This window comes from Lepidochelys kempii, chromosome 20 (genome assembly GCF_965140285.1).
Source record: "Lepidochelys kempii isolate rLepKem1 chromosome 20, rLepKem1.hap1, whole genome shotgun sequence".
In the NCBI taxonomy this organism is placed as follows: domain Eukaryota; kingdom Metazoa; phylum Chordata; order Testudines; family Cheloniidae; genus Lepidochelys; species Lepidochelys kempii.
In genome coordinates, this window is record NC_136399.1 from 13,066,189 (window position 1) to 14,166,148 (window position 1,099,960).

The 1,099,960-nt window shown below is 49.5% G+C and overlaps 9 protein-coding genes and 1 long non-coding RNA gene across 15 annotated transcripts; 6 read left to right on the forward strand and 4 right to left on the reverse strand.

Moving 5' to 3' along the window:
- Positions 1-47,765: 47,765 nt before the first annotated feature.
- Positions 47,766-64,540, reverse strand: ENDOU (endonuclease, poly(U) specific). The gene is made up of 8 exons (XM_073318730.1): positions 64,483-64,540; positions 56,354-56,488; positions 51,988-52,159; positions 51,279-51,478; positions 49,929-50,042; positions 49,603-49,709; positions 48,748-48,890; positions 47,766-48,001 (listed from the first exon to the last, which is right to left on the reverse strand). The coding sequence occupies exons 1-8, from the start codon at positions 64,538-64,540 to the stop codon at positions 47,887-47,889; spliced, it is 1,044 nt and encodes a 347-aa protein (XP_073174831.1). The 3' UTR covers positions 47,766-47,886.
- Positions 64,541-256,990: 192,450 nt separating this feature from the next.
- On the reverse strand, positions 256,991-753,262 carry LOC140900690 (E3 ubiquitin-protein ligase TRIM58). The gene is made up of 6 exons (XM_078849696.1): positions 752,763-753,262; positions 751,163-751,264; positions 748,641-748,868; positions 746,147-746,169; positions 745,942-746,042; positions 256,991-257,490 (listed from the first exon to the last, which is right to left on the reverse strand). The coding sequence occupies exons 1-6, from the start codon at positions 753,189-753,191 to the stop codon at positions 256,991-256,993; spliced, it is 1,383 nt and encodes a 460-aa protein (XP_078705822.1). The 5' UTR covers positions 753,192-753,262.
- LOC140900691 (cAMP-dependent protein kinase catalytic subunit alpha) lies at positions 351,769-379,511 on the forward strand. Its single transcript, XM_078849641.1, is given in 12 exon segments — positions 351,769-351,895; positions 351,898-351,951; positions 369,165-369,226; positions 370,605-370,733; positions 370,913-371,011; positions 375,626-375,708; positions 376,607-376,728; positions 376,976-377,076; positions 377,193-377,315; position 377,381; positions 378,458-378,619; positions 379,384-379,511. Coding segments are annotated over 12 exon segments (1,191 nt in total).
- On the forward strand, positions 394,298-415,853 carry LOC140901052 (ultra-long-chain fatty acid omega-hydroxylase-like). The gene is given in 13 exon segments (XM_073319218.2): positions 394,298-394,370; positions 398,433-398,655; positions 400,079-400,223; positions 406,461-406,514; positions 408,555-408,587; positions 408,590-408,681; positions 409,308-409,429; positions 410,792-411,064; positions 411,554-411,757; positions 412,211-412,344; positions 412,476-412,540; positions 413,041-413,123; positions 413,417-415,853. Coding segments are annotated over 12 exon segments (1,515 nt in total). The 5' UTR covers positions 394,298-394,370; position 398,433; the 3' UTR covers positions 413,505-415,853.
- Positions 419,792-423,652, forward strand: LOC140900827 (uncharacterized). The gene is made up of 4 exons (XR_012155724.2): positions 419,792-419,866; positions 420,352-420,482; positions 420,989-421,128; positions 422,684-423,652. It is a non-coding gene; the product is annotated as an uncharacterized LOC140900827 (long non-coding RNA).
- Positions 440,161-460,830, reverse strand: LOC144929600 (ultra-long-chain fatty acid omega-hydroxylase-like). The gene is given in 17 exon segments (XM_078849643.1): positions 440,161-442,808; positions 442,811-442,872; positions 443,166-443,248; positions 443,749-443,813; positions 443,945-444,078; positions 444,532-444,661; positions 445,094-445,160; positions 446,183-446,450; positions 447,814-447,935; positions 448,660-448,751; positions 448,754-448,786; positions 450,840-450,893; positions 456,982-457,126; positions 457,960-458,182; positions 458,799-458,900; positions 459,877-460,000; positions 460,340-460,830. Coding segments are annotated over 14 exon segments (1,617 nt in total). The 5' UTR covers position 458,182; positions 458,799-458,900; positions 459,877-460,000; positions 460,340-460,830; the 3' UTR covers positions 440,161-442,668.
- On the forward strand, positions 591,073-608,477 carry LOC140900693 (gametocyte-specific factor 1). Of its 2 annotated transcripts, none has more exons than XR_013634850.1 (6): positions 591,073-591,241; positions 594,409-594,535; positions 596,136-596,222; positions 596,683-596,743; positions 601,475-601,641; positions 602,086-602,171. XR_013634850.1 is itself a non-coding variant. In XM_078849642.1 (6 exons), the coding sequence occupies exons 1-6, from the start codon at positions 591,077-591,079 to the stop codon at positions 608,319-608,321; spliced, it is 549 nt and encodes a 182-aa protein (XP_078705768.1). In that variant the 5' UTR covers positions 591,073-591,076; the 3' UTR covers positions 608,322-608,477. The 2 variants fall into 2 exon arrangements, 1 of the variants encoding a protein (XP_078705768.1); XM_078849642.1 differs by lacking the exon at positions 601,475-601,641 and adding an exon at positions 608,308-608,477 and having other exon boundaries at positions 602,086-602,180.
- Positions 753,263-770,525: 17,263 nt separating the features above from the next.
- RAPGEF3 (Rap guanine nucleotide exchange factor 3) lies at positions 770,526-868,639 on the reverse strand. 5 transcript variants are annotated; one of them, XM_073318543.2, is made up of 28 exons: positions 868,329-868,639; positions 867,968-868,174; positions 808,739-808,792; positions 808,274-808,380; positions 807,346-807,467; positions 806,162-806,330; positions 805,284-805,368; positions 804,488-804,548; positions 803,741-803,817; positions 803,208-803,354; positions 799,775-799,890; positions 799,206-799,294; positions 798,163-798,241; positions 797,186-797,336; positions 796,603-796,685; positions 787,623-787,662; positions 787,274-787,355; positions 784,672-784,782; positions 783,531-783,628; positions 782,901-783,026; positions 782,590-782,771; positions 782,334-782,424; positions 781,462-781,512; positions 779,796-779,883; positions 778,987-779,051; positions 777,142-777,196; positions 775,351-775,422; positions 770,526-773,816 (listed from the first exon to the last, which is right to left on the reverse strand). In XM_073318543.2, the coding sequence occupies exons 1-28, from the start codon at positions 868,332-868,334 to the stop codon at positions 773,698-773,700; spliced, it is 2,733 nt and encodes a 910-aa protein (XP_073174644.2). In that variant the 5' UTR covers positions 868,335-868,639; the 3' UTR covers positions 770,526-773,697. The 5 variants fall into 5 exon arrangements, with proteins under 5 accessions (XP_073174644.2, XP_073174643.2, XP_073174642.2 ...); XM_073318542.2 differs by having other exon boundaries at positions 782,361-782,424; positions 784,636-784,782; XM_073318541.2 differs by having other exon boundaries at positions 784,636-784,782.
- Positions 868,640-913,604: 44,965 nt separating this feature from the next.
- SLC48A1 (solute carrier family 48 member 1) lies at positions 913,605-938,106 on the forward strand. The gene is made up of 3 exons (XM_073319117.2): positions 913,605-913,802; positions 932,383-932,550; positions 934,636-938,106. Exons 1-3 carry the CDS (start codon positions 913,664-913,666, stop codon positions 934,770-934,772), a joined length of 444 nt encoding a protein of 147 aa, XP_073175218.2. The 5' UTR covers positions 913,605-913,663; the 3' UTR covers positions 934,773-938,106.
- A 112,915-nt stretch (positions 938,107-1,051,021) lies between these two features.
- On the forward strand, positions 1,051,022-1,051,510 carry LOC140900921 (twist-related protein 2). The gene has a single exon (XM_073318915.1). The coding sequence runs from the start codon at positions 1,051,025-1,051,027 to the stop codon at positions 1,051,508-1,051,510; it is 486 nt and encodes a 161-aa protein (XP_073175016.1). The 5' UTR covers positions 1,051,022-1,051,024.
- Positions 1,051,511-1,099,960: the final 48,450 nt, after the last annotated feature.

Here is a 1,099,960-nt window from a genome sequence, read left to right on the forward strand (position 1 = left end):
TGGCACAGCAGGGGTTAAGGTCAGTGTAGGTATCGCGGGTGCAGGGGGTAGCGGCTGGCGCAGCAGGGGTTAAGGTCAGTGTAGGTATCATGGGTGCAGCAGGAAGGGGCTGGCAAAGCAGGGGTTAAGGTCAGTGTAGGTTTCATGGGTGCAGGGGGAAGGGGCTGGCGCAGCAGGGGTTAAGGTCAGGGTAGGTCTGGTGGGTGCAGGGGGAAGGGGCTGGCACAGCAGGGGTTAAGGTCAGGGTAGGTATCGTGGGTGCAGGGGGAAGGGCCTGGCACAGCAGGGGTTAAGGTCAGGGTAGGTATCGTGGGTGCAGGGGGAAGAGGCTGGCACAGCAGGGGTTAAGGTCAGTGTAGGTATCGTGGGTGCAGGTGGAAGGGGCTGGCACAGCAGGGGTTAAGGTCAGGGTAGGTATCGTGGGTGCAGGGGGAAGGGGCTGGCGCAGCAGGGGTTAAGGTCAGTGTAGGTATCGTGGGTGCAGGGGGAAGGGGCTGGCTCAGCAGGGGTTAAGGTCAGGGTAGGTATCGTGGGTGCAGGGGGAAGGGGCTGGCGCAGCAGGGGTTAAGGTCAGGGTAGGTATCATGGGTGCAGGGGGAAGGGGCTGGCGCAGCAGGGGTTAAGGTCAGGGTAGGTATCGTGGGTGCAGGGGGAAGGGGCTGGCACAGCAGGGGTTAAGGTCAGGGTAGGTATCGTGGGTGCAGGGGGAAGGGGCTGGCGCAGCAGGGGTTAAGGTCAGGGTAGGTATCGTGGGTGCAGGGGGAAGGGGCTGGCGCAGCAGGGGTTAAGGTCAGGGTAGGTATCGTGGGTACAGCGGGAAGGGGCTGGCGCAGCAGGGGTTAAGGTCAGGGTAGGTATCGTGGGTGCAGGGGGAAGGGGCTGGCGCAGCAGGGTTTAAGGTCAGTGTAGGTATCGTGGGTGCAGGGGGAAGGTGCTGGTGCAGCAGGGGTTAAGGTCATTGTAGGTATGGTGGTTGCAGGAGGAAGGGGCTGGCGCAGCAGGGGTTAAGGTCAGGGTAGGTATCGTGGCTGAAGGGGGAAGGGGCTGGCAAAGCAGGGGTTAAGGTCAGTGTAGGTATCGTGGGTGCAGGGGGAAGGGGATGGCACAGCAGGGGCTAAGGTCATTGTAGGTATGGTGGTTGCAGGAGGAAGGGGCTGGCGCAGCAGGGGTTAAGGTCAGGGTAGGTATAGTGGCTGAAGGGGGAAGGGGCTGGCAAAGCAGGGGTTAAGGTCAGTGTAGGTATCGTGGGTGCAGGGGGAAGGGGATGGCACAGCAGGGGTTAAGGTCAGGGTAGGTATCCTGGCTACAGGGGGAAGGGGCTGGCAAACCAGGGGTTAAGGTCAGTGTAGGTATTGTGGGTGCAGGGGGAAGCGGTTGGCGCAGCAGGGGTTAAGGTCAGTGTAGGTCTCGTGTGTACAGCGGGAAGGGGCTGTCACAGAAGGGGTTAAGGTCAGTGTAGGTCTGGTGGGTGCAGGGGGAAGGGGCTGGCACAGCAGGGGTTAAGGTCAGTGTAGGTATCGTGGGTGCAGCGGGAAGGGGCTGGCGCAGCAGGGGTTAAGTTCAGTGTAGGTATCGTGGGTGCAGGGGGAAGGGCCTGGCACAGCAGGGGTTAAGGTCATTGTAGGTATCGTGGGTGCAGGGGGAAGGGGCTGGCGCAGCAGGGGTTAAGGTCAGGGTAGGTATCGTGGCTGCAGGGGGAAGGGGCTGGCGCAGCAGGGGTTAAGGTCAGGGTAGGTATCATGGGTGCAGGGGGAAGGGGCTGGCGCAGCAGGGGTTAAGGTCAGGGTAGGTATCGTGGGTGCAGGGGGAAGGGGCTGGCACAGCAGGGGTTAAGGTCAGGGTAGGTATCGTGGGTGCAGGGGGAAGGGGCTGGCGCAGCAGGGGTTAAGGTCAGGGTAGGTATCGTGGGTGCAGGGGGAAGGGGCTGGCGCAGCAGGGGTTAAGGTCAGGGTAGGTATCGTGGGTACAGCGGGAAGGGGCTGGCGCAGCAGGGGTTAAGGTCAGGGTAGGTATCGTGGGTGCAGCGGAAAGGGGCTGGTGCAGAAGGGGTTAAGGTCAGGGTAGGTATCGTCGGTGCAGGGGGAAGGGGCTGGCACAGCAGGGGTTAAGGTCAGTATAGGTATCATGGGTGCAGCGGGAAGGGGCTGGCGCAGCAGGGGTTAAGGTCAGTGTAGGTATCGCGGGTGCAGGGGGTAGCGGCTGGCGCAGCAGGGGTTAAGGTCAGTGTAGGTATCATGGGTGCAGCAGGAAGGGGCTGGCAAAGCAGGGGTTAAGGTCAGTGTAGGTTTCATGGGTGCAGGGGGAAGGGGCTGGCGCAGCAGGGGTTAAGGTCAGGGTAGGTCTGGTGGGTGCAGGGGGAAGGGGCTGGCACAGCAGGGGTTAAGGTCAGGGTAGGTATCGTGGGTGCAGGGGGAAGGGCCTGGCACAGCAGGGGTTAAGGTCAGGGTAGGTATCGTGGGTGCAGGGGGAAGAGGTTGGCACAGCAGGGGTTAAGGTCAGTGTAGGTATCGTGGGTGCAGGTGGAAGGGGCTGGCACAGCAGGGGTTAAGGTCAGGGTAGGTATCGTGGGTGCAGGGGGAAGGGGCTGGCGCAGCAGGGGTTAAGGTCAGTGTAGGTATCGTGGGTGCAGGGGGAAGGGGCTGGCGCAGCAGGGGTTAAGGTCAGGGTAGGTATCGTGGGTGCAGGGGGAAGGGGCTGGCGCAGCAGGGGTTAAGGTCAGGGTAGGTATCATGGGTGCAGGGGGAAGGGGCTGGCGCAGCAGGGGTTAAGGTCAGGGTAGGTATCGTGGGTGCAGGGGGAAGGGGCTGGCACAGCAGGGGTTCAGGTCAGGGTAGGTATCGTGGGTGCAGGGGGAAGGGGCTGGCGCAGCAGGGGTTAAGGTCAGGGTAGGTATCGTGGGTGCAGGGGGAAGGGGCTGGCGCAGCAGGGGTTAAGGTCAGGGTAGGTATCGTGGGTACAGCGGGAAGGGGCTGGCGCAGCAGGGGTTAAGGTCAGGGTAGGTATCGTGGGTGCAGCGGGAAGGGGCTGGTGCAGAAGGGGTTAAGGTCAGGGTAGGTATCGTGGGTGCAGGGGGAAGGGGCTGGCACAGCAGGGGTTAAGGTCAGTATAGGTATCATGGGTGCAGCGGGAAGGGGCTGGTGCAGAAGGGGTTAAGGTCAGGGTAGGGAACATGGGTGCAGGGGGAAGGGACTCGCGCAGCAGGGGTTACGGTCACTGTAGGTATTGTGGGTGCAGCGGGAAGGGGCTGGTGCAGCAGGGGTTAAGGTCAGTGTAGGTATCGTGGGTGCAGGGGGAAGGGCCTGGCACAGCAGGGGTTAAGGTCAGGGTAGGTATCGTGGGTGCAGGGGGAAGAGGCTGGCACAGCAGGGGTTAAGGTCAGTGTAGGTATCGTGGGTGCAGGTGGAAGGGGCTGGCACAGCAGGGGTTAAGGTCAGGGTAGGTATCGTGGGTGCAGGGGGAAGGTGCTGGTGCAGCAGGGGTTAAGGTCATTGTAGGTATGGTGGTTGCAGGAGGAAGGGGCTGGCGCAGCAGGGGTTAAGGTCAGGGTAGGTATCGTGGCTGAAGGGGGAAGGGGCTGGCAAAGCAGGGGTTAAGGTCAGTGTAGGTATCGTGGGTGCAGGGGGAAGGGGATGGCACAGCAGGGGCTAAGGTCAGGGTAGGTATCCTGGCTACAGGGGGAAGGGGCTGGCGAACCAGGGGTTAAGGTCAGTGTAGGTATTGTGGGTGCAGGGGGAAGCGGTTGGCGCAGCAGGGGTTAAGGTCAGTGTAGGTCTCGTGTGTACAGCGGGAAGGGGCTGTCACAGAAGGGGTTAAGGTCAGTGTAGGTCTGGTGGGTGCAGGGGGAAGGGGCTGGCACAGCAGGGGTTAAGGTCAGTGTAGGTATCGTGGGTGCAGCGGGAAGGGGCTGGCGCAGCAGGGGTTAAGTTCAGTGTAGGTATCGTGGGTGCAGGGGGAAGGGCCTGGCACAGCAGGGGTTAAGGTCATTGTAGGTATCGTGGTTGCAGGAGGAAGGGGATGGCACTGCAGGGATTAAGGTCAGTGTAGGTATTGTGGGTGCAACGGGAAGGGGCTGGCGCAGCAGGGGTTAAGGTCAGTGTAGGTATCGTGGGTGCAGGGGGAAGGGGCTGGCGCAGCAGGGGTTAAGGTCAGGGTAGGTATCGTGGGTGCAGGGGGAAGGGGCTGGCGCAGCAGGGGTTAAGGTCAGGGTAGGTATCATGGGTGCAGGGGGAAGGGGCTGGCGCAGCAGGGGTTAAGGTCAGGGTAGGTATCGTGGGTGCAGGGGGAAGGGGCTGGCACAGCAGGGGTTAAGGTCAGGGTAGGTATCGTGGGTGCAGGGGGAAGGGGCTGGCGCAGCAGGGGTTAAGGTCAGGGTAGGTATCGTGGGTGCAGGGGGAAGGGGCTGGCGCAGCAGGGGTTAAGGTCAGGGTAGGTATCGTGGGTACAGCGGGAAGGGGCTGGCGCAGCAGGGGTTAAGGTCAGGGTAGGTATCGTGGGTGCAGCGGGAAGGGGCTGGTGCAGAAGGGGTTAAGGTCAGGGCAGGTATCGTGGGTGCAGGGGGAAGGGGCTGGCACAGCAGGGGTTAAGGTCAGTATAGGTATCATGGGTGCAGCGGGAAGGGGCTGGCGCAGCAGGGGTTAAGGTCAGTGTAGGTATCGCGGGTGCAGGGGGTAGCGGCTGGCGCAGCAGGGGTTAAGGTCAGTGTAGGTATCATGGGTGCAGCAGGAAGGGGCTGGCAAAGCAGGGGTTAAGCTCAGTGTAGGTTTCATGGGTGCAGGGGGAAGGGGCTGGCGCAGCAGGGGTTAAGGTCAGGGTAGGTCTGGTGGGTGCAGGGGGAAGGGGCTGGCACAGCAGGGGTTAAGGTCAGGGTAGGTATCGTGGGTGCAGGGGGAAGGGCCTGGCACAGCAGGGGTTAAGGTCAGGGTAGGTATCGTGGGTGCAGGGGGAAGAGGCTGGCACAGCAGGGGTTAAGGTCAGTGTAGGTATCGTGGGTGCAGGTGGAAGGGGCTGGCACAGCAGGGGTTAAGGTCAGGGTAGGTATCGTGGGTGCAGGGGGAAGGGGCTGGCGCAGCAGGGGTTAAGGTCAGTGTAGGTATCGTGGGTGCAGGGGGAAGGGGCTGGCTCAGCAGGGGTTAAGGTCAGGGTAGGTATCGTGGGTGCAGGGGGAAGGGGCTGGCGCAGCAGGGGTTAAGGTCAGGGTAGGTATCATGGGTGCAGGGGGAAGGGGCTGGCGCAGCAGGGGTTAAGGTCAGGGTAGGTATCGTGGGTGCAGGGGGAAGGGGCTGGCACAGCAGGGGTTAAGGTCAGGGTAGGTATCGTGGGTGCAGGGGGAAGGGGCTGGCGCAGCAGGGGTTAAGGTCAGGGTAGGTATCGTGGGTACAGCGGGAAGGGGCTGGCGCAGCAGGGGTTAAGGTCAGGGTAGGTATCGTGGGTGCAGGGGGAAGGGGCTGGCGCAGCAGGGTTTAAGGTCAGTGTAGGTATCGTGGGTGCAGGGGGAAGGTGCTGGTGCAGCAGGGGTTAAGGTCATTGTAGGTATGGTGGTTGCAGGAGGAAGGGGCTGGCGCAGCAGGGGTTAAGGTCAGGGTAGGTATCGTGGCTGAAGGGGGAAGGGGCTGGCAAAGCAGGGGTTAAGGTCAGTGTAGGTATCGTGGGTGCAGGGGGAAGGGGATGGCACAGCAGGGGTTAAGGTCATTGTAGGTATGGTGGTTGCAGGAGGAAGGGGCTGGCGCAGCAGGGGTTAAGGTCAGGGTAGGTATAGTGGCTGAAGGGGGAAGGGGCTGGCAAAGCAGGGGTTAAGGTCAGTGTAGGTATCGTGGGTGCAGGGGGAAGGGGATGGCACAGCAGGGGTTAAGGTCAGGGTAGGTATCCTGGCTACAGGGGGAAGGGGCTGGCAAACCAGGGGTTAAGGTCAGTGTAGGTATTGTGGGTGCAGGGGGAAGCGGTTGGCGCAGCAGGGGTTAAGGTCAGTGTAGGTCTCGTGTGTACAGCGGGAAGGGGCTGTCACAGAAGGGGTTAAGGTCAGTGTAGGTCTGGTGGGTGCAGGGGGAAGGGGCTGGCACAGCAGGGGTTAAGGTCAGTGTAGGTATCGTGGGTGCAGCGGGAAGGGGCTGGCGCAGCAGGGGTTAAGTTCAGTGTAGGTATCGTCGGTGCAGGGGGAAGGGCCTGGCACAGCAGGGGTTAAGGTCATTGTAGGTATCGTGGGTGCAGGGGGAAGGGGCTGGCGCAGCAGGGGTTAAGGTCAGGGTAGGTATCGTGGGTGCAGGGGGAAGGGGCTGGCGCAGCAGGGGTTAAGGTCAGGGTAGGTATCATGGGTGCAGGGGGAAGGGGCTGGCGCAGCAGGGGTTAAGGTCAGGGTAGGTATCGTGGGTGCAGGGGGAAGGGGCTGGCACAGCAGGGGTTAAGGTCAGGGTAGCTATCGTGGGTGCAGGGGGAAGGGGCTGGCGCAGCAGGGGTTAAGGTCAGGGTAGGTATCGTGGGTGCAGGGGGAAGGGGCTGGCGCAGCAGGGGTTAAGGTCAGGGTAGGTATCGTGGGTACAGCGGGAAGGGGCTGGCGCAGCAGGGGTTAAGGTCAGGGTAGGTATCGTGGGTGCAGCGGGAAGGGGCTGGTGCAGAAGGGGTTAAGGTCAGGGTAGGTATCGTGGGTGCAGGGGGAAGGGGCTGGCACAGCAGGGGTTAAGGTCAGTATAGGTATCATGGGTGCAGCGGGAAGGGGCTGGCGCAGCAGGGGTTAAGGTCAGTGTAGGTATCGCGGGTGCAGGGGGTAGCGGCTGGCGCAGCAGGGGTTAAGGTCAGTGTAGGTATCATGGGTGCAGCAGGAAGGGGCTGGCAAAGCAGGGGTTAAGGTCAGTGTAGGTTTCATGGGTGCAGGGGGAAGGGGCTGGCGCAGCAGGGGTTAAGGTCAGGGTAGGTCTGGTGGGTGCAGGGGGAAGGGGCTGGCACAGCAGGGGTTAAGGTCAGGGTAGGTATCGTGGGTGCAGGGGGAAGGGCCTGGCACAGCAGGGGTTAAGGTCAGGGTAGGTATCGTGGGTGCAGGGGGAAGAGGCTGGCACAGCAGGGGTTAAGGTCAGTGTAGGTATCGTGGGTGCAGGTGGAAGGGGCTGGCACAGCAGGGGTTAAGGTCAGTGTAGGTACCGTGGGTGCAGGGGGAAGGGGCTGGCGCAGCAGGGGTTAAGGTCAGGGTAGGTATCGTGGGTGCAGGGGGAAGGGGCTGGCGCAGCAGGGGTTAAGGTCAGGGTAGGTATCATGGGTGCAGGGGGAAGGGGCTGGCGCAGCAGGGGTTAAGGTCAGGGTAGGTATCGTGGGTGCAGGGGGAAGGGGCTGGCACAGCAGGGGTTAAGGTCAGGGTAGGTATCGTGGGTGCAGGGGGAAGGGGCTGGCGCAGCAGGGGTTAAGGTCAGGGTAGGTATCGTGGGTGCAGGGGGAAGGGGCTGGCGCAGCAGGGGTTAAGGTCAGGGTAGGTATCGTGGGTACAGCGGGAAGGGGCTGGCGCAGCAGGGGTTAAGGTCAGGGTAGGTATCGTGGGTGCAGCGGGAAGGGGCTGGCGCAGCAGGGGTTAAGGTCAGGGTAGGTATCGTGGGTGCAGGGGGAAGGGGCTGGCGCAGCAGGGGTTAAGGTCAGGGTAGGTATCATGGGTGCAGGGGGAAGGGGCTGGCGCAGCAGGGGTTAAGGTCAGGGTAGGTATCGTGGGTGCAGGGGGAAGGGGCTGGCACAGCAGGGGTTAAGGTCAGGGTAGGTATCGTGGGTGCAGGGGGAAGGGGCTGGCGCAGCAGGGGTTAAGGTCAGGGTAGGTATCGTGGGTACAGCGGGAAGGGGCTGGCGCAGCAGGGGTTAAGGTCAGGGTAGGTATCGTGGGTGCAGGGGGAAGGGGCTGGCGCAGCAGGGTTTAAGGTCAGTGTAGGTATCGTGGGTGCAGGGGGAAGGTGCTGGTGCAGCAGGGGTTAAGGTCATTGTAGGTATGGTGGTTGCAGGAGGAAGGGGCTGGCGCAGCAGGGGTTAAGGTCAGGGTAGGTATCGTGGCTGAAGGGGGAAGGGGCTGGCAAAGCAGGGGTTAAGGTCAGTGTAGGTATCGTGGGTGCAGGGGGAAGGGGATGGCACAGCAGGGGTTAAGGTCATTGTAGGTATGGTGGTTGCAGGAGGAAGGGGCTGGCGCAGCAGGGGTTAAGGTCAGGGTAGGTATAGTGGCTGAAGGGGGAAGGGGCTGGCAAATCAGGGGTTAAGGTCAGTGTAGGTATCGTGGGTGCAGGGGGAAGGGGATGGCACAGCAGGGGTTAAGGTCAGGGTAGGTATCCTGGCTACAGGGGGAAGGGGCTGCCAAACCAGGGGTTAAGGTCAGTGTAGGTATTGTGGGTGCAGGGGGAAGCGGTTGGCGCAGCAGGGGTTAAGGTCAGTGTAGGTCTCGTGTGTACAGCGGGAAGGGGCTGTCACAGAAGGGGTTAAGGTCAGTGTAGGTCTGGTGGGTGCAGGGGGAAGGGGCTGGCACAGCAGGGGTTAAGGTCAGTGTAGGTATCGTGGGTGCAGCGGGAAGGGGCTGGCGCAGCAGGGGTTAAGTTCAGTGTAGGTATCGTCGGTGCAGGGGGAAGGGCCTGGCACAGCAGGGGTTAAGGTCATTGTAGGTATCGTGGGTGCAGGGGGAAGGGGCTGGCGCAGCAGGGGTTAAGGTCAGGGTAGGTATCGTGGGTGCAGGGGGAAGGGGCTGGCGCAGCAGGGGTTAAGGTCAGGGTAGGTATCATGGGTGCAGGGGGAAGGGGCTGGCGCAGCAGGGGTTAAGGTCAGGGTAGGTATCGTGGGTGCAGGGGGAAGGGGCTGGCACAGCAGGGGTTAAGGTCAGGGTAGCTATCGTGGGTGCAGGGGGAAGGGGCTGGCGCAGCAGGGGTTAAGGTCAGGGTAGGTATCGTGGGTGCAGGGGGAAGGGGCTGGCGCAGCAGGGGTTAAGGTCAGGGTAGGTATCGTGGGTACAGCGGGAAGGGGCTGGCGCAGCAGGGGTTAAGGTCAGGGTAGGTATCGTGGGTGCAGCGGGAAGGGGCTGGTGCAGAAGGGGTTAAGGTCAGGGTAGGTATCGTGGGTGCAGGGGGAAGGGGCTGGCACAGCAGGGGTTAAGGTCAGTATAGGTATCATGGGTGCAGCGGGAAGGGGCTGGCGCAGCAGGGGTTAAGGTCAGTGTAGGTATCGCGGGTGCAGGGGGTAGCGGCTGGCGCAGCAGGGGTTAAGGTCAGTGTAGGTATCATGGGTGCAGCAGGAAGGGGCTGGCAAAGCAGGGGTTAAGGTCAGTGTAGGTTTCATGGGTGCAGGGGGAAGGGGCTGGCGCAGCAGGGGTTAAGGTCAGGGTAGGTCTGGTGGGTGCAGGGGGAAGGGGCTGGCACAGCAGGGGTTAAGGTCAGGGTAGGTATCGTGGGTGCAGGGGGAAGGGCCTGGCACAGCAGGGGTTAAGGTCAGGGTAGGTATCGTGGGTGCAGGGGGAAGAGGCTGGCACAGCAGGGGTTAAGGTCAGTGTAGGTATCGTGGGTGCAGGTGGAAGGGGCTGGCACAGCAGGGGTTAAGGTCAGTGTAGGTATCGTGGGTGCAGGGGGAAGGGGCTGGCGCAGCAGGGGTTAAGGTCAGGGTAGGTATCGTGGGTGCAGGGGGAAGGGGCTGGCGCAGCAGGGGTTAAGGTCAGGGTAGGTATCATGGGTGCAGGGGGAAGGGGCTGGCGCAGCAGGGGTTAAGGTCAGGGTAGGTATCGTGGGTGCAGGGGGAAGGGGCTGGCACAGCAGGGGTTAAGGTCAGGGTAGGTATCGTGGGTGCAGGGGGAAGGGGCTGGCGCAGCAGGGGTTAAGGTCAGGGTAGGTATCGTGGGTGCAGGGGGAAGGGGCTGGCGCAGCAGGGGTTAAGGTCAGGGTAGGTATCGTGGGTACAGCGGGAAGGGGCTGGCGCAGCAGGGGTTAAGGTCAGGGTAGGTATCGTGGGTGCAGCGGGAAGGGGCTGGTGCAGAAGGGGTTAAGGTCAGGGTAGGTATCGTGGGTGCAGGGGGAAGGGGCTGGCACAGCAGGGGTTAAGGTCAGTATAGGTATCATGGGTGCAGCGGGAAGGGGCTGGTGCAGAAGGGGTTAAGGTCAGGGTAGGGAACATGGGTGCAGGGGGAAGGGACTCGCGCAGCAGGGGTTACGGTCACTGTAGGTATTGTGGGTGCAGCGGGAAGGGGCTGGTGCAGCAGGGGTTAAGGTCAGTGTAGGTATCGTGGGTGCAGGGGGAAGGGCCTGGCACAGCAGGGGTTAAGGTCAGGGTAGGTATCGTGGGTGCAGGGGGAAGAGGCTGGCACAGCAGGGGTTAAGGTCAGTGTAGGTATCGTGGGTGCAGGTGGAAGGGGCTGGCACAGCAGGGGTTAAGGTCAGTGTAGGTTTCATGGGTGCAGGGGGAAGGGGCTGGCGCAGCAGGGGTTAAGGTCAGGGTAGGTCTGGTGGGTGCAGGGGGAAGGGGCTGGCACAGCAGGGGTTAAGGTCAGGGTAGGTATCGTGGGTGCAGGGGGAAGGGCCTGGCACAGCAGGGGTTAAGGTCAGGGTAGGTATCGTGGGTGCAGGGGGAAGAGGCTGGCACAGCAGGGGTTAAGGTCAGTGTAGGTATCGTGGGTGCAGGTGGAAGGGGCTGGCACAGCAGGGGTTAAGGTCAGTGTAGGTATCGTGGGTGCAGGGGGAAGGGGCTGGCGCAGCAGGGGTTAAGGTCAGGGTAGGTATCGTGGGTGCAGGGGGAAGGGGCTGGCGCAGCAGGGGTTAAGGTCAGGGTAGGTATCATGGGTGCAGGGGGAAGGGGCTGGCGCAGCAGGGGTTAAGGTCAGGGTAGGTATCGTGGGTGCAGGGGGAAGGGGCTGGCACAGCAGGGGTTAAGGTCAGGGTAGGTATCGTGGGTGCAGGGGGAAGGGGCTGGCGCAGCAGGGGTTAAGGTCAGGGTAGGTATCGTGGGTGCAGGGGGAAGGGGCTGGCGCAGCAGGGGTTAAGGTCAGGGTAGGTATCGTGGGTACAGCGGGAAGGGGCTGGCGCAGCAGGGGTTAAGGTCAGGGTAGGTATCGTGGGTGCAGCGGGAAGGGGCTGGTGCAGAAGGGGTTAAGGTCAGGGTAGGTATCGTGGGTGCAGGGGGAAGGGGCTGGCACAGCAGGGGTTAAGGTCAGTATAGGTATCATGGGTGCAGCGGGAAGGGGCTGGTGCAGAAGGGGTTAAGGTCAGGGTAGGGAACATGGGTGCAGGGGGAAGGGACTCGCGCAGCAGGGGTTACGGTCACTGTAGGTATTGTGGGTGCAGCGGGAAGGGGCTGGTGCAGCAGGGGTTAAGGTCAGTGTAGGTATCGTGGGTGCAGGGGGAAGGGCCTGGCACAGCAGGGGTTAAGGTCAGGGTAGGTATCGTGGGTGCAGGGGGAAGAGGCTGGCACAGCAGGGGTTAAGGTCAGTGTAGGTATCGTGGGTGCAGGTGGAAGGGGCTGGCACAGCAGGGGTTAAGGTCAGGGTAGGTATCGTGGGTGCAGGGGGAAGGGGCTGGCGCAGCAGGGTTTAAGGTCAGTGTAGGTATCGTGGGTGCAGGGGGAAGGGGCTGGCGCAGCAGGGGTTAAGGTCAGGGTAGGTATCGTGGGTGCAGGGGGAAGGGGCTGGCGCAGCAGGGGTTAAGGTCAGGGTAGGTATCGTGGGTGCAGGGGGAAGGGGATGGCACAGCAGGGGTTAAGGTCATTGTAGGTATGGTGGTTGCAGGAGGAAGGGGCTGGCGCAGCAGGGGTTAAGGTCAGGGTAGGTATAGTGGCTGAAGGGGGAAGGGGCTGGCAAAGCAGGGGTTAAGGTCAGTGTAGGTATCGTGGGTGCAGGGGGAAGGGGATGGCACAGCAGGGGTTAAGGTCAGGGTAGGTATCCTGGCTACAGGGGGAAGGGGCTGGCAAACCAGGGGTTAAGGTCAGTGTAGGTATTGTGGGTGCAGGGGGAAGCGGTTGGCGCAGCAGGGGTTAAGGTCAGTGTAGGTCTCGTGTGTACAGCGGGAAGGGGCTGTCACAGAAGGGGTTAAGGTCAGTGTAGGTCTGGTGGGTGCAGGGGGAAGGGGCTGGCACAGCAGGGGTTAAGGTCAGTGTAGGTATCGTGGGTGCAGCGGGAAGGGGCTGGCGCAGCAGGGGTTAAGTTCAGTGTAGGTATCGTGGGTGCAGGGGGAAGGGCCTGGCACAGCAGGGGTTAAGGTCATTGTAGGTATCGTGGTTGCAGGAGGAAGGGGATGGCACTGCAGGGATTAAGGTCAGTGTAGGTATTGTGGGTGCAACGGGAAGGGGCTGGCGCAGCAGGGGTTAAGGTCAGTGTAGGTATCGTGGGTGCAGGGGGAAGGGGCTGGCGCAGCAGGGGTTAAGGTCAGGGTAGGTATCGTGGGTGCAGGGGGGAGGGGCTGGCGCAGCAGGGGTTAAGGTCAGGGTAGGTATCATGGGTGCAGGGGGAAGGGGCTGGCGCAGCAGGGGTTAAGGTCAGGGTAGGTATCGTGGGTGCAGGGGGAAGGGGCTGGCACAGCAGGGGTTAAGGTCAGGGTAGGTATCGTGGGTGCAGGGGGAAGGGGCTGGCGCAGCAGGGGTTAAGGTCAGGGTAGGTATCGTGGGTGCAGGGGGAAGGGGCTGGCGCAGCAGGGGTTAAGGTCAGGGTAGGTATCGTGGGTACAGCGGGAAGGGGCTGGCGCAGCAGGGGTTAAGGTCAGGGTAGGTATCGTGGGTGCAGCGGGAAGGGGCTGGTGCAGAAGGGGTTAAGGTCAGGGCAGGTATCGTGGGTGCAGGGGGAAGGGGCTGGCACAGCAGGGGTTAAGGTCAGTATAGGTATCATGGGTGCAGCGGGAAGGGGCTGGCGCAGCAGGGGTTAAGGTCAGTGTAGGTATCGCGGGTGCAGGGGGTAGCGGCTGGCGCAGCAGGGGTTAAGGTCAGTGTAGGTATCATGGGTGCAGCAGGAAGGGGCTGGCAAAGCAGGGGTTAAGGTCAGTGTAGGTTTCATGGGTGCAGGGGGAAGGGGCTGGCGCAGCAGGGGTTAAGGTCAGGGTAGGTCTGGTGGGTGCAGGGGGAAGGGGCTGGCACAGCAGGGGTTAAGGTCAGGGTAGGTATCGTGGGTGCAGGGGGAAGGGCCTGGCACAGCAGGGGTTAAGGTCAGGGTAGGTATCGTGGGTGCAGGGGGAAGAGGCTGGCACAGCAGGGGTTAAGGTCAGTGTAGGTATCGTGGGTGCAGGTGGAAGGGGCTGGCACAGCAGGGGTTAAGGTCAGGGTAGGTATCGTGGGTGCAGGGGGAAGGGGCTGGCGCAGCAGGGGTTAAGGTCAGTGTAGGTATCGTGGGTGCAGGGGGAAGGGGCTGGCGCAGCAGGGGTTAAGGTCAGGGTAGGTATCGTGGGTGCAGGGGGAAGGGGCTGGCGCAGCAGGGGTTAAGGTCAGGGTAGGTATCATGGGTGCAGGGGGAAGGGGCTGGCGCAGCAGGGGTTAAGGTCAGGGTAGGTATCGTGGGTGCAGGGGGAAGGGGCTGGCACAGCAGGGGTTAAGGTCAGGGTAGGTATCGTGGGTGCAGGGGGAAGGGGCTGGCGCAGCAGGGGTTAAGGTCAGGGTAGGTATCGTGGGTGCAGGGGGAAGGGGCTGGCGCAGCAGAGGTTAAGGTCAGGGTAGGTATCGTGGGTACAGCGGGAAGGGGCTGGCGCAGCAGGGGTTAAGGTCAGGGTAGGTATCGTGGGTGCAGGGGGAAGGGGCTGGCGCAGCAGGGGTTAAGGTCATTGTAGGTATCGTGGGTGCAGGGGGAAGGTGCTGGTGCAGCAGGGGTTAAGGTCATTGTAGGTATGGTGGTTGCAGGAGGAAGGGGCTGGCGCAGCAGGGGTTAAGGTCAGGGTAGGTATCGTGGCTGAAGGGGGAAGGGGCTGGCAAAGCAGGGGTTAAGGTCAGTGTAGGTATCGTGGATGCAGGGGGAAGGGGATGGCACAGCAGGGGTTAAGGTCATTGTCGGTATGGTGGTTGCAGGAGGAAGGGGCTGGCGCAGCAGGGGTTAAGGTCAGGGTAGGTATCGTGGCTGAAGGGGGAAGGGGCTGGCAAAGCAGGGGTTAAGGTCAGTGTAGGTATCGTGGGTGCAGGGGGAAGGGGATGGCACAGCAGGGGTTAAGGTCATTGTAGGTATGGTGGTTGCAGGAGGAAGGGGCTGGCGCAGCAGGGGTTAAGGTCAGGGTAGGTATAGTGGCTGAAGGGGGAAGGGGCTGGCAAAGCAGGGGTTAAGGTCAGTGTAGGTATCGTGGGTGCAGGGGGAAGGGGATGGCACAGCAGGGGTTAAGGTCAGGGTCGGTATCCTGGCTACAGGGGGAAGGGGCTGGCAAACCAGGGGTTAAGGTCAGTGTAGGTATTGTGGGTGCAGGGGGAAGCGGTTGGCGCAGCAGGGGTTAAGGTCAGTGTAGGTTTCGTGTGTACAGCGGGAAGGGGCTGTCACAGAAGGGGTTAAGGTCAGTGTAGGTCTGGTGGGTGCAGGGGGAAGGGGCTGGCACAGCAGGGGTTAAGGTCAGTGTAGGTATCGTGGGTGCAGCGGGAAGGGGCTGGCGCAGCAGGGGTTAAGTTCAGTGTAGGTATCGTGGGTGCAGGGGGAAGGGCCTGGCACAGCAGGGGTTAAGGTCATTGTAGGTATCGTGGGTGCAGGGGGAAGGGGCTGGCGCAGCAGGGGTTAAGGTCAGGGTAGGTATCGTGGGTGCAGGGGGAAGGGGCTGGCGCAGCAGGGGTTAAGGTCAGGGTAGGTATCATGGGTGCAGGGGGAAGGGGCTGGCGCAGCAGGGGTTAAGGTCAGGGTAGGTATCGTGGGTGCAGGGGGAAGGGGCTGGCACAGCAGGGGTTAAGGTCAGGGTAGGTATCGTGGGTGCAGGGGGAAGGGGCTGGCGCAGCAGGGGTTAAGGTTAGGGTAGGTATCGTGGGTGCAGGGGGAAGGGGCTGGCGCAGCAGGGGTTAAGGTCAGGGTAGGTATCGTGGGTACAGCGGGAAGGGGCTGGCGCAGCAGGGGTTAAGGTCAGGGTAGGTATCGTGGGTGCAGCGGGAAGGGGCTGGTGCAGAAGGGGTTAAGGTCAGAGTAGGTATCGTGGGTGCAGGGGGAAGGGGCTGGCACAGCAGGGGTTAAGGTCAGTATAGGTATCATGGGTGCAGCGGGAAGGGGCTGGCGCAGCAGGGGTTAAGGTCAGTGTAGGTATCGCGGGTGCAGGGGGTAGCGGCTGGCGCAGCAGGGGTTAAGGTCAGTGTAGGTATCATGGGTGCAGCAGGAAGGGGCTGGCAAAGCAGGGATTAAGGTCAGTGTAGGTTTCATGGGTGCAGGGGGAAGGGGCTGGCGCAGCAGGGGTTAAGGTCAGGGTAGGTCTGGTGGGTGCAGGGGGAAGGGGCTGGCACAGCAGGGGTTAAGGTCAGGGTAGGTCTGGTGGGTGCAGGGGGAAGGGGCTGGCACAGCAGGGGTTAAGGTCAGGGTAGGTATCGTGGGTGCAGGGGGAAGGGCCTGGCACAGCAGGGGTTAAGGTCAGGGTAGGTATCGTGGGTGCAGGGGGAAGAGGCTGGCACAGCAGGGGTTAAGGTCAGTGTAGGTATCGTGGGTGCAGGTGGAAGGGGCTGGCACAGCAGGGGTTAAGGTCAGTGTAGGTATCGTGGGTGCAGGGGGAAGGGGCTGGCGCAGCAGGGGTTAAGGTCAGGGTAGGTATCGTGGGTGCAGGGGGAAGGGGCTGGCGCAGCAGGGGTTAAGGTCAGGGTAGGTATCATGGGTGCAGGGGGAAGGGGCTGGCGCAGCAGGGGTTAAGGTCAGGGTAGGTATCGTGGGTGCAGGGGGAAGGGGCTGGCACAGCAGGGGTTAAGGTCAGGGTAGGTATCGTGGGTGCAGGGGGAAGGGGCTGGCGCAGCAGGGGTTAAGGTCAGGGTAGGTATCGTGGGTGCAGGGGGAAGGGGCTGGCGCAGCAGGGGTTAAGGTCAGGGTAGGTATCGTGGGTACAGCGGGAAGGGGCTGGCGCAGCAGGGGTTAAGGTCAGGGTAGGTATCGTGGGTGCAGCGGGAAGGGGCTGGTGCAGAAGGGGTTAAGGTCAGGGTAGGTATCGTGGGTGCAGGGGGAAGGGGCTGGCACAGCAGGGGTTAAGGTCAGTATAGGTATCATGGGTGCAGCGGGAAGGGGCTGGTGCAGAAGGGGTTAAGGTCAGGGTAGGGAACATGGGTGCAGGGGGAAGGGACTCGCGCAGCAGGGGTTACGGTCACTGTAGGTATTGTGGGTGCAGCGGGAAGGGGCTGGTGCAGCAGGGGTTAAGGTCAGTGTAGGTATCGTGGGTGCAGGGGGAAGGGCCTGGCACAGCAGGGGTTAAGGTCAGGGTAGGTATCGTGGGTGCAGGGGGAAGAGGCTGGCACAGCAGGGGTTAAGGTCAGTGTAGGTATCGTGGGTGCAGGTGGAAGGGGCTGGCACAGCAGGGGTTAAGGTCAGGGTAGGTATCGTGGGTGCAGGGGGAAGGGGCTGGCGCAGCAGGGTTTAAGGTCAGTGTAGGTATCGTGGGTGCAGGGGGAAGGGGCTGGCGCAGCAGGGGTTAAGGTCAGGGTAGGTATCGTGGGTGCAGGGGGAAGGGGCTGGCGCAGCAGGGGTTAAGGTCAGGGTAGGTATCGTGGGTGCAGGGGGAAGGGGATGGCACAGCAGGGGTTAAGGTCATTGTAGGTATGGTGGTTGCAGGAGGAAGGGGCTGGCGCAGCAGGGGTTAAGGTCAGGGTAGGTATAGTGGCTGAAGGGGGAAGGGGCTGGCAAAGCAGGGGTTAAGGTCAGTGTAGGTATCGTGGGTGCAGGGGGAAGGGGATGGCACAGCAGGGGTTAAGGTCAGGGTAGGTATCCTGGCTACAGGGGGAAGGGGCTGGCAAACCAGGGGTTAAGGTCAGTGTAGGTATTGTGGGTGCAGGGGGAAGCGGTTGGCGCAGCAGGGGTTAAGGTCAGTGTAGGTCTCGTGTGTACAGCGGGAAGGGGCTGTCACAGAAGGGGTTAAGGTCAGTGTAGGTCTGGTGGGTGCAGGGGGAAGGGGCTGGCACAGCAGGGGTTAAGGTCAGTGTAGGTATCGTGGGTGCAGCGGGAAGGGGCTGGCGCAGCAGGGGTTAAGTTCAGTGTAGGTATCGTGGGTGCAGGGGGAAGGGCCTGGCACAGCAGGGGTTAAGGTCATTGTAGGTATCGTGGTTGCAGGAGGAAGGGGATGGCACTGCAGGGATTAAGGTCAGTGTAGGTATTGTGGGTGCAACGGGAAGGGGCTGGCGCAGCAGGGGTTAAGGTCAGTGTAGGTATCGTGGGTGCAGGGGGAAGGGGCTGGCGCAGCAGGGGTTAAGGTCAGGGTAGGTATCGTGGGTGCAGGGGGAAGGGGCTGGCGCAGCAGGGGTTAAGGTCAGGGTAGGTATCATGGGTGCAGGGGGAAGGGGCTGGCGCAGCAGGGGTTAAGGTCAGGGTAGGTATCGTGGGTGCAGGGGGAAGGGGCTGGCACAGCAGGGGTTAAGGTCAGGGTAGGTATCGTGGGTGCAGGGGGAAGGGGCTGGCGCAGCAGGGGTTAAGGTCAGGGTAGGTATCGTGGGTGCAGGGGGAAGGGGCTGGCGCAGCAGGGGTTAAGGTCAGGGTAGGTATCGTGGGTACAGCGGGAAGGGGCTGGCGCAGCAGGGGTTAAGGTCAGGGTAGGTATCGTGGGTGCAGCGGGAAGGGGCTGGTGCAGAAGGGGTTAAGGTCAGGGCAGGTATCGTGGGTGCAGGGGGAAGGGGCTGGCACAGCAGGGGTTAAGGTCAGTATAGGTATCATGGGTGCAGCGGGAAGGGGCTGGCGCAGCAGGGGTTAAGGTCAGTGTAGGTATCGCGGGTGCAGGGGGTAGCGGCTGGCGCAGCAGGGGTTAAGGTCAGTGTAGGTATCGTGGGTGCAGGGGGAAGGGGCTGGCGCAGCAGGGGTTAAGGTTAGGGTAGGTATCGTGGGTGCAGGGGGAAGGGGCTGGCGCAGCAGGGGTTAAGGTCAGGGTAGGTATCGTGGGTACAGCGGGAAGGGGCTGGCGCAGCAGGGGTTAAGGTCAGGGTAGGTATCGTGGGTGCAGCGGGAAGGGGCTGGTGCAGAAGGGGTTAAGGTCAGGGTAGGTATCGTGGGTGCAGGGGGAAGGGGCTGGCACAGCAGGGGTTAAGGTCAGTATAGGTATCATGGGTGCAGCGGGAAGGGGCTGGCGCAGCAGGGGTTAAGGTCAGTGTAGGTATCGCGGGTGCAGGGGGTAGCGGCTGGCGCAGCAGGGGTTAAGGTCAGTGTAGGTATCATGGGTGCAGCAGGAAGGGGCTGGCAAAGCAGGGGTTAAGGTCAGTGTAGGTTTCATGGGTGCAGGGGGAAGGGGCTGGCGCAGCAGGGGTTAAGGTCAGGGTAGGTCTGGTGGGTGCAGGGGGAAGGGGCTGGCACAGCAGGGGTTAAGGTCAGGGTAGGTCTGGTGGGTGCAGGGGGAAGGGGCTGGCACAGCAGGGGTTAAGGTCAGGGTAGGTATCGTGGGTGCAGGGGGAAGGGCCTGGCACAGCAGGGGTTAAGGTCAGGGTAGGTATCGTGGGTGCAGGGGGAAGAGGCTGGCACAGCAGGGGTTAAGGTCAGTGTAGGTATCGTGGGTGCAGGTGGAAGGGGCTGGCACAGCAGGGGTTAAGGTCAGGGTAGGTATCGTGGGTGCAGGGGGAAGGGGCTGGCGCAGCAGGGGTTAAGGTCAGGGTAGGTATCATGGGTGCAGGGGGAAGGGGCTGGCGCAGCAGGGGTTAAGGTCAGGGTAGGTATCGTGGGTGCAGGGGGAAGGGGCTGGCACAGCAGGGGTTAAGGTCAGGGTAGGTATCGTGGGTGCAGGGGGAAGGGGCTGGCGCAGCAGGGGTTAAGGTCAGGGTAGGTATCGTGGGTGCAGGGGGAAGGGGCTGGCGCAGCAGGGGTTAAGGTCAGGGTAGGTATCGTGGGTACAGCGGGAAGGGGCTGGCGCAGCAGGGGTTAAGGTCAGGGTAGGTATCGTGGGTGCAGCGGGAAGGGGCTGGTGCAGAAGGGGTTAAGGTCAGGGTAGGTATCGTGGGTGCAGGGGGAAGGGGCTGGCACAGCAGGGGTTAAGGTCAGTATAGGTATCATGGGTGCAGCGGGAAGGGGCTGGTGCAGAAGGGGTTAAGGTCAGGGTAGGGAACATGGGTGCAGGGGGAAGGGACTCGCGCAGCAGGGGTTACGGTCACTGTAGGTATTGTGGGTGCAGCGGGAAGGGGCTGGTGCAGCAGGGGTTAAGGTCAGTGTAGGTATCGTGGGTGCAGGGGGAAGGGCCTGGCACAGCAGGGGTTAAGGTCAGGGTAGGTATCGTGGGTGCAGGGGGAAGAGGCTGGCACAGCAGGGGTTAAGGTCAGTGTAGGTATCGTGGGTGCAGGTGGAAGGGGCTGGCACAGCAGGGGTTAAGGTCAGGGTAGGTATCGTGGGTGCAGGGGGAAGGGGCTGGCGCAGCAGGGTTTAAGGTCAGTGTAGGTATCGTGGGTGCAGGGGGAAGGGGCTGGCGCAGCAGGGGTTAAGGTCAGGGTAGGTATCGTGGGTGCAGGGGGAAGGGGCTGGCGCAGCAGGGGTTAAGGTCAGGGTAGGTATCGTGGGTGCAGGGGGAAGGGGATGGCACAGCAGGGGTTAAGGTCATTGTAGGTATGGTGGTTGCAGGAGGAAGGGGCTGGCGCAGCAGGGGTTAAGGTCAGGGTAGGTATAGTGGCTGAAGGGGGAAGGGGCTGGCAAAGCAGGGGTTAAGGTCAGTGTAGGTATTGTGGGTGCAGGGGGAAGCGGTTGGCGCAGCAGGGGTTAAGGTCAGTGTAGGTCTCGTGTGTACAGCGGGAAGGGGCTGTCACAGAAGGGGTTAAGGTCAGTGTAGGTCTGGTGGGTGCAGGGGGAAGGGGCTGGCACAGCAGGGGTTAAGGTCAGTGTAGGTATCGTGGGTGCAGCGGGAAGGGGCTGGCGCAGCAGGGGTTAAGTTCAGTGTAGGTATCGTGGGTGCAGGGGGAAGGGCCTGGCACAGCAGGGGTTAAGGTCATTGTAGGTATCGTGGTTGCAGGAGGAAGGGGATGGCACTGCAGGGATTAAGGTCAGTGTAGGTATTGTGGGTGCAACGGGAAGGGGCTGGCGCAGCAGGGGTTAAGGTCAGTGTAGGTATCGTGGGTGCAGGGGGAAGGGGCTGGCGCAGCAGGGGTTAAGGTCAGGGTAGGTATCGTGGGTGCAGGGGGAAGGGGCTGGCGCAGCAGGGGTTAAGGTCAGGGTAGGTATCCTGGCTACAGGGGGAAGGGGCTGGCAAACCAGGGGTTAAGGTCAGTGTAGGTATTGTGGGTGCAGGGGGAAGCGGTTGGCGCAGCAGGGGTTAAGGTCAGTGTAGGTCTCGTGTGTACAGCGGGAAGGGGCTGTCACAGAAGGGGTTAAGGTCAGTGTAGGTCTGGTGGGTGCAGGGGGAAGGGGATGGCACAGCAGGGGTTAAGGTCAGGGTAGGTATCCTGGCTACAGGGGGAAGGGGCTGGCAAACCAGGGGTTAAGGTCAGTGTAGGTATTGTGGGTGCAGGGGGAAGCGGTTGGCGCAGCAGGGGTTAAGGTCAGTGTAGGTCTCGTGTGTACAGCGGGAAGGGGCTGTCACAGAAGGGGTTAAGGTCAGTGTAGGTCTGGTGGGTGCAGGGGGAAGGGGCTGGCACAGCAGGGGTTAAGGTCAGTGTAGGTATCGTGGGTGCAGCGGGAAGGGGCTGGCGCAGCAGGGGTTAAGTTCAGTGTAGGTATCGTGGGTGCAGGGGGAAGGGCCTGGCACAGCAGGGGTTAAGGTCATTGTAGGTATCGTGGTTGCAGGAGGAAGGGGATGGCACTGCAGGGATTAAGGTCAGTGTAGGTATTGTGGGTGCAACGGGAAGGGGCTGGCGCAGCAGGGGTTAAGGTCAGTGTAGGTATCGTGGGTGCAGGGGGAAGGGGCTGGCGCAGCAGGGGTTAAGGTCAGGGTAGGTATCGTGGGTGCAGGGGGAAGGGGCTGGCGCAGCAGGGGTTAAGGTCAGGGTAGGTATCATGGGTGCAGGGGGAAGGGGCTGGCGCAGCAGGGGTTAAGGTCAGGGTAGGTATCGTGGGTGCAGGGGGAAGGGGCTGGCACAGCAGGGGTTAAGGTCAGGGTAGATATCGTGGGTGCAGGGGGAAGGGGCTGGCGCAGCAGGGGTTAAGGTCAGGGTAGGTATCGTGGGTGCAGGGGGAAGGGGCTGGCGCAGCAGGGGTTAAGGTCAGGGTAGGTATCGTGGGTACAGCGGGAAGGGGCTGGCGCAGCAGGGGTTAAGGTCAGGGTAGGTATCGTGGGTGCAGCGGGAAGGGGCTGGTGCAGAAGGGGTTAAGGTCAGGGTAGGTATCGTGGGTGCAGGGGGAAGGGGCTGGCACAGCAGGGGTTAAGGTCAGTATAGGTATCATGGGTGCAGCGGGAAGGGGCTGGCGCAGCAGGGGTTAAGGTCAGTGTAGGTATCGCGGGTGCAGGGGGTAGCGGCTGGCGCAGCAGGGGTTAAGGTCAGTGTAGGTATCATGGGTGCAGCAGGAAGGGGCTGGCAAAGCAGGGGTTAAGGTCAGTGTAGGTTTCATGGGTGCAGGGGGAAGGGGCTGGCGCAGCAGGGGTTAAGGTCAGGGTAGGTCTGGTGGGTGCAGGGGGAAGGGGCTGGCACAGCAGGGGTTAAGGTCAGGGTAGGTATCGTGGGTGCAGGGGGAAGGGCCTGGCACAGCAGGGGTTAAGGTCAGGGTAGGTATCGTGGGTGCAGGGGGAAGAGGCTGGCACAGCAGGGGTTAAGGTCAGTGTAGGTATCGTGGGTGCAGGTGGAAGGGGCTGGCACAGCAGGGGTTAAGGTCAGGGTAGGTATCGTGGGTGCAGGGGGAAGGGGCTGGCGCAGCAGGGGTTAAGGTCAGTGTATGTATCGTGGGTGCAGGGGGAAGGGGCTGGCGCAGCAGGGGTTAAGGTCAGGGTAGGTATCGTGGGTGCAGGGGGAAGGGGCTGGCGCAGCAGGGGTTAAGGTCAGGGTAGGTATCATGGGTGCAGGGGGAAGGGGCTGGCGCAGCAGGGGTTAAGGTCAGGGTAGGTATCGTGGGTGCAGGGGGAAGGGGCTGGCACAGCAGGGGTTAAGGTCAGGGTAGGTATCGTGGGTGCAGGGGGAAGGGGCTGGCGCAGCAGGTGTTAAGGTCAGGGTAGGTATCGTGGGTGCAGGGGGAAGGGGCTGGCGCAGCAGGGGTTAAGGTCAGGGTAGGTATCGTGGGTACAGCGGGAAGGGGCTGGCGCAGCAGGGGTTAAGGTCAGGGTAGGTATCGTGGGTGCAGCGGGAAGGGGCTGGTGCAGAAGGGGTTAAGGTCAGGGTAGGTATCGTGGGTGCAGGGGGAAGGGGCTGGCACAGCAGGGGTTAAGGTCAGTATAGGTATCATGGGTGCAGCGGGAAGGGGCTGGTGCAGAAGGGGTTAAGGTCAGGGTAGGGAACCTGGGTGCAGGGGGAAGGGACTCGCGCAGCAGGGGTTACGGTCACTGTAGGTATTGTGGGTGCAGCGGGAAGGGGCTGGTGCAGCAGGGGTTAAGGTCAGGGTAGGTATCGTGGGTGCAGGGGGAAGGGGCTGGCACAGCAGGGGTTAAGGTCAGGGTAGGTATCGTGGGTGCAGGGGGAAGGGGCTGGCACAGCAGGGGTTAAGGTCAGGGTAGGTATCGTGGGTGCAGGGGGAAGGGGCTGGCGCAGCAGGGGTTAAGGTCAGGGTAGGTATCGTGGGTGCAGGGGGAAGGGGCTGGCGCAGCAGGGGTTAAGGTCAGGGTAGGTATCGTGGGTACAGCGGGAAGGGGCTGGCGCAGCAGGGGTTAAGGTCAGGGTAGGTATCGTGGGTGCAGCGGGAAGGGGCTGGTGCAGAAGGGGTTAAGGTCAGGGTAGGTATCGTGGGTGCAGGGGGAAGGGGCTGGCACAGCAGGGGTTAAGGTCAGTATAGGTATCATGGGTGCAGCGGGAAGGGGCTGGTGCAGAAGGGGTTAAGGTCAGGGTAGGGAACATGGGTGCAGGGGGAAGGGACTCGCGCAGCAGGGGTTACGGTCACTGTAGGTATTGTGGGTGCAGCGGGAAGGGGCTGGTGCAGCAGGGGTTAAGGTCAGTGTAGGTATCGTGGGTGCAGGGGGAAGGGCCTGGCACAGCAGGGGTTAAGGTCAGGGTAGGTATCGTGGGTGCAGGGGGAAGAGGCTGGCACAGCAGGGGTTAAGGTCAGTGTAGGTATCGTGGGTGCAGGTGGAAGGGGCTGGCACAGCAGGGGTTAAGGTCAGGGTAGGTATCGTGGGTGCAGGGGGAAGGGGCTGGCGCAGCAGGGTTTAAGGTCAGTGTAGGTATCGTGGGTGCAGGGGGAAGGGGCTGGCGCAGCAGGGGTTAAGGTCAGGGTAGGTATCGTGGGTGCAGGGGGAAGGGGCTGGCGCAGCAGGGGTTAAGGTCAGGGTAGGTATCGTGGGTGCAGGGGGAAGGGGATGGCACAGCAGGGGTTAAGGTCATTGTAGGTATGGTGGTTGCAGGAGGAAGGGGCTGGCGCAGCAGGGGTTAAGGTCAGGGTAGGTATAGTGGCTGAAGGGGGAAGGGGCTGGCAAAGCAGGGGTTAAGGTCAGTGTAGGTATTGTGGGTGCAGGGGGAAGCGGTTGGCGCAGCAGGGGTTAAGGTCAGTGTAGGTCTCGTGTGTACAGCGGGAAGGGGCTGTCACAGAAGGGGTTAAGGTCAGTGTAGGTCTGGTGGGTGCAGGGGGAAGGGGCTGGCACAGCAGGGGTTAAGGTCAGTGTAGGTATCGTGGGTGCAGCGGGAAGGGGCTGGCGCAGCAGGGGTTAAGTTCAGTGTAGGTATCGTGGGTGCAGGGGGAAGGGCCTGGCACAGCAGGGGTTAAGGTCATTGTAGGTATCGTGGTTGCAGGAGGAAGGGGATGGCACTGCAGGGATTAAGGTCAGTGTAGGTATTGTGGGTGCAACGGGAAGGGGCTGGCGCAGCAGGGGTTAAGGTCAGTGTAGGTATCGTGGGTGCAGGGGGAAGGGGCTGGCGCAGCAGGGGTTAAGGTCAGGGTAGGTATCGTGGGTGCAGGGGGAAGGGGCTGGCGCAGCAGGGGTTAAGGTCAGGGTAGGTATCCTGGCTACAGGGGGAAGGGGCTGGCAAACCAGGGGTTAAGGTCAGTGTAGGTATTGTGGGTGCAGGGGGAAGCGGTTGGCGCAGCAGGGGTTAAGGTCAGTGTAGGTCTCGTGTGTACAGCGGGAAGGGGCTGTCACAGAAGGGGTTAAGGTCAGTGTAGGTCTGGTGGGTGCAGGGGGAAGGGGATGGCACAGCAGGGGTTAAGGTCAGGGTAGGTATCCTGGCTACAGGGGGAAGGGGCTGGCAAACCAGGGGTTAAGGTCAGTGTAGGTATTGTGGGTGCAGGGGGAAGCGGTTGGCGCAGCAGGGGTTAAGGTCAGTGTAGGTCTCGTGTGTACAGCGGGAAGGGGCTGTCACAGAAGGGGTTAAGGTCAGTGTAGGTCTGGTGGGTGCAGGGGGAAGGGGCTGGCACAGCAGGGGTTAAGGTCAGTGTAGGTATCGTGGGTGCAGCGGGAAGGGGCTGGCGCAGCAGGGGTTAAGTTCAGTGTAGGTATCGTGGGTGCAGGGGGAAGGGCCTGGCACAGCAGGGGTTAAGGTCATTGTAGGTATCGTGGTTGCAGGAGGAAGGGGATGGCACTGCAGGGATTAAGGTCAGTGTAGGTATTGTGGGTGCAACGGGAAGGGGCTGGCGCAGCAGGGGTTAAGGTCAGTGTAGGTATCGTGGGTGCAGGGGGAAGGGGCTGGCGCAGCAGGGGTTAAGGTCAGGGTAGGTATCGTGGGTGCAGGGGGAAGGGGCTGGCGCAGCAGGGGTTAAGGTCAGGGTAGGTATCATGGGTGCAGGGGGAAGGGGCTGGCGCAGCAGGGGTTAAGGTCAGGGTAGGTATCGTGGGTGCAGGGGGAAGGGGCTGGCACAGCAGGGGTTAAGGTCAGGGTAGATATCGTGGGTGCAGGGGGAAGGGGCTGGCGCAGCAGGGGTTAAGGTCAGGGTAGGTATCGTGGGTGCAGGGGGAAGGGGCTGGCGCAGCAGGGGTTAAGGTCAGGGTAGGTATCGTGGGTACAGCGGGAAGGGGCTGGCGCAGCAGGGGTTAAGGTCAGGGTAGGTATCGTGGGTGCAGCGGGAAGGGGCTGGTGCAGAAGGGGTTAAGGTCAGGGTAGGTATCGTGGGTGCAGGGGGAAGGGGCTGGCACAGCAGGGGTTAAGGTCAGTATAGGTATCATGGGTGCAGCGGGAAGGGGCTGGCGCAGCAGGGGTTAAGGTCAGTGTAGGTATCGCGGGTGCAGGGGGTAGCGGCTGGCGCAGCAGGGGTTAAGGTCAGTGTAGGTATCATGGGTGCAGCAGGAAGGGGCTGGCAAAGCAGGGGTTAAGGTCAGTGTAGGTTTCATGGGTGCAGGGGGAAGGGGCTGGCGCAGCAGGGGTTAAGGTCAGGGTAGGTCTGGTGGGTGCAGGGGGAAGGGGCTGGCACAGCAGGGGTTAAGGTCAGGGTAGGTATCGTGGGTGCAGGGGGAAGGGCCTGGCACAGCAGGGGTTAAGGTCAGTGTAGGTATCGTGGGTGCAGGTGGAAGGGGCTGGCACAGCAGGGGTTAAGGTCAGGGTAGGTATCGTGGGTGCAGGGGGAAGGGGCTGGCGCAGCAGGGGTTAAGGTCAGTGTATGTATCGTGGGTGCAGGGGGAAGGGGCTGGCGCAGCAGGGGTTAAGGTCAGGGTAGGTATCGTGGGTGCAGGGGGAAGGGGCTGGCGCAGCAGGGGTTAAGGTCAGGGTAGGTATCATGGGTGCAGGGGGAAGGGGCTGGCGCAGCAGGGGTTAAGGTCAGGGTAGGTATCGTGGGTGCAGGGGGAAGGGGCTGGCACAGCAGGGGTTAAGGTCAGGGTAGGTATCGTGGGTGCAGGGGGAAGGGGCTGGCGCAGCAGGTGTTAAGGTCAGGGTAGGTATCGTGGGTGCAGGGGGAAGGGGCTGGCGCAGCAGGGGTTAAGGTCAGGGTAGGTATCGTGGGTACAGCGGGAAGGGGCTGGCGCAGCAGGGGTTAAGGTCAGGGTAGGTATCGTGGGTGCAGCGGGAAGGGGCTGGTGCAGAAGGGGTTAAGGTCAGGGTAGGTATCGTGGGTGCAGGGGGAAGGGGCTGGCACAGCAGGGGTTAAGGTCAGTATAGGTATCATGGGTGCAGCGGGAAGGGGCTGGTGCAGAAGGGGTTAAGGTCAGGGTAGGGAACCTGGGTGCAGGGGGAAGGGACTCGCGCAGCAGGGGTTACGGTCACTGTAGGTATTGTGGGTGCAGCGGGAAGGGGCTGGTGCAGCAGGGGTTAAGGTCAGTGTAGGTATCGTGGGTGCAGGGGGAAGGGCCTGGCACAGCAGGGGTTAAGGTCAGGGTAGGTATCGTGGGTGCAGGGGGAAGAGGCTGGCACAGCAGGGGTTAAGGTCAGTGTAGGTATCGTGGGTGCAGGTGGAAGGGGCTGGCACAGCAGGGGTTAAGGTCAGGGTAGGTATCGTGGGTGCAGGGGGAAGGGGCTGGCGCAGCAGGGTTTAAGGTCAGTGTAGGTATCGTGGGTGCAGGGGGAAGGTGCTGGTGCAGCAGGGGTTAAGGTCATTGTAGGTATGGTGGTTGCAGGAGGAAGGGGCTGGCGCAGCAGGGGTTAAGGTCAGGGTAGGTATCGTGGCTGAAGGGGGAAGGGGCTGGCAAAGCAGGGGTTAAGGTCAGTGTAGGTATCGTGGGTGCAGGGGGAAGGGGATGGCACAGCAGGGGTTAAGGTCATTGTAGGTATGGTGGTTGCAGGAGGAAGGGGCTGGCGCAGCAGGGGTTAAGGTCAGGGTAGGTATAGTGGCTGAAGGGGGAAGGGGCTGGCAAAGCAGGGGTTAAGGTCAGTGTAGGTATCGTGGGTGCAGGGGGAAGGGGATGGCACAGCAGGGGTTAAGGTCAGGGTAGGTATCCTGGCTACAGGGGGAAGGGGCTGGCAAACCAGGGGTTAAGGTCAGTGTAGGTATTGTGGGTGCAGGGGGAAGCGGTTGGCGCAGCAGGGGTTAAGGTCAGTGTAGGTCTCGTGTGTACAGCGGGAAGGGGCTGTCACAGAAGGGGTTAAGGTCAGTGTAGGTCTGGTGGGTGCAGGGGGAAGGGGCTGGCACAGCAGGGGTTAAGGTCAGTGTAGGTATCGTGGGTGCAGCGGGAAGGGGCTGGCGCAGCAGGGGTTAAGTTCAGTGTAGGTATCGTGGGTGCAGGGGGAAGGGCCTGGCACAGCAGGGGTTAAGGTCATTGTAGGTATCGTGGTTGCAGGAGGAAGGGGATGGCACTGCAGGGATTAAGGTCAGTGTAGGTATTGTGGGTGCAACGGGAAGGGGCTGGCGCAGCAGGGGTTAAGGTCAGTGTAGGTATCGTGGGTGCAGGGGGAAGGGGCGGGCGCAGCAGGGGTTAAGGTCAGGGTAGGTATCGTGGGTGCAGGGGGAAGGGGCTGGCGCAGCAGGGGTTAAGGTCAGGGTAGGTATCATGGGTGCAGGGGGAAGGGGCTGGCGCAGCAGGGGTTAAGGTCAGGGTAGGTATCGTGGGTGCAGGGGGAAGGGGCTGGCACAGCAGGGGTTAAGGTCAGGGTAGGTATCGTGGGTGCAGGGGGAAGGGGCTGGCGCAGCAGGGGTTAAGGTCAGGGTAGGTATCGTGGGTGCAGGGGGAAGGGGCTGGCGCAGCAGGGGTTAAGGTCAGGGTAGGTATCGTGGGTACAGCGGGAAGGGGCTGGCGCAGCAGGGGTTAAGGTCAGGGTAGGTATCGTGGGTGCAGCGGGAAGGGGCTGGTGCAGAAGGGGTTAAGGTCAGGGTAGGTATCGTGGGTGCAGGGGGAAGGGGCTGGCACAGCAGGGGTTAAGGTCAGTATAGGTATCATGGGTGCAGCGGGAAGGGGCTGGTGCAGAAGGGGTTAAGGTCAGGGTAGGGAACATGGGTGCAGGGGGAAGGGACTCGCGCAGCAGGGGTTACGGTCACTGTAGGTATTGTGGGTGCAGCGGGAAGGGGCTGGTGCAGCAGGGGTTAAGGTCAGTGTAGGTATCGTGGGTGCAGGGGAAGGGCCTGGCACAGCAGGGGTTAAGGTCAGGGTAGGTATCGTGGGTGCAGGGGGAAGAGGCTGGCACAGCAGGGGTTAAGGTCAGTGTAGGTATCGTGGGTGCAGGTGGAAGGGGCTGGCACAGCAGGGGTTAAGGTCAGGGTAGGTATCGTGGGTGCAGGGGGAAGGGGCTGGCGCAGCAGGGGTTAAGGTCAGGGTAGGTATCATGGGTGCAGGGGGAAGGGGCTGGCGCAGCAGGTGTTAAGGTCAGGGTAGGTATCGTGGGTGCAGGGGGAAGGGGCTGGCACAGCAGGTGTTAAGGTCAGGGTAGGTATCGTGGGTGCAGGGGGAAGGGGCTGGCGCAGCAGGGGTTAAGGTCAGGGTAGGTATCGTGGGTGCAGGGGGAAGGGGCTGGCGCAGCAGGGGTTAAGGTCAGGGTAGGTATCGTGGGTACAGCGGGAAGGGGCTGGCGCAGCAGGGGTTAAGGTCAGGGTAGGTATCGTGGGTGCAGCGGGAAGGGGCTGGTGCAGAAGGGGTTAAGGTCAGGGTAGGTATCGTGGGTGCAGGGGGAAGGGGCTGGCACAGCAGGGGTTAAGGTCAGTATAGGTATCATGGGTGCAGCGGGAAGGGGCTGGTGCAGAAGGGGTTAAGGTCAGGGTAGGGAACATGGGTGCAGGGGGAAGGGACTCGCGCAGCAGGGGTTACGGTCACTGTAGGTATTGTGGGTGCAGCGGGAAGGGGCTGGTGCAGCAGGGGTTAAGGTCAGTGTAGGTATCGTGGGTGCAGGGGGAAGGGCCTGGCACAGCAGGGGTTAAGGTCAGGGTAGGTATCGTGGGTGCAGGGGGAAGAGGCTGGCACAGCAGGGGTTAAGGTCAGTGTAGGTATCGTGGGTGCAGGTGGAAGGGGCTGGCACAGCAGGGGTTAAGGTCAGGGTAGGTATCATGGGTGCAGGGGGAAGGGGCTGGCGCAGCAGGGTTTAAGGTCAGTGTAGGTATCGTGGGTGCAGGGGGAAGGTGCTGGTGCAGCAGGGGTTAAGGTCATTGTAGGTCTCGTGTGTACAGCGGGAAGGGGCTGTCACAGAAGGGGTTAAGGTCAGTGTAGGTCTGGTGGGTGCAGGGGGAAGGGGCTGGCACAGCAGGGGTTAAGGTCAGTGTAGGTATCGTGGGTGCAGCGGGAAGGGGCTGGCGCAGCAGGGGTTAAGTTCAGTGTAGGTATCCTGGGTGCAGGGGGAAGGGCCTGGCACAGCAGGGGTTAAGGTCATTGTAGGTATCGTGGTTGCAGGAGGAAGGGGATGGCACTGCAGGGATTAAGGTCAGTGTAGGTATTGTGGGTGCAACGGGAAGGGGCTGGCGCAGCAGGGGTTAAGGTCAGTGTAGGTATCGTGGGTGCAGGGGGAAGGGGCTGGCGCAGCAGGGGTTAAGGTCAGGGTAGGTATCGTGGGTGCAGGGGGAAGGGGCTGGCGCAGCAGGGGTTAAGGTCAGGGTAGGTATCGTGGGTGCAGGGGGAAGGGGCTGGCACAGCAGGGGTTAAGGTCAGGGTAGATATCGTGGGTGCAGGGGGAAGGGGCTGGCGCAGCAGGGGTTAAGGTCAGGGTAGGTATCGTGGGTGCAGGGGGAAGGGGCTGGCGCAGCAGGGGTTAAGGTCAGGGTAGGTATCGTGGGTACAGCGGGAAGGGGCTGGCGCAGCAGGGGTTAAGGTCAGGGTAGGTATCGTGGGTGCAGCGGGAAGGGGCTGGTGCAGAAGGGGTTAAGGTCAGGGTAGGTATCGTGGGTGCAGGGGGAAGGGGCTGGCACAGCAGGGGTTAAGGTCAGTATAGGTATCATGGGTGCAGCGGGAAGGGGCTGGCGCAGCAGGGGTTAAGGTCAGTGTAGGTATCGCGGGTGCAGGGGGTAGCGGCTGGCGCAGCAGGGGTTAAGGTCAGTGTAGGTATCATGGGTGCAGCAGGAAGGGGCTGGCAAAGCAGGGGTTAAGGTCAGTGTAGGTTTCATGGGTGCAGGGGGAAGGGGCTGGCGCAGCAGGGGTTAAGGTCAGGGTAGGTCTGGTGGGTGCAGGGGGAAGGGGCTGGCACAGCAGGGGTTAAGGTCAGGGTAGGTATCGTGGGTGCAGGGGGAAGAGGCTGGCACAGCAGGGGTTAAGGTCAGTGTAGGTATCGTGGGTGCAGGTGGAAGGGGCTGGCACAGCAGGGGTTAAGGTCAGGGTAGGTATCGTGGGTGCAGGGGGAAGGGGCTGGCGCAGCAGGGTTTAAGGTCAGTGTAGGTATCGTGGGTGCAGGGGGAAGGTGCTGGTGCAGCAGGGGTTAAGGTCATTGTAGGTATGGTGGTTGCAGGAGGAAGGGGCTGGCGCAGCAGGGGTTAAGGTCAGGGTAGGTATCGTGGCTGAAGGGGGAAGGGGCTGGCAAAGCAGGGGTTAAGGTCAGTGTAGGTATCGTGGGTGCAGGGGGAAGGGGATGGCACAGCAGGGGTTAAGGTCATTGTAGGTATGGTGGTTGCAGGAGGAAGGGGCTGGCGCAGCAGGGGTTAAGGTCAGGGTAGGTATAGTGGCTGAAGGGGGAAGGGGCTGGCAAAGCAGGGGTTAAGGTCAGTGTAGGTATCGTGGGTGCAGGGGGAAGGGGATGGCACAGCAGGGGTTAAGGTCAGGGTAGGTATCCTGGCTACAGGGGGAAGGGGCTGGCAAACCAGGGGTTAAGGTCAGTGTAGGTATTGTGGGTGCAGGGGGAAGCGGTTGGCGCAGCAGGGGTTAAGGTCAGTGTAGGTCTCGTGTGTACAGCGGGAAGGGGCTGTCACAGAAGGGGTTAAGGTCAGTGTAGGTCTGGTGGGTGCAGGGGGAAGGGGCTGGCACAGCAGGGGTTAAGGTCAGTGTAGGTATCGTGGGTGCAGCGGGAAGGGGCTGGCGCAGCAGGGGTTAAGTTCAGTGTAGGTATCGTGGGTGCAGGGGGAAGGGCCTGGCACAGCAGGGGTTAAGGTCATTGTAGGTATCGTGGTTGCAGGAGGAAGGGGATGGCACTGCAGGGATTAAGGTCAGTGTAGGTATTGTGGGTGCAACGGGAAGGGGCTGGCGCAGCAGGGGTTAAGGTCAGTGTAGGTATCGTGGGTGCAGGGGGAAGGGGCTGGCGCAGCAGGGGTTAAGGTCAGGGTAGGTATCGTGGGTGCAGGGGGAAGGGGCTGGCGCAGCAGGGGTTAAGGTCAGGGTAGGTATCATGGGTGCAGGGGGAAGGGGCTGGCGCAGCAGGGGTTAAGGTCAGGGTAGGTATCGTGGGTGCAGGGGGAAGGGGCTGGCACAGGAGGGGTTAAGGTCAGGGTAGGTATCGTGGGTGCAGGGGGAAGGGGCTGGCGCAGCAGGGGTTAAGGTCAGGGTAGGTATCGTGGGTGCAGGGGGAAGGGGCTGGCGCAGCAGGGGTTAAGGTCAGGGTAGGTATCGTGGGTACAGCGGGAAGGGGCTGGCGCAGCAGGGGTTAAGGTCAGGGTAGGTATCGTGGGTGCAGCGGGAAGGGGCTGGTGCAGAAGGGGTTAAGGTCAGGGCAGGTATCGTGGGTGCAGGGGGAAGGGGCTGGCACAGCAGGGGTTAAGGTCAGTATAGGTATCATGGGTGCAGCGGGAAGGGGCTGGCGCAGCAGGGGTTAAGGTCAGTGTAGGTATCGCGGGTGCAGGGGGTAGCGGCTGGCGCAGCAGGGGTTAAGGTCAGTGTAGGTATCATGGGTGCAGCAGGAAGGGGCTGGCAAAGCAGGGGTTAAGGTCAGTGTAGGTTTCATGGGTGCAGGGGGAAGGGGCTGGCGCAGCAGGGGTTAAGGTCAGGGTAGGTCTGGTGGGTGCAGGGGGAAGGGGCTGGCACAGCAGGGGTTAAGGTCAGGGTAGGTATCGTGGGTGCAGGGGGAAGGGCCTGGCACAGCAGGGGTTAAGGTCAGGGTAGGTATCGTGGGTGCAGGGGGAAGAGGCTGGCACAGCAGGGGTTAAGGTCAGTGTAGGTATCGTGGGTGCAGGTGGAAGGGGCTGGCACAGCAGGGGTTAAGGTCAGGGTAGGTATCGTGGGTGCAGGGGGAAGGGGCTGGCGCAGCAGGGGTTAAGGTCAGGGTAGGTATCGTGGGTGCAGGGGGAAGGGGCTGGCGCAGCAGGGGTTAAGGTCAAGGTAGGTATCATGGGTGCAGGGGGAAGGGGCTGGCGCAGCAGGGGTTAAGGTCAGGGTAGGTATCGTGGGTGCAGGGGGAAGGGGCTGGCACAGCAGGGGTTAAGGTCAGGGTAGGTATCGTGGGTGCAGGGGGAAGGGGCTGGCGCAGCAGGGGTTAAGGTCAGGGTAGGTATCGTGGGTGCAGGGGGAAGGGGCTGGCGCAGCAGGGGTTAAGGTCAGGGTAGGTATCGTGGGTACAGCGGGAAGGGGCTGGCGCAGCAGGGGTTAAGGTCAGGGTAGGTATCGTGGGTGCAGCGGGAAGGGGCTGGTGCAGAAGGGGTTAAGGTCAGGGTAGGTATCGTGGGTGCAGGGGGAAGGGGCTGGCACAGCAGGGGTTAAGGTCAGTATAGGTATCATGGGTGCAGCGGGAAGGGGCTGGCGCAGCAGGGGTTAAGGTCAGTGTAGGTATCGCGGGTGCAGGGGGTAGCGGCTGGCGCAGCAGGGGTTAAGGTCAGTGTAGGTATCATGGGTGCAGCAGGAAGGGGCTGGCAAAGCAGGGGTTAAGGTCAGTGTAGGTTTCATGGGTGCAGGGGGAAGGGGCTGGCGCAGCAGGGGTTAAGGTCAGGGTAGGTCTGGTGGGTGCAGGGGGAAGGGGCTGGCACAGCAGGGGTTAAGGTCAGTGTAGATATCGTGGGTGCAGGGGGAAGGGCCTGGCACAGCAGGGGTTAAGGTCAGGGTAGGTATCGTGGGTGCAGGGGGAAGAGGCTGGCACAGCAGGGGTTAAGGTCAGTGTAGGTATCGTGGGTGCAGGTGGAAGGGGCTGGCACAGCAGGGGTTAAGGTCAGTGTAGGTATCGTGGGTGCAGGGGGAAGGTGCTGGTGCAGCAGGGGTTAAGGTCATTGTAGGTATGGTGGTTGCAGGAGGAAGGGGCTGGCGCAGCAGGGGTTAAGGTCAGGGTAGGTATCGTGGCTGAAGGGGGAAGGGGCTGGCAAAGCAGGGGTTAAGGTCAGTGTAGGTATCGTGGGTGCAGGGGGAAGGGGATGGCACAGCAGGGGTTAAGGTCAGGGTAGGTATCCTGGCTACAGGGGGAAGGGGCTGGCAAACCAGGGGTTAAGGTCAGTGTAGGTATTGTGGGTGCAGGGGGAAGCGGTTGGCGCAGCAGGGGTTAAGGTCAGTGTAGGTCTCGTGTGTACAGCAGGAAGGGGCTGTCACAGAAGGGGTTAAGGTCAGTGTAGGTCTGGTGGGTGCAGGGGGAAGGGGCTGGCACAGCAGGGGTTAAGGTCAGTGTAGGTATCGTGGGTGCAGCGGGAAGGGGCTGGCGCAGCAGGGGTTAAGTTCAGTGTAGGTATCGTGGGTGCAGGGGGAAGGGCCTGGCACAGCAGGGGTTAAGGTCATTGTAGGTATCGTGGTTGCAGGAGGAAGGGGCTGGCACTGCAGGGATTAAGGTCAGTGTAGGTATTGTGGGTGCAACGGGAAGGGGCTGGCGCAGCAGGGGTTAAGGTCAGTGTAGGTATCGTGGGTGCAGGGGAAAGGGGCTGGCGCAGCAGGGGTTAAGGTCAGGGTAGGTATCGTGGGTGCAGGGGGAAGGGGCTGGCACAGCAGGGGTTAAAAGCAGGGTAGGTATCGTGGCTGCAGGGGGAAGGGGCTGGCAAAGCAGGGGTTAAGGTCAGTGTAGGTATCGTGGGTACAGCGGGAAGGGGCTGGCGCAGCAGGGGTTAAGGTCAGTGTAGGTATCGTGGGTGCAGGGGGAAGGGGCTGGCGCAGCAGGGGTTAAGGTCAGGGTAGGTATCGTGGGTGCAGGGGGAAGGGGCACGCGCAGCAGGGGTTAAGGTCAGGGTAGGTATCGTGGGGGCAGGGGGAAGGGGCTGGCACAGCAGGGGTTAAGGTCAGGGTAGTTATCGTGGGTGCAGGGGGAAGGGGCTGGCGCAGCAGGGGTTAAGGTCAGGGTAGGTATCGTGGGTGCAGGGGGAAGGGGCTGGCGCAGCAGGGGTTAAGGTCAGGGTAGGTATCGTGGGTGCAGGGGGAAGGGGCTGGCGCAGCAGGGGTTAAGGTCAGGGTAGGTATCGTGGCTGCAGCGGGAAGGGGCTGGCGCAGCAGGGGTTAAGGTCAGGGTAGGTATCGTGGGTGCAGGGGGAAGGGGCTGGCGCAGCAGGGGTTAAAAGCAGGGTAGGTATCGTGGCTGCAGGGGGAAGGGGCTGGCGCAGCAGGGGTTAAGGTCAGGGTAGGTATCGTGGGTACAGCGGGAAGGGGCTGGCGCAGCAGGGGTTAAGGTCAGGGTCGGTATCCCGGGTACAGTGGGGTGGTCCAGGAGCAGTTGGGGAATGTGCGAGTGCCGTGGGCATAGCAGGGAGGGGCTGGCACCGGAGGGGATAGGGGACAGTGCAGGTGCTGTTGGCACAGAGCGGGAAGGGCTGGCTCGGGTGACCAGACAGCAAATATGAATAATGAGGATGGGGGTGGGAGTAATAGTCGCCTATATAAAAAAAAGATCCAAATATCGGGACTGTACCTATAAAATCAGGAGATCTGGTAACCTTAGGGCTGGCACAGGAGGGGATTGGGGTCTGTGTGGGTAGGGAGGCGCTGGCACAGGAGGGGACTGGGGTGTTTGTGGGTAGGGAGGGGCTGGCACAGGAGGGGATTGGGGTCCGTGCGGGTAGGGAGGGGCTGGCACAGGAGGGGATTGGGGTCCGTGCGGGTAGGGAGGGGCTGGCGCAGGAGGGGATTGCGGTCTGTGCGGGTAGGGAGGGGCTGGCACAGGAGGGAATTGGGGTCCGTGCGGGTAGGGAGGGGCTGGCACAGGAGGGGATTGGGGTCTGTGTGGGTACGGAGGGGCTGGCACAGGAGGGGATAGGGGTGTTTGTGGGTAGGGAGGGGCTGGCACAGGAGGGGATTGGGGTGTTTGTGGGTAGGGAGGGGCTGGCAGAGTAGGGGATTGGGGTCCGTGCGGGTAGGGAGGGGCTGGCACAGGAGGGGATTGGGGTCTGTGCGGGTAGGGAGTGGCTGGCGCAGGAGGGGATTGGGGTCTGTGCGGGTAGGGAGGGGCTGGCACAGGAGGGGATTGGGGTCTGTGTGGGTACGGAGGGGCTGGCACAGGAGGGGATAGGGGTCCGTGCGGGTAGGGAGGGCTGGCACAGGAGGGGATTGGGGTCTGTGCGGGTAGGGAGGGTCTGGCACAGGAGGGGATTGGGGTGTTTGTGGGTAGGGAGGGGCTGGCACAGGAGGGGATTGGGGTCCGTACGGGTAGGGAGGGGCTGGCACAGGAGGGGATTGGGGTCCGTGCGGGTAGGGAGGGGCTGGCACAGGAGCGAATTAGGGTCCGTGAGGGTAGGGAGGGGCTGACACAGGAGGAGATTGGGGTCCGTGCGGGTAGGGAGGGGCTGGCACAGGAGGGGATTGGGGTCCGTGCGGGTAGGGAGGGGCTGGCACAGGAGGGGATTGGGGTCTGTGCGGGTAGGGAGGGGCTGGCACAGGAGGGGATTGGGGTGTTTGTGGGTAGGGAGGGGCTGACACAGGAGGGGATTGGGGTCCGTGCGGGTAGGGAGGGGCTGGCACAGGAGGGGATTGGGGTCCGTGCGGGCAGGGAGGGGCTGGCACAGGAGGGGATTGGGGTCCGTGCGGGCAGGGAGGGGCTGGCACAGGAGGGGATTGGGGTCCGTGCGGGCAGGGAGGGGCTGGCACAGGAGGGGATTGGGGTCCGTGCGGGTAGGGAGGGGCTGGCACAGGAGGGGATAGGGGTCCGTGCGGGTTGGGAGCGGCTGGCACAGGAGGGGATTGGGGTCGGTGCGGATAGGGAGCGGCTGGCACAGGAGCGGATTGGGGTCCGTGCGGGTAGGGAGGGGCTGGCACAGGAGGGGATTGGGGTCCATGCGGATAGGGAGGGGCTGGCACAGGAGGGGATTGGGATCCGTGGGAGTACGGAGGGGCTGGCACAGGAGGGGATTGGGGTCCGTGCGGGTAGGGAGGGGCTGGCACAGGAGGGGATTGGGGTGTTTGTGGGTAGGGAGGGGCTGGCACAGGAGGGGATTGGGGTCCGTGCGGGTAGGGAGGGGCTGGCACAGGAGGGGATTGGGGTCTGTGCGGGTAGGGAGGGGCTGGCACAGGAGGGGATTGGGGTCTGTGCGGGTTGGGAGGGGCTGGAACAGGAGGGGATTGGGGTCTGTGTGGGTACGGAGGGGCTGGCACAGGAGGAGATTGGGGTGTTTGTGGGTATGGAGGGGCTGGCACAGGAGGGGATTGGGGTCTGTGTGGGTACTGAGGGGCTGGCACAGGAGGGGATTGGGGTCCGTGCGGGTAGGGAGGGGCTGGCACAGGAGGGGATTGGGGTCTGTGTGGGTACTGAGGGGCTGGCACAGGAGGGGATTGGGGTCCGTGCGGGTAGGGAGGGGCTGGCACAGGAGAGGATTGGGGTCCGTGCGGTTAGGGAGGGGCTGGCACAGGAGGGGATTGGGGTCCGTGCGGGTAGGGAGGGGCTGGCACAGGAGGGGATTGGGGTCCGTGCAGGTAGGGAGGGGCTGGCACAGGAGGGGATTGGGGTCCGTGCGGGTAGGGAGGGGCTGCCACAGGAGGGGATTGGGGTCTGTGCGGGTAGGGAGGGGCTGGCACAGGAGGGAATTGGGGTCTGTGCGGGTAGGGAGGGGCTGGAACAGGAGGGGATTGGGGTCTGTGTGGGTACGGAGGGGCTGGCACAGGAGGAGATTGGGGTGTTTGTGGGTAGGGAGGGGCTGGCACAGGAGGGGATTGGGGTCTGTGTGGGTACGGAGGGGCTGGCACAGGAGGGGATTGGGGTCCGTGCGGGTAGGTAGGGGCTGGCACAGGAGGGGATTGGGGTCCGTGCGGTTAGGGAGGGGCAGCACAGGAGGGGATTGGGGTTCGTGCGGGTAGGGAGGGGCTGGCACAGGAGGGGATTGGGGTCCGTGCGGGTAGGGAGGGGCTGGCACAGGAGGGGATTGGGGTCTGTGTGGGTACAGAGGGGCCGGCACAGGAGGAGATTGGGGTGTTTGTGGGTAGGGAGGGGCTGGCACAGGAGGGGATTGGGGTCCGTGCGGTTAGGGAGGGGCTGGCACAGGAGGGGATTGGGGTCCGTGCGGGTAGGGAGGGGCTGGCACAGGAGGGGATTGTGGTCCTTGCGGGTAGGGAGGGGCTGGCACAGGAGGGGATTGGGGTCTGTGCGGGTAGGGAGGGGCTGGCACAGGAGGGGATTGGGGTCTGTGAGGATACGGAGGGGCTGGCACAGGAGGGGATTGCGGTCTGTGTGGGTACGGAGGGGCTGGCACAGGAGGGGATTGGGGTCTGTGAGTGTACGGAGGGGCTGGCACAGGAGGGGATTGGGGTCTGTGCGGGTAGGGAGGGGCTGGCACAGGAGGGGATTGGGGTGTTTGTGGGTAGGGAGGGGCTGGCACAGGAGGGGATTGGGGTCCGTGGGGGTAGGGAGGGGCTGGCACAGGACGGGATTGGGGTCCGTGCGGGTACGGAGGTGCTGGCACAGGAGGGGATTGGGGTCCGTGCGGGTAGGGAGGGGCTGGCACAGGAGGGGATTGGGGTGTTTGTGGGTAGGGAGGGGCTGGCACAGGAGGGGATTGGGGTCCGTGCGGGTAGGGAGGGGCTGGCACAGGAGGGGATTGGGGTCTGTGCGGGTAGGGAGGGGCTGGCACAGGAGGGGATTGGGGTCTGTGCGGGTTGGGAGGGGCTGGAACAGGAGGGGATTGGGGTCTGTGTGGGTACGGAGGGGCTGGCACAGGAGGAGATTGGGGTGTTTGTGGGTATGGAGGGGCTGGCACAGGAGGGGATTGGGGTCTGTGTGGGTACTGAGGGGCTGGCACAGGAGGGGATTGGGGTCCGTGCGGGTAGGGAGGGGCTGGCACAGGAGGGGATTGGGGTCTGTGTGGGTACTGAGGGGCTGGCACAGGAGGGGATTGGGGTCCGTGCGGGTAGGGAGGGGCTGGCACAGGAGGGGATTGGGGTCCGTGCGGGTAGGGAAGGACTGGCACAGGAGGGGATTGGGGTCTGTGCGGGTAGGGAGGGGCTGGCACAGGAGGGGATTGGGGTGTTTGTGGGTAGGGAGGGGCTGGCACAGGAGCGGATTGGGGTCCGTGCGGGTAGGGAGGGGCTGGCACAGGAGGGGATTGGGGTCCGTGCGGGTAGGGAGGGGCTGGCACAGGAGGGGATTGTGGTCCGTGCGGGTAGGGAGGGGCTGGCACAGGAGGGGATTGGGGTCCGTGGGGGTAGGGAGGGGCTGGCACAGGAGGGGATTGGGGTCCGTGCGGGTAGGGAGGGGCTGGCACAGGAGGGGATTGGGGTCCGTGGGGGTAGGGAAGGGCTGGCACAGGAGGGGATTGGGGTCTGTGCGCGTAGGGAGGGGCTGGCACAGGAGGGGATTGGGGTGTTTGTGGGTAGGGAGGGGCTGGCACAGGAGGGGATTGGGGTGTTTGTGGGTAGGGAGGGGCTGGCACAGGAGGGGTTGGGGTCTGTGTGGTGCCAGGGGCAGAGCAGGGAGGTGTTGGCACAGGAGGGGTTAATGGTCTGTGACGGGGCCATGGCATGGCAAGGCGCAGTTGGCGTAGCTGGGGAAGGCTCCATCATGCCTATGTGCTTGCGGACTCCTCAGTTCATCATCCACCCCATGAAGATGTAGGTGAGCCCTGCTCTGGGCTGAGCCCAGCAGTCAGTCCGTTCTGGTGGAAGCCACCTCTTGGGTTGAAGTCCAGAAAATGGGCACGAGTGGATCCCTGTTGGACAAGCCAAACAACTAATCAAATGGCCAGGAACCAGCTGACCAATCGGCCTAGCGGAGGTGGAATTTCAGCTGAAGGGCAAGAAGTAGAGACTCCATGACATCCACTCGGGTGTGGCTATTGTTTGTGATTTAGTGTAGCAAGCCGTTCACTCTGGTGATGGATGCCTGCACCCTCTGGAGTTAAGATGTGACAAAGCATCTCCATGTTACCACGTGAGGGTAGGGATACTTGCCTGCACAAAGACAGTGGGAGGGGACACTCAGCTGGTTTGTGCTGCTCCATTGACACACCTGGGGCTTACCCGCCCCGGACCTGCACTGCTGGGAAAGTGAGAGGAGAGCAGTCAGATCTCGGTGTGGACACATGCGGGACCCAGAAAGAGGGGGCGAGTTCTGTTGACTTCCCAGAACAGGTGAACACATTTAGAAAATAACTGCATGCCACCAGCCTAGAGCACTGTGAATAGTTTCTGTGAATAGTTTCACCTAATTTGGGGGGGGGGGGGGAGGGACTGATGTACCATTCACAAAGGAGCTGAAGGAAGCTCTGCGTCTTTTGTGAGCTTTAGCCCTGTAGTTAAGTGACTTACATAGGAGACCAAGGTTCAATTCCCCCCTTGCCCGACAGGGATAAAGGGATTTGAATGTGTGTCCTGCAATGCAGATGAGGGCCCTAACCACGTGGCTAAAGGATGCGGGAGGGGAAGGGAGTCTCTCTAGGGGTGAAGTGGTTCTGTGTTTTGTAAATAAGTAGCTAGTCACTGAAGCAGTGATTTAAACTTGGGTCCCCCACATCCTAGGTCAGAACCCCAAACCCTAGGTTATTTATACACAGTGGACTAGCTTCAACTGCAGAGCTGAGAAAGATCTGCCTGAAAATGCCCCCATGCCTAGGGCACTCTCCGAGCATGGCAGAGCAAAGGCTGTATTTCTTACCATGTCAGACAGAGGAGGGAATGGACCCTGGGTCACCCACATCCCCAGCGAGCGCACTAACCACTGGGGGGACGTTTACAAGGGAAGCAGCAGCTCCTCCCCCCGCACCTGTTTCCTGCATCTAGCGCATGAAAAATATGCAGAAACAAAATGTTTGGGGTTGAACGAAAGGACTTTTTTGACTTTCCAGAATTTTCAAATTTGGTTCAAACCAAACCAATCCCCCACCCTGTCTACTTTTTGCTACAAGGAGGGGGCACTGCCCTGGCACCTGAGTGGGTAGCAGGCTTCTGCCTCCCTCCAAGAAAACAGCATGAGCTAGGAGCAGCCCTGGGAGAGCTCAGGGGGCTCACTGGGGATTTCACAGGGTCCCTCCAGGGAGCAGCTGGTAGGGATGAACAGCTGAGCTGTGATGCACAACTGCTCCTGTCCCCTCTCCAGCCTGGCCCCTGGGAAGTGCTGCCTCTGGGCCAGACCCCAGGGACAGGCCGCAGGCAGCTCAGCCAGCTCAGGCCCCGGGGCTGTGTGGAGGGCTTGGTACAGGGCCCACACACAGGCTTGCAGGGTCTCACAGCACCCAGAGAGGAGACGTGGTGGGAGATGCTCCCAGTGGCCTCCAGAACAGGAGGGAGGAACCTCCAGGCCAGGGATGCAGAGATAATGGAGGCATGAGGAGGGGACCACCCTTGCCCCAGAGTGAGCAAAGTTCAGCAGAAACCCCCTCTGCTCTGGCACCGGCCAGTGTTTGCTGGTGGACAAGTCAGGAGCTGGCTTCACTACAGCTGCTGTGCTGCCCTGTGCAGGGCGCGGCCCCTTGCAGGGAGACTGGAGTCCCAGAGCATCAGCCAGGCCCCAGCTACCCCTGACTGAGGGGAGTGGCGACCCCTTGGGGGCAAGAGGGAATTGCATCTGGGCTCAGCCCCTGACTCGGGTGGGGCCCAGTTTCTAACACCCCAAAGGCCTGGGTGCTCTCAAATATAAAAAATCTGGGCTTTTAGGATCTCTCTCCCATAGATGGAACTGGCCTTTTAAGAAGCTAGTGTAGGGAAATGGGGGGAGATGGGGGTTGGGCGTGGGAAGGGGATGACATACGGATGGGGCTATATGCGGCTCAACTCCCACCCACCTACCTCCAGGGATGCAGCCCAGCCCCCTCACATCCTCCTCCCCCAAGCCCCAGTGTGGTACCTGGTACCAGTGTCCCCGACATGTATGGTCCCCTCTCAGCACGAGGCACCTCCTCTTCTGGGCAGAGGAGCCTTCCCTGGCTCCTCCAGCTGGTACCGGACTCAGCCCCATGGCACAGTGCCCAGCCTCTATCTCCTGAGTCTCTCAGACCTTCAGCTGGAACCAGACCCACGGGGAGCATTTCCTGTGTCCCTCTAGGTCAGACTCAATCTCTTCTCCATCACGGCAGGTTTACACCTGGCATTGCACCCAGACAGTGATGGGTCAAGACGTTCAAAATTAACCATTGATTTGGGGGTCTGGCTCCACACACCTTGCCGGGGGCATGTGTTCTGTGATGGTGTTCAGCACTATCTGAAATCAAGCACCTTTAGGGCCCCCAAAATCCAGGCTCAATCATCTCTAGGGCTTGAGGGGCCTCTAGGATCATCTGTGTGCCCTGCCGTATAACCCACGCACAGAGCCCTGCCGGTGAGGGAGCACCTCTATAAATGGGCCCAAAGGTCACTGGTTACATGGATTTCCATGGCTGCCACCTTCTCTGCTGGAGATTTCAGTAGTTTCTCAGGGCAATAGGTGGCACAGGAGTAGTGGCGGCTGGAGCTGACAGTGATCAGCACGTCACATCTGGGGCAGTCATAAAATCATAGACTGGTAGGGCTGGAAGGGACTCACAGAATCATAGACTTTAAGGCCAGAAGGGACCATCAGGATCATCTAGTCTGACCCGCTGCATATTGCAAGCCTCAGAACCTCACCCATCTACACCTGTAATAGACCCCAAATCTCTGGCTGAGTTACTGACATCATCAAATATTGATTTAAAGACTTCAAGTTACAGAGAATCCACCATTTACTCTAGTTCAAACCAGCAAATGACCCAGGCCCCATGCTGCAGAAGAAGGTGAAAACCCCCAGGGTCTCTGCCAGTCTGACCTGGGGAAAAATTCCTTCCCAACCGCAAATCTGGTGATCGGTTAGACAATGAGCATGTGGGCAAGACCCACCAGACAGATACCTGGAAAATAATTCTCTGTAGTAACTCAGAGCGCTTCCCATCTAATGTCCCATCTCCAGCTGTAGGAGATATTTGCTAATCACAGTTGCAGATGGGCCAATATGTCATTGTAAGTAACTTCATCATACCATCCCCTTTGTAAACTTATCAAGCTCAGTCTTGAAACAGGTTAGGGGTTTTTGCCCCCAGTGCCCCTGGAAGGCTGTTCCAGAATTTCATTCCTCTGATGGTTAGAAAGCTTCATCTAATTTCAAACCTAAACTTACTGATGGCCAGTTTATATCCATTTATTCTTGTGCCAACATTAGCACTTAACTTAAATAACTCCTCTCCCTCCCTGGTGTTTAGCCCTCTGCTGTATTTATAGAGCACAATGGTATCTCCCCTCAGCCTTTGTTTTGTTAGGCTAAATGAGCCAGGCTCCTTAAGTCTCCTCTCATAAGGTAGGTTCACCATTCTTCTGATCATCCTAGTAGCCCTTCTCTGCACCTGTTCCAGTCTGAATTCATCTTTGTTAAACATGGGACACCAGAATTGCTCACAGTATTCCAGATGAGGTCTTACCAGTGCCTTGTACAATGGTAATGCCACTTCCCTATCTCAACTGGATATACTTCGTCTAAATGCATATGAGGATTACATTATTCTTTTTCATGTTCACATCACCTTGACAGCTTATAGTCATCCCCGTGATCAACCCATACACCCAGGCCTTTCTTCTCTTCTGTCACTTCCAACTGATAAATCCCCAACTTATAGCAAAAATTCTTGTTAGTCCTTAAATGTATGACCTTGCACTTTGCACTGTTAAATTTCATCCCATTTCTATTACTCCAGTTTACAAGGTCATCCAGATCTTCTTGTATGATATTCCAGTCCTCCTCCGTATTGGCAATACCTCCCAGCTTTGTGTCACCCATTTATTTTATTAGCATATTCATATTTTTTGTGCCAAGGTCATTAATGAAATGTCAAATAAGATTGGTCTCAAGACAGATCCCTGAAGGAACTCCACTGGTAACCTCTCTCTAGCTTGACAATTCATCTTTCAGGATGACTTGTAGTCTCCCCTTGAATCAGTTCTTTACCCACCTTCCAACTCTCATATTAATCCTGATCTTCTCCAATTAAACCAATAATATTCCAGGTAGATTGGATCTATTGCATTTCCTTTGTCTAGAAAATTAGTTATCTTCTCAGAGAAGGAGATCAGGTTGGTCTGGCACAATCTGCCTTTTGTAAAACCATGTGGTATTTTATCCCAATTACCATTTACCTCTATGTTCTTAACTACTTCCTCTTTCAAAATTTGTTCTAAGACCTTACATACAACAGAGGCCAAACTAATGGGCCTGTAGTTTCTCAGATCACTTTTTTTCTTTCTTAAATATAGGATACTACATTTCAGAGTAGCAGCTGTGTCAGTCTGTATTCGCAAAAAGAAAAGGAGGACTTGTGGCACCTTAGAGACTAACAAATTTATTTGAGCATATTTGAGCTGAATGCATCGGATGAAGTGAGCTGTAGCTCACGAAAACTTATGCTCAAATAAATTTGTTAGTCTCTAAGGTGCCACAAGTCCTCCTTTTCTTTTTGCAGATACTATATTTGCAATTCTCCAGTCATAGGGTACAACCCCAGGGTTTACAGATTCATTAAAAATCCTTGCTATTGAGTTTGCAATTTCATATGCCAATTCCTTTAATATTCTTGGATGGAGACTATCCAGGGTCCCTGATTTGGTCCCATTAAGTAGCTTGAGTTTGGCTTCCACCTTGCCTATAGTATTTTCTACTTCCATATCTTGCTCCCATTAGCCACCCTGAAACTGCCCCCAAGATCCTCATTACCCTTATTCAAAATTGAGGTAAAGTATTTTTTCAGGCATTGGGCCATAATTTTTAATCTCCACCCCATCTGCAGTGCTTAGAGGTCTCACTTCTGCTTTCCTGGTTTTCTTTTTATTTATATGGCTAAAGAACCTTTAACTGTTGGTTTTAATTTCCTTTGCAAGGTCCAGCTCTGCTTGGCTTTCAGCAGGTCTCACTTTCCCCCTATGCTTTCTGACACCCAAGAGGTCACTGTCCTCACTGATCCCTCCCATCTTCCATTGCTTGTAGGCTTTCTGCTTTCTCTTAATCACCTTTTTGAGTTGCTTGCTCATCCTACTTAGTCTGCAGCTGCCCTTCCCTACACATTTTTCCCCCTTGCTTGAGATGCAGACTTCAGATGATTTCTGCAACTTTGACTAAAAGTTATTCCAGGCCTCCTCCACATTCAGATTCTCGAGTTCATCAGTCCACTTCCCTGACTACTTCCCTTAATTTGTTTCAAGTTCGTCCTTTTGAAATCAAGGACCCTAGTTACCCCATTTTTGTTTATCTGTGTCAAGTTGTCCTGCAGTTATCCAGAACATTAAGAACAAGGGCACAAACCCCAAATTGGTTGTGAGTTCTGTACTTAGGTTTCATCAACCAATCGTTAAGTGTAAACTCCTCCGGCACTATAACGGCCTTAACATGGAGTCAAAGAAAATTCCCTGATTACTCCCATCTATCTCACCACTCAGGAGAGCATCCCTTTGTGATACCTGGTCCCTTACACCAAGAATCACAGCAATATTCAGGTTACTCCCAGTCCCAAAGGACCAGTCACTTACACCTTAGATCTCACACCAAAGACAATGCTTGTATAATAAAATATCTAAAGATCTATTATTAGCAAAAAGGAAATTAGAGTTATTTACAAGGTAAAGCATGTAAACATACACACACGAGTTGCAATCCTAAATTTCAAAAGATAATAGAAGCTTCTATAATAAGCAAGCTCTGTGAGTCCTTTAGGTCTAACCCAGGCTGGGGTTCTCTTGCTTATGATGAGAAAAACCTTGCCTCCCAGAGTCAAAGCAGCATAGAAATTCAGTTCCTTCTTGTTAGTTTTTATTACCTCCCACCATGTCTTTGGTTCTTTTCAATGTCCCACAATAGTCCACGTGGTGTTGATGCCCTTTTCCTGTTGGGAAGGACTTAACACTTTATGTTGGAGACCAGCATTTGCACTAGTTAACATCTCTCTCCTCTCTCTCCTGATTTACATAGGTACGGAGGCTTACAACATAAAGGTTTAAACATTATCTTACAATATGGGATACAGATGTCATAAGTGAGATTAATGCACAGCGCATTCAATAAAGTCTAAACACATTCTCATAATCTTACTACCTATTTTAATAATACTAACACACAGGTGAGTCAGACTGGTTCCAGCTGTGTATTTGTCAATGTTCAGTTGAGACGTGGGGGCCTTGGCATGAGCTGGCTCTTGGTCTGCCAGTGTCACAATCTGTCCATTTAGTTTAAACTGAACTAACTCATGATCACACGAACCAAGGTTCCTCTACAGCCAGTTCTATGAGGTCCTTGCTAATTAACATATACTAAATCTAAAATGGCATTACCTCTTGTTGGTTTGGTGACTATTTGGTGAAGAAATCTGTCAGCTATCACAGCCAGGAATATCTGGGCCCTACCATTATAAATAGCACTTGTCTTCCAATCTATATCTGGGAAATTAAAGTCTCCCATAATCACACAATTCCCAATAGTATCTATTTTATCAAAAATATTAAAGAGGTCTCTATCCATATCCAAATTGAATCCTGGGGATCTGTAACAGAGATGGAAAAGGCAACACACATAGGGAGACTCAAGGACAGATGTGAACTCAGCTGAAGGCCAGGCTTGTGGGGAAGACATCTGGCAGAGGTACAGGGTTCTGGTCCTATCTCTGCCTCAGACTCCCTGTCAGACCTGGGGGCGGGGGCCAAGTCACTCAATGGTCCAGATTCTTTCTTGTATCAGAGCACTGGTTGGAGGGTGGGGGCAGGGAGCTAGTTACAGCTCCCTCAGCCTAAGCCTGTCCCAGTTTGCAGAGCTCCACATCCCCTGTGGGAGGCAGAGGGGCAGGGAGCAAAGCCAGTACTGATGCCTGTCCGAGCAGGGAGCTCCAGAGGAATTCTCTGTTGCCCATTGGCTGCCCTTGGTGCTGCCTGACTGGCAGGAAGGGAATGTTGGCCTCCGTTCCCATCTGTAAAATGGGGTGATCCCTGCCGCTCTGGTGCATTCTGTGGCAGAGACTGTCCCTCACTGTGTGTACATGCAGCAGTACAGGAGAACTCCCTCAATGAGAGGTGTGTTTGCCACTAGTTCGTGAGTGGATATGGAGGCCAGAAGTTAGTGGATATGGGGCCAGTAGATGGCGCTCAAACACAGCGTTTGGGTTCTACAGGCTGGCTGTGGTGTGCCCAGCAAGTGGCTCCGGGCATGCAGCTCTTACCACAAAGCACCTGGTCTCTGGTGGTCTGGCCGCTGCTGGGGTATGCTAATACAACACTTTCCCTTTGTTATCAGATCGAGCTCCCCTCCAAGGCCCCTTTGTGGGGAAACGCGTCTCCTGCCATGCCCCTTGTCTTTTATACAGGAAGGTGCCAGTGTGTTTGGGAGGAATCTCTGTCCTGCTCCCAGCTGGACTTCACTATATCTGCCATTGCACTGGGGTCCAGCAGGCCCCTGGATGGCCACCCTGACAGGGAGGCCAGGAGTGAATGTCCATAGGAGCTGAACTCCCCTCGCATTCTCGGGGGCATGAGGCACATGGCCAGGGAGCAGTGGCTCAGCCAGCTTCCACCCTAGTTCAGAGCAGGCTTTTGGCAGAACCTTATGTGCAGTGATCTCCACCTTATGGCCACAGAGCAGTCTGCACTCAGGCAATGCCCGCTCCCAGACAGCAACTACAGCAAGACTGCGGCTACTCCTCCCGCCCCTCGGTTCCCTGTGAGTGACCTGGTGTACCCACTGCCTGGTGGGTCCTAATGGCAGAATCTCCATTCGGGCTGGCAGGAAGGAAAGGGCATGATCCCTCTCCCTGGGGTGGATCCACATCACCCTCTATCCAGACCAAGGGCTAAAGGCTACTGTCTGGCCCTTAGATCTTGTCGGGGACCCCAGTGGCTTTAGAGACCATGGAAGGATTCTGCTCCCATGTACACCAGTGTAAATCCAGGGTCTCCAGGGAGCTTCCAGCTTTACAGCAGAACTTGGCGGGGCAATGGTCCAAAGGCACACAGCATTGCCCTAGCTATGCCATTGCAGTTAAGGGGAGTTCTACCAGTGACTTCAGTGCAAGCAGTTAGGCCAACACCAAGCACCATTGATGAGCTGTGGCCATGGGCCAGAAGTCCGTGGAACTCCATAGGCCTTGTACTGACCGTTCCTGGCAATCCCTGTGGGCCAAACCCAGCCACAATGCCAGTTGAGAAGGAGAAGCTTTCTCCACCCAAAGCAACCCTCTGCTTGTGTAGCCAATGGAAAATAGCTGAAGAAATTAGCACTCCCACATCCCAGGGGCAGGGAGAGGAGTCTGTGCAGCCCGACAGTCAACATGCCACAAAGGGGGCAAGGCCAACTCCTTCAAAGCTTCTTTTATTTAACTTGTCTGCATTAATTCCCATCTGTCACATTAGACACTCAACACTTCTTATCACCCTTCTGCTGGGACGAGGGACACATGCTTGGGAAGGGAACTGGGTGCTTATTTAGGGCTACAGACAGTTTACATTGTCTTCCTTCCTTCCTTCATTGTGCAGGCGTCTTGGAGGGCCCCAGCTTCCTTCAGCATCATGCAAACACAATGCCTATGCAGCAAAATCATTTAACCCTGCCAAGGCAGGGCCCAGGCCTGGCAAGTGCAGAAGGGCGCGATCAGCACCTTGCAGCCTGTGCCCCTTCTATAAGCCCAAGTTTCCTGGTGCAGCTGTATGCTCCCAGGATGTCACCACCACCCTTCCACCTCCCCGTGCCTCCCCGCAGCTGGGATCGCTGGCAGCATCAGGATGATGTCACGTAGGCAGTCGCTATATACTTCTTGTCGTTGCCATAGGTGGATTTGGTCCAGGTGTAGGTCTGAATGCCTAGCTGGTGGCCCCCTAGGCTCAGCCGGCACCTGAAGGAGGAAAGCCCACATTTCAGCATGGCCTCGCTCCTGACTCCACCCCTCTCGCAGACGAGCAGCTCAGTGCTCAGGGACTGAGCCCATGCCAGGCAGTGCTGAGGGCAGCCACTCTGACCCCAGAGCTCAGTCCAGAATGCAATTGGATTCATGTCTCCCCCACATCACCTAGGCAAGCCTCCTCTTAATTCCCCTCACCCCATATTCTGTCCAGAACTAGGCTCCCCTGCCCACCAAGCCCTCATAGGCCTCCCAAACTCCTCCCAACACAACCCTGTACCCATACCACCCCTGAGGCCTGGCATGGGACTGAGGAGATGTGTAGACCTCACAGTGGCCCTTGGCATGGGGTAAATTCTACTTGACACTTCCATGCTGTGAGAGGGGCTGTGTTTGGTCAGAGGATGGCTCAGGGCTGGGATTCCCTCTGACTAGGAGCCCAGCAGGGAGGTCAGACTGAGGAGGTCACCTGGAACAGGCATGATGGGACAGGTCTGTGTGCCCACCTTGGCCCTGAAATTCCAGGGCTGAGCGGAGCCTGGGTGAATATCCTTCCACCACAGGGTAGTGGGAGTGGGTGCTGCTGGCTTCATGGCCTTCCCCTCCATGGGGCAGGCTGAGTGACATGCAAGGTACACAGTACTGTTGGAGCGGAGTTGGTCCAACACAAGACATGATCTCACCCACCAGGTCTCTCTGACTTGGAAGGGACAAACACTAGGGACAGGCACAGTACTTACATCTTCCCTGGCCGAGCAATGAAGCACAAAGTGTAAAGGCCAAACTCAAACTCAGGGCTGCAGCCAATGAAGGCAAAGCCCACCTCTTTGAAATAGCCATCCCAGCTGAACTGCATCCCCAGCACGTCAGGGTATGAGGCCCACTAAAGAGAAAGAGAGAGAGTGGGGGGTGAGCGCTGTGACCCAGCCAGAGATCCAGGGACACTTTCGTTTGCAGAAATATCAGAGCAAGAGGATGTTACCACACAAGGAAATTAATGCTTCCCCTTGGCAGTCCTTCCATGCTGGAGCTCGTCTATCCCATGTCCAGCCCTTCCCATCCTGCCCTCCGGGGTTCTGGCAGGAAAAAAGCACTGAAGGAAGTGTCCCTGATGTGACACTCGGACTGGGGTCAAATAAGCCATTGCTGATACTGGCTGGGATCCTCAACGGAACTGAAGAGAGCAAGCACTCAACTGTCCTTGGATTCCAATGGGATTGCACTGGCTGGGTCCCTGAGACTGCTTTGAAAACCCTCCGCGTTGCACATACGGGGCCAAACGCCCAGCTAGCATGAATTGGCAAAATGTCACGGATGCCAGAGGAGTGATGCCGATTTACACCAGCCAGGGATCTGGCCCATTGACTCCAGTGGGGCTGGGCTGGATTTCACTAGCCCGTCTGCCCAGGGCTGGCTCCAGGCACCAGCTTTCCAAGCAGGTGCTTGGGGCGGCAGTCAGATTGGGGCGGCTGTCCGTGTCCCACGGCAGCAAGTCGGCGGCGGCTCCACCCCTCTGCCGGGGGTGGCAGCAATTCGGCGGCGACTGCTTGGGGCGGCAAAATTGGTCGAGCCGCCCCTGCATCAGCCGTACTTACCGGCCCGTCATAGTTATGGCTGTAGTAGTCAACCAGCCCCTGCTTCTCCAGAAGGTAGAAACGAATCCAGCTGTGGAATCCGGACACTTTTCCTTTTTTGACTTCCCCTAAATAGCAAGGGAGAGAGTCACTGGTTAGCTGCACCCCGAGGAAGAGGCCTAGCGACACTGCGCCCGCAGAGCTTGGCTGGGCACGCGCATTCCCCTAGAGGGAAGAGGGTTTCCTCTACCTTCGTCTGGGAGCAAGTCTGCTCAGTACTCACTAGCCCGGCCCATCACTCCAGCCAGCCTCTGCCTGGGGTGTGTGTACCCAGCACCGTACTGCACCTGAAAAGACGTGCTCGAAGCCGCTGGAATCTTCCTCACCCTTGCCCCTAGAATACAGGCCAAACCACATCTCCTTCAGGTCGCTGACAAACTCCTCCTGGGTGCTGTAGCGCTCTGGAGAGAAGGCAACACAGACGGGGCCCCGAGTGAGTGAAAGGAGGGAAACCAAACTTCCGAGAGAGGCATCTTCCGGGCCTTGTGTAACGCTGACAGACCCGGTTGGGTCGGTGGCTTTGGAGCTAAATGCATGAGCCTCTACTGATGAACTAAAAGCTACATGGCTCTTAGCCAAGGCTGTAGCAGACTTATCAATCTCTAGATGGGCTAGGTGCCACTGGAGAGGGACAGAGCGCCACACCCATCAGGCCTGGGTTACACGTGCTCTGGGCAGATCCCCTCCAGACTCCTGACCAGGCTTTGGACGAACCAGAGAGGAGTCTGCCTCTGCTCCAGAGCGGGCATCCCAGGTGTTACAGTGAGCTCTGGGCCTGCCAGGCATGACTTTGGGTGCTCAGCCAGTGCTTAGGCAGTGCTGGGCAGCTGCCCATGCACCGTGCCCCTCTTTAGATGTATTAATCTTCCCACCTGCAGGGACCCATCCCGTTGCACAGCTGCTCCACCTTCTTGGTTCATAATTCTCAGTGTTGGAGAGAGCTGCTGCATTGGCAGCCCCGGGAGCCGTGTGCCCCCAGCACAGCGGAAGCAGAGAGTGGGCACCCCAATGCCACCAGCGGGCAGAGCCCACCAGGAGGGAGGGGGTGCTCAGGTTCTGTGGCCCATTCAGACCCTGGCTTCTCTGCTGAGAGCAGCCATGGGAGCTGGTAGTGATGGAGAAGTGTCCTATAATGGTCCCCGAAACTTTGAGCAGGGATGTGCGCAGGAATTTAAATTTGACCCTTTTTTGGGGGACACAGAAGCTCGCTCTCCCCCCTCCTTCCCCGGCCCTGGCAGGAGCTTGATATTCCCTATCTCCATGGCCCTGGGACCAGAGAAGTTCTGTGCCCACTACGATTATTAGGGGGCCCATGCCCCTGCTTGCCCACCCCTTGCACACACCCCTGATTTTGAGGAACGCCTCCTGCTGTCAGCCACAGGAAAGTGCTTGGATGAACGAAACACCTGTTCTCAGGGTAACTCGCATGTTCAGATAGTCTGAGCAATACACTCGGCAGGAAGGTTGGTGACCCCAGCAGGCCCTTCCCAGTACAACCCCAGCAGGCCCTGGCTGCCCATTGCTACCCCAGCAGGCCCTGGCTTTCCAGTGCTACCCCAGCAGGTGCTGGCTCCCCAGTGCTACCCCAGCGGGCCCTGCCCAGTGCTAACTCCAGGCACAGCACAGAATCCACTTACTTTTCTTGTGCAGGAAATTGTAAAGCTTTTTCATGAGCTCCGTTTTCATGACCTCCTGCAGGAAGTTCTCCTGCTCCTTCAGCTGCTCAGCACTGAAGGCTTCCCCTCTGCCCGTCATCCTTTGGTAATTATCCAGCAGCTTAATGAAGCTGGCATAGGTGGGTTTGGAGAAGAGCTTCTCGTTGACATACGTGTAGAGTCTGAAATGGAGAGATTGTTGGAGCTGGGGGGCAGGAACGGCCAGTACAACAGCTTCGTGGAACCAGGGCCAGTGACCAGGGACTCCAGGTGCCCAACGTTTGGTTGCTTAAAGGGCCTGGACTGCCAGAGCCAGTGTGCTCGGCACATCCTGAGAATCAGGCCCCTTTAAACTGTCTCAGGTCCAGTGACCAAAATCACTGGGCACTTTTGAAAATTTAGGCCTAAGATCTTTGAAACTGCCCCCCACCCTGCTTGCCCCTTCCGCTCCCCCGACTCCCCCCAGCTGGGGCCCTAGCAATCAGAAGGGCTCTCCCTGCTCTCTCCCACCCCCCCAGGAACTTGCATTTTCTAACATCGTAACATGGCCCTTTGGCCCATCCCCTCCCGTGCAGGCTCCCTGCTCGAAGCCCTGCATGGCATCGGCCACGCTCCACCCTCATGCTGGAGCTGTGGGGGGTGGAAGCAGGTCACCCAGCCCAAGGCAATGGCAAGCGCACACAGCACTCACGGCTCAGGAGAATGATCCTCTTTGTCTCTGGTCTCGGCGGACGAGATGAGATGCTGCGGGTTAATGTTGATGTCTGACTTCTGGGCTTTGTTGTGGTCCACCTTGTAAAGCTGTTCAGAGATGCTCAGGAGCTCTTCGTTGGTGATGGAGTCGTGACTGCTGGAGAATCCCTCTGCAGGGGTCAGTGCCATTGCACAAGCAGATGAGTGGATGTGAAGAGCCAGGTCTGGGACCTTACACTTGGGGGAGGACCCAGCGCCCAACTTTCAGCAATTCCAGTGACTCAGTTGCCCCACGCCAGGGAGCTTGTCCTGATTTTGGCTTCCCCTTAACACAGAGCTGCAGGGGGTGGGGCAGGGCTATTGAAAGCCTCAGCAATGCTGGGGAGAGGGAGAACTGAGGCTTCTAAGAAGGAGAGCCCCAAAACCCCAGTACGACCTCACTGCTAAGGCAAAAGTCACCCTAGGGCATGGGGAGCACAAGGCTGTGGGGAAGGGATAGCTCAGTGGTTTGAGCATTGGCCTGCTAAACCCAGGGTTGTGAGTTCAATCCTTGAGGGGGCCATTTAGGGATCTAGGGCAAAAATTGGGGATTGGTCCTGCTTTGAGGAGGGGGTTGGACTAGCTGACCTCCTGAGGTCCCTTCCAACCCTGATATTCTATGATTCTATGACCACTTCAGCCCACAGGGTGCCCAGGCTTCATGGTGGTCTCAGCCCAGGGCTGGATTATCCACAGACTGCAAGTGCATTGGGGCAAGGGCATCACGGCTAGGAGCAGTGCTGCTAGCTCTAACGATTTCACCAGGAGGCTCACACTATTCATTTTTTTGCATCAAGCCCTGGCTTCTGGAGTCAGGTAATTATGGGGGAGTGACAGTTTAGAGTCCAAGGCTGCCTGATTGCCTGGGTCTAAGCTCAGGTGGCCAGCTCAAGCTGCTAACCATGCCTCAACGTCCATACTGCTATTTTTAGAACATTAGCTCAAGCAGTGCTAATGTGTCTGTCTACCGGGCTGCAAGGCACGCTACCAGCTGCAGTGGAGACAGACCATATAAGTCTAAAAGGGACCACTGTGATCATCTAGTGTGACCTGTGTAACACAAGCCAGAGACCTTCCCTGATTCAATTCCTTTTTGAACTAGAGCAGATCTTGTAGCACAGGGCTTTTCAACCTTTTTTCATTTGTGGACCCCTAAACGATTTTGAATGGAGGTGCGGACCTCTTTGGAAATCTTAGACATAGTCTGTGGACCCCAGTGGTCCACGGACCCTGGATCGAAAACCACTGTTTTAGGAAAGTGTCCAGTCTTGATTTTAAAATGGCCAGTGTTGGAGAATCTACCACAACCCTTGGTAAATTATTATAAAGTTTAAGTACTCTCACAGTTAAAGTTTGCACCTTATTTATCTGAATTTGTCTAGCTTTAACTTCTAACCATTGGATCATATTAGATCTTTGTCTGTTAGATTGAAGAGCCCATTATTAAATATTTGCTCCCATGTAGGTACTTGTAGACTGTCATCAAGTTACCCTTTACCCTTCTCTTTGTTAAGCTAAAAAGATTGAGATCCTTGAGTCTGTCAGTATAAGGCATGTTTTCCAATCCTTTAATCATTCTCATGGCTCTTCTCTGAACCCTCTTCAATTGATCAACTCCCCTGTTGAATTGTGGGCACCAGAACTGGACACATTAGTCCAGCAGCAGCCACTCCAGTGCCAAACAGAGAGGTATAACAACCTCTCTACTCCTACTCAAGATTCCCCTGTTTATGCATCCTAGGATCGCATTAGCCGTTTTGACCACAGCATCACACTGGGAGCTCATGTTCAGCTGATTATCCACCATGACTCCCAAATTTTTCTCAGAGTCACTGCTTCCAAGGATAGAGTAGGCCTGCATTCTTTGTTCCTGGATATAGATATACATAAAAATGCTTCCCCCAGCACCACACAGCACCATCTACCTGCACTGTGCAAGAAGGGGCTTGATGCTACAGATCCCATGGGTCTATGTCATGCCCCACATCTGTACAGACAAGAAGAGAGCCTGATCTCCTCACTCAGATAACCAGGGAGGGATCCCGGAGAGATCGGCTCCTCTCTGGTATAGGAACAAAGAATGTCTGTCATATTGGCAGGATGGGCTCTGTGTGCTGGAGAGCAGGACTCTGAAAGGGACTTGGGGTTGATGATGGAAACCAAACGAACATGAGGTCCCAGTGTGGCTGTGTCTGGGAGTGTGAACACGGTGCTTGGCCATATCAACAGGAATCTCAAGTCAGAGCAGGGAAGTGCTATTACCCTTGTGACTAAGTTCCTGCTCTACCTTGGTGGGTCTTGCGCTTATTGGCGGATTTGCTCGCCTTCGAGCTTCACGGCAGCCCTCAGCTTGGCCGTTTTTCTGAATTCACAGTTCAGGTTGACTCCTCCTGTGTCTGACCAGGAGTTGGGAGGATTTGGGGGGAACTTGGGCCCGCCCTCTACTCTGGGTTCCAGCCCAGGGCCCTGTGGAATGCAGCTGTCTAGAGTGCCTCCTGGAACAGCTGTGTGACAGCTACAACTCCCTGGGCTACTTCCCCATGGCCTCCTCCCAACACCTTCCTTATCCTCACCATAGGACCTTCCTCCTGGTGTCTGATAATGCTTGTACACCTCAGTCCTCCAACAGTCCGCATTCTCACTCTCAGCTCCTAGTGCCTCTTGCTCCTAGCCCCTCACACGCACACCACAAACTGAAGTGAGCTCCTTTTTAAAACCCAGGTGCCCTGATTAGCCTGCCTTAATTGAATCTAGCAGCTTCTTGATTGGCTGCAGGTGTTCTAATCAGCCTGTCTTAATTGTCTCCAGAAGGTTCCTGATTGTCCTGTTACCTTACCCAGGGAAAAGGGACCTACTTAGCCTGGGGCTAATATATCTGCCTTCTATTACTCTCCAATAGCCATCTGGCCTGACCCTGTCACACCCTCTATACAGCATCGGCAAGCCTGATACTGGATATTGTGCCCACACTGCAGAAACAAGGTTGAATAATTGGAAAGGGTTCTGAGAAAAGCCACAGGAATGATTCAAAGTCAGGAAAACCAGACTGAAGGAGCTCTATCTGTTATCTTATCCAAGAGCAGGTTAAGAAGTGATTTGAGCCGGGTCGGTAAGAACCACATGGGGAGGAGGTTTCTGGTAGCAGAGGACTTTTTGAATGGCAGAGAAAGGCAGAACAAGATCCAGTGGTGGCAGCTGAAGTCTGAAAAATTGAAACCGAAAATGAAATGCAAATTTGTAGTAATGGGGGAATTCCCCATTGGAGCAGCTCACCAAGGGGTGTGGGGGATTCTCTATCACTCGGAGTTCTTCAATCAAGCCCGGGTGTCTCCTTCAAAAAGATCTGCTCTAGCCCAGTCACAGACTATCACTACAATCACTGACTGCTGGGCCCACACAAGGACCCTGCTGGATCCTCTGGCTCGTACTATCCAGGAGCTCCGACTGGATGATCACAATGGCCTTAAAGTCCATGACTCTTTAAGGCCATAGAGGCACATGGGGACCGCGAGGCCTTATGACACTGCCTGACACCTCCTAGCACCTTTCATCTGCACTTTATTACAAATCATGCCCCCCCAGGTTTACACCTGGATTTACTTCTGTGGCACACAGCCCTACAACTTTTCTACCATGGGCTGTTACCTGCCCCTCATTGCCATCATTACAGTAAAAATGCTGAATCATGAGACTCCCAGCTTTGGAAACCCATGGCCTTTGTACTGATAGGAAATGAAGAGCAATAACACATGTGCAGAGCCTGGGGTTTGGGGAAACAGGCAGGGGCTGGCTGGAAAATGGCCGCAGGTCACACACTTTGCTAGCGATAAGTACAGCTACTCACCCATGGAGTCTGCCAGCCCGGCCATGGGGTCCTTCTGTCTCCCATCTACATTAAGTGAAAAGAAAAAAGAAAGCAAATGATCGCTCGGTAGATGGTCCCAGACTCAGGTACCTGGGTTGTGTGGACTTCCCAGGGACTTACACGGAATGTGTTATCTAGAGAAACCGAGGGTAGCGGTTGGTGCCTGATTGTCACTGTTTTCTACTCATTCGAGGACATCACACACGTGGGAACGCACACACACGTTTGCACATGCAAGGGCACATTCAAGCACCCACAGACACACGCGCACACAGCCAGTGCATTGCTTTGCTGTGTTGTTCTCCTTGTTCCATTTGGAACCAATAAGTGTGAGAACTGGACAGACCGTTGGAACCATAATCCCAACCGATAATGACGGATGGAATGGGAGAGCGACAGCAGTGCTGGGAAGCAACCCAGAGCCCAGCCCAGCCCCGTGTCCCCCCCAGAGGTCGCTCACCCTTGCTGCAGTGCATATGATAGTCTTCACAGCAGTCGCGATGTTTTTCACACTTGGTATTACAGTGACACTCATCCTGCTTGTTGTATGGCTCGTGGCAGCGCCCCCTGCAGGAGTCGGGATCTGTGTACAAGCCTGGGGGAAAGGAAAAACAAGCGTTTAGTTTAAAAGGTGGCAACACCGTCCCTTGGGCTAGTCCTGCAGCAATCACGCTGCTGACTCCAACCAATGACGCGGGCCGGGATCCACATTGTGACAGCTGCCCATTCCACCTGCTCCAGAGGAAGGTGCAGACACTCCCTCATGGGTAAGTGGGGATCACCTGCAGGGATGCACTCAGTGACCAGTGACCTGGAGCCACATGGTTGTGTGCACAGATGCTCCAGCGCGATCCCCTCGGAGAAGCTGTTCTGGCCCAGGCCGGGAGAAGGGGCGTCAATCGTACTCAGCTTTTTGCTGCTGGCCGAGTCAACTACGTGGCATAGGTGAGTAGCAATGGTCTCAACCCGCAACGTTTGGCTCCCAGCCTAACATTCTCTAACATTCAGGGATGTTTGGATCGGACCTAGTGGTTCTGTTTGTGGCAGAGGCTGCGAGTCATCCTGCGCAGAGGAGTCTCCATGATCTGGAGTCTGCTCATCGAGTGTGGGACTGGCTCAGCCAGGGACTTCTGGGTGGTTCCATGCCCTGAGCGGTGCTGGAGCTTGAGCTGGATGGTCACAATGGTCCATTCTGGCCTTGAATTTGACGACTCTGTGAATGAGGGAGGCGGCACGAGTCCTAGGCAGCTGGTAAGCCCCATTTAACCCTGCTTTCATAGCTTCTGTGATTCTAAAACCAGGAGGGATCGTTCTGATCATCTAGTCTGAGCCGCATGCAGGCCAGAAGAAAAGGAGGACTAGTGGCACTAGTCTCTAAGGTGCCACTAGTCCTCCTTTTCTTTTTGCGAATACAGACTAACACGGCTGCTACTCTGAAACCTGTCACGCAGGCCAGAGAATCCCCTGGCCACAGCCCGCTGGCTTGTGGCAGAGCCCTGAGGTAACTGCAGGCCTGTGCTGAGGTGAATTTCACCCTGGGAAGGGCAAGGGAGTTAATAGAAAGTTGTGTTAATTCCCAGCATTGTGAATCCTGGACTGCAGCCCCTAGGCAGATAGGCATTGATAGACATGGCAGAGCTGGCATGTGCTGACTCTGTTTCCTCTTTATCCTCAGCAGCTGCAATAAAGGGAAAGGAAAAGCCATGACTGTCTGTAGCTGGCAGTGGAGAGGCTGAGAGACGGGAAGGTATGAGCAGGGCTACCCTGTCTTATTTGGACATGGCCCACTCATGGCTGCACCACCCAATGAGCAGTCCAGTGAAAATAATTAACCCCTGGAACAATGTAAGGGTCATGGTGGATTTGCCATCACTGAAAATTTGTAAGTCAAGTTTGGATGTTTTTCTAAAATATGTCCTCTAGGAATTATTTTGGGGAAAGTCCTGTGGCCTGTGTTACACAGGAGGTCAGATTAGAGGATCACAGTGGTCCCTACTGGCCTTGGAATCTAGGAATCGTGAATCGTGGTGGGACTGGATTGGCTGCAGAGCTGCTTGGGAACTGGCATTTCTTCCCTGCCAAAAGTTTCACTGAAAATGGAAAAGGTTTTGTTTTTGCCAAAAACAATTGTCTGACTTTGGGGGGCGGGGGGTTTGCTGACCAATAGAAAGCATTAAAAATGAAAATGTTCCCTCTTTTGGTAACTGAAAACTGAAACATTTTATCTGGGTGAGTGAAATATTTTGGTAAGACCAAAAATTTCCACCCAACTAGTTCACATTTTTCAGTCACTAAAAATATGAAAAAAATTAAAATATTTTATTTTCTGATTCCTGAAAACTGAACCATGTTTTGGCCTTTGGCTTTTCACCAAAAACCCAAAGAATTTCTTCTGACGCAACCATTGTGGAATACTCCAATGAAAGAGCCAGAAAAGCATTTTGAGGTAAAATTCTCAGCCGCCTCTCGTCTGGGTCTGAAGTGAGAGGGAGCTGAGGTGGGCAACACAGCCAGCCAGCCAGGCTGCAGGCAAGGAGCATGAATGTGATGGAGAAGCAATGGAGAGATTCCTGGGAGGGGAGTGACCCGGTCGCAGTGCAGGCAGCGACACTTTGAACTGACCAGCCAGGATCCAGCATTGGCCCCAGGATCAGGAATAGCAGAGTGACTTAAAGGCATCTTTGCCCATGCATGCAGGCCCCTCCCTTACTGGGCTGCATTGACTTCTCCTGGACCCCAGCTGAGGTCAGTCTCATGCTCTCTTCCTACTACATAAATCTCCAGCCAGCAGCCAGCTGGGTTTTCAGTTCCTGAAGGTGCTCCATAATGCCCTCTGCACACCCTGGACCTGAGTCTCCCCTGTTCTGTCACCTCATGCCATCGTCATTTTAGCTGCACCTGGTGACTGCACCTTTGAAACGTCACCAACAATAGTGACTAAGAGAGGCTTTAAGTTTCCCTGCCATAAATCAGCCGTAACTACAGGCTCGCCTGCTGTGTCAGGGTTTATGAGACGCACTTGAAAGTGGAGGCAATTAGCATTTGCCCTGGAGTGCTCCCACAATCCTGGGCTCACCTGCCCCACGCCAGGACTGTGGGAAACCTCTGCACATTGTCATACTGTGATATTGCGCCTGGGATCCAGCAATCCCCGTGGAAGGAGCCAGGCTCCTGCTGGCTTTGCTTCATGTGGGAATCAGTGGGGGCTGTTAGTGAGCCCATAGCATGGCCATGCCTCGCAGTATCAGTGCTTCAGTGCCTTACAGCTCCAGGAGCATGTGCCCTGGACCTGTGAGCTTCCCTGTGTACTATCTTAGTTGTATGCAGATTCCTCACGGACTGGGTTCCTTTATGCAACTTCTTTTGGACTGATGCAGCACTAGATGATAAGCCCCGGTGTGTGATTCACCCTGACCCACCCTCATATGCTGGCACAGACACAAATGGGTCAGACGTTTCATCTCCAAACCCATGAAATCCCCTTTACAGCCCCTCTGTACAAATTCTCAACTTCTGGGATAGAGGCAGGCACGTGCTTGTTACGGAGAATATTAATTAGCGGTGTAGCCCGTTGTCTTGTTTGCAAATCATGTGGCCCTGGCTCAATGCCTTAAAAATCAATGAATTAACTGTCCAAATGTTACACAAATGCCCACAATTGCTAAAAGCAGTGGGAATTAACACTGTACAGAAGCTAATGCCAGTGCAAACTTTTCTAGGATCATTAAGTAGTTACACTACTGGCTTCGATAATAATGGTACTCAAATGGTTAAACACATGGCTCAAAAGCATTTTAAGCTATCTTGTGGTTTAGCTGCATTGAAAGCTGACACAGCAGACCTTGAATGAACCACCCAATGGCCACAAGATCCATTAAGGCAGTGTTTCCCAAACTGGGGACGCCGTTTGTTCAGGGAAAGCGGCAGTGGAAGCCGCAATTGGCCAAACCGGCAGACGCGGCAGGTAGACAAACCGGCCCACCAGGGGCTTTCCCTGGCCCAAGTTTGGGAAACACTGCATTAAGGTATGAAGGCATGGTACTAGTATCCCGCAGACTCTACCGGACCACTAATACATGTGTGCCTGTAACAAAGGACCAGTTCAGTGAATGGCAGGACTTTCCGTTCCTCTCTAGGCTAGACAAAGACACTCCCTCTGAGATACATCTTTGTACCCCGATACAAACAAGTTACATACTGCCCCTCTGACAGCGTTACTTACTGCCCCCTGACGTGGCTAGTTATTACTCATCACCTTGTACATGTTGGTTTGATCAAAACATCTCTATTACATACTGTCATCCTGACCTTATCTTTTAGGAGGGGTCAGTGTGTTCCTGTTATCCTTGGGGAATGTTTTTGTACCACCCTTGATACTGGGATGTTCTGGTACCACTTGATATCGGGATGTGTTTGTGTGAGTCCTCTGTACTTAGCAGTTCTTAGGAATGTGCATTTCTGCAATATCAGCCCTCTTCTTGCCAGATTCTGTGAGCCTCTCGCTGCCTCCTGCCTCTTGCTCACAGCTTGTCTTTGCTTTATCTCAGTAAAGCTTTGACCACTATTTTATCCCAGGCCTCAGGCCTCTAATACAAGGGCCTATGTCTCATGCTCTCTTTCTACTACATAAATCTCCAGCCAGCAGCCAGCTGGGTTTTCAGTTCCTGAAGGTGCTCCACAATGCCCTCTGCATACCCTGGACCTGAGTCTCCCCTGTTCTGTCACCTCATGCCATCGTCATTCCCAGTAAGGCAGTGGAAACATTCACATTGACTTTATTGACAGTTGGCCAGAGGATCCTGACTCAGTGGCAGCATTACTCTGACTCAGCGCTCACCCAGCACAGGGTTAATGACTGCCCACAGTGCAGGATAAGGGAGAATTAGGCTCCCTACAGTTCTGCGCAGCCAGTTCTGCAGCTTCACAGAGTCTTTCCAGCAGGGATTGCTGCTTGGATTTTCCATTGTTTGTATTCATTCAGATCAAGAAAAATCCACTAACGTTTACTAGATTCCAGGTTCTTTAGAAGTATGCCACGTTATTTTAGACTAGTCACTTTCCAACAAGAATAACTTCTGCCCTTGCACTAGTCAGGAAACAAATTACAAGGGCAACCAGTAAATCCTCATGCTTCAAGGGTAATCTAATTGCTAGATAGTATCAGGAAGCAAAAATGTTCCTTCTGTGTGGCAGCATTGCACAAATGCCCTCATTCATGAGAGTTCAGGAGGGAAGAAGAACCTGGTTATGATGAAACATCCCCGTCATGTGCCACCTAATGCTGCGAACTCCTGACAAATCTTGAGTCAAACCGAGCATCTCCTGTGAGTCCAGTGTGTCCTCAGGAAGTACCGTGAGCTCAGTGTACAATGAAATCATCGGTTTCAGAGTAACAGCCGTGTTAGTCATGCATCCGATGAAGTGAGCTGTAGCTCACGAAAGCTCATGCTCAAATAAATTGGTTAGTCTCTAAGGTGCCACAAGTACTCCTTTTCTTTTAATGAAATCATCCAGGCCACTTGCTGCAAACCATCACCAAGGCACCAAAGAAATTCCAGACTTGGGACACCCCGGATGCTGGCAGGAGACAAGGGTGCGGGGTTCAAGCATCACACAGTGCTTAAGGCATTTTATTCTGTGTCCCATTCCAGTTGGCTGTGCTTCCCAGCATCACACCCAGCCTCTCTGTCTGGGAAGCTCAGCCCATAAAGCAATGGTCCCCAAACTTTACAGGGTTGCAACCTCCCCTACCCCTGTGCACGCTCCCTTCCCTACCCTCCGAGCCAGGGCCAGGAGCAGGGCCAAAGCTCCAAGGGTGGGTGGGGTGGAAATGCAGACGGGGGTAAAGGGGCTTAGTCTGGGGCTGCAGCTGCGGGTGGGCTGGGAGCAGGGTCGGAACCAGGAATGGAGCGATGGCTAGGGGCCGAAGTTGGGGGCAGAGACGGAGCTGGGAGCAAAGTCATAGCTTGGCCCCAGTGGGGGCCGGCAGCCAGGGCCACAGACAGGAATGGAGCTGTCCCAAGGTTGGGGATGCAGCCAGGCACAGGGCTGGGAGCCGGGACCACAGCTGGGGACGTGGAAGTGAAGCTGGAAGTGGGGCTGGGTGGTGCTCCCTCCCAACCCCTTGTGGGGGCTGGCCCAGGCCCAACCGCTCACACACCCCCACCCCAAACATTCCTGCGTGCCCCCTTAGGGGTGCACTCCACAGTTTGGGGGCCTCTGCTTTAAAGGCATTGTTCCCAGCATCACAGGGTGTTCTCCATTGTCTCCCCAGGTCAGTTATTCACACACTGGGCCCAGCTCTCCCCTCACACAGCTACTCCAGAGTCACACCCATATTAATGAGAAGAGAGACAGCCCCACGTTCTACACCTGTTTATACCCTGCTCCGCCACCTCTGAAGACCCCTGTTCTGCACCCCCTTCACCTGCTGCACCAAGCTGTCCTGGGGAAGCTAGTGCCGGGGGGTCAGCGTGGGTGAGCTGGCTGTAGCAGGGCTGCTCAGTGCACAGGCCCTGGCCCCAAACACCTGTCTCACAATGACCAAATTTCACCACCCACCAGAAGCATTTCACCTTCAATTTAGGGCCTGATTCTCCCCAGATCTGCACCATATGCCATCATCTCCTCCTGAGCCAAGTGAGAGCCAAACGCGTCCCACTCTCAGCAGTAGCTTCTCACCCCCACTTTGCTCTGTGGCTTGAGCACCCATGGAAAAAAATGGTGGGTGCTCAGCACCCACCAGTCACAGTTGTTCAGGGATGCCACCAAACAGCTGATAGGCAGCGCCACCAAACCTGTTTAGCAGCTCGAGGAGGGGCTTGGGAGAGGGCAGAGACCAGCAAGCAGTGAGGGGGGAGCCCTCAAAGAAAGCACAGAAGGGGGGCGGAAAGAGGCGGAGCAGGGTTGGGGCCTTGGGGGAAGGAGCGGAGCAGGGGCAGGAAGATGTGGAGCAAAGGTGGGGTCTTGGAGGAAGGGGCCGAGTGGTGGCGGGGCCTCAGGGCGGAGCTGGGGTGGAGCACCCCTGGAGAAAAGTCAAAGTCGGTGCCTCTGAGTGGAGATGGCTCACAAGGTGGAAGACAGGAGCAAATCAGGCCTTTGGCTAGTGGCTTGGGCTGAGACTTTCGAAGCTGGCTAAAGGATTCAGATGCACAGTTCCTGGGAGTTTCTGGGACTGGAGTGTCCAGCTCCCCTAGCAGAGCAACAAGTTCGTCCTTGCTGACTAAAGAGTCAAACCTGGTCCTAGGTCATTCCCAGAGACTGAAGTTTGCCCCATGCCTAGGGAGCTTGCACAAATCCCCTGCACTTCAGCCCCCGCCAGAGGTCCAGGCCAGTGGAGCATGGGACTGGGGCTGGGCCTCTGCAAAGGGATTGATTTCAACTGGACATAAAAAGGGAATCCTCTTGTTTAGAAAGGTTAGGTCATTCAATCAGAGACAATATCACATGACTTGACTAACCATTCAAACAGAGCAAACACCCAATCACAGAGAGTTAATACTCACAGCAAATATGAACTGTTGAATTCATTATTCAGAGATGTAAGAGATCAGAAAAGGGTAATATCCCTTTAAATAGTGTGTGAGCCTTCTAGTGGTGCTCACCATGTTTCCATAGCTGCAAGAACCATGCAGAGCAGCAGCCTGCGTGTAATGAGGGGGGGCATGCTGTGTGTGTTTAGTAAACCTGGTTATTTGGGACCTGACTGTGCCCTGGTGATTTCTTCATGTTGTCTTTGTTGCATAAAGAGCAAAAGACACCTGCAAACTTTAAATTAGCCTCTATCATCTGATTAGCACCAGAGCTAGTCACAAACTGCTCACTCAGTGTGGCACTGGTCCATAATGGTGACATTTGTGAAAGAAGGTATCTGAGAAAGAAATAGTCATGGCTTTCACCCAGCACTGCTGAGGAGCCCATGGAAAGTGTCTCACAAACTATCCATGAATGAAAAACAAATCAGATCAAATCACAGCCTGTGCCTGGACAGAAAGTAAAGGGGACACTTTCAGGGATGGGGTGTAAATTATTCACAATAAATAATTGGAGGAGCCCAGACAGTATTTCTGAGACGGGTATAACCCCAGCAGTGGCTGTGCCCGGGGTGCTGGAACAATTTGTATAGTGGGGGTGCTGAGAGCCAAACTGTAAACCCTATATATAATGGAAACCACTTCAAGCCAGGAGGTGCGGCAGCCCCCCCAACTCCAGCACCTATGGCTGTGCCCTCACAACACTCCAAATACTAGAACAGCCTCCAGTTTCTCCGTTCTTATCAAACCTTCTCCTGCTAAGCCCCAGGGGCCTCAACTTCACAAGGAGCTGAGCAATTCCTAGAGGTGCTTAGGGCGACCAGACATCCTGATATTAGGGTTTTTGTTTTATAGAGGCCCTATTACCCACCCCACCTCCTCCCCTTAGGACCCTATTACCCTCCCCGTCCTAATTTTCCACACTTGTTATCTGGTCACCCCAGAGACACTAAGTGCCCCAATGGGAAGATGCCTCAGACCCTTCCATGGTCAAGCCCCTGTTGGGAAGATCTTCTGGCTGTCATAGCATCGTGTGAAACAAAGCATCTCTACTTACTGCCAGAGGCCAAGCTGCAGGCGATTCCTGCTGTGATGAGAAGGATCCAGGTCTTCATTGTTCCAGAGACGCAGCAGATGAAGCTTCCAAGATGTCAGTGAGAAGGAGACTCCTGAATTCCCAAACACCTGTCTACCCGTCCCTGTAATCTATGGGAGGCTCACGGCAATGCCAGAGGAGAAGGCGCTGGGGAAGTTTGCTTGGATCCCTTGTAGGAGGCGAGTGCGGTGGTTATGGTAACACCTGAGTGATGCACGGAGAGGTGTGCACACCAACCTTGCCAAAAAAATCCACTTTTAAAAAATTTTGGTTGCTTAAGCTAGGCGGAAGGCTGGAAATTCCGGCTGAGTCTATGGCTGTGCTCCGCCCACCGCAACATGCATATGGCCCCAGGACTCTGGGTGCTCTGGTAGTAGAAATTAATAATCCAAGTACTAATGTGTGAGACATCTCTGAGTGTCCTCTCATTGGGGAGTTTATTGCTGACACTCACTGGGCTGAGCTGTTATCCTGCCAGACTCCTCAGACCTGGGCTGGAGTGTGCTGCTCCCTCCAATGGCCAAGGGGTTAAGGGAAACATGCAAATGAAAAGATTGAGGCACTCATTGGGCTAGTTACCAGCTCCTCACCCCGCTCCACTGCCTGGCTGCTGGCACGTCCTACACGACAGCTAATCCCCCTCCCCCATTGTCTCCTAGACCCTCTGTAGGAAAGTCCCACCCCATCCCCTCCCTTTGAGGTGGTACTGGGAGCTCCCAGAGTTACCCAACAGCAGTCTCTGCAGTTTCTTGCTCCCTGCCCTGTTCCTCCAGCCCTTTGGGGCCTTCAATTATGTTACCACAGAGTCTCCGGGAAATGCCTGACTGCTCCTGCTGGTTTCCAGTCCCAGAACGTGTTGTGTAAGCTGGGCAGGACACACACAAGGACCCAGCTCATGGGAGCTGCCAGATGGGATCAAACCAGGGGTCATCTAGCCCAGTCTTCTGGCTCCGAGACTGTCAGCATAGTTGCTTCAGAGGAAGATGCTAGGAGCCCTGCAGTGGCAGAAATGGGATAACCTGCCCTAGGGAAAGTTTCCAACTCCTGACCCCTGATAGTGACAAGTTGGCTCGTGCCCCAGAGACAGAGAGTTCCGAGCTCTTCCCAGTTTACTTAAGTCATGTCTACACTACAAACTGATGCAAGTGTCACTGATCCACATGATCAGTGCTAGACTCCCAGCTTTGGGACAGTCCCTTGGAGGAACTTCCATGTGCCAGACCCCCAAGGGGTCTCCCTCTTCCTTCAGGTTGGACCACTCAGCCTCACTGCCTCCTGAGACTGAACCTCTGGGGCTCCAGCCCCCCTGCCACATCCCATGAGTTCTGCTCGTGAGTCCAACTGAGACAAACTCCTGGTGGAGACCTGTCCGCTCCTCAAGGATTAGTGCATCTCAGCAAGCATTTGCAGTGACACTCAAACAGTGATGTCAAAACAGTCGGGTTCATTAGTTACCTGGAACACAGCATAGGAAGTCCTTAGGTTAGCGGAGAAATGGAGGTTAAAGCATAGTCCAAGTCCACTCTGGTTAGGCAGAGCCCAGCCAAGCTGTAGTGAACTCCATCATTCAAGCTTTGTCTCTCTGTCTGACCTCCTTGGTCAGATCTCAGGTGACAGCACTGACCCCTCCCAGCAGCCACTCTTATCCTCCTCACCCCCACCCCACATACACATACCTTCCCTGTCCTTTGTTCTCGAGCTGGGGAATGTTTCTCAGCTTCCCTGCTGAGAGGTGGGGGAATCCATCTCCCTCTGGGTCGTTGGTTGCTCGTGTTAATGTCCTGGTGATTGGCTTTGCTGTTGCCTTCATGTATTCTCCATGGATATGGGGTTGGCCTCAGTGTGACAATAAGCGCAGGACCCACCAAGGCAGAGGAGGATCTTTGTCACAGTATGCTATTATTTATAATCACTTAAAATTTATCTTTCTGTAGTTAATAAATCTGTTTTATATTTTTTATCTAAAACAATGTGTTGTTTGAAGTGCAAGGGGAAATCTGCTCAGGAGCGGCTGGTGCATTGTCCTCTCCACATTGAGGGAGGGGCGGACTGGGTAATAACTTACACTGGTCAGGCTTCTGACCAGGGCAGGATGGTACAACTCTGGGGTCCTATGCTAGGGAGATGGAGGAAGTTGGCTAGAACCTCTCTATTGTTATTTCATGAGTGGCCAGGAGAAGCATTCATGTAACTGCAGCTGAGTGTGTCCCTGCATGTGTATGGCTGTGTGGGTGTAAGACCTGGAGGGGTCTGCAGCTTGTCATGGCCTCACAGTATGAGAGGGAGCCCAGGCTTGTGAGATAGAGGGCTCAGCAGTAGACAGTTCCAAGTTGCACCCCAGCGCAGTATGTCACACTCAACCAGTCTTTTTTAATGACTCATCACAGCTCAGAAACCTGGGCAACATTCATATCTAGGGCTCTTAGCCTGCCCTGTGAGCAAACAGTCCTTTTTCACCCACTGAGTAACCATACTCTGTATAGGGAAAACTGAGGCACACATAGGATTCATAAAAATATTACAGAAAATTCTCACTTTGTCACATCACATTACATTGGTTTACAGCTGCTGAAGTTTGCCTATAGCTCGTGTGCATGCATACTTGCCTGCTTGCATCTGCATTATGTGTACTCATCAGGAGAGCTTGTGTTGATGCAAAGTCTGCTGCATCACAGGTAGGTATCCCAGTGTGACATGTGCTGCTGTCCTACACAATGTTTTTTGACAATTTTTTGCAACGTGTTGTGGGACAGAAATGACTGGCCTAGGGATCTCTGGGAGCTAGGGGTAAATTTCCCAACGTGCAACATTATCCATCCCATAATGCCATCTGTGATACCCTGGCACCCCAATATTCACCACTGTCATGTAATTAGGATATGTTTTGTACAAAGTATGCCTTGTGAGGTATCATTCTAAAAGTCTTGATCTGCTGGACATTAATATCTCGTTGTATTGTATGTGCTATCATCATATGTGAAGTTATGAAGTCTGGCTATGTATGTGTTACTGAAACATGTCATGAGGCTGAAAACACCCTCAAGCACTCTGTCTGGCACAACAGTAAAAAGGACAAACAATGTTAATGGCTTATTGAGGAAATGCACACAACACAAAGATTACCCCAGGAATTGTGTACAATAGAAACCTCTCTGAGATAGCACTACACAATGGAAACTGTTTGACCCAGGTCAGAGCAAAAGAGCTTTCCAGCAAGTGGGAAGAAGATATAAAAGGGGGACCTCACTCTCCCTGCAACAACAGACCTCGAGACACCTGAGGAATAAAGACTGAACAGGGGGAAGTGATGGTCCCAGGCTAAGGGATTTCTAGCCTGTGTATGAAAACCTGGAAAATCCAAGCTGCAGAGCCAAGGCAGCTTGTGCCTTAGGAATCTGCCAGCCTGTTTATCACTCAGGGTGAGAATTTGCTAATTCATCTCCTACCTATCTAGTGTGTTAAACTCAATTTGTGGTTTTGTTTATTTCCTAGGTAATCTGCTCTGATGTGTTTGCTATTACTTATAATCACTTAAAATCTATTCTTTTGTAGTTAATAAACTTATTTTTATGTTTTAATCCAAATCAGTGGATTGGCTTTTGTTTGACTAAGGTGTCTGGGAAAAATCTCAGCTTGGTTACCACAAGTGTGCATGGTCCTCTTCACATTGAGGGAGAGGCGGACTGGGTGTTAAACCGATATACAGGCCAGATTTGATCATGGCAGGATGGTAATGCTCTGGGGTCCTAGGCTGGGAAGCTGGGTGTGTTCCTACCTGTGTGAATGCTGGTGAAAGTGCAAACTTGGAGGGCTTTGCAACTTGTCACAGCAGCACAGTGTGAGAGGGAGCCCATGCTGGTGAGTCAGAGGGCTCAGTGGCATTCCAGTTCCAGGTGGCACCCTGGGGGGAACCCGTCACACCATCCATATCCCCCATAATTTTCACACCTTTTAAAAAAAAATCCCACAAACCCCCACAACACTTTTTGGTGTCTGCTATCCATCCTTGAGAGAAGCACAGAGCCCCCAGAGTGCTGAACTATTTTCATGACCTATGCAAACACAGGACGTATGATCCTTCTGTATTTGTAGACCTGCAGGAAGTACCACAACCACGGGGGACCTCACAATTTCTTCAAGGACAGTTTGCTAAAGGACATGGTAAAAATAATTCAAAGATTTTGGTGGCATTCACAGAGGAGCCGCAGATGACAGAGCACCACTTCTGGGCCCAAGAAATGAGCACTGACCGGGGTGATCACATAGTAATGCAGGTTGAGGGTGACAAGCAGTGGCAGAAGACCTTTTGGATGCAAAAGCTCACATTTCAGGACCTGTTTGCCATGCTCGCCCAAGCCCTGCACTGGAGAGCGGAATTGACAGTGGAGAAGTGAATAGCAATCACACTATGGAAGTTTTGAACGCCAGATTGCTACTGGTCAGGGGGAAATCATTTTGGAATGGGCAAATCCACAGTGGGGGCCATGCAAGTGTGCAGGGCTGTTAATCATTTCCACCATGCAGGACTGTGAGTCTCGGCAATGTGCAGGCACATACCAGGTGGATTTGCAGCAATGGGGTTCCCGAACGGCAGTGGGGTGCTAGAAGGCATTCATATCCCTATTTGGGCACCAATCCACCTTGCCGTGAAATACCTCAACAGAAAGGACTGTTTTTCTTTGGTTCTGCAAGCGTTAGTGGCTTCACTGATATTAGTGTGAGCTGGGCAGGGAAGGTACCTGACGCTCACCTCTTTCAGAACATAGGACTGTTCTGAAAGCTGCAAGAAGGGAAATTCTTTCCTGACAGGCTATGACCATTGGCACAGTGATCATGGGACTATTCCTTGCGCCCCTGGCTCATGAAACTGAACACTAGCCACCTCAACAGCACCAAGGAAAGGTTCAGCTAGAAGCTCAGCAGGTGCAGGCTGACAGTTGAATGTACTTCTTGTTGAATGATGAGATTCTGGTGGTGTACACTCACTAGATTGGATCTCAGTGAGAAAAATATCCCAATGGTGATAGCTGCCTGCTGTGTCCTTCAAAATATCTGTGAGGCAAAAGGGGGGAAGCTGCCACCAGGGTGGAGGTGGAGCAGCTGTCTGCCGACTTTGAACAGCCAAACACAAAGGCCATTACAAGGGTTCACCATGGAGCTGCAGTTGAAGAAGGCTTTGAAAGAGCATTTTAATTGTCAGCCACAGTAGTGTTCTGTGCTGGACTGTTCTCTGGGCCAGGACCTTTGGGTGCTGTTGGGAATTGTGCAGTGCTTGCGGTGCACTTATAAATATGACTGGGTGTTTTCCTGAACCTGAGTTCTGTGCTGCTTGCTGTACATCTACAAGTACTGGGTGCTCTGAGCACCATCAGGCGTTCCACAATGTGTTACTCCTTAGGGAATTCTGCATCAAAAACTAAAAATTCTGAGCACAATTAGAGGATGGGACCAAAAGAAATCTGATGAGGTTCAACAAGAACAAGTGCAGAGTCCTGCACTGAGGATGGAAGAATCCCATGCACTGCTACAGACTAGGGACCGAGTGGCTAGGCAGCAGTTCTGCAGAAAAGGACCTGGGGGTGACAGTGGATGAGAAGCTGGATATGAGTCAACAGTGTGCCCTTGTTGCCAAGAAGGCTAATGGCATTTAGGGCTGTATGAGTAGGAGCATTGCCAGCAGATCGAGGGATGTGATTATTCCCCTCTATTCGACATTGGTGAGGCCTCATCTGGAGTACTATGTCCAGTTTTGGGCCCCACACTACAAGAAGGATGTGGAAAAATTGGAAAGAGTCCAGCAGAGGGCAACAAAAATGATTAGGGGGCTGGAGCACATGACTTATGAGGAGAGGCTGAGGGAACTGGGATTGTTTAATCTGCGGAAGAGAAGAATGAGGGGTGATTTGATAGCATCCCTCAGCTACCTGAAAGGGGGTTCCAAAGAGAATGGGCCTAGACTGTTCTCAGTGGTAGCAGATGGCAGAACGAGGAGCAATGGTCTCAAGTTGCAGTGGGGGAGGTTTAGGTTGGATATTAGGAAAAACTTTTTCACTCGGAGGGTTGTGAAGCACTGGAATGGGTTCCCTAGGGAGGTGGTGCAATCTCCTTCCTTAGAGGTTTTCAAGGTCAGGCTTGACAAAGCCCTGGCTGGGATGATTTAGTTGGGGATTGGTCCTGCTTTGAGCAGGGGGTTGGACTAGGTGACTTTCTGAGGTCCCTTCCAACCCTGATATTCTATGATTCAATATTTTAAAATTTTGCAAAATTCTGCATATTTTATTTGTGAAAATAACACAATACAGTCACACCATTTTCAATTATTTTGGTAATATTTTTCAAAATGCCTCTCAGCAAGTATGTCTGTAACAATACAAACAACAAAAATGAAATGTTTTTTGACATATAGATTCTTTACTAGGGATATTAGCACATCTGTATGGCTTCACAGAGCAGAGGGCAATACTAATATTTCCACGTATGTCAAGCATAGGAGACTTTAGGAGTATGTCTACACAGCAAAGAAAAACCCACGGCTGGCCCATATCAGCTGACTTGGGCATGCGGGCCTGAGGCTGTGGGACTATTTCATTGCTGGGGAGATTTCTGGACTCAGACTAGAGCCAGAGCACTGGGACCCTCCCACCCTGCAGGATCCTAGAGCCCGGGCCTGGCTGCCAGAGACAGGGGCCAAGCAAGCTGGAAACATGCCAGGGCGAAGAGCACAGAGCAGCGACCCAGAGTGGCCAATGTGAGAAGTGGCTGGTTCCACCCCCGCCGCTCCCCACTTGGGCCCAAGAAGGTATTTGTAGGTACTTGTTTCAGAGTAACAGCCCTGTTAGTCTGTATTCACAAAAAGAAAAGGAGTACTAGTGGCACCTTAGAGACTAACCAATTTATTTGACCATAAGCTTTCGTGAGCTGTAGCTCACGGAAGCTTATGCTCAAATAAATTGGTTAGTCTCTAAGATGCCACTAGTACTCCTTTTCTTGTAGGTATTTGTATTTGTATTGTTATTTATAGAGGCTGGTAGGGGCAGTGTGCTGGGAGAGAAGCTGAGCCCTGATTAGGGGGCAGGGCTTCTCTGACTAGGGGTCCTATCAATCCTGAAGCACTTACACGAGAGAAAAGTGATCAGGAACAGTCAGCATGGATTCACCAAGGGAAGGTCATGCCTGACTAATCTAATCACCTTCTATGACGAGATTACTGGTTCTGTGGATGAAGGGAAAGCAGTGGATGTATTGTTTCTTGACTTTAGCAAAGCTTTTGACACGGTCTCCCACAGTATTCTTGTCAGTAAGTTAAAGAAGTATGGGCTGGATGAATGCACTATAAGGTGAGTAGAAAGTTGGCTAGATTGTCGGGCTCAACGGGTAGTGATCAATGACTCCGTGTCTAGTTGGCAGCCGGTATCAAGTGGAGTGCCCCAAAGGTCGGTCCTGGGGCAGGTTTTGTTCAATATCTTCATAAATGATCTGGAGGATGGTGTGGATTGCACTCTCATCAAATTTGCGGATGACACTAAACTAGGAGGAGTGGTAGATACGGTGGCAGGTAGGGTTAGAATACAGAGGGACCTAGACAAATTGGAGGATTGGGCCAAAAGAAATCTGATGAGGTTCAACAAGGAGAAGTGCAGGGTCCTGCACTTAGGACGGAAGAATCCAATGCACCGCTACAGACTAGGGACCGAATGGCTAGGCAGCAGTTCTGCGGAAAAGGACCTAGGGGTGACAGTGGACGAGAAGCTGGATATGAGTCAGCAGTGTGCCCTTGTTGCCAAGAAGGCCATTGCATTTTGGGATGTATAAGTAGGGGCATTGCCAGCAGATCGAGGGATGTGATCGTTCCCCTCTATTCAACATTGGTGAGGCCTCATCTGGAGTACTATGTCCAGTTTTGGGCCCCACACTACAAGAAGGATGTGGATAAATTGGAGAGAGTCCAGCGAAGGGCAACAAAAATGATTACGGGTCTGGAACACATGAGTTATGAGGAGAGGCTGAGGGAACTGGGATTGTTTAGTCTGCAGAAGAGAAGAATGAGGGGGGATTTGATAGCTGCTTTCAACTACCTGAGAGGTGGTTCCAAAGAGGATGGCTCTAGACTGTTCTCAGTGGTAGAAGAGGACAGGACAAGGAGTAATGGTCTCAAGTTGCAGTGGGGGAGGTTTAGGTTGGATATTAGGAAAAACTTTTTCACTAAGAGGGTGGTGAAACACTGGAATGCGTTACCTAGGGAGGTGGTAGAATCTCCTTCCTTAAAAGTTTTTAAGGTCAGGCTTGACAAAGCCCTGGCTGGGATGATTTAGTTGGGGATTGGTCCTGCTTTGAGCAGGGGGTTGGACTAGATGACCTCCTGAGGTCCCTTCCAACCCTGATATTCTATGATTCTATAAAGGTAGCCAGTCAGTCAGGCAGCGGCACAGACAGCTGCAGGGGCACAGGAGCCACCAAACAGAGCTGTAAACAGGGGAGTTTGGGGGGAAGACTAAGAGAGCCAGGCAAAGGAACAGACAGGCTCGTGAAGGGAGTGTGTGGTGGTCTGGCAGTGTTGTGGTGCTCGTTGGGGGGTTTGTGTTGCTTTGGGAGGGGGGATGTTCTGGTGTGGTTTGTGTTTCCCAGACTAACAGGACTTAGGTGAGACGGCGATGACAGACACAGAGACAGCAGTGGGAGTGACCCAGGCAGTGGAAGACACAATGAAAATGGCTGGATGTGGAAGCTGTGGCATGTACATGATCCTGGAGGGGTCACCTGAAAAGAATTTCGTCTGCGTGAAATGCCACCTGATAGAGCTGATGGAAGAGAAGATCCGAGGATTGGACATGCAGGTGGAAACTCTGGTCGAGTTTAGAAGGGAGTTCGAGCAGATGATGGAGCAAAGACATGAGGAGGCTGAAGAGAAAAGCTCAGACTTGCAGATGGAAGCAGGACCAAAGAACTCTAAGGGGATACTGCTGGGTGAGGAAGGTGGACAGTGGAAGCATGTGACTAAGAACCAGGCAGAGGAAAAGACGGGCCAGTGAAGGAGAAACAGAGCTCAAGAACAGGTTTGCGGAGATGGAAAATGAAGAAGGGGCACAGCAGGCAGTCACTGAAGGTGAGAGGGCAAGGAAGAAGAGAAGAGCAGCTAGTCCTATGGAAAGAGGGCAAGAGTCAATGGAGATAACAACACCAAATATGAGCACTGTCACTATGAAAAGACAGGTCTACGTGATTCGGGACTCCTTACTGAGAAGACTAGACAGGCCTGTAACAAGAGCTGATCCAGAGAACAGAAGGGTGAGCTGTCTGCCGGATGCTAAGATACAAGATGTGGACCTGAGGCTGAAAAGGATCCTAACGGGAGCGGGAAAGAATCCACTGATGGTCCTTCATGTGGGAACAAATGATACGGCTAGATTCTCGCTGGAATGTATCAAGGAAGACTATGCCAGGCTGGGGAAGACGCTTAAGGAAATCAAGGCTCGGGTGATCTTCAGTGGGATTCTGCCTGTTCCTAGAGAAGGGCAACAAAGGTGTGACAAGAGTATGATGCTCAACAGATGGCTCAGGCAGTGGTGCTATAAGGAGAACTTTGGGATGTATGGCCACTGGGAAGCATTCATGGACAGAGGACTATTCTCTCGGGGTGGACTTCACCTGAGTAAACAGGTTTTGGGGCCGGTTTTGTTCAATATCTTCATAAATGATCTGGAGGATGGTGTGGATTGCACTCTCAGCAAATTTGCGGATGATACTAAACTGGGAGGAGTGGTAGATACGCTGGAGGGGAGGGATAGGATACAGAAGGACCTAGACAAATTGGAGGATTGGGCCAAAAGAAATCTGATGAGGTTCAATAAGGATAAGTGCAGGGTCCTGCACTTAGGACGGAAGAACCCAATGCACAGCTACAGAAACGGGACCGAATGGCTAGGCAGCAGTTCTGCGGAAAAGGACCTAGGGGTGACAGTGGACGAGAAGCTGGATATGAGTCAGCAGTGTGCCCTTGTTGCCAAGAAGGCCAATGGCATTTTGGGATGTATAAGTAGGGGCATAGCGAGCAGATCGAGGGACGTGATCGTTCCCCTCTATTCGACATTGGTGAGGCCTCATCTGGAGTACTGTGTCCAGTTTTGGGCCCCACACTTCAAGAAGGATGTGGATAAATTGGAGAGAGTCCAGCGAAGGGCAACAAAAATGATTAGGGGACTGGAACACATGAGTTATGAGGAGAGGCTGAGGGAGCTGGGATTGTTTAGCCTGCAGAAGAGAAGAATGAGGGGGGATTTGATAGCTGCTTTCAACTACCTGAAAGGGGGTTCCAAAGAGGATGGCTCTAGACTGTTCTCAATGGTAGCAGATGACAGAACGAGGAGTAATGGTCTCAAGTTGCAGTGGGGGAGGTTTAGATTGGATATTAGGAAAAACTTTTTCACTAAGAGGGTGGTGAAACACTGGAATGCGTTACCTAGGGAGGTGGTAGAATCTCCTTCCTTAGAGGTTTTTAAGGTCAGGCTTGACAGAGCCCTGGCTGGGATGATTTAACTGGGAATTGGTCCTGCTTCGAGCAGGGGGTTGGACTAGATGACCTTCTGGGGTCCCTTCCAACCCTGATATTCTATGATTCTATGATTCTATGAAACAGGGAAATAGACTTCTAGGATGGAGGATGGCACAACTGATCAAGAGAGCTTTAAACTAGGAATCTGGGGGAGATGGTTGGGAGATGTCCAGGTAATCTCCACACCGGATTTTGAGAGGGAAGAAAATGTTGAGAGGGAAGAAAACGAAGTAAGAAAGGATACAGCCGTGGGTAGGAGAATGGGCATAAGGAGGAAGGGCAGTGTACATACCAGTCTAATAGGTGATACTGGCGGTAGAATGTCTGTGCCTAATCAGGTACAGAATGTGAGCGAGGCCAAACAGCAAAAATGAAGATGTTTGTACACTAATGCGAGGAGCCTGGGTAACAAAATGCTAGAGCTACTGGTGCAGGAAATGAAACCAGATATTCTAGGGAGAACAGAACCAGGGTGGAATAGTCGGCACAGCTGGAGTACAGGGATTGAGGGGTCTGTGCTGTTTAGGAAAGAGAGAAATAAAAGCAAAGGTGATGGAGTAACATTGTCTATCAATGATGAGGTAGATGGTAAAGAAATAAGAAGTGATGGAATGGATAAGACAGAGTTTGTCTGGGCAAAAATCACATGGGGGAAGAAAGCTACTACAGCCTCTCCTGGGATAGTGCTTGGGGTGCTATAAACCTCCAGCATCCTATTTGGATATGGCTAGAGACCTCTTTAATGTTTTTAATGAAGTAAATACTAATGGGAATTGTGTGATCATGGGAGACTTTAACTTCCCTGATATAGACTGGAGGATGAGTGCTAGTAATAATAATAAGGCTCAGATTTTCCTGGATGCGATAGCTGATGGATTCCTTCACCAAGTAGTTGCTGAACCAACAAGAGGGGATGCCATTTTAGATTTGGTTTTGGTGAGTAGTGAGGACCTCATAGAAGAAATGGTTGTAGGGGGCAACCTTAGTTCGAGCGATCATGAGCTAATTCAGATCAAACTAAATAGAAGGATAAACAAAAATAGATCTGTGACTAGGGTTTTTGGATTTCAAAAGAGCTAACTTTAATAAATTAAAGAAATTAGTTCAGGAAGTGGATTAGACTGAAGAACTTGTGGATCTAAAGGTGGAGGAGTCCTGGAATTACTTCAAGTCAAGGTTGCAGAAACTCTCAGAAGCCTGCATCCCCAGAAAGGGGAAAAAATTCATAGGCAGGAGTTCTAGACCAAGCTGGATGAGCAAGCACCTTACAGAGTTGATTAAGAAAAAGCATAAAGCGTACAAGGAGAGGAAGATGGGAAGGATTAGCAAGGAAAGCTACCTTATTGAGGTCAGAACACGTAGGGATAAAGTGAGAGGCCAAAAGCCATGTAGAGGTTAGACCTTACAAAGGGAATTAAAACCAATAGTAAAAGGTTTTATAGCCAAATAAATAAGAAGAAAACAAAGAAAGATGAAGTGGGGCCGCTAAACACTGAGGATGGAGTGGAGGTTAAGGATAATCCAGGCATGGCCCAATATCTAAACAAATACTTTGCCTCAGTCTTTAATGAGGAGCTTAGGGATAATGGTAGGACAACAAATGGGAAGGAGGATATGGAGGTAGATATTACCACAATAGAGGTAGAAGCCAAACTTGAACAGTTTAATGGGACTAAATCGGGGGGCCCAGATAATTTTCATCCAAGAATATTAAAGGAACTGGCACATGAAATTGCAAGCCCATTAGCAAAAATTTTTAATGAATCTGTAAAGTCAGGGGTTGTACCATATGACTGGAGAATTGCTAACATAGTTCCTATTTTTAAGAAAGGGGAAAAAAGTGATCTGGGTAACTACAGTCCTGTTAGTTTGACATCTGTAGTATGCAAGGTCTTAGAAAAATGTTTGAAGGAGAAAGTAGTTAAGGACATTGAGGTCAATGGTAATTGGGACAAAATACAACATGGTTTTACAAAAGGTAGATTGTGTCAAACCAACCTGATATCCTTCTTTCAGAAAGTAACTGCAGGGTTAAAATCTATTGCTGATGTAATAACTTTGTATATGGATTTGTGTACAGGCCCAAAGTCCAGAGTTTGGTCAAGAGGTTAAAGGCCTAGCAAATAGTGATTAGCTTAGAGAAAGCAGAATAACCAAAGATAACCTTGTTTTTGTTAAGATATGTCTGGTTAGCAAAACGCCAGATGTTGGGGGAAATAATTGTGTCTTATTCAAAATTGCAAATAGAACAAAGAAGCCCTGTTTCTGTTGTGTTAGTTTCTCCTGTAGGGAGATGTTCTTCCCACACATCCAACCTTGAGTTTATGAAAGGTTGGAACATGTCAGTATAAGATATGGCCTCCTCCCAACTCCCTTTTCCAGAAACTGATGCCTGCCTTAAAACACAAATAAGCAACTTAAAAGACAATCTTTATTGCCATATACTTTCACTGTTTCTTTGCTTTTCATAGAATCATAGAATATCAGGGTTGGAAGGGACCCCTGAAGGTCATCTAGTCCAACCCCCTGCTCGAAGCAGGACCAATTCCCAGTTAAATCATCCCAGCCAGGGCTTTGTCAAGCCTGACCTTAAAAACCTCTAAGGAAGGAGATTCTACCACCTCCCTAGGTAACACATTCCAGTGTTTCACCACCCTCTTAGTGAAAAAGTTTTTCCTAATATCCAATCTAAACCTCCCCCACTGCAACTTGAGACCATTACTCCTCGTTCTGTCATCTGCTACCATTGAGAACAGTCTAGAGCCATCCTCTTTGGAACCCCCTTTCAGGTAGTTGAAAGCAGCTATCAAATCCCCCCTCATTCTTCTCTTCTGCAGGCTAAACAATCCCAGCTCCCTCAGCCTCTCCTCATAACTCATGTGTTCCAGTCCCCTAATCATTTTTGTTGCCCTTTTTACCCCTAGATATGTTGTACGTGTTGGACAATCAAAGGAGCTACTTCATTTCTATGGACCCCAAATTGAATTCAACATATATTTTATACTAATACATCTATTAAAGTACTAATTAAATACTAAATGTTAATTTGTTAACATTAAGACCATGGGCGGAGACATTATGTAACCTTTTGACCATTAGCTACTGTGCTATCATGTCTTGCAGCTAAACCTATCCGGGGGTGTGGACTGCCTACCCGCCACTTTTCCTGCTCATGGAAAATCCATATATTTTATTGTAATTAATTAATTGACAGTGTCTCTGAGCCTAATAAGTGAGGTGACACTCTGTCAGCGCTGTACGTAATAAACTCCTATGCTTGACCTCTACACGATGTAGATTTATGTCCTTCAGTTTGGGGGCTTGTCCGGGATACAGGCTTGTGAGCTAATTGAGGATCTAAGACTAAAATCCAAAAAAGAGGTGAGTATGTTTACTTTACCACCTCATTAGGCCAGGGATAGAAGTCTCTCATCCCCTTTCAGACACATCTTGTTTTCACTTTTAAATTTAAGTAAAGGAACCTAGACATGTGTACTCCATGCAGAGGGGTTAAATAAGGGTACCCATTAGAAGGGAAGACGAGTGCAAGAGGGTCATGTACTATTTAAATTAAGGGGGTGTTACGGTGGACTTGGATAAACCACCAGCAAGCGATTGGCCATGAGTTAAGCCCAAGACTGGCTGGGTATGCAAGTGGTAGGCAGTGCAAACTGGTGGTCCCATTTCCTCATTGCACGTAACATTGCAAGTCCTAGGGGAGTGCACCCCTCCCCCGCCCGCAGGCATGTGACGTACATGCTTTCGAATAGCACAAAGTCTCCAACCAATAAGGCAGTCAGCTGTGTGTAACGTAAGACCGTGCGGCAGTTAACAAGAAAGGGGAGATGTCCCCATCAGGGCTGTGGAACTTGAGACCATAGCATTAAAAGGGGAAAGATAAATCCTGATCAAGGCCATAGAGATTGAGACTACTGGCAGATCTGGTTACTTGGTAAAATAGTCAGAAAGGTAACAAAACAGACAAGGCAGTAATAGTGTTATTGAATATACTCAACCTAAAAGAAAGAGAAATTGCAACTTTAAAATCTGAGAATCAGGCTCTAAAGAATAAGAGCTTGTGCTTTAAACCATGTAATTGTCAGGAAATTGGAAAAGATCCCAGAACAAAAGAACTATATTCACTATACCTGGGACACACACCCAGAGCAGGAGGGGGAGAGCCCATTCCCGGCATTTGTCAGCCAACTGCACCACCGGTTAACTGTCTGAGGGAAAACTCAGAAGCACAAGGCAAAGGGGAGGATCAGAACCCCCTCCATACATTTCTTCATGTGAAAGGCCAAATTTGGGCACCCCTAGAGACAATAAAGGGGCATCACAACAATTAATTGCCTCAGGGGAGCAAGTACAGTATATGGCTCCAAACAAAACGCAGTTAAGGAGCTTCAGAAATGTTAATGCAGAGGGTGAACCAGTAAGGGGACTCAGGATAGAAACAACTGAAATCTACTGTCCCTTCACCCCTCAGGAAAAATGGGCATTACTGTCTGATTTACCCGAACTCAAACAAGATAACAAGAACACTGAGTTCTGGGACAAGCTGGATGGCCTGGCTGAAATACACGGCCTCCATAAGAAGGATGTTCACATCCTGGTCAAGTGTAAGTGCCCCAGGGATGTGTGGGACAACCTGGAAGATAAATGGGAGACGGGGCACTGGGCTGAAGATCATAACGCCAACCCTGCGGGCGGGGATCAAGCTGGAGAACCCGCAGGAACTCCAAACCCAGAGGCAGGCATGGTAACTGAATTCAGAACTGCACTATCTGCTGCTCTAGGAGCCCAGACCTCTAACTGGGGGGCTCTGCAATCAGTGGTTCAGCAGAAGGGGGAGTCTGCCACGTCTTATGCTGAAAAGAAATGGAATGCATTCTGAGCTTATTCAGGTCTGGAGAATATAACATCCTGAGACCATGATGTATTCCTCCAAATCCGAAAGGAAGGGCTGTCTGCAGACCACCAAGCAGTTCTGGCATTAGGCATCTCAGTGGGAGAGACATACTCAGCAGTAATGAAATGGGCCACAGAAGTAAAAAACAGGAAAAAGAGGAAGGTAGCAGCAATCACCCCCTGAGAAAATTACAGTTCATGGAATCTAAACCACTACCTGCTTCATATGCAATAAGCTTAGACATCTGGCACGTGACTGTAAAAATAAAAATAAAATCAAAATATGCAGTAATTGTAAAAGGAGCGGCCACTTAAAGGAAGACTGCTTCCGCCCCCGGGGTGGTGAGAAGAGCCAGTGGCCAAACAAACAGAATAAACCTGATACAACTCAAGAACAAAAAAAAAAAAAGAAAAGAAAAGAAACAAATCCAGGAGTTGCTCAAATTCCTGGCTAGCAAATAGGTAATAGCGGCCTCAGTGGCTGCATACGAAGGCGACCCCAGGATGTTTCTTAACACACAAGTGGGGGGCCGACCGTGCAACATGTTAATAGACACAGGAGCCTCGGTATCGATAACCAGCCAATATCTTCCCCTCACCCGTCAAACCATATGGATTGAAGGGGTGGGAGGGGAAAGATTAAAAGCAACCCTAAGCCAGCCAGTAGAAATAAAATTTAAAGATATGGTCACAGTCAGTCAAATCTGGGTTTGCCCCGAGCAGGGAAACACAATTTGCAGCATAGATCTCCTTAAGGAGCTCGGGGGAGTAATCAACCCCAGAGCTAGCTGCATTGAATGGGCCAAAGGGTCCAAACAGGAAAGATTATCTCAAAATATAGCCATGATTGCCAGTAGTAAAGCAATAATACCAGAGTGGGGAGGGGGGGAGTCCAGTAGAAACACTGTGTTCCCTTCACCCTGAAGTGTGGGCAACAGATAAACAAGATTGTAGGCTAGTAAATATAAAGCCCATATCTGTAGAGGGGTCAACTCATAAAGCCCATAGGCAGTACCCAATTAAACCAGAAGCCTTAGAGGAAGTTAAAATTATAGTCACTAATTTGGAATCTAGAGGGGTGATTAAAAAAAAACACCTCCCTAACTAACTCCCCAATTTGGCCCGTCCGGAAGCCAGACGGAACCTGGAGGTTAACTATAGACTACACCCACCTTAACCGGGTGACTCAAAGGCACATCCTATTGTGGCAAGCCCCGCCACTATCCTTAATTTGCTAAAACCAGGACACTCAATATTCTCAGTCCTGGATATAGCTAATAGATTTTGAAGTATTTTCCTTGCAAAAGAAAGTCAGGAGAAATTTGCATTTACAGTGGAAGACCAGAGTACACTTAGACCCGAGTACCCGAGGGGTTCCATAATTCTCCCTTTATCTTCCACAGGGTGATGGTAGGAGTAGTAGCACAAGTGCCTTTGGAAGGGGATACTGTAATACTGCAGTATGTAGATGACTTGGCTAGGCAGCAGTTCTGCAGAAAAGGACCTAGGGGTGACAGTGGACGAGAAGCTGGATATGAGTCAGCAGTGTGCCCTTGTTGCCAAGAAGGCCAATGGCATTTTGGGATGTATAAGTAGGGGCATAGCGAGCAGATCGAGGGACGTGATCGTTCCCCTCTATTCGACATTGGTGAGGCCTCATCTGGAGTACTGTGTCCAGTTTTGGGCCCCACATTACAAGAAGGATGTGGATAAATTGGAGAGAGTCCAGCGAAGGGCAACAAAAATGATTAGGGGTCTAGAACACATGACTTATGAGGAGAGGCCAAGGGAAATGGGATTGTTTAGCCTGCAGAAGAGAAGAATGAGGGGGGATTTGATAGCTGCTTTCAACTACCTGAAAGGTGGTTCCAAAGAGGATGGCTCTAGACTGTTCTCAATGGTAGCAGATGACAGAACGAGGAGTAATGGTCTCAAGTTGCAGTGGGGGAGGTTTAGGTTGGATATTAGGAAAAACTTTTTCACTATGAGGGTGGTGAAACACTGGAATGCGTTACCTAGGGAGGTGGTAGAATCTCCTTCCTTAGAGGTTTTTAAGGTCAGGCTTGACAAAGCCCTGGCTGGGATGATTTAACTGGGAATTGGTCCTGCTTCGAGCAGGGGGTTGGACTAGATGACCTTCAGGGGTCCCTTCCAACCCTGATATTCTATGATTCTATGACTTGCTAATTGCCAGTTCAAATAAAAAGGACCATTTAAAAACCCTAAACAGACTGTTTATATATCTTCGCGAGGCAGGATTTAAATTAAGAGTGAAGAAAGCTCAATTGCAACAGTAGCAGGTTTTATATCTAGGGCAGGCCTGCACAACTCATAAAGCAGCGAGGGCCATATGACTTCAAAGAAAACAACTGAGGGCGGAACCCCCCCTGGGCCCACCAAAACCCTCCCCCAGCGCTGCCCGAACCTGCGGAACCCAGCCTGCCCGCCCCGCGGAAACAAACCCTCCTTCCTCAGCACTGCCCCGCCAAAACAGCTGTGGGCTGAAAAGGAAGATGGGGGAGGGGGGTGATACTTTATTGAGAATTTTTCAATTAAAGCAAACAATTTTTTTAATTTTATTTTTTTTTATGAATCATGGAAAAATGAAAAACACCTGTTCCATTGAAAGAAAACATTTGTACTTTTCATAATTACCTTGCAAATTTAATGAGAGATATTACATCTCTTTTCGGCAACAAGCTTGTCATATTCGGGGGTCATATTTGAAGTAGATATTTTCATAATGTCTTCCAAATGGTCCTCAGTCAAAGAAGAACATTGCTTGTTTTTATTCATGTTCATGATGGAAAATGTTTGTTCACATATGTAAGTGTTTCCAAAAATGCTGAACGTTTTCAGTGCAACTTCGATAAGATTTTTGTATTTTTCATTGTCCAGACTTTTGTAGACGTCCCACAGGCTGCTTTCTCTGTGCTTATTTCGGTAAACTGCCGAACATTGAAGTTCAATAACCTTCAACTGCAAATCTAGTGGCACTTCCTCTGGATCCACAGAAAAGGGATATTCAATCAGCTTCAACTGGACATCTTCTTCTTTAGACAAAGTAAGTCTTCTCTCAAATTCTTCAATCAAAAGATTAATGTGCTTTGCATATTTTTCTTCTAACTCGGCGTGTTTGTGCTGAGGGATACGCTTTGCACAAGTGGGAAAATGTCTGCTGCAGTTTCCACGGTATGCATCCGATGAAGTGAGCTGTAGCTCACGAAAGCTCATGCTCAAATAAATTGGTTAGTCTCTAAGGTGCCACAAGTACTCCTTTTCTTTTTGCGAATACAGACTAACACGGCTGTTACTCTGAAACCTGTCATTTCGCCTTTTGACAGCTGACTTCTGAAAAGTTTCAATTCCATTTTGAAAGCTTTCACCGCTGCACACATTTGAAATATACATTGATTTTTCCCCTGAAGTTGAATGTTGAGATCATTCAGGTGTGCAGTAATATCACAAAACAAAAAGATCTTGATTCCAGGACTCATTTTCAAGCTCTGGGAATTTTATTGGCCCATTTTCTAGGAATTTTGCTACCTCCTCTTTCAAAGCAATGAAACACTGGCGCACTCTTCCTTGACTCAACCACCTCACTTTGTGTTGTAGATTAAGTCGCTGCACTTGGCATCTATGCCTTCAAGAAAGGCTCGAAATGTCCTATCATAGATCATAGAATCATAGAATATCAGGGTTGGAAGGGACCTCAGGAGGTCATCTAGTCCAACCCCCTGCTCAAAAGCAGGACCAATCCCCAATTAAATCATCCCAGCCAGGGCTTTGTCAAGCCTGACCTTAAAAACTTCTAAGGAAGGAGATTCCACCACCTCCCTAGGCAACGCATTCCAGTGTTTCACCACCCTCCTAGTGAAAAAGTTTTTCCTAATATCCAACCTAAACCTCCCCCACTGCAACTTGAGACCATTACTCCTTGTCCTGTCCTCTTCTACCACTGAGAATAGTCTAGAACCATCCTCTCTGGAACCACCTCCAGGTAGTTGAAAGCAGCTATCAAATCCCCTCTCATTCTTCTCTTCTGCAGGCTAAACAATCCCAGTTCCCTCAGCCTCTCCTCATAAGTCATGTGTTCCAGATGTTTTAGTCCTCTAGAACGTATGTAGTTTACAATGGAAACGACCACTGACATTACATGCTCAAATTTTAAAACTTTGCTACGCAAAACCTGCTGATGTAGAATGCAGTGAAGTTTGGTTATTTGTCTCCCAATAAATTCTTCAAGAAGAGTAAGTGCTCCTTCAAGAAGAGTAACATAGCTGCAGCACCATCAGTACAAATGGCCATCCAGTTTGTGAAATCTAATCCCGACTTATCATTCATGCACTTTATCACTTCACTGGAGATTTCTTTTCCGGTTGTGTCACCTGTCATGGAGCACATGTTCTTCAGTAATTACAAAGTTTTTATCAATACCACTAATAAAAATAAGAAGTTGGGCTGTGTCTTTTAAATCGGTGCTTTCATCCACAGCTAGGGAGTAAAAGCAGAATTCACTGACTCTCTGCTTTAACTGATCGCTTAGATTGGTAGAAAAGTCAGCTATTCTTCTCTGTACAGTCATGCGTGATAGACTGACATTCTCAAATATTCCCCTCTTTTCTGGGCATAACTCAGATACAGCAATCAACATACACTTTTTTAAAAACTCGCCTCCTGTGAAGTATTTCCCAGCACCAGCAATTTCCTTAGAAATGTGAAAGCTTACTTTCCTAACCGAATCGCTCTCTGTGCTCACTTTCTTGAAAATTTGCTGTTCTCCACTAAGGTTTTTCGCTAAACTGGCTGCTTTAATTATTTTTTCATTTGGGTTCAATTTGGTGAGATTGGGATGTTTAGTTTCAAAGTGCCACCGAAGGTTGTATTCTTTCGGAACAGCTAGTGTTTCGCGACACACAAGGCACAGTATTTGTCTTTGGAAACTGTACATAAGTATTCATTCGTCCATTCATTGTTGAAAACTCTGTGCTCTGATTCTATTTTTCTCTTTTTCTTTTCACTCATGGTATCCATTATGAAGCTCAAGATTGTATTGAATAAATTCACACACAAGGGAAACACTCACAGTCACACACAAAGAGAAGAGATATCTCACGGTGCATGGCACGCTAACAAGGAACTGATGGTGTGTGGAAGCCTGTAGAGGGGGAAAGAAACAGCGTGCATAAGGTGACCAGATCACAGCAGTAAAATAGGACCCGTCCTCTCCCCACTCGGCCCCACCATCACACCCCTCTTCACCCCCTAACCCCCCGCTGGCTTGCTGCATCCCTCCTAGTCAGTCCCCCACCCACCACTCGCCTCTTTCACCTCCTCCCTCCCCTGCCAGAAACCCACATGCCCTCCCCTAGAACCCCTGCTGGCTCACTGCTCGCCTCTTTGCCCACCCGCTCGCCCCTAACTCGCCGCTCCCCCAAGTATAAAGCCTCATTCAAAGACCCAGGGGTCACTATATTACTTCACACAGCAGTCAATCTCTGCATTATGCATTTTTGTATAACTTTTATATGACTTTGTATTGACCCTTGGTAATATGTTATAGCAGGCCCCTATGGTAGTATAATTAAGGTAAAAGAAAAATGTTTTTTTGCTAGAAGTAGAATAAGATCTTCCCTCCACTTTGTAATCAATTGCCCTGTTGAATGAATGAGGTGTGAATGAGGAAGGCGTGGAAGGCAGGCACCTCCAGACAGCTGCAACCCTTGGAGAGGTGATGGGAGCCAGATCAAGGACAATCAAACTTGCCAAGTGGGCTGACTAGAGAAGAGCAGACGTACTGACCTTCTCGGGGGTTAGAAGCAAGCACCTGGGGATATGTGAGGGGGTGCAGGGGTCAGGGCAGGGGGCTGGAGGTGCAGGAGTCGGGGCAGGGGGCTGGAGTCGTGGGGGTGCTCACGGCAGGGGCTGGAGGAGGTAGCCCCGATTCCAGCCCCTTCTCCAAGGTCCCACCCCCGCCTCTTCTCCTCCGCCCCAGAGCAGCAAGCTCGCTGAGGCTCCGCTCTTCCCCCTCCCTCCTGCCGGCAAGCAGCGGCAGGGAGAGGGGAGGGAATGTAGCAGGCTGGGGGAAGAGGCAGGGGAGGAGCCCCAGTTGCTGGCAGCATCAAGCTTCTGCCCCCACAGGAGAGAGCAGGGGGACGGAGAAGAGCGGGCCTGGCCGGGGCCCCTTTGGACCCGTGGGCCCGGCGCCATGGCAAATCCAGTATTGCTGCCCCTTCCCGCCCGCACGCCCGCCTGCTCGGCTCGCCATCCGCCCACCCCCCGCAGCTCACCTACTCGCCTCCCGCCACTGGCTCGCCTCCTCAGCCCCCCTCCCCTGCCCGCCAGCTCACCTGCCCCCCCAGCCACTGGCGTCTTCACCACCCCACCCGCCCGCCAGCCGGCCAGCCAGCCTGCCAGCCCTTGGCTTGCCCACCCCGCCACTTGCCTACACCCCCTGCGGGCCGCACTGTGAGACCCCGGGGGCCGCATGCAGCCCTGGGGCTGGACGTTGTGCAGGCCTGATCTAGGGCGTAACATCTCACAGGGAGAGAAAGCACACACAGTAGACAGAAAGCAGGCCATTCCAGAGTTAAAAAAAACACAGACAATTAAGGAAGTCGGGAAGGTGCTGGGACTCCTCAATTTCTGTAAAACATATATTTCGAAGTACTCAGGATGGTAAAACCAATTCAAAGCCTCACTAGAGGAGGAAAGCCTGCAAATTAGTTAGTAATATGGGGCACAGACCAAGAGAAGACATTTATAAAAATAAAACAGGCTTTAGCCTCTGCCCCTAGCCTGGGTTTACCCAATATGGAAAAGCCGTTCCACCTTTACAGCAGCCATAGTGAAACTCAATACTCAGGTGTATTGACAAAACTTCACGGAGATAAGCAATGTCTAATAGAATACCTATCTACCTTGAGACCCCCTGTATCCCAGGGACTACTGGAGTGCGTAGCCGCTCTGGATTGCGCTATGTGGGCAGTAAAAGCTTGTGAATCATACACCCTCACAGGGAAATTAGTTTCAGAGTAGCAGCTGTGTTAGTCTGTATCCGCAAAAAGAAAAGGAGGACTTTTGGCACCTTAGAGACTAACCAATTTATTTGAGCATAAGCTTTTGTGAGCTACAGCTCACTTGTATCTGAGCCTAAAAAGCGAGGTGGCACTCCATCAGCGCTGTATGTAATAAACTCCTATACTTGACCTCTACACAGTATAGATTTATGTCCTTCAGTAACAGATTTTTTTAGACAAAGGAAACACAGTGGATCTAACTTACCTCGATTTCAGTAAGGCATTTGATATGGTTCCACGTGGGGAATTATTAGCTAAACTGGAAAAGATGGGGATCAACATGAAAATTGAAGGGTGGACAAAGAACTGATTTAAGGGGAGACTAATGGGTCACACTTAAAGGTGAACTGTCAGGCTGAAAGGAGCTTACTAGTGGAGTTCCTCAGGGATCGGTTTTGGGACCAATCTTATTTAATCTTTTTATTACTGACCTTGGCACAAAAAGCGGGAATATACTAATAATGTTTGCAGATGACACAAAGCTGGGAGGTATTGCCAATACAGAGAAGGACTGGGATATCAAACAGGAAGATCAGGATGACCTTGTAAACTGGAGTAATAGTAATAGGATGAAATTTAATAGTGAAAAGTGCAAGGTCATGCATTTAGGGATTAATAACAAGAATTTTTGTTATAAACTGGGGAAGCATCACTTGGAAGTAACAGAGGAGGAGAAGGACCTCAGAGTACTGGTTGATCACAGGATGACCATGAGCCACCAATGTGATATGGCCATGAAAAAAGCTAATGCCGTCTTGGGATGCATCAGGCGAGGTATTTCCAGTAGAGATAAGGAGGTGTTACTACCACCTCATGTCAGGGTTCCTTCCCCACTCTGAACTCTAGGGTACAGATGTGGGGACCCACATGAAAGACCCCCTAAGCTTATTCTTACCAGCTTAGGTTAAAAACTTCCCCAAGGTACAAACTTTGCCTTGTCCTTGAACAGTATGCTGCCACCACCAAGCGTTTTAAACAAAGAACAGGGAAAGAGACCACTTGGAGTCGTCTTCCCCAAAAATATCCCCCCAAGCCCTACACACCCCCTTTCCTGGGGAGGCCTAAGAACAATATCCTAACCAATTGGTTACAAAATCATCAAAGACCCAACCCCCTGGATCTTGGAACAATGAAAAAATCAGTCAGGTTCTTAAAAGAAGGATTTTATTTAAAAAAAAAAGAAAGGTAAAAATCAGCTCTGTAAAATCAGGATGGAAAATACTTTACAGGGTATTCAGATTCAAAACACAGAGGATCCCCCTCTGGCAAAACCTTAAAGTTACAGAAAACAGGAATAAACCTCCCTCGTTAACACCGGGAAAATTTACATAAAAAAAAAGATAAACTAATCCGCCTTGCCTGGTTTACCTATACTGGTTGCAATATTGGAGACTTGGATTAGGATGGTGTCAAGGTTCCTTCCCCACTCTGAACTCTAGGGTACAGAGGTGGGGACCTGCATGAAAACCTCCTAGACTTTCTTTTACCAGCTTAGGTTAAAACTTCTCCAAGGTACAAACTATTTTACCTTTTGTCCTGGGACCTTATTGCTGCCACCACCAAGTGTCTAACAGGGATATAATTTGGAAAGAGCCCGTTTGTAAACGTCTTTCCCCCCAAAATCCTCCCAAATCTTACACCCCCCTTCCTGGGGAAGGTTTGATAAAAATCCTCACCAATTTGCATGGGTGAACACTGACCCAGACCCTTGGATCTTAAGAACAATGAGAAAAGCATTCAGATTCTTAAAAGAAGAATTTTAATAGAAGTAAAAAGAATCACCTCTGTAAAATCAGGATGGTAAATACCTTACAGGGTAATCAGATTCAAAACATAGAGAATCCCTCTAGGCAAAACCTTAAGTTACAAAAAGACACAAAAACAGGAATCTATATTCCATTCAGCACAGCTTATTTTCTCAGGCATTTAAAGGAATAAGAATCTAACGCATATCTAGCTAGATTACTTACTGAATTCTAAGACTCCATTCCTGTTCTGTCCCCAGCAAAAGCATCACACAGACAGAGAGAGAGGCTTTGTTTCTCCCTCCCCCCAGCTTTTGAAAGTATCTTGTCTCCTCATTGGTCATTTTGGTCAGGTGCCAGCCAAGTTATCCTAGCTTCTTATCCCTTTACAGCTGAAATGGTTTTTCCTCTGGCCAGGATGGATTTTAAAGGTGTTTACCCTTCCCTTTATATTTATGACAGATGGGTTGGAGAAGATGGATTTCTGTCTGGCCTCTCTCAATCCCAAGAGAGAACAACCACATAAACAAAGAGCATAGACAAAAGCCTTCCCCCCCCCCAAAAAAATTTGAAAGTATCTTGTCCCCCATTGGACCTTTGGGTCAGGTGCCAGCCAGGTTAGCTGAGCTTCTTAACCCTTTACAAGTAACAGGATGTTGCCTCTGGCCAGGAGGGATTTTATAGCACTGTATACAGAAAGGTGGTTACCCTTCCCTTTATATTTATGACACCTCATCTGGAATATTGTGTGCAGTTCTGGTCTCCCATGTTTAAGAAGGATGAATTCAAACTGGAACAGGTACAGAGAAGGGCTACTAGGATGATCCGAGGAATGGAAAACCTGTCTTATGAAAGAAGACTCAAAGAGCTTGGCTTGTTTAGCCTAACCAAAAGTAGGCTGAGGGGAGATATGATTGCTCTCTATAAATATATCAGAGGGATAAATACCCCGGAAGGAGAAGAATTATTTAAGCTCAGTACCAATGTGGACACAAGAACAAATGGATATAAACTGGCCATCAGGAAGTTTAGACTTGAAATTAGACAAAGACTTCTATCCATCAGAGGAGTGAAGTTCTGGAACAGCTTTCCAAGGGAAGCAGTGGGGGCAAAAGACATATCTGGCTTCAAGACTAAGCTTGACAAGTTTATGGAAGGGATGATATGATGGGATAGCCTAATTTTGGCAATTAATTGATCTTCAACTATTAGTGGTAGATATGCCCAATGGCCTGTGATGGGATGTTAGATGGGGTAGGATCTGAGTTACTACAGAGAATTCTTTCCTGGGTGTCTGGCTGGTGAGTCTTGCCCACATGCTCAGGGTTTAGCTGATCGCCATATTTGGGGTCGGGAAGGAATTTTCCTCCAGGGCAGATTGTAAGAGGCCCTGGAGGTTTTTCGCCTTCCTCTGTAGCATGGGGCACAGGTCACTTTCTGGAGGATTCTCTGCTCCTTGAAGTCTTTAAACCACGATTTGAGGACTTCAATAGCTCAGACATAGGTGAGGTTTTTCAGGAGTGGGTGGGTGAGATTCTGTGGCCTGCATTGTGCAGGAGGTCAGACTAGACGATCATAATGGTCCCTTCTGACCTTAAAGTCTATGATTCTATGACAGGGGCTGAGCGTGCCAGAGGGCAGGCGCAGAAGGAGGACAGAGCCCCTCTTCCTCCCTCCCCAGCAGGCCAAATTGGGGGGGCGGGGCACTTGACCCTACATGACTTCCCTGTGCATCACTTCAGATTTTGATGTTGGGGCAACTTTAACTATGATTCCATGGGCTACTTAGGCACCTGAAAACTCTAGGTTTTTGTTTGTTTTTACAGATAACAATTTAGCAATTAGCTGACAGGAGCACTGTATCTAATTCCTATATAAAGAAAGAAAATTAAATAAATATTAGACGCCCCTCAGCTCTAATACTAACATGTTCTGACCGCTTGTGTCAAGTCACTTAAGGGACACCGGTTAGGTTTAAAATTTTAATGTATATTCTTGCCCTTGAACACAACAATTGAAACAGTTGTAGAAAAATCTAGATTACATTCTATCATTCAGCCTACTTACTTTTTGCAGTTCACCAGGCTTGGAATGGATCATTTAACTTTTGGAAACATCCCACTAGAGCGAGGCCCTGTGAGTTTATATTGCACCAGCCTGGGGCTCTAGGGGTGCTACCCCACTGCAAATAATAGACTAGACACTGACTTTAAACAGGAGTGAAACTGACCCTTTCAAGTCACTTTCACAGTGTTGCCAACCCCAAATGCTCAAAAATCAGGAGTCAGGCTCACCAAAAATCATGAAAGTGTCTTAAAAATCATGAGATCACGAACAAATAATAGATTTGGTGTTTTTTGTATTTGCCTTCTGCTTCTTGAGCCTTTAGGGTGCACTGGGGTCACATTTTGAAGCTGTTTCCACAGCCTTCAGGGCTAGAATCTTCATTTTTCTTTAACAATGAAGGCTGAAATCATCACATATCACTTGACTCCAGGAGCTGGGGCTTTAAGGAGAACAGTAATTATCATGAGACTCATGACAAAGTCACGAGAGTTGTCAGCACTGCTTTTGCTTCTGTTTAAAGGCGAGTGACTTTCCAGAAGGCTCTGAAACACAACACTCCAGAGACTGAGTTGCAGTTCTCATAGGAGAATATTTAAAACCAAACAGCAAGAAAATTTCACATTTTAAAACTGAGAAAAAAATTGAGTCTTCTGAGGTATCTCAGGGCCACTGCAGGCAGGAAAGGAAAATAAACAGGCACAGGCAGCTCTTCCTCTTGAAAAAAAGTTGGACGGTCAAATCTTCTAGTCCATAATAAATTTCTATTGTCATCAGCACCTCCACTTATAGATATTAACATGTGTGCAATAACTATACACTTCATACTTCTATATGGGAGCCATCTTATCCAGGGCTACACATTTTATACACATTGGCTCAGGGACTATATTTTCTGGCATAGTCTGAACAGTGCTTGTGTGTCAGAGAATAATACAAATCATGACAATAATCATCGACTTTATGGACTCTGTGGATCAGTTTCTGTTTTTTGTTCTGGAATTGGCCTGAATACAGCTGAAACCTTAAGAATTTGATAGATAATCACATCTGATATTCATATGACACTTTCTCATTCCTTCCTGTTCTCAAACTCAGAACAAAAAATGACAAAACAAAATGGTTTTCAGTTAAAATATAAAATTGCACAGCAGCTATTGCTCTACAACCCAGCACAGGGCAGAACCTGCCACCCCTCGGGAGTTAAGTGATCTCCTCTCACCTGACTCTCATTCTCTCTCTTTTTTCATCGTTCCTGACCTTCATGCTGCTTTTCATGCTGTCAACCATGACACCCTTCCCAGTTGCCTGGACTATTTGCTGGAGTCTCAGAGAACTGGCTGCCTTGGTTTTGCTCCCATCTATCAGAATCCTCTTTTTTGCAACATGCAGCAGAGAGATAGGCTGGTCCAGTAGATAGAAAGCGAGCCCTGGGTTCTACTGCCCCCATGGACTGCCTGTATGACCTCAAGTCAGTGCCTTTGGGACAGAGTTTCAAAGATTTTTAGGCACCCAAAGATGCAACTAGGTATCTAGTGGGGTTAACAAAACACATAACCTTCTAGGCACTTTTGAAAATCCCACTAGGTGCCTAAATATCTTTGAAAATCCAGCCTTACCTCACAGAGGGGCTGTGAGGAAGTACCACAGATAGAGTGGGAACTTCTCTATACCGCTGCTATCCCTTACCTGGGTTTTGGCCCCTTCTTTTCTCCTATCCCCCTCACATCTCCTTCTTTTCTGAATGTAACCCTTGGCTCAGCGGGCTTGGCTGTATGTCTTCTGAGTCCCCTGAGTTCTGTCTTCAATTCTCCTCTCCTCCCCCGCGCCCTCCCCCCCAACAGAGAGATTCCTGTTTTACAGGTTCAGCTAAGGACTTCCAGATCCTTAATTTAATTACCAGCCCTTTTATATCTTAATCACCCTGCCTCTATTTATAACCAAAATACAGACTCCCTACCTCAGGGGCACAAGCTGGGAGCAGCACCTCTCCTCTGAGAGCACACATTCCACACTCAGTTAAGAGCTCTGCCTGGGGGCGAGGACCTATGCCAAAACTCAGGAGGTGGGGGGCAGAAGCCTCTCTCCCTGTCCCCCCCCCACCACATGGTGCCCCTGCAGCTGAGGCCTAAAGCTGAGGCCAGCGTCATAGATATGTTAACTATGGATCTAATAACGACGGTTGTTAAGTTACTAACAGTGAATTCGCAAAAAGAAAAGGAGGACTTGTGGCACCTTAGAGACTAACCAATTTATTTGAGCATAAGCTTTCGTGAGCTACAGCCCACTTCACTGTTACTAAGACTAGTGGATTACTTGACCATAAAACACCACATGGTACCACGAGTGAAGGATAAACAGAACTGGAAGAAGTTAAATGGTCCCTTCTGGCCTTGGAATCTATGAATCTATAACACTGGGGGAAATCTCTGCCAAGAAATGGCAGTTTGTTAGGGGGCTTATTCCTTCACCCCCTTACTTCCCTGGTCCTTCTCGCATGAACAGAGAGCAACAATACCCAAAGTCCAAAGGTGCAAACAATTCGATGTTTATTGGGGTGAATGTCCAGCAAGCATGATTCCAGTTTCCTTCCTTAGTATCCTCCTTCCCAGCTCTGACACCACAGAGCCTTACACCTGTGTCCCTGTTCCCATTCCTGCCCTTAGTCAAACATGATTCCAATTTCCTTACCCCCATTCCCTGTTCCCATCTCCCCCACCCACACACTCACTCACTCACTTCCTGATTGACTGCAGGCTATATAGTAAAACTTGAGTTCTGCTTAGCTATACCTTAACCAATCATTTTACTGAAATTTAACTAACCAATCCTAACATATTGTAACATGATTATGTAACCAATTATATCCCACCACCTTAATTAGTTTACACCCAGCAAAATTAATTATACAGCAGACAGGAACAATCACAGAACCAGACAGAGATTATACAGACAAACAATAGCAAAGTGGGAACTATAATGACAAGACAATACAGAAGTGAGGATTTCACATCCCAGCTATTGATAAGTGAGTTCTTGCCAGACAGGATGCTATCAAACTAAGTTTCCTTTTACATTTTCTAGGCACTTCCCTTTCTCTGGAGGTGATAGGCACTATCAGGACAGGATTGTATTCCTAACAGCCCAATAGCACCTTATTTCAATGTGACTAGTTTGGAATGTGAGGAGGTGACCGGTCGCTTCCCAGCTTATGGCTGCTTCTGCTGCTTAGCCAAACACCTTAGCCTAAGAACAGGGCCTCAGACTGTCACAGTAAGAGAAGGACCTTACACCGGCAGACAGTGATTTTGATTCTTTCTTTTATACCTCTATAACTAGCCAAGTGATAAGAATACACCTAAATTCTTAGAGTACAGGCCTTTACCGACAGGCCGGAATATCTATATCCTAACACAGTTGATCATTTCTTAGGTTAGTAGGTCGAGGTGGACACTAGAGGGCACCCTAGTCTTTAATTAACTTGCTAACACACGTTAATACTTCGACTGCCCTATCTTCACTAGGATGCTCCCTGGTGCTAGCTAAGGGCTGGCTAACAGGAGGTTAAAATCTCACGGTTTTGCCTAGTGGAGACAAGGCTTTAGCTTCTGTACAATGTCCTTGTACTCCTCATCACTCCCTTTGCCCCAGGTGACCCAGCCATCCCTCAATTCTCCCACAGGCTTCCTGCCCCAGCCAGCCTCCAGAATCCCTGCTTGTCTCTACAGTTTTTGCTCTGCACATTCCATGTTAGGGGGGAGGGATAGCTCAGTGGTTTGTGCATTGGCCTGCTAAGCCCAGGGTTGTGAGCTCAATCCTTGAAGGGGCCATTTAGGGATCTGGGGCAAAAATTGGGAATTGGTCCTGCTTTGAGCAGGGGGTTGGACTAGATGACCTCCTGAGGTCTCTTCCAACCCTGAGATTCTATGATTCTATGAGTTCCGTGCTCCTAGCCCTGTGGCAGTTTTCACTCCTGTGCATTGGCCTCACTGGGGCAGCATTTCCATTTCCAGAAGGATTCCTGTTTGGCTCAAATCACCCCTGGCCGTGCCATTAGCCAGACTGGTTTACCCCTTGCCCTCCTGCTTCCCTCTTTACTCAGGGGGTTCTGCGCCTCCAAGATGCCGTTATTAGTCCCTGCAGGAGCATCCTGGCCAAAACCCCAGAGTCCAGTTACTTTACTTTTATTCATCCGATGAAGTGGGCTGTAGCCCATGAAAGCTTATGCTCTAATAAATTTGTTAGTCTCTAAGGTGCCACAAGTACTCCTGTTCTTTTTGTGGATACAAACTAACATGGCTGCTACTCTGAAACCTTACTTTACTTTTGATTTCCAGCCTTTCTGGTGAATCTGCTCCTGCATCTGAAGTCCTCTTAGTGTCCCCTGGCAGTTGGGAGCTGAGGGGAAGGGGAAGAATGGAGGGGGGAGCAAGAGGGTTGGTCAAGGGGAGGAGTAGGGTTAGGGAGGGTGGGGAAAGGGGTTGGGCAAGGGGGAAGTGTGGGGAGGAGGGGGAGAAAAGGAGTAAGGAGGGGCAGGGGAGCAACGCTGCTTATTCTTGCATTTAACCCCTCATGCTCTTGGGCCCCTTTCCCCACCCAGCATGGTACCAGCTAGTGGGATGCCTTTGCGTGCTGTGCTGCCCTCTCATGGTGACAACTGAGAATAGTGTGTCCCCGACACCGGTGGGGATGTTTGGGAGCAGCTGAATGGTGAAATAAAGGGTGGGAGCAGAGGAGTCTCTGGCAATCCGCATCCCCTCCTGTCTGCCTGGGCTTTGCTCAGCCAGGCCCAGGGGCTGAGAGGAGCAAAGCAGGAGTTGGGATCTAGCTCTGGGACATGACCTGAGTCTGCTCTGAGGGTGGATGGGGTCAGACAATCAGGGCATGGGCTGGGCCTCTTCATTTGCTTATTTCTATAGTGCTTCTATCAGTCACTGGTTGGGCACCCCCGAGCTGCGCTGCGGGGTGTGTATCTGAACCCCTGCAGCGCCAGGTGCTGCTGCTCTGTGTGGCTGCACTGCCCATGGCTGAGCCTGTATCTAGAGCTAGATGTTCGGGAACCACCCCTGGGGAAAGTGGCCAGTAATGGGCAACCAGCCAAGCTCAGAGGGCACTGATGGGAGTGGCGGCCTGGCCCCTACCTCTCCCCTTGGCAATAACGCACCCAGCTTTAGTCAGAGCACAGCTGTGACAAGCAGCAGGGGGTGCTAGTGGCCATCGAACAGTTGGTGCTTCCATGGGAGGTGGTGCTGCAGCCATGGCCACAGTGTGCTGGACACCCTGTGCTATCTCCAAGCCAGGCCCTGGTTACTCGCAGTCAGTAAAGTTCCAAGGGTGTTTTTGGTAGGTATAAGGGTGTTAGCCCATTTATCCTGGCCCATTCTCGCAGCACAAGCTACAGCCTCTGAACCAGGGCATGACATGGAAACGCCAGGTCTGGGTCACTACAGAGCAATTAGACACCCCCGGCCAGCCTGGGTCAGCTGATTTGGGCTCGCAGGGCTAGGGCTCGGGGGCTGTACAATTGCTGTGTAGATGCTTGGGCTTGGGCTGGAGCCTGAGATCCCGTGAGCAGGGAGGGTCCCAGACCCTGGGCTCCAGCCTGAGCCTGAATGTCTACACAGCAATTGTACAGCCCCACAACCTGAGTCAACTGACCAGGGCCAGCCACAGCCATGCCGTGGATTTTTTATTCCAGTGTAGATGTACTATGGGGGTCCACAGCACTGTCTGCAAGGGTGGAGGGGGGAGATGGGGATGCTTTGCACAGCACCAGAGAGACAGCGACAGTCTGTGCCTACCGCTGGAGCCTGGCTAATAATACAACCTAAAATAGAGATCTACTTTTTTAATTTGTTTTGATTTGCAGAATAAAGCAACAAAGCTCTTAGGTGCCTTTGAAAAATTGTTAAAACCACAAGAGAGCTCCTTTCATGCCTTGCCAATTATAGATACAGAAACGTTATCTCCCACTGAACGGTGGGATATGACAGTGATTAACAATAGTTTAGGACAGGAAATGTCTCCAGCTGAATGGCCTGGGTTGGAGTTTGGCCATGCTCCTAGGGTTAACGCAGCTCACTCCCGTGAAAAGTGCACAAGAGTTCAGGACCACGGCTTTTGACATCTCATTTGAGAAATGGCATCCCCAAAAGCACAGTGCCCCCTAGTGCCATTGCTTGGTCACTGACTCAGTGGTAGCAGTATTCACTGTATTGTCCATTAGGAATCACTATTACCTCTTCAAGCTGCACAACACCCCTGAAGGCCAGGCTGGGAGAAAGCCACAGGGCACCCCTGACCAGCAGCCTGGGATATCATTCCAGAGAGGAGAAAACCCGAATTGTGGGAAGGAGGTTGGACCAGCGGTACTGCTCCCAGGGGCCCTTCCTGGATCATTAGTGCAGGAAAGAATTCATCACCTAAATTTGCAAATGCAAAGAGATGGGTCAGACAATTCATGCTGGATAGACCCAGGAGAGATTCTGCAACCATCCGCCTGCTGAAGAAAAACATCAAGGTGAACTTGTCCTAGCTTGGAACTCCCTGTAGCCAATGGGATACATTTGGGTTAGGAAAAAAAAAAGGAGGACTTGTGGCACCTTAGAGACTAACCAATTGACTTGAGCATAAGCTAAAGCTCACTTCATCGGATGCTTATGCTCAAATCAATTGGTTAGTCTCTAAGGTGCCACAAGTCCTCCTTTTCTTTTTGCAAATACAGACTAACACGGCTGCTACTCTGAAACCTATTATTTGGGTTCGGGTGAATATATGTCACGAAGGCAAAACCACTCCTTGAGAGGGGCATGGCAGTGAGCTAGGCCCAGCGTGAGGGCCTCAGAGACCCCCTTGTCCCACCCTCTCTGCCTCGCTTCGGAACAGTCTAGCGGGTTCTCTGTGTGTGAAATTCCTCTCACTCTGCCTTCATTACCGGGGCTGGAGGGGGGCTGGACTATTTAGCTGCATGCAGCACATTGGCTTCTTGGGGTGAAGTCCCATCACAGAGAGGTGCACACAGGGCTAGGGAATGGGCAGCTCCCTCAGACAGTCATAGTAGTCCCTGAATCACACATGCAACAGGAAGGGCCCATGAGAGTGCTGAGTCCTGAGAGCACCACGGCTCCAGCTGGACTGGATCTCCTAGCTCTCCCCCTTCCCCCAGAAGGTGGGAGTGAGCAGCTCTCAGATCACAAGGGATGCTTTGCCAGCTTATACAAGGCTATTGTAGTGCATTGTTTATTGGTGGGAGAAAATGACCTAGAGAGCTGAGGTTTATGGGCCAACAGGCTTTGCAGTCTGCACTGGGTTTGCGTGCTGACGCACACCGTCAGTGAGACCAGGGACAGCACACGCACAGGGCTGTGGACAGCTCTGGCCCATGGGCTGGGTTGGGCTCAGAAGCATCCAGCGGAAGGAAGGTTTCGGTATTTCACTAGAAGGGGGAATAGGTCAGAGGCGAATTGCCGATTGGAGCTGGCTCGCTCGAGTTGGCAGGCCCCACCCTTTACAGACACACGACTCCATCCTCGTGTCCATGCTCCCCGAGCCCTTTAAAACAAGGGTTGCCAAAGGCAATGTTTCCTTGGCTGCCCCAAGGAGCTTGGCTGCTGGAGGTTACAGGACACAGGCAGCAATGCTCTACCTTGAACCAAGCGGCTAGGCCAGGAGCATGACATGCCAGAGACCCAAGGTCTCCACCAGCCACACCACCTAGGAAAGATGATGCAGCTGGATTCTTTGCAAACTGAGCAAGGCCCTCAGGTCCTCTCACCCATCCCCTCCTGCTCCCTGGGCCTCCCTGCAGATGCTGCTGACTCTGCATTCCAGTGCTGGGGAATGGCAATGCTGGATGGAGACTCCCCTACTGGGGCTGTGCAGGAAGGTCTAGCAGTATGGGGGCATTTATCATGGGTCAGTGCTCCTGCTCTGTGCCTGATTATCAGCTTCAGTGACCAATTTCTTGCTCTAACAGCACCCAGAGAGCACAGGATTTGCTGTGCTAGCTCACTGCAGCGCCCAAAAGCCAGGTATCCTGTCTCCATAGTCAGAGGCTTCGAGGAAGGTACCAGAGACCCTGCAGTGTGTAATTATAGAATAACCTTCTCTTTGGGGAATGTGCCCCCCTGTAGTCAGTGGCTGGCTCCTGCCCTTGGAGATGGTTTTATAGTCCTGGTGTCTCCTGCCCTCTCTAGCTGGTGATATTTGGATTATCCATATATATGTCTCATCCTTTTTTGAATCCCACTAGACATTTGGCCCCCTCAATATCCTGTGGCAGTAAGTTCCGCTGGTGAATTATGTGTTGTTTAGAAAGCCTTTCATTGGTAAGTCCTGAAAGCCCAAGGTGCCAAGGCGGCTGTGACTGGCTCATGGCTGCTGTGTTCCCTGTTGGAGGGTCAGAGGGGCATCATTCAGGCTGCCTGCCTGCACCCCCGGGTAGAAGTATGGCCGCAGGGGCTCCAAGAAGATGTCACTGAAGGTGTAGATGTGACAGCTGCCAGTCACATTGTAGAAGGACACCTCTCCAGCCTCAAAGTCCAGGAGGATGCCAATCTGCCGAGGCTTCACTCTCAGCATAAGCTCGGGCAGGGGGGAAGTGAGCGCTGCATACTCATCCCCATTGTGCAGCCACACCGTCCCGAAACCAGTCGCTGGTGAGGGCGTGAATATTCCCTGCCTGCTCACACACTCCTCACAGACCCCCAGTGTCCAACATGACTTGTCCCTCACTTCCACCTCTCAGTAGTGCTTCCCGGCTGTGAATCGCTGCCGGCCCAGGATGAAGGTGCACGTGTCAAACCACTTGGGGTTACTGGGGACGTCCTGCCTCTTGTTGCCCACCCTCACGCTCTGCTGATCCTGGGACAGGAGCAGGTAGGCATTGGCTGTGTTGGGGTCCACAGTCACATGCGCTAGGGACAGAAAGAGAATCACATGGTGCATCCCATTAGTGTGTGTTGGTTACTTATGTCCTGCCCCTTCCTAGCACCTCCCTCAGAGGTGCTGTATAGACTGGAATGAATCCAGCCCCAACCCCGAGGAGCTGAGTCGGTGTCATTATCCCCGTATGACTGAGGCACAGGGGAGGTGGGAGGAATTAACCTCAGTCACACAGGGAGTCAGCTGCAAAGCCAGGAGGAGTCCTGACTCTCCATCTCCTGATCTAAACAGTAGACAACCCTCCCTCAAAGATCCAGGAATAGAACCCAGGAGTGCTGACTCCCACCCCCAGCCCCCCACTCATACCCACTAGACCTCTAAGTGTAACTTACAAATGCAGATATTTTTTTGGTTATGTAAGCAGAGTCAGGATGGGCTCCACCCTGACATCTGGTGGTGAGGTGTGGCAAGTTGTGGAAAAGAACTTCAGGGGCTGATCTCATTTGCATAGGCACACCCACCCCGCCTAGAATGAGGCCATAACTGCCCAAATGGTCACTTTGGCTGTTGTGGGATTCCCAGTGTCTCTGTTATTGGGGTGGGAAGAATAAATTGTTATTACCCTGATTACGGGAACTGTGCTTGGACTGTACTTGGCCTTTTGTTATGATGGAGGGACTCACCATCAACTGAGCAGCACTCGCTAGGCAAGGGACATGGGTTCCAAAACTTTGATTTGAGACAAGTATTAGTGTCTGGTGGTGTGGGCCCCTTTGTGAGGGCCTGAGGCACCAATTGCACCTCTGTCTCTCTCCACTGTGGAATGTCAGAGCTAATTTTGGGTCTATTAAGAGTCTTGTTACAGGTACTGTGCTGAATTCACTTTAGCCTTATAGTGCACCAGCACTAAGGCTCCCACTACTATGAGCTGAAATCACTGAGCACTGTGTCAAGTAGTGGGGAGCCGGAAGATCTAGTGTGCAGCGGTGCTGTTCGTGAGACGGTGGGGTGAGTAGAGCTGTTCGTGAGACGGCGAGCTGTGCAGAGCGGAGCAGGTCGTGGTGGAGCGGAGCTGTTTGTGAGACAGCGGTTTGTTCGTGAGACGGTGAGCTGAGCGGAGCCGGTCGTGGTAGAGCGGAGCTGTTCGTGAGGCAGCGGTGCGTTCATGAGACAGCGAGCTGAGCAGAGCTGAGCCGTTTATGAGACAGCAGAGCAGAGCAGAGCCCTGTGGGGCAGTCAGCTTCAGGACACATAAGGTGCGTCTTACCTCTTTCCCCCACACACAGGCACATTTTAGCCAGACTGGGGACTAACACTCTGCAGATGAACTTTTGAACTCTGGGGCTGGACTTTTTGGACTTTGGGTGATTTGTGGATTGCTGCACTCAAGAGACGTTTGGGTTCTGGGACTCAAGAACCCGAGGGAAAGGATGTGGCCCAATTTTTCTGGGGTGGGTCTTTGCTCATGGTTTGGTTAATGAACACTAGTTGTGGTGTTTCCCCAATTTAATGCTGATGTCGTTTACCTCATGTTATTAAAGATTCTCTACTACACCGAGACCCTGTGCTTGCGAGAGGGGAAGTATTGCCTCTTTGAGGCGCCCAGGGGGTGTGTAAGATTTTCCCAGGTCACTGAGTGGGGCTCGAGCCAGTTTTGCATTTGCTTTCATGAGAGGGAACCCCTGTGTACTGAACCCGGCCCTTGCTGCTATCAACTTGGCCTGGCAGAAGGGTTACAGTTACATAACCTATTCCTTATTTTGCCAATCGCTCAGACAAACAAGTTTGTTTACATTGACGGGAGATACTGCTGCCTGCTTCTTATTTACAATGCCACCTGAAACTGAGAACGCATGGAACTTTTGTAGCCAGCGTTGCAAGGTATTTACATGCTAAATATGCTAAACATTCATATTCCCCTTCATACTTCAGCCACCATTCCAGAGGAAATGCTTCCATGCTGATGATGCTCATTAAAAAAATAATGCATCAATTACATTTGTGACTGGACTCCTTGGGGGGAGAATTATATGTTTCTGACTCTGTTTTACCCACATTCTGCACATATTTCATGTTATAGCAGTCTCGGATGATGACCCAGCACATGTTCGTTTTAAGATTTCACTGCAGATTTGACAAAACGCAAAGAAGGTACCGATGTGAGATTTCTAAAAATAGCTACAGCACTCGACCCAAGGTTTAAAAATCTGAAGTGCCTTCCAAAATCTGAGAGGGACAAGGTATGGAGCATGCTTTTAGAAGCCTTAAAAGAGCAACACTCTGATATGGAAACTACAGAACCCTGTAGAACCCTGTAGAACCCTGTAGAAAAAGAAAATCAACCTCCTGGTGGCATCTGACTCAGATGATGAAAATGAACATGCATCAGTCCACGCTGCTTTGGATTGTTATCAAAAGCAGAGCCCATCATCAGCATGGAAGCACGTCCTCTGGAATGGTGATTGCAGCATGAAGGGACATATGAATATTTAGTGTATCTGGCACGAAATTATCTTTCAACGCCAGCGACAACAGTGCCATGCGAACATCTGTTCTCACTTTCGGGTGTCATTGTAAACAAGAAGCAGACAGCATTATTTTCTGCAAATTGTAACCAACCTTGTTTGTCTGAGCGATTGGCTGACCAAGAAGTAGGACTGAGTGGACTTGTAAGCTCTAAAGTTTTACATTGTTTTATTTTTGAATGCAGTTTTTATATATATATATATAATTCTACATTTGTAAGCTCAACTTTCATGGTAAAGAGACTGCACTACAGTACTTGTATAAGGTGAATTGAAAAATAGGGGTTTTTTTGTTTTTTACAGTGCAATTATTTGTAATCAAAAATAAATATACAGTGAGCACTGTACACTCTTTATTCTGTGTTGTAATTGAAATTAATAGATTTGAAAATGTAGTAAACATCCAAAAATATTTAAAAGAAATGGTATTCTATTGTTGTTTAACAGCACAATTAATCGCGTAATTCCTTTTTGAATCGTGCGGTTAATTTTTTGAATCGCGCAGTTAATCGCAATTAATTTTTTTAACTGCTTGACAGCCCTAATTTTAATATGGCTAATGTAAACATATACATCCAGGAACAAAACCTGTAGGCCTTAGTTAGAGGATGGGGGACTCTATCCTGGGAAGCAGTGACTCTGAAAAAGATTTGGGGGTGGAAGTGAATAAGTTGCTGAACATGAGCTCCCAGTGTGATACAGTGACCAAAATAGCTAGAGTGATCCTGGGATGCATAAATAGAGGAATCTCGAGTAGGAGTAAAGAGGTTACTGTACCTCAATAGTGGCACCGGTGTGTGATCCCTACTGTGTCCAGTTGTGGTATCCACAATTCAAAAAAGATGTTAATAAATTGGAGGAGTCAGAAAAGAGCCACAAGCATGATTAAAGGACTTGAAAACGTGACTTATAGTGATACAGGCAAGGAGCTCAATCTATTGGGCTAGGGGTGACAGTGGACGAGAAGCTGGATATGAGTCAGCAGTGTGCCCTTGTTGCCAAGAAGGCCAATGGCATTTTGGGATGTATAAGTAGGGGCATAGCGAGCAGATCGAGGGACGTGATCGTCCCCCTCTATTCGACATTGGTGAGGCCTCATCTGGAGTACTGTGTCCAGTTTTGGGCCCCACACTACAAGAAGGATGTGGATAAATTGGAAAGAGTCCAGCGAAGGGCAACAAAAATGATTAGGGGTCTGGAACACATGACTTATGAGGAGAGGCTGAGGGAACTGGGATTGTTTAGTCTGCAGAAGAGAAGAATGAGGGGGGATTTGATAGCTGCTTTCAACTACCTGAGAGGTGGTTCCAGAGAGGATGGTTCTAGACTATTCTCAGTGGTAGAAGAGGACAGGACAAGGAGTAATGGTCTCAAGTTGCAGTTGGGGAGTTTTAGGTTGGATATTAGGAAAAACTTTTTCACTAGGAGGGTGGTGAAACACTGGAATGCGTTGCCTGGGGAGGTGGTGGAATCTCCTTCCTTAGAAGTTTTTAAGGTCAGGCTTGACAAAGCCCTGGCTGGGATGATTTAATTGGGTATGGGTCCTGCTTTTGAGCAGGGGGTTGGACTAGATGACCTCCTGAGGTCCCTTCCAACCCTGATATTCTATGATTCTATGATTCTATTTATCTTAACAAAGAGAAGGTGAAGGGGTGATTTGATTGCAGTCTCCAAGTACCTACATGGGGAACAAATATTTAATAACGGGTTCTTCAATCTACCGGCGATTGGTATAACATGGAAGTTGAAGCTAAACAAATTCAGACTGGAAAAAAGGTGTAAATGATTGACAGTGAGGAAAATTAACCATTGGAATAATTTACCAAGGATTGTGATGGATTCTCCATCACTGACCATTTTAAAATCCAGATTGGATGTTTTCCTACAAGATCTGCTCTAGGGATTATTTTTGGGAAGCTCTCTGGCCTGTGCTATACAGAAGACCAGACTAGATGATCCCTTCTGTCACTGGAATCTAGGAATCTATGAATCTATGATTTGCCTGATTTTGAGACAACACCGGAGCCAGTAGCCCTGGGGATGATGGAGAAAGGAAGGGAGAATTCAGGCTGTGCAGCTCAAGCCAACAACCCTAATCCAATGACTGCTTCATCTTGAGCAGATACTTCTGAATAACAAATTCCCTTCCAAACTGAGGTGGCACCCCCTCTTCTCTCCCTCAGCTGATACACTGGAAAGGGCCCAGGATGTCTGGCCGCGACAGGCCCGAGGATCACAGCCCTTCAACAGCTGCGCCAGGACCGGGGCTCGCAGCCCTTCAGCCTCTAGGCTGGGCCCGGGACATGAAGCCCTTCACCCTCTGGCTGGGCCCAGGGCTTGCAACCCTTCAGCCTCTAGGCTGGGCCCAGGGCTCGCAGCCCTTCAGCGTCTGCACCGGGTCTGGGGCTCGCAGCCCTTCAGCATCTCCACCTGCCTGAAACTCACAGCCCTTCTGCACAGCTCTTTGGGACTCAGCCCCAGCCACTGAAAAGTTGGAATTCTTTTTTAAGCAGAAAGTGGATTTGTGCCCATGACTCAAAAGCTGCAGGACAGATTCTGTCCCAGCCTGGCCCCGAGCACAGATTCCCCCGGGATTTGGCTGAGATGGGAGAGGAGGAACATCAATGTCTGAGGGGATCTGGAGAGCAGCGCAGGACAGGGGTTGAGAGAGATGCTCTCTCTCAGCTTTGCTGCCAGGACTCTGAGTTGTCTGTAGCTCATATCTGGAGGCTGGGCACTGCCTGACTGCAGGACAGGCTGATGGCACTGCTCTACTCACTCGAGACAGGCTGTGTTCTTGGAGCAGGGCTCTTCCCTGCACAGGTTCAGACCCTGCCTCACAGTGTCCTTACCTTTCCTGAGTTGTGCAGCCAGGGCCTAAATCAGTTTCCTGGGATCATCCCAGTGAAGTGACTGTTCTTATTAAGGCCCTGTCCTTGCCATAATTCATAATTGACTTTATTACCAGTGGCTGGCTCCAAAATGCGTTTTGCTACAGACGCAACATGATTAATATCCTGTTAGTACTAGGGCTGTCAAGCAATTAAAAAATGTAATCGCGCACTTAAAAATAATAAAATACCATTTAAACATTTGTGGATGTTTTCTACATTTTCAAATATATTTATTTCAATTACAACACAGAATACAAAGTGTACAGTGCTCACTTATATTTCTTTTTTATGACAAATATTTATACTGTACAAAAAAGAAAAAAAATAGTGTTTTTCACTTGACCTAACACAAGTAATATAGTGCAATCTCTTTATCACGAAAGTAGAACTCACAAATGTAGAATTATGTACAAAAAATTGCATTCTCAAACAAAACAATGTAAAACTTTAGAGCCTAGAAGTACACTCAGTCTTACTTCTTGCTCAGCCAATTGCTAAGACAAACAAGTTTGTTTACATTTGCAGGAGATAATGTGTCCATGCTGATGAGTTCTGCTCAATAACGATCCAAAGCAGTGTGGCCCAACACATGTTCACTTTCATCATCTGAGTTAGATGCCACCAGCAGAAGGTTGATTTTCTCTTTTGGTGGCTTGGATCTGTAGTTTCCACATTGGAGTATTGCTCTTTTAAGACTTCTGAAAGCTTGCTCTTTTAAGACTTCTGAAAGCATGCTCCACACCTTGACCCTCTCAGATTTTGGAAGGCACTTCAGATTCTTAAACCTTGAGTCGAGTACTGGAGCTATCTTTAGAAATCTCAGATTGGTACCTTCTTTGTGTTTGGTCAGATCTGCAGGGCAAGTGTTCTTAAAATGAACAACCTGTGCTGGGTCATCATCCGCGACTGCTATACCAGGAAATCTGTGGCGGCGTGCGGTGAAACAGCGCAGGGGGCGCACCGCTCTGCCCCAAGGAGTTCAGTCACACACATTATATTTGAAGGGGCATACGAATGTTCAGCATCTCTGGCATGTAAATACCTTGCAATGCCGGCTACAAAAGTGCCATACAAATGCCTGTTCTCACTTTCAGAAGACATTGTGAATAAGAAGTGGGCAGCATATCTCCGGTAAATGTCAACAGACTTGTTTCTCTCAGTGATTGACTGAACAAGAAGTAGGAGTGAGTAGACTTGTAAGGTCTAAAGTTTTACATTGGTTTGTTTTTAGGTGCAGTTATGTAACAAAAAAATCTACATTTGTAAGTTGCACTTTCACGATAAAGAGATTGCACCTCAGTACTTGTATGAGGTGAATTGAAAAATACGATTTCTTTTGTTTATCATTTTTACAGTGCAAATATTTGCAATAAATAGAATAGAGTGAGCACTGTACCTTTTGTATTCTGTGTTGTAACTGAAATCAATATATTTGAAAATGTAGAAAACATCCCAAAATGTGTAATACACAATAGAATACCAATTGAAATGTAACTGTGCGATTCATTTTTTTAATAATTTTTTTGAGTTAATGGCGTGAGTTAACTGTGATTAATCGACAGCCCTAATTAGTACCATGGTCAGGTAAGGGTGCTGCCCTCTCCAGAGGCATAGCCAGATATACGGTGTTGGTTTGAGGCATTGGGGACTTTTTCCCCCCATAGTAGTTCATGGATGCACGGGCTTGGTGCTCTGGAACCAGTGAATGAAGTTCAGGGCTTGTCTACGCTTCCGCTTAAGTTGATGTAACTTATGTCGGTCACAGACATGAAAAAGCCACCCCCTGAGCTGTCCGCACCGGCGCTAAGTCATTGGGACACACTCTCATTCTGTCATACCTTCCACCTTTTGCTGAGGTGGAGTAATTATGCTGACAGGAAAGCGCTCTCTGGTCTTCATAGTGCGTTTACACTACTGCCCTACATTAGTGCAGCTGCAGTGAGTCTGGTGAAGACTAGCCCCCGGACCAGGACCCTCTTGCAGTGTGACTACCGCTCGGGGCACACTCTCACTAGGACAAGCCTCCTGGGCTTCAGCTCCTCCTTGGTCTGACCTCGGAGCATTCAGCATCCCTGTCTCACGCCATAAGCTCCCTGCAGTGAGCCACCTGAATAGGACACCTGGGGAAACCTTACACGCCCTCCAAAGGGGCCAGGAACCCCCGACTTCAGCAGTCAGGAGTGACTCTCAGCCAGCGGTGTAAAACAGAAGGGTTTATTAGTTGTCTGGAACACAGCATAGAGCAGAATCTTGTTAGCACAGAAAGCAGGAAGTTACAGCAAAGTTCATCTTGAGGAGACCCAGAGCCACGGGTTCTCCTCCTGAGTCCCAAACCAGGAGTCTGACCAGCCTCCAGCAGCCCACCTTCAGTCACACCCAGTTGCCCCTCCTCCATCCTGTATGCTGTTCCCCAAGCAAACCGGTCACCTGGCCTCCACCTCTCTTTGTTCTCCAATTCCTCCCACTGGCTCTTGCAGAGGATGGGCCCCGGCAATCAGTTGCCAAGATACATCTATTGTCTGGGCCCAGGGAGCTAGAAGGCACTTGCACCTTCCCTCTCGGGGTATCTGCAAAGGTCACACACCCTTATCCCACCACCTAGATACTTGTGCAACACAATGGGAAAACTGAGGCGTGCACAGTATTCATCAAACACTAAGACACTTCCCACTTCGTCACAAGTAGCCATTTGTCCGAAGTACCTATGTCAGTCTTTCTCAATGGCCTGTCCCTCAGATCTCCCTGACACTGTTTAGAAAAGCTGCAAGCTTTGGATTCACCAAGGGCAAGTCATGCCTGACCAGCCTGATTGCCTTCCAGGATGAGATAACTGGCTCTGTGGATATGGGGAAAGCAGTGCATGTGATATATCTTGACTTTAGCAAAGCTTTTGGTAGCAAAGCTTTTCTCCCACAGTATTCTTGCCAGCAAGTTAAAGCAGTACGGATTGGATGAATGGACTATAAGGTGGATAGAAAGCTGGCTAGATTGCTGGGCTCAACGGGTAGTGACCAATGGCTCCAAGTCTAGTTGGCAGCTGGTATGAAGAAGAGTGCCCCAGGGGTCAATCCTGGGGCTGGTTTTGTTCAACATCTTTATTAGTGATCTGGATGATGGGATTAATTGCACCCTCAGCAAGTTTGCAGGTGACACTAAACTGGGGGGAGAAGTAGATACACTGGAGGGTAGGGAAGGGTCCAGAGTGACCTAGACAAATTGGAGGATTGGGCCAAGAGAAATCTGATAAGGTTCAACAAGGACAAGTGCAGAGTTCTGCACTAAGGAAGGAAGGAAATCCCATGCACTGCTACAGACAGGGGACCGACTGGCTAAGCAGCAGTTCTGCAGAAAAGGACCTGGGGATGACAGTGGATGAGAAGCTGGATATGAGTCAGCAGTGTGCCCTTGTTGCCAAGAAGGCCAATGGTATATTGGGCTGTATTAGTAGGAGCATTGCCAGCAGATGGAGGGAAGTGGTTATTCCCCTCCATTTGGCACTGGTGATGCCACACCTGGAGTGTTGCGTCCAGTTTTGGTCTCCCCACTACAGAACAGATGTGGACAAATTGGAGGGAGTCCAGCGGAGGGCAACGAAAATTATTAAGGAGCTGGGGCACATGACTTATGAGGAGAGGCTGAGGGAACTGGGGTTATTTAGTCTGCAGAAGGGAAGAGTGAGGGGGAATTTGATAGCAGCCTTTAACTACCTGAAAGGGGATTACAAAGAGGATGGAGCTAGGCTGTTCAAAGTGGTGGCAGATGACAGAACAAGAAGCAATGGTCTCAAGTTGCAGCGGGGGAGGTCTAGGTTGGATATTAGGAAACACTATTTCACTAGGAGGCTGGTGAAACACTGGAATGGGTTCCCTAGGGAGATGGTGGAAACTCCATCCTTAGAGGTTTTTAAGGCCCGGCTTGACAGAGCCTTGGCTTGGATGATTTAGTTGGTCTTGCTCTGAGCAGGGGGTTGGACTAGATGACCTCCTGAGGTCCCTTCCAACCCTGATATTCAATGATTCTAAGCTGGTCCCTGGTATCAAAAAGGTTGAAAAATACTGATTTATGTAATCAATCTGGCCCGTCCTCCTTACTTCCAGCTATCTAGAAAACCTCCCACAGTCCATTGGCCCATGTTACTTCTGTGCATGCCCTCTGTACATTGATACAAATGCGGATAAATAGCATGGAAGGTGTGAGGGGAGACACATTTGTGATGGCAAGAAAACTGCTGCATGGACACAAACTGAATCCTGAAGAAGAGGTCTATGTATGCTTGAAAGCTTGTGTGTCTCACTTTCAGAAGTTGGTTCTCCCCTACCTTGTCCCTTCTGTGTAACTGTTAAGTGATTAAGGTGACTCGTGCCTGTCTCTGGGTCATAGTATGGACTAGGAGGGAACATTTTCAAAAAGTGCCTGTGACTTAGGCCCTCACTATGTTCAGAGAGTCTTGGGTTCTTAAGCACCTGCCAACCTCTGCACTTTACAGGGCCAAGTGCACTGTAGTGCAAATTGCATCCTTAACTCCAGACATGTTTGTTTTAGTTTGATGTTTTTCTAAATCCAGCAGAGATGGCCTTGGAGTATGAAGGTAAATGCAAAAGGATTTACTTCAGAATGCCGTGCTTCTGCCAATCCTTAGCATGTCACTGCTGTACAACTAGTTAATTTGGTAGCTTCAAGGGTTTTTATAGTAATGTTTATTTCCAGCTCACTGTTCTGCATAAGTATAGTCATTCATATGTACCGGCCACTCTGCACTACTGATTGCGCTTTCCTTATTTTTAATGGAATATTCCACTCACCCAAAATCCGAAGTGAATTTGGTTGGGTACACACAATGAGTGCCAACTTAGCAGTTTAGCATTTTTATCTCGGCTATTAAAAATTGATGGCTTAACCCCGTTAGAGGGCAGCTCCAGCACCTAGTATGCTTCCACTCTTGTTAATTGTGTTGATGATGAACTTAGATCTTGTTTTACAGAATGTTTTCTTTTGTCTTTTTATTCCTTCTCTTCCAGTTGATGCTTTGGATCCAGAGAGGTTAATACAATGTCCCTATGATAACTATCATCGAATCAGGGCCTGTTGGTTTCCCTATCATCTAATAAAGTGCAGGAAGGTAGGATGCATCCGATGAAGTGAGCTGTAGCTCACGGAAGCTTATGCTCAAATAAATTGGTTAGTCTCTAAGGTGCCACAAGTCCTCCTTTTCTTTTTGCGAATACAGACTAACATGGCTGTTACTCTGAAGGTAGGATGGGATGTTAAGGTCTCTAATGCACTTGGGAAATCATATTTTTGTAAATGCTTATGCATGGTAAGCTCGGTATGCTGTGCTGCCTTTTGCTAGAAGGATGCCTTCACTTGCTATGAGGCTGGAAGAAGCCGTCTTTATTTCATATTTATATCGCTCATCCATTTACCACTTAGTAAAAGCATCCAGTTCATATTTAGTAATGCCCTTCAGATCAGTGCATTTACCCTGAAGAAAGGTGAAACAGGTTCTTCAGAATACCTAGCTCAGTGATGGGATCCTATTCTCTTCCAACAGTTCACTCATGGGACCAGGCTATTTACTTCCCACTTCAGGCCCTGGAGCAAATGCAGCCAGTGTTATATGGATGCCTTCTGGCTGGCCAAAGCAGAAGTGATCTGATGTTGCAGTTAATTCTTTACTTTGCAATCAGAGCAGGAGAGCTGCTAAGCCATCTTTTTTCATCTTGCTAATAACTCTATTCAGTGTACATCTGTCTGCAAGTCCCTCTTCGCAGTCTTCTATCCTGGGCGAGAATGCTGTATATTTAAGAGGAGAATCTGCTCCTTTCTTTTGTCCTCTCAGTCTAGTATCTTATTTTAAGCTCTCCAGTGCTAGTGTATATTAGTTGTACAGGTATAAGCACACTTATACTGGTATAACTGCCTCCACGAGTTAAGATGATGTACTGGTATGATGGTATTGGTTAGGAATCACACCCCTAGCCAACATCGCTATAGTGATAGAAAAGCCATGCAGAGCAAGCCTGAGCAGTGGGTTCGTCCTCTTTGTATTCTTGCTCTTTTCTAAGGGTAAAGGTTCTTCATTCAGTGGGGGACAGTAGTGCTCTTCTATGTCCACACTAATTTACCTATACTGGCAAAATGCTCCCAATATAGACGTGGCCTCAGCTGGAACATTGAGTAACTTCCCTCCTGTTTCAGAAGGGTTAAATTAACTGCAGAGACTGAAGCTCTAGCGCAGGCAGAGACTTATCATAGAATATCAGGGTTGGAAGGGACCTCAGGAGGTCATTTAGTCCAACCCCCTGCTCAAAGCAGGACCAATCCCCAATTAAATCATCCCAGCCAGGGCTTTGTCAAGCCTGACCTTAAAAACCTCTAAGGAAGGAGATTCCACCACCTCCCTAGGTAACCCATTCCAGTGCTTCACCACCCTCCTAGTGAAAAAGTTTTTCTTAATATCCAACCGAAACCTCCCCCACTGCAACTGGAGACCATTTCTCCTTGTTCTGTCATCAGCTAACACTGAGAACAGTCTAGAGCCATCCTCTTTGGAACCCCCTTTCAGGTAGTTGAAAGCAGCTATCAAATCCCCCCCTCCTTCTTCTCTTCCGCAGACTAAACAATCCCAGTTCCCTCAGCCTCTCCTCATAAGTCACGTGTTCCAGTCCCCTAATCATTCTTGTTGCCCTCCGCTGGACGTTTTCCAATTTTTCCACATCCTTCTTGTAGTGTGGGGCCCAAAAGTGGACACAGTAGTCCAGATGAGGCCTCACCAATGTCGAGTAGAGGGGAACGATCACATCCCTCGATCTGCTGGCAATGCCCCTACTTATACATCCCAAAATGCCATTGGCCTTCTTGGCAGCAAGGGCACACTGTTGACTCATATCCAGCTTCTCGTCCACTGTAACCCCTAGGTCCTTTTCTGCAGAACTGCGGCAGAGCCTTTTGGTCCCTAGTCTGCAGCGGTGCATGGGATTCTTCCCTCCGAAGTGCAGGACTCTGCACTTGTCCTTGTTGAACCTCATCAGATTTCTTTTGGCACAATCCTCCAACTTGTCTAGGTCCCTCTGTATCCTATCCCTACCCTCCAACCTATCTACTTCTCCTCCCAGTTTAGTGTCATCTGCAAACTTGCTGAGGGTACAATCCACGCCATCCTCCAGATCATTAATGAACATACTGAACAAAACCGGACCCAAGACCGACCCTTGGGGCACTCCACTTGATACTGGCTGCCAACTAGACATGGAGCCATTGATCACCACCCATTGAGCCCGACAGTCTAGCCAGCTTTCTATCCACCTTATAGTCCGTTCATCCAGCCCATACTTCTTTAACTTGCTGGCAAGAATATTGTGGGAGACCATGTCAAAAGCTTTGCTAAAGTCAAGGAATAACACATCCACTGCTTTCCCCTCATCCACAGAGCCAGTTATCTCATCATAGAAGGCAATTAGATTAGTCAGGCATGACTTGCGCTTGGTGAATCCATGCTGACTGTTCCTGATCACTTTCCTCTTGTAAGCAGAATCGGGATGAGCTCCACCCTGACATCTGGTGGTGAGGTGTGGCAAGTTGTGGAAAAGAACTTCAGGGGCCGATCTCATTTGCATAGGCACACCCACTCCGCCTAGAATGAGGCCATAGCTGCCCAAATGGTCACTTTGGCTGCTGTGGGATCCCCATTGTCTCTGTTATTGGGGCAGGAAGAATAAATTGTTATTACCCTGATTATGGGAATCAAGGACAGGGGAACTGTACTTGGCCTTTTGTTATGATGGAGGGACTCACCATCAACTAAGTAGCACTCACTAGGCAAGGGACATGGGTTCCAAAACGCTGTGAAGGGAGAGAGGCTGGGGATGGGTATTAATATTTGGTGGCATGCCCCCCCCCTTGTGAGGGCTTTACATGCTAATTGCACTTCCTCCTCTTTCCACTATAATTTTGATTCTATTAGGAGTCTAGTTACAGGCTGCTGAGCTGGCTCAACCATTAGAAGAAAACCACTCGCCCCCTTCAGGCGAACGCCAGGTGGCGAAGCTCCAGGCCCAAGGTGACAGCATGAAGCAGAGTTCAAATCAGAGTCCTGGTGTTACCGTAACACCGGCATGGCAGTCGGTGGCAGGTTGCCAAAGCTCAGGCTCCAGGCCCCGCCCTGCCCTCACCCTGTAGCCCCCTTATCGGCCAGGGAGAGCCTACAGATAACGAGGGATCAATGAAGAGCAGCCGCCCTCTATCCCACACAGGCTCACAGACGAGCCCGGGATGCTGTTAACAGCCACCCAAGGGACAAAGGGTGTTGGATCAATGGGCCCCAGATTCCTGCCAGGGCAGCCATCTCCTCTCACCCCAAAGCTCTAGCACAGAAGGAAAGGCTGCCTGGGAGAACCCCTTGGCAGGGAGCTTTGCTCAGGACGCAAGGGTCCCTCTGCCGGCTCTCGTGCAGGGTGCCCACTGAGGCATGGGGCAGAAGCAGTCAGATTAATCCAGCTCTGGATTGCCTTTGCACTGCAGGAGCAGCCTCTGAAGACTGATCAGCAAGCGAGGCCACGCCCTGATAAGAGGGCTGGACAGACAGATGCTGTGTGGAAAGGCCAAGCAAAGTGCCCTTGGCCTTCCCCACCCCACCAGCCCAGCCTTCCCTGCCCAGCATCTGCCAATCCCAGCCTAGCCTTTGCCCCTTCTAGCCCACCGCCCATGCCCCCCATGTCCCAGGCCCCCAATTTTTCCCACCCAGCACCTGCTTCCCCCAACCCAGCCTCCCACAACCAACACCCCCTCAACTTCCCACCCAGTGCCTGCCACCCTCCTTCCAGCACCTGCTGCTGCCACCGCCCCACCCCCTTCCCCACAAGCCTTCCCTGCCACCCTCAGCCAGCCTTCCCTCCCCCCGCCCAGTCAGTCTTCCCCACTTGCCACCTCACTCTCTCCAGCCTGCCCTGCCCCACCCAGCATCCCACCCCACAACCCACCCTTTCCCACCCAGTGGCTCAGCTAAGCCTTGCAACTCCCCTCATTAACAGTGGCAGCTAATTCAGAGGACATCTCTGTGCTGGTTGTTGCTGGCGTACTTTGGAGCTAATAGGCACACAGAGCCCACCATCTATGCAGCGTCACCAGCTTCAGAGCTCAGAAGTGAGGCCCCCAAAACCATGGGATTACAAAACTGATCAGTTTGGGTTCTTTATTTATCCCTCCATGGAGCTGCTGGACTGCTCCCCAGCCATGAGCGCTAGACACTGACTTCATTGGCTAAGCAAAAACTGGAACTCTCACAAATTCACATGACTCCAGGAGCTGGGACTTTAAGAAAGCCACCAGTTCTCCTGAGAGTCAGTGACCTTGGCTGTGCTCAGGGGAGGCTCAGCTCTGTTCCCAGGTGCCCAGCTGTGCCCTGCTTGGGAGCACTCTGTCACAAGTGTGATACTGGGGAGAAAGGAGCACACAAGGGGCATGGCCCATGCCTGAGAGACAGCTGGACACATTTCCATGTGCAGCATCAGGTTTAAAATGTACCAGACCTTAATAAAGTGGGAATTTTCTGTAATATTTTTAAATAATTCTATGCATGCCTCAGTTTCCCTCTGTACTTCACACTGTTACCCAATGGGTCTGGAGGGTTAAAATGCCCATGGGGCAAAGCAGGAGACATGAGGTTCCTGGACTTTCAGAAAGCCTTTGACAAAGAGCCTTTGGTGGGGGTCCTAAGCAAAGTAAGCAGTCACGGGATAAGAGGGAAAGTCCTCTCACGGATCAGTAACTTAAAAGACAGGAAGCAAAGGATAGGAATAAATGGTCAATATTCAGCATGGAGAGAGGTAAACAGTGGTGTCCCCCAGGGATCTGTATGGAGAGAGGTAAACAGTGGTGTCCCCCAGGGATCTGTACGGGGACTAGTGATGTTCAACATATTCATAAATGATCTGGAAAAGGGGGTAAATGGTGATGTGGCAAAAAGTGCAAATGATAGAAACTTACTCAAGACAGATAAGTCCAAAGCAGACCGTGAAGAATTACAAAGGAACCTCAGACAACTGGGTGACTGGGCAACAAAATGGCAGATGAAATTCCATGTTGGTAAGTGCAAAGTAATGCTCATTGGAAAACATAATCCCAACGATACATATAAAATGAGGGGGGTTTATCATATCAATGATGAGCTGTTACTACTCAAGAAAGATCCTGGGGTCACTGTGGATAGTTCTCTGAAAGCATCTGCTCAGTGTGCAGCAGCAGTCAAAAAAGCGAACAGAATATTAGCAGGGATCAGCACTGTCGACTCTGGGCCTGCAGTGGGATCCGTCAAGTCTGGTGCCACTGGACCCTCCTGCTAGAGAGTGCCAGGTGGAGGAGCAGGAGCTCCCTTCCATCCTGGACACGTTTGAGGTGGCCAGGGACTTGATTGCCATGATGGCACCGCAGTTTCCCACCAGGCAAGATAGACCTCCGGCACCACAAGGCACGGCGCCATCCAGAAGCAAGCCCATGATGATGAAGCTCTGCTCGCCTTCCCCACGGCACCATCTTCCGACACTGTCCTGCTTGGACCACCCTGCCAGATTGGCTGAAGAAGTTAGCTGTCTGGTTCTTAAACTCAGCAGCAGCAGTCGCTCGCTGGGTGCTCAGTGACTCTCTGCCTCCCTGGGCTCAGCTCTTGCCAAGCCCTGCTTCTGCTCTGTTCCTCCACAGCTTCAGCCCAGATCCTGTCCTACACCCAGCCTTGCTCCTGCCTCAGAACCAGCCCTGCTCCCTTCTTCCCTGCCCCCGGTGATCTGGTTCTGACCCTTGGCTCTGATTCCTGACTCCGACTCTCTCTTGATTCTAGAGTGACCAGATATCCCGATTTGATAGGAACAGGCCTGATCTGGGAGTCTTTTTCTTATGTAGGTTCCTATTACCCCACCCCCATCCCAATTGTTCACATTTGCTGTCTGGTCACCCTACTTGATTCTTGGCTCTGCCATTTGGATTCTGACTCTAGTTCGAATCTTTGGATCTGCTTCTTGGTTTTGGCCCCGTCTCAATCCCTGCTTTTGGCTTTTGGACACTCATCACTAGGCATGACTCCCAGTCTGACCACTATGCCTGACCACCTACAACCCGGTCTCCTGACATGTGCTCAGTCTGGTTTGTGGTTTAACCATCTGATGAGTTCCATGTAACCTTGTGCATGTCTTTGTGAGGAAACCAAGTATCACCAATAATCAGTGCATGTTACTGCACAGCGATTCTCAAACTGTGGGTCGGGATCCCTTTTTAATAGGGTCACCAGGGCTGGAGTTAGACTTGCCTGGGCCCAGGGCTGAAGCCCAAGCCTGAGCCCTGGGAAGCAGGGCTGAGACTTGGGCTTCAGCCCTGGGATCAGGTTACAGCTCCCCCCACCCCCTGCCTGGGCCTGAAGCCCTTGAGTTTTGACTTTGGCCCCTTCTGGCCCGGGGGAGCTAGGGCTTGGGTGGGCTCAGGGTTTGGTTCTCCCTCCTGGGGTCGCGTAGTAATTTTTGTTGTCAGAAGGGGGTCGTGGTGCAATGAAGTTTGAGAACCCCTGTTATAGCAAGTTCTCATCTTTCTCTATTAGCGTTTGCCATCCTAATGCCATGTGGGAAGTGGTTTTGTTTTGCTGTATGGGGGTGGCTTGCTGCATCAGGGCCTCTAGTGGTGGAGCACGTATGGGCTCTGGCTGGGAGTTCAGATGTGGGAGTTCAGTGGGGACACTGGGGCATGGCCACTAGGTATCTCGAGGGGATGGAAGACCACAAGTGTCGATGAAGCCCCCTCGCACTACGCCCAGGTGTCCTTGCCCCCCCCCTCCGGCCTGGAGGCACTCGCAGCAGCTCTGTGTACTAGGCCCAAGTGTCCTTGGCCCCCCGCCTGGAGGCACTCGCAGCAGTTATGCTGAGGATCTGCAACAATATGTTGCAGAGTCAGACTGCCTGAAACGAAACAAGGCCAAACAGGGCAGATATGGAAGACCAATGCTGAATAAAGCAGCTTTATGTATGGTTTAACAAATGATACAGAGAACAAGGGAACTAGCTGGGAACTGGATTGGCTGGCTATGTGGATACTTAGGGCAGCTTGCTATTGGATAGGTATGCTGGGAAAAAGGATGTATAAAAGCCTGTGTAACTTCCTGCTCTGGGTGCAGGATTGGAGATTTTATTCTCCCTGTACCTTTTTGCAGCTGCAAATAAACTTTTCTGCTTCTTCACCCCTTTGTGATTATTGGGTGTAGCACACCGGGTAACGAACCAACCTCAGCTGTTGTTTAGCCTCTCGGCACTCGGTGCCGGCAACAATGCAACAATGCCGGCAAAAAGTGTCATGTTTTCTCTAGTGACGTGCTAACATATTTTGTCACCAGGATAAATAACTCTAATGAATTACCACAGATTTACATTGGTGTAACTGAAATTATGCATTCAATATCCTGTTTCAGGTTAGTAAAAATAAAAGAATGCTGTGGGTTTTGCGGACATGTACAAGATACAGATTTATAAAAACAACATGAAAACAGGTAGTTACGCTGGGGAAAGGGGAAGCCTTATTGAAGCTGTTGGGCATACCAGTTGTCCTTTATTCAGGATCAATGTAAAAACAATCAAGCTCTTTTGTGGAATAGATGGCTGACTGAATAGAAGTCACCATCAAGTAAAGCTGGAATAGGAGTTGAGCCATACAGTGGAAGGGGCTTTCACTGGGGTCTGAATGCAAATGCAGAGGGATGGGGTTCGGGGCGGGAGGGGGGAGGAAGAGAGGGAGTGTGACACCGCAGAAGCACAAAGGAGCCCCAGGGAAGTATCTGTAGTGTGATCTCAGAAAAAGTTGAGAGAGAGAGAGAGAGAGAGAGTGCGTGCGCGCTTTATGGTAGACTGCTGGATAGAAAGAGGCTTGGAATTGTGAGCCAAGAAACTATTCCTGCTGTCGTTAGGGAAATAGAACTTCGTGTACATTCTTTGTAAATAAGCAGGATTGTGTCAAAAAAATGCCTGACTCCATCATCCATTTCTCGCCCTAATGGAAACAACTCACAAGACCCAAAATATTCACTAATTGCTCAGGTCAAAAGGGATAACAATATTGTGAATTCTTTTGTTTTCCTGTTCTTAGATAAAGAATAGACCTGCTTCAGTAAAGAACCATAAACACTGAAAATACTGTTTTGTTCTCTCAGAGCTAGCTCTCAGTAGATCTAGAAAATAAGAGTGTTTGTTGTTACCAATCCTTAGAATTCAATTATTTGCACAAATCATTTTAATTTTTCTCTGATTAGGATTCAAAAATAAGCAATTAAATATTCTGTATAGTGTTTAGGACATTTGTAGGATTAAAATCAGCATGTATTCTGTATACATGGCTTTACCATATATGCAACCTCACATCTACACTTCTAAGAGGACCACATTTCCTGAAGCAGTTTCAAACCACTTCAAGCTAGGACAGTTTGAAGCTACTTTATGTTTCAAATGTGAATGGTGTCCGCTGTGTCCATTAATTTTTTTAAATTATGACCATGATCTAAGATCCACATTTTCAGAATTTTCTTACATCATTCATATGCTTGGATGAATAAGGCTGCTTTCCTGAACTGCGGTCCATATTTGGAACTGTCTTTATAGTGTAGACTCAACCACCCTCCTTATACAGTTTGGAAGTTGTTCGATACTCCCTCGGGACCAGATTTACTCTTCTTTACACAGATTTGGCCCCTAGTCGGGGAGCGACGTACTCATGTAACCGAGGAGCAGAATTTGGCCCTCCTATGGGTTCAGTCTCTCAGTTAGGCCTGTCTTTTTATCTTATCTATTGATATAGCATCCATCCCGAGAGTAGAAGAGCAGCTGTCCCATTTCAGACAAGATACATCAATACCTATATTGATTATTCACAATGGAATTTTTATCTTTGTTGTACTGTTCCTTTTGAGAAATAAGAAAATAGAGTAAAAGTAAAATGTACTTTTTCTCCCAAATCTATGTGCCATTCCTGATCTTGATTGAACAGGGGAGAGCGTCTTTCCTCTGGATTAAGAATCCAGCTGAGACAACTACCCCAGCCCCACACATTCTACAAGGGAATCCAAAGTCAGAGCAGTGGCATTCAGTGAAGGTTTCAGAGGAACAGCCGTGTTAGTCTGTATTCGCAAAAAGAAAAGGAGGACTTGTGGCACCTTAGAGACTAACCAATTTATTTGAGCATGAGCTTTCGTGAGCTACAGCTCACTTCATCAGATGTTTACCGTGGAAACTGCAGCAGACTTTATATACACACAGAAATCATGAAACAATACCTCCTCCCACCCCACTGTCCTGCTGGTAATAGCTTATCTAAAGTGATCATCAGGTGGGCCATTTCCAGCACAAATCCAGGTTTTCTCACCCTCCACCCCCCCACACAAATTCACTCTCCTGCTGGTGCTAGCCCATCCAAAGTGACAACTCTTTACATAATCAAGTCGGGCTATTTCCTGCATAGATCAAGGTTTTCTCACATCCCCCCCACCCCCATACACACACAAACTCACTCTCCTGCTGGTAATAGCTCATCTAAACTGACCATTCTCCAGGTTTAAATCCAAGTTAAACCAGAACATCTGGGGGGGGGGGGGTAGGAAAAAACAAGAGGAAAAAACATTCAGTGAAGGGTAGCTGCTCTCTTTGAACATCCTGATAGATGAAATAAAGGACTGGGGGTCATCATTAAAAGTACCTTAAATGGGAGCTCAATCCCCAGAGCTAGGATTGCCGAATCAGGAAAAAACAAGAAAGTACGTCCTCTCAGGGATTGGCATATTCAAGTTTACAAGAGAGACGATAAAGACTGGCCATGACGTAGAAAAATCAAAATTCAAGTTCGCCAGAAAGAAAAGAGCCTGAGTAATAGTCAGCTAAAGAATAGAAGGGACCAGTTTACCCAGGAAGTTACAAGAGCCTTTATTAAAATGGAGAGCTACTTTTGTCCTTCTGTCTGCTTGCTTCTGGCCAAGGTTGGCTCAGGAATAGAGGGGGAATCTCTTGGGGTCCAGCAACTCTGCTGGCTTGGGAAAGTGTGCACTGCATCACCCACTCCTCCCTGTGTGAGGCAATCTCTGTGCCTCTGTTTCGACAGTTCAAAACCCTTAAAAATACCTTTCTTTACAGCTCAATACAGAAATTGCCAGAACCTAGTCCTGTACTTTTTTCTTTAAAAACAAACAATGAAATGGGGATGTTTGCACGACAATGATATGAATCGATGTCTGTATTTTTATATCTTTAGACGCCCAACAAATATACAAAAATCTGCATTAAAATAACAATTAGTAAGTTTGCAAAACTGAGCAATGGAAAGTTTGGAAATGCCAGGATTCAGGGAGTCTGAGTACTGTGCACGTGCATTTTGACACAGTCTTTAATTGCACAATTGTACTATTTTTTTCCACAGGCCCCTCATTCAGTGACCATTGAAGTGTTGTTTGTTGCTTGCCTTCAGACGCTGTGTACATACTTCTGCAACATGAACACATCAAGTCAGGTTCCAGGTCGCAGTCCTTCTCTTCCAGGGGCTCAGTGGCCAGGGCCCAGTATATCTAAAATATCAGGTAAATCCCTGGGATTAGGGTTGTGGCTGACAGGGCCTATTTCTCAGGCACCATGAAGTTTTCTACTCGAAGGATGAGGCTTGTCTGTGCAGTAGATAGAGCTTTCTCACGGGACAGTCTGTGACAGGAGAACAAACTCCCATGTCATTCCGAGGCTATTAGAGAGACAAGGTGGGTGAGGGAGAGGGTGACCAGATAGTGAGTATGAAAAATCGTGATGGGGGTGGGGTGGGATTGATAGGCGCCTAAACCCCGAATATCTGGACTGTCCCTATAAACTTAGGACATCTGGTCACCCTAGCTGAGGTAATATCTTCTGTTGGACCAACGTCTGTTGGTTTAAAGAAATAACCTTTCAAGGACCTGAAGGAATCATAGAATATCAGGGTTGGAAGGGACCCCAGAAGGTCATCTAGTCCAACCCCCTGCTCGAAGCAGGACCAATTCCCAGTTAAATCATCCCAGCCAGGGCTTTGTCAAGCCTGACCTTAAAAACCTCTAAGGAAGGAGATTCTACCACCTCCCTAGGTAACGCATTCCAGTGTTTCACCACCCTCTTAGTGAAAAAGTTTTTCCTAATATCCAATCTAAACCTCCCCCACTGCAACTTGAGACCATTACTCCTCATTCTGTCATCTGCTACCATTGAGAACAATCTAGAGCCATCCTCTTTGGAACCCCCTTTCAGGTAGTTGAAAGCAGCTATCAAATCCCCCCTCATTCTTCTCTTCTGCAGGCTAAACAATCCCAGCTCCCTCAATGCTCCCTCAACATGATACTGCTTTCCCTTCATCCACAGAACCAGTAATCTCATCATAAAAGGCGATTAGATTAGTCAGGCATGACCTTCCCTTGGTGAATCCATGCTGGCTGTTCCTGATTACTTTCCTCTCATGCAAGTGCTTCAGGATTGATTCTTTGAGGACCTGCTCCATGATTTTTCCAGGGACTGAGGTGAGGCTGACTGGCCTGTAGTTCCCAGGATCCTCCTTCTTCCCTTTTTTAAAGATTGGCACTACATTAGCCTTTTTCCAGTCATCCGGGACTTCATTCTGGAAGAACTCTGTGCAGTCCTTTCACCAACAGAAGTTAGTCCAATAAAATATATTACCATGACAGATGTGAGTCATATTATTAATGTACTAGAGGAAGCTGCTCAGATACTTCATTGATGAGAACCATAGAAAAACCTAGATAGAATAAAGTGAAGGAGAAAGAGAGAGCCTCTTTCTGAGATTATCCTTTTCCTTCTCCCTAATTTGCTAACAATTTTCCTTCTCCCTATTTGCTAACAAAGATATACATTCTTAGTGCTGTTGTGGCTTTGTGCAGAAGTGTGAATTGTCTCAGTAGATTCGGATGTCTTTTATCTTTTAGGCAAAGATATCGAAAACAGGGAATACAAACAACACATGTTATGCAAACTCTCACCACTAGGTGGAAGCAGATATTTTGAGTTGTCATTAATTGAGAAACCATTTCAAAAAGCGAAGTAATGTTCTTGGAATTCTGCTTTAAGCCACAAGGCACACAGCTAAGCAGAGTCATCTTCTGAGTGCTGGATCTTTAATTTTTTTTCCATATGAGAACCTGCTTAAAATCCCATTAATGACTGGGTTTACTGGGAAACGTAGTTTGGATACGTCTTTCCCCCCAAAATCCTCCCAACTCTTGCACCCCACTTCCTGGGGAAGGTTTGGTAAAAATCCTCACCAATTTGCATAGGTGACCACAGACCCACACCCTTGAATCTTAGAACAATGAAAAAGCTTTCAGTTTTCTTACAAGAAGACTTTTAATAGAAGTAAAGGAATACCTCTGTAAAATCAGGATGGTAGATACCTTACAGGGTAATTAGATTCAAAACATAGAGAATCCCTCTAGGCAAAACCTTAAGTTACAAAAAAGACACACAGACAAGAATAGTCATTCTATTCAGCACAACTCTTCTCAGCCATTTAAAGAAATCATAATCTAACACATACCTAGCTAGAATACTTACTAAAAGTTCTCAGACTCCAGTCCTGTTCTGTTCCCAGCAGCAGCAGCACGCAGGCAGGCAGGCAGAGAGACCTTTTGTTTTTTCTCCCTCCTCCCAGCTTTTGAAAGGATCTTGTCTCCTCATTGGTCATTTTGGTCAGGTGCCAACGAGGTTACCTTTAGCTTCTTAACCCTTTACGGGTGAGAGGATTTTTCCTCTGGCCAGGAGGGATTTTAAAGGGGTTTACCCTTCCCTTTATATTTATGACAAATGCATTTTCTGTATTTACCAGCTTTGTTTTCTTGTACCCTCAGTCATTTTGGGCCTTGTACATAATGTGTATAAATGGAATATTTATCATCCTCTCTGACTGTAATGTGTTTTAAGTGATGGTATATTGTCAAGCTGCATTCAGTATGGGTTGATCTGTTGATCCTCATTAATGAGAGAAGTGTATGAATTACGAGCCCAAGCAGGATCCCGCTGCTCATTGCTGCAGCTCAACTTGCACTGCTGCAGAACACTATTTGCGTGTGTGCACAAGGCTTGTGTTGTGAAAACCTTGCCCCCTGTAAATACACTCAAAGTCAACCTCTGATCCAGCTCTTGTCAAATGCAGCCTGTTAACATCACAGTGACCACGGGTGTAAAGCTGTGGCCTCCTCCTTTTGAGGGTCTACTGTTGCCCAAGCTCTAAGTCAAGCTGAGGCAGTGTTGGGGTGATGAGGTGCTAATTTATGAGCTCCTTGATGCCTGCACAGTGTTTGTCATGGCTTTGCCACACATACTCTTGTTCTGTTCTTGATCTTAATTTCTTCTGTGGCATTACATAGTTCATGGTGTTACTTGTCACATGCATGAACACTCTTCCCATCACTGGTCCATCCGTAGTGGACTTATATGTGGATGCCTTGCCAGGATGGTAACAGCTGCAATGAGCAAGCATTCTTACAATTACCTGTGCTCCTACCTGATGCTGCATTTTTGAAAGGCCCGACTTTATGGAGCCAGGTGTAGACAGTGAGGGGTGCAGAACACCAGCACAGAGACAGGCAAACTCTCTGTGCTGACCATGCCCTTAGCTTCTTGCAGAGTGGCCTGCTGTTTATGTACTAAAAATGGAGTAGGCCTCAACGGTGTGCCACTGGATACTTTCCATCTTGTGCAAATGTACGAGTCCCCAGTTTACACAATGGCATGGAACAGGGGCTGAGTCACATCAGACCCTGAATCAGGAAGAAAGTTCCCGAAATAGGTAGCTCTATATTAGTTTTCTGCTGGTACCTGGTCAAAGGGGGCTTTTTTGCTTGCTTTATTATCCTCTTGTCTGTTTGTTGTGCTGTTAAGATGTGTTAATTAATTAATGACAGTTAAGGACCATCTTGTTCTCTGTTTCTACAGGTCCGAGCGCAATGGGATCCTACTCTGTGACTGGGACTGTGAGGCAGTACTGCAATACAAATAATCACATGCTGATCTCCAGAAATATTTTTATACCGTGGCCATCCCCACTAGCTTAAGAGATTAGTCACGGAAAATGGAAGTTTGTGAACCTGACATCTGCAGTTTAACTCAGTCCCCTTGTCTCCTGCACTGAGTGTTCTTTCTGCTCAATACACACTCAATGGTAGGCATGCCCACAGAATAGGGTTATGAAGATGGGTCTCTGGGAGGCTTTGACTTCCTCTACCATGGGATGCTATTGCAGGAAGGAGGTTTGCTGGGAAGAGATGGGGTCCGTCTGACCAAGAAGGAGAAGAACATCTTCATGCACTGACTCACCAACCTTAGGAGAAGAGCTTAAAACTAAGTTCAGAGGGGGCAGGTGAAAAAAGCCACCAGGTAAAAAAAGGTGGCCTTAATAGAGGACTAGCTGTGTGGGGAGAAGTAGATGTGGAAAATTGCAGTAGAATTATAGGAGAAACAAGAGGGAAATCCATGGGGGCATCTGCTTAACATCTTAGATGTCTGTACACACAAGCAAGGAGGAATAATAATGGGGAATAAACAGTAAGAACTGGGAGTTTTAGAATATAAATCTTAACTGAGCTTAACTGCATCACAGATACTTCATGGGATAAATCTCATGACTGGACTATTGGTATAGAGGGCTACAGCTTGTTGAGGAAGGACAGGCAGGAAAAAAAAGAGAGGACATATTGCATTGTAAACCTGTTCTGAGGTTGTTAGCCGACGGCCAAGGATGTTTGGTGAGGTGCCAGCTATGCCCGTTTATACCATCCGTGACTTTAACCGCTAGGACGCACTGTCCCTTCGCAGCGGGCAGCCCGGGCTAGGCTGACGGATGCCCCAAGGTCCTAACCACCCGTGACTTTAACTGCTAGAGCTCAGAGCTCCTTCGCAGCGGGCAGTCAATACTGACTGACAGGTGCCCCAATGGCAGCACTAAGAGCCTCTCCACACCCGTGACTTTAACTGCTAGAGGTCAGAGCTCCTTCGCAGCGGGCAGCCAGGATTGACTGACAGGTGCCCCAAGAGTTTGCCCCGTGGAGGCGGCACAACTCAACGCTAGGCTCTTAGTACTCTCACCTAATGGCCAGGCTTTAGAGCCAAAACGGCTGAGGTTCTTTAATTGTGTTGGCTGCTTTACAGTAAACCAGAGAAAACAAGTCAGGCTTATGCATAAATGGTTACCAAAATTTATTAAGCTAGATTCTAATCATGTGGTTACAAAATTGCTAGTGCCTACTTATTTAAATGTAGAGATGTTACACACACAAACAAGTTACAAAACTGAAGCCACAATCCCAAAGAAAGAAAACAAAGTATAGAGCTCTATTTCAAAATATGTGTACACTAAAGATAGGAGATCAGGTGTGGGTGCTTCTTACCCTCCTTGCATCTCTCGATTCCAGCGGTGCCAAGCCAGGATCGGTCACTCAATTCCGCGGAAAGACGAATAAGGGACAAGGCGTAGGGACCCTCTTAGCTGCAGAAGCCTTGGGAGGCTGTCACTTATCTGACCAGCAGATAGATAGTGAAAAGCACTCAAAAATCATGGTGCTGTAGGTCCCCTACTTATACCTCTGTACTCCTTTATTCTCTTTCTCCTTTCTTATGCCAAATTGAGGCTGGTCTGTCGGGGTGACGCCAGCTTTTGCAAGTGTAGTTTACACTTGCAAGGGAGAGAAACAATAAGTTTCGACTACTCGACATTTCTTTTATCAGGGTAAATATTTTCCCACCTAGGATGTTGGTGTGTGTGCATCACGCTATTTAGTAGGGGCTAAGAGCCATGTCTGTCACAGGGCCTCTGCCTGCTGTGAGCTTAATCCTTGTATCTGCTCCCAGAGGCACATTGTAGCAGCACACCTGTGCTTTCACAGCTTCAAAGGCTGTGCTGGAATATATGTTAAGTGCCCTGTTCCTGCTTCCTCCTGTGTTTCCAGCAATGCTGGTCTGAGGGGGTGGGGGGGAGTGGGGGCTGGCTGTCTGGCTACAGAGGTCCAGAAGGAGGTGAGAAGCAGACCAGTTGAAAGTCTCTGAGTAAAGATAAAAGAGGGAATAAACAGGGGTGAGGTCCTGGTAGGGGTCTATTACAGACCACCAAATCAGGAAGAGGAGGGAGAGGAGGCATTTCTAGAACAAACAACAGAAATATGCAAAACACAAATCCTGATTGTAATGGGGGACTTTACCTACCCAGACATCTGCTGAAAAAGGAAATGGTAAAACCCCAAATTACCCAATAAGTTTCTGGAATGTACTGGGGACAATGCTTTGTTTCAGAAAATGGAGGAAGAAACCGGGGGGACAGCCACTGTAGACTTGATTCTGACCAGCAGGGAGGAGCTGGTTGTGAATGTGAAGGTGGAAGGTGATTTGGGTGAAAGGGATCAGGAAGGATAGATTTCATGATTCTAAGGAAAGGAAGGAATGAGAATGACAGGAGAAGGACTGCCAAAAGCAGACTTTAACATCCTCAGAGAATTGGTAGGTAGCGACCCATGGGGAAAACGTCTAAGGCATAAAGGAGTTCAGGAAAGCTGGCAGTTTCTCCAGGAGACAATATTAAAGGCACAACTGCCAATGCAAAGGAAAGAGAGGAAGAATAGTAAGAGGCCAATGGCTCCATCAGAAGTTTTGTAATGACCTGAAAATCAAAAAGAAATCCTACAAAATGGGGAAACATGGACGAATTACTAAGGAGGAGTACAAAAGAATAGTGTGTCCGTGTAAGGGCAAAATCAGAAAGGGTAAGGCACCAAATCAGTTATACATAGCAAAGGACACATGTCATTGGAATTCTTTTTCCATATGGTTTACTGCAAAGAGCGTCATCACTCTGAATGCTTTAAAGGCAACATCATCTCCAAAATCAAGTGTGGGCTCTACATATGGCCATACAGATGACACCACACTGTATTAAACACAACAAAAAATAATTTAGTTGATTTGTTTGGCAGGACATGGAAATGAAGAATAAATTTCAATTCATTTTAAAACAATATAAAAATCAAGATTTGTAATACAGTCCAATAAGATTTCATCAAGCTTTTTAATCAACCAAATTAAAAAGCAAAAGAAACCAACCACCCACACTCAAGTGTCACTGTGCATTCCAACCAACCACCCTCACTCAAGTGTCACTGTGCATTCTCCAAGGCAGTTTCTTCTCTTTCTTTGTTCGGTGCTTTTATTTTCTATCCATTCAACCAGGAGCAGATTTTCCAATAAAACCAATATTGGAAAGTGTGGCAAACTGAGAGAGGGACGGAACCAAAATTCAAAACGATTTAGAGCGAATGAGAAAGTCTACACTGGAGCAAATTTAGCCACCTATTGGACTGCGTACATGGATGGGCCCAGATATTGAAATGTATTTAGGTTCCTCACATCTATTGATTTCAGTGCGAGTTAGGAACCTAAATACCTTTGAGGCTCTTGTCCATGTCATCACAGCACCTACCTGGTCAGCAGCAGTTTATGTGCTATGTCACAGTCACAGCGATGTCATAATAGTGCTTGCATAATCTTAACTGGCTATTCCGGACAGGACAGCCTGAGAGGCCAGCTGCCTATCAGTACTGGAGCTCTTTGGAGAAAGGACTGGAGGAAGTGTTGAGGAAAGATTAAAACATGAATAAATTTGTGAGTGATCAGGAGGTAACCGACAGAGGTAAGGGTCAGCATTGTATTCTCTATATCCATTCTATATTCACACACACATTTAGAAAGCATAGGCATACAGATGAGCTGTAATGTTCTCCATTTGTGTGAGCAGAACCACAGCTGCTGTAAACCAGTGTCCCTCCTTTGACTTCCTTGTAGCTGTGTTGATTTACACCAGTTGAGGAGTTGGCCTACAGCCTCTGGACCTGGAAACTTTCCTGAGAATCTGAGTTTCTAGGGAATGTTATGGGGGAGGTCTTCCTTCTTTTCTCCCAGTTGTTTTATGTTTGTTATGGGTCCTCATTTTGTGTCTTCGGCATCCATGGAGCCAACTCCATCAGCGATAGGGGAAATTAGAACAAAAAAGGCAGAAGGACTTCTCCTCTAGCTGTCTAAATGAAGCTCTGCTACTATCTTAAATGCAAGAGAACAAAGCATGGGGTCACATTTCTTAGCAACACTAGTGCTCCTCATCCCACACAGATGGGCAGAGTAGGTTACAGTCATGATTCCGTTTGCATCTGGGTGTTACAACTGAAGGATGCAATTTGCATAACGGATGGGCAATCACCTAACCTCAAGTAGTCTTTCCTGGGAAGGGGAAATCTTGTTAGTTCCTCCTTCATGCTTGGAATGCTGTTACAATGGAGACAGATAAATACGGCATTTCAGATTTCTTGTGAAATATTAAGTCTCCTGGAGAATTTCTGCCCAGAGGGAAGAGATACATGGGAGATCAAATCCTGGTTTTTTTCATACACCAGCTATTTCATTGTTTCCTAGAGTTTAAGGCCAGAAGGGACCATTAGATTATCTAGTCTGACTTCCTGTATTTCACAGGCCACTAAATTTCACCTAGCAACCCTACACTGAACCCCAAAACTTGTCTTGGACAAAAACATTTCAGTCTGTAGGAGACAAAACTGTTGTGTGCCATCGGCAGAGGACAGGAGAGACTGAGGTTCCACCAATGCCTGAGGCCCTTGCAATGGCCGAGAATTGATTGGGTCAGATATACTCAGATTATCCTAGCAGGTGATCAGTGCCCCATCCTGCCACTCAAAGGTCCCTGCCAATCCAACCAGGGGGAAATTCCTTCCCACCCACAACTCTGGAGATCAGTTGGACCCTGAGCATGTGAGCAGGACAGCTAAGGAAACAGATTCTTTGAACCATTTTAGAGCACTGGTCCACCCTACCAGGTGTCCCATCTCCTGCTATGGTCAATCCCTGATGCTTCAGATGAAGGTTGGAGGGACCCACCCCACCCCACCCCACCCCACTCACAGCGTACACCTCGCCAATTGTGCATGGGGGTGGGGGGCGGGGGAATTCCTTTATGACCTCTACAGGCAACTGTACAGGGGGGAGGGATAGCTCAGTGGTTTGAGCTGTGAGTTCAATCCTTGAGGGGGCCATTTAGGGATCTGAGGCAAAAGTTGGGGATTGGTCCTGCTTTGAGCAGGGGGTCGGACTAGATGACCTCCTGAGGTCCCTTCCAACCCTGATATTCTATGAACTGGATGAACTCCGTTCCATGAGTCTTCTCTGCAATTATTTAAATGACCATAAAAGAAGATTAAAGGCTTTCTTCAAAACAAGGGGCCTAAAGTTAAGCTTCTAAATTCATACTGAGGTCTCCAACAGTGGCCTGATTTTCAAGAGATACCGAGCCCCAAAAGTTGCGAGCATAGCTAATAGGTACATCTGGGTGCTCAAGATTTTTGAAAATGAGGCCCTGACTAAACAAAACTCTTCAGCATGTGCTTAACTTTTGTTCTATTTCACAGATTCACAGATATTTAGGTCAGAAGGGACCATTATGATCATCTAGTCTGACCTTCTTGGCTTAGAGTTAAATTATTATTCTGTATGCTATTAAAACTCATCAATTGACAGTAAAGAGGGAAAGGAAGATTATTTTACGTGGGGACCTACTTGAAAGGAGCAAATTTGCTTCATTATGATTTCCCCCCAAGCACACTGGGGAGTTCAGCAAACAAACCTGGTCATGAGGAGGAAGGAAGAGGATTTCCAGGATTCCCAGGTCTACTTCTCACAGTGTTTGGGCTCCTGCAGAATCTTGATTGGATAGTGAATTAAAGAGGCCAGCACCAATTTCTGCTGTCAGTGGTAACCAGTCGAATCCTTTTATTTAATTTCAGGTGTTTATAATGAGGTTGTTTCCCTCCTGGCACATATGGATGACCAAGATAAGGGCAAAATTGCCCTCAGGATTGCCTTTATAGCCGAGACCAAACTGGCTATCGTTCTGACAGTTCTGCTCGAGAAACTGCAAAAGGTTGAGGTAGGGCAGTTTCATGAAATTGCATCCGCTTTCCAGGTGTCCACACCAAATTCTGCCTGACTTCATGGGGGTACAAGGGACTGCACGGGGGTAATTCAGTGTAGAACTTGGCCTGGCACACCATCAGGAGAATCAGTATTCGCCCTTCTGTCCTCAGGCGTAAACTCATCATGCAAAATGCTGTTCTTACAGATCAGGATGATACAATGCTCTATAAAGAGAGCATTGCCCTTTTACACACAGTGGAGTACATGGGCTGTAGACAGTAAAAGTACACCATCGGACTAGCAGTAATCTCTTCTAATAATACTTTGCCCTTCTTTAGCATCTTCGTCCAAAAATCTCAAAGCACTTCCCTAATACTAATGAATTAAGACTCACAGCACCCTTGTGAGAATGGGAAGCATTATCCCCATTTACGGATGACTTGTGTCACAGGGAATTAAGTAACTTGCTCAACACCACTCAGCAAGTTAGTCAAAGAATGTGAATAAAACCCAAGTGAACTGACTCCCTGCTCTAAAGCCTAGCCAACACTCCTTTGTTATGATGACATATTATTGAGATTATAGCATTGAAGGGACCCTTATCTATATATTTTCTACTGGGGGAATTCTGCAAGAAAAAAATAAAAATGATGCGTACAATATTTTAGAGGTTCTGCAAAATTCTGCATATTTTGTTTGTCAAAATAATACAATATAATTACACCCATTAAAATGATGTTTGGTTATTTATTTCAAAATACCTGTCAGCAAGTATGTCTGTATGAATACAGACAACAAAAAGGATTCAGGAAATGTTTTTTGACAAACCAATTCCTTACTCTGCATGTTAATACAGAACTCTGAGTAATAATTCATTTAAACTCAATACAGAACCATATTTCTTGCACCCCTTAGGCGCAGTGCAAAGGCTTGGTAGAGTCAAGGGTAATGGAGGGAAGTAAATTGCTGGGAAGGAGCCTGGGTGTGAACTTGGAGCGTTGCTGGGTATGGGTGGGAAAAGTATGGAACAGTTTTTTTGGGAGGGGCAGGGAGGAATTGTTAGGCAGCTCCCCCCATGCAGACCCTGTCTGACCCCTAACCTCTCCCATTCAGTAAGGCACATCTGCCCCTGTCTCCATGTGTTCCTGCACACCCATGGGTCCTTGCACCCCCGTCCACATGTGTCCCTGCACCCCCACTCAGAAACCCACTCCCCCCATCCCCATGTGTGTTAGGGGGCTTATTCCTTCACCCACTCACTTCCCTGGTCCTTCTCAGATGAACAGAGAGCAACAATACCCGAAGTCCAAAGGTGCAAACAATTCCATGTTTATTGGGTGGACTTCCAGCAAGCATGATTTCAGTTTCCTTCCTTAGTGTCCCCCTTCCCAGCTCTGACACCACAGAGCCTTACAGCTGTGTCCCTGTTCCCATTCCTGCCCTTAGCCAAACATGATTCCAATTTCCCCAGCCCCATTCCCTGTTTCCATTTCCCCCTTTAGCAAAACATGATTCCAATTTCCCCACCCCCATTCCCTGTTCCCATTTCCCCCACCCACACACCCACCCCCTCACTTCCTGATTGACTGCAGACTATATAGTAAAACTTGACTTCTGCTTAGCTGTACCTTAACCAATCCTTTTCCTGAAATTTAACTAACCAATCCTAACATATTGTAACATGATTATGTAACCAATTATATCCCACCACCTTAATTAGTTTACAGCCAGCAAAATTAATTATACAGCAGAGAGAAACAATCACAGAACCAGACAGAGATTATACAGACAAACAATGGGGAAATGGGGACTACAGTGATAGAACAAACCCAGAAATGAGGATTTCACATCCCTGCTAGTGATAAGTGAGTTCTTGCCAGACAGGATGCTTTCAAACTAAGTTTCCTTTTACATCTTCTAGGCCCTTCCCTTTCTCTGGAGGCAATAGGCATTATCAGGACAGGATTGTGTTCCTAACAGCCCAATAGCACCTTATTTCAATGTGACTAGTTGGGAATGTGAAGAGGTGACTGGTCGCTTCCCAGCTTATGGCTGCCTCTGCTGCTTAGCCAAAGGCCTTAGCCTAAGAACAGGGCCTCAGACTGTCCCAGTGAGAGAAGGACCTTACACTGGCAGACAGTGATTTTCATTCTTTCTTTTATACCTCTAGAACTAGCCAAGTGATAAGAATACACCTAAATTCTTAGATGATAGGCCTTTACAGACAGGCCTGAACATCTATATCCTAACAATGTGTCCCTGTACCCCCTCCCCCTGTCCCCATGTGTCTCTGTGCCCCCAGCCAACCAGCCCCTGTCCTTATGTAGCTCTGCACCTCCTCCCCCATCACTATGGGGCCCTGAACCTCCCTCCTCCTCTAACTCTGTGCCTCCACTCCCATTCAGCCCCTGCCCCAGTCTGTCCTCCCCCACTAGCCCTTATGAGCCCCTGACTGACCCCACCCCAGCATCCCACACTGTCTGTCTCCCCATAGCCCCTGTCTCCTGACCTGGCCTGCTGTGAAGAACACAGGCTCTCTCTCTTCCTTCGCTGATAGGGAGTTGCTGCTTTGTTCTATTGCCACAGCACCCTTTGGTGGGCAAGAGATGGAACGGCAGCAGCATTTCAGCAGAAGCTTTTTACTGTGCAAAAAAATAAAAATATGCGGGGCTCATTAATTATGCACATGTGCAGTAGTGCAGAATTGCCCCAGGAGGAATATTCAGACCCCTTTTTTCCATTGATTAATACTTGCATCCAACAAAGTCCATTTCCCTATTAAGGGCCAACACAGAAGGCATCTTAGTTTCCATTAAAGTACTAGGAGGCCAACTGAACCGCTTGTCTTGGCCTCCCACTCCTTTAATTATTTGAATTACTTGATTAATTATAAAAAGAAAAGGAGTACTTGTGGCACCTTAGAGACTAACCAATTTATTTGAGCGTAAGCTTTCATGAGCTACAGCTCACTTCATCGGATTCATTCAGTGGAAAATACAGTGAGGAGATTTATATACACACAGAACATGAAAAAATGGGTGTTATCATACTCACTGTAAGGAGAGTGATTAATTATGTTAATTCATGTGATTAATTACTTGAATTACTTGAATTATGTAGTGCTTATGTATTGATAAGTTGTCAGTGACAATTTTCCATTAAAAAAATCCTCCTTACATTTAAAAATGAATGGAAGGGGCTTCTCCCCAGTGGAGCTGTCTGTTATGATTGCAGTTTGCAGAAGCATGCCTTTTAAAGCAGAACCACTGGAACGTATAGCCAATCAAGAGATCTGATGCAGACCCTGTCTGACCCCTAAGCTCTCCCATTCAGAGATCTGATTGGCTTTGAACCTTCCAAAGTGGGTTATGACCTTGGCATGCAGGTCACACAGATGTCTAGACTCACAGGAGACCGAGACGGAAAAGACCTATTGGATCATCCAGTCCATTTCCCTGCTAATGCAGGAGCATTCCCAGCAGCCATTTTCCACTGTTTTGGCCAAACTAATTTGAAAAGCCCCTAAGGACCGAACTTCCGCCACTTTCCTAGGAAGACTATGTCATAACCTAAAAGCCCTGTCTTACAGTTGGGGCATTTTTCCTGTTATCAAAGTCTAAATTGAATGTCCTTTTTAAGCTTAATCCCATTACTCCTACTTTTACCAAAATGTATTATCCTAAAAAATTCCTCTCCCTCCTTGGTGTTCACACCCTCCAGGTAGTTGTATGGTATTATCCTCTCTCCTTCAGAGTCATCCCTTGGCCGCATCAGACACAGACAGCTCTTTCCGTCTGTCTGCAGAAGTAGGGGTCTGCTCGGGCCCAATTTTTAAGCCCAAGCTGAACTGGCCCCCGGCCCACTCACCTCACCCTGAGAGGGCTGAATCATTTTCCATCCTGGTCCCAACCTTTCCCCCCAAACCGGATCCTGCCACTGCATCCTGCTCATGGGGCTGGTGCAGCGGCCACTGTGTGCAGCAATGGCTCCATCCTCTGACACGGCCCCTGCTGCGCTGGGTCTGTGCTGCAGAGAGAGGGAGACGCTGTGACTCCTCGGCATCCTTGCTCCACAGCGCGTGCAGCGCAGGAAGGAGGTGGTGGCTGGCAGGAACACGCAGTCCCGGTTGTGCCGATCCCAGGGGCTAAAGGAGGAGAGCCGACCTGACCCCACCCCAAGAGGGTCCAGTTGTGTTCTCACCCAACCTGACCCGGACGCCTGTGGTCAGGTCCCCTAGGATTTGGGTCAGGTTGCAGGGCTCTATCCAGAAGTCACTTCTGCCAGCCCCCTGCATTCTTTTTTGCTCTCCCAGGAATGACTTCCCATTTGTTGATCTCTCTGGGAATGTGGTGCTAGAAAAGGCACTCCTCCAGATGCAGTCACAGCTCAGCTGAACAGAGAGGAACTGTTGTCTTCCTGCTTTGTGCCATGATCCCTGTGTGTAAAAGACCCGACCCACATGGCTCTTTGTGGTAGCCATCACACCTTGCATATACCTCTTGACTTTGTTTTCCACTTGTTGCTTCCCACTTTTCTCCCTCCCATTCTGTCAGTTACTTCTACCTCCTTTCCAGGGGTGCTAGTTTGCAGTTTTCTGAAATGAATCTTGGTCTCTCCTCAGGCTTTTAATTTCTCAGTGTCCCGCTTTATTTTTTCTCGGTCCCAACTGATCCTACAACTCCTCCATAGTTAGTCTCATCTGTGAAGTTCTACACTGATGGGCCACATAAAAGACACCTTCGCGCGTGCTACTGTCCGTGTAGATCTAAGGGCTGAGCTCATTGCCCCGGGAGCGGTTGAGGACTCACTGCAGGAGTTGGGTATTTTATATTCCACATTTACAAATTCTGCCTGGAGTGGCTAGAGCAAGGGCAAGGTGCTCATTTTTATTGTTTGTTCTGAATAAATGAAACTAGAGAAGGGGGCAGTGAAGGGCGCTTCCTCTGGCTCTTTTCTCTCCAGGAAGATTAAACAATGTCAGTTGCTCGGCTGCTTCTGAAGCGCTGCTGAATGCGGTGCTTGTGGAGGGCAGGGCATGTTTTACGCCAATTAAGCCACCAATTAGGGCAGGGGCTTATTAGCTACATTACTGTCTGGTCGGCAAGACAAACTTTTCCCAATTCTTCTCCTTTATGTTTTGTCCCCAGCAAAACAGAATAGACATTTACTGTGTCCTGGAGAAAGTCTTACAGCAGGACACCCAGGGCCTAGAGAGACGGCTTCTGAAGAAAATAATAACACTAGCCTCAAACCACATGACAGAGAAGACTCAGGTAAGTTAGTTCTCCCGAGATACCAATCAAAGGATCCAAAGCTTTAACTCATTCAAACTCTCTTTTGGGGGGATAAACTATATACTGAAATGAAAATGTATTCTTCTGTTAGAGGTCCACACCTTCCTCCAGACCAAAGCCCAGGTCCTAGACAGCACTTGTGCACATGCATAAGATGGGACAACTCACATGCTGAAAGTTACACATGTGCTGACGAAGCAGCTTGCAAGCAACTCAAAGGCTGAAAACTGTTTAGCCAAGTGACTCAAGTGACTCAAGGAATATTTATGACGAATGACTCTACCCTCAGAAAGTTGGGTTGGTTCATTCACAACTCGTGCACAGAAATAAGGACTTGACTCATGTAAACAACTCTGGCTAGTGCAACCGGCTTCAGTCACCTCAGTCTCTCTCTTTTGGTTTTTGGTTTTAGGAAGCAAGAAATGTACTAAAAGTGGCAGCTAGCAACACCTTAGTGACTCTGGCACGCTGCTATTTCAGTGATGTCATGTTAGAGCTGGTGTATCATCTGGAGCTGCCTGAAGAGTTTATTTTCATTACATTGGGCAACCTGTCATCCGCCTATGGTATGGTCACTTCCCTCTTTTCTTTCAAAGTGATTGTTTTTCATTTAAGGACAGGGGATTATCTCTCTACCTAAAAATGTTACCGCTAAACAGAGCTCTGTTTGAGTGTGTGTGTGTAGAAACACAAGATTAACTGCTGTTGCTAGTTCTGGCCTCCAGATCATGAGCGATCCAGCCGGAGGTGCAAGCTCTAACCTATGCCCCTGAGTGAAGTACCTTAAGGATGGGAATGAGTGGAAGATCAGGTCTAGTGGAGCTCTTCTCCACCCCACTTGCCATCCCGCCCCAGTGCTCTCTCCCCTTACTCTGGGAGTGAGTTGGGCATTGGGCACAGCTGTACACCTGTGGAGGATTCCCCTCTTCAGGGTGAATCCCCCACTGGCTTTCAATGGCTGCTTTAAAGACATTCTGCTCTGCTTATGCAGCGCCAATGGCCACGGAACCCATAGCATCCTGCCCCACAGTGTTTCTACGTGTGTTGTAAGAAGGCAGAGAGCAGCTGATTGTCTGTCTTCCTTCTCTTCTGGCCTTTCTCTGCAGCACTTAAGTGTATCCCTTTTGTGGGAATGATTCTGAAGGTCATGATCTCCACGTTGGCGTTAGTCAAGGACAGCAGGATGAGACAAGCATTTTGCGGTGGTAAGTGCCAGCACTTCCTGTAGGTGCCCCAAATGGATATTTAGGGGGTCTTGGTACAGATTTAAGTGACTGACCAAGTTTGCAAACAGGCCCTGAACTGTGCTCCCTTCCCTGGATTGCACCAGGTGCTGCGTTCCTTGGCTCCTGTAGCACTCAGTGAAGTTGAGAGTGCTCCTTCCTTTGCAGGAGGTGCTGAGCATTTGTAAGTTCAGGCCCTTTATGACTCACGCATATCGTTTAAAATAAACAGACACAAAGGCTGAAGCTGCCCCTCTGCCAGGAGGCTCCTGGGGGAGGAGGTGAAGGGAGCAGATTTCATTACTGTACATTTAAAAATCCCCTGTTTCCCACTCCTCCACCCATTCTCTCTCCTCAGTTTCTTCATCATCATCATCATCATCTCCTTTCACCCTCTTTCTCTGTCTACTCCACTTCTCTCTTCCTTTGCTTTTCAGGTGATGCTCAGTAAGGGGTTAATCCTGCGCCCTTGAGGGAAATGGGAATTTTGCCATCCACTTCATAGAGAACAGGATTGGGCCCTAATTCGTCTTAGCAAGGACACTAGATGCACCTACTTTTAGGGCCAAGTGCTCCCCACTACCTTCAAATCCCACTAAAGCCAATGGCAGTGAGGAGCACTGAACATCTTTCAGACAAACTGTAACTCAGGATGAAATCATACAGTGTTCGGGTTGAATAAACAATAACTGCAGGGGACGAGAGTCTTCAAATGATGGTAATTGAAAAAAGATGGAGAGATGTACAAAGAAAAAAGCCTTTTAAGAAACAAGAAATGGAATGGGGAAAACAGAAATAGCTTCCAACTGATATGGGATTTCAGCATCTAGTCCTGATAGTAGCTGCCATGGTATTGGAGTAAACGATAGGCCTGGGTGTCTTCTCTGAGAAAGCAACTTCTCCTCATTATTACTATGTCCTTTTCACATGGCCTGTCTTCTCTCCTTCTGTGCAGTTCTGGAAAAATGCTCAAGGGCAGTGAATGTATATTTTATGAACTGGGAAAAGTGCCCATTCCCCAGAATGGGTGAATCACAATTCTGCAAGAACATTCTTCCCTTATATAGTCATGTGACCAGCAACTGGCTGAGCTGTGAGGAGCTGGAGGTGAGAATTGCTGGCTTTCTAAACCTTTAGCGGAAATTGTGATGTTACATTCTGTGTGTCTGGCACTCTTTGTGATGATGGCATTTAATGGTAGGTCCTTTTGGATGGAACAGATTGTCATGTAAAACATCGAAAACCCATACGTTTATAATGTCACCACATCATGGAAATTCGGTCTGTACCCAGTGTACATGGAGTCTAGTTTTGTGCACCTAATGTGCAGATGAACCCGGGATAGTGGGCTAAATTAATTCCTGGTCTAAATCCATTCAGCCCCAGTGGAGTTACAGCAGGGATGAGTTGGCCTAGAATGCATACTAATCTGGGGAAATATTTTACCTGGTCTAGTTGTGAGGTGCATTAGAATATAATCCTGACACCAACCCTACGAGTCCTGGTTCTTTACCAGGAAATATTGGGATAGGACCGTTCCGACAGTGGAACAAGGGAAACTGCACTCATTAGAAGGAGGAAAGGTGTGCCTATTGGAAGATATTGAATGAATTCGTAGGAACATAAATTCTGTGTCTCATCTATGCAGCTCAAGCAGGCCGTCATCAAAGCCCTTGGTCCCATGATGGGCATCCTGCTACACAAAAAGGAGCCGCAAAATCCAATATTTAAAGAGATCGCATGGCTCCTTGAGCAATATAAGGAGGAAATTGATGTTTTTCACGTCACCAAGGTGAGGTACCACTCATTAAGGTAACTGTCTCTGTGTGTGCCTGTATGACCTGCAGGAGGAATTTGCTGCCAGTGGGGTTTCCTGGTCTAGATAGTGACTTGTTAGATAATAAATATGCACACAAGTTCTTGGTTTATACACATGGCGACCCAGGCAACAAGATTTGTAGGTAACTGCCTCTTCTGAAAAGCATCCTCTGTTTCCTGGGGAAGAGGAGAAGGAGATAAAAAACAAAACACCTGCACAACAAGATACTCCCGCCTTGTGATTTCCCAAAACATCCTGTCAACTCTGTGTCTCTCTTTTAGATCATAAGCTCCTCAGAGCAGGGGCTACCATATGTTGTCTCTGGTCGATACCAAGCCAACCGTCAACGGTTGAAAATTAATAATAAGGAGGCTTGAGGGTCATTGCTTTGCATTGCATAACTCAATAGATATAAAATCATTGCCTGTCTGTTTCATCTACCATTCTATGCAGTGCTGTTGTAGCCATGTTGGTCCAAGATATTGGAGCGACAAGGTGGGTGTGATAATCTAATTGAAGATATTGTCTCACTCACCTTGTCTCTCTATTTCATCCCCCCTCAGTACCACATGAGCGAGAAGTAAGGGGCCATATTCTGTCTTCAGTGGGGCTACACAGTTGTAAATGAAGTCATGAGACAGCTCTAACTTCTTGGTAGTGATATTTACTCACCGTCTATGTTGGTTGAAGCTTTCTAGTACGGAGTATGTGGTCACTTTGGGGGTTGAAATACCCATGATTTGGAGGGAACCAATGCATCATGGACTTCTTTGATAGCATCAGGGCACTACACAACTGTGTAAACATAGTAAAATATGTAGATGGCATCCGAGACATTCTGGAAGCTTCAAGCAGCAAAGGAGAAAAGTGTGTTAGATGCAGGAAGGAATTCGATTTTCATCTTTTTTTTAATCAATAACCTGGCAGAGAACATAAAATCATCACTGATAAAGTTGGCAGATGAGATAAAAATGGGGGAGTGGTAAATAATGGAGAGGAGAGCTCATGGATTCAGAGTGATCTAGATCACTTAGCAAACTGGGCGCAAAGAAACAATATGCCTTTAAATACGGCTGAATGTAAATGTATGCGTCTAGGCACAAGGGATTTAGGCCACACATACATGATGGGGGGATGCTGTCCTGGGAAGCAGTGACTCTGAAAAAGATTTTGGGGGTCATGGGGCATAATCAGCTGAACATGAACTCATGCTGTGGCCAAAAAAGCTAAAGCTGGGGTGCATCAAAAGGGGAATCTCAAGGAGGAGCACAGTGGTTATTTTACCTCTAAATCTGGCACTTGTCTGACGACTGTTGGAATCCTGTGTCCAGTTCTAGTGGTCACAATTCAAAAAGGGTGTTGATAAATTGACAGAAGAGCCACAGTGACGAAAGGATTAGAAAATGTGCCTTACAGAGGGAGAATCAAGGAAGTAAATCTCTTTAGTTTAATACACAGAAAGTAAAAGGCTGTGTGATGGGGTTTACCTACCCCGCATTGGTTCAGCAGGGGTTAATCCTGCTTTGTGGGCCGAGGAGGCCATGCCCCCTCATCTCTGCTCGGCATGCTTCAGCTGGACCCAGGATACAAAAGAGAGCCGCTCAGCTCAGGCTGGGATGGCTGCCGAAGGGAGCCGAGGCGCATTAAAGGCTCCTGCAGAGAGAATGCCAGTGCTCCAGGATTCAGAGGCCAGCCGGACTGTGGCTGCAGCTGACCCCCAACCACCCAATGCCAGAGATGGAGGAGAGACCCCAGAATCCCTGAGCGTCCCAGCTGCGGAAGAACGGGTGGGAAGCAGCCTAGGTGGACGAAGCATTGATCCAGTTGAGGTAGCGGGCTTGACTCAGCATGCTTTGGAAGGATCCCCGCTGAGTTGGTGGCAGATACCCCTGCGCCCTGGGCTGGGACCCTGTGGAATAGGTAGGACCCAGTGGAGAAGGGCTCACCACTAGGCAACACTACCCTGCCGCAAAAGGTGGTTCTATCGACTCTGGCCACTAGGCCGCATTGCCCTGCAGCCAAGGGTGGGTCTATTGACTTTGGCCACTAGGCGGCACTGCCATCCCGAGAAGGGCAGCCCAAGGGACTCAGGCTGTTGGGCTGCGGACCCTCACCCAAGGGCTGCTGCACTGATCCTGACCATTAGGTGATGCTGCCCTAGGAGCCCGGACTGCTGTGGTGGCTAGGGAGACTCGGCCAGTTGGGCCACTCCAGATCTACTTCAATTCCTCCTCAACCTGATACCACCCTGACGGGGTGGACCTATCCTGTGACAGGGTGACTTAATTACAGTCTCTAATATCTTACATGAGGGACTCCTATTATCTAATGGGCTCTTCCGTCTAGCAGAGAAAGGTGTCACTTGATCCAATGGCTAGAAACTGAAGCTAGACACTTTCAGCCTTGAAATACGGTGTACATTTTTAATGGTGAGATAATTAACCATTAGAGCCATTTATCAAGGGCCGAGGTGGATTCTGACGATTTTTCAGTCAGGATTGGTATGTTTTTCTAAAAGCTCTGCTCTGGGAATGATTCTGGGCAAGGTCTATGGCCTGTGTCATACCGACCGGAGGTCAGACTAGATGATGGCAAGAATCCGGTCCGGCCTTGGAATCTAGGAATCCCCTGAATCTGCTTCAGTCACTACATATGGCTCCTTTGTGTGCCCACCATCTGACTTTCGCCCTCTGTTGCAGAGTCTGAGCCAGCTCTTGGAGGTCTCTGGTGAATATAAGATCCCTCTACCTAAAGCGAAGTTTCAAGCCATCTGCAGTGCTCTGCACAACCAGGTGAGGGGTGGTTTTGCTTGGATCCCTTGAGCTTAGGCACAGCAGATCTGAAGCATATTAACACTGAAAAATCGATGGAATGATCATGGAGAGCCTGGGGACCTCCTCATGCCTTTCTGATTCCTGCAGGCTCAAGAGTAAGCAGGGAGCGCTCTCATTTTCTTAGCTACTATCCAGCTCAGTTTGTAAAGCGATTTCACCATAAGCCGATTACCAGGGGGAGTCAGAGTTGTAAAGTAAAAACTGTGGCTGTGTCTTGATTAGGTCAGCTCTGCTGCTCAAAACACTTTAGCTTCTCTTATCTAATGTATTGGTCATTGTCTTTGAGTCTTGCTGTGCATGCAGGACCATCTCCCTGGGGTTCAGACCTCTAGTTGGACAAGCAGGAAGCAGAAGCTTAGAAATTAATTGAACATTTTTCTTTTCCATTGCTTCTGATTAGTTTTTCTTTGACCATTTCCCTTCTTCCCACAGATCTGTTCTCCAGCTAAGCAGCTCAGCATAGAAAACCACAAAGAGCTGTTCCATTGTGTACTTCTGCTAGGTAAGGGGAAGACACTCTGAGTGACACTGTGGTTTCTTTGTAACTTCTTTACCTTTGTGAGGTACGGTAAGAAGAAGAGTTCTGCAGGCAGTGAGGATGTGATTTCTTCCCTTGCAGCCCGTTCTTCTCCTGATGACATGCTAGCATTTCTACACAAGCAGCAGAAGATTGAGCATGAGGCCGTTCGTGTGGTGTCTTTAGAGCTCCTGAGGGCTATTGTTGGGGCTGACTGTAAGTAACACAGGAGCAACTGTGCCAGCTGCCCTCTTGGCCGACATGCTGAGGGTTGAGTTGAGGACATCCAGAGCTAAAAGCTTGAGCTACTAGAGATTGAGCTAAAGAACCAAGGCTGTGTAGGCCCGGCAGGGCTGCAACAGACTCATCACCTCTGCAACTGGGGCACAGAGGCTCTAGAACACACAGTCACCAGTGGTTTGAGATCCACTAAGGGACCAAATGCTGCCCTAAGTTACCCCCATATGGCCCCATATGGAAATCAACAGGTTCAACTAAGTTCTGAATGTAGCCCAAGATATTTGTCAAGGTCTTTTTCAACTTCAAATACAGAAGTTAACTTGGGGCTAATGCATATTAACAATAATCAGATAAAAATAGAATAATACTCCTGACTCGAGAATCCTAAGTATTATACACTCTAGACTAGATTCTGAGTCCTGTTATGCTGGTGTAAACACAGATTAACTTCAGGTTTCAGAGTAACAGCCGTGTTAGTCTGTATTCGCAAAAAGAAAAGGAGTACTTGTGGCATCTTAGAGACTAACCAATTTATTTGAGCATGAGCTTTCGTGAGCTACAGCTCACTTCATTGGATGAAGTGAGCTGTAGCTCACGAAAGCTCATGCTCAAATAAATTGGTTAGTCTCTAAGGTGCCACAAGTACTCCTTTTCTTTTTGCAGATTAACTTCAGTCACCTCAGTCTATCAAACTCCTTTATAATATTTCCATCATGGTAGTAGGATGTCACTATTTAGAGAAATGGAATTACTTTAGATTTACACTGGTGCAACTGAGACCAGAATCTGGTCCTATGTTTTCCCCACTGATTCTGTAGAGGAGAGAAGCTTGGTACTATTCTTAACTAGGGCTCTTTGAAATCCAGGATTAATTCCAGTGTGGAAAGTGAGTGTGTGTGGAACAAAGAAGTACTGTACACCTCTCCTTATCTTTCAGTGCCTGAGACAAGAGTTAAAAAGCTTCTGATTGTGAAATCCACTCTCAGTGATCAGAATGCTACGGTAAGATTGTGTGTGGAACAGTGAAGTATTTCAATTTTTTCAGTGTTATGGGATGAATGGATATCTGGGTGGAGCTTTCATTCAGATCCAGATGAGAGACTGCGGAATAGAGAAGGCATGTCATTCTCCTGCCGGTGTTAAATGTATCCATGTTTGTAATCCAAGGAGACAAAATCAAAAGCATAATGGCCCAACTTGACTATCATACACATTGTAAGGAGAGTGATCACTTTAGATAAGCTATTACCAGCAGGAGAGTGGGATGGGAGGAGGTATTGTTTCATGGTCTCTGTGTATATAATGTCTTCTGCAGTTTCCACAGTATGCATCTGATGAAGTGAGCTGTAGCTCACGAAAGCTTATGCTCAAATAAATTGGTTAGTCGCTAAGGTGCCACAAGTACTCCTTTTCTTTTTGTCTTGATACAGTGGAAGTGCCTCTCGTTAAGTTATTATGGGTCATACACAGGTTGCCTGGTCTGCCAGTGTCACAAATGCATTCTTGGTTCTTATGCTCCCAGGGTGGTAAAGGAAAATTTCTATTTAACCAGCTAAGAACATAAAACATAAGAATGGCTAACCTGCCTCCTGCAAAAGAATGGTTCATCTGGTCCAGTATCCTGTCTTCTGACTGCATTGTGTGAAGAAATGCTTCCTTTGGTTTGTTTTAAACCTGCTGCCTATTAATTTCATTGGGGGACCCCTTGGTCTTGTGTTACGTGAAGGGCTAAATAACACTTCCTTATTGACTTTCTCTACACCAGTCATGATTTTATAGACCTCTAGCATATTCCCTCTTCGTCGTCTCTTTTCCAAGCTGAAACGTCGCTCTTTTTTTAATCTCCCTGGGGTGAGAAGTTATCCCATAGGCCTAATTTGTGTTGCACTTCTCCGTATTTCTTCCCATTCTAACACATCTTTTTTGAGATGAGATGACCAAAACTGCACGCAGTATTCAAGGTTTGGGGGTCCTGTAGATTCCTATCGTGGCACAAAGAAAGTTGCTGTCTTCTTATCGATCCTTTTCCTAAGGGTTCCTAAAATGTTGTTAACTTTTTTGACTGCATGTTGAGCGGATGCTTTCAGAGAACTGTACACAATGACTCTGAGGTCTCTTTCTTGAGTGATAACAGCTAATTTAGACCCCATCCATTTGTATGTACAATTGGGATTATGTTTTCCAAAGTGCATTACCCAGTACAGTACAGGAATCAGGGGCACAATGTTACCAGATGTGCCTGTTACTTTGGGGTAGGCTCATTGATTAGGGTTACTCTTCTTGGAGGGGGGGAGGGTCTGTAATTCTATTAATGTGCTGCTTATGTCACTTGTGTGGAGCTCTCCTCCTTCCTTCTGCAAGTCCCCTCCCAGTGGAGCTACCCTGCAGGACCTCGGTTCCCCAGGGCTGGGTCCCTCCAGCCGAGAACTAGATGAAGACGCACGCACGCACGCACGCACTAGCAGAGCGAGTCTGAGCGGACCAGGTCCATCAGCCCTCTCCAGCTGATCCTCTCATATGGCCCTGTACTCAATGGGCTGGGTTAAGCAGCACTTTCAGCTGCTCCCCTCTTACGTGCCCCAAGTTTAACACATCCCTATCCCACTTTCATGTTACAATTGTACTGGTAGTAATCCACTTCATGAGCAAACCCCACAGTATTTTTGGGCACTACCGGGATCTTTAGCTTAGGTAAAAGAAGGGTTGCTGCAGAGTAAATGGGGGAAGCGGAAAATACAGAGTAAAATTGGGAAGGAGAGAGAGAGAGAGAGAGAGAAGCAACCAGCTGAACCATAAAAGTTATTTGTTGAATAATAGTGATAACTACACAAGGAGGGCTAAACAAACATAATGGTTACATTTGAAAGGTTAATACCTGAGGAAGAAAAGAAAATGGAGGGGCGGGGGGGGGGAATCTCACCCACTCCATGAGGCTTGAACTGGGTGGGGTTCCCAGGTGGTGGTGGTAGCTCAGGGTCCTGAGTGCTGGAGACAGGCAGAGCCCCCCGCACGATCAGTCAGGAGATGGAATCCCAGTGGAACTGAAGCAGAGTTTGGGTCTATACATCAGAACCCTTACTTGGGCATAGATAAGGGGTTTGTAGAGAAAATACAATGGTTCAAGGGAGAACACTAGATTTGTTTATGGGTAAACTGATGGGTTTTGAAGGGTTTTCTTTAGGCTAGACAATAGGAGCTGATCACTCTTGGCTATGGGTGGTGGTTTTTTCCAGGGAGCTCACAAGGCAACTAGGCTGCTTCAGTATTTTAGGATAATAAAGATTTATTACTAGAATTGGTCTGATAATTGCTGAGCTAGGTGTGTGCAGGCGTAGGTTCATTAGCATCTGGAGCAGAGATTCCCATGATGCAGTGCGTCCCTGCTTTTCTGGTCCCAGAGTTCAGTGCGGTTCTCTGTTCCTCATTCTTCATGCTAATTCCTATCCCATCTTTCATGCAGATGAGGCTAGGGGAGTTGTCTCTGTTCTTCATTCTGTATGCAAATGGAGATGTCTTAATCTTGTCACCCTTCTCAGGAGGGGTCTAGGTGTGACTCCCAACACCCTTCATTGTTCTCTGCAAGCCTTTTCTCTGATGGGTTTGGGTTCAAACAGAGACTGGTGGGGGCGGGGGGTGTCTTTCATGAGTCAGACAGGCTAGATACTGCGCCCTGGTTCCCCAAAAACACAGAGCTGACTGGTCTCAACAATAAGGATGGCAAGTGAAGTCTAGTCCAACTGGAGACCATTCATTCTTCCTTCTTCCTTCTTTTTTCATTAGACTCAGGGAACTTTTGATCGGTTTGGATCTCTGATTGGACGAATAGCACCATACACCTGTGATTCGCTGGCCACGTCCCGTCAGTGGGTGGTTGACTGTATCCGCTGCCTTCTCTGTATACAAGGTGAGGAGACCATTAGCAGGTATAAGGAATTCTTCACCTTCTTTCACTGTTGTAATGTCCATTTGTCTGCCTATCTAGTTCTTTCTGTCCTGTCTGTTGTCGCTTAGATAACAGAATGGTGGGCATCTTGTAAATACCTCATTAGAAGAGAAGATTCTGATGTGTAAAGAGCCTAGCACACTTTTGGGAACTGTACAACTAATAAATGGTCTGCATACAGGTAGATAAGCACTAAATTCCTTAGGGCTTGTCTACACAGGGACACTAAGGAAAGTTAATCCAAATGAACTAAAGGTGTACATTAAAAGTGCATGAGGTAAATGGCATTAAACACATGTGTGGATGCTCGGATTCTGAATTAAAATGGGCCTTATTAATTGTAGTGAATTCCATGGATTAAATTAACCTGAATGAAGGCCACTTTAATTCTAAATAAGTGTGTCCCCATAGGTGTTCAATGAAGTTTAACTCATGCATTTTGAAAATGAATGGGGATTAGCTTTCTTGAATATCTCCATGGAGACAAGCCCTTGGTACTAAACATTTTCATTCTCTTTACCCTGCCACTGGCTGTACTGGAGGGGTTTCCTGGAATAATTCTGTAAACAAAAAGTTCTTCCAGCAGCCCTCTGGCATGAGCCTTCAGAGCTATTGGAGTAAGTAGAGGCCATTTTTCCCCTTTGTGAAAGAGTAGGATATTCTTTTCACCTAAGGGTTAGATGATAAGGGATAGAGCTTGGTTATCGTTTAAGGCCATTTCCAATGAGGGTGACCAGACAGCAAATGTGAAACCTCGGGACAGGGGGTGGGGGGGGCATAGGAGTCTATATAAGAAAAAGACCCCAAAATGGGGACTGTCCCTATAAAATCGGGACCCCTGGTCACCCTAGTTCCAATTATTATTAATCAGTCCTAAAAACAGTGTTGGTGATTCAGAAACAGAATAAGGGACTCCAGCCTTTGAATGTACGACATAGTAATCCCAGCATTGTTTAGAAGTGACTGATGAGCCTGGGTTTCTTGCCGATGTTTTTTGTCTATCCCCGTCTCTTTTACAAGGAGAGTTTGGTGGAAGGATTCACCTCTAAACTGGAACCTCTGATCTACCTGCATGAGTTGTACTTGAATAGGAGCTTAGATGTAAATAGTGAGAGCAGAGAGACTACTGAAACCGGACACACACAGAAAGACTAGGGACCGAATGGCTAGGCAGCAGTTCTGCGGAAAAGGACCTAGGGGTGACAGTGGACGAGAAGCTGGATATGACCCAGCAGTGTGCCCTTGTTGCCAAGAAGGCCAATGGCATTTTGGGATGTACAAGTAGGGGCATAGCGAGCAGATCGAGGGACGTGATCGTCCCCCTCTATTCGACATTGGTGAGGCCTCATCTGGAGTACTGTGTCCAGTTTTGGGCCCCACACTACAAGAAGGATGTGGAAAAATTGGAGAGAGTCCAGCGAAGGGCAACAAAAATGATTAGGGGTCTGGAACACATGACTTATGAGGAGAGGCTGAGGGAACTGGGATTGTTTAGTCTGCAGAAGAGAAGAATGAGGAGGGATTTGATAGCTGCTTTCAACTACCTGAGATGTGGTTCCAGAGAGGATGGTTCTAGACTATTCTCAGTGGTGGAAGAGGACAGGACAAGGAGTAATGGTCTCAAGTTGCAGTGGGGGAGGTTTAGGTTGGACATTAGGAAAAACTTTTTCACTAGGAGGGTGGTGAAACACTGGAATGGGTTACCTAGGGAGGTGGTAGAATCTCCTTCCGTAGAAGTTTTCAAGGTCAGGCTTGACAAAGCCCTGGCTGGGATGATTTAGTTGGGGATTGGTCCTGCTTTGAGCAGAGGGTTGGACTAGATGACCTCCTGAGGTTCCTTCCAACCCTGAGATTCTATGATTCTATGATTCTACGATAGCACATGGATCCTCCCATATGAAGATCCATGCAGTAGGGGTTCAGTTTCCTTAATCCTTACAGTACTTTTTCTCCTTTTCTCCACTCCAGGCCAGTCCATAAACCTGGGCTCAGCAGAGGAGGAGCTGAGATGTCTCCGTGAAGCACTAACAGCTCCAGACCCCGAGGCTCTGTTTCAGGCATCTTCCAAAATGGCCAGGGTAACGGACTCAAAAAGCTTGTGCAGATGTGCGAGTCACCGGGCACCGTTCATTTGACTTTTGCTCTTTCATGATGCCTTTCCGTACTCGGAGGGAGCTGTGGGAGCGGGGCGTTGGTTGCTAGTAACCAGCAAGATGCTTTTCCTAGATGTGTGCTCTGAATGCCACGTAAAAACCAGATTCCACAGAACGTTGCACGCCCATGAAAATGCGCGAACAGATGCACACACATGTACCTATCCAGCAGGGCCGGCTCTTGCTTTTTCACTGATATGGAGCGGTTAAGCACAAAAAATAATGAAATAAAAGACCACCATGCCGCCCCAAGCTTGGCTGGAACACCGCCCCTTGCAATCTGCCGCCCCAAGCACGAGCTTCCTCGGCGGGTGCCTGGAGCCGGCCCTGCCATCCAGCCATCCAGGAGAAAAACTGTGTTAGTGGAACATCAAGCTGAGAAACCACCCAGGATTCATTCTGTCACCTTGTGGGTTTGCCTTCGCCGATATTTGTGTGCACGCCTCTCTTGACTGACTTCTGTGTGCTGTAAAAAGATGCAGTGTATGTCAGAGACTACAAACGGGAAACTTACCTCCTGCATATCCAGTACAATGTTGTGCTAACTGTGCAACAGAGTCTTTGCCTCTAACCTGATATCATTAGTCTAGAAGACAAAAATGTAGTCTATAGACTAGAGAGAGAATTGTAATCCCAAATGGCGAGCTAGACAGGAGGCTAATTCACCATTTGCTGATGCATGTATCTTTTTTTCCATTTTTAAAAGTGCTGGAGCCAAACATCATGGCGGTCTCTCCTGTTTTTGATTTGTTCCCAGGTTGTTAGTGAGTACTTTCCCTCCGAACAGGCCACAGACTTTATTGAGGCCACATTGGGTGGTCTGCTGTCTGCTAGCCCCACCTGTGCCACGGCAGCTGGACTGTGGATGAAGATCATCCTAAAGGAGTGTGGAGGTGCCATGCTGGACGAGGTAAAACTGGGAACTGGAGAGCTTTTCTACCTGAACTCTAGGCTTTTTGATCTTTGCCCTCATGTGTAAGAAAGAAAAATCTTGCTGTTTCTCCCCCTCGGACATAGAGTCGATTCCATCTCTGTTTCTACCCTAAGATAGGCAATGGCAGAATCAATAGCAGTAGACCGAGATAATCCAAGGGAAAAGGAAGATGGTTGGTTGTTTATTGGTCTAGCTTGTTGCCAAAGTATTCAGCCAAGGAAGGCTTGAGAAAACAGACTCTGGGGAAAATACAAGAAGACAGAATGACTGGCACTTGGAGGCCTCCAGGTATTAGGAGGCCTATGGTTAAGGGCTACATGGATTAAAAAGAGCACTGGGCTATTGCCAGCCTCTTGCCAGGTTTCTGAGCCTGGGCTCCAGCCCGAGCAGGAACAGCTCCACTTTTAGCCCCATGGTGCAAGCCCCACAGGCCCAGGTTGACCTGAGCTCTGAAACTCAGTGCTGTGGGATTTTTTTGCTGTGTAGACCTACCCTTTAAGAAGAGAAGGAGGGAGGGAGAAAACTCTAGTGTCTTTGGGATCCACTATTTATATGCCTTATTCTGGAGCCCAGTGCATTAGGGCTAGATGAAAGGAGCACTCCACAAATCTTCTAACAAGGCTGGTGAAAGGCCTCAGGACAGGGAACCCTCGCAGCAGATCTGCCATGTTTGCACAGTGTTTTGAAGATGTGAAGGGCTAGGAATGAATATGAGAGGTAGTCCCCTGTTCATAGTCCTGGGCATTTGCACACTGTCTTTAAAGCACTTGCATATTTTGTGCTTGTGGTTGTTGATGAGCTCTGCATTCTTCGAGGCAAATGGTCAGATTTGGCTGCTTAAATCACACCTGCAAAATCTGGGCAAGCAAAGCCGCCTTTTGTGCATGTGAACTGGTTTATGTGATGCATAGCTGGGCACCACCACATTAAATTACCTGGTATGTCTATGTGTGTGTCAGTGTTAATTTTTACAGCCGTGTGTGGGCAATTTGTGTGGGTTCAAGTTACGCAGACGTATTTGAACATTTGCTTCTTGAAGTGAGGCATTTCTAAAAAAGCAGCAAATGGCTAAATAAAGGTTTTGATTCTGTAGAGTGAATGGAGAGAAAGAAAAAGGGACATTTCTTTCTGGTTTTGTTCCTTCCAGGTGCCAGATATCCTGGCTATACTATATCGCCACATGCCTACTATCCAGGAGGGCAGCTTGAGGCAGTTCCTGGTGGAGGCAGTGTCCATTCTAGCTCACCATCACCAAGAGGCAGTGATCTCCAGCCTCCTCAGCAAACGTCTGCCGATGGACAGGTATATACCGCTACCTATTGCATTCATCTTGGTAAAACATGGATCCCACAGCTTTACTAGGAGATGTAGGGCTTCATTTAAGCAGCAGACAGTTTGGGATCATTCCTAAGGGTTAAGAGCCTGGCTCTTTCTGCAGGAAGGTCCAAGAACACGTTAAGGTGGGGTGCGGAGAGAAATTAAGTGTCATTCTGTTTCCATTCATGAATAGCTGCTCTGACATCCTAAAGACCTATCTTTACTGGTATAACTGGAGTGTATTGTTGGAAACATCTACCTCTCTAGACGCCTGAATTGAGCTCACTCTGGAAATGAGCAGTGGCTGTTGGTTTCCTGGTAGCATGACAGCTTCAAGTGCAAATCCCTGGCTGATTGCAAAGACTAGGGCCAATATTATCATCAGACCTGTGCTTGGTATCAGTGGGGGTGTGGCTGCTAGAGCAGTGTTGCCATCCTTGGTACTTAAAAGTGGACTGGAAGCAGATCCACCATTTTGTTTAAAGATCCCTAACTGAGTTATCAGTGATCAGTGCTGGAATCTAAGACCATAAGAACAGCCATACTGGGTCTGACCAAAAGGCCATCTAGCCCAGTACTCTGTCTTGCGACCGTGACCAGTGCCACATGCCCCAGAGGAAATGAACACAACAGGTTGTTGTCAAGTGATCCATCCCCTGTTGCCCAGTCCCAGCTTTTGGCAAACAGAGGGTTGGGACACCATTTGTGAAGGGGACATAGGATGGCCATGAATATTCGTTCTCATAGTTGTATGTCCATCGAGTAGGAATCTGGCTTTTCTTTCATCCACTTGCCTTCCAAACCCTAGCTCTTTGGGAGCCACATGCTCATGATTCCATATTGACTGGGAAGTGGAGAAAACAGGAAGTGAGGTTGGCGCTCTGTGTCCTGTCCTTCTGAAGTCTAGTATAAATGGTTAGGCTGCAGGAAGACTAGGTCACTTAACTTAGTTCTGTAACTGGAAACTCCATATTTAAACACGAGGAGAGTTAAAGGAGGACAGGACTCCTAACTCTCTCATCATAGGCAAGGAGAACATTTGGTCTTTACTAAAATATGACGCATTCAGGGTGAGCCACAAAAGTGTCCAGGGCTCACCTGTAACTTCTGTTAAACTGCAGTGACACCGCTGAGCTGTGGAGATCTCTGGGGGGAGACCCCTTGCTTGCCGCTCAAGTCCTACAAGCCCTAATAGAGAAGATAAAGACTCCAGCAAGAACAGAAGGCAACATCACCTCAGAGACAGAAATTGACAGGCATTTGGCAGCTGCTGAACCTCTCTCAGTAAGTTAGATGACAGACACGTCTTTCAGGCTTTCCTGTGCCCTGTGACAATCCTGCTGATGGAAAGCGGGAAGTGTGGTATAATATTGCTGTGTGGGCACTTCTCCTCTGATGGACTGTTTCCCTGAGTCCGGCTCTGCTGTCTGTGGAACAAATACGGCAGTTTTAGCTACGTTACTGATTTCCTTAATACTATTTGACCATTAGAAAGTCTTTGGAGCAGGTTTCTCACAGTGCTTTGCAAATCTTCCTTTGGACTCACAGCATGCCTTGGGAGGTCATACACATTTATACAGATGTGGGAAAGTGAGCCACGAGTTAAGCAAGTTGCTCGCTGTCATTCAAGTTACTAGTCGAAGGGAGAATTTAGTACAGCAGATATCAGAAGGGGAGAGAGGGAGTGATGGTGTTGGGAAGAGATCTCCTTTTTTACCATGCTCTCCTTTCAGGCAACATGTGCCATCTTTGAGGTGGTGTCAGCCCTGCAGTCGAGCAAAGCTGTGCGGGAACTGCTCCCAGAGTTGTTTCCTGTTCTCCTGCAGCAGGTCAGCCAAACCCTCGGACAAGAGCTGCCTTTGCCAACGAGAAGCAGCCCGAGCGAAATCCGAAAAGGGCTACAACTTCCTGAGGGCAACCCTTGCCGGTAATTAGAAGGAAGGGAGAGAAACAAAGAGAATTCCAGGAGAGTTGTGTGATGCTCCCCAGGAGTTCCCAGGGTTACGAGGCACCTTACCACCACGTGCCCTTCGAGTGAGGAAGTCTTGTCTGTGCCTGCTGTGGGTCAGTTCCCTGAAACGACCAGGCTCTGGCAAAACAAACCCTGCCACCCAGGCCTCCTCAGACCTCAGTCTCTTTGTACAGGTTAATGACAGGCACACACCCAACCCCGAGTCTTCTGACCATTCCGTATAGTGTCCAGCCCTTTATCCACTGAACTCCCACAGAATTATCAGGCCTGCTGTTCCCAATGGAACAGTACACACCAGTTTATTACTTCTTCTTTAGACTCTGTACTCAATACTTATACTCTGTACTGCAAAACACACAGCACTTAGATGTATTTCTAGTGAAAAGAAGAACCGAGATTCTCAAAGAACAGAGATTCCAATGATCGTGAGTAAGAATGCAAGCAAAAAATGGTTACATTTCAAATGAAATCATAACCTGCTCCTAGAAACTAAACTTAACCAACAGGTTAACCTCCTGTCTCAAGATGTTTCTCACCCAAAGTTCTCAACCAAGCCTGATCGCGACCCCTCTTTCATGAAGCAAACTCGCGGTCCATCTACTTCCTAAGTGAAAGATGTCCCCCAAATAGACTAGAGCAAACCTTTGATGTGTACCCCAAAATTGGGTCCCCACCCCCTGTCTACTTCCTGCTACTTTTCTTTCTTTGAAGTTCTCACAGTCCTTCTCAACTGAATGTGAACTCTACATGCTTAATGTACATGTAAACAAACAGATGGATAAACATTTCTTGCCTGAAAGAAAACCATTTTGTCACCTTTCCTGGTGACTCGCCCCGAGACACAGATCCTAAGAATGTAATTTTCTATGCATATCCATGACTCTTGACACAGCATCTGTACATGTGTTTCACAATGATATTGGTGACATGGGCTTTTATTTGAGACTCATGGGGCAATCTTTTAGTGAGCTAGAATGTATGTACCAGGCCCCTCGGCACCCACTCTGTGCCCCTCGCCAGTTAACACTAAGATTCCTGAGTCCTCAGTTGACTTCAGCTCTGGTAGCACATTAATGTACATTTCCCACCAATCTCGCAACATTATTAGTTTCTCTTCTTGATGTGCTTCTTTATTCTATGCCAACAAGGTGCTCAAATTACAGACTTCATGGTTTTATAATGTCTCTGAATTTTCCTTGGAAACCAGGATCTCAGCTCTGTTCACAGATGGGCAGCAGGTATCAAATAAACATAAGGAAGTACTACTTCACACAACACACGGTCAACCTGTGGAACTCATTGCCAAAGGGTGTTGTGAAGGCCAAAAGTATAACTGGGTTTAAAAAAAAAAGAATTAGATAAGTTCATGGAGAACAGGTCCATCAATGGCTATTAGGCAAGATGGTCAGGGATGCAACCCCAAGCTCTGGGTGTCCCTAGGCCTCTGACCGCCAGAAACTGAGACTGGACAACAGGGATTGGATCATTTCATGATTGCCCTGTTCTGTTCATTCCTGCTGAAGAAGCTGGCATTGACCACTGTTGGAAGACAGTGTACTGGACTAGATGGACCACTGGACTGAGCCAGTAAGGCTGATCTTATGTAGTGGCCACAGTGGGTCAGGTTTTCAAGATGGGTGCCTCAGTTTTGTCCGCAAAACTTGCATTTGTTCAGATGGATGGGTACCTAGCTATGTGATTGCTGGCGCTGCAGACACGAGTATATATTCTGCTCATGCTGTTGGCCCATGTGCAGGCCCATTTTAGGTACCTATATGTGACGGGGTGGTAGGCTGTGCCCCGGCCTCTTCCATGGACACAGACTGCTCCGAGTCCCTCCAAAGTGTTCTAGGGATGCCTGCTCCTGAGATCCTGGTGGTAAGGGCTCTGATGACTGTTTGACCCCACTGGATGATCTTAAGTCACCTTTACGCTTGACCTTTGTTTTCTTTCTCCTCCCTCTTGTCTATACTTCGTGTCTAGGTTCCTCCAGCCCCTTTACATATATTTCCTCTTTACCTGGCCCTTCAGGTTTTATTTCCACCCTCCTGGGCCTCCATACCTGCCTTGGTGTCCCTGTTAGAAAGGGATTCCAGTCCATGCCCAGTAGAAGGCAGTGGGGCAATCCATCCACTACCCTTACATGTTTCTGCCTAAACTTCCCCTTAATTTTCAGAGTCACCTCTGCCATTGGGCAGAATTTATTGTCCCCATGGACCTGGTATTCAGTTTTGATCCTACCTCTGGGAAGTATCCAGTGGGGTTTCACTAACTCCTGCCTGATTAGCAAACAGGATGAAGCTGTGTCCATTAGTTCCTTTGGTGGCTCCTCCCTACCCAGACCGATACGGTAGGTACTTTCTTTTTTCTTCCCAGCCTGGGAGTCTTGTCCCAGCCAGAAAACTGGGCAAACCCACAGTCCATTTTTGGACAGTCTCTTTTTAGATGTCCTTCAGGTCCATGTCGGAAGCACGCCGTAGGCCAAGCTCCCACTACAGTTCCTTGAGGCTCCTCCCTCTTCTTCTTGCTGCCCTTCCCAGCTGTAGGCACTCTGGTCCTTCTCAGATCTAGTCCCTTAAACCACTGACTCACTCTGGGAATGTCCGCCTCTGCAAATTCCTCTCACTTTAACTGTGGGGTCCAGATGAACTGGCCACAGAACCCATACTCGGGTATGCTCAGGGAGACTCTGAAGAAACTTCCAGAACCATGCAGTCCATGATCTCCCCCACGGTCTGAGTATCTGGCCTTACCAATGAGTGGCCCAATCTTTTAATTTCTGTCCAAATGCACAGAGGCATAATCCCTCAATCCATCTTTCAACTCTACATTTCTGGCAGTACTTTTCTGTGGACAGGCCCCACCTCGTCCAGCATGGCTGCCTTAATCATGTCCTAATCTCTTGCCTGCTCATCACTAAAAGCCCTAGATGTGCTTCCCCGGTTAAATAGGGTGTCAGTTGAAGGGCCCACATTGTTCTGTCCCTAGGAGGTCTCACTGCTGCTCCTTGAAGAGTAACCAAAAACACATCGGGGTTGTTCGCGGGTCCCATTTTACAGTCTGATCTCCTGTGCCTGGCTTCCATTTCCTGTCACGGGACTCACCAAACTTTGGAGGAGTTGTTGCCAGACCTGGGCTTGCTCCCGTATAAATTCCTGCCGACTCTTTTGCTGTTAAACCTACCAGGCGAGGAAAGGCTGTTTTTCTGCCTGGTGGGATTGTTGGAAGGTCTGTCGGGTCTTCTACACCAGCGGTCTCCAAACTGGGGTGCGTGGGATGATCCCGGGGGGGCGTGGCAGCAGTAGCGCCGCCGGACGGCACTCCGCCGTTTTTTTCCTTCGGCGGCAGCTCTGCACGTCCACGGCTGGTGCTCCCCTCTGGCGGCCCGCCTGCGGCAGGTCTCCCATCGGTGGCGCGTCTGCGGCAGGTCACCCTGGGGGCGCTTGAGCCAAAACGTTTGGAGACCACTGTTCTACACCAGCAGTTCTCAACCGAGCCAGTTTTAGGAGGTCTGCCAAGCAGGGTTGGCTTTAGACTAGCTGGGGCTCAGGGCAGAAAGCTGAAGCCTTGAGCCCAGCACCTGCACTAAAGCCCCAAGCCCCTGCACCCTGTGGGGTTAAAATCTGGAGCCAGGAGTCCCAAACTCTGATGCCTGGCAGGGCAGAGGCCTGGAACTGGGCCATGGAGTATTTCTAGCATGTTGAGGGTGGGGGGAGGCTCAGAAACAGAAAGGTTGAGAACCCCTGTTCTACACTTCTCTTTGCTGCTTCATCACCCATTTCAGTGTTCCCTCCATAACCGGCTTGTCCAACAGGCTCTCCATTTGCATAGATAACAGGGAAATCCCTGATGAGCCCCCAGCTGTGACAGAGAGGGGTGTTGCACCCCCACATCTTCCACAAACACAGACCGCGTTGAAACTTTTTTGCTTGTAAACACCAACGTATAGTCTATTTAATCCCCCTACCAATACATAGCACCTTTATATTGTATCTCAACTTTCTAAACTCTTCTCCAAAAGTCAGGTGGGGGGTAAGGTGTTTCCACTCAGAGACCTCACTTTGTCAGGCTCTCCTAGCTTTTTGTCTTTCTGTTTCTCTTAGGGTGACCAGACAGCAAGTGTGAAAAATCAGGACGGGGGTGGGAGGGGGAGGGGATAGGCACCTGTATAAGATAAAGCCCCAAATATTGGGACATCTGGTCACCCAAGTTTCTTTCTCTGTCTGTTCCCCTCAAAGGGCTCCTGCCCATGTCCTTTTATACAGTTTCCCTGTTAATAGAATGATTGGTTCCTTGACTCACTAGCCCCAATCTGACCTCCTAATCAGGTACACCTCTATCCAATTAGGCCTTCTGTGAGGAACCGAATTAGTACGACTAGTGACCAGAGTTCTGACTCAAGTGCAAACCCTCAGCACTCTGTCACCTCATATCTGGAGATATGACCCCAAAATGTCCATTAGTGATCACCACACTCTATGCCCCCTGTTTCTGGGTCCTGATCATGTATCTTTTCCATATCACTGTACTCTGCTAGTGCCCATACTCCTTGCAGAAAGAGAAAAAGCCCTGGCTGGGATGGTTTAATTGGGGATAGGTCCTGCTTTTGAGCAGGGGGTTGGACTAGATGACCTCCTGAGGTCCCTTCCAACCCTGATATTCTATGATTCTATGATTCTATGAAAAAGGACTACAAAATTTTGTCCCTAGCAAAACTAGTCCTATGAGATGTATGAGACTGAAACTTACCTCCCAGCATCAAGTCCTTCCAGGGACACTGGTGTCCAGGACATTGCCAATGGGTGAACTGCCGATTGAACAGCAGACCTGAGAAGTAGCCGGGGCTTCCTGACTCTCTGTTCAAGCTGCACCTTCCTCCTGATTGCTGCAGTTCTGTGCCTCTCTTTCCCCAGGCTTTCTATCAAAGCATTAGAATCTGTGCTTTTCAAGGGTGGGAATGAGAGACTGGTGAGAGCGCTCAGGAAGCAGAGGACTTGGACTCTTGTGGAAAACCCCAAGACACACCATGAGGGAGTGTGTCTGCTGGTGAGGTAAGAGATCTAGGAGGCATCATTTTATCCTTGGGAATGAGTAGCCAATAGAGTGGCTGAGAGGGAACCTCCCGTTTATAGCTTTGTGGGCGGGGGGTGCGGGGGTGTCCTGGGTGGAAACACACAGCTCCCACTCCTAGATATCAGAGCTGTATGCTCAGAGCAGCTGAGTTTTTGAAGTGTGCAATCTAGCCCATGAGCGGTTTCTTTTGTCTTCCAGGCTTCTGCTAAGATCTGGGCTCATAACACCTGAGATCATACAGAGCCTCCTCCCCTGGGTGAATTCCCCCTCAGAAAACCACCGAGTCACAAGCACAGCTTTCCTTGCCCAGGTAAGACACAGGGCTCTGAAGAGCAGTTTCACCATTAGACTCTTGTCTGCCTTTCTTTCGGGAGTTGTACAGTTCAGTTCATAGGAGTAATTGTCATTTTAGACAGTAGAATAGGTCCTCCTTTATATGGAAACCTCACCAGGAACTTCACGATACCTTTCTGAGTCCTTCTCTCTCTCTCTGTGGTTTTTATTGCCGTCATTGCCTATACTAGCTACACAACCACAGGTGCTGGCTGAGAGAGATACGGACAGAGTTTGGATGACTGGACCTCTTCTGCCAAGTCCTAGTGCTGATCCTAACCAACAGCTCCTGATTTTGGTTTAGCTCAGCACATCTTCTGAATGAACCGAGTGTCCTAATACTACCAACCAAGCAACCTACAACTACATTAATGTCTATCTTAGGTTCTCATTACTCTAGTATCGGAGTACCTCTAAACTCTTTAATGTCTGTATCGCCACCACACTCCTGCGAGGTAGGGAAGCACTATGTTTCCTATTTTACAGGCAGGGAACTGATGCACAGAAGGGCTAAGTGACTTGCCCAAGGTCACACAGGAAGTCTTTGAGGGAGCAGGAAATGAAACCTGGGTCTCCTAAGTCCTAGGCTAGTGTGGGGATACCTGCTGGAGCATCCTCCCTTTCCACAGTCTTCCTCCAAAATCTACATCATATTTCCCACTTCTGCGAAGCAACTATCTTCGGGGCTTATCTGGTTCTAAGAAAAACAACCTCTCTGTGCCTGTGATGGGCTGTACCTGGGCTTTAAGGCTCCTTACAAGAGGCCCCATGGTCCTACTACACCCTGCCCCAGGAAAAGAGCCCCCAGTCTGGGTCTGTCTAGAGAGGCCTCATGAAAGCAGCCAATCCGAGCCCATCAGGCTCAGCTAAAAGGAGCTGAAGGGCTTTAGCAGGTCAGTTCCTGGCAGGAACTGGAGGGGCAAGAAAGGGCGCTGCTCTCTGGCCACAGAAATTCAGGGGACAGCCAGAGTTTGATTCTGGCAGCCTTTACTTAAGCTGGGTTTTCAGGAAGAGAGTCCCAAAGAACTTTAACCCTGAGGTGAGGGTGAAGCTAAAAGTGGCCGGTAGGAAGAAGCGACAATGACCCGAAATCAAGCAGTGCCTAGCTCCTGTTTATAGGATCCATGGTTTGGAACCCAGAGTTAGGGGCAGGCCCAGGTTCCCCTACCACCAACAGTGGCATAAGCCCCATGGAGGGGACAATGCTAATGGAGAGCTTGAACAAAGGGCAGAATGTAAAGGACCCAGAGTTGGGGCTGGAGACCCTAGTGAGGGCAATGGGACTGTTCTTGACTACCCCAGAAGGGGTTCCTTTGGACTTTGGGACTCAGCCAGAGGTCTGAGCCACAGAAGACGCACTGAGGACGGCTGGCAGGGTGCACCAGGGGTGAGAAAAGGACTGTGATACCATACCCAGCCACTAAGAGGCTCTCAAGAGGTGAGTGGATCCCTATTCTAGTGCCCAAAAGGAAAGCTCCATGTTTTGTAGACCTTTCTCATTTGTGTGGAATTTCTCATTTGTGTTACAGTGTATTATGTGCCAAGTATCAGAGGGGTAGCCATATTTGTCTGTATCCTCAAGACTGGGGCTGTAGGAGGACTCCTTGTTGTTTTTAGTGTATGACATGTCTGCTCAGATTCTATTCCCAATCTTAATGATCATATTGGGGCTAATGGACAGGTTGATTTTCTTTCAGCTAATGAGTGATCCCATGCTCAGGGAGAAGAAGTTCCTGAAGCCAGTCTTACACATCTTGGAAGAAAAGTCACATGATAGGAACAGCATTGTCCGGCAGATGGCTGTAAGAGGCCTGGGAAATTTAGTCTATGGGGCACCTGAGAAGGTAAGAGAGAATACTGACTAGAATGCAGCATAACGAGAGAAACCAAGGAAAATAGTTGTTCGGAGTTTACAGAGGCTGCACACAATGCACTAGGCCAAATTCTGCTCTCTCACATACCCGAGTAACCTCTTTGCAGTCAATACAGAGCAAGCTAGATCCTTTGCTAAGTTGGGCATAAGCAAACAATCTGTGCACTTTAATATGACCATGTGTAAATGTCTCCATCTAGGAACAAAAAAAAATGCAGGCCATACTTACAGGATGAGAGACTGTATCCCAAGAAGCAATGATGCTGAAAACCACTTGAGTCATGGCAGAGAATCAGTTGAACATAAGGTGTCCCTATGCGAAGTTGTGGCCAAAAGGGCTGAAATGATCCTTAGAGGCATAAAGAGAGGAATCTTAACTAAGAGTAAAGAAGTTCTTTTCCCTCTGAATATGACGCTCATGTGAGCACTGCTGGAATGCTGTGTCCAGATCAGGTCTCCACAATTCAAGAAGGATGCTGATAAATTAGAGAGGATTCAGAGAAGAGTCCCAAGAATTCTCAAAGGATTGGCAAAGATACCTCTAGTGATAGACTCAAGGAGCTCAATCTATTTAGCTGTACAAAAAGAAGGTTAAGGAGTGACTTGAGGACAGTCTAGAACTACTCACATGGGGAACACATTTTGAGAATGGGTTCTTCCCATTAGCAAACAAAGGTATAAGAAGATTCAATGGGGGAAAAGGAAGCTAGACTAATTCAGACTGGTAATAAGGCATTGATTTTTAATGGTAATTTTAATTAACCATTGGAACAATTTACCAAGGGTTGTAGTGGATTCTCTGTCACTAGCAATTTTAAAATCAAGATTGAATGTTTTTCTAAAAGATACACTCTAGTTCCAACAGAGACTATTTTGGGGAAGTTCAATGTTATGCAGGAGGTCAGACTGGATAATCACAAGGGTTCCTTTTGGCCTTGGAATCTAAGTAACTAGGAATCTAATAATAGGATGACACAGGTGTATGATGGCACCAAGTTTGGCTCATTGTAGCTCGAACCTGGTCTGAAATATAGCTGTAGGTCTCCGGGTGGTGGAGGGGGGAGATGAAATTCCCACAGCTTCATAACTGCTAAAGAAAACGTATTAGAAGTGTGATCAGTGATCAGTGTTCTTTAATGTCGTATGTTTGTCCAGGTGAAAAAGCACAAGAAGTTTCTTATGGTCATCCTGATCAGGGCCTTAAGTGACCCTTTCAGTTCTGAAGTCATTGGCGAGAGCATGAAAGCAGTGGCCAAAGTCCTGAAGGAGCTGAAAGAGAAGGACATAGGTTCTTCCTTCAGAGACCTCACCCAAGAGATCCGGACCTACTTTGACAACGTATGTGACCAGAACTCTCCAGCCCCAGTTCAAGCGATCTTGATTAGACTCCATTTACTCCCTGGGCATTGCTCATGTCAGAGTGAAGAGATGTTTCGGCCCCAGGGAAGAGAGGTGTTTTATGGAGGAGGAGAACATTAGGAGGATGGGGATGACATCCCTGCTCCCACAGTCTCCCCCTTCTGTTCTTCTTTCTTGCCACTGAGAACCTCAAAGAAAGTCTGAATACTAGATTAGGCAGCTAGATAACCATGAAAAGGGGGTTCCAAGGTACAATAGAGAGCGTTGGGCCTGCTCTCTACCATTTTTACGTGAGAGGGTTGGAATGATTCCGTTTTGCAGAGAATTTTGAGATGTCAAATTTTGGTTTTGTTCCTATTTGTGGCAAACTCTTTGTGAAACAGAATTCCTATTCTCAGCTGAACTCTATTGAAAGCCTTGGGTCCGGGCAGTCTGCTCTCAGACTATCCCGGTGCTGGGAACCCAGGAAACTGTGGGAGCTAGAAGTGCCAGGGAGTTGCAAATTTGAGAGCCAGGGTCCCAGACGCTGGGGGTTTGGAAGCCCACGATCCCAGTCAGCCTGCTAGATCGGCTTCCAGGGAGCTGAATGGGTGCACTGGCAAGACAGCAGGCAGGTTTCTAAGGACCCCTGCCTGGCTTCTGGAGGAATTTCATCAAAATGGAACTGTCGCTAAAATAGTTTGATGAATCAGCAAATTCGAATCAAAAATTAGTTCATGAAAGTGTTCCCGACTAGCTGTAGTTGGAATCCCTCGACTTTAGCGTAGAAGAGATGGCTGTGCGAGGTACGTGATGTGATTGTCCCTTAGTTACTAACTTGTGGGGCTTTCTTGGCTGTAGGAGGACGATGCTCTTCGTTTATGGTCCTTTGTCCTATTTGGCATCCTGGCCCGCCTGACCAAAAGAAAATGGAAGGGCTATTTCGCCGAGCAGGTTCGACAGAGCTGGGTCACACTTCTGCTGCACCTGCAAGACCCGAACCCCAGGGTTTCAGTGGTAAGACCGAGAGCGACTTATTTACTAAGCCAAAGGAATCTTCCTCCCAATGACAGGGGAGCTCTGCTATTCCTGCCTGCTCTGGAGGCCCAAATTCCTCCCTCAGTTCATTGCCCTCCTGCTGAGTCAGTTCCCGCCAGGTTGGTCCATGGCTGCCTCACCAGAATCCAGGATAGGTCATGGGTCTGAGCCCGACAGCTCTCTATTCCTGTCTGTCTCTGCACCCCAGGCCCCTGCCTCCCCAGAACAGAAGAGAGACCTGGTGAAGCAGCTTTCGTAGGTAGATCTGTTCCAAAAAGACATTGATGCTACCTCCAGGTTGCAGTGGAAGCTCTCCCCTCTATTAGTCATTCCTGCATGTTTTCTGCCAATTACATCCAGATGAATCCCTTTTTATCCTGGAATAGATGAGCAGTCAAGCAGATGAGTTCCCTTTGAATGACCAAAGCACTCAGTAGGGAACAATTAAATGGTGTGACACGCTTCCTTTTTTCAGGAATGCAGAGCTACGTTTCACCTCTGTGTCCCGTTTTTGGGACTGAAGAGGCTCCAAACTGCCGTGAATGAACACCTTGATGGCACAGCCGAGCTGAAGCCTGAAGAGCTCCAGGTGGACATTTGCAGACACCTTGTGAGTGAGCTGTTGAAGTGTCTGAGTTTCTTGACTGGAGTGGTATGTGGTGGTGTAGAGGTGTGGGGGGGATGTGTGATGGGTAATGGAAATAACGGTCAGAGTGGGATATATGACTGAGGGTGATGGGAAATGTAAATCTGCCACAGATCCCCATTTTTCCCACGTCCACCCAGTCACCTGTTCTTTCTCTGATTTACCTGTGGCTCATAAAAGCATGTGCTGGCAGTCAAAGGGCACTTCTAGCCAGAGAGAGCTCATGTGTCCCTGATTTCCTCTAGGCCAAAGAGAATGCCGAGCTGCTGGAGAACTTGTACAAAAGCACCATCATGTACTTCTTTAGCAGATGGGAAGAGATCCGGGCAGTTGCAGTCAAGTTAGCTGGTGAGAGATGATGCCCAGTGTCCCTTTTGGTATTCCCATTGAGGGAGAGAGAAAAAAATCCCACTGTGCAGCACTGAGCTGCCATTAATCTCTCTGTGCCTCAGCTTCCCATACATAAATGGGGATGTTAATATCCCTACCTCTCCAGTGTGGTGGTCGGAGGAAATCATGACTTGCTATAAAGTGCTTTGGGATTGTTGCAGGGAAAGCACGGTGCAGTCATTTAATAGTAGAGGCTGGGACACTGTCTCATAGGGCATGTTTACACTTGGAGCTGGGGGTCTAATTCCCAGCTTGATGAAACATACCCGCACTAGCCCTGAGTGCTAAAAATAGAGAGTAGCTGCGATGGCAGGAGCAGGAGGAAGTTTAACCACCCCGAGTATGATCCCATCCAAACCCCAAAGTCGATTCTCAAGGTGGCTAGCTCCTCCCACTGCTCGTGCTGCTTTAGCTACATTCTAATTTTAGCATGCGAGCGCTGTCCGAGCTAGAGTGGGCCTGTCCCATTGAACTGGGAGTGATCCCCCTTGCTCAAAGTGCAGACCCACCCACAGTGTTGCTCAGTGCTCTTCACTACTACTTCATCATTGGGAGGCATGCAGCCCACCTGCCCTCAGCACCTGCTCTTTCAGGTTCCTGGCCACACCACCTTGTCAAGGAGGCAAAAGGTTCCTCCGCTTTGGCCGTGTGCCCTCTTCTCCCAAGCATACCCAGGTGAGACAGGCAGGCATTGTGGCCTAAGTCCCACCTGTAGTCACCTTGTGGGATCCCTGCTTAGAACTCACTTATTCCTGGCCCCAGTCCTTTGCTCAGACCACTAGACCAAGACACTAGCGTAGTATGTCTCCAATAACTGACAGCAGTGGCAAGAGGAACACAGACTCTTTAAAGCAAATGGGTTTTGTGTAAACATTCTTAAAAAAAAAAGTCTTTCTCATTCTCTTCAGTGTGGACTCTAAACTGCACTAGCATCCTCTTGCCCACAGCTCACCCTTAGGTCCACAGTAGGAGAGGCCAAAGACCTGTCTAGGGGCTGCTAATATCACTTTGCACTCAACAAGGGAAGGTTTTATTGTTGTTGTTTGTTTTCCATTGTGTATTTAGGCATCATCCTGGAACACACAGACAGGCAGCGTATGAAATGGCTGAACCTGGACCATCTGCTGATGTGTAAGTAATAAATACAGCTGAAGTTCTGCTCGTCCGTGAGTTCTAAAGGAATTTAGCTGACAAGCAGCAGTAACCGATACCACTGGTGCAAAGTGCATCAGCCACACATCAAAGGACAAATTCAGTCTTGCCCAGTAGAAAGTCAGCTTTAATTTCCCCTGAAGGAGGCAGCTGCAGGGGGTGTGATGTGAGTCCGTGCATCTCCTGGTTGTCCTGGCAAGGCCCCCTCCGCAGCCAGTGCTATCCACTCTTTGGGCTTTATTGGCTCTCTGTGGACTCCCCAGGTGAGGAGAAATTGTAGCCACTTTCTGCTCCCCCAAATTTCCCACCAGCATTTTTTCTTCCAGTAGGTGCCCTGCATCCTGCACAAACCAGCTTGGACCTGGTCTCTGTTCAATTCCAGGGTTATTGGAGCTCAGACCGTGGCTCCTGAATAGAGATGGAAAATAAACTTAAAAGTGGAAGCTATTGAAACAATGGACCTTCTTCCATTTACAGCAGAGTGGATGACTTTCTGGTCGAGTCAGGGCCTCCCCACTTGTTGGGAGCATGGAAGGGAGCCAATGGAGGAACCTAAAGGTTTCTTTGTATTGGAGAGCTTCTGTAGCGTGGTATTCAGAGATAGTAAGTCTTCAGCTATTTCAGGCACAGGTGACAATATGAAAAGTGAGGCAGATTCATCTCTCATGTATTTTCCATCCCAATAGAAGGACTGAGCCCAGTTTCACATTTTACAATGTGATCATTCAGCTCTGGTAGTTCAAGATTCTGTGATCACGCTTAGCTGTAATTTGACAGTCTGTACACTAGCATGTTGTCCTCTGTCATTTCAGCTCTCCAGTTCCTCAAGAAAGACACAAGTCCCTCTGTCCAGCTGGTGGCAACTGAGGTCCTAAATGACATCTGTCCTGGCCGAGTGCTTGGGGAATGAAGCGGGAGAGAAACAGAAGAAGGCGCTCCAGTAGTATAAGGGCCCTACCGTCAATCAAATGTTAACCCCACCCTTGGCCCTCGTAAGCCTTGCCCACCGGTCACTGGAAGTCCCAAGCCATGAGGTATTATTTCCAGGGTCAAGGCAGACAAATGACCGGAAGCAACATGTGTCATGTGACCCCTCTAAGAACTCCTCCCATTGTCCTCTACCAATTGGGATGGGTTTCGCCCTGATAGGAACGCCCCAAGAGAAGATTTGACCAATCAGGGGGAGTTCCGGGGCAGGATGACCTGTCTGGAAGTGGTTCGTGTGACCCCTCTAAGAATACCCCCCACCACCGTCTACCAATCAGTAGGGGTTTGAGCCACTGGGGACCACCCCGAGAGGAGGTTTGACCAATCCTGGGGAGTTCCGGGGTGGGGTGATCTGTCTGGAAGTGGTTTGTGTGACCCCTCTAAGAATTCCTCCCACCGCCCTCTACCAATCAGGAGGGGTTTCAGCCACTGGGGACCACCCCGAGAGGAGGTTTGACCAATCATGGGGAGTTCCGGGGTGGGGTGATCTGTCTGGAAGTGGTTTGTGTGACCCCTCTAAGAATTCCTCCCACCGCCCTCTACCAATCAGGAGGGGTTTCAGCCACTGGGGACCACCCCGAGAGGAGATTTGACCAACTGGGGGGAGTTCCAGGGTGGGGTGACCCGTCCGGAAGTGCTTCGTGTGACCCCTCTAAGAACTCCTCCCACCACCTTCTACCAATCGCGATGGGTTTCGGCTGCAGAGGACCGCCCCGAGAAGAGATTTGACCAAAATGGGGCAGGTTCTCGGATTGGGTGAACCGTCCAGAAGAGGGTCATGTGAGCCCTCTAAGAACTCCTCCCAACGCCCTCTGCCAATCAGAGTGCAGCACCATCACCCCATAAGTCCCAGCGCTGGGCAGAGGAAGCCATCTCTCACCAAGAAGACATGTTTTAGAAATTGTGGAAAGGCTGAGAGGAAACATGGACTCCTTTACCACCCCCGTGAGACCTTCAGATTTTGTTTTAGCTCCGAGGACCTTTGGAGTTGTGTGGAGAAAGCGCTACGGCAGTGACAGTTCCGAGGAGGGCCCTTTGACTCAACCGTTGATGGATACGTCGGAACCCGACCCCAAAATCCAAACCTTTGTGAGGCACCCCGATGAGTGTGACAGCCTCTCATTGTCCAGGCCCTAAAGTTGGAAGGCGATTGTGGCTTGGGGGAGTCACAAGGTGAACAAGGGCGCTCAGGTAAATGAATGATTAAGAAGCGACGGTCGATCATGGGGGTGTAATGGGGTTAGGAATCGACCTGGCATTGCATAAATGTAAAAACAGGCAGTGGGGTGCTTACACTGTTTTTTGTCTGAAAATCTCTCAACAGCTCGACGATGCCTTTCTAGAGGCCTTTGAGAAGTTACACATCGGTAGCCCTGTGGGAGTAAATCCATCGCGCATCAGCTGTTTTTGCTCCTGTCTGAGACCCAGATCTCAAGAGGAAAATCCAGAAAAGGACAAAAATGGAAGAATGAACCAGCTCAGACTCCCCTCATGGTAGGGATCATGGCCTCCTTTGTTTCAGGCGGCTGTAAAAGATGGTATTAAACCAGGCGATTAATAAAACTTATTTAAATGTGCCAGAATGAACGTGTCCGCCTCCATACTTGTGTTCGTAAAAGACGGTCCCAGGAACAGCCATGTCTCCACAGACGGCTTTGTTAAAGAAAATCTGTTAAACCCCCAGGAAAGTTGGGGGCTTTGACGGGGTCAGTCTTCTTTTTCAAGTGGCCAAAAAGCATCCTAAAACTTTAAATAGAAGACAGGTCAGAGCTTGGCTTTCACACCAGGATGCTTACACTTTACACAAACCAGCTCAAATATGTTTTAAAAGAACCAGGACCGTTGTTTCAGATGTGGACGCGCAATGGCAGGCAGATTTGGTCCATATGCACCGCTTCTCCAAACACAACAGCGGTTTTAAATACATCTTAACAGTGATAGACATTCTATCCAAATATGCCTGGGCCTTAGGCCTAAAAGACAAGATGAGCGGTGAGGAATCCAAGGCCTTGAAAGCTATTTTTAGCCAAGGTCGCGTGCCTCAAAAATGACAAACTAATCAGTGGAAAGAATTTTGAAACAAACCTTTTAGCAGATTGTTGAAACGGCACAGCGTTAACGCTTTTTGTCACTGATAATGAAGTCAAAGCAGGGGTTGTGGAGCCATTTTAACAGAACTTGAAAAAGATGTGGAGGATGTGGCGATATTTTACAGCCCATAACGCCTTTCGCCACATTGACCTGTTACCTGACTTTACGAAGAGTTACAACGAGAGCTTTTACAGAACTCTACGTACCAGACCCGCCGATGTTAACCCTTCCAATTCTCTGAAGATATGGAAACCGGTTGATAGAGACGGTTTTAAAATAAAACCGGTTGTTGCCCCTTTTAGAAAAGGCGACCACGTGAGACTATCTAAAACCAAAGGAGCTTTTGAAAAAGGTTGTGAACAGACGTTTACCAATGAGATATTTATAGTGGATGAAGCCTGAACCAGGAGCCCGAGACCTGTATACCAATTAAAAGATTACGAGGGTGAGACAGTTACTGGATCTTTTTACCCTGAAGATTTACAAAAAGTAAACCCCAAACAAGACAAGATTTGCAGGATCGAAAAAGTTCTAGCGGAGAAAGGAAAAGGGAGAAAAAAGCAGCTACTGGTGAAATGGTTTGCGGGGGGCGGGGGATAAGTTTATCAGCTGGGTGGAAGCTTCTCAATTCTGACGTTTAGACACAAACAAACAAAAAGATTCCTCCTGCAAAGACTGAGGGAGCGAAAAATGAGCGACAGCGGGTTTTACATGACTTTGCCCAGCAATGCCAGCTCTGCAGTTTTTCCTCAAAACACCAGCTCGAACTTTACAATACAGCTAATTAAGCCCTTGGATCTCCCGGGTGCCTGGGAGGTGGGGTTAGTGGAAATACAACACCCGCACAGCTGGAACGCTATCAACGAGGACACCCCTTTTGAAATCACCTTTGAAGATATGGCATAGAGTTTTATCCTACGACGAGGTTATTACTCGTCCATACCCGAATGATTGGATCATATGAACAGCACCGTGGCTCGTCCTCCCCCACCGCCTGAGGTGGTCATGAACGATGACCCTGTGGGTAGAAAAGTTAGCCTTAAATCCGCTGATTTTACTTTTATGTTTTCTACCAGCAGGGAGCTAGCTAACATTCTAGGTTTGCGCCCCAAGCGCAGCGTCCAAAAATTCCCCTTCTGGGCAGACATCACAGGGGGAGTTAATTCCCTGTATCTGCACACAGATATTGTAGAACACCAGTTTGTGAGGGACTTTTCTGTTCCCCTGTTACACTGTGTCCCTGTCTGAGGAAGGAACAATGAGTTTGTCACCATCACCTACGATAAACCTCATCACGTTCCTCTCAGAAAACACCACATCGATACCATTACCATTGAAATAAAGACAGATCAGAACAGATACGTCTCATTTGTTGAACGGAACGGATGTGAAAATTTAAACTGACGCGCAGATAAGACGCTTTCTGTTTAATGGGCAATGCAGCCGAAGGCTTTAAATTGCGCGTTGTATCAGCATCGCTTTTTGTGAAGAAAGTACAGGTGGCCCTGAGCGTTCGTCTGGGGCACGCGGAGTCCCTGCTTACCACAAATGCTAAATATCCCGTGGACCGTGTGGGAATGAAAGTGTTTAGCATCCCCGTGGGCAGCAGGGTCAATAACCAGGAGAACCTGTTTTTTGGGACAGTTACCCAAAATGCTTGTCCTAGGGTTTGTCTTATGCCTTGAGTGGAAGTTACACTAAAAATCCCTTTCATTTTAAACATTATGATATTAATTTTGTGGCCTTGTATGTGGATGGTGAACAGATACCAACCAAGCCTCTGCAACCAGACTTGGAGGCAGGATGCTGCGTGAGAGAAATACATGAATCTGGTACAGACACTGGTAAACACATGACAGATCGTTCTCTGTTAATCGACCGTGAGGAGTTTCCACAGGGTTACACCTTGTTTGCCTTTGACCTGTCTCCCGACCAGGAATGCGCTGATGACTATTCCCTGATTAAAACCGGGAACCTGAGAGCAGAAATATGTTTTGGGAAGGCTTTAACCATCACCATCAATCTGATCGTGCATGGGGTTTTTGACAACATCATAGAGAGAAATCAGAGGACAGACGTTCTGCTTGACCATATGTGAACATGGACACCGCGCAGCTCTCGTGTGTCTTATCAAGGTGCCTTACACAAAAAAGAATTTCTTAGATGTGTTCCCTTGTGATTTGGCTCCCTGGCGACAAGCTGTCTCAGAGACCCCTAGGTTTGTATCGCACATCCACACAACCAACCTGGTGAACACTGGCTTGCCTTGTGTCTGGCGGAGCGTAACCGTGGAGAGTTTTTAGACTCATACGGGCACCCCCCAAAGAGCATGTTGTTTCCTAAAAGCATTATGAAATGTTTAAACAAAAATGCCACAGGCATTGTGTTTCACAATAGACAATTACAAGACCCCCGCTCTGTCGCCTACGGCTATCACTGAGTGTTTTTCTTACATCATCAGAGCAAGGGTTTATCTTTTGACCGGATTTTAAAATTGTATTCTAAAGACTTAGTGCAAAATGACCGGATGGTGATGAATTTTCTAAAAAATACATTTAAATTCTTGGGCATACCTAGCCTTGCTCAAAATGTGTTTCAACAAGCCCAGACATGTGTATCTTGCAATGCTTTTTATAGCCATGTTATCCAATATTCTCAGGCATAACAGACAATGTTTTCTTTGGCATTATCCAACACATTTTTTTATAAAGTAACTTAAAATCAACTTTTAAAATCCTGTTTAAAACACATTTTGCACATTAAAAAAGCACCCTGTTAATTTGAAACACACCATTACCATCAGTTTGCAGCCATATACTTAAAAAAAAAAACACCTATGTTTTTTTACACACACAGAGAGAGAGAGAGAGTGAGAGTTTAAAACACAGTTTGCAACAAAATACTTTTCAATAAACCCACATGCATTTAAAAGCCAATTGCAGAAAGTTACCCCCCCCACCCCACCCCCATATGTGTTTGGGCCTTTGGATTAAAGAACAAGCAAAAATGTTAGTTAGTATTACCCCCAAATCCCTATCCAACCTGTGTAATACCTGAAGTTATTAAGCAAAACTACAGTTAAACTGGTTTTTACCTTGGCCCGGTGATGAAATGCAGTTTAAAGTGATTGGTTCCATGCTAAACAGATCACACTGCAAGAAACATAGGCACCATTATTTACTAAGACAGCATGGCCAACGAGTGATATAATAGAATATATATTTTCAGAGTTAAAAACAGGGAGCATGGCTCCTTTTGCAGTCCAGCAGCCATTCAAGAGAGTTTCTGTTGAAAGAGTCTCCAAAATACATGAGGTTTTTACACCATCCTAAGCCTTTGTTTCAAACAGACTTCAAAATAGGAGCTAGCAGGTTGATTTGATCGCTACAACTCTCAAATAATAGCTACTTAAGGACATTAGGCACCCCTCCCTAACATTCCCTTTTGTGATCTGGGGTGGGGGAATTTGTTATACCAATAAAATAAAAACCAGCAGGATCTTATTAAAAGGGAAAAGGCAAAATGCCACATTTATTGTGCATACAGAAAGAATCATAGTAAGCAGTTAGTTATAGCTATAACATTCCATTCAATTTCATATTTACTCACACATTCATTCATACACACACACACACACACACACAGAGGTTCTGCAAGGTTGTTATCATAGTTACCAGCCTTAGAGTTGCTCATGCCAAGCCACTGGCCAGGTGGCCTGGACACGAGGAGGGAGCAGGGCCTTGTCAGATGCACATCTGACGCGCCTGGAAGTTGGTTTGCAGAATCAGACCCCAAAGTTTTCCATTTCTAGAGTCCATTTTTATAGGAATTTATTGCTATGCCAGCCTATGGGAATTGCTTCATCATGCTGTTGCTGAATCAATCAGCAGATGGCACATTCCTGACGGCTCCGTCTTGTTCTTCGGTTCTCCCATCCTTGAGGCTGTTGGGTGGATTCCAGTCTGCCCTCCGGGGGTCCTCTGGTTGACGCCTTCTTTGGCCGACAGACACTGGATTCTTAGGCTGGCACCTCCCTGATCATTCAGTTATTATCCACACCAAGCATCCATCCACATACATCCTCTATCTCTATTTTAAAGCACAATTGTTAACAAAGCCAGATAAATACAACAAAAGGGCGGGGAGTCTCTGTGTGCTCTTTCTGTTGTTACAAAGTGTTGCTTTGAGAACAGACTCTGTCTAGGATGTACTAACACAATTAGCAGCTTGCAACTTTCACACGGAGAGGGAGAGAAACAGTACCAAAACCCAAGAGACCTCTTAATTAGTAATACCCTGCAATTTAAACTATGGGGAATCACACTCATTTGTGATTTTAATACAGAACTTCTTTAGTATGATCCAACAAATTAAGCTGTCTGCACAACCGAGCTGCTTTTGGCCACATTTTTTTCCTTTTAGTTAAAATACATTTTTCTGTAGGGCCTTCTTACAGTATTAAACAGTAAATCGCCAATCTGTAATGTAACTATATCCATTTCCAAGTGGGGACCCTTTGCAGATCTCAGTAAATGTCTTTGGGGCTTGTTTTTTAAACATGTTTCTTTCATGCTTAAAGTTTGGGGTGGGGGTTGAAATAAAATGGTTGTATCACAACCATAATAAGCACCCACAGCTTTTAAAAATTTGTCTTTCGAGCAAATGATTGTTCTAAAGCATGGTGAAGATTTGTGAACCCTTCAAACATTTCAGTTTTGGGTTAGACCCGTGTGTGTGTGTGTGTGTGTGGTGGGATTTTTTGGTTGGTTGTTTTGGGTTTTTTGGGTAAATAGAGTATTTTAAACTTTTAATGGCTTTGAATTGCTAGAAAGAGTGACCCATAGCATTCAAACAACTCCTGGGTCATATTTAAACTGTCCAGTAGAGTTCTGCCAGTTCCTGGGTCATTTTCACTGTCCAATAGTGCTCTACCAACTCCAGGGATTATATTTAAACTGCCCAATAGCATCTGTGAATTCCTGAGGTTTTATTTCATTTCATATTAATCCGAACTCACCCACCCGCCTCCCTTACTATGGGTGCACACCCATCAAATTTATCCCTCTAGCAACAAGGGTAAGTAATCACAGTTACCTTCACTATTCAGTGGGGGTGTGAACAGGATGAGTCAACTCTATTGTACTCAAACACATGTCTGAACCATCCCTGTTTTGTTTTCCTGTTGTAAGCAGAGGCAGGATGAGCTCTACCCTGACATCTGGTGGTGAGTTGTGGGAAAGGACTTCAGGAGCTGATCTCGTTTGCACAGGACACTCACCCCACCTAGCCTGAGCCCACAGGAGCCCAAATGGTCACTTTGGCGGCTGTGGGATCCCCAGTTTCTCTGTTATTGGGGCAGGAAGAATAAAGTGCTGTTATCCTGATTATGTGAATCAAGGACAGTAGAACTGTCCTTGGCCTTTTATGACGGAGGGACTCGCCATCAACTAAGTAGCACTCGCTAGGCAAGGGACAAGGATTCCAAAACCCAGTGAATTGAGAGAGTTTGGAGGTTTGTGCCTGGTGATGTGAGCCCCCTTCTGAGGGCCCCAAACACCAATTGCACTTTCTCTCCATGGTGTAATGTCAGAGGTAATTTTGATTCTATTAGGAGTTTGGTTACAGACTGCAGAGCTGACGTCACTTTGGGTTCATGGTGCCCCAGCTCTGAGGCCCCCCTACTACTTAACACAGTATTCAGTGATTTCAACTTGTCATAGGGGAGCTTCAGTGCCCCGCTGGTGGGGGCTTGACCCGGTTTTGCATTGTGTTACTGGGAGGGAACTCCTAGATACTGAATCCAGCCCCTGTTGTGGCCAACTCTGATGGGCAGAAGGGTTACACTGTAAACACATTTTTAGGATTTGTTCCCCTCCCACTTCACAGCTTTTTGCTGTAAATGGGTCTCTTTTACACAAAGACACAAGACCTAGGTTCTCACAAACCATTTTTTTTTCATTTAAAAGTCATACAGCTTCTTGAAAACAAACCCAGAGGCTCCATTAAAACTTTTAGCTCACTTAAGGGCCAGAGACCTTCTAACAGAAACACAGATAATCACAAAGCCCTTTTCATTCGATTTTTTAAAATCTACAGCAACCAAGTTTTATATTGCATGTTTGTCCCTTCATCATTCTCTCAATTAATCCTTTTAGATTTCTTACAAATAGACTGTTTCTTAAGCAGGGTTCTGTCACTTTTTGTGTGGACCAGACGGTCAATGTAACGCTGTAAGCAGGCATCTTCCAGTTTGGACATTGTCTTTAAAACAAGGTCAGGGTCTCCACTGAATTGCACAGCATTTCTCAAGGTCACCCCTTGTGCTAAATGTTCTTGGGTTAGGCACAGACGTTGCATAACATAACCTATGGCAATAATAGTGTTCAATAAGCTTTCCAAACATAGCTCAGCACACAGGTCCCAGAGCTTGCAGTTTCTATCCATTGAAGTCCAAGTCACACAGTCATGGTGCCATTGGGCTGGGGCATCTATGACACAGCCCTCACCATTTTCAAAAAGCTTTTCCCTAAGACAGTGATGAAGAACAGCATAAACAGCAACGTGTACAATAGTCCGCATAACATTTTTATGCTCGTGATGTGGCACTGGCTCAGCGAGTTCCATGCCAAGCCTCCTCCTAAACTCCTCATAGCCGTCCTCCTCGGAGTCATCTTCAACAATTTCTAGCGGCGTTGAGCAAAAACAAGGCGGGCCTGGTTCACCTTCGCTGCTTGATGCAACGCCGTCCAGGGCCTCCGGGTCCTCTGGAAAAGCATCGTCAAGCTGTGGAGAGATTTTCAGAGAAGAAACAAGCGTAAGTTCCCACTCCTTGTTTTTAGATTTACACAACCCCTGGTTCCTAACCTCATTACACCCAATCATCGACCGTCGCGTCTTAATCATTCATGTACCTGAGCTATGTCTTTTCCATTCACCTTGTCTGCCAGTGCCTCCCCCAAGCCATGATCGCCTTCCTCCTCCAGGGTGGCGGATGACGAGAGGCCACCATGCTCATCGGGGTGTCTCATGAGCAGTTGGGCTTCAGGTTCGGATTCTGGCGTATCCATCAATGGCTGGGCCAAAGGAATCCCCTTGGCTTCTCTCTCATCCTCTTCAGAACTGTCGCTGCTGTAGCGCTTTCTCCACACAACTCCAAAGGTCCTCGGGGCTAAAACAAAGTCTGAAGTTCTCACAGGGGTGGTAAAGGAGTCCACGTTTCCTCTCAGCCTTTCCACAATTTCTAAAACACGTCTTCTTGGTAAGAGATGGCCACCTCTTCCCAGCGCTGGGACTTATGAGGTGATGGTTCTGCACTCTGATTGGCAGAGGACATTGGAAGGAGTCCTTCGAGGGGTCACATGACCCTCTTCTGGGTGGTTGAGCCCGTCCCAGAACCCACCCTATTTTGGTCGAATCTCCTTTTGGGGCTGTCCTCTGTGGCCAAAACCCATCGCGATTGGTAGAGGGTGGTGGGAGGAGTTCTTAGAGGGGTCACACGAGCCACCTCCTGACGGGTCACCCTGCCCCAGAATTCCCCCCAATTGGGCAAATCTCCTCTCGGGGTGGTCCCCAGCGGCTGAAACCCCTGCTGATTGGTAGAGGGCAGTGGGAGGAGTTCTTAGAGGGGTCACACAAACCCCGGAACTCCCCCTGATTGGTCAAATCTTCTCTCGAAGCGTTCCTGTGGGGGCAGAATCCATCCTGATCAGCAGAGGACAGTGGGAGGAGTTCTTACAGGGGTCACATGACACACCTTGCTTCCGGACATGTGTCCACCTTGACCCTGGAAGTAATACTCCCAAGAGGTGGGACTTCCAGTGACCTGTGTGCAGGGCTTACGGGGTCAAGGGGTGGGGTTAACGTTTGATTGATGGTAGGGCTCTTATACTACTCGCTCCCGCTACCCAAAATTGGAACAAAAGAGACGAAAATACTGGAGAGAAAGAAAGGAATGTTTTAAATGTTTTAAATTCTTGTACTGTGCTGTAAATTCTTTTCCCCAAATTAATTCAAAACAGTAATGTGTATTTTTTATTTTTCTATGTTTTGTTGTTGTTTTATAACAGAATACAGCAACTATAATACTGGCCAGTATTATGCTTTTATAAATAGAATACAACAACCATAACAGTGGCCCGTATTAGCCATTCTCCTACTGCTCAGATGCTGTAAGCGAGAGAAGGCTCAGGCCCTGTAAAGTAGGCTGGGTTGATTTTTTATGACTCCAAGTGTTTTTATTACACATCAGGACATCTAGTCATTCTGATGGACGTGCAGCCTCTGGACAAGCTCAGTGATAAGCATGTACATTACACTGCTTGCTCAGGGGTCATTACTATAGAAACAGCCAAGTACTGGCCCAGATCCTCAAATACACCTGAGCTTTAGACTCTGGGTTGTTCTAAATTACGCTGTCTTGTAACAGCCATTGCTGTACGGGAGATTGCTGTAGCACCAGGGTCGGCAACGTTTGGCATGCAGCCCCCCAGGGTAAGCCCCCTGGCGGGCCAGGCCAGTTTGTTTACCTGTCGCGTCCACAGCTTTGGTCGATCGTGGATCCCACTGGCCGCAGTTCCCCACTGCAGGCCAACGGGGGCTGCAGGAAGCCGTGGCCAGCACATCCTTCACCCCGCGCTGCTTCCCGCAGTAAAACAGAAGGTTTATTAGACGACAGGAACATGGTCTAATACAGAGCTTTTAGGTGTCAAGAACCGGACCCTTCAGCTGGGTCCATTTTGGGGGGCAGTGAGCCAGACAACCACGTCTGCCCTTCACTGCATGTCCCAGCCAGCCCCAAACTGAAACTCCCTCCAGCCCGTCCTCCTCTGGCCTTTGTCCCTTTCCCCGGCCAGGAGGGCACCTGATTCCTTTGTTCTCCAACCCTTAGGTCTCACCTTGCAGGGGGGAAGGGCCCAGGCCATCAGTTGCCAGGAAACAGGGTGTGGGCCATTCTCTGTGTCCAGACCCCTGCACGCACCTTGCCCTCTAGGGATCTAGATCTAGGGATCAGTCCAGCCAGCCTTGACGTCCCTCTCCGCGGAGCTGGGAATGCACCTGGAGCTGCCAGCCCAGTCCTGTCTACTCAGCGAACGGCTTGCTGCTGCTCTTTCCCGGGTCTCCTCCTCCCTCCCCAGCCCTGGAGCCAGACGAACACCCACTCTGCAACCATCCGCCTGCTGGAGAAAGACATCAACGTGAACTTGTCCTAGTTTGGAACTCCCTGTAGCCAATGGGATACATTTGGGTTAGGAAAAAGAAAAGGAGGACTTGTGGCACCTTAGAGACTAACCAATTTATTTGAGCATAAGCTAAAGCTCACTTCGTCGGATGCTTATGCTCAAATAAATTGGTTAGACTCTAAGGTGCCAGAAGTACGCCTTTTCTTTTTACGAATACAGACTAACACGGCTGCTACTCTGAAACCTGTCATTATTTGGGTTAGGGTGAATATATGTCAAGAAGACAAAACCACTCCTTGAGAGGGGCATGGCAGTGAGCTAGGCCCAGCCTGAGGGCCTCAGAGACCTCCTTGTCCCACCCTCTCTGCCTAGCTTCGGAACAGTCTAGGGGGTTCTCTGTGTGTGAAATTCCTCTCACTCTGCCTTCATTACCAGGGCTGGAGGGGGGCTGGACTATTTAGCTGCATGCAGCACATTGGCTTCTTGGGGTGAAGTCCCATCACAGAGAGGTGCACACAGGGCTAGGGAATGGGCAGCTCCCTCAGACAGTCATAGTAGTCCCTTAATCACACATGCAACAGGAAGGGCCCATGAGAGTGCTGAGTCCTGAGAGCACCACGGCTCCAGCTGGACTGGATCTCCTAGCTCTTCCCCTTCCCCCAGAAGGTGGGGGTGAGCAGCTCTCAGATCACAAGGGATGCTTTGCCAGCTTATACAAGGCTATTGGAATGCATGGTTTATTGGTGGGAGAAAATGACCTAGAGAGCTGAGGTTGATGGGCCAACAGGCTTTGCAGTCTGCACTGGGTTTGCGTGCTGACGCACACCGTCGATGAGACCAGGGACAGCACACACACAGGGCTGTGGACAGCTCTGGCCCATGGGCTGGGCTGGGCTCAGAAGCATCCAGCGGAAGGAAGGCTTCGGTATTTCACTAGAAGGGGGAATAGGTCAGAGGCGAATTGCCGATTGGAGCTGGCTCGCTCGTGTTGGCAGGCCCCGCCCTTTACAGACACGCGACTCCATCCTCGTGTCCATGCTCCCCGAGCCCTTTAAAACAAGGGTAGCCAAAGGCAATGTTTCCATGGCTGCCCCAAGGAGCTTGGCTGCTGGAGGTTACAGGACACAGGCAGCAATGCTCTACCTTGAACCAAGCGGCTAGGCCAGGAGCATGACATGCCAGAGACCCAAGGTCTCCACCAGCCACACCACCTACGAAAGATGATGCAGCTGGATTCTTTGCAGACTGAGCAAGGCCCTCAGGTCTTCTCACCCATCCCCTCCTACTCCCTGGGCCTCCCTGCAGATGCTGCTGACTCTGCATTCCAGTGCTGGGGAATGGCAATGCTGGATGGAGACTCCCCTACTGGGCTGTGCAGGAAGGTCTAGCAGTGTGGGGGCATTTATCGTGGGTCAGTGCTCCTGCTCTGTGCCTGATTATCAGCTTCAGGGACCAATTTCTTGCTCTAACAGCACCCAGAGAGCACAGGATTTGCTGTGATAGCTCACTGCAGCGCCCGAAAGCCAGGTATCCTGTCTCCATAGTCAGAGGCTTCGAGGAAGGTATCAGAGACCCTGCAGTGTGTAATTATGGAATAACCTTCTCTTTGGGGAATGTGCCTCCCTGTAGTCAGTGGCTGGCTCCTGCCCTGTGGAGATGGTTTTATAGTCCTGGTGTCTCCTGCCCTCTCTAGCTGGTGATATTTGGATCATCCATATATATGTCTCATCCTTTTTTGAATCCCACTAGACATTTGGCCCCCTCAATATCCTGTGGCAGTAAGTTCCGCTGGTGAATTATGTGTTGTTAAGAAAGCCTTTCATTGGTAAGTCCTGAAAGCCCAAGGTGCCAAGGCGGCTGTGACTGGCTCATGGCTGCGGTGTTCCCTGTTGGAGGGTCAGAGGGGCATCATTCAGGCTGCCTGCCCGCACCCCCGGGTAGAAGTATGGCTGCAGGGGCTCCAAGAAGATGCCACTGAAGGTGTAGATGTGACAGCTGCCAGTCACGTTGTAGAAGGACAGCTTTCCGGCCTCAAAGTCCAGGAGGATGCCAATCTGCCGAGGCTTCACTCTCAGCATAAGCTCGGGCAGGGGGGAAGTGAGCGCTGCATACTCATCCCCATTGTGCAGCCACACCATCCCGAAACCAGTCGCTGGTGAGGGCGTGAATATTCCCTGCCTGCTCACACACTCCTCACAGACCCCCAGTGTCCAACATGGCTTGTCCCCCCACTCCCACCTCCCAGTAGTGCATCCCGGCTGTGAACCGCTGCTGGCCCAGGATGCAGGTGCACGTGTCAAACCGCTTGGGGTTACTGGGGACGTCCCGCCTCTTGTTGCCCACCCTCACGCTCCGCTGATCCCGGGACAGGAGCAGGTAGGCATTGGCTGTGTTGGGGTCCACAGTCACACGCGCTAGGGACAGAAAGAGAATCACATGGTGCATCCCATTAGTGTCTGTTGGTTACTTTTGTCCTGCCCTTTCCTAGCACCTCCCTCAGAGGTGCTGTATAGACTGGAATGAATCCAGCCCTAACCCCCAGGAGCTGAGTTGGTGTCATTATCCCCGTATGACTCAGGCACGGGGGGGTGGGGGGAATTGCCCTCAGTCACACAGGGAGTCAGCTGCAAAGCCAGGAGGAGTCCTGACTCTCCATCTCCTGATCTAAACAGTAGACAACCCTCCCTCACAGATCCAGGAATAGAACCCAGGAGTCCTGACTCCCACCCCCAGTGCCCCCACTCATACCCACTAGACCTCGAAGTGTAACTTACAAATGCAGATTTTTTTTTTGGTTACCTAACCTACTTCTTATTCTGCCAATCGCTCAGACAAACAAGTTTGTTTACATTGAGGGGAGATACTGCTGCCTGCTTCTTAGTTACAATGTCACCTGAAAGTGAGAACGCCACTTTCTGTAAATACCTTGTAGCCAGCGTTGCAAGGTATTTATATGCTAAATATGCTAAACATTCATATTCCCCTTCATGCTTCAGCCACCATTCCAGAGGACATGCTTCCATGCCGATGATGCTTATTAAAAAAATAATGCATCAATTACATTTGTGACTGGACTCCTTGGGGGGAGAATTGTATGTTTCCTACTCTGTTTTACCCACATTCTGCACATATTTCATGTTATAGCAGTCTCGGATGATGACCCAGCACATGTTCGTTTTAAGATTTCACTGCAGATTTGACAAAACGCAAAGAAGGTACCGATGTGAGATTTCTAAAAATAGCTACAGCACTCGACCCAAGGTTTAAAATTCTGAAGTGCCTTCCAAAATCTGAGAGGGACAAGGTATGGAGCATGCTTTTAGAAGCCTTAAAAGAGCAACACTCTGATACAGAAACTACAGAACCCAAACCACCAAAAAAGAAAATCAACCTCCTGGTGGCATCTGACTCAGATGATGAAAATGAACATGTATCAGTCCACGCTGCTTTGGATTGTTATCAAAAGCAGAGCCCATCATCAGCATGGAAGCATGTCCTCTGGAATGGTGATTGCAACATGAAGGGACATATGAATCTTTAGCGTATCTGGCACGAAAATATCTTTCAACGCCAGCGACAACAGTGCCATGCGAACACCTGTTCTCACTTTCGGGTGTCATTGTAAACAAGAAGCAGACAGCATTATTTTCTGCAAATTGTAACCAACCTTGTTTGTCTGAGCGATTGGCTGACCAAGAAGTAGGACTGAGTGGACTTGTAAGCTCTAAAGTTTTACATTGTTTTATTTTTGAACGCAGTTTATATATATATATATATATATAATTCTACATTTGTAAGCTCAACTTTCATGGTAAAGAGACTGCACTACAGTACTTGTATGAGGTGAATTGAAAAATAGTTTTTTTTGTTTTTTACAGTGCAATTATTTGTAATCAAAAATAAATATACAGTGAGCACTGTACACTCTTTATTCTGTGTTGTAATTGAAATTAATAGATTTGAAAATGTAGTAAACATCCAAAAATATTTAAAAGAAATGGTATTCTATTGTTGTTTAACAGCACAATTAATCGCATAATTCTTTTTTGAATTGCGCGGTTAATTTTTTGAATCGCGCAGTTAATCACAATTATTTTTTTTAATTGCTTGACAGCCCTAATTTTAATATGGCTAATGTAAACATATACATGCAGGAACAAAACCTGTAGGCCTTAGTTAGAGGATGGGGGACTCTATCCTGGGAAGCAGTGACTCTGAAAAAGATTTGGGGGTAGAAGTGAATAAGTAGCTGAACATGAGCTCCCAGTTGGATACAGTGACCAAAATAGCTAGAGTGATCCTGGGATGCCTAAATAGGGGAATCTCGAGTAGGAGTAAAGAGGTTACTGTACCTCAGTAGTGGCACCAGTGTGATCCCTACTGTGTCCAGTTGTGGTATCCACAATTCAAAAAGGATGTTTATAAATTGGAGGGTTCAGAAAAGAGCCACAAGCATGATTAAAGGACTGGAAAACATGACTTATAGCGATACAGGCAAGGAGCTCAATCTATTTATCTTAACAAAGAGAAGGTTAAGGGGTGATTTGATTACAGTCTCCAAGTACCTACATGGGGAACAAATATTTAATAATGGGCTCTTCAATCTACCGGCGATTGGTATAACATGGAAGTTGAAGCTAAACAAATTCAGACTGGAAAAAAGGTGTAAATGATGGACAGTGAGGGTAATTAACCGTTGGAATAATTTACCAAGGATTGTAAATTTACCAAGGATTCTCCATCACTGACCATTTTAAAATCCAGATTGGGTGTTTTCCGACAAGATCTGCTCTAGGGATTATTTTTGGGAAGCTCTCTGGCCTGTGCTATCCAGAAGACCAGACTAGATGATCCCTTCTGTCACTGGAATCTATGAATCTATGATTTGCCTAATTTTGAGACAAAGCCGGAGCCAGTAGCCCTGGGGATGATGGAGAAAGGAAGGGAGAATTGAGGCTGTGCAGCTCAAGCCAACAACCCTAATCCGATGACTGCTTCATCTTGAGCAGATACTTTTGAATAACAAATTCCCTTCCAAACTGAGGTGGCACCCCCTCTTCTCTCCCTCAGCTGATACACTGGAAAGGGCCCAGGATGTCTGGCTGCAACAGGCCCGAGGATCACAGCCCTTCAACAGCTGCACCAGGTCCGGGGTCGCAGCCCTTCAGCCTCTAGGCTGGGCCCGGGACACGCAGCCCTTCACCCTCTAGGCTGGGCCTAGGGCTCGCAACCCTTCAGCCTCTAGGCTGGGCCCAGGGCTCGCAGCCCTTCAGCGTCTGCGCCGGGTCTGGGGCTCGCAGCCCTTCAGCATCTCCACCTGCCTGCAACTCACAGCCCTTCTGCTCAGCTCTTTGGGACTCAGCCCCAGCCCCTGAAAAGTTGGAATTCTTTTTTAAGCAGAAAGTGGATTTGTGCCCATGACTCAAAAGCTGCAGGACAGATTCTGTCCCAGCCTGGCCCCGAGCACAGATTCCCCTGGGATTTGGCTGAGATGGGAGAGGAGGAACGTCAGTGTCTGAGGGGATCTGGAGAGCAGCGCAGGACAGGGGTTGAGAGAGATGCTCTCTCTCAGCTTTGCTGCCAGGACTCTGAGTTGTCTGTAGCTCATATCTGGAGGCTGGGCACTGCCTGACTGCGGGACAGGCTGATGGCACTGCTCTACTCACCAGAGACAGGCTGTGTTCTTGGAGCAGGGCTCTTCCCTGCACAGGATCAGACCCCGCCTCACGGTGTCCTTACCTTTCCTGAGCTGGCGTTTATATTCCCTAGCCCTGGGCATGTTTCACTGGCCCTCATTTTCCCTAATAAGGGAGGGGTTTGCTCCTTCCTCTCTTCTCAGCCCTGCTGAGCTCTCGATGGTTCCCTTGGCCTTGGCCTCACAGCCTATCACGTTTCCCACTTCTGGTTTGGAAGAAACGTGCCTGCGAACATACAGCCAGTCTGGGCTTGGCGAGATGCCGGGTGAGGCCAGTGTAGGGTCTCAGGAAAGGCCATTTTCCAGTTACATAATTTCGCAGAGTTTAATGGGACATTGGACCATCAAGTCTGACTTTGGGAGAGTCATTTGGCCTCTCTGTGCCTCAGTTTCACAGTCTGCAAAACACGCCTAATACAAATCCAGGGAAGTGTGCTTTATGGGTCAGGTCCCAGGCAGGAGAGGGGAGAGCCGCACTGAGAAGGCCAGAGGTTGCCGTTCTCTGCAGCAGAATCACGGGGCACAGCAGGGGCTTAGCGCTCTCCTCGGCCTACAGGGCTCAGACCGGGGGTCATGCTGGCGTGTCTGAGAGCTGACGATGATCAGGAGCCACATGGCTCAGAGAAGCACAGAGATCTCATGGACCAGTTTCCAACTGGCCAGGCTGCGCCTTCACTCTCAGAGCCATGAGCCAGGTCCACTGTGTCACTAAGGCAGGGTGGGCAAACTTTTTGGCCCGAGGGCCACATGGGGTTGTAAAACGGTATGGAGGGCCGGGTAGGGAAGGCTGGGCCTCCCCAAATAGCATGGCTCCCACCCCATCCACCCCCTCCCACTTCCCGCCCCCCAACTGCCCCCCTCAGAATCCCCGACCCATCCAACCCCCTGCTCCCTGTCCCCTGACCGCCCCCTCCGGAGACCTCCGCACCCTAACTGCCCCCGGGACCCCAACCCCCCCACTCCCTGTCCCCTATCCACACCCCGGGGGAGGGGAGGCAGCGGGGGAGGGGCCGGGGATTGGACAGGACGGTCCTGCGGGTCAGACGTCGTTTGCCCACGTCCTGTCCGGCCGCCTGAGCTCCCGGCCGGGGAGCGAACCCCGGCCCCTCCCCCGCAGCCGCTCGCCCTCTGCCCGCTGCTCCTGCCATGGAGCGTTGCAGCGGCGGGACCGGCTCCGGCGAGCGGGGGGCGGGATTGGATGAGGGGCAGGGGTTTGCGGAGAGAGTCAAGGAGCCGGGAGCGTTGGATGGGGCGGAGACGGGGGAGAGGGCGGTCGGGGGAGGGGCCGGGGCTTGCCTCCTTGGCTGGGAGCTCAGGCGGGCCGGACAGGCCGGTCCCGCGGGCCCAAGTTTGCGCGTGTTGGTTGCAGGCCGGGACTCAGAAGTGAGGGTTCCGGGTGCAGAGGGAATGGGACTGTGCAGGGGGTCCAGATGAAGGTGGTTGGGGGTCAGCAGGGGAGGCTGGGTGCTTAGGACTCAGCATGGGGGTCCAGGTGCTGGGGGGTTCAGTGGGATGGGGGGCTCATTTGGGATAGTCCAGGTGCAGGGGGCTAGTCAGGGCATGGGTCTGGATGCAGGGAGGAGGAGCTCAGCACAGATCCAGATGCAGGGGGGGCTCTGTGGGGGTAGGTCTGGATGCAGGGAGTCTCCATCCCTGCTGAAGGCAGCACAGAAGTGAGGGTGTCAATCCTGCAATGCCCCTAGAGCAGCCTTGGAACACTCCCCCATCCCCTTTTGGGTTGGGGCCCCCACTATTACAACAGCCTGAAATTTCAGGGGTAAACTTCTGAAAATGTGAAATTGTCTTATTTTCAAATCCTAGGGCTGTGAAATTGACCAGAATGGACTGTGAATTTGGTAGGGCCCTAGTAATAACAGAAAGTTTATCACTGCTGTACTCAGTCTCATAGCGTGCTCCATCGCAAACGTGACAAAACCCAATACAAGAATACACCACCAATTATGGGTTTTGCTCACAAGAGTGAAACAAGCCTAATCGAGGAAAGCATACACTCATGCCCACACAGCAGTCTCAAATAGATAGATTACTCTGCGCTTCATCCCACATGTAGTGAAGGTTGACGGACATGTTCCATCCAAGGGCTGGCTGCAATTCAGCAAAGGATAAAATAATACCATGTGTAAAGCACTGAAATCCTTCTGGATAAAAGGCACCAGATGATCATAAAGTGTTATCAATAGTCACAACCACACATCTAATAACCAGAGGACTAAACCTACTAACCAGAGTTTGCTTCAAATAATTCCTTTCCTACTCAGTGGAGTCCAAGGGCTGTGTTATGGTGGGAACGCCAAATCCCACCCCCTTTACTTCACTACTGATGGAGGAGAAGGGCTTCCTGCTCAGGTATTGTCCCTGAATGTTATTTGAGACTCATGCATTTTTCTGTTAGACTTGGCTACAAAGTGCCTCTTTAATTTGATGGTTTCCCAGTCTGCTGAGAAGAATGGAAACCGTCTTCTCTCCAAGACACAAACCCATCCCTGCTGTCTAGTTAGAGGGAACCAATACCATTCTCTCCATCCGTCCATCCCCATTCTCTCCCATCCCTATCAGCTGCTTCTTCCCTTCTCTCTGAGTTTTCTTTTTCAGGCTATAGATACATTACAGCTTAGTGCAGATGGGCAGAGTCCCTGCGTGTTTCTGGAGAGGCTCAGCTCTGGCACTGTGTCAGGGTCGGGTGCAGCCTCACCTCTGAGTCCATGTCTCAGGGGAGGCGGGGGGCTTCAGGGTGATCTCCCACCTCCATACAGCCAGTGCGCGACTCTTGCCCCTGTTGCTGCACCCGCACTGCAAAAATGTGGGAATGACACAAGCAGCTGTGGGGAAGCCGTGGGAGCTTTGGCCAGGACTGCCATTTAGGGAGGGTGGAGGGGCACCCCCATCTCGAGTTCCATACCAGAGGTCTGTTCGAGGCACATAGTCAGAGCTCTTACCTGCTGCGCCATGCAGGTGCCCTCCTCCAGCTCCTGCGGTCTATTTCCTCCACTGCACTAGGGTGTCTGGGGGTGGGCAGGCAAGGAAGAGGTCAGATGCTGAAGGAGTGGGGATCAGTGAGTTAGATACAATTGTTGTTATTGGGTCTCTGCATGAGAATAAAATATATGCATAGACTGTAACCCAGTTCTTCCTCTCCTTGAACTTGAGCCTGCTATGGTGTCATTATCCTGCGTTTGTGGCATCACGCTATGGTCATGGAAAAGCAAATGGAGTAAATTCAGCATTATTGTATAACGGCAGCTTCTAGCAGGACTCCTGAGAGTTTTCTCAGTATTAAGTGACTTGCCTGAAATGTGTCAGGCTGTGTGTGCCGCCTTTTCCCCCACGAGTATGATGGGATGACTTGTCTCACACCGGTGCTCTTGGGAATGCTTATAAAGCACTCTGGAGACTGAAGCAGCTGTACTAGTGTTCCTAAAAAGGGTAAAGGAAATGGGATTTAATTCTAATCCTGCTGAGATCACTTTCCAGTGCACAAAGGGGGCCTTGTCAGAGAGCCGCTTTTCACCCATGGTCAGAGCACTGAGTCTGACAGCATAAGCGGTATGCGTCCTGCGCAGGGATCAGCACTGTCGACTTTGGGCCTGCAGAGGGATCCGTCAAGTCTGGTGCCACTGGACCCTCCTGCTAGAGAGTGCCAGGTGGAGGAGCAGGAGCTCCCTTCCATCCTGGACACGTTTGAGGTGGCCAGGGACTTGATTGCCATGATGGCACCGCAGTTTCCCACCAGGCAAGATAGACCTCCGGCACCACAAGGCACGGCGCCGTCCAGAAGCAAGCCCATGATGATGAAGCTCTGCTCGCCTTCCCCACGGCACCATCCTCCGACACTGTCCTGCTTGGACCACCCTGCCAGATTGGCTGAAGAAGTTAGCTGTCTGGTTCTTAAACTCAGCAGCAGCAGTTGCTCGCTGGGTGCTCAGTGATTCTCTGCCTCCCTGGGCTCAGCTCTTGCCAAGCCCTGCTTCTGCTCTGTTCCTCCACAGCTTCAGCCCAGATCCTGTCCTACACCCAGCCTTGCTCCTGCCTCAGAACCAGCCCTGCTCCCTTCTTCCCTGCCCCCGGTGATCTGGTTCTGACCCTTGGCTCTGATTCCTGACTCCGACTCTCTCTTGATTCTAGAATGACCAGGTATCCCGATTTGATAGGAACAGTCCTGATCTGGGAGTCTTTTTCTTATATAGGTTCCTATTACCCCACCCCCATCCCAATTGTTCACATTTGCTGTCTGGTCACCCTACTTGATTCTTGGCTCTGGCATTTGGATTCTGACTCTAGTTCTAATCTTTGGACCTGCTTCTTGGTTTTGGCCTTTGGCATTTGGACACTCACCACTAGGCATGACTCCCAGTCTGACCACTATGCCTGACCACCTACAATTCGGTCTCCTGACATGTGCTCAGTCTGGTTTGTGGTTTAACCATCTGATGAGTTCCATGTAACCTTGTGCATGTCTTTGTGAGGAAACCAAGTATCATCAATAATCAGTGCATGTTACTGCACAGCGATTCTCAAACTGTGGGTCGGGATCCCTTTTTAATAGGGTCACCAGGGCTGGAGTTAGACTTGCCTGGGCCCAGGGCTGAAGCCCAAGCCTGAACCCTGGGCAGCAGGGCTGAGACTTGGGCTTCAGCCCTGGGATCAGGTTACAGCTCCCCCCACCCCCTGCCTGGGCCTGAAGCCCTTGGGTTTTGACTTTGGCCCCTTCTGGCCCGGGGGAGCTAGGGCTTGGGCGGGCTCAGGGTTTGGTTCTCCCTCCTGGGGTCGCGAAGTAATTTTTGTTGTCAGAAGGGGGTCGTGGTGCAATGAAGTTTGAGAACCCCTGTTATAGCAAGTTCTCATCTTTCTCTATTAGCGTTTGCCATCCTAATGCCATGTGGGAAGTGGTTTTGTTTTGCTGTATGGGGGTGGCTTGCTGCATCAGGGCCTCTAGTGGTGGAGCACGTACGGGCTCTGGCTGGGAGTTCAGATGTGGGAGTTCAGTGGGGACACTGGGGCATGGCCACTAGGTATCTCGAGGGGATGGAAGATCACGAGTGTCGATGAAGCCCCCTCGCACTAGGCCCAGGTGTCCTTGCCCCCCCCCTCCGGCCTGGAGGCACTCGCAGCAGCTCTGTGTACTAGGCCCAAGTGTCCTTGGCCCCCCCGCCTGGAGGCACTCGCAGCAGTTATGCTGAGGATCTGCAACAATATGTTGCAAAGTCAGACTGCCTGAAACGAAACAAGGCCAAACAGGGCAGATATGGAAGGACCAATGCTGAATAAAGCAGCTTTATGTATGGTTTAACAAATGATACAGAGAACAAGGGAACTAGCTGGGAACTGGATTGGCTGGCTATATGGATACTTAGGGCAGCTTGCTATTGGATAGGTATGCTGGGAAAAAGGATGTATAAAAGCCTGTGTAACTTCCTGCTCTGGGTGCAGGATTGGAGATTTTATTCTCCCTGTACCTTTTTGCAGCTGCAAATAAACTTTTCTGCTTCTTCACCCCGTTGTGATTATTGGGTGTAGCACACCGGGTAGCGAACCAACCTCAGCTGTTGTTTAGCCTCTCGGCACTGGGTGCCGGCAACAATAACAATTATCAAAAAGTGTCATGTTTTCTCTAGTGACGTGCTAACGTATTTTGTCACCAGGATAAATATGGACTAATTCTAATGAATTACCACAGATTTACATTGGTGTAACTGAAATTATGCATTCAATATCCTGTTTCAGGTTAGTAAAAATAAAAGAATGCTGTGGGTTTTGTGGACATGTACAAGATACAGATTTATAAAAACAAGATGAAAACAGGTAGTTACGCTGGGGAAAGGGGAAGCCTTATTGAAGCTGTTGGGCATACCAGTTGTCCTTTATTCAGGATCAATGTAAAAACAAACAAGCTCTTTTGTGGAATAGATGGCTGACTTAATAGAAGTCACCATCAAGTAAAGCTGGAATAGGAGTTGAGCCATACAGTGGAAGGGGCTTTCACTGGGGTCTGAATGCAAATGCAGGGGGATGGGGTTCGGGGCGGGGGGGGGAGGAAGAGAGGGAGTGTGACACCGCAGAAGCACAAAGGAGCCCCAGGGAAGTATCTGTAGTGTGATCTCAGAAAAAGTTGAGAGAGAGAGAGAGAGAGAGAGAGCACGCGCGCTTTAGGGTAGACTGCTGGATAGAAAGAGGCTTGGAATTGTGAGCCAAGAAACTATTCCTGCTGTCGTTAGGGAAATAGAACTTTGTGTACATTCTTAGTAAATAAGCAGGATTGTGTCAAAAAAATACCTGACTCCATCATCCATTTCTCCCCCTAATGGAAACAACTCACAAGACCCAAAATATTCACTAATTGCTCAGGTCAAAAGGGATAACAATATTGTGAATTCTTTTGTTTTCCTGTTCTTAGATAAAGAATAGACCTGCTTCAGTAAAGAACCATAAACACTGAAAATACTGTTTTGTTCTCTCAGAGCTAGCTCTCAGTAGATCTAGAAAATAAGAGTGTTTGTTGTTACCCAATCCTTAGAATTCAATTATTTGCACAAATCATTTTAATTTTTCTCTGATTAGGATTCAAAAATAAGCAATTAGATATTCTGTATAGTGTTTAGGAAATTTGTAGGATTAAAATCAGCATGTATTCTGTATACATGGCTTTACCATATATGCAACCTCACATCTACACTTCTAAGAGGACCACATTTCCTGAAGCAGTTTCAAACCACTTCAAGCTAGGACAGTTTGAAGCTACTTTATGTTTCAAATGTGAATGGTGTCCGCTGTGTCAATTAATTTTTTTAAATTATGACCATGATCTAAGATCCACATTTTCAGAATTTTCTTACATCATTCATATGCTTAGATGAATAAGGCTGCTTTCCTGAACTGCGGTCCATATTTGGAACTGTCTTTATAGTGTAGACTCAACCACCTTCCTTATACAGTTTGGAAGTTGTTCGATACTCCCTCGGGACCAGATTTACTCTTCTTTACACAGATTTGGGCCCTAGTCGGGGAGCGACGTACTCATGTAACCGAGGAGCAGAATTTGGCCCTCCTATGGGTTCAGTCTCTCAGTTAGGCCTGTCTTTTTATCTTATCTATTGATATAGCATCCATCCCGAGAGTAGAAGAGCAGCTGTCCCATTTCAGACAAGATACATCAATACCTATATTGATTATTCACAATGGAGTTTTTATCTTTGTTGTACTGTTCCTTTTGAGAAATAAGAAAACGGAGTAAAAGTAAAATGTACTTTTTCTCCCAAATCTATGTGCCATTCCTGATCTTGATTGAACAGGGGAGAGCATCTTTCCTCTGGATTAAGAATCCAGCTGAGACAACTACCCCAGCCCCACACATTCTACAAGGGAATCCAAAGTCAGAGCAGTGGCATTCAGTGAAGGGTAGCTGCTCTCTTTGAACATCCTGATAGATGAAATAAAGGACTGGGGGTCATCATTAAAAGTACCTTAAATGGGAGCTCAATCCCCAGGGCTAGGATTGCCGAATCAGGAAAAAACAAGAAAGTACGTCCTCTCAGGGATTGGCATATTCAAGTTTACAAGAGAGACGATAAAGACTGGCCATGACGTAGAAAAATCAAAATTCAAGTTCGCCAGTAAGAAAAGAGCCTGAGTAATAGTCAGCTAAAGAATGGAAGGGACCAGTTGACCCAGGAAGTTACAAGAGCCTTTATTAAAATGGAGAGCTACTTTTGTCCTTCTGTCTGCTTGCTTCTGGCCAAGGTTGGCTCAGGAATAGAGGGGGAATCTCTTGGGGTCCAGCAACTCTGCTGGCTTGGGAAAGTGTGCACTGCATCACCCACTCCTCCCTGTGTGAGACAATCTCTGTGCCTCTGTTTCGACAGTTCAAAACCCTTAAAAATACCTTTCTTTACAGCTCAATACAGAAATTGCCAGAACCTAGTCCTGTAATTTTTTCTTTAAAAGCAAACAATGAAATGGGGATATTTGCACGACAATGATATGAATCGATGTCTGTATTTTTATATCTTTAGACGCTCAACAAATATATAAAAATCTGCATTAAAATAACAATTAGTAAGTTTGCAAAACTGAGCAATGGAAAGTTTGGAAATGCCAGGATTCAGGGAGTCTGAGTACTGTGCACGTGCATTTTGACACAGTCTTTAATTGCACAATTGTACTATTTTTTTCCACAGGCCCCTCATTCAGTGACCATTGAAGTGTTGTTTGTTGCTTGTCTTCAGACGCTGTGTACATACTTCTGCAACGTGAACACATCAAGTCAGGTTCCAGGTCGCAGTCCTTCTCTTCCAGGGGCTCAGTGGCCAGGGCCCAGTATATCTTAAATATCAGGTAAATCCCTGGGATTAGGGTTGTGGCTGACAGGGCCTATTTCTCAGGCACCATGAAGTTTTCTACTCTAAGGATGAGGCTTGTCTGTGCAGTAGATAGAGCTTTCTCAGGGGCCAGTCTGTGACAGGAGAACAAACTCCCATGTCATTCCGAGGCTATCAGAGAGACAAGGTGGGTGAGGGAGAGGGTGACCAGATAGTAAGTATGAAAAATCGTGATGGGGGTGGGGTGGGATTGATAGGCGCCTAAACCCCGAATATCTGGACTGTCCCTATAAACTTAGGACATCTGGTCACCCTAGCTGAGGTAATATCTTCTGTTGGACCAACTTCTGTTGGTGAAAGAAATAACCTTTCAAGGACCTGAAGGAGAACTCTGTGCAGTCCTTTCACCAACAGAAGTTAGTCTAATAAAAGATATTACCATGACAGATGTGAGTCATATTATTAATGTACTAGAGGAAGCTGCTCAGATACTTCATTGATGAGAACAGTAGAAAAACCTAGATAGAATAAAGTGAAGGAGAAAGAGAGAGCCTCTTTCTGAGATTATCCTTTTCCTTCTCCCTAATGATCCTATTTGCTAACAAAGATATACATTCTTAGTGCTGTTGTGGCTTTGTGCAGAAGTGTGAATTGTCTCAGTAGATTCGGATGTCTTTTATCTTTTAGGCAAAGATATCGAAAACAGGGAATACAAACAACACATGTTATGCAAACCCGCACCACTAGGTGGAAGCAGATATTTTGAGTTGTCATTAGCTGAGAAACCATTTCAAAAAGCGAAGTAATGTTCTTGGAATTCTGCTTTAAGCCACAAGGCACACAGCTAAGCAGAGTCATCTTCTGAGTGCTGGATCTTTAATTTTTTTTCCATACGAGAACCTGCTTAAAATCCCATTAATGAACTGTGTTCTCTTCACTCTCCTATTTGTCTGTGCTGTGACGGAAAAATATAATTGTTTGTCAATAATGGCTTTTATTTGAAGCAGAGAGTGAGAAAACATGTGTGTAAAATGCTTTGAAGAAGAAAATCTCTCTAGAAATGCAAATTATTATTATTATTATTATTATTGTTGTTATTGGGTCAAATTCTACAGTAGGTATTTAGGCTCCTAGCTTCCACTGATTTCAGTGGAAGTTAGGAGTCTAAAGACCTTTGAGGAGCTGGGCCTCATACCCTACTCAGACAAAACTTTGACTGACTTTAATTCAGCCTAGCCCTGCGTTGGGTTAAGCCCAATATCTTACTGTACATTGTGCAGAAGCTTCTTGCTAGCAGGAGTCAATCTGCAGCTGTTTTTTCAGTAATGCTGTCAAGGTTCCTTCCCCACTCTGAACTCTAGGGTACAGATGTGGGGACCTGCATGAAAACCTCCTAAGCTTACTTTTACCAGCTTAGGTTAAAACTTCCCCAAGGTACAAATTAATTTGACCCTTTGCCCTTGGAATTTCCACTGCCACCACCAAACTTTAACTGGGTTTACTGGGAAACATAGTTTGGACACGTCTTTCCCCCCAAAATCCTCCCAACTCTTGCACCCCACTTCCTGGGGAAGGTTTGGTAAAAATCCTCACCAATTTGCATAGGTGACCACAGACCCACACCCTTGGATCTTAGAACAATGAAAAAGCATTCAGTTTTCTTACAAGAAGACTTTTAATAGAAGGAAAGGAATAGCTCTGTAAAATCAGGATGGTAGATACCTTACAGGGTAATTAGATTCAAAACATAGAGAATCCCTCTAGGCAAAACCTTAAGTTACAAAAAAGACACACAGACAAGAATAGTCATTCTATTCAGCACAACTCTTCTCAGCCATTTAAAGAAATCATAATCTAACACATACCTAGCTAGATTACTTACTAAAAGTTCTCAGACTCCAGTCCTGTTCTGTCCCCAGCACAAGCAGCAGACAGAGACAGAGACACAGACCCTTTGTTTTTTCTCCCTCCTCCCAGCTTTTGAAAGGATCTTGTCTCCTAATTGGTCATTTTGGTCAGGTGCCAACGAGGTTACCTTTAGCTTCTTAACCCTTTACGGGTGAGAGGATTTTTCCTCTGGCCAGGAGGGATTTTAAAGGGGTTTACCCTTCCCTTTATATTTATGACAAATGCATTTTCTGTATTTACCAGCTTTGTTTTCTTGCACCCTCAGTCATTTTGGGCCTTGTACATAATGTGTATAAATGGAATATTTATCATCCTCTCTGACTGTAATGTGTTTTAAGTGATGGTATATTGTCAAGCTGCATTCAGTATGGGTTGATCTGTTGATCCTCATTAGTGAGAGAAGCGTATGAATTACGAGCCCAAGCAGGATCCCGCTGCTCATTGCTGCAGCTCAACTTGCACTGCTGCAGAACACTATTTGTGTGTGTGCACAAGGCTTGTGTTGTGAAAACCTTGCCCCCTGTAAATACACTCAAAGTCAACCTCTGATCCAGCTCTTCTCAAATGCAGCCAGTTAACATCACAGTGACCACGGGTGTAAAGCTGTGGCCTCCTCCTTTTGAGGGTCTACTGTTGCCCAAGCTCTAAGTCAAGCTGAGGCAGTGTTGGGGTGATGAGGTGCTAATTTATGAGCTCCTTGATGCCTCCACAGTGTTTGTCATGGCTTTGCCACACATACTCTTGTTCTGTTCTTGATCTTAATTTATTCTGTGGCATTACATAGTTCATGGTGTTACTTGTCACATGCATGAACACTCTTCCCATCACTGGTCCATCCGCAGTGGACTTATATGTGGATGCCTTGCCCAGATGGTAACAGCTGCAATGAGCAAGCATTCTTACAATTACCTGTGCTCCTACCTGATGCTGCATTTTTGAAAGGCCCGACTTTATGGAGCCAGGTGTAGACAGTGAGGGGTGCAGAACACCAGCACAGAGACAGGCAAACTCTCTGTGCTGACCATGCCCTTAGCTTCTTGCAGAGTGGCCTGCTGTTTATGTACTAAAAATGGAGTAGGCCTCAACGGTGTGCCACTGGATACTTTCCATCTTGTGCAAATGTACGAGTCCCCAGTTTACACAATGGCATGGAACAGGGGCTGAGTCACATCAGACCCTGAATCAGGAAGAAAGTTCCCGAAATAGGTAGCACTATATTAGTTATCTGCTGGTACCTGGTCAAAGGGGGCTTTTTTGCTTGCTTTATTATCCTCTTGTCTGTTTGTTGTGCTGTTAAGATGTGTTAATTAATTAATGACAGTTACGGACCATCTTGTTCTCTGTTTGTACAGGTCCGAGCGCAATGGGATCCTGGTTTGTGACTGGGACTGTGAGGCAGTACTGCAATACAAATAATTACATGCTGATCTCCAGAAATATTTTTATAGCGTGGCCATCCCCACTACCTTAAGAGATTAGTCACGGAAAATGGAAGTTTGTGAACCTGACATCTGCAGTTTAACTCAGTCCCCTTGTCTCCTGCACTGAGTGTTCTTTCTGCTCAATACATACTCAATGGTAGGCATGCCCACAGAATAGGGTTATGAAGATGGGTCTCTGGGAGGCTTTGACTTCCTCTACCATGGGATGCTATTGCAGGAAGGAGGTTTGCTGGGAAGAGATGGGGTCCATCTGACCAAGAAGGAGAAGAACATCTTCATGCACTGACTCACCAACCTTAGGAGAAGAGCTTAAAACTAAGTTCAGAGGGGGCAGGTGAAAAAAGCCACCACGTAAAAAAAGGTGGCCTTAATAGAGGACTAGCTATGTGGGGAGAAGTAGATGTGGAAAATTGCAGTAGAATTATAGGAGAAACAAGAGGGAAATCCATGGGGGCATCTGCTTAACATCTTAGATGTCTGTACACACAAGCAAGGAGGAATAATAATGGGGAATAAACAGTAAGAACTGGGAGTTTTAGTACATAAATCTTAACTGAGCTTAACTGCATCACAGATACTTGATGGGATAAATCTCATGACTGGACTATTGGTATAGAGGGCTATAGCTTGTTGAGGTGAGAAGCAGACCAGTTGAAAGTCTCTGAGTAAAGATAAAAGAGGGAATAAACAGGGGTGAGGTCCTGGTAGGGGTCTATTACAGACCACCAAATCAGGAAGAGGAGGGAGAGGAGGCATTTCTAGAACAAACAACAGAAATATGCAAAACAGAAATCCTGATTGTAATGGGGGACTTTACCTACCCAGACATCTGCTGAAAAAGGAATATGGTAAAACCCCAAATTACCCAATAAGTTCCTGGAATGTACTGGGAACAATGCTTTGTTTCAGAAAATGGAGGAAGTAAGCGGGGGGACAGCCACTGTAGACTTGATTCTGACCAGCAGGGAGGAGCTGGTTGTGAATGTGAAGGTGGAAGGTGATTTGGGTGAAAGGGATCAGGAAGGATAGATTTCATGATTCTAAGGAAAGGAAGGAGTGAGAATGACAGGAGAAGGACTGCCAAAAGCAGACTTTAACATCCTCAGAGAATTGGTAGGTAGTGACCCATGGAGAAAACGTCTAAGGCATAAAGGAGTTCAGGAAAGCTGGCAGTTTAACCTCCAGGAGACAATATTAAAGGCACAACTGCCAATGCAAAGGAAAGAGAGGAAGAATAGTAAGAGGCCAATGGCTCCATCAGAAGTTTTGTAATGACCTGAAAATCAAAAAGAAATCCTACAAAATGGGGAAACATGGATGAATTACTAAGGAGGAGTACAAAAGAATAGTGTGTCCGTGTAAGGGCAAAATCAGAAAGGGTAAGGCACCAAATCAGTTATACATAGCAAAGGACACATGTCATTGGAATTCTTTTTCCACATGGTTTACTGCAAAGAGTGTCATCACTCTGAATGCTTTAAAGGCAACATCATCTCCAAAATCAAGTGTGGGCTCTACATATGGCCATACAGATGACACCACACTGTATTAAACACAACAAAAAATAATTTAGTTGATTTGTTTGGCAGGACATGGAAATGAAGAATAAATTTCAATTCATTGTAAAACAATATAAAAATCAATATTTGTAATACAGTCCAATCAGATTTCATCAAGCTTTTTAATCAACCGAATTAAAAAGCAAAAGAAACCAACCACCCACACTCAAGTGTCACTGTGCATTCTCCAAGGCAGTTTCTTCTCTTTCTTTGTTCGGTGCTTTTATTTTCTATCCATTCAACCAGGAGCAGATTTTCCAATAAAACCAATATTGGAAAGTGTGGCAAACTGAGAGAGGGACGGAACCAAAATTCAAAACGATTTAGAGCGAATGAGAAAGTCTACACTGGAGCAAATTTAGCCACCTATTGGACTGCGTACATGGATGGGCCCAGATATTGAAATGTATTTAGGTTCCTCACATCTATTGATTTCAGTGCGAGTTAGGAGCCTAAATACCTTTGAGACTCTTGTCCATGTCATCACAGCACCTACCTGGTCAGCAGCAGTTTATGTGCTATGTCACAGTCACAGCGATGTCATAATAGTGCTTGCATAATCTTAACTGGCTATTCCGGACAGGACAGCCTGAGAGGCCAGCTGCCTATCAGTACTGGAGCTCTTTGGAGAAAGGACTGGAGGAAGTGTTGAGGAAAGATTAAAATATGAATAAATTTGTGAGTGATCAGGAGGTAACCGACAAAGGTAAGGGTCAGCATTGTATTCTCTGGTTTCAGAGGAACAGCCGTGTTAGTCTGTATTCGCAAAAAGAAAAGGAGTACTTGTGGCACCTTAGAGACTAACCAATTTATTTGAGCATGAGCTTTCGTGAGCTACAGCTCACTTTCGTGAGCTGTAGCTCATGAAAGCTCATGCTCAAATAAATTGGTTAGTCTCTAAGGTGCCACAAGTACTCCTTTTCTTATTGTATTCTCTATATCCATTCTATATTCACACACACATTTAGAAAGCATAGGCATACAGATGAGCTGTAATGTTCTCCATTTGTATGAGCAGAACCTCAGCTGCTGTAAACCAGTGTCCCTCTGTTGACTTCCTTGTAGCTGTGTTGATTTACACCAGTTGAGGAGTTGGCCTACAGCCTCTGGACCTGGAAACTTTCCTGAGAATCTGAGTTTCTAGGGAATGTTATGGGGGAGGTCTTCCTTCTTTTCTCCCAGTTGTTTTATGTTTGTTATGGGTCCTCATTTTGTGTCTTCGGCATCCATGGAGCCAACTCCATCAGCAATAGGGGAAATTAGAACAAAAAAGGCAGAAGGACTTCTCCTCTAGCTGTCTAAATGAAGCTCTGCTAATATCTTAAATGCAAGAGAACAAAGCATGGGGTCACATTTCTTAGCAACACTAGTGCTCCTCATCCCACACAGATGGGCAGAGTAGGTTACAGTTATGATGCCGTTTGCATCTGGGTGTTACAACTGAAGGATGCAATTTGCATAACGGATGGGCAATCACCTAACCTCAAGTAGTCTTTCCTGGGAAGGGGAAATCTTGTTAGTTCCTCCTTCATGCTTGGAATGCTGTTACAATGGAGACAGATAAATACGGCATTTCAGATTTCTTGTGAAATATTAAGTCTCCTGGAGAATTTCTGCCCAGAGCGAAGAGATACATGGGAGATCAAATCCTGATTTTTTTCATACACCAGCTATTTCATTGTTTCCTAGAGTTTAAGGCCAGAAGGGACCATTAGATCATCTAGTCTGACTTCCTGTATTTCACAGGCCACTAAATTTCACCTAGCAACCCTACACTGAACCCCAAAACTTGTCTTGGACAAAAACATTTCAGTCTGTAGGAGACAAAACTGTTGTGTGCCATCGGCAGAGGACAGGAGAGACTGAGGTTCCACCAATGCCTGAGGCCCTTGCAATGGTCGAGAATTGATTAGGTCAGATATACTCAGATTATCCTAGCAGGTGATCAGTGCCCCATCCTGCCACTCAAAGGTCCCTGCCAATCCGACCAGGGGGAAATTCCTTCCCACCCACAACTCTGGAGATCAGTTGGACCCTGAGCATGTGAGCTGGACAGCTAAGGAAAGAGATTCTCTGAACCATTTTAGAGCACTGGTCCACCCTACCAGGTGTCCCATCTCCTGCTATGGTCAATCCCTGATGCTTCAGATGAAGGTTGGAGGGACCCACCCCACCCCACCCCACTCACAGCGTACACCCCGCCAATTCTGCATGGGGGTGGCGGTGGGGCTTGGGGGGCGGGGGAATTCCTTTATGACCTCTACAGGCAACTGTACAGGGGGGAGGGATAGCTCAGTGGTTTGAGCATTGGCCTGCTAAACCCAGGGTTGTGAGTTCAATCCTTGAGGGGGCCATTTAGGGATCTGGGGCAAAAGTTGGCGATTGGTCCTGCTTTGAGCAGGGGGGCGGACTAGATGACCTCCTGAGGTCCCTTCCAACCCTGATATTCTATGAACTGGATGAACTCCGTTCCATGAGTCTTCTCTGCAAGTATTTAAACGACCATCAAAGAAGATTAAAGGCTTTCTTCAAAACAAGGGGCCTAAAGTTAAGCTTCTAAATTCATACTGAGGTCTCCAACAGTGGCCTGATTTTCAAGAGATACCGAGCCCCAAAAGTTCCCAGCATAGCTAATAGGTACATCTGGGTGCTCAGGATTTTTGAAAATGAGGCCCTGACTAAGCAAAACTCTTCAGCATGTGCTTAACTTTAGCTCTATTTCTTGGCTTAGAGTTAAATTATTATTCTGTATGCTATCAAAACTCATCAATTGACAGTAAAGAGGGAAAGGAAGATTATTTTACGTGGGGACCTACTTGAAAGGAGCAAATTTGCTTCATTATGATTTCCCCCCAAGCACACTGGGGAGTTCAGCAAACAAACCTGGTCATGAGGAGGAAGGAAGAGGATTTCCAGGATTCCCAGGTCTACTTCTCACAGTGTTTGGGCTCCTGCAGAATCTTGGACTGGATAGTGAATTAAAGAGGCCAGCACCAATTTCTGCTATCAGTGGTAACCAGCTGAATCCTTTTATTTAATTTCAGGTGTTTATAATGAGGTTGTTTCCCTCCTGGCACATATGGATGACCAAGATAAGGGCAAAATTGCCCTCAGGATTGCCTTTATAGCCGAGACCAAGTTGGCTATCGTTCTGACAGTTCTGCTCGAGAAACTGCAAAAGGATGAGGTAGGGCAGTTTCATGAAATTACATCCGCTTTCCAGGTGTCCACACCAAATTCTGCCTGACTTCATGGGGGTACAAGGGACTGCACGGGGGTAATTCAGTGTAGAACTTGGCCTGGCGCACCATCAGGAGAATCAGTATTCGCCCTTCTTTCCTCAGGCGTAAACTCATCATGCAAAATGCTGTTCTTACAGATCAGGATGATACAATGCTCTATAAAGAGAGCATTGTCCTTTTACACACAGTGGAGTACATGGGCTGTAGACAGTAAAAGTACACCATCGGACTAGCAGTAATCTCTTCTAATATACTTTGCCCTTCTTTAGCATCTTCGTCCAAAAATCTCAAAGCACTTCCCTAATACTAATGAATTAAGACTCACAGCACCCTTGTGAGAATGGGAAGCATTATCCCCATTTACGGATGACTTGTGTCACAGGGAATTAAGTAACTTGCTCAACACCACTTAGCAAGTTAGTCAAAGAATGTGAATAAAACCCAAGTGAACTGACTACCTGCTCTAAATCCTAGCCAACACTCCTTTGTTATGATGACATATTATTGAGATTATAGCATTGAAGGGACCCTTATCTATATATATTTTCTACTGGGGGAATTCTGCAAGAAAAAAATAAAAATGATGCGTACAATATTTTAGAAGTTCTGCAAAATTCTGCATATTTTGTTTGTCAAAATAATACAATATAATTACACCCGTTAAAATGATTTTTGGTTATTTATTTCAAAATACCTGTCAGCAAGTATGTCTGTATGAATACAGTCAACAAAAAGGATTCAGGAAATGTTTTTTGACAAACCAGTTCCTTACTCTGCATGTTAATACAGAACTCAGAGTAATAATTCATTTAAACTCAATACAGAACCATATTTCTTGCACCCCTTAGGCGCAGTGCAAAGGCTTGGTAGAGTCAGGGCTAATGGAGGGAAGTAAATTGCTGGGAAGGAGCCTGGGTGTGAACTTGGAGCATTGCTGGGTATGGGTGGGAAAAGTATGGAACAGTTTTTTTGGGAGGGGCAGGGAGGAATTGTTAGGCAGCTCCCCCCATGCAGACCCTGTCTGACCCCTAACCTCTCCCATTCAGTAAGGCACATCTGCCCCTGTCTCCATGTGTTCCTGCACACCCATGGGTCCTTGCACCCCCGTCCACATGTGTCCCTGCACCCCCACTCAGAAACCCACTCCCCCCATCCCCATGTGTGTTAGGGGGCTTATTCCTTCACCCACTCACTTCCCTGGTCCTTCTCGCATGAACAGAGAGCAACAATACCCGAAGTCCAAAGGTGCAAACAATTCCATGTTTATTGGGCGAACTTCCAGCAAGCATGATTTCAGTTTCCTTCCTTAGTGTCCCCCTTCCCAGCTCTGACACCACAGAGCCTTACAGCTGTGTCCCTGTTCCCATTCCTGCCCTTAGCCAAACATGATTCCAATTTCCCCAGCCCCATTCCCTGTTCCCATTTCCCCCACCCGCACACCCACCCCCTCACTTCCTGATTGACTGCAGACTATATAGTAAAACTTGACTTCTGCTTAGCTGTACCTTAACCAATCCTTTTCCTGAAATTTAACTAACCAATCCTAACATATTGTAACATGATTATGTAACCAATTATATCCCACCACCTTAATTAGTTTACAGCCAGCAAAATTAATTATACAGCAGAGAGAAACAATCACAGAACCAGACAGAGATTATACAGACAAACAATGGGGAAATGGGGACTACAGTGATAGAACAAACCCAGAAATGAGGATTTCACATCCCTGCTAGTGATAAGTGAGTTCTTGCCAGACAGGATGCTTTCAAACTAAGTTTCCTTTTACATCTTCTAGGCCCTTCCCTTTCTCTGGAGGCAATAGGCATTATCAGGACAGGATTGTGTTCCGAACAGCCCAATAGCACCTTATTTCAATGTGACTAGTTGGGAATGTGAAGAGGTGACTGGTCGCTTCCCAGCTTATGGCTGCCTCTGCTGCTTAGCCAGAGGCCTTAGCCTAAGAACAGGGCCTCAGACTGTCACAGTAAGAGAAGGACCTTACACTGGCAGACAGTGATTTTCATTCTTTCTTTTATACCTCGAGAACTAGCCAAGTGATAAGAATACACCTAAATTCTTAGCTGATAGGCCTTTACAGACAGGCCTGAACATCAAAATCCTAACAATGTGTCCCTGTACCCCCTCCCCCTGTCCCCTGTCCCCATGTGTCTCTGTGCCCCCAGCCAACCAGCCCCTGTCCTTATGTAGCTCTGCACCTCCTCCCCCATCACTATGGGGCCCTGAACCTCCCTCCTCCTCTAACTCTGTGCCTCCACTCCCATTCAGCCCCTGCCCCAGTCTGTCCTCCCCCACTAGCCCTTATGAGCCCCTGACTGACCCCACCCCAGCATCCCACACTGTCTGTCTCCCCATAGCCCCTGTCTCCTGACCTGGCCTGCTGTGAAGAAGACAGGCTCTCTCTCTTCCTTCGCTGATAGGGAGTTGCTGCTTTGTTCTATTGCCACAGCACCCTTTGGTGGGCAAGAGATGGAACGGCAGCAGCATTTCAGCAGAAGCTTTTTACTGTGCAAAAAAATAAAAATATGCGGGGCTCATTAATTATGCACGTGTGCAGTAGTGCAGAATTGCCCCAGGAGGAATATTCAGACCCCTTTTTTTCCATTGATTAATACTTGCATCCAACAAAGTCCATTTCCCTATTAAGGGCCAACACAGAAGGCATTTTAGTTTCCATTAAAGTACTAGGAGGCCAACTGAACCGCTTGTCTTGGCCTCCGACTCCTTTAATTATTTGAATTACTTGATTAATTATAAAAAGAAAAGGAGTACTTGTGGCACCTTAGAGACTAACCAATTTATTTGAGCGTAAACTTTCATGAGCTACAGCTCACTTCATCGGATTCATTCAGTGGAAAATACAGTGAGGAGATTTATATACACACAGAACATGAAAAAATGGGTGTTATCATACTCACTGTAAGGAGAGTGATTAATTATGTTAACTCATGTGATTAATTACTTGAATTACTTGAATTATGTAGTGCTTATGTATTGATAAGTTGTCAGTGACAATTTTCAATTAAAAAAATCCTCCTTACATTTAAAAATGAATGGAAGGGGCTTCTCCCCAGTGGAGCTGTCTGTTATGAGTGCAGTTTGCAGAAGCATGCCTTTTAAAGCAGAACCGCTGGAACGTATAGCCAATCAAGAGATCTGATGCAGACCCTGTCTGACCCCTAAGCTCTCCCATTCAGAGATCTGATTGGCTTTGAACCTTCCAAAGTGGGTTATGACCTTGGCATGCAGGTCACACAGATGTCTAGACTCACAGGAGACCGAGACGGAAAAGACCTATTGGATCATCCAGTCCATTTCCCTGCTAATGCAGGAGCATTCCCAGCAGCCATTTTCCACTGTTTTGGCCAAACTAATTTGAAAAGCCCCTAAGGACTGAACTTCCACCTCTTTCCTAGGAAGACTATGTCATAACCTAATAGCTCTGTCTTACAGTTGAGGCATTTTTCCTGTTATCAAAGTCTAAATTGAATGTCCTTTTTTAGCTTAATCCCATTACTCCTACTTTTACCAAAATGTATTATCCTAAAAAATTCCTCTCCCTCCTTGCTGTTCACACCCTCCAGGTAGTTGTATGGTATTATCCTCTCTCCTTCAGAGTCATCCCTTGGCCGCATCAGACACAGACAGCTCTTTCCGTCTGTCTGCAGAAGTAGGGGTCTGCTCGGACCCAATTTTTAAGCCCAACCTGAACTGGCCCCCGGCCCACTCACCTCACCCTGAGAGGGCTGAATCATTTTCCATCCTGGTCCCAACCTTTCCCCCCAAACCGGATCCTGCCGCTGCATCCTGCTCATGGGGCTGGTGCAGCGGCCACTGTGTGCAGCAATGGCTCCATCCTCTGACACGGCCCCTGCTGTGCTGGGTCTGTGCTGCAGAGAGAGGGAGATGCTGTGACTCCTCGGCATCCTTGCTCCACAGCGCATGCAGCGCAGGAAGGAGGTGGTGGCTGGCAGGAACACGCAGTTCCGGTTGTGCCGATCCCAGGGGCTAAAGGAGGAGAGCCGACCTGACCCCACCCCAAGAGGGTCCAGTTGTTTTCTCACCCAACCTGACCCGGACGCCTGTGGTCAGGTCCCCTAGGATTTGGGTCAGGTTGCAGGGCTCTATCCAGAAGTCACTTCTGCCAGCCCCCTGCATTCTTTTTTGCTCTCCCAGGAATGACTTCCCATTTGTTGATCTCTCTGGGAATGTGGTGCTAGAAAAGGCACTCCTCCAGATGCAGTCACAGCTCAGCTGAACAGAGAGGAACTGTTGTCTTCCTGCTTTGTGCCATGATCCCTGTGTGTAAAAGACCCGACCCACATGGCTCTTTGTGGTAGCCATCACACCTTGCATATACCTCTTGACTTTGTTTTCCACTGTCACCCCCAGGGCACTTGTTGCTTCCCACTTTTCTCCCTCCCATTCTGTCAGTTACTTCTACCTCCTTTCCAGGGGTGCTAGTTTGCAGTTTTCTGAAATGAATCTTGGTCTCTCCTCAGGCTTTTAATTTCTCAGTGTCCCGCTTTATTTTTTCTCGGTCCCAACTGATCCTACAACTCCTCCATAGTTAGTCTCATCTGTGAAGTTCTACACTGATGGGCCACATAAAAGACACCTTCGCGCGTGCTACTGTCCGTGTAGATCTAAGGGCTGAGCTCATTGCCCCCGGGAGCGGTTGAGGACTCACTGCAGGAGTTGGGTATTTTATATTCCACATTTACAAATTCTGCCTGGAGTGGCTAGAGCAAGGGCAAGGTGCTCATTTTTATTGTTTGTTCTGAATAAATGAAACTAGAGAAGGGGGCAGTGAAGGGCGCTTCCTCTGGCTCTTTTCTCTCCAGGAAGATTAAACAATGTCAGTTGCTCGGCTGCTTCTGAAGCGCTGCTGAATGCGGTGCTTGTGGAGGGCAGGGCATGTTTTACGCCAATTAAGCCACCAATTAGGGCAGGGGCTTATTAGCTACAGTACTGTCTGGTCGGCAAGACAAACTTTTCCCAATTCTTCTCCTTTATGTTTTGTCCCCAGCAAAACAGAATAGACATTTACTGTGTCCTGGAGAAAGTCTTACAGCAGGACACCCAGGGCCTAGAGAGACAGCTTCTGAAGAAAATAATAACACTAGCCTCAAACCACATGACAGATAAGACTCAGGTAAATTAGTTCTCCCGAGATACCAATCAAAGGATCCAAAGCTTTAACTCATTCAAACTCTCTTTTGGGGGGATAAACTATATACTGAAATGAAAATGTATTCTTCTGTTAGAGGTCCACACCTTCCTCCAGACCAAAGCCCAGGTCCTAGACAGCACTTGTGCACATGCATAAGATGGGACAACTCACATGCTGAAAGTTACACATGTGCTGAGGAAGCAGCTTGCAAGCAACTCAAAGGCTGAAAACTGTTTAGCCAAGTGACTCAAGTGACTCAAGGAATATTTATGACGAATGACTCTACCCTCAGAAAGTTGGGTTGGTTCATTCACAACTCGTGCACAGAAATAAGGACTTGACTCATGTAAACAACTCTGGCTAGTGCAACCGGCTTCAGTCACCTCAGTCTCTCTCTTTTGGTTTTTGGTTTTAGGAAGCAAGAAATGAACTAAAAGTGGCAGCTAGCAACACCTTAGTGACTCTGGCACGCTGCTATTTCAGTGATGTCATGTTAGAGCTGGTGTATCATCTGGAGCTGCCTGAAGAGTTTATTTTCATTACATTGGGCAACCTGTCATCCGCCTATGGTATGGTCACTTCCCTCTTTTCTTTCAAAGTGATTGTTTTTCATTTAAGGACAGGGGATTATCTCTCTACCTAAAAATGTTACCGCTAAACAGAGCTCTGTTTGAGTGTGTGTGTAGAAACACAAGATTAACTGCTGTTGCTAGTTCTGGCCTCCAGATCATGAGCGATGCAGCTGGAGGTGCAAGCTCTAACCTATGCCCCTGAGTGAAGTACCTTAAGGATGGGAATGAGTGGAAGATCAGGTCTAGTGGAGCTCTTCTCCACCCCACTTGCCATCCCGCCCCAGTGCTCTCTCCCCTTACTCTGGGAGTGAGTTGAGCATTGGGCACAGCTGTACACCTGTGGAGGATTCCTCTCTTCAGGGTGAATCCCCCACTGGCTTTCAATGGCTGCTTTAAAGCCATTCTGCTCTGCTTACGCAGCGCCAATGGCCTCGGAACCCATAGCATCCTGCCCCACAGTGTTTCTACGTGTGTTGTAAGAAGGCAGAGAGCAGCTGATTGTCTGTCTTCCTTCTCTTCTGGCCTTTCTCTGCAGCACTTAAGTGTATCCCTTTTGTGGGAATGATCCTGAAGGTCATGATCTCCATGTTGGCGTTAGTCAAGGACAGCAGGATGAGACAAGCATTTTGCGGTGGTAAGTGCCAGCACTTCCTGTAGGTGCCCCAAATGGATATTTAGGGGGTCTTGGTACAGATTTAAGTGACTGACCAAGTTTGCAAACAGGCCCTGAACTGTGCTCCCTTCCCTGGATTGCACCAGGTGCTGCGTTCCTTGGCTCCCGTAGCACTCAGTGAAGTTGAGAGTGCTCCTTCCTTTGCAGGAGGTGCTGAGCATTTGTAAGTTCAGGCCCTTTATGACTCACGCATATCATTTAAAATAAACAGACACAAAGGCTGAAGCTGCCCCTCTGCCAGGAGGCTCCTGGGGGAGGAGGTGAAGGGAGCAGATTTCATTACTGTACATTTAAAAATCCCGTTTCCCACTCCTCCACCCATTCTCTCTCCTCAGTTTCTTCATCATCATCATCATCTCCTTTCACCCTCTTTCTCTGTCTACTCCACTTCTCTCTTCCTTTGCTTTTCAGGTGATGCTCAGTAAGGGGTTAATCCTGTGCCCTTGAGGGAAATGGGAATTTTGCCATCCACTTCATAGAGAACAGGATTGGGCCCTAATTCCTCTTAGCAAGGACACTAGATACACCTACTTTTAGGGCCAAGTGCTCCCCACTACCTTCAAATCCCACTAAAGCTAATGGCAGTGAGGGGCACTGAACATCTTTCAGACAAACTGTAACTCAGGATGAAATCATACAGTGTTCGGGTTGAATAAACAATAACTGCAGGGGAAGAGAGTCTTCAAATGATGGTAATTGAAAAAAGATGGAGAGATGTACAAAGAAAAAAGCCTTTTAAGAAACAAGAAATGGAATGGGGGAAAGAGAAATAGCTCCCAATTGATATGGGATTTCAGCATCTAGTCCTGATAGTAGCTGCCATGGTATTGGAGTAAACGATAGGCCTGGGTGTCTTCTCTGAGAAAGCAACTTCTCCTCATTATTACTATGTCCTTTTCACATGGCCTGTCTTCTCTCCTTCTGTGCAGTTCTGGAAAAATGCTCAAGGGCAGTGAATGTATATTTTATGAACTGGGAAAAGTGCCCATTCCCCAGAATGGGTGAATCACAATTCTGCAAGAACATTCTTCCCTTATATTGTCATGTGACCAGCAACTGGCTGACCTGTGAGGAGCTGGAGGTGAGAATTGCTGGCTTTCTAAACCTTTAGCGGAAATTGTGATGTTACATTCTGTGTGTCTGGCACTCTTTGTGATGATGGCATTTAATGGTAGGTCCTTTTGGATGGAACAGATTGTCATGTAAAACATCGAAAACCCATACGTTTATAATGTCACCACATCATGGAAATTCGGTCTGTACCCAGTGTACATGGAGTCTAGTTTTGTGCACCTAATGTGCAGATGAACCCGGGATAGTGGGCTAAATTAATTCCTGGTCTAAATCCATTCAGCCCCAGTGGAGTTACAGCAGGGATGAGTTGGCCTAGAATGCATACTAATCTGGGGGAATATTTTACCTGGTCTAGTTGTGAGGTGCATTAGAATATAATCCTGACACCAACCCTACGAGTCCTGGTTCTTTACCAGGAAATATTGGGATAGGACCGTTCCGACAGTGGAACAAGGGAAACTGCACTCATTAGAAGTAGGAAAGGTGTGCCTATTGGAAGATATTGAATGAATTCGTAGGAACATAAATTCTGTGTCTCATCTATGCAGCTCAAGCAGGCCGTCATCAAAGCCCTTGGTCCCATGATGGGCATCCTGCTACACAAAAAGGAGCCACAAAATCCAATATTTAAAGAGATCTCATGGCTCCTTGACCAATATAAGGAAGAAATTGATGTTTTTCACGTCACCAAGGTGAGGTACCACTCATTAAGGTAGCTGTCTCTGTGTGTGCCTGTATGACCAGCAGGAGGAATTTGCTGCCAGTGGGGTTTCCTGGTCTAGATAGTGACTTGTTAGATAATAAATATGCATACAAGTTCTGGGTTTATACACATGGTGACCCAGGCAACAAGATTTGTAGGTAACTGCCTCTTCTGAAAAGCATCCTGTTTCCTGGGGAGGAGGAGAAGGAGATAAAAAACAAAACACCTGCACAACAAGATACTCCCTCCTTGTGATTTCCCAAAACATCCTGTCAACTCTGTGTCTCTCTTTTAGATCATAAGCTCCTCAGAGCAGGGGCTACCATATGTTGTCTCTGGTCGATACCAAGCCAACTGTCAACGGTTGAAAATTAATAATAAGGAGGCTTGAGGGTCATTGCTTTGCATTGCATAACTCAATAGATATAAAATCATTGCCTGTCTGTTTCATCTACCATTCTATGCAGTGCTGTTGTAGCCATGTTGGTCCAAGATATTGGAGCGACAAGGTGGGTGTGATAATCTAATTGAAGATATTGTCTCACTCGCCTTGTCTCTCTATTTCATCCCCCCTCAGTACCACATGAGCGAGAAGTAAGGGGCCATATTCTGTCTTCAGTGGGGCTACACAGTTGTAAATGAAGTCATGAGACAGCTCTAACTTCTTGGTAGTGATATTTACTCACCGTCTATGTTGGTTGAAGCTTTCTAGTACGGAGTATGTGGTCACTTTGGGGATTGAAATACCCATGATTTGGAGGGAACCAATGCATCATGGACTTCTTTGATAGCATCAGGGCACTACACAACTGTGTAAACATAGTAAAATATGTAGATGGCATCCGGGACATCCGGGGAATGTCAAGGAGGAGCACAGTGGTTATTTTACCTCTAAATCTGGCACTTGTCTGACGACTGTTGGAATCCTGTGTCCAGTTCTAGTGGCCACAATTCAAAAAGGGTGTTGAAAAATTGACAGAAGAGCCACAGTGACGAAAGGATTAGAAAATATGCCTTACAGAGGGAGAATCAAGGAAGTAAATCTCTTTAGTTTAATACACAGAAAGTAAAAGGGTGTGTGATGGGGTTTACCTACCCCGCATTGGTTCAGCAGGGGTTAATCATGCTTTGTGGGCTGAGGAGGCCATGCCCCCTCATCTCTGCTCGGCATGCTTCAGCTGGACCCAGGATACAAAAGAGAGCCGCTCAGCTCAGGCTGGGATGGCTGCTGAAGGGAGCCGAGGCGCATTGCAGGCTTCTGCAGAGAGACTGCCAGTGCTCCAGGATTCAGAGGCCAGCCGGACTGTGGCTGCAGCTGACCCCCAGCCACCCAATGCCAGAGATGGAGGAGAGACCCCAGAATCCCTGAGAGTCCCAGCTGCGGAAGAACGGGTGGGAAGCAGCCTAGGTGGACGAAGCATTGATCCAGTTGAGATAGCGGGCTTGACTCAGCATGCTTTGGAAGGATCCCCGCGGAGTTGGTGGCAGATACCCCTGCGCCCTGGGCTGGGACTCTGTGCAATAGGTAGGACCCAGTGGAGAAGGGCTCACCACTAGGTAACACTTCCCTGCCACAAAAGCGGGTTCTATCGACTCTGGCCACTAGGCCTCATTGCCCTGCAGCCAAGGGTGGGTCTATTGACTTTGGCCACTAGGCCGCACTTCCATCCCGAGAAGGGCAGCCCAAGTGACTCAGGCTGTTGGGCCACGGTCCCTCACCCCAGGGCTGCTGCACTGATCCCGACCATTAGGCGATGCTGCCCTAGGAGCCCGGACTGCTGTGGTGGCTAGGGAGACTAGGCCAGTTGGGCCGCTCCAGATCTACTTCAATTCCTCCTCAACCTGATACCACCCTGACGGGGTGGACCTATCCTGTGACAGGGTGACTTAATTACAGTCTCTAATATCTTACATGAGGGACTCCTATTATCTAATGGGCTCTTCCGTCTAGCAGAGAAAGGTGTCACTTGATCCAATGGCTAGAAACTGAAGCTAGACACTTTCAGCCTTGAAATACGGTGTACATTTTTAATGGTGAGATAATTAACCATTAGAGCCATTTATCAAGGGCCGAGGCGGATTCTGACGACTTTTCAATCAGGATTGGTATGTTTTTCTAAAAGCTCTGCTCTGGGAATGATTCTGGGCAAGGTCTATGGCCTGTGTCATACCGACCGGAGGTCAGACTAGATGATGGCAAGAATCCGGTCCGGCCTTGGAATCTAGGAATCCCCTGAATCTGCTTCAGTCACTACATATGGCTCCTTTGTGTGCCCACCATCTGACTTTCGCCCTCTGTTGCAGAGTCTGAGCCAGCTCTTGGAGGTCTCTGGTGAATATAAGATCCCTCTACCTAAAGCGAAGTTTCAAGCCATCTGCAGAGCTCTGCACAACCAGGTGAGGGGTGGTTTTGCTTGGATCCCTTGAGCTTAGGCACAGCAGATCTGAAGCATATTAACACTGAAAAATCGATGGAATGATCGTGGAGAGCCTGGGGACCTCCTCATGCCTTACTGATTTCTGCAGGCTCAAGAGTAAGCAGGGAGCGCTCTCATTTTCTTAGCTACAGTTTGTAAAGCAGCTCAGTTTGTAAAGCAATTTCACCATAAGCCGATTACCAGGGGGAGTCAGAGTAGTAAAGTAAAAACTGTGGCTGTGTCTTGGTTAGGTCAGCTCTGCTGCTCAAAACACTTTAGCTTCTCTTATCTAATGTATTGGTCATTGTCTTTGAGTCTTGCTGTGCATGCAGGACCATCTCCCTGGGGTTCAGACCTCTAGTTGGACAAGCAGGAAGCGGAAGCTTAGAAATTAATTGAACATTTTTCTTTTCCATTGCTTCTGATTAGTTTTTCTTTGACCATTTCCCTTCTTCCCACAGATCTGTTCTCCAGCTAAGCAGCTCAGCATAGAAAACCACAAAGAGCTGTTCCATTGTGTACTTCTGCTAGGTAAGGGGAAGACACTCTGAGTGACACTGTGGTTTCTTTGTAACTTCCTTACCTTTGTGAGGTACGGTAAGAAGAAGAGTTCTGCAGGCAGTGAGGATGTGATTTCTTCCCTTGCAGCCCGTTCTTCTCCTGATGACATGCTAGCATTTCTACACAAGCAGCAGGAGATTGAGCATGAGGCCGTTCGTGTGGTGTCTTTAGAGCTCCTGAGGGCTATTGTTGGGGCTGACTGTAAGTAACACAGGAGCAACTGTGCCAGCTGCCCTCTTGGCCGACATGCTGAGGGTTGAGTTGAGGACATCCAGAGCTAAAAGCTTGAGCTACTAGAGATTGAGCTAAAGAACCAAGGCTCTGTAGGCACGGCAGGGCTGCAACAGACTCATCACCTCTGCAACTGGGGCACAGAGGCTCTAGAACACACAGTCACCAGTGGTTTGAGATCCACTAGGGGACCAAATGCTGCCCTAAGTTACCCCCATATGGCCCCAAATGGAAATCAACAGGTTCAACTAAGTGCTGAATGTAGCCCAAGATATTTGTCAAGGTCTTTTTCAACTTCAAATACAGAAGTTAACTTGGGGCTAATGCACGTTAACAATAATCAGATAAAAATAGAATAATACTCCTGACTCGAGAATCCTAAGTATTATACACTCTAGACTAGATTCTGAGTCCTGTTATGCCGGTGTAAACACAGATTAACTTCAGGTTTCAGAGTAACAGCCGTGTTAGTCTGTATTCGCAAAAAGAAAAGGAGCACGAAAGCTCATGCTCAAATAAATTGGTTAGTCTCTAAGGTGCCACAAGTACTCCTTTTCTTTTTGCAGATTAACTTCAGTCACCTCAGTCTATCAAACTCCTTTATAATATTTCCATCATGGTAGTAGGATGGCACTATTTAGAGAAATGGAATTACTTTAGATTTACACTGGTGCAACTGAGACCAGAATCTGGTCCTATGTTTTCCCCACTGATTCTGTAGAGGAGAGAAGCTTGGTACTATTCTTAACTAGGGCCCTTTGAAATCCAGGATTAATTCCAGTGTGGAAAGTGAGTGTGTGTGGAACAAAGAAGTACTGTACACCTCTCCTTATCTTTCAGTGCCTGAGACAAGAGTTAAAAAGCTTCTGATTGTGAAATCCACTCTCAGTGATCAGAATGCTACGGTAAGATTGTGTGTGGAACAGTGAAGTATTTCAATTTTTTCAGTGTTATGGGATGAATGGATATCTGGGTGGAGCTTTCATTCAGATCCAGATGGGAGACTGCAGAATAGAGAAGGCATGTCATTCTCCTGCCGGTGTTAAATGTATCCATGTTTCTAATCCAAGGAGACAAAATCAAAAGCATAATGGCCCAACTTGACTATCATACACATTGTAAGGAGAGTGATCACTTTAGATAAGCTATTACCAGCAGGAGAGTGGGATGGGAGGAGGTATTGTTTCATGGTCTCTGTGTATATAAGGTCTTCTGCAGTTTCCACAGTATGCATCTGATGAAGTGAGCTGTAGCTCACGAAAGCTTATGCTCAAATAAATTGGTTAGTCTCTAAGGTGCCACAAGTACTCCTTTTCTTTTTGTCTTGATACAGTGGAAGTGCCTCTCGTTAAGTTATTATGGGTCATACACAGGTTGCCTGGTCTGCCAGTGTCACAAATGCATTCTTGGTTCTTATGCTCCCAGGGTGGTAAAGGAAAATTTCTATTTAACCAGCTAAGAACATAAAACATAAGAATGGCTAACCTGCCTCCCGCAAAAGAATGGTTCATCTGGTCCAGTATCCTGTCTTCTGACTGCATTGTGTGAAGAAATGCTTCCTTTGGTTTGTTTTAAACCTGCTGCCTATTAATTTCATTGGGGGACCCCTTGGTCTTGTGTTAGGTGAAGGGCTAAATAACACTTCCTTATTGACTTTCTCTACACCAGTCATGATTTTATAGACCTCTAGCATATTCCCTCTTCGTCGTCTCTTTTCCAAGCTGAAACGTCGCTCTTTTTTTAATCTCCCTTGGGTGAGAAGTTATCCCATAGGCCTAATTTGTGTTGCACTTCTCCGTATTTCTTCCCATTCTAACACATCTTTTTTGAGATGAGATGACCAAAACTGCACGCAGTATTCAAGGTTTGGGGGTCCTGTAGATTCATATTGTTGGGGACACTGGGGCATGGCCACTAAATAACTTGAGGGAATAAAAAACTACAAGTGTTAATAAAGCCCCCTTGCATTAGGCCCCTGTGTTCTTGCTCCACCCCCTTTTGCCTGGAGGCATTTACAGCAGCTTTGCGTGCTAGGCCTAAGTGTTTTTGGCCCCCCCGCCTGGAGGCACACATAGCAGTTATGCTAAAAATTTGCAACAATATGTTGCAAAATTAAATTGCTTAAAATTAAGCAAGGCTAAATAAAAAAAATATAAAAAATAATGCTAAATAAAGCAGTTTTATGTATAATTTAATAAATAATATAAAAAATTAAAAAATTAGCTAAAAACTAAATTGGCTGGCTATATAAATACTTAAAGCAGCTTGCTATTAAATAAATATGCTAAAAAAAATGTATAAAAGCCTGTGTAACTTTTTGCTTTGTTGTACAGGATTTGAGATTTAAATTTTTTTGTACTTTTTTAAAGCTTTAAATAAACTTTTCTGCTTCTCCACCCCGTTGTGATTATTGGGTGCAGCACACCGGGTAACAAACCAACTCAAGCTGTTGTTCAGCCTCTCGGCACTGGGTGCCGGCAACAGCTTTTGGCGTCCCTGGGTGGGCGACGAGGCTGCAATTTAGTCTTGCCCGGTCCCCTCCTGGAGGTCGAGGATTGCGGCGAGAACCGACGCCCAGCGCGCACCGGTGAGTTCATCGGGGGCCTCGGAGGAGACGCAATTTGATCGACCCCAGAGGGCACAACGGTGCAACGCACTCATATAGTGGAGAAGCTGTTGTGGACTACGGTGAAGAACCGGTCCCTTAGACGTGGGGGAGGAGCAGCTGCAGGCCACGGTGAAGAACCGGTCCCTTGGATAAGGTAGGATCCTTTAAAATCCGGATTATATGCTCTGTTGGAACCTGGGGACGCCCAGAGTTACCCTGTAGGTATGGGACAGGGACAGAGCTCAGAGGTTAGGGCACGGTGTACGCCCCTAGAGTGCATTCTAGCAAACTGGAAGGTATTTGGTGCGAATCCGATGACTAAGAGCCAATTAAAACGATTCTGTACAGTTGACTGGCCTCAATATCAACTAGAGGACCAGGAGTGTTGGCCACCAGGAGGGTCAATTAATTACAACACGATCCTTCAGTTACTCCTGTTCTGTCAGAGAACAAGGAAATGGAATGAACATATGTATGCGCATTTGTTTCTGACTTTATGTACTCGACCAGATATTTTACAGCGCTGTAATCTAACTCCAACTGGTTTGGTAGCAGCTAATGTTAGTCCCCAGACCCCCACCCCCACTGTAATGGCAGAGCCGGTGTCCCCTTCGGCCCCTACACCCACACCTTGTAAGTCCCCAATAGTTGGCCTATACCCCTTAATCACTGAAACTAAAGTCGCCCGGTCTGGATCAGACAGGCGTCCTGCCACAACTATGCAGGTTTATACTCATGTGCCCTTTAATCCTGTGGATTTGGCTGCTTTCAAAGCACAGGCAGGAGAGTTTTCCACCAACCCAAGCAGGTTTATATCAGTCTTTGAGGGGTGCCTCAGTAGTCACAAGCCGGACTGGGATGATTGTAACGTCCTCCTGCGAACCCTATTGTCTGAGGTTGAAAGACAACAGGTTGTGTCCAAGGCAAGGGAGGAGGCACAGAGACGGTACGACCGGGATCGTATTAATGTCCCTGACCCGGATGCACAAGTCCCCCGAGCAGACCCCAGGTGGGATCCAAATGATCATGGGGATATGACCCGCCTTACCTCCTATAAGGAGTTGCTTTTGCATGGACTCCGTCACTCAGTTGTCCAACATAATAATTGGGCAAAGCCATATAAAATAATGCAAAATTTAAAAGAAAGCCCAGGGGCCTTTCTACAGCGTATTCGGGACACCATTCGACAGAACACTAATGCAGACCCCGATAATCAGGCAACTGAGTCAATTATTAAGGAAATTTTTACGAGCAAAGCAGCCCCTAATATTAAAAAAAAGTTACAAAAAAAGAAGAATTTAATGGGTATGACCATGGCACAAATTTTAGAAACTGCAAACCAAGCTTATAGTCTGAGAGAGACAGAGAAAAAGCAAAAGCAAGTAAGATTGATGGTAACAGCGGTACAGGCCGGCACTAAAAGAAGTGGCCGGGGAGGAAGGGGCCGTGGACGCGACCGTCCGGGCCTGCAGGAGAGACAACTGGGTTGCAACCAGTGTGCCCTGTGTCGACAGGAGGAACACTGGAAAAATAAGTGCCCAAAGAGGAAAGAAAAGGGGGGTGCCCCTATGATGGCGATGGTGGAGCAAGAATAAGGGTGTCAGGGGAGACGGACCACCCTACCCCCGGAACCCCGAGTAAAGATGCGGGTAAAAAGCTCAAAAATAAATTTTTTAATGGACTCTGGAGCGGCCCAAACTGCCGTAAATCAGCCTCTTCAGTTGCCAGTAGCAGATTCCCTTACTGTGGTGGAAGCCACAGGCAGGGACACCAAGTGCCCAGTGTATGCCCCAGCGGAATGTGCTTTGGGAGACAGGACTATATCCCACAAGCTGGTATACCTCCCTGAGTGTCCAACACCTCTGCTGGGACGGGATCTACTTTGTCGCCTCGGTGCCACCCTGCATTTTACTAAGAACAAAATAACCCTTACCTTACCCCCTGAAAATGCCTGGATCATGACCCTTGCAGTTAAGCCCTCAGCCATGCAAGCCCCAAAATGGAGCCCGTAAAAAGACCAGGTGTACCCCCTCGTGTGGGCATCAGGGATTCCAGAAAAGGCCACCCACCAGACCCCTATTACTATTCAGCTCATACCAGGGAAAGGCCCAGTGCAAGTAAAACAGTATCCAATCAAGAGGGAAGCCAAAAAAAGTTTACAGGAAACTATAAATCAATTCCTAATGTATGGTATTCTCCGGGAATGTCAGTCAGCCTAAAACACTCCCATTCTACCCGTACAAAAGCCTGATGGCACGTATCGGCTGGTACAGGACCTAAAAGCAGTCAATAAACGGGTTAAGACTCTGCACCCTCTTGTCCCTAACCCGTACACCTTATTGGCTTCTATAGGGGGACAGTATACCCATTTTTCAGTCCTTGATCTGAAAGATGCTTTCTTTACCATCCCAGTTGCCACAGGAGATCTTCTCCTTTGAGTGGGAGGACCAAAAAAAAGTTAAAAAGCAATTTTGCTGAACAGTGTTGGCCCAAAAATTTAAAAACTCTCCCACCCTTTTTGGCCAGGCTCTGGCCAGGGACCTACAAATATAAAATAATAAAAAAGCTCTCCTTCTGCAGTATGTAAATAATTTGTTAATTGCCACTGTGGGCCAAAAACCCTGTTTTAAAGCCACCATAAGCCTCCTGAATTTTATTAGACTCCGGGAATACCATGTAGCACAAAGTAAAGCTCAAATTGCCCTCCCAAAGGTACGGTACCTCGAGTTTCACATACGGCAAGGGGAGCGTCAGCTTTCAAGCAAAAAAAAAAAAAGCTATCTGTCAAGTTCCTACCCCAAGTAACCGTAAACAGCTCAGGGCATTTCTGGGTATGGCAGGCTTTTGCAGGATATGGATCCCAAAGTTTGAACTGTGGGCTAAACCCCTGTACAACTGTGTAAAAAAAGCAAATCATAACCCCTTCTATCGGACCCCAAAAGCTAACAAAACATTTAAAATCCTAAAAAAAAAATTAATAAAAGCCCCGGCTCTGGGCCTGCCAAATCTCTCTAAGCCGTTTCAATTGTATGCACATAAACAAAGGGGAATGGCGCTAGGAGTGCTCACACAGCTATTAGGAGCATGGAAGCGTCCTGTAGCTTATTTTTCTAAGCAATTAAATCAGGTTGCAAAGGGTTGGCCGGCATGTTTACGGGCGGTAGCAGCTACTGCCCTATTGCTTGAGGAAGCCAAAAAGCTAACATTAAAAAGAGTTATGCAAATCTATACTCCCCATATGGTCCGAGCCTTATTAAATGCAAAGGAAGGGCTTTGGCTCACCCAGGCTCGGATTGCTCGGTACCAGGCTAAGCTGTTAGAAAACTCTGAAGTCACCCTACAGCCTTGCCCCTCCCTTAACCCAGCCACTCTCTTGCCAAAAACAAAGAAACAAAAACATAACTGTTTAAAAATCATAAATGTCCAGTACTCCAGCCGTCCAAATTTAAAAAATGTACCCCTCCCAAATGCAAATTATAAGTGATACACTAATGGTAGCAGTACTGTAATAGATGGGCAAAAAAGGGTGGGTTATGCTGTTGTAACCCTCCATAACACTGTGAAAGCTAAAGGTTTGCCTGCTGGGACCTCTGCCCAGGTTGCCAAACTAATAGCCCTGACCCGTGCACTTAAACTATCAAAAAAAAAGCGGGTCAACATTTTTACTAATTCAAAGTATGCTTTTAGTGTGCTGCATGCTCATGCTAGCCTATAAAAGCAAAGGGGAATGCTAACAGCCCAAAGCTCCCCAGTCAAGTACGGGCCCCAAATCCTCCAGCTCCTAAAAGCTGTACAACTCCCCTCGAAAATGGCAGTGGTACACTATAAAGCCCATCAAAAAAAAAATCAAAATATGGCCAAAAGTAACGCCCGGGCAAATAGAGAGGCTAAGCATGCTGCCACCCTGCCATCCCCTCAGGCTGAGAACGCCCATATGCATGCCCTTATCCCATCAGTAGGGAAGCTTCCAACCCCTCAGTACTCCAAAAAAAAAAAGACAGCTAACTAACAAACTCAGTCTCCAAAAAAAAAAAATAGCTCCATTCCCTGGAAGGGAAGGTCCTCTTACCAAAGGGCCTAATCCGGCCAGTACTGCAAAAATTACATCAAACCACTCATGCTGGCAAAATTGCACTTATCCAGCTAATAAAAAAATACTTTATCACTTCCGGACTCCAACCCCTGGCTGCCCAGGTACAAGCAAACTGCTTAGTCTGCCAAAAAAATAACCCCCAACCGGAACATCCTGTGCCACCAGCTGCCCTAGAACCCACTCCGGGCCCCGGACAAGTGTGGCAAATAAACTTTACTAAGTTTCCCCAAACTCAAAAGTTCAAATATCTCCTTATTATAGTAAATCAGTTCAGCAAATGGCCAAAAGCCTTCCCATGCCATAACTGCACTGCCAGGACAGTGGCCCTCAAGTTTGTTAAAAAAATCATTCCTCGCTTTAAACTCCCCCGTAAATAAAATCTAACAACGGGACACACTTCACGTCAAAAATCATTCAAAGCATCTCACATGCCTTACAGATCCCCTGGAAACTCCATACGCCCTGGAGACCGCAAGCCAGTAATATAGTAAAGCATACCAATCAAACCCTTAAACGGCATCTCTCAAAAGTGTGCCAAAAAGCCTCATTGCAATGGCCTGATGCTTTGCCCCTCGTCCTACTCTGTATCCGAGTTCTCCCAAAGGGTAAATTAGGGCTCAGTCCCTTTAAAATTATGTTTAAAAGGGCATAGCCCATAAATAGCACCCCGGTTCTGTCAGAAAAATAAAAGTTGGGTAATGTTTTTTTGTCACAGTATATGTATTCCCTGTCTGCTGTTCTCTTGTCTCTTCACAGGTATACCAAGGATTCCCAGCCTCTCCCCTTGGACTCTCCTGTTCACTCCTTACAGCCCAGTAACTCTGTGCTTGTTCGCACCTAAAAAAACAAGCCTCTCCAAAAAAAGTAAAAAAACCCTATACCATCCTGCTAATCTCCCATACAGCAGCAAAAATCAAAAAACACAAAAACTGAATCCATCACTCTCGTCTAAAGGCAGTACCTGCCCCCTCGTCAGCAGAACAGTAAACCGTCCAACCTGCTGACTCCTCATCTAGTAACAATCTCGGGCTAAAGCTACTATTTAAAAAACACAAATAGCGGGCACCTTAATGCTAAAATGGGCCCACCCAGGTACTAAAAACCCTAAGTTAAAAAAACTCTGATAATAATTAATTGGGTAACATTGTTATTCTTTGTATTGGTATTTCCAAATTGTGCATATCGAAAGCATAACTCCTTTGTTTTGCTTGCGCACCATGTTGCTACTTTAATAAACCAAACTAATTGCTGGGTGTGTGCTCCGACTCCACTATCCCCCAAAACGGGAATGCCCCTTAACATGCTGCCCTTGACCCTAGCAGAATTAGCCACCACCAAAGAGCAGGAAAAAACGAACTCACCGTTCTAAAACAAAACCTCTTTACAGCAAGCCACCTATCAAAACCAAAAATATTCAGTTGCAGTACTCACTAAAAAAGTGTTATGTTTTACCCAAAATCAATCTAATCCCTATAAGCATCCTGTAAAAAAAAGCTCCTATGTTATTACACAGTAAGCTAATAAATATTAAATAAAAACCAACAAAAAAAGCCAACAATGTGGGTGTAATGGTTCCTCCCCTTTTAAAAAAACACTTACAAATAATCTTACCACAAAAAAGGGGTTTAAAAATGTAACTTGCCATCCAGTTAATATTTTCAATGTAGCAAGCCAATGGTAAATTTGTAATGGTCCCTATGGCAAGTATAATTTAAACAACACAATTAAAAATGCCCCCATTTATACCCAATCAAAAAAATAAAATGCCCCCCTAAAAGCATATAAACTATTTAAAAAAGCAGCCTTAAATATCCCAAAAATCCCCTTAAAAAATAATCCTTATTAAGCCCTACAGGGTCACTATTTTATATATAGCCAAAAAGCTTACAAAGTGCTGCCAGCCAACTGGACAGGTAGCTGTTATATAGCTCATAAAATTCCTCATCTTTCCATAACTGCCACACTGCCCAAAAAAAAAATTAAAAATGCCCAAAACACCTCTATTAAATCACAAAAAAAAACCCTGCGGCAACTAACTAAGGCATTGGCGGGCAATATAAAAAATCCCCTCACAACCGAGAAGCTGGTAGGGTGCTCTGTACTAAAAATAGCGCCACTATTTACCAAGCCAGCCCTAGCATGCATAAGCCGCTATACTATAAAGCTACAAATAATACTTAAAAAAATAATCTTAAAATTAAAAAACTCAATTAATAATTTAAAATCAACAATAAAAACATTAAATAAAAAAATACAGCAGCTCAAAACATTTTCCCTCCAAAACAAGCTGGCTTTAAACGATCTCTTAGCATCCCAAAAAAAAATTTATGCCCTTATCGGGCCCCAATATTATATATATATAAATAATAACAATTATAAAATCTATAAAAAAATAATACAAGCTAAAGCCCATGCCCAAGCCAAAGCACAAGTTGCCTATACTGCCCCAAAAAACAATTAATTGCAAACCTTGTTTTCAGGCTGGGGTTTGTCGTCTTAGCTTGGTGGTTTATTTAGCCTGCTATTAAAATTTCTCTTTCCTGTACTGCTTATATTACTAATATTATGCTATACAGTATCATATATCAAAACCCTTTTGCAAAAATTAATAAATCATTCTCTTCAAAGCTATCACAAAATGCTTATGCAAAATCATATTATAAAAAAATAAATAACCCAAATAAAAAAACTCAAAGCCAAGGCTATTAAATGTTCTCAAAGGGGGAAGTTGTTGGGGACACTGGGGCATGGCCACTAAATAACTCGAGGGAATAAAAAACCACAAGTGTCAATAAAGCCCCCTCGCACTAGGCCCCTGTATCCTTGCCCCACCCCCTCCTGCCTGGAGGCACTCACAGCAGCTCTGCGTGCTAGGCCCAAGTGTCCTTGGCGCCCCCGCCTGGAGGCACACACAGCAGTTATGCTAAAAATCTGCAACAATATGTTGCAAAATCAAACTGCCTAAAATTAAGCAAGGCCAAACAAAAAAAATATAAAAAAACAATGCTAAATAAAGCAGCTTTATGTATAATTTAACAAATAATACAAAAAATCAAAAAACTAGCTAAAAACTAAATTGGCTGGCTATATAAATACTTAAAGCAGCTTGCTATTAAATAAATATGCTAAAAAAAAAAATGTATAAAAGCCTGTGTAACTTCCTGCTCTGTTGTACAGGATTTGAGATTCAAATCTCCCTGTACCTTTTTAAAGCTTCAAATAAACTTTTCTGCTTCTCCACCCCGTTGTGATTATTGGGTGCAGCACACCGGGTAACAAACCAACTCAAGCTGTTGTTCAGCCTCTCGGCACTGGGTGCCGGCAACAATATCGTGGCACAAAGAAAGTTGCTGTCTTCTTATCGATCCTTTTCCTAAGTACAGTACAGGAATCAGGGGCACAATGGTACCAGATGTGCCTGTTACTTTGGGGTAGGCTCATTGATTAGGGTTACTCTTCTTGGGGAGGGGGGGAGGGTCTGTAATTCTATTAATGTGCTGCTTATGTCACTTGTGTGGAGCTCTCCTCCTTCCTTCTGCAAGTCCCCTCCCAGTGGAGCTACCCTGCAGTACCTCGGTTCCCCAGGGCTGGGTCCCTCCAGCCGAGAACTAGATGAACACGCACGCACGCACTAGCAGAGCGAGTCTGAGCGGACCAGGTCCATCAGCCCTCTCCAGCTGATCCTCTCATATGGCCCTGTACTCAATGGGCTGGGTTAAGCAGCACTTTCAGCTGCTCCCCTCTTACGTGCCCCAAGTTTAACACATCCCTATCCCACTTTCACGTTACAATTGTACTGGTAGTAACCCACTTCATGAGCAAACCCCACAGTATTTTTGGGCACTACCGGGATCTTTAGCTTAGGTAAAAGAAGGGTTGCTGCAGAGTAAATGGGGGAAGCGGAAAATACAGAGTAAAATTGGGAGGGAGAGAGCGAGAGAGAGGGAGAGAGAAGCAACCAGCTGAACCATAAAAGTTATTTGTTGAATAACAGTGATAACTACACAAGGAGGGCTAAACAAACATAATGGTTACATTTGAAAGGTTAATACCTGAGGAAGAAAAGAAAATGGAGGGGCGGGCGGGGGGGGAATCTCACCCACTCCATGAGGCTTGAACTGGGTGGGGTTCCCAGGTGGTGGTGGTAGCTCAGGGTCCTGAGTGCTGGAGACAGGCAGAGCCCCCAGCACAATCAGTCAGGAGATGGAATCCCAGTGGAACTGAAGCAGAGTTTGGGTCTATACATCAGAACCCTTACTTGGGCATAGGTAGGGGGTTTGTAGAGAAAATACAATGGTTCAAGGGAGAACACTAGATTTGTTTATGGGTAAACTGATGGGTTTTCAAGGGTTTTCTTTAGGCTAGACAATAGGAGCTGATCACTCTTGGCTATGGGTGGTGGTTTTTCCAGGGAGCTCACAAGGCAACTAGGCTGCTTCAGTATTTTAGGATAATAAAGATTTATTACTAGAATTGGTCTGATAATTGCTGAGCTAGGTGTGTGCAGGCGTAGGTTCATTAGCATCTGGAGCAGGGATTCCCATGATGCAGTGCGTCCCTGCTTTTCTGGTCCCAGAGTTCAGTGCGGTTCTCTGTTCCTCATTCTTCATGCTAATTCCTATCCCATCTTTCATGCAGATGAGGCTAGGGGAGTTGTCCTGTTCTTCATTCTGTATGCAAATGGAGATGTCTTAATCTTGTCACCCTTCTCAGGAGGGGTCTAGGTGTGACTCCCAACACCCTTCATTGTTCTCTGCAAGCCTTTTCTCTGATGGGTTTGGGTTCAAACAGAGACTGGTGGGGGCGGGGGGTGTCTTTCATGAGTCAGACAGGCTAGATACTGCGCCCTGGTTCCCCAAAAACACAGAGCTGACTGGTCTCAACAATAAGGATGACAAGTGAAGTCTAGTCCAACTGGAGACCATTCATTCTTCGTTCTTCATTCTTTTTTCATTAGACTCAGGGAACTTTTGATTGGTTTGGATCTCTGATTGGATGAATAGCACCATACAGCTGTGATTCGCTGGCCACGTCCCGTCAGTGGGTGGTTGACTGTATCCGCTGCCTTCTCTGTATACAAGGTGAGGAGACCATTAGCAGGTATAAGGAATTCTTCACCTTCTTTCACTGTTGTAATGTCCATTTGTCTGCCTATCTAGTTCTTTCTGTCCTGTCTGTTGTCGCTTAGATAACAGAATGGTGGGCATCTTGTAAATACCTCATTAGAAGAGAAGATTCTGATGTGTAAAGAGCCTAGCACACTTTTGGGAACTGTACAACTAATAAATGGTCTGCATACAGGTAGATAAGCACTAAATTCCTTAGGGCTTGTCTACACAGGGACACTAAGGAAAGTTAATCCAAATGAACTAAAGGTGTACATTTCAAGTGCATGAGGTAAATGGCATTAAACACATGTGTGGATGCTCGGATTCTGAATTGAAATGGGCCTTATTAATTGTAGTGAATTCCATGGATGAAACTAACCTGAATGAAGGCCACTTTAATTCTAAATAAGTGTGTCCCCATAGGTGTTTAATGAAGTTTAACTCATGCTTTTTGAAAATGAATGGGGATTAGCTTTCTTGAATATCGCCATGGAGACAAGCCCTTGGTACTAAACATTTTCATTCTCTTTACCCTGCCACTGGCTGTACTGGAGGGGTTTCCTGGAATAATTCTGTAAACAAAAAGTTCTTCCAGCAGCCCTCTGGCATGAGCCTTCAGAGCTATTGGAGTAAGTAGAGGCCATTTTTCCCCTTTGTGAAAGAGTAGGATATTCTTTTCACCTAAGGGTTAGATGATAAGGGATAGAGCTTGGTTATCGTTTAAGGCCATTTCCAATGAGGGTGACCAGACAGCAAATGTGAAACCTCGGGACAGGGGGTGGGGGGGAATAGGAGTCTATATAAGAAAAAGACCCCCAAATGGGGACTGTCCCTATAAAATTGGGACCCCTGGTCACCCTATTTCCAATTATTATTAATCAGTCCTAAAAACAGTGTTGATGATTCAGAAACAGAATAAGGGACTCCAACCTTTGAATGTACAACATAGTAATCCTAGCATTGTTTAGAAGTGACTGATGAGCCTGGGTTTCTTGCCGAAGTTTTTTGTCTATTCCCGTCTCTTTTACAAGGAGAGTTTGGTGGAGGGATTCACCTCTAAACTGGAACCTCTGATCTACCTGCATGAGTTGTACTTGAATAGGAGCTTAGATGTAAATAGTGAGAGCAGAGAGACTACTAAAACCGGACACACACAGAAAGACTAGGGACCGAATGGCTAGGCAGCAGTTCTGCGGAAAAGGACCTAGGGGTGACAGTGGACGAGAAGCTGGATATGACCCAGCAGTGTGCCCTTGTTGCCAAGAAGGCCAATGGCATTTTGGGATGTACAAGTAGGGGCATAGCGAGCAGATCGAGGGACGTGATCGTCCCCCTCTATTCGACATTGGTGAGGCCTCATCTGGAATACTGTGTCCAGTTTTGGGCCCCACACTACAAGAAAGATGTGGATAAATTGGAGAGAGTCCAGCGAAGGGCAACAAAAATGATTAAGGGTCTGGAACACATGAGTTATGAGGAGAGGCTGAGGGAACTGGGATTGTTTAGTCTGCAGAAGAGAAGAATGAGGGGGGATTTGATAGCTGCTTTCAACTACCTGAGAGGTAGTTCCAGAGAGGATGGTTCTAGATTATTCTCAGTGGTGGAAGAGGACAGGACAAGGAGTAATGGTCTCAAGTTGCAGTGGGGGAGGTTTAGGTTGGATATTAGGAAAAACTTTTTCACTAGGAGGGTGGTGAAACACTGGAATGCGTTACCTAGGGAGGTGGTAGAATCTCCTTCCGTAGAAGTTTTTAAGGTCAGGCTTGACAAAGCCCTGGCTGGGATGATTTAGTTGGGGATTGGTCCTGCTTTGAGCAGGGGGTTGGACTAGATGACCTCCTGAGGTCCCTTCCAACCCTGAGATTCTATGATTCAATGATTCTACGATAGCACATGGATCCTCCCATATGAAGATCCATGCAGTAGGGGTTCAGTTTCCTTAATCCTTACAGTACTTTTTCTCCTTTTCTCCACTCCAGGCCAGTCCATAAACCTGGGCTCAGCAGAGGAGGAGCTGAGATGTCTCCGTGAAGCACTAACAGCTCCAGACCCCGAGGCTCTGTTTCAGGCATCTTCCAAAATGGCCAGGGTAACGGACTCAAAAAGCTTGTGCGGATGTGCAAGTCACCGGGCACCGTTCATTTGACATTTGCTCTTTCATGATGCCTTTCCGTACTCGGAGGGAGCTGTGGGAGCGGGGCATTGGTTGCTAGTAACCAGCAAGATGCTTTTCATAGATGTGTGCTCTGAATGCCACGTAAAAACCAGATTCCACAGAATGTTGCACGCCCATGAAAATGCGCACGCGGATGCACACACATGTACCTATCCAGCAGGGCCGGCTCTTGCTTTTTCACTGATCCGGAGCGGTGAAGCACAAAAAATAATGAAATAAAAGACCCCCATGCCGCCCTAAGCTTGGCTGGAACACCGCCCCTTGCAATCTGCCGCCCCAAGCACGAGCTTCCTCGGCGGGTGCCTGGAGCCGGCCCTGCCATCCAGCCATCCAGGAGAAAAACTGTGTTAGTGGAACATCAAGCTGAGAAACCACCCAGGATTCATTCTGTCACCTTGTGGGTTTGCCTTCGCCGATATTTGTGTGCACGCCTCTCTTGACTGACTTCTGTGTGCTGTAAAAAGATGCAGTGTATGTAAGAGACTACAAACGGGAAACTTACCTCCTGCATATCCAGTACAATGTTGTGCTAACTGTGCAACAGAGTCTTTGCCTCTAACCTGATATCATTAGTGTAGAAGACAAAAATGTAGTCTATAGACTAGAGAGAGAATTGTAATCCCAAATGGCGAGCTAGACAGGAGGCTAATTCACCATTTGCTGATGCAGGTATATCTTTTTTTCCATTTTTAAAAGTGCTGGAGCCAAACATCATGGCGGTCTCTCCTGTTTTTGATTTGTTCCCAGGTTGTTAGTGAGTACTTTCCTTCGGAACAGGCCACAGACTTTATTGAGGCCACATTGGGTGGTCTGTTGTCTGCTAGCCCCACCTGTGCCACGGCAGCTGGACTGTGGATGAAGATCATCCTAAAGGAGTGTGGAGGTGCCATGCTGGACGAGGTAAAACTGGGAACTGGAGAGCTTTTCTGCCTGAACTCTAGACTTTTTGATCTTTGCCCTCATGTGTAAGGAAGAAAAATCTTGCTGTTTCTCCCCCTCGGACATAGAGTCGATTCCATCTCTGTTTCTACCCTAAGATAGGCAATGGCAGAATCAATAGCAGTAGACCGAGATAATCCAAGGGAAAAGGAAGATGGTTGGTTGTTTATTGGTCTAGCTTGTTGCCAAAGTATTCAGCCAAGAAAGGCTTGAGAAAACAGACTCTGGGGAAAAGACAAGAAGACAGAATGACTGGCACTTGGAGGCCTCCAGGTATTAGGAGGCCTATGGTTAAGGGCTACATGGATTAAAAAGAGCACTGGGCTATTGCCAGCCTCTTGCCAGGTTTCTGAGCCTGGGCTCCAGCCCGAGCAGGAACAGCTCCACTTTTAGCCCCATGGTGCAAGCCCCACAGGCCCAGGTTGACCTGAGCTCTGAAACTCAGTGCTGTGGGATTTTTTTGCTGTGTAGACCTACCCTTTAAGAAGAGAAGGAGGGAGGGAGAAAACGCTAGTGTCTTTGGGATCCACTATTTATATGCCTTATTCTGGAGCCCAGTGCATTAGGGCTAGATGAAAGGAGCACTCCACAAATCTTCTAACAAGGCTGGTGAAAGGCCTCAGGACAGGGAACCCTCGCAGCAGAACTGCCATGTTTGCACAGTGTTTTAAAGATGTGAAGGGCTAGGAATGAATATGAGAGGCGGTCCCCTGTTCATAGTCTCAGGCATTTGCACACTGTCTTTAAAGCACTTGCATATTTTGTGCTTGTGGTTGTTGATGAGCTCTGCATTCTTCGAGGCAAATGGTCAGATTTGGCTGCTTAAATCACACCTGCAAAATCTGGGCAAGCAAAGCCGCCTTTTGTGCATGTGAACTGGTTTATGTAATGCATAGCTGGGCACCACCACATTAAATTACCTGGTGTGTCTGTGTGTGTGTCAGTGTTAATTTTTACAGCCGTGTGTGGGAACTTTGTGTGGGTTCAAGTTACGCAGACGTATTTGAACATTTGCTTCTTGAAGTGAGGCATTTCTAAAAAAGCAGCAAATGGCTAAATAAAGGTTTTGATTCTGTAGAGTGAATGGAGAGAAAGAAAAAGGGACATTTCTTTCTGGTTTTGTTCCTTCCAGGTGCCAGATATCCTGGCTATACTATATCGCCACATGCCTACGATCCAGGAGGGCAGCTTGAGGCAGTTCCTGGTGGAGGCAGTGTCCATTCTAGCTCACCATCACCAAGAGGCAGTGATCTCCAGCCTCCTCAGCAAACATCTGCTGATGGACAGGTATATACCGCTACCTATTGCATTCATCTTGGTAAAACCTGGATCCCACAGCTTTACTAGGAGATGCAGGGCTTCATTTAAGCCACAGACAGTTTGGGATCATTCCTAAGGGTTAAGAGCCTGGCTCTTTCTGCAGGAAGGTCCAAGAACATGTTAAGGTGGGGTGCGGAGAGAAATTAAGTGTCATTCTGTTTCCATTCATGAATAGCTGCTTTGACATCCTAAAGACCTATCTTTACTGGTATAACTGGAGTGTACTGTTGGAAACATCTACCTCTCTAGATGCCTGAATTGAGCTCACTCTGGAAATGAGCAGTGGCTGTTGGTTTCCTGGTAGCATGACAGCTTCAGGTGCAAATCCCTGGCTGATTGCAAAGACTAGGGCCAATATTATCATCAGACCTCTGCTTGGTATCAGTGAGGGTGGGGCTGCTAGAGCAGAGTTGCCATCCTTGGTACTTAAAAGTGGACTGGAAGCAGATCCATCATTTCGTTTAAAGATCCCTAACTGAGGTATCAGTGATCAGTGCTGGAATCTAAGACCATAAGAACAGCCATACTGGGTCTGACCAAAAGGCCATCTAGCCCAGTACTCTGTCTTGCGACCGTGACCAGTGCCACATGCCCCAGAGGAAATGAACACAACAGGTCGTTGTCAAGTGATCCATCCCCTGTTGCCCAGTCCCAGCTTTTGGCAAACAGAGGGTTGGGACACCATTCGTGAAGGGGACATAGGATGGCCATGAATATTCATTCTCATAGTTGTATGTCCATCGAGTAGGAATCTGGCTGTTCTTTCATTCACTTGCCTTCCAAACCCTAGCTCTTTGGGAGCCACATGCTCATGATTCCATATTGACTGGGAAGTGGAGAAAACAGGAAGTGAGGTTGGCGCTCTGTGTCCTGTCCTTCTGAAGTCTAGTATTAATGGTTAGGCTGCAGGAGGACTAGGTCACTTAACTTAGTTCTGTAACTGGAAACTCCATATTTAAACACGAGGAGAGTTAAAGGAGGACAGGACTCCTAACTCTCTCATCATAGGCAAGGAGAACATTTGGTCTTTACTAAAATATGACGCATTCAGGGTGAGCCACAAAAGTGTCCAGGGCTCACCTGTAACTTCTGTTAAACTGCAGTGACACCGCTGAGCTGTGGAGATCTCTAGGGGGAGACCCCTTGCTTGCCACTCAAGTCCTACAAGCCCTAATCCAGAAGATAAAGACTCCAACAAGAACAGAAGGCAGCATCACCTCAGAGGCAGAAATTGACAGGCATTTGGCAGCTGCTGAACCTCTCTCAGTAAGTTAGATGACAGACACATCTTTCAGGCTTTCCTGTGCCCTGTGACAATCCTGCTGATGGAAAGCGGGAAGTGTGGTATAATATTGCTGTGTGGGCACTTCTCCTCTGATGGACTGTTTCCCTGAGTCCAGCTCTGCTGTCTGTGGAACAAATACGGCAGTTTTAGCTACGTTACTGATTTCCTTAATACTATCTGGCCATTAGAAAGTCTTTGGAGCAGGTTTCTCACAGTGCTTTGCAAATCTTCCTTTGGACTTGCAGCATGCCTTGGGAGGTCATACACATTTATACAGATGTGGGAAAGTGAGCCACGAGTTAAGCAAATTGCTCGCTGTCATTCAAGTTACTGGCCGAAGGGAGAATTTAGTACAGCAGACATCAGAAGGGGAGAGAGGGTGTGATGGTGTTGGGAAGAGACCTCCTTTTTTACCATGCTCTCCTTTCAGGCAACATGTGCCATCTTTGAGGTGGTGTCAGCCCTGCAGTCGAGCAAAGCTGTGCGGGAACTGCTCCCAGAGTTGTTTCCTGTTCTCCTGCAGCAGGTCAGCCAAACCCTCGGACAAAAGCTGCCTTTGCCAACGAGAAGCAACCCGAGCGAAATCCGAGAAGGGCTACAACTTACTGAGGGCAACCCTTGCCGGTAATTAGAAGGAAGGGAGAGAAACCAAGAGAATTCCAGGAGAGTTGTGTGACGCTCCCCAGGAGTTCCCAGGGTTACGAGGCACCTTACCATCACGTGCCCTTCAAGTGAGGAAGTCTTGTCTGTGCCTGCTGTGGGTCAGTTCCCTGAAACTACCAGGCTCTGGCAAAACAAACCCTGCCACCCAGGCCTCCTCAGACCTCAGTCTCTTTGTACAGGTTAATGACAGGCACACACCCAACCCCGAGTCTTCTGACCATTCCGTATAGTGTCCAGCCATTTATCCACTGAACTCCCACAGAATTGTCAGGCCTGCTGTTCCCAATGGAACATTACACACCAGTTTATTACTTCTTCTTTAGACTCTGTACTCGATACTTATACTCTGTACTGCAAAACACACAGCACTTAGATATATTTCTAGTGAAAAGAAGAACCGAGATTATCAAAGAACAGAGATTCCAGTGACCGTGAGTAAGAATGCAAGCAAAAAATGGTTACATTTCAAATGAAATCATAACCTGCTCCTAGAAACTAAACTTAACCAACAGGTTAACCTCCTGTCTCAAGATGTTTCTCACCCAAAGTTCTCAACCAAGCCTGAGCGCGACCCCTCTTTCATGAAGCAAACTCGCGGTCCATCTACTTCCTAAGTGAAAGATGTCCCCCAAATAGACTAGAGCAAACCTTTGATGTGTACCCCAAAATTGGGTCCCCATCCCCTGTCTACTTCCTGCTACTTTTCTTTCTTTGATGTTCTCACAGTCCTTCTCAACTGAATGTGAACCCTACATGCTTAATGTACATGTAAACAAACAGATGGATAAACATCTGTTGCCTGAAAGAAAACCATTTTCCCGAGACACAGATCCTAAGAATGTAATTTTCAATGCCTATCCATGACTCTTGACACAGCATCTGGACATGCATTTCACAATGATATTGGCGACATGGGCTTTTATTTGAGACTCATGGGGCAATCTTTTAGTGAGCTAGAATGTATGTACCAGGCCCCTCGGCACCCACTCTGTGCCCCTCGCCAGTTAACACTAAGATTCCTGAGTCCTCAGTTGACTTCAGCTCTGGTAGCACATTAATGTACATTTCCCACCAATCTCGCAACATTATTAGTTTCTCTTCTTGTTGTGTTTCTTTATTCCATGCCAACAAGGTGCTGAAATTACAGACTTCATGGTTTTATAGTGTCTCTGAATTTTCCTAGGAAACCAGGATCTCAGCTCTGTTCACAGATGGGCAGCAGGTATCAAATAAACATAAGGAAGTACTACTTCACCCAACACACTGTCAACCTGTGGAACTCATTGCCAAGGGGTGTTGTGAAGGCCAAAAGTATAACTGGGTTTAAAAAAAAAGAGAATTAGATAACTTCATGGAGAACAGGTCCATCAATGGCTATTAGGCAAGATGGTCAGGGAAGCAACCCCAAGCTCTGGGTGTCCCTAGGCCTCTGACCGCCAGAAACTGAGACTGGACAACAGGGATTGGATCATTTCATGATTGCCCTGTTCTGTTCATTCCTGCTGAAGAAGCTGGCATTGACCACTGTTGGAAGACAGTGTACTGGACTAGATGGACCATTGGACTGACCCTAAGTAAGGCTGATCTTATGTAGTGGCCACAGTGGGTCAGGTTTCCAAGATGGGTGCCTCAGTTTTGTCCGCAAAACTTGAATTTGTTCAGATGGATGGGTACCTAGATATGTGATTGCTGGCGCTGCAGACACGAGTATATATTCTGCTCATGCTGTTGGCCCATGTGCAGGCCCATTTTAGGTACCTATATGTGACGGGGTGGTAGGCTGTGCCCCGGCCTCTTCCATGGACACAGACTGCTCTGAGTCCCTCCAAAGTGTTCTAGGGATGCCTGCTCCTGAGATCCTGGTGGTAAGGGCTCTGATGACTGTTTGACCCCAACGGATGATCTTAAGTCACCTTTACGCTTGACCTTTGTTTTCTTTCTCCTCCCTCTTGTCTATACTTTCGTGTCTAGGTTCCTCCAGACCCTTTACATATATTTCCTCTTTACCTGGCCCTTCAGGTTTTATTTCCACCCTCCTGGGCCTCCATACCTGCCTTGGTGTCCCTGTTAGAAAGGGATTCCAGTCCATGCCCAGTAGAAGGCAGTGGGGCAATCCATCCACTACCCCTACATGTTTCTGCCTAAACTTCCCCTTAATTTTCAGAGTCACCTCTGCCATTGGGCAGAATTTATTGTCCCCATGGACCTGGTATTCAGTTTTGATCCTACCTCTGGGAAGTATCCAGTGGGGTTTCACTAACTCCTGCCTGATTAGCAAACAGGATGAAGCTGTGTCCATTAGTCCCTTTGGTGGCTCCTCCCTACCCAGACCGATATGGTAGGTACTTTCTTTTTTCTTCCCTGCCTGGGAGTCTTGTCCCAACCACAAAACTGGGCAAACCCACAGTCCATTTTCGGACAGTCTCTTTTTAGATGTCCTTCAGGTCCATGTTGGAAGCACGCCATAGGCCAAGCTCCCACAACAGTTCCTTGAGGCTCCTCCCTCTTCTTCTTGCTGCCCTTCCCAGCTGTAGGCACTCTGGTCCTTCTCAAATCTAGTCCCTTAAGCCACTGACTCACTCTGGGAATGTCCGCCTCTGCAAATTCCTCTCACTTTAACTGTGGGGTCCAGATGAACTGGCTGGCGCCACAGAACCCATACTCGGGTATGCTCAGGGAGACTCTGAAGAAACTTCCAGAACCATGCAGTCCATGATCTCCCCCATGGTCTGAGTATCTGGCCTTACCAATGAGTGGCCCAATCTTTTAATTTCTGTCCAAATGCACAGAGGCATAATCCCTCAATCCATCTTTCAACTCTACATTTCTGGCAGTACTTTTCTGTAGACAGGCCCCACCTCGTCCAGCATGGCTGCCTTAATCATGTAATAATCTCTTGCCTGCTCATCACTAAAAGCCCTAGATGTGCTTCCCCGGTTAAATAGAGTGTCAGTTGAAGGGCCCACATTGTTCTGTCCCTAGGAGGTCTCACTGCTCCTCCTTGAAGAGTAACCCAAAACACATGGGGGTTGTTCGCGGGTCCCATTTTACAGTCTGATCTCCTGTGCCTGGTTTCCATTTCCTGTCATGGGACTCACCAAACTTTGGGGGAGTTGTTGCCAGACCTGGGCTTGCTCCCGTATAAATTCCTGCTGACTCTTTTGCTGTTAAACCTACCGGGCAAGGAAAGGCTGTTTTTCTGCCTGCTGGGATTGTTGGAAGGTCTGTCGGGTCTTCTACACCAGCGGTCTCCAAACTGGGGTGCGCGGGATGATCCCAGGGGGGTGGGCGTGGCAGCAGTTGCGCCGCCGGACGGCACTCCACCGTTTTTTTCCTTCGGCGGCAGCTCTGCACGTCCACGGCTGGTGCTCCCCTCTGGCGGTCCGCCTGCGGCAGGTCTCCCATCGGTGGCGCGTCTGCGGCAGGTCACCCTGGGGGTGCGTGAGCCAAAACGTTTGGAGAGCACTGTTCTACAGCAGCAGTTCTCAACCGGGCCAGTTTTAGGGGGTCTGCCAAGCAGGGTTGGCTTTAGACTAGCTGGGGCTCAGGGCAGAAAGCTGAAGCCTTGAGCCCAGCACCTGCACTAAAGCCTCAAGCTCCTGCACCCTGTGGGGTTAAAATCTGGAGCCAGGAGCCCCAAACTCTGATGCCTGGCAGGGCAGAGGCCTGGAACTGGGCCATGGAGTATTTCTAGCATGTTGAGGTAGGGGGGAGGCTCAGAAACAGAAAGGTTGAGAATCCCTGTTCTACACTTCTCTTTGCTGCTTCATCACCCATTTCAGTGTTCCCTCCATCGCCTGGACTGCCAAACCTCTACACCGGCTTCTCCAACAGGCTCTCCATTTGCATAGATAACAGGGAAATCCCTGATGAGCCCCCAGCTGTGACAGAGAGGGGTGTTGCACCCCCACATCTTCCACAAACACAGACCGCGTTGAGACTTTTTTGCTTGTAAACACCAACGTATAGTCTATTTAATCCCCCTACCAATACATAGCACCTTTATATTGTATCTCAACTTTCTAAGCTCTTCTCCAAAAATCAGGTGGGGGGTAAGGTGTTTCCACTCAGAGACCTCACTTTGTCAGGCTCTCCTAGCTTTTTGTCTTTCTGTTTCTCTTAGGGTGACCAGACAGCAAGTGGGAAAAATCAGGACAGGGGCGGGTGGGGGGATAGGCACTTGTATAAGATAAAGCCTCAAATATTGGGACATCTGGTCACCCAAGTTTCTTTCTCTGTCTGTTCCCCTCAAAGGGCTCCTGCCCATGTCCTTTTATACAGTTTCCCTGTTAATGGAATGATTGGTTCCTTGACTCATTAGCCCCAATCTGACCTCCTAATCAGGTACACCTCTATCCAATTAGGCCTTCTGTGAGGAACCGAATTAGTACGAATAGTGACCAGAGTGCTGACTCAAGTGCAAACCCTCAGCACTCTGTCACCTCATATCTGGAGATATGACCCCAAAATGTCCATTAATGATCACCACACTCTATGCCCCCTGTTTCTGGGTCCTGATCATGTATCTTTTCCATATCACTGTACTCTGCTAGTGCCCATACTCCTTGCAGAAAGAGAAAAAGCCCTGGCTGGGATGATTTAATTGGGGATGGGTCCTGCTTTTGAGCAGGGGGTTGGACTAGATGACCTCCTGAGCTCCCTTCCAACCCTGATATTCTATGATTCTATGATTCTATGAAAAAGGACTGCAAAATTTTGTCCGTAGCAAAACTAGTCCTATCAGATGTATGAGACTGAAACTTACCTCCCAGCATCAAGTCCTTCCAGGGACACTAGTGTCCAGGACATTGCCAATGGATGAACTGCCGATTGAACAGCAGACCTGAGAAGTAACCGGGGCTTCCTGACTCTCTGTTCAAGCTGCACCTTCCTCCTGATTGCTGCAGTTCTGTGCCTCTCTTTCCCCAGGCTTTCTATCAAAGCATTAGAATCTGTGCTTTTCAAGGGTGGGAATGAGAGACTGGTGAGAGCGCTCAGGAAGCAGAGGACTTGGACTCTTGTGGAAAACCCCAAGACACACCATGAGGGAGTGTGTCTGCTGGTGAGGTAAGAGATCTAGGAGGCATCATTTTATCCTTGGGAATGAGTAGCCAATAGAGTGGCTGAGAGGGAACCTCCCGTTTATAGCTTTGTGGGCGGGGGGTGCGGGGGTGTCCTGGGTGGAAACACTCAGCTCCCACTCCTAGATATCAGAGCTGTATGCTCAGAGCAGCTGAGTTTTTGAAGTGTGCAATCTAGCCCATGAGCGGTTTCTTTTGTCTTCCAGGCTTCTGCTAAGATCTGGGCTCATAACACCTGAGATCATACAGAGCCTCCTCCCCTGGGTGAATTCCCCCTCAGAAAACCACCGAGTCACAAGCACAGCTTTCCTTGCCCAGGTAAGACACAGGGCTCTGAAGAGCAGTTTCACCATTAGACTCTTGTCTGCCTTTCTTTCGGGAGTTGTACAGTTCAGTTCATAGGAGTAATTGTCATTTTAGACAGTAGAATAGGTCCTCCTTTATATGGAAACCTCACCAGGAACTTCACGATACCTTTCTGAGTCCTTCTCTCTCTCTCTGTGGTTTTTATTGCCGTCATTGCCTATACTAGCTACACAACCACAGGTGCTGGCTGAGAGAGATACGGACAGAGTTTGGATGACTGGACCTCTTCTGCCAAGTCCTAGTGCTGATCCTTACCAACACCTCCTGAATTTGTTTTAGCTCAGCACATCTTCTGAATGAACCGAGTGTCCTAATACTACCAACCAAGCAACCTACAACTACATTAATGTCTATCTTAGGTTCTCATTACTCTAGTATCGGAGTACCTCTAAACTCTTTAATGTCTGTATCCCCACCACACTCCTGCGAGGTAGGGAAGCACTATGTTTCCTAGTTTACAGGCAGGGAACTGATGCACAGAAGGGTTAAGTGACTTGCCCAAGGTCACACAGGAAGTCTTTGAGGGAGCAGGAAATGAAACCTGGGTCTCCTAAGTCCTAGGCTAGTGTGGGGATACCTGCTGGAGCATCCTCCCTTTCCACAGTCTTCCTCCAACATCTACATCATATTTCCCACTTCTGCGAAGCAACTATCTTCGGGGCTTATCTGGTTCTAAGAAAAACAACCTCTCTGTGCCTGTGATGGGCTGTACCTGGGCTTTAAGGCTCCTTACAAGAGGCCCCATGGTCCTACTACACCCTGCCCCAGGAAAAGAGCCCCCAGTCTGGGTCTGTCTAGAGAGGCCTCATGAAAGCAGCCAATCCGAGCCCATCAGGCTCAGCTAAAAGGAGCTGAAGGGCTTTAGCAGGTCAGTTCCTGGCAGGAACTGGAGGGGCAAGAAAGGGCGCTGCTCTCTGGCCACAGAAATTCAGGGGACAGCCAGAGTTTGATTCTGGCAGCCTTTACTTAAGCTGGGTTTTCAGGAAGAGAGTCCCAAAGAACTTTAACCCTGAGGTGAGGGTGAAGCTAAAAGTGGCCGGTAGGAAGAAGCGACAATGACCTGAAATCAAGCAGTGCCTAGCTCCTGTTTATAGGATCCATGGTTTGGAACCCAGAGTTAGGGGCAGGCCCAGGTTCCCCTACCACCAACAGTGGCATAAGCCCCATGGAGGGGACAATGCTAATGGAGAGCTTGAACAAAGGGCAGAATGTAAAGGACCCAGAGTTGGGGCTGGAGACCCTAGTGAGGGCAATGGGACTGTTCTTGACTACCCCAGAAGGGGTTCCTTTGGACTTTGGGACTCAGCCAGAGGCCTGAGCCACAGAAGACTCACTGAGGACGGCTGGCAGGATGCACCAGGGGTGAGAAAAGGACTGTGATACCATACCCAGCCACTAAGAGGCTCTCAAGAGGTGAGTGGATCCCTATTCTAGTGCCCAAAAGGAAAGCTCCATGTTTTGTAGACCTTTCTCATTTGTGTGGAATTTCTCATTTGTGTTACAGTGTATTATGTGCCAAGTATCAGAGGGGTAGCCATATTTGTCTGTATCCTCAAGACTGGGGCTGTAGGAGGACTCCTTGTTGTTTTTAGTGTATGACATGTCTGCTCAAATTCTATTCCCAATCTTAATGATCCTATTGGGGCTAATGGACAGGTTGATTTTCTTTCAGCTAATGAGTAATCCCATGCTCAGGGAGAAGAAGTTCCTGAAGCCAGTCTTATACATCTTGGAAGAAAAGTCACATGATAGGAACAGCATTGTCCGGCAGATGGCTGTAAGAGGCCTGGGAAATTTAGTCTATGGGGCGCCTGAGAAGGTAAGAGAGAATACTGGCTAGAATGCAGCATAACTAGAGAAACCAAGGAAAATAGTTGTTCGGAGTTTACAGAGGCTGCACACAATGCACTAGGCCAAATTCTGCTCTCACATACCCGAGTAACCTCTTTGCTGTCAATACAGAGCAAGCTAGATCCTTTGCTAAGCTGGGCATGAGCAAACAATCTGTGCACTTTAATATGACCATGTGTAAATGTCTCCATCTAGGAACAAAAAAAATGCAGGCCCTACTTACAGGATGAGAGACTCTATCCCAAGAAGCAATGATGCTGAAAACCACTTGAGTCATGGCAGAGAATCAGTTGAACATAAGGTGTCCCAATGCGAAGTTGTGGCCAAAAGGGCTGAAATGATCCTTAGAGGCATAAAGAGAGGAATCTTAACTAAGAGTAAAGAAGTTCTTTTCCCTCTGAATATGACACTCATGTGAGCATTGCTGGAATGCTGTGTCCAGATCAGGTGTCCACATTTCAAGAAGGATGCTGATAAATTAGAGAGGATTCAGAGAAGAGTCCCAAGAATTCTCAAAGGATTGGCAAAGATACCTCTAGTGATAGACTCAAGGAGCTCAATCTATTTAGCTGTACAAAGAGAAGGTTAAGGAGTGACTTGAGGACAGTCTAGAACTACTCACATGGGGAACACATTTTGAGAATGGGTTCTTCCCATTAGCAAACAAAGATATAAGAAGATTCAATGGGGGAAAATGAAGCTAGACTAATTCAGACTGGTAATAAGCCATTGATTTTTAATGGTAATTTTAATTAACCATTGGAACAATTTACCAAGGGTTGTAGTGGATTCTCTGTCACTAGCAATTTTAAAATCAAGATTGAATGTTTTTCTAAAAGATACACTCTAGTTCCAACAGAGACTATTTCGGGGAAGTTCAATGTTATGCAGGAGGTCAGACTGGATAATCACAAAGGTTCCTTTTGGCCTTGGAATCTAAGTAACTAGGAATCTAATAATAGGATGACACAGGTGTATGATGGCACCAAGTTTGGCTCATTGTAGCTCGAACCTGGTCTGAAATATAGCTATAGGTCTCCGGGGAGGGGGGTGGGGGGGTGGGAGGGGGAGATGAAATTCCCACAGCTTCATAACTGCTAAAGAAAACGTATTAGAAGTGTGATCAGTGATCAGTGTTCTTTAATGTCGTATGTTTGTCCAGGTGAAAAAGCACAAGAAGTTTCTTATGGTCATCCTGATCAGGGCCTTAAGTGACCCTTTCAGTTCTGAAGTCATTGGCGAGAGCATGAAAGCAGTGGCCAAAGTCCTGAAGGAGCTGAAAGAGAAGGACATAGGTTCTTCCTTCAGAGACCTCACCCAAGAGATCCGGACCTACTTTGACAACGTATGTGACCAGAACTCTCCAGCCCCAGTTCAAGCGATCTTGATTAGACTCCATTTACTCCCTGGGCATTGCTCATGTCAGAGTGAAGAGATGTTTCGGCCCCAGGGAAGAGAGGTGTTTTACGGAGGAGGAGAACATTAGGAGGATGGGGATGACATCCCTGCTCCCACAGTCTCCCCCTTCTGTTCTTCTTTCTTGCCACTGAGAAGCTCAAAGAAAGTCTGAATACTAGATTAGGTAGCTAGATAACCATGAAAAGGGGGTTCCAAGGTACAATAGAGAGCGTTGGGCCTGCTCTCTACCATTTTTACGTGAGAGGGTTGGAATGATTCCGTTTTGCAGAGAATTTTGAGATGTCAAAGTTTGGTTTTGTTCCTATTTGTGGCAATCCCTCTCCCCAAACTTCAAAACTCTTTGTGAAACAGAATTCCTATTCTCAGCTGAGCTCTGTTGAAAGCCTTGGGCCCATGCAGTCTGCTCTCAGACTATCCTGGTGCTGGGAACCCAGGAAACTGTGGGAGCTAGAAGTGCCAGGGAGTTGCAAATTTGAGAGCCAGGGTCCCAGACGCTGGGGGTTTGGAAGCCCACGATCCCAGTCAGCCTGCTAGATCGGCTTCCAGGGAGCTGAATGGGTGCACTGGCAAGACAGCAGGCAGGAGTCTAAGGACCCCTGCCTGGCTTCTGGAGGAATTTCATCAAAATGGAACTGTCGCTAAAATAGTTTGATGAATCAGCAAATTCAAATAAAAAATTAGTTCATGAAAGTGTTTCTGACTAGCTGTAGTTGGAATCCCTCGACTTTAGCGTAGAAGAGATGGCTGTGCGAGGTACATGATGTGATTGTCCCTTAGCTACTAACTTGTGGGGCTTTCTTGGCTGTAGGAGGACGATGCTCTTCGTTTATGGTCCTTTGTCCTATTTGGCATCCTGGCCCGCCTGACCAAAAGAAAATGGAAGGGCTATTTCGCCAAGCAGGTTCGACAGAGCTGGGTCACACTTCTGCTGCACCTGCAAGACCCGAACCCCAGGGTTTCAGTGGTAAGACCGAGAGTGACTTATTTACTAAGCCAAAGGAATCTTCCTCCCAATGACAGGGGAGCTCTGCTATTCCTGCCTGCTCTGGAGGCCCAAATTCCTCCCTCAGTTCATTGCCCTCCTGCTGAGTCAGTTCCCGCCAGGTTGGTCCATGGCTGCCTCACCAGAATCCAGGATAGGTCATGGGTCTGAGCCTGACAGCTCTCTCTTCCTGTCTGTCTCTGCACCCCAGGCCCTTGCCTCCCCAGAACAGAAGAGAGACCTGGTGAAGCAGCTTTCGTAGGTAGATCTGTTCCAAAAAGACATTGATGCTACCTCCAGGTTGCAGTGGAAGCTCTCCCCTCTATTAGTCATTCCTGCATGTTTTCTGCCAATTACATCCAGATGAATCCCTTTTTATCCTGGAATAAATGAGCAGTCAAGCAGATGAGTTCCCTTTGAATGACCAAAGCACTCAGTAGGGAACAATTAAATGGTGTGACACGCTTCCTTTTTTCAGGAATGCAGAGCTACGTTTCACCTCTGTGTCCCGTTTTTGGGACTGAAGAGGCTCCAAACTGCCGTGAATGAACACCTTGATGGCACAGCCGAGCTGAAGCCTGAAGAGCTCCAGGTGGACATTTGCAGACACCTTGTGAGTGAGCTGTTGAAGTGTCTGAGTTTCTTGACTGGAGTGGTATGTGGTGGTGTAGAGGTGTGGGGGGGATGTGTGATGGGTAATGGAAATAACGGTCAGAGTGGGATATATGACTGAGGGTGATGGGAAATGTAAATCTGCCACAGATCCCCATTTTTCCCACGTCCACCCAGTCACCTGTTCTTTCTCTGATTTACCTGTGGCTCATAAAAGCATGTGCTGGCAGTCAAAGGGCACTTCTAGCCAGAGAGAGCTCATGTGTCCCTGATTTCCTCTAGGCCAAAGAGAATGCCGAGCTGCTGGAGAACTTGTACAAAAGCACCATCATGTACTTCTTTAGCAGATGGGAAGAGATCCGGGCAGTTGCAGTCAAGTTAGCTGGTGAGAGATGATGCCCAGTGTCCCTTTTGGTATTCCCATTGAGGGAGAGAGAAAAAAATCCCACTGTGCAGCACTGAGCTGCCATTAATCTCTCTGTGCCTCAGCTTCCCATACATAAATGGGGATGTTAATATCCCTACCTCTCCAGTGTGGTGGTCGGAGGAAATCATGACTTGCTATAAAGTGCTTTGGGATTGTTGCAGGGAAAGCACGGTGCAGTCATTTAATAGTAGAGGCTGTCTCATAGGGCATGTTTACACTTGGAGCTGGGGGTCTAATTCCCAGCTTGATGAAACATACCCGCACTAGCCCTGAGTGCTAAAAATAGAGAGTAGCTGCGATGGCAGGAGCAGGAGGAAGTTTAACCACCCCGAGTATGATCCCATCCAAACCCCAAAGTCGATTCTCAAGGTGGCTAGCTCCTCCCACTGCTCGTGCTGCTTTAGCTACATTCTAATTTTAGCATGCGAGCGCTGTCCGAGCTAGAGTGGGCCTGTCCCATTGAACTGGGAGTGATCCCCCTTGCTCAAAGTGCAGACCCACCCACAGTGTTGCTCAGTGCTCTTCACTACTACTTCATCATTGGGAGGCATGCAGCCCACCTGCCCTCAGCACCTGCTCTTTCAGGTTCCTGGCCACACCACCTTGTCAAGGAGGCAAAAGGTTCCTCCGCTTTGGCCGTGTGCCCTCTTCTCCCAAGCATACCCAGGTGAGACAGGCAGGCATTGTGGCCTAAGTCCCACCTGTAGTCACCTTGTGGGATCCCTGCTTAGAACTCACTTATTCCTGGCCCCAGTCCTTTGCTCAGACCACTAGACCAAGACACTAGCGTAGTATGTCTCCAATAACTGACAGCAGTGGCAAGAGGAACACAGACTCTTTAAAGCAAATGGGTTTTATGTAAACATTCTTAAAAAAAAAAGTCTTTCTCATTCTCTTCAGTGTGGACTCTAAACTGCACTAGCATCCTCTTGCCCACAGCTCACCCTTAGGTCCACAGTAGGAGAGGCCAAAGACCTGTCTAGGGGCTGCTAATATCACTTTGCACTCAACAAGGGAAGGTTTTATTGTTGTTGTTTGTTTTCCATTGTGTATTTAGGCATCATCCTGGAACACACAGACAGGCAGCGTATGAAATGGCTGAACCTGGACCATCTGCTGATGTGTAAGTAATAAATACAGCTGAAGTTCTGCTCGTCCGTGAGTTCTAAAGGAATTTAGCTGACAAGCAGCAGTAACCGATACCACTGGTGCAAAGTGCATCAGCCACACATCCAAGGACAAATTCAGTCTTGCCCAGTAGAAAGTCAGCTTTAATTTCCCCTGAAGGAGGCAGCTGCAGGGGGTGTGATGTGAGTCCGTGCATCTCCTGGTTGTCCTGGCAAGGCCCCCTCCGCAGCCAGTGCTATCCACTCTTTGGGCTTTATTGGCTCTCTGTGGACTCCCCAGGTGAGGAGAAATTGTAGCCACTTTCTGCTCCCCCAAATTTCCCACCAGCATTTTTTCTTCCAGTAGGTGCCCTGCATCCTGCACAAACCAGCTTGGACCTGGTCTCTGTTCAATTCCAGGGTTATTGGAGCTCAGACCGTGGCTCCTGAATAGAGATGGAAAATAAACTTAAAAGTGGAAGCTATTGAAACAATGGACCTTCTTCCATTTACAGCAGAGTGGATGACTTTCTGGTCGAGTCAGGGCCTCCCCACTTGTTGGGAGCATGGAAGGGAGCCAATGGAGGAACCTAAAGGTTTCTTTGTATTGGAGAGCTTCTGTAGCGTGGTATTCAGAGATAGTAAGTCTTCAGCTATTTCAGGCACAGGTGACAATATGAAAAGTGAGGCAGATTCATCTCTCATGTATTTTCCATCCCAATAGAAGGACTGAGCCCAGTTTCACATTTTACAATGTGATCATTCAGCTCTGGTAGTTCAAGATTCTGTGATCACGCTTAGCTGTGATTTGACAGTCTGTACACTAGCATGTTGTCCTCTGTCATTTCAGCTCTCCAGTTCCTCAAGAAAGACCCAAGTCCCTCTGTCCAGCTGGTGGCAACTGAGGTCCTAAATGACATCTGTCCTGGCCGAGTGCTTGGGGAATGAAGCGGGAGAGAAACAGAAGAAGGCGCTCCAGTAGTATAAGGGCCCTACTGTCAATCAAATGTTAACCCCACCCTTGGCCCTCGTAAGCCTTGCCCACCGGTCACTGGAAGTCCCAAGCCATGAGGTATTATTTCCAGGGTCAAGGCAGACAAATGACCGGAAGCAACATGTGTCATGTGACCCCTCTAAGAACTCCTCCCATTGTCCTCTACCAATCGGGATGGGTTTCGCCCTGATAGGAACGCCCCAAGAGAAGATTTGACCAATCAGGGGGAGTTCCGGGGCAGGATGACCTGTCTGGAAGTGGTTCGTGTGACCCCTCTAAGAATACCTCCCACCACCGTCTACCAATCAGTAGGGGTTTGAGCCACAGGGGACCACCCCGAGAGGAGGTTTGACCAATCCTGGGGAGTTCCGGGGTGGGGTGATCTGTCTGGAAGTGGTTTGTGTGACCCCTCTAAGAATTCCTCCCACCGCCCTCTACCAATCAGGAGGGGTTTCAGCCACTGGGGACCACCCCGAGAGGAGATTTGACCAACTGGGGGGAGTTCCAGGGTGGGGTGACCCGTCCGGAAGTGCTTCGTGTGACCCCTCTAAGAACTCCTCCCACCACCTTCTACCAATCGCGATGGGTTTCGGCTGCAGAGGACTGCCCTGAGAAGAGATTTGACCAAAATGGGGCAGGTTCTCGGATTGGGTGAACCGTCCAGAAGAGGATCCTGTGACCCCTCTAAGAACTCCTCCCAACGCCCTCTGCCAATCAGAGTGCAGCACCATCACCCCATAAGTCCCAGCGCTGGGCAGAGGAAGCCATCTCGCACCAAGAAGACATGTTTTAGAAATTGTGGAAAGGCTGAGAGGAAACATGGACTCCTTTACCACCCCTGTGAGACCTTCAGATTTTGTTTTAGCTCCGAGGACCTTTGGAGTTGTGTGGAGAAAGCGCTACGGCAGTGACAGTTCCGAGGAGGGCCCTTTGACTCAACCGTTGATGGATACGTCGGAACCCGACCCCAAAATCCAAACCTTTGTGAGGCACCCCGATGAGTGTGACAGCCTCTCATTGTCCATGCCCTAAAGTTGGAAGGCGATTGTGGCTTGGGGGAGTCACAAGGTGAACGGGAAAGACGGCGCTCAGGTAAATGAATGATTAGGAAGCGACAGTCGATCATGGGGGTGTAATGGGGTTAGGAATCGACCTGGCATTGCATAAATGTAAAAACAGGCAGTGGGGTGCTTACACTGTTTTTTGTCTGAAAATCTCTCAACAGCTCGACGATGTCTTTCTAGAGGCCTTTGAGAAGTTACACATCGGTAGCCCTATGGGAGTACATCCATCGCGCATCAGCTGTTTTTGCTCCTGTCTGAGACCCAGATCTCAAGAGGAAAATCCAGAAAAGGACAAAAATGGAAGAATGAACCAGCTCAGACTCCCTCATGGTAGGGATCATGGCCTCCTTTGTTTCAGGCGGCTGAAAAAGATTGTTTTTATACCAGGCAATTAATAAAACTTATTTAAATGTGCCAGAATGAACGTGTCCCCCTCCATACTTATGTTCGTAAAAGACGGTCCCAGGAACAGCCATGTCTCCACAGACGGCTCTGTTAAAGAAAATCTGTTAAACCCTCAGGAAAGTTGGGGGCTTTGACAGGGTCAATCTTCTTTTTCAAGTGGCCAAAAAGCATCATAAAACTTTAAATAGAAGACAGGTAAGAGCTTGGCTTTCACACCAGGATGCTTACGCTTTACACAAACCAGCTCAAATATGTTTTAAAAGAACCAGGACCGTTGTTTCAGATGTGGACGCGCAATGGCAGGCAGATTCGGTCCGTATGCACCGCTTCTCCAAACACAACAGCGGTTTTAAATACATCTTAACAGTGATAGACATTCTATCCAAATATGCCTGGGCCTTAGGCCTAAAAGACAAGATGAGCGGTGAGGAATCCAAGGCCTTGAAAGCTATTTTTAGCCAAGGTCACGTGCCTCAAAAATGACAAACTAATCGGTGGAAAGAATTTTGAAACAAACCTTTTAGCAGATTGTTGAAACGGCACAGCGTTAACGCTTTTTGTTACTGATAATGAAGTCAAAGCAGGGGTTGTGGAGCCATTTTAACAGAACTTGAAAAAGATGTGGAGGATGTGGCGATATTTTACAGCCCATAACGCCTTTCGCCACATTGACCTGTTACCTGACTTTACGAAGAGTTACAACGAGAGCTTTTACAGAACTCTACGTACCAGACCCGCCGATGTTAACCCTTCCAATTCTCTGAAGATATGGAAACCGGTTGATAGAGACGGTTTTAAAATAAAACCGGTTGTTGCCCCTTTTAGAAAAGGCGACCATGTGAGACTACCTAAACCAAAGGAGCTTTTGAAAAAGGTTGTGAACAGACGTTTACTAATGAGATATTTATAGTGGATGAAGCCTTAACCAGGAGCCCGAGACCTGTATACCGATTAAAAGATTACGAGGGTGAGACAGTTACTGGATCTTTTTACCCTGAAGATTTACAAAAAGTAAACCCCAAACAAGACAATATTTTCAGGATTGAAAAAGTTCTAGCGGAGAAAGGAAAAGGGAGAAAAAAGCAGCTACTGGTGAAATGGTTTGCGGGGGGGCGATAAGTTTACCAGCTGGGTGGAAGCTTCTCAATTCTGACGTTTAGACACAAACAAACAAAAAGATTCCTCCTGCAAAGACTGAGGGAGAGAAAAATGAGCGACAGCGGGTTTTACATGACTTTGCCCAGCAATGCCAGCTCTGCAGTTTTTCCTCAAAATACCAGCTCGAACTTTACAATACAGCTAATTAAGCCCTTGGATCTCCCGGGTGCCTGGGAGGTGGGGTTAGTGGAAATACAACACCCGCACAGCTGGAACGCTATCAACGAGGACACCCCTTTTGAAATCACCTTTGAAGATATGGCATAGAGTTTTATCCTACGACGAGGTTATTACTTGTCCATACCCGAATGATTGGATCATATGAACAGTACCGTGGCTCGTCATCCCCCACCACCTGAGGTGGTCATGAACGATGACCCTGTGGGTAGAAAAGTTAACCTTAAATCCGCTGATTTTACTTTTATGTTTTCTACCAGCAGGGAGCTAGCTAACATTCTAGGTTTGGGCCGCAAGCGCAGCGTCCAAAAATTCCCCTTCTGGGCAGACATCACAGGGGGAGTTAATTCCCTGTATCTGCAAACAGATATTGTAGAACACCAGTTTGTGAGGGACTTTTCTGTTCCCCTGTTACACTGTGTCCCTGTCTGAGGAAGGAACAATGAGTTTGTCACCATCACCTACGATAAACCTCATCACGTTCCTGTCGGAAAACACCACATCGATACCATTACCATTGAAATAAAGACAGATCAGAACAGATACGTCTCATTTGTTGAACGGAGTGGATGTGAAAATTTAAACTGACGCGCAGTAAAGACGCTTTCTGTTTAATGGGCAATGCAGCCGAAGGCTTTAAATTGCGCATTGTATCAGCATCGCTTTTTGTGAAGAAAGTACAGGTGGCCCTGAGCATTTGCCTGGGGCACTCAGAGTCCCTGCTTACCACAAATGCTAAATATCCCATGGACCTTGTGGGAATTAAAGTGTTTAGCATCCCCATGGGCAGCAGGGTCAATAACCAGGAGAACCTGTTTTCTGGGACAGTTACCCAAAATGCTTGTCCTAGGGTTTGTCTTATGCCTTGAGTGGAAGTTACACTAAAAATCCTTTTCATTTTAAACGTTATGATATTAATTTTGTGGCCTTGTATGTGGATGGTGAACAGATACCAACCAAGCCTCTGCAACCAGACTTGGAGGCAGGATGCTGCGTGAGAGAATACATGAATCTACTACAGACACTGGTAAACACATGACAGACCGTTCTCTGTTAATCGACCGTGAGGAGTTTCCACAGGGTTACACCTTGTTTGCCTTTGACCTGTCTCCCGACCAGGAATGCACCGATGACTATTCCCTGATTAAAACCGGGAACCTGAGAGCAGAAATATGTTTTGGGAAGGCTTTAACCATCACCATCAATCTGATCGTGCATGGGGTTTTTGACAACATCATAGAGAGAAATCAGAGGACACACGTTCTGCTTGACCATATGTGAACATGGACACCGTGCAGCTCTCGTGTGTCTTATCAAGGTGCCTTACACAAAAAAGAATTTCTTAGATGTGTTCCCTTGTGATTTGGCTCCCTGGCGACAAGCTGTCTCAGAGACCCCTAGGTTTGTATCGCACATCCACACAACCAACCTGGTGAACACTGGCTTGCCTTGTGTCTGGCGGAGCGTAACCGTGGAGAGTTTTTAGACTCATACGGGCACCCCCCGAAGAGCATGTTGTTTCCTAAAAGCATTATGAAATGTTTAAACAAAAATGCCACAGGCATTGTGTTTCACAATAGACAATTACAAGACCCCCGCTCTGTCGCCTACGGCTATCACTGAGTGTTTTTCTTACATCATCAGAGCAAGGGTTTATCTTTTGACCGGATTTTAAAATTGTATTCTAAAGACTTAGTGCAAAATGACCGGATGGTGATGAATTTTCTAAAAAATACATTTAAATTCTTGGGCATACCTAGCCTTGCTCAAAATGTGTTTCAACAAGCCCAGACATGTGTATCTTGCAATGCTTTTTATAGCCATGTTATCCAATATTCTCAGGCATAACAGACAATGTTTTCTTTGGCATTATCCAACACATTTTTTTATAAAGTAACTTAAAATCAACTTTTAAAATCCAGTTTAAAACACATTTTGCACATTAAAAAAGCACCCTGTTAATTTGAAACACACCATTACCATCAGTTTGCAGCCATATACTTAAAAAAAAAACACCTATGTTTTTTTACACACAGAGAGAGAGAGAGAGTGAGAGTTTAAAACACAGCTTGCAACAAAATACTTTTCAATAAACCCACATGCATTTAAAAGCCAATTGCAGAAAGTTACGCCCCCCCCCACCCCACCCCCATATGTGTTTGGGCCTTTGGATTAAAGAACAAGCAAAAATGTTAGTTAGTATTACCCCCAAATCCCTATCCAACCTGTGTAATAGAATCATAGAATCATAGAATCATAGAATATCAGGGTTGGAAGGGACCCCAGAAGGTCATCTAGTCCAACCCCCTGCTCAAAGCAGGACCAATTCCCAGTTAAATCATCCCAGCCAGGGCTTTGTCAAGCCTGACCTTAAAAACCTCTAAGGAAGGAGATTCTACCACCTCCCTAGGTAACGCATTCCAGTGTTTCACCACCCTCTTAGTGAAAAAGTTTTTCCTAATATCCAATCTAAACCTCCCCCACTGCAACTTGAGACCATTACTCCTCGTTCTGTCATCTGCTACCATTGAGAACAGTCTAGAGCCATCCTCTTTGGAACCCCCTTTCAGATAGTTGAAAGCAGCTATCAAATCCCCAATCATTCTTCTCTTCTGCAGGCTAAACAATCCCAGCTCCCTCAGCCTCTCCTCATAACTCATGTGTTCCAGTCCCCTAATCATTTTTGTTGCCCTTCGCTGGACTCTCTCCAATTTATCCACATCCTCCTTGAAGTGTGGGGCCCAAAACTGGACACAGTACTCCAGATGAGGCCTCACCAATGTCGAATAGAGGGGAACTATCACGTCCCTCGATCTGCTCGCTATGCCCCTACTTATACATCCCAAAATGCCATTGGCCTTCTTGGCAACAAGGGCACACTGCTGACTCATATCCAGCTTCTCGTCCACTGTCACCCCTAGGTCCTTTTCCGCAGAACTGCTGCCTAGCCATTCGGTCCCTAGTCTGTAGCTGTGCATTGGGTTCTTCCGTCCTAAGTGCAGGACCCTGCACTTATCCTTATTGAACCTCATCAGATTCCTTTTGGCCCAATCTTCCAATTGGTCTAGGTCCTTCTGTATCCTATCCCTCCCCTCCAGCGTATCTACCACTCCTCCCAGTTTAGTATCATCCGCAAATTTGCTGAGAGTGCAATCCACACCATCCTCCAGATCATTTATGAAGATATTGAATAAAACCGGCCCCAGGACCGACCCTTGGGGCACTCCACTTGATACCGGCTGCCAACTAGACATGGAGCCATTGATCACTACCCATTGAGCCCGACAATTTAGCCAGCTTTCTACCCACCTTATAGTGCATTCATCCAGCCCATACTTCCTTAACTTGCTGACAAGAATACTATGGGTGACCGTGTCAAAAGCTTTGCTAAAGTCAAGAAACAATACATCCACTGCTTTCCCTTCATCCACAGAACCAGTAATCTCATCATAAAAGGCGATTAGATTAGTCAGGCATGACCTTCCCTTGGTGAATCCATGCTGGCTGTTCCTGATCACTTTCCTCTCATGCAAGTGCTTCAGGATTGATTCTTTGAGGACCTGCTCCATGATTTTTCCAGGGACTGAGGTGAGGCTGACTGGCCTGTAGTTCCCAGGATCTTCCTTCTTCCCTTTTTTAAAGATTGGCACTACATTAGCCTTTTTCCAGTCATCCGGGACTTCCCCGGTTCGCCACGAGTTTTCAAAGATAATGGCCAGTGGCTCTGCAATCACAGCCGCCAATTCCTTCAGCACTCTCGGATGCAACTCGTCCGGCCCCATGGACTTGTGCACGTCCAGCTTTTCTAAATAGTCCCTAACCGCCTCTATCTCCACAGAGGGCTGGCCATCTCTTCCGCATTTTGTGATGCCCAGCGCAGCAGTCTGGGAGCTGACCTTGTTAGTGAAAACAGAGGCAAAAAAAGCATTGAGTACATTAGCTTTTTCCACATCCTCTGTCACTAGGTTGCCTCCCTCATTCAGTAAGGGGCCCACACATTCCTTGGCTTTCTTCTTGTTGCCAACATACCTGAAGAAACCCTTCTTGTTACTCTTGACATCTCTGGCTAGCTGCAGCTCCAGGTGCGATTTGGTCCTCCTGATAACATTCCTACATGCCCGAGCAATATTTTTATACTCTTCCCTGGTCATATGTCCAACCTTCCACTTCTTGTAAGCTTCTTTTTTATGTTTAAGATCCGCTAGGATTTCACCATTAAGCCAAGCTGGTCGCCTGCCATATTTACTATTCTTTCGACTCATCGGGATATACCTGAAGTTATTAAGCAAAACTACAGTTAAACTGGTTTTTACCTTGGCCCGGTGATGAAATGCAGTTTAAAGTGATTGGTTCCATGCTAAACAGATCACACTGCAAGAAACATAGGCACCATTATTTACTAAGACAGCATGGCCAACGAGTGATATAATAGAATATATATTTTCAGAGTTAAAAACAGGGAGCATGGCTCCTTTTGCAGTCCAGCAGCCATTCAAGAGAGTTTCTGTTGAAAGAGTCTCCAAAATACATGAGGTTTTTACACCATCCTAAGCCTTTGTTTCAAACAGACTTCAAAATAGGAGCTAGCAGGTTGATTTGATCGCTACAACTCTCAAATAATAGCTACTTAAGGACATTAGGCACCCCTCCCTAACATTCCCTTTTGTGATCTGGGGTGGGGGAATTTGTTATACCAATAAAATAAAAACCAGCAGGATCTTATTAAAAGGGAAAAGGCAAAATGCCACATTTATTGTGCATACAGAAAGAATCATAGTAAGCAGTTAGTTATAGCTATAACATTCCATTCAATTTCATATTTACTCACACATTCATTCATACACACACACACACACAGGTTCTGCAAGGTTGTTATCATAGTTACCAGCCTTAGAGTTGCTCATGCCAAGCCACTGGCCAGGTGGCCTGGACACGAGGAGGGAGCAGGGCCTTGTCAGATGCACATCTGACGCGCCTGGAAGTTGGTTTGCAGAATCAGACCCCAAAGTTTTCCATTTCTAGAGTCCATTTTTATAGGAATTTATTGCTATGCCAGCCTATGGGAATTGCTTCATCATGCTGTTGCTGAATCAATCAGCAGATGGCACATTCCTGACGGCTCCGTCTTGTTCTTCGGTTCTCCCATCCTTGAGGCTGTTGGGTGGATTCCAGTCTGCCCTCCGGGGGTCCTCTGGTTGACGCCTTCTTTGGCCGACAGACACTGGATTCTTAGGCTGGCACCTCCCTGATCATTCAGTTATTATCCACACCAAGCATCCATCCACATACATCCTCTATCTCTATTTTAAAGCACAATTGTTAACAAAGCCAGATAAATACAACAAAAGGGCGGGGAGTCTCTGTGTGCTCTTTCTGTTGTTACAAAGTGTTGCTTTGAGAACAGACTCTGTCTAGGATGTACTAACACAATTAGCAGCTTGCAACTTTCACACGGAGAGGGAGAGAAACAGTACCAAAACCCAAGAGACCTCTTAATTAGTAATACCCTGCAATTTAAACTATGGGGAATCAAACTCATTTGTGATTTTAATACAGAACTTCTTTAGTATGATCCAACAAATTAAGCTGTCTGCACAACCGAGCTGCTTTTGGCCACATTTTTTTCCTTTTAGTTAAAATACATTTTTCTGTAGGGCCTTCTTACAGTATTAAACAGTAAATCGCCAATCCGTAATGTAACTGTACCCATTTCCAAGTGGGGACCCTTTGCAGATCTCAGTAAATGTCTTTGGGGCTTGTTTTTTAAACATGTTTCTTTCATGCTTAAAGTTTGGGGTGGGGGTTGAAATAAAATGGTTGTATCACAACCATAATAAGCATCCACAGCTTTTAAAAATTTGTCTTTCGAGCAAATGATTGTTCTAAAGCATGGTGAAGATTTGTGAACCCTTCAAACATTTCAGTTTTGGGTTAGACCCGTGTGTGTGGGGGGGGGCGGTTTGGTTGGTTGTTTTGGGTTTTTTGGGTAAATATAGTATTTTAAACTTTTAATGGCTTTGAATTGCTAGAAAGAGTGACCCATAGCATTCAAACAACTCCTGGGTCATATTTAAACTGTCCAGTAAAGTTCTGCCAGTTCCTGGGTCATTTTCACTGTCCAATAGTGCTCTACCAACTCCAGGGATTACATTTAAACTGCCCAATAGCATCTGCGAATTCCTGAGGTTTTATTTCATTTCATATTAATCCGAACTCACCCACCCGCCTCCCTTACTATGGGTGCACACCCATCAAATTTATCCCTCTAGCAACAAGGGTAAGTAATCACAGTTACCTTCGCTAGTCAGTGGGGGTGTGGTTAAAACCATTCAGTTCAACAGGATGAGTCAACTCTGCTGTACTCAAACACATGTCTGAACCATCCCTGTTTTGTTTTCGTGTTGTAAGCAGAGGCAGGATGAGCTCTACCCTGACATCTAGTGATGAGTTGTGGAAAAGGACTTCAGGAGCTGATCTCGTTTGCACAGGATACTCACCCCACCTAGCCTGAGCCCACAGAGCCCAAATGGTCACTTTGGCTGCTGTGGGATCCCCAGTTTCTCTGTTATTGGGGCAGGAAGAATAAAGTGCTGTTATCCTGATTACATGAATCAAAGACAGTGGAACTGTCCTTGGCCTTTTATGATGGAGGGACTCGCCATCAACTAAGTAGCACTCGCTAGGCAAGGGACAAGGATTCCAAAACCCAGTGAATTGAGAGAGTTTGGAGGTTTGTGCCTGGTGATGTGAGCCCCCTTCTGAGGGCCCCAAACACCAATTGCACTTTCTCTCCATGGTGTAATGTCATAGGTAATTTTGGGATGTGAGAAAACCTGGATTTGTGCTGGAAATGGCCCACCTTAATTATGCACATTGTAGGGAGAATGGTCACTTTGGATGAGCTATTACCAGCAGGATAGTGAGTTTGTGTGTGTGGTTTTTGGGAGGGGGGTGAGGGGGTGAGAGAACCTGGATTTGTGCAGGAAATGGCCCAACTTTATTATCATGCACATTGTGTAAAGAGTTGTCACTTTGGATGGGCTATCACCAGCAGGAGAGTGAATTTGTGGGGGGGGGTGGAGGGTGAGAAAACCTGGATTTGTGCTGGAAATGGCCCACCTGATGATCACTTTAGATAAGCTATTACCAGCAGGACAGTGGGGTGGGAGGAGATATTTTTTTCATATTCTCTGTGTATAAATAAAGTCTGCTGCAGTTTCCACGGCATGCATCCGATGAAGTGAGCTGTAGCTCACGAAAGCTCATGCTCAAATAAATTGGTTAGTCTCTAAGGTGCCACAAGTACTCCTTTTCTTTTTGCGAATACAGACTAACACGGCTGTTACTCTGAAACCAGAGGTAATTTTGATTCTATTAGGAGTTTGGTTACAGACTGCATAGCTGACATCACTTTGGGTTCATGGTGCCCCAGCTCTGAGTCCCCGCTACTACTTAACACAGTATTCAGTGATTTCAACTTCTCATAGGGAAGCTTCAGTGCCCCGCTGGTGGGGGCTTGACCCGGTTTTGCATTGTGTTACTGGGAGGGAACTCCTAGATACTGAATCCAGCCCCTGTTGTGGCCAACTCTGATGGGCAGAAGGGTTACACTGTAAACACATTTCTAGGATTTGTTCCCCTCCCACTTCACAGCTTTTTGCTGTAAATGGGTCTCTTTTACACAAAGACACAAGACCTAGGTTCTCACAAACCATTTTTTTTCATTTAAAAGTCATCCAGCTTCTTGAAAACAAACCCAGATGCTCCATTCAAACTTTTAGCTCACTTAAGGGCCAGAGACCTTCTAACATAACACAGATAATCACAAAGCCCTTTTCATTCGATTTTTTAAAATGTACAGCGACCAAGTTTTATATTGCATGTTTGTCCCTTCATCATTCTCTCAATTAATCCTTTTAGATTTCTTACAAATAGACTTTTTCTTAAGCAGGGTTCTGTCACTTTTTGTGTGGACCAGACGGTCAATGTAACGCTGTAAGCAGGCATCTTCCAGTTTGGACATTGTCTTTAAAACACGGTCAGGGTCTCCACTGAATTGCACAGCATTTCTCAAGGTCACCCCTTGCGCTAAATGTTCTTGGGTTAGGCACAGACATTGCATAACATAACCTATGGCAATAATAGTGTTCAATAAGCTTTCCAAACACAGCTCAGCACACAGGCCCCAGAGCTTGCAGTTTCTATCCATTGAAGTCCAAGTCACACAGTCATGGTGCCATTGGGCTGGGGCATCTATGACACAGCCCTCACCATTTTCAAAAAGCTTTTCCCGAAGACAGTGATGAAGAACAGCATAAACAGCAACGCGTACAATAGTCCGCATAACATTTTTACGCTCGTGATGTGGCACTGGCTCAGCGAGTTCCATGCCAAGCCTCCTCCTAAACTCCTCATAGCCGTCCTCCTCGGAGTCATCTTCAACAATTTCTAGCGGCGTTGAGCAAAAACAAGGCGGGCCTGGTTCACCTTCGCTGCTTGATGCAACGCCGTCCAGGGCCTCCGGGTCCTCTGGAAAGGCATCGTCAAGCTGTCGAGAGATTTTCAGAGAAGAAACAAGCGTAAGTTCCCACTCCTTGTTTTTAGATTTACACAACCCCTGGTTCCTAACCTCATTACACCCAATCATCGACCGTCGCTTCTTAATCATTCATGTACCTGAGCTATGTCTTTTCCATTCACCTTGTCTTCCAGTGCCTCCCCCAAGCCATGATCGCCTTCCTCCTCCAGGGTGGCGGATGGCGAGAGGCCACCATGCTCATGGGGGTGTCTCATGAGCAGTTGGGCTTCAGGGTCGGATTCTGGCATATCCATCAATGGCTGGGCCAAAGGAATCCCCTTGGCTTCTCTCTCATCCTCTTCAGAACTGTCGCTGCTGTAGCACTTTCTCCACACAACTCCAAAGGTCCTCGGGGCTAAAACAAAGTCTGAAGTTCTCACAGGGGTGGTAAAGGAGTCCACGTTTCCTCTCAGCCTTTCCACAATTTCTAAAACACGTCTTCTTGGTAAGAGATGGCCTCCTCTTCCCAGCGCTGGGACTTATGAGGTGATGGTTCTGCACTCTGATTGGCAGAGGACATTGGAAGGAGTCCTTCGAGGGGTCACATGACCCTCTTCTGGGTGGTTGAGCCCATCCCAGAACCCACCCTATTTTGGTCGAATCTCCTTTTGAGGCTGTCCTCTGTGGCCAAAACCCATCGCGATTGGTAGAGGGTGGTGGGAGGAGTTCTTAGAGGGGTCACACGAGCCACCTTCTGACGGGTCACCCTGCCCCAGAATTCCCCCCAATTGGGCAAATCTCCTCTCGGGGTGGTCCCCAGCGGCTGAAACCCCTGCTGATTGGTAGAGGGCAGTGGGAGGAGTTCTTAGAGGGGTCACACAAACCCCGGAACTCCCCCTGATTGGTCAAATCTTCTCCTGAAGCATTCCTGTGGGGGCAGAATCCATCCTGATCAGCAGAGGACAGTGGGAGGAGTTCTTACAGGGGTCACATGACACACCTTGCTTCCGGACATGTGTCCACCTTGACCCTGGAAGTAATACTCCCAAGAGGTGGGACTTCCAGTGACCTGTGTGCATGGCTTACGGGGTCAAGGGGTGGGGTTAACGTTTGATTGATGGTAGGGCTCTTGTACTACTCGCTCCCGCTACCCAAAATTGGAACAAAAGACACGAAAATACTGGAGAGAAAGAAAGGAATGTTTTAAATGTTTTAAATTCTTGTATTGTGCTGTAAATTCTTTTCCCCAAATTAATTCAAAACATTAATTTGTATTTTTTATTTTTCTATGTTTTGTTCTTGTTTTATAACAGAATACAGCAACTATAATACTGGCCAGTATTATGCTTTTATAAATAGAATACAACAACCATAACAGTGGCCCGTATTAGCCATTCTCCTACTGCTCAGATGCTGTAAGGGAGAGAAGGCTCAGGCCCTGTAAAGTAGGCTGGGTTGATTTTTTATGACTCCAAGTGTTTTTATTACACATCAGGACATCTAGTCATTCTGATGGACGTGCAGCCTCTGGACAAGCTCAGTGATAAGCATGTACATTACACTACTTGCTCAGGGGTCATTACTATAGAAACAGCCAAGTACTGGCCCAGATCCTCAAATACACCTGAGCTTTAGACTCTGGGTTGTTCTAAATTACGCTGTCTTGTAACAGCCATTGCTGTACGGGAGATTGCTGTAGCACCGGGGTCGGCAACGTTTAGCATGCAGCCCCCCAGGGTAAGCCCCCTGGCGGGCCAGGCCAGTTTGTTTACCTGTCGCGTCCACAGCTTTGGCCGATCGCGGATCCCACTGGCCGCAGTTCCCCACTGCAGGCCAATGGGGGCTGCAGGAAGCCATGGCCAGCACATCCCTCACCCCGCGCTGCTTCCTGCAGTAAAACAGAAGGTTTATTAGACGACAGGAACATGGTCTAATACAGAGCTTTTAGGTGTCGAGAACCGGACCCTTCAGCTGGGTCCATTTTGGGGGGCAATGAGCCAGACAACCACGTCTGCCCTTCTCTCCATGTCCCAGCCAGCCCCAAACTGAAACTCCCTCCAGCCCCTCCTCCTCTGGGCTTTGTCCCTTTCCCCGGCCAGGAGGGCACCTGATTCCTTTGTTCTCCAACCCTTAGGTCTCACCTTGCAGGGGGGAAGGGCCCAGGCCATCAGTTGCCAGGAAACAGGGTGTCGGCCATTCTCTGTGTCCAGACCCCTGCACGCACCTGCCCTCTAGGGATCTAGATCTAGGGATCAGTCCAGCCAGCCTTGACGTCCCTCTCCGCGGAGCTGGGAATGCACCTGGAGCTGCCAGCCCAGTCCTGTCTACTCAGCGAATGGCTTGCTGCTGCTCTTTCCCTGGTCTCCTCCTCCCTCCCCAGCCCTGGAGCCAGACGAACACCCACACACAGGCCTACTGTGCCCATGGCTGTACAGCGGCTGCAGGGCTGCAGCCATCGCGTCCTGGACATATTCAAGGGGAGCCCGATGGGATTGGCCAGGCCAGGAGGGCATGAGCCCTGCCCAGCTAGGATGGGGCACCGTCCCCAGGCTGCTGCATCAAAGCCAGCCCTGGCTAGGAGCAATTCTGCAACCCAGGAGAGATTCTGCAACCATCCGCCTGCTGGAGAAAGACATCAAGGTGAACTTGTCCTAGCTTGGAACTCCCTGTAGCCAATGGGATACATTTGGGTTAGGAAAAAGAGGACTTGTGGCACCTTAGAGACTAACCAATTTATTTGAGCATAAGCTAAAGCTCACGTCATCGGATGCTTACGCTCAAATAAATTGGTTAGTCTCTAAGGTGCCATAAGTACGCCTTTTCTTTTTGCGAATACAGACTAACACGGCTGCTACTCTGAAACCTGTCATGATTTGGGTTAGGGTGAATATATGTCAAGAAGACAAAACCACTCCTTGAGAGGGGCATGGCAGTGAGCTAGGCCCAGCCTGAGGGCCTCAGAGACCCCCTTGTCCCACCCTCTCTGCCTAGCTTCGGAACAGTCTAGGGGGTTCTCTGTGTGTGAAATTCCTCTCACTCTGCCTTCATTACTGGGGCTGGAGCGGGGCTGGACTATTTAGCTGCATGCAGCACATTGGCTTCTTGGGGTGAAGTCCCATCACAGAGAGGTGCACACAGGGCTAGGGAATGGGCAGCTCCCTCAGACAGTCATAGTAGTCCCTGAATCACACATGCAACAGGAAGGGCCCATGAGAGTGCTGAGTCCTGAGAGCACCACGGCTCCAGCTGGACTGGATCTCCTAGCTCTTCCCCTTCCCCCAGAAGGTGGGGGTGAGCAGCTCTCAGATCACAAGGGATGCTTTGCCAGCTTATACAAGGCTATTGTAGTGCATTGTTTATTGGTGGGAGAAAATGACCTAGAGAGGTGAGGTTGATGGGCCAACAGGCTTTGCAGTCTGCACTGGGTTTGCGTGCTGACGCACACCGTCGGTGAGACCAGGGACAGCACACGCACAGGGCTGTGGACAGCTCTGGCCCATGGGCTGGGCTGGGCTCAGAAGCATCCAGCGGAAGGAAGGCTTCGGTATTTCACTAGAAGGGGGAATAGGTCAGAGGCGAATTGCCGATTGGACCTGGCTCGCTCGTGGTGGCAGGCCCCGCCCTTTACAGACACGCGACTCCATCCTCGTGTCCCGAGCCCTTTAAAACAAGGGTAGCCAAAGGCAATGTTTCCATGGCTGCCCCAAGGAGCTTGGCTGCTGGAGGTTACAGGACACAGGCAGCGATGCTCTACCTTGAAGCAAGAGGCTAGGCCAGGAGCATGACATGCCAGAGACCCAAGGTCTCCACCAGCCACACCACCTACGAAAAGATGATGCAGCTGGATGCTTTGCAAACTGAGCAAGGCCCTCAGGTCCTCTCACCCATCCCCTCCTGCTCCCTGGGCCTCCCTGCAGATGCTGCTGACTCTGCATTCCAGTGCTGGGGAATGGCAATGCTGGATGGAGACTCCCCTACTGGGGCTGTGCAGGAAGGTCTAGCAGTGTGGGGGCATTTATCGTGGGTCAGTGCTCCTGCTCTGTGGCTGATTATCAGCTTCAGTGACCAATTTCTTGCTCTAACAGCACCCAGAGAGCACAGGATTTGCTGTGATAGCTCACTGCAGCGCCCAAAAGCCAGGTATCCTGTCTCCATAGTCAGAGGCCTCAAGAAAGGTACCAGAGACCCTGCAGTGTGTAATTATGGAATAACCTTCTCTTTGGGGAATGTGCCCCCCTGTCGTCAGTGGCTGGCTCCTGCCCTGTGGAGATGGTTTTATAGTCCTGATGTCTCCTGCCCTCTCTAGCTGGTGATATTTGGATCATCCATATATATGTCTCATCCTTTTTTGAATCCCACTAGACATTTGGCCCCCTCAATATCCTGTGGCAGTAAGTTCCGCTGGTGAATTATGTGTTGTTAAGAAAGCCTTTCATTGGTAAGTCCTGAAAGCCCAAGGTGCCAAGGCGGCTGTGACTGGCTCATGGCTGCTGTGTTCCCTGTGGGAGGGTCAGAGGGGCATCATTCAGGCTGCCTGCCCGCACCCCCGGTAGAAGTATGGCCGCAGGGGCTCCAAGAAGATGCCACTGAAGGTGTAGATGTGACAGTTGCCAGTCACGTTGTAGAAGAACACCTCTCCGGCCTCAAAGTCCAGAAGGATGCCAATCTGCCGAGGCTTCACTCTCAGCATAAGCTCGGGCAGGGGGGAAGTGAGCGCTGCATACTCATCCCCATTGTGCAGCCACACCGTCCCAAAACCAGTCGCTGGTGAGGGCGTGAATATTCCCTGCCTGCTCACACACTCCTCACAGACCCCCAGTGTCCAACATGGCTTATCCCCCACTTCCACCTCCCAGTAGTGCATCCCAGCTGTGAACCGCTGCCGGCCCAGGATGCAGGTGCACGTGTCAAACCGCTTGGGGTTACTGGGGACGTCCCGCCTCTTGTTGCCCACCCTCACGCTCCGCTGATCCCGGGACAGGAGCAGGTAGGCATTGGCTGTGTTGGGGTCCACAGTCACATGCGCTAGGGACAGAAAGAGAATCACATGGTGCATCCCATTAGTGTCTGTTGGTTACTTATGTCCTGCCCTTTCCTAGCACCTCCCTCAGAGGTGCTGTATAGACTGGAATGAATCCAGCCCCAACCCCCAGGAGCTGAGTCGGTGTCATTATCCCCGTATGACTGAGGCACGCGGGGGTGTGGGGAATTGCCCTCAGTCACACAAGGAGTCAGCTGCAAAGCCAGGAGGAGTCCTGACTCTCCATCTCCTGATCTAAACAGTAGACAACCCTCCCTCACAGATCCAGGAATAGAACCCAGGAGTGCTGACTCCCACCCCCAGCGCCCCCACTCATACCCACTAGACCTCGAAGTCTAACTTACAAATGCAGATTTTTTTTTGGTTACCTAACCTACTTCTTATTCTGCCAATCGCTCAGACAAACAAGTTTGTTTACATTGAGGGGAGATACTGCTGCCTGCTTCTTATTTACAATGTCACCTGAAAGTGAGAAGGCATGGAACTTTTGTAGCCAGCGTTGCAAGGTATTTACATGCTAAATATGCTAAACATTCATATTCCCCTTCATGCTTCAGCCACCATTCCAGAGGACATGCTTCCATGCTGATGACGCTCATTAAAAAAATAATGCATCAATTACATTTGTGACTGGACTCCTTGGGGGGAGAATTGTGTTTCCTACTCTGTTTTACCCACATTCTGCACATATTTCATGTTATAGCAGTCTCGGATGATGACCCAGCACATGTTCGTTTTAAGATTTCACTGCAGATTTGACAAAACGCAAAGAAGGTACCGATGTGAGATTTCTAAAAATAGCTACAGCACTCGACCCAAGGTTTAAAATTCTGAAGTGCCTTCCAAAATCTGAGAGGGACAAGGTATGGAGCATGCTTTTAGAAGCCTTAAAAGAGCAACACTCTGATACAGAAACTACAGAACCCAAACCACAAGTGGACTTGTAAGCTCTAAAGTTTTACATTGTTTTATTTTTGAACGCAGTTTATATATATATAATGCTACATTTGTAAGCTCAACTTTCATGGTAAAGAGACTGCACTACAGTACTTGTATGAGGTGAATTGAAAAATAGGGTTTTTTTGTTTTTTACAGTGCAATTATTTGTAATCAAAAATAAATATACAGTGAGCACTGTACACTCTTTATTCTGTGTTGTAATTGAAATTAATAGATTTGAAAATGTAGTAAACATCCAAAAATATTTAAAAGAAATGGTATTCTATTGTTGTTTAACAGCACAATTAATCGCGTAATTCTTTTTTGAATCGCACGGTTCATTTTTTGAATCGCGCAGTTAATCGCAATTATTTTTTTTAATTGCTTGACAGCCCTAATTTTAATATGGCTAATGTAAACATATACATGCAGGAACAAAACCTGTAAGCCTTAGTTAGAGGATGGGGGACTCTATCCTGGGAAGCAGTGACTATGAAAAAGATTTGGGGGTAGAAGTGAATAAGTAGCTGAACATGAGCTCCCAGTTGGATACAGTGACCAAAATAGCTAGAGTGATCCTGGGATGCCTAAATAGGGGAATCTCGAGTAGGAGTAAAGAGGTTACTGTACCTCAGTAGTGGCACCAGTGTGATCCCTACTGTGTCCAGTTGTGGTATCCACAATTCAAAAAGGATGTTTATAAATTGGAGGGTTCAGAAAAGAGCCACAAGCATGATTAAAGGACTGGAAAACATGACTTATAGTGATACAGGCAAGGAGCTCAATCTATTTATCTTAACAAAGAGAAGGTTAAGGGGTGATTTGATTACAGTCTCCAAGTACCTACATGGGAAACAAATATTTAATAATGGGCTCTTCAATCTACCGGCGATTGGTGTAACATGGAAGTTGAAGCTAAACAAATTCAGACTGGAAAAAAGGTGTAAATGATTGACAGTGAGGGTAATTAACCATTGGAATAATTTACCAAGGATTGTAAATTTACCAAGGATTCTCCATCACTGACCATTTTAAAATCCAGATTGGGTGTTTTCCGACAAGATCTGCTCGAGGGATTATTTTTGGGAAGCTCTCTGGCCTGTGCTATCCAGAAGACCAGACTACATGATCCCTTCTGTCACTGGAATCTGTGAATCTATGATTTGCCTAATTTTGAGACAACGCCGGAGCCAGTAGCCCTGGGGATGATGGAAAAAGGAAGGGAGAATTGAGGCTGTGCAGCTCAAGCCAACAACCCTAATCCAATGACTGCTTCATCTTGAGCAGATACTTTTGAATAACAAATTCCCTTCCAAACTGAGGTGGCACCCCCTCTTCTCTCCCCCAGCTGATACACTGGAAAGGGCCCAGGATGTCTGGCTGCAACAGGCCCGAGGATCACAGCCCTTCAACAGCTGCACCAGGTCCGGGGCTCACAGCCCTTCAGCCTCTAGGCTGGGCCCGGGACACGCAGCCCTTCAGCCTCTAGGCTGGGCCCAGGGCTCGCAGCCCTTCAGAGTCTGCGCCGGGTCTGGGGCTCGCAGCCCTTCAGCATCTCCACCTGTCTGCAACTCACAGCCCTTCTGCTCAGCTCTTTGGGACTCAGCCCCAGCCACTGAAAAGTTGGAATTCTTTTTTAAGCAGAAAGTGGATTTGTGCCCATGACTCAAAAGCTGCAGGACAGATTCTGTCCCAGCCTGGCCCCAAGCACAGATTCCCCTGGGATTTGGCTGAGATGGGAGAGGAGGAACGTCAGTGTCTGAGGGGATCTGGAGAGCAGCGCAGGACAGGGGTTGAAAGAGATGCTCTCTCTCAGCTTTGCTGCCAGGACTCTGAGTTGTCTGTAGCTCATATCTGGAGGCTGGGCACTGCCTGACTGCAGGACAGGCTGATGGCACTGCTCTACTCACCGAGACAGGCTGTGTTCTTCGAGCAGGGCTCTTCCCTGCACAGGATCAGACCCTGCCTCACGGTGTCCTTACCTTTCCTGAGTTGCCGTTTATATTCCCTAGCCCTGGGCATGTTTCACTGGCCCCCATTTTCCCTAATAAGGGAGGGGTTTGCTCCTTCCTCTCTTCCCGAAGCCCTGAGGATCGTCCAGCCCTGCTGAGCTCTCGATGGTTCCCTTGGCCTTGGCCTCACAGCCTATCACGTTTCCCACTTCTGGTTTGGAAGAAACGTGCCTGCGAACATACAGCCGGTCTGGGCTTGGCGAGATGCCGGGTGAGGCCAGTGCAGGGTCTCAGGAAGGGCCATTTTCCAGTTACATAATTTCGCAGAATTTAATGGGACATTGGACCATCAAGTCTGACTTCCTGTATAACACAGGCTAGACAGTCCTTCCACCCTGACACCCCTTCCACCTGGACACCCCAACACCCCAATGGTAGGGAATCTACAAGTTTAAAAATATTGACGAAGTTTAAAAGCTTCAGCTCTTCTCCAGGCTGCTCCTTCCCATAGCAAGAGCCTCACAGAGAGCCTGAAAAGAGAGAGAGAGAGAGAGAGAGAGAGAGAGAGAGAGAGAGAGAGAGAGAGAGAGAGAGTGAGTCAGGAATGACAACAGTACTGGCGGGGAAGGTACTACATTTATAAACAGCAGCTCCTGCTGTAATGTCACATGCTATGCTTGAGTTATGTCAAGGTTACAGAAGATGACGACCATGTTTTCAGAGTCAGAAGCCCAGGCATCAAATAGAAGGGTTGAGCCACTGGCTAGACCAGTACAGTTAAAGTGAGGCACCCTCGTGTTGAGGCAGTTATGCTGGTATAGGAGTGCTAGTCCTGGGATCGCTATTCCTATAGGAGAAGCGGAATAAGCTCCACAAGTATAAAGATGCAGAACTGCAACCACACTAGGCCCTGGTCCACACTAGGAGTTGAGGTCAAACTTAGCAGCATTAAATTGATTTAACCCTGCACCCGTCCACACGATGAAGCCCTTTTTTTTGACTTAAAGGGCTCTTAAAATCGATTTCCGTACTCCACCCCCGAAAAGGGGATTAGCACTTAAATTGGCCTTGCTGGGTCGAATTTGGGGTACTATGGACGCAATCAGACGGTATTGGCCTCCGGGAGCTATCCCAGAGTGCTCCATTGTGACTGCTCTGGACAGCACTCTCAACTCAGATGCACTGGCCAGGTAGACAGGAAAAGACCCACAAACTTTTGAATTTCAATTTCCTGTTTGCATGGTCACCTGCAGCTTGCCACGCTGGCCAGAGCTCATCAGCAGAGGTGACCACGATGGAGTCCCAGAATCGCAAAAGAGCTCCAGCATGGACCGAACGGGAGGTACCTGATCTGATCTCTGTATGGGGAGAGGAATCCGTGCTATCAGAACTCCATTCCAGTTTTCGAAATGCCAAAACTTTTGTCAAAATCTCCCAGGGCATGAAGGACAGAGGCCATAACAGGGACCCGAAGCAGTGCCGCTTGAAACTTAAGGAGCTGAGGCAAGCCTACCAGAAAACCAGAGAGGCAAACGGCCGCTCCGGGTCAGAGCCCCAAACATGCCACTTTATGATGAGCTGCATGCCATTTTAGGGGGTTCAGCCACCACTACCCCAGCCGTGTTGTTTGACTCCTTCAGTGGAGATGGAGGCAACACAGAAGCAGGTTTTGGGGATGAGGAAGATGATGATGATGAAGTTGTAGATAACTCACAGCAAGCAAATGGAGAAACCGGTTTTCCCGACAGCCAGGAACTGTTTCTCACCCTGGACCTGGAGCCAGTACCCCCCGAACCCACCCAAGGCTGCCTCCCAGACCCGCCAGGTGGAGAAGAGACCTCTGATGAGTGTACCTTTTAAAATAGCATACATGGTTTAAAAGCAAGCATGTGTAATGATTAATTTGCCCTGGCATTTGCGGCTCTCCTGGATGTACTCCCAAAGCCTTTGCAAAAGGTTTCTGGGGAGGGCAGCCTTATTCTGTCCACCATGGTAGGACACTTTACCACACCAGGCCAGTAGCACATACTCAGGAATCATTGTAGAACAAAGCATTGCAGTGTATGTTTGCTGGCATTCAAACATCATCCGTTCTTTATCTCTCTGTGTTATCCTCAGGAAAGTGATATCATTCATGGTCACCTGGTTGAAATAGGGTGCTTTTCTTAAGGGGACATTCAGAGGTGCCCGTTCCTGCTGGGCTGTTTGCCTGTGGCTGAATAGAAATGTTCCCCGCTGTTAGCCACGGGGAGGGGGGAGGGTCTAGCCATGTGGTGGGGGAGGCAAAATGCGACCTTGGAACGAAAGCACATGTGCTGTGTATGTAAAGTTAACAGCAAGGTTTACCATGAAAGAGTGTAGCCATTGTTCTAGAAAATGTGTCTTTTTAAATACCGCTGTCTCTTTTTTTTTCTCCACCAGCTGCATGTGTTTCAAGGATCACAGGATCTTCTGCTTCCCAGATGCTAGTGAAGATTAGAAGGCGAAAAAAACACACTCGTGATGAAATGTTCTCTGAGCTCATGCTATCCTCCCACACTGACAGAGCACGGACGAATGCGTAGAGGCAGACAATGTCAGAGTGCAGAAAAGCACAGTATGACCGGGAGGAGTAAGTGGCGGGCTGAAGAGAGTAAGGAGAGGGCTGAAGCTGAAAGGTGGCGGCAGCGTCATGAGAGGAGGCAGGATTCAATGCTGAGGCTGCTGGAGGATCAAACCAATATGCTCCAGCGTATGGTTGAGCAGCAGGAAAGGCAGAAGGAGCACAGACCGCTGCTACAGCCCCTGCGTAACCAACCGCCCTCCTCCCCAAGTTCCATAGCCTCCTTACCCAGACGCCCAAGAACGCAGTGGGGGGGCCTCCGGCCACCCAGCCACTCCACCCCAGAGGATTGCCCAAGCAACAGAAGGCTGGCATTCAATAGGTTTTAAAGTTTTAAACTTTTAAAGTGCTGTGTAGCCTTGTCCTTCCCTCCTCCACCACCCCTCCTGGTGCTTCTCTCCTCCACCACCCCTCCTGGGCTACCTTGGTAGTTATCCCCCTATTTGTGTGATGAATGAATAAAGGTGGTCAGGGATGCAACCCCATGCTCTGGGTGTCCCTAAACCACCGAACGCCAGAACCTGGGACGGGATGATGGGGACGGATCACTCGAAATTGCCTTCTTCTGGTCATTCTCTCTGAAGTGTCTGGCACCGGCCACTGCTGTAGGGGCATTGGCATCATTTTTATAGTGGAGGTGCTCAAAGCCACTGAACAAAACTAAATGCACTATATGAGGGAAACCATTTCAAGCCAGAGGGTTCTGCCACACCCCCAGCACTCCTGGTTCCAGCACCTCGGCACTGCTGGAAGACAGGATACGGGTTGGATGGACCTTTGGTCCGACCCTGTATGGCTGTTCTTAAGAGGTGTTGGGTCACACTGTCTGAAGTTGAATGAATGGGTCATTAAGGACTGGTTGAAACTGACCCATGTCAGTGGAGGATCTGAAAAGACAAGGGGAGCCCCAAAAGCCAGGGCAGTCACACCTAGCAACCGAGGAGGAGATTTCCCCCACCTCTCTGCAGGGAAGCAGAGCACAGGTCCCCCAGCCAGCAGTTTTATAGCCCCTCAGCCCAAGTCAGCTGACCCAGGCCAGCTGTGGGTTTCACTGCAGTGTAGACATAGCCCCCCACTCTCCCCGCCCGCTCCCAGAGCTCAGTGCAGAGTCTAACAAGTGCAGAACACCCACTCTCCTGAACCTGCTGCTGTCTAGGACCACAGGAACTGCCAGGTGGAATCAAAGCCAGGGTCCCTCTTGCCCAGCAGCTGGTGTGAGCCCCTCACTGATGGCATCTCTTCAATCATGGCCTGGCCTGGAGCTGCAGGGTCCAGGTCTTTGTTCACATTAGGGGCTGTGTCCACACACAACACATTAGCTGAGAAGGGCAATGCAAAAAAGAGACTCCAAGAGGGGAGCAGCGACCTGTGAGGAGAACTGCTCAGGGAGTGACCTCACCCCTGCACAGGATGGCAATGCCTGGTGGGAGGCAGTGAGGTGTCAACTTGCTCCTGTGCACAAGGTTTGTGCCTTCGGCTGCAAGCTAGATGCAAAGGAGGATGCTCCAGAAGGCCAACAGCCTTAGTGAGAGCTGGTGCCGGGCAAAGGAGGGAACTCAACGCCCCAATAAAGCAGCCCCCACACTGGGCAGATCAGCCACAAGACAACTGTGAGATGGACGCTGACTGCACCCCCAGAGGGGCTGACAGCATTGCATGCCGCTGTTCAGACAGAAGGGGGAGTTGGCCACAGACAGGCTTCTGAAGGCAGGAGATCTGCCACCCTCCTTAGCTGGAGTTGGGGGCCCAGGCTGGCATTCCCAGAAGCACTGGTATCCGGCTTGGCATTCATTCTGCCATTTTCTCTTTTCAATTCGTTGCCAAGTACACTTTGCCCTGGTGACTGGCCACAGCAGAACGGGCACTGCCGGATGCTCCCCATCAGGAACCAGCATCTGCCCTTCCAGCAGCATCAGGAGCAGGCAATGCAGCTGCAGCAGGGTGTAAAGGCCGGGCTCCTGCTGAGAGCTGCGCAGGGCGTCTGGCATGGGAAGTGCCAGGCATGTCTCTCGCATAGCAAAGGAGGCAGCGTGTCCACACCAGCTGTGAGCAGCAGCCCGAATACCCAGGCTCTGCTCTCGCCTGGCCGTCAGTGCGTCCGCATTGCTGCCCATGCACTAGGACACAGGGGGCCTGGCACAGCCAAGCTGGGCTCCTCACACACAGCCGCCCCTAGGTTAGCTCCGCGGGCTGCATGAATGCCCGTTCCCGAGTACGTTTCCTGGCCCTGGACCCACAGCAGAGCTCGGCAGCAGCACTGGTGTGACGCTGGCAGTCAGGCAGCTCGCCGGTATGGTGGGCACCTGTTATTAATACTCGGCCTTTCATCGGAGATGCCATGGCCACCGCAAACCCGCTACTGGGTGCAGCTCTGCCAGACCTGGCCCAAAGCAAGATGCTCAAGGGGGAGAGTTAGCAGTGGACACAGGGGAGCAGCCTCTCGACTCTCACCTCTCAGGCTCTGGCCTTCAATCCCCTTCTGCCCCACTATTACTCAGGGTAACAGCTGCACCTCCCAGGCTCAGGGAATCTTGGCCTTTCATGCACATTGCCCGTACAAAGGCAGATGAACAGCCTGGCCTTCACTGGAACCATGTAGGTCAAACCAGATAAGACACCAGGGGTTGTGGAGCACCATCTCCCCTGGTGGGCAGGGGACCAGGACTCCAGGTTTTCATGCTCAGCTCTGCCACCAACTCCCTCTGTGACTTTGGGAGAGTCATTTGGCCTCTCTGTGCCTCAGTTTCACAGTCTACAAAACACGCCTAATACAAATCCGGGGAAGCATGCTTTATGGGTCAGGTCCCAGGCAGGAGAGGGGAGAGCCGCACTGAGAAGGCCGGAGGTTGTCGTTCTCTGCAGCAGAATCACAGGGCACAGCAGGGGCTTAGCGCTCTCCTCGGCCTACAGGGCTCAGAACCGGGGGTCATGCTGGCGTGTCTGAGAGCTGACGATGATCAGGAGCCACATGGCTCAGAGAAGTACAGAGATCTCATGGACCAGTTTCCAACTGGCCAGGCTGCGCATTCACTCTCAGAGCCATGAGCCAGGCCCACTGTGTCACTAAGGCAGGGGTGGGCAAACTTCTTGGCCCGAGGGCCACATGGGGTTGTAAAACGGTATGGAGGGCCGGGTAGGGAAGGCTGGGCCTCCCCAAATAGCATGGACCCCACCCCTATCCACCCCCTCCCACTTCCTGCCCCCCAACTGTCCCCCTCAGAATTCCCATCCCATCCAACCCCCTGCTCCCTGTCCCCTGACCGCCCCCTTTGGAGACCTCCGCACCCTAACTGCCCCCGGGACCCCAACACCCCCCACTCCCTGTCCCGTATCCATACCCTGGGGGAGGGGAGGCAGCGGGGGAGGGGCTGGGGATTGGACAGGACGGTCCTGCGGGCCAGACGTCGTTTGCCCACGTCCTGTCCGGCCGCCTGAGTTCCCGGCCAGGGAGCAAACCCCGGCCCCTTCCCCGGAGCGTTGCAGCGGCGGGACCGGCTCCAGCAAGTGGGGGGCGGGATTGGATGAGGGGCAGGGGTTTGCGGAGAGAGTCAGGGAGCCGGGGGCATTGGATGGGGTGGAGATGGGGGGAGGACGGTCGGGGGAGGGGCCGGGGCTCGCCTCCTTGGCTGGGAGCTCAGGCGGGCCGGACAGGCCGGTCCCGTGGGCCCTAGTTTGCGCGTGTTGGTCGCAGGCCGGGACTCAGAAGTGAGGGTTCTGGGTGCAGGGGGAATGGGACTGTGCAGGGGGTCCAGATGAAGGTGGTTGGGGGTCAGCAGGGGAGGCTGGGGGCTGAGGACTCAGCATGGGGGTCCAGGTGCTGGGGGGTTCAGTGGGATGGGGGGCGCATTTGGAATGGTCCAGGTGCAGGGGGCTAGTCAAGGCATGGGTCTGGATGCAGGGAGGAGGAACTCAGCACAGATCCAGACGCAGGGGGGGCTCTGTGGGGGTAGGTCTGGATGCAGGGGGTCTCCATCCCTGCTGAAGGCAGCACAGAAGTGAGGGTGTCAATCCTGCAATGCCCCTAGAGCAGCCTTGCAACACTCCCCCATCCCCTTTTGGGTTGGGGCCCCCACAATTACAACAGCCTGAAATTTCAGGGGTAAACTTCCGAAAATGTGAAATTGTCTTATTTTCAAATCCTAGGGCTGTGAAATTGACCAGAATGAACTGTGAATTTGGTAGGGCCCTAGTAATAACAGAAAGTTTATCACTGCTGTACTCAGTCTCATAGCGTGCTCCATCGCAAACGTGACAAAACCCAATACAAGAATACACCACCAATTATGGGTTTTGCTCACAAGAGTGAAACAAGCCTAATCGAGGAAAGCATACACTCATGCCCACACAGCAGTCTCAAATAGATAGATTACTCTGCGCTTCATCCCACATGTAGTGAAGGTTGACGGACATGTTCCATCCAAGGGCTGGCTGCAATTCAGCAAAGGATAAAATAATACCATGTGTAAAGCACTGAAATCCTTCTGGATAAAAGGCACCAGATGATCATAAAGTGTTATCAATAGTCACAACCACACACCTAATAACCAGAGGACTAAACCTACTAACCAGAGTTTGCTTCAAATAATTCCTTTCCTACTCAGTGGAGTCCAAGGGCTGTGTTATGGTGGGAACGCCAAATCCCACCCCTTTTACTTCACTACTGGTGGAGGAGAAGGGCTTCCTGCTCAGGTATTGTCCCTGAATGTTATTTGAGACTCACGCATTTTTCCGTTAGACTTGGCTACAAAGTGCCTCTTTAATATGATGATTTCCCAGTCTGCTGAGAAGAATGGAAACCGTCTTCTCTCCAAGACACAAACCCATCCCTGCTGTCTAGTTAGAGGGAACCAATACCATTCTCTCCATCCGTCCATCCCCATTCTCTCCCATCCCTATCAGCTGCTTCTTCCCTTCTCTCTGAGTTTTCTTTTTCAGGCTATAGATACATTACAGCTTAGTGCAGATGGGCAGAGTCCCTGTGTGTTTCTGGAGAGGCTCAGCCCTGGCACTGTTTCAGGGTCGGGTGCAGCCTCACCTCTGAGTCCATGTCTCAGGGGAGGCGGGGGGCTTCAGGGTGATCTCCCACCTCCATACAGCCAGTGTGCGACTCTTGCCCCTGTTGCTGCACCCGCCCTGCAAAGATGTGCGGATGACACAAGCAGCTGTGGGGAAGCCGTGGGAGCCTTGGCCAGGACTGCCATTTAGGGAGGGTGGAGGGGCACCCCCATCTCGAGTTCCATACCAGAGGTCTGTTCGTGGGACATAGTTGGAGCTCTTACCTGCTGCGCCATGCAGGTGCCCTCCTCCAGCTCCTGCGGTCTATTTCCTCCACTGCACTAGGGTGTCTGGGGGTGGGCAGGCAAGGAAGAGGTCAGTCGAGGGGTGGGGGTGGGGAAGCACAGGGGCCCTGGGGATGGGGGAGGGAGAGAAGCAGAGAGTCCCCAGTGGTGGGACAGCTTCAGAAAAATCTAGAGAAATTCTGCTCCTAGGTTTGATATTGTTTTATCGTCTATTTAGTATGAGCATTTAATTGCATGTCATGGCTTGGGCTTTTTGGCAAGCAGCATATGGAATGCTTAAACCTTGATTATGTATCTTAGATTATCCTTACAATTGGATGTCTCTGAAGACCTTAGATTGAACTGCTACTGTACATAATAGAGCCATGATAAGTGCATCTTTTGCTCCACTTTCCACATTTTAAAATGTGTCTAGATTAGGAAAAATTGTCAGGGTTAGGTAAACCTCATGTAGATGCAAGGGTGTAGTTTGTGGGGTGGGAGGGTTGCCCCTCCTCCCCAAACTGCAGGCCTTGACAGTTGTGGAATTTGCGCACCCCCCTCCCCCCATGCAGAGTCCTGTTGGCCTGACTGAAGCTGGCCCCCAAAATGTAGAAGTCAAACTATGCCTAAGTGTAGACCTTTTACCTCCAGTGAGCTGGTTGCGGTTGATTGCCGGGTACTCCTAGAATTAACCCACTAAAAATTCTACCAACGTTACCAGCAAATGAAAAGGATATCATTTCAATCCCATGGTATTCTTATATTCTAGCATTGATTAAATCCTTTTGTTTCAGATCAGCCCAAATGAAAGGGAAAGATTTTCAGATTTCCCATTGTCAAACAAAACATTGAAAGGTAAGCACACCAACAGTTCTTCAGAAAGTATTTGAATAAAAGACCAATTTTCATCAGTCTTCTTCATTGGCTGTTTCAGGAGGTTTTGTTTTTAAATATCAGAGTTCCAAGATAATGTTGCCACCTGCAGTATTTTTCCTTATGGGAAAATGTATCATTATCCAAGGCAAAACGTAAGAATCTTTTTTTTTCTCTCCCAAATACTAGGTTTGCAAGAAGCACAGTATCGCATGGTTACTGAGACACAGAGGCAGACCACAGGCTTGTCGTTGCAAGGTAAAGATGTACTTGGAGCTGCAAAGACTTGATCAGGCAAAACCTTGGCATTTATTATCCCAGTAAGTAATTGACCTTCTCATTGGAAGCTTGAGCTTATGTAAAGTGAAGGTATTGGACAGTAAACAGCATATTTTGGTTCACCTGGGCCCGGAGGAGACATATAATTTGACTGTAATATTTGTTCACGTAAAGCTATGAGAGACTGACGTATGTATTGCTGTCTGAGGTTTTGTAAGATGGCCTGGGTATATTTTTGTCTCTAGAAATGTTTTGACACTTTGATATCTTGTTCTGACATTTTTATTAAGACTGACTTTTTTTTCAAAAAAGTTTTTTCTTGATAGTGCTTTACCCATATAGTTGTCTGCTAAAATTATTTAAAACTGAATGTCTGTATGGAATAAGTGTAAAATTGATCAAGGAACCTCTTTACAATTAATCTTCACTAAATATGTAACACATTGGTCATTGTAGGTTAGGCTAGAGTTCATGAAAATGGTTTGCAAAATAGACTGAAAATTGGCTCACAATCAATATTCCTTATAGGATAAAAGTTCCTAGTGGTTCAGCTGGAAAGTTAGGCTTTGCATTTATTTTCTTTAGTATTCTAGAAAGGGATTTTTCAAGTTGGCATCTAAATTGTTTCCTCAATCAATGGTGATCAGGTTGGGAGGGCTTAATTTGGTTTTAAATTATGAGATTAGTGATGAGCATTCAATGTAGTTTATTAGTTTAGGGCTCAATCCACTTCCATTAAAGTCAATGACAAAAGAGTGGGAACAGAAATGGGTATTTAGGCAAGCTCTCAGAAACGGGAATGTGCTTTATGCTAGATCTCATTCATGCTGATTCGGAAATAAATGTCTAAGTTTTGGAAGGGGGTGGGGGGAAACAATCTTCTGCATACTGTAGAAAGGAAAATGAGGTTGCTTAATTTATATCAGTAATTGAGAACTAGAGCTCTTGAAACAATTGTATGCATTTTGATGTCCACACATTTAAAGGGATTTGTAGAGAAGGGGCCTAGTGATAACTGGGACTTAGAGTCATATAGAAGGAGGGTAGAAAACAAGGTTTGTTCTCCTGTGTGGCTGTGGAAATCACCATGAGTAGAGGTATCACATCAGCTCTGGTGAAATCCTTTTGTTGTACAGCTGAACACAACAATTTGACAGCGTGTGAATCTGTAATAGCAGAAGTGGACCTGCATCATGGCTGCAGTACCTTTAGTTGGAGTGCTCTGTTTCAGCCATGGTACTGCCTTGTAGGTGTGCGCCCAGTACTGCTAAGGGCATTCTACACCCAAAAATGAAAAATTCTGCGCACAATATTTTAAAATTCTGCAAATTTTATTTGTTAATTAAATGTGGAGGCTCCAGAATGGCATTGGAGAGCACAAGCCACTGGCTGCACAGAGGTGGGAGATCATTGTGCAGCCGCCCCCTCCCCCCACGCCCGCCCCCAGGGGACAGGGACTCACCGGTGAGGCTGCACCCAACCCTGACACTGCAAGGATCGGGTCTGCCCCAGAAACACCCCAGAGTCCTGCCCCACCATGCCAGGTACACCAGGTGTGGACAGGGAAGCTCACAAGGTGGGATCCGAGTGTGGAACGAATCTAGCTGTGGGGTGAGGGAGTTCTGTGTGGGGCAATCTGGGAGCTGGCGGCTCAGTGGGTGATCTGGGCCCAGGAGCTTGTTGGGGGTTCTGCAAAGGTAATGGGATTCTGCATGAGGGTCAGGTGAAGGTAGTTGGGGCTCAGTGGGGGGAGGGGGTTGAGTTGCAGGGAGATTGAGCTCAGCAGGGGGGTCTGACTGTGAGGGGATGTCCAGATGCTGGAGGAGTGGGGATCAGTGAGTTAGATACAATTGTTGTTATTGGGTCTCTGCATGAGAATAAAATATATGCATAGACTGTAACCCAGTTCTTCCTCTCCTTGAACTTGAGCCTGCTATGGTGTCATTATCCTGCGTTTGTGGCATCACACAATTGTCATGGAAAAGCAAATGGAGTAAATTCAGCATTATTGCATAACGGCAGCTTCTAGCAGGACTCCTGAGAGTTTTCTCAGTATTAAGTGACTTGCCTGAAATGGGTCAGGCTGTGTGTGCCCGCCTTTTCCCCCACGAGTACGATGGGATGACTTGTCTCACACCGGTACTCTTGGGAATGCTTCTAAAGCACTCTGGAGACTGAAGCAGCTGTACTAGTGTTCCTAAAAAGGGTAAAGGAAATGGGATTTAATTCTAATCCTGCTGAGATCACTTTCCAGTGCACAAAGGGGGCCTTGTCAGAGAGCCGCTTTTCAATGAGACGTTTTCTGCGGTCGGGTAGTGGTAGAGGTAGCGTGAACAGAGCTTAGCTGAATATTGGGGATAGAAGGCCTGTTTCTTGGTTGAGAAACTGCACCCTCTGCTATACGACTGACTGCCCCTTGACTTCACCACACCTTTGTCGGGATCTCCTCTCAGACGAATTCTCCCAGGGCCTGTATTTAAGGCTTTGCTGAAGTTTCAAGGGAAGGCTGATAAGAACCAGTCTTCAGCTATTTTTGCTGGCAGAGTGGTGATTTGAAGAGAGCCCTTTCCTTCTTTACAGGCAGTGGCGTAGCTAGGACAGGGAAACTGGGCGGGCAATGATGGGGCGGTTGGGGATAGGGAGACCTGCCTCCCCCGCCATCTCTAGCCGTCCTTTACTGCTCAGTAGTAAAGGCACCAGGCACCAGGCACCTGACCATGAGGCTGCCTGGGGGAGGGCGGGGGTGTACCTTGCAGGGGCAGGGCTGGAGACCAGGGCAGCAGCATGTGGTGCTGGCAGGAGCGGGACACGGATGGACACTGACCCAGTGTTGGGAGTCCCAACATGTGGATTCGGGGGGCTCCAGCCCCAATCTGGGTGGGTCTGGATGCTAAGTGGGTGGGCCGCAGCCCACTCAGGCCCACCCATGGCTACAGCCCTGTCAGGTGCTTGCTGACTCCTAATCTAACGCACAGATTAACGGTAAAGCTGCCCTGCATTAGGGTTTCATTGTGGGGGAATCTGCCAAGTTCTTCGAGTACTTGCTCACGTCGATTCCAAGTAGGTGTGCGTATGCCGCGTGCACAGTCGTCGGAAGGTTTTTCCCCAAGCAGTACCCGTCGGGTCAGCTGTGGAGCCCCCGGAGCTGCGCCTTCATGGCGGTGTATATAGGTCCCTGCCGACCTGCCACCTCTTCAATTCGTTCTTCCTGCCTGTGACGGTCGTTGGAGCTGTGTGTCTCTCTTGCCTCCGCAAGCAGTTTCCCCAGTGATTGGACTTTCTGTTAACCTGTAAATAGTTAATTAGTTAGTGTTAGTTTTCAGTAATTAGTTCGATAGAAGTGTGGGGGGGTTCCCCCAACCCCAATTCTCTCCCCTCTTGGGGTTCGGCACATGCCTCCATCCCAAGAGTTTAAGCCGTGCGGGACCTGCTACAAGCTCATGTCAATGGGCGACCCCCATGACTCCTGCCTAAAGTGTCTGGGGGAGGCACATCAAACAGATCGCTTCAAGATCTGCAAAGTTCTCCGCCCGAGAACAAAGAAAGAAAGGAACTTCAGGCTCAAAGAACTCCTTATGGAGGCAGCCCTCCGTCCCCTGCCGGCTCTGGGCGAGCAGGACTTGGCATTAAGCACCTCTGTGCGCAGCGCTCTGGCCTCTGTTAGAGAAACTACGGCTCGCACTCACCGATGCCACCTAAGCAGCACAAGAAGACGAATAGAGGGCACTCACCCATGGTCAGAGCACTGAGTCTGACAGCATAAGCGGTATGCGTCCTGCGCAGGGATCAGCACTGTCGACTTTGGGCCTGCAGAGGGATCCGTCAAGTCTGGTGCCACTGGACCCTCCTGCTAGAGAGTGCCTGGTGGAGGAGCATCCTTCCTTCCATCCTGGACACATTTGAGGTGGCCAGGGACTTGATTGCCATGATGGCACCGCAGTTTCCCACCAGGCAAGATAGACCTCCGGCACCACAAGGCACGGCGCCATCCAGAAGCAAGCCCATGATGATGAAGCTCTGCTCGCCTTCCCCACGGCACCATCCTCCGACACTGTCCTGCTTGGACCACCCTGCCAGATTGGCTGAAGAAGTTAGCTGTCTGGTTCTTAAACTCAGCAGCAGCAGTTGCTCGCTGGGTGCTCAGTGATTCTCTCCCTCCCTGGGCTCAGCTCTTGCCAAGCCCTGCTTCTGCTCTGTTCCTCCACAGCTTCAGCCCAGATCCTGTCCTACACCCAGCCTTGCTCCTGCCTCAGAACCAGCCCTGCTCCCTTCTTCCCTGCCCCCGGTGATCCGGTTCTGACCCTTGGCTCTGATTCCTGACTCCGACTCTCTCTTGATTCTAGAGTGACCAGATATCCCGATTTGATAGGAACAGTCCTGATCTGGGAGTCTTTTTCTTATATAGGTTCCTATTACCCCACCCCCATCCCAATTGTTCACATTTGCTGTCTGGTCACCCTTCTTGATTCTTGGCTCTGGCATTTGGATTCTGACTCTAGTTCTAATCTTTGGATCTGCTTCTTGGTTTTGGCCCCATCTCAATCCCTGCTTTTGGCTTTTGGACACTCACCACTAGGCATGACTCCCAGTCCGACCACTATGCCAGACCACCTACAACCCGGTCTCCTGACATGTGCTCAGTCTGGTTTGTGGTTTAACCATCTGATGAGTTCCATGTAACCTTGTGCATGTCTTTGTGAGGAAACCAAGTATCACCAATAATCAGTGCATGTTACTGCACAGCGATTCTCAAACTGTGGGTCGGGATCCCTTTTTAATAGGGTCACCAGGGCTGGAGTTAGACTTGCCTGGGCCCAGGGCTGAAGCCCAAGCCTGAGCCCTGGGAAGCAGGGCTGAGACTTGGGCTTCAGCCCTGGGATCAGGTTACAGCTCCCCCCACCCCCTGCCTGGGCCTGAAGCCCTTGGGTTTTGACTTTGGCCCCTTCTGGCCCGGGGGAGCTAGGGCTTGGGTGGGCTCAGGGTTTGGTTCTCCCTCCTGGGGTCGCGTAGTAATTTTTGTTGTCAGAAGGGGGTCGTGGTGCAATGAAGTTTGAGAACCCCTGTTATAGCAAGTTCTCATCTTTCTCTATTAGCGTTTGCCATCCTAATGCCATGTGGGAAGTCGTTTTGTTTTGCTGTATGGGGGTGGCTTGCTGCATCAGGGCCTCTAGTGGTGGAGCACGTACGGGCTCTGGCTGGGAGTTCAGATGTGGGAGTTCAGTGGGGACACTGGGGCATGGCCACAAGGTATCTCGAGGGGATGGAAGACCACGAGTGTCGATGAAGCCCCCTCGCACTACGCCCAGGTGTCCTTGCCCCCCCGACTCCGGCCTGGAGGCACTCGCAGCAGCTCTGTGTACTAGGCCCAGGTGTCCTTGCCCCCCCCACTCCGGCCTGGAAGCACTCGCAGCAGCTCTGTGTACTAGGCCCAAGTGTCCTTGGCCCCCCGCCTGGAGGCACTCGCAGCAGTTATGCTGAGGATCTGCAACAATATGTTGCAGAGTCAGACTGCCTGAAACTAAACAAGGCCAAACAGGGCAGATATGGAAGAACAATGCTGACTAAAGCAGCTTTATGTATGGTTTAACAAATGATACAGAGAACAAGGGCACTAGCTGGGAACTGGATTGGCTGGCTATATGGATACTTAGGGCAGCTTGCTATTGGATAGGTATGCTGGGAAAAAGGACGTATAAAAGCCTGTGTAACTTCCTGCTCTGGGTGCAGGATTGGAGATTTTATTCTCCCTGTACCTTTTTGCAGCTGCAAATAAACTTTTCTGCTTCTTCACCCCGTTGTGATTATTGGGTGTAGCACACCGGGTAACGAACCAACCTCAGCTGTTTAGCCTCTCGGCACTGGGTGCAGGCAACAATAACAATTATCAAAAAGTGTCATGTTTTCTCTCGTGACGTGCTAACATATTTTGTCACCAGGATAAATATGGAATAATTCTAATGAATTACCACAGATTTACATTGGTGTAACTGAAATTATGCATTCAATATCCTGTTTCAGGTTAGTAAAAATAAAAGAATGCTGTGGGTTTTGTGGACATGTACAAGATACAGATTTATAAAAACAACGTGAAAACAGGTAGTTATGCTGGGGAAAGGGGAAGCCTTATTGAAGCTGTTGGGCATACCAGTTGTCCTTTATTCAGAATCAATGTAAAAACCATCAAGCTCTTTTGTGGAATAGATGGCTGACTTAATAGAAGTCACCATCAAGTAAAGCTGGAATAGGAGTTGAGCCATACAGTGGAAGGGGCTTTCACTGGGGTCTGAATGCAAATGCAGGCGGATGGGGTTCGGGGCCGGGGGGGAGGAAGAGAGGGAGTGTGACACCGCAGAAGCACAAAGGAGCCCCAGGGAAGTATTTGTAGTGTGATCTCAGAAAAAGTTGAGAGAGAGAGAGAGAGAGAGAGAGAGAGAGAGCACGCGCGCTTTATGGTAGACTGCTGGATAGAAAGAGGCTTGGAATTGTGAGCCAAAAACTATTCGTGCTGTCGTTAGGGAAATAGAACTTTGTGTACATTCTTAGTAAATAAGCAGGATTGTGTCAAAAAAATACCTGACTCCATCATCCATTTCTCCCCCTAATGGAAACAACTCACAAGACCCAAAATATTCACTAATTGCTCAGGTCAAAAGGGATAACAATATTGTGAATTCTTTTGTTTTCCTGTTCTTAGATAAAGAATAGACCTGCTTCAGTAAAGAACCATAAACACTGAAAATACTGTTTTGTTCTCTCAGAGCTAGCTCTCAGTAGATCTAGAAAATAAGAGTGTTTGTTGTTACACAATCCTTAGAATTCAATTATTTGCACAAATCATTTTAATTTTTCTCTGATTAGGATTCAAAAATAAGCAATTAGATATTCTGTATAGTGTTTAGGAAATTTGTAGGATTAAAATCAGCATGTATTCTGTATACATGGCTTTACCATATATGCAACCTCACATCTACACTTCTAAGAGGACCACATTTCCTGAAGCAGTTTCAAACCACTTCAAGCTAGGACAGTTTGAAGCTACTTTATGTTTCAAATGTGAATGGTGTCCGCTGTGTCCATTAATTTTTTTAAATTATGACCATGATCTAAGATCCACATTTTCAGAATTTTCTTACATCATTCATATGCTTAGATGAATAAGGCTGCTTTCCTGAACTGCGGTCCATATTTGGAACTGTCTTTATAGTGTAGACTCAACCACCTTCCTTATACAGTTTGGAAGTTGTTCGATACTCCCTCGGGACCAGATTTACTCTTCTTTACACAGATTTGGGCCCTAGTCGGGGAGCGATGTACTCATGTAACCGAGGAGCAGAATTTGGCCCTCCTATGGGTTCAGTCTCTCAGTTAGGCCTGTCTTTTTATCTTATCTATTGATATAGCATCCATCCCGAGAGTAGAAGAGCAGCTGTCCCATTTCAGACAAGATACATCAATACCTATATTGATTATTCACAATGGAGTTTTTATCTTTGTTGTACTGTTCCTTTTGAGAAATAAGAAAACAGAGTAAAAGTAAAATGTACTTTTTCTCCCAAATCTATGTGCCATTCCTGATCTTGATTGAACAGGGGAGAGCGTCCTTCCTCTGGATTAAGAATCCAGCTGAGACAACTACCCCAGCCCCACACATTCTACAAGGGAATCCAAAGTCAGAGCAGTGGCATTCAGTGAAGGGTAGCTGCTCTCTTTGAACATCCTGATAGATGAAATAAAGGACTGGGGGTCCTCATTAAAAGTACCTTAAATGGGAGCTCAATCCCCAGAGCTAGGATTGCCGAATCAGGAAAAAACAAGAAAGTACGTCCTCTCAGGGATTGGCATATTCAAGTTTACAAGAGAGACGATAAAAATTGGCCATGAGGTAGAAAAATCAAAATTCAAGTTCGCCAGTAAGAAAAGAGCCTGAGTAATAGTCAGCTAAAGAATGGAAGGGACCAGTTGACCCAGGAAGTTACAAGAGCCTTTATTAAAATGGAGAGCTACTTTTGTCCTTCTGTCTGCTTGCTTCTGGCCAAGGTTGGCTCAGGAATAGAGGGGGAATCTCTTGGGGTCCAGCAACTCTGCTGGCTTGGGAAAGTGTGCACTGCATCACCCACTCCTCCCTGTGTGAGACAATCTCTGTGCCTCTGTTTCGACAGTTCAAAACCCTTAAAAATACCTTTCTTTACAGCTCAATACAGAAATTGCCAGAACCTAGTCCTGTACTTTTTTCTTTAAAAACAAACAATGAAATGAGGATGTTTGCACGACAATGATATGAATCGATGTCTGTATTTTTATATCTTTAGACGCCCAACGAATATACAAAAATCTGCATTAAAATAACAATTAGTAAGTTTGCAAAACTGAGCAATGGAAAGTTTGGAAATGCCAGGATTCAGGGAGTCTGAGTACTGTGCACGTGCATTTTGACACAATCTTTAATTGCACAATTGTACTATTTTTTTCCACAGGCCCCTCATTCAGTGACCATTGAAGTGTTGTTTGTTGTTTGCCTTCCGACACTGTGTACATACTTCTGCAACGTGAACACATCAAGTCAGGTTCCAGGTCGCAGTCCTTCTCTTCCAGGGGCTCAGTGGCCAGGGCCCAGTATATCTAAAATATCAGGTAAATCCCTGGGATTAGGGTTGTGGCTGACAGGGCCTATTTCTCAGGCACCATGAAGTTTTCTACTCTAAGGATGAGGCTTGTCTGTGCAGTAGATAGAGCTTTCTCAGGGGACAGTCTGTGACAGGAGAACAAACTCCCATGTCATTCCAAGGCTATTAGAGAGACAAGGTGGGTGAGGGATAGGGTGACCAGATAGTAAGTATGAAAAATCGTGATGGGGGTGGGGTGGGATTGATAGGCGCCTAAACCCCGAATATCTGGACTGTCCCTATAAACTTAGGACATCTGGTCACCCTAGCTGAGGTAATATCTTCTGTTGGACCAACTTCTGTTGGTGAAAGAAATAACCTTTCAAGGACCTGAAGGAGAACTCTGTGCAGTCCTTTCACCAACAGAAGTTAGTCTAATAAAAGATATTACCATGACAGATGTGAGTCATATTATTAATGTACTAGAGGAAGCTGCTCAGATACTTCATTGATGAGAACAGTAGAAAAACCTAGATAGAATAAAGTGAAGGAGAAAGAGAGAGCCTCTTTCTGAGATTATCCTTTTCCTTCTCCCTAATGATCCTATTTGCTAACAAAGATATACATTCTTAGTGCTGTTGTGGCTTTGTGCAGAAGTGTGAATTGTCTCAGTAGATTCGGATGTCTTTTATCTTTTAGGCAAAGATATCGAAAACAGGGAATACAAACAACACATGTTATGCAAACCCGCACCACTAGGTGGAAGCAGATATTTTGAGTTGTCATTAATTGAGAAACCATTTCAAAAAGCAAAGGAATGTTCTTGGAATTCTGCTTTAAGCCACAAGGCACACAGCTAAGCAGAGTCATCTTCTGAGTGCTGGATCTTTAAATTTTTTTTCATACGATAACCTGCTTAAAATCCCATTAATGAACTGTGTTCTCTTCACTCTCCTATTTGTCTGTGCTGTGACGGAAAAATATAATTGTCTGTCAATAACGGCTTTTATTTGAAGCAGAGAGTGAGAAAACATGTGTGTAAAATGCTTTGAAGAAGAAAATCTCTCTAGAAATGCAAATTGTTATTATTATTATTATTGTTGTTGTTATTGGGTCAAATTCTACAGTAGGTGTTTAGGCTCCTAGCTTCCACTGATTTCAGTGGAAGTTAGGAGTCTAAAGACCTTTGAGGAGCTGGGCCTCATACCCTACTCAGACAAAACTTTCACTGACTTTAATTCAGCCTAGCCCTGCGTTGGGTTAAACCCAATATCTTACTGTACATTGTACAGAAGCTTCTTGCTAGCAGGAGTTAATCTGCAGCTGTTTTTTCAGTAATGCTGTCAAGGTTCCTTCCCCACTCTGAACTCTAGGGTACAGATGTGGGGACCTGCATGAAAACCTCCTAAGCTTACTTTTACCAGCGTAGGTTAAAACTTCCCCAAGGTACAAATTAATTTGACCCTTTGCCCTTAGAATTTCCACTGCCACCACCAAACTTTAACTGGGTTTACTGGGAAACGTAGTTTGGACACGTCTTTCCCCCCCAAATCCTCCCAACTCTTGCACCCCACTTCCTGGGGAAGGTTTGGTAAAAATCCTCACCAATTTGCATAGGTGACCACAGACCCACACCGTTGGGTCTTAGAACAATGAAAAAGCATTCAGTTTTCTTACAAGAAGATTTTTAATAGAAGGAAAGGCATACCTCTGTAAAATTAGGATGGTAGATACCTTACAGCGTAATTAGATTCAAAACATAGAGAATGCCTCTAGGCAAAACCTTAAGTTACAAAAAAGACACACAGACAAGAATAGTCATTCTATTCAGCACAACTCTTCTCAGCCATTTAAAGACATCATAATCTAACACATACCTAGCTAGATTACTTACTAAAATTTCTAAGACTCCAGTCCTGTTCTGTCCCGAGCACAAGCAGCAGACAGACAGACAGATAGACAGAGACACAGTCCCTTTGTTTTTTCTCCCTCCTCCCAGCTTTTGAAAGGATCTTGTCCCCTCATTGGTCATTTTGGTCAGGTGCCAACGAGGTTACCTTTAGCTTCTTAACCCTTTACTGGTGAGAGGATGTTTCCTCTGGCCAGGAGGGATTTTAAAGGGGTTTACCCTTCCCTTTATATTTATGACAAATGCATTTTCTGTATTTACCAGCTTTGTTTTCTTGCACCCTCAGTCATTTTGGGCCTTGTACATAATGTGTATAAATGGAATATTTATCATCCTCTCTGATTGTAATGTGTTTTAAGTGATGGTATATTGTCAAGCTGCATTCAGTATGGGTTGATCTGTTGATCCTCATTAGTGAGAGAAGTGTATGAATGACGAGCCCAAGCAGGATCCCGCTGCTCATTGCTGCAGCTCAACTTGCACTGCTGCAGAACACTATTTGTGTGCGTGCACAAGGCTTGTGTTGTGAAAACCTTGCCCCCTGTAAATACACTCAAAGTCAACCTCTGATCCAGCTCTTGTCAAATGCAGCCAGTTAACATCACAGTGACCACGGGTGTAAAGCTGTGGCCTCCTCCTTTTGAGGGTCTACTGTTGCCCAAGCTCTAAGTCAAGCTGAGGCAGTGTTGGGGTGATGAGGTGCTAATTTATGAGCTCCTTGATGCCTGCACAGTGTTTGTCATGGCTTTGCCACACATACTCTTGTTCTGTTCTTGATCTTAATTTATTCTGTGGCATTACATAGTTCATGGTGTTACTTGTCACATGCATGAACACTCTTCCCATCACTGGTCCATCCGTAGTGGACTTATATGTGGATGCCTTGCCCGGATGGTAACAGCTGCAATGAGCAAGCATTCTTACAATTACCTGTGCTCCTACCTGATGCTGCATTTTTGAAAGGCCTGACTTTATGGAGCCAGGTGTAGACAGTGAGGGGTGCAGAACACCAGCACAGAGACAGGCAAACTCTCTGTGCTGACCATGCCCTTAGCTTCTTGCAGAGTGGCCTGCTGTTTATGTACTAAAACTGGAGTAGGCCTCAACGGTGTGCCACTGGATACTTTCCATCTTGTGCAAATGTACGAGTCCCCAGTTTACACAATGGCATGGAACAGGGGCTGAGTCACATCAGACCCTGAATCACGAAGAAAGTTCCCGAAATAGGTAGCTCTATATTAGTTTTCTGCTGGTACCTGGTCAAAGGGGGCTTTTTTGCTTGCTTTATTATCCTCTTGTCTGTTTGTTGTGCTGTTAAGATGTGTTATTTAATTAATGACAGTTAAGGACCATCTTGTTCTCTGTTTGTACAGGTCCGAGTGCAATGGGATCCTACTCTGTGACTGGGACTGTGAGGCAGTACTGCAATACAAATAATCACATGCTGATCTCCAGAAATATTTTTATAGCGTGGCCATCCCCACTAGCTTAAGAGATTAGTCACGGAAAATGGAAGTTTGTGAACCTGACATCTGCAGTTTAACTCAGTCCCCTTGTCTCCTGCACGGAGTGTTCTTTCTGCTCAATACACACTCAACGGTAGGCATGCCCACAGAATAGGGTTATGAAGATGGGTCTCTGGGAGGCTTTGACTTCCTCTACCATGGGATGCTATTGCAGGAAGGAGGTTTGCTGGGAAGAGATGGGGTCCGTCTGACCAAGAAGGAGAAGAACATCTTCATGCACTGACTCACCAACCTTAGGAGAAGAGCTTAAAACTAAGTTCAGAGGGGGCAGGTGAAAAAAGCCACCAGGTAAAAAAAGGTGGCCTTAATAGAGGACTAGCTGTGTGGGGAGAAGTAGATGTGGAAAATTGCAGTAGAATTATAGGAGAAACAAGAGGGAAATCCATGGGGGCATCTGCTTAACATCTTAGATGTCTGTACACACAAGCAAGGAGGAATAATAATGGGGAATAAACAGTAAGAACTGGGAGTTTTAGTACATAAATCTTAACTGAGCTTAACTGCATCACAGATACTTGATGGGATAAATCTCATGACTGGACTATTGGTATAGAGGGCTATAGCTTGTTGAGGAAGGACAGGCAGGAAAAAAAAGAGAGGACATATTGCATTGTAAACCTGTTCTGAGGTCCAGAAGGAGGTGAGAAGCAGACCAGTTGAAAGTCTCTGAGTAAAGATAAAAGAGGGAATAAACAGGGGTGAGGTCCTGGTAGGGGTCTATTACAGACCACCAAATCAGGAAGAGGAGGGAGACGAGGCATTTCTAGAACAAACAACAGAAATATGCAAAACAGAAATCCTGATTGTAATGGGGGACTTTACCTACCCAGACATCTGCTGAAAAAGGAATATGGTAAAACCCAAAATTACCCAATAAGTTCCTGGAATGTACTGGGGACAATGCTTTGTTTCAGAAAATGGAGGAAGTAACCGGGGGGACAACCATTTTAGACTTGATTCTGACCAGCAGGGGGGAGCTAGTGGTTTCAGGAAATGTTTTTTGACAAACCAATTCCTTAGTCTGCATGTTAATACAGAACTCTGAGTAATAATTCATTTAAACTCAATACAGAACCATATTTCTTGCACCCCTTAGGCGCAATGCAAAGGCTTGGTAGAGTCAGGGGTAATGGAGGGAAGTAAATTGCTGGGAAGGAGCCTGGACGTGAACTTGGAGCGTTGCTGGGTATGGGTGGGAAAAGTATGGAATAGTTTTTTTGGGAGGGGCAGGGAGGAATTGTTAGGCAGCTCCCCCCATGCAGACCCTGTCTGACCCCTAACCTCTCCCATTCAGTAAGGCACATCTGCCCCTGTCTCCATGTGTTCCTGCACACCCATGGGTCCTTGCACCCCCGTCCACATGTGTCCCTCCACCCCCACTCAGAAACCCACTCCCCCCATCCCCATGTGTGTTAGGGGGCTTATTCCTTCATCCACTCACTTCCCTGGTCCTTCTCGCATGAACAGAGAGCAATAATACCTGAAGTCCAAAGGTGCAAACAATTCCATGTTTATTGGGTGAACTTCCAGCAAGCATGATTTCAGTTTCCTTCCTTAGTGTCCCCCTTCCCAGCTCTGACACCACAGAGCCTTACAGCTGTGTCCCTGTTCCCATTCCTGCCCTTAGCCAAACATGATTCCAGTTTCCCCACCCCCATTCCCTGTTCCCATTTCCCCCACCCACACACCCACCCCTTCACTTCCTGATTGACTGCAGACTATATCGTAAAACTTGACTTCTGCTTAGCTGTACCTGAACCAATCCTTTTCCTGAAATTTAACTAACCAATCCTAACATATTGTAACATGATTATGTAACCAATTATATCCTACCATCTTAATTAGTTTCCAGCCAGCAAAATTAATTATACAGCAGAGAGAAACAATCACAGAACCAGACAGAGATTATTCAGACAAACAATGGGGAAATGGGGACTACAGTGATAGAACAAACCCAGAAATGAGGATTTCACATCCCTGCTAGTGATAAGTGAGTTCTTGCCAGACAGGATGCTATCAAACTAAGTTTCCTTTTACATCTTCTAGGCCCTTCCCTTTCTCTGGAGGCAATAGGCATTATCAGGACAGGATTGTGTTCCTAACAGCCCAATAGCACCTTATTTCAATGTGACTAGTTGGGAATGTGAAGAGGTGACTGGTCGCTTCCCAGCTTATGGCTGCCTCTGCTGCTTAGCCAGAGGCCTTAGCCTAAGAACAGGGCCTCAGACTGTCACAGTAAGAGAAGGACCTTACACTGGCAGACAGTGATTTTCATTCTTTCTTTTATACCTCGAGAACTAGCCAAGTGATAAGAATACACCTAAATTCTTAGCTGATAGGCCTTTACAGACAGGCCTGAACATCTATATCCTAACAATGTGTCCCTGTACCCCCTCCCCCCGTCCCCATGTGTCTCTGTGCCCCCAGCCAACCAGCCCCTGTCCTTATGTAGCTCTGCACCTCCTCCCCCATCACTATGGGGCCCTGAACCTCCCTCCTCCTCTAACTCTGTGCCTCCACTCCCATTCAGCCCCTGCCCCAGTCTGTCCTCCTCCACTAGCCCTTATGAGCCCCTGACTGACCCCACCCCAGCATCCCACACTGTCTGTCTCCCCATAGCCCCTGTCTCCTGACCTGGCCTGCTGTGAAGAAGACAGACTCTCTCTCTTCCTTCGCTGATAGGGAGTTGCTGCTTTGTTCTATTGCCACAGCACCCTTTGGTGGGCAAGAGATGGAACGGCAGCAGCATTTCAGCAGAAGCTTTTTACTGTGCAAAAAAATAAAAATATGCGGGGCTCATTAATTATGCAGGTGTGCAGTAGTGCAGAATTGCCCCAGGAGGAATATTCAGACCCCTTTTTTTCCATTGATTAATACTTGCATCCAACAAAGTCCATTTCCCTATTAAGGGCCAACACAGAAGGCATTTTAGTTTCCATTAAAGTACTAGGAGGCCAACTGAACCGCTTGTCTTGGCCTCCGACTCCTTTAATTATTTGAATTACTTGATTAATTATAAAAAGAAAAGGAGTACTTGTGGCACCTTAGAGACTAACCAATTTATTTGAGCGTAAGCTTTCATGAGCTACAGCTCACTTCATCGGATTCATTCAGTGGAAAATACAGTGAGGAGATTTATATACACACAGAACATGAAAAAATGGGTGTTATCATACTCACTGTAAGGAGAGTGATTAATTATGTTAATTCATGTGATTAATTACTTGAATTACTTGAATTATGTAGTGCTTATGTATTGATAAGTTGTCAGTGACAATTTTCAATTAAAAAAAATCCTCCTTACATTTAAAAATGAATGGAAGGGGCTTCTCCCCAGTGGAGCTGTCTGTTATGAGTGCAGTTTGCAGAAGCATGCCTTTTAAAGCAGAACCACTGGAACGTATAGCCAATCAAGAGATCTGATGCAGACCCTGTCTGACCCCTAAGCTCTCCCATTCAGAGATCTGATTGGCTTTGAACCTTCCAAAGTGGGTTATGACCTTGGCATGCAGGTCACACAGATGTCTAGACTCACAGGAGACCGAGACGGAAAAGACCTATTGGATCATCCAGTCCATTTCCCTGCTAATGCAGGAGCATTCCCAGCAGCCATTTTCCACTGTTTTGGCCAAACTAATTTGAAAAGCCCCTAAGGACTGAACTTCCGCCTCTTTCCTAGGAAGACTATGTCATAACCTAATAGCCCTGTCTTACAGTTGGGGCATTTTTCCTGTTATCAAAGTCTAAATTGAATGTCCTTTTTTAGCTTAATCCCATTACTCCTACTTTTACCAAAATGTATTATCCTAAAAAATTCCTCTCCCTCCTTGGTGTTCACACCCTCCAGGTAGTTGTATGGTATTATCCTCTCTCCTTCAGAGTCATCCCTTGGCCGCATCAGACACAGACAGCTCTTTCCGTCTGTCTGCAGAAGTAGGGGTCTGCTCGGGCCCAATTTTTAAGCCCAACCTGAACTGGCCCCCGGCCCACTCACCTCACCCTGAGAGGGCTGAATCATTTTCCATCCTGGTCCCAACCTTTCCCCCCAAACCGGATCCTGCCGCTGCATCCTGCTCATGGGGCTGGTGCAGCGGCCACTGTGTGCAGCAATGGCTCCATCCTCTGACACGGCCCCTGCTGTGCTGGGTCTGTGCTGCAGAGAGAGGGAGATGCTGTGACTCCTCGGCATCCTTGCTCCACAGCGCATGCAGCGCAGGAAGGAGGTGGTGGCTGGCAGGAACACGCAGTCCCGGTTGTGCCGATCCCAGGGGCTAAAGGAGGAGAGTCGACCTGACCCCACCCCAAGAGGGTCCAGTTGTTTTCTCACCCAACCTGACCCGGACGCCTGTGGTCAGGTCCCCTAGGATTTGGGTCAGGTTGCAGGGCTCTATCCAGAAGTCACTTCTGCCAGCCCCCTGCATTCTTTTTTGCTCTCCCAGGAATGACTTCCCATTTGTTGATCTCTCTGGGAATGTGGTGCTAGAAAAGGCACTCCTCCAGATGCAGTCACAGCTCAGCTGAACAGAGAGGAACTGTTGTCTTCCTGCTTTGTGCCATGATCCCTGTGTGTAAAAGACCCAACCCACATGGCTCTTTGTGGTAGCCATCACACCTTGCATATACCTCTTGACTTTGTTTTCCACTGTCATCCCCAGGGCACTTGTTGCTTCCCACTTTTCTCCCTCCCATTCTGTCAGTTACTTCTACCTCCTTTCCAGGGGTGCTAGTTTGCAGTTTTCTGAAATGAATCTTGGTCTCTCCTCAGGCTTTTAATTTCTCAGTGTCCCGCTTTATTTTTTCTCGGTCCCAACTGATCCTACAACTCCTCCATAGTTAGTCTCACCTGTGAAGTTCTATACTGATGGGCCACATAAAAGACACCGTCGCGCGTGCTACTGTCCGTGTAGATCTAAGGGCTGAGCTCATTGCCCCCGGGAGCGCACTGCAGGAGTTGGGTATTTTATATTCCACATTTACAAATTCTGCCTGGAGTGGCTAGAGCAAGGGCAAGGTGCTCATTTTTATTGTTTGTTCTGAATAAATGAAACTAGAGAAGTGGACAGTGAAGGGCGCTTCCTCTGGCTCTTTTCTCTCCAGGAAGATTAAACAATGTCAGTTGCTTGGCTGCTTCTGAAGCGCTGCTGAATGCGGTGCTTGTGGAGGGCAGGGCATGTTTTACCCCAATTAAGCCTCCAATTAGGGCAGGGGCTTATTAGCTACATTACTGTCTGGTCGGCAAGAAAAACTTTTCCCAATTCTTCTCCTTTATGTTTTGTCCCCAGCAAAACAGAATAGACATTTACTGTGTCCTGGAGAAAGTCTTACAGCAGGACACCCAGGGCCTAGAGAGACGGCTTCTGAAGAAAATAATAACACTAGCCTCAAACCACATGACAGAGACTCAGGTAAGTTAGTTCTCCCGAGAATCCAAAGCTTTAACTCATTCAAACTCTCTTTTGGGGGGATAAACTATATACTGAAATGAAAATGTATTCTTCTGTTAGAAGTCCACACCTTCCTCCAGACCAAAGCCCAGGTCCTAGACAGCACTTGTGCACATGCATAAGATGGGCCAACTCACATGCTGAAAGTTACACATGTGCTGAAGTGCTTTGCAGGATCAGGACCTGAGACACATGATCTCAGACCCAGAGACAGGCCTATGGTGTCTTAAGGAGCAAGTCTTTCCCGAAGTCTACTCAGGATTTCATTATTGATACTGATTTTATGGGGAAGGCGCTCTGATACTGTAGCGATAAGTGGCAGTATAAAGCCCCAAGACAGACAGAATCTGAACTATCTCCAAAAGAAGCAGCATTGGATTTAGAATCTAGTTTGCCAGCAGGAAACCCCATGGAAAAATCCCTCTCTTGTTCCAAAGGAAGTCAGCCTCCTTTTGGGGGACAGTTTATTCCAGGAAAGCTCTTGGAATATCTTGAAGCTGCCCAGCCTGTGCCTCACTTACCGCCTCAGGGAAGGGCAGGGAAAATATCATGTGACTAGGGTGACCGGTCACCCACCATAAGTAGCTAACAATGAATAGGCTAACGAAGCAGCTTGCAAGCAACTCAAAGGCTGAAAACTGTTTAGCCAAGTGACTCAAGGAATATTTATGACGAATGACTCTACCCTCAGAAAGTTGGGTTGGTTCATTCACAACTTGTGCACAGAAATAAGGACTTGACTCATGTAAACAACTCTGGCTAGTGCAACCGGCTTCAGTCACCTCAGTCTCTCTCTTTTGGTTTTTGGTTTTAGGAAGCAAGAAATGAACTAAAAGTGGCAGCTAGCAACACCTTAGTGACTCTGGCACGCTGCTATTTCAGTGATGTCATGTTAGAGCTGGTGTATCATCTGGAGCTGCCTGAAGAGTTTATTTTCATTACATTGGGCAACCTGTCATCCACCTATGGTATGGTCACTTCCCTCTTTTCTTTCAAAGTGATTGTTTTTCATTTAAGGACAGGGGATTATCTCTCTACCTAAAAATGTTACCGCTAAACAGAGCTCTGTTTGAGTGTGTGTGTAGAAACACAAGATTAACTGCTGTTGCTAGTTCTGGCCTCCAGATCATGAGCGATCCAGCTGGAGGTGCAAGCTCTAACCTATGCCCCTATGTACCTTAAGGATGGGAATGAGTGGAAGATCAGGTCTAGTGGAGCTCTTCTCCACCCCACTTGCCATCCCGCCCCAGTGCTCTCTCCCCTTACTCTGGGAGTGAGTTGGGCATTGGGCACAGCTGTACACTTGTGGAGGATTCCCCTCTTCAGGGTGAATCCCCCACTGGCTTTCAATGGCTGCTTTAAAGCCATTCTGCTCTGCTTACGCAGCGCCAATGGCCTCGGAGCCCATAGCATCCTGCCCCACAGTGTTTCTACATGTGTTGTAAGAAGGCAGAGAGCAGCTGATTGTCTGTCTTCCTTCTCTTCTGGCCTTTCTCTGCAGCACTTAAGTGTATCCGTTTTGTGGGAATGATCCTGAAGGTCATGATCTCCATGTTGGCGTTAGTCAAGGACAGCAGGATGAGACAAGCATTTTGCGGTGGTAAGTGCCAGCACTTCCTGTAGGTGCCCCAAATGGATATTTAGGGGGTCTTGGTACAGATTTAAGTGACTGACCAAGTTTGCAAACAGGCCCTGAACTGTGCTCCCTTCCCTGGATTGCACCAGGTGCTGCGTTCCTTGGCTCCCGTGGCACTCAGTGAAGTTGAGAGTGCTCCTTCCTTTGCAGGAGGTGCTGAGCATTTGTAAGTTCAGGCCCTTTATGACTCACGCATTTTGTTTAAAATAAAAAGACACAAAGGCTGAAGCTGCCCCTCTGCCAGGAGGCTCCTGGGGGAGGAGGTGAAGGGAGCAGATTTCATTACTGTACATTTAAAAATCCCCTGTTTCCCACTCCTCCACCCATTCTCTCTCCTCAGTTTCTTCATCGTCATCATCTCCTTTCACCCTCTTTCTCTGTCTTCTCCACTTCTCTCTTCCTTTGCTTTTCAGGTGATGCTCAGTAAGGGGTTAATCCTGTGCCCTTGAGGGAAATGGGAATTTTGCCATCCACTTCATAGAGAACAGGATTGGGCCCTAATTCCTCTTAGCAAGGACACTATATACACCTACTTTTAGGGCGAAGTGCTCCCCCCTACCTTCAAATCCCAGGAAAGCCAACGGCAGTGAGGGGCACTGAACATCTTTCAGACAAACTGTAACTAAGGATGAAATCATATAGTGTTCGGGTTGAATAAGCAATAACTACAGGGGAAGAGAGTCTTCAAATGATGGTAATTGAAAAAAGATGGAGAGATGTACAAAGAAAAAAGCCTTTTAAGAAACAAGAAATGGAATGGGGGAAAGAGAAATAGCTCCAAATTGATATGGGATTTCAGCATCTAGTCCTGATAGTAGCTGCCGTGGAATTGGAGTAAACGATAGGCCTGGGTGTCTTCTCTGAGAAAGCAACTTCTCCTCATTATTACTATGTCCTTTTCACATGGCCTGTCTTCTCTCCTTCTGTGCAGTTCTGGAAAAATGGTCAAGGGCAGTGAATGTATATTTTAGGAACTGGGAAAAGTGCCCATTCCCCAGAATGGGTGAATCACAATTCTGCAAGAACATTCTTCCCTTATATTGTCATGTGACCAGCAACTGGCTGAGCTGTGAGGAGCTGCAGGTGAGAATTGCTGACTTTCTAAACCTTTAGCGGAAATTGTGATGTTACATTCTGTGTGTCTGGCACTCTTTGTGATGATGGCATTTAATGGTAGGTCCTTTTGGATGGAACAGATTGTCATGTAAAACATCGAAAACCCATACGTTTATAATGTCACCACATCATGGAAATTCGGTCTGTACCCAGTGTACATGGAGTCTAGTTTTGTGCACCTAATGTGCAGATGAACCCAGGATAGTGGGCTAAATTAATTCCTGGTCTAAGTCCATTCAGCCCCAGTGGAGTTACAGCAGGGATGAGTTGGCCTAGAATGCATACTAATCTGGGGAAATATTTTACCTGGTCTAGTTGTGAGGTGCATTAGAATATAATCCTGACACCAACCCTACGAGTCCTGGTTCTTTACCAGGAAATATTGGGATAGGACCGTTCCGACAGTGGAACAAGGGAAACTGCACTCATTAGAAGTAGGAAAGGTGTGCCTATTGGAAGATATTGAATGAATTCGTAGGAACATAAATTCTGTGTCTCATCTATGCAGCTCAAGCAGGCCGTCATCAAAGCCCTTGGTCCCATGATGGGCATCCTGCTACACAAAAAGGAGCCGCAAAATCCGATATTTAAAGAGATCTCATGGCTCCTTGAGCAATATAAGGAGGAAATTGATGTTTTTCACGTCACCAAGGTGAGGTACCACTCATTAAGGTAACTGTCTCTGTGTGTGCCTGTATGACCTGCAGGAGGAATTTGCTGCCAGTGGGGTTTCCTGGTCTAGATAGTGACTTGTTAGATAATAAATATGCACACAAGTTCTGGCTTTATACACATGGTGACCCAGGCAACAAGATTTGTAGGTAACTGCCTCTTCTGAAAAGCATCCTGTTTCCTGGGGAGGAGGAGAAGGAGATAAAAAACAAAACACCTGCACGACAAGATACTCCCGCCTTGTGATTTCCCAAAACATCCTGTCAACTCTGTGTCTCTCTTTTAGATCATAAGCTCCTCAGAGCAGGGACTACCATATGTTGTCTCTGGTCGGTACCAAGCAAACTGTCAACAGTTGAAAATTAATAATAAGGAGGCTTGAGGGTCATTGCTTTGCATTGCATAACTCAATAGATATAAAATCATTGCCTGTCTGTTTCATCTACTGTTCTATGCAGCGCTGTTGTAGCCATGTTGGTCCAAGATATTGGAGCGACAAGGTGGGTGTGATAATCTAATTGAAGATATTGTCTCACTCACCTTGTCTCTCTATTTCATCCCCCCTCAGTACCACATGAGCGAGAAGTAAGGGGCCATATTCTGTCTTCAGTGGGGCTACACAGTTGTAAATGAAGTCATGAGACAGCTCTAACTTCTTGGTAGTGATATTTACTCACCGTCTATGTTGGTTGAAGCTTTCTAGTACAGAGTATGTGGTCACTTTGGGAGTTGAAATACCCATGATTTGGAGGGAACCAATGCATCATGGACTTCTTTGATAGCATCAGGGCACTACACAACTGTGTAAACAAAGTAAAATATGTAGATGGCATCCGGGACATTCTGGAAGCTTCAAGCAGCAAAGGAGAAAAGTGTGTTAGATGCAGGAAGGAATTCGATTTTCACCTTTTTTTTAATCAATAACCTGGCAGAGGACATAAAATCATCACTGATAAAGTTGGCAGATGAGATAAAAATGGGGGAGTGGTAAATAATGGAGAGGACAGCTCATGGATTCAGAGTGATCTAGATCACTTAGCAAACTGGGCGCAAAGAAACAATATGCCTTTAAATATGGCTGAATGTAAATGTATGCGTCTAGGCACAAGGGATTTAGGCCACACATACATGATGGGGGATGCTGTCCTGGGAAGCAGTGACTCTGAAAAAGATTTTTGGGGTCATGGGGCATAATCAGCTGAACATGAACTCATGCTGTGGCCAAAAAAGCTAAAGCTGGGGTGCATCAAAAGGGGAATCTCAAGGAGGAGCACAGTGGTTATTTTACCTCTAAATCTGGCACTTGTCTGACGACTGTTGGAATCCTGTGTCCAGTTCTAGTGCCCACAATTCAAAAAGGGTGTTGATAAATTGACAGAAGAGCCACAGTGACGAAAGGATTAGAAAATATGCCTTACAGAGGGAGAATCAAGGAAGTAAATCTCTTTAGTTTAATACACAGAAAGTAAAAGGGTGTGTGATGGGGTTTACCTACCCCGCATTGGTTCAGCAGGGGTTAATCATGCTTTGTGGGCCGAGGAGGCCATGCCCCCTCATCTCTGCTCGGCATGCTTCAGCTGGACCCAGGATACAAAAGAGAGCCGCTCAGCTCAGGCTGGGATGGCTGCCGAAGGGAGCAGAGGCGCATTGCAGTGGGGGAGGTTTAGATTGGATATTAGGATCTGTCCGGCTGGCCTCTGAATCCTGGAGCACTGGCAGTCATAGAATCATAGAATCATAGAATATCAGGGTTGGAAGGGACCCCAGAAGGTCATCTAGTCCAACCCCCTGCTCAAAGCAGGACCAATTCCCAGTTAAATCATCCCAGCCAGGGCTTTGTCAAGCCTGACCTTAAAAACCTCTAAGGAAGGAGATTCTACCACCTCCCTAGGTAACGCATTCCAGTGTTTCACCACCCTCTTAGTGAAAAAGTTTTTCCTAATATCCAATCTAAACCTCCCCCACTGCAACTTGAGACCATTACTCCTCGTTCTGTCATCTGCTACCATTGAGAACAGCCTAGAGCCATCCTCTTTGGAACCCCCTTTCAGGTAGTTGAAAGCAGCTATCAAATCCCCCCTCATTCTTCTCTTCTGCAGGCTAAACAATCCCAGCTCCCTCAGCCTCTCCTCATAACTCATGTGTTCCAGTCCCCTAATCATTTTTGTTGCCCTTCGCTGGACTCTCTCCAATTTATCCACATCCTTCTTGAAGTGTGGGGCCCAAAACTGGACACAGTACTCCAGATGAGGCCTCACCAATGTCGAATAGAGGGGAATGATCACGTCCCTCGATCTGCTCGCTATGCCCCTACTTATACATTTTTACATATCTTTTTCACTGATCCGGAGCGGTGAAGCACAAAAAATAATGAAATAAAAGACCCCCATGCCGCCCTAAGCTTGGCTGGAACACCGCCCCTTGCAATCTGCCGCCTCAAGTACGAGCTTCCTCGGCGGGTGCCTGGAGCCAGCCCTGCCATCCAGCCATCCAGGAGAAAAACTGTGTTAGTGGAACATCAAGCTGAGAAACCACCCAGGATTCATTCCGTCACCTTGTGGGTTTGCCTTCGCCGATATTTGTGTGCACGCCGCTCTTGACTGACTTCTATGTGCTGTAAAAAGATTCAGTGTATGTAAGAGACTACAAACGGGAAACTTACCTCCTGCATATCCAGTACAATGTTGTGCTAACTGTGCAACAGAGTCTTTGCCTCTAACCTGATATCATTAGTGTAGAAGACAAAAATGTAGTCTATAGACTAGAGAGAGAATTGTAATCCCAAATGGCGAGCTAGACAGGAGGCTAATTCACCATTTGCTGATGCATGTATCTTTTTTTCCATTTTTAAAAGTGCTGGAGCCAAACATCATTGCGGTCTCTCCTGTTTTTGATTTGTTCCCAGGTTGTTAGTGAGTACTTTCCCTCCGAACAGGCCACAGACTTTATTGAGGCCACATTGGGTGGTCTGCTGTCTGCTAGCCCCACCTGTGTCACGGCAGCTGGACTGTGGATGAAGATCATCCTGAAGGAGTGTGGAGGTGCCATGCTGGACAAGGTAAAACTGGGAACTGGAGAGCTTTTCTGTCTGAACTCTAGGCTTTCTGATCTTTGCCCTCATGTGTAAGGAAGAAAAATCTTGCTGTTTCTCCCCCTCGGACATAGAGTCGATTCCATCTCTGTTTCTACCCTAAGATAGGCAATGGCAGAATCAATAGCAGTAGACCGAGATAATCCAAGGGAAAAGGAAGATGGTTGGTTGTTTATTGGTCTAGCTTGTTGCCAAAGTATTCAGCCAAGAAAGGCTTGAGAAAACAGACTCTGGGGAAAAGACAAGAAGACAGAATGACTGGCACTTGGAGGCCTCCAGGTATTAGGAGGCCTATGGTTAAGGGCTACATGAATTAAAAAGAGCACTGGGCTATTGCCAGCCTCTTGCCAGGTTTCTGAGCCTGGGCTCCAGCCCGAGCAGGAACAGCCCCACTTTTAGCCCCATCGTGCAAGCCCCATAGGCCCAGGTTGACCTGAGCTCTGAAACTCAGTGCTGTGGGATTTTTTTGCTGTGTAGACCTACCCTTTAAGAAGAGAAGGAGGGAGGGAGAAAACTCTAGTGTCTTTGGGATCCACTATTTATATGCCTTATTCTGGAGCCCAGTGCATTAGGGCTAGATGAAAGGAGCACTCCACAAATCTTCTAACAAGGCTGGTGAAGGCCTCAGGACAGGGAACCCTCGCAGCAGAACTGCCATGTTTGCACAGTGTTTTGAAGATGTGAAGGGCTAGGAATGAATATGAGAGGTAGTCCCCTGTTCATAGTCCCAGGCATTTGCACACTGTCTTTAAAGCACTTGCATATTTTGTGCTTGTGGTTGTTGATGAGCTCTGCATTCTTCGAGGCAAATGGTCAGATTTGGCTGCTTAAATCACACCTGCAAAATCTGGGCAAGCAAAGCCGCCTTTTGTGCATGTGAACTGGTTTATGTGATGCATAGCTGGGCACCACCACATTAAATTACCTGGTATGTCTATGTGTGTGTCAGTGTTAATTTTTACAGCCGTGTGTGGGCAATGTGTGCGGGTTCAAGTTACGCAGACGTATTTGAACATTTGCTTCTTGAAGTGAGGCATTTCTAAAACAGCAGCAAATGGCTAAATAAAGGCTTTGATTCTGTAGAGTGAATGGAGAGAAAGAAAAAGGGACATTTCTTTCTGGTTTTGTTCCTTCCAGGTGCCAGATATCCTGGCTATACTATATCGCCACATGCCTACTATCCAGGAGGGCAGCTTGAGGCAGTTCCTGGTGGAGGCAGTGTCCATTCTAGCTCACCATCACCAAGAGGCAGTGATCTCCAGCCTCCTCAGCAAACGTCTGCCGATGGACAGGTATATACCGCTACCTATTGCATTCATCTTGGTAAAACATGGATCCCACAGCTTTACTAGGAGATGTAGGGCTTCATTTAAGCAGCAGACAGTTTGGGATCATTCCTAAGGGTTAAGAGCCTGGCTCTTTCTGCAGGAAGGTCCAAGAACATGTTAAGGTGGGTGCGGAGAGAAATTAAGTGTCATTCTGTTTCCATTCATGAATAGCTGCTCTGACATCCTAAAGACCTATCTTTACTGGTATAACTGGAGTGTATTGTTGGAAACATCTACCTCTCTAGACGCCTGAATTGAGCTCACTCTGGAAATGAGCAGTGGCTGTTGGTTTCCTGGTAGCATGACAGCTTCAAGTGCAAATCCCTGGCTGATTGCAAAGACTAGGGCCAATATTATCATCAGAACTCTGCTTGGTATCAGTGAGGGTGTGGCTGCTAGAGCAGAGCTGCCATCCTTGGTACTTAAAAGTGGACTGGAAGCAGATCCACCATTTCTAGTGAAAAGAAGACTTAAAAGTGGACTGGAAGCAGATCCACCATTTCTAGTGAAAAGAAGAGCAAACCTTTGATGTGTACCCCAATATTAGGTCCCCACCCCCTGTCTACTTCCTGCTACTTTTCTTTCTTTGAAGTTCTCACAGTCCTTCTCAACTGAATGTGAACCCTACATGCTTAATGTACATGTGAAAAAACAGATGGATAAACATTTCTTGCCTGAAAGAAAACCATTTTGTCACCTTTCCTGGTGACTAGTCCCGAGACAAGGATCCTGAGAATGTAATTTTCAATGCATATCCATGACTCTTGACACAGCATCTGGACATGAGTTTCACAATGATATTGGTGACATGGGCTTTTATTTGAGACTCATGGGGCAATCTTTTAGTGAGCTAGAATGTATGTACCAGGCCCCTCGGCACCCACTCTGTGCCCCTCGCCAGTTACCACTAAGATTCCTGAGTCCTCAGTTGACTTCAGCTCTGGTAGCACATTAATGTACATTTCCCACCAATCTCGCAACATTATTAGTTTCTCTTCTTGTTGTGTTTCTTTATTCCATGCCAACAAGGTGCTGAAATTACAGACTTCATGGTTTTATAGTGTCTCTGAATTTTCCTAGGAAACCAGGATCTCAGCTCTGTTCACGGATGGGCAGCAGGTATCAAATAAACATAAGGAAGTACTAGTTCACACAACACACGGTCAACCTGTGGAACTCATTGCCAAGGGGTGTTGTGAAGGCCAAAAGTATAACTGGGTTTAAAAAAAAAAAGAATTAGATAAGTTCATGGAGAACAGGTCCATCAATGGCTATTAGGCAAGATGGTCAGGGATGCAACCCCAAGATCTGGGTGTCCCTAGGCCTCTGACCGCCAGAAATTGAGACTGGACAACAGGGATTGGATCATTTCATGATTGCCCTGTTCTGTTCATTCCTGCTGAAGAAGCTGGCATTGACCACTGTTGGAAGACAGTGTACTGGACTAGATGGACCATTGGACTGGCCCAGTAAGGCTGATCTTATGTAGTGGCCACAGTGGGTCAGGTTTTCAAGATGGGTGCCTCAGTTTTGTCCACAAAACTTGAATTTGTTCAGATGGATGGGTACCTAGCTATGTGATTGCTGGCGCTGCAGACACGAGTATATATTCTGCTCATGCTGTTGGCCCATGTGCAGGCCCATTTTAGGTACCTATATGTGACGGGGCAGTAGGCTGTGCCCCGGCCTCTTCCATGGACACAGACTGCTCCGAGTCCCTCCAAAGCGTTCTAGGGATGCCTGCTCCTGAGATCCTGGTGGTAAGGGCTCTGATGACTGTGTGACCCCAATGGATGATCTTAAGTCACCTTTACGCTTGACCTTTGTTTTCTTTCTCCTCCCTCTTGTCTCTACTTTCGTGTCTAGGTTCCTCCAGCCCCTTTACATATATTTCCTCTTTACCTGGCCCTTCAGGTTTTATTTCCACCCTCCTGGGCCTCCATACCTGCCTTGGTGTCCCTGTTAGAAAAGGATTCCAGTCCATGCCCAGTAGAAGGCAGTGGGGCAATCCATCTACTACCCTTACATGTTTCTGCCTAAACTTCCCCTTAATTTTCAGAGTCACCTCTGCCATTGGGCAGAATTTATTGTCCCCATGGACCTGGTATTCAGTTTTGATCCTACCTCTGGGAAGTATCCAGTGGGGTTTCACTAACTCCTGCCTGATTAGCAAACAGGATGAAGCTGTGTCCATTAGTCCCTTTGGTGGCTCCTCCCTACCCAGACCGATACGGTAGGTACTTTCTTTTTTCTTCCCTGCCTGGGAGTCTTGTCCCAACCACAAAACTGGGCAAACCCACAGTCCATCTTCGGACAGTCTCTTTTTAGATGTCTTTCAGGTCCATGTTGGAAGCACGCCGTAGGCCAAGCTCCCACTACAGTTCCTTGAGGCTCCTCCCTCTTCTTCTTGCTGCCCTTCCCAGCTGTAGGCACTCTGGTCCTTCTCAAATCTAGTCCCTTAAACCACTGACTCACTCTGGGAATGTCCGCCTCTGCAAATTCCTCTCACTTTAACTGTGGGGTCCAGATGAACTGGCTGGTGCCACAGAACCCATACTCGGGTAAGCTCAGGGAGAATCTGAAGAAACTTCCAGAACCATGCAGTCCATGATCTCCCCCACAGTCTGAGTATCTGGCCTTACCAATGAGTGGCCCAATCTTTTAATTTCTGTCCAAATGCACAGAGGCATAATCCCTCAATCCATCTTTCAACTCTACATTTCTGGCAGTACTTTTCTGTGGACAGGCCCCACCTCGTCCAGCATGGCTGCCTTAATCATGTCATAATCTCTTGCCTGCTCATCACTAAAAGCCCTAGATGTGCTTCCCCGGTTAAATAGGGTGTCAGTTGAAGGGTCCACATTGTTCTGTCCCTAGGAGGTCTCACTGCTGCTCCTTGAAGAGTAACCAAAAACACATCGGGGTTGTTCGCGGGTCCCATTTTACAGTCTGATCTCCTGTGCCTGGTTTCCATTTCCTGTCACGGGACTCACCAAACTTTGGGGGAGTTGTTGCCAGACCTGGGCTTGCTCCCGTATAAATTCCTGCCGACTCTTTTGCTGTTAAACCTACCAAGCAAGGAAAGGCTGTTTTTCTGCCTGCTGGGATTGTTGGAAGGTCTGTCGGGTCTTCTACACCAGCGGTCTCCAAACTGGGGTGCGCGGGATGATCCCGGGGCGGCGTGGCAGCAGTAGCGCCGCCGGACGGCACTCCGCCATTTTTTTCCTTCGGCGGCAGGTCTGCACGTCCACGGCTGGTGCTCCCCTCTGGCGGCCCGCCTGCGGCAGGTCTCCCATCGGTGGCGCATCTGCGGCAGGTCACCCTGGGGGTGCGTGAGCCAAAACGTTTGGAGACCACTGTTCTACAGCAGCCGCTCTCAACCGGGCCGGTTTTAGGGGGTCTGCCAAGCAGGGTTGGCATTAGACTAGCTGGGGCTCAGGGCAGAAAGCTGAAGCTTTGAGCACAGCCGGGCTGGAGCCCTGAGGCCCAGCACCTGTACTAAAGCCCCGAGCCCCTGCACCCTGTGGGGTTAAAATCCGGAGCCAGGAGCCCCAAACTCTGATGCCTGGCAGGCCAGAGGCCTGGAACTGGGCCATGGAGTATTTCTAGCATGTTGAGGATGGGGGGAGGCTCAGAAACAGAAAGGTTGAGAATCCCTGTTCTACACTTCTCTTTGCTGCTTCATCACCCGTTTCAGTGTTCCCTCCATCACCCGGACTGCCAAACCTCTACACTGGCTTCTGCAACAGGCTCTCCATTTGCATAGATAACAGGGAAATCCCTGATGAGCCCCCAGCTGTGACAGAGAGGGGTGTTGCACCCCCACATCTTCCACAAACACAGACTGCGTTGAGAATTTTTTGCTTGTAAACACCAACGTATAGTCTATTTAATCCCCCTACCAATACATAGCACCTTTATATTGTATCTCAACTTTCTAAACTCTTCTCGAAAAGTCGGGTGGGGGGTAAGGTGTTTCCACTCAGAGACCTCACTTTGTCAGGCTCTCCTAGCTTTTTGTCTTTCTGTTTCTCTTAGGGTGGCCAGAAAGCAAGTGTGAAAAATCAGGACGGGGGTGGGGAGGGAATAGGCACCTTTATAAGATAAAGCCCCAAATATCGGGACATCTGGTCACCCAAGTTTCTTTCTCTCTCTGTTCCCCTCAAAGGGCTCCTGCTCATGTCCTTTTATACAGTTTCCCTGTTAATGGAATGATTGGTTCCTTGACTCACTAGCCCCAATCTGACCTCCTAATCAGGTACACCTCTATCCAATTAGGTCTTCAGTGAGGAACCGAATTAGTATGAATAGTGACCAGAGTGCTGACTCAAGTGCAAACCCACAGCACTCTGTCACCTCATATCTGGAGATATGACCCCAAAATGTCCATTAGTGATCACCACACTCTATGCCCCCTGTTTTTGGGTCCTGATCATGTATCTTTTCCATATCACTGTACTCTGCTAGTGCCCATACTGCTTGCAGAAAGAGAAAAATGACTGCAACATTTTGTCCCTAGCAAAACTAGTCCTATGAGATGTATGAGAAAGAAACTTACCTCCCAGCATCAAGTCCTTCCAGGGACACTGGTGTCCAGGACATTGCCAATGGATGAACTGTCAATTGAACAGCAGACCTGAGAAGTAACCGGAGCTTCCTGACTCTCTGTTCAAGCGGCACCTTCCTCCTGATTGCTGCAATTCTGTGCCTCTCTTTCCCCAGGCTTTCTATCAAAGCATTAGAGTCTCTGCTTTTCAAGGGTGGGAATGAGAGACTGGTGAGAGCGCTCAGGAAGCAGAGGACTTGGATTCTTCTGGAAAACCCCAAGACTCACCATGAGGGAGTGTGTCTGCTGGTGAGGTAAGAGATCTAGGAGGCATCATTTTATCCTTGGGAATCAGTAGCCAATAGAGTGGCTGAGAGGGAACCTCCCGTTTATAGCTTTGTGGCGGGGGGCGGGGTGTCCTGGGTGGAAACACACAGCTCCCACTCCTAGATATCAGAACTGTATGCTCAGAGCAGCTGAGTTTTTGAAGTGTGCAATCTAGCCAATGAGTGGTTTCTTTTGTCTTCCAGTCTTCTGCTAAGATCTGGACTCATAACACCTGAGATCATACAGAGCCTCCTCCCCTGGGTGAATTCCCCCACAGAAAACCAACTAGTCACCAGCACAGCTTTCCTTCCCCAGGTAAGACACAGGGCTCTGAAGAGCAGTTTCACCATTAGACTCTTGTCTGCCTTTCTTTCGGGAGTTGTACAGTTCAGTTCATAGGAGTAATTGTCATTTTAGACAGTAGAATAGGTCCTCCTTTATATGGAAACCTCACCAGGAACTTCACGATACCTTTCTGAGTCCTTCTCTCTTTGTTTGTTTTTATTGCCGTCATTGCCTATACTAGCTACACAACCACAGGTGCTGGCTGAGAGAGATACGGACAGAGTTTGGATGACTGGACCTCTTCTGCCAAGTCCTAGTGCTGATCCTAACCAACAGCTCCTGATTTTGGTTTCGCTCAGCAGATCTTCTGAATGAACCTAGTGTCCTAATACTACCAACCAAGCAACCTACAACTACATTAAAGTCTATCTTAGGTTCTCATTACTGTAGTATCTGAGTACCTCCAAACTCTTTAATGTCTGTATCCCCACCACACTCCTGTGAGGTAGAGAAGCACTATTCTTCCTATTTTACAGGCAGAGAACTGATGCACAGAAGGGCTAAGTGACTTGCCCAAGGTCACACAGAAAGTCTTTGAGGGAGCAGGAAATGGAACCTGGGTCTCCTAAGTCCTAGGCTAGTGTGGGGATACCTGCTGGAGCATCCTCCCTTTCCACAGCCTTCCTCCAACATCTGCATCATATTTCCCACTTACGCTAAGCAACTATCTTCGGGGCTCATCTGGTTCTAAGAAAAACAACCTCTCTGTGCCTGTGATGGTCTGTGTGTGTGTGTGTGTGAGCTACAGCTCACTTCATCGGATGCATTTTCCACTGAAAATAAATTATGCTCAAGTAAATTTGTTAGTCGCTAAGGTGCCACAAGTACTCTTTTTCTTTTTGTATGTTGTAGTTAGGTGGCCGGCATGACCTATTCAGCTGTTCCAGAATCCTTCATTTTAAAACAAGTAAGTGTCTAGGATTCATGGCTGCATGAACCTTCCACATGGGCCCCAACTGTAACCAGTGCAGTGATATCTGCCTGAGTCTGCAGACAGCCAGAAACGACTCCTCTGTCCCACGTTCCCAACCCAGAGGACTTCACTCCCACTCCCTAGCCCTGTTCCAGCTCTGCTTTGTCCCTGCGTTCTCCCAGCACCATGTTTTTTGCCCCTAACGTCTGAAGCTGCCTTTCACCCACAAAAAACACACACATGCTTCCTTCTAACTGAGGAAGGACAAACCCCAGATCTGAGACAGAGAGAGCGAGCGCAGTGTGTGTGTCTCCTCTGTAACATACTGCGCCTGCACTGAACCCATAATGGCAGCAGACTCAGTGCTGTGGCTCCGAAGGCCCATGGTCATTTGTACCGTTTTCCAGCATGCCCAGAGCTGCTTACACCTGGGAGGAGCTTAGCCCAGCTCCTGTTGGCTGGGGAAGGGGGCAGCTTGGAGAGCAACTGCTGCAGAGCATGGGGGGTCTGGCCAGCAAATGTGCCACACACACTCTCAGAGGGCATCTGGATCTGCTGGTGGGATAGCCCTTGTTGGGGGTCCACCCCTCCTTCCTGCTGACACGACATCCTCCAGAGTCATGAGCAAAGCACTGAGCATGGATCAATGCTTCGTCCCGTTAGAGCAAACGAGAGCTGGATCACTGACTTCATTGGGACCAAAGCCAGGATGAGCAGCCAGGCACTTCAACTCCTTCAGTGCCGGTTCTGCAGTTCCTGCGCTGGTGTGAGAGCAATGGATCATCAGATGGATCTGACAGTGGGCTGAAGCCAAGGAATTAATCACTGACTGGTTCCCCCCTTTCTTCCACACCGCTGCTCTGCTCCCTGCTAAGCCAGGCAGCTCTGCAGCCTTAGAAGCCTGGCCAGCTCAGGGCGCTGCAAAGGAAGGTGCATTTAGCAGGTGGTTCTCAGCGAGGTGAATGAGGCATGTTAATCTCTTAAGAGGTATGTGGCAGCAGAGGAGAGGGCCCTGGAGCCCTTCGGAAATCCCTCCAGGAACTGGGGAGCCATGCTGAGATTCAGCACAGAGCCAGGCCCAGCATCTCCAGAAGCCACGGTTACAGGAAGTAACGCTCCCTTTTGATGGAGAGATGTGGCTGGGTAGGACTGAAATGCAGCAGTCCCGAGACACAGAGGGCAGGGGGAGATTCCTGGGAGGGGAAGGGGAGCAAGGTTAGTGGAATGGGTGTGAGGGAGTGGAAAGCGAGGGGTCCGAGGGGAGGGAAATCAGCTCCATCTCCCTCCACGGCTCTCTCAGCTAGTCCCCAAGCTGTTCCTTCTCCTGGTGCCTGGTTTGAGAGACACCTGTTCTCCATGAGTATTTTTATTGGGGTTTCTTCTGACTCTGCTCCCTCTCTGTTATGTCCAACACCCAGAGCCCTTGCTGGCAGACATGGTAGGCCAGGGGCTTGGGTGGAAGGTAGCTCAGTAACAGTATTGCTCTCTCTCTCGCTTTCTCTGCCAGTCTGTTTCTGGGCAGATTCAGTATCGGAAACGGGCTGAGGGGGCTATTCGGTTTGGCTTTTGAAAAACCTCAACAGGGAGCTTCACTGATTATACTGGAGTTACCCCTGGGTGAGTGCAGGGGGGATCAGGGCCAGTGGAGTTACTCCTGATTTACACCAGGGTGAGTGAGGGGGGAATCAGGGCCAGTGGAGTTACTCCTGGTTTACACCAGGGTGAGTGAGGGGGGAATCAGGGCCAGTGGAGTTACTCCTGATTTACACCGGGATGAGTGAGGGGGAATTCATTCTTTAAGGCACTTTGATAACCCAGTGATGAGTATGATATAAATACCAGGACATTAGATTTAAGCTCTTTGTCTTCCACCATGTTTGTACAGCACCTCTTAGACCAACATCTCCTCTGTGAGCGGCTCTAGCCATTTTCCAGTGGGTCCCTCCTCCTCCCTTTCTGCACAGGGTCCACCCCCGAGTCCGCTGGGCATTGATTCATTTAAAGAGGCACTGTTGGGTTTAAAACAAAACCCAGGGTAGAACAAATCCGGGCCCCAGCCTGTGTGAATAGCACCTCGCATGCGAAACCGCTTTACCCGGGCACCTTCCTTCCCCCTCCCCCATAGCGCCAACACCCCGCAAGTGGGGCCGGGCTGCTCCGCTGCTAGTCGCTTCTCAGGGGGGCATGTGCCCGGCGCTGCAGGGTCCGCCGTGCAAACCTCTGCCCCGCGCTCAGCGGCGGCGGCCCCACAGGGCCGAGGCTTCGCCCCCCCGCTGCGAGTCTGTGGCGCGGGGATCAGGGCCTTGCCTAGAGCCAAACAGCCAGAACCTGCTTCCCAGCCCCCGGAATCGCCCATTCAAATAAACAACCGTGGGGGCATGTCTATGGGTTTTGGGAGGCGCGGCCCCTTTAACACCCCCTCCCCGCCCAATTCGGTTTTGCTCAGAAGCCGCGCCAAGGTTATAAACCCCCCGCCGCGCGCCAGTCCCCGGCTCCCCGCCAGGTGCGGTCGCGGGAGAAGTCGCTGAAAGCAGCAGGAAAAGCAGCGCAGCCTGCCGGTGGTTCTCGGGTACTGGGATATCCGAGGGGTGAGTCCGTGCCTGCAGCCCCAGGCGCGGAGGTGGGTGGGCTGGCTGCTTAGCCCGGGTTAGCGGTGGCAGGAGCTGCTGTTTTCACTTCCCCCTGTGCAATCGTAGGTCCCCCTGGGCCTGAGTCTCTAGCCGAACTGGGTTATGTCTCCTGAGGCTTGATGGGGGGGGCCTACCAAATTCGTGGCCATGGAAAAATGTGTCCCCGACTGTGAAATCGGGTCTTGTGCGTGCTTTTACCCTCTACTCTACAGACTTGACGGGGGAGACCAGCGTTTCTCCAGTTGGGGGCCCTGGCCCAAAAGGGGGCTGCAGGGGGTCACAAGGTAACTTTAGGGGTTTGTGGTATTGCCCACCCTTACTTCTGTGCTGCCTTCAGAGCTGGGTGGCTGGAGAGTGGTGGCTAGTGGCCGGGCACCCAGCTCTGAAGGCAGCACTCTGCCCACAGCAGCGCAGGAGTAAGGGTGGCAATACCATACTGTGCCAGCCTTACTTCTGTGCTACTGCCCGGCTCTGAAGAAGCCGTACTGCAACCACCCCTACAACAACCTTATGACTGCCCCCTCCCCCAACTCCGTTTTGGGTCAGGACCCCTACAATTACCACACCATGACATTTTAGACTTAAATAGCTGAAATCATGACATTTGCAATTTTTAAAAATCCCAGGAGTGTGAAATTGACCAAAATGGGCCATGAATTTGGTTGCGCCCTATTGATGGAGCCAGTGCTGCCCCGCTTGTTAATTATGCCAGGCAGCCCACCTGCCCCTCCTTGCAGCGAACGCAGCATGTGGCCCCTGCTGCTTTCCTGAGCCCTCTGCCCAGAAAAACACAATAAGGGTGCCCCTGTGCTTTTGTCCCGGGGGTCTCTAGGGATCTATAGGTGGCTTCAGGGCTATGGGACAGGCGTTGGGAAAGTGGCCTGTGTTAGCTCACCAAAGTGAAGAGTGAGGAATGGTAGGTAGAGGGCCAAAGACCCTGACTCAAGATTGGAGGTGGGGGGGTGTAGCCAGACAGCCAGCCCCCCCCACCCCTCTCAGACCAGCATTGCTGGAAACACAGGAGGAAGCCGGAACAGGGCACTTAACATATATTCCAGCACAGCCTTTGAAGCTGTGAAAAGCACAGGTGTGCAGCTACAGTGTGCCTCTGGGAACAGATACAAGGATTAAGCTCACAGCAGGCAGAGGCCCTGTGACAGACATGGCTCTTAGCCCCTACTAAATAGCGTGATGCACACACACCAACATCCTAGGTGGGAAAATATTTACCCTGATAAAAGAAATGTCCAGTAGTCGAAACTTATTGTTTCTCTCCCTTGCAAGTGTAAACTACTTTTGCGAAAGCTGGCGTCACCCCGACAGACCAGCCTCAATTTGGCATAAGAAAGGAGAAAGAGAATAAAGGAGTACAGAGGTATAAGTAGGGGACCTACAGCACCATGATTTTTGAGTGCTTTTCACTATCTATCTGCTGGTCAGATAAGTGACAGTCTCCCAAGGCTTCTGCAGCTAAGAGGGTCCCTACGCCTTGTCCCTTATTCGTCTTTCCGCGGAATTGAGTGACCGATCCTGGCTTGGCACCGCTGGAATCGAGAGATGCACGGAGGGTAAGAAGCACCCACGCCTGATCTCCTACCTTTAGTGTACACATATTTTGAAATAGAGCTCTATACTTTGTTTTCTTTCTTTGGGATTGTGGCTTCAGTTTTGTAACTTGTTTGTGTATGTAACATCTCTACATTTAAATAAGTAGGCACTAGCAATTTTGTAACCACATGATTAGAATCTAGCTTAATAAATTTTGGTAACCATTTGTGCATAAGCCTGACTTGTTTTCTCTGGTTTACTGTAAAGCAGCCAACACAATTAAAGAACCTCAGCCGTTTTGGCTCTAAAGCCTGGCCATTAGGTGAGAGTACTAAGAGCCTAGCGTTGAGTTGTGCCGCCTCCACGGGGCAAACTCTTGGGGCACCTGTCAGTCAATCCTGGCTGCCCGCTGCGAAGGAGCTCTGAACTCTAGCAGTTAAAGTCACGGGTGTGGAGAGGCTCTTAGTGCTGCCATTGGGGCACCTGTCAGTCAGTATTGACTGCCCGCTGCGAAGGAGCTCTGAGCTCTAGCAGTTAAAGTCACGGGTGGTTAGGACCTTGGGGCATCCGTCAGCCTAGCCCGGGCTGCCCGCCGTGAAGGGACAGTGCGTCCTAGCGGTTAAAGTCACGGATGGTATAAACGGGCATAGCTGGCACCTCACCAAACATCCTTGGCCGTCGGCTAACAGGGGGATCTTGCTCCATTATCTATTTCCCTTCCCACCCCAAGGGGACAACTGGCTGCTCAGAACAGGGATGGTTCCAAACTGTCCCAAGCCACTGGAAGGCAGAAACGGCCTTACACCTCAGCATGCCATCACCTGTTCCATGCACGTGGTGCTGTGCGCCGTAGCCCTCGTGCCTTGCACAGTAGCCATGTGGGGAAGGGCTGGATTGCAAAACTGTTACACTTGCAAGCCCTGTGTGCAGCTGGGGGTGGTAGGTTTTGAGGCTTGGTTGGTGCTGGGCACCGAACTGCTCTGTCTGCACTTGTCCGAGCCTCCCTTGGTGGGGAGCTCGGAGAGTTATGGAGCCGCTTTGGCATTAGTGGAACTGTTGTAGCGTTTTTGGGGGAGCTGACATGAGTCTGGCGTTGCCTGCCTTTGGGGGCAGGGTGCTGCTTTGGTGGTGTTGAGTTCTAATCCAGCTCATCTCACTGACTGTATGTCCGCAGGCAGGACTGTTGGCCTCATGCAGAGTTATTTCCATTGTCTGAGTACCTGATTTGAGATGGCTGGGGCCTGGTCTTCAGGTGATGGCCACTGGGCACCCAAAGATAGAAACCATTCTTTAGAAACTAGATCTTAATCTGTGCCTCAGTTTCCCTATCTGTACAGGTGGTGTGTCTGACGAAAGGGGTGGGGCAAAGGAAGGGGGAGGGATAGCTCAGTAGTTTGAGCATTAGCCTGCTAAACCCAGGGTTGTGAGTTCAATCCTTGAGGGGGCCACCTGGGGCAAAAATTGGGGATTGGTCCTGCTTTGAGTGGGGGGTTGGGATGACCTCCTGAGGTCCCTTCCAACCCCGATATTCTATGAAAGGAGACTGACCTGCCTTTCTTATGGGCTAAGAGGTGTCTAAGGCGCTTGAGGACGAATGCTGTAGTGACTGTCACCAGGGAAGGTACTGACAGGTGAAAGAGAAGTCACTGTTCCCTTTCATTGCTGCAACCACAGTGATCCGGCTCCTGAAGGATGAACCAAGGGGTGACATGAGTGCTGCCCTCTGTAATGGGTCCCGGCATGAGTTCCTCACCTCCTGCAGGCTGCTAGCCAGGTCTGAGCCTGCAGGGATGGAGCTCCCTGAGCTGAGGTCCCTGCACCTTATAACATCCCACCATCTTCATCAAAGGAATCTCTTGGGGTTGAATTTCCAGGCTTTTTTTGGGTGGGGGTTGGGGGGGGGTGATGAAGTTTGTTCAGTGAACTCTCTTGAGGCTGAAGAATTACGTTAGACTAGTAAGCCTCGCTCAGGCTTGCAGGCTGCCAGTGACTCTTTATCGTGTCTCCTGTGGCTCTTTGCAGCACATTATTAAAACACTGATTTAATTATTAACCAGTCAGGATGCTTATGCTATGGTAGCCAATTGTAGCTGATAAATTAATACTTGCACCATCGTTTTGCAGTGAGAATAATATAGGCACTACATATTTCCTGCCATACTGTTTAAATATGACTATATAGTACTATAGGAAATGAAATAATGAATTCACACCCCTGTGGCTCTTCTGGGTAAAGCTGATGGCTAACTTGACTCCTGGACCCCTGAGGTCGGAATTTCCCTGCTCTAACACTGATACATGCAGGCTCTCACGTTGCCATGGGCTTCTCCCAGCAGCTTGCTCACGCCATCCGACTGCTGCTGGAATACACGGGCACATCTTGTCCTCATATGCTGTGCCCATGTGTTAGAGAACATGCTCGTTTAAAGTTGCCCAATGCTCCCTTATAGCGTTGTTTGGCAGCCACCTGCTTTGTCCACTGCTTGCAGAAAGAGCAGCCCATTGGAGCGAGCTGGTGGGCACCAGGGTGAGCCGACAGCCCCCACATCAGCTCCCCTAAGTTCCCTGTGCGGCTGCTGCCCGGCAGGCTATCAATTGCCTGCAGTTCAGTTGTCCCTCCCCACACGTCCCTGTGCTGCTCCTGCCCTCTGCCTTGGAGCTGCTCTGGGAGCCTCCTGCTCGCTGTGCAGGTAGGGTGACCAGATGTCCCAATTTTGGGGTCTTTTTCATATATAGGCTCCTTTTACCCCCACCCCCTGTCCTGATTTTTCACACTTGCTGTCTGGTCACCCTATGTGCAGGGGAGGGCAGAGGGGTGCTGTTGTCAGGCTGTCCCCCTCCCCCGTTCCTGCCCCCCATCTCCACAGGGCAGGGGGGACACGACAGGGCTCAGAGTAGAGGGCGCTTGCTGGCAGCAGCTGCTGTCTCAAAGTCTCTCTCACACTCACACACAGGGGGTGTGTCTCTGTCTCTCTCTCTGCCATGCTGTCTTCTCCATTCCTGCTGCCCTATAGAGCGTGAGGCTGCATTAACAATGTGTTAACCCTTGAGGGCTCAGCCGGGTGTGAGTTCATCACTTAGCAGCAAGGCATTCCCTGGGAAATATCCCACCCTCTGACTCCACCACCTCAACCAAGCGTCACAATCATCACTGCTGTGTACAGTATTACATTGTTTGTTTAAAACTTATACTATAAAATGCCTTTTATCTGGCAAAAAAAAAATTCCTTGGAACCTAACCCCCCTATTTACATTAATTCTTATGGGGAAATTGGATTCTCTTAACATCATTTCACTTACAGTAGCATTTTTCAGGAACAGAACTACAACGTTAAGCAAGGAATTACGGTATATTTTTCAAAATAATGTAAAAATGTGAGGGCTCTGGGGTGGGGCTGGTGATGAGGTGTTTGGGTGTGGGGGAGCTCAGGCAGACGGCTGGGGTGCAGGGGTAAGGGCTGTAGATGAGGGGTTTGGGTGTGGGAGGGGGCTCAGGGCTAGGGCAGAGGGTTGGGGTACAGGGGGTGAGGGCTCTGGGGTGGGATAGGGCTGGGGATGAGGAGTTTGGGGTGCAGACAGGCTGCCCTGGGGCAAGGGCCAGAGAGGAGGATTCCCCCCAGCCCTCTTCCCGCAGTGAGCCCCCCCCCCCACTTCCTCCCTGCACCACACTCACCTCGCACCATGGCCACTGCATGTGCTCCTAGGGCCCCTCTCAGGTACAGGAAGCCCCCTCGCCTTCCCTGCGGTGTGTGCCGGGGGGGCTGCTGTCACACGTGCACCTCCTCCCCTGCTGCTGCCCCTCACTGGGGGTGGGGGGTAGGGCTGCCACTTGTCTGCTAGAGGGGGGCTACCCTGTGCTGGTGGAGGGTCCCGTTGGAAAATGAAAGGGTCTGAGGGGGAAGGGCATGCTCAGGGTCAGCCTGCCCTGGCAGTAGTGGCTGTGGGGGCACTAGGACCCTGCGGCTGCAGTGATGCTGGGAGGCAGCATGGAGCTGCAGGGGACAGACAGGGAAGTTCCTGGGACTGAGGAGGTGCACAGGGGCAGCAAGTGGGGGCCAGGGGAGACACACGGCCCCAAACATTAGTGGAGCCGGGCCTGAAGATTGCTGGAGCCCAGGCACCATGAGCCCATATAACTCACCGCCTATGGACACAAGCCAACCTCCCTCGAGTGCCACTAATCCTCCAATGGCTTCCCTCTATTCCCCCGTCCCCTCCAAGTGGCCAGAGAGGACGGACGAGCTCTCCCACAAGTCACTGGGAAAATCCATCCAGTGGCTCAGTTTACTGCAGCTCTAAGAGCCACGGGAGGTGCTCCCAGGAGTCCTAGCCACGCACGATGCAGAGGCTCGCGTGTTCGACTGCAGCGGGGCTTCTCGCACTCAAGCTCGGCCAAATGAACGCTGTCGCAGAGACAGCCCCTCGACGGGTCTGAGCCAGATCACCCTCCCCATCCCACCAGCAGACAGCTGAGCAGCGAGCCTGCCGGGTTCTCCATTACATACAGACGCCCCATGGAGAGCCGCGGAAGGTCCCCATTTAACCCCAGAACAGGGACAATGCAGGCAGCGCAGACCTCTCCAGCTTCCTCGAACATGCATCAAACTCTGCAAGGATTGCAGACCAACTCCCCTCGAGGGCTCCAAGGCCTCCCCACATGTCCCCCTCATGTGCCCAGAACACACTTCACTAGGAGAGAAGCTTCCCCCACACATCAATCCTTAACGAAAGGCTCGGATGATCCTAGAAACTAGAGTCACTTTTTGCCAGAGCTGCCGCTCCATAAACCAGTTATGACCATTTCAGAGACTGTCAGACAAGGAGCTTTCCATCTAAACCGTCTCTCTACCGCCAGGGAAAGGGACCCAGAGCTCGTGTGGAAACAAAAACCCAGCTTAATACTTCACATCGCAAACACAGTCGCTGGTTTCCCTTCTCTTCTTTATCTTTACAAAGAGGTTTGAAGGATTTTTAGTGGGGTGTTTGCCAAGGGACTGAGCAGGATGAGGTCTCTGGATAACAGCGCCCGAACCTGGTTTAATGTGGGAGAGGGACTGGGTTCTGTTACCCCCTTTGGGCCCCTGTATTCCAGCTAAATCAATACAGAGCTCCGACGAGACAATCAGGCCAGCAGCCTAAGTGGGCTGAAGTGTTTCAGGCAGCTAATCTAGAACGCTGCAGGATGTGGAGGCAAATACTCAAGAATACCAGTGTCCAGAAAGAGCATGTTGTTTTACGTCATTGCTCTAGGAAGCCACGTTACTGTGGGCTGCGACTCTAGAATCCCACAGCATTTGGACCAGGCCTCCAGACCCACCACATTATTGTTTCTAGAATTCCATAGTGCTTGGTGCGACTGCTCTGGACCAGCCCTGTGTTTCTGGACATGACTCTCGAATGTCACAGCACTCGGGATGATTATTCTGGAATGCCTCCATGCCTTGGGCCGTGACTCTAGAATATTGCTGGATTTGGACCAGCCCTCCAGAACACAGCAGAGCCTTTGGGTTGCGGCTCTAGAACACCACATTGTTTGAAGCCCTGCCTCTAGAATGCCAGGGCACATGGGGGCCCGTTATGAGAAAAAACAGTTGCTCGGTTTCTCGTAACTGTTGTTCTTCGAGATGTGTTGTTCATGTCCTTTCCAAGCAGGTGTGTGCACGCCACGTGCATGCCAGCAGGAAGATTTTCCCCCTAGCAGCACCCGTAGGGTCGGCCTGGGCGCCCCCTGGGGTGGCGCCTTCATGGCTCCCAATATCGGGCACCGCCGACCCCCCACCCCCTCAGTTCCTTGTGGCTGACTATTCTGACAGAGGGGTAGAAGGGTGGGTATTGGAGTGGACATGAACAACACATCTCAAAGAACAACAGTGATGAGAAAGTGAGTAACCGTTTTTTTTCTTCGAGTGATTGTTCCTGTCCATTCCAAGAAGGTGATTCACAAGCTAGAGCTCAGGAGGTGGGGTCAGAGTTATCCACAGAAAATAGCACGGCTCTCCCATAAGCTGCATCGTCCCTGGACTGTTGTGTAATTGCATAGTGCAATGTAAATGTATGTATCGAGGACCACGTAGCAGCCCTGCAAATTTCCTGAATAGGGACTTGTGCCAGGAATGCCACAGAGGAGGCCTGAGCCCTGTAGAGTGAGCGGTTATCTGCAGAGTGGGCTCCTTTGCCAGGGTATAGCACTCCCTAATGCAGGACGTTATCCATGACAATATGTGTTGAGAGGATACCGGGAGGCCCTTCATTCTGTCCGCCACAGCTACAAAGGGTTGGACGGACTTCTGGAATGACTTAGCTCTCTATGTAGAAAGCTAAGGTCCTACGCACGTCCAGTGAGTACAGCCTGCGCTCCCTATCAGAGGATCGTGGCTTGGGATAAAACACTGGGAGGAAGATGTCCTGGGTCATGTGAAAATGGGAGACAACCTTCGGGAGAAAAGCTGGATGAGGCCTGAGCTGGACCTTATCCTTAAGAAAAACTGTGTAAGGGAGCTCAGATGTGAGGGCCCTGAGCTCCGAAACCCATTGAGCTGAGGTAATTGCCACGAGGAACATGACCTTGAATTAGAGATATAAGAGGGAGCAGGTGGCCAGAGGTTCAAATGGCGGGCCTGTAAGCCTGGAGAGGACTAAATTGAGGTCCCAGGCAGGGACAGGCTGACGCATGTGTGGGAAGAGCCTGGCCAAACCCTTGAGAAAACGACTGACCATGGGGTTTGCAAAGACCGAGAGACCGTCTGAACCCGGATGGAAGGCGGAGATAGCGGCCAAGTGGACCCTTATTGATGACTGGGACAAGTCTTGGTGCTTTAGGTAAAGGAGGTAGTCCAGTATAAATGGTATGGAGGTGAGGAGCAGCGGCTGACTACGTCGCTCCGCCCAGATGGAGAACCTTTTGCACTTGGCCAGATAAGTAGCCCTGGTGGAGGGCTTTCTACTACCCAGGAGGACTTGTCTGACCTGGTTCAAACAAGACAGCTCTGTGGCACTTAGACATGGAGCATCCAGGCCGTAAGGTGGAACAACTCCAGATTCGGGTGCCGGAGTCGGCCCTGGTCCTGCGCGATCAGGTTGGGAACCAGCGGTAAGGTGAGAGGGGCTGCTATGGACATTTTCAGGAGCGAGGTGAACCACTGCTGATGCGGCCATGCCGGTGCTATTAGTATGACTCGGGCCCGGTCCCTGCGGATCTTGAGGAGCACCCTGTGGACTAGGGGGATGACTTGGAAAGCGTACAGCAGGCAGCCCTCCCACAAGAGGAGGAAGGCATCCCCGATGGACCCCGAGCTGTGGTTCCCGAGAGAACAGAATGGCTGACATTTCGTGTTGTCCGGAGTAGCGAACAGGTCTATCTGGGGAGAGCCCCAGAACCGGAAGATTGAGCTCACCTCGTCTGGCCGAAGGGACCACTCATGGCTGTTGAAGGTCTGGCTGAGGCTGTCCGCCAGTGTGTTTCCCACCCCTGGGAGGTATGAGGCCTGCGGGTAGATCGAGTGCTCTATGCAGAAGTCCCACAGCACAAGGGCTTCTCAGCACAGGGGAGAAGAGCGTGCACCCCCCTGTTTGTTGATATAAAACATCGCCGAGGTGTTGTCCATGAGGATTGAAACACATCCGCCCATTATGTGCATTTTGAAAGTGTAGCAGGCCAGAAACACTGCCCTCCGCTCTTTGACACTGATGTGAAGAGCAAGGTCCAGCGGAGACCAGAGGCCTTGGGTCTTGAGGTCCCCTAGGTGAGCCCCCTGACCCAGATCCGAGGCATCTGACACCAAGGTGAGCGAGGGCTGAGGGCTAGCAAAAGGCACCCCTGCGCAAACCATTCGAAGGTTGAACCACCATAGGAGGGAGTCCAGTACCAGGCGGGGCAGGGTTATGACCCTGTCCAACGCGTCTCTGGCTGGTCGGTGCACCGAAGCCAGCCAAGACTGGAGTGGGTGCAGCCTGAGCCTGGCATGCTGCACCACGTATGTGCCGGAGGCCATGTGTCCCAGCAGCTTTAGACAGTTTCTTGCCGACGTTGTGGGGAACCATCTGAGGCTCTGTATGATGTCCTGAAGTGAGCGAAACCTGGCTTCCGGGAGGTACGCCCTAGCTTGGGTAGAGTCCAGAACTCTATCCTCTGCACCGGGGACAGAGTGGATTTCTCCTCATTCAGGAGGAGACCTAAGTCGAGGAAGGTCCTCCTTACAAACTCGACCTGAGCCTCCACCTGGGCCCTCAAGCAACTTTTGATCAGCCAGTCGTCAAGGTATGGAAAAACCTGTATCTGGCGCTTGCGCAGGAATGCTGCGACGACTGCCATGCATTTTGTGAATACTCGGGGGGCAGTCGACAGCCTGAACGGGAGGACGGCAAACTGGTAGTGGCCTCTGTTCACCACGAACCTGAGGTAGCATCTGTGATGTGGGACTATTGCGATATGAAAATACACGTCCTTCAAGTCGAGGGCGGCGTACCAGTCTCCTGGATCCAGTGAGGGGATAATGGAGGTTAGCGAGACCATGCGAAACTTGAGTTTCTTTATGTACTTGTTGAGCTGTCGCAGGTCCAGCATAGGTCTGAGGCTCCCCTTGGCCTTTGGTATGAGGAAATACCGGGAGTAGAAACTCTTGCCCCTTAGCTCCTGAGGAACCTCCTCCACTGCCCCTACCGAGAGGAGGGACTGCACCTCTTGAATTAGAAGTTGCTCGTGAGGGGGTCCCTAAAGAGGGATGGGGAAGGGGGTTGGGGGGGGCGGGAGGGTACAGAATTGTATGGAATATCCCCTCTACCATGTGGAGCACCCATCGATCTGAAGTAATTTGAGACCAGGCATGGTAGAAAGGGGATAGACAGGATGAGAAAGTAAGATGGAAGGATCCAAAGGTTGTACTGGCAAACCGTCCTCGACCGTACCCTCAAAAGGGTGGTCTAGAGCCCTGTGGGGCCCTAGGCTGGCCCGAGCTTTGTCCAGAGGGAGGGCGTTGCCTCCTCCGAGTGCTCCTGTTCCACCTAGGCGGAGCTTCCTGGCGGTTTTGGGGTTGGTAAGGACAAGGGGCAGGTTGAGGCCTAAAATGTCTGTGCTGGGTAGCAGGCGTGTGAAGCCCCAGCGAAGGAAGGGTAGCCCTCGAGTCTTCAAGCTGTGAAGTCTCTTATCTGTCTTCTCGGAGAAGAGAACTACACCCTCAAAGGGAAGGTCTTGAATGGTCCACTGGACCTCGTGGGGAAGACCAGAGACCTGTAGCCAGGACCCTCTCCTCATAACCACCCCTGTGGCCAAAGTGCGGGAGGCCGCATCCGCCGCATCCAAGGCCGCTTGCAAAGACACTCGGGAGGACAGTTTCTTCTCCTCCACGAGCACAGAGTCTCGCAGTATCTGTGCAGTACCTCTGCAGTATCTGGGCCCATCGTTCTAGAACACAGCAGCATTGCGCCCCTTGGCTCTAGACCAGGGGTGGGCAAACTTTTTGGCCTGAGGGCCACATCTGGGTATGGAAAATGTATGGCGGGCCATGAATGCTCATGAAAATGGGGGTTGGGGTGTGGAAGGGCATGAGGGCTCCAACTGGGGGTGCAGGCTCTGAGGTGGGGCTGGGGATGAGGGGTTGGGGGTGCAGGAGGGTGCTCCGGGCTGGGACTGAGGGGTTTGGAGAGCGGGAGGGGGGGTCAGTTCTCCAGGAGGTCAGACCAGCTGATCCCACCGGTCCCTTGGAAGCTTGGACTCTATTTTGTCCTGTTCTCACCATGCTGGCCTGTTCTGCGCCCCTCTTTCCCTGCCCTGCCCGATCTGCACCCCGGAAGCCCTGACTCTCCATTCACAGACGCCTGGCCTGGCACACTGGGCTCTTTGATACCAATTTTAGTTCTCTGATTTGCTTTAAAGTGCCATACATTGCTCCGAGGGCAACTCTTGGGGAAGCGCGGCAGCCAGGGCTCTCGGAAACAGGCAAAGGGAGGGGAGGAATAGCTCCATTTGGAGGAGGAAAAATAATCACAGCTTCTGACAGATGATATGTTAGTGACAGGCAGTGTGAGCAGGGAGGGGCCGCAGCCCTTTAAAACGCCGACAGATACTGGTGAAATTCTGGGCTTGATTTTTGGTGCCTAGCTACTTACACAAGCCTGGGAATTAGCAGAGCTCCCCCACATACACCCCCACAGTGAAGGAGGGGCCTGAATCCTGTCCAAATGGCTGAATGGAGTCGTTCTGGACCAAGCCCCAGCCAGGACTGATGTGGTCTAGTGGGTAGCATCTCGGGTAGGAGTCAGGACATTGGGGTTCTGGTTGAGCCTACTCTGGGCAAGCCACCGCCTTTCTCTGTGCCTCAGTTTCCCCTGCCAAACAGTAGATTGTAAAGACTTTGGGAGCAGAGGCCATCTCTCAGTGTGTTTTTCTGCAGACAATAGGGCTCTGATCTCGTTTGGGGGTCTGTGCAGCACCTGACACAATGGGGCCCTCATCTGGGGCTTTCTGTACAGCACTGGGGACAAGGAAGCCCTGATTTTAGCTAGGGCCTCGAGGTTCTGGTGTGTTATTAATAGCTCACAGTTTGGGAACACGTGACAGGGAGAATTATTCGGATGATGGGTTGGAATCCTGGTTGGCTTTCCGTGCTCAAGCTCAACCATCAGCTATGGGCTGGAGGCAGGAGTAGCCAGGCGGATTCTCTGGCATCTGCTATACAGTGGGTCAGCCTGGAGGGCCTGAAAATCTAGGAATCTATGAAAGTTGCAAACAGAAAGAGAAGGGAAATTCCTCCAGTACATTATTTGTTGCAAACTTTTGGCCCCGTTCTAGCAAGGACCCTGTTACCCCTCCCCCCGACCGCCACATTTCTGGGAGCAGGATGTCAGTTTTATGATGCATATAAAAGGCAGCACTGCTCCTCCATGTTAGGCCATTGGGATCAGCGCTGACTGAGAGGGGAGAGGGCCCCCTGCTGAGCCCACACCCTGCTCCCTGCAGTACAGCGCCCCCTAGTGCTGCACTGGGGCATTGGGGTCAGTGCTGACTGAGAGGGGAGAGGGCTCCCTGCCGAGCCCACACCCTGCTCCCTGCAGCACAGCGCCCCCTAGTGCTGCACTGGGGCACTGGGGTCAGCACTGACTGAGAGGAGAGCGCCCCCTGCTGACCCCTCACCTCGCAGCACAGCACCCCCCCGCCAATTCTTTTCCCTGTCTGTGCATCCCCTGTGGCCAGGCATCCCCCGTGAAATGGCCGATCACCTGGCGCCGGTGTCTCGGCTTGTTCAGTTCCCCTCCTCCTCTGTCTTATTTTCCCTCTATTTCTTCTTCTTTTTTTCCTCCTTGAGAGAAAAAACGTTGCTCTCAGCAGGAGAAAAAAATAAATAGCAGTGAGCAGCATTGGAGACGGATGCCGGGAGCGGGGCGGCTGCAGAACGTCCAGGGGAAGAGCTTAATGATATGATGCTTCCTCGCTAATGAACTTCTCCTTGTGTTCACACGCAGCCTGCTCTTCTAGCTCCCGCTCCAGCCCCCCCAAGCAAACAGCCAGCCCTGCCGAGGGGCTGAGCGAGTCCCCATCACCCCCTTCCCGCACGGGGGAGCTGGCCCATGTCCCCGCTTGCAGCTGGCTTTGGTGGTGCTGCAGAGCGGCAGTGGTGGAGGCTTGGTCGCCCCTTTAGGGGATGGGGGAGGTCATGGGGTGCTTCCATGCCCCCCCCGCACCCGAAAACCAGGGGCTCAGGGTCTGGGTGAAGTAACACTGGGCCCATCCAGAGGTGGGGCAGCTAAGCAAGGCTGGCTCAGAGGGGTGGGGAATAGAGCACGGAGCCTTTCTCCTCTAGGGGGCACTTGTCTGGCAGGGGGGCTGGAATGGGACACAGGAGCCTGTCTGCCCCAGGGGGGGCTGCTGGTGGCAATTGAACTCTTACCCGCTGCCCCCCATTCTGCTGCTTCAGGGGCCCCCTTGCTGCAGTTCATTCTGGCCCCCAGCACTCCCTTAGAGTCCACAGAGACGAAAGACTGATGCCAGCTGAGGATCTAGTTTCTTACCTGGCTACCAGCCTCAACCAACGGCCCCTGGCCTGAGGGATGGTACCAGGCACAGCTCCGTGCAGGACATCTTGGGGTATGAGGCTCCAGCCAGGCACGATGAAGGAAGTGGGGGTCAATGGGCTGGGGCGAGAACAGCAGCCTTGGTTATCATCACTTTATAGATGGGGAAAATGAGAAAGAGAGAAGGGCTTAGGTCACACAGCTGGTAGCACAGGACCCAGGAGTCTTGACTTCCAAGCCCCATCCAACCCTAACACCCAGAGCCCACTCCCCTCTAGAACCCAGGAGTCCTGACTCCTAGCTCCAGCTGCCCTGGCCTTACTCAGTAGATCCCGTCACAGAGCTGGGACTAGAACCCAGGAGTCCCAGCACACAACCCCACCCCCATGCTCATGCACCCCACTTTAACCACTAGAACATGGTCCCTTGGCATTGCTGGAAATAGTAGCCAGTCACATGATCAGTCCTATGCCCTCTGACATGGGGGGTGGATTAAGGAGGGGCCATGCTTGAATCCGCCCTGCTAGGCTAATCATGGAAGGCATCCAAAATGGTGGACGAGGACAGTCTGCAGAGGTGTAGCCGACATAGGCGGGGTGGAGAAAAGGACTTGGAGAATCCAGACTCCTGGGTTCTATTTCCAGCGGTGGGAGAGGAGTGGTGTCTAGTGGTTAGGGGAAAGGCTGGAAGCCAGGACTTCTGTGTGTGCTCCACTGTGTATGAGGGGGATAATACCTGACACACACATTAAAGACAGTCAACATGCAATCTCAGTGATTTTTTAAAAAGGAACTAAAAGTAGCTTAGGTCCAATGCCAGCCCCTCCCTCCCCCCAAAATCCTCTGCCAATTTTCACACCCATGTTTCCCTTTTTAGGCCCCCCACTCATGTAAGACCCACACCAAACAAACAGGGGGATCTGCCCATAGCCAGACAGCAACAGAGACCCGAGAAAATGCTGCAAAGTCTAAACTGGGCAAACTCGGAAGGCTATTTGCCTGGCTCCTGTTGCTGCAGCGATGCCAACCCCGACCGGTGAAAAATAACGATGGGCCTCAAACCAAATCTGGAGATTGGCTTCAAAATCGTGAGATTTTATAAATACTTGGCAGGGTGTTTTTATTCACTTCCTGCTATGGGGACTTTTAAAAGGTCACCTGGCACCTGAGGAAATTAACAGAAAGAGCTACAGTGGAACATAGCAACTCCAGTCAAATTTCCCCATGCAAACAAGCCCTGATTGCTTTTTAATCAAACTGGGGAGGCTCACATGATTTGGTGACTGGTGCCTTAAGAAGGAAACAAAATCCCCACACACAAATCCTGTCAGCCTTTGAGAAGAGTATTCTGCTTCTGGCAATCCCCTGCATTGCTGCACACTGGGGTCGGCCTGGCTGTTCACCTCTCCTGCCCCGGCCTCATAAGGCTAGATTATCGATTCAGACAGGACCACTGTGAGCACCTCATCTGAACTGTGTAACACAGGCCAGAGGACTTCCCTGAATCAACTCCTGTTGGAATTGAAACTGATTGAAGCCTTTAGAAAAACCTCCCATCTCGATTTAAACAGCGTCAGTGATGAAGAATCCACCACGATGCTTGGTGAATTGTTCCAATGGCTAATTACACCCCCACCTCCCCACCCCAGTTAAAAATCTGCCCTTTTTTCCTGTCTGAATGTTTCTAGTTTCAGCTTCCAGCCACTGGCTCTCCTTCGACCTTCGTCTGCTAGCGGGACTAACCCATTATCAGTTTTGTTCCCCATGTGGGTACTTCGAGACAGGGATCACGGCACCCCTTAACCTTCGCTTTAAGAAGCTACTTGCATCTCAGCATAAGGCAGGTTCCCCCCCATTTAATCGTTCTCATGGCAACTCTCTGCCTATTTTTCCCCTTCCTTCTCGAATTGTGGGTGTCAGACCTGGCCATGGTATTCCAGCAGCGGTCACCCCCCGCCAGACACCGAGACAAAATAACCGCTCCGCTGCTGCTTGCGTTGCCCATTTATCCATCGGCCAGACGCCCCCCCCCTCCTCCCGCCCATTGACACGCGGACACTCGCCCCTTGGGGCTTCCAACTTCAGGTGAGTTCAGGTCCCGCTTATGGCAGCCGCCGGCCCCCCGGCTCCATCCCTGAACTCCTTGGGCCTCCGGGGAGAGGAACAGCTCCTGGTTCATCCCAGCCACGACAACTGTCCCCTGGAGCCAGACAGCCCACACACCAGCCTGATTTTTGTTTTTTTAAACAAAACTTTATGGTTTCCATAAAGCGTTATGGGGGGCACCAACCGTCACACACTCTCTCTAGCCTGTTGAGAGGGAGGGACCTTGCTGCTGGGAGCTGAGCAGGTACCTAGACTGGAGCAGTGCTGGGGGCAGGCCATAGGAGCTGGGGAGCTTCGGCCTGGAAACTCCCCAGGTTGCAGGTCTAGTGTAAGGTCAAATAGGTACTGGGGTCGCAGGGGCAGCCCAAGGGTAGGTGGAGGCAGCAGGTCCAAACCCTCCTTGCTGGTGATGAGGGGCAATTATACTGCAGTCTGCCCCAATGAACGGGGGCTAGATGGTGTCTGGCAGAAGCCATATACTGAGACAAGGTGGGGATAGGGGGTTCCCCTTGGAGGGGAGACCCAGCGAGATGGCAGGGTACTGCCAGGGGGTGGCCCCCAAGAGAAAGGGGCACTGGGGTCCAGGAGGGACACGGGGGTCCAGCAGCAAGTGGGACATCGGCCTGCAGAGGGTGCTCCGACCACTGGAAAAGCTAATTCCTGAAACGACCAGCAGGAGGTGCCACAGGGGTGAGTCTCGCCTCGCTATGGCGGCGGGGGGGACCCCTTATTCTAAACCTGTAGTAAGTAAACGACAGTAGAAAAGGGCAGGAGTCTAATTTCTCCCATGCGCACCCCTGATCCCCCCACTTGCACATGCTTCCCACCACACCATCACAAGCCTGCAGCCCCCCCAAGCAGCTCTCCTCATCCCCCCTCACCTGGGGTTTAAACAGATTTCCACACACACACACTCAGCTTCCACTAGTTACTTTCCAACCCCTCACACTGATGCGGTTACCCCCACACTGCCTCTCAGTCCACACGTGCTGCCCCTCCCACCGTCCTGGCCTGCTTTATTGGTGGTTTTTAGTTTTTGAAGGGAGGCGCAGGGGGTGTATTTTGCCATCAAATCTCCCCCAGATCTTCATGGCTATTTTCAAAGGCTTCTGGGAGCAGGGTGTGGAGCAAAGATGCCCCAACACCCACCGACATGGCAGATCAACATCCTGGCTTCTGGAATAGCTTTGAATCTCCCCACCCCCCAAAGGGGGAGACAAAATCCCAGCCCCCCCCCCTCCCCCCGCCACTCTGGAAAGAGGAAGAAGGAGGGAAATCTTGTCTCATTTTTTAAACTGGGGGGGGGGGTTGGGCTCCTTTTTTTTTTAATTGAAAATAAATAAGTACATTAAACTTTATTTTCTGTTGGGGGACGGGGGTGGGGAAGAAGTTTTAAAAATGGAGGCGTGGGGCTGGGCTGGGCTAACTTACCCTACATACCCTAACTTACCCTGGTAGGTGTTCTCACAAGAAAGCACCTCTGAACTCTGAGGATAACACCAGTGAGTGGGGTGAGGTGGAGGGAAAAGTGAGGGGCACGTTAAATAAACATTTGTTTGTTGGACTATATTTTAGTGACTTTGCTCTAGAATGCTAGATTTGTGACTGGGAATGAAAACATATAAATGTGTTTCCTAGTAGGCCAAGATTTTTAAAATGCATTATTTGCCAAGGTTGTTATCTCACATCGTTGCTATCTTAAGAGGTCATTATGTTGGGGAGTTTCTGTACTAAACATTATATTTAATTTTTACGTAAGAATGGTCATACTGGGTCAGACCAATGGTCCACATAGCCCGGTATCCTGTCTTCTGACAGTGGTCAAGGCCAGGTGCCCCAGAGGAAATGAACAGAACAGGTAATCATCAAGGGATCCATCCTCTGTTGCCCATTCCCAGCCTCTGGCAAACAGGCTAGGGACACTCAGAGCATGATGTTGCATCCCTCCCCATCCTGGCTAATAGCCACTGATGCACCTATTCTCCAGGAATTTATCCAGTTCTTCTTTTAATCCTGTTATAGTTTTGGTCTTCACAGCATCCCCTGGCAAGGATTTGCTCGGGTTGACTTTATGTTGTGTGAAGAAGTACTTCCTTTTGTTTTTTTAAAACCTGCTGCCTATTAATTTCATTGCGTGACTGCTAGTTCTTGTGTTACGTGAAGGATTAAATAACATTTCCTTATTCACTTTATTTGCACCAGTTAAGATTTTATAGACCTCTATCGTAATCCCCCCTTAGTTGTCTCTTTTCTAAAATGAAAATTCCCAGTCATTTAATCTCTCCACTTGTTTCACACCCCTAATCATTTTAGTTGCCCATCTCTGTACCTTTCCCAATTCCAATATATCTTTTTCGGGATGGAGTGACCAGATCTGCACACAGTATTCAAGGTGTGCACGTACCATGGATTTATATAAAGGCAATATGATTTTTTCTGTCTTATTATCTATCCCTTTCTTAATGATTCCAAACAGTCTGTTTCCTTTGTTGACTGCCGCTGCACATTGAGTGGATATTTTCAGAGAACCATCCACAATGACTCCAAAATCTCTTTGTTGAGTGTTAACAGCTAATTTAGACCCCATCATTTTGAACATATAGTTGAGATTATGTTTTCCAATGTGCCTTACTTTGCATTTATCAACTTTGAATTTCATCTGCCATTTTGTTGCCCAGTCACCCAGTTTTGTGAGATCCCTTTGTACCTCTTCGCAGTCTGCTTTGGACTTAACTATCTTGAATAGTTTTGTATCATCTTCAAATTTTGCCACCTCACTGTTTACCCATTTTCCAGATCATTTATGAATATGATAAGTAATGGTCCCAGTACCAGCCCCTTAGGGATACCACTATTTATCTCTCTCCATTCTGAAAACGGATCATTTATTCCTACCCTTTGTTTCCCATCTTTTAACAAGTTACTGATTGATGAGAGGACTTCTCTCTTATTCCATGCTGGCTTACTTTTCAAAAGTCAATTTAATTATTATTTTTCTTTAAATGATATTTTTTTAGAAATCTAGAACTGTGATGTGTTTTGGTGTATTTTGCATTATCCTTATGTTAAATTTGCATTATCCTAACAAAACATTTAATTTATTCATATCTCTTTTATATGTTGCAAGTCAAAGTGAAAATGAAAGACAAAAAACAATACAACAATTTTTCCACGCAAAGGCCTCAAAAACTAACCAAGGTGAAGAACACATCAAGAACCAAGACTATATCAACATGTCATCTGAAGGGTCAAGTGGTGTACCTACATCCGACCAGCCCGAAGCACAAATACAGCTACCTACTGAAGAAACAGTGTCTCCAAAACCTAAAGGCAGTTCCCGATGTTTGTCGATCAAAGTGTTCCCATTTATTGAAGTTACAAAAGATGGCTACTGGTGCACCACTTGTAAAAAAGCTTACGAAGACGGAAAGCTTCCCAATGCTATAATTGGTAAAAGTGGAGGAGCTGGGCTTGTCAGGCTGATTAACAAAGCCAATGCTGACAAACTACGTGAAAAGACAGCAAAACACCTCTGGAGTGCATCAACATGCAGAAAGTCTCATAAGCCCCCTTTCAAAGCCAATTTGAGACATACTTAATGAGATTGTTAAGAATGCTGGAGACACAATACAGTTCATAAAAAGAAAAGGAGTACTTGCGGCACCTTAGAGACTAACAAATTTATTTGGGCATAAGCTTTTGTGAGCCACAGCTCACTTCATCGGATGCAGTGAGCTGTAGCTCACGACAGCTTATGCTCAAATAAATTTGTTAGTCTCTAAGGTGCCGCAAGAACCCCTTTTCTTTTTGCGAATACAGACTAACACGGCTGCTACTCTGAAACACAGTTCATGTCAACAAACATGGCTGTGGCATCCTACTTTCTATTTAAGCAAGAGATACCACACGCTACAAACTGGAGGCCAATGTTAAGTGCATTGTCACTTGTTCATCCTGAAGCTGAACACTGGTTCCGAACAAGACCAGCAATTGCTCACTATCTTTCTGCAAGAAACTCAACTGACTGGCTAGAAGCATGCAGTGCAACAGTGAAAGACTCAACAGCTGAAAAAGTGAAGAACTCTGTCACCACTTTCAAAAAATTTGCATACATGGCTGATGAATGCACCGATGTAAATGGGCATCAAGTATTAAGTCATTGTGTACATTATCTTGATGGCAGTGGTAGGCCAGTAGATGCATTTCTAGATGTTCAAGTTATAGAAAACACATTGGCTGCATCTGTGACAACCCACATCTTAGAAGAGTTAAATGCTTGTCAATTGGACCCCAAACAGATGGCTGCTTGTGCATTTGATGGAGCTGCAAACTTCTCTGGAAGACATGGTGGAGTACAAGCTTTGCTCAGATAAAAGTGTAACTCTGAGCTCTCCTATACACACTGCAAAGGCCATCTACTCCAACTAGCACTAGTACGAGCTGCAGAATCTTCAAAAGACATTTAAAAAGCTATAAATTTAATGTCTTCATTATATTCTTTTTTCAGCAAGAGTCCAAAAAGACTGAATATCTTGGAAAATATCGAAGATACACTAGGACTGAAGTTCAAATTAGTCCAACCTGGGAAAACCCGCTGGTTTTCTCATGAGCGATCCTTGGCTGTTGTCTTAAAATTACTCCAGCCATTATTACTGGCTTTGGAAAGTATCTACCAAGATGGGATGGATCTAAGTAGTGAGGCTGGTGGATTACTTTTGCTACTACGTTTAGAGAAGACTATTGCCATTCTCTCTCTCGTAAGTCTACTGTTGAAACCACTTGGGTTATTAAATAATGCCATCCAGGCATCTGCTACAACAGTAGTAGATCTTTGTCCTGCAATAGAAGCTACATTTGGATCAATCAGAGAGCTATGCATTGAAAAAGTACTGGAAGAAGCAAAGATTTCAGTCCAGAAGGTGACTAATCAAGGCATTTATATTGAATCCTTACGTGAAAAGGACAAGAAGTGTTTTGTTAAGACAACTGAAAACGTACACAGACTTGATTCTTAAAAATCTACAACAGCGACTTCTAGATTCTGCTCAACCTCTACATAGCTTGTACAGATGCCTGTCCCATAAAACACCGACAGTTGAGTGGAGTGAGGCACTACCAGCAATGGGGCTGCCGTGTGCTCAGGACAGAATAGAGAATTTGAACACAGAGTGAAATATCATACGATGAATGAATGAAGATTTGACTTCAATTTCTTTTTTATCATCACTACTGGCTCGACCCGATCTTTGTGCTACGTGTCCTGGGATGAAAGAAGTAGGAATTCATCTCTTGCTTCTCCCAGTCACAACAGCTACAGTTGAGCGTTCTTTTTCATCATTGAATAGAATTTTGTGTTCTGAAAGAAGTCGCCTTCTGCCTGATCATGTGAATGAACTAATGAGCATATCAGTTGAAGGAATGGAAGTACTGGACACAGGAGAAGCTACAAAAGATGAACACATTGCATTCAAGAAATTCATTAACAGAGTTGTGCAAAATTATAACAAGAAACCAAGAAGGATGTAGACGTGGTGCTTCACAGAAGGCTTGAGTAGCCAACTTTAATTTGTGTGATTTTAAAACATGAGTTAAATCTAATAAAATGGTCATGAAACATTTTTTCAGTTTTTACTATGATGCTATACAGCCCACCTTCACCCCCACGGTCTCACCCCTCATTGGCCCTGACACCCCCCCCCCGTAAATTCGAACACGCCCCCCTAATTTCAATTCCTGGGGAAACACTGAGCTGGACCGGATCATACTCTCCATGGCCAGCCCACCCCACCTCCTGTGCTGCCATGGCTACACAGCTGCTATACCCGCTAGCTGTCAGTTCCTGAGCTGGAAATTACTCCTCTGGCTACAGTGTAGAGGCAAGTGCCAGAGATGGGCTGAAAATGCACCAGCAGGATTTGTAGCCCAGCACGGGGCTGGGCAGGGAGGGCAGACATGCAATCAGAGCCCAGCTTTCTAACCTCTCTCTAGTTGCTAGTGTGAGCCCTGTCTCATAGCTTAAGCCAGGAGGGACCATCAGACCATCCAGTCTGTGTAGCACAGGCCATTGCACCTCACCCACATGTCCCTAATGCTGAGCTAAGTGACTCCTATTAGACAAAAGCATTTCAGTAACTCAACTGGTGCAGAAAACAGGAGAGATCTAGGTGCTGCCAACAGCCGAGGCCCTTGCAAAGCAGGGAATTGATTAGGGGAGGTGCCCAGCTGCTCCTAGCAGGCAATCCACGCGACATGCTGAAGAAGAAGCAAAACCAACCCAAGGTCCCTGCCAATCTGACCTGTGGGAATCATCCTGAATAACCCCAAACCTGGGGTCAGTGTGACCTTCAGCTTGGCAGCAAGAGCTACCAGCCAAAGACCTGAGTGCCATCCTCCCAGCCCTGGGGTGACGGGCACCTCTGTGCACCACTGCACAAATCACAGCCATTCCTAGGTAGCGCTGGGCCGCTGGCACACAGAAGCCACTAGCTTGAGCTCTCATGGTCTAATGCACTGTACTGGCCTGTGTGCAGACACAGGAGAGACAGTCCCTGCCCCAGAGAGCTCACAGTCTAAAGAGATAAAGGCCTGGGAGAGGAAACTGAAGTAAAGAAAGGGGAACTGACTGACACAAGGTCACCCAGCAGGGCAGTATCAGAACAAGGAATAGAACACAAATTTAGGTTGGATATTAGGAAAAATTTTTTCACTAGGAGGGTGGTGAAACACTGGAATGCGTTACCTAGGGAGGTGGTACAATCTCCTTCCTTAGAAGTTTTTAAGGTCAGGCTTGACAAAGCCCTGGCTGGGATGATTTAATTGGGGGTTGGTCCTGCTGGGGGGGTTTGAGCAGGGGGTTGGACTAGATGACCTCCTGAGGTCCCTTCCAACCCTGATATTCTATGATTCTATGAAATTGCCAGAGTCTCAGTCCGGTGCTCTAGCCATGAGACCACAGAGCCTCTAAACCTAGGGAAATGAATGATGAGGCAGAGATCTTCCAAAGGTCACAGTGCAACTCAGGTTGACATCACCGGCCTGACAAGCTGGTGCGATGGTGTCTAGTTACTGCTGTTCTTGCTAAACAAGTACACTGGACCCTCGCTATAGCCCACGTCACTATAGCATGGGTTTGCGTACAGCATGGTCATTGCCATGGATCCCAAATTTAAATATTTAAATTGGGATCCATAGCAACACGTCCCCTGTGTTAACACAGGGACCGCACATGGATCCCAAACCCTGGGCTATAGCGAGAGTCCGGTGTACCTCAGAGAGATAATATAGAAGTGTTGTAACAGTGATCTTGCAGCAGAGTAGGAAATAGAACTCAGGAGTCCTGATTCCCAACCCCCTGGCCCACCTAAAAGACTCCACTTCTCTCCCAAAGTGGGAAATAGAACCCAGGAGACCTGACTTCCAGCCCCCCTGCTCTAAACCTGTGACAAAGGGGAATTTTCTGTAATATTTTTATAATTCCTAGGCATGTCTCTGTTGCGGTCCAAATACAAGACAGGACAAGGCTTTAAGCAAGCAAGCAGGCTGGTCTGCCGACAGGCTGGTTTGCCTATCAGCTTTCCACACTCTCTTTTATTCCCCCTCCTCCTGCGCATTACGTACTCCAACAGATAAAAGGAATACACTGGCTTTGTTTACTATTCTTATTTACCAATTTCTATCTACCGCATTCCTTGCTCTCGGGCCTTGAGCCCAGTCCTGGGAGGCTTCCCACGGTTCATGTCCTCTGGGCGAGTTTCCAAGGTTCATGCCCTTGAGAGGAGCCATGTGTGCACTGCTCCTACACAATACTCAGGGTGTGCCCTGAATGTTGCCAAGAGCATGACCCTGCATGAATCCTTCATGTCTCAGTTTCCCTCAGTACTTTGCATTGCTTCCCAGTGAGTGCAGAAGGGTTAAATATGCTCTTGGTGCTGAGCAGAAGCATTGAGGTCATGTAGCTGTCTGGGGTGGAATGAATGGGGCATTAAAGGACTGACTGAAACCAAGTGGTAACAGTGGAGGATCCAGAAAGACAATGGGACCCCAAAGTCTGAAGAACTGACACCTCTACGCAGGCAGAACATGTGAATTCAGCCTAGGCCTGGGGGAGGAGGTGAATGGACTGAGGGGTGGCAGGAGGCTAAGAGAGGAGCTGGCCTCTGGGGAGGTGCAGAGTCACATCTGGAACTGACAAAGAGAGAGGGCCAGAAGTGGATTGGCTGGGTGGTGCACTGGCATGGCCAGGATGGACGGTGTCTTAGCCTTTGCTTCTCTGCGCTAACCTGGGGACTTCCTGGGATGGGTTCTAGCTAATAAACCTGACTGGTTGTAAAGGCTGCTGATGTCACTGCAAATCCTTGCCAAGGTACATGGGGCCTGAGGTGCGGACAAGTGTCTGACCAGGTGTCTGTCTCAGCTGGATTCACTCCAGCCCCAGAGGCTCAGTCGCAGAGGCATTGAGGATACGTGGCCTATGCTTGAGGAAGAGCCTGCAGGACCCCTTGGGGGACTGGCCAACTGCAGGGTTTCCTTTGAGGGACTGTTTAAATGCTGGGGCATAGCACAGATCCTGTGGACCAGTGATATATCTCCACTCCTCACCCAGAGCTGGGAATGGAACCACAGGGCACTGACTACCATCCTCTCCAGTGCCCAGCTGACCTGAACCTTGGCACAGGGGAAATTCCAGGAGAAGCCAGCCGGGATTGACACAATAAACAGATCCCCCTACACCCAATCCACAATGGCCTTCCTGAGAGAAGTGGGTGTGTGCAGGGGAAGCTCCTGCCTGGAGCTGCGGGGGGGAGGGGGGGTTGGTTCCCAGGGCCCCCCTTCACTAGTGCTAAATTCACAGATCTCTTTGACGCTGATGGGGCTCCAGCTGGGCATGCGGAGGCTGAACACGCCCAGCCCCTCTCGGCAAGGCACAGTCCTTCCATTGTCCCCATCCCCAGGGCAGCCGCTCACCCAGCCCCGCTCCCTCAGCAAACAGACTTCACCCACATCGGAGCAGCCACGGACTGGTTGGTGTACATGTGGCATCGTTTCTGCCAAGAGCCAGGGTCAACCAGCCAGGGGACCGTGTTGAAACTGACACACACCAGGCTCCCCCAGGGACCTGGGAAAACTGAACATTTCCGCTGGGCCCCCCAGCCAGCAAATGTTCCTCACTCACAGCACTGAGTCCGTGTGAAAAACACTGAAAACTTCATTAAGGGGACCAGGCACAGAGCTGGAATCTGGGAGATGCAGCAACCACAACTCATCTCGATATGTGCACTCCTCCTCCTCCCCCTCCCCTGCTCTGTGGACAGTGGAGGGTCTTGGCTCTCTCACAATTTGCCCCATACGAAATGTGTCTACAACTAACAACTAAACCACCCCTCCCGCCCTCCCCGCAGTGCCTTTGGCAGTGCCCTTCGCTGCCATGTCCCTTTTGCAGGGGTGAATTTCCAATGTGCCCCACTCTGCTTTGCACCGTCCTAGAGCCCAGGAATACACTGGGCCTGTCCCTGTCCAGCTGCCAGGGGAAGCTGCATGGTCTCATTCAGAGACCCATGGGCTGGCCCAGCAATAGAGATTTCAGCTACGCTGGTGCTGGCAGGGGGCGTTGCCTCTAGCCACAACACCATCTCCACAATGCCATCTTTGTACGCCAGCTCCACTGCCCAGGGTCCCTTACTGAGCCAACTATAGCAATTACAGTGCTAGTGGCACTGGGGAAAGGGGCCCTTATCAGAGTCACTCAGCGCGGTCAGTGCACTCAGCAGTTTCAGGAAAGAGCTACCAGGGATGGAGGCCCATTAGCAGATAAAATACCCATGCACAGAATCCATGTCACCACACTCTCCCCCCCGCCTCCACCTTAAAATGAACCTGGCTGGTTTGTGCCCATGCTTTACTCAGCTGTGCAAGATGAAGGCTCTGGTTATGGTGACTCCTCACTCAGGGTTTGCTGGTGCACTTCTGCTGCAGTCTTGTCGTACAACAAGGAGCCCCACCTTTCATCAGCCCTGCACCCACAACGTAAATGAATGTTAAACTAAATGGCCAAAATGGTCCCAGTGGGCAACAAACATGCAAATAAGGTCCGGCTCATTCTGTCTCTTCCTCCAGTTCACCACTAGATGGCAGCAGAGAGCCCCTTTCCTCTATTTTCCATTTTAGACCACAGGGCTTATTGAGGTGCCCTGTGTACATTGGGTGGGGAGGGGGTTCGACTGGGTTGTGGACACAGGGCTGGTGCTGTGTTTGCTGCTTTGTTATTGCCGAGAGGGGTTCTCACAATAAATGTTTTGGTGGCCTCAGTGTGTGGCCACCAACTCTCACTGGTGGCCGCTCTGACACTTTTTCCTAAAATACTTCCTTAACTTTAGAAAAAACAATTAAATGTGCACAGATTCACATCCAAATCAGTGTGATTTATATTTGTAGGGGTTTTTTTTGGCAGACTCAATAACAAAAATAATGCTGCCTCCCCTGCCCTGCCCTGCCCCCAATCCAGGGCTTAAGTGAAAAGTGATATTTGTTAATATCACAACACACAGCTACCGGGGAGGCTATGAAAAGTGATAAGTGATATTAACAAACATACAAGTATCACTTTTCATAGATAGCTAGTAAGTCTGCTGTGAAAAGTGATACTTGCATGTTTCAGAGTAACAGCCGTGTTAGTCTGTATTCGCAAAAAGAAAAGGAGTACTTGTGGCACCTTAGAGACTAACCAATTTATTTGAGCATAAGCTTTCATAAGCTCACTGCATGTTTGTTAATATCACTTTTCCCAGCAAGCCCCAGGACCCATTAAGCCCTGGATGGGGTGGGGGCTAAGGGAAGGCAGCAGGGGCCAGAGGCAATGGTGGGATGGATGCAGGCCCTGGGAAGGCAGCGGGAGCTGGGAGAATGGTGGCGAGGTGAGGAAGGCAGCAGTGTCCTGGGGGGGGGGGGGGGTGAGGGGGGATGGCTATAGGACTGTGGAAAGTAGCGGGGGCCCGGGGCAATGGGGGGGGGTTGCATGCGGGGCTGTGGGAGGCAGCGAGGACCAGGGGTGATGGTGGTGGGTGATGAGCCCTGCTGTCTCATGGCCAGAGCCAGGGCCTGGTGTCTGCTGCCATGGGGCCAGGACTGGTGCGGCTCAGTGCCGCTGTGTGGCTGGTGCTAGCACTTGCCGCTATACAGCCAGGACCAGGGGTTAGCCGTGTGGCCACTGCACGGCTGGAACTGGGGACCAGAGGCTGACTGAAGCTCCGCGGCCGGAGCTGGGGGTCAGCACCTGCTGCCCTGTGGCCAGAGCAAGGGGTTGACGCCCAAAGCCCCATGCTTGGAGCCCGCTGCCGTGTGGCTGAGGCTGGGGGTCGGTGCCTGTGGCCAATGCCTGCCATTGTGTGGTCAGACCCCAGACTCCTATTACCCGCTTCACCCCCCCCACACACACACACACTCCCTTTCCCGATTTTTCACACTTGCTGTCTGGTCAGCCTACTTTCCCATCCGCCACTTGATTTCATGAGCGTCAGTGGGGGATGAAGCCCAGAGTCTGAGCTATTCTGACTGTAGCCAGCAGGGGACAGCAGATGACAGTAGATCCCCCTGCCTCCTCATGACTATAGGGACACTGGCAATAAGATTTCAAATGGCCCCTAACTTTGGGTGCCCACGTTGAGACACCTGGGGCCTGGATTTCAGAGGTGCTAAACACCCGCAGCTTCCAGCGGGGCTCGTGGGCACTTAGGGTGTGTCTACACTGAAGTTACATGCCCATGGCTGGCCCGGGACAGCTGACTCTGGCTCATGGGGCTCGAGCTGAGCAGCTGTTTACTTGCAGTGCAGACAGTTCTGGCTTGGGCTGGAGCCTGAGCTCTGGGACCTTCCCACCTCGCAGGGTCCTAGAGCCGAAGCTCCAGCCTGAGCCCCAAAGGCTACACTGCAGTTAAACAGCCCCTTAGCCCGAGCCTCGGGAGCTGGAGTCAGCTGGCCCGGGGCAGCCATGGATGTGTAATTGAAAATCAGCCTCCAGCCATCCCTGGGTGGACATCAAAACCTGAATCATCCACTGCTGGCCATTTACTCCCTACCAAATCCCTGGACCTGAACTCCATGGGCGAGGCCACCTTGCCTGGCCTGCGTTTGGCTCTAGGCTGCATCTACTGGGAGCCTAGCAAGTCCTCTAGGTTTGATGTATCTTGAGGGCAGCACATGGCTCTGGGAAGGCTCAGTAATTGGATGAGTCTGTTCAATTACACGGATCTGCTTCTAGCCAGGCCAGCATGAGGGGGTTGGTTGCGTTTTGCTTGGGTCTGTAAAACAAAACTAAATCAAAGTGGCTGGTGGAAGCAGCGCAATGAACATTTAATAAGAATCAGTGGCAGAGCTAAAAGCGGGCCGGGGGGCAACCGCCCCCCTTGGCAGCCATTAGGTATACGTGTGGTGCCTTTTCAAGCCAATAGGTATAACTGAAGGTGAAACCACCAATGACCCAGCTGCCTCCTGGTTCCACCACTGCTCAAAATGTAGCTCCGCTGATGCTAAGAATCCAGAGTCTATTGAGCAGGAACATGGGACAGACAGCACCCTTGCTTGGAGAACCCATGCTTTGCAAAATGAGACATGGACTTTCATTCACCCGGCACTGAACTGCAGCCACTTCTGGTGGAGCGCAGTAGCTGCATAACAACACACAGCAACACTGCACAGGGATTGCTCACCCAGCACTGAAATGCAGATACCTCTGGGGTGGAGCGCAGCAGCAGTGTGGTAACACAGCAACACTATACAAGGATCACTCACCTGGCACTGAAATGCAGACATCTCTGGATGGAGCACAGCTGATTCATAGATTCATAGATACTAAGGTCAGAAGGGACCATTATGATAATCTAGTCTGACCTCCTGTACAATGCAGGCCACAGAATCTCATCCACCCACTCCTGCCAAAACCTCTCACCTATGTCTGAGTTATTGAAGTCCTCAAATCATGGTTTAAAGACTTCAAGGAGCAGAGAATCCTCCAGCAAGTGACCCGTGCCCCATGCTACAGAAGAAGGCGAAAAACCTCCAGGGCCTCTTCCAATCTGCCCTGGAGGAAAATTCCTTCCCGACCCCAAATATGGTGATCAGCTAAGCCCTGAGTATATGGGCAAGATTCACCAGCCAGATACCCAGGAAAGAATTTTCTGTAGTAACTCAGATCCCACCCCATCTAACATCACATCACAGGCCATTAGGCCTATTTACCATGAATATTTAAAGATCAATTAATTACCAAAATCATGTTATCCCATCATACCATCTCCTCCATAAACTTATCGAGTTTAATTTTAAAGCCAGATAGATCTTTTGCCCCCACTGCTTCCCTCGGAAGGCTATTCCAAAACTTCACTCCTCTGATGGTTAGAAACCTTTGTCTAATTTCAAGTCTAAACTTCCCAATGACCAGTTTATATCCATTTGTTCTTGTGTCCACATTGGTACTGAGCTTAAATAATTCCTCTCCCTCTCCGGTATTTATCCCTCTGATATATTTATAGAGAGCAATCATATCTCCCCTCAACCTTCTTTTAGTTAGGCTAAACAAGGCAAGCTCTTTGAATCTCCTTTCATAAGACAAGTTTTCCATTCCTTGGGTCATCCTAATAGCCCTTCTCTGTACCTGTTCCAGTTTGAATTCATCCTTCTTAAACATGGGAGACCAGAACTGCACACAGTATTCCAGGTGAGGTCTCACCAGTGCCTTGTATAATGGTACTAAAATCTCCTTATCTCTACTGGAAATACCTCTCCTGATGCATCCCAAGACCGCATTAGCTTTTTTCACGGCCATATCACATTGGCGGCTCATAGTCATCCTATGATCAACCAATACTCCAAGTTCCTTCTCCTCCTCCGTTACTTCTAATTCATCCGTCCCCAGCTTATAACTAAAGTTCTTGTTATTAATCCCTAAATGCATAAGCTTACACTTCTCACTATTAAATTTCATCTTATTACTATTAGTCCAGTTTACAAGGTCATCCAGATCCTCCTGTATGATATCCCGGTCCTTCTCTAAATTGGCAATACCTCCCAGCTTTGTATCATCCGCACACTTTATTAGCACACTCCCACTTTTTGTGTTGAGGTCAGTAATAAAAAGATTAAATAAGATTGGTCCCAAAACTGATCCCTGAGGAACTCCACTGGTAACATCCCTCCAGCCTGACAGTTCACCTTTCAGTAGGACCCGCTGTAGTCTCCCTGTTAACCAATTCCTTATCCACCTTTCAATTTTCATATTGATCCCCATCTTTTCTAATTTAACTAATAATTCCCCATGTGGCACGGTATCAAATGCCTTACTGAAATCTAGGTAAATTAGATCCACTGCGTTTCCTTTGTCTAAAAAATCTATTACTTTCTCAAAGAAGGAGATCAGGTTGGTTTGGCACGATCTACCTTTTGTAAAACCATGATGTATTTTGTCCCATTTACCATGACACTCAACAACACTACACAGGGGTCACTCACCTAGCACTGAAATGATGCCACCTCTGGGGTAGGAATGCAGCAGCTGTTGAACAGCCACAGAGCCACACTACTCACAGTTTAGAGCAGGATGTGAAGAAGACTCTCACTTCCATTTGAAAGCTCTGGGAGAGTTTACAGAAACAGACCATGCTGTTAACCTGAGCTGAACAGCAGCCAGGACACAATAGATTGGGTCTGCACTGCGGGTAACCAGACAACAGCTCTGCCGTGAGGGATTTGTTCTGACTGATGGAGGGAGGGATGTGGAAGGGAGCCAGTGAAGCCTGGGGAACAAATTCTTTCTCCAGGACGCTTTGCTCCAGGATCTTGGAGCCCAGGGTCCACGGCCATTTATTACTGCACCACCCAGCCGGAAGGGAAGGGCTGGGGCAGGTCTCTGCGCTCCACATGTCACAGAAGGACAAGGCAGAACGAACCATGTCACAGAATGAATCAATTGCATCGCCTGGACTAGAACCCAGGAATCCTACCTGCCAGCTCTCTGCTCTAACCATTAGACCCCACTCCGCTCGCAGTCAGGATAGACCCCAGGAGTCCTGATTCCTAGACACACACACACACACATTTCTCTAACCCAGTGGTTCTCAACCAGGGTTACGGGTGCCCCTGGGGGTACGCAGAGGTCTTCCAGGGGGTACATCAACAGGCTACACAAAAAGCATTAGCAAAATCAGGACAAACTAAAATGTCATACAGACAATGACTTGTTTATACTGCTCTGTATACTGTTGGGTGTGTTTTGTTATAGGAAAAGGAGTACTTGTGGCACCTTAGAGACTAACCAATTTATTTGAGCATGAGCTTTCATGAGCTACAGCTCACTTCATCGGATGCATACCGTGGAAACTGCATCAGACTTTATATACACATATATAATTTTGTTATAGGATTATAGTCTGTTAAAATATGTGTATATTAAATTCAATATGGAGTTTGTGAAGACAGAGCAGCAATCCAAGATGGCGTCTGAACGGCCATCTTGTGACCGCCATCTTGTTGTTTACGGTGATCATGGCCCAGTCATAACTGGATCCAACCAGTTTTTCCCGCCATTGGCAGCTCCCAGGACAATTTTACCTTAGACTGTTTCCACCCCGCTGGGGCTGTACCATGTTTTCCCGCCGCTCCGTGCAGGAAGGGCCTGAACTGGCTGAGCAGCGGTACAGTCCGTTCCCTCCGGCCCTCCCCGCCCCCGGCAGCTCTGAAGGACGCCATTCCTGACGGGGCGAGATGGGCAGAGGCCGTTCACTCCTTTCGACCTGCTCCTGTTCCTGGGTACAACACAGGGCCTGGCTGAGGGGGGCTGGGTGGAGGGGGGGCGAGGAGCCTGGCTGACGGGGGGAGGCTGGTTGGAGGTGGGCGAGATGCCTGACCGAGGGGGAGGGGTGGAGGTGGGGGGCAAGGGACACTGCTGAGGGGGGACACTGGTTGGAGGGGGGGCTTGCAGAGAAAGGGAAAAAGAAAAGGAGGACTTGTGGCACCTCAGAGACTAACAAATTTATTTGAGCATTATCTGTTAGTCTCTAAGGTGCCACAAGTCCTCCTTCTCGTTTTGCGAATACAGACTAACACGGCTGCTGCTTGGTTAGCTAAATTATTATAGCTAATTGGCTAGCTAGATTATCTGTAACACCGAACGTAACACAAGAGGATGTGATTTGTGCATTGAGGGAGTGTATGTCCAGTGATGATTTTGCAGCATTTCCTTACAATGTGTTAATTGAGGCAAATGAACATCAGCTGCTGCCATGTAGCTGCCAGCTCCCAGCAGCTGTGATGCCCAGCAAGGCACTGGGAAAGAATAGTATCGATGTGTCGAAAGAATAGTAAATATGGCAGGCGACCAGCTTGGCTTAACGGTGAAATCCTAGCGGATCTTAAACATAAAAAAGAAGCTTACAAGAAGTGGAAGGTTGGACATATGACCAGGGAAGAGTATAAAAATATTGCTCGGGCATGTAGGAATAAAATCAGGAGGGCCAAATCGCACCTGAAGCTGCAGCTAGCGAGAGATGTTAAGAGTAACAAGAAGGGTTTCTTCAGGTATGTTGGCAACAAGAAGAAATCCAAGGAAAGTGTGGGCCCCTTAATGAATGAGGGAGGCAACCTAGTGACAGAGGATGTGGAAAAAGCTAATGTACTCAATGCTTTTTTTGCCTCTGTCTTCACTAACAAGGTCAGCTCCCAGACTGCTGCGCTGGGCATCACAACATGGGGAATAGATAGCCAGCCCTCTGTGGAGAAAGAGGTGGTTAGGGACTATTTAGAAAAGCTGGATGTGCACAAGTCCATGGGGCCGGACGAGTTGCATTGAGAGTGCTAAAGGAACTGGCGGCTGTGATTGCAGAGCCATTGGCCATTATCTTTGAAAACTCGTGGCGAATAGGGGAAGTCCCGGATGACTGGAAAAAGGCTAATGTAGTGCCAATCTTTAAAAAAGGGAAGAAGGAGGATCCTGGGAACTACAGGCCAGTCAGCCTCACTTCAGTCCCCGGAAAAATCATGGAGCAGGTCCTCAAAGAATCAATCCTGAAGCACTTACATGAGAGGAAAGTGATCAGGAACAGTCAGCATGGATTCACCAAGGGAAGGTCATGCCTGACTAATCTAATCGCCTTCTATGATGAGATTACTGGTTCTGTGGATGAAGGGAAAGCAGTGGATGTATTGTTTCTTGACTTTAGCAAAGCTTTTGACACGGTCTCCCACAGTATTCTTGTCAGCAAGTTAAAGAAGTACGGGCTGGATGAATGCACTATAAGGTGGGTAGAAAGTTGGCTAGATTGTCGGGCTTAACGGGTAGTGATCAATGGCTCCATGTCTAGTTGGCAGCCGGTGTCAAGTGGAGTGCCCCAAGGGTCGGTCCTGGGGCCGGTTTTGTTCAATATCTTCATAAATGATCTGGAGGATGGTGTGGATTGCACTCTCAGCAAATTTGCGGATGATACTAAACTGGGAGGAGTGGTAGATACGCTGGAGGGCAGGGATAGGATACAGAGGGACCTAGACAAATTGGAGGATTGGGCCAAAAGAAATCTGTTGAGGTTCAATAAGGATAAGTGCAGGGTCCTGCACTTAGGACGGAAGACCCCAATGCACAGCTACAGATTAGGGACCGAATGGCTAGGCAGCAGTTCTGTGGAAAAGGATCTAGGGGTGACAGTGGACGAGAAGCTGGATATGAGTCAGCAGTGTGCCCTTGTTGCCAAGAAGGCCAATGGCATTTTGGGATGTATAAGTAGGGGCATAGCGAGCAGATCGAGGGACGTGATCGTCCCCCTCTATTCGACATTGGTGAGGCCTCATCTGGAGTACTGTGTCCAGTTTTGGGCCCCGCACTACAAGAAGGATGTGGATAAATTGGAAAGAGTCCACTGAAGGGCAACAAAAATGATTAGGGGTCTGGAACACATGAGTTATGAGGAGAGGCTGAGGGAACTGGGATTGTTTAGTCTGCGGAAGAGAAGAATGAGGGGGGATTTGATAGCTGCTTTCAACTACCTCAGAGGTGGTTCCAGAGAGGATTGTTCTAGACTATTCTCAGTGGTAGAAGAGGACAGGACAAGGAGTAATGGTCTCAAGTTGCAGTGGGGGAGGTTTAGGCTGGATATGAGGAAAAACTTTTTCACTAGGAGGGTGGTGAAACACTGGAATGCGTTGCCTAGGGAGGTGGTGGAATCTCCTTCCTTAGAAGTTTTTAAGGTCAGGCTTGACAAAGCCCTGGCTGGGATGATTTAATTGGGGATTGGTCCTGCTTTTGAGCAGGGGGGTGGACTAGATGACCTCCTGAGGTCCCTTCCAACCCTGATATTCTATGATTCTATGATTCTATGAAGTGCATTGCTAGTGCCCGATGCAGCTGTTCACTAGGCTATTGGGGGTGGGGGGAGGGAAGGGCGAGGATGAGCCCACCAGGGGAAGGGCTGGGCTGGGCTGGGCCGGGCTGGCTGGAGGGGCCTGGCTGGTGAAGTTCTGGTTGAAATGATTGACGGTTTCAATGCTTCTGGAATTTTCTCAGATTAGAAATGATGGCCCAGGTGCCTGGAGCCTCGTTACAGGAGGGTTGCACCCAGTGTGTCTTCATGTAGGCTGGGCCACATACCCACCTGACCCTGAGCCCCCACTCCAGAAATCAGAGCACCAGGAAAGGTTGATGGGACTAGATATGACCAGAATCCATAGAGCTCTGATCAGAGTGAGGGGAGCAAAGTCCCTGGCTCGGGGGCTAGAGTTGGAGGGTGAGCTGCCCGGGGGTAGGGAGCTAGTTGGAGTTGGGGATCAGGGGCCTGGTGGGCGCAGCGGGGGTTGGCTGGAAAGGGGAGGGCAAGAGACCTGGGTAGGATCTTCTGGTTGGAGTTCTGGGGGTGAGAGGCCCAGGTGAGGGGGCAAGGGGAGGCTGGCTGGAGGTGGGGGGCCAGAGGCCCAGCGAGGGTGCAAGGGGAGGCTGGCTGACGGTGCGGGGTCAGGGGCTTGGTAGCAGGAGAGGGGAGGTTGGTTGGAGGTGGGGGGCAAGGGGCCCAGCTGAGGAAGGGGGGAAGCTGACTGGAGTGTGGGAGGGAGAGCTCAGTGGTTTGAGCATTGGCCTGCTAAACCCAGGATTGTGAGTTCAATCCTTCAGGGGGCCATTTAGGGATCTGGGGCAAAAATTGGGGATTGGTCCTGCTTTGAGCAGGGGGTTTGGACTAGATGATCTCCCTTCCAACCCTGATATTCTATGATTCTATGGCAAATGGCCTGGCGTGGGGGGTGAGGAGCCTGGCTGATGGGGGGCGGCTGGTTGGAGGTGGGCAAGAGGCCTGACTGAGGGGTGAGACTGGGTGGAGGGTGAGGGACACTGCTGAGGGGGAGGATAATGGTTGGAGGGGATACTTGCAGCTCGGTGGGAGGCCCTGACCGGAGTGGGCTGAGGCCCCACTACCCCAACCCAGTCCTCGCTTTAAACCAGCCCGAGGCCCCTGCCTCCCTCTGAGCTCCACGTTACCAGGTGGAGGTTCAGGGGGGACCTGTGTGGCCCTGTCACCAGGTGCGTGCACAGGCCCAGCCCCCGCAGCGCCAGAAGTGGTTTTTAAGGTCAGGCTTGACAAAGCCCTGGCTGGGATGATTTAACTGGGAATTGGTCCTGCTTCGAGCAGGGGGTTGGACTAGATGACCTTCAGGGGTCCCTTCCAACCCTGATATTCTATGATTCTATGATTCTATGAAGTGGGGGGCTGCGGCATTTGGCCATCATCAGCATTGCAGACATCGACCCACCAGCACCCCAGTTGCTTTATACTGAAATCATTCACTGGGGGGCTGGGCCCATTCACCATTGTCACTAGGGGCCGTCGCCCAGCGTCATAGACACTTCCCAGAGCCTGGCAGGGAGAGGCCAGGGCGCGCACAAGGGCAGGAGCAGAGCAGGGGCAGAACCCAGGAGTCCTGATTTCAGCCCCGCCCCACTTACAGCTTAGTCTCACTTCCACCCACAGGGCTTGAGGGGGCGTGGCAGGAGGCGGAGATGGCCCCATCCAGACTGAAGGCGGTGGTGAGCGAGAGTGAGTGTGGGGGGCAGGGTCCAGTTGGGTGTGGATCTGGAGGGGCAGGGCCCAGTTGGGGGGCCCTGCTGCTCCCCCTGGCCCTGGGGCTCCCGCTGCAGCTGCTGCCCAGTGGGAACAGGTCAAGCTACTGAGGGACTGAAATCTTCTTCTGTGCATTGTTGGGTTCTTTGATCCAGACCTCTGTGTCTCAGATTGATGGCTGGCCCCCATCGCTGTGGTATCTGGGCATCTCACACTCTTTAGTGTACTAGCTTCACCATCCCCCAGCTATTATCCCCTTTGTTCAGAGGGGCAATTGAGGCACAGAGAGACTCAGCAACTTGCCCAGGGTCACACAGAGAGTCTGTGGCAGAGCAGTGAATTGAATCCATGGTGTCTCAGACCCAAAGCTCGCACCCTGAAATCCTCACCGCTGGGCCAGCCTTCTTCTCTTGCAGCTGCCTCAATCCTGTCTGCTTAGTGTGGATGTTAAATGTCCTGCTGTGCTTTGTGAGGTTTTGTCCTGGTGTGCTGTGTGGAGGTGGTTGTGCTTGTGGAAGTGGCTGCATTTTACATAGTTCATAAAGAAATATAGCCATGTTTATAATTATTATTAAAGTCTCAGTAGTGCCAGGCCAAGAGGCAAGAGATTAGGCAAGCGAGCCATAGGCTCTGAGTTTGCATTCCTCAAGGCTGCACACAGGCACACTAAATTCTTCCAATTTCCCCATCGCTGAAGAGAAGGTGACAATTACCCTTTCGGGGTGATGGTGGAAATTTAATCAGCTGCTGCTTCAGTCTGAATAGCGTTTTCCAAATGTAGGATCCTTTACAAGTGCTGGTTCTTGTTGCTTTCACCACCACTTGATAGTGCCTGTCCATAATGGATCAGCCAGGTGTGGTTTCCCATTGAGGTAGCATCCAGGATACATGAGGGATAAGGATATGTCCTCCTTGTGTCATCTCCTTAAGCTCCCCTGCAAACTGTGTCCCCCTTGGCTTTGGACTGGGGAAGCTCCCCAGGGCTCCAGACACAGGTAGAGAGAGACATCTGGTGTTTTTTTGCAGGTTTTGACCTGGTTTAAAGTACCACTTGGGGGGGAAAGAGGAGAAACTGGCAAGAAGTTATAGGCTAGCATTGATCCCATATTTGATCATGCAGCAGTTGCCTGGACAACTCATTCGTTCATCTGACACCCCTGTAAGGGAGGTGGATAGAGATTAGAGCTAGGCTGGGCAGGCTAGGCAGAGAAACCGCCAGGTGAAGTTAGGATTTGTATGATATTGGAAGCTGTGTGAGGCAGGGACTGTCTCTTTTGTTCTGTGTCCAGTGCCTAGCACAATGAGGGCCTGAGCCAGCTCTGCTGCTCCTGGGCTAAGTACTACTGCAATGTATGTAGTAGGTATACCAGGCAAGGCAGCTCCAGCTGCCACGTCTCTTCTGAAGAGCTGATTCTGACATAACTATGCAGGCCTCTTTCCAAAGGCTTTGCACTGCAGTTGCCTTGTCTTTCCTCTGTAAAGATCCAGTAAGATCAGCACCAGATGCTCCAGTTAAACAGCCGTCTGGGGAATGCTTGAAGGCAGAACATTGCTGTCTTGCGTGCTTTATCACCGGCATCAAATCCAGCGGCCTCTCCTTGCTTCTCAGCAGAATAGCTGAGCAGCTGAGATTATGTGCCCTACATTGATGTAGAGAGGTGTCATGTCACTAAGGCCTTGTCTGTGTTTGGGATTCAGTTCAGCAACCAGGAGCCAGTGTAGTGGTCCTGGTATAAATCTCACAAATGAGGAGGAAATGAGGTATAGCACAGTTTGCTCCCATACAACTTTTCTTGGCTGGGAGTGGGTGGGAGCCCAGGGCTGGGATAGCAGGGGGCTGCGGACAGGAGTGAGGGGCACTGGCGGAGCTGGGAGTGGGTGGGAGCCCAGGGCTGGGATAGCAGGGGGCTGCGGACAAGAGTGAGGGGCACTGGCGGAGCTGGGAGTGGGTGGGAGCCCAGGGCTCGGATAGCAGGGGGCTGTGGACAGGAGTGAGGGGCACTGGCGGAGCTGGGAGTGGGCGGGAGCCCAGGGCTGGGATAGCAAGGGCTCCAGTCAGTAGTGAGGGGCACTGGTACAGCTGGTGGGGGCAGCCCAGGGCTGGCATGGGGAGCCGTAACTGCAGTTCAGGGTTGAAATTCCTGGGCAGAGTTACGTGGAGAAAGCAGGTTTGTGTCTGCCTTCGCCATGTCTGGATCCAGTCTGTGCTGCCAGCCCCTTACCTTGCACTAGAGCCCCACGTGCCCCAGTGAACGGGGCGTCCGCATGCCGCAGGTGTAAAGGAACTGCAGGAAAGCAGCAGGGAGGCCAGCGCGTCCTGGTGCAGAATAGCCCCTGGAGCCTCATTAGGGCCGAGCAGCCAAGTCCTGATGGGCTAGAGGTGGGGTAGGGAGAGGCATTGCTTGAGTTAATGGGGGAAACATAGTGTGTTGGGCAGTGCACTCACGCACACCAGCTACCGGGAGTGGGAGTGAGAGCGCAGGTCAGGGTCTTGGGGCTATTGGGTCCTATTCCCAGCTTTGCTATGGACTCACTGTCTAACCTTGGTGAAAGGACTTCTGCTTCCCAGGCCTCAGTTTCCTCACTCTAAAATGGGGATAATGCCCTCCGCCGGGGGGGCTGAGGCTCACTCAGTTAACACTTGCATAGCCCTTGGCAGTGTTACTGCATCCGTACCTAAGTCCTGACACCATCCGTCACTGGGACGGCTGCTTCTGGGGTGGGTTGACCTCCACGTCGCAGCTCGAGTAGCAAGGCCCCAGTTGGGGAGCTTGCAGGGTGGTTTAGCTGTGGCAAGCCAAGGCCAGGGCTCTGTGTCCTGTCCCCACCCCACCACCCCAGTCTCGGGGGGGAGCTGGGTTCCTTGCTTGGGGCTCTGTGTCCCATCCCCCTGGCTGCAGGGGGAGCTGGGCTTCTCGCCTGGGGCTCCTTAGCCTCTAAATTGTTCCCTGAGCTAAGGATCCATGCACCCTAATGTCCTGCAGCGTCTCTGTCTGCAGTGTGACCACCCAGGGCTGGGACTGGCCTGTAGGTTTTGCACCAGTGCAATAGGACCCTGACCACAGTTTCTGGCTGCTCCATAATGATCTGGGCTGTGGGCATTGGGCCATGTGGCCAAAGCTCCAGATGTTTCTGCTTCTTTTTTAAATGCCTGTGATCAGTATTGTGGGGTGGGAAGGCATGTGTGGACTGATCTAGGGGTTTGTATGGCTCCCATTGACGTAGGATCTGAGCCCCTCACGGTCATTAACAGACTTGATCCTTGCAGTGAGGCAAGAGAATATTATCCCTATTTCACAGATCTGGACGCTGAAGCATGGAGCAGTGTGGGGGAATTGACTCTCCCAAGGTCACACAAGGAACTGTAGGCAGAGCTGGGAAATAAACTTCGGTCTTTTGAGTCACAATCCAGGCCCCATCCTCCCTGGGACTCAACCACCCCCAGCTGCTTCCTCCTCAGGGGTGAGCAGACTGCAAGGGGAAGTGTATGAGATGTGTGGAGTCAGGTGCAGGACCAAGGAACAGACTGATTTCGGGGGGGCGGACGGGGGACGGAAGGGGAAAAGGGACAAGAGACTGAATTGTCTAGAGGAGATGAGTGCAGCTCTTAGTTATGTTGCTGCCCTGAGGGGTATGGTCTGGTCATGGTCTGGTCACCGTTAGTAAATATCAAAACTGTGGGTTCAAATTCTTTTGTGGCACCTGTGTAACTCTGCTGGGGGTGCCCCCATTGCCCTGGTACCTTGGGGGTTACACCAGCGTGACCTGTGGGAGAATCTGTCCCCCATAACTACTCCAGTGTGAGAGTTCTGATTTCTGGGACGGTCGTTTAGTTCTCAGCAGGGGTGATGTTATAGCAAACCCTGTCCTGGTGGGGTTTGAACCCAGGATTCTCAATGTTCAAGTGAGGTCCTCTACCACGTCACCTGAAGGCGTAATCTCTATTAGCTGGCAGCACTAGTAAGCTGTCATCCTCTATGTGGGCCACATGCTCGATGTGATACCCTTTTCACAAGCGGGTTATGCTATTACTTAAGATCATTTTTCCAGCCCCAGTGTAAGAGGATTCTGGCTCCTCTGTCTCTTGCGACAGGCAGGCTGAGGAAATTCAAGCGACACTGTCAACAGAAAACTCATATAAATGTGTCCTACTGTCTAAAAATGTTACCGATGTTCACAGTTGATGCTGTTTGGTTAATGTTCTGTTGCATCTGACTGAGCGTGGGACAGGGAAATTCACCTGGCCAGTTGCACAATCTGTTTCTAGCCTTTCACCATAGAACTGCATCCCATTCTGGTGTCTGTGCTTTAAATCAGATGTGGGGTGGGGAGTAAAGTGGGCTCCGAAAAGATCTACTAGGTCTGAATGAGAGAGGTAAGAGGCTCAATCTGTTCAGTCTAACAAAGGTGTCTTGATCACTACCTATAAATACACTAGGAGAAGATTTCTGATAGCAGGGGCTCTTTCGTCTGGAAGATGAAGGCAAGACAATTCATCAGTTGGAAGTTGATGCTTGACAAATTCAAACTGGGAATAATAGAGATCAAATTTTTAACAAGGAGTGAAATTGACTGTGCAAACAGCTTACCAAGGGATGCAGTGAATCCTCCATTGCTTGGAGTCTTTAAATCCAGGCTAGATGTTTCTTTCTAAAAGATCTGCTCTTATTCCACTACTGTTTGTTGGGCTGGATGCGGGTGTGACTGGGTGGAATCCCCTGGTCTGGGTTATGCAGGAGGTCAGTCTAGAATGATGATGATCATCAGCGCTCCCTTCTGGCCTTAAACTCAGTGCACCTATGAATTGTCTCACTGCAAGGGAAGATTTTAGAGAGATTTATTTGAAGACCAGTGAAAATTTCCCCCCCAAACTTCTCACCGGTTTTGAAAAGTGGCTGGAGTCATGGCACGGTCCAGGCTGCCCAGGCCCGCCTTAACCGATGGTTGGAGGGGTCGGAGCCTGGTCGATGCTCTGGCTCCAGCTGGTTTTAAAACTGGTTAGAATTTTTTGGGATGGATGGAGGGGGCATTTGCCCGTGTAGATAGGGCTGGGGTTGATTTAGACCTTGAATTTAGGGGTTGTAAAAACAAGTTTGTTACATACCCCAAAGTCCCTAGAAATTATGAAATTCCAAAGAGAACAGTTTGTTTTTTAAACCTTCCCCAGCAAACCAAACAGTGCAGCATTCTGAGTAGCAGCCGTGTTAGTCGGTATTCGCAAAAAGAAAAGGTGTACTTGTGGCACCTTAGCGACTAACGAATTTATTTGAGCATAAGCTTTCGTGAGCTACAGCTCACTTCATCGGATGCATTCAGTGGAAGATACAGTGGGGAGATTTATATACATAGAGAGCATGAAAAGGTTCTAAGGTGCCACAAGTACTCCTTTTCTTAGTGCAGCATTGTGACAGTGCAAGCTGCTTTGGCAGGCAGTGCAGCCTAGTGAATAGAGCACGGGGACTTGGGAGAATTGGGTTCTATTCCCAGCTATGACCTTGAGCAAGTCCCTTCCCCATGCCTCAGTTTCCCCATCTGTAAAATGGGGCCTGTGATACTGAGCCTCCTTTATAAAACACTGAGATCTGGGGATGAAAAGTGCTAATTAAGAGCTCAGTATTACCTCAGACTTTTGATAGTGTGGGGTTGAGGAGATCTCCATGGGGCTCGCTGTTCCCATTGTGCCATCCCATCAAGCAGCTCCTCCTTCATGATCCCCTAATATCCTGGGGCAGCGACAGACAACGTGGAAATATAACCTGAACGTAGCAATTGCCAGACTGGGTCAGCCCTGAGGTCCATGTCGCATCAGCAGTAGAGGCTGCAGAGGAAGGGTAAAGAACCCACAGTAGCAGTGGGGAGGAAAACTTTCCACCACCATAGGTCTCATCCTGTTGTCTAGCAGTTCAGTTTAAACTTTGAAGCACAAGGTTTAATATCCGTTCCAGAATTATTGTTGTAATTTAAATTATAGTCCTGGATAGTCTTTCTCCATGTGAATGTCCAGCCTGGTTTTGGTCTCAACTTCATGTGGTGGTGAGTTCCACAGGCTAATTGAAAAGTGTTTCCGCTTATTGGTTTTGAATTCCCTACCTTTTAATTCTATTTGAATGTCCCTTGGCTCTTGTGGGATGAGACAGGGAGACCAGAAGCTCCTGATCTCCCTTCTTCATCCCAATTATTATTTTATAGATATTTATTATGACCCCTCTTATTGGTCTCTTTTCTAAAGTTAAACAGTCCTTTCAGTCCCTCCTCATAGGAGAGTTTGTCCAGGCCCTAGATCATTCTCCTTGCCCTTCTCTGAACCTTCTAATTCTGCAGTACCCTCTTTGATTTAGGGTGAACTGTGCTGCAGACATTATTTCAAATTCAGATGAAGAAAATCTTTAGTGGGTTGATGCAGTTTAGTGGTTGTAAACAAGGAATCGGCACTAGCAGTTGCTGAGGTGTCTGCAGCTGCTGATCACAGTTCAGTGTAGCAATGTGGAGTGAGTTAAGTACCAGAAGTGAAACTGACTCGAACTGGAGTGAAATTGACCAGCTGTAGTGGGTATTTTTCCCCCTATTTGTCCATGCTGAAATATCTGCAAAGGCAATAAGTGTGGAGGGATTTATTTTAAAACAAGCTTTAAGTTTAATAAACCCAGGTGCTGGTAACACAAGAAGGAAAAATAGTTTTTGTTGTAATGTTTTTTTAAACCAGTAACATCTCTCTAAATCCTCAAGCAAATGTTTTTTTTTTTTACTGAATTTTCTTTCGGAATCCTGAAAAGTTTCTCTCTGCATTTGGTTTTTGAGGAACTCTTTGAGGGGAGGCGATAACGGTCTCGGCGGCTCCAGCTGAGACTCCTGCGGGCAGCAGGCGCCGGAGGGAGCAGCAGGGGTAGCGGAAGCCGCAGCCGGACCTGCCCAGGCCCCAGCAGCAGGATGGTCAATGTGACGATGGCCCAGAAGGACGGCAAGCTGGAGAGCAGTGAGTGCTGGGAGGATCGGGGAGCAGGGAGTGGGGGAAAGGGGAGAGTGCGGGGTCTGGCGGGGGTGATTGGGGCCCCGAGGGGAGCAGGGAGTGGAGGGATGGGGAGAGCATGGGGCTTGGCGGGAGGATCGGGGCTCCAGGGGGAAGGGGACAGCGCGGGGCCTGAAGAGAGGATCCGGGCCACAAGGGGGAGTGGGGGAAGTGCAGGACCCGGGAGGAGTAGGGAATGGGAGGCCTTGCGGGGGGATCGGGGCCCTGGGAGGGATGGAGAGAGTTCGGGGCCTAAGCTGGGGCGGGGGAGAGAGCACTGACCAGGGCCTGGGGGGAGGAGTGTGGGGGGGAAGTGGGGAGTGCGGGGGATTAAAGGGGGGGGTGAATATGGACCTGCCCTGCGTTAGGAGGTACCGGGCCTGGGGTCGTGGGGGCTGGGGAGAGCAGTGTGCCCAGGCCTCAGGGAGGAGGGCTTAGCAGTTCTGGAGAAAGGCCTGTTGAATCCGGGCAGGGTGAGTGTGGAGAGGACAGGCTGCTGAGGGTGCCCCCCCTCCGCCCCCACTTCACCCTGCCTGGGACACCCAGCAGTTCTGTGCTGGCCTAGCTGCATTCCCCCAGCCCCATGAGCCCATAGCTCTAGAGCCTCTTTCATACCTGTGTACCCCTGCCCTGTCCCTCCATGCCCCACACTGCTGCACTTTGCTGCTGCCTGTGCCCCCATCCACCTCATTGTGTGTCTGGAGGGGTCTGTCTAGGACACTGGTTCTCAAACTCGGGCCGCCCGCCGCTTGTTCAGGGAAAGCCCCTGGCGGTCTGGGCTAGTTTCTTTACCTGCTGAGTCCGCAGGTTCAGCCGATTGCAGCTCCCAATGGCTGCGGTTCGCCGCTCCAGGACAATGGGGACTGCGGGAAGCAAACGTGCCTGGGCCCTCGCCCCTTTTACAACCCTACGTTTGTAAATATACATAGTTTTGGGGCTGAAAATGATTGCAGTTCTCTCCTGCATCAGCATGTGTTTGTGATGTGAGCATCCGAGCTGGCTTCCTGCTTTCCTTTTGGTTAAGAATGGGATGGATTTGTATTATTTGTATTACAGTAGCACATGATAACCCGATCCGAGGCCCTCCAACACCTGAAAAGAATCTCTGCCCTAAAGAGCTTTGAATCTAAAGAGAGCAGACACACAATGGAGGGATTCATAGCCCCATTTTACAGTCAGGGAGCTGAGTTGAAATGACTCACCCAAGGTTGCGTGAAGTCGGTGTCCAAACTGGGAATGGAACCCAAATCTCCCAAATCCCAGTCCCCTGCCTTTACTACAAGGCCATCGGCCAGAGCTTCCAAAGCCAGCCGAGACCACAGTTGTCATGTCATCGGGTGGTTTTCAACCTGTAGTCAGCAGACTCTTGGGGGTCTGCAGACAGTGTCTAAGATTTCCAAGGGGTCTGCATCTCCATTTGAAATTGTTCAGGGGTCCGCAAATAAAAAAGGTTGAAAACCACTGGGCTAGTCTGACCTCCAGCATGGCAGAGGCCATAGGACTTGCCCATTTGACTTAGAGCAGATCTCTTAGAAAAGCATCCACACTTGTTTTGAAAATTGCCTGTGCTGGAGAATCCACCACAGCCCCTGGTAAACTGTGACAGAAAGATGGCTGTAACTTAGGGAGTGGAGGATTCTGTGCAGAGCCTAGATCTATATTTCATGCTGTCTCTTGCCTCCCCCGCCCCCCCCCCCCATTTGTTACATCTTCCCTTTTCCCTGCGTGTTCACAGACCCAGCTGGCTGCTGTTGGGGGAGCAGAAGCAGCGTTAAGGGGGGCGAGATGTGTATGTTCTATACCTGCAACTGCTTGGGTGGGCTTCAGTTGTTCAAAGATCACGAGTCCCTGCGATGGCTTCTGAAGCAGGGTGGCTTGCCTGCTCCACCAAAATGAACCTATCTGGGTTAAATGGCCTGTACTCCCAGTGGTGCTTCCTTGGGTGCACAGGGCTGTTCAGCAATAAACATTCAATGCTTCCCTGATGCACCCACTTCTGGGGTGGAGCAGGGATTCCACTGCTGAAATGAACGACTAATGAGCTTCAGGCTGCCAGAGCAGACAAGCTCCTAGTTAGACTGGGTGTACCAAGTGGGGCTCTCACTGGTGCTGCCCCATGAGGCTGACTGCCCTGGGGTCACCATCTGTGGCCAGGCCATGGTGCTCCGATTGCTGAGGAGGGCAAAATGCCATCTGCTGTGTCCATTTGTCCCTCCTGCTGCTGCTCGTTGCTGGCTGCAGGCAGATGATTTTTAGTGAGCACTAATATTTTAAACCTTTGGTGCTGAGCCTGCGGGACCTGCCACCTGAGATGGCAGAAAATTCCCCTGGTCCTGCCAAAGCTGCACCTGCACAAAGCTAACCCTTTCAGCGTCGTTCTCGCCAGCCTGTCGGATTGGCACGTGGGGTGGGGGGGCAGCCCCTCGGGAGTGTGGACTCAGCTACATATCTGTTACCCCCACCCCGATCAGCCAATTAATTCCCTCTGCTGGTGCCTTCAGACGGGGCTGGCAATGGAATTGTTCTGACCTGAACAGCTTGAGCACCCCGGGTTCCATGGAAGGGGGTTTAGGCTCCAGTTCTGGAGGACGGGCACTGATGGCCTTCTCCAGTCCCTTCCTTGGGGTGTGGCTTTGAATCAATCCCCTTTTAGGCCTTATAGTGATGGGAGGAGCTCCAGCACAGGCCCCAGATAGGAGGAGCTGTCTCAAGACCCACCCCCGGAGTGCTGAGTATGCAGCAGCTGGTGGAGACCTTCCTGCCCAGCTGCTCAGCTGATCTGCTCTTGTTGGCTGGTCAACGTCAAGGCTTCCATTCACCCAGGCGCAGCCAATCATGTTGCACGTGGGAGCAGCACTGGAAACAATACATAGCGCGCTCCTCACCAGGGCAGGCTGAGCCCTGAGCCTGGGAAGCGACAGGAGTGAAGCTGGCTGCTTTCCACCCTGCTACTGTCCAGACATTTCTCCCCCGGAGATCCCACTTCCGCCCCTCAAAGGGTCCCAGAGGTCTGGCTGGAAGCCATGCAGCCATGGGGGAGCCTCTGGCAGCGTAGATAAGGAAGGCAGCCTGAATCAGAATACCGGCGGCCAGGAGCCAAGGTCTGCGTCACCGGGGGCAGCGGCATGGAGCTCAGACCCAGCCACCTTTGTGGGATTGAGGAAGGCTCAGATTTCGACTTCCAGTTCTGGATCCAGCTCTTCCTCTGGGTGCACTTTTTCAGCCGGCTGGTCCATTACCTCCTGTCACGGTTCCTCCCCCACTCTGAACTCTAGGGTACAGATGTGGGGACCTGCATGAAAAACCTCCTAAGCTTATCTTTACCAGCTTAGGTCAAAACTTCCCCAAGGTACAAAATATTACACCCGTTATCCTTGGACTGGCCGCTACCACCACCAAACTAATACTGGTTACTGGGGAAGAGCTGTTTGGACGCGTCCTTCCCCCCAAAATACTTCCCAAAACCTTGCACCCCACTTCCTGGACAAGGTTTGGTAAAAAGCCTCACCAATTTGCCTAGGTGACTACAGACCCAGACCCTTGGATCTTAAGAACAATGAACAATCCTCCCAACACTTGCACCCCCCCTTTCCTGGGAAATGTTGGATAAAAAGCCTCACCAATTTGCATAGGTGACCACAGACCCAAACCCTTGGATCTGAGAACAATGAAAAAGCATTCAGTGTTTTACAAGAAGACTTTTAATAAAAAATAGAAGTAAATAGAAATAAAGAAATCCCCCCTGTAAAATCAGGATGGTAGATATCTTACAGGGTAATTAGATTCAAAAACATAGAGAACCCCTCTAGGCAAAACCTTAAGTTACAAAAAAGATACACAGACAGAAATAGTTATTCTATTCAGCACAATTCTTTTCTCAGCCATTTAAAGAAATCATAATCTAACACATACCTAGCTAGATTACTTACTAAAAGTTCTAAGACTCCATTCCTGTTCTGTCCCTGGCCAAGACGACTACAGACAGACACAGACCCTTTGTTTCTCTCCCTCCTCCCAGCTTTTGAAAGTATCTTGTCTCCTCATTGGTCATTTTGGTCAGGTGCCAGCGAGGTTACCTTTAGCTTCTTAACCCTTTACAGGTGAGAGGAGCTTTCCCCTGGCCAGGAGGGATTTCAAAGGGGTTTACCCTTCCCTTTATATTTATGACACCTCCTCTGCACCTTTTGGGGGCTGACACAGTAGCCCCCTTGTCCGTTGCATCCATGGTGAGCAGCTTCCTTTCCGGATTCCCCCCTGCCACCCGCCTGCAGAGTCCCGGTCTCTGCAGACCCCAGCTGTTTGGAAACTGAGATTCACAAGGAAGGGCCTCCTTCTTCCCCATCCCACCCTCTTGCTTCTCCCCCGGAGCGCTACCCGGCTCTCTTTGGTTTCCGCTAACAGTGGCTTCCCGCTCCCAAGGTCAAGGAGCGCAGCAGCGCTTGTTTGGGAAAGGCAAAGTAAAGAAACCTCCAGGCGACTAGTCCTGGGTCCCTCCCCTGCCAACGTTTGGTACTGCCTGGGACTGCGCGGCATGAGAGTCAAACCCCATGGTGCTTCGAGATCTCCTCCCTGGGGTGCTGTTGCAGGGTGCCTCCGAGGGCTGAGGGTTTCCGAATGTGGGTCTCTTTGAACGCCACTTGGAGAGCCACCTTTGATGTGCTGCAACCCCCTGCTGTTCGTCTCTGCGAGTGGGGCCCCCAGCAGTGGACTTAAGGACCTGCACCCCTCTGACTCAGTCCTCATGTGAGCCACAAGCCCACCCACAGCCCCCCGATTTCCTTTGCAGCCCCAGTGGCTTAGCCTGGGGGACAATGTACTTGTAGGATGGTGTTTTTTCTAGGGGTCTGCCCTCCAATGCAAGCAGGATCGGCAGTGAAGCCAGAGGGAGCCTCTCATGCTGCTTTCGGCCCAAGGATTTGAGAGGAGCGGAGACCCAGGGCGCTGTTTTAAGCCCTGCTGTGTGGGTGTTTCCCCTTCCACTGGCCATTGTACCATCAGTTCTGATGCAGAATCTGTCCTCCCCTCACCCTCCAGGAAGTGAACCTGACTTGGCTGGCTGCGTAAGTAACCAGACTCCCCCACTCCAGCTCCATTTCCGCCACCAGGAAAGCCAACTCTCCAGAGAGAGGTGGGAGAGAAGAGACCATTTCCAAGTCCCTGGGTCTTTCCCGCTTGGGAATGTGCATGGATGTGACTGGCTGGTCCTGAAGAGTCGCGCACCTGTCTGTGAGTTGACAGCCACGCTCTGGGGCTGCTGCAGGGCAGAGGAGCTGTTGGATGGAAATTCTGCCTCCTGGTTTGAAGTCGAGAGCAATCAGCTCAAACCCCCTATCTCTGTCGTGAGTGGAGGAGTTTTGCTGAGGCTTGGGGCCATCCCTCTAGTCCCTGATCCTGCTGTCTTCTCCGCTGCTGGGTAATGACCAAGGCTGGAGGATTCCTGGATCGGGGCTGAGCTTCGCGTCGACTCTGGTTGTGAGGGCCAGGGAAGGAGGGAGATAAATAAATGAAGGGAAACATGAGCCATGGAGCAGAAATGACCTGCCCCAACCCCAGCAGGCACAAAGGCGCTAAGGTGTCACTGCTTCAGAAGCTGGAGAGCCTGGCTGGGCGGATCTTCTACTGGGGGCCCCGGCCAGTAGCGAGACAGCCCATGTGTCCAAGCACACTGTCGCCGGGAATGAGCAGAGTGAGTTGGGATGGGAGCCCTGTTGGTAGGACCACGTGCAGCCCCAGATCCCAGGGGGTTGGGCTGCCGTGATTCAGTGCTGGGGAAAAGAGATGCAGCATCTGAGTCCTAGTGGGGATGCAGGGGGGTCCCTGTGATGCAGGCGCCATTGAACATTGTGGTGGCTTCTGTGGGGAAGTCACGGATTGAGTCTGGTCTGCCCAGCTCCCTCATGGAAAGGTTCCCTGCGGGGCAGGGTCGAGGTGAGGGGGAAGCTCACTCAGCCCCTGCTTCTGTATTGGTCATAGTGGTTAAAGGCTGGGAGGCAGGGCTCCTGCGTTCTGTCCCTGGCTCTGGGCGGCGAGTGTTGTCTAATGGTTAGAGTAGGGCTGAAGGAATCAGGACTCCTGGGTTCTGTTCCAGCTCAGGGAGAGCAGAGTCTAGTGGTCGGAGCAGGGACAGTACAGGGTATCTGTACTGAGGGACCGTACAGGATTGTTTCAGTATTAAGCATCCACGGGGAGGGAGCCTCCAGCCTTTCCCTTGCGGGCAATGACCCTTCTGGCTATCCGATCTCTGGCTGGTGGTGGATGAATTTCCCTTTACGCTATTCCAGTCCCCCCTTCCACTGCCAGAGCCCTTGCTGCTGCTTCCCTTGTCTCAGAGCAGCAGAAAGCAGCTTCCCCTCCTTAGCCAGCCTGACACTGTCTCCCAGCGTGATCTGCAGCCGAGGTACAGCTGGGCGAGGGATTGATCAAAGAGGGCGGGGCTCTCTCCAGCTTTTAAACTTTGGCTCCTCCCCTCACGCTCATGGCTCGGCTCCAGAGCTGTGTTTATTGAGTGTGGCATTAAATCTGGCCACTGGGAAATCGATCAGGGCTGCTGCTGCATCAGCTTTCCAGCCCTGGGGTAAAAGTTCTGTCCTTCATCTGTTCCGATAGCGGGCGGTGGGGGTGAGGCAGCGTGCTGGCATCGGGATCGGAAACTCCAGGAACTCCGTGCCAGATCCGGCTGTAGCGTGGTGCTCTCTGGATGGGGGGATCCGGGCGGCAAAACAAGAAATAGATCAAAACAAGAAATAGATCAGATTTGTTAAGTACTCATTTGCCTCCTCCCCTGTCTAGGGGACTCATTCCTCTAGGTCACACTGCAGTCACTCACAGAGAAGGTGCAGCGAGGTAAATCTAGCCATGTATCAATCAGAGGCCAGGCTAACCTCCTTGTTCCAATAAGAACGATAACTTAGGTGCACCATTTCTTATTGGAACCCTCCGTGAAGTCCTGCCTGAAATACTCCTTGATGTAAAGACACCCCCTTTGTTGATTTTAGCTCCCTGAAGCCAACCCTGTAAGCCATGTCGTCAGTCATCCCTCCCTCTGTCAGAGCAACGGCAGACAATCGTTCCGCGCCTTTTTTCTGTGCGGACGCCATACCAAGGCAAGCATGGAGGCCGCTCAGCTCACTTTGGCAATTAGGAGCACATTAAACACCACACGCATTATCCAGCAGTATATGCAGCACCGGAACCTGGCAAAGCGATACCGGGCGAGGAGGCGACGTCGGCGCGGTCACGTGAGTGATCAGGACATGGACACAGATTTCTCTGAAAGCATGGGCCCTGCCAATGCACGCATCATGGTGCTAATGGGGCAGGTTCATGCTGTGGAACGCCGATTCTGGGCTCGGGAAACAAGCACAGACTGGTGGGACCGCATAGTGTTGCAGGTCTGGGACGATTCCCAGTGGCTGCAAAACTTTCGCATGCATAAGGGCACTTTCATGGAACTTTGTGACTTGCTTTCCCCTGCCCTGAGGCACATGAATACCAAGATGAGAGCAGCCCTCACAGTTGAGAAGCGAGTGGCGATAGCCCTGTGGAAGCTTGCAATGCCAGACAGCTACCGGTCAGTTGGGAATCAATTTGGAGTGGGCAAATCTACTGTTAGGGCTGCTGTGATGCAAGTAGCCCACGCAATCAAAGATCTGCTGATATCAAGGGTAGTGACCCTGGGAAATGTGCAGGTCATAGTGGATGGCTTTGCTGCAATGGGATTCCCTAACTGTGGTGGGGCCGTAGACGGAACCCATATCCCTATCTTGGCACTGGAGCACCAAGCCGCCGAGTACATAAACCGCAAGGGGTACTTTTCGATAGTGCTGCAAGCTCTGGTGGATCACAAGGGACGTTTCACCAACATCAACGTGGGATGGCCGGGAAAGGTGCATGATGCTCGCATCTTCAGGAACTCTGGTCTGTTTCAAAAGCTGCAGGAAGGGACGTTATTCCCAGACCAGAAAATAACTGTTGGGGATGTTGAAATGCCTATAGTTATCCTTGGGGACCCAGCCTACCCCTTAATGCCATGGCTCATGAAGCCGTACACAGGCAGCCTGGACAGTAGTCAGGAGCTGTTCAACTACAGGCTGAGCAAGTGCAGAATGGTGGTAGAATGTGCATTTGGACATTTAAAGGCGCGCTGGCGCAGTTTACTGACTCGCTTAGACCTCAGCGAAACCAATATTCCCACTGTTATTACTGCTTGCTGTGTGCTCCACAATATCTGTGAGAGTAAGGGGCAGACGTTTATGGCGGGGTGGGAGGTTGAGGCAAATCGCCTGGCTGCTGGTTACGCGCAGCCAGACACCAGGGCGGTTAGAAGAGCACAGGAGGGCGCGGTACGCATCAGAGAAGCTTTGAAAACCAGTTTCATGACTGGCCAGGCTACGGTGTGAAAGTTCTGTTTGTTTCTCCTTGATGAAACCCCCCGCCCCTTGGTTCACTCTACTTCCCTGTAAGCTAACCACCCGCCCCTCCTCCCTTCAATCACCGCTTGCAGAGGCAATAAAGTCATTGTTGCTTCACATTCATGCATTCTTTATTCATTCATCACAAAAATAGGGGGATGACTACCAAGGTAGCCCAGGAGGGGTGGTGGAGGAGGGAAGGAAAATGCCACACAGCACTTTAAGCACAGCACTTTAAAAGTTTACAACTTTAAAATTTATTGAATGACAGCCTTCTTTTTTTTGGGCAATCCTCTGTGGTGGAGTGGCTGGTTGGCCGGAGGCCCCCCCACCGCATTCTTGGGCGTCTGGGTGTGGAGGCTATGTAACTTGGGGAGGAGGGCGGTTGGTTACAGAGGGGCTGCAGTGGCAGTCTGTGCTCCAGCTGCCTTTGCTGCAGCTCAACCATACACTGGAGCATACTGGTTTGGTCCTCCAGCAGCCTCAGCATTGAATCCTGCCTCCTCTCATCACGCTGCCGCCACATTTGAGCTTCAGCCCTCTCTTCAGCCCGCCACTTACTCTCTTCAGCCCGCCACCTCTCCTCCCGGTCATTTTGTGCTTTCCTGCACTCTGACATTATTTGCCTCCATGCATTCGTCTGTGCTCTGTCAGTGTGGGAGGACAGCATGAGCTCGGAGAACATTTCATCGCGAGTGCGTTTTTTTTTCTTTCTAAGCTTCACTAGCTTCTGGGAAGGAGAAGATCTTGTGATCATTGAAACACATACAGCTGGTGGAAAAAAAAAAGGGACAGCGGTATTTAAAAAGACACATTTTATAAAACAGTGGCTACACTCTTTCAGGGTAATCCTTGCTGTTAACATTTCATACACAGCACATGTGCTTTCGTTACAAGGTCGCATTTTGCCTCCCCCCACTGCGTGGCTACCCCCTCAACCCTCAACCCTCCCCCCTCCCTGTGGCTAACAGCGGGGAACATTTCTGTTTAGCCACAGGCAAACAGCCCAGCAGGAATGGGCTCCTCTGAGTGTCCCCTGAAGAAAAGCACTCTATTTCAACCAGGTGACGATGAATTATATCTCACTCTCCTGAGGATAACACAGAGAGATAAAGAACGGATGTTGTTTGAATGCCAGCAAACATACACTGCAATGCTTTGTTCTACAATGATTCCCGAGTACGTGTTACTGGCCTGGAGTGGTAAAGTGTCCTACCATGAAGGACACAATAAGGCTGCCCTCCCCAGAAACCTTTTGCAAAGGCTTTAGGAGTACATCTAGGAGAACCGCGAATGCCAGGGCAAAGTAATCCTTTCACATGCTTGCTTTTAAACCATGTATATAGTATTTTAAAAGGTACACTCACCAGAGGTCCCTTCTCCGCCTGCTGGGTCCAGGAGGCAGCCTTGGGTGGGTTCGGGGGGTACTGGTCCAGGGTGAGAAACAGTTCCTGGCTGTCGGGAAAACCCGTGTCTCCGCTTGCTTGCTGTGAGCTATCTACAACCTCATCATCATCTTCTTCGTCCCCAAAACCTGCTTCCGTATTGCCTCCATCTCCATTGAAGGAGTCAAACAACACGGCTGGGGTAGTGGTGGCTGAACCCCCTAAAATGGCATGCAGCTCATCATAGAAGCGGCATGTTTGGGGCTCTGACCCGGAGCGGCCGTTCGCCTCTCTGGTTTTCTGGTAGGCTTGCCTCAGCTCCTTCAGTTTCACACGGCACTGCTTCGGGTCCCTGTTATGGCCTCTGTCCTTCATGCCCTGGGAGATTTTGACAAAGGTTTTGGCATTTCGAAAACTGGAACAGAGTTCTGATAGCACAGATTCCTCTCCCCAAACAGCGATCAGATCCCGTACCTCCCGTTCGGTCCATGCTGGAGCTCTTTTGCGATTCTGGGACTCCATCATGGTCACCTGTGCTGATGAGTTCTGCATGGTCACCTGCAGCTTGCCACACTGGCCAAACAGGAAATGAGATTTAAAAGTTCGCGGTTCTTTTCCTGTCTACCTGGCCAGTGCATCTGAGTTGAGAGTGCTGTCCAGAGCGGTCACAATGGAGCACTCTGGGATAGCTCCCGGAGGCCAATACCATCGAATTGTGTCCACAGTACCCCAAATTCGAGCCGGCAAGGTCGATTTAAGAGCTAATCCACTTGTCAGGGGTGGAGTAAGGAAATCGATTTTAAGAGCCCTTTAAGTCGAAATAAAGGGCTTCATTGTGTGGACGGGTGCAGGTTTACATCAATTTAACGCTGCTAAATTCGACCTAAAGTCCTAGTGTAGACCAGGGCTTAAAAGCAGGAGGTGAATTCTGCTATCATTCAGATTTTCCCTGCCCTCCTGGGTTGTGGCTCGGGGGAAATCCCAAGGCACAAGCCAGTTCTGGTCAATGGTCAGCTCATTTGGGATCTGCTTAACCCATCTGTGAGTTTAACCCTCTGAGACCCGAAGCTCACCTCTACCTGCATCTGGTTACATTATGGTAGCTCTTGAGCCCTGATTGAGCTCAGGGCCCCATTGTGCAGGGTGCTGTACATACTTCCAGTCAGAGACAGTCCCTACCCTGAACAGTGCAGAGTCTAAATAGACCTGAGTGGGGAGGGGAAACAGAGGCCTGGAGCGAGGCAGTGACTTGCCCAAGGTTAGAACCCTAGCTGCTAGGCTGCACTGCTTCTCTATGCCAGTTTCTACTAGTAGCCTTGGCTGTGATCTTGCCGTTGTGAGCTCTTTGGGGCAGGGAGCGTGGCTTCTGTTTGTACAGCACCTAGCTCAATGCAGCCGAGCCTGGTGGGGGCCTGTTGGTGCCATCAAATCATAGGCTTGACATCATTGTAACCAATCCCCATGGGAGGTGAAAACCTGGCAGCTCGTTGCGCCCAGCGGCCATCCAGCAGGAGGATGTCAGGGTTCAGGGCTCCGTATCCCTGGCTCCCACAGCCACCTGGCCTGTCCACCCCGATCACTGTAGTGAAGGTCTCAGTACTCAGCTCTCTTCCCCAGCCCGAGCGAGAGGCAGGAAAGTCGTGCACTGGCCCCTGCAATCGTTAGCAGGGTGCTGGGTGTAACGCGGACCACGTGTGCCAGACCGGGTTGTATTAGATCTTCATTAGATCCTTCGCATCAGGAGCCAGGCCCTGGATCACTTACGCTCCAGCCCCATCACCTGCCCCCTTGGGCCTCTTTCCCCACTGGGCTCATTAAAGGAAATAAAACAGTTTTTTTGGAATCTGCTTGGTGCTCACCAGAGAGAGACAGTGAGTCCTTAGTGGCAGGGAAGCTCTGCGTTTAACCCTTCAGCCACCAGCACTGGAGGGATGGGGAGGGGTGTTAGGGGGCTTATTCCTTCACCCACTTACTTCCCTGGTCCTTCTCGCATGAACAGAGAGCAACGATACCCAAAGTCCAAAGGTGCAAACAATTCGATGTTTATTGGGGTGAACTTCCAGCAAGCATGATTCCAGTTTCCTTCCTTAGTGTCCTCCTTCCCAGCTCTGACACCACAGAGCCTTACACCTGTGTCCCTGTTCCCATTCCTGCCCTTAGCAAAACATTATTTCAATTTCCTTACCCCCATTCCCTGTTCCCATTTCCCCCTTTAGCAAAACATGATTGCAATTTCCTTACCCCCATTCCCTGTTCCCATCTCCCACCCCCACCCACTCACTTCCTCATTGACTACAGATTATATAGTAAAACTTGAGTTCTGCTTAGCTATACCTTAACCAATCATTTTCCTGAAATTTAACTAACCAATCCTAACATATTGTAACATGATTATGTACCCAATTATATCCCACCACCTTAATTAGTTTACACCCAGCAAAATTAATTATACAGCAGACAGGAACGATCACAGAACCAGACAGAGATTATACAGACAAACAATAGCAAAGTGGGAACTATAATGACAAAACAATACAGAAGTGAGGATTTCACATCCCAGCTATTGATAAGTGAGTTCTTGCCAGACAGGATGCTATCAAACTAAGTTTTCTTTTACATTTTCTAGACACTTCCCTTTCTCTGGAGGTGATAGGCACTATCAGGACAGGATTGTATTCCTAACAGCCAAATAGCACCTTATTTCAGTGTGACTAGTTTGGAATGTGAGGATGTGACCATTCACTTCCCAGCTTATGGCTGCCTCTGCTGCTTAGCCAAAGGCCTTAGCCTAAGAACAGGGCCTCAGACTGTCACAGTAAGAGAAGGCCCTTACACCAGCAGACAGTGATTTTGATTCTTCTTTTATACCTCTAGAACTAGCCAAGTGATAAGACCTAAATTCTTAAAGTACAGGCCTTTGCCGACAGGCCTGTACATCTATATCCTAACAAGGGGGTGGATTCTCCTCGGTTCTGCCCAGGTGAGATGGAGTTTACACTGTGGGAAATCGGGATCTGGAGCAGCTGGGGGCATGAGATGGGCGGGATGTAGCTGGAATCAGAATAAGGCCTGGGGCTGCACTAGTGGCGGTTCTTTCCTGTGGTGCTTGCAGCTTGCCCCGCCCCTCCCCCCATCCTGGTCAGGCGTCATCCCAGTGGAAACCCTCCAATGGCCAGAAATGGTATCCAATGCGGAAAGTGGGGCTGAGGCAGGTTGCTAACGTGCATCTAGTGGCCTGGGGGAACAGGCCTCAAAGGGCTTAAAATCTAAATCCATGATGGCAGGTGATGATGCTTGGCTAAGAGGGAGGACGGAGGGGAGTGGAACAAGCCCATGGGGGAGCTGTCAACACGTTTGTTCCTATCGGACAATCATCGCTCGGGCACGCAAGGGCGGAATCTTTGTGGCAGTTAACTCCGGTGCCATTCTCCCTCCCTGAGTTTTCGCCTGTAGTTTCAGGATCTCTTTGCTGTTGTACAGTGTCCTGAAACAGCTGCCCTGTTTCACCCCAGAGGTGACTGCATTTTGGTGGTGGATGAAATGATCCTTTTAGTGACCACTTAGTATTGGCTGCTGTGGAAGCTTTGCCTTCAGGAGTCCTGACCCCCTGTCAGTTACACTCCAAATGGCAGGGGGAATGAGCCTGCTTTTAAATTCTGGCTGCATTCCAAGATGACCAGTCCCTGTAAACCTCTAATTTGCTCTTCACCATTCATGCCCTTTGTGCCTCTGGGGTGTGGTGAAATTCGATTAGTCAATTTCACTTTGTTTCTGATTTCTCCTGTGTTGATTTGCAGAGGCTGGGGGCCCAACACTGGTTTTGGAGGCAGAGACTTTAAAGTTTTGTCAAACCAGCCCCCCTCCCCCAAATAGGGGGAAAGTTGTGTGACGTTTTGTAACCCTGGCCTTGTGCAACTCAATTGTTTTTCTTACGCACCTGGCCCTGATCCTGCAACGGGATTTCAGAAACAAGCCTAATCTGTCCTCTCTAGGTTCTTATTCTGCTGTTATCACCGCAGTATCTGAATGCCTTCCAGTCGTGCATTAAATGATGTGACTTCACATCTGTCATGTGGCTTGTTCTCTCATCTTCTCCCTTGAAGGAGAAGTGAGGGCAGTGGAGTGTCTTGTCGTTTTTGAGGTTCTGGTAGGTCAAAGAAACACGTCTGGATTTGGGATGGTCCCTGGTTCATGTGGCAGGTAGTTCCACAGTCTACAACCAGACCCTGAGGAAACTCTGTCTCCTGCACAGCTGAACTTCACCGTGGTGGTAGGTGCCATTGTACCAATGAAGTAGAGTTGTCAGCCATTATCTTTCTGTCAAAGTCGAACGCTCATTTAGATCCCCCTTGGCGCAGGCCATGGAGGCCTTGAAGATGGGGACTGAGAACTTGAACTTGGTTTGAAAGGCAGAGGCTCTAAGGTGAAGCATGAGGTTGGAAGCTGCTACCCACAAGCTGGCGTGCGTTAGGTTTCTGTAATCACAAATGTTGGGCCTAAGACTTGTCATGTCTCTTTAAGAGGAGTCTGCCCTCTGATTAGGAGACTCAGCTCTCTTCCAGATAACTCTGATCTCTCCTAATTACAGGTCCCTAGAGCCCTGGTGCTAGGCCCTGCTGGGCTTTGAATCAGGCTCTGATTTCCCTTCAACACAGAATGGCTTTGTTAACCAGATCTGTGGTCCTAAGTGGTCTGACCTTGTACATTTTCCTTTCTGTGTATCGGGGTTGATCCCTGTCCCAGGTATTTGAATAATACCTCGTGCTGCTGCATTGGATACAAGAGAACTGGGTGCATTGTGATAAGCAAGAGTGCAGTCTAGCGGTCAGAGTAAGGAATGGGAGTTGGTATTCCTGGCTCTGGGATGGAGAGTGGGATCCAGTGGTTAGAGCAGGGGACTGAGAATCAGAACTCCTGGGTTCTATTCCCAGCTCTGGGAGAGGAGTGGAGTCTAGTGGTTGGGGGTGGAGAGCTGAGAGTCAGGACTCTTGGTGCTCTTTTCAATTCTTCCACTTCCTGTGCAACAGTGGGCAAGGTCATGTCTCCCTGCCTCGGTTTCCCTTCCCATAAAAAAGGGAATAGTACCTACCTCCTGGAAGGATTAAGGAGGTTAAGGTTTTGCTCAGTTTGTTGAAAGGTGGTACAAAAGATTAGCGGTATGAAAACATCTCCATTAGCCAGCTATCCTCTGGTGTTTATCCTGGCGCAGGTCAGTATGTTAGTCTATTGTGTAATTAGAGAGTCAATTAGTTTCATATGCCAGATTCGTGCCATCTGACAAAACTGACATGAATAGAAATGCATTAATGGGTCTTTAAAGGGGCTCTCTCAGCTGAAAGGCCACTGAGCTGGAAAGGAATGGCTACAAAACCTCAGGGTTATTAGAACAAGAGGATTCTAAAAATCCAGGTTGCCATTTACTATTTATGAGTTACCATCAATGGCATGCAGGCTCCTAAAGCCTATAAGCCCTTTGGAAAATGTTACCCTGTTCCCGCTATTGCTTTTGCATAGAAGTTGCTCAGATACTAGGGAGCTGGGCACCCGTATAAAACCCTGAGATAGGTAAGTCTGTCTGCTAAGCAAAGGAAATCTCACTAGTATCAATTTCACTCCTGCTTATAGAAAAGGAGTACTTGTGGCACCTTAGAGACTAACCAATTTATTTGAGCATGAGCTTTCGTGATCTGCAGCTCACTTCATCGGATGCATACCGTGGAAACTGCAGCAGACTTTATATACACACAGGGAATATGAAACAATACCTCCTCCCACCCCACTGTCCTGCTGGTAATAGCTTATCTAAAGTGATCATCAAGTTGGGCCATTTCCAGCACAAATCCAGGTTTTCTCACCCTCCACCCCCCCACACACACACAAATTCACTCTCCTGCTGGTAATAGCCCATCCAAAGTGACAACTCTCTACACAATGTGCATGATAATCAAGTTGGGCCATTTCCTGCACAAATCCAGGTTCTCTCACCCCCTCACCCCCCTCCAAAAAACACACACACAAACTCACTATCCTGCTGGTAATAGCTCATCCAAAGTGACCACTCTCCCTAGATAAGCTATTACCAGCAGGACAGTGGGGTGGGAGGAGGTATTGTTTCATATTCTCTGTGTGTATATAAAGTCTGCTGCAGTTTCCACGGTATGCATCCGATGAAGTGAGCTGTAGCTCACGAAAGCTCATGCTCAAATAAATTGGTTAGTCTCTAAGGTGCCACAAGTACTCCTTTTCTCCCTACAATGTGCATGATAATCAAGGTGGGCCATTTCCAGCACAAATTCAGGTTTTCTCACCCCCCCCACCCCCATACACACACAAACTCACTCTCCTGCTGGTAATAGCTCATCCAAAGTGACCACTCTCCCTACAATGTGCATGGTAATCAAGGTGGGCCATGTCCAGCACAAATCCAGGCTTCCCCCCCCCCTTTTTTTTTCCCAGGGACACACACACACACAAACTAACTCTCCTGCTGGCAATAGCTCATCCAAACTGACCACTCTCGAAGTTTAAATCCAAGTTAAACCAGAACGTCTGCGGGGGAGGGGGGGGTAGGAAAAAACAGGGGGAAATAGGCTACCTTGCATAATGACTTAGCCACTCCCAGTCTCTATTTAAGCCTAAATTAATAGTATCCAATTTGCAAATGAATTCCAATTCAGCAGTTTCTCGCTGGAGTCTGGATTTGAAGTTTTTTTGTTTTAAGATAGCGACCTTCATGTCTGTGATTGCGTGACCAGACAGATTGAAGTGTTCTCCGACTGGTTTATGAATGTTATATATCTTGACATCTGATTTGTGTCCATTTATTCTCTTACGTAGAGACTGTCCAGTTTGACCAATGTAAATGGCAGAGGGGCATTGCTGGCACATGATGGCATATATCACATTGGTGGATGTGCAGGTGAACGAGCCTCTGATAGTGTGGCTGATGTTATTAGGCCCTGTGATGGTGTTCCCTGAATAGATATGTGGGCACAGTTGGCAACGGGCTTTGTTGCAAGGATAAGTTCCTGGGTTAGTGGTTCTGTTGTGTGGTATGTGATTGTTGGTGAGTATTTGCTTCAGGTTGCGGGGCTGTCTGTAGGCAAGGACTGGCCTGTCTCCCAAGATTTGTGAGAGTGTTGGGTCATCCTTTAGGATAGGTTGTAGATCCTTAATAATGCGTTGGAGGGGTTTTAGTTGGGGGCTGAAGGTGACGGCTAGTGGCGTTCTGTTATTTTCTTTGTTAGGCCTGTCCTGTAGTAGATAACTTCTGGGAACTCTTCTGGCTCTATCAATCTGTTTCTTTACTTCCGCAGGTGGGTATTGTAGTTGTAAGAAAGCTTGACAGAGATCTTGTAGGTGTTTGTCTCTGTCTGAGGGGTTGGAGCAAATGCAGTTGTATCGCAGAGCTTGGCTGTAGACGATGGATCGTGTGGTGTGGTCAGGGTGAAAGGTGGAGGCATGTAGGTAGGAATAGCGGTTAGTAGGTTTCCGGTATAGGGTGGTGTTTATGTGACCATTGTTTATTAGCACTGTAGTGTCCAGGAAGTGGATCTCTTGTGTGGACTGGACCAGGCTGAGGTTGATGGTGGGATGGAAGTTGTTGAAATCATGGTGGAATTCCTCAAGGGCTTCTTTTCCATGGGTCCAGATGATGAAGATGTCATCAATATAGCGCAAGTAGAGTAGGGGCTTTAGGGGACGAGAGCTGAGGAAGCGTTGTTCTAAATCAGCCATAAAAATGTTGGCATACTGTGGGGCCATGCGGGTACCCATAGCAGTGCCGCTGATCTGAAGGTATACATTGTCCCCAAATGTAAAATAGTTATGGGTAAGGACAAAGTCACAAAGTTCAGCCACCAGGTTAGCCGTGACATTATCGGGGATAGTGTTCTTGACGGCTTGTAGTCCATCTTTGTGTGGAATGTTGGTGTAGAGGGCTTCTACATCCATAGTGGCCAGGATGGTGTTATCAGGAAGATCACTGATGGATTGAAGTTTCCTCAGGAAGTCAGTGGTGTCTCAAAGGTAGCTGGGAGTGCTGGTAGCGTAGGGCCTGAGGAGGGAGTCTACATAGCCAGATAATCCTGCTGTCAGGGTGCCAATGCCTGAGATGATGGGGCGCCCAGGATTTCCAGGTTTATGGATCTTGGGTAGTAGATAGAATATCCCAGGTCGGGGTTCCAGGGGTGTGTCTGTGCGGATTTGATCTTGTGCTTTTTCATGAAGTTTCTTGAGCAAATGCTGTAGTTGCTTTTGGTAACTCTCAGTGGGATCATAGGGTAAGGGCTTGTAGAAACTCGTGTTGGAGAGCTGCCGAGCAGCCTCTTGTTCATATTCTGACCTATTCATGATGACAACAGCACCTCCTTTGTCAGCCTTTTTGATTATGATGTCAGAGTTGTTTCTGAGGCTGTGGATGGCATTGTGTTCCGCATGGCTGAGGTTATGGGGCAAGTGATGCTGCTTTTCCACAATTTCAGCCTGTGCACGTCGGCGGAAGCACTCTATGTAGAAGTCCAGTCTGCTGTTTCGACCTTCAGGAGGAGTCCACCTAGAATCCCTCTTTCTGTAGTGTTGGTAGGGAGACCTCTGTGGATTAGTATGTTGTTCAGAGGTATTTTGGAAATATTCCTTGAGTCGGAGATGTCAAAAATAGGATTCTAGGTCACCACAGAACTGTATCATGTTCGTGGGGGTGGAGGGGCAGAAGGAGCGGCCCCGAGATAGAACAGCTGCTTCTGCTGGGCTGAGAGTATAGTTGGATAGGTTAACAATATTGCTAGGTGGGTTGAGGGAACCATTGCTGTGGCTCCTTGTAGCATGTAGTAGTTTAGAAAGTTTAGTGTCCTTTTTCTTTTGTAGAGAAGCAAAGTGTGCGTTGTAAATGGCTTGTCTACTTTTAGTAAAATCCAGCCACGAGGAAGTTTGTGTGGAAGGTTGGTTTTTTATGAGAGTATCCATTTTTGAGAGCTCATTCTTAATCTTTCCCTGTTTGCTGTAGAGGATGTTGATCAGGTGATTCCGCAGTTTCTTTGAGAGCGTGTGGCACAAGCTGTCAGCATAGTCTGTGTGGTATGTAGATTGTAATGGATTTTTTACCTTCAGTCCTTTTGGTACGATGTCCATCTGTTTGCATTTGGAAAGGAAGATGATGTCTGTCTGTATCTGTACAAGTTTTTTCATGCAGTTGATAGATTTCCACTCCATACAGCTAAATCCAGTGCCTTGCATAATGACAGGTTTCAGAGTAACAGCCGTGTTAGTTTGTCTTCGCAAAAAGAAAAGGAGGACTTGTGGCACCTTAGAGACTAACCAATGTATTTGAGCATGAGCTTTCGTGAGCTACAGCTCACTTCATCGGATGCATACCATGGAAACTGCAGCAGACTTTATATACACACTCCTGCTTATAGTCATTTTCACTCTAGGGCTCTCTGAGCTGCAAGAGGGGTGGGGGGCCCTTCGTCTGTTTCAAGTGGGACTTAGTTCAAAAATAATTGGAATATTTCAGGATTTGTTTTTAGACAGAATTGGCGGGTTTAACCAAAACTTAAATTTTTGGAGGCCAGATTTGAATTGGCTGCGCGTTAAATGGTTTTTTAATTACAGTAGCCCCCAGAGATATTGATTGCAACCGAGGACTTCTTGTGTCTGGGTTCTGTACAGACCTGAAATGAGCCAGTGTTTGCCCCAAAGAGCTTACAATGGAACTCCCAGAGCTTGCAATTGATTGTACAGGGGGTATCCCCTTGGAAATCAATGGGGCTTAGTGCTGGGGTCTATCCATACACTCAATTGCGGGATTGGAGCCTCAGTTAACCCTTCGTCCTGCCACAGTGCCGAGAACCTGCAGGATGGCATCTTAGCCCTGCTGGCGAAGGAGTGAAACTGACCAGTGTAGAGGCACTGTGTACGTTCCTATCCTGCCCTCACTACCATAGTGTTTGGTCACTTTTCAGTCCATGCCATAAGCAAGGTGACTCCCATCTGTCCCCTGCAGTTCATTCTTTCACCAGGGGGAGAGCTGTGTGTGCAGTGGAGGTGCTGGTTTTGGTAGGGTCTTTTTATATATGCCTGTGCTGTGCTGTTTTTATAGTGGAGAAGGCTGATCAGGGAGGGCACATAGAACTAGGAGGAAGAGGTGGGGAAGTTTGAGATGATCCCTAGATCCTGTGGCAGTCAGTTCCAGCATCGTGGATGGGCTCTCAAAGAAGCTCTGTCTCTCTCACAGAGGAGCTTCACCTGGGTGGTAGAAAGTGCCGTGGGACTGGAGGAGTGGGGCTGTCAGCCACAATCTCCATCCCAGAGCTTTCGGCTCTAGGGGTCCCTGACCCAGGCCCATGGCCTTGAAGAGAAAGAACGAGACTCTGAGATGAGAGAGGCCCAAAAAGGGAAGAAATTATTGGTGTTGGGCCAAGTGAATTAGAGGCTGGTGATGCAGAGAAGATTCCTTCATCACTGACTGGGGCTGCTCCCAGTTTATGTAACTGGTTAGCAGAGCCTCACAAGTCTTCCTAGACCTCCAGAAGAAGGCAGAATGGCTGATCTCCCCTCCCAAGGCATTGATCTGGTGTGGATGGTGCCAGGGAAGAACAGTGGGGGGAGGGGTATTGCAGGTCAGGGCAACTGCACCTGTATTTGCCCCTCATGATCCAGCCAGGGAAGCCACTTAGGCTTCTGGATCCCAGTGATCACCTCTCTTGGGCAGAGACCTGGATCTCTCTCCTTCCGGGGGATTTCCAGGCTGCAGAGCTCCCTGCCTACACTGTGCGCTCCCCAGCAAGCCAGGCTGCCTGAACTGGCCTGCTTTTCCCTCCTTCCTCAGAGGCTACAAACAGCCCAGTCTCCACGGGTATAAGATACCACACAGCTGTTAGCAAGCACATTGATTCTTAAGGTAAAAGCATTGTAGGGAAAACCTCTTAAAAACCAGCAAAGAACCAACACGCCTGCTAATAAGCTTTCCAAAGATCACCCTGCTTCCAGCCAGGTAACTCACAGGCAGTGGGTTTCTCCTCGGGGAGCGGCTTCCAGCGGTTGAGGTTTTGCACAACCAGAGGCGTTACATTTGCATACCCCTCCCCTTAGAGATTTCCTGGGAAATGTACTTAACTTTAAAAAGCCCCATAGTTTCAGATGGTCCCTCAAAGCCCATAACCCTTCCCTGGGTTTCCATCGGAGACGTCACATACAGTCCCACAATAATACATAACCGCCTGCCTTTGTAATACAATGAACTGCTAAGCTACTTAAACTTAGTTCTGTAAGGTACAGCCAGGATAGTGCAGGGAAATTGTCTTCTCTGTCCCATGTCCATGCAAGGATCCCTCTTCCCCGCCCCCTTGGGGCTGGGGTCGATGGTGGGAGACAGTGGCTGGTGAGGCAAGCCTGTTTCTATAAATAATCCGGAGAGAGTAGGAGACAAAGTGAAAGTAGGTCAGACAGACTGAGCATCTGGGGGAAGCAGATGTGAATTCAATCCCGCTCTGTGGGGCTCCACGGGAGATGGGCTGTGGGGACTAGAGGGTGAAGGGAGTGTGGGCGGGGGTAGTTAGCCAGCAAATAGCTGATCCCCAGAACGCTTTCAGGGCTGCCCTGCCCTGTCCTGTGGGATCAGGGGAATCACCGTAATCTTGATCTCCTTCCCTCCAGCAGTGAATCAGTCACATCTGTAGGATGTTGTTCTGCTTCGCTGGTGCATTTCAGGCCCTCGCCTAGCCTATTTCTCAGCCCTTTCTTTAGGGCAGGGATGACAGGACTAGAGCGCGGTGATGCCGGGTTTCCACAGAAGTTTTGCTCTTTAGCGATTAAAGTGGGGGGCACCTGGGGTTCTGTCCCCAGCTCTGGGAAGGGAGTGGGTTGTAGTGGAGAGAGTGGGGCAGCAGGGAGTTGACTCCTGGGTTGTGCATCTGTGACCACAAGAACTGCAGCACCTAGATCTGGATCTAGGCTTTTAGCTTGTCCCCTCCCTGGCATCTCAGCACCAATGATCCCTGGTGGAGGCAATTAACTTTATGCACCTCGGGTGTGGGGGAGACTTGCCTGTGATGGTGGGGGCAGGGGTGAGCTCTGGGTTCAAAGCCACCCCCTGCTGCTGCTCTGTGCTTGTCCTCGCTGCTGCAGCCATTCAAATCCCGTGGGCATCTCTTGCACTGTTAGGAGCTGCAGGACTTGTCCCTGTTGGGAGCAGCAGGAGGCAGCGAAGATAAAAGGGGCTCTCAGTACCAAATATCCCTCCAAATGCTGCAGATTGCTTCAACCCCCATCCCGCTTCCTCCCTCCCATGGTTCTGGGATCTGGCAGCAAGGACAGGGAGCCCGGATGGCGAAGGAAGGTTCACCTGGCTGGATGCCAGAGAGTGGGACACTTGGCTGGTCCCAGGCTGCTGCTGTGGAGGCTGTGGCAGGTTGTTTTAACCCCTTTGTGGGCAAAGCCCAACTGGGGTTTGCGACTTTCACGGCTGCCTTCTGCAGCTCTGTGTGTGTGCACGGAGCACCCCCTTGTGGGCTGTTGGTGTCATTGATCTGTGATGCCTGCATGGTTGAGAGAAGGCTACACACAGGCCTCTGCCCTTTGAGCTAAGGGGGAATCTCCTTCCCCTTCACCCCCCTTTGCTGGCAGCAGTAGTAGATCCCGAATCCTCCCATTAGGGCAACTTGATCCATGCACCTTAACGTCCTTTCGCTGGAGGGTTGTACGAGTGTCTCCTTGTGAGGTGCAGGTTCTGTGTCGAGGGGCGTGGAACAGGCACCCCAAGTGGCATGTTCAGTGGGGGGATAGAGGCACAAGTGCATCCCCTTGGTGCTGGGGGCTGCATTAGCCCTCCCTGACGGGGCTGTTTGGTGTGTCCAGGGGCATGGGGGTGGGGATGTTGCGGGAGCACCGCCACATGGACCTCTCCCTAGCCAATCCCACCTGAGCCGCCCTTTATAGCCAATGAGGCACCACCATCCTGCTGATATGCTTAAAATCCCCGTCCCCTTTGTGACTGTGTGCCTCTTTGCTGAGTGGGGCGGGGCCTGAAAGGGGAGCTCTGTCCCCCAGGCTGGGTGCGCCCCCTCCTGACTCCTCACGCTGCTCCCTCTCTCTTTCCCTTACAGTGGAGGAGGTCTTAGCCAAAGCCAAAGAAGACTTCCTTAAGAAATGGGAGAGCCCCTCTCAGGTACTGTGCCCCCAACCCAGATCACACCCCCCGCAATCAAGGCCTTTGCAGCCCCAGGCTGATTACTCCACAGTCACCCCCTAGATCTCTTTCCCCATCACTGAGCCACCTTGCCACACAGCCTCCTCTGATGGTCTGGGGGCTGTTTTTGTTCCTGGGGGGCGGGGCTGAGTGGACCATGTTGCTCTCCCCCCGGCCCCCCCAATCTGCCCTCTGGTAACTGGAGGGCCAAGAACTCTGTAGGTTCAACTCCACTCTGCTGAGGGAGGGGGACACAAACCATGTGGGACTCCTCCTGATCCAGCCTGTGTCCCCCATCCTCCTTCTGAGGCTCCAGCGTGGTCGTCCAGCTCAGCCCAGCCCCAGATTGGCTCCCAGGGGGGTTGTGCTAACAGGGACCCTGTTCAAAGGGCCTCCATTTGCTGCTTACGCTTGAGTGCAATGCCCCAGTGCCCTGGGTCTGTCCCCACTGGAAATCCCGCCTGGGGTGGTTGTGGGTAATTCCTGAGGCAGATTCTGGTCCCTCTGCAGCACTGTCACTTTGCTAGTCCTACCGCACACCCTGTGTCATTAACGCCATGGCACTGATGGAGAAACTGAGGCCCAGAGGGGAAAGGGACTTGGTCATGGGTATAGGAAGTTGGTGGCAGAACTAGGAAGAGATCTTTTGACTCCTAGTCTCCTGCCCTCTGACCACTACACTTCACTCCCTCTCCTCACAGACCGAGGGATAGAACCCAGGAGTCCTGACTCCCAGCCCCCCCTCCCCCCCTGCCCCACTGAATGGATCTGGGCGGGTCGCCTGTCTGGAACTGGAGTTTGGTTCTGCCCAAGGAGCAGGGAATCCCTTGTCAGTGTCTCCTTAAAAATGTAGTGGTTTCCTTTGGCGCCCTCTGGTGGTGAAATGTGACATGTACTTCATATGGATGTTCTCAAGAACAACCCCAGTGCGGGGCTAGCGGGTGCTGTGCTGCAGGGAGTGGCGGGCTCAGTAGGGGGCGATCTTCCGTCGCAGTCAGTGATGACCCTGGGGGGGCTGCCGTTCTGGTGAGCTATAAAAACCGAATCTCTGACCAGGGGCGGCTCTACCAATTTTGCTGCCCCAAGCAGTCACTGCTGAATTGCTGCTACCGGAACAGCGGCAGAGCTGCCACCAACTTGCTGCTGTGGGACATGGACTGCCACCCCATTCTGAATGCCGCCCCAAGCACCTGCTTGGAAAGCTGGTGCCTGGAGCCGGTCCTGGCTCTGACCCCCCTCATGGTCATTAAAGATCCCTCCAGTCTTGCAGTGCAAATCCCACTGTCCTGGGCAGGTTCCTTCCTGATGCCCCCAGGACCAGTCTGGCCCCACATCACGTTTGTTTTCCCCCTTCCAGAACACGGCCAGTTTGGATCAGTTTGATCGAATCAAGACCCTGGGCACGGGCTCATTTGGGAGGGTGATGCTGGTGAAACACAAAGAGACTGGGAATCACTATGCCATGAAGATCCTAGATAAACAGAAGGTAAGACGCTGAGGGCTGCCATAGAGATCTGGCCTGGGGCCGTGGAATCCCCAGTGCAGGGGAGGGATTTGGGGCTAAACCCTGCGTGGGGACGCTGGAGAGGGGAGTGCGTGGGAGGTGTAGGGGGTGCTGCGCCAGCAGAGGAAGATCTAGTGTTGCTACTTCCTTTTCTCTCCCAGGTAGTGGAGATGAAACAAATTGAGCACCCCCTCAACGAGAAATGGATCCTCCAGGCCATCAGCTTTCCATTCCTCACCAAGCTAGAGTATTCTTTCAAGGTAGGTGTCCTTCGCTTGCCAGCCCGGCCCTGGGCTCTGTCTGCCTCCGACTCCCACAATCCCCTTGATTTGTTTCCTATTTAAAACCAAAGCTGTGCTGAAGGGATCGAAGGGCACAGTCTGCATCTCTTGTATCCTGAGAACAAACCTTCCTGGTGTGACGTCTGGGATCAGGTTTGGAGCTAAGAAAAATCAGTTTGGATCATTCCCCTTTTTCACTCTCTTCTGTTCTGCTTTTGACTCCAGGTTTTGAACAGTGATACTTCCCCCACGCAACCTGGTCAGTTTTGCTTTCGTTCCTAGTCAGTTTCAGTTTCCGGCTCCCATGCGCTGGCCCTAGGGCATGAGGTCTGGCTTGCAGGGGAGTCTCAGAGGAAGTCCTAACTCCATGCACAGTTGACTTTGTGGAGACTTTGAAACTATCACATGGGATCATTTCCTCCTGATGGAGTTTCTGTGAAAGCTAAAATTCAGGCCCCTGGTGATGCGGCTTGGACCCTCTTCCCTGAACCTGGATTTTGGGGCCTGTGAGCTACACCCTGTGTGTAGGGGGGAGAGCAAAGGTAGTTGTCCCTTAGAGCTCCACAGCACCCCCTGTGGCTGGCCTGATTAAAGAGGGGCTGGTTCTGAAGAGAGACCTGTCTCCTCGTCTGTAAGCCTGTGCTTAGTGGGTTGTAGCGAGGAAGAGTTGTCAGCTCAGAGGAGGCTACAGGATAAACTGAAGCCCCCTGCGGGAGCCTGGAGGCTAGGGTGATGGGTGTGTTAGCAGTAGGCAGTGCTGGAAGGGTCGTTTTCTTGGGGGCCCCTCATCGTCCCAGGGTTAAATAGCTTTGATCTCTGGCCCCTTGTCCGCAGAAGCTGCTACAATAGAAATATCCCACCTGCTCCGTGCCAGCTGTGTGGGGCTGGGCTGTGTAGCGCTCGGGTGACACGGTGGCACTGGGGCCAGCGGCTGCTGTCACACAGGCTGGCTCGCTGAGCCAGTCGCTTCTCCTACGACAGCGTAAAATAAATACCCCGCAGGTGTAAATGTGGGAGAACTTCATTGAAATCAATGCGATTGCTTTGGATTTATCCCACTGAGCTAGGAGTCTGGCCTGGTACGTGCTGACTGGGCGTTGGGGCCTGTCTCATTGGTAGAGGGTCAGGAAGGCCCATGTCACAGCCCAGAACGGCCTGAGCAGGGAGATCAAGGATGGGCTGCCTTCGTCCCCTTCGAGGACAGCAGGGTTCAGGCATTGTTCCCCGTATGCTCTAGGGCACCCACCTTTACCCTGGTCCTGGCTCAGGGCATCACCTCACACTCTGTGGGTTTGTAGGGTCTTTTCCCAGTGAAAGAGCCTCACACAGTAACATCCTTAACCTCTGTTTATTAACAGTTACCAGAACAGAATACACCCGCTCCGCATACAATGCCCATTACTCCCAATAAGGCAGACCAACTTTTCCTGGTGGCCAGTCGGGATCAGGTCGTCCTGGGTCTCCAGCTTCTGCCCGGTGTCACTGGCAGGGTGTTGAGGTCTGATATTGGGCTGTGTCCTGGAGCTGGTTCCAAGAACTTCCTTTTGGACCCCAGTTTATAGAGTGAAACTTGAGTCCTGCTTAGCTCTACCTTAACCCATCTTTTTATACAAGTAGTACAAAATAATTCTCTGACCAATCCGAACATAGTGTGAAACAATTCTTTACCCAGTCGGATCCCACCACCTTAGTTGATGTACACCTAGCAAAATTAGTTATGTAACAGAAACAATCAAAGAACCAGACAGAAAGCAGACAGATAAACAATAGAGAAGTGGGGACCAGCAAGGAAAACAATAAAGAAGTAGAGATTTCACACCCGCACTGCTGATAAGTGATTCCTTTGAACATCCTAAGATCTGTTTCTTTGCCTGGTGATGGTGGGTCCTAGTAGGACAGAATTGCCTTCTGAACAGCCCGATATTACCTTGTTTTGATATAATTTAGCTGGAATGTGAGGATGTGACTTTCTGCTTCTTGGCTGCTGGCTCCTGCTCTCCTAATGCGGCTGCAGAAAAAGGTCTCTGACCGTCCAGCACGGGGCACTGTGCCCATGCCCCGGCTGGACCCTCTCTTCAGGGCTAGCTGGAAATTGACCCTGGGCTCGAGGGCAGGGGCAGTGGTCTCTGCTGGCTTGTGCGCGGGTGCTTAGTGCTCATGTTCTCATCACTGAGCCGGGTCGGCTTTCACTAGCAGAATGTTTCAGAGGGGCAGCCGTGTTAGTCTGTATCAGCAAAAACGAGGAGTCCTTGTGGCACCTTAGAGACTAACAAATTTATTTGGGCATAAGCTTTCGTGGGCTAAAACCCACTTCATCAAATACAAGGAGTGGAAAATACAGTAGAGAGGGAAAATTCACAGCCCCCCAACGTGAAGCAAAAACTCACCAGCAACTACACACCACACAACAAAAACACTAACCCAGGAACCAATCCCTGCAACAAATCCCGTTGCCAACTCTGTCTGCATATCTATTCAAGGGATACCATCATAGGACCTAACCACATCAGCCACACCATCAGGCTCGTTCACCTGCACATCTACCAATATGATATATGCCATCATGTGCCAGCAATGCCCCTCTGCCATGTCCATTGGCCAAACCAGACAGTCTCTACGCAGAAGAATAAATGGACACGTTAGAGAGCTTATTCCTTCACTCTCCCTGTTCCCTGGTCCTTCTCGCATGAACAGAGAGCAACAATACCCGAAGTCCAAAGGTGCAAACAATTCGATGTTTATTGGGGTGAACTTCCAGCAAGCTTAAATCCAAGTTCCTTTTTCCTTATTTTTGAATCCCAACTTACTTCCTGTTTGTCCCTAATTTATATAGTAATATTCCTAGCTATACCTTAACCAATCATTCTACTGAAATTTACCTAACCAATCCTAATATATTGTAACATGATTAGCTAACCAATTATATCCCACCACCTTAATTAGTTTACACCCAGCAAAATTAATTATACAGCAGACAGAAACAATCACAGAACCAGACAAAGACCATGCAAATAAACAATAGCAAAGTGGGAACTATAATGACAAAACAATACAGAAGTGAGGATTTCACAACTACATCTATAAAGACATAAGGGTTTCCCAGGTATGTCTATTGATAAGTGAGTTCTTACCAGACAGAAAACTATCAAACTAAATTTCCTTTTACATCTTCTAGGCTCTTCCCTTTCTCTGGTGGTGATAGATCGGACCACCTTCTTAACAGCCCCATATTGACTAGTTTGAATGTGAGGATGTGACCGTTCGCTTCCCAGCTTATGTCTGCCTCTGCTGCTTAGCCAAGGCATTGGCGTAAAAACAGGGCCTCAGACTGTCACAGTGAGAGAAGGCCCTTACACAGATTCTTTCTTGTATACCTCTATTACTAGCTAAATGATAAATATATACCTAAATTCTTAAAGTATAGGCCTTTACAGGCAGGCCTGAATATCTATATCCTAACAGCACAGATCTGACATCAAGAATTATAACATTCAAAAACCAGTAGGTGAACAGTTCAGTCTCCCTGAACACTCAATAACAGACTCAAAAGTGGCAATTCTTCAACAAAAAAACCTTCAAAAACAGACTCCCAACGAGAAACTGCAGAACTGGAATTAATTTGCAAACTGGACACCATCAAATTAGGCCTGAATAAAGGCTGGGAGTGGATAGGTCACTACAAAAACTAATTTTCCCACTGCTGATACTCACACCTTCTTGTCAATTGTTTGAAATGGGCCACCTTGATTACATTGAACTCATTAGCACTACAAAAGTGATTTTTTCGTCCCTTCTTGTCAACTGTTGAGAATAGCCCACTAGCGGAATGGCTTTGTTGGGCTCAGCGGAGTTACTTTGCAGTGGTGAGGGAGGGTGAAGCCAGCCTGGTCAATTTCACACACCGCTTTTGAGAAAAAAGAACAGCAGTACTTGTGGCACCTTAATTTGTTAGTCTCTAAGGTGCCACAAGTATTCCTGTTCTTTTTATGGATACAGACTGACACGGCTGGTACTCTGAAACCTGCTTTTGAGAAGTTTCACTTCCTGCTTCTGCTCCTTTGGCTGTCAGACCTGGCGGCAGGTTGGGTTTCCCCTTTGATCGGAGACATCAGAGCTGGGAAATCCCTCTTGGGCCTGCCCGCCCCTGCCCCTAGACCAAAGGTGGGGGAGGAGTTGAATTTTCTAGGGCTCTAGTACTAAATACTCCAAGCAAATAAACCTTGCGCCCTCTCATTAGTGAGTCTGTTCCCCAGCCGCGTCTGTGCAGCAACTCCCACTGCAGGTGTGTGCCTGGGACCTTCGGCACCAAGCGCAGCCCCTCTGGCCCTTGAGCCAAAGAAGTAACAGCAGCAGCTGGTGGCAGTAGTAGGCTGTTATCTCCCAGGCAGCAGGTGCACTGCATTGTGTGCTAGGGGGAAGCCAGGCCAGTTCATCAGGCTCCCTTGAGGAGTGTGGGGTTAGTGCCCTGAAAAGGACAGGGCTAATAAAGGAGCAGGGGTGTGGTGAGCAGCTTCATCCCGGTGTTGCAGGCACTGATGGGGGGCCAGAGTGACTCCATCCCTTGCACTCAGTTTCTGCTGCATTTCCTTCTAGGATAACTCCAATCTGTACATGGTGAAGGAATACATCCCGGACGGGGAGATGTTCTCCCACCTACGGCGGATCGGGAGGTTCAGGTGAGTGTTGCCATGGGAGCCGATGTTGGGGACAGCGTTGCTAATAGATAGAGCTGGGTCCTAATCCTGCCTCTGCCATTCACTCCTTGTGGGGATGGGGGAGAATCACTCTGTGCCTCCGTTTCCGCAGCTGTAAATTTGGGATTTAGTTGAGTAGAGAACTAGACCTTTTATCCACTAGCAGCATCTGCAGTGATGCTGGCTTTGATCCTCATGCTGCAGGGCGTGACCTGATCCCCAGCTGGGCTGGTCAGGAAGGGATTCCCCATGGAGAGAGCTGCTGAGATCTTCTGCCAGCATGAGCCACAGTCAGTGGCAGGGATGCCAGGGCCAGATGGGGCCAGGCTGGATGGAGCTGGAGGTCCATGGGGGTGTGTGTTGGGGGGAGAGGGGAGATGCTGGTCTGGGAGGGGTTTGCCAGGCTGGGTGGACTCAGGGGCTAGCAATGGTGGGTGGGATGTGTGGGCTAGGGCAGATGGGGCCACCAGGCCCAGAAGGGTTGGGGCATCTTGTCTGGGGTTGCCTGGGTAGATGGAGTCAGGGATCTATAAGGAAGGTGAAGCAGCCTCGTAGCCAGGTGGAGGGCACAGGGGGAGCGATCACCCAGCGGCGCTCCGGCGGCCGGCCTCACTTGCGCCGGGTGTCTGCAGCCGCCCTGACGCTCCCGCTGCCGAGATGCCGCCGAAGGCCCGCAGCAGGTGGAGGTTTCTTTATTTATCGCCAAGACATTCAAAAGGCGCCACTTGTGCTCAGTGGGGGAGGGGCCGCTCCCCCGTTCCCCCCCTAGCTACGCCACTGAGGTGAAGGTGGGGGCAACAGGGGGCCGAGGGTGCTGGGCTGGCTGAAAGGGGGCGGATCTGGCCCGGGATGCCCACGTTCTCCTCCCACCTCATTGCAGTGAACCTCACGCCCAGTTCTACGCTGCGCAGATCGTCCTGACCTTTGAGTATCTGCACTCGCTGGATCTCATCTACCGAAACCTGAATCCAGAGAATCTCCTGATAGACCAGCAAGGCTACACATCTTGGTGATGCCCCTCCCCCACTCCTTCCCATCTCCATCCCCATCCCAGCACTGGTTCCTGGCTCCCTGCCGTGATCTCCTGCCTGTCTAAGTCTCTCTCTGCTGCCATCCCCTTCCCAAAGCCAAGACACCCCCAGAAATGTAACACGGACAGAATACATCAATCGTCTGCTCCCCCCCCCATTCCCCTCCTGCTGTCACAGCCTCCAGGCTGATCCAGCTTCTCCCCTCTCTGTGTTTTGGCTCCAGATGACGGATTTTGGTTTTGCCAAGCAGGTGAAAGACCGAACCTGGACTCCATGTGAGAGCCCAGAATACCTGGCCCCCGAGATCATCCTCAGCAAGGTGAGCTGGGGAGGGCCTGTCCTCTGCCTGATCTCTAGCTGATCCCTGGCCACCAGGTGGTTCCTCCCGACCCCCAAATGTTCGGTGCATGACCCCAGCCTGCTTTCCCTGGGCAGGGTTATCCCAAGGCTGTGGACTGGTGGAGTCTGGGCATCTTCATCTACAAGATGGTGGCTGTTTACCTCCCATTCTTCGCGGACCAGACCATGAAGCTCCATGAGAAGATCCTCTCTGGCGAGGTATTTGGGCTGTGGGAGGGGACACTTGTGTGATTTTGTGGGGGGCAGGATTTCGCCAGCAAAAGGGTTGTGCCAAGTCTCAGTGACTGATCAGAGAGATGTTTACATGCACCACACACATGTTCATGCCCTCCCATGCTCCCCCAATCCCCAACACGTGGGCATCCTCCCTGTCATGTACCCCATTCCCCCTGCACCCCAACACATAGACCCTCCTTTGCCACATACTCCTGTTCTTCAACATATGGACATCCTCCCCATTATGTCCCCCACTCCTACGCCCCAAACATGGACCCTCCCTTGCTGTGTACCCTACTTCTCCAATACATGGACTCCATTCCCCACCCCACCACCACTGGGCTCCCTGTAACTCTCATGGGGACTCCTGGAACAGGTGATTTTGGTTTTCTTATACACTGTCGTGAATTGCAAAACTCTCCACAACTCTGCTACGTTGCAAAACTAAATGTTCCTTAAACACATCAGTCACCTCCAGGCAGTGGTAGAGCACTCATCACCATAGTAACCAAGAGCCCATAATATTCCTCTGCCCACCCCAGCGCCTTCTCGCCAAGGATCTCAAAGCACTCGTGTCGGACACGGTCAGCTTTAAACCTAGTGGGGTTTTTAAAAAGCAAAGTTGTGTGGCCTAGTGGGAACTCAACAGACCTGGGTTCTGTTCGCGGTTCTCCTACCAGCCTGCTGAGTGACTTTGAGCAAGTCACTTCTCCCTGTGCCTCAGTTTCCCCTTATGTAAAATGAGGATAGTGATGTGGCAGCCCTGTGGAGGAAAAATGCTCAATAAGAGCTGGGGAGCTGCTGCTAATTAACCATTTCAGCTCCTGTGTCAGTCCTCAGTAGCCTGAGGACTAACTTCTTGTCCACTCATTGTCCTGGAGTGTTTTTAAAGGGCTTGTTCTTTATTATTAGGTGTATTACAATAGTGCCTACAAGTCCCAGTCATGGGTCAGGACCCCATTGTGCTATAAGGCCGTACATTACTACGTGTATTATGGTAGTGCCTACGTGCCCCAGGTGTAGCCCAGGACCCCCCCTGCGCTAGGGGCTGTACATTACTAGGTGTATCTATGAATCTAGCCATGAGGGCAGGGCAGACCTCTGTCTCTCCTCCCCACCCCAAGTCCGGTTCCCGGCTTACTTCAGCTTTGACCTGAGGGACCTGCTCCAGAACCTACTGCAGGTGGACCTCACCAAACGCTTTGGCAACCTCAAGAACGGGGTCAACGACATCAAGAACCACAGGTGGTTTGCTACCACCGACTGGATCGCCATCTACCAGAGGAAGATAGGAGGGCGGCGGCAGGCAGAGGAGAGCCTGGGTAACTCCCACCTGGTGCAGCCTCCGTCAGCAGGAATTGAACCTGAGATCATCAATTCCCAGGCCTCTAGGAGCGCATTGGTTACTGGGACTCTGTAGCAGGGTGTTGTGGCTGGGTGCAACCACTAGGGGGAGATATGCTCACCCAGCATTGGTTTAAAGTCGGGAGCCCTCAGTCACCTGTTTGTAACATGGTGGCAAAAGCAAGGTCCTGTCCCCACCCCCTGAGGACAACAGCCTACTACTGTTGCTGCCAGCTAATGGCGTTATTACTCCATGTCTGGTGGGAGAGGGCTGTGCTGAAGGTCCGGATTAAAACCCTTCTGATGATGCAAGTGGGGGCTCTTACGGGGATCCAAGGGGCTCCTGCCCCGCTACCCTTCACTGATTGCAAAGTGAGAGGAGGGGGTTCTGGCTAGATAAAAGGAAGCTTGAGGAGGCGCTGATCCTGCATCCCTCACCTTGTTGCGTAGGGGCCCGATCCTGTTTCCCTTAAGAGTGCTGGGGGCCCTGATCCTGGGCTCCTAAGTGGGGTCATGGGCTCCCCCTTCCATGATTGCAAAATGTGAGGGTTTCTGGCTGGATTGGGGATGGGGGGGCTGATCCTTGCCTGCCTTGTTGCAAAGTTGGGGCCTGATCGTGCCCCCGCAGCAGACCCAGGAGTGTGTGGGGGGTGTACAAATGTTGATCCCTCACCTCGTCCCCAACCTCCCCCTCCCCTCCCTTTGCAGGTGGAAGCTCCCTTTATACCAAAGTGCAGAGGCCCTGGCGACACGAGTAACTTCGACGACTACGAGGAAGAGGAGATCCAGGTCTCCACCACTGAGCAGTGCGCCGAGGAGTTTGCTGAGTTCTAGGGCCAGCAGGGCACCCCTCCGCCCCCGACCCCCAGGAGGGCATGCACGGAGCAGGTGGGGGTGGGGTTGGATTTGATCCCACCCCACCCCGGGAAACACGTCTGTGTCCTCCGACAAAACTTGTGTCACTGCCCCCACTTCCTCTTTAACAGTGTGCTTTGTTGTAAACATATTTGAAACAATTACCAATAAAGTTTTGTTTAAAAAAAAAATCAGACTGGCATGTGGGCTGTTGGGCTCCAGGGGACAGTTGTCGTGGCTGGGATGAGCCGGGAGCTGTTCAAATCCCCGGAGGCTCAAGGAGTTCAGGGATGGAGCCGGGGGGCCGGCGGCTGCCATAAGCGGGACCTGAACTCACCTGGAGTAGGAAGCCCCAAGGGGCGAGTGTCCGCACGTCAATGGGAGGGTGGCATCTGGCCGATGGATAAACAGGCATCGCAAGCAGCAGCGGAGGGGTTATTTTATCTCACTGTCTGGCGGGGGGCGACAACTGCTGGAATACCATGGCCAGGTCTGACACCCACAATTCGAGAAGGAAGGGGAAAAATTGGCAGAGAGTTGCCATGAGAATGATTAAATGGGGGGGAACCTGCCTTATGCTGAGATGCAAGGAGCTTCTTAAAGCGAAGGCTAAGGGGTGTCGTGATCCCTGTCTCCAAGTACCCACATGGGGAATAAAACTGATAATGGGCTAGTCCCGCTAGCAGACGAAGGTCTAAGGAGAGCCAGTGGCTGGAAGCTGAAACTAGAAACATTCAGACAGGAAAAAAGGGCAGATTTTTAACTGGGGTGGGGAGGGGGGGTGTAATTAGCCGTTGGAACAATTCACCAAGCATTGTGGTGGATTCTTCATCACTGACGCTGTTTAAATCGAGATGGGAGGTTTTTCAGAAGGATCGGCTCCAATTCCAACAGGAGTTGATTCAGGGAAGTCCTGTGGCCTGTGTTACGCAGGTCAGATGAGGTGCTCACAGTGGTCCTGTCTGAATCGATAATCTAGCCTTATGAGGCCGGGGCAGGAGAGGTGAACAGCCAGGCCGACCCCGGGGTGCAGCAATGCGAGGGGATTGCCAAAAGCAGAATACTTTCCTCTAAATGTGGATATGTGCACACCTTCCTTACTGCCGGGGAAATGATGTGAGCCCATTCCCGCCTTCCTCTGCTACCCCATTTTCCATCAGAGCGTATGGCAGTAAGGGTGGAGATCCTGGTGTCCTGCAGGCCTGCTGACATGGATCAGGGCAGCCTGGGGACGAGGCTCCCCTTGGGGAAGAACATGCATTCCTGAGCCTGCATGCAGCAAGTGGTCTCTGCAGCACAGGGTGCTGCAATGCTCTCGCTGGCTTTCCCGGTGACAAGTGACGGTACCCTGGTGAAAATCCTGCCCCTTCCCTCCCTGGCCAGTAATCCCACAGCTGGCCTGTCAGCTCCATAAGGAAACGGGTCATAACCACAAACTAGCCCCCACCGACACGCTCACCAGACTGATGTTCAGTCCCCCACTGGACGGCAAGATCCAGCAAAGCGGGCAGGAGCAAGGGCCCCATCCATTACTGCCTTCCAGGGGTAACTCCCCAGTGGGGGCTCCTGGAGGGACCACCCAGCTCCCCAGCTCTCACAACACTAAATCCTACCTTCAGTCCTCCCTAACTGTGCTGGGACCCTGCCGCTCTTTATTTAGTATTGGCACAGGCCTGACTAAAGCTGTTCCCACTTACAAACAGACACTTAAGTGTTACGAGTCTTTATCATAAAACCCCTGAGGTAAGGAGAAAGAATTCCAAGGCTAAGAGGGACACTCTGAGCAAATTTGCGGATGATACTAAACTAGGAGGAGTGGTAGATACGCTGGAGGGCAGGGATAGGATACAGAGGGACCTAGACAAATTGGAAAATTGGGCCAAAAGAAATCTGATGAGGATCAACAAGGATAAGTGCAGGGTCCTGCACTTAGGACGGAAGAACCCAATGCACCGTTACAGACGAGGGACAAAATGGCTAGGCAGCAGTTCTGCGGAAAAGGACCTAGGGGTGACAGTGGACGAGAAGCTGGATATGAGTCAGCAGTGTGCCCTTGTTGCCAAGAAAGCCAATGGCATTTTGGGTTGTATAAGTAGGGGCATAGCCTGCAGATCAAGGGATGTGATCGTTTCCCTCTATTCGACATTGGTGAGGCCTCATCTGGAGTACTGTGTCCAGTTTTGGGCCCCACACTACAAGAAGGAAGTGGATAAATTGGAGAGAGTCCAGCGAAGGGCAACAAAAATGATTAGGGGTCTGGAACACATGAGTTATGAGGAGAGGCTGAGGGAACTGGGATTTTTTAGTCTGCAGAAGAGAAGAATGAGGGGGGATTTGGTAGCTGCTTTCAACTACCTGGAGGTGGTTCCAGAGAGGATGGTTCTAGACTATTCTCAGTGGTAGAAGAGGACAGGACAAGGAGTAATGGTCTCAAGTTGCAGTGGTGGAGGTTTAGGTTGGATATTAGGAAAAACTTTTTCACTAGGAGGGTGGTGAAACACTGGAATGCGTTACCTAGGGAGGTGGTAGACTCTCCTTCCTTAGAAGTTTTTAAGGTCAGGCTTGACAAAGCCCTAGCTGGGATGATTTAATTGGGGATTGGTCCTGCTTTGAGCAGGGGGTTGGACTAGATGACCTCCTTAGGTCCCTTCCAACCCTGATATTCTATGATTCTATGATTCTATGAAATGCCAGCCTACATGCACAAGGTGTGGAAAAGTCATATCCCAAGGGATGATGCATGTCCAGCCAGAGGCGTATGGTGTAATAAATGCATCTAATATGGACATTTTGCAGCTGTTAGTTGCACGGAAGCAGTCAGGGAGTTGACTCATATTGCAGACAATCAAGACCCATTGTTTCTGGGATCTATCACTTGTGATGACATGGCACATGCCTGGAGAGTGACATTGAATATTCAAAGCAAGACTATTGACTTTAAAATTGACTCAAAAGCAGATGTCACAGTCATCTCATAAAGGACTTACTATCATCATCAACCCCTCCCAGAGCTTCATCTGACTCCGCTCTGACCCTCCCTGAAGGGATTCTGAACTGCATATGCCAATTTATCACTGAACCAATTTACAAAGATAAAATCTTTGTGTTCAGTGTGTATGTGATGAAAGACCAACAATTTTCTCAGCTGCAGTGTGGCAGCCATGATGGGCCTAGTGAGAAAGGTGGAAGAACTTGAGGATCTGATGCTATTGGGCTTTTGAAAGTTGATCTAGTCCAAATCAACTTAACAGGCAATGCTGAACTAGTGAATAACCATCTCTACAAGAGAGAGAACTGCAAAAGGACTAGCTGCAGATTTTTGTGAATTCACGGGACATCATTACCAGGTCATTGTGGACTATTTTTCCAGCTATATAGAAATAATGTACTTGAAAGACATAACGTTGCAGTGAGCACGTTTGCTCACTTCGGTATCCAGAACAACTAGTGATGGACAATGGCCCACAATTCACTGCAGCAGAATTTAAGTCGGTCTGAATGAAATATGATTTTGATCCTATCACTGGCAGCCCACGTTACCCACAAGCAAATGGAGAGACTGAGAGAGCCGTACAGACAGCCAAGAACATCTGACAGCAAGAAGATCCATTCCTTGCTCCTCTGAGTTACAGACGGTCGTGAGGCGGTGTGGTTCCCTGCTGCCCCAGAGAGAGACAAGTCCCTCTGGACACCAGAGTGGGCGGAGCCAGGGATCTCTGAGCCCGCCCCCCAGGGGGTCAGGAATGGCACAGGAAGTATAAAGGCCTGACCCCAGAACTCACTGAGAGAGCAGCCGCCGGGGAGGCCAGACACCTCCGGCCTAGCTCACGATCGGTAAACCCCAGCGGCCTGCGGTAAACCCAAGGACTGGTCTGACCTGCCCAGGGCCAGCTACCAGAAGGAGTTGTTGAGTCTACCCCTTCCAGCTTCCCGAGGAACCCATGGTGCTGGACCCACTAAGGACACCACCCTGACCCAGGTACCTCAAGAGGGGGAGTCTGGAAGTAGCCCGGGGGCAGCCAACCCTAGTCTGGCTGCGGCACTGCTAGAACCCCTGTCAGGGTGTTGCGGCCAGGATCCCCACTGACGCAGCAGTGGGTCTTCTGCTTCTGTTAGGGCCTTGGGCTGGGACGCAGTGGAGTTGGAGGGCCTGTGTCCCCCATCCACTCAGCTCGTAGGTGGCAGTCTCCCCCTCTCCCAGGCCCTTCAGCGCTAAGGGCCTGGGCTTACTGTTTATATACTCTGGTTTGTCAGTCCCTGCCTGAGGGCCTGACTCACCATTGCCCCGCCCTGACCTAGGACTTGGGCTTACTGTGTTTATTTCTGCCCTCACAAAGGTCACAGAGGAAGACTCCCACAGCCGGACTAATTTCCTGCAAGACCTCTTCCCGAATTTAGCGAGGCGGTGTTGTTCCCTGCTGTCCCAGAGAGAGATGAGTCCTGGCTAACCTCACTACACATGGTGGAGAACCTGGGCATGATCCCTCGACCCCTGTGAGAAGAGGTCTGGGGGGGAGCATACCCCAGAAAGAGTCATGGATATGGTCAAACTTATCAAGCTCCTGACTGAGAGCCAGGAGCGGCAGCAGGCAGCCCAGCTCCAGCTCCATCAGCAGCAGCATGCGGCCCAGCTCCAGCAGCAGCTCATCCAGCAGCTGGGAGCACAGCAGCAGCAGCTGCTTCGGGACTGGGGGGTCAGAACCAGGAACAACAGCAGCAATGCCGGCAGCAGCTGGCGACAGTACTTGGCTCGTCCCGCAGAGCCCCAACCGGGAGACGCGGCTGGGTGATCCCACATCACTGCGCCAGTGCGGCTGACCAAGATGGGACCTGATGATGACCCTGAAGCCTTTTTGGCAACTTTTGAAAGAGTGGAGCTGGTTGCAGGGTGGGCCCCTGACCAATGGGCCACTCTTTTGGCCCCATACTTGACCGGGACAGCCCAAACAGTATACAGTGGGCTGTCTACGGAGGATGCAAGGGTCTAGCCAGGTAAAGGCAGCAATCCTGGATGCCTTGGACGTCAGCCCAGAAACCTTTCAGCAGCTGTTCCAGAGCCAGACCTACCCCACAGGCACCAGACCCAAGAGCTGAAGGAAGCGTGCAAGCAGTGGCTACAGCCAGAGTAGGACCGCGGATGAGGTCACGGAGCAAATTATTTTAGAACAGTTCATAAACATCCTCCTGGCGCGAGGAAGGGCCTGGGCGCTTCGCCATCGGCCAGCGACACTAGCCGCCACCGTCGCATTGATGGAAGACTTCCTTGCAGCCAAAGCGCTGGTGAGGCCAGCTACCAGAGCGCATCCCCCAGGGCCAGAGCTCCCTAACCCCGAAAAGAAAGGGGACACTCAGACCAAAGTGCGGAGCCTCCCCCACGGGCAAGAGGCTTGCTCGGGGCTTTGGGCCAGATGCCCTGAACTCCCACCTCGACAAGGATCTGTGCCCCCCATGCTGAGTGTCTCGAGGATCAATCAGAGTCCCCCCAGGGGCCCAACGGGAGCCCCCACCCAGGGTGATCGCTCGGAACTTGGGCCCTGTTTTTTATGCTGGAAATATGGACATTTACAGCATGACTGCACTGAGATGGACTGCAGCTTCGGCCACGTCTCTGTGGAAGAGACTCGGGCCTGATGCCAGAGGTCCCCAAGATCATGGTTCCGGTAGTTGTTGGGGACCACCCAACCCTGGCCCTGATCAATTTGGGCGTGGCCAGACGCTAATCTGTCAGACCTTGGGGCCCCAGGGCGACCCCCACCTGGGGACAATCCGGCTGCAATGCATCCACAGCAACGGGCAGCCCTACCCCAGTGCCCGGATCCTGCTAATGGTGGCCGGGGTCACAAGACGGATGGTCGTCGGTCTGGCTCCTCGACTAGCCTACCTGGTGATTCTGGGGCATGACTGGCAGGCGTTCGAGGAGATCTTGCGCTCAACCTCTCTGTTGGAAGGAGATTGCCCCAAGGCCCAACCAGAGGAGGAAGAGGCCCCGGATCCCGAGAAAGGGACTGAGGAATCTGAGGACCTCCCACCTGGGCTGGCTGTCAAACTCTGACTTAACACCGACTTTTGCCATGATCAAAGAGCAGACCCCACCCTTAGTCGGGCCTATGGACAACTAGCTACTGTCAATGGGGCCGAGATCGACCCGCATCGCGCAAATCAGTGGTCCTGTTTTGAGCTACGCCATGACCGTCTTTACCGGGTGGAACGGGATCCCCGCACAGAAGAACCACGGACCCTGCTGCTGGTGCCTCGATGCCACCGACGAGCAGTAATGAAGCTTGCACACCACATCCCTGCCGCAGGGCACTTGGGCCATGAAAAGACCTTCGCCCAGATTTTGACACGGTTCTTTTGGCCCGGCGTTCACCAGGAGGTGAGGAACTATTGTAGCTCCTGCGCGGAGTGACAATTAGTGGCTCCCTCACAGGTACCCAAGGCCCCTTTGGTTCCCATGCCCATAGTGGAGATGCCCTTTGAGCGGATGGCCATGGACCTGGTGGGCCTGCTCCTGAGAAGTGCCACGGGATTCCAGTATGTGCTGGTCATTGCTGATTATGCCACCCATTTTCCCGAGGCCGTGCCATTGTGGAGCACCGCCCCCCGAACCATCGCCAGCAAAGTAGTGAAGGTCTTCACTCGGGTGGGCCTGCCCCGGGAAATCCTAATGGATCAGGGTACCAACTTCACCTCCCAGCTGTTGCATCAGGTATGCGAGCTCCTGGGAGTTAAACAGTTACACACCTCCGTCTACCACCCACAGACTAACGGGCTGGTGGAACGATTCAGTTGGACCCTGAAGGAGATGCTGTGCAAATTCCCCCCAGAGAAGCTAGGCTGGTGGGACCAGCAACTCCCGCCCTTACTGCTGGCAATCCACGAGGTACCCCAGTCAGCAACAAATTTTCCCCGTTCGAGTAACTATATGGCCGCCGCCCGTGGGGGCCTATTAGACTTAATGCAGGAGACATGAGAGCAGTCTCCATCTTCAACCCAGGGCCTCCTGAAGTATGTCCTCCAGTTCCAGGAGCACCTCGCTCAGGCTGGAGCCCTAGCACGCGAGAACTTAAAAGCCACGTAGTAAGCCCAGGCACGAACCTATGACCAGGAAGCTCAGGTTCATGCCTTTGAGCCAGGTGAGCGGGTCCTGCTCCTCCTACCATTGATCGAATCAAAGCTGCTGGCCCATTGGCAGGGACCCTATGAGGTGGCCCGAAGGTCGGGCCTGTCACCTATGGGGTCCACCAGCCCAACCGGTGCAAGAAGACCCAGCAATATCATGTGAATCTACTGAAACCATGGTGGGAGTGGGAGGGCCTATTAATTAACCTTTACCCGCCAGAACCAGAGTTGGGTCCCGGCGCACCCCTGACAGAGGACCCCACAGGCCCCCAGCTCGCGGAGGAGCAGCACAAGCCTAATGTCTCCTGCAGGCTTTCAGGATAACCTTTATGGTCCTATCCGGTTACATGACCCTGGTCCATCATGCCATTCAAACTGAACCGGGGAAGGTAATCCGGGAGACGACCAGGCCCCTGCCGCACCGAATGTGGCAGGAGGTCGAGGAGGAAGTACAGGCCATGCTAACTCTAGGAGTCATTGAGCCATCACAGAGTGAGTGGTGCAGTCGGGTGGTCTTGGTACCCAAGCCCGATGGAACAAGGCACTTCTGTATAGACTTCCAGTGGGTCAACGTGATCTCAAGGTTCGATGAATATCCTATGCCCCGTGTGGATGAAATGCTTGGTCACTTAGGGAAGGCCCGTTTCATCACCACCCTTGACCTCATAAAGGGTACTGGCAGATCCTACTCGACTCCATCTCTAAGGAGAAGACGGCATTCGCCACCCCAACGGGACTTTACCAATTTACCTGGCTGTCCTTTGGCCTCCATGGGGCCCTGGAGATGTTCCAACGACTAATAGATTGCCTTCTATGGCCCCATCAAGACTACGCAGTGGCGTATTTGGATGATGTGGTAGTCTACAGCCACCAGTGGGAGGACCACCTGGAACATGTAGCCACGGTCCTGAGATCCCTGAGAAAGGCAGGACTAGCGGCCAGTCCAAAAAAGGGCCACATTGAATGGAAAGAGGCAACCATAGATACAGATACACCATAGAGGGAGGACGGATGAAACCCCTCGTGGGGAAGGTTCAAGTACTGGCAGCCTGCCCGCCACCCACCATGAAACGCCAAGTGTGACAATTCCTGGGGCTCACCGGCTACTAGCAGCGATTCATCCCCCAGTTCGCTTCCATCGTAGCCCCCTTGACAGGGCTTTTGACTAAGGACAGCCCGCAGCACGTGCTGTGAATCCAAGAATGTGGAGATGCCTTCCAGACACTCAAGGAGTGCCTCTGCTGGGAGCCGGTCCCATATAGCCCGGACTTCGACAGTTACTTCATCCTCCATAAGGATGCCTCGGAGGGGGGGATCGGGGCCATCCTGTCCCAAGAAATCGACAGAGAAGACCACCCGTTCTTATATCTTAGCCAGAAATTATTCTCCCGTGTGATGTTCTTGACATAATTTGTAACCGTATAGATCACTGTTGCAACCACAGTTATATATTTGCAGTAAATATTGTACAAAGGTTGTCGTGTAAGGTGCTATGGACAAGGTTATGGTGTGCTGGTTATGATTATGCTATCTGTATGCATGCATCATTTTTTTGTTTAAAGTTATAAGTATTGGCTCTATACTGTCTGTCTTTCAAAAACTTGTGCTAAGCTTCTGGGTGACACCCCAGGCACGTTGGTGTCAGCTCTGCCTAGCCTGCTCGAGGGCCCATTAAGGACCATCAGCTATTGAATTGACCCATTGAGGGAAGGCAGATACACTATAAAAATCTGCTGCTGCAGCTCCTCCATCTTGTCTTCAATCCTGCTTCTGACCTCTGGACGGGGCGGCTCTACCAACTTTGCCACCCTAAGCAGTTGCCGCCAAATTGCCACCACCACAACAGCGGCAGAGCTGCCGCCGAAAGCCACTGCAGCGGGAAAAGCGGCGGAGCCACCGCTGAATTGCCTCAGCGGGACACGGACTGCCGCCCCATTCTAAATGCCGCCCCAAGCACCTGCTTGGAAAGCTGGTGCCTCGAGCCGGCCCTGCCTCTGGAGGGACTTTGCTACAAACTGAAGCTCTGAAACAAAGGACTGAATGACCCATCCCAGCTGTGGACGTACTCCAGAGACTTGATTTAAACCTGCAATTTATTCCATCACTGCTACAAGCCTGAACCAAGAACTGTGCCATTACTGTATGTAATTGATTCCATTTAACCAATTCTAGCTATCACCTATATATTTTTCTTTTATGAATAAACCTTTAGATTTTAGATTAGATTTAGATTTACCTACATGCCTCCAGCGTTCACCCTGACCACACCACACGATCCATCGTCTACAGCCAAGCTCTGCGATACAACCGCATTTCCTCTAACCCCTCAGACAGACACAAACACCTACAAGATCTCTATCAGGCATTCTTACAACTACAGTACCACCTGCGGAAGTGAAGAAACAAATTGATAGAGCCAGAAGAGTTCCCAGAAGTCACCTACTACAGGACAGGCCTAACAAAGAAAATAACAGAACGCCACTAGCAGTCACCTTCAGCCCCCAACTAAAACCCCTCCAACGCATTATTAAGGATCTACAACCTATCCTGAAGGATGACCCAACACTCTCACAAATCTTGGGAGACAGGCCAGTCCTTGCCTACAGACAGCCCCGCAATTTGAAGCAAATACCAACAACCACATACCACACAACAGAACCACTAACCCAAGAACCTATCCTTGCAACAAAGCCCGTTGCCAACTGTGCCCACATATCTATTCAGGGGACACCATCACAGGGCCTAATAACATCAGCCACACTATCAGAGGCTCGTTCACCTGCACATCCACCAATGTGATATATGCCATCATAGAATCATAGAATATCAGTGTTGGAAGGGACCTCAGTAGGTCATCTAGTCCAACCCCCTGTTCAAAAGCAGGACCCATCCCCAATTAAATCATCCCAGCCAGGGCTTTGTCAAGCCTGACCTTAAAAACTTCTAAGGAAGGAGATTCCACCACCTCCCTAGGCAACGCATTCCAGTGTTTCACCACCCTCCTAGTGAAAAAGTTTTTCCTAATATCTAACCTAAACCTCCCCCCCCCCCCCCGCAACTTGAGACCAATACTCCTTGTCCTGTCCTCTTCTACCACTGAGAATAGTCTAGAACCATCCTCTCTGGAACCACCTCTCAGGTAGTTGAAAGCAGCTATCAAATCCCCCCTCATTCTTCTCTTCTGCAGACTAAACAATCCCAGTTCCCTCAGCCTCTCCCCATAACTCATGTGTTCCAGACCCCTAATCATTTTGGTTGCCCTTCGCTGGACTCTTTCCAATTTATCCACATCCTTCTTGTAGTGCGGGGCCCAAAACTGGACACAGTACTCCAGATGAGGCCTCACCAATGTCGAATAGAGGGGGACGATCACGTCCCTCGATCTGCTCGCTATGCCCCTACTTATACATCCCAAAATGTCATTGGCCTTCTTGGCAACAAGGGCACACTGCTGACTCATATCCAGCTTCTCGTCCACTGTCACCCCTAGGTCCTTTTCCACAGAACTGCTGCCTAGCCATTCGGTCCCTAGTCTGTAGCTGTGCATTGGGTTCTTCCATCCTAAGTGCAGGACCCTGCACTTATCCTTATTGAACCTCATCAGATTTCTTTTGGCCCAATCCTCCAATTTGTCTAGGTCCCTCTGTATCCTATCCCTGCCCTCCAGCGTATCTACCACTCCTCCCAGTTTAGTATCATCCGCAAATTTGCTGAGAGTGCAATCCACACCATCCTCCAGATCATTTATGAAGATATTGAACAAAACCGGCCCCAGGACCGACCCCTGAGGCACTCCACTTGACACTGGCTGCCAACTAGACATGGAGCCATTGATCACTACCCGTTGAGCCCGAGGATCTAGCCAGCTTTCTATCCACCTTATAGTCCATTCATCCAGCCCATACTTCTTTAACTTGCTGGCAAGAATACTGTGGGAGACCATATCAAAAACTTTGCTAAAGTCAAGAAATAACACGTCCACTGCTTTTCCCTCATCCACAGAGCCAGTTATCTTGTCATAGAAGGCAATTAGGTCAGTCAGGCATGACTTGCCCTTTGTGAATCCATGCTGACTGTTCCTCTTCACTTTCCTCTGTTCTAAGTGCTTCACAATTGATTCCTTGAGGACCTGCTCCATGATTTTTCCGGGGACTGAGGTGAGGCTGACTGGCCTGTAGTTCCCTGGATCCTCCTCCTTCCCATTTTTAAAGATGGGCACTACATTAGCCTTTTTCCAGTCATCCGGTACCTTCCCCAATTGCCATGAGTTTTCAAAGATAACGGCCAATGGTTCTGCAATCACATCCGCTAACTCCTTTAGCACCCTCGGATGCAGCGCATCCAGCCCCATGGACTTGTGCTTGTCCAGCTTTTCTAAAAAGTCCTGAACCACTTCTTTCTCCACAGAGGGCTGGTTACCTCCTCCCCTTGCTGTGCTGCCTAGGGCAGTAGTCTGGAAGCTGACCTTGTTCGTGAAGACAGAGGCAAAAAAAGCGTTGAGAACATTAGCTTTTTCCACATCCTCTGTCACTAGGTTGCCTGCCTCATTCAGTAAGGGCCCACATTTTCCTTGACTTTCTTCTTGTTGCTAACATACCTGAAGAAACCCTTCTTGTTACTCTTAACATCTCTTGCTAGCTGCAACTCCAAGTGTGATTTGGCCTTCCTAATTTCACTCCTGCATGCCCGAGCAATATTTTTATATTCCTCCCTGGTCATTTGTCCAATATTCCGCTTCTTGTAAGCTTCTTTTTTGTGTTTAAGATCAGCAAGGATTTCACTGTTAAGCCAATCTGGTCGCCTGCCATATTTATTATTCTTTCTACACATCGGGAGGCTTTGTTCCTGTAACCTCAATAAGGATTCTTTAAAATACAGCCAGCTCTCCTGGACTCCTTTCCCGCTCATGTTATTCTCCCAGGGGATCCTGCCCATCAGTTCCCTGAGGGAGTCAAAGTCTGCTTTTCTGAAGTCCAGGGTCCGTATTCTGCTGCTCTCCTTTCTTCCTTGTGTCAGGATCCTGAACTCGACCATCTCATGGTCACTGCCTCCCAGGTTTCCATCCACTTTTGCTTCCCCTACTAATTCTTCCCTGTTTGTGAGCAGCAACACTCTGGGATTCTGGACCCTTGCACCTTCAGGATCATCCCCAGTTAGGTTCCCACCAAGGGATAGACTTTTGTCATTGTCACCTTTTCAAGGGTTAGTAGGGGAGCTCGGGCCCACCCTCTCCACAGGACTCTGATCCAGGGCCCAGCGGTAGGCTGTTGAGATCGGCACTTTGGAGTGCGATGCAAATGCCTCCCTGGATCGCTTCCTACCAGCATCTCTTCCTGCAGGATAAATTAAAGTCTCTGAGCTTCAAAAGTCCCCCGTCCCTCTTGGTTAGGTCTGTATCTCCAAGCCTCAGGCTGCAAGAGTTCCTGGGATGCCCCTTCCCAAGAGTTCAGATCACAGGTCAGCTCCCTTCCGCTGCCTGCCCCCTTCTGAGATGCTCTGCTTCCCCTTTTAAGCCCTGCCTCCAGCCTGTGCAGGCACGTTCCAGGATCTGCAGAAGTGTGTCTGAATTGGCGTCTTTGTAGGTCCCTGCAGAAGGGGTCTCTCCTGCTGACCTCAGAATCTAGTTTATTCTGGTGGTGGCGTTCTTCATCTTTGCTCACGGAAGGCAGCAAGCTGTCCTGCCGTGCTTCTACCTATTGCAGAATGCCCTGTCCATTCTTCTTAGCATACAGTCCCCACTAAGGACTGTCTATCTCCTTTGGGCAGTTGTGGATGTTCTCTTGGGCTTGTCTGGGTCTGTCTAGCCTGAGCTGGCAGCAGTTCTCAGTTCTTTTCTCTAATGTCTGTAGGTCCTTCCCTCTGGTTCGTTCTTGGAGGTTGCTCTCTTCAGATGCCTTACTCTGCGCCTGGCAGCGATTTGATACTTCCAGCTGTGAGCAGATCCTTGGGGTTCTCCTACCTCCGGAGATAACAAATTTCCAGTCATCTTTTCTGTTTTCTTGTCTCCCTTGGTCACTGGACTCCACAGCCTCCCAGTGTGGTATCTGCCATGGTGCTGGCTGGATCTGAGTACCCAGGAATTTCGCCATAGCCTTGGTGTTTTGCAACATGATCAGCTGTTCCTCCGGACCACAAACCTTCTCCTCCATCAAGCTGCCAGCCTCACACCTCATGCAGATGGAGTCTCCTCAGGCAGGAAGTGAGTGTGGCATATCTGGTGCAGGTCACAATAGCTGTTCACTCTTGTAATGTGCCGATAAAGGCTTCAAACGCTCTTCCACAAACTCCCATGGAAACTCGGCCCTTAGCCGCTTGCTGTTATCCTGTCCCTATGGAGGAGATTGCTGATGATCTAGGGCTCTTTAATCTAAGAGACAATGGCTGAATGAGATGCTGAAGTGAGACAAAAATCAGACTAGAAATTTTTATCAGTGAGGAACCATCAGAACAATGGATCTAGGGACATAGTGGGGTCTCCATCACTTGGAGTCTTTAAATCTGACCTTAACATCTATTAATTAAATATATATCTGGTTTAATTGGTTTGCAAAGTGCTTGAATTTCTCAAGGAGAAAAAAAATCCAGTGATGGCTCATAGGTGTTTATATCCCAAGGCTGGAGTATGAAATGGGGTAAAGGCGGCATGCCCCAAGGTCAGTATATGCTGCCTTATCACTCGACAGAATCATGAAATGTGAGGTTAATATAACAGTATTTACAACTCTCTCATAAACATTGTATCCTTGGTAATGAAAAAGCAAAGTAATGTTTGTTGGGTTGCAGTAGGGATAATGCAGGGCCTGTGTACTTATATGTATATTTTGCTAACCTTTTACCTCAGTAGAACAAACATTTAAACATAGAGTCGTGTGACTGAAAGGAAACCTGACTCACTCTTCTAGCTCAGATCTACCTTGCATAGGACAGCCCAGGATTCAGTCACCAGTGCCCTGAAGGACCAAGGGAACTTGTGCATCCCCTGGGGCTGCAGTTGCTGCAGGATGGGGGTCTTGGTTTGGAGGAAGTGAACTTGGAGGAATGAACTCAGGAGATGTGGATTCTCAGATGATGTTGGGCAAGGCCCTTCCTTACCCTATGCTTCAGTGTCCCCATCTGTAAAATGGCAATAATGATACTGACTGACCTCCTTTGTAAAGCGCTTTGAGACCTGCTGGTGGAAAGTGCTATATAAGAGCTAGGTGTTGTTGTTATATAGCTCATAACCATGAAGACAAGAAATAAGTTTAAAAACTACCTTTCTGGGGAGCATCCCCTCTCAGAAAAGCTCCTTATCTCTTATCCTTATTTCAATTGTCTTCAGCTACTGTGTGCTGTTTTCAGTTATTTTCTGTAAAAGCCCTGGAAGCAAATCCAGCCCCACACTTAGTTTGCTGGAAGTCAAGGTTGCTTTCAGACATCCTCAGAACGCAATGAGACCAGGAGTAAGTGAACAAGGTGTGATAAATGAAGGGTGGGGGGTAGCCCCCGTTTATGAACACCCAGCCAGCCAGTTAGCTGTAACATTCCTCCTTGTCTGTTCTCTGCTTTACCTGTAACGGGTTAACAAGCCCGCAGGTAAAAGGAAAGGAGTGGGCACCTGACCACAAGAGCCAATGGGAAGTTAGAACTTTTTAAAATTGAGAAAGAAACTTTCCCTTTGTCTGTTCTCTGGAGAAGGAGACATGGAGCAGCAGTGTTGTGTAAGGCTTGAACCAGGTATGACATTTCATCTTCCATACCTAGAAGAAATTATTTGGACAGGGAATGTTTCGTTAGACACAGTCAGGTTTATTTTTTTATTTTGGCTTGGGGATCTCCTCTGTGCTAACCCCGATGCTATTGTTTGCTTGTAACCTTTAAGCTGAACCCCCCCAAAAGCTAGTTGGGTGCTTAATATTTGGAATTGCGCTTTTAAAATCTAGCAAAAGCCTAAGCTCTAGATATATTTTTTTCTTTTTAATTTTTTTTTTACCTTTTTTAAGAACAGGATTGGATTTTTGGTGTCCTAAGAGGTTTGTGCATGTTGTTTGATTAGCTGGTGGCAACAGCTAATTTCCTTTGTTTTCTTTCTCAGCTCTTCCCCGGAGGGGCATGAAAGGGCTTGAGGGTACCCCACAGGGAGGAATTCCCAAGTGTTCCTTCCTGGATCCAAGGGTTTTCTTTGGGGTTTTTTGTTGTTGTTGTTGTTTTGTTTTGCATTTGGGTGGTGGCAGCATTTACCAAGTCAAGGTCAGAGAAAAGCTGAAACCTTGGGAGTGTAATACAAGCTTGGAGTGGCCAGTATTAATTTTTAGAAGCCTTGCAGGCCCCCACCTTCCGCACTCGGAGTGACAGACTGGGGATTCAGCCTTGTCACACGGACATGAGCTTTGACACACGTTGGCTACATCTTCACTGACAAAACAGTTGTTTCTACAGGGTTAGGGTGACCAGACAGCAAATGTGAAAAATCGGGACGGGGGGTGAGGGGTAATAGGAGCCTATATGAGAGAGAGAGCCAAAAATCGGTACATGTGGTCACCCTGTACAGGGGTGATAGCTCTGTAAAGGGGGATTAGCCATTGGAATAAACTCCCAGGGGAAGTGGTGGATTCTCCATTTCTTGATGTTTACAGATCCAGGCTGGAGGCCTTTCTGGGAGATGCTTTAGTCCAACGCAAGTTACTGGGCTCAATGCAGGGGTAGCTGAGTGACGTGGAAGGGCCTGTGGAGGTCAGACTGGATGATCTAATGCAGCGTCTCCCAAACTGTTTTGGCCATGGAGCACTTTTTAGTCTATTACCGAATACTTATAATATTATTCTGTAGTCGTTTGGTTTTCAAATAAAAAATTGCGTTATTTATGCTCAAATATATTTTATTTTATAAAACAAAGCAAAAATACAAATTTAAAATAACTTGAACTAACAATTTTGAACTGGAAAGTGCTTATAAAGTAGTACAAAAATGAAGGGCAAGAGTCATAATTAAACTCTAGATTCTTTCACGGAACACCTCTTCACCTCATGAGGAACACCAGTGTTCCACGGAGCACAGCTTGGGAAACGCTGATCTAATGGTCTCTTCTGGCCTTAAATTCTCCGCATCTCAATATACAGCCCTAGTGGAGACGAGGGACAAGTAGTTTTTACCTCCATGTAACTTGCTGAGGTCAACACTAGACCCCCCCGCACGCACACACTTCAGCTTGAGCTCACCTAGCTGCATGGAAGTAGAAATTCCAGAGCCTTGTCTCCACTAGGGTTGTACTTGATCAGCGCTATGCCCGTTTTGCAGTGACGCCATAGCCCTAGAGGTCTACTGAAGCTCCAGAGCTGCTCCTTTGGCCCCCAAAGAGACTCACACTTGTATGTGCTGAGGCTCAGGGTCACTCACCGCCAGTGACCAGCGAGCACCATTATTAATATGGATTCAGAGGAACAGCCGTGTTAGTCTGTATTCGCAAAAAGAAAAGGAGTACTTGTGGCACCTTAGAGACTAACTGGTTAGTCTCTAAGGTGCCACAAGTACTCCTTTTCTTTTTTTTATTAATATGGAGTTATGACTGCGTTCCAAGCTAGTTTTTTATTCTGTACCATAACTGGTGTCAATTTGCTAGTAGAGGTAAATTGATGAAAGATTAACAGTGTGTTAACTTCCTGCATGTTTAACTTTGAATTAGGTCTCAGAGCAACCTGGACTACTGTTTGTTTACACTCCCTAACTTCGCTTTCAGACACACACAAGGGAGCAGTCCCAGGCTGTGGGTGTCAGATGTTCACGGGGTGTAAAGTGGCGGGTTAGTTGGGCTTTTTCTGAAAATGACACTGTTCTGGATGGGCTCCCTGGGTGTGTGTTTGGCTCTGTGCAGTGGCTTCGTGTGATTGGCCCAGGTTCATCCAGTGCAGAGCCAATTCACGCTGGCTGGTGGGGGGAGGCTGGGCTTTCCCCTCCCGTGTCCGGCCAGCTGCAGAGGCCCTGAGCACCAGGCTGGGCTCCCTGCCCCCTCGCCAGAGAGACAAGGGCCCCTGGCTGGCACCAGCATAGCGCTGCGGCCTCTGCAGTCGCTATGGGGAGAGCTGCGGGGGGAGCGGGGAGGGGCAGCGGCACAGTGCCCCCCGGGTGGAACCGGGCAGACAAATCAGCTGCTGATACAAGAGCAGAGGTGGCTCCCGGGCCCTGCGGGCTGGAGCGTGAGCTGTGGCCCCTGCTCTCTGGAGCTGGCGGGCCGGGCTCTGCTGGCGCTGGAGCCAAGCGACGGCCCCAGGCTGCGGCCGCTCGGAGCCACACCCCGACCCGTGCGGACCCCCGGTAGGGGGCAATCGTGTCCCAGCCTGGAGCCCATCACCCACGGAGCCGAGCTGAGCCAAGCCGAGCCGAGCCCCTCCTCTGGCCCCGCCTGGCTATGAAGGCCGCTCCCGGAGCTTAGCCCGTGAGTCCCAGCGTCCGTGCCCGGCCCAGGTGAGCGGAGCGGCTGGTTCGTCCCCTGCCCGGGTCGGGCTCTGCATGGCCCAGCCCCCCCACTCGGTGTCAGCGGGGCTTCCCATGAGCCGGGATCCCGGCAGCAGCGAATGCCCCGGGCTGGGAGGGGGAGCCGGGGGCGGGGGGCAGGGCTCGGAGGGCTGCTGGCGGGGCGGCAGCGGAGGTGCCCCATAACTATTGAGGGCGCGGATATAAACCCTGGTAGAAGTCTTGGGGGGAGAGGGGGATATGTGACCCTGTGTGACCCCCCCACACACACACGCACACGCTGCCTCTGGGGAGCAGAAAGGGCTATTGGCTGTGTGGGGGAGCCTGGGGGGTTAGGAGCAGGAAGGGTTATTGGCTGGCTAGGGGGGCTGGGTTCTCTCCTGGCTCACACATAAAATCATAGAAGATTAGGGTTGGAAGAGACCTCAGGAGGTCATCTAGTCCAACCCCCTGCTCAAAGCAGGACCAACCCCAACTAAATCATCCCAGCCAAGGCTTTGTCAAGCTGGGCCTTAAAAACCTTGAAGGAAGGAGATTCCACCATCTCCCTAGAGAACCCATTCCAGTGTTTTACCAACCCCCCAGTGAAATAGTGTTTCTTAATATCCAGCCTAGACCTCCCCCACTGCAACTTGAGACCATTGCTTCTTGTTCTGTCATCTGCTACCACTGAGAACAGCTGAGCTCCATCCTCTTTGGAATCCCCCTTCAGGTAGTTGAAGGCTGCTGTCAAATCCCCCCTCACTCTTCTCTTCTGCAGACTAAACAAGCCCAGTTCTCTCAGCCTCTCCGCGTAAGTCAGGTGCCCCAGCCCTCTAATCATTTTCATTGCCCTCCGCTGGACTCTCTCAAATTTGTCCACATCCTTCCTGAGGTGGGGGGCCCAAAACTGGAAGCAGTACTCCAGGTGTGGCCTCACCAGTGCCGAATAGAGGGGAATAATCACTTCCCTCAATCTGCTGGCAATGCTCCTACCAATATGCCGTCGGCCTTCTTGGCAACAAGGGCACACTGCTGACTCATATCCAGCTTCTCATCCACTGTAATCCCCAGGTCCTTTTCTGCAGAACTGCTGCTTAGCCAGTCGGTTCCCCAGACTATAGCGGTGCATGGGATTCCTCCTTCCTAAGTGCAGGACTCTGCATTTGTCCCTGTTCAACCTCCTCAGATTTCTTTTGGCCCAGTCCTCCAATTTGTCTAGGTCACTCTGGACCCTTCCCTACCCTCCAGTGTATCTACCTCTCAGCAGCTCAGTAACATACATACAGCTTGTAACAAAGGGACCCAGTGGCAGTTCACCCCCGGTAACAGCCCGGTCTTTCCCCCCAGGATGCTGCCGCTCACGGACTGGGTGCTGGAGCTGCTGAGCATGGAGCGGACCCCCTTCCGCGCCTACACCGTTTCCGCCCTGCTCCTTGCTCTGCTGGCCCTGCTCTTCCGCACCCTCCTGCAGCTTGGGAGATCCTGGCACCACTACTATGTGACCTGCCAGCGGCTGCACTGCTTCCCGGAGCCCCCGCGTCGCAACTGGCTGCTGGGACGCTTGGGGATGGTAGGTGTCATGTCCCGTGGGGGCGAGAAGGGGGTGAGTGTCTTTTCTCCCCTCTTACTCCTTGTTGCCACTGAGACATGACTTGACCCCTGCTGGGAGGAGCCACCCTGGCCCACCCCAAGGGAGGGGCTGGTAGAATAGCCCCTGAGAGGGCTGGGGGCAGGTGACCCTGCTGATTCAAGCCTCTCCCTCTCTCCCAGGTGAAGGGCTTTGGCCCCAGCTGGTGCTGGCAAGGGGAGCATGGCATGGCAGGTTGCTCAGGGCGCCGTGCTCGCTGCAGCTGCATGACACATGGGAATGGGGTTGGGACCGAGCAGGGGTAGGAGACGAGGGTCCTGGGACAGCTCCGCCAGGTTCTCAGCACGCGCCCTGTCTGGCACCAGAGTGAGCAGCATCTGAACTCAGTCAGACTTCCTGACCCAACGAGGCGGGCCTGAGCTGGAGGCAGAGGCATTAGCCACGCTGCCGCTGCTGCTCCCCCTCTGCTGTGGGTGGGGCCCTTCCTATGGCTGCTGGGTCTGATGCACCCCAGATACGGCAGGGCCCTGGGATCCACCTCTGGCACTGGATGGGGCAGGTGGGATGCCGGCCCACATGCAGAGTGAGACAGGGGTGCAAATGGCCCCCTAACCACTCAGTGCCCTGCACTCAAATGCCACATTCTCCAGGCAGGGCCCCAGGCTGAGTGTGGGATGTGCCCTGGTGGGTGGCTCTGGGTGCTGGTGCCCAGACACTTGCCCAGTGGCAGGGGCTCTAAGGGAACCAATCCATAGAAGCATCTCTGCTCACCACTGGCCCCTGCCATGCTCCCTGGCCCAGCCCCGTGACACCCCTGCCAGCCAGCTGCACCCCAATGGCTCTGCCTGCATTGGTGGTAAGTGGCCCCTGGGCCTGTTCGGCCGCCTTTGCTGTGGAGCAGGGAGGGTTATAAAGCCCCTGGCAGGATGGCCCCACCTGGTGTAGCTTTGGCAAGGGCATAGCCAATCACCATGTGCTGTGACATCGGGCATTGCAGGAACTCTGCCCCTCAGAGCACAGAGGGACCTAGGAGACCCAACTGGCTGCTTGGAGTGAGGCATGTTTGGCCTCAGAGCAGCCACCAGCGCAGTGAGGGGAGATAGGGTTGGTGTCGGAGGGTCCCCTGACACTAGGGGTCAGGCCAGTCTGTAGGTCCTTGGGGAGAGGGGCAGTCTCGGAAATGTATTGCCTGCTCTGGGGAGCATCCCCCAAGATGGATGGGATGTGAGCACTGGGCCAGGAGCGAGGGTCTTGACAGATACACTTGGTGAGGCATTGCACACGGCAGTCCTGCCTCTGATCACAGGATCCGATTCTGCCCCTGCCTGGCATGCGCTGACTTGCTCAGGAGTCCCGGGTAGGATTGGGTCCCTCCTATATTAACTCTGCCCCGTTCCTCCTGCAGTTCATACCTGGTGAGGAGGGGCTGAGCCTGGTGTCCCAAACAGTGGCTACATTCTCCCAGGTCTTTGTGACATGGATGGGGCCCTTCCTGCCAGTCCTGTGCCTGGTGCACCCTGATTTCCTCAAGCCAATCACAACAGCCTCAGGTACGCTGACTCCTGGGGGTGGTGGTGAGGCTCTGAGGGTATGTCCGTACAGCACGTAGACACCTGTAGCTGGCTCGGGCTCAGACTGTGGGTCTGTTACCCTGCAGTGTAGATATTCCAGCTGGGGCTGGAGCCTGGCCTCTGGGACCTCCTCCCTGTGGGATCCCAGATCTTGGGCTCCAGTTAAGCCCAAATGTCTATACCTCAGATTTACAGCCCTGAGTCCGAGTCAGCTGACATGGGCAGGTCACGGGTGTCTACGTGCACTATAGACACAACTTGTGGGGCCAGAGATGGGAGACACCAGCTGGGCCCCTCTAGCCCGTCCCCTGGGAACCTATGCAGGACTGGCCCCAGCAATCTGTTCTCCAGGGCCCTGGCCAGGCTAGCTGTGAACATCCCAAGGGACAGGGCTCCCAGCCAGTCCCTTACCCCCAGTGTGACATCATGGTGGTATGAAGGCTTTCCTGACTTCCCCAGGGCAGGGCTGGGAGCCAGTCACCTGAGACCCTGTAGAGCAGCCCGACCAGAGCCCTGGGGAAGGCACCAGACAGGACAATCCGCCTGGGGAGCTAATGGCCGTCTCCCTGCAATAGCTCCTCGGAGTCCGCACTGTCCAGCCTGGGTTTCCCCCTGCTCCAGGTCAACCCCCCAGCCCCGTGGGTCACAACCCTCATGTTCTCATACATAATCAGTGCAGGCCCCTTGGATCAACTGACTCGCTCCTCTGCCCGGGTGAACCAATCCTTTCCTGCCACCTTGGCTGCTCTCCCCTGTGTTCTGCACTGTGTGGGCCCAGCAGCCTCTTCTGGCCTTGACCCCTGGGATTGGTTTACTGTCCAGGGGGCCCAGAGCTGAATGCAGGGTGGGTCAGACCAGGAGGGACCATTCTGCTCCTCTAATCTGACTGCCGGTGTCACACAAGGCAGAGACCCTCCCCAGAGCTCCCTTCAGCCAGCCCCAAGCTCCTGGCTGTGCTGGAGGGAGCGTTACAAAGGGACAGCCCATCTCCATGTAAAGACTCCCAGGGATGGCAAAGCCCCTGTGTCCCTGGGCCAGCTGTTCCTGTTAGGGGGCTTATTCCTTCACCCACTTACTTCCCTGGTCCTTCTCGCATGAACCGAGAGCAACAATACCCGAAATCCAAAGGTGCAAACAATTCGATGTTTATTGGGGTGAACTTCCAGCAAGCATGATTCCAGTTTCCTTCCTTAGTATCCTCCTTCCCAGCTCTCAGAGTAACAGCCGTGTTAGTCTGTATTCGCAAAAAGAAAAGGAGTACTTGTGGCACCTTAGAGACTAACCAATACAGCTGTAGCTCACGAAAGCTCATGCTCAAATAAATTGGTTAGTCTCTAAGGTGCCACAAGTACTCCTTTTCTTCTTCCCAGCTCTGACACCACAGAGCCTTACACCTGTGTCCCTGTTCCCATTCCTGCCCTTAGCCAAACATTATTCCAATTTCCCCAGCCCCATTCCCTGTTCCCATTTCCCTCACCCACATGCCCACCCCCTCCCACCCACACCCACTCACTTCCTCATTGACTACAGATTATATAGTAAAACTTGAGTTCTGCTTAGCTATACCTTAACCAATCATTTTCCTGAAATTTAACTAACCAGTCCTAACATATTGTAAGATGATTATGTACCCAATTATATCCCACCACCTTAATTAGTTTACACCCAGCAAAATTAATTATACAGCAGACAGGAACAATCACAGAACCAGACAGAGATGATACAGACAAACAATAGCAAAGTGGGAACTATAATGACAAGACAATACAGAAATGAGGATTTCACATCCCAGCTATTGATAAGTGAGTTCTTGCCAGACAGGATGCTATCAAACTAAGTTTCCTTTTACATTTTCTAGGCACTTCCCTTTCTCTGGAGGTGATAGGAATACAATCCTGTCCTGATAGTGCCTAACAGCCCAATAGCACCTTATTTCAATGTGACTAGTTTGGAATGTGAGGATGTGACTGTTTGCTTCCCAGCTTATGGCTGCCTCTGCTGCTTTGCCAAAGGTCTTAGCTAAGAACAGGGCCTCAGACTGTCATAGTAAGAGAAGGCCCTTACACCAGCAGACAGTGATTTTGATTCTTTCTTTTATACCTCTATAATTAGCCAAGTGATAAGAATACACCTAAATTCTTAGGGGATAGGCCTTTACAGACAGGCCTGAATATCTATATCCTAACAGTTCCCAGGGCTCGATCCCCTCCCTGTTAAACACCTGCACTGTGTTGTCAGTCTGAGTTCGTTCCTGCTGGATCTGACTCTGCCGCTGTCTGCTGGATGGCAGAGCCCCCTGCTCCCAGGCATCCCTGCCCATGGAGGGGCTGGTAGCAGGGATCTAGGCACCTCTTTTCCTGCCCTTGAAGAAATTAAATCCATTGGGCTCCTGTAGCCTCCCCCAGAGAGGCAGGTTTCCCAGAGCTTGAGGTGTTCTGGTGGCTCCTCCCAGACCCCTCCCCAGCTGTCGCTGTGCTATTTGAGGTGGGGGCACATTGGAGGGAGGGGCTATTGCCTCCCTGCTCCATTGTGGGACAGCTCTGCCCAGGCAGCCCCAGGAAGCTTCAGCTCTGTCTCTGGGGCCGTGCTGCAGTGGAAACCTTGTCGGGCAGGCTGGGCTGTGCAGCTCTACGGAATCCCCTTTTCCCCCCCGGCGGTTCTGGATCCCCCCTGGAGGACAGGCTGCCTTAGTCCAGCTCCTCCAGCTCCCTTGATGTGACTGCTCTTGCTGCAGGCCACTGTCTGCACCAGCTCACCCTGGGCAAAGGCCGTCAACGTGCTCTGTGCAGGGAGGCAGGGGAATAAAATGGGGCCATGTAGCTGCGGGGGCCAGGTGTTTGGGGGGTGGGGTCTTCCTTGTGCCCTAGTTTGTACCAATTCCTGTTTGGCTCTTGAGAGATTGTGTCATTTACTGCTTTGGGGAGTCCAGCCCAGCCCCTGCTACTCTCTGGATCCAGGGGCACCCAGAAGGCTGCCTGCTGCCATAGGGGGATGGGGCAGAGTCCCCCTGGGGTGTGGGCGAGGAGTGCAGGAGCAGGCAGAACGCCTCCAGGTGTCCCAGCTCCGCCAGCGCAGGCCCCTCTCTGGTGAGCGAGTTGCTGGGGCTGTGCGCTACAGGGGGACGCGTGATGAGCTGAAGCCAGACTCCGACGGAATCCAGCCCCCAGCCTGGTCGCTGCTCCCTGGCCTGGGGGCTCCTGCTCCAGCCTCTTCTGCCCCCTTGCGGAGGGGACATCTGTCCCCGTTAACGTACTGCTGCCACTCTTCCCAATTAGCCCTGCTCCAAGTGGCGCCTGGGCCCGCAGGGCCAAGGGCACGTGGCGCTACGCTGGGGCTTGTTTGCTCATCCCTGAACTGCTGCCCTGCAGGGTGGTTGAGAAGTGACTCTGGAAGTTTCACCAGGGCCCTAAGTCCAGAGCCAAAGCAACAAATAGAAATGCTGCCCCTCCCCGCCAGCCTAGCATCCAGCCCTACCCCGCCAGCCCTTTGTATGACTCGCTGTGCCCAGGAGCCCAGTGCAGTCTGCGGGAACTTTGTAAACAATCCCGTTCCTGATGCAGCAGCGGGAACAGAGTCCAGCTCCCTCCCCCAGTGCCAGGCAGGCTTGGCAGGACACAGAGAGGGGAGGTCTGGCCTTAGTCCTCAAAGCCAGCAGCTGGGTCTGAGCAATGAGTGTTGCTCACTGGAGCAGAGTTGGATGTCACGGGGCCAGGAGAGAGGGGCTTTGGGGCTCAGGAGCCCTCAGTCTCCTGCTCAGCTCAGCTGGATGGCAGAGAAGCGCAGGGCGGCGATGCAGCTGGGGCTGTGTGAATGCATGTAGCCAGTTCATGCCGGGGCTGAGGGCTCATGCTCGCTGCCCACTGAGCCCCCGGGTTCACCTCTGCACGGAGAATGGCTGGGAGCCGTGTTTGCAATAACACAGGGAGCCCCAAGTGGCCCCATCCAACCGACTGCCAGGTGAGGGCAGCCCTCCCTCCCCCATTAGAAAGGAAGCCAGAGGCGCTCTGAGAGCAGCCAGCAGTGGGTCTGCTTGGGGAGCTGCCGCTCCTGCAGTGGGCTGAGTCGGGCGCTGGGCCCAGCATGTCGCCCTGGCCGGAGACGTGGCCGGAGTCCCAGCTGGCCCGTGGCTAACCCCTGGCTCCTTGTTGTAGGGTCAGAACTCGGAGGAGGGGATGCAGTGCGTAGATGAGCTCGTCGGGGGCTACAGCCACTCCTGCCTTTGGTGGTTTGGGCCCTGGTTTCCCATTCTCCGGCTCTTCCACCCAGAGGCCGATAAACCCGTGCTGCTGGAGTCAGGTAGTGAGGGTGGCCCCAGCCCCAGGAGTTTGTGTGTCCGTCCGTCTGTCTGTCCTGGGGCTCAGCAGGGGTTGGATTCCCAGCAGGCGCCTGGAGCTCTCGATGTTATGTGTGCTGCACCCGCCATGACGGGACCTCTAGGGACATGAGCCCAGTGGTGAGAGGGCAGCTGCTCCCTAGAAAAGCCCCCGGGCAGGAGGACTGGCTGCTGCGACCAGCCCTCCTCCACGTGGCTGAGGAGGAAGCTGCCTGGCTGTCGGGGCTGGGGGAAGGGATCAGGTCTCAGGCCGAGCTCAGCTCCGCAGGTGGCTGTTCATTGGGCTGCTTGTCTGGCTGGGTGCTGCCAACCCAGGGTCCTTAGTGAGTCCCCCTGGCCCCAGAGGAGTTAGGGCAGAGGCTGTAGCCATCCTTTAGCGTCCTGAGAGGAGCACGTCCCACTGGCTGAAGCCCAGCTGGAGCTGCCGTCAGGCTCTGGGCCAGTGACCCATGGGAGCAAAGGTTCATTGCAGCCCTGCCAGCATCCCTGGCTGGTGATAGGCGAGTGGGGGATCTGATAGCATCCAGCTGGCTCAGGGACACCTTCATCAACTCAGTCCATGGTCCCAAAGGGGGCACGGCAGGGCTGTGGGGTGAAGGGGACAATGAGGGAGGTGGTCCAGGGGAGAAACAGGTCAGGGAGAGTCATAAGGACCAAATGGCCGATATTCTTGCGGGGGCCTATGGGGAGCAGCAGAGAGTGTGAGGCTGATACTGTTGTGGGGGTGCATGGCCGTGAGGCTAGTGGGATGTTGGGGGTGGGGGAATCTGGAGAATGGTGCAGAGAGGGGGTGGTCCTGGGGCTAGTGGTGCAGGGGGGGCAGTTTCTGCCCCTTATTGTCTCTGGCTGACCCAGGGAGAGGAGCAGCTGTGGCCAGCTCAGTCTCAGAGAGCTGGGCCTGCCAAGCCACCTTTGCCCGTCTCCCGTGTCCCCCACCCGAGTGCCAGCCATTCGCACAGCCCTGCGAGGTAGGGAGTCACTGAGGTACAGAGGGGGCAGGGGACTCACACAGCATGTCCATGTAAGAGACAGGAATAGAACCCAGGAGTCCTGGCTCCCAGCCCCCTCCAGACCCTGCTGTAGCCACAGGATCCCCACTCTGCTCGCAGAGCCAGGGAATACAGCTAATAGGGAGTTTTAAGGATGCCAAGCTCTCTATTGTGAAGGCCCCACGTGACTGCCAAGCTCACGCAGTCCGTGGGTCACAGGCACTGCCCCAGGAGGAGTCTCTGTCGCGCTGCAGGCCCAGCCCAGGCTGCGGATGCTGCTTGTGCCCCGTGTCCTCCTACCTGTCTGTGACTCGCTCAGAGCAAGCCTGCTCTGCGTGAGGGGCCTGGTGGCTCAGCACCTTGTCCCTGTCGTGTGGCTCCTTCACGCTGTTCACTGAGCCTGTCCCGTTGCCCCAGCAGCCACCCTCCTGGCTCCTAGGGTAGAGCCTGGAGCAGGGTGTCCAGCAGGGTTCTGCCTTGTCTGATGGGGGCTGCTTTCACAGGGCGATGCGCCAAGGCTCCTTAGGAAACAGCCTGTGGAGCAGGTGGGCACTGGACAGACCCACATTCCTGCAGCTGCCCCTTTCCAGACCAAAAGGGGGCCCAGTGGAGCTGCAGCTCCAGCCGGGGCTCTGATAACAGTAGTCCTGCACTCCTTCCCTGTGTCCTAAACCGTGTATGTGTGTGTGAGCGCTAACGCCAGGGTGCACCCCATTACCGCCCCCAGTGCTGTGTGTGTCTGAGCACTAACACCGGGGTGCGCCCATCTCTGTTCCACTCTGCCGTGTGTGTGTCTCAGCACTAAACCCCAGGTGTGCCGCATCTCTGCACCCCCGAGCCATGTGTGTCTCAGCACTAACCCCTGGGCCTGCCCGTCTCTGGTCTCCCCCACAGTTGCCATCGCACCCAAGGACTACCTGTTCTGTGGCTTCCTGAAGCCCTGGCTAGGTGAGTGCCCTTTCTTCTGGGCTTGGATCTGTTGTGCTTGGTGTCATGGGGCCCGGACCCCAGGGGAGGGCTTGTGGGGAATGGAGGGTGTGATGTTCCCCTCTGGTGTTATCTGGACCAATAATCAGCTAGGTCACTCCAATCCTTGACTCTGGGAGCCAGCCTTACCCTGCTCTTCTGTGAGAACCCCCACTCTGGGGCTGTTCACACACAGCCCCTGGCATGGAACTTGCTCCTTGGTCTGTGCAATCAAATGACACTAGCCAATATCTCTGGTCCCAGACACAACCCTAGGAACCTCCGTCTTGCAGTGTCCAGTTATGCCCGCTGCAAGCTTATGAGATTTCATCAATTTAACAAAGAAATTGATATTTACCAGGCTTGTTCTCCCAAGGGGAGTCTCAAACCAAATGCACTGCGTCAGGTAGAATAAACAAAGAGATTTATTGACTACAAAGATAGATTTAAGTGATTTATAAGTCAAAGCAAAACAAGTCGGATTTGGTCAAACAAAATGAAAGCAAAACACATTCTAAGCTGATCTTAACACTTTTATTGTCCTTACAAATTTAGATGCTTCTCACCACAGGCTAGCTGGTTGTCCTTCAGTCAGGCTCTCCCCTTTGATCAGCGCTTCAGTGGCTTGGTGAGGTCTGTAGATGGAGGTGGAAGAGAGAAGAAGACCATGGCAAATGTCTCTCCCTTTTATCATGTTCTTTCGTCCCTCTTGGCTGTGTCCCCCCACCCTGACCCTTCAGGGTCAGGTGAGCATTACCTCATCGCAGTCCCTGACTGACCAAGGGAAGGGGAGTGACTCACCAAGTTCCTACACCAAAGGCTCTTAAGCAAAGTAAGCTATCGTGGGATAAGAGGGAAGGTCCTTTCTGGATCAGTAACTGGTTAAAAGACTGGAAACAAAGGGTGGGAATAAATGGTCAGTTTTCAGAATGGAGAGAGGTAATAGTGGTGTCCCCCAGGGGTCTGTACTGGGACCAGTCCCATTCAACATATTCATAAATGATCTGGAAAAGTGGGTAAAGAGGTGACGACGAAATTTACAGATAATACAAAACCGCTCAGGATAAGTCCAAAGCAGACTGCAAAGAGTTTCAAAAGAATCTCTCCAAACTGGGTGACTGGGCAACAAAATGGCCGATGAAATTCAATGCTGATAAATGCAAAGTAACGCACATTGGAAAACATAATCCCAACTATACATAAATAATGATGGGGCCTGAATCAGCTGATAACACTCAAGAAAGAGATCTTGGAGTCATTGTGGATAGTTATCTGAAAACATTCACTCAATGTGCTGCGGCAGTCAAAGAAGCGAACTGAATGTTGGGAACCATTAGAAAAGGGAGAGATAATAATGCAGAAAAATATCATATTGCCTCTATATAAATGCATGGTACCCCCACATCTTGAATACTGCATGCAGGTGTGGTTGCTCCATCTCAAAAAAGATATATTGGACGTGGAAAAGGTTCATAAAAGGGCAACAAAAATGACTAGGGGTATGGAACAGGTTCCATATGAGGAAAGATTAAAAAGACGGGGATTTTTCAGCTTGGAAAAGAGACGACAAAGGAGGGATATGGCCACTGTTGGCAGACAGGAGACTGGGCTGGATGGACCATTGAGCTGATCCAGTCTGTCCATTCTTATGTCAGTGTGGAGCTGGAGCTACTCGTGCCATAGCCATGAGCGCCAGCACATGGGTGTGCCCAGGATCACACACACGCCGTCACATGCGCACGTACCTCTATACGCATACCACCACGCACCTGCACGTACACACACGCATGCGCCTGCATGTTCATGCCCACACGTGCCCCCACAAACACACACACACATGCTTCACTCACACCCCCACCCATGCACGCATTGCACACGTGCACGCACTCTCGTGCTGCCCAACATGCACCAGGGAGGTTGATTCTCGCTGAGCACCCCAGCTGGCTGCGACTCAGCGGGCTGCAGGGGGCCTGGGCTGCGGGATCTCTGCCAGGGCTCTGAGCTGAGTGCCTGTCATCTCAGGGGACGGTTTGCTGCTGAGCAATGGTCCGAAATGGGTCGGCACCGGCGCATGCTGACGCCAGCCTTCCACTTCGACATCCTGAAGCCCTACATGAAGATCTTCAACCAGAGCACTGACATCATGCATGTGAGTAACCCCCTCCCGTCATGGCACCAAATCTATGCCTGTGCCTTTGGCCCCTCCCACAGCACACACTGCCCTGGCACCCGCCAGCCTGCCCGTGGACCCTCCCCCCCACGGCACACACTGCCCTGGCACCCGCCAGCCTGCCCAGGACCCTCCCCCATGGCACACACTGCCCTGGCACCCTTCAAATCCCAGCCTGCCCGTGGACCCTCCCCCCATGACACACACTGCCCTGGCACCCGCCAGTCTGCCTGGGACCTTCCCCCCCCATGGCACACGCTGCACTAGTGCCTTCCTCCCTTGGCATATGTGGAACCAGCAGCCTGCCCTCCCCATGCCTCCCCCACACCCTATGCAGTATGCTGTACCATCACTACGTAGTGCTTCTGGCCCTGCACCGCCCCCCGGGCATATACTGCACCGATACCCTGCCCATCCACCCGCCTGCCCACTGCTCTTTCACCTGCCCCCACCACATGCCCAGCCCTGTCACTGCACCAGTCCACTAGCCTCCTCCCCTGTCTGCTTGCCTGTCTCTGACGCTGGCCCACCCGCATTGCATGGGCACTGGGCTCCGCAGTGCTGTCCCTGCAGGCAGCTGCTCGGGGGCTGTTGTTCCCCCACAGGCCAAGTGGCGCCGGCTGGTGGCGTCAGGCTCCACCTCCCTGGACATGTTTGGTCAGATCAGCCTCATGACCCTGGACAGTTTGCAGAAATGCGTCTTCGGCTACAACAGCAACTGCCAGGAGTGAGTGACGCGGGGGCAGCTCCCCCAGCAGGGCCCCGCGCTGACCTGAGGGTGGGAGCCCCCTCACTGCGGGAGGTCAGAGTGGGGAGAATGGGCTGCAGGGTCCCTCCCTCCCTTCCTGGCCTGGCCCCAGTGAGCCTGGCCGGATTCACGGAATGGGTCCCTGAACTGGAGATCCCAGGGCGGGGAGGGTGTTACTGCAGGCCTGGGCAGGGGCTCTCCAGTGGGGTGTCTGGAGGCGTTGGGGGGTTGCTATAGTGGCTGCGCCAGGCCCGGGTCAGCAGTGGGGGTGGAGCTCCTGCAGCTCACTGCGCGGAGGCTGGTGCTTGGTGCTTGCACTCGCAGGTCTGTCTGCTAACGCCTGTGGGGTCGGCATGGCTGCGCTGTGACTCCTGGGGGATGATCCTGCTGTTGCATGCCTCTCGCTGCCAGGAAGCTCCTCGCCTCAGTCCCATCACCCCAGAACCCTCCTGCCCCCAGTTTGTACGTGTACTGCAGGGCCCTCGTCGGCAGCTTGTACCTGTTTTACTGCACTGGTGCACATACAGACATGAGTATAATTCTTGAGGTTCAGATTTATAGCCGAGATGGAGAGCTTTGCAGAGGCAAAGAGTTCTTTCAGAAATAGTCCATTGGTTATAGTCCAGTGTTTATATTCAGGGCGGTCCAGTCAGAACTGGGATCTCAGTCCTTGTGGCTTAGGCTTCCCCTGCATGAAGCCTCAAGCAGATCTGAGATAAACAGGATCAGGACCCAAGGGTCTTTTTATACAACTCCAGGCCTTCTTTGACAGGTTGGAGTCCTTAGACCAACAATAGGCCATCGGGGCGACTCTGAAGTAGGTCCATCACCAGTAATTAGCTACACGAAGTAACACAAGGCAGTTGCCGGTTTTTCCACCAGTCGCAGATGATTGGCTGTACATTTCAAAGAGAGAGGAATACAGCGACGATATCCTGCGTTTACAGTTCATTGATGTTCTTTTGATCTCTGAATTAACCGAATACAGCATGGACAGGGACTGTTTGATTACATTGTTGACCTCTGCTAGTATGTACGTAAATACCCAAAACCACAAACGTGATCTCCCCGTATGTTTTTAAGGGTTGAATCTGAGTCATTTGTCCTGCAGGATGCTTAACCCTTTCTGGTCATTTGTCACCGTCCCACACTGGCTGAGCCGCAGCAGCAGCCAGAGGCACCCAAGCTTGGTCCCTTCCCCGCCGGCCGGCCCGGAGATCCCGTGGCTGGGAGATCACGCCATCGCTCTGTGGCGAGGCCCAGCCCGCCGGGATCCCCCAGCTCTGATCAGGGGGCCCCCGCCCCGGCCTGTCAGGCACATGCTGGCCTGTTGTGTTGCAGGACACCCAGTGACTACATCGCAGCCATCCTGGAACTCAGCTCCCTGGTGGTGGGACGCCAGCACCGCCTGCTCCTGCACTGCGACTTCCTGTACCGCCTGTCACCCGACGGGCGGCGCTTCCGGCGCGCCTGCGACACCGTGCACCGCTTCACGGCCGACGTGGTGCAGCGGCGCCACCAGGCCCTGAGCCACCGGGGCAGGGAGGCCTGGCTCAAATCCAAGCAGGGCAGGACGGTGGGCTTCATTGACATCCTGCTCCTGGCCAAGGTAACGTGGTGGGGGGGTCTGCCCCGTGGGGGTGGGGGGAGGTCACGGATGTCCTGCGATTGGCCAAGGGGACATGGGGGGCCTGCCCCGTGGGGGTGGGAGGAGGTCACGGATGTCCTGAGATTGGCCAAGAGGACATGGGGGGGCCTGCCCCGTGGGGGTGGGCGGAGGTCACGGATCTCCTGCGATTGGCCAAGGGAACATGAGGGGGCCTGCCCCGTGGGGGTGGGGGGAGGTCACGGATGTCCTGCGATTGGCCAAGGGGACATGGGGGGGCCTACCCCGTGGGGGTGGGGGGAGGTCACGGATGTCCTGCGATTGGCCAAGGGGACATGGGGGGGCCTGCCCCATGGGGGTGGGGGGAGGTCACGGATATCCTGCAATTGGCCAAGGGGACACAGTGGGAGATCCTGCCCTCGGGAGTGTGGGGGTTCGTTGACGTCCAGGGCAGGGCCTGGAGTTCCCATTTGGCACTGCCAGAGAGTCCTGGGGAGCAAGGACACCCGGACTCTCCACGGTCCCTCTCTGCCCCCGGCGGCTCTCACGCTACGCTGGCCTCTCTCTGCAGGCCACGACACCACAGCCAGCGGCCTCTCCTGGGTGCTGTATAACCTGGCCTGTCACCCCGAGTACCAGGAGCGCTGCCGGGAGGAGATCAAGGACTTACTGCGGGACAAGGAGTCGGAGGAGGTTGAATGGTGAGATGGCTGCTTCAGCTGCAGTGCTGACCCCCAGCACCCCCACTTCCACGCCCTGTAGTTCCAGCACAGCCCCCACCCCACCTGTGAGGGTTAGCCCAGCCGCTGCCCTCCCCTCCCCTCCCCACCAGTCTGTGCCTAGCACTGGGGTCCCTTCACCTCTGCCAGCCTCACAAGCTGGAGGGCTTCCCCTGCAAGATGGGCCTAGGCTGCTCCACAGTGCCCGAGGGCCCTGCTGCTCTGGGTTTTGCATGTCCCCCCTGGATGCCCAAGGACCCTGCCACTCAGATGTGCATGCTCCCCCCCCCACCTCGTCACGGTGTTGTTTGTCCCCTCAGTGCCAGCTCCATGCCTATGCGAGTCTGTCCCAGCCCCATTGCCTGGCTCATGGGCTCACACTGGGCCCCCCATGCATCCACCTCTGGGGCCAGCGCTAAGCTCTGCTCTCTGCAGGGAGGACCTGTCCCGGATGCCCTTCTCCACCATGTGCATCAAGGAGAGTCTGCGCCTGCACCCGCCCGTCACGGCCATGTCCCGGCTCTGCACCGAGGACATCAAACTGCCCGACGGACGTGTCCTACCCAAAGGTACCAGCCTTCTTCCCTGCCCCCCAGCCAGGGGCATGGCACCGGAACTGGGCCCATAACCCCTGTGGTGCACAACCCCTCCCCTCCTTCTCCCTTTCCTCTCTCTAATGAGGCAGTTTCCTCTCTGGCAGGGAACGTCTGTCTGATCAGTATCTATGGGACGCATCACAATCCTGCTGTCAGGCCGGAGCCCCAGGTACCACTGGTTACTCTGTTCTGCCCCTTTGGCTCTACTCCACCCCACGGCCACCTCCAGCGTGGCACCAGGGGGCGCTGTGCTGCAGAGAGTGGGATTGCGGGGCTCGGTAGGGGCACTGTCCCCTCGGAGTCATTGCTGACCCAATGCCCCAGCGTGGCACCAGGGGGTGCTGAAGTGCCGTCAAAGTAGCTGCTTCCTATGCCCAGTGACCCTCCCCAGAGAGGAAGCTCCTCCTCCCCCCCCAGCTCGCCTAGAGGGGAGTGAGGGTCGCACCCCCATTCACACTGGGTGGGGATGGGTCACTGAGTGCTGGGTGGAGGCAGAACCATCCCCGCTGCCAGCGCATGGCCCCAGTCAGAAGCTCACTCTTGGGGAGCCTGGTGCCCAAGCTGCACCCGGGGAGGGGCTGCCTTTGCTCCCCCTTGGCTCAGGGACCAGCCCCACACCCCACCCTTCGCCCTCGCTCCCCTCACCGTGCCTTGTGCTTGCTGCTCCAGGTCTATAACCCACACCGCTTCGACCCAGAGAACTCCAAGAACCAGCCCCCACTGGCCTTCATGCCCTTCTCTGCTGGACCCAGGTAACCTGCCTGCCGGGCTCAGAGCCCCTCGCCGCACGAACTGCCCCCTCCCCCACCCCCGGCTGCCCACCAGCAAGCGGCTCCCTGGCTGCAGTGAAGCATTGTGGGACAGGCAGGAGGTGGCCTCTGGTCAGTGCTGGGGCCAGCTGTTACTGCTGAGGATCTGTCCCTTCTCCCACAGGGGGGTGGGCTCCCCCCAGCATCTGTCTGTCCCTGCTCCCCCATCCCTGCCCTCACAGGGGGTGTGGCTTCCAGGCGAAGAGCACTGGCTGACACCCCTGGCTTTCTCGCAGGAACTGCATCGGGCAGAGGAGGCGCTGTGGGGTCCGGGCATGGGGCCCCTCAGGTGCTGCAGGCTCCTTTCAGACACCAGCTGCTTAGCCCTCCCCCACCTGCCCCTGGGAGGCAGGGTGACAAGTGCCTCTCCCCAGCCCCGCTGGATGCCCACGGCCACCTGGTGACTCAATGTCAGAGCTAGAAATGGAGCCAAGCAGCCTGGCTCCCGGCGCTGCCCACTCACAGCCTGGGCGACCCCTTGGCCTGCGTTCCCTGCCCCCACTGGCCAGAGGCAGGGTGCCAAGCTGTCTGGCCACTAGTCTAGAATGTGGGAGACCCATGTTCAATTCCCGCTCTGCCACAGGCTCCCTGAGTGGCCTTGGGAAAGTCAATCAGCCTCTGGCCCTCAACTCCCATCAGTGCAATGGGGCTAATGGCCCTGCCCACAGGGGATGAGGGTAAATGCAGTTGGGGGGTGAAGTGCCACATACTTATGGTGGGGCATCTAAGAACACGTGGTCAATAACCCTAAATGCTATGGGCTTGTTAGTGGATCAGCCCACCTGTGCCCCGATGCTGCTGTCTGTAGCTGAGGGTCTGGTCTGTCTCTCACTCCTCTTCCCCGGAGGGTAGGCATCTTTCCTCCTGCTCTGTCTTGCTCCCCCCACTCCTGCACTCATCAATCCACCTGCCTGGCCTGGGGCATGAACAGCTGAGAGGCCTGCAGGCACGTGGCTCAGTGCTCTGGCCGATCTTCCTGAGGGGCCTCCAGTGCCCCAGGTGAGCGCTGGCAAAGGCCATTTCTCACTCTGCTGCAGGTGGCTTTGGGGTGGGGCAGCGATCCAGGGGGCAGCTGCCCAGCAATCGCAACCTGCTGCCTGCAGTCACCTGCGGGAGTTGGGGCAGGGAAGCCTTTGTTACTCACGCACATGTACAATTCCCCATTGTGTGTGTGTATCGCCAGACCGTGTCCGGGAGGGCTGGCTGCAGACACAGCAGGGACCCACTCCCTCCCACAGGGAACTCATGGCTCAAAGAGACAAACAATGGTTGAGAGAGCGAGCAGGGGGCCATATGTGGCCGCTGGGGCAGATGGACCTGGAGCTGCGGGACAGTTGGTTTCATGATATTTCTAAGTTGGTTCCGGACCATGGTGAAGTCCAAGGCCCCTGCTGCAGGGTCGAGGCCACGAGGCTTTGGGATCTGGCCTCGGGGTTTCAGGATCTGGCCCTGGAATCTGGCCACTGAGCTTTGGGTTCTGTCCACCGGCCACGTGGCGGCAGGCTCCAGTCCCAGGCCCCCCCCGCCATCTCCCCAGTCCCCACTGCCTCCTCGAGCCCCAGACTTCAACCGCGTGCTCCGTTCCTTGGCCACAGGGCTTCAGGCCCCAGGATCTGGCCACGGGTCTTCTGGCTCTGGTCCCCAGCTGTGAGGCAGCAAGTGCCAGCCCCAGGTTCACCAACCCCCCTTTGCCCAAGCCCACTCTGCGTCCTCCAGCCCCGGGTTTTTGGGCTCTCTGGCTCTGGCTCCTGACCATGCAGCAGCGGGTGCAGGCCCCCAGCTCCCCCCTCTCCACCATCAACTCTGGCCCCTGCTGTCACTCCCACCCCCACAGTCCCACATTGCCTCCACCAGCTCTCTATTCATTCCCTTCAGTGCTCCGGGCCCCCACTGCCTCCATATCCACCTCCCCATACAGGGTTTAATTTGTCTCCGGGCTTGCCAGGGCTGTGTAACTGCTGTGAAAAGTGATATTTGTATGTTTGGTAATGTCACTTTTCACAGCAGACTTAGTAGCTAGCTGGGAGGCTGTGAAAAGTGATATTAACATACAAGTATCACTTTTCACGGCAGCAGATTTACTAGCTCACAAGGCTAAAAATAACAAAAGCAACCAAAAAAGCAAAAGAAACTACAACAAAAAAGACAAGAACATGCAAAGCACGTTTGTTTGCGTTTCTATTCTGTTTAGAGCCAGTAAAGAATAGAGAAAACTGTACTTTATTTTTATTATTCAGTCTGCAAAAAAACCCCAAACCCTACGTAAATAAATTACACTAATTTGGACGTGTGTGTATGTGCGTATTTGTTTATTTTTTTCTTAAAGTTAATTAAGTATTTTAGGAACAAGTGTCAGAGTGGCCACCAGCAAGAGTCACTGCCGCTGGCGAGGGGCCCCTGCATAACGGTCAGGCTTAAGAAAACTGGGGGAGATGAAAGAACTGCTTGTTGACCTGTGAACGACTGATTCTTGTAACATCGGTGTTGTCCAAAGTCTCAGTGAACACCTTTGTGTAGTGACCCCGGAAGTAATACTCCCATGAGGTGGGACTTCCAGTGACCTGTGTGCAGGGCTTACAGGGTCAAGGGGTGGGGTTAACATTTGATTGATGGTAGGGCCCTTATACTACTCGCTCCCGCGACCCAAAATTGGAACAAGAGAGACTATAATACTGGAGAGAAAGAAAGGAATGCTTTAAATGTTTTAAATTCTTGTACTGTGCTGTAAATTCTTTTCCCCAAATTAATTCAAAACATTCATTTGTATTTTTTATTTTTCTATTTTTTTGTTGTTTTATAAAACAATACAGCAACTATAATACTGGCCAGTATTATACTTTTATAAATAGAATACAGCAACCATAATACTGGCCCGTATTAGCCATTCTCCTACTGCTCAGATGCTGTAAGGGAGAGATGGATCAGGCCCTGTAAAGTAGGCCGGGGTGATTTTTTTATGACTCCAGGTGTCTTTATTACACATCAGGACATCTAGTCATTCTGATAGATGTGCAGCCTCTGGACAAGCTCAGTGATAAGCATGTATATTACACTGCTTGCTCAGGGGTCATTACTATAGAAACAGCCAAGTACTGGCCCAGATCCTCAAATACACCTGAGCTTTAGACTCTGGGTTGTTCTAAATTATGCTGTCTTGTAACAGCGATTGCTGTACGGGAGATTGCTGTAGCACCGGGGTCGGCAACGTTTGGCATGCAGCCCCGCAGGGTAAGCCCCCTGGCGGGCCGGGCCAGTTTGTTTACCTGTCGCGTCCACAGCTTTGGTCGATCGCGGATCCCACTGGCCGCAGTTCCCCACTGCAGGCCAACAGGGGCTGCAGGAAGCCGTGGCCAGCACATCCCTCGCCCCGCGCCGCTTCCCACAGCCCCCATTGGCCTACAGCAGGGAACCACGGCCAGTGGGAGCCATGATGGGCCGAACCTGCGGACGCGGCGGGTAAACAAACTGGCCTGGCCCGCCAGGGGCTTACCCTGGGGGGCTGCGTGCCAAACGTTGCCAAACCCTGCGGTAGCACAGCGCACACTGTGTGTGCCTGTAGTGGGCTGGTCACCGGCTCCTGCTCTGAAGGGCTTGAAATCGGCCCTGGGAGAGGGCTCAGCGTGCCAGAGGGCTGCTGCTGCTAGGAGAGCAGCGAGCCTCGGCTGACTGGGGAAAGAGCCACAGAGGCGGCCATGCCCCAACCAGGCCACAGCTGGCCTGTATGAAAAGGCTGGGATCTAGGCGCTCAGAAAGGCTCTGTCCAGGCTTGTAGGGCGTAGGGCCTGGCTGTCTGCAGAAAGGGGAGTGGGAGTGAAGCCGGGCTGGGGAAAGGCCAGAGGAGCTCCAGGCTGGCAACTCCCCAGGCTGCAGGGCCTGGTCCTAGGCCCACAGAGGTAGTGGGTGGTAGAGGAAGGCAGCTGGTCCAAACCCCCCTGGCCTATGATGAGTGGCTTTTACACTGCAGCCTGCCCCAGGGAGTGGGGGCTTGATAGTGACTGGCAGTAGCGCAGACTGAGGCAAGGTGGAGATTGGAGGGTTGTGGGTTCCCCGGAGAGGGGAGACCCAGAGGCAGGGTGTGGGGGGTATTGCCAGGGGGCAGCACCCCAGATAAAAAGGCACCAGGGTCCGGGAGGGCCAGGGGGCCAGGGGACAGTGAGACACCGGCCGAAAGAGGGTGCTCCGTGCTGGAAAGAGCTAATTCCCGAACGACCAGCAGGAGGCGCCGCAGGGGTGAGTCGTAGTGCTGCTCCCGTGCCATCTTCTGTTTCCAGCTCACACCCCATATACTTGGGTGGGAAGCTAGGAGTTGGTGACCTACAGCCAGCTATGCTGGCTCTACGCTATATCTGCTAGTTCTCTGTGTGTTAGGGATTTGCACATGCTGGGGAATTCCTAGCGGCCTCTTAGGGCAGCTTTGTGGCTACTTTGCCCTGCTCCACTGCAACATAGGGCAGCAAAAAGGTGACTTTACAACTAACCCCACCCCTATTTATGCACCTACATGTGATTGTTAGGAGTCTAAGTTTAGGTACCCAGGTTTGGAAAATTCAGTCACCTGGCATAAAGTTGTCTGACAAATATGCCTTTAAACATCATTCCCCTTGTTTTTCAAATATCTATTTTAAACACCACAATGTTGATAGAGATTTAGGTGCCCTAATCAGCACCTCTGCAGGTGGCTATAATGGGTATTTAGGCATAACTGCAGATTTTAGTGCTTAACTTTAGTCACCCAAAGCCTTTGTATTTGTATTGCCCAATCCTATGAGTTGCTGAGTGTTCTCAAACTCCCACTGATGTTGTTGGGAGATAAGGATGCTCTGCCCTTCAAAGAAGGCACTCAGCAGATATAACTCATCCTCCCAAGTTAGCTACTGTGATCCTCCACCTCCATATAAAAAGGTCACTGTATGGTCAGGTTTCTAGTCTCCATCACCACCTCATTCTCCAGTTTACTGTCCCCCTGGGTTCAGGGCCTGTGAGGATTCCTCAGGCAGCAGTTAGCAGAGGAGGGCGAAAGGCAGAGGGAGTCTGGGATGTTATTGCTTACAGCTCTCAATGGGGAGACAATGTTCCTCTAACAGTTGGATATTGGAAGGAAATCAATAGAGACCCCTGTTGAATTGACACATTCTGCTCATTCAAAAGCGACAATATTAAGTAATATGGGTTCCCCATATCTTGTAGTGTTTCCTGTTCTGGTGATTGCTTTCTATACCATATCTTGCAGCTTATTCCCTGTTCATGTCATCATATTATTGTTCCCTAGTATTCTCCTCTCTGTTTATGTGTAGTAAGGGGCACTGTACAAAAGACTGACGACTCTTCACATTTCTTTTTCAGGTGCTGGCCATGTATCTCACAAATAAGGTCAGATGTAAATAACCCAGCCCCAGACTTTGTATTCACTGTGCACACATTTCCTACGAAACTGTTTGAAGTATCTGCTTCAATTGCTCAGAGGCCTGATTTCTTCTTTCAGAGAAATTGGGGCTTCCTGCCTGTCCACTGTAACCATGATGTGCGGGCTTCTTCCCTTGCCCATTCTCCATGGAGATGGAAGAAGACCTCAGTGCCTCTCTGGGGTCTCTAACCACTCTTTCGGGATCCCCACAAAGCTAGATCTAATCTCTGTAGTTAGTGATCTGGGGACTGGTTCTTAATCATATTCTCTTCTTTGTTTTTCTGGGAATTCAGTGTTGCTGATGAATTCTGGCTTGTAAGCGGCACGGACTGTGTTTTGGTGAGTTAGCCTCCCTCCTGTCTAGCCTATTTCTGGGTCAGAAGGCTATCTGTGAACTGCGTCTGTTTACTTACAGACTTAGGATAGGTGCCTGTAATAGTGTGTGTGGGAAGGCATCTCTGCTTTTCTAAGCCAAGTCCCTGTTTGTATACTGCAAGACTTTATCAGAGAAGACCCATAGGATTCCCTAACTTCCCCCACTGCACTACAAGGGAATGACTGTCATTGGGTATCTCTGATAGGGTATGTCCTGCTGTGCTGACTGGTCTTGTGACTTCTCTGTATCAGGGACCAGCTCATTTTGTTAATAATTCACATTGGACTAGAGCTGGGTGAAGGCTGAAGGGTCAGTTCACTGTAGGGCTCACCAGTTAAACTCCACAGTTCAGAGAATCCTAGAAATGTAGGGCTGGAAGGGTCCTAGAAAGATCATCCCAGTCCAGCACTATACTTAGACCCTCCCTTACAGCTCTTTGTCTAATGGGTTCTTAAAAACCTCCAATGATGGTGTCATAAATATAAAGGGAAGGCTAACCACCTTTAAATCCCTCCTGGCTAGAGGAAAAAACCCTTTCACCTGTAAAGGGTTAAGAAGCTAAAGACAATCGCTGGCACCTGACCAAAATGACCAGTGAGGAGACAAGATACTTTCAAAGCTGGAGGGTGGGGCAGAAAACAAAGGGTTCTCTCGGTCTCTGTGTGGCCTTTGCCTGGACCAGACCAAGAATGCAGGTCAGAACTCCTGTAAAAAGTCAGTAAGCAATCTAGCTAGATGTGCATTAGATTCTGTTTTGTTTAAATGGCTGATAAAATAAGTTGTGCTGAATGGAATGTGTATTCCTGTTTTTGTGTCTTTTTGTAACTTCAGGTTTTGCCTAGAGGGATTCTCTATGTTTTGAATCTGATTACCCTGTAAGGTATTTACCATCCTGATTTTACAGAGGTGATTCTTTTATTTTTTTCTTCAATTAAAATTCTTCTTTTAAGAACCTGATTGGTTTTTCTTTGTTCTTAAGATCCAAGGGTTTGGGTCTGTGTTCACCTATGCAAATTGGTGAGGATTTTTATCAAGCCTTCCCCAGAAAAGGGGCTGTAGGGTTTGGGAGGATTTTGGGGGGAAAGACGTTTCCAAGCAGGCTCTTTCCCTGTTGTATATTTGTTAGACACTTGGTGGTTGAAGCAATAAGGTCCAGGGGCAAAAGGTAAAATAGTTTGTACCTTGGGGAAGTTTTAACCTAAGCTGGTGAAAATAAGCTTAGGGGGGTTTTCATGCAGGGCCCCACATCTGTACCCTAGAGTTCAGAGTGGGGAAGGAACCTTGACAGATGGGGATTCCACAACCTCCCTTTGAAGCCAGTTCCAGAGATGAACTATCTTTATAGTTAGAAAGTTTTTCCTAATATCTAACCTAAATCTCCCTTGCTGCAGATTAAGCTGATTCCTACTTCCAGTGCACATGGAGAACAGTTGATCGGGGTCCTCTTTAGAACAGTCCTTAGCCAAACCTCAAATATGTTAAGATAAAGAGGCATCTGGAGGAGGGAAAGCAGGTGACAGGGGTATGTGTGCAGCTTTCTTGGCTTGCCCAGGGCTCTGAGTCACCTTGTTACCCATCCGGCGAGAGGAAGATTTTCTCAGGGAGCTGATATCTAGTCAAGCATAACATCACCAGTCTGTTAGCCATCCTACCAATCTCCACAGGGCTCTGCCAGCCCTTGCTCTGCCGTGCACGGTAACAGTAGTTGCACCGCAGCCCCCAAGCCCCTCTGAAAGTGTCCCCCAGTAGCATCAGGTTACAGTCACAGGAATTACCACTCACACTCACAGAAATTACCAGGTTAGCTGTCCCCAAGGGAACAGAATCCAAACAGCGTGATTGGTACAGCTCAGGATCAGATCTTTGATAACCTCACAGCACTGAGATATATGCAGAGTGGAATAATCCTAAAGTTATTATCAAAGGTTAAGAGTTAAGAGGGACTGAGTCAGGATAATGGAAACAGAACTTGTTACATACAAAATGAAAATCATAACATGCTTCTTAGTCTAAATTTAACATTAACAGGCTAAAATCAACTATTACAGCAGTTTTTCCACCTAAAGTAATCTCCCAGCATCATTAACCACCGTGCCTTGGATCCAACTTTCATGAGGAAGGAAAAAGGCTTTTTGCATGCTGTGACCCCAAAGTAACAGGCACATCTGGTAGGCTCATTGATTAGGGTTACTCTTCTGGGGAGGGAGGGATTCTGTAATTCTATTAATGTGCTGCTTTTGTCACTTGTGTGTTCATAGAGAGCTCTACTCCTTCCTTCTGCAAGTCCCCTCCCAGTGGAGCCACCCTGCAGGACCTCGGTTCCCCAGGGCTGGGTCCCTCCAGCCTAGAACTAGATGAACACGCACGCACGCACACACACACGCACTAGCAGAGCAAGTCTGAGTGGACCGGGTCCATCAGCCCTCTCCAGCTGATCCCCACATATGTCCCTGTACTCAATGGGCTGGGTGAAGCAGCACTTTCAGCTTCCCATCCCCCTTATGTGCCCCAAGTTTAACACATCCCCATCCCACTTTCACGTTACAGTTGTACTGGCAGTAACCCACTTCATGAGCAAACCCCACAGTATTTTTGGGCGCTACCAGGACCTTTAGCTTCGGTAAAAGAAGGGTTGCTGCAGAGTAAATGGGGGAAGCGGAAAATACAGAGTAAAATTGGGAGGGAGAGAGAGAGAGGCAACCAGCTGAACCATAGAAGTTATTTATTGAATCATAGTGATAACTACACAAGGAGGGCTAAACAAACATAATGGTTACATTTGAAAGGTTAATACCTGAGGAAGAAAAGAAAACGGAGGGGCGAGGGGCAGGGGAATCTCACCCACTCCATGAGGCTTGAACTGGGCGGGGTTCCCGGTAATGGTGGTAGCTCAGGGTCCTGAGTGCTGGAGACAGGCAGAGCCCCCCGCACGATCAGTCAGGAGATGGAATCCCAGTGGAACTGATGCAGAGTTTGGGTCTATACATCAGAACCCTTACTTGGGCATAGGTAGGGGGTTTGTAGAGAAAATACAATAGTTCAAGGGAGAACACTAGATTTGTTTATGGGTAAACTGATGACTCAAGGGTTTTCTTCTTTGCCTTTGTTTCTGTCTTTCGTGAACAGCACATACCCTTCAATCCCTGTACTCCAGTCATGCCTGTTCCACCAGGTTTCTGTTATCCCTAGAGCGTCTGGTTTCACTTCCTGTATCAGTCACTCTAGCTCCTCCATTTTGTTACCCAGCCTCCTTGCATTGGTGTACAGGCATCTTAATTGCTGCTGCTTGGCTTCACCCACATTCCTCGCCCAATTGGGTACAGTCATTCTGCTTCCAGTATCGCCTTCCTGAATGGTATCGGCACTGTCCTTCCTCTAAATGTCCATTCTCCTACCCACTGCTGGTCCTTTCTCCATTGCTGTGTCTGTCCTTCTTGATTTTTTCCTTCCGGTCAATATTAGAATCAGGCATGGAGATTACGTGAGCATCTCCCAACCATCTCCTGTGAGTTCCTAGTTTAAAGCTCTTTTAACCAGTTGCACCAACTCCATCCCAAACGGCTATTTCCCTCCCTACTCAGGTTTCGGTCCATCCCATGAGAACAGTCCTCTGCTCGTGAATGCCTCCCAGCAGTCAAACATCCCAAAGCCCTCCTCCTAGCACCACTGCCTGAGCCCTCTATTGATCATCTCATCTTGTCTTGCCTTCACTCTCTCCTCTAGGGAGGGAAGAATCCCACTGAAGATCACCGGAGCCTCCATTTCCTTAAGTATCTTCCCTTGCCTGGCACAGTCTCCCTTGATGCGAGAATCTAGTGTCATTTGTTCCCACATGAGGGACAATCAGTGGATTCTTTCCTGCTCCCATTAGGATCCTCTTCAGCCTCATATCCACATCCTGAATCTTAGCTCCTGGCAGACAGCTCATCCTGTGCTCCGGATCAGCTCTGGTGACAGGCCTGTGTGTTCTTCTTAGTAGGGGAGTCCCCAGTCATGTTGACCTGCCTCCTCGTGGTGGTGGTGTGATTCTCAGGCCTAGCTCTTGAGCAGCTTTCTCCCCAAGAGGACAGAGCTCCTGCATCACCACAACTTGCCCCCACCCCGGCCTGCCCTTGCCTGGACAGCAGCACCCACAGCGTGGCCAGCTGAGGCATGGGGATGGGCTGTTCCCATCCCTCCCTGCAGGAAGTATCTGCACTTAATATTGTTCAGGGTGCCCTCGGGCAGCTTGGCCAGCTCTATGTCTCTCTCGGCATGGAGAGTGGTGTCTCGGGGCTGCCGGGTCAGGGCTTCCACCTAGAGAAGAACACACAGGCCACAGGAGAGACCAGGTAGGGGAGACCTTTGCCCTCCCAGCCAAGGGCTGCCTGGCATCCGAGAGAGAGGCACCTGGAGAGGTACAGAACCCAGGCATCCTGGCTCTCTGTTTTAACCCACAAGCCCTCTCCGAGCTTGGAAGAGAACCCAGGAGTCCTGATGCCCAGTCCCACCCTCCTCACTCTAGCCAGGAGACTTATTGAAACATCCCTGAGGGTGAGATTTTATCTGTATTCAGTTCTATTACTGTATTAGAGATAGATTTGCGTGTTTTATTTTATTTTACTTGGTAATTCACTTTGTTCTGTCTGCTACGACTTGGAACCACGTAAATCCTACTTTCTGTATTTAATAAAATCACTTTTTACTTATTAATTAACCTGGAGTATGTATTAGTACGTGGGGGGGCAAACAGCTGTGCGTATCTCTCTATCCGTGTTATAGAGGGCGGACAATTTATGAGTTTACCTTGTATAAGCTTTATACAGGGTAAAATGGATTTATTTGGGGTTTGGACCCCGTTGGGAGTTGAGCATCTGAGTGTTAACGACAGGAACACTTCCTAACCTGTTTTCAATTGAGCCTACAGCGGTTAGGGGACGTGGTTCAGACCTGGGTCTGGGTTTGCAGCAGGCTAGTGGGTCTGGCTCCAACCGGGTAGGGCACTGAAGTCCCAAGCTGCCAGGGCAGGAAAGCAGGGGCAGAAGTAGTCTTGGCACATCAGTTGGCAACCCCAAGGGGGTTTCTGTGATCCAACCCGTCACACTGGCTCAGCCTAATTTCCTGCAGACAGGCAAGGCTGGCACCCAAGGACCACGTTTTGGGCCTACCCTGTGTAACTGTGTGGTCCTTGGGACCCATCACACTGAAGGGGTCACTCCCAAGGGACTGGTTCCAGGGGGAGAGGCATAGGCTAGACCCTGTAGCTCTGTGACAGGGAGGATGACTCACCAGAGAGAGGGGGAAGCCTTGGCATTTAACCTCCTGCAGCTGTGTGGGCACGTGTGTGCGCCGGGGCTGCACCAGCACCAGTGTCCAACCTCGCGGAGTCCACCCCGGAGCCAGGAATAGAGCATGGGGAGCCGGATCCCGCGGCCAAAGGCCAGGCAGGACCGGGAGCCTGTGGCCAAAGGTGGGGCTGGCAGAGGAGGGTGGGCGGGGGGCGAGCAGGAGCTGGTTCTGAGCTGGGAAGTGGCCCTGCATGGCACTGAAGAAGGCACAGCGAGTGACTGGGAGGCCGTGCTGCAGCCCACAGGGCGTATGGCATGATACCCCCACGTGTCACCTCTGCTGCCAAGGTTCCTCCAGGGCAGGCCACGGAGCCGCACCGCCCCCTGAGGCCGAACTGCTGCGGTGCCGGCAGCACTCCGGCTTCACCCCCTGAACTCTGCTCAGCGAGTCCAACGGAGAGATTCCTGGCAGAGTCCACTCCACAGGGACCGATGCACCAGAGACACTCACCCAGGCGGGTTGATTCGGCAGCTGGAACCCAGCATGGGAAGTGCTCGCTTCACCATGAGCCTTAAAGCACAGGCAGTTCCCGCCAGCCCAGAGCAACGCCATGCCAGCTGTCTCTGACTCCCTTCCTTGGGCCAAGCAGTGAGAGCTCCCAGCCTATTCCAGAAGCGCACTCTTTTCCCCCCACCTCCCACCACCCAGTCCTTTGGTCTCAAGCCAGGGTCTCTGCTCAGCTTCCCTGCTGACAGGCGGTGGGGCACTGGTTGCCAGTTATCCATGTCCTGGTGACCGGGGTTTTCCACTGATATGGGTCGGCCTCAGCCAGTCCTGTCTAATGACCACTTCAGCCCCTTCAGACAGCGAGGACACACACACACCCCTCCCCCTCCCCCTCATGTCTCTCAGTCTGCCCTGAGAGCAAACAATCCTTTTCCCCTACTGGGTAGCCATGCAAAATATAGGGGAAACCGAGGCAACGGGACTCCAAAATATTACCAAAAATTCCCATTTTGTCACACCTGCCCCTGTGGTGTAGGATCCCAAAGAGACAACAGAGCCCCAAGGACTGGGCTGTTCACAGTTAAGCCGAGGCAGGCTGGGTGTGGGCATGCAGCCTGGCTGGAGACCAAGGGAACAGATGGCTGCAGGGTGCTTCTGGGAGCAGAGACTCCAAATAGGAGACCACGAGGATGGAGCTCAAAGGATCAGGACGTGGCACAGCCCTGGCTCCCACCACGACAAACTGTCCCATGCTCACCTGTCTCATGCTAACCTAAGGGTCCCCAACACCCTATTGCAGGGGATTAGTAACTACCCCCGCTCTGGAAAGGCCGCACAGTGTCACTGCAGGTACTAGCTTATGCAGCAATCCCTGACAGGGAACTGTCCCCAAACATGAGCTCACTGTGGGCAGCAGGGGCCGCTGGAGCCCAGAGGCCCAGGCTCAGAGGTGCTGAGGCTGTGTGGCTTGCCCTGCGGAGACAATGTGACCCCTGGGATCTGATGCATTACAGGGCTCACCCCAGGATGCTCTGCAAAGGCCGCAGCTCAGACCCCAGACCCTGTGAATCAGGAACAACCGGTCCCAGCACATAGAGCAGCACCACAAGCCAAGCACCTGACCTGACCAGGCTGTGACCGCATGGGCCACATCACAGGGAGGGGGGCTGCACTGCAGGGTGCCCGGGCTGTACAGTAGCTGGGTTGGCTGCTCCATCAGCGAGGCTGCCCCTGGCCAGGTCTTGGGAGAGGAGGGAGAACCCCCCACAGCCTGCCCTTCGGCGAGTGACTATTCCCGCCTGCCACACACCCCACCCCTGCTGGCAGAGGGACCAATGTGAGCGGGGCAAGGCAGCCACACACAGCACTAGAGGAACTGGAAGCCAGCAGGCTCCCCACAGCTCAAACCAGGGGGAAATTCTTTCCCAGTCCCTCCAGCAGTCCAAGAACAGTGTCTGACCCCATCAGCCCCTCCACCCACCTCCTGGGCAAGTACCAGAGCCTCCCATCCCACCAGGAGCTGTGCTGCCTTGGGCCCGGGACCGTGGGCTATGCCAGCGGGCCAGCACTTCCACTGCCCACGGGAGGGACCACTACACTGCTCCATATCCCCCAGGAACACAATCCCTCCAGGAGACACCACACCTGGCCCCACCTGCCAGGCATAACCCCCAGCCGCCCCTCCTCACCATGCTGGTCTGGAGCTGATTTTCCACAAAGACCTTAAGGTTGGGCAGCACGGCTGTGAGCACTGCATCCTGTGTGGAGAGAGATGCAGACAGCGCCTCAGCGCCGGCAGGCAGGCTGATGCTGCCATCAAAGCCCATGGGCCCAGCCCTCTGGCTGCTCCCCCCAACATCTGGGCATAAGGGTTTCTCTATAGCACCTTCCATCCCAACACGCCTTGCTGAGTGTGCAGTGTGTGCAGGGACCACTGGCCCACCACAGAAATGCAGCCACCACTGGAGTGAGGCTGACAGCTGTTCAAGGGGCACGTAACAGTGCAGAAGTAGAAAGGACCTTGAAGTGGAGGGCAAGACTCCAGCAATCCTGGGAGACTGTGTCCTGGGCAGGCCCCAGGAGGCCACACCTTCCCAGACACATCCCAGAGGGCCGCTGGGCTCTGGAGAGGCTTCTGCCAAACCCAGGACCACATCTGGGAAGAAGGTTCCCATGGGAGATGGGGGATCCTTGGAGCTGGAACGTGACCTGGATGCTGGATTGAACATTCCCAAGTCAGAGGGGAGGGGCATCCTGCTGGGGCAAGTGCAGGTCCTGGGGAGGACTCTGACTGGGATTCCAGCCAAGGTGCCCTGCACTAGGGAAGTGTCCCCAGCCCCCAGGAAATGGTGCTGGTGGGGAGGGTCTCTTCAGGTCCTTGTCCAGTCAGTGGACAGCACCAGAAGGGGGAGCTCTCTGAACGTGGGTGGCCCGGGTAGCACGATGGGTTGAGAGGCTGGGAACTCGTTCGCTCCAGCGACTGCCAGGCTGCGGAGGACAAACTGCCAGGGGCCCCAGCAAGGAACTAGACAGCACCTACCTCCTGCTCATCCTGGGGCTCGGACTCACTCTGCCCCATGTCTGCTCCCGGCCCTGGTCCCAGGCCTGTCCCAGAAAGGTGCCTGAGAACAAGCAGAGACCTTTATGCTGTGCCCTTTGGGGGAAGCCAGGGTACACCATGCCCAGCTCCCATGACCCCCCAGCACCACAGATCTCCTTCCTCACCCTCCCAATAGTGTCCCTCCCTCACCGAGGGCCCCATTCCCCCCACCCCACCTCCCCAAGACAGCACCCTCCCAGCCAGCCTGTTACCTCCTGGCTGGGAACACAGGTCACTGGGCAACATGGGGCTGGCCCTTCCCTCACTGATCCTTACCCTACTGCCCTTGACCTGAACTGCAGACACACCTGGGGAGCAGCTGGTCCTGTGGGGCTTCCCACCAGTGCTAGTCCCACTGTTTGGGGCAGGAGTGTTGCTGCTTGATGTCTGCCAAGGAGAAAGGTCTCAGGCAGAGTCCAGACCCTGCCCACTCACCTCCTGAGCCAGGGGTGTCCCTGCCCCATTCCAGGGCAGATGGGCCCTCTGCACCTGCCCTCCAAGTCACCACCTTGTCTATCACCAGACACAGACCGGAGATGCTTTGCCCAAGAACACAGGCACCATGACTCAGACCCCAAGCCCCTGCCAGCCGTGCAGCGTGCGGGGTGTGGAGGAGAGAGTCCCAGTTCGCACTGTGGAAGTGGGCAATTTCCAGCTCAGGACAGGGCTGGGCACTGGGGGTCAGGCCTGTACTGAGACGCAGGGGCTGCCTCCCAGCATGGGCAGACGGGTACACAGGAGTTCGGCTGCTTCCAACAGCAGCATGGCCACGGCAGCCGGTTGACTCCCAGCTGAGTATGTTCCCTGGGGGTGAGCGGAATTGTACTCTGGCGGCCACCCGCACACTGGGGCCACACGGCTATTGTTCACGCGCCAGCTTGTGTAAAACTGTGCCTCTCTCCACCTGGCTAGGGAGCAACCTCCTAGCTGCTGTGCAGATAGACCGGGGTGACCAGCCTGAGACGGAGCCAGAATTTACCAAGGTGCCTTGCCAAAGAGCCACAGTAACACGTCAGCAGCCCCCCGTCAGCCCCCCCCCCACCGCCCCCCGTGTCTCCCAGCCACCAGCAGCACCGCCAACCAGCACCGAACTCTCCATCCCTCTGCCTCCCCCCGCCGCCATCCGCTGTTCTGTGGCGTGCCGAAGGCTCGCGGGGGAGGGGGGAGGAGGAGCAAGGGCGCGGCAGACTCCGGGGAGGGGGGGGCCTTGGGGGAAGGAGTGGAGTGGGGCTGGGGGCTGGGGCTGGGGCAGAGCCCGGAGTTGAGCAGTGAGCACCCTGTAGCACACTGGGAAGTTGGCGCCAGTAGCTCCAGCCCTGGAGTTGGCGTCGATACAACGAGCCGCATATTAACCTCTGAAGAGCCGCACGTGGCTCTGGAGCCGCAGGGTGGCCACCCCGAGACAGACCGTAGGCAGGGAGAGGCCAGTTAAGGCCACCCAGGCCGTGTGTTGCCTGGGGCAGATGAGGAAGGATGTCCAAGGGGGTGCCAGCCCCTAGAGAGGAGGGGGTGATAAGACAGACTCACTCATTCCCTCCAAGAGGGACAACCCCCGCACCCCCCAATCCCTCGTTAGTAACGTTCTCCCCCACGCTGTGTTGGCTTCCATCAGAGCAGCACTAGCCAGTGCTGCCCCTGCAACCTCTCCTGCCAGTGCTGCCCTGCCCCAGCCCCCCGTGCGGGCGCCGACCCTGGGCTGAAATGGCTCCAGCAGGACATTCTCGCTGCACACCAGGACCTCACCAGGAACTCGCTTGCTGCAGCCTGGACACACGGGCAGGGCAGGCAAAGCGGCGATACACAGGGGCAGCTTAACCTTCGCCGGCCAAGGCCGAGCTCTGTGGTCTCAGGGGAAGGGGATGCCGACAGAGCCCTGGCCGGCCAGGGAACACATGGGAGAGGCTGTTGGAGGGCCAGGGCCAGCACCAGTCCCCTAGGGAGGGCTGTTCACCTCCTCTCTCCACTGTGGAATATCAGAGCTAACTTTGATTCCATTGGGAGTCTCGTTACAGGCTGTGGAGCTCACTTTGGGCTCATGGTGCACCAGCCCTGAGGCTCCCCTACTAGAAGCTGAAATCATGAAAGAGCTAAATTTACTAAGAGCTGCAATCCCTGAGCGCTGTGTTAAGTAGTGGGGGAGCCTGAAGATCTAGTGTGGAGCAGTTTGCGGGACGGCGGGAGCGCCCTGTGGACAGGCTGGTGGAGCAGTTCGTAGGACGGCGGGAGCTGCTGGTGGGACGCGGGGCAGTCTGTGGGACGGCGGGAGCTGCTGGTGGGACGCGGGGCAGTCTGTGGGACGGCGGGAGCTGCTGGTGGGACGCGGGGCAGTCTGTGGGACGGCGGGAGCTGCTGGTGGGACGCGGGGCAGTCTGTGGGACGGCGGGAGCTGCTGGTGGGACGCGGGGCGGTCTGTGGGACGGCGGGAGCTGCTGGTGGGCTGCGGAGCGGAGCAGTTTGTGGTGCAGCGAGCGGAGCGGAGCGAAGGCCCATGGAGCTGTGGGGCGGTCAGGGGGCCTTTTGCCCCCGCCCCCATCTCCACCCAGGTTGGGAGGTAAAGCTCTGCAGATCAGAACTCTGGGGCTGCCCTGACCAGGGACAGAGACTTTTGGGCCATTGGACTTTTGGGACTTTGGGTGATTTGGGGTTGCTGGACTCAAGAACCAAAGGGAAAGGGCATGCCCCAATTTGCTTGGGGTGGGGTTTTTGCTCATGGGTTGTGTTATGAATCCTGTTGGTGGTGTTTCCCCAACATAATGCCACATTGTTTCTCTCTGTTATTAAAAGGCTTTTTGCTACACTCAGACTCTGTGCTTGCGAGAGGGGAAGTATTGCCTCTTGGAGGTGCCCAGCAGGGGTGGTATATATTTGTCCCAGGTCACTGGGTGGGGGCTCGAGCCCGTTTGCATTCTGTTATTGGAATGGAACCCCTAGATATTGAACCCGGCCCTTGTTGCTGCCAACTCTGACGGGCAGAAGGGTTACACAGACTTAAAAGTGGCAATTCTTCAACAAAAAAAATCGTCAAAAACAGACTTGAACGAGAAACTGCAGAACTGGAAGTAATTTGCAAACTGGACACTATCAAATTAGGCCTGAATAAAGACTGGGAGTGGCTGGGTCACTACAAAAAGTAAAAACAATGAGAAGTCCTTGTGACACCTTAGAGACTAACACATTTATTTGGGCATAAGCTTTTGTGGGATATAACCCACTTCATCAGATGGGTTTTAGCCCACGAAAGCTTATGCCCTAATAAATCTGTTAGTTGCTAAAGTACCACAAGGACTCCTTGTTGTTTTTGCTGATACAGACTAACATGGCTACCCCTCTGAAACTTGTCACCACTACAAAAAGTAATTTTCCCTCTGCTGATACTCACACCTTCTTATCAACTGTTGGAAATGGGAGACGTCCACCTTGATTGCATTGGCCTTTTAGCACTGACCCACCGCTTGGTAAGGCAACTTCCATCTTTTCATATATATATAGTGCTTACTGTATTTTTCACTCCATGCATCTGATGAAGTGGGTTTTAGCCCATAAAAGCTTATGACCAAATAAATTTGTTAGTCTCTAAGGTGCCACAAGGACTCCTTGTTGTTTTTGCTGATGCAGACTAATGCGACTACCCCTCTGAAACCTGAATTACGAGAGAGGCAGAAACGGCCACTAGAGGGAGCCATGGAGATTGCACTCTTTGAATCCACAAAGAAAAATACACAGACATTTGAAAAGACCATGGGGCTAGGAAGAAGGGCCTTGGTAGGGCGTGAGTACGATAATGACCCAGGCTTGGTCCTGTCATCCCCCTCGTTATCTTAATGCAAAGAGAAATGATGTGACATTGACCCTGGAACTAGATACAGGAGTGGCGATGCCCATGGTCGCTCAGGGGGTTATGTGGAAGTGTGAAAGGGAAAAGAGGACTTGTGTGCAGGTATTTTAGTTTGGTTAAGAGACCGAGCAAGAAACAGGCCAACCTTAACCCTAATAATGCGAGATTTGTAGAAGCGGGGTTTGTGCGAGGCGGATGGGAAAACTACAAGGGACCTTGCTTTAAGATAAGAATGGAACGCAATGTTGACTCAGGATAATGGGATGAAAAATGTATAAACAGGACACAGATATATGTAATGAAAGGGGATAAATATTGCTTTATATTGTTTGTACTTTGAAGATTTGCCTAAGGACAGACACTCTGTCCAATTGCTGTCATCCCTGAAATTGCATGAATAAACTGTCTCTGATTTGTTGTAAGAGTGAAGACTGAGTTTTCTTCCACAGTTACAAATCCCCTGTGGGATGATTGAGAGACACTGAGCTGCTTTTACAGAATTACAATACTGGGCAGACAGGAGTATTAGGCAGTCTCCCAGTCACTGCAATATATAAAGGTAGCTGTTCCCCATTAGAGTTAATTGTAACGGAAGGAAATGGTCCCCCATTGATGGGCAGAAAGTGGGTATCCAACGTTTGACTGGATTGGAGTGTGGTGCACCACATGCCAGACAGAGATGGGGAACGGAAAGAAAACTACAAAGCTGTATATAATACAGACATGGGATTGGTAGAAGGCACAGCAGCAAGGCTGGTTGCATCTGACAAGGCCATTTCTAAACCCACTGTGACAAAGTGGGAATTTTCTGTGATATTTTTTATTATGCCTATATGTGCCTCAGTTTCCCCTATGAGCTGCAGGGTTACCCTAGGGGGTAAAAAGGCTTGTTTGCTCTCTGAAGAGGCTCAGAGACTCTGGTGTGAATGGCTCCTAACTGTCTGGGGCTTGGGCCCCATATCAATGGAGTTCTCAATAAGACAATGGCAAACCCAATCACAGAGCCTTTGATAGCAATGACCATGGATGGCCCACCTCTCAGCAGGAAGCAAGCAGTGTTTGCCCAGCTGGAGAACAAAGGACTGGGGAGGTGCCAGGGGGTGATTAAGTGTTGGCTTCTGAGGGCTTCTGGGCACACACCTGAACTGGGACAGAGTGATCAGAGGGACAGAGCTTTGGGCTCTGTCCTGACCAGGATGGACTCTGCTGTAACATCCTTTTCTCTGTGCTAGCCAAGGACTTCCTTTGCTGTGTTCCAGCTGGGTGTCCCTACGGATGCTGCTGGAAGAGGAGCATTACTCCATGAGATTGTACAAGTCCCCCTCAGAGATCTGCCTCAGTTGGACTTGCTGAGTGGCACACTCAGTGTGAAGCAGGGGTGCTGAAGGCCCAGAGGTCCAGCCTAAGGAGGCAATGAAGCCATGTGCTTTCCCTGGAGGAAGAGTGAGGTCACTAGGGGCCTGGCTCACTGAAGGAGTTCTCCCAGAGGCTGTTGCAAAGCTGGGCTCATAGCTCCGGTCCTGTGGATTGGTGACAGAGACCTGTTCCATATGCTCTGCGATAGACAGCGGAAAACCAAATGGAGGAATTGCAAAATGGTGTAAGTTCAAGATCATTGAATGGGCTGCCCCAGTTGTGTGTACCCCAAAGAGGGATGGCAGCAGAAGAATTTGTGGGGACTATAACATCACCATAAACTCCGGGCTGAAAGTGGCCCAATATCCAATTGCTAAACTACAAGATTTGCAGAACTGACAGCAGGAGTGATGTTTCCCAAGCTAGACTTGTCTCAAGCCTACCAGCAGGGGGTGCTGGAACCAGATTAAAAAATATCTGACCTTGAAGCCACATAAGGGGCCATTGGGTGTGAAAGCTGATCTTATGACCCCCTTGCGGGGAGCTAGTGCACCTGCTGTGTATCGAAGAGTAACGGTCAGGCGCGGCAGGGGGTGAATGGTGAGGACGGTTATTTTGATGACCTATTGATAACAGAGGAATTCAGAAGGGCTAGAGGAGGTTCTACAGAGATTGTTAACTCTAACGCTATATTTTTGCGAAGATAAGTGTACGTGTTTCAAAATCAGGTTACTCGCTTGGAGCATTGTGGCGGTGGAGAAGGGTAAACCCGTTAAAAGAAGCCACTGAGAATGCACCAGTAACACAGAATGTCTTGGAGTTTAGATTGTTTCTGGCCCCGTTAAACTGCTATGGAAGGCTACTTCCAAATGGAGCCGCATTAAGCAGTCCGATGTCCACGCTGTTATGGACAAATACGAAGCCAGTTTGGACAGAAAAGGAAAACAAGGGTTTTGAGGCCTCAAAAAAGAATCGGAGTCATTCCAGGCTCCTGGAATATTTCAGTCCGGGATCCCCTAGCACTGGTCTGTGAGTGAGGCCTCTCCTATAGGTGCTGGGGCTGTCACTGCACACTGGTAAAGATGGGAGTGAAAACCCCAGAGAATTCACTCCAGAATGTTCTCAAAGGCTGAGAGAAACTATTCACAGATAGAAAAAGAGGCTTTCGGCACCATTTTGGGGGTAATTAAACTCCATGAGGACCTGTTTAGACAAATGTTTGCCCTCATCACTGATCATAAACCCTAGGCCCAAAGGCAGGGGTTCCACTGAACTGAGCTGAGCTTCAGAGATGGGCTGTGATCTCCGCTGCCTACCAGTAGGTGTGTATCATACCCCATCAGAGGCGCTGTCCCATTTGTGTCTTTACACAGGGAAGCAGAGAGGATCCTGACGCAGGGAAGAAAGGTAAGCAGCAGGATACGGACCCTGGACTTCAGGAAAGCAGACTTCGACTCCCTCAGGGAACGGATGGCCAGGATCCCCTGGGGGACTAACTTGAAGGGGAAAGGAGTCCAGGAGAGCTGGCTTTATTTCAAGGAATCCCTGTTGAGGTTACAGGGACAAACCATCCCAATGAGTCGAAAGAATAGTAAATATGGCAGGCGACCAGCTTGGCTTAATGGTGAAATCCTAGCGGATCTTAAACATAAAAAAGAAGCTTACAAGAAGTGGAAGGTTGGACATATGACCGGGGAAGAGTATAAAAATATTGCTCGGGCATGTAGGAATGATATCAGGAGGGCCAAATCGCACCTGGAGCTGCAGCTAGCAAGAGATGTTAAGAGTAACAAGAAGGATTTCTTCAGGTATGTTGGCAACAAGAAGAAAGCCAAGGAATGTGTGGGCCCCTTACTGAATGAGGGAGGCAACCTAGTGACAGAGGATGTGGAAAAAGCTAATGTACTCAATGCTTTTTTTGCCTCTGTTTTCACTAACAAGGTCAGCTCCCAGACTGCTGCGCTGGGCATCACAAAATGGGGAAGAGATGGCCAGCCCTCTGTGGAGATAGAGGTGGTTAGGGACTATTTAGAAAAGCTGGACGTGCACAAGTCCATGGGGCCGGAGGAGTTGCATCCGAGAGTGCTGAAGGAATTGGCGGCTGTGATTGCAGAGCCACTGGCCATTACCTTTGAAAACTCGTGGCGAACCGGGGAAGTCCCGGATGACTGGAAAAAGGCTAATGTAGTGCCAATCTTTAAAAAAGGGAAGAAGGAGGATCCTGGGAACTACAGGCCAGTCAGCCTCACCTCAGTCCCTGGAAAAGTCATGGAGCAGGTCCTCAAAGAATCAATCCTGAAGCACTTGCATGAGAGGAAAGTGATCAGGAACAGCCAGCATGGATTCACCAAGGGAAGGTCATGCCTGACTAATCTAATCGCCTTTTATGATGAGATTACTGGTTCTGTGGATGAAGGGAAAGCAGTGGATGTATTGTTTCTTGACTTTAGCAAAGCTTTTGACACGGTCTCCCACAGTATTCTTGTCAGCAAGTTAAGGAAGTATGGGCTGGATGAATGCACTATAAGGTGGGTAGAAAGCTGGCTAGATTGTCGGGCTCAACGGATAGTGATCAATGGCTCCATGTCTAGTTGGCAGCCGGTATCAAGTGGAGTGCCCCAAGGGTCGGTCCTGGGGCCGGTTTTGTTCAATATCTTCATAAATGATCTGGAGGATGGTGTGGATTGCACTCTCAGCAAATTTGCGGATGATACTAAACTGGGAGGAGTGGTAGATACGCTGGAGGGGAGGGATAGGATACAGAAGGACCTAGACAAATTGGAGGATTGGGCCAAAAGAAATCTGATGAGGTTCAATAAGGATAAGTGCAGGGTCCTGCACTTAGGATGGAAGAATCCAATGCACCGCTACAGACTAGGGACTGAATGGCTAGGCAGCAGTTCTGTGGAAAAGGACCTAGGGGTGACAGTGGACGAGAAGCTGGATATGAGTCAGCAGTGTGCCCTTGTTGCCAAGAAGGCCAATGGCATTTTGGGATGTATAAGTAGGGGCATAGCGAGCAGATCGAGGGACGTGATCGTTCCCCTCTATTCGACATTGGTGAGGCCTCATTTGGAGTACTGTGTCCAGTTTTGGGCCCCACACTACAAGAAGGATGTGGATAAATTGGAGAGAGTCCAGCGAAGGGCAACAAAAATGATTAGGGGTCTGGAACACATGACTTATGAGGAGAGGCTGAGGGAGCTGGGATTGTTTAGCCTGCAGAAGAGAAGAATGAGGGGGGATTTGATAGCTGCTTTCAACTACCTGAAAGGTGGTTCCAAAGAGGATGGCTCTAGACTGTTCTCAATGGTAGCAGATGACAGAACGAGGAGTAATGGTCTCAAGTTGCAGTGGGGGAGGTTTAGATTGGATATTAGGAAAAACTTTTTCACTACGAGGGTGGTGAAACACTGGAATGTGTTACCTAGGGAGGTGGTAGAATCTCCTTCCTTAGAGGTTTTTAAGGTCAGGCTTGACAAAGCCCTGGCTGGGATGATTTAACTGGGAATTGGTCCTGCTTCAAGCAGGGGGTTGGACTAGATGACCTTCTGGGGTCCCTTCCAACCCTGATATTCTATGATTCTATGAAAACCCTGTGTGTACAGTCTCTTGGCTCACCACCCTATTACAGCTAAGGAAATTGCTCTGGAAACAACCACAGACCCCGCTTTAGTTAAGGTGATGCACTAAGCACTTTCATGGTGGCCAAATCACACAATCAAAGAGCAATCTGGCCCTTGCTATTTCAGGAAAGTGGAGTTATCCATGGACAATGGTCGTTTGCCATGGCGCCCATTAGTAATAATACCCGAAAGCTTACAGAAAAGGCTGCTAGTGGAATTACATGAGCAGCACCAAGGGGTGGTAATAACGAAAGGGGAGGTGTTACATAGAGACTCCTTGGCAAAGGGTCCCCTGTTCTTTGCACACATCTCTCACCTCTGACCTGATAAACTCTCTACGCCAACCAGGACTTGCAGGATATTGCTCCATGAACAGTAACGTATCAGGTATCTACAGAAAGCTCAGAACTTGTCAAGATTCATACTCATTACAAGACATACGTATGCACAGGTAATATTTAAGGAATAATGTATTAATAATAATAATTATTAAGCTTTATAAACTTGGAGTCAAAGTCAGTCACCAGGGGATAATATGTCTCCGGGATGGCCTGTTTAAGCAGGAGAGAGGTGTACCTGCCCTGGTTGGCCGGTGATGTAATGCAAGGCTCAGTTGTCCAGCCTTGCTCCATCCCAAGACTATCCATGGAAAACCATCAGAGAGAACTGCAAGTAGTCAAAACCTCTTGGAGGTAAAGAAAGGAACTTTACAACAGACAGGGGATCACCCAGTCTAGGAATAGAGACTGGGAAGCTGGAAGACCAGGTGCCAGCTCATGTCAAGACCCCTAGGCCTCAACTGAACCCTGACAAAGACATAGCTGGAACCAGTCTGGCTCGCCTGGGTGTTAGTGTTGTTAAACTAGGTATTAGGTTTGTGACACAGGGCCAGAAAGGGTTACACAACTAGCAGGCTGATTGACCCAGATTCAACCTTTAAAGACATATTAGTAGATAATGATTGTGTTTTTTGTCTGTTTACATATTGTTAGAGTTTGACAATGTAAGCAAATGGTTCCTGTCTATCGCTGGATTCTGTTAATTCAGAGATCAAAAGGCAATGTTAACGTTTAGATGAATTGTGAATGTAGTAATATCATCGTCCTTATTTCTCTTTGAAGTTTGTGGTAAACTACCTGTAAATGGCTGAAGATGGGCAGTTGCCTTATGTTAATCCATGTAGCTAATTATCGGTGATGCTTAGGAAATAGGAGGTCTCCTTCAAAGCTAGGATAATTGCCTATTGTTCACCCAAGGACTGCACGCTGTCAAGAGGCTGCTAGAAAACTATAAAAAGAACTCTAGGGCCCTGATCCTATCATCTCTGATCTGCTTAAGCTTCATGAGGGGAAGTTTGAGTCACAAGAATGAGGTCTCCAGTCCCACCTGAGTCACCCTGATATTGGACATTGGACTGCCACACATATGGACTAATTCTGAAAGTACTTTTTTCAACTCTAAAGCTCACCATCTCTACTATAAGAAAAGGAGTACTTGTGGCACTTTAGAGACTAACCAATTTATTTGAGCATAAGCTTTTGTGAGCTACAGCTCACTTTATCCGATGAAGTGAGCTGTAGCTCACAAAAGCTTATGCTCAAATAAATTGGTTAGTCTCTAAGGTGCCACAAGTACTCCTTTTCTTTTTGCAAATACAGACTAACACGGCTGTTACTCTGAAACCTGTCATCTCTATTATGAAACTGATCTAAGAACTCTATTCATATCTGTATGTGTAATGATCTCTACCCGATACTCTCTCCTTTCATTTTTAATAAATTTTAATTTAGTTGATAAGAATTGGCTGTAAGCATGGGTTTGGATAAGATCTGAAATATTCATTAACTTGGTGGGTAATGTGTGCGATCCTTTGGGACTGGTAGAACTTTTTATATAATGAACAAGATTTTCAGTAATCCTCATCATATTTGACTTGGCTGTCTGGGTGGGAGCTGAAGGCTGGGTTGCTATAAGGGAACTATATTTCTGGCTTCTGGGTAACCAGTAAGGTATTGGGGAAGCTGTTTTGTTGCTGGCTTGGTGAATCTAAGTATTAGAATAACTGCCACTTTAATGTATTCTAAGAAGGTCTCTTGTCTAAAAGATCTCTGGCTGTGCTATGCAGGACAGACTGACTGAGCACAGTGGTTCCTTCTGGCCTTGAAATCTATGACTCTATAACCCATTAGATCCCACTCCCCTCCCAGAGCCAGAAATAGAACCCAGGAGTCCTGCCGCCCAGCCGTTGGCTGTGACCACTGTCTCTCCTCCCCAAGACAGATGCAAAACCCAAGACTCCTGAGCCCCAATATCCTGCTGCCGTCTAGTAAATACCTGTGTAACCCATCATCAAAGTGAGTGCCACCCCACACCCCAGTAGGCTCACATGGGCGGGGTCGGGGGCTAATCCCTGGCCCTTTTGCCCAGGCAGCATAGCTGGGGCTGGGCTCCTGCCCACATGGTTTAGAAGCAGCTACACACAGGATTTCTGTTACTCTGGTTTTATTTTTCAGCCGCTGAGTTATTTTAGCACCACCCCATTGGCCGGTTCAAATGCCTGGAGCTGCCGGTCCTGGTGCGCTGGGCAACCCGGACCAAGGTTCCTTGCTGCAGATGGCATTACTCCATATGGATGCTGCTGTCACACCCAGCAGGCAGAGAAGACGAGGGGTGTGACGTTATTGACATGAACTGTGACAGTATAGATCATTGTTGCAACCAAGGTCCTATAGTTGCACCAAATCTTGTACAGAGGTCTAGTAAGGTGTCTATGAAAAGGCTGTAATTTGCTGGTTATGATTATGCTGTCTGTATGTGTGTATCATTTTTGTATTTGAAGTTATGAATATTGGTTATGTACTTGTATCTCAATGTATTTGATTCTAAGTAGCATCAGTGAAGCATTCAGTCGGCTTCTTGAGAAAGGACTGTTCTGCGTAAGTGTCCAATCAGGAAACACTTAACTGACAATGGACCTTGGGAGACTCCAATCCACATCTGAGGAGCCTTCCTGGGAACGTTCAAGGTAGCATGTGAGCAATGGCTGCCGCCGGCAAACTGAGTCATGCATGGACATGTACTTGCCCACATGACTCCAAACTCCATCTTGTTGCTGTGATTTTCCACAGAAAGAACAAATGGGTCCTTCCACATGGCAGAGGATATAAAAGGCCCTGGAAACCCCTCCATTTTGTCTTCAGTCCTGCTTCTGACCTCTGGAGGAACTGTGCTTGAACCTGAAGCTCTGAACAAAGGACAGAACAACCCATCCAAGCTGGGATGTCTGTAGTCCAGAGACTTGATTGGTTTAAATCAGCAGTAATCCTATCAAGCCTGAACTAAGAACTTTGCAATTGTTGTATGTATTTGATTCCATTTGACCAATTTTAACTCTCATCTATATTTCTTTCTTTTTATGAATAAACCTTTAGATTCTAAACCTTTAGATTCATGATTTGTGGGTAAGATCTGACTGGTACATTGACCTGGGTCTGGGGCTTGGTCCCTTGGGATCGGGATAACCTTTTTCCTGTTACTGGGGTATTGGTTTTCATAACCATTCATCCCCATAAGGAGCGGTGCTGGTGGTAATACTGGGAAACTGGACTGTCTGACTTCTGGTTAGCCAGTGGGATAAAACTGAAGTCCTCTCCGTTTGGCTGGTTTCGTGGGCCTTAGTAGTAAAGGACCCCCAGCCTTGGGCTGTGACGGCCCTGCTCTAAGCAATTTGTCCTGAATTGATACTCTCAGTAGTGTCCCGTCAAAGGCTGCTTTGTTACAAGGGGGTGGTGATAACACACAGAACTGGGCACTGAGACCTGGGCCCTTGCTGCCCCTCGCCCCGCTCAGTTGCCCAGAGTTTCCCTGCCAGTGACTGGGCGCTAGCCTAGAGGTCACAGCAGGCAGAGGTGGGTTAAAATTTATTGAGGCCCTGGGCACAAAGAACATTTGGGCCCCCACCCCATTCAAACACAAATGTATCAAAATGTATTAATACAAAGATTCCATTCACTCTTTACACAACGCATTATTAATGAAGCAAACCAGCCCATGATGTCTAAATAAACTACTCAATTTTTCCACATAGAATATGAATACAGCTAGATATCACTACACAAAGGTGTTCACTGCGACTTTGGACAACACCGATGTTACAAGAATCAGTCGTTCACAGGTCAACAAGCAGTTCTTTCATCTCCCCCAGTTTTCTTAAGCCTGACCGTTACGCAGGGGCCCCTCGCCAGCAGCAGTGACTCTTGCTGGTGGCCACTCTGACACTTGTTCCTAAAATACTTAATTAACTTTAAGAAAAAAATAAACAAATACGCACATACACACACGTCCAAATTAGTGTAATTTATTTACGTAGGGTTTGGGGTTTTTTTGCAGACTGAATAATAAAAATAAAGTACAGTTTTCTCTATTCTTTACTGGCCCTAAACAGAATAGAAACGCAAACAAACGTGCTTTGCATGTTCTTGTCTTTTTTATTGTAGTTTCTTTTGCTTTTTTGGTTGCTTTGGTTATTTTTAGCCTTGTGAGCTAGTAAATCTGCTGCCGTGAAAAGTGATACTTGTATGTTAATATACTTTTCACAGCCTCCCAGCTAGCTACTAAGTCTGCTGTGAAAAGTGACATTACCAAACATACAAATATCACTTTTCACAGCAGTTACACAGCCCTGGCAAGCCCGGAGACAAATTAAACCCTGTATGGGGAGGTGGATATGGAGGCAGTGGGGGCCCGGAGCACTGAAGGGAATGAATAGAGAGCTGGTGGAGGCAATGTGGGACTGTGGGGGTGGGAATGGCAGCAGGGGCCAGAGTTGATGGTGGAGAGGGGGGAGCTGGGGGCCTGCACCCGCTGCTGCATGGTCAGGAGCCAGAGCCAGAGAGCCCAAAAACCCGGGGCTGGAGGACGCAGAGTGGGCTTGGGCAAAGGGGGGTTGGTGAGCCTGGGGCTGGCACTTGCTGCCTCACAGCTGGGGACCAGAGCCAGAAGACCCGTGGCCAGATCCTGGGGCCTGAAGCCCTGTGGCCAAGGAATGGAGCACGCGGTTGAAGTCTGGGGCTCAAGGAGGCAGTGGGGACTGGGGAGATGGCGGGAGGGGTGGGGGGGGGCTGGGGCTGGAGCCTGCCGCCACGTGGCCGGTGGACAGAACCCAAAGCTCAGTGGCCAGATTCCAGGGCCAGATCCTGAAACCCCGAGGCCAGATCCCAAAGCCTCGTGGCCTTGACCCTGCAGCAGGGGCCTTGGACTTCACCATGCTCCGGAACCAACTTAGAAATATCATGAAACCAACTGTCCCGCAGCTCCAGGTCCATCTGCCCCAGCGGCCACATATGGCCCCCTGCTCACTCTCTCAACCATTGTTTGTCTCTTTGAGCCATGAGTTCCCTGTGGGAGGGAGTGGGTCCCTGCTGGGTCTGCAGCCAGCCCTCCCGGGCACGGTCTGGCGATACACACACACAATGGGGAATTGTACATGTGCATGAGTAACAAAGGCTTCCCTGCCCCAACTCCCGCAGGTGACTGCAGACAGCAAGTTGCGATTGCTGGGCAGCTGCCCCCTGGATCGCTGCCCCACCCCAAAGCCACCTGCAGCAGAGTGAGAAATGGCCTTTGCCAGCGCTCACCTGGGGCACTGGGGGCCCCTCAGGAAGATCGGCCAGAGCACTGAGCCACGTGCCTGCAGGCCTCTCAGCTGTTCATGCCCCAGGCCAGGCAGGTGGATTGATGAGTGCAGGAGTGGGGGGAGCAGGACAGAGCAGGAGGAAAGATGCCTACCCTCCGGGGAAGAGGAGTGAGAGACAGACCAGACCCTCAGCTACAGACAGCAGCATCGGGGCACAGGTGGGCTGATCCACTAACAAGCCCATAGCATTTAGGGTTATTGACCACGTGTTCTTAGATGCCCCACCATAAGTATGTGGCACTTCACCCCCCAACTGCATTTACCCTCATCCCCTGTGGGCAGGGCCATTAGCCCCATTGCACTGATGGGAGTTGAGGGCCAGAGGCTGAGTGACTTTCCCAAGGCCACTCAGGGAGCCTGTGGCAGAGCGGGGAATTGAACATGGGTCTCCCACATCCTAGACTAGTGGCCAGACAGCTTGGCACCCTGCCTCTGGCCAGTGGGGGCAGGGAACGCAGGCCAAGGGGTCGCCCAGGCTGTGAGTGGGCAGCGCCGGGAGCCAGGCTGCTTGGCTCCATTTCTAGCTCTGACATTGAGTCACCAGGTGGCCGTGGGCATCCAGCGGGGCTGGGGAGAGGCACTTGTCACCCTGCCTCCCAGGGGCAGGTGGGGGAGGGCTAAGCAGCTGGTGTCTGAAAGGAGCCTGCAGCACCTGAGGGGCCCCATGCCCGGACCCCACAGCGCCTCCTTTGGTACAGAGGGCTGGTCTAGATTAGAGGAGAGAGCTGGCCCCACCATGATCCCCACCTGGTCCTCCACTCGGCAGGCCCCTGAGCTGTGCGGAGCAGGCTGGATCCCTGCAGCGGGCGGGAGCGCACGGCCCTAGGAGCGCGGTGCGGGGGACCGGCCCTCACGGCTGGGCCCCAGCGGCTCCAGGTGCAGCCACAGCCCGTTCTCGCTGCGCAGGATCAGCTCGGGCTTGCGCCGCACGGGCCTGCTCTGGTCCAGCCGCAGGGCGAAGGCAGCAGGGTCAGCACCAGCACCACCTTCATCTCTGCCACGGCGAAGTTCTGCCCGATGCAGTTCCTGCGAGAAAGCCAGGGGTGTCAGCCAGTGCTCTTCGCCTGGAAGCCACACCCCCTGTGAGGGCAGGGATGGGGGAGCAGGGACAGACAGATGCTGGGGGGAGCCCACCCCCCTGTGGGAGAAGGGACAGATCCTCAGCAGTAACAGCTGGCCCCAGCACTGACCAGAGGCCACCTCCTGCCTGTCCCACAATGCTTCACTGCAGCCAGGGAGCCGCTTGCTGGTGGGCAGCCGGGGGTGGGGGAGGGGGCAGTTCGTGCGGCGAGGGGCTCTGAGCCCGGCAGGCAGGTTACCTGGGTCCAGCAGAGAAGGGCATGAAGGCCAGTGGGGGCTGGTTCTTGGAGTTCTCTGGGTCGAAGCGGTGTGGGTTATAGACCTGGAGCAGCAAGCACAAGGCACGGTGAGGGGAGCGAGGGCGAAGGGTGGGGTGTGGGGCTGGTCCCTGAGCCAAGGGGGAGCAAAGGCAGCCCCTCCCCGGGTGCAGCTTGGGCACCAGGCTCCCCAAGAGTGAGCTTCTGACTGGGGCCATGCGCTGGCAGCGGGGATGGTTCTGCCTCCACCCAGCACTCAGTGACCCATCCCCACCCAGTGTGAATGGGGGTGCGACCCTCACTCCCCTCTAGGCGAGCTGGGGGGGGAGGAGGAGCTTCCTCTCTGGGGAGGGTCACTGGGCATAGGAAGCAGCTACTTTGACGGCACTTCAGCACCCCCTGGTGCCACGCTGGGGCATTGGGTCAGCAATGACTCCGAGGGGACAGTGCCCCTACCGAGCCCCGCAATCCCACTCTCTGCAGCACAGCGCCCCCTGGTGCCACGCTGGAGGTGGCCGTGGGGTGGAGTAGAGCCAAAGGGGCAGAACAGAGTAACCAGTGGTACCTGGGGCTCCGGCCTGACAGCAGGATTGTGATGCGTCCCATAGATACTGATCAGACAGACGTTCCCTGCCAGAGAGGAAACTGCCTCATTAGAGAGAGGAAAGGGAGAAGGAGGGGAGGGGTTGTGCACCACAGGGGTTATGGGCCCAGTTCCGGTGCCATGCCCCTGGCTGGGGGGCAGGGAAGAAGGCTGGTACCTTTGGGTAGGACACGTCCGTCGGGCAGTTTGATGTCCTCGGTGCAGAGCCGGGACATGGCCGTGACGGGCGGGTGCAGGCGCAGACTCTCCTTGATGCACATGGTGGAGAAGGGCATCCGGGACAGGTCCTCCCTGCAGAGAGCAGAGCTTAGCGCTGGCCCCAGAGGTGGATGCATGGGGGGCCCAGTGTGAGCCCATGAGCCAGGCAATGGGGCTGGGACAGACTCGCATAGGCATGGAGCTGGCACTGAGGGGACAAACAACACCGTGACGAGGTGGGGGGGGGAGCATGCACATCTGAGTGGCAGGGTCCTTGGGCATCCAGGGGGGACATGCAAAACCCAGAGCAGCAGGGCCCTCGGGCACTGTGGAGCAGCCTAGGCCCATCTTGCAGGGGAAGCCCTCCAGCTTGTGAGGCTGGCAGAGGTGAAGGGACCCCAGTGCTAGGCACAGACTGGTGGGGAGGGGAGGGGAGGGCAGCGGCTGGGCTAACCCTCACAGGTGGGGTGGGGGCTGTGCTGGAACTACAGGGCGTGGAAGTGGGGGTGCTGGGGGTCAGCACTGCAGCTGAAGCAGCCATCTCACCATTCAACCTCCTCCGACTCCTTGTCCCGCAGTAAGTCCTTGATCTCCTCCCGGCAGCGCTCCTGGTACTCGGGGTGACAGGCCAGGTTATACAGCACCCAGGAGAGGCCGCTGGCTGTGGTGTCGTGGCCTGCAGAGAGAGAGGCCAGCGCAGCGTGAGAGCCGCCGGGGGCAGAGAGGGACCGTGGAGAGTCCGGGGCTGGAGGGAGCCTCCCCCTGCCAGCACCTCCTCCGGGGCCTTGCTCCCCGTGACTCTCTGGCAGTGCCAGCTGGGAACTCCAGGCCCCTCGTGCCTGCGGGGCAAATGGGGTGACTCTGAGCATCTGTCTCCCCTACCACCACCTCCTCCGTTGCTGGGACTGTCTGGCAGTGCCCAGGGGCAGATCTGTCTGAGCCCCATTTCATGGAAAGGCACACCCAGCTCACTCAGAGCCAGGGACTGAACCCAGCTCTCCTGCCCTCCCCCCAGAGCCATGTCATCCGCAGAGACCCCGTCCTCCCACATGAGGCGGTGAGGTCAGCAGGCGAGCCCCCCCACCTCCTCTCCAGGGGGGCTCCTCACCCTCAAACATGAAGGTGTCGGCCTCAGCTGCGATGTCATCGTCTGACAGGTCCTGGCCGTCCTCATCCTGCACAAAGCACACACTGCTGGATGGGTAACCTGGCTCCCCGTGACTCAGGGACCCCAGCCCCACCGGCCCACGCCTCCCCCACTTCAGAGCCTGGGAGGATGGGACATCTTGGGGTGGAGTGAGCTTGGCCATCTCCCCTCCACCCAGCCCGGGGAAAGAGGCAGTCCCTGCCCTGCCCCACAGCCCCAGGCCCCAAGGTGGGCTCCCCCCTTCCCCCATGCCCAGCCTGGCTCTGGCGTTAGAGCTCCCCAGAGGTGCCAGCCTCATGTCGCCAAGTGCAGTTCATATCGCTCCACGCTGAGCATGCCGGGAAGGCAGCTCTGGCTGGGCCGCCCCAGAGAGCTGGGCCGGGGGGCAAGTCCCGGTGTGACGGACATCACACAGCACCTTCCACCTGGCTCCCCAGGACTCTCTGGCAGTGCCAAATGGGAACTCCAGGCCCTGCCCTGGACGTCAACGAACCCCCACACTCCCGAGGGCAGGATCTCCCACTGTGTCCCCTTGGCCAATCGCAGGACATCCGTGACCTCCGCCCACCCCCATGGGGCAGGCCCCCCCATGTCCCCTTGGCCAATCGCAGGACATCCGTGACCTCCCCCCACCCCCACGGGGCAGGCCCCCCCATGTCCCCTTGGCCAATCGCAGGACATCCGTGACCTCCCCCCACCCCCACGGGGCAGGCCCCCCATGTCCCCTTGGCCAATCGCAGGAGATCCGTGACCTCCGCCCACCCCCACAGGGCAGGCCCCCCCATGTCCTCTTGGCCAATCTCAGGACATCCGTGACCTCCCCCCACCCCCACGGGGCAGGCCCCCCATGTCCCCTTGGCCAATCGCAGGAGATCCGTGACCTCTGCCCACCCCCACGGGGCAGGCCCCCCATGTCCCCTTGGCAATCGTAGGAGATCCGTGACCTCCGCCCACCCCCACGGGGCAGGCCCCCCCATGTCCTCTTGGCCAATCGCAGGACATCCGTGACCTCCTCCCACCCCCACGGGGCAGGCCCCCCCACCACGTTACCTTGGTCAGGAGCAGGATGTCAATGAAGTCCACCGTCCTGCCCTGCTTGGATTTGAGCCAGGCCTCCCTGCCCTGGTGGCTCAGGGCCTGGTGGCGCCGCTGCACCACGTCGGCCGTGAAGCGGTGCACGGTGTCGCAGGCGCGCCGGAAGCGCCGCCCGTCGGGTGACAGGCGGTACAGGAAGTCGCAGTGCAGGAGCAGGCGGTGCTGGCGTCCCACCACCAGGGAGCTGAGTTCCAGGATGGCTGCAATGTAGTCACTGGGTGTCCTGCAACACAACAGGCCAGCATGTGCCTGACAGGCCGGGGCGGGGGCCCCCTGATCAGAGCTGGGGGATCCCGGCGGGCTGGGCCTCGCCACAGAGCGATGGCGTGATCTCCCAGCCACGGGATCTCCGGGCCGGGCCGGCGAGGAAGGGACCAAGCTTGGGTGCCTCTGGCTGCTGCTGCGGCTCAGCCAGTGTGGGACGGTGACAAATGACCAGAAAGGGTTAAGCATCCTGCAGGACAAATGACTCAGATTCAACCCTTAAAAACATACGGGGAGATCACGTTTGTGGTTTTGGGTATTTACGTACATACTAGCAGAGGTCAACAATGTAATCAAACAGTCCCTGTCCATGCTGTATTCGGTTAATTCAGAGATCAAAAGAACATCAATGAACTGTAAACGCAGGATATCGTCGCTGTATTCCTCTCTCTTTGAAATGTACAGCCAATCATCTGCGACTGGTGGAAAAACCGGCAACTGCCTTGTGTTACTTCGTGTAGCTAATTACCGGTGATGGACCTACTTCAGAGTCGCCCCGATTGCCTATTGTTGGTCTAAGGACTCCAACCTGTCAAAGAAGGCCTGGAGTTGTACAAAAAGACCCTTGGGTCCTGATCCTGTTTATCTCAGATCTGCTTGAGGCTTCATGCAGGGGAAGCCTAAGCCACAAGGACTGAGATCCCAGTTCTGACTGGACCGCCCTGAATATAAACACTGGACTATAACCAATGGACTATTTCTGAAAGAACTCTTTGCCTCTGCAAAGCTCTCCATCTCGGCTATAAATCTGAACCTCAAGAATTATACTCATGTCTGTATGTGCACCAGTGCAGTAAAACAGGTACAAGCTGCCGACGAGGGCCCTGCAGTACACGTACAAACTGGGGGAAGGAGGGTTCTGGGGTGATGGGACTGAGGCGAGGAGCTTCCTGGCAGCGAGAGGCATGCAACAGCAGGATCATCCCCCAAGAGTCACAGCACAGCCATGCCGACCCCACAGGCGTTAGCAGACAGACCTGCGAGTGCAAGCACCAAGCACCAGCCTCCGCGCAGTGAGCTGCAGGAGCTCCACCCCCAGTGCTGACCCGGGCCTGGCGCAGCCACTATAGCAACCCCCCAACGCCTCCAGACACCCCACTGGAGAGCCCCTGCCCAGGCCTGCAGTAACGCCCTCCCCGCCCTGGGATCTCCAGTTCAGGGACCCATTCCGTGAATCCGGCCAGGCTCACTGGGGCCAGGCCAGGAAGGGAGGGAGGGACCCTGCAGCCCATTCGCCCCACTCTGACCTCCCCCAGTGAGGGGGCTCCCACCCTCGGGTCAGCGCGGGGCCCTGCTGGGGGAGCTGCCCCCGCGTCACTCACTCCTGGCAGTTGCTGTTGCAGCCAAAGACGCATTTCTGCAAACTGTCCAGGGTCATGAGGCTGATCTGACCAAACATGTCCAGGGAGGTGGAGCCTGACGCCACCAGCCGGCGCCACTTGGCCTGTGGGGGAACAACAGCCCCCGAGCAGCTGCCTGCAGGGACAGCACTGCGGAGCCCAGTGCCCATGCAATGCGGGTGGGCCAGCGTCAGAGACAGGCAAGCAGACAGGGGAGGAGGCTAGTGGACTGGTGCAGTGACAGGGCTGGGCATGTGGTGGGGGCAGGTGAAAGAGCAGTGGGCAGGCGGGTGGGTGGGCAGGGTATCGGTGCAGTATATGCCCGGGGGGCGGTGCAGGGCCAGAAGCACTGCGTAGTGATGGTACAGCATACTGCATAGGGCGTGGGGGAGGCATGGGGAGGGCAGGCTGCTGGTTCCACATATGCCAAGGGAGGAAGGCACTAGTGCAGCGTGTGCCATGGGGGGAGGGTCACGGGCAGGCTGGCAGGTGCCAGGGCAGTGTGTGCCATGGGGGGAGGATCACGGGCAGGCTGGGAATTGAAGGGTGCCAGGGCAGTGTGTGCCGTGGGGGGGAGGGTCCACGGGCAGGCTGGCAGGTGCCAGGGCAGCGTGTGCCGTGGGGGGGAGGGTCCACGGGCAGGCTGGCGGGTGCCAGGGCAGCGTGTGCCATGCGGGAGGGTCCCGGGCAGGCTGGCGGGTGCCAGGGCAGCGTGTGCCATGGGGGAGGGTCCCGGGCAGGCTGGCGGGTGCCAGGGCAGTGTGTGCCGTGGGAGGGGCCAGAGGCACAGGCATAGATTTGGTGCCATGACGGGAGGGGGTTACTCACATGTATGATGTCAGTGCTCTGGTTGAAGATCTTCATGTAGGGCTTCAGGATGTCGAAGTGGAAGGCTGGCGTCAGCATGCGCCGGTGCCGACCCATTTCGGACCATTGCTCAGCAGCAAACCGTCCCCTGAGATGACAGGCACTCAGCTCAGAGCCCTGGCAGAGATCCCGCAGCCCAGGCCCCCTGCAGCCCGCTGAGTCGCAGCCAGCTGGGGTGCTCAGCGAGAATCAACCTCCCTGGTGCATGTTGGGCAGCACGAGAGTGCGTGCACGTGTGCAATGCGTGCATGGGTGGGGGTGTGAGTGAAGCATGTGTGTGTGTGTTTGTGGGGGCACGTGTGGGCATGAACATGCAGGGGCATGCGTGTGTGTACGTGCAGGTGCGTGGTGGTATGCACATAGAGGTACGTGCGCATGTGACGGCGTGTGTGTGATCCTGGGCACACCCATGTGCTGGCGCTCACGGCTATGGCACGAGTAGCTCCAGCTCCACACTGACATAAGAATGGACAGACTGGATCAGCTCAATGGTCCATCCAGCCCAGTCTCCTGTCTGCCAACAGTGGCCATATCCCTCCTTTGTCGTCTCTTTTCCAAGCTGAAAAATCCCCGTCATTTTTAATCTTTCCTCATATGGAACCTGTTCCATACCCCTAGTCATTTTTGTTGCCCTTTTATGAACCTTTTCCACGTCCAATATATCTTTTTTGAGATGGAGCAACCACACCTGCATGCAGTATTCAAGATGTGGGGGTACCATGCATTTATATAGAGGCAATATGATATTTTTCTGCATTATTATCTCTCCCTTTTCTAATGGTTCCCAACATTCAGTTCGCTTCTTTGACTGCCGCAGCACATTGAGTGAATGTTTTCAGATAACTATCCACAATGACTCCAAGATCTCTTTCTTGAGTGTTATCAGCTGATTCAGGCCCCATCATTATTTATGTATAGTTGGGATTATGTTTTCCAATGTGCGTTACTTTGCATTTATCAGCATTGAATTTCATCGGCCATTTTGTTGCCCAGTCACCCAGTTTGGAGAGATTCTTTTGAAACTCTTTGCAGTCTGCTTTGGACTTATCCTGAGCGGTTTTGTATCATCTGTAAATTTTGTCGTCACCTCTTTACCCACTTTTCCAGATCATTTATGAATATGTTGAATGGGACTAGTCCCAGTACAGACCCCTGGGGGACACCACTATTACCTCTCTCCATTCTGAAAACTGACCATTTATTCCCACCCTTTGTTTCCAGTCTTTTAACCAGTTACTGATCCAGAAAGGACCTTCCCTCTTATCCCATGATAGCTTACTTTGCTTAAGAGCCTTTGGTGTAGGAACTTGGTGAGTCACTCCCCTTCCCTTGGTCAGTCAGGGACTGCGATGAGGTAATGCTCACCTGACCCCGAAAGGTCAGGGTGGGGGGACACAGCCAAGAGGGAAGAAAGAACATGATAAAAGGGAGAGACATTTGCCATGGTCTTCTTCTCTCTTCCACCTCCATCTACAGACCTCACCAAGCCACTGAAGCGCTGATCAAAGGGGAGAGCCTGGCTGAAGGACAACCAGCTAGCCTGTGGTGAGAAGCATCTAAATTTGTAAGGACAATAAAAGTGTTAAGATCAGCTTAGAATGTGTTTTGCTTTCATTTTGTTTGACCAAATCCGACTTGTTTTGCTTTGACTTATAAATCACTTAAATCTATCTTTGTAGTCAATAAATCTCTTTGTTTATTCTACCTGACGCAGTGCATTTGGTTTGAAGTGTGTCAGAGACTCCCCTTGGGAGAACAAGCCTGGTAAATATCAATTTCTTTGTTAAATTGATGAAATCTCATAAGCTTGCAGCGGGCATAACTGGACACTGCAAGACGGAGGTTCCTAGGGTTGTGTCTGGGACCAGAGATATTGGCTAGTGTCATTCGACTGCACAGACCAAGGAGCAGCTTACATGCCAGGGGCTGTGTGTGAACAGCCCCAGAGTGGGGGTTCTCACAGAAGAGCAGGGTAAGGCTGGCTCCCAGAGTCAAGGATTGGAGTGACCTAGCTGATCATCGGTCCAGATAACACCAGAGGGGAACATCACACCCTCCATTCCCCACAAGCCCCTCCCCTGGGGTCCGGGCCCCATGACACCAAGCACAACAGATCCAAGCCCAGAAGAAAGGGCACTCACCTAGCCAGGGCTTCAGGAAGCCGTAGAACAGGTAGTCCTTGGGTGCGATGGCAACTGTGGGGGAGACCAGAGACGGGCAGGCCCAGGGGTTAGTGCTGAGACACACATGGCTCGGGGGTGCAGAGATGCGGCACACCTGGGGTTTAGTGCTGAGACACACACACGGCAGAGTGGAACAGAGATGGGCGCACCCCGGTGTTAGTGCTCAGACACACACGGCACTGGGGGCGGTAATGGGGTGCACCCTGGCGTTAGCGCTCACACACACATACACGGTTTAGGACACAGGGAAGGAGTGCAGGACTACTGTTATCAGAGCCCCGGCTGGAGCTGCAGCTCCACTGGGCCCCCTTTTGGTCTGGAAAGGGGCAGCTGCAGGAATGTGGGTCTGTCCAGTGCCCACCTGCTCCACAGGCTGTTTCCTAAGGAGCCTTGGCGCATCACCCTGTGAAAGCAGCCCCCATCAGACAAGGCAGAACCCTGCTGGACACCCTGCTCCAGGCTCTACCCTAGGAGCCAGGAGGGTGGCTGCTGGGGCAACGGGACAGGCTCAGTGAACAGCGTGAAGGAGCCACACGACAGGGACCAGGTGCTGAACCACCAGGCCCCTCACGCAGAGCAGGCTTGCTCTGAGCGAGTCACAGACAGGTAGGAGGACACGGGGCACAAGCAGCATCCGCAGCCTGGGCTGGGCCTGCAGCGCGACAGAGACTCCTCCTGGGGCAGTGCCTGTGACCCACGGACTGCGTGAGCTTGGCAGTCACGTGGGGCCTTCACAATAGAGAGCTTGGCATCCTTAAAACTCCCTATTAGCTGTATTCCCTGGCTCTGCGAGCAGAGTGGGGATCCTGTGGCTACAGCAGGGTCTGGAGGGGGCTGGGAGCCAGGACTCCTGGGTTCTATTCCTGTCTCTTACATGGACATGCTGTGTGAGTCCCCTGCCCCCTCTGTACCTCAGTGACTCCCTACCTCGCAGGGCTGTGTGAATGGCTGGCACTCGGGTGGGGGACACGGGAGACGGGCAAAGGTGGCTTGGCAGGCCCAGCTCTCTGAGACTGAGCTGGCCACAGCTGCTCCTCTCCCTGGGTCAGCCAGAGACAATAAGGGGCAGAAACTGCCCCCCCTGCACCACTAGCCCCAGGACCACCCCCTCTCTGCACCATTCTCCAGATTCCCCCACCCCCAACATCCCACTAGCCTCACGGCCATGCACCCCCACAACAGTATCAGCCTCACACTCTCTGCTGCTCCCCATAGGCCCCCGCAAGAATATCGGCCATTTGGTCCTTATGACTCTCCCTGACCTGTTTCTCCCCTGGACCACCTCCCTCATTGTCCCCTTCACCCCACAGCCCTGCCGTGCCCCCTTTGGGACCATGGACTGAGTTGATGAAGGTGTCCCTGAGCCAGCTGGATGCTATCAGATCCCCCACTCGCCTATCACCAGCCAGGGATGCTGGCAGGGCTGCAATGAACCTTTGCTCCCATGGGTCACTGGCCCAGAGCCTGACGGCAGCTCCAGCTGGGCTTCAGCCAGTGGGACGTGCTCCTCTCAGGACGCCAAGGGATGGCTACAGCCTCTGCCCTAACTCCTCTGGGGCCAGGGGGACTCACTAAGGACCCTGGGTTGGCAGCACCCAGCCAGACAAGCAGCCCAATGAACAGCCACCTGCGGAGCTGAGCTCGGCCTGAGACCTGATCCCTTCCCCCAGCCCCGACAGCCAGGCAGCTTCCTCCTCAGCCACGTGGAGGAGGGCTGGTCGCAGCAGCCAGTCCTCCTGGCCGGGGGCTTTTCTAGGGAGCAGCTGCCCTCTCACCACTGGGCCCATGTCCCTAGAGGTCCCGTCATGGCGGGTGCAGCACACATAACATCGAGAGCTCCAGGCGCCTGCTGGGAATCCAACCCCTGCTGAGCCCCAGGACAGACAGACGGACGGACACACAAACTCCTGGGGCTGGGGCCACCCTCACTACCTGACTCCAGCAGCACGGGTTTATCGGCCTCTGGGTGGAAGAGCCGGAGAATGGGAAACCAGGGCCCAAACCACCAAAGGCAGGAGTGGCTGTAGCCCCCAACGAGCTCATCTACGCACTGCATCCCCTCCTCCGTGTTCTGACCCTACAACAAGGAGCCAGGGGTTAGCCACGGGCCAGCTGGGACTCCGGCCACGTCTCCGGCCAGGGCGACATGCTGGGCCCAGCGCCCGACTCAGCCCACTGCAGGAGCGGCAGCTCCCCAAGCAGACCCACTGCTGGCTGCTCTCAGAGCACCTCTGGCTTCCTTTCTAATGGGGGAGGGAGGGCTGCCCTCACCTGGCAGTCGGTTGGATGGGGCCACTTGGGGCTCCCTGTGTTATTGCAAACACGGCTCCCAGCCATTCTCCGTGCAGAGGTGAACCCGGGGGCTCAGTGGGCAGTGAGCATGAGCCCTCAGCCCTGGCATGAACTGGCTACATGCATTCACAGAGCCCCAGCACTGCATCCCCGCCCTGCGCTTCTCTGCCATCCAGCTGAGCTGAGCAGGAGACTGAGGGCTCCTGAGCCCCGAAGCACCTCTCTCCTGGCCCCGTGACATCCAACTCTGCTCCAGGGAGCAACGCTCATTGCTCAGACCCAGCTGCTGGCTTTGAGGACTAAGGCCAGACCTCCCCTCTCTGTGTCCTGCCAAGCCCGCCTGGCACTGGGGGAGGGAGCTGGACTCTGTTCCCGCTGCTGCATCAGCAACGGGATTGTTTACAAAGTTCCCGCAGACTGCACTGGGCTCCTGGGCACAGCGAGTCATACAAAGGGCTGGCGGGGTAGGGCTGGATGCTAGGCTGGCGGGGAGGGGCAGCATTTCTATTTGTTGCTTTGGCTCTGGACTTAGGGCCCTGGTGAAACTTCCAGAGTCACTTCTCAACCACCCTGCAGGGCAGCAGTTCAGGGATGAGCAAACAAGCCCCAGCGTAGCGCCACGTGCCCTTGGCCCTGCGGGCCCAGGCGCCACTTGGAGCAGGGCTAATTGGGAAGAGTGGCAGCAGTACGTTAACGGGGACAGATGTCCCCTCCGCAAGGGGGCAGAAGAGGCTGGAGCAGGAGCCCCCAGGCCAGGGAGCAGCGACCAGGCTGGGGGCTGGATTCCGTCGGAGTCTGGCTTCAGCTCATTGCGCGTCCCCCTGCAGCGCACAGCCCCAGCAACTCGCTCACCAGAGAGGGGCCTGCGCTGGCGGAGCTGGGACACCTGGAGGCGTTCTGCCTGCTCCTGCACTCCTCGCCCACACCCCAGTGGGACTCTGCCCCATCCCCCTATGGCAGCAGGCAGCCTTCTGGGTGCCCCTGGATCCAGAGAGTAGCAGGGGCTGGGCTGGACTCCCCAAAGCAGTAAATGACACAATCTCTCAAGAGCCAAACAGGAATTGGTACAAACTAGGGCACAAGGAAGACCCCACCCCCCAAACACCTGGCCCCCGCAGCTACATGGCCCCATTTTATTCCCCTGCCTCCCTGCACAGAGCACGTTGACGGCCTTTGCCCAGGGTGAGCTGGTGCAGACAGTGGCCTGCAGCAAGAGCAGTCACATCAAGGGAGCTGGAGGAGCTGGACTAAGGCAGCCTGTCCTCCAGGGGGGATCCAGAACCGCCCGGGGGGGAAAAGGGGATTCTGTAGAGCTGCACAGCCCAGCCTGCCCGACAAGGTTTCCACTGCAGCACGGCCCCAGAGACAGGCTGAAGCTTCCTGGGGCTGCCTGGGCAGAGCTGTCCCACAATGGAGCAGGGAGGCAATAGCCCCTCCCTCCAATGTGCCCCCACCTCAAATAGCACAGCGACAGCTGGGGAGGGGTCTGGGAGGAGCCACCAGAACACCTCAAGCTCTGGGAAACCTGCCTCTCTGGGGGAGGCTACAGGAGCCCAATGGATTTAATTTCTTCAAGGGCAGGAAAAGAGGTGCCTAGATCCCAGCTACCAGCCCCTCCATGGGCAGGGATGCCTGGCAGCAGGGGGCTCTGCCATCCAGCAGACAGCGGCAGAGTCAGATCCAGCGGGAACGAACTCAGACTGACAACACAGTGCAGGTGTTAAACAGGGAGGGGATCGAGCCCTGGGAACTGTTAGGATATAGATATTCAGGCCTGCCTGTAAAGGCCTATCCCCTAAGAATTTAGGTGTATTCTTATCACTTGGCTAATTATAGAGGTATAAAAGAAAGAATCAAAATCACTGTCTGCTGGTGTAAGGGCCTTCTCTTACTATGACAGTCTGAGGCCCTGTTCTTAGCTAAGACCTTTGGCTAAGCAGCAGAGGCAGCCATAAGCTGGGAAGCAAACAGTCACATCCTCACATTCCAAACTAGTCACATTGAAATAAGGTGCTATTGGGCTGTTAGGCACTATCAGGACAGGATTGTATTCCTATCACCTCCAGAGAAAGGGAAGTGCCTAGAAAATGTAAACGGAAACTTAGTTTGATAGCATCCTGTCTGGCAAGAACTCACTTATCAATAGCTGGGATGTGAAATCCTCATTTCTGTATTGTCTTGTCATTATAGTTCCCACTTTGCTATTGTTTGTCTGTATCATCTCTGTCTGGTTCTGTGATTGTTCCTGTCTTTTGTATTTTTGTAATTTTGCTAGGTGTAAACTAATTAAGGTGGTGGGATATAATTGGGTACATAATCATCTTACAATATGTTAGGACTGGTTAGTTAAATTTCAGGAAAATGATTGGTTAAGGTATAGCTAAGCAGAACTCAAGTTTTACTATATAATCTGTAGTCAATGAGGAAGTGAGTGGGTGTGGGTGGGAGGGGGTGGGCATGTGGGTGAGGGAAATGGGAACAGGGAATGGGGCTGGGGAAATTGGAATAATGTTTGGCTAAGGGCAGGAATGGGAACAGGGACACAGGTGTAAGGCTCTGTGGTGTCAGAGCTGGGAAGGAGGATACTAAGGAAGGAAACTGGAATCATGCTTGCTGGAAGTTCACCCCAATAAACATCGAATTGTTTGCACCTTTGGATTTCGGGTATTGTTGCTCTCGGTTCATGCGAGAAGGACCAGGGAAGTAAGTGGGTGAAGGAATAAGCCCCCTAACAGGAACAGCTGGCCCAGGGACACAGGGGCTTTGCCATCCCTGGGAGTCTTTACATGGAGATGGGCTGTCCCTTTGTAACGCTCCCTCCAGCACAGCCAGGAGCTTGGGGCTGGCTGAAGGGAGCTCTGGGGAGGGTCTCTGCCTTGTGTGACACCGGCAGTCAGATTAGAGGAGCAGAATGGTCCCTCCTGGCCTGACCCACCCTGCATTCAGCTCTGGGCCCCCTGGATAGTAAACCAATCCCAGGGGTCAAGGCCAGAAGAGGCTGCTGGGCCCACACAGTGCAGAACACAGGGGAGAGCAGCCAAGGTGGCAGGGAAGGATTGGTTCACCCGGGCAGAGGAGCGAGTCAGTTGAGCCAAGGGGCCTGCACTGATTATGTATGAGAACACGAGGGTTGTGACCCACGGGGCTGGGGGGTTGACCTGGAGCAGAGGGAAACCCAGGCTGGACAGTGCGGACTCCGAGGAGCTATTGCAGGGAGACGGCCATTAGCTCCCCAGGCGGATTGTCCTGTCTGGTGCCTTCCCCAGGGCTCTGGTCAGGCTGCTCTGCAGGGTCTCAGGTGACTGGCTCCCAGCCCTGCCCTGGGGAAGTCAGGAAAGCCTTCATACCACCATGATGTCATGATGTCTTACTGGGGGTAAGGGACTGGCTGGGAGCCCTGTCCCTTGGGATGTTCACAGCTAGCCTGGCCAGGGCCCTGGAGAACAGATTGCTGGGGCCAGTCCTGCATAGGTTCCCAGGGGACGGGCTAGAGGGGCCCAGCTGGTGTCTCCCATCTCTGGCCCCACAAGTTGTGTCTATAGTGCACGTAGACACCCGTGACCTGCCCATGTCAGCTGACTCGGACTCAGGGCTGTAAATCTGAGGTATAGACATTTGGGCTTAACTGGAGCCCAAGATCTGGGATCCCACAGGGAGGAGGTCCCAGAGGCCAGGCTCCAGCCCCAGCTGGAATATCTACACTGCAGGGTAACAGACCCACAGTCTGAGCCCGAGCCAGCTACAGGTGTCTACGTGCTGTACGGACATACCCTCAGAGCCTCACCACCACCCCCAGGAGTCAGCGTACCTGAGGCTGTTGTGATCAGCTTGAGGAAATCAGGGTGCACCAGGCACAGGACTGGCAGGAAGGGCCCCATCCATGTCACAAAGACCTGGGAGAATGTAGCCACTGTTTGGGACACCAGGCTCAGCCCCTCCTCTCCAGGTATGAACTGCAGGAGGAACGGGGCAGAGTTAATATAGGAGGGACCCAATCGTACCTGGGACTCCTGAGCAAGTCAGCGCATGCCAGGCAGGGGCAGAATCGGATCCTGTGATCAGAGGCAGGACTGCCGTGTGCAATGCCTCACCAAGTGTATCTGTCAAGACCCTCACTCCTGGCCCAGTGCTCACATCCCATCCATCTTGGGGGATGCTCCCCAGAGCAGGCCATTTGCACCTCTGTCTCACTCTGCATGTGGGCCGGCATCCCACCTGCCCCATCCAGTGCCAGAGGTGGATCCCAGGGCCCTGCCGTATCCGGGGTGCATCAGACCCAGCAGCCATAGGAAGGGCCCCACCCACAGCAGAGGGGGAGCAGCAGCGTGGCTAATGCCTCTGCCTCCAGCTCAGGCCCGCCTCGTTGGGTCAGGAAGTCTGACTGAGTTCAGATGCTGCTCACTCTGGTGCCAGACAGGGCGCGTGCTGAGAACCTGGCGGAGCTGTCCCAGGACCCTCGTCTCCTACCCCTGCTCGGTCCCAACCCCATTCCCATGTGTCATGCAGCTGCAGCGAGCACGGCGCCCTGAGCAACCTGCCATGCCATGCTCCCCTTGCCAGCACCAGCTGGGGCCAAAGCCCTTCACCTGGGAGAGAGGGAGAGGCTTGAACCAGCAGGGTCACCTGCCCCCAGCGCTCTCAGGGACTATTCTACCAGCCCCTCCCTTGGGGTGAGCCAGGGTGGCTCCTCCCAGCAGGGGTCAAGCCATGTCTCAGTGGCAACAAGGAGTAAGAGGGGAGAAAAGACACTCACCCCCTTCTCGCCCCCACGGGACATGACACCTACCATCCCCAAGTGTCCCAGCAGCCAGTTGCGACGCGGGGGCTCCGGGAAGCAGTGCAGCCGCTGGCAGGTCACATAGTAGCGGTGCCAGGATCTCCCAAGCTGCAGGAGGGTGCGGAAGAGCAGGGCCAGCAGAGCAAGGAGCAGGGCGGAAACGATGTAGGCGCGGAAGGGGGTCCGCTCCATGCTCAGCAGCTCCAGCACCCAGTCCGTGAGTGGCAGCATCCTGGGGGGAAAGACTGGGCAGTTACCGGGGGTGAACTGCCACTGGGTCCCTTTGTTACAAGCTGTATGTACGTTACTGAGCTGCTGAGAGGTAGATACACTGGAGGGTAGGGAAGGGTCCAGAGTGACCTAGACAAATTGGAGGACTGGGCCAAAAGAAATCTGAGGAGGTTCAACAGGGACAAATGCAGAGTCCTGCACTTAGGAAGGAGGAATCCCATGCACCGCTACAGTCTGGGGACCGACTGGCTAAGCAGCAGTTCTGCAGAAAAGGACCTGGGGATTACAGTGGATGAGAAGCTGGATATGAGTCAGCAGTGTGCCCTTGTTGCCAAGAAGGCCGACGGCATATTGGTAGGAGCATTGCCAGCAGATTGAGGGAAGTGATTATTCCCCTCTATTCGGCACTGGTGAGGCCACACCTGGAGTACTGCTTCCAGTTTTGGGCCCTCCACCTCAGGAAGGATGTGGACAAATTTGAGAGAGTCCAGCGGAGGGCAATGAAAATGATTAGAGGGCTGGGGCACCTGACTTACGCGGAGAGGCTGAGAGAACTGGGCTTGTTTAGTCTGCAGAAGAGAAGAGTGAGGGGGGATTTGACAGCAGCCTTCAACTACCTGAAGGGGGATTCCAAAGAGGATGGAGCTCAGCTGTTCTCAGTGGTAGCAGATGACAGAACAAGAAGCAATGGTCTCAAGTTGCAGTGGCGGAGGTCTAGGCTGGATATTAAGAAACACTATTTCACTGGGGGGTTGGTAAAGCACTGGAATGGGTTCTCCAGGGAGATGGTGGAATCTCCTTCCTTCAAGGTTTTTAAGGCCCAGCTTGACAAAGCCTTGGCTGGGATGATTTAGTTGGGGTTGGTCCTGCTTTGAGCAGGGGGTTGGACTAGATGACCTCCTGAGGTCTCTTCCAACCCTAATCTTCTATGATTTTATGTGTGAGCCAGGAGAGAACCCAGCCCCCCTAGCCAGCCAATAACCCTTCCTGCTCCTAACCCCCCAGGCTCCCCCACACAGCCAATAGCCCTTTCTGCTCCCCAGAGGCAGCGTGTGCGTGTGTGTGTGGGGGGGGTCACACAGGGTCACATATCGCCCTCTCCCCCCAAGACTTCTACCACGGTTTATATCCACCGGAGCCAACTGGCTCTTCCCCAGGGCACAGGCTGGGGCTGGCTGGTGTATGAGACTCACTGCCGACTTCTCCCTCTCCTCACACAGGCCTGGGCTCTACAAAACTGCCGCGAGCTTCCCCTGGGCGGGCAGGGCAAGGCACTTGGCAGCAGGGCGCTGGCTCCCTCGGCCATGCTGCAGAGTGGCTAGTGCTCGCACCTCTTCCCGGCTCCTGCTCCCTCCGCATACAGCTGGCTCTAGCCCTCCGTGCCCAGCACCTCCCTGGCGCAGCTGGCTCCTTTCCTGCCCTTCCCCCCTGCACAGAACTGGCTCAGGGCTGCCGCACAGAGCTGGACCTTGCCCCAGCTGCCTGCAGGCTCAGGGCGGTTCCCGCCCAGCTAGAGCCTCTCCGGGACCCTCCTGCACACAGCTGGCTTCAAGCTTTTACTCCCGGCGCCTCCAGCTCCTGCCCGTCTCCCCCCATCACACACCTGGGGCTGGGCTCTCCTGGGGGGCACAACGGCCACTCCCCGCCTGCCTACCTACCCCAAAGCCGGCCTTCCCCAGGCCCTGGCTTCCTTACCTGCCAGAGCTCCCTGGACACCAGCTGCAGCAGCCTTTCCCTTGAGTCCTACAGCCTGACAAGTCTGGTGCAGCCAAGGAGGGACTTCCCCGTCGCGGTGGGCTGTAACCTCAGGAGCAGCTGCCTGCAAGACCGTTCCCCGGCTGAGACTCCATAGCACAGCGTGCAAAGCCGCTCTGGAAACCAAAACGCCTTTGTCCCCGGCGCGCCTGCCCTGAGCCCCGCTGCGTGCCCCCAGAGCCTTTGCATCGCTCCGCGCCCTCAATAGTTATGGGGCACCTCCGCTGCCGCCCCGCCAGCAGCCCTCCGAGCCCTGCCCCCCGCCCCCGGCTCCCCCTCCCAGCCCGGGGCATACGCTGCTGCCGGGATCCCGGCTCATGGGAAGCCCCGCTGACACCGAGTGGGGGGGCTGGGCCATGCAGAGCCCGACCCGGGCAGGGGACGAACCAGCCGCTCCGCTCACCTGGGCCGGGCACGGACGCTGGGACTCACGGGCTAAGCTCCGGGAGCGGCCTTCATAGCCAGGCGGGGCCAGAGGAGGGGCTCGGCTCGGCTTGGCTCAGCTCGGCTCCGTGGGTGATGGGCTCCAGGCTGGGACACGATTGCCCCCTACCGGGGGTCCGCACGGGTCGGGGTGTGGCTCCGAGCGGCCGCAGCCCGGGGCCGTCGCTTGGCTCCAGCGCCAGCAGAGCCCGGCCCGCCAGCTCCAGAGAGCAGGGGCCACAGCTCACGCTCCAGCCCGCAGGGCCCGGGAGCCACCTCTGCTCTTGTATCAGCAGCTGATTTGTCTGCCCGGTTCCACCCGGGGGGCACTGTGCCGCTGCCCCTCCCTGCTCCCCCCGCAGCTCTCCCCATAGCGACTGCAGAGGCCGCAGCGCTATGCTGGTGCCAGCCAGGGGCCCTTGTCTCTCTGGCGAGGGGGCAGGGAGCCCAGCCTGGTGCTCAGGGCCTCTGCAGCTGGCCGGACACGGGAGGGGAAAGCCCAGCCTCCCCCCACCAGCCAGCGTGAATTGGCTCTGCACTGGATGAACCTGGGCCAATCACACGAAGCCACTGCACAGAGCCAAACACACACCCAGGGAGCCCATCCAGAACAGTGTCATTTTCAGAAAAAGCCCAACTAACCCGCCACTTTACACCCCGTGAACATCTGACACCCACAGCCTGGGACTGCTCCCTTGTGTGTGTCTGAAAGCGAAGTTAGGGAGTGTAAACAAACAGTAGTCCAGGTTGCTCTGAGACCTAATTCAAAGTTAAACATGCAGGAAGTTAACACACTGTTAATCTTTCATCAATTTACCTCTACTAGCAAATTGACACCAGTTATGGTACAGAATAAAAAACTAGCTTGGAACGCAGTCATAACTCCATATTAATAATGGTGCTCGCTGGTCACTGGCGGTGAGTGACCCTGAGCCTCAGCACATACAAGTGTGAGTCTCTTTGGGGGCCAAAGGAGCAGCTCTGGAGCTTCAGTAGACCTCTAGGGCTATGGCGTCACTGCAAAACGGGCATAGCGCTGATCAAGTACAACCCTAGTGGAGACAAGGCTCTGGAATTTCTACTTCCATGTAGCTAGGTGAGCTCAAGCTGAAGTGTGTGCGTGTGGGGGGGTCTAGTGTTGACCTCAGCAAGTTACATGGAGGTAAAAACTACTTGTCCCTCGTCTCCACTAGGGCTGTATATTGAGATGCGGAGAATTTAAGGCCAGAAGAGTCCATTAGATCAGCGTTTCCCAAGCTGTGCTCCGTGGAACACTGGTGTTCCTCATGAGGTGAAGAGGTGTTCCGTGAAAGAATCTAGAGTTTAATTATGACTCTTGCCCTTCATTTTTGTACTACTTTATAAGCACTTTCCAGTTCAAAATTGTTAGTTCAAGTTATTTTAAATTTGTATTTTTGCTTTGTTTTATAAAATAAAATATATTTGAGCATAAATAACGCAATTTTTTATTTGAAAACCAAACGACTACAGAATAATATTATAAGTATTCGGTAATAGACTAAAAAGTGCTCCGTGGCCAAAACAGTTTGGGAGACGCTGCATTAGATCATCCAGTCTGACCTCCACAGGCCCTTCCACGTCACTCAGCTACCCCTGCATTGAGCCCAGTAACTTGCGTTGGACTAAAGCATCTTCCAGAAAGGCCTCCAGCCTGGATCTCTAAACATCAAGAAATGGAGAATCCACCACTTCCCCTGGGAGTTTATTCCAATGGCTAATCCCCCTTTACAGAGCTATCACCCCTGTACAGGGTGACCACATGTACCGATTTTTGGCTCTCTCTCTCTCATATAGGCTCCTATTACCCCTCACCCCCCGTCCCGATTTTTCACATTTGCTGTCTGGTCACCCTACCCCTGTAGAAACAACTGTTTTGTCAGTGAAGATGTAGCCAACGTGTGTCAAAGCTCATGTCCGTGTGACAAGGCTGAATCCCCAGTCTGTCACTCCGAGTGCGGAAGGTGGGGGCCTGCAAGGCTTCTAAAAATTAATACTGGCCACTCCAAGCTTGTATTACACTCCCAAGGTTTCAGCTTTTCTCTGACCTTGACTTGGTAAACGCTGCCACCACCCAAATGCAAAACAAAACAACAACAACAACAACAATAAAAAACCCCAAAGAAAACCCTTGGATCCAGGAAGGAACACTTGGGAATTCCTCCCTGTGGGGTACCCTCAAGCCCTTTCATGCCCCTCTGGGGAAGAGCTGAGAAAGAAAACAAAGGAAATTAGCTGTTGCCACCAGCTAATCAAACAACATGCACAAACCTCTTAGGACACCAAAAATCCAATCCTGTTCTTAAAAAAGGTAAAAAAAAAAAATTAAAAAGAAAAAAATATATCTAGAGCTTAGGCTTTTGCTAGATTTTAAAAGCGCAATTCCAAATATTAAGCACCCAACTAGCTTTTGGGGGGGTTCAGCTTAAAGGTTACAAGCAAACAATAGCATCGGGGTTAGCACAGAGGAGATCCCCAAGCCAAAATAAAAAAATAAACCTGACTGTGTCTAACGAAACATTCCCTGTCCAAATAATTTCTTCTAGGTATGGAAGATGAAATGTCATACCAGGTTCAAGCCTTACACAACACTGCTGCTCCATGTCTCCTTCTCCGGAGAACAGACAAAGGGAAAGTTTCTTTCTCAATTTTAAAAAGTTCTAACTTCCCATTGGCTCTTGTGGTCAGGTGCCCACTCCTTTCCTTTTACCTGCGGGCTTGTTAACCCGTTACAGGTAAAGCAGAGAACAGACAAGGAGGAATGTTACAGCTAACTGGCTGGCTGGGTGTTCATAAACGGGGGCTACCCCCCACCCTTCATTTATCACACCTTGTTCACTTACTCCTGGTCTCATTGCGTTCTGAGGATGTCTGAAAGCAACCTTGACTTCCAGCAAACTAAGTGTGGGGCTGGATTTGCTTCCAGGGCTTTTACAGAAAATAACTGAAAACAGCACACAGTAGCTGAAGACAATTGAAATAAGGATAAGAGATAAGGAGCTTTTCTGAGAGGGGATGCTCCCCAGAAAGGTAGTTTTTAAACTTATTTCTTGTCTTCATGGTTATGAGCTATATAACAACAACACCTAGCTCTTATATAGCACTTTCCACCAGCAGGTCTCAAAGCGCTTTACAAAGGAGGTCAGTCAGTATCATTATTGCCATTTTACAGATGGGGACACTGAAGCATAGGGTAAGGAAGGGCCTTGCCCAACATCATCTGAGAATCCACATCTCCTGAGTTCATTCCTCCAAGTTCACTTCCTCCAAACCAAGACCCCCATCCTGCAGCAACTGCAGCCCCAGGGGATGCACAAGTTCCCTTGGTCCTTCAGGGCACTGGTGACTGAATCCTGGGCTGTCCTATGCAAGGTAGATCTGAGCTAGAAGAGTGAGTCAGGTTTCCTTTCAGTCACACGACTCTATGTTTAAATGTTTGTTCTACTGAGGTAAAAGGTTAGCAAAATATACATATAAGTACACAGGCCCTGCATTATCCCTACTGCAACCCAACAAACATTACTTTGCTTTTTCATTACCAAGGATACAATGTTTATGAGAGAGTTGTAAATACTGTTATATTAACCTCACATTTCATGATTCTGTCGAGTGATAAGGCAGCATATACTGACCTTGGGGCATGCCGCCTTTACCCCATTTCATACTCCAGCCTTGGGATATAAACACCTATGAGCCATCACTGGATTTTTTTTCTCCTTGAGAAATTCAAGCACTTTGCAAACCAATTAAACCAGATATATATTTAATTAATAGATGTTAAGGTCAGATTTAAAGACTCCAAGTGATGGAGACCCCACTATGTCCCTAGATCCATTGTTCTGATGGTTCCTCACTGATAAAAATTTCTAGTCTGATTTTTGTCTCACTTCAGCATCTCATTCAGCCATTGTCTCTTAGATTAAAGAGCCCTAGATCATCAGCAATCTCCTCCATAGGGACAGGATAACAGCAAGCGGCTAAGGGCCGAGTTTCCATGGGAGTTTGTGGAAGAGCGTTTGAAGCCTTTATCGGCACATTACAAGAGTGAACAGCTATTGTGACCTGCACCAGATATGCCACACTCACTTCCTGCCTGAGGAGACTCCATCTGCATGAGGTGTGAGGCTGGCAGCTTGATGGAGGAGAAGGTTTGTGGTCCGGAGGAACAGCTGATCATGTTGCAAAACACCAAGGCTATGGCGAAATTCCTGGGTACTCAGATCCAGCCAGCACCATGGCAGATACCACACTGGGAGGCTGTGGAGTCCAGTGACCAAGGGAGACAAGAAAACAGAAAAGATGACTGGAAATTTGTTATCTCCGGAGGTAGGAGAACCCCAAGGATCTGCTCACAGCTGGAAGTATCAAATCGCTGCCAGGCGCAGAGTAAGGCATCTGAAGAGAGCAACCTCCAAGAACGAACCAGAGGGAAGGACCTACAGACATTAGAGAAAAGAACTGAGAACTGCTGCCAGCTCAGGCTAGACAGACCCAGACAAGCCCAAGAGAACATCCACAACTGCCCAAAGGAGACAGACAGTCCTTAGTGGGGACTGTATGCTAAGAAGAATGGACAGGGCATTCTGCAATAGGTAGAAGCACGGCAGGACAGCTAGCTGCCTTCCGTGAGCGAAGATGAAGAACGCCACCACCAGAATAAACTAGATTCTGTGGTCAGCAGGAGAGACCCCTTCTGCAGTGGCCTACAAAGACGCCAATTCAGACACACTTCTGCAGATCCTGGAACGTGCCTGCACAGGCTGGAGGCAGGGCTTAAAAGGGGAAGCAGAGCATCTCAGAAGGGGGCAGGCAGCGGAAGGGAGCAGACCTGTGCTCTGAACTCTTGGGAAGGGGCATCCCAGGAACTCTTGCAGCCTGAGGCTTGGAGATACAGACCTAACCAAGAGGGACGGGGGACTTTTGAAGCTCAGCGATTTTAATTTACCCTGCAGGAAGAGATGCTGGTAGGAAGCGATCCAGGGAGGCAGTTGCATCACACTCCAAAGTGCCGATCTCAACAGCCTACTGCTGGGCCCTGGATCAGAGTCCTGTGGAGAGGGTGGGCCCGAGCTCCCCTACCAACCCCTGAAAAGGTGACAATGACAGAAGTCTATCCCTTGGTGGGAACCTAACTGGGGATGATCCTGAAGGTGCAAGGGTCCAGAATCCCAAACCCCAACCCAAATGGGAAGCCTGGGAAGAAGACAACTCAGCACACCTGGCCTGACCACTAGGTGGAGCTGCCAGCGAGTGTTCCCCTTCACATGGTACAAACCCCCAGATATGTAAACCAGACTCAGTGTTATGCATCTGACAAATCCAAGCACAAAGGGGCATGTAAGGAGCACATGTTTAATTATCTCTATATTAATGCCCGGAGCCTGGGGAATAAACAAGAGGCGTTGGAGACACTCAGGTAGGAGAGAGGACACACGACATGGCTGGTATTACTGAAACTTGCTGGCTTGGATTTGTGACTGGAACGTTAAAAATCAATAGTTAAAACGTGTTCCGTCAGGGCAGAATGGGAAAAAGGGGAGAGGTGGTACTTCACCTCAAAGGCGCCGTTACCTGTCCCAGACCATGCAGAATCACAGGACCACAAAGGCTAATGGATTAAAGTTCTCACTGCTAAAAGTAAAACTGAGGATATGGGGGGGGGGGTACTGGTGGGCATCTGTTACAGACCACCTAATCTCACTAGGAAACAGAACAAACTGCTTCTTAAGCATCTGTCAATAACGTGTAGGAAGAAACACTGTTATTATGGGGGACTTCAACCTGGGAAACACTTGCTACACATTTCCTTTGGCTGGTAACAAAACTTCCTTGGGGTGTATAAAAACAATAGATGATAATTTCCTAACACAGAGAATCCTGCTCCCAATGCAAAGGAACTCAGTATGGAACCTCGTTCTGAGGGACAAAGAACAGTTAATCACTGAGCTGAACATTAGCAGTTGCCGAGGTACCAGTGATCATGATCCGGTTGCATTTACTTTGTGCGAACAGAATACGGCACCAATTAGGGTCATGTGTACTTGCAGTTCTAGAGGGCCAATTTCCCAAAGCTTAAAGCAGCAGCTGGCTTACGTGAGTGGGACCATGAATATATAGTGGGAAACGGTAACGAAAACTGGGAGGTGTTTGGGGAGAACTTACTTGATGACCAAAAAGCTACAATTCTGCAGACACAGAAAAAGTGAGAGTGGGCCAAAACCCAGCCTGGGTTAAAGGGGATGTGGGTTCAGCGATAAAACACACAAAAATCAGTATATAAGGGGTGGGGGAAAGGGGAAGTAACTGGCAATGAACGTAAGTTACAGTTAAACAATGTCGGTATCCTGGATTTCCAGGATGGTCTGTGCCCCCCGGCCTTTACACAGCCATGCTTCATTGTGCTGGGCCTGAGGCCTCCATTGTTTGCCCCATGGCTCTGCTAGTCAGAGATGGAGCCCTTGGGCTCCAGCCCCCCTGTTGTCAGAGGTGCCACGGCTTGTTGGAGGTGATTTAATTATGTTGACAGAAGAGCTCCTCCCACCAGTAGAGAGCGGCTACAAAAGTGATTGTACAGCGGCACAGCTGTATCGGTACAGCTGTGTCACTGGAAACTCGCTAGTGTAGACATGGCCTAAGTTCCGCTTCCAGCCAATGGAGCGTGTTAGATTTTTTCTGCTAGATTGAAGAGCTGATTGTTAAATATTTGTTCCCCATGAAGGTAACTATAGAGTGTAATCAAGGCATCCTTTAACCTTCTTTTTGGTAAGCTAAATAGATTGAGCTCCTTGGATCTATCATTGTAGGCATGTTTTCTAATCCTTTAATCGTTCTTGTGGCTCTTCTGAAACCTTTCCAGTTTATCAACCTCCTTCTTGAAATGGGGGCAGCAGAACTGGATACGGTATTCCAGCAGCTGTCAGACCAGCGTCAAATCCGGAGGTAAAATAACCTCTCTACTCCTGCTCAAGAGTTTTCTGTTTATGTGTTTAGCTCTTTTGGCAACAGCGTCACACTGGTAGCTCATGTTCACTTTATTATCCACCTCTGCGCCCAGCGAATCCCCGTCCTGTAAGTGTGGCCTACATTCTTTGCTCCTAGATGTATACATTTACATGTAACCATATTAAAACGCATCTTGTTTGCTTGTGCCCAGTTTACCAAGAGATCCATATCGCTCTGTATCAGTGACTTGTCCTCTTTGTTTTTTACTAGTCCCCTTATGTCAGGGTTCCCTCCCCACTCTGAACTCTAGGGTACAGATGTGGGGACCTGCATGAAAGACCCCCTAAGCTTATTTCTACCAGCTTAGGTTAAAACTTCCCCAAGACACAAATGTTGCCACCACCAAGTGATTTGGAATAACAGAGACTTGGTGGGATAACTCATATGACTGGAGTACTGTCATGGATGGTTATAAACTGTTCAGGAAGGACAGGCAGGGCAGAAAAGGTGGGGGAGTAGCACTGTATGTAAGGGAGCAGTATGACTGCTCAGAGCTCCGGTACGAAACTGCAGAAAAACCTGAGTGTCTCTGGATTAAGTTTAGAAGTGTGTGCAACAAGAGTGATGTAGTGGTGGGAGTCTGCTATAGACCACCGGACCAGGGGGATGAGGTGGATGAGGCTTTCTTCCGGCAGCTCACGGAAGCTACTAGATCGCATGCCCTGATTCTCATGGGTGACTTTAATTTTCCTGATATCTGCTGGGAGAGCAATACAGCGGTGCATAGACAATCCAGGAAGTTTTTGGAAAGCGTAGGGGACAATTTCCTGGCGCAAGTGCTAGAGGAGCCAACTAGGGGGGGTGCTTTTCTTGACCTGCTGCTCACAAACCGGGTAGAATTAGTGGGGGAAGCAAAAGTGGATGGGAATCTGGGAGGCAGTGACCATGAGTTGGTTGAGTTCAGGATCCTGACGCAGGGAACAAAGGTAAGCAGCAGGATACGGACCCTGGACTTCAGGAAAGCAGACTTCGACTCCCTCAGGGAACGGATGGCCAGGATCCCCTGGGGGACTAACTTGAAGGGGAAAGGAGTCCAGGAGAGCTGGCTGTATTTCAAGGAATCCCTGTTGAGGTTACAGGGACAAACCATCCCGATGAGTCGAAAGAATAGTAAATATGGCAGGCGACCAACTTGGCTTAATGGTGAAATCCTAGCGGATCTTAAACATAAAAAAGAAGCTTACAAGAAGTGGAAGGTTGGACATATGACCAGGGAAGAGTATAAAAATATTGCTCGGGCATGTAGGAATGTTATCAGGAGGGCCAAATCGCACCTGGAGCTGCAGCTAGCCAGAGATGTCAAGAGTAACAAGAAGGGTTTCTTCAGGTATGTTGGCAACAAGAAGAAAGCCAAGGAATGTGTGGGCCCCTTACTGAATGAGGGAGGCAACCTAGTGACAGAGGATGTGGAAAAAGCTAATGTACTCAATGCTTTTTTTGCCTCTGTTTTCACTAACAAGGTCAGCTCCCAGACTGCTGCGCTGGGCATCACAAAATGCGGAAGAGATGGCCAGCCCTCTGTGGAGATAGAGGCGGTTAGGGACTATTTAGAAAAGCTGGACGTGCACAAGTCCATGGGGCCGGACGAGTTGCATCCGAGAGTGCTGAAGGAATTGGCGGCTGTGATTGCAGAGCCACTGGCCATTATCTTTGAAAACTCGTGGCGAACCGGGGAAGTCCCGGATGACTGGAAAAAGGCTAATGTAGTGCCAATCTTTAAAAAAGGGAAGAAGGAAGATCCTGGGAACTACAGGCCAGTCAGCCTCACCTCAGTCCCTGGAAAAATCATGGAGCAGGTCCTCAAAGAATCAATCCTGAAGCACTTGCATGAGAGGAAAGTGATCAGGAACAGCCAGCATGGATTCACCAAGGGAAGGTCATGCCTGACTAATCTAATCGCCTTTTATGATGAGATTACTGGTTCTGTGGATGAAGGGAAAGCAGTGGATGTATTGTTTCTTGACTTTAGCAAAGCTTTTGACACGGTCTCCCATAGTATTCTTGTCAGCAAGTTAAGGAAGTATGGGCTGGATGAATGCACCATAAGGTGGGTAGAAAGCTGGCTAAATTGTCGGGCTCAACGGGTAGTGATCAATGGCTCCATGTCTAGTTGGCAGCCGGTATCAAGTGGAGTGCCCCAGGGGTCGGTCCTGGGGCCGGTTTTATTCAATATCTTCATAAATGATCTGGAGGATGGTGTGGATTGCACTCTCAGCAAATTTGCGGATGATACTAAACTGGGAGGAGTGGTAGATACGCTGGAGGGGAGGGATAGGATACAGAAGGACCTAGACCAATTGGAAGATTGGGCCAAAAGGAATCTGATGAGGTTCAATAAGGATAAGTGCAGGGTCCTGCACTTAGGACGGAAGAACCCAATGCACAGCTACAGACTAGGGACCGAATGGCTAGGCAGCAGTTCTGCGGAAAAGGACCTAGGGGTGACAGTGGACGAGAAGCTGGATATGAGTCAGCAGTGTGCCCTTGTTGCCAAGAAGGCCAATGGCATTTTGGGATGTATAAGTAGGGGCATAGCGAGCAGATCGAGGGACGTGATCGTTCCCCTCTATTCGACATTGGTGAGGCCTCATCTGGAGTACTGTGTCCAGTTTTGGGCCCCACACTTCAAGAAGGATGTGGATAAATTGGAGAGAGTCCAGCGAAGGGCAACAAAAATGATTAGGGGACTGGAACACATGAGTTATGAGGAGAGGCTGAGGGAGCTGGGATTGTTTAGCCTGCAGAAGAGAAGAATGAGGGGGGATTTGATAGCTGCTTTCAACTACCTGAAAGGGGGTTCCAAAGAGGATGGCTCTAGACTGTTCTCAATGGTAGCAGATGACAGAACGAGGAGTAATGGTCTCAAGTTGCAGTGGGGGAGGTTTAGATTGGATATTAGGAAAAACTTTTTCACTAAGAGGGTGGTGAAACACTGGAATGCGTTACCTAGGGAGGTGGTAGAATCTCCTTCCTTAGAGGTTTTTAAGGTCAGGCTTGACAAAGCCCTGGCTGGGATGATTTAACTGGGAATTGGTCCTGCTTTGAGCAGGGGGTTGGACTAGATGACCTTCTGGGGTCCCTTCCAACCCTGATATTCTATGATTCTATGATTCTATGATTTAACAAAGAATTAGGGAAAGGACCACTTGGAGTTCCTATTCCCCCAAAATAACCCCCCCAAGCCCTTACACCCCTTTTCCTGGGGAGGCTTGAGGATAATATCCTAACCAATTGGTTACAAAGTGATCACAGACCCAAACCCCTGGGTCTTGGGACAATAGAGAAATCAGTCAGGTTCTTTAAAAAAAAAAAGGTAAAAATCACCTCTGTAAAATCAGGATGGAAAATAACTTTACAGGGTAACAAAAGATTCAAAAACACAGCAGAACTTCCTCTAGGCTTCATTTCAAAGTTACAAAAAACCGGAAAAAACCTCCCTCCTGCAAAGGAAAAATTCACAAGCAAAACAAAAGATAATCTAACACACCTTGCTTGGCTTTTACTTACAACTTTTGTAATAAGGGAGACTGTTAGGATGGTTTATAGGAGAAGGAGTTTTCTGACCTGATGCTTCTCTGCTTCCCAAGAGAACACACAAAACCAAAGCCTTCCCCACCCCAAGATTTGAAAGGATCTTCTTTCTCCATTGGTCCTTTTGGTCAGGTGCCAACCAGGTTATTTCAGCTTCTTAACCCCTTACAGGTAAGCAGGAATTCTAGGCTACCCTTAGCTGTATGACACCTTAGTTTTGTGATTTTATGTTTCTTCTAGGTCATTGATAAAAATGCTAACTAACGTAGGGTCAAGAACCGATTCCCTGTTTACTGTTACATTTTGTGACCTATTAGTTAGCCAGTTTTTAATCCATTTACTCTATGGCATGTTAATTTTATATTGTTCTAGTTTTTGAATCAAAATGTCACACAATACCAAGTCAAATGCTTTACAGAAGTCTAAGTATATTACATCAACACTATTATCTTTATCAAACAAACTTGTAATCTTGTCAGAAAAAGCTATCAAGTTAGTTTGACAGGATCTATTTGCCATAACCCCATTTTGATTTGTGTGACAAAGTGGTAATTTTTTGTAATATTTATATAAAGCCTATGTGTGCCTCAGTTTCCCCTATATGCTGCATTGTTACCTAGTGGGTGGAAAGGGATTGTTTGCTCTCTGGGCAGGCTAAACCAGAAGTGTGAGTGTTGCCTAGCTGTCTGGGCCATGCTTCCCATATCAGTGGAGCATCTGAGAAGAAAATGCCAAATCCAATTGCCAGGACACTGATGCCTAGCAACCAATAAGGCAGGGGGATAAGGATGTGACTGGTTCCCCCCAGCTCTTTGAGGTGCTGCCTGGAACTGGGGTACCACTGACTTTGCCTGACCCACCAGCCTTGACTCCCTTTCACCCTGTAGTGCTGTGACAAGCTGCAGACATGCTCCCGGCCTCACACTTTCACCACCACACAAGTAGGGACACACCTAGCTGCAGAAACACACAGACACTGAAATCACCTTTGCATGGGAAGGCTTAGCTAAGGAATTGCCCAGTACTCAAGTACACACATCCCTCTTGAGGGTAAACCCAAAATTGTTCCGTCTTGCACTGCAGAGATAACTGTACAGCATAAGCTCATGAAATTCACCCCCTCCCTCAGTGTGGAGAAGGCAATACACAGCTTTCTGCCCCAAGTTATGATTTCCACACACTACTTTTAGACAAAACAAGTTTATTAACTACAAAAGATAGATTTTAAGTGATTATAAGGGATAGCAAACAGATCAAAGCAGATTATCTAGCAAATAAAACAAAAACGCAATCTAAGTTCAATATATTCACATAATTGGATATGAGCAGCAAATTCTCACCCTAAAGGCAGTTTACAGAGAGTCTTGAAGACATGCTGCCCTTGCTTGCAGCTTAAAATTAATAGAATCATAGAAGATTAAGGTTGGAAGAGACCTCAGGATTTCATCTAGTCCAATCCCCTGCTCAAAGCAGGACCAACACCAACTAAATCCAACTAAATTCCAGATATTCCAGACACAGGGAAGGCAACACTCTAGCCTGGGTTCAGCCCTTCCCCCTAGTTCAGTCCTTTTGTTTCTCAGGTGTTTCCAGCAGCCTTCTTTCTTGGGCGGGGAGTCAGTGAAGAACGAACAATGATGATGTCACCCCCCTGCCTTAAATAGTTTTTGCATATGGCAGGGACCCTTTGTCTCCCAGTTTGATTCCCACTCCTGGTCAGTGGAAAAACACTAGTATTATCATGAAGTCCAGTACCAAGTGACTTGGTCACATGTCCCTGCAGCCATAACTCAGAGACTGTTTGCAGCGTCCCCAGGAAGGCTTCTCAGGAAGGCTCCCTGGCGGGTGACTAGCATCTTCAAAGACCTATTGTTCTCCCTAATGGCCTTTCCCAGCCACCCATCTAGACTGATTGCATTCTGCCTAGTGGGTGTTCCCCAGGTGTAAACACATTTGTAATAGATGCATAGACAATATCCCAAACTTCAGATACAAAAAAGATACATGCATACTAGTACGATAATCATATTCAGTAAATCATAACTTTTCCAATGATCTCTCACATGCCTTATCTTGCACAAAATACATCATAATTATGCCATACTCACATCACAGTAATATTACTATAAAGAATATGGGGCGTCATGCCACAATGAACTTCCCCACCTCTTCTTAGGGAGGCTGAACAGCTTCTCCCCAGCTCAAGAACAAAGGATTGGAGAGGTAAGAGGTGTAGGTTAAGGGTGGGCTGAGGGAAGCAGTCGGGACACACATCTGGGAGTCGAACAAAGGGGGTCAGACAGACATAAGAACATCCATACTGGGCCAGACCAAAGGTCCATCTAGCCCACTATCCTGTCAATGCAGGTGCCCCAGAGGGACTGAACAGAACAGGTAATAATCAAGTGATCCATCCCATCGCCCATTCCCAGCTCCTGGCAAACAGAGGCTAGAAATACCATCTCATAATAGCCATTGATGGATCCATCCTCCATGAATTTATCTAGTTTTTATTTTTTGAACCCTGTTGTAGTTTTGGCCTTCACAACATCCTCTGGCAAAGAGTTCCACAGGTTGTGCATTCTGTTAAGAAATACTTCCTTTTGTTTCTTTTAAACCTGCTGCCTATTAATTTCATTTGGTGACCCTAGTTCTCGTGTTATGAGAAGGAGTAAATAACACTTCTTTATTGACTTTCTCCAAGCCAGTCATGATTTTATAGACCTCTATCATATCCCCCCTTAATCGTCTCTTTTCCAAGCTGAATAATTCCAGTCTTATTAATCTCTCCTCATACGGCAGCTGTTCCATGTCTCTAATCATTTTTGTTGCCCTTCTCTGAACCTTTTCCAAGTCCAATATATCTTTTTTGAGATGGGGAGACCACATCTGCACGCAATATTCAAGATATGGGCGTACCATGGATTTATATAGAGGCAGTAGGATATTTTCGGTCTTATTATCTGTCCATTTCCTAAGAATTCCCAACATTCTGTTCTCTTTTTTGACTGCCGCTGCACATTGAGTATCCACTTTTCAGAGAACTATCCACAATGACTCCAAGGTCTCTTTCTTGAGTGGTAACAGCTAATTTAGACCCCATCATTTTATATGTATAGTGGGATTCTGCTTTCTGCCTTTTCTGTATTAGGACTGATTATTCTATTATTTCCCTGTAGTAATGGTCTGGATCAGGGTTCACTTCTATTAGGAACAAAGTGAATCCTAACAATAGTATTGGTCTATTACTAGGTGGAAATGGTAGAATTATCAATAATAACAGAGAAAAGGTAGAAGTGTTCGATAAATATTTCTGTTCTATATTTGGGAAAAACACAAATGATGATTCATTTCATATGATAACACTCTTTCCATTCTACTAGTATCTCAGGAGGATGTTAACCAGTAGGGACTCATGTTTAATCAGTAGGTCTGGATAACTTGCAAACAAGAGTATTAAGAAAGCCTGCTGAAGAGCTTGCTTTAATGTTCATTTTCAACAAGTCATGGAACATGGAGAAAGTTCCAGAAGAGTCAAAGAAAGCCAACACTGTGCCAATATTTTAAAAAAGCAAACAGGATGACCCAGGTAATTATATACCTGTCAGTCTGAGATTGATCCCAGGCAAGATAACAGAGCAGCTGATACTGGAATTAAAGAACAGTAATATAAGTAACGTCAATCAACATGGGTTTATGGAAAACAGCTCCTGTCAAAGTAACTAGATATCTTTTTTGTTGAGTCTATAAGTTTGCTTGATAACAGCAGTAGTGTTGATTTAATATACTTTAATATTCTGAAAGGCATTTCACTTGGTACTGCATTCAAACTAGAACGATATAAAATTAACATGATGATACACATTAAATGGACTAAAGCTGAATGAACTAACTGAAAGTTACACTTTGAGACTATACATATGGTGAATCATCATCAAACAGGTGATTCCAGCAGTGCACCACAGGGGTCCGGTTTTGGCCCCACATTATTTAAGGTTTTTTTCAATGACTTGGAAGAAACCATAAAGTCACTGACGAAGTTTGCAGACGACCCAATGAGTAGGGGATATTTATAACGAACTACATTCAAAAAGCGACATAAAAAAAATTAGCTGCAAATGCGAGCACCAAACAGGCAATGGTTAATTAAGGTTACCCCCGCAACTTTAATTTGGCCCTTGTGCATATGCATTATGACACGGCTTTTAATGCCATGATCGTTCACTATTACCCACAGGACCCTGGCCCCAATACTGGCATTTCCACACTTTTGAGTACATGGCTTTGCAACCTGAAAAAAAACAAAATACCACCAAGTGGAGCCAAAATAACCCTCCTTGTGGGACCACAGGAGAGTTGACGCATTTCAGTATACAGCATGGACCTCTGCCACTTGAGCTAACGGAGGAATTGGTAGAAGTGGTCGACTCTTATCCTCTCTCTGCACCAGCCTCTAGAGAGGGATGGGACACACGCTTTGCCAGTGGGTTCACAGCTATTTGCCTGACAGCGGAGGAATGCTGAGAGGCAGGGCTTGTCTAAGACGGCGGATTAGTCCACCCTAACGAGAATGAGTGTGGCTTGAAAATGCCTGCGTACACACAACACAAACCCTTAAAGGGCGCTAACTCAGGAATCCTGGGCTCTGTGCCAGCTTTGGGAAGGGCATCTGTTCCGGGGGCTATTGACTCTGCTACCCCCTCCCCCACCCCACCCCTTCTGCCCCTGCCCCTAACATCTCCCTCCTCCTCCCCCTCTCCCCTCTGCGCCTATGCGCCTAGCCCTTATCCTTTTCCCCGACTACTCTCCCCTACTTCTCAGCCCCACAAACAGCCAGCCCCGCTGTGTTCCCTTCTCCCCTCTTTCTCACCCCTATGGTTAGGCTGTTTCCTCTGTCTCCGGGGGAGCATTGAGTGCACAGGAGAGACAGTCTGAGGCCCAGCACCACAGCATCCCCCAGCAGCCAGGAGGAGCCATTATAGGAAAAGCCCTGCTCATCCCTGTAGCCTGTTTCTGGTGATTTCTGGGCCCGTTTTGCTGTGATTCCCTGCCCTGCTCTTTGCACATAGAATCATAGAATCATAGAATATCAGGGTTGGAAGGGACCTCAGGAGGTCATCTAGTCCAACCCCCTGCTCAAAGCATCTGAAGAGGTACAGTATTGCAGCTAACTCCATAGCTTCACCCCACTGCTTCTCTCCCTCGCTTTGGGCCAAACAAAGTCCATGCTGCAGTGCTGGTCATTTTCGAGAACCGCCAAGGTCAGCACTGCCTGGCTGCAACCCGCACCCACTCCCACACTCAAACTCCCTCCCAGAGCCCGCCCCTTTATCCCCTCCTGCACCCCAAACACCTGATGCCCCAGCCCTGAGCCTGCACCCCACACCCTAACTCCCTCCCAGAGCTCTCACCCCTCATCCCCTCCTGCACCCCAAACCTCTGCAGCCTCTGTCCTGAGTCCCCACCCCACAGCCCAACTCCCGCCCAGAGCCCGCACCCAAACTCCCTCCCAGAGCCAAAACCCCCTCCCACACCCAAACTCCCTCCCAGAGCCTGCACCCTGCACCCACTCCCGCACGCAAACTCCCTCCCAGAGCCTGCACCCTGCACCCACTCCCGCACGCAAACTCCCTCCCAGAGCCCACACCCTCTCCCACACCCAAACTCCTGCCCAGAGCCCACACCCCCTCCCGCACCCAAACTCCCTCCCAGAACCCGCACCCCCTCCCGCACCCAAACTCCCTCCCTGAGCCCTCACACTGCACCTCCTCCCGCACCCAAACTCCCTCCCATAACCTGCACCCCCTCCTGCACCCCAACCCCCTGCCCCAGCCTGGTGAAAGTGAGTGGGATAGGGGATGGTATCAGGGCCCGCATCTCAGACAGCCTTCCCGGGCCCTGATACCATCCCCCACCCCACACACTTTCCCTCTCTGCCCCGATCCCATCTCCCGACCCCACACACTTTCCCTCCCCATCCCTGATCCCATCCTGCACCCCACACACATGCCCTCTCCACCCCTGAACCCATCCCCCGCGCACACATTTGCCCTTCCCCCAAATCCTATCCATGTGACCCCAGGGACCTCTTGGTGCCAACTGGCAGAGGGGACAAAGTGGATGCACAGGGTTAACATGGATCCCCTGGGTCAGGAATAAGTATAATAATTCACCAAAGGTGACATGAAAGGTCTCTACCGAAAGCCAGTAGCTCACTGGTCATCACAATCACTATGAAACGTATGTACGGATAATAGTTAAGAAGTTATGTATAGATGCTGAAAAATATGTGGTTTAAGTTGGGGGCTTCTTACCAGAGGGTGATTGTGACAGGGCGCTTGCCTCGCACTGGCCCTAAGAGGGTTAAAATCCATCTAGGGAGGCTGAGGGGCAGGCAGCCAAAGGAGGGGCTGCTGGGGAAACAGCCAATTAGGGCAGCGGCTGCAGAAAATTAGGGTGGCAGCTGGAGCAGCCAATCAGGGCCCAGACAACCTACATAAAAGGAAGCTGCAGACCAGAGCACATAGTCTGCTACAGGGAGTCCTAGGGAGAAGACTGGCTTCCTAGAGGGCTACAGAGAGACCAGCACTGGGGGAAGGGCAGGTGCTAACAGGGACCGGGAGAGCTCCTGACAGGCCGCCAGGACTTACAGGCTTGAGGCCCTTGGAAAAGGAGCTGGAGGCAGGAGCAGAAGGAACCGAGGCTGCGGGGAAGTGGCCCAGGGAATAGACAGAGTGAGCTGGAAGGAAGGAGCAGCCTGGCTGTGGACTGCCAAGCTGCTGAGAGGAGTGGCTGGATGCTTGTTGGAGGAGTCCCCTGGAAGTGGGGAACCGGATGGTGACATGGCTGGAGGGCTGTGGCACAAAGCAGATGAGAGAAAGGAGCTGTAATGGGTCTGCAGGCGGAGGTGAGAACGGGAGAGCCACCAGCTGAGAACGCACCTGCTGCACTGAGCTAATTCCTGAAATGACCAGCAGGTGGCGCCAGTGTGGCGAGTGATGCCGTGACAGGGATAAGCAGGTTCCTTTCAAGCAGGAGGTGAGAGATGCTTCTCTCTCCGTCTGAGCCGGTGTGTGCTGTAAGACTCACACTGGATGCCTATTTGCTTTATGGAGCCTGAACCTAATCAAGAGTTTGCAAATTCTACAAGAAAGATGCAGACAGGAGAAAGCATCCAGCAGGGGGCATCCTGTTTACCAGCAAAGACAATGGATGTGGGAGGACGGGTATAACTGGGAGTACACATATGAGCCTACAACTAGGGGACAGGCTACCAGCATGCATATCTTACGAAAGGAGGGTCCCAGCTGTTAAGTGCTGAGAGAAAGACTTTGGGTGAGATAAGCTTTGTTAGACAGGGAAGTATCTCTGGTTAGTTAAGTTTAGGCTCTAGAAACCATGTTATGATTTTATTTGACGTTTAACTATTTGTTTCCAATATTTGTTACTTGCTGCTTTTCAAACTTCTATTCTTAATTGAACTTATACTTGGCTTCACTATATAAACATGTCTAAGTGCTGTCTTTCAAGTGGAGCTGTGTTCTGAGGTGTAGCTGCTAAGCTGCAGTGTCTGGCTCCTTTGGGAGCAGTGTAGCCAAAGGCATGGTGAGTGTTCCCCTGGAGAGGCCAGCCCCTGTGCCATGAGACACTCACTCACAGGGCTTGGGTTGGAGTGCATTTATTGCTAACCCTCACAATTCCTCTGTCCCTCCTTCCCTCCTCCACACTAGTAGGCTTGCCAACTTTCTAAACCCTGATAACCAAACACTCCTGCCCCACCTCTTCCTCTGAGGCCCTGCCCCACCTCTCCCCCACTCCATCGCTTGCTCTCCACTCCAGCCCCCATGACTCATGCCCCTAGGACTTACCTGCTGCCTTGTCACCATGCCTCAGTGGGTCACAACTGAATACCAAATTCAGACCAAACTGCTGAGAAATAGGGCAGATACACCCCAAAACTGGTGGTTATTCTTCCATAAAATATACCAAATCAGCAACAAAAGTAAACTTCTGGCTAACAAGAAGTCAGAAATTCAGCCTCCTTAGATATTCCAGTCCTGGATTCAACATCCAGACACTCGACCTAATGATGCGTGATTATTTAAAACCAATTTCATCAAACAAAGGGTTCTTCTGATCCCAAAGGAGCAGCCACATACCCAGATCAATATAAACTCAGATCTTACCCAATAATCACACGGTTGTCAGTCCTTTAGTATCTCATATCTAAAGCTTTCTTTATAGAAAGCAAGAGGTGAGCCTTAAAATTGGTTAAAGGAATCAAATACATACAATAATTGCAAAATTCTTGGTTCAGGCTTGAAGCAGGGATGCACTAAACTGCTGGCTTGTTAAATCTCTGGTTGCTTCCAAATGACCTAGAAGGTCCTCAGGCCTTTGGTTAGAATGCTTCCATAGCCCAGAGATTACAGCAGGAACGAGGCAAAATGGAGATGTTTCTTGGGCCTGTTATAGCTTCTGCTGTGTGGAGGGAAACCCACTGTTCCAAGCAAAGCCCTCAGCACAGTTTGTGGAACAGTACAGGCACAAGATGGAGTTTAGTATCCCATGATCTAGTCACATGCCCACGCCTGCTTCGATGAGTCATAACAGAGGCCATGACCCATACTCTAGCTGGAAAGTCCATCAGGTAGGGATAAGCCTTTTCTATGGTCCAGTGTGAGTTAAGTGTTCTTTGATGGGCCATTCAACTTGTATAATCCCTTGACAATGTGCTGGCCAGACTAGAAGTAAGCTGTCTTGTGGGTGTGACCCCGGGAGCGAACACATTTGAAATACAGGTATACAATCATTATTCATAATGTTAGATATAAAAAGATAGGATAATCCTATTCAGCAAACCGTAACTTTTTGGGGGCACAGTGTGGTGGGGGGTCGCTGGGGAGGGGAAATCAGGGCACAGCAGAATGAGGGAGGTTGGCCCCTGGAGTGAGGGGCTGGGGAAATCGGGGTGGGAGGCAGACAGTTTACCCCCTGCCCCCCCCGGACGGCACTGGTATCTACTTTGGAGACCAATCCAGGAGCCAATCAGTTCTGTCTGTCAGGCCTGGAGGGGTGGGAAGAGCAGCAGCTGCTGAGCGGAGCCGCTTCTCCAGCAACAGCTGCTGCTCTTCCCGCTCCCCGGTGGCAGAGGCGGGTTACTGCACGTAACTGGACTTTTAGTGTCCGGTCAGCTGTGCTGACTGGATGCTGCTAGTTTCCCTTTTCGACCGGACGTTCTAGTCAAAAACTGGACACCTGGCAACCCTACCCACTAGTCCCTGAGCTCCCCACATCCCTGGGGCGCCCCCGGGGTGAAAGTAAGTTAGAGGACTTACCGATACGCCAGAGTCCGGAGCAGGGGCGTGGCCTCAACTGGAAGAGGCAGGGCCTTAACTCCCCAGGCCAGGGCTCCAGCTGCGGTAGTGGCGGCTGGGAGCCCGGGGCCCTTTAAATCACACCCGAGCTACCAGCTGCAGAGGCGGCTTGGAGGCTCGGGAGCGATTTAAAGGGCCCAGGGCTCCAGCTGCCGCAACCGCAGCTGAGCCCTGGGCCTTTTAAATCACTGAGGAGCCCTGGGGGCTCCCGGCTGTCACCGCTACCCCAGGGCTCTGCGCTCTGGCAGAGCTTTAAAGGGCCTGGGGCTTCGCTGTGGTAGCAGCTGCCAGAGCCCCGAGCCCTTTAAATCCCCACCTGAGCCCAGCTGCCGGAGCCCTGGGGTAGTGGTGGCCAGGCTCCATTGGGGATTTAAAGGGCCCCGGGGCTCCAACCACCACTACTGCCCCGGCCCTTTAAATGCCCGCCGGAGCCCCACCGCCGCTACCCCAGGGCTTCGGCAGCAGGGCTCCGGCGGGGATTTAAAGGGCTGGGGCAGTAGCGGTGACTGGAGCTCCGGGGCTCTTTAAATCCCCGCCAGAGCCCCCCCACCCCTACCCCAGGGCTTCGGCAGCAGGGCTCAGGCAGGGATTTAAAGGGCCCCGGGGCAGTAGCGGCGGCTGGAGCTGTGTAAATTTTAGCCCTAGTTAGCAGGGGAGGAAAATTTGCACTAAACCAGGAAGTTGGTCACATCCTTTACTATAGAGAAATGACCAGATCTATACCATGTTGATGGGATTGACTGGCAGGTTCTAAAATTTGACTTCTTGTGCAGTAAGGATTCTGCCCCCTTTCCCCATAAATGCTGATAATGGATTAATATAGTTCAGGGGGCTAGCTGGGTTTTCCACCCAATAAATTGCCACATTGTGAAAGAGTCTGTTTTGTCTAATAGTTAGAGCAGGGGCTGGAATTCAGGGCACTTAGGATCTTTTCCCAGCTCTGGGAGTTGAATGGGGTCTAGGGATTAGAGTCAGGGGGGTTGAGAGTCAGGATTCCTGGGTTCTATCCCTGGCTCTTGGCGGGGAGGATGGTTTAGTGGTTAGAGCAGTAGTAGTCAGGACTCCTGTTTCCAGCCATGTGAAATACTGTGGTGTAATAAGAGCAGGGGACTGGGAGTCAGGACTCCTGGGTACTAATCCAGTCTCTTCCACTGATTCACTGCTGTGACCTGGGTAAGTCCTTGTGCTTCAGTTTCGCCAGCTATAAAGTTGGGGTGATAGTATCTTGCTCCCAAGAGTGGAAGGGGTGAGGTCTGTGAGGTTTAATGCACTGAAGTTTGTAAAGAGCTGGCAGACCTTGCATGGAAGGGGCAGAGGGCAGCGGGGTGGCTCTGTGGTTAAGATGCACTGGCTGTGTGTTCCTCCTGGCCACTGTTTAACAAGTCCACTTCTTTTCACAGATCCAGCCATCCCCATTCATCGTACACGCAGCGTCGTTCCACTTCCCATCTTTGAGCATCATCACAGTCCTCACCACTGCCAAAATTGTTGGGCTCCCCTCGATCCCAGTTGCTGGGGATCAAAGAGAGTAGCAAACTCAGCTAGGCATTCGAGGGAAGCCCTGGTGAAATGCACTCCCTGAAATCCCACTTAAGCCTCCAGAGAGGGTGATCCGGCCTCACCCTCTGGAAAGTGGTTTGAGGCTGAATGTTACAGAGCACTGGATAAGAGCCAAGTGTAATGATATAGGGCCTGACTGACCTCTGTTACTCCAGTTTTAAACTGGTCTAGCTATTAACTTCAATGGAATTTACACTGGTGTAAACCTGGGGTAATACAGTGGTGGATCAGGGCCATACTGTTACAGTGAGAGTTACCCACAGTCTTACAAGTGCTTTTCCTGAGTGGCTGAGCACTTACCAGGCTTGGAGGTCACCCTGCGTGGTTAGTGCTGTGATCCACATTCTCTTTAGTCAGTCCTCGCTTCCAGCCTGACTCTCTACGTGGAGTTAATTCTCAGGATAGAGTCACTTCCTGGGAACACTGGGCTATTTGGGCTGAGGTTTATGCAAGAGGGGACTGAGCTGGGTGCTGTTGGTGATACCTCTGCCCCAGGTCTAGTGTAAATAAACAAGTTACACTAAGAAGGAGCCAGATTCCACCGATTTCTTCTTAAAGGGGAAACTGCCCCGTAAGACCCTGAAAACTGCTACTGCTCAGCTGAAGGTGACAATTTAAAGCTGAGCATCATCCACCACTTTGTTCTCTACCGCACTAGCTCTGGTTCCCTGTGGGGAAACTCTGGACAGTTTAAAGAGCAGAGCAGATGGAAGATGAATCAAGAAAGGGCAGCTCCACCCACTCAGCCAGTGACTCAATGTGTTTGAAACGTACTGATTGGCCAGTTGCACCGCAGCCAACCCCCCACCCTGCCCTCATGTACCAGTGAGCGGGATTGGGCTGACCTGTATGACACAGAACTGTCGTCGACCCATATAAATGTCCCTTCATTGCTAACATCGTGCAGGCCAATCCAGTACTGCTTGCTGTTAGCATTCTTTGTCAAAAACTCCTGAAAAAAGAAAATAATTGATTTCAATAAAATATGGCCTAAATCTAAGGCACCACCCCAATCCCACCTCACACAGCCCGTACTCCTCTCTGGCTCTCTATTGTTCTCCTTGTGCCGAGATGTGGCCCATTGGGTTAGGCAGCGACTGAGAGCGAGGCCCCCTTGGGCCAGGTGCTTCACAGACACCTAGTGAAAGACCAATTCTCAAGCTGAGAAGAGAACTCAGGAGACCTGATTTCCAGCCTCACCTGCTCTAACCACTAGCCCAGTGGTTTTCAACCTTTTTTCGTTTACGGCCCTTTAAAACATTTCTTATGGTGGTGCAGACCCCTTTGGAAATCTTAGACATAGTCTGCAGACCCCCAGGGATCCGCGTACCACAGGTTGAAAGCCACTGCACTGGACAACATTGGCCTCAAGGAGCTGGGAATAGAAGCCAGGAGTCCCAGTGGCCAGCCCTCTGCTCTAACCACTAGACTTCATATACCTCCCAGAGATGGGAATAGAACCCAGGTGTCCTGCATTCCAGTCCCCTGCTCTAACTATTAGACAAAACTGACTCCTTGACAAACTAGGGGAAATCCCAGCTAGCCCCCTGAACATTAACACTGCTTGTGGGGAAAAGGAGCAGGAATCCTAACTGCACGAGGTGCCATGGCCCAGGCCCCCATTTGCTGGGTGCCGTACATTATTTATTACATGTATTATGGCAGTGCTTAGATGCCGCAGTCATAGATCAGGCCCCATTCTGTCAGGCATGGTACAAACACAAAACAGAAAGACGGTCCCTGCCGTGAAGAGCTGACAGTCTCAGCAAGTCGAGGCTGGCGTGTGTCTCACTGTTCCTTTTCTGGACAGCATCCAGAATCTTGTAGGCTTCAGCCCTGATGTAAACTCTGTCACTTTTCGCTTTGGCCAGACCCTCTGACACTGCAAACACAACACACTGTCACATGTAGGAATAGGGTTGTATCCCTTTAAGCAGTCTGTGAGCCTTGAGTGGCGCTCACCATATTCTGTACTTCAGAAGCTGCCAGAAGCCAGCTAGAGCAGCTGGTGTGTGCAGCTAGGCCTGGCACCCCTGTGTGCAGATCGTAAACACTGGGACTTGGGGCCTGGCTGTGACACTGAAGTGGGGCCCCTATCCCAGCAGCAGGAGTCACAGAGCTTGTTACACGGTCAGTCTGATACAGTCATTAGGGACTGGAGACCCGGCCGGAATCACCAGCTGAACCTGAACCTTTCACAAGGGTCAAAATCATTCATCTAAAACCAGGTCCCCACCCCCAAACCTCAGCAGGAGCCCTGCCCTCGCCTCACACCCAGGCACACTGCCCTGCCCCACAATTCCCTACCTCTGGCTCCTCAGTTTATTACACCTGGGTCATCTTCTGCCCAGCCCTTTAATCTACCTGCCTCCCCTCAGCCACTAATGAGTCACCATCCCCATCTCCCTCCCCTCGGCCCTCCCCTGCTTCCAAAACACATATCCCCTCTCCTAGCGGTCCCAAGTGAACCTAGGGAGAAAGTAACAGCCAGATCCCCCCTCTGTAGCAGCCCAGCCCATGGGAGTCCTTAAAGGCCAGAGACTCCTGCAGTGACTGGGAATGCACCTGGGGTGAGAATCCCTGGAACTGAAGAGTGAACTGGCTTCCCCAGTTCACCCCAGCTAGTCACACACACTGAGCCTGGTACAAGAGGAGCCCTGAGTGCAGAGGCTCTGTGGGCACTGGCTGTGTCCCCGCCCCTCCGGTGGGTCACCCAGAGTAGGGCAGGGCCCTGGTTTCCGGCCTCGGTGACTTGATCCCAAATGCTGCTTGTGTGGGCTGGCCTGGCGGGGTAGGGTGGAATGGATCCCAAATCGCCATGGGAACCTGGCGCTGGGATTCTCCATCCCGCTGTTGCCGGCACCCAGTGCCGAGAGGCTGAACAACAGCTTGAGTTGGTTTGTTACGCGGTGTGCTACACCCAATAATTACAACGGGGTGGAGAAGCAGAAAAGTTTATTTGCAGCTGCAAAAAGGTACAGGGAGAATAAAATTTTAAATCCTGCACACAGAGCAGGAAGTTACATAGGCTTTTATACATTTTTTTTTCTAGGGGCGTACACCGTGCCTTAACCCCTGAGCTCTGTCCCTGTCCCATACCTACAGGGTAACTCTGGGCGTCCCCAGGTTCCAACAGAGCATATAATCCGGATTTTGAAAGGTTTCTACCTTATTCGAGGGACCGGTTCTTCACCGCCGTCCACAACAGCTTCTCCACTATATGAGAGCGTTGCACCGTTGTGCCCTCTGGGGTCGATCAAATCGCGTCTCCTCCGAGGCCCCCGATGAACTCACCGCTACGCGCTGGGCGTCGGTTCTCGCCGCAATCCTCGACCTCCAGGAGGGGTCCGGGCAAGGCTAAATTGCAGCCTCGTCGCCCACCCAGGGACGCCAAAAGCTATTAATCATAGAATCATAGAATATCAGGGTTGGAAGGGACCCCAGAAGGTCATCTAGTCCAACCCCCTGCTCGAAGCAGGACCAATTCCCAGTTAAATCATCCCAGCCAGGGCTTTGTCAAGCCTGACCTTAAAAACCTCTAAGGAAGGAGATTCTACCACCTCCCTAGGTAACGCATTCCAGTGTTTCACCACCCTCATAGTGAAAAAGTTTTCCCTAATATCCAATCTAAACCTCCCCCACTGCAACTTGAGACCATTACTCCTCGTTCTGTCATCTGCTACCATTGAGAACAGTCTAGAGCCATCCTCTTTGGAACTCCCTTTCAGGTAGTTGAAAGCAGCTATCAAATCCCCCCTCATTCTTCTCTTCTGCAGACTAAACAATCCCAGCTCCCTCAGCCTCTCCTCATAAGTCATGTGTTCTAGACCCCTAATCATATTGCCGGCACCCAGTGCCGAGAGGCTGAACAACAGCTTGAGTTGGTTCGTTACCCGGTGTGCTACACCCAATAATTACAACGGGGTGGAGAAGCAGAAAAGTTTATTTGCAGCTGCAAAAAGGTACAGGGAGAATAAAATCTTAAATCCTGCACACAGAGCAGGAAGTTACATAGGCTTTTATACATTTTTTTTTTAGCATACTTATTTAATAGCAAGCTGCCCCAAGTATCCATATAGCCAGCCAATTCAGTTCCCAGCTAGTTTCCTGACTCTTTGTATTATTTGTTAAACTATATATAAAGCTGCTTTATTTAGCATTGGTTTTTTATATTTGCCCTGTTTGGCCTTGCTTAGTTTCAGGCAGTCTGACTCTGCAACATATTGTTGCAGATTTTCAGCATAACTGCTGTGTGTGCCTCCAGGCGGGGGGGCCAAGGACACTTGGGCCTAGTACGCAGAGCTGCTGCGAGTGCCTCCAGGCAGGAGGGGGGGCCAAGGACACCGGGGCCTAGTGAGTGCGAGGGGGCTTCATCGACACTCGTGGTCTTCCATCCCCTCGAGTTACCTAGTGGCCATGCCCCAGTGTCCCCAACACCGCTCTCTTCTTTCTGCTGTTCTCCACCCCCTCCTCTGCCTGAGCCCTGCTCCCTGCCCCCCGCCCCACCATGGGAACTCACCTTCCACTCTCAGCGTGGCCTGGTCCGACTGCAGCCTCTTCAGCTCCGTGGCCAGCTCCACCTCTGAGAGATAAACAGGGCTGATCACGTTCCTGGGAGGGGACCCAGGGCTCAGCGGGAACAAGGAGGTGGCCAGGGAATGGGGGATGTTGGGGGGAGCTTGGAAGGAGGAGGAGTGATGTGACTGGGGTGCAGGAGGTTCGTAGAGGTATTGCTGGGCTGTGGGTCTGTGAGGGCTTCAGTACGTACCAGTGCTGTGCATGGCGGACTGGTTGAAATGAAGTGTCTCCAGTTGCTTCGCTGTCTTGGAGCCTGGAAGAGACAGAGGCCGGTGAGCTGGGAACTACCCCTCTCTTCATCTCGTGGGGCAGGGCCGTGGTCCCTAGCAGAGCGGGTCTGTCAGGTACTGGGGTCTCCCGGGGCTGGTTTCCTTCCTGGGAAGAGGCGGCGCGGGTGGATTTTCTTTCGTCCCCTGGCCATGACGGTCCATGACTCAGGCTCCGAGATGGAGAGCGACTTGCCCCAGGCCAGGTAGTGAAGCAAGATTAGAACTCGGGGCTCCCTGACTTGTGTTCATTCACTCAGACCCCACCTCCAGCTACCAGCCCTGCCTGGGGACAGCTTGTTAGTGAGTTTAGTTAGGGCCCATCCAGTCTAGGGAAATTTGTACTAGTGTCACTGTGGACTGGTGCAAATCCCTAGTGCAGACACATGGCACAAGGCTTGCCCAGGTTACCAGGATTAGACCCATTGATGTGAGTCCTACTTTGCATTATCCCAGTGTGTGTCTACATTAGTGTTTTGCATCAGCATTTACCTATCAGGACACGGTCTATAGACAAGGGGCAGGTTCTCCATCACCTGGAATTATTAAAAGATTGTCTGTCTCTTTCTAAAAGTTCCACTCCAGCTTCACTGCCAGATATGGGCTGGATATAGGAATCGCTGGGTGGGATTTTCTGGCCTCTGCTATGCAGGAGGTCAGACTAGAGGCCCATAACAGTCCCTTCTGGCTGTAACATCTATGAGCAACGATGGTGCAAACTTCCCTAATGCAGACAGGAACCTAGCTAGTTAGATAGACCCTGAGCCAAACACCACTGAAGACAATGGGAGCCTTTCTATTGGTTCGGTGGGTTTCAGATCAAACCATTAGTTAGTTAATAGGAGCAGAACAGAAAAGAAGAGAGGTTTGGTATTTCTTGTTTCCTTGTGTCCCTTTGCCTGTCTGTCTGTCTCCACCTATCATCCCATGTCTTACACTTAGGTTGGAAGCTCTTTGGGGCAGGAACTGGCTTTGTGTACTGTGTTTGTACAGCACCTCACACAATGGAGTCCTGGTTCATAACTGGGGCTCCTGGGTGCTGCCATAATACACCTAACAGGCGAGTCTGGGATCCATAGACAATCACAGTCCTTGTTATAGCCAATGAGTGCTAAGTATCCACTTTTAGACACAACAGGAGGAGCAATCAACCTCATTTATGTAGTGAAACAGCTGCAGACAATGAAAGTGACCACCCAAGGCACCAGGCTGCATGGCAGGAAAGAGCTGTGTGGGCCGAGGGGCACCCTGGTTGTAGCCCCAGGTGTTCAGAACAGCCTGTGTGTGAGGGAGGCTGAAGGAGCTGTGAGTGGGACCCTGTCAGGAAGCAGAGATGGAGTTTCTTGGGCACAGAGCTGAAGGGGCAGAAGGGGCATTTCCGAGACAGGGAACAGCCTGCAGCTGTTTGTTCCTGCTGTGTTCAAGGGAACAAGATGTTCTAACTAAACAAGATCACAGCGAGAAAAGACCTGCTTGGGAGCAGCGATTGCTCCCCCTAACAGGAACAAACCCGACAGCACCTCCGATTTTGGCTTCTGCCAAAGGGGCAACATCAGTAATACAAATACACGGACACTCATAAGTAAACTGAATTGTTACCGTTGCCTCTCAGCACAGATTGACCAGTCCGCAACTGCTCCAGCTCCTTGGACATCTCCGAGTCTAGACAGAAGGACAGATGCCAGCTGTTGTTTATATGGTTTGGGGAGGGGCAGGGGGAGGGGGGCTGAGTTTTCGATTTGGGCTCACAGCGTAGAGCGACATGCTGCATTTCTACTTTCCAACTTCCCCCTGTGGAGATAATCTCTGAGGGTGATATCCCCAAAGGGATTTTGGCATTGCAATGCTGAGCACCACAGTGCCTAGAAAATCCCAGGAACACCCACAAAGCCGAGTTACATGCCCAGGCTCCGATACAATGACTGGGGAGAGCAATGCATCTGAGTGCAATCCCCAAAACGCAGCACGCTAGGCGGGGAGCTGTGTAAGTAGCCAATGGGAGATACTGATGAGCCATCCCCGCCCTTTTCTCAGAGCTAGGGGGCATGCTAATCCAGGCTGCAGGAATGGGAAGTATCTAGCTCTGCTAGTGATCCACAAACAGGAACTCCTCTCCTGGCTTAGGCACCTAAGTAGTGTCTTTTGGGAATGAGTTAGGTGCCTGCCTCGTTCTACACAAAATGCAGGGGAGGAGATGCTGCTGCCCACCTTATAATTTATAGCCCAATGGTCAGAACACTCACTTGGGATGTGGGCGACCCAGGTTCAAATCCCTCCTCCCTGGCAGAGGAGCAGAAAGGATTTGTATAGGGGTTTAGGTGGGAGACAAGCATCCAGATGCCTCGAGGGAGGCAGGAGTGCGCATGCCTAGAGGTGTCGAGTGAGTTTAGGTGCCTACAGTGCTCAGTGGGAGTTTTGTGGATTGCAGTAGGAGCCTTAGGTGCCTCACTGGCTTCAAGGATTCACCCAGAGTCCCCTCTGAATGACCTCTGCCCTGGCGCAGTCTGGCCAACTCCAGAGGTTAAAAACCGATCACAAGATTGGCTGAAAAATAATAGACTTTACTTTTCTTTTCTTTGCCTCCTGGCTTCTGAGCCATTACATCACTTTCCCAAGCTTTTCTCTGCAACTAGAATCCGTCTCAGTATTTTTAAATGAAAGCTCAGATTCTCACCTAATCACAAGACACCTGGAGCTGGGGCTTTAATTCAAACACCACCTAGAGTTCACAACGCTGAGGCTGCTCTGTGTAATGACACCCACCAAAGCTCCTCAGCAGGATGTGAATCCCTGCCACAGCAAAGACCTTTTGAGCTACAGGAGCTACTCTCTTAACTGGCAGGAGTAGTTAGGCTGTTATCCTGCGTGGAGCAGCTGCTAGAGGGCATCCCAACACACATTGTACTTACTTGTACCTGTGAATACATTCAAGAATCAAACACCAGCGTGTTCCTGCTCACAGTGTGGGCTCTGGGAAGGTGCCCCACTGCTGTGAATTGGAGGGCAGGTGGCCTGACTTAATGAGCCTTGTCTTACAATTAGCAGCACTATGGCACAATGAAACACATTGCGGGGGCCTATATCCCTTCTCCTGCAGTGTCTTGACACTGGCCATTGCCAGACACAAGGGGACCTGGCTGGGAGGGACTCTTGGCCTGAAATCCTGGCCTTGCTGAAGCCAATGAGAGTTTGGCCATTGACTTAATGGAGTCAGGATTTCACCCTTGGTCTTTTCCACTGGTCCATTCCTGTGTGATAGTCCTAAACGCACTCCGGCATACTTACACTTTCCAATCACCATGGCGAGGAGGATGACCCATAATACAAACAACATGGCGTTCACAGCGTTAAGGGGTAATACTGACCTTTCCTCCCCATTCAGGCCGCTACCGCACTGCAGCAAGGAATTCCCTGGAAGGCAGGAGCAGAGACAGCGGGAGTTAGAGCATTGGTCCCTGCCCTCTGGCGAACCAGTGCTGCGGGGGCAGGTGTGCTCGAAGCCTCGCGGGGAAGGCACTAGGGGAATTCAGAATTCACTATTATTGTAATTCATAAATAGAGATGGACGTGCCACTGGGGTCAGGAATCTCTGTGTAGCACAGTGCATGCAGGGGAATTCACACCCTCTATCTATCTATCCCTATAGAATCATAGAATATTAGGGTTGAAAGAGACATCAGGAGGTCATCTAGTCCAACCCCCTGCTCAAAGCAGGACCAATCCCCAACTAAACCATCCCAGCCAGGGCTTTGTCAAGCTGGGCCTTAAAAACTTCTAAGGATGGAGATTCCACCAGATCCCTAGGTAACCCATTCCAGTGCTTCACCACCCTTCTAGTGAAAGAGTTTTTCCTAATATCCAACCTAGACCTCCCCCACTGCAACTTGAGACCATTGCTCCTTATATCCACCCTATCTATCTATCATTTGCCCACCTGGATTTCCATTGAGCCTAAGCCCCAGAAGTAAGAGAACCCCATTTCCTGGGAGTCCCCTCTGTATTCCCAAGGATCCTTTGGGGGAGCCAGGCCATGAGATCCATGTGAGATGCTGGGATGATTCCCTGGGGTTTCACCTCCCACCCTTTCTTCTCTCTGCTTTGACTGCCTTCCACCATCAGGATACAGCTCCGTGGCTGCAACCCCTGCCTACATCTCCCCCTCACCCCCTGTTCAGTCCGTGCTCCCCTCCTGATGGTTGCTTGTACCACCTCCCTATGGCCAGCCCTGGCCTCCCCCCCAGTGCCCTATGCTCCCCCATACACTGTCCTCTAAGATTCCTCCCCATCTTGCTGCAGACTCATGCGCCATGAAGCCTGCCAGGCAGAAAGGCTGCCCCCCGCTCTGTGCTGCTTTGTCCCATCCACTGTAGCCTCCTCCAGGCAGGGACAAGCCCTTGGTTCAGAGCGTTGCTCCATGCACAGTACCATGTACTCACCAGCCAACCCCCCCTTCCTCCACTGCCCCAGCCCACTGTGCTGCTGTCAGTGGGGAGGGGAAGGAAGCAGCTGTGTCTCCAACACCTACATCTCAAATCAGCGCACACACACACACACACACACACACACACCCACCCCCCACCCCCCTTCACTTTCCAGGAATGAAAGTAAAAAAAGAGGAAGAAAAGAAGCACAAATCTGCTGTAAGCACAGAATTGCACGAGGCATGTTCCTATTGCACAACGCAGGGACATCCCGCCTGATCAGCAGAACTCTGGCTCTGAAATGCCTCTCGTAACACGTCCACCCCTGGGCTGGGACAGGGATCAGGGCCAAGGCTCCTGATGGTATAACCTGCAATTGTGTACGACGGTCTCCAGCGCCCAGCAACTCGTACATTGTAGACACTAGTCCTGAGTTCAATATGGATGCAAAATGGATCTATTTATCCATTTATCCATTCAATCCCATAAATGCTAGCCATCCCTATATAACCCCATCCAGCCATCCCCATACTCCTCCATCCGTCCATCCATCCATCCATCCATCCATTCCCATACACCCCCCTCCATTCATCTCCATATACCCCCCATCCACCCATCACCATAAACCCCCCTCCATCCATCCATCCCCATACACCCCCCTCCATCCATCTCCATATACCCCCCATCCATCTATCCATCCCCATACACGCACATCCATCCCTATCTATCTCACAATCTCCACACACCAGTTCATCCACATCTATCTATCTATCTATCATCATACAGCACCCCTCCATCCCCATACACTCTCTCTCTCTCTTGCTCCTCCGCTTTTAAACCCCTCATTGCCAGAGTATGCAAGCACCAAACATAAACATCTGATGAAATGCTGCTGAGACAAGCCTGGAATTCTCAGCCTGGCTCTGCCCAGCACCTCCTGCTGTGATGTATGAAACGCCACCCTCCCAGAGTACAGACCTGCCTTCGAGTCTGACTTCGCTGCTGAGCACTATGCCGCTCCATAAGTAGGGCCCAATCCTGCAAACCTCGCTGACACCGCCCTCCTCTTGGCTTCACTGGGGTGTGGAGTCTGCAGGATCAGGGCGTGTTATCAAGGAGTGAGCTGATTAGCAGGAAATGATTGCGCACTCTCCCACTAATGCAGCCTGGGGTTACCTGCTCTCCCAAAAGCCATTTCTGTCTCCTGTTCCTTGAGCGTCCCTTGGTCGGACTCTTTGCACTTTTGGTAAATGCTGCCTGAAGGCATCACTCTGAGCCTCTTCCTACCCCAATGGCTCAAACGGCTTTTATACCAGCTGAGGTTCTGAGCATCTTTCCTGGAAAAGGAAACACATGTACCCAGCCACTCTTCCTCTCTTCAGAACACAGAGATCTGTGACCCTGTCACTTCTCCTCTAGCAGCTGGGAGCCTTCATCCAATCAGGATTCCTGGTGCAGCTGACAAACAATAGCCACCCACCCAGTGACCCAAGGAGCACAGACAATCTTTAAGTGGGAGGATCTTTTCGGAGCTGGGCATGTCCTTACCCTGGGCCCGGCAAGAGGGGTTCTCGCGTGTGCAGTCTGTGAACATTGCTGTTCAGGGAAACAGAATGGTGAACATCTTGCAAATAAACAAACGGCACTAAGAAAACACCTGACTCCATGTCACCGATTTCTGCTCCAAACAGGAAGCCAATCTACAAGGGCCTGAAAAGCCACTTGTCAAAGGGCACCAACATCTTTCTCTCTTTTCAGGGTCTTTGTGCCATTGATGGCACTTGGCATCTTGTCAATTTCACTGGTTTCCAGCCGTGCATAGGCTGTGAGTCGGGTTCCCCTGTTGTTTGCATTGATCTCTCTCACAGCACCAGGGAGGGGAAAACAAGGAAAATGTAACGGTAAAAGTACAAAACTTGGCAGGAGTACCCAGGGGAGGAGTAGGAGCTGAAACAACTCGTGTAACTAAAATCACTAGGGGGAATATTTTCAAAAGCACCTAAGGGGATGTCTACACTGCAGCAAAAGCCATGCGGCATGGCTGCGGCTGACCCAGGTCAGCTGACTCAGGCTTGTGGGATGCAGCCTGCAGGGGCTAAAAATTGCAGTGTAGACATTTGGGCTCGGGTGGGAGCCCAGGCTTTGAGACCCTGCCCCTCACCATGTTTCAGAGCCGGGGCTCCAGCCCAAGCCCAAACGTCTATACTGCGATTTTTAGCCCCACAGCACAAGTCCCAGAAGCCCGAGTCGATTGACCCCAGTTCTGTGGCTCAGTGCAGTGGATTTTTTATCGCAGTGTAGACGTACCCTAAGTAATTTAGGAGCATAAATCCCAGTTTCAAAAGGCACTTGGGGCCAGATTTTCAAAGGTATCTGGCCCCTAGAGATGCAAAATCACCTCTCCAGCCCACAGACTGTAACAGTGATGTTGGTGTCTCAGGGAGTTCTGTTCTGAGTAGAGTTCTAAGAAAGGGGATGATATCTTGGGTTCTGGTACCTGATCAGGACTCCTAGATGCTACTGTAATACAAATAAATAATAATCGTCTGTTCCTCAAGAAATGGCTCTCATCTCCAGCTGGCTGACTCCAACGCCAAGATAGCTCAGGACAGAGACACTGCCAGTGACAGAGCTGCAGAATACCTCTGAAAACTGGGCTGAGAGGGGAACCCAGCGGAGGAAGAGGAAAAGGAAGATCTCACCTGGGCCAGCAGGTAAATGATTGGCCTGGCTCCGCCGCCTCTCTGTGGGCTGCTCTGCCTCAGTTTTTGCACCAATGTCACTAAGCCCTGGTCTACACTAGGACTTTAGGTCGAATTTAGCAGTGTAAAATCGATCTAAACCTGCACCCGTCCACAGGATGAAGCCCTTTATTTCGACTTAAAGGGCTCTTGAAATTGATTTCCATACTCCACCCCTGACAAGTGGATTAGCGCTTAAATTAGCCTTGCCGGGTCGAATTTGGGCTACTATGGACACAATTCGACGGTATTGGCCTCCGGGACCTATCCCAGAGTGCTCCATTGTGACCGCTCTGGACAGCACTCTCAACTCAGATGCATTGGCCAGGTAGACAGGAAAAGAACTGCAAACTTCTGAATCTCATTTCCTGTTTGGCCAGTGTGGCAAGCTGCAGGTGACCATGCAGAGCTCATCAGCACAGGTGACCATGATGGAGTCCCAGAATCGCAAAAGAGCTCCAGCATGGACCGAACGGGAGGTACTGGATCTGATCGCTGTATGGGGAGAGGAATCCGTGCTATCAGAACTCTGTTCCAGTTTTCGAAACGCCAAAACCTTTGTCAAAATCTCCCAGGGCATGAGGGACAGAGGCCATAACAGGGATCCGAAGCAGTGCCGCGTGAAACTTAAGGAGCTGAGGCAAGCCTACCAGAAAACCAGAGGGGCGAACGGCCGATGCGGTTCAGAGCCCCAAACATGCCACTTCTGTGACGAGCTGCATGCCATTTTAGGGGGTTCAGCCACCACTACCCCAGCCATGTTGTTTGACTCTGTCAAGGTTCCTTCCCCACTCTGAATGCTAGGGTACAGATGTGGGGACCTGCATGAAAAACCTCCTAAGCTTCTCTTTACCAGCTTAGGTCAAAACTTCCCCAAGGTACAAAATATTCTACCCTTTGTCCTTGGATTGGCCGCTACCACCACCAAACAAATACTGGTTACTGGGGAAGAGCTGTTGGAAATGTCTTTCCCCCCAAAATACTTCTCAAAACCTTGCACCCCACTTCCTGGACAAGGTTTGGTAAAAAGCCTCACCAATTTGCCTAGGTGACTACAGACCCAGACCCTTGGATCTTAAGAACAATGAACAATCCTCCCAACACTTGCACTCCCCCTTTCCAGGGAAATGTTAGATAAAAAGCCTCACCAATTTGCATAGGTGACCACAGACCCAAACCCTTGGATCTGAGAACAATGAAAAAGCATTCAGTTTTCTTACAAGAAGACTTTTAATAGAAATAGAAGTAAATAGAAGTAAAGAAATCCCCTCTGTAAAATCAGGATGGAAGATACCTTACAGGGTAATTAGATTCAAAACATAGAGAACCCCTCTAGGCAAAACCTTAAGTTACAAAAAAGATACACAGAAGGAAATAGTTATTCTATTCTGCACAATTCTTTTCTCAGCCATTTAAAGAAATCATAATCTAACACATACCTAGCTAGATTACTTACTAAAAGTTCTAAGACTCCATTCCTGGTCTATCCCCGACAAAAGCAGCATATAGACAGACAGAGACCCTTTGTTTCTCTCCCTCCTCCCAGCTTTTGAAAGTATCTTGTCTCCTCATTGGTCATTTTGGTCAGGTGCCAGCGAGGTTACCTTGAGCTTCTTAACCCTTTACAGGTGAGAGGAGTTTTCCTCTGGCCAGGAGGGATTTTAAAGGGGTTTACCCTTCCCTTTATATTTATGACATGCCCCCCAAATCTCAGCTAGGGTGAAACACTGGCTGGGATTTCTTCCTGGAGCTCTAGGAAAAACAGAGTTAATAAGACACATGCATCTCTAAATATACTACCAAGTACATAAAGACTAACAATATTTTCCACATCTCAAGGACGATTTTAACCAGTTGATTCTGGGAAACTTTCACAGGAGAGTGCATCAGCCACTTTTAGAAGCTCCTGAGATGTGTTGGATGTCAAAATCAAAATCTTGGAGAGCTAAACTCCACCGAAGAAGTTTTTTGCTATTTTCTTTGACGGTGTGAAGCCACTTCAGTGCATCATGGTCGGTTTGCAGGTGGAAACGCCGTCCCCAAACGTATGGGCGTAGCTTTTTCAGAGCGTAGACAATGGCGTAACATTCTTTTTCAGTGACTGACCAGTTGCTTTCCTTCTCAGACAGTTTTTTTGCTGAGAAACACTACAGGGTGGAATTCTTGATCAGGTCCTTTCTGCATTAAAACTGCTCCCACACCACGCTCGGACGCATCTGTGGTTACTAGGAACGGTTTGTCAAAGTCTGGGGCCCTTAGTACAGGGTCAGACATGAGTGTCGCTTTAAGCTTGTTAAAGGCCTTCTGACACTTTTCGGTCCACTGAACAGCATTTGGCTGTTTCTTTTTGGTTAGGTCTGTCAGTGGGGCGGCGATTTGGCTGTATTGCGGTACAAATCGTCTGTAATAACCGGCCAAGCCTAAGAAGGATTGAACCTGTTTCTTTGACTTTGGGACAGACCACTTTTGGATAGCATCCACTTTGGCCTGTAGGGGGCTGATAGTTCCTTGACCCACCTGATGTCCAAGGTAAGTCACTCTGTTTAGGCCTATTTGACACTTCTTAGCCTTAACAGTTAGTCCTGCCTCCCTTATGCGCTCAAGGACTTTTTGTAGATGTTCCAGGTGGTCTGCCCAGGAATCCGAAAATATGGCCACATTGTCAAGGTAGGCAACTGCATATTCTCCAAATCCCACTAGGAGACCATCTACAAGTCTTTGGAAGGTGGCAGGTGCATTTCGCGGCCCGAAAGGGAGTACATTAAATTCATACAGCCCAAGATGTGTGGTGAAGGCTGACCTTTCCTTGGCAGATTCATCTAGTGGTACCTGTCAGTACCCCTTGGTTAAGTCCAAGGTAGAGATGAACTGGGCCCGTCCCAGTTTCTCTAATAATTCATCTGTGCATGGCATTGGATAGTTGTCTGGGTGAGTTACAGCATTTAGCCTATGGTAGTCCACGCAAAAACGTATCTCCCCATCTGGTTTGGGAACTAGAACCACTGGAGATGCCCATGCACTTCCAGAAGGGCGGATTACACCCATCTGTAACATATCCTGGATCTCCCGGTCTATAGCAGTTTTAGCTTGAGGAAACACCCAGTAGGTTGGACCCTAATTGGGTGAGCATTACCTGTGTCAATGGAGTGGTATGCCCGTTCAGTCAGTCCTGGGGTGGCTGAGAACGTTGGCGCGTAGCTAGTGCACAGCTCCTTGATCTGCTGTCGCTGCACACGCCCAAGGGTCATGGAGAGGTTCACCTCTTCCACACCACCAGCACATTTCCCTTCGTAGGAGACACCTTCAGGCCACTCAGCGTCGTCTCCTCCCTGGGCTGTAAACTGACAAACCTTTAATTCTCTGGAATAAAAGGGCTTTAGAGAATTAATATGGTACACCTTAGGCTTTTTGTTGGAGGTGGGGAATGCTATGAGATAATTAACAGCTCCCAGGCACTCCTGGACCATGAATGGCCCTTCCCACGATGCTTCCATTTTATGGGCCTGGAGCGCCTTTAAAACCATGACCTGGTCCCCTACTTTGAAGGAACGCTCTCTGGCATGTTTATCATACCAGGCTTTTTGCTCTTTTTGAGCATCCTGTAAGTTTTCTTTAGCAAGGGCTAAAGCGGTTCGGAGGGTGTTTTGTAGGTGGGTTACAAAGTCCAGAATGTTAGTTCCTGGAGAAGGTGTAAATCCCTCCCATTGCTGCTTCACCAACTGTAATGGCCCCTTAACCTCACAGCCATATACAAGTTCAAATGGGGAAAACCCGAAACTGGGATGTGGTACAGCTCTGTAGGCAAAGAGCAACTACTGCAACACTAGGTCCCAATCATTGGAGTGCTCATTTATGAATTTACAGAACATGGCCCCCAAAGTTCCATTAAACTTCTCCACCATGCCATTTGTTTGATGGTGGTAAGGAGTGGCAACCAAGTGATTTACCCTCAAGGGATTATGAGTGGTACACTGTCAGTAGCAGTACTGTAATAAATGGGCAAAGGAGGGCGGGTTATGCTGTTGTGACCCTCCATGACACTGTGAAAGCTGAAGGTTTGCCTGCTGGGACCTCTGCCCAGCTTGCCAAACTAATAGCCCTGACCCGTGCACTTGAACTTTCAAAAGGAAAGCAGGTCAACGTTTTTACTGATTCAAAGTATGCTTTTGGTGTGCTGCATGCTCATGCTGGCCTATGGAAGCAAAGGGGAATGCTGACAGCCCAAGGCTCCCCAGTCAAGTACGGGCCCCAAATCCTCCAGCTCCTAGAAGCCGTACAACTCCCCTCGGAAGTGGCAGTGGTACACTGTAAGGCCCATCAAAGGGACGATCCAGATGTGGCCAGAGGTAATGCCCGGGCAGATAGAGAGGCTAAGCATGCTGCCACCCTGCCATCCCCTCAGACTGAGAACGCCCATATGCATGCCCTTATCCCATCAGTAGGGGAGCTTCCAACCCCTCAGTACTCTGGGGAGGAGAGACAGCTAACTGACAAACTCGGTCTCCGGGAAAAGGAGGGATGGCTCCATTCCCCAGAAGGGAAGGTCCTCTTACCAAAGGGCCTGATCCAGCCGGTGCTGCAAAAACTACATCAAACCGCTCATGGTGGCAGGGAAGCACTTATCCAGCTAATGGGAAAATACTTTATCACTTCCGGACTCCGACCCCTGGCTGCCCAGGTACAAGCGGACTGCTTAGTCTGCCAAAAGAATAACCCCCGACCGGGACATCCTGTGCCACCAGCTGCCCTAGAACCCACTCCGGGCCCCGGACAAGTGTGGCAAATAGACTTTACTGAGTTTCCCCGGACCCAAGGGTTCAAATATCTCCTTGTCATAGTGGATTGGTTCAGCGGATGGCCAGAAGCCTTCCCATGCCGTAACTGCACTGCCAGGACAGTGGCCCTCAAGTTTGTTAAGGAGATCATTCCTCGCTTTGGACTCCCCCTGTGGATGGAATCTGACAACGGGACACATTTCATGTCAAAAATCATTCAAAGCATCTCACATGCCTTACAGGTCCCCTGGAAACTCCATACGCCCTGGAGACCGCAAGCCAGTGGGGTAGTGGAGCGTACCAAGCAGACCCTTAAACGGCATCTCTCAAAAGTGTGCCAAGAACCCTCACTGCGATGGCCTGATGCTTTGCCCCTCGTCCTACTTCGTATCCACATTCTCCCGAGGGTAGATTAGGGCTTAGTCCCTTTGAAATTATGTTTGGAAGGGCATGGCCTGTGAATGGTACCTCTGTTCTGTCAGGGGAATGGGAGCTGGGTAATGTTTTTTTGTCACAGTATATGTGTTCCCTGTCTGCTGTTCTCTTGTTTCTTCACAGGTATACCAAGGATTCCCAGCCTCTCCCCTTGGACTCTCCCTTCCACTCCTTACAGCCCGATGACTCTGTGCTTGTTCGTACCTGGAAAGACGAGCCTCTCCAGGAAAAGTGGAAAGGACCCTATACCATCCTGCTGATCTCCCATACAGTGGCAAAGATCGAGGGACACAAGAACTGGATCCATCACTCTCGTCTGAAGGCAGTAACCACCCCCTCGTCAGCAGGACAGTGGACCATCCAACCTGCTGACTCCTCATCTAGTGACGATCTCGGGCTAAAGCTACTGTTTAAAAGACACAAATAGTGGGCATCTTAACGCTAAAATGGGCCCTCCCAGGTACTGGAGACCCTGGGTTGGGAAGACTCTGGTGATAATTAATTGGGTAACATTGTTATTCTCTGTATTGTTATTTCCAAACTGTGCATATCGGGAGCATAACTCCTTTGTTTCGCTTGCGCACCATGTTGCTACTTTAACAAACCAGACTGATTGCTGGGTATGTGCTCCGACTCCACTGTCCCCCAAAACGGGAATGCCCCTTGACATGCTGTCCTTGACCCTAGCAGAATTAGCCGCCACCAAAGAGCAGGAAAGAACAGACTCGCCGTTCTGGAATAAGACTTCTTTACAGCAAGCCGCCTATCAGGACCAGGAGTATTCAGTTGCAGTACTCACTGAGGGAGTGTTATGTTTTACCCAAAACCAATCTGATCACTATGGGCGTCCTGTGGGAAAAAGCTCTTGTGTTATTACACAGTGGGCTGATGGGTATTGGGTAAAGGCCAAAAGGGGAGGCCAACAGTGTGGGTGTAATGGTTCCTCCCCTTTTAGGGAAACTCTTACAAATAATTTTACCACAAAAGAAAGGTTTGGAAATATAACTTGCCATCCAGTTAATATCTCCGACGTAGCAAGCCAATGGTGGGTTTGTAGTGGTCCCTATGGCGAGTGTAATTTGAACAGCATAATTAGAAACGCCCCCACTTGTACCCAATCAGGAGGATGGGATACCCCTTTAAGGGCATATGAACCATTTGGAAAAACAGCCAAAGCAGCTTTAAATATCCCAGGAATCCCCTTAAGAAACAGTCCTTACTGGGCCCTACAGGGTCACTATTTTGTATGTGGCCGAAAGGCTTACAAGGTGCTGCCAGCCAACTGGACAGGTAGCTGTTATATAGCTCATGGAGTTCCTCATCTTTCCATAACTGCCACACTGCCCAAAGGAAAGATTAGAAATGCCCGAGACACCTCTGTTGAGTCACGAGAAAAGACCCTGTGGCGACTGACTACGGCATTGGAGGGCAATATGAAGAATTCCCTCACAACCGAGAAGCTTGTAGGGTGCTCTGTACTGGGAATAGCACCACTGTTTACAGGGCCAGCCACGGCATGCATAGGCCGCTATACTGCAAGGCTGCAAGTGGTACTTGAGAAAGTGGCCTTCGAGTTAGAGGACATGGTTAGTGATTTAGGATCAGCAGTAAAAACATTAAATAAAGAGGTACAGCAGCTCAGGATATTTTCCCTCCAAAAAAGGCTGGCTTTGGACTAATCTCTTGGCATCCCAAGGAGGGGTTTGTGCCCTCGTCGGGCCCCGATGTTGTGTATATGTCAATGATAGCAGTTATGAGATCTATGAAAAGGTGGTACAGGTTGAGGCCCATGCCTGAGCTGGAGCACAGGTTGCCTATGCTGTTCCAGAGAGCGATTGGTTGCAAACCTTGTTTTCAGGCTGGGGTTTGTCGTCTTGGCTTGGTGGTATATTTAGCCTGTTATTGAAACTTTTCTTTCCTGTATTGCTTGTATTACTGGTATTATGCTGTGCAGTATCATGTGTTAGGGCCCTTTTGCAAAAGTTAAAAAGTCATTCTTTTCAGGGCTATCACAAAGTGCTTATGCAAAGTCCTATTGTAAAGAAATAAGTAGCCCAAGTGAGAAAACTCAGAGCCAAGGCTGTTGAGTGTTCTCAAGGGAGGGAGTTGTTGGGGACACTGGGGCATGGCCACTAGGTAACTCGAGGGGATGGAAGACCACGAGTGTCGATGAAGCCCCCTCGCACTAGGCCCAGGTGTCCTTACTTTATGTTTCAAATGTGAATGGTGTCCGCTGTGTCAATTAATTTTTTTAAATTATGACCATGATCTAAGATCCACATTTTCAGAATTTTCTTACATCATTCATATGCTCGGATGAATAAGGCTGCTTTCCTGAACTGCGGTCCATATTTGGAACTGTCTTTATAGTTTAGACTCAACCACCCTTCTTATACAGTTTGGAAGTTGTTCGATACTCCCTCGGGACCAGATTTACTCTTCTTTACACAGATTTGGGCCCTAGTCGGGGAGCGACATACTCATGTAACCGAGGAGCAGAATTTGGCCCTCATATGGGTTCAGTCTCTCAGTTAGGCCTGCCTTTTTATCTTATCTATTGATATAGCATCCATCCCGAGAGTAGAAGAGCAGCTGTCCCATTTCAGATGAGATACATCAATACCTATATTGATTATTCACAATGTTTTTATCTTTGTTATACTGTTCCTTTTGAGAAATAAGAAAATAGAGTAAAAGTAAAATGTACTTTTTCTCCCAAATCTATGTGCCATTCCTGATCTTGATTGAACAGGGGAGAGCGTCTTTCCTCTGGATTAAGAATCCAGCTGAGACAACTACCCCAGCCCCACACATTCTACAAGGGAATCCAAAGTCAGAGCAGTGGCATTCAGTGAAGGGTAGCTGCTCTCTTTGAACATCCTGATAGATGAAATAAAGGACTGGGGGTCATCATTAAAAGTACCTTAAATGGGAGCTCAATCCCCAGAGCAATGATTGCCGAATCAGGAAAAAACAAGAAAGTATGTCATCTCAGGGATTGGCATATTCAAGTTTACAAGAGAGACGATAAAGACTGGCCATGATGTAGAAAAATCAAAATTCAAGTTTGCCAGTAAGAAAAGAGCCTGAGTAATAGTCAGCTAAAGAATGGAAGGGACCAGTTTACCCAGGAAGTTACAAGAGCCTTTATTAAAATGGAGAGCTACTTTTGTCCTTCTGTCTGCTTGCTTCTGGCAAAGGTTGACTCAGGAATAGAGGGGGAATCTCTTGGGGTCCAGCAACTCTGCTGGCTTGGGAAAGTGTGCACTGCATCACCCACTCCTCCCTGTGTGAGACAATCTCTGTGCCTCTGTTTCGACAGTTCAAAACCTTTAAAAATATCTTTCTTTACAGCTCAATACAGAAATTGCCAGAACCTAGTCCTGAACTTTTTTCTTTAAAAACAAACAATGAAATGGGGATGTTTGCACGACAATGATATGAATCGATGTCTGTATTTTTATATCTTTAGACGCCCAACAAATATATAAAAATCTGCATGAAAATAACAATTAGTAAGTTTGCAAAACTGAGTAATGGAAAGTTCGGAAATGCCAGGATTCAGGGAATCTGAGTACTGTGCACGTGCATTTTGACACAGTCTTTAATTGCACAATTGTACTATTTTTTTCCACAGGCCCCTCATTCAGTGACCATTGAAGTGTTGTTTGTTGTTTGCCTTCAGACACTGTGTAAATACTTCTGCAACGTGAACACATCAAGTCAGGTTCCAGGTCGCAGTCCTTCTCTTCCAGGGGCTCAGTGGCCAGGGCCCAGTATATCTAAAATATCAGGTAAATCCCTGGGATTAGGGGTGTGGCTGACAGGGCCTATTTCTCAGGCACCATGAAGTGTTCTACTATAAGGCTGAGGCTTGTCTGTGCAGTAGATAGAGCTTTCTCAGGGGACAGTCTGTGACAGGAGAACAAACTCCCATGTCATTCCGAGGCTATTAGAGAGACAAGGTGGGTGAGGGATAGGGTGACCAGATAGTGAGTATGAAAAATCGTGATGGGGGTGGGGTGGGATTGATAGATGCCTAAACCCCGAATATCTGGACTGTCCCTATAAACTTAGGACATCTGGTCACCCTAGCTGAGGTAATATCTTCTGTTGGACCAACTTCTGTTGGTGAAAGAAATAACCTTTCAAGGACCCGAAGGAGAACTCTGTGCACTCCTTTCACCAACAGAAGTTAGTCCAATAAAAGATATTACCATGACAGTTGTGAGTCATATTATTAATGTACTAGACGAAGCTGCTCAGATACTTCATTGAGGAGAACAGTGGAAAAACCTAGATAGAATAAAGTGAAGGAGAAAGAGAGAGCCTCTTTCTGAGATTATCCTTTTCCTTCTCCCTAATGATCCTATTTGCTAACAAAGATATACATTCTTAGTGCTGTTGTGGCTTTGTGCAGAAGTGTGAATTGTCTCAGTAGATTCTGATGTATTTTATCTTTTAGGCAAAGATATCGAAAACAGGGAATACAAACAACACATGTTATGCAAACCCGCACCACTAGGTGGAAACAGATATTTTGAGTTGTCATTAATTGAGAAACCATTTCAAAAAGAAAAGTAATGTTCTTGGAATTCTGCTTTAAGCCACAAGGCACACAGCTAAGCAGAGTCATCTTTTGAGTGCTGGATCTTTAATTTTTTTTCCATACGAGAACCTGCTTAAAATCCCATTCATAAACTGTATTCTCTTCACTCTCCTATTTGTCTGTGCTGTGACGGAAAAATATAATTGTCTGTCAATAATGGCTTTTATTTGAAGCAGAGAGTTAGAAAACATGTGTGTAAAATGCTTTGAAGAAGAAAATCTCTCTAGAATTGCAAATTATTATTATTGTTGTTATTGGGTCAAATTCTACAGTAGGTATTTAGGCTCCTAGCTTCCACTGATTTCAGACAGACAGACACAGACACAGACCCTTTGTTTTTTCTCCCTCCTCCCAGCTTTTGAAAGTATCTTGTCCCCTCATTGGTCATTTTGGTCAGGTGCCAACGAGGTTACCTTGAGCTTCTAAACCCTTTACAGGTGAGAGGATTTTTCCTCTGGCAAGGAGGGTTTTTAAAGGGGTTTACCCTTCCCTTTTTTATTTATAACAAATGCATTTTCTGTATTTACCAGCTTTGTTTTGTTGCATCCTCAGTCATTTTGGGCCTTGTACATAATGTGTATAAATGGAATATTTATCATCCTCTCTGACTGTAATGTGTTTTAAGTGATGGTATATTGTCAAGCTGCATTCAGTATGGGTTAATCTGTTGATCCTCATTAGTGAGAGAAGTGTATGAATTACGAGCCCAAGCAGGATCCCGCTGCTCATTGCTGCAGCTCAACTTGCACTGCTGCAGAACACTATTTGTGTGTGTGCACAAGGCTTGTGTTGTGAAAACCTTGCCCCCTGTAAATACACTCAAAGTCAACCTCTGATCCAGCTCTTGTCAAATGCAGGCAGTTAACATCACAGTGACCTCGGGTGTAAAGCTGTGGCCTCCTCCTTTTGAGGGTCTACTGTTGCCCAAGCTCTAAGTCAAGCTGAGGCAGTGTTGGGGTGATGATGTGCTAATTTATGAGCTCCTTGATGCCTCCACAGTGTTTGTCATGGCTTTGCCACACATACTCTTGTTCTGTTCTTGATCTTAATTTGTTCTGTGGCATGACATAGTTCATGGTGTTACTTGTCACATGCACGAACACTCTTCCCATCACTGGTCCATCCGTCGTGGACTTATATGTGGATGCCTTGCCCGGATGTTAACAGCTGCAATGAGCAAGCATTCTTACAATTACCTGTGCTCCTACCTGATGCTGCATTTTTGAAAGGCCCGACTTTATGGAGCCAGGTGTAGACAGTGAGGGGTGCAGAACACCAGCACAGAGACAGGCAAACTCTCTGTGCTGACCATGCCCTTAGCTTCTTGCAGAGCGGCCTGCTGTTTATGTACTAAAAATGGAGTAGGCCTCAACTGTGTGCCACTGGATACTTTCCATCTTGTGCAAATGTACGAGTCCCCAGTTTACACAATGGCATGGAACAGGGGCTGAGTCACATCAGACCCTGACTCAGTAAGAAAGTTCCCGAAATAGGTAGCACTATATTAGTTACCTGCTGGTACCTGGTCAAAGGGGGCTTTTTTGCTTGCTTTATTATCCTCTTGTCTGTTTGTTGTGCTGTTAAGATGTGTTAATTAATTAATGACAGTTAAGGACCATCTTGTTCTCTGTTTGTACAGGTCCTAGCGCAATGGGATCCTGCTCTGTGACTGGGACTGTGAGGCAGTACTGCAATACAAATAATCACATGCTGATCTCCAGAAATATTTTTATAGCGTGGCCATCCCCACTAGCTTAAGAGATTAGTCACGGTAAATGGAAGTATGTGAACCTGACATCTGCAGTTTAACTCAGTCCCCTTGTCTCCTGCGCTGAGTGTTCTTTCTGCTCAATACACACTCAATGGTAGGCATGCCCACAGAATAGGGTTATGAAGATGGGTCTCTGGGAGGCTTTGACTTCCTCTACCATGGGATGCTATTGCAGGAAGGAGGTTTGCTGGGAAGAGATGGGGTCCGTCTGACCAAGAAGGAGAAGAACATCTTCATGCACTGACTCACCAACCTTAGGAGAAGAGCTTAAAACTAAGTTCAGAGGGGGCAGGTGAAAAAAGCCACCAGATAAAAAAAGGTGGCCTTAATAGAGAACTAGCTGTGTGCGGAGAAGTAAATGTGGAAAATTGCAGTAGAATTATAGGAGAAACAAGAGGGAAATCCATGGGGGCATCTGCTTAACATCTTAGATGTCTGTACACACAAGCAAGGAGGAATAATAATGGGGAATAAACAGTAAGAACTGGGAGTTTTAGTACATAAATCTTAATTGAGCTTAACTGCATCACAGATACTTGATGGGATAAATCTCATGACTGGACTATTGGTATAGAGGGCTATAGCTTGTTGAGGAAGGACAGGCAGGAAAAAAAAGAGAGGACATATTGCATTGTAAACCTGTTCTGAGGTCCAGAAGGAGGTGAGAAGCAGACCAGTTGAAAGTCTCCGAGTAAAGATAAAAGAGGGACTAAACAGGGGTGAGATCCTGGTAGGGGGTCTATTACAGACCACCAAATCAGGAAGAGGAGGGAGACGAGGCATTTCTAGAATGAACAACAGCAATATGCAAAACACAAATCCTGATCGCAATGGGGGACTTAACCTACCCAGACATCTGCTGAAAAAGGAATATGGTAAAACTCAAAATTACCCAATAAGTTCCTGGAATGTACTGGGGACAATGCTTTGTTTCAGAAAATGGAGGAAGTAAGCGGGGGGACAGCCACTGTAGACTTGATTCTGACCAGCAGGGAGGAGCTGGTTGTGAATGTGAAGGTGGAAGGTGATTTGGGTGAAAGGGATCATGAAGGATAGATTTCATGATTCTAAGGAAAGGAAGGAGTGAGAATGACAGGAGAAGGACTGCCAAAAGCAGACTTTAACATCCTCAGAGAATTGGTAGGTAGCGACCCATGGGGGAAAAGTCTAAGGCATAAAGGAGTTCAGGAAAGCTGGCAGTTTAACCTCCAGGAGACAATATTAAAGGCACAACTGCCAATGCAAAGGAAAGAGAGGAAGAATAGTAAGAGGCCAATGGCTCCATCAGAAGTTTTGTAATGACCTGAAAATCAAAAAGAAATCCTACAAAATGGGGAAACATGGACGAATTACTAAGGAGGAGTACAAAAGAATAGCATGTCCATGTAAGGGCAAAATCAGAAAGGGTAAGGCACAAAATCACTTATACATAGCAAAGGACACATGTCATTGGAATTCTTTTTCCATATGGTTTACTGCAAAGAGTGTCATCACTCTGAATGCTTTGAAGGCAACATCATCTCCAAAATCAAGTGTGGCCTCTACATATGGCCATACATATGACACCACACTGTATTAAACACAACAAAAATTAATTTAGTTGATTTGTTTGGCGGGACATGGAAATGAAGAATAAATTTCAATTAATTGTAAAACAATATAAAATCAATATTTGTAATACAGTCCAATAAGATTTCATCAAGCTTTTTAATCAACCGAATTAAAAAGCAAAGGAAACCAACCACTCACACTCAAGTGTCACTGTGCATTCCAACCAACCAACCACACTCAAGTGTCACTGTGCATTCTCCAAGGGAGTTTCTTCTCTTTCTTTGTTCGGTGCTTTTATTTTCTATCCCTTCAACCAGGAGCAGATTTTCCAGTAAAACCAATATTGGAAAGTGTGGCAAACTGAGAGAGGGACGGAACCAAAATTCAAAATGATTTAGAGCGAATGAGAAATTCTACACTGGAGCAAATTTAGCCACCTATTGGACTGCGTACATGGATGGGCCCAGATATTGAAATGTATTTAGGTTCCTCACATCTATTGATTTCAGTGCGAGTTAGGAGCCTAAATCCCTTTGAGGCTCTTGTCCATGTCATCACAGCACCCACCTGGTCAGCAGCAGTTTATGTGCTATGTCACAGTCACAGCGATGTCATAATAGTGCTTGAATAATCTGAACTGGCTATCCTGGACAGGACAGGACAGCCTGAGAGGCCAGCTGCCTATCAGTACTGGAGCTCTTTGGAGAAAGGACTGGAGGAAGTGTTGAGGAAAGATTAAAACATGAATAAATTTGTGAGTGAGCAGGAGGTAACTGACAGAGGTAAGGGTCAGCATTGTATTCTCTATATCCATTCTATATTCACACACACATGTAGAAAGCATAGGCATACAGATTAGCTGTAATGTTCTCCTTTTGTATGAGCAGAACCTCAGCTGCTGGAAACCAGTGTCCCTCTGTTGACTTCCTTGTAGCTGTGTTGATTTACACCAGTTGAGGAGTTGGCCTACAGCCTCTGGACCTGGAAACTTTCCTGAGAATCTGAGTTTCTAGGGAATGTTATGGGGGAGGTCTTCCTTCTTTTCTCCCAGTTGTTTTATGTTTGTTATGGGTCCTCCTTTTGTGTCTTCTGCATCCATGGAGCCAACTCCATCAGAGAGAGGGGAAATTAGAACAAAAAATGCAGAAGGACTTCTCCTCTAGCTGTCTAAATGAAGCTCTGCTAATATCTTAAATGCAAGAGAACAAACCATTGGGGTCACATTTCTTAGCAACACTAGTGCTCCTCATCCCACACGGATGAGCAGTGTAGGTTACAGTTATGATTCCGTTTGCATCTGGGTGTTACAACTGAAGGATGCAATTTGCATAACGGATGGGCAGTCTTTCCTGGGAAGGGGAAATCTTGTTAGTTCCTCCTTCATGCTTGGAATGCTGTTACAATGGAGACAGATAAATACGGCATTTCAGATTTCTTGTGAAATATTAAGTCTCCTGTAGAATTTCTGCCCAGAGCGAAGAGATACATGGGAGATCAAATCCTGGTTTTTTTCATACACCAGCTATTTCATTGTTTCCTAGAGTTGAAGGCCAGAAGGGACCATTAGATCATCTAGTCTGACTTCCTGTATTTCACAGGCCACTAAATTTCACCTAGCAACCCTACCTGAACCCCAAAACTTGTCTTTAACCCCAAAACCCCGAAAACATTTCAGTCTTTAGGAGACAAAACTGTTGTGTGCCATCGGCAGAGGACAGGAGAGACTGAGGTTCCACCAATGCCTGAGGCCCTTGCAATGGTCAAGAATTGATTAGGTCAGATATACTCAGATTATCCTAGCAGGTGATCAGTGCCCCATCCTCCCACTCAAAGGTCCCTGCCAATCCGACCAGGGGGAAATTCCTTCCCACCCACAACTCTGGAGATCAGTTGGACCCTGAGCATGTGAACAGGACAGCTAAGGAAACCGATTCTCTGAACCATCTTAGAGCACTGGTCCACCCTACCAGATGTCCCATCTCCTGCTACGGTCAATCCCTGACGCTTCAGATGAAGGTTGGAGGGACTCAGCCCACCCCACCCCACTCACAGCGTACACCTCGCCAATTGTGCATGGGGGTGGGGGGGGCGGGGGAATTCCTTTATGACCTCTACAGGCAACTGTACAGGGGGGAGGGATAGCTCAGTGGTTTGAACATTGGCCTGCTAAACCCAGGGTTGTGAGTTCAATCCTTGAGGGGGCCATTTAGGGATCTGGGGCAAAAGTTGGGGATTGGTCCTGCTTTGAGCAAGGGGTCGGACTAGATGACCTTCTGAGGTCCCTTCCAACCCTGATATTCTATGAACTGGATGAACTGTGTTCCATGAGTCTTCTCTGCAAGTATTTAAACTACCATAAAAGAAGATTAAAGGCTTTCTTCAAAACAAGGGGCCTAAAGTTAGGCTTCTAAATTCATACTGAGCTCTCCAACAGTGGCCTGATTTTCAAGAGATACCGAGCCCCAAAAGTTCCCAGCATAGCCAATAGGTACATCTGGGTGCTCAGGATTTTTGAAAATGGGGCCCTGACTAAGCAAAACTCTTAAGCATGTGCTTCACTTTAGCTCTATTTCTTGGCTTAGAGTTAAATTATTACTCTGTATGCTATCAAAACTCATCAATTGACAGTAAAGAGGGAAAGGAAGATTATTTTATGGGGGGATCTACTTGAAAGGAGCAAATTTGCTTCATTATGATTTCCCCCCAAGCACACTGGGTAGTTCAGCAAACAAACCTGGTCATGAGGAGGAAGGAAGAGGATTTCCACGATTCCCAGGTCTACTTCTCACAGTGTTGGGGCTCCTGCAGAATCTTGACTGGATAGTGAATTAAAGAGGCCAGCACCAATTTCTGCTATCCTTTTATTTAATTTCAGGTGTTTATAATGAGGTTGTCTCCCTCCTGGCACATATGGATGATCAAGATAAGGGCAAAATTGCCCTCAGGATTGCCTTTATAGCCAAGACCAAGCTGGCTATCGTTCTGACAGTTCTGCTCGAGAAACTGCAAAAGGATGAGGTAGGGCAGTTTCATGAAATTACATCCGCTTTCCAGGTGTCCACACCAAATTCTGCCTGACTTCATGGGGGTACAGGGGACTGCACGGGGATAATTCAGTGTAGAACTTGGCCTGGCGCACCATCAGGAGAATCAGTATTCGCCCTTCTGTCCTCAGGCGTAAACTCATCATGCAAAATGCTGTTCTTACAGATCAGGATGATATCATGCTCTATAAAGAGAGCATTGTCCTTTTACACACAGTGGAGTACATGGGCTGTAGACAGTAAAAGTACACGATCGGACTAGCAGTAATCTCTTCTAATAATACTTTGCCCTTCTTTCGCATCTTCATCCAAAAATCTCAAAGCACTTCCCTAATACTAATGAATTAAGACTCACAGCACCCTTGTGAGAATGGGAAGCATTATCCTCATGTACGGATGACTTGTGTCACAGGAAATTAAGTAACTTGCTCAACACCACTTAGCAAGTTAGTCAAAGAATGTGAATAAAACCCAAGTGAACTGACTCCCTGCTCTAAATCCTAGCCAACACTCCTTTATTATGATGACATATTATTGAGATTATAGCATTGAAGGGACCCTTATCTATATATTTTCTACGGGGGGAATTCTGCAAGAAAAAAATTAAAATGATGCGTACAATATTTTAGAAGTTCTGCAAAATTCTGCATATTTTGTTTGTCAAAATAATACAATATAATTACACCTGTTAAAATTATTTTGGGTTATTTATTTCAAAATACCGGTCAGCAAGTATGTCTGTATGAATACAGACAACAAAAAGGATTCAGGAAATGTTTTTTGACAAACTGATTCCTTACTATGCATGTTAATACAGAACTCAGAGTAATAATTCATTTAAACTCAATACAGAACCATATTTCTTGCACCCCTTAGGCGCAGTGCAAAGGCTTGGTAGAGTCAGGGGTAATGGAGGAGCTGAGGGAGAGGGAAGTAAATTGCTGGGAAGGAGCCTGGGTGTGAACTTGGAGCGTTGCTGGGTATGGGTGGGAAAAGTATGGAAGAGTTTTTTTGGGAGGGGCGGGAAGGAATTGTTAGGCAGCTCCCCCCATGCAGACCCTGTCTGACCCCTAACCTCTCCCATTCAGTAAGGCACATCTGCCCCTGTCTCCATGTGTTCCTGCACACCCGTGGGTCCTGGCACCCCCTGTCCACATGTGTCCCTCCACCCCCACTCAGAAACCCACTCCCGTGAAGATCTAACGGCAGAGCTCATTGCCCCTGGGAGCGGTTGAGGACTTACTGCAGGAGTTGGGTATTTTATATTCCACATTTACAAATTCTGCCTGGAGTGGCTAGAGCAAGGGCAAGGTGCTCATTTTTATTGTTTGTTCTGAATAAATGAAACTAGAGAAGGGGGCAGTGAAGGGCGCTTCCTCTGGCTCTTTTCTCTCCAGGAAGATTAAACTATGTCAGTTGCTCGGCTGCTTCTGAAGCGCTGCTCAATGCGGTGCTTGTGGAGGGCCGGGCACGTTTTACACCAATTAAGCCACCAATTAGGGCAGGGGCTTATTAGCCACATTGCTGTCTGGTCGGCAAGAAAGAGTTTTCCCAATTCTTCTCTTTTATGTTTTTCCCCAGCAAAACAGAGTAGACATTTACTGTGTCCTGGAGAAAGTCTTACAGCAGGACACCCAGGGCCTGGAGAGAAGGCTTCTGAAGAAAATAATAACACTAGCCTCAAACCACATGAGAGAGACTCAGGTAAGTTCGTTCTCCCGAGATACCGATCAAAGGATCCAAAGCTTTAACTCATTCAAACTCTCTTTTGGGGGGATAAACTATATACTGAAATGAAAATGTATTCTTCTGTTAGAGGCCCACACCTTCCTCCAGACCAAAGCCCAGGTCCTAGACAGCACTTGTGCACATGCATAAGATGGGACAACTCACATGCTGAAAGTTACACATGTGCTGAAGTGCTTTGCAGGATCAGGACCTGAGACACATGATCTCAGACCCAGAGACAGGCCTATGGTGTCTTAAGGAGCAAGTCTTTCCCGAAGTCTACTCAGGATTTCATTATTGATACTGATTTTATGGGGAAGGCGCTCTGATACTGTAGCGATAAGTGGCAGTATAAAGCCCCAAGACAGACAGAATCTGAGCTATCTCCAAAAGAAGCAGCATTGGATTTAGAATCTAGTTTGCCAGCAGGAAACCCCATGGAAAAATCCCTCTCTTGTTCCAAAGGAAGTCAGCCTCCTTTTGGGGGACAGTTTATTCCAGGAAAGCTCTCGGAATATCTTGAAGCTGCCCAGTCTGTGTCTCACTTACCGCCTCAGGGAAGGGCAGGGAAAATATCATGTGACTATGGTGACCAGTCACCCACCACAAGTAGCTAACAGTGAATAGTCTAACGAAGCAGCTTGCAAGCAACTCGAAGGCTGAAAACTGTTTAGCCAAGTGAGTCAAGGAATATTTATGACGAATGACTCTACCCTCAGAAAGTTGGGTTGGTTCATTCACAACTTGTGCTCAGAAATAAGGACTTGACTCATGTAAACAACTCTGGCTAGTGCAACCAGCTTCAGTCACCTCAGTCTCTCTCTTTTGGTTTTTGTTTTTAGGAAGGAAGAAATGAACTAAAAGTGGCAGCTAGCAACACCTTAGTGACTCTGGCACGCTGCTATTTCAGTGATGTCATATTAGAGCTGATATATCATCTGGAGCTGCCTGAGGAGTTTATTTTCATTACGTTGGGCAACCTGTCATCCGCCTATGGTATGGTCACTTCCCTCTTTTCTTTCAAAGTGATTGTTTTTCATTTAAGGACAGGGGATTATCTCTCTACCTAAAAATGTTACCGCTAAACAGAGCTCTGTTTGAGTGTGTGTGTAGAAACACAAGATTAACTGCTGTTGCTAGTTCTGGCCTCCAGATCATGAGCGATCCAGCCGGAGGTGCAAGCTCTAACTTATGCCCCTGAGTGAAGTACCTGAAGGATGGGAATGAGTGGAAGATCAGGTCTAGTGGAGCTCTTCTCCACCCCACTTCCCATCCCGCCCCAGTGCTCTCTCCCCTTACTCTGGGAGTGAGTTGGGCATTGGGCACAGCTGTACACTTGTGGAGGATTCCCCTCTTCAGGGTGACTCCCCCACTGGCTTTCAATGGCTGCTTTAAAGCCATTCTGCTCTGCTTACACAGTGCCAATGGCCTCGGAGCCCATAGCATCCTGCCCCACAGTGTTTCTAAGTGTGTTGTAAGAAGGCAGAGAGCAGCTGATTGTCTGTCTTCCTTCTCTTCTGGTCTTTCTGTGCAGCACTTAAGTGTATCCCTTTTGTGGGAATGATCCTGAACGTCATGATCTCCATGTTGGAGTTAGTCGAGGACAGCAGGATGAGACAAGCATTTTGTGGTGGTAAGTGCCAGCACTTCCTGTAGGTGCCCCAAATGGATCATAGAATAGAATATCAGGGTTGGAAGGGACCCCAGAAGGTCATCTAGTCCAACCCCCTGCTCGAAGCAGGACCAGTTCCCAGTTAAATCATCCCAGCCAGGATATTTAGGGGGTCTTGGTACAGATTTAAGTGACTGAGCAAGTCTGCAAACAGGCCCTGAACTGTGCTCCCTTCCCTGGATTGCACCAGGTGCTGTGTTCCTTGGCTCCCGTGGCACTCAGTGAAGTTGAGAATGCTCCTTACTTTGCAGGAGGTGCTGAGCATTTGTACGTTCAGGCCCTTTGTGACTCACGCATATCGTTTAAAATAAACAGACACAAAGGCTGAAGCTGCCCCTCTGCCAGGAGGCTCCTGGGGGAGGAGGTGAAGGGAGCAGATTTCATTACTGTACATTTAAAAATCCCCTGTTTCCCACTCCTCCACCCATTCTCTCTCCTTAGTTTCTTCATCATCATCATCATCATCATCATCTCCTTTCACCCTCTTTCTCTGTCTTCTCTTCTTCTCCACTTCTCTCTTCCTTTGCTTTTCAGGTGATGCTCAGTAAGGGGTTAATCCTGTGCCCTTGAGGGAAATGGGAATTTTGCCATCCACTTCATAGAGAACAGGATTGGGCCCTAATTCCTCTTAGCAAGGACACTAGATACACCTACTTTTAGGGCAAAGTGCTCCCCACTACCTTCAAATCCCACTAAAGCCAATGGCAGTTAGGGGCACTGAACATCTTTCAGACAAACTGTAACTCAAGATGAAATCATACAGTGTTCGGGTTGAATAAACAACAACTGCAGAGGACGCGAGTCTTCAAATGATGGTAACTGAAAAAAGATGGAGAGATGTACAAAGCAAAAAGCCTTTTAAGAAACAAGGAATGGAATGGGGGAAAGAGAAATAGCTCCAAATTGATATGGGATTTCAGCATCTAGTCCTGACAGGAGTTGCCATGGAATTGGAGTAAACGATAGGCCTGGGTGTCTTCTCTGAGAAAGCAACTTCTCCTCATTATTACTATGTCCTTTTCACATTGCCTGTCTTCTCTCCTTCCGTGCAGTTCTGGAAAAATGCTCAAGGGCAGTGAATGGATATTTTATGAACTGGGAAAAGTGCTCATTCCCCAGAATGGGTGAATCACGATTCTGCAATCAGATTCTTCCCTTATATTGTCATGTGACCAGCAACTGGCTGACCTGTGAGGAGCTGGAGGTGAGAATTGCTGACTTTCTAAACCTTTAGCGGAAATTGTGATGTTACATTCTGTGTGTCTGGCACTCTTTGTGATGATGGCATTTAATGGTAGGTCCTTTTGGATGGAACAGAGTGTCATGTAAAACATCGAAAACCCATACGTTTATAATGTCACCACATCATGGAAATTCGGTCTGTACCTAGTGTACATGGATTCTAGTTTTGTGCACCTAATGTGCAGATGAACCCGGGATAGTGGGCTAAATTAATTCCTGGTCTAAGTCCATTCAGCCCCAGTGGAGTTACAGCAGGGATGAGTTGGCCGAGAATGCATATTAATCTGGGGAAATATTTTACCTGCTCTAGTTGTGAGGTGCATTAGAATATAATCCTGACACCAACCCTACGAGTCCTGGTTCTTTACCAGGAAATATTGGGATAGGACCGTTCCGACAGTGGAACAAGGGAAATTGCACTCATTAGAAGCAGAAAAGGTGTGCCTATTGGAAGATATTGAATGAATTCATAGGAACATAAATTCTGTGTCTCATCTATGCAGCTCAAGCAGGCCATCATCAAAGCCCTTGGTCCCATGATGGGCATCCTACTACACAAAAAGGAGCCACAAAATCCAATATTTAAGGAGATCTCATGGCTCCTTGAGCAATATAAGGAGGAAATTGATGTTTTTCACGTCACCAAGGTGAGGTACCACTCATTAAGGTAACTGTCTCTGTGTGTGCATGTGTGAACTGCAGGAGGAATTTGCTGCCAGTGGGGTTTCCTGGTCTAGATAGTGACTTGTTAGATAATAAATATGCACACAAGTTCTGGCTTTATACACATGGTGACCCAGGCAACAAGATTTGTAGGTAACTGCCTCTGATGAAAAGCATCCTCTGTTTCCTGGGGAGGAGGAGAAGGAGATAAAAAAACAAAACACCTGCACAACAAGATACTCTCTCCTTGTGATTTCCCAAAACATCCTGTCAACTCTGTGTCTCTCTTTTAGATCATAAGCTCCTCAGAGCAGGGGCTACCATATGTTGTCTCTGGTCGGTACCAAGTCAACTGTCAACGGTTGAAAATTAATAACAAGGAGGCTTGAGGGTCATTGCTTTGCACTGCATAACTAGATAGATATAAAATCATTGCCTGTCTGTTTCATCTACCGTTCTATGCAGTGCTGTTGTAGCCATGTTGGTCCAAGATATAGGAGCGACAAGGTGGGTGTGATAATCTAATTGAAGATATTGTCTCACTCGCCTTGTCTCTCTATTTCATCCACCCTCAGTACCACATGAGCGAGAAGTAAGGGGCCATATTCTGTCTTCAGTGGGGCTACACAGTTGTAAATGAAGTCATGAGACAGCTATAACTTCTTGGTAGTGATATTTACTCACCATCTATGTTGGTTGAAGCTTTCTAGTACAGAGTATGTGGTCACTTTGGGGGTTGAAATACCCATGATTTGGAGGGAACCAATGTATCATGGACTTCTTTGATAGCATCAGGGCACTACACAACTGTGTAAACATAGGAAAGTATGTAGATGGCATCCGAGACATTCTGGAAGCTTCAAGCAGCAACGGAGAAAAGTGTGTTAGATGCAGGAAGGAATTAGATTTTCACCTTTTTTTTTAACCAATAACCTGGCAGAGGACATAAAATCATCACCGATAAAGTTGGCAGATGAGATAAAAATGGGGGAGTGGTAAATAATGGAGAGGACAGCTCACAGATTCAGAGTGATCTAGATCACTTAGCAAACGGGGCGCAAAGAAACAATATGCCTTTAAATATGGCTGAATGTAAATGTATGCGTCTAGGCACAAGGGATTTAGGCCAGACATACATGATGGGGGATGCTGTCCTGGGAAGCAGTGACTCTGAAAAAGATTTTGGGGGTCATGGGGCATAATCAGCTGAACATGAACTCATGCTGTGGCCAAAAAAGCTAAAGCTGGGATGCATCAAAAGGGGAATCTCAAGGAGGAGCACAGTGGTTATTTTACCTCTAAATCTGGCACTTGTCTGACGACTGTTGGAATCCTGTGTCCAGTTCTAGTGCCCACAATTCTAAAAGGGTGTTGCTAAATTGACAGAAGAGCCACAGTGACGAAAGGATTAGAAAATATGCCTTACAGAGGGAGAATCAAGGAAGTCAATCTATTTAGTTTAATACACAGAAAGTAAAAGGGTGTGTGATGGGGTTTACCTACCCCGCATTGGTTCAGCGGGGGTTAATCATGCTTTGTGGGCCGAGGAGGTCATGCCCCCTCATCTCTGCTCGGCATGCTTCAGCTGGACCCAGGATACAAAAGAGAGCCGCTCAGCTCAGGCTGGGATGGCTGCCGAAGGGAGCTGAGGCGCATTGCAGGCTCCTGCAGAGAGACTGCCAGTGCTCCAGGATTCAGAGGCCAGCCGGACTGTGGCTGCAGCTGACCCCCAGCCACCCAATGCCAGAGATGGAGGAGAGACCCCAGAATCCCTGAGACTCCCAGCTGCGGAAGAAAGGGTGGGAAGCAGCCTAGGTGGACGAAGCATTGATCCAGTTGAGGTAGCAGGCTTGACTCAGCATGCTTTGGAAGGATCCCCGCTGAGTTGGTGGCAGATACCCCTGCGCCCTGGGCTGGGACCCTGTGGAATAGGTAGGACCCAGTGGAGAAGGGCTCACCACTAGGCAACACTACCCTGCCGCAAAAGGTGGTTCTATCGACTCTGGCCACTAGGCCGCATTGCCCTGCAGCCAAGGGTGGGTCTACTGACTTTGGCCACTAGGCCTCACTGCCATCCCGAGAAGGGCAGCCCAAGTGACTCAGGCTGTTGGGCCGCGGTCCCTCACGCAAGGGCTGCTGCACTGATCCCGACCATTAGGCCATGCTGCCCTAGGAGCCCGGACTGCTGTGGTGGCTAGGGAGACTAGGCCAGTTGGGCCGCTCCAGATCTACTTCAATTCCTCCTCAACCTGATACCACCCTGACGGGGTGGACCTATCCTGTGACAGGGTGACTTAATTACAGTCTCTAATATCTTACATGAGGGACTCCTATTATCTAATGGGCTCTTCCGTCTAGCAGAGAAAGGTGTCACTTGATCCAATGGCTAGAAACTGAAGCTAGACACTTTCAGACTGGACATACGGCGTACATTTTTAATGGTGAGATAATTAACCATTAGAGCCATTTACCAAGGGCCGAGGCGGATTCTGACGATTTTTCAATCAGGATTGGTATGTTTTTCTAAAAGCTCTGCTCTGGGAATTATTCTGGGCAAGGTCTCTGGCCTGTGTCATACCGACCGGAGGTCAGACTAGATGATGGCAAGAATCCGGTCTGGCCTTGGAATCTAGGAATCCCCTGAATCTGCTTCAGTCACTACATATGGCTCTTTTGTGTGCCCACCATCTGACTTTCGCCCTCTGTTGCAGAGTCTGAGCCAGCTCTTGGAGGTCTCTGTTGAATATAAGATCCCTCTACCTAAAGGGAAGTTTCAAGCCATCTGCAGTGCTCTGCACAACCAGGTGAGGGGTGGTTTTGCTTGGATCCCTTGAGCTTAGGCACAGCAGATCTGAAGCATATTAATACTAAAAAATCAATGGAATGATCGTGCAGAGCCTGGGGACCTCCTCATGCCTTACTGATTTCTGCAGGCTCAAGAGTAAGCAGGGAGCGGTCTCATTTTCTTAGCTACTATCCAGCTCAGTTTGTAAAGCGATTTCACCATAAGCCGATTACCAGGAGGAGTCAGAGTTGTAAAGTAAAAACTGTGGCTGTGTCTTGATTAGGTCAGCTCTGCTGCTCAAAACACTTTAGCTTCTCTTATCTAATGTATTGGTCATTGTCTTGGAGTCTTGCTGTGCATGCAGGACCATCTCCCTGGGGTTCAGACCTCTAGTTGGACAAGCAGGAAGTGGAAGCTTAGAAATGAATTGAACATTTTTCTTTTCCATTGCTTCTGATTAGTTTTTCTTTCACCATTTCCCTTCTTCCCACAGATCTGTTCTCCAGCTAAGCAGCTCAGCATAGAAAACCACCAAGAGCTGTTCCATTGTGTACTTCTGCTAGGTAAGGGGAAGAGACTCTGAGTTACACAGTGGTTTCTTTGTAACTTCCTTACCTTTGTGAGGTACGGTAAGAAGAAGAGTTCTGCAGACAGTGAGGATGTGATTTCTTCCCTTGCAGCCCGTTCTTCTCCTGATGATCTGCTAGCATTTCTACACGAGCAGCTGGAGATTGAGCATGAGGCCGTTCGTGTGGCGTCTTTAGATTTCCTGAGAGCTATTGTTGGTGCTGACTGTAAGTAACACAGGAGCAACTGTGCCAGCTGCCCTCTTGGCCGACATGCTGAGGGTTGAGTTGAGGACATCCAGAGCTAAAAGCTTGAGCTACTAGAGATTGAGCTAAAGAACCAAGGCTTTGTAGGCACGGCAGGGCTGCAGCAGACTCATCACCTCTGCAACTGGGGCACAGAGGCTCTAGAACACACAGTCACCAGTGGTTTGGAGATCCACTAAGGGACCAAATGCTGCCCTAAGTTACTCCCATGTGGCCACACAGAAATCAACAGGTTCAATCAACTAAGTGCTGAATGTAGCCCAAGATATTTGTCAAGGTCTTTTTCAACTTCAAATACAGAAGTTAACTTGGGGCTAATGCATGTTAACAATAATCAGATAAAAATAGAATAATACTCCTGACTCGAGAATCCTAAGTATTATACACTCTAGACTAGATTCTGAGTCCTGTTATGCCGGTGTAAACACAGATTAACTTTAGTCACCTCAGTCTATCAAGCTCCTTTATAATATTTCCATCATGGTAGTAGGATGGCACTATTTAGAGAAATGGAATTACTTTAGATTTACACTGGTGCAACTGAGACCAGAATCTGGTCCTATGTTTTCCCCACTGATTCTGTGGAGGAGAGAAGCTTGGTACTCTTCTTAACTAGGGCCCTTTGAAATCCAGGATTAATTCCAATGTGGAAAGTGAGTGTGTGTGGAACAAAGAAGTACTGTACACCTCTCCTTATCTTTCAGTGCCTGAGACAAGAGTTAAAAAGCTTCTGATTGTGAAGGCAGTGAAATCCACTCTCCGTGATCAGAATGCTACGGTAAGATTGTGTGTGGAACAGTGAACTATTTCAACTTTTTCAGTGTTATGGGATGAATGGATATCTGGGTGGAGCTTTCATTCCGATCCAGATGAGAGACTGCAGAATAGAGAAGGCATGTCATTCTCCTGCCGGTGTTAAATGTATCCATGTTTCTAATCCAAGGAGACAAAATCAAAAGCATAAGGACTCTCATATCATATCCTAGCTCCTATTTCAGGCAGAAGGGCTAACAAGAAGTGCTGTGTGTAATCTCTACCCTTGCAGGTGAGGAAGGCAGCTCTTCATTTCATCAGGACGCTGCTCAGTTCAGGAAGTGTGGAGAATTGTGCAGCATGGGATCTGGTAGCATATGTTTTCAGCGAGTTCAGTGTGTCCGCCAGCAAACTGGTAAGGAGAGTTCTTAACACTTAGGACTCGGTCCTACCATTCTTGCATGCTGATTGCTCCCCTTGACTTCAGTGGGAGTTTTGACTCCAGGACAGCTGGACTGAATGAATAGAGCCAGAATCGGATCCGTTATATTGGTGTAAAGTCAAGGTAACTCCACTGACTTGAGTGGTGTTACTCTGGATTTATACTAGTGTAACAGAGACCAGAATCTCACACTGGGTATTTCCATCTAACAGAGTTATCTATGCTGCTCCAACCTCTGATGAGTCATTGAACATTCAGAAAACACCATTTTTCAGTGAAATGTTCCTGTACAAGGAAGCACATCTTTTTGTTTTAAATCGACTCTCCAAAAAACAGAACGATGCCCCGTTCTGTGGCTGTCAAAGCAGACCTAAACTATCAGCAAAACACTCAGGTTATGCAGGTTGCATAAAAATCTCTTCAATCCGTATTTCTATCCATGGACACAGCCGCGGGCCCCAGACACTTTGTGCTCCATGACTGAATCCGTGATAGGTATGAACATAAACAGTTCAACTTGACAGTAAGTTGTGGAAGATCTTAGCTCTGCCTGGCCCCTTTTCTACAAAGTTGGAGCTTGTGGCAATACACACACACACATCTCTCTTAAAGAAGGCTGCTTTTTCTCATCAGGCCAGTTTTGGTCCCATTGATAGAATCACACTCACTACACACAGAATGACCAAGCTGGTTGGGGCATCAGAACAAAGATATTGGATCCCCCTGGTTCTGCAAATTTATTTCCCCTGGGCAGAATCGGAATGTTTTTCCTCAGAGATCAAAAGATGAAACAGTTTTTCAAATTTTAAAAAATTGAACACTGTTGGGGGAACTCTTTTGTGTTCAGTGAATCATTCCCTTCATTTTAGGGTTTTCCTAAGCCTGGGATCTGACCCACCAGTTCGGAGTTTCTATTATTCTCTTCCCTTCAGACGTTTGTGCACTTCCAGTGCAGTATAAAAGCAGGCAGAGGTCAATGCTCAAGATGGCTTTGTAAGAGAAGGACACTGGTTCTATTGCCAGTGTCTTACTGCTAGCGAATAAGTTCTATGTAGCTATCTCACAGCAGGGTACAACACTTCTCACCCAGGATGTTGAGGAAGAAAGCACGATCCAAACCCTGTGCATTGACATCCTGCAATGTCTGGACACCTCCGTCAATGGAATGACCCAAGTAAGTGACCTCTTGCTACTGCTTCTTGAAATAGGGACGTTCTTCCTTACGTTCCTTGTACCCCTCCACAAGGAAGCCTTCTGCACAGTCAGCATAATGGAGGATCAGCATGTCAAATTCATGTCAGGGATGATGTGACCCCTTCATCATGGAGTAAGCGGTTCACAGTAGAGAAAAGATATAAAGCAACTTAACTGGAAGGAATCATGTTGCAGAGATCGTCTCTTAATTCTTTCCACTGTCTGAGTGCAACTTCCCCTTAGATCCCCCATGAATACTTCTGAAATGTAGAGTTGGTGATCCTAGATTTGAAGAGATATTGGGGCTGGGACTGTGCCTTATATAGGTCTGTCAAGTTCTGGGTAAGCTTATGTTACGATCTAAATATCTCCATAATGCTCTAATGCTGGGAAAGAGGATTCATCTCTGGGTGCGAACCCAATTGCTCACTGTTAGGGGGCTTATTCCTTCACCCACTCACTTCCCTGGTCCTTCTCTCATGAACAGAGAGCAACAATACCCGAAGTCCAAAGGTGCAAACAATTCGATGTTTGTTAGGGTGAACTTCCAGCAAGCATGATTCCAGTTTCCTTCCTTAGTATCCTCCTTCCCAGCTCTGACACCACAGAGCCTTACACCTGTGTCCCTGTTCCCATTCCTGCCCTTAGCCAAACATGATTCCAATTTCCTTACCCCCATTCCCTGTTCCCATTTCCCCCACCCCCCTACTTCCTGATTGACTGCAGACTATATAGTAAAACTTGACTTCTGCTTTGCTCTACCTTAACCAATCATGTTCCTGAAATTTAACTAACCAATCCTAACATATTGTAACATGATTATGTACCCAATTATATCCCACCACCTTAATTAGTTTACAGCCAGCAAAATTAATTATACAGCAGACAGGAACAAGCACAGAACCAGACAGAGATTATACAGACAAACAATAGCAAAGTGGGAACTATAACGGGGGGAGGGATAGCTCAGTGGTTTGAGCATTGGCCTGCTAAACCCAGGGTTGTGAGTTCAATCCTTGAGGGGGCCATTTAGGGATCTGGGCCAAAAATTGGGGATTGGTCCTGCTTTGAGCAGGGGGTTGGACTAGATGACCTCCTGAGGTCTCTTCCAACCCTGATATTCTATGATAATGACAAGACAATACAGAAGTGAGGATTTCACATCCCAGTATTGATAAGTGAGTTCTTGCCAGACAGGATGCTATCAAACTAAGTTTCCTTTTACATCTTCTAGGCCCTTCCCTTTCTCTGGAGGTGATAGGCACTATCAGGACAGGATTGTATTCCTAACAGCCCAATAGCACCTGATTTCAGTGTGACTAGTTTGGAATGTGAGGATGTGACTGTTCGCTTCCTGGCTTATGGCTGCCTCTGCTGCTTAGCCAAAGGCCTTAGCCTAAGAAGAGGGCCTCAGACTGTCACAGTAAGAGAAGGCTCTTACACCAGCAGACAGTGATTTTGATTCTTTCTTTTATACCTCTATAACTAGCCAAGTGATAAGAATACACCTAAATTCTTAAAGTACAGGCCTTTGCAGACAGGCCTGAATATCTATATCCTAGCACTCACCAAACAAGATAGTGTCTTTAAAAGACAGAGTGAGGGGGCACCAGACAGGTAGAGTGAGCTAATGGGGAGAGAGAGATGAGGTGATAGGTTAGGGAAGGGTCCGTGAGGAATCAAAGGAGAAGCTACATGGCAGGGAGGGATTCAGGCAGCAGGATACTGGAGGTGGGGGAACGGAAATAGCTCCGTACTGAACAGTCTTGCTCTTCTCTGCAGGTGTTATGGCCAAGGCTGCTGGAGTATGTGGTGCCAGCTCAGTACACCGGTACTTTGAAGCCTCTTTGCAGATGCCTGAGGGAACTGGCTGAGAAAAAGCAGCGGGAAGGAGAAGCAGCTGCTTGCCTCGACTCCAGTGGACGAGGTTTATAAGAGAAACTCTTTCATTTCTTCTCTCCAGGCACTATGAAATGAACAGGTTCAGTCTGCTCCAGTTCTCTCATCTGCAATCAGGAGGCTAAAATGAATGAGGGATGGTCTTGTGATTACAACACGGCCATGGGAGGGAGCTAGGAAATGTGGGTTCTGTTCCCAGCTCGCCACCAAAATTCGGATGTGACCTTGGGGAAATCACTTGATCTTTCTCTCTCAGCTTCCCCACTTGTGAAATGAAGGAGTAATTCATGCCAACCTCACAGAGGTGCTATGAGGTGGAATTCATACATGTTTGTAGAGCATTCTGAGATGCTCAGACTGAAAGCACTATGGAAATGCAAATTATTATCAGCTGTATTCAACATTGGTGGGCATGTTGGAAATGGATAGGTGAAGAACATCAGCAGGACTCTCTGCAAAGCCTGGCATAATTAACGCTATTCTGTTTCTTTCCCTAGTGCAACTCCCTACACCCCAGGGGCTGCTGGCGCGACTCCTGGTGAGTAGACCATGAGAATAGGTTTTCTGTGGAATGGGACAGTTAACTATACAAATTGGTTTTGTAGCTAGATGCTTGACTTAGGCTGAGGAATGTGTATGACTGGGTCTCTCTCTCTCTCCGGCCTCTCCTGAGACACACTGTCCTGCATCCTCCTACTAGCTAGAATGCTTTCTTCTTCAGGAAGGCACTGCAGTAGAAGCAACAACTCTCTTGGATTGTCTCCGCAATGAGAGTCTCTGAACTATTCCCTCCCTCAGGAACAAACTGGTATTGTGCTGACAAAACTTAGCCTGTTCTTTCTCTCTCATTGACAGGTAGTAGCCTCATCCCCTTTTGAAAGAGAAGGACACGGATGTGCTGCCTTGCAGTTACTAAAGGCCCTGCACCAAACTGTCCATGCAGCAGTGGGTGAGATGTGGGTAGTAAAGATCCCATCTCTGCTGCAGTACATTGAAGGTAAAGTGTTAGTTAGGAGGAGTGTGGTCCATGGAGAATAGAAGGGAAGCCAGAAAATGCAGCTTCGTATTGACGTGTGTTGTGCCATTCCTGTTGCAGTACGTGGGAACAGTGGGGAATTGAAATGGGGCTTCTAGGCTCACACTTTTCCTTCCTCTGGATAACTGTGAACCACTGAGGCCAATTCAAACAGGGCAGAATTAGGCCAGGAAGGTTTCAGCTGAATGGAAATGTCACAGCACTTTCCCCCACACCTTTGCTAGGTTATTTTTTGGGAAGGTCAATACGCATGAAGCTGGAGGTTAGTGAAAGATTTTGGGGTTACATATAGAGTCTGATTTTGCAAACGGACTTTTTCTGAAAATTAAACCCCATGTTTACTTTCAAGGGGGATTCAATTAAAAAACCCAGAGTTTATCTTTCTGTAAGGAAACCTGCGCCATAAAAGCTAGGTTGGCCAAGTGGGTGCCCTAGGGAGAATCTAGGTACTGTGGGCCTAATAATATCTTTCACCAATTTTACAGTGGTATGACTCTATTGACCTCCATGGAAAAAACCCTTCAGTCAGCGCAGGCTGCGTCTACACGATGGCGTTATGCCAGCAGAGCTCCAGTGACGTAGCTGCACCTGTCTAGTCTCTGGGGAGCAGGACAGACCCTAGGTGCAGCACAAGCCCGCTATGTTTCTCATGAACGTCGAACCCCCCAATGGACAAGCGGGTTTGATATTCCAAAAAAGATTTTAAAAACTGAGCTGTATCTTCCCTCCTTGCTGCGGCTGTACAGAGTCCCCAGCACTACACTGTGCCGCCATTAAAGAAGGCTAGGTTAGAGCTGGACACTCAGAAACAGGGCCAGATTCTCAGCTGATGTAAATCAGTATAATTCCATTGACTTCAGTGAAGCTACACCGATTTACATCCAGTTCGGATCAAGTCCAGAATCTCTGATTCTGCAGGAAAAGTTTGTATTCCTACTAAACCCAGTCTTCTGATGTGCTGAAGAGTTTTGTGAGGTGCTCAGCACCCTCAGCTCCCATTCAAGTCAAGAGGAATTGGGAGTGCTCAGCATCTCACTCCTGGTGGGTTGACGGACCCTGAATAAAAATGCCAGCAGGGTACGTAACATCTGACGAAGTGAGCTGTAGCTCACGAAAGCTTACGCTCCAATAAATTTCTTAGTCTCTAAGGTGCCACAAGTCCTCCTTTTCTTTTTGCGGATACAGGCTGAGACGGCTGCTACTCTGAAACAGGACATTTTCTGTTGGTCCAACAAAGAACGTTGGCGCAGGTCCCTGGGACGGCGCAACGACTCACCCCTGCAGCGCCTCCTGCTGGCCATCTGGGAATTAGCTCTTTCCAGCACAGAGCACCCTCTGCAGGCCCGTGTCCCTCTCAGACCCCGGTGCCCTTTTTACCCAGGGTGCTGCACCCTGGCAGTACCCCCTCAGTCTCTATGGGTCTCCCTTCTCTGGGGAACGCCCAACCCTCTAATCCCCACCTTGCCTCAGTCTGGGCTACTGCGCATCATCATTATCAAGCCCCTGCACCTTGGGGCAGATTGCAGTGTAAGAGCCAGTCACCACAGGCAAGGGGGTTTGGGTCTGCTGCCTTTCCCTGCAACCCAGTACCCCTATGGGCTTTGGACCAGGCCCGATAGCCTGGGGAGTTGCCAGCCTAGAGCTTCCCTGCTCCTCTGGCCTTTCGCCAGCCCAGCCCACCCTCATTCCCAGTACCCTTTCTGCAGGCAGGCCCTACTCCCTTCAAAACTAGAGAGAAAGACCTTCTCCTACTGGCCCACGGCCCTCTTATAAGGGCCAGCTGGGCCCTGATTACCCTGGCTACAGCTATAGCTGCTTTCCCTGTCAGCCCAGCTCTTGTTAATCCCTTTCATAGATTCATAGATATCAAGGTCAGAAGGGACCATTATAATCATCTAGTCTGACCTCCTGCACAATGCAGGCCACAGAATCTCACCCACCCACTCCTGCGAAAAACCTCTCACCTCTTTCCCTCCTACAGCCCTCGCCCAGGGCTGTTTTAAGCCCCTCAGGACAGGAGCAGGGTGACTCTCCCAGAACCCAATAGGTACAGTCCCATTTCGCCTTGAAAGCCCAGGTACGTTACAGCTTGGCAGACCAGGAGTTTTAGGAGGACTGATTGCAAAGGAGATACCTGGGATGACTCTTCTTGCTAATCTAGGTGACATTATTGTTTTGCCTCCTGCTTTATAGGAAACACAGAGAATTCCCTGGACCATGCACGGTGGGAGCACATGCTGCTTCAGGTAGAGGATGGCTTTCAGATGTATTGTCACAGTCCTCTCTTTCCCCTCCAAATATATCAGCTGGGGAAAAAATTAATGATAAATTATTCATTATAAGCAGAGCTGGTCAAACCATTTCATTTGCAACTTTTGTTCAATTAAAAATGGCCTTTTTATTTTCATGGGACATTTTCAAATTTTTCAGGGTTCTTTTTTTTTTTTTTTTTTTAAACACACACAAAAAAAACCCCCAAAACAAAATAACCCCAACCCAAATAGAAAATGTTTAGTTTTTTGAAACTGAAGCTGATTTTTTTTTCCAGTTGCTTTGCTGTTTGTCTCCTTCTCATCCCCCCTCCCCCCGCTTTTCGATCACAAAGTGGAAGAGGGGGAAAAAAGCACGGGGATGAGGGATAAAGGGAAGGAAATGGGGAAAACAAAGAATTGAATAATGGTCATTTTTGATTTTGAAAAGCAAAATATTTTTGTGTTTTCACTTTTCATTTGTATGTTGAAAAATCAAGAAAACAAAAAAATCCCACTTGTTTTGTGAAATGGCCTTACTATTGTTCAACCAGCTCTAGTTATAAATCCCTCTGTGTTACCCCTGGGAACAACACAAAACTTAACCAGAAACCCAGCATGCTAATGGTGCTAATGCATCACTGAGGGACGTCTAAAGGATTTTTTTTCTATTTGCCACTCAAAAGAAAACTTGCTCTGAGAACCCCAAAAAGGAAAAGAGACAGACAAGACAAGGTTTGGTGTCTGTATCTCATGGAGAAGTCTTTGTGGTCAGAAAGAGCTCTTTACAGCCTCATGTAAATCCAGACAAGGAAGATTTTTATGGCGAGGGCTGAAAATGAAAGGAAAGGACCTAGTGACAAAGAAGCCCCAGAAGGTTTGGAGTTCCATTTGGGGTTGGATTACACTCTAAAATTTCCCATTCCAGATCCAGCCTCATTTGAAATTCTTTGGGCTCAAAAATCAACTAAGATTAGGTTCTCTTGTGAGGTTTCTGATATTTCCTGGCTGCTGTTCAAAAGTCGGGCCTGAAACAGCAAAGTGCTGAGAGTTACTAACCTCTGGCTGACTTCAATGGGAGTTGAGGGTGTGACCCCGGGTCCTTTGGGTACCCACTGGCAGAGGCCACAGGAGTGCATAGGGTTCCCAGGATTCCCTGGATCTGATCTCTATATCATCAAAGGGTGTCATGTAAAGCCTTTCCTAGATGCCTGTGCCACACTGCATAATCCTCATAATCATTGCACAGTGACTGGATGGATAATATCTAAGGCGTTATGGTTGTCTACTGAAATTGATGCTTTGAAGGTCTGTGCGTTGGGGCAGGTCACCAGAAGGTGATAAAGAAGTTTCTTTCAGGCAGAAGATGCTTAGGTGCTTGAATGGCTGTATGTAGACTGAGTAATTATTCACAGTGAATGCTAATCAATAGAGCAAAATTCTAATCAAGTGATTGCAAAGTCTCCAGAGGAGATTCGAGACAAGAAAAACAAACAAACAATAGGGGGTACCCTGTTTACAAGCAGACAATGGATGCTTGGAACTATATCTGGAGGTCCAGAGGTATCCTGCACCAGGTATCCTTCACCTATTGGACAAATTGCCAACTGGCTTGTCTTATGAATGGAGGATCACATTTGGTCTGGGTGTTTCCTGCTGGGAGAGAGATTTGGGGGAGCTATCCCTTGTGAGACAGGGGACTGTTTGGTTCTTTAAGTTGAAGCTCTAGAAGTGTGTTAGGATTTTATTTTTATGTAACCATTTGTGTACATTAATTATTCTTGCTGCTTCTCAAATCTCTGATCTTGGTGAATTAAACTCTACTTCTTTTCACTGTCAATGTATCGAAGTGTGTGAAATGGAGCGGTGATGCTGAGGTGAAACTGGTAAGGTGGTGTGTAGCAAACCTCTGAATTCTGTGAGTGTCCAGTGGAACAGGGGCTGGACATTCTGGGGATGTCCAGAGTACTAGCGGTTGGAGTGTACTGATTGCTTATCTGTGGAAGGACAGTGGATCCTGGACGGGGTGAGAAGGGTGTGCTTGTGTTTCCTGTGACTGGCAGAGTCAGGAGCTGACACTTGGCAGGTACAGAGAAGGCTTCCTCATGCTAAGGGCAGGTGGTAGTGAGGTCCCTCACAACCCTGGGTACCTTGGGAGGTGTCATAAAGGGTCCATAGCACTTCAGAGAAGGTGCCTGGTCCTTCGTAGTCCAGGGCCCTTTGTTCAAAGTTGACTAGAGCCATCGTCCATCCACTGGAAAATCACTCCTCGATGGTCAGATGTCTTGGCTCCATCTCATTCTCCAATTCACTGTCCATCTGGGTTTGGGGACTGAGAGGAATCCTCAGGCAAAGGTTCAAGAACAAGAGGCAGAGGAAGTCTGGGTTGTCAATGTTTATAGTTCTCAATAGGGAAATAATCTTCCCAGGACACCTGAATATTGGAAAGTTTACAACAGAACAAGGAAGCAAAAACCAACCAAACAAACAAAACCCCAAACCCCACAACAGCCCCCACATTCTTGCAATTAACCATCTGCTTTAACTCTGGTTTTACACGCAGTTCCTAAGAACATCTCTGGAGATGATAGACGACAGTGCCTGGAGCAGCCAGATATCCCTTGAGTTGAGCTGGCAGATGGCCAGCTATGCCAGCCCCTCCAAAGAGAAGGTTTGTTCTCTGTTAAGGTTTAGTTTCTAGTTACTTTCCCCTGAAATTCTGATTGGAGGGCTGCATAAGGCTTCTCTCAAGGTTTCATTATTTGATATTTTATTCTGCGTATAAAATTTGTTTGTACTTATTCCCTGCTCTCTTGCCCCCCTGCCCTTCCAATATTTGCTTGGACAGGCTGCTTGTCTGTCCTGTATTGTTGGTTCTCTGGCTGGGCTAGACGATGGGATGTTTCTGCAGCATGGGTGCTTGGACTTGGCTGTCTTGTTCCTTCCTGAGTGTTGCTGAGCTGGGTCTGTACTGACAGGCACGTTGTGTTTCTGATATCCCAGGGCTGGTCTCTTTCTTTCAGAGTTTCCTGTATAAGGCGCTAGGAACGTCCTTAGCAGCTTGTCAGGACCTGGTCCATGTTAAATCACAGATTCATACACTTCTGACGACAGCAGATTATATGGAAGCCCCTGAGAGACAGGTGAGGCCTCTGTCCCTCTCCCCATTTTACCAAGTAATCCCTGAATGCTCCCTGTGGGGCTCAGCTCTGAGTTGGCCTGGGGCAGATGCCATTTTGCTTCCTATCCTCTTGATTGCTATTTCACTCAGCGCCCGCTCCCCATGTGTCTCAGGCCTGATTGGCACTTTACACCACTTTGGGTGAAAGGAATGGACTCGTGGGCTCTATCAGACACCTGGTTCGATCCTAACCTGTATTTCTCTTGGGTGACAGGGAGTCGTTTCCATCCTCACAGTCTGTGCTGCGAGCCACTTGGACCTCACCTTGAAGGCACTTCAGGAGTTTGGGGCTGCAATGAGCCAGGTTAAGATTTCTGGGTTCGTCAGCCGCCTGAAGGTAAAGGAGCCAGGGGGTTCTCTCAAACTTCCTCTCCCTCTAAAGCAGGGGCAGCAGCCCCACGGTAGTGTCTGCTCCGGTCAGCTAGCATTGTCCCCCAGTGTATGCGTTCCACGTGATGCCTGCCGTTAAGCAGACAGGAGCACGATGTGGAGCTGGGGTTCTCTCAAATGATTTTTACCGTCTGATGTCTCATGGCTTGAGCGCCCCTCCCATGCACAATGTGTGGGAACTACATCAGTTGCTTGCATGGAAAAGCATTGAAGGTATTTTTAGCTGTTTTTTTTTCCAGGTTAGTAGCTGGAAATGAGGAGGTGTTGCAAGCAACATGTGGCTAACCAACCCGCTTTAGGTAGACCACCAGTGGTCTACGGATGACAATTAGGGAACCTCTGATTTAGAGCAGTGGTTCTCAACCTTTCCAGATCAGTGTCCCCCTTTCAGGAGTCTGATTTGTCTTGTGTCCCCCAAATTTCACCTCACTTAAAAACTACTTGCTTACAAAATCAGGCATAAAATTATAAAAGGGTCCTAGCACATTATTCCTGAAAAAAAGACTGCTTATTTTCCCATTTTTGCCCTAGAATTAGAAAATACATCAACTGGAATCTAAATATTGTACCTGCATTTCAGTGGGCAGTATATAGAGTAGTCTAAAGAAGCCATTGTATGAAATTTGAGTTGGTAACTTTGCAAGTGCTTTCTTTGTTGTCTGCTGTAAAACTAGGCAAATATCTAGATGAGTTGATATACCCCCTGGAAGACCCCTGCAGACCCTCAGGGGTACAGAAGTCCCCCTGGTTGAACACCACTGATCTAGAGGATAGGGCAGGAGACTAGGCCTCTGGGCTCCCATTGCTGGCTCTGCCATTTACTCACTGTGCAGCCTTAGGCAAGACATTTAGCGCCTGATCTTGTACCCACCAGTGTCAATGACTAAGCTCCCGTGTACTCCACTGCTGTCGGTTCAGCCTTTTTCGGCTCTCTGGGCCAGAGTTACCCAGTGGGAATGATGGCGATGGGGCGGCGAGTTCTATGGGCTCATGGTGCCCGGGCTCCAGCAGTATTCAAGGCTCGGGGGCCCGGCTCCACCAATGTTTGATTCATTCCAAGGCCAAATGAATCAGAAGAACTTGTCTCTAGCGATGTTTCCTATTGTCTAGGATTACCACCATGGGACAAGAGGCAAGACTCGCCGCACCCTGATGCTGACATACAGCAACGTGGCTGTCCATGCTCCAAAAGAGCAGCTTCTCTCCCGAGTAGAGGCAGACATCACAAGGAACATCATTCACCATTACAGAACCAGTTGTCAGGTAAGAGCCTTTGCATGACAACTGTGAGGGGCATTACCCTGAAGTTATAGCATTGCCTCTGAGTTTATAGAGAGAGGGCTTGTATTTTCTAAAACTCTCCTTTGAGCAATAATTTGTCACATAACTGAAATTTAAAACTGTAATGGATGGAGCGTGAGCTGTCACATGTTGTATCACTTTTGTTGCTCTTCTTTGTGTTTTCTCTAGTTTTTCTATAGTCTTCTGAAATTCTGTCGAGCACAGCTGCACAGTAATTCACATGGAGTCACACTCAGACTATTCAGAATAACACTCTAACTCCCCTAATATGTATGTGTATCTAGCTCTATCTTTTTCTAGCCAAGAGAGAATGGTGCTAACTTGTATTTAGTTTCTTTGCTGTCACTCTGTTTCTTGGACTCACTACTTCCCTTCCCTCTTCTCTGTCGTCTTGTTTGTCTGTGTGCTCATTATTTCTGTTCCCTAGGTGTCTGACTGCTGGTACTGACTCTCCTCTCAGTGCAACCTCTCCACGTCACTTTGCCATTCAATTCTGCCCTGTCTAAGGGAGAATCTCATTTAGCCTTTGTCAAAAAAGTTGATCACAGTTGAACCAAACGGATATCTTCCAGAAGTTCACAAATGCAAATATTCCATAGGATGGCCCCTGATCTTGACCTCTGCAAAACACCCCCTCTGGATACATTTCCTGCCTTTTGGAAGATTTAACAATCATGATTTCTCTCTGCTCCATATTCACCAACCAGGCCATTTTGAGGATGTGTGTTATGTGGGACTATAGACATTGCTAATAGCTGTTTTGCATTTTGTTTTTCAGGTGCTGGGCATTGCTCTTACAAACAAGGTAAATTCTAAATAATCTGCCCTCAGCTCTTGCCTTTTCTATCCACAAGTTGCTTGTTTAAATTGCACAGAGCTTGATTTCCTTGCTACATCAAGCAGGAGTCCTGGCTGCTCTGGTGTAAGTGGCCCTGGATTTCTTTCATGAACCTGGGTTTTCTCTTCTTCTGAGGTGGGTGCAGAGCCAGGGTCCTCTGCCTTCTGGGGTCTGTGGACACCTCTCTCCTCTCCTGTGGCTAGATTTAATTCCTGATCTTTATCTTCTGGACTCTGGTTCTTCTCTCCGTTTCTCATCCACATCCTCTTGTTTCTCCTTCTGGATTATGTAGGACATGCACCTAAAATTAACCCTCATCCAGAATGTCACGGAGATTAGCTGTGCCATTTTGGAGACCAGAGACTCCCAGGAGTTCGAATTCTCTTACAAACTGGAGCTCCTTGGCTACATGCTGGTGAGTGATGAGGAGCTTTGAGGACTGAAGTACAAAGGAGTTTGTTGTAATGTCATCAGACTGGGTTTCCAGGTAGATGTTGTTTTATCCATTGGCTGTGACTCTACCACTGCAGTCTCATGAGCTACCTGCACGGCACCCAGAATGCTGCTGGGTCCACTCTGAGCTTGGCAGGGATGCCGACCTATTGTGGGCTGTAAGTGGCAGGAATGGCTTGTGTCTGGGGAGTTATCTTTCTGTCCTCCGTATAGCCTGCAGATGGCCCTACGGTCCATTTCTGAGGCAGAGAGCCTGCCGAGCATGGTGTCTGTTTATTACAGACCTGGCATATGGCCCTGTTTCAGGGTGTGAAAGGAAAGCCTCTCTGCCTTTCAAATCCATTTCCCATTTTTTTAAATTTCTCTATTCGTGCATTTCAGGACTTCATTAAAAAGGAACCACTGGATTCCCTGGCATCTCCAGTTCGCTACAAGGCAATTCTTGCCATTAGACATCTGAGGTAGGCTATTTTCTGCCATATTTCCTGGCACTGTGACGTCGTCTTTGTTAGTTCATGAGTGCCAGGTTGGGAGCAGTTTGATGCCTGCCGGGTTTGGCTCACATGCTGCTCACCAGCAGAACTTTAGTTCTTGAGGGTTTGAATGTGTCCATTTGGAGGTTTGTGCTTGAAAGACACAAACTTGGAGGTTGTGGGGCATGCAGTCCAATGCAGGAGAGTTCAGATGGGGAGGGAGGTGTCTGGCTTGCTGGTAGGGGGAAGGAAGCTAGTGGGTTTCTCTAAAAAGGGGACTTGAAGCTTTAGCTTTACTTCTCAATGAGCCAATACTTAATAGAGGTGCAAAGAGGTGCTCAGCTGCAAAGTGAAGGGTTGTTTGCATTTAGGGTTTTAGATTGAGACAATCTCCAGTCATTGGACCCATTTCTTTTACTTGGAGCTGGTACTGAGTCTAATGCATGACTTTTCTCTCTCTCTCTTTCTTCTGCCAGCAAACTCAAACCATCTTTGACCTTGAAGGAAAACCGTGAGCTCCTTCATCAGTGTTTCAAAAGTTTGTTTCCCCTCCCTCCCCTGGAGAAGATGATGAAAGAGACAGCAAAGGATGCTCTGCCTATACAGGTACGTGACAACAATTCTCCTCAGGCACCATCCACTGTATTTCTGCCCAGCAGGCACTGGGTGATGGAAGTCACACATGGCCTCCCTGGCAAGGTTATGGTTAGCTTTCCCCAGCCCCCAGTCGTCGTCCCCCCCCCCACACACACAAATTATCTGTGCTGAGCCTCACTCCTTCTCTTCTGGTTTCAGTCACTGTACGTAGAGTCCTTGGAAGCCCTTGGCAAGCTAATGAAGACTTTGCTGGAGGAAGAACCAACCGCACACTGGTTCCAGGAAATGTTTCAAGTGAGTAGACCATTGAACCATGGTGAAGATTGTTTGTTTGTTTGTTTGTTGTTGTGTTACTGCAGGGAAGAGTCAGAGATTTAGGGAGTCAAGCTTCAGTTGTGGAGGAATTTTCCACAGTGGAGTGAATTGTCGGGGGGAAAAAGCACCAAATTCTTCCTGGGATAAGCAGGCATGTGCCCCGCTGAAATCCACAGAAGCTATGCCATTTTATGCCAGGGCTGGATTGGGACCAACTTCTTACAATGTAGTTGACACTACTTGGACCGGTAAGAAAATCACCACTGCAGTAGCCAAATCCAAGAAGTTGAAACTGATCACTTCTTCAAAGAGGAATTCATTCATATTGAGTTAAGCCCTGTGTATGGAAAATCATCCAGAGGAGACTTCCTGTTCCTCAGACATGAACAGAATATCTTGAAGAGCTGGGGAGTTTGATGCACCTTCAGTATAAAAATGAAGTTCTAAAAGCAGCTGGGCTGGTGGGGGGTGGGACTTCTCTGCTCTTTTTCAAATTAATAAAAAGAAACGCTCCTCTCTGTCATTTGGCCACTCAACGTGGGAGAAGTTGCCCAGGAAACAACACAGCAGCAGACATCAAACAGCATGCAATGTGGTAGACAGCTCCCATCAGACAGTCTACAGGAGACATCACGTACACAGACCCAGGTTCATCTCTCATGTAACTCCTTTGTCTTCAATCACTCAGAGGTGAATCTGGTCCCTGGCACTTCCATTAGACATGTAATTCCTTCGCTCCATGGAGGTCGGATGCTTTGGAGAGGGATTTTAGTGACAATTAAACCTGTTTAAGAGGAACTTTTGGGAGGGATTTTCTGGTACTAACTCTGTCCATTCCCCTGCTCTACCAACAGCTACTAGAGACATGGCTCCATTCAGAGAAGGAGTGGGAGAGAGAAAGGGCCTTGCAGGCCACCATTCAGCTGCTGACTGCCTATCAAGAGACAGTTCATAGCACAGTGAGTATAGCCTTCCTCTTCCTTGAGCTGACTTCCCTGCTTATATCCGATCTGACACTCAATGCAAATGCATGAAAAAAGCTTCCAGGGCAGCAGCTGGGATCTCAAAGTGACTAAGATCCCTCTGCTTCCATAAGAGAGAGGTTTACACAACAATGCTGTGACCACACTCCGGGCAGACTGCAAGAAGTAGAGGACAGACAATCCCCCAAACTGATGGCTTATTCTAGAATTACATGCACCAACTCAACAGCAAAAGAGCTTCCACCCTAGTTTACAAAATGCCAAACATGGTCCCTTTTGGCATTCCAGACCTAGGCTCCCATCTAAACAGCCCAGTCTAATATAGTGAGGGGTTACTGAAAACCTGATTCACCATATGTGAGGTTCACCCATCATAAAGGACCAGATGCTTATCCCCAGGTCAAGGTGAATCTCAGGTCTTTCCCAAATAGCATGCTGCCAGCCAATCCTTAATAACGAAATTGAAGATTTCTTCTTAAAAGAAAGAAGAGAGTTACAAATGGTTAAAAGATCAATATCCATACAAGTGACTGTCAATGTTCATAGTTCAGGATCACAACAGTGATGGAATAAACTGCTGGCTTGTACAAGTCTCTCTGGAATCTTCCCAACAGATCAGAATCCAAAGGCAGCTTAGATGTAAAGACTGTTAGTTTTTCCATGCATTTTCCAGGTTCTTTCAAATGATGATTTGGAAGCTCTCTGTCCTATGGCTTACACTTTCCCTGTTCAAAGTTTCAGCAGACTAAAGATGACAGGATGAGGCCCGAGCCTTCTCTTTTCTAGCTATTCTAGCAGGCTGACAAGCCTACCTCACAAAAATGGTTACAGCAGGACCTTCCCCCGAGAAAGACTAGGCAATGCAGATCGCCTCCTGTACTTTGCTTTGAAGCTAATCTTCTATTTCCTGTGCATACACAGTAAACTAGTTACTCATTCGCATAAGGTGATTAGCCGTTCTTCCATTATAACACAGAGAGTTAAGCTGAAAACAATGTAGAAATTATTAGTTTCCTGCAGTATCTTACATCTTTGATTTTAAGGTTAACTGAACACCTTGCACACATAATGAAGACCTGAAAGGGAATGAGCATCGACAAGCTAATTTGGTTACATTGTGAAACTTCTAACCGCGTATAGATCAACACAGACAAATAGACTTAGCATCTATTGTTCATTTTTGAATGAGTTGAGGATTGCTAGTCTAATCCATCTCTTTGAAATTCACATGCAAGTGAACTGTCTTGATACAGTGGAAGTGCCTCTTGTTAAGTTATTATGGGTCATACCCAGGTTGCCTGGTCTGCCAGTGTCACAAATGCATTCTTGGTTCTTATGCTCCCAGGGTGGTAAAGGAAAATTTCTATTTAACCAGCTAAGAACATAAAACATAAGAATGGCTAACCTGCCTCCCGCAAAAGAATGGTTCATCTGGCCCAGTATCCTGTCTTCTGACTGCATTGTGTGAAGATATGCTTCCTTTAGTTTGTTTTAAACCTGCTGCCTATTAATTTCATTGGGGGACCCCTCAGTCTTGTGTTAGGTGAAGGGCTAAATAACACTTCCTTATTGACTTTCTCTACACCAGTCATGATTTTGTAGACCTCTAGCATATTCCCTCTTAGTCGTCTCTTTTCCAAGCTGAAACGTCGCTCTTTTTTTAATCTCCCTTGGGTGAGAAGTTATCCCATAGGCCTAATTTTTGTTGCTCTTCTCCGTATTTCTTCCCATTCTAACACATCTTTTTTGAGATGAGATGACCAAAACTGCACGCAGTATTCAAGGTGTGGGGGTCCTGTAGATTCCTATCGTGGCATAATGATATTTGCTGTCTTCTTATCGATCCCTTTCCGAAGGGTTCCTAACATGTTGTTAGCTTTTTTGACTGCATGTTGAGCGGATGCTTTCAGAGAACTGTACACAATGACTCTGAGGTCTCTTTCTTGAGTGATAACAGCTAATTTAGACCCCATCCATTTCTATGTACAATTGGGATTATGTTTTCCAATGTGCATTACCCAGTACAGTACAGGAATCAGGGGCACAATGTTACCAGATGTGCCTGTTACTTTGGGGTAGGCTCATTGATTAGGGTTACTCTTCTTGGGGAGGGTGTCTGTAATTCTATTAATGTGCTGCTTATGTCACTTGTGTGTTCATATGGAGCTCTACTCCTTCCTTCTGCAAGTGCCCTCCCAATGGAGCTACCCTGCAGGCCCTCGGTTCCCCAGGGCTGGGTTCCTCCAGCCCTAGAACTAGATAAACACGCACGCACGTACGCTCACACTAGCAGAGCAAGTCTGAGCGCACCAGGTCAATCAGCCCTCTCCAGCTGATCCTCTCATATGGCCCTGTACTCAATGGGCTGGGTTAAGCAGCACTTTCAGCTGCTCCCCCCTTATGTGCCCCAAGTTTAACACATCCCTATCCCACTTCCACATTACAATTGTACTGGTAGTAACCCACTTCATGAGCAAACCCCACAGTATTTTTGGGCGCTACCGGGACCTTTAGCTTAGGTAAAAGAAGGGTTGCTGCAGAGTAAATGGGGGAAGCGGAAAATACAGAGTAAAATTTGGAGAGCGAGAGAGAGGGAGAGAGAAGCAACCAGCTGAACCATAAAAGTTATTTATTGAATCATAGTGATAACTACACAAGGAGGGCTAAACAAACATAATGGTTCCATTTGAAAGGTTAATACCTGAGGAAGAAAAGAAAACGGAGGGGCGAGGCGGGGGGGAAATCTCATCCACTCCATGAGGCTTGAACTGGGTGGGGTTCCCAGGTAATGGTGGTAGCTCAGGGTCCTGAGTGCTGGAGACAGGCAGAGCCCCCAGCACAATCAGTCAGGAGATGGAATCCCTTACTTGGGCATAGGAATCCTCTTACTTGGGCATAGATGGAATCCCCTTACTTGGGCATAGGTAGGGGGTTTTGTAGAGAAAATACAATGGTTCAAGGGAGAACACTAGATTTGTTTATGGGTAAACTAATGGGTTTTCAAGGGTTTTCTTTAGGCTAGACAATAGGAGCTGATCACTCTTGGCTATGGGTGGTGGTTTTTTCCAGGGAGCTCACAAGGCAACTAGGCTGCTTCAGTATTTTAGGATAATAAAGATTTATTACTAGAATTGGTCTGATAATTGCTGAGCTAGGTGTGTGCAGGCATAGGTTCATTAGCATCTGGAGCAGGGATTCCCATGATGCAATGCGTCCCTGCTTTTCTGGTCCCAGAGTTCAGTGCGGTTCTCTGTTCCTCATTCTTCATGCTAATTCCTATCCCATCTTTCATGCAGATGAGGCTAGGGGAGTTGTCTCTGTTCTTCACTCTGTATTCAAATGGAGATGTCTCAATCTTGTCACCCTTCTCAGGAGGGGTGTAGGTGTGTCTCCCAACACCCTTCATTGTTCTCTGCAAGCCTTTTCTCTGATGGGTTTTGGTTCAAACAGAGACTCGTGGGGGCGGAGGGTGTCTTTCATGAGTCAGACAGGCTAGATACTGTGCCCCGGTTCCCCAAAAAACACAGAGCTGACTGGTCTGAACAATAAGGATGGCAAGTGAAGTCTAGTCCAACTGGAGACCATTCATTCTTCGTTCTTTGTTCTTTTTTCATTAGACTCAGGGAACTTTTGATCAGTTTGGATCTCTGATTGGACTAATAGCACCATACAGCTGTGATTCGCTGGCCACGTCCCGTCAGTGGGTGGTTGACAGTATCCGCTGCCTTCTCTGTATACAAGGTGAGGAGACCATTAGCAGGTATAAGGAATTCTTCACCTTCTTTCACTGTTGTAATGTCCATTTGTCTGCCTATCTAGTTCTTTCTGTCCTGTCTATTGTCGCTTAGATAACAGAATGGTGGGCATCTTGTAAATACCTCATTAGAAGAGTAGATTCTGATGTGTAAAGAGCCTAGCACACTTTTGGGAACTGTACAACTAATAAATGGTCTGCATATAGGTAGATAAGGGCTAAATTCCTTAGGGCTTGTCTACACAGGGACAGTAAGGAAAGTTAATCCAAATGAACTAAAGGTGTACATTTCAAGTGCATGAGGTAAATGGCATTAAACACATGTGTGGATGCTCTGATTCTGAATTAAAATGGGCCTTATTAATTGTAGTGAATTCCATGAATGAAACTAACCTGAATGAAGGCCACTTTAATTCTAAATAAGTGTGTCCCCACAGGTGTTGAATGAAGTTTAACTAACGCATTTTGAAAATGAATGGGGATTAGCTTTCTTGAATATCTCCATGGAGACAAGCCCTTGGTACTAAACATTTTCATTCTCTTTACCCTGCCACTGGCTGGATTGGAGGGGTTTCCTGGAATAATTCCGTAAACAAAAAGTTCTTCCAGCAGCCCTCTGGCATGAGCCTTCAGAGCTACTGGAGTAAGTAGAGGCCATTTTTCCCCTTTGTGAAAGAGTAGGATATTCTTTTCACCTAAGGGTTAGATGTTAAGGGATAGAGCTTGGTTATCGTTTAAGGCCATTTCCAATGAGGGTGACCAGACAGCAAATGTGAAACCTCGGGACAGGGGGTGGGGGGTAAGAGGAGTCTATCTAAGAAAAAGACCCCAAAATGGGGACTGTCCCTATAAAATCGGGACCCCTGGTCATCCTATTTCCAATGATTCTAAGAATCAGTCCTAAAAACAATGTTGGTGATTCAGAAACAGAATAAGGGACTCCAACCTTTGAATGTACAACATAGTAATCCCAGCATTGTTTAGAAGTGACTGATGATGAGCCTGGGTTTCTTGCCAAAGTTTTTTGTCTATCCCCGTCTCTTTTACAAGGAGAGTTTGGTGGAGGGATTCACCTCTAAACTGGAACCTCTGATCTACCTGCATGAGTTGTACTTGAATAGGAGCTTAGATGTAAATAGTGAGAGCAGAGAGACTACTGAAACCAGACACACACACAAAGCTGCTCCAAGCTGAATACAGTGCTTGTTCAATCCTGGATCATTCACAATAACATACCACTACTGTTAACGTTCAGACATTTTAGGGTGTAATCCCGACTCCATTCCAGTCAACAGGAGTTTTGCCATTGACTTCAGTGGGACCAAGATTTTACACTATGCTGATGACAACATAGCACATGGATCCTCCCGTATGAAGATCCATGCAGTAGGGATTCAGTTTCCTTAATCCTTACAGTACTTTTTCTCCTTTTCTCCACTCCAGGCCAGTCCATAAACCTGGGCTCAGCAGAGGAGGAGCTGAGATGTCTCCGTGAAGCACTAACAGCTCCAGACCCCGAGGCTCTGTTTCAGGCATCTTCCAAAATGGCCAGGGTAACGGACTCAAAAAGCTTGTGCGGATGTGCGAGTGACCGGGCACCGTTCATTTGACATTTGCTCTTTCATGATGCCTTTCCGTACTCGGAGCGAGCTGTGGGAGCGGGGCGTTGGCTGCTAGTAACCAGCAAGATGCTTTTCATAGATGTGTGCTCTGAATGCCACGTAAAAACCAGATTCCACAGAACGTTGCACGCCCATGAAAATGTGCAGGCGGATGCACACGCATGTACCTATCCAGCAGGGCCGGCTCTTGTTTTTTCACTGATCCAGAGCAGTGAAGCACAAAAAATAATGAAATAAAAGAGCCCCCATGCCGCCCTAAGATTGGCCGGAACACCGCCCCTTGCAATCTGCCGCCCCAAGCATGAGCTTCCTCGGCGGGTGCCTGGAGCCGGCCCTGCCATCCAGCCATCCAGGAGAAAAACTGTGTTAGTGGAACATCAAGCTGAGAAACCACCCAGGATTCATTCCGTCACCTTGTGGGTTTGCCTTCGCCGATATTTGTGTGCATGCCTCTCTTGACTGCCTTCTATATGCTGTAAAAAGATGCAGTGTATGTAAGAGACTACAAAGGGAAACTTACCTCCTGCCTATCCAGTACAATGTTGTGCTAACTATGCAACAGAGTCTTTGCCTCTAACCTGATATCATTAGTGCAGAAGACAAAAATGTAGTCTATAGACTAGAGAGAGAATTGTAATCCCAAATGGCGAGCTAGACAGGAGGCTAATTCACCATTTGCTGATGCAGGTATATCTTTTTTTCCATTTTTAAAAGTGCTGGAGCCAAACATCATGGCGGTCTCTCCTGTTTTTGATTTGTTCCCAGGTTGTTAGTGAATACTTTCCCTCCGAACAGGCCACAGACTTTATTGCGGCCACATTGGGTGGTCTGCTGTCTGCTAGCCCCACCTGTGCCACGGCAGCTGGACTATGGATGAAGATCATCCTGAAGGAGTGTGGAGATGCCATGCTGGACCAGGTAAAACTGGGAACTGGAGAGCTTTTCTACCTAAACTCTAGGCTTTTTGATCTTTGCCCTCATGTGTAAGGAAGAAAAATCTTGCTGTTTCTCCCCCTCGGACATAGAGTCGATTCCATCTCTGTTCCTACCCTAAGATAGGCAATGGCAGAATCAAGAGCAGTAGACCAAGATAATCCAAGGGAAAAGGAAGATGGTTGGTTCTTTATTGGTCTAGCTTGTTGCCACAGTATTCAGCCAAGAAAGGCTTGAGAAAACAGACTCTAGGGAAAATACAAGAAGACAGAATGACTGGCACTTGGAGGCCTCCAGGTATTAGGAGGCCTATGGCTAAGGGCTACATGGATTAAAAAGAGCACTGGGCTATTGCCACCCTCTTGCCAGGTTTCTGAGCCTGGCCTCCAGCCCGAGCAGGAACAGCTCCACTTTTAGCCCCATCGTGCAAGCCCCACAGACCCCGGTTGACCTGAGCTCTGAAACTCAGTGCTGTGGGATTTTTTTGCTGTGTAGACCTACCCTTTAAGAAGAGAAGGAAGGAGGGAGAAAACTCTAGTGTCTTTGGGATCCACTATTTATATGCCTTATTCTGGAGTACATCAGGGCTAGATGAAAGGAGCACTCCACAAATCTTCTAACAAGGCTGGTGAAAGGCCTCAGGACAGGGAACCCTCGCAGCAGAACTGCCATGTTTGCACAGTGTTTTGAAGATGTGAAGGGCTAGGAATGAATATGAGAGGTAGTCACCTGTTCATAGTCCCAGGCATTTACACACTGTCTTTAAAGCACTTGCATATTTTGTGCTTGTGGTTGTTGATGAGCTCTGCATTCTTCGAGGCAAATGGTCAGATTTGGCTGCTTAAATGACACCTGCAAAATCTGGGCAAGCAAAGCCGCCTTTTGTGCATGTGAACTGGTTTATGTAATGCATAGCTGGGCACCACCACATTGAATTACCTGGTATGTCTATGTGTGTGTCAGTGTTAATTTTTACAGCCGTGTGTGGGCAATTTGTGTGGGTTCAAGTTACGCAGACGTATTTGAACATTTGCTTCTTGAAGTGAGGCATTTCTAAAAAAGCAGCAAATGGCTAAATAAAGGTTTTGATTCTGTAGAGTGAATGGAGAGAAAGAAAAAGGGACATTTCTTTCTGGTTTTGTTCCTTCCAGGTGCCAGATATCCTGGCAATACTATATCGCCACATGCCTACTATCCAGGAGGGCAGCTTGAGGCAGTTCCTGGTGGAGGCAGTGTCCATTCTAGCTCACCATCACCAAGAGGCAGTGATCTCCAGCCTCCTCAGCAAACGTCTGCCGATGGACAGGTATATACCGCTACCTATTGCATTCATCTTGGTAAAACATGGATCCCACAGCTTTACTAGGAGATGTAGGGCTTCATTTAAGCCGCAAACAGTTTGGGATCATTCCTAAGGGTTAATAGCCTGGCTCTTTCTGCAGGAAGGTCCAAGAACATGTTAAGGTGGGGTGCGGAGAGAAATTAAGTGTCATTCTGTTTCCATTCATGAATAGCTCCTTTGACATCCTAAAGATCTATCTTTACGGGTATAACTGGAGTGTATTGTTGGAAACATCTACCTCTCTAGACTCCAGAATTGAGCTCACTCTGGAAATGAGCAGTTGCTTTTGGTTCTCTAGATGCCTGAATTGAGCTCACTCTGGAAATGAGCAGTGGCTGTTGGTTTCCTGGTAGCATGACAGCTTCAGGTGCAAATCCCTGGCTGATTGCAAAGACTAGGGCCAATATTATCATCAGACCTCTGCTTGGTATCAGTGAGGGTGTGGCTGCTAGAGCAGAGTTGCCATCCTTGGTACTTAAAAGTGGACTGGAAGCAGATCCATCATTTCATTTCAAGATCCCTAACTGAGGTATCAGTTATCAGTGCTGGAATCTAAGACCATAAGAACAGCCATACTGGGTCAGACCAAAAGGCCATCTAGCCCAGTAGTCTGTCTTGCGACCGTGACCAGTGCCACATGCCCCAGAGGAAATGAACACAACAGGTCATTGTCAAGTGATCCATCCCCTGTTGCCCAGTCCCAGCTTCTGGCAAACAGAGGGTAGGGACGCCATTTGTGAAGGGGACCTAGGATGGCCATGAACATTCGTTCTCATAGTTGTATGTCCATCAAGTAGGAATCTGGCTTTTCTTTCATCCACTTGCCTTCCAAACCCTAGCTCTTTGGGAGCCACATGCTCATGATTCCATATTGACTGGGAAGTGGAGAAAAGAGGAAGTGAGGTTGGCGCTCTGTGTCCTGTCCTTCTGAAGTCTAGTATTAATGGTTAGGCTGCAGGAGGACTAGGTCACTTAACTTAGTTCTGTAACTGGAAACTCAATATTTAAACATGAGGAGCATTAAAGGAGGACAGGACTCCTAACTCTCTCATCATAGGCAAGGAGAACATTTGGTCTTTGCTAAAATATGACACATTCAGGGTGAGCCACAAAAGTGTCCAGGGCTCACCTGTAACTTCTGTTAAACTGCAGTGACACCGCTGAGCAGTGGAGATCTCTGGGGGGAGACCCCTTGCTTGCCACTCAAGTCCTACAAGCCTTAATAGATAAGATAAAGACTCCAACAAGAACAGAAGGCAGCATCACCTCAGAGACCGAAATTGACAGGCATTTGGCAGCTGCTGAACCTCTCTTAGTAAGTTAGATGGCAGACACGTCTTTCAGGCTTTCCTGTGCCCTGCGATAATCCTGCTGATGGAAAGCTGGAAGTGTGGTATAATATTGCTGTGTGGGCACTTCTCCTCTGATGGACTGTTTCCCTGAGTCCAGCTCTGCTGCCTGTGGAACAAATACGGCAGTTTTAGATACGTTACTGATTTACTTAATACTATCTGGCCATTAGAAAATCTTTGGAGCAGGTTTCTTTGCAAATCTTCCTTTGGACTCACAGCATGCCTTGGGAGGTCATACACATTTGTACAGATGTGGGAAAGTGAGCCACGAGTTAAGCAAGTTGCTCGCTGTCATTCAAGTTACTGGCAGAAGGGAGAGTTTCGTACAGCAGATATCAGACGGGGAGAGAGGGTGTGATGGTGTTGGGAAGAGATCTCCTTTTTTACCATGCTCTCCTTTCAGGCAACATGTGCCATCTTTGAGGTGGTGTCAGCCCTGCAGTCGAGCAAAGCTGTGCGGGAACTGCTCCCAGAGTTGTTTCCTCTTCTCCTGCAGCAGGTCAGCCAAACCCTCGGACAAAAGCTGCCTTTGCCAACGAGAAGCAGCCCGAGAGAAATCCGAAAAGGGCTACAACTTACTGAGGGCAACCCTTGCCGGTAATTAGAAGGAAGGGAGAGAAACCAAGAGAATTCCAGGAGAGTTGTGTGACGCTCCCCAGGAGTTCCCAGGGTTATGAGGCACCTTACCACCACGTGCCCTTCGAGTGAGGAAGTCTTGTCTGTGCCTGCTGTGGGTCAGTTCCCTGAAACGACCAGGCTCTGGCAAAACAAACACTGCCACCCAGGCCTCCTCAGACCTCAGTCTCTTTGTACAGGTTAATGACAGGCACACACCCACCCCCGAGTCCTCTGACCATTCCGTATGGTGTCCAGCCCTTTATCCACTGAACTCCCACAGAATTGTCAGGCCTGCTGTTCCCAATGGAACAGTACACACCCGTTTATTACTTCTACTTTAGACTCTGTACTCGATACTTAGACTCTGTACTGCAAAACACACAGCACTTAGATATATTTCTAGTGAAAACAAGAAGGGAGATTATCAAAGAACAGAGATTCCAGTGACCGTCAGTAAGAATGCAAGGAAAAAATGGTTACATTTCAAATGAAATCATAACTTGCTCCTAGAAACTAAACTTAACCAACAGGTTAACCTCCTGTCTAAAAATGTTTCTCACCCAAAGTTCTCAACCAAGCCTGATCGCGACCCCTCTTTCATGAAGCAAACTCGCGGTCCATCTACTTCCTAAGTGAAAGATGTCCCCAAATAGACTAGAGCAAACCTTTGATGTGTACCCCCAAATTGGGTCCCCACCCCCTGTCTACTTCCTGCTACTTTTCTTTCTTTAAAGTTCTCACAGTCCTTCTCAACTGAATGTACATTAAGCATGTAGGGTTCACATGTAAACAAACAGATGGATAAACATTTCTTGCCTGAAAGAAAACCATTTTGTCACCTTTCCTGGTGACTAGTCCCGAGACACAGATCCTAAGAATGTAATTTTCAATGCATATCCATGACTCTTTACACAGCATCTGTACATGCGTTTCACAATGATATTGGTGACATGGGCTTTTATTTGAGACTCATGGGGCAATCTTTTAGTGAACTAGAATGTACGTACCAGGTCCCTCGGCACCCACTCTGTGCCCCTCGCCAGTTAACACTAAGATTCCTGAGTCCTCAGTTGACTTCAGCTCTGGTAGCACATTAATGTACATTTCCCACCAATCTCACAACATGATTAGTTTCTCTTCTTGTTGTGTTTCTTTATTCCATGCCAACAAGGTGCTCAAATTACAGACTTCATGGTTTTATAATGTCTCTGAATTTTCCTAGGAAACCAGGATCTCAGCTCTCTTCACGGATGGGCAGCAGGTATCAAATAAATATAAGGAAGTACTACTTCACACAACACACGGTCAACCTGTGGAACTCATTGCCAAGGGATGTTGTGAAGGCCAAAAGTATAACTGGGCTTTTTTAAAAAAAAGAATTAGATAAGTTCATGGAGAACAGGTCCATCAATGGCTATTAGGCAAGATGGTCAGGGATGCAACCCCAAGCTCTGGGTGTCCCTAGGCCTCTGACCGCCAGAAACTGAGACTGGACAACAGGGATTGGATCATTTCATGATTGCCCTGTTCTGTTCATTCCTGCTGAAGAAGCTGGCATTGACCACTGTTGGAAGAGAGTGTACTGGACTAGATGGACCATTGGACTGGCCCAGTAAGGCTGATCTTAGGTAGTGGCCACAGTGGGTCAGGTTTTCAAGATGGGTGCCTCAGTTTTGTCCACAAAACTTGAATTTGTTCAGATGGATGGGTACCTAGCTATGTGATTGCTGGCGCTGCAGACACGAGTATAGATTCTGCTCATGCTGTTGGCCCATGTGAAGGCCCATTTTAGGTACCTATATGTGACGGGGTGGTAGGCTGTGCCCCGGCCTCTTCCATGGACACAGACTGCTCCGAGTCCCTCCAAAGTGTTCTAGGGATGCCTGCTCCTGAGATCCTGGTGGTAAGGGCTCTGATGACTATTTGACCCCAACGGATGATCTTAAGTCACCTTTACGCTTGACCTTTCTTTTCTTTCTCCTCCCTCTTGTCTATACTTTCGTGTCTAGGTTTCTCCAGACCCTTTACATATATTTCCTCTTTACCTGGCCCTTCAGGTTTTATTTCCACCCTCCTGGGCCTCCATACCTGCCTTGGTGTTCCTGTTAGAAAGGGATTCCAGTCCATGCCCAGTAGAAGGCAGTGGGGCAATCCATCCACTACCGCTACATGTTTCTGCCTAAACTTCCCCTTAATTTTCAGAGTCCTTAAAATTGGGCAGAATTTCTTGTCCCATGGACACTGGGCAGAATTTCTTGTCCCCATGGACCTGGTATTCAGTTTTGATCCTACCTCTGGGAAGTATCCAGTGGGGTTTCACTAACTCCTGCCTGATTAGCAAACAGGATGAAGCTGTGTCCATTAGTCCCTTTGGTGGCTCCTCCCTACCCAGACAGATACGGTAGGTACTTTCTTTATTCTTTCCTGCCTGGGAGTCTTGTCCCAACCACAAAACTGGGCAAACCCACAGTCCATTTTAGGACAGTCTCTTTTTAGATGTCCTTCACGTCCATGTCGGAAGCACACTGTAGGCCAAGCTCCCACTACAGTTCATTGAGGCTCCTCCCTCTTCTTCTTGCTGCCCTTCCCAGCTGTAGGCACTCTGGTCCTTCTCAGATCTAGTCCCTTAAACCACTGACTCACTCTGGGAATGTCCGCCTCTGTAAATTCCTCTCACTTTAACTGTGGGGTCCAGATGAACTGGCTGGCGCCACAGAACCCATCCTCGGATATGCTCAGGGAGACTCTGCAGAAACTTCCAGAATCATGCAGTCCATGATCTCCCCCACAGTCTGAGTATCTGGCCTTACCAATGAGTGGCCCAATCTTTTAATTCCTGTCCAAATGCACAGAGGCATAATCCCTCAATCCATCTTTCAACTCTACATTTCTGGCAGTACTTTTCTGTGGACAGGCCCCACCTCGTCCAGCATGGCTGCCTTAATCATGTCATAATCTCTTGCCTGCTCATCACTAAAAGCCCTGTATGTGCTTCCCCGGTTAAATAGGGTGTCAGTTGAAGGGCCCACATTGTTCTGTCCCTAGGAGGTCTCACTGCTGCTCCTTGAAGAGTAACCAAAAACACATCGGGGTTGTTCGCAGGTCCCATTTTACAGTCTGATCTCCTGTTCCTGGTTTCCATTTCCTGTCACAGGACTCACCAAACTTTGGAGGAGTTGTTGCCAGACCTGGGCTTGCTCCCGTATAAATTCCTGACGGCTCTTTTGCTGTTAAACCTACCAGGCAAGGAAAGGCTGTTTTTCTGCCTGGTGGGATTGTTGGAAGGTCTGTCGGGTCTTCTACACCAGTGGTCTCCAAACTGGGGTGCGCGGGATGATCCCGGGGGGAGCGTGGCATTAGTTGCGCCGCCGGACAGCACTCTGCCGTTTTTTTCCTTCGGCGGCAGGTCTGCACAGGGAATAGGCACCTGTATAAGATAAAGCCCCAAATATCAGGACATCTGGTCACCCAAGTTTCTTTCTCTGTCTGTTCCCCTCAAAGGGCTCCTGCCCATGTCCTTTTACACAGTTTCCCTGTTAATGGAATGATTGGTTCCTTGACTCACTAGCCCCAATCTGACCTTGTAATCAGGTACACCTCTATCCAATTAGGCCTTCTGTGAGGAACAGAATTAGTAGGAATAGTGACCAGAGTGCTGACTCAAGTGCAAACCCTCAGCACTCTGTCACCTCATATCTGGAGATATGACACCAGAATGTCCATTAGTGATCACCACACTCGATGCCCCCTGTTTCTGGGTCCTGATCATGTACCTTTTCCATATCACTTTACTCTGCTAGTGCCCATACTCCTTGCAGAAAGAGAAAAAGGACTGCAAAATTTTGTCCCTAGCAAAACTAGTCCTAGGAGATGTATGAGACTGAAACTTACCTCCCAGCATCAAGTCCTTCCAGGGACACTGGTGTCCAGGACATTGCCAATGGATGAACTGCCGATTGAACAGCAGACCTGAGAAGTAGCCGGGGCTTCCTGACTCTCTGTTCAAGCTGCACCTTCCTCCTGATTGCTGCAGTTCTGTGCCTCTCTTTCCCCAGGCTTTCTATCAAAGCATTCGAGTCTGTGCTTTTCAAGGGTGGGAATGAGAGACTGGTGAGAGCGCTCAGGAAGCAGAGAACTTGGATTCTTCTGGAAAACCCCAAGACTCACCATGAGGGAGTGTGTCTGCTGGTGAGGTAAGAGATCTAGGAGGCATCATTTTATCCTTGGGAATCAGTAGCCAATGGAGTGGCTGAGAGGGAACCTCCCGTTTATAGCTTTGTGGGTGGGTGGGGGGGTGTCCTGGGTGGAAACACACAGCTCCCACTCCTAGATATCAGAGCTGTCTGCTCAGAGCAGCTGAGTTTTTTTGAAGTGTGCAATCGAGCCCATGAGCGGTTTCTTTTGTCTTCCAGGCTTCTGCTAAGATCTGGACTCATAACACCTGAGATCATACAGAGCCTCCTCCCCTGGGTGAATTCCCCCACAGAAAACCACCGAGTCACCAGCACAGCTTTCCTTGCCCAGGTAAGACACAGGGCTCTGAAGAGTAGTTTCACCATTAGACTGTTGTCTGCCTTTCTTTCGGGAGTTGTACAGTTCTGTTCATAGGAGTAATTGTCATTTTAGAGAGTAGAATAGGTCCTCCTTTATATGGAAACCTCACCAGGAACTTCACGATACCTTTCTGAGTCCTTCTCTCTCTGTGGTTTTTATTGCCGTCATTGCCTATACTAGCTACACAACCACAGGTGCTGGCTGAGAGAGATACGGACAGAGTTTGGATGACTGGACCTCTTCTGCCAAGTTCTAGTGCTGATCCTAACCAACAGCTCCTGATTTTGATTTCACTCAGCAGATCTTCTGAATGAACCTAGTGTCCTAATACTACCAACCAAGCAACCTACAACTACATTAATGTCTATCTTAGGTTCTCATTCCTCTAGTATCTGAGTACCTCCAAACTCTTTAATGTCTGTATCCCCACCACACTCCTGCGAGGTAGGGAAGGACTATGTTTCCTATTTTACAGGCAGGGAACTGATGCACAGAAGGGCTAAGTGACTTGCCCAAGGTCACACAGGAAGTCTTTGAGGGAGCAGGAAATGGAACCTGGGTCTCCTAAGTCCTAGGCTAGTGTGATACCTGCCGCAGCACCCTCCCTTTCCACAGCCTTCCTCCAACATCTGCATCATATTTCCCACTTATGCTAAGCAACTATCTTCGGGGCTCATCTGCTTCTAAGAAAAACAACCTCTCTGTGCCTGTGATGGGCTGTACCTGAGCTTTGAGGCTCCTTACAAGAGGCCCCGTGGTCCTACTACACCCTGCCCCAGGAAAAGAGCCCCCAATCTGCGTCTGTCTAGAGAGGCTTCATGAAAGCAGCCAATCCAAGCCCATGAGGCTCGGCTAAAAGGAGTTGAAGGGCCTTAGCAGGTCAGTTCCTGGCAGGAACTGAAGGGGCAAGAAAGGGCGCTGCTCTCTGGCCACAGAAATTCAGGGAACAGCCAGAGTTTGATTCTGGCAGCCTTTACTTAAGCTGGGTTTTCAGGAAGAGAGTCCCGAAGAACTTTAACCCTGAGGTGAGGGTGAAGCTAAAAGTGGCCGGTAGGAAGAAGCGACAATGAACTGAAATCAAGAAGTGCCTAGCTCCTGTTTATAGGATCCATGGTTTGGAACCCAGAGTTAGGGGCAGGCCCAGGTTCCCCTACCACCAACAGTGGCATAAGCCCCATGGAGGGGACAATGCTAATGGAGAACTTAAACAAAGGGCAGAATGTAAAGGACCCAGAGTTGGGGCTGGAGACCCAAATGAGGGCAATGGGATTGTTCTGGACTACCCCAGAAGGGGTTCATTTGGACTTTGGGACTCAGCCAGAGGCCTGAGCCACAGAAGGCTCACTGAGGACGGCTGGCAGGGTGCACCAGGGGTGAGAAAAGGACTGTGATACCATACCCAGCCACTAAGAGGCTCTCAAGAGGTGAGTGGATCCCTATTCTAGTGCCCAAAAGGAAAGCTCCATGTTTTGTAGACCTTTCTCATTTGTGTGGAATACTAAAGTTACAGTGTATTATGTGCCAAGTATCAGAGGGGTAGCCATATTTGTCTGTATCCTCAAGACTGGGGCTGTAGGAGGACTCCTTGTTGTTTTTAGCGTATGACATGTCTGCTCAAATTCTATTCCCAATCTTAATGATCCTATTGGGGCTAATGGACAGGTTGATTTTCTTTCAGCTAATGAGTGATCCCATGCTCAGGGAGAAGAAGTTCCTTAAGCCAGTCTTACGCACCTTGGAAGAAAGGTCACATGATAGGAACAGCATTGTCCGGCAGATGGCTGTAAGAGGCCTGGGAAATTTAGTCTATGGGGCACCTGAGAAGGTAAGAGAGAATACTGATTAGAATGCAGCATAACTAGAGAAACCAAGGGAAATAGTTCTTCGGAGTTTACAGAGGCTGCACACAATGCACTAGGCCAAATTCTGCTCTCTCACATACCCGAGTAACCTCTTTGCAGTCAATACAGGGCAAGCTAGATCCTTTGCTAAGCTGGGCATAAGCAAACAATCTGTGCACTTTAATATGACCATGTGTAAATGTCTCCATCTAGGAATAAAAAATGCAGGCCTTACTTACAGGATGAGAGACTCTATCCCAAGAAGCAATGATGCTGAAAACCACTTGAGTCATGGCAGAGAATCAGTTGAACATAAGGTGTCCCAATGCGAAGTTGTGGCCAAAAGGGCTGAAATGATCCTTAGAGGCATAAAGAGAGGAATCTTGAATAAGAGTAAAGAAGTTCTTTTCCCTCTGAATATGACGCTCATGTGAGCACTGCTGGAATGCTGTGTCCAGATCAGGTCTCCACAATTCAAGAAGGATGCTGATAAATTAGAGAGGATTCAGAGAAGAGTCACAAGAATTCTCAAAGGATTGGAAAAGATACCTCTAGTGATAGACTCAAGGAGCTCAATCTATTTAGCCTTACAAAGAGAAGGTTAAGGAGTGACTTGAGGACAGTCTATAACTACTCACATGGGGAACACATTTTGAGAATGGGTTCTTCCCATTAGCAAACAAAGGTATAAGAAGATTCAATGGGGGAAAATGAAACTAGACTAATTCAGACTGGTAATAAGGCATTGATTTGTAATGGTAATTTTAATTAACCATTGGAACAATTTACCAAGGGTTGTAGTGGATTCTCTGTCACTAGCAATTTTAAAATCAAGATTGAATGTTTTTCTAAAAGATACACTCTAGTTCCAACAGAAACTATTTCGGGGAAGTTCAGTGTTATGCAGGAGGTCAGGCCGGAAAATCACAAGGGTTCCTTTTGGCCTTGGAATCTAAGTAACTAGGAATCTAATGATAGGATGACACAGGTGTATTATGGCACCAAGTTTGGCTCATTGTAGCTCGAACCTGGTCTGAAATATAGCTATAGGTCTCCGGGGGTGGGAGGGGGAGATGAAATTCCCACAGCTTCATAACTGCTAAAGAAAACGTATTAGAAGTGTGATCAGTGATCAGTGTTCTTTAATTTCATGTTTTTGTCCAGGTGAAAAAGCACAAGAAATTTCTTATGGTCATACTCATCAGGGCCTTAAGTGACCCTTTCAGTTCTGAAGTCATTGGCGAGAGCATGAAAGCAGTGGCCAAAGTCCTGAAGGAGCTGAAAGAGAAGGACATAGGTTCTTCCTTCAGAGACCTCACCCAACAGATCCGGACCTACTTTGACAACGTATGTGACCAGAACTCTCCAGCCCCAGTTCAACCGATCTTGATTAGACTCCATTTACTCCCTGGGCATTGCTCATGTCAGAGTGAAGAGATGTTTCGGCCCCAGGGAAGAGAGGTGTTTTACGGAGGAGGAGAACATTAGGAGGATGGGGATGACATCCCTGCTCCCACAGTCTCCCCCTTCTGTTCTTCTTTCTTGCCACTGAGAACCTCAAAGAAAGTCTGAATACTAGATTAGATAGCTAGATAACCATGAAAAGGGGGTTCCAAGGTACAATAGAGAGTGTTGGGCCTGCTCTATACCATTTTTATGTGAGAGGGTTGGAATGATTCCGTTTTTGCAGAGAATTTTGAGATTTCAAATTTTGGTTTTGTTCCTAGTTGTAGGAATCCCTCTCCCCAAACTTCAAAACTCTTTGTGAAACGGAATTACTATTCTCAACCGAGCTCTATTGAAAGCCTTGGATCCGGGCAGTGTGCTCTTGGTGCTGGGAACCCAGGTGCTGGGAACCCAGGAAACTGTGGGAGCTAGAAGTGCCAGGGAGTTGCAAATTTGAGAGCCAGGGTCCCAGACGCTGTGGGTTTGGAAGCCCACGATCCCAGTCAGCCTGCTAGATCGGCTTCCAAGGAGCTGAATGAGTGCACTGGCAAGACAGCAGGCAGGTTTCTAAGGACCCCTGCCTGGCTTCTGGAGGAATTTCATCAAAATGGAACTGTCGCTAAAATAGTTTGATGAATCAGCAAATTCAAATCAAAAATTCGTGCATGAAAGTGTTTCCGACTAGCTGTAGTTGGAATCCCTCAACTTTAGCGTAGAAGAGATGGCTGTGCGAGGTACGTGATGTGATTGTCCCTTAGTTACTAACTTGTGGGGCTTTCTTGGCTGTAGGAGGACGATGCTCTTCGTTTATTGTCCTTTGTCCTATTTGGCATCCTGGCCCGCCTGACCAAAAGAAAATGGAAGGGCTATTTCGCCGAGCAGGTTCGACAGAGCTGGGTCACACTTCTGCTGCACCTGCAAGACCCGAACCCCAGGGTTTCAGTGGTAAGACCGAGAGTGACTTATTTACTAAGCCAAAGGAATCTTCCTCCCAATGCCAGGGGAGCTCTGCTATTCCTGCCTGCTGTGGAGGCCCAATTTCTCCCCTTAGTTCATTGCCCTCCTGCTGAGTCAGTTCCCACCAGGTTGCTCCATGGCTGCCTCACCAGAATCCAGGATAGGTCATGGGTCTGAGCCCGACAGCTCTCTATTCCTGTCTGTCTCTGCACCCCAGGCCCCTGCCTCGCCAGAACAGAAGAGAGACCTGGTGAAGCAGCTTTCATAGGTAGATCTGTTCTAAAAAGACATTGATGCTACCTCCAGGTTGCAGTGGAAGCTCTCCCCTCTATTAGTCATTCCCGCATGTTTTCTGCCAATTACATCCAGATGAATCCCTTTTTATCCTGGAATAGATGAGCAGGCAAGCAGATGAGTTCCCTTTGAATGACCATAGCACTCAGTAGGGAACAATTAAATGGTGTGACACGCTTTCTTTTTTTCAGGAATGCAGAGCTACGTTTCACCTCTGTGTCCCGTTTTTGGGACTGAAGAGGCTCCAAACTGCAGTGAATGAACACCTTGATAGCACAGCTGAGCTGAAGCCTGAGGAGCTCCAGGTGGACATTTGCAGACACCTTGTGAGTGAGCTGTTGAAGTGTCTGAGATTCTTGACTGGAGTGGCGTGTGGTGGTGTAGAGATGTGTGATGGGTAATGGAAATAACGGTCAGAGTGGGGTATATGACTGAGGGTGATGGAAAATGTAAATCTGCCACAGATCCCCATTTTTCCCACGTCCACCCAGTCACCTGTTCTTTCTCTGATTTACCTGTGGCTCGTAAAAGCATGTGCTGGCAGTCAAAGGGCACTTCTAGCCAGAGAGAGCTCATGTGTCCCTGATTTCCTCTAGGCCAAAGAGAATGCCGAGCTGCTGGAGAACCTGTACAAAAGCACCATCACGTACTTCTGTAGCAGCTGGGAAGAGATGCGGGCAGTTGCAGCCAAGTTAGCTGGTGAGAGATGATGCCCAGTGTCCCTTTTGGTATTCCCATTGAGGGAGAGAGAAGAAAATCCCACTGTGCAGCACTGAGCTGCCATTAATCTCTCTGTGCCTCAGCTTCCCATACATAAACGGGGATGTTAATATCCCTACCTCTCCAGTGTGGTGGTCGGAGGAAATCATGACTTGCTATAAAGTGCTTTGGGATTGTTGCAGGGAAAGCATGGTGCAGTCATTTAGTAGTAAAGGCTGGGACACTGTCTCGTAGGGCATGTTTACACTTGGAGCTGGGGGTCTAATTCCCAGCTTGATGAGACATACCTGCACTAGCCCTGAGTGCTAAAAATAGAGAGTAGCTGCGATGGCAGGAGCAGCAGGAAGTTTAACCACCCCAAGTATGATCCCATCCAAACCCCAAAGTCGATTCTCAAGGTGGCTAGCTCCTCCCACTGCTCGTGCTGCTTTAGCTACATTCTAATTTTAGCATGCAAGCGCTGTCCGAGCTAGAGTGGGCCTGTCCCATTGAACTGGGAGTGATCTCCCTTGCTCAAAGTGCAGACCCACCCACAGTGTTGCTCAGTGCTCTTCACTACTACTTCATCATTGGGAGGCATGCAGCCCACGTGCCCTCAGCGCCTGCTGTTTCAGGTTCCTGGCCACACCACCTTGTCAAGGAGGCAAAAGGTTCCTCCGCTTTGGCCCTGTGCCCTCTTCTCCCAAGCATACCCAGGTGAGACAGGCAGGCGTTGTGCCCTAAGTCTCACCTATCAGTCACCTTGTGGGATCCCTGCTTAGAACTCACTTATTCCTGGCCCCAGTCCTTTGCTCAGACCACTAGACCAAGACACTAGCTTAGTATGTCTCCAATAACTGACAGCAGTGGCAAGAGGAACACAGACTCTTTAAAGCAAATGGGTTTTGTGTAAACATTCTTAAAAAAAAAAAGTCTTTCTCATTCTCTTCAGTGTGGACTCTAAACTGCTCTAGCATCCTCTTGCCCACAGCTCACCCTTAGGCCCACAGTAGGAGAGGCCAAAGACCTGTCTAGGGGCTGCTAATATCACTTTGCACTCAACAAGGGAAGGTTTTATTGTTGTTGTTTGTTTTCCATTGTGTATTTAGGCATCATCCTGGAACACACAGACAGGCAGCGTATGAAATGGCTGGACCTGGAACATCTGCTTATGTGTAAGTAATAAATACAGCTGAAGTTCTGCTCATCCGTGAGTTCTAAAGGAATTTAGCTGACAAGCAGCTGTAACCGATAGCACTGGTGCAAAGTGCATCAGCCACACGTCAAAGGACAAATTCACTCTTGCCCAGTAGAAAGTCAGCTTTAATTTCCCCTGAAGGAGGAAGCTGCAGAGGGTGTGATGTGAGTCCGTGCATCTCCTGGTTGTCCTGGCAAGGCCCCCTCCGCAGCCAGTGCTATCCACTCTTTGGGCTTTATTGGCTCTCTGTGGACTCCCCAGGTGAGGAGAAGTTGTAGCCACTTTCTGCTACCCCAAATTTCCCACCAGCAATTTTTCTTCCAGTAGGTGCCCTGCATCCTGCACAAAGCAGCTTGGACCTGGCCTCTGTTCAATTCCAGGGTTATTGGAGCTCAGACAGTGGCTCCTGAACAGAGATGGAAAATAAACTTAAAAGTGGAAGCTATTGAAACAATGGACCTTCTTCCATTTACAGCAGAGTGGATGACTTTCTGGTCGAGTCAGGGTCTCCCCGCTTGTTGGGAGCATGGAAGGGAGCCAATGGAGGAAGCTAAAGCTTTCTTTGTATTGGAGAGCTTCTGTAGCGTGGTATTCAGAGGTAGTAAGTCTCCAGCTATTTCCGGCACAGGTGACAATATGAAAAGTGAGGCATATTCATCTCTCATGTATTTTCCACCCCAATAGAAGGACTGAGCCTAGTTTCACATTTTACCATGTGATCATTCTTCTCTGGTACTTCAAGATTCTGTGATCACGCTTAGCTGTGATTTGACAGTCTGTATACTAACATGTTGTCCTGTGTCATTTCAGCTCTCCAGGTCCTCAAGAAAGACCCAAGTCCCTCTGTCCAGCTGGTGGCAACGGAGGTCATAAGTGACATCTGTCCTGGCCGAGTGCTTGGGGACTGAAGCGGAACGGAGACAAACAGAAGAAGGCGCTCCAGTAGTATAAGGTCCCTACCGTCAATCAAACGTTAATTTGATTAACACCCACCCTTGGCCCTCGTAAGCCTTGCCCACCAGTCACTGGAAGTCCCAAGCCATGAGGTATTACTTCCAGGGTCAAGGCGGACAAATGACCGGAAGCAAGGTGTGTCATGTGACCCCTCTAAGAACTCCTCCCATTGTCCTCTGCAAGTCGGGATGGGTTTCGCCCTGATAGGAACGCCCCAAGAGAAGATTTGACCAATCAGGGGGAGTTCCGGGGCAGGATGACCTGTCTGGAAGTGGTTCGTGTGACCCCTCTGAGAATTCCTCCCACCACCCTCTACCAATCTGGAGGGGTTTCAGCCACTGGAAACCACCCCGAGAGGAGGTTTGACCAATCATGGGGAGTTCCGGGGTGAGGTGATCTGTCTGGAAGTGGTTTGTGTGACCCCTCTAAGAATTCCTCCCACCACCCTCTACCAATGAGGAGGGGTTTCAGCCACTGGAAACCACCCCGAGAGGAGGTTTGACCAATCATGGGGAGTTCCGGGGTGGGGTGATCTGTCTGGAAGTGGTTTGTGTGACCCTTCTAAGAATTCCTCCCACCACCCTCTACCAATCAGGAGGGGTTTCAGCCACTGGAAACCACCCCGAGAGGAGGTTTGACCAATCATGGGGAGTTCCGGGGTGGGGTGATCTGTCTGGAAGTGGTTTGTGTGACCCCTCTAAGAATTCCTCCCACCGCCTTCTACCAATCAGGAGGGGTTTCAGCCACTGGGGACCACCCCGAGAGGATATTTGACCAACTGGGGGGAGTTCCGGGGTGGGGTGACCCGTCCGGAAGTGCTTCGTGTGACCCCTCCAAGAACTCCTCCCACCACCTTCTACCAATCGCGATGGGTTTTGGCTGCAGAGGACCGCCCCGAGAAGAGATTTGACCAAAATGGGGCAGGTTCTCGGATTGGGTGAACCGTCCAGAAGAGGGTCATGTGACCCCTCTAAGAACTCCTCCCAACGCCCTCTGCCAATCAGAGTGCAGCACCATCACCCCATAAGTCCCAGCGCTGGGCAGAGGAAGCCATCTCTTACCAAGAAGACATGTTTTAGAAATTGTGGAAAGGCTGAGAGGAAACATGGACTCCTTTACCACCCCCGTGAGATCTTCAGATTTTGTTTTAGCTCCGAGGACCTTTGGAGTTGTGTGGAGAAAGCGCTACGGCAGTGACAGTTCCGAGGAGGGCCCTTTGACTCAACCGTTGATGGCTACGTCGGAACCTGACCCCAAAATCCAAACCTTTGTGAGGCACCCCAGTGAGTGTGACAGCCTCTCATTGTCCATGCCCTAAAGTTGGAAGGCGATTGTGGCTTGGGGGAGTCACAAGGTGAACGGGAAAAATGGCGCTCAGGTAAATGAATGATTAAGAAGCGACTGTCGATCATGGGGGTGTAATGGGGTTCGGAATCGACCTGGCATTGCATAAATCTAAAAACAGGCAGTGGGGTGCTTACACTGTTTTTTGTCTGAAAATCTCTCAACAGCTCGACGATGCCTTTCTAGAGGCCTTTGAGAAGTTGCACATCGGTAGCCCTGTGGGAGTAAATCCATCGCGCATCAGCTGTTTTTGCTCCTGTCTGAGACCCAGATCTCAAGAGGAAAATCCAGAAAAGGACAAAAATGGAAGAATGAACCAGCTCAGACTCCCTCATGGTAGGGGTCATGGCGTCCTTTGTTTCAGGCGGCTGTAAAAGATTGTGTTAAACCAGGCGATTAATAAAACTTATTTAAATGTGTCAGAATGAACGTGTCCCCCTCCATACTTGTGTTCGTAAAAGACGGTCCCAGGAAGAGTCATGTCTCCACAGACGGCTCTGTTAAAGGAAATCTGTTAAACCCCCAGGAAAGTTGGGGGCTTTGACGGGGTCAATCTTCTTTTTCAAGTGGCCAAAAAGCATCATAAAACTTTAAATAGAAGACAGGTAGGAGCTTGGCTTTCACACCAGGATGCTTACACTTTACACAAACCAGCTCGAATACGTTTTAAAAGAACCAAGACCATTCTTTCAGATGTGGATGCGCAATGGCAGGCAGATTTGGTCCGTATGCACTGGTTCTCCAAACACAACAGCGGTTTTAAGTACATCTTAACAGTGATAGACGTTCTATCCAAATATGCCTGTGCCTTAGTTCTAAAAGACAAGATGAGTGGTGAGGTATCCAAGGCCTTTAAAGCTATTTTTAGCCAAGGTCGCGTGCCTCAAAAATGACAAAGTAATCGGTGGAAAGAATTTTGAAACAGACCTTTTAGCAGATTGTTGAAACGGCACAGCGTTAACGCTTTTTGTTACTGATAATGAAGTCAAAGCAGGGGTTGTGGAGCGATTTAACAGAACTTGAAAAAGATGCGGAGGATGTGGCGATATTTTACAGCCCATAACGCCTTTCGCCACCTTGACCTGTTACCTGACTTTATGAAGAGTTACAACCAGAGCTTTTACAGAACTCGACGTACCAGACCCGCTGATGTTAACCCTTCCAATTCTCTGAAGATATGGAAACTGGTTGATAGAGATGGTTTTAAAATAAAACCGGTTGTTGCCCCTTTTAGAAAAGGTGACCACGTGAGACTCTCTCTAAAACCAAAGGAGCTTTTGAAAAAGGTTGTGAACAGACGTTTACCAATGAGATATTTATAGTGGATGAAGCCTTAACCAGGAGCCAGAGACCTGTATACCGATTAAAAGATTACGAGGGTGAGACAGTTACTGGATCTTTTTACCCTGAAGATTTACAAAAAGTAAACCCCAAAGGAGACAGGATTTGCCGGATCGAAAAAGTTCTAGCGGAGAAAGGAAAAGGGAGAAAAAAGCAGCTACTGGTGAAATGGTTTGCCGGGGGGACGGGGACGATAAGTTTACCAGCTGGGTGGAAGCTTCTCAATTCTGACGTTTAGACACAAACAAACAAAAAGATTCCTCCTGCAAAGACTGAGGGAGAGAAAAATGAGCGACGGCAGGTGTTACATGACTTTGCCCAGCAATGCCAGCTCTGCAGTTTTTCCTCAAAACACCAGCTCGAACTTTACAATACAGCTAATTAAGCCCTTGGGTCTCCCGGGTGCCTGGAAGGTGGGGTTAGTGGAAATACAACACCCACACAGCTGGAACACTATCCGCGAGAACACCCCTTTTGAAATCACCTTTGACGATATGGCCTAGAGTTTTATCCTACGACGAGGTTATTACTCGTCCATACCCGAATGATTGGATCATATGAACAGTACCGTGGCTCGTCCTCCCCCACCGCCTGAGGTGGTCATGAACTATGACCCTGTGGGTAGAAAGTTAGCCTTAAATCCGCTGATTTTACTTTTATGTTTTCTACCAGCAGGGAGCTAGCTAACATTCTAGGTTTGGGCCCCAAGCGCAGCGTCCAAAAATTCCCCTTCTGGGCAGACATCACAGGGGGGGTTAAGTGCTTAGAATCATAGAATCATAGAATATCAGGGTTGGAAGGGACCCCAGAAGGTCATCTAGTCCAACCCCCTGCTCAAAGCAGGACCAATTCCCAGTTAAATCATCCCAGCCAGGGCTTTGTCAAGCCTGACCTTAAAAACCTCTAAGGAAGGAGATTCTACCACCTCCCTAGGTAACGCATTCCACTGTTTCACCACCCTCTTAGTGAAAAAGTTTTTCCTAATATCCAATCTAAACCTCCCCCACTGCAACTTGAGACCATTACTCCTCGTTCTGTCATCTGCTACCATTGAGAACAGTCTAGAGCCATCCTCTTTGGAACCCCCTTTCAGGTAGTTGAAAGCAGCTATCAAATCCCCCCTCATTCTTCTCTTCTGCAGGCTAAACAATCCCAGCTCCCTCAGCCTCTCCTCATAAGTCATGTGTTCCAGTCCCCTAATCATTTTTGTTGCCCTTCGCTGGACTCTCTCCAATTTATCCACATCCTTCTTGAAGTGTGGGGCCCAAAACTGGACACAGTACTCCAGATGAGGCCTCACCAATGTCGAATAGAGGGGAACGATCACGTCCCTCGATCTGCTCGCTATGCCCCTACTTATACATCCCAAAATGCCATTGGCCTTCTTGGCAACAAGGGCACACTGCTGACTCATATCCAGCTTCTCGTCCACTGTCACCCCTAGGTCCTTTTCCGCAGAACTGCTGCCTAGCCATTCGGTCCCTAGTCTGTAGCTGTGCATTGGGTTCTTCCGTCCTAAGTGCAGGACCCTGCACTTATCCTTACTGAACCTCATCAGATTCCTTTTGGCCCAATCTTCCAATTGGTCTAGGTCCTTCTGTATCCTATCCCTCCCCTCCAGCGTATCTACCACTCCTCCCAGTTTAGTATCATCCGCAAATTTGCTGAGAGTGCAATCCACACCATCCTCCAGATCATTTATGAAGATATTGAATAAAACCGGCCCCAGGACCGACCCTTGGGGCACTCCACTTGATACCGGCTGCCAACTAGACATGGAGCCATTGATCACTACCCGTTGAGCCCGACAATCTAGCCAGCTTTCTACCCGCCTTATAGTGCATTCATCCAGCCCATACTTCCTTAACTTGCTGACAAGAATACTATGGGAGACCGTGTCAAAAGCTTTGCTAAAGTCAAGAAACAATACATCCACTGCTTTCCCTTCATCCACAGAACCAGTAATCTCATCATAAAAGGCGATTAGATTAGTCAGGCATGACCTTCCCTTGGTGAATCCATGCTGGCTGTTCCTGATCACTTTCCTCTCATGCAAGTGCTTCAGGATTCATTCTTTGAGGACCTGCTCCATGATTTTTCCAGGGACTGAGGTGAGGCTGACTGGCCTGTAGATCCCAGGATCTTCCTTCTTCCCTTTTTTAAAGATTGGCACTACATTAGCCTTTTTCCAGTCATCCGGGACTTCCCCGGTTCGCCACGAGTTTTCAAAGATAATGGCCAGTGGCTCTGCAATCACAGCCGCCAATTCCTTCAGCACTCTCGGATGCAACTCGTCCGGCCCCATGGACTTGTGCATGTCCAGCTTTTCTAAATAGTCCCTAACCACCTCTATCTCCACAGAGGGCTGGCCATCTCTTCTGCATTTTGTGATGCCCAGCGCAGCAGTCTGGGAGCTGACCTTGTTAGTGAAAACAGAGGCAAAAAAAGCATTGAGTACATTAGCTTTTTCCACATCCTCTGTCACTAAGTTGCCTCCCTCATTCAGTAAGGGGCCCACACATTCCTTGGCTTTCTTCTTGTTGCCAACATACCTGAAGAAACCCTTCTTGTTACTCTTGACATCTCTGGCTAGCTGCAGCTCCAGGTGCGATTTGGCCCTCCTGATAACATTCCTACATGCCCGAGGAATATTTTTATACTCTTCCCTGGTCATATGTCCAACCTTCCACTTCTTGTAAGCTTCTTTTTTATGTTTAAGATCCGCTAGGATTTCACCATTAAGCCAAGCTGGTCGCCTGCCATATTTACTATTCTTTCGACTCATCGGGATGGTTTGTCCCTGTAACCTCAACAGGGATTCCTTGAAATACAGCCAGCTCTCCTGGACTCCTTTCCCCTTCAAGTTAGTCCCCCAGGGGATCCTGGCCATCCGTTCCCTGAGGGAGTCGAAGTCTACTTTCCTGAAGTCCAGGGTCCGTATCCTGCTGCTTACCTTTCTTCCCTGCGTCAGGATCCTGAACTCAACCAACTCATGGTCACTGCCTCCCAGATTCCCATCCACTTTTGCTTCCCCCACTAATTCTACCCGATTTGTGAGCAGCAGGTCAAGAAAAGCGCCCCCCCTAGTTGGCTCCTCTAGCACTTGCGCCAGGAAATTGTCCCCTACGCTTTCCAAAAACTTCCTGGATTGTCTATGCACCGCTGTATTGCTCTCCCAGCAGATATCAGGAAAATTAAAGTCACCCATGAGAATCAGGGCATGCGATCTAGTAGCTTCCGTGAGCTGCCGGAAGAAAGCCTCATCCACCTCATCCCCCTGGTCCGGTGGTCTATAGCAGACTCCCACCACTACATCACTCTTGTTGCACACACTTCTAAACTTAATCCAGAGACACTCAGGTTTTTCTGCAGTTTGGTACCGGAGCTCTGAGCAGTCATACTGCTCCCTTACATACAGTGCTACTCCCCCACCTTTTCTGCCCTGCCTGTCCTTCCTGAACAGTTTATAACCATCCATGACAGTACTCCAGTCATGTGAGTTATCCCACCAAATCTCTGTTATTCCGATCACGTCATAGTTCCTTGACATCACCAGGACCTCCAGTTCTCCCTGCTTGTTTCCAAGGCTTTGTGCATTTGTATATAAGCACTTGAGATAACCTGTTGATCGCCCCTCATTCCCAGTATGAGGCAGGAGCCCTCCCCTCACAGACATTCCTGCCTGTGCTTCCTCCCGGTATCCCGCTTTCCCACTTACCTCAGGGCTTTGGTCTCCTTCCCCCGGTGAACCTAGTTTAAAGCCCTCCTCACTAGGTTAGCCAGCCTGCTGGCAAAGATGCTCTTCCCTCTCTTCGTAAGATGGAGCCCGTCTCTGCCCAGCACTCCTCCTTCATGGAACACCATCCCATGGTCAAAGAAACCAAAGCCTTCTCTCCGACACCACCTGCGTAGCCATTCGTTGACTTCCACGATTCGACGCTCCCTACCTAGGCCTTTTCCTTCCACGGGGAGGATGGACGAGAACACCACTTGCGCCTCCAACTCCTTTATCCTTCTTCCTAGAGCCACATAGTCTGCAGTGATCCGCTCAAGGTCATTCTTGGCAGTATCATTGGTGCCCACGTGGAGAAGCAGGAAGGGGTAGCGATCCGAGGGCTTGATGAGTCTCGGCAGTCTCTCCGTCACATCGCGAATCTTAGCCCCTGGCAAGCAGCAGACTTCTCGGTTTTCCCGGTCAGGGCGGCAGATAGATGACTCAGTCCCCCGGAGGAGAGAGTCCCCGACCACCACCACCCGCCTTCTCCTCTTGGGAGTGGTGGTCGTGGAACCCCCAACCTCAGGACAGCGCATCTCATGCCTTCCAACCAGCGGAGTCTCCTTCTGCTTTCTCGCCCCAGACATATCATCTGGTCCACTCTCCGCAACGATACCTGTGGAGAGAACATGAAAGCGGTTAGTTACCTGTGTCTGTGTTACTGGAACCCGGACATTCCGCTTACCTCTTCTGGAGGTCACATGTTGCCAAGCTTCTTCACTGGCCTCTTGGCTCCTCTGTGCAACCTGCTCTATATCTGTAGAGCTTTGTGCCCCTAGAAGCCTATCCTGAGTTTCGTCCAGGAAATCCTCAGTTTCCCGTATGCAACGCAGGGTTGTTATCTGTTGCTCCAGACCTTCAATCTTCTCTTCCAATATGGAGACCAGCTTGCACTTTGTACAGACAAAGTCGCTTCTGTCCTGTGGAAGAAAGACAAACATGGCACATCCAGTGCAGGTCACAACAGCTGAACCCCCCCCTTCCATATCACCTTCCTACTATGAGCTTTCTCAGAGTAGTTTGCAAGATGTAAGCCTCACTGGGCTCACTCCAGGCAAACTCCCAGGCAAACTCCTGCTGTGATCTGCTCTGCTGTCCCCGCTGCTCAGCTGGTTCGCCGCCGCTCAGCTGGTTCGCGAAGCTCTGGCTATTTTTAAACAGCCAGGCTTCCCTGTCGCAAACAAACAGACACCCTACTGCCCGCCCCCTGCAGGCTAGCAGCCAATCAGACACTCAGGCTCTCACACTGCCCCCCCAGCAAACACACGCTCGGATACTTCCTCAGCAAGCAAACAAACACAGACTCGGATACTTACCAGTCCCAGGCAAACTCCTGCTCCTGCTTGTATCTGCACACAGTTATTGTAGAACACCAGTTTGTGAGGGACTTTTCTGTTCCCCTGTTATGCTGTGTCCCTGTCTGAGGAAGGAACAATGAGTTTGTCACCATCCCCTACGATAAACCTCATCACGTTCCTGTCAGAAAACACCACATCGATACCATTAGCATTGAAATACAGACAGATCAGAACAGATACGTCTCATTTGTTGAACAGAGTGGATGTGAAAATTAAACTGACGCGCAGTAAAGACGCTTTCTGTTTAATGGGCAGTGCAGCCGAAGGCTTTAAATTGCGCATTGTATCAGCATCGCTTTTTGTGAGGAAAGTACGGATGGCCCTGAGCGTTCGTCTGGGGCTTGCGGAGTCCCTGCTTACCACAAATGCTAAATATCCCGTGGACCGCGTGGGAATGAAAGTGTTCAGCAGCCCCGTGGGCAGCAGGGTCAATAACCAGGAGAACCTGTTTTTTGGGACAGTTACTCAAAATGCTTGTCCTAGGGTTTGTCCTATGCCTTGAGTGGAAGTTACACGAAAAATCCCTTTCATTTTAAACATTATGATATTAATTTTGTGGCCTTGTATGTGGATGGTGAACAGATACCAACCAAGCCTCTGCAACCAGACTTGGAGGCAGGATGCTGCGTGAGAGAATACATGAATCTGGTACAGACGCTGGTAAACACATGACAGATCGTTCTCTGTTAATCGACCGCGAGAAGTTTCCACAGAGTTACATCTTGTTTGCCTTTGACCTGTCTCCCGACCAGGAATGCACCGATGGCTATTCCCTGATTAAAACCGGGAACCTGAGAGCAGAAATACGTTTTGGGAAGGCTTTAACCATCACCGTCAATCTGATCGTGCATGGGGTTTTTGACAACATCATAGAGAGAAATCAGAGGAGAGACGTTCTGCTTGACTATATGTGAACATGGACACCGTGCAGCTCTCGTGTGTCTTATCAAGGTGCCTTACACAAAAAAGAATTTCTTAGATGTGTTCCCTTGTGATTTGGCTCCCTGGCGACAAGCTGTCTCCAGAGACCCCTAGGTTTGTATTGCACATCCACACAACCAACCTGGTGAACACTGGCTTGCCTTGTGTCTGGCGGAGCGTAACGTGGAGAGCTTTTAGACTCATACGGGCACCCCCCAAAGAGCATGTTGTTTCCTAAAAGCATTATGAAATTTTTAAACAAAAATGCCACAGGCATTGTGTTTCACAATAGACAATTACAAGACCCCCGCTCTGTCGCCTGCAACTATCACCGAGTGTTTTTCTTACATCATCGGAGCAAGTGTTTATCTTTTGACCGGATTTTAAAATTGTATTCTAATGACTTAGTGCAAAACGACCAGATGGCGATGAATTTTGTAAAAAATACATTTAAATTCTTGGGCATGCCTAGCCTTGCTCAAAATGTGTTTCAACAAGCCCAGACATGTGTATCTTGCAATGCTTTTTATAGCCAGGTTATCCAATATTCTCAGGCATAACAGACAATGTTTTGTTTGGCATTATCCAACACATTTTTTATAAAGTAACTTTTCCCACAGTTGCTAGGCCCCGCGAGAATTGCAGAAAAGGGGTGTTTCCACCTCGTATCCATTTTAAAATCCGTAGGGCAGGGTTTTAAACCCTTCTCCTAGGACCCTCTTGTTGCAAATGATTTTCTGTGTTTTCTTAAGGGTTTTGGTCTCTATTTACCACTGATTTTTGTTCCTTATGATAGAGGGCTGCTGCACCTCTCTCTTTTTTGAGGTGTTTTCTCGCAGGCCCGTGCAATAGTCCAGGACTAGATCTTTCAAACTGTCAAAGTTGATCTATTGAGAGTTTGCCAAGTTCAGGGTAATACCTTTGACTTTCATACAGGCCTTTCCTCCCGACAGCTTATACCTGTATGTTTTCGGGCCTGCCGACACAAACTCGGTGATGTGTTGATCTGGCGGGATCTCACTCGTGAGGGAATTTAGAAAGAGTTTAGTGATTTGGCATTTAGCGGGGTTAAACCTGATCTCGTGTTGGCACAAATGCACGCCTTCTTTCTGGTAGAAATCGTTCATGTACTTATTTTGTTTTTCTTCGTCTGTGCACCAGCTGGGGTACCCTGAAGCCTCTTGTTTCCGGTGGAGGTGTCATTTGATGAAGTCTTTTCAGAGTACATCAGATTTTTCATTAAAAAGCCAGATTTCATATATTTTTGCCACCGCGTACGCCTTCGCTATGGCCGTGTTCAATTCCACCGTGCACCAAGTCCCCAGGATGGCCCTCTCCTCGTCAGTATGGATGCACATCTCCCGCTGCTCGGTTTCCGCACAGGTTCGGCATAGCGGGAACATAAGCTTGCCACCCACTCTGACAGGTAACAATGGGAAAAAGAAGCCTTGTGTGGGGTACACTTTAACTTTTGCAATTCCAAAATAATTTGCAAGGGGTCCAAATTTGTCATAAACTATATCGGAGTGTTCGAGAGGGTATTCTTTGGTTTTCTTTACAAAAGGGTAGAAGCTGGTAAAATCATAATAGTGGATTTCTTCCCTGGAGTTAAGTTTGTAATATAGGTGCATAGCGTTTGTCCTTCCCCCAAAAAGAGCATCCCTAGGCACGAGAGGCTAGGGCAACTGGGCTCAGTTTAAAAAACCTGCAAGCTCCCTGTCTGTTTCTTTCATCACTTCCCACTCTTGCTCCCAAAGAGTCCTCACTACAAAACCAAGTTGTTTCAGATAGTCGGTCTTGAGCTGCGTCTTGTAATAAAGAAACCCAAAAGTTGTCCCCGTCATAGGGTTTTGTGCTTTTTCACAATGACAGGTGGCACAAGCATGGAAAAGAACACCCGTTAAACTCTAAGGCTGTGTGTACCCTGTCAACACTGGCATAACCGTCTAAAGAGTAGGAGCCTACCTGTAGTTCCCCACCCTGTAAAGCATGCCATATTTGTATAGTTTCTTTGTGAGAGGAATACAACAGCTACTGAACAGATGGGGTCGAATATCTTTTTCCTGCCTGTGATCATTGTCTGGAGGGAGAAGAGCTACTGTGTTAGGCTCCAAAAACATAAATCTGTACATAACCATGCAGACAGATGCCAGTGTTATGTACCAGAATGGATCTATACACAGTTTTATCTTGGTGAATTTACCAGGTTCTCTCTCTACTAGATCTCCCTTCTCCATCTTTTTCATAATCTCTTTTCTGTAGAGGATACAAGGCTGTCTCAAAATTTTGACATCCTGCTGACAGTAATACACGAGCTCTTTCTGCAAGTCAAACGTCTCCTACCTGTGGGCCTGCTACCAGTCGAGAAACTCTGCTTTTTCCCTGGGCATCATGCTTTCTACACCATAGTGCTCCACATCGGGCATAGGCCCCACGTCATTTTGATTTTCTAAAGTGTTCAAACAATGTGGAAAATACCCTTTGCACCCTTCAAACCCCATCACCTGCGGGAGCTTACCAAGCTTCATGGGCAAGAAGTTTAAAGAGTCTATAAAACGAATGCCCAGGACCTTACCTTCCACACACATTACTTTACTACCCTGAGTGATCAGTTCTAGGCACATCTTTTCCTTCATTAACTGTCTAATGATGAAGTATGCATCGTAACCTTTGGAATTGTGCGCCTGGAACGTGTAGACCCGGAACTCTTTGCCAATAAAGGTCTGAACAAACACAGAAAGACACTCATCATCCTTAAATTCCCAGGACTTTTCCAGCTTGAGGGACATAGCAAATATGTAATTGGGAGTGTGCAACCCAGTCTCCTATGTGTATTCAGAATCATAACAAATACACTTTTCTGAGGATTCGGGCTTTCTAAGGCTGTCCATAAAACTGAGGTGACCGTCTACATCACCAGCGATCAAAGCCTGACCCCGCTTATAGCGCCTCCCTTTACACCTGTGCCGCTTGTCCACGTAAGACTGACCCTTATCGCACAACGTTTTAGACAGGCATTCAACTTGTTCTGTCGACGCCCAGTCGATGTGTCTGTCTAAACGCTCTCTGGACTGACAATACAGTCTACAGCGAGGAGACCTCAGCGGCACGTCCACGCTGTCTGAGCATGTTATGCTCAAGCAGAGGCAGCAGCTGGACCTGCAAGAGTGGCCGTGACTGTGCACCGTGGGGCAAAACTCACCATAATTTTTTGCTCCAAACAACTTTTTCACAACCAGAACCCCCTAGTAATGCTCATCGTGCAACAGGATGAAATAAGTCTTGGGGTAAACTGCCCCCCCCCCGTTTTAAAAAAGCCCCTTTCACCGCATACAGCACCACCTGTATGTTGACTCCTAAATGCTGTTCAGACATTGCTACATCACTGAGCATAATCTTTTTTTCATCTGACCAGCCCAGTTTCTCATGCAACTTTCTCGCCCCCGCTAACGATTCCGCGTCCGTAGGTTTATGGTCGGACATGACAGCCAATAGTCCACGCGCAAAACACAGATGGGTACCCGTGTAAGTCAGGTCTACTAAACATTGTCTCTTTTTTATGGATGATTTGACTACTGAGGATAGAATTTAAAACTCTATGAGCGGTCCCCACCCCTGTTTTTTTACAGCTGTCCCAACGAGGTGCAATGTCCCATTGACATGCAACTTTATTGCTCTGTGGCAGCTTTGAGGTCTGATTGAAGAAATCCTCAGCAGACAGCTCATCCCTAGTTCTTCAGACCAAAAACAACGGCTTAGTTAAATTACAGCTCTCTAAATGTAACTGAACATAATCATCAGGGCCTACCCTACCATTAACGTCATCGAGAACTAACTGTATCCCCCTGTGTATGGCTTCAACAACCTGCTGAGCTGAATTTATTCGCTCAAGATTGACAAAATGAAATTCCTCACAATACACCGACCCCCCAAATCTAGGTAATTCACCTTGTCAACTTCTCACTCTCTCCATACACACCTCTGCATTTTCAGGGTTACTTGGGGGTTCCTCTACGGGACCATCAGCGGCATCTTCTACATCAGATGCTATTTGAGAGTCAGACTCCGAGGCGCCTCCGTGAGGGTCATCGGGAGAAGATGGGGACCCATCATTCTAGAGAGCCCTCTGGGGAATTTTCTAAACCAGACTCTGTGTGAGAGTCTGATTCCACCTCCCCATTTTCAGACATGCCAGTTTGAGAGCCTCCAGTCGAGGGCATCTCTTTTTGTCCCCCCTCCCCATTACCTCTTTAGCTCTTTTTAAAATTTTTACAGCGATCCTGGCCTGGAACTTTTTGGCAGCCATTTGTTTGTCCACCAAGCGCTATCCCCCCTTTTGTTTACACCTGAGCTGATGTGTATCCTTGCGGGTGCCCCTTTCCATGACTAGTCACGCCTGCGCAGAGCCAAAAATTGAAGTATTTTTCAAAAAGTCACCCACGAAAGCTTTTGCTTTGTTGATGTGCTTTCCAGCCCTCCGTTCTTTTAGACCCCCTGAAGATACACCATTCACCGGTATTCTGAACGAGGCATCATATTTTCCCCAAACCTTTTTTAGAATACCGTTCTTTTAGAACCCCCGAGGATACAACGTCCCTCAGTCTTCTGAACGAAGCATCGTAGGTGGGCGTTTTCACTCACGGTTTTCTCAGGGCTTGGTGTGGAGGTGGCCGCTGAGGAACTGGCGTTGTGTTTGCGTGGTTGGTTTTCACCAGAGTTTTTTGTTTTGTCCTTGGCTTTGACGTAATTGAGGTTTGAACTGCCCTGATGCTTCATCTGCACTCTTGTGCTGTTTTGAGTTGTTAAAGGTCTCAAAGCAGATTTCTGGTTCTTTGGCTGGTCTGGTGGAGGTGTCCCTGTAGCTTTGACTACAGCATTGTCAGGAGAACTGCACATACCCGATTAGGGGGGAAGGGACATATTACAAAACTTAACTTTACCATCTTTCTCACCCACACCGATGTATTTACTTAAAATACAAAACCTCATAACCTCACAAACACAATATATTTACTGGGCTTCATCCATCCATCTGGGGAATTTTTCTTTTCAGCTGTCTCTTTTCTTTTTCTTTTAAGCTTCTTTACCCTCTGGTCTAAGGGTCTCTCATGTTTTCACCGTAGGGTGGAGCAGACAATATGATGATGATGATGATGATGATGATGATTATAAATCACATGAAACTGTCTTGTAAAGTTAAAAATAAAATATTCATTAGGGTGTTTTTCTATTTAAAAAGTCAGAGCTTTCAAACAAAATAATCCATTTCAGGCTGCACAACAAACAGGAGTTTTGAGTTTATTTCTACCACTTTAAAACAAAAAACAACAAACCCGCAAACATTTTTTTTAAATACACCTCGTTTTGCAAAATAAACACCAAACAATCAACATTTAAAATCCAGTTTAAAACACATTTTGCACAGTAAAAAAACACCCTGTTAGTGTGAAACACACCATTACTATCAGTTTGCAGCCATATACTTTAAAAAAAAACCACCTATGTTTTTTTTACACAGAGAGAGAGAGAGAGAGAGAGAGAGAGTTTAAAACACAAAAAGAAAAGGAGTACTTGTGGCACCTTAGCGACTAACCAATTTATTTGAGCATAAGCTTTCGTGAGCTACAGCTCACTTCATCAGATGCATACCGTGGAAAATACAGAAGATGTTTTTATATACACAAACCATGAAAAAATGAGTGTTTATCACTACAAAGGGTTTTCTCTCCCCACACCCTACTCTCCTGCTGGTAATAGCTTATCTAAAGTGATCACTCTCCTTACAATGTGTATGATAATCAAGGTGGGCCATTTCCAGCACAAATCCAGGTTTTCTCCACCCCAAAAAAAAACAAACCCACTCTCCTGTTGGTAATAGCTTATCTAAAGTGATCACTTACATTGTAAGGAAACCTGGATTTGTGCTGGAAATGGCCCACCTTGATTATTAATGTGTGTGGTGGGGTTTTTTGGTTGGTTGTTTTGGGTTTTTTTTTGGTAAATATAGTATTTTAAACTTTTAATGGCTTTGAATTGCTAGAAAGAGTGACCCATAGCATTCAAAACCACTCCTGGGTCATATTTAAACTGTCCAGTAGAGTTCTGCCAGTTCCTGGGTCCTTTAAACTGTCCAGTAGAGTTCTGCCAATTCCTGGGTCATTTTCACTGTCCAGTAGTGCTCTACCAACTCCAGGGATTATATTTAAACTGCCCAATAGCATCTGCAAATTCCTGAGGTTTTATTTCATTTCATATTAATCCGAACTCACCCACCCACCTCCCTTACTATGGGTGCACACCCATCAAATTTATCCCTATAGCAACAAGGGTAAGGAATCACAGTTACCTTCACTATTCAGTGGGGGTGTGGTTAAAACCATTCAGTTGAACAGGATGAGGCAACTCTGTTGTACTCAAACACATGTCTGAACCATCCCTGTTTTGTTTTCGTGTTGTAAGCAGAGGCAGGATGAGCTCTACCCTGACATCTGGTGGTGAGTTGTGGAAAAGGACTTCAGGAGCTGATCTCGTTTGCACAGGCACACCCACCCCGCCTAGCATGAGCCCACAGGAGCCCAAACGGTCACTTTGGCTGCTGTGGGATCCCCAGTGTCTCTGTTATTGGGGCAGGAAGAATAAAGTGTCGTTATCCTGATTATGTGAACCAAGGACAGTGGAACTGTACTTGGCCTTTTATGACGGAGGGACTCACCATCAACTAAGTAGCACTTGCTAGGCAAGGGACAAGGATTGCAAAAGTCAGTGAATTGAGAGAGTTTGAGGATGGCTGTTTGTGCCTAGTGGTGTGAGCCCCCTTCTGAGGGCCCCAAACACCAATTGTACCTTCTCGCCATTATGTAATATCAGAGAGAATTTTAATTCTATTAGGAGTTTGGTTACAGACTGCAGAGCTGATGTCACTTTGGGTTCATGGTGCCCCAGCTCTGAGGCCCCCTACTACTTAACACAGTATTCAGTGATTTCAACTTGTCGTAGGGGAGCTTCAGTGCCCCACTGGTGGGGGCTTGACCTGGTTTTGCATTGTGTTACTGGAATGGAACTCCTAGATACTGAACCTAGACCCTGTTGTTGCCAACTCTGAGGGGCAGAAGGGTTACACTGTAAACACATTTTTAGGATTTGTTCCCCTCCCACTTCACAGCTTGTTGCTGTAAATGGGTCTCTTTTACACAAAGACACAAGACCTAGGTTCTCACAAACCATTTTTTTTCAATTTAAAAGTCATACAGCTTCTTGAAAACAAACCCAGATCTCCATTAAAACTTTTAGCTCACTTAAGGGCCAGAGACCTTCTAACAGAAACACAGATAATCACAAAGCCCTTTTCATTCAATTTTTTAAAATGTACAGTGACCAAGTTTGATATTGCATGTTTGTCCCCTCATCATTCTCTCAATTAATCCTTTTAGATTTCTTACAAATAGTCTTTTTCTTAAGCAGGGTTCTGTCAGTTTTTGTGTGGACCAGACGGTCAATGTAACGCTGTAAGCAGGCATCTTCCATTTTGGACATTTTCTTTAAAAAACGGTCAGGGTCTCCACTGAATTGCACAGCATTTCTCAAGGTCACCGCTTGCGCTAAATGTTCTTGGGTTAGGCACAGATGTTGCATAACATAACCTATGGCAATAATAGTGTTCAATAAGCTTTCCAAACACAGCTCAGCACACAGGCCCCAGAGCTTGCAGTTTCTATCCATTGAAGTCCAAGTCACACAGGCATGGTGCCATTGGGCTGGGGCATTTATGACACAGCCCTCACCATTTTCAGAAAGCTTTTCCCCAAGACAGTGATGAAGAACAGCATAAACAGCAACGTGTACAATAGTCCGCATAACATTTTTACGCTCGTGACGTGGCACTGGCTCAGCAAGTTCCATGCCAAGCCTCTCCTACACTCCTCATAGCCGTCCTCCTCGGAGTCATCTTCAACAATTTCTAGCGGCGTTGAGCAAAAACAAGGCGGGCCTGGTTCACCTTCGCTGTTTGATGCAATGCCGTCCAGGGCCTCCGGGTCCCCTAGAAAGGCATCGTCAAGCTGTCGAGAGATTTTCAGACAAGAAACAAGCGTAAGTTCCCACTGCTTGTTTTTATATTTACACAACCCCTGGTTCCTAACCCCATTACACCCAATCATCGACCATCGCTTCTTAATCATTCATTTACCTGAGCTACGTCTTTTCCATTCACCTTGTCTGCCAGTGCCTCCCCCACGCCATGATGGCCTTCCTCCTCCAGGGTGGCGGATGACGAGAGGCCACCATGCTCATGGGGGTGTCTCATGAGCAGTTGGGCTTCAGGGTCGGATTCTGGCATATCCATCAATGGCTGGGCCAAAGGAATCCCCTTGGCTTCTCTCCCATCCTCTTCAGAACTGTCGCTGCTGTAGCGCTTTCTCCACACAACTCCAAAGGTCCTCGGGGCTAAAACAAAGTCTGAAGGTCTCACAGGAGTGATAAAGGAGTCCACGTTTCCTCTCAGCCTTTCCACAGTTTCTAAAACATGTCTTCCTGGTAAGAGATGGCCTCCTCTTCCCAGTGCTGGGACTTATGAGGTGATGGTGCTGCACTCTGATTAGCAGAGGACATTGGAAGGGGTCCTTAGAGGGGTCACACGACCCTCTTCTGGGCGGTTGACCCCGTCCCAGAACCCACCCTATTTTGGTCGAATCTCCTTTCGGGGCTGTCCTCTGTGGCCAAAACCCATCGCGATTGGTAGAGGGTGGTGGGAGGAGTTCTTAGAGGGGTCACACGAGCCACCTCCTGACGGGTCACCCTGCCCCAGAATTCCCCCCAATTGGACAAATCTCCTCTCGGGGTGGTCCCCAGCAGCTGAAACCCTTCCTGATTGGTATAGGGCAGTGGGAGGAGTTCTTAGAGGGGTCACACAAACCCGAGAACTCCCCCTGATTGGTTAAATCTTCTCTCGAGTCGTTCCTGTCAGGGTAAAATCCATCCTGATCAGCAGAGGACAGTGGGAGGAGTTCTTACAGGGGTCACATGACACACCTTGCTTCCGGACATGTGTCCGCCTTGACCCTGGAAGTGATACTCCCATGAGGTGGGACTTCCAGTGACCTGTGTGCAGGGCTTACAGGGTCAAGGGGTGGGGTTAACGTTTGATTGATGGTAGGGCCTTTACACTACTCGCTCCTGCGACCCAAAATTGGAACAAGAGAGACTATAATACTGGAGAGAAAGAAAGGAATGTTTTAAATGTTTTAAATCCTTGTACTGTGCTGTAAATTCTTTTCCCCAAATTAATTCAAAACATTCATTTGTATTTTTTATTTTTCTATTGATTTTGTTGTTTTATAGCACGATACAGCAACTATAATACTGGCCAGTATTATACTTTTATAAATAGAATACAACAACCCTAATACTGGCCCGTATTAGCCATTCTCCTACTGCTCACATGCTGTAAGGGAGAGAAGGATCAGGCCCTGTAAAGTAGGCTGGGTTGATTTTTTATGACTCAAAGTGTTTTTATTACACATCAGGACATCTAGTCATTCTGATTTAATTGGGGATTGGTCCTGCTTTTGAGCAGGGGGTTGGACTCGATGACCTCCTGAGGTCCCTTCCAACCCTGATATTCTATGATTCTATGCAGCCTCTGGACAAGCTCAGTGATAAGCATGTACATTACACTGCTTGCTCAGGGGTCATTACTATAGACACAGCCAAGTACTGGCCCAGATCCTCAAATACACCTGAGCTTTAGACTCTGGGTTGTTCTAACTTACTCTGTCTTGTAAGAGCCATTGCTGTACGGGAAATTGTTGTAGCACCGGGGTCGGTAACGTTTGGCACGCAGCCCCCCAGGGTAAGCCCCCTGGTGGGCCGGGCCAGTTTCTTTACCGGCCGCGTCCACAGGTTTGGCCGACCGCGGATCCCACTGGCCGCGGTTCCCCACTGCAGGCCAACGGGGGCTGCAGGAAGCCGTGGCCAGCACATCCCTCGCCCCACGCTGGTTCTCGCAGTAAAACAGAAGGTTTATTAGATGACAGGAACATGGTCTAATACAGAGCTTGTAGGTGCAGAGAACTGGACCCTTCAGCTGGGGGGTCCATTTTGGGGGGCAGTGAGCCAGACAACCACGTCTGCCCTTCACTCCATGTCCCAGCCAGCCCCAGACTGAAACTCCCTCCAGCCCCTCCTCCTCTGGGCTTTGTCCCTTTACCCAGCCAGGAGGGCACCTGATTCCTTTGTTCTCCAACCCCTTTAGCTCTCACCTTGCGGGGGGAAGGGCCCAGGCCATCAGTGGCCAGGAAACAGGGTGTTGGCGATTCTCTGTGTCCAGACCCCTGCACACACCTGCCCACTGGGGCTCTGCAATGATCATACACCCTTACCCCACCACCTGGATCCTTAAGAACTGCATAGGGGAAACTGAGGCACCCCCACACTATTCAGAGGAAACATTAAGAACAGTCCCACATCGTCACATCAGCGCCCCCCCCCAACTTGTCTAGAGATTTTATCGGTGGTAGGCATCGGACATGGTGATGGCACTGAACTTCCGATATCCACACAGAACCAGATCGACCCGTCCTTCTTGGGGACCAGCACCATGGGAGAGGCCCAGGGGCTGGAGGACGGCTGGATCACCCCTAAAGCCAGCATGTCTCCAACCTCTCTCTCCAGATCCTGGGCTGTTTTCCTAGTGACCCTGAATGGGGACACCTGATGGGAAGATTGGCTCCTGTTTCCACCCAGTGAACAGCCAGGTTAGTGAGCCCAGGCCGGCTGGAGAACAGCTGCCGGTGTGAAGGCAGCACCTCTCTGATCTCTGCCTGCTGGGCAGGGGTTAGCTGGTCTGAGAGGAGAATTGATTCCAGCGAGGGGTCAGCCCCCACCTCAGGGAGGAGTCCCACCAGGGGATCTTCTCCTTTCTCCTGCCACTGCCCACACCCAGCCAGCCCCAACTTTTCCCTGTCCCAGTATGGCTTCATCATGTTGACATGGTGCACCCAGTGGCGGTGTGCCCGGATGGACAGTTCCACTACATATTTCACTTCATTTACCTGTCTGATGACCTTGAAGGGGCCGTCCCAGGCATCTTGCAGCTTGTGCTTCCTCATGGGGATGAGAAGCATCCCCTGGTCCCCGGTAGCCTAGAAGCAGGCACGTGCTGAGCGGTTGTACCAGACCTTCTGCTTCCCCTGTGCCCTGGCTAGGTTTCCCCTGGCCAAGCCCATGAGCTCCGCGAGCTTTTCCAGAAAGGTCAGTACATACTCCATCGGGGGAGGCCTTCCCCCCGCACTCGTCCCTCATCAAGTCGAAGGGTCTCCTCACCCTCCTCCTATACAACAACTCGAAAGGGGAAAACCCTGTGGATTCCTGGGGCACTTCCCTGTATGTGAACAGCAGGTGGGGTAAATACTTCTCCCAGTCCTGTGGGTGCTGGTCCATAAAGGTTTTCAGCATCATCTTTAGGGTCTCGTTGAACCTCTCCCCCAGCCCGTTGGACTGAGGGTGACACGCCGAGGCCCAGGTGTGTCGGACCCCACACTTCTCCCACAAGCACTGGAGCAGGGTTGACATGAAGTTGGACCTCTGGTCTGTAAGGACCTCCTGGGGGAACCCACTCTGCTGAAAACGGTGAGCAGCGCGTCTGCCACGGTGTCTGCCTCCATAGACGACATGGCCACTGCCTCGGGGTAGCGCAGAGAGAAATCTACCCACCAGAATGTATTTCTTCCCCAACCGGGTTGCCCTGCTGAGGGGCCCCACTATGTCCATGGCCACCCTCTGGAAAGGCTCCTCTATGATGGGCAGAGGTCTCAGAGCTGCTTTACACTTCTCCTGGGCCTTCCCCACCCTCTGGCAGGAGTCCCAGGCCCTGCAATACTGTTGGACGGCGTCAAAGGCCCCAGGCCACTAAAATCTCTGCAGCACCTCTGCCTGGTGCGTCAGATGCCCTGAAAGGGGAATATTGTGGGCCAAGTACAACAGTCTGTGGTGGTACCTCTGGGGGAGGACCACCAATTGCCTCTTGGCTTTCCAAGGTTCAGTTGGCCCTGAATCATAGAATCATAGAATATCAGGGTTGGAAGGGACCTCAGGAGGTCATCTAGTCCAACCCCCTGCTCAAAAGCAGGACCCATACCCAATTAAATCATCCCAGCCAGGGCTTTGTCAAGCCTGACCTTAAAAACTTCTAAGGAAGGAGATTCCACCACCAGCCCATTCCCGGTACAGGAATCCCTTCTCCCACAGGAATCTCTCCCGGCAGTCCTCCCCCTGGGATCCTGCACCATTGTGGCCAGCAAGGGCCCTCAGCTTCTCTAAGGAGGGATCCTCCTGCAGCTCCATCTGGAATTCGGCTGCTGGGTTGAGGGGACAGCCCTGGTTGGCTGTGCCTCAGTTTCCCCACCTTGGGACAGAGGCTCTGGCCGAGCACTGTCAAGCCCTACCCTCGTGCTTCGGTGTGTCCCCCGACCCCAGCATAGCCCTATCAACTGCGGCCCCCTGGACCCGCGGTGCCCCCTCTCGGTGGGCTTCCACCCAGTTGACACCCCGCGGGTTCTGCTCGGCTGCCATTTCCTCCATCTTCAGGCATTGAGCCACCTTGTGTCCTTTTTGGCCACAGTAATTACATTTCAGGTCCCTCAAGTCCCACGGGGGGTCAGCCTGCCCCGGCCTTCAGGGGCACCTGTGAGTTGGGCTTCCTGGAGTCCCACCCTGGAGAGGTTTCTGTGTGACTCCCCTTCTGAGTCCCTGATGTGGGTCTCCCTCCTGTGCCCTATCTGCTGTTCACAAACTCATCCACTAGTGCCCCTGCACTGCGCAGATCTTTAGGCTTCCGGTCCACTAACCACATCTTAAGGTCTGGAGGGCAGATGTCATACAACTGCCCCAAAACCCACCAGGTTACACACCTCTTCTGCGGTAGTGGCCCCTGTGCCCTTCCCCCACCTACGGAGATATTCCCCCAGCAGATTGGTGACCTCCTTGTAAGTGACACCTGGGGTCTTGCGTACACCCCGGAATCGTTTCCTGTACGCCTCGGGGGTCAGTTCAAACTTCAGCAGCAAAGCCTGTTTGAACAGGTCATAGTCCCCCATCTCAATACCATCCATTTGGCTGAATGGCTCTGTGGCCTTGGGATCCAGCAGGGGGGTCAGATAGTGTCATAACCATACAGCTCAGGGTAGCCTAGAATTCTTCCTTAACTAGTGTTGGCCCATTCCCAGCTTCTGGCAAACAGAGCCTAGGTACACTTCAGAGCTTGGTTTTGCATCCCTGCTCATCCTGACTAATTCATGAACTTATCTAGTTCTTTTTTAAACCCTGTTATAGTCTTGGCTTTCACAACTTCCTCTGGCAAGGAGTTCCACAGGTTGACTGTGCATTGTGTGAAGAAATACTTGGTTTGTTTTAAACCTGTTGCCTATTAATTTCATTTGATGACCTCTAGTTCTTGTGTTAGGAGAAGCAGAAATAACACTTCCTTAGTTACTTTCACCCCCTTAGTCATCTCTTTTCCAAGCTGAAAAGTCCCAGTCTTCTCTCTTCTTATAAGGAAGCTGTTCCATACCCCTAATCATTTTTGATGCCCCTTTCTGTATCTTTTCCATTTCCAAGATATCTTTTTGAGATGGGGAGACCACATCTGCACACAGTATTCAAGATATGGATGTAGTGTGGATTTATATAGAGGCAATATGATATTAATTCTGCTTATGCTCAAATAAATTGGTTAGTCTCTAAGGTGCCACAAGTACTCCTTTTCTTTCTGTTAATGTTGCATTTGTTTAATCACTGTACAGTGCCTAGTACAACAGATCTTAGTCCATGACTAGGGCTCCTGGGCACTATGCTAATACAAATAAATAATAACAATGATGATGCAGAATAGACCTGAGCTCTCCCTCCTGTAGCTGGGCTGGCTCTGCAGAGTTAAGATGAGCAAAATGCAACAAATCCTCCCCCTTCTCATTTTTGTCACGACCGTCACAGCTCTGATTCCAATACACACACACAGAGCAGGCCAACTAAGGAGATGCCATTTTTAGCCAGTCACGTTTCAGAGCAAAAGGACATCATGGTACTGAAGTGACAACTTGCCGGCGGGGTAGCAAACATATTTTCTGATGGGCAGCCAAATCTGAGATCTGAACGGTGGAATTGAACGCGGCCATAGTGAAGTGGCTAAAATATATGAAATCTGGCATTTTAATGAAAAATCTGATGAACACTTTTCAGAGTATATCAAATGATACCTCCGCCAGAAACAAGAGGCTTCCGGGTATCCCAGTTGGTGCACAGACGAAGAAAAACAAAATAAGTACATGAACGATTTCTACCAGAAAGAAGGCATGTGTTTGTGCCAACACGAAATCAGGTTTAACCCTGCTGAACGCCAAATCGCTAAACTGTTTTTAAATTCCCTCACGAGCGAGATCCTGCCAGATCAACACATCACCAAGTTTGTGTCGGCAGACCCGAAAACATACGGGTATAAGCTGTCAGGAGGAAAGTCAAAGGTATTACCCTGAACTTAGCAAACTGTCAATAGATCAACTTTGACAGTTTGAAAGATCTAGTCCTGGACTATTACACGGGCCTGCAAGAAAACACCTCAAAAAAGAGAGAGGTGCAGCAGCCCTCTATCATAAGGAACAAAAATCAGTGGTAAATGGAGACAAAAACCCTTAAGAAAAGACAGAAAGTCATTTACAACAAGAGGGTCCTAGGAGAAGGGTTTAAAACCCTGCCCTACGGCTTGTAAAATGGATACGAGGTGGAAACACCCCTTTTCTGCAATTCTCGCGGGGCGTAGAAACAGTGGGAAAAGTTACTTTATAAAAAATGTGTTGGATAATGCCAAACAAAACATTGGTTTCAGAGTAACAGCCGTGTTAGTCTGTATTCGCAAAAAGAAAAGGAGTACTTGTGGCACCTTAGAGACTAACCAATTTATTTGAGCATGAGCTTGTGTGAGCTAGAGCAGGAGAGTGAGTTTGTGTGTGTGTGTGTGTCCCCGGGGAAAAAAAAGAAAAAGGGGGGGTGGGGTGAGAAAGCCTGGATTTGTGCTGGACATGGCCCACTTTGATTACCATGCACATTGTAGGGAGAGTGGTCACTTTGGATGAGCTATTACCAGCAGGAGAGTGAGTTTGTGTGTGTATGGGGGTGGGGGGGTGAGAAAACCTGGATTTGTGCTGGAAATGGCCCACCTTGATTATCATGCACATTGTAGGGAGAGTGGTCACTTTGGATGAGCTATTACCAGCAGGAGAGTGAGTTTGTGTGTGTGTTTTTTGGAGTGGGGTGAGGGGGTGAGAGAACCTGGATTTGTGCAGGAAATGGCCCACCTAGATTATCATGCACATTGTAGGGAGAGTTGTCACTTTGGATGGGCTATTACCAGCAGGTGAGTGAGTTTGTGTGTGGGGGGGTGGAGGGTGAGAAAACCTGGATTTGTGCTGGAAATGGCCCAACTTGATGATCACTTTAGATAAGCTATTACCAGCAGGACACTGGGGTGGGAGGAGGTATTGTTTTATGATCTCTGTGTGTATACAAAGTCTGCTGCAGTTTCCACGGTATGCATCCGATGAAGTGAGCTGTAGCTCACGAAAGCTCATGCTCAAATAAATTGGTTAGTCTCTAAGGTGAAACAAAACATTGTCTGTTATGCCTGAGAATATTGGATAACCTGGCTATAAAAAGCATTGCAAGATACACATGTCTGGGCTTGTTGAAACACATATTGAGCAAAGCTAGGCATGCCCAAGAATTTAAAATTTATTTTTTACAAAATTCATCGCCATCCGGTCGTTTTGCACTAAGTCGTTAGAATACAATTTTAAAATCCGGTCAAAAGATAAACCCTTACTCCCATGATGTAAGAAAAACACTCAGTGACAGCTGCAGGTGACAGAGCGGGGGTCTTGTAATTGTCTATTGTGAAACACAATGCCTGTGGCATTTTTGTTTAAAAATTTCATAATGCTTTTAGGAAACAACATGCTCTTCGGGGGGTGCCCGTATGAGTCTAAAAACTCTCTACCGTTACGCTCCGCCAGACACAAGGCAAGCCAGTGTTCACCAGGTTGGTTGTGTGGATGCGTGTTGACCACCAAACCTAGGGGTCTCTGAGACAGCTTGTCGCCAGGGAGCCAATGGCAAGGGAACGCATCTAAGAAATTCTTTTTCGTATAAGGCACATTGATAAGACACGAGAGCTGCACGGTGTCCATGTTTACATATAGTCAAACAGAATGTCTCTCCTCTGATTTCTCTCTATGATGTTGTCAAAAACCCCATGCACGATCAGATTGACGGTGATGGTTAAAGCCTTCTCAAAACGTGTTTCTGCTCTCGGGTTCCCGGTTTTAATCAGGGAATAGTCATTGGCGCATTCCTGGTCAGGAGACAGGTCAAAGGCAAACAAGGTGTAACCCTGTGGAAACTCCTCACGGTCGATTAACAGAGAACGATCTGTCATGTGTTTACCAGGATCTGTACCAGATTCATGTATTCTCTCACGCAGCGTCATGCCTTGAAGTCCGGTTGCAGAGGCTTGGTTGGTATCTGTTCACCATCCACATACAAGGCCACAAAATTAATATCATAATGTTTAAAATGAAAGGGATTTTTCGTGTAACTTCCACTCAAGGCATAGGACAAACCCTAGGACAAGCATTTTGGGTAACTGTCCCAAAAAACAGGTTCTCCTGGTTATTGACCCTGCTGCCCACGGGGATGCAAAACACTTTCATTCCCACACGGTCCACGGGATATTTAGCATTAATGGTAAGCAGGGACTCTGAGTGCCCTAGGCAAACGCTCAGGGCCACCCGTACTTTCTTCACAAAAAGGGATGCTGATACAACGCGCAATTTAAAGGCTTCGGCTGCAATGCCCATTAAACAGAAAGCATCTTTACTGTGCGTCAGTTTAATTTTCACATCCACTCCGTTCAACAAATGAGACGCATCTGTTCTGATCTGTCTTTATTTTAATGGTAATGGTATCGATGTGGTGTTTTCTGGAGCGCCTTGTTCTGTTTGTCTCCATTCCACTTCATTCCCCAAGCACTTGGCCAGGACAGATGTCACTTATGATCTCAGTTGCCACCAGCTGGACAGAGGGACTTGGGTCTTTCTCGAGGACCTGGAGAGCTGAAATGACACAGGACAACATGTTAGTATACAGACTGTCAAATCACAGCTAAGCGTGATCACAGAATTTTGAAGTACCAGAGCAGAATGATCACATGGTAAAATGTGAAACTGGGCTTAGTCCTTCTATTGGGATGGAAAATACATGAGAGATGAATATGCCTCACATTTCATATTGTCACCTGTGCCTGAAATAGCTGGAGACTTATTACCTCTGAATACCACGCTACAGAAGCTCTCCAATACAAAGAAAGCTTTAGCTTCCTCCATTGGCTCCCTTCCATGCGCCCAAAAAGCAGGGAGACCCTGACTCAACCAGAAAGTCATCCACTCTGCTGTAAATGGAAGAAGGTCCATTGTTTCAATAGCTTCCTCTTTTAAGTTTATTTCCATCTCCATTCAGGAGCCACTATCTGAGCTCCAATAACCCTGGAATTCAACAGAGGCCAGGTCCAAGCTGCTTTGTGCAGGATGCAGGGCACCTACCGGAAGAAAAATTGCTGGTGGGAAATTTGGGGTAGCAGGAAGTGGCTACAACTTCTCCTCACCTGGGGAGTCCACAGAGAGCCAATAAAGCCCAAAGAGTGGATAGCACTGGCTGCGGAGGGGGCCTTGCCAGGACAACCAGGAGATGCACGGACTCACATCACACCCTCTGCAGCTTCCTCCTTCAGGGGAAATTAAAGCTGACTTTCTACTGGGCAAGAGTGAATTTGTCCTTTGACGTGTGGCTGATGCACTTTGCACCAGTGCTATCGGTTACAGCTGCTTGTCAGCTAAATTCCTTTAGAACTCACGGATGAGCAGAACTTCAGCTGTATTTATTACTTACACATAAGCAGATGTTCCAGGTCCAGCCATTTCATACGCTGCCTGTCTGTGTGTTCCAGGATGATGCCTAAATACGCAATGGAAAACAAACAACAACAATAAAACCTTCCCTTGTTGAGTGCAAAGTGATATTAGCAGCCCCTAGACAGGTCTTTGGCCTCTCCTACTGTAGGCCTAAGGGTGAGCTGTGGGCAAGAGGATGCTAGTGCAGTTTAGAGTCCACACTGAAGAGAATGAGAAAGACTTTTTTTTTTAAGAATGTTTACACAAAACCCATTTGCTTTGAAGAGTCTGTGTTCCTCTTGCCACTGCTGTCAGTTATTGGAGACATACGAAGCTAGTGTCTTGGTCTAGTGGTCTGAGCAAAGGACTGGGGCCAGGAATAAGTGAGTTCTAAGCAGGGATCCCAAAAGGTGACTGATAGATGAGACTTAGGCCACAATGCCTGCCTGTCTCACATGGGTATTCTCGGGAGTAGAGGGCACAGGGCCAAAGACGAGGAACCTTTTGCTTCCTTGACAAGTGGTGTGGCCAGGAACCTGAAACAGCAGGCGCTGAGGGCAGGTGGGCTGCATGCCTCCTAATCATGAAGTAGTAGTGAAGAGCAGTGAGCAACATTGTGGGTGGGTCTGCACTTTGAGCTAGGGGGATCACTCCCAGTTCAATGGGACAGGCCGACACTAGCTCGGACAGCGCTCGCATGCTAAAATTAGAAGGTAGCTAAAGCAGCACAAGCAGTGGGAGGAGCTAGCCACCTTGAGAATCGACTTTGGGGTTTGGATGGTTCCATACTTGGGGTGGTTAAACCTCCTGTTGCTCCTGCCATCGCAGCTACTCTCTATTTTTAGCACTCAGGGCTAGTGCGGGTATGTGTCATCAAGCTGGGAATTAGCCCCCCAGCTCCAAGTGTAAACATGCCCTACGAGACAGTGTCCCAGCCTCTACGACTAAATGACTGCACCATGCTTTCCCTGCAACAATCCCAAAGCACTTTATAGCAACTCATGATTTCCTCCGACCACCACACTGGAGAGGTCGGGATATTAACATCCCCATTTATGTATGGGAAGCTGAGGCACAGAGAGATTAATGGCAGCTCAGTGCTGCACAGTGGGATTTTTTTCTCTCCCCCTCAATGGGAATACCAAAAGGGACACTGGGCATCATCTCTCACCAGCTAACTTGGCTGCAACTGCCCGCATCTCTTCCCAGCTGCTACAGAAGTACGTGATGGTGATTTTGTACAAGTTCTCCAGCAGCTCGGCATTCTCTTTGGCCTAGAGGAAATCAGTGACACATGAGCTCTCTCTGGCTAGAAGTGCCCTTTGACTGCCAGCACATGCTTTTACAAGCCACAGGTAAATCAGAGAAAGAACAGGTGACTGGGTGGACGTGGGAAAAATGGGGATCTGTGGCAGATTTACATTTCCCGTCACCCTCAGTCATATATCCCACTCTGACCGTTATTTCCATTACCCATCACACATCCCCCCCACACCTCTACACCACCACACGCCACTCCAGTCAAGAATCTCAGACACTTCAACAGCTCACTCACAAGGTGTCTGCAAATGTCCACCTGGAGCTCTTCAGGCTTCAGTTCGGCTGTGCCATCAAGGTGTTCATTAATTGCAGTTTGGAGCCTCTTCAGTCCCAAAAACGGGACACTGAGGTGAAACGTAGCTCTGCATTCCTGAAAAACAGAAAGAGTGTCACACCATTTAATTGTTCCCTACTGAGTGCTATGGTCATTCAAAGGGAACTCATCTGCTTAACTGCTCAGCTATTTCAGAATAAAAACGGATTCATCTGGATGTAATTGGCAGAAAACATGCAGGAATGACTAATAGAGGGGAGAGCTTCCTCTGAAACCTGGAGGTAGCATCAATGTCTTTTTGGAACAGATCTACCTATGAAAGCTGCTTCACCAGGTCTCTCTTCTGTTCTGGGGAGGCAAGGGCCTGGGGTGCAGAGACAGACAGGAATAGAGAGCTGTCGGGCTCAGACCCACGACCTATCCTGGATTCTGGTGAGGCAGCCATGGACCAACCTGGCGGGAACTCACTCAGCAGAAGGGCAATGAACTGAGGGGAGAATTTGGGCCTCCACAGCAGGCAGGAATAGCAGAGCTCCCCTGGCATTGGGAGGAAGATTCCTTTGGTTTAGTCAATAAGTCACTCTCGGTCTTACCACTGAAACCCTGGGGTTCGGGTCTTGCAGGTGCAGCGGAAGTGTGACCCAGCTCTGTCGAACCTGCTCGGCGAAATAGGCCTTCCATTTTCTTTTTGTCAGGCAGGCCAGGATGCCAAATAGGACAAAGGCCCATAAACGAAGAGCATCATCCTCCTACAGCCAGGAAAGCCCCACAAATTAGTAACTAAGGGGCAATCACATCACGTACCTCGCACAGCCATCTCTTCTACGCTAAAGTCGAGGGATTCCAACTACAGCTAGTCGGAAACACTTTCATGAACCAATTTTTGATTTGAATTTGCTGATTCATCAAGCTATTTTAGCGACAGTTCCATTTTGATGAAATTCCTCCAGAAGTCAGGCAGGGGTCCTTAGAATCCTGCCTGCTGTCTTGCCAGTGCACTCATCCAGCTCCTTGGCAGCCGATCTAGCAGGCTGACTGGGATCGTGGGCTTCCAAACCCACAGCGTCTGGGACCCTGGCTCTCAAATTTGCAACTCCCTGGCACCTCTAGCTCCCACAGTTTCCTGGGTTCCCAGCCCCGGGATAGTCTGAGAGCAGACTGCCCGGACCCAAGGCTTTCAATAGAGCTTGGCTGAGAACAGGAATTCTGTTTCACAAAGAGTTTTGAAGTTTGGGGAGAGGGATTCCCACAACTAGGAACAAAACCAAAATTTGAAATCTCAAAATTCTCTGCAAAACGGAATCATCATTCCAACCCTCTCACATAAAAATGGTATAGAGCAGGCCCAACACTCTCTATTGTACCTTGGAACCCCCTTTTCATGGTTATCTAGCTACCCAATCTAGTATTCAGACTTTCTTTGAGGTTCTCAGTGGCAAGAAAGAAGAACAGAAGGGGGAGACTGTGGGAGGAGGAATGTCATCCCCATCCTCCTAATGTTCTTCTCCTCCGTAAAACACCTCTCTTTCTTGGGGCCGAAACATCTCTTCACTCTGACATGAGCAATGCCCAGGGAGTAAACGGAGTCTAATCAAGATCGGTTGAAGTGGGGCTGGAGAGTTCTGGTCACATACGTTGTCAAAGTAGGTCCGGATCTGTTGGGTGAGGTCTCTGAAGGAAGAACCTATGTCCTTCTCTTTCAGCTCCTTCAGGACTTTGGCCACTGCTTTCATGCTCTCGCCAATGACTTCAGAACTGAAAGGGTCACTTAAGGCCCTGATCAGTATGACCATAAGAAACTTCTTGTGCTTTTTCACCTGTACAAACATACGACATTAAAGAACACTTATCACTGATCACACTTCTAATACGTTTTCTTTAGCAGTTATGAAGCTGTGGGAATTTCATCTCCCCCTCCCACCCCCTGGAGACCTATAGCTATATTTCAGACCAGGTTCGAGCTACAATGAGCCAAACTTGGTGCCATAATACACCTGTGTCATCCTATTATTAGATTCCTAGTTACTTAGATTCCAAGGCCAAAAGGAACCATTGTGATTATCCGATCTGACCTCCTGCATAACATAGAACTTCCCTAAAACAGTCTCTGTTGGAACTAGAGTGTATCTTTTAGAAAAACATCCAATCTTGATTTTAAAATTGCTAGTGACAGAGAATCCACTACAACCCTTGGTAAATTGTTCCAATGGTTAATTAAAATTACCATTAAAAATCAATGCCTTATTACCAGTCTGAATTAGTCTAGCTTCATTTTCCCCCATTGAATCTTCTTATACCTTTGTTTGCTAATGGGAAGAACCCATTACTTGTATGAAGTACTTGTATGAAGTGAATTGAAAAATGCTATTTCTTTTGTTTATCATTTTTACAGTGCAAATATTTGTAATAGAATAGAGTGAGCACTGTACATTTTGTATTCTGTGTTGTAATTGAAATCAATATATTTGAAAATGTAGAAAACATCTGAAAATGTTTAATACACACACACAATAGAATACCAATTGAAATGTAACTGTGATTCATTTTTTTAATAATTTTTTTTGAGTTAATCGCGTGAGTTAACTGTAATTAATCGACAGCCCTAATTAGTACCATGGTCAGGTAAGGGTGCTGCCCTCTCCATGGTGTTGGTTTGATGCATTGAGGACTTTTTTCCACCCTATAGTAGTTCATGGATGCACGGGCTTGGTGCTCTGGAACCATTGAATGAAGTTCAGGGCTTGTCTCCGCTTCCGCTTAAGTTGTTGTCACTTATGTCTGTCACGGATATGAAAAAGCCACCCCCCTTAGCTGTCCACACCAGCACTAAGTCAGTGGGAAACACTCTCATTCTGTCATAGCTTCCACCTTTCACTGAGGTAGAGTAATTATGCTGACAGGAAAGCGCTCTCTGGTCTTCATAGTGCATTTACACTACTGCCCTACCTTAGCGCAGCTGCAGTGAGTCTGGTGAAGACTAGCCCCCAGACCAGGGGGGCCCCTCTTGCAGTGTGACTACCCCTTGGGGCACACTCGCACTAGGACAAGCCTCCTGGGCTTCAGCTCCTCCTTGGTCTGACCTCAGAGCATTCAGCATCCCTGTCGTACGCCATAAGCTCCCTGCAGTGAGCCACCTGAATAGGACACCTGGGGAAACCTTACATGCCCTGCAAAGGGGCCATGCACCCCCGACTTCAGCAGTCAGGAGTGACTCTCAGCCAGCGGTGTAAAACAGAAGGGTTTATTAGTCGTCTGGAACACAGCATAGAGCAGAATCTTGTTAGCACAGAAAGCAGGAAGTTACAGCAAAGTTCAACTTGAGGAGACCCAGAGCCATGGGTCTCTCCTCCTGAGTCCCAAACCAGGAGTCTGACCAGCCTCCAGCAGTCCACCTGCAGTCACACCCAGTTGCCCCTCCTCCATCTTGTATGCTGTTCCCCAGGCAAACCGGTCACCTGGCCTCCACCTCCCTTTGTTCTCCAATTCCTCCAACTGGCTCTTGCAGAGGATGGGGCCCGGCAATCAGTTGCCAGGATACAACTATTGTCTGGCCCAGGGAGCTAGACGGCACTTGTACCTTCCCTCTCAGGGTATCTGCAAAGGTCACACACACTTATCCCACCACCTAGATACTTGTGCAACACATAGGGGAAACTGAGGCGCGCACAGTATTCATGCAAACACTAGGACATTTTCCACTTCGTCACAAGTAGCCATTTGTCCTAAGTACCTGTGTCAGTCTTTCTCAATGGCCTGTCTCTCAGATCTCCCTGACACTGTTTAGAAAGGCTGCAAGCTTTGGATTCACCAAGGGCAAGTGATACCTGACCAACCTGATTGCCTTCCATGATGAGATAACTGGTTCTGTGGATATGGGGAAAGCAGTGCATGTGATATATCTTGACTTTAGCAAAACTTTTGATACGGTCTCCCACAGTATTGTTGCCAGCAAGTGAAAGTAGTGTGGATTGGATGAATGGACTATAAGGTGGATAGAAAGCTGGCTAGATTGTCGGGCTCAACGGGTAGTGACCAATGGCTCCATGTCTAGTTGGCAGCTGGTATCAAGCGGAGTGCCCCAGGGGTCAGTCCTGGGGCTGGTTTTGTTCAACATCTTTATTAATGGTCTGGATGATGGGATTAATTGCACACCCTCAGCAAGTTTGCAGATGACACTAAAATGGGAGGAGAAGTAGATACGCTGGAAGGTAGGGAAGGGTCCAGAGTGACCTAGACAAATTGGAGGATTCTGCCAAAAGAAATCTGATAAGGTTCAACAAGGACAAGTGCAGAGTTCTGCACTTAGGAAGGAAGGAAATCCCATGCACTGCTACAGTGCATGGGAAGGACCTGAGGATTACAGTGGATGAGAAGCTGGATATGAGTCAGCAGTGTGCCCTTGTTGCCAAGAAGGCCAATGGTATATTGGGCTGTATTAGTAGGAGCATTGCCAGCAGATCTAGAGAAGTGGTTATTCCCCTCCATTTGGCACTGGTGAGGCCACACCTGGAGTGTTGCGTCCAGTTTTGGTCCCCCACTACAGAAGGGATGTGGACAAATTGGAGGGAGTCCAGCGGAGGGCAACGAAAATTATTAAGGAGCTGGGGCACATGACTTACAAGGAGAGGCTGAGGGAACTGGGGTTATTTAGTCTGCAGAAGTGAAGAGTGAGGGGGGATTTGATAGCAGCCTTTAACTACCTGAAGGGGGGTTCCAAAGAGGATAGAGCAAGGCTGTTTCAGTGGTGGCAGATGACAGAACAAGAAGCAATGCTCTCAAGTTGCAGTGGGGGAGGTCTAGGTTGGATATTAGGAAACACTATTTCACTAGGAGGGTGGTGAAGCACTGGAATGGGTTACCTAGGGAGATGGTGGAAACTCCATCCTTAGAGGTTTTTAAGGCCTGGCTTGACAAAGCCTTGGCTTGGATGATTTATTTGGTGTTGGTGTTGCTTTGAGCAGGGGGTTTGACTAGATGACCTCCTGAGGTCCCTTCCAACCCTGATATTCTATGATTCTCAGCTGGTCCCTGGTATCAAAAAGGTTGAAAAACACTGATTTATGTAATCAATCTGGCCCGTCCTCCTTACTTCCAGCTATCTATAAAACCTCCCACTGTCCGTTGGTCCATGTTCCTTTCTGTGCATGCCCTCTGTACACTGATACAAACGTGGATAAATAGCATGGAAGGTGTGAGGGGAGACACATTTGTGATGGCAAGAAAGCTGCTGCACGGACACAAACTGAATCCTGAAGAAGAGGTCTATGTATGCTTGAAAGCTTGTGTGTCTCACTATCAGAAGTTGGTCCTCCCCTACCTTGTCCCTTCTGTGTAACTGTTAAGTGATTAAGGTGACTCGTGCCTGTCTCTGGGTCATAGTATGGACTAGGAGGGAACGCTTTCAAAAAGTGCCTGTGACTTAGCCCCTCACTATGTTCAGTGAGTGCTGGGCTCTTAAGCACCTGCCAACCTCTGCACTTTACAGGGCCAAGTGCACTGTACTGCAAATTGCATCCTTAACTCCAGACATGTTTGTTTGAGTTTGATTTTTTTCTTAATCCAGCAGAGATGGCCTTGGAGTATGAAGGTAAATGCAAAAGGATTTACTTCAGAATGCCGTGCTTCTGCCAATCCTTAGCATGTCACTGCTGTACAACTACCTAATTTGGTAGCTTCAAGGGTTTTTATAGTAATGTTTATTTCCAGCTCACTGTTCTGCATAAGTATAGTCATTAATATGTACTGGCCACTCTGCCCTACTGATTGCTCTTTCATAGAATATCAGGGTTGGAAGGGACCTCAGGAGGTCATCTAGTCCAACCCCCTGCTCAAAGCAGGACCAATCCCCAATTTTTGCCCCAGATCCCTAAATGGCCCCTCAAGGATTGAACTCACAACCCTGGGTTTAGCAGGCCAGTGCTCAAACCACTGAGCTATCCCTCCTCAATTTTTAATTTAATATTCCACTCACCCAAAATCCAAAGTGAATTTGGTTGGGTACACACAGTGAGTGCCAACTTAGCAGTTTTGCATTTTTGTCTTGGCTATTAAAAATTGATGGCTTCACCCCGTTAGAGGGCAGCTCCAGTAGCTAGTATGTTTCCACTCTTGTTAATTGTGTTGATGATGAACTTAGATCTTGTTTTACAGAATGTTTTCTTTTGTCTTTTTATTCCTTCTCTTCCAGTTGATGCTTTGGATCCAGAGAGGTTAATACAATGTCCCTATGATAAATATCATCAAATCAGGGCCTGTCGGTTTCCCTATCATCTTATAAAGTGCAGGAAGGTAGGATGGGATGTTAAGGTCTCTAATGCACTTGGGAAATCATATTTTTGTAAATGCTAATGCATGGTGAGCTCAGTACGCTGTGCTGCCCTTTGCTAGAAGGATGCATTCACTTGCTATTACGCTGGAAGAAGCCGTCTTTATTTCATATTTATATCGCTCATCCATTTACCACTTCGTAAAAGCATCCAGTTCCTATTTAGTAATGCCCTTCAGATCAGTGCATTTACCCTGAAGAAAGGCAAAACAGGTTCTTAAGAATACCTAGCTCAGTGATGGGATCCTATTCTCTTCCAACAGTTCACTCATGGGACCAAGGTATATACTTCCCAATACAGGCCATGGAGCAAATGCAGCCAGTGTTATACGGATGCCTTCTGGCTGGCCAAAGCAGAAGCGATCTGATGTTGCAGTTAATTCTTTACTTTGCAATCAGAGCAGGAGAGCTGCTAAGCCATCTTTTTTTTATATTGCTAATAACTCTATTCAGTGTACATCTGTCTGAAACTCCCTCTTCTCAGTCTTCTATCCTGGGCGAGAATGCTGTATATTTAAGAGGAGAATCTGCTCCTTTCTTTTGTCCTCTCAGTCTAGTATCTTATTTTAAGCTCTCCAGTGCTAGTGTATATTAGTTGTACAGGTATAAGCACACTTATATCGGTATAACTGCATCCACGTGTTAAGATGATGTCCTGGTATGATTGTATTGGTTAGGAATCACACCCCTAGCCAACATCGCTATAGTGATAGAAAAGCCATGCAGAGCAAGCCTGAGCAGTGGGTTCGTCCTCTTTGTATTCTTGCTCTTTTCTAAGGGTAAAGGCTCTTCATTCAGTGGGGGACAGTAGTGCTCTTCTATATCCACACTAGTTTACCTATACTGGCAAAATGCTCCCAATATAGATGTGGCCTCAGCTGGAACATTGAGTAACTTCCCTCCTGTTTCAGAAGGTTTAAATTAACTGCAAAGACTTAAGCTCTAGCGCAGGCAGAGACTTATCATAGAATATCGGGGTTGGAAGGGACCTCAGGAGGTCATTTAGTCCAACCCCCTGCTCAAAGCAGGACCAATCCCCAATTAAATCATCCCAGCCAGGGCTTTGTCAAGCCTGACCTTAAAAACCTCTAAGGAAGGAGATTCCACCACCTCCCTAGGTAACCCATTCCAGGGCTTCACCACCCTCCTAGTGACAAAGTTTTTCCTAATATCCAACCTAAACCTCCCCCACTGCAACTTGAGACCATTACTCCTCGTTCTGTCATCTGGTACCACTGAGAACAGTCTAGATCCATCCTCTTTGGAACCCCTTTCAGGTAGTTGAAAGCAGCTATCAAATCCCCCCCTCTTCCTTCTCTTCCACAGACTAAACAAACCCTGTTCCCTCAGTTTCTCCTCATAAGTCATGTGTTCCAGTCCCCTCATCATTCTTGTTGCCCTCCGCTGGACGTTTTCCAATTTTTTCACATCCTTCTTGTAGAGTGGGGCCCAAAACTGGACACAGTACTCCAGATGAGGCCTCACCAAAGTCGAATAGAGGGGAACGATCACGTCCCTAGCTCTGCTGGCAATGCCCCTACTTACACATCCCAAAATGCCATTGGCCTTCTTGGCAACATGGGCACACTGTTGACTCATATCCAGCTTCTTGTCCACTGTCACCCCTAGGTCCTTTTCTGCAGAACTGCTGCCGAGCCATTCGGTCCCTAGTCTGGGGACTAGGTGTATGGGATTCTTCTGTCCTAAGTGCAGGACTCTGCACTTGTCCTTGTTGAACCTCATCAGATTTCTTTTGGCCCAATCCTCCAACTTGTCTAGGTCCCTCTGTATCCTATCCCTCCCCTCCAGCGTATCTACCACTCCTCCCAGTTTAGTGTCATCTGCAAACTTGCTGAGTGTGCAATCCACACCATCCTCCAGATCATTAATGAAGATACTGAACAAAACCAGCCCCAGGACCGACCCTTGGGGCACTCCACTTGATACTGGCTGCCAACTAGACATAGAGCCATTGATCGCTACCCGTTGAGCCTGACAATCTAACCAGCTTTCTATCCACCTTATAGTTTATTCATCCAGCCCATACTTCTTTAACTTGCTGGCAAGAATACTGTGGGAGACCATGTCAAAAGCTTTGCTAAAGTCAAGGAATAACACGTCCACTGCTTTCCCTTCATCCACAGAACCAGTTATCTCGTCATAGAAGGCAATTAGATTAGTCAGGCATGACTTGCCCTTGGTGAATCCATGCTGACTGTTCCTGATCACTTTCCTCTCCTCTAAGTGCTTCAGAATTGATTCCTTGAGGACCTGCTCCATGATTTTTCCAGGGACTGAGGTGAGGCTGACTGGCCTGTAGTTCCCAGGATCCTCCTTCTTCCCTTTTTTAAAGATGGGCACTACATTAGCCTTTTTCCAGTCATCTGGGACATCCCCCGATCACCATGAGTTTTCAAAGAGAATGGCCAATGGCTCTGCAGTCATATCCGCCAACTCCTTAAGCATTTTCGGATGCAGCATATCGAGCCCCATGGACTTGTGCTCGCCCAGCTTTTCTAAATAGTCCCGAACCACTTCTTTCTCCACAGAGGGCTGGTCACCTCCTCCGCATGCTGTGCTGCCCAGTGCAGTAGTCTGGGAGCTGACCTTGTTCGTGAAGACAGAGGCAAAAAAAGTACATTAGCTTTTTCCACATCCTCTGTCACTAGGTTGCCTCCATCATTCACACTTTCCTGGATTTTCTTCTTGTTCTCTAGTTTGTCTCTTACTTAATTTAAAAATAAAGTGGCTGAATTATTTAGGGTTTCAAAGCACTTACTCCCCATGTAGGGTTTTTAGGGCAATTTCATCTGTGCACTGAACCATGCCAGTGATGACACTGCAACAGTTTCACTGTGCTTCTTCTGGGGCTGATCTTCAATCAGATAAATGCAGGGCGTAGTTTAAATGTAAAAATAAACAAACATAGGCTGTATCATAAAGGATGCATATGCTTTGCTGTTTTTCCACTGCTTTTGTGCTCAGGACCTGAACTAAGTTTGACTTTCCTTGTTTTAATTTTTTCAACCTATTTCAGGATGCAGATTGCACAAACCCTTCACTAGTGATTAGAAAACACAAGGGTTTGGGTGAATTCAGTGAGATACACATGCTTTTTCTGTTTCTCTAGAACCACCCTGAAATTGCAAAGCAGCTAGCCACATGCCCCTTTAATGCCCGCCATCAGGTTCCCAGAGCTGAGATCAGCCGTCATATATCAAGCTGTGATGACAAAAGCTTCATTGAGGAGCACATTGGTGAGAAAATATTAGACTCCTTCGGCTCTGTAAACTCACTTTGGGAACTCTTGGGCTAACTGAGTTCTAACGTAACTTCTGCTGTTAATGTTAGATTGTTTTAATGCTCTATTATTCCATAAGCAACCCTTTACCTGTAAAAAGAAAAGGAGTACTTGTGGCACCTTAGAGGCTAACCAATTTATTTGAGCATGAGCTTTCGCGAGCTACAGCTCACTTCATCGGATGCATCCGATGAAGTGAGCTGTAGCTCACGAAAGCTCATGCTCAAATAAATTGGTTAGTCTCTAAGGTGCCACAAGTACTCCTTTTCTTTTTGCGAATACAGACTAACACGGCTGTTACTCTGAAACCTTTACCTGTAGTGCTTCATGATCCTGAAGCAGCAGGAGTCCTTGAAGGCTTGAGTTTCATTCATTCTGTGTCCATGCAAATTCTCCTAAGCATCTGAGAGGCAACTGGCTTGTATTACATGTGTTATCTGCCAGAGATTTTAGCATTAAAATGGGAACTGTGCATTATGCCATAAACTGTGTGTGTTGAATGAGATCTAGTTGGGAATCTGGATGGCTTAGAGAGGAAAGATAGTGGCCATGAGAGGGGTGGGTCTCCAGTGCAGATCTGATCTGATAGTGACCAAAAATCTTTATAGCCTGTCTAGTGGCATATGTGAAATAAATTGGTCTCAGTCCAGTTCTTAATGGACAAGTGTCTAGATCATAACAATCCTCACTTCTGTTACATCCTTCTTGACTATCTTAGCAGAAAAGCCATGACTGAGCCAGGGAGGCTAAATAACTTTCCCAACAGGAGTTGGGTTCCTCCAGTTCAGAGTGGGGCAAGTTGGGGAGGAGACTATGGAGAAGCTTCCCTACCACTGCCCATGCTGTCTGCTCTGTGATGAGGAGTTCACTATCCAGGTCTGTCAGCCCAGCACCTAAATCACTTGGTTATGTGGGTCATGTTCCAGTTCTTCCCCCCACTGATATCTATATGGCTATCACTACACTGGAAAACGTACCTATTCTCTGGCAAATGTAGAGTTGTACTGAAGATAGCAATGATGTGCGTGTTAATGTAGACAGGGCTTAGAGCATGACAGTAGTGAAAAAACCCTGAGAAGACTTTTGTGACATGACAGTAGAAACACACCTGAACCCTCTCCCAATTCGTATGTTGGAGCAGCTGCACCATTGCTGAAAAATGTGTGCAGAATTGTTTAGCTTTAGAAAAGGCCTAAAACAGGCATTGGCAAATGGGGGCCACATCCACCCTGCCAGATCATTTGATTTGGCTTGCCAAACATTCGGTGTTGTACAAACCTTTCTGAGTTAGACAATATATAGCCTCTTAAGGTATGGCCCACCAAAGGGTTCTCATGGATTTTGTATCCCTTTGCTACCTTCAAGATGCCCATCCCTGGCCTCAAGAGTTTTGCTCCTAAGACTAGGGGAGTACCTGATCAGCTTCCAGTGTATGCTGCTCCTCTCCAAGGCCTAGAGCTATTCTACAGCCAGGTCAAAAAATGATTAATGTACCTAAAATAGGATTTTATTTTATCCAAAAAGATTTTCTCACTAAGACTCTTCTTTGCTTTAAGTGAGTCAGTCAAATAACTGCCAGGGAGAGAAGATTAACATTGTCAGCATGTGGCAGCCGCCCCCATGTGACGAAGATTGGGATAGAGGTAAGGACGTAGGTTGATGACACGGGCTGTCAGCGCCTGCTATTCCCTTCTTCTTGTCCCCAAAGAAGTCACATGGACTAGGAGAGAGAGGTCCCATAGATTCTTCTGCACAGATCATGTGTTGGGACACCCAATTATACTGTCTCTGAACAAATTAAGTTCTCCTGCTTCACAGGCTCTTCCACATGCCTTCTATTCTCTACAAAACTTCTGTTGTTTTCCATGTAGTCTGTTGCACCATCTGTGCTTTGATGAAAATGGAAATTGATGATAACCTTTACACTTTATATTTCTCAGTTAAATGTCTGCTTTGCTATCACTTATGCCAAGCCTTAAAAAATTCTCATTCCGTTTTGTAAACCTAGCAGCGTCTCTGCCATATTTCTTATTTGATGTTTCTGTGACACTTGCAGAAGTTACTCGGTACTGAGCCACAATGATGTCTATTTCCTTTTGGCAGATCTACAGGAGCAATCAAATTCTGCTTTCGTTTGGGGCACGTTCAGTAGTGGCGTAAACAGGTAGCAAAAGGTGTATTTCTTGTGACAGTGCTTTCCATAAAAGATGTGCTTTCAAACTACTTTGAACTCATGCTGCTGTGTTGTTGGGAAGATGCAATTTACTTTATGAATTCTATTTTTGGGGTGATGGTGGGGGCGTTCCCACTGGCATGACTCAACATTCCTGTGCCCCGGGTCAATGTTTCCTGTCTCCTTTTAGTGGCAGATCCATAGGAGAGTATAAGAACATACTGTTGCTACCAGATAATGGTTACTCCTCTAGTTCTACTGCAGTACTATTAGTGCTGATGGTCCTGGGTTCAATCCCCACTGGTTCTGTATTTGTTGGGGGGGTTATTAAACACTAAACTGTTCTGCTGGGCTTGATAGAAATGCAGACTGATGTCAGCTGTTAAGCAATTTAGGCTTAAACTTCTGACAGCTAATCTAATCTCTCATGACCTGAGTCAGAAATAATCATTTTGTTGTTTGTGTAATCACAATGCAGGATTGGAAAATGAAGCATAATGTGTCTGGTCATTATCTCTGTCTCACCCCTGAACACCCAAATCATTGTACTGTGCCTTACCTCTCTAATCAGAGGTCATCAACATATGAACTTCTACAGCCTGTAACAGTGACATAGAATTGTAGGACTGAAGGGACCTCGAAGTCCTCTAGTCCAGTCCCATGCACTCATGGCAGGACTAAGTATTATCTAGACCAGTGGTTTTCAAACTGCGGGTCGTGACCCAGAACTGGGTTGCGGAATGAAAGGCACTGGGCCGCGGCGGCTCTCGTCAGCACTGCTGATCGGGCTGTTAAAAGTCCCGTCGGTGGTGCTGCCCAGCTAAGGCAGGCTAGTCCCTAGCTGTTCCGACACTGCACTGTGCCCTGGCAGCGGCCAGCAGCAGGTCCAGCTCCTAGGTGGGGGGTGAGCCCCAGGGCTCCATGCGCTGCCCCTGCCCCGAGCACCGACTCTGCACTCCCATTGGCCAGTTCCCGGCCAGTGGGAGCTGGGTGGGGCAATGCCTGTGGGCGAGAGGCATGCGGAGCTGCTTGCACCCCTGCGCCTAGGAGCCGGACATGCTGCTGGCCGCTTCCGGGGTGCAGCGTTGTCCGCAGTGCCAGGAAAGGCAGGAAGCCTGCCTCTGCACCCCAGCTGCACCGCTGACCAGGAGCCTCCCTAGGTAACACCACACCCCTGTCCCAGCTCTGAACCCCCCAAACCCAGAGCCCGCTCCTGCAGCCCCAGCCCAGAGCCCTGACCCCCTCCCACACTCTGAGCCCCTCATTTCTGGCCGCAGCCCACACCCCAGACTCCTCATCCCCAGCTCCTTTGGATCGCGGGCATCAACAGTTTTTTTCAACTGGGTCACCAGAAAAAGAGTTTGAAAACCACTGATCTAGACCATCCCTCACAGATGTCTGTCTAACCTGCTCTTAAAAATCTCCAGTGATGGAGATTCTGCAACCTCCCTAAGCAATTTATTCCAGTGCTCAACCACTTAGACAAAAGGAAAAACTTCCTGTCAAACCTAAACCGCCCTTGCTGAAATTTAAGCCCATTGTTTCTTGTCCTATTCTCAGTGGTTAAAGAGAACAGTTTTTCTCCCTTTTCCTTGTAGCAACCTTTTATCTACTTGAAAACCGTTATGTCCCTCCTCAGTCTTCTCTTCTCCAGGCTAAACAAACCCAATTTTTTTCAATCTTCCCCCATAGGTCATGTTTTTTAGACCTTTAATCAGTTTTGTTGCTCTTCTCTGAACTTCCTTCAATTTGTCCACATCTTTCCTGAAATGTGGCACCAATCATTGGACACAATACTCCAGATGACATTTAATCAGCATGGACTAGAGCAGTAGAATTACTTCTCGCGTCTTGCTTACAACACTCCTGCTAATGCATCTCAGAATGATGTTGACTCCTATTTAGCTTGTGATCCAGTATGACCCTCAGATCCTTTTCTTCAGTACTCCGTCCTAGGCAGTCATTTCCCATTTTGTATGTGTGCAACTGATAGTGGAGTACTCTGAATTTGTTCTTATTGAATTTCATCCTGTGACGGCTTCCCCCAGGGGTGCCACCTGGGACTGGGGTTCCACTGAGCCCACTGACTCACCAGCCTGGGCTCCCTCTCAGCACTGTGCTGCTGTGGCAGGCTATAGACTGCTCCTGGACCTACACTCCCAGCAGCATTCACACAGGCAGGGACACACCCAGCTGCAGTTTCATGCAGGCTTTGGACAGCCACTGCATGATCCAGCAATAGAGAGGCTACAGCCAAAATAACCCCCAGTCTGGGATCCCAGAGCTGTACCATCCCGCCCTGATCAAAACCCCAATCAGTATGAATTTATTACCCAGTTCGCCATTCCCTCAGTGTGGAGAGGACAATGCATACTTGTGTTAACCAGGCTGAGATTTCCCCCCAGACACTTTGGTCACAGGCATACCAGTTTAGATAAAGCAAAAAAGTTTAACTACAAAAGAGAGATTATAAGTGATAGAAACAGACCAAAGCAGATTACCTAGTAAATAAACAGAACTGCAAACTGTAAGCCGAAAATACTAGAAAGATTGGATATGAATTAACAAATTCTCACCCTGGTTGATGATACAGTCAGGCTTGCAGATTCTTAAGGGACAAGCTGCATTTGTTTTGCAGCTTGGGATCTCCTACCCTAAGCTTCTAAGACTTTTTCTTTTAGAGCTTCTCTCTGTTGAGTTGTGGGGAAGTGAAGAACAACCAACAATGTCACTCCTTGCCTTATATAGCTTTTTCATATGGCAGGAGCTCTGTTTCAAACTTCAGAGTAACAGCCGTGTTAGTCTGTATTCGCAAAAACAAAAAGGAGTACTTGTGGCACCTTTAGAGACTAACCAATTTATTTGAGCATGAGCTTTCGTGAGCTACAGCTCACTTCATCGGATGCATACCGTGGAAACTGCAGCAGACTTTATATACACACAGAGAATATGAAACAATACCTCCTCCCACCCCACTGTCCTGCTGGTAATAGCTTATCTAAAGTGATCATCAGGTTGGGCCATTTCCTAGCATGAGCTTTCGTGAGCTACAGCTCACTTCATCGGATGCATACTAGCATGAGCTTTCGTGAGCTACAGCTCACTTCATCGGATGTGTGGCGGGGTGGAGGGTGAGAAAACCTGGATTTGTGCTGGAAATGGCCCAACCTGATGATCACTTTAGATAAGCTATTACCAGCAGGACAGTGGGGTGGGAGGAGGTATTGTTTCATATTAGAATCATAGAATCATAGAATATCAGGGTTGGAAGGGACCCCAGAAGGTCATCTAGTCCAACCCCCTGCTCAAAGCAGGACCAATTCCCAGTTAAATCATCCCAGCCAGGGCTTTGTCAAGCCTGACCTTAAAAACCTCTAAGGAAGGAGATTCTACCACCTCCCTAGGTAACGCATTCCACTGTTTCACCACCCTCTTAGTGAAAAAGTTTTTCCTAATATCCAATCTAAACCTCCCCCACTGCAACTTGAGACCATTACTCCTCGTTCTGTCATCTGCTACCATTGAGAACAGTCTAGAGCCATTATATTCTCTGTGTGTATATAAAGTCTGCTGCAGTTTCCATGGTATGCATCCGATGAAGTGAGCAGTAGCTCACGAAAGCTCATGCTCAAATAAATTGGTTAGTCTCTAAGGTGCCACAAGTACTCCTTTTCTGTTTCAAACTTGGTTCCCAGACCAGTTTGTGGAAAAATTCAGGTACCCCAAATGGAGTCCAGAAGCATGGTCTGGTCACATGCCCTTGCAGAGTCATAGCAGCCATAACTTACAGACTGGCCTTCCACAGGAAGGCTAAGCTATTCCACAGCCCATTGTCTTTGTTGATGAGCCATTAGCACTGTTTGGCTTCTTCATTGTTGAACCTGAAAGGCTGGCTGTGGGTGTTTTCCAGAGTAAGCCCCTTTGAAATACAGATACCTAGTCAATATTCATAACTTCAGATACAAAAATGATACATGCATACAAATAGGATAATCATATTCAGCAAATCATAATTTTTTCCAATGACACCTTACATGACGAACTTGTACAAAACATCATAATTATGCCATAATCATCCTAATAATAATACTATGATGACTATGGAGTGTTGCACATCCTATTTACTTCAGACCATTTCTCCAGTTTGTCCAGATCATTTTGAATTTTAATCCGGTCCCCCAAAGTACTTGTAACCCTTGCAGCTTGGTATTGTCTGCAAACTTTATAAATGTGCTCTCTATGCCATTATCTAAATTGCTGATGAAGATACTGAACAGAACTGGACCCAGAACTGATCCCTGTGGGACCCCACTCAGTATGCCCTTCCAGCTTGACTGTGAGCCACCTACTCTCTGGGAACGATTTTCCAAACAGTTATTCACCCACCTTGGAGGAGCGCCATCTAGGTTGTATTTCCCTAGTTTGTTTATGAGGAGGTCATGCGAGACCATATCAAAAGCCTTATTAAACTTAAGATACACCACATCTACCATTACCCTCCCCCATCCACAAGGCTTGTTACACAGTCAAAGAAAGCTATTAGGTTGGTTTTGCCACGATTTGTTCTTGACAAATCCATGCTGACTGTTCCTTATCGCCTTATTATTTTCTAGGATTCAGCAATTTGATTGCTTAATTATTTGCTCCATTATCTTCTCGGGTACTGATGTTAAGCTGACTGGTCTGTAATTCCTCAGGTTGTCCTTATTCCCCTTTTTATAGATTCGGCGCTATATTTGCCTCTTTTCTAGTCCTCTGGAATCTCCTGTCTTCCATGTCTTTTCAAAGATAATTGCTTATGGCTCAGATATCTCCTCAGTCAGCACCTTGAATATTTTAGGATGTATTTCATCAGGCCCTGCTGACTTGAAGACATCTAACTTGTCTAAGTAATTTTTAACTTTTTCTTTCCCTATTTTAGCCTCTGATCCTATCTCATTTTCACTGGCATTCACTGTTAGACGTCTGCATGAAGTCTGCATGTATAGAGATGACTAGGGCATGTGTGCTGAGATGCCATTTACAGTTGAGGGCAGTGCAATACTGATAATCAAGCTTTAACTCTGGTTTTTCTTGCTGTCTTTGGCTTATTTCTTTCTTGTCTGGATGACTGATTCTGGGGATTTTAGTCAAAGTAGATGGCATCAACATGTTGTACACTTTTCTCTAGCCTTTGTGAGGAGAAGTAACTGTTCTGATTGCATGAAGGTTTGTTTAAATTAACATACTCTGTTGTCTTCAGTTTTAGAAGAATACTTGAATATTTATAGTAAAAGGTACTTGGCTAAAAGAAGTACACATGTGTAGGATAATTCATATTTGATCTCTTTCAGCCCTGGGTCCAGCGTAGTAATGGAACAAAAGAGTAACCTAATGTCAGGCATGAGAGCACCCAAGTCCTTGCCGTATAGCCTATCCTGGAAAAGCAGTAAGTACAACGGCTGGAGGTCTCCTCATGCTGTAAGATGGGACCTACATGTTAGCTCAAAGTGGAACGGGATAACTTTTCTCTGTATTTTTATTCCGTGTGTCAGCATTCTCCTCCATAAACTGAAATGCTTTTATTACCACCATCAGCAAGTGGAGATGGAGAGCTCTGTAACACAATCCTCCCTAGAAGCAGCTGCATTTCTGTAGTGGATGGAGTGTCTTCTGTATCCAGGTTTTATTTTGCTGTAGGTGGTATTGTGTCAAAGGTTGTCAGGCTCCATGTATTGCCCCCATTACTGTAGCATCTGACATTTAACTTATTCACCGCTATTGGTTGAACAAAAGTCGAGGCTTACAAACAGGTCTGAGTTTGGCACAGTGGAGCTCAACACAGTTGTAGCTCTTCGGGTATAGCTGCTACTGAAGTCAGTGGAAGCTGTACACGTGTGTAGCAGCTGTAGCATTTGGTTTGGATTTGCAAAACTTGATTGAAAACTCAGAGCTAGGGTGTGTCTATCCAGGAAAACCTACCAGTATTACTTCCAAGGGGATGTAATCTAAACTAAAAAGGCCATTGTTTGGAATAAGTGTTCATGTCGGAAGTCACCCACATAGTGGTGTAGTAATGTGTATTCCTGAGGGAATTCTGCACTAAAAATTAAACATTCTGCACACAATATTTTTAAAATTCTGTATATTTTATTTGTCAAAATAATAATATAATCACACCAGTTTCAATTATTTTGGGATCTTATTTCAAAATACCTGTCAGCCAGTATGTCTGTAACAATACAGACCGCAAAAAAGATTCCCCCAGGAGTAGAGAGTCAAAGAAACTCCTACAACAACCCAGTTCCTGTTTCTCTGTTATGCTTTTGTTGGGCACCTGTCTGAGTGTGTCACACACATCAGCTGGGCCCGTCTTGGGAGAAATCTCTGTCCCTCCAGTCTTAGACATCCACACCCCCTACCCTCCCAGAGTCCAGCTGTGGGGCACCCCATTAGTCCCCCAGACACCTGCACCCCCTACCACCCAGAACCCAGGGATCCAGAGGGAGAAACAGCCTGATGCTGGGTCCCAGGCTTGTACAGAGTTTCCTGCATGCCACTTCCTTCCTTCAGGACCTGCTGGGAACTGCACCTGCATGGAAAAGTCCAGCTCCCCCTCCCCCTGGCAGTGTCATGTATTTGCAAGCTGGAGAGCCAGGCTCTGCTAGGTCCCGCATCTGCTACTGACAGCCAGCAGCTTTGCAGCACTAATTCTGCTCTGGGGGTGGGGGGGGGAATGAAATTATGTGCAAATTCTGCACTGTGTTGTGGCACAAAATTCCCCCTGGAATAAATGTTGGTAAATTTCCCCTATATACAAGCCTGGGTCTGTTCCCAATGGTGTCTATGGATGAGTCTATTGTAGTTGTTGGGGAGTGTGGGCTCAAGACTTGGCATTTTCTCAGTCATCTGAGTCCATCCCTGATGAGCTGAAATGGCTGTTATCCCTCCCAAAGTCAGATCCTGAGCTTCAGCTCCATGCCTTACTCTGAATGCCCTGTCTCAGCCCTTTGCTGCATGGCTGCCGTGATTTCCTGTCCACCACATGTCCTGCTAGTGGAGGGGACGAGGATCTCCAAACCGCAGATGTCAGGCTGTGGGGACTGGAAACGGCTCAGAAAAGGAAGCAAAAATTACCCAGGGTCTGGAATGGCTTCCATACAAGGAGAAAAGGAGTACTTGTGGCACCTTCGAGACTAACCAATTTATTTGAGCATGAGCTTTCGTGAGCTACAGCTCACTTCATCGGATGCATACCGTGGAAACTGCAGAAGACATTATATACACACAGAGACCATGAAACAATACCTCCTCCCACCCCACTGTCCTGCTGGTAATAGCTTATCTAAAGTGATCATCAAGTCGGGCCATTTCCAGCACAAATCCAGGTTTTCTCACCCTCCGCCCCCCCCACATACAAACTCACTCTCCTGCTGGTAATAGCCCATCCAAAGTGACCACTCTCTTCACAATGTGTATGATAATCAAGGTGGGCCATTTCCTGCACAAATCCAGGTTCTCTCACCCCCTCACCCCCCTCCAAAAACCACACACACACAAACTCACTCTCCTGCTGGTAATAGCCCATCCAAAGTGACCACTCTCCCTACAATGTGCATGATAATCGAGGTGGGCCATTTCCAGCACAAATCCAGGCTTTCTCACCGCCCCCCCCCCGGAAACACACACACACACACAAACTCACTCTCCTGCTGGCAATAGCTCATCCAAACTGACCACTCTCTAAGTTTAAATCCAAGTTTAACCAGAACGTCTGGGGGGCGGGGGGTAGGAAAAACAGGGGGAAATAGGCTACCTTACAAGGAGAGACTAAAGAGATGACTAAGCGGGATGTGATAGAGGCCTATAAAATCATGATTGTTGTAGAAAAAGTGAATAGAGAAGCATTATTTACCATTTCACACAATACAAAAACCAGGGGGTCACCTGATCAAATGAATAGGCAGTAGGTTTAATACAAACAAAAGGAAGTACTTTTTCGCACCGTGCGCAACTAACCTGTGGAACTCATTGACATGGGATGTTGTGGTGACCAAAAGTGTAACTGGGCTTAAGCAAGAATTGGATAAGTTCATGGAGGATAGCTCCATCAACAGCTATTAGCCAAGATAATAAGGGATGTTACCCCATGCTTTAGGTGACTCTAAATCTGTAACTGCTAGAAGCTGGGAGTGGAAGAGAGGGGTGAATCACTCCATAATTGCTCTGTTGTGTTTACTCCCCTTGAAGCTCTGGTAGGGGCCACTGTTGGAGACAGGATACTGAGCAAGATGGAATATGATCTGACCTAGTATTGCAGCTCTTATGAGCTCTTGCCACATATGACTCTTCACAAGGTTTTGTTCTTTAAAAACTGATTCAGTTGCCCAGTGTCCCAAGAGCCCGATTCCCAAAGCATTGAGTTCAGGGTATCTATTATTAAACAGCCTGGTGGTATTCCATGCCATTTGGATCTTAGGGAGGGAGTTTCATGTATTTACACTATACTTAATTGAAAATCTTTTACCCCTTAAACAGCAACAAGCATTAACTGGAAGGAGGTGTGACCCATTGAGCGCTTTTCTTGGTCCCCTTGTCAAACTGTAGCTGTGACGGACTGGCCATAAAGCTGCCCTGTTCCGGGGATGCCTGTGGCTTGAAAGAAAGCAAGATTTTGCAAGAGAATTCCTTTGAAGTAGCCATTAGTTTAAACATTAGGGAGGATTATGGTCTTTTACTTCTGAGTATATGACAGAGTTTCTGTAATCTGAGCATCTGTTCCCAGTGTGAGCCCCACTTGCTACAGAGACTGTCTCCTTGATCTTGGGCAAGTTACTTAAGCTCCCCGTGCCTCAGTTTCCCCATCTACAGAATGGAGGGATAGTAATTTTAAGGTCAGGCTTGGCAAAGCCCTGGCTGGGATGATTTAATTGGGGATGGGTCCTGCTTTTGAGCAGGGGTTGGACTAGATGACCTCCTGAGGTCCCTTCCAACCCTGATATTCTATGATAATACTTACCCTGCGAGTTAAGTATTACTAGTTATCTGAGAAGATAAACATGCAACTTATAAAGCATCCTCAGATGAAAGGTGATGGAGAAGCACAAAATAGCATTATTACGGTTTACACTTTGGGTAGGAATTTGCCAGTTTAAAAAAAAAAGGCCTCCACTTTTGCAGGAGATCCCCATTGAAATACACATGCTACTTGACGCCTGCTATAAATTGCCAGGCGAAAGCGTGAATGAACTGAGAATGCAGTATCATGGACACAGTTATTTGCAGTGCAAAACACACTCCACATAAATGGGGGCTTGGTATGAAGCTTATTTCTGTAGTTTATTTTTATCACTGTATTTTGAGCTAGTAGGTCAGGATTCATGTAACTGTAACTCTGAGGTGCTGAGTGATGAATACGTTCCAAAAGCATAACGTCTAATAGTCTGGTTGTAATCTGATTTAAGAAAAATCTGAAAATTGTAACACACTATGCTAATCGACTCCTTTGCACCAAGCAGGATATTTTTTTTTTTACCCTTTAAGTGCAGTTCTCCTGTCAAAAGCAGCCTTACATAAAACACATGGGCGGGGGAACAAGAGAGAGGTGATTAATTCCCAAGTTTTCCTCAGGTGTTAGGCCAGAAAATTCATGACGATATTATTTATATCGTTGTTACAACCAGGATCTCATGGTGCTAAGGGCTGTACAACCAGAGAACTAAAAGACAGTCCCTTCCCCAAAGAGCTTAGAATCCAAGTAAGAATCTGAAAGTCATGCTGGCTTGTGCATTGCCAAGAATTAGAGATTCTGCAGCTGGAACTCAGTTTGACTAATCTGGCTATACACAAGCCAGCTCTCCCTCTCAGCTTTGCTGGCTTTGCAGGGCTAGCAGAAGTAGTTTGGTCAGTAAAGTAAGCAGAAAGATAACAAACAAATGCACATAAGTGGCAGGTCAGAGTAAAGGGAACTGTCTAATATCCTCGCTTTTCAAGCCAGAACTAAACTTTAAAAATGTTCCAGTACTTAGAGCAGCAGTGAAGCTTGCATTTTGCCTTCAAAACACCTCTTTTGGACTCCTTTTTAAGCAGACCTGTTAGGTACAACCAGATGCTTAATCACCTCCCATGATTAAAAAGCCAGGCAGCCCAGGATATTGTACCAATTTCACAATAAAATCTGCTGGGTGCATGTGTCTAGGGAGTACAGGGTGCGTTGTCGGCAGCCCTCTGCTTTTTTTTATGCTGAGGTGCATGGATGGGAAATTGGTACTTGAAAAATGACTGCTCATCAGCTTTTGCTACGGTTATCACTATGGGCTGGCTGGCTGTGGTATGGAATAGTCGACCATTTCCAGATGCTGGACAGTAGGTGTCCTGATTTCAGGTGGAGAGTCCACATGAATCATTGGAGAGGTACTGGAACATTTCACAGACAAAACCTGCAATCAGTCTTGTCACTGTATGGGCAAGCCACCTTGAAATTGTGTGCACCTGTATCTGATTAGATTTTCTAGTACATTAATCTTGTGAGATGAGGTTTTCTAAGGAGGATACTTGGGTGAAAGGGGGAATGGCTTAGCTCAGTGCCTGAAGGTCACAGCATTGATAAACACACACTGGAGATGAGTTCAGATGTGTCTGTGTACAATTGGATTGGTTGAGAGTGAGCTAAAGCAGAACGACTTACTCCAAGTGTGTGGTAAGGACCCTTAGCGTGCCCAAATAGAGCAGCTGGTGATATAAAGCTTTAGCCAGCTTTCTAGCCAAGGTGTGGTGAGGATCCAGTCTAGCAGGGCTTCCTGGAGACCTACAGAACATACCTGTGCTTCATATTTGATCTTTCTTAATGAACATTGCACTATGGGCTGATGCACGGGATCAGCCTTGTTCTGCTGGGTCGGCTCCCAAAGTCACAGCAGTAAGGACGGTTGCTTGGTTTTCATTCCACTGAAGGTGTTGGAGCTCCAGCCAGACAGGCTGGGTCTATTTTTGGGAAGGAACTAATGCTGAGCTCTGGGCTCAGGTTGGGCACTAGTCCTGATCTTGCATGAGCACAGCCAAAGGGGCAGGAATAACAGCATCCCACCATACATTGGGACTCTATATAGAGCAGTGAGACACCTGCTTCCCCCAGTTAAGGAGCTTTTCCTGCATGTTGCTTGTAAACAGAGAACGGTTTGTCTAATAAACTCCCCCCCCTCTGTGTATATGAAAGGGCCCCATAGCCCGTATCCAGGCCTCCAGTCCCATTCCCCTACTCCCTGGTATGCTGACCAAGGAGCAAAACGCTAGCTCCCCTGTGCTCGTACAGGTGTTGCTTGTGCTCTGGGGGTGGTAGCATGAGGAGTGCTGCGTCGCTGCTTTGGGGAGACCGCAAACTGCCTGCCTGTGAGCACGAGTGTGGAAGAACAGTCCAAGTGTCTGCGTTTCAACACAGTGATTGACTTTGCTGAGGGGGTAGCTTGTGGACCTAGACTGAGTCCAAAGCAGCTTGTCTGATGCTTACAACTGGGGGATGATGTTAGAGCTGCTGTTGTTGATTATCTAAAATCTCTTGCTTTTTCATCTAATTGCAGGAGCCGGTAACTGAAGACCAGAGAAGAGGCTGCTATTGAGTGCTCATCATCTGTTTCCTTTAGAAATGTGAGGTGCTGGTTAGGAGACTCAGACTTATAAATTCCCTCTGTGTTGGCTAAGCACTCGCAGCCCTAACCTTCCTGCAGAACTGTCCTTCATGTATCGACTGCTGTCCTGAAATTATCCCGACCAAGGTAATTAGACGGAATGCTGTTAACCCTTGATATCAGAGATCAGACCCTCAAAAACTAACTCCACACACGCTGATGCCAAGGAGCTAGCAGAGTTCAAACTGTCTGGATCAGCATGCTCTACAAGTTACCTCCTGCAGGGGGTTTGCGTAAATCATTGCTCAAGCCCTGCATGTCTTTGGATTTAAATGTGTTGCAGCTGTTTACCACTGCATGGTGCTGATGGTACGTCCCTCTCATAGGGATTGCTGTGCCAGGTCAGACCATTGGTCCATGTGAGCCCACACTGGGGGTAAGCTCTCGGTGGTACATCTCTCCCCGATGGGGAGTTAGGCACCTGAATGTTTGGTTCCCTCTGTTTCCCTCCAGAGACCTTGAATGTGTTTGTGTGTCCCAGGGTCAGATCAGCTGCAGCTCTAAGGCCTGCCTGTTATGCGCACCCACCTAGATGTGAAAAAGGAGCTGCCATTCAGACTGTAGATGGTGTATGGGGGAGTCAAAGCAAAAAGTCTTTAAAACAAAATATTCTCATTGCTGTTTAGATTAGGCCTAAAAGTTCATCTGTAAGGGAGCTGGGATGGGGGATTCTGCTGAAAAGTGGCTGCCTTATCAATAAAACAGTTGCACTGTGCCCTCCCACCGTGGCAGCCCTAACACCACACTTCTCATATGTGATGCCCAGTGCATGTTGCTGCTTGAGCACCTCTGGCCTGGTGCCCCTCTCTAGTCTCGCTCAGACTCTCTTGGGCTGTGGGGACTTGCAAATGATTTTTGTACTCCGTCACAGGGAGTGCCATTTAGTTCTGAGCAGGGGCATGTGTGGGTGTCCTTGTGCTTCATGGAGAAGGTGAGGGAACGTTAATTGTTGTAAGGACAGGGCTGGGGTGGCAGGAACGTTACACATCCTGGAACATCCCCCCAGTCTAACACCTGGTGTCACGTGATCTGGATAACATTAAAGCGTGAGACTATCCAGCCAGATCCTGGTCTGTAGCTCTGTCCCATCTGTGTCTGTCCAGCAGAGCAAAGGGAACAGAGGGCAGCCAGGAATTTCCCTGACATCAAGCTGGCATAACGAGTTTCATGCTACCTGCTCCCTTCTCCTGGGGCAGAGAAGTGCTGGAGTGGGCCTCCCTAAACCATCTGAGGAAGTGAGCTGTAGCTCACGAAAGCTTATGCTCTAATAAATTGGTTAGTCTCTAAGGTGCCACAAGTCCTCCTTTTCTTTTTGCGAATACAGACTAACACGGCTGTTACTCTGAAACCTAAAGCATCAGACACTGCAGCCATTCTTGGCCCAAAGAGCAGTCTTGGGAGAACTGTGGTAGTCAGCATAGTTTCAAGTAGTCCTTAGCTTACATTAATTACACTAGAAGATATTTCTATCCCCGGCTGGCTCCAGCATCTGCATGTCAGCCAGACATAGGATCTGGCCATCACATTCTAGTCAAACCTGTCTTGTCCTGTTCCCCTCCACCACACAAAAGAGAAGATTTGATATTCTGAGTAAAGAGCAAAGGCCCCTCCTTGCTCTTAGCCTAGCATCACTGCTTGATCCTGTACAGGAAGAATAATCCTGCGCTTGACATCCGCTTGTCACCGTGGAAACAACTATAGGGCTGGCCCTTTGAGGGAGTGAAGTGTGTTTGGTCAGAAGGCAAGTGTAGCAAAATCCGTTTTTGCCACCCTGCCATTCTGACAAGAAATAAATATGTGCTCTGGTTAGTGAGCTCTTCATACACCCATTGTTGCATCCACGAGATACTCTCTTGGGAGGGATTTCAGTGTTCCACTCCTGGCATTGTGGTTTAGTAGGTCCCACTTGCAAACCCGATGAGAGAAATGTCTAAAAACTTGTGATAACGGGTAAGTAGCACCTTCCCCTCCATTAGCAGCAGCTCTGTTATAAAACTTGTTACGTAGTTTTTTTAAGTCTTTGCAACTTGAACATATTTCTCTTGAGGGCAGAGTTAAGTAGTCAACTTCTTAGCAGCAAAGCAAACTCTACATCTTTAGTTTGGCCATTAAAACTAGTCTGTGAAGATCCCAGTGTATGCAGAATAACTCTCCCTAACAATTGTACATAGTGGCAGCATGTCACTAACCTCCGCACTCCAGATTGGCGCAGTCTGCAGCGCCTCCAGAGAATACATTCTGCGTGTGCTGTTAGGTCAGCATGTTCACCTCCAGAGGACAGATGTCATGGGACTTCTTTTAGGCTAGCTATTCTGATGCATTGCCTCAAAGATTTGTGGAGGCAGGAAGGTGCACAGACCTCAGACACTGAGCGTGCCCATCAGCACCAGGGCAGGAATTGAAACAGCGTTGCGTGGAGCTACCTCTCGGATTTCCCAAAGGGCTTGGTGTTGGCCTTCAAGCTTGTCTACAGTGGGAAAGTTATTGAAATAGCTGTTCCGGATTAACTCCCTGTGTGGACATTTACTGCTGAATAAGAGTATCGTTTTCTAATTTAGTTTAAAACTTAATCCACCTCCAAAGTGGATTAAGCTAAATAAGAAAAAGGCACTCGTATTCTAGAAGAGTATGTCTGCATGGGGCCTGAGACAGATGTCGCTATTCTGGGAGACTTCCGTGTGTAGAGACCCTGACTGCTCCTGGTGACATTAGTGGAAAGCGCTGGCTTCAGTGGAGCAGTTAGGCCAAAGCTGCATGTGTCTCAAACTCCCACTCTCCAGTATTAAAGGGCAAGAAAATTCTCAGCTGGGTTTAGGGCAGAGTACCCCTTCCCCCACTATGGGATCATGGAAATAATCCCCTGTTGTCAGTCAATGCTGTGTCTTGTCCCAGCCTGTCACCTGCAGCACTCATACTGACAAGCTCTGACCTTACCCTGCCCGCCCCACCTTAGTAGGGCGTTAACAACATGTACATGTGACCTTACAGCTAACTTGTTATCAGAAGCTGGGTTGAGTGACCTTACAGCTAACTTGTTATCAGAAGCTGGGTTGAGTTTTGATCTAAAAGACCCATGCAATAAATAACCAACATACACACACACACACCCCTTTCAAAGCATATCCAAAAGGGGTCTGGCAGTTTCGGGGAGCCTAAATGAAATAGAAGCAAGCTGTTTATAACCTTTTATCTAGTAGGTTTGCAGATAAGGTACTGCAACTGCAAGGGGACATCTTAGAGAAAAGGAGACCTACTCTGATGTCCCCTCTGCTCTGGCAGAGTTAGGCAAAGCGCTCCTGAACTCTGCACTCAGCTGCTCTTGTCTCTTGAGGTTACAAGCTCTCTGCTGCTCTAACACCCGCAGGTTTTTCATTTGTGGGTTTGGATTGTGAGGAATCAATCCTATTGATTCTTTTCAACCCTCTCTCCATGTTAGTTATCCTGGGTTAGTTAGGATTAGTTAGGACCCACCAAAGGCACTTGTACCTGAGCTGGAAACCAGGGCTATGCTGTCAGAGACTGCCCAGCACCTTGTGTAGAAATACAGCCCTTTTCCAAAATCGGAGCCAGATCTGGTGTTTGGAGAGTGCCTCCTGCAGAGAGAGACGGGGCCCAGTTCCTTGGTGCCCTTGCACTTGTGGTAGCATGTCGCAGCAGCTTCACGGTGGTGGGAGTGACTGTCTCAAGGCACAGGACAGCAGTGAGCTGGGGCAGAATGTCTGTATGCAGGATAAATCAGTGGTGGTCTTCCTTACAAGAAAGCTTCACCTGACCACCCAGCAACTTGATGCTCCTCCAGGGTTAGAAACAAGGGGAAGTTTGAGAAGCCCGTTGTCAAAAGTTATTCTCTGGTTTCCTTTATTGAAGAAAAAAAAAAAACAAAAAAAAAACATGTGCATTGAGCTATAGTTTTATTTGTGGAAGTGTTCAGGATGGGCTGAAAACCTACAGCTTGCTAGTCTGATTATGGGTACATAGGGTGATTAGCAACAGTGGTACTAGCTAATAGCCATTGGGCCACCATTCCTGCACTGGTTATGCACTTCCGAAAATGGGGTCCCACAACTTGGTAGCAGATTTTCAAGATTACCCAGGAGCTCCCCTGAAGAAGAATGGAGGCTACCGGGAAACCTGGCCAAACGCGCTCAAACCAGCATTGTGGAGGGAGCTGCTTTGGTTGCACTTTAAGTGCTTTTGGGGACATCACTGTGCGTTTGTTTGCGCGTTGCACAGCGCAGTAATGTTACACTGCATAAAGCTAAAACAATGAGGCATGTAGAGAAAAGAGACACAGTTAAGAGTTTAGTTGATTTCTCAGGGGTGAAAATAACCTGAGTTTGAGCTTTTGTTTTGTTTCCCATGTTCTGGAAATACTGTTCCTAAAAGCTGTCAGTGGCTGTACTTTTGTTCGTATTTCAATAAAACCTGCTTTTTGGATTGCTCACACTGCCTTGTCATCTTACACCACTTTAGCAGGCCATTTTATTTCCTTTTCCTTTGTCTTCCAACAAAAATGAAGAGAAAAATAACCTGTTTATAGCATCTCTCTAATCCTATAAGCAGCCCTGTCTGCTCTCAAGAATTCCATCGTCTCAGAATGGTAGATTATATTACCTCCAGCACCGACTGGTGAATTCTAGATTGTAGTGAGATTGGTGTGATTGAGCTGTGTATGCCTTTAACAAGGCGGTGCATTGAAGAATAAATCTGATTTAAGGAGGTAATTGATCCAGTCTAGCAAGAGGAAAATGAGCCCCCAGTAGTGGCAACCTAGAACAGCACAAATAGATTTTAGGCTGTAGGTAACATTTCCAGTGCTTAAATTACTTAAGAACCTTTGGCCTTGTTGGTGTGGGAAAATATTTTTTGGTTTAAGTGAATGGTTAAAATTCAGACTTTCTAGCTGCATGGGTCTGATGCTTGTGGACATTGAGTTCAGTATCCAAAGGGCCTTGGTTTGGTTTATATCAATTGAGGAAGGGGTTTAAGCTAAACCACCCCCAGCAACCCACTCTTCTACTGGAATAAGAGTGCCCCTGCAGGGGCGTTCACCACTGGCATCACTATTCCCAAACAGCTGCATTGACCTGAGTTCCAGTCATGCCCATCACTCATTTCTCAGTTTCCAATGCAAACAATATTAGGAAATACAAAATTAAGATTTAAAGATAAATTCCATTGTCTCATAAAACAGCAAGACTCCTAATTTATTCTGTCACAAAACCAACCCCACCCCCTGAGCCTTAGCTTGAACCAAATTACCAATTCTAATGAACGTGATGTTGAGTCGGAAGTGCACTAGCTACTGCATCTGTCAGTATCTTCCTCAGTTTGTATAACTTATGGTAAAGTAATAACACAGACACTGACCTTACATGTAAACAAAATACCAATCACAATGACTAACCTAATCTTCAGCCTTGGCAGTCTGCAAAGCACATCAGTCAGTTTCATGGTATTCCCTTGATAGCTGTTGGGAACACTGGGGCATGGCCACTAGGTAACTCGAGGGGATGGAAGACCACGAGTGTCGATGAAGCCCCCTTGCACTAGGCTCCGGTGTCCTTGGCCCCCCCTCCTGCCTGGAGGCATTCGCAGCAGCTCTGCGTACTAGGCCCAAGTGTCCTTGGCCCCCCCGCCTGGAGGCACACACAGCAGTTATGCTGAGAATCTGCAACAGTATGTTGCAGAGTCAGACTGCCTGAAACTAAGCAAGGCCAACAGGGGAGATATGAAAGAACAATGCTGAGTAAAACAGCTTTATGTATAGTTTAACAAATGATACAGAGAATCAGGGAACTAGCTGGGAACTGGATTGGCTGGCTATATGGATACTTGGGGCAGCTTGCTATTGGATAAGTATGCTGGGAAAAAGGATGTATAAAAGCTTGTGTAACTTCCTGCTCTGTTGTGCAGGATTTGAGATTTTATTCTCCCTGTACCTTTTTGCAACTGCAAATAAACTTTTCTGCTTCTCCACCCCGTTGTGATTATTGGGTGTAGCACACCGGGTAACGAACCTCTCAAGCTGTTGTTCAGCCTCTCGGCACTGGGTGCCGGCAACAATAGCCAAGACCAAATCCCATTTTCAAAAGTGAATGAGAAACTTGAGTCTAAGCTCAGTGAAAATCAAAGGAGTTCACCATCCTAAGTCAGTTATTGAAAATATGAACCTGTTACCAGTTTAGTTTAAACAGAGATTGTTCCTTGAACACTTGTCTGTAATTCTTCACACTTTTCTTTTGGAAGCTATTTCTAAAATCTTTTATGAATGAAAGAAAAAATCCCCATCATTTTGAAGCCTGTGACACACAATTTAAAACAGAAGGACATCATCAGCTAGGGAAAACTGTCAGAACTCTACATTGGAGCGATGGCAATCTATGTCAGCAGCCAGCTGTGGCCGAGAGCTAACAAAGAAGGTAACTTAAACCTGGCTGTGCAAAGGCTTATCTAAATGTGCTTCGCTGTAGTCACGTGTGGTCCCATTGAATGGGACTCTGCACATAGCATTAAATACATGTTTGCAGGACGCAGGCTTACAAGTCAGCCGTGCATGTCACACGAGTTTGGCTTTCAGAAGCAGAGAACTTTTACGTTGGGATAGGTTTGTTCTGTTGCTGTTTGGTGCTGTGCCCTTAGAACTTGAGCTGAAGCGAGTTTGAATAGTCCCTAGGACAATTCCGCTTTGGGAAGGTTCTTTAAGAGAGTGTTACGTTCCCTGGTGCTGCGGTGCATTAGCTCTGCTGTCTTTGCTTTGATCACAGTTTTTAGCTATCAGTTTAAAATAGTCTCAACATTGTGTTTTGGGTATTGCAAAGGGAAACAAACACTTCAAGCACCTGCCAGAATTAATCCAGGTAAAAATGTCTGATTTGGGGAGGTGGGGGAATAAACTTTTAAATAACCCCTCCCAGGTCCCTGCAGAGCTGGGGTTCTCATAACGTGTGTGACTCCTTGTTTATCTTTGCTGCCTGTGACTACATTTTTTAAAGCACAAACGGCTCCAAGGCCTGCAGCTGTGCTTGTCAGACAGGAGTTTGAAATACCTTTATTTATGTGCGGAGCATTTAGAGCAGCCTGGAAGCTGAGCATCCATCCCACCAGGCTGGAGAAGCATCTCAAACACTGTGGACCCCTTTATGGCACCTTAAGAAGAGGCATATTTCTGTCAATAGCTTCAGCAAATTGTCTATTTCATGTTTGGCTGTGAAATACAGACCGCCTGATGGAAACCTTATTTCAGAATGTCAACGCTGGGAGCTTTGAAGGGCAGGCAGCGTTTGCAGCCCTTGCATTCGCTCCTCTCACATGCGGCGGGCACCCCATGGGGCCGAGAGTTGCTTTTCTTTCTTTCCACGCTTTCCGAGGCGCTGTGTGGCTGGAAGGCTGCAATTGAGGCTTTGGCTGTGCAATCTCCTTCTGGGCTTTGCTTCCAGACTTGTTTAAATTGGGTTCTTTGCAGACCTGCTTTTCTCAGCCTCATGTCTGTGTTTCAGCCTGAGAGGATAAAAGCATTTAGCCACTACCCACTCCACTGTGGAGCGAATAATCCCCACGAAGCCCTGCAGGTACGGGGAGGGTGGCAGGTATACTTCTTAATTGCAAAAATAAAGTACCGACCCAACTGTTAATTTGGCATTTTATCTGTAATCAGCGAGCGCTAGGGCAGGCCTGTTCCTGAGGTAAGCTGCAGCTGATGGCAGAAGGGCAAGCTAGGGGCCTTATCCTGTTACTGCGGATACAACGAGCCGGGGGGAACACTTTAAGCTCTGGGGTGGATGTTGCCCAGTGAGCTGAGCCAAGGTCAGATTCCAAGGCTGGGTGGCTGGCTGGAGTCACTAGGTTTGGGGATGGCAGGATGAGTTTTAGAGTGCCTGGTTTGTTTCTGGGTCCCTGGGGGACTCCCCATTCACTTTGGCTTGGGAGGGCGGCGAGGTGGCAATTACCCCTCAAGATGCTGTCCTGGTAGGCATGGCCCTGTGGCATTGTGGGAGACAGGACAGGAGTGACCTCTGGAGGGAGGGTTTGAGCCCGCCCCTTGCACCAGCGACCCCTCCCCAGCCACGGCAGAGTGCAGCCCACCCTGTGGGCGTGAGGGGGAGCTGGGATCTGCGTGCCCCTGCGCAGCAGCCTCCCTCAGGGCAAAGCACCCCTGGCTCCTGACGTGGGTAGAAAGCTGGCTAGATTGTCGGGCTCAACGGGAAGTGATCAATGGCTCCATGTCTAGTTGGCAGCCGGTGTCAAGTGGAGTGCCCCAAGGGTCGGTCCTGGGGCCGGTTTTGTTCAATATCTTCATAAATGATCTGGAGGATGGTGTGGATTGCACTCTCAGCAAATTTGCGGATGATACTAAACTGGGAGGAGTGGTAGATACACTGGAGGGGAGGGATAGGATACAGAAGGACCTAGACAAATTGGAGGATTGGGCCAAAAGAAATCTGATAAGGTTCAATAAGGATAAGTGCAGGGTCCTGCACTTAGGACGGAAGAACCCAATGCACAGCTACAGACTAGGGACCGAATGGCTAGGCAGCAGTTCTGCGGAAAAGGACCTAGGGGTGACAGTGGACGAGAAGCTGGATATGAGTCAGCAGTGTGCCCTTGTTGCCAAGAAGGCCAATGGCATTTTGGGATGTATAAGTAGGGGCATAGCGAGCAGATCGAGGGACGTGATCATTCCCCTCTATTCGACATTGGTGAGGCCTCATCTGGAGTACTGTGTCCAGTTTTGGGCCCCACACTTCAAGAAGGATGTGGATAAATTGGAGAGAGTCCAGCGAAGGGCAACAAAAATGATTAGGGGTCTGGAACACATGAGTTATGAGGAGAGGCTGAGGGAGCTGGGATTGTTTAGCCTGCAGAAGAGAAGAATGAGGGGGGATTTGATAGCTGCTTTCAACTACCTGAAAGGGGGTTCCAAAGAGGATGGCTCTCGACTGTTCTCAATGGTAGCACATGACAGAACGAGGAGTAATGGTCTCAAGTTGCAGTGGGGGAGGTTTAGATTGGATATTAGGAAAAACTTTTTCACTAAGAGGGTGGTGAAACAGTGGAATGCGTTACCTAGGGAGGTGGTAGAATCTCCTTCCTTAGAGGTTTTTAAGGTCAGGCTTGACAAAGCCCTGGCTGGGATGATTTAACTGGGAATTGGTCCTGCTTTGAGCAGGGGGTTGGACTAGATGACCTTCTGGGGTCCCTTCCAACCCTGATATTCTATGATTCTATGAAATGGCCTGGCTCCTCGGCCTCAGGCACTGTGCAGCCTGTCCCACCCCAGCCCTTTAACACCAGCCATGGTCCTTGCTCCAAGGACAGCACAGTCTGGCATGGCCAGGAGAGGGGGGAGGGGAGAAGACAAAGAGCCCCCTGCTCTTCCTTCCCCCCCAGTCTCAGGGCTAGTCTACACTGGCACTGCTGTGGCAGCGCTTTAACGTGGCTTGTGTGCTCACGGCACAGCGGTGGGGCTCCCAGCGCTCTAAAAAACCCACCTCCACGAGGGGAATAGCTCCCAGCGCTGGGGCCTTGTCTACACGGGCACTTTGCAGCGCTGAAACTTGCTGTGCTCAGGGGGGTGTTTTTTCACACCCCGGAGTGAGCAAGTTGCCGTGCTGTAAAGTGCCCGTGTAGACCAGCCCTCACCCTCTTCTGCCGAGTAGCAGGGCCCCGCGCCAGCTGAGCCTTTCTGGAAACCAGGAGGATGGTGGCGTAGTTCATCTTAACCTCGGAGGATGGGACAAGAATCCATGGGATTAAATTGCAGCAAGGGAGGTTTAGGTTGGACGTTAGGAAAAACTTCCTACCTGTCAGGGTGGTGAAGCACTGGAATAAATTGCCTAGGGAGGTGGTGGAATCTCCATCATTGGGGATTTTTAAGAGCAGGTTGGACAAACCCCTGTCAAGGATGGTCTAGATAATATTTAGTCCTGCCATGAGTGCAGGGGACTGGACTAGACGACCTCTCAAGGTCCCTTCCAGTCCTACGCTTCTATGATGTTCATCAAAATAAGAGACTCAAACATTTTGCCTCCAAAAAAGGCTACAATAAGTTATAATGCCATTTGTTTTGCAGAATGACTCTGTTTTAATATGACAGGTTTCAGAGTAACAGCCGTGTTAGTCTGTATTCGCAAAAAGAAAAGGAGTACTTGTGGCACCTTAGAGACTAACAAATTTATTTGAGCATGAGCTTTCGTGAGCTACAGCTCACTTCATCGGATGCATACCGTGGAAACTGCAGCAGACTTTATATATACACTGAGAATATGAAACAATACCTCCTCCCACCCCACTGTCCTGCTGGTAATAGCTTATCTAAAGTGATCATCAAGTTGGGCCATTTCCAGCACAAATCTAGGTTTTCTCACCCTCCACCCCCCCACACAAATTCACTCTCCTGCTGGTGATAGCCCATCTAAAGTGACAATTGTTAGTCTGTATTCGCAAAAAGATGGATGGGCTATCACCAGCAGGAGAGTGAATTTGTGTGGGGGGTGGAGGGTGAGAAAACCTGGATTTGTGCTGGAAATGGCCCAACCTGATGATCACTTTAGAGCTGCAGTGCAGCAGTGACTCCGGGACGAGCCCACGTCCTGGGCTGGCTCCCGATGGGGGTGCCTCTAAGGAGTTTTCTCCAGGCTGCAGGCCATGGGGCTGGGCATCCTGCTGGAGAGGGAGAGGGGGGTTCCCTTGGCATCGCTCAGGGTCTCTCCCAGCCCTGCAGGTCTGGGCCATTGTGAGGCAGGCAGCCCAGGGGACCCCCTCCCAGTGGCTGGGCTTTGGTGAAGCATGTGGGAGGGCAGGGCTGGGGGCTTTCTCTGGGGTAGAGCAGTCACATAAACACCTGCCCCAGGGGGTGCTTGGAGGCTGCTATCTCCTGGGGGGAGTGGGAAGGGGGCTGTCCCTGTCCCAGTGCCCTGGAGCTGCCAGTCACTACAGCTATACTGATCCCCTAAAGATGAGGTGGGAGCCCATCCCCCACAAGCTGCAGACGTAACTAAAAACCGCTTAAGAAGTGCTCCTGTCTCCAGCACTCAGACACCCAGCTCCCAATGGGGTCCAAACCCCAAATAAATCCGTTTTACCCTGTATAAAGCTTATACAGGGTAAACTCATAAATTGTTCGCCCTCTATAACACTGATCGAGAGATACGCTCAGCTGTTTGCCCCCCAGGTATGAATACTTACTCTGGGTTAATAAGTAAAAAGTGATTCTATTAAATAAAAAAAGTAGGATTTAAGTGGTTCCAAGTAGTAACAGACAGAACAAAGTAAATTCCCAAGCAAAATAAAATAAAACGTGAGTCTAAGCCTAATACAGTAGAAAACTGAATATAGATAAAATCTCACCCTCAGAGATGTTTCAATAAGCTTCTTTCACAGACTGGACACCTTCCTAGTCTGGGCACAATCCTTTCCCCTGGTACAGTCCTTGTTTCAGCTCAGGTGGCAACTAGGGGATTTCTCATGACTGCAGCCTCCTTTGTTCTGTTCCACCCCCTTATACATCTTTTGCACAAGGCGGGAATCCTTTGTCCCTCTCTGGGTTCCCACCCGTCCTAAATGGAAAAGCACCAGGTTAAAGATGGATTCCAGTTCAGGTGACATGATCACATGTCACTGTAAGATTTCATTACCCACTTGCTAGCACACGTACACAGGAAGACTTACAAGTAAACAGAGCCATTTACAACCAATTGTCCTGGTTAATGGGAGCCATCAAGATTCCAAGCCACCGTTAATGGCCCACACTTTGCGTAATTACAAATAGGACCTCAGAGTTATATTTCATATTTCTAGTTTCAGATACAAGAATGATACATTTATACACATTGGATGAACACACACAGTAGATTATAAGCTTTGTAATGATACCTTACAAGAGACCCTTTGAATGAAGCATATTCCAGTTACATCATAGTCACGCTTATTAGCATATTTTCATAACATCATATGAGTGCACCGTCACAGTTAGCAAATGGTGGAATGGGCCAGGAGAGGTAAAGTGGCCTGTTAACATAGGACAAAGAGGGGGGGGCTAGTGGTTATGGCTCAATTCCTAACGGCTAGACACTGAAAATCATGGGCTGATCAGACACTGGCTCTCCAACTTATTACAACCACCTGTAACCCACCAGCCCCCTTGTTCTCCTGCCCCTGCAGCGGTGTTAACGCACCACCACACCTCACATGGTCACTTACAACATGTGCTAACTCCTTACGCTGAACAATCTGTGCACTTGCCCATTGCTGTGAGCTGGGAGAACTTCACACCTGAAGAAGGGCTTGGTGTGGCTCTGAAGCTCTCTCTCTCCAGCAGAAGTTGGTCCAATGAAAGAGATCCCCCCCTGCCCCCCCTCTGTATGCTGGGACCCACTTGGCTACAGCTACACTGCAAACACTAAGACCCCTGGGCATAGACAGCTGCCCCTTGCCCATTGGCTGTCTGTGAGGGTGCCATGGGGGGAGAGGTAGTCTCCTCCCACCCATTGGGTTCCACTGCACCATGCACCTACCTGGCCTGGACTGGGGACATCAGCTGTAAGTTCAGCCCTGTGCTTCCCTAGCCAAGCTGGTTGCAGCACCATGGAGGCAGGTAGCTTGGTACTGCCAACCCAGTCACCTCTACTGCCCACCTCATTCTTCCACACAAGCCCACAACACCAACTGGCTACAAGACAATCCTTGAGCAACACGGTTAAGACAACCTCTCTCCTCTACTACAACCCCCAGCTTTGTAGCTCTACTACAACCGAGCATCCCTCCCAGCTCAGCCCAGCCCAACCCTCTGTTGCCCCCCACCATCCCCCGCAGCACGACCCTCCATCACCCTCCCAGCTCAGCCCAACCGTCCGTCACCCCACGACTATCCCTCCCAGCTCAGCCCAGCCCGACCCTCCATCACCCTCCCAGCATCCCTCCCAGCTCAGCCCAGCCCGACCCTCCATCACCCCCCACCATCCCTCCCAGCCCGACCCTCCATCACCCTTGCAGCATCCTCCCAGCTCAGCCCAGACCTACCCTCCATCACCCACCCAGCGTCCCTCCCAGCTCAGCCCAGCCCAGCCCAACCCTCCATCACCCCCCAGCATCCGTCCCAGCCTGACACTCCACCACCCTCCCAGCATCCCTCCCAGCTCAGCCCAGCCAGACCCTCCGTCACCCCCCAGCATCCTCCCAGCTCAGCCTAGGCTGACCCTCTGTAGCCCCCCAGCATCCCTCCCAGGCTGACCCCTCCATGGCCTGCCTACAAGCCCCACTCACAGGGCATCTGAGTGCAGGAGGTGGCTTAAGAGCAGAGAGGTGCCTCCCCACTGGCACAGGCGCTGATCCCCCCAGGGGCTGCCCCCCCCAGCCCAGTGCCCTGGGGCCGAGGTGTCACTCAAAGCTGAGCAGAGCGCCAGGCCCAGATTCAGATTGTGACCCAAACAGCTTCCCAGGGGGAAGGGCAGCGGCGACCCTGCCCCAGCGGAGAGTGACCCCGTTCCCCACACTCTGCTATCATGGCCACAGGCCGCGGCTCCTTCTCCCCATGGCTGTGGCTCTGCCCTTCTCGCCATGACCCCGGGGCTCCCTGCTAGCGCAGGGTCCTGGGGTGTCTGTCGTAGGAAAGGGGCTCACAGGCCTTTCTGCGCTGGCAGTTTCAGGCCTCGGTAGCCCAGTGGCGCTGCTGCCCCAGCACAGACAGGCGGAGCTGCCCCAAGTTGCAGTTGGCACTGGGCCACGCCCCGCCGGCTGCCAAGGGCAGGTCCCGGCAGCACACCTAGCGCAGCTGTGCACCAGGGAGTGGGCGGGTTGTTTCGCTGCACGGTGATGCCAGGATGGTGCATTGAACTGGATAAAACCCACAGCGACAACAGTCAGCTTGTGGGCTCTGGGGAGGAAGGCAGAGGTGGCTCTTTGAGCCCTGCTGTAGGGCGCACCCAAACCCAGCACCACTCCCATCCTGCCAGCTTTGGGTAAGGTGGCCCCCATACCTCCAGTGCCTGGGCCCCTCAGGGGCTTCAGTGCCTTTATCCTCACAATCCTCCCCCAACTGCAGGGCCACTACCCTCATCTTGTGAGGGAAACTGAGGCACGGGAAACTAAGGGCTGGATTTAGGCACCAAAGTCCCACTGAACCCCAGGAGTTCAGCACCTACATACCTGTGGAAGCCTGGCCTGAAGGGCAGTGCCAGGGCACGGCTCCCCAGGGACTGCACAGAGCTCAGCAGTGACAAGTTTTTCCCTGCCCCGTGGACTCACCAGCGAAGCTTTGGGGCAGGTTCTTGTATCTGCACTGGCCAGGTGAGTCCCATGGCTCCCTGAACGGGCAGGACCCCTGTGCAGCCAGCAGGAGGCAGCGCAGCACCTGGGAGCTGCACGTGGCACTGTGGGCAGGGCCTGTGCACTGCACGGGGGAACAATCCCCTCTGCAGCCAGCCAGAGCAGCCAGTGGCCTGGGCAGGGGGGATTCTGCACCCCTGGGGGCGGAGGGGCAGCTCATGGAGGGGGGTAATCCGGGAGAAGGGGGGGGCTCTGGAGCCATGTTTGGCCCAAACAATGCCTCAGTAAGGAGATGAACTTGAGGGTTCCCCAAGCTAAACCAAGCCCCGCCACAGCTGTACCCTGTGCCCCACCCGCCTGCAGATGGGGCTGGCTGGTGCAGAGGGACCTCTCTCTCCTGGAGGGTGACACAGCATCAGTGATCTCCAGCGGCTGCTGCTCCCATCCCGGCCAGCTCCTGACGACTGTCACAGGGTGAATCACGCCCTGAGCCTGCAGCCAGTGGAAGTGACTCTGAGGAAACAGACCAGCGGCCTCCAGCTTCCAGCCCATCAGCTCCCCACTCCCCCAGGCCACGTGCCCCACGTCCAGGCTGCCACATGCCCCATGGCCACGCTGCCCATGCTGGCGCCAAGGGGTCAACCTGCCCCACCTGCCGACAGGAAGGGTGCAGGGGCATGGCACTCTTTGGCCTGAGACCCGAGCTAATTCTGTGGAGGACCAGAGCTCAGGCCTGGTGCCATTCAGCCTCCTGGGCTGGCTCTAAGCACTTTCACTAGCCCGTGCCTCAGTTTGCCCTGTTGCTAAATGGGGGTGACAATCCTGACTCCAGTCCTGTGTGAGAAGGACTGTTACGCACACAATTCTCCGTTAATCACACACTCTAGGGGCACCAACCTGTACCCAGTTCCTAGGGCTCAGGCATAACCTCGCGCTCTAGGGCACCCACCGTTACCTTTCCGTGGGCTCGGGGCATAACCTCACACTCTGCAGGTTTGTGGGGTCTTTTACCAGGTCTTTTACCTGGGGATCCTTTCCCAGGAATACCCTTAACCTCTATTTATTGATAGTCACCAAAACAGAATGCACCTGTTCCGCATACAATGCTCACCACTCCCAATAAGGCAGCTGACCTTTTCTTGATTGCCAGCCAGGGTCAGGTCATCTGGGGGACTCCAGCTTCCGCATGATGTGATTCCAGGGACCTCAGTCCCTGGAAAAATCACGGAGCAGGTCCTCAAAGACTCAATCCTGAAGCACTTGCATGAGAGGAAAGTGATCAGGAACAGCCAGCATGGATTCACCAAGGGAAGGTCATGCCTGACTAATCTAATCGCCTTTTATGATGAGATTACTGGTACTGTGGATGAAAGGAAAGCAGTGGATGTATTGTTTCTTGACTTTAGCAAAGCTTTTGACACGGTCTCCCACAGTATTCTTGTCAGCAAGTTAAGGAAGTATGGGCTGGATGAATGCACTATAAGGTGGGTAGAAAGCTGGCTAGATTGTCGGGCTCAACGGGTAGTGATCAATGGCTCCATGTCTAGTTGGCAGCCGGTATCAAGTGGAGTGCCCCAAGGGTCGGTCCTGGGGCCGGTTTTGTTCAATATCTTCATAAATGATCTGGAGGATGGTGTGGATTGCACTCTCAGCAAATTTGCGGATGATACTAAATTGGGAGGAGTGGTAGACACGCTGGAGGGGAGGGATAGGATACAGAAGGACCGAGACAAATTGGAGGATTGGGCCAAAAGTAACCTGATGAGGTTCAATGAGGATAAGTGCAGTGTCCTGCACTTAGGACGGAAGAACCCAATGCACAGCTGCAGACTAGGGACCGAATGGTTAGGCAGCACGGTGAAGACAACCTCTCTCCTCTGGGCAGGACTCATGCCCTCCTTGCCTGGCCAATCCCATCGGGCTCCCCAAGAATATGTCCAGGGCACGATGGCTGCAGCCCTGCAGCCGCTGTACAGCCATGGGCACAGTAGGCCTGTGTGTTCGTGTTCGTCTGGCTCCAGGGCTGGGGAGGAAAGAGGAGTTCCGGGAAAGAGCAGCAGCTATCCATCGAGGGAGGGATAGCTCAGTGGTTTGAGCATTGGCCTGCTAAACCCCAGGGTTGTGAGTTCAATCCTTGAAGGGACCATTTAGGGATCTGAGACAAAAATTGGGGATTGGTCCTGCTTTGAGCCAGGGGTGTTGGACTAGATGATCTCCTGAGGTCCCTTCCAACCCTGATGTTCTGTGATTCTAAGAGGCTCGCTGGGTATACAGGACTGGGCTGGCAGCTCCAGGCGTGCTCCCAGCTCCGCGGAGAGGGAAGTCAAGGCTTTGGAAAACATAATCCCAATTGTACATAGAAATGGATGGGGTCTAAATTAGTTGTTATCACTCAAGAAAGAGACCTCAGAGTCATTGTGTACAGTTCTCTGAAAGCATCCGCTCAACATGCAGTCAAAAAAGTTAACAACATGTTAGGAACCCTTATGAAAAGGATCGATAAGAAGACAACAAATATCATTATGCCACGATAGGAATCTACAGGACCCCCACACCTTGAATACTGCCTGCAGTTTTGGTCATCTCATCTCAAAAAAGATGTCTTAGAATGGGAAGAAATACGGAGAAGTGCAACACAAATTAGGCCTATGGGATAATTTCTCACCCAAGGGAGATTAAAAAAAGAGCGACGTTTCATTTTGGAAAAGAGACGACTCAGAGGGAATATGCTAGCTGTCTATAAAATCATGACTGGTGTAGAGAAAGTCAATAAGGAAGTGTTATTTAGTCCTTCACCTAACACAAGACAAAGGGGTCCCCCAATGAAATTAATAGGCAGCAGGTTTAAAACAAACCAAAAGGAAGCATTTCTTCACACAATGCAGTCAGAAGACAGGATACTGGACCAGATGAACCATTCTTTTGCGGGAGGCAGGTTAGCCATTCTATGTTTTATATTCTTAGCTGCTTAAATAGAAATTTTCCTTTACCACCCTGGGAGCATAAGAACCAAGAATGCATTTGTGACACTGGCAGACCAGACAACCTGTGTATGACCCATAATAACTTAACGAGAGGCACTTCCACTGTATCAAGACAAAAAGAAAAGGAGTACTTGTGGTACCGTAGAGACTAACCAATTTATTTGTGCATAAGCTTTCGTGAGCTACAGCTCACTTCATCAGATGCATACTGTGGAAACTCCAGAAGACATTATATACACAGAGACCATGAAACAATACCTCCTCACATCCCACTCTTCTGCTGATAATAGCTTATCGAAAGTGATCACTCTCCTTACAAAGTGTATGATAGTCAAGTTGGGCCATTATGCTTTTGATTTTGTCTCCTTGGATTAGAACATGGATACATTTAACACCGGCAGGAGAATGACATGCCTTCTATATTCTGCAATCTCCCGTCTGGATCTGAATGAAAGCTCCACCCAGATATCCATTCATCCCATAACACTGAAAAAATTGAAATAGTTCACTGTTCCACGCACAATCTTACCGTAGCATTCTGATCACTGAGAGTGGATTTCACTGCCTTCACAATCAGAAGCTTTTTAACTCTTGTCTCAGGCACTGAAAGATAAGGAGAGGTGTACAGTACTTCTTTGTTCCACACACACTCACTTTCCACATTGGAATTAATCCTGGATTTCAAAGGGCCCTAGTTAAGAAGAGTACCAAGCTTCTCTCCTCTACAGAATCAGTGGGGAAAACAAAGGACAAGATTCTGGTCTCAGTTGCACCAGTGTAAATCTAAAGTAATTCCATTTCTCTAAATAGTGCCATCCTACTACCATGATGGAAATATTATAAAGGAGTTTGATAGACTGAGGTGACTGAAGTGAATCTGTGTTTACACCGGCATAACAGGACTCAGAATCTAGTCTAGAGTGTATAATACTTAGGATTCTCGAGTCAGGAGTATTATTCTATTTTTATCTGATTATTGTTAACATGCATTAGCCCCAAGTTAACTTCTGTATTTGAAGTTGAAAAAGACCTTGACAAATATCTTGGGTTACATTCAGCACTTAGTTGAACCTGTTGATTTCCATATGGGGCCATATGGGGGTAACTTAAGGCAGCATTTGGTCCCTTAGGGGATCTCCAAACCACTGGTGACTGTGTGTTCTAGAGCCTCTGTGCCCCAGTTGCAGAGGTGATGAGTCTGCTGCAGCCCTGCCGTGCCTACAAAGCCTTGGTTCTTTAGCTCAATCTCTAGTAGCTCAAGATTTAGCTCTGGATGTCCTCAACTCAACCCTCAGCATGTCGGCCAAGAGGGCAGCTGACACAATTGCTCCTGTGTTACTTACAGTCAGCCCCAACAATAGCCCTCAGGAGCTCTAAAGACACCACACGAACGGCCTCATGCTCAATCTTCTGCTGCTTGTGTAGAAATGCTAGCAGGTCATCAGGAGAAGAACGGGCTGCAAGGGAAGAAATCACATCCTCACTTTCTGCAGAACTCTTCTTCTTACCTTATCTCACAAAGGTAAGGAAGTTACAAAGAAACCACAGTGTCACTCAGAGTGTCTTCCCCTTACCTAGCAGAAGTACACAATGGAACAGCTCTTGGTGGTTTTCTATGCTGAGCTGCTTAGCTGGAGAACAGATCTGTGGGAAGAAGGGAAATGGTGAAAGAAACACTAATCAGAAGCAATGGAAAAGAAAAATGTTCAATTAATTTCTTAGCTTCCGCTTCCTGCTTGTCCAACTAGAGGTCTGAACCCCAGGGAGATGCTCCTGCATTCACAGCAAGACTCAAAAACAATGACCAATAAATAAGATAAGAGAAGCTAAAGTGTTTTGAGCACCAGATCTGACCTAATCAAGACACAGCCACAGTTTTTACTTTACAACTCTGACTCCCCCTGGTAATCGGCTTATGGTGAAATCGCTTTACAAACTGAGCTGGATAGTAGCTAAGAAAATGAGAGCGCTCCCTGCTTACTCTTGAGCCTGCAGAAATCAGTAAGGCATGAGGAGGTCCCCAGACTCTGCACGATCATTCCATTGATTTTTTAGTGTTAATATGCTTCAGATCTGCTGTGCCTAAGCTCAAGGGATCCAAGCAAAACCACCCCTCACCTGGTTGTGCAGAGCACTGCAGATGGCTTGAAACTTCCCTTTAGGTAGAGGGATCTTATATTCAACAGAGACCTCCAAGAGCTGGCTCAGACTCTGCAACAGAGGGCGAAAGTCAGATGGTGGGCACACAAAGGAGCCATATGTAGTGACTGAAGCAGATTCAGGGGATTCCTAGATTCCAAGGCCAGACCGGATTCTTGCCATCATCTAGTCTGACCTCCGGTCGGTATGACACAGGCCAGAGACCTTGCCCAGAATAATTCCCAGAGCAGAGCTTTTAGAAAAACATACCAATCCTGATTGAAAAATCGTCAGAATCCGCCTCGGCCCTTCGTAAATGGCTCTAATGGTTAATTATCTCACCATTAAAAATGTACGCCGTATGTCCAGTCTGAAAGTGTCTAGCTTCAGTTTCTAGCCATTGGATCAAGTGACACCTTTCTCTGCTAGACGGAAGAGCCCATTAGATAATAGGAGTCCCTCATGTAAGATATTATAGACTGTAATTAAGTCACCCTGTCACAGGATAGGTCCACCCCGTCAGGGTGGTATCAGGTTGAGGAGGAATTGAAGTAGATCTGGAGCGGCCCAACTGGCCTAGTCTCCCTAGCCACCACAGCAGTCCGGGCTCCTAGGGCAGCATGGCCTAATGGTCGGGATCAGTGCAGCAGCCCTTGGGTGAGGGACCGCGGCCCAACAGCCTGAGTCACTTGGGCTGCCCTTCTCGGGATGGCAGTGCGGCCTAGTGGCCAAAGTCAATAGACCCACCCTTGGCTGCAGGGCAATGCGGCCTAGTGGCCATAGTCGATAGAACCACCTTTTGCGGCAGGGTAGTGTTGCCTAGTGGTGAGCCCTTCTCCACTGGGTCCTACCTATTCCACAGGGTCCCAGCCCAGGGCGCAGGGGTATCTGCCACCAACTCAGCGGGGATCCTTCCAAAGCATGCTGAGTCAAGCCTGCTACCTCAAGTGGATCAATGCTTCGTCCACCTAGGCTGCTTCCCACCTGTTCTTCCGCAGCTGGGAGTCTCAGGGATTCTGGGGTCTCTCCTCCATCTCTGGCATTGGGTGGCTGGGGGTCAGCTGCAGCCACAGTCCGGCTGGCCTCTGAATCCTGGAGCACTGGCAGTCTCTCTGCAGGAGCCTGCAATGCGCCTCTGCTCCCTTTGGCAGCCATCCCAGCCTGAGCTGAGCGGCTCTCTTTTGTATCCTGGGTCCAGCTGAAGCATGCCGAGCAGAGATGAGGGGGCATGACCTCCTCGGCCCACAAAGCATGATTAACCCCCGCTGAACCAATGCGGGGTAGGTAAACCCCATCACACACCCTTTTACTTTCTGTGTATTAAACTAAATAGATTGACTTCCTTGATTCTCTCTCTGTAAGGCATATTTTCTAATCCTTTCGTCACTGTGGCTCTTCTGTCAATTTAGCAACACCCTTTTTGAATTGTGGGCACTAGAACTGGACACAGGATTCCAACAGTCGTCAGACAAGTGCCAGATTTAGAGGTAAAATAACCACTGTGCTCCTCCTTGAGATTCCCCTTTTGATGCATCCCAGCTTTAGCTTTTTTGGCCACAGCATGAGTTCATGTTCAGCTGATTATGCCCCATGACCCCCAAAATCTTTTTCAGAGTCACTGCTTCCCAGGACAGCATCCCCCATCATGTATGTCTGGCCTAAATCCCTTGTGCCTAGACTCATACATTTACATTCAGCCGTATTTAAAGGCATATTGTTTCTTTGCGCCCAGTTTGCTAAGTGATCTAGATCACTCCGAATCCATGAGCTCTCCTCTCCATTATTTACCACTCCCCCATTTTTATCTCATCTGCCAACTTTATCAGTGATGATTTTATGTCCTCTGCCAGGTTATTGATTAAAAAAAAGGTGAAAATCGAATTCCGTCCTGCATCTAACACACTTTTCTCCTTTGCTGCTTGAAGCTTCCAGAATGTCTCGGATGCCATCTACATACTTTACTATGTTTACACAGTTGTGTAGTGCCCTGATGCTATCAAACAAGTCCATGATGCATTGGTTCCCTCCAAATCATGGGTATTTCAACCCCCAAAATGACCACATACTCTGTACTAGAAAGCTTCAACCAACATAGACGGTGAGTAAATATCACTACCAAGAAGTTATAGCTGTCTCATGACTTCATTTACAACTGTGTAGCCCCACTGAAGACAGAATATGGCCCCTTACTTCTCGCTCATGTGATACTGAGGGGGGATGAAATAGAGAGACAAGGTGAGTGAGACAATATCTTCAATTAGATTATCACACCCACCTTGTCGCTCCAATATCTTGGACCAACATGGCTACAACAGCGCTGCATAGAACGGTAGATGAAACAGACAGGCAATGATTTTATATCTATTGAGTTATGCAATGCAAAGCAATGACCCTCAAGCCTCCTTATTATTAATTTTCAACCATTGACAGTTGGCTTGGTACCGACCAGAGACAACATATGGTAGCCCCTGCTCTGAGGAGCTTATGATCTAAAAGAGAGACACAGAGTTGGCAGGATGTTTTGGGAAATCACAAGGAGGGAGTATCTTGTTGTGCAGGTGTTTTGTTTTTTGTCTCCTTCTCCTCCTCCCCAGGAAACAGAGGATGCTTTTCATCAGAGGCAGTTACCTACAAATCTTGTTGCCTGGGTCACCATGTGTATAAACCCAGAACTTGTGTGCATATTTGTTATCTAACAAGTCACTATCTAGACCAGGAAACCCCACTGGCAGCAAACTCGTCCTGAAGTTCATACATGCACACACAGAGACAGTTACCTTAATGAGTGGTACCTCACCTTGGTGACGTGAAAAACATCAATTTTCTCCTTATATTGCTCAAGGGGCCATGAGATCTCTTTAAATATCAGATTTTGTGGCTCCTTTTTGTGTAGCAGGATGCCCATCATGGGACCAAGGGCTTTGATGATGGCCTGCTTGAGCTGCATAGATGAGACACAGAATTTATGTTCCTATGAATTCATTCAATATCTTCCAATAGGCACACCTTTTCTACTTCTAATGAGTGCAATTTCCCTTGTTCCACTGTTGGAACGGTCCTATCCCAATATTTCCTGGTAAAGAACCAGGACTCGTAGGGTTGGTGTCAGGATTATATTCTAATGCACCTCACAACTAGAGCAGGTAAAATATTTCCCCAGATTCGTATGCATTCTAGGCCAACTCATCCCTGCTGTAACTCCACTGGGGCTGAATGGACTTATACCAGGAATTAATTTAGCCCACTATCCCGGGTTCATCTGCAAATTAGGTGCACAAAACTAGACTCCATGTACACTGGGTACAGACCGAATTTCCATGATGTGGTGACATTATAAACGTATGGGTTTTCGATGTTTTACATGACAATCTGTTCCATCCAAAAGGACCTACCATTAAATGCCATCATCACAAAGAGTGCCAGACACACAGAATGTAACATCACAATTTCCGCTAAAGGTTTAGAAAGCCAGCAATTCTCACCTCCAGCTCCTCACAGGTCAGCCAGTTGCTGGTCACATGACAATATAAGGGAAGAATGTTCTTGCAGAATTGTGATTCACCCATTCTGGGGAATGAGCACTTTTCCCAGTTCATAAATCCATTCACTGCCCTTGAGCATTTTTCCAGAACTGCACGGAAGGAGAGAAGACAGGCAATGTGAAAAGGACATAGTAATAATGAGAAGAAGTTGCTTTCTCAGAGAAGACACCCAGGCCTATCGTTTACTCCAATTCCATGGCAGCTACTGCTCAGTTCAGGACTAGATGCTGAAATCTCATATCAATTTGGAGCTATTTCCCTTTCCCCCATTCCATTTCTTGTTTCTTAAAAGGCTTTTTTCTTTGTACATCTCTCCATCTTTTTTCAATTACCATCATTTGAAGACTCGTGTCCTCTGCAGTTATTGTTTATTCAACCCGAACACTGTACGATTTCATCTTGAGTTACAGTTTGTCTGAAAGATGTTCAGTGCCCCTAATTGCCATTGGCTTTACTGGGATTTGAAGGTAGTGGGGAGCCCTTTGCCCTAAAAGTAGGTGTATCTAGTGTCCTTGCTAAGAGGAATTAGGGCCCAATCCTGTTCTCTATGAAGTGGATGGCAAAATTCCCATTTCCCTCAAGGGCACAGGATTAACCCCTTACTGAGCATCACCTGAAAAGCAAAGGAAGAGAGAAGTGGAGAAGAAGAGAAGACAGAGAAAGAGGGTGAAAGGAGATGATGATGATGATGATGATGATGAAGAAACTAAGGAGAGAGAATGGGTGGAGGAGTGGGAAACAGGGGATTTTTAAATGTACAGTAATGAAATCTGCTCCCTTCACCTCCTCCCCCAGGAGCCTCCTGGCAGAGGGGCAGCTTCAGCCTTTGTGTCTGTTTATTTTAAACGATATGCGTGAGTCATAAAGGGCCTGAACTTACAAATGCTTAGCACCTCCTGCAAAGGAAGGAGCACTCTCAACTTCACTGAGTGCCACGGGAGCCAAGGAACGCAGCACCTGGTGCAATCCAGGGAAGGGAGCACAGTTCAGGGCCTGTTTGCAAACTTGGTCAGTCACTTAAATCTGTACCAAGACCCCCTAAATATCCATTTGGGGCACCTACAGGAAGTGCTGGCACTTACCACCACAAAATGCTTGTCTCATCCTGCTGTCCTTGACTAACTCCAACATGGAGATCATGTCGTTCAGGATCATTCCCACAAAAGGGATACACTTAAGTGCTGCAGAGAAAGGCCAGAGGAGAAGGAAGACAGACAATCAGCTGCTCTCTGCCTTCTTACAACACACTTAGAAACACTGTGGGGCAGGATGCTATGGGTTCCGAGGCCTTTGGCGCTGCGTAAGCAGAGCAGAATGGCTTTAAAGCAGCCATTGAAAGCCAGTGAGGGATTCACCCTGAAGAGGGGAATCCTCCACAAGTGTACAGCTGTGCCCAATGCCCAACTCACTCCCAGAGCAAGGGGAGAGAGCACTGGGGCGGGATGGGAAGTGGGGTGGAGAAGAGCTCCACTAGACCTGATCTTCCACTCATTCCCATCCTTAAGATACTTCACTCAGGGGCATAAATTGGAGCTTGCACCTCCGGCTGGATCGCTCATGATCTGGAGGCCAGAACTAGCAACAGCAGTTAATCTTGTGTTTCTACACACACACTCAAACAGAGCTCTGTTTAGAGGTAACATTTTTAGGTGGAGAGATAATCCCCTGTCCTTAAATGAAAAACAATCACTTTGAAAGAAAAGAGGGAAGTGACCATACCATAGGCAAATGACAGGTTGCCCAACGTAATGAAAATAAACTCTTCAGGCAGCTCCAGACAATACACCAGCTCGAACATGACATCATTGAAATAGCAGCGTGCCAGAGTCACTAAGGTGTTGCTAGCTGCCACTTTTAGTTCATTTCTTGCTTCCTAAATACAAAAACCAAAAGAGAGAGACTGAGGTGACTGAAGCCGGTTGCACTAGCCAGAGTTGGTTACATGAGTCAAGTCCTTATTTCTGTGCACAAGTTGTGAATGAACCAACCCAACTTTCTGAGAGTAGAGTCATTCGTCATAAATATTCCTTGAGTCACTTGGCTAAACAGTTTTCAGCCTTCGAGTTGCTTGCAAGCTGCTTCGTTAGACTATTCACTGTTAGCTACTTGTGGTGGGTGACTGGTCACCACAGTCACATGATATTTTCCCTGCCCTTCCCTGAGGCGGTAAGTGAGACACAGACTGGGCAGCTTCAAGATATTCCGAGAGCTTTCCTGGAATAAACTGTCTCCAGAAGGGAGGCTGACTTCCTTTGGAACAAGAGAGGGATTTTTCCATGGGGTTTTCCTGCTAGCAAACTAGATTCTAAATCCAATGCTGCTTCTTTTGGAGATAGCTCAGATTCTGTCTGTCTTAGGGCTTTATACTGCCACTTATCGCTACAGTATCAGAGTGCCTTCCACATAAAATCAGTATCAATAATGAAATCCCAAGTAGACTTCAGAAAGACTTGCTCGTTAAGACACCATAGGCCTGTCTCTGCAGTAAGTCCTCAACAGCTCCCGGGGGCAATGGGCTCAGCCGTTAGATCTACACGGACAGTAGCACGTGCAAAGGTGTCTTTTATGCGGCCCATCAGTGTAGAACTTCACAGATGAGACTAACTATGGAGGAGTTGTAGGATCATAGAATCATAGAATCATAGAATATCAGGGTTGGAAGGGACCTCAGGAGGTCATCTAGTCCAACCCCCTGCTCAAAGCAGGACCAATCCCCAATTTTTGTCCCAGATCCCAAATGGCCCCCTCAAGGATTGAACTCACAACCCTGGGTTTAGCAGGCCAATGCTCAAACCACTGAGCTATCCCTCCCCCCATCAGTTGGGACCGAGAAAAAATAAAGCGGGACACAGAGAAATTAAAAACCTGAGGAGAGACCAAGATTCATTTCAGAAAACTGCAAACTAGCACTTCTGGAAAGGAGGTAGAAGTAACTGACAGAATGGGAGGGAAAAAAGTGGAAAGCTACAAGTGCCCTGGGGGTGACAGTGGAAAACAAAGTCAAGAGGTATATGCAAGGTGTGATGGCTACCACAAAGAGCCATGTGGGTTGAGTCTTTTACACACAGGGATCATGGCACAAAGCAGAAAGTCAACAGTTCCTCTCTATTCAACTGAGCTGTGACTGCATCTGGAGGAGTGCCTTTTCAAGCACCACATTCCCAGAGAGATCAACAAATGGGAAGTCATTCCTGGGAGAGCAAAAAAGAATGTAGGGGGCTGGCAGAAGTGACTTCTGGATAGAGCCCTGCAACCTGACCCAAATCCTAGGGGACCTGCCCACAGGTGTCCGGGTCAGGTTGGGTGAGAAAACAACTGGACCCTCTTGGGCTCGGATCAGGTCGGCTCTCCTCCTTTAGCCCCTGGGATCGGCACAACCGGGACTGCGTGTTCCTGCCAGCCACCACCTCCTTCCTGCGCTGCACGCGCTGTGGAGCAAGGATGCCGAGGAGTCACAGCATCTCCCTCTCTCTGCAGCACAGACCCAGCACAGCAGGGGCCGTGTCAGAGGATGGAGCCATTGCTGCACACAGTGGCCGCTGCACCAGCCCCATGAGCAGGATGCAGCGGCAGGATCCGGTTTGGGGGGAAAGGTTGGGACCAGGATGGAAAATGATTCAGTCCTCTCAGGGTGAGGTGAGTGGGCCGGGGGCCAGTTCAGGTTGGGCTTAAAAATTGGGCCCGAGCAGACCCCTACTTCTGCAGACAGACGGAAAGAGCTGTCTGTGTCTGATGCGGCCAAGGGATGACTCTGAAGGAGAGAGGATAATACCATACAACTACCTGGAGGGTGTGAACACCAAGGAGGGAGAGGAATTTTTTAGGATAATACATTTTGGTAAAAGTAGGAGTAATGGGATTAAGCTAAAAAAGGACATTCAATTTAGACTTTGATAACAGGAAAAATGCCCCAACTGTAAGACAGGGCTATTAGGTTATGACATAGTCTTCCTAGGAAAGAGGCGGAAGTTCAGTCCTTAGGGGCTTTTCAAATTAGTTTGGCCAAAACAGTGGAAAATGGCTGCTGGGAATGCTCCTGCATTAGCAGGGAAATGGACTGGATGATCCAATAGGTCTTTTCCGTCTCGGTCTCCTGTGAGTCTAGACATCTGTGTGACCTGCATGCCAAGGTCATAACCCACTTTGGAAGGTTCAAAGCCCATCAGATCTCTGAATGGGAGAGCTTAGGAGTCAGACAGGGTCTGCATCAGATCTCTTGATTGGCTATACGTTCCAGTGGTTCTGCTTTAAAAGGCATGCTTCTGCAAACTGCAATCATAACAGACAGCTCCACTGGGGAGAAGCCCCTTCCATTCATTTTTAAATGTAAGGAGGATTTTTTTAATTGAAAATTGTCACTGACAACTTATCAATACATAAGCACTACATAATTCAAGTAATTCAAGTAATTAATCACATGAATTCACATAATTAATCACTCTCCTTACAGTGAGTATGATAACACCCATTTTTTCATGTTCTGTGTGTATATAAATCTCCTCACTGTATTTTCCACTGAATGAATCCGATGAAGTGAGCTGTAGCTCATGAAAGCTTACGCTCAAATAAATTGGTTAGTCTCTAAGGTGCCACAAGTACTCCTTTTCTTTTTATAATTAATCAAGTAATTCAATTAATTAAAGGAGTCGGAGGCGAAGACAAGCGGTTCAGTTGGCCTCCTAGTACTTTAATGGAAACTAAAATGCATAATTTTACATAAATTATGTAACACGTGCATAATTAATGAGCCCCGCATAGTTTTATTTTATTGCACAGTAAAAAGGTTCTGCTGAAATGCTGCTGCCGTTCCATCTCTTGCCCACCAAAGGGTGCTGTGGCAATAGAACAAAGCAGCAACTCCCTATCAGCGAAGGAAGAGAGAGAGCCTGTCTTCTTCACAGCAGGCCAGGTCAGGAGACAGGGGCTATGGGGAAACAGACAGTGTGGGATGCTGGGGTGAGGTCAGTCAGGGGCTCATAAGGGCTAGTGGGGGAGGACAGACTGGGGCAGGGGCTGAATGGGAGTGGAGGCACAGAGTTAGAGGAGGAGGGAGGTTCAGGGCCCCATAGTGACGGGGGAGGAGGGGCAGAGCTACATAAGGACAGGGGCCGGTAGGCTGGGGGCACAGAGACACATGGGGACAGTGGTAGGGGGTACAGGGACACATTGTTAGGATATAGATGTTCAGGCCTGTCTGTAAAGGCCTATCATCTAAGAATTTAGGTGTATTCTTATCACTTGGCTAGTTCTAGAGGTATAAAAGAAAGAATGAAAATCACTGTCTGCCAGTGTAAGGTCCTTCTCTTACTGTGACAGTCTGAGGCCCTGTTCTTAGGCTAAGGCCTTTGGCTAAGCAGCAGAGGCAGCCATAAGCTGGGAAGCGACCAGTCACCTCTTCACATTCCCAACTAGTCACATTGAAATAAGGTGCTATTGGGCTGTTCGGAACACAATCCTGTCCTGATAATGCCTATTGCCTCCAGAGAAAGGGAAGGGCCTAGAAGATGTAAAAGGAAACTTAGTTTGATAGCATCCTGTCTGGCAAGAACTCACTTATCACTAGCTGGGATGTGAAATCCTCATTTCTGGGTTTGTTCTATCACTGTAGTCCCCATTTCCCCATTGTTTGTCTGTATAATCTCTGTCTGGTTCTGTGATTGTTTCTTTCTGCTGTAATTTTGCTGGCTGTAAACTAATTAAGGTGGTGGGACATAATTGGTTACATAATCATGTTACAATATGTTAGGATTGGTTAGTTAAATTTCAGGAAAAGGATTGGTTAAGGTACAGCTAAGCAGAAGTCAAGTTTTACTATAGAGTCTGCAGTCAATCAGGAAGTGAGGGGGTGGGTGTGTGGGTGGAGGAAATGGGAACTGGGAATGGGGGTGGGGAAATTGGAATCATGTTTTGCTAAAGGGGGAAATAGGAACAGGGAATGGGGCTGGGGAAATTGGAATCATGTTTGGCTAAGGGCAGGAATGGGAACAGGAACACAGCTGTAAAGCTCTGTGGTGTCAGAGCTGGGAAGGGGGACACTAAGGAAGGAAACTGGAATCTTGCTTGCTGGAAGTTCACCCAAATAAACATCGAATTGTTTGCACCTTTGGATTTCGGGTATTGTTGCTCTCTGTTCATGCGAGAAGGACCAGTGAAGTGAGTGGGTGAAGGAATAAGCCCCCTAACACACATGGGGATGGGGGGAGTGGGTTTCTGAGTGGGGGTGTGGAGGGACACATGTGGACGGGGGTGCAAGGACCCATGGGTGTGCAGGAACACATGGAGACAGGGGCAGATGTGCCTTACTGAATGGGAGAGGTTAGGGGGCAGACAGGGTCTGCATGGGGGAGCTGCCTAACAATTCCTCCCTGCCACTCCCAAAAAAAGTGTTCCATACTTTTCCCGCCCATACCCAGCAACGCTCCAAGTTCACACCCAGGCTCCTTCCCAGCAATTTTCTTCCGTCCATTACCCCTGACTCTACCAAGCCTTTGCACTGCGCCTAAGGGGTGCAAGAAATATGGTTCTGTATTGAGTTTAAATGAATTATTACTCAGAGTTCTGTATTAACATGCAGAGTAAGGAATTGGTTTGTCAAAAAACATTTCCTGAATCCTTTTTGTTGTCTGTATTCATACAGACATACTTGCTGACAGGTATTTTGAAATAAATAACCAACAATCATTTTAACGGGTGTAATTATTTTGTATTATTTTGACAAACAAAATATGCAGAATTTTGCAGAACTTCTAAAATATTGTGCGCATCATTTTTATTTTTTTCTTGCAGAATTCCCCCAGTAGAAAATATATATAGAAAAGAGTCCCTTCAATGCTATAATCTCAATAATATGTCATCATAATAAAGGAGTGTTGGCTAGGATTTAGAGCAGGGAGTCAGTTCACTTGGGTTTTATTCACATTCTTTGACTAACTTGCTAAGCGGTGTTGAGCAACTTACTTAATTCCCTGTGACACAAGTCATCCGTACATGAGGATAATGCTTCCCATTCTCACAAGGGTGCTGTGAGTCTTAATTCATTAGTATTAGGGAAGTGCTTTCAGATTTTTGGATGAAGATGCGAAAGAAGGGCAAAGTATTATTAGAAGAGATTACTGCTAGTCCGATCGTGTACTTTTACTGTCTACAGCCCATGTACTCCACTGTGTGTAAAAGGACAATGCTCTCTTTATAGAGCATGATATCATCCTGATCTGTAAGAACAGCATTTTGCATGATGAGTTTACGCCTGAGGACAGAAGGGCGAATACTGATTCTCCTGATGGTGCGCCAGGCCAAGTTCTACACTGAATTATCCCCGTGCAGTCCCCTGTACCCCCATGAAGTCAGGCAGAATTTGGTTTGGACACCTGGAAAGCGGATGTAATTTCATGAAACTGCCCTACTGAGCTATCCCTCCCCCTGTACTTTTGCCTGTAGAGGTCATAAAGGAATTCCCCCGCCCCCCGCCCCATCGCCACCCCCATGCACAATTGGCGAGGTGTACGCTGTGGGTGGGGTGGGTCCCTCCAACCTTCATCTGAAGCACCAGGGATTGACCATAGGAGGAGATGGGACACCTGGTAGGGTGGTCCAGTGCTCCTAGCTGTCCTGCTCACATGCCCAGGGTCCAACTGATCTCCAGAGTTGTGGGTGGGATCCAGAGTTGCGGGTGGGAAGGAATTTCCCCCTGGTCGGATTGGCAGGGACCTTTGAGTGGCAGAATGGGGCACTGATCACCTGCTAGGATAATCTGAGTATATCTGACCTAATCAATTCTCGACCATTGCAAGGGCCTCAGGCATTGGTGGAACCTCAGTCTCTCCTGTCCTCTGCCGATGGCACACAACAGTTTTGTCTCCTACAGACTGAAATGTTTTTGTCCAAGACAAGTTTTGGGATTAAGTACTGTAGGGTTGCTAGGTGAAATTTAGTTGCCTGTGAAATACAGGAAGTCATACTGGATGATCTAATGGTCCCTTCTGGCCTTAAACTCTAGGAAACAATGAAATAGCTGGTGTATGAAAAAAACCAGGATTTGATCTCCCATGTATCTCTTCCCTCTGGGCAGAAATTCTCCAGGAGACTTAATATTTCACAAGAAATCTGAAATGCCGTATTTATCTGTCTCCATTGTAACAGCATTCCAAGCATGAAGGAGGAACTAACAAGATTTCCCCTTCCTAGGAAAGACTGCTTGAGGTTAGGTGATTGCCCATCCGTTATGCAAATTGCATCCTTCAGTTGTAACACCCATATGCAAACGGATCATAACTGTAACCTACTCTGTCCATCCGTATGGGATGAGGAGCACTAGAGTTGCTAAGAAATGTGACCCCATGCTTTGTTCTCTTGCATTTAAGATATTAGCAGAGCTTCATTTAGACAGCTAGAGGAGAAGTCCTTCTGCCTTTTTTGTTCTAATTTCCCCTATCGATGATGGAGTTGGCTCCATGGATGCAGAAGACACAAAATGAGGACCCATAACAAACATAAAACAACTGGGAGAAAAGAAGGAAGACCTCCCCCATAACATTCCCTAGAAACTCAGATTCTCAGGAAAGTTTCCAGGTCCAGAGGCTGCAGGCCAACTCCTCAACTGGTGTAAATCAACACAGCTACAAGGAAGTCAACAGAGGGACACTGGTTTACAGTAGCTGAGGTTGTGCTCATACAAATGGAGAACATTACAGCTCATCTGTATGCCTATGCTTTCTATATGTGTGTGTGAATATAGAATGGATATAGAGAATACAATGTTGCCCCTTACCTCTGTCGGTTACCTCCTGCTCACTCACAAATTTATTCATGTTTTAATCTTTCCTCAACACTTCCTCCAGTCCTTTCTCCAAAGAGCTCCAGTACTGATAGGCAGCTGGCCTCTCAGGCTGTCCTGTCCTGTCCAGGATAGCCAGTTCAGATTATGCAGCACTATTATGACATCGCTTTGACTGTGACATAGCACATAAACTGCTGCTGACCAGGTGGGTGCTTTGATGACATGGACAAGAGCCTCAAAGGTATGTAGGCTCCTAACTCGCACTGAAATCAATAGATGTGAGGAACCTAAATACATTCCAGTGTAGAATTTCTCATTCACTCTAAATCATTTTGAATTTTGGTTCCGTCCCTCTCTCAGTTTTCCACAGTTTCCAATATTGGTTTTATTGGAAAATCTGCTCCTGGTTGAATGGATAGAAAATAAAAGCACCGAACAAAGAAAGAGAAGAAACTCCCTTGGAGAATGCACAGTGACACTTGAGTGTGGTTGGTTGGTTTCTTTTGCTTTTTAATTAGGTTGATTAAAACGCTTGATGAAATCTTATTGGACTTTATAGCAAATATTGATTTTTATATTGTTTTACAATGAATTGAAATTTATTCTTCATTTACATGTCCCGCCAAACAAATCATTATTCAAATCAAATCAAATTAAATCAAATTATTTTTTGTTGTATTTAATACAGTGTGGTGTCATATGTATGGCCATATGTAGAGGCCACACTTGATTTTGGAGATGATGTTGCCTTTAAAGCATTCAGAGTGATGACACTCTTTGCAGTAAACCATATGGAAAAAGAATTCCAATGACATGTGTCCTTTGCTATGTATAAGTGATTTTGTGCCTTACCCTTTCTGATTTTGCCCTTACAAGGACACGCTATTCTTTTGTACTCCTCCTTAGTAATTCGCCCATGTTTCCCCATTTTGTAGGATTTCTTTTTGATTTTCAGGTCATTACAAAACTTCTGATGGAGCCATTGGCCTCTTACTCTTCTTCCTGTCTTTCCTTTGCATTGGCAGTTGTGCCTTTCATATTGTCTCCTGGAAAAAGTACCAGCTTTCCTGAACTTCTTTATGCCTTAGACTTTTTCCCTATGGGTCGCTACCTACCAATTCTCTGAGGATGTTAAAGTCTGCTTTTGGCAGTCCTTCTCCTGTCATTCTCATTCCTTCCTTTCCTTAGAATCATGAAATCTATCCTTCATGATCCCTTTCACCCAAATCACCTTCCACCTTCACATTCACCACCAGTTACTCCCTGCTGGTCAGAATCAAGTCTAAAATGGCTGTCCCCCCGCCCGGCCCGGTTACTTCCTCCATTTTCTGAAACAAAGCATTGTCCCCAGTACGTTCCAGGAACTTATTGGATAATTTTACCATATTCCTTTTTCAGCAGATGTCTGAGAAGATAAAGTCCCCCATTACAACCAGGATTTGTGTTTTGCATATTTCTGTTGTTTGTTCTAGAAATGCCTCGTCTCCCTCCTCTTCCTGATTTGGTGGTCTGTAATAGACCCCCTACCAGGACCTCACCCCTGTTTAGTCCCTCTTTTATCTTTACTCAGAGACTTTCAACTGGTCTGCTTCTCACCTCCTTCTGGACCTCAGAACAGGTTTACATTGCAATATGTCCTCTCTTTTTTTCCTGCCTGTCCTTCCTCAACAAGCTATAGCCCTCTATACCAATAGTCCAGTCATAAGATTTATCCCATCAAGTATCTGTGATGCAGTTAAGCTCCGTTAAGATTTATGTACTAAAACTCCCAGTTCTTACTGTTTATTCCCCATTATTATTCCTCCTTGCTTGTGTGTACAGACATCTAAGATGTTAAGCAGATGCCCCCAAGGATTTCCCTCTTGTTTCTCCTATAATTCTACTGCAATTTTCCACATTTACTTATCCCCACACACCTATTAAGGCCACCTTTTTTTACCTGGTGGCTTTTTTCACCTGCCCCCTTTGAATTTAGTTTTAAGCTCTTCTCCTAAGGTTGGTGAGTCAGTGCATGAAGATGTTCTTCTCCTTCTTGGTCAGACGGACCCCATCTCTTCCCAGCAAACTTCCTTCCTGCAATAGCCTCCGATCGTAGAGGATGTCAAAGCCTCCCAGAGACCCATCTTCATAACCCTATTCTGTGGGCATGCCTACCATTGAGTGTGTATTGAGCAGAAAGAACACTCAGTGCAGGAGACAAGGGGACTGAGTTAAACTGCAGATGTCAGGTTCACAAACTTCCATTTTCCGTGACTTATCTCTTAAGCTAGTGGGGATGGCCACGCTATAAAAGTATTTCTGGAGATCAGCATGTGATTATTTGTATTGCAGTACTGCCTCACAGTCCCAGTCGCAAACCAGGATCCCATTGCGCTTGGGTCTGTACAAACAGAGAACAAGATGGTCAGTAACTGTCATTAATTAATTAACACATCTTAACAGCACAACAAACAGACAAGAAGATAATAAAGCAAGCAAAAAAGCCCGCTTTGACCAGGTACCAGCAGATAACTAATATAGTGCTACCTATTTCGGGAACTTTCTTCCTGATTCAGGGTCTGATGTGACTCAGCCCCTGTTCCATGCCATTGTGTAAACTGGGGACTCGTACATTTGCACAAGATGGAAAGTATCCAGTGGCACACCGTTGAGGCCTACGCCATTTTTAGTACATAAACAGCAGGCCGCTCTGCAAGAAGCTAAGGGCATGGTCAGCACAGAGAGTTTGCCTGTCTCTGTGCTGGTGTTCTGCACCCCTCACTGTCTACACCTGGCTCCATAAAGTCGGGCCTTTCAAACATGCAGCATCAGGTAGGAGCACAGGTAATTGTAAGAATGCTTGTCATTGCAGCTGTTAACATCCGGGCAAGGCATCCACATATAAGACCACTACGGATGGACCGGTGACGGGAAGAGTGTTCATGCATGTGACAAGTAACACCATGAACTATGTAATGCCACAGAAGAAATTAAGATCAAGAACAGAACAAGAGTATGTGTGGCAAAGCCATGACAAACACTGTGCAGGCATCAAGGAGCTCATAAATTAGCACATCATCACCCCAACACTGCCTCAGCTTGACTTAGAGCTTGGGCAACAGTAGACCCTCAAAAGGAGGAGGCCACAGCTTTACACCCGAGGTCACTGTGATGTTAACTGCCTGCATTTGACAAGAGCTGGATCAGAGGTTGACTTTGAGTGTATTTACAGGGGGCAAGGTTTTCACAACACAAGCCTTGTGCACACACACAAATAGTGTTCTGCAGCAGTGCAAGTTGAGCTGCAGTAATGAGCAGCAAGATCCTGCTTGGGCTTGTAATTCATACACTTCTCTCACTAATGAGGATCAACCCATACTGAATGCCCATACTGAATGTCAACCCATATTGAATGCAGCTTGACAATATACCATCACTAAAAACGCATTACAGTCAGAGAGAATGATAAATATTCCAATTATACACATTAATTACAAGGCCCAAAATGACTGAGGGTGCAAGAAAACAAAGCTGGTAAATACAGAAAATGCATTTGTCATAAATATAAAGGGAAGGGTAATTACCCTTTAAAATCCCTCCTGGCCAGAGGAAACAGCCTCTCAATCGCAAAGGGTTAAGAAGCTAAAGGTAACCTCGTTGGTACCTGACCAAAATGACCAATGAGGAGACAAGATCCTTTCAAAAGCTGGGAAGAGGGAGGAAAAACAAAGGGTCTGTGTCTCTGTCTGTCTGCCTGCCTGCTGCTTGTGCTGGGGACAGAAGAGGACTGGAGACTTAGACCTTTTAGTAAGTAATCTAGCTAGGTATGTGTTAGATTACGATTTCTTTAAATGGCTGTGAAGAGTTGTGCTGAATAGAATGACTATTCTTGTCTGTGTGTCTTTTTTGTAACTTAAGGTTTTGCCTAGAGGGATTCTCTATGTTTTGAATCGAATTACCCTGTAAGGTAATCCATCCTGATTTTACAGAGCTATTCCTTTCCTTCTATTAAAAGTCTTCTTGTAAGAAAACTGAATGCTTTTTCATTGTTCTAAGATCCAAGGGTGTGGGTCTGTGGTCACCTATGCAAATTGGTGAGGATTTTTTACCAAACCTTCCCCAGGAAGTGGGGTGCAAGAGTTGGGAGGATTTTGGGGGGAAAGACGTATCCAAACTACGTATCCCAGTAAACCCAGTTAAAGTTTGGTGGTGGCAGTGGAAATTCCAAGGGCAAAGGGTCAAATTAATTTGTACCTTGGGGAAGTTTTAACCTAAGTAAGCTTAGGAGGTTTTCATGCAGGTCCCCACATCTGTACCCTAGAGTTCAGAGTGGGAAAGGAACCTTGACAGCATTACTGAAAAAACAGCTGCAGATTGACTCCTGCTAGCAAGAAGCTTCTGTACAATGTACAGGAAGATATTGGGCTTAACCCAACGCAGGGCTAGGCTGAAATAAAGTCAGTCAAAATTTTGTCTGAGTAGGGTATGAGGCCCAGATCCTCAAAGGTCTTTAGACTCCTAAATTCCACTGAAATCAGTGGAAGCTAGGAGCCTAAATTCCTACTGTAGAATTTGACCCAATAACAACAACAATAATAATAATTTGCATTTCTAGAGAGATTTTCTTCTTCAGAGCATTTGACACACATGTTTTCTCACTCTCTGCTTCAAATAAAAGCCATTATTGACAGACAATTCTATTTTTCCGTCACAGCACAGACAAATAGGAGAGTGAAGAGAACACAGTTTATGAACAGGATTTTAAGCAGGTTCTCGTATGGAAAAAAAATTAAAGAGCCAGCACTCAGAAGATGACTCTGCTTAGCTGTGTGCCTTGTGGCTTAAAGCAGAATTCCAAGAACATTAATTACTTCGCTTTTTGAAATGGTTTCTCAATTAATGACAACTCAAAATATCTGCTTCCACCTAGAGCTGCGGGTTTGCATAACATGTGTTGTTTGTATTCCCTGTTTTCGATGTCTTTGCCTAAAAGATAAAATACATCAGAATCTACTGAGAGAATTCACACTTCTGCACAAAGCCACAACAGCACTAAGAATGTATATCTTTGTTAGCAAATAGGATCATAAGGGAGAAGGAAAAGGATAATCTCAGAAAGAGGCTCTCTCTTTCTCCTTCACTTTATTCTATCTAGGTTTTTCTACTGTTCTCATCAATGAAGTACCTGAGCAGCTTCCCCTAGTACATTAATAATATGGCTCACATCTGTCATGGTAATATCTTTTATTGGACTAACTTCTGTTGGTGAAAGGACTGCACAGAGTTCTCCTTCAGGTCCTTGAAAGGTTATTTCTTTCACCAACAGACGTTGGTCCAACAGAAGATATTACCTCAGCTAGGGTGACCAGATGTCCTAAGTTTATAGGGACAGTCCAGATATTCGGGGTTTAGGCGCCTATCAATCCCACCCCACCCCCATCACGATTTTGCATACTCACAATCTGATCACCCTATCCCTCATCCACCTTGTCTCTCTAATAGCCTCGGAATGACATGGGAGTTTGTTCTCCTGTCACAGACTGTCCCCTGAGAAAGCTCTATCTACTGCACAGACAAGCCTCATCCTTAGAGTAGAAAACTTCGTGGTGCCTGAGAAATAGGCCCTGTCAGCCACAACCCTAATCCCAGGGATTGACCTGATATTTTAGATATACTGGGCCCTGGCCACTGAGCCCCTGGAAGAGAAGGACTGCGACCTGGAACCTGACTTGATGTGTTCACGTTGCAGAAGTATGTACACAGCGTCTGAAGGCAAACAACAAATAACACTTCATTTGTCACTGAATGAGGGGCCTGTGGAAAAAAATAGTACAATTGTGCAATTAAAGACTGTGTCAAAATGCACGTGCACAGTACTCAGACTCCCTGAATCCTGGCATTTCCAAACTTTCCATTGCTCAGTTTTGCAAACTTACTAATTGTTATTTTCATGCAGATTTTTATATATTTGTTGTGCGTCTAAAGATATAAAAATACAGACATTGATTCATATCATTGTCACGCAAACATCCCCATTTCATTGTTTGTTTTTAAAGAAAAAAGTACAGGACTAGGTTCTGGCAATTTCTGTATTGAGCTGTAAAGAAAGATATTTTTAAGGGTTTTGAACTGTCGAAACAGAGGCACAGAGATTGTCTCACACAGGGAGGAGTGGGTGATGCAGTGCACACTTTCCCAAGCCAGCAGAGCTGCTGGACCCCAAGAGATTCCCCCTCTATTCCGGAGTCAACCTTTGCCAGAAGCAAGCAGACAGAAGGACAAAAGTAGCTCTCCATTTTAATAAAGGCTCTTATAACTTCCTAGGTAAACTGGTCCCTTCCATTCTTTAGCTGACTATTACTCAGGCTCTTTTCTTACTGGCAAACTTGAATTTTGATTTTTCTACGTCATGGCCAGTCTTTATCGTCTCTCTTGTAAACTTGAACATGCCAATCCCTGAGACGACATACTTTCTTGTTTTTTCCTGATTTGGCAATCATAGCTTTGGGGATTGAGCTCCCATTTAAGGTACTTTTAATGATGACCCCCAGTCCTTTATTTCATCTATCAGGATGTTCAAAGAGAGCAGCTACCCTTCACTGAACGCCACTGCTCTGACTTTGGATTCCCTTGTAGAATGTGTGGGGCTGGGGTAGTTGTCTCAGCTGGATTCTTAATCCAGAGGAAAGACGCTCTCCCCTGTTCAATCAAGATCAGGAATGGCACATAGATTTGGGAGAAAAAGTACATTTTACTTTTACTCTATTTTCTTATTTCTCAAAAGGAACAGTACAACAAAGATAAAAACTCCATTGTGAATAATCAATATAGGTATTGATGTATCTTGTCTGAAATGGGACAGCTGCTCTTCTACTCTCGGGATGGATGCTATATCAATAGATAAGATAAAAAGACAGGCCTAACTGAGAGACTGAACCCATATGAGGGCCAAATTCTGCTCCTCGGTTACATGAGTATGTCGCTCCTCGACTAGGGCCCAAATCTGTGTAAAGAAGAGTAAATCTGGTCCCAAGGGAGTATCGAACAACTTCCAAACTGTATAAGAAGGGTGGTTGAGTCTAAACTATAAAGACAGTTCCAAATATGGACCGCAGTTCAGGAAAGCAGCCTTATTCATCCCAGCATATGATCTAAGAAAATTCTGAAAATGTGCATCTTAGATCATGGTCATAATTTTAAAAAATTAATTGACACAGCGGACACCATTCACATTTGAAACAAAAGTAGCTTTAAACTGTCCTAGCTTGAAGTGGTGTGAAACTGCTTCAGGAAATGTGGTCCTCTTACAAGTGTAGATGTGAGGTTGCATATATGGTAAAGCCTTGTATACAGACTACATGCTGATCTTAATCCTACAAATTTCCTGAACACTATACAGAATATCTAATTGCTTATTTTTAAATCCTAATCAGAGGTAAATTAAAATGATTTGTGCAAATAATTGAATTCTAAGGATCGTGTAACAACAAACACTCTTATTTTCTAGATCTACTGAGAGCTAGCTCTGCGAGAACAAAACAGTATTTTCAGTGTTTATGGTTCTTTACTGAAGCAGGTCTATTCTTTATCGAAGAACAGGAAAACAAAAGAATTCACAATATTGTTATCCCTTTTGACATGAGTAATTAGTGAATATTTTGGGTCTTGTGAGTTGTTTCCATTGGGGGAGAAATGGATGATGGAGTCAGGTATTTTTTTGACACAATCCTGCTTATTTACAAAGACTGTACACGAAGTTCTATTTCCCTAACGACAGCAGGAATAGTTTCTTGGCTCACAATTCCAAGCCTCTTTCTATCCAGCTGTCTATCATAAAGCGCGCACGCTCTCTCGGTCTCTCTCTCAACTTTTTCTGAGATCACACTACAAATACTTCCCTGGGGCTCCTTTGTGCTTCTGCGGTGTCACATTCCCTCTCTTCCTCCCGCTCCCACCCCAAACCCCATCCCTCTGCATTTTTATTCAGACCCCAGTGAAAGCCCCTTCCACTGTATGGCTCAACTCCTATTCCAGCTTTACTTGATGGTGACTTCTATTAAGTCAGCCATCTATTCCACAAAAGAGCTTGATTGTTTTTACATTGATCCTGAATAAAGGACAACTGGTATGCCCAACAGCTTCAATAAGGCTTCCCCTTTCCCCAGCGTAACTACCTGTTTTCATGTTGTTTTTATAAATCTGTATCTTCTACATGTCCGCAAAACCCACAGCATTCTTTTATTTTTACTAACCTGAAACAGGCTATTGAATGCATAATTTCAGTTACACAAATGGAAATCTGTGGTAATTCATTAGAATTATTTATCCCGGTGACAAAATATGTTAGCACATCACTAGAGAAAACATGACACTTTTTGATAATTGTTATTGTTGCCGGCACCCAGTGCCAGAGGCTAAACAACAGCTGAGGTTGGTTCGTTACCCGCTGTGCTACACCCAATAATCACAACGGGGTGAAGAAGCAGAAAATTTTATTTGCAGCTGCAAAAAGGTACAGGGAGAATAGAATCTCCAATCCTGCACCCAGAGCAGGAAGTTACACAGGCTTTTATACATCCTTTTCCCCAGCATACCTATCCAATAGCAAGCTGCCCTAAGTATCCATATAGCCAGCCAATCCAGTTCACAGCTAGTTCCCTTGTTCTCTGTATCATTTGTTAAACCATACATAAAGCTGCTTTATTCAGCATTGTTCTTCCATATCTGCCCTGTTTGGCCTTGTTTAGTTTCAGGCAGTCTGACTCTGCAACATATTGTTGCAGATCCTCAGCATAACTGCTGCGAGTGCCTCCAGGCGGGGGGCGAAGGACACTTGGGCCTAGTACACAGAGCTGCTGCGAGTGCCTCCAGGCCAGAGCGGGGGGGAAGGACACTGTTCAGCTGTACAACAAAAGGATTTCACCAGAGCTGACGTGATACCCCTACTCATGGTGATTTCCACAGCCACACAGTAGAACAAACCTTGTTTTCTAGCCTCCTTCTATATGACACTAAGTCCCAGTTATCACTAGGCCCCTTCTCTACAAATCCTTTTAAATGTGTGGACATCAAAATGCATACAATTGTTTCAAGAGCTCTACTTCTCAATTACTGATATAAATTAAGCAACCTCATTTTCCTTTCTACAGTATGCAGAAGATTGTTTCCCCCCACCACCTTCCAAAACTTAGACATTTATTTCCGAATCAGCATGAACGAGATCTAGCATAAAGCACATTCCCGTTTCTGAGAGCTTGCCTAAATACCCATTTCTGTTCCCCCTCTTTTGTCATTGACTTTAAAGGAAATGGATTGGGCTCTAAACTAATAATCTACATTGAATGCTCATCACTAATCTCATAATTTAAAACCACATTAAGCCCTCCCAACCTGATCACCATTGATTGAGGAAACAATTTAGATGCCAACTTGAAACATCCCTTTCTAGAATACTAAAGAAAATAAATGCAAAGCCTAACTTTCTAGCTGAACCACTAGGAACTTTTATCCTATAAGGAATATTGGTTGTGAGCCAATTTTCAGTCTATTTTGCAAACCATTTTCATGAACTCTAGCCTAACCTACAATGAACAATGTATTACATATTTAGTGAAGATTAATTGTAAAGAGGTTCCTTGATCAATTTTACACTTATTCCATACAGACATTCAGTTTTAAATAATTTTAGCAGACAACTATATGGGTAAAGGACTATCAAGAAAAAACTTTTTTGAAAAAAAAGTCAGTCTTAATAAAAATGTCAGAACAAGATATCAAAGTGTCAAAACATTTCTAGAGACAAAAATATACCCAGGCCATCTTACAAAACCTCAGACAGCAATACGTACGTCAGTCTCTCATAGCTTTACGTGAACAAATATTACAGTCAAATTATACGTCTCCTCCTGGCCCAGGTGAACCAAAATATGCTGTTTACTGTCCAATACCTTCACTTTACATAAGCTCAAGCTTCCAATGAGAAGGTCAATTACTTACTGGGATAATAAATGCCAAAGTTTTGCCCGATCCAGTCTTTGCAGCTCCAATTACGTCTTTTTACCTTGCAACGACAAGCTCCAAGTACATCTTTACCTTGCAATGATAAGCCTATGGTCTGCCTCTGTGTCTCAGTAACCATGCGATACTGTGCTTCTTGCAAACCTAGTATTTGGGAGAGAAAAAAAAAGATTCTTACTTTTTGCCTTGGATAATGATACATTTTCCCATAAGGAAAAACACTGCAGGTGTTTATCTTGGAACTCTGATATTTAAAAACAAAAACTCCTGAAACAGCCAATGAAAAAGACTGATGAAAATTGGTCTTTTATTCAAATAGTTTCCGAAGAACTGTTGGTGTACTTGCCTTTCAATGTTTTGTTTGACAATGGGAAATCTGAAAATCTTTCAGTTTCATTTGGGCTGATCTGAAACAAAAGGATTTAATCAATGCTAGAATATAAGAATACCATGGGATTGAAATGATATCCTTTTAATTTGCTGGTAACGTTGGTAGAATTTTTAGTGGGTTAAGTCTAGGAGTACCTGGCAATCAACCGCAACCAGCTCACTGGAGGTAAAAGGTCTACACATAGGCATAGTTTGACTTCTACATTTTGGGGGCCAGCTTCAGTCAGGCCAACAGGACTTTGCATGGGGGGAGGGGGGTGCGCAAATTCCACAACTGTCGAGGCCTGCAGTTTGGGGAGGAGGGGCAACCCTCCCACCCCACAAACTACACCCTTGCATCTACATGAGGTTTACCTAACCCTGACAATTTTTCCTAATCTAGACACATTTTAAAATGTGGAAAGTGGAGCAAAAGATGCACTTATCATGGCTCTATTATGTACAGTAGCAGTTCAATCTAAGGTCTTCAGAGACATCCAATTGTAAGGATAATCTAAGATACATAATCAAGGTTTAAGCATTCCATATGCTGGTTGCCAAAAAGCCCAAGCCATGACATGCAACTAAATGCCCACACTAAGTAGATGATAAAACAATATCAAACCTAGGAGCAGAATTTCTCTAGATTTTTCTGAAGCTGTCCCACCACTGGGGATTCTCTGCTTCTCTCCCTCCCCCATCCCCAGGGCCCCTGTGCTTCCCCACCCCCAGCCCTCGACTGACCTCTTCCTTGCCTGCCCACCCCCAGACACCCTAGTGCAGTGGAGGAAATAGACCGCAGGAGCTGGAGGAGGACACCTGCATGGCGCAGCAGGTAAGACTATGTGCCATGAACAGACCTCTGGTATGGAACTCGAGATGGGGGGGTGCCCCTCCACCCTCCCTAAATGGCAGTTCTGGCCAAGGCTCCCACGGCTTCCCCACAGCTGTTTGTGTCATCCCCACACCTTTGCAGGGCGGGTGCAGCAACAGGGGCAAGAGTCGCGCACTGGCTGTATGGAGGTGGGAGATCACCCTGAAGCCCCCCGCCTCCCCTGAGACATGGACTCAGAGGTGAGGCTGCACCCGACCCTGACACAGTGCCAGGGCTGAGCGTCTCCAGAAACACGCAGGGACTCTGCCCATCTGCACTGAGCTGTAATGTATCTATAGCCTGAAAAAGAAAACTCAGAGAGAAGGGAAGAAGCAGCTGATAGGGATGGGAGAGAATGGGGATGGACGGATGGAGAGAATGGTATTGGTTCCCTCTAACTAGACAGCAGGGATGGGTTTGTGTCTTGGAGAGAAGACGGTTTCCATTTTTCTCAGCAGACTGGGAAACCATCAAATTAAAGAGGCACTTTGTAGCCAAGTCTAACAGAAAAATGCGTGAGTCTCAAATAACATTCAGGGACAACACCTGAGCAGGAAGCCCTTCTCATCCATCAGTAGTGAAGTAAAGGGGGTGGGATTTGGCGTTCCCACCATAACAGAGCCCTTGGACTCCACTAAGTAGGAAAGGAATTATTTGAAGCAAACTCTGGTTAGTAGGTTTAGTCCTCTGGTTATTAGATGTGTGGTTGTGACTCTTGATAACACTTTATGATCATCTGGTGCCTTTTATCCAGAAGGATTTCAGTGCTTTACACATGGTATTATTTTATCCTTTGCTGAATTGCAGCCAGCCCTTGGATGGAACATGTCCGTCAACCTTCACTACATGTGGGGTGAAGCGCAGAGTAATCTATCTATTTGAGACTGCTGTGTGGGCATGAGTGTATGCTTTCCTCGATTAGGCTTGTTTCACTCTTGTGAGCAAAACCCATAATTGGTGGTGTATTCTTGTATTGGGTTTTGTCACGTTTGCGATGGAGCACACTATGAGACTGAGTACAGCAGTGATAAACTTTCTGTTATTACTAGGGCCCTATCAAATTCACAGTCCATTCTGGTCAATTTCACAGCCCTAGGATTTGAAAATAAGACAATGTCACATTTTCGGAAGTTTACCCCTGAAATTTCAGGCTGTTGTAATAGTGGGGGCCCCAACCCAAAAGGGGATGGGGGAGTGTTGCAAGGCTGCTCTAGGGCCATTGCAGGATTGACACCATCACTTCTCTGCTGCCTTCAGCAGGGATGGAGACCCCCTGCATCCAGACCTACCCCCACAGAGTCCCCCCTGCATCTGGATCTGTGCTGAGCTCCCCCTCCCTGCATCCAGACCCATGCCCTGACTAGCCCCCTGCACCTGGACCATCCCAAATGAGCCCCCCATCCCACTGAACCCCCCAGCACCTGGACCCCCATGCTGAGTCCTCAGCACCCAGCCTCCCCTGCTGACCCCCAACCACCTTCATCTGGACCCCCTGCACAGTCCCATTCCCCCTGCACCCGGAACCCTCACTTCTGAGTCCCGGCCTGCAACCAACACGCGCAAATTAGGGCCCGTGGGACCGGCCTGTCCGGCCTGCCTGAGCTCCTGGCCAAGGAGGCGAGCCCCGGCTCCTCCTCCGACCGTCCTCTCCCCATCTCCGCCCCATCCAACGCCCCCGGCTCCCTGACTCTCTCCGCAAACCCCTGCCCCTCATCCAATCCCGCCCCCCGCTCGCCGGAGCCGGTCCCGCCGCTGCAACGCTCCATGGCAGGAGCAGCGGGCAGAGGGCGAGCGGCTGCGGGGGAGGGGCCGGGGTTCGCTCCCCGGCTGGGAGCTCAGGCGGCCGGACAGGACGTGGGCAAACGACGTCTGGCCCGCAGGACCGTCCTGGCCAATCCCCGGCCCCTCCCCCGCTGCCTCCCCTCCCCCGGGGTGTGGATAGGGGACAGGGAGTGGGGGGGTTGGGGTCCCAGGGGCAGTTAGGGTGCGGAGGTCTCCGGAGGGGGCGGTCAGGGGACAGGGAGCAGGGGGTTGGATGGGTCGGGGATTCTGAGGGGGGCAGTCAGGGGGCGGAAAGTGGGAGGGGGTGGATGGGGTGGGAGCCATGCTATTTGGGGAGGCCCTGTCTTCCCTACCCGGCCCTCCATACCATTTTACAACCCCATGTGGCCCTCGGGCCAAAAAGTTTGCCCACCCCTGCCTTAGTGACACAGTGGGCCTGGATCATGGCTCTGAGAGTGAAGGCGCAGTCTGGCCGGTTGGAAACTGGTCCATGAGATCTCTGTGCTTCTCTGAGCCATGTGGCTCCTGATCATCGTCAGCTCTCAGACATGCCAGCATGACCCCCGGTCTGAGTCCTGTAGGCCTAGAGAGCGCTAAGCCCCTGCTGTGCCCCGGGATTCTGCTGCAGAGAACGGCAACCTCTGGCCTTCTCAGTGCGGCTCTCCCCTCTCCTGCCTGGGAGCTGACCCTTAAATCACGCTTCCCCGGATTTGTGTTAGGCGTGTTTTGTAGGTTGTGAAACTGAGGCACAGAGAGGCCAAATGACTCTCCCAAAGTCACAGAGGGAGTTGGTGGCAGAGCTGAGCATGAAAACCTGGAGTCCTGGTCCCCTGCCCACCAGGGGAGATGGTGCTCCACAACCCCCGGTGTCTTATCTGGTTTGACCTACATGGTTCCAGTGAAGGCCGGGCTGTTCATCTGCCTTTGTACAGGCAATGTGCATGAAAGGCCAGGATTCCCTGAGCCTGGGAGGGAATCTGTTACTCCGAGTAATGGTGGGGCAGAAGGGGATTGAAGGCCAGAGCCTGAGAGGTGAGGGTCGAGAGGCTGCTCCCCTGTGTCCACTGCTAACTCTCCCCCTTGAGCGTGTTGCTTTGGGCCAGGTCTGGCAGAGTTGCAGCCAGTTCTGCACTCTGCAAGGGCTGGGCGAGCGACGGGTGTGTGATGCGATGAAAACCCTCTTCTAAGCTGACAGTGCCCAGGAGACAGGCTCTGCAGCACCAACTGACTCCCGGAAGACCTCAGCTGAGTTGCTCCCCTCTGTCACATGGGGCCCCATCCCCCCAGGAGGGGCACTGGGGCTGAGTAACTGGTTTGCGGTGGGCGCGGCTTCTCCGATGAAAGGCCGAGTATTAATAACAGGTGCCCACCATACCGGCGAGCTGCCTGACTGCCAGCGTCACGAGAGTGCTGCTGCCGAGCTCTGCTGTGGGTCCAGGGCCAGGAAACGTGCTCGGGAACGGGCACTCGTGCAGCCCGCAGAGCTAACCTAGGGGCGGCTGTGTGTGAGGAGCCCAGCTTGGCTGTGCCAGGCCCCCTGTGTCCTAGTGCATGGGCAGCAATGCAGACGCACTGACGGCCATGCGAGAGCAGAGCCTGGGTATTCGGGCTGCTGCTCACAGCTGGTGTGGACACGCTGCCTCCTTTGCTATGCGAGAGACATGCCTGGCACTTCCCATGCCAGACGCCCTGCGCAGCTCTCAGCAGGAGCCCGGCCTTTACACCCTTCTGCAGCTGCATTGCCTGCTCCTGCTGCTGCTGGAAGGGCAGATGCTGGTTCCTGATGGGGAGCATCTGGCAGTGCCCGTTCTGCTGGGCCCAGTCACCAGGGCAAAGTGTACTTGGCAACGAATTGAAAAGAGAAAATGGCAGAATGAATGCCAAGCCGGATACCAGTGCTTCTGGGAATGCCAGCCTGGGCCCCCAACTCCAGCTAAGGAGGGTGGCAGATCTCCTGCCTTCAGAAGCCTGTCTGTGGCCAACTCCCCCTTCTGTCTGAACAGCGGCATGCAATGCTGTCAGCCCCTCTGGGGAGGTGCAGTGAGTGTCCATCTCACAGTTGTCTTGTGGCTGATCTGCCCAGCGTGGGGGCTGCTTCATTGGGGTGTTGAGTTCCCTCCTTTGCCCGGCACCAGCTCTCACTAAGGTTTTTGGCCTTCTGGAGCATCCTCCTTTGCATCTAGCTTGCAGCCGAAGGCACAAACCTTGTGCACAGGAGCAAGTTGACACCTCGCTGCCTCCCACCGGGCATTGCCATCCTGTGCAGGGGTGAGGTCACTCCCTGAGCAGTTCTCACAGGTCGCTGCTCCCCACTTGGAGTCTCTTTTTCGCATTGCCCTTCTCAGCTAATGTGTTGTGTGTGGACACAGCCCCTAATGTGAACAAAGACCTGGACCCTGCAGCTCCAGGCCAGGCCATGATTGAAGAGATGCCATCAGTGAGGGGCTCACACCAGCTGCTGGGCAAGAGGGACCCTGGCTTTGATTCCACCTGGCAGTTCCTGTGGTCCTAGACAGCAGCAGGTTCAGGAGAGTGGGTGTTCTGCACTTGTTAGACTCTGCACTGAGCTCTGGGAGCGGGCGGGGAGAGTGGGGGGCTATGTCTACACTGCAGTGAAACCCACAGCTGGCCTGGGTCAGCTGACTTGGGCTGAGGGGCTATAAAACTGCTGGCTGGGGGACCTGTGCTCTGCTTCCCTGCAGAGAGGTGGGGGAAATCTCCTCCTCGGTTGCTAGGTGTGACTGCCCTGGCTTTTGGGGCTCCCCTTGTCTTTTCAGATCCTCCACTGACATGGGTCAGTTTCAACCAGTCCTTAATGACCCATTCATTCAACTTCAGACAGCGTGACCCAACACCTCTTAAGAACGGCCATACAGGGTCGGACCAAAGGTCCATCCAACCCGTATCCTGTCTTCCAGCAGTGCCGAGGTGCTGGAACCAGGAGTGCTGGGGGTGTGGCAGAACCCTCTGGCTTGAAATGGTTTCCCTCATATAGTGCATTTAGTTTTGTTCAGTGGCTTTGAGCACCTCCACTATAAAAATGATGCCAATGCCCCTGCAACAGTGGCTGGTGCCAGACACTTCAGAGAGAATGACCAGAAGAAGGCAATTTCGAGTGATCCGTCCCCATCATCCAGTCCCAGGTTCTGGCGTTCGGTGGCTTAGGGACACCCAGAGCATGGGGTTGCATCCCTGACCATCTTTATTCATTCATCACACAAATAGGGGGATAACTACCAAGGTAGCCCAGGAGGGGTGGTGGAGGAGAGAAGCACCAGGAGGGGTGGTGGAAGAGGGAAGGACAAGGCTACACAGCACTTTAAAAGTTTAAAACTTTAAAACCTATTGAATGCCAGCCTTCTGTTGCTTGGGCAATCCTCTGGGGTGGAGTGGCTGGGTGGCCGGAGGCCCCCCCACTGCCTTCTTGGGCGTCTGGGTAAGGAGGCTATGGAACTTGGGGAGGAGGGCGGTTGGTTACGCAGGGGCTGTAGCAGCGGTCTGTGCTCCTTCTGCCTTTCCTGCTGCTCAACCATACGCTGGAGCATATTGGTTTGATCCTCCAGCAGCCTCAGCATTGAATCCTGCCTCCTCTCATGACGCTGCCGCCACCTTTCAGCTTCAGCCCTCTCTTCAGCCCGCCACTTACTCTCTTCAGCCCGCCACTTACTCCTCCCGGTCATACTGTGTTTTCCTGCACTCTGACATTGTCTGCCTCCACGCATTCGTCTGAGCTCTGTCAGTGTGGGAGGATAGCATGAGCTCAGAGAACATTTCATCACGAGTGTGTTTTTTTCGCCTTCTAATCTTCACTAGCCTCTGGGAAGCAGAAGATCCTGTGATCCTTGAAACACATGCAGCTGGTGGAGAAAAAAAAAAGAGACAGTGGTATTTAAAAAGACACATTTTCTAGAACAATGGCTACACTCTTTCATGGTAAACCTTGCTGTTAACATTACATACACAGCATATGTGCTTTCGTTCCAAGGTCGCATTTTGCCTCCCCCCACCACATGGCTAGACCCTTCCCCCTCCCCGTGGCTAACAGCGGGGAACATTTCTGTTCAGCCATAGGCAAACAGCCCAGCAGGAACGGGCATCTCTGAATGTCCCCTTAAGAAAAGCACCCTATTTCAACCAGGTGACCATGAATGATATCACTCTCCTGAGGATAACACAGAGAGATAAAGAACGGATGATGTTTGAATGCCAGCAAACATACACTGCAATGCTTTGTTCTACAATGATTCCCGAGTATGTGCTACTGGCCCGGTGTGGTAAAGTGTCCTACCATGGTGGACAGAATAAGGCTGCCCTCCCCAGAAACCTTTTGCAAAGGCTTTGGGAGTACATCCAGGAGAGCCGCAAATGCCAGGGCAAATTAATCATTACACATGCTTACTTTTAAACCATGTATGCTATTTTAAAAGGTACACTCACCAGAGGTCTCTTCTCCACCTGGCGGGTCTGGGAGGCAGCCTTGGGTGGGTTCGGGGGGGTACTGGCTCCAGGTCCAGGGTGAGAAACAGTTCCTGGCTGTCGGGAAAACCGGTTTCTCCATTTGCTTGCTGTGAGCTATCTACAGCTTCATCATCATCATCTTCCTCGTCCGCAAAACCTGCTTCTGTGTTGCCTCCATCTCCACTGAAGGAGTCGAACAACACGGCTGGAGTAGTGGTGGCTGAACCCCCTAAAACGGCATGCAGCTCATCATAGAAGCGGCATGTTTGGGGCTCTGACCCGGAGCGGCCGTTTGCCTCTCTGGTGTTCTGGTAGGCTTGCCTCAGCTCCTTAAGTTTCACGCAGCACTGCTTCGGGTCCCTGTTATGGCCTCTGTCCTTCATGCCCTGGGAGATTTTGACAAAAGTTTTGGCATTTCGAAAACTGGAATGGAGTTCTGATAGCACGGATTCCTCTCCCCATACAGAGATCAGATCCCGTACCTCCCATTCGGTCCATGCTGGAGCTCTTTTGCGATTCTGGGACTCCATCGTGGTCACCTCTGCTGATGAGCTCTGGCCAGCGTGGCAAGCTGCAGGTGACCATGCAAACAGGAAATTGAAATTCAAAAGTTTGTGGGTCTTTTCCTGTCTACCTGGCCAGTGCATCTGAGTTGAGAGTGCTGTCCAGAGCGGTCACAATGGAGCACTCTGGGATAGCTCCCGGAGGCCAATACCGTCTGATTGCGTCTATAGTACCCCAAATTCGACCCAGCAAGGCCGATTTAAGTGCTAATCCCCTTGTCTGGGGTGGAGTACGGAAATCGATTTTAAGAGCCCTTTAAGTCGAAAAAAAGGGCTTCATCGTGTGGACGGGTGCAGGGTTAAATCGATTTAACGCTGCTAAGTTTGACCTCAACTCCTAGTGTGGACCAGGGCCTAGTGTGGTTGCAGTTCTACATCTTTATACCCGTGGAGCTTATTCCGCTTCTCCTATAGGAATAGCGATCCCAGGACTAGCACTCCTATACCAGCATAACTGCCTCAACACGAGGGTGCTTCACTTTAACTGTACTGGTCTAGCCAGTGGCTCAACCCTTCTATTTGATGCCTGGGCTTCTGACTCTGAAAACATGGTCGTCATCTTCTGTAACCTTGACATAACTCAAGCATAGCATGTGACATTACAGCAGGAGCTGCTGTTTATAAATGTAGTACCTTCCCCGCCAGTATTGTTGTCATTCCTGTCATTCCTCTCTCTCTCTCTCTCTCTCTCTCTTTTCAGGCTCTCTGTGAGGCTCTTGCTATGGGAAGGAGCAGCCTGGAGAAGAGCTGAAGCTTTTAAACTTCGTCAATATTTTTAAACTTGTAGATTCCCTACCATTGGGGTGTTGGGGTGTCCAGGTGGAAGGGGTGTCAGGGTGGAAGGACTGTCTAGCCTGTGTTATACAGGAAGTCAGACTTGATGGTCCAATGTCCCATTAAATTCTGCGAAATTATGTTACTGGAAAATGGCCCTTCCTGAGACCCTGCACTGGCCTCACCCGGCATCTCGCCAAGCCCAGACCGGCTGTATGTTCGCAGGCACGTTTCTTCCAAACCAGAAGTGGGAAACGTGATAGGCTGTGAGGCCAAGGCCAAGGGAACCATCGAGAGCTCAGCAGGGCTGGACGACCCTCAGGGCTTCGGGAAGAGAGGAAGGAGCAAACCCCTCCCTTATTAGGGAAAATGAGGGCCAGTGAAACATGCCCAGGGCTAGGAAATATAAACGCCAACTCAGGAAAGGTAAGGACACTGTGAGGCAGGGTCTGAACCTGTGCAGGGAAGAGCCCTGCTCGAAGAACACAGCCTGTCTCGGGTGAGTAGAGCAGTGCCATCAGCCTGTCCCGCAGTCAGGCAGTGCCCAGCCTCCAGATATGAGCTACACACAACTCAGAGTCCTGGCAGCAAAGCTGAGAGAGAGCATCTCTCTCAACCCCTGTCCTGCGCTGCTCTCCAGATCCCCTCACACACTGACGTTCCTCCTCTCCCATCTCAGCCAAATCCCAGGGGAATCTGTGCTCAGGGCCAGGCTGGGACAGAATCTGTCCTGCAGCTTTTGAGTCATGGGCACAAATCCACTTTCTGCTTAAAAAAGAATTCCAACTTTTCAGTGGCTGGGGCTGAGTCCCAAAGAGCTGAGCAGAGGGGCTGTGAGTTGCAGGCAGGTGGAGATGCTGAAGGGCTGCGAGCCCCAGACCCGGCGCAGACGCTGAAGGGCTGCGAGCCCTGGGCCCAGCCTAGAGGCTGAAGGGCTGCGAGCCCTGGGCCCAGCCTAGAGGGTGAAGGACTGCGTGTCCCGGGCCCAGCCTAGAGGCTGAAGGGTTGTGAGCCCCGGGCCCAGCCTAGAGGCTGAAGGGCTGCGAGCCCCGGACCTGGTGCAGCTGTTGAAGGGCTGTGATCCTCGGGCCTGTTGCAGCCAGACATCCTGGGCCCTTTCCAGTGTATCAGCTGGGGGAAGAGAAGAGGGGGTGCCACCTCAGTTTGGAAGGGAATTTGTTATTCAAAAGTATCTGCTCAAGATGAAGCAGTCATCGGATTAGGGTTGTTGGCTTGAGCTGCACAGCCTCAATTCTCCCTTCCTTTCTCCATCATCCCCAGGGCTACTGGCTCCGGCTTTGTCTCAGAATGAGGCAAATCATAGATTCATAGATTCCAGTGACAGAAGGGATCATCTAGTCTGGTCTTCTGGATAGCACAGGCCAGAGAGCTTCCCAAAAATAATCCCTAGAGCAGATCTTGTCGGAAAACACCCAATCTGGATTTTAAAATGGTCAGTCATGGAGAATCCTTGGTAAATTTACAATCCTTGGTAAATTATTCCAATGGTTAATCACCCTCACTGTCAATCATTTACACCTTTTTTCCAGTCTGAATTTGTTTAGCTTCAACTTCCATGTTATACCAATCGCCGGTAGATTGAAGAGCCCATTATTAAATATTTGTTCCCCATGTAGGTACTTGGAGACTGTAATCAAATCACCCCTTAACCTTCTCTTTGTTAAGATAAATAGATTGAGCTCCTTGCCTGTATCACTATAAGTCATGTTTTCCAGTCCTTTAATCATGCTTGTGGCTCTTTTCTGAACCCTCCAATTTATAAACATCCTTTTTGAATTGTGGATACCACAACTGGACACAGTAGGGATCACACTGGTGCCACTACTGAGGTACAGTAACCTCTTTACTCCTACTCGAGATTCCCCTATTTAGGCATCCCAGGATCACTCTAGCTATTTTGATCACTGTATCACACTGGGAGCTCATGTTCAGCTACTTATTCACTTCTATCCCCAAATCTTTTTCAGAGTCACTGCTTCCCAGGATAGAGTCCTCCATCCTCTAACTAAGGCCTACAGGTTTTGTTCCTGGATGTATATGTTTACAGTAGCCATATTAAAATAAGGGCTGTCAAGCAATTAAAAAAATTAATTGCTATTAACTGGCGATTCAAAAAATGAACTGCGCGATTCAAAAAAGAATTACGCGATTAATTGTGCTGTTAAACAACAATAGAATACCATTTCTCTTAAATATTTTTGGATGTTTACTACATTTTCAAATCTATTAATTTCAATTACAACACAGAATAAAGAGTGTGCAGTGCTCACTGTATATTTATTTTTGATTACAAATAATTGCACTGTAAAAAACAAAAAAAACCCTATTTTTCAATTCACCTCATACAAGTACTGTAGTGCAGTCTCTTTACCATGAAAGTTGAGCTTACAAATGTAGCATTATATATATATATATATATATATATATATATATATATATATATATAAATTGCTTTCAAAAATAAAACAATGTAAAGCTTTAGAGCTTACAAGTCCACTCAGTCCTACTTCTTGGTCAGCCAATCGCTCAGACAAACAAGGTTGGTTACAATTTGCAGAAAATAATGCTGCCTGCTTCTTGTTTACAATGCCACCCGAAAGTGAGAACAGGTGTTCGCATGGCACTGTTGTCGCTGGCGTTGAAAGATATTTTCGTGCCAGATACGCTAAAGATTCATATGTCCCTTCATGGTGCAATCACCATTCCAGAGGACATGCTTCCATGCTGATGATGGGCTCTGCTTTTGATAACAATCCAAAGCAGCGTGGACTGACACATGTTCATTTTCATCATCTGAGTCAGATGCCACCAGGAGGTTGATTTTCTTTTTTGGTGGTTTGGGTTCTGTAGTTTCTGTATCAGAGTGTTGCTCTTTTAAGGCTTCTAAAAGCATGCTCCATACCTTGTCCCTCTCAGATTTTGGAAGGCACTTCAGAATTTTAAACCTTGGGTCGAGTGCTGTAGCTATTTTTAGAAATCTGACATCGGTACCTTCTTTGCGTTTTGTCAAATCTGCAGCGAAATCTTAAAACGAACATGTGCTGGGTCATCATCCGAGACTGCTATAACATGAAATATGTGCAGAATGTGGGTAAAACAGAGTAGGAAACATACAATTCTCCCCCCAAGGAGTCCAGTCACAAATGTAATTGATGCATTATTTTTTTAATGAGCATCATCAGCGTGGAAGCATGTCCTCTGGAATGGTGGCTGAAGCATGAAGGGGAATATGAATGTTTAGCATATTTAGCATGTAAATACCTTGCAACGCTGGCTACAAAAGTTCCATGCGTTCTCACTTTCAGGTGACATTGTAAATAAGAAGCAGGCAGCAGTATCTCCCCTCAATGTAAACAAACTTGTTTGTCTGAGTGATTGGCAGAATAAGAAGTAGGTTAGGTAACCAAAAAAAAATCTGCATTTGTAAGTTAGACTTCGAGGTCTAGTGGGTATGAGTGGGGGCGCTGGGGGTGGGAGTCAGCACTCCTGGGTTCTATTCCTGGATCTGTGAGGGAGGGTTGTCTACTGTTTAGATCAGGAGATGGAGAGTCAGGACTCCTCCTGGCTTTGCAGCTGACTCCCTGTGTGACTGAGGGCAATTCCCGCCCCCCGTGCCTCAGTCGTACGGGGATAATGACACTGACCCAGCTCCTGGGGGTTGGGGCTGGATTCATTCCAGTCTATACAGCACCTCTGAGGGAGGTGCTAGGAAAGGGCAGGACATAAGTAACCAACAGACACTAATGGGATGCACCATGTGATTCTCTTTCTGTCCCTAGCGCATGTGACTGTGGACCCCAACACAGCCAATGCCTACCTGCTCCTGTCCCGGGATCAGCGGAGCGTGAGGGTGGGCAACAAGAGGTGGGACGTCCCCAGTAACCCCAAGCGGTTTGACACGTGCAGCTGCATCCTGGGCCGGCAGCGGTTCACAGCCGGGATGCACTACTGGGAGGTGGAAGTGGGGGACAAGCCATGTTGGACACTGGGGGTCTGTGAGGAGTGTGTGAGCAGGCAGGGAATATTCACGCCCTCACCAGCGACTGGTTTCGGGACGGTGTGGCTGCACAATGGGGATGAGTATGCAGCGCTCACTTCCCCCCTGCCCGAGCTTATGCTGAGAGTGAAGCCTCGGCAGATTGGCATCCTCCTGGACTTTGAGGCCGGAGAGGTGTCCTTCTACAACGTGACTGGCAGTTGTCACATCTACACCTTCAGTGGCATCTTCTTGGAGCCCCTGCGGCCATACTTCTACCCGGGGGTGCGGGCAGGCAGCCTGAATGATGCCCTCTGACCCTCCCACAGGGAACACAGCAGCCATGAGCCAGTCACAGCCGCCTTGGCACCTTGGGCTTTCAGGACTTACCAATGAAAGGCTTTCTTAACAACACATAATTCACCAGTGGAACTTACTGCCACAGGATATTGAGGGGGCCAAATGTCTAGTGGGATTCAAAAAAGGATGAGACATATCTAGGGATGATCCAAATATCACCAGCTAGAGAGGGCAGGAGACACCAGGACTATAAAAGCATCTCCACAGGGCAGGAGCCAGCCACTGACTACAGGGGGGCACATTTCCCAAAGAGAAGGTTATTCCATAATTACACACTGCAGGGTCTCTGGTACCTTCCTCGAAGCCTCTGACTATGGAGACAGGATACCTGGCTTTCGGGCGCTGCAGTGAGCTAGCACAGCAAATCCTGTGCTCTCTGGCTGCTGTTAGAGCAAGAAATTGGTCACTGAAGCTGATAATCAGGCACAGAGCAGGAGCACTGACCCACGATAAATGCCCCCACACTGCTAGACCTTCCTGCACAGCCCCAGTAGGGGAGTCTCCATCCAGCATTGCCATTCCCCAGCACTGGAATGCAGAGTCAGCAGCATCTGCAGGGAGGCCCAGGGAGCAGGAGGGGATGGGTGAGAGGACCTGAGGGCCTTGCTCAGTTTGCAAAGAATCCAGCTGCATCATCTTTCGTAGGTGGTGTGGCTGGTGGAGACCTTGGGTCTCTGGCATGTCATGCTCCTGGCCTAGCCGCTTGGTTCAAGGTAGAGCATTGCTGCCTGTGTCCTGTAACCTCCAGCAGCCAAGCTCCTTGGGGCAGCCATGGAAACATTGCCTTTGGCTACCCTTGTTTTAAAGGGGTCGGGGAGCATGGACACGAGGATGGAGTCGTGTGTCTGTAAAGGGCGGGGCCTGCCAAGACGAGCGAGCCAGCTCCAATCGGCAATTCGCCTCTGACCTATTCCCCCTTCTAGTGAAATACCGAAGCCTTCCTTCCGCTGGATGCTTCTGAGCCCAGCCCAGCCCATGGGCCAGAGCTGTCCACAGCCCTGTGCGTGTGTTGTCCCTGGTCTCACTGACGGTGTGCGTCAGCACGCAAACCCAGTGCAGACTGCAAAGCCTGTTGGCCCATCAACCTCAGCTCTCTAGGTCATTTTCTCCCACCAATAAACCATGCATTCCAATAGCCTTGTATAAGCTGGCAAAGCATCCCTTGTGATCTGAGAGCTGCTCACCCCCACCTTCTGGGGGAAGGGGGAGAGCTAGGAGATCCAGTCCAGCTGGAGCCGTGGTGCTCTCAGGACTCAGCACTCTCATGGGCCCTTCGTGTTGCATGTGTGATTCAGGGACTACTATGACTGTCTGAGGGAGCTGCCCATTCCCTAGCCCTGTGTGCACCTCTCTGTGATGGGACTTCACCCCAAGAAGCCAATGTGCTGCATGCAGCTAACTATTCCAGCCCCCCTCCAGCCCCAGTAATGAAGGCAGAGTGAGAGGAATTTCACACACAGAGAACCCCCTAGACTGTTCCGAAGCTAGGCAGAGAGGGTGGGACAAGGGGGTCTCTGAGGCCCTCAGGCTGGGCCTAGCTCACTGCCATGCCCCTCTCAAGGAGTGGTTTTGTCTTCTTGACATATATTCACCCGAACCCAAATCATGACAGGTTTCAGAGTAGCAGCCATGTTAGTCTGTATTCGTAAAAAGAAAAGGCGTACTTATGGCACCTTAGAGACTAACCAATTTATTTGAGCATAAGCATCCGATGAAGTGAGCTTTAGCTTATGCTCAAATAAATTGGTTAGTCTCTAAGGTGCCACAAGTCCTCCTTTTCTTTTTCCTAACTCAAATGTATCCCATTGGCTACAGGGAGTTCCAAGCTAGGACAAGTTCACCTTGATGTCTTTCTCCAGCAGGCGGATGGTTGCAGTATCTCTCCTGGGTTGCAGAATTGCTCCTAGCCAGGGCTGGCTTTGATGCAGCAGCCTGGGGATGGTGCCCCATCCTAGCTGGGCAGGGCTCATGCCCTCCTTGCCTGGCCAATCCCATCGGGCTCCCCTTGAATATGTCCAGGACGCGATGGCTGCAGCCCTGCAGCCGCTGTACAGCCATGGGCACAGTAGGCCTGTGTGTGGGTGTTCGTCTGGCTCCAGGGCTGGGGAGGGAGAAGGAGACCTGGGAAAGAGCAGCAGCAAGCCGTTCGCTGAGTAGACAGGACTGGGCTGGCAGCTCCAGGTGCATTCCCAGCTCCGCGGAGAGGGACGTCAAGGCTGGCTGGACTGATCCCTAGATCTAGATCCCTAGAGGGCAGGTGCGTGCAGGGGTCTGGACACAGAGAATGGCCGACACCCTGTTTCCTGGCAACTGATGGCCTGGGCCCTTCCCCCCTGCAAGGTGAGACCTAAGGGTTGGAGAACAAAGGAATCAGGTGCCCTCCTGGCCGGGGAAAGGGACAAAGCCCAGAGGAGGAGGGGCTGGAGGGAGTTTCAGTTTGGGGCTGGCTGGGACATGGAGTGAAGGGCAGACGTGGTTGTCTGGCTCACTGCCCCCCAAAATGGACCCAGCTGAAGGGTCCGGTTCTCGACACCTACAAGCTCTGTATTAGACCATGTTCCTGTCGTCTAATAAACCTTCTGTTTTACTGCGGGAAGCAGCGCGGGGTGAGGGATGTGCTGGCCATGGCTTCCTGCAGCCCCCGTTGGACTGCAGTGGGGAACTGCGGCCATTGGGATCCGCGATCGGCCAAAGCTGTGGATGCGACAGGTAAACAAACTGGCCTGGCCTGCCAGGGGGCTTACCCTGGGGGGCTGCATGCCAAACGTTGCCGACCCCGGTGCTATAGCAATCTCCCGTACAGCAATGGCTGTTACAAGACAGCATAAGTTAGAACAACCCAGAGTCTAAAGCTCAGGTGTATTTGAGGATCTGGACCAGTACTTGGCTGTTTCTATAGTAATGACCCCTGAGCAAGCAGTGTAATGTACATGCTTATCACTGAGCTTCTCCAGAGGCTTCATGTCCATCAGAGTGACTAGATGTCCTGATGTGTAATAAAAACACTTGGAGTCATAAAAAATCAACCCAGCCTACTTTACAGGGCCTGAGCCTTCTCTCCCTTACAGCATCTGAGCAGTAGGAGAATGGCTAATACGGGCCACTGTTCTGGTTGTTGTATTCTATTGATAAAAGCATCATACTGGCCAGTATTATAGTTGCTGTATTCTGTTATAAAACTAGAAAAATAAAAAATACAAATTAATGTTTTGAATTAATTTGGGGGAAAGAATTTACAGCACAGTACAAGAATTTAAAACATTTAAAACATTCCTTTCTTTCTCTCCAGTATTTTCATCTCTTTTGTTCCAATTTTGGGTAGCGGGAGCGAGTAGTATAAGAGCCCTACCATCAATCAAACGTTAACCCCACCCCTTGACCCCGTAAGCCCTGCACACAGGTCACTGGAAGTCCCACCTCTTGGGAGTATTACTTCCAGGGTCAAGGTGGACACATGTCCGGAAGTAAGGTGTGTCATGTGACCCCTGTAAGAACTCCTCCCACTGTCCTCTGCTGATCAGGATGGATTCTGCCCCACAGGAACGCTTCGAGAGAAGATTTGACCAATCAGGGGGAGTTCCGGGGTTTGTGTGACCCCTCTAAGAACTCCTCCCACTGCCCTCTACCAATCAGCAGGGGTTTCAGCCGCTGGGGACCACCCCGAGAGGAGATTTGCCCAATTGGGGGGAATTCTGAGGCAGGGTGACCCGTCAGGAAGTGGCTCATGTGACCCCTCTAAGAACTCCTCCCACCACCCTCTACCAATCGCGATGGGTTTTAGCCACAGAGGACAGCCCCAAAAGGAGATTCGACCAAAATAGGGTGGGTTCTGGGATGGGCTCAACCACCCAGAAGAGGGTCATGTGACCCCTCTAAGGACTCCTTCCAATGTCCTCTGCCAATCAGAGTGCAGAACCATCACCTCATAAGTCCCAGCGCTGGGAAGAGGAGGCCATCTCTTACCAAGAAGACGTGTTTTAGAAATTGTGGAAAGGCTGAGAGGAAACGTGGACTCCTTTACCACCCCTGTGAGAACTTCAGACTTTGTTTTAGCCCCGAGGACCTTTGGAGTTGTGTGGAGAAAGCGCTACAGCAGCGACAGTTCTGAAGAGGATGAGAGAGAAGCCAAGGGGATTCCTTTGGCCCAGCCATTGATGGATATGCCAGAATCCGACCCTGAAGCCCAACTGCTCATGAGACACCCCCATGAGCATGGTGGCCTCTCGTCATCCGCCACCCTGGAGGAGGAAGGCGATCATGGCTTGGGGGAGGCACTGGCAGACAAGGTGAATGGAAAAGACATAGCTCAGGTACATGAATGATTAAGAAGCGACGGTCGATGATTGGGTGTAATGAGGTTAGGAACCAGGGGTTGTGTAAATCTAAAAACAAGCAGTGGGAACGTACGCTTGTTTCTTGTCTGAAAATCTCTCGACAGCTTGACGATGCCTTTCCAGAGGACCCGGAGGCCCTGGACGGCATTGCATCAAGCAGCGAAGGTGAACCAGGCCCGCCTTGTTTTTGCTCAACGCCGCTAGAAATTGTTGAAGATGACTCCGAGGAGGACGGCTATGAGGAGTTTAGGAGGAGGCTTGGCATGGAACTCGCTGAGCCAGTGCCATGTGACGAGCGTAAAAATGTTATGCGGACTATTGTACGCGTTGCTGTTTATGCTGTTCTTCATCACTGTCTTCGGGAAAAGCTTTTTGAAAATGGTGAGAGCTGTGTCATAGATGCCCCAGCCCAATGGCACCATGCCTGTGTGACTTGGACTTCAATGGATAGAAACTGCAAGCTCTGGGACCTGTGTGCTGAGCTGTGTTTGGAAAGCTTATTGAACACTATTATTGCCATAGGTTATGTTATGCAATGTCTGTGCCTAACCCAAGAACATTTAGCACAATGGGTGACCTTGAGAAATGCTGTGCAATTCAGTGGAGACCCTGACCGTGTTTTAAAGAAAATGTCCAAACTGGAAGATGCCTGCTTACAGCGTTACATTGACCGTCTGGTCCACACAAAAAGTGACAGAATCCTGCTTAAGAAAAAGTCTATTTGTAAGAAATCTAAAACGATTAATTGAGAGAATGATGAAGGGACAAACATGCAATATAAAACTTGGTCACTGTACATTTTAAAAAATCAAATGAAAAGGGCTTTGTGATTATCTGTGTTTCTGTTAGAAGGTCTCTGGCCCTTAAGTGAGCTAAAAGTTTTAATGGAGCCTCTGGGTTTGTTTTCAAGAAGCTGTATGACTTTGAAATGAAAAAAAAATGGTTTGTGAGAACCTAGGTCTTGTGTCTTTGTATAAAAGAGACCCATTTACAGCAACAAGCTGTGAAGTGGGAGGGGAACAAATCCTAAAAATGTGTTTACAGTGTAACCCTTCTGCCCATCAGAGTTGGCCACAACAGGGGCTGGATTCAGTATCTAGGAGTTCCCTCCCAGTAACACAAAGCAAAACCGGGTCAAGCCCCCACCAGTGGGGCACTGAAGCTCCCCTATGACAAGTTGAAATCACTGAATACTGTGTTAAGTAGTAGTGGGGCCTCAGAGCTGGGGCACCATGAACCCAAAGTGAATTCAGCTCTGCAGTCTGTAACCAAACTCCTAATAGAATCAAAATTACCTCTGACATTACACAATGGAGAGAAAGTGCAATGGGTGTTTGGGGCCCTCAGAAGGGGGCTCACATCACTAGGCACAAACCTCCAAACTCTCTCAATTCACTGGGTTTTGGAATCCTTGTCCCTTGCCTAGCGAGTGCTACTTAGTTGATGGCGAGTCCCTCCGTCATAAAAGGCCAAGGACAGTTCCACTGTCCTTGATTCACATAATCAGGATAACAGCACTTTATTCTTCCTGCCCCAATAACAGAGAAACTGGGGATCCCACAGCCGCCAAAGTGACCATTTGGGCTCCTGTGGGCTCAGGCTAGGTGGGGTGAGTGTCCTGTGCAAACGAGATCAGCTCCTGAAGTCCTTTTCCACAACTCACCACCAGATGTCAGGGTAGAGCTCATCCTGCCTCTGCTTACAACACGAAAACAAAACAGGGATGGTTCAGACATGTGTTTGAGTACAATAGAGTTGACTCATCCTGTTGAACTGAATGGTTTTAACCACACCCCCACTGAATAGCGAAGGTAACTGTGATTACTTACCCTTGTTGCTAGAGGGATAAATGTGATGGGTGTGCACCCATAGTAAGGGAGGTGGGTGGGTGAGTTCGGATTAATATGAAATGAAATAAAACCTCAGGAATTCGCAGATGCTATTGGGCAGTTTAAATATAATCCCTGGAGTTGGTAGAGCACTATTGGACAGTGAAAATGACCCAGGAACTGGCAGAACTCTACTGGACAGTTTAAATATGACCCAGGAGTTGTTTGAATGCTATGGGTCACTCTTTCTAGCAATTCAAAGCCATTAAAAGTTTAAAATACTATATTTACCCAAAAAACCCAAAACAACCAACCAAAAAATCCCACCACACACACACACACACACACACACGGGTCTAACCCAAAACTGAAATGTTTGAAGGGTTCACAAATCTTCACCATGCTTTAGAACAATCATTTGCTCGACAGACAAATTTTTAAAAGCTGTGGGTGCTTATTATGGTTGTGATACAACCATTTTATTTCAACCCCCCACCCCAAACTTTAAGCATGAAAGAAACATGTTTAAAAAACAAGCCCCAAAGACATTTACTGAGATCTGCAAAGGGTCCCCACTTGGAAATGGGTACAGTTACATTACCGATTGGTGATTTACTGTTTAATACTGTAAGAAGGCCCTACAGAAAAATGTATTTTAACTAAAAGGAAAAAAATGTGGCCAAAAGCAGCTTGGTTGTGCAGACAGCTTAATTTGTTGGATCATACTAAAGAAGTTCTGTATTAAAATCACAAATGAGTGTGATTCCCCATAGTTTAAATTGCAGGGTATTACTAATTAAGAGGTCTCTTGGGTTTTGGTACTGTTTCTCTCCCTCTCCGTGTGAAAGTTGCAAGCTGCTAATTGGGTTAGTACATCCTAGACAGAGTCTGTTCTCAAAGCAACACTTTGTAACAACAGAAAGAGCACACAGAGACTCCCCGCCCTTTTGTTGTATTTATCTGGCTTTGTTAACAATTGCGATTTAAAATAGAGATAGAGGATGTATGTGGATGGATGCTTGGTGTGGATAATAACTGAATGATCAGGGAGGTGCCAGCCTAAGAATCCAGTGTCCGTCGGCCAAAGAAGGCGTCAACCAGAGGACCCCCGGAGGGCAGACTGGAATCCACCCAACAGCCTCAAGGATGGGAGAACCGAAGAACAAGACGGAGCCGTCAGGAATGTGCCATCTGCTGATTGATTCAGCAACAGCATGATGAAGCAATTCCCATAGGCTGGCATAGGAATAAATTCCTATAAAAATGGACTCTAGAAATGGAAAACTTTGGGGTCTGATTCTGCAAACCAACTTCCAGGCGCGTCAGATGTGCATCTGACAAGGCCCTGCTCCCTCCTCGTGTCCAGGCCACCTGGCCAATGGCTTGGCATGAGCAACTCTAAGGCTGGTAACTATGATAACAACCTTGCAGAACCTCTGTGTGTGTGTGTGTGTGTGTGTATGAATGAATGTGTGAATAAATATGAAATTGAATTGAATGTTATAGCTATAACTAACTGCTTACTATGATTCTTTCTGTATGCACAATAAATGTGGCATTTTGCCTTTTCCCTTTTAATAAGATCCTGCTGGTTTTTATTTTATTGGTATAACAAATTCCCCCACCCCAGATCACAAAAGGGAATGTTAGGGAGGGGTCCTTAAGTAGCTATTATTTGAGAGTTGTAGCGATCAAATCAACCTGCTAGCTCCTATTTTGAAGTCTGAAACAAAGGCTTAGGATGGTGTAAAAACCTCATGTATTTTGGAGACTCTTTCAACAGAAACTCTCTTGAATGGCTGCTGGACTGCAAAAGGAGCCATGCTCCCTGTTTTTAACTCTGAAAATATATATTCTATTATATCACTCGTTGACCATGCTGTCTTAGTAAATAATGGTGCCTATGTTTCTTGCAGTGTGATCTGTTTAGCATGGAACCAATCACTTTAAACTGCATTTCATCACCGGGCCAAGGTAAAAACCAATTTAACTGTAGTTTCGCTTAATAACTTCAGGTATTACACAGGTTGGATAGGGATTTGGGGGTAATACTAACTAACATTTTTGCTTGTTCTTTAATCCAAAGGCCCAAACACATATGGGGGTGGGCTGGGGTGGAGGGGGGGGGCGTAACTTTCTGCAATTGGCTTTTAAATGCATGTGGGTTTATTGAAAAGTATTTTGTTGCCAACTGTGTTTTAAACTCTCTCTCTCTCTGTGTGTAAAAAAACATAGGTGTTTTTTTTTTAAAGTATATGGCTGCAAACTGATGGTAATGGTGTGTTTCAAATTAACAGGGTGCTTTTTTAATGTGCAAAATGTGTTTTAAACTGGATTTTAAAAGTTGATTTTAAAAGCAGTTTGGTTTTTATTTTGCAAAATGAGGTGCATTTAAAAAAATGTTTGCGGGTTTGTTGTTTTTTGTTTTAAAGTGGTAGAAATAAACTCAAAACTCCTGTTTGTTGTACAGCCTGAAATGGATTATTTTATTTTAAAGCTCTGACTTTTTAAATAGAAAAACACCCTAATGAATATTTTATTTTTAAGTTTACAAGACAGTTTCATGTGATTTATAATAATCATAATCATAATAATATTGTCTGCTCCACAGTACGGTCAAAACATGAGAGACCCTTAAACCAGAGGTAAACAAGCTTAAAAGAAAAAGAAAAGAGACAGCTGAAAAGAAAAATTCAGATGGATGGATGAAGCCCAGTAAATATACTGTGTTTGGGAGGTTATGAGGTTTTGTATTTTAAGTAAATACATCGGTGTGGGTGAGAAAGATGGTAAAGTTAAGTTTTGTAATATGTCCCTTCCCCCACAATCGGGAATGTGCAGTTCTCCTGACAATGCTGTAGTCAGAGCTACAGGGACACCTCCACCAGACCAGCCAAAGAACCAGAAATCTGCTTTGAGACCTTTAACAACTCAAAACAGCACAAGAGTGCAGATGAAGCATCAGGACAGTCCAAACCTCAAATATGTCAAAGCCAAGGACAAAACAAAAGACTCTGGTAAAAACCAACCACGCAAACACAACGCCAGTTCCTCAGCGGCCACCTCCACACCAAGGCCTGAGAAAACCGTGAGTGAAAACGCCCACCTACGATGCTTCATTCAGAAGACTGAGGGACGCTGTATCCTCGGGGGTTCTAAAAGAACGGCTTTCTAAAAAGGTTTGGGGAAAATATGATGCTTCGTTCAGAATACCGGTGAACGGTGTATCTTCAGGGGGTCTAAAAGAAAGGAGGGCTGGAAAGCACATCAACAAAGCAAAAGCTTTGGTGGGTGACTTTTTGAAAAATACTTCAATTTTTGGCTCTGCGCAGGCATGACTAGTTGTGGAAAGGGGCCTGGGTAAAAGGGGCACCCTCAAGGATACACATCAGCTCAGGTGTAAACAAAAGGGGGGACAGCGCTTGGTGGACAAACAAATGGCTGCCAAAAAGTTCCAGGCCAGGGTCGCTGTAAAAATTTTAAAAAGGGCTAAAGAGGTAATGGGGAGGGGGGACAAAAAGAGATGCCCTCGACTGGAGGCTCTCAAACTGGCATGTCTGAAAATGGGGAGGTGGAATCAGACTCTCACACAGAGTCTGGTTTAGAAAATTCCCCAGAGGGCTCTCTAGAATGATGGGTCCCCATCTTCTCCCGATGACCCTCACGGAGGCGCCTCGGAGTCTGACTCTCAAATAGCATCTGATGTAGAAGATGCCGCTGATGGTCCCGTAAAGGAACCCCCAAGTAACCCTGAAAATGCAGAGGTGTGTATGGAGAGAGTGAGAAGTTGGCAACGTGAATTACCTAGATTTGGGGGGTTGGTGTATTGTGAGGAATTTCATTTTGTCAATCTTGAGCGAATAAATTCAGCTCAGCAGGTTGTTGAAGCCATACACAGGGGGATACAGTTAGTTCTCGATGACGTTAATGGTAGGGTAGGCCCTGATGATTATGTTCAGTTACATTTAGAGAGCCGTAATTGAACTAACCCATTGTTTTCAGTCTGAAGAACTAGGGATGAGCTGTCTGATGAGGATTTCTTCAATCAGACCTCAAAGCTGCCACAGAGCAATAGAGTTGCATGTCAATGGGACATTGCACCTCGTTGGGACAGTTTTAAAAAAACAGGGGTGGGGGCCGCTCGTAGAGTTTTAAATTCTATCCTCAGTAGTCAAATCATCCATAAAAAAGAGACAATGTTTAGTAGACCTGACTTACACGGGTACCCATCTGTGTTTTGCGCGTGGACTCTTGGCTGTCATGTCCGACCATAAACCTACGGATGCGGAATCGTTAGCGGGGGCAAGAAAGTTGCATGAGAAACTGGGCTGGTCAGATCAAAAAAAGATTATGCTCAGTGACGTAGCAATGTCTGAACAGCATTTAGGAGTCAACACACAGGTGGTGCTGTATGCGGCGAAAGGGGCTTTTTTTAAACGGGCGGGGGGGGGCAGTTTACCCCAAGATTTATTTCATCCTGTTGCACAATGAGCATTACTATGGGGTTGTGAAAAAGTTGTTCGGAGCAAAAAATTATGGTGAGTTTTGCCCCACGGTGCACAGTCACGGCCACTCTTGCAGGTCCAGCTGCTGCCTCTGCTTGAGCGTAACCTGCTCAGACAGCGTGGACGTGCAGCTGAGGTGTCCTCGCTGTAGACTGTATTGTCAGTCCAGAGAGCGTTTAGACAGACACATCGACTGGGCATCGACAGAACAAGCTGAATGCCTGTCTAAAACGTTGTGCGATAAGGGTCAGTCTTACGTGGACAAGCGGCACAGACGTAAAGGGAGGCGCTGTAAGCAGGGTCAGGGTTTGATCGCTGGTGATGTAGACGGTCACCTCGGTTTTATGGACAGCGTTAGAAAGCCCGAATCCTCAGAAAAGTGTATTTGTTATGATTCCGAATACACACAGGAGACTGGGTTGCACACTCCCAATTACATTTTTGCTATGTCCCTCAAGCCGGAAAAGTCCTGGGAATTTAAGGGTGATGAGTGTCTTTCTATGTTTGTTCAGACCTTTATTGGCAAAGAGTTCCGGGTCTACACGTTCCAGGCGCACAATTCCAAAGGTTACGATGCATACTTCATCATTAGACAGTTACTGAAGGAAAAGATGTGCCTAGAACTGATCACTCAGGGTAGTAAACGAATGTGTGTGGAAGTTAAGTGAAAAAGCACAAAACCCTATGACGGGGACAACTTTTGTGTGTGGAAGTTAAGTGAAAAAGCACAAAACCCTATGACGGGGACAACTTTTGGGTTTCTTTATTACAAGACGCAGCTCAAGACCGACTATCTGAAATAACTTGGTTTTGTAGTGAGGGACTCTTTGGGAGCAAGAGTGGGAAGTGATGAAAGAAACAGACAGGGAGCTTGCAGATATTTAAAATGAGCCCAGTTGCCCTAGCCTCTCGTGCCTAGGGATGCTCTTTTTGGGGAAGGACAAACGCTATCTGTCTATATTACAAACTTAACTCCAGGGAAGAAATCCACTATTATGATTTTACCAGCTTCTACCCTTTTGTAAAGAAAACCAAAGAATACCCTATCGGACACCCCGATATAGTTTATGACAAATTTGGACCCCTTGCAAATTATTTTGGAATTGCAAAAGTTAAAGTGTACCCCCACACAAGGCTTCTTTTTCCCATTGTTACCTGTCAGAGTGGGTGGCAAGCTTATGTTCCCGCTATGCCGAACCTGTGCGGAAACCGAGCAGCGGGAGATGTGCATCCATACTGACAAGGAGAGGGCCATCCTGGGGACTTGGTGCACAGTGGAATTGAACGTGGCCATAACGAAGGGGTACGCGGTGGCAAAAATATATGAAATCTGGCTTTTTAATGAAAAATCTGATGAACTCTTTTCAGAGTACATCAAATGACACCTCCGCCAGAAACAAGAGGCTTCAGGGTACCCCAGCTGGTGCACAGACGAAGAAAAACAAAATAAGTACATGAACGATTTCTACCAGAAAGAAGGCGTGCCTTTGTGCCAACATGAGCTCAGGTTTAACCCCGCTAAACGCCAAATCGCTAAACTCTTTCTAAATTCCCTCATGAGCGAGATCCCCCCCAGATCAACACATCACCGAGTTTGTGTCTGCAGGCCCGAAAACATACGGGTATAAGCTGTCGGGAGGAAAGGCCTGTATGAAAGTCAAAGGTATTACCCTGAACTTGGCAAACTGTCAAAAGATCAACTTTGACAGTTTGAAAGATCTAGTCCTGGACTATTGCACGGGCCTGCGAGAAAACACCTCAAAAAAGAGAGAGGTGCAGCAGCCCTCTATCGTAAGGAGCAAAAATCAGTGGTAAATAGAGACCAAAACCCTTAAGAAAACACAGAAAGTCATTTACAACAAGAGGGTCCTAGGAGAAGGGTTTAAAACCCTGCCCCACGGATTTTAAAATGGATATGAGGTGGAAACACCCCTTTTCTGCAATTCTCGCGGGGCCTAGCAACTGTGGGAAAAGTTACTTTATAAAAAATGTGTTGGATAATGCCAAACAAAACATTGTCTGTTATGCCTGAGAATATTGGATAACATGGCTATAAAAAGCATTGCAAGATACACATGTCTGGGCTTGTTGAAACACATTTTGAGCAAGGCTAGGCATGCCCAAGAATTTAAATGTATTTTTTACAAAATTCATCACCATCCGGTCGTTTTGCACTAAGTCGTTAGAATACAATTTTAAAATCCGGTCAAAAGATAAACCCTTGCTCTGATGATGTAAGAAAAACACTCAGTGATAGCCGCAGGCGAAAGAGCGGGGGTCTTGTAATTGTCTATTGTGAAACACAATGCCTGTGGCATTTTTGTTTAAACATTTCATAATGCTTTTAGGAAACAACATGCTCTTCAGGGGGTGCCCATATGAGTCTAAAAACTCTCCACGGTTACGCTCCGCCAGACACAAGGCAAGCCAGTGTTCACCAGGTTGGTTGTGTGGATGCGCGATAGAAACCTAGGGGTCTCTGAGACAGCTTGTCGCCAGGGAGCCAAATCACAAGGGAACACATCTAAGAAATTCTTTTTTGTGTAAGGCACCTTGATAAGACACATGAGAGCTGCACGGTGTCCATGTTCACATATGGTCAAGCAGAACGTCTCTCCTCTGATTTCTCTCTATGATGTTGTCAAAAACCCCATGCACGATCAGATTGATGGTGATGGTTAAAGCCTTCCCAAAACGTATTTCTGCTCTGAGGTTCCCGGTTTTAATCAGGGAATAGTCATCGGTGCATTCCTGGTCGGGAGACAGGTCAAAGGCAAACAAGGTGTAACCCTGTGGAAACTCCTCACGGTCGATTAACAGAGAACGATCTGTCATGTGTTTACCAGCGTCTGTACCAGATTCATGTATTCTCTCACGCAGCATCCTGCCTCGAAGTCTGGTTGCAGAGGCTTGGTTGGTATCTGTTCACCATCCACATACAAGGCCACAAAATTAATATCATAATGTTTAAAATGAAGGGGATTTTTAGTGTAACTTCCACTCAAGGCATAAGACAAACCCTAGGACAAGCATTTTGGGTAACTGTCCCAAAAAACAGGTTCTCCTGGTTATTGACCTTACTGCCCACGGGGATGCTAAACACTTTCATTCCCACACGGTCCACGGGATATTTAGCATTTGTGGTAAGCAGGGACTCCGTGTGGCCCAGACGAACGCTCAGGGCCATCCGTACTTTCTTCACAAAAAGCGATGCTGATACAATGCGCAATTTAAAGCCTTCGGCTGCATTGCCCATTAAACAGAAAGCGTCTTATCTGCGCGTCAGTTTAAATTTTCACATCCACTCCGTTCAACAAATGAGATGTATCTATTCTGATCTGTCTTTATTTCAATGGTAATGGTATCGATGTGGTGTTTTCTGACAGGAATGTGATGAGGTTTATCGAAGGTGATGGTGACAAACTCATTGTTCCTTCCTCAGACAGGAACACAGTGTAACAGGGGAACAGAAAAGTCCCTCACAAACTGGTGTTCTACAATATCTGTGTGCAGATACAGGGAATTAACTCCCCCTGTGATGTCTGCCCAGAAGGGGAATTTTTGGACGCTGCGCTTGGGGCCCAAACCTAGAATGTTAGCTAGCTCCCTGCTGGTAGAAAACATAAAAGTAAAATCAGCGGATTTAAGGCTAATTTTTCACCGTTCATGACCACCTCAGGTGGTGGGGGATGACGAGCCACGGTATTGTTCATATGATCCAATCATTTGGGTATGGACAAGTAATAACCTCATCGTAGGATAAAACTCTATGCCATATCTTCAAAGGTGATTTCAAAAGGGGTGTCCTCGTTGATAGCGTTCCAGCTGTGCGGGTGTTGTATTTCCACTAACCCCACCTTCCAGGCACCCGGGAGACCCAAGGGCTTAATTAGCTGCATTGTAAAGTTCGAGCTGGTGTTTTGAGGAAAAACTGCAGAGCTGGCATTGCTGGGCAAAGTCATGTAAAACCCGCTGTCGCTCATTTTTCGCTCCCTCAGTCTTTGCAGGAGGAATCTTTTTGTTTGTTTGTGTCTAAACGTCAGAATTGAGAAGCTTCCACCCAGCTGGTAAACTTATTGCCCCCCCGCAAACCATTTCACCAGTAGCTGCTTTTTTCTCCCTTTTCCTTTCTCCGCTAGAACTTTTTCGATCCTGCAAATCTTGTCTTGTTTGGGGTTTACTTTTTGTAAATCTTCAGGGTAAAAAGATCCAGTAACTGTCTCACCCTCGTAATCTTTTAATCGGTATACAGGTCTCGGGCTCCTGGTTCAGGCTTCATCCACTATAAATATCTCATTGGTAAACGTCTGTTCACAACCTTTTTCAAAAGCTCCTTTGGTTTTAGATAGTCTCACGTGGTCGCCTTTTCTAAAAGGGGCAAAAGCCGGTTTTATTTTAAAACCGTCTCTATCAACCGGTTTCCATATCTTCAGAGAATTGGAAGGGTTAACATCAGCGGGTCTGGTACGTACAGTTCTGTAAAAGCTCTGGTTGTAACTCTTCATAAAGTCAGGTAACAGGTCAATGTGGCGAAAGGCGTTATGGGCTGTAAAATATCGCCACATCCTCCGCATCTTTTTCAAGTTCTGTTAAAATGGCTCCACAACCCCTGCTTTGACTTCATTATCAGTAACAAAAAACGTTAACGCTGTGCCGTTTCAACAATCTGCTAAAAGGTTTGTTTCAAAATCCTTTCCACCGATTAGTGTGTCATTTTTGAGGCATGCGACCTTGGCTAAAATAGCTTTCAAGGCCTTGGATTCTTCACTGCTCATCTTGTCTTTTAGGCCTAAGGCCCAGGCATATTTGGATAGAATGTCTATCACTGTTAAGATGTATTTAAAACCGCTGTTGTGTTTGGAGAAGCGGTGCATACGGACCAAATCTGCCTGCCATTGCACGTCCACATCTGAAACAACGGTCCTGGTTCTTTTAAAATGTATTTGAGCTGGTTTGTGTAAAGCGTAAGCATCCTGGTGTGAAAGCCAAGCTCTGACCTGTCTTCTATTTAAAGTTTTAGGATGCTTTTTGGCCACTTGAAAAAGAAGATTGACCCCGTCAAAGCCCCCAACTTTCCTGGGGGTTTAACAGATTTTCTTTAACAAAGCCGTCTGTGGAGACATGACTCTTCCTGGGACCGTCTTTTACGAACGCAAGTATGGAGGGGGACACGTTCATTCTGGCACATTTAAATAAGTTTTATTAATCGCCTGGTTTAACACAATCTTTTACAGCCGCCTGAAACAAAGGAGGCCATGATCCCTACCCTGAGGGAGTCTGAGCTGGTTCATTCTTCCATTTTTGTCCTTTTCTGGATTTTCCTCTTGAGATCTGGGTCTCAGACAGGCGCAAAAACAGCTGATGCGCGATGGATTTACTCCCACAGGGCTACCGATGTGTAACTTCTCAAAGGCCTCTAGAAAGGCATCATCGAGCTTTTGAGAGATTTTCAGACAAAAAACAGTGTAAGGATCCCACTGCCTGTTTTTACATTTATGCAATGCCAGGTCGATTCCTAACCCCATTACACCCCCATGATCGACCGTCGCTTCTTAATCATTCATTTACCTGAGCGCCATCTTTCCCGTTCACCTTGTGACTCCCCCAAGCCACAATCGCCTTCCAACTTTAGGGCATGGACAATGAGAGGCTGTCACACTCATCGGGGTGCCTCACAAAGGTTTGGATTTTGGGGTCGGGTTCCGACGTATCCATCAACGGTTGAGTCAAAGGGCCCTCCTCGGAACTGTCACTGCCGTAGCGCTTTCTCCACACAACTCCACAGGTCCTCGGAGCTAAAACAAAATCTGAAGGTCTCACGGGGGTGGTAAAGGAGTCCATGTTTCCTCTCAGCCTTTCCACAATTTCTAAAACATGTCTTCTTGGTAAGAGATGGCTTCCTCTGCCCAGCGCTGGGACTTATGGGGTGATGGTGCTGCACTCTGATTGGCAGAGGGCGTTGGGAGGAGTTCTTAGAGGGGTCACATGACCCTCTTCTGGACGGTTCACCCAATCCGAGAACCTGCCCCATTTTGGTCAAATCTCTTCTCGGGGCGGTCCTCTGCAGCCGAAACCCATTGCGATTGGTAGAAGGTGGTGGGAGGAGTTCTTAGAGGGGTCACATGAAGCAATTCCGGACGGGTCACCCCACCCTGGAACTCCCCACAGTTGGTCAAATCTCCTCTCGGGGTGGTCCCCAGTGGCTCAAACCCCTACTGATTTGTAGAGGGTGGTGGGAGGAATTCTTAGAGGGGTCACACGAACCACTTCCAGACAGGTCATCCTGCCCCGGAACTCCCCCTGATTGGTCAAATCTTCTCTTGGGGCGTTCCTATCAGGGCGAAACCCATCCCGATTGGTAGAGGACAATGGGAGGAGTTCTTAGAGGGGTCACATGACACACCTTGCTTCCGGTCATTTGTTTGATTTGATTGATGGTAGGGCCCTTATATTACTGGAGCGCCTTCTTCTGTTTGTCTCCCGCTTCATTCCCCAAGCACTCGGCCAGGACAGATGTCATTTAGGACCTCAGTTGCCACCAGCTGGACAGAGGGACTTGGGTCTTTCTTGAGGAACTGGAGAGCTGAAATGACAGAGGACAACATGCTAGTGTACAGACTGTCAAATCACAGCTAAGCGTGATCACAGAATCTTGAACTACCAGAGCTGAATGATCACATTGTAAAATGTGAAACTGGGCTCAGTCCTTCTATTGGGATGGAAAATACATGAGAGATGAATATGCCTCACTTTTCATATTGTCACCTGTGCCTGAAATAGCTGGAGACTTACTATCTCTGAATACCACGCTACAGAAGCTCTCCAATACAAAGAAAGCTTTAGCTTCCTCTATTGGCTCCCTTCCATGCTCCCAACAAGTGGGGAGGCCCTGACTTGACCAGAAAGTCATCCACTCTGCTGTAAATGGAAGAAGGTCCATTGTTTCAATAGCTTCCACTTTTAAGTTTATTTTCCATCTCTATTCAGGAGCCACGGTCTGAGCTCCAATAACCCTGGAATTGAACAGAGACCAGGTCCAAGCTGGTTTGTGCAGGATGCAGGGCACCTACTGGAAGAAAAATTGCTGGTGGGAAATTTGGGGGAGCAGAAAGTGGCTACAATTTCTCCTCACCTGGGCAGTCCACAGAGAGCCAATAAAGCCCAAAGAGTGGATAGCACTGGCTGCGGAGGGGGCCTTGCCAGGACAACCAGGAGATGCACGGACTCACATCACACCCCCTGCAGCTGCCTCCTTCAGGGGAAATTAAAGCTGACTTTCTACTGGGCAAGACTGAATTTGTCCTTTGATGTGTGGCTGATGCACTTTGCACCAGTGGTATCAGTTACTGCTGCTTGTCAGCTAAATTCCTTTAGAACTCACGGATGAGCAGAACTTCAGCTGTATTTATTACTTACACATCAGCAGATGGTCCAGGTTCAGCCATTTCATACGCTGCCTGTCTGTGTGTTCCAGGATGATGCCTAAATACACAATGGAAAACAAACAACAATAAAACCTTCCCTTGTTGAGTGCAAAGTGATATTAGCAGCCCCTAGACAGGTCTTTGGCCTCTCCTACTGTGGACCTAAGGGTGAGCTGTGGGCAAGAGGATGCTAGTGCAGTTTAGAGTCCACACTGAAGAGAATGAGAAAGACTTTTTTTTTTTAAGAATGTTTACACAAAACCCATTTGCTTTAAAGAGTCTGTGTTCCTCTTGCCACTGCTGTCAGTTATTGGAGACATACTAAGCTAGTGTCTTGGTCTAGTGGTCTGAGCAAAGGCCTGGGGCCAGGAATAAGTGAGTTCTAAGCAGGGATCCCACAAGGTGACTGACAGGTGGGACTTAGGCCACAATGCCTGCCTGTCTCACCTGGGTATGCTTGGGAGAAGAGGGCACAGGGCCAAAGCGGAGGAACCTTTTGCCTCCTTGACAAGGTGGTGTGGCCAGGAACCTGAAACAGCAGGTGCTGAGGGCAGGTGGGCTGCATGCCTCCCAATGATGAAGTAGTAGTGAAGAGCACTGAGCAACACTGTGGGTGGGTCTGCACTTTGAGCGAGGGGGATCACTCCCAGTTCAATGGGACAGGCCCACTCTAGCTCGGACAGCGCTCGCATGCTAAAATTAGAATGTAGCTAAAGCAGCACGAGCAGTGGGAGGAGCTAGCCACCTTGAGAATCGACTTTGGGGTTTGGATGGGATCATACTTGGGGTGGTTAAACTTCCTCCTGCTCCTGCCATCGCAGCTACTCTCTATTTTTAGCACTCAGGGCTAGTGCGGGTATGTTTCATCGAGCTGGGAATTAGCCCCCCAGCTCCAAGTGTAAACATGCCCTATGAGACAGTGTCCCAGCCTCTACTACTAAATGACTGCACCGTGCTTTCCCTGCAACAATCCCAAAGCACTTTATAGCAAGTCATGATTTCCTCCGACCACCACACTGGAGAGGTAGGGATATTAACATCCCCATTTATGTATGGGAAGCTGAGGCACAGAGAGATTAATGGCAGCTCAGTGCTGCACAGTGGGATTTTTTTCTCTCTCCCTCAATGGGAATACCAAAAGGGACACTGGGCATCATCTCTCACCGGCTAACTTGGCTGCAACTGCCCGGATCTCTTCCCATCTGCTAAAGAAGTAAATGATGGTGCTTTTGTACAAGTTCTCCAGCAGCTCGGCATTCTCTTTGGCCTAGAGGAAATCAGGGACACATGAGCTCTCTCTGGCTAGAAGTGCCCTTTGACTGCCAGCACATGCTTTTACAAGCCACAGGTAAATCAGCGAAAGAACAGGTGACTGGGTGGACATGGGAAAAATGGGGATCTGTGGCAGATTTACATTTCCCATCACCCTCAGTCATATATCCCACTCTGACCGTTATTTCCATTACCCATCACACATCCCCCCCACACCTCTACACCACCACATACCACTCCAGTCAAGAATCTCAGACACTTCAACAGCTCACTCACAAGGTGTCTGCAAATGTCCACCTGGAGCTCTTCAGGCTTCAGCTCGGCTGTGCCATCAAGGTGTTCATTCACGGCAGTTTGGAGCCTCTTCAGTCCCAAAAATGGGACACAGAGGTGAAACGTAGCTCTGCATTCCTGAAAAAAAGGAAGCGTGTCACACCATTTAATTGTTCCCTACTGAGTGCTTTGGTCATTCAAAGGGAACTCATCTGCTTGACTGCTCATCTATTCCAGGATAAAAAGGGATTCATCTGGATGTAATTGGCAGAAAACATGCAGGAATGACTAATAGAGGGGAGAGCTTCCACTGCAACCTGGAGGTAGCATCAATGTCTTTTTGGAACAGATCTACCTATGAAAGCTGCTTCACCAGGTCTCTCTTCTGTTCTGGGGAGGCAGGGGCCTGGGGTGCAGAGACAGACAGGAATAGAGAGCCGTTGGGCTCAAACCCATGACCTATCCTGGATTCTGGTGAGGCAGCCATGGAGCAACCTGGCGGGAACTGACTCAGCAGGAGGGCAATGAACTGAGGGGGGAATTTGGGCCTCCACAGCAGGCAGGAATAGCAGAGCTCCCCTGTCATTGGGAGGAAGATTCCTTTGGCTTAGTAAATAAGTCACTCTCGGTCTTACCACTGAAACCCTGGGGTTCGGGTCTTGCAGGTGCAGCAGAAGTGTGACCCAGCTCTGTCTAACCTGCTCGGCGAAATAGCCCTTCCATTTTCTTTTGGTCAGGCGGGCCAGGATGCCAAATAGGACAAAGGACCATAAACGAAGAGCATCGTCCTCCTACAGCCAAGAAAGCCCCACAAGTTAGTAACTAAGGGACAATCACATCACGAACCTCGCACAGCCATCTCTTCTACGCTAAAGTCGAGAGATTCCAACTACAGCTAGTCGGGAACACTTTCATGAACTAATTTTTGATTTGAATTTGCTGATTCATCAAACTATTTTAGCGACAGTTCCATTTTGATGAAATTCCTCCAGAAGCCAGGCAGGGGTCCTTAGAAACCTGCCTGCTGTCTTGCCAGTGCACCCATTCAGCTCCCTGGAAGCCGATCTAGCAGGCTGACTGGGATCGTGGGCTTCCAAACCCCCAGCGTCTGGGACCCAGGCTCTCAAATTTGCAACTCCCTGGCACTTCTAGCTCCCACAGTTTCCTGGGTTCCCAGCACCTGGGTTCCCAGCACCGAGAGCAGACTGCCCGGACCCAAGGCTTTCAATAGAGCTCGGCTGAGAATAGGAATTCTGTTTCACAAAGAGTTTTGAAGTTTGGGGAGAGGGATTGCCACAAATAGGAACAAAACCAAAATTTGACATCTCAAAATTCTCTGCAAAACGGAATCATTCCAACCCTCTCACATAAAAATGGTATAGAGCAGGCCCAGCGCTCTCTATTGTACCTTGGAACCCCCTTTTCATGGTTATCTAGCTACCCAATCTAGTATTCAGACTTTCTTTGAGGTTCTCAGTGGCAAGAAAGAAGAACAGAAGGGGGAGACTGTGGGAGCAGGGATGTCATCCCCATCCTCCTAATGTTCTCCTCCTCCGTAAAACACCTCTCTTCCCTGGGGCCGAAACATCTCTTCACTCTGACATGAGCAATGCCCAGGGAGTAAATGGAGTCTAATGAAGATCGCTTGAACTGGGGCTGAAGAGTTCTGGTCACATACGTTGTCAAAGTAGGTCTGGATCTCTTGGGTGAGGTCTCTGAAGGAAGAACCTATGTCCTTCTCTTTCAACTCCTTCAGGACTTTGGCCACTGCTTTCATGCTTTCGCCAATGACTTCAGAACTGAAAGGGTCACGTAAGGCCCTGATCAGTATGACCATAAGAAACTTCTTGTGCTTTTTCACCTGGACAAACATACGACATTAAAGAACACTGATCACTGATCACACTTCTAATACGTTTTCTTTAGCAGTTATGAAGCTGTGGGAATTTCATCTCCCCCTCCCCCCCTCCTCCCCCGGAAACCTATAGCTATATTTCAGACCAGGTTCGAGCTACAATGAGCCAAACTTGGTGCCATAATACACCTGTGTCATCCTATTATTAGATTCCTAGTTACTTAGATTCCAAGGCCAAAAGGAACCCTTGTGATTATCCAGTCTGACCTCCTGCATAACTTCCCTGAAATAATAATGCATGAACTTCCCCGAAATAGTCTCTGTTGGAACTAGAGTGTATCTTTTAGAAAAACGTTCAATCTTGATTTTAAAATTGCTAGTGACAGAGAATCCACTACAACCCTTGGTAAATTGTTCCAATGGTTAATTAAAATTACCATTAAAAATCAATGCCTTATTACCAGTCTGAATTAGTCTAGCTTCATTTTCCCCCATTGAATCTTCTTATACCTTTGTTTGCTAATGGGAAGAACCCATTCTCAAAATGTGTTCCCCGTGTGAGTAGTTCTAGACTGTCCTCAAGTCACTCCTTAACCTTCTCTTTGTACAGCTAAATAGATTGAGCTCCTTGAGTCTATCACTAGCGGTATCTTTGCCAATCCTTTGAGAATTCTTGGGACTCTTCTCTGAATCCTCTCTAATTTATCAGCATCCTTCTTGAATTGTGGACACCTGATCTGGACACAGCATTCCAGCAGTGCTCACATGAGTGTCATATTCAGAGGGAAAAGAACTTCTTTACTCTTAGTCAAGATTCCTCTCTTTATGCCTCTAAGGATCATTTCAGCCCTTTTGGCCACAACTTCGCATTGGGACACCTTATGTTCAACTGATTCTCTGCCATGACTCAAGCGGTTTTCAGCATCATTGCTTCTTGGGATAGAGTCTCTCATCCTGTAAGTATGGCCTGCATTTTTTTTGTTCCTAGATGGAGACATTTACACATGGTCATATTAAAGTGCACAGATTGTTTGCTTATGCCCAGCTTAGCAAAGGATCTAGCTTGCTCTGTATTGACTGCAAAGAGGTTACTCGGGTATGTGAGAGAGCAGAATTTGGCCTAGTGCATTGTGTGCAGCCTCTGTAAACTCCGAACAACTATTTTCCTTGGTTTCTCTAGTTATGCTGCATTCTAGTCCGTATTCTCTCTTACCTTCTCAGGCGCCCCATAGACTAAAGACAAGAAGACAGAATGACTGGCACTTGGAGGCCTCCAGGTATTAGGAGGCCTATGGTTAAGGGCTACATGGATTAAAAAGAGCACTGGGCTATTGCCACCCTCTTGCCAGGTTTCTGAGCCTGGGCTCCAGCCCGAGCAGGAACAGCTCCACTTTTAGCCCCATCGTGCAAGCCCCACAGGCCCAGGTTGACCTGAGCTCTGAAACTCACTGCTGTGGGATTTTTTTGCTGTGTAGACCTACCCTTTAAGAAGAGAAGGAGGGAGGGAGAAAACTCTAGTGTCTTTGGGATCCACTATTTATATGCCTTATTCTGGAGCCCAGTGCATTAGTGCTAGATGAAAGGAGCACTCCACAAATCTTCTAACAAGGCTGGTGAAAGGCCTCAGGACAGGGAACCCTCGCAGCAAAACTGCCATGTTTGCACAGTGTTTTGAAGATGTGAAGGGCTAGGAATGAATATGAGAGGTTCATAGTCCCAGGCATTTGCACACTGTCTTTAAAGCACTTGCATATTTTGTGCTTGTGGTTGTTGATGAGCTCCGCATTCTTCAAGGTAAATGGTCAGATTTGGCTGCTTAAATCACACCTGCAAAATCTGGGCAAGCAAAGCCGCCTTTTGTGCATGTGAACTGGTTTATGTAATGCATAGCTGGGCACCACCACATTAAATTACCTGGTATGTCTATGTGTGTGTCAGTGTTAATTTTTACAGCCGTGTGTGGGCAATTTGTGCGGGTTCAAGTTACACAGACGTATTTGAACATTTGCTTCTTGAAGTGAGGCATTTCTAAAAGAGCAGCAAATGGCTAAATAAAGGTTTTGATTCTGTAGAGTGAATGGAGAGAAAGAAAAAGGGACATTTCTTTCTGGTTTTGTTCCTTCCAGGTGCCAGATATCCTGGCTATACTATATCGCCACATGCCTACTATCCAGGAGGGCAGCTTGAGGCAGTTCCTGGTGGAGGCAGTGTCCATTCTAGCTCACCATCACCAAGAGGCAGTGATCTCCAGCCTCCTCAGCAAACGTCTGCCGATGGACAGGTATATACCGCTACCTATTGCATTCATCTTGGTAAAACATGGATCCCACAGCTTTACTAGGAGATGCAGGGCTTCATTTAAGCCGCAAACAGTTTGGGATCATTCCTAAGGGTTAATAGCCTGGCTCTTTCTGCAGGAAGGTCCAAGAACATGTTAAGGTGGGGTGCGGAGAGAAATTAAGTGTCATTCTGTTTCCATTCATGAATAGCTCCTTTGACATCCTAAAGATCTATCTTTACTGGTATAACTGGAGTGTATTGTTGGAAACATCTACCTCTCTAGACGCCTGAATTGAGCTCACTCTGGAAATGAGCAGTGGCTGTTGGTTTCCTGGTAGCATGACAGCTTCAGGTGCAAATCCCTGGCTGATTGCAAAGACTAGGGCCAATATTATCATCAGACCTCTGCTTGGTATCAGTGAGGGTGTGGCTGCTAGAGCAGAGTTGCCATCCTTGGTACTTAAAAGTGGACTGGAAGCAGATCCATCATTTCATTTCAAGATCCCTAACTGAGGTATCAGTTATCAGTGCTGGAATCTAAGACCATAAGAACAGCCATACTGGGTCAGACCAAAAGGCCATCTAGCCCAGTAGTCTGTCTTGCCCCATGCCCCAGAGGAAATGAACACAACAGGTCATTGTCAAGTGATCCATCCCCTGTTGCCCAGTCCCAGCTTCTGGCAAACAGAGGGTAGGGACACCATTTGTGAAGGGGACATAGGATGGCCATGAATATTCGTTCTCATAGTTGTATGTCCAGTTAGTAGGAATCTGGCTGTTCTTTCATCCACTTGCCTTCCAAACCCTAGATCTTTGGGAGCCACATGCTCATGATTCCATATTGACTGGAAAGTGGAGAAAACAGGAAGTGAGGTTGGCGCTCTATGTCCTGTCCTTCTGAAGTCTAGTATTAATGGTTAGGCTGCAGGAGGACTAGGTCACTTAACTTAGATCTGTAACTGGAAACTCCATATTTAAACACGAGGAGAGTTAAAGGAGGACAGGACTCCTAACTCTCTCATCATAGGCAAGGAGAACATTTGGTCTTTACTAAAATATGACACATTCAGGGTGAGCCACAAAAGTGTCCAGGGCTCACCTGTAACTTCTGTTAAACTGCAGTGACACCGCTGAGCTGTGGAGATCTCTGGGGGGAGACCCCTTGCTTGCCACTCAAGTCCTACAAGCCCTAATAGAGAAGATAAAGACTCCAACAAGAACAGAAGGCAGCATCACCTCAGAGACAGAAATTGACAGGCATTTGGCAGCTGCTGAACCTCTCTTAGTAAGTTAGATGACAGACACATCTTTCAGGCTTTCCTGTGCCCTGTGAAAAGCGGGAAGTGTGGTATAATATTGCTGTGTGGGCACTTCTCCTCTGATGGACTGTTTCCCTGAGTCCGGCTCTGCTGTCTGTGGAACAAATACGGCAGTTTTAGCTACGTTACTGATTTCCTTAATACTATCTGGCCATTAGAAAGTCTTTGGAGCAGGTTTCTCACAGTGCTTTGCAAATCTTCCTTTGGACTCGCAGCATGCCTTGGGAGGTCATACACATTTATACAGATGTGGGAAAGTGAGCCACGAGTTAAGCAAGTTGCTCGCTGTCATTCAAGTTACTGGCACAAGGGAGAATTTAGTACAGCAGATATCAGAAGGGGAGATGGTGTTGGGAAGAGATCTCCTTTTTTACCATGCTCTCCTTTCAGGCAACATGTGCCATCTTTGAGGTGGTGTCAGCCCTGCAGTCGAGCAAAGCTGTGCGGGAATTGCTCCCACAGTTGTTTCCTGTTCTCCTGCAGCAGGTCAGCCAAACCCTCGGACAAAAGCTGCCTTTGCCAACGAGAAGCAGCCCGAGCGAAATCCGAAAAGGGCTACAACTTCCTGAAGGCAACCCTTGCCGGTAATTAGAAGGAAGGGAGAGAAACAAAGAGAATTCCAGTAGAGTTGTGTGACGCTCCCCAGGAGTTCCCAGGGTTACGAGGCACCTTACCATCACGTGCCCTTCGAGTGAGGAAGTCTTGTCTGTGCCTGCTGTGGGTCAGTTCCCTGAAACTACCAGGCTCTGGCAAAACAAACCCTGCCACCCAGGCCTCCTCAGACCTCAGTCTCTTTGTACAGGTTAATGACAGGCACACACCCACCCCCGAGTCTTCTGACCATTCCGTATAGTGTCCAGCCCTTTATCCACTGAACTCCCACAGAATTATCAGGCCTGCTGTTCCCAATGGAACAGTACACACCAGTTTATTACTTCTTCTTTAGACTCTGTACTCGATACTTATACTCTGTACTGCAAAACACACAGCACTTAGATATATTTCTAGTGAAAAGAAGAACCGAGATTATCAAAGAACAGAGATTCCAGTGACCGTAAGTAAGAATGCAAGGAAAAAATGGTTACATTTCAAATGAAATCATAACCTGCTCCTAGAAATTAAACTTAACCAACAGGTTAACCTCCTGTCTCAAGATGTTTCTCACCCAAAGATCTCAACCAAGCATGAAGCAAATTCGCGGTCCATCTACTTCCTAAGTGAAAGATGTCCCCCAAATAGACTAGAGCAAACCTTTGATGTGTACCCCAAAATTGGGTCCCCACCCCCTGTCTACTTCCTGCTACTTTTCTTTCTTTGAAGTTCTCACAGTCCTTCTCAACTGAATGTGAACCCTACATGCTTAATGTACATGTAAACAAACAGATGGATAAACATTTCTTGCCTGAAAGAAAACCATTTTGTCACCTTTCCTGGTGACTAGTCCTGAGACACAGATCCTAAGAATGTAATTTTCAATGCATATCCATGACTCTTGACACAGTATCTGTACATGCGTTTCACAATGATATTGGTGACATGGGCTTTTATTTGAGACTCATGGGGCAATCTTTTAGTGAGCTAGAATGTATGTACCAGGCCCCTCGGCACCCACTCTGTGCCCCTCGCCAGTTAACACTAAGATTCCTGAGTCCTCAGTTGACTTCAGCTCTGGTAGCACATTAATGTACATTTCCCACCAATCTCGCAACATTATTAGTTTCTCTTCTTTTTGTGTTTCTTTATTCCATGCCAACAAGGTGCTCAAATTACAGACTTCATGGTTTTATAATGTCTCTGAATTTTCCTAGGAAACCAGGATCTCAGCTCTGTTCACGGATGGGCAGCAGGTATCAAATAAACATAAGGAAGTACTACTTCACCCAACACACTGTCAACCTGTGGAACTCATTGCCAAGGGGTGTTGTGAAGGCCAAAATTATAACTGGGTTTAAAAAAAAAAAGAATTAGATAAGTTCATGGAGAACAGGTCCATCAATGGCTATTAGGCAAGATGGTCAGGGATGCAACCCCAAGCTCTGGGTGTCCCCAGGCATCTGACCGCCAGAAACTGAGACTGGACAACAGGGATTGGATCATTTCATGATTGCCCTGTTCTGTTCATTCCTGCTGAAGAAGCTGGCATTGACCACTGTTGGAAGACAGTGTACTGGACTAGATGGACCATTGGACTGAGCCAGTAAGGCTGATCTTATGTAGTGGCCACAGTGGGTCAGGTTTTCAAGATGGGTGCCTCAGTTTTGTCCACAAAACTTGAATTTGTTCAGATGGATGGGTACCTAGCTATGTGATTGCTGGCGCTGCAGACACGAGTATATATTCTGCTCATGCTGTTGGCCCATGTGCAGGCCCATTTTAGGTACCTATATGTGACGGGGTGGTAGGCTGTGCCCCGGCCTCTTCCATGGACACAGACTGCTCCGAGTCCCTCCAAAGTGTTCTAGGGATGCCTGCTCCTGAGATCCTGGTGGTAAGGACTCTGATGACTGTTTGACCCCAACGGATGATCTTAAGTCACCTTTACGCTTGACCTTTCTTTTCTTTCTCCTCCCTCTTGTCTCTACTTTCGTGTCTAGGTTCCTCCAGCCCCTTTACATATATTTCCTCTTTACCTGGCCCTTCAGGTTTTATTTCCACCCTCCTGGGCCTCCATACCTGCCTTGGTGTCCCTGTTAGAAAGGGATTCCAGTCCATGCCCAGTAGAAGGCAGTGGGGCAATCCATCCACTACCCCTACATGTTTCTGCCTAAACTTCCCCTTAATTTTCAGAGTCACCTCTGCCATTGGGCAGAATTTATTGTCCCCATGGACCTGGTATTCAGTTTTGATCCTACCCCTGGGAAGTATCCAGTGGGGTTTCACTAACTCCTGCCTGATTAGCAAACAGGATGAAGCTGTGTCCATTAGTCCCTTTGGTGGCTCCTCCCTACCCAGACCGATACGGTAGGTACTTTCTTTTTTCTTCCCTGCCTGGGAGTCTTGTCCCAACCACAAAACTGGGCAAACCCACAGTCCATTTTCGGACAGTCTCTTTTTAGATGTCCTTCAGGTCCATGTCAGAAGCACGCCGTAGGCCAAGCTCCCACTACAGTTCCTTGAGGCTCCTCCCTCTTCTTCTTGCTGCCCTTCCCAGCTGTAGGCACTCTGGTCCTTCTCAGATCTAGTCCCTTAAACCACTGACTCACTCTGGGAATGTCCGCCTCTGCAAATTCCTCTCACTTTAACTGTGGGGTCCAGATGAACTGGCTGGCGCCACAGAACCCATACTCGGGTATGCTCAGGGAGACTCTGAAGAAATTTCCAGAACCATGCAGTCCATGATCTCCCCCACAGTCTGAGTATCTGGCCTTACCAATGAGTGGCCCAATCTTTTAATTTCTGTCCAAATGCACAGAGGCATAATCCCTCAATCCATCTTTCAACTCTACATTTCTGGCAGTACTTTTCTGTGGACAGGCCCCACCTCGTCCAGCATGGCTGCCTTAATCATGTCATAATCTCTTGCCTGCTCATCACTAAAAGCCCTAGATGTGCTTCCCCAGTTAAATAGGGTGTCAGTTGAAGGGCCCACATTGTTCTGTCCCTAGGAGGTCTCACTGCTGCTCCTTGAATACATCAGGGTTGGTCGCGGGTCCCATTTTACAGTCTGATCTCCTGTGCCTGGTTTCCATTTCCTGTCACGGGACTCACCAAACTTTGGAGGAGTTGTTGCCAGACCTGGGCTTGCTCCCGTATAAATTCCTGCCAACTCTTTTGCTGTTAAACCTACCAGGCCAGGAAAGGCTGTTTTTCTGCCTGGTGGGATTGTTGGAAGGTCTGTCGGGTCTTCTACACCAGCGGTCTCCAAACTGGGGTGCGCGGGATGATCCCGGGGGGGCGTGGCAGCAGTAGAGCCGCCGGACGGCACTCCGCCGTTTTTTTCCTTCGGCGGCAGCTCTGCACGTCCACGGCTGGTGCTCCCCTCTGGCGGCCCGCCTGCGGCAGGTCTCCCATCGGTGGCGCGTCTGCGGCAGGTCACCCTGGGAGTGCGTGAGCCAAAACGTTTGGAGACTACTGTTCTACACCAGCCGTTCTCAACCGGGCCGGTTTTAGGGGGTCTGCCAAGCAGGGTTGGCTTTAGACTAGCTGGGGCTCAGGGCAGAAAGCTGAAGCCTTGAGCCCAGCACCTGCACTAAAGCCCCAAGCCCCTGCACCCTGTGGGGTTAAAATCTGGAGCCAGGAGCCCCAAACTCTGATGCCTGGCAGGGCAGAGTCCTGGAACTGGGCGACGGAGTATTTCTAGCATGTTGAGGGTGGGGGGAGGCTCAGAAACAGAAAGGTTGAGAACCCCTGTTCTACACTTCTCTTTGCTGCTTCATCACCCATTTCAGTGTTCCCTCCATCGCCTGGACTGCCAAACCTCTACACCGGCTTCTCCAACGGGCTCTCCATTTGCATAGATAACAGGGAAATCCCTGATGAGCCCCCAGCTGTGACAGAGAGGGGTGTTGCACCCCCACATCTTCCACAAACACAGACCGCGTTGAGACTTTTTTGCTTGTAAACACCAACGTATAGTCTATTTAATCCCCCTACCAATACATAGCACCTTTATATTGTATCTCAACTTTCTAAGCTCTTCTCCAAAAGTCAGGTGGGGGGTAAGGTGTTTCCACTCAGAGACCTCACTTTGTCAGGCTCTCCTAGCTTTTTGTCTTTCTGTTTCTCTTAGGGTGACCAGAGAGCAAGTGTGAATAATCAGGACGGGAGTGGGAGGGGGAGATAGGCACCTGTATAAGATAAAGCCCCAAATATTGGGACATCTGGTCACCCAAGTTTCTTTCTCTGTCTGTTCCCCTCAAAGGGCTCCTGCCCATGTCCTTTTATACAGTTTCCCTGTTAATGGAATGATTGGTTCCTTGACTCACTAGCCCCAATCTGACCTCGTAATCAGGTACACCGCTATCCAATTAGGCCTTCTGTGAGGAACCGAATTAGTACGAATAGTGACCAGAGTGCTGACTCAAGTGCAAACCCTCAGCACTCTGTCACCTCATATCTGGAGATATGACCCCAAAATGTCCATTAGTGATCACCACACTCTATGCCCCCTGTTTCTGGGTCCTGATCATGTATCTTTTCCATATCACTGTACTCTGCTAGTGCCCATGCTCCTTGCAGAAAGAGAAAAAGCCCTGGCTGGGATGATTTAATTGGGTATGGGTCCTGCTTTTGAGCAGGGGGTTGGACTAGATGACCTCCTGAGGTCCCTTCCAACCCTGATATTCTATGATTCTATGAAAAAGGACTGCAAAATTTTGTCCCTAGCAAAACTAGTCCTATGAGATGTATGAGACTGAAACTTACCTCCCAGCATCAAGTCCTTCCAGGGACACTGGTGTCCAGGCCATTGCCAATGGATGAACTGCCGATTGAACAGCAGACCTGAGAAGTAACCGGGGCTTCCTGACTCTCTGTTCAAGCTGCACCTTCCTCCTGATTGCTGCAGTTCTGTGCCTCTCTTTCCCCAGGCTTTCTATCAAAGCATTAGAGTCTGTGCTTTTCAAGGGTGGGAATGAGAGACTGGTGAGAGCGCTCAGGAAGCAGAGGACTTGGACTCTTGTGGAAAACCCCAAGACACACCATGAGGGAGTGTGTCTGCTGGTGAGGTAAGAGATCTAGGAGGCATCATTTTATCCTTGGGAATGAGTAGCCAATAGAGTGGCTGAGAGAGAACCTCCCGTTTATAGCTTTGTGGGCGGGGGATGCGGGGGTGTCCTGGGTGGAAACACACAGCTCCCACTCCTAGATATCAAAGCTGTATGCTCAGAGAAGCTGAGTTTTTGAAGTGTGCAATCTAGCCCATGAGTGGTTTCTTTTGTCTTCCAGGCTTCTGCTAAGATCTGGACTCATAACACCTGAGATCATACAGAGCCTCCTCCCCTGGGTGAATTCCCCCTCAGAAAACCACCGAGTCACCAGCACAGCTTTCCTTGCCCAGGTAAGACACAGGGCTCTGAAGAGCAGTTTCACCATTAGACTCTTGTCTGCCTTTCTTTTGGGAGTTGTACAGTTCAGTTCATTGGAGTAATTGTCATTTTAGACAGTAGAATAGGTCCTCCTTTATATGGAAACCTCACCAGGAACTTCACGATACCTTTCTGAGTCCTTCTCTCTCTCTCTGTGGTTTTTATTGCCGTCATTGCCTATACTAGCTACACAACCACAGGTGCTGGCTGAGAGAGATACGGACAGAGTTTGGATGACTGGACCTCTTCTGCCAAGTCCTAGTGCTGATCCTAACCAACAGCTCCTGATTTTGGTTTAGCTCAGCAGATCTTCTGAATGAACCTAGTGTCCTAATACTACCAACCAAGCAACCTACAACTACATTAATGTCTATCTTAGGTTCTCATTACTCTAGTATCGGAGTACCTCTAAACTCTTTAATGTCTGTATCCCCACCACACTCCTGCGAGGTAGGGAAGCACTATGTTTCCTAGTTTACAGGCAGGGAACTGATGCACAGAAGGGCTAAGTGACTTGCCCAAGGTCACACAGGAAGTCTTTGAGGGAGCAGGAAATGAAACCTGGGTCTTCTAAGTCCTAGGCTAGTATGGGGATACCTGCTGGAGCATCCTCCCTTTCCACAGTCTTCCTCCAACATCTGCATCATATTTCCCACTTATGCTAAGCAACTATCTTCGGGGCTTATCTGGTTCTAAGAAAAACAACCTCTCTGTGCCTGTGATGGGCTGTACCTGGGCTTTAAGGCTCCTTACAAGAGGCCCCATGGTCCTACTACACCCTGCCCCAGGAAAAGAGCCCCCAGTCTGGGTCTGTGTAGAGAGGCCTCATGAAAGCAGCCAATCCGAGCCCATCAGGCTTGGCTAAAAGGAGCTGAAGGGCTTTAGCAGGTCAGTTCCTGGCAGGAACTGGAGGAGCAAGAAAGGGCGCTGCTCTCTGGCCACAGAAATTCAGGGGACAGCCAGATGGAATCGACTCTATGTCCGAGGGGGAGAAACAGCAAGATTTTTCTTCCTTACACATGAGGGCAAAGATCAAAAAGCCTAGAGTTCAGGCAGAAAAGCTCTCCAGTTCCCAGTTTTACCTTGTCCAGCATGGCACCTCCACACTCCTTCAGGATGATCTTCATCCACAGTCCAGCTGCCGTGGCACAGGTGGGGCTAGCAGACAGCAGACCACCCAATGTGGCCTCAATAAAGTTTGTGGCCTGTTCCGAGGGAAAGTACTCACTAACAACCTAGGAACAAATCAAAAACAGGAGAGACCGCAATGATGTTTGGCTCCCGCACTTTTAAAAATGGAAAAAACGATACCTGCATCAGTAAATGGTGAATTAGCCTCCTGTCTAGGGAAAAGGAGTACTTGTGGCACCTTAGAGACTAACCAATTTATTTGAGCATGAGCTTTCGTGAGCTACAGCTCACTTCATCAGATGCATGCCGTGGAAACTGCAGCAGACTTTATATATACACAGAGAATATGAAAAAATACCTCCTCCCACCCCATTGTCCAGCTGGTAATAGCTTATCTAAAGTGATCATCAGGATAGTGAGTTTGTGTGTGTGGTTTTTGGGAGGGGGGTGAGGGGGTGAGAGAACCTGGATTTGTGCAGGAAATGGCCCAACTTTATTATCATGCACATTGTGTAAAGAGTTGTCACTTTGGATGGGCTATCACCAGCAGGAGAGTGAATTTGTGTGGGGGGGTGGAGGGTGAGAAAACCTGGATTTGTGCTGGAAATGGCCCACCTGATGATCACTTTAGATAAGCTATTACCAGCTGGACAATGGGGTGGGAGGAGGTATTTTTTCATATTCTCTGTGTATATATAAAGTCTGCTGCAGTTTCCACGGCATGCATCTGATGAAGTGAGCTGTAGCTCACGAAAACTCATGCTCAAATAAATTGGTTTGTCTCTAAGGTGCCACAAGTACTCCTTTTCTTTTTGCGAATACAGACTAACACGGCTGTTACTCTGAAACCTCCTGTCTAGCTCGCCATTTGGGATTACAATTCTCTCTCTAGTCTATAGACTACATTTTTGTCTTCTACACTAATGATATCAGGTTAGAGACAAAGACTCTGTTGCACAGTTAGCACAACATTGTACTGGATATGCAGGAGGTAAGTTTCCAGTTTGTAGTCTCTGACATACACTGCATCTTTTTACAGCACATAGAAGGCAGTCAAGAGAGGCGTGCACACAAATATCGGCGAAGGCAAACCCACAAGGTGACAGAATGAATCCTGGGTGGTTTCTCAGCTTGATGTTCCACTAACACAGTTTTTCTCCTGGATGGCTGGATGGCAGGGCCGGCTCCAGGCACCCGCCGAGGAAGCTCGTGCTTGGGGCGGCAGATTGCAAGGGGCGGTGTTCCAGCCAAGCTTAGGGCGGCATGGGGATCTTTTATTTCATTATTTTTTGTGCTTCACCGCTCCGGATCAGTGAAAAAACAAGAGCCGGCCCTGCTGGATAGGTACATGCGTGTGCATCCGCGTGCGCATTTTCATGGGCGTGCAACATTCTGTGGAATCTGGTTTTTATGTGGCATTCAGAGCACACATCTATGAAAAGCACCTTGCTGGTTACTAGCAACCAACGCCCCGCTCCCACAGCTCGCTCCGAGTACGGAAAGGCATCATGAAAGAGCAAATGTCAAATGAACGGTGCCCGGTGACTTGCACATCCGCACAAGCTTTTTGAGTCAGTTACCCTGGCCATTTTGGAAGATGCCTGAAACAGAGCCTCGGGGTCTGGAGCTGTTAGTGCTTCACGGAGACATCTCAGCTCCTCCTCTGCTGAGCCCAGGTTTATGGACTGGCCTGGAGTGGAGAAAAGGAGAAAAAGTACTGTAAGGATTAAGGAAACTGAACCCCTACTGCATGGATCTTCATACGGGAGGATCCATGTGCTATCATAGAATCATAGAATATCAGGGTTGGAAGGGACCTCAGGAGGTCATCTAGTCTAACCCCCTGCTCAAAGCAGGACCAATCCCCAACTAAATCATCCCAGCCAGGGCTTTGTCAAGCCTGACTTTAAAAACTTCTAAGGAAGGAGATTCTACCACCTCCCTAGGTAACGCATTCCAATGTTTCACCACCCTCCTAGTGAAAAAGTTTTTCCTAATATCCAACCTAAACCTCCCCCACTGCAACTTGAGACCATTACTTCTTGTCCTGTCCTCTTCTACCACTGAGAATAGTCTAGAACCATCCTCTCTGGAACTACCTCTCAGGTAGTTGAAAGCAGCTATCAAATCCCCCCTCATTCTTCTCTTCTTCTCTTCTCTTCTCTTCTCTTTGGTTTGTTTGAAACTTGCTGCTTGTTAATAAAAATGTCAAAGGGGGCACTAGGATGTGAACCAAGGACCACTTGATCTGCAGTCAAACACTCTACCGCTGAACTCTACCCCCATGATTAGACCCGGCTGAAGGTGAAGACACATGGGACCATGGTGAAAGAGGAATTCTTCTGGGGAAGTTCTCAGGCCTGTGTTCAGCAGGAGGTCAGACTAGATGATCAGGGCTGGCCTTAAGGCCTTTGAAACAATGACTTTATGAACCTAAAGTTCTCTTTAACTGCTAGTGTGAAGGTGGCTGGTCCTGTCCAAGCGGAGATGCTTTGTCTGTGGTTTCCTTGTGGAGATGCACCAGGAGCCCTGTTCCCCCTTTCTCATAACATTTGTTGGACAGAGCACATCACAGGTTTTTTCCTTTTGTTCTCTAACAGGAAACCTCCATCCACCATATCTGTAATTCCTCCCATCCTAGCACAGTCGCTGGGTACATTTCCTAGCCTGACTCTCACCCCATGGATCTCATGCCTCCTCTGCCAATGGACGGACATGGAAAGAGCAAAGGTCAATTTGTATGTTCTTTGGTCATTGCCTGGGCCTAGTTGCAAAAATGCTTCCTTCTTAAGCCCACTCCTTTGTGCACAGAATGTTGGGACTCTGGGAACAGATAGGGCCAGGTTGAAAACCAAGAAAGCTCTGTTCCCAGAAAAGCCGAGAAAAGGAAGAAAAGATTGTCATCTAGAAGAATTGAGGGTCTGGAAGGATGAATTAGCAGCTGCAAATATGTTGACTTCTTCTCAACTATTTGAAAATCTGGAATGTATTAGCATGGGGAAAAGAATCAGTCAACTTTAAATGAAGAATGACCCATATTATTTCCAACATCCAGTCAGAAGTTAGGCCTCCAAAACAATGACAAAGAAATCTCAGCGAGACCCATGACAAATGTAGGCGACAGTTGATTGAAACCCCTTTCCTGGAAAGGAATTGCAGGGGGGAATTGACATCTCTTTTCTATAGCCCAAGGGGGTAGAGTAGAATTTGTAGAGAGTTTTGAGATCTATCACCCTGAGATTCTTTCTGAGAGAACTACCAAGATGACAGCCAGGGGATGGGAGTGGAGCTGTATCACTTTCAATATCTTAAGATTCATTTCTTCTGCATTATTTGAGCTCATTTATGTGCATTTCAATCATGTAAATTCTGAGATCGATATTCTCTCAATACACAATTGGCAGTCATTACAGGAGACAAAGGGTTTATATTCACAACTTGAAGGCAAGGAGTGCATTAGGGGCAACTCCAAGGGAAATACTATTGATGGAGATATCAATCTAAATTGTACACGAGTTTTGTTATCTTCCCTTTTGGTTATATCCATGGAAATTCCCCCCAACTAGTCTGCTGAAAGATAAAATCATCTAAATCTGCCTCCAAAGAACCTGAAAGGCTGAAGCAGAAGGAGACCTGAGAGATGGCCACATTCAAATCAAAAGGGAACGCTGAGACCTGACTGTGGCAACAGCAGCCCCACCCATCCCGAGGAGAAGGAGGCACCGACCTGTTGTGTGCGATCTAATGAGCAGGAAAAGAATCTGGGAATTACCTTCTGTAAAAACTTATCCTTTTGTTCCTTGAACACCTGTGGAAATAGCTGATTCAAGAAGTTGTTGACAGAAGGATGGTCCGCGTCTCTCAGCAGCTCCTTGGGTCCCCAGCCGTTGTCAACCAAGCCAGTTGGCAGACTGAAGGCAGGGCAAGAATGCTGACGCCGAACACGCTTTGCTGTTGGCATCCGTGACATCACAATCAGCTTGTGCATAAACACACACAGACCCCCACCCAGAGAGACACACCCCCAGAAAAGTTAGTAACATGAACAAGATGGAGAGACTCTAGGCAAATCTCTAGGCATTTTGATTTGGGGGAGGGGGATCATAGGAGCCGACTGCATGGGTTCTCTGGGCCTGGATCACCCAGGAGGGAAAATTAGTGGGTGCTTAGCACCCAGTGGCAGCCAAGCTCTGCCCTCCCTGCAGTGTGTCTCACCCGCCGGTGGCCCCACTGAGCAACTCCCCACTCTCCCTCCCAGCACTTTCTGCCCACCGCAAAACAGCAGTTTCATGGAATTGAGGATGCTCCGGGAGGGTCGGTTAGGAGCAGGGACATGGCATACTTGGGGGAGGAGATGGGGAAGAGGCGGGGTGGAGGTTTGGGGAAAGCGGTGGGATAAAAGCGGGGCAGGGTGGAGTAGGGACAGGAAGAGGGGGGAGGGTTTAGAGGAAGCGGTTGATTGGGGGGGGGGCAGAGCATGGGTGGGAAAAGGTAGGGCAGTGCTTGGGGGAAGGGGTGGAGTGGGGACAGAGCCTGGGGCAGAGTGGGAGTTGAGCACCCACTGGCCAGAGGGGAAGTCCTAGAAGAATAGGGTTGGAAGAGACCTCAGGAGGGCATCTAGTCCAACCCCCTGCTCATGGCAGGACCAACGCCAACTAAATCATCCCAGCCAGGGCTCGGTCAAACTGTGCCTAAAAACCCCTAAGGAGGGAGATTCCACCTCCTCCCTAGGTAACCCATTCCAGTGCTTCATCAGCCTCTTAGTGAACCTAGATCTCCCCCATTGCAACTTGAGACCATTGCTCCTTGTTCTATCTTCTGCCATCACTGAGAAGAGCCTAACTCCATCCTCTTTGGAACCCCCATTCAGGGAGTTGAAGGCTGCTCTCAAATCCCCCCTCACTCTTCTCTTCAGCAGACTAAATCAGGCCAGTTCCCTCAGCCTCTCCTCATCCGTGATGTGCCCCAGCCCCCTAATCATTTTTGTTGCCCTCCGCTGGACTCTCTCCAATTTGTCCACATCCTTTCTGTAGTGGGGGGCCGAAACGGGACGCAAGACTCCAGATTTTGGCCTCACCAGTGCCGAAGAGAGGGGAAGAATCCCTTCCCTCCATCTGCTGGCAATGCTCCTACTAATGCAGCCCAATAGGCCGTTAGCCTTCTTGGCAACAAGGGCACACTGCTGACTCATCTCCAGCTTCTCATGCACTGTCATCCCCAGGTCCCTTTCTGCAGAATTCCTGCTTAGCCAGTCGGTCCCCTGCCTCTGGCAGTGCATGGGATTCTTCTCTCCTAAGTGCAGGACTCAGCACTTGTCCTTGTTGAACCTCATCAGATTTCTTTTGGCCCAATCCTCTAATTTGTCTCGGTCACTCTGAACCCTATCCCAACCCTCCAGCGTATCTACCTCTCCCCCAGCTTAGTGTCATCTGCGAACTTGCTGAGGGCGCAATCCATCCCATCCTCCAGATCATGAATGAAACTGGTGAATAAAACGGGTCCCAGGAGTGACCCATGGGGAAGCGGGGAAGGGGGTGGAGGAGAGGAGGCAGACCGTGAGTGGCAGGGACCCCACAGAGGGGGGGTGCAGTAGAGGAGAGGGGGAACTCATCCAGGCAGCCGTGGGCAGTGTGGGCTGGGAGAAGGGGCGAAGCAGATACAGGAAGGGATGGAGCCCAGGCACAGAGCCTGGTTATCGTCAGCGGGGCCAGGGAGGCTTCGCCTCCCCGCCTGTTTCACCCACCGCCTGTGCTTCCCCGGAGGGATCTCCAGACTGTCAATGCTGTCCGGAGCTTGCCTTCCCTGCCAGGCCTGAGCAACCAGCGCTTGTAACTAGACCACTCACAACCTCCCCGTGGGGAGCGTATGGAGACAAACCGGCTGGAGAGAAGTTATGGCAGGAATCACTGGAGACTCGGGGAGCATCTTCAGCGGATGAGGGTGACACACCCCATAGGAGCTGAATTTCTGACTCGGATCTAAGTCGTGCAGTGTGGATGTGGCAGCACAGTTGTGAGGCTCTATTTGCTGCGGTTGATCCACTGGGGGTTGATGTCGTGGGGGTCTAGTGAAGACCCACTAAATTGACAGCAGAGCGCTCTCCGGTCGACTTTGGGACTACGCCGGGAAGGACAGGAGCAAGGTAAGTCAACCGAAGAACATCTCCTGTTGACCCATCCCAGTGTAGACACAGCAGTAAGTTGACCGAAGCTACGTCAAATCCAGCTCTGTTATTCACGCAGCTGGAGCAGCGTAACTTCGGATGACTTACTGCGGTAGGATAGTGTCATAAATATAAAGGAAAGGCTAACCACCTTTAAATCCCTCCTGGCCAGAGGAAAACCCCTTTCACCTGTAAAGGGTTAAGAAGCTAGGATAACCTCGCTGGCACCTGACCAAAATGACCAATGAGGAGACAAGATACTTTCAAAAGCTGTGGGGAGGGAGAAACAAAGGGTCTGGGTCTGTCTGTGTGATGCTTTTGCCGGGGACAGAACAGGAATGGAGTCTTAGAGCTTAGTAAGTAATCTAGCTAGATATGCGTTAGATTCTGATTCCTTTAAATGGGTGAGAAAATAAGCTGTGCTGAATGGAATGGATATTCCTGTCTGTGTGTCTTTTTGTAACTTAAGGTTTTGCCAAGAAGGATTCTCTATGTTTTGAATCTAATTACCCTGTAAGGTATTTACCATCCTGAGTTTACAGAGGTGATTCTTTTTACTTTTTCTTCTATTAAAATTCTTCTTTTAAGAAACTGAATGCTTTTTCATTGTTCTTAAGATCCAAGAGTCTGGGTCTGTGGTCACCTATGCAAATTGGTGAGGATTTGTACCAAACCTTCCCCAGGAAGGGGGGTGCAATGTTTTGGTGAGGATTTTGGGGTGGGGGGGAAGACGTTTCCAAACAGCTCTTTCCTAATAAAAAACTCGGTTAAACTTTTGATGGTAGCAGTGAAAGTCCAAGGGCAAAAGGTAAAATAATTTGTACCTTGGGGAAGTTTTAACCTAAGCTGGTAAAAGTAAGCTTAGGAGGTTTTCATGCAGGTCCCCACATCTGTACCCTAGCGTTCAGAGTGGGGAAGGAACCTTGACAGATAGACACAGTGTGAGGCCTGAGTTTCCCCTGCAGTCTGGATGCTCAAACATCGGCTTGGCAACACAAGTCAGCAAGCCCAGACCACATAGAGACAGGCTCAGTGTGCAGTGTGGACACACCCTCAGACAACCCTAGTATTGTCAAATGAGGGAATCCTTCCTGTGTTTTGACTTGCTGGTAAAAGAATCGAGTGACATTGGAGCTCACCGAGCTTCACTGACAAACGCAGCGCTCCAGCACCTGAGCTCTCGGGCTCCCTGTTGAAAGAAAAGCTGAATGAGTTTCAAAGGTCAAAGAGAGGTGCTCGTCTTTGGCCAAGGGCAGGGAGTCCCACCCTCAAAGCGAGAACATTTCTCTTTGTCTGTCTGTGTTGAGGCAGGAGCGATAATACGTCCTCCTGCATTTGCTATTTCAGAGAGTAGTTTCTGACTGTCTTCTCAAAGACAGGGCGCGAAACAGGCCTCAAACCTGACTGAGTGGAAACAAGAACGATGCAGCTCGACTGAGCCAGCTGAGAATTGAGATGTGCCCCTTTGCTCGAGTGAGGGAATGACCTGTGAGGGGACTGGAAACCTGGCCGGCCAATTTTTAACTTGCACTCTATCAGCATCTTTCCTCTGAGTGCCATCACAGTAGTTTCAATACTCCAGCACCGGACTCCCTGCCAGCTCTGGGCCCGACAAGCTTTCCTTGGGATTGGATTCTGGAGAGCAGGGGTGCAGGGAAACAACAGGTGCATGTGAATCCTTGGTGAGGTTTTCCTTGCAAGATGTGTGTGTGAGTCTGTGTGTGTAGGAAGCAATGAGTGTGGCACTCTCACTGAACCGACAGGGCGACGGTGGCCGGAGCGAGACAGTAGAAGTATAAAGGGGCAAGGATGGGCGTAACGATGATGACTGTGTTGTGTTTCATTCTTTAGATGTGGTGCCACCACCTTTCTCTTTAGCCTTGTAATTTTTACCAAGGGTAAAACTCGCCATCTGTTCAGATACAAGGGCATGTTTGTGTTCATTCCTGTGAGCTACACAGGGGTTTGATGTTGCTGCTTCCAATCCTCTGGCTCTGCCAGGAGAAGGAGCAATTCAGGCCATCCCTGAGCTGAGGGAGGGAGATGATTTTCCGACAGGGAGCGATGCCTCCTCCTAAAGGTGCTTGGCAGGCAGCCCTCCTTCCCAGGTCCGTCCTGACAACACCCAGTAGAAAAGGGGCCCTCCCCAGCCCTCCTCAGCGCAGTGACAATGAGGGAGTGAGGGAGCGTGGGGGAGAGGGAGCGATGGAGGGGAGGGAGATGGTGTGAGCGGGCCGGGACCTCGGCGAAGGGGGACACAGGGTGTTCAGTTTTATTGGGTGCGGAAATTGGCAACCCTAGATCCAGGGGCAACAACTCCAACCTCCAAAGAGGCTGCGCAGGGGCAGGACATCAGCTTGGAGGGGAGGGGTGGGTGGGGCAGTGACATCACCAAGGCCTTTTTCAGGAACTCAGCCCATTGGGCAAAGGTGGTGGGGAGGGGGTGACCTCACCGAGAGACCCCGACATTAGCCGGGCAGGGCAGAGGTGCAGGGCCAGGGCAGTCGCTGAGACCCCCCCGGCTTTGCTGCCGCACGTCTCCTTCTCCAGGTTCCCATTGCCCTCACTAGGGTCTCCAGCCCCAACTCTGGGTCCTTTACATTCTGCCCTTTGTTCAAGCTCTCCATTAGCATTGTCCCCTCCGGGGGGCTTATGCCACTGTCGGTGGTATGGGAGCCTGGGCCTGCCCCTAACTCTGGGTTCCAAACCACGGACCCTATAAACAGGAGCTAGGCACTGCTTGATTTCAGTTCATTGTCGCTTCTTCCTACCGGCCACTTTTAGCTTCACCCTCACCTCAGGGTTAAAGCTCTTCGGGACTCTCTTCCTGCAAACCCAGCTTAAGTAAAGGCTGCCAGAATCAAACTCTGGCTGTCCCCTGAATTTCTGTGGCCAGAGAGCAGCACCCTTTCTTGCCCCTCTAGTTCCTGCCAGGAACTGACCTGCTAAGGCCCTTCAGCTCGTTTTAGACGAGCCTGATGGGCTCAGATTGGCTGCTTTCATGAGGCCTCTCTAGACAGACCCAGATTGGGGGCTTTTTTCCTGGGGCAGGGTGTAGTTGGACCATGGGACCTCTTGTAAGGAGCCTCAAAGCCCAGGTACAGCCCATCACAGGCACAGATTGTTTTTCTTAGAACTGGATGAGCCCCGAAGATAGTTGCTTAGTGTAAGTGGGAAATATGATGCAGATGTTGGAGGAAGGCTGTGGAAAGGGAGGATGCTGCGGCAGGTATCACACTAGCCTAGGACTTAGGAGACCCAGGTTCCATTTCCTGCTCCCTCAAAGACTTCCTGTGTGACCTTGGGCAAGTCACTTAGTCCTTCTGTGCATCAGTTCCCTGCCTGTAAAATAGGAAACATAGTGCTTCTCTACCTCGCAGGAGTGTGGTGGGGATACAGACATTAAAGAGTTTGGAGGTACTCAGATACTAGAGTAATGAGAACCTAAGATAGACGTGAATGTAGTTGTGGGTTGCTTGGTTGGTAGTATTAGGACACTCGGTTCATTCAGAAGATGTGCTGAGCTAAACCAAAATCAGGAGCTGTTGGTTAGGATCAGCACTAGGACTTGGCAGAAGAGGTCCAGTCATCCAAACTCTGTCCGTATCTCTCTCAGCCAGCACCTGTGGTTGTGTAGCTAGTATAGGCAATGACGGCAATAAAAACCACAGAGAGAGAGAAGGACTCAGAAAGGTATCGTGAAGTTCCTGGTGAGGTTTCCATATAAAGGAGGACCTATTCTACTGTCTAAAATGACAATTACTCCGATGAACTGAACTGTACAACTCCGAAAGAAAGGCAGACAAGAGTCTAATGGTGAAACTGCTCTTCAGAGCCCTGTGTCTTACCTGGGCAAGGAAAGCTGTGCTGGTGACTCGGTGGTTTTCTGTGGGGGAATTCACCCAGGGGAGGAGGCTCTGTATGATCTCAGGTGTTATGAGTCCAGATCTTAGCAGAAGACTGGAAGACAAAAGAAACCACTCATGGGCTAGATTGCACTCTTGAAAAACTCAGCTGCTCTGAGCATACAGCTCTGATATCTAGGAGTGGGAGCTGTGTGTTTCCACCCAGGACACCGCCCCACAAAGCTATAAATGGGAGGTTCCCTCTCAGCCACTCTATTGGCTACTCATTCCCAAGGATAAAATGATGCCTCCTAGATCTTTTACCTCACCAGCAGACACACTCCCTCATGGTGAGTCTTGGGGTTTTCCAGAAGAATCCAAGTCCTCTGCTTCCTGGGCGCTCTCACCAGTCTCTCATTCCCACCCTTGAAAAGCACAGACTCTAATGCTTTGATAGAAAGCCTGGGGAAAGAGAGAGGCACAGAACTGCAGCAATCAGGAGGAAGGTGCAGCTTGAACAGAGAGTCAGGAAGCCCCAGTTACTTCTCAGGTCTGCTGTTCAATCGGCAGTTCATCCATTGGCAATGTCCTGGACACCAGTGTCCCTGGAAGGACTTGATATCGGGAGGTAAGTTTCAGTCTCATACATCTCATAGGACTAGTTTTGCTAGGGACAAAATTTTGCAGTCATTTTTCTCTTTCTGCAAGCAGTATGGGCACTAGCAGAGTACAGTGATATGGAAAAGATACATGATCAGGACCCAAAAACAGGGGGCATAGGGTGTGGACATTTTGGGGTCATATCTCCAGATATGAGATGACAGAGTGCTGAGGGTTTGCACTTGAGTCAGCACTCTGGTCACTATTCCTACTAATTTGGTTCCTCACAGAAGGCCTAACTGGATAGAGGTGTACCTGATTACGAGGTCAGATTGGGGCTAGTGAGTCAAGGAACCAATCGTTCCATTAATAGGTAATAGACAGAGAAAGAAACTTGGGTGACCAGATGTCCCGATATTTGGGGCCTTATCTTATACAGGTGCCTATTCCCCCCCACAGCCCCACCCCCATCCTGATTTTTCACACTTGCTGTCTGGTCACCCTAAGAGAAACAGAAAGACAAAAAGCTAGGAGAGCCTGACAAAGTGAGGTCTCTGAGTGGAAAAACCTTACCCCCCATCCGACTTTTGGAGAAGAGTTTAGAAAGTTGAGATACAATATAAAGGTGCTATGTATTGGTAGGGGGATTAAATAGACTATATGTTGGTGCTTAGAAGGAAAAAAGTCTCAACGTGGTCTGTGTTTGTGGAAGATGTGGGGGTGTACATCTCTGTCACAGCTGGGGGCTCATCAGGGATTTCCCTATTATCTATGCAAATGGAGAGCCTGTTGGAGAAGCCGGTGTAGAGGTTTGGCAGTCTGGGTGATGGAGGGAACACTGAAATGGGTGATGAAGCAGCAAAGAGAAGTGTAGAACAGGGGTTCTCAACCTTTCTGTTTCTGAGCCTACCCCCACCCTCAACATGCTAGAAATATTCCATGGCCCAGTTCCAGGCCTCTGCCCTGCCAGGCATCAGCATTTGGGGCTGGTACGTACATTCTAGTTCACTAAAAGGTTGCCCCATGAGTCTCAAACAAAAGCCCATGTCACCAATATCATTGTGAAACGCATGTACAGATGCTGTGTCAAGAGTCATGGATATGCACTGAAAATTACATTCTTAGGATCTGTGTCTCGGGACTAGTCACCAGGAAAGGTGACAAAATGGTTTTCTTTCAGGTAAGAAATGTTTATCCATCTGTTTGTTTACATGTACATTAAGCATGTAGGGTTCACATTCAGTTGAGAAGGACTGTGAGAACTTCAAAGAAAGGAAAGTAGCAGGAAGTAGACAGGGGGTGGGGACCCAATTTTGGGGTACACATCAAAGGTTTGCTCTAGTCTATTTGGGGGACATTTTTCACTTAGGAAGTAGGTGGACAGCGAGTTTGCTTGATGAAAGAGGGGTCGCGCTCAGGCTTGGTTGAGAACTTTGGGTGAGAAACCTCTTTAGACAGGAGGTTAACCTGTTGGTTAAGTTTAGTTTCTAGGAGCAGGTTATGATTTCATTTGACATGTAACCATTTTTGGCTTGCATTCTTACTCACAATCACTGGAATCTCTGTTCTTTGATAATCTCCCTTCTTGTTTTCACTAGAAGTATATCTAAGTGCTGTGTGTTTTGCAGTACAGAGTATAAGGAATAAAGTATCGAGTAGAGAGTCTAAAGTAGAAGTAATAAACTGGTGTGTACTGTTCCATTGGGAACAGCAGACCTGACAATTCTGTGGGAGTTCAGTGGATAAAGGGCTGGACACTATACGGAATGGTCAGAAGACTCGGGGGTTGGTGTGTGCCTGTCATTAACCTGTACAAAGAGACTGAGGTCTGAGGAGGCCTGGGTGGCAGTGTTTGTTTTGCCAGAGCCTGGTCGTTTCAGGGAACTGACCCACAGCAGGCACAGACAAGACTTCCTCACTCAAAGCGCATGTGATGGTAAGGTGCCTCGTAACCCTGGGAACTCCTGGGGAGCATCACACAACTCTACTGGAATTCTCTTTGTTTCTCTCCCTTCCTTCTAATTACCGGCAAGGGTTGCCCTCAGTAAGTTGTAGTCCTTTTCAGAATCGCCTCGGGCTGCTTCTCGTTGGCAAAGGCAGCTTTTGTCCGAGGGTTTGGCTGACCTGCTGCAGGAGAACAGGAAACAACTGTGGGAGCAGTTCCCACACAGCTTTGCTCGACTGCAGGCTGACACCACCTCAAAGATGGCACATGTTGCCTGAAAGGAGAGCATGGTAAAAAAGGAGATCTCTTCCCAACACCATCACACCCTCTCTCCCCTTCTGATATCTGCTGTACTAAATTCTCCCTTCTGCAGTAACTTGAATGACAGCGAGCAACTCGCTTAACTCGTGGCTCAGTTTCCCACATACGTAAAAATATGTATGATCTACCAAGGCGTGTTGTGAGTCCTAAGGAAGAGTTGCAAAGCACTGTGAGAAACCTGCTCCAAAGACTTTCTAATGGCCAGATAGTATGAAGTAAAATCAGTCACGTACTCCAAAACTGCCATATTTATTCCACAGACAGCAGAGCCGGGAAAACTCAGGGAAACAGTCCATCAGAGGAGAAGTGCCCACACAGTAATATTATACCACACTTCCAGCTTTCCATCAGCAGGATTGTCACAGGGCACAGGAAAGCCTGAAAGATGTGTCTGTTATCTAACTTACTGAGAGAGGTTCAGCAGTTGCCAAATGCCTGTCAATTTCTGTCTCTGAGGTGATGCTGCCTTCTGTTCTTGTTGGAGTCTTTATCTTCTCTATTAGCACTTGTAGGACTTGAGTGGCAAGCAAGGGTTCTCCCCCCAGAGATCTCCACAGCTCAGTGGTGTCACTGCAGTTTAGCAGAAGTTACAGGTGAGCCCTGGACACTTTTGTGGCTCACCCTGAATGTGTCATATTTTAGCAAAGACCAAATGTTCTCCTTGCCTATGATGAGAGAGTTAGGAGTCCTGTCCTCCTTTAATGCTCCTCATGTTTAAATATTGAGTTTCCAGTTACAGAACTAAGTTAAGTGACCTAGTCCTCCTGCAGCCTAACCATTAATACTAGACTTCAGAAGGACAGGACACAGAGCGCCAACCTCACTTCCTCTTTTCTCCACTTCCCAGTCAATATGGAATCATGAGCATGTGGCTCCCAAAGATCTAGGGTTTGGAAGGCAAGTGGATGAAAGAAAAGCCAGATTCCTACTAGATGGACATACAACTATGAGAACGAATGTTCATGGCCATCCTAGGTCCCCTTCACAAATGGCGTCCCTACCCTCTGTTTGCCAGAAGCTGGGACTGGGCAACAGGGGATGGATCACTTGACAATGACCTGTTGTGTTCGTTTCCTCTGGGGCATGTGGCACTGGTCACGGTCGCAAGACAGCCTACTGGGGTAGATGGCCTTTTGGTCTGACCCAGTATGGCCCTTCTTATGGTCTTAGATTCCAGCACTGATCACTGATAACTCAGTTAGGGATCTTTACTTGAAATGATGGATCTGCTTTCAGTCCACTTTTAAGTACCAAGGGTGGCAACACTGCTCTAGCAGCCACACCCTCCCTGATGCCAAGGAGAGGTCTAATGATAATATCGGCCCTAGTCTTTGTAATCAGCCAGGGATTTGCATTTGAAGCTGTCATGCTACCAGGAAACTAACAGCCACTGCTCATTGACCCCAGAGTGAGGTCAATTCAGGTATCTTGTTTGGTGAGCAATTGGCCACCTTTGGACTTCGGGTATTGTTGCTCTCTGTTCATGAGAGAAGGACCAGGGAAGTGAGTGGGTGAAGGAATAAGCCCCCTAACAGTGAGCAATTGGGTTCGCACCCAGAGATGAATCCTCTTTCCCAGCATTAGAGCATTATGGAGATATTTAGATCGTAACATAAGCTTACCCAGAACTTGACAGACCTATATAAGGCACAGTCCCAGCCCCAATATCTCTTCAAATCTAGGATCACCAACTCTACATTTCAGAAGTATTCATGGGGGATCTAAGGGGAAGTTGCACTCAGACAGTGGAAAGAATTAAGAGACGATCTCTGCAACATGATTCCTTCCAGTTAAGTTGCTTTATATCTTTTCCCTACTGTGAACCGCTTACTCCATGATGAAGGGGTCACATCATCCCTGACATGAATTTGACATGCTGATCCTCCATTATGCTGACTGTGCAGAAGGCTTCCTTGTGGAGGGGTACAAGGAACGTAAGGAAGAACGTCCCTATTTCAAGAAGCAGTAGCAAGAGGTCACTTACTTGGGTCATTCCATTGACTGAGGTGTCCAGACATTGCAGGATGTCAATGCACAGGGTTTGGATCGTGCTTTCTTCCTCAACATCCTGGGTGAGAAGTGTTGTACCCTGCTGTGAGATAGCTACATAGGACTTATTCGCTAGTAGTAAGACACTGGCAATAGAACCAGTGTCCTTCTCTTACAAAGCCATCTTGAGCATTGACCTCTGCCTGCTTTTATACTGCACTGGAAGTGCACAAACGTCTGAAGGGAAGAGAATAATAGAAACTCCGAACTGGTGGGTCAGATCCCAGGCTTAGGAAAACCCTAAAATGAAGGGAATGATTCACTGAACACAAAAGAGTTCCCCCAACAGTGTTCAATTTTTTAAAATTTGAAAAACTGTTTCATCTTTTGATCTCTGAGGAAAAACATTCCGATTCTGCCCAGGGGAAATAAATTTGCAGAACCAGGGGGATCCAATCTCTTTGTTCTGATGCCCCAACCAGCTTGGTCATTCTGTGTGTAGTGAGTGTGATTCTATCAATGGGACCAAAACTGGCCTGATGAGAAAAAGCAGCCTTCTTTAAGAGAGATGTGTGTGTGTGTATTGCCACAAGCTCCAACTTTGTAGAAAAGGGGCCAGGCAGAGCTAAGATCTTCCACAACTTACTGTCAAGTTGAACTGTTTATGTTCATACCTATCACGGATTCAGTCATGGAGCACAAAGTGTCTGGGGCCCGCAGCTGTGTCCATGGATAGAAATACGGATTGAAGAGATTTTTTATGCAACCTGCATAACCTGAGTGTTTTGCTGATAGTTTAGGTCTGCTTTGACAAGCACAGAACGGGGCATCGTTCTGTTTTTTGGAGAGTCGATTTAAAACAAAAAGATGTGCTTCCTTGTACAGGAACATTTCACTGAAAAATGGTGTTTTCTGAATGTTCAATGACTCATCAGAGGTTGGAGCAGCATAGATAACTCTGTTAGATGGAAATACCCAGTGTGAGATTCTGGTCTCTGTTACACTAGTATAAATCCAGAGTAACACCACTCAAGTCAGTGGAGTTACCTTGACTTTACACCAATATAACGGATCCGATTCTGGCTCTATTCATTCAGTCCAGCTGTCCTGGAGTCAAAACTCCCACTGAAGTCAAGGGGAGCAATCAGCATGCAAGAATGGTAGGACCGAGTCCTAAGTGTTAAGAACTCTCCTTACCAGTTTGCTGGCGGACACACTGAACTCGCTGAAAACATATGCTACCAGATCCCATGCTGCACAATTCTCCACACTTCCTGAACTGAGCAGCGTCCTGATGAAATGAAGAGCTGCCTTCCTCACCTGCAAGGGTAGAGATTACACACAGCACTTCTTGTTAGCCCTTCTGCCTGAAATAGGAGCTAGGATATGATATGAGAGTCCTTATGCTTTTGATTTTGTCTCCTTGGATTAGAAACATGGATACATTTAACACCGGCAGGAGAATGACATGCCTTCTCTATTCTGCAGTCTCTCATCTGGATCGGAATGAAAGGGGAGCAATCATCTGGATCGGGCCCTAGTTAAGAAGAGTACCAAGCTTCTCTCCTCTACAGAATCAGTGGGGAAAACATAGGACCAGATTCTGGTCTCAGTTGCACCAGTGTAAATCTAAAGTAATTCCATTTCTCTAAATAGTGCCATCCTACTACCATGATGGAAATATTATAAAGGAGTTTGATAGACTGAGGTGACTGAAGTGAATCTGTGTTTACACCGGCATAACAGGACTCAGAATCTAGTCTAGAGTGTATAATACTTAGGATTCTCGAGTCAGGAGTATTATTCTATTTTTATCTGATTATTGTTAACATGCATTAGCCCCAAGTTAACTTCTGTATTTGAAGTTGAAAAAGACCTTGACAAATATCTTGGGCTACATTCAGCACTTAGTTGATTGAACCTGTTGATTTCTGTGTGGCCATATGGGAGTAACTTAGGGCAGCATTTGGTCCCTTAGGGGATCTCCAAACCACTGGTGACTGTGTGTTCTAGAGCCTCTGTGCCCCAGTTGCAGAGGTGATGAGTCTGCTGCAGCCCTGCCGTGCCTACAAAGCCTTGGTTCTTTAGCTCAATCTCTAGTAGCTCAAGCTTTTAGCTCTGGATGTCCTCAACTCAACCCTCAGCATGTCGGCCAAGAGGGCAGCTGGCACAGTTGCTCCTGTGTTACTTACAGTCAGCACCAACAATAGCTCTCAGGAAATCTAAAGACGCCACACGAACGGCCTCATGCTCAATCTCCAGCTGCTCGTGTAGAAATGCTAGCAGATCATCAGGAGAAGAACGGGCTGCGAGGGAAGAAATCACATCCTCACTGTCTGCAGAACTCTTCTTCTTACCGTACCTCACAAAGGTAAGGAAGTTACAAAGAAACCACTGTGTAACTCAGAGTCTCTTCCCCTTACCTAGCAGAAGTACACAATGGAACAGCTCTTGGTGGTTTTCTATGCTGAGCTGCTTAGCTGGAGAACAGATCTGTGGGAAGAAGGGAAATGGTGAAAGAAAAACTAATCAGAAGCAATGGAAAAGAAAAATGTTCAATTCATTTCTAAGCTTCCACTTCCTGCTTGTCCAACTAGAGGTCTGAACCCCAGGGAGATGGTCCTGCATGCACAGCAAGACTCCAAGACAATGACCAATATATTAGATAAAAGAAGCTAAAGTGTTTTGAGCAGCAGAGCTGACCTAATCAAGACACAGCCACAGTTTTTACTTTACAACTCTGACTCCCCCTGGTAATCAGCTTATGGTGAAATCGCTTTACAAACTGAGCTGGATAGTAGCTAAGAAAATGAGACCGCTCCCTGCTTACTCTTGAGCCTGCAGAAATCAGTAAGGCATGAGGAGGTCCCCAGACTCTGCACGATCATTCCATTGATTTTTTAGTGTTAATATGCTTCAGATCTGCTGTGCCTAAGCTCAAGGGATCCAAGCAAAACCACCCCTCACCTGGTTGTGCAGAGCACTGCAGATGGCTTGAAACTTCCCTTTAGGTAGAGGGATCTTATATTCAACAGAGACCTCCAAGAGCTGGCTCAGACTCTGCAACAGAGGGCGAAAGTCAGATGGTGGGCACACAAAGGAGCCATATGTAGTGACTGAAGCAGATTCAGGGGATTCCTAGATTCCAAGGCCAGACCGGATTCTTGCCATCATCTAGTCTGACCTCCGGTCGGTATGACACAGGCCAGAGACCTTGCCCAGAATAATTCCCAGAGCAGAGCTTTTAGAAAAACATACCAATCCTGATTGAAAAATCGTCAGAATCCGCCTCGGCCCTTCGTAAATGGCTCTAATGGTTAATTATCTCACCATTAAAAATGTACGCCGTATGTCCAGTCTGAAAGTGTCTAGCTTCAGTTTCTAGCCATTGGATCAAGTGACACCTTTCTCTGCTAGACGGAAGAGCCCATTAGATAATAGGAGTCCCTCATGTAAGATATTATAGACTGTAATTAAGTCACCCTGTCACAGGATAGGTCCACCCCGTCAGGGTGGTATCAGGTTGAGGAGGAATTGAAGTAGATCTGGAGCGGCCCAACTGGCCTAGTCTCCCTAGCCACCACAGCAGTCCGGGCTCCTAGGGCAGCATGGCCTAATGGTCGGGATCAGTGCAGCAGCCCTTGGGTGAGGGACCGCGGCCCAACAGCCTGAGTCACTTGGGCTGCCCTTCTCGGGATGGCAGTGCGGCCTAGTGGCCAAAGTCAATAGACCCACCCTTGGCTGCAGGGCAATGCGGCCTAGTGGCCATAGTCGATAGAACCACCTTTTGCGGCAGGGTAGTGTTGCCTAGTGGTGAGCCCTTCTCCACTGGGTCCTACCTATTCCACAGGGTCCCAGCCCAGGGCGCAGGGGTATCTGCCACCAACTCAGCGGGGATCCTTCCAAAGCATGCTGAGTCAAGCCTGCTACCTCAAGTGGATCAATGCTTCGTCCACCTAGGCTGCTTCCCACCTGTTCTTCCGCAGCTGGGAGTCTCAGGGATTCTGGGGTCTCTCCTCCATCTCTGGCATTGGGTGGCTGGGGGTCAGCTGCAGCCACAGTCCGGCTGGCCTCTGAATCCTGGAGCACTGGCAGTCTCTCTGCAGGAGCCTGCAATGCGCCTCTGCTCCCTTTGGCAGCCATCCCAGCCTGAGCTGAGCGGCTCTCTTTTGTATCCTGGGTCCAGCTGAAGCATGCCGAGCAGAGATGAGGGGGCATGACCTCCTCGGCCCACAAAGCATGATTAACCCCCGCTGAACCAATGCGGGGTAGGTAAACCCCATCACACACCCTTTTACTTTCTGTGTATTAAACTAAATAGATTGACTTCCTTGATTCTCTCTCTGTAAGGCATATTTTCTAATCCTTTCGTCACTGTGGCTCTTCTGTCAATTTAGCAACACCCTTTTTGAATTGTGGGCACTAGAACTGGACACAGGATTCCAACAGTCGTCAGACAAGTGCCAGATTTAGAGGTAAAATAACCACTGTGCTCCTCCTTGAGATTCCCCTTTTGATGCATCCCAGCTTTAGCTTTTTTGGCCACAGCATGAGTTCATGTTCAGCTGATTATGCCCCATGACCCCCAAAATCTTTTTCAGAGTCACTGCTTCCCAGGACAGCATCCCCCATCATGTATGTCTGGCCTAAATCCCTTGTGCCTAGACTCATACATTTACATTCAGCCGTATTTAAAGGCATATTGTTTCTTTGCGCCCAGTTTGCTAAGTGATCTAGATCACTCCGAATCCATGAGCTCTCCTCTCCATTATTTACCACTCCCCCATTTTTATCTCATCTGCCAACTTTATCAGTGATGATTTTATGTCCTCTGCCAGGTTATTGATTAAAAAAAAGGTGAAAATCGAATTCCGTCCTGCATCTAACACACTTTTCTCCTTTGCTGCTTGAAGCTTCCAGAATGTCTCGGATGCCATCTACATACTTTACTATGTTTACACAGTTGTGTAGTGCCCTGATGCTATCAAACAAGTCCATGATGCATTGGTTCCCTCCAAATCATGGGTATTTCAACCCCCAAAGTGACCACATACTCCGTACTAGAAAGCTTCAACCAACATAGACGGTGAGTAAATATCACTACCAAGAAGTTATAGCTGTCTCATGACTTCATTTACAACTGTGTAGCCCCACTGAAGACAGAATATGGCCCCTTACTTCTCGCTCATGTGATACTGAGGGGGGATGAAATAGAGAGACAAGGTGAGTGAGACAATATCTTCAATTAGATTATCACACCCACCTTGTCGCTCCAATATCTTGGACCAACATGGCTACAACAGCGCTGCATAGAACGGTAGATGAAACAGACAGGCAATGATTTTATATCTATTGAGTTATGCAATGCAAAGCAATGACCCTCAAGCCTCCTTATTATTAATTTTCAACCATTGACAGTTGGCTTGGTACCGACCAGAGACAACATATGGTAGCCCCTGCTCTGAGGAGCTTATGATCTAAAAGAGAGACACAGAGTTGGCAGGATGTTTTGGGAAATCACAAGGAGGGAGTATCTTGTTGTGCAGGTGTTTTGTTTTTTGTCTCCTTCTCCTCCTCCCCAGGAAACAGAGGATGCTTTTCATCAGAGGCAGTTACCTACAAATCTTGTTGCCTGGGTCACCATGTGTATAAACCCAGAACTTGTGTGCATATTTGTTATCTAACAAGTCACTATCTAGACCAGGAAACCCCACTGGCAGCAAACTCGTCCTGAAGTTCATACATGCACACACAGAGACAGTTACCTTAATGAGTGGTACCTCACCTTGGTGACGTGAAAAACATCAATTTTCTCCTTATATTGCTCAAGGGGCCATGAGATCTCTTTAAATATCAGATTTTGTGGCTCCTTTTTGTGTAGCAGGATGCCCATCATGGGACCAAGGGCTTTGATGATGGCCTGCTTGAGCTGCATAGATGAGACACAGAATTTATGTTCCTATGAATTCATTCAATATCTTCCAATAGGCACACCTTTTCTACTTCTAATGAGTGCAATTTCCCTTGTTCCACTGTTGGAACGGTCCTATCCCAATATTTCCTGGTAAAGAACCAGGACTCGTAGGGTTGGTGTCAGGATTATATTCTAATGCACCTCACAACTAGAGCAGGTAAAATATTTCCCCAGATTCGTATGCATTCTAGGCCAACTCATCCCTGCTGTAACTCCACTGGGGCTGAATGGACTTATACCAGGAATTAATTTAGCCCACTATCCCGGGTTCATCTGCAAATTAGGTGCACAAAACTAGACTCCATGTACACTGGGTACAGACCGAATTTCCATGATGTGGTGACATTATAAACGTATGGGTTTTCGATGTTTTACATGACAATCTGTTCCATCCAAAAGGACCTACCATTAAATGCCATCATCACAAAGAGTGCCAGACACACAGAATGTAACATCACAATTTCCGCTAAAGGTTTAGAAAGCCAGCAATTCTCACCTCCAGCTCCTCACAGGTCAGCCAGTTGCTGGTCACATGACAATATAAGGGAAGAATGTTCTTGCAGAATTGTGATTCACCCATTCTGGGGAATGAGCACTTTTCCCAGTTCATAAATCCATTCACTGCCCTTGAGCATTTTTCCAGAACTGCACGGAAGGAGAGAAGACAGGCAATGTGAAAAGGACATAGTAATAATGAGAAGAAGTTGCTTTCTCAGAGAAGACACCCAGGCCTATCGTTTACTCCAATTCCATGGCAGCTACTGCTCAGTTCAGGACTAGATGCTGAAATCTCATATCAATTTGGAGCTATTTCCCTTTCCCCCATTCCATTTCTTGTTTCTTAAAAGGCTTTTTTCTTTGTACATCTCTCCATCTTTTTTCAATTACCATCATTTGAAGACTCGTGTCCTCTGCAGTTATTGTTTATTCAACCCGAACACTGTACGATTTCATCTTGAGTTACAGTTTGTCTGAAAGATGTTCAGTGCCCCTAATTGCCATTGGCTTTACTGGGATTTGAAGGTAGTGGGGAGCCCTTTGCCCTAAAAGTAGGTGTATCTAGTGTCCTTGCTAAGAGGAATTAGGGCCCAATCCTGTTCTCTATGAAGTGGATGGCAAAATTCCCATTTCCCTCAAGGGCACAGGATTAACCCCTTACTGAGCATCACCTGAAAAGCAAAGGAAGAGAGAAGTGGAGAAGAAGAGAAGACAGAGAAAGAGGGTGAAAGGAGATGATGATGATGATGATGATGATGAAGAAACTAAGGAGAGAGAATGGGTGGAGGAGTGGGAAACAGGGGATTTTTAAATGTACAGTAATGAAATCTGCTCCCTTCACCTCCTCCCCCAGGAGCCTCCTGGCAGAGGGGCAGCTTCAGCCTTTGTGTCTGTTTATTTTAAACGATATGCGTGAGTCATAAAGGGCCTGAACTTACAAATGCTTAGCACCTCCTGCAAAGGAAGGAGCACTCTCAACTTCACTGAGTGCCACGGGAGCCAAGGAACGCAGCACCTGGTGCAATCCAGGGAAGGGAGCACAGTTCAGGGCCTGTTTGCAAACTTGGTCAGTCACTTAAATCTGTACCAAGACCCCCTAAATATCCATTTGGGGCACCTACAGGAAGTGCTGGCACTTACCACCACAAAATGCTTGTCTCATCCTGCTGTCCTTGACTAACTCCAACATGGAGATCATGTCGTTCAGGATCATTCCCACAAAAGGGATACACTTAAGTGCTGCAGAGAAAGGCCAGAGGAGAAGGAAGACAGACAATCAGCTGCTCTCTGCCTTCTTACAACACACTTAGAAACACTGTGGGGCAGGATGCTATGGGTTCCGAGGCCTTTGGCGCTGTGTAAGCAGAGCAGAATGGCTTTAAAGCAGCCATTGAAAGCCAGTGAGGGATTCACCCTGAAGAGGGGAATCCTCCACAAGTGTACAGCTGTGCCCAATGCCCAGCTCACTCCCAGAGTAAGGGGAGAGAGCACTGGGGCGGGATGGGAAGTGGGGTGGAGAAGAGCTCCACTAGACCTGATCTTCCACTCATTCCCATCCTTAAGATACTTCACTCAGGGGCATAAATTAGAGCTTGCACCTCCGGCTGGATCGCTCATGATCTGGAGGCCAGAACTAGCAACAGCAGTTAATCTTGTGTTTCTACACACACACTCAAACAGAGCTCTGTTTAGAGGTAACATTTTTAGGTGGAGAGATAATCCCCTGTCCTTAAATGAAAAACAATCACTTTGAAAGAAAAGAGGGAAGTGACCATACCATAGGCAAATGACAGGTTGCCCAATGTAATGAAAATAAACTCTTCAGGCAGCTCCAGACAATACACCAGCTCGAACATGACATCATTGAAATAGCAGCGTGCCAGAGTCACTAAGGTGTGTTGCTAGCTGCCACTTTTAGTTCATTTCTTGCTTCCTAAATACAAAAACCAAAAGAGAGAGACTGAGGTGACTGAAGCCGGTTGCACTAGCCAGAGTTGATTACATGAGTCAAGTCCTTATTTCTGAGCACAAGTTGTGAATGAACCAACCCAACTTTCTGTGGGTGGAGTCATTCGTCATAAATATTCCTTGAGTCACTTGGCTAAACAGTTTTCAGCCTTTGAGTTGCTTGCAAGCTGCTTCGTTAGACTATTCACTGTTAGCTACTTGTGGTGGGTGACTGGTCACCACAGTCACATGATATTTTTCCCTGCCCTTCCCTGAGGCGGTAAGTGAGACAGACTGGGCAGCTTCAAGATATTCCGAGAGCTTTCCTGGAATAAACTGTCTCCAGAAGGGAGGCTGACTTCCTTTGGAACAAGAGAGGGATTTTTCCATGGGTTTTCCTGCTGGCAAACTATATTCTAAATCCAATGCTGCTTCTTTTGGAGATAGCTCAGATTCTGTCTGTCTTAGGGCTTTATACTGCCACTTATCGCTACAGTATCAGAGTGCCTTCCACATAAAATCAGTATCAATAATGAAATCCCAAGTAGACTTCAGAAAGACTTGCTCGTTAAGACACCATAGGCCTGTCTCTGCAGTAAGTCCTCAACAGCTCCCGGGGGCAATGGGCTCAGCCGTTAGATCTACACGGACAGTAGCACGTGCAAAGGTGTCTTTTATGCGGCCCATCAGTGTAGAACTTCACAGATGAGACTAACTATGGAGGAGTTGTAGGATCATAGAATCATAGAATCATAGAATACCGGGGTTGGAAGGGACCTCAGGAGGTCATCTAGTCCAACCCCCTGCTCAAAGCAGGACCAATCCCCAATTTTTGCCCCAGATCCCAAATGGCCCCCTCAAGGATTGAACTCACAACCCTGGGTTTAGCAGGCCAATGCTCAAACCACTGAGCTATCCCTCCCCCCATCAGTTGGGACCGAGAAAAAATAAAGCGGGACACAGAGAAATTAAAAACCTGAGGAGAGACCAAGATTCATTTCAGAAAACTGCAAACTAGCACTTCTGGAAAGGAGGTAGAAGTAACTGACAGAATGGGAGGGAAAAAAGTGGAAAGCTACAAGTGCCCTGGGGGTGACAGTGGAAAACAAAGTCAAGAGGTATATGCAAGGTGTGATGGCTACCACAAAGAGCCATGTGGGTTGAGTCTTTTACACACAGGGATCATGGCACAAAGCAGAAAGTCAACAGTTCCTCTCTATTCAACTGAGCTGTGACTGCATCTGGATGAGTGCCTTTTCAAGCACCACATTCCCAGAGAGATCAACAAATGGGAAGTCATTCCTGGGAGAGCAAAAAAGAATGCAGGGGGCTGGCAGAAGTGACTTCTGGATAGAGCCCTGCAACCTGACCCAAATCCTAGGGGACCTGCCCACAGGTGTCCGGGTCAGGTTGGGTGAGAAAACAACTGGACCCTCTTGGGCTCGGATCAGGTCGGCTCTCCTCCTTTAGCCCCTGGGATCGGCACAACCGTGACTGTGTGTTCCTGCCAGCCACCACCTCCTTCCTGCGCTGCACGCGCTGTGGAGCAAGGATGCCGAGGAGTCACAGCATCTCTCTGTCTCTCTCTCTGTCTCTGCAGCGCAGGCCCAGCGCAGCAGGGGCCGTGTCAGAGGATGGAGCCATTGCTGCACACAGTGGCCGCTGCACCAGCCCCATGAGCAGGATGCAGCGGCAGGATCCCGTTTGGGGGGAAGGGTTGGGACCAGGATGGAAAACGATTCAACCCTCTCAGGGTGAGGTGAGTGGGCCTGGGCCCCATGATTCTATGATCACCCCTGTTTTTTTCCTCTTTTATCTTTACTCAGAGACTTTCAACTGGTCTGCTTCTCACCTGCTTCTGGACCTCAGAACAAGTTTACAATGCAATACGTCCTCTCTTTTTTTCCTGCCTGTCCTTCCTCAACAAGCTATAGCCCTCTATACCAATATTCCAGTCATGAGATTTATCCCATCAAGTATCTGTGATGCCAGTTAAGCTCAGTTAAGATTTATGTACTAAAACTCCCAGTTGTTCCTGTTTATTCCCCATTATTATTACTCCTTGCATGTGTGTACAGACATCTAAGATGTTAAGCAGATGCCCCCATGGATTTCCCTCTCGTTTCTCCTATAATTCTACTGCAATTTTCCACATCTACTTCTCCCCAAACAGCTAGTCCTCTATTAAGGTCACCTTTTTTTACCTGGTGGCTTTTTTCACCTGCCCCCTCTGAACTTAGTTTTAAGCTCTTCTCCTAAGGTTGGTGAGTCAGTGCATGAAGATGTTCTTCTCCTTCTTGGTCAGATGGACCCCATCTCTTCCCAGCAAACCTCCTTCCTGCAATAGCATCCCATGGTAGAGGAAGTCAAACCCTCCCAGAGACCCACCTTCATAACCCTATTCTGTGGCCATGCCTACCATTGAGTGTGTATTGAGCAGAAAGAACACTCAGTGCAGGAGACAAGGGGACTGAGTTAAACTGCAGATGTCAGGTTCACATACTTCCATTTACCATGACTAATCTCTTAAGCTAGTGGGGATGGCCATGATATAAAAGTATTTCTGGAGATCAGCATGTGATTATTTGTATTGCAGTACCGCCTCACAGTCCCAGTCACAGAGCAGGATCCCATTGCGCTAGGACCTGTACAAACAGAGAACAAGATGGTCCTTAACTGTCATTAATTAACACATCTTAACAGCACAACAAACAGACAAGAAGATAATAAAGCAAGCAAAAAAGCCCCCTTTGACCAGGTACCAGCAGATAACTCATATAATGCTACCTATTTTGGGAACTTTCTCCCTGATTCAGGGTCTGATGTGACTAAGCCCCTGTTCCATGCCATTGTGTAAAGTCGGGACTCGTGCAATTGCACAAGATGGAAAGTATACAGTGGCACACAATTGAGGCCTACGCCATTTTTAGTACATAAACAGCAGGCCACTCTGCAAGAAGCTAAGGGCATGGTCAGCACAGAGAATTTGCCTGTCTCCGTGCTGGGGTTCTGCACCCCTCACTGTCTACACCTGGCTCCATAAAGTCGGACCTTTCAAAAATGCAGCTTCAGGTAGAAGCACAGGTAATTGTAATAATGCTTGTTCATTGCAGCTGTTAACATCAGGGCAAGGCATCCACATATAAGTCCACTACGGATGGACCAGTGATGGGAAGAGTGTTCATGCATGTGACAAGTAACACTGTTGCTGGCACAGAGTGCCGAGGCAAGCAACAGCTGGGTTCGTTGCCCGGTGTGCATCGCGCCAATGACCACAATGGGGTGGAGAAGCAGAGAGATTTATTTGAAGCTTCAAATAGGGCGCAGGGAGACTGAGCTGTCTCAAATCCGTCCCAGTGCAGCAGATTCCATTTTATACCTTTGCCTACTTTATTATACAAGCTTATGCAACCAATTACCTATTGCCCTGTACAATACCGCAGTCAATCAGCTAAAGCAGCCAGTTGTGTTTTTCCTCAGTAGCATTGCCCGAGCCTTGCCTTATTTGGGTCTATTTATTACTGGTTTTTGCTAAACATTTCTGCCTTATTTATTTGTTTTCCAGGCCGAAGCTGGCCTTGGTTGGCGAGCCGTGTGCAAACCTGTCTGTTTGTGTGCTAGCTTCCTCATAGTTGTGCAGGGTCACCGAAAGTTCAAGGAGCAGAGGGGCCTCAAGGAGCAGAGGGGCTTCAGTTTGTCTGGACCTAGAGCAAGAGGGGTTCATCGACACTCATGGTCTTCCACCCTCCCGAGTTACCTAGAGTAGTGCCCAGTGTCACCAACAACACCATGAACTATGTCATGCCACAGAACAAATTAAGATCAAGAACAGAACAACAAATTATGTGTGGCAAAGCCATGACAAACACTGTGCAGGCATCAGGGAGCTCATAAATTAGCACATCATCACCCAAACACTGCCTCAGCTTGACTTAGATCTTGGGCAATAGTAAATCCTCAAAGGGAGTCCACAGCTTTCCACCCATGGTCACTGTGGTGTTAATTGGCTGCATTTTACAAGAGCTGGATTATAGGTTGACTTTGAATGTATTTACAGGGGGCAAGGTTTTCACAACACAAGCCTTGTGCACACACACAAATAGTGTTCTGCAGCAGTGCAAGTTGAGCTGCAGCAATGAGCAGCGGGATCCTGCTTGGGCTCGTAATTCATACACTTCTCTCACTAATGAGGATCAACAGATCAACCCATACTGAATGCAGCTTGACAATATACCATCACTTAAAACACATTACAGTCCGAGAGGATGATAAATATTCCATTTATACACATTATGTACAAGGCCCAAAATGTCTGAGGATGCAAGTAAACAAAGGTGGTAAACAGAAAATGCATTACTGCAAAAACAGCTAGCAGATTGACTCCTGCTAGCAAGAAGCTTCTGTACAATGTATAGTAAGATAGTGGGCTTAACCCAACTCAGTGCTAGGCTGAATTAAAATCAGTCAAAGTTTTGTCTGAGTAGGGTATGAGGCCCAGATCCTCAAAGGTCTTTAGATTCCTAACTTCCACTGAAATCAATGGAAGCTAGGAGCCTAAATACCTCTTAGGATCTGAGCAAGGACTGTAGAATTTGACCCGATAACAACAATAATAATTATTTGCATTTCTAGAGAGATTTTCTTCTTCAAAGCATTTTACACACATGTTTTCTCACTCTCTGCTTCAAATAAAAGCCATTATTGACAGACAATTCTATTTTTCCGTCACAGCACAGACAAATAGGAGAGTGAAGAGAACACAGTTTATTAATGGGATTTTAAGCAGGTTCTCGTATGGAAAAAAATTAAAGATCCAGCACTCAAAAGATGACTCTGCTTAGCTGTGTGCCTTGTGGCTTAAAGCAGAATTCCAAGAACATTACTTTGCTTTTTGAAATGGTTTCTCAATTAATGACAACTCAAAATATCTGCTTCCACCTAGTGGTGCGGGTTTGCATAATACGTGTTGTTTGTGTTCCCTGTTTTCGATATCTTTGCCTAAGAGACAAAATACATCAGAATCTACTGAGACAATTCACACTTCTGCACAAAGCCACAACAGCACTAAGAATGTACATATTTGTTAGCAAATAGGATCATTAGGGAGAAGGAAAAGGATAATCTCAGAAAGAGGCTCTCTCTTTCTCCTTCACTTTATTCTATCTAGGTTTTTCTACTGTTCTCATCAATGAAGTATCTGAGCAGCTTCCCCTAGTACATTAATAATATGACTAACATCTGTCATGGTAATATCTTTTATTTTACTAACTTCTGTTGGTGAAAGAACTGCACAGAGTTCTCCTTCAGGTCCTTGAAAAATTATCTCTTTCACCAACAGAAGTTGGTCCAACAGAAGATATTACCTCAGCTAAGGTGACCAGATGTCCTAATTTTATAGGGACACTCCAGATATTTGGGTTTTAGGTGCCTATCAATCCCACCCCACCCCCATCATGATTTTTCATACTTACTACCTGGTCACCCTATCCCTCACCCACCTTGTCTCTCTAATATCCTGGGAATGACATGGCTACAAGACGGTTGCAAATAACATTTGTCATTGTCCATTTCATTCTCTCTCATCCTGTTCTCCTGGGGAGAATTGTGTGTGCCGTTTTGTGTTTGGTTTGTTTGGGGGGTGAGGTTATGTGTACACATTGCTCTGTATTTATATTAGAGAAGCCAGGCTGAAGAAATGCACCTTGCTCTGGGAAAGGTGGGAAGGTTAGTGATAGTCCTTAGTTCCTTTGGGAGTTTGTTCTCCTGTCCCCTGAGAAAGCTCTATCTCCTGCACAGACAAGCCTCATCCTTACAGTAGAAAACTTCATGGTGCCTGAGAAATAGGCCCTGTCAGTCACAACCCTAATCCCAGGGATTTACCTGATATTTTAGATATACTGGGCCCTGGCCACTGAGCCCCTGGAAGAGAAGGACTGCGACCTGGAACCTGACTTGATGTGTTCACCTTGCAGAAGTATTTACACAGTGTCTGAAGGCAAACAACAAACAACACTTCAATGGTCACTGAATGAGGGGCCTGTGGAAAAAAATAATACAATTGTGCAATTAAAGACTGTGTCAAAATGCACGTGCACACTACTCAAACTCCCTGAATCCTGGCATTTCCTAACTTTCCATTGCTCAGTTTTGCAAACTTACTAATCGTTATTTTAATGCAGATTTTTATATATTTGTTGGGCGTATAAAGATATAAAAATACAGACATTGATTCATATCATTGTAGTGCAAACATCCCCATTTCATTGTTTGTTTTTAAAGAAAAAAGTACAGGACTAGGTTCTGGCAATTTCTATATTGAGCTGTAAAGAAAGATATTTTTAAGGGTTTTGAACGGTTGAAACAGAGGCATAGAGATTGTCTCACACAGGGAGGAGTGGGTGATGCAGTGCACTTGAATATGCCAATCTCTGAGAGGACATACTTTCTTGTTTTTTCCTGATTTGGCAAACATAGCTCTGGGGATTGAGCTCCCATTTAAGGTACTTTTAATGATGACCCCCAGTCCTTTATTTCATCTATCAGGATGTTCAAAGAGAGCAGTTAACCTTCACTGAACGCCACTGCTCTGACATTGGATTTCCTTGTAGAATGTGTGGGGCTGGGGTAGTTGTCTCAACTGGATTCTTAATCCAGAGGAAAGACGCTCTCTCCTGTTCAATCAAGATCAGGAATGGCACACAGATTTGGGAGAAAAAGTACATTTTACTTTTACTCTATTTTCTTATTTCTCAAAAGGAACAGTACAACAAAGATAAAAACTCCATTGTGAATAATCAATATAGGTTTTGATGTATCTTGTCTGAAATGGGACAGCTGCTCTTCTACTCTCGGGATGGATGCTATATCAATAGATACGATAAAAAGACAGGCCTAACTGAGAAACTGAACCCATATTAGGGCCAAATTCTGCTCCTCGGTTACATGAGTATGTCGCCCCGCGACTGGGGCCCAAATCTGTGTAAAGAAGAGTAAATCTGGTCCAGAGGGAGTATCGAACAACTTCCAATTGTTTTTATTTTCTGTGTCTTCCAGCAGATGGTGGTGCAGGTCAAAAGCATTGTTTAGGCTGTAGCTGTATTAAATTTCCTTGACTTTGGCTTGCTCTATGATAATTTTATATTTGTTAGCAGGGCCAACCCCTCAGCTAATGTAAGTCATATCATTTCATTAAAGTCAAGGAAACTTTGCCAATTTACCTCACCTGAAAATCTGATCTTTGCAGTTTAATACTAATTAATCCCCTTATATATTTATAGAGAATCATGTTTCCTCAAATGGTTTTAAATCTGATGTCAAATAATTTTGAGTTTTAGACCTTGGCTATACTTACAGATGTACAGTGCTGTGAGTTAAACCGGCTTTCGTACAGCTGATTAGGGAAAGCGCTGCAGTCTGTCCACACTGACAGCTGACAGTGCACTGGCGTGGCCACATTTGCAGCATTTGCAGCTGCATTCGGAGCGGTGTATTATGGGCAGCTATCCCAGCATTCAAGTGGCTGCAACGTGCTTTTCAAATGGGGGTGGGGTGGAGTGTGACAGAGAGCGTGTGGGTGGGAGAGAGTGGGATTTTGGGGTGCTGAGAGTGTGTCAGCACGCTGTCTTGAAAGTACAGACCCCCCCTCACTACCCCACCTCTCTCTCACTCACTGAAAGCAAATGGCAGCTGTTTCTTTTTTCCTCATAGATGAGTTAAGCAGCCGCTCGCTAAACAGACCCCAACCGCCTTCCCCGCCGACTCTCTCTTCAAGCTAACATTAGCTGTCGGCACTCCAAACGGAGCCCCCCTGTCTGCCTCTCACTCATTCAAAGCCAACCGGTGGCTGTGTTTGTTTTTTTGATAAGCAGCCCCCGAAACGGAGCTTTGAAACGGCACTGCCTTGTCCGGAGTTCACAACAAAACAAGAGAGGACGCTTCAGTTAAAAGGATTATGGGGACTTTCCGGAGGTCAATCAGTGCGTAATAACATTACTCCCTGTTTACACTGGAGCTGGAAAAAGAAAAGGAGTACTTGTGGCACCTGAGAGACTAACAAATTTATTTGAGCATAAGCTTTTGTGAGCTACAGCTCACTTCATCGGATGCATAAAGTGGAAAATACAGTGGGAAGATTTATATACGCAGAGAACATGAAACAATGGGTGTTACCATACACACTGTAACAAGAAAAGGAGGACTTGTGGCACATTAGAGACTAACCAATTTATTTGAGCATAAGCTTTCGTGAGCTACAGCTCACTTCATCGGATGCATACTGTGGAAAAAACTGTAACAAAAAACTGTAACAAGAGTGATCAGGAAAGCGTCTCAGCCAATGCGCAACAGCTATTAATCCTCTCGGGGAGGTGGAGTACCAGAAGTGCTGTAGCCGCGGAGACTCAGAGCTGTACGTGCCTTGCCAGTGTGGACGGGGACTGAGGTACAGTGCTCTGGGTGGCTTTATTGCTCTGTAACTCACAAGTGTAGCCAAGGCCTAAATGTGTTTAACAAAGATTAACTGGTTTAAATTAACATACTTGGAGGCCCAGATATGTTAAAACTGTTTAAGAAGGGTGGTTGAATCTAAACTACAAAGACAAGTTCCAAATATGGACCACAGTTCAGGAAAGCAGCCTTATTCATCCCAGTATATGAATGATGTAAGAAAGTTCTGAAAATGTGGATCTTAGATCATGGTCATAATTTAAAAAAATTAATAGACACAGCTGGACACCATTCACATTGGAAACATAAAGTAGCTTAAAACTGTCCTAGCTTGAAGTGGTTTGAAACTGTTTCAGGAAATGTGGTCCTCTTACAAGTGTAGATGCGAGGTTGCATATATGGTAAAGCCATGTATACAGAATACATGCTGATTTTAATCCTACAAATTTCCTAAGCACTATACAGAATATCAAATTGCTTATTTTTAAATCCTAATCAGAGAAAAATTGACATGATTTGTGCAAATAATTGAATTCTAAGGATTGGGTAACAACAAACACTCTTATTTTCTAGATCTACTGAGAGCTAGCTCTGAGAGAACAAAACAGTATTTTCAGTGTTTATGGTTCTTTACTGAAGCAGGTCTATTCGTTATCTAAGAACAGGAAAACAAAAGAATTCACAATATTCTTATCCCTTTTGACCTGAGCAATTAGTGAATATTTTGGGTCTTGTGAGTTGTTTCCATTAGGGGGAGAAATGGATGATGGAGTCAGGTATTTTTTTTTTTGACGCAATCCTGTTTACTTACAAAGAATGTACATGTAAGCAGAGTCAGGATGAGCTCCACCCTGACATCTGGTGGTGAGGTGTGGCAAGTTGTGGAAAAGAACTTCAGGGGTCGATCTCATTTGCATAGGCACACCCACCCTGCCTAGAATGAGGCCATAGTTGCCCACATGGTCACTTTGGCTGCTGTGGGATCCCCAGTGTCTCTGTTATTGGGGCAGGAAGAATAAATTGTTATTACCCTGATTATGGGAATCAAGGACAGTGGAACTGTACTTGGCCTTTCGTATGGTGGAGGGACTCGCCATCAACTCAGTAGCACTCACTAGGCAAGGGACATGGGTTCCAAAACTCTGTGAATTGAGAGACTGGCTGGGGATGGGTGTTAATACTTGGTGGTATGGGCCACCTGATGAGGGCCTTATGTGCTAATTGCATCTCCCTCCACTGTGGACTATCAGAGCTAATTTCAATTCCCTTAGGAGTCTAGTTACAGGCTGCTGAGCTGAATTCACTTTGGGCTAATGGTGCACCAGCACTGAGGCTCCCCTACTACAAGCTGAAATCACAAAAGAGCTAAACTTGCTAAGAGCTGAAATTACTGAGTGTTGTGTTAAGTAGTGGGGGAGCCTGAAGATATATGGTGGAGCAGTTTGCTGGATTGTGAGCAGAGCAGCTTCTTGGATTCCTAGAGTAGCTCATGGGGCGGCTGGCAGAGTGGAGCCCCATGGAGAGGTCAGGCCATCAGCTTTGGACCATGTAAGGTGCCCCTTAATGCCCCGCCCCTCAATCTCCACCCAGGTTGGGAGGTAAAACTCTGCAGATAAACTTTCGAACTCTGGGGCTGCCCTGACCAGGGACAGAGACTTTTGGGTCGTTGGACTTTTGGGACTTTGGGTGATTTGGGGTTGCTGGACTCAAAAACCAAAGGGAAAGGACATGCCCCAATTTGCTTGGGGTGGGTTTTTTGCTCATGCGTTGTGAATCCTGTTGGTGGTGTTTCCTCAACATAATGCCACATTGTTTCTCTCCGTTATTAAAATGTTTTTTGCTACAGACTATGTGCTTGCGAGAGAAGTATTGCCTCTTGGAGGCGCCCAGCGGGGGTGGTATATATTTGTCCCAGGTCACTGGGTGGGGGCTCAAGCCGGTTTTCCATTGTGTTATTGGAATGGAACCCCTAGATACTGAACCCGGCCCTTGTTGCTGCCAACTCTGACAGGCAGAAGGGTTACATACAGAAAGTTCTATTTCCCTAACGACAGCAGGAATAGTTTCTTGAGTCACAAATTCCAAGCCTCTTTCTATCCAGCAGTCTACCCAAAAGCTCTCTCTCGCTCTCTTTCTCTCTTTCTCAGCTTTTTCTGAGATCACCCTACAAATACTTCTTTGGGGCTCCTTTGTGCATCTGCGGTGTCACACTCCCTCTCTTTCTCCCCCCGCCCCGAACCCCATCCCCCTGCATTTGCATTCAGACCCCAGTAAAAGCCCCTTCCACTGTATGGCTCAACTCCTATTCCAGCTTTACTTGATGGTGACTTCTATTAAGTCAGCTATCTATTCCACAAAAGAGCCTGATTATTTTTACACTGATCCTGACTAAAGGACAACTGGTATGCCCACCAGCTTCAATAAGGCTTCCCCTTTCCCCAGCATAGCTACCTGTTTTCATGTTGTTTTTATAAATCTATATCTTGTACACTTCCACAAAACCCAGAGCATTCTTTTATTTTTACTAACCTGAAACAGGATATTGAATGCATAATTTCAGTTACACCAATGTAAATCTGTGGTAATTCATTAGAATTATTCCATATTTCTCCTGGTGGCAAAATATGTTAGCAAGTCACTTGAGAAAACATGACACTTTTTGATAATTGTTATAACAGATCACAAGCCCAGAGAATTGAGATAATCATTTTTGGTTGGAAAATGTTGATGCAAATTAAATACTTCGTGAATTTTTTCCCCCCATTTTCTAACCAGCCCAACAAGTAATGTTTATAGCCCCAAAACATAAGGGGCATTCAGAAGGGACAGCTCCAGGAATTTAGTAGAAAGAAAATCGTATGGTATTAAAGAGATGAGGAGGCTCTTTCTATAGCACTTAATTTCCAGCAGATTTGGATTCAACAAGTCAAATAGAGTGTGCTTGCAGGTATCAGTAAAGCTATTGCTACATGGATATCTTCCAAAGCAATTGCATGTTCCATTAAATAGTTATTCCCCACCCTTGCCTCAACCAGTGGTTCGAGGCGATAAGTTGAAGATAAACATCTGTCTCTCTGACAGTCAGCGTTGTTTCTTCTCCTTCTTTCTCTTCTCTTTACAGATGAGGCTGCAGGTAAGACCTGTGACCCGTGCCCGTCCCTGGCTGCTACTCAGATGGACAGCTCAGAGGCTGTGTCCAGGGCAGCCTTTTATAACCTTGCCCAGAAAACCCCTTAGAAAAGGCAGGAAGCCCCTCCTGGGAAACCCCGAGGAAAACTCGTTCTGACTGGAACTTGTTTACAACTTCCAGGAGAACTAAAAGAGCGGGAAATTGGACGTATCGTGCAAAACTCCATTTTGAAAACTATATGGATTCCTGTTGTAGGAAAGTGAGCCCTACCTAACAGAGGCTGGCAGAGTCTTCCTGAACAGAGTGATCAGAACGGAAATTTGACAATACTTAAATTATTTTAATCCCGAAGCTGTTACTTATTAGAGGCCTGATTCTGCCACGCTCATTTACATTAGTTAGTACTTTATTTCATGAGTAGTGCTCATGTAGTAAGATAATTCCATGTAAGTGTGATGGCCACCATCTTGGGGACCTCCAGAGTTGAGAGCACAAGATGCTAGAGCTTGAGCTAAAGAAACAAGGCTCTGTAGCTGGGGCCTGTCACAGCTCATATGCTCTGTGGCTCAGTAGAGTAGGACCTGTAACACACACACTCACTGCTGGGTTACAGAAGGGTGGGAAAATCAGGCCCCATGCCTGGTTGTGTGGGTGTGCAATGGAAACAGAGGATACAAAAAGCCCTTCCTCCCTCTCGTGTACCCACCAGCACAGCTGAAAGAGCCAAGAACTTATTCCTCAAAGGCAACGGCTGAAGGAGTGCTAGCATCACCAGTAGCAATACAAAATCCAAAGGGGCCTGAATTAGGCCTGAGGCCTTTCTGCACGGGCTGGTGGGTGTAGCCAGCATAGCCAGCCCTATGCCTCTGAAAAGGAAAGGCGGGAGCCACAGCTGAACTCCCAGCCAGAGCCCGTACGTGCTCCACCACTAGAGGCCCTGATGCAGCAAGCCACCCCCATACAGCAAAACAAAACTACTTCCCACATGGCATTAGGATGGCAAACGCTAATAGAGAAAGATGAGAACTTGCTATAACAGGGGTTCTCAAACTTCATTGCACCACGACCCCCTTCTGACAACAAAAATTACTATGCGACCCCAGGAAGGGGAATCAAAGCCTGAGCCTGCCCGAGCCCTAGCTCCCCTGGGCCAGAAGGGGCCATAGTCAAAACCCAAGGGCTTCAGGCCCAGGCAGGGGGTGGGGAGACCTGTAACCTAATCCCAGGGCTTCAGCCCAAGTCTGAGCCCTGCAGGGCTCAGACTTGGGCTTCAGCCCTGGGCCCCAGCAAGTCTAACACCAACCCTGGCGACCCTATTAAAAAGGGATCCCGACCCACAGTTTGAGAATCGCTGTGCAGTAACATGCACTGATTATTGGTGATACCTGTTTTCCTCACAAAGACATGCACAAGGTTACATGGAACTCATTTGTGCTGTACCTGTTCTATAGCTAAGTAAGAGTTTACTCTCTAGTGCTGGCAATGCATTTTCTTCCAATGGCATTAAATTCATTTGAAAAGGATGATGCAGTGTTTCTTGTTTTTATTTGGAAAATTCTGATGTCATTAAGTAGGTAGTTTCTAAAAATCTTTAATTTTTCAACATTTTATAGAATCATACTCTTGGGGATAGGAACAATTTAATTATTTGCTCCCTAAAGCAGTTTCTTGAAAGAGTTGCGTGAGTAATATCTACTTGTGTGAAAACTCAGTAGATAAAATCTTCAAAAATATACAGACTTCAGAGGGGGCATTACATCTCAGATGATAACTCGTGCTGAAGATTTGTCATAGCATTTTTTATCAAAAATCACGGCGCAATCATGCTAAATTTAGTAAAGTCACGGGTTTGATTTTTGATATTTTAAAACAAAAATGCCATGACAAACAAGGAGGAGGGGCCGAAGTGAGGTGGTGATGGGGATGGAGAACAAGCCTTCCCCACACTCACCCTGCAGTGGCAGCTCCTGTCCAGGGGCGGCAGGTTTGTAGAAATTTTGGTGGTACCCAGAACCCCCCCGCCACATACTCCACACACACACCTGCCTAAGGCTCTGGGAGGGAGTTTGGGTCGGGGAGGGGTCTGGGGTTCAGATGATTGAGGTGCACAAGGGGGTGGGGATGCAGACTCTGGGAGGGAGTTTGGGTGCAGGGGGTGTGAGGGATCGGGCTCTGGGAGGGAGTTTGGAGGTGCAGGGGTGAGGGTGCAGGAGGAAATTTGGGGGCCGAAGGGTGTGTTTGTGGAGGGGGTATGGGTGCTGGCTCTGGAAGTGGATGAGGGCATTTGATGCTTACCTGGGGCATCCCCTCTGGCTGCGGCTCCTAGGCGGGGCAGGCCGGGAGGGGGTGTCTGTTCACGCTGCTGTCTCCAGGCACCACCCCTGCAGCTTCCCATTTGCCGCAGGGACGTTTGGATCGGGGGCAGCACGCAGCGGCACAACCCCCTCACACAGGCTGCAAGGACCTGCCAGCAGCCACCTGGAACGAGCGTGGGGGAAGCTGCTCAGCCCCGCTGCACTGCTGTGTGGCGGCGGGAGCCCCAAAGCTGTTTTAAATCGCCCGGGGCGGCAGGTGGGGCCGGGGGAAGTGCAGGGGGAGTGTGTGTGGGGTGGGGGGAGGTGGGAAATTTTGCTGGAGCCGGGCCCCTGGGACAGGAATATTCCTGGTGCCCGGGCACCACAGGCCCATAGAACTCACCGCCCATGCTCCTGTCCTGCCTGGTTTTCCTTCCTGGGTAATGCAACCTGGTGCATGGGGTTGCAGCGATGCTCACGTTTGGCCGAGCAGCCCCTCCATCACAATGGGGAGCAGGGAGCCAGGCCTAGCTCCGCAGGGCAGGAGCCGTGACTGGACGGTGAGTTTATTAAAATCACAGATACAAAGACACATCACGGACAAATGATAAAATCATTGTATCCGGGATATTCTTTGCCTGCTGTGAAAAACCTACGGACTATCTTAATAGTTTGCATCTTTTTTCCTCTTCTAGAAGGGGGTGATGGGATTTTACTTGCTTTTGGAAATGCTGGTTATGAACTGAACCATTTCCATTCTTTAAAAACCTATTAAATGTTACTTACATTTAGACATGCCCCTGCTACTGTTGTCTCTGGGTGTATATAAATTTGGAACTCAGTGCTGCAAAAGCTTGCATTTGCATGTTGGATATGATTGTTGTTATTGGGTCTCTGCATATATATGCATGGTTGTAACCCAGTTCTTCCTCTCTTTGAACTTGAGCCTGCTATCCTGTGTTTGTGGCATCACTCTATTGTCATGGAAAAGAAAATATAGTAAATTCAGCATTATGGCGTAAAGGCAGCTTCTAGCAGGACTTCTGAGAGTTTTTTCAGTATTAAGTGATTTGCCTGAAATGTGTCAGGCTGTGTGTGCCCGCCTTTTCCCCCACAAGTACGATGGGATGACTTGTCTCACACAGGGGCTCTTGGGAATGCTTCTAAAGCACTCTGGAGACTAAAACAGCTGTACTAGTGTTCTTAAAAAGGGTAAAGGAAATGGGATTTAATTCTAATCCTGCTGAGATCACTTTCCAGTGTACAAAGGGGGCCTTGTCAGAGAGCCGCTTTTCAATGGGACGTTTTCTGGGGTCGGGTAGTGGTAGAGGTAGCGTGAATAGAGCTTAGCTGAATATTGGGGATAGAAGGCCTGTTTCTTGGTTGAGAAACTGTACCCTCTGCTATTCGGACTGAGTACCCCTTGACTTCACCACACCTGTGTTGGGATCTCCTTTCAGATGAATTCTGCCAGGGCCTGTATTTAAGGCTTTGCTGAAATTTCAAGGGAAGGGTGATAAGAACCAGTCTTCAGCTATTTTTGCTGGCAGAGTGGTGATTTGAAGAGAGCACTTTCCTTCTGTAGGAAAAGCTTTACAGGCAGTGGCGTAGCTAGGACAGGGAAACTGGGCGGGCAATGATGGGGCGGTTGGGGATAGGCAGACCTGCCTCCCCCGCCATCTCCAGCCGTCCTTCACTGCTCAGCAGGCACCTGACCATGAGGCTGCCTGGGGGAGGGCGGGGGTGTACCTTGCAGGGGCAGGGCTGGAGACCAGGGCAGCAGCATGTGGTGCTGGCAGGAGCGGGACACGGATGGACACCGACCCGGTGTTGGGAGTCCCAGCCTGTGGATTCGGGGGGCTCCAGCCCCGATCTGGGTGGGCCTGGATGCTAAGTGGGTGGGCCGCAGCCCACTCAGGCCCACCCATGGCTACAGCCCTGTCAGGTGCTTGCTGACTCCTAATCTAACACACAGATTAACGGTAAAGCTGCCCTGCATTAGGGTTTCATTGTGGGGGAATCTGCCAAGTTCTTCGAGTGCTTGCTCATGTCGATTCCAAGTAGGTGTGCATATGCTGCGTGCACAGTTGTCGGAAGGTTTTTCCCCAAGCAGTACCCGTCGGGTCAGCTGTGGAGCCCCCGGAGCTGCACCTTCATGGCGGTGTATATAGGTCCCTGCCGACCTGCCACCTCTTCAATTCGTTCTTACTGCCTGTGACGGTCGTTGGAGCTGTGTGTCTCTCTTGTCTCCGCAAGCAGTTTCCCCAGTGATTGGACTTTCTGTTAACCTGTAAATAGTTAATTAGTTAGTGTTAGTTTTCAGTAATTAGTTCAATAGAAGTGGGGGGTTCCCCGAACACCAATTCTCTCCCCTCTTGGGGTTCGGCACATGCCTCCATCCCAAGAGTTTAAGCCGTGCGGGACCTGCTACAAGCTCATGTCAATGGGTGACTCCCATGACTCCTGCCTAAAGTGTCTGGGGGAGGCACATCAAACAGATCGCTTCAAGATCTGCAAAGTTCTCCGCCTGAGAACAAAGAAAGAAAGGGACTTCAGGCTCAAAGAACTCCTTATGGAGGCAGCCCTCTGTCCCCTGCCGGCTCTGGGCGAGCAGGACTTGGCATTAAGCACCTCTGTACACAGCGCTCTGGCCTCTGTTAGAGAAACTACGGCTCGCACTCACTAGTGCCACCTAAGCAGCACAAGAAGACGAATAGAGGGCACTCACCCATGGTCAGAGCACTGAGTCTGACAGCATAAGCAGTATGCGTCCTGCGCAGGGATCAGCACCGTCGACTCTGGGCCTGCAAGAGAGATCTGTCAAGTCTGGTGCCGTTGGACTCTCCTGCTAGAGAGTGCCAGGTGGAGGAGCAGCAGCTCCCTTCCATCCTGGACACGTTTGAGGTGGCCAGGGACTTGATTGCCATGGTGGCACCACAGTTTCCCACCAGGCAAGATAGACCTCCGGCACCACAAGGCACGGCGCCGTCCAGAAGCAAGCCCATGATGATGAAGCTCTGCTCGCCTTCCCCACAGCACCATCCTCCAACACTGTCCTGCTTGGACCACCCTGCCAGATTGGCTGAAGAAGTTAGCTGTCTGGTTCTTAAACTCAGCAGCAGCAGTTGCTCGCTGGGTGCTCAGTGATTCTCTGCCTCCCTGTGCTCAGCTCTTGCCAAGCCCTGCTTTTGCTCTGCTCCTCCACAGCTTCAGCCCAGATCCTGTCCTACACCCAGCCTTGCTCCTGCCTCAGAACCAGCCCTGCTCCCAACTTCCCTGCCCCCGGTGATCTGGTTCTGACCCTTGGCTCTGATTCCTGACTCCAATTCTGTCTTGATTCTAGAGTGACCAGAAGTACCCGATTTTATAAGGACAGTCCTGATTTCGGGGTCTTTTTCTTATATAGGTTCCTATTACCCCCCACCCCGTCCCAATTTTTCACAATTGCTGTCTGGTCACCCTACTTGATTCTTGGCTCTAGCATTTGAATTCTGATTCTAGTTCTAATCTTTGGACCTGCTTCTTGGTTTTGGCCCTGTATCAGTCCCTGGTTTTGGCATTTGGACACTCACCACCAGGCATGACTGCCACTCTGACCACTATGCCTGACCGCCTACAACCCGGTCTCCTGACATGTGGTCAGTCTGGTTTGTGGGTTAACCATCACAAAGCTTGCCTTTGTGATCGATGGTTCCTCACACTAAAAGTATCACAACAATATTCAAGTTACTCCCAGTCCGAAAGGACCAATCACTTACCCCAAGTCAACAGCATTTCCGATTCTATATCAAAGAATGCTTGTAGCCAATCTGATAATAAATGTACTAAAGATTTATTAGTTAAGAAAAAGAAATGAGAGTTATTTACAGGCTTAAAGCAGGTAAACATACACACATACACGAGTTACAGTCTTAGACCTGGTCTACACTAGGAGTTGAGGTCGAATTTAGCAGCATTAAATCGATTTAACCCTGCACCCGTCCACACGACGAAGCCCTTTTTTTCGACTTAAAGGGCTCTTAAAATCGATTTCCTTACTCCACCCCCGACAAGGGGATTAGCGCTGAAATTGGCCTTGCTGGGTCGAATTTGGGGTACTGTGGACACAATTAGACGGTATTGGCCTCCGTGAGCTATCCCAGAGTGTTCCATTGTGACCGCTCTGGACAGCGCTCTCAACTCAGTTGCACTGGCCAGGTAGACAGGAAAAGGCCCGCGAACTTTTGAATTTCAATTTCCTGTTTGGTCAGTGTGGCAAGCTGCAGGTGACCATGCAGAGCTCATCAGCAGAGGTGACCATGCGGAGCTCATCAGCAGAGGTGACCATGATGGAGTCCCAGAATCGCAAAACAGTTCCAGCATGGACCGAACGGGAGGTACAGGATCTGATTGCTGTATGGGAAGAGGAATCCGTGCTATCAGAACTCCGTTCCAGTTTTCGAAATGCCAAAACCTTTGTCAAAATCTCCCAAGGCATGTAGGACAGAGGCCATAACAGGGACCCGAAGCAGTGCTGCGTGAAACTTAAGGAGCTGAGGCAAACCTACCAGAAAACCAGAGAGGCCAACGTCCGCTCCGGGTCAGAGCCCTGAACATGCCACTTCTATGATGAGCTGCATGCCATTTTAGAGGGTTCAGCCACCACTACCCCAGCCGTGTTGTTTGATCCTTCAATGGAGATGGAGGCAATACAGAAGCAGGTTTTGGGGACGAGGAAGATGATGATGATGAAGTTGTACATAGCTCACAGCAAGCAAGTGGAGAAACCAGTTTTCCCGACAGCCAGGAACTGTTTCTCACCCTGGACCTGGAGCAGGTACCCCCCAAACCCACCCAAGGCTGCCTCCCGGACCCGCCAGGTGGAGAAGAGACCTCTGGTGAGTGTACCTTTTAAAATAGCATACATGGTTTAAAAGTAAGCATGTGTAATGATTAATTTGCCCTGGCATTTGCGGCTCTCCTGGATGTACTCCCAAAGCCTTTGCAAAAGGTTTCTGGGGAGGGCAGCCTTATTCTGTCCACCAGTAGCTTTACCACTCCAGGCCAGTAGCACGTACTCGGGAATCATTGTAGAACAAAGCATTGCAGTGTATGTTTGCTGGCGTTCAAACAACATCCGTTCTTTATCTCTCTGTGTTATCCTCAGGAGAGTGATATCATTCATGGTCACCTGGTTGAAATAGGGTGCTTTTCTTAAGGGGACATTCAGAGGTGCCCATTCCTGCTGGGCTGTTTGCCTATGGCTGAACAGAAATGTTCCCAGCTGTTACCTATGGGGAGGGTGGAGGGACTAGCCACACACTGGGGGGAGGCAAAATGCGACCTTGGAACGAAAGCACATGTGCTATGTATGTAATGTTAATAGCAAGGTTTACCATGAAAGAGTGTACCCATTGTTCTATAAAATGTGTCTTTTTAAATACCACTGTCCCTTTTTTTTCCTCTCCACCAGCTGCATGTGTTTCAAGGATCACAGGATCTTCTCCTTCCCAGAGACTAGCAAAGATTAGAAGGCGAAAAAAACGCGATGAAATGGCCAATTTCAGCAAGGCCAATTTCAGCGCTAATCCCCTTGTCGGGGGTGGAGTAAGGAAATCGATTTTAAGAGCCCTTTAAGTCGAAAAAAAGGGCTTCGTCATGTGGATGGGTGCAGGGTGAAATCGCGATGAAATGTTCTCTGAGCTCATGGTGTCCTCCCACACTAACAGAGCACAGACGAATGTGTGGAGGTAGACAATGTCAGAGTGCAAGAAAGCACAAAATGACCGGGAGGAGAGGTGGCAGGCTGAAGAGAGTAAGTGACGGGCTGAAGCTGAAAGGTGGCAGCAGCGTCATGAGAGGAGGCAGGAATCAATGCTGAGGCTGCTGGAGGTTCAAACTAATATGCTCCAGCATATGGTTGAGCTCCAGAAAAGGCAGCAGGAGCACAGACCGCTGCTACAGCCCCTGTGTAACCAACCGCCCTCTTCCCCAAGTTCCATAGCCTCCACACCCAGACGCCCAAGAACGCGGTCCTGCGGCCACCTAGCCACTCCACCCCAGAGGATTGCCCAAGCAACAGAAGGCTGGCATTCAATAAGTTTTAAAGTTTTAAACTTTTAAAGTGCTGTGTGGCCTTGTCCTTCCCTCCTCCACCACCCCTCCTGGACTACCTTGGTAGTTATCCCCCTATTTGTGTGATGAATGAATAAAGAATGCATGAATGTGAAGCAACAATGACTTTATTGCCTCTGCAAGCGGTGATCGAAGGGAGGAGGGGAGGGTGGTTAGCTTACAGGGAAGTAGAGTGAACCAAGGGGCTGGGGGGTTCATCAAGGAGGAACAAACAGAACTTTCACACCGTAGCCTGGCCAGTCATGAAACTGGTTTTCAAAGCTTCTCTGATGTCCAGTGCGCCCTGCTGTGCTCTTCTAACCACCCTGGTGTCTGGCTGTGCGTAACCAGCAGCCAGGCAATTTGCCTCAACCTCCCACCCTGCCATAAACGTCTCCCCCTTACTCTCACAGATATTGTGTAGCACACAGCGAGCAGTAATAACAGTGGGAATATTGGTTTTGCTGAGGTCTAACCAAGTCAGTAAACTGCACCAGCGCCCTTTTAAAAGTCCAAATGCACATTCTACCACCATTCTGCACTTGCTCAGCCTATAGTTGAACAGCTCCTGACTACTGTCAAGGCTGCCTGTGTATGGCTTCATGAGCCATGGCATTAAGGGGTAGGCTGGGTCCCCAAGGATAACTATAGGCATTTCAACATCCCCAATGGTTATTTTCTGGTCTGGGAATAAAGTCCCTTCCTGCAGCTTTTGAAACAGACCAGAGTTCCTGAAGATGCGAGTGTCATGTACCTTTCCTGGCCATCCCACGTTGATGTTGGTGAAACGTCCCTTGTGATCCACCAGAGCTTGCAGCACTATCGAAAAGTACCCCTTGTGGTTTATGTACTCGCCGGCTTGGTGCTCTGGTGCCAAGATAGGGATATGGGTTCCGTCTATGGCCCCACCACAGTTAGGAAATCCCATTGCAGCAAAGCCATCCACTATGACCTGCACATTTCCCAGGGTCACTACCCTTGATATCAGCAGATCTTTGTTTGCGTTGGCTACTTGCATCACAGCAGCCCCCACAGTAGATTTGCTCACTCCAGATTGATTCCCGACTCACCGGTAGTTGTCTGGCATTGCAAGCTTCCACAGGGCTATTGCCACTCGCTTCTCAAATGTGAGGGCTGCTCTCATCTTGGTATTATTGCGCCTCAGGGCAGGGGAAAGCAAGTCACAAAGTTCCATGAAAGTCCCCTTACGCATGCGAAAGTTTTGCAGACACTGGGAATCGTCCCAGACCTGCAACACTATGCGGTCCCACCAGTCTGTGCTTGTTTCCCGAGCCCAGAATTGGCGTTCCACCGCATGAACCTGCCCCATTAGCACTATGATGCCCACATTGCCAGGGATGCTGGGCGAGATGGACCACTGGTCTGACCCCATATGGCAGCCTATGTTTCTATGTTCTCAAGTTACACACACATGGCAGGGGAGGGGGCAAAACACACAATCCCTCATGCACCTTCAGGAGCTTCTAGCCTGGCAGGAGGGAATGAACAAAGCCTGCAGGCCCAATGTGCACAATACCCTGTGCACAATAACTCGATCCAGCCACCCCCTCTGCCCCCCGCAAGAAAGCTGGGGACTTGGACTTTAATTAAAGTGAAGATATATTTGCCATTAAAATAAACTAACATTGGTGGCCAGGGCATTGGCAGTTGTGAGCCAGATCTAATGCTGCAGTAGCCAGCGTGAATGCTGGACACAAACCCCAGGAAAGACACAGCATTAACAAGTCCAGAGCAGTTCTCCCTAGTTCTCACGGGGCTTGGAACACCCAGGCACCCATGTGGGGTGCAGAAGGTGCGAACCACAGCAGCCATGCTAAGCCTGGAGGGTTATTCCATCTCCACCTCCTGCACAGGGAGCTGCTGTTCATTTCTCACCCACGGTACCAGCTCCAGCATGTGCGGGTCATAAGTCCATTTAGGGAAGATGCGCTTGTACAGATTCAGCAGCACCATGTCCTGGGATTTCAGTTGCCCATCAAAATGACACTTCATGTGACCAAAGGTGCTGTACACACAGATCTAAGCTGGCCTTTGGAGAGACATACTAGCTGTCCCAGGGGACTGACACAGAGAGAGGAGCTTGGCTAGGTAGCACCATAACAGCGGCCTGCCTGAATTCTGACCTTTCTTTACCATGGCTTCGCTGTGCTACCATAAGGCTTCCTGCTGTTGTGTTCCAACACACAAGAAGCTCTGACCTCTTTTGAAAAGGCTGCCTGGTGTTACGACAAAGACTTGCTGAGGTGCAACGATCCCTGCCAAGGGCAGGGTCTGAAGAGGATTCTATTTCACTTGGAGCCCTTGGGCAGAGCCCACGGTATGAAGCAGGCATGCTGGAGCCCAGAGGCTCAGTCTGAGGCACTGAGGGCATAGGACTTACCTTTAGGGAAGAGTGGAAGCCTGTGACGTTCCCCTGGGGTTATCTGGAACAGTGATCTGCTAGGTCATTCCAATCCTTGACTCTGGGAGCCAGCCTTACCCCGCTCTGCTGTGACAACCCCCACTCCGGGGCTGTTCACACATAGCCTGTGGCATGGAAGCTGCTCCTTGGATTGTGCAACTGAATGACACGAGCCAATATCTCCGGGCCCAGACACAACCCTAGGAACCTCCTTCTTGCCTTGTCCAGTTATGCCCGCTGGACGCTGCAAGCTTATATGGGTTCATCAATTTAACAAAGGAATTGATAGGTACCATACTTATTCTGCCAAGGCGAGTTCCGGACACACTGCAAACCAAATGCACTGATTCAGGTAGAATAAAGAAACAGATTTATTAACTATAAAGCTAGATTTAAGTGATTACAAGTTAAAGCATAACAAAATCAGATTTGGTCAAATGAAATAAAAGTAAAACGCATCCTAAGCTGATCTTAACACTTTCAATGTCCTTACAAACCTAGATGCTTCTCACCACAGGCTGGCTGATTACTTTTCATTCAGGCTCTCCTCTTTGGTCAGCTCTTCAGTTGCTTGGTGGTGTCTGTCAACGTTGGTGGAAGACAGAGAGCATGATAAAAGGGAGAGATATTTTGCCATGTCCTTTCTTTCCTCCTGCCATCTTCAGAGTCAAGTGAGCATTACCTCATTGAAGTCCCAAACTGCACAAAGGAAGGGGGTGACTCCCTCCAGGGTCTAACACAGGGGTCTCAAACACGCGGCTTGTAGGTTTATTTAATGCAACCCACCAAGCTCCCCGCCCTGCTCCCCCAGTTATTTCCTGCAGCCCGCCAAGCTCCCCTCCTGCCGCTCCTCCTCCCCCCAGCACACCGCATCCCTGCTCCTCTGCTTACCTCCAGGTGCTTCCTGCCGCCAAACAGCTGTTTGGTGGTGCTTAGCGCTTTCCTGAAGGGAGTGGGGAGGAGCAGGGAGCTGTGCACTCGGAGGAAGAGGCGGAGAAGAGGCGAGGCAGGGGTGGGGATTCAGGGAAGGGGTTGGAATGGGGGTTGGGAAGGGGCGGGGCCTTGTGGAAGAGGGGGGCTGTCAGTGATGCAGCCCTCGGGCCAATGTACTAGTCCTCATGTGGCCCTCCTGGTGATTTGAGTTTGAGATCCCTGGTCTAACAGATTATTTTGTTGCTGCCTGAGCTAGTATCCATTGTTCCTGTGAGGCTGGGCTGGGCTGGTCCCATCCTTGCCCTCACAAGGTGCGAACTGCCTCTCTGTTCATGTTTTTGCACGGGCTTGCTTTAAGCCATGAGGATACATTTTCAGCCGCATAACTAGAAACATGAAATTATAACCTTAATATAACATTACTCTAACAAACATGCTCAGTGCATTCTGAGCCTTCTGAAGACACCCAACATGACAAACTTTGCATTGGATACCACGTAATCATTTTATAAAGATGAACATGGGGATGTAGGATGTTCCTCTGAGGTACAGAGCATCACAGACATCTACAACAATGCCATTTGAATGCCTGTTTTCACTTTCAGGTGACACTGTATTTAAGAAGTGGGCAGCAATATCTCTTGTAAATGTAAACAAACTTCTTTCTCTTAGCAATTGGCTGAATAAGAAGTAGGACTGAGTGGACTTGTAGGGTCTAAAGTTTTTCATTGTTTTGTTTTTGTGTGCAATTATGCAACAAAAAACCCCAATAACATTTGTAAGTTGCACTTTTATGAGAAAGAGATTGCAGTACAGTACCTGTATGAGGTGAATAGAAAAATACTATTTTTTCCATCATTTTTACAAAGCAAATATTTGTAATAAAAAATAATAGAGTGCTGTTTACTTTGTATTATGTTGTAATTGAAATTGATATATTTGAAAGTGTAGGAAAACATCCAAAATATTTAATATGTTACAATTGGCATTCTATTGTTTAACAGTGCACTTAATTGCAATTAATTGTGGGACTTAACTGCAATTAACTGAGAGCCCTAATTTAAATAAGTGTTGAAAAATTAAGGAGGGTGCAGAAAGGGGTTTAGAAATGGTTCAAGGGCTGGAGAATGCCTTCAGTGCCTTCCAGTGAGACCCAGGGAGCTCAGGCTGTTCAGTTTATCAACACAATTGAGAGGTATCGGAGTACCTCCCTTGGGAGAAATACTGGGATCTAAAAGGCTCTTCAGTCTAGAGGAGAAAGTTAGAGCAAGAAGCTGTATCTGAAGGTGAAAGCAGACAGACACAGGGGAAGGGGATCGATTATCCTTCTCTTGGGCTGGGTCTTCAAATCCAGCCTGGAGGCCTTTTGGAAGATGCTTTAGTCAAACAGGTTACTCGGCTTGATATGGGGGTAACATTGAAATTTTTGGGCTGTGATAACTAGGTCAGGCTATAAGGGGCCACTAGATCTTAGGAGGCATAAGAACGGCCATACTCGGTCAGATCAGTGGTCCATCTGTCCCAGTATCCTGTCTTCTGTCAGTGGCCAATGTCAGGTGCCCCAGAGGGAATTAACAGAACCAGTAATCATCAAGTGATCCATCCCTTATCGCTCATTCCCAGCTTCTGGCAAACAGAGGTTCGGGATGCCATCCCTGCCCATCCTGGCTAATAGTTGTTGGTGGCTGTTCTTATGCCTCTTAAGATCTATGCTCCATGAACTTACCTAGTTCTTTTGAACACCGTTATAGTCTTGGCCTTCACAACATTCTCTGGCAAGGAGTTCCACAGGTTGACTGTTGTGTGAAGAAATACTTCCTTTTGTTTGTTTTAAACCTGCTGCCTCATAATTTCACTTGGTGACCCTTAGTTCTTGTGTTATGAAAAGGAGTAAATAACACTTCCTTATTCACTTTCTCCTCACCAGTCATGATTTTATAGACCTCTATCATATCTCCCCTTAGTCGTCTCTTTTCCAAGCTGAAAAGTCCCAGTCTTATTAATCACTCCTCATAGGCAATGAAGGGTTCATTCCACCCAAACCATCTTTGTTGGGTAGGAAGAGTAGATAGGAAATGCACTTTTCAGAAGTGCACTGGGGCACTTGTCAGGCCATCGACATGGTCACAAAAGCAATTAAAGGTCTGCCTCTTCTGGAAGCAGAGAACACAACCACACTGTTTATACAAAGGGAGATTTTATTTCTCAGTTTGGACACTAAGAACATGTCTAAAACAGCCCAATGATTTCAGTCAGACCAAAGCATTCCAGTCCCCAGGAGACTCCATTGTTGTAGGCCACAGGCAGAGAAGAGAAGAGACCGAGGTGTTGCCAATGCCCAAGGTCCCTGCCAGGGCAGGAAATTAATTAGGTAGGATCTGCCCAGATGATCCCAGCAGGTGATCCCTGCTCCCTGCTGCAGAGGAAGGGGAACACCTGCCCCACCCATCAGGTATCTGCCAGTCTGATGTGGGCAAAATCCTCCTCAATCCCAAATTGCCAAATCGTGACTCTGAGCATGTGAGAATGACCCACCAGCCGGGCATCTACATAGGGGATTCCACACAGCACAGCTGGATTGGTTTCTGGGCAGGAGGGCTGCATTGGGCAGTGAGGGGTCTGCACCTGGGACCTCAGCTACTGTACAAAGGACACTGTTGCGCCTCCTGGCTCCAGTAGGGGCTAATCAGCCCTATGTCTCCTGGGCTTAGGAGCTTCTTCTCTGAAAATCCCTGGCTGAGGTAGGTGGGGGAACCCAGATTGGCCCTGGATCCAGGCAAATCATGATGGTTTTGCTCTGGATTTGGGGCTCTGTCCAAGCATAAAACTGCAGGCAGATCTAGGAGATGCACACAGGCCCTGCGAGCAGAGCTGATGAGCTACACATCTGTCTAATACACACACACACACTCATATATGCAGTCACACCCACAAGCACACATGCTCTCTCTCTCACACACACACACACACACTTCTGTGCTTGGCACTTGTGGTTCTTCTCTGGCCCTGTATTTCCTCCCCGGGCCTCTGCCCCTTTCATCGACACACTAAATAAACCTTCACCTGAGCATTTTGTTCTGGGGGCTCAAGCCTTTGACCCAGAGACCCATGTGCAGGGGTGAAAGTAAGGTGGTAGGGCAGGTACGGCACACCGGTAAAAAGTGACTGCCGGTACCAGCCCTTACAGCTGACTTTAAAGCGCTGCCATGGCACCACTTTAACGGACCCTGCTTAAAGCGCTGCCATGGCAGTGCTTTAACGTTGTTGCCCCTTTTGCGCCCCCATTGGCGGCCCCTTTTGCGCCCCCCCATCAGGACTGCCAACGGGGGGGGGGGGGCACAAAAGGGGCAGCGACGTTAAAGCGCTGCCGCGGCAAAGGACCCTGCTTAAAGCGCTGCCGTGGCAACACTTTAATGTCGTCTCCCCTTTTCCATCTCCCTGGGCCACCGACGGCGGCGGGGGGGGGGGGGGGGGCACAAAAGGAGCAGCCGCCCCGGGGCTGGCGATTTAAAAGGGTCCAGGCTCCACATCAGTGGCCGGAGCCCCGGGCAGCGCAGGCCAGGCAGCGCAGATGGGCTGGGGGATGCTAAGCCCCAGGCCCACCCCTTCTGCCCAAGACCCCAGCCCTTCTGGTGGGGGCTGAAGCCACGCCCCCCCCCGTAATGGTAAGAGATCAATTTTACTTTCACCCCTGTCCATGAACCCCAAATCACACAGCCCCCTGAGCTCCCCTGCATTCCCTTCCCATAGACTGCCATGCCCAGCTCCTGGTTGCCCCCTTTGTATCTGCCCTCCTTTACCTCCGTATTTCTGCAGTGTTTCCATCACCCTGGGGACCTCATAGGAATCCTGTAGCTCCATGTGAACGGCCTCTGGCTCCTGAAGCTTCACACTGTGGCTCCTAAGGAGAAGACGTTAGCTATTTAGCATACAACAGCCAGCCATAGGGCCCATCTATGATGCCTCTAACAGGAACACAATGGGGACCTGAAATGTCTCTCCTACCTGATCAACGTGCTTTTCACATCCTAAAGGGAGAGAAAACACAAAGCAATTAAAGGTCTGCCTCTTAGTGAGGATTTTCAATGCCAAGCCAGATCTTTGCCCAGCCAGTCCAGCATCCTGCCTTCTCCAGATTCATCTCTCTCTCTCACTCTTCCAGCCTTTGCAGCCCAAGGAAGCCCATGGCTAAGGACTTCCCTAATGTACAGGGCCTGGGACCCAGATCCTCCATGGTATTTAGGTGCCTAACTCCCACTGATTTCAATACCTTAAATACCTTGAAAAATCTGGGCCTGGGAACATAAAGAAGAAGCTCGACTTTCATTTTTTAAAACATTCAGTTTCTTCTTCTCTTGCAAAGAGGCTTGGAAATGTACCTGGTAGAAAACAGCCACCAGGGGATGGATGGTGAGTGGTCAGGGTACCAGCCTTGGGCTCAGGAAATTGAAGTTCAGTTTCTGGCTCAGCCATTCACTGCTTGGGTGAATCACTGAGTCTCTCTGGCCCTCAGTGTCTGTACAATGGGGATAACAGCACTGCCTTATTCACAGGGTGTGTGAGGATAAATGCATTGAAGACTGTGAGGCTCTGACACCAGGGCAGCCAGATAAGTGCCACTGAGAGAGAGGGCTCTTAACTGCAGCGTGAAGCACCAACTGCAGCAACCCAGCTCCCAGCCCTGTCTTGCACAGCACTGTGCCTTGTTGTGGCCTCAGCAGATCATGCCTTTCTGAAACTGGACTTAATCAGGAGGTATGGGGGGCGGTCTCCAGCGAGCGCAGAAAGAGTCTCGGGAGTCTCAGGATTTCCAATGGTATTGCTGGAACACAAAGTGTTACTGATCCTCCCAACCAATGGTCTCATTGAGTCACTCCGATGCTAAGCAAGCAGGAAGGTCCCTTGGGACTGGCAGCTGGCTGGCTTGAAGTAGCTGAAAACGGCCCATGAGACCGGGGGTGTTACTGAAAATTAAACGTTCTTAGACCCACAGAGGTCACAGCCAGGAGGTACCATTCTGACCATCCAGCATCGCCCAGGTCAGAGGCTCCCCACAGTGACCCCAAAGCATAGGCACCAACTCCATGGGTGCTCCGAGGCTGGAGCACCCATGGGGAAAAATTAGTGGGTGCTCCGCACCCACCGGCAGCCAAGCTCCCCTCCCCCCTGTCCCACTTCCTCCTCCGCCTACTCCCCTGAGCGCGCTGCGTCCCCGTTCCTCCACCTACCTCCCAGCACTTCCCATCCAGCTGCCACCAAACAGCTGTTTGGCCGCTCTGGGGGGGGGAGAGGAGGAGTGAGAACGTGGTGCGCTCAGGGAAGGAGGCAGGGAAGAAGCAGGGCCAGGGCAGGGATTTGGGGAAGGAGTCGGAATAGGGGCAGGGAGGGGGTGGAGTTGGGGCAGGGACTTCGGGGAAGGAGTTGGAATGGGGGCAGGGCAGAGGCGGGGCCTCATGGAAGGGGTGGAGTCGGGGTGGGGCTGGGGGCAGAGGGGGGTTGAGCACCCACCGGCAGGAGCAGAAGTCAGCACCTATGCCCCAAAAGGGCCTTGGGAGGCTGCTCCAGTGGCTGCTCCCCTTCCCTGTTACAAACCTCCCCACAGTGAGTGGGCAGCCAGGCGGCAGGAAGCACTGGGAGGGAGGGGGAGGAGCAGGGACACGGCGCACTTGGGAGAGAGGGAGGAGGCGGGGCGAGGGGAGCTTGGCTGCCGGTGGGTGCTGAGCACCTGCTAATTTTTACCCTGTGAGTACTCCAGCCCCGCAGCACCCATGGAGTCGGCGCCTATGCCAAACATGACTGCTGTAATCACCTAAGACTGAACTGGGGAAGAAATGACTGAACCCAGGTTAGCGGGTGTCTGGCCTGTGAAAGAAATACTTGGAGTTTTAAGATGAAAGCAAGAGCAGCTTGCCTTCAAGAACCTCTGCAATCTGCCTAAAACAACCTTTAGGGTGAGAATTTGCTAGTTAAAACCAGTTTCTTTAGTATATTAAACTTAGCTTGTGTGTTGGTTTCATTTGTTAGGTAATCTGCTTTGATCTGTTTGCTATCCCTTATAATCACTTAATAAACTCGTTTTTATTTTATTTTCTCTAAAACCAGTTTGTGGAATTCATAACTGGGGTGGGGGGCAAAAAGCTGTGCATATCTTACTCCACATTGTGGGAGGGAGCAGATTTCAATGAGCTTACGCTGTACAGTTCTCTGTGCAGCGCAAGATGATACAATTTTGGGTCTACACTCCAGAGGCGTTGTACATTTGAGTGCTGGGCAATTCCCTAGCTGAGCGTCCCAGGCAGAGCAGATCTCAGCATCTGGGTGAATATAACCGCCGCTGGGTGTGTTCCTACCTGTGTGTGTGCTGGAAGGGGGCTTGAGAGCCTGTCACAGCAGCACAGAGTAAGGGGAACCCAAGCTGGTGGGACAGGCGGGCTCAGTGGTATCCCAGTCCCATATGGCACCCGGAGGAAGCTCATCACACCATGAGAGGGGCTCTCACCTTGAGCAGGTCAGTGGCTGGCTGCTGGCACTTCTGCTCGATCTCCGTTATCAGCTGGGCCAGGCTAGAGCTCTGCTCTACCAGGAACGCCGCATTCCCCCGAAGCTTCTGCAGAGTCTCCTCCTCCTCCTCCTCCAGCCTGCACACAAGCAGCTGCTCTTCCTCTTCTAGAGCCCGATGGCGCTTGGCAAACTCAGCTACAATGAGCTTTTTCTGCTCCCTCACCTTCTCCTGCAGGGGCAGAAACCATGTGAGGGAGGAAGGAACCCCAGTGGGGTAAGGCCAAATTTGACAACAGGGCAGTTTGCTGAGGGTTATGGGGTAGTAGGTAGTAGGCTGGTGGGCTGTTTCCTGGGGATCTGTAGGTGGTGGGTTGGGCACAGGCCATTTACTGGTGGTCTAAAGGTTGTGGGTTGGGAACCATGGCCCATTTGCTGGGGGTTTAAAGGAGAAGGGTTGGGCCCTGTGGGATCTTTTATGCCAGGGGTGGCCAAATTGGTTCATGAGCCGCATGTGGCTCTTTTAGCATTAAAGTGTGGCTCACAGAGCCTCCCCACATTCCCCCCGCTCCCCCATTCTCCACCTACCAGACTTCAGCAGGGAGCTTGGGACCTCTGCCTTGCAGTGGGATGGTGGGGTAGAGGTTTCTGCACAGCAGGGATGGGGGTCTCAGGGCTTCAGCAGGAGTGGGGCTGAAGCCCCAAACCCCGGCAGGCACCTCCTGTGGGGCTGAAGCCCCGAGCACCGGGCCCGAAGCCCCGAGCACCGGGCCCCAGCTCTTGAACTTCTGAAGATTGTCGTATGTGGGTCAGAGGGCCGGTAAGCTTGGCCACCCCTGTTTCATGCTATAATAATATGCTCCTAGCACACTGTAACAAACTGCCCCTTTGTCCCTGCTGTTGTCCCCCTTGCCCCTAGGGTGCCCCTCCATTCATTCTGTCATCCCCACTTGTCCCTGCCATCATGCCACCATGCCCCTTAGCCTCAACCCTCCCCACCCTCTATTCTTGAGCTATTAATGGCGCTGGTGGAAATTGTTTGTGCTAGAGGTTTTCCCACAGAAAATGGCTGTTTGGTCAGCTCCAGTGGGTGAGGCTACACAGGCAGTGGGCAGGAATGGCTCCTGCTCGGCACACAGTTCCTGCAGTTCCAGCTCTGGGCACACAGACTCCTCTGGGCTCATCTGCACTGGCATGCCACCTCGGCCCCACAGCAGGGCAGGAGGGAATGCCAGCCAAAGGATAATGGAGCACAGTGATTGCACAGCCACGAGCTCCGCAGCCTGATGAACCAGCCAGAGGTAAGGTCCACTCTACATGGGCAGGGGCAGTGCACATCCCCCTGCGCCCCGCCTTCCCCCACACACACATTATGCAACCTGTGGGCGGGATTGAAAGGTTGAGATCTACCCTCCCTTGTTTGTTTGCCAACAAGATGCCAATTGATGTCAGTTGCAGGTGTGGGTATTTTTGTGTCGTGGACATTTGTCTGCTGGCAAGTGGACTGAGAACCGCCCCAAACTCAGTCCATGAGTCACTAGAGAGATCATCAGCCAGCAACAACTTTCAGTCACTGCTGGATTGGACCTGGAAAGGGGTGAAAGACTCCATATCCTATCATCAGCCCTTGAGCCATGCAGTCCCCACTGCAGTGTGCCATGGGCTCTACAAAGCCCCTCCCAGCTATGTGTAACTAATGGGCTGGCTCTGGCTAAGCCTATCCGGCTGGCCTGGTGCAGCAGTACTTTGGTTCCATGCCATGCCAACAGGGCCAGGAACGCCTCAGAAACGCCATGGCAGGGAGTCAGACTGAGCCATGCACCACGAAGCTGGGCCCTGCCCCCCCTCGGACGGAGCAGAGCTGGGAGCAAGCCCAGTACAAGAGCTGCTCAGACTCTGCGGTGACACAGCACTTCCTGGTCCCTCGGATTGTGCAATGGGCAGGGCTTGCACAACTGCCTGGGCAGGACAGTTTGAAAGTGACTCAATCAGTTTCCAGGATACTGGGGAAACAGATTCATTTGCAAAATGTGGGGGGCTCCAACTATTAACAGAGCTGGGTTTGGGGGACACACACATTCCAAGCAGGCCTCACACCTTGCCAGAGGGGCCCATTATGATAAACTGTTGTGATTGAGGTAAGCTAGCCTCAGGCTGGCAGCAGAGGCTGAGGAGTGTGACTGTGATGTCATTCTGCTGTATGCTCTTCTCCTGGGAACAATGCAGCAACGGTGCCCTCCCCCGCTCTGCCAGACTTATGTCATAGTCCCCTCTGGAGGGAATTTTCCACTCGTGTCCCACCGGGATGCTCCATTATAGTCTTGGGGCCTGATTCTGATCTCAGTTACACAGGGAAAAATCAGGAGCCACTGGAGTTAAATTGAAGTAAAACCAATGTGAGCAAAAAATCAGGTACTCAGTGTGAATGTCCCCCCTTAGCAAATGTGCCAGACCCTCATGCTATTGCTTGGGGCACCCAGTCCCATGGCACAGGGGAGGCTGTGGTGGGATCACACTCACGACACCTGCCTTCCACTGGGCGGTTTTCTTCCCCTCTTGGGCCTGGAGCTTTGCAATCTCTCCCATCACTTGTCTCAAAAGATCCAGAGCTTCCTGCAGTTTCATCTGTGGGGAGAAAATGGGGCTGAATCCTCCCAGTGCCCACTTAGAATTATAGAATCATAGAATGTCAGGGTTGGAAGAGACCTCAGGGAGTCATCTAGTCCAACCCTCTGCTCTAAGCAGGACCAACCCCAACTAAATCATCCTAGCCAGGGCTTTGTCAAGCCGGGCCTTGGAGATTCCACCACCTCCCTAGGTAATCCATTCTACTGGGGGGCTCAAAGAAGGATTCCGAAATGGGGCTCCAATGGCTACAGAGAACCGCTCCTCGACCTGTGGAGCATTGGGTAAGGGCATGGGTCCCTCACAGCATCCTTCACTCCCATAGCGACCATTGAACTAGTCAGGGGAAGAAGCAGAGAGGCTGGCACCCCAGGGCTGTCACAGGTGACTGGGCAGGGGTCCTGCTCCCCTCTTCTCGGCAGTTATCCATTCCAAAACAAGGGCTCAGGCTCGGCTCCAGGGGACAGTGGTGAGTGCACAGCCACCTAGGGTCTGGCTCTGCCGGGGGGGCAGCAGTGAGGGGTCAGCTAGATGGGGCCCGGCTCTGGGTTGGGAGGCAGCAGTGAAGGGTCAGATAGACGGGGCTCCCCGCCAGGGGGCAGCAGTGAGGCGGAGGCCAGACAGGACTCACCTCCAGGTAGCAGTGGTGAGGGGGAGGCCAGATGAGGCCCGTCTCCAGGGAGGGAGTCATAGGTGCTGGAACTGCGGGTGCTGGGGTGCGGCAGCACCCCTGGCTTAAAGTGGTTTCCATTTTATACAGGGTTTACAGTGTGGCTCAATGACTCACTATACAAATTGTTCCAGCACCACAGTGAGGGGGAAGATAAACAATGCTTGTCTCCGGTGATCAGTGGTGAGGGGGTGGCTAGACGGGGCTCGCCTCCAGGGAGTGGTAGTGAGGGGGTGGCTAGACAGGGCTCGCCTCCAGGGGGCGGCGGTGAGGGGGAGGCCAGATGGAGCTCATCTCTGGAGGGCAGCAGTGAGGGGGAGGCCAGAGCCTGGCTTCACAAGGCAGTGGTAAGGGGGCAGACAGCCAGTGCCCAGCTCTGTGGCAGCAGTGGTGAGGGGCCCAGCTCCAGGGCCAGTAGCAGTGTAGAACCATGTCCTCCATCAGTTTGTTCACATGCTCTTGGGCTGGGTGCCCAACCTGCTCAAGCAGGGGGTGGGGTCGCAGCCTGGGAAGCTCTGTGTTGGGGAGAGAGCCCCTCACAGCTGCTCTGTGGATGCCCTCTCTGGCTGAGAGAACTCCGTTCATGGGCTCTGGAGAATGGAGAACTCCATGGCTACAGATGGGACCCCCTAACCAGGGCCCAGGGCTTAGGTCAGAGACAGGCACCTTCCCTGTCTAAAACCCCAGGCAGGAACCACAGCCCAGGCTCCTAAGAGCCCAGAACTCAGGGGACTGGGAATGGGGGTGGAGCACATCCCTGGAGCTTTGCCCAACAGCCCCGACCCCTCTCATGGCTCTGGCTAGTTGGATGCTTGTCACTGCTCCTACCTTGTAGTCCTGGGCAGCCTCCTCGATGGGGATCACAGTGTGGGAGCGGTGCACCCGGGACTTGTCGCACACCAGGCAAATGGCCTCCCCATCATCCTCGCAGAAGAGACGCAGCTTCTTGCCATGCTTCTCACACAGCTTCTCCTTGGGTTCCTTGCCTGGCTGCAGTGCCAACTGCTCAATGCCCTCCACAATGTTCGCCAGCTGCCTGTTGGGCCTAAACGTGGTCTGAAGGAACCCTCCTCTGCACTGAGGGCAGAAGAACACCTCAGTTGTGGAGCCCTCCCACCTCTCGCAATAGTCAGTGATGCACACACAGCAGAAGTTGTGCCCGCAGTCGATGGTCACAGGGTCCCTCAGATACTCCAGGCAGATGGAGCAGGACACTTCGTCTTGGAGCTTCTCCATCAGGTTATTTCCTGAGGCCATGGCTGCTGCATTCAGAATATTTCCACTTGCAGGGCTGCCAACCAGTCAGCAACAGGAGTTCCTCCTTCCTGGCTTTCTCTAGCAGGGTTGCAGCAGGAGGGGCTGGAACAGGGAGGGACGGGCACTGGGGAGTGGGGGAGGGACTAGAAGCTGCTGAGCACTGCGGATTTGTTTTTGATTGCAATTTCCCCCTTGGAAGCCCTCAGTGGGTTTTATTGCTGGGAATTTCCTCTCCAGATTCGCAAAGGCATCAGAAGGGAAACAGCTCTGGCAATGCAGGGAGTTTAGGCTTCAATGCTTGTCCAGCTAAGTCAAGAGCAGTTCACCAGCCGGATAGCCGCAAACCAGATTAATGGATTTCTGCCTCACCCCATCCCTGGTGCCCAGCTCTGCTTGGAGTGCTCTGACACTCCTGCTGCTGGTGCGAGGTTAACCTCGCACTAGGGGACTGAACCATCTGGAACCGACCCATGTCGGTGCTCCCACCCCAGCCACACTGGATCAGTTCAAGAACCATTGCAGTTTTGCATCACGTCTGCATAGTTCTGCTCTTAAGCTGTTGCATTATCAACACTCTCTGGATACCTACCCCACAATTACTATTTCAGCTCTCAGACACAGTGCTTTGTGGGAGATTTTGAAATGCCACTGGTGCGTTGTTGGACAGTAGCAGAATGGCCAGTTGAACTCTTTTAGTTTGTCCTCATTCACACTGTTGCTAAAATAGTCCAGACCGAAGCTGATTAGCCTGAATCTGTCCTCTAGACCTGTTAAAAGTGTCATCTACTTCAGCCAGTTCTTAGGGTGCTTGGAGCACTCTCAGTCAGAAAACTAATTCACTAAAAGTAGGTCATGCTGCCTTAAACAGCCTGGAAGCTGGTCTCTACTACAGCACTCACAGGGTCGAAAATCAGTTTAGCAGTGCTGTTTTTAAAGTCAGTTAAATGTTTCTTCAGCATACACAGACCCTTAAACTCCAGGCCCTGATATAGAATCACAGAACCATAGGGTTAGAAGGGACCACAAGGGTCATCTTGTCTAACCCCCTGCCAAGATGCAGAATTTAGGTCCATCTTCAAATGGTGGGGTTGAGTAGGCTTCATCTTAGACTACAAAGAACTAAAAAAATCACTTAAGTAGAACTGGTCAAAAAAATTAGATGGGACAGTTTCCCTCTGGAATATGGTGTTTTGACAAAAGCAAAATGTTTCACAGGAACATGCCAATTTCAGCATAGTTTCCAACAGAAGAGTTTTGAAACCATACAAAATGAAAATAGGGTATTTTGTTTTGTTCTGATTTTTTCGTTTAATCTTGTCTTTTATAATATATTAATTTTAATATTAAATTTATTATGCATATATTTAATATATATTAAATATTTTATATCAGTGTTCTGACATTCTCAAATAAATTTTTTTTGATAGGGATGCTTTGGTATTTCAAAATAAAAATATTTCAGAATTTCCAATCTGCTAGATATTTCAAGATTTCAACTTTTTGTCCCTATGCAGGACAAAAATGTAAATTTCAAGATGTCAGAATTTCCCACAGCCTGGAAATTCTGTGTTCTGACCGACTCTAATTTCAAATTACAAATACCCTGGCACCTAATGCTGATGCTACCAGATGAATGGCAGTGTGGCTGTCATAACCAGGCAACTATGCATCTGGTTCATTTTCAATGGGTGCCCGTCCGCACAGTATCTGAGGGCCACGTATCTGAGTGTCATTTTTCCTGTTGGGAGGCAATCTCTCTTCCCTGTTAGCAAGAACCTGACCTTTTAAAAAATTTAATATAAAGGTGCACAGGTGTGGGTGAGCAGGGGCTTGTTTACACTAGGAAGTTGTACTGCTTGAGCTTTACTAGTATAGTTAAAGTAGTACAAAGCAGACACAGATCAGTATAAAGTTGCTTTATACCACTAGTATAGCTATTCCAGTACAGGGAGGGAAATAAGCTATATTGATTTAAGGCACTTTTATAAAGATGTAACTGTCTGCAATAGAAGTTTTGCCAGGACAACTATTTTGATAAAAATAAACAAACAGTCCTAACCAAATTAATAGAATATCAGGGTTGGAAGAGACCTCAGGAGGTCATCTAGTCCAACCCCCTGCTCAAAGCAGGACCAACACCAACTAAATCATCCCAGCCAAGGCTTTGTCAAGCCTGACCTTAAAAACCTCTAAGGATGGAGATTCCACCACCTCCCTCGGGAACCCATTCCAGTGCTTCACCACCCGCCTGGTGAAATAGTGTTTCCTAATATCCAACCTAGACCTTCGCCACTGCAATTTGAGACCATCGCTTCTTGTTCTGCCATCTGCCACCACTGAGAACAGCCGAGCTCCATCCTCTTTGGAGCCCCCCTTCAGGTAGTTGAAGGCTGCTATCAACTCCCTCCTCCCCCCCCCCCCCCTTCTGCAGACTAAATAAGCCCAGTTCCCTCAGCCTCTCCTCGTAAGTCAGGTGCCCCAGCCCCCTAATCATTTCCATTGCCCTCCGCTGGACTCTCTCCAATTTGTCCACATCCCTTTTGTAGTGGGGGGACCAAAACTGGATGCAATACTCCAGGTGTGGCCTCACCAGTGCCGAATAGAGGGGAATAATCACTTCCCTCGATCTGCTGGCAATAGTCTTTTCATCCAGTCCATACTTCTTTAACTTGCTGGCAAGAATACTGTGGGAGACCATATCAAAAGCTTTGCTAAAGTCAAGATATATCATGTCTACCACTTTCCCCATATCCAGTTATCTCCTCATAGAAGACAATCAGGTTGGTCAGGCATGACCAACTGTTCTGACACACTGACTTTTATACCTTTTTCAATTCTATTTTTAGACACATGGCATCATCCTATTTGTTTCTCTTCTTTTGCTAACTGCCAATTCTGTTTTTAGACTTGCAACCATTATTTATCTGACGGTATTATGATCTGCTGAGTCATTGTTTTACTACCTTTTTCCTGCCAATTCTATATTTAGCGCTATGTGACCTGCAGCTTCCATCTAATGGTGGAGTGACTCTTGCTTATTCAAAATGGAAGCCAGGGATACAAAATGAAGTCTGGGGACCTCAAAATGGACTTTCTCTGGTGTCAGTACAACCTTAGTGCAGTTCCATTGTGCATATGTATTATGATACAGACTCACAAGTGTGGCCTTGGGGTCAATTCCCTTCCCCTCACTGCATCAGTTTCCTCCTCCAGAAAACCTACCGTGCGGAAGGAGAACATAAGCCCCCACAACCCCCTGTGGGTGTCTGTCCCTGAGAGCCTAAACCAGTTGGGTCATCTGCCCTATCCCCAAAATTATTCTGTCTTTTCCTCACAGGGCCTCTTCCAGTGAGCTCATTGTGGCTCTTTCCTGGCCCTTAACAGATTGGACCAAGTCTGAACTCCCTGGGATCTCAGTCCAGGCTCAGCACAGGCTGTCCTTATATCTCCCAGAAGGCCTGGTTCCTAATCACATGCTGTCAAGGTTCCTCCCCGACTCTGAACTCTAGGGTACAGATGTGGGGACCTGCATGAAAAACCTCCTAAGCTTATCTTTACCAGCTTAGGTCAAAACTTCCCCAAGGTACAAAATATTCCACCCTTTGTCCTTGGATTGGCCGCTACCACCACCAAACTAATACTGGTTACTGGGGAAGAGCTGTTTGGACACGTCTTTCCCCCCAAAATACTTCCCAAAACCTTGCACCCCACTTCCTGGACAAGGTTTGGTAAAAAGCCTCACCAATTTGCCTAGGTGACTACAGACCCTTGGATCTTAAGAATAATGAACAATCCTCCCAACACTTGCACCCCCCCCTTTCCTAGGAAATGTTGGATAAAAAGCCTCACCAATTTGCATAGGTGACCACAGACCCAAACCCTTGGATCTGAGAACAATGAAACAGCATTCAGTTTTCTTACAAGAAGACTTTTAATAAAAATAGAAGTAAATAGAAATAAAGAAATCCCCCCTGTAAAATCAGGATGGTAGATACCTTACAGAGTAATTAGATTCAAAACATAGAGAACCCCTCTAGGCAAAACCTTAAGTTACAAAAAAGATACACAGACAGAAGTAGTTATTCTATTCAGCACAGTTCTTTTCTCAGCCATTTAAAGAAATCATAATCTAACACGTACCTAGCTAGATTACTTACTAAAAGTTCTAAGACACCATTCCTGGTCTATCCCCGGCAAAGACAGAATATAGACAGACACACAAACTCTTTGTTTCTCTCCCTCCTCCCAGCTTTTGAACGTATCTTGTCTCCTCATTGGTCATTTTGGTCAGGTGCCAGCGAGGTTACCTTTAGCTTCTTAACCCTTTACAGGTGAGAGGAGCTTTCCCCTGGCCAGGAGGGATTTCAAAGGGGATTACCCTTCCCTTTATATTTATGACACGTTGCCCCTTGTCAGGTGACCCCTACACTCATTCCCTCTTCTTTGAGAGGTGGCTAAACCTTGCAGAGGTGCAGCTGAGCCCCACCTCTGTAAAGAACCATCTCACTCTGTGACAATCTGAAATTATGACCTGTTGGTTTAACATACATTGTTTGCAATCAAAAGTGCTCAGGACACAATGGAAGAAGAAATCCTTTTACTGTATTTAAATTATTCCAACTGCAAGTGAATGACAGAAAATATGTCCGGAATTCTTTCAATAGTAGCAGAAAAATGCCTAGATGCATAGATTTTAAGGCCAGAAAAGATGATTATGACCATCTAGTCTGACCTCCTGTATAACACAGGCCGTAGTGGTTCCTCCATCAAGCCCATACCTTCTGATTGAGGCAGAGCACATCTTTTGGACAGACATCCACAGGCATTAGAGCCAATTTGGATAAGAGAAAATCTTTCCACATGGAATTAAGGGAAATGGAGATAAAGAAAAACCTGTAGAGAGGCTGTGACTGACGTTCAAAAAAAGAAGTCAGGATAACAAGAGCAAGGGCCCAGGACTGGCTATCAGGAAGACCTGCCATTTTCTATTTCTGGCTTTGCTATTGAGTCACTGTGACCACAAATAAGTCATTTCACCGCTGTCTGCCTCAGTTTCCCCAATGATAAAACGGAGTTCAACGAGATGGGACTTATTATGTTAATTTTACAGGGTGAGAAAATGAGACAGAGAAGTGGGCCCTGTCTACACTACAGACCTGTAGTGTGTTTGTAAGCAGGTGGCCCCTCCCTCATATTTGGTTCATACCCCAACTGACATGGTTCCTTAGCATGTGTGTGTCCCTTGCTTCACCCCATGTGAAAGCAGGGCTAGACACCCTTTTCCGGCTGTGCAGGAGGGAGCAGGTACTTGGTGCCTCAGGTCTGAACAAGCGCTCAAAAATTAACTGTGATATTATCTGATTAAAATATAACCATATAGCTCATTGTTGCAACCACTGCTATATACTTGCAGCAAATATTTTACAAAGGCTGTTGAGTGAGGTGTCTATGAAAAAGTTATGATTTGCTGGTTATAATTATGCTATCTGTATGCATGTGTCATTTTTGTATGTGAAGTTATAAGTATTGGCTCTATACTTGGATTTCAAATGTTTGCTCCTGGGATAACACCCACAAGGTAATGTTCAGCAGATCTTGGAGGGACTATTCAAATTAAGTGGCTCATCAAGAAACACTTGGTTGACAATGGACCACGGGAGATGCCCATCTACACTGAGTGGACTGTCATGTAAACGTGCTGTCTGGAGTGTAGGTAATGGCTTCCTGCAATGACTGAGGGAAATTGGGCATGAGCATGTGACTTGCCCAAAATCTCCTTCCTTAGAAGTTTTTAAGGTCAGGCTTGATAAAACCCTGGCTGGGATGATTTAATTGGGGATTGGTCCTGCTTTGAGCAGGGGGTTGGACTAGATGACAAAGCTCTAGACCAGCAAGAGGGGACAGGATATTGAAGGGTATGTGCTGTTATGAAAGACAGAAATAAAGGTAAAAGTGGTGGAGTAGCATTGTATATCAATGATGAGGTAGAATGTAACGAAATAAGAAGCGATGGAAGGGATAAGACAGAGTCTGTCTGGGCAAAAATTACATTGGGGAAGAAAACTATTAGAGCCTCCCCTGGGATAGTGCTTGGGGTGTGCTATAGACCGCCGGGATCTAATTTGATCTAATATCTAATTGGATATGGATAGAGCCCTCTTTAATGTTTTTAATGAAGTAAATACTAATGGAAACTGCGTCATCATGGGAGACTTTAACTTCCCAGATATAGACTGGAGGACGAGTGCTAGTAATAATAATAGGGCTCAGATTTTCCTAGATGCGATAGCTGATGGATTCCTTCATCAAATAGTTGCTGAACCGACTAGAGGGGATGCCATTTTAGATTTGGTTTTGGTGAGTAGTGAGGACCTCATAGAAGAAATAGTTGTAAGGGATAATCTTGGTTCAAGTGATCATGAACTAATTCAGTTCAAACTGAACAGAAGGATTAACAAAAATAAATCTGCAACTAGGGTTTTTGATTTCAAAAGGACTGACTTACAAAACTTAAGGCAATTAGTAAGGATTTGACTGAAGAACTTATGGATCTAAAGGCAGAGGAGGCCTGGGATTACTTTAAATCAAAGCTGCAGAAGCTATCAGAAGCCTGCATCCCAAGAAAGTGGAAAAAATTCATAGGCAGGAGTTGTAGACCAAGCTGGATGAGCAAGCATCTCAGAGAGGTGATTAAGAAAAAGCAGAAAGCATACAGGGAGTGGAAGATGGGAGGGATCAGCAAGGAAAGCTACCTTACTGAGGTCAGAACATGTAGGGATAAAGTGAGACAGGCTAAAAGTCAAGTAGAGTTGGACCTTGCAAAGGGAATTAAAACCAATAGTAAAAGGTTCTATAGCCATATAAATAAGAAGAAAACAAAGAAAGAAGAAGTGGCACTGCTAAATACTGAGGATGGAGTGGAGTTCAAGGATAATCTAGGCATGGCACAATATCTAAACATATACTTTGCCTCAGTCTTTAATAAGGCTAAACAGGATCTTAGGGATAATGGTAGCATGACAAATGGGAATGAGGATATGGAGGTAGATATTACCATATCTGAGGTAGAAGCGAAACTTGAACAGCTTAATGGGACTAAATCAGGGGGCCCAGATAATCTTCATCCAAGAATATTAAAGGAACTGGCACATGAAATTGCAAGCCCATTAGCAAGAATTTTTATTGAATCTGTAAACTCAGGGGTTGTACTGTATGATTGGAGAATTGTTAACGTAGGTCCTATTTTTAAGAAAGGGAAAAAATGTGATCTGGGTAACTACAGGCCTGTTAGTTTGACATCTGTAGTATGCAAGGTCTTGGAAAAAATTTTGAAGGAGAAAGTAGTTAAGGAACATTGAAGTCAATGGTAAATGGGACAAAATACAAAATAGTTTTAAATGTAACCCTTCTGCCCGTCAGAGTTGGCAGCAACAAGGGCCAGGTTCAATATCTAGGGGATCCATTCCAATAACACAATGCAAACCGGCTCGAGCCCCCACCCAGTGACCTGGGACAAATATATACCACCCCCGCTGGGCGCCTCCAAGAGGCAATACTTCCCCTCTCGCAAGCACATAGTCTGAGTGTAGCAAAAAGCCTTTTAATAACAGAGAGAAACAATGTGGCATTATGTTGGGGAAACACCACCAGCAGGATTCATAACACAACCCATGAGCAAAAAAAACCCACCCCAAGCAAATTGGGGCATGCCCTTTTCCCTTTGGTTTTTGAGTCCAGCAACCCCAAATCACCCAAAGTCCCAAAAGTCCAATGACCCAGAAGTCTCTGTCCCTGGTCAGGGCAGCCCCAGAGTTCGAAAGTTTATCTGCAGAGCTTTACCTCCCAACCTGGGTGGAGATGGGACGGGGGTAAGAGGCACCTTACATGATCTGAAGATGACCGCCCCACAGCTCCATAGCTCTGCTCCGCTCCGCCAGCCGCCCCACAAACTCCTTCACTCAGCTGCACTCCACTCCGCTCCGCAGCCCACAAGCAGCTCCTGCCATCCACAAGCTGCGCCACATCAAATTGCTTCACCAGCCTGTCCACAAGGCACTCCAGCCATCCCGCAAATTGCTCCACAATATATCGTCAGGCTCCCCCACTACTTAACACAACACTCAGTGATTTCAGCTTGTAGTAGGGGAGCCCTAGTGCTGGTACACTGTCAGCCCAAAGTGAGCTCAGCAGCCTGTAACTAGACTTTTAATGAAATCAAAATTAGCTCTGACATTCTACAGTGGAGAGAGACAGCGGTGCAATTGGTGCTTCAGGCCCTCAAAAACAGGCCCACATACTAATACCCATCAAGTCTCTCAATTCACATAGTTTTAGAACCCATGTCCCTTGCCTAGCGAGTGTTACTCAGTTGATGGTGAGTCCCTCCACCATACCAAAGGCCAAGTACAGTTCCATTGTCCTTGATTCCCATAATCAGGGTAATAACAATTTATTCTTCCTGCCCCAATAACAGAGACACTGGGGATCCCACAGCAGCCAAAGTGACCATTTGGGCAGCTATGGTCTCATTCTAGGCGGGCTGGGTGTGCCTATGCAAATGAGATCGGCCTCTGAAGTTCTTTTCCACAACTTGCCACACCTCACCACCAGATGTCAGGGTGGAGCTCATCCTGACACTGCTTACATACAAAAGGTAGATCGTGCCATACCAACCTGATCTTCTTTGAGAAAGTAGCAGATTTTTTAGACAAAGGAAACATGGATCTAATTTACCTAGATTTCAGTAAGGCGTTTGATACTGTGCCATGTGGGGAATTATTAGTTAAATTGGAAAAGATGGGGATCAATATGAGAATTGAAAGGTGGATAAGGAATTGGTTAACAGGGAGACTACAGTGGGTTCTACTGAAAGGTGAACTGTCAGGCTGGAGGGAGGTTACTAGTGGAGTTCCTCAGGGATCACTTTTGGGACCAATCTTATTTAATCTTTTTATTACTGACCTCGGCACAAAAAGTGGCCAATTTAGAGAAGGACCAGGAAATCATACAGGAAGATTTGGATGACCTTGTGAACTGGAGTAATAGTAATAGGATGAAATTTAATAGTGAGAAGTGTAAGGTATTGCATTTAGGGATTAATAACAAGAATTTTAGTTATAAGCTGGAGACGCATAAATTAGAAGTAACGGAGGAGGAGAAGGACCTTGGAGTATTGGTTGATCATAGGATGACTATGAGCCACCAAAGTGATATGGCCGTGAAAAAAGCTAATGTGGTCTTGGGATGCATCAGGCAAGGTATTTCCAGTAGAGATAAGGAGGTTTTAGTACCGTTATACAAGGCACTGGTGAGACCTCACCTGGAATACTGTGTGCAGTTCTGGTCTCCCATGTTTAAGAAGGATGAATTCAAACTGGAACAGGTACAGAAAAGGGCTACTAGGATGATCCAAGAAATGGAAAACCTGTATTATGAAAGGAGACTCAAGGAGCTTGGCTTGTTTAGCCTAACTAAAAGAATGTTGAGGGGAGATATGATTGCTCTCTATAAATATATCAGAGGGATAAATACCGGAGAGGGAGAGGAATTATTTAAGCTCAGTACCAATGTGGACACAAGAACAAATGGATATAAACTGGCCATTGGGAAGTTTAGACTTGAAATTAGATGAAGGGGTTTCTAACCATCAGAGGAGTGAAGTTCTGGAATAGCCTTCCAAGGGAAGCAGTGAGGGCAAAAGCCCTATCTGGCTTTAAGATTAAACTCGATAAGTTTATGGAGGAGATGGTATGATGGGATAACATGATTTTTGGTAATTAATTGATCTTTAAATATTCATGGTAAATAGGCCCAATGGCCTGTGATGGGATGTTAGATGGGGTGAGCTCTGAGTTACTATAGAAAATTCTTTCCTGGGTATCTGGCTGGTGAATCTTGCCCATATGCTCAGGGTTTCGCTGATCGCCATATTTGGGGACAGGAAGGAATTTTCCTCCAGGGCAGATTGGAAGAGGCCCTGGAGTTTTTTCACCTTCCTCTGTAGCATGGGGCATGGGTCACTTGCTGGAGGATTCTCTGCTCCTTGAAGTCTTTAAACCACGATTTGAGGACTTCAGTAGCTCAGACATAGGTGCGGGGTTTATCGCAGGAGTGGGTGGGCGAGATTCTGTGGCCTGCGTTGTGCAGGAGGTCGGACTAGACGATCATAATGGTCCCTTCTGGAGGCACTGCCAGAGATGATCCCTGGGGTGCACGTGGCTGTGTTCTGGAGGAGTGGGTCTGTAACTGGGCCCAAGTCTCTTGCAGTCTGTTGGTAGAGCTGCCTCTTTACTGGACTTCTTGCTGCTGGATGGTCACTGCCCTTGAGAGAATGCTGCCCTGTCGGGGAGGGGTGGTGTCTGACTTCTTTGCACCTCAGCAGGTGCTTGGGCAGCCATTAGGAATGTAGGAATGGCCTAACGGGCTCAGAACCAAGGTCCCTCTAATTGTTTTCTGACAGATGCATGGAAGAGGAAGGAGCGAGGACCCTGAGGTAGCAGAAAGGGGAGACTCTACCCTCCCCACCACATTAGATCTCATTCTGGTCTCTAATAGTGAGGCCTGATCTACACTGAAAAGTTAGGTCGAGCCAGCTACCTCGCTCAGGGGTGTGAAAAATGGAGCCCCCTTTGTGACATAGTTAAGCTGACCTAACTCCTGGTGTAGACAGAATTCTTCTGTAAACTGAGGTACCATCTCTGTGGCAGCGCGTTACCGGCAATAGGTAGCATCTACGCTAATGCACTGCAGCTGTGCTGCTGTAGCCTTTCAAGTGTAGATGAGCTTTTAGACTAGCTTAAGCCCTGCAGAAGGAAGGACAATACCCTGTCTAAAACTTGTCACTAATGATGCTGTTTCTGGATAATCTTCTCCATACAACTGTCCAGTCCCTCCCTGACTTTTGCAAAGCTTTTGGCCTCAGCGATGTCTGGGGAAGGGATTTCCACAGTCCCATTATTGCATATTGCATGGAATAGCATTTCCTCTTACGGTTTTGAATTACCCTCTTTTATTGTAATCAAAGAGCCCCTGGTTGTGCTGAGGGACAGAGAGGACAGAAACCCCAGTTCTGTGAGGCAGCAGGAACAGAAGCTCCATTTTCCCAGCTGTAGACCAGTCATGACCTTCTAGACATTTATCCTGTCCCCTCTTGCTGGTCTCCTTTCTCAGGTAACAACCTCAATTCCAGCGCGCTGCAGGGGAGAGCTGGTGTTCACAGGCCTTTTCATGGGGCATGTCGCACTCCCTCACTGCTCTCGCCACTTGCTGCCTGGGGCTCTTCATCCAGAGATCTCAGAGAGCGGCACTGAGCTTGATGAGGATCACAACCCCCTTCCTAGTTAGATGAAAACTGAGGCATGGGGGTAGTGACGGGTCCAAGGTGATAGTGTCAGCAGCAGATGGGCCGTTGTCCCTGGCAAGGGCTGCTGGGGGCTGGCCCCAGCACCATCCACCAGGCTGGTTGGGGGCTGTAGAACAGTGCAGCTGGTCCCCGGGTTTAAGGTAGATCCTTCTCCCTAGTGGCCCTAGAGGCTGCACCTGGGAGCTCTCTCACTCTGCTGTGGTCTAAAACCTCTGTCTCCCCCTTGGCAGGCTGTGCCATGAACCCCACCTACCAGTCCTCTCTCCTCCCTGGGATCCTGCTGACTGTCTGTTCATAGAATCTCAGGGTTGGAAGGGACCTCAGGAGGTCATCTAGTCCAACCCCCTGCTCAAAGCAGGACCAATCCCTAATTTTTGCTCCAGATCCCTAAATGGCCCCCTTAAGGATTGAACTCACAACCCTGGGTTTAGCAGGCCAATGCTCAAACCACTGACCTATCCTTCCCCCCGTTCTGCTCTGCTCCTCTGGCACTGCAGGTATGGGACAAACCTGGCCGAGAGAGCCCCTCATGCCCACAGTGCCTGGCAACCAGGAGTCCAGTATTTATAGGGCTAGAAGCTATGCCCCTAGCAGTGATCAATGGTGCCTGATGCTTGCTCTGAAGCCTCTGTAAGGTGACACTTGCTGCCAGGGCTGGCCTTAGGGAAAATGGTGCCTTGGGCAAACTTGTATTTTGGTGCCCCTGACCCCCTTGGGCTCCCCAGGCTCCCCACCCCCTAACTCCTGCACTGTGCCCCCTTCACCCCTAACCCCTGCACTCCACTCCTGTGCCCACATGAGGAAATTGACCTGGATGCATGGAGCAGCGGGCATTGCTGCTCACTCCTCCCTTGAACACTGCTTCTCTATGCCCACCTTAGGGGCTGTGAGCGGGGGAGCAAGGATTGACATCAGGGCTCCCCACATCCAAGTCACTTTCCCCACCTGGGCTGTGTAAGGGGTGGGCAGGGCCGGAGAGCAGCAGCTGCTGATGCTCGCCTCACAGCACAGCCCAGGTGGGAAAAGTGACCTGGCTGCATGGAGCACTAGGTGCTGCTCCTTGCTCCCACCCTCACAGCTCCCTGGGGGGGCATGGAGGAACATGGTGGGAGGCAAGCAGTGTCTGTGCATCACCACTTCCCCCCCACCCCCATGTTCTTCCACCAGGAGGAAGCAGGGAGAGACCAGGGCGCACCCCCCCACACACGGTGCTCCCCTGCCAGCTCGGAGCAGCTTCTGACTCTACATTGGCAACGTGCTCCTCTGCACTGCCACACTCCTCTGCACTGCCCCCTTGACCATGGCGCCCCTGGGCAGTTGTCTGGGTAGCCCACCCCTAAGGTTGGCCCTACTTGCTGCTATTCTATGTGGATGGGACTGAGCCAAACCCCTGCTCCAGGACTCCCTGAACATTGGGGATGTCTATGGGGGTGGCATGTTTCCAGCTTCTGCCTGGCTCAGCAGAACATGTGTAAGCAGAGTCAGGATGAGCTCCACCCTGACATCTGGTGGTGAGGTGTGGCAAGTTGTGGAAAAGCACTTCAGGGGCTGATCTCATTTGCATAGGCACACCCACCCCGCCTAGAATAAGGCCATAACTGCCCAAATGGTCACTTTGGCTGTTGTGGGATCCCCAATGTCTCTGTTATTGGGGCAGGAAGAATAAATTGTTATTACCCTGATTATGGGAACTGTGCTTGGCCTTTTGTTATGGTGGAGGGACTCACCATCAACTGAGTAACACTTGCTAGGCAAGGGACATGGGTTCCAAAACTATGTGAATTGAGAGACTTGATGGGTATTAGTATGTGGGCCTGTTTTTGAGGGCCCGAAGCACCAATTGCACCGCTGTCTCTCTCCACTGTAGAATGTCAGAGCTAATTTTCGGTCTATTAAGAGTCTTGCTACAGGTACTGTACTGCATTCACTTTAGCCTTAGGGTGCACCAGCACTAAGGCTCCCACTCCTATGAGCTGAAATCACTGAGCCCTGTGTCAAGTAGTGGGGAGCTGGAAGATCTAGAGTGCAGCGGTGCTGTTCGTGGACAGGCTGGCGGAGTGTTCGTGAGATGGCAAGGTGAGCAGAGCTGTTTGTGAGACGGCGAGCTGTGCAGAGCGGAGCCTGTCGTGAGACGGCAGAGCCGAGCCGAGCCCTGTGGGGCAGTCAGCTTCAGGACACGTAAGGTGCCCCTTACCTCTTTCCCCCACACACAGGCACATTTTAGCCAGACTGGGGAGTAACACTCTGCAGATGAACTTTTGAACTCTGGGGCTGGTGATTTGGACTTTGGGTGATTTGTGGAATGCTGGACTCAAGAACCCGAGGGAAAGGATGTGGCCCAATTTTTCTGGGGTGGGTCTTTGCTCATGGTTTGGTTAATGAACACTAGTTGTGGTGTTTCCCCAATTTAATGCTGATGTCGTTTACCTCATGTTATTAAAGATTCTACTACACCAAGACTCTGTGCTTGCGAGAGGGGAAGTATTGCCTCCTTGAGGCGCCCAGGGGGTGTGTAGGATTTTCCCAGGTCACTGGGTGGGGGCTCAAGCCAGTTTTGCATTTGCTTTGATGAGAGGGAACCCCTGTGTACTGAACCCGGCCCTTGCTGCTATCAACTTGGCCTGGCAGAAGGGTTACACATGCAACGCCTCACTGTTACCAGGGTGTAGGTGCTAGCCTGGCCTCTCCTGCTGCTTGGTCCCAATGGGAGGGAAAAGAGGGGCCGAATGTTGAAGGAAGCGTCTGAGTTTGCTTGTACCCTGAACATGGCCGTGGGGGAGGAACTGGTGCCCAGCCTGAGTCTGTGAACTTGGCAAGACTGGCGGGGGGGTGGGGTGGGGGGCTTCTCCTGGCCTAAGAATGGGCAAAGATATTCCTGTGGTAGCCTAAGTGCAGCGTCCTATAAAGGTGCCTTTGTATTTACCCCTCAGGCTGAAAACTTTCTGTGCAGAGAGCCTGCTAGTCACTGGATGGCCTCTCTGCACTCCTTCCTGCCTATAAAGATACCGATCGGGGCTGAACATATGATGACCCCCCAGTCCCTATGGGCTGCCAACAGGGTTTGCACCTGAGATCTTCCATGCCAAAGCACAGGCTGCTTCCCTTGAACTAGAGAGGGAACTCTGTTTGGTGGTAGCAGTAGTAGGCTGTTATCTTCTGTGGATCAGCCACTAGAGGGTGACATCAGACACACATTACATCTTGTGAAACTTTTAATGGTCAGGCAGACTTGTCACTGTGAAGACGAATGAGGGAAAGGCCTGTGGTGTGGTGCAGGATGTCGCTAGCCAAGGCCCTGCCCCTCTCTAACAAGGCTCTGAGACATCTGTTCTGTAGAGGGGCCTTCCCACTCTCAAAGGGAGGGGCAGGGTTGTAGCCTTCTCTGACCCGTTCGTGAATGACTCTTGGGATGCACTAGATCTCTGCATTAGTGTGTACAGCAGCTCTGTTCTTTGGAGAAACCTGCCCTGGACTCCCAGGAGTGAGGGAGTGGCTCCCTGCCCTGAGCCTTAAGGCTGAACCAGCCAGACCCCAGCAGAGCAATGGGCCCCCAAGCCAGTTCCTGGGCTGTTTGCTGGCTGCTCAGAGACAGTGCAAGGGCATCTGTCCCTGGTGTTTCGTCCCAATGGGGTGGAATCATGTGCTCTCCATGCCGCATGTGACTCCTTGGGACTCCGCCCTCGGGGCAAGAGCATGCAAGGCAATCTGAGGCCCTAGGTGTACCTTGGCCCTGTCCCCACACAATGGCCCCACCCCCATGCAGGAGTGATGGTAATGGGCCTCCCCACTCTGCAACACCTCCCAGTATTCACCGCCAGCTGGCAGGGGTGTCTTTCAAGGGGAGGGGGAGGGGGAGGGGGTCCCCAAGCCTCAGTCTGACCCTTCCGGGGCTGCATTTCTGCTGGGCCCTGCATAGGCACCACGGCTATGGTGCTAGGAGCTGTGGTGTGTTGTCAGCCCCCAGTGATGGCCCCTCTAGCCCCCAGCTGCCTGGAGAGCTTTGCTGAACATCACCATAGGGACCCAGCCCTGCACTTTCAAACAGGGCTTCTGCCCCAGGGGCTGGGTGCTTGGTGCCTCTGAAAACTGGCCAGCTTTTCTCTAGGTGCCTACATATGGCTTCTTGAGGCACCTGTGCTCCATGTTTGAAGAATGGCCAGGCCCAGCATTGCAGATAGAACCGCGGCCAATGGGAGCTTCGGGGGACAGCCAGGGCAACACACAGACCCCCTGTGCCCCCCTCCCCCCGCCGGTCCCGGCCACTTCCCAGAGCAGCGCGGAGGCAGGGCAGGCAGGCAGGCAGGGAGCCTGCCTTGCCCCCGGTGTGCACCAGGCTGGAGCCGCTCTAGGTAAATGCTGGGGGGAACCAGAGGGGCCGCGTGCCGCGTGTTTGAGACCCCTGGACTAGATGACCTCCTGAGGTCCCTTCTAACCCTGATATTCTATGATTCTATGAATATTGGATGTGCCCAGCCAGGTACCGGTGTAAGCACTAGGCGAACTAGGCAGCCGCCTAGGGCGCCAAGATTTGGGGACGCCAAAAAAGGCTCTGGCGGGATGAGCGGTGACTAGCTCGCAGGTGGGCAGTGGCCTGGCGGAGTGGGGGCAAGCTTGGGGTCGCCCCCCCTGCTGATTGCTCTCGCCCCACCTCTCCCCCTGCAGGTGCCAGCCCTGTGCCCAGCCCCGGCTCCCCTGGACCCAAGGAGGTGAGGCGAGTGGTCGGGAGGGAGCGCTGGGCACCCAGGCTGTAAGGGCGGGGTGAGGGGGAAGGCTCAGGCTGCTGGGGAGGGGACTCCATGTGCTGCCTGGGGGGCTCTTCCCTGTCGGGGGGAGACAGGGGCCTGCTGGTGCCAGGGGCTCGGGGGGGGGACCCTGTGTGCCAGGCTCTGGGGGAGGGGTGACGTGGCATGATGTGGCTGGCCGGGCTGGGGGTAGAAGTGCGGGGGGAGGCTATATGCCACACTCTGGAGTGGGGGGCAGGGTCCTGTGGGCTGGCCAGGCTGAGGCACGGGTGAGCTGGGCTAGAGGGGGCTGTGTGCCACGCTCTGGAGACGGGAGCAGGACTCAGCTGTGTGCCAGGCAGGGCTGTTGGGGGGGCATGCTGTGTGCCGCGGGGGTGCTGTGTGCTGGGGGAGAAAAGGTGGAGGGGTGGTGGTGCTGTGTGCCGAGCAGGGCTGGGGAGGGGAGACGGCGGGGGGGGGGGGTGCTGTGTGCCGGGGGGGAGAAGGTGGAGGGGGGACCGAGGGGGCTGTGTGTCTGGCTGGGTGCTGTGAAGAGGGGTTGTGTGCCTGGCTGTGGGGGCTCTTTGTGTGCTGGACTAGGCTTTGGGTGGGGAGGTGGCAGACCAGCAGGCCAAGCCAGCCAGGGAGGGGGCTGTGGAGCAAGACGGAGTGCGCTGGTCTGGGTTTTGGGGGAGGTTGGGGGGGGATGCTTTGTGCCTTGCCAGGCCCCAGGGGGAGGCAAGGTGGAAGTTTTGCCTAGGGCGCAAAATATCCTTGCACCGGCCCTGCAGGTACATGGCATCCATGGCATCCCCCATGATCTACATGGTGCATATAGATCCACCTGCTTCCAGCACAATCGCAGCAAAGCTGCTGGAGGAGTTATTACAACACTGGAGGGTCTAGCTCCCATTCTCACCATGTATCTGGAGATGGTGCCTGCAGGGCTGCAGGTCTTCAGCTGCGGGCAGCTCCTGTTTCCAGTGGCTGTGTTAACAGGGTGGGTCCGGGCATTACTTCACTGCTGCTCAACTGGAGTATCTCTCTGTACCAGACAGAAGTGCTTCAGGAGCCGCCAGGGACAGTCTCTTCAGTTTGAGGCACTAACCAGAGACCAGGCCACGTCTGTGCACAGACTCAGCCTTGTCCTCTCCAGCACAGCCAGTGCGTGACGGAACCCACCAGCCTATGGCTTCAGTCAGACACCTCGCAAGCTGTCCCACCGGTCTGCGTGGGTGAGCTGGCTCTCCCTGGAGCAGGGGCCCTGAGCCAGGGACTGAGCGCAGGGACTGAGCAAATGGCGGGGCAGCGTGAGGAGGGGGCTGCGCTACGAGGGCAGCTCTGCACTGGGCAGGGCCCTAGGGCCAGTGGAGGAGCCTGACCACTCTCAGTTCCTTCTGCAGGGCAAGCTCTGCTCCTCCTGGAGGAGCAGCGTGGATGTGGATGGTTGGCTGGTTCCTGCAGACTAGCCCGCTCTGGGGTCTCCCATCGTGTCAAGCCACTCAAGGGGCTCTGTGCTGGCCATGCAGCCAAGGTGCTGTACTGACCTCGGGGTTGGGAGCATGCTGCCATCCTGGAGCTCATCCCCCATGACCAGCATCTTGGGACCACCTTCTAGGCAGCTCCCAGGGGGCACTTGCCTGTGCTGGGCACTTGCCCTGGGCTGAGCGTGGACACCAACTATCCCAGTGCCCAGTCCCTGATGCTTCTCCCTGACGCAGCCACCCTGCTCCAGCCAAGGGCTGGTTTATCTCCCTGAGAAGTGAGTCCATCTGTGGGCGATCCTGGCCTGAAGAGGAGCAGGAGACCACGTGCCATGAGCCACCTAGGACAGGTTCAAGGCTTGAGGGAATCACACTGCCCCTGGGGAAGAGCCCCAAGAGCACTGGCTCCCCAAAGGTGGCTGCACTCCAGCAGCTCCCAGGAGATCCCAGAGGCTTAGATGGAGCAGGCTGAGAGTGTGCTGGGGGACAGCTGGCAATGCCAGCGCTGCCTGAGGATGGTCGGGGAGACACGGTGCAGCTGGGGCCGACAAGCCGGTCTCCTGTACCACGGCAGCGCTGGGGCTAAGCCTAGAGTACCGTGCAAACAGAAGGACCCTGTGGCAGAACTGGGAAGAGAGGCCGCTCATTGGGATCAGTTAGGGGAGGTTCACACCTCTGCAGGGAGACTGAGCTTGGGTGTCACTTGCTCTGGATGGGGAAAGGGGACTGTTTCTCAGAGTCTGTACTGGAGGGGAGGGGAGCTGGCTTTTACCAGGCTGGGAAGGTGGAAGTGCCTATGAAATGCATCATTGTCACAGCTCACCCAGCCTGGTGCCCTTCCCGCACTCTCCCCTGCAGCCCAGTACTGTCTCTGTAGCTGTTCGTGGGGTCCCTGAAGCTTGTGACAGTGGCTGGCTAGCACAGGCCACCAGGTGGTACAGCTTGGCTGGTTTTTAATAAATATTTTTAAATGGCCAGCCCCTCGTGTCCCCCTCAAACTGTCACCAGCAGGCTTTAATGTGTGCCCAGGTCAGAGTAACTCCTCACCTGCTCCCAGCCTGCTGCTGCCCTAAGCCCAGTTCTGCTCACCTGTAAGAGCCTCACAGCAGCTGCTGCCCCATTCTCACTCTGTTGCTGAGCTCAGGTCCTGCTTGCTGCAGGATGCCTGGGCCTTAACTCCACCCTGCTCCTATCACCAGCAGAGCTGAAGGACAAACCTCCCCTCTGGCAACGTCTAAGTCCCAGCCAACTGGCCTGGACCCAGGGGTGGACTAGGTCATTCAGAGAGACAGGCTCTCCCTGAGCCTTCAGGCTGCTGAGCTAGGTGGCCCAGGGCCTTGCTCCCAGCTGGGAGCCTTGAGCTCACACAGCCAGTGAGGACCATGTCAGCTGTAGGCAGCCTGCTGCCTATATGCCAGGAGCTGCAGGGCAACAGAGCTGAGGCAGGAATTATAAGCCAAGGACCGTTCCCCCTGCAGCAGGTGCACGGGACACCTCCTGGTGTCCCTTCCCCAGAGCGTGTTTGGCTGCAGAGTCCAGCTACCCAGCAGGATGCCCTGTGTCCTACATGCTGCCCCCAGTACAGGCAGTGTTGGGAGGGAGTGGTGTAAGCACGTGCCCAGTGACGCCTGGGGGAGAGGGAGGCATTCAACTTATCTCATGGAGGTGCTGGTTCCGGGGCTGGTGCCGCTGGATTCCTCTTTCCCCTCCTGCTCTCTGGGGCTTCCCAGAGCCTTTGGGCTGAGCCACCTGTCAGGTACTAACTTAAGGAGGTGACTGAACATTTGACTGAGGCCTTGACCCCCAGGCAGCTCACATGGGTGCCCTTGGCCAGCCCCCTCAGCACTGGGCCCCCAGAACTTTGCACCCCTGTGCCCCACTGAGCCACACTGCTGGGTGGGAGCACCATGCCTGGGGCCCACCCTGGCCGGCAGTGAGCTGTGTGCCCAGAAATCCTGCCTCTTCTCTCTGCAGCAGCTGGGGAGGGGCCTTTTTATTCCCCGCTCTTGGAACTCGAATGAAGTTTCAATCCATCTTGGCAGTGGAGCACCAGCCGCCACCCCATACGGAGCAGTCAGCACAGGCTCTCCGGCTCCTGCTTCCAATGGGCCCTCTTCTGAACCCACCACTTGCTAGTTACCAGTGGGCACAGCTTTTACCCCCATGTCTACACTTGCAATTAGAGTCGTTCTCCAGCATGGGCTAAGTTAGGCCTGAGAAGCCTGGGCCTGAAGGTATTCTACCTCTTCCAGTTTAGCCAGGGCCGGAGTGCCTGCTGCCTTGCCTACAGGAGGGCTCTGGTACTCTGGCTGGCACAATTTAACCCACCCCAGCCTCACCCAGACAGGTCCAGCAATGGGCACTGTAGCTAGGGCCCAGGCTCTGATGTGCCTGGGGGCTGTCCCCTTCCGCAATGGTGCTGGGGGTGCAGGAGGCTCTTGAGCAGAGAAGCCGCATTCCCTCCTCCCCCTTGCTGGAAGTTCCATGCTGAAGATGCTGCTGCAGGACCAGGAAGGAAAACATCCCTGTGTACAAAAAATACTTCTATTGACGGCGGTGGATAAAGCCAGAGTGTCCAGCCCTTCTTCCCCTGGTCCTGCCCCTCCCTGTCTCTCTTCATAGCAGAAGCCATCATTGGGGCTGGCCCATTACTGCTCCAGGCTCTAGCCAGCTGGCTCCAAGTCTGAGAGGAACGGTGCAGACCAAGTGGTCCCCAGTCCTGGCTGGGCAGGCGGTCTGGCAGATAGGCTGCAGTGGAGTCCCTCTGCAGCGGGGACAGTCGGAATGCATGGCCAGCCCTTGCACCACGCAGGAGGTGGAGGGCATGCACAATGGCCCAGTTGCAGACAGGCAGGGGCACTGTGCTGATGGTGGGCTGAGGAGTTTTCCCTTTGGAGGGTCTAGCCTGGCCCCTCCTGCTCCGCCCCTGGTCCCAAGCATCAGGACTCGAGGTCCCGGGAAAGCCGTGATAGCTCCTTCTGGTTGTCGATCACTTTCAGGTGCTGGAGGTAGGCCTGGGTGGGGGCAGGACTCCGCCCACTCAGGGACTGCTCAGAGCCTGCAAGGAAACAGCCCCAGATCAGAGTGACATTCTTGGCAAAAGCCCACAGCTCAGCACAGGCAGCTGTTCCCTCACTGCCCCACAGCTTGACACTGAGCCCCAAGGCTGCAGTGTTAGCCCAGTGCTGGATAAGGGCAGCGACAGCTGGCAGTCCAGCTCATGCCTGGCTCTGTTGGATTCTGCTCCAACAGAGCAGATTCTGCTGGGCTGTGCAAGGAGGGAATTCAAAGCCAGGTCTGCAGGCGCATTCCCACAAGTGACCAGTGGGAAAGGCAGGGGCAGTGCAGCCTCTGTACCTGCTAGGCTGGAATGTGCACAGGACTGGGAGCCAGGAGATCTTGTGTTTGATTCCCACCTGACAGACTGATGCCAGGACAGTCCCAAGGTCCCAGGGCGAGTTAGTGACAGAAGCAGCACCTGCTTACCTGGCCCATGCTTAACCCATCCGAACCCAGCAAGGAGAGGAGCGAGTGCAGGAGGGGACTGGGAGGCTGAATGACTGCCAGGCTCCAGCAGCCACTTCTGTCCCTCCTGGGGCTGTGTCAGGTGGGTAAGTGGGAAATTAGGCTGCAGTCAAGAAGCCAGCGGAATCGCAGTCAAGCAGAACAGGGCACTACGTGCACAGGGGCTGGGCCCTCAGAACAGGAGGGGAGGCAGCCTCGGGCTATGCCCCCCCGAGCCGCCCTGGAGGCATGTGGCTCATGCCCACCAGGCAGGACTGGCATCCTTTTTTACTCCAACCCTTTCACCCTGGGATCAGAGTATGGAGTGGGGCTGCTCCTGGGCAAGCAGAGAGGGGTCATTTCCCGAGCAGGAGGGCAGGTGCTCTGTGAGCAGGTGCTGAAGGGCGAGCTGCCAGCTGTGATTGGGGGCACTGCTCTCCCCTTGCCCAAGGGAGCACCGAGAATAAGTGCAATGGTGCCATGACTCAGCACTGGGGTGCCGTGCCATGGCACAGTGGCAGACACAGCTCCTGCTGGTACAGGGAAGCCAGCCTTTGACTGATGCTGCAGGAAGATCCCTGGGTCATTAGTGCAGGGACAATGGGCGGGGGGCGGGAACATGAATGGAAAATTTGGGCGGGGCGGTGCCTGACTGGAGGGGACAAGGGTGGGCTGGACAGAACGCAACCAGCTGGCCATGTTCCCCAGCTATGGCTAGAGGCAGGAGCACCCTAGAATCTCCCCCCAACTGCTGTGGGTGGGCTGTGGGCGGGCCCCTGCATACACTCACTCCCCAGACCTGACGTGCTCTTGCTAGCACAGGTGTGAGGTGGGAGCCCCACTAGGGGACAGCCAGAGGGCAGGGCATGCCCACACGAGGCCTCTGGCTTGGCTGGTGCTGGCAGAGACGCCACAGTGGGTACAGCTGGACCAGGCAGTGGAGCTGTAGGACAGGTCATGAATGGGGAAGGGACAGCACTGCCTAGCCTCTTCCCTTCCTTCCCCCCCTTCCCCCCTCCCCCTGTGCTCCTACTCATCCCTCCAAGCAGCCTGGCTTCCTGAGGGGTAAGGAGAGTGGGGCTCCGTACAGGTGGAGATCCGCAGGGCCTGGGGGTCCTCCAGCAGCTGCGGGGGACGACTCCGCAGGGGGGAGATGGGACCTAGGAGGGGAGAACAGAACAGGACGTTAGGCACTCACAGCATGTGCTTCCTGCCCCCACAGGCCCCCTGCTTTCCTACACCCCCCTCCCTGAACCTCTGCCCTTCTGCCCCCATGGGGCCCCTACTCCCCTACACCCCCCTCCCCCAACCTCTGCCCTCCTGCCCCCATGGGCCCCCTGCATCCCCCTCCCCCAACTTCTGCCCTCCTTCCTGCATGGGGCCCCTGATCCTCCACACACACCCTCCCCCAACCTCTGCCCTCCTGCCCCCATGGGCCCCCTGCTTCCCTACACTCCCCTCCCCCAACCTCTGCCCTCCTATCCTATGGGCCCCCTGCTTTCCTACACCCCCTCCCCCAACCTCTGCTCTCCTGCCCACATGGGCCCCCTTCTCCCTTGCCCCCCAACCTCTGCCCTCCTGCCCCAATGCATTTCCTACATATCTGTGACCCAACTGGCAGAGGACACAGAAGGTTACAGAGCTCCCCTGTCTGATCTCTGCATAAGGTGTCATGTGAGGCCCTACTGAAAGCCTGTGTCACATTGATCATTGCAATCAGTGAAGAATGTATGTGCAGGTCCTATGCCAGGAGCTGTGTGGCTATATGGCCCAGAAGATGGTATGTTTCTGTCAGGCAGGAGACGCCTGTCTGGCTGTATGTAAAGTGACCACTGTACATGTCACAATGGACGCCTACTTACAATCCAAGCAAAATGCTAATCAAATGCTTGCAAAGTCTCCAGGGGAGATTCTAGTTCAGAAACACAAGCAGCAGGGAGGGGGTACCCTGTTTACAAGTGAAGAAAATAGATGGTTGGAACAATATCTGGGGATGCAGAGGTCCCCCAGGGGCAAGCTGCCAGCAAGCCTGTCCTATGAATGGAGGATCCCTGTTAAACTTTGGGTGAGCTAACCTTCAGGAGGCAGGAGAATGCCATTTTAGTTATTTTATACATAACCCTTTGTTTCCATTAATTCCACTGCCTTCTCTGATCTTCGTTAATTTAACTCTGACTTGTTTGTACTACAAGCAATCTAAGCGCTGTGAGCTGAGTCGAGCGATGCCCCTGGGGTGAAACGGGTAAGCTGGGGGGCAGTTCTGGGAGTGTCCTGTGGGCCCCAGGCAGGCCCGGGAACACTTGGAGGACTGGGGGGTTGGAGCATGTCTGTCACTAACCTGCAGGGGGACAGCGAGGCCTGTGTGGGCGGAGGGGGTCATGCTTGTGCTGCCTGTGGCTGGTGGAGCCAGGGAGCTGAGCCTGGCAGGCACAGACGTGGCTTCCTACACTAGGACAGGTGGTGGCAAGGTACCTAACAGCTCTGGGCACTCCCCCTCCTTGTCTCCCAACACCCTCTGGCTTCCTTCTCCAATGCCCCCCAGGTCCCCTGTACAGTGCCCTCCCTGCCCCCCTACATGCCCCAGGAACCCTCTCCTCCTAAATCCCACTCTACCGGCAGTGCCTACTGGGCTATTTCTGTAGGACCCCCACCCTGGCTGCCCTGAGCCCTGTCTAGGCTGTAACCCTGAAGGGCGCACCCCCGTGCTGGGGGTGGATGGCAAAGTGCCTGCTCCCACAGGAGCCAGAACTCGACCCACAGGAGGTGCTACCTGCCACGGCCCCCATGCCCCGACACGCTGTCTGTGTGATGCTGGCTGGAGGGTGACCTTCCCCAGGGCTGGGTGCTGGCCCTGCTCACAGGCCCTGGCACGCACTCACCATACGTGTGGCTCTGGCAGTGGTGGATGATACGTACGGCCTTGGCCATCATTCGCTGCAAGCAAGGCACAGGGTTACTCACTGGCCAGGGAGCGTGGCCCGGCGCACACACCATCTCCCTCCCAGGCCAAGGAAAGCTCTTCCCCCTCCCACTCCTTCGGAATCAAAAAATCATAGAATCATAGAATATCAGGGTTGGAAGGGACCCCAGAAGGTCATCTAGTCCAACCCCCTGCTCAAAGCAGGACCGATCCCCAATTAAATCATACCAGCCAGGGCTTTGTCAAGCCTGACCTTAAAAACTACTAAGGAAGGAGATTCTACCACCTCCCTAGGTAACCCATTCCAGTGTTTCACCACCCTCCTAGTGAAAAAGTTTTTCCTAATATCCAACCTAAACCTCCCCCACTGCAACTTGAGACCATTACTCTTTGTCCTGTCCTCTTCTACCATTGAGAGTAGTCTAGAACCATCCTCTTTGGAACCACCTCTCAGGTAGTTAAAAGCAGCTATTAAATCCCCCCTCATTCTTCTCTTCTGCAGACTAAACAATCCCAGTTCCCTCAGCCTCTCCTCATAAGTCATGTGTTCCAGACCCCTAATCATTTTTGTTGCCCTTCGCTGGACTCTCTCCAATTTATCCAAATCCTTCTTGTAGTGTGGGGCCCAAAACTGGACACAGTACTCCAGATGAGGCCTCACCAATGTCGAATAGAGGGGAATGATCACATCCCTCGATCTGCTGGCTATGCCCCTACTTATACAACCCAAAATGCCATTGGCTTTCTTGGCAACAAGGGCACACTGCTGACTCATACCCAGCTTCTCGTCCACTGTCACCCCTAGGTCCTTTTCTGCAGAACTGCTGCCTAGCCATTTGGTCCCTAGTCTGTAACGGTGCATTGCGTTCTTCCGTCCTAAGTGCAGGACCCTGCACTTATCCTTGTTGAACCTCATCAGATTTCTTTTGGCCCAATCTTCCAATTTGTCTAGGTCCCTCTGTATCCTATCCCTGCCCTCCAGCGTATCTACCACTCCTCCTAGTTTAGTATCATCCGCAAATTTGCTGAGTGCAATCCACACCATCCTCCAGATCATTTATGAAGATATTGAACAAAACCGGCCCCAGGACCGACCCTTGGGGCACTCCGCTTGATACTGGCTGCCAACTGGACATGGAGCCATTGATCACTAGCCAAGTGCCTGTGAGGGGTGTGGGGCACAGCTGCCTCGTCCAGCACATACCCTCTGCCAACGGCCTGTCCCTCATCCAGGCAACCCCAGCAAAGGGCCATGGGCAACAGGGGCAAAACGTGCGGAGCAGCCACAATCCCATGGGCCCAGGGATGGGGCACCATGGCGGGGCATCCCCTCTGCTCAGCTGGGGTAGCGTTGCAGGATGGGCAGGTGGGGCCAGCCATGCCCTGCTGGGGCGCTGCCGTGGGGCGGAGGAGCCTGTGGGCTGGGAGTGGCCCCAGCCAGCCCCATCCGGCCCGGGCTCACAGGCACTCTCAGCACTGTGAAAAGAAAAGGAGTACTTGTGGCACCTTAGAGACTAATTGGTACCAGGTACCAATTGGTTAGTCTCTAAGGTGCCACAAGTACTCCTTTTCTTTTTGCAAATACAGACTAACACGGCGGTTACTCTAAAACCTCTCAGCACTGTGGTCAGCCGACCACAGGCCAGTCAGAGCATGAGGCCAGGAGCCAGAACACCTGGGTTCTCACTGGGCTGCGGCTGCCTCCCTGGAAAAATGGAGCTCATGAGCATTAGTGTCTGTGCCGTGCTTCACTTCGCCAGACCCGCCCAGCCGCCAGGGGGGTGACAGGCTCGGCCTGGCTCACCATCTTCTCAAAGTTGATGAGGTTCTCTGCCAGCGTGCGGTTGCCCTCATGGATGAAGGTCATGTCTGCAAGGGGAAGCCTCAAAGTCAGTGCCCAGCCCCGCGGCTCAGCCTCCTTCCACAGGGGCCAGCTAATGCCTCAGACCATCAACAGAGATGGGGGTTCTCTGCAGCGGGGAGGCTGCTACCACTGAACCTGTGTTTCGCCCATCCCACCAATGCTCCTCCGTCCAGCAGGGCAGGGCTCCCGCAGGGACTCCCCCACCTCCCCCCACCCCATGATTGCTAATGGAGGTGTGGATTCAGAACGTCCCCAAGGAGCAGCCCGACAGTAGCCAAATCCAGTGTCCTCTGGAGGCTTGGGGGCTGGAGCTAACTGCATACAATTGAATTCCTCAGTCCCTCCACCCTGTGGGATGGAGCCCCGGTCCCCCTGCCCTGTGAGATGGAGCCCTGGTCCCCCAGCCCCACAGGATGGAGCCCTCATCCTGCAGAATGTGCTCTGTGTCACTGTGAGGCAGTGCAACGCTGTCCCCTTCAGTAGCCATACTGCCCTGCCAAGTGAGGAGTCTCCTGAGCTTCTCCAGGGCATGTGCCTGGACCCAGGAGTACCCCACTGCCTGCCCTCTCTGGGGCGCTAGTGCCCAGGGGAACTGGTCTCCCTGGTAAGAAGGGGACCCGGTGCTGGGGTGGGGTCCCTGCAAACCCACTGTAGGAGGGGATCACTTCTGGAAACAGAGTTACTGCCCAGCTCTCGCAGTTCCACCTCCTTCGCCCTCCCAGGCTGAAAGTTCTGAGCTGTTCCTGTACCTTTGAGAAGGAGGGGCACGAAGGGGATGATGGGTGGGGTCAGTTTGGCGATGGCCAGTCTGTAGACTCTGTGATTCCAGGAGGGGTCCTGGAAAGAGAAGAGGATTTCAGAGCAGGAGCCATTTCCTGGCTCCAGGGCGGTGGCTTCACAAGGCCATGGCTGCAGGCAAGGCCCCCAGCAGGCAAGAGCTCAGCTCCCCTGGCCACAAGCAGCCTGTGACTCCCCAGGCCAGTGCAGCCCCACGCAGCCTGAGGGAGCCCCCAGTTGGAGGGTCACCTCGCCACCGCTGGGGTGGAGCACAGCAGCTATTTAGCAGTAGCTCTGGGCTGGAAGGGCAGGGGATGCTGCGGGGGATGTAGGGAGGCAGAAAGTCCTCACCCAGATGACGCTGGGGCCAGCACCCCAGCTCACACCCAGAGTACCTGGGATTGCTCGTGACCAGGGGGCTTAGCACAGCTCCTCCTGCAGTGCTCTGACACCATGGAGCCAGAGCCCAAGATGGAGCCAGAGCCAGAGCCCGAGATGGAGCCAGAGCCAGAGCCCGAGATGGAGCCAGAGCCTCTAGCACTGCATGGGGGCTGCATGCAGCACGGAAAGTGAGGGTATTAGGAGATAGATATTCAGGCCTGTCTGCAGAGGCCTGTACTTTAAGAATTTAGGTGTATTCTTATCACTTGGCTAGTTAGAGGTATAAAAGAAAGAATCAAAATCACTGTCTGCCAGTGTAAGGTCCTTCTCTTGCGGGGACAGTCTGAGGCCTGTTCTTAGGCTAAGGCCTTTGGCTAAGCAACAGAGGCAGCCATAAGCTGGGAAGCGACCAGTCACCTCCTCACATTCCAAACTAGTCACATTGAAAGAAGGTGCTATCGGGCTGTTAGGAATACAATCCTGTCCTGATAATGCCTATCACCTCCAGAGAAAGGGAAGAGCCTAGAAGATGTAAAAGGAAATTTAGTTTGATAGTTTTCTGTCTGGTAAGAACTCACTTATCAATAGACACAGCTGGGAAACCTTTATGTCTTTATAGATGTAGTTGTGAAATCCTCACTTCTGTATTGTTTTGTCATTATAGTTCCCACTTTGCTATTGTTTATTGGCATGGTCTCTGTCTGGTTCTGTGATTGTTTCTGTCTGCTGTATAACTAATTTTGCTGGCTGTAAACTAATTAAGGTGGTGGGATATAATTAGTTAGCTAATCATGTTACAATATGTTAGGATTGGTTAGTTAAATTTCAGTAGAATGATTGGTTAAGGTATAGCTAAGAATATTACTATATAAATTAGGGGTAAACAGGAAGTAAGTTGGGATTTGAAAATAAGGAAAAAGAAACTTGGATTTAAGCTTGCTGGAAGTTCACCCCAATAAACATCAAATTGTTTGCACCTTCGGACTTTGGGTATTGTTGCTCTCTGTTCATGCGGGAAGGACCAGGGAAGTGGGATAGTGAAGGAATAAGCTCTCTAACAGGGGGTTCCCCTTCCTGCATCACCAGCACCACTTCCTTCTCCCAAAGGACCCCTACCCCAGGTACTGCCCCAGCCCAGCATGGCTTAGCTCCCACAGCTGGGTGGGCTGGGCTATGGGAACCTGCCTGGGGGTGTCTCTGCTGTCTGCAAGAATCGTGTGGGGACGTGAAGGTGCTGACAAAGGGAGCCAAACTTACCAGCATCCGCTCCAGTGCCGTGTGCAGCTTCCTGGTTTTATGCGGCAGCCTCTGTGTGTGAGACAGAGCAGGTGAGAGTGTCCCCCGAACCCTAGGGGGATCCTCCAGCCCCCTGCACCAGGACCCTCTCCTGAACCTCACACAGGTTCCACGTCTCCTCCCTGATCATCATAAATCACAACATAAATCTCAGAGCCTCTGCCACGCTGGGGCCTGCATGGAGGCTGACCCCCACGGCCCCTCCACAGCTAGGCCCTGGGCACCCAGAACTGCCTCCATTCCCGAGGGAGTTCTGGGAGTGAAGAAGGCAGTCCCCGGCCCAGAAACTAGACACAAGGATTGTTTCAGCCAGCACTGAGCTGCAGCCACCTTTGGGATGGAACACAGGGTAAAGGGAAGGAAGCAAAGGAGTCTGTAGCTGAATGAGACGACATAGGAGGGAGTTGAGCGGGGTGAGCAGCAGTTGGATTTTGGCCAGGACACTCGCATTCACTGAGCCTGGGGTTCTGGTTCCATCCATGGCTCCTTATAACTGAGCCTGGGGCTCTGGTTCCGGCCCATCGCTTGGTATAACTGAGCCTGGGGCTCTGGTTCCGGTCCATCGCCCAGTGATGAACTCCACCAAGTCTGTTAAGAGCTGAGGGCCATGCTATCATTTCCCACGTCCTAGGGCTTGGATTGACATCTCAGCCCAATGGCCTGGCAAGCTGAACATGCCAAATGGCCTCTTTCCTGGGACAAGCTCCTCCTCTGCCTGTCAGGGCCCAGCAGGGAGATGCTGATTTACCACTGGAGTTGGTCCCAGCGCCTGGGGGAAGTTTTCCCAGGCTGGATGTGACCTGGGGCAGCAGGGCCTGTGCCTTGGTCTGTACCTCCCAGGTCTTGGAGAGGCGACTCACGGACGTGTTGCTCAGACCAAACATCACTGCGAAGAAGGAATTCAGGTTCTTCTGCTCCTTGAGGCTGAAATGGAAGATACAGTTATTCGGGGGCTAGGGGCCACCACTGGGCCTGCATGACACAGCTAGCACAGCAGGGCCCAGCGCCAGGCTGCCTCTATGGAGAGGGCTGGGCTTGGGTGCTGCTGGGACTCCTGGAGGATGAGTTCCCTGCCCGCAAGTCACTCACTGTGCAGCCAGTTTAATGAACTTCCTGAGCAGCTGGGCCCGCTTGCCCGGCTCCGCACAGAGGCAGAGCTCGGTGGCGATCCAGTACTGCAGCTCGTTGAAGCGCCGCATGACGCGCTCCAGGTTCGCCGTGGTTGCGCTGGGAAACGTCTGCTGCCCAAAGATGTAATAGATCAGCTCCACCTTCAAAACACAAGGGCCAGAGCTCAGGGGCTGGGAGTGGACCCACATCTCCTGAGAGCCAGCCCTGCGCCTGGCCCACAGCCCCTCTGCTCTGACCCCAGGCTTATTGCTCCAGACACTGCCCATTACCTGGTGGATGCTGCTGAAGAGGTTCCAGTCATAATCTGTCAGCTGACTGGCCAAGTCCTTGGAGCTGATGAGGTCCAGGGTCTCCGAGGAGCCAACGGTGGGTCCCAACTGCTCAGGATGAGGGGTCTGGATAGAGGGGGAGAGAGAATGTCACACGCCGCCATCTCCTTCGTTCTGCATGCTCTGCATGGCCTGCTGGTGAGCCAGGCAGCCCTGGGCCAGAGCCCTGCCCAGCTCAGCAGGGAGCTGGTAGAAGATCTCAGGTGACAGCAAATGCCCAGGCAGACCAGCCACAGGGGCCAGACCCCAAGCCATCCACACCACAGGACAAGGTGCGGCTCCTGCCACTGGGAGCAGACTGTGGCAGTCCCTGGACAGAGGCACTGCTGCCCAGGGCCTGTGTGCTGCAGTGCTGGGCCTGGGGTCTCCATGTCCTGTAACAACCAGTTCCCAGCTCTGAGTTCCCTGTCTCTGGTAACGGGCAGCAGCCCCCAGGTGGCATGTGTGCTGGACCAGTTGTCCCCAGTCTCAGAGCTTGTGGGATGGGGTCTCCAGCCCTTGGCAAATAGAGGGGCACAAGACTCCCCTGGCCCCCAGCCTAGAACCCCACTCCCCCTGCCCAGCCCTCACCAGGGTGTGCAGCTCCTGGACATTCACAACAAAGAGTCTCTCGTTCAGACCCAGGGACGTGTACACGCTGATGGTGTCCATCTGCAGCCCCGCTTTATCTGTCAGACAGAGAGAGAGCCTGTTGGAGAGCTACTCCTGCAGTAGCCACCGGGCGGCGGTGTTTGCACACACACCAGCCAGCAGGGACGGGCACGTTCCCCGAGAGAGCGCAGGGTGAGCATGGGGAGAGGGGTCAGGTGTCGCTGCTGCAGAAAAGGGGTTGTGCAGGTGAACAAGCCTCCAGATGCTTGGGAGACCCCAGGGAGGGGATGGGGGAGCAGTCAGGCAGCCACTGCCTAAAAGGAATGTATCCCACGCCCCCAGCCTCATTACTGCCCCTCTTCACTCCAGCTGCTTCAAGGACATCCTGCCCCAGCGCAGCTGGTGGGGAGGAGGGAGGAGGACGTGCTGCCCCAGTGCAGCTGGCGGGGAGGAGGAGACATGCTGCCCCAGTGCAGCTGGCAGGGGAGGTTGGGGGGAGACGTGCTGCCCCAGCGCAGCTGGTGGGGAGGAGGGAGGAGGACGTGCTGCCCCAGTGCAGCTGGCAGGGGAGGTTGGGGGGAGACGTGCTGCCCCAGTGCAGCTGGTGGGGGGAGTGGGGAGAACGTGCTGCCCCAGTGCAGCTGGCAGGGGAGGTTGGGGGGAGACGTGCTGCCCCAGTGCAGCTGGCAGGGGAGGTTGGGGGGAGACGTGCTGCCCCAGTGCAGCTGGCAGGGGAGGTTGGGGGGAGACGTGCTGCCCCAGTGCAGCTGGCAGGGGAGGTTGGGGGGAGATGTGCTGCCCCAGTGCAGCTGGCAGGGGAGGTTGGGGGGAGACGTGCTGCCCCAGTGCAGCTGGTGGGGAGGAGGGAGGAGGACGTGCTGCCCCAGTGCAGCTGGTGGGGGGAGTGGGGAGAACGTGCTGCCCCAGTGCAGCTGGCAGGGGAGGTTGGGGGGGGGAACGTGCTGCCCCAGTGCAGCTGGCAGGGGAGGTTGGGGGGGGGAACGTGCTGCCCCAGTGCAGCTGGTGGGGGGAGTGGGGAGAACACACTTCCCAGCTCCCCGCCCACGCCACGCCGCTCACTCACCCCCTGCTGAGTTGACTTTGACCAGCATGCGCTCACCATGCCCGCCCTCCCGATGGGCGAGGGACTGGAGCACATCACGCACGGAGGCGTTCACTGGCAGCACCATGGTGAGGCAGGAGTGGTCCGCTCTGTAGACATCATAGGGCACTATGGAAGGCAGGGGGCACATTAGCGAGACCCCTATGGCCAGGACCCAGCCAGCTGAGGGCAGCAGTCACCCAGGTTCCTTGGGCAGGGAGCCCGGTTTGGTGGCAGGTTTGAGCTGTGAACTCCATGGGAGGCAGTCTGGGGTCCCAGAGCACAAGCCCTGACTGCAAGTCCCTGTGGGCTCCGAGCAGGGCCCGGGCTCTGGGGTGTGGGGGCCACCATGTCAGGGAGTCTGCACCCCACACACCTCCCAGGGTGACTGTGTCTAAGGGGAGGTGTGACACTCTTTACCCCAAAGCAACACCCTGGCACCCCCATATCTACCATGGTGATATAATTATGATGTGTTTTGTAAAAAGTCTGCCTTGCGAGGTACTATTTTAAAAGTCTTGATCTGTTGAGCATTAATATCCTGATGGATTGTACGTGCAATCATTGTATGCAAAGTTATGAAGTTTTGCTGTGTGTGTTACTGAAATATGTTGTGAGTTTGGGAACACCCACAAGCAGCCTTTTGGGTACAACAATGGAGAAGCCAGACAGTGCTGATGGCTCAGTAAGGGGAATCCACTAGGGTTGCCAGGCGTCTGGTTTTCAGCCAAAATGCCCATTCGAAAAGGGACCTGGCAGCTCCGGTCAGTACTGCCAACTGGGCTGTTAAAAGTCTGATCGGTGGTGGTGGGGATGAGGAGGGGGCCTGCACCAGCTCTCTCTGTGGAGCTCGAAGGTTGTGCAAGCCCCGGTAGGCAGGGGGTGGATCCCAGCAGAGAGGCTGGGAAAGGCATTCGGCTGCACTCTGGGGCCGGCAGGCTTAACCCCAGACACGGTGGGCCCCACGGTGGCCGGGGGTTCCCTGCGGAGCGGGCATTGTGGCCTTTAGGAAGTGCCTTCAGCCCCCTCCCTACCTGGCCCTCTGCTTCCCGGCCGGCGAGAGTGGAGGGAGGAGCTGCCCCGGCTTCCCAGGAGCTTTATGCAGCCAGCAGCAGGGGAGGGGGCCAGGGCGAGCCGTCACCACCTGCCCCGGGCCCAGTAGCCTGCTCCCGCGGGGGTGCTGTGCCGGCCTCACTCGGGATCATGCGGCCAGCAGGTAAGGGGCTGTGGCTGGTCAGTCTCCTCTCGGGGATGAATGGGCTGCGCGGAAGCATGGGGCTGAAGTTGAAGCTCCTGTCCCCAGAGAACAGGAAAAACTTTTGTCCTCCCTGAGCCATGTGTCCAGGATTCATGGTAGACAGAGCAGCCTCTGAGGCCCAGGAAATGCTAGGGCAGTGCTGGTGCAGCTACTATTTAAGGGGCCGCCTGACATCAGCACCTCCCGGAGCCCCTGCAAACTGCACCAGCCAGAGTCGCCCAGAGCCCACACCCCGAACCCCTCCCGTGCCCCAACCCCCTGCCCTAGCTCAGAGCCCCCTCACACACCCAAACTCCCTCTCGGAGCCTGCACCCTGCATCCCCTCCCGCACCCAAACTCCTTCCCAGAGTCTGCACCTGCCTCCTACACTCCGAACGGGTTGGCCCTAGCCCGGAGCATCCTCCTGCACCCTGAACCCCTAATCCCCAGAGCCCACACCCCCAGCCGGAGTGCCCTCCCACACCCCAACCCCCTGCCCCAGCCAAGTGAAAGTGAGTGAGGGTGGGGGAGAGCGAGCAGTGGAGATGGGGGGGGGGATGGAGTAAGTGGGGGTGGGGCCACGGGGAAGAGGGCAGGGCATGGGTCTTTGGTTTTCTGAAATTAGAAAGTTGGCAACCCTAGAATCCACGTTACCATTATCTGTGTACAATGAAGCCTTCTCAAAGGGGGCAGGTAAACAATGGACACTTTTTGACTCACATCATAGCAAAAGATCTTTCCAGCAAGCTGGAGGAACCTATAAACGGGGGAAGTGTGTGTGTGTGTGTGTGTGTGTGTGCGCGTGAGAGAGAGAGGGCGGAAGCAGTCTCTGTGTGTGTATTGTGTGTGAAGGGGCAGAAGCAGTCTTGTGTGGTGTGTGTGTGTAAGGGGGTAGAAGAAATCTGTGTGTGAGAGATAGAGAGAGGGCAGAAGCAGTCTTGTGTGTGGCATGTGTGAGGGGGCAGAAGCAGTGTGTTTCTGTGTGTGTGGGTGCGCGTGCATGTGTGTGTGTGTGAGAGAGAGAGAGAGAGGGAGCAGAAGCACTCAGTCTGGTGTGTGTGTGTGTGAGGGAGCAGAAGCAGTCTGTGTGTGTGAGTGAGTGAGAAGGGGAAGAAGCAATCTGTGCATGTGAGGGGTCAGAAGCAGTCTTGTGTGGTGTGTGTGAGGGAGCGGAAGCAATCTGTACGTGTGTGTGTGAGAGAGGGGGCAGAAGCAATCTTCTGTGTGATGTGTGAGAAGGGGTGGAAACAGTCTGTGTGTGTGTGCGTGCGCGCGCACGCACATGTGTGAGGGGGCGGAAGCAGCCTGTCTGTGTGTGTGGGTGAGGGGGCGGAAGCAGCCTGTCTGTGTGTGTGGGTGAGGGGGCTGACGCAGAGCTGCTACCTTTGTCCTGGGCCCCGATGGCACAGCTGTTATTCAGCGTGGCATCCTCAAGGCTGGCGATCCAGTTCACTGTGCTCCGAACCTGGGATGGGGGAACGAAGAAGAGTCCGCATGGGGTGCCGAATGGCAGACACTGGCGTCTGCCATGCTCACAGTCCAAGGGGACAGCACTCCCATGGAGACACACAGGGCAGCTCAGGTGAGCCAGGCCCTCAAAGCACCACACAATTGCCCTCAGCCTGTGTCAGGGCCACTCCCTTTCGGGGCGTTTGCTTGGCTCCCTGCCCACCTATCATGCCCCTAGGAGAGGGGCAGCAGGTGCCCCGTGGCGCTGCTGGGCTGTCGGTACCTTGGGCTGTGGAGATGCGCTTCCGCCACCGTTCTCCAGTCTGCAAAGAGGAGAAACACACACGGGTGAGAGCCCTAGAGCTGGCACCTCCCAGGCGTGAATCAGCGCGCTGCTCCCTGCAGTCACAGCACCTGGGGGGCACCACGTCGCCCAGAGCAGAGCTGGCGGCCGCGAGTTCACTTGGGGAGTTCAGCTTGGGGCTCCCCCACCAGAGCACTGAGCCCCCAGAGCTTCCTGTAGGTTTAAACCCCTCCTTCTCAGCTGGAAGCCCAGATACCTGGATGGGGAGAGGGTCTGAATGATACTGACTAGTTTCCTCCTCCACAGAGTGTGTCCTCCTGGCATGTCCAAGATTCCTAAGCCTCCCAAGTCCATTCCCTCTGAGGCACAGAGGCCTGGCCCAGCCACGCGAGTTAGCAGCAGGGCTGGGGTAGAAGGCAGACCTCTTGACTCCCCACCCCCACTCTAACCCCACACACCTGCGCATCCATCCTGAGACTAGGACCCAGCACTCCAGTCACTGCCACACGGGTGTAAGCAGTGTCAGGATGAGCTCCACCCTGACATCTGGTGGTGAGGTGTGGCAAGTTGTGGAAAAGAACTTCAGGGGCCGATCTCATTTGCATAGGCACACCCACCACGCCTAGAATGAGACCATAGCTGCCCAAATGGTCACTTTGGCTGCTGTGGGATCCCCAGTGTCTCTGTTATTGGGGCAGGAAGAATAAATTGTTATTACCCTGATTATGGGAACTGTGCTTGGAACTGTACGTGGCCTTTTGTTACGATGGAGGGATTCACCATCATCTAAGTAGCACTCGCTAGGCAAGGGTCATGGGTTCCAAAACTGTGTGAATGGAGAGAGGCTGGGGACAAGTATTAATACTTGGTGGCATGGGCCCCTTGGTGAGGGCCTTACATGCTGATTGCACTTCCTCCTCTCTCTACTGTGGAATATCAGAGCTGATTTTGATTTCATTAGAAGTCTAGTTATAGGCTGCTGAGCTCACTTTGGGCTGACAGTGCACCAGCACTGGGGCTCCCCTACTATAAGCTGAATTCACCTAAGAGCTGAAATCACTGAGTGTTGTGTTAAGTAGTGGGGGAGCCTGAAGATATATTGTGGAGCAGTTTGCGGGACGGCTGGTGAAGCAGTTCGACGCGGAGCAGTGTGTGGATGGCAGGAGCTGCTTGTGGGCCGTGGAGCTGAGCGAAGGAGTTCGTGGGGCGGCTGGCGGAGCGGAGTGCAGCTGAGCGAAGGAGTTCGTGGGGCGGCTGGCGGAGCGGAGCGCAGCTGAGCGAAGGAGTTTGTGGGGCGGCTGGCGGAGCGGAGTGCCGCTATGGGGCGGTCAGCTTCAGATCACGTAAGGTGCCTCTTACCCCCGTCCCATTTCCACCCAGGTTGGGAGGTAAAGCTCCGCCGATAAACTTTCGAACTCTGGGGCTGCCCTGACCAGGGACAGAGACTTTTGGGGCATTGGACTTTTGGGGTTGCTGGACTCAAGAACCAAAGGGAAAGGACATGCCCCAATTTGCCTGGGGTGGGGTTGTTTTTGCTCATGGGTTGTGTTATGAATCCGGTTGGTGGTGTTTCCCCAACATAATGCCACATTGTTTCTCTCTGTTATTAAAAGACTTTTGCTACACTCAGACTATGTGCTTGCGAGAGGGGAAGTATTGCCTCTTGGAGGCGCCCAGCGGGGGTGGTATATATTTGTCCCAGGTCACTGGGTGGGGGCTCGAGCCGGTTTGCATTGTGTTATTGGAATGGAACCCCTAGATATTGAACCCGGCCCTTGTTGCTGCCAACTCTGACGGGCAGAAGGGTTACATTTTTGGGGGCTCGTCCGGGATCGCCTGGGTCAGTACCCCTCGCAAGCACCTGTTGAGTGATCCACTACATTGGGAAACAATTTATATTTTTTTTTGTTTGTGCTTATATTTTGAGGAAATTACTGTTTGTATAATGGCTAATATGTCAGGTTTGTTGGGCCCTGGCTCAGCAGCTTCTAGCTCGGCGGCTGCAGCCTCAGCTGATGATTGGACAAAAGCTCTGGGGCAAATATTGGAAAAGGTTGTGCTGCCCCATGCTGAGTCAGACTCTTGTCGTAAGTTAAGATTATTTGCTGGGGAGGAGGAGTTTGAACCCTGGTTAGAGCATACCACTGAAATGCTGCAAGAGTGGGTCGTACCAGATGCAGAAAAGCGAAGATGCCTTATAGAGAGCCTTGGCGGCCCAGCATTAGATGTGATTCGCACCCTGAAGCTCATTGACCCTGGGGTCAGTGTGAAGGACTGCCTAGAGGCCCTTGAACACAACTTTGGGAGCGTAGAGGGCCCTGAAGACAGCTACTGTAAGTTCCTTAATTCCCGACAACAAAAGGGCGAGAAGGCTTCAGCCTACATACAGAGACTGGAGAGACTGCTTCAGAGAGCTGTCATGAGGGGAGCAGTGACTGCTGAGCAGATGGATCAGACCAGACTGGCTCAAATTGTAAGAGGAACTCAGTATCAGAACCCGATTCTACTTCATCTCCGGCTAAGAGAACGACGGGAACATCCCCCAAGTTACTCCCAGCTGATAAAAGAGGTCCGAGAGGAGGAAGAAAGGCAGGCTGCCAGTGAGTTTTGGGAAGCCCAAACATCGGAGCCAGCCAGCACAACACCACTGCAAATGGCCAGTGTACTGATGGTGAGCACCAGAGAGGAACTTGCCCAACAAATGCAGGTCCTGACGGAACGGATAGCTGAGCTGCAAAGTACCGTTGACCGAGTTAAGACTTCTAGGAATAAGAAGCCTCAAACTGTGGCGATTGAGAAGCCCGCACTTAGAGCCACCATCCCCCCCAGGCAAAGGGGGAAAGGTCAATTCTTCTGCTACCGATGTGGTCAGGATGGACACAGTGCTGCCAAGTGCCGTAATGAAGAAAACCCCTCCTTAGTGTATGGAAAGCTGAGGATCAGTTGGGAGAGATCCGGTAGCTGCCAGAGGGTCTGGGGACGGGGACCCCCCAGGTCTGCAGGATTTGAAGATTCCCCCAGAAAAGACTGTCCAGCTGGGATCCCTGCAGGACTGATAGGGCCTCGAGCAGAGGTCATGGTGAGGATCGAAGGGGTGGAGTGTAAAGCAGTGCTTGACACTGGATCTCAAGTGACTATTATATTTCAGTCATTCTACCAACAGATGCTTAGGCACCTGCCTATACAGCCACTGACTGGCCTTGGCCTATGTGGCCTCAGCATGGATGAATACCCCTATCAAGGGTATGTCATAGTGCACCTGGAATTCCCAGAGGAGGTTGCTGGGGTAAGAGAAGAGGTAGACACAGCTGCCTTAATATGCCCTGACCCTAAAGGGACTTCTGATGTGTCTGTGCTGATAGGGACCAACTCCAGTCTCTTCAAGGTACTCGCGGATTACTGCAGAAGGCGGGCTGGGGACCAGTACCTGAATACCCTGATGATCCATACGCTTTGTGCTGAAGCCTATAGGAAAATTGAGAGCGCTAAAAGGGACACATCTGAGCTACCGCTTGGGGCACTGAAGTACGCGGGCACAACCCCCTTAGTAGTGCCTGCAAGGACGGAGCAAGAAGTGCTTGTCATGAGTACCTGTCTGAAAGGCAGTAAAGGGATGTTAGCAATGATAGAGCAGCCGATGGGAGGAGAGCTCCCTGAAGGAGTGCTGGTCCCCAGTGGAGTCATAACCCTACCTGCTGAAGCCCAGGAAAGGGTGACTATACTGATTGCTAATGAAACGAGTCGTGATATTTTTGTGAAGCAAGGACAAAAGATAGCAGACCTCTTTGAGCCTGAGTCGATTGTAAAACCCCAGTATGAAACTCCAGTTCCGGCAATAGACCCAGCAAAGTTTGACTTTGGAGATTCACCAGTATCCGAGGACTGGAAAGATCGCCTGAGGAAGAAACTTTGTGAAAGATCCAAGGTGTTCTCACTGCATGAGTGGGATGTGGGATGTGCAAAAGGAGTAGAGCACAATATCAGACTACGTGACTCTCGACCTTTCAGGGAGAGATCTAGGAAGATTGCTCTCTCTGAGATGGAAGATGTGCGACATCATCTTCAGGAGCTGGCTGCGAATGGCATCATTACAGAGTCCCGCAGCCCATACGCCTCACCCATTGTGGTAGTCCGCAAAAAGAATGGGAAAATCCGGATGTGTATTGACTACCGCACCCTAAACAGCCGTACGGTGGTCGACCAGTACACTGTGCCTCGAGTGCAAGACGCCTTAGACTGTTTGCTGGGAAGCCAGTGGTTCTCTGTGTTGGATCTTCGAAGTGGATACTACCAGATCCCTCTGGGAGAAGAAGATAAGGAGAAGACAGCCTTCATCTGCCCATTAGGGTTTTATCAGTTCGAACGCATGCCCCAAGGGATTTCTGGAGCACCTGCCACCTTTCAACGTCTCATGGAGAAAGTTGTGGGAGACATGAATTTACTGCAAGTGTTAGTTTATTTGGATGACCTGATTGTGTTTGGAAGAACCTTAGAGGAGCATGAAGAAAGACTTCTTAAAGTGCTTGATAGGTTGGAGGATTATGGTCTGAAGCTTTCAATTGACAAATGCCAGTTCTGCAGAACCTCAGTGAAGTATGTGGGTCACATTGTGTCCCAAGAAGGTGTGAGTACTGATCCTGATAAAATAGAAGCACTCACTACATGGCCACGTCCAAGTAACTACAGAGAACTCAAGACCTTCCTTGGATTTAGTGGCTACTACCGCAGATTTGTGAAAAACTATGCTACGATTGTAAAGCCTCTGAATGATCTTACCAGGGGACATCAGTCCAGCAAGAACAAATCTAAGTCCAAGAATAAGGGGAGGTCCCCAAAGCCTCCTGTGCAGAGACACAATGGCCCCTTTGCACCATTTGGGCCACGGTGGGATGAGAGATGTGAAAGGGCTTTTCAAGAAATCATTACTTGCCTAACTCATGCTCCAGTCCTAGTTTTTGCTGACCCAAGCAAACCATTTATCCTGCATACTGATGCCAGTTTGGAGGGTCTGGGAGCAGTCCTGTACCAGGAAGTGGAAGGCAAATGTAAACCTGTAGCCCTTGCCAGCCGAGGATTGTCTGATAGTGAAACTCGCTATCCCACCCACAAGCTGGAGTTTTTGGCCTTGAAATGGGCCATCACTGAGAAATTTCGAGACTACTTGTATGGTGCTCAGTTCCAGGTGTGGACAGACAACAATCCACTGACTTATGTGTTAACAAGTGCTAAGCTGGATGCTACAGGGCAGAGATGGGTGGCCGCCTTGGCTAGCTATGAGTTCAGCATTCAGTACCGATCAGGGAGAAGCAATGTAGATGCAGATGCATTGTCCAGGCGTCCGCAGGCTCCAGAAGTTGCTGTGATACCCACAGATGGAGTGAGAGCTATTTGCAGTGTGAGTCGCCGAGAGCCAGAGGCCCGTGAAGACTTTCAGGGATGTGTTGCAGAAGCTTTGGGCCTGCCCCCTGAATGCATGCCTTCTGCTTCGGTGAACTATATTGCATTAGACCAATCTCCTTTGCCCATGCTCAATGCGGCTGACTGGCAAGAAGCCCAGCGGCAAGATATTGACATTCGTGATACACTACTTGCCAAAAGGGAGGGGCGAAGCCCAACTGCGGTTGTCCCACCTAACCCGGAGGGTAAACTACTATTGAGAGAATGGACCAAACTAAAACTGATTCAGGGAGTGCTACACCGAATGACCACTGACCCTTTACAAAAACAACGAGCACAACTAGTACTGCCAAAAAAGTACAGAGCCCTGGCCATGAGGGCCCTGCATGATGACTTTGGGCATTTAGGGATGGAGAGGACCCTGGAACTTATTCGTAGTAGGTTCTATTGGCCCCGAATGGCTGAAGATGTTCGCAGGAAATGTGAGACTTGCGCTCGATGTGTTCAAAGGAAAACTCTGCCCACGAGGGCTGCATATCTCAAGAACATCACCAGCAACAAACCTTTGGAGTTGGTATGCATTGATTTCTTGTCTGTAGAGGTAGACAAGAGGAATGTTGGAAACATTCTAGTAGTGACTGACCATTTTACACGGTATGCACAAGCATATCCCACACGTGATCAGAGGGCCACCACCGTTGCTCGAGTATTGTGGGACAAATATTTCTCAGTCTATGGATTCCTGGCTCGGATACACTCTGATCAGGGGCGGGATTTTGAGAGCCACCTTCTGAAGGAGGTGCTGAAGATAGCAGGAATTAAAAAGTCTAGGACAACGCCTTATCACCCCCAAGGTGATCCTCAGCCCGAGAGGTTCAATCGAACCCTATTAGATATGTTGGGAACTTTGCGACCAGAGCAGAAGGCAACCTGGAGCCAGCATGTCGCATTTCTGGTGCATGCCTACAATGCCACAAAGAACGATGCTACGGGAGTCACCCCATATCTCTTGATGTTTGGGCGAGAACCAAGATTACCCATAGACTTGTGCTTTGGTGTATCAGAGGATGGAGATAGCTATGAAACTCATCAGCAATATGTATCCCGACTAAGAGAAAAGCTGCGGGATGCTTATCGCTTAGCTACTGCTGCGGCTCGGAAGAACGCAGACCGCAACAAACATCGATATGATGCTAGAGTGCGTTCGCAGGAGCTCCAGCCGGGGGACAGAGTCCTGCTGCGAAATTTGGGTATTGCTGGCAAACACAAGATAGCTGACAGATGGAAGGCAATACCTTACCTGGTGATGGAAAAGCTGGGAGATCTGCCGGTCTACAAGATCAAACCTGAAGACGGTCCAGGGCAAATAAAGACGGTGCATAGAAACCTTTTGCTCCCTGTGGGGGAATTGGTAAGCACCCCTTGTGAGATGGGCCACGGCAGGGCCGCCGGGCAGAACAGAGGTGCTAGACCAAAGCCGCCATCCAACACAGACAGTGGGCCCCCTGCAGCTAACTTACCCCTATTCTGCACATCTGAGAGTGAGTCTGAGGAGGAAGACACAACCCTGGTGTATCCTGGGATGGAGACAAGATTTCAGTCTCGATCAGCTGAACCAAACGAGAGTTTTCCCTCTTCCGCCCTAAACCCAATGGCGGAACTATTTAGGCCCCTTTCTGATACCCCGGTGCTGCTGATGAGACCCCCCCTGTGATGACACACACAGGTTATTGGACAATGGGGACAGACAGGTAGAGGATGTCCTGGGCACCTTGGACCCTCCAGCGTTAGAACTAGGAGTGCAGGGGCCTATGCCAGTAGCCGAGGGACCCTCCAGGGAAGCCTCTCCATCCGTCACTCAAGAGGATGTTCCCCTTACTTCGGCAACAGAGATTCTCAATAGACGAGACAGGGTGATAAGACCAGTGAAACGGTTAACTTATGATGCACCTGGGGTGACTAGTGAGGAGCCAATACATTTAGCACACAGGCTTGTGGAAGCTAAAGTGGGCTTCCTGAGGCCCTTTGGAGGAAACCAATGAGTTGGTATAAAGGGAGTGTGATTTGTCGGGACGACAAAGTCTCGGCTGGGGGGAGGATGTAAGCAGTGTCAGGATGAGCTCCACCCTGACATCTGGTGGTGAGGTGTGGCAAGTTGTGGAAAAGAACTTCAGGGGCCGATCTCATTTGCATAGGCACACCCACCACGCCTAGAATGAGACCATAGCTGCCCAAATGGTCACTTTGGCTGCTGTGGGATCCCCAGTGTCTCTGTTATTGGGGCAGGAAGAATAAATTGTTATTACCCTGATTATGGGAACTGTGCTTGGAACTGTACGTGGCCTTTTGTTACGATGGAGGGATTCACCATCATCTAAGTAGCACTCGCTAGGCAAGGGTCATGGGTTCCAAAACTGTGTGAATGGAGAGAGGCTGGGGACAAGTATTAATACTTGGTGGCATGGGCCCCTTGGTGAGGGCCTTACATGCTGATTGCACTTCCTCCTCTCTCTACTGTGGAATATCAGAGCTAATTTTGATTTCATTAGAAGTCTAGTTATAGGCTGCTGAGCTCACTTTGGGCTGACAGTGCACCAGCACTGGGGCTCCCCTACTATAAGCTGAATTCACCTAAGAGCTGAAATCACTGAGTGTTGTGTTAAGTAGTGGGGGAGCCTGAAGATATATTGTGGAGCAGTTTGCGGGACGGCTGGTGAAGCAGTTCGACGCGGAGCAGTGTGTGGATGGCAGGAGCTGCTTGTGGGCCGTGGAGCTGAGCGAAGGAGTTCGTGGGGCAGCTGGCGGAGCGGAGCGCAGCTGAGCGAAGGAGTTCGTGGGGCGGCTGGCGGAGCGGAGTGCAGCTGCGCGAAGGAGTTTTGTGGGGCGGCTGGCGGAGCGGAGCGGAGCGCCACTATGGAGCTATGGGGCGGTCAGCTTCAGATCACGTAAGGTGCCTCTTACCCCCGTCCCATTTCCACCCAGGTTGGGAGGTAAAGCTCCGCCGATAAACTTTCGAACTCTGGGGCTGCCCTGACCAGGGACAGAGACTTTTGGGGCATTGGACTTTTGGGGTTGCTGGACTCAAGAACCAAAGGGAAAAGGGCATGCCCCAATTTGCCTGGGGTGGGGTTGTTTTTGCTCATGGGTTGTGTTATGAATCCGGTTGGTGGTGTTTCCCCAACATAATGCCACATTGTTTCTCTCTGTTATTAAAAGACTTTTGCTACACTCAGACTATGTGCTTGCGAGAGGGGAAGTATTGCCTCTTGGAGGCGCCCAGCGGGGGTGGTATATATTTGTCCCAGGTCACTGGGTGGGGGCTCGAGCCGGTTTTCCATTGTGTTATTGGAATGGAACCCCTAGATATTGAACCCGGCCCTTGTTGCTGCCAACTCTGACGGGCAGAAGGGTTACACGGGTTACACTGCAGCGTCTCCAGGACTCAGGCCCGCATGAGGCACAGGCATGGCTCCGGTTACGGCTGAGTTGCTGTGAGAGATGGCCGTCTAGGCACGGACGGGGCCTCAGGGGATTAAGGAGATGGGGCGGGGCGGTGACTCACGTTCTGTTCCTCCGACGATCCTGTGTCTGGTCCCGGAGCAGGCTGCACAGGCGAGGATCCCGGCTCACAAAGTCTGAGAGGTTCTGCAGGACAAGGGCTCTGGCTGGTCAGTGCCAAGCTGCACCGTACAGGGCAGTGATTCCAGAGCATGTGCTGGGACACCTGAGGTCACCCTACGCAGGGGCCTGGAAATCTCTCCCTGCGGGGGTGGTATTTGGGGTTGGCTCCATGGGGAGCAATGCCCCCACATGACACCCCTGGCAATGCCAGCATGACTTGTGGCAGGTTGAGTGCCTGAGGCAAAAAGGATGGAGTCCTGCTATGCAGGGTGCAGTTGCCAGGGGCAGTTTATCTTTCCTAGGGTAGCACCCCTGGTGCTGGATTACGGAATTGCGTCCTCATGGGCTGCATCCCCACTGGCAAGGCACGTGCAAGGAACGGTGGCCACGGGTGGCAAGGCACAGAGCTCAGCAACTCCAGGGCCAGGACCAGCCTCATTATTCCCTTGGATGTCAGCCCCCTTCAGCCCACTGTTCACCACACTCCCTCGACGTGCTGCTTAGCTCCTCCCCCCCCGCAGTACCTGCAGCAGGGTTATGGCACTGTGGTCAGCCTGCAGCAGGTGCCCATAGAGCAGCACCCACTGGCTGACCAGCCTCAGGATCTTCTGCCGCTTGCTGAGGGAGTAGACAGCCTTCTCCTGCTCCGAGCCCTCTGATGGCTCCGCATGGAAAGTGGGGGCCAGTCAAGGAAGCCACTAGGTCAGTTTGTGCTGGGAGCAGTAATGGGATCAGGCAGCAAGTCTGCAGGGCATGCCCAGGGGCAATTGGCCCCACTGCACAGAGCAGGGCGAGCCCTGCAGTGTGCACCCAGAGACCAGCAGAAGCAATCAGCCCCACAGCACAGGCATGTGGGGACCGTGCCTCAGGCACAGCAAGAGGCGATCAGACCCACTGCATGGGCAGTGGTGGGGACCAGGACCCCCACATTGCTAGCTTTAGCAGCACTGTCCTTTTGCTGACAATCACCCCATTCCACATCCCAGACACCCCCCCCCCCCCGCCATGTGCAAGGAGCTCTGTCTAGGCTGTAGCTCGGCAGCTGTGATGCCTTTGCTCTCTGCATACGGCCCCTGTGCAGCGTGCAGCTTGGTGCAGACTGGCCCAGGCCACAGGTGCTCTGAGCCAGAGGGGGCAGACTATGGCCGCACGAGAGAGCTCAGACCAATGCAGTTGCACCAGTGTATGCTCTCTTTGCAGTGCAGACATAGACTGAGAGACCAGCAAAATGAACCAGGATCTGGGTCTCCCTGTGAAAGTGTGGAGGGGGTGGCACTGCCAGGCCAGTGGGCCCTGATAATGGGCCTGTCTCTTCAGAAAGCAGAGCCCAAGTGAAGAACACACAGACTGCAGAGCTACAGACCCCCTAGCGGTTCTCTGGAGGGCTCCTCACAGATTCTCTCTGTTTCTCTGTCTTTTGTGGTCAGGAGAAAACCCCTGTGACCCACCCCCTCCCCGGCTGCCCTGCGAGGTGCTGGTCCCTGCAGCCCTAGAAGGATATTGGTGCAGCAGGGCTCTGCAGAGCTGGGCGGTCGGCATGAACACATTGTAGGTCAGCAGGAAATCCCCAATCAAGGTATCTGAAAAACACCAGCCCAGCATGCGTTAAAGGGTTCTCGCCCCAGGCAGGACCCACTGGTTCTGGGCCCAGCAGCAATCCCAGGCAGGGGCTCTGGGCCCAGCATGCTCCCACCATCCCTTCAACCATCCCAGTCCCCCACCCCCAAACCACCTCAGCCCCCTGTACTCCCACCCCCCAACCATCCCAGCCCCCTCAAACCATCCCAGCCTCCATGTCCTATAAGCCCGCAACCATCCCAGCCCCTGTGCTCCAACCATCTCCCCAGCCATCCCAGCCCCTGCGTTGCCTTCGGAGCTGGATGGCCAGAGAGCAGCTGCTGCTCTCCGGCTGTCCAGCTCTGACGGCAGCGCCACCGCCAGCAGCAGCGCAGAAGTGAGGGTGGCCTGGTCTGGTGTTGCCACCCTCACTTCTGCGCTGCTGTTGATGGTGGCTCTATCTTTAGAGCTGTGTGCCCAGCCAGCAGCCGCCGCTCTCCAGCTGCCCTTTTGGGTCGGGACCCCCAGTTTGAGAAATGGAGACTTAAGGGCTTTATATGTTTGTGTTTTTAAATACATAGTCATGCTTTGATACAACACTGAAATTTAAAATTTAAATATCTGAAACCATGAATGCAATTTTTTAAAAATACTATGACCGTGAAATTTACCAAACTGGACCATGAATTTGTAAGGCTCTAGCTGTGGGCGTTGTGTGGAGGATGTCAGACAGTCTCTGCTCTGCACTTCCCTTTAGTGCTGCAGGAGCTTGGCACCATGTCCCAGCTCAGAGAAGCTCTGAATGTGCATGTGCCCAGGAGTGTGTATCTGTGTGCGTGTGTATCCAGGCTCACGTCCATGCACATGTGTATCTCTGCGCACAGGCATGCCTGCGCCTGTGTATCTGGGAACGCGTGTCTCTGGGCGTGTTGGTGCACATGTATCCGCGGGAGCGTGTATCCGGGGGCCCAGCCAGCCCACACATACCCAGGGGGTCTGAGAATGTCGCATCCAGCCTCATGGCTTCCAGCAAATGCTCCAGGATCTTGTCAGGGGTCCCGGCCATCACCGAGTACCTGGAGGACAGAGCACGCCCACGCATGTCAGACTCCCGCAGGGTCATAATCCTCATCCCCTAGACACATGGCCGAGCCACAGCCCACACAGGCTCAGCAGAGCCACCAGGTGGCCAACTACAGAAATGCCTCTACCTGCCCCACACACGCTCCGAATCTGGAAGCTGTGGCCCATAGTTGAGATGTGTTCCAGCATCCTTTGCAGCAAGCACCATGGCTCCTTTGAAACATTGCAGCTGCCTCCCACAACAGACCCTGGGAGGCCAAGGGAAGCAGAAGCAACAGCTTCCCACCCTGCTGCATCAGACCCCATCAGAGGGAGGAGATGGGGTGAGGGTGGGGAGCTGCATGGGACAGCCTGGGGTTGCAGTGAGGTCTCCCTGGGAACAACCCAATCTGTCTCAGTGCCACCCGGGCCCTGGGGTGCTGCTGGTCCCAGGCCTGGCAAGGTTTTGGCCGCGGGGGTAGAAGCCGCTGTACCTACTGCTCCCCGCAGACGGTGACTGGTTGCTGCAGCCGCTGCCCTGCAGGTTCTTCTCCAGCACTAGCACCACCTTCCCGTGCTCCTTCAGGCGCATGGTATTGGCCTCGACATCCTAGAGAACCCAGCATGAGTGCTGCTGCTGAACTGTCTCCATGAGATGGGTCAGCAGGGGTGGGGCAGGGCAGTGCAAGAACTGGGGCAGGGCAAGGGGTAGGGCAGAGCAAGAACTGGGGCAGGGTTGGGAAGGGGGGGAGGGATAGCTCAGTGGTTTGAGCATTGGCCTGCTAAACCCAGGGTTGTGGCCTTGAGGGGGCCATTTAGGGATCTGGGGTAAATATTCGGGATTGGTCCCCCTTTGAGCAGGGGGTTGGACTAGATGACCTCCTGAGGTCCCTTCCAACCCTGATATTCTATGATTCTAAGGACTGGATCAGGGCAAGGGGCAGGACAATGACTGGGGCAGGAATAGGGCACTGCAAGGTTTAGGGCAGGGGCAGGGCTAGGGGCAGAGCAAGGGCTGGGACAGGGCAAGGAGTGGGGGTGGGGGCAGAAAGTCCACTCCCTTCCTAGGTAGGAGATGCACCAGGTCCCTCCCGCTCCCACAGTGACTGTTGGTCCCTGCATTGGGATTTGCTCATGCTAGTGGCTGCCCTGCCCTGGGACTCTGCTTTTGCAGACTCGTCCCGGGGCAGGTGTCTCTCAGGGCAGGGTGGGGCAGTGGGTGACAGCAGCACAGTGGGCTGGAGCATGAAGTGCCTGGGTTCCAGGCAGCTCCAGGAGGAAAGGCACCGAGTCCCGTTCCCTGGTTGTTTCTCTTAGCCGGCCGGCAGAGGGTCCTGGTGACACTGTCATCAGGCCCAGGAGCTCCATGGATTTGAGTCCGGTGAGTACTGGGCCAGAGAGAGCCCCAGTCAGCAGAAACTGGACCATGAGGCCAAGATGCCTGACTGCATGATGTGGATAATTGAGAAGATGCAGGTGGTTTCCAGAGGGCCCATGGCTGGACACGGCTCGTTCCAGCCCAGAGGAGAATATCAGTGATGATGGACAGAGCCAAAGAGGTGGGGTCGCAGGCAAACTGGCAGGCTGCCTGGAGGGCACCATGCATCAGTCCCCATGTGTGACAGAGTAGGAATTTTTCATAATATTTTGGATGACTGTGTGTGCCTCAGTTTCCCCTACGTGTGTATGGTTAACTAGGTGGGGGGAAAGATCCAGGTGTGGCTACCTGGGGCCTGGGCTGAGAAGGCAATGACCATTCCAATTGCCCCAGACATTTGGTACCTAGCAACTAACAACCATGGACAGCAGACCCCTCCGCAGGAAGCCAGCTGGGTGAGACCAGCTGGAGTACAAAGGGCTGGGAGGAGGCCAGGTGACAATATTTGCTTGGGAACAAGGACAAAAGACCTGAGGAGGGGCCAGGCAGTGGTGTTAAGTGTGGGTTGCTGGAGGGGGAGAAGCTCCTGGCCTGGGACTAAAGAGGTGTTGGAGAGGGCTCTGGCTCTGGTCTGACCCAGATGGACTTTGCTGTAACTTTCTGTTCTCTGTGTTTACTAAGAACTTTCTATGCTGTGTTCCAGACAGCTACTAAACCCTCCTGCATTCACACCGCTGGCTGAGTCACTCCAGATTAAGAAAGTTGGGGGTGCCTTGCTCCCTTTGGGTGTGTAAATCTCCCTCCATGACCAATCCAGCTGCAGAGAGCTTATGGTGTGAGGCAGGAGCGCTGAAGGCTCCAAGGTTCGGACCCAGGAGGTGGTGAAGCCAAGGGCTTAGCCCAGTAAGAGAGTGTGACCCTAATGGGGCTGATACACTGAAGGGTTCCTCTCAGGGACCATTCTAGGGTGGTACAAGAGCACCGGGCCTGAGGATCCATGTCACCATGGCACCAGGCCCAGGGCACAGATGGCAAGGGCCACACAGCAGGAAATCATAGAATCATAGAATATCAGGGTTGGAAGGGACCCCAGAAGGTCATTTAGTCCAACCCCCTGCTCGAAGCAGGACCAATTCCCAGTTAAATCATCCCAGCCAGGGCTTTGTCAAGCCTGACCTTAAAAACTTCTAAGGAAGGAGATTCTACCACCTCCCTAGGTAACGCATTCCAGTGTTTCACCACCCTCTTAGTGAAAAAGTTTTTCCTAATATCCAATCTAAACCTCCCCCACTGCAACTTGAGACCATTACTCCTCGTTCTGTCATCTGCTACCATTGAGAACAGTCTAGAGCCATCCTCTTTGGAACCCCCTTTCAGGTAGTTGAAAGCAGCTATCAAATCCCCCCTCATTCTTCTCTTCTGCAGGCTAAACAATCCCAGCTCCCTCAGCCTCTCCTCATAAGTCATGTGTTCTAGACCCCTAATCATTTTTGTTGCCCTTCGCTGGACTCTCTCCAATTTATCCACATCCTTCTTGTAGTGTGGGGCCCAAAACTGGACATAGTACTCCAGATGAGGCCTCACCAATGTCGAATAGAGGGGAACGATCACATCCCTCGATCTGCTCGCTATGCCCCTACTTATACATCCCAAAATGCCATTGACCTTCTTGGCAACAAGGGCACACTGCTGACTCATATCCAGCTTCTCGTCCACTGTCACCCCTGGTCCTTTTCCGCAGAACTGCTGCCAAGCCATTCGGTCCCTAGTCTGTAGCGGTGCATTGGATTCTTCCATCCTAAGTGCAGGACCCTGCACTTATCCTTATTGAACCTCATCAGATTTCTTTTGGCCCAATCCTCCAATTTGTCTAGGTCCTTCTGTATCCTATCCCTCCCCTCCAGCGTATCTACCACTCCTCCCAGTTTAGTATCATCCGCAAATTTGCTGAGAGTGCAATCCACACCATCCTCCAGATCATTTATGAAGATATTGAACAAAACCGGCCCCAGGACCGACCCCTGGGGCACTCCACTTGATACCGGCTGCCAACTAGACATGGAGCCATTGATCACTACCCGAAAAGGACACAGCCTCCTTGCAGCTGGGGCTGCACTGCGGATGTGCCTGCAGCGGGGACTCAGCAAGACAGTACAGAGCTCAGGGGATCGCCATGTGTCAGCCAGGCCCCCACCCCCCCAAAGCTCCCTCCTGCTGCACAGCGTCCCCAGTCTGGTTCAACATGGACACAGGGCCAGGTGGCTCTGGTGATGTGAGATGACCCACAGACCAAAGAGGCAGCGGTCCCGGTGCCCACAGCCTGCTTGGCAGGGGCAGCAGGAAGGGGAACACAGGAGAACTGCCCTTGAGGGGTGACTGGCACTGTTCCCTCTAAGCTGTGTGCGTGCACAGATCCTAAGCCCCGCCCACATGGTGAAACACTGAACACACAAACATTTGCACAGAAGAAATTTTTTTGTGCACATGGCCTGCCAAAAATTAGAGGGAACATTGGTGACTGGGCCCCATGGCTCAGGGGCTGGGCCCACCTTGAGGATGCGGTTGAAGTCTCGCTTGTCCACACGCAGGAAATGGCAGTTGTCCTCCCGCAGGATGATGGTGGCGGCTCGGGGGGCATCGTTCACCAGTGCCAGCTGTCCAAAGTCATCACCCTCATGCAGGGTGGTCACCAGGCCCTGGGGATGGCAGCTGGGTGAGAAACCAGAGACTCCCACACCATCACCCCCTGGGATCTAGAGGGAGCACCGTGCTGGCCCAGGGGGCACAGGCCCTTCAACTCCCACCTCCACTGGTTGCTCTCAAGGGGCAGAGCCTGGAGGTCCAGGTTCCACCTCAGCAGTGGAGCACAGCTAAGGTGACTAGATATCCCAATATTAAGGGCTTTGTCTTACATAGGCAACTATACCCTCCCCCCATCCCGATTTTTCACCCTCTATATCTGGTCACCCGAGGCCCAGTGGGCCTGCAGGGGGAGAAGTCAGGAGGTCCTGATTCCGTCCCAGCAGTGGGGTCCAGTGGGATTGTAGGGGCAGGGCAGCGTAGAGGGCAGGGAAGCACATACCTTGCCATGAGTGACCACATTCACTGAGCCCTTCCAGATGATGTACCACGAGGTGCCTTTGTCTCCTTGGCTGAACACTGCAAAGAAGCTGTGGTTTGTCCAGGAAGCCCAAGAGACTGCAGATGGGGCAGCCCTTGTCAAGGGTCTGGACCGCACATCCCAGCCTCACAGAGGCTGAGCGTTCCAGGGGAGCTGCCCAGCCCAGCCCTGCCCTGGGGAGCTCGGAGATCTGGGGAGCATGGGACAAGCACTCTCTGGGCTGGTGCTTTGGCCAGCTCTGTCCCCTGAGCCGTGAGGGCCTGTGGGGCAGCACAGCAGGATTGGGATGTGCCAAACTCTGAATGCCACCATTTCCAGCCATTCCCACGCTGACTGCCCAGGGACTCAGACCCCAGCAAACAGCCCTGGGGCTCCTGCCTTCCCTTCCCGCAGGGTCTGGTGGCACAAGGGTCCCTGGGATCGGAGCCCTGCAGTGAGTGCCAGGGGAGGTCACTGCCCTCTCTGGTGCTGGTCAGTCTGCTGTGTGGTGCCAGGCAATGGCACACCATGGGGCAGTGCCTGGTGCTGCACTGGGTTGCTCCTGCATCTCCAAGCTGTAACTTCCTGGTCAGAGGACACCAGGCATCAGGCTGGGTACGGTGGTGGTCCAGGAACCAGACTGGCAGAGCGCAGGACACCCCCGTCTGGACCCAGGCCGGTAGGAGCATGCTCACAGAGTCACTGGCTGGGGCAGGCTGTGATACTCACACACGGTGCCCGCTTTGGGGTGTGACTCAAACAGTAGCACAGAGGCCAGCTCCCGCTTCACCTGCAGTGAGAGACACCCCTTAGCGCTACCCTGGCACAGGTCATGAGCCTATTGGGGCAGGGGGTCAGTGGGAGGGAGGGTGCGCTGCTGGACCGGGCTTGACTGGCAGACCAGGGCAGGAGCAACAGCGGCGGCCCAGTGGAGTCCAGTGAGATGTCTGGGGTGTTGGATAGGGGAACTCCACGGGGCCAAGAGATCAGAGAGAGCTGGGGTGTCAGGATGGACAGTCTAGGATACTCAGAGGGCAAGAGGTGCTCGGCAGAGGGTGCCCCATGGCTGGAACAAGGCTGGGACTGGGTAGAAGCAGTGGGGGTAGAGGTGGAGTGGAAGGCAGCAGGGGTGGTGGGGGGGAGGGGAGTGGGGGCTGGTGGGGGAAGAGGAATGGGGGCTGGCAGGCGGAGGAAGAGGGGACCGGGGACTTGCGGGCGGGGAGCAGGGGTTGACTGGAGGGAGGGGAGTGGGGGCTGGTGGGGGAAGGGGAATGGGGGCTGGCAGGCAGAGATCAGTGGGGCTGGTGGGGAGAAGGGCTGACGGGGGTCGTAGCAGGGGTTGACCGGGGAGGGGAGTGCGGGATGGTGGCAGGAGTGGAATGGGGGCTGGCAGGCAGAGGGAAGCAGGGCTGGTGTGGGAAGGAGAATGGGGGCTGGCAGGCAGCGGGAAGCGGGGCTGGTGGGGAGAGGGGCTGGCGGGGGGAGGAGCAGGGGTTGGCCAGGGTGAGGGGGACCTGGCACTCACCGAGTGGGAAAGATGGGCCACAGCTTTGATGTGCAGCAGCTCCTCAAAGATGAGCTCCAGCTCGTCCTCTGTGCGCTGGGCAGGGCTGGGGAGAGAGCGGTGTTACCCTGGCACTGGCCCTGCCTGGGGCACAGATCCCCATGCCAGGCATGGCTCCACACAGAGGGCAGCCCCCTGAGCTGGGTAAACCCCCACATGAGGGTAGCCCCCCCCCAACTCATAGCTGGCCCCCGGCCCAGGCATGACCCTATATGAGGGCAGCCCTCTGAGCTGGGCAAAACCCCCATGAGGGCAGCCCCCCCCAACTCAGGCCTGGCCTCACACGGGGCAGCTCCCCCCGGCTCTGGCATGACCCCACATGAAGGCAACCCCCTGAGCTGGGCATGGTCCCATGCAGAGGGCAGCCCCTGGCCAGGCAGCAGGGTGGGTCTCACAGCCCCCTTCCTGAGGTGCTGTCTTGGGGGGTCTGTTTGTCTAGGATCTGGAGCTGAGGGCACTGACCACCCACATGTACCCCAGCCTGGCAGGACAATTCCAGGATCCAGGCAGACCACAGAGCCCTTGTGGTAATGTGGGGAGATGGCCCACTCAGCGCCCTCTACACCCTCCCCAGGGTCTCAGGCCCACTGAGAGCAGCCCAGCCATGGGGAGGGCGGGTCTCTTGGTGGGCAGCCCAGGCGTGGGGGAGGGCATGGCACAGGGGCGGGTCTCTTGCTGGGCAGCCCAGGCGTGGGGGAGGGCGGGTCTCTTGGTGGCCCAGCCCAGGGCGGGTCTCTTGCTGGGCAGCCCAGGCGTGGGGGGGGCATGGCACAGGGGGAAGGCTCTTGGTGGGAAGCTCAGCTCTTCCCCAGCCATGGTGGCACATGTGGCATACTCACGGCTTGCGCAGGGCCATGGTGAGCAGTGCATCAGGGCCCAGCTGGGCCAGAAAGGCCAATGCCTCCAGTAGCTCCTCAGTGTCCCAGGTGCCAGGCTCCAGACTCAGCTCCCTCTCGGCAAAGCGGTAAAATTGGGCATCCTTGTCCTGGAAATGCCACTCCTGCTTCACTGGGGAAAGAGCCACATGGCAGCATCAGCCTGTGTGTGACACTGTGCGTGGCACGAGCCTGGCTGGCAAAGTGCCTGGACCAGGTCACGAGGTGCTGTGAGCCCGTGAGAGAGCCGGGCCAGCATGAGATGGGGTAGGAATAGACACCAGGGTCACAGTGGGCACTGTCAGCATGTGCCACGGGGGGAGGGTGAGCACAGGCAATCCCCCCTCGCTCTCCTTGTCATGGGCAGACCACACTCCAGCAGGTCCTGGCCCAGCACATGCTAACAAACTCCATGTGCTTTCCAGCCCACCCTACCAGATCCCACGTGACCTCAGCCTGCCCCACCAGGCTCCTGGCAGTCCCTGGCACACCTCACTCTTCATACCTGGCCCAGCCCCCAGCCCACCCTGCCAGGCCCTACGGGGCCCTCAGCCTGCCCAGCCAGACCTCATGTGGCCCCCCAGCCTGCCCCTGGCAGACCTTGGACTACCCTTCACCTCCAGGATCTGTGCATTCCCTAGCAGCTCCTGACATACCCCACCCCATCCAACTGGGTCCTTTCTGGCCCACTGCACCTGGCACAACCACCAGCCCCTCCTCTCTGGCAGACACCATGTGGCCCAGTCCCACCCCACCCCACCAGAACTCTGGCAGACCCTGGTACACCCCTCCCTATTGCATCCTGGCCCACCACACCCAGACAAACTCCACATGGTTCCCAACCTCACCCTGTGACTTCAGGCCCCATGCATCCCCCAGCCTACCTCACCACATGGCCCCCAGCATGCCTCACCAGGCCCCACACAACCCCTGGCCTATCCTGCCCTGCTGGGTCCTGCCCCACCACAACCTGACAAACGCCACATGGTTCCCAGCCCCACCCTGTGCCCACACAGGCCCTGACATGCCCAGCTCCCAGCCCAGTCCACCCTGCCACACTCCATATGTTCTCCAGCCTGCTCCTCCCATCTTGGCACTGCAGAGGTGGCCGGAGTCCTGGAAGCACCCAGACCCTTTGTGATTCTCACCATGAGTCAGGACTCCTCCATCCACCAGCACTTGGCAAACCCCAATGGCCTGGCCCCGTGTTTGGATGGACAGCCCTGCGCTGAGCAGCCAGTCCGCCAGCTCCTTCCCGGAGCAACAATGCCTGCAGGGAGAGAAAGGGCGATGGATGGGTGAGACAAGACTAGTGACCTGGGGAATCTAGGGCTGACACAGTGGGGCAGGAGAAAAGGTGCAAGGAGGGTTTGTGTGGAATATCAGGGCTGTGGGTGGGGGTTGAGGGGCACTAGCAGAGCTGGGGCAGGGAGAGTGCTGGAGTGGAATAGCAGGGGGTCTGTGGGTGGGGATTGAGGGGCACCAGCAGGGCTGCAGACAGGGGGACCCAGGGCAGGGATTGCAGGGGTCAGGATTGAGGGGCACCAGCAGAGCTGTGGAAGAGGGAAAACCCAGGACTGGGGTAACAGGGGCTGAGGGTCAGGACTGAAGGGCACCAGAAGAGCTGGGGCCTGGGGTGGGGAGCCCAAGACTGGAATAGCAGAGGGCTGTGGGTGGGGATTGAGGGGCATCAGCAGAGTTGCAGGGGGACTCAGGGCAGGGATAGTAGGGGCTGAGGGTCAGACCAAGGGGCTCTGGCAAAGCTGCGAAGGGGGAGACCCAGAGTAGGTACTGCAGTGGCTGTGGGTTGGAGGGCAGGGCTGTGTGGAGGAGGACACTTGCCCTGATTTGTGACTGACATTTAGCGACATTAAATTCTCTCGGGTAGGAAGCACCAGGCCTGTGGGGGTCCATGCTTGTCTCTCCCTTTCTGGCTTTGGGGATGGGGCTGTGACTTCCCACCTCTCTGTCCAGGCCTGGCCTCCAGGAGGGTCCATACCCAGGCACACAGGAGCTGCCCTGTGAGGCTCCCTCATTGGTATGTACTGCCATGGCCACAAAGCGGGGCCGTCCCACCTGTGGTGCCTGAGGTGGTACTTGTGATCACGGATGAGGCCAGGACGGGAGCTCACGAGGTGGCTGTACAGGAGTCTCCCTGCTCTCCAAATCTTCTCTGTAGGTGCCTGGGGGACGAACAAGCATCAGCAGTCAGGAAGCTGGGCACTTCCTCCCTAGCCCTGTATCAGCCTTTGGCATGGCTCGCTCCATGTTGGCTGTCCCATGCTAAGCGGGGTCACTCCTGCTCACAATTTGGACGGGAAACCGGCAAGATAAAACTACCCCCCAGCTCGTTCTCCCCTTCCTGCCCCCTGAGCTACCCAGCCAGCGTCCAGAGATGACATGGAATGCCCTGCACGTTGGAGGGGCACTCCCAGACCAACAGGCAGCAATGGCCTTTTAAGTTGCTTTCTTTGCTCAGGGGAGCAAACTGCCCTCCGGTGATGGGGGGTGGCTTCCCGAGGCAGGGACTACCCCACTCACCTGCGTAAGACTCTGCCCGCAGTCTGGGACTGATTCGCTGTCAGGGAGCGGCGTCTGGAAAACAACAGGACAGAGGCATTCCTCAGTTAGTGGCAAACAGGGGCCCCTCCACACCCACGCCCTCTGTTTGAGGCATGCAGTGGCAGGGGGAGCCCTTTTGCTAAAGAGGCCAGCGGGGTTTCAGCACAGCCTGCAGCCACTCACTGTGAAGGGCAGGGATCATGTGGTGACAGCAGAGCTCTCCCAGTCCTAGCCTGCGGGAGAGAGGGGCCTTTCCGGGATGACTCCTGGATTACATGGGGAGAGGCAGGCCTGCAAGCCCCCAGCCTGCAGAAGTCCAACTCAGATGTGAAGCAAGGATGCCCCATAGCAGTTGTTCACTGTTAAACATGCAGCTGCATGTGTGGTGGGTGCATTGGGCAGTTTTTTCAGTGTAAAATTCTGACTGGAGAGGAATGGACTGGAACGAGAGCAAAGCATGGGCAGCTGGATATGAGGCCCTTTTGAACCAGCCCATTGTTACTAGTATCAGATTAGTCAGCCAACCATCATTGCTCCTTTGCTTAATCATAGAATACCGGGGTTGGAAGGGACCTCAGGAGGTCATCTAGTCCAACCCCCTGCTCAAAGCAGGACCAATCCCCAATTTTTGCCCCAGATCCCAAATGGCCCCCTCAGGGATTGAACTCACAACCCTGGGTTTAGCAGGCCAATGCTCAAACCACTGAGCTATCCCTCCCCCAATGTGCTGCTACTGGTAACAGTTTTGTAAACAGCCCTTGTGGGGGTTTTCCCCACTTAAATACAAGTAATTGGTGGTAACAAGCCCATCCTCATCACACTGCCCAGCCAGCACCTGCTTCCTGGGCTACACACCCCATGGGCTGGAGCACTGGTGCACAGGATTGTTAGGTGATTTACCTGAGGAAAATCAGGACTAGAACTCATGACCTCCTGACCTCAAACACAGTCCACCTAGACCACCTAGTGTAGGAGCTGGCCCTCCGCATGATCACAGCTGTGACAGAGCCTCGCTCATTAGCCAGCGGTGGATTCCGTCTGTAGTCCCAACCAGGTCCCGGCTCTGCTCTCAGCTCAGGGAGCTGCCTGGGGACCTGCGAGCAGGGCTTAGCCAGACCCTGTATGTGAGGCCTGGCCGCAGGAGCGCTGGAACAATTTGTATAGTGGGGGGTGCTGTGAGTCAGTGAACCAAACTGTAAACCCTGCATCTGATGGACACTATTTCAAGCCAGTGGGTGCGGCAGCACCTCCAGCACCCCACACTACAAGAAGGATGTGGAAAAATTGGAAAGAGTCCAGCGGAGGGCAACAAAAATGATTAGGGGTCTGGAACACATGACTTATGAGGAGAGGCTGAGGGAACTGGGATTGTTTAGTCTGCGGAAGAGAAGAATGAGGAGGGATTTGATAGCTGCTTTTAACTACCTAAAAGGTGAATCCAAAGAGGATGGATCTAGACTGTTCTCAGTGGTAGCGGATGACAGGACAAGGAGTAATGGTCTCAAGTTGCAGTGGGGGAGGTTTAGGTTGGATATTAGGAAAAACTTTTTCACTAAGAGGGTGGTGAAACACTGGAATGCGTTACCTAGGGAGGTGGTGGAATCTCCTTCCTTAGATATTTTTAAGGTCAGGCTTGACAAAGCCTTGGCTGGGATGATTTAGTTGGGGATTGGTCCTGCTTTGAGCAGGGGGTTGGACTAGATGACCTCCTGAGGTCCCTTCCAACCCTGATATTCTATGATTCTATGATTCTAATTCCCACACCTATGGGTCTGGCAATAGGAAGAAAGTTCCTCCGGCCATGGTTAGAATTGGGTGGGTTTATTGCTGCTGCTGGCCAGTGTAGGGGCCCAACGGACCTCTGGGTCCAAGCCTAGCTTCCAGCTGGCTCACAAATGTCCCAGCTGTGCAGGGAGGGATCTGGCCAGGCTTATCGGCCTCCCATATATCTCTAGGAAGAAAAAGAAACAGCAGGAAGATCTGTGATAGGTCCCAGTGCTCAGAGCTCAGAACAATAGCTGGGGCAGTACATTGCCCCCTTGCAGCCAGGGTGCTGCAAACTGACACCAAGTCAAGGCTTTGATCAGGCAGGGCCGAACCAATCTCTCTTGTGGTCCAGCTGCTCCGTCCCCCTAGTGTTGGCAGCCTCCAAACCTGCCAGAAAGGTAAACCGGGTTGCAATACACAGTACTGTTGGGGCCAAGGAATCTCAGCGGAGCCTGGCCTACCAGTTGCAAGCATTGCGGATCAGAGAGCTTCCTCCCACGGCTAAGAATGGAAAGGGCAGGCAATTCTCTGGAGATGAGGCCTCGAGGGAATACTCAGCATCTCTGTTTTCCAACCCCCTGGCCCTGCCCCAGCTCGTTCACCTCTGGAAGGATCCCAGCCGCACAAGCAGCAATTGAAGCAGAGCCTGGCACCAGCCCTCTTATCCTGAACAAGAGGCATGTGTACCTCGATCAAAGCCCTGCTGTTCCTCTCCCTAACCCTTTCTCCTCAAGTCCCCCACCTGCCACATATATTTATTTTTGCTGGGGTTCAGACTTGAGTGGTGCCTCCCCAACATTTGTGGTCTTTCACGCATGCTTTCCATGAGCATTTGAGCGTGCAGGCTTCTCTCACACTACTACATGCTGGATGCTGATGTCTCATAGACAGAAGGGACCATCATGATCGTCTAATCTGACCTCCTGCACATCGCAGGCCTCAAAACCTCACCCACTCACTCCTGGAAGAGACCCCTAACCTCTGGCTGAGTTACTGAAGTCCTCAAATCACAATTTAAAGACTTACAGTTAGAGAATCCACCATTTACTCTTGTTTAAACGTGCAAGTGACCCATACCCCATACTGCAGAGGAAGGCAAAAACAAAAAACAAAAAACCCCATAGGGTCTCTGCCAATCTCATTCACAGAAAGTACAGGGAAAATGCACATTTGATTTTAAAATTTGCAATTTGTAGAAGGTCAGTAAATTACATGAGACATCCAATCAGAAAGTAGAAACAACAGCATGTGACTTGTGTCCCTAGCCAATGGAGCGCCCATTTTCAACTGTCTATTTGGTTATGGTATTCCCATTACCTCCCTATGTCACATGGTATTGTTTCTGTTCCCTGACTGGCTGATTATGTAACCACAGTAACCAACACATTGGGTGTTGCAGACTGTGTATTTGTGCAATGTTTGTCTGCAGACCTGGAAATCGCTGAATAATCCTGAAGGATGAAATGCCCATGTGTACCATGGCACCTCTGCCTTGCCTACAACACCTGGCCTTGGGTTTAGCTGCTCAGCTTTCCCATAGCAGATGCTTTCCTCACAAATTCTTGTTCAGTGAAAAAAACAATTTTTCACTGAAAAATGTTTCAACAGCAAATGTCCAAGCAGCCCTGCCTCAAGTCGCATTTGGTTGGGGTGGGGCTCATGGAATTTAGCAGCTGGAAACCAGGAGAGGAGCCAGAACCCCATGGTCAGCCAGCTCCCTGCCAACTCCCAAGGCTCGACTCACCTCCACTAGCCACGGCATGAGACTCATCATCCGGCCCCATCTCCTGTGCAGGGCTGCAGAGCAGACTCATCACCGTGCAGGAGCTCCTGAGCACCATCAGAGCCACAGAGGGAGGGAAACCTCCAGCTATGCAGTAACTTTCCCACAGAGGGAATTCTCCTAATCCCAGGCAGTCATCTGGCTCTGCACCCACCCCAACTCCCTGCCCTGCAGCGTCCCTGCCCGCTGGTCTCAGTGAATTCCGTGGCTCTTTAAATTGTCTTGGCCCAAGATTCAGGAAACATTTGCTGAGTTATCGTCTATTTGTCACTGGAATGGACTAGAAAGTGTTGTTCCCCGTTGGTCAAAGCCAGCCAGAGACATAGCAGGACAAGATTGTAGGAAACAACCCTGCATAAGCAGGGGAATTCTTATCTGGTATATTGGTCTTATGGTGGTGCCTAGAGGGCCCAATGAAATCCATGCTCTGCTGTGCTGGGTGCTGTACGGACCCTGGGAGACATTGCCCCATCCTCATCCTGTGGTTCTGAGCACTGGTTTCGCTGGAAAGTGTCAGCATTTGAAGGGTTAATGCTTCACTGAAGTGCTGTGGAAGTGCAGCCTCCCTCCAGGCCTGTGTTTGCACTGCTCACAAGGGTTTGCTGAGGGACTTAGGACATCAATCAGATAAACAGTATCTGGGGAGCTGGAACCTACAGGAACCAACAGGGCAAGGGCCTTTGGGGGTAGTAGGATGACCCAAAGGGGCAGTGCTCAGCCACACCCAGGATGGCCCAGAGGGGCTGTGCCCAGTCAGACCCAGGCATAGAAGCCCCATGCTGCTGAAGGATAGTGTTCCCCATCTGTTTCCATGTGAATATATGGAGAGGAGGATCCCTTTGCTGGACAGTTTGTCCCCACTTGAGGGAATGGATAGGAAGGAATTGGCTCAGCATTCTTCTGCTGAGAGGAGGTCTCACAAATCCTCCCAGCTTTGCACAAGGTCACTCGCAAGGGTGCCCGTTTCCTCCAACCACCAGTGTGTTTACACAGCAAACATCACAAGTGTGCTGGCTGCCAGGACAGCAAGGAGTGCTGAGGGCCTGGTGTGCTCAGCTCATGGCAATGGAGACCCAGTGCACGGTGTCGCAGTCTGAGCTGGCCTCCTAGTGCCTACAGGGAGACAGGCCGGACAGGTACTGGGAATGAAGTGGGACCCAGATCTGCAGAGCCAACCCTGCAGTGCTTTTTATCAAAGAGCAAAACTAGCTGCACTGACGTGGTGTCGGGTGGGTGCCAGTGCCCTGGGGAAGAAAGCCAAGATGCCACAAGGGCTTGGATGCTCCTCGGCACCCTAGAGCAAGTACATCACACCCTGTGTGGACTTGGAGAGGGTCCATGGCAGCCTCTCCCTCCAGAATACCAGGACTGCAGAAGGGACAGCAGCACCAGGACCCCAGCCCTGCAAGGCAGACACCACAGTGATGGGCAAGGGATAAAAAACACACACTATCGCAATAGTCTCTCCCCAGGCCTCCCCTCAGCCTGGTCCTGTCCAGCCATCCTGGGCAGCACGGGTGAAGGTCCCCAGTTCATGGAGTAAAGTCCAGAGTTTCACCCTAAACCAGACTGCAGACAAGGCCCGATCCCAGCATGCTGCTCTGACGTGGTTCCAGAGCGGTCTCAGGGCCACGAGGGCATCTCTAGACCCTGGCCTAGCAGGGAGGAACAAACACATCCCTCTGCAGAGTTGCATCTGTCAGTGCCAGCTGGGGATGGCAAGGCTCGAATCTATGGGACCAGCTCACTCTTTAGTGGCAGGAAACTCTCTGGGACAAATCCTGTTTGTGCCAATTTACACCAGCAAAGACTTTGTCCCTTGTACTTGGAGCCCTAGAGTGATTGCTGCTCCTCCCTGGCAGAGCCGGCAGAGCCTGTATTAACAGCACACAGTGCCGGCAGCAACTGGGCAAAGCAAAGGCAGCTGGATTAGCCAACCCCACTGCAGCATGAGTCTGTGGGAATATTCCTGGCCCTGCACTAAGATTCCAGAGCACAGGTGACAATGGTCAGGGCCTGACTCTTGCCTGTTGGAGACAACATAGTGTCTTCTCCAGCTGGGCAGAGCAGGTGCAAACCACGGTAGGGCCTGAGCTGACACCTCCCTGCACAGGAATAAGAGGCACAAGTGCTGCAGGGCAGAGGAATGGACACAGTTCTTTGCAGCCACAGATCTCTGCAAACATTAACTCAGCATCCTCCTGTTAATGCCACGGGGTTAGTGCCTGGGGCTGCCTGCACAGATCCCTACCTGGTTAGTACACATTTACTATAAGGTTCAACCCAAACCTGGGGCTTGCAGCAGATCCATCCTTACAGCACAGCAAGTTCTGGGAGCTGCCCCCCCCCCCAAGCTAGTCCACTCTGAGCTGTCTGGTGCAGCTGTGACCCCGCTGCCCAATGCTACGGCTGTACAGAGTCTGCACAGGAACAGGCAAGCTCTATGGCTTCCCTCACTCTCATGAGCATTAGCTATGGGGTACATGCCAGCTCCTTCTCTTCTGCTTATCACAGGACCTGTCTGTCCAGCCCCCACTGTTGTGGTATCTGAGCACCTTGCAATCTTTAATGCATTTGGAGGCCAAGTTTAGGTTGCAAGATAAGAGATCAAAATCCAGGACCTTCATGATAGCATTCTCTAAAATGCTTCCAGTTGCACGCGCAGGGCCAGGAAGACAGGTAGAACTGCAGGGTCACAATGCATGGATGGGATGATGGCATTCAGAGGAGGGATTTTGGTTTATAAGGAACCTCTTGGGAATGGAGGAGCCTATATAGAACCAGATTGCTGGCATGGAAAATTAAAAAGGTCTCAGAGGAGTTTTTAAACTAAGGGCTGGGGGAAAGCTGACAGGTGTGCAGGCGTGGACATTAAAGGGGATACTCTATATCCTAGTAAAGAGGAGAGGATACATATAGTACAGGCAGAAATTGAAGAGAAACAGTCAAACAAAAAAGAGTCCCATCCAATTACATCACATGAGGGCAGACAATTAAATATTGACATATTTTATAAGTACTTGTATACAAATGCTGGAAGTCTAAATATAGTAGAACCTCAGAGTTACGAATACCTCGGGAACTGAGGTTGTCCATAACTCTGAAATGTTCGTAACTCTGAACAAAACATTATGGTTGTTCTTTCCAAAGTTTACAAATGAACATTGACGTAATACAGCTTTGAAACTTTACTATGCAGAAGAAAAATGCTGCTTTTAACCATCTTAATTTAAATGAAACAAGCACAGAAACGGTTTCCTTACCTTGTCAAATCTTTTTTTAAAGCCTTCCCATTGTTTTTAGTAGTTTATGTTTAACACAGTACTGTATTTCAATTTTAAGTTATTTCTCTTGCTTCTTTTTAGTGTTTGTTATCCATGAAAAGAAAACACAAAAGCCCATGGATTTAAATGTCCATTCAAATAGAATTGAAAAAACAAATGCTGCAGCAAAATGTACCAGCCCTAGTCTTTATAATGACAACAAAAAAAACCTATCCAAACTTAACTTTCCTGCGTAAGTACTACAGGATAAACAATGTAGACTTGAAAAAATCTTTAATGGTACTCTGCTTGAGATTGCTAACACTCTTTTTTGCTGCCAAGGTATGTAGCTCTTGAAGTATCATTAGGTTCATTGCTGTGGCGTCAGGCTGTTGTTCAAGCCATTGCAGACAGGTAGCGAAACACTCTTCTGCTTGCATGTATGGGATCTTCTTGGCGTTCTCCCCCTCCTTCTTGTCACTGTCTGGTTGTGCTGTTTCTCATACCAATTCAATTATCTCATGGTCGCTGAGAATACGGGGTTCGTTCTCACGTTAATCTGCATTTAGCCATTCCTCCCGTTCTTCCATGGTGATATCCAAAAGCTGTCACTCTTCAGAAAAAAATAATTAATTGATTTATTTCCATCTGATCTCTGTTTTCCAAATTATCTCTCAGTGTTGTCAATACCCTGCCAAAGTGTATTCCATGAGCATCTCAAAGACTCCGAGCCAGTCTCACTCCAGGACTCAGCTCACATGTAGACAGCATGTTTTGTCAGCTGTTTACAAAAATCTGTAAGATTCAAATTGCATTGATCCCAGTCACACTTGCCATAAAAGGTTTTCCTTGTATCAACATTTCATGTTTTCCAGAATGCCTCAGTTCATTGGCTGAATGAGGCATGTGACAGTTGGTGGCAAAAACAAATATCAAATGCTTCCATCTTCTACCAATAGATTTTAAATGGTAGGGTTAAATGGAGCATTACCCATCAGTAGTACAGCTCGGACAGGTACAGATTTTGACATAAGGTAGTCTTTCACAAGTGGAACAAAGTGTTTAAAAAACCAGTCAGAGAAAAGACCTTTATCCATCCAAGCAGTGCACTGGCTGTAGTAATGGACAGGCAGAGCTGACCTAGTGATGTTTGCAAAGAAGCGAGGTAGAAGATTAGGGTTGGAAGAGACCTCAGGAGGTCATCTAGTCTAATCCCCTGCTCAAAGCAGGACCAACACCAGCTAAATCATCCCAGCCAAGGCTTTGTCAAGCCAGGCCTTAAAAACCTCTAAGGATGGAGATTCCACCACCTTCCTAGGGAACCCATTCCAGTGCTTCACCACCCTCCTAGTGAAATAGTGGTTCCTAATATCCAACCTAGACCTCCCCCACTGCAACTTGAGACCATTGCTTCTTGTTCTGTCATCTGCCTCCACTGAGAACAGCCTAGTTCCATCCTCTTTGGAACCACCTTCAGGCAATTGAAGGCTAGTATCCAATCCCCCCTCACTCTTCTGCAGACTAAATAACCCCAGTTCCCTCAGCCTCTCCTCGTAAGTCATGTGCCCCAGCCCCCTAAGCATTTTTGTTGCCCCTCCGCTGGACTCCCTCCAATTTGTCCACATCCCTTCTGTAGAGAGGGGTCCAAAACTGGACGCAATAATCCAGGTGTGGCCTCACCAGTGCCAAAAAGAGGGGAACAATCACTTCCCTCGATCTGCTGGCAATGCTCCTACTAATACAGCCCAATATGCCATTGGCCTTCTTGGCAACAAGGGCACACTGCTGACTCATATCCAGCTTCTCGTGCACTGTAATCCCCAGGTCCTTTTCTGCAGAACTGCTGCTTAGCTTAGCCAGCCAGGTTTCACGCTGTTGTGCACGAATGCCAATGGGAGATGGAAATCCCCGCTTGCGTTAGCAGTAGCCATCAGCCTGACCACATCTTTACTGGATTTGAAATTCTTCGCCTGTTTTTCTGAACTGTCTGCCAGAGTCTTATTTGGAAGCAGGGGTCAGTACAGGCCTGTCTCGTTGCAGTTAAACTCTTGGTCCTGGGTAAGTCCGTGCTGTTCAATAAATGATTTGAAAGTGGCTTTAAATTCACCAGTGGCATTCGAGTCAGCTGTCAGGGATCTTCTTGCATCCTGTATTCCGTGCCAATTTTTGAACCAACAGAGTCACCCTGTGCTAGCTTTAAAATGGTCCTCACCTTTGTCTGGATACATTTTTCGGTAGACTAACCCTGCCTTTTCTGTAACCATCACACTGTTTATAGAAGTGCATTCTGATCTCCTTTGTGCAAGCCACAGATGCACTGCCTTATCAAAATCAGCAGCAGTAGCTTCATGTACAATACACCTGCTTCTTAGTGCTCTGCTGTCTTTGGCTTCTTTTGCAAATTGCTGTATTTTTTCTGGCTTTTCCAAATATCAGTGACAGTTGATTTCCCAATATCATATTCTCCCACTATGTTGCTGAGGCTAACACCATTGTCAAGTTTTTTTAATATTTCTAGCTTTGTGTCAATTGAAAGTGTGACACGTTTGCACTTCCTACTGCTTGCCAGGATGGGCCTCTGTCCTCCGCCATTTTTTGGACTGAGGAAATATGGCGAGTAGAATCCCCTCCCATGGTATTGCAGCGGGATGCCCTTTACCCCACCCTTGAGGAGCAGGGAGTTGGCTTCCTGCTGAAGAATGAACTGGTGAGAGGGATCCTCCAAAGAGGGTCAGGTAGGAGGATGATAAGGCAGGAAGGAAAGAAATTCTATGGAGTACCTGTAATGGATGATCTCTAGTACCCAATTGCCTATGGTGATCTTGGCCCAAGTGTGGACAAAGAGGGCAAGGCGGCTTCTGAAGATGACAGCTGGCAAGGTAGCTGGCATTGAAGGTGGCCCGTGGGTCTCGACCCCCGTGTCAAAAGTGACCCTGGGCCTGTGGCTGGAAGTGGGTTGAGGAGGTGGCTGGTACTGGAAAGCAGGGCCTCTGGGACCTCTGTCATTTCCAGGGGAGTTTCAGTGGCCATTGGTAGTAGGGCTGGCAGGCAGTAGGCTGCCTCTGGTGCTTCCTCCTGGGTGCTGGGTATAGATTCCTGGGGATCGCAGAGTGGAGTCCTTCAGGGAGTGCAGGGGCTCATCCACTGTGTCATCAAAAAGATTGTCTTCATTGAAAGGGAGGTGGTGCTTTGAATCTCCCTCAGGAAACTGGAAGACTGAAGCCATGAGTCCTGCGCATCACAAGCCTGGTGCCTATGGAATGAGATGCAGTATCAGCTGCGTCCACCATGGCCTGAAGGGCCACCTTCACCACCAATTTCCTCTCATCCACTGAGGCCTGGAACTGGGCATGGTCGTCTGCAGGGAGCTTGCCTGTAAACTCTGCCAGCCTACTGTACACGTTGAAGTCACACTTAGCTAACAGAGCATGACAGGTAGCTATGTGGAACTGTAGTTCTGTTGACAAGCAACTGGAGTGGCATCGACCTGCACTGCCCCTTATACCCTCAGTCAGGAGCACGAGGAGACATATTGCGCACGGGTGGGTCAACGGACACTGCTTGGAAAAACTTTTAGACTCAGGTGGATGGCATGCATGTGCACCCCTGTATGGAATACACATAGGTACCATCACTCGAAGAAGAAGGGATAGATAATAAAACAGAAAATGTCATAATGCCACGATATAAATATATGATACACTCACAGCTTGAATATAGCATGTAGTTCTGGTCTTCCCATCTCAAAAGAGACATATTAGAATTGGAAAAGTTACAGAGAAGAGCAACAAAAAATTATTACGGGTATGGAAGAGCTTCCATATGAAGAGTCATTAAAAAGACCAGGACTGTTCAGCTTGGAAACAGATGACCAAGGGGGGATATGATAGAGGTCTATAAAATCATGAATGGTGTGGAGAAAGTGAATAAGGAAGTGTTATTTACCCCTTCACATAACACGAGAACCAGGGGTCATCCTATGAAATTAACAGCCAGCAAGTTTAAAACTAACATAAGGAATTACTTCTTCACGTAACACCCAGTCACAGAATCACAGAATATCAGGGTTGGAAGAGACTACAGGAGGTCATGTAGTCCAACCCCCTGCTCAAAGCAGGACCGATCCCCAATTAAATCATCCCAGCCAGGGCTTTGTCAAGCCAGACCTTAAAAAATTCTAAGGAAGGGGATTCCACCACCTCCCTAGGTAACGCATTCCAGTGTTTCACCACCCTCCTAGTGAAAAAGTTTTTCCTAATATTCAACCTAAATCTCCCCCACTGCAACTTGAGACCATTACTCCTTGTTCTGTCATCAGCTACCACTGAGAACAGTCTAGAGCCATCCTCTTTGGAACCCCCTTTCAGGTAGTTGAAAGCAGCTATCAAATCCCCCCTCATTCTTCTCTTCTGTAGACTAAACATCCCCAGTTCCCTCAGCCTCTCCTCATAAGTCATGTGTTCCAGTCCCCTAATCATTTTTGTTGCCCTCCGCTGGACTCTCTCCAATTTTTCCACATCCTTCTCGTAGTGTGGGGTCCAAAACTGGACACAGTACTCCAGATGAGGCCTCACCAGTGTCGAATAGAGGGGAACGATCACGTCCCTCGATCTGCTGGCAATGCCCCTACTTATACATCCCAAAATGCCATTGGCCTTCTTGGCAACAAGGGCACACTGCTGACTCATATCCAGCTTCTCGTCCACTGTCACCCCTAGGTCCTTCTCTGCAGAACTGCTGCCGAGCCATTCGGTCCCTAGTCCGTAGTGGTGCATTGGATTCTTCTGTCCTAAGTGCAGGACTCTGCACTTGTCCTTGTTGAACCTCATCAGATTTCTTTTAGCCCAATCCTCAAATTTGTCTAGGTCCCTCTATATCCTATCCCTACCCTCCAGCGCATCTACCTCTCCTCCCAGTTTAGTGTCATCCGCAAACTTGCTGAGGGTGCAATCCATACCATCCTCCAGATCATTTATGAAGATACAGGACAAAACTAGCCCCAGGACCGAACCTTGGGGCACTCCACTAGATACCGGCTGCCAACTAGACATGGAGCCATTGATCACTACCCGTTGAGCCTGACAATATAGCCAGCTTTCTATCCACCTTATAGTCCATTCATCCAGCCCATACTTCTTTAACTTGCTGGCAAGAATACTGTGGGAGACAGTGTCAAAAGCTTTGCTAAAGTCAAGGAACAACACGTCCACTGCTTTCCCCTCATCCACAAAGCCAGTTATCTCGTCATAGAAGGCAATTAGGTTAGTCAGCATGACTTGCCCTTGGTGAATCCATGCTGACTGTTCCTGATCACCTTCCCCTCCTCCAAGTGCTTCAGAATTGGTTCTTTGAGGACGTGCTCCATGATTTTTCTAGGGATTGAGGTGAGGCTGACTGGCCTGTAGTTCCCCAGATCCTCCTTCTTCCCCTTTTTAAAGATGGGCACTACATTAGCCTTTTTCCAGTCATCCGGGACCTCCATGGGGTGCTGTTCTGGGATGGAGGTCTGCTGGGAAGAGATCATAGAATCATAGAATCATAGAATATCAGGGTTGGAAGGGACCCCAGAAGGTCATCTAGTCCAACCCCCTGCTCAAAGCAGGACCAATTCCCAGTTAAATCATCCCAGCCAGGGCTTTGTCAAGCCTGACCTTAAAAACCTCTAAGGAAGGAGATTCTACCACCTCCCTAGGTAACGCATTCCAGTGTTTCACCACCCTCTTAGTGAAAAAGTTTTTCCTAATATCCAATCTAAACCTCCCCCACTGCAACTTGAGACCATTACTCCTCGTTCTGTCATCTGCTACCATTGAGAACAGTCTACAGCCATCCTCTTTGGAACCCCCTTTCAGGTAGTTGAAAGCAGCTATCAAATCCCCCCTCATTCTTCTCTTCTGCAGGCTAAACAATCCCAGCTCCCTCAGCCTCTCCTCATAACTCATGTGTTCCAGTCCATTTTTGTTGCCCTTCGCTGGACTCTCTCCAATTTATCCACATCCTTCTTGAAGTGTGGGGCCCAAAACTGGACACAGTACTCCAGATGAGGCCTCACCAATGTCGAATAGAGGGGAACGATCACGTCCCTCTATCTGCTCGCTATGCCCCTACTTATACATCCCAAAATGCCATTGGCCCTCTTGGCAACAAGGGCACACTGCTGACTCATATCCAGCTTCTCGTCCACTGTCACCCCTAGGTCCTTTTCCGCAGAACTGCTGCCTAGCCATTCGGTCCCTAGTCTGTAGCTGTGCATTGGGTTCTTCCGTCCTAAGTGCAGGACCCTGCACTTATCCTTACTGAACCTCATCAGATTCCTTTTGGCCCAATCTTCCAATTGGTCTAGGTCCTTCTGTATCCTATCCCTCCCCTCCAGCGTATCTACCACTCCTCCCAGTTTAGTATCATCCGCAAATTTGCTGAGAGTGCAATCCACACCATCCTCCAGATCATTTATGAAGATATTGAATAAAACCGGCCCCAGGACCGACCCTTGGGGCACTCCACTTGATACCGGCTGCCAACTAGACATGGAGCCATTGATCACTACCCGTTGAGCCCGACAATCTAGCCAGCTTTCTACCCACCTTATAGTGCATTCATCCAGCCCATACTTTCTTAACTTGCTGACAAGAATACTATGGGAGACCGTGTCAAAAGCTTTGCTAAAGTCAAGAAACAATACATCCACTGCTTTCCCTTCATCCAGAGAACCAGTAATCTCATCGTAAAAGGTGATTAGATTAGTCAGGCATGACCTTCCCTTGGTGAATCCATGCTGGCTGTTCCTCATCACTTTCCTCTCATGCAAGTGCTTCAGGATTGATTCTTTGAGGACCTGCTCCATGATTTTTCCAGGGTCTGAGGTGAGGCTGACTGGCCTGTAGTTCCCAGGATCTTCCTTCTTCCCTTTTTTAAAGATTGGCACTACATTAGCCTTTTTCCAGTCATCCGGGACTTCCCCGGTTCGCCACGAGTTTTCAAAGATAATGGCCAGTGGCTCTGCAATCACAGCATCACAGATGTGGTTCACCTGACGAAGAAGGGGAAGAGCATCTTCACACACTGACTCACCAACCCAGTGAGGAGGGCTTTGTTCTAGGTTCAAAGGGGACAAGTGACAAAAGCCCACAGGTAATCATTAAAAAAGGCAACCTTAACAAAGGGCTATATGATGGGGCTCTATGCATTTCTGTCAGGTCAGAACTGAAAACCTGCTACCGCTATGACCATAAGAGGTACAACCTGTACTGGTCAATGCCAAGTGCTGGGCAGCAGTTAATTAACCCAGAAACCTCAGGAAGCGCCAACAGCTTTGGGCCGATGAGCACCTGACAAGGGTAGTGGAACCCTTGATGGAGGAAATGCCATTAAAAGGCGGATGAGGAAATTCACTCAGTGTTTTTTGCCAACGACATCCACACATGACAGATTGAGCCCTTCAGCTGCAGCTGATAACCGATCTAGGAGTGGAGCCCCGAAAGGCAGGCAGATGGGAGATCGCCTCTGCACTGGCAACTCCTGCAATGTAACTGGTTCCAAATGTATCGACTCCCGTCCTTCCTTTGGTCCAAATCAGTGAAGTCGAGAGGGGGGTGCTGACACATGGGCAAAGCAGCATCTCCATATCAACTGCCTGAGCTATTGCAGCCACATCACACAGAGAGGACACTCCATCCTTGCTGGCAACATGGACACACCCCGGAAGGTGGCAGTTACGGGTTATACGCTCTTACTTGATTAGCATACAGGATGGCGCCATGGGTCACCTTCAACAGTGGGAGAAATCACTGCATTCCATTGGTCAGCCACCACCCACCACAAAGCCGGGCAGCCCCTGGACAGTTAGGTGTTGACCACCATGGTCTGTCTGCCTCATGGGGTGCGTGGGGCTAGACCAAAAGTTGAAAGGGAGATGGAAACATTGCACCTGGCAAAAATAAGAAACCAAGAACTTTCTGGCTTGGAAGCTGGAATGTCAGGACCATTTGTCTGGGACTGACAGACGATGACAACCTACAATACACAAGCAGCATGTGGAAGTCAGCTTTGCTAGACCATGAGCTGTACAAACTCAATGTTGACATTGCAGCACTCCAGGAAACAAGACTTGCAGATGCTGGTTCTGTTCAAGAGGCCAATTACACCTTATTTTGGCAAGGTAAAAGCAGCATGGTGTCCATTTTGCTGTGAGAAACAAATGGGTAAAGCTCCTAGAAACACCCATTGGGAAGTCAACAGGTATCATCTCACTTAAACTTCAGACAACTATCAGCTCTATGAACATCATTAGTGCTTACGCACCAACACTCAAATCTAGCCCCAAGGAGAAGGATACATTTTACATTTGGATCAAGTCATCAAAAGAATACCATCAACTGAGCAACTTTTCCTCACTCAGTGACTTCAATGCAAGAGTCGGCGCAGACAACAACTCATGGCCAGATTGCCTAGGGCATTTTGGCATCGGCAAGATGAATGAGAATGACCAACAACTTCTTGTATTCAGTCCCCAAAACCAAATGTACATTACCAATTCATATTTTACAGGAAAGGATCGCCACAAAGTGTCATGGCGACATCCACGATTAGGCCACTGGCACCAATTAGACATTGTTATCAACAGGAGGAAAGGCCTACCCTTAATGCAGAACAGTTCCATAGTGCCAATTGTGACACTAACCACTCCTTGATTATTAGCAAAGTAAAGATTACAGCCAAGCAGCTACATAGAGCAAAACCTAGGAGCAAGCCCAAAATCATCTTAACACCAAAAACCAGAGGAAATGCCAGGAGTTTGTGAAGGCTTTTGAACTTAGTATGGGAAGTCACTACCAGAGAAGGCAGAGGAATTTGGGGTAAATTTTAAAAAGAACTAGTTTGAAGAAAATGAAGCAGAACTATTACCTCTCATCAACATTAAGAACACAGCCTATCTGGAACACAACAAGAAGCCAACAGAGAGCACCAAAGTGAGACTTTGACATGCAAAAATCAAGGTACAGCGAGCAAGCAGATGCTGTGCAAATCATTACTGGACCAAGCTCTGTGAAGAGATACAGACAGCCGCAGACACAGAAAACCTCAAAGTCATGTATGATGGCGTGAAGAAAGCTCTAGGCCACACTGTCAACAAAGTTGCCCCTCTCAAATCGCACAGCAGTGAAATCATTACAGGTAAAAGCAAGCAGTTGTCTCATTGGGCTGAACACTATTGAGAGTTATACGCACAAGAAAGAAACATCACCAGCGAATCGCTGGGCAAATGCCAACCCTACAGGTCCCGCCAGAGCTAGATGTGGAGTGCACGGTAGAGGAGCGAAGCAAGGCCACTGATCTGCTATCCAGTGGCCAGGCTCCTGGAAAAGACGGCACCCCGGCGGAAATCCTCAAGTACAGGAAAGACAGCCTGTTACCCTCTCTTCATCAGATGCTACTTAAATGCTGGAAAGAGGGTGAGGTACCACAAGAGATGCGTGGCTCAAACATCATCACTCTGTATAAAAATAAAGGCGAAAAGGGCGACTGCAACAACTACAGGGGTATCTTGCTACTAAGTGTAGCAGGAAAAGTTTTCACAAAAGTCATCTTAGTGCCCCTACAACAGCTGGCAAATCATGTCTACCCTGAATCATAGTACGCATTCAGGGCAGAAAGATCAACTATAGATATGATATTTTCTCTGCGTCAACTCCAAGAAAAGTGCAGAGAGCAAAACCAGCCATTGTACATCGCCTTTGTGAACCTAACCAAAGCATTTGACACAGTCAGCAGAACGGGTCTATTTGAAATAATAGAAAAGATAGGATGCTGACCAACCCTGTTGAGTGTTATATGTTCATTCCATCACAACATGAGAGCAAATGTCCAGTTTGAGCGGTCCACTTTGGACAGCTTTGAGATGAAAAGCAGAGCAAAGCAAGGATGTGTTCTTGCCCCTACACGCTTTGGAATCTTCTTCTCAGTACTCCTTAACTGTGCATTTAAGGACATGAAAGAAGGAGTGTATCTGCACACAAGATCGGATGGGAAACTCTTCAACCTGTCACGACTTAAGTCAAAGACCAAAGTCAAAAAGGTGCTAATCAGGGAACTTCTATTCACTGATGATGATGCCCTCATAGCCCATGATGAAGATCTACTACAAGAACTAATGGACCGCCTTTCAATTGCCTGTCAGGCATTTGCTCTCACCATGAGCAGGAAGTTTTTGGAAAATGTAGGGGACAATTTCCTGGTGCAAGTGCTGGAGGAACCAACTAGGGGTGGAGCTCTTCTTGACCTGCTGCTCACAAACCGGGAAGAATTAGTAGGGGAAGCAAAAGTGGATGGGAACCTGGGAGGCAGTGACCATAAGATGGTCGAGTTCAGGATCCTGACACAAGGAAGAAAGGAAAGCAGCAGAATACGGACCCTGGACTTCAGAAAAGCAGAATTTGACTCCCTCCAGGAACTGATGGGAGGATCCCCTGGGAGAATAACATGAGGGGGAAAGGAGTCCAGGGGAGCTGGCTGTATTTTAAAGAATCCTTATTGTGGTTACAGGGACAAACCGTCCCGATGTGTAGAAGGAATAGTAAATATGGCAGGCGACCAGCTTGCCTTAACAGTGAAATCCTTGCTGATCTTAAACACAAAAAAGAGGCACAAGAAGTGGAAGATTGGACAAATGACCAGGGAGGAGTATAAAAATATTGCTCGGGCATGCAGGAGGGAAATCAGGAAGGCCAAATCACTCCTGGAGTTGCAGCTAGCAAGAGATGTCAAGAGTAACAAGAAGGGTTTCTTCAGGTATGTTGGTAACAAGAAGAAAGCCAAGGAGAGTGTGGGCCCCTTACTGAATGAGGGAGGCAACCTAGTGACAGAGGATGTGGAAAAAGCTAATGTACTCAATGCTTTTTTTGCCTCTGTCTTCACGAAAAAGGTCAGCTCCCAGACTACTGCACTGGGCAACACAGCATGGGGAGGAGATGACCAGCCCCCTGTGGAGAAAGAAGTGGTTTGGGACTATTTAGAAAAGCTGGACGTTCACAAGTCCATGGGGCCGGATACGTTGTACCCGAGAGTGCTAAAGGAGTTGGCGGCTGTGATTGCAGAGCCATTGTCCATTATCTTTGAAAACTCATGGCGATTGGGGGAAGTCCCGGAAGACTGGAAAAAGGCTAATGTAGTGCCAATCTTTAAAAAAGGGAAGAAGGAGGATCCTGGGAACTACAGGCCAGTCAGCCTCACCTCAGTCCCCGGAAAAATCATGGAGCATGTCCTCAAGGAATCAATTCTGAAGCACTTAGACGAGAGGAAAGTGATCAGGAACAGTCAGCATGGATTCACCAAGGGCAAGTCATGCCTGACTAATCTAATTGCCTTCTATGATGAGATAACTGGTTCTGTGGATGAAGGGAAAGCAGTGGACATGCTATTCCTTGACTTTAGCAAAGCTTTTGACACGGTCTCCCACAGTATTCTTGTCAGCAAGTTAAAGAAGTATGGGCTGGATGAATGCACTATAAGGTGGGTTGAAAGTTGGCTAGATTGTCGGGCTCAACGGGTAGTGATCAATGGCTCCATGTCTAGTTGGAAGCCGGTATCTAGCGGAGTGCCCCAAGAGTCGGTCCTGGGGCCAGTTTTGTTCAATATTTTCATTAATGATCTGGAGGATGGTGTGGATTGCACTCTCAGCAAGTTTGCGGATGACACTAAACTGGGAGGAGTGGTAGATACGCTGGAGGGTAGGGATAGGATACAGAGGGACCTAGACAAATTGGAAGATTGGGCCAAAAGAAATCTGATGAGGTTCAACAAGGACAAGTGCAGAGTCCTGCACTTAGGACGGAAGAATCCCATGCACCGCTACAGACTAGGGACCGAATGGCTAGGCAGCAGTTCTGCAGAGAAGGACCTACGGGTGACAGTGGACGAGAAGCTGGATATGAGTCAGCAGTGTGCCCTTGTTGCCAAGAAGGCCAATGGCATTTTGGGGTGTATAAGTATGGGCATTGCCAGCAGATCGAGGGATGTGATCGTTCCCCTCTATTCGACATTGGTGAGGCCTCATCTGGAGTACTGTGTCCAGTTTTGGACCCCACACTACTAGAAGTATGTGGATAAATTGGAGAGAGTCCAGCGGAGGGCAACAAAAATGATTAGGGGACTGGAACACATGACTTATGAGGAGAGGCTGAGGGAACTGGGATTGTTTAGTCTACGGAAGAGAAGTATGAGGGGGGATTTGATAGCTGCTTTTAACTACCTAAAAGGTGAATCCAAAGAGGATGGATCTAGACTATTCTCAGTGATAGCAGATGACAGGACAAGGAGTAATGGTCTCAAGTTGCAGTGGGGGAGATTTAGGTTGGATATTAGGAAAAACTTTTTCACTAGGAGGGTGGTGAAACACTGGAACGCGTTACCTAGGGAGGTGGTGGAATCCCCTTCCTTAGAAGTTTTTAAGGTCTGGCTTGACAAAGCTCTGGCTGGGATGATTTAGTTGGGGATTGGTGCTGCTCTGGGCAAGGGGTTGGACTAGATGACGTCCAGAGGTCCCTTCCAACTCTGATATTCTATGATTCTATGATTCTGTGAGCATTAAGAAAACCGTTGTATTAGGACAGAGGATTCCACAAGATCCTCCAATCAGCTTAAATGCAAACCAGCAAGAAGTAGTCCAAAAGTTCAGTTATTTAGGTTGTACAGTGACTAGCAACCTCTCCCTGGATGAAGAATTAAATGTTCGCATTGGAAAGGCTGCCAGCACCTTTAGAAGACTAACTAAAATAGCATGGAACAACTCAAAGCTTACCATCAAGGCCAAGATGCTAGTGTACCAAGCTTGCATCCTCAGCACTCTCATGTATGGTGGGGAATCATGGCCAACTTATGCTCATCAGGAGAAAACGTTAAACAGTTTCAACCTACACTGTTTACGCCGCATACTCAACATCAAATGGCAAGATAAAGTCATCAATGCAGAGGTTCTTCTAGGAGCAAATTTACCAAGTGTGACAGCCCTACTCAAGCAAAGACAACTGTGCTAGCTGGGCCATCTGAGTAGGTTGGAAGACAGATGCATACCCAAGGACATGTGATATGGGGATCTATCAGAGGGAACAAGAACAACAGGATGTCCCAAGCTTCACTATAATGACACGTGCAAGCGAGATATGAAGGAATTTGGAATTGATCCTGACCACTGGGAATCTTGGCAAGTGATCATAACAAGTGGTGCCTTTGTCTCCATCAAGGTATCAAAGCCCATGACAGAAGCTGACTCCTACAGCTTGAAGAGAAAAGAGCCCTTAGGAAGCAAGCAGCTCCCAACCAAGATACATACATTTGTAATAACTGCCACAGATAATGCAAATCTCAGAATGGACTATTCAGTCACATAAGACATTGGAAACCGTCTACATCATAGGCTGCAATTCCCACCGTCTCTCATAGATGAAAGGATGCCAACAAAATATGTTGGGGAGGACATGGAAAATTACTGTAGGGTCATAAGTATCAGGGGGGTAGCCATGTTAGTCTGTATCCACAAAAACAACGAGGAGTTTGGTGGCACCTTAAAGACTAACAGATAGTCTTTAAGGTGCCACCAGACTCCTCGTTGTTTTTATAGGGTCATAGGACCAACAAGAGGGAAATGGGCTGGAAAGCCAATCACAGTTGGAATTGCAGCTAGCAAGAAATGTGAAGGGTAACAAGAAGGTTTTCTACCAGTATGTTAGCAACAAGACGAAGGTCAGGGAAAGTGTGGAACCCTTACTGAATGGGAGAGGCAACCGAGTGACAGATGATGTAGAAAAAGTTGAAATACTCAATGCTTTGTTTGCCTCGGTCTTCACAGACAAGGTCAGCTCCCAGACTGCTGCACTGGGCAACACAGTATGGGGAGGAGGTGAGCAGCCTTCAGTGGTGAAAGAACAGGTTAAGGACTATTTAGAAAAGCTGGACATGCACAAGTCTATGGGGACGGATCTAATGCATCCAAGGGTGCTGAGGGAGATGGCTGATGAAACTGCAGAGCCATCGGCCACTATCTCTGAAAACTCGTGGCAATCACGGGAGGTCCTGGATGATTGGAAAAAGGCAAATATAGTGCCCATCTTTCAAAAGGGAAGAAGGAAAATCCAGGGAACTACAGACTGGTTACCCTCACCTCAGTCCCTGGAAAAATCATGGAGAAGGTCCTCAAGGAATCCATTTGAAGCACTTGGAAGAGAGGAAGGTGATCAGGAACAGTCAACATGGATTCACCAAGGGCAAATCATGCCTGACCAACCTGATTGACTTCTATGATGAGATAACTGGCTCTGTGGATATGGGAAAAGCTGTGGATGTGATATATCTTGACTTTAGCAAAGCTTTTGATGTGGTCTCCCACAGTATTCTTGCCAGCAAGTTAAAGAAGTATGGATTGGATGAATGGACTATACAGAAAGCTGACTAGATCGTTGGGCTCAACAGGTAGTGATCAATGGCTCAATGTCTAGTTGGCAGCCAGTATCAAGCAGAGTGCCACAAGGGTCAGTCCTGAGACTGGTTTTGTTCAACATCTTCATTAATGATGATGGGATGGATTGCACCCTCAGCAAGTTCGCAGATGACACTAAGCTGTGGGGAGAGGTAGATATTCTGGAGGGTAGGGATAGGGTCTTTCTACTATGGACCACTGTCACGGTTCCTTCCCCACCCTGAACTCTAGGGTACAGATGTGGGGACCTGCATGAAAACCTCCTAAGCTTACTTTCACCAGCTTAGGTTAAAACTTCCCCAAGGTACAAATTAATTTTACCCTTTGCCCTTGGAATTTCCACTGCCACCACCAAACTTTAACTGGGTTTACTGGGAAACGTAGTTTGGACACGTCTTTCCCCCCAAAATCCTCCCAACCCTTGCACCCCACTTCCTGGGGAAGGTTTGGTAAAAATCCTCACCAATTTGCATAGGTGACCACAGACCCAAACCCTTGGATCTTAGAACAATGAAAAAGCATTCAGTTTTCTTACAAGAAGACTTTTAATAGAAGTAAAGGAATCACCTCTGTAAAACCAGGATGGTAGATACCTTACAGGGTAATTAGATTCAAAACATAAAGAATCCCTCTAGGAAAAACCTTAAGTTACAAAAAAGACACACAGACAGGAATAGTCATTCTATTCAGCACAACTCTTTTCTCAGCCATTTAAAGAAATCATAATCTAACACATACCTAGCTAGATTACTTACTAAAAGTTCTAAGACTCCATTCCTGTTCTATCCCTGGCAAAAGCAGCATACAGACAGACACAGACCCTTTGTTTCTCTCCCTCCTCCCAGCTTTTGAAAGTATCTTGTCTCCTCATTGGTCATGTTGGTCAGGTGCCAGCGAGGTTACCTTTAGCTTCTTAACCCTTTACAGGTGAGAGGAGCTTTCCCCTGGTCAGGAAGGATTTTAAAGGGGTTTACCCTTCCCTTTATATTTATGACAACCACCAATCAGGAAAAGGAAGTGGGCGAGACATTTCTAGGACAAATAACAGAAATATCCAAAACACAAGATCTGGTAGTAATGGGCAACTTTAACTATGCAGACATCTGGGGAAAATAATTTGGCAAAACACAAAATTTCCAATAAGTTCTTGGAATGTATTGGGGACAACTTTTTGTTTCAGAAAATGGAGGAAGTAATTCTCACCAACAGGGAGGAATTGGTTGTGAATGTGAAGGTGGAAGCCTATCTGATAGATTTCATGATTGTAAGGAAAGGAAGGAGTGAGAGCAGCAGAATAAGGACAATGGACTTCAAGAAAGCAGATTGTAACAAACTTAGAGAACTGGTAGGTGAGGTCCCATGGGAAGACAATCTAAGGGATAAAGGAGTTGAGGAGATCTGGCAGTTTCTCAAGGAGACAATATTAAACACACAACTGCTAACTGTGCCAATGCAAAGGAAAGACTGGAAAAATAGTAAGAAGCCAATATGGCTCCATCCAAGAGTGCCAAAAGCCTGCCTCCTGCTCCACTCCTCCCCCTGCTCTGCCCTTCCCTCACTCCACCCTTCCCCCTGAGGACCCTACCGTACTCCACCTCTTTCCCCCAGACCGTGCCCCCATGCTGCCTCTTTCCCCCGAGGCTCTGTCCCCCATTCCCTCCTCTCTGCTCCCTCCCCCACATTGATCACCCTTAAGGCAGGTAAAAAGCGATGGGCCATTGCCCCTAGCCCTCGCTTTTCTAGCACCCCTGGCTGCATCATGAGCTCTTTAATTACCTGAAAATCAAAAAGGAATTCTACAAAAAGTGTAAACATGGTTGAATTGCTAAGGAGGAATACAAAAGAATAGCACAGGGACAAAATCAGAAAGCCTAAGGCACAAAATGCGTTACATCTAGCAAGGGACATAAAAGGCAATAAGAAGAGGTTATTTAAATACATTAGGAGCAAGAGAAAAATGAAGGAAAGCTCTCTGCTTAATGGGGAAGGAAAGCTAATAACAGATGACATCGAGAAGGCTCAGGGTTTAATGTCTATTGTGCTTCACTAAGAGGATTAATGATGACCAGATACTAACAACACACTATTAACAATAAGGGGGAAGGAGCACAAACCAAAACAGGGAAAGAACAGGTTAAAGAGTATTTAGATACGTTAGATAAGGAAATTCATCCTAGGGTACTTAAGGAGCTAACTGAAACAATCAGAACAGTTAGCAATTATCTTTGAGAACTCATGGAGGAGGGGTGAGATCCCAGAGGACTGGGGAAGGGCAAACATAGTACCTGTTGTTAAAAGAGGGAACAAGGAGGATGTAGGGAATTACAGACCAGTCAACCTAACATGGATACCTGGAAAGATATTGGAACAAAATATTAAACAATCAGTTTATAAGCCCCTAGAGCACAATAGGGTTATAAAGGAATAGCCAGAATGGATCAGTCAAAAACAAATCATGCCAAACCAACCTAATTTCCTTCTTTGATAGGATTACTGACCTAGTGGATAGAGGGGAAGCAGTACATATGATATATCTTGATTTTACTAAGGCTTTTAACACAGTCCCACATAAGCAAACTAGGGAAATGTGGTCTAGAGGAAATTACCATAAGGCAGGTACACAACTGTTTGGTTGTACTCCAAGAATAGCTCTCAATGGTTTGCTGTCAAACTGGGAGGGCGTATCTAGTGGGGTCCTGCAGGGGTTAGTCCTGGGTTGAGGAGTATTCAATATTTTCATTAATGACTTGTTTCAGAGTAACAGCCGTGTTAGTCTGTATTCGCAAAAAGAAAAGGAGTACTTGTGGCACCTTAGAGACTAACCAATTTATTTGAGCATGAGCTTTCGTGAGCTACAGCTCACGAAAGCTCATGCTCAAATAAATTGGTTAGTCTCTAAGGTGCCACAAGTACTCCTTTTCTTTTTATTAATGACTTGGATCATGGTGTGGAGAGAAGGCCTATACAATTCGCAGATGACACCAAACTGGGAGAGGTTGTAAGCACTTTGGAGGACAAGATTAAAATTCAAAATGACCTTGACAAATTGAAGAATTGGACTGAAATAAAGAAGAGGAAATTCAATACAGTCAAGTGAAAAATACTACACTGAGGAAGGAAAAATCAAATGCACAACTACAAAATGGGGCATAACTGGCTTGGTGGTAGTACTGCTGAAACGGATCTGGGGGTTATAGTGGACCGTAAATTGAATGAGTCAACGACGTGATGCACTTGTGAAAAAGGCTAATATCACTCTGGGGTGTATTAACAGGTGTGCTGCATGTAAGACACAGAATATAATTGTCCCGCTCTATTCGACACTGGTGAGGCCTCAGCTGGAGAACTGCGTCCAGTTCTGGGTGCCTGTCACAGATCCACAGGGCCAGTGCTATAGCCCCAGCTTTGCAACAACCTCTAGGAGGAACCCGTCAGCGTGCCAGACTGCCTAGGGGGTCTCACTCTTCTTTCAGGGTAAGCCATGCGGTTTCACTGCCTCCTTAGGCTGGACGTCTGTGCCCTCAGCACCCCTGCTTCACACCTTGAGCTCTGTTCAGCAAGTTCACCTGAGACAGACCTCTGGGGGAGACGTGTACAATCATAAGGAGCAGTGCATCTCCTCCATCAGCATTTGCAGTGACCCTCAGCCAGCGTTGTAAAGCAGAAGAGTTTATTAGTCAACTGGAGCACAGCATAGGAATCCTTGGTTAGCATAGAGAAAAGAAAGATACACGATAGTCCATCCTGGTCAGCACAGAGCCCAAAGCCCTGTCCCTTTGACCTCTTTTTGTCCCAGAGGAGGTGTGCCCAGATGCGCTCAGCAGCCAACCCTTAACCACTCCCTTAGCTCTCCAGCTAGGCAAACACTGCTTGGCTTGCTGCGGGGAGGTGGGCCACCATAGTGATTTTGGCTGCTAGGTATCAAAGTCCCAGTGACTGGATTTGCCATTGTTTTCTCCAAAGCTCTATTGATATGGAGCTAAGGCCCAGACAGCTAGAAGCCATTCACATCAGAGTCTCTGACCTGCTACAGAGAGCAAACAACCCTTTCTACCCCCTAGAATAACCCTGCAGCAGGGGAAACTGAGGCACTTAAAGGATTTATAAAAATATTAGAGTAATCATTCTCAGTTTATCACAGTGCCACACTGTAGAAAAGAGATGGAAAAATACCTGGGTCTGTTTAGTCTTGAGAAAAGAAGACTGAGAGGGGATCTGATAACAGTCATCAAATCTGTTAAGGGCTGTTATAAATGTAACTCTTCTGCAAGGCCGAGTTGATAGCAGCAAGGGCCAGGTTAGAATAATAGAATATCAGGGTTGGAAGGGACCTCAGGAGGTCATCTAGTCCAACCCCCTGCTCAAAGCAGGACCAATCCCCAATTAAATCATCCCAGCCAGAGCTTTGTCAAGCCTGACCTTAAAAACTTCTAAGGAAGGAGATTCTACCACCTCCATAGGTAACGCATTCCAGTGTTTCACCACCCTCCTAGTGAAAAAGTTTTTCCTAATATCCAACCTAAACCTCCCCCACTGTAACTTGAGACCATTACTCCTTGTTCTGTCATCTTCTACCACTGAGAATAGTCTAGAACCATCCTCTTTGGAACCACCTCTCAGGTAGTTGAAAGCAGCTATCAAATCCCCCCTCATTCTTCTCTTCTGCAGACTAAACAATCCCAGTTCCCTCAGCCTCTCCTCATAAGTCATGTGTTCCAGACCCCTAATCGCTGGACTCTCTCCAATTTATCCACATCCTTCTTGTAGTGTGGGGCCCAAAACTGGACACAGTACTCCAGATGAGGCCTCACCAATGTCGAATAGAGGGGAACGATCACGTCCCTCGATCTGTTGGCAATGCCCATACTTATACATCCCAAAATGCCATTGGCTTTCTTGGCAACAAGGGCACACTGTTGACTCAATATCCAGCTTCTCGTCCATTGTCACCCCTAGGTCCTTTTCCGCAGAACTGCTGCCTAGCCATTCGGTCCCTAGTCTGTAGCGGTGCATTGGATTCTTCCGTCCTAAGTGCAGGACCCTGCACTTAGTGCAGGTTCAGTACACAGGGGTTCCCTCTCATCAAAGCAAATGCAAAACTGGCTTGAGCCCCCACCCAGTGACCTGGGAAAATCTTACACACACCCCTGGGTGCCTGAAAGAGGCAGTACTTCCCCTCTCGCAAGGACAGAGTCTCGGTGTAGCAGAGCATCTTTAATAACATGAGGTAAACGACATCAGCATTAAATTGGGAAAACACCACAACTAGGGTTCATCAACCAAACCATGAGCAAAGACCCACCCCGGCAAATTGGGCCACATCCTTTCCCTCGGGTTCTTGAGTCCTACAACCCAAAAGTCTCGAGTCCAGCAATCCAAAAATCACCCAAAGTCCAAAAAGTCCAACAACCCCAAAGTCCAGCCCCAGATTTCAAAAGTTCATCTGCAGAGTGTTACTCCCCAGTCTGGGTAAAAATGTGCGTGTGGAGTGGGGGGGAGGGAAGAGAGGTAAGGGGGACCTTATGTGACCTGAAGCTGACTGCCCCACAGGGCTTCATTCTGATCCACTCCACAAGCTCTGCTCTGCTCCCCCAGCCATCCCATAAACTGCTCCGCTCCGCTCCACACAAGCAACTCCTGCCATCCCATGAACTGCTCCCCACTACTTGACACAGTGCTCAATGATTTCAGCTTGTAGCAGTAGGAGCCTTAGTGCTAGTGCACCCTAAGGCCAAAGTGAATTCAGGTCAGTACCTGTAGCTAGACCCTTAATAGACCCAAAAATAGCTCTGACAGCCACAGAGAGACAGAACACCAAGTACTAATACCTGTCTCTAGCCTCTCTCAATTCACAGAGTTTTGGAACCCATGTCCCTTGCCTAGCGAGTGCTACTTAGTTGATGGCGAGTCCCTCCATCATAACAAAAGGCAAAGTACAGTTCCACTGTCCTTGATTCCCATAATCAGGATAATAACAACTTATTCTTCCTGCCCCAATAAGAGAGACAATGGGGATCCCACAGCAGCCAAAGTGACCACTTGGGCAGCTATGGCCTCATTCTAGGAGGGGTGGGTGTGCCTATGCAAATGAGATCGGCCCCTGAAGTTCTTTTCCACAACTTGCCACACCTCACCACCAGATGTCAGGGTGGAGCTCATTCTGACTCTGCTTACATAAAGAGGATGATGATCAATTGTTCTCCATGTGCACTGACAAGAAGGAACAAGCTCAGATTGCAGGAAGCGAGATTTAGGTTAGATGTTAGGAAAAGCTTCCTGACTGTAAGGGGAGTTAAGCTCTGAACTAAGCTCCCAAGGGAGGTTGTGGAATCCCCATCATTGGAGGTTTTTAAGGACAGTTGGACAAACACCTGTTCAGGATGGTCTAGGTTTACTTGGCCCTGCCTCAGCACAGGGGCTGGACTTGACGATCTCTCAAGATCCTTTTCAGCCCCACATTTCTAGGACTTTATGATTTTGTGGGTGCTGGATCCTGGGGAGGGGCTGCAGTGTGCAATGATTTGTGAGGTACTCAGTATAAGGTGCTGCATGGGCATTGTTCCTAGTGACAGGTATGGAGGGCTAATCACACAGCAGCAGGGAGCACGGGGCCACGGGAACACTGCTGGGAGTCAGGCACTCCCCTGGCAGGGGAGCAGTCAGAGCACTCCAGTGCAGACAGGCGAGGCCCCACTAGCTTTGGGGAGGGTCAGAAAATGGCAGCAAGGGAGTTCAGCACTGACGCTGACTGGGCAAAGGGCACTGCAAGCAACAGCAAGAGCTAGATGCCTGCATCCCAGAGTAAGGGCAGACCCTACCTGTGATTGTCCGGGGTTGGGACCTGACCTGGGGCTGGGGGGAGTCAGACTGTAGTGAGGGGGAGGGGCCCGTCCTGGGGCTGGGGGGAGTCAAACTGTAGTGAGGGGGAGGGGCCCGTCCTGGGGCTGGGGGGAGTCAGACTGTAGTGAGGGGGAGGGGCCCGTCCTGGGGCTGGGGGGAGTCAGACTGTAGTGAGGGGGAGGGAGGCCCTTTTGACCATTTGTTGTCAGCTCTGCAGGTGACCAGCTCACAGCTGTGCCAGAGCCCAGTCTGGCAGTGGCTCGGACACAGCTGCGTGGCCTGGGAGTGACCACAGAACAGCCACCTGCATAGAGCCGCCAGCCTGCTGCAACCCACAGAGCACCCTCTGCTGAGGAATTAGCCTCACAAAGCCTGTCACCCACTGGCGGCACCACAACAGGACACTAGTGGTAGCGTGACAACACACACTGGCCTAGGGGCTGAAACTGAGGGCAGGCTGGCCAGCTGGGATGAATGGATGGAGACATCTATCTAGGGTGGATGGAGCATGGCTGGGCTCTGCACCCGCTCCCCTGACTACGGACATTTCCCCCAACATCCCAGTGGGCTGCACCTGAGCTCAGGCTCACAGCCAGGATCTGATGAAATCCGAGACCCGATCAACATTCAGATACTCCAGAAAAGTGGATTCATTCGTCGATCCACAGAGTCAGGACTGGCCCAAGGTGTATCGCCATTTTTGACACCCAAGGCGGAGAAGAGTTTTTGGCGCCCTCCACACCCAGACAAACAGCCAGCCAGGTGCAGAGCAATGTGGCACCCCCAGAAGGTGACGCTGAGGGCACTGCCCTGCAGAGAGTGTAAGGTGAGAAGGGACCATTAGATCATCTAGACCAGGGGTCTCAAACCCGCATGCGGCCTGCGGGGTTATTTTCTGCAGCCCGCCAGCTCCCCCCGCCCTCACAGCGTTTACCTAGAGCGGCTCCGGCCCAGCATGCACCGGGATCAAGGGCAGGCTCCCTCCCTGCCTGCCCTGCCCCCGCGCCGGTCTGGGAAGTGGCTGGGACCTGGGGGAGGAGAAGGGAAGGGAGGGGAGGTGGGGGTCCAGGGGTCCCTGTGCCCTCCCTCCCCCAGGTCCCGGCCACTTCCCAGAGTGGCACGGGGGCAGGGCAGGCAGGTGGGGAGCCTGCCCTGCGCCCGGTGTGCGCCGGGCCGGACACAACCCCCAAGCCCCTCCTGCAGCTGAACCCCCTGCCGTGAGCCCCCTGCCACACCCTGACCCCTGCCCTGAGCCCCCTGCTGCACCCCGCACCTCGACCGCCTGCCCTGAGCCCCCTGACGCACCCCGCACCACTCCTGCACCCCCTGGGGGCAGGGAGGGGGCAGAGTTGGGGTGGGGATTTCAGGGAAGGGGTTGGAATGGGGGCAGGGAAGGGGTGGGAAGAGGCAGGGCAGGGGTGGGGCCTCATGGAAGGGGTGGAGTGAGGGCAGGGCCGGGACAGCGGAAAGGGGGTGGTCAGTGGTGTGGCCCTCGGGCCAATGTACTAGTCCTCATGTGGCCCTCATTGTCATTTGAGTTTGAGACCCCTGGTCTAGGCCTGTGGCACATAGGCCAGAGAATCATAGAATCATAGAATATCAGGGTTGGAAGGGACCCCTGAAGATCATCTAGTCCAACCCCCTGCTCGAAGCAGGACCAATTCCCAGTTAAATCATCCCAGCCAGGGCTTTGTCAAGCCTGACCTTAAAAACCTCTAAGGAAGGAGATTCTACCACCTCCATAGGTAACGCATTCCAGTGTTTCACCACCCTCTTAGTGAAAAAGTTTTTCCTAATATCTAATCTAAACCTCCCCCACTGCAACTTGAGACCATTACTCCTCGTTCTGTCATCTGCTACCATTGAGAACAGTCTAGAGCCATCCTCTTTGGAACCCCCTTTCAGGTAGTTGAAAGCAGCTATCAAATCCCCCCTCATTCTTCTCTTCTGTAGGCTAAACAATCCCAGCTCCCTCAGCCTCTCCTCATAAGTCATGTGTTCTAGACCCCTAATCATTTTTGTTGCCCTTCGCTGGACTCTCTCCAATTTATTCACATCCTTCTTGTAGTGTGGGGCCCAAAACTGGACACAGTACTCCAGATGAGGCCTCACCAATGTCGAATAGAGGGGAACGATCACGTCCCTCGATCTGCTCGCTATGCCCCTACTTATACATCCCAAAATGCCATTGGCCTTCTTGGCAACAAGGGCACACTGCTGACTCATATCCAGCTTCTCGTCCACTGTCACCCCTAGGTCCTTTTCTGCAGAACTGCTGCCTAGCCATTCGGCCCCTAGTCTGTAGCAGTGCATTGGGGGGTGGTAGAATCTCCTTCCTTAGAGGTTTTTAAGGTCAGGCTTGACAAAGCCCTGGCTGGGATGATTTAACTGGGAATTGGTCCTGCTTCGAGCAGGGGGTTGGACTAGATGACCTTCTGGGGTCCCTTCCAACCCTGATATTCTATGATTCTATGATTGGATTCTTCCGTCCTAAGTGCAGGACCCTGCACTTATCCTTATTGAACCTCATCAGATTTCTTTTGGCCCAATCCTCCAATTTGTCTAGGTCCTTCTGTATCCTATCCCTCCCCTCCAGCGTATCTACCACTCCTCCCAGTTTAGTATCATCCGCAGTCCGAAGGTCACCCAGTCCCCCTGCACTGAGCCCAATGATTTGTGTTTGCTCAAAGCCCCTTCCAGAAAGGTCTCTGGTCTGGATGGGATAACAGCAAGCAATGGAGATTCCAGCCCTGCCTAGGGTGACCAGACAGCAAATGTGAAAAATCGGGACAGGGGCTGGGGGGTAATAGGAGCCTATATAAGAAAAAGACCCAAACATCGGGACTGTCCCTATAAAATCGGGACATCTGGTCACCCTCGCCCTGCCCTGGGGAGTTTGTTCCTATGGCTATTCACCCTCCCCTGTTAAACAGTTGTGCCTTCTTTCTCATCTGAATTTGTCTGGCTTCAACTTCCAGCCACTGGTTCTTGTTCTGCTGTTATCTGCTAAATTCAAGTACCCACTATTTCTTCCCCAGAAGGTACATAGATGGCACTCAAGTCACCTCTCCATCTTCTTTGTGATAAGCTCAACAGATTGAGCTCGCCCAGTCTCTCATTGTCAAACATGGTCTCCAGGCCTTGAATTGTTTTCATGGCTCTTCTCTGCATCCTCACCAATTTTTCAACATCCATTTTAAAATGTGGAGTCTGGCTGCGAGCCCAGCATAGGCTCTCACACTGAACTCTTTGCTGCAGGTCAGTGTAGGGCCAGATTCCCCTCTGGGCCTAGGGACACTGTCCCTGTCCCAGCTCCCACTAAGGCCTCCCAGGAGTACAGCCCCTGCCTGGCTCTGATCTCAGAGGTAGTGTCTGCCGTGGAGTGAGGGCCTGTGACTCAGAGCTGGCAAACCCACACGATCAGCTTGGATGCTGCAGGACCAGGAACCAGAATCCCCCCTGCTCTGTTATCTCACGGTTAAAGTCTGGCTCCTCCGGCCAGGAGCCATATGCCATGTCCTGGTTTGCACTAGGTAGCGCAAGGAGCACAAGTGTAAGCAGAGTCAGGATGAGCTCTACCCTGACATCTGGTGGCGAGTCGTGGTGGGTTGTGAAAAAGAACTTCAGGGGCTGATCTCATTTGCACAGGCACACCCACCCCACCTAGATGGTCACTTTGGCTGCTGTAGGAGCCCCAGTTTCTCTGTTATTGGGGCAGGAATAAACTGTTATTATCCTGATTATGTGACTCAAGGACAGTGGAACTGTACTTGGCCTTTTGTTATGATGGAGGGACTCACCATCAACTAAGGAGCACTCGCTAGGCAAGGGTCATGGGTTTCAAAACTGAGTGACTAGAGAAAAGGGCTAGGGACAGGTATTAATGCCTGGTGGTGAAGGCCCTATATGCTAATTACACTTTATTCTCTTTCTTCTGTGGAATATCAGAGTTAATTTTGATTCTACTAAGAATCTAGAATCATAGAATAACAGAGTTAAAAGGGACCTCTAGAGACCATCTACTCCAACCCCCTGCTCAAAGCAGGACCAATCCCCAACTAAATCATCCCAGCCAGGGCTTTGTCAAGTCTGACCTTAAAAACTTCTAAGAAAGGAGATTCCACCACCTTCCTAGGTAATGCATTCCAGTATTTCACCACCCTCCTAGCAAAAAAGTTTTTCCTAATATCCAACCTAACCCTCCCCCATAGAATATCAGGGCTGGAAGAGACCTCAGGAGGTCATCTAGTCCAACGCCCTGCTCAAAGCAGGACCAATCCCACTGCAACTTGAGACCATTACTCCTTGTCCTGTCATCTGCTATTACTGAGAATAGTCTAGATCCATCCTCTTTGGATCCACCTTTCAGGTAGTTAAAAGCAGCTATCAAATCCTCCCTCATTCTTCTCTTCCGTAGACTAAACAATCCCAGTTCCCCCAGCCTCTCCTCATAACTCATGTGTTTCAGTCCCCCAATCATTTTTGTTGCCCTTCGCTGGACTCTCTCCAATTTTTCCACATCCTTCTTGTAATGTGGGGCCCAAAACTGGACACAGTACTCCAGATGAGGCCTCACCAATGTCGAATAGAGGGGAACGATCACATCCCTCGATCTGCTGGCAATGCCCCTACTTATACACCCCAAAATGCCATTGGCCTTCTTGGCAACAAGGGCACACTGTTGACTCATATCCAGCTTCTCGTTCACTGTCACCCCTAGGTCCTTCTCTGCAGAACTGCTGCCGAGCCATTCGGTCCCTAGTCTGTAGCAGTGCATTCGATTCTTCCGTCCTAAGTGCAGGACTCTGCACTTGTCCTTGTTGAACCTCATCAGATTTCTTTTGGCCCAATCCTCCAATTTGTCTAGGTCCCTCTGTATCCTATCCCTACCCTCCAGCGTATCTACCACTCCTCCCAGTTTAGTGTCATCCGCAAACTTGCTGAGGGTGCAATCCACACCATCCTCCAGATCATTAATGAAGATATTGAACAAAACCGGACCCAGGACCGACCCTTGGGGCACTCCGCTAGATACTGGCTGCCAATTAGACATGGAGCTACTGATCACTACCCGTTGAGCCCGACAATCTAGCCAACTTTCTACCCACCTTGTAGTGCATCCATCCAGCTCATACTTCTTTACCTTGCTGACAACTTGTGGGAGACCGTATCAAAAGCTTTGCTAAAGTTGAGGAATAACACGTCCACTGATTTCCGTTCATCCACAGAACCAGTTATCTCATCATAGAAGGCAATTAGATTAGTCAGGCATGACTTGCCCTTGGTGAATCCATGCTGACTGTTCCTGATCACTTTCCTCTCGTCTAAGTGCTTCAGAATTGATTCTTTGAGGACCTGCTCCATGATTTTTCCGGGGACTGAGGTGAGGCTGACTGGCCTGCAGTTCCCAGGATCATCCTTCTTCCCTTTTTTAAAGATCGGCACTACATTAGCCTTTTTCCAATCTTCTGGGACTTCCCCCGATCGCCATGAGTTTTCAAAGATAATGGCCAATGGCTCTGCAATCACATCCGCCAACTACTTTAGCACTCTCGGATGCAACGCATTCGGCCCCATGAACTTGTGTACGTCCAGTTTTTCTAAATAGTCCCGAAACACTTCTTCCTTCACAGAGGGGTGGCCACCTCCTCCCCATGCTGTGCTGCCCAGTGCAGTAGTCAGGGAGCTGACCTTGTTTGTGAAGACAGAGGCAAAAAACGCATTGAGTACATTTGCTTTTTCCACATCCTCTGTCACTAGGTTGCCTCCCTCATTTAGTAAGGGGCCCACACTTTCCTTGGCTTTCTTCTTATTGCTAATATACATGAAGAAACCCTTCTTGTTACTCCTAACATCCCTTGCTAGCTGCAACTCCACGTGTGATTTAGCCTTCTTGATTCCATTCCTACAATCAATATCTTCATAAATGATCTGGAGGATGGTGTGGATTGCACTCTCAGCAAATTTGCAGATGATACTAAACTGGGAGGAGTGGTAGATACGCTGGAGGGCAGGGATAGGATACAGAGGGACCTAGACAAATTGGAGGATTGGGCCAAAAGAAATCTGATGAGGTTCAATAAGGATAAGTGCAAGGTCCTGCACTTAGGACGGAAGAACCCAATGCACAGCTACAGACTAGGGACCGAATGGCTAGGCAGCAGTTCTGCAGAGAAGGACCTACGGGTGACAGTGGACGAGAAGCTGGATATGAGCCAGCAGTGTGCCCTTGTTGCCAAGAAGGCCAATGGCATTTTGGGATGTATAAGTAGGGGCATAGCCAGCAGATCGAGGGACGTGATCGTCCCCCTCTATTCGACATTGGTGAGGCCTCATCTGGAGTACTGTGTCCTGTTTTGGGCCCCACACTACAAGAAGGATGTGGATAAATTGGAGAGAGTCCAGCAAAGGGCAACAAAAATGATTAGGGGTCTGGAACACATGAGTTATGAGGAGAGGCTGAGGGAACTGGGATTGTTTAGTCTGCAGAAGAGAAGAATGAGGGGGGATTTGATAGCTGCTTTCAACTACCTGAAAGGGGGTTCCAGAGAGGATGGTTCTAGACTATTCTCAGTGGTAGAAGAGGACAGGACAAGGAGTAATGGTCTCAAGTTGCAGCGGGGGAGGTTTAGGTTGGATATTAGGCAAAACTTTTTTGCTAGGAGGGTGGTGAAACACTGGAATGCGTTACCTAGGGAGGTGGTAGAATCTCTTTCCTTAGAAGTTTTTAAGGTCAGGCTTGACAAAGTCCTGGCTGGGATGATTTAATTGGGGATTGGTCCTGCTTTGAGCAGGGGGTTGGACTAGATGACCTCCTGAGGTCCCTTCCAACCCTGATATTCTATGATTCTATGATTCTATGCCCAAGCAATATTTATATACTCATCCCTGGTCATTTGTCCAATTTTCCACTTCTTGTAAGCCTCTTTTTTGTGTTTAAGATCAGCAAGGATTTCACTGTTAAGGCAAGCTGGTCGCCTGCCATATTTACTATTCTTTCTACACATCGGGATGGTTCGTCCCTGTAACCACAATAAGGATTCTTTAAAATACAGCCAGCTCTCCTGGACTTTTTTCCCCCTCATGTTATTCTCCCAGGGGATCTTGCCCATCAGTTCCCGGAGGGACTCAAAGTCTGCTTTTCTGAAGTCCAGGGTCCATATTCTGCTGCTTTCCTTTCTTCCTTGTGTCAGGATCCTGAACTCGACCATCTTATGGTCACTGCCTCCCAGGTTCCCATCCACTTTTGCTTCCCCTACTAATTCTTCTCAGTTTGTGAGCAGCAGGTCAAGAAGAGCTCCGCCCCTAGTTGGTTCCTCCAGCACTTGCACCAGGAAATTGTCCCCTACATTTTCCAAAAACTTCCTGGATTGTCTGTGCACCGCTGTATTGCTCTCCCAGCAGATATCAGGATGATTGAAGTCGCCCATGAGAACCAGGGCGTGCGATCTAGTAGCTTCTGCGACTTGCCAGAAGAAAGCCTCGTCCACCTCATCCCCCTGGTCCGGTGGTCTATAGCAGACTCCCACTACGACATTACCCTTGTTGCTCAGGCTTCTAAACTTAATCCAGAGACTCTCAGGTTTTTCTGCAGTTTCATACTTGAGCTCTGAGCAGTCATACTACTCCCTTACATACAGTGCAACTCCCGCACCTTTTCTGGCCTCCCTGTCCTTCCTGAACAGTTTATATCCATCCATGATAGTACTCCAGTCATGCGAGTTATCCCACCAAGTCTCCGTTATTCCAATCAAATCATAATTCCCTGACTTTGCCAGGACCTCTAGTTCTCCCTGCTTGTTTCCCAGGCTTTGTGCATTTGTATATAGGCACTTGAGATAACCCGCTGATCGCCCCTTGTTCTCAGTATGAGGCAGGAGCCCTCCCCTATCACACACTCCTGCTCGTGCTTCCTCCCGGTATCCCACTTCCCCACTTACCTCAGGGCTTTGGTCTCCTTCCCCTGGTGAACCTAGTTTAAAACCCTCCTCACTAGGTTAGCCAGCCTGCTCGCGAAGATACTCTTCCGTCTCTTCGTTAAGTGGAGCCCGTCTCTGCCCAGCACTCCTCCTTCTTGGAACACCATCCCATGGTCGAAGAATCCAAAGCCTTCTCTCCGACACCACCTGCGTAGCCATTCATTGACTTCCACGATTCGACGATCCCTACCCCGGCCTTTTCCTTCCACGGGGAGGATGGACGAGAACACCACTTGCTCCTCATACTCCTTTATTCTCCTTCCCAGAGCCACATAGTCTGCAGTGATCCGCTCAAGGTCATTCTTGGCAGTATCAGTGGTGCCCACGTGGAAAAGCAGGAAGGGGTAGCGGTCCAAGGGCTTGATGAATCTTGGCAGACTCTCCGTCATATCGCGAATCTTAGCCCCTAGTTTAGTTACAGGCTGCTGAGCTGAATTCACTTTGGGTCTATGGTGCACCAGCACTGAGGCTCCCCTATTACAAGCTGAAATTACAAAAGAGCTAAAATTACAAAGAGCTGAAATCACTGAGTGTTGTGTTAAGTAGTGGGGGGGGGGGGCGTGAAAATATATTGCAGAGCAGTTCACAGGATGGCTAAAGCGGCTCATGGCTGGTGGAGCAGAGCAGTTTGTGAGACGGCTGGAGCAGCTCACGGGACGGCTGGTGGAGTGGAGCGGCTGGCAGAGCAGAGCAATTCGTGGGACGGCTGGTAGAGCAGAGCCCCACGGAGAGGTGGGGCAATCGGCTTCGGACCATGTAAGGTGCCCCTTAACTCCCCCCCTCATTTCCACCGAGGCTGGGAGGTAAAACTCTGCAGATAAACTTTCGAACTCTGGGGCTGCACTGACCAGGGACAGACACTTTTGGGTTCTTGGACTTTCGGGACTTTGGGTGATTTGGGGTTGCTGGACTCAAGAGCCAAAGGGAAAGGACACGCCCCAATTTGCTTGGGGTGGGTTTTGCCTCATGGGTTGTGAATCCTGTTGGTGGTGTTTCCCCAACATAATGCCACATTGTTTGTCTCTGTTATTAAAAGGCTTTTGCTACACTCAGACTCTGTGCTTGCGAGAGGGGAAGTATTGCCTCTTAGAGGCACCCAGCAGGGGTGGTATATATTTGTCCCAGGTCACTGGGTGGGGGCTCGAGCCAGTTTTGCATTTTGTTATTGGAATGGAACCCCTAGATACTGAACCCGGCCCTTGTTGCTGCCAACTCTGATGGGCAGAAGGGTTACACAAGCAAACACTCTTGCTGAGGCCATGCTGCTCCTAGGCTGAGGCAGCACCGCCCTAGCATGGGCAATGCTAGGCCAGGTCAGCAAAGCCCTGGCCTGTTCCACTGTGGGGCAGTGGAGCTCCTCTGCTCGGCTCCCCCTCACACACAGGTTCCTTCCTGCCAGAGTAAGACTAGCCCATGGGTACCATCGGCCAGGGTATGGGTCACAAAGCTGGCTTCATGAGCCAGCTCAGAGACGCATGGACGGTCACTCTAACTTCCCTTTCTGCCAGGAGATTCACAAGCCCCTTTACCCTACCTTGTGTGCAGATGTCTGGCTAAGCGAGGTACACAGCAGTTCCAGCCTCACGGCCTGGCTGACAGCAAAACCTGTCTGGCACCCAAACATCCACATCTCCCAGTCAACAGGGCAACGTGCATTCACAGAGCACTCCTCTGCTACTCACCCCATTGTCACTGGGGCACCAGCTTGACCAGGACAGAATCTGACAAGCAGGGGACACTGATGGGATCCTTAGTGGTTTCTTTCTGTAAGCAGAGCCTGAAAAGCTCTCCCCTGACAGCAACTGAGACACTGGGGGAAAAGAGTTCAGGAACAGACCCTGTTTGCACAGACACACCTACTCTGTCAAGGTGTTCAGCAGGACAAGGTGGGTGAGGTAATATCTTTTATTGGACCAACTTCTGTTGGTGGGAGAGATCAGCTTTCGGGCTTACACAGAGCTCTTCAGACGTGCTTGGCAAAGCGATCAATGTTGTCTGGCGCTAGGTCACAATTCACAGTAGTGTGTTGAGTGCAGAAGAATGAAATATTATCTTGACTGTATGAGTGAAGGGCAACAGGACTCTACTTAGCCTGTCCCGGAGAGGTTCCCCCTAAACTGAATCTCAGTTACTAAGCAGAGGGTAGGGATGCCAGAGGCCAATAAAGATAACAGCAGGAGGGGGCATGCACCTGATGGATGCTGCTGAAAGAATCTTAGATACTATTTGAGCATCAACGGGTAGTGATCAATGGCTCCATGTCTAGTTGGCAGCCAGTATCAAGCACAGTGCCCCAAGGGTTGGTCCTCGGGCCAGTTTTGTTCAATATCTTCATAAATGATCTGGAGGATGGTGTGGATTGCACCCTCAGAAAGTTTGCAGATGACACTAAACTGGGAGGAGAGGTAGATACGCTGGAGGGTAGGGATAGGATACAGAGGGACCTAGGCAAATTGGAGGATTGGGCCAAAAGAAATCTGATGAGGTTCAACAAGGACAAGTGCAGAGTCCTGCACTTAGGACGGAAGAATCCCAGGCACCGCTACAGATTGGGACCGAATGGCTCGGCAGCAGTTCTGCAGAAAAGGACCTAGGGGTTACAGTGGACGAGAAGCTGGATATGAGTCAACAGTGTGCCCTTGTTGCCAAGAAGGCCAGTGGCATTTTGGGATGTATAAGTGGGGGCATTGCCAGCAGATCGAGGGACATGATCGTTCCCCTCTATTCGACACTGGTGAGGCCTCATCTGGAGTACTGTGTTCAGTTTTGGGCCCCACACTACAAGAAGGATGTGGAAAAATTGGAAAGAGTCCAGCGGAGGGCAACAAAAATGATTAGGGGACTGGAACACATGACTTATGAGGAGAGGCTGAGGGAACTGGGATTGTTTAGTCTACAGAAGAGAAGAATGAGGGGGGATTTGATAGCTGCTTTCAACTGCCTGAAAGGGGGTTCCAAAGAGGATGGCTCTAGACTGTTCTCAGTGGTAGCAGATGACAGAACAAGGAGTAATGGTCTCAAGTTGCAGTGGAGGAGATTTAGGTTGGATATTAGGAAAAACTTTTTCAATAGGAGGGTGGTGAAAGACTGGAATGCGTTACCCAGGGAGGTGGTGGAATCTCCTTCCTTAGAAGTTTTTAAGGTCAGGCTTGACAAAGCCCTGGCTGGGATGATTTAATTAGGGATCGGTCCTGCTTTGAGCAGGGGGTTGGACTAGATGACCTCCCGAGGTCCCTTCCAACTCTGATATTCTATGATTCTAAGTGCTTCAAAATGGATTCCTTGAGGACCTTCTCCATGTTTTTGCCGGGGACTGAAGTGAGGCTGACTCGTCTGTAGTTTCCTGGGTTCTCTTTCTTCCCTTTTTTAAAATATGGGCACTATATTTGCCTTTTTCCAATCGTCCGGGATGTCCCCAATCGCCACAAATTTTCAAAGATAATGGCCAATGGCTCTGCAATCACATCAGCCAACTCCCTCAGCGCCCTCCGATGCATTAGATCTGGACCCATGGACTTGTGCATGTCCAGTTTTTTTTAAAATAGTCCATAACCTGTTCTTTCACCACAGAGGGCTGCTCACCTCCTCCCCATACTGTGCTGCCCACTACAGGAGTCTGGGAGCTGACCTTGTCTGTGAAGACCCAGGGAAAAAAAGCATTGAGTACTTCAGCTTTTTCCACATCATCTGTCACCATGTTTCCCTTTTTATTAGAAGATTTCTTTTGTTTTTCACAGACTTGCGAGTGGGGAAGTATTGCCCCTTAGGCCTTGTCTACACTACACAGTTTTGTCGGCAAAAGGCAGCTTTTGCCAACAAAGCAGGGGAGGTGAGTGCACTACAAAGCTACTTTTGGTGGCAAAACTCTGCTGTTTTGCCAACAAAATAAAACCACCTCGACAAGAGGCATAGAGCTTATTGCAGCAAAGTTAGAGTGACAACACGTCAGTGTAGATGCTGCCGTTCATTATGTCTACATAACTGGCCTCCCCCAGTATCCCATAATGCCCGCTGTGACCGTTCTGCTCACTGCTGGAAGCTTTGACATTCCTCAGCAAGGAGAGCTCGCAGAGCTACTGAAGATGCCGCTCCTGGCAGCTCAGGAGGCTATGGGAGAACTCGGAGGGAATCAAAGAAACAATAATGTGGAATCCTGCTCTTCCCAGCACTAGGAACAGAGCAGCAGGCAGGTAGAATGGGTTGCTGCTGCAAGGAAGGTGGTGGGGAGAGTGCTGTGCTGTGCAGAGCTGGGGGCTGATGTAGGGGGGAGGTCTCCCTCCACCCCCGGATTGGTTGCTCAGGCTGCTGTCTGAATTTAGAGACAGCATGCTGACACGCTCTCCCTCAACACATACACTTCCCCAACACATACCCTGTTTCTCTCTCTCTCTCTCTCTCTCTCTCACACTCACTCACACACACACTCTCTCCCCCACAACATATGTTTTAGTTGAAAAGTGGCTGGCACCAATCTAGTAGGATGCCCATGGAACAATGGGATTGAGAAACCTACATAAGAACAGCCATACAAGGTCAGACCAAAGGTCCATCTAGCCCAGTATCCTGTCTTCCGACAGTGGCCAATGCCAGGTGCCCCAGAGGGAATGAACAGAACCGGTAATCACCAAGTGATCCATCCCCTCTCGCCCATTCACAGCTTCTGGCAAACAGAGGCTAGGGACACTATCCCTGCCCATCTTGGCTAATAGCCATGAATGGACCTGTCCTCCATGAACTTATGTAGTTCTTTTTTTAATCCTGTTTATAGTCTTGGCCTTCACAACATCCTCTGGTAAGGAGTTCCACAGGTTTACTGTGTGTTGTGTGAAAAAAATACTTCCTTTTGTTTGTTTTAAACCTGCTGCATATTAATTTCATTTGGTGACCCCCCCCAGTTCTTGTGTTATGAGATGGAGTAAATAACACTTCCTTATTTCCTTTCTCCACACCAGTCATGATTTTATAGACCTCTATCATATCCCCCCTTAGTCGTCTCTTTTCCAAGCTGAAAAGTCCCAGTCTTATTAATTGCTCCTCATATGGAAGCTGTTCCATACCCCTAATCATTTTTGTTGTCCTTTTTGGAACCTTTTCCAATTCCAATATATCTTTTCTGAGATGAGGAAACCACATCTTGAAGCAGTATTCAAGATGTGGGCATGTCATAGGTTTACACAGAAGCAATATGATATTTTCTATCCCTTTCTTAATGATTCCCAACATTGTTAGCTTTTTTGATTGCCGCTGCACATTGAGTGGATGTTTTCAGAGATTTATCCACAATGACTCCAAGATCTCTTTCTTAAGTGGTAACTGCTAATGTAGACCCTATCATTTTATATGTATAGTTGGGATGTTTTCATCTGACATTTTGTTGCCCAGTCACCCAGTTTTGTAGCGCTTTGCAATCTGCTTGGGATTTCACTATCTTGAGTAGTTTTGTATCATCTGCAAATTTTGCCACCTCACTGTTTACCCCTTTTTCCAGATCATTTATGAATATGTTGAATAGGACTGGTCCCAGTACAGACCTCTAGTGGACACCACTATTTACTTCTCTCCATTCTGAAAACTGACCATTTATTCCTACCCTTTGTTTCCTACCTTTTAACCAGTTACCAATTCATGAGAGGACCTTCCCTCTTATCTCATGACAGCTTACTTTGCTTAAGAGCCTTTGGTGAGGGACCTTGACAAAAACTTTCTGAAAAATCTAAGTACACTGTATCCACTGGTTCCCCCCTGTCCACATGCTTGTTGATTCCCTCAAAGAATTCAAGTAGATTGGTGAGGCATGATTTCCCTTTACAAAAAGCATGTTGACACTTCCCCAACAAATTATGTTCATCTATGTGTCTGACAATTTTGTTCTTTACTATAGTTTCAACCAGTTTGCCCGGTACTGAAGTCAGGCTTACCGACCTGTAATTGCCAGGATCACCTCTGGAGCGCGTTTTTAATATTGGCATCACATTAGTTATCCTCCAGTCCTTTGGTACAGAAGCTGATTTAAATGATAGGTTACAAACTTCAATTAGTAATTGTGCAATTTTACATTTGAGTTCCTTCAGAACTCTTCGGTGAATACCATCTGGTCCTGGTGACTTATTCCTGTTTAGTTTATCAATTTGTTCCAAAACCTCCTCTAATGACACATCAATCTGTGACAGTTCCTCAAATTTGTCACCTAAAAAGAATGGGTCAGGTTTGGGAATTTCCCTCACATCCTCAGCTGTGAAGACCAATGCAAAGAATTCATTTTAATTTCTCCGCAGTGGCCTTATCATTCTTGAGTGCTCCTTTATGATCTCAATCATCCAGTGGCCCCACTGGTTGTTTATTTAGCAGGCTTCCTGCTTCTCATGTACTTAAAAAAATTTTGCTATTACTTTTTGAGTCTTTGGCTAGCTGTTCTTCAAATTCTTTTTTGGCCTTCCTAATTATATTTTTACATTTCACTCCTTTCTATTTTCCTCCCCAAGATTTAACTTCCACTTTTAAAAAGAATGTATTTTTGTCTCTCACTGCATCATGTGAGGCATTGTAATGCCCCATGAGGCATTGTAAACTTTTCCCAAAGCACCCTACAGCCCGTTGCACAGTGAGATAGCTACCCACAGTGCACTGCTCTCTATATCGATGCAAGAGCTGCTAGTGTGGATGCACTCTGCTGACACAAGGAGATACAACAGCGGTTTAATTAAAGCAGCATAACTTTGGTCAACAAAACTCTGTAGTGTAGACCTGGCCTTAGAGACACCCACAGGTGGGGTTTAATTTTCCCAGATTTCTGGGTGGAGGCTCAAACCAGTTCTGTTCTGTATTGTTAGGATGAATCCCTAGTTATTGAACCCGGCCCTTGTAGTTGCTGACTCCACCTGACAGAAGGGTTACATTCCAAGCTGACAAATAATCAAAGACTTTCCACAATGTGCACAGTGCAAAGTAACACAAAGCTGCAGTACTGAAGTAACTGCATTTCTGCACAGATGTGCAAAGTCTGAGGTTGGAAAGGACTGTAGTGACCAGCCCCAATGAACTGTCTTCCCTCTCCCTCCCCCAGCCCAGAGAATCTAACACGGGGTCCCTGCTCCCAGCCCAGCACTTCTGGCTGAAGCAACATGGACTGAGCCGATGACATGTTCTAGCCTGGCGAGCTTGGTATAGCTCAATGCTAGGAGCCCCCCCATGTATGTCTACATTGCACATGGGCATGAGCTTCCCAGCCTGGGTAGACAGCCACACGCTAGTTCTGCTTGAGCTAGGGCACTAGAAACAGCAGTGTGGACATTGAGGTACAGGTTAGCCGTCTGAGCCAAGCCTACCTGGCTCCGTACTCGGGTGGCTAACCCGAGCCAGCACCTATGCCACAACATCCACACTGCTGTTTTCAGTATCAGGCAGAGCTAGCATGTGTCTGTTACCCAGGCTCATGGCTCACATGCAGCTGCAGTGGAGACAGACCCTCCGTGTTTGAACAAACCAGGCATAACACAGCAGCCTAGCCCTGGCTACACAGTGCATCCAAATGACCCTCCGGTTATAACGGGCCCAAAGGACAGCAAAGCACACACCCTGGCACAGCACACCCTGCCTCCCACATAACCGGCATGAGGAGCAAACTGGAAAGAGCAGAGAAAGGAGAGTCAATCCCAAGTTCCCATGGCAACCCCACAACAACTTCAGATACTGACTTCAATCTTTGCACAATCGGCTCTTGGTCTCTGCTGGGTCACATCATCCAGCAACAAGGATTTATCTGTTTTTCACTCACTGGGGTGGGGAGGCAGGGGGACATTCCTGCACTATAACCAGCCTGAGCAGTTGCTTCAGTTTGCCTGATTCTCATCTCATAAAGACAAACAGCAGGCATGATCCCCAGCTGGTGTAAGGCCCTCTAGCTCCCCTGTCCTCACTAGACTTTACTTATTTACCTCATCTGAGGAGGGTCTGGCCCAGCGGTGGGCAAACTACGGCCCCGGGGCCATATCTGACCCTCCAGGCATTTTAATCCAGCCCTCAAGTTCCCGCTGGGGAGCAGTGTCTAGGGCTTGCCCTGCTCCAGCACTCCAGCTGGGGAGCAGGGTTGGGAGCTCGCCCCACTCCATGCAGCTCCTGGAAGCAGCAGCATGTCCCTTCTCTGGCTCCTATACGTAGGGGCAGCCAGAAGGCTCCACATGCTGCCCCCACAGCTCCCATTGGCCTGGGACTGCAGCCAATGGGAGCTGCAGGGGTACTGCCACCAATGGGAGCTGCAGGGGTACTGCCTGCAGACAAGGCAGCACACAGAGCTGCCTGGGCTCACCTACATGTAGGAGCCGGAGAGGAGACATGCTGCTGTTTCTGGGAGCTGCTTGAGGTAAGCGCCACCCAGAGCCTGGCCCCCTCTCATGCCCCAACCCCCTGCCCCAGTCCTGATCCCCATCTCGCCCTCCGAACTCCTTGGTCCCAGCCCAGAGCACCCTCCTGCACCCCCAACCCCTCATCCCCAGCCCCACCCCAGAGCCCGCAGCCTCAGCTGGGGCTCTCTCACCCCCCAACCTTCAATTTTGGGAGCATTCAAGGCCCGCCATACAATTTCCATACCCAGATGTGGCCCTCGGGCCAAAAAGTTTGCCCACCCCGGTCTGGCCCAATGGAAAACCAGCATAAGAAAGAAGTGACTTAGTCAGTTCATGGACTCAGCACCCTAGACCTGGCACATCACCAGGGCCGTCCAGAATCTGCACTGCCACTGCACCACAGTGCAGGATCTGGCCCATTGGTCCTGCAGCCTGTAGAATGGTGTTGGGACGAATGACCCTGCTCCAAGGAACTCAGCTCTGTCTCTGGCATCTTTCCATCTGGCTGCAAACAATGCTATTGGACATTTACTCTCATCATCGTGAAGTTCTCAAATACCCCACAAAAGGGTGCACTTCAGAAGTGGTAGAGAAAATGATAATGTGATCTCCTAGTTCTCTGATTTACCAGATCTCGGCAAGCCCCTTGGCAGTGCTGCCATGATGCAGATGTTTTCACTGCCCTGTCCCTAAGCAGGGCTTGCAGCCAGACTCCACACAGCATTGGAGTTTCCGAGAGCTCCTGAGAGGAGGAGGAAATGATGTGAGTGCAAAGCCAGTTATCCTGTGGGGCCCTGAGTTGCTCCCAAGTTGCATGGACGATTTGAAAGATACATTCTTCCTCAAAGAGGAAATGAAAAGAGGACTTGTGGCCAAGAGATCTCCTCATGTGACAACACCATGTCCCTCTTCAGCTCCCACTGGTACAAATACTCTCTCTCTCGTCCTCCTGGTTTCCAAGAGTGCTGACCATGGCAGTGGGGGTCAGAAGATATCTCAGCTAGCGAAGGAAGCACTGAGTGAGTTCAATTGCTGGAAAGCATTTTCCCATCCTTTGGTTCATGTCCAGAGATGACCCTTTTCAGTGAGGTAGCCCAAAGCTCTGGCACTGTACAGAATGGGCAGTAGTGGGGACAGGATGCCGCAGATCCATGGAGCCCCTGTGCTTGCTAGTGAAAGTGGTCCCCATTTAGCTCTATCTGTGCATTCTTTATGCCTGGTGATGGCACAGCCCACTTCTTTCAGGAAAAGTTCACGTTTCCTGGAGGTCTGGTTTGAGACTCACTGCTGGATGTACGTCAGTTACTGAAAGTGGGAGAGTCCCTCTTGAGAGCCAGCACCAGCTGGTCACTGAGCAAGAGACACCATCTAGAACAGCACCCACTCCTCTCGCAGGAAGCTGCAGGGACCCTGCAGTTTCCCCAAGACACTAAAATATCCAGAGTCCTTGCCTAGTAGTAAGCACTGCCTGTGCTCGGTAAGCCAGCTCCAGGGACACCACTTTGTTTGGCATCAGCGTTTTATTTGGGTTTTCAATAACTATTTGATAATGTTTTCCTGGCAATTACAGATGAAGTGCAGCAGGTTCATAGGTGATCCAGTACATGCGTCTGGATCTAATGCATCCGAGGGTGCGGAGGGAGTTGGCTGATGTGATTGCAGAGCCATTGGCCATTATCTTTGAAAACTCGTGGCAATATGGGGAGGTCCTGGATGATTGGAAAAAGGCAAATATAGTGCCCATCTTTAAAAAAGGGAAGAAGGCGAATACGGGGAACTACAGACTGGTCAGCCTCACCCCAGTCCCCGGAAAAATCATGGAGAAGGTCCTCAAGGAATCCATTTGAAGCACTTGGAGGAGAGGAAGGTGATCAGGAACAGTCAACATGGATTTACCAAGGACAAGTCATGCCTGACCAACCTGATTGCCTTCTATGATGAGATGGCTCTGTGGATATGGGGAAAGCGATGGATGTAATATATCTTGACTTTAGCAAAGCTTTTGATATGGTCTCCCATGGTATTCTTGCAGGCAAATTTTAAAAGTATGGATTGGATGAATGGATTGTAAGGTGGATAGAAAGCTGGCTAGATCGTCAGGCTCAAAGGGTAGTGATCAATGGCTCAGTGTCTAGTTGGCAGCTGGTATCAAGCGGAGTGCCCCAGAGGTCGGTCCTGGGGCTGGTTTTGTTCAACATCTTCATTAATGATCTGGATGATGGGATGGATTTCACCCTCAGCAAGTTCGTGGATGACACTAAGCTGTGGGGAGAGGTAGATATTCTGGAGGGTAGGGATAGGGTCCAGAGTGACCTAGACAAATTGGAGGATTGTGCCAAAAGAAATCTGATGAGGTTCAACAAGGACAAGTGCAGAGTCCTATACTTAGGAAGGGAGAATCCCATGCACTGCTACAGGCTGGGGACCAACTGGCTAAGCGGCAGTTCTGCAGAAAAGGACCTGGGGATTATAGTGGACAAGAAGCTAGATATGAGTCAACAGTGTGCACTTCTTGCCAAGAAGGCTAACGGCATAACGGGAATTATTATTCCCCTCTATTTGGCACTGGTGAGGCCATATCTGGAGTATTGCATCCAGTTTTGGGCTCCCCACTACAGAAAGGATGTGGACAAATTGGAGAGAGTCCAGTGGAGGGCAATGAAAATTATTAGGGGGCTGGGGCACATGACTTATGAGGAGAGGCTGAGGGAACTGGGCTTATTTAGTCTGCAGAGGAGAAGTGTGAGAGGGGATTTGATAGCAGTCTTCAACTACCTGAAGGGGGGTTCCAAAGAGGACGCAGCTCAGCTGTTCTGTGGTGGCAGATGACAGAACAAGGAGTAATGGTCTTAAGTTGCAGTGGGGGAGGTCTAGGTTGGATATTAGGAACCACTATTTCACTAGGAGGGTGGTGAAGCACTGGAATGGGTTCCCTAGGAAGGTGGTGGAATCTCCATCCTTAGGGGTTTTTAAGACCCAGCTTGACAAAGCCCTGGCTGGGATGATTCAGTTGGGGTTGGTCCCACTTTGAGCAGGGGGTTGGACTAGATGACCTCCTGAGGTCTCTTCCAACCCTAATCTTCTATGATTCTATGATCTTCCAGTACCAAAAGAAAGGGGAAGGGTCAATGGGAAGCCAGGACCCTGAGACTGACAGTCCCCAGGGGCAATGGGGAGAGATCAATGCTCTAGGTCAGCCTGATTGACAGGGTGGGCAGGCTAATGAGGCAGTCAGGAGAGGCCGTCCTCTGTATGAACTGGAATTGCCTGGAACAGAGCGGGGCTGAGCTAAGGAGAGAGTAGCAGCCTGAGCTGAGCTGGAGAAGCAGAGCTGCACCGGCCAGGGCCAGAGGAGCAGCCCAGGGAGCTGAGCTGGAGACAGAGTAGAGCTGGGGCTGGAGCAGTCTGGAACCGGGTGCAGTGAGCAGCTGGGGAGAGCAAACGGGGGGACCCTGGGCAGTGTGCCCAGTGCAGGGAGACTCCCCTAGCCAAAGGGCCTTGCAGGCCAGACTGGGGGTGGGGGGAGTCGTAACCCCAACGGGGGGGGGGCATGCTGGGAAGAAGGTCCTGCCACCTAGAACCTGAAGGCATGTGGCCACCGCCAGAGTCAGTGACCAACCTGCAGCATCCCTGCAGTGCAACCAGGGCCTGGGCAGGAGGCCTGGGACATGTGAGGGACAGACTGTGAACTTCTCTTACATTCCAGAGATGTCTGGTTGTGATGGCCCTGTGTAGGGTTGCCAACCCTCCCGGCTTCACCAGGAGTCTCCTGGAATCAGGCCCTATCTCCTACTGAAGCCAAACTGGGAGATTTTACAAAAAGAAAAGGAGGACTTGTGGCACCTTAGAGACTAACAAATTTATTTGAGCATAAGCTTTCATAAGCTACAGCTCACTTCATTGGATGCATTCAGTGGAAAATACAGACTAACACGACTGCTACTCTGAAACCTGGGAGATTTTAGGGGCTAAAAGTCCGGCGGCACAGTGGGGCTAAGGCAGGCTCCCTGCCTGCCCTGGCCCTGCACCACTCCTGAAAGCAGCTGGCACGTCCCTGTGGCCCCTCATCAAACTTATTGTTTTTACATAATCTCATGATTTTAAAGCCAATCTCATGATTTTGGTGAGCCTGGCTCATGATTTTGAACATTTGGGGTTGACAATACTTTGAAAATGACTTTAAAGTGTCAGTTTCACTCCTGTTTAAAGTGAATTTCTAGTGTATTATTTGTATTGGGCAGCACCCCTAGAGCCCCAGGCAGGTGCAATCTAAACTCACGGGGCCTTGCCCTACTAGGGTGTTTCCAAAAGTTAAATGATCTATTCCAAGCTTTGTGAACTGCAAAAAAGTGATAGAAAGTCTTCTAGATTTTTCTATAATTATTTCAACTATTGTATTCAAGAGGTAGTAACAAAGTAAGAATATACATTACAATTTTAAACCTAACCAGTGACCCTTAAGTAACTTGACACAAGCTGTCAGACCATGTTCGTATTAGAACTGAGTGGGTCTAATATTTATTTTTCTTTCCTTATATAGGAATTAGATACAATGCTCCTGTCAGCTTATTTCTGTCATTATCTGAAAAAACTACTGGAGTTTTCAGGTGCCTACATAGCCCCTGGAATCACGGTTAAAGTTGCCCCTCTCCTCCAAATCTGAAATGGTGCCTCTCCGGCTGCACTGAAATAACATGTAGAACAAGCCAAGCTGGGGTGGGCTTCCACTCCAGGAGCAGGCTCTGCACACACAGCTCCACCGAGCTCACTCTGACCATCCCCACTAACTGCAAATCCCTGCAACCAGCATCAGGCACAGCTTCATCCCTCACTCCTTGCTGAAGCACCAAGGCTCCCAGCTGCAGCTGCACTTCCTGATCCCGCCGCCCCATGTGTGGCATGACAGCATCGGTTCTGCTGACTCTGCCCAAGCAGCATCGTGTGCCAATCCTTTATGAGCAGAGCGGGCGTGGCCCAGGAACATCCTGATGACTCAGAAATCGTTATCTGTGATCACCTGACATGCCTCCCATCTGCCACAGGCACCGCAGGTCATGGCTGCAATACAGGCATAGCTTCTATGCAGTTTGCGCCATGCTGGAGTCCCCCAGCCATGCCCAGGCTCCAGATCCTTGTGGGAACATATGGTGGGGCGGACTACTGAGGGGAACTCAGGCTCTCTCCATCCCCCATGGGGAGGCCATCTTCACACTTGTGACCTTCTCCCACAGCCATAGGCTCAGACTCCAACTCAGAAAAAAAAAAAGGGGGAGTGCTAGGCACCCCCCAGCCACAGCTGTTTGGCAGGACCACCCATCAGCGGTTCGGTGAGAGGCACTCGTGGAAGGGCGGAGAGCAGCAATCAGCGGGCAGGCGGCCTCGGGGGAAGGAGCAGAACAGGTATGGGAAGAGGTGGTGCGAGGGCAGGGCCTTACGGGAGGAGGCGGAGTGGGGATAGGGCTTCAGGGCAGAGTGGGGGTGGAGCCCCCACTGGGAAAAATAAAAGTCAGTGCCTGTGCCCACAGCGGCTCTCCCCTGCCAGAGCTGTCACAGAATATCCGGGTTGGAAGGGACCTCAGGAGGTCATCTAGTCCAACCCCCTGGTCAAAGCAGGACCGATCCCCAATTTTTGCCCCAGATCCCTAAATGGCCCCCATCAGGAATTGAAGTCACAACACTGGGTTTAGCAGGCCAATGCTCAAACCACTGAGCTATCCCTCTTCCCTGTCCAGGCCTGCAGGGGCAGTAAACTGTGCCCTGGAAAGGGTGAAGTGACCTACTCCTGCCCCAGAGCAGAGCAGGTGACAATACATCTCGTTTGGGCCGGAACAGTCCCTTTTTTAGGCCCCGTCACGGCCGTCCCAACTTTTTTGACAAAATGGGACATTTGTCCCATTTGTTCTTGCCACCTGATCATCCCTAGTGGGACGTGGAGGAACATACTGGGGCGAGGAGGGGGAGCACGCTGGAGGCTAGGGGGAGTGGCTTGGGTTGGCCAGCCCACCCCGTGTACAGAGGGGGGCCTCAGACAGCCCTTCGCATAGGCAGGCAGCAGGCCGGGGCGGACGACTCGGACTGGCCCTACACGTGGGTGGGCAGCAGGGAGGCTCGGACCACCGGTCCCATGAGGCCGGCCTCACGCCCACCAGGGGGGAGGGAGGCCTCGGGCCAGCCCAGAATTGTCCCATTTTCCCTTTGGGAAAATATGGTCACCCTAAGCAAATGGGAGCTGGGAGCGCTTGGAACTGTGCTGGACCTACACAGGGCTGAGCTGTGGGGCACAGTCTAGCCCCAAGGGGGAGCAGTTATTCACACCATGAGACCCGGCGAAGAAGGCAGTGCTCATCCATGTGCACAGGGAGCTCACAATACAGCCCCAAGTATTTTTGGTTTCAGGTTCACTTCAAGAACTCCTCTGAACCCGGCTCAGAGGCGAGGCCATTGTGTAGCTCCTCAGGGGCCCTGGTGCACTCATTCACCTATGTCTCCAGTCTCTAATGCAGAGGCCCCCAAACTATGAGCACCACCCAACTCCGCCCTGCCCCCAGCTGCGGCTCCCAGCCCCATGCCTGACCCCGTTCCCAGCCTCGGCACGATTCAGGCCCCCACCACAGCCCGGCTGTGACTCTGCTCTTGACCCCAGCCTTGGCCCCTGGACATGACTCCAGACCTAGACCCAGACCCATCCCCAGCTGTGGCCCCAGCCTAGGCCCCCTTATCCCATCCTGTCCATGCCTCCCCTCCCCCAGAGCCACAGCCCCGTTCCTGGTCCTGGCTGCAGGGGGCCGCAGACGGGGGGGAAGGGGAGGCACGACCCTAAAAAGTTTGGGGACCACTGCACTAGCTTATCCCTGCTGAACATCAGTGTGTCCTGTAAAAATACCACCTTTCATCTACCGCCAGCTGGGGCCAACGTGCACTGAGTAAACCAGGGCCTGAAGCAGAGCTGAAGGGACCTGTCAGACCTGTTTTCTATGTGTTGTATTAGACAAGACTGGAGTGAGCTTCTAACATTAACCCAGAGAGCACAAGAGGGATCCCCAGCCCAGGATGGGGGTCTCACATTGGCTATTCACTGGCATCCTTATTAACTCCTTGGTGCTCATCCACCTGGTCTCTCGTGCTAATGACAGAGGCAATTCCGGCAGCACAGGCACTGGGCCTGTGGGCAGGCACTGGGCTAGGCAGAATCTGGAGCTCCCTTCAAAATTGTATTGAAAGTTCAAACTTCACTTAGAAACATCATTTAGGGCAGTGATTCTCAACCTATTTACCACTGTGGGCTGCATATGTGGCCCACAATGTGTTATGTGGGCCGCATCCAGTACTATCTCTATGGATCTGAGAATGTCACATGGGCCGCAGCTCTGTGCTGATTGGGCCGCAAGCAGCCTGTGGGCTGCAGGTTGAGAATCACTGATTTAGAAGAAGGAGAAAACAGCTTCATGGCCCTTTCCCATCTCCAGTGTCGGCGATGAACTCCAGGGTGGGTGAGCAGCTCCTGGCCCATCTAGTCCTTTGACAGAACAGTGCTGGAGAGGCTAAAAGGCCCCGTCCCCTATCTGGTCCCCTTTCACCCATGGCCACTCGAACACATCCCCCCCAGTTCCATTGTCAGAGGGAAGCATTGTTCTGATCTTCTCCAGACCCTGCCTCCATGGAGAGCAACACACACCAACCCTCATTCCACCTGTTAGACCCGGGCTCTTCAACCCCGGGGTGGAGACCTGAAATTGGGTCACCAGAATGTTTCAAGGGGTGGCATGACAGCTCCGGTGGCTCCTGTCCCATGGGGCTGGCTGGGCTCGCCTCCCTGCTCCAGACACTGCAACCTCCAGGGTCCCAGCACCACTCAGGTTTGGCCCAGCTGTCATAATGACGGAAGTCTGGGTAGGCCAAATGTGAGTGAGTGGCACTGCAACCCCATGAGCCAGGTCACAAATCCACTCACACACATTGGGTCCAGTCAGGGGGATGGGGCCAAAGCCGAGCGGTGTTCCAGCCCCGGAGATTGCAATGCCTGGAGCTGAGAGCCAAGCCCAGCCCCACAGCACAGGAGCTGCAGGAGCTGCCACTGTGGGATGAGTGCCAGGCAGGACCCAACCCCCCAGGGGGGACAGGATCTCACTGAAACCATCCCAGGGCCTCCACCCACAGACTATTTACTGGGTCGCAACAGATCATCAACACTGACAAATGGGTCCTGACCCCAGAAGGTTAAGAACCATTGTGTTAGACTGTCATGGGGGTGCCTAAAGGACAGGGGAGAGGGAGAGACAGAGAGAGTAAGCAGCAGACAGATGGGGGAGGTGGGTTACAGGACCCTCCAATTAATGATGTCAAGAGGCAAGTATAATTACCCAAAGAACCTTTCCTTTCTTCTTGTCCTCCCCCGCCTGACCCATGCCTGGGGTCCACAAATGCTGCGTCAATGAATGCAGCAAAAACTGAGCCCACCGCTCCAGTGAGCCATGGGGAATCCTCAAATAGGAGCCAAATGGCCCTTGCTGTTTCTGCTCAGTGGGGGAGGAGGAGAGGGTTCATGGAGAGTGAAAAACTGAGATTTTAAAAAAATGTTTTACAAGGTCTGGGGGACCCTAACTCGACCCCTCACTTCCCCTCCCACCTGGCCTGAGCAAGGCACTTGGGAAGAGGGCCCCAAACACCCCCATGCTCAGCAGCTCCCCAAACCCTCCAGCTCTCCCAAGCCTCTGAGTCGCCCTCTGGGTACCAAGATTGTCACTCCCTGTACAAACATTCCTGAGCTCGTGACTGGTTTATGGAGCAGGAAACGCACCTGTAATTAATTATGAAGCAAATGTTTACAAATAAGAGGCAGGCTTGCAGCGGGGCAGGAGTTACCCCCTGGGGCAGCTGGAGGGATAAGGAGCAGCAGCTAAGCTCCTGGGGTCAACTCTCCACAAACACAGAACAATGCCCTGCCTTGTGCTAGTGCTGTTCATTAGAAGGCCACTAGTGCTTCAGAAATAGCCCCTCCTGTGAGGCTGGAAAGCATTATCCTCATGTTAGAGATGGGGAAACCAAGGCACAGAGAGTACAAGTGTCTTCCCCAATGACACATAGCCATGGAACCCAGGAGTCCTGGCTGCCAGTCCCTGATCGAATCGCTCCCTCCTTTCCAAACCAGCTGAAACCATTTTAAAGAGAAGAGCAACTAACACACTTTCCAGCATGGGTTTTCACATAACTCAGCACTGCACTAAAACCAGAGAAACTTTTCAAGATTCACAAATGTGTTCACCACACCAGTGCCTGGCAGCCACCTGGAATCCAGTGAGGAACAAGGAAAGGAAGTGGGCACTTTAATTCACAGAAGACCCAGGATTTTCTCATTATTCAACCAGCTCTAGAACTGTCCCCCATTCACTCTAGTGACATTCCCAGTGAGTGGTTTCCCTGGACGCCCAAAGGGACCTTTGTATCCAAAGCAGGTTTGTGCCACTCTCCTTTTGCTGCCATAGCACTTCCCAAACACCCCTACTCAGTGCCTGGGTGCTCCAATGCCACCCGCCCAGCTGGCTCTCCCCACCACTGCCCTTCCAGCCCCACCACTGCCCGCCCGCCCAGCTGCCCAGCCCAGCCACTGCCCGCCCAGCCCAGCCACCGCCCGCCCAACTGGCCTGCCCCGCCACTGCCTGCCTTGCCCCAGCTTTCTCTGCAAGGACTCCTGCTCTGCTCACCTCACTCCCTCCCTGACTTGCTGAGCATCCCCACCTGGCCCCTGCCCAATTTGTCCCAGCATTTCAGCTGCTGTCTCCAGGCAGCTTCCTAAGGAGTCACCCTTTTCCATCTTCCTGCTGCCTGGCTGCAAGGGCCTCAAGATCCTGTCTGTCTCCAGAAATCCGGCAGCTCTGGGCACCTGGCCAGGCCCTGGGACCGCGGCTCTGCTCTCGCGCTGGCCTTTGTTTGGGATCCCAGGGACAATAACAAAGCTATTTCAGTCCTTAAGGTTCTTGTGAAGGCCCTCGCCCTTCCGCAGCCTCAAACAGGATGGCAAGAAATCAGCGTAAGGCCCACCCATGCGGGGTGCCTTCCTCTGCAGCCCTGGGCCATGGAACCCTCCCCAGAACCTTCAACCAGGGCTCCGCGCCCCTCCTGGAGCTGTATACGATCCCAGAGTTCAGGGATTCCAGGTCTTGGCAAAATACATGTGGGGGCAAGGGGAATCTCAGACCCCCAGAGCCTGACAGGATTCTCTGAAATGACTTCCCCTCCCCACCCCCCACAATGACAGGCACAGAAAAGCACATAGGTTGATGTTCAACTGCAAACGCTCAAAGCTGAAAAGCTGGCTGAGAGAGAGGGTAAGATTGTGGTGTTTACCCAGAGCCACAAGGGCAGCTCCAAAGGGATGGGTCTCCCAGAGCAACAGAGAACACAGGGGAAGCTGCTGCTCCCATGCCAGGCCCAGCCAGCTCCTTAGGCAGCATTGCTGCCTTCTCCCCCTGTCACCTCCACATTTGCAGGAACACAGGACGGGGTCATCAAATCCAGTCCCCTACTATCACAGGCAACCCCTCCATATCAGCCCCTTCATAAACTTATAAAGCACCATCTTCTCCCCTCCTTTTGCCATTCTCCTCCCACCTAGGCATTTTCAGGGGCGGATGGCGAATGATTTTAAGAACATAAAAACGGCCATACTGAGTCAGACCCATGGTCCATCTAGCCCAGTATCGTGTGTTCCCACAGTGGCCAGTGCCAGATGCTTCAGAAGGAATGAACAAACAGGGCAATTATCAAGGAATCAATCCCCTGTCGTCCACTCCCAGTTTCTAGCAGTCAAAGATTTAGGGGCACCCAGAGCATGGGGTTGTGTCCCTGACTATCTGGGCTAATAGCCATTGATGGACCTGTCCCCCATGAACTTCTCTCACTCTTTTTTAAACCCACTTATACTTCCTTCACAACCTCCCTTGGCAACGAGTTCCCCAGGTTGAGTGTGTGTTGTGCAAAGAAGGACTTCCTATTGTTTGTTTTAAACCTGTTGCCTATTAATTTCATTGGGTGACCCCTAGTTCTCATGTTATGTGAAGGGATAAATAACACTTCCTTATTGACTTTCTCCACACCCATCATTATCTCATAGACCTCTCGCATATCCCCCCTTAGTCGTCTCTTTTCCAAAGTGAACAGTCCCAGTCTTTTTATGGTCTCTTTAGATGGACGCTGTTCCATACCCCAATCATATTTGTTGTGCTTCTCTGTACCTTTTCCATGTTAATATACCGTTTTTGAGATGGGATGACCAGAACTACACACAGTATTCAAGGTGTGGGCATACCATGAATTTATACAGAGGCAATATGATATTTTCTGTCTTATTATCTATCCCTTTCCTAATGGTTCCTAACATTGTTAGCATTTTTGACTGCCACTGCACATTGAGCAGATGTTTTCAGAGAACTATCCACAATGACTCAACGATCTCTTTCTTGAGTGTTAACAGCTAATTTAGACCCATCATTTTGTATGTATTTTCTAAAAGACCTGGGGGGTAGGGGGAAGGAAACAAGAAACAAAAATATTTTAAATGACTTTTTTTAAAATCACAAAAATGGACAATTTTCCACAAAAAAGAATATTTGAAAAAAAATAGCCATTTTTTTTAATGAAAAACTTGTTTGAAAAATGTCACCAGCTCTTACTTAGACGCCACAGGGGGAGGAAACTGAAGCAAAGAAATTCAGACATGGATACACTTGAGAGATGGGCCAGTTAACAGAGCATGTGTTCTGAGCATCCCTGATATCTACAGCCTTCCAGGCCACCATGAATCTGTGCTCAGGATAGCACCTGATAGCCCTGGCTGACTCAGTGTTCAAGCTGTGGGATCCAGTTCTCATGTACACCAGGAATGCCACCTGCACAGGGGTTCTCCCTGCCAGAGTACAGCCCTGGTCCCAGCCGCTGGCATGGAAGGACCAGCCAGGAGTGAGGAGGGTGGGGAAGGGGTGAACTGCACTATGGCTATTCTCTGCTTCCCAGGGCACAAAGAGGATAATAAGAGGCACAGCATAAATTAGAGCAGTTTTAAAATTAAGGTTTCAGAGTAACAGCCGTGTTAGTCTGTATTTGCAAAAAGAAAAGGAGTACTTGTGGCACCTTAGAGACTAACCAATTTATTTGAGCATGAGCTTTCGTGAGCTACAGCTCACTTCATCGGATGCATACCGTGGAAACTGCAGCAGACTTTATATACACACACAGAGAATATGAAACAATACCTCCTCCCACCCCACTGTCCTGCTGGTAATAGCTTATCTAAAGTGATCATCAGGTTGGGCCATTTCCAGCACAAATCCAGGTTCTCTCACCCTCCACCCCCCCCACACAAATTCACTCTCCTGCTGGTGATAGCCCATCCAAAGTGACAACTCTTTACACAATGTGCATGATAATAAAGTTGGGCCATTTCCTGCACAAATCCAGGTTCTCTCAGGGGGTGAGAGAACCTGGATTTGTGCAGGAAATGGCCCAACTTGATTATCATGCACATTGTGTAAAGAGTTGTCACTTTGGATGGGCTATCACCAGCAGGAGAGTGAATTTGTGTGGGGGGGTGGAGGGTGAGAGAACCTGGATTTGTGCTGGAAATGGCCCAACCTGATGATCACTTTAGAGAAGCTATTACCAGCAGGACAGTGGGGTGGGAGGAGGTATTGTTTCATATTCTCTGTGTGTGTATATAAAGTCTGCTGCAGTTTCCACGGTATGCATCCGATGAAGTGAGCTGTAGCTCACGAAAGCTCATGCTCAAATAAATTGGTTAGTCTCTAAGGTGCCACAAGTACTCCTTTTCTTTTTAAAATTAAGCGTGAAGAAGCAGAAACTCAAGGGAAATCCTACCCATGAAACGTCTTGTGTGGCAAAGACAGTGTGGGTTATTTGCTGGTGCCGAGATTGGTGTAGAGGTGTTTCCTGTTCACATGCTCTAAGATATGGTCAAGTAGATTGCTTAAACATTCACTACAGCCGCTGTGCACTGAAGCACAATAGGACAGGTCTGATTTCATGCCTCAGTGAGAGCTGAACCTGGAGAACAAGCTGGGGCAATCGCCTGGGAAATGCTTTCACTAACAGCTAAGGCCATGTCTGCCGAGGTGTCCCTTGCCCTGCCCCAAATCACCCAACATGAAAGAAGCACCAGGGAGTGAGTACCATGCCGCTCTCCCAGCCCAGCGCAGGGCCTAGGCCATTTGGAGACTCGCACATGGAGATCAGACTGTCTTTGGAAATGTCAGTGCAGTTCTGTGCTGAAAGGGACACCTTAGGACTCCTTGCTTAGGTGTACAAGGGGAGGCTGTTTTCTCTGACTGCTGACCCTGCAGCCCCCCATCCTGGGACCAGAAAGTCACGCCAGGGATCTTCCCTTGGTTGTGCCGTCACCAGGAATTAAGGTTCCGCAGGCCAAGTTTTGCCCTCAGAGACCCCCATTCATCCCCCCCACCCCTATACTGCTGGCTTGGCACATCACAGACCTGGTAATGGTGCTGGACAGACTCCTCCACCCCCACCCCTCCTCCTCCCCTGGAGTCAGGGCTCTGCAGGGCTTCCAGGAATAGCAAGCACAAGAGTCCCCCTGAATCTGACAAACACGAGGAACAGCTTGGGCGGGAACACTCTGCTGAGAAGGGGCTGTTAAAATGGGAAAGCATTGAACCTGGCTGAGGGATCCCATGCATGGTTGGCCTTTCATACATGAACATCACTCTGCAGGCTCCCTCCCTGAGGTTTTATTCCCTTTGCTCCCAGCACACGTTGCCTCTTGATTGCTTCCCATCAGCCTCGTGCCACCCCCAGCCCACGCTCTCTGCCCTCAGGCACCAGTCCTGAGACCCCCAACACACTATGAAGGATGCAGCAGAAGTGCAGTGGAAACTGCCACAAATTACTGTTGACTCCAGATTTGAAGGCTCCTCTGTTCACTAAGTTTGCTGGGTCTCAACTGGGTTCCTAGTTGGGTGTCACTAACAACAACTGTCTCAGCAGAGGGGCCAAGCCCTGACTGGGCCATGGAGACTAACTCCCTTCTCCCCTCTGGATTGGGGCCAGTTCCCCATTGCCTGGCCCTGGTGCAGTCAGGTGCAGCCATGCAAAGCGAGTGCCATGTGGATGTAAAATACCACCAAATTAGAATGTGCGCTGACAGTATAAATGGCTCCCCAAACTGCAGGAAAACATAGAATCACACCCCAGGGAAGGATTCATGCATGGAGACAGTCTACCCAACTGCAGCCCTTGTGTCTGTTCTGGAGAGGAGTGGGGGAAGGATTGGTGCAGAGGTGGCATTCCTGCACCTTTCCCATTTAACTCTACCCCATTACCTGCTGGACTGAATTAGGCTAGACTCGGAATCCTAGGGGAATATTACAGTCAAACACGTTTCAGAGAATCCTGGCTGCTTAAATCCCAGAAACCACAATTGTCCATAGAATCCTTGGAAACTGCGTTCCACTGTCTGGCACCAAACACTTGCCAATGTCCAGGTCAATTTGCTCTGCTAGTCAGTTACCGAGTGAGTTATTGCTACACAATTGGCTCAAGGGATGAAACAAAGCCTTGCTCCAACCTGACTAACCTTCATTACTCCGTGCCAGCTTCCTGCACCCAGAGCCTGTCACAAGAAACCATCCCCTCCCCGCCCTTCCCCACTAGCAGAGCCCTGCTAGCACCTTGGCACTGACACCTGCAGCTCTCACAAACACCAGGCAAGGCAACGCGAAGCAGCTTCAGTAGTTACCCATCGGATGCCCTGTATCCTGGGCAGGCTGCCCGCCTCACCCTCCAGCTGGATCTGGTAGCTGTAGCTCCGGAACAAGTGCATCTTCTTCAGGAGCAGGTAGAGCAGATGCCCTTCAGCAGCGGGGTCTCCAAGCACACCTGGAGGCGTTGGCAGGTCCTCGAGGAGAGGTCCGACATGCCATCTGCCCTGCCTGTCCCAGGCCACCTGTGTGCAGAGAGAAACCCTTGGAGTTCAACCAGGGCAGGCTCTGGCCAACTCCCCAGGCTTTCCGCTTTCTCCGCCCTCCACCACCCCAGCATGAATCGCAGCCAGCAGCGAACTCGCTCCGTATCCCGTCCCCTCTCGGTGCCTCACCCACCTGCATGGCCCGCGGCTGAGCCTGGCATAGGGCCCGGCTCCGGCAGGTGTCCCGCCGGCTGCCCCAGCCAGTAGGGGGGTGCCAGGAACAGCTGGACTGGCGCGCAGAGAACCCCACCACTCCCGCCTTTTGGGTCGGGGTGCTTAGGACCCCAGGGATGCCCTGGGCAAAGCCATGGCTCTCGGGCACCAGTGGGGGCCGGGATCCTGCTCCCTGAGCCCTGTCTCAGGCTGGAGACACGCTCCGTTCCGGGCTGCTGCGCCTCCCCTCTGCGGAGAACTGAGAGCGAGCGCAGCAGACGCTCCAGCGCTTGGCACAGGACCCGAAACTCCTCAGCTGAAAAAGCCTCCAGCCCGGCCTGCGAGCGCCACGCCCCCGGGGCGGTCCGCACCCAGCCCGTGGAAACCCTCCCTGCGCAGCGCGCCGAGGGACCGGGCGCTGGGGGCAGGCTGAGCGGGCCGGGGGAGGGGACTTCGGCCATGGCCCCATCTACGGGCCGGGGATTCCCTTTCCCCACCAGGGCTCGGGAGTGGGTGGGGCTGCCCCCAGCTCGCCCAGTGGGACGGGGAGGACGCCGCGCCCCTCTGCGAGCGGCTGGGGCCCAGAGCAGAAGCCAACGAGCTCCCTGCTCCGGGCTCCAGGGGTGGGAGCCTCGCTCTAAAGTTTGTGCAGGTGAAATTCCGGCCCAAACTTAAAAGCAGCTGGAGCTGCACGTGCCCTGCAGGATACAAAATGACCCCAGAGCTAGTGACCAGAGCCACTCCCATTGTTCCCTCTACATTTTTTTGACCAGGAAAATTTTTAAAAAGCCCTTTCAGCCAAAGTGAACCTTCATCCGGGTCACAATGTTCCTGTGTTTTGGTGAATCAACAAAAACCTGAAATGTATAAAAACACTTTTCAAAACCCAGAAACTTTGTTTCCGTTAATTTTATTCTGGAAATTTAAAAACAAAATATCCAGCGTCCCATGAAACAAAACTGGCCGCTGGGCTAGAGACTGAGCGCTCCCCGGGCTGAGCGAAAGCAGCACCCCCCGGGACAATTCACTGGTTAAAGCTATTGTACTCCATCCAGTGCTGTGAACTGAATGCCTGGACTCACCAGAGTGCTCCAAGGCTCTCACCGCTGGCTGGCTGCCCTTTACACAGGTGGGACTGTACCAATGACAACAAATGGGAGTGCGGAGCTAACCATTCACATGAGAAAATAGCCAAGTGACATTAAGACCCAGATTCTCAGCTGTGGGAGCAAAGGCTCCGTTTGTGTCTCTCTAATGCTGGAGGGAGCCAGTTCTGTGAGAGAGATTCTTAGATCATGTCCCCTTGCTCCTGGTAACAACCCCAGTGTGCCCTTTAAGCCCAAGGCTAGGAGCATAGCAGCCAGCAGCCCTGCCTCCTTGCCATGCAGGAACCCCATCCATGGTGCTGACCTGGCCCCCATCACTGCAGTATCTAGAACCCAGCGCTGAGATGCTACTCTCTGGTTCCTGGTCTCCCAAGAACCAGACACAGATGCTGACCGGACACAGGTGCTGGCTTTGGCCTCCTGCCAAATCAGTGCAATGCACATGCCAAGGACCTACTTCTGATCTCATTCACACCCGTTTTACATCAGAATCACTCAGTGACATCAGCGCTGCCACTCCCGTTGGACACCAGTGGGAGTGAGAAGAGGCTGGGCCCCGAGAGTGCAGCAGAACAAATCACTGAGCCAGCATGTGGGGCAATGGGAAGGGCCAGCATGTGGGGCAATGGGCTGGCACTGAAGCCTTGTCGATCTCTGGATGTGTGATGAGGCTGGACTTTGGGACTGTCTCTACTCCTCCCCTGGGCAGACACTAGCTCATACAGCCCCAAGTACATGGTCTGGATGAGAGCTGCCAAATTTCACTCCTTCCTGTTGTTCCTCCTGTGCCCTTCTGTTTTCCTGCCATGTGATTTATGGTCATTTTGTACATCCAAAGTCCATCTCCGGCACATTACTCTGCTTTGCTGCTTACAGTCCTTTCCTCCCCAGTTTACACCAGATGTTGGGCTCAGGAGAGTTGGGTTCAATTCCCAGCTCTGCCACAAGACTCCCTGTGTGCCCTGGACCAGTCCCCTGCATGGCTTTGTGAAATGGGGGCTCTGACCTTCCTGCTTCCACCCTTGGTCTTGTCTAGTGAGAGTGTGCTCTTTGGGACAGGGACTGCCTCTCGCTGTCTGTGCTGCACCTGATGCCAGGGGGTCCCCATCCTGTTTGAAGGTTCGAAGTACTACTACGATACGAAGTAACAACCACTACCATCAATGCTGTCAATTATGCCTCTGCCAAGGTTCCTTCCCCACTCTGAACACTAGGGTACAGATGTGGGGACCTGCATGAAAACCTCCTAAGCTTACTTTTACCAGCTTAGGTTAAAATTTCCCCAAGGTACAAACTATTTTACCCTTTGCCCTGGGACTTCCACTGCCACCACCAAACATGTAACCAGTATTATTATTATTAGGAAAAAGCCCGTTTGGAAACGTCTTTCCCCCCAAAATCCTCCCTTACCTTTACATCCCCTTTCCTGGGGAAGGCTTGATAAAAATCCTCACCAATTTGCATAGGTGACCACAGACCCAAACCCTTGGATCTTAAGAACAATGAAAAAGCATTCAGTTTCTTAAAAGAAGAATTTTAATAGAAGAAAAAGTAAAAGAATCACCTCTGTAAAATCAGGATGGTAAATACCTTACAGGGTAATTAGATTCAAAACATAGAGAATCCCTCTAGGCAAAACCTTAAGTTACAAAGAGACACAAAAACAGGAATATCCATTCCATTCAGCACAGCTTATTTTCTCAACTATTTAAAGAAATCATAATCTAACGCATATCTAGCTAGATTACTTACTAAATTCTAAGACTCCATTCCTGTTCTGTCCCTGGCAAAAACATCACACAGGGAGACTCAGACCCTTTGTTTCTCCCCCACTCCAGCATTGGAAGTATCTTGTCTCCTCATTGGTCATTTTGGTCAGGTGCCAGAGAGGTTATCCTAGCTTCTTAACCCTTTACAGGTGAAAGGGTTTTTCCTCCGGCCAGGAGGGATTTTAAAGGTGTTTACCCTTCCCTTTATATTTATGACAGCCTCTGCATAACCTTGCTCAAGACACTGCACCTTCTTACACCAGGCCTGGAGTCTGCCCTTGTGTGCTGTCAGTGTGCTTGGAACATCTGAGTCAAAAGCCCAAGCCTGCCATGTAATTGTCTTCACTGTGCATCCCTTTAAAGAGCACATCCATGCAGATTCCTGGCACCCTTCAGTAGTTCTGAAGGCTTCTTGGATCTCAGAGCACTTCATAGGCTACATCTATCACTCACCCACCACTCCCCTGCAGCAACATCTGGGCAGAATATGGCCGCTGCTCTGGGTGGGCCATGACAGCGCCCAGGGGTGGGAGAGACTGCCATGAAGCTGGAATCTGCACAATGACACGGGTGCCTGCTGGAGGTAGCTGGCAATTTGTCTCACAGTTAATTGTGAACGTTGTTGGCATTTAGGCTCTGAGGTGAAAGCAGAGCAGATCGCACAGCTCTCAATGTGTCCCTGGCTGAAGTCCCATGAGGAACACAGGGGGTGTGGGTTAAACTGAAGCCCCTGCAGCAAAAGGGTGAGAGTGGAGGACAGTATAGGAATTGGCACAAAAGTCCCAATTTCTTGGTGCTACACTTGTATCTTCGCTTGTGGACCCTTGGGATGTGCGCGCACACACACACGCTCTGGGTACCCCCCCCCACCCCCAGAGATCCAGTTGATCTCCCAGCAGTGTGCGTGGGTGGTGGCAGTCCCCCTCCCACCCATGGACTGTAACTCATGTTTTCCCCCAATCTTATATTTGGAGCATTAAATAACATTATTAACCACACAAAATGTTCCTCTTTCCCTGAACTCTCTGGCCCCAGAAACTCGCCAACTCTGAAAACCTCCTCCCCACAAACTCTCTGCCCCCACCCAGGCCAAGAGCAGCCGAGCAGCCTGAGCACTGGTTTAGCCCTGATCAGGAGAAGCCAGCGATAGTGAAGATGGGAAATTCCCTGAGTATGGACTCTCATCTTAGCACAGAGGTGGGCAAACTATGGCCCGCAGGCTGGCCCTTGAGCTCCCTGCCAGGGAGGCTAGCCCCCAGCCCCTCCCCCACTGTCCCCTCTCCCCCGCAGCCATGCCACCCTGCAGGCAGTGCTCTGGGCAGTGGGGCTGCGTGATCCTGCAGGGCAGCGAGGCAGTGTGTCTGGCTCCGGCCGGGCGGCGTGGCTGCCAGACATGCCGCTCTGAGCAGCATGGTAAGGGGGCCAGTGGTCCCGGGGGGCAGTCCAGGGACAGGGAGCAGGAGGTGGTTGGATAGGTGTGGGAGTCCCGGGGGGCCTGTCAGGGGGCAGTTGGATGGGGCGGTGGTTCTGGGTGGGCGGTCAGGGGATGGGGAACAGGGGGGGTTGGAGAGGCATGGGAGTCCCGGGAGGCCTGTCAGGGGGTGGCAGTGTGGATAGGGGTCGGGGCAGTCAGGGGACAGGGAGCAGGGGAGGTTGGATAGGGGCTGGGGTCCCGGGACGGGGTGGTCAGGACATAAGGAACAGGGGGGTTGGATGCGTGGGAGGTTCTGATAGGGGCAGTCAGGGGTGGGAAGTGTGAGGGGGTGGATAGGGGGCGGGGGCCAGGCTGTTTGGGGAATCATAGAATCATAGAATATCAGGGTTGGAAGGGACCTCAGGAAGTCATCTAGTCCAACCCCCTGCTCAAAGCAGAACCAATCCCCAATTAAATCATCCCAGCCAGGGCTATGTCAAGCCTGACCTTAAAAACTTCTAAGGAACGAGACTCTACCACCTCCCTAGGTAACGCATTCCAGTGTTTCACCACCCTCCTAGTGAAAAAGTTTTTCCTAATATCCCACCTAAATCTCCCCCACTGCAACTTGAGACCATTACTCCTTGTCCTGTCCTCTTCTACCACTGAGAATAGTCTAGAACCATCCTCTCTGGAACCACCTCTCAGGTAGTTGAAAGCAGCTATCAAATCCCCCCTCATTCTTCTCTTCCGCAGACTAAACAATCCCAGTTCCCTCAGCCTCTCCTCATAAGTCATGTGTTCCAGACCCCTAATCATTTTTGCAAAAAGAAAAGGAGTACTTGTGGCACCTTAGAGACTAACCAATTTATTTGAGCATGAGCTTTAGCTGTAGCTCACGAAAGCTCATGCTCAAATAAATTGGTTAGTCTCTAAGGTGCCACAAGTACTCCTTTTCTTTTTGCAAAGACAGACTAACACCGCTGTTACTCTGAAACTAATCATTTTTGTTGCCCTTCACTGGACTCTCTCCAATTTATCCACATCCTTCTTGTAGTGTGGGGCCCAAAACTGGACACTGTCCTCCAGATGAGGCCTCACCAATGTTGAATAGAGGGGGACGATCACGTCCCTCGATCTGCTGGCTATGCCCCTACTTATACATCCCAAAATGCCATTGGCCTTCTTGGCAACAAGGGCACACTGCTGACTCATATCCAGCTTCTCGTCCACTGTCACCCCTAGGCCCTTTTCCGCAGAACTGCTGCCTAGCCATTCGGTCCCTAGTCTGTAGCTGTGCATTGGGTTCTTCCGTCCTAAGTGCAGGACCCTGCACTTATCCTTATTGAACCTCATCAGATTTCTTTTGGCCCAATCCTCCAATTTGTCTAGGTCCCTCTGTATCCTATCCCTGCCCTCCAGTGTATCTACCACTCCTCCCAGTTTAGTATCATCCGCAAATTTGCTGAGAGTGCAAACCACACCATCCTCCAGATCATTTATGAAGATATTGAACAAAACCGGCCCCAGGACCGACCCCTGGGGCATTCCACTTGACACCGGCTGCCAACTAGACATGGAGCCATTGATCACTACCCGTTGAGCCCGACAATCTAGCCAACTTTCTACCCACCTTATAGTGCATTCATCCAGCCCATACTTCTTTAACTTGCTGACAAGAATACTGTGGGAGACCGTGTCAAAAGCTTTGCTAAAGTCAAGAAACAATACATCCACTGCTTTCCCTTCATCCACAGAACCAGTAATCTCATCATAGAAGGTGATTAGATTAGTCAGGCATGACCTTCCCTTGGTGAATCCATGCTGACTGTTCCTGATCACTTTCCTCTCGTGTAAGTGCTTCAGGATTGATTCTTTGAGGACCTGCTCCATGATTTTTCCGGGGACTGAGGTGAGGCTGACTGGCCTGTAGTTCCCAGGATCCTCCTTCTTCCCTTTTTTAAAGATTGGCACTACATTAGCCTTTTTCCAGTCATCCAGGACTTCCCCCATTCACCACGAGTTTTCAAAGATAATGGCCAATGGCTCTGCAATCACAGCCGCCAATTCCTTTAGCACTCTCGGATGCAACTCGTCCGGCCCCATGGACTTGTGCACGTCCAGCTTTTCTAAATAGTCTCGAACCACCTCTTTCTCCACAGAGGGCTGGCCATCTATTCCCCATGTTGTGATGCCCAGTGCAGCAGTCTGGGAGCTGACCTTGTTAGTGAAGACAGAGGCAAAAAAAGTATTGAGGACATTAGCTTTTTCCACATCCTCTGTCACTAGGTTGCCTCCCTCATTCATTAAGGGGCCCACACTTTCCTTGGCTTTCTTCTTGTTGCCAACATACCTGAAGAAAGCCTTCTTGTTACTCTTGACATCTCTTGCTAGCTGGAGCTCCAGGTGCGATTTGGCCCTCCTGATTTCATTCCTACATGCCCGAGCAATATTTTTATACTCTTCCCTGGTCATATGTCCAACCTTCCACTTCTTGTAAGCACAGCCTTCCCTACCCAGCCTTCTATACAGTTTTGCAATCCCAATGTGGCCCTCACGCCAAAAAGTTTGCCCACCCCTGTCTTAGCAACAAGGGTAAAGGCAGGATTTGGGGAGGGCCTTGGGCTGAGACAGGAATGGGGGAGCGGAGTCCAAGGTGGCAAGCCTGGATGATGGGAAGGATGTTCTGGTGGAAAGGTGCTGGGCTGGGCAAGTCACTGCATCTCTCTGAGCCTCAGTGTCCAGCTGCGTCATGGGCATGATACTTCCCTGCTTCACAGGGTCTAGTAAATACAAATCCCTTAGTGCCTGGCTGAATTCTGCTGGGATGTGGCCAGAGAGCCACCTTGACAGGGAGTTGCTGCAGGGTTGGTCCCTGCACTCAAAGGGCCTGATTCACCTTTGACCTACTCTGGTGTAAATCAGGAGTGATTCTGTTGACATCAAGGGTCTTAATTCTCCTGGTGTAAATTGAGAATAACTTCATTCAAACTACTGTTTCTCCTTTCCAGTTTTACAGGGGTATCAGACCCTGTAACACTCACAGTAAACTGTAAATGACGCTACTACAGTCCTGACAGCACAGAAACCAATGGCACAACGAGCAAGGTTTCCCTAGGGCCTCCATAAAACCAGTGCTGTAACTGCTATGCACGCCCCTGTGGGCTCAGAAGCTGCACCAAGTGTTATTCTCAGCATTGCATGCTCCAGCCGTCTCTGGGGGTTCACTGTTTTTGTGACACCTGTCACAAAGGCTGGACACAAATAGGTGTTTTTCTCTCTCTTCTCTGGGCACAGAGAGGGAATTCTTTGTAGGGGGGCAGGGTGTTTTGCAGGTTTTAAGAACATCAACACTGGGGGCATCTGGTTTGTGACCCTGCCACTTGAGCGCCCCCCAAAAGGAAGCAAACAATAATGCTGCATCCAGATCTATGGGGAGGCAGGCATGGATGGGGGACTGTTTGCCAAGTGGGGAAACCAAACCAGGGGAAGAAATGTCACTTCCAGCTTTCACAAGAGTCTGACAAACAGGCAAAGGGGATAAAGTCACCCAAACCAGCTCCCAAGTGCAGCCCAGGGCTCCGCTGGGCCATTCCACCAGCAGGGGAGTTGAGGCCCTGCCAGCATGGGGGTTGGAAGAGGGTCCGGACTTCGGGTGAGCAGGACACACTGACACTGACACTAGAGAGCTGCAGCATTCAGAGCCCAGCTCCACAGTCCTGCTGTGAAGAGAGCCGACATCCCTGACCTAGCTGGGTGAGGATACGCCCTCCACTTGCAAGCGGACAGCTCAGTCACCTCAAACTGCAGCAGCCTCGGAGAAGGAGGGGAGGGATAGCTCAGTGGTTTGAGCATTGGCCTGCTAAACCCAGGGTTGTGAGTTCAATCCTTGTGGGGGCCATTTAGGGATTTAGGGCAAAAATTGGGGATTGGTCCTGCTTTGAGCAGGGGGTTGCACTAGATGACCTCCTGAGGTCCCTTCCAACCCTGATAGTCTATGATCCTATGAAGGACTGCTGCTGGGACTGAGCCCCACAGGGCTGCACTGGAAGGAGACCTTCTAGGGACTGAAGGGGAGGTGGCTGCCGCACCAGCAGGCCTGGGATGCAGCAGGTCACCATGCTTTACCCCTGCATGTCATCAGCTTCAGCAGGCAGCTCTGGAAGCACGTGCTGTCTGCCCCAGTGACTCAGCACAGTATGGGATGGCCCCTGGCATTGCCACCCTTGAGAGCTCTTTAGATGCCAGGTGCAGAGAGCAAGATTCTAAATCCAGCCTGTTTAATATAGGCCTCCCTGCCCCAGCCCCGGCAATTTGGCAAACCTTTGCCCTGTCTGCTTCGGCCCAATCCCTGTAACGATGGGCCTGAGTCCCCCTACCTGGCACCTACTATGTTATTGACACCAGTGGAGTGCAAGCCATAGGTGAATCCAGTGTGCACATGGACAGGTGTGAGGGAAGAGTTCTGATTGAGTTGTGTTTTACACCCACTGTAAACTGGTGTAAATTACACATGAGGTGCAGGGCTGGGAAGGGCCAGCATTGCCTCACAGCTGCTTTGTGCCACAAAGGTTGGTGAATCGGGTGTGTAGGCCAGGTCTCAGGGAATACCTCCAGCCTTCCAAGCTGGGGCCTCTATGCCAAGCAAAGAACTGGCTCTGCCAGCTCTGCCCACTCCACAGCTGCCCCAAGTGCAGGGTATGTTCTGTGGGAGGGCATGGACCAGGGGCATAGCAAGGATATTCTTGCAGGCTGGTGACTCTGTGCCCTGAAATGGTCCATAGGGCCTGCACCAGGAGTCACGTTGGTCCCTAGGAGCCCATGAGTAAGGGAGGAACAAACCTCCTTCCATTCTCCCAGTGCGGGAACTGGCATCCTTCCCAGATGGATCCAACTGAGTGTAAATCACTGTCGTGCCAGTGGTGTCCTCTCCACTAGGCATCAAGCAAACACATTTCCTAGCAGAGTCTTGTTCACCTCTCGCCTTCTCTCTATTTAAATCTCTGCAGAATCCTTCCCCACCCCAGCACCGCCAGCATAACCCTGTAGCAGCTGGGAGGGATTTGTAAAGCCTGACTCAGACATTAGTACAGAAATACACTAAAGCATTCATTACCTGATTATTGTTTATTCAGTTCCTATTATCTGTGGTGCCAGGTGTGCAACAGCCCCGAACATTGCACTGAACTAGCTGCACCGTCCGGCTCCAGGCAGGCCCTCCTGCAGCCCTCACCCATTGTACAGGAAACCTTTAATGCTGTTCTTCTCCTGGCTCTGCTTCAGCCTCAAAGGCACAGGCATGCTGAGGGAAGGCTCTGCAGCAACCAACAGCACCCGTATTTGTTGCAACATGAAAGACATGGCAAGGGGGCCTCTTCCCCTGGTGTGTTTGCCATGTCAGAAAGCCCTGCCTCCAGCCTGCACCATGGGCGGGCCTTAGAAAATAGCCATGCAGCACTGTCTCCAGAGGAACCCCCTCACCGAGAGAGGGGGAACTCTGCCCACGTAGGTCTGGTGCCTCACAGTTTAATGGGAGCTGCCACTTGCACAACGTGAGTGACTCATGTTTGCAGGGCCTATCATTTAGGTTGCTCTGAAGGAGGATGCTGAACAGATATTGCTGGGGATGACCCCTCTGGAAAACTCCCCGTCCCTGAAAGTAAATACTCTTGGCTGTATAATGCATGTGGATGTGCCAAGTTCACACATAAAGGGCTCTCCCACCTTAGCCAGGCACCTGGCTACTGTTGATATGTGCCCAAGAGCACTGAAATGCACAGATACACACCCATGCATTTGACAGCAATTACAAACACATACTAAAGGAGGAAAAGGCAGAAAGAAGCTAATCTACTGTGAGGTAACTCAAAAAAGCATTTGCCCTTGGGCGATCTATCCTGAAGGCTGAGGTCAAATGCAACATGCTAACAAAGCCCTGATACAGGGGCTAGGCTGCACTGGGGATTGGAAGCATCCCATCCCCTTGGGGATTGGAGGAATCCCCATCCCCAGCTCTCTCTCCCCAAGCTAGCAACCATGAGAGCAGGACTGGCCACTGATGCTTTTACCTTGACATCATCCAGATCTGCTCTGAGCAGGGATACAAAATACCTGAATCCTTTGCCATTGCCTGCACCAGTGGGGAATCACGGCTCCTGAATTCCCTAATTTCGACACAATCAAAGAGAAGAACCTAATTTACCAACCCCCACTCCGCCCCACCTCATGCATTCCTGGGCGTTTCTCTGAGAACAGAGCAGGCCTGAGCGGTACTTAGCTTGTAAACATTTCCAAGGTCACGGCCTGGGCTGGTGCAGCTGTGCTGGTGAAGAGGGAGCCCCTGAAACATGCACAAAACAGCATGGCCATGTCCTCTTGGCAGCTGGTCTATTCCAAACGTCTGGGCAGCCTCAGACCCCCAGTCACGGCCAGATTTGCCAGAGCTCAGAGTGCTGAGACCAAGCGCATCAGGTGCTGGGCTCTTTGGAAAACTTGCCCATAAACAGCACAGCCGGAGCTGCTGCGGGTGCATACTTCTGAGCTCCATGGACCTGAACTGGTTTGAAAATCCAGCCCTTGGCCTCCCTAGCAGTTCAGTGCCAGGTGTGAGGTGGCACAATATGCAGCATTCCCATGATGGTAACATCTGCAAGCCTACCTTAGGTGCTGGGTGGGGCAGCCTGTGATGGTGTCAGGGCACAGACACTGCACTGAGGCCACTGCAGCTCACCTTATGCTCAGGTTGTCACCAAATTCAGGTTTCATACACTCAGTTATAAACAGGCTTAGAGCATGAACAGCTGCACAAGCTGGTTACTTCTAGGTACCCCATTACGCAGAGCTCCTGCCCTGCCATAAAACACACGTATAATGGCTCTGCTTTATCTAAATCTTTATCACCATATTTAACTTGCTCATTTTATCTGCACCTGACTAATAATTAATCTCCTGAAACAGCCGGGCCTGGCCCCAGACTAATCTGCCTTTTGTCTGAAGTACATATTGGAATTTCTCTCCCTCTTCTGGGACCTGCTGCTTGGGAACTCTCCATCCTCCAGGGCTGTGAACTGCGGGAAATGAGTTGGTGCTGCATGCTCGCCCCCCCCCCCCCCCACACACACCCCCCAGAAAATGAAAAAGCTTTACTGCTCTGTGGAATTGTTCCAAAGCCTCTGGATTGCCAAAGTGTAGCGGTCTGTCAATGGTTCTGGAACAAAATGGTTTTCATTGAAAAATGGCCACGTTTTAAAAAAAAACTTTTCCATGAGGGATTGTAGATATTTTACGTGAAAAATGTCATGCTTCTGAGATTCCCCCCACAATATTATTGCAATTATTATCCAAATGCTTTCCAAACTCTACACAACTCAAAAAGTGCTTGAAAAATGTTGACTAAACAGAAAATGGATCTGATTTGAACCTTTGGTAACAACTTCCAAATTTTCAATTTTTTATCTTTTTTTTTTGTGAAAACAGGTTCCCATTTTCTGACCCGTTCTGGACTGAGCTACTTGAGGGGGAGGGATAGCTCAGTGGTTTGAGCATTGGCCTGCTAAACTTGTGGTTGTGACTTCAATCCTTGAGGGGGCCATTTAGGGATTTGGGGCAAAAATTGGGGATTGCCCCTGCTTTGAGCAGGGTGTTGGACTAGATGACTTCCTGAGGTCCCTTCCAACCCTGATATTCTATGATTCTATGATACTTCTCTGGCCCTTCTTCGCCCCACACCAGCCCATGCCATCTCACCCACCCACCAGCTTTGCCTTTGCTCCCAGTAATTTGTGCAGCACACTGAGGGTCTGCCACGGCAGAGTCATTCTCAGCATATCGGAGGGGCACTAGTGAGTAGTTTCAGGGCTCCTCCAAATTGTGCCCAGCTGTGTCAGTCCCCAAGAGCCATTCTGGCAACAGGGGATTTCCAGACCGCACTGGCACTCCTGCCACACTCCTCTCCCTGGCTACACCCCCAACTCATCTGCTGGGCTGGGAGCTAGGAGCAGAGCTCTGCAGTACCAGGGCTTGTGCTGCCCGAGCAGTGCAAAGGGCAGCCTCAGGGCTGAGGTAAGAAGAGTGTATTATCACAAGACCTGAGAAGCCTTACACAGGCCTGTTTCCAGTGGCTATAATGTTGCTGGTCTTTATTTCTTGCAAGCATTAGAGGGGAAACATTGCAGGCTGGATTCTCAGGTGGTGTGAATCCACACCACTGCATTCATTCAGCATAAATGAGAGAGGGCTGGGGGCAGCTCACATTGGGCTGGGGGGCTCATAAATTTAGGAACTCACTGCTCCCAGCTTCACTTGCACCCTGATTTATTACCTTCCAGGCATGCCTGCAAGCTCATCTTTCCTTTGGGTGAGGCTGCTGAAGAGCGTGTGGACAGCAGGGGTAGCTGTGGTCAGTCCTTACAGTGTGATCTGAGAGTGATGGAACTGGTGCCCACACACTGGATGGCACCTAAAGGGGTGTTTGGAAAATGCAAATAACTACTGCAGCAAAGCAGTCAATACTGAAACCAGCCAAGCTAATGCAGGGGAGCCATGACTGTCTGGGCACGCGGTGGGTCATGGCTAACCCAGCTGCTAATCTCTGAAGCAGCCCTGGGATCAGCACCGAAGGGAAGGTAACCAGGCCAGGGCTGCACGGCTGAAAGTCTCTCACTCCCATCTCTCATCCCGAGCAACAGTCACTCAGATCTGAGGCTCTCATCTAAACATACCTTGTGGTTCATGTGCTGTATGTGGATCAGGAGGTTACGCTGCTGGGCAGGCACCTGTCTTGCCAGCCTCTCCACAGCCACTGTTGGCAGCAGGGTGGGGAGATGGAACAGCAGTGGGCTGGGGGCTCGCTGGGCAGTAACAGAGAGATGGCCAAAGCGGAGGCTGAGTACATGTGTTCAAGTAAGCAGCTCTCAAGGTGGGGGTGGGGAATGCATGACTTCCTGTATGCCTGAGACACTAGCAGGACTAGCAGTTCCTCCCTGTGTCTAGACTCCCCTGACCCCCTTAGAATCATAGAATCATAGAATATCAGGGTTGGAAGGGACCCCAGAAGGTCATCTAGTCCAACCCCCTGCTCAAAGCAGGACCAATTCCCAGTTAAATCATCCCAGCCAGGGCTTTGTCAAGCCTGACCGTAAAAACCTCTAAGGAAGGAGATTCTACCACCTCCCTAGGTAACGCATTCCAGTGTTTCACCACCCTCTTAGTGAAAAAGTTTTTCCTAATATCCAATCTAAACCTCCCCCACTGCAACTTGAGACCATTACTCCTCATTCTGTCATCTGCTACCAATGAGAACAGTCGAGAGCCATCCTCTTTGGAACCCCCTTTCAGGTAGTTGAAAGCAGCTATCAAATCCCCCCTCATTCTTCTCTTCTGCAGGCTAAACAATCCCAGCTCCCTCAGCCTCTCCTCATAACTCATGTGTTCCAGTCCCCTAATCATTTTTGTTGCCCTTCGCTGGACTCTCTCCAATTTATCCACATCCTTCTTGAAGTGTGGGGCCCAAAACTGGACACAGTACTCCAGATGAGGCCTCACCAATGTCGAATAGAGGGGAACGATCACGTCCCTCGATCTGCTCGCTATGCCCCTACTTATACATCCCAAAATGCCATTGGCCTTCTTGGCAACAAGGGCACACTGCTGACTCATATCCAGCTTCTCGTCCACTGTCACCCCTAGGTCCTTTTCTGCAGAACTGCTGCCTAGCCATTCGGTCCCTAGTCTGTAGCTGTGCATTGGGTTCTTCCGTCCTAAGTGCAGGACCCTGCACTTATCCTTATTGAACCTCATCAGATTCCTTTTGGCCCAATCTTCCAATTGGTCTAGGTCCTTCTGTATCCTATCCCTCCCCTCCAGCGTATCTACCACTCCTCCCAGTTTAGTATCATCCGCAAATTTGCTGAGAGTGCAATCCACACCATCCTCCAGATCATTTATGAAGATATTGAATAAAACCGGCCCCAGGACCGACCCTTGGGGCACTCCACTTGATACCGGCTGCCAACTAGACATGGAGCCATTGATCACTACCCGTTGAGCCCGACAATTTAGCCAGCTTTCTACCCACCTTATAGTGCATTCATCCAGCCCATACTTCCTTAACTTGCTGACAAGAATACTATGGGAGACCGTGTCAAAAGCTTTGCTAAAGTAAAGAAACAATACATCCACTGCTTTCCCTTCATCCACAGAACCAGTAATCTCATCATAAAAGGCAATTAGATTAGTCAGGCATGACCTTCCCTTGGTGAATCCATGCTGGCTGTTCCTGATCACTTTCCTCTCATGCAAGTGCTTCAGGATTGATTCTTTGAGGACCTGCTCCATGATTTTTCCAGGGACTGAGGTGAGGCTGACTGACCTGTAGTTCCCAGGATCTTCCTTCTTCCCTTTTTTAAAGATTGGCACTACATTAGCCTTTTTCCAGTCATCCGGGACTTCCCCGGTTCGCCACGAGTTTTCAAAGATAATGGCCAGTGGCTCTGCAATCACAGCCGCCAATTCCTTCAGCACTCTCGGATGCAACTCGTCCGGCCCCATGGACTTGTGCACGTCCAGCTTTTCTAAATAGTCCCTAACCGCCTCTATCTCCACAGAGGGCTGGCCATCTCTTCCGCATTTTGTGATGCCCAGCGCAGCAGTCTGGGAGCTGACCTTGTTAGTGAAAACAGAGGCAAAAAAAGCATTGAGTACATTAGCTTTTTCCACATCCTCTGTCACTAGGTTGCCTCCCTCATTCAGTAAGGGGCCCACACATTCCTTGGCTTTCTTCTTGTTGCCAACATACCTGAAGAAACCCTTCTTGTTACTCTTGACATCTCTGGCTAGCTGCAGCTCCAGGTGTGATTTGGCCCTCCTGATAACATTCCTACATGCCCGAGCAATATTTTTATACTCTTCCCTGGTCATATGTCCAACCTTCCACTTCTTGTAAGCTTCTTTTTTATGTTTAAGATCCGCTAGGATTTCACCATTAAGCCAAGCTGGTCGCCTGCCATATTTACTATTCTTTCGACTCATCGGGATGGTTTGTCCCTGTAACCTCAACAGGGATTCCTTGAAATACAGCCAGCTCTCCTGGACTCCTTTCCCCTTCAAGTTAGTCCCCCAGGGGATCCTGGCCATCCGTTCCCTGAGGGAGTCGAAGTCTGCTTTCCTGAAGTCCAGGGTCCGTATCCTGCTGCTTACCTTTGTTCCCTGCATCAGGATCCTGAACTCAACCAACTCATGGTCACTGCCTCCCAGATTCCCATCCACTTTTGCTTCCCCCACTAATTCTACCCGGTTTGTGAGCAGCAGGTCAAGAAAAGCACCCCCCCTAGTTGGCTCCTCTAGCACTTGCGCCAGGAAATTGTCCCCTACGCTTTCCAAAAACTTCCTGGATTGTCTATGCACCGCTGTATTGCTCTCCCAGCAGATATCAGGAAAATTAAAGTCACCCATGAGAATCAGGGCATGCGATCTAGTAGCTTCCGTGAGCTGCCGGAAGAAAACCTCATCCACCTCATCCCCCTGGTCCGGTGGTCTATAGCAGACTCCCACCACTACATCACTCTTGTTGCACACACTTCTAAACTTAATCCAGAGACACTCAGGTTTTTCTGCAGTTTCGTACCGGAGCCCTTGCACGACTGCCCAGGAGGTCACACTCAATCCATTCACAGTAAGCTCCAGTTACAAAGCAGCAGCCAGCAATGAGTGGGATCACACCATGGGGAACACCAGTTGTTACATTCCAGCATGAGGATTTCATGGGCACTGGTTCCTGGCAGCAATTTGGGTTGTAGCTGAGCCTGAGCCCCTAGCAGAGATCAGGCCCCAGCAAGCTCAGCACTGCACTGATACGCAGCTCACAATCTAGGGTCCTGGCAGCTGATGAACATAGCAAACCTGAGCAGGGGGGGAATCTGAGCCTCCTGCCGACCAGCCTCCTCACCTTGTACATAGGCAGGGCACCCAAGGAATCTGTTGTGGGCATGGCTGAGCATACATGGACCAGTGACCCTCCTCACCCTAAGGACAAGGCTGGAAGTTGCTGGCCTGGCTCCTGAGCCCCAGAAGGACTACCCCTGACCCAGAGTCTGCTCAGGCCCTGCCTGCAAGGCAGTTTTATTCTTCAAATACAAACTCACCAAGTAGCACAAAGTGCAGGCCCAGGGGCCTCTACCCTCGCACCCCTCCTGCTGCTCCAGGGCAGGCCACTTCCTGCAGCTCATCCCTGGTTTTTAGCATCTCAGCTGGAAATAGCTGATCAGACACAGGTGAGGCAGGTCTAAGATCCCTCAAAGGGCAGCCACCCAGTGACAGAGGCACTTAGCTAGGTGCTCTCCGCTCTCTGGGGCTTTGCTAACCCTGCAGCAGCATCTCAGTAATAGAGGCTGTGGGTTCCCTGCTCTCCCCATCCAGCTGCCTTGTGCACAACTCTGTGCTGGGCAGGATCCTCCCTCGGGGCCGATGGCTGATCAGTTCGCTCCTATTAGCAGCGCAGAGTGGGGATAAGAAAATGTTCTTCAGAGACAAGGGGCTTCCTGCTCCTCGTGGGATCCTGCTCCAGCCAGTGAGTCACGTCAGCTCCCTTGGACTGTTGCATCTGGCTGATCATGGCATTCACAGCCATAAACCAGCAAACGTCCTGACTGCATGGAAGCAGCACCTCCATCTCGCTGGGGCACAGCCAAATCTTCTGGGCACTTCCAGGCCAGGGCGGGTGGGTCCTGGTCTGTCTGGCTTTAACCACCCTCCCACAAGCTGTAGCAGATGAGCAGTCCTTGGAAGAGGGAGAAATTCCTCCTCAGCTTTGAAACGATCATGGGGCAATAGCCCCAGCACCCACTGATGTGTCAAGGCAAACTCATCATCAGCACCAACCCCAGAGGCCTCTGGGAAGGGACTTTGATCCACAGGGGCAGCTGATCTCTAGGAGAGGAGACAATCACAGGGGAGCACGTGGGGTGGCTGGGTCAGTGAACAGGCAGAGATGCCCTCTACCCGCCAGCCAGCACATAGCTGTAACCTGTGCTCTTCCCTGCCACCCCCTCACCCTAGCTGGGGGTGTCTTCTGTGTCAGACTGCCCTCGCCTCGGAGCCTGCCGGGGCATGGTGATGGTGCACTGTCCCGCAGGTGGTAACACAGATTTGCAATGGAGGAGCAGGGACCTGCTCCAGAGGACCAGAGCTCCTGGAATAGGGGATTGTGGATATCAGTGTCACGGAGTCCCCGGGCGATGCTCTGGAACTACTCCCTATGAAGCCAGGCAGGACTCTGGGAAAGTCTCCTTTCTGTGAGCAGCCTGTCTTCAGGACACACAGCTCACACAGCTTCCACCTTCCTGGGTCTGACCTCGGAGCATTCAGCATCCTCTGCCCCTCCGTGCGTTTCCAACAGCGAGTCCGCCCAGGCGGGGTTCTGGGGAAGCCAGAGGGTCCTGCACCCCAACTCCGCAGTCAGATCGGACTCTCAGCCAGCCAGTAAATCAGAAGATTTATTAGACAACAGGAACATGGTCTATCACAGAGCTTGTAGGTGCAGAGAACGGGACTCCTCAGCTGGGTCCATTTTGGGGGCAGTGAGCCAGACAACCACGTCTGCCCTTCACTCCATGTCCCAGCCAGCCCCAAACTGAAACTCCCTCCAGCCCCTCCTCCTCTGGGCTTTGTCCCTTTCCCAGGGCCAGGAGGTCACCAGATTCCTTTGTTCTCCAACCCTTTAGCTCTCACCTTGCAGGGGGGAAGGGCCAGGCCATCAGTTGCCAGGAAACAGGGTGTCGGCCATTCTCTGTGTCCAGACCCCTGCACACACCTGCCCTCTAGGGCTCTTCAATGATCATACACCCTTACCCCACCACCTAGATACTTATGAACTGCATAGGGGAAACTGAGGCACCCCCACACTATTCAGAGGAAACATTAAGAACAGTCCCACTTCGTCACAATCAGCCTTGCTGGCTGGGAGCTGCTGACTCAAGTCCAGACACAGTTGCAGCCCCTGCCCGAGTTGAGATTTGAAGATAAGAGATCAGTTTTCTCCCAGAGAAAAGTTTGAAATTCCTGCCCCCAACCTGAGAATCTCACCCAGAATGAGGCTCCTTGTGTGGCTCCAGTCTGGCCCTAAAGCTGCTTGCCTCTTCCTCCCACGGGAGCAGGAGGAGGAAGCCTGTGTCCAGCAGGGGCTTTTGTTGGACCGCACAACAAGCTCCCCATATGGCCAGGTAGACACAATGCCCTGGCACCCGCCGTGGAACACAGGCGTTCCTGTAGCAAATCAGAGCAGCGTCCATCTAATCCAGCTCCTGTCTTGGACACAAGGCTGCTTGAGAGGAAGCTGAAGGAAACCCTCTAGTGGGCAATTCTGGAATAACCTGTCCATGGCTCCTTAACCCCCTCCATTAGTGACCTATGGGGCAGTAGGGTTTATAGCCCTTGTACCCTTTCTACCCTCTCCAATGAAACGGGGATACAACATCCGTTCTTCTTTTAACCCTATTGAGCTTGTTTCCGCAATGACATCTGGTAGCAGAGAGTCCCACAGGCTAATTGTGTGACGTGAAAAGTATTTCCTTTGACCAATTTTAAAGGTGTTCCCCTCTGATGTCACTGGGTGATGCAAAGGCAAATGTGGCGGAGGGCGGCGGGGTGCGAAGGGCTGTTGGGGGAAAGCTGGTGTGAGGTTTTGATGATACTGAGGACACAGCCCTGAGCAGGGAGTGTTGCAGGGAAAGCTGGCACTAGGGTAATCCCCAGCCTGCCAGCATTGGTTTTGTCCCGGGAAGCCTGTGAAAGGGCCCGTCTTATTCTGAGTCTTGCATGCCCCATTAATGAGATAGGTCAGGGGAAAGCTGCAGGGGTGCCCCAGCCTGTGCCCTTTCCCTATCTGACTGCCACTCCGCTTCCATTGCTGATATTGCTCCTAGGGCTGGCCCAGTCTTGGGCAGAGCCCTCCCGTCTGCCACCAGTGCAGTACCACAGGGGGTGGGGTTTTCACAGGGGTGACCCCTTTTGTCCCCATCAGGTGCTAAGGTGAGTGGGAGCCATGCTCGGACTGAGCCCTGCCTGGATCACCCTCCTGGTGACAAACCAGCCTCAGCCTCCTCTGGCCCAGCCATGCCCAAGAGCTTTCTGCACCAGAGGAGCGAGATAGGAGATAGCTGGTCTCTGACACAGGGCAGGCCATTCAGCACCCACCGTGGGGGTGCCCTCTGCCCTGGGGGTCAGATAAGGAGGCCATTCCTTCCCTGTAGAGGATGAGGAAGGTGATATGTTACCTGCTGACTGCACCTGGGGCCTGTGCCTTATCCCATCTGCCCTGGACTGCCTGGACCTCGGGAAGGGGAGCTGCTTGCTCCATAGGGGTGGGATGCTGAACACTGCACATGAGTTACTTTATCACAAAGGCACAAACCAAGCTTGGAAAGTCTCTTGTCTGTGACTTACAGAATGTGCCCATGTGGCTCAAAGCCTGGCCCTCATGGTCACCCCTGCAGTGCCCCTTGCTCAGCACATACCCTCCCCCAGCAACCCTCACTACTCCAGCACATGTACCCCCCACTGCCCCTCCCCAGCACATGCCCTCCCACACTGCCTTTCCCCAGAACCGCCCCCCACCACTTGCCCAGCACATACGCCCTCCACGCTGCCTGTCCCGCAGCACACACACCCTGCACTGCCCCTCCCCCAGGATGCCATACAGACGGGGACAGAGGGAGGGTGGGGGGCATAAGCCCCAGGGCACGTTCTCAGGCCTGTGCAAGGCCATGTAAGTCTCAACAGCAGCCTGAGGCAGCGAGGCCTGAACCACCAGGGTCCTGTCTCCCCCGCCAGGTTCTCCGCCTCCGAGCCAAAGCGATGGCTGCCAACCCACTTCACTGTAGCTGCACCAGAATGGTGGGACCGGGAGTGGCCTTTCTTACAGGGTATGTCTACACTGGAATTAGACACCCACAGCTGGCCCATGGCATCTGACACAGGCTAAGAGGCTGTTTAATTGCAATGTAGACGTTCAGGCTCGGGCTGGTGCCCAGGCTCTAGGACCGTACGAAGTGGGAGGTCCCACAGCTTGTGTTAAATATGTATCATTATTAAGATATCATAAGATAAAAGGATATTACCTCACCTACCTGGTCTCTCTAAGGGCATGTCTACACTACAAAGTTAAGTTGATTTAAGTTAATCATAGAATCTTAGAATATCAGGGTTGGAAGGGACCTCAGGGGGTCATCTAGTCCAACCCCCTGCTCAAAGCAGGACCAATCCCCCACTAAATCATCCCAGCCAGGGCTTTGTCAAGCCTGACCTTAAAAAAACCCTAAAAAAAAAAGTTAACTGGATGTACAGCCCCTGTAGTAATTAAAGCGCTGTATCACATCCACACTACATCCCCTCTCTTGGTGATGCACATCATTACCAGGAGCTTCCACTGACTTAACTGTGTGGGGCACTGACAGCTGGAGCTCTGCCACCAGGAGCTGACAGGCTGAGCAGTGAGCTTGGGCTGTCAGCCCCAGAGCAAGGGGGGGGGGGGGCTCCAGCTGTGAGCCCTGAACAGGGGCAACAGCCAACAGGCGATGTAAGTAGTGCAGTGCCTACACGGACACTGCACCCTAACTACATCCACCTAAGCACTACGACTCTCACGGAGGTGGAGTTATTAGGTCGGTGCAGTGGGTTACTTTCGTCAGTGGGAGCTACATTTTAGTGTTGACGCTTACAAGAATTTGGTTGACATACTAATGCTGTAGTGTAGACCAGACCTAATATCCTGGGACTGACACGCTACAACACCACTATCTCGTACTCTATTTGTATTCAGGAGGAAACGTGCGTTTCCAGGAGAGGAGTCTAACTCAGGACTCCACGATGCCATGTGGGGCCCGTTCTCATATCTGGCAGTGCCAGTTGAGCGCTCCCCAAAGAAAGCAAACAATAATGTAGCATCCAGATCTATGGGGAGGCAGGCATGGAGGGGGGACTGTTTGCCAAGTGGGGAAACCAAACCAGGGGAAGAAATGTCACTTCCAGCTTTCACAAGAGTCTGACAAATAGGCAAAGGGGATAAAGTCACCCAAACCAGCTCCCAAGTGCAGCCCAGCATTCAGCTGGGCCATTCCACCAATAGGGAAGCTGAGGCCCTGCCAGCATGGGGGTTGGAAGAGGGTCCAGGTGAGCAGGACACACTAACACTGACACTAGAGAGCTGCAGCATTCAGAACCCAGCCCACAGTCCTGCTGTGAACAGAGACGACATCCCTGACCTAGCTGCGGTGAGCATACGCCCTCCTCCTGCAAGCCAGAAACCCTCCCTGTTCTTCGCACGAGAAACTCCAACACACAGAACGGCCGTGCTGAACAGCATGCGTCACCTCCGTGTTCCTCTCCAGGGAAACAAGGAGCTCTGCAGGGATGGGACACCAGCAGCTTCCAACAGGATTGGAGTAGCTGACCAGAAAGGAGTTCCCAGGACAGCTAAGTACTTTTCAAACCCCCACAGAGAAAAACTCTGGGTATATATCTACACTGCAATTAGACACCCGCGACTGGCCTATGCCAGCTGACTTGGGGTCAGGGGTGGGGGTGGCGCTTGGGCTGCAGCAGGGGTGTTTAACTTCAGTGTAGAGGTTTGGGCTCGGACTGCAGCCCAAGCTCTGGGACCCTCCCTCCTCACAGGATCCTACAGTGTGGTCTCCAGCATGAGCCTGAACATCTAAGCTGGATGCATAACTGTCTGGAAAACCATTCCCAGAGAGTAGTTATCAGTGGTTCACAATCAAGCTGGAAGAGCATATTGAGTGGGGTCCCACAGGGATCAGTTCTGGGTCTGGTTCTGTTCAATATCTACATCAATGATTTGGATAATGGCATAGAGAGCACACTTATAAAGTTTGCAGACAATATGAAGCCAGGAGGGATTGCAAGTGCTTTGGAGGATAGGATTAAAATTCAAAATGATCTGGACAAACTGGAGAAATGGTCTGAAGTAAATAGTATGAAATTCAATAAGGGCAAATACAAAGTACTCCACTTAGGAAGGAACAATCAGTTGCACACATACAAACTGGGAGATAACTAGGATAACTCCTAGGAAGGAGTACTGCGGAAAGGGATCTGGGGGTCAGAATGGACCATAAGCTAAATATCAGTCAATAGGTAACACTGTTGCCAAAAAAACACCAAACATCATTCTGGCCTGTATTAACAAAATGTTGTAAACAAGACATGAGAAGTAATTCTTCCGCTCCACTTTGCACTGATTATTATAAAAACCGGAGTATTGGGTCCAATTCTGCATGCCACATTTCGGGAAAGATGTGGACAAATTGGAGAAAGTCCAGAGAAGAGCAACAAAAATGATTAAAGGTGTACAAAACATGACCTATGAGGGAAGATTGAAAAATTGGGTTTGTTTAGTCTGGAAAAGAGAAGACAGGGGACATGATAACAGTTTTCAAGCATATAAAAGGTTGTTTCAAGGAAGAGGGAGAAAAATTGTTCTTCTTAACCTCTGAGGATAGGACAAGAAGCAATGGGCTTAAGTTACAGCAAGGGCAGTTTAGGTTGGACATTAGGAAAAAAACTTCCTAACTGTCAGGGTGGTTAAGCACTGGAATAAATTGCCTAGGCAGGCTGTGGAATCTCCATCTTTGGAGATTTTTAAGAGCAGGTTAGACAAGCACCTGTCAAGCATGGTCTAGATAATATAGTCCATGAGTGCAGGGGACTGGATTAGATGACTTCTCAAGGTCCCCTCCAGTCCTATGATCTACATCACAATTAAACAGCCCCTTTAATTGCAGTGTAGGCATACCCACTGAGCCTGAATCCAATCTCACCTGAACCAATCATACGCCAGGGTGACTCCACAGGTGGCAGGGGAGCTACTTCTGATTGATGCTGGGGTGGGAGAGAGAAGAACCTCTCACCCTTTCTGAGATTCCAGACTAGTTGCTGTCAGCAGGACTCTTCTGCCTAGCCAATTCACACGGCAGTCCCAAACTCTCTTGCCTTTGCAGGGGAGTGCACACAAGCTGAACCTTGACTTCACACAGGTTTTGGGTACTGCCCTTTGCCACCACCAGAGACCTAAATAAACTCTGGGTTTGTTTCATGCTGGGACTCCTGGGAACGCTGAAGAGGCAATTTGGCAGGAAGTGAGTGCTCCTCTGAGCCCCACAAGAGATAAGCCAGACCATCCTTTCTGGAGCGTTTGCCCAGCCCCTCCCCTGTGTTTCACCCCCTGAACGGTGAGATCTCTTCATCCAGTTTTAAAGCCTTCTAGCTTTCTCTTGGGCCCTTTCATAAATCAAGTCCAAGATAAAATAACCTCCCAGGAACACAGCAGGCTGGTCCCAGCTTTCTGTGGGAAAAGCAGCAAACACGCATTGTCAACACTGAATAAAGCTTGTGACATGTCAGAGTGAATTCTTTTTATAGCTCCAGACCTGGCCTTTCCCACAACCAGGAGCTGGTACTAGCCCTAGCTAGCAGCTCCCAGGGGACCCATTCCACTTGCAAATGGATCCATGCCATCAGGGCTATGTCTTGTGCCATAATAGTGTTCTGTGTACTGTGGAGAGGGCTGCGCGTTGTGTGGCTGTCTAGGTTTGCCCTGACTAGCTGGTAGGAAGGGTTAGTACCACACTCAAACTGCCCTGTTCTGAAGGTCTAGTGGAGACAAGGCAGCAGAGACTTTAACGTGGGTTACCTGAGTGAGCTGGAGCTGAGAAGTGGGAGTCTAGCCTTCAACTTGTCCAGCTAGTCAAAGCCTCTGTCTCGCCCTCCGTTGTTTAAGGACCTGTTAGAAGGCATTAGCTACTACTTCATTCTGACACACAACCCCTGCACACCCTAGGCCGGACAAATCTCTGATGTGTGGCCCAGACATTTCTTATGAATCTGTCCTTCTTTGGAGGGGCAATTACAGAGGTGGTGGGAGGAGACGTTTAATGGCAGGACAGAGTCCTGCAGCAGAAAGAATGGGGCCATGCGCAAACTGAGCCAGCCACGCTGGCCGTGCACAGATGAGCCCCCATTTCAGTCTGGTCTGTTCAAGAAACTGCTAGTCCCCCACTCCCTGAAAATTCAGACCAGGGCACTTTGGCTCCTGGGTCACACAGGCCATCTAAAATGGAAACACCATGTGACAAGTGACCAATCATGAGCTCCCCAGTGACAATTAAAAGTAATGAGCAAGTAAAACAAAAACAGTTTGTGAAACAACCACTAGGCTGGAATTTTCATATAAAGTTTTCAGCAAAAAGATAGCAAAATACCCAAAAATATCGTAAATGCCACCAGAAGCAGTAATATAAGCCTATGCTGTCCTGAGGCGCTGGGGGCCCCTAGAGCTCTGTCTATGCAGGTACTTCGTGTTCCACCACTGCCAAGGCCACTGAGGCCATCTTCCTTTTCTAGACAAACTCTTGCTTTCACTGCAAGAGTCTCTATGCGATCTAGATCAAAATAGATGATCTGATGGTCCCTTTTGGCCTTAAACTCTAAGTCCCTCCCAGACATTGGTGACTGGACCCTCACAACTCTCTTATTAGACTGAAGACATGATCCCCCTTTTACAAATGGGGAAACTGAGGCACATGGAGGGGTTTTTTTCCCCTCCCCCTTAAGGGCCAGATTTTCAAACATACCCAGAATTCCACCGGGAGTCTAAGGCAGAACCAAAAATTTAACCTAGATTTCCAGGGTCCCATTCCAGAGCCCAAGATCATCCTCCTTGTTTTATTATCCCCCCTTGCCCTTCCTCCATACATCACTCTTGCCTGTTTATGGTCCTTGCTAATTGTGTCAGGTCAGACAGAGATTAGCAACTCTTCAGTACAAGAACTGAGTCTTCAACTTGTTTTTGTGACGCACCTAGTACATTTTTGGATGTTTGAAAGATCAATAAACCATTAATCTAAGGCACTTATCAGGCCCCCATCACTACAGTGGCTGGGCACTTCCCAATATTTAATGCATTTGTCCTCCCACGTCCTGTGCGGCAGGGCAGGGCATTCCATTGCACAGATGGGGAGCAGAGGCCCAGGTCACAGAGGGAGTCTGTGCTGGAGCCAGGAACAGAACCCTGCTCTCCCAAGTCAGCCCATTCTTCCTCTCAAATCATCCATAATTGCTGAATAATGAAAAGCGTATCCACAAAGCCTGCTGAAACTCACTGAGGCTTTGTGGCTGCTGGTTGAGTGCAGTGGCAGACAGTGGGACCAGGCAGACAGGGAGATCCTCCCCACTTTGAGTTTGTTCAGGGAAATTCTACTATTGATCTCAATAGTCTGCCTTGCTTTTCACATCCCCTGTTTTTCTCAGCAACTGCTCCAAAGGCAGGAATGTACGCCCCAGAGCTCTTTGACCAGGATGAGGGCAGCGAACCTGCATGCCAAATAGTTAGGGTTCCCTGGCACAGACCACCCCCCACTAGCTGCAGAGTGATTGGGGCAGAGGGATGGCTCCCAGGTGTCATGTTTGCCCCTCTGCAGTGTGTGCGCCTAGTACTGAGGGGAGCCACTGGTACACCTGTCTTGACCCCAGAGTCAAGCTGCAGTTTCCATTCACAGTTTGCAACCCCCCAAGCAAACCCAACGTACCTGCTGGTTGTTCCTGAGAGCTACGGGGGCCCTGCAGAGCCTGGCCAGGACCCCTGAAAATGCTGGTAGCCTCCCCTTCTCTGCTCTGTCTCTCTCACTCTTGCTGCAGGCTCTCTGAAGCAGGAAGACCTGCAACTCTTGCTTTGATGTGGCCCCTCTCGCAGGCAGAGCACTCACCCGCTGTCCCCGCTTTGAGGGTGAGAGAGAGACATGGGGGGAGGGGGCAGGAGAGCGGCTTTGTATATTTCTCATCACATCTCCGTTAGCTAAGAAAAGCAACAGCCTCCATGTTGCCCACAGAATGGCTGCACACTGTTCAGGTTGGGTCCTTGCCTCTCGCCCCGGATGGCCCCTCTGCCTGGGTGGCCCTCATGGACCAGAGGAAACAGGATCCCCCTGGGGTTCTTTATGGTGGCCCCTGGAAACAGTCCAGCCCCTGGGCCCTCCCTGGCACTCCTCCGGAACGGACAGAGGCCTAGAAGCCACCTTGCTGGAGCGATGGGAGGAGGGAGAGGGGGACCTAAAACCTTCTTTGGATTCTTCAGACATGGTCCCTCATGCCCAAAACAAAGAGACTAACCTGCCGGGAGTAGCTCCAGAAGGGCACCCAGGCCAACTGCCTGGCCAGAGCCCCTCGCTTTAAGTTCTGCTGCTGCAGTGAATGAAAGGGCCTGTGTCAGGAAACCCTGAAGTCTCTCTGGCCCTGTACTAATCAAAGTCAATCTCTTTGAACCGGGTTGTTGGGGGAAGCCAAGTGCTGGTGGGATTGTGCCAACCCGAGCTTCTTAACAGCCTTTTCAAGGAGGGGAGTTAGAGGTAGTGGTTACATTATTCAGGGAGCAGTTGCTTCCCAGCATTTCGCAGAGAGCGACAGGCTCCAGTGGCTGCCAGTCCCTCTTCACAGGAAACCAGCAGTAATAATAATAGCACTCTTGTATCCCCTGGTCACCGTTCCTGTGCATCTCCACGAGCACTGTTGTTTGCTAGCAGCAAGCCCGGGAAAGGCGTTTGTCACAGTGGACATTCGCAGCAAGGTACTAGTCCTAAAGAAATCCAGGGAAGGGCTATGAAGATGATACAAGTGTAAGAACTGCCTGTCCCAAAGTTTTGGAAGCTGACACCCCCTCAACAGAAAAATGAAACAATGCAGCCCCCATCTGGCCTGGGGGCTGAATAAATGAGGGCTCCTTCAGAGTGGAGTGTGCAAATCTCACCCTCCCTCTTCTTTTTCACATGCTTTGAAGAGTCATGAAATAATTAACAATGTTGAAATTTAAATATCATTCAGGCTCTGCAAACTCAGGCAGCCATCACTGCATCCTTTAGACTTGAATCATATTCTCAAGGTCTCTCTGCAACCAGAACAGCTAGAGTGATTTTTAAAATGAAAATGAACATTCTGGAGATTAACTGAGGAGCCTGTCCAATGCCCAGCTAGTCCTTTGCACCCCCTAAGGGCAGCACCCTGTGATGATTTGGGGAATCTCTGTACAACATATGAATGCTGGTATGGCTTGTAAACACGTACCCACTGGACTAGGGACAATGCAGAGATGTTAACTCTAACCACACAATGGGTGTGCTAAGGAGGTTGGCTGAAACCAGGAGAAATAAGTTTACCCAACCCCTCAGTAGGGGCTGGCATTTGGGGAGTGGAAAATTACCAACAGCAGGACAGAGAAAGCAAGGTGTTGATGCTAGCCTTTAAATACCACAGAAGTGGGATGAGTCAGATAAAGACTCAGAGCCACACAAGAAGTTTTAGGCAGGAGAGGGGAAGAGACAGAGGTGGATTAAGCTTTTGTGGGGCCCTGGCCAGAGGAAAAGGGGGCCACCTCTGCACCTCCCTGCACTCCTGCCAGGGAAATGGGGTTGGGGTGTGAGGGCTTGCCCTGCCCCCCACTAGGCACTCCTGCTAGGGAGCAGGGTCAGGGCACCAGGACTTCCCCCACTTCCTGACAAGTACCAGGAAGAGCAGGGCAAGCTGCTGCACCCCAACCCCACTCCACAGCAGGAGCACCTAGCAGGCAGGCAGAGTGGGTCAGGGTGTTGGGACACCCATTTTTCCAGGGCCCCCCACTTGATAGGAGAGTCTGGTCACAGGCCCCATTGTCCCACTGACAGGCAAGTTCTTTTTTAAGAGGGGGCCTAGTTTAGCTGCGAGACCAACCAAGGTCAAAGCCAGGTGACTTGGAGAGAGAGAAGAGGCCCCATGGTTGGGAAGATAAGTCATGAGCTGCAGTAGAAGGGCCCTGGCTACCCCAGAGGACCCTGGCTCTAGCCCAAAGAATGCTCTGGAATGGTGAGGAAACTTAACCAGGGGAATACATGTAGAGTTTGTTATTTTTGTCTAGGTCTGTATATTTCTTGTGCAATTAAGTAAAGAGCAACGTTGTTAGTCCTGTGCAAAGCATCCATGCATTTTATGTACTACACCTACCTGTAACAGAGCCCTTCACTGCTCATGCCACAAATCAGTCAGAGACCGCTTAGCATGCCAGCACCAGTGCCCTTTTATTCACAGTGTCAGTTCCCAGCACCATTACGTACAGTCCATTCCACACAGCTCCCTAGGGAACAGCTAGCTTCTTCAGCCAGCAGGGCACTACAGCCACAGACTCCTCCCTTTCCAATTCCCCTCTTAGCTTCCTTTCTGCCAGCTTTATATAGCTCCCTATCTGAGCAGGCCAGCAGGCATTTCTGCTGAAGCCCTGAAGCCCTTCTGCGAGCTATACCCAGCCAGCACCAATTAATAGTCCTTAATTGGGGCTGGGCTAACAGGGGCCTGGCTCAGAACCTCATGGCCAGCACCCTTTTACACTACCACACACCATTGAAGAGTTGCCTTGTGAATGCAGAACACCCTCACGTCTGGAGTTCTGGGAGGGCATGTGTTTAATCTATAGGGAATCTGAAAGGTCAGCATTAGTCCCGAGTACTAGGAAGTTGGATCTCAGGGTCTAAGTTCTCAAGAAGGTGGTAGGTAGAGGGTCTATACCGCAAAAGTGTGCCTAGGGACTCCAAGATGGGGCAGTGCCTGGATTCTCTTCAGATCTAGAGGTTGGTTCCCACACAAGTCTGGTGGGTACCCAAGAGAGAGCATTGGATTAGATCTGTGAGCACTCCACATCTTGGAAATGCTGGATTAAAAGGTCAGGCATGTGGGCAGAGACCAAGAGAAAGCTCCAGAGGGTGAGAAAGTGCAGGGGACTGGACTAGACGACCTTGCAAGGTCCCTTCCAGTCCTATGATTCTACAAGTCTAAGTCTATTAGAAACTTCAACAGCATTGCTCTGCTCTAGGGGCAGCAAAACACTCAGGGCCTGGTCCCGCTCTCACTCTCACTTACACTGGGGTGAAGCAGGAGTAAGTTCAGTGATGTGACAGGAGCTAGACAGAGCGAGTGGGACCAGAATCAGCGAGAGGGCGTGTCTATATGTCGCACAACAGCAATCTATTGCTCGGAAAAACCGTGGGTGAGACTGAGTGTGACAAGGAGTTAACTGTGAATACTTGCTGACGGGCCCCATTTCCTAACACCTCTGGGCTTTTCTTTGAAGCCGCCACACTCTCCATGACAAGAGGGAGACATCTCATCTCTTTGCAGTGTGGTGAGGACCTGCATTTACCTCTGTTGTGGCTGGGTGTGCACAGGAGGTGTTACTGTGATCGCAGCTCACAAGCCAATGTGGAGTATCTGAGTAACAGGCATTGTGTGTAACCAAAGAACCACAGGAGTGAGACTTGATCAAGTTCCCTTGCTCTGCTCAAACCTCCTTCTGTAGTAGCTTGTCTCCACAATCATGCACTCTGGAACAGCAGTGCAGTGTCAGTTCAGCCCATGTGGGAGCAGACTAGTTTTACCGGTACAGCTGCTGGACATTTTTCAAATGTACATTTTTTTCACTGATAAATGGCCTTTTTCCAAATACATTTTCATAAAACTTTGATTTTTTTTGACCAAATCGGACACCATGCAGCCTTTTTCTTGATTTTTGACTGTTCCTTTTTTTCTGTATCCTTTTGGCTTTTTCCTCTCCAAAGTAGCTGAAACCCTATTTTCCTTTCCTGTCCTTTCTGAAAATTGAAAACTTTTGAAAACCAGAAAAACATTAAAAAAAATTCACATAAATCCATAAAGCCAAATATTGATCCATTTCCAGCATTGTGAAACAAAACCGAGGAAGTGGGTATTTTGTTTGTTTTGTTTTTAACCATTTTTAGTTATAATATGGCTTTGCCAGCTAGGGCAGTGTTGTATGGGGCAGAGTTAAAAAAGCACGCTCTAACCCACAGGCTACAGAGGCCCTTGCCCAGCTAATGCTGTCATGTCATATTTTTTAGCTTTTGAACCATGAGTTGTTGGGTTGGATGCAGAAATCCCTGGCTGGATTCTCTGGCCTAGTTATGCAGGAGGCTGGGCTGGATGGTCAGATTTTAATGCCCTTCTGGCCTTAAAATGTATGAATATTGGATGTCAAGCATCATTATTGGATCCACAATGAAAATGCTGGGACAGAAATCAACAACCCTCAAATTCCTCCACCTTGCAGTATGGAAAAGCCTATAGGTCTCCATCTCTAGGGAGATGGTTCCTGAAAATCTGGAACACGGGGTCCAGAGAAAGACTTTAGGAACCTGGTGAACATTCCCACATTCAGACTGAGTCAAATTGCACATTTTTACTACTTCCTAATGGAACAAAAACCTCAAGTCCCCTTGAGCTTAATGAATCAAGTCCTCCTCTAGCTGCTGTCTTCCAGGTCCAGTATCTCTGAGCCCACAGCCCATTCAGCAAGTCTGCAAGGTGTTAAACACTCTCAACTTCCATGGGCATAATGGCGGAGGGCCCTTGACACTATTCAGGAAGTGCTCCATGCCTTGCAGAAGTGGGCCCAAGAAGTGTAACTGGTAAAGGACTTGTGTCACATGGAGGAAGCCCAAAGTAAACCTTCTTGGTTTCGCCCATCAAAAAAGTGGATGAATACTGTCTAGTCCTGCTAACATTTTGCTGTTTAATTTATCAATTTGTTTCAAAACCTCTTCTATTGACACCTCAGTCTGGGACAGTTCCTCAGATTTGTCACCAACAAAGAATGAATGGCTCAGGTGTGCAAATCTCCCTCATATCTTTTGCAGTTTCATTCTGAAACTAACTCCAGAAGCTACCAAGGCCTGTGAAACAACATCTCATTATGATGGAATTGTGACATAGTGAAATGCAGACTAATGAGTAGCTGTGTCACCCCTGCCTTCCAACCTGGGGTGCCCTTTACAATGCTTTGATGCTGTAGCTTCCAGCATGGATTACTCACAAACAGCCTCCAGCATGCAAGTCACTCCCAGCTATGTCCCTGTTTGTGTGCTGCAGGCAGCCAGCCACACCTTGGCTCTTACCAGCCTGAATTATACTGCAGGGTGACCCCAACACACTCCCAGTCCCAGATTCCCCCCTCACACACACACACTGAAATGTATGCCTTGTACTGCTCAGCCCTCTCCTGGACAATACAAACTTATCTAGGTCTGTTATTTCATCAATAGAAATAATAGGCACATATTTTGTTATCCCACATGGAGTTTCCCAAACACTTCATTTTAAACACACTGGATTAGATAAACCAGTAAAACAAGTTTATTAACTACAAAGAGAGATTTTAAGTGAATACAACTAATGAGGCAGTCACGGGACAAGTATGCCCCGTCCCCCTTTTGGGCGGGGCAAGGGAGTTGCAAAGCTGCAGCTAAGTCCACCCGACCACCCTTAACCTCAGGGCAGTCTGGCCTAGTGGCCATTGTCGATACAGATGTCCTTTCCCTTAGGGCTGTGTGGCCCAATGGTCAGAGTCAATATAGCTACCAGCTGCCTCGAGGCAGCAGGCCTAATGGTCAGAGTCAGTATGGGTGCCCTCTCCCTCAGGCAGGCCCTCTCCCAATGGCCAGAGTAACTATAGAGACCTTCCCTGGCAGGGCTATATGGCCTAGCAGCCAGAGTCAATATAGATGCCCTCTTCCTCAGGACTGTGTGGCCTAATTGCCGGATTCACTATAGGTGCGGTTTAATGGTTGTAGAAGGGATGACCACCACCCGAGATGGGTGGGTGGAGGGGTAGGGGGATCCAGACCCTCCATACCCCACTGGGTCCCAACCCAGGGCCCTGTCAGAGGTTAGTGTACTTATCACTGGGTCAGCAGGGATCCTACAACTGGTTCTAAAACCAGACCAATATAAAGTCTCCCTACTTTCTACCCTGTCTCCCAACATGGTGGTCTGGGTGTCTCCAGGTGCCTCGGCCAATGAAGCTTTCTGTGGCTCTTCTCTCTCTCAGGTAGCCAGGTATCAGCCTGGATCTCGGCGGGTCTGGTTTCCACAATCTGGGGCTTCAGCAGCTCACAGACTGGAGCTGGAAACTTGCGTTCACCCTCCTTGGCAGGCAGCCCCAACTGAGCTGACCTGCTCCCTTTCCTACTGGTGTTCCAGTAGGAGCATGCCCAGCAGGGATGAGGGGGCATGGCTTCCTCAGACTGCAGTGTGGGGTTAACCCTTCCCTGTCCAGTGTAGGGGGAATATACCCCACTGCACAGGCATAAAAGTCAGAAATGGCTACAAGAAAAATAAAGATAAAATGCAATTAATGCCTAAGTTAACAAACTATGTCAAATTCAAAGTAGGGCTGCCAATTAATCACAGTTGATTAACTCAAAACAAATTACACTAACTCTTCACTTAAAGTTGTCCCGATTAACGTTGTTTCATTGTTACGTTACTGATCAATTAGGGAACATGCTCATTTAAAGTTGCGCAATGCTACCTTACAACGTTGTTTGGCAGCTGCCTGCTTTGTCCCTGCTTTCATAGAATCATAGAATCATAGAATCATAGAATATCAGGGTTGGAAGGGACCCCAGAAGGTCATCTAGTCCAACCCCCTGCTCAAAGCAGGACCAATTCCCAGTTAAATCATCCCAGCCAGGGCTTTGTCAAGCCTGACCTTAAAAACCTCTAAGGAAGGAGATTCTACCACCTCCCTAGGTAACGCATTCCAGTGTTTCACCACCCTCTTAGTGAAAAAGTTTTTCCTAATATCCAATCTAAACCTCCCCCACTGCAACTTGAGACCATTACTCCTCGTTCTGTCATCTGCTACCATTGAGAACAGTCTAGAGCCATCCTCTTTGGAACCCCCTTTCAGGTAGTTGAAAGCAGCTATCAAATCCCCCCTCATTCTTCTCTTCTGCAGGCTAAACAATCCCAGCTCCCTCAGCCTCTCCTCATAAGTCATGTGTTCCAGTCCCCTAATCATTTTTGTTGCCCTTCGCTGGACTCTCTCCAATTTATCCACATCCTTCTTGAAGTGTGGGGCCCAAAACTGGACACAGTACTCCAGATGAGGCCTCACCAATGTCGAATAGAGGGGAACGATCACGTCCCTCGATCTGCTCGCTATGCCCCTACTTATACTTTCAGAAAGAGCAGCCCTTTGGAGCTAGCTGGTGGGGGCTTGGAATGAGGGTAGGCTGGCAGCCCCCCATCAGGTCCCCTAAATTCCCTGTGCAGCAGCCTCCCAGCAGGCTATCAATTGCCAGTCAGTTCAGCTGTCCCTCCCCCCACTGCCGTGTGCCGCTCCTGCCCTCTGCCTTGCAGCTGCTCCTGGAGCCTCCTGCTTGCTGTGCAAGGGTGGGGGGGAAAGAGGGGTGCTAATATCAGGGTGCCCCCCTCCCCCCTGCTCCTGCTCCCCTGCTCCTTTACCCCATCGGGCCATCTCCACAGAGCAGGGGGAGCGGGGGAGAGATGGGACACGACAGGGCTCAGGACAGAGGGAGCTTGCTGGCAGCAGCTGCTGTCTCAACTTGCTGATCTACTTAAAAAGGCAATGTACTTAGAGTGGGGTCAGCGTACTTAAAGGGGCAATGCACGTCTCTCTCTCACACACACACACGGTGTGTGTCTCTGTCTCTCTCTGCCATGCTGTCTCCCTTCCCTCCACTCGTGCTGCCTTGTAGAGTGGAGGCTACATTAACAACAATCCTTGAGCGCTCAGCCGACTGCTAGTTCATCATTTAACAGTAAGGCATTCCCTGGGAAACATTCCACCCTCTTCCACCCTCTGACTTCACCACCTCAACCAAGCTTCACAATCATCATTGCTGTGTACACTATTAAATTGTTTAAAACTTATACTGTGTATATGTGTGTATATATATATCTCAAATATAGTCTTCTGTCTGGCGAAAAAAATTCCCTGGAACCTAACCCCCCCTTATTTACATTAATTCTTAAGGGGAAATTGGATTCGCTTAACATCGTTTCACTTTTTTCAGGAACATAACTACAACATTAAGCGAGGAGTTACTGTAACTTGATTAAAAATATAATTACGCTTAATTGCAGTTTTAATGGCACCGTTAAACAATAACAGAATACCAATTGAAATTTATTATAAACATTTTTTGATGTTTTTCCACATTTTCAAATATGTTTATTTCAGTAACAACAGGGAATACAAAGTATTTTTATTACAAATATTTGCACTGTAAAAAATAAAAAAAGAAATAGTATTTTTCAAAAAAAGAAAAGGAGTACTTGTGGCACCTTAGAGACTAACAAATTTATTTGAGCATAAGCTTTTGTGAGCTACAGCTCACTTCATCGGATGCGTTCAGTGGAAAGTACGGTGGGGAGATTTATATAGACAGAGGACATGAAACAATGGGTGATATCATATACACTGTAAGGAGAGTGATCACTTAAGATGAGCTAATACCAGCGGGAGGGGGGAGAAAACCTTTTGTAGTGATAATCAACGTGGGCCATTTCCAGCAGTTGACAAGAATGTCTGAGGAACAGTGGGGGGTGGTGGTGGGGAAATAAACATGGGGAAATAGTTTTACTTTGTGTAATGACCCATCCACTCCCAGTCTCTATTCAAGCCTAAGTTAATTGTATCCAGTTTGCAAATTAAGTCCAATTCTGCAGTCTCTCATTGGAGTCTGTTTTTGAAATCTTTTTGTTGTAATATTGAGACTTTTAAGTCTGTAATTGAGTGACCAGAGAGATTAAAGTGTTCTCCAACTGGTTTATGAATGTTATAATTCTTGACATCTGATTTGTGTCCATTTATTCTTTTACGTAGAGAGTGCCCAGTTTGACCAATGTACATGGCAGAGGGGCATTGCTGGCACATGATGGCATATATCACATTGGTAGATGTGCAGGTGAACGAGCCTCTGATGGTCTGGCTGATGTGGTTAGGTCCTTTGATGGTGTCCCCTGAATAGATATGTGGGCACAGTTGGCAACGGGCTTTGTTGCAAGGATAGGTTCCTGGGTTAGTGGTTCTGTTGCGTGGTATGTGGTTGCTGGTGAGTATTTGCTTCAGGTTGGGGGGCTGTCTGTAAGCAAGGACTGGCCTGTCTCCCAAGATCTGTGAGAGTGATGGGTCGTCCTTCAGGATAGGTTGTAGATCCTTGATGATGCGTTGGAGAGGTTTTAGTTGGGGGCTGAAGGTGATGGCTAGTGGCGTTCTGTTATTTTCTTTGTTGGGCCTATCCTGTAGTAGGTGACTTCTGGGTACTCTTCTGGCTCTGTCAATCTGTTTCTTCACTTCAGCAGGTGGGTATTGTAGTTGTAAGAATGCTTGATAGAGATCTTGTAGGGGTTCCAGGGGTGTGTCTGTGCGGATTTGTTCTTGTGCTTTTTCAGGGAGTTTCTTGAACAAATGCTGTAGTTTCTTTTGGTAACCCTCAGTGGGATCAGAGGGTAATGGCTTGTAGAAAGTGGTGTTGGAGAGCTCCCGAGCAGCCTCTTGTTCGTATTCCGACCTATTCATGATGACAACAGCACCTCCTTTGTCAGTTCACCTCATACAAGTACTTTAGTGCAATCTCTTTATCATGGAAATTCAACTTACAAATGTAAATTTTTTTGCTACATTACTGCACTCAAAAACAAAACTATGTAAAATTTAGTACCTAAAGTCCACTCAGTCCAACTTCTTGTTCAGCCAATCACTTAGACAAACAAGTTTGTTTACATTTACTGGAGATAATGCTGCCTGCTTTTTATTTACAATGTCACCTCAAAGTAAGAACAGGTGTTTGCATGGCACTTTTACAGCTGGCGTTGCAAGGTATTTATGTGCCAGTTATGCTAAACATTTGTATGCCCCTTCCTGCTTCAGAGTGTTAGAGTGTCTGCCCCTTCTTTTTATAGTCCTGGTCCCTCTTTGAGAAGCATTTCCAGCTGGGAGCATGGTGACAGGCTGTGTGGATGGGACCTCCATGCTGTTTCTTTGCTAAGATATAGATTTTTCACCCCTGCCCCTTTTTCTGCCAAAGAATGGCCATTTAGAAGGTAATGGCCCATTGGCCTTGTTTACATCTGGCTGGGGTGTCAGCTTGCCCTTTGTCTCTGAGGAACTGGTTTGGTCACTCCCTAGACTTGGAACATGTGTTAGTAACACCACACAGTGGAAACTTATAACTTTCCAGACACAGTTACCACACATATTTTACCAGGACAATTATGACCAGAAATTATGAGTTTTCAAATGATACCTCATAAGGCATACTTGTATAAAGATTATCACAACAGTGGACACGGGTATATTCTGTCACAGGGATGACCTGCCAATGCCATGTGTTAGAGCTACAGCATGATAGTGTGGCAGCAGGGAATGGCTCTCAGTGAGATATATAAGAACTGGCAATGGTGGCACAGAGGCAAAGAGAGTCTGGAATCACTGGGACACCTTAGCAGGGTTCACACAAGGTTGGACATTTGGATGGATGACATGAATATCCATTTAAAACAGTCAATATTGAAATAAACAAAAGCTTTGCCAGAGCTAGAAACCTCCTGCTTCAGGGCATGAGTAGACTGGGAGCTAATGGGACTGGAAAGGAACTTTCCCAGAACATAAGAACAGCCATACTGGGTCAGACCAATGGTCCATCTAGCCCAGTGTCCTGTTTTCCAACAGTGTCCAGTCGGAAGGAGATGAATAGAAAGGGGAAATAATCGAGTGATCTATCCCCTGTTGCCCACTTCTAGCTTCTGGCGGTCAGAGGTTTAGGGACACTCGAGCATGGGTGGCACGTATAAGAGGCTTGAGGAGGCTAAGCCTCCCCCAAAAAGGCCGGCCATGCAGGGGGCAAGAAATGCCAGATGCGGGTCACCTCCTTTGGAGGCATGCCGGCTTGCCACCTTTGGAACGCCACCACCGGAAGCTCCCTAGAAGCAGAGGGGCCCTGGTACCCGGACTGTGGCTCTGCCCGTGCTCCCCCCCGAGACCAAGAGGCTCTGCCTTTTTCCCCGAGTCCCCCCTCCATAGGTGCTGGAACTAGGGATGCTGGGGGTGCGGGAGCTCCCCTTGGCCTGAATGGTTTCCATTATGTACAGGGTTTACAGTTTGGTCCAATGGCTCTCAGCACCCCCACTATACAAATTGTTCCAGCGACCCTGCCCCCTCTGCCAGCCACTTGCTCCTCTCCATCCTTCCCCCAATCACTCACCTTTAAGGCAGGAAAAAAGTGACGGGCCACAGCCCCCTGGCTCCCCCTGTTCTGGCATCCCTTAGCTGAGTTGCTCTAGCATCAGCTCGCACAGCAGGAAGAGAAGTCCCACAGGTGGGCAAGCCAGGGATAGGTTGTGCATGCTGATGCCAGAGCAACTCAGCTAAATGGTGCCAGAACTGTGGGGGCAGGGAGCCATGGCCCCATCACTTTTAAAAGTGGGAGGGCTATACCCTTTTTTCCTGCCTTAGGGGAGAGTGATGGGGGGGAGGGGTAGAGAGGAGTGAGCGGTGGGCAGGGTGGGCCTCAGGAGAGGAGAGGCAGAGTTGGGGAAGGAAGAGGTGGAGTGAGGGCGGGGCTTCGGGGGAAGAGGCCAGCAGGGATGGGAAGAGGTGGAGCAAGGGCAAGGCCTCAGGGCAGAGTTGGGGGTTGGCGCCAGTAGCCCCGTCATCTTTTAGGGAGCTTCTGGCACTCGCATAAGCCTCCCCAAACAAAAAAGCCCCGGACCACCTATGACCCAGAGCATGGGATTGCATCCCTGACCATCTTGGCTAATAGGCACTGATGGACCTATCCTCCATGACTTACCTAATTCTTTTTTTAACCCAATTATACTTTCAGCCCTCACAGCATCTGCTGGTAATGAAGAAGTGTGAAGAAGATCCGATGAAGTGAGCTGTAGCTCACGAAAGCTTATGCTCAAATAAATTGGTTAGTCTCTCAGGTGCCACTAGTACTCCTTTTCTTTTTACTTCCTTATGCTTGTTTTAATTAATTTAATTGGGTGACCACTTCTTGTTTTATGTGAAAGAGCTAATAACTAGATTTGCCAATTTTGGTTGGATGTATTCCTGGAGATTTCATCTCATGACATAATCTTTAATTAAAGACAATACTGGAGGGTTGGCAATCCTACTAATAATACTTCCCTCTTCTTCCCTATAACTGTCCCTAGGGGCCGTTTATCCCATAACTGCTGTTGCAGTGTTCTCTCACCTTCTCCTGAACCATCTAGTGCCAGCCACTGCCAGAGTCATGATATCGGACTAACTGGATCACTTCTCTGATCCAGTCTGGCAATTCCTCTGGTCCATTATTCCTGTGAATGAACCTTTCACATCAGCCAGGTTTCAAGTCGACCAGGGAAAAGAATGATAGCTCCTGATTTAGTAAAAATGTCTTAGACTGTAAGCAGGGCAGGGACTCCTCAGTCTTCCTGTGTGTTTGGATAGTGCCTGGCACAAATCATTATTATTATTAATATTAATAATAACAATAAATAATGGCATAAAAGACAGAAAGATTTTTCTGTTTGTATCCAGTATAGTAACCATAGGAGGATGCTGCCACCTACAGCTTAAACTTGTTCAGTCTTATAGACACAGTCAGTCACACAGATGCACCAAAAACTCTGTAGAGAGCAGGTATCTTGGATCTGTAAACATCATTTTGGCAAATGGAGCAAAATTGGGAATTTAAGGAAAAAAATCAGAATTTTTGAAAAAGGCAAAAATAACTAATTCTTGAGCTACAGACAGAGTGCCCACCCTATACTGCCCCTAAGGATCCTTGTGGGCAGTAGGCAACTCTTGGGAAGTTGTTCCAATAGTTAATTATGCTAATATTGTTTTGGGATTACCTGAGGTGTCCGGAATGCATCACTATCACCTGCTTACAGCAGAGAGAGCTCTGTCTGTGTGCACCAGGGGAAACTCTCCCCAGCCACTGGCTACTGGTAACACAGCTGCAGGAATAACACTAGCTATAGTCTTACCCTCTGCTTTGTAAAGTGCTGAGACCAATGGCTGCAAGGTGCTAGATAACACCTATTTATTCATTATAATAATATTAACTATATTATTATTAATTTTCGTAATTGTCCTGTCTCAATTGTTTCTTTCCATTATCAATCCCAAATTACATTCCCAGCAGTTGGGAGGGGGTTAAATATACAGTTTACTCTGGCTATTCTCTCAGCATAGAAACCTTGTGCAAACATAACCATTACTATCTCCAATTTATCTGGAAAAATAGGACTTTGTGTTACACACGTTTCACATGTGGCCATGTGTTGCATACATGTGGCATAAATGTTGCATATATGATCAAGTATCATGTGTGTGATGGTGTGTCACATGTATATTGCACCCATGGCTCTGTTGCATACATGTTGCAGACATGATTGTCACATGCAATGTATGTCATGTATGTTGCACATGTGACTATGTGGCATACATGTTGAATGTGAGACTGTGTTGTATGCATGTTGCATATATCACTATGTCCAATGCATGTTGCATGTGAAATCGTGTGTCACATAAATGTTGCAAATGTGGACATATGTTACACAGTTACATGACTGCCATGTGTGACTGTTGCATACATGACCCTGTGTCACACACACAACTAGGTGCAGCAGGCATGCTACCCCTGTGACTGTGTGTCACATGCTGCACACATGACCATGTCTAGGTGCATGTTGCATGTGTGAATGTGCATTGAGCACGTGTGCATATAGTGTGTTGTGTGCATGTGTGACTGCATTAAATGTATTTTGATTGTGTGTTGTATGTCTAAGGCTTTTATGATGCCATGCTGCATGTATGCTACACGTTATGTATTGTTTGTCATGTTCTTGTAGCCATGTAGGTTTCAGGATGTGAAAGACAAAAGTTGGGTGAGGCAATATCTTTTATTGGATCAACTTCTGCTGGGGAAGAGATGAGCTTTCCAGCTTTGCAGAGCCCCAACCCTAAAAAAGAGCCCTGTGAAGCTAGAAGTTTGTCCCTTCTACCAAGGGCAGGTGGTCCAATAGAAGACACAGCTCCCGCGTGGCATCTCTCACATGTCACCCATATGTCGCGCACAGATTGTTTGTATGACTGTGTTGCATGTGTAGTAGGAAGAGGGCCTGAAACATAAGGCCTTGTATCAGAGGCCTGATATGAGGCCCAAGGCCTGGGCTAAAGTAGTGGTCAAAGCTTTGCTGATATAAAGCAAAATCAGGCTGTGAGCTAGAGGCAGGCCCTGGTCACAAATCTGGCAAGAACAGGCTGATATTGCAAAAACACACATTCCTAAGAGGTGCTAAACACAGAGCACTCAAGCAAACACATTCCAGAAGAGTGGTATCAGAACACCTTGAGACCAACACATTCCCTAAAGAGAACAGGAACACGCTGACCCATCCCAAAGGTAAGGTCAGGATGACAGTGTGATGGATAGAGATGTACAAGGTGATGGGTGGTAACTGGCTACATGAGAGGGTGTCAACTAACTAACTACGTCAGAGGGGCAGTACCTAACTTCTTTGCATTGATGTATACAATGGAATCTCAGAGGGAGTGTCTTTGGCCAGCCGAGGGAGAAACGGAAAGTCCTGCCATTCACTGAACTGCATCCATTATCACAGGCATACATGTCTTAGTATCCTCGTAGAGTCTGCCAGGTGCTATTACCTAGCTTTGTTGACAATAAACCTGGCTGGGCACTTTTGCACATTAATGGATCTTGTGGTCATTGGGCGAGTCACGTGAGGTCTGCCGTGCCAGCTCTCTGCGCAGAGCTGGGACAGCACATAGGGAGAACACACACATGCAGCCAAACATCTGATGACAGCACACATTTTTCACGTGTTGCATGAGTGTTCATGAATACATTCTGCACCAGTATCTATATGCTGCATATGTTGCATGAGTGTCCATGGGCACAGACTGTAACCATGTCCGTGCTGCACGTGTGTTGCATGATTGTCCATAGGCACAGACCGTACCAGTGTCCATGCTGCACGCGTGAGGCATGAGTGCTCCTGGGCACAGACCGTACCTGTGTCTGTGCTGCATGTGTGTTAGATGAGTGTCCATGGGCAGAGACTGTACCAGTGTCCATGCTGTATGCGTGTTGCATGAGTGTCCATGGGAACAAACCGTACCTGTGTCTGCACTGCACGTGTGTTACATGAGCATCCCTGGGAACAGAACTTGCTCGTGTCCATGCTGCACACGTGAGGCATGAGTGTCTGTGGACACAGACGGTACCCGTGTCTGTGCTGCACATGTGTTACATGAGTGTTCCTGAGCACAGACCGTACCTGTGTCTGTGCTGCACGCGTATTACATGAGTGTTCCTGGCCACAGACCGTACCTGTGTCCACGCTGCATGCATGTTACATGAGTGTCCATGGGAACAGACCTTGCCCGTGTCTGTGCTGCATGTGTGAGGCATGAGTGTCCATGGGCACAGACCATACCTGGGTCCATGCTGCACACGTGTTACATGAGTGTTCCTACGCACACACCGTACCTGTGTCCGTGCTGCACGCATATTATATGAGTGTCCATGGGCACAGACTGTACCAGTGTCATTAGGTGAATGTCCCTGGGAACAGACTGTACCCTTGTCCACGCTGCACGCGTGTTACATGAGTGTCCCTGGGCACAGACCAGACCCATGTCCGCACTGCGCATGTGTTAGATGAGTGTCCGTGGACACAGACCAGACCTGTGTGAACGCTGCGTGTGCATTAGATGAATGTCCCTGGGAACAGACTGTACCCTTGTCCACGCTGCACATGTGTTATATGAGTGTCCCTGGGCACAGACTGGACCCGTCTGCGCTGCACGCATGTTACATGTGTGTCCATGGGCACTGACCAGTTGCGTGTCCATGCTGCACGCGTATTATACGAGTGTTCATGGGCACAGATTGTACCTGTGTCCGCACTGCACACATGTTACATGAGTGTCTGTGGCAGGGATTTCCCTACACCCACCCTGAATTTCACCAATCCCCCCCCACCAGTTTTGTGAACTAGTTATATGCAGTGTTGCCAATTTAGTGATTGTTTGGAAATTTGAATTGAAATTGAAACATTAATACACACTTTGAAAGCATATAAAGTGTATGATAAAATACGTGTACCTGAAAAAGTATAATAGATTTGAAAAGTATGAACATAGACTAGCTTCCTTATACAGCTGTTGTTTTTTTATGACAATGTCAGTGCATTCATTTCAGTGACGCTGGCCAACCTAATAATTTCAAATTATGATTTGTAAGCGAAGTCTAAATGAGCTCTCCCTGACAGCTAGTGATGAGCTGGGGGTTAGGGGGAAAGGCTTCAGGACCAGACTGTATTTACATTCACACCTAATCTACCTAGGTATCCAGCAAACAGAGCTGTGTTGCCCAAGTGATAGATTTTGGCTGGGGGTGGGTTACAAATCACTTGAACGCAGGGAAGTAATGAAATGTTATTATTCTTACTGTATGAGTAAAGGGCAGTAGAACTGTACTTAGCCTTTGCTGATTGAGGGCATCAAGAGAGAGGGTGGGGACAGGTGTTTTGCTTGATGGTCTGTCTGAGTCACAAGTACTATTTGACCTTCCCCGCTCCACTGTTTAAGGACAGAGCTGATAAGGCTCCATAGATAGTCTTTTGTTTTGTTAAGTGATCACTGCAGCTGAAATCACTGATAATCAGGTCTAAGTGCTTAGACCTGCTGTGGGACAGTGTTTCTGTGGAAGAGATGGCCCAGTCTGCTCTAGCAGTGAGGTTCCCCCACTGAGAGCTCAGCTGAAATCACTGAGAGCTGGGTGGAACCTCAAGAGACCAACTCGCAGAGGTCACAGTAGCAGGTGGCAGCAGAAGGTGACGGTGCAGGGCCATTGGCAACAGAACGATGGAGTGAACGGTGGCACAACAAACAACAGTGGCCAGAGCGAACAGTGAGCAGCTGGAGGAACGAGCAAGGTGCCTTCTTGCCTCCCACCTGGGAGGTGAACTCATGTGAAAGCAGCTCTGCACTCTGAGTCTCCACTGACCAAGGACAACACCGGTGAGTGTTAATGAGGCTGTTAAGAATGCTGGAGACACAACACAGTTCATGCGAACAAACATGGCTGTGGCATCATACTTACTATTTAAGCAAGAGATACCACACACTACTATCTGGAGACCAGTGTTAAGTACATTGTCACTTGTTCATCCTGAAGTTGAACACTGGTTCCAAACAAGACCAGCAAATGCTCACTGTCTTTCTGCAAGAAACTCAACTGACTGGCTAGAAGCATGTGGTGCAAGAGTGAAAGACTCAACAGTTGAAAAAGTGAAGAACTCTCTCACCACATTCAAAAAATGTGCATCCATGGCTGATGGATGCACCGATTCAAAAGGGCATCAAGTATTAAATCATTGTGTATGTTATCTTGATGTCAGTGGTAGGCCAGTAGATGCATTTCTAGATGTTCAAGTTATAGAAGACACATCGGCTGCATCTGTGACAACCCACATCTTAGAAGAGTTAAATGCTTGTCAATTGGACCCCAAACAGATGGCTGCTTATGCATTTGATGGAGCTGCAAACTTCTCTGGAAGACATGGTGGAGTACAAGCTTTGCTCAGAGAAAAGTGTAACCCTAATCTCTCCTATACACACTGCAGAGGCCATCTATTCCAGCTAGTGCTCGTTCGAGCTGCAGACTCTTAAAAAGACATTTAAAAAGCTATAAATGTAATCTTTTTTCAGCAAAAGTCCAAAAAGACTGAATAACTTGGAAAATATAGAAGATACACTGGGACTGAAGTTCAAATTAGTCCAACCTGGGAAAACCCTCTGGCTTTCTCATGAGCGATCCTTGGCTGTTGTCTTAAAATTACTCCAGCCGTTATTACTGGCTTTGGAAAGGATCTACCAAGATGGGATGGATCTAAGTAGTGAGGCTGGTGGATTACTTTTGCTACTTCATTCAGAGAAGACTATTGCCATTCTCTCTTGTAAGTCTACTGTTGAAACCACTTGGGTCATTAAACAATGCCATCCAGGCACCTGCTACAACAGTAGCAGATCTTTGTCCAGCAAAAGAAGCTACATTTGAATCAATCAGAGAGCTATCCATTGAAAAAGTACTGGAAGAAGCAAAGACTTCAGTCCAGAAGTTGACTAATGATGACATTTATATTGAATCCTTAAGTGAAGAGGACAAGAAGTGTTTGTTAAGACAACTGAAAAAGTACACAGAATTGATTCTTAAAAATCTACAACAGCGACTTCTAGATTCTACTCAACCTCTACGTAGCTTTTACAGGTCCCTGTCCTATAAAACACCAACAATGGAGTGGAGAGAGGCACTACCAGCAATGGGGCTGCCGTGTGCTCAGGACAAAATAGAGAATTTGAACACAGAGTGGAATATCATATGGCAAATGAATGAAGATTTGACTTCAACTTCTTTTTTATCATCACTAGTGGCTCGATCCGATCTCTGTGCTATGTTTCCTGGGATGAAAGAAGTAGGAATTCATCTCTTGCTACTCCTAGTCACAACAGCTACGGATGAGCGTTCTTTTGCCTCATTGAACAGCATTTTGTGTTCTGAAAGAAGTCGCCTTCTGCCCGATCATGTGAATGAACTAATGAACTGAAGGAATGGAAGCAGCGGTCACACGAGAAGCCACCAAAGATGAATGCATTACATTCAAGAAGTTCGTTAACAGAGCTGTGCAAAATCATAACAAGAAACCAAGAAGGATGTAGATGGAGTGCTTCAACGAAGGCTTGAGTAGCCAACTTTAATTTGTGTGATGATTTTAACACATGAGTTAAAACTAATAAAATGATCATGAAACGTTTTTCAGTTTTTGCTGTGATGCCATACAGCCCACCTTCGCCCTCACCCCGCATCGGCCTTGACCCCCAAATTCGAACACCCCTCCCCATTTCAATTCCCGGGGAAAACACTGGTCCGTGGGCGCAGACCGTGCCCGTGTCCGCGTCTTCATGCCGCACCCCCGACCCCGGCTCGCCCCCCGGCCGCCAGGGGCGCTGCGGGCGGACGGGACGGGGCGGGGCCGAGCGCTGGATGAGGCGGGGCGGGGCGGGGCGGCCCGGCGCGGCCCGCACAGGCCGGTTTCTCTCATGGCGGTGAGCCGGGCGCTCGGGCTCCGTCTGGCCTACGCGGCGGCAGGCGCCCTCATGGGCCTCTCGGCCTTCCTCACCTGGAGCCTGGCGCCGGCCTTCCGCCAGCCCGCCACGGCTGCCGCGGGGGGGGTCTCCGGTACGGGGGGGGTCTCCGGTTCGGCGGGGGGGGGGGTCTGTGCTACGGCGGGGCAGGTGCGTGGAGGGGGTCTCCGGTACGGGGGGCGCGTGCGTGTGGGGGTTCTCCGGTATGGGGGGGCGCGTGCGTGGGGGGAGTCTCCGGTTCGGCGGGGCGGGCGCGTGGGGGGGTTCTCCGGTACGGGGGGGCGGGCGCGTGGGGGGAGTCTCCGGTACGGGGGGGCGGGCGCGTGGGGGGGGTTCTCCGGTACGGGGGGGTCTCCGGTTCGGCGGGGCGGGCGCGTGGGGGGGATCTATGCTACGGCTGGGCGGGCGCGTGGGGGGGTTCTCCGGTACGGGGGGGCGGGCGCGTGGGGGGGGGGTCTCCGGTACGGGGGGGCGGGCGCGCGCGAGGGGGGGGTCCCCGGTACGGGCACCTGTGGTGGTTGGTGTACGGTGGCAGGCTCTTGGGTCGGTCTGGTATGGCGGGGCATGCATGGGGTGAGGGGGTGGGCATAGTCCCAGAGGTTTGCTGTCTGGTACGGGAGACTAGGGGGGTCTCCTCGGTACGTGGGGGATTGGGTGTGGGCACAGGGGGTGAGGGTCTCTGGTACAGGGCAGGGCCAGGTTGGGGGGCTCTCTGATACAGACTGAACGTGGGCACAGGGGACTGGGTGCTGGCATGGAGTGTGGGGGATCTCTGATATGGGGCTAATATGGGGGACACGAGGGGACTCTTGTATATGGGGGCTGGGCACAGGTAATGGGGGGCTGTCCAGTATGGGAGGTTATGGTGGGGCCCTCTAGTGGGGGGGAGGGGCGGCATGGGTGGGGCTCCCTGGTATCGGGAACATGGGTGTGGGCATGAAGAGCATTTTCCAATACCTAGGGAGCAGGGGGGCTCCCTGGGGTCCTCATGCAGCTGGGGCTCCAGGCACACAGTGGTCTTTCCAGTATTGGGGGAGTGGGGAGGTGAGGGGTTCCAATACTGGGGACACTGGGGGGTGTGCTCCTGTACAGACAGGTGCTAGGGCTTTGTTCTCTAGGATGGAACCAGGGGAGTTTATGGGGCATCTGGTCTGTAGCTACTGCCCAGGCCAGCGTGTCTGTTGGGGATTCTTGGGGGTGGGAGATCATGGCACTAGCAGTCTGTGCTGTGCTAGCTTGGGTTCTGTGGGGGACGCAGCCCCCTATGGTCAGGGGCTCTTGCATGTTGCACTGCTGGGACCCTGTGTTGAGAGATCTTTTAGCCCAACTGTGCTGGGGGTTTATACTGTATGTACCCTGCTACCTGGCTGGGGACTGGACTGGGTGCACCTCACCACCTGGCGGGGGATCAGATGGATTCAGGCAGGTCCCTAAAGTGCTTTCATGAGCTAGTAACTGTTTCTCAGGGATTTGGAGCAGTTTCTGATCTTGTGTTTTGGGCTGGCTGCTCTGTTTGTTGTGGCTCATTTTATTCATCATCTGTGAGGCTTTCTCATGGAGTTCGACATTTACTTAGTTTACAGCAGATGAGGCTGTATAGCCCACAGCCACTCCCCTCTGTAACAGGGGCTCAGCTTCCAGTATTTTCAAGACTGTTCCTGTCAAGATGGAGGATTGTATGCTGGGATTTACGGTCCACCAAGTTTGCTGTAAATGTGGCTGGCCTCTGCTCCACTTCATTCAGCTCTCATACTGCTGGGAAGATACTAATGCTGCCTCTCTGCAGGAGATTTGGAGTCCCTGCAGGTGTATACAGGCTATCAGAATAGCCCATTCTGATACTTGTGGGACTAGATTTATAGAAAACTTTTTGTCCTTGCTCATTTAGGTAATATATTTACAGCTGCCACTCTCAAAATTGTTAGGGTTTCATAATTACAAGGCAGTTGTAGTAAGCTGCTCATGTTATGGTAGATGGAAGTGGGATCTTAAGTGTTGTAATTTCTGCTTTTGGGTGTGTTCATTCGTCTGTGGGAGGATTCATAGATTTGAAGGCCAGAAAGGAGCATTATTTTCTAGTCTGACCTCTAGCATAACACAGGCTGTGTAACTTCACCTAGTAAGTCCTCCATCAAACCCATAACTTTTGGTTGAGTTAGAGTATATTTTATAAAACACCTGGTTTTGATTTAAAGATTTCAAGTGATGGTCAATCCGCCAAGCCCCCAGGTATGCTGTTCCAGTGGTTAATTCCCTTCACTGCTAAAAGGGTATGCCTTTCTTTCTAGTGTGAATTTTTCTAGTTTCAGTTCCTGTTCTGGAACTCATTATGTTTTTTTCTGCTAGACTAGAGAGTCTAATCAGTCAGATCAGAAATGTCTTCCCATATACTTATTTTTAGCCGTTGGTCAAATCACCTCCAGATCAGCAAGTGGCACCGTGTAAGAGAGAGGCAGTAGAAATAAATGGAGTTCTTAAACAGTAAACCGTCTACTTTATATGTAGTCAGGGTAACAGAGATACTTCTAAGGATTTTGTGGAAATGATAGAGGCTCTCTAGAGTCTGAACCTTAATGTTGCCATTGTTGACTCTTTAAAAGTGTGTCAGAGCATTATCTGTAACTGGTGGTAATTAAAGACAGTAGGTCAGGGATTTCTGCAAGCCTTCTGAGAGAGTGGGGAAGCCCTTATGGTTTCAGTGTGCTTGTCAAGAATGGGAGAGGTATGGAAACTTCATCACTGTCTACATTAAGGACTGTTAAAATTCACCAGTTATATAGAATCATAGAATCATAGAATATCAGGGTTGGAAGGGACCCCAGAAGGTCATCTAGTCCAACCCCCTGCTCAAAGCAGGACCAATTCCCAGTTAAAGGAAGAAAGCCTCATCTACCTCATCCCCCTGGTCCGGTGGTCTATAGCAGACTCCTACCACTACATCACTCTTGTTGCACACACAGGTTGCCAGCTGAGCCAAAGTGGGCTGCACTTTTTGTTCAGTGAACAGCCAGGAAAGGTTATTGGGATCATAAGTGTCTCAACTGGGGCTGAGAAACGGATGTGGGAAGGGAGGAAGGAAGGAAGCAAGGAATAAGTTTGGCCTGTGAGGTAGGGTAATGAAGAGGCTACATGGTGGTCTCGTTGTATAGGTGATCAGAACTTTCAAAAAGTGAAGAGTTGCAGCAGATATATAGGGAGTCCCTCCCTGAACTTTTGCACATGGACCTTTGAAATTTTATCTGGTAGGATTCTGAATTTTCTTTAGTGTTGTCCCTTGAAATCAGGATTTTTAAAGGACTATATGTGAGACTTATAATGCACTGTTAATGTCTGATCCAAGTTGAAATTTGCCATTTAAAGTGGTTGTTTCAGGATTACGTTAACTTCTTACCAAATGTGAAAACTCAGTAAATGAATAATTTAAGTAAAAAAATAATTTAATTCCTCCCACTTCCGGAACCTCACTGCTAACAGGTGCTGATTTTGCTCTTGTGTAGCACATCAGTCCCTAGAATGTCATTGCAGCAGCTCTTAGCTATCTCTTAGCAGTGCTGCTGTTTTCACTGTGAAAGGCTAAGGGAGGATTGCATATCTAGTTTGTCTGTGGGTTTTTTGTAAATGAGGGTTTGGAGACATTTTTTACTACTCTCAGACTCCAGACACACTTTTTATGAACATAGTCTCAATTCAATAACAGATTAGGGCTAGCCCAAAATGTGGTGTAAGCCTGGCCCCCTCCCACTTCCCCCCTCAGAACCCCCAACCCCCCCTTGCTCCTTGTCCCCTGATCTGGGGACCAGATGGGACCCCACCCCCATCCAACCCCCCCGTCCCCTGACTGCCCTGACCCCTATCCACACACCCTGCCCCCTGACAGGCCCCCCGGGGCTCCCACACCTCTCCAACCCCCCCCGTTCCCAGTCCCCTGACCGCGCACCCCTCCCCAAACCTCCACCCCATCCAACCGTCCCCTGACTGCCCCCTGGGACCTCCTGCCCCTTATCCAACCCCCCACCCCCTTACCATGCCGCTCAGAGCAGCAGGAGCTCGCAGTCCGGCCGGAGCCAGCCACGCCGCCACGCTGCCTGTGTGGCGAACTGAGGCTGCGGGGGAGAGGGGACAGCCTCCCCAGCTGGAAGCTCAGGGACTAGGCAGGACGGTCCCGCGGGTCGTAGTTTGCCCACCTCTGCTCCAGTGTGTTTCTGATGTCCTGTCCAGTGCAGCAGCAAGTTATGGGGCTTCTGTGACACACAGGATACAGACATTCCCGTTTGCCAATAGTCTGTTCCTTCCCAACTGACTTTTCCTCTGTGTGCCCTGCATATACTGCACACTGGGAGCTTTTGTTCTTTGCTGGTTGGAGAATCGGACGGAGGTGCCACCTACCTGCCCCATTCTCCTGGTTCTATAGAGCTATTTGGTATACAATAAATACAAAAGAGGTTAAACAAAAACCTATTTTCTACTGCCTGCACACATAGTCCTCCCACTTTGCAATGGGGTTTCCAGAGCCTGCCTCTTGACTGGGTATTAGTGTGAAAGGCAAAAACAATATCAAAGCCACTCCAAACTGTTGGGTCTGAGGTTGTCTGGTTTGGCATTTGTGGTTCTATTTTAACTCCACTTTGCATCACAGTGCAGACTGCATTCCTGGAATATTGTGAATCTTCAGTTAGCAAAGTTGTTCACTACTCCACGCTTAAGAAGATCGCACTATATTTAAGCAGTGTGGCCCCTTAAGTCTCAAGTAAACAGTGCTTTAGTTTAATTTTTGTCTCTGGGATACTTCACTAAATAGATTAGTCTGTTTTTATCTTAACTTATTAATTAGTAATTGTTTCCATTGAGAAGAGATGGAAGGAGGGGAATTGGGCAAGCTTTTGAAAAGTTCCCTAACTTTAGAAATTTCTCAATAAATTGGCGAGGGCGGTAGATGCCTTTTTGTGACTTTCCATATTTTTAACAGGATAGTAAATACCAAATGATTGCTTGTTAGCTAATGTTTGTGACACAGCCCACAAAGGCTGGGGGGCATAGTGTTTGTGCTGCTGCAGCCCATGCTGTTGTGAAAACAAAAAGCTGAGCTAGGTGTGTCAATGCAGAATAGTCCATGCATGGGATCAGAATATGCTGGTTCTTGGCACAAACTTTCTTTTAACTTAAATGTACCTGTTGCATTCACAAGGTTCAAAAACTCACTCAGGCACCTGAATGAGAGTTGTAGGTCCGGTACTGTATATGTGGGAGAAGGTTGTTGAGTATCTTTGGCAGCCTGGCAGCAGTTCCTCATTAGCATGCCTCTGATTAAGCCAAGAGTTTGCCTGCTTGCCTGTTTTATCATTTTGTATTTGTTTGTACATATTTATCTAGCTTTAACATCTTTCTGTTTTACCCTCCCCTCTTGCATTCTTGTCCTCTTCCATCTCTTGGATGTCCATTCTGAGAGATTGTCGGTAGAAGTGAAATTGATTACTTCACTGACTTTAATTCCGTCCTTTCTTGTTTGTTTGTGACATCAACTCCTTTTCAGAGTCTGTTTAACCAAATGCTTTTTCCTTCTTTCCTTGATGGTTCACTTTTCTGCCTGTCTCTGATTTAAGAATTTGATAGGCAGTGTCAAGTATTTCTCTCTTATGGAGCCTGTTCCTCCGTGTTTGCAATCAATTTATTACAGTCTATACACTGCCTATATTTTTCGGTTACCTATGATGTTTTATTCCCCATTGCTCTCTGCCTTCCCCTGCTGGTTTTCATTAACCTGCAGTTCTTTTCAGGTGTTCCTCTTCTACATGTTTTTACTCTTGGCTACATACTATTTATTTATTTAAGTTATATACCATTGCAAAGATGTGGTAACCCGGGTGCCTGTAGGTAGGGTCTGAAATCCATCTTCTGGTACCTAAAGAACAGCCTGTTTTACAAAGGTGACAAACAGCTACATCTTCCATTGACTTTGGGAACTTAAATATGCACCCAGACTTGAAAATTGTGATCTATATCAGTGGTTCTCAAACTGTAGCAACCCGGGGACCCATTGTAATTTAAATTTTTTTGGCAACCCCCAAGTCCTGCCGCTTAGCCCCAGGCCCCACCCCCCGCTCACTCCATCCCTCTATTGCTCACTCTCCCCCACCCTCACTCACTTTCATCAGGCTGGGGCAGGGGGTTGGGGTGCAGGAGGGAGTGCGGGCTGTGGGAGGGAGTTTGGGTGTGGGCTCCAGCCGGGCGGCTCTTACTTTGGGTGGCTTCCGAAAGCAACCAGCACATCTCTCTGGCACCAGCTCCTAAGTGTGTGGGGAGGGGTCGGGGGGTCTTCATGCGCTGCCCCTGCCTGCAGGCACCACCCCAGCAGCTCCCATTGGCTGAAGTTCCCAGCCAGTGGGAGCTGCGGAGTTGGGGCGGGGGCAGCATGCAGAGACCCCCCCCCTCCCCTGGGGGCTGCAAGGACATGCTGGCCGCTTCTGGGAGTGGCACGGAGCCAGAGCAGCTTGGGAGCCTGCCTTAGACCCGCTGCACCGTTGGACTTTTAGCACCTAAAATCTCCTGGTTTGGCTTAAGTAGCCTTCAGGAGATAGAGGGTGGGGGAGGAGTTGATCAGCAGGGCCTGTGGACTCCCTGAAGTTCCCTTGGGGACCCCAGTTTGAGAAATGCTGATCTCTACCTTAAATGAGACACATACCTATTGTACTGTCCTCTCATTTTAGGCAGACAACAAACAACACAGCTCCAGCAACCTGATGGACAGCATAGTTAATGGGCTGAGAGCAAGGCCCTTGAGTAATAATCCTATCGCTCTCACTGATTTACCACTTCACTTTGGACAAGTCCCTTAACTTTTGTGTGTGGTAACTTCTCTCACCTGTAAAGTGTGGATAGTAGTTTTCCTACTTAGGTACTGTTTGTCCATGTGTTGGAATGTATAAAGCAAAAAGTATATAAACAGTGATTATTCTTAAATTACGGTGTGTTGTTTTGGGGAAGCCCAGGTAACTCAAAAGTTCAGAATGACATTGCGTTGGTAATTTGTACTGTCGTATGTGGGGTAAAAGAAGAAGCTAAATAAAACAGGACATCCTTAAGCTGTTCAAATATCATGCCCCTTCCTGATTCAGTTTCATTTTTTCTATTCTACATATTTTGTCTCTGTACTTTTTACTTAACACCAAATGCATTTTATTTTCCAAAGAGGATGGGTGACTTGTTTCCAAACTGTTCAGATCTTTCTGGCAAAACATAGAACTCTCGTGCTTTAAGAACATAATATACACCAGATAGGCTGGAACAACTGCAAAAAAGCTGATGTGTGTCAAGGATGCACTTTTTGTAGAGATGTTTTAAAGCATTTTTTAAATACCTGATAAACTGGGAGAGTAGAAGCCTGTCCTTTCTAGCAGGCATATATTGGAATTATTGACTCTTTGGAGACCCTGCTGACTAACTTAAGGCCTTAGGTATATTGTGCAACTCCATATTGGTGTCTTGATGCCTGCACAGCATTAAATAGTAGAATAGTCAGCAGTTCTCAAACTGGGTCAGGACCCCAAAGTGGGTTGCGACCCCATAAAAATGGGGTTGCCAGGGCTGGCATTAGACTTGCTGGGGCCCGGGGCTGAAGCCAAAGCCTGAGCCCCACCGCCCAGGGCTGAAGCCGAAGCCTGAGCTCCACTGCCTGGGGCTGAAGCCGAAGGCCAAAGGCTTCAGCCTTGGGTGGTGGGGCTCAGGTAACAGGCCCCCCATCTAGGGCTGAAGCCTTTGGGCTTTGGCTTTGCCTCCCGCCCCGCCTGGGCTTGGACGGGCTCAGGCTTCAGTTTCCCCCTTGTGGGGTCATGTAGTAGTTTTTGTTGTCAGAAGGGGGTCACGGTGAAATGAAATTTGAGAACCTCTGGAATAGATTGTAGAAAAGGGCTGTGTTTGTTCAGTAGCCGGTCTTTAAATATTAATAACTCTGGTTTAAATACAAAAATACCACAAATTCATCATCAAATTTGGGGTGATGGCAGTAGAATTTTATGCTTTAAAATGGAGCAGCTAGGAATGAATGAAAAAAATTGAAGAAAATAGGCAAAGAATGAAAAATATACACATACACCAAAATGAGAAAATATGAATGGATATTTTTGTCTTGATGCCCCTTTTTCCCTCCTTTCGCTGTTGTCTATTTAGACTACATTTTTAGAGGCCAAGATCTGTCGTATTATGTGTCTCTGACATGCCAGGCAAAAATAATAAATAGTATTGTTGGTTTAGTTTTAAAGTGCTATATTAGATGCACAAAGCATCTGAAATCTATAAGTCTCATTTCCTGCTACTAAAACTGGATGATCAGACAGACTTCGAGTTGAGCAAAGACTTCAAATGCCAATTGCCTTTCTTCTTGCACATGTGCAGTCCAGCCTACTTTGCTCTGAACCAAAAAGTCAATCTACTTGTACTGCACATGCCCAAACTGCAATTTTGTGGGCTGAGAAGTTGGCCAAATAAAAACCAGTTTTCACTGGAACACTTAAAAGATTCTTCTCCTCAGAGGAGTGTTTCCCTAACAAATTTAAGTTTTCAGTCCCAGCTGTTTTGGCATAAGAACTGTTCAAACAAAGTCTTAAGAAGATTTTTTTTTTTAACTTGTTCCCAAAAATGGCTGAAGCTGAACTATTTTGGCTCAGACTTGCAGAAGAAAACATTTTACCCTTTCATAGAGACCTACAATTTTTCAGCCTGACAGGACAAGGTCTTGGATAGTTTTGAATGACAAAAGAGGGTCAGAATGGAAATGCCTAGGGTCCCTTCATATAGGTGTCACTAATGCTTGAGCTTGAATAACTGCGCTTATAAAACAAGAGTCTTATGGATGTTGGATGGAAAATGGCATTCGGATAACGTGTTCTGAAGAGACTACTGTGGGTTCAAATACTTATATAATTCTCCCCAGAAATGTGCCAGTGGTTCACAATAGCATTATCCATATTTATTTTAATTTTGCATTGTCATCACATTTGTCACTGTCAACAAATTTGGTTGTTTATTTTTTAAACTCCTGTTTAACTCTTCGGTCTTCTGGAACTCACTGTGGGAAGAAGAGCTGTTAGGGTTTTTTTGTCTTGTCCTTTGTCAAACTGTCCATGATACCCATTGCTGTGAGGTCACTAATTATGAAGGTTATTTGTCTCACACCTGATTTGACAGCAGAGGCAGCTTTTTTATTGTCTTAGTCAACAATGCAGCTCATTTATCAAGGCTCTGAAAAATTAGTCAAAATGACTAGGAACTGGTTTTTAAAAAAATACAACCTGGTGTTCATTTTAGTTGTTGCACTTAGAGAAAATGAGACTTGTTTTATGTACGTTGAAGTATAGGAAGCTTTGGAATTGTGGTGTTGAAATACTGAGGATAATTATCAGTATTTTTCTCCTTTAAGAGTTGGCTACCAAACTTGGTAATATCTTGTTTTGAACTTATTTTTAGGAAGTTGTTCATTTACACACATTTCAAGTACTCTATAGGGTTTATATTATTAAATCTGGATTTAAGATTTGTCAAAATACCCAAGTTGACTTTTTCTTTAAGGAAACTGTGCATCTGTCCACGCTGTTTCAGATCTACTATGTGCTTTACTTAGGTAATCTTTATTTTAGATGTGACGATTTTCCATAGCTCTAAGTAAGAAATCCCACAGATTCTGTTTTGCTGAATGGCTATTTTAGCCCAGGACATTTCCGAGAGCAATTGTCCGAGAGTGGTGGTGGCAACCAAATATTTCCAACTGTGAAAGAAGCAAGATTATATGAGTAGTGTTTGGGCCACTGAGGCAACTTCATCTGACCACCTTCCAAAACTGCTGCTGCAGGGCTACTTCCAGAGGCCGTGATACTGCTTTTGTATATGTCTGTGGTGTGGGGCTTGGATCAAACTACCTGGATGCAGTGTTGGGTGGCAGTGGTTAGATGGAGTATTTTTTGGGAGTAGGATTATGTGGAACAGAAGATTTAAACACGGAAAGTCATGAACTGAATCCTCTTGAGGTCTTTAAATGTCTCCCCCCCGCTTTATATTATATCATTTTAATTTTATTCCTGTAAAAATTGTTTCCAAAAACAATTTTTTGGAGCAGAACAACTGAATCAGTCAGTTATTGTATTAGTGTTGGAGCCAGTCCAGTAGAGCTTACAAAGCCATATAGTGCATGCTTATTAGATGTGTGCCATATTTCTGCTGGAGGTGTTCTCCTATAGATGATGAGTGTACTCCTTGTACTTGGGAGAGCAGAATGGTCTGACTGCATTCTAACCACAACATGACCATGTTACCCTGTTAATGGGAGCGTACTATGAGACAGAAGGATAGGCTATTTGAAATTGGGGCGTTCTGATGTCACACAATATGATCTTGTCTTAAGACCATTGTAAGAGCATGCATCAAAATGAAGCCAGGCTCAGGCTTTGTAGGTTTCATATTAACCAGAAACAGCCATGTATTCTCATTTAGTTTCCCACATAGTTGTTATGGCTACTATCACATTTTTCAAGACCCTTTTATTTTTAATCTGGCAAATTGACCTGACGCCCTCACCACTTACCCCAGGGAGGTTATTGGATAGAGATGGTTTCCTTTCATAGCTCCACTAAGACAAGTTTGTTTATGTGGCTTTGTATGGTGAAGAGCTTTGCTTCTGTAATCTTTGTTGGTAAAGTCAAAGTCTTGGGGTTTGCCTACATGTGGAGTTATTGAGGAACAGCTATTCCTGAATACCTCCATGTGTGGACATTTGTATTCCTCAATAAGGTGGCCTTGTATCTGTTTAAGCTTAACTCAGTGGGCTAAACTAAATATGGATATGGCACTCTTACTGTGAAATGAAGGTGTCCACGCATGGAAGTGTCATGGGGTGCACAGCCTCGGTGTTCTGGAACCCCTCTGAATGAAATTCAGACAGGACCCTCTTGTAGTTTCTCCCCTCAGGGCATACTCTCACTAGGGCAAGCCTCCTTGGCTTCAGCACCTCCTGGGGTCTGACCTTGGAGTGTTCAGCACCCCTGTTCATGCCCTGAGCTCCTTGCAATGAGTCCATCTAAACAGGACATCTGGGGAAGCCTTACTTACCCACCAAAGGGGCCATGAACCCCCAACTCGACTCTCAGCCAGTGGTGTAAAACAGAACATTTTTTTAATAATCTGGAATACAACGGAGAACAGATCTTGTTAGCACAGAAAGCAGGTAGTTACAGCAAAGTCCATTTTGGAGGGATCCAGAACCCTCCACTCTCCTGCCTGAGTCCCAGCCCAGGAGTGGCTTTTGTCCAGCAATCTCTCACTATCTGCTCATGTTTTCAATAAGAATGTTTGCTGAGCTATCCATGGAACCCCATTGCCTTTATTACTATATAAAGTGCCTTGGATTCCTGTGGCTTGGAAGGAAACTTCAGTTTTCCCAGTGAATACTTACAGTAAATGAGAGTGTGAGGGGAAATTACCTTTTGGGCAGAGACTGGTCATAATTCTCCAGGAAGCTAATGCTCTGAATTTCAGACACTGTATATGATGTCCTGAACAGCTTCCCAAAAACTTAGCAATAAATGCTCCAGTTTATCACCAATTTCCCTGTTGTTTTTTTATTGTGAGGGCTTTAATCTCAGCAATCGTATTGCTTTGTGTTTAACAATGTATTGGTCTGACTTGGAATAACGGGCTATAGCTGTAATGAGCAGCAGAAGGTACCTGCTGGCCTGTGGGGACAATGCTTCAGAATGTGCTGCTCATGAACCACGTTGCCCTTATAGTTGTGTGTTAATTTTACAGAGCAGGGTGGAAGGAATGCCTTGTTAGAACTTCTCCAGCGTGAAATGCACGGGCTTGAGTTGAAAGTCTTTTTTATTTAATATTGCTTCTTCACTCTCAAAGTCCAATTACTTGGGCATTGGTCACTTGCAGTTAGGAGCAGCTGTTGACCAGCCAGTACACCTGTGCAATTGTTATTACCTACAGATGTTAAGACCAGAAGGAACCAGTCTAATAATCTGCATAATGCTCATAGCCCTGGCCAGAGAACCACACAAAGTGGACTATAGGGGAAATGCCTTCCATTGCCACATCTCAAACAAGGCTTCTCTTGTGGCCCAGCAGGTGCACCAAAGATCAGAAATTGCTAAGTGGAGAGAGAGAGCCCTTTTGCATTATGATAGAGATTGTATATGAGTGTTTCAGTTACTGTACTGTCAATAACAGTGGTCACTTAGTTTGGTAGTTTCAAAACAAAACAGCCCTCTGAAATGAAAGCTTCTTCTCCCTTATATAAGCCCGCCCTCTCCTCACTTTTTTGTTACAGAACAGGAAGTTCTATGGCCTTTGTGGGAGAGAGGAATGGGCGTTCAGTCTCCAGGCCCATTCAGCCATGGACCTGTGGCCAGAACACCAGAATGGGAGCCAATTGGCATGACGTGTGATGATACCTATTCCCTGAGAACTCAGACCAGGAGCAGCTCTCACTACTGGCTTGGCCCCTGTTCAAATCTAGAAATGGATTCTGTTTGATTCCCTAGAAATGGAACTCTACATATCCGATTACCAGCTCCCAGAGCCTCCCAGTTGCCCTGATGTTCAGTCTGGATTTCATTTTGATTGGAGATTATTCGAGTGATCCTGAAGTGATTAGTTGCCATTGATACGTTTTTTCAGCTACTGTACATATTGAAAAGGAAGGCACGCCATCCCCTTTTAAATGAACCTTTCGGTTGTGCTTACCTGGCAGTGGCTTTTAGTGCTATTGCTCATGCCCAGTATGTGTCAGTTATGCCAAGTCTGAATTAATCTTCTCCAGTTTTGATCACAAATACACTTCTTTAAAATAAAGCCAACTCTGGATGCAGTAGCATTGAAGCCAGTGTCAGGAAAGTGCTCCAAAAAGTTAACTGTACTGGGGAAGGCTTACTTCGCGTCAGCACTGTTACCCTGGGGATTAGTAATTAGGAAATTCTCTCTGATGTTTGAGTCTGTGCAGGTCTCTCTCTCTTGTCACTAGACATTTGTTTTTTCTTTACCTTAAACTTGTGAGGACACTTCTCAGAGCAGGTGTTTCTTTTGTTCAGCCACATAGGACAAGAGAAGTGTGATTGGACCTCTGCGGGTTTCTAAGTTCTGCTTGCCTTGGTTTTGTATTTTTGTTTTTTGTTTTTTTGATGGTTGAGTAAAGTTTCACTAGTGGCCTTGAGTTTGAATTGCACCTAGCTCAAGGGAGTCGTTACCTTGCTTTGTACCTTCATGTGCTACCACCATACAAATTAAGTAGGAGCAAGCAATGTTCCCTCTAATTTTTTCGATCCATGTGCGGAATAAATTGTGTTATGCACCAAGGTATGTGTGGATGTGCGCCACCAGTAGAAACAGAAAACCTAGATATAATATATTTTTAAAAAGTGAAATAGGGATAATTACTCCAGCCAGGACAGGTTAGGCATTTTAGAACTCACTACTCAAAGAATTAAATTTAAGTGTAAGAGAAATAACAATTATGAAATGCACAGACCAGTCAAAACAGTAAAATAACACACTTTGAAATAATAAAATTACAGAGAATATATGTGCATTGCAGGAATTACCAAGAAGTAACAACAATAATAATGGAAGTATGTGTTGGGAGGTGAGTGTGACACAAGAGATTGTGTGCGCAACACTGTGTGTGACACAGACTGTGTGTGTGACACAGACTGTATGTGAGAGAGAGACAGACACACACACACACAGCATGTGTGCTGGCTGGTGGGAAAGCAGGGGGTTGGACTAGATGACCTCGTGAGGTCCCTTCCAACCCTGATATTCTGTGATTCTCAGATGTCCTGCACTGTCTCTTTAAGAGACTCACTGAAAGCTCTCCTGCTTTGCAGAGATGTGGGTGGTGGTGGTGTGGGGGCAGAGAGAGTGACGGACAGAAAGAGAGACTGTGTGCGCTGGCTGCTGGGGCAATCTCAGAAACAGTGCACTGTCTCTTTAAAAAAGGCATTCAGCCACTCATCCTTCCCCACAGCAGCTCTGAGCCAGGCTATGTCCCCTGCTTCTCCCCTACTCTGCGGAGTTGGGGTACAGGTGGAGGGGGACACTCTGACATCAGCACCCAGGAGCAGCTTCAGGATGGAGCAACCTGGGCGAGGAGGGGCACCTGAACACATGCTGCCCTCCTAATTAGCTGGGCAGCACTTAAATCTCTCCTGCACAGTGTTCAGGTGCCCAGCTTACAGGGAACACAGAAGCAGTATTATCATGGATAGAAGCAGGCTGTGATTTGGTGCCTGGACTGGCAAATTACTTTTACAGCTTTTCAAGGCAATTAGCTCATCTGATTCTAAGTATGAAAATGTGAACAGCAAGTGGTGGAAGCCATCCCTGGCTTATTTGATACTGCAGTAAAATCCTAATTCTCCTCAATGAGAATTCATTTCCCTGCAGTGTAGTTCTTGGATTCTAGACAGCTGTGCTCTGAATTGGATTCCAACCCTGTGTGTATTCGAAGCATTAGAATGAATTTAAACTTGAATAAATCATAATAAGGTAGCTAGTTTTGTGTCTGTCGCATCTCTTGTAGTCTTCTAGGTTCTGAATGCAGTGAATGCATTCTTAATTCACTAGTTTCAGAGTAACAGCCGTGTTAGTCTGTATTCGCAAAAAGAAAAGGAGTACTTGTGGCACCTTAGAGACTAACCAATTTATTTGAGCATAAGCTTTCATGAGATACAGCTCACTTCATCGGATGCATACTGTGGAAAAAACAAACATCTTCTGTATTTTCCACAGTATGCATCCGATGAAGTGAGCTGTAGCTCACGAAAGCTTATGCTCAGATAAACTGGTTAGTCTCTAAGGTGCCACAAATACTCCTTTTCTTAATTCACTAGGAATCCAGTTATAATGCATTTGTGGAAAACTGTTTTCACTGTGGCCCTTTACAGTGCTGCATCATTCAGGATTGTTAGTGATCTGACCCTCAGCTGTAAATAGTTCATGAGCTTTATAAAAAATATAAAGTCCAAAATATAGTCATTTTATGCTGACTTAACAGATGTTGCAATTTCAGAAGCCTAGCAGTCTTTAGCACTTGTGAAACACTATTCCTAGGGATGGTGCCTATATGCTGTTTTGTTTTGTTTTTGAGCTTCCCAATTCTGAGAGTTTGGAAACAGTCAAAATGAACAGATGGAATTCTGGGCTAACACGAACCTTTTAGATCTTCCATTCAGCATAATGCTAAGACCTGGGCTTTTGCTGACTTGAACCTGTTTGCAAAGTTTGTGTAGTACAACACCATGACCTGTCAGTATCTAAAGGCAGAGGCCTTTCAGTTTCAGGAGTAGCAGATGATTTTGGGGAAAGGACCAAGGTATGTGTATGTTCCTTTTTGACCATGTGGGCTGATTGCCAGGAGTCAGAGTTCTAAACCCAATTTCGAATCATTTGAATTCTAACACTGTTGTTGTCTTAAAAGTAATCACTGTGTGGAAGCTCTTGGGACCATCCGTAGAGAAAGGGAGGCTGACCGTATCTTCTTTTGCATGTGTCAGTCACACTTGTCACAAGTACTCCTAGTTTTTTTTGCGGATACAGACTAACACCGCTGCTACTCTGAAACTTGTCACCAATTTTTTTGCCCTGTCATGTCACATGATTACTCTAGGGCTCACAGGTTTAACTGATGATAAATGTTACTAAGTAATTTTTCATGCAGAAAGTGCTGTGTCAGGCCTTGTATAAGGAGGGAACCAGGTGATTCCCTGTGTGCTGAATCAGTTCCTGTCATGGGAGAACTACACCATCAACTTCTCCTAAGAACAACCCCTTTAGTGCTGTAACACAAGCACCATTAATCAGCACTTTAACAAGTAAAATGTGCTTAGTCATTGTGTGAAAGTGCATGGGCGGCTGCAACAACCATGGGGAAATGTTTACATTCTGCAAACTGTGAACATGGAGCTTCCCATTTTCTGTGTTTTAAATGTGGTTTGAGCTTTTAGCTACTCAGTAGAGAGAGCAAGCTTAGTTAATATGGTGGTCAAGGTTAGTAGCTTAACCTTCTTAAGTGCTAGGTTCTTCTAACAAGCCTCACACCATGTTATTAAAAGCATTGCTCACACTGTGGTGGTCTTCTGTATGTGTCCACAGAGCACAAGAGTGCCCTTCTGCTGAACACATTCAGTTCAATTCTGATCTCTGATGTGTGTACAGAATGCTGTCATGTAAAATCAGCTATTCAAAAGCTTTGGCAGTAGCTGACATCACAAGATTTGTGGCATTAAGCTCTGAAGTTGCTTTAAGGAGTAGTGTTTCAGTGCTGTCTGTCCAGCCAGATTAACAGAACAGCAACAGGAGGCAAACCCTGCCTATCTGTTTATACACTGAGAAAGGATGTGATCCCTGCCCCATTCCCCTCAGCACGAATTTGGGCTGAGGGCTCTGTGACAGTGAGAATTTTCTGTAATTTTTTTTAGGAATCCTATGTTTGTTTCAATTTCCCTTTTATTTTGAATGCCCACCCAGTAGGAGAAAAGGGACTCAGTTTGCTCTCAGGGCAGGCTGAGACATGGGTGTGTTTGTGTTGCCTAGCTGTGTAAGCCTGAATGGGCCATTAAAAAGGACTGGCCAAGGCTGACACTCTATCAGTGGAAAATCTGAGAAGACAATGGAAAACCAAGTCACCAGGACATTGGCACTAAGCAGCCAAAGACCCAGAGGGAGATGGATGGAATGTTCATTGCAAAAGTTGGAAAGTTTGTACTGAAAGAGGCAGGAGACTGCAGGAAGAGAAAGGGCAGTCTCATGGTCAAGGTAGTAGAATGCCACCCAGGAGAACTGCATTCTATCCGTGCCTCTGCCACAGAGTTCCTATGTGATCTTGGACAAGTCACTTAAACCAAACTCTTCACAGGTGGCTGCAAATTTTGTGTGCCTCATTTGCTGTGTGCCCTATTTGAGACACCTTGGGCCAGATATGCAGAAGTGCTGAGTCTTTGACTGCAAGTGATACTCCTGGGGGAATTCTGTGCCACTGCGCACATGCATATTTCAAGTGCCACGCGCATATTGAATTTTTGTTGCAGAAAATAGCTTCTGCTGACATGTTACTGCAGTTCCACCTTTTGCCCACTGGAGGGCGCTGTGGCACTAGAATAGAGTAGCTGCTCCTGGCAAGCCCCAGCCAGAATAGGGAAGAGAAAGAACCTGCCTTTTTCACAGCACCTGTTGGGCCGGGTCAGGAGACGGGGGTTACGGGGAGACTGACAGCATGGGGCTGCTGAGGGGGTCACAGGTGGGCTCATAATGGCTAGTGCGGGAGGACAGACTGGGACAAGGGCGGAATGGGAGTGGAGGCGCAGGGCCATGGGGGAAGGAGGTGCAGGGCTATAAGGGGAAGGGGTATGATGAGTGGGGGCAGAGACACATGGGGACAGGAGGTGCAGGGAGACATGGAGATGGGCTGAGGGGGTGCAGGGACATGGGCAGACGGGGAGGGGGTGCAAAGCTACAGGGGGAAAGGGGAATGACAGAGTGGAGGCACAGACACACATGGGGACAGGGGTAGATGTGCCTGACTGAATGGGAAAAGCTAGAGGTCATCCAGGGTCTGCATGGGGACACTTCCTAACAATCCCTTCCTGTTCCGCAAAAAAACCTGTTTCATACTTTTCCCACCCATACCCAACAACCCTTAAAGTTCATACCCAGCAGTTATTTCCGTCTCTCTCAGCTTCTCTGTTACCCCTGGCGCCCCAAGCCTTTGAATAGCTTCTGAGGGGTGCAGGAAATACGGTTCTGTACTGCAGTTTAAATGAATTATTACTCAGAGTTCTGTATTAATATGCCTAGTAAGGAATCTATTTGTCAAAAAATATTTCCTGACTCTTTTGTTGTCTATATTGTTACAGACATACTTGCTGACAGGTATTTTGAAACAAATTACCAAAATAATTGAAACCAGCGTGATTATATCGTGTTATTTTGACAAATAAAACATGCAGAATTGTACAGAATTTTAAAATTCTTAGTGCAGAATTCCACAGAACTGTGCTTTGAACAACTGAAGTGCTATAAAATGCTAAATACTCTGAAAAATCAGCCCTTAAGATTTTGGCACCCAAAATTAGTCTGCATGTGACATTTTTGTCTTTAATCTCTGTGCTTCAATTCCCCAGATGTAAAATTGGTTAATAACACCATCTAATCTCTTGAGTGCAGTGGTAATAATCATTAATATTTGATGCACTGAACTGCTTGTTAAGTATCCATACTGTGGTGAGAGAACCATAAAAATGCCCAGGAGGAAACTAATCTTTGTATTCAGAGCAGGGTTTGAACCACTGTGTTTTTAAATAAGTCCTGGAGTTACACACTAAATGTGAAGGATAAAAAGTTATTGAATAAGTACCTATTCTTGAATGAGGCTGGGTCCTGTGGAAAAAATACTGTGAGATCCTGTAATTGAACTCTGTTTCATAATGCATACACACAAGGGGGTTGAATTAGGGTTGCATGGCCAACCTTAATTCTAAGCATTTCCTAAATTTTGAGCGCTTGACTTTGAAGCCTTAATGTTCTTTTAATGTAGCTTTTGGATGTAATTAGCTGTATATTTGTTTATAGACACCTTTCTGTGTTGCTGTGTGATCCATTATACTGATTCCCCTTGCTGTCTAATTGAGCAGGTGTTCTGGCGCTCTGGGCCCTAATCACGCATGTGATGTATGTGCAGGATTACTGGAGGACCTGGTTAAAAGGGCTGAGGTTCTTCCTCTTCATTGGGATCCTCTTCTCTGCTCTCTCCGTGGTGGGATTTTGCACATTCCTTGTTCTGGCCATCACCAAGCACCAGTGTAAGTATATTGTGTCAAGAGTGATCATGGGGAGGTCATCAGGAGGGCTGGAATTAATGGGGTCATAGAATATCAGGGTTGGAAGGGACCTCAGGAGGTCATCTAGTCCAATCTAGTCCCCCTGCTCAAAGCAGGACAAGCAGGGATTGTAGAGGGGAGAACAGGCACAAATTAGGGACTTGCCCAAGATATTGAAATTACTTCTAAGCACCTGTCTATTCAGTCTTCATAAATCAGTTTGGATTGGAATTTTGCCACATAAGCATACAAGTCCCTAAACTCTTTGCATCAGCGTCTGTGTCTGTCAAATCTCCAGCACACCATGTAAAGTTACGGTGCTATAAAATATTTAACAATAAGCCAAAGAGGAAGGGTCAGTGTTGTTGGACTAACTTTGTCACCCCCAGGGATTCATAAACACCATATTCTCTGGATGGAACTCACTTTTTAAAAAACTGTTCACATTTGTGATAGTTATGTATAGACAGCCACCCAAACAATCCCATCTGCCAAGGATTGGCAGGGTTCATTGGGAACAGAGCCTCTTAACTTCCCTTTGTTTATATCCAAGTAGAGTTCTTCTGCAGAGAGTTGAGGGTCTCCTTTCATTGTGACATATTCTACTGAAATGTTAGAAAATGTTAATTGTGCCCAATTAGTCAATTCCCACCACAGCAAGATGGGGGCTTGGGGTAGGGGAGCAATGAGGGTTACTGTGGCTCACAGTGTGGCTTTGGGGCTCCTAGGTGTTACTGCTCTAGAAACAACACTACTTAATTTGCATGCTTAAGTCTGGACTGTACAGCACTTTCCTGTGGCAGAGATGGAGAGACCATTGTGCCTACAATATAAGAAGCTGAGGATCTAAGTGTGTGTGAAAGCCTTGTGCTGAACCACCTCTGAGGGCCATGGAGCACTGCGTTCCTGGGCAGTGGCACTTACCATCTCTAGTGTCTCATTTTGCGCTAGCTGTTTTCTGATGAATAACCAAAAATGCTTCTTTCCTTTACATCTCCATGAGCCCTGCACAATATGGGCAATTGATACGTAAGCTTATGCCAGTAGTGTAAGATCTTTTAAACCATGCAGGTTTTTTTCACTCAATTATTAGATGCATGATCATCCCAGTTTGCTTTAAGTGACATGGAATAAGCTTCCAAGCAAGACAGTGTCGTAGGGCTCTGTGAGTGAGGCTGGGTCTCCTCTGAAAGACTGGGAGTATAGAGAAATAACAGCATTCCTCTTATTCCTCCAGTTAGCATGCCTCTCTTATGCTGTCCTGCTCTGCAAATGCTTACAACACTTGTGCTATCAGCTGTTCCACCTCATGCAGTCCTGTCCTCCCTTCAGTGCCTCTTCCTGTCACTGGCAGGCAAACATCCTTCTTGCTGTGTGTGTGTGATTCATCTCTTCTCCTCAGAACCCCCAAATCAGCCAAGTTCCTAGAAAACAGTGGTCTTTTCAAATGGAAAATGGACAGTTGTGTGGAAGCATGGTCCGTCGTGTAACCACAGCTCTCTACTCTCGGGACCCACTTAGCCATAGTACTGAGCTGGCTGTTGGATTGGTAGCTGTATGAGTGGTGTTTTGCTGCAATCGCCGCTTCATACCTGGAGGATTCTTAACGGGAGGAAGGGAATGGCTTCACAGAGTGATGAAGGGTCACTGTGACCCTTGCTCAGAATAGCATCGTGCATGGAATGCTGCTTCCTTGGAGATGGCATGAGTGTCCTTTCCATTTGCTTGCAACTGGATTCATGTTGAGCCTCCAGGACCCACTACTCTTAAAACTACAGAACCCTAAGCAGAACTGGTGCAGTTCAGTGGCACCAGTGCACACAGCACAGCTCGCAAACCTCTGTTCCTCCTGGAGACAGGAGCACAAGCCTTCTGTTGAACGGGAGCTTGGGGAGAGGTTCTTCCTGGGACAATCTTTCACGGTGCATGTGTTGGGGTTCGTCCTGCTTTGAGCAGGGAGTTGGACTAGATGACCCCTTGAGGTCTCTTCCAACCCTAATCTTCTATAATTCTATGTGGAAATCTAAAGGGGGATTTTAAATGTAACTGGCTCCTTTTCTTTCCTAGCCCTGACTGACCCCAGCAGCTACTACCTGTCGTGTGTCTGGAGTTTCATCTCCCTGAAATGGGCCTTCCTGCTCAGCTTATACTCACACCGGTACAGGAATGAGTTTGCAGACATCAGCATCCTCAGTGACTTCTGAAGCTTGGACTTAATCCTGTCGGAAGCTCCTAATGTTTGACTGGGCTTTTGGATGCCCTGCACTGGAAGGAGGCTGTGAAGAGGCAGAGAGCAGGAGCCAGCCCAGCTCCGCATGACTTGTCTGTCTGCAGTAGGGGTTTTTCTTAATAGCTTTTATTCAACCACTTAATTTGGCTAATTATGTCAATCTAGTGTTTTTGTTACCCTCCGGGGAGTCCGTATGTCTGGCAGTGAGTCAAGTTCCATGCACTCACATGCAGCAGGCCTCACGTTGCTATCTGCATTGCTCTGCTGTTATCGTAGACCAGTGACTTTCAAACAGGAAAGTTGAAGATTAGCCTGTAGATGCAGCACCTGGTTAAGAATTGGGCATCCTTCTCTTAGCCAATGACTCATCAGCCTGCTGTGGGGGTGCCCGGGGTTGCTTAGCAGAGGACCATGCCCTGTGAAGGGAGGTCTTTATTCTCACAGGGCAGTTTGAGCAAGGGGGGGGGGTATATTGTTTCCCAGCACTGGGGAGGACAAACCCGTTGATACCTCCACACCAGCCCCCAATTCTTCAGCATTTCCTTGTGCTTCTTCCTGTAAACAGTTGGGCTAAGAATAAGGCATGGTGCTGGCTCCACCCTGCTGTTTAGAGCACATGCATCCCCTTGTGCAGGAAAGAAACAAGAAGTCAGCAATGCAGTGTCAGTTGTCTCAAACGGAGGTCACTGATGGGGAATCCAGTGCTGGAGAGAATCAACGCTAGCCCAGTATTGCACCACGTAACTTTGTACTGCCTGTTAACCCAGGATCATTCTCAGAGGAAACCATTTTATTACAGCACTTAAAAGTGAGAGATGTAGCAAGTGGCATCTGACGTTTGGGTAGTGGGTTCACTGGGCAAGGGGCTGGGCTGTTTGAGTCTCAGAAGGGTTCTGAATGTGTGATTCATTGTTTTAAAGCAGTCTGTACCTTAATGGTCGTGAAGCATTTGGAGGGCATTGTGTGTGCTTCTGTTCCTGTAATGATTCTTGTTCTGTTTCACTCTAAACCTAAAGCTGACCTACCACTATGGATCATTAGTGCTGAGTGGCTCCAAATAGCATAGGGGGAGAAAAGCAAGAGCTCAGCACATGTGTGCGTCCTGCAAAGGCCAGACCAGCTGTAGATGGCTGGCTGCCGCTCAGTGGAGGTGGCTTCTTCCTGCTGGAACCTGGTGTAGGGTACATAAGTCACTTACAGTTTGCCTGGGTTGCTAAAGTTCTACAAATGTATGCTCTTGAGTGTAAGATGGGCCCCCACTCACCTACGGCCAGATGAAATTGCTGATGGCAAATGGGTTACAGGACCACAGCAGAGGAGCCCAGGTGACGAAGCTACCCGGCTCTTCTCCAAGTTTGAAAAATGCATAGGAATGTACCCAATATGCAGCTTCAGCAGATCTGCATCACAAGTGTCGCCAGCATAATGCACTGAATCGGTGCCCCATGGTAGGTCTGAACTTCACGGGACCTGCTATGGGAGAAGTCACACTGAGTGCTCCTCCCCCTCTGCTAAGGGGAGACCCTAGCACTGGGATTTTGCAGTGTCGTCAGCTTCTCCCTCATACATTGATCACTTGGACACTCTGAGTAGATTTAATGATCTTTTACCCTTGTGTTTGGTCCTTGTTAATATTCACCCTGGGAAGCTTCAAACTGCAGGCTGTTGCTTTTTCTTTCAGTTGCTCATGCATACCGTTCAGTTTTTTGGGATGATTTGCTGGAGGTGTCTCATCAGCATTGGGCAGTTGGCATTTCCTTTTTAATAAATTAAAATAGCAGTTGTGTGTGATTGTTTCTTTTGTGCAGTGGGTGGGGGCAGAGGCACGAGGAACTCCAAGGCCTGGCAGATTGAGAGGTGTGAGGGAATTGGGCTGATGGAACTTGACTGCTCCAATGCATGTGCATGGTCACAGGTCCAGTTGTAAAGTCACTTCTGTATATATACTACTGAAAAAGTCTCCTAAAACATAGGGTCAAAGCGATCTCCTAGGCAATCTACAGAATGTAAAGCACAGAGGAAACTGCATAGGGTGCAGTGACTAGGCTGTGAAGTAGGTGTGCTGGGGCCTTACCTGTTTGTGTTATCAGGCCAGCTGTGTCAAGCAGAGTGGGTTCTTTGTGCTGATGTCTGTGCAGTTGTACACTGGGGAGCAACTTGCAGTGTCCAAAGTAGTGTGTGTCTCTAGCTGCATTCTCTCACCTTTACACACCTAACTCAGCTGAATTTTCTGGAAAGTTTTAGTGCCTACCCATCCATACCCCACGCTGTCCTGTGCTTGGTTTGGAAGATCAGTAGTTCGAGCACATGGCTGGGTTAATTATTTTTGTTAAAGGGATTTTCAGTCTTTGAGATTCATTAAATATAAACTTCCTTCTGTTTGTGGGGCAGAGACTCTGACAATTGATGTCAACCCCAGAGCAGCTTCCAGGGAAAAGCAAGGAGTGAAGGCTCAAACTGCAGCCAACACCTCCCAGGGCAGCAAATGCTGGTGAGACAGGGCCACTAGAAATCCTCAGAGCCCTGCAGGAATCTCCAGTGCTGAGCAGAGGTTGCAGCTCTGAAATACCCATTATAGAGATTAATAGTTAGGCTCAGAATTACTGAAAAGCCCCCTAAAGGTGGTGATGGCAGAAGGCAGCATGAGATTCCTGACTGGGTGGAATGAGTGTCCCTGCTCTCATGAGCAAATCTGTGACAAGGCAGGGAGGAGGCTGCCTGTGGATTAGACATCACAATTTCAGTGTTTTAAACAGTGGTATCTTTAATCCCCCACCTAATGGCTCACATTGTCCTGCTCCTGGGAGGGATCCTGAACAGTAAGAGCTGCTGACTTCAAATTCGGAGGTTCATCTTGGCCCTAATGTTACTCTAAAGATGGAACTATGTCTCTATTTCCTTACTAAATTACCTGGTGTAGACGGACTCCTCTCTCAGGTTTATACCCAAAAGGTCCACAGCAGCTCACCCTGGAGGTTGTGGGGGGCTTGTTTTGAGTGACAGTAACTTTGCCTACGAACAACCCACTTAGTCAACCCCAGTCTTCTCTCCACCACTTTTGCTCTAGAATTTGTACTCATGTCACCGCTTTTTAAAAGTTTGTGTCTGTAAATATATATTTTTACATTGTATTCATGCTTTGTTTGCACGCTCGGTAAGAATTGGGTCATGTAGCAGGAGTGTAATTCATGAGGCGGGTTCATTTCCATGTATCCCAGTGTGTGTCTGACGTTGTATTAACCACACTGTGTAATTTGTATGTGACACCATAGTAAGAGCAGAAATACATGATTCTCTTTCTCACCAAACCAGAGCGTCCAGTGTGATTACCTGTCCTGTAGGAGCAAAGCTCTTCCCTGTTGCAACAGAATGTTTGCAAAAATCATTTTTAAAAACTGTATTAAAATGATTTTTGAACACAATGGAAACTAGTGTGGCTGGGCCTGGGACCAGAAACAGAGAACTTGTTAACCTGCACTCAGCTCCCATCATTCCCTGGTCGCAGCAGCATTAACATCCAGACCTGCGTTGTAGTTCTCCAGGGCGGGTATTTGTGCACAGCCCATGGCAGCAAGCCTCCCAGCCCCCCTCAACACACTCACTGCTCTAACAGTAGCTGTTTACCCAGCACTTTGAAGCGGGAGCTCAGGCTCTGACACCCACCACTCTCCCTAGATTTCAGAGCCTGAGCTCTAGCAAGCACTTCCACTTCAAAGTGCTGGCTACACGGCTACTGTTAGTGCTCTGGCATAAGCCCTGCTAAGCCATGTCTGCCAAGCTGGGCTGACGGGCTTGCTCCAAAATGCTGCGTGGACATACCCCAAGGGACATGTCAGATGTTTGAGGAGTGTGAGAGACAAATTGCATTTAGCATGGGTGAGGGTAAGCTGCTCCATGTGTGATTCACACCGTCCACCCTGTGTGGCTGCGTTGCCATGTCTGTTAGCTCAGGGCTGGGCCACTGCTTTGGAGTGTGCATGTTTGGCTCCTGCTGTTTCCTCAGCACGTAGCCCAGTCTCTAAAACCTCAGCGAACAGCACATAGTTACAGCACTGTCCCCAACAGCAGTAATGCTGCATGCACACCAGGCTTAACCTGCCCCTCCCCCAAGTGCCCACAGAGCAAAGTTACAGCATGCCCTGACTCTGGTATACCCAGGGGAGGGCATCCCAGCATCAAGGATCCCTCACCCCAGACATGTTGCCTGCAGCCTCCTTCCATTTAAACTATGGGAGTTGTAGAGCTTGCATCTCTTATAACTACAGCTTGCATGGGGAAGGGACAATAGTGGTTAAGAAAGTAACAAACCAGGCTGGGTCAATTTATTGCTTCCGTTGGAGGATGGAATGCTGGATTCCACACTACTGTCACTGCTACCTCTCTATACAGTCTGGCAATCAACCTACTGTCTGCAGAATCCAAAACACAGCAAGCCATTCAGCGGTCTTCACTGCATGTTTAAATCCACTCCATGGTACCAGAGCCTTTGAGAGGGTGACAAATCTACTGCCACAATGTGTCCCTCTTTGGAAGGACACCCACGATAATGCCCCTTGGATGCTCACCTGGGAGCAGTGCAGCTACTGTTGCTTTCTTAGACAAGTCCTCATGGCAGTAGTGCAGGATCTCATAGGAGAGACTCCTGCAATGTTGCACACACTGCATCACTAACCCCTGGAACTCCGGGCAGCAGAAAGGCCTTGCGGCAAAAAGCTCAGCAGGATTCCTAACGGATGAGGTGCTTCTCTGGCTCATCAGACAGTTCAGTTATGTTAGGATGAAATGTGTAAGAGAAGCGGTGCTTCAGGCTGTTAGCGGAGTGCTGTCTGCCATTTGCTTGGTGCTGTAAAATGGTCTAGTGGGAGGTTACAGCTTCCTGTGCAACACCAAATGCTGACCTCCTGGAGACAGCACTGTGCTAAATAGTCCCTGCTCTGATACTCTTTGGGTTTCTGGGACCTGAAACTGCCCCAACCCCTTTTATCCTCTTCTAGGCCCTTTACACTTTCATCAGCTAGGCCAGAACCTGCTGCCAGCCTTTTTTAACCCATGTCTGTGACTCCTGATAGCCTGGGCAGTTCTTGTTTCTAGTTTCCCTTGAGCATCATGACCCTTGCACTGAGAGGTGCCCAGGGGAAAACTTGTGCAGCTCGTGGGCATTTCCAATGCAAGCTACCCCCATCTCTATCCTCCCCGGTTCAATTCATGCACCTCTCTAACGATCTTAGATCTCCTTGCTATTCTGTTCCTGCCCCACTGGCACCTTGCAATTCTGACTGCCAGTCCTGGGCTTCCTATAGGGACAGCTCTGTTGATGCATCTCAATCCTGATCCACAGCTCCCTGCTATTCCAGCCCTGGGCTGCCCCAGTTCTGCTGATATCCCTCAATCCTGACCCACAACCCCTCTGCCTTCCCTATGCACACACAGCCCCCTCAGTCCTGGCCAGTTGCATAGCCTCCTATCCCAATGCTGACAGTACTTTACAGCTTCACCAGTATTTGTGTTGAATTCCCTTTGCTTATTCCTGACAGCCCCTTTGAAATTAAGGTTGGGTCAGGTTTTCACTTAAAATGGGAATTCACTATCTTTGTTTTGTGAGAAGAATCTTCCCTCAATTTAGAGCAAATAATCTGTGTGTAAAGAGTGAATTTTCTAGGTATTTTCAACTAAATCTATTACTTAGCACAGGGATGGGCAACTTTAAGGTAGTAGAGGGGCACAAACTCCACTAAAACCCTTTGGCACGCCCTACGTGGGCAGTGGGCCAGAGTGGGAATGCAGGGGTGGCTGCTCTGCATGAGGAGCCAGGTGAGTCAGACACAGCAGGTGGAGGTCTTGGGTGTCAGCGATAAGAGGGGACTGGGGACAGTCAGGGTGTCAGAGATGGGAGGGGGAGAGAGGTGAGTGCTCTGTACAGACAGCGGAGGACAGTTGGGGTGTCAGGGATGAGTTAGTATTAATGGGGTATTTTAACTTCCCTGATATCTGTTGGAAGACTATTACAGCAAAGTGTAATATGTCCTGCAAGTTCTTAGCACGTGTACAGGACAACTTTCTGATTCAGAATGTTGAGGCAACAACTAGGGGGTCATCCATTTTGGTTGACCACCAGGGATGAATTAGTTGAGAACCTGAAGGTGGTCAGGAGCTTGAGAGGAAGTGATTGTGATCTGATAGAATTCAAGATCCTAAGGAAAGGAGACATGAAAAAAGCAAAACAAGGACACGACTTCAGAAAGGCAGCTTTCAGCCAACCCTGAGAAATAGTAGGCAAGGTCCCATGGAAAGACCAATTAAGGAAAGGAGCCAAAGGGGGCTGGCAGTTCCTATAAGATGTAAAATAGAGGCTTAGCATCAAGCTATTCTGACACAGAGGAAAGAGAAGAAGAGCCACAGGAGGCCAGTGTGGCTGCACAAGGATCGTTTTAGGAATCTAAAATCCAAAAGGGATACATATAGGAAATGGAAGGAGGGTCATGTCACCAAGGGAAGTGTCCATGGGAATAGCTCAAGGTGTAGGGACAAAATCAGGAAAGCCAAGGCAAAAAATGAGTTACAGCTGGAAGGAATGGTGGAGATGACAAGATGGGGTTCTACAAATGTGTCAGGCGAAAAAGAAAGATAAAGGCTGTTGTAGGTCCGTTGCTCACTGGAGAAGGTGAGCGGGTAACAAGATGATACGAAGGCCGAGCTGCTCATTGCCTATTTTGCTTCAGTCTTCTCACAAAAAATACCATGTGACCTGATGACTAGCAAAGTTACCATAGACGATAAAGAGGAAGGGATGCGGATCAGGATAAGTAAAGAACACAGAGATCTTCTGAATAATTTGAATGAATTCAAATCAGCGGGGCAGATGCTATTCAGCTGAGGGTACTGAAGGAATTAGCTGAAGAAATCTCAGAACTACTGCCAATAATATTTGGAAACTCATGGAGGACAGGAGAGGTCCCAGAAGACTGGAGAAGGGTTAATGGAGTGCCCATCTTTAAAAAGGGGGGAAAGGGAGAGCTGGGGAACTTTAGACCAGTCAGCCTGACCTAGATATCTGGGAAGCTACTAGAGCAATGTATAAAACAAGTGGATGGATCTAAACTGTTCTCAGTGGTACTGGATGACAGAACAAGGAGCAATGGTCTCAAGTTGCAGTGGGGGAGGTTTAGGTTGGATATTAGGAAAAACTCTTTCATTAGGAGGATGGTGAAGCACTGGGATGGGTTACCTAGGGAGGTGGTGGAATCTCCTTGCTTAGAGGTTTTCAAGGTCAGGCTTGACAAAGCCCTGCCTGAGATGATTTAGTTGGGGATTGGCCCTGCTTTGAGCAGGGGATTGGACTAGATGACCTCCTGAGGTCCCTTCCAACCCTGATATTTCTATGAAAACATTTAGTTTGTGAATACCTGGAGGATGAAGGGGTAATCACTAGCAGCCAGCATGGATTTACCAAGAACAAATTATGCCAAACCAGCTTGATTTCCTTCTTTGACAGGGTAACTGGTTTGGTGGATAGGTGGAATGCAATGGACATAATATATGTAGACTTTAGCAAGGCTTTTGACACAGTCTCACTTATTCTGATAAGTAAGCTGGAGAAATATGGGCTTGGTGGATACAGAACTGGTTAAACAACTGCAAACAAAGAGAAGCTATTAATGGAATGACGTCAGATTGGAGGTCTCAAGTGGGGTTCCGCTGGGGGTCTATTCTGGGTCCAGTGTTGTTTAACATCTTTATTAATGACCTGGATGTAGGAATAGAGAACATACTGATCAAATCTGCAGATGATACAAGGATGTGGGGGAGGTGTGCCAATACTGAGAAGGATAGAGCTAAAATTCAGAGGGATCTTGATAATTGGAGAAAAGGGCTATAGACAACAAAATGAAATTTATCAAAGACAAATGTAAGATGCTACACTTAAGGAAAAAAATCCAATGCACAAATACAGAATGGGGGATAATTGGCTTGGCAGTAGAACTGCTGAGAAGGATCAGGGAGTAGTGGTGGATCACAACTTCAACGTGAGTCAGCAATCCGATGCTGTTACAAGAAAAGCAGATGCAATTTTCGGTTTCATTAACAGAGGCATATCTTGCAAGTCACGGAAGGTGAGAGTACTGCTCTATTCAGTGCTGGTTAGCCTCAGTTGGAGTATTGTGTCCAATTTTGGTCACCAATGTATAGAAAGGATGTAGAGAAATTGGAAAGGATCCAGAGGCGAGCAACAAAGACGTTCAAAGGGCTGGAATGTCAGCCATATGAGCAAAGGCTGAAAGAACTGGGTATATGTAGTTTGGAAAAGAGAGTGAGACGGGGGTCCTAGTGGGGAGCCAGCTGTGGTCACTCAGTTATGGTGAACTGCAAAGAATGGGGCAGACAATCCCCAAAAAGCTTGTGGATATTCCAATACCAAACCAGCACAAAACCAGCACAAAACAGTTTATTACCTTACTGGTTACTCAGAAGTCCAAACAACACGGTTCCCCTAAAGTGATCCAGCCTCAGGCCTCCATGCAGGTACCCACGTTAAATATGAAAATTTATGTAAATCTTATTTCATCATATAAAAGAAAAGGTTCTACCAATCCCAAAGGATCGGACACATTGCCATGTTAATGAACGTTTCAGATCTTACCCAAATATACACTACAGCCAATTTTTATTAATTAAACTAAAATTTATTAAAAAACAAGAGAGTAAGGTTAAAAGATCAATATACATACAGACATGAGTTCAACTCGTTGAGATTCAGATTCATAGCAGAGATGGTGAGCTTTGTAGTTGCAAAGAGTTCTTTCAGAAATAGTTCATAGGTTATAGTCCAATGTCCAAATATCATATTCAGGGCGTACCAGCATAACTGGGACCTCAGTCTTGTGACTCAAACTTCCCCTGATGAAGTTTGAGATGACAAAATCAGGACCCAAGGATCTTTCATACAATTTCATGTCCTCTTTGACAAGTTGGGATTTCCTCAGGAACAAAAGGTAATTAGAATGACTTTGAAGGAGGTCCACTAGCGGTACTTAGCTATATGAATTAACATGAGGCCATTTCCTTTTTCCACAACCATTCACAGTACATTTCAAAGATAGATGAATACCCAGATATCCCGTGTTTACAATTCATTTAAAAGATATCAGAATACAGCAGAGACAGGGACTGTTGGTTATATTGTTGACCCTACTCATACATATGTAAATACATAAAAATACATAAAAACCCAAAATTATCTCTCCACATGCCTTTTGAGGGTTATTTATTTTGCAGGATGTTTAACCCTTTCTAGCCATGCATCACACTCCAACGTGAGATTGGTGTGGAAGGCTCCTGGATACACCTTAAGGACCTTCAAACGTTGATATGAGCTGTGTTTACATTGAATTCTTTGTAAGGCCAAATTATTGATGCATGCTTTGGCCCCAGCCAGAAACTTAGTCCATACTTTGTGAAATACTTCAGTGACTCCAGGGTTTGGTCTATGTGCTGACTTAACATAGCCATTAATGTTCTTCAGAGAGCACTTTCTCTGGCATTCAGCCATAAAGGCTGTGAGGTGTTGTACCTCAGTTTCCCTTTGTGCACAGCTTTTTTCAAGCTTGTAGTGGTTTTTCTGCTGTGTACAGTTTCAAGATTAGATACAGGCACTAACTGTGAAATATCAAGAAGTGGAAGATTGGACAAATGAACAGGGAAGAGTATAAAAATATTGCTCGGGCATGTAGGAATGAAATCAGGAGGGCCAAATCGCACCTGGAGGTGCAGCTAGCAAGAGATGTTAAGAGTAACAAGAAGGGTTTCTTCAGGTATGTTGGCAACAAGAAGAAAGCCAAGGAGAGTGTGGGCCCCTTACTGAATGAGGGAGGCAACCTAGTGACAGAGGATTTGGAAAAAGCTAATGTACTCCATGCTTTTTTTGCCTCTGTCTTCACGAACAAGGTCAACTCCCAGACTGCTGCGCTGGGCATCACAGCATGGGGAGTAGGTGGCCAGCCTTCTGTGGAGAAAGAGGTGGTTAGGGACTATTTAGAAAAGTTGGACGTGCACAAGTCCATGGGGCCGGATGCATTGCATCCGAGAGTGCTAAAGGAATTGGCAGCTGTGATTGCAGAGCCATTGGCCATTATCTTTGAAAACTCATGGCGAACGGGGGAAGTCCCGGATGACTGAAAAAAGGCTAATGTAGTGCCAATCTTTAAAAAAGGGAAGAAGGAGGATCCTGGGATCTACAGGCCAGTCAGCCTCACCTCAGTCCCCGGAAAAATCATGGAACAGGTCCTCAAAGAATCAATCCTGAAGCACTTACACGAGAGGAAAGTGATCAGGAACAGTCAGCATGGATTCACCAAGGGAAAGTCATGCCTGACTAATCTAATCGCCTTTTATGATGAGATTACTGGTTCTGTGGATGAAGGGAAAGCAGTGGATGTATTGTTTCTTGACTTTAGCAAAGCTTTTGACACGGTCTCCCACAGTATTCTTGTCAGCAAGTTAAGGAAGTATGGGCTGGATGAATGCACTATAAGGTGGGTAGAAAGTTGGCTAGATTGTCGGGCTCAACGGGTAGTGATCAATGGCTCCATGTCTAGTTGGCAGCTGGTATCAAGTGGAGTGCCCCAAGGGTCGGTCCTGGGGCCGGTTTTGTTCAATATCTTCATAAATGATCTGGAGGATGGTGTGGATTGCACTCTCAGCAAATTTGCGGATGATACTAAACTAGGAGGAGTGGTAGATACGCTGGAGGGTAGGGATAAGATACAGAGGGACCTAGACAAATTGGAGGATTGTGCCAAAAGAAATCTGATGAGGTTCAATAAGGATAAGTGCAGGGTCCTGCACTTAGGACGGAAGAACCCAATGCACTGCTACAGACTAGGGACCGAATGGCTAGGCAGCAGTTCTGCGGAAAAGGACCTAGGGGTGACAGTGGACGAGAAGCTGGGTATGAGTTAACAGTGTGCCCTTGTTGCCAAGAAGGCCAATGGCATTTTGGGATGTATAAGTAGGGGCATAGCCAGCAGATCGAGGGATGTGATCGTTCCCCTCTATTCGACATTGGTGAGGCCTCATCTGGAGTACTGTGTCCAGTTTTGGGCCCCACACTACAAGAAGGAGAGTGAGTTTGTTGTTGCAGAGACTGGCGACGGAGCTTGGGACCCGAGCCAATGGCCTGGAGGGTGGATGCCCCAGCGACTGGGGACCTGGTCACCGGGGGCCCAGCTCAGGAGTCACAGCCGGTTCTGGCCTGTGGGAGGATGGTCGGCTGTGAAGAGAGGACCCCAGTGGCCTTGCCGGCTGGTTCAAGCCAGCGGTGGGCAGGGGACAGAGGAGAGGAGAGGAGACCCAGGTGGCCCTGTTTGCCTGGAGAGAGGATGGTGGATGGAGGTGGGCTTTGGGCTGGTGGTGTCAGATGCCCAGCTGGGAAATGGGGGTGCTCTGGGCTGGAGAGAGAGAGAGCTGGATGCAGGGGAGACTTAGATGTGCTGTGCTTTGCTGAGGGAGGCCAAGCCTGAGGGCCCTGAGAGTTTCCTATGCTGTGTTCAGACGCCCTCCTGTTTTATGCTGGCTGAGAGTCACTCCGGTCTAGAGAACAGGGATGCATTATTCCCTCTGGGAATGGAGGCCTGGGGGTCCAGAGCAAGTGGACTCCCTGTGGGGTGCGGTTCTAGGAGTTGGAGGGGCTTAACCCCCAAGAGAAAGAGTAGACTCCCGAAAGGGCTGTCTCACTGAAGGGGGTTCCTCCCAGGGACTGCACGGGCCCAAGAGTGGGAACGACCTGTGAGTTCATGACAAGGATGTTTAACCCTTTCTAGCCATGCGTCACAAGGCGATTAAGGGGGGATATGATAGCAGTCTTGAAAGACTGCCCTAAAAAGATGGAGAGAAGTTGTTCTCTCTTGCCACAGAGGGCAGGACAAGAGGCAATAGGTTGAAACTACAGCACAGCAGATTTAGATTAAATCTCAGGAAAAGCCTCCCTATTTAGAACATAGGCCAATACAACAGACTGCCTAGTGAGATTGTGGAAGCTTCTTCACTGGAGGTTTTCAAAAGGAGGCTGGAGCCATCTGTCTAGGATGGTTTAGACACAGCAAATCCTGCATCTTGGCAGGGGGTTAGACTAGATGTTCCTTTCGGTCCCTTTGATTCTATGATAGGAGGGAAGTGGGGTGGGTGCTCTGCATGCAGAGAGGGGGACAGTTGGGGTGTCAGGGACAGGAGGGGAAGCTTTGAAATAGCTCTGGCTACACCTCAGCAGTGTGAGCTCATTCTATGAGAGTGCCGCAACGTCAATAGCATTCCTCAGTGACGTCTCAATACTGGACATTTGCAGGGCTGCTATATGGTCATAGATGCAGTGATGGCTCGTAAATGTTTGTATCGCATCTTCCAAGACAGATGCAAGTTTTGGTAGGGTGGAGCTGCAATTCTTGTTTAGGTAGACTCTGAGCCCTGCGTCCTGTCTGGATACTGCTTGTGAGTCACCTCAGTGGAATACATGGCTGTGTATTCTTCTTCTTGAAGAAGAAACAGTTACTTACCTTTAAGTGGCAGCGTTTCTCAAATGTGGCCACCAGGGGCTTTTCTTTTGGCCACAGCCTCCTGGGCTGTGATGGGGGGAGAGGGGACAAAGTAGTGGCCCCTCCCCCTCCTTGGTGTTCCGCCTTGGTGTTGTTGCTGTGGCCGCCAGCAGGGGTTGGGCCCTGCCCCCTCTGGAGACATCTCAGGCAGGACTCTGGAGGAGCAGGCAGGCGGTGAGTTCCCTACCTTCTCAGGGGTGGTGGGGCTCAGGCTTTGCACGTCAGCCCCATGCTCTGGCCACATGGCTTCTGGCTCCTTCCCTGGGCCCCATCCTCTGGCTGCAGGGCTTCAGGCTCCAGCCGTGGGGCTTCAGGCTCCAGCCCCCCGCTGCCTCCCTCACCCACCCCCATCACTCCTGGCCTTTGCTGCCTTCCCCAACCCTCCATCCAGGGCTTAATTTGTCCCCGGCTTGCCAGGGCTGAATAAGCCTGCCGTGAAAAGTGATACTGTACTTGTATGTTTGTTAATGGCACATTTCACAACAGACTTGCTAGCTAGCAATAAATAAATTACAATGATTTGGGTGTGTCTATGTGCATATTTATTTGGTTTTCCTAAAGCTAATTAAGTATTTTAGGGAAAAGTTTGAGAGCGGCCACCAGCAAGAATTGGCGGCTGCACTCTGAGGCCATCAAAAAATTTGTCCTGACAACTTCTATGCCATAACCAGCCTCCATCCCCTTGTACTGGAGTCTGCTCCCTGGGCGTTCGGTGCGACCAGGGCAGGGTCACGTCATAGAGCCAGAAGAGGGGCCATGAGCACAAGGCCGAGTGCTGCCGCTACGGGTACTGCTTGGCACAATTCTCCAGCTCCAGGGAGTGGGCGCACACACACCTACATAGCATATACCCTGCAGCACATCTCAAAGAACCTCAGTTCCAGTAAGTAACCATTTCTCCCCTGCTTTGCCACAGCTTAGGGGTCAGTCAGGAGCGGCCCGTCCATATAGGCGAACTAGGCGGTCGCCTAGGGGCCAAGTTAAATGGGGCACCAAAGTTGAGGAAAAAGTCAAATTTAAAAAAAAAAAAAATGAAAAAGATGGAAAAAACCCACAATAAAATAACTAAGATGTCATTTTTCAGAGGAACAGCCGTGTTAGTCTGTATTCGCAAAAAGAAAAGGAGTACTTGTGGCACCTTAGAGACTAACCAATTTATTTGAGCATGAGCTTTCGTGAGCTACAGCTCACTTCATCAGATGTTTACCGTGGAAACTGCAGCAGACTTTATATACACACAGAAATCATGAAATCATGGGAGGAGGTATTGTTTCATGATTTCTGTGTGTATATAAAGTCTGCTGCAGTTTCCACGGTAAACATCTGATGAAGTGAGCTGTAGCTCACGAAAGCTCATGCTCAAATAAATTGGTTAGTCTCTAAGGTGCCACAAGTACTCCTTTTCTTTTTAAGATGTCATTATTTCAATTCCCATGTGTGTGCGGAGGGAATATGAATTATAATTCATTTATCTACATTTCTGAGAATTTATTAATGTCAAATCTTTTATTTACTGCAAAAATAAATAATATTTTAGCAAAATTTTTTTTTCAATTTGCGACGTAGGGTCAAGTTGACCCACTCCACAATTTTGATAAGCAATAACTCAGCCACAATGAAACTCATCTCCAGTGGCAAGAGCTGCAATGCTAGCGACACCTAACTCGAATATACATCAAGGTCGCATAGCAGGAAATTCATGTAGAGTGGCGATATTGCGAGTTGATACATGTCAAACAGTCATTTTAACACACGTCACAGGTAGATGGTTAAGAATTGAGCGAATACTGTGGAAAATTGTGTTTCTTGGTGCCAAAGAATAAAGAATAATGTCTTTAAGCATTATAAATCCAAAATGTGAGTATCTTTAAGCGTTATTAAACCTTAGCGTTATTATCGGGCTGTATAATTATGAACTTTTCTTTGTTATAACTGGTTCACATGTAATAAATAAGGTCCGTAAAAGAAAAGTAACAGCGTTAACGCTTAATAGACTACGAAAGTGATAAAGTCACACTCCAAGCGGGTAACCCTGAGGAAGGGGATTACTTTCCAAACAGTCGATGTCGGATTATAATGTTGAAAAAGGTCATTTTTTTTCCATGTAAACTCTGTAACTAACTGTTTTAATAGGTAAGTGAGTTTATGTTACTAATCATTGAACCAGTGAAAAGACGTGTTGGGATGGCTGCAATGTGGTTTAAATAGTCAACCATGTGGTGGGTATGCCAGCCATCCTTAATGCTATAATGCTTTCAGTCGGGAGCACAGTACATAATATTCAAATGCCCCATGGCAGAAAGAGGAGAAAGAATCATAGAATATCAGGGTTGGAAGGGACCTCAGGAGATCATCTAGTCCAACCCACTGCTTAAAGCAGGACCAATCCCCAATTTTTGCTCCAGATTTCTAAATGGCCCCCTCAGGGATTGAACTCACAACCCTGAGTTTAGCAGGCCAATGCTCAAACCACTGAGCTATCCCTCCCCACAAAAACCCTCAGGAGCTGAGTATCGTAAACGAAAGGCTGAGAGGGAAAAGGACCAAGCAAAACAGCAGGGATCCTTCCTGAAATATCTTCTCTTTAAGCCAAATAAAGATGGAAGCAGTTCACAGCATCCAGATGAAGGACTTTTACTTGGAGAGGAAGTTAGCTGACGTCCGCATGGAAGCACTATGGAATATCAATATGAAGGTATATTACTTCGAGATGAGGGTAGCTCACATCCACAAAAGAGCAGCTTGGAAACTCAAGATGATGGAAACTTACTTCTAGATGAAGGCAGCTCACAGCATCAGACTAATATGGAAGTGGAGAAAATTTATTCACCTTCAGAGACACATGCAGAAATTGAAGTAAATGAAATAGAAGGAAGAAAGGATGAGGAAGTTACAGTATGGAGACCCAGCTTCATGGCCCAGATGTGATGACAATGTGTGGCAAATTCTCATGGAACATGGACCCGAACAAGTTCATGAATTTCCCTTCCCTAACGATGCAAATAAAAGAAAATTCTCTGCTCAGCATTACAAGAGGAAACTCATTAATGGGGAAGGAATTCATTGAAACTGGTTACAATATTCAGTGTCGAAGGACTCTGTGTTTTGCGTTTGCAGCAAGTTGTTTAGAAATCAAGCAATTGGTACATCACTGACTGAAAATGGTTCGAAGGACTGGAAAAACATATCTTCAATTCTCTCTTCACATGAAAGAAGTACAGAACATTTGGAATGTTTTCAAAATTGGAAAGAACTTGAATTACGATTGAAAAAAGGAAAAACTATAGATGAAGAAAATTTACGTGTGATCAAGGTAAAAGAAGAATATTGGCAACAAATATTAGAGTGTCTGATTGCTTTATGAGAGTTCTTGGTGGGCAAAATTTAGCATTCTGCGGCTATGGTAGAAATAAAAAAGTATACACTCCAGGTAATGGAAACTTTTTTAAATGTGTTGAAAACCTAGCTTTGTTTGATCCAGTCATGAAGGAGCATCTACGTAAAATAACTGATCATGAAACACAGGTTCATTACTTAGGAAAAAATATGCCGAATGAACTGATTCAAATCCTAGAAAATGGCATTAAAAAGAAAATTGTAGAAGCTGTCCATTCTGCAAAATACATTTCAATAATACTGGACTGTACACCCGATGTGAGTCATGTTGAATAAATGACGATGATCATTCATTTTGTGGCTACAGAAAAGTCTGCAGATGAAGATAATGTTGAAGTGCTTATAAAGGAACATTTTTGGGGTTCATACCACTGAAGGAGACAACTGGAGCATTTATGACTGAAGCTATTCTACAAGAGTTTGAAACAGTGTTGTCATCTGTTGAAAACTTACGTGGCTATGATAATGGGAGTAATATGAAGGGTAAAGACAATGGTATGCAAAGGAGAATGATGGAAATCAATCCTGGGGCCTTTTTCATTTCTTGCAGTGCGCATTCTCTGAATTTGGTTGTCAATGATGCTGCTAGATGCTGTTTGGAGGCAAGCAGTTTCTTTGACCTGGTGCAACGTGTTTGTGTTTTTTCTCAGGCTCAATACACTGTTGGGAGATTCTGACTCGCCATGTGAATTCTCTAACTGTGAAACCACTTAGACAGGATGGGAGAGTTGCACTGATGCTTTGAAGCCTCTTTGCTATGAACTTGGAAACATTTATGATGCCCTAATTGAAATTTCTGATGATACTACCTTTACTGGATCATCTGGCAATACGGCACGTTCAGATGCAAAAGCTCATTCAAATGGCCTTTCCAAGTTCAAATTTGTGACTTCACTCATTTTGTGACATAATATCCTATTTGAGATTAACCTCACTAGTAAGCAGCTTCAGGAAAAGAACTTGAATGTACATTCTGCTATTCTGGAGGAATTCAGAAGTGATGAAGGGTTTGAAAGAACATTGATAGATTCCCTTGAGCTTGCTGAAGAAATAGACTTTCCGACAGAATTTGAACCAGAGCCAGTTTGCATTTGGCAAAAGAAACAGCAGTTTTCCTATGAAGGACGAGACACACCCATTCAGAACCCAAAAGAAAGGTTCAAAGTGAATTTCTGCTTCCCAGGCCTTGATACTGCTATTCACCGGGTTGACGAAAGATTTCAACAGATGCAGCAGCTAGAGTCAGTATTTTGCTTTCTATATGAGATCCACAGCTTGCAAAAGAAAACAGCGAAACAGATAAGAGAATTTTATATAAAACTGGAGTTGGCATTGACTCATGAAAATTCAAAAAACATTGATGCTACAGATTTGTGTAGTGAGCTTCAGGCTTTTTCAAGACAACTTAAGAAATATTCCACTCCTGAAGAAGTACTGAAGTTTGTTTGTGAAAATAAACTCTCTCACAGTTTTCCAAACATTTTTATAGCTCTACGCATTCTTTTAACTTTTCCAGTTTCCATAGCTAGTGGGGAACATAGCTTCTCAAAGTTAATGTTGATAAGGACCTAGAAAGCACAGAAGGACCTAGACCAATTGGAAGATTGGGCCAAAAGGAATCTGATGAGGTTCAATAAGGATAAGTGCAGGGTCCTGCACTTAGGACGGAAGAACCCAATGCACAGCTACAGACTAGGGACCGAATGGCTAGGCAGCAGTTCTGCGGAAAAGGACCTAGGGGTGACAGTGGACGAGAAGCTGGATATGAGTCAGCAGTGTGCCCTTGTTGCCAAGAAGGCCAATGGCATTTTGGGATGTATAAGTAGGGGAATAGCGAGCAGATCGAGGGACGTGATCGTTCCCCTCTATTCGACATTGGTGAGGCCTCATCTGGAGTACTGTGTCCAGTTTTGGGCCCCACACTTCAAGAAGGATGTGGATAAATTGGAGAGAGTCCAGCGAAGGGCAACAAAAATGATTAGGGGACTGGAACACATGAGTTATGAGGAGAGGCTGAGGGAGCTGGGATTGTTTAGCCTGCAGAAGAGAAGAATGAGGGGGGATTTGATAGCTGCTTTCAACTACCTGAAAGGGGGTTCCAAAGAGGATGGCTCTAGACTGTTCTCAATGGTAGCAGATGACAGAACGAGGAGTAATGGTCTCAAGTTGCAGTGGGGGAGGTTTAGATTGGATATTAGGAAAAACTTTTTCACTAAGAGGGTGGTGAAACACTGGAATGCGTTACCTAGGGAGGTGGTAGAATCTCCTTCCTTAGAGGTTTTTAAGGTCAGGCTTGACAAAGCCCTGGCTGGGATGATTTAACTGGGAATTGGTCCTGCTTTGAGCAGGGGGTTGGACTAGATGACCTTCTGGGGTCCCTTCCAACCCTGATATTCTATGATTCTATGATTCTATGATAAAAACATATCTGCATTCAACAACGGTGCAAGAGAGACTTGTTGGACTTGCCGCAATGTCAATAGAGCATGAAATAGCTGGAAAACTGGATCTAAAAGAACTAGTGACTGAATTTTCAAAACTTAAAGCAAGAAAAGTCATGCTTTAAGAGCACAGAGTGTTTTTTATTTGGAGTGTGTTGTAAATACAGGTTACTGAAGAGTTCATTGAAGAGTTTTCTTCTTTCTTTCTTTATTGGATGTGGTAGTAATGGCAGTTAAAGCAGGATAGTGCAATGGATAATTTTGGATTTGTAATAATAAAAATTATAATTAACATTTTAAATGCATTTTTATTTGAAATCGGACTGAAATATCATCTAGCTGTTAACAAATCTATTCTGAAAATTTCGTGTTTCTATTTTATCTGATCTCAGAAACATTGGTTGGACAGTCGGACGGACAAACCAAATAATTAAGCCTCTGTTTAAAAAAAAAATGCTTAAAAAACATTAAAAGGAAAAAAGGGGCAAAATGTTTCCTAGTTTACCCAAAACCTCAGCCTAGATCTGCCTTTGGGGGTGGGGACGCCAATTGCATGGTTCTCCAAGGGCGCCAGTTGCTGGCAGCTAGTCTAGGGCCACCCCTGGTGCCAGTGAGAGCCTCAGAACCCCCAGGCAGCTGCTGTCTGAGGCTGAAGGTGCCCCAAATTCCTCTGCACCTACATGTTTGCTGTAAAAGCTCCCTAGAAGCCTAATTTTGTGTGCACAATGCCTCACTCTTGTTATCTGGAGACCTAGCTCACACCTGTGCCCCAATATACTCCTCAAGTCAGGGGAAGGTAAGTGCTATCCTGCCTATCTTGCCTGCAGTGCCTGCTCAGATCAGATACACAGTCTCAAAGCACACCTAACAGCTAGCGGGAGGAGGCACAGGCCCCTCTTTGGGCTAGCAATTAGGGCACTCCCCCAGATCCTAGTTCGACTGCCACCTCTGCCTGCTGAGAAGGGATTTGAGCAGAGCTTCCCCACCTCTCAGCTGAGTGCCTAGCTACTGGGCTAGGGGATGTTCTGAGGGGACTCTCAATCTGCTTTGTTGAAGTTGTTTTACTTTGTGTGAATAATTAAACGTGCATCGGGCCAGAGAGAGCATTGGAGTGACTATGGTGGAGGGGTAAATTGAACCAGGGCTCCCACATCCAGGTGAGTGATGTAATCCCCAGCCTAAAGGGTATGAAGAAGGCCACCGCCTCCTCTCCCAACCCCATTTTCTATGGCGTTAGGTGTGCACTGCCTTGGTTATTGCAGGGGGGCAGCTCAGGTGCCTAACTCCCTGAGCAGGCTAGGGCTGAGTACACACTGCTCCTGTCAGCATCTCCCTTTGGCGGCTGAGGCTCCCTGCTTGCCATATGTGGGTCCCAGCATGAGGCGCTCGTGTTCCCCATGCCTCCTGTGGATTCCACGGGGCGGAAGGTGACCTCACAGTGGTTAGCTAAGCATCTTTGTGTAGCTAGCCTTGGGCTCACTGCTGTTGCTCCATTTCCCAGCTGAGTGGGGGGAAGAGCAGTGCCCTAGCTCCCGGAAATGGGGGAGAGGATAATGATTAAAGATTGTGAGGCTCACACACTACAATGAGGGGGCAGATCGGTGTCTCAGGTAGATAAAATAGATTGCCTGCAACAGGACAGCCGCAGCTCACGGCCTCAGACTGTTTTCTCTCTGGGTGAAGTAAATGAAACAGGAGTTGTTTTTTAAAGAAAACTGGACACCTTGCACTGAGATCATGGACAGGACTAATGACCCCTCCTCTTGGGACCAGCAGGTCATGACCCCCTGACCACTGGGATGAGTTGCAGCAGTACTTGTTACTCCTTTCTGGAGCAGCCCCCAAAAGGGTCAGAAAGACTTATGCTTTCCCAGTGGGTTACATAACTATTTGCAGTATAATGCTGAGAATCAGGCCTCCTGGGTTCTATTCCCAACTTTGGGAGGACACAGAGTGGGGTCTACTGGGATAGTGTAGGGGGTGGGGGCTGGGAATCAGGACTCCTGGGTTCTGTTTTGAGCTCTGGGAGTGGAGTAGGGTCTAATGATTAGAGTTGGGCAGAGGGGGGTGGGGGCTGGGAGTCAGGAATCCTTGGTGTTCTCCTGGCTGTGTGAAGGCAATGATGGTCTAGTGGTTTAAGCAGCGACTACAGACAATGCAGCCAAGCACCTAGGATGGACAGATTGTTGGGAGTGTGGATGCAACTTGGGCTCTGTGATAATACAGACTGAGGGTGCAATCCTGACTCCTTTAAAGTCAAGAGCCTGAACAATTTTTTCTATACCAAACCTTTTGCAAAAATTTAATAGAAAGTATTTGTTTTAGAAATTTTTGTATTTTCATTGTTTTAGTTTTGGTTTTTCAGGATTTCAGGGTGTGGGTGTGTGGGGCAGGCATATGGAGCATGCACAGGGTGGTATGGGTGTGGGGCAGGCATGGCTTACACTGTGCTGTGTGTAGTGCATATCCTGATGCGGTGGAGGCAGATGGAAGTTGTTCCCTGGACAATGCAGAGTCTGTCAGTCAGTGGAACATGCTGGTTGGGTGCTGGGGGAATTTCAGAGACGGCCCCTGACTCCACAGTTCCTTGTGCTGGGGACATCTCCCTTACCCAACTTGGAGACCTTTAAAACAAAGGTTTTGTTCATGGACTATAAAGAAAGCAAAAGCTCCAGGAGGCTGGAACTGCTGCCTTGGTTCTGGTGCAAATTGAGGGCTTTGTCTGAGAAGTGGTAAAAGAGGAACATCTGTGGGTGGGAGCCCAGGGCCGGGTTTACATTCACATTGTGCATGCACCTGCTCCTTTGATTGGCCCCTCTCTGAGGCCTTGTCTGCATGGCCTTAAAACGTTTCACCTGCAGCACTGTCGCACTTCAGAGAAGACACTACCTACACCCACGAGAGAGCTTCTCCTGTGGCCGTAGCTACTCCACTTCCCTGAGAGGCAGTAGCAAGGTAGATGGGAGAATTCTCCTGTTGACCCAGTGCTATGTGCACTGCGGGTTAGGCCCGTTTAACTGCATTGTTCAGGGGGGTGGATTTTTCACTCCTCTGAGTGACATAGTTATACCAACCTAATTTCCTACTGTAGACCAGACCTCAGTGCTTTACATGATCCCCATGTTGCATTAGAGGAAACTGAGGCACAATGTCCCACAGGAACTTGCCCCAGATCTCACAGGAAGGTGGCATAGGGAATTTGAACCCAGGCCTGGCAGTTGCAGAGTCAGGAGAAGGACCTGACTCTCCCAAATCCTCCAAGCACCTGTGCAGCCTCTGAATAAATACCTGGGGCAGAAATGGCTCCAGGTTAGTGACACATGTGACAAGGCTCAGAAGCCTGGGTGAGCGCGTCACCCCTGTGCCAAAGACCAGCATGGCCTGCGCCCCACTTACAGCCCCCATAACCTTGGGGGATGGGGCCTCTCCCCAGCCTAGCCTTGGCTCCAAATGATTGCGCTGGGTTCTGTGACCATTCCCCTCCCATCTCTGCCAGCCAGGCTGTGCATCCTCTCTGCAGCACAGGCCCATCCAGACCCTGCAGCCAGGCTCACCCCCTGGGGCTTTGCTTCCCAACACAGGGAGGAAGAGAAGGGGGGCGGGGTGGTGTTTGGCAAAATCCCTGCTCAGGGCTGACTCCTGTGGATTGGCGCGTTCCAGGAGGAGGGGAGGTCCCCTCATGTTTATGTCTCTTCATCTGTTTTCGGTATCAGAGCCAGAGTGTAAATGCTGGTGGGAGGCCGGGATAATTAGAACATTTGGAATACATTGGAGGGGAAAGCATTGGAACGGTGTCTGCGCTTTGATGCTGTTCCTGCAGCAGGAAAGAGTCCAAGGTTCTGTAATGCTGCGGTTAAAGGCACCAGCCCGCATTTTTGCAGCATTGAGCTTCAATCTGGCTCCAATTACAAATGAAATGAGTTTGGTGGGCTCAGCAGAATCCACAGGGGTCACCAGCTTGCATCAAAAACACTGCACAATGCAGCACAACTGGCAGTCTTCTCTGAAGGGGCCCAGGATTGAATTAGCAGGGGTCTGACGGGTCAGGATTAGTGGGCATTGGTAGAACTCTGTGTGTAGGGGCCCGGGGCTGGGAGAGCAAGGGGATGTGGGTCAGGACTAAGGGGCACTGGCAGAACTGTGAAGGGAAGTAACAGAATGTCTAACAGATTTTCCTAGTCTCCTATCCAGTGCAGTAAAACTACATCCGTCCTTTATAAAAAGTGGAAGAGTTGATACCTGGGGCAAAGTCCCTGGGAGATTGTCCCTCTTCACTGTCTCCATCTCAGTGAAACCCACCGTTGCCTGGGGGCTGAAAGGGGAAGGTCCCGGTGAAGGCTATAGAGCTGCAATCAGGGAGCACAGGCTGAGAGTCTGACTGCCTGTCACAGCGCTGCTCAGACCATCCCAACGCAGCTGGCCCTCGAGCAGGGCTTTCTGGGCACTCCCTTGGGTAGGTGGTCAGCACGGCAGGAGCTGGGTTTATTGGACAATCTGCCTGGGGAAGTGCGCTAACCTGGGCCTGCAGGATGTAAGACTCCTGAGTAGCCGCTAGAGGACAGCAGTGACTGAGCCCATAGAAGCACAGTTTGAAGGGCCCAGGGCTTGTGGTGAGGCCTGCAGGACAGATGGGCAGAGCAGATGGGATGGGAGTAGGGCCCAGCCAAGGGGGTCTGGTTTGCACCCTAGGTTACTGGGAGCTCCAGTCACCCCAACCCTAATGGATAGCGGAGCAGCACCCCGCTGGGGGCAGTACCTGCAAAACATGGGCATGTCTCCTTCCTGCACTGTCTGTGGTGAAATTCCCATTATCCCCCTTGAGCGTGGACGGGGGACTCGGTGTCCCTCCCCAGCCAGCTCCTGCTTTGCTCTGCCCTTGGAGGGGGACAAGGCAGGTTTTCACAACCTTTAGGGGTGTGTGGACCTGGGGTTGAGTTCGCCCCATTGTAGAGGCAGGGCAGCTGCAGAGTTCAGCTGCTAAGCTTCCCCACAGTGGAGGCTGGGCTCAGGGCTGACTCCAGCACTGGTACAAGACACTCCTCCCCTGGGAGATTTCGCGGCCTGGGACTGAAATAGCCAGGGGGTTCTGGTAGTGGCAGAGCTAGGGGAAGGGTGGTCAGATGAGCCATGGGCGCAGGGCAGGGCAGAGCTGGGTGGACTGAATAACAGAAGAGGCTGTAGGCAGGAGTACTAGCAGACCTGTGGGGAGGAGATCTAAGGCATTTATCTGGCCTCCATCACCACAGGATCTGGGCATCTCACAGTCATTAAGGTATTTATTCTGCCCCTGTGAGGCAAGGCAGGGCTCTGATCCTCATTGCACAGATGAGGAACCGAGGCTCAAAGAAACTCTACCAAGGAGCCTGTAACAGCGCAGGGACTTAAACCTGGGTCTCCCCCTGCTAGGTGAGTGCAGTAACCACTGGACCATCCTTCCCCTCTAATTCCTCGCCCTGTGTCTTTCTGCTGTTCTAATGGCTTCTGCCCTTTCCCTAGCAGTGACTGTCACCCCTCAATGGACTCTTCTCATTATCTGCTGTGAAGTGAGATACAAACAAGGCTCCATGGCACACAACCCACTGGGCCAGATGCCAGCACACAGAGATAATGGAGCTGCCTGCTTGAGGAGGGTCATTAGCCTGAGTGAATGTGTCAGCTCCTTGGTGCGCCCAGCCCATGCACTCCTGGTATGGGGGCTAGGCTCTTGGCATGCATCCTGCAGAATTCATGCCTGAGCTCCCAGCTGGCATTGCTCAGCCAAGGCTCACGGAGCCATCGAGTCTTCATTGTTCCAGCAAACAGAGACGGGACTGGGGCTGACAGCACTGGAGCAGCACATGGGCTCTTCCCAGCCTTCCTTGTCTTGCTTCCTCAGAGCTCTCCCCAGGACAGGGATGGGCTGCCACCTCTGCCACAGCTCAAGGCTGTGAGCTGAGCCTGTGGGCACTGGGACTCTCTAGCTTCAACTGTGCTCCAAGCAGGGCATTAAAGGCCTCTGGCCTGGCCTACTCCGTGCTGCAGGCTGCGTTAGGATGGGAGCACCCAGAGACCCTGGCTGTGGTCAGGCCCCATTGTGAGGGGCACTGAATAGGGTGTGGGGCAGTCTCTTCCCCAGAGAGCTCACAGGGCAAATGCACACACCAGACAAGGGGCAGAAGAGAGATTAGTGTCCCCATGTCACAGATGGGAGCAGGGGCTCAGAGGGACTGTGCGACTCACCCAGGGCAGAGCTAGGCTTCACGTCCCAGCTCTCCTGAGTTCCAGCCCAGGATCCTGGCCACAAGGGCGGCATTCCTCTCACTGCTGGAGCTGAAGGGAGGGACTCTAGCTCCCAGCTTTGCCAATGCAGCTACAGGCTGGGCGGGTGTGCTGGAGTTGGATTGCTAATTGCCCTGGCATAGGCCAGGCCTCACCGCCCCTGTGGTAGGGCCGGGTGCTGGGAGCAGGCTCCATGCAGCCTTTGGAGACTAAACTCCCTGGATCTCAAAGCACTTTACAAATGACAGGGAGGCAGGCGATGCCACTAGCCGCAGTTATAGAAACAGATGCAGTGGGACAGGCCCCAGGTCACCCAGCAGGTGTGTGACACAGCTAGCAACAGGGCTCTGGTCTCCTGAGTGCTGGCCCCAGTGTCCCCAAGTGCCAGGCTGAGGAGCAGGGTTAATGCTGGGCATGGGCAGCAGGTATCATAGGCCAGGGCAGGCTGTGTCCCCACCCATGCTCCATCCTGAGGCCCCGCCCTCACACCCCGTGGGGGCTCAGCTTCAGCCGGTGGCCCGGGGATCAGGCTGGGGGCCAGGGTGGCCAAGGGCGGCTTGGGCCGGCCAGCAGCCTGGGGCTGCTCAGGCTGGCCTGGGGATTGGGCCAGTGGCCCAAGTAGGCTAGTGTTCAGGCTGGCCAGCAACCCAGTGCTTGGGCCAGCTGGGGGTCGGGGCAGCTGGTACGGCTACTGCAGGCTGGCTAGGGGCTTGGGGCAGATGGGACAGGTGGGGAGGGGTGCTTGGTGCTCTGGCAGGCAAGGGGGCTGTCGGGGCTAGCCTCCCCAAAGAGGGGGATTCACGTGCCGCCCATGATGCTGGGGGTGGTTTTATGCTGCTCAGCCCTCAACTAGAATTTAAGCAGCTTAAGCAACTAATAAAACTAGCTCCAGTATTAAAACTATTGGAGAGTAAGAGACTTACAAATCTGTCTTCAGATACATCGAAACAAGGCCTAGGAGCAGTTCTCTTACAACAGTCTAGTGACCTCTGGAAACCAGCTGCCTCCTCCCACTGTCAGGTCCCACACCCTGGAGCTTCTGTTTCTGTTAAGAATGGTTCAAAAGGCTCTTCCTCCATTTGAGTAACGCTGAGATCTTTCACACTTCATCCTTCTAGTGACCAGTACCCTCCAGTTTTGTTAAGACAAACTGGAGGGGAGGGATAGCTTGCGGGGAAGGATAGCTCAGTGGTTTGAGCATTGGCCTGCTAAACCCAGGGTTGTGAGTTCAATCCTTGAGGGGGCCATTTAGGGATCTGGGGCAAAAATTGGGGATTGGTCCTGCTTTGAGCAGGGGGTTGGACTAGGTGACCTCCTGAGGTCTCTTCCAACCCTGATATTCTATGATTCATGTGTAAAGCTGACACACCCTGGTCCATCAGTGGGTGGGATTGAACCTCGGACCTCTGGAGCTTAGTGCATGAGCCTGTACCACATGAGCTAAAAGCCAACCAGCTTTTAGCAAAGGCTGTAGAGCAGACTCATTTTATCTCTCTCTCTATGTGGTCTTGGTGCCACTAGATGGGACAGAACACCACACCCACATGTGTGGGTTACACATAGTCAGCTCATTCTCTACCATTAAGCTCAAACTGCTTCAGCACCTGCAATAATAAAAAAGATGGTGACCTTTTGTTCATCTTCATTAGGAGTAGATCCCAATGGCCTCAGAAATAAACCCAAGTATTCTGTAACCCCTTTCTAGCATTCTGCACCATTGGGTGCCATTTTTAGAAATGGGAACTCTGAGCCAGCTGATTCCATTCAAACTTCTTTTTCACTCTTGAGTAACTTTTACCTCCATTTTTTAATGTCTTCCCGTTCTTTTCATAGAATAACTTCTGTCACTGGTGCTACCATAGGTTGGTTTATAATCAAGTAATCCATTAGTGTTAGTGCTAATTACTTGCTAGTAATTTAACAACAGTTTTTATTAGATCCGTAGTTAACATGCAGATAGACCATCTTAGCTCCAGTCAATCTGCCAGTCTAACCTCCAACCAGCTGCCTCCTCCCACTGTCAGCTCCCACACTTCGGAGTTTCTAGTCATTCTCTTAAAGCCACAGTAACACCATGAAACACTACAGAACAGATGTGGACAAATTTGAGAGAGTCCAGCAGAGGGCAATGAAAATGATCAAGGGGCAGTGGCACATGACTTACGAGAAGAGGCTGAGGGAACTGGGTTTATTTAGTCTGCAGAAGAGAAGAGTGAGGGGGGATTTGATAGCAGCCTTCAGCTACTATCAGGTAGCCTTCAACTACCTGATAGGAATGTTATCAGGAGGGCCAAATCGCACCTGGAGCTGCAGCTAGCCAGAGATGTCAAGAGTAACAAGAAGGGTTTCTTCAGGTATGTTGGCAACAAGAAGAAAGCCAAGGAATGTGTGGGCCCCTTACTGAATGAGGGAGGCAACCTAGTGACAGAGGATGTGGAAAAAGCTACTGTACTCAATGCTTTTTTTGCCTCTGTCTTCACTAACAAGGTCAGCTCCCAGACTGCTGCGCTGGGCATCACAAAATGGGGAAGAGATGGCCAGCCCTCTGTGGAGATAGAGGTGGTTAGGGACTATTTAGAAAAGCTGGACGTGCACAAGTCCATGGGGCCGGACGAGTTGCATCCGAGAGTGCTGAAGGAATTGGCGGCTGTGATTGCAGAGCCATTGGCCATTATCTTTGAAAACTCGTGGCGAACGGGGGAAGTCCCGGATGACTGGAAAAAGGCTAATGTAGTGCCAATCTTTAAAAAAGGGAAGAAGGAGGATCCTGGGAACTACAGGCCAGTCAGCCTCACTTCAGTCCCTGGAAAAATCATGGAGCAGGTCCTCAAAGAATCAATCCTGAAGCACTTGCATGAGAGGAAAGTGATCAGGAACAGTCAGCATGGATTCACCAAGGGAAGGTCATGCCTGACTAATCTAATCGCCTTTTATGATGAGATTACTGGTTCTGTGGATGAAGGGAAAGCAGTGGATGTATTGTTTCTTGACTTTAGCAAAGCTTTTGACATGGTCTCCCACAGTATTCTTGTCAGCAAGTTAAGGAAGTATGGGCTGGATGAATGCACTACAAGGTGGGTAGAAAGCTGGCTAGATTGTCGGGCTCAACGGGTAATGATCAATGGCTCCATATCTAGTTGGCAGCCCGTATCAAGTGGAGTACCCCAAGGGTCGGTCCTGGGGCCGGTTTTGTTCAATATCTTCATAAATGATCTGGAGGATGGTGTGGATTGCACTCTCAGCAAATTTGCGGATGATACTAAACTGGGAGGAGTGGTAGATACGCTGGAGGGGAGGGATAGGATACAGAAGGACCTAGACCAATTGGAGGATTGGGCCAAAAGAAATCTGATGAGGTTCAATAAGGATAAGTGCAGGGTCCTGCACTTAGGACGGAAGAACCCAATGCACAGCTACAGACTAGGGACCGAATGGCTAGGCAGCAGTTCTGCGGAAAAGGACCTAGGGGTGACAGTGGACGAGAAGCTGGATATGAGTCAGCAGTGTGCCCTTGTTGCCAAGAAGGCCAATGGCATTTTGGGATGTATAAGTAGGGGCATAGCGAGCAGATAGAGGGACGTGATCGTTCCCCTCTATTCGACACTGGTGAGGCCTCATCTGGAGTACTGTGTCCAGTTTTGGGCCCCACACTTCAAGAAGGATGTGGATAAATTGGAGAGAGTCCAGCGAAGGGCAACAAAAATGATTAGGGGACTGGAACACATGAGTTATGAGGAGAGGCTGAGGGAGCTGGGATTGTTTAGTCTGCAGAAGAGAAGAATGAGGGGGGATTTGATAGCTGCTTTCAACTACCTGAAAGGGGGTTCCAAAGAGGATGGCTCTAGACTGTTCTCAATGGTAGCAGATGACAGAACGAGGAGTAATGGTCTCAAGTTGCAGTGGGGGAGGTTTAGATTGGATATTAGGAAAAACTTTTTCACTAAGAGGGTGGTAAAACACTGGAATGCGTTACCTAGGGAGGTGGTAGAATCTCCTTCCTTAGAGGTTTTTAAGGTCAGGCTTGACAAAGCCCTGGCTGGGATGATTTAACTGGGAATTGGTCCTGCTTTGAGCAGGGGGTTGGACTAGATGACCTTCTGGGGTCCCTTCCAACCCTGATATTCTATGATTCTATGATTCTATGATACCTGAAGGGGGGTTCCAAAGAGGACGGAGCTCGGCTGTTCTCAGTGGTGGCAGATGACAGAACAAGAAGTGATGGTCTCAAGTTGCAGTGCAGGAGGTCTAGGTTGGACATTAGGAAACACTATTTCACTAGGAGGGTGGTGAAGCAGTGGAATGGGTTACCTAGGGAGGTGGTGGAATCTCCATCCTTCAAGGTTTTTAAGGCTTGGCTTGACAAAGCCTTGGCTGGGATGATTTAGTTGGGGTTGGTCCTGCCTTGAGCAAAGGGTTGGACTAGATGACCTCCTGAGGTCTCTTCCAACCCTAATCTTCTATGATTCTATGAAACCTTTCTGTGGCCTGCATGTCCCCCTAGGCCAATTAACAGGCCCGGAGCTCTCCCCCTGTCCTGTTTTGTCCTGTCTGCGACCTGCCGCTCCAGCCAGGCTCATTTGAGGACTTTTGCTCTTCTGCTGAATCACTGGTGAATTGCTCACCTCTCCCATACTGAGCTGCCCCAGCAGATGGGCTGAGACTCCCAGAGGCTGCAGTGTCAGGGGGAATCTCCGTATGAGCCCCTGTGAATGGGCACACGCAGAGCATGACTGTCCTCATATGGACCTGAGGAGAGGGGAGTTGCAGCCCCCGAGTTCCTTTGCTTTGGTCCTTCAGCCGAGATCCAGAGAAGCTAAGACCAGAAGGCAGCATTGCGATGATCCACTCTGACCTGCAGGAAGCTCCCAAGGAGCCTGTATCCCACCCAGATGCATCAGGTGCTGGTTGTTCTCACAAGGAGTGGTCAGTTCCCATCATTCCTCCCTCTGCTAATCTGTGCAATGTCATAGAAGCCTATGGAGCGATTCTGATTTACACCAGCCAGGGTGTTTGGGGCTAGAGGTCTGCTTGGGACTAATTTTTAAGTCCTAATTTTTCAGACTGACCCTGGGCCTAAGCCCAAGAGGATCGAGTTGTTTTCTGACCCTTTCCTCCGAACCTGAGTCAGCACCACAGTCACCTACTGCCCGTGGTGGTTGTGTGCACTGGCGGCTCCATGCCCTGCTACCAGCTACCAGCCCTTGCTGCACTGTGTGCTCTGCATAGTGAGAGGCACTCTTGACACCTTGGTGAACACGCACAGCGTAGTGATGTGGTGGTGGCTGACCAGTGGGACACTGCCGTGCTGACCCCTCAGCCAGAGGAGGAGAGCTGACCTGACCCAACCGGGTCTGGTTGTTTTCCAACCCCACACTTGTAGTCCAGTCCTACTGAGTTCAGGCCGGGTTGCAGGGTCTGGGCCATGCTGTGATGGTGGCGGTGGGATTTTGCAGCTTTTGGTGACACACCCTTCCCCCGCAGCCTGTTGGTGCATTTCCAGTGGTGCCATCCCTTATGATGGCACCCTTTGCAGTGGTGCCATCCCTTATGATTCTTGTGCAAGACTTGTGATGGAGATGGGACAATGGCTCTTGTCCAAAGGTGAATAGAAAGTTGGCTAGATTGTCGGGCTCAATTGGTAGTGATCAATGGCTCCATGTCTAGCTGGCAGCCGGTATCAAGTGGAGTGCCCCAAGGGTCGGTCCTGGGGCCGATTTTGTTCAATATCTTCATAAATGATCTGGAGGATGGTGTGGATTGCACCCTCAGCAAGTTTGCAGATGACACTAAACTGGGAGGAGAGGTAGATACACTGGAGGGTAGGGATAGGATACAGAGGGACCTAGACAAATTAGAGGATTGGGCAAAAAGAAATCTGATGAGGGTCAACAAGGACAAGTGCAGAGTCCTGCACTTAGGACGGAAGAATCCCAATGCACCGCTACAGACTAGGGACCGAATGGCTAGGCAGCAGTTCTGCAGAGAAGGACCTAGGGGTGACAGTGGACGAGAAGCTGGATATGAGTCAACAGTATGCCCTTGTTGCCAAGAAGGCCAATGACATTTTGGGATGTATATGTAGGGGCCAGCAGATCGAGGGATGTGATCGTTCCCCTCTATTCAACATTGGTGAGGCCTCATCTGGAGTACTGTGTCCAGTTTTGGGCCCCACACTACAAGAAGGATGTGGAAAAATTGGAAAACGTCCAGCGGAGGGCAACAAAAATGATTATGGGTCTGGAACACATGACTTATGAGGAGAGCCTGAGGGAACTGGGATTGTTTAGTCTGCGGAAGAGAAAAATGAAGGGGGATTTGACAGCTGCTTTCAACTACCTGAAAGGGGGTTCCAAAGAGGATGGCTCTAGACTGTTCTCAGTGGTAGCAGATGACAGAACAAGGAGTAATGGGCACAAGTTGCAGTGGGGGAGGTTTAGGTTGGATATTAGGAAAAACTTTTTCACTAGGAGGATGGTGAAACACTGGAATGTGTTACCTAGGGAGGTGGTGGAATCTCCTCCTTTGGAAGTTTTTAAGGTCAGGCTTGACAAAGCCCTGGCTGGGATGATTTAGTTGGGGATTGGTCCTGCTTTGAGCAGTGGGTTGGACTAGATGACCTCCTGAGGTCCCTTCCAACCCTGATATTCTACGATTCTCTTTAGGGGCTCCTGAGGCTGCAGAAAGCTTGTCAACTGTTGCCCTTATCCAAGACGTGGGGTTTGATCTTCAGTCAGTTACTGATGCGAGTGTGTGTGCACTCGGAAGCTGAATTTGGAGGTGCTTCCCTGCAAAATGCACACACGGCCCACCTTTGCCACATGACTGGGCATTTAGGATGGTATTTTTACATAATGCGCATGCAGTTGCATTCATATTCGTGGTGCACTCGGTTGCATAAAGATCTCAGGTGCAGTGGCTCAATGCATGGCTGAGGCAGTGGGTGCTTGTCTAGTCCCAGTGCCAAGGGTATTGTGGAGATAAAAAAAGAGAACACAAACCATTTTTAAGCCTTGAACTGTTAGCTATGCTATTCCCATGTTATCTCTGACTGCGCTTGCCAATCACAGTGCTTGCCAATCACACTGATGGAGGGGTACATCAGATATGTGCACCCTGCCCCCCAAATAGTCCCATAACCATCCAGATAGCAAGAGTTTGAATTCCAAGCAGTGGCTTAGCAGCTAGCGCAGAGTCCCAGTCCATGCCAGCTTGGCTCAGAGAGTGGCCATAGGTTGCCCACAGGCCACACCAGGTTGGCTCAGAGAGTGGCCATTAGCTGCTCCAGGCTACACCAGGTGGGTTTAGAATGGCCATTGTCCACCCACAGGCCACACCAGGTTGACTCAGAGAGGGGCGATTGGCGGCTCGCAGGCTACACCACATCAGCTGCTCCTGGTTCACTCTCCTGGCATGAGCAATTTCTGTAAATAGTCAAATCTGTGTTAACAAAAACAACAGATTTTTTTGCATTTCAGCATTCTGCTTTTGATATGTGTGGAGGCCAGAAGCAACTTTTCAAAGCTCTGGAGCAGTGTAGCCCTGACAGACACAGAGGCTTCTCCTGTCACATCCTCCAGCAGCTGCAGTGGCTCGTTAAGGAAGTGAATACAGCCAGCAAGAGACTTGAGGTAGGCAGTTGCTTGGGCTGGGGGAGGGAGGGGGAAATCTCTGCTGACCGCAGACTGATGGTGCCCAGCAGACAATGATCTGTCTCCTCTGAGGAGACGTGGTGAGTCTCTGTCCGGCTCCTCGTGGCTAGGTTTATGACTCCATGGTGACTGACTGGCTGGAGGCGCCCAGCAAACTGGACTGTCTTCCTACCCCTGGGGCAGCACCACTGTGGGAAGAAGGCTCTGCCATTACTGCAGTCCACCCTGAGCCTGTGCTGGAGAGGCAGCAAGGACTCCCATCCCCAGGGCCCACCTCCCAACAGACTCAAATCCACTCACCTAAGCAATACTAGTGATGCTGTGGGGATGGCAGAGGCTGTTGGTCCTCAGGCCACAGCTTTGCCACATGGTGGGACATGGCAGCCACAGCGCTAAGCAAAGCAGGCAGAAGCAGCTCACCAGTCCCCCATCTGTACAGTGAGGATAACAACCTGGCCCTGCTTCCCAGAGTGAGGTGCCCAGACACTATGGTGGTGGAAGGCAAATGAATACCTAGACTAATGGTTGGGGTCTGTATGAAGGAGCAGCAAGTGAACGAGCCTCCTCGACACTGCTCATGTGCATGTCCTACCCCCTAACCCAGACCTCTCCCAGCATGGGGCAATGTAGGCCAGTCTGTCTGGTGCTGGGCTTAGGTGCCCAGACCTCTCCCTGCATGGGGGGAGGGAGGGGGGACGCAGGCTGGTCTGTCTGGTGCTGAGCTCGGGCATCTAGCTGTTCAAAGGCGAGCCAACATGCTCTGCACACACGCTCCCATGTAGGGCACATGTGCACAGGGCAACATGGAAAAGCCCCGCCCGAGGGGTTGCGGGGGTGTCCCACAGAAGAGGCTTATCCCCTGCTCCAAAGGCAGAGGCCCCTGCACCCCTCCATCCCATGCCAAGCCCCTCAGGCCAAGCGAGCGGCTGTGGACAGTTCGCTTTCTGGCTCGGTTCAGCAAAGCTGGGCGAGCACACGGCCCCATGCGTTTGTTTGTCGGAGGTGCCGCCCTAAGCTCTGCAGCACTGTCAGTCAGCACATAGTTGCTGTTTACTTGCTGGTTCTTGTAAAAATCCCCCAAATAGCATTTTAATAGTGTCAGGCAGGCCTCGCATGGCACGTCCCGGCCTGAGGGGGAGGGGCTGCAGAGGAGTCAGTGCGGCTGCTGGTGCTGGGAGCTCACAGGGACTTGGGAGCACCAGGTGCACTGTGACTCAGGGGAGGAGCTGACATCGCTCCAACCACCACACCCTCCAGGTACAAGTCCAGGGGGTCCCACAGCTTGAGCAAAGGGGTGGCAGGAGAGCGAAGGCTGTAATCCCCTCAGTCCCAATAAAATGCAGCAGCTCCTCGCTTGGGCCCTGGGGGGCTCCGGAGCAAGGTTAGACTTCTCTGCGCTAGAGCCCAGGTACCCGCTCCAGCCCAGCCCTGGCAGCCATCAACAGGCGCCTGACAGTTTTCTGGCCATGGTCAGCCCACGATGTCCCCTCTGCATTGTCCCCTGGCTGTGGCTTTGTACCCTGCGGGGCTCCAGCCAGTGTGCTACTGTGGGACTCCAACTCCGAGGCCCCCAGCCCTGCTGTACAGAGGGCCCTTCTCCTCATCTCCAGCCCCCAGCCAGAGTGTGACCTGGGAGTGGGGCACTTGTCTGCACTGACCTTTGTCAGGCTTCTGGGCTGGCTGCTGGCTCTGTGCCCTTGGGAGCCTCTGTTCAGTCCTTGGCTGCAGGGCCCCTCGTCAGCCCTGTCTGCTCCCACACCCCATCACACCTCCTGGGTAGCTGCTGCCTTCCCAGAGGGAGTTCCCAGAGGCAGGCTGGGGCTTCTTTACCATCTTGCAGGATGGCGGGGAGCAGAATCAGTTTCATCACAGCCAATAGTTCTTGAAGCCCAGGGGCACACATGGCAAAAGGCCTCTGAGGCACTCAACTAGGATCAGCCCTCTGGCCTGGGGCAGGCTGAGGAAACCCCTGACTGAGTGCACTCCAGGCCAGAGCCCCTTGGCAGGGCTGCAGAGGGCAGGACCTGCCAGGAATCAGGAGGCAGCAGTGCCCTGGTGGGCCAGGCAGGTAAACAGAGGCTTAACGTGGCACCGTGGAAGCTCAGGGTGGACTAGCCCAGATACCCTAAAGAGCCCCTAGTCCACTGGCTGGAGATGGGTCTGGGCCACAAACTCCCATCAGCTGCTTGGACAATCCCAGCTCCACTCTGACATGCCTCCCCGCCCTGCTTCCTGGCTCTTTCAAGCACTACTCCAAATGGGCTATGGCCCCCAAAGCCATGCTGCCACTGTGGGGATGGGGCCTAGCCCAGGAGGACAGTTCAAGCTAGCACCTAAAAATAGCAGTGTGGACATTGCGGCACATGAGCTCAAACTCAGGGCTTTGGGGGGACTTGGCAGGGGCAGCTAGCCTGAGCCTCTGCCAGAGCCGCAATGTCCATGCTGCTAATTTTAGTACCTCCCAGCTGCAGTGTAGATATACTCCAAGGGTGCACCCCCCCCACCCCAGCATGAGCACCTCCCACTCACCCCAGGGCTGCTTCAGCCTCCCCCGCAACAGACCTGTCCCACAGTGCTTTCTGCTTCTCTGGACGCTTTCAGGGTCGTGAAACACACAACAGCTGCATTATCCCCTCTGTGGGGTTGTCACTATCACGGGCCTCACCCCCAGTCACCTGGTGAATCACGCAGGGTGCTGCCTGGGTTTTCTCCAGTAACTCAGGGGCTGAGCGAGATTCTCAGCAGCAGTGCCAAGTCTCACTCACACTCCTTGCAAGCGGCAGAGCGCAGTGCTCTGAATGATTGAGCACCCACCCTCCACTCCCAGAGTGATGCATCAGCTCCTGTTCACACAGTGCAAACACCCCTCAATCTGCAGAGTACCCAGAACAAACATGGCAAACACCCAGGGAATAATGGAGGTTTCAGGGGTGCAGAACGAAGATCCTGGGACATGATGTGAAAACCTGGTCAGCTCAATACCCTGCCTGTCAAGCCTGGCTGAAGCAAGACCCCAGGCCCAGCTGGGACCCCTCAAGCCGAGGGTTTAGAAGATGCAGTATTAGAAATGGGATGGCAATCGCAAACTGGGCAACTTCTGCCCAGCAGCTGGTGTTGGGAGAAGGCCTGACTAGCCAAAGCCCCGCCTAGGCTGTGGTACAGCCAGAGCTGATGTGGATTGTGTACTGATCTGGTAACAGCTATTTTTAGGACAACTTTCAATTCTGGAGAAAGACCAAGTGAGTAAACAAAACAACAGACCTCCTCCCCCCACAGCAGATATGGTTCCAATAGTTACAAAGAAAGGCTGAACCTCACCGCCTGTAAGCTGAAGGTCTATATTAGGAAAAGCATTTGTGATGGTATTTCTGGAGATCTGTCAGGGCCCAGCTGGAGACTGCGGTGTACTTGGAAGGGAGGGTATGTGGAAGGGGAGCCATCACACAAAGCCTTTCCATATTGACTGGTTCTGCAGATAGCTCTTGTCTATTGTGGCTCAAGGGTTTCCTCTGATGCAGCTGGCACCAGGGGTCAGGCTACTGGATGCAGGGGCCATTGGGGCACTCCACGGTGGTAATGTCCATGTGTTTCTGTCTTTCTCCTAAAACAAAACTAACAGAATAAAAACCTGGAATGGGGGAGTGGTGGGGAGAGTGGTGAGGGGGGTGGAGTGGGTGAGAAATAAAAAAAAGGAATGGGCTAAAACTAGCAAAGCTAATATAATCAGAGAAGGGTAAAAGACACTGAAAACACTGAGATGAACAACTGGGCTTTCCTGCCCCCCTCGCCTTTAGATGGTGAGCTCTGTAGGGCAGGGTCCTGTTTATTATAGGTCTGAAAAGCACCTGACATGCTTTGGAGCACTATGCACGACATGCACCCCCTGCAGGGAGCCAGCCTGATGCCTGTGCACCACCAAAGCCCCATTTACGACCTTAATGTAAGAGCGGCCATACTACAGCAGACCAATGGGCCATCCAGCCCAGCATCCGGTCTTCTGGCAGTGGCCAATACCAGATGCTTCAGAGTGAATGAATAGAACAGGGAATGAACAGAAAAATTTTGAGTGATTCATCTTGTCATCCAATCCCATCTTCTGGCAATTGGAGGTTTAGAGACACCCAGAGCATGGAGTTGTGCCCCTGACCATCTTGGCTAATAGCCATTGATGGACCTATTGCCCATTAATTTAGGACTTAAGTGGTTTGGAGGCAATACGCTGGACCAGTGTGCCCTTGTTGAGTCAACAGTGTGACCTCGTTGCCAAGAAGGCCAATGGCATTTTGGGGTGTATAAGTAGGGGCATTGCCAGCAGATCGAGGGACATGATCGTTCCCCTCTATTCGACATTGGTGAGGCCTAATCTGGAGTACTGTGTCCAGTTTTGGGCCCCACACTACAAGAAGGATGTGGAAAAATTGGAGAGAGTCCAGCGAAGGGCAACAAAAATGATTAGGGGTCTGGAACACATGATTTATGAGGAGAGGCTGAGGGAACTGGGATTATTTAGTCTACGGAAGAGAAGAATGAGGGGGCATTTGATATCTGCTTTTAACTACCTGAAAGGTGGATCCAAAGAGGATGGATCTAGACTATTCTCAGTGATAGCAGATGAAAGGACAAGGAGTAATGGTCTCAAGTTGCAGTGGGGGAGGTTTAGGTTGGATATTAGGAAAAACTTTTTCACTAGGAGGGTGGTGAAACACTGGAATGCGTTACCTAGGGAGGTGGTGGAATCCCCTTCCTTATAAGTTTTTAAGGTCAGGCTTGACAAAGCCCTGGCTGGGATGATTTAGTTGGGATTGGTCCTGCTCTGGGCAGGGGGTTGGACTAGATGGCCTCCAGAGGTCTTTTCCAACTCTGTTATTCTATGATTCTATGACCTCTGCACAAGGGAGAATTTCACTGTTCCCAGCACTGTCTAAGTACTGACATCCAGAAACAAATGTTAAAAAAACATTATTGGGTTGCTAAGTCAAGCACTCAAAACTTTGGAAATGCCAGAATTAAGGCTGCCTGCACAACCCTATTATCCCCATTTTACAGATAGAGAGCGAAGCACAGAGCGATTAAGGCCAGAAATGGCTATTCATTTCGGGTGCCCAATCGGAGTTGCCAGAGACCTGATTTTTTTAGAGAATTTAGGAGATTTGTAGCATGTTATATGTTCACATCACCTCTCCCATTGACCTCAGTTAGCATTTCTGTAAATCATACCCCGTGTCTCAGGCTGGGCACCCAGAAAATGAGGAACCTACAATTAATTAGTGTCCACCTGTGAAAAGCTGAGTTTAGCTGACTTGCCCAACAAGCAATAGAATCCAATTCTCCAGCGCAGCATTCGACTGCCTTAACCATGAGACCATCCTTTCTTTTCCTGCAATCCCTTGCCTCGTTCACACTATGCCTTCCAACTCCTGCAACAAATGAGGCAAGGGTCCTACTGACAACAGTGTCCTTCACTACACAACCTGATTCATCCCAGAGCAGGGTCCATTCTGTACACTGAATGATGCAGGAGTCCTGTGGAAAAATAGTATGTGATCATGCAATTGAAGACTGTGTCACATATTATGCACAGACAACCTTAATTCTGTCATTTCCTAACTTTTGCAACATTCACGTTCTTTTAATATAGGTTTTTGCCTGTAATTTCCTAGATTTTTAACAAGGCAAACAGCTAATTCTATCCTGTGGAATCATACTGACCCCCATTTAGGTAACTGGCAGGGTTAGAACTTTAGTACACAGACCTCTGCCACTTGAGCTAACAGAGTAACTGGGAGCAGCAATAGACTGTTATCTCTATGTGGATCAGTCACCATAGGAATGAGCTATATACTTCGCCAGTGGGTTCCACAGCTATTTGCAGACATTAGAGGAATGCCCATAAGGAATGCTAATAAGCTCCCCCAAAATAATGGTTATGGACCTTTCTGCCCCTGAACCTTCCAGCCTGCCCTTGTCCCAGTGTCCCCACCATTCCCTATGAGCTCCACATCCCTGTCCCCCCACAGCTCCATGTCTTCCACTCCCACCCTGCCCATGTTTTGTCCCTGTCCCAGTCTCCCCTCTCTAGTTCCTCATCCCAGTCTCTCTCCCCCACCCCCAGTTCTTTATCCCAGTCTGTTTTACACACACACACAGCTCCTCATCCCAGTTCCCTACTCTCCCCTGGCTCCTTGCTCCAGTCCCTCCTTTCTGGCACTTCATTCCAGTCTCTCCCCTTGCCAATTCCTCTGGCCTGGCTCCTCACCTCTCTGTGTTCCAGTCAGGCTACTCCTACTCCTCCATGCTGCCTGAGGACTTTCAGTGAGGACACAGAGCACAGGAGAGATGGTCTCCCTGCTCTCAGTTCCAGTGCCCGGCAGCCCCGGGATGGAGCATGCTCATTGCAGGCAGCCCCTAATGAGTCTTTATTGAACATGTGCAAATTGCGATTTCCAGTGGTTCATGCCATGGCCAAATGTGGGTGGATATTCACGGAAATGGCAAAAGGCACCTCCCTGACCCCAAGCTCACCTCTGTCAGCTTAAAAGTCCCTACTCCAAAGCACAGAGGTGCTGGAGTGTCTCAATGAAACAGACAAGATAATTTTTTAGCATGAACAACACAACATACTTTTTCCCAACCTTGTTCTGAAAAGCTGCTCAACTATTTCTGCTGAGAGTTTTCAAAAAAAAAAAAATTCAGCCTGTGGCAATCTCCCAGGGCTAGACCAGTGCTCGCCCCCCACAACATACACTTTTACCTTCTCCCCAGACAGTGGAGAAAGGGGGGGTTCATCTCTCTGCAAGCCTGAGCTTCTCTGGCCCAGCCTTCCCCTTCTACTTTGTCTTTCCTGTCTCTCTTTTAACTGTCCCTGCTGCTGAGCTGAGCTGAATCAACTTGCTAGCTGTTTAATCATCCTGCCCTTAATCAATTAGCTCCTCAGTTTGGCCCATATGGGGAGGCTTGTAAAATGCACAGGAATGATGATTCAACTCTATGCTACTCACCTGTTGTCCCACACTGCCCCCATTCCCCATTTGGGGCCTTTTCTCTCCTTCCCAGGGCTCTGCTTTCCCTCTGTGGGCTGCCCTCCCCTTCCAGGAGCAAGGTCTCTTTAAACTGGCTCTCTACAATGACCATAGGAACCTTCTCCATCCTCACCCAGCAAAAGTTCATTCCCCTCTATTCGGCATTGGTGAGGTGTCATCTGGAGTAGTGTCCAGTTTTGGGCCTCACACTACAACAAGGATGTGGAAAAATTGGAAAGAGTCCGGCGGAGTGCAACAAAAATGATTAGGGGACTGGAACACATGACTTACGAGGAGAAGCTGAGGGAACTGGGATTATTTAGTCTGCAGAAGAGAAGAATGAGGGGGCATTTGATAGCTGCTTTCAACTACCTGAAAGAGGGTTCCAAAGAGGATGGATCTAGACTGTTCTCAGTGGTAGCAGATGACAGAACAAGGAGTAATAGCCTCAAGTTGCAGTGGGGGAGGCCTAGGTTGGATATTAGGAAAAACTTTTTCACTAGGAGGGTGGTGAAACACTGGAATGGGTTACCTCGGGAGGTAGTGGAATCTCCTTCCTTAGAGGTTTTTAAGGTCAGGTTTGACAAAGCCCTGGCTGGGATGATTTATTTGGGGATTAGGTCCTGCTTTGAGCAGGGGGTTGGACTAGATGACCTCCTGAGGTCCCTGCCAACCCTATGATTCTAAGTTGCTCTGTGACGGAAGGGGTAACTCTGACATCTCTGTTTCTGCCCCCCTTTTTCACACCAGGGGGCCCTTTTATATCACTGGGCTTCTCCCCCATTTTAATATCTCCCCCAGGTTACCCTGCATTTCAATACATGGCTGTTCTGGCTCTGGATCACTCTGGCCCTTGACTTTTTCACATACAATTTTGCCTGCTTTCTCTACGAATCCTTGTTCTGGTTTTTCCCCCTTTTCGTTCCCCTCTAACTTGTGATCTTCGCCAAGGCCTTTGGGTTCTTGGCTTGTCTCCTGTTGAGTCTGTTCTGCTTCTTCCTTCTCTAGCCCCCACTTGGCTTCTTGACCTGTTCCTCAACACCTGGTCCTGCCCTCCTGGGCTTCCCCAACTCCCCCTGGGTGAACACATGACCTCAACAGCCTGAGGATATGGGCCCTCCCATTGGCTCCCTACATGTCCGGAGAAGCTCAGGCTGCATCCATGGTGCTGAGCGACAGTGAAGCAGCTGGTTAGGATTATGATACTGTGACAGATTGAAGCCCATTTCCTTTCAGAAAGGGGAGAGATGCCCAGAGAACAGAGTGCCCAAGCTCAGCTTTGTGGCTCACCTTCCTCCTGGGCGGTGGGTGAAGCAAGCTTGTCTCCTGTCTTCCTTATGGTACCCGGAGGGGGATAGGTCCCTGGGGCCATGTCCTGGGCATTGGGTGGAGCTGTGGGTGGGGAGGGGCTATCTGCTCCCGGGGCTTGCAGTGAGGAGCATTGGCTCTTAAGAATATTCATGTTATTACTTTGGCTGCTGTTAATATTGTCCTGAGGAATCTGAGCATCAGAGGGAAATGGTAATTTTCAGGAATTTATATATCTGCCAAACGTGAACAGAATTTCTTGAGACAAAGAAAGGCACTTTTCTAGCCCAAGGCTTCTCTCTGCCCAATTTCAAACAACAGATGTGTCAAAGGTTCTCAAAAACAGGAAGCAGATCTCCTTCATAAAGGAAAGGGTTCAACAACACCCACTAGCATCACCCCTTATAATACTAACAAAGAGCCTGGCCACGTCCTGCGGAGCTGGGCATGGAGAGGACTCACATGGCAAGGAGGGGCTGTTTTCTCTGTGATGGCATGTTCCCCTTGCCCATCGCAAAGAGCGCAGGGCACATACAGGACTGGCAGGCTCCACCCACCAGATCTGTTTGGGAGAAAACTCCATGGTGAAACTCCCTGCAATTTCCTCCCCACTTCACCCTGGGTGTAGGGCTTGGGAGCAGAACAATCGCCCTATCATCCAGTGGCCTCAAGTATAAGGTCTGGGAGCTGCGTTCTGTTCCACTCAGCCGTGCCATTGTGGAATGTGCAGGCAGGAACCACCATGCTTCTCTGACACGGCCTAGTTCACACTGGAATTCAATCTATCCACAAAGCTGGCACCAGTGCACACCTGTCGGTCACTACAGCTGGCACCAATGCACACCCCTATGGCCGGTACAGCTGGCACCAATGTACACCTGTCGGTCAGTACAGCTGGCACCAGTGCACACCCCTAGGGCCGGTACAGCTGGCACCAATGTACACCTGTCCATCAGTACAGCTGGCACCAGTGCACACCCCTAGGGCCGGTACAGCCGGCACCAATGTACACCTGTCCATCAGTACAGCTGGCACCAGTGCACACCCCTAGGGCCGGTACAGCCGGCACCAATGTACACCTGTCCATCAGTACAGCTGGCACCAGTGCACACCCCTAGGGCCGGTACAGCCGGCACCAATGTACACCTGTCCATCAGTACAGCTGGCACCAGTGCACACCCCTAGGGCTGGTACAGCCGGCACCAATGTACACCTGTCCATCAGTACAGCTGGCACCAGTGCACACCCCTAGGGCCGGTACAGCTGGCACCAATGCACACCTGTCGGTCAGTACAGCTGGCACCATTGCATACCCCTAGGGCCGGTACAGCTGGCACCAATGCACACCTGTCGGTCAGTACAGCTGGCACCATTGCACACCCCTCAGTTGGTACAGTTTACACCAGTGCACACTCCTAGGGCCAGTACAGCTGGCACCAATGCACACCCCTCAGTCGGTACAGTGGGTACCCGGGCACACCCCTCGGTCAGTACAGCTGACACATATGTACACACATGCATCCACCCACAGTCGTGCACACAGACAGACACACAATAGCTGTAAGGCCAACACTGACACATGCATGCACGTATACTCTCACATACAGACAGAGATCCACATGCACATGTGTATGTTTACATACGTTCACACAGACACACCCACACACATATACACACACATTACGTTTTCTGCCATAAGAACCGAACTTTTGCATCCCCATTTCCTCAGTTCTGGTCCTGCAGGACACACTTCTCCCCCTATTTTAATGTCTGTTCAGGACCCCACCTGAACTTGCTGTCTTCTCTGGCCCATCTGGCATGTGTCCTGGCCCCACCAACCCCTAGATCGTTCATGGATGGAGGTCAGAAGGGACCACTGTGACCATCCAGTTGGGCTCCTGCACCACCCAGTGACTCCTGCCTGCAGCCCAGTACTGACAGAGCACAGCTATTACCCAGGACAGAGAATCAACCCCTCCCTTGGTAAGCGATTCCTAGGGTTAATTCCTCTCCCCTTCACTTCATTGCCAGTCTGAATTTGTCTGGCTTCAGCTCCCGCCGTTGGATTATTAGACCTTTGTCTGAGAGGTCACAGAGACCTCTGCTATTGGAGACCTCCTCCCCATGTAGGTTCTTATAGACCTGGGTCAAGTCACCTCTTCCCCTGTTCCTTGCTAAGCTAAAGAGATGGAGCTCCTTCAGTCTCTCCCTAACAAGCAGATTTTCTCGACCTCGGATCATCCTTCTAGGTCTTCTATGAATCCTTTTTAATTTGTCAACATCCTCTCCAAGATATGGACACCAGAGCTGGACACAGTATCCAGAGGTAACATCTGGCCCTACTGGATATTCTCCATTTACTCATCCAAGGGTCATGTTAGCCCTCTAAAGGTATGTCTACACTGCAGCTGGGAGGAGTGATTCCCAGGGCAAGTAGACAAACCAACGCTAGCTCAGCTCAAGCTAGTGCACTAAAAATAGTAGTGTGGTTCTTGTGGCATAGGGAGCAGCGTGGACTAGCCATCTGAACTCAGCCCCAGAAGGTTAGACGAGCTTGGATATAGATATAGGTGGCTAGTGTGATCCACCGCCAGTGCTGCAATGTCCAAACTGCTATTTTTAGCACACTGGCTGGAACAGAGCTAGCATAAATCTGTCAACCTGGGCTGGGACTCACACCTCCCAGCTGTAGTGTGTACATACCCTAAGCCACAGCACGTCATTGGGAGCTTGTGTTCAGTTGGTGTCTGCCATGACTCCTAAAACAGAGTCCTGCTTTTCAAGATATGCCCCCATCCTGTGGATGGGACCTACATTCTTTATTCCAAGCTGTGTGTGGCTGTATTAAAATGCATATTTTTCCTGTGAGTCCAGTTTACCAAGTGACTCAGATTACTGTTACTCCTAGGGGAATTCTGCACCACTGCACGTGCACAGAATTCATGTCCCCCGCAGATTTGCTTCCCTTCAGAAAAATGACTTTCTGACAGGGAAGCTGCAAGAGCAGTCACACACCACTCCCTAGCAGCACAGGTACAACGTCTCAGGCACCAGAGCAGCTGGCAAAGAGGTAAATCACTGTGGGGCTGGGGACACCTCAGCCAGTGGCTTCTACCCTGAGCCAGGATTAGCTGCAAGTCCTGGCTGGGCTGGAGGCAGGAGAGGATGGGACTTCCTCTTCCCCTGCAAGGAGTGGCTGGGGCTGTGTCAGACACGCCCCCAGAAACCTCCCCCAGCTGTAGGAAGCTCAGCATCCTCCCCTGCTTCCTGTCCCCATCACTCCTTAGCTGTGGGGAGAAGGGTCACTGTACGGGGAGCTGCTCCCCCATCCACCCAACCCCTGTGCATCTGGACATCCCAAACCCAGACACCCCTGTCAAGCCTCACCTGGTACATCCAGAACCATCCTAGCCCTCCATACCCGAACCCCACCCCACTGAACCTCAACCCCTGCATCTGGAGCTCCCCTTTAGCAAGACCCCCTGCTTCTGGACCCCCACCCCTGCATCCAGACAACCATCCCCACTGAACTCACTCCTACACTCAACCCCCAATCCTGATGTCCCACCCTCTGCACCACCCTGAGCCCCCACATCCAGACCCCCATGCCACTGACCACCAACTACCTGCACCCAGACCCCCACTCCACCAAGCCCCATTCCCCCAGCCCCCCCTGCTGAGAACCCCATCACTGAGAAACCCAGACCCCTCCGCTGAGCCCCCATCACTTTCAGCTGGAAACCCCTGCAGAGTCCCATTGCCCCTGCACCTGGAACCGCCCCCAATGAGCCTCTGTGCATCCAGATCCCCCCACACCTAGACCCCCCCACTGAGCTGCCTGCACCCAGATTGTCCCACACAGAATCCTCTTACCCCACACCTGGATTCCCCCCACACTGAGCCTCTCCACACTTGGATCCTGCCTGGTTGAGCCTACTTGCCCCACAGCTGGTGCAGCTGGCGCAGAGGGGCATGGGCCCAGGGTGTTTCTGGGGCAGGCCCAGGCCTTATACTGTGTCAGGTTCAGGTGCAGCCTCACCGCTGAGTCTGTATCCTGGGGGTGGGGAGTGGGAGGGCTGCAGGGTGATCTTCCACCTTCGTGCAGCCAGTGGTCTGTGGTCCCCACTGCCATGCTGGAGCCACTGCATTTATTTATTGACAAATAAAACTTGCAGAACTGTAAAATATCGTGCAAAGAATTTTTGATCTTTTGGCGCAGAATGCCCTCAGGAGTCTACTGTGGATACCTGGCCTATCCTTTACATTATTTACCATGCCATTAATTTTGTGTCAGCTGCAAAATTTACCAGAAATGATTTTCTGTTTTCTTCCAGATCATTGATAAAGCTGTTGAATAGTAATGGGCCAAGACCCTGTGGGTCTGCACTAGAAACACACCCCCTTGGATGACAATTCCCCATTTACAATTACAGATCTATCAGTTAGCTATTTTTGTTCCACTTAACATGGGCTGCACTGGTTTTGTAAAGTGCTAATTTCTTCATCAGAATGTTGTGCGGGACTAAGTCAAACGCTATATAGAGTTGAAGTATATTCTGCCAACACCGTTACTTAGTCAACCAAACTTGTAATCTCATCAAGAACCAATAGCAAATTTGTTTGACCGCCCCTGTTTTCCATAACACCATGTGGGTTGGCATTAGTTATGCTGCCACCCTTTTGATCCCTCACTGGTTGTGTCCAGTTTCAGGTAACCTTCCTGCAGCTGAACTGCAGCAGTTACAGTCTCTGCTACGTTGCCCAGTCCCTGGGGGAGTTACATGCCCCTGTTGCTTTTTAAATCAAACGTCTTGTTTTTCTGTCTTGTAAGTTGCCATAAAGGGAAGATCCATTCAGCTGGAGGATGGTTAAGCTCAGCAGACTCCTTGGAAGCAGACAGCAGTTTGCTTTGAATGTGCCCTCTCACCCAGAATTCAGCTGTACAAACGTAACTTCTTGGCTCATGTTGCCATGGGCCACTGCAACCCCAACATGGCTAGTGAATCAAGGTTGTTTCCCATGGCCACCTGATGGGGAGGTGAAAGGCCAGAGTTCGGGGCTCTCAGGCCCCATGCCTTCCTGGGAGGATTTTTTACCAACCTCTTCTCTTCTCTGAACTTTCCAGTAATACCTGTAGCACGCAAAACACAATGAGGTCCGTTCTCCCCCTAGATGCAGTGTAACTATAGCATGGCATTTCTCCTGACTCACACCACAGTAAGTAAGAGAAGAATGAGGCCCTGAATGCTCCATAGCTGAGGCCACAGATTCACAGCTAGGCAATTTACCAGGGCAATGTAGTTTGTGACACGATTTTCCAATGAACTCTGAGGAAGACCCACATCATAGCCCTATCACCTCCTGCATGCTGTGCCTGCCAGCCCTTGGATCCCTTTTGTCCTAGTGCTGGTTGGCTGGCATGACATCATTTTGTATCCATCAAAGTCTCTAAACCCCCAGTCAACCAGAAATGACTGATTCCTGGGCCTGAGGGAGGGTGGAATCTCATACAAATGGCTGACATGGGCAGTAGGAGATTTCAAAGAGGAATTGGGTGTTGTAATGCTATGGAGTGTGGTGGTGGGTGATTAAAACAATTTCCATAGGTAGAGAAAGGCTGGATGTTTCCAAGATGTTAGGTCCATTCTGAGAACATTAGAGGCACCATGGACCAACTGCCCTCCTAACAATACTATTGGTTCCTCCAAGTCACCCCTAGTAACCCCTCCAGCACTATACCAGCAGCCTCAATGCATCTCCAAATGATATGGAGAGTTGAAATCCAAAAAAGACAAAGCAATTCAATTTTGGATGGAGCGGGGCTACCTTGCAGCACCCCAACTGTACCCCCACTCCAGCTACCACTCCCTCCTCCCCTTCTATCTCCCCCCACCCCTGGCAGTGTCCTCTTTTTGGGAAACTGAAATATGCTATGACCAGTAAGGGCTGTAGCCTTCAATGGAAAGCGGAGACAATGTCTTGGCTGGTTCTTCAAAGCATTTCCCCTTCCTGACCAGCACCACTTAGTCTTGCCTAGGTTCAGCTGGAGTAGCTGCTGCTTGTCCAAGAACTGATCTCCTTCAGGCATTCTGACATTTCAGCAGTGGCGGTGGCTGCATCAGTTCAGAAGGAGATATAGAGTACATGCTGTGGGGGCTGAGTGCACTATGTCTCCCAGTGGACTCTTGTAGATATTGAAGAGAAGCAGGGATAGTCTGGGTCCTGGTGGGACCCTTCTCCTTTGGAGAAGAGGCGTAGTGACCCATCCCTGATCTGAGTTCTGCTGGAAAGGAATGATTGGTGCCACTATCACGCTGGGCCATCTACTGCTGCTGCATCATGTAGGTGGGACAACAGCGCCTTGTGGGCCACTGTGCCAAAGGCTGCAGAGAGGCCCAGCAGTGTGAGGCTGGAGATCTTGCCTCTGTCCATGACCCCGAGCAGGTCATCTTTTAGTGCTGTGAGAGCTGTCTCTGTGCTGCCCTGGTCTGAACCCCAAATGTGTCTTTAAAAATCAGTTAGGAGACTGCAAACACTATTATGCATCAATCATAAGTCTGTTTAATGCGTGGTGTCCCTACAGAGCAGAGTTAAGGTCACCTGGAAACCCTAACTCTGTATTTCCATTCCTTAACACATTGGCATTTTTTTAAACTTTAACCTTATTCAGAATTTCCTGAGTTTGTAAAGTTTGTTCTTGGGATAATTACAACAGCCTTTTAATATTTTCATTCTTAAGTTACTGATATGAATTCAACCTTAGGTCCAGTTTAAGGTAGTTTTTATCTGGGATTAGATAGATTTGTTATTTACTTTATCATGCACAGTGGCTCAAATTCTGATCTCAATTACACTAGTTTGACAAAGCCTCTCATACTATCCAGTCTTTGGCTAATTCATGTTTTTTAAACTGTGGGACAATAATTAATGTGATGCGACTGTGTGTAACATTATTGCCACAACCTGAGTGTAGGTATTGTGCTGCCTTTCTGCAGCCAAGACAAGAGACGTCACCCTAAGATTGGACAGATTTCTGAAGTCGATGGGAAACGATCCACTGGTGATGGTTCAGATTGACTCTAATGACACTGCATCATTCGATGTCTTACAGATAGTAGATGACTTCAGGAAGCGTGCTGAAGACAAAGATATCCAAGCAATTGTCTCTGAGATCCTTCCCGTCCCATGAGCAAAGGAAGACAGAGGGCAGAAGATTCTGGAAGTGAACTGCTGGCTAGGTAAGTGGGGTAGGGTTTTTTTATGTGGAACATTCCAACATTCTATGCCAACAAGGGGCTGTATAGTTTGGATGGCCTCCACCTCAGTAGAAGAGGGACCAGTCTTCTCAGGGACAGTCATGGTGGCTACAATATCAGGAGGGCACTAAACTAATTACAAATGAGGGAAGATATGAGTACTCAGCACAAAATCGAAATGTTGAGAACAAAATTAATCAAGGAAGCAAAGAACATGAATAAAAGAAATTCTTGAATTGCCTATACACTAGTGCTAGGAGCCTGGGTAACAAACAAGAAGAACTGGAACATATAGTCGTATATCATAGAATCATAGAATATCAGGGTTGGAAGGGACCCCTGAAGGTCATCTAGTCCAACCCCCTGCTCGAAGCAGGACCAATTCCCAGTTAAATCATCCCAGCCAGGGCTTTGTCAAGCCTGACCTTAAAAACCTCTAAGGAAGGAGATTCTACCACCTCCCTAGGTAACGCATTCCAGTGTTTCACCACCCTCTTAGTGAAAAAGTTTTTCCTAATATCCAATCTAAACCTCCCCCACTGCAACTTGAGACCATTACTCCTCGTTCTGTCATCTGCTACCATTGAGAACAGTCTAGAGCCATCCTCTTTGGAACCCCCTTTCAGGTAGTTGAAAGCAGCTATCAAATCCCCCCTCATTCTTCTCTTCTGCAGGCTAAACAATCCCAGCTCCCTCAGCCTCTCCTCATAAGTTATGTGTTCTAGACCCCTAATCATTTTTGTTGTCCTTCGCTGGACTCTCGCCAATTTATCCACATCCTTCTTGTAGTGTGGGGCCCAAAACTGGACACAGTACTCCAGATGAGGCCTCACCAATGTCAAATAGAGGGGAACGATCACGTCCCTCGATCTGCTTGCTATGCCCCTACTTATACATCCCAAAATGCCATTGGCCTTCTTGGCAACAAGGGCACACTGCTGACTCATATCCAGCTTCTCGTCCACCGTCACCCCTAGGTCCTTTTCCGCAGAACTGCTGCCTAGCCATTCGGTCCCTAGTCTGTAGCGGTGCATTGGATTCTTCCATCCTAAGTGCAGGACCCTGCACTTATCCTTATTGAACCTCATCAGATTTCTTTTGGCCAAATCCTCCAATTTGTCTAGGTCCTTCTGTATCCTATCCCTCCCCTCCAGCGTATCTACCACTCCTCCCAGTTTAGCGTATATGAGCATACATATGATGTAGTTTGTATTACTGAAATCTGGTGGGATGATTCCTATGACTGGAATGTTAAAACCAATTTAGGAAGGATGAAGTGGGCAAAAGGGCAGTGGGGAGGGCACTCTGTCAAAAATGGCATTACCTGTTTCCAAATCACTGATAACTCAGAAGAAAATGATCTTGAATGCGTATGGATGTATGTCCTACCAAACAAAGCGCAAGATGGGGTGTTATTTGGTGACAGACACCAAATTATACTGGGGAATAGGACGGGCAGCTTCTGACGCAGTTTCTATAATGTGTAGGGAAAAAGCTGCATCTTCATGGGGGACTTCAGTTGGAGTGCCACGCCCTGGAGGTTGCATGCTGAAAGTACTAAAACATCCTTGAAATAAAGTCCAACCAGTGATATCTATGCGTGGTGTTTTAAAAGGGCCAGTTTCACAAGCTGAAAACAATTATGAGCCAAATCAGCTGGGACGAAGAATTTAATCAGAAAAATGTGAATAATAATTGGAATTGTCTAGGAACACTTCACTAGATACCCAAAAAGCCACAATAAAGGGAAAAGGCCATATTGGTTAAAAAAACTAACCTGATTTAGCGGAGAACTGAAGGCAGTTATAATTTAAATATGACTTAAGGACAATAAAAAGGAGGTTTTTAAAGTATAGTAGGAACAAAAAGAATCCTGACAATGGTCTTGGTTCATTACTAGATGGAAATCATAGAATCATAGACTTTAAGGTCAGAAGCGATCATTATGATCATCTAATCTGACCTCCTGCACAACGCAGGCCACAGAATCTCACCCACCCACTCCTGTAACAAACCCCTAACCTATGTCTGAGCTATTAAAGTCCTCAAATCGCTAAAGTCTAAACTTCCTGATGGCTAGTTTATATCCATTTGTTCTTGTGTCCAGATTGGTACTGAGCTTAAATAATTCTTCTCCCTCCATGGTATTTATCCCTCTGATATATTTATAGAGAGCAATTATATTTCCTCTCAGTCTACTTTTGGTTAGGCTAAACAAGCCAAGCTCTGAGTCTCCTTTCATAAGACAAGTTTTCCATTCCTCAGATCATCCTAGTTGCCCTTCTCTGTACCTGTTCCAGTTTGAATGCATCTTTCTTAAACGTGGGAGACCAGAACTGTACACAATATTCCAGATGAGGCAGAATTATCAATAATAATGCAGAAAAGGCAGATGTGTTCAATAAATATTTATTTTCTGTGTTTGGGAAAAAACAGATAATGTAGTCATTTTATGTGATAATGCTTTTTCCATTCCACTAATATCTCAGGATGACTGTGGCAGGATTAGCACCTTATTGCTGTCAGGGTTCCTTCCCCACTCTGAACTCTAGGGTACAGATGTGAGGACCTGCATGAAAGACCCCCTAAGCTTATTCTTACCAGCTTAGGTTAAAAACTTCCCCAAGGTACAAACTTTGCCTTGTCCTTGAACAGTATATTGCCACCACCAAGCGTTTAAACAAAGAACAGGGAAAGAGACCACTTGGAGACGTCTTCCCCCAAAATATCCCCCCAAGCCCTACACCCCCTTTCCTGGGGAAAGCTTGATAATAATCCTCAGCAGTTTGTATAGGTAAACACAGACCCAAACCCTTGGATCTTAAGAACAATGAAAAATCAATCAGGTTCTTAAAAGAAGAATTTTAATTAAAGAAAAGGTAAAAGAATCACCTCTGTAAAATCAGGATGGAAAATACTTTACAGGGTATTCAGATTCAAAATACAGAGGCAAAACCTCTGGGCAAAACCTTAAAGTTACAGAAAACAGGAATAAACCTCCCTCTTAACACAGGGAAAATGCACATAAAACAAAAGATAAACTAATCCGCCTTGCCTGGCTTACCTATATTGGTTGCAATATTGGAGACTTGGATTAGGATGGGTTGGAGAAGATGGATTTCTGTCTGGCCTCTCTCAGTCCCAAGAGAGAACAACCAGGTAAACAAAAAGCACAAAACAAAAGCCTTTCTTCCCCCAAGATTTGAAAGTATCTTGCCCCCTTATTGGTCCTTTGGGTCAGGTGCCAGCCAGGTTAGCTGAGTTTCTTAACATTTACAGGTAACAAGATGTTGTCTCTGGCCAGAAGCGATTTTATAGCACTGTATACAGAAAGGTGGTTACCCTTCCCTTTATATTTATGACACCGCCCCTTTGGTATGGGGAGGGATGGGGTGCCTGAGCCTCACCACTCCCAAGTCTACGCTCTTGCTTATCTGCAGGCGGACCGATGCAGCCTAATGGCCTCTCACCATGCAATCACCCCCTTCATCTGGGTAGTGAGTCCTAACGACCAAAGTCCATGTAATTCTTCCCAAACATCAGGGCTGTGTGGCTCAATGGCCAGAGTCCACAGAATCCCCCCCTCACAGGCGGCATAGTGCGGCCTAGCGGCCTGAGTCCCTGTAACTCACCCCAAACATCAGGGCTGTGTGGCCCAATGGCTAGAGTCCATATAACCCCCCTCGCAGGCAGGGTAGTGCGGCCTAGCGGCCAGAGTCCAAAGGGGGCAGGTGGCTGGGAGGGGTAGAGGGAACCAGGCCCACCCCCTCCTCTGGGTCCCGACCCAGGGCCCTGTTAGTGGCAAGTTCCCCTTGCCACCGGTTCGGTGGGGATCCGCTCGAAACACACCGAGCCTCTGTGCGGCTCCAAGGCTGTTTTCTTCTGAAGTTCCCCTGGGTCACTTCCTACCATAACTTCCAGGTCCTCTGTTTCGGGGGGTCCTCTGGTCAGTTCCCCTTCTGTGACCTACTTGGTCTGGGCATTGGTGCACATTCCAGCTTGGCTGGCTTCCAGATCCTGGAGCACATGCTGTCCCTCCTCAGGAGCTGGCGGTATGCCTCCTACTCCTCCAGCGGTCAGCCCAGACTGAGCAGCTCTGCAAACTTTAATACCTGTTGTCCAGTTGGAGCATGTCCAGCAGAACCTCAGGGGCGTGGCTTCCTCTTCCAGGAAGAAAGGATTAACCTCTGCAGTACCAGTGTGGGGCTGCTCTGCCCCATCACACACCCTCCCCCTTAAAACAACCTCCAGGGCCGGCTGACCATTGCCCGTTCCCTTCCCTACCTGTTCCCCGACTCGGGAAAAGAAGTCCACATTCCAATGGGCCTTCCCTGGCCAGTGTAACACGTGGAAGGAATAGGGATGAAGGGACAGATACCACCGCATGATTTGTGCATTTGTTTCCTTCATGCTATTAATCCATCTGAGGGGTGCATGGTCAGTCACCAAGGAAAAGGAGTTCCCTAATAGGTAGTACCTCAGGGCGTCAACCGCCCATTTAACTGCAAGGGCCTCCCGCTCTATGGTTCTATTCTATGGTGGAATACTGGGTTTCTCGGGGGAACAGCTTGCATCTTAGATACAAGATAGGGGGAGAAGAGCACCCCACCTCTGAGGCATCGGTCTGAAGGATAAAGGGCTTTGTGAAGTCAGGCTGTGTCAGTATTGGCTCCTGGGTCAACCGTTCCCGCAGGGTGCAGAAGGCCTTCTCACAGTCTTCCGACCATTGGACCTTCCAGGGCTGGGAGCTTCCCGTCAGGTCTGTCAGGGGGATGGGGAGCGTAGCAAAGTTAGCTACAAATTATTGATAATATCCGGCCAGCTCTATGAACTGCTGTACTTGGCTTTTTGTCGTGGCTTCTTCAAGACTTCCACCTTATCTACCAAAGGGCGGAGTTTCCCCTGGCCTACTGTATAGCCCAGGTAGGTCACTTCTTATTGGCCCAAGTGACATTTGGCTGGGTTTGCGGTGAGGCTGGCCTTGCCCAGAGCTTGTAGCACCTTGGTGAGGTGCTGGAGATGTTCCTCCCAGTTGGCACTGTAAACGACGATGTCATCAATGTATGCCGTGGCGTACGAACTGTGGCAGCCCCATGCAACCCAAAAGGCATCATCGTGAATTGGTAGAGGCTGAATGGTGTTGGAAAAGCTGTCTTTTCTCTGGAGGTGGGTGTCAAAGGGATCTGCCAATATCCCTTGGTCAGGTCTAGGGTGGAGATGAATTCTGCCTTGCCTAGTTGCTCCAGCAGCTCATCCACCCTAGGCATGGGATAGGCATCAAAGCAAGAGACCGCGTTCACCTTATGGAAATCAATGCAGACGCTGACTGTGCCGTCCGGCTTGGGAACTAGCACTATTGGGCTCCGCCATTTGCTCCTTGACTCTTCGACCACTCCCAGGGCCAACATCACCTCAAGCTCTTTCCGCACGGTCTCCTACATTTTCTTTGGGAGCGGCTGGTGGTTCTCCCTCAACTTTGTGGCTGGGGATGGTGGTGATATGATGGCTGGTCAATGTGGTCTTCCCTGGCTGGGCTGACAAGACGGGGGAAGGCTGATATCAACTGTTGTACCTGTTCCTGCTGTACCAGGTCGAGCTCCTGGTCTATGGCTGTTGCCCCTGGTTCTGCCAGTTCGCCGGCCAACAGCCCCAACTCGGGTTCTGGAGTGTACGGGGTGATCATCAGGCCTTCCCGGTCTCTCCAGGCCTTGAGGAGGTTCATGTGGTAGACCTGTGTGTCTTTCCTTTGGCCCGATAGCCGAACTTCGTAGTCGACAGGCCCTACTCATCTGGTCACTTCAAGGGACCTTGCCACTTTGCTAACCGCTTAGATTTGGAGGACGCGGTCCCCAGCCTCAAAACTCCTCTTCTTCACCCCTTATTATACTGAGCTGCTTGACTACGTTGGGCCTTCACCAGGTTCTCTCATGCCAAGGCTCCCAACTCTCAGAGCTGCTCCCATAGGTGGAGGATATATTGAACGGATCCGCTAACCCGGGTCTCTTGTTCTTCCCATGTTTCTTTCAGTAGATCTAGGATTCCCCGGGGTTTCCTCCCATAGAGGAATTTGAAGTGGGAGAACCCTGTGGAAGCCTGTAGCACCTCTCACATGGTGAAGAGGAGCGCTGGGAGCAGCTTATCCCAGAGCCAAGCGTTGTCTTCCACGAACTTTCTCAGCATGGCTTTCAGGGTGCTGTTAAAACTTTCTACCAACCCATCTGTCTGAGGGTGGTAGACTGAGGTCTTAAGGACATGGATATTTAACAGACAGCATAGCTCAGCCATCAACCTAGAAGTTACATTAGTCTCCTTGTCTGTCAATATCTCCCATGGCAGATCGATGTGGGCAAAGATCTGCAGGAGCTCATTGGCGTTGACTGGGGCTGTGGCTGTTCGTAAAGGTACCGCCTCTGGGTACCATGTTGCATAGTCGACCACAACGAGGATGTACTTGTGGCCCGAGCTGCTCTTTTCCAAGGGCCCCACCAAATCCAGGCCAATCCACTCGAAGGGTGTTCCAATTACCAGCAAGGGCACAAGGTGGGCTTTTAGTGCCCCTTTCAAGCTGGCCTTCTAGCACTTGTGGCAAGAAGCACAGTAATCCCACACCTCTTGATGGATGCCCAGCCAGAAGAACCTCTGGACCACCTGTTGCCGCGTTTTCTCCCTCCCCAGATGCCCGGCCCAAGGTACTGAGTGAACCAAGTGAAGTAAGTTCCACCGGAACCACCGCAGGACCAATAGTTGGCGCAGTTCTTTCGTTTGTGGTTTCTGGACCACCTAATAGAGTAAGTCATTATGGATTTCAAAGCGGGGGCCTTGCTGTCAGTGTCGGGGCTGGTCTTCTTCCCCAGGGGAGTCTGTCGCCTGCTCCCAGGCCTCGCTGAGGGTGGTGTTTGCCCTTTGTTCTTCTAGGAAGTCAACATCGATATCCAGCCATCCCTGGCCCTCCCTTGTCAGTGCCTCGGCAGGGACTCAGCCTCTTTCGGCTATCTCGGGATTCTCTGAGACCCCCTCTAGGGGGTCATCCGGCGCTGGTCAGCCTAGTAATCCACGCCTCCCTGCCCGCAACCTCCTTTTTCCTGACAGGCTGGGTACCCCACTCCTACAGGAGCTCAGCAAAATCCAGCCAATCGCGGCCCAGAATCACTGGGTAAGCTAACTTCGAGGCCACCCCAACTAGGCACCTCCCTCCTTGCTGAGCAGCCTCGAGCTCCACCCAGACGGTGAGGTAGGGTTTCACGTCTCCATGAATACACTGAAGGCGTATGCGAGCCCCTGTGTGACCGGAGGGTTCTATCAGCCCAGCCCGAATAGCTCTCTGGCTACATTGATGAGGCCTCATCTGGAGTACTGTGTCCAGTTTTGGGCCCCACACTACAAGAAGGATGTGGATAAATTAGAGAGAGTCCAGCAAAGGGCAACAAAAATGATTAGTGGTCTGGAACACATGGCTTATGAGGAGAGGCTGAGGGAACTGGGATTGTTTAGTATGCAGAAGAGAAGAATGAGGAGGGATTTGATAGCTGCTTTCAACTACCTGAGAGGTGGTTCCAAAGAGGATGGTTCTAGACTATTCTCAGTGGTAGAAGAGGACAGGACAAAGAGTAATGGTCTCAAGTTGCAGTGGGGGAGGTTTAGGTTGGATATTAGGAAAAACTTTTTCACTAGGAGGGTGGTGAAACACTGGAATGCGTTACCTAGGGAGGTGGTAGAATCTCCTTCCTTAGAAGTTTTTAAGGTCAGGCTTGACAAAGCCCTGGCTGGGATGATTTAATTGGGGATTGGTCCTGCTTTGAGCAGGGGGTTGGACTAGATGACCTCCCGAGGTCCCTTCCAACCCTGATATTCTATGATTCTATGATACACCCTGAGTCCATCAAGGCCACAGTAGGTGTCCCGTCCACTTTCACTGGTACAACAATCTTACCCGGCTCCCACTTCCGGGCACGTTGACCCGTGGCCCAAACCTGCCCATAATTACAATCCATGTATGGGCACTCCCTCTGGAAATGCCCGATCTGTCTGCACTCATAACACCAGTCTCGCCTTCCTTCTCCAGGTGGGATGTTTTGTGGGGGTGCTTTGCCTTCCTGACGAGTCATCTTGGCTCTACGTGACATCTATTGAGTCCCTTGCACTGGGGGTTGGTGGGGCGTACAAATGGTAGCCCCCTCCCATCTTGCGCACCACCCATGCCGGAGTTGAGTTCCGTTCACCTGCCTTCCCCAATCTGGAGCCAGACTTCTCCCCTCCTTCCATTGCCATATAATACTCCATTAAGGAGGTCGCATCAGCGAGGGTCTTTGGGCAGGTCGCTGCACCCACTCCTTCCCCCTGGCAAGCAGGGTCTGTGTGCTCTAGGGCCACAGTCTCAGCTACTTGAATGCTTGTCTGGTGTTCTGGTTCTAGCCACCTCCAACAGAGGTTGCGGATTCGCTGCATCATGACTCGTGGTTGGGCCCCCAGCGGGCACTGCTCTTGGCGGAGTCGCTGGCAGTAAGTGTCAGGGTTGATGCCCGTTTGGTCCAAGGTGGCTGCTTTGACCTTAGAGTACTCCAGCGCCTCCTGCGGATCGAGGTTGTGATAGGCGGATTGAGCCGGGCCAGTTAAGTAAGGGGTTAAGATAGTGGCCCAGTGTGCGGTGGGCCACTGGATGGCAATTGCAACCCACCCAAAAGTCATGAGAAAGGCCTCAGGGTTGTCCCCGAACCCCATCTTTGTTAGGTGCACTGGTGGTCCTCTGAAGTCATCCCTGGCCCCGCCCCCGGACGTGGCTGCGGGAGGACTTGGTGCGTGTGTTAGCAAAGTCACCCTCTGCTGGAATAGTCTCTCCTGGTTTGCGTGTTGCTGGGCAGTCAGCTCCCGAATCAGCTGCTGCTGCTGTTCTTGCAGCTGTGCCGCCTGCAACTGCTGTTGCGCTGCGAGATGTTGGAGCACCTGTGCTTGCTGCTGCTGCTGTTTTGCAGCCTGATGCTGTTGGTTGTCCAGCAGCCATTTCAGAAGCTTCTCTGGCTCCATCTTGGGTGTCTGGGGCCTTCTTTCAGGCCCTGATCACTGCCCACATTCTCCACCAGTTGTGGCGGGTGTAGCACCTTACTGCCCCTTCAGGGCGGGGAGGGGATGGGGTGCCGGAGCCTCGCCACTCCCAAGTCCACGCGCCCGCTTCTCTATGGGCAGCTCGATGTGGCCTATTGGCCTCTCTCCATGCAATCACCCCCTTCGTCCGGGTAGCGAGTCCTAACAGCCAATGTCCATGTAATTCATCCCAAACGTCAGGGCTGTGTGGCCCAATGGCCAGAGTCGCAGGCGGGGTAGTGCAGCCTAGAAGCCAGAGTCCCTGTAACTCACCCCAAATGTCAGGGCTGTGTGTGGCCCAATGGCCAGAGTCCATATAACCCCCCTCACAGGCGGAGTAGTATGGCCAAACATCCGGAGTCCATGTGATTCCCATGCTGGGCCGCCCCTCCAAAGGGGGCAGGCAGTTGGGAGGGGTAGGGGGACCCGGGCCCACCCTCTTCTCCAGGTCCTGACCCAGGGCCCTGTTAGTGGCAAGTTCCCCTTGCCACCGGCTCGGCGGGGATCCGCTCAAAACACGCTGAGCCTCTGTGCGGCTCCAATGCCGTTTTCTTCTAAAGTTCCCCTGGGTCACTTCCTACCATAACTTCCGGGTCCTCTGATTTGGGGGGTCCTCTGGTCACTTCCCCTTCTGTGACGTACTCAGTCTGGGCATCGGGGTGCGTCCTGGCTTGGCTGGCTTCCGGATCCTGGAGCACAGGCTGTCCCTCCTTGGGAGCTAGCGGCCAACCTCCTTCCCCTCTGGCGGTCAGCCCAGACTGTGCAGCTCTGCAGGCTTTTTTACCTGTTGTCCAGTTGGAGCATGGCCAGCAGAGCCTCAGGGGCGTGGCTTCCTCTGCCAGGAAGAAAGGATTAACTCCTGCGGTACCAGTGTGGGGCCACTCTGTCCCATCACAAGGACGTTAAACAGAAGCTACTAACGTTAGACATTTTTAAATAAGGAGGTCCAGATAACTTGCATCCAAGAGTTTTAAAAGAGTTGGCTGAGAAGCTCCCTGGAAGGTTAATGTTGATTTTCAATAACTCTTAGAACACTGTGAGAATGCCAGGAGAGAAAGATAATGTACCAATATTTTAAAAAGGTAAATGGGAAGACCCGGAAAATTATAGGCCTGCAAGCCTGACATTGATCCTGGGCAAGATAACGGCATGACTGATACATGATTAATAAAGAATTAAAAGGAAGATAATATAATCAATGCCAGTCAATATGAGCTTATGGAAAGTAGATCCTATCAAATTAACTTGATAGCTTTTTTTTATGAGATTCCAAGTCTGGTTGATGAAGTGCTGATGAACTATACTTAGTCTTCTGTAAAGTATTTGACTTGGTACTGCATGACATATTGATTAAAAAATTTAACATGGTGCACATTAAATGGATAGGTCTCCAAACGTAATTGTAAATAAGGAATCATCATAGAAGGGTTGTGTTTCTAGTGGGGTTCCACAGGGATCAGTTTTTGGCACTACATTATTTAATGTTCTTATTAATGACTTGGGAGAAAAGATAAAATCATCACTGATAAAGTTTGCAGATGACACAAAAATTGGGGGAGTGGTAAATAATTCACTAATACAGAGTGATCTGGATCACTTGTTAAACTAGATACAAGCAAACACTGTGCATTTTAATATAGCTAAATATAAATGTATACAACTAGGAACAAAGAACGTAGGCCATACTTACAGAAGAAGGGACTCGATCCTGGGAAGCAGTGACTCTGAAAAAGATTTGAGTATTGTGGTGGATAATTATCTGAGCATGAGCTCCCAGTGTGATACTGTGGCCAAAATCCTTGAATACATACAAAAGGGTATGTTGACTGGGAATATAGAGGTTATTGGACCCCTGTATTTGGCACTGGTGTGACTGCTGCTGGAATACTGTGTCCATTTCTGGTGCCCACAGTTCAAGAAGAATATTGATACATTAGAGAGGATTCAGAGAAGAGCTACGAGAATGAGTAAGATTAGACAACTTGGCTTATAGTGAGAGACCCAAGGAGCTCAATCTATTTAGTTTAACAAAGAGAAGATTAAGGAGTGACTTGATTACAGTCTTTAAGTACCTACTTGGGGAACAAATATTTAATAATGGGATCTTCAATCTGCCAGAGAAAGGTCTAACACAATCCAATGGCTAGAAGTTGAAGCTAGACAAAATCAGACTGGGAATAAGGTGTAAATTCTTAACAGTGAGAGTAATTAACCATGGGGTTGTGGTGCATTCTCTTCACTGACCATTTTAAAAACAAGATTGGATATTTTTCTAGAATATCTGCTCTAGGAATTATTTTGGGGCAGGTCTCTGGCCTTTGTTCTGCAGGAGGTCAGACGAGATGATCACAATGACCCCTTCTGGCCTTGGTATCTATGAACCTCAGCTTGACAAGATCCTGTCCTCTGATGTCTGACCTCTGGCACTGAGTGTCAAATTATCACACTGGCTGCACCCTGAGTAGATAATGGAATGAGGCAGCCCTGCAACAGCAGGTAAATAGCAGGGCATTCATAGCAGTCATGGGGAGTAGTTTGGGGAGTAGTTCTGTCCTGCATCCACATACAAACTCTAGTCAGCTAGTGCAGTTGTACTGCCCTCTGGGTCCCCATCCCACACTTCCCAGCACAGCTGTCAGGAACTCAGCTGGCTCCAGGCACGGTCGTCTAGCAACCCAATGAGCTTGACTGGGCCCAATAACCCCCCACCAAGTGACTGTGCTCTCTGGACAGCACGGCCAACAGCTCACCATTTAAGCCTTGTAGCAACAGCAGCACTGTGGGTGCTCAGTGCGTTCCATGCCCCACTGTTGCACCAACCCTGCTTCCTGCACCAGCCCTTGTTCCAACCTGTGTCTGTTCCGCTCTAGCCCTTGTCCCTATCTTCCTCAGAACTCCCGACTCCCGGCTCCGACCACTGACTTGTCTCCGGTCCACCACTCCGGCTCTGCCCTTTGGTTCTGTTCTGGCTCCTGGCTCTGACCATTAGCTTGTCCCTTGACCATGCTTCCAGTACTGCCCTCTGAGTCTGCTCCAACCACTAGACCAGACTCCTGTTCCGATCACTAGGTTGCATCACCCAAACCCCAGCATGGGACAACAGCCTCCCAAAGAAGTGGCTTATGGGAGATTTTGAAAAAGTCTAAGAGGTTTGTGGGAGAAGGAGCCAAGGCGGGGCTTTTCAAAGGAACCCAAGGGATTTAGGTGCCCAAATCCCACTGACTCCATTAGGCTGTTTTATAAACATCATCCTGAATTACCATAACTGCCTGGGAAACACAGACCTAGCCTTGAAGGCCGCTTAGCTCTAGTGTAAAGCTTGGCCTCTCTGGTACTTTTTGTATCCCTTCCCCCTCTCTCAGGGAAATGCTCCCAGCTGCCCCCTGAGATGAGTCTTTCTGAAGCCCCAGCTCTCTTTAGCTGTGGAACCCACAGGGAGAGCTCCACATCAGGGCTTTGGCAGTTCCCAGACAATTTCCTTTGGTCTGAGCCCAAATTTCAGCAGAGTGAAGCACGTGCCAAAATGCTCATCTGGCAATGACTAGCGAGGGAAAGGAGGTGGGGGAGGGGAGAGGAACAATCTGCACTGCAGCCCCAGTGCGTTCTCTCTGCTCTGCACATATCTGAGGTGCGATTTGCATCCTGAGTCACTGGCTTTTCCATGGGGCATTGCAGGACAGATTCATGATGGACCAGAGGGTGTACCTTTCATCTCCAAGAATCCCCAAACACTTTGAAAACTCTATGCACCTGACAGCACTGAAATGCAGCCATCTCTAGTGTGGAGGCCAACAACCAGCCAATGTGGGAAGGAAAATATTGGCCAGATTCTGAGTTCTCTGAAAAGCATCTTCTGATGGTCAGAGAAGGAAAGGCTGAGTCAGAGGCCCTGGGATTGGAACCCTTAGGGCCCGATTCTTTTCTGACACTTGTTTAAAATGAATCTTTAAATCCAGATTGGAAATCCTTCTAAAAGATTTGCTGTAGGTCACCCAAGGGTGACTGGGCTCGATGGGGACGTTCTGTATTAGGCAGGGTGTAAAACACCAACTTAAGCTAAATCCATATAAGACACAGTTATTCTGAAATAAGAATGTCCACACCCAGGGTCTTATCAAAATACCTGAAGGTGCCAATTAAAGCTGACTTTGGTCTTTCAGTGCAAGTTGACATGTAGACCAGCCCTTATACCAAGGGAGCCCCTGGCCCTTGTACTGTAATGATCAGTGCAGACAGCACTTCCACCAATACCTGGTTCTGTATCTTTATCTACTGTTAAGTTGCTATCTTGTTTTGATGTTGCATTGTTGTCTGGGTTCAGATGGCAGGGCTAGGAGGAGGTTAAGTTCTGCCGGTGTGTGCTGGAGTTGATACTTGAAGTGTCCCAATAAATCCTTTTATTCTATAAAAAAGTTTTACCACTGGGGCATCAACGTTCAGATGGCAAAAACACTTATGTCACAAGAAATGTACAGGTCATGTGGATGAGAGTAGAATCTGTGAGCACATCACAGACTTTGATGAATGAATCATGCATCCGATAAAGTGAGCTGTAGCTCACAAAAGCTTATGCTCAAATAAATTTGTTAGTCTCTAAGGTGCCACAAGTACTCCTTTTCTTTTTGCAAATACAGACTAACACGGCTGCTACTCTGAAACCAGACTTTGAACTGTTGCTCTTGATGAACAGTGATCTGATTAGAAAGCAGCACAGTACCAAAGCATTTTACATCAGCTTCTCAATGTGGATTATGGTTCTTTCAGACAATTACACAAACACCTATATGACCACTATGGGGGGGATTGGCCCTTCTGAAGTTCTGGAAGGAATGACAACCAAAGGGTCAGCAGGAAGGTAACCCCCTGTATAGTTGTTTGTGTGCTTTGCAGAGACTGTTTGACAGGGCTTTCCCTGCACCAAGCTGTCTGGGACAGAACGTGTTATACTAAATCTGCAGCTGGCAAACCATGGGAAACCATGAGAGAATCCTGGGTGAAAAGTCAGTTTATGAATAGTTTAACAAGAGAATTTAATGGCTTGTTGTGAAAATGTTATCGGGCAAACTATGACCCGCAGGCTGGATCCAGCCCGCCAGCCGTTTTAAGCCAGCCCTTAAGTTCCCACTGGAGAGCGGAGTCTGGGCGCTCCAGCTGGAGAGCAGGGTGGGGGGCTAGCTCCCTTCTGGTGCTCGAGCTGGGGTGCAGGGTCAGGGGCCGCTCCACGTGACTCCCGGAAGCTGCGGCATCACCACCCTCCGGCGCTCCAGCCAGGGAGCAGGGTCGGGAGCCCCTCCATGCGGCTCCTGGAAGCAGCGGCATGGCCCCCCTCTGGCACTCCAGTGGGAGCTGCAGGGGCAGTGCCTGTGGACAGGGCAGCGTGCAGAGCCGCCTGGCCATGCCTCCGCATAGGAGCCAGAGAAGGGACATACCTCAAGCGGCTCCCAGAAGCAGTGGCAAGCATCGCCCAGAGCCTGGACTCCTGAGCCTTTCCCCATGCCTGATCATGTGAATGAACTAATGAGCATAGCAACTGAAGGAATGGAAGTACTGGACACATGAGAAGCCACCAAATATAAATGCATTGCATTCAGGAATTTCATTAACAGAGTTGTGCAAAATTATAACAAGAAACCAAGAAGGATGTAGATGTAGTGCTTCATCGAAGGCTTGAGTAGCCAACTTTAATTTGTGTGATGATTTTAAACATGAGTTAAATCTAATAAAATGGTCATGAAACATTTTTCAGTTGTTAATATGGTGCCATATAGCCCACCTTCACCCTCACGGTCTCACCCCTCATCGGCCCTGATTAAATTCGAACACTCCCACTAATTTCAATTCCTGGGGAAAATACTGCTCCCAGCCTTGCTCCAGCCCTGCTCCTGCCTTGGACCCAGCCTTACCCCTGCCTTTCCTAACTTCAGGTAACCCAGTACTGGCCATGGCTCTGCTTCCTAACCCTTGATACTAACATCTGGTGTCTGACTCTGGTTCTGACCCTTGGTTTCAATTCCTGACTAGTGACTTCTGCTCTAACCACTAGGCATGACCACCCATGTCCCAGTAACTGACACCTTGGGACATCTCTTGGGGCTTTAGAGTGCCTACTTTAGAGTACTATGTCTACACAGTGATGGAGATGCACTGCTCCCTGGGGTGGCTCAGAATAAAGTTGCAATAATACCCCTAAAAGTAAATGACTGCTGTAGTGAATTTGTAGGAGTGTTTGAAGCTACCAGTATCCTGTCAGGGCTCTGTTTAGGAGAACTCTGTTTCAAAGTGGACCAAAGGATGAGTTTTGGGAAAGAGCAATTAACACAACTGACCAGGAGATGCAGCTAGTGAAAAATCAGACCATGGGGGCAGCATCCAGTGTAGCTGGTGTCCCAGGGCCTCTCACAAGGGCAGAGATAGAGAGCTGCAAGGCAGCCCAGTCAGTAACAGAACTAGGGGCTGACTTGACAGAAGCAGCCATAGAAGGAAGTGGTTAGAACAGCTGCTCTTAGGATATGCTTGTGTGTTCTCCAGGAACAATGAAGAGCTTGGGAGATATGATTGGGTGCAACATTGGATAGTGCTTATGTAACCCACACACCTCCTGGGACCACCGGGACCACTTAGCCCTGGTCTACACTACAAGTTTAGGTCGAATTTAGCAGCGTTAGATCGATCTAACCCTGCACCCATCCACACAACGAACCATTTTTGTCGACTTAAAGGAACCAATACCCTCCCAACCCTCCCAAGGTGGGCTCCCGGACCTTGAAGGTGGAGAAGGCACCTCTGGTGAGTGTACCTTTGTAAATATAATACATGGTTTAAAAGCAAGCATGTTTAATGATTAATTTTCCCTGAAGACTTGGGATGCATTTGTGGCCAGTACAGCTCCTGGAAAAGTCTGTTAACGTGCCTGGGGATGGAGCAGAAATCCTCCAGGGACATCTCAGTGAAGCTCTCCTGGATGTATTCCCAAAGCCTTTGCAAAAGGTTTCTGGGGAGGGCAGCCTTATTCCATCCTCCATGGTAGGACACTTTACCATGCCAGGCCAGTAGTATGTAGTCTGGAATCACTGCATAACAAAGCATGGCAGCGTATGGTCCCGGTGTTTGCTGGCATTCAAGCAACATCCATTCTTTATCTCTCTGTGTTATCCTCTGGAGAGTGATATCATTCATGGTCACCTGGTTGAAATAGGGGAATTTTATTAAAGGGACATTCAGAGGTGGCTGTTCCTGCTGGGCTGTTTGCCTGTGGCTGAAAAGAAATCATCCCTGCTTTTAGCCACGTGGTGGAGGGGGCCCCGTTCAAGCTGAGCAGTTCGTGTTTGGCTGGCAGGGATCTTCCCTGATACTAGTCACGCAGTGGGAGGAGGGGTGAAGCGATCATCCCAGAGAATTGGGTGGTGGGGGTTTAGTTGGGTTTCTGCTGCATGTTAACCCGAAAACTGCAGTCCCTCCTTTTAAATGGCCAACTCAACGGGTGCTTGGTATGGGAAAGGAGGGGGCTTCTGTTTGAAACCATTCACCATGAAATGGTTTCAAACCATTCACCGTGAAATGCCAACCCAACAGGTGCTTGAAATGGGAAAGGAGGGCGCTGCTGTTTGAAACCATTCACCATGAAAGAGTCTACCCATTGTTCTCGAAAATGTGTCTTTTTAAATACTACTTTCCCTTTTTTTCCTCCTGCAGCTGCAAATGTTTCAACGCTCCCCCAATCATCTCCATCCCAGAGGCTAGCGCAAATAAGAAGGTGAAAAAAATGCACTCGCAATGAAATGTTCTCTGAGCTCATGCAGACTTCCCGCACTGAAAAAGCTCAGCAGAATGTGTGGAGGCAGACAATTGCAGCATTCAGGAAAGGAGAAAATGAACACGAGGAGAGGTGGCAGGAGCAAGATGATAGGTGGCAGCAGCTTGATGAGAGGAGGCAGGAGACAATGCTGAGGCTACTGGAGGATCAAACTGATATGCTCCGGCGTATGGTTGAGCTGCAGGAAAGAACACATACCGCTGCTGCAGCCACTGTGTAACCGCCCACCCTCCTCCCCAAGTTCCATAGCCTCCTCACCCAGACGCCCAAGAACGCCGGGGGGGCCTCTGGGTACGCAACCACTCCACCCCAGAGGACTTCCCAAGCAACAGAAGGCTGGCATTCAATAAGTTTTGAAGTGCAGTGTGGCCCTGTCCTTCCCTCCTCCCCTCCTCCCCCACCTCACCTGGTGCTTCTCTCCTCCCCCACCCCTCCTGGGCTAGCTTGGCAGTTATCCCCCTATTTGTGTGACGAATTAATAAAGAATGCATGAATTTGAAACAACAATGACTTTATTGCCTCAGCAGGTGGTGATCAAAGGGAGGAGGGTGGTTGGCTTACAGGGAAGTAGAGTGAACCAAGGGGCGGGGGCTTTCATCAAGGAGAAACAAACAGAACTCTCACACCGTAGCCTGGCCAGTCATGAAACTGGTTTTCAAAGCTTCTCTGATGCGCAGCACGCCCTGCTGTGCTCTTCTAACCTCCCTGGTGTCTGGCTGTGTGTAATCAGCGGCCAGGCGATTTGCCTCAACCTCCCACCCCACCATAAACGTCTCCCCCTTACTCCCACAGATATTGTGGAGCACACAGCAAGCAGTAATAACAATGGGAATATTGGCTTCACTGAGGTCTAACCGAGTCAGTAAACTGTGCCAGCACGCTTTTAAATGTCCAAATGCACATTCTACCACCATTCTGCACTTGCTCAGCCTATAGTTGAACAGCTCCTGACTACTGTCCAGGGTGCCTGTGTATGGCTTCATGAGTCATGGCATTAAGGGATAGGCTGGGTCCCCAAGGATAACTATAGGCATTCCAACATCCCCAATGGTTATTTTCTGGTCTGGAAAGTAAGTCCCTTGCTGCAGCTGTTCAAAGAGTTCCTGAAGATGCAAGTGTCATGTACCTTTCCCGGCCATCCCACGTTGATGTTGGTGAAACATCCCTTGTGATCCACCAGTGTTTGCAGCACCATTGAAAAGTACCCCTTTCAGTTTATATACTGGCTGCCAAGGTGGTCTGGTCCCAAGATAGGGATATGGGTTCCGTCTATCGCCCCACCACAGTTAGGGAACCCTACTGCAGCAAAGCCATCCATTGTGACCTGCACATTTCCCAGAGTCACTACCCTTGATAGCAGCAGCTCAGTGATTGCATTGGCTACTTGGATCACAGCAGCCCCCACAGTAGATTTTCCCACTCCAAATTGATTCTCGACTGACCGGTAGCTGTCTGGTGTTGCAAGCTTCCAGAGGGCTATCATCACTCACTTGTGAACTGTGAGGGCTGCTCTCATCTTGGTATTCTGGCACTTCAGGGCAGGGAAAAGCAAGTCACAAAGTTCCATGAAAGTGCCCTTACGCATGCAAAAGTTTCGTAGCCACTGGAAATCATCCCAGACCTGCAACACTATGCAGTCCCACCAGTCTGTGCTTGTTTCCCGGGCCCAGAATCAGCATTCCACTCCATGAGCCTGCCCCATTGCCACCAGGATGTCCAAATTGCCGGGGCCCATACTTTGAGAGAAGTCTGTGTCCATGTCCTCATCAATCTCATCACCGCGCTGCCATCACCTCCTTGCCTGGTTTTGCAGGTTAATGCACGAGGTGTTTACCATGCTCATAACTGCCGCGGTGAGCTGAGCGGGCTCCATGCTTGCCGTGGTATGGCGTCTGCAGGAGAGCAGAGTTGCAGCAGAAGCGGTGGATGACGATGGTTAGCAGACCTACTGCACCGTCTGCTGACAGCAGCACCAGGACACAACAGCGGCGGTGTCGGTGAGCTGAGCTGAGCTGAGCTGAGCGGGCTGCATTCTTGCCGTGGTATGGCGTCTGCAGGAGAGCAGGAAAGCAGAGTTGCAGCGGAAGCGGTGGCTGACGACCTGCGAGGTGGATTCATGAGAGCAGGAGAGCAGAGTTGCAGTGGAAGCGGGAACCCATGACAGCAAACATGGAGAAATTTGCTATCGAGACAAGAGCAGGAGAGCAGAGTTGCAGCAGAAGCGGTGGTTCGATGATGACGGTTAGCAGTCCTACTGCACCGTCTGCTGAAAGCAGTATGGCGTCCGCACTGAAAAAAGACGAGAAACAATTGTCTGCCATTGCTTTCACGGAGGGAGGGGTGACTAACAACATGTACCCAAAACCACCCACGACAATGTTTTTGCCCCATCAGGCATTGGGAGCTTAACCCAGAATTCCAATGGGTGGCGGAGACTGTGGGAACTGTGGGATAGCTACCCACAGTGCAACGCTCTGAAAGTCAACGCTAGCCATGGTACTGTGGACGCACTCTGCCGACTTAATGCGCTTAGTGGGGACACACACAATCGACTGTATAAAATCACTTCCTCAAAAATCAACTTCTATAAATTTGACATAATTTCGTAGTGTAGACATACCCTTAGAGAGAGAGAGAGATTAATAAATCTGCTCTACAGCCTTATCTAAGAGCCATATGGCTTTTAGCTCATGTGGTAGAGACTCATGCACTAAGCTCCAGAGGTTCGATCCCCCCTGTCGACGACTGGGGTCTGTCGGTGTTACACTTAAGCTAGGGAGTGTTCCAGTGAGGCAGCCCCCATCGTGGATTCCCCGGTGTATCTGGGAGGAGTGAAAGAGAAGCTAAATCGTAGGCATGATGATGGTGTGTGTGAGCAATCTGTATCACCTTGGGTTTCCCCAGTTGTAATTGTGAAAAGCCCGTCAAGAGACTGGGGGATATGTGTTGACTACCGGAGACTTAATTCACACACAGTTCAAGGTAGCTGCCCACTCCCTTACTGTGACAAGGTTTGGGGTGTAATCTAGAGTAGGGAGGGGTTTTGTCACCACTCGCCCTGCAACCATGGGTGCCTCACAATGCTTTGCTGCTGTAGCTCCCAAGCTGCGACGCTTACAGCCAGCATGCAGGTCACACGCTGAGTGTCCGTGTGCTAGGCAGCTCTGGTTCAGCAGCTCGGACCCCAGCACTGATTTTAGAGTTCCACTGAACCTCTCCACCAGCCCACTTGTCTTTGGGTGAAATGGGCAACTTTTAGTTGTTTCACCCCACACAACTACCATAATTTACTGACTAGCTGAGGCATGAAATTCAACTCACCATCAGATAAAATCTCTTGAGGGAAACCCACTCTGCTAAAAATAGCGAAAAGGGCATTTGCCACAGAATCAGCCTTTTTTAGTTAGAACAACTGCTTTGGGTTATCTAGGGGCACGATCCACTACCACCAGGATAGATTTCTTTCCTCTTTGGGAAGGACGTGGCATAGGACCCACAATGTGCATTGCTACTCTATAAAATGCCTCTTGTATCACAGGCAAGGGGCGGAGAGGAACCTTTTGGGTTCCTGCAGGTCTTTCTTTTATGACATAATTCACAAGACCTGCTATAATAAATGGGGGGTGGGAGGGTGGGGGAAAGGGTAGCTCCCTTTTATGGACACCCAGCCAGCCAGTTAGCTATAAAATTCCTCTTAGTACCTGTTCTCTACTTGCTTTACCTGTAAAGGGTTAACAAACCCACTGGTAAAAAGAAAGGAATGGGCACCTGACCAAAAGAGCCAATGGGAGGACTAGAACCTTTTAAAATGGGGCGGGGGAAGCTTTCCCTTTGTGTCTGTTGTTGTTCTCTGGGAAAGAGGGGAGCAGGACAGCAGTTATGCTGTGAGAAGCTTTAAAATCAGGTATGAAAAAGCATCAAAACATACCTCAACCCTACTTATCTGAAACCCCAAATATGTCAGTAATCAGGGAATGTCTAGGAAGACGTGATTAGGGTTATTTCTTTTATTTCTTATTGGCTTGTGGTCTCCTCTGTGCTAACCCCAGATCAGAGAATCATCATAGAATCATAGAATATCAGGGTTGGAAGGGACCTCAGGAGGTCATCTAGTCCAACCCCCTGCTCAAAGCAGGACCGATCCCCGACTAAATCATCCCAGCCAAGGCTTTGTCAAGCCTGACCTTAAAAACTTCTAAGGAAGGAGATTCCACCACCTCCCTAGGTAACGCATTCCAGTGTTTCACCACCCTCCTAGTGAAAAGGTTTTCCTAATATCCAACCTAAATCTCCCCCACTGCAACTTGAGACCATTACTCCTTGTTCTGTCATCTGCTACCACTTAGAACAGTCTAGAGCCATCCTCTTTGGAACCCCCTTTCAGGTAGTTGAAAGCAGCTATCAAATCCCCCCTCATTCTTCTCTTCTGAAGTCTAAACACAGAATCATAGAATCATAGAATATCAGGGTTGGAAGGGACCCCAGAAGGTCATCTAGTCCAACCCCCTGCTCGAAGCAGGACCAATTCCCAGTTAAATCATCCCAGCCAGGGCTTTGTCAAGCCTGACCTTAAAAACCTCTAAGGAAGGAGATTCTACCACCTCCCTAGGTAACGCATTCTAGTGTTTCACCACCCTCTTAGTGAAAAAGTTTTTCCTAATATCCAATCTAAACCTCCCCCACTGCAACTTGAGACCATTACTCCTCGTTCTGTCATCTGCTACCATTGAGAACAGTCTAGAGCCATCCTCTTTGGAACCCCCTTTCAGGTAGTTGAAAGCAGCTATCAAATCCCCCCTCATTCTTCTCTTCTGCAGGCTAAACAATCCCAGCTCCCTCAGCCTCTCCTCATAACTCATGTGTTCCAGTCCCCTAATCATTTTTGTTGCCCTTCGCTGGACTCTTCTTCCTCTTCTACTCCTCTCATGGTACTGCTCTGCTACCTACCACAACAAAGGAGAACAATTTAAAATGGCTTGTTCAAAAATTTTAAGTAACACTTAACTTTCAAATGCCTGAGCAGCAAATGTGACTTTTTTTGTCTGCATAGTAAACACTGGCATTTTTATCTGTTTGAATAATCAAAGTGGTGCTTTCCGTGCCTTCTTGGTTGCAACAATTTGAACTGCTTCCTGCTGAAGGTCCACAGTCTGGGCCAGCTCATGCTCTATTGAGATGGTTGCAAGGCCGACCAGCCTCTCCTGTGTCATTGTGGAGCGTAGATGTGTTTTTATTAACTTCAGCTTGGAGAAGCTGCATTCTCCACTGGCAACTGTTGCAGGAAGTGTTAGAAATATGTGCAGAACAACAAAAGCATTTGGAAAGAGGGTGGTCATCTTATTTGTGTACATATATTCCAGAACAGCCTTTGGAGTTGATCCTGCTGAAATGTATCTTGAAAGGGCTTTCAGTTCATCATCTAAATCACTCGCATCAATATCGCGCATGTCATCATGTGTCAACACTGTCTCTAGTGCCCTGCATTGCTGGCGTAGGTCTTCTTCAGGTAGAGTGAGGCGTTTGGGAATATCATACAACATCCCAAATATACTGCTATATTCCTTGAGCTGCACAAAACGTTCTTCAACTGACTGTACTGCACAATCTAGCACCTGGTTAAAGAATTCAACTTTGAATAATTGTTTGGGGTCTCTTATGGGATTATCCCGTGCCTCGTAATCAAAATGTCTTCTTCTTCGGTGACTCTTGTATTCTTGAATGGATGGGAAAATAGCTTCAGTGTGGAGTTCCTCTGCGAACTTCTGTGCACTCTTCAGAACGTTTTGAAATCCCTCATCTGACCAGTAAGATTGTAGGTATGACTTTGCTTTGTCCAGTTGTTCCATTGCTCCAGGTATATCAAGGTCAACACCTTCAAGTCTCTTGCTTACATTTATTTCAAACAGTGTGTTATGCCACAACACTAAGTCACACAGAAATTTGAAGTGATGTATGTTTCTGGTGATTCCATTTCCCTCTGCCACTGTTCTCCCACGAACACTTCCTGTCATAGCATTATCCTCCATAATGGCAACTATGGCATCATCTATCTTCCCAGTTTGGTGTTTGATAGGCTTTATCGCCTTCACTTGACTTTCCCATCGTGTGGCACTCAGTGGTTTCAGTGTCAGAGAGGATGTTCCCAGATGTTGCTTCAAAATTTGCCATTGATGAGTTGATGTAGAGAAAAATACATAGATTCTTTGAATTACATTAAAAAATTCAGCAGTCTCACTGATGCTGCATCACTGACCACCAAGTTCAATGAATGAGAACTGCATGGGACAAAAAAAGCTCAAGGGTTTAACTCTCGGATCTGTGTCTGCTCTCCTCTGTCCTTTCCTCTCATGTTGGCACCGTTATTGTAGCCCTGACCTCTCGTGTCAGCTATCGCAATGCCCGTGTCTTCCAGCTTTTTAAGAAGCACATTTGTCATACCAGCTCCTGTAGTATCATCAGTGTCAATAAATTCTGGAAAATGCTCTCAGACCGTCCCCACTGCCGGGACATTTTCACTAGGTTCTGTTGTTGATACAAAACGAACTATTAAAGGCATTTGTTCCGTATGGCTGATGTCAGGTGTGCAGTCCAGAATAACAGAGTAATATCTTTCTGACTTCAGATCTGCCACAATCTTCTGTTTGACTTCTGTTGCCAGTAACTGTATGATCTCATTTTGAATTGTTTTTCCAAGGTAGTGGTGTGTGTACATTACTTGGGTGGTGACTCTTCTTAGATGCTCCTGGAGTATAGCATCAAAGTCAGCCATCAGCTCCACAATTGTAAGGAAGTTTCCATTGTTTGGCACATACAGCTGATCTGAAGTACCGCGCAGTGCTAGGGTTTGGGTAGCAGCATTCTCACAATGGCAATGAGCCTTTTCAGAACATTTTGCTAGTAAAGAGACTCTGATGCAATCTTCTCTTGATGCTGATCATTTGTGGTGGCCTTTAACCTTAGTCTCATCTCAAGCTGTTTCCACCTATGGAATGCTCTCTGGTGATATGCTGCCTTCTCATGGCATGCCAGATTTCTAGACAGATTTTTCCAGTCCTTTGTTCCTGTAGAACCCAATGTGGCTGGAACATTAGACTGAAAGAGTTTGCAACAAAAACAGTATGCAGCATTCTGGGTTTTTGAGTACATAAGCCATGGCCTCTGCACTTTGTCACCATTGGGGATTTCACGCCAGTAATGTGTTGAATGGAAACTTCTGTTTTCATTGTCTTTGGGGAACATGAAGTTTTTCACTTGCTGTGGCCCATGCAGTACAAGGAAGTCCCTCAGGCTCAAGTGGGTCCACAGTCCTGGATCATCTAGACTTAAGGAACTAAACTCAGCAGCAGCTGTTTCTTGCGCCTCCACCACACTCTTCTCTGATCTACACTTTTCTTCAGGAATGTGCATGGTTACATCCATTTGAGATGGAGATATGGATGCTGCAGTAGCTGCCAGGTCACCTGCATGCTGACTAACTAGAAGATCAGGCATCTCCTCACCACTAACAGCCTCACTGGCGCCAGAAGGCTCTCCGTGAACGTTTGTGTCTATGTATCTCAGGAGAGCTCCTTCCTGCTCAGATAGAAAAGCTTCCTTTGCTTTCTTTCTTTTTCTGAATGCTGCCCCAGAGGGGCGTTTTCTTCTTTCACTCATGACTGCTGTTCTGTGCCAGCTAGAGTGGCTCTAAACACTCAATTGAAGGGGACAAATAAGCAGGCAGGTAGCAGGGCTGAGTGAGGGAAGATATCAGCGTCTTAAGGGCCTAACTGGCTCCTACTACTTCAGCTGACTGCCTGTTCTCCTCAAGTGGGTTCAGGGAAGCAGCAGGAAACAGAAAGCTCCCTGAGAAGCTGGGGTTAATCAGTCCAGGCTCCTGGGGGTGCTAGAGAGGTACAAAAGAGGCTCCTCCTTCTCTCTCTCCCTGCAGCTCCTGCTGCTTTCTGTTGTTTCCTCTCCCCTTTTCTCCTGCCTGCCAGTTATGTCTCTTGTGCCCTCCTCCCTCCAGCACCGCACTCCACCGTCTCTGTGCATCTAGAGCAGGGAGAATATATGTGCCCCAGCAGCAGACACAATCTTCTACACTCTGGGTCCTAGTGCCGCCCTCCCACAGTCTGCCACCTGAGGCACCTTCTTAATCTTTCCCTGTTTGCTGTTGAGGATGTTGATGAGGTGGTTCCGGCGCAGTTTCTTTGCAAGCGTGTGGCACAAGCTGTCAGCATAGTCTGTGTGGTATGTAGATTGTAGTGGATTTTTTACCTTCAGTCCTTTTGCTCTGATGTCCATCTGTTTGCGTTTGGAAAGGAAGATGATGTCTGTTTGTATCTGTACGAGTTTTTTCATGAAGTTGATAGATTTCCACTCCATACGGCTAAATGCAGTGCCTTGCATAAGGACAGGTTTCAGAGTAGCAGCCGTGTTAGTCTGTATCCACAAAAAGAACAGGAGAACTTGTGGCACCTTAGAGACTAACAAATTTATTTGAGCATAAGCTGTCGTGAGCTACAGCTCACTTCATCGGGTGCATTCAGTAGAAAATATAGTGGGGAGATTTATATACACAGAGAACATGAAACAATGGGTGTTATCATACTCACTGTAAGGAGAGTGATGACTTAAGATGAGCTAATACCAGCAGGAGAGCGGGGGTGGTGGTGGGAGAAAACCTTTTGTAGTGATATGGCTGACTTAGAACAACGCTTCCTCAGTTCTCGTCCCCTAATGCCCCTACTTTACTTGTGCTATATTGATGACATCTTCATCATCTGGACCCATGGAAAAGAAGCCCTTGAGGAACTCCACCATGATTTCAACAATTTCCATCCCACCATCAACCTCAGCCTGGACCAATCCACATAAGAGATCCACTTCCTGGACACTACGGTGCTAATAAGCGATGGTCAAATCAACACCACCCTATACCAGAAACCTACTGACCGCTATTCCTACCTACATGCCTCCAGCTTTCACCCAGATCACACCACACGATCCATTGTCTACAGCCAAGCTCTACAATACAACCGCATTTGCTCCAACCCCTCAGACAGAGACAAACACCTACAAGATCTCTATCAAGCATTCTTACAACTACAATACCCATCTGCGGAAGACAAGAAACAGATTGACAGAGCCAGAAGAGTACCCAGAAGTCACCTAGTACAGGACAGGCCCAACAAAGAAAATAACAGAACGCCACTAGCCATCACCTTCAGCCCCCAACTAAAACCTCTCCAACACATCATCAAGGATCTACAACCTATCCTGAAGGACGACCCATCACTCTCACAGATCTTGGGAGACAGGCCAGTCCTTGCTTACAGACAGCCCCCCAACCTGAAGTAAATACTCACCAGCAATCACATACCACACAACAGAACTACTAACCCAGGAACCTATCCTTGCAACAAAGCCCGTTGCCAACTGTGTCCACATATCTATTCAGGGGACACCATCATAGGGCCTAATCACATCAGCCACACTATCAGAGGCTCGTTCACCTGCACATCCACCAATGTGATATATGCCATCATGTGCCAGCAATGCCCCTGTGCCATGTACATTGGTCAAACTGGACAGTCTCTATGTAAAAGAATAAATGGACACAAATCAGATGTCAAGAATTATAACATTCATAAACCAGTCGGAGAACACTTCAATCTCTCTGGTCACTCGATTACAGACCTAAAAGTCTCAATATTACAACAAAAAGACTTCAAAAACAGACTCCAACGAGAGACTGCTGAATTGGAATTAATTTGCAAACTGAGTACAATTAACTTAGGTTTGAATAGAGACTGGGAGTGGATGGGTCATTACACAAAGTAAAACTATTTCCCCATGTTTATTTCCCCCCCCCCACTGTTCCTCAGACGTTCTTGTCAACTGCTGGTAATGGCCCACCTTGATTATCACTACAAAAGGTTTTCTTCCGCCCCCCCCCGCCCCGGCTCTCCTGCTGGTATTAGCTCATCTTAAGTGATCACTCTCCTTACAGTGCGTATTATAACACCGATTGTTTCATGTTCTCTGTGTATATAAATCTCCCCACTGTATTTTCCACTGAATGCATCAGATGAAGTGGGCTGTAGCTCACAAAAGCTTATGCTCAAATAAATTTGTTAGTCTCTAAGGTGCCACAAGTACTCCTTTTCTTTTTGCGAATACAGACTAACACGGCTGCTACTCTGAAACAATTCTTCAACAAAAAAACTTCAAAAACAGATTCCAACAAGAGACTGCTGAATTGGAATTAATTTTCAAACTGGATACAATTAATTTAGGCTTAAATATAGACTGGGAGTGGATGGGTCATTACACAAAGTAAAACTATTTCCTCATGTTTATTCCGCTCCGCCCCCCTCCTCCCCCCGCCGACTGTTCCTCAGCTGTTCTTGTCAACTGCTGGAAATGGCCCACCTTGATTATCACTAAAAAAGGTTCCCCCCCCATTCCCCACGCCTGCTGTCCTGCTGGTAATAGCTCACCTTACCTGATCACTCTCGTTACAGTGTGTATGGTAACACCCATTGTTTCATGTTCTCTATGTATATAAATCTCCCCACTGTATTTTCCACTGAATACATCCGATGAAGTGGGCTGTAGCTCACGAAAGCTTATGCTCAAATAAATTTGTTAGTCTCTAAGGTGCCACAAGTACGCCTCTTCTTTTTCCTAAGCTTTTGGGAACTCTGAGGTTTCCTCTCACTGTGTTTCTGTGGGGACTGACCTGTTTAGATTTAATTTGTTTTCTTTATGTTTATGTGTAACTGTGAAGATAATGTATGTGGCTTATAAAGTAGCCCTGTTATGTTGTAAAAATTAAATTATTATTTTATTTTTCTTTATCATAAGATTCTATAAAGTTGGCACTTAAGTTTATTCTTTTTGGGACTTGAATGTGGGGAGGTTGACCCTGTGCAGTCATTGCTGAAAATCCTTAGAGTCTGAATTCTGGATCTCCCACTGCTTTTCTATGGGAGCTGGGTTTTGCGGGTGCACTGGAATCGTAGAATCATAGAATCTCAGGGTTGGAAGGGACCTCAGGAGGTCATCTAGTCCAACCCCCCACTCAAAGCAGGAGCAATCCCCAACTAAATCAACCAATCCGCAACTAAATCAGAGAAGGGCTCTGAAGTGAACTCTAGCCCACCCAAAGGTTACACTTACATCACATGGGAGCCCGAGTCTCCTTTGACTGACAACAGACCTTGGTGCTTCTGAAAATGCTACCCTATCCCTAATTACCCAGTCACCTCCCTCTGCTCTTAAATGCTTCCATATGAAATGCAGAGTCTTGCACACCCCAGCATGTCTCCTCACCCCCTGCACAAGCCTCATCCTCTGCAAACCGCACCAGCGGGAGTGCCTGAGCGCACAGGGGCCCTGTGCACTGACACAGCCTCCCCACTCCCGGCTCAGGTAATTGGGCAGCCAAATGAAGGTAGTTGGTTCAATTACTTCCTTCCTGGCATCAGAGCAGAGCAGGCGGCCAGACCAGCTCATTAGGGAAAAGGAGCCTCTTTTGCACACTGTTCACCCCCCTCCCCCCGCCACCTTGGAGACTTTAAAGCCTGCAGTAAGTTGGACTCATGGTGGGAGTCATGGCTCAGGAGTCCCTGCTGGGAGCTTCTTCACTGCATGCAGGAGGCTGCAGCAGTGATCACCAACGAGGCAGCAGCAAAGGAGAATGACCAGTTGATGATCTGAGCAGGGACACATCAGGCAGCAGTAAACATACCCCCCCCCCCCCCCAGAAACACTTCCTCCCTCATCTGTGCTGTGGCTGCCAGCCCCCCCACCCGAGATTCCCTCACCAGGTGCTGTATGGGAGGCCTGCGCCTTCTGTCCTGCCTGCAGGGGGTGGGGGAGGTTGGCACTGACTGTTCAAGTGTCTCCCTCTCAGGTGGGAGGGGTGGAATGCTGAGGAATGAGGGGCTGTGATTGGCTGAAGGGGGAGCTAGAAGGTAGCTGTGGTATGAGGCTGTGGTACCCAGCCAGCCACTGTTGTGCCCACCTATTAGTAAACGCCCGAGGTTCTGTCCAGGGCCCCTGGCATGCAGCAGGAAGCCATGCTGGGCCAATGGGGTGAACTTTGGGTTTGAGGAGGAAACTTAGTGACTCAGCAGCCATGCATGGCATCTCTTCCTCTGCCATTTACCTACTGTGTCTGTGGGCAAAAGAAAGGCAGCAGAAAAGGACCATGCCTCAGGTAAGGGGCCACTCCAGCATGCGAGATTTTCACCCCAGCCAGCACCTCATATAAAATGCAAGGCCATGTCAACAGTCAGCAGCCCCTTGCAGCTTGCTTGGAGCATGTCGCTAGAAAGGGAGCTGCTCTCAGAGCACTGAGGGGCCGCTGACCTTTGCTTCAGCTTCACAAAACGATTTGTGTCAAAAGTAGAGTCTACAGTGGCTATGCCAGGGACAGCAAGCGACAGCATGAGAGTCAGGGCTGGGGTGCCATGTAGTTTGGGGGGGATGTCACAAGTTGGTGGGGAATCCAGGGCTCCCTTACCCACTCACCCAGGCTTGTGGCTGCCTGAGCTCTGGACCCACATAGGATGCTTGTTGCTGAGACTTGTGGGGCTACCCATTGGGTGGATGCTCTGTGCCAGACCTCCCAAGTGCTGTCCAGGCTCTGACAGCCTCCATTCCCTACCTGCAAAAATCGCCTTACTCGCATGTGTGATTTTGGGGGCTGCTAAGGTGTTTGGGGACAGAAGGGCCTTGTCTTAGGATCTTTGGAGAGAGCTTGAATGCCCCTTCAGTAGTGGCGGTTTGGCATAGCGGTGGCTGAGCCCTGTCCAGCCTGTAAGGTTGCCAACTTTCTAATTGCACAAAACTGAACACCCTAGCCCCTTCCCAAGGCCCCCACCCCTGCTCACTACATTCCCCCTTCGTTGGTGGCCTCACCCTCACTCACTTTCATTGGACTGGAGCAGGGAGTTCGAGTGTGGGAGGGGGTGAGGGCTGTAACTGGGGGTGTGGGCTCCAGGATGGGGCCAGAAATGAGGGGTTCAGGATGTGGGAAGAGGCTCCAGGCTGGCACAGGGAGTTGGGGTGTAGGAGGGGGTGAGGGCTCCAGCTGGGGGTGCAGGCTCTGGGGTGGGGCTGGGAATGAGGGGTTTGGTGTGCAGGAGGGGGCTCCAGGCTGGGGGTGGGACCGAGGGATTCGGAGTACAGGAGAGGGCTGCAGGCTGAGACAGGGGGTTGGGGTGCAGAAGGGCGTATGGGCTCTGGGCTGGGGGTGCAGGCTCTCAGGTGGGGGCAAGGGGTTCAGAGTGTGGAAGGGGACTCTGGGTGGGGGCAGGGGGTTGGAGTGCAGGGGGAGATGAGGGTTCCGGCTGGGGGTGCAGGCTCTGGGTTGGGGCCGGGGATGAGGGGTTTGGTGTGCAGGAGGGGGCTGTGGGTTTGGGGGCGGCTCAGGGCTGGGACAGGGGGTTGGGGCTCCGGGTGGGGCATGGGCTTACCTCGGGCGGCTCCAGGTCAGTGGCACAGTGGGGCTAAGGCAGGCTCCCTGCCTGTCCTGGCACCACGCTACGCCCTGGAAGCGCCCAGCAGGTCCGGCTCCTAGGCGGGGGGCCAGGAGGCTCTGTGCACTGCTCTCGCCCACAGACACCACCCCCCTAGCTCCCATTGGCCACGGTTCCTGGCCAATGGGAGTGCGGAGTTGGTGCTCGGGTTGGGGGCAGTGCATGGAGCCCCGTGGCCCTCCTGCCTAAGAGCCGAACCTGCTGGCCGCTTCTGGGGTGCAGCACGGTGCCAGAACAGGTATGGACTAGCCTGCTTTAGCCCTGCAGCATCGCTGACCAGACTTGTAATGGCCCGGTCAGCAGTGCTGACCAGAGCCGCCAGGGTCCCTTTTTGACCAGGTGTTCTGGTTGAAAACCAGACACCTGGCAACCCTACCAGCCTGCCCTGGTCCTGCTGGCCCCTGCTGCCAGCCTGGCTGATAAACTCTGACAACCTATGAACCCTTGTGGCCCAGCAGGAAGTGATGCATTCTGGGTTCAGTGATGAGGGCCAGATGTGAGCTCACATCAGTCAAGGAATGGGGAGCTCTGCTTTGGAAGGGCTGGGTGTGGCTGGGTGTGACTGTGCATGTGAGACTCCGTGGGAACATATGGGTGTGAATGACTATGTGTGTGAATGTGCATGCAAGTGAGAGGGAGACTCTGTGCCTGAGATTATCCATTTACGTGAACAATGAAACCCAAGGAGGTCTGGGTGACTAACTTGATTATACACTGAAAATCCCAACCCATGTGTGTGGATCCTTGTGTGTGTGGGTGTCCCTGTGTGCATGTGTCCCTGTGTGTGGGTGCACATGTGTGTGTGTCTATATCAGGCGCGTGTGTGGGTAGGTGTCTGTGTCCCTCTGTGTGTGCATGCCGGTGTCCCTGTGAACACACAAGTGTCATGCACACATGTGAATAGTGGTATATGTGACACTGTGAGCAAATCTGCGCACTAAGGTGCTCTGGTTTAACTGATGGTATGAATTTAACCCACCATAGTTAACCCAGTGCAATGGGCTGTGTGGATGCTCTGATTCTGGTTAAACCACAGGCTGATTTGGGGTTAGTATAAGTCAATTAGGAATCAGTTTAACTTAAACAGAAATAAGGTGGTCTGAAACCCAACTCCACCAGGGGTTTGCATCACTTCACTAAATTATCTTCAAAATGGACTGAAGTGGAAGTAATGGTGCTTTTGGTGCAGGTGAGGCCTCCAGGCCCAGACTATGATGGGAGAAACAAGGTTGGAAATGATATCCTGAGTGTCCGCACTAGGGCTGCTCCTGGTTCAGAACAATCTGCATGGGGCTGGCTACACACCACTTTTGTTCAACTGGTCCAGTTAAATGAGTGCAAATCTCTGTGGGCATTCATATATCAGCTTAAACCAGGTTATATTAGTTCAGCTGTGCGCTATTTCTTTACAGATACAAGCTACACCAGTTGAAGCCTGTGGTAAAGCAATATGAGGTGTGCGCACACAGAGCTGCTCCGGTTTAGCTAATTGGGTGAAATTAAGTTAAAGTTTAGTTAAACTGGGACAATTTTGAGTGTAGACCTGCCCTGTGTTGAGGGGAGTGTGTATGTGTGTGTGCAGGCATGTGTGTGTGGTGGGAGGATGTGTATACAGGCATGTGGGTGGGTGAGAACCTGCCCAAGAGTGTCAGTGTGTGGAGTTTGTTTATGACTGTGTATAGACACATGTACGATTGAAACACAATATTAGTAATGGGAATAAGAAGGTAGGGAAAGGGGGTTCATTTCATTAGCAAATGACCAGTAGAATGATGTACCAGATTTGCAGGTGTTTTTTTTTAAGGGGAAGGGATAGCTCAGTGGTTTGAGCACTGGCCTGCTAAACCCAGCATTGTGAGTTCAATCTTTGAGGGGGCCATTTAGGGATCTGGGGCAAAAATTGGGGATTGGTCCTGCTTTGAGCAGGGGGTTGGACTAGATGACCTCCTGAGGTCCCTACCAACCCTGAGATTCTATGAAACAGTGTGTTTATGTGTGGGTGTGTGAGCATATATAGTATGTGCGTAGCTGTGTGCATGTAAGAACAGGTAAGGGCATAGGAGACCAGGATCTGACAGCAGCCAGAACCAGCTGGTTCAGAGAAAGGTGGTAGAGCCCCTGCAGCAGGGTATTATGAGCAATGTGATGGCAGCAAACAGCATGTTAGTTCCATGATATTTTTGCGGGGGCGGGATTACATCTTTAGACCAAAGCAATCGGCCCAAAATTCGGGGTATTGTGGGTTGTTTACTTTTGGAAGAGAAACTAATGATGGAGGCAGGTCTGTCTTAGATGCAATCCTGTCATGTACAAAGAATATACAAAGCTCTGTTTCCTTGGACACAGGAGTAATGAAATAATAGGAGACAGTTTCCCCTTTTATTTGTCTCTCACTAAGATAAACTGCCCCAATCTTTTCATTCTCTCTGCATATGGAAGTTTTTCTGTCTTGAGTGACCCTTGTCACCTGATGCTGACCCTTTCCGAGAAGGGGTGACCAGAACTGCACACAGGTCTGGGTGAGGGTGTCCCATTGATTTATAGAGAGGCACGATAACATTCGCTGTATTATTCTCTGGCCCTTTCCCTATGCATCCTAACATCTTGTTTGCTTTGCTGACCACGGCTGCACATTGAGCAGAGCTCTCCATGGAGCTGTCCACAGCGATGGCCAAGTCTTTGTTCTGTTTACTACAGCTAGTTTTGAACCAGTCGTGTGTATGAATAGTCCAAGTTAGTCTCTCCAATGGGCATCACTTTGCATTTGTCAACACTGAATTTTATCTGCAATTGTTTTGCCCATGCCCCTGGTTGCTGTGATCTCCTGAAGTTCTTCACAGTCTTCCGTGGACATGTCTCACATCAATAATTTTGTATCACTACAAATTTTGCTCCTCCCCTTCTCCAGGTCCTTAATAAATGCTGTAAACAGCATGGGATGTAGTACAGAGACTTGATCCCCCATGGTTCATCTTTTGCCATGATGACAATTCACCATTCGTTCCTACGTTGTTTTCTTAGCCAGTATCTGATCTATGACAATACTCTGCCTCTCACCCCATGACGACTTGGCTTCTTTAGTAGCCTCTTGTGGGGGACCTTGACAAAGGCCCTTTGAAAGTCTAGATCAAATGCACAGAGTTTCAGAGAGTTTAAGAGTAGAAGGGACCTTAGATCACCTAGCCTGACCTCCTGGGTAGCACAGGCCCTTACATTCCACCCAGTTACTCCTGTATTGAGAGCAAAGACTTGAGTTAGATTAAACTACTTTAGTCCTTGGGAGACTAAACTGTTGTGAGTCACAAGCAAAGGACAGGAGAGACTGAGATGCCACTAATCCCTGAGGCCCCTGCAGATTAGGTTTTTTAGGTGATTAGGTGGCATATGCCCAAATTCTAGCAGGCAAACAATCCCAAAGGCAAACCCCCCCCCTCCCCAAAAAAACCCCTAAGGTCCCTGACAGATTTACCTGGGCGGGGGGGATTCCTGGCCATCCATTGTGTGTTGTGCATACACTCATAATCTGCAAGCAAGGCATGTGTGTGTGAGTGCATTTGTGAGTATGTATATGAGGAGCATACATCGGGGGATGCATCATGGGTATGCAAGTATATGTAAAATGTGTGTGCATATAAGTATGTGCTGAGAGATTTTCTGTATGTCCTCCCTGCTGCGCACTCTGAGACGCATTCCCTTTTTAATAAATCTGTTGCAGTCATCTCCAGATTTAGCAGCTCATGCCCCTGCCTTCCCCCCTTTAAATCTTATTTGGAAGCTTTTAGCTGATACATTAGCCCAATAAAGCCTAACAATTGGAGAGAAACCCAATACCTCTCCCCATTCTGCCCCCTTCTTCTCTGAGATCAAACAGGCTTGAATCGGAATAGAATTTCCTCTGAGAAAATGAGTAAAATCTGTGGCTCACATCCGCCAGCCAGCAGCTCCCCAGTGTGGGCTCCCCACTTGGAGTTTGCTCAGAAGTTTCGTTCTCCATGTTTTTGGGTGGGGAAAAGGGGCTGTGGTTGTGACACGATTATGCGGGGGCTTTGCCCTACAGCCCTTCCCAGCACAGAGCTCAGGTTTGCATCCAAGAACCCAATTCTCCTCTCACTGCAATGAAATCTGGAATGACTCCCCTGAGGTTAGTGGCATTGCATTGGTGTGAGTGAAAGGCGCCTCAGCCACTCAGGGTATGTCATGAGTGGAATTAAAAACCTGCAGCCAGCTCGGGCTAAGGTGCTATTTAATTGTAATCAAACTTTGCAGGATCCAGAATTAAATAATCTAAACTGCAATTAAACAGACTCTTAGCCCGAGCCCTGTGAGCCCTTGTCAGCTGGCATAGGCCAACCCAGGGTTTTTAATTGCAGTGATCTCCAGGCTTCCCCAGCCACACAGGGTGCCATTGACTGGGTGGGTTTTGTGACATGTCGCATGTGAAATGTCCAGGCCGGTGACACTGTCTCTGGAGTGGCATGACTGAGTCAGGCACTTCCGCTTGCTGCAGCCCAGCAATCCATGGCTAGTTAGCAAAGTTCCGCAGCACATGAAAGATCCTGCTATGGCGCTCAGGAAATGGGCCTCAAACCCGACTCCAAAGCACCAGCAACTCATTCCATCCGTGGAGGGGATTGTTTCCTTTCATCCTCAGCCAGGAGTTTAACCGATCTTTCGTCTCTTCCCAGACAGGGCTTTGAAGGCTTGCCGGGCCCCCCCACATGTGTTGCTGGGGGTGGGGACAGTGCCTGCTCTGGGACTGGTGGGGGGGGGGCATGGAAAGCAGCCCAGGAGAGAACGATTCCATCCCCAGAAGAGTAGGGATGTTCAAATGGACAGTGCACAATGTGTGGGTAAGTGTTTGGGGGGTTGCAATGAAGTGATCCCCTCAGACTGTGCAGACTTGGTCCCTGAGCCAGGCTCCCTGCCCCATGGAGGGGTGGGTGCAGGCAGCCAGCAAGGGAGAACCCCGGGGTGGCTGGGCCTCATGCAAACTGCCACTAAAGTGACAGTGAGACAGGCAGTGGGTGGGCCGGAGGGGTACAAAGTGTGTGTGTGGGCTCAATAAGCCAGCTGCCTCCATGGGTAGGTGCATATTGCTGTAATTCACACTGGGCTGGGCTAGGCACCACATCAATCCCACAGCCTGGGGCTGGGCCCCTACACAGGCCTGTACCGCAGGAGCACTTCGCAGCAGGCAGGGGACAGGGCTGCTTCACGGAGCAGTGAGGGGCTTAGAGGGGCATTTATAAAACCAAAGAGCACAGGCTTGTGGCACTGGTGTGTATAGTGGAACGCTGCCCCCATCCTGAGGGGGCAGTGGGGGTGGGGTCCATGCTGCACCCATTGTGAGCTCTGTGGTTGTTTTACACTGCCTTAGGTCTCTATGATGATGGGTTGTTGAGAGGCCAGTGTCCCAGTGTCACTGCTGCATATCTGGGAGTCTAAACTGGTGTAAATATGGCACCCTGTCTGGGGGCAGCACCACACCAAGGCCTGGCTAGGGGTGTAGAGGACACGGGCTAGAGGGTTTCTGTAATGTAGACACTGGAGGTTAGAATCATAGAATCATAGAATATCAGGGTTGGAAGGGACCTCAGGAGGTCATCTAGTCCAACCCCCTGCTTAAAGCAGGGCCAATCCCCAATTTTTGCCCCAGATATGTAAATGGCCCCCTCAAGGATTGAACTCACAACCCTGGGTTTAGCAGGCCAATGCTCAAACCACTGAGCTATCCCTCCCCCAACTGAGCTATCCCTCCCCCTTCCAAAGGTTAGTCGAATCCCTTTGGAATCTTGTCAAGTTTTTTATCTCAGTGACTTCCTGTAGCATGGAGTTCCACAGGCTAATTATACAGAGATTGTGTGTAAAGTGTTTCCATTGATCAGTTTTGAATTTGCCATTAATTGAATTTATTCATTCATTATTGTATATAGTGGATAAAGCACCGGACTGGGACTCAGGAGAGCTGGGTTCTATTTCTGGCTCTGCCCCTGGCCTCCTGGGTGACCCTTCCCCTCTCCGTGCCTCAGTTTCCTCATCTGTAAAATGGGGGTAGAGATAGTGACCTCCTTAGTAGAGTGCTTTGAGATCTGCTGATGCAAAGCGCTAGGTAACAGCTAGGTATTTACTATTATTATGTTGTTGTTATTATTATATACTTTTATCTCACATTTCTTTGGCACCTTCTATCCAAGCAAATCTCAAGCCATTTTACAAATTTTACTATTTTTTCCCATTATCCTGCCAGCTCCATTCATCCAGTATGTGACAGATATTGGACACACTGCTTAACGCACCTACTCAGAAATCATGACAAGAACTCGGATACAACAGAAATAAATTATACACGTTTCCCCTTCATTGGTGACTAGTTTCCTTTGTCCACTAGTCAGCCTGCTCCACTTGTGATGCATCATCATCCCATAGGGAACATTCTTCTACATGCCTTAAATAACCAAAACTCCTATTTGAACGTTGGGGAGTGGGGCTCACCAAAAGAGCTTGAACTTTGTGTTGATTTTGAATCCCTGGTAATGAAGCTGTTCATATAAAAACAACCTACCATTTCTCAGAAGGTACATATGTCTATCTGTACAGCTTTCGTTACCCTGGTCTCTGAGGCCCTTGGATTGTTTAGGGAGCAGCCAATGGAAAACAATTTTGAACTCTTGGCAACTGTGATCTGTTACTTCCAAAGTTCCTGGTGTTAGGGTGACCCACCTTTTCAAAATGCAAAAATGGGACACATGCAGGAGCCCTACCCCTGCCATGCCCCCACCCCTTGCTCCTCCTCTTCCCCCCAAGGCCCTGCCCCCTGGCTAGGCCAGAAGTGGGAGCTGGTCTGTGGTAAGAGCCTCACAGGGAGCTGGGCTGCTGTGGGGAGCCCTGGACCCTCCAGGGCAGCTCTTATCATGGCCCAGCTTTAGGCCTGACGGGGGGCAGAGCCTCAAGGGAAAGAGGAGGAACAGGGGGCAAGGCCCTGTGGCAAGGGGGGACTAAGGCCCACCTCAGCCCCCCACCCGCCCACCAGGAAGAGGCTGGCATTGCCCCTGAGCCTCAGGCAGGTGCAGAGCAGTGCTGCAGGGAGTCCAGGACTGTCACAATTGTTCAGTCCAGGACAGGGACTTGAAATGTGCATTTTGGGACCTTCCTGCCCATTTAGGGATGGGTGGTTACCCTACCTGGTGTGTGTTGGACCTAGCTTCTATTGCTCTGTCAGTGGAGGAGCTACAGTTTCCCATGCCACTCGAGATCCCTCACAGTTCCTGTGGCATACGTACAGGGACACCCGCCCTAAACGATGCGAGGGACCAAAAATAGCTGGTTGCTTAGCAGAGATGGGTCTCCAGCTAAACTGTGCTACAAAGTGTGGGGACATGGCCATTTGTCTTGTATTACGCTAATCATTTATTATTTGCATAGCTCAGGGCCCATTGTGCTGGGCACTGCAAATACAGTCAGTCAGCCCTGGCTCCGAAGAACCTGCTGCCTGAACAGAGAGAAGCTGGCAATAAGGCTGGATTATCACCCTGTTTGATAGCAGGGGCGCTGTGGGACAGACTGGTGAAGGAACAGATTTTCCAGAGCACTCAGCATGCAGCAGCTCCTCTTGCTTTCACTTGTGGGGGGAAGAATTCATCTTTCTCAGAGAGAGCTGTTGGGTGCTGAGCTCTTAGGCCAGAATTTCCAAAGTGATGTTTTTAAGGTCCTCCAGGACTGTGCAGCAGATCCAGGAACTGAGCCCAGGACCGTTCCTCACCTCATCCCCAAGCTCCTCTTCCTTTTTGGGTTTGGCTGTGCCATGTTTCCGACAGTTTGTTCTCCTAACTCACCATGTCTGGTGCTCATACTGTCCAGAGATGCATATTAGCCACAGTAGGTTTGGAGGAGAAAGGGAGGGATTTGTGTGTAAAAGGCACAGTGTCTCTGGTCAATACCACGTGCAGGTGAAAATTCTGGTGCCCAGCTCCTCCACGGGGAGAAGTTTGCAAACCATGTCCTCCCTCCAGGCCAGCTCCACTCTCCGGCCTAGCAGAACCACAGATACACCCTGTCAGATGAGTTGTTTCTCTTGCAGAGAAAGAACATTCCCAGGATCTCTGCTCCACTGCTAACAAGTTTTTGAACAAGTTTCACTTTCATTGTGAGCATCCCTCTCCCCCACAGATACTTGGACACATTTTCCTGGCATTGTTCACGTTGACTCCATGTTTCTCTATGAAGGCTATTGCGGTGTGCGGGCATCCATGCCCGCAGGCATTGCTTTAAGACTGTGTGCTGGCAGCCAGGGATGGCTAAAACATACAGCATCCTTTTGGGGATGTGTAGAGAGGGATAACTGAGTGCTAAGAAATGCATGTTCTACTCAACCCAATTCCTTTAAGAGAACAGGTCCAAGAGAACCTATTCTGTACACGGAGGAGCATGGGGGTGGGAATACAAGGCCTCCTCCTTCAGGTAACACTAGGATCGGGACACACTGTTGTGCAATCACATGCAGCATTTTCATTGTTCATTGTTTTCATGATCTGTTAACCTAAGTCAACTTGTTTCCACACAGTTTTGCACATGCCCACACCTACATTTGTCTTCCTGCTGATGGAAGCTCCCTTTTACAGTGACACCATGACACTGCCTCCCCAAGCAATGCAGAGCTACAGTCAACCTACTTCCATCAACATAGCGTTAGTGCAGACACTGCATTGCCTGTGTTGACTCTAAGCGTGCTCCAGCAGCTGTCCCACAATGCGCCTGTCTACAACAGTGGTTGCTGTGGTTACAGTTTTGAACTGCCACTGGCAGCCACTGGCAGTCTGCCCCTCCCTTTAACCCCTGGTGTGATTGCCTGCCATGGCGAGCACAGCTACCAGCCTCACTTTGCAAGCATCCAACCGTGCCAGCTCCACCCACCTTCAGAGTTACGAGGAGCAGGAAAGGAGTCTTTGATCTTTGGCCTGGGAAGAGATGCTGTGCAGGCCCAGCTAAGGAGCAGTCAAAGAAATATAGACATCTATCTGCAGAGTGCACAAGTGGTGCCAAAACTGAGGCATGACAAGGATGAGTAGCAGTGCCCGGTGAAAGGAATATGGGCAGGCATCTCAGAAGGCAAGGGAGGGCAACAACAAATGTGGGGCCACCCTGCAAACCTGCTGCTTCCACAAGGAACTGTGTGTCATACTTGGTGGGGACCCCACCCGCACGCCGCATGTGATTGTGAGCACTTGGCGAGAGCCTGATGTGGAGACCCCTATAGGGAACAGCAAGGAGGGGAGGGGCAGGAGAGGAGAGCCAGGAGCTGTTTGAAACTCAGCTGGAGTAAAGCCAGGAGAGCGCAGAAGAGCCTGTCGCTGAAAGAGAAGGGAGTTCAGTAAGAGCACGCATGCATTATCCTCATCAACACTGTTTACCTTTTCGTTACCCAAAATCTCCTCTTCCTCCCCAATGTGCTTCCCGGTTTAAAATGCTGCCCATCCCATCCTCGTGTTTATAGAACAAAGGCCTCAACATTTGATTCCTCACTTGACTTGTAAAAAGCTAGAAAATACATTTTAAAAAACTAGCATGGTAGCCCAAATTACACAGTCCACGTCAGCCCAGTGTCCCGTGCTCGGACAGAGGTAGAAGGAAGAGGTAGAGGCTGCATCTGCTTTGGCTTGTCAGGGGTGGGAGGGCACAATTCTCCCCCTGCAAAGTAGGGCAACTCATAGGAGGGACACAAAGGGGGGCACCAGCTAAAGGGGGGCATGTGACCCCCCCACGCTCTCCCCATCCCACATTACCTGAGGAGGGGGGCCTCTCTCCTCCTGCTGCGCCAGATACTGATTTCAGGAAAAAGGAGGGCGGCACCACGCTGGCAGCTCCTCCAGTGTGGCTGAACTGCCCCCAGCCCTTCCACACAGCTGCGTTTCCTGGGGTCTGTACAGCCCCGCCGGAGGACAGGGCCGGGAGCTGCCGGTGCAGGGCACTGGCTCCTGAAAGCAGTGGTCCCACATTCTGCTCCTTTCGCCACTGCGGGTCCCAGGAGAGCCCAGCGGTTCAGTTCAGCGCTGCAGGGCTCTCCCAGGAACCACAGCAGCAAAAGGAGCAGAGCATGGGGTCACCAGGCGATCCCTCACTGGCAGCTCCTCCGGTGCAGCTGTACCAGTACCGCCCCCAGCCCTGTCCTCTGGCTGGGCTGTACAGACCCCAGGAGACGCAGCTGCATGGAAGGACTGGGGCTGGGGGCAGTACAGCTGTGCTGGAGGAGCTGCCAGCTTGGGTCTGCCCGGCAGCCCCATGTTCTACTCCTTTTGCCGCTGCAGTTCCCTGCTGAATGTGAGTCTGGGGAGGGGCATGTGTCCCTTCTTGACCCTCTCAGGCGTTGCCTTTCAGCTGTCTCGATGAAACAATCATGGAGATACTCTGCAATCCTCTCCCGAATATTTCTAGGGATGGCGGCCTTGTTTCTGCCCTGGCGATAGGAGGCATTCACACACCGTTCTGCAGTGAGTTCCGTTGGCACCATTGCAATAAACAGGCTAGGAGCACATGGGCCTGGGTGGCTTTGGGACACTTGCAGCAACTGTGTTCTCTGGGCCTTTGTCACCCTCAGGAGAGAGATATCAGCCAGAATCACCATGGCCTGCGAAAATAGTGGCAATATTCACTGCACTTTCCCTATACTCATATCCAAGGTGCCCATCAGCAACAGTCCCCCGCACCGTACTCACCATGGCTTGAGCTGCAGAGCAGAGCTGTGGCAAAGTACTCCAAAGGAAAAGTGACCATTAGCATTTCTTATTAAAGGGTTTTAGGGGAATAATATAAAGGAGTCTTGAGACATGTCTTCCCGTTTCCATTGCAACTGTAAATCTAATGCGGTATCTGTCTGTTTTAATCAGCAGCCTCTGGTGTGGTGGCCTTGACAGGTGTCCCCACCCTGCCTGCTGAACACTTGACCTGGATCAGGCGAAGAAAGAAACAGACCAGGAAGGATATATTCTGCGAGATTCTCCAGTCCACTACAGCTGCTGACTATGAACACAGGGGCTGGAGGGGCCAAATGGACGAGAGCAGGGTAAAGGATCAGGAATGGGGAGATCAGTTGCAGTTGCACTGGGACATTACAGCTTTGCTCAGGCAACAAACGTTATTGAGCTGCATGCTCTACTCCTGGGGGCATTCTGCGCCAAAAAATTAAAAATTCTGTGCACAATATTTTAAAAATTCTGCAAAATTCTGCAAGTTTTATTTGTCAATAAATAAATGCAGAGGCTCCAACATGGCAGTGGAGAACACAGGCCACTGGCTGTACGAAGATGGGAGATCACCTTGCAGCCCCCCCAAACCCACGGGACACGGACTCAGTGGTGAGCCTGCACCCAACCCTGACACAGCACAACACCTGGGCCTGCCCCAGAAACACCTGGGGGCCCTGCCCCTCTGTGCCAGGCACACCAGGTGTGGGGCAGGCAGGCTCAACCAGGCAGGATCTAAGTGTGGAGGGATCCAGGTGTGGGATGAGAGGGTTCTGTGTGAGACAATCTGGGTGCAGGCAGGTCAGTGGGGGGTCTAGGTGTGGGGGGATCTGGATGTACAGAGGCTCGTTGGGGGGTTCCAGGTGCAGGGGCAATGGGACTCTGCAGGGGATTCCAGCGGAAAGTGATGGGGGCTCAGTGGAGGGGTCTGGGTGTGGGGGTCTCAGCAGAGGGGCCTGGGGGAGTGGCGCTTGGTGGAGTGGGGTCTGGGTGCAGCTAGTTGGGGGTCAGTGGCATGAGGGTCTGGATGTGGGGCCTCAGGGTGGTTCAGTGGGGTGGGGCTTGTCAGGGTGGGGATTTAAGTGCAGGGAGCTCAGTGGAGGTCTGTGTGCATGGGTGGGGGTCTGGAGGAAGGGGGCTCCAGATGCAGGGGTTCAGGTTCAGTGGGGTGGGGTTTGGATATGGTGGGCTAGGGGGGTTCTGGATGTACCAGGTGAGGCTTGGCAGGGGTGTCTTGGTATGGGAGGTCCAGATGCATGGGGGTTGGGTGGATGGGGGAGCAGCTCCCCGTACAGTGACCCTTCCCCCCACAGCTGAGGAGTGATGGAGGCAGGAAGCAGGGGAGGATGCTGAGCCTCCTGCAGCTGTGGGTTCTGGGGGTAGGTCTGACACAACCCCAGCCACTCCTTGCAGGGGAAGAGAGAAGAAATCCCGTCCTCTTCTGCCTCCAGCCCATCCAGGACTAGCAGCTGATCCTGGCTCAGGGTAGTAGCCACTGGCTGGAGTGTCCCCAGCCCTGTGGTGATTTACCTCTCCACTGGCTGCTGCAGGTGCCTGCAATGTTGTACCTGTGCAGCTAGGGAGTGGTGGGGCTCAGGCGGGCTCACCTTAAGATCATGTAGTAATTTTTGTTGTTAAAAAGAGGTCACAGTGCAATGAAGTTTGAGAACGGCTGATCTGCACCGTCTCTGGCAAGTGTTTGCCTAACCTGCTTTTAAAAACCTCCAGTGATGGAGATTCCACAACCTCATTAGGTAATTTGTTCCAGTGCTTAACTACCCTGACAGTTAGGAAGGTTTTCCTAATGGCTAACCTAAAACTCCCTTGCTGATATTTAAGCCCACTGCTTCTTGTCCTGTCCTCAGTGGTTAAGGAAAACAATTTATCACCCTCCTCTTAAAACAACCTTTTATGTACTTGAATACTGTTATCCTGGCCCCCATCAGTCTTCTCTTCTCCAGACTAAACGAACCCAACTTTTTAGTCTTCCCTCATAGGTCATGTTTTCTACACCTTTAATCATTTTTGTTGCTCTCTTCTGGACTTTTTCCAATTTGTCCACATCTTTTCCAAAGTGTGTTGCCCAGAACTGGACACAATACTCCAGCTGAGGCCTTATTAATGCTGAATTACAAAATTCATAACAGGAGTCTATAACCCACCCATTTGCAAGCTCTGTACACATGAAGGCACATTAGTTCACAAAGCAGCACATAGCAGTACTATGGCTGACTGGTAAAATGTTCTTTTAAGGCCTCCCTCAACTGTATAGCTCCTTGGTGGGCTCTTGTACCAGTCATTTTGTCTGGCTGTTCAAATTCAGCTGACAGTGGGCTCACCTCACCCCTCCACCTGACTGGTAGCCTTTTCCCCTTTGCCTCACAGATCAGAGACAATGCATAACTGTTGATAGTGAGTGGGGGGAGGGCACAATTTAAAGCAGTGGCTCTCAACCTTTCGAGACTACTGTACCCCTTTCAGGAGTCTTTGTTGTCTTCCATACCCCCAAGTTTCAGCTCACTTAAAAGCCACTTGCTTACAAAATCAGACATAAAAATACGAAAGTGTCACAGCACACTATTACTGAAAAATTGCTTATTTTCTCCTTTTTGCCATATTCTTATACAATAAATCAATTGGAATATAAATATTGTACTTACATTTCAGTGTATAGTCTATGAAGCAATATAAACAATTTTATAATTATATAGTAAAATGAGAAAGTAAGCCATTTTTCAGTAATAGTGTGGCTGTGACACTTGTATTTTTATGTCTGATTTTGTAAGCATCCGATGAAGTGAGCTGTAGCTCACGAAAGCTTATGCTCAAATAAATTTGTTAGTCTCTAAGGTGCCACAAGTCCTACTTTTCTTTTTGTAAGCAAGTGTTTTTTAAGTGAGATGAAACTTGGGGGTATGCAAGACAAATCAGACTCCCAAAAGGGGTACAGTAGTCTGGAAACGTTGAGAGCCACGATTCAAATTGATATAGTATCTTTCATTTCAACATTGCTAAATGTCTACCAAGAGTATTTTAAATAATCAAAATAAGTCAAATCACTAAGTGTTTAAATTGATTAATTTACTGTAAGGGTGGTATGACATGGTGCATTGCCACCCTCACTTTTGCACTGCTGCTGGTGGCCTAGCTAGGCTGAGAGTATGGCTGTGAAGTGTGTCTGCAAAGATGGGGAGCCCTGACCAGCGCAGGGCACCTCCCTGAGTCCCCCCCCCACTCTGGGACTGCCCCTCAGTCCCTCCTCAGACTGCTCCTCCAGCCAGAGAATGACCCCGCCCATTTCCCAACCCTCCTGGGACTGTCCCCCTAGCTAAGGTGCTCAACTTTCTAATTTGTGAAAACCAGACACTAATTGCCAGAACCTACCCCACCCCGCCTCTTCCCCCCTAAGCAGCACTTGCTGCTCTCTCCACCTCTCTCCCTCCACCAGCAGAGCAGGGCGGTAGGGGTGGAGGGGTTACTGGGGCAGGATGGGAGAGGGAGAGCCGTGCTGTGGGGGTGAGGTGACTAGGGCAGGACTGGGGAGGGAGAGCCGCGTTCCGCAGGTGGGGGAGGGCTGACTGGGGCAGGACAAGGGGCAGCACCCCAGGGGCAGGGCACAAAGGAGGCTGAGAAGGGGGCCTGGGCAGTGAGCCCAGCTACCAACCCCGTTCCTCAAACACTGCACGCTTAGGATCCCTCCCCCAGCGCCAGCTGCCAGTACCTCTCTCTGCCAGATCTGAGCAGGTCCTGAGTGCTCCTCCAACTCCAGCAGCGACGCTCTTCCCACCCTCCCGGCGGTGGGATGGAAGCTGATGGCAGACGGTTACTCAGGTAACTGGACTTTGGTGTCCAGTCAGTAGTACTGAGCAGACACTGTCAGGTCCCCTTTTCTACCAGACTTTCCAGTCGAAAACTGGACACCTGGCAACCCTACCCCCAGCATCCAGACCCCGCCCCCACCCCCAATCCTGGGCTGGCACATGTGCCTTCCCTGCAGAGACAGTGTATCCTGTCCAGGGCAGAACAGCTCTTCCAGGGACTGCCCCCTCCAGCATCCAGTTCGCCACTCAGGGACTGCCTCCCATGCACCCAGCCCCCACCTACGGACTGCCCCACAGCATCCCCCAGCAACTACCCCCAGCATGCAGCCCCCTCCAAGGACTACCCCCCACACTCAGCCCAGCCATCCAGGACTGTTTCACCCAAATTTCCCCCCACCTTGAGTCTGTCCTCCATGCACCAGCTGCATCCCACTCCCTGCGGCCCTAGCCCTCTGCACCCCCTTCCCTGTGTGCCCCCCTGGCTCTAGCCCCCTGTTGGCCCCCTACCTTGGCTGCAGGTACTTCAGCCATGCAGCCCACCTTGCCCACCAGCAGTTGTAGTCCTAGTCCCAGGGAGCCTGCTCAAGACGGGGTCACTGGTCCCACAATCCTGTGGGGTTGGGGGCCGCTGAGCACCGTGGCCTCCTGCTGATGCTGCTGGACCCGATCCTGCCAGAGGGAGAGGGCTGACGCCGCTGGTCCCCATCTTGGGGGGGGACTGACACTGGGCCTGATCCTGCACCGCCCCATTTTTGTGCCCTCCCACCGCCAACTCTGCACCTGGGGCAGGTGCCCCTTTTGCCCCACCATAGTTACAGAACATAAGAAAGACCATATTGAGTCAGACCAAAGGTCCATAGAATCATAGAATCATAGAATATCAGGGTTGGAAGGGACCCCTGAAGGTCATCTAGTCCAACCCCCTGCTCGAAGCAGGACCAATTCCCAGTTAAATCATCCCAGCCAGGGCTTTGTCAAGCCTGACCTTAAAAACCTCTAAGGAAGGAGATTCTACCACCTCCCTAGGTAACGCATTCCAGTGTTTTACCACCCTCTTAGTGAAAAAGTTTTTCCTAATATCCAATCTAAACCTCCCCCACTGCAACTTGAGACCATTACTCCTCGTTCTGTCATCTGCTACCATTGAGAACAGTCTAGAGCCATCCTCTTTGGAACCCCCTTTCAGGTAGTTGAAAGCAGCTATCAAATCCCCCCTCATTCTTCTCTTCTGCAGGCTAAACAATCCCAGCTCCCTCAGCCTCTCCTCATAACTCATGTGTTCTAGACCCCTAATCATTTTTGTTGCCCTTCGCTGGACTCTCTCCAATTTATCCACATCCTTCTTGTAGTGTGGGGCCCCAAACTGGACACAGTACTCCAGATGAGGCCTCACCAATGTCGAATAGAGGGGGACGATCACGTCCCTCGATCTGCTCGCTATGCCCCTACTTATACATCCCAAAATGCCATTGGCCTTCTTGGCAACAAGGGCACACTGCTGACTCATATCCAGCTTCTCGTCCACTGTCACCCCTAGGTCCTTTTCCGCAGAACTGCTGCCTAGCCATTCGGTCCCTAGTCTGTAGCGGTGCATTGGATTCTTCCATCCTAAGTGCAGGACCCTGCACTTATCCTTATTGAACCTCATCAGATTTCTTTTGGCCCAATCCTCCAATTTATCTAGGTCCTTCTGTATCCTATCCCTCCCCTCCAGCATATCTACCACTCCTCCCAGTTTAGTATCATCCGCAAATTTGCTGAGGGTGCAATCCACACCATCCTCCAGATCATTTATGAAGATATTGAACAAAACTGGCCCCAGGACCGACCCTTGGGGCACTCCACTTGACACCGGCTGCCAACTAGACATGGAGCCATTGATCACTACCCGTTGAGCCCGACAATCTAGCCAGCTTTCTACCCACCTTATAGTGCATTCATCCATCTAGCCAAGTATCCTGTCTTACGACAGTGGCCAATGCCAGGTTCGCCAGAGGGAATGAACAGAACAGGTAATCATCAAGTGATCCATCCCGTTTTGCTCATTCCCAGCTTCTGGCAAACAGAGGGTAGGGACACCATCCCTGCCCATCTTGGCTAATAACTATTGATGAACCTATCTTCAGTGAATTTATCTAGTTCTTTTTTGAACCCTGTTATAGTCTTGGCCTTCACAGCATCCTCTGGCAGAGATCCACAGATTGACTGTGAGTTGTGTGAAGAAATACTTCCTTTTGTTTGTTGTAAACCTGCTGCCTATTAATTTCATGTGCTGACCCCTAGTTCTTGTGTTATGAGAAGGAGTAAATAACACTTCCTTATTTACTTTCCCCACACCAGTCATGATTTTATAGACCTCCAGCATATCCCCCCTTAGTCATCTTTTTCCAAGCTGAAAAGTCCCATTCTTATTAATCTCTCCTCATATGGAAGCTGTTCCATACCCCTAATCATTTTTGTTGCCCTTTTCGGAACCTTTTCCAAATCTAATATATCTTTTTTGGGGTGGGGTGACCACATCTGCATGCCGTATTCAAGATATGGACATACCATGGATTTATATAGAGGCAATATGATATTTTCTGTCTTATTATCTATCCCTTTCTTAACGATTCCCAACATTCTGTTTGCTTTTTGGACAGCCGCTGCACATTGAGTGGATGTTTTCACAGAACTATCCACCATGTCTCCAAGATCTCTTTCTTGAGTGGTAACAGCTAATATAGTCCCCATCATTTTATATGTATAGTTGGGATTATGTTTTCCAATGTGCATTACTTTGCCTTTATCAACATTGAATTTCATCTGCCATTTTGTTGCCCAGGCACCCAGTTTTGTGAGATCCCTTTGTAACTCTTCACAGTCAGCTTCGGACTTAACTATCTTGAGTAGTTTTGTATCTTCTGCAAATTTTGCCACTTCACTCTTTACAGTCCTGAGGATGTCATGTGGATGACAGCTGTGTGCTGATTGGGTGAGCTGAGAACCACTGTGCTAGAGCAATGCCAGAGACTGAAAAGTGGCACATGGGAATTTTAAAAACAGCATGAAAATTATGGGATAGAATAAGTACTATGGGATGGAGAAAGTGGCATTCTGAGAACTTGACCTCAAGTTCCCAGAAAACTCTGGGCCAAGTGCTGGTATCCAACAAATGACTGCAAAAATGTTCCTCATGGCATTGCATTGGACATGGCACAGGGCACACCGGGGACAGCTACCACATTTTCCACCACTCCATCCCTTTCCTCAAAACCCCACCCTGGTTCCACCTCTCCCCGCCCCTGCTCCTCCCCTCCCCCCAGCATCTCCTGCCCACCACCAAACAGCTGATTGGCAAGTGTCTGGTGGGTGCTGAGCACCCACTATTGTTTTTCCATTGGTGCTCCAGCCCCAGAGCACCCAAGGAGTCGGTGCCTATGCCAGGAACTGAACTTGGGCTTTGTGAATCACACTCTGTTCCTGGGAGGTGGCATCTCACAGGAGCACCCTCTTACTCTGTTGTTCTCAGACACTACAGTGAGAGGGGATAGAGTTAGACAGATGCTTGTCCAGCCCCAGGAGCTTCTCAAACAGTTGTGTCCCAAGTGATCTAATTGGACCCCCCCAGAGAACACTACTGAGAGACCGGGCCCAACAGAGTCACACAGAAAAAGCTATCCCAAATGACAAATCTTAAGGAACAACACCAGGCTGCATTCAGAGCCCACTCCCCACATGGATGAACCCAGAGTGGAGAGGATGGAGCAAAGGGAGTCCCCTCGATAGAGTTGTGTAGTAATAATAATAATAATTCAGGGATAAGCTTATATTGTGAAGTCACAGATTCCGTGTTTTCCAGAGACCTCCATGACATTTCCCCCCTTAGCCTGGGGCAGCAGGGGAAGTGATATTCCCTGTAGTTGCACAACAACATGTACACATCAGGGTGACAGAGACTCACGTGGATCCCCATGCACAGAAAGGCCCCCTGCACTGTTAGCTCCCAGCCAAAAGAATGGGAGAGGTCAGTTGTGTTATGTCTCCCAGCTGATGATGACTGGCTGAATCACTGCACACAGTGACGAAAGTACATTTCCCAGTGACCCAGCAACAACTGCCAGGAATTCTGCTACTCCCGTGCACAAGTCCATGGGGCCGGACGAGTTGCATCCGAGAGTGCTAAAGGAACTGGCGGCTGTGATTGCAGAGCCACTGGCCATTATCTTTGAAAACTCGTGGCGAACGGGGGAAGTCCCGGATGACTGGAAAAAGGCTAATGTAGTGCCAATCCTTAAAAAAGGGAAGAAGGAGGATCCTGGGAACTACAGACCAGTCAGCCTCACTTCAATCCCCGGAAAAATCATGGAGCAGGTCCTCAAAGAATCAATCCTGAAGCACTTACATGAGAGGAAAGTGATCAGGAACAGCCAGCATGGATTCACCAAGGGAAGGTCATGCCTGACTAATCTAGTCGCCTTCTATGATGAGATTACTGGTTCTGTGGATGAAGGGAAAGCAGTGGGTGTATTGTATCTTGACTTTAGCAAAGCTTTTGACACGGTGTCCCACAGTATTCTTGTCAGCAAGTTAAAGAAGTACGGGCTGGATGAATTCACTATAAGGTGGGTAGAAAGTTGGCTAGATTGTCGGGCTCAACGGGTAGTGATCAATGGCTCCACGTCTAGTTGGCAGCCGGTGTCAAGTGGAGTGCCCCAGGGGTCGGTCCTGGGGCCGGTTTTGTTCAATATCTTCATAAATGATCTGGAGGATGGTGTGGATTGCACTCTCAGCAAATTTGCGGATGATACTAAACTGGGAGGAGTGGTAGATATGCTGGAGGGCAGGGCTAGGATACAGAGGGACCTAGACAAATTGGAGGATTGGGCCAAAAGAAATCTGATGAGGTTCAATAAGGATATGTGCGGGGTCCTGCACTTAGGACGGAAGAACCCAATGCATAGCTACAGACTAGGGACCGAATGGCTAGGCAGCAGTTCTGTGGAAAAGGACGTAGGGGTGACAGTGGACGAGAAGCTGGATATGAGTCAGCAGTGTGCCCTTGTTGCCAAGAAGACCAATGGCATTTTGGGATGTATAAGTAGGGGCATAGCGAGCAGATCGAGGGACGTGATCGTCCCCCTCTATTCGACATTGGTGAGGCCTCATCTGGAGTACTGTGTCCAGTTTGGGGCCCCACACTACAAGAAGGATGTGGATAAATTGGAGAGAGTCCAGCGAAGGGCAACAAAAATGATTAGTGGTCTGGAACACATGGCTTATGAGGAGAGGCTGAGGGAACTGGGATTATTTAGTCTGCAGAAGAGAAGATTGAGGGGGGATTTGATAGCTGCTTTCAACTACCTGAGAGGTGGTTCCAGAGAGGATGGTTCTAGACTATTCTCAGTGGTGAAAGAGGACAGGACAAGGAATAATGGTCTCAAGTTGCAGTGGGGGAGGTTTAGGTTGGATATTAGGAAAAACTTTTTCACTAGGAGGGTGGTGAAACACTGGAATGCGTTGCCTAGGGAGGTGGTGGAATCTCCTTCCTTAGAAGTTTTTAAGGTCAGGCTTGACAAAACCCTGGCTGGGATGATATAGTTGGGGATTGGTCCTGCTTTTGAGCAGGGGGTTGGACTAGATGACCTCCTGAGGTCCCTTCCAACCCTGATATTCTATGATTCTATGATTCCCGCCTATAACTGACCTCTGGCCTCTGGTGACTGGTTCAAATGCAGAGCTAACTTGAATGCTTGGAAAGTGTTCTGACATGATGGAGCTCTCTTGATGTCCCCCTACTCCCTGCTTTAAGCCAATGGTTTGTGCCATCCCTCTCTCTCACATAGGATGTCCTCTCAACCCTGTGACACCTTCGTGTCCCCATTAAGGCATACAAAGGTGACAGGACCTCATTCTCCAAAGCACAAGTCTCTGTGGCTGGAGCTAGAGAAAGCCAAGTCCCCATCAGCTGACACCTGAATTCTGTTGCTACTGAACCATGAGCAGCTGGTTCCAGCTGTGTGGGGAGGAAGTCAGTGGCAGTAGCAGGACAGAAGGGCAGGGATGTGTTTGCACAGAGCCAGGGGTGTATTTGCTCCAGGCTGGGTCAGTGGGAGTACACAGCCAGCCCTGGTGAATGGTTCAACAGCTGAGTCCACAGGCTGGAGAAGCAGTGATGAGCAGACATGGGTGTGCTCCTTCCTGGCACCTCCCAGGCTGCTGCTTCGCTTGTCTTTTAAACCCTAAGCCCTGGTCTACACTAGGACTTTAGGTCGAATTTAGCAGCGTTAAATCGATGTAAACCTGCACCCGTCCACATGATGAAGCCCTTTTTTTCGACTTAAAGGGCTCTTAAAATCGATTTTCTTACTCCACCCCTGACAAGTGGATTAGTGCTTAAATCGGCCTTGCCGGGTCGAATTTGGGGTACTGTGGACACAATTCGACAGTATTGGCCTCCGGGAGCTATCCCAGAGTGCTCTATTGTGACCGCTCTGGACAGCACTCTCAACTCAGATGCACTGGCCAGGTAGACAGGAAAAGAACTGCGAACTTTTGAATCTCATTTCCGGAGACTGCGGGAACTGTGGGATAGCTACCCACAGTGCAACACTCTGGAAGTCGACGCTTGCCTCGGTACTGTGGAAGCACTCCGCCGAGTTAATGCACTTAATGCACTTAGAGCATTTTCTGTGGGGACACACACACTCGAATATATAAAACCAATTTCTAAAAAACCGACTTCTATAAATTCGACCTAATTTCGTAGTGTAGACATACCCTAAGAAATAAAATTGGCAGGAGCAATAAGGGAGAGGACAGTAGGGCCTTTTTTTCCACAGTCCTTTCAATGGTATTGTTATCCCCTCTTTAGAGAGGGAGAAACTGAGGGAAGGAGAGGCAAGGCCAACATTTCAAATGTGGGTTCCTAAGGTGAGACTGTAAATCCATGCTGGTGTAGGTGCTAAAGTATGGATTTAAAAGGCTAACTTTAAACACCCAAGTTTTGCTTGGGTGTTTAAAACAAACTCTGCTAGTCTGTGCTGCCATGGCTGTGCTGCTGTTATTACCTACCCACATTGCAATCACTTCTTCATTTGCTGTGTAGACAAAACCTTAGAAAGAGACAAAGGCTTTGACACCTCAGTTTACAGACGGTTCGCACCGCTGCAAGCTATTGTTTCCTCAGGGATCCCTTTGTGAGTGACATAGGAGAGCTTGTCTACACACACTGAAATATGGACAGCTGCACTGGTCTACACACAGAAGTTGCGCCCTATTAAAAAAATTGATTTAGGTAAACTTGTTAAATAACAGGGACAAGCTAAACCAATATATGCCAGGTTTAAGCCCCTATAGAGTGTCCATACACAAAGCTGCACTAGGTTAGCTAAATATGTGCCCCATTGCCCTTTTACCAGTGTACCCATCAGATCCTAGTTTTAATTCAGATCTTTAATTATTTTGTGTATGGACACATTTTGGTTTAAAAGTCTCTTATTTGGGGTTAGTTTAAACCAGCTCCTAAATTAACTTCAACTGAACTGAAATAAGCCTGGTTTACCAAAATCAGAGCATCCACACAACCTTTAGTGATATAGGGTGGGTGAGGTAATATCTTTTATTGGATCAACTTCTGCTGGTGAGAGAGACAAGCTTTTGAATTTCACAGAGCTCTTCTTCAGGTCACAACACTGTATACTCACAGCCTTTGGCAGTGGTTTCAATAAATTGTTTTAAAATCACATCTTTATTTAAACCAACTTACTCATCAACAAGGCCTTTAACTAAATCAAAATATACCAGCAAAGAACTTTGTCAAAGGGGAGTGAAAGTTTTCTGGCTCTGGCTCATCTCCTTCCAGAATGTGGGCATTCCAGCTGGAAACAGACACTTTGCAGAACTCAGAAATACACTCAGCAGAACAGAACTCTCATGTGTGAAAGGTTAGTGACCGAAGACAGGCGGAAAATAGGGATTTCTGCAGAGAATTTTGAAGCAAATGAAAAAAATGTTTTTGTCAAAAATTTCCATGGAAAAATTCAACTTTTCAGCCAAAAAAATCAAAACTTGAAAACTTTTAGCAAAAAACTGTTTTGGTTTTTCCCCCTGCAAAAACCCTTACTGTTTGGAAATGCTGCCTTGGCACCCCTAGTAGGTGTAGTTCAGATGCCTCACTTCCCTCTTCTCCTTTGCAGGCCAGGTGCCCTGGCTGGACTATACCTCCCAGGTAGACCCCTGTGAATTTAGTGTGGGGAGAAAGAAAGGGATCCTCCTTTCACAGAACTACTTGCTGAAGTTCCTCAGCTCCTCCCCATGGAGACTGGTTTAACTTTAAATCTGGCTAAATACTGACATTTTCCCCCATGTTAATCATAGACCCACAGGGTAAGCCGGGACTGCAAGGGTCATCTAGTCTAACCCCCAAATCCTAAGAATGGAGTCAGAAGGAGCCAGGATCAATGGCTGGTGGGTACCACTGAAGCCTGTTAAGGCAAGGATGGGATGGTTGAAATGCTTTCCTTCCGCAGCACTCCCAACACTGTCAATCAGCCCTTCCTATTGAGCAGGTAGAAAAACAGACTTCCAGGCATGACAGTGTATGAGGCTCTTTCAAAAGAAGCCATCCGAGTTTCTGTGTGGACATTAAGATGGATCCTCGGGCAGCTTTCATAAGATCAGGGCTTTGGCTCAGTCTTCTCCCCTGCTCTTGAGCTATAAATTCATAGATTTTATCATCTAGTCTGAACTCCTGCAGAACCCAGGGCAGAAAATTTCGCTGAGTGATTCCATCACTGAGCCCATAATTGTTGGTCACGCCAGAGTGGACCTTTCCGAGAGAGGTGCCCAATTTTGAGTTAGAGATTCCAAGTGACAGAGAACCCAGCGTAGCCCTCGGTGAGTTGTTCCACTGGCTAATTACACATGCTGTAAAAACATGCCCCCTGACAGTCTGAATTCGTCTAGTGTCAGCTTCCAGCCATTGGACTTGGTCAGCTGTTAAAGAGCCTTCTGCTATGAGAAACCTTCTCTCCAGTACTTACAGTCTGTGACCAAGTCACCTCTTAGCTTACTCAGTTAAGTTATATAGATTGAGCTTCTTCAGTCTCTCTGTCAGGCAGGTTCTCCAGACCTCGGACTGTTCTGGTAGCTCTTCTCTGATCCTTTTCCAATTTGTCAATGTCCTTTTAATGTGCGCCCTCGAAGTGGACACAGTATTCAGGAGCGGTCTCTCTAATGCCATGCACAGTGGTAAGAACACTTCCCGACTGCTACTCAATATTACATTCCTTATGCATTCAAGGCTGTGTTTGCTCCTTTAGCCACCACATAGCCATGGAACTCATGTTCAATTAGTTAGCTACCCTGATCTCTATGTTCCCTGTGTACCAGTTTGGCTGTTGTGCCCCACCCCAGAGACAGCTGCATTTCATTGTTCCTGTGCATGTTTTGTAAAGCAGTTTGGGATCCCTCAGAGCACGAAGGTGATATAGGTCTATAAAGTATGACTGGGCTATATTAACTGCTATTTTATTGCTAATAATGGGCCTGATTCTCCACTGCCTTTATCACTGCCAGATCAGAACGGGAACATTTTACACCCACTTCACACCTAGCTTGCACAGATGGAAGTAACTGTACAAGGTGCAAAGCAGTGGGGAATTAAATGGGTCCAATGTAATTTAATGACATTCACCATGACCGTAAATTCCTGCCTCCAACCAGGCTAATATGTACAATAAAAGAGGCAGAATGGGTCCTTAATTCAGCGCAGCCTTCAACCATCAAACTAAGGTTACGCAGTTATTCTTATTAATAATATTAATCGATTAGTAAGTCTCATCCTCTTGTATGCCTGGGTCTGAGCCTCTGCCACATGCAGCAGCCTACACTGAGCAGTGCTCAGGTGAGTGACAGGGACGGACCCCATGGCCCCGCAGAAGGAATGATTAGGCACGTGTGCAGGGCTGAGGAGCTCTCAGCAGTAGGCACCGGAACATGGTGCTTTGCTCTTTTGATGGCCAGATGGAAAAAAACTTTCACATGTAGGACTCCAGTAAAGAAAATTAACTGGAAACAACATGGCAGCTAGTGCTTGTGTCTATGCCAATGGGTAGTGGTTGGCATCTGTGCACTGGGTGCTGGGGCAGCACTAACATCTGTGCTGCATCTCCTTCACAGTGGCGTGCTGTTCCCTTTCCATCAACCCTCCGTACCCAGCGTGCTCTAGCTCACAGGGAAGAAGGTGGCATCCCAGGGAGGTGGATGCAGAAGCGTTTCTCTGGCCACTTCTGGCCTGGGTGTGGGGGACTGATGCTTCTCCCACTCTGCACACTCTGTTCAGACACCATGTAACTGATTGCATTTGGGCCTCCCCTGCCCCAGGCAGGAGGCAGGGTAACATGCCCGATCCCCAGGCTTCTGCCTCTCCTTTGGGGGCTGGGGGGAGGGGAGTTCCATGGAACATCTTTTAGTTCTTAAAAAGTTCAGAAAGTTCCAAGAACATTATGTCATTTTGACAAGGAAATGAATTGCAAGGCCATCAATCAGAACTGCAGGCGCAGAGATCAAAGGCCTCCTGAGCACTTTACAGCCCGGGCTCTCTATGATCCCGCTCTTCCATATTCCCTGCAGTTGCCGGAGCAACAGCACGCTACAGCGGATGCTTAGCATTTTTATTCGCACCACACATGTTTCCACTCTAGCCCTGAAATAACTAGAAAAACCTGTGAAACCAAAGCTGCTTCCCCCAGCCTTCAGGGGCAGCCACTCTTCCCGGCTCCCTTTCATGTTCCCCATTGATTAGTGTTAGCCTCCTTTTTCCACCCAGATAAAACAGATGATTTTTGTCCCCTTCCCATAGAAAAGGAGCTGACAAAGAGCCCAGAACAAATGCTCACCTCTGATTTGGTGTCCAGGGTTATTTGCAGGAGCAGTCGGGTCTTCAGCCTTTCAAGTGGCACTGTTGCACACTGAGCACTTTGTACCTGCAGATCCCAAAGCACTTAGCAAAGGTGGGTCAGCATCACTGTCCCCATTTCACTGGGTTGGACGCTGGGCATGAAGCAGGAGGTAAGATTTCCCAAGGTGACACAACAGGCCAGTAGCGGAGACAGGAGCAGCCCGGGCTACAGATCTCCTGACTCATCCTCGGCCCCTGGATCATGCCACCTCTCCAAAGGCCGAGGGCCAGGCATTGCCTCCCTACACTGTTTGCATAAAAAAGCTGCCTCCATGCTAACATTACAGATGCGAGGAGGCTCAAGGGATCAAATAAGAAAATCCCAAGAGTCCTGTGTATGATACCCCAATTCTCCCTCCTGCCCATCCCATCCATTAGCACTCCCCACAAACACACCCAGCACACAAAGGCTAGGCTTTCGCTCCCCAAACAGCTCTCCTTTGGTTTGTAGTAAGCTCCTGATCCCACCTCTTGCCCTGTGGGCTCCTCTTCTGCTTTCCCCTACTGACCCGTGTGTGTGAAAGCAGCCTCGGGAAGGCAGCCACCTCCTACTGTGACATGTGAGCCCCAACCCATTGGCCCCTCATGGGGTGGATGAGTCTGCATGCACACAACTTCTGATTCAGAAGAGGTGAGGGACATGGCATTACAGAGCGAAATGCTTATTCTGCCAGAGGTTGGGGTGGTTCTGTGGTTCCTGAGTCTTCCCAGAGGGTGTCCTGGACACACGTTCTTTCAGCGTCCTGGGTATTTGTTATTCTCAACCATCCACAGTCTGGACTATTTTGTTGCCGCAAAAGCTTTGTGGGCAGCTGACTCCTCTTCCTCCAGGGAAGTCATGGGACACTATCTGGTATCTCCTGAAGCCAGGGGACTGAACATTTTAGTTATATTGCTGGTTAATGCAGACCCTGCAAGACTGGCAGATCCTCTGATGCATCTGCTACAAGTGATTCTATCCAAGTGCAAATGTTGCAAAGGGAAGAACCTGGGGTCTAGCTTGGTCTCCGTGATGCCACACATCCCTTCCCCAGCCACCCCTGCTCAGGTGCTGAGACCAGACAGAGATCAACACTGGTGACCTGGCAGGCTGTGCAGAAAGCAGAGGCATCAGCCACTGCCTGGATGGACCTGCTCAAGCTCCCTTCAAACTCTGAGCACGACAAATGAGGAGGAACCCTAGCTTCAGGGAGGGAAGAAGGGACCCACCATCTTCACCCTGCTACCAAGTGGGTGGTTAAGCCTGGGTGGTTAAGCCTGTATTTAGGAAGTCTATGGTAAAGACATCAGAATCTCACCTACAGGGAGAGAACAGCCCCCTCTGTTCATGTCTGCTTTGGTGACATTGCTCTTGTTCAGCCTACTGCTTCAGTTTCTAGTGCAGACCTTACCTTAGCCCAAAGTTCATTGGATGCTGTGCAGAGGGGCCAACCCAAGGCTCTCTAGGCAGACATAAGTGCATAGGTGTGCATTTCGCTGGGAGAGGGTAGAGCCAGAAGTTTGCTTGGGTCAGTGCCTCTTTCACCCTCCCTGGCTCAGCCTGCAGGACTTCTCATTCCCATGAAGGTCTTTTCTTGCATCTGTAGTACTGGTGCCTCAGGCACCTCCCTCCTGAGTCTGCTCCTCTTGCTCTTATGAGCCTAAACTTTTCCTTCCTTTGATTCAGGCTGGTGCTTCTTGTCCATCCATCTCCAGAGACGGTGAAGAATTCCCTTTCTTAATTCCCTATTGGCTCTTTGAAGTTACTTATAGGCCCTGATCCTGCCCCACTCCTGACATAGGTGCCGGAACTAGGAGTGCTGAGGGTGCTGCTGCACCCCCTGTCTTGAAGTGGTTTCCGTCCTATACAGGGTTTACAATTTGGTTCAATGGCTTTCAGAAACCCCACTATACAAATTGTTCCAGCGCCCCTGGCTCTGCTCATTTCTAGATACTGTATGTTCAGTTCCCTCCATCTCCCTGCATGTGTTTGCCTTTGTGTCTTCTTCACTTCCTTTCTTTCTATTTCTCCCCTTTCCAAAGCTGTGAGGACCAGAACAGCACACAATGGGCTCCATTTGGATCCCACTTACCTGGCTATTACACTGTCATGTCCCTGTTGGCTCCAGCAAATTTACTTCTGGTTTACACTGTGTAATTTAGCTCAGAATCAGGCCCAGGCTTCCAGGTGTGGTCACTCCAGGGCTATGGAGAGTGACCCTGAGCCTCCCTAGTTTGACATCAGAACTAGGCAAAACATAGGAAAAACACAAACCAAAAAAAGGCTGTGGCAATTTCAGTAAATTCAAATGTATCTTCCACGCTGTGGTGTTTCAGTCAATCAAACAATCTGATTTTGATTTTGTTTTCCAAATTTGTTGCAAAAATTCTTCAGATTGAAATTAAAAACAATTTGTTTTTAAAATCTGAAATGTTCACCAGCTGACCACTCAAAATGAGCCCTGGGAAAAAAAATCTATAAAATGGAATATGAGAAACACAAACACTGAAAAACAATTTGATGATAAATGGATGAGTGACATTTTTTCACTAAAAGTTTGCATTAACATTTTGCACAAATTGGAAATTTTTTAAAATTGAAATGTTTTCACTTGGGTGTGTATACATTTGATAGTGCACTGTAGCAGTGTACGTGTGTATGTACATTCGATGGAGTGAGTGCACGGTAACATTAGTTTTCAGAGTAACAGCCGTGTTAGTCTGTATTCGCAAAAAGAAAAGGAGTACTTGTGGCACCTTAGAGACTAACCAATTTATTAGAGCATAAGCTTTCGTGAGCTACAGCTCACTTCATCAGATGCATATCGTGGAAACTGCAGCAGACTTTATATATACACAGAGAATATGAACCAATACCTCCTCCCACCCCACTGTCCTGCTGGTAATAGCTTATCTAAAGTGATCATCAGGTGGGCCATTTCCAGCACAAATCCAGGTTTTCTCACCCTCCACCCCCCCACACAAATTCACTCTCCTGCTGGTGATAGCCCATCCAAAGTGACAACTCTTTACACAATGTGCATGACAATCAGCCTGGTCCAGTCCACACAAGAGATCCACTTCCTGGACACTACAGTGCTAATAAACAATGGTCACATAAACACCACCCTATACCGGAAACCTACTGACCGCTATTCCTACCTGCATGCCTCCAGCTTTCACCCTGACCACACCACACGATCCATCGTCTACAGCCAAGCTCTGGGATACAACCGCATTTGCTCCAACCCCTCAGACAGAGACAAACACCTACAAGATCTCTGTCAAGCTTTCTTACAACTACAATACCCGCCTACAGAAGTGAAGAAACAGATTGATAGAGCCAGAAGAGTTCCCAGAAGTTACCTACTACAGGACATGCCTAACAAAGAAAATAACAGAACGCCACTAGCCGTCACCTTCAGCCCCCAACTAAAACCCCTCCAACGCATTATTAAGGATCTACAACCTATCCTAAAGGATGACCCAACACTCTCACAAATCTTGGGAGACAGGCCAGTCCTTGCCTACAGACAGCCCCGCAACCTGAAGCAAATACTCACCAACAACCACATACCACACAACAGAACCACTAACCCAGGAACTTATCCTTGCAACAAAGCCCGTTGCCAATTGTGCCCACATATCTATTCAGGGGACACCATCACAGGGCCTAATAACATCAGCCACACTATCAGAGGCTCGTTCACCTGCACATCCATCAATGTGATATATGCCATCATGTGCCAGCAATGCCCCTGTGCCATGTACATTGGTCAAACTGGACAGTCTCTACGTAAAAGAATAAATGGACACAAATCAGATGTCAAGAATTATAACATTCATAAACCAGTCGGAGAACACTTCAATCTCTCTGGTCACGCAATCACAGACATGAAGGTCGCTATCTTAAAACAAAAAAACTTCAAATCCAGACTCCAGCGAGAAACTGCTGAATTGGAATTCATTTGCAAATTGGATACTATTAATTTAGGCTTAAATAGAGACTTGGAGTGGCTAAGTCATTATGCAAGGTAGCCTGTTTCCTCTTGTTTTTTCCTACCCCCCCCCCCAGATGTTCTGGTTTAACTTGGATTTAAACTTGAAGAGTGGTCAGTTTGGATGAGCTATTACCAGCAGGAGAGTGAGTTTGTGTGTGTATGGGGGTGGGGGGGATGTGAGAAAACCTGGATTTGTGCAGGAAATAGCCCAACTTGATTGTCATGCACATTGTGTAAAGAGTTGTCACTTTGGATGGGCTATCACCAGCAGGAGAGTGAATTTGTGTGGGGGGGTGGAGGGTGAGAAAACCTGGATTTGTGCTGGAAATGGCCCACCTGATGATCACTTTAGATAAGCTATTACCAGCAGGACAGTGGGGTGGGAGGAGGTATTGGTTCATATTCTCTGTGTATATATAAAGTCTGCTGCAGTTTCCACGATATGCATCTGATGAAGTGAGCTGTAGCTCACGAAAGCTTATGCTCTAATAAATTGGTTAGTCTCTAAGGTGCCACAAGTACTCCTTTTCTTTTTGGTAACATTAGTGTATGTGGATGTGTATATATTCAATACAGACTACACTGAAGCACTATACATTAGTGCTTCAGACTGCGAAGACGTTTAGGAGGATTGGCTTGACTAAGACTCCATGTGGTGTGTCTCAGGAGTGCTGGCTTCAGTTCCTGGCACTGCGAGCATTCTCCTGAATGATTCGGGGCAAGTCACTGAACCCTCTTGGCCTGCTACACCCCTGCCCAACCTGGGGATATTAGCCCTTCTGTTCTCCCATCATGCCTGTCTTGTCTCCTCAGCCAGTTGAAGTCAACAGGCTGGCAACCCATTGAGGACAGTGCAGAAAGTTAGGCATGTGTGAAAATCTTTGCAGGACCAGGGCCTCAGGACGGGGCTGTCTGTGTTTGCTGCATCTATAACAATGGGGCCCCCGATCTCAGCCTGCCCTGGGCTGTAGGGACTGAGATTGCCCCTGGCATGCTGGTATCCTGGAGCCTTTGCCTAGCCCTGGAGAGAAGCTAGGCCAGCTCTGGTTGGTGAAGATGGAGTCTGTGACACAAGTCTATTAGACAGGGAAGGGACATCCCCAGGTCTACAGTCCGTGCATCCAAAGGTAGGGCCTGAGACTATAGCATGTGAAAATACAACTGCTTCTTGCCTCTCTGGCATAAGCAACTTAACCCCCCACCCTGACCAGGGCACAGCCTCCAGTCGTGGGGGTCATTAGAAATTGTTCCTCTCTGCTTTTCCTTATATTTTTGCAGTTAGGCCCTGACCTCATGCATCATCTCCCAGACTGACTGAGCATGCTCCAGCCCAGGGCTGCAGGGGCTGAGCTGATCTTTCCCTGAATGTGCTCCTCCTGATTGCCATGGGATGGTGTGGCTCTGAGCACTAGAACTGAGAGCAGGGAGACTGTCTCCTTGTCTCTGGATGCCCTCCCTGCTGGCACCCATGTGGGAGGTGGGGTATAGGGACAGGGTGAGGGGGCAAGAACAGAGAGGACTGGGGCACACTGGGGAGGTGCAGGAGCAGAGGGCTGGTGTAGGGGCAGGAGGAGAGGGAAATAGGGCAGATGGGGAAGGAGCAGAGGGGATGGAGTACACTGGGGTTAGGGACAGAGGGACATGAAGAGGGAGCAGAGGGAGATAGGGCAGACGGGGAGGAAGGAGCACAGGGGTTGGAGTATACTGGGGTTAGGAGCAGAGGGACATGCAGAGGGAGCAGAAGGACATGCAGAGGAAGCGGAGGGAGATAGGGCAGATGGGGAAGGAGCAGAGGGGAGGTGGCACGCTGGGACGGGGAGAGCAGGGACTTGCTGAGGAGTTGGAGCACAGGGGCATGCTAGGGGGCATGAGCAGAGGGAACATGGGTGGAATGGGGGGGCAGGAGCAAAGGGGGATGGGGCAGGCTGAGGGTGGAAGGAGTGGGGACATGAGCAGGCTGGGGTGAAGGAGCAGAGTGGGACAGGGTGCAGAAGGAGGAGGAGAGGGGACAGGAGAATATTTCCCTATGTGAAGGAACTCGCCTGGCCATTTTTCCAGGTTGGGTGCTGAACTGTCCAGAGAGCAGCTAGGGCCAGTCATTGGTTTACCCCATCAGCTCTTGGGTAGGAGGCTGTACCCTGTTCTTCCAGTGTGCCCTCCCAGCCTTGTCACTGCCATGCACCCAAATGTCCAAAGGCTCCAGCTGGCTTCAGGATTCCCTTGCTGGGTCCTGCATAAACACAGTAACAGCCTACCCGAGCCCTCGCCGGACAATATCTAAGGACAGCAATAGGGCAGGGATCAGATCATAGAATCATAGAATCATAGAATATCAGGGTTGGAAGGGACCTCAGGAGGTCATCTAGTCCAACCCCCTGCTCAAAGCAGGACCAATCCCCAATTAAATCATCCCAGCCAGGGCTTTGTCAAGCCTAACCTTAAAAACTTCTAAGGAAGGAGATTCTACCACCTCCCTAGGTAACGCATTCCAGTGTTTCACCACCCTCCTAGTGAAAAAGTTTTTCCTAATATCCAACCTAAACCTCCCCCACTGCAACTTGAGACCATTACTCCTTGTCCTGTCCTCTTCTACCACTGAGAATAGTCTAGAACCATCCTCTTTGGAACCACCTCTCAGGTAGTTGAAAGCAGCTATCAAATCCCCCCTCACTCTTCTCTTCTGCAGACTAAACAATCCCAGTTCCCTCAGCCTCTCCTCATAAGCCATGTGTTCCAGACCCCTAATCATTTTTGTTGCCCTTCGCTGGACTCTCTCCAATTTATCCACATCCTTCTTGTAGTGTGGGGCCCAAAACTGGACACAGTACTCCAGATGAGGCCTCACCAATGTCGAATAGAGGGCAACGATCACGTCCCTCGATCTGCTCGCTATGCCCCTACTTATACATCCCAAAATGCCATTGGCCTTCTTGGCAACAAGGGCACACTGCTGACTCATATCCAGCTTCTCGTCCACTGTCACCCCTAGGTCCTTTTCCGCAGAACTGCTGCCTAGCCATTCAGTCCCTAGTCTGTAGCTGTGCATTGGGTTCTTCCGTCCTAAGTGCAGGACCCTGCACTTATCCTTATTGAACCTCATCAGATTTCTTTTGGCCCAATCCTCCAATTTGTCTAGGTCCCTCTGTATCCTATCCCTGCCCTCCAGCGTATCTACCACTTCTCCTAGTTTAGTATCATCCGCAAATTTGCTGAGAGTGCAATCCACACCATCCTCCAGATCATTTATGAAGATATTGAACAAAACCGGCCCCAGGACCGACCCCTGGGGCACTCCACTTGACACCGGCTGCCAACTAGACATGGAGCCATTGATCACTACCCGTTGAGCCCGACAATCTAGCCAACTTTTTACCCACCTTATAGTGCATTCATCCAGCCCATACTTCTTTAACTTGCTGACAAGAATACTGTGGGAGACCGTGTCAAAAGCTTTGCTAAATTCAAGAAACAATACATCCACTGCTTTCCCTTCATCCACAGAACCAGTAATCTCATCATAGAAGGCGATTAGATTAGTCAGGCATGACCTTCCCTTGGTGAATCCATGCTGACTGTTCCTGATCACTTTCCTCTCATGTAAGTGCTTCAGGATTGATTCTTTGAGGACCTGCTCCATGATTTTTCCAGGGACTGAGGTGAGGCTGACTGGCCTGTAGTTCCCAGGATCCTCCTTCTTCCCTTTTTTAAAGATTGGCACTACATTAGCCTTTTTCCAGTCATCCGGGACTTCCCCCATTTGCCACGAGTTTTCAAAGATAATGGCCAATGGCTCTGCAATCACAGCCGCCAATTCCTTTAGCACTCTTGGATGCAACTCGTCCGGCCCCATGGACTTGTGCACGTCCAGCTTTTCTAAATAGTGCCTAACCACCTCTTTCTCCACAGAAGGCTGGCCATCTATTCCCCATGTTGTGATGCCCAGCGCAGCAGTCTGGGAGCTGACCTTGTTCGTGAAGACAGAGGCAAAAAAAGTATTGAGTACATTAGCTTTTTCCACATCCTCTGACACTAGGTTGCCTCCCTCATTCAGTAAGGGGCCCACACTTTCCTTGGCTTTCTTCTTGTTGCCAACATACCTGAAGAAACCCTTCTTGTTACTTTTGACATCTCTCACTAGCTGCAGCTCCAGGTGCGATTTGGCCCTCCTGATTTCATTCCTACATGCCCGAGCAATATTTTTATACTCTTCCCTGGTCATATGTCCAAACTTCCACTTCTTGTAAGCTTCTTTTTTATGATAAAGATAAAATAAAGATAAAGATAAGATAAAGCGCACAGGCCAGTGAGCGGGGCGGTGAGTGGGGAGACTGGCCCACGGATTGTAGCTGTTGTTTTGAGTGTGATAGAGGTGTGTGTGGGGGGGAAGGTAAGAAGTGAGGGAAGAGTAGTCACAGTGCGTGCTCAGCAGGCCGGCTTTGTGGGCACCATAGCGAAGGTGATCCTGGGCACCTGGAGGAAGAGAAGGCAACAGTTGTTTGGATTTTTTCCAGGTGTTTTCCCTATACTCTGGGGGGCAGCGTGGAGACAGTCCAGAGGGGTCTGAGACTGGGAATGGTGGGGAGTAAATGGGGTGGGGCTGGGCTTACATTACAAAGGCATCTTAACAGTAAAGACAAAATGCTTGTGTTTGATGTGAAGGTGCAGGGGTAGCTAGTGGCTCAAATAGGGGCCTGCTGTGGTCAGAGCCACGAGCGCAGAAGACAAGCTTAGTAGCAGCCTTCTCAATGGAGCTGGGGCTGCAGGAGGGGAGAAGGCCAGGGGAGAGTGTGGGAAGTGATGAGGCCTTGGGTAGAGTCTGGGCTGTGTGGGGGAGAGGAAAGGCCAGATTTAGAGCTGTTGTGATAGGACAAGTGGCAAAGCTTAGAAATAGCCTGAAAAGGAGGGTCTGTTGTGAGGACCAAGTGAAAGATGACACCCAGGAAGGGGCCTGAAAGCCTAGGGGATGGTGGTGGTGTCCACAGTGGCTGCAGAAGTGGGAGAGGGGAGGGATGGGGGGAAAGGAGGAGCTCAGTTTTGGCCATGTTGGGTTTAAGATGATGACTGGACATCCGTGAAGAGGTGGTGGGTGATTGCTCATCAGCAGAGAGGTAGGTTTGTGCATCATCAGGAGAAAGATGGCATGAAGGCTATTCTTACAGCCAAGTGTACCTAGAGAGGGTAAAGAGGGGGAAGCCAAGGACAGAGCCTTGTGGGACCCCCACAGAAAAGAGAAGGGGAGACGGATGACTCACCTAACGAGACAGGCAAGAGGAGAGGACAGAATCATGAAAGCCAGTGGTGCTGAAAGCCACTCAGAAGCTGAGGAGAATGGATAAGAGGCCCTGAGACGTGGCCAGGAAGTGAGTGCAGTTTCAGTGGAGTGCAGAGAGCAGTGGCGTATTGGACAGGCTCAGGAAGGGACTCATGGCAGAGTAGCTATGGAGAGCGAGCAAGCCTGGGGATGAAGGGAGAAGCGAGGCAGGGCAGTGGTCTGATGGAGAGCCTGGGCCAACAGTGGGTTTGTTTCAGGGGGAGTGGGTGGGAGTGGAACCTGATGGGGTGAGAGGTTGAAGAGCGTGAGAGGGGCTGAAGGGAGAGCAGGTGGGAGTCTCTGTCAGTGACAGAGGGGAGTAGGTGCAGGTGGGGCTTGCAGAGGGAACAGGGGTGTGGAGTGAGGAGGGAATGGTAGGGATGGGGTTTGAGGAAGGAATGGGCAGGGCTGGGTTTGCAGAGGGAATGGGATGGGCCTTGAGGAGGAAATGGGAGGGGCAGGGCATGCAGAGGTAACGGGAGGGTGGGGCTTGAGGGCATCTGTGGTCTGTGACCTCTACTGGCTCCCGGTTTAACCAGACGGGGGTTGGGAGCTGGGAGCTTTCTGTGCAAGCTCCTCCAATCTGATCTCTCAGTGTGCTGGAGCCTGAGTTCTTTGACTTTCAGGCTATGCAGCTTCAGGGTTACCAATGACCCCAGGCTTTGGCAGAGGAGGTGGGCTGAGGAGGGAGTTTTACCAGTGAGTTGGGTTGGGTGTGCACTTTGTGTGTGTTCAGACGTAGACTGGTTGATCCTCTGTACACCCCAACAAAGTCAGTGACCACGTTAGGCTTTTAAAGAGGCATTGCAAAGCCCCCAGAGGCCATAGAGGAAACCCAGTACCTTCAGGGTCAGGGGAAAAGTCCTCACCTGAATTGTAAATTAAAAAAAGAAGAGCCAGAGGGCCAAATCCTCAGCTGGTGTAATTGGTGCAGCTTCACTGAAGTCACTGCAGCTCCACCTATTCACATCAGTTGAAGAACTGGCCCAAAGTCTCCATTAAATGCCTACTAGGACCTCACCAGGCCAACCTAATTAATGCAAGAGGTGCTCAGATACTGCAGTGATGGACACCAGTACAAAAGCTAGAGGGGTGTGGATGGGGATAGCTAGCTAGAGTTTATTAGTGAGAAGTTCCTGGGAGCAGTCCCAGGATCTGACTTGTCCATATATTTATTCCCCATGGTAACCTATTTTAAGAGTATATTAGCACCAAGCACAATATTAACAGAGCTTTTCACTTATGAATCAGGAAATGTGGAAGTTAACTCTGCCCTTCCGTGTGTGTATGGAACATCATGATACAGATTCTGTCTGTCTGTCTAGTTACTTATATGACCCTCATCACTGTAGTATATGAGAACTTATAATACAATCATGTACTACTTCTGAAATAATAGTTTCCTTTCTACGACCTCTCATGTTGCACATCTCTCTTTGTTTTCTTACACCAATTTTATTCTCAGAATGGGCCAGTTTTTCTTTATTGACTTTAGGGTAAACATTTTAAAAGGACCCAAACCACTGAGGATCCTATGTTCCATTTTTGAAAGTGACATAGGCACATAGGACCCTAAGTGTTATTGCAAGTCAATAGGACTAAAATCTCTTAAGTCACTTAGGTGTTCTGGAAAAATTTCCCCTAAACTTTTGAGATGAAAAGGTCCTTTCTTTCTACAGCACTCATGTAATACATATTTTCTCTTGTGCCAGCAGAAGTACAGTCATTAGTCTTCCTTAGGGTGTAGTTCAAGGGATGAGGCCATTAACTATGAAGTTAACAGATTCAAAGTTTGGTGGTTGAATGTATACTAGCAAATGTCTCTATTATTCTGTATTGTTATACTTCATCTATAATAAATAGAGTCACTCGCATTGGACAAAGCCCTCTCCCTGGGTGAAATTCACCCCTAAGGGTAGGCAGCACTTAAGTAGGCGAAGAGTCCAATGAGTTTCTGTGCAGACAAAGGGGTCCATGCTAGCTGCTCCAGATGCAGGATTGAGTCAAATATTCTAGACATTGTACAGATGAAGGATGGGGCACAAGAAGCATCCATAAGCCAGTGACTGAGTGGTAATGTGCGACACACCTCTGCTTAGTTTCATGATTTTAATGCTTTTGGATTTTTTTAGTTTATTGTTTTTTGTCAACTGTTTTGTTAACACTGCTTTCAGGAGAGGACTGGGGCTTATCTGTCTCTGCTTGCATACTATGGTGATGAGGGCCATATCAGTAGATAGATAGATAGATAGATAGATAGATAGATAGATAGATAGATAGATAGATAGATAGATAGATAGATAGAACTCCAGCTTCATGTAGGTTGTTCAGAATTCCCCTGCTTCTTAAGAAGAGTATGGTCTGAGCTATTGCATCTTCTCTTGGATCCAGTGAATGTACCGTCTTGCTCTGTCCAAAACACGCCATCTCACAGAATGTCTGTCCACATTTCCAGCTAACTCAGTCACAGATAATAGATAACAATTAAAAATCAGGGATCAGACATAGAAATAAATGTTTGTGACTGACTGTAATGGGCTGAGCGGCGGGGGGCATAAGTGGGGGAGGGCTGTTAAGAAACTTCTTCACTGCAGTTCCTGTTGCTCAGGTTAGCAAAAGGAACTTCCTCTGACATCCGGGCAGCAGGCAGGAGCATCTGTGCCTAAGGGCTTGGGGTGTGTTGCGGGGGAAGGGAGGAAGGAAATCTGGAACCCATAAGCTCCACTGATGTTTGCATTACCTTGCACTGTTGTATTGGTCTGTGCTTGGCCCCTCCCCCAGCCCTCCCTGCCCTATCAGCAAAGGACATCCACAAAATTATTCAAATGTCCCTCCTCTCCTTAGCCCTCCCCCCCCAAACAAAAAAACCCAAAAAACCACCCAGCTCCTTGAAGGTTGGGGAGGCTCCGAGCCTTGAGGAAGTTTGGGAAGTCTGGCCAGTGGACACGTCAGGGCTGCATTCCCTGAGCTGGCTTTGTCTGCTTTCCAGGCTGCCTCTCCAGATGCACTGTGGCCTTTGCAGGCCCTCCATCCTGTGAGGTCCAAGGCCCCAGTGCCTGCCAGGTGGGAGAGACTCCTGGACTGAAGGGGATCAGTTCTGAGAAGATGAAAGAGGAAAGCATGTGCCAGGACTCCCCCGAAGGCAGCCTGGTCACTAGTGAGGAGGAGGGCGAACGGCTTCACAAGAAATGCCTCCGCAAGCGCAGCCAGCTGGGCAAGCCCCTGGAGGATTGTGGCTCGCATTCTCCGCAGGGCAAGCGCAGCAAGCGCAGCCCCGTTCCCCAGTCCTTCGAGGACGTGCACACTCAGCGGGTGATCGCCAATGTACGGGAGAGGCAGCGCACCCAGTCACTCAACGATGCCTTTGCCGAGTTGCGGAAGATCATCCCCACGCTGCCCTCCGACAAGCTCAGCAAGATCCAGACCCTCAAGCTGGCCACTCGCTACATAGACTTCTTGTACCAGGTGCTGCAGAGTGATGAGCTGGACCACAAGATCACCAGCTGCAACTACCTGGCCCATGAGAGGCTCAGCTACGCCTTCTCTGTCTGGAGGATGGAAGGGGCTTGGTCCATGTCAGCATCTCACTGAGCCTGCAGGATCCAGCCAACAGGTATGTATAGCAAGCTTCCTGCTGCCCAGCTCCACTGAGGGCATTGTCTTTGCATCCCTCCCTCCTGCCTTCTCCGGGCACCTCCCCAGCTGTATTTGTAGCTTCTCCAGGGAAAATAAATGTCATCTCTCCCCCCACCCCGCCACGTGCAGTGTTTTTGAACAAACCCCAGACATGCGACAAGCCCGGTGCTCAGGCGAGGTAGCTGACCCCCAAGTTAACAGGATAGCTTTCATTGCCAAGCCACCACACACGTTAATGGGACCTTGGAGGGATCTGAGCAGCAGAGCCCTAGAGAGACTGATTTAATTTACCAGCAACAATGTGGGGTTGTTTCTAAGGGCCAGTTAATGAAAGGTTTAAAACAAGGGTTTAAAATCAGATTTATCCTCTGATTGTGGCCCAAGAGTGTGGTTTAAATCAGGAGCAGCTCTACTGAAATCAATACACCAGTGTAAGAGAGAGCCGAATCAGGCCCAGCTACTGCACTGATCACCTCAATGCAAAATTCTTGTAAGATGCAGTGCCTGATTCTGATCTCATTGCACTGGTGTAAATCAGGGAAGAGGCTGCCCTGTTACTCTCCTGGAGCACTGTTTAAAAGGGTAGAGAACAGTAACCTCCTCTGATCTGATGGGAGCTCAGCCCAGCTGTAGTATGCCAGGAATTAGGTACTCCAGGGAGGATGCGGGAGACACGGAGTTTCACGCACATATTGCTGCAAACATTGCACTGAGTCTGGATATTATATGCATTCCAGCCTCATGCAAATGCCATCCAAGCATTCTCTGGGCTTCAGGCTCTGCCACTGGCTCTGCTCCTCTCAGTCACTGACAAAGGAAAGAAAAGACCTATCAGTGGTTTTCTTATTTCTGGCAGCCAGGAGCTGCTGCAGGGGCAGAGAGAGTCCCGTGAAATGGGCAAAGGGATGTGGGGAGGCCAGGGCAAGGGAGGGTGACAGCACAGCATCCACAGACCCATCCCAACCCCTTGCCATCCCTGGACATCCGAGGTAACTGAGAAATAGTAATAATAATTAAAGCCAACTTCTGGACTTCCTCAGGCAAAGCTCCAACTGCAGTTGTCTGGGAAGGGCAGCAGCAGTCATCTCCTAGGATATAAACACAGGGCCATGGGCATTGCCAGACTAGATTCAACCCAAAGTCCATCTAGCCCAGTGTCCTGACTCTGATGTGCCCAGCACCAGATGCTGCTGAGGAAGGTGTAAGAATCCTGCAGTAGCAGATGTGGTCTCTAATAATTAGCTATCGGCTGAAGCCCCAAAGCCCTTTCCAGATGCTGGGTAGCATTAATGACAGGAGCTCTGGACATTCTCATTATCCATAGAAATGACCGGTCCCTTTTTCCAATCCCCCAAATGGATGCGCATCCAGCTCACTGCAGTTCTACGTCCTGCTCTGGGTGCCATAAAGCCACCTTCCTGCTCCATCCCCGTGGATCGGCCCAGGTCCTCTTTCCTGGACTCCCGCCCTCATTGCTGTGGCCCTCATGCTGGGATCAATATGTCTGGCTTTCCTTGGATACGGACAGACTAGAGAGTGGAACACCTAGTTAATCAACAACTGGCCGCTCTGGCTTGTGTCAGTCTGGATCCTATGGCACACACTGGTATAGGCTGAGGCTAAGCTTAGGAGGAACATGTCAGTGTTATTTCTGCTCACCCTGGGAGATGCAATCAAACTTCCTCAACATGCAAAAGACCCTTCTCCTTTGATTTTTATTTCTAGATATTAATTCTTTTATTAGAACCCGATCCTGCATGTTTTCTTACTCAAATACATGTCTTGAGGGCCGGATTCCCCTCTCAATGTGCCACTTTCAATCAGGAGTAAATCCATTGAATTTAATGGAGTAGTTAGCTCAGAATCAGACCCATAAAGGTGAGTGTGGGCGGGATCAGGCTCTTCACTGGTTTCAATTTAAATATGAAGCTACAGACCCTTTTTATTAAACAAACATCAAGGTATCAGATCCACATAACGGAAGCTGTGCCTGCTCCAGTGTGTATGAAACCCCAACCACTGTCAAGCAATTATCCTTCCTCAGACAACAGGCTTTGTACACGGAGTGATCTAAAATGTGAGGTGAAAGGGAAGAGCTCAGTTCTGGAGGGACTAGCAGGGAGCTGGGAGTATGACCTCTGCTTAATGGCCCATGGCTTGCTCACCCTCTTGGCTATGCCAGGAGATGGGGAAGCCTGACGCCCAAAGCTCCTTTCTCTCTTGACCCACTGGAAGGTCAAGTCCTGTGTCGTTCTCCAGCACCCCACACTGTCAGTTTCATCTGATCCTGGACTGGGCTCCCCAAAGGTAGGAGTTGGAGCCAGAGTTTTACTTTCCCAGGTGATTCCTGGGAAGGGGCATCAGTAATCTAAGGTTTATGCAGCAGTGACCGGAACTCTCTGGTGTTCCATAAAGCACCCTTCTGACCGTTTATCGCTGCACCTGCTGGGTTCTCAGTCATTGCTACTGCGACCATTCATTACTTAATGGCTTTGGCTGTTAGGGTCATAATTTCAAAGGTCTTTAGGTGCCCAAAGAAGCCGATTGGCAACTTGTGGGCTCTACAAAAACATCTAAGCAGGTTTGCTGCTGAACTCCCATTAAAATCAATTTTGGGGCCCAACTTGAGACACCATTCAGAGTTACTGAGCACCACGGCTCCTCACGGCCTCAACTGGAGGTGCCAGTCACTCTGCAAATCATCAGGGCCAAGCGGCTCAGAAACTGCACCTGAAGTGTGGCCTTTGGCACCCCATTTAAACTGCTCTTTTTGAAACCCTGGGGCGAGGTGTCTCATAATGGGCACCTGTGAAAACTTGGCATCAAGAGTCACAGGCCACTTCTGAACATTTATTATTTAATTGAGTATTTGTTGGTCTGTTCCAGTGTGATGCCCAAAAGCTCGCTGCTCCCTTTTGCTGATGAAATCCCCTGAGCTCCATCCCTGACCTCAATCACTGCCAGTCTCTGCGTTGTACTTGCCCAGTGTCTGGGAGCTGCTTGGCTCCATTTCTGTAGGACCCTCCGTTGTTTGCTCTGGGTAGCAGTGCAGTTGGAGGGATTACAATGGGGATTTATCACCCCTCCCATGCATTGGGGTCTTGCAAATCATCACAGCGCTGGATTTGCTCTTAGTCCTGCGCCAGTTCCTTCCACCGCAGTAGGGTCATGGCTTCACTGCCTGCTCAGGCAGCAGATGCAATCACTGTTGGGCTTTGAATCAGGATTCGCGGAACGAGAAACCTCCTTAGGTCACACATTGTAAAGAAACCATTGTAAAATCTAAACAGACCAAACGAGAAGTTAAAAGTATTTTCAGGCTTTATGTCTACCCCCAGCCCCTGCTCTGAGCCGTTCACTCACACATGCGTGCGCACACACACACCCTGGCACCTGCCCTTCACCTCAGACCAATTTTTGTTATTTTACAGTGGTGTTTCCCTGCTGTTTAAAGATGTTTGTCTCTGTCATGTCACTGTGATGCACTCAAACAACCGGGGAAGCATGGGAACAGCCTGCCTCTGCACAGAATGCCGCTAAATGGACATGGTAAACAAGCTGAAAACCAGAGTTTTTTTTGCCTCTTCTGCCTGTCATTGTGAGCTGTGGGTGCCCACGCAAATACAGTGGGTGAAATACAGTCAGATGGCAGGATGTGGCTTTTAAGATGACCATGTTTCTTTAAGTGTCCTTTATAGGGTCTTTAACTATTAGGCCTAATTAGCACTGATTTCCTGTGCAATCCCAGTGAAGTCAGTGCTAATGTAACACCAGGGTGAGGATGGTCCAGCAGTAAGTATGGCTGCTGGAGGCAGCCGTTTAAACAGACAGAGAAATCAGAAGGCAAGTTTTGTTCCTATGAAGTTAATACAGACAGATCTGTTATTGCTCCTACTGAACAGTGTAGCAGAACATTTATTAGTGGTGTTGGGTTCACAGAAAGCTAACTCAGTCTCAGTCATCTACGGCTTGAGCGAAAGGCCATTGGAGTCAATGCAAAGACACTCTATGACTGCACTGGGCTTTGGATCAAGCTGCTAGTGCCCTGCGTGCTTTGGATTGTCTCTAGAGATGGAGTGCTTTCCCATGCTGTGTGCCTCAGTGGGAATCTGAGAAAGAAAGTCCCTGGCATCAATGGCCACTTTTTGCAAATGCTGAGCCACGTGTCAGTGTGAATGTGGGTGTCAGGCTTGCTAAGATGTGCAAGTCTGCATCTGTTTCTATGACTGCGTGTGCATGTAATTAAGTTAGTCTGTGTTTGGCAGGGGTTTCGTTCCTATGATAAACCAATGAGTGAAAGCCCCTTCAGTGAAATAACTCTTGTAAATATCCCCCCAGTCCTGTAAGTACAGACAATTGGTGTCCTTAATAGTCTTGTTTCATATTCAGCCCAGATGGCTCCAAAATGCTTGCTAGAAACCCTGGTCTTTTTGTGATACGCTAGTCTCCAAAATGGATGAGTGTTTGTACTGTGCATTCCTGCCACAATGATACCAACTGACAGCTCCAAGTTAGGCAGGGAAATAATGGGCAGTGGAACTTGCAAGGTAGAGGGCAAAAGGAAGAAGCAGCAGCACTCAGAGAAATGCTCTTTAGTTACAAAGGCTGTATCTATCTCGCCAGTCAGTTAGTAAATGCAGCGTTTGCAATGGGGCTGTCATTTCAAAATGCAAAGCAGCTAATGCCTACTGAGTTTGCAGCATACTTGTCTCCATTGGAACCTTGCCTATTAAATATCAAAGGCCGCTGGAACAGCTGAGTGTGCATATATCCTTGTGAAGCAGGAGACATCACTGAGGGGGAGGAGGGAAGGGAGGGAGCCCCTGGGCAAGAAAAGTTAATGTTTGAAATCCACCGAGCACACAATTTTCAGGAAAAAAAATACAATGTTGAGCACATTAAAACTGATGCCTTGTTCCTTTTCCTGATGAATGGGGAGAAAATGAGGCTATAATTTAAAATCTCCAGGGAAAAAATTTCTGGAGCTGTTAAGGGTGATATTATTTGACTGACTTTAAATTGGCTCCCTGGATTCACTGTATTTTTACAATGCCCTTACACAGTTCTCCACTCTGAAAAGCCTCTGATGGAATTCAGCAGTTGCCTTTTGAGGACTGGTGCCCTTGATCAGAGTCCACTCTGTAGGATAGTTATTTCCTTTCCCCCTGTTTTATAACTAGGTCCTACAACATAATGCTAAAGCATCAGGCAACAAAGGGGAAGGTAAGCTCAGCCTAATTCATAGAATCATAGAATCATAGAATATCAGGGTTGGAAGGGACCTCAGGAGGTCATCTAGTCCAACCCCCTGCTCAAAGCAGGACCAATCCCCAACTAAATTGTCCCAGCCAGGGCTTTGTCAAGCCTGACCTTAAAACTTCTAAGGAAGGAGATTCTGCCACCTCCCTAGGTAACGCATTTCAGTGTTTCACCACCCTCCTAGTGAAAAAGTTTTTCCTAATATCCAACCTAAACCTCCCCCACTGCAACTTGAATTGTTACGAAAGGCTTCCTCCTCCAGATCCACGCCTGTTTGGGCAGCCAATCTGGGACAATGTCATGGACTCAGGAAAAGGCAGCGAGATCCTGCCAATGAAAATCGTGCTATGGATCACGGAAAAGGAATCCTGTCTGATTGGTCTGGTTGGGTACATCAAAATTATAATAGAAAGAAAGAAAGAAAGAAAGAAAGAAAGAAAGAAAGAAAGAAAGAAAGAAAGGGGGGTGGGATAGCTCAGTGGTTTGAGCATTGGCCTGCTAAACCCAGGGATCTGGGGCAAAAATTGGGGATTGGTCCAGATGACCTCCTGAGGTCCCTTCTAACCCTGAGATTCTATGAAAGAAAGGTAGGTCTGTGGCAACAGTGTAATGCTATTCAGGGGTAATCCATCAGGGTTACACTGCTGGAAGTGAGAGCCCCTCATACCCTTTGTTCTAAAGTATGAAAGTTAAATTCTCCACATGCTCTTCCCTATGTGAGAGGTGGCATCTGGTATGGGGTTAATTGGGCAGCCACAGGGGAAGAGAAGTGGAAAGTCCAGCTGGGACTCTAGTGTCATGCCTGTGTTGTTTTCAGTTCTGTCCTACCATTCGGCCTTAAAGCGACAAAAAGGGTTCTCTCTTCTGTAACTTCCCCAGCTGTGCTGGGTGTTTATGTGACACTGCAGGCCCAGACTGGCTTGGCCTGGCTCCTACGGAGGATTCTGCTAAGCCCCCATTGCCCCAGAGGATCCATGAACATATCCACCCAGGAAGCTTACTTTCACTTGTGCTTCAAATTCCAAGTGAGGAAAAAAATGCCTTGCCTTTCCCTGTGGCTGGGGAATTTTTCTTTGAATGGCTCTAACCTTCACTGACAGTCATACATTAATAAGGGCCTTTTCCTCTGGCTGGGCCAAAGCAGAACTCTCCAGGCAGGCAAGCAGTGTCCTGTGGGTCCAGACCTGTCTGTCCACCTTGCTGTTTTTACAAGGCTGCCCATCACCACGGCGCTGCATTTCTCTGCACTTTTAACAAGCTCACTAGGCCACAGGAGGTAGCAGAGAGGGGTCTGCTGACAGCAGATTCCTTCTGTACCAAAGTTTCACTCTTATTGCTGCAGAAATATTAGAACAGAATTTCTTTGTGTTCTGTTCTACGTCTTTGCTTTCTACAGTGCGGGCTCTGTAGGGTGTATGTTAAATATAGAATCATAGGACTGGAAGGGACCTTGAGAGGTCATCTAGTCCAGTGCTACTCAAAGTGGTGGTCCACGGACTGGTGCCAGTCCGCGAGCCGTCGGCTGCCGGTCTGCGTGCATTGGGAAAAAATATTGCTGGTCCCCCACATCAGATAGCTTGAGAAGCGCTGGCCTTGTCGACTCATGGCAGGACTAAGTATTATCTAAATATATCAAGGTGTAGAGCCTTGACTGCTGTTAATTATCAGTGCTTCCTTGACTTCAGTGGAGCTATGACAATTTACACGAGCTGTTGTTTTCCTCAGTTGGCTGTGCTGGGTCCAGACCTGGGTCGGCGCCTGTGCAGTGCTCTTCACTACCTGGCTCCATTTTCTTTCTGCCCTTGGGTTTTGCAACTGCATGTGTAATCCGATTCATGGGCAACTTCAGCCTGAGCATTGCCCAGGTCCGTTGAGTGGCTGGCAGCATCAACCCAGGCAGCACTAGCCAACCCAAGGCTTAGGTGCATGCTTGGAACAGATTGCCTGTCTCGAAGCTGTCTCCTATCATTTGGGCCGTAAGAAACCATCACTGTGGGCAAATTTTCCTGTCTGGGGCCCCAGCTGGGGTTTTCAGCAGAGCATCCAGCACCGGGCATCAGAGATACCTCAGCTGCTTTGTGACCCATGGGAGATGGAAGGAGAGTTGGGGAAGGGGCAATGGGTTTAGTGACAGGAAGGCTCTCCTAACTGGCGATGGCTTCCTCCCTTGACAAGTGGGGTGGCCCCTTGCTCTCACCTTAGCCTGCTCAGTTCGGTGGGCAGTGGTGTGTGGCTACAGCTGCATCTGCTTCTCTGTCCCAAGCTGGGTCCTCGCAGGGCACGTGTACCTTGAAAGAAAAGACCTACAGCATGGCCCCTGCTGTGTCTCTAGGTCTATGGGTGCTGTGATTGCAGTAGCCCTAGCACCTAGGCATAGCCCAGCACCGACACCAACCCCTGACTGGACCAGCAGCGGGGCCCCAGGAGGGAAACCAACATACCAAGGGTTTCCAGCATGGCTGCTGGGCTGCTTTAGACCATCTGACTGGACAAAAGGCTTGGGGGAATGCTCCCACAATGGGGGGATTCAGTGACTGTTGGAGCAGCTCAAGCAGCTCCTGTGTCCTGGTGGGTAGAGGAGAGCAGGGGAGAGCCCTGAAGCCTTGTGGGGCATTTCTGCGGTGTTCATGCTTTCTCTCTGCCCCTCCTGAGTGTTGCTTCCTGCCCCCTTCCTGACATACACAGGTACACCCCCTCATCCCCATCCCCATGCTGCATGGCCAGTGACCAGCCAAGTACCCTGCAAAGCACCACGTAGGAATGGCTCTGTGTCCAGAGTTGGGGAGCAGCCAAGTTCTTAGAAGCCACTGGAGTCTCCACCACATTCCCTCTGATCCTCAGGGTCCTCGGCAGAGGGAGCCAACCCCAGCGTCCCTGCTAGGAAAACCCAGCAGAGTCACCTACAAGCTGGAGCCAATTTCTCTCCCCTAGGGAGTGGATCTGACTTCAGCCAAGTGTGGGGGTGCGTGTGTCCCCTCATTCTGGCCCCTACACTTCATTCCCATCCTCTTGATGGATTATAAATACACAGCCAACAGGGATCAAAGGGATCTGGGCCTGAGAGAACGAGCTCTTCTGGGAGGCACCAGGGAGCTCTGAGCTGGGACAATTCATTTGATATTGCATCATTTTTTCCATTTGGGTAAGAGGTACCGGGGAGGCAGGGCACATCCCAAGTTGTGTGAGGGAGGGGAATAAGGAGCACTCATTGCACTGCCTATGTGCATGTGTGGATTCATAGATTCTAAGGCCAGAAGGGATCATTGTGATCATCTAGTCTGACTTGCTGTTCACACAGGCCAGAGACCTGTCCCCAAATAATCCCTAGAGCAGCTTTTAGAAACACTTCCAATTTGGATTTCAAAATTTTTCAGTGATGGAGAATCTACCATGATCCTTGATAAGTTGTTCCAATGGTTAATTACTCTCGCCGTTAAAAATGTACGCCTTATTTCCAGTCTGAATTTGTCTGCCTTCAACTTCCAGTCACTGGATCACGTTAGATTGAAGAGCCCATTAACAAATATTTGTTCTCCATGTAGATACGTACTGTAGAACTAATTAAATCACCCCCTAACCTTCTCTTTGTCAAGCGAAATAGATTGAGCTCTTTGAGTCTATCATTATAAGGCAGGTTTTCTAATCCTTTAATCATTCGCATGGCTCTTCTCTGAACCCTCCAATTCATCAACATCCTTCCTGAATTTTGGTACCAGAACAGGACACAATCTTCCCGAAGTGCCAGTGCCAAATACAGAGGTAAAATAACCGGTCTACTTTTATTCGAGTTTCCATTGTTTATGCATCCCAGGATCACATTAGTTCTTCTGGCCACAGCGTCACACTGGGGGCTCATGTGCAGCTGATTATCCACCATCCAAAAAATTTTCAGAGTCACTGCTTCCCAGGATAGAGTCCTCCATCTTATAAATACAGCCTGCATTCTTTGGACCCAGATGCATACATTTACATTTAGCCATATTGAAACACATATTGTTTGCAAGTGCCCTATTTACCAAGAGATCTAGATCAGTGACCTGTCCTCTTCATTATTTACCACTCCCCAAATTTTTGTGTCATCTGCAAACGTTATTAGTGATGGTTTTATGTTTTCTTCCAGCTCATTGATAAAAAATGTTCAATAGCTTAGGGCCATAACCAATTTCTGCAGGACTTTGTTGGAACCGTATCCACTTGAAGATCCCCCATTTACAATTACTTGTTGAGACCTATCTGTTAGTCAGTTTTTATCCATTTAATGTGGGTCATGTTAATTTTATAGCTTTCTAGGTTTTTAATCCAAACATTGTGCGGTACCAAGTCAAATGCCTTATGGAATTCTAAGTATATTACGACAACACTAGTACCGTTATCAACTAAACTTGTAATTTCATCAAAGAAAGGTATCAAATTAGCTTGATGGGATCTATTTATGTGAGGCAAAAATTTGGGGTTTGTCAGTACCTTTTCCCAGCTCCACTTTTGAGGAGCATGCTGATTAGTAACCAATCATAGCCAATAATTAATAACAATTGTCATTTCTACAGCCCCTTCCCCTCAAAGCACTTTGCAAACACTTGGGAATGAGGCCTCTGGATACATTGTCCAAAAAATGTGACCCAGCTCTAGCTGTGCGTTCATAGAATCATAGAATATCAGGGTTGGAAGGGACCCCAGAAGGTCATCTAGTCCAACCCCCTGCTCAAAGCAGGACCAATTCCCAGTTAAATCATCCCAGCCAGGGCTTTGTCAAGCCTGACCTTAAAAACCTCTAAGGAAGGAGATTCTACCACCTCCCTAGGTAACGCATTCCAGTGTTTCACCACCCTCTTAGTGAAAAAGTTTTTCCTAATATCCAATCTAAACCTCCCCCACTGCAACTTGAGACCATTACTCCTCGTTCTGTCATCTGCTACCATTGAGAACAGTCTAGAGCCATCCTCTTTGGAACCCCCTTTCAGGTAGTTGAAAGCAGCTATCAAATCCCCCCTCATTCTTCTCTTCTGCAGGCTAAACAATCCCAGCTCCCTCAGCCTCTCCTCATAACTCACGTGTTCCAGTCCCCTAATCATTTTTGTTGCCCTTCGCTGGACTCTCTCCAATTTATCCACATCCTTCTTGAAGTGTGGGGCCCAAAACTGGACACAGTACTCCAGATGAGGCCTCACCAATGTCGAATAGAGGGGAACGATCACGTCCCTCGATCTGCTCGCTATGCCCCTACTTATACATCCCAAAATGCCATTGGCCTTCTTGGCAACAAGGGCACACTGCTGACTCATATCCAGCTTCTCGTCCACTGTCACCCCTAGGTCCTTTTCTGCAGAACTGCTGCCTAGCCATTCGGTCCCTAGTCTGTAGCTGTGCATTGGGTTCTTCCGTCCTAAGTGCAGGACCCTGCACTTATCCTTATTGAACCTCATCAGATTCCTTTTGGCCCAATCTTCCAATTGGTCTAGGTCCTTCTGTATCCTATCCCTCCCCTCCAGCGTATCTACCACTCCTCCCAGTTTAGTATCATCCGCAAATTTGCTGAGAGTGCAATCCACACCATCCTCCAGATCATTTATGAAGATATTGAATAAAACCGGCCCCAGGACCGACCCTTGGGGCACTCCACTTGATACCGGCTGCCAACTAGACATGGAGCCATTGATCACTACCCGTTGAGCCCGACAATTTAGCCAGCTTTCTACCCACCTTATAGTGCATTCATCCAGCCCATACTTCCTTAACTTGCTGACAAGAATACTATGGGAGACCGTGTCAAAAGCTTTGCTAAAGTCAAGAAACAATACATCCACTGCTTTCCCTTCATCCACAGAACCAGTAATCTCATCATAAAAGGCGATTAGATTAGTCAGGCATGACCTTCCCTTGGTGAATCCATGCTGGCTGTTCCTGATCACTTTCCTCTCATGCAAGTGCTTCAGGATTGATTCTTTGAGGACCTGCTCCATGATTTTTCCAGGGACTGAGGTGAGGCTGACTGGCCTGTAGTTCCAAGGATCTTCCTTCTTCCCTTTTTTAAAGATTGGCACTACATTAGCCTTTTTCCAGTCATCCGGGACTTCCCCGGTTCGCCACGAGTTTTCAAAGATAATGGCCAGTGGCTCTGCAATCACAGCCGCCAATTCCTTCAGCACTCTCGGATGCAACTCGTCCGGCCCCATGGACTTGTGCACGTCCAGCTTTTCTAAATAGTCCCTAACCGCCTCTATCTCCACAGAGGGCTGGCCATCTCTTCCGCATTTTGTGATGCCCAGCGCAGCAGTCTGGGAGCTGACCTTGTTAGTGAAAACAGAGGCAAAAAAAGCATTGAGTACATTAGCTTTTTCCACATCCTCTGTCACTAGGTTGCCTCCCTCATTCAGTAAGGGGCCCACACATTCCTTGGCTTTCTTCTTGTTGCCAACATACCTGAAGAAACCCTTCTTGTTACTCTTGACATCTCTGGCTAGCTGCAGCTCCAGGTGCGATTTGGCCCTCTTGATAACATTCCTACATGCCCGAGCAATATTTTTATACTCTTCCCTGGTCATATGTCCAACCTTCCACTTCTTGTAAGCTTCTTTTTTATGTTTAAGATCCGCTAGGATTTCACCATTAAGCCAAGTTGGTCGCCTGCCATATTTACTATTCTTTCGACTCATCGGGATGGTTTGTCCCTGTAACCTCAACAGGGATTCCTTGAAATACAGCCAGCTCTCCTGGACTCCTTTCCCCTTCAAGTTAGTCCCCCAGGGGATCCTGGCCATCTGTTCCCTGAGGGAGTCGAAGTCTGCTTTCCTGAAGTCCAGGGTCCGTATCCTGCTGCTTACCTTTGTTCCCTGCGTCAGGATCCTGAACTCAACCAACTCATGGTCACTGCCTCCCAGATTCCCATCCACTTTTGCTTCCCCCACTAATTCTACCCGGTTTGTGAGCAGCAGGTCAAGAAAAGCACCCCCCCTAGTTGGCTCCTCTAGCACTTGCGCCAGGAAATTGTCCCCTACGCTTTCCAAAAACTTCCTGGATTGTCTATGCACCGCTGTATTGCTCTCCCAGCAGATATCAGGAAAATTAAAGTCACCCATGAGAATCAGGGCATGCGATCTAGTAGCTTCCGTGAGCTGCCGGAAGAAAGCCTCATCCACCTCATCCCCCTGGTCCGGTGGTCTATAGCAGACTCCCACCACTACATCACTCTTGTTGCACACACTTCTAAACTTAATCCAGAGACACTCAGGTTTTTCTGCAGTTTCGTACCGGAGCTCTGAGCAGTCATACTGCTCCCTTACATACAGTGCTACTCCCCCACCTTTTCTGCCCTGCCTGTCCTTCCTGAACAGTTTATAACCATCCATGACAGTACTCCAGTCATATGAGTTATCCCACCAAGTCTCTGTTATTCCGATCACGTCATAGTTCCTTGACATCACCAGGACCTCCAGTTCTCCCTGCTTGTTTCCAAGGCTTTGTGCATTTGTATATAAGCACTTGAGATAACCTGTTGATCGCCCCTCATTGCCAGTATGAGGCAGGAGCCCTCCCCTCACAGACATTCCTGCCTGTGCTTCCTCCCGGTATCCCGCTTTCCCACTTACCTCAGGGCTTTGGTCTCCTTCCCCCGGTGAACCTAGTTTAAAGCCCTCCTCACTAGGTTAGCCAGCCTGCTGGCAAAGATGCTCTTCCCTCTCTTCGTAAGATGGAGCCCGTCTCTACCCAGCACTCCTCCTTCATGGAACACCATCCCATGGTCAAAGAAACCAAAGCCTTCTCTCCGACACCATCTGCGTAGCCATTCGTTGACTTCCACGATTCGACGCTCCCTACCTAGGCCTTTTCCTTCCACGGGGAGGATGGACGAGAACACCACTTGCGCCTCCAACTCCTTTATTCTTCTTCCTAGAGCCACATAGTCCGCAGTGATCCGCTCAAGGTCATTCTTGGCAGTATCATTGGTGCCCACGTGGAGAAGCAGGAAGGGGTAGCGATCTGAGGGCTTGATGAGTCTCGGCAGTCTCTCCGTCACATCACGAATCTTAGCCCCTGGCAAGCAGCAGACTTCTCGGTTTTCCCGGTCAGGGCGGCAGATAGATGACTCAGTCCCCCGGAGGAGAGAGTCCCCGACCACCACCACCCGCCTTCTCCTCTTGGGGGTGGTGGTCGGGGACTCTCTCCTCCGGGGAGATTGGTTGGTGGTGGTTCCACAGTGCCTGTCCAACTCCTGGGGGAAAGGGGGTTCTTCCTTCTGCGCTCATGAGCAAAGTGCTTTGAGTTCTCTGAGTAGAAGGGGCTGTAGAAATGCAAAGTGATCCTAGTGATGGAAAGTTCCATTGCTCTGGTGCAGCAGAACTGTGGTGGGCAGTCACTGTCATGGAGGCAGCTCTCAGGAAGCTGGGGCCAGTCCCAGGGAGGGCTGTGAATACGCTGTATTCAGTGGGGAGAGCAGTGCACCCCTCCTTCCCCTGCCCCCAGGGCCTTTATGTGCACTGACCTAGATGGACGGGTTGCTGTATTTTATACCAGCTGAAGCTTTTTCAGGGCATGTGCCTTCCTTCCTAGCTGTAATGAGTTGCAATCCTGAAGCCTGGAGCCACAGATGTGCAGATCACACATGTTCTGTGGTCTGACTGGCTGGGCTACAACCTTCCAGCCAGCAGCAGAATGAAGTGGATGGGTTTTGCTGCCATGGTTAGTTGGGCAGAGGCCCCCCACGGCTGTGGAGTAGCTTAACAATCTGAGAGCTGTTGTTGTCAGCAACAGGGGCTCCTGTAATTATGGCCAGTTTCCAAAGCTCTTCTCTCTTCCTACCAGCATCTCCTCATTCTTTGGCCAGCTACTCTGCATCCCTGCACTGATCTTGGCCTGGTGCTGGGAAAGCTGGGAGATGTCACTGCTTGTGATTCCCATCATGGAGCAGCATGGCCTCTCCAACCAGTACTACCAGCGTACTCCCCTCTGACCTTCCATGTTCCCAGCTCGAGGAGGATTTGGGGATTCAAAGACATCAAAGGTCTAGAGGCAGGTTTTTCAGGGCTTGGCTAATTTCAGTGAAAGAAATGGCCTTCCCTGTTCCCTCTATGGGAGTTCCAGCCAATAGTTTCAGTGACATCTTTTATCTTTATAATAAAGTGCACACAGCATTTAACTCTGAGCTGTCCCAGGGTGGGGGGAGGGTGTGTGTGAGAGGGAAGTTCCAATACAGAGCAGGAAGGCAAGTACTTAACACTGGTCAGGATTAAAGTTAAAACACAGATAAAATTACACAGCTTTGCCCTAGTGATCAATAAAATATCCACTGGTTTATGATCTCTGCAAGGAATCTGGCTCTTAGGATTTCAGCTGCATTCATTTATACCCAAAGGAATGTCTTTGAAACTAGTCAGTGTTTCATATCTGAATGGCATGGAAAGGGCCCTGAGACCTGACAGAGAGTGACTGAGCTGCATTAACAAAGATTTTTGCATTTAATTTCCTTTAAAAAAGTAGGGGGGTGAGAAGCAAAAAATGTTGAATGAGCCATTAACATGTCTGAGTAACAGTGGGGTGACTCTTAGCCAGCCCCTTATATGCAGGAGGTGTTACCTTTAATAGCTCTCTAGTCACGCTCAGCATACTAATGCTGTTGCTTTGCATCCTGTTAGTTTTTGACTAGCATCATGAATGGGTGTTTACTGTTGGCACTGCAATAGCTCCTAGAGAATCCATTGGGCTGGGCATTCTGTAGCCACATCAGTGGGGTTGGCCCATGCCCTGAAGACTTGCAGTCTAAATAGGTGAGTCAAACAAGGCAAGAATTGTTATCCCTAGTCACAGACGGGGAGCTGAGGTCCAGAGACTCCAGGTAAAGTGCCTGGCCCAAGGTCACCCACGGAGCCATGACAGAGCCAGGAACTGAACTTACATCCAAGTCCCAGGCCAATGCTCAGTGAGCCCTGCTCTCACCAGTCCAATAGCCCCCAGGAGTCCTTTTTTCAATTTGTGGGCTTGCAGTGTCTCCACACTGATTTTCAGAGGCACAGGGTCTCCACAGCTCCCAGCTAGAATCAGTGGATGGGGAAGGCGCTCTGCTCCGCCAGCACCTTGCAGAATCCTGGCCTTTCATTCTTCCCACTCTAGTGAGCCTTGGTGCAACCTCACCTGAACTCGCACAGGAAACTAGGAGAAAGCATCCCCCTTGGGAGCAGCTGGTATCATGTGCTGGGAATCAGCCTCCTCTGCCTCCAGGCATGTGTGTTCTTGGAGACTGAATGCTAGGATTCTCCCCCGGAAGCTGGACAAGCCACAATTGTGAAAGAGAGCCGCCCAAGTACAGCCCTCACCTTGGTATGGACACTGAAATTTGCCCTGGCAGCTCCCACTGACTTCTCACCTATACAGTCTGTGGGCGCTCAGGCCCTCTGAAGGTCAGGCTGCTTTTGGGGTGGGGGGGTCCAAGGCGGTTATTCTTCCTGTGAGTTGTGTGTGTAGCGTTAGTGCTTGCGGGCCCCAAGCAGGGGCTGGGCACCGCACAAACACAGGGGGAGGAGATTGACCTCAATATTTAGACGGGGTCACTTTTCCTAAGAGATGAAATTGCTCTCTGCGTGAAATAAAGATTAAAAATTACCTGAGTGCTGAAGCCAACTTGGCATCTCCTTAGCCCTGGTTAGTCCCTCATGGACACCAGGCGATGGGCCTCTGCTCCAGAATCTTACTGCAGGCTGCCAGGGCTGAGAGCCCTGCAAAGCAGCACCAGGCAATTGTACGCTACTGAAGGGTCCATGCTAAAATGTATGTTGGGTAAGAGCCAGAGAGACATCCTGTGTCGGTGCAATTCGCTGGCCAAGCCGTGAGTGCCACTTCAGCCGCACTTGAGCGCTGCGGGCACCAGGTCCATCCCATCAGACAGAGACATGGACACACAGCTACAGAGCAAGGGGGCCCACTTGCCAAGTTTTATGCAGCACCATCAGTAGCATTTCCTGCAAATTATGTAATGAGCTAATTTGTATATTTGCAAAAAAGGTACACGTGACTATAGGCTTCGGCTTATAAAAGAAGCTGTGCATATTTAGTACTTGTGAAAAGCATTGGATTTGACCAGTGGCGTAGCTGGGGGCGGGAGGGAGCAGGGCAGCGGCCGCTCCCCTACTGAGCACAAGTGGCGCCTTGTGAATGTCTTGGCGCCTTTTAAATTTTCCCTTGTGGAGGGAATGGGGAGCGATCCAAAAAAAAGGCACCACCCGCTGCAATGCTTTTACTCACCTGGCGGCGCTCCGGGTCCTCGGCGGCACCTCGGCGGCGGGACCTTCACTCGCTCCGGGTCCTCGGCGGCACCTCGGCGGCGGGACCTTCACTCGCTCCGGGTCCTCGGCGGCACCTCGGCGGCGGGACCTTCACTCGCTCCGGGTCCTCGGCGGCACCTCGGCGGCGGGACCTTCACTCGCTCCGGGTCCTCGGCGGCACCTCGGCGGCGGGACCTTCACTCGCTCCGGGTCCTCGGCGGCACCTCGGCGGCGGGACCTTCAGTGTCACCAGAGACACCCGGCACGACTGAGGCCAGCCACCGAGGTGCCGCCGGGTGAGTAAAAGTGCTGCAGCGGGTGGCGCCTTTTTTTTGGATCACTCCCCCTGGCTCCGCGGCTGGGTTTGACAGCCTGAGTAAATCAGGGAGCCTTTTTTCTGTCTATTTCCTAGAGCAAGAAGGTGGGGGAGGTAATATCTTTTATTGGACCAACGTGTTGATGAAAGAGACCAGCTTTCGATCAATACAGGGCTCTTCTTCAGGGCTGGGAAAGGTATTCAAGAATGTCACAGGTGAAACAGATCGTTAAGTATCTATTTCCTACTCACCACTGACCCGGCAGTCTGATCTGTGACCTGTGACTTCCTCTAGGGCAGAGGTCCTCAAACTGTGGGGCACGCCCCGGTAGGGGGTCATGCAGCAATGTTTGGGGGGGTGCAGTGGGGCCCCACAGAGGGTGGGGAGAGAGCGCCACCCAGTCCTGCTCCACTCCCAGCTCTGCTCTGGCCCCGCCTGACCACGGCCTGGCCACAGCTCCACACCCAGCCCAAGCCCCAGCCCCAGCTCTGCCCCCAGTCATGGCTCCAGTCTCGTCCCCCTTACTCTTTTCTGCCCCCTACCCGGGGCTGTGGCCCCACTCCTGGCTCGGGGGGGTGGGGAGGGAAGAGATGCAGGCAGGGTTAGGGGCGGCATGACGCTGAAAAGTTTGGGGACCACTGCTCCAGGGGCACTGGTTGGGCCTCTGCTGATTCTACCAGTTAGTGAAAAGGCTGATGGGCTTGTTACAAGTGAGCTGGAACTGAGACCCACCAAACTCAGCTCATACAAGGGCCACTAAATTTCCATTCGATGAGAGTAACTTTCCACCCCTACTGAACTGGGATACATTCATACTGCAAGTGAAAGCTCAGTAGCTCGTTAGCCATGACCTGAGGCATCTGCTCCCCGTATGTGCTAATGTTCCACCTTGCTTCTGGAAATATCTGTTACATTAATTTATGACTGCTTGGGTGCTGACTCAGGCAGGGTTTCCACTCTCCGGACATAGGCAACATCCCACACCCTGTGCTCAGACTCAGGCACACACTGCAGTAGGTGCCCTGTTTGTAAAGCAGCATCCCATCACCCAAAGTGGAAGCGTTAGCAATTCAACAAACATTGAGTTCAACACCCAGCCCACTCCTCCATATACCAGGAGCAATACAAAACCATTGCAGCAATCACACCTTGGTGCTCTTGTTCAGTTCAGAAATGATTGTGCATGTGTATTGGATTTTTGTGTGTACATTAATTTAAATTCATAGGAGGACCTTGCTGTCATCCACATCGGTCATCAACAGGGTGTGACTCTCCTCCATATGTCTGATCCACAGCACAGGGCTCCTTCATCCTGCTGTTCTTGTGGATGTGGAGCAGCCAGCAGCTGTGTGCAAACGCGCAGCCCGTTGGCGTGGGCACTGGAGGAGGGTGGGTCTGAGGGCTCCTGCTGTGGGAGCAGCACGGGAGCAAGTAGTAGAGATAGCAGAGCCAAGCACGCACTTTGGGCCATTTCTTCTGAAGGACGGTGTGACAAGGTGGGTAAGGCTGGGGTTCTGCTCCCAGCTCTCTTTGAAGTCACCTGCCTAACCTCCTCTCAGTTATCTTACTATCAAATGAGAGCTCACCGTCTGCTGGCGCGTGGCTCAGTAGCCTTTCATTAAGCTGCAGGCAGCTCACTAGCTGTGTGGGGGAGTAACTCTACCTTGTATCTGAGCTGCGGGAATGTGGGACAGACCTGCCAGATGAATGACTGCCTGTGCCAGCCAAGCTGTGTGACATAGGGTAGGGCAGAAGGTGCCAGCCATTTAGGTGGTAATTTTGCACACACCCGGTGCTTGGCAGGGAGATGGAAAGGTATGCACTGGCTGGAGGTCATTCAGCACCCAGGAAGGAAAGGAGGGCACTGTCCTTTGGCTGGGCAGCCCTGGCATCTGACGTCTCGCTTCCATCTGCAGATTCAGAAAGAACCACGCGCTCTGCTGCTGTGTGAGTGCGTGTGTGCATAGAGCTCATTTGTGAGATGACAGGTGCAGGGATTGGATGGGGCTGCTGGACCTCACTCCAAGAGGAGACTGTGAGACAGGCCTGGCACTGGCCTCCGAAAGTTTTAAGCATGCTGAAACTGTCTAGTGTTTTATTTCACTCTCTCCATATGCAGTGCGGTCTCATCTTACATTCTGCTATGAGAGACAGAAAGTAAAATGGAGAGAGAATCAGAGAGACCCTAGGGCCTCCGCAGCTCTCATGGGGCTGCACAATTAAAATTCAACTGCAATAATAATGGGTAGCCCATAAACAACATGCATATCATGAAATACTGAAACCCCAGAGTGTTCTTTATTTTGTTAAGATGTAAAGGATGCAACTCTGCACGGGATGCCAACCCTCCTGGTTTGGCCAGGAGGCTCCTGGAATTGGGCTGGATCTCCCAGAGGCTACTGAAGCCTATCTGGGCGATTTTAGACCACTAAAAGTCCAGCAGTGCAGCGGGGCTAAGGCAGGCTCCTAGGAGGAGGCATGGCCAGGAGGATCTCTGCGCGCTGCCTCGCCCCGAGTGCTGACTCTGCAACTCCCATTGGCTGGGAACGGGGAACTGCGGCCAATGGGAATTGCGGGGGTGATACTTGCAGGCAGAGTCAGCGTACAGAGCTGCCTGGCCGCCTGTGAGCCTAGGAGCCACTGCCAGATGTGCTGCCACTTCCAGAGCCACCTGAGGTAAGCACCACGCAGCCGGAGCCTGCATCCTGAACCCCCTCCCACATCCCAACCCCCTGCCCCAGGCTCAGCCTGGCGCCCCCTCCCACATTCCGAACCCCTTGGCCCCACCTCCCCAAGCCCAGAGCCTGCAGCCCGTCCCACACCCCAACCCCTGCCCCAGCCCAGTGAAAGTGAGTGAGGGTGGGGGAGAATGAGCGACGGAGGGAGAGGGGCTGGAGTGAGCAGGTGTGGGGCCTCAGAAAAGGAGTGTGGCAGGGGCATGGCACTGGGAAAGGGCATAGCAGAGGGCAGGTGTGATACTCTGTACCTAGGGGGAACACCCAGCATCCCCATGTTCATCTTTATGATATGATTGTGTGGTATCCCATGCAAAGTTTGTCATGTCAGGTGTCTTTGGAAGGCTCATGATGCACTAAGCATTATTCTTATAGAAATGTTACAGCTTATAATTTCATGTATGTAGTTATGAGGCTGAAAATGTATCCTCATGGCTTAAAATAAGCCCAGGCAAAAACGCTCCAAGAGCAGAGAGGCAGTTCACACCTCATCAGGACAGGCCTGGGACAAACCCAGCCCAGAATCACAGGAACAAAGGACACTGGCCTAGGCAGCAACAAAAGAATCTGGTAGACTCTCCAGGGTGTCACCCCCCTTCCTTTGGTCAGTTTGGAACTGATTTTGAAGGGGGGGGGCAAAGCCAAGAGGGAAGAAAGGACATCATAAAAGGGAGAGACATTTGCCATGCTTTCTCTCTCTCTCTTCCACCTAAATCTACAGACACCACACCAACCGACTGAAGCGCTGATTAAAGGGGAGAGCCTGGCTGAAGAGCAACCAACCAGCCTGTGGTGGGATGCATCTAAGTTTGTAAGGGCATTGAAAGTGTTAAGATCAGCTTTGAATGCATTTTGCCTTTATGTAATTTGACCAAATCTGGCTTGTTAGGCTTTGATTTATAATCACTTAAAATCTATCTTTCATAGTTAATAACGTTTGTTTGTTTATTCTACCTGAAGCAGTGTGGTTGGTTTGAAGCATGTCAGAGACTCTCCTTGGCATAACAAGCCTGGTACATATCAATTTCTTTGTTAAATTGACGAACTCATATAGGCTTGCAGTGTCATGCGGGCATAACTGGACACTGCAAGATGGAGGTTCCTAGGGTTGTGTCTGGGAACAGAGATATTGGCTAGTGTCATTTGGTTGCAAGTAGCTGGGAGCAGTTTACATGCCAGAGGCTGTGTGTGTTCAATCCTTGAGGGGGCCATTAGGGATCTGGGGCAAAAATGGGGGATTAGTCCTGCCTTGAGCAGGGGGTTGGACTAGATGACCTCCTGAGGTCCCTTCCAACCCTAATAGTCTATGACTGGTATAATTGAAAAAAGCCCCGGAGTGGGGGTTCTCACAGCAGAGCAGGGTAAGGCTGGCTCCCAGAGTCGAGGATTGGAGTGACCTAGCAGATCACCGCTCCAGATAACACCAGAGGGGAACGTCACAGCGGGGCAAGGGTGTTTGGGTTTGTGTGATGATGGGTTTCTGCACCCCAGCAATCACCCTAGAAAAACTTGTCTCTGTTGAGCTCTTTGTTACCAATGTTGGCTATGAATTGTAACGCCTTTCCTGGCTAGCAAATTGCTCTGGCCCTGACCCTGACCCCTGCTCTGTTCATTATATATAAGCAGAGCTGGTTAAAAAAAAATGGGAAAATATGTTTGTAAAAAATTCTTAGGTTTTGAATTCTGCACCCCAGCAATCACCCTAGAAAAACTTGTCTCTGCTGAGCTCGTTGTTAACAATCATGTTGGCTATGAATTGTAACCCCTTTCCTGGCTATCAAATTGCTCTGGCCCTGACCCTCACCCCTGCTCTGTTCATTACATATAAGCAGAGCTGGTTAAAAAAAATGGGAAAATATGTTTGTAAAAAATTCTTAGGTTTTGAATTTGTTTCTATTTCACAGGTCTCTGACTAGAATCTGCTCATTTCTTCCAAATTTTTAGTGAAATGTTTTTTGAAATATATCCAGATTTCCTAAATGTTTACTTTATTTGCATTTTCCTCTTTTCTCTCTTATTGCCTATATCTCCTTCTTTGCCATGATTGCAATAAAATTATGAATGTCCAGGTTAGGTTTGCTTTTTCCATACTGTAGCTTTTCCAAATTTCTCCAACTCTAGGCTAGTCGCCAAGCTTTGAAGACAGAGTTTTATTTCTCCGTTGGCCTCTCTAGGGCTTTGCCAAAGCTGGAGAAGTTTTCAAAACTTTCAGCGACAAAAGGAAAAGCTCTAAAAGAAACCCCAGCTGTTGCTCCTCCTATGAAGGGGGAAAAAAGAAAAGGAAAAAGGAGAAAACATTCAAAACAATTTTTTTTCAGTTTTAAAAAACTGAAATTAAAATTTCAATTTGAAACAAAATTGAAACAATAAAAATATTTTGCCGCAAAAAATCATCTTTGATCAACCCCCCACCCATTTTTCAGCAGGAAAATTGCTGGGTAAAAAGTAGGGCTGTTGATTAATCACAGTTAACTCACGCTATTAACTCATAAAATTAATCGTGATTTAAAAAATTAATCATGATTAATCACAGGTTTAATTGCACTGTTAATAGAATACCAACTGAAATTTATTAAATATATTGGAAAATGTTTTTCTACATTTTCAAATAAATAGAATCATAGAATATCAGGGTTGGAAGGGACCCCAGAAGGTCATCTAGTCCAACCCCCTGCTCAAAGCAGGACCAATTCCCAGTTAAATCATCCCAGCCAGGGCTTTGTCAAGCCTGACCTTAAAAACCTCTAAGGAAGGAGATTCTACCACCTCCCTAGGTAACGCATTCCAGTGTTTCACCACCCTCTTAGTGAAAAAGTTTTTCCTAATATCCAATCTAAACCTCCCCCACTGCAACTTGAGACCATTACTCCTCGTTCTGTCATCTGCTACCATTGAGAACAGTCTAGAGCCATCCTCTTTGGAACCCCCTTTCAGGTAGTTGAAAGCAGCTATCAAATCCCCCCTCATTCTTCTCTTCTGCAGGCTAAACAATCCCAGCTCCCTCAGCCTCTCCTCATAACTCATGTGTTCCAGTCCCCTAATCATTTTTGTTGCCCTTCGCTGGACTCTCTCCAATTTATCCACATCCTTCTTGAAGTGTGGGGCCCAAAACTGGACACAGTACTCCAGATGAGGCCTCACCAATGTCGAATAGAGGGGAACGATCACGTCCCTCGATCTGCTCGCTATGCCCCTACTTATACATCCCAAAATGCCATTGGCCTTCTTGGCAACAAGGGCACACTGCTGACTCATATCCAGCTTCTCGTCCACTGTCACCCCTAGGTCCTTTTCTGCAGAACTGCTGCCTAGCCATTCGGTCCCTAGTCTGTAGCTGTGCATTGGGTTCTTCCGTCCTAAGTGCAGGACCCTGCACTTATCCTTATTGAACCTCATCAGATTCCTTTTGGCCCAATCTTCCAATTGGTCTAGGTCCTTCTGTATCCTATCCCTCCCCTCCAGCGTATCTACCACTCCTCCCAGTTTAGTATCATCTGCAAATTTGCTGAGAGTGCAATCCACACCATCCTCCAGATCATTTATGAAGATATTGAATAAAACCGGCCCCAGGACCGACCCTTGGGGCACTCCACTTGATACCGGCTGCCAACTAGACATGGAGCCATTGATCACTACCCGTTGAGCCCGACAATCTAGCCAGCTTTCTACCCATCTTATAGTGCATATTGCTTTCAGTTACAACACAGAATACAAAGTGCACCGTGCTCACTCTATATTATTTTTTTTACAAATATTTGCACTGTAAAAATGATGAACAAAAGAAATCATATTTTTCAATTCATCTCATACAAATACCATGATGGAATCTCTTTATCATGAAAGTGCAACTTACAAATGCAGGGTTTTTTTGTAAATAACTGCAAAAAAAACTTTAGAGCCTACAAGTCCACACACTCCTGCTGCTTGTTCAGACAATCGCTAAGACAAACAAGTTTGTTTACATTTGCAGGAGATACTGCTGTCCACTTCTTGTTTACAATGTCACCTGAAAGTGAGAACAGGCGTTCGCGTGGCACTTTTGTAGCCAGCATTGCAAGGTATTTACGTGCCAGATATGCTGAACATTCGTATGCCCCTTCATGCTTCCGTCACCATTCCAGAGGACATGCTTCCATGCGGATGACGCTCGTTAAAAAAATAATGCATTAATTACATTTTTGACTGCACTCCTTGCGGGAGCATAGTGTGTCTCCTGCTCCATATTACTCACATTCTGCCATATATTTCCTGTTATAGCAGTCTCGAATGGTGACCCAGCACATGTTCATTTTAAGAACACTTTCACTGCAAATTTGACAAAATGCAAAAAAGGTACCAATGTAAGATTTCTAAAGATAGCTAAAGCACTGGACTCAAGGTTTAAGAATCTGAAGTGCCTTCCAAAATCTGAGAGGGATGGGGGTGGAGCATGCTTTCAGAAATCTTAAAAGAGCAACACTCCAACATGGAAACTACAGAACTCAAACCACCAAAAAAGAAAATAAGCCTTCTGCTAGTGGCATCTGACTCAGATGACGAAAGCGAACATGCATTGGTCTGCACTGCTTTGGACTGTTATCGAGCAGAACCTCTCATCAGTCCTGTGAAATGGTGATTGAAGCATGAAGTGACATATGAGTCTTTAGTGCACCTGGCACGTAAATAACTTGCAACGCTGGCTACCACAATGCCATGTGAACACCTGTTCTCACTTTCAGGTGACAATGTAATGTAATGACAATGTAAACAAGAAGTGGGCAGCATAATCTCCTGCAAAAGTAAACAAAGTTGTTTGAGCAATTGGCTGAAAAAGAAGTGGAACTGAGTGGACTTGTAGGCTCTAAAATTTTACATTGTTTTATTTTTGAATACAGTTATTTTTTGTAAATAATTCTTCATTTGTAAGTTCAACTTTCATAATAAAGAGATTGCATTACAGTACTTATATGAGGTGAATTGAAAAATACTATTTTTTTCCTTTTTTTACAGCACACATATTTGTAATAAAAAATAAATATAAAGTGAGCACGGTACACTTTGAGTTCTGTGTTGTAATTGAAATCATTATATCTGAAAAAGTAGAAAACATCCAAAATATTTAAATAAATGGTATTCTATTATTGTTTAACAGTGCGATTAATCGTGCAATTAATCACAATTAATTTTTTTAATTGCACAATTAATCAGGATACATTTTTTTAATCACTTGACAGCCCTAGTAAAAAGCATCACCCAATTCCACTTCTCAGCGTCTGGAGGCTGCTCTTTACAGGCTATGTGTACTCTAGAAACAGTTCACGGAGCTATCCCAACCTGTCAGACCCTGCTTGTGGAGACCCAACTTGCAATGGTTGCCTGAGAGAAACAAGTGACCCTAGCAACAGCACATGTATGCCAGTATCATCCTGTGTACAAGCAAAAACAACGAGGAGTCCTTGTGTACAAGGGGGCTTTTGCCACAGTTACCTCTTGCAGCACCCCCAACTTTAGTACCCACATGCCAGCTACCACTCCCTCCCAGCTCCTCCTTCCCCCCCTCTGTCCGTGTCCTCTTTTTGGGAACCTGAAATATGGTAACCCTAACCACAGCATCTGAGTGGCTATCATGCTAATAGACTTTTTCTCACTCCACTATGCAGAAGGGGAAACTGAGGCAAAGAGCAGGGATGTGATGTACCCAAGGTCACACATAGCGTCAGTACAGGAGCTGGGAAGGGAACCCAGGATTTCTGAGACCTACCCCATTATTTTAACCACTAGACCATTCTCCCTCTCTTCAGATAGTTTGTGACTAGCCAATAGTGGACCCTTGTGACTGCAGTTTGGGCCCACTGCCAGCAATGAGGTGGGCCATGCTCACAGCATTACAGGCAGCCACTGCTGGGAATGTGGCAGGGCCATGGCTGCACAGCCTTCTGCATTTGGAACCAGCACTAGCTGCCACCTCCACAGCCAGAGGGATAGAAGGCCTGGCTCAGTGCTATATTGGTTTCTCTGTCCCAGCCTAGAGGCTGCTTTGGCTTGGGTATGGCAGAGTGGAGCAGGCTCTGAGAATGTGCCTGGCCTCTGGACAGAGCCCCATCGCAGAGCCATCTGCATCCCATATCACAAGGGGCTGCTCACCCTCCTTCCCTTCTGATGCAAGTGCTGAGCCCTCTGGTTCTGATTTGCAGCCTCCTCAGGGCCTGCCCCACTGAATTCCTTGTCTTCCTCACCCTGCCTGACTTCAAAGGGCAGCCTCTTTCCTTTCATATCCACACACGCTACTCGTAAAGCCGGCAAACCCAGGGGAGCCTAGGCTATGGAGCCCAGCTATTCCAGGAATATGATCTAATGTGGCAGTTTATTAGCTCCAGGCTTCAAGGAAGGGGCATATTGCAGACAGTGTATGCAGCAAAGGTAGGCAGGGCCGAGGAGACTGGTGCGGGATGGGAGTTTGGCTGAACTGTCCTTTTATCCCTGAGATGGGTGAAATGTCGGTGCGGCAAAGCAGTGGAGTGGAAAGGGGGTGGAGTGGGATGGGGATTCAGTAGAGGAGGGTGAGCAGTGGAGAAGGATGAACAGTGGGGAAGGGGATTGAAGTGGGTCAGGGATATAGTGGGGGGAGGTTCAGTGAGGTGGGGTTGCAGCTGGGGGGAGGTGCAGTGGGGAAGGGGTGCAGGGATGCAATGGGTCAGGGGGTGAAGTGAGGAGGGGCTGGGTTGGAGGGGCTACAGTTGGGAAAGAGATGCAGCGGGTTGGGGTGTAGCAGGGATGGGACACAGCAGCACATATTGTTTATTTATTTTAGTCACACTGTCTCTCTTGTCCAGTTGGGTCGAACCACCCTGGGAGTGCTGGGTTCTCCCTCTTGCTCTATCCACTCACATGAGGTTCGTTCCCAGGGCAGTTTATGCAGCCAGCAGAGTGACTGGGCACTCAGCTACTCTCTGTGCTGAGCAACACTGCCCTCTGCCTGTGAGGGTGACAGGGGCATGACCCCAGGTTGACTATTCTCTAAACTGTCAAACTTGGGCTGCGATCCTCCTCCCAGGGAGGCCACGGGCAGTTTTGCCACTGACTTCAGTGGATCAGGATTGAGCCCTTTGATTATACGCTCTTTGGAGCAGGGGATGTGTCTGCATCCAGAGAGATTCCTGGTCCTGCCCCCTTTACCTTCTCACTGCCCAGATCCGCTGGGCACCCAGGAGTTTGGGATGAACCATGGGCTCAAAGATTGGCCCAGCCTGGGCTTGGTAACTTCATAATAAATAAGGAAAGAAGCCAGGACCCTGCAACCACTCCGTCCTCCTGGCTCCCCAAATGCTGTGGGGAGGAGAGGCTAGTTGTTTTAAGCAAGTCACACCATCATCATCTTCTTCCTCACTCCTTCTTCCTCTCCCTGGGACAGATGTTTGCAGAGATGAAAGAGAAGCGGCCTCAGCCCAGGGCCGGCTGCACTCAATCAGTCCCACATTGTGCTGCGCCCAGCTCCTCCCACCTTTGTGCATTTCACTGCCATATGTTTTAAAGTATAGCTGGCTGGGATCACATGGGATGTTCAGCCCTCTCCCCCAGGGAGCAGCACGCAGGCAGCCTTTGGCTCAGAATCAGGCCTTACTGCAGCGTTCGTCTCCTCATTGGGGTGAGCAAGCTGGTAACTGTGCTCCTGACACCATGCACAACTCTGAAGGGAGGGGGCAGCAGGAGAGAAATGTCTGCTCTGCATAGGCCAGACCATTAGTGAACATCAGACTACAAGTCTTACCTGCCAAGCGATACTTGGGAAAACAGAGATTAAGCTATTTCCCTGTCTACCTAGTGCCCCTCGATATCTGGACTCCGTGGGCAGGGAACCCCTGCCAAGCCAGTACCAATACAAGAGGGGCAGGGCACAGCACTTCTAATGCTTGTGATTTTATCATGGTTCGCCAGACGTGGTGTTTTTCTTAAAGCCGCAGGTCCAAGTGGAATGGAATGCTAAACTTATTGTACTGATCAGCCACTGGGTGGTGCTGTGTGTAACAGAACATATTTAACCTCAGCCATCCCTGGCAGAGCATTAAAGGATCTTTGAGTGAACACATCTGATCTGTATCTCTCTGAGAAGGAAGCTCTGTACTTAGTCCATATCTGGTACAGACGCTTGACCTGCTAGTAGCAGCTCTGCAACCTACCGTGTAAAAGAAATATCTGACATGGTGTCAGGAGTAAACTAGTTCCAGAGGGGAACAGAAATAGAAGGAAAGCAGCAACAAAGGGGTCAGACAGAAGGAGAAAAGCAACAAGGTTGCAGGATCAATCTCATGCACATGCCACTCTTCAGTGCCCCAGAGAACTTCAGTTTTGACGAACCTTCGAAATGGACAGAATGGAAGCAGTATTTTGCAAGATTTTGAATGGCTACAAAATTCCATAAGGAAACTGAAGATACACAAGGATGCTCTTTACTTTATGCTATGCAGAAGCAGGCAGAGCATATTTTTAAATCCCTTGCCTTTACTAAAGACACTCAGAAAGATGACTATGAAAGGGTTCTGGCTATGTCTGATGCATACCTTATACATCAGAGAAATGTGGTTTATGAAAGAGCATGTTTTCACCAGAGAATTCAAGGGCCAGGGGAAAATGTTGGATGTTTTATAAGAGCTCTGCATACTTTGGCTGAAAACTGTGATTTTGAAACTGCAAAACATGAAAATATCAGAGACAAGCTGGTTATTGCGTTAACAAATAAAAATCTTCCACAACAGCTACAATTAAAAACAGATTTAACCCTACACAGAGCTATTCAGATAGCAAAGGAATGTGGGCTGGTGAAACAGCAAAACAAAGAGCAACTTGCCAAACTTGAAAAACAAGAAACTAGCTTAGAAGTGTTAAAATATGCAGTATGTGTGCTACAAGTCATTATCATTAGACATCTGAGGGAAGGAGAGAGAACTCCCAGGCTAAGGGCTTGGCTACACTTACATTTTATAGCGCTCTAACTTGCTGGCTCTGGGGTGTGAAAAATCACCCCCCTGAGCGCAGCAAGGCAGAGCGCTTTAAAGCGCTTGTGTAGACACGCCCCAGGGCTGGGAGCTGATCCCCTCGTGGAGATGGATTACCAGGAGCGCTGGGAGACCTCTCTCCCAGCGCTCGTGCGCGACCACACTCACATTTCAAAGCGCTGCTGCGGGAGCGTTCCCACGACGGCGCTTTGAAGTTTCCTGTGTAGTCATGCCCTAAGATGGACAAATTCCAGTCACAACCAAAGCCTAACAGCCTAAATGAGAATGCACAAGATGTGGAAGAATTTATATCCCAAGATATGATGCATGGCCAGCCAAAGGCACAAGAGCCATTGTTTTTGGGATCTTTCACATGTGATGACACAAAAACCTGTCTAGAGAGTGAAACTGAATATTCATGGCAAGACTATTGACTTTAAATTGACTCAGGAGCAGATGTCCTAGTCATCTCAGAAGGGACTTACAATAACCGTCAGCCCCTCCCAGAGCTGAAGTCACCAGACACAGCCCTGACTAACCCTGGAGGTATCCTGAACCGCATGGGCCAGTTCACCACAGAAACAACTTACAAAGACAAAAGCTTTGCATTCAGAGTGCATGTGATCAAACAATCAAAGACCAAGAACCTTCTCAGCCGCAGCATGGCAGCCATGATAGACCTAGTGAGGGAGGTGGACGAACTTGATGGCATATTTGATGATATTGGACTTTTGAAAGGACATCCAGTACAAATCAACTTAAGAGACAATGCTGAACCATACTGTGTACAAACACCTCTATCAGAGAGACCTTGGAAGAGACTAGCTGTAGATTTATACAAATTCAGAGGACATCACTACCTGGTTGTAGTGGACTATTTTTTTCAAATATATAGAAAAAATTTACTTGAAAAAGATAACGTCACAGAATTATCAAGAAACTGAAGTACAATTTTGCTCACTTCGGTATTCCAGAACAACTAGTGATTGGCAATGGACTGCAAGTGAATGTAACACTTCACTGCAGCAGAATTTAAGTAATTTTGAATGCAATATGATTTTGATCATGTTACTAGCAGCCCAAATTACCCACAAGCAAATGGAGAGGCTGAGAGAGCTGTACAGTCAGTCAAAAAAATACTACAGCAGGAAAATCCATTCCTTGCTCTTCAGTGCTACAAATCAACACCAACACAAGTACTGGATATACTCCAGCACAACTCCTGATAGGAAGACAACTCAGAACTACTGTTCCAACTTTGGAAAATAATATATTTCCAAAGTGGCCAGACATGAAGAGAGTAGCCAAATTAGATAAAAAGGCAAAAAGAGTTTACAAACACTTTTACAACAGATGCCACTCGGATAGAGAACTGCCACATCCAGAACATGGTGACCATGTTCATGTCAAATTGAATGGAGAATAAGGACAGACAACTCCGGCTGCCATAAAGAAAAAGAATTCAGCATCCAGATCATATGTAATGGAAACTGACAGTGGAGAATTCAACAGGAACTGTTGACATCTAATTTATTCCTCAGAAAGAACAATCTACAGATGTCAGATTTCAGAGTAGCAGCCGTGTCAGTCTGTATCCGCAAAAAGAAAAGGAGTACTTGTGGCACCTTAGAGACTAACAAATTTATTTGAGCATAAGCTTTCGTGAGCTACGGCTCACTTCATCAGATGCATTCGATGAAGTGAGCTGTAGCTCACGAAAGCTTATGCTCAAATAAATTTGTTAGTCTCTAAGGTGCCACAAGTACTCCTTTTCAATCTACAGATAGTGGATTCAGAACAAGAGGAAGTCTCAAGGATTCCAAACCAGCCACAGCCAGATGACCAAGTTGTTATGTGTTCTGGTCATGTAATTAGGAAATCTGTATGATTCAGAGATGCTTAACAGACTGCTCCCTAGTGAACTTTAAAGATAGCATGACTGCGTAAACTTTGTAAATGATAGGAATGTAGAACTTAAAGGGGAAGATGTAATGGAATGCTAAACTGCATTATACTGTTCAGCCACTAGGTGTGTAACATATTTATATAAGCTAACTTCAGCCATACCTGGCAGAACAACTAAAGCATCTTAGAGAGAACACATTTGGTGTGTATCTCTCTCAGAAGGAAGCTCTGTAGTCGGTCCATATCTGGTAAAGTTGCCTGACCTACTAGAAGCAGCCCTGTAACCAACCATATATTAGAAATACCGGACACCTGGAGTCAGGTGATTATGTGGGAATATCTGCATTCACTAACAAAAAATATTTCTTTCTAACAATCCTGGTGATGGGGAAAAGCCTGAGAATGTGAACTCTCCAGGCTCGTAAACCAGAAGAGAAACGAAAAGACACAAAGAGATTCTTTTTTGGCCAGTCTTCTGATTTTTCCTGGCCTATGTGGTAGATTCTGAAGGTCTGGGTTAGCTGTGCTGAGATGTGGAGAGAGATCATGTAAAATGGCAATGTAACAGCAATGGGTGCAAGATCTGTGAAGGGGGACTGGCTGCCTGAATATACAGCTGCTCTGGGCTGACTCCCATAGGAGATGCCTCTGGTGTAGTTGTTACAAATTGAAGCCCAGAAAGTGCTGGATTCTAGACCTAGATCTGCCACTGGCTCATGGCATGGACTTGAAAAGTCACAGTCTCTCTCTGCCTCAGTTTCTCTGATTGTAAAATGGGGATTCATAGATTTTAAAGCCAGAAGGGACTATTGTGACCATCTAGTTTGACCCTTTGTATAACACAGGCCATAGACCTGCCCCAAAATAACCCTAGGGCATATCTATTAGAAAAACATCCAGTCTAGATTTAAAATTGTCAGTAATAGAGAATCCACCATGATCCTTGGTAAGTTGTTCCAAAGGTTAATTACTCTCAGGTTTAAAAATTACGCCTTATTTCCAGTCTGAATTTGTTTAGCTTCAACTTCTAGCCATTGGATCATGTTAAACCTTTCTTTGCTAGATTGAAGAACTCATTATTAAATATTTGTTCCATGTGTAGGCACTTATAGACTGTAATCAAGCTACCCCTTAACCATCTCTTTCTTAAGATAAATAGATTGAGCTCCTTGCATCTTTCACTATAATCATTCAATCATTCTGGTGCCTCTTAGAATCATAGAATCATAGAATATCAGGGTTGGAAGGGACCCCAGAAGGTCATCTAGTCCAACCCCCTGCTCAAAGCAGGACCAATTCCCAGTTAAATCATCCCAGCCAGGGCTTTGTCAAGCCTGACCTTAAAAACCTCTAAGGAAGGAGATTCTACCACCTCCCTAGGTAACGCATTCCAGTGTTTCACCACCCTCTTAGTGAAAAAGTTTTTCCTAATATCCAATCTAAACCTTCCCCACTGCAACTTGAGACCATTACTCCTCGTTCTGTCATCTGCTACCATTGAGAACAGTCTAGAGCCATCCTCTTTGGAACCCCCTTTCAGGTAGTTGAAAGCAGCTATCAAATCCCCCCTCATTCTTCTCTTCTGCAGGCTAAACAATCCCAGCTCCCTCAGCCTCTCCTCATAACTCATGTGTTCCAGTCCCCTAATAATTTTTGTTGCCCTTCGCTGGACTCTCTCCAATTTATCCACATCCTTCTTGAAGTGTAGGGCCCAAAACTGGACACAGTACTCTAGATGAGGCATCACCAATGTCGAATAGAGGGGAATGATCACGTCCCTCGATCTGCTCGCTATGCCCCTACTTATACATCCCAAAATGCCATTGGCCTTCTTGGCAACAAGGGCACACTGCTGACTCATATCCAGCTTCTCGTCCACTGTCACCCCTACGTCCTTTTCCGCAGAACTGCTGCCTAGCCATTCGGTCCCTAGTCTGTAGCTGTGCATTGGGTTCTTCCGTCCTAAGTGCAGGACCCTGCACTTATCCTTATTGAACCTCATCAGATTTCTTTTGGCCCAATCCTCCAATTTGTCTAGGTCTTTCTGTATCCTATCCCTCCCCTCCAGCGTATCTACCACTCCTCCCAGTTTAGTATCATCCGCAAATTTGCTGAGAGTGCAATCCACACCATCCTCCAGATCATTTATGAAGATATTGAACAAAACCGGCCCCAGGACCGACCCTTGGGGTACTCCACTTGATACCGGCTGCCAACTAGATATGGAGCCATTGATCACTACCCGTTGAGCCCGACAATCTAGCCAGCTTTCTACCCACCTTGTAGTGCATTCATCCAGCCCATACTTCCTTAACTTGCTGACAAGTATACTGTGGGAGACCGTGTCAAAAGCTTTGCTAAATTCAAGAAACAATACATCCACTGCTTTCCCTTCATCCACAGAACCAGTAATCTCATCATAAAAGGCAATTAGATTAGTCAGGCATGACCTTCCCTTGGTGAATCCATGCTGGCTGTTCCTGATCACTTTCCTCTCATGCAAGTGCTTCAGGATTGATTCTTTGAGGACCTGCTCCATGATTTTTCCAGGGACTGAAGTGAGGCTGACTGGCCTGTAGTTCCCAGGATCCTCCTTCTTCCCTTTTTTAAAGATTGGCACTACATTAGCCTTTTTCCAGTCATCCGGGACTTCCCCGGTTCGCCACGAGTTTTCAAAGATAATGGCCAATGGCTCTGCAATCACAGCCGCCAATTCCTTCAGCACTCTCGGATGCAACTCGTCTTCTCTCAACCCTCTCCAATATAGCAAACTCTTTCTTGAATTGTGGGCACCAGAACAGTATTCCAGTAGCAGTGGCATCTGTGCCAAATACTCCTACTTGAGATTCCCCTGTTTATGCATCCCAGGATCACATTAGCCCTTTGGCTACAGTGTCATAGAATCATAGAATATCAGGGTTGGAAGGGACCTCAGGAGGTCATCTAGTCCAACCCCCTGCTCAAAAGCAGGACCCATCCCCAATTAAATCATCCCAGCCAGGGCTTTGTCAAGCCTGACCTTAAAAACTTCTAAGGAAGGAGATTCCACCACCTCCCTAGGCAACGCATTCCAGTGTTTCACCACCCTCCTAGTGAAAAAGTTTTTCCTAATATCCAACCTAAACCTCCCCCACTGCAACTTGAGACCATTACTCCTTGTCCTGTCATCTTCCACCACTGAGAATAGTCTAGAACCATCCTCTCTGGAACTACCTCTCAGGTAGTTGAAAGCAGCTATCAAATCCCCCCTCATTCTTCTCTTCCGCAGACTAAACAATCCCAGTTCCCTCAGCCTCTCCTCATAACTCATGTGTTCCAGACCCCTAATCATTTTTGTTGCCCTTCGCTGGACTCTCTCCAATTTATCCACATCCTTCTTGTAGTGTGGGGCTCAAAACTGGACACAGCACTACAGATGAGGCCTCACCAATGTCGAATAGAGGGGGACGATCACGTCCCTCGATCTGCTCGCTATGCCCCTATTTATACATCCCAAAATGCCATTGGCCTTCTTGGCAACAAGGGCACACTGCTGACTCATATCCAGCTTCTCGTCCACTGTCACCCCTACGTCCTTTTCCGCAGAACTGCTGCCTAGCCATTCGGTCCCTAGTCTGTAGCTATGCTTTGGGTTCTTCCGTCCTAAGTGCAGGACCCTGCACGTATCCTTATTGAACCTCATCAGATTTCTTTTGGCCCAATCCTCCAATTTGTCTAGCTCCCTCTGTATCCTATCCCTGCCCTCCAGCGTATCTACCACTCCTCCCAGTTTAGTATCATCCTCAAATTTGCTGAGAGTGCAATCCACACCATCCTCCAGATCATTTATGAAGATATTGAACAAAACCGGCCCCAGGACCGACCCCTGGGGCACTCCACTTGACACCGGCTGCCAACTAGACATGGAGCCATTGATCTCTACCCGTTGAGCCCGACAATCTAGCCAGCTTTCTACCCACCTTATAGTGCATTCATCCAGCCCATACTTCTTTAACTTGCTGACAAGAATACTGTGGGAGACCGTGTCAAAAGCTTTGCTAAAATCAAGATACAATACATCCACTGCTTTCCCTTCATCCACAGAACCAGTAATCTCATCATAGAAGACGATTAGATTAGTCAGGCATGACCTTCCCTTGGTGAATCCATGCTGACTGTTCCTGATCACTTTCATCTCATGTAAGTGCTTCAGGATTGATTCTTTGAGGACCTGCTCCATGATTTTTTCCGGGGACTGAAGTGAGGCTGACTGGCCTGTAGTTCCCAGGATCCTCCTTCTTCCCTTTTTTAAAGATTGGCACTACATTAGCCTTTTTCCAGTCATCCGGGACTTCCCCCGTTCGCCACGAGTTTTCAAAGATAATGGCCAATGGCTCTGCAATCACAGCCGCCAGTTCCTGGACATGGGAGCTCATGTTCAACTGATTATCCACCATAACCCCTAAATCTTTTTCAATCACTGCTTCCCAAGCTAGAGTTCCCCATTCTGTAAGCATGGCATACATTCTTTGTTCCTAGATGTATGCCTTTACATTTAGCTGTATTAAAACTCATACTGTTTCCTTGCACCCAGTTTACCAAGCGATCCAGATTGCCCTCTATCAGTGACCTGTCCTCTTCTTTATTTACCACTCCCCTAATTTGTGTGTCATCTGTAAATTGTATCAGTGTTGATACTTCTTCCAAGTCATTTTTAAAAGTGTAGGGTCAAACAGTGTAGCGTCAAGAACCGATTCCTGCAGGACCCCACTGGAGACACACCCATTCAATGATTTCCTGTTTACCATTACATTTTGAGATCTATCAGTTAGCCATCTTTTAATCCATTTAATGTGTGCCATATTAAGTCTATGCCATTGTAGTTTTTTAATCAATGTTGTGCAATACCAAGTCAAATGGCTTACAGAAGCCTAAGTATATTACATCAACAATATTACCTTTATCAGCCATACTTGTTATCTCATCAGAAAAAGACATGAAGTTTGCTTGACAGAATCTATTTCCAATAAGACCCATGTTGACTGGCATTAATTAAATAACCCTCTTAAATTCTTTATTAATCAAGTCCCATATCAGCCGCTCCATTATCTTGCCCAGAATCGATGTCAGACTCCCAGGGCATTACCTCATTGTAGTCCCTACTGACCAAAGGAAGGGGGGTGACTCACTCAAGAGGCTAACAGATCCTTTGTTGTTACCTAGGCCAGTGTCCTTTGTTCGTGTGAAGCTGGACTGGATTTGTCCCATACATGCCCTGATGAGGTGTGAACTGCCCCTCTGCTCTTGGAGAGTTTTGCCTGGGCCTGTTTTAAGCCATGAGGACACATTTTCAGCCTCATAACTATATACATGAAATTATAACCTATAACATTACTGTAACAACAATTACTATAACATCACTACAACAACAATGCTCAGTGCATCATGAGCCTTCCAAAGACACCCTACATGACAAGCTTTGCATTGGATACCACACAATCGTTTTATAAGGCTGAACGTGGGGGTGTAGGGTGTTCCCACGTGGTACAGAACATCACACACTGTAGCACTTAAGTGAAGACATTCCTATGCCAGAAGGAGAGCTCCTCCCATTGCTGTAGTTAATCCACCTACCTGAGAGGAGATAGCTATATCGAGGGGAGGTCTCCTGCTGACATACTGCTGTCCACACCAGGAGTTAGGTCAGGGTGTGGATTTTTCACACCCCTGAGCAATGTAGATTTGCCAATATAAGTCTGTATTCTAGTCCTGGCTGTCAACTTGGAAGAAAATTATCTTGGATGCTTATGGATCAATAAAGCACAAGATGGTTTATTAGTTGGTGTCTGCTATAGACCACCAAATCACAATAGGGAACAGGATGTCCATCTTCTTATGCACCGATCTATAATATTTAGGGGTAAAAGCTGCATGATCATAGGGGACTTCAATTTGAGTGACACATGCTGGAGGTCTTATGCTGCCGGTACTAAAACATCCTTGGAATTTCTAAACATTATAGATAACAATTTCCTAAATCAAAAAGCGTTGCATCCAACAGAGGGGAATTCTATGGTAGACCTTGTCCTAACAGATAAAGAGTAACTGATTACAGAACTAAAAATTAAAGGTAGCTTTAAAAGGGCCAATTTTCCAAAGCTGAAAACAATGATGAGCCAAATCAGCTGGGAGGAAGAACTTAATCAGAAAAATGTGAATGATACAGGTTGCTAATGTGCCATCTGTGGAAGGCAGAGTGTGGGGGTATGCACCCTTTTGCACCAGGTGCCAGCTGGGCTCTCTTGCACCTTCCGAAATTGGTGGCATCAGGGTGCCATGCACCTGACTATAGCAAGCAGACTTGGGGGTGCCATGAGTCCATTGGCAGGAGATGGTATGCTTGGTGCCTTGTGCTCACCTGCAATTGGCTTAGGGGGTGCCGAAGGCCCATCTGTGGTCAGTGATATTGGGGTTGGCATTTCCTTTCTGCAGCAGAGAGTGGTATTCCCATCTTTAAAAAAGGGAAGAAGAAGAATCCGGGGAACTACAGACCAGTCAGCCTCACCTCAGCCCCTGGAAAAATCATGGAACAGGTCCTCAAGGAATCAACACTTGCATGTTATACCGCAATAAAGCTGCCCAGAGCGCTCTAACTCACTCCCCGTCCACACTGGCAAGGCACGTAGAGCGCTCTGACTCCCTGGCTAGAGCGCTGCTGGTACTCCACCTCCCCGAGAGGGATAAGGTTTGCTGCGTATTGGGTGAGACGCTACAGCGTCAGTGTGAACAAGGAGTTATGGTACAGTGCTTGGATTGCCCTCCCGAAACATCCCATAATCCCATTAACTGAAGTGGCCTCTCTTGTCTTTGTTGTGAACTCTGTCAGGAAGGCAGAAGTGGCCCTTTCAAAGCTCCGGTTCGGTGCCGGTTGCTTACCAGCTCCGAGAAAAAAACAAACAGCAAATGTTTGCTTTGAGTGAGTGAGAGAGAGAGAGGCGGGGGAGGGAGGGGGGGGTCTTTCTTTACAAGACATTGTGCTGACACACTCTCAGCACCCCAAAAACCCACTCTCTCTCCCCCACATACACACAACACACTCCACCCCACCCCCTCCCCATTTGAAAAGCACGTTGCAGCAACTTGAACACTGGGATAGCTGCCCATAACGCACCGCTCCCAATGTAGCTGCAAGTGCTCGTCTCCCGCAGTATTCTTGCCAGCAAGTTAAAGAAGTATGGGCTGGATGAATGGACTATAAGGTGGGTAGAAAGCTGGCTAAATTGTCGGGCTCAACGGGTAGTGATCAATGGCTCCATGTCTAGTTGGCAGCCGGTATCAAGCGCAGTGCCCCAAGGGTCGGTCCTGGGGCCGGTTTTGTTCAATATCTTCATTAATGATCTGGAGGATGGTGTGGATTGCACACTCAGCAAGTTTGCAGATGACACTAAACTGGGAGGAGTGGTAGATACGCTGGAGGGGAGGGATAGGATATAGAAGGACCTAGACAAATCGGAGGATTGGGCCAAAAGAAATCTGATGAGGTTCAATAACGATAAGTGCAGGGTCCTGCACTTAGGACGGAAGAACCCAATGCACAGCTACAGACTAGGGACCGAATGGCTAGGCAGCAGTTCTGCGGAAAAGGACCTAGGGGTGACAGTGGACGAGAAGCTGGATATGAGTCAACAGTGTGCCCTTGTCAAGAAGGCAAACGGCATTTTGGGCTGTATAAGTAGGGGCATTGCCAGCAGATTGAGGGATGTGATCATTCCCCTCTATTCGACATTGGTGAGGCCTCATCTGGAGGACAGTGTCCAGTTTTGGGCCCCACACTACAAGAAGGATGTGAAAAAATTGGAAAGCGTCCAGCAGAGGGCAACAAAAATGAGTAGGGGTCTGGAACACATGACATATGAGGAGAGGCTGAGGGAGCTGGGATTGTTTAGTCTGCAGAAGAGAAGAATGAGGGGGGATTTGATAGCTGCTTTCAACTACCTGAAAGGGGGTTCCAAAGAGGATGGCTCTAGACGGTTCTCAGTGGTAGCAGATGACAGAACAAGGAGTAATGGTCTCAAGTTGCAGTGGGGGAGATTTAGGTTGGATATTAGGAAAAACTTTTTCACTAGGAGGATGGTGAAGCACTGGAGAGCGTTACCTAGGGAGGTGGTGGAATCTCCTTCCTTTGAGGTTTTTAAGGTCAGGCTTGACAAAGCCCTGGCTGGGATGATTTAGTTGGGGATTGATCCTGCTTTGAGCAGGGGGTTGGACTAGATGACCTTCTGGGGTCCCTTCCAACCCTGATATTCTATGATTCTATGATTTGGTGCTAGGTAGGACCAGGATTCCACACACCTCTTTTTGGCAGGTGACTCTGTGTGGTGCAGGTTGCCACATATCTGTTTGAGGTAGGTGGCATGGGGGTGTCTCATTGCTCCCTGTATGAGGTGGTAACAGGGACAGGGGCCACATCAGTCTGAGGTATGAGGTTTGAGAGGGTGTAGTGGGTGCCATGGAGATGTAGTGGGTGCATTGGAGGTATAGCAGGTGCCAGGAAGCTATGCTGGTGATATAGTGGGTGCCAGGGATGTATAGCAGGTGCCATGGAGATGTAGTGGGTGCAATGGAGGTACAGTGGGTGCCGGGGAGGTATGGTGGCTGCCAGTGTTGACCTGCAGTTGGAATGAGGACACTGCCTTCTCACTGTATTAGGGCAGGCTCTGTGTACTGGTCTGCGACGTATGGAACAGCAGGTACAGTATGTGCTATGGGATGCCCAGTGACTCTGTGATAGGTGCCCGTTCCATGCATTCATTGTGGCAGGCACAAGACAGCAGAACTCACTCAGAGCTTTCTTCTTTCTAATCTTTGAGGCTGAGGCCAAAGAACAGAAACTGGGAATGCAGCCAGGTTAACACAGGGGCCCAGGGAGCCCTTGGTACAAACTCCTGTATATGCATGGCAGCCCAGTGCCTCTGTCTGCTCTCCAAGTGTCATAACCCCCCCGCCCCTCCTTGGCACTAGCACCTGCTGCAATTGAGATGCAGCAGCACAGACCTGGGGAGAGACATAGCCAATGCATGGGCAGCTCGAGCTGGGGAGGGGACTTGGAATTCCCCTGAAGGGCAGATGGAAAAAGCTGTTAGAGAAGGAGAAGGATCAAGATGCTGAGCTAGCAGGTGAACTGGAACTGGGGAAGGAGGTGAAGTGATAAAACAAAAGGAGAACAGGAGAACAAAAGTAGGAGACTGGGAAGCAAGGAGGAAAGAAGGTTTCAGGTCAGGAGAAGCAAAAAGAAAACAACCAACCAACCCAAAAAACAGACCTGAGTATGTGAGCAGGCACTATTAGAGAAGGGAAGTAGCGGGAGAAAAAAATCTACAGACTTACCAGAGAGCGAGTATCAAGGGAATAAAACTGAAAGGAAATATAATTGGTGAACAAGGGAATTAATCAAAAAGCTGGGTTAAGTGCAAACAGATCCTGGAAATGACAAATAAGAAGCCCACTCACAAAGAACCTAACATATATGATCAGAGAGAGGGACTGTCTGAACATCTATTGATGGAATACAGTGCAAAGGTGCCTAATGGACAAGTGAGGGCCCACTAGGTGGATAAACTTGGTGAAAAGAGGTACAGCCACAGGAACAGTGAATCTAAGGAACACTTCAAGGTGAAGAGAAGCAAAGAACAGGACAGTAAGAGTGGAGTTGGACTTACAGCCAAGGCGAGGAAAAGTTTAGTCTTCTCTGATGTGGCACACTATATACAGATTTCACAGTGGTAGCCGTGTTAGTCTGTATCAGCAAAAATAACGAGGAGCCCTTATGGCACCTTAGAGACTAATACATTTATTTGGGCGTAAGCTTTTGTGGGCTAGAACCCACTTCATCAGATGCATGGAGTGAAAATACAGGAACAGATATAAATACATGAAAGGATGGGGGGTGCTTTACCAAGTGTGAGGTCAGTCTAATGAGATAAATCAATTAACAGCAGGATACCAAGGGAGGAAAAATAACTTTTGAAGTGGTAAGAGAGTGGCCCATTACAGACAGTTGACAAGAAGGTGTGAGTAATAATAGGGAGAAATTAGTATTGGGGAAATTAAGTTTAGGTTTTGTAATGACCCAGTCACTCCCAATTTTTATTCAGGCCTACTCTGATGATATCTAGTTTGCAAATTAATTCCAGTTCTGCAGCTTCACGTTGGAGTCTGTTTTTGAAGTTTTTTTGTTGAAGAATTGCCACTTTGAGGTCTGTTATTGAGTGACCAGAGAGATTGAATTGTTCTCCTACTGGTTTTTGAATGTTATGATTCCTGATGTCAGATTTGTGTCCATTTATTCTTTTGCGAAGAGACTGTCCGGTTTGGCCAATGTACATGACAGAGGGGCATTGCTGGCACATGATGGCATATATCACATTGGTTGTTGTGCAGGTGAACAAGCCCTTGATGGTATGGCTGATGTGGTTAGGCCCTATGATGGTGTCCCTTGAATAGATATGCGGACAGAGTTGGCACCAGGGTTTGTAGCAGGGTTTGGTTTCTGGGTTGGTGTTTTTGTTGTGTGGTGTGTAGTTCCTGGTGAGTATTTGCTTCAGGTTGGGGGGCTGTCTGTAAGTGAGGACTGGCCTGTCTCCCAAGATCTGTGAGAGTGAGGGATCGACCTTCAGGATAGGTTGTAGATCCTTGATGATGCGCTGGAGAGGTTTTAGTTGGGGGCTGAAGGTGACGGCTAGCGGCCAACATTTTTCCTGTATTTTCACTCCATGCATCTGCTGAAGTGTGTTCTAACCCACGAAAGCTTATGCCCAAATAAATTTGTTAGTCTCTACGGTGCCACTAGGACTCCTCGTTATTTTTACAATATGCAGAGTAATCTCTTGTTCTGCTAGCATTAACTGCACAGCAGGTATAAGCTCCCAAGGTGAATGAGCTGGTAACCTGTAGTTTATTATTAGTAGTAGTGAGTCTTTGGTAATCGTCTGTATCATTTGTGCTCCTGGTACAATTTGGGGGTTTTGCCTTATAAAGTTCTAAATAGTTTAAATGATCCCTTTTGTTTTGGTTTGCCCTGCCTCTCCTCACAGTTAACATCGCCTGGCCTAGTCAGGTCACTGTGAGTCCCAACACACTTGGCTCAGTCCCCCACAAGGCTGAGGGAAACAGAACCTCCCCAAACGAGTGAGGAACCAGTGTGGACAAACATGCAGTGTGGACAGCCCGTTAGCAAAGGCTGACACCCAGTCACTGCACTGCCAGACTTCCTCTAGCAAACCCATCTGACAGCAGCTCCCTGTTCCATGCTGTGGAGGGCTGACAGTGCCAGAGTTCACTGGCTCACTGGGGTTATGCTGCTGTGCTAAGCAGTTGGGGAGAGGGATTATTTGACAGCCCTACAGACCAGAGCCTCCAGCCCCGGAATAGGCACCGAATGGGCAGTGCAGTCAGCAGGCTTCTAACACCACCCCGTGGTTCCGATGCTGCTCTGTAATGCTGCCCTCTGCCCCATTCCCAGCCTCTGGGCAGGCAGGGTGTGCTGGCATGGAGGGCTAGTCAGAGGTGGCCTTGTCTACGCATTTGCAGGCAGTCACCACCGGCTGCTGCCCTGTCATCTTTCATATGACACCATAGTCAAACCACATTAGTCATTAAGCGGCAAACCTCCAAGCACAGCCCCGTTGCTGCAGAAGGGTGCGCACTGAGGCAGAAGGGGTGGGGAGGAGGGGGGTTCCTTCTCATTCAGTGCTGAGCCAAAGCCCTGGGGCATGCATGGGGCATGCTTGCTGTACAGAGCTGCACCCCCCGCCCCCATCCCGTAGCACTTCCCTACTCTGCTGTGCTACTGTAGGCTCCTGATAAGCTCAGTGCTCCGCTGCTTGCAACTCATCCCTGGCCAGCAGGATGTGTGCCTGGAGCTCAAGGGAGAGCATACATACCAAGGCTCATTTTCAAAACTGCTGAGCACCAGTTCTCAGTGGGGAAGGGGATTCTCCATAGGGGGCATAAGGAGTTTTCTGTGGGGAGAATTCTCCGTGGGAAGAAGGGGGATTTTCCATGGGGGGAGGGGTTCTTCTTTGGGGGCAGGAGATGCTCTGTGGAGGGAGGGGGATTCTTCATCGGAGGTGGGGGGATTTTCCATGGGGAGAAGGGGACTATCCATTGGGGGCAGGGGGGATACTCCATGGGGGGAGGGGGGTCCTAAATGGGAAGAGGGGGGATTCTCCGTGGGGGGAGGGGATTCTCCATTGTCCTCAGTAGGAAGTGCTGAACATTGAGCACTTTTCCAGTCCATTCACCAAGTCCCTGTTGGGGAGCAAAGCGATTTTTGTTGCAGGTGGTTGCCTGGCTGTGACTGACTCTGGATCTCTCTACTTAGGTGTTCCTGGGATGAGGGATGAACAAGCGTCATGCTTCTGCCTCAAACAAAACAAAACATCAACTAAGCCAGAAAAAGCTCCCCAAAGCCAACAAAGCTATTCTTCTCCTGAGCAGCCCCCGGCGAGGGGAGGATGAGCAGGCACCCCCCCCCCCCTTTGGTACAACGATGACTTCTCAGCACAGGAACCACTCTCAATTCCTCAGTCCTTTGACAAAGACCCTGGAGAAAACTGGGTCTCTAGAAGAGGTAGAAATCCAAGCCAGGCCCGGACCATTTGGCTTGTAACAAGCTTGTCAGATAGTGTGTATAAAACTCTTTTGGAAGATAATTTATTTTTGAATAGCAGATAACAAATAGCTAGTTGAAAACAAATTCTCTGTTGGTACTAGCTTTCTGCTTTGCAAGTGCCTTGGTTACTCACCAGAAAGGATCCAAAGGGTCCATTCACTCCCATTTGTGCCCAGTGCTTGGCCTGCTGATGGGAACAGCCCTGGCATGTCTCATCCATACATCCTGCAGCAGAACTGGATAACGCAAGAACAGAATCTCCTGAAAGTTATCTGTGTCCCACTTCATCTGCCCTCAGCTGAACTCTCCCAGCAGCCAGGATTCCCTTGGGAGTCTCTCCCATTTGCCGTCAGCAACTGCCCAGATAAGAGGGCTCAATCTGTGCCACCCTGCAGCCCCGTTTTTCTCATCTCCCATTTTGTCAGATATTAGAAGCCATAGAAAGAAGTCAAACTGAGTTCCTGGCTTTGGAATTGCCAATGAGGAGTTTATTATCCCAACTTCCAGCAGCTGAAGCCCTGCTGGCTGCTTCCTCTAGACTAGAGGACCATGCGCCAGTGCAGGCATCCCCAGAAATGTACCCAGATGCATATTAGAACCTTAAGCTGTTCCTTTGTCTATAGCACCAAGCAGCTTCTTCCCGGCCATATTTCCTCATCTAGTCTCTGCCCCTTGTAAGTTACCAGCACAGCTCTCTTGGGAGTGAGTGGGTGGAGCCAAAGAAGGGCAGAGGAGTGACAGACCACATGCTCCTCATTGGGACAGGCATCTGCCTATTTCCTGGATGACGGCTCAGTCCAGCCACATTTGCAGACTGTTTGCTTCTTACTTTAGTGCTGCTTAGAAAGGCAATTCATATAGTGGGTAAAATGAAAACTCCAGAGGGCAAAGAGGAGAGATGAGAACTTCCATGACTATCCAGTCCTCATTGCTTTAGAGCTTCCTAGTTTTGGGAATGCAAAAACACAGCATCCGTGGCTTTGTCTAATAACTGAGGAGGAGTCTTGGCCTGTCTGTGTTTAACATCTGTTATTATGTCACTGAAAGGACTCTGCTCTCTGAACAAACCTGTATGATAATAAAATCGTGATTTGTGCACCTGCCTGGCTCGCACAGTGCTACATAAGGTGCTTTGTTGTGGGCGGTGCTGGCCTGGCTGATGCAATACCACATGTCCCCGCCCAGAGTGTAGTGCAAAGCCCTGGTGCTACAGGATGCTGGTGGTCTGTGGCGGCCCCTACTACACTCCTCCCCATTCACCCTCCAAAGGGGATTTAGAGATTCAAACCCTTAAGCACATAAAGAATTTGTATCAGAAACTTCTCAGAGACCTGCCACTTCAACCCTGTTGGTTGGAGCCAGTAAATTCCGCTAGCTTGGCTGGTTGAAAATCAAGAGCAGAAAAATCACACATTCAAATTCCTGGGGTTTTTCCATCAGAATTAGAGAGTTTACTGATATTTTACATTGAAATGTTTGCCCAACTCTGATACTAGGCAAGACTAAGAAACTGCCTCTGGATAAGGTTACGAATGACCTCTCCAAGCTCCTTCAGCTCCCAGGTGAGGCTCAGAGACCATTCACAGCCACAAAGGATGGTGGACAGATACAACACCCAGCCAGTGAATTTGCAGCATCACAACCATGCTGGTCCCCAGGGTTTTGCTTTTAAAATTAACTGATAAGGCACCTCCGCACTGGTCCTTTCCCAGTCCAATAGGGACCAGCTGTGCAGCAAGGCCACAGCACCTAAATCCGTATTTACACATCTACATCTGGTGTGCTACTGAAGCAAAAGGTCTCAGCACCTCTGGAAATCAGCCCATTTCTTTAGGTACCCAAGTGTGAACGCTTTGGCTGAAGGATACATAGCAAAGGTGTGGGCATTTCCACATGGGTATTTCCTGAACTAATGACAGATTGCTATGGAGGTTCCTAGCACTTAATTTCTCACACTGATGAGCTTTTCTCTGGGCAATGTTCTGTGCACAATAGTTCTGCCCTCCAAGGCAAGAGCTGTGCAGATGCTGAAAACTGCTCTGAAACCCCAGGATCTTAGCTCTTTGAAGCCTGGGATATCTGGAACCAGCCCCACCTGGATCTCCTGCTGCAGCATGACTCTGGTCATTTCTCCTGATTCTCCAGACACAACAGGCAGGTTCCTCACATTCAGGTGCAAACCCACAGTACAAGCAATAATGAAAAAAGACAATGCCTCCACATCTTCCCCACCATCAGCAAACCAAACTGTGGCTGCTGAAAAGGGGGAAAACTGTTCATAGAATCATAGAATATCAGGGTTGGAAGGGACCCCAGAAGGTCATCTAGTCCAACCCCCTGCTCGAAGCAGGACCAATTCCCAGTTAAATCATCCCAGCCAGGGCTTTGTCAAGCCTGACCTTAAAAACCTCTAAGGAAGGAGATTCTACCACCTCCCTAGGTAACGCATTCCAGTGTTTCACCACCCTCTTAGTGAAAAAGTTTTTCCTAATATCCAATCTAAACCTTCCCCACTGCAACTTGAGACCATTACTCCTCGTTCTGTCATCTGCTACCATTGAGAACAGTCTAGAGCCATCCTCTTTGGAACCCCCTTTCAGGTAGTTGAAAGCAGCTATCAAATCCCCCCTCATTCTTCTCTTCTGCAGGCTAAACAATCCCAGCTCCCTCAGCCTCTCTTCATAAGTCATGTGTTCTAGACCCCTAATCATTTTTGTTGCCCTTCGCTGGACTCTCTCCAATTTATCCACATCCTTCTTGTAGTGTGGGGCCCAAAACTGGACACAGTACTCCAGATGAGGCCTCACCAATGTTGAATAGAGGGGAACGATCACGTCCCTCGATCTGCTCGCTATGCCCCTACTTATACATCCCAAAATGCCATTGGCCTTCTTGGCAACAAGGGCACACTGCTGACTCATATCCAGCTTCTCGTCCACTGTCACCCCTAGGTCCTTTTCCGCAGAACTGCTGCCTAGCCATTCGGTCCCTAGTCTGTAGCGGTGCATTGGATTCTTCCATCCCAAGTGCAGGACCCTGCACTTATCCTTATTGAACCTCATCAGATTTCTTTTGGCCCAATCCTCCAATTTGTCTAGGTCCTTCTGTATCCTATCCCTCCCCTCCAGCGTATCTACCACTCCTCCCAGTTTAGTATCATCCGCAAATTTGCTGAGTGTGCAATCCACACCATCCTCCAGATCATTTATGAAGATATTGAACAAAACCGGCCCCAGGACCGACCCTTGGGGCACTCCACTTGATACCGGCTGCCAACCAGACATGGAGCCATTGATCACTACCCGTTGAGCCCGACAATCTAGCCAGCTTTCTACCCACCTTATAGTGCATTCATCCAGCCCATACTTCCTTAACTTGCTGACAAGAATACTGTGGGAGACCGTGTCAAAAGCTTTGCTAAAGTCAAGAAACAATACATCCACTGCTTTCCCTTCATCCACAGAACCAGTAATCTCATCATAAAAGGCGATTAGATTAGTCAGGCATGACCTTCCCTTGGTGAATCCATGCTGGCTGTTCCTGATCACTTTCCTCTCATGCAAGTGCTTCAGGATTGATTCTTTGTTGTTCTCCTTCCAGTAGCCAGGAGTCCAGGCAGAATCTGGTTCCTGTTTGACTATAAAGGATAAAAATGACAAAATCTGTATTCTTCGAACACGCTCTTCCCCTCCCTCTCTTGACACAGATCTCACCATAATTAATGGAAGCGGGGGGGGGGGTGCGCTCATACAATCTCCTGCCTCTATATGGAAACACAACTGCCTAACATTGTGTCAAAAGCCCCATTCTGTTCCCAAGTGACAGGAGAGCAAGCTGACCAGAGAGACTGAAGTGTTCTTCGACTGGTTTATGAATGTTATAATTCTCTACGGACACAAATCAGATGTCAAGAATTATAACATTCATAAACCAGTCGGAGAACACTTCAATCTCTCTGGTCACTCGATTTCAGACCTAAAGGTCGCAATATTAGAACAAAAAGACTTCAAAAACAGACTCCAACGAGAGACTGCTGAATTGGAATTAATTTGCAAACTGGGTACAATTAACTTAGGCTTGAATAGAGACTGGGAGTGGATGGGTCATTACACAAAGTAAAACTATTTCCCTATGTTTATTTCCCCCACCCCCCACTGCTCCTCAGATGTTCCTGTTAACTGCTGGAAATGGCCCACCTTGATTATCACTACAAAAGGTTTTCTCCCTCCCTCCCACCCCCCCACCCCCGGCTCTCCTGCTGGTAATAGCTCATCTTAAGTGATCACTCTCCTTACAGTGTGTATGATAACCCATTTTTTCATGTTCTGTGTGTATATAAATCTCCCCACTGTATTTTCCACTGAACGCATCCGATGAAGTGAGCTGTAGCTCAGGAAAGCTGATGCTCAAATAAATTGGTTAGTCTCTAAGGTGCCACAAGTACTCCTGTTCTTTTTGCGAATACAGACTAACACGGCTGTTACTCTGAAACCACTCTTGTAGCTTCACCAATGCAAAAACCACCCAAGATAGTCAAACCTTAATGTGACATCAGAGGTAACTCAACCAATCATTGCCCTTCCATTCCTTCTCATTTGCATACTGCACTTCCATTGGTTGAACTGAGTAAGAAGGCAGGAAAAAGTATCCATTAATACATTCATGGCTATAAATGTATTAATTACATAAATTAATTAATACTTATGCACCTGAAATTTTATTCACATGCATTGTCCTCTTGCAACATATGGAATTACTCACAGGAGTGCATGTGTGTATTTCTTTGCAGGCTCCAGCCATTCAGTTTTAGCTGCCAGCCACCAGAAAGTCTGGGACGAATTTTCCAGGTTAAATGTGTTTTTCCCTACGTAATCCTTACTTTTTACATATTACAGCTGGTGGATGCTCTACCCTCATGAACTGATAGCAGTTTTCAAATTATCTAATTGTTCATGAAAATAAATAAAATTCATATTAAAATATGATTCAGTATGTCTTCATTTATTACTAAGATCCAAGGTGCATCTGAAATATAGACACCGCCATTTTTGTAATTATGAATTGCCTTAAAATCCTCCTTTAAATTAAACTTGTCAAGCATTAATCAAAGAATAGAAAAGATAAAAATTTAAAGAAAAATAGCTTAAAATCTGCTTGAAAAAAGTAATGTCCTGTTGAGATTCATTAAAAAAGCACTATACCATATTACTTAGAATATCTAGAAATAGTAATCCAAAGGGGAAAAAAAGCTTTTTCAAATTCTTATAACAGCAATTATTGTTGTTATTATTATTTTATATATATTACAGACAG

Bases quoted from the DNA above. Each gene is read 5' to 3' on its own strand.
- ENDOU (XM_073318730.1), bottom strand. From the start codon at position 64,540: ATGAAGACCTGGATCCTTCTCATCACAGCAGGAATCGCCTGCAGCTTG. The intron at 52,160-56,353 runs GTGAGCGACCTC...TGACCCCTGCAG, and splicing joins TCATATGCACTGCAGCAAGG to AGGGATTCTCCAGCAGTCAC. The intron at 51,479-51,987 runs GTGAGTGCTGTG...TCTCCATTTCAG, and splicing joins GAGGATCATTCTCCTGAGCC to ACTCTACACGTATGTCAACG.
- LOC140900690 (XM_078849696.1), bottom strand. From the start codon at position 753,191: ATGGCCTCAGGAAATAACCTGATGGAGAAGCTCCAAGACGAAGTGTCC. The intron at 751,265-752,762 runs GTAGGAGCAGTG...TTCTCCCCACAG, and splicing joins AGGCTGCCCAGGACTACAAG to ATGAAACTGCAGGAAGCTCT. The intron at 748,869-751,162 runs GTCGTGAGTGTG...CCCCTGCAGGAG, and splicing joins CCGCCCAGTGGAAGGCAGGT to AAGGTGAGGGAGCAGAAAAA.
- RAPGEF3 (XM_073318541.2), bottom strand. The intron at 808,381-808,738 runs GTGAGTGGGGTA...TTCGTCCCCCAG, and splicing joins GCGGGCAGAGTCTTACGCAG to GCACCTACAGAGAAGATTTG. The intron at 807,468-808,273 runs GTGGGACGGCCC...CTCTCCCTGCAG, and splicing joins TACCACCTCAGGCACCACAG to GCATTGTTGCTCCGGGAAGG.
- LOC140900921 (XM_073318915.1), top strand. From the start codon at position 1,051,025: ATGAAAGAGGAAAGCATGTGCCAGGACTCCCCCGAAGGCAGCCTGGTC.
- LOC140900693 (XM_078849642.1), top strand. From the start codon at position 591,077: ATGATGAACTTAGATCTTGTTTTACAGAATGTTTTCTTTTGTCTTTTT. The intron at 594,536-596,135 runs GTGAGAAAATAT...CTTTGCTTTAAG, and splicing joins CTTCATTGAGGAGCACATTG to TGAGTCAGTCAAATAACTGC. The intron at 596,223-596,682 runs GTAAGGACGTAG...TCCTTTTGGCAG, and splicing joins TGACGAAGATTGGGATAGAG to ATCTACAGGAGCAATCAAAT.
- SLC48A1 (XM_073319117.2), top strand. From the start codon at position 913,664: ATGGCGGTGAGCCGGGCGCTCGGGCTCCGTCTGGCCTACGCGGCGGCA. The intron at 913,803-932,382 runs GTACGGGGGGGG...CTAATTGAGCAG, and splicing joins TGCCGCGGGGGGGGTCTCCG to GTGTTCTGGCGCTCTGGGCC. The intron at 932,551-934,635 runs GTAAGTATATTG...TTTCTTTCCTAG, and splicing joins GGCCATCACCAAGCACCAGT to CCCTGACTGACCCCAGCAGC.